General features: G+C 46.1%; 1 protein-coding gene and 1 pseudogene across 2 annotated transcripts; both read right to left on the minus strand.

Annotated features, from left to right (window-relative positions):
• Positions 1–160,614: 160,614 nt before the first annotated feature.
• LOC147701327 (uncharacterized) lies at positions 160,615–161,607 on the minus strand (annotated as a pseudogene).
• Positions 161,608–304,729: 143,122 nt separating this feature from the next.
• On the minus strand, positions 304,730–938,523 carry GRAMD1A (GRAM domain containing 1A). Of its 2 annotated transcripts, none has more exons than XM_086930044.1 (19): positions 938,033–938,523; positions 479,890–480,094; positions 449,468–449,488; positions 423,841–423,925; positions 406,049–406,152; positions 404,702–404,797; positions 397,499–397,579; positions 394,658–394,773; positions 378,662–378,815; positions 376,636–376,828; positions 362,896–363,039; positions 353,716–353,834; positions 347,172–347,314; positions 345,599–345,702; positions 341,087–341,275; positions 334,150–334,237; positions 326,940–327,047; positions 313,608–313,728; positions 304,730–307,666 (listed from the first exon to the last, which is right to left on the minus strand). In XM_086930044.1, exons 1-19 carry the CDS (start codon positions 938,368–938,370, stop codon positions 307,571–307,573), a joined length of 2,505 nt encoding a protein of 834 aa, XP_086786170.1. In that variant the 5' UTR covers positions 938,371–938,523; the 3' UTR covers positions 304,730–307,570. The 2 variants fall into 2 exon arrangements, with proteins under 2 accessions (XP_086786170.1, XP_086786171.1); XM_086930045.1 differs by lacking the exon at positions 938,033–938,523 and adding an exon at positions 604,083–604,245.
• Between the last annotated feature and the right edge of the window lie 214,910 nt (positions 938,524–1,153,433).

A 1,153,433-nucleotide genomic window follows, 5' to 3' on the forward strand; every position in this document is an offset into this window, starting at 1 on the left:
TAGCAGCCAGTGTATGTGTCCGCTTGCACCGAGGATGAGGCGAAAACCATGCCCAGAGTCCCAACATTGCAGAGAAATGCTGACCCCACCTGTGGGCGAGGCGCAGCCACCGGGGAAGACCAAAGAGAAAAGTGCTATATGAACAGAGACTTCTTTTGAAACAGGGAAGTCTGTTACTTAGCAGGAAAATTAAAACCAGGACACCCAAGTTGTAGCTTCCTAATATGGAGTATATAAATGCTGGAATAACTCAGAAGATCGTCTCAAAGGTACTTAATAGTCCAGGACCTATGCTCTTAAATAGGTGTACTATCCCACTCGTATCAGACATGTTAAAGATACGATGTACCATTTCTCCGAAATGAATTGGTAATTAAGTTCAGACTAATGCCTTTATCTCAGCCAAATACTTTGCAATTTGGAGATCAAAAGTCTCTCGGGCTAAGGTTAAGGCCACATACTTCTGTAAAAGTATGGCTGTCAATCTGCTCAGAGAATCTAACTGTATAAAGGAAACATTCAATGAAGGCCACAGCAGAGCCTTCCTGACTTGTGGGTCGGTGGAAACAATACTTGTATACAACAAGTAACCGGGAACTTTCTGTGACAAGATATGCAATGCCTGGCAGCATCCCTTGATCATTCAACATCAAATAACTCCCATTCAAGAGTAGTTTGAACACTGGATGCATTATGGCAACTGGAGACCCTTTCAGGTGACATGATAGCTTTGTAACCGATGCATTACAAGCTCCGTGAAGCATAATATCCTAAGAAATACTTCAGTGTCCCCGTTCCTGCACTTAAATCTGTACGTAATTCCCAAGATATATGAATGTACTCCTTAACCAACACTTCATACCTGCCTAATTGGTGATACTGTAGGCAGTATTGAAATTAGAATGTCCTGACAGGCAGTGTAATATGACCATATATTAACCATTCTGTGGAGGGTGATTCAACCACGATGAAAGGTAATTGGTCCGCAGCCCATCGGAACATGCCCGCCCCTGCGCACCCAGACCTCACTGCTCACCTTCTGCCACTGGCGTCTGTAAAAGATGTCCCACCGGGTGCCGCTGCAAGCCCCAAGCCCAGGGCCAGCGGACATGGCACCCTCCACATCATGCTGCCCCGCTCCGCAGGCCACCAGGTCCCACATTTTATGCTGGTCTTGATTATGCCATGGCAGAGGACATGCCAGTGCACAGGGCATCATCGCAGGCTGCACACCTGCTCAGCCCAATAGGTGCCACTGACTCTGTGATCCCGGATGCGACCCCACGTGGCTGCCCGTTGGCTCTGGCCTGCACTGCGGTCCAGGGCACACACATGACGCGGAGTCCTGAGACCACCTCAGTGCACGCGTCATCATCGCAGGCTGCACACCTGCTCAGCCAGTCTGGTGCCACTAACCCTGTGCAAACCAAGTCAACGCCACGTGGAGGCAGGCCAGTGAAGGCCGCAAGGCCTTGAGTGCCACTAACCCTGTGCAACCCAAGTCAGCGCCACATGGTGGCAGGCCCGTGACGGCCACAAGGGCTCGAGTGCCAATAACCCTGTGCGCAACATCTCATGGGCCCTTTATAATTGAGCTCAGTGGAGCGTCTGTCATCCAGTCGCCACCGGTAGCGGGGAATGTGACGTCATCAGCCCATTACTTTTGCGTGGTCACATGGCCTGTGACGCCTGTGCTGGATGGGTGTGGTGTGTGTGCAAACCTGCCCTCAGGAAGTGGCTGTGACATGTCGACAACTAGACCAGTGACCTGCACAACACCAGCGTGAAAGCCTACAAAAGGTAGCTATGTGGGCCCCCCTCGGAGCGTAAGTGAAGTGGTCTGGCCTGGCGTACGCCGTGCTAGCTCAGGGCTTGCAACAATGACTCGGGGGCTCTGGGCGTGGTTCAGTCTATGTCCGGATGAGGAAGTGACCAATGCATGTGTCCCTATTGCAGTGTCCACGGAACACGTTTCAAAAGAGGCAATGTAGCACACTGTGACTGGTATCCCAATAGATGAGCATCATTGACGTGAGGGGAATCACTGTCCCTACATTCATCCACACATTCATACATGGATGGTGAAGGATATAACACAGCAGTGCGTAACTGGATGTTTGTTGCACATACAGTGGAGTTAGGGCCATGCCTAGCACACCACACCACACATTATGGGCCTGTGAAGGGCCAGCCAGAGTCCATCCGGGGATGACAGGTACTGCGTAAGAGGAAGGGTGCAGTCTGTGACAAGATATGCAATGCCTGGCAGCATCCCTTGATCATTCAACATCAAATAACTCCCACTCAAGAGTAGTTTGAACACTGGATGAATTATGGCAACTGGAGACCCTTTGAGGTGACATGATAGGTTTGTAACCGATGCATTACAAGCTCTGTGAAGCATAATATCCTAAGAAAGACTTCAGTGTCCCCATTTCTGCACTTAAATCTGTACGGTAATTCCCAAGATATATGAATGTACTCCTTAACCAACACTTCATACCTGCTTAATTGGTGATACTGTAGGCAGCATTGAAATTGGAATGTCCTGACTGGCAGTGTAACATGACCATGTATTAACCATTCTGTGGAGGGTGATTCAACCACGATGAAAGGTAATTGGTCCAATTTTTCAATGTGCAACATTGTATACTTTGCATCTGTTTATGCCATTGTTGTCTGTCTTTCTGTTAAATTATATGCAGAAAACAGAGACATACTGTTGATATACCGCCAGGGCACGTGACCAGAGCGCAACACGTGTAAAAAAAAAAAAAAAACACGTGTAGCATCCAGCTCATTACTAAAATGGATCGCAATTGTGATTGCCCATGCTGAAGAATAGACAAATCCTTTGCAATGATATCTACAGCAGAAGACATTATGTTGCCCAGTGAATAAATCCTGGGTGTTAGTGTGGTCATATCATTGACGACCAGATTAATTCGGTCAATCTCATGTAATCTCTCCACAGCTTCCTGTTAAGAGGTTTTCCATACTTCATTATAAATAGTTTATAAGAAGCATCTCTGACGTGGTATCTAGGGACCTAACAAAAATTCCCTAAGATCTATGTCTTCCGATAGCAAGGACAGGTGTTGTTTCACTGGGACAGTGTTGAGGTTAAGAGCCACTCGAGGCATAACTTCCTAACACTTGTAGGATGTCACCACAGAGTGTTCTTGTTGTACGCAGCGCTGGTAAGGCCTACGGATACTAGACCCTTCAGTGGTACCCTTGAATCTTGGTTGACAACTATATGTGCCAATAGGTCAAGCTAATCATCCCCTCCAATTGGGGTCTGATGAATTTTATGAACCATCATGTATAATGTCATCTAGCGTATCCTCACTTTGTTGTGTATAGTTGCACCACCCTTCAAAGTGTGTGAGTTCAAGTCCCTAATCATGGCTAGTGCAAGACAAGACGTCTGTTGCACTGTGTTTTCCAGGAAAATAATCTATTGCGGTATGAGACATGCTCTAAATAATACCTCAGTTCTATGAACATAAATACAGCTGGGAAATAAAGAAAGCAGAGTATATCCATTTTGTGTTGGTGAGCATATTTTTCTTTGCAGGTGTAGGTGCAACTTTGTAATAATAAGATGTCGGGTCTGAAGTGTTAAACCCAGAAAAATAAGCAAACATCTATGCATTATTTGTGAGCTACCTTTCAGTGGCTTTGGGCAATGTTTCCATTGCTGATAAGTGAAAAAATGATGTGGGATATTTGCTTCTTGCAAGAAATGATGACCATAGTGTTAGTAACAATACATGGTGTCAAGATCAGATGTATCATCCAATTCATTACTGGAAAATGCAGCCGATTGTTCTAAATCAGACAGCATAGAATTTACAGTTTCAAAATCCCAATCATCATAGAAGGTACTAGAGGTAATGATATAATTCAAAGACATTTTGAACAAATTTGGTATTTTCAAAAGTTCAGTGAGACCAAATACATCATACGAAACCCTATCCCAAACTATTCCGTCAGGAACGGAAACTGCTGTAATGTTCACAAAGGACAGGTCTCTTTGTTCATGATGAAAGATGTATGCGGTTTTAGTACCAAGTTCACATGTGGTATTGCATAGCATTCTGGGAGATAGTGTCCATTGAGGATCAGGAAAAAGACAGTCACTGCACCTATCCAAAAAGGACTGGGAAAAGTAGACCAATTACAATCCAGAGCTTTAGCCAGGGAAAAACAAAGTAAGGGGTATTTTCACAAGGACGTAACTCCGATTTATCCCCACCATACCCCAGCTAAAGCGGAGATAGATTTAACACCCCTTTCACAAGCTCATGCAAACTATGGACATTGCCAGTATTCCCGCGATAACTGCCCCGGATTTTACCTCCGCGGTGGACATCACCGACTAACCCTAATGAGATGCAGAGTAGGTGGTTCCCTGCAAAAACACACGAAAAAAATCAAACACCACTTTCACAACGAAATGCCAGATCCCCGATGCGAACCAAAAACAGGCGATAAGCTGCGGTAGCAGCAGGGATTTAACACCTGAACGGAACTGGTGTAAAGTCGGACCACAACCTGCACCACAAAACGAAGCCAAGCCCAGAGCCACACCTGAAGGACAACAGATGCCATGGAGCCAACAATCGTGCAGTTCAAAGCCCCAAGAGGGCTAGGCACCCCTCGCCGGCGCACCCCCCCCTCAGGATATGCCACATCAACTACACTTAAACATGTACCAAATAATTTGCATGATGTTGCCCAATCACATCTAGTGACATGCATGTGTCGTCACAAAAATGAGCAGCACAAATTTGCTTACGAAGCAACATTTGAAATTTATTATAATAAAAACTGAACAGAAATGAAAACATGTGGCGGCTCCCCTCTGGACAATCTGTATGCCACAGCCTGCAAAACAAAAGTCAGGATGAGAAGGGGTGTCCTGCGCACATCAAGGGACAGAGAGAGAGAGCGAAGGAGAGAGAGAGGGAGAGAGAAAGAGACAAGAAGAGAGGGAGAGAGAGAGAGAGAAGAAGAGAGGGGAGAGAAAGAAAATAGGAGAGAGAGACAAGAAGAGGGAGGATAGAGAGAGAGTAGAAGAGAGTGAGAGAGAGAGACAAGAAGAGGGGGGAAAGAGAGAGAGAGAGAGTAGAAGAGAGAGATAAAGAGAGAGACAAGAAGAGAGAGAGAGTAGAAGAGAGATAGAGACAAGAAGAGGGGGGAGAGAGCGAGAGTAGAAGAGAGAGAGGGAGAGAGAGACAAGAAGAGGGGGAGAGAGAGAGAGTAGAAGAGAGAGAGAGAGAGAGAGAGACAAGAAGAGAGGAAGAGAGTGAGAGTGCCGCCCATGCCCACCCAGGCCACACTGCTCACCTGCTGCCACGGGTGTGTCTCCAACCATGTGCCAGTATGTAGTGCAGTTGACCAGGTCCCACATATGAGACAGACGCATCATCTGGAACAGAGTCCAGATACATGAATGGCACAGTACAAAGAATTGCATAAGACATCATCACCTGCCTGCCCCTGTGCACCCAGGCAGAGGCACCCCAGCACCTCCCGCCGCCCATCGGAATATGCCGGCCCCTGCGCACCCAGGCAGAGACACCACAGCCCCTTCCGCCGCCCATCGGAACATGCCCACCCCTGCGCACCCAGACCTCACTGCTCACCTTCTGCCACTGGCGTCTGTAAAAGATGTCCCACTGGGTGCCGCTGTTAGCCACAAGCCCAGGGCCCATGGACATGGCACCCGCCACATCATGCTGCCCCGCTCCGCAGGACACCAGGTCCCACATTTTATGCTGGTCTTGATTATGCCATGGCAGAGGAAATGCCAGTGCACAGGGCAGGCTGCACACCCGCTCAGCCCAATAGGTGCCACTGACTCAGTGATCCCTGATGAGACCCCACGTGGCAGTAGGCCCACACTGCCCTTTGGCTCTGGCCTGCACTGCGGTCCAGGGCACACACATGACGCTGAGTCCTGAGACCACCTCAGTGCACACGTCATCATTGCAGGCTGCACACCTGCTCAGCTAGTCTGGTGCCACTAACCCTGTGCAACCCAAGTCAGCGCCACGTGATGGCAGGCCCGTGACGGCCACAAGGCCTTGAGTGCCACTAACCCTGTGCAACCCAAGTCAGCGCCACATGGTGGCAGGCCCGTGACGGCCACAAGGGCTCGAGTGCCACTAACCCTGTGCGCAACATCTCATTGGCCCTTTATGATTGAGCTCAGTGGAGCGTCCGTCATCCAGTCGCCACCGGTAGAGGGGAATGTGACGTCATCGGCCCATTACATTTGCGTGGTCACATGGCCTGTGACGCCTGTGCTGGATGGGTGTGGTGTGTGTGCAAACCTGCCCTCAGGAAGTGGCTGTGACATGTCGACTACTAGACCAGTGACCTGCACAACACCAGCGTGAAAGCCTGCGAAAGGTAGCTATGTGGGCCCTCCTCGGAGCGTAAGCGAAGTTGTCTGGTCTGGCGTATGTCGTGCTAGCTCAGGGCTTGCAACAAGGACTCCGGGGCTCTGGGCATGGTTCAGTCTATGTCCGGACCAGGAAGTGACCAAGGCATGTGTCCCTATTGCAGTGTCCACGCCACACGTTTCAAAAGAGGCAATGTAGCACACTGTGACTGGTATCCCACTAGATGAGCATCATTGACGTGAGGGGAATCACTTTCCCTACATTCATCCACACATACATACATGGATGATGAAGGATATAACACAGCAGTGCGTAACTGGATGTTTGTTGCACATACAGTGGAGTTAGGGCCATGCCTAGCACACCACACATTATGGGCCCGTGGAGGGCCAGCCAGAATCCTTCCGGGGATGACAGGTACTGCGGAAGAGGAAGGGTGCAGTCCGCAGTCCAGTCACCGTGTCATTGTTCATCAAACAGGATATGGCAGTCCATGTCGTGGTCCAAGGTGAGTGCAGGGGAGTGTATCGGGGTCCAGCGGAAGGTCATGAAGCCATGTGCGGCACCAAGCAAAAACAGGCCAGGTGGGGAAATGAATACTGGTGCCTCCTTCTGATGACAATCTCAACCATGTCTTCGGATGTGTGCTCTGCCCCACCTGTGGGTGTTGCAGTACCGGCTGCGGCACTGTGTGAAACTGACACATCAGGGGCCTGAGGAGGATTGTCGGCTGCACTGTGTGGCAGTGACACATCTGGTTCCGGAGTGGATACGCCTGCCGCACTGTGAGGCACTTACACACCTGGGGCTGTGAATGTGGAATGTCTGGGGTCAGCAGCATTCAACAGCGCCAGACCTTGTGGCAGCAATGCCATGATGAGGATATGTAGGGCATGGTAGATCCCAGTTACATCTCACTGAGCGGTGGCTGCCATCCTTTCCGCCTCCATCTGCACCATGTCCTCCATGATCCTCTGCATGTGTGCCTGCTCACGGCTGGTATCGCTAGAGCCACTCTGATTGGACAGGTGTTCTTATCTTTGCATCATGACTCCAGCAATATCAGTCAGTGCTCGTTGAACACCATGGAGCGGGCGTGGGTGTCCATTAGGGACTGGAGCTGGTCCCTCATGGGATCTAGGTACCCATGGATGGCGTCCAGGTTGGCACCTATGAGGCCGAACCCCACCCGCACCGGCTCAGCGTCTCCCACTGGCCCTCCAGCGCACAACATTGGAAGGCCATGGTTTGTTCCTGGGTGTCGTGGGAGACAGCCTGAACTGTGGGTGCCTCCTGCTGGGTGGTTTGGGTAGTGGGTGGGGTCCCCTCGATGCAGCTGGTCTGCCCTGATCCTGGAGGTGAGTCGCGGATTATGTCCATTATGTTTTCGAGGGCTTGGGTGTCGATGCTGGTGGTGTCCTCCAGTAAAAGAATTGGCTTGGTAGTTTGGTCTGCCCTGTTCCCATGATGCACTGGGCCAGGGACAGACTAATTTGCATGTAGCCAGGTTCTGAGCTGGGATGGTGCAGTGAGCTAAAAAACGGTGATGGATCAAGCCCTGATCTGTTGACTGGGTAGGAGTGTTCTGCTTAATTCAGATACTCTGTCCATCACCACCCCCTTTTCTGAATCGTTTTGTCCACCATAAGCGTGGGAGGGTTTGCTCAGACATGAGTCCCTTGCTCACTGCTCCATCAGGATTCAGGCAAGCCGGGCCGAAGACGGCTGTAATGCCAGAAACCGGTCCCCGGAAGCTTGTTTCCTTTCCAGTAAAAGAATTGGCTTGGTAGTTTGGTCTGCCCTGTTCCCATGATGCACTGGGCCAGGGACAGACTAATTAGCATGTAGCCAGGTTCTGAGCTGGGATGGTGCAGTGAGCTAAAAAACGGTGATGGATCAAGCCCTGATCTGTTGACTGGGTAGGAGTGTTCTGCTTAATTCAGATACTCTGTCCATCACCACCCCCTTTTCTGAATCGTTTTGTCCACCATAAGCGTGGGAGGGTATGCTCAGACATGAGTCCCTTGCTCACTGCTCCATCAGGATTCAAGCAAGCCGGGCCGAAGACGGCTGTAATGCCAGAAACCGGTCCCCGGAAGCTTGTTTCCTTTCCAGTAAAAGAATTGGCTTGGTAGTTTGGTCTGCCCTGTTCCCATGATGCACTGGGCCAGGGACAGACTAATTTGCATGTAGCCAGGTTCTGAGCTGGGATGGTGCAGTGAGCTAAAAAACGGTGATGGATCAAGCCCTGATCTGTTGACTGGGTAGGAGTGTTCTGCTTAATTCCGATACTCTGTCTATCACCACCCCCTTTTCTGAATCGTTTTGTCCACCATCAGCGTGGAAGGGTATGCTCAGACATGAGTCCCTTGCTCACTGCACCATCAGGATTCAAGCAAGCCGGGCCGAAGACGGCTGTAATGCCAGAAACCGGTCCCCGGAAGCTTGTTTCCTTTCCAGTAAAAGAATTGGCTTGGTAGTTTGGTCTGCCCTGTTCCCATGATGCCCTGGGCCAGGGACAGACTAATTTGAATGTAGCCAGGTTCTGAGCTGGGATGGTGCAGTGAGCTAAAAAACGGTGATGAATCAAGCCCTGATCTGTTGACTGGGTAGGAGTGTTCTGCTTCTTTCAGATACTCTGTCCATCACCACCCCCTTTTCTGAATCGTTTTGTCCACCATAAGCGTGGAAGGGTATGCTCAGACATGAGTCTCTTGCTCACTGCACCATCAGGATTCAAGCAAGCCGGGCCGAAGATGGCTGTAATGCCAGAAACCGGTCCCCGGAAGGTTGTTTCCTTTCTAGTAAAAGAATTGGCTTGGTAGTTTGGTCTGCCCTGTTCCTATGATGCTCTGGGCCAGGGACAGACTAATTTGCATGTAGCCAGGTTCTGAGCTGGGATGGTGTAGAGAGCTAAAAAACGGTGGATCAAGCCCTGATCTGTTGACTGGGTAGGAGTGTTCTGCTTAATTCCGATACTCTGTCCATCACCACCCCCTTTTCTGAATCGGTGGTGTCCTCTTTGTCATCAGTGAAGAGTGGTTGGGACTGCTGTGCAGGGGGTGTTGACAGTGCCCCTGCAATGTAAAGGGGAGATGGTGTATTAGAATGTGCCCACATGTATGTGGCCGCATGGAACATGTTGACATACAGATAGCATGGCAATGTACATTGTGACTGTGTAGATCAGGGTCATGAGCCAGAGTCATTGTGGGTGTACACTGTGCTGTGCTTAATTGTGCATATGTGGCATTGTGGGCCTCTCCACCCGTCCCCCCAGTTTCGTGCGGTCACTCACCCTGTAGCGGTTGTGTTGTGTCCTGTCTTGCAGTGCCCGTTCCCCCGACTCCGGCCACAGTCTCCACACTGATGAATGTCGACACCAGCTTCTCCAAGTTATCCAGTTCCTGCTGTGGTGCTGGGCTCCTACCTCCGGTCTGCATTGCTGCCTTCTGGTTGGCTGCAAGTTTCTCCTTGGTCTTCCGCTTGATGTCAATTCACCGCCTCTTGACCTCCTCCATTGACCTCTTGTGCTCCCCGATGGCATTCACCTTGTCTACGATGTTCCGCCATATCCCATTTTTGGTGCCCAGTGACACGTTGGAGGTGACGAACAGTTGTTGATGGTGTTCCATCACCTCCGTGATCAGGGTCCTGTTTTTCTGCGGACTGAACTTCGTCTTTCTCTTCTTCTTGTCCTTTCCTTTCCCTGTCCTCGAGGTCCCGGGCTGGTCATCCGGGTTGTTTGTGTGGTTGCGCGTTCCATATGCGCCTACTCTGGCTGCCTCCATGGTGCCTGGTTGTTGGTCAGTTTGTGTTTGTGTGTTTTTTCTACTTTTTTAGTTATTTTTCCTACCTGCCATGGGTGTGTTGCAGGCCTGGCGCAGATTATCACTAATTTCATCATCGCGCTTTGGCCCATCGCGTCTTTTTCCGCGTTGGGGTTCGTGTTTTTATCTCCATCAAGGTGGTTGTATCGCAGACATTGGCAGCGGTTTCGGCGAACTATTGCATGGTACAGCGGTTCTGAATTCTACGTTAACACTGGGTTATTTTCCCCCGATCGGCTGTGATGTGTAAAGGTGCGTTAGCATTTTTTGGTGATATTTAGCACATATTCTTGTGAATATACCCCTAAGTCTTTTTTAGCCAATGGTAGAGATCATAGATTTTTTCTTTTTGGGGAACAGAAGCTGGCGGTGACTCAGGTTCACTCGGATCCAGAGAAAAGGTATCAATATCAATGAACACAGACACAGTTCAATCTATCTTTAATAGCTCAGCAGGTTTTGCTGAACTGGCAGATGACTCATTTCGAGACATATTCACATAGATGTCGGTATTTAGGCCAAATTGAGATCTGTGTTTCATTTGTATTTTGTTGCTGTTCAATGTACGAGTTCCATTTCATTGTTGGTAACTTTCATATAGTAGAATCTTCAAACTTTATTAGTCTTTCTGTCTGAACTTCCTGTATGATAGTGAGAGGGATCGACGGCTACCCAGGAGCCCACGCGGCCTGCTATTCAGTATCGGCCACATAGTGTGGTTTGATCAGATTAAGGGCGACTAATCTCTTTTCTTTTTTTTTTTTTTGCAGGCAAGAAGCAGTAGAAGTACTGTTCTTGATCCTTCGACAGCCAGGACAGGTACAGGCGCTCTGTAAGATGACTCAAACTCTTTTTTGTCCACAAACTTTTCTCGGACCAGGTCCTCAATCTGTGGGACCCAGGCAGGTCTTGCCGGAACAGATTTCACTCCTTCGGTGGTGGTGCATTTTACTGTGACATTCCTTTGTAATGCCCAGAATTCATTGAGTTCTTGTAAATCATCCAAACAACCATTGATTTCTAATGCTTTCTCATCTGCCACTGTGCTGCCACAATCGAGGTCGGGTACCCACATTCTAGTCCCAAACAGGACCTCATATGGAGTACGGCCTTCTATGGAACTTCTTGGCATGTCATGAAGTGTTTTCTGGGCCCCATATAGGTGATTGACCCTACTGCCACCCACACCTAATACCCTCGCTGTTAAGGATTGCTTTAAATCCCGGTTTTTCCTCTCCATGATCGAATTTCCCTCTGGATGATTTATTTATTCATTTTTATTTATTTTATACCATTATAAGGCGCGGAGCTACCCAAAAAGGGTTTCCCGGCCCCGAGACACAGTACAAGATGGGTGTAATAAAATGGAGCAAGCAGGATTTATTTCTCAAACAACCTGGTCTTGATGCTTCTCCTGAACGTGGCGTAGTTCTCCTCCTTGCGGATGTGGGGAGAGAGTGCATTCCAGAGGGTGGGTCCTAGATGTGAGAAGGACCTCCCACCCATTCTTGCTAGCTTAAACCTAGGTACACAGAAATTTTGTTTGGGAAGATAAGGGCGGGCCAATGCTTGAAGATATTTTGGCGTCGTGCCGGCTTTAATCCTGGACATATTGCTCAGGGCTTTGAACCTGATCCGGTTCTGAACCCTGAGCCAATGCAGGTCCTTCAGGTGTTTTGATATGCTGGAGGTTTTGGGGATTTTGCATAGTAGTCTGGCGGCTGAATTTTGTACCATTTGCAGTCGCCTGATTACAGCCTGATTAGAACCAAGGTACAGGATGTTGCCGTAGTCAAGCCGAGAAGTTATAAGGGCATTGGCTACGGTCTTTTGGGTAGTAGAAGGCAACATCCACAGGATTTTTCTTAGCCACTTTATGATAGTGAAACAAAGGCCAGCAGCCTTGTTGGCCTGTTGTCTCAGGCAGAGAGCATTATCGACAAATACCCCCAAATTACGTACATGAGTGGCTGGTTGGGGAAGTTTTCCCAAGCCAGAAGGCCAATGTGTGGAGTTCCATAAGTCTTGTTTTTTTCCCAGGAGGAGGACCTCCGTTTTTTCTCCATTTAATTTCAGCTGGTTGTTGGACATCCAGCTGAAAATATCATGGAGACCTTGCTTAAGAGAAAAAGGAGCAGAAGGGTTGGATTCGGACAGTGAGAAAATAATCTGCGAATCATCAGCATAGGTCATGAGGTAAGTCCTGATTTGTCCGCTACGTCTGCCAAAGGACGGAGATACAGGTTAAAAAGTAGAGGGCTCAAAATGGAGCCCTGGGGTACTCTATGGGGGGGCGCTGAACGTTTCAGAACAAGCAAGGGGGGAGGTTTTTTGAAACGTCCGATCTGTCAGAAAAGACCTGATCCAATCAAGTGCAGTTCCACAAATGCCATTCCTTCTTAGCGTTGCGAGTAGCTTTTTATGCGAGATGGTGTCAAGGGCCGCACTCAAGTCAAGAAGAATGAGTGCGACCGTTTGACCCTCATCCAGGAGTTTCCGGATGTTCTCGGTTACCCCAAGCAGAGCAGTCTCAGTGGAAAAACCTGCCCGGAAGCCAGACTGTGACGGATGAAGGAGAGAATTTTCTTCGGTGAAGTGGGTTAAAGCAGAGTGAGTATGTCTTTCTAAAAGTTTCGAAAAAACTGGTAAGAGTGATATGGGTCAGTAGTTGGCTAATATCTCGGGGTCGGCTGTGGGTTTCTTCAAAAGTGGGCTGGCCATAGCGTGCTTCCAGAGTGTAGGAACTATAGAGGAGCTAAGAGAGAAATTTAAAGTGTCCGCAATAATATTCAAGGAGGAAACCTCCAATTGTTTCAAGACAGTGATGGGGATCGGGTCGCGGGGGGAGCCAGATTTTATGGTTTTGAGGGTGGACATCAGAGACTCAATAGTAATCAGAGGCCAGTGGTCAAGGAGGTTAGTGGGACAGGGTATGGACTCCGTGTCGTCTTGTGAGGCTGTTACACACGTGTTGTTGTTAATGTCACTGATTATTTTATAAATTTTTTCTGTAAAGAAATTGGCGAGATCTTGGCATTGTACTTTGTTAAGCGGGCGGGCGATAGCAGTAGTTTGTGCACCCGCTAATTCCTTCACCGTATTGAAGAGCGTTCTTGCTCTGTTTATGGCTGTGTTTATGGAGTTTGCAACTTGAAGGGCTCGGGCCTTTGTACAGGCCGTATGATATTTATTTCTTGGTTTTAGGTATATCTCTTTTTTTTCGGGTGCATAATCTTTCCGCCACTGTCTTTCAAGAGCTTTGCATTTAGATTTCACTGATTTTAAGTGATCGTTAAACCAAGGGGCTGGGGGACGGTGATGAGTTCCCTTGATGTAATGGGGAGGAAGACAAACATCTGCGGCGTCACTGAGCCATGCATGAGTCGCATTGGCAGTGCTTTCCATGTCATGTCCTGGAATTGGGGGATTTAGTTGGTCGACGTTGATTGTCTTCCAGTTTTTCACTGTGGTGGCTGGATGGGCGGGATGCGGCTGGGTGGAGATTGCTAGTTTTAGACTGAACTGGATTAAATAATGATCTGGCCAGCAGACAGTGATTGTTTTAAGCCATTTCAGGTCATTAAGATTAGAAAAGATTGGGTCAAGCAGATGTCCTGTTTTGTGCGTGGGTCCGGAGTTCAATAACCTCACGTTGAGTTCTGTAAAATCATCCAGCAGGTTAATACATGTGGCATTAGAAAGATCGTCTGAATGCAAGTTTAAATCTCCTATCAGCGAGAAATTTTTTGAGGCAAGATGGAAAGACGTGATGTAATTCGCTAAATTCAGAGCCCACGAGGTAGCATTCCCAGGGGGCCTGTACATCAACAAACCTGAAAAAGTGAAATTGGGATTTAGGGTGCTTTTGAAGAAAGCTGATTCACATTCAGGGATATCAACTGGTACAAAACTACAAGTTACTTATCTGCTGAAAATAATGGTGATCCCGCCACCAATTTTACCCACTCGGTCTTTCCTAACTATAGCATAGTCAAGGGGGAGAGCAGTAGCTACATCGGGGCCAGCACTGTTGTGTAGCCATGTTTCCGTTAGGAAGAGTGCATAGGGTTTTTCCTCCAGTAATAGTTTAAAAATGTCGAACTTGTGCTGAGGTAAGGAGCGGCAGTTTATACTAAAAAACGAAAAATCAGAGACCTTGGGTTTGGGTTTTTGTCTCGGAGTCGTACTACATATTGTCGGGTCAGGGTGGGGTATGAAATTGGTGAGAATAAAATTACAGTTAGGTCAAGAGGTTTTACCTGCATGGTAAGGCCTAAGTATAGTGCAATTACCCTGGAAGGCGGTGCGTAAAGCCTGCAGTTGCTCCGAATTCATACCTGGGATTCGAGTAGCTGACTCGACATAGCTTTCCGCCCCATGTCCCGTCCTGGCCCGGACAGGCACAGACGGGCTGGTCTTTGGCTTGTCTTCGGCGCGTATGCGGCGCTGACGCTGCGTGTAACCGCTGCGCGTTATAGGGGACATTAGGCTTATGTAGAGGACGGGCTTGTATTCAGCTCCGCCTCTACAACACTCGTCCAATCAGTGCCTGTACCAGGAGAGAACCCGGAAGAAGAACCACAATACAACACCCACATTTCCCATCGCTTCTTTGTAAGCCTGAGAGCTAAAAGCAGGGCCAAAGTCAGAATGTAATTTGTCAATTGCATATGTCCCTATGAAGACTCGCAAATCCTTTATAATAGTTCGAATGTCAGCTGAGCGCTGGGGCCAAACTCACAGGAAACCAGAGCATGAATCTACTGCCACCAGGATGTACTTGTAAGCCCCATCAGATTGTAGGGGGCCGCAGTGGTCCAAATAGACTCATGTGAGAGGTCTGTCTGATATCAGCAATGATGTCTGTGGTGAATGTGCTTTGGTAGAACCTTTCATCTGCTGGCAGATGTTGCAGTTAAGGATAAATCCCTTGGTCTGTTTGTTAAGACCTGATCACCAATAACGTTATTTCAATGATGAAACTGTCGCAGTATGCCTGCGTGTGCTGAGTGGTGGTGTGGGTGACTTTTGGGCCAACAGATGCATCAGAATTTCTGACGCATCTGTTAATCCTTGCACCATGGAGCACTGTATTGAAAATAGAGCTCATCCATGGTGGCACAAGGACATTTGGCGCTGGTGCCAAGAAACTGACGCATCTATGCAGTTTCTCCTTTGGGATGTCCAGCGAAGAGGTGGGACTTATATACCTTAAAGGTACCCTCTGGGGTTCTCCCTAGATGTGTCATGATACTGTGGGTCTGTAAGCCAAGGATGACGATATTGGGGACTTTTGTACAGAGGTATTATGAAGAAGATGGCAATCCTCCTGTGATACTAAGAATCCTCATGCATAATAAATAAGGCTCGTTTTCGAAGAAAACTACACAGCATTTATTCGGCACCTAACTAGGCATTAGAGCTGTTATGTAGAGCAAGGTAGGGTACAATGTAGGTAAAAGGGCATGCAACTACCTAGGCCTATATTGGGGTACATTGGGGCTCATAACACTACCACTGTTCCTCTGCAAATCCACAGAGATCATCTGCGGTGTGCCTCAGGGTTGCTCCCTGTGCCCCACTCTCTTCAACATCTACATGGCCCGCTTGCAGCCATCGTCAGGAACCACAGACTCAACATTGATTCCTAGGCCGACAACACTCAGCTGATTCTCTCCCTCACCAACAAACCCACAGTCACCAAAACCAATTTCCACAATGGTATGAAGGCTGTCGCCACCTGGATGAAGAAAGGCTGCCCCAAACTCAACTCAGAGAAGACTGAAGTCCTCATCATGGACTCCAACCCCTCGGCCTGGACGACTCCTGGCGGCCTGCAGCACTTGGAAGCCCCCACATCCACAGACCACACATAAAATATTGGCATTATCCTGGATTCTTCGCTCATCATGAACTGCTTGATCTTTGCTGTCTCACCATCTTGCTTCAACACGCTACGCCTGCTCAGAAAGATCTTCGCGTGGATCTCTGCTGAGTCCAGAAAGACGGTTACTTATGCGCTCATTAGCAGCACAATCTATCACTGCTATGCATTCTACGAGCCAAGACCCAGAAATTCCTCAAGAAACTGCAAAACATTCAGATCGCCTCTGCCAGACTCATACTCAGCACCCCCCACCGCACCCACATCACCGGCAATCTGAGAGACCTCCACTGCCTCCCAGTCAACAAAAGAATCACTTCAAGATCCTCACGCACACCTACAAAGCACTACCTGAAGCAGGACATGCGTACCTTAACCACAGCCTCAAATTCCACGCACCCACCAGAGACTTCAGCTTTACCCAACTGGCCCTGGCTACCATCTATCGGATCTGCAAGACCACGACCAGAGGAAGTTCCTTCTGCTACCTTGCAGCAAAGACCTGGACCACGCTGCCTCTTCACCTCAGGCCATCACTCTCATTGCCTTAATTCAGGAAAGACCTTAAGACCTAGTTCTTTGACTAAACCACAGTGCCTCCGAAGGACCAGCTGTCCCTTCTAAGCACCTTGAGACCCTTACGGGTGAGTAGTCACACTTTACAAGTAACCTGATTGATTGACTGAGGCTCACATTTCACTTGAACAACATCAGTAAAATTCAGAAGTTTGAGATTCCTGAGCTAACTATAACTATGGCTCCCAGTTTTCCATTTTTACTGATTAATACAGATAAATACAGACAGAAAACAATGTGTTTCCTATCTGTATTTATTTTGAAAAGTGGAAAAATACTGAAAATTGTGCTTCTAGTAAATGACTTTTCATGCTGTGAATTTCAAGACAACAGATGAGCAGATATATAGCATGGGGTGTTAAAATAAACATACAAGAATATTGTTAAATACAGCCATAAGTTAAAATATTTTTGTACTAAATTGCTAATATTTACCTGTGGGTGTAGTGTTTTGCTATATTTAACTGCTGAATTTGCTAAAACGCAACAGTATCAAACTATGAGTGACTCGAATTTGACCGTTAGAGACTAGCGATTTGCCGCAGACAGGGACTCATTGTCCCAATATTGAGGCAGAGGGGGAGGAGTCTGTACCCAGCTGACCCCTGATGTGTGCCGTAAAGGCGCTGATCTCCTCCAGTAGCCTCCGGTCTCTGACGTCTGCGCCCTTCAGAGACCGGAGGATGCTGGACAGGGCCCTGTCTCGGTTTTCTGTTTTTTATTTTTGGGACTCAGGTCACTTGCCGTTTCTCATCCATTGTCATTGTTAGAGTCATCGTCATTGCCTAAAAACATTTTATGAGCAGGAGATCCTTTAAGTACTGTTAGGGAGAGTTGTATCAGGATCAGGACTATCATCTGAACGACCCGGGTCTTGGGTTCATATTAGGCATTCTTGCGCAAGTAAGATCCCTTTTTAGGTCTCGCCCTGGCGAAAGCGCGCTCTCGCCGCAAGAACTATAGCTGTCGGCTCAGCCGACAACGAGGGGAGACAAGAGCTGGCCACGCGCGCAGCATTGTCTACGACGGAGGCGGATTCCGATGCGCGCCTTCAGATTGGGTCGCGCGCGTGAGCTTGTAACGTAGACAGCTCACGCGCGTGACCCAATCCGAAAAGGCGCGCGTCGGAATCTTCCTCTGCCCCTCTCTTGCGCAGGCCGCAGGCACATGATGACCCCGCCCACCCCTACAGCAGAAGGCAGCCAGGTCTGTACTGTCTCCGTCTGGCACTGGTTCAGGGAAGCAGGCCCATCCTGCTCATCGCATCTCGTTTTATTTTACAGTTTGAGGCACTGCTGGAACGCAAACACGCCCTAGCATTAATTGAAATGTTCTTTAATTGGTAAAGATATTTAAAAACCCAGACCAAACGTCTCGCACTCTTCTGTGCGTTTATCCAGCAGCCATGCCTCCGATAAAGCTAGTAATGAAGGAAACAATGGAGCCGCTCACGAGCCCTCATACATTAAGTTACGTAATGTGCTTTACTGTGCGCGGCGCTGGGTTTTAACATTAATGTCACAGGAAAAGCACATTATTTCCCACCATTGTTTTAAGAAATAGCTAAAGCAGGAGTTTCGAAAAGGAGTATCGCACTTGTGGAAAAAGCTTAAGACAAAGTTTAACGGACTGATAAAACAGTGTTTATTTGCTGGACAGCATTAAATCTCTCGAGCTACCCAGTGACCCCTTGACAGGTATGCCTTCTTTCTCCAGTTTTGTTTTCTAATAGGTCAAAGGAGAGTTGCATTCCAACTTATAGCGCTTCGTAGCAGTTGTAACCATATGTTTCAATATATGGTGTGATTCACATTAGAAAGATTACGGCATACACATTTTCCATGTAACAATCCATAAATGAAGCAATGGGGTGATAGACTGCACCATGTAGCAATTCTGCACGAAACATAGCACTCATGGAAATGGTAGTAAGGTAAACTACAACAAAATGTGAGTATTTTACTAAGAGGCATGCTTACAAGTCCCGACAGAGCAACTTGCTTCTCATTCCTTTACTTATAAGGACTGGAAGCATAGAGGTGCGGTAGTGGTTGGTGGAGCTCCAGAGAGAACGAGGAGAGCCCCTCGTGTGCTGGCCAGCAGGAGAGTGTGGGTCCAGCGGGAGCCCACTCCGCCTTCGTGGTCCTGCCTCACTAGCCTCCCGTAGAAGTCCTGGGTCCCAGGTGGGGGCCCTGGTGAAGTTAGGAGAGCCTCCCCAACAAAGCCTGGTCAGTGGGGGCTGCAGAGGGGGTCACGCGCCGGTGCCCGCTGGCAGTAAGTGTCCTGGCAGTCCGCTTTTAGGGAAGACCAGTGTACACCCGCAGGTATAAGAGCGCTTTAAATCAGCATGCTTATAACAAGCAAGACTAGCACTCTATATTACTGCCAACTTTACTTAGCATAAGCAACAGCTAAGCATTCACAAACAATGTTTATATACCAATTGCTAATTAAAGAAAAAAAATTAATGCAAAGCATTGTCATTTACAATGCCAGTAACTCAAACTTTAATGCTGCGAGACCTATTGCATTGCAAATGCTTGTTACTCCTTTTTAGAGAGTGTGGGTTCTGTGTAAGAAATGGTGGGAGCAGTGACCTGAGCCTCTTTTCTTCATACTTGCCTCCCTGTTGTCACTCATTGCTGCTGGATACACCCCCTTTGATCTATTATCGCCCCAGTGGTCACCTTTTCTTTTGGGGGCTACCAAATTCCTCAACTACATAGTTTGTCGGATACAGTGGGCTATTTTTCTAGGGCCATCGGGGTTGCTACTATGGGGCACGTTGGCCTGTGGGATCCACTGCTAAGGAGCACGTGAACACGGTGTCTACAATGGATGCTTTCCTGCAGCGAGCTCTTAGGGTCCTAGACAAGGAAATTGAGCTTCCCACTCAGCGACTATCTCGATTCCTCATTGCTCTCACCACCCAGAGGGGCATATTATCAAGGGCCTTATCGCCGCTTTAGTGGGAATTTTTCCTGCTAAAGCGGCGATAATTTTATTGCCCTATTACCTAGCTGTCGCTAACACCAGTTAGCGACAGCTAGTAGGAGATAGCGATCATCTTGGGGCCCACTTTGCATGGCAGCGATATTTATCGCTAATGACATGCAAAGTGGGCTTGCCAAGATGTTAGCGACTGTAAACAGTCACTAACATCGCTATCTTCTATTACCTACAAAGGCGTACTTTTGGAAATATTCGCGCTAAGCGCGAACATCTCCAAAAGCTAACACCTGCCCTGAGCAGTTCTTAGCCATGTTATCCAATGGTAGGTGGATAACATGGCTAAGAGCATTAGCTCGGTAATGCATGAATATCGCTGACTTTTCAGCGATATTCATGCATTTCGGCCGATTTTTATCGCTTTTGAGATAAACCTTGATAATAGCAAGGTTTATCTGCGATAAAAATCGGTGGAGCTCGGCGATAATGATATTGCCGCTAACCCTGTTAAGCGATGATTATCGCTTGATCTTGGTAATAGGCCCCAGAGTTCCCCTGTCCCTTTACAACCAGCATCCCCGGTACAAGTTTACACTCCTGGCCTGGTAGATGCGGCACCAGCCTTGACTGAGGGTGCTTGCTTGTTCTCCCCGACTCCCCTTCGACAGGTTAGCACCCAGCGCCTCAAACAGTGTACATAGCCCCTTGGGTGGGCCCCAGTGTGGGGAAGGGTCCGAGAGAAAAGAGGAAGTGTCCTTCGAGTGGGGGTCATGAGAACCGTCCAAGAGTATCAGTTTGCACCCTAATCCCTCCAATTCTCCAGCAGAGCCCAGCTCGGACATGATGGTTTTGCTCAACTCTCTTAAAGTAGCCCTGTTTTCAGGCGTGGACTTTAAACTAGACACCATCTTACGCCGTCTTTCTGCAACTGAGAATGATTTGAATAAGTTGACTGCCTAACTGTAAAGTGAACACACAACACCGCTCACTTGTCCCCCGGTTCCAACAGTCCAGACTCCTGGCACTCGTTGCAATGTGCGGGAGCTTGGCACCAGGTCCTTACGTAAGCCAGTGTTTGAGGTGGTAACTCGGCGGGTGTGTCATCCAGTACCTCCAGCTTGTTCAACTACATTTTTTCCATCACTTGAACAGGACATTACAACCAGCACTGGCAGCTAATCATAATGATGGAGGTTCTGCAGATCTTAAGCAGCACCAGAACCTAGGATCTGAAGCAGGTGTATCCAACAGGATGTCTGACAGAAGGCTGAGAGGGATGCATTTAGGGGAATCTATTCATTCTACCCAGTCACCAGAGTTGACTCCACTTGTACTGTTTTAGCTAACGTCCCTCTACTTGCCCCGGGTGCAAAGGAAGATTTTGACCAACTGGAGAACAAAGTTGTGCATTGATTAAATTTAAATATTGCCTCAGGGTTGCGGGTAGAAAATCATATCATCATGTTGTGTGGAACATAATGGGTGTGTAGTGCCAAGAAAGACTGGGTTGGGGACTGTGTTATTATCAATTTTAATAGGCCGTTTTTGGTATTTGTATTTTATATTTGTATTTTTGTGTATTTATAAAGCGCAGACCATCGCTCCGAAAGGAGCATCTTGGCGCTAACTACAAAGTGTGCAGAAAGGAAAATGGAAACAGAGAAAACAGCTAAATGAGGGACATTACATAATCGTCAGAAAGGGAATAGATCCATGTTTTAAGTTGTTTTCTAAAAAGGTTTTCCTGGGTTAAAGATCTGAGGTGGATGGGGATAAACAGCTTTTTATTCACAGCTACGCAATTCACCCTTAGGGCACTCTCACTGGGTTATTTTTACAGGCCTTTGATCCATCCCCTACCTTTCTTCGGCAATACCCTGGGGCAGTATTTAGATGTGGGTTACAGGAGCCAGCAGGGGGTAATTCCAGGTATAACTAAATCAAACAGGTATGATGTCCCTGAGCTCATTAGAATGTTTGTGATTGACTGGGTGTTGGTTTGCCCGAGTCAGATGCCCCTTCACTACAGAGTTTGGTTGGGACAATGGGTTTGTGCTATTAAGACTGTAAGGGGAGCACATTTACTTCCTGGAACATCACAATGCCTGCTAGGAAGTTTGATGATCCAGATTTGGTGTGTTTTGTAAGAGACCTTGATGTGATTTGCCTCCAGGAGACATGGGCTGTTGGAAATAGATTTTATTTGGAAGGCTAGAAAACCCTCTTTGTGCCAGCTACCCCCTCTATTGTAGGAAGAGCCAAGGGGGGTCTAGTAACTGTTGTTTCTTAGCCGTCCTAGCAGCTCCGTTATGCTGCCCCATATTTCCCCTACTTTACAGGTGATGTATTTATTCAGTGGGACGAGCAGGCTATTGCTTTAAAATGTTTACAATACTGTATTCTGCCTGATAGAAGTGTGCAATATTACACGGTTGGGTTCTTTCCTGAGGAATATGAACCAGAGCATGCAGAACTATTCTAACGTCCTTATTGCAGGAGATTTTAACATTCATATGTGTGGAGAGGTTAAAGCTATGGGTTGTGCTTGCCATGCCAACTTGCATATGAAACATACTCTTCAGGGCTCTATACTTAATGCTATTTTGTATGAGTTTGACTTCAGGTCTGCTATGAATAAGTTGCTCCCGGACAAAACAGACATTGCTCAAACTTTTACTGGTAGAGGTTGTGAGTCTTTTATTGATGTTATTCTTGTTTCCACACCTTTTTTACATTTCGGATTCCTCCATCAAGGCGAGGGTGCACAGTGATCACAATCCGGTGTGTTTTTCGACTGGATGGCCCGAGTAGTAAAGTTAAAGCAAAGAGGGGTCTCTAAAAGCTGTGGAAGAGGGGAGGAGACTGAAGTAGAATCAGAATGTTCTGGACCAGTTTTATGAGTGCCACTTACCCAGGGTAATGGGGAGTTTGCTATTTGCTTAGATAGTGCTGCAAATCCATCAGACAACTTGGAGGCTTTTGAAAGTGCGTCTGGAGCTATAGTCAACCGATAGCGTGCCCCGGGCAGGTACTTACCTCATTTAGGACTGATATGGTTTGACTCCAAGTACCTCCAGGAGACTGAAGGAGGTCATGAGTATCTCACCACGAGACCCCCTAGCTGTCAAGAGCTACAGTAGACATTACAAGGTCGCCCTGGCAAAGCGCAAGTCCGCCCTCAAAGGGGAGGCCTGGTCAGAGCTGTTAGTGGCTAGTACCTTGGGTAACAGCTCCAGGTTCTGGAGTATTATCAATAGTCCCTATTTGGCAGGTGACAGTGCCAATTTACTAGATACCCACATAACTGCGGATGACCCGTAAGCCACTTTGAGGGCATGTTTCATTCCGATCCAACCTCCACGGTAGCCCAGGGACGTGTGAAGGGTAAATCTGAGGTCGTATTTACAGCGCAAGAAGTAAGGGCAGCCTTCATGGGGCTGTCTAAAAATAAGGGCCCAGGCCCTGATCGGATCTTGCCAGACCTTTATATTGTGAATGTGGACATCTGGGTACTTGTACTAACCTCAATTATCAATGCGTCAGTTAAGATTGGCCACTCTCATTCATGGGCCATTGTGGTCCATTGTCCCTGTCTTAAAAAATGGAGATCGGGACAGCACTCATTGCTGCAGGCAATCCCTCTTGGATTCTATGGTAAAGATGGTGGGTCGTATGGTATTAGATAGGCTTGTGACTTGGGCTGATGATAATATCCTGTCTGAGGTGCAAAACGGTTTCTGCCCTGGTTGTTCAACTGTGGACCAATGTTTAATGTATGCAGGGTCTTGAATAAGTACATCGTTGCAGATTCTGGCTCCATCTACCTAGCTTTCATAGATCTGTCTTCAGCGTTTGATCATGTTAACAGATTGAAGCTATGGCAGATGATGCTTTCCATTGGTATTGACAATGACGTCCTGTTTTTAAGGGATCTTCATAGAGATATTAAAGCCATAGTCCGTTACTCTAAAGATCTTAAAGTGACCTTTGAGTTCTCCTTCCTGAGAGGGGTGTGAAAAGGGTGTATTTTAGCTCGTTTTCTTTTTATTTGTAAATCAACAATTTGGAGAAGGTCCTCTTGAATTAAAAAACAGACTGCCCCCAGGTGGGTAAGCGTAGTCTGCGGGTCCTCTTGTCTGCAGACAATGCCGTCCTAATGGCGACAACTCTTGCTTAATTAATATATAATTGTCTAAGCCTAATCGCTGTTAAAATGTAATCCTGAGTGAATTTGCTATCTATCTATCTATCTATCTATCTATCTATCTATCTATCTATCTATCTATCTATCTATCTATCTATATATGTATGTATATATATATATATATATATATATCTATCTATCTATCTATCTATCTATCTATCTATCTATCTATCTATATTTATATATATATATATATATATATATATATATATATATATATATATATATATATATATATATATATATATATATATATATATATCAACAAGAGATGTGGAAGAGCCCACAGCAGGTAAGTATAGCTTCAACTTCTTTAATGGAGGTTGCCAGATACAGAAAATCACTCCTGTAGCTAAAATTGTTCTCTTAGTCCGACGCGTTTCATGCAGTAGCATTTCCTCAGGGACTCGAGATTACAAAAGACTGTTTGGCGGCATTCTGTTTTAACACCTTGGCTGCTAGGTGTTTTCCCCTCCTGTGCTGCAGGCCCCCTCTTTCCCATTGTTCATGACGACCTCAGCTCGTCATCAGCACAGCTCAACCGTGCATCATGACGAGCTGAGCTCGTCATCAGCATCGAAAGGGTTAAACACCTGATCGACGTTGAAGTCCACCTCAGTGGGCATCGCCACTCCTGCGGGATTGTGGTACTTGTGGTGTTTGTTGCTTTCCCAAGTGGGCCAGGTGCCGTCAGTAGTCTCTTCAAACACGTATTTCCCCAGTGGGTTGCGGCAAGAGTCAACTCCTAATATCGGCACCTCCGGACCTCCAAAATCACGCCTGCTCCTAACGCGGTTGCGCTGTTTAGCATAACCGCAGGTCAGTGTATCAACAGCGGGGCTCCTCCGCGACCTAGGCATGGCCTCTAAATACAAATCAACAAGAGAGACAAATGTGGAAGAGCCCACAGCAGGTAAGTACAGCTTCAACTTCTTTAATGGAGGTTGCCAGATACAGAAAATCACTCCTGTAGCTAAAATTGTTCTCTTAGTCCGACGCGTTTCATGCAGTAGCATTTCCTCAGGGACTCGAGATTACAAAAGACTGGCTGGCGGCATTCTGTTTTAAACACCTGATCGACGTTCAAGTCCGCCTCAGTGGGCGTTGCCACTCCTGCGGCATTGTGGTACTTGTGGTGTTTGTTGCTTTCCCAAGTGGGCCAGGTGCCGTCAGTAGTCTCTTCAAACACGTATTCCCCAGTGGGTTGCGGCAAGAGTCACCTCCTAGTATCGGCACCTCAGGACCTCCAAAATCGCTCCTGCTCCTAACGCGGTTGCGCTGTTTAACATAAGCGCAGGTCCGTGTATTAACAGCGGGGCTTTTCCGCGACCTAGGCATGGCCGCTAAATACAAATCAACAAGAGAGCCCAATGTGGAAGAGCCCACAGCAGGTAAGTATAGCTTCAACTTCTTCAAGGGAGGTTGTCAGATACAGAAAATCACTCCTGTAGCTAAAATTGTTCTCTTAGTCCGACGCGTTTCATGCAGTAGCATTTCCTCAGGGACTCGAGATTACAAAAGATTGTCTGGCAGCGTTCTGTTTTAACCACCTGATCAACGTTCAAGTCCGCCTCAGTGGGCGTCTCCACTCCTGCGGCATTGTGGTACTTGTGGTGTTTATTGCTTTCCCAAGTGGGCCAGGTGCCATCAGTAGTCTCTTCAAACAAGTATTTCCCCAGTGGGTTGCGGCAAGAGTCACCTCCTAGTATCGGCACCTCAGGACCTCCAAAATCGCTCCTGCTCCTAACACGGTTGCGCTGTTTAGCATAACCGCAGGTCCGTGTAGTAACAGCGGGGCTCCTCCGCGACCTAGGCATGGCCGCTAAATACAAATTAACAAGAGAGCCCAATGTGGAAGAGCCCACAGCAGGTAAGTATAGCTTCAACTTCTTTAATGGAGGTTGCCAGATACAGAAAATCACTCCTGTAGTTAAAATAGTTCTCTTAGTCCGACTCGTCTCATGCAGTAGCATTTCCTCAGGGACTTTTTTTTTCTTTTCTGTTTGTATCTCTTATGTAACTCATGTAATCAACGTCCTTATGTAACGCAACTGGTTCTTTTGTAAAGCGCTCTGACACCTTCGGGTAATGTTCGTACTATATAAAATCGCAATAAATAATTCTTTGTAAATTTCATGGAGGACTTGGACTTGTTTGTTATACATAGTAAATCATTTGTAATGCAGGTGAGTCCTCAAACAGCTAAGCCCTACACATTCAGGGTAGGGACTAGGCCGATCCCCAAGACTGAAGTTTTTTCCTACTTGGGAGAAGTGTTTGATGACGCCCTGAGTTGGCGCCCTTTGATAAGCCAAAAGAAAGGGTATCTGTCTGGAGCAACCTCCGCTGTTTTTAAGTTCGCATCAAGACTGGGTGGTAAACCGATCATGGCACTTTTGCAGATCTAGAGAGCTAAATGTATCTCGAAGGTCACCTATGGGAGTGAGATATGAGGCTCTATTAGTCAGGATGCACTGCATACTGTTGAAAATACTTTCCTGAGACGGGTACTCTGCTTACCTCCGGAGGCAATCTGTAGTAGGGACCTAACTCTGGTAAAGGAGTGTTTTTTAATAAAAAAGCGAGAGAGGAAGTGGTGTTGAAAAGTCTAGTGTTTGTAGGTATATTTTACTGAAAAAGGTGTCCTCTATTGAACCTTTTCTTTTATGGTTTAAAAGTAATCATTATTCATTATTTTTTGGCCGTTCCGCGTCGTGCATATAGAGGGCAGAGCCTTATACACTGTGGCTGCGATGGAAGGTCTCCACAGGATATGATGCACTTTTAATTGTTTTGTAGATTTTATAAGGCTCCTCGAAAGTCTCTTATCATCCCTATTCTTAAAAAAGCAAATTTTGAGTAAGCCTGGGCGGGCAACTTCGCTACGCCCACGAAGTGGGCGTAGTGTTGCCTACTTCGCCCTTTGCAAAGTAGGCGAAGCAGGCAACACTACGCCCACTTCGTGGGCGTAGCGAAGTTGCCCGCCACCCGCCTCCCTCCCACCCTCCCTAAATGCTTCAATGACATTATAAATTAATTATAAAATCACTTACCGTGTCTGCCGCGTCCACGGGGCTCCCTCTCGTCATCGCGCCACCCGCGCCGCCGTCTTAGATACTAATGCATTTCTCGCGCATTAGTATCCAAGACGCGCGCCCCGGCGGCGCGATGATGAGAGGGAGCCCCGGGAACGTGGCGGACACGCTAAGTGGTTTTATAATTCATTTATAATGTCATTGAAGCAATTAGGGAGGGCGGGAGGGAGGCGGGTGGCGCGTAGTGGGGCTACGCGAAGTGCGTGGGTGGGCGTAGTTTTTTGCCCACTTCACGTAGCTTCGTGAAGCCCCACTACGCCCAGGCTTAATTTTGAGCAGGTTAGACCAGCTTTTATCTTTTTACAACTTCTTTCAAGCCATTCATTATTGTATGTTCTGAGCTTTCTGAGGGCAGCTAATAGGTTTAAGTCCAGTTGCGATTAATCCTGAGGGAGGTATATTAGGCACTATATCAAAATGAATAGGGTTTTAACCGCATGCGCGCAACCCCGCGGTTCAGCTCAGCTCGTCAGGAGCGCATGGCAGGTTACACTCATGACGAGCTGAGCTCGTCATCCGCCTCGAAGGGGTTAATAAGGTTCATGTTCATAGCTTTTATTTCACTGGGTCATTTTGGGATGGCATTATTGTCCTAGATATAGCTCTTAATATTATTTCTGTATTTTATGGTGCTTTGATGATGTCATTCCTCCTTATAGATCCTTCATTATGATATGGTGCTTGCTTTTTAACTTTGTAATTATGGGCTCATGATGGTCATGTCTTCAGTACATAAGACTGAACTTTTTACCTGTTTGTTTGACTTTCATGGTTTTCTTTGTAAAAAAAACTGAATAATGTATAATGATGATGATGAGTGCATTTTTATCAGGTAAATAAATGTGGAAATGTACACATTTTGACCCCATTTATTCGAAAACAAAATAAATATGGATAAATCCTAATAAGATGGCCAAAAAAGAAATAGAGGTAGAAATGTTAAAAAATGAAATACCATGAAACCAGTAGCCCTAATCATAACTTACACCCCCCAAATGCACTGCTTATGACCTCACATATTACATCACCCATGACATGGTCAGTGAATTCACTGATGACATCACCCACAGAAGCACTCACACACCCACTCATACCTTTATAAAACTTCTCATACACCCTCTCACATACCCACACAACCACCCACATACCCATTCGCAGACCTAGACAAGTACTCACGCAACCTCTCACTCACCCACAGAGCTACTCAGAAAACAAGTCACTTATCCCTACAGCCACTCACAGAGTCACACTCTCACCCGAACAGCTACTTACACATCCACCTATTCACCTATACATTCACTCACACACCCACTCATGCACCCATACAGCCTCTTAACACAGCCACTTGCTCACCCATGAAGCACTGACAGACTCCCTCACACACCCATACAACCACTTACATAACCATTCACACATCTATACAAGCACTGCCACATCCGTTTCACTCACCCATGCGGCCATTCACACAGACAGTCACTCTCCAATGCAGTCGCTTACACAGCCACCCACTCACTGATACAGCCATTCAGATACCCACTCACTCAACCATACAGTCACTTATACAGCAAGCTGCCCACCCATACAGCCACTCACACACCCATACACCCATTTAATCACTCACTTATACAGTCAGTCATGCACCTACTAAATGATCCATCCAGACACTTATACACCCACTCATTCTTTAATACATCTTGGCATATATATAAAACATATTTAAACTTTATAGAAACACACAGTCACTGGATGATGTCATCAGTGATGTTATCAGTGATGTCATTTGAGATGTCATCAGTGATGTCACTGACTGTCATGAATTATGTAATATGTGACGTAATCAGCAGCTCGGGGGCGCGAGTTATAGTTAGCTGAACTAACTAGAACGGCCACATTTCTCTGGTTTTGTACGAGTGAAATGTCCAACTAACTGTAACGTCCCTGAAACCTGTGGTTTTTTTCTGTGAATTTATAAGGTTTTTTAAATGCTAATTTCTAACTATAATGTCCCTGAAACACATGGTTTTTTCAGTGAATTTCAGAGGTTTTTTAAATGCTAATTTCTAACTATCCCTACAAAGGTAGGACATGTGAAGAAAGAGAGAGAAAAGCTCAGAAAGAAGCAAGACAAATGCAGAAAGAGGCAACAGAAGCCCAGAAAGATAGAGAAAAGTGCAGGAAGAAGAAAGAGATGTGCAGAAAGAACCAACAGAGGAGCAGAAAGTCCTCCTGTGCCCCCAACTTTTTGCTGACGGATACTGGTGGTAACTGACTCTGACTAACCAGGCCTAGAGCCAGTGCTATGCTAAAATACATTTAGAACACAGTGAAAATACCTAGATACACTAGGGAACACTATGCGTTGGGGTACCCCTGTGATTAGCATGATCGCCTCTGTATTTTATATGAGTTAATGCCTGGCCCTTGCATGAGTACGTGGATTGTGACTGGATGATTAGAGTGCTGCAAGGAGACTGCATGGTGAATTAATAAGTGCTGGGGTTTTGGCAGAGCGATTAGATAAGTATATGGTGCTGGCACAGTGATTGAAAGAGTGCACAGGGAGTGAGAGAGGGGTTGCTGGACTGCATGGGTAGTGCTCTGGGGATTGTAGCAGTGCATGTGTTAGTGCCTGGGCTATTGCATCGGTACATGGGTAGTGACTGAATGATTACAGTACTGTAAGGAGAATACATGGCGATTTTTATAAGTGCTTAGGTTTTGGCAGACTGATGGGATAAGTACATTGTGCTGGCTGGGTGATTGGAGGACTGCATAGGAAGTGACAGGCGGATTACAGGACTGCATAGGTAATCCTCAGGGGATTGCAGCCCTACATCTGTTAGAGCCTGGGTCATTCCACTAATACATTCACTGCTACAATTGCCAGAGCAGTACCTATGCACTCCAGCAATTCCCTTGTCACTCAGTGAGCACTCTTCCAATCACCTTGTCAGCACCGTGTACTTATCCAATCACTGCTCCAATACCCTAGCACTTATAAATTCACCATGTACTCTCTTTGCAGTACTGTCATCATCCAGTCACTAACCATGTACTTATGGAATGACCCAGGCACTAACAGATATAGTGATGCAATCCCCTGAGGACTACCTAGGCACTCCAGCAATCCCCCTGTCAGTCTTTTACCACTATAGGTGTTATAGTTGTTTGGATTAGTACATGGTAGTGGCTGGGATCCTGGAGGAGTGCACGGGGAGTGACAGTGTGATTGCGGGACTGCATGGGTACTTCCTTGGAAATTGAAGGAGCGTGTAAGTGGTTAGAGGACTGTATGGGTAGTGCATAGGGGATTGTAGCAGTGATCAGTTAGTGCCTGGATTATTGCCTGAGTACATGGCTACTGATTGAAACATTAGAATACTGCAAGGAGCGTGCCTGAGTGAATTTATAAGTGCTTGGGTATTGGCAGAGTGTTTAGATTAGTACATAGTAGTGGCTGAGTGACTGGAGGAGTGCACGGGGAATGCAATGGTGATTGCTGGTGTAGTGTAGTTCCTATATTCCCAATAGGCTCTGCGCATTGGAATAATGTATCCTGTAGTTTAGACGTAGGACTGAGGTCAACTATTTCTCTACCGAATACATTAAACTTAATTGTGAGTGCCAGCTAGCTCAGAGGTCACTAGAAACTTTCTCAAATTCACAAGAATGGATTCATTTCTGACAACCGCATAAACATGACAACTTTGTTTCCCAAGAATAAGAAATCAATTTCTAGAGTCGCGGAAACAATAGATAGCTATTTTACTCAGTCAATCGTGCATGCTTCGTTTCACCAGAGGTGCTGAGAAAATAGAGAGACGGGCGTTTTCAATAAAAGGTATTTATTGAACAGTCTTCTTTCCCAAGCATAAGAAATGTACTGCTACAATCGTAATACTGGTTATAAAGTACAGGGCATATAATACGAAAAGTATTATAAAGTAGTACTGTAAAAGCATGATATGGTTTCTAAGCCATAAGTTGCCTAAGACGTATAAAATACATACAGTAATAAAATAATGACTAAAAGTACTCAACTGGTGCTTCTAAAATACGTCTAACCCGGTGTACCTAACCTAAGTCTAGTACAAGGGAAGAAGTAGGTGAGGAGTAGCTTAAGTTTAGTATTTCTTTGCCAAGGATCTATACAAGAATTCTCTAAGGGTCTAATCAGCTTCGTACCTTGGTTTAGAATGAAGGAGGTCTTGTATCTCTCTCTCAGGACTCGATCTCCCAGCAACCCGCAAGGGTAGCCTAGAAACACTGGAGCTGAATTTCTCAGCAAGAGAAAAGACAGCGTCTCTCAGTGCGTCAGCTGGAGAGTCGGCTTCCTTTAGCACTTGCTGCTGCAGGGCATCGGGCAAGTAGTTAGTCGATCTGCTCCAAACCACTGTGTGTCTGTCTGGGCAAATGTAGGCATATTTATACTTGAAGGTGCCGAGTTTGACGTATGATTGGACTTAATAACATCACTCAAAGACTCAGGTCTTTTAAAACTCCATGATTTCCTAGATAAATTAGTATTCAGGCGAGGGGAAGTCCCTAGCTGCTGAAGGTGGGTTTCTCTATGAAATCGTTGTTGATTCTCGGAACTTAGTGGAAGTAGCCATGCCGTATTTGGGCTGCATAGGCTCAATCCAAATATGGTAAGGATTTCTATGCCTATATAAGGATCGGGTAATTTATACCTATATAAGGGCATGAATCGGGAAAATTACACTAGGGTCCAAGATTCATTTACAACACTAGACTGCATGGGTACTACCAGGGGAAATGAAGGAGTGAATGAGAAGTGTGTAGGTGGTTAGAGGACTGCATGGGCAGTACACAGGGATTGTAGCAGTGCATGTGTTAGTGCCTGAATCATTGCATGACTACATGGGTAGTGACTGGATGATTAGAGTACTGCCAGAAGAGTGCATGGTAAATTTATAAGTGCTTGAGTTTTGGCGCAGTGATTGGATAAGGACTTAGAACTGGCTGGGTGATTGGAGGACTGCATAGGTAGTATCAGGGAGATTACTGGACTGCATAGTAGTCTTCAAGGGATTGCAGCAGTGCATGTGTTTGTGACTGGGTCATTGCATGAGTACATGGGTAGTGACTGGATGTTTAAAATGTTGCAAGGACAGTGCATGGTGATTTTATAACTGCTTGGGTTTTGGCGGAGTGATTGAATAAGTACATAGTGCTGGCTGGCTGATTGGAGGAGTGCATGGGTGGTGATAGAGGGATGTCTGGGATGCATGGGTACAACCTGGGTAATTGGTAGGAGTTAATCAGTAGTGTGTAGGTAGTTAGATGTCTGCATGGGAAGTGATCAGTGGATTGTAGCAGTGCATGTGTTAGTGCCTGGGCCATTGCATCAGTACAAGGGCAGTGACTGGATTATTAGAGTGTTGCAAGGAGAGTGCAGGGTGAATTTATAAGTGCTTGGGTTTTGGCGGAGTGATTGGATAAGTAAACACATGTCACATCAGGCCCGCCCCCTCCCTTCACCACTGTGCAAACGCGCCCCCTGGTGGTTTTAAGTTGGGGATTAATTCCCCTTGAATCCTGAGGGTCCCTGGGGGTCAACTAGCCCACCAGGTACCTCTAGTAAGTGTCACAGAGCTGCCTTGCAGAGAGGTGGTCCAAGGCCACGCCCCTTTTTATACCTCTCTGCAACGCAGCTCTGTGGCGCTTACTGGAGTTACCTGGTGGGCTGGTTGGACCCAAGGGACTCTCAGGATTCAAGGGGACTTAATCCCCCAAATTAAAATGTGCCACAGGCGTTTGCACACTTGTCACATCAGACCCCACCCTCTCCCATCACCATTATCTTGGTGGTCCCCTTGTATCTTGGTGGTCCATTGGGTTCGACTAGCCCACCAGGTATCTTCAGTAAGCGCCACAGAGCTGCGTTGCAGAGAGGTGTGAAAAGGGGTGTGGCCTTGGACCAACATTCTTATTTTTCAAAAATATCTTGAGGGAGCTGCTTGGCCCCCTCCTCAGGTCAATTTTAGCCCCGGGGACCCCATCCCCCGGGGCCGGCCTTCTCCTTTTCTTTATTTTTTTAATATATGGAAGGGGGCCACATGGCTCCCCTTCCCTGGGCCACTATTGAGCCCGGGGACCCATCCCCAGGGGCTTGGCACATTTTTTTTAAATTACAATATTTGGAGCCGCGTGGCCCCCATCTCAGGCCATTGATAGCAGTTCCATTCCTCGGGCCGGCCTTTCCTTTATTTTTTATTTTTTTTAGGGGAGTGGGGCTGCATGACCCACTCCCGTTCACCACCTCTGGCCCCAGGACCCCAATCCCCGGGGCCTGGCCTTTCCGTTGGGGACAGTGGGGAGAGCCTCAATTCTCCCACGGTCCTGCCTGCTCCCCACCTCCTGTGGGAGCCGGCATTGCTTTTTCACATGAGGAGCTGCTAACATGCAGCTCCCCATGTGGAAAAGCAATCTGCTTAGGATTTTGAAAGAGAGAGCACGTTTTCCTGCTTTCACTTCCGAAATTCAAAGCAAGTTTGCTATGACAGGGCAGGAGCCGTGCTCCCACCCTGTCATAGCAAACAACAGTGTCTGGGGTAAGCACCACAGGACACTGCAGGAGCAGGCCCTGGGGTGTGGAGGTCCCCAGGGCCATCAAGGGCTCCAGGAGGTGGCCACGCATTAGCATTATTAGTGCCCCGGGTGGTGGTGGTCCCCGGGCGTGTGGGCGGGCTAGTGCCCCCCACACAGGTTGTAAAAAAAGCCCAGGGGGGTGGCGGTTCCCGGGGCAGCAGGGGCCCTGTGCTCCCATAAATCATTAAGAAAACCCCCCACACAATAAAAACAATTCAAGCCCCGGGGGTGGCGGTCCCCGGGGCTGAGGGAAGGCCAAGTGCCCTCCCGCACATTATTGAAACCAAGCCCGGGGAGCTGTGGTCCCCGGGGCTGAGGGAGGGCTTAGTGCCCTCCCATACATTATTGAAACAAAGCCTCGAGGTGGGGGTCCCTAGCGCTGCGGGAGGGCCGAGTGTCCTCCCGCACAAGATTCAATTCAAGCCCTGCGGGGTGGCGGTCCCCGGGGCTGCGGGAGGGGGTCCCTGGGGCTGCGGGAGGGCTGAGTGTCCTCCCGCACAAGATTCAATTCAAGCCCTGCGGGGTGGCGGTCCCCGGGGATGCACATTATTCAATTCAAACCCCGGGGCTGGCGGTCCCCGGGGCTGCGGGAGGGCGGGTGCCCTCCCGCACATTATTGAAACAAAGCCCAGGGGGGTGGCGGTCCCTGGGGCTGTGGCTGGGTTGAGTGCCCTCCCACACATCATTCAATTCAAGTCCCGGGGGTAGCGGTCCCCGGGGCTGCGGGAGGGCGGAGTACTTATAAATATATACTTTACAAGATATCCTTTTAAAATTGCAGAAATATCCCCAAAATACAGTTCTTCCGAGTCAGCTATGTCTGGGGCTACCTTGTTACTGAAAACAACAGAATCCAACAGTTCTGTCTGACCATGTCGGTCAGGGGTGTCGGCAGACTCGTAAACTGTACTTTTTTACAGCAACGGAATTAATGACGCAGTCGGTTGCTTTTTCCTTCTATGTGGCAACTGAAACAGCAGTTCTAGAAGTGGTACCCAGAGGTTTGTAAAGTATTTGCAGTCCCTTCAGAACTTCAGAACAGGAGGCAAGCTTTACTTAAAGCCCTTGGAAATACTCATAAAAAGTAAAGAAAACTCAGTCCAGTCCTTTCACTGCCCAAGGCAAAAGCATCAACTGCAGGCCAACCCAACAAAGCAAAAACACAGCAAAGGGGCAGTACTGCTCTTGGCAGCTCTTCCAGCTATTCTTCTTGGCAGGTACCTTGATTCCAGCAAGTTCTAAAGTTCTGGGGTATATTCAGTTTCTCTTTGTTCTCTCAGGCTCAGCCAAAACCAATTCTGTCCTCTCCGGCCCAGCTCCCTAGCAGGTGGCAGAGACAGCATTGTGTAAGGCAGACCAGGCCCATTCAGGTGTAGGGGAATCTCCTCCCACTACTCTAAATGCAGAGCAGGTCTATTCAGCCCAGCCCTGACGCATCCAGCAAAGGCAGGACACACCTCAACCCCCCAGTGGCTGTCTACAGTCAGTGTACAATCCCATCCACTGCCACCCTAAAGCCACAGTCAATGTACAAAACCAGCAAAGGCATACAGGATGCCTAAGCAAGAAAATACCTACTTTCTAAAAGTGATATTTTCAAACACAGAACATAAAAATCATATTTACTAAAAGATGCATTTTTACCTTCTGAGTCCAGGCACACAAAACTCAATTTCCATATCTTGTCCCAATGGGAAGATATGCTTACAAGGTGTTATAAGTTACCTCCCATTCTATCCTTTGGGACAGACAGCCTTGCAGTGGTGAAAAACAAAATGTACTGTAATTCACCACCAGGAAATGTCACACACAGCAGTACATGTCCTACCTTTAACATACGATTTCCCCGACATGTGGGGAACGACCCCAGTCTGCACTCTGGGTTGGAATTCAAATATTTCAAAAAATAATCAGTTGTTAGTATACTCATGCAAATGCACTTGTTGTTGCCTCCTGCATGCATAAATCTCTGCTAAGTTATAAACCTCTCCAGGTTTATAATTGATAGATTTTGAATTTCTGCATCTTCCTTTCATTGATGTCCTCTGTCTACTCATCCAGTTGAATGTTGATATCTTTAAGTGTTTCATCCCAATCCTCTTTATTCATTTTGTCTGTCAATTCCTGTTTTAGTTGAATTACTTCTCTGCTTAATTCTTCCAACAACTTGGATAGTTTTTCAACGATAACGTGATGGGTCACCATGTATTTATGCATGTAAGACACTCCGGGCATTGGATATGGTACACTTTGTGTTCACATTACATTTATTAGTCCACCTGGTTCTTAACAGGAATCGTACGCAAATTACGACGCACCTTTGCAGGTTCACCTGATGCATTAAAGGGCTAATTTACAAGCCCAGTTCACCTCGGGAATGTCACTTTTTATGATGTTGCAGCAGCGCACTGGGCTTACCCATATATACAAAGCCATCTAGAGCCACCTTGTGTAACTTTTCATGGCTTCGTAGATATGGTGTGAGGCAATACAGCGCAAGTCACTGCGTTTCCTCACACAGCGATGGGGACACATAAACAATCTGAAATGGTATTTTGAAACTTCTATAAGTGCTGCTTAATGCAGTACACATAGAAGTTGCAAGAAGTAATTATTTTTAAAAAGGATTGTTTGTGTGCGGGAAGGGACACCTTCGTGCACAGCAACAATCAATGGTACTTAGCTGTTTCTATGTGTGCTGCAGCACAGATGAAAACAGCATAAACGAGGAAAAAATTAAAATTTCTCCTCATTGCACCAGGATAAGACTAGGTTTCCCCAGGTCTAAATTTTGGCGCTTCCCCATATTTACGCCACCCTTGTAATGTATTGTATCAGAAATTTATATAGCACAAAACTGTCACCCTACGGGTATCCTGGCGCTTGAACTTCAGATAGTACGAATTTGAACAGATCCACATTGTCAGCAAAAGATCTAAATATCCCCCCTAGGGAATAGCCAGGTTTTCACAAGCTTTTTAAAACAAGTTAACGAGTTAGTCGTCCGCGTAGTTAAACAGGTCGATGTCGTAAGACTTGATCAAAGAGAGTAGGGGGCGCAAGTATATATTGAAGAGGATGGGGCTTATCGCAGATCCCTGCGGGACCCCATAAGGTACTAAGGACTGACTCGACTCATATGGAGGCAGAGACACTACCTGTTGCCTCCCAGTTAGATAAGATTGTATCCACTGCAGGGCTCGTCCTCTTATCCCCGTAGTTTTTAATCTCTCCATCAGTACTGTATGGTTCACCGTGTCGAATGTGGCAGACATATCTAGTAATACTAGGACAGGTGATTCTCCCTTGTCTGCTCGCATCCGTAGATTATCCATGATGGTGACCAAAGCAGTCTCAGTACTGTGGCCTGGGTGGAAGCCAAATTGATCCTTGTCTAATAGGAGATTATTCTCTAAGTGTCCAGACAAGGTCTTGCTGACTATTTTCTCCAGAATTTTAATCGGGTATGGCAAAAGGGATATTGGTCTAAAGTTAGCTGGGACCAGGGGATCAAGGGAGGGTTTTTTGAGCAAAGGAGTGACTACCACCTTCCTTCATATTTCCGGGACCACTCCCTCTTCCAGGGATTGGTTGCCAATTAATCACATCCAGGGGAGGGTGTCCTTTCATGTAAACATGAGGCGGCGCTAAAATCAATGGGTATTGTGGTGAAACGCCGACCACAACACCCATTGCCTATCCCTTTCACACTAACTATAGCATGAAAGGGTCCCTTTTTTACAAGGCAGTGTTAAGCCACGTTAAGTGGATTAATGCTGCCTTGTAAATAAGTCGAAGTCCATATCACCACAGGAACGTCACTAAAAGTGACCTTCCTCTGGCGATAGAGGCTTGTAAAAATGCCCCACAGTGTTGTAAAACGCACAATCTGCCATAATTTGTAAAAACATTAACTAGGGGTGAATGGCGAGAGAGATGACATCAAAACAGCCTTCCCCTGAGGTTTACCATCACTTGCTCAGCTCCCTTCAACAAATCAACCCCTGAAAATATAATAAAGGATGACAATGTGAGACATTTTATTGCTGACCTGGGGTTACAATAAAACATTGCTTCCTTTCACAGATCCTTCAGGAAATTGATGTCAGTAATATTTTTCCCTCACTTTTCTAATCCTTCAGAGAAGGAAAACGTTGATGCTACTCCCAAGCAAGACTTTATACCAGAAAAAAACATCAAAAGGGGGTGTAGGTGATTCCCTTGAGAGGTGTGAAAGGGAGAGAGAGAGAGAGAGAGAGCATGGGGGAGAAAGTGGTAAACAGAGAGAGAAAGAGAGAGACTATGACAATGATCTCCCCTGATGAGCAAACTGCTTCTCCTGTCTCAAAGTTCTCAAGATGTGTATTCCGATACTTCCTTTCGACTCTTGAAAATTCCTTATCCCGTCTTTCCCATATGGGTTTTGGGGATTCTTTTAATCTCGGCCTTCCCTTTAAAGAGCTGACGTAGTTCAAACGTTGTGGCACACCTCATTTTTGGGGTTCTGCATCATCTGGGTCTGTCCGGCTGTCCTCCTGTTACTCATTGGCTCCTCTTTGTGGCTCTCTCTTGGGTTCAAGGGGGTGTTCCACATTGTGCGCCCCTCTTTATTCAGACTCTCTCTATCTCTACATGCCCGCCCAACGGAACCTTCTCAAGCTCTCTCCTATCTGCAGAACTTGCCCAGGTGGCCGTCAACGCCCTGGCCATATGACTGATTCTTCAACCACACCACCGCTCCGCCCTCATAGAAGTCTTAAAGAAGAAGCTCAGGGGCAGGTTTTACCTTTTTCAATGTTCAAGCTATCTTCAAGTACACCATATATCCGGCACAATGGATGCTCCTGGATGACTGCCATCCACCAAACAGAGAGAGTTGGGAATCCACATTCCAACTCTAAGACACATTGGCCCAGATTTACAAGATGATCACGCAGGGCAGTACAGCTGCCACAAATGCTCTGCTGGGTGAGAAGGAGAGCGCCATATTTACAGAAATATGGCACCCTGCTCCCTTCTCCTTAGCGCCATTGCAGAAATGTTCTGCTGTGTGCCACACACACAACTTTGCACAGTGGGTGTCTCCATGAGTCTAGCATAGGTCACTATGCTTATACTAACTTCTTTAAAGCTTTTCCCACTTTGTATATGTGCTGTACAGTGCAGGACACATGCAAAGTCGGAAATGAAAGGATAAATGAAAGCATTTCTAATTCTTAGCACCTTTTTGAAATGGATGCAGATGTTTGCCTCGAAACCCTGTCTACTTTTTTAAGTAAATAAGGATTTACATCAAAAACCTTGGGTGGTTGCATGGAAACGCCCATGCACCACACATGGGGAGGAGCAAGACCTGAACATGTGGGACAATAAAAGCCATTAACTAATCAAATTCAAACTTTTATGAACGACACAAATTTGAACAAATCACCAGCAAGGGGCGTAATTAAATCCCACATACCGAACACAGCATGACCTCAAAACAAGGAGAAATGTAAAAAAATATCCTCGTTATGCATGCTCTGGGGAGGTGTAAGTTGGTGCTGCCCAGGTTTAGGTGATGTTGTAAATCTAGGTCAGTGTCAGATTCCATGGGTGTTGAGTGGGAACACCCACAGCAACACCCATGGAATACCTTCTTAACGTTTGCGCTGCCTTGCCTTACTCCATATCAGTGAGGCTATGCACACCCATGCAGAGTGGCTTTGCTTCGTCTGAAAGATATGAATGAGAGGCCTGCGCCACCGGATTGTCATAAAAAGTGTCGCTGTAGTGGTGCAGGCCTCTTGTAAATGAGGGTCTTTGGGCCTCATTTACAATGAATTGACGTAGGGCTGCGGCTCAAGTTTCTTTGCTGAGCTGCCCTATGCCAATTGGAAAGGGCTGGAATGCACTGAATTTACAGGATACAGTGCATCCCTGTCCTTTCTGCCTGCACCAGTGCACAATTTGGTTCCTAGTGCCAATGCATGACTGTTTTTGCGCAGGAAGGGACACCTTCCTGCACAATAACAATAGGCGAAGGGTTATCCCTCTTTCTATGTGTGCTGCACAATGCAGCACACATAGAAAGAGGAAAACAAGAGGAGATATATATTTCTCCTAGTTACGTCTCAGCTGGGAGGTGTACAGTTTTGAGGCATTCCCATGTCTACAGATCCTTGTAAATCTGAGAATGTGTCAAAACCCATGGGTGTTGCGTGAGTAACAACACTACAACGCCCATGGAATGCCGCCATTGACACAGTGTACAGCAACACAGTGACTTGTGCTCTGTTGCCTCACACCATATGTACGAGGCCATGTAATGAACACAAAGAGCCTTTGTGTGGCCTCATAAATATCTGTCTGTTCCCTGCTCTGCTGGAGCATCATAAATAAGTATGCACCAGTGGCACAATGGGGCTTGTAAATAAGCCCCTTAGTAAATATACTCCATAGATCTGAATCCTGGCAAAGTCAATTAAAAAGGTTTTCTGTGTCCTGCCACGCACTTTCTTTCATCTAGCAGACCGATCCACTTATCTCATGCCGAGGGCATCTTCTAGTGACATAGCGCTTTATAAATCTCAAAGTCGTTATCTATTCATGTGTTCATTTACAAAAGCATACTATTGTAAAAAGCAAAACAAAACAAGATTGTTTTTGTTTAAAATGCAATCTTGAGGTAAAGAATTTAATATATGGTGGTGCAGTGTCCTTTAAGATGTAAAATAGTCCCTGATGGATTTCAATGCAAGCACTCTGTAGGAGGTGGACTGATACACCGAAAAGCCAATAGATTGCAGTGAGGTGGTAACACATGTATGGGGGGAGCCAAAACTCAGTGCAAGTTTAAGTTAAATGATTGGTAACAAAGGGTCTTTAAGTCCAGAACACCAGAAAGTTTCAAGTTTGAAGTTTCCAGAAGATATAGTTACTCGGAAATAACTTTTTAAAATTCACTACATTTGAAAAGAAATCATCAGAAGTAATTAGTAATCAGAGAACCACCTTTGATGTGGTATTCAGGTACTAGTACTTTAAGGACTACCTCTAAGGTAACGGATACCATTACACATGCAACCTCTGCCATACGAGGTAACAGAGTTAAAAGTGTCAGGGAGTGGGATAAATCCTTGCTATGAAGTGTGACCTCCACAAAGGGACTTGGAAAGGGCCAAAGCCACTTATGGAGGCCCAAACATGAGTGACGATTGCACCAGAAGAAAGACGGGGTCATCCTGCATCCCTGGACCAAGGCACAGGCCCTGGATCTGAATGAGATAGCCATGTATTCTATTAGACCTGTCTGCCACATTCGATACAGTACACCACAAAATTCTTTTGACAAGGCTTAATGAGGTTGGAGTAACGGGCACAGCCTTAAAAGATTTTCAATCTTACCTGTCAAATGGACAACAGGCAGTAGCACTCACCCCATATCAATCAGACTTTATAAACAAAAATGTATAAATAAATACCAACATTCAACATGGGGTACCTCAGGGATCGGCGATCAGTTCAATACTGTTAAATATCTACATGAGTCCCCTGATTTCTGTCATTAAGTCCCACAATGTCAGCCTGGTGAACTATGCAGATGATACTCAGCTCATTTAGTCACTGGAAGGGGACCAATCACTGTCACTGGAAAATGTCCACGCATGTATGCAGGATACTGCATGTTGGCTTAAAAATAACTCTCTGCAATTTAACAGTGATAAGACAGAGATCTTAAGTTGTGCAGCTTGGCAAATTTCTGGCCAATCCCAGTGGATAAGCCATGGATAAGCCATTTACACCATCTGAGGCTGTACGTAATCTGGGAGTAATAATCGATAATAGGTTGAGTTTAGAAACGCAAGTAAATAAAACAGTAGGGACTAGTTTTTCCCTAATAAGAGTGCTAAGAAAGATCCTCCCAATATTGCCAATTTCAACTAGGGCACAGATAGTGAGAGGCGTAGTTTTGAGCCGGCGGGCTTATTGCAATACCCTTCTGCTGGAGGTTCCAAAATACCTGATCAAGAGACTTCAGTGAAGTCAGACAATTGCGGCCAAACTAGCCCTTATGAAATCACGGCGATTATCAGCCTCTCTGGCTCTCAGGGAACTTCACTGGCTCCCCGTGCTACAGAGGATCCAGTTTAAATCTCTCTGTGTTGCTTTTAAAGCTTTACAAGGTCTAGGGCCCAAACCCTTGCAGAGTAAGTTTAAATGGTATGTTCCTACCAGAAGCTTGCAATCATCCTCAGCTAAACTAGTAAAACTACCTACGTTTAAAAGAATAAAACTGGGAGGTAGAGCTTTTAGTTCTACAGCCGCTCGACTGTGGAATGCACTCCCGACCAGCCTCAGACAGATGGAAGATCTTCTGTAGTTTAGAAAGAAATTGAAGACCTGGCTCTATCCTAACAGTGCTGTTTAGGCCCTCTTTTTAGGTCTCGTCTAGCGATGCAGCGCATGTGCTGCCCACCTTGGTGAGACCTACTTTTAGGGTTCGGTGGGCGGAGGGGGACAGGATATGTGCACGCTTTCAAAACAGGACATGTGCATGCGTACGTCTGTACAACAGCATAGCTGAAGACACAACAGATGTGTATGTACGGCTTAAACAAGATGTGCACACGTATCAGTTGGCTCTCCTCAGTTGCTTTCTCTCTCCGCACGCAGGACAAAACATATGCACACGATCTGCTCCCTCTCTCCGCACGCCGGACAAAACATATGCATGCGCTCTGCTAAAACATATGCACGTGCTCCCCCTACCTCTACTTCCTCACAAAGATCTCCTCGGCACTTTCAAAAACACAGTCTGTTTATACCCACCAGAATGACCTGGGGCAACGTCCAGCATTTAGAAAAAAAAGGGGGCTCTCGCAATGCAGTCTTATTTGATTACAAACCCCACCCTTCTTTCAGAGCACTAGGTCAGCAGAGTTGCTCTAGTGCCTAAGAACCAGGTCAGCAAAGCTGCTTTAGAGCCAGAGAACCAGGTCAGCAGAGTCGTTGTAGAGCAAGATAACCAGATCAGCAGAACTGTTCTAGAGCCAGAGAACCAGGTCAGCAGAGCTGCTTCAAAGCCAGAGAACCAGGTCAGCAGAGCTGCTTCAAAGCCAGAGAACCAGGTCAGCAGAGCTGCTCTAGAGACTAAGAACCAGGTCATCAGAGCTTCTCTTGAGTCAGAGAACCAGGTTAGCAGAGCTGCTGTAGAGCCAGAGAACCAGGTCAGCAGAGCTGCTTTCGAGGGAGAGAACCAGGGCAGCAGAGCTGCTTCAAATCCAGAGAACCAGGTCGGCAGATCTCCTTTTGAGCCAGAGAACCAGGCCAGCAGATCTGCTTTAGAGCCAGAGAACCAGGTCAGCAGAGCTGGTTTAGAGCCATAGAACCAGGTCAGCAGAGCAGCTGTAGAGTCATAGAATCAGGTCAGAACAGCCGTTGAGGAGCCAGAGAACCAGGTCAGCAGAGCTGCTCTAGAGCCAGAGAACTAGATCAGCAGAGCTGCTGTAGAGCCACAGAACAAGGTCAGCAGAGCCTCACTAGAGCCAGAGAACCAGGCCAACAGAGGTGCTGTAGAGCCAAAGAACCAGGTCAGCAGAGCTGCTTCAAAGCCAGAGAACCAGGTCAGCAGAGCTGCTCTAGAGCCTAAGAACCAGGTCATCAGAGCTTCTCTAGAGCCTAAGAACCAGGTCAGCAGAGCTTCTCTTGAATCAGAGAACCATGTTAGCAGAGCTGCTTTAGAGCCAGAGAACCAGGTCAACAGAGGTGCTGTAGAGCCAAAGAACCAGGTCAGCAGAGCTGCTTCAAAGCCAGAGAACCAGGTCAGCAGAGCTGCTCTAGAGCCTAAGAACCAGGTCAGCAGAGCTTTTCTTGAATCAGAGAACCAGGTTAGCAGAGCTGCGGTAGAGCCAGAGAACCAGGTCAGCAGAGCTGCTTTCGAGGGAGAGAACCAGCGCAGCAGAGCTGCTTCAAAGCCAGAGAACCAGGTCAGCAGATCTCCTTTTGAGCCAGAGAACCAGACCAGCAGAGCTGCTCTAGAGCCAGAGAACCAGGTCAGCAGAGCTGGTTTAGAGCCATAGAACCAGGTCAGCAGAGCTGCTGTAGAGCCATAGAACCAGGTCAGCAGAGCATCTGTAGAGTCATAGAATCAGGTTGGAACAGCCATTGTAGAGCCAGAGAACCAGGTCAGCAGAGCTGCTCTAGAGCCAGAGAACCAGGTCAGCAGAGCTGCTGTAGAGCCACAGAACAAGGTCCGCAGAGCCTCACTAGAGCCAGAGAACCAGGTCAACAGAGGTGCTGTAGAGCCAGAGAACCAGGTCAAGAGAGCCACTGTAGAGCCAAAGAACCAGGTCAGCAGAGCTGCTCCAGAGCCAGAGAACCAGGTTAGCAGAGCTGCTGTATAGCCAAAGAAAACATGTCAGCAGAGCTGCTTTCGAGGGAGAGAACCAAGGCAGCAGAGCTGCTTCAGAGCCAGAGAACCAGGTCAGCAGATCTGCTTTTGAGCCAGAGAACCAGTTCAGCAGAGCTGCTGTAGAGCCATAGAACCAGGTCAGCAGAGCTGCTGTAGAGCCAGAGAACCAGGTCAGCAGAGCCGTTGTAGAGCCAGAGAACCAGGTCAGCAGAGCTGCTCTAGAGCCAGAGAACTAGGTCAGCAGAGCTGCTATAGAGCCACAGATCAAGGTCAGCAGAGCCGTACTAGAGTCACAGAACCGGGTCAGCAGAGCTGCTTTACACCCAGAGAACCAGGTCAGCAGATCTGCTTTAGAGCCAGAGAACCAGGTCAACAGAGCCGCTGTAGAGCCAAAAATACCAGGTCAGCAGAGCTGCTATAGAGCCAGAGAACCAGGTCAGCAGAGCTGCTCTAGAGCCTAAGAACTAAGTCAGCAGAGCTGCTCTAGAGCCTAAGAACCAGGTCAGCAGAGCTGCTCTAGAGTCAGAGAACCATGTTAGCAGAGCTGCTGTAGAGCCAGAGAAACCAGGTCAGCAGAGCTACTTTCGAGGAAAAGATCCAGGTCAGCAGAGCTGCTTTAGAGCCAGTGAACCAGGTCAGCAGAACTGCTTTTGAGCCAGAGAACCAGGCCAGCAGAGCTGCTGTAGAGCCAGAGAACCAGGTCAGCAGAGCTGCTTTAGAGCCATAGAACCAGGTCAGCAGAGCTGTTGTAGAGCCATGGAACCAGGTCAGCAGAGCTGTTGTAGAGCCATAGAACCAGGTCAGCAGAGCCGCACTAGTGCCAGAGAACCAGGTCAGCAGAGTTGCTTTAGAGCCAGAGGACCAGGTCAACAGAGCAGCTGTAGAGCCAAAGAACCAGGTCAGCAGAGCTGCTTTAGAGTCAGAGAACCAGGTCAGCAAAGCTGCTTTAGAGCCAGAGAAACAGGACATAGGGGCTTATTTACAAGCCCCTTGCGCCGCCGCTGCGTAACTTTTTCCCCACACAAAAAGTGAAGCACCGGCGGTGCAAGGGACTTGTAAATAGGCCCTATTGTGCCCATTCGAACGCAGTCAAACAGTTACACAACCTTCACACCACGGAAAGGGTGAAATAAAGCACCAGTTTCTAAAATTATTGCTCTTTCCACAGTTACTGGTAACTCAAGTCTCCTGCCTGAGGTCTACTACATTTATTGTAATTTAAAACTTCAGGTATCAAAATGCAAAGTTGTGTGAGCTATTAGCTGTACACTGGCTGAACAACTGCTTCCTACCATAGGACTGTTATGAGTGTCTACAAATCTAAGATTTTATTTTGGGAAGTAGATGATGCACCTCATGCGTGCAACATAAAACAAGCATTTTCAATGCAATAGGGCTGGCATTACTAAAAGTTTTTGCTATTGGCTTTGCAAATGATAATGTTTGTTAGTTTTTGTATTTCTTTGTTAAAAAATATTCCAGCAGTAGCATAAGTAATGAAATAAAATCCACATAGACCACCAGTACCCCCACCCCTAACACCACCAGTACCACCACCACAAGTAACAATACCACCACCACTACCACCACCGCTACAACCCCCACAAGTACCATAACGACCACTACAATTATTACTATTACTACTCTGTGGTGATAGTATGTAGCTTATAACTCCCTGAGGTGAAGGGGCACAAATATAGGACCTTCAGCGCTACCTCTTCTGGACTCTCTAGGGACAAAACGCAGACCATGAAAAATATATTTTTCTTGTGTTTTGCAGTTGGGTGACATGAAATTCATTGTTCAGTAAAACACAACATGTCCCAAGATCACACAAGAAGTTGTTTGGTTCATGTTTTTGAGCGACAGCGGATCAAGGTGATGAAGATAAAGACAATCCAGCTTTCTCTATCACGGATCAATGAGTGAACTCTGACCTTGCAGGAACTGATCCATATGTTAATAATTCATCCTGCGGAGGTGAAACATTCACCCAAATGTAATTAAGGTTCTGGAGGTCAACGATCAATCAGAAGAAAGTGTTTAAGGGATCCAGGAGTGAAGGTGACCCAGAGTCTGAAGCATCCCTGTAAGTGATGGCTCATCCGGAAATAATTAGCTTGCAGCATTTCCTTAAAGTGAAAAGAGTTAATCCATAAGATTATGAGCTGCATTCAGTTAGGGTTTAGTCGTTTGAGGACTACCGTAGGTTAACCATTGGTGAGAACCTGTTGGTTATTAGGGATTCAGGAAGGCGGGGGACTTTTTTTTCACTGCTGAGCAGCTTGTAGGAGATACAGGAAGTATCCATGTGCCGCCTTTTATCTTGGCCATGCCCTAAGAGCACCACTGAATGCAAGGGCACCCAAGCTCAGCACTCCTATAGGGTGCCGCATTCGAACATTGCTAACACATACCCTGTTGATCACCCTTAGAAGCATTTCTGCTTGATGTGCATTCACTTGAAATGGAAAGCTGCTCTTGGTAGCAGACAACAGAGAGGACAGACTGCATGACTGCTGTAGCCAAAAGGTTTATGCCAAGTCAGAATCTCATGTGGTAGTCTCTAGTTGCGGGAATGTCTTCATTCCTAGGTTCTAGTATAGAGAAGAACAGTGATCTACAGGACTGTTAATATAATATTCTTGACAGCTAATGGAGTCAACAAAGGAATACCAGCCATTAGCCATCAACGGACTCCTAACTCTGTGAGGGTGCATTTGGACGATAAGAGACCAGAGCTTGCATTAAGAATCACCCTTAAGGTCAAGCTCTGATTTGTTTAGTTTGTTGTTATTGTGCAGCAGAGCACTCATGCTGCCGTGAGATAGTTTCAGAAGACTAGTTCCACAAGATTTCTAGGTCCATTATGACAGCAAGGAATTGCCCCACCCATTTGCCCATCACGTGAGAGTTTTAAGGAGATTAGAGCAGATCCAGACATTAGGAGTGAAAGGGGAAAAAATTAACCTGCACATGTCTGTTGGAGGGGCAGTCCATGTGAAGTTGAGGTTTTTAGACTCTGCTAGAGAGGTGAGACGACAAACCAGCATTGGCAATGCCAATTGGTCTGGCGATTTTTGAAATCAATATAGAAAATATGTTACGGAGGTATTGTAAGTGTGCAACCATCGCAAACTGTGAATAGTTAACCATACACTGAAAATTCATTAGTGCATCCAAAAGCCATTCTTCTCTGTCACAAGTAGTGGCCTCTAACTCTCTACACCTGTGAGGGGAGACTAACATTTTCTATCCATTTTCCTTTTCAACAAAGCTGAAAATTCTAAATAACTTTTTGACTGTTTCAGCATATAAACATATAACAATATCCACCATTTCTGGAAACTGAAGCAGAGACAACCACCAGTGAACATGTGCCCATTATACAAAGGGCAGTCAGAGAGGCAACAACTCAATCTGAAGCATCATCTTTGTCCCTGCTGTATGTCTGTAACTCACTGCTTATGAACCAAGTACCTCACCGAACAGTGAGTGGAAGTGTGCTAGCAAAATGGGTGTTTTGGTAAAATATCGATTTAAAAATATTGGAAGACAGAAATATCGGAAATTAAATATCGTGATGCCGACTTGACGACAAAAATATCGTTTTTTCATGTAAGCAATATCATTCTAAAATATATCGGTTTGATATAGTTTTCACTAATATAGAGGTTGAAAATATGTTTTAATGAACTGAATGTATTTAGTTGATATATTTATTTTTGTGTTACTATTGTTTATATAAATGTTAATAATTGTTTTTCATAATTGTTTTTAAAATATAGTTTGGAATTTTAAGTGATTTAGAATTTGTTATTAACTATTAAATAGTAATTTATTGTGTCGTAGTGGGATGTTGGGTTTGTTGCGCGATAGGGTGGGAAGGTAGCTAGTTAATAAATAATTTTGAATTATTTAAATAAATAATTTAATTGATATTTAATTATGTGAAATATAGAATATTGATTTATTTTACTAATATTTTAGTTGTGGGATGCTAGGTTTGTATGGTATACAGTATAGAAAGTTTATTAAGTATTAATCAATTAACTACTAATTGTTATTTGTAAATTAATTATTTAATTATTTGTGGAGATAATTAATTATTGAATTTTAAATTATGAAATGAAATTGTGGAATATGTATTTAATTTCATTTTATTTCAGTTCCGGGATGCTGGGTTTGTAGGGTTTCAGGTTGGCAATTTAATTAAGTAATAATTATTTAACAATGAATTCTTAATTGTTAATTAATTATTTATTTTCTTTAACCCTTTCGATGCTCATGACGAGCTCAGCTCGTCATGATGCACAGTTGAGCTGTGCTGATGACGAGCTGAGCTCGTCATGACACCAGCAAAATGGCAATTTTCAGCACAGGGGGGGGGAAACGCCTAGCAGCCAAAGTGTTAAATATGTAAGTTATGGGATAATTTTCTTTTTTGTTATAATTTAGGTGTTGACAACTTGGTTTGTAGGGGTACAAGGTACTTAATAATCGATAATACATTTATTGAGTAGTGAATATGTAAATTGATTAATTGCTTTTGTTTCTCACATACAGATATATATATATATAGTTAATTAATATTTTTAATTATGAGTTTGATATTTTTTCTACGTTGCTCATATACATAATGTGTTTCAAGTGATGATACATTCCCTACTCTTGCTTAGACTGTAGTAGGAGTAGTAAAAACAATGTCCTTGCAGTTCAACACTTTCCCTACTGTTGCACTGTTTGGAGTGTGAATAGTACATTTCACCCTATTGAAATCCAATGCTTTCCCTACTGTTGAACAGACTGGAGTGAGAATAGTAAATTTAACCCCTCCATAGTCCAACACTTTCCATAGTATTGTGCTATTTGTAGTGGGAATAGTACATTTCCCCCCTCCCAAATCCAATTATTTCCCTGCTCTATTGTTGCATTATTGAAGTGGGAATAGTAAATATGACCCCTTCAAATTCCAACATTTTGCCTCCTGTTGTTTAGACTGGCGTGAGAATAGTAAATATCGCCTCTCCGAAATCTAACGCTTTCCCCTTTGTTGCACAGAGAGGATTGGGAACAGTATATTTTACCCCTAAAAAGTCCAATGCTTTCCCTTCTGTTGCACTGACTGGACTAGGAATAGTAAATCCAACTCCTTCAAAGCCCAACACTTTCCCTAAAATTGTGGTGACTGGAGTATAAATAGTAAACATAACCATAACCATTACGAAGTCCAACCCTTTCTCGATAAACTAAAGCTGGAATAGTATATTTAATATTCCTAGAATCCAAGAGCTTGCTTAATATCGATTGAATACATTTTATAGCATCAACTGTTTAATTCTTTTATATTATTTGTAAATGTATTTTAATGTTTATACTTTTTGTAAATATGTTTTACGGATTTTTCAATTTGTAATATTTTATTTATTATCTACATTTATTGTTCTGTTTTTTCTTATTCGTTGGTTTATATTTTTATGGTTGATATATATATATATATATATATGTTATGTTATGTTATTATCATTTATTTTGCGCACAGATGCTCCAGCTAAGGAGCGTCCTGGTGCAAGGAAAAGGTGAACATAACACAACGCAAAAGGAAACAGAAAAGTGCAGGAGTCAGTATAAAAGAAATTAAAACAAGTGAGTTTTCACGGCCCTACGGAATGCTAATAGATCCTCTAACAGGCGGATTTCCAAGGGAAGGGAGTTCCAGAGAGCCGCAGCTCTCACACGAAAAGAACGACCGCCCATCCGGCTAAGCCTGAAACGCGGGATAACCGCAAGGGATTGCCCAAGAGATCTGAGAGAGCGATTCGGGACATAGGCGTATAAGAGATTATTGAGGATCTCAGGTGCCAATCCTTTTAAAATTTTAAAGGCAAGGCTAAGGGCCTTAAAGTGGATTCGACTTTTGATTGGTAACCAATGTAGGGACCGCAGAGTATTGGAAATGGGACAGGACCTCAGCAGACCCACCACTGCTCTCGCAGCCGGGTTCTGTACGGTCGCCAGTAGGTAGTTATAGTTAGGATTTTTTTCAATGTTAAATCTCAAAATTCTATTTGGAATAACTTTAGCGCCGGTTGACGAATCTGACTGAAAATTTCCTCAAAATGGCCTCGCGGCGTTACGGTCCTTCCCTGAAAGTTTGGGGGGGGATTCGTCAAGCGGGGGCCGAGATAAAAGGGGGGTCCCAAAACGCGTTTTCCCCATGTTGAATTCCATAGGGCGTCGATTTCACTTTTAGCCCGAACGGCTGAATGGATTTCCACCAAATTTGGCAAAATTGTAGGGACTGGTAGCCCGATGTGCCTTTGCTATGTCTCAAGATATGTGCTCCAGAGGATTTTGAGTAATTTAGGTTCAAAAAAATATATATATCTATGGCAGCGCCCCGGTACGCGCCCCGGGGAGCACTCCGGGCGCACCACGCGAGGTGCGCACGGAAAGCTGATTGGCTCTCGGGTGTCTGTAAACATTCGAAACAGTCCGGAGCGGCCGCCATCTTGTGTCTCGGTAAAATCGAGACACAAGAGGTGGCTAAAACAAAGGGGGAAATGACCATAAGGCGTCAGGGATAGACCCCCTCCGACCCCCTAGGTTTGATGTGGGGGCTATAAAAGGGCCCCGCGGGGCATTTAAAATATATATATTTTTTTTCGTTTTGCGCGGGGGGAGAGCCCGGTACGCGCACCGGGGAGCGGACCGGGGAGCGTACAATGAGGAAAAAAGAATGACAGAGTTTTTAAAAAATGAAGCCTTTTTTTAGAAATTGGAGGTAGTTCTAAAAAGAACTTTTTTTTCTTCTTTTTGTTGTTTTATATATTTTTTTGTGTTTTTTGAACATTTTGTACTTTTTTTGGCTTTTCAAAACAGTTTTATATTTTTTTTGTATTTTTTTAGGGGGAGAAACAAAAAAAAGGGAATTGAAACTGGCTCAACTGGAGCAAAAAAACAAAAAACCCCAAAAATTACCTCTTTTTGGGGCACTTGTGATTGTCACCTGCAAGGACGATGAGCTTTACGCTCTTTTCACCATAGGCGATAAGCTTGCCACATGCAGTACAAGTGATTTTAAAATCAGCAAATCGTGGCTGAATACAAGGCATCATCTCTGATGTTTCTGGTCCCGATGAAGTGGGTTCGTTTCTTTGGGAGGTGGTCCTTGAAGACTGGGGGAGGTTACTGGCCAGTTCCCTGAGCTCCGCACGAGAATAGTTGTTAGGGTGCTTACGGGTCATATGTCGAATCATGGTATTGTTACCAAAGGAATATTTTTTGTTTGGGTTGCCCCTTGAGAGTTCTTCCTTACAGATTAGGCAAGTTACCTTGGCCGCATTCACTTTTTTCCTTGCCCTCTGGGAGTGAAAAAAACTCCCATACAATGTGTGACTTGGGCTTGTATGGGGTATTTTGTTCAGGCAGCCATCTTCTCCTCCCCTCCTCCTCTTCCTCTTCCTCCTCCTCCTCTTGTTGACCACCAATGTAATCTTGAGCTGGTCCTCTTGGTTGTTGTGGTGGTGGTGGTGGGGCAGATGCACCAGCTGCTGCTGCTACTGAAGCCATTATAAAGATCAAAAAGGTACAGAGAGGTACAAACAGGTCTTCCTCAGTCAAAGGACAAAGTCAGAATAAGGAAAAAAGGTGGGGTCTTTCATCATTTGGAAAAAACAACTGTCCTGAACCAATGAGAAGTGTTATTTTCAGATCACAAGACCAGGAGCTTCATCATTATTAAACCAAAACTGTTATGAACCAATGAAAAGTGTTATTTTCAGGTCACATGACCCGACGCGCTTACGCTACGCGCCCCCGGGCGTGCACGGGGGCACGCCCCGGGTCGCGTCGCGTAAGCACGTCGGATGTTTACGTTGTGCGATCGTATTCGCTCGAGTACCTCCGGGTGCGCTTACGCCGTGCGTATCACAATGACGAGGCTACGCGATACGTCACGATCATGTTTTCGTTCGCGATATTGGCGCTACCCGGAGCGCGCCCCAGGGCGCTTTATAGAAGTACGCTTTTCGGGGCGCGCACCGGGAGCGCTCAAAAAATAAAAATTTTAAAAAAAAATTTAAAAATGGGAAAAATTGTAGGGACTATTAGCCCTATTCTTAAGTGGTTTTTACGAAAATTAACTTTGGAAAAATATGTATTGTGCTACATTGGGCTATATATATGTTAGAGCCAAAATGTAGCCCAAATGTAGCCCAATGTAGCCCAAAGATGGCCACCAGAGACAAAAAAAAAGATATAGCTCAAATATAGCCCAACTGTAGCCCAATGACAGAATGTATCAGAGTGTTCTAAACAACTAGAGCGCTAACAGTCTTACTTATAAAGTGAGACTTATATTTAGGAATTAGCATTAAAAAAACCTATGAAATTCACTGAAAAAACCATAGGTTTCAGACCAGTTATAGTTAGGAATTAGCATTTAAAAAACCAATGAAGTTCACTGAAAAAACCATAGGTTTCACACCAGTTATAGTTAGGAATTAGCATTTGAAAAACCTATTAAATTAACAAAAAAAAACATAGCTTTCACATCAGTTATAGTTAGCTGGAAATTTTACTGACATAAAACCATTGAAATTCCACGTTATAGTTAGTTGGACTCACTATAACTTGCGTGTGTAATGCACTGCTGATGACGTCACATATTACATCACTCATGACATGGTCAGTGACATCACTCATGACATCACTGATGACATCATCCTTATGACAGAGTGACAGACCTCCTTTCACTCTAATGTAACCCATGAAACACATATTGAAAAATATAAATTAAAATTTTTTAAAAAATGAAGATACCACAACCAATTCAATAATTCCACCATCTATATACACATTGACTCATTCACCAACAGTTCTATATAGTCACTCATACATATATACACTAATCGGTACACAGACAAAATATCGATTTTTAAATATCGATATACAAAAATATTGAAGTTTAAATATCGATGGGACAAAATATCGAAGGTAAGTAATATCGACAGTCTTAATATCGATATTGGTATGATATCAGTAATATCGAAGTTGTAAATATCGATGTCAATAATATCGAAATTAATAACTTCGATGTTACTAATATCAATTTTTAAATAAATTTAGTGTATATTATATTGTATTTATTATGTTTTATTATTTATTTTTAATGTAATTTAATTAAATATTGTCTTTTACTACTGTAGCGGGTTGTGGGTTTATAGGGGAATAGGGTGGGAAGTAATTTAATTATGTTAAATTAATTATTAATTAGTAGGAATTATTAATTAATTAATTGAGAAATAATTTTAAATTATTTTTAATTAATTGATTAATTGATAAATATGTTCTGTAGCGGGTTATGGGTTTATGGGGGAATAGGGTGGGAAGTAATTTAATATTAATTAATTAATTGATATATGTTTGTACATATTTTAATTAATAATTAATTGGTAATTAATTTCTATTAATTAGTTAATTAATTAATATAATTTTTTACATATTTATAATTATTAATTAGTTGGTAATTAATTAATATTAATTATTTAATTACATTAACTATACTAATTATTTTTATATATAACATTGTTATTCTTAATTAATTAATTGGGAAAAATAATATTAATTATTAAATTAAATTAATTACAGCAAATGTGCTAATATATTTACTTTATTGTTATTGTTAATTAATAATTAATTGGTAATTAAATAATATTAATTAATTTTGGGTAAAGGAGTATTTTTAGGGTTCAGGGTCAGTTTTCAGTTTTTGGGTAAAGGGGTATTTTTAGGGTTCTGGGTCAGTTTTCAGTTTTGGGTAAAGGGGTATTTTTAGGGTTCTGGGTCAGTTTTCAGTTTTTGGGTAAAGGGGTATTTTTAGGGTTCAGGGTCAGTTTTCAGTTTTTGGGTAAAGGGGTATTTTTAGGGTTTAGGGTCAGTTTTCAGTTTTTGGGTAAAGGGGTATTTTTAGGGTTCAGGGTCAGTTTTCAGTTTTTGGGTAAAGGGGTATTTTTAGGGATAAGGGTCAGTTTTCAGTTTTTGGGTAAAGGGGTATTTTTAGGTTTCAGGGTCAGTTTTGGGTTTTTGGGGTACAGGGATATTTTTAGGGTTCAGGGTCAGTTTTGGGTTTTTGGGGTACAGGCGTACAGGGTAAAAACAAAAAAATATTACATTAAATCAAATAAAGTACATGAAAAAAATTAAAATTACATTAAATTATTAAGTGTTTTATTTATTTTAAATGTATATGTATTAGTTTTAATTTTGTTTTAATATTTTTATTTAATAGTTGTAAAATTATATGTATTTTAAAATTATTTTTACATTATTATTAATACATTTAAAAAAACGATATTTTAGATTCCGATATTTTTGTACTACGATATTATTTTTTCGATATTTTAGTACTTACCTTAATGAAGATAGGATTCCGATATTTTTGCTGTCGATATTTTTGCTCCGATATTTTTGCATTTCGATATTCTGTCTGTCGATATCATGTCAGACATTCACACTAATCATATGTAGTGATACACCTATACATCCTGTTACACACCGACAGTCATCCAAAAGTTACTCACACACATACTCACACATGCAAATAAACTATTGAACATCCATTTATTTGCATATACAGCTATACACACACTACCACCTTACTTCTAAGGAAACTTACACATACTTACTCTCTTAAACAATCACTTATAGAAACACATAATTATTTAAACAAGAACTCTTTCTATATCTCACTCTCACATATACTCACTCATATACATCAATACTCACATATACTAGATTAAAACATATGTAGTTACTGATAAAGACACTAATGAGACAGTCATTCACTCACTAACACACGCATATACACACTCATCCACCCATACAGTCCTGCACATATGCCGCCTTCAAAAAACATACAAACAGTGAGTCAGTCATTGATGCATCTATGTGCTAAGTAACACTCCCACCAAACCATACAGACACTCATACTGATACTAAAAAAACATCTAATAATCTATATACACACACATGTAGCTACTCACCAACCCATGCAGCCATTTATACACTACACAAAGTGAAACACTGATACATATATTTAAATATTTAAACATTACTCGTTAATATATGTATTCACTAAGATACACTTAATAAGCCAGTTAACCAATCATTTTTTTTTAAACATCCATTTACACACTTATTTAAACATTTATTCTTCCATCGACCTTTACATATACATATATAAAACATATTTATTTTTCAGAAAGGCACACATTCACTGGATGGTGTCATCAGTGATGTCATGAGTGATGTTACTGACCATGTCATGAGTGATGTAATATGTGACGTCATCAGCAGTGCATTACACGCGCAAGTTATAGTGAGTCCAACTAACTATAACGTGGAATTTCAATGGTTTTATGTCAGTAAAATTTCCAGCTAACTATAACTGATGTGAAACCTATGTTTTTTTTAGTGAATTTAATAGGTTTTTTAAATGCTAATTCCTAACTATAACTGGAGTGAAACCTATGGTTTTTTCAGTGAATTTCATTGGTTTTTTAAATGCTAATTCCTAACTATAACTGGTCTGAAACCTATGGTTTTTTCAGTGAATATATATATATATATATATATATATATATATATATATATATATATATATATATATATATATATATATATATATATATATATATATATATATATATATATATATATAAACACACTCCTGGTCACAAATTCATCCGTGAAAGAACCAGAGTCGGAGCCCAATTGTAGTACGATGCTGTCAATTTATTCAGCAGAGAAAAACCCAACGCGTTTCGAGATCAGCCGATCTCTTGCTCACGGGTGGAGCTTGTCAGTACTAACATTCATTTAAAGCAACACACTATTTTAGAATTGAATCACGTGATCATAGACATAAAGAAATTAAGCAAAATGAGGCTATGTCTGCAAAATAAAAACAGTGTTTCGTGTAAACAATTCTGTCATTTCCAAACAGGAATTAAATTGCAAACAATCGGAAGCCACCATTCATTACAATACTGATATGGACTTGTAAAAGTATTGAAACATTGTAACTGTTCACAGAACTACAATACATGTAATTTAAGTCCAAGAATGAAGCGTGCCCATATTAGCCAGGCATCTGGTTATGGCACTGTGTTAAGATTCACATCAGTGTCCGTGAATAATTGTCCATAAACTGTGCTGCCCCAGTGGGCGAAAAGTCAATCAGTTTACTCAATAGGGTGACCTCTAATGTTGCCCAAGTGGGCAATTGGTTAATCCATGTCCCTGTAAAGGAAAGAAAAGACATAGCTGTATGTAACAATATTTGCAATGTGGACCAGTGCATAGTTAAAACCATTAAAATTTCTGAATTTAGTTACAAAAGAAGCAGCAGCATGTTTCACATCAAATTAGAACTGTATATCAAGTTTGGAGATAAATGGCTAACTCTTCTCCCAGATTGTGTCCTGTAGGTTGCAGAGTATTGTACCTTATAATGTATTTGGATTCAAGTTTCCTTAAATCCAGCCACCTGTTACCTCCCCTCTCATTGCTCTCAATGCTGTCCAGGACATATATATATATATATATATATTACCTACTGGCGGTCGCCAGTAGGTATATATAGTTAGGATTTTTTCTCTATGGAACTTTTGAAAATTCTATGTCTAATAACTTTTTGCGTTTGTGGACGGAATCGGCTGAAATTTTCAGGAAAATGGCACATTTTGTTTCTGAGCAGCCCCTGAAAATTTGGGGGGGTTTCGTCAAGGGGGGGCCGAGAAAAAAGGGGGGTCCCTAAACGCGTTTTTCCCATTAATTTTTCCATAGGGCGTTTGGCCTCACTTTTAGCTCGAACGGCTGAATGGATTTACACGAAACTTGGCAAAATTGAAGGGACTGTTAGCCCGATGTGCCTTTGCTGGGTCTCAATATATGTGCTCCAGTGGATTTTAAGAAATTAACGTTTAAAAAAACAGATATATCTGTGACAGCGTCCCGGATAGAGCTCCAGATCGCGTACTTTTCGCGTAACGGAGCTTTGCGAAGCGAAGCTGATTGGCTCTCCGGTGTCTGTCAACATTCTAAACAGTCCGGTGCGGCCGCCATCTTGTCTCTCGGTAGGATCGAGAGACAAGAGGAGGAGAAAAACGAAGGGGGAATTTAATGAAAGGGGGCAAGGTAGACTCCTCTTGACCCCCTAGGAATGATGTTGGGGTTATTAAAGGGTCCCGTGGGGCAAATAAAAAAAATTTGATTTGTCGCGGTAGAAGCGCTTCTCGGTTCGCGAACCGGGTCGCAAACTGGTAGCGAAACGGGAATTCGCCATTTTGTGTTTCGATTTACTTAAATTACAAGATGGAGGAAAAGCAATGTGAGTATTGGGTATAAGGGGGTATGGGAGACGTATCCTGACCCCCCTATGTTTTCTGAGGGTGGTTGAGGAGGCTCATATATGTTGATACTAGTCTTCCAGCGGTTGCGCGTGAGCGTTTTTTTTTTTTTTTGCTGCGTGACTTCTGTTAACGTTCGATTCGAAGGAAATCAGGAAGTGTTGACCGCCATTTTGACACTGCGAGTAAATATATTGTTAAAAATAATTGTTATAAATTAATCCGTATTGATAAACATTGTCTGCGCCATCTTGCTTTTTTCCAATGCCACACTTTTGTCGTGCACGGGAGCCATTTTAGATGCCTTGACCAGACCCACTCTCTGCACGCCGCCGATTCTCAGCATGGCTCCCCACCCTCGCAAGCATCTCCCCCATGCACTGGTCACCCACGCTCTCTCTCTCATGTATGGGCCATAAACCTCCTCCCATATGCGCTGCTCTTCCCTGAGAATCACACCCCGTGCTGAGGAAAATTCAGCCCAGATTACAACCGATGCCCAGGCTGCTGGCACAAGACGCCACTTAGTTCCCATCTTGAACGGTTACCAAATAAAGAGACGGGCGCTGGAAGCAGGAACACAAGAACAGAGTTTTATTTCTCATGAGGAGAGCCTGTCATTTCACTCTACATATCATACAAGTACCACTCAGCCCCCCGGCCCCCTAATCCTGAGGCAAACTTTCCACTGCAACAAAGGACTTAAACTCCTGCAAAGAACACCATGTAACATTTAATATCATTTTCCACCAATGTTTTCATATATCAGTGTTGCTGAACTCACTCAGTGAAATGTCGCTCATTTCATTAAATCACTTTTAAAGCATGCCTTATAACAATGCACCCAATCCTATGTGGAAGTGCTTATATTAAACATGACATTGCTTTAACCAGGATAGACAAAGAAATGACACAGTGATGTAAAAGTTTCTGAAAGAAATGCCAAGAACGTCCCATGTGAAAGTGAATTTTATCTGGCAATTTTTTTCTTTTCCTTCTCATGAAAAGAAAGTTAATGCCAGGTTCGTTACCTGCCTCATCTGCAAAAAAAAAACTCTCGAGAGGGACCGAAAAAAAATATAGCTATGGTAATCATACCATGCATCGGCACATGGAGAGGTGGCACCCTCTTAATTATTCTAAAGCACAACTTCGAGATTTGGTGGATAACCCCCGACCGGCAAAAACATCCACCAATGACTTAGCAATAAGTGAGTCAGAGGCAAGGGAAACGGTCCCAAATCTGCAAAAGAACTTTGGGCAGATGAGATTGACTTGTGTAGCATGTGGAAAATTAATTTCATGCGGAGAGATGAGTATTACTTTAATAAATAGATCATATGAAAATCATCAATGTCCAAAACGTCCTAGAAAGTAATTTTTGAGGAAGAGAGATAACCTACAGTGGTACGGGGTCGTTTTCGTTCGTACTAGGGGGGCCAGGTGACATTCCTTCAGGGTGGCTTAGGGGCATTTAAAACAACTTCCCTGATACAGGTAGCATATAAAGTAGAGGCTAAATACCAGGATCTTTATCGATTGCTTTATGCTGTACAAAAATGAAAAACACATACAACAAACCTGGACCATTCATATTTTCAATGTTTCTGCGTACTATACTTTTTAACCCTTAACTAATTGAGCTGCTACATTTCACCTGCTTTTTAAAAAAAAAAAAAAAAATCGGAAACAGTGGCCATTTATTCGAAACTTACCAATCTACGCGTTACAACTACGTTTGCTTTTTCAAAAACCTTTAATAAAAATGTTGGTGCCCAAATACGGGCCTACAACCCCGTGGGCCGGCCACGGAGCAGGCTGGAACTGTAAATGGGGAGGGAGGGGGGGGGGTATTTATTTGTAGAAAACGTAACAGAGTCAGTGGTCGTTGATTTCATAGTAAAAAGTGCGACAAGTGCAACAAAATCATATCGATAATTCATTGTGAGCAAGTACCAAAAGTGTCGACAATTCGAACCTTCAATAATAAATACAGTAATCAATGATGCATTAGAACTTAATATCAATTCATTGTTCGAACGTGTAATCAGTACCCGTCCCATGTCAATTCATTGTTCGAACGTATAATCAATACCCATCCTGGATCAATTCATTGTCCGAACATATAATCAGTCTTATCCCATATCAATTCATGTGCTAAAAACTGCATACATATCTCATGATATCAAGGCTGAGCAATCGGGGCACAACAAGGAGTTGAGAGTTTCATTTGTACCGGCGCCATTTTGGGTGAGGTCAGGAAGGTCCAAGTATAGTCAAAATGTCTCCACCAACTCGTGGTTGGACCGGGACCTCTTTCGGCAGTCCAAAAGTTTTCGTTGAAGGGTAGCAGAGGGGACTGGCGACATGAACCATCAGTCAAAGAGGGGTGGGAAGCAACAATCTCTCCTACCGGGTCATACTGGTGTCCCACCGGAACTGATCAAGTTGGTAGTCTTGCAGGATTTTGGTCATTTCAAGACTGAGGCCGGCGCCGGCATGAGCGCGCCGATGTCCCGCGGCTACGTCGTGGTCGTTCCGTGGGTGATCATGGTAGTCATTCCCCATCGGGGGTGTCTGCGGGGGTCGGGGGCCCCCGTGGCTCTTATAGAATCTTCAAAGTTGAGGAGAACATTTCTGGACGCAGGACTCATTTTCTGGTTGAACTCAGAAGCGCCGTTGCACCGCAACAGTGGACGAGACCCCCGCTGGGTGAGCGGAGCATCATTGCCTCGCAATAGTGGACGAGACCTTTTGTTGGGTGAGTGGAGCGTTGGGGGTGCAGCCGAGGGGCCCCCACCTGTGGGGGTGGGAGAGGCTCGTTCGCGCCGCCTCTCCCTCCCAGCCCACCCCACGCCGACACCTGGCGTTGATATCCGTGATGTCCGGACCAGGCGATAAGAGGGGGGGGTCGGAGGCAGAGGCAAGACATCCCCCCCCCCCGTGGCCTGCAGGGCGCCGCTTCAGGACCGAACGGGGAGCTCATACCAAGCCGGGGCCAGACCAGGAGATACGAGGGGAGGGGGGGGGTCGGTGGCATGTGCAAGTCATCCCCCCCCCCCAGTGTTGTCGCAGCCATTATTGAAGAAAGAAGAAGATCCCGTCGGCCTCGGCTCCTCTCCTGGTGCACCTTACGCGACGACCCTTTTGTTGGGTGAGTGGAGCGTTGGGGGTGCAGCTGATGGGCCCCCACCTATGGGGGTGGGAGAGGCTCGTTCGCGCCGCCTCTCCCTCCCAGCGCACCCCACGCCGACACCTGGCGTTGATATCCGTGATGTCCGGACCAGGCGATAAGAGGGGGGGGGTCGGAGGTAGAGGCAAGACATCCCCCCGTGAAGTCATCAGTGATGTCACTGACCTTGTCATGAATGATGTAATATGTGACATCATCAGCAGTGGATTGCGGGTGCGCGATATATAGTTATTGCAACTAACTATATATGCGAATTTCTATGGTTTTGTGCGAATAAAATAAGGTTTTGTAAATGCTAATCCCTAACTATATATGGTCAATAACCTATGGTTTTTTCAGTGAATTTTCAAGGTTTTGTAAATGCTAATTCCTAACTATATATGGTCTATAACCTATGTTTTTTTCAGTGAATATGTATATATATATATATATATATATATATATATATATATATATATTATCTACTGGCGGTCGCCAGTAGGCATATATAGTTAGGATTTTTTTCCTATGGGATTTCTGAAAATTCTATGTCGAATAACTTTGGCAATTGTGGACGGAATTGGCTGAAATTTTCAGGAAAATGGCACATTGTGTTTCTGAGCAGCCCCTGAAAATTTGGGGGGGTTTTGTCAAGGGAGGGCCGAGAAAAAAGGGGGGTCCCAAAACGCGTTTTCCCATTCATTTTTCCATAGGGCGGTTGGAATCACTTTTAGCTCGAACGGCTGAATGGATTTACACGAAACTTGGCAAAATTGTAGATATGGTTTGCCCAACGTGCCTTTGCTATGTCTCAATATATGTGCTCCAGTGGATTTTGAGAAATTAACGTTTTAAAAAATAGATATATCTGTGACAGCGCCCCGGTTAGCGCCCCGGTTCGCGTACCTGACGCGTAACGGAACTTCGCGAGGAGAAGCGGATTGGCTCCCCGATGACTGTGAACATTCTAAACAGTCCAGAGCGGCCGCCATCTTGTGTCTCGGTAGGATCGAGACACAAGAGGTGGCAAAAACAAAGGGGGAAATGAGCATAAGGGGGCAGAGTACATCCTCCCTGACCCCCTAGGTTTGATGAGGGGGCTTTAAAAGGGCCCCGCGGGGCAAATAAAAATAATTTTTATTATCGTTTTTTTGCGGGGGGAGCGCTCAGTACGCGCACCGGGAAGCGGCCCGGGGAGCATAATATAGGGAAAATAGAATGAAAGAATGTTCAAATAATGTATGTTTATTGATTGTTCTTTCTTTCTTTTTTTTTATTTAAGTACCAACATGTAGGTACCAATGCAGAGTCTAAAAATAAATATACACCGTTTCCTTTGTAGATATCTTGCATGTTGTTTCAGAAGTTATTGTGGTATATGGAATTCATAGCATAGTCTGTGAGGAAAGCAGAAAGAATATGGAGGCAGGAGATGATAAAGAGATGTTAAATACACATTGGAGATAAAATAGTGGGAGAAAGGAAGTAACTATGAGCAGACTTACTATGTAACACAAAAAAGTTGCACAGTATATTTAAAGTCTGACTTTACATTATAATCAATTTGGTACTAGTTTAAAAAATACATATAAAAATGAATAATGTCTCAAACAATTTTTGAATTATTAAATATAAATTTATTTCTCAGATTCTTTTTCAAAATTTAATAGAACTTCTAATATTTGATTGTCAGAAATGTCCTCATTTTCAATCAGGAAATCTACTGATTGTACACATTGAAGTAGTTCATAGTCCCGTGATTCATCCATGAATTCTGAGTCATTGGGTTCAATAACTTTATCATTGTTGCTTTCCAGAACAATTTCGATGGAATTTGTTTGCTCTCCTTCCATTTTTGTGCTGTAATTTGAATTAAAAAAAATTATATCAGTAGAGATAGGGCACTGTTGGGTTTAAGTTCAGACAGGAACTTTGGTTTTTTTAACAGTAATTTTATCTTTGGGCAGTGTATGGTATCAGAGTGGAAGTAAAAATATAAAAAAGTGTATGTGATAAAGCCTAAGTAAATTCATAATTATACCAGACAAGCCTAACTCCATCCATAACTATAACAGAGAAGTCTATCTTATTCTATAACTATTACAGACGGATAGTATATAACTATCAGAAAATGTTTTCCAAATTAACTTAAAGTGCACAACATACTTCAGTTTTTAAAATAACATCTTACCTTTCAAAAAGAAGTTTAAGTTGTCAGTGGAAATGCACTTGAAATGTACTTCAGGAAGTAGTAGTCAAAATGGCTGTGTTTCTCTCTCTTTATATATATTCAGGTACATAACCAATCAAATGTCATGAAATAATAGAAGAAAATGAAAGTAGCATTTTAATTGGTTGTCAATTCTAACACTTCATAAGTGTTTTTGTTATGTAATTTACCTCAGGATATTTAGTCAAGCCTACAGCATAATTTTCTGAATGGAATTCCATCAAATTTGGGTAAATGGTAGGAACTGCTATGTAGTAGGGCCTATTCTATATTTGATGAAAGAGTCTCTAGTGGTTTTTCTGTAAATTACTTTCCCATCTTTTTTTAGCGAGCGCTCACCGGTGCGCGCCCCGGTACGCGAACCGGCAGCGTTACGGGAGTCCTCCATTTTGTGTATCGGTAGAATTGAGACACAAGATGAAGGTACCAATGCAGAGTCTAAAAATAAATATACACCGTTTCCTTTGTAGATATCTTGCATGTTGTTTCAGAAGTTATTGTGGTATATGGAATTCATAGCATAGTCTGTGAGGAAAGCAGAAAGAATATGGAGGCAGGAGATGATAAAGAGATGTTAAATACACATTGGAGATAAAATAGTGGGAGAAAGGAAGTAACTATGAGCAGACTTACTATGTAACACAAAAAAGTTGCACAGTATATTTAAAGTCTGACTTTACATTATAATCAATTTGGTACTAGTTTAAAAAATACATATAAAAATGAATAATGTCTCAAACAATTTTTGAATTATTAAATATAAATTTATTTCTCAGATTCTTTTTCAAAATTTAATAGAACTTCTAATATTTGATTGTCAGAAATGTCCTCATTTTCAATCAGGAAATCTACTGATTGTACACATTGAAGTAGTTCATAGTCCCGTGATTCATCCATGAATTCTGAGTCATTGGGTTCAATAACTTTATCATTGTTGCTTTCCAGAACAATTTCGATGGAATATGTTTGCTCTCCTTCCATTTTTGTGCTGTAATTTGAATTAAAAAAAATTATATCAGTAGAGATAGGGCACTGTTGGGTTTAAGTTCAGACAGGAACTTTGGTTTTTTAACCCTTTCGATGCTGATGACGAGCTCAGCTCGTCATCACCCACGGGTGTCGTGTGCTGATGACGAGCTGAGCTCGTCATAGTGCCACTAAAATGGCATTTTCCAGCACACAGCGGGAAAACGCCTAGCAGCCAAGAGGTTAACAGTAATTTTATCTTTGGGCAGTGTATGGTATCAGAGTGGAAGTAAAAATATAAAAAAGTGTATGTGATAAAGCCTAAGTAAATTCATAATTATACCAGACAAGCCTAACTCCATCCATAACTATAACAGAGAAGTCTATCTTATTCTATAACTATTACAGAGGGATAGTATATAACTATCAGAAAATGTTTTCCAAATTAACTTAAAGTGCACAACATACTTCAGTTTTTAAAATAACATCTTACCTTTCAAAAAGAAGTTTAAGTTGTCAGTGGAAATGCACTTGAAATGTACTTCAGGAAGTAGTAGTCAAAATGGCTGTGTTTCTCTCTCTTTCTTTATATATATTCAGGTACATAACCAATCAAATGTCATGAAATAATAGAAGAAAATGAAAGTAGCATTTTAATTGGTTGTCAATTCTAACACTTCATAAGTGTTTTTGTTATGTAATTTACCTCAGGATATTTAGTCAAGCCTACAGCATAATTTTCTGAATGGAATTCCATCAAATTTGGGTAAATGGTAGGAACTGCTATGTAGTAGGGCCTATTCTATATTTGATGAAAGTGTCTCTAGTGGTTTTTCTGTAAATTACTTTCCCATCTTTTTTTAGCGAGCGCTCACCGGTGCGCGCCCCGGTACGCGAACCGGCAGCGTTACGGGAGTCCTCCATTTTGTGTATCGGTAGAATTGAGACACAAGATGAAGGACAAACAATGTTCGGAATGGGTAGAAGGGGGCACGGTAGACACTTTGTGACCCTCTAGGTTTTCTGAGGGGGGCTTAGGACGCTCATATAGGCAAAAAAAAAATCACGTGGGAAGCACCGATAAGCGAACCGGGGAGCGTAGTTTGGTGAAAAAAAGAAAAAAAAGTTAGAAAAAGATAAACATTTTGAATGATCAGAGGTAGGGTAGCTATAAAAAGAGCTATTGGGTTCTGTGGCTAATTTAGGTACCTACAAGTAGGTTCCAATGCACAGTTTTAAATTCAGGAGGAATATTCTATTCTATTCTATTCTATTCCCCTCATCGGAGAAGTGCACACCATCTCCTCTGTAGATGTCTTGCATGTTGTAACGCAAGTTATTGTTGTATATTAAACCCATTGTAAATTCTCTCATGTAAGCAGAAACAGATTTATTCACATGTTTCCGTGCTTTCTCAAATTGTGGAAAAAATTGGTTGGACCACTTCCATTTCTGTCATTGGCATATATTGGAATATACCAAGGCAGTTTGGGGAAAAAATGTCATCAATTGATGAAAGGTGTCCTTTAATAGCATTTCCAGACCAACCCCAGTCATAGTCTCAAAATGTATTCCACCACAGTGCACTATTAAGAGGTTAGGGTTTGGCAGATGCATAAAAAAATTATATTAAAAACATATAAAATATATTTTTCATTTAAAAGAATAATACATTTAACAGTTTTTGATATTTGCTATAAAAAAAATTTAAATTCACTGAAAAAAACATAGGTTATAGACCATATATAGTTAGGGATTAGCATTTACAAAACCTTATTTTACTCACACAAAACCATTGAAATTCGCATATATAGTTAGTTGCACTAACTATATATCGCGCACCCGCAATCCACTGCTGATGATGTCACATATTACATCATTCATGACATGGTCAGTGACATCACTGATGACATCACTGATGACATCTCAAATGACATCACTGATGACATCACTGATGACATCTCAAATGACATCACTGATGACATCTCATTTGACATTACTGATCACATCACTGATGATATCATTTATGTGATAATACAATGAACCTCTTCAGACTCTAATATAACCTTAGATACAATCAGTGTAAACAGACACTCACAGACTCTCACTCATCCATGAAGTTACTCACACACCTAGTCAGTCATGCAAAAAATCAATCACACCTCCATTTCCTCAACTATACGGTTATACACACCTTACTTATTCAAACATATACTAACACATATTTACTCTCTTATACAATCCCTGATACAAGTTTACAATGATCCATACAGCCACTCACACATTCACTAGCTCTTATGCACAGTTATTTATATATGTCAACTCTCACATGTACTGTGTTTACATATGTACTCACTTTGATATGTAGCACTGAGATATCCATTCACTCACCAATACACTCAAGCACACAGTCAACCGCCCATACAGCTGATTCCACATGCACTTTTGAACCCATACATCTAGCGAATCAACTGCTCACACATCTATGCACAGAGTTACACACCTCCCAGCCACCCACACACACACACTCACTCTCCCATACAAATGCTTGGGCAACCAATCAATAACCCATATAGTTACTCATATAGCTACTGATCAACACATGCAGCAGTTTACAGAACAACAGATATAATGATGCACAAATTAAGACAGTTTAGTCACTAACCCATGCACTCAGTGAAACACATTTAATCACTCTCTCATACAGTCAGTCAGGCACCTACTAAATCCTTCATCCAGACACTTATACATCCACTCATTCTTCAATATGTAAGACATATTTAAATTTTACAGAAACATACAGTCACTGGGTGATGTCATCATTGATGTCATCAGTGATGTCACTGACCATGTCATGAATGATGTAATATGTGACATCATCAGCAGTGGATTGCGGGTGCGCGATATATAGTTAGTGCAACTAACTATATATGCGAATTTCAATGGTTTTGTGTGAGTAAAATAAGGTTTTGTAAATGCTAATCCCTAACTATATATGGTCTATAACCTATGGTTTTTTCAGTGAATATATATATATATATATATATATATATATATATATATATAATAATAAAGCCATTTCTAAAGCGCCTGGCTACACTCAGAACAGTGTGTCCCCGCGCTAGATTGCTACTATTTCCCAAAAGGCAGATGTTAAGGAAAAAGAAAGCCAAGGCCAAAGAGAAGAGGGTGAATTAGATGACTGGAAACAGGTGAGTTTTAAGTTTTGCACGGAATCTGGTTTCTGAAGGTTCCATTCGGAGGTCAAGCGGCAGTTCATTCCAGTGTTTAGGAGCCAGATACCTGAAAGAACGACCACCCATCCTGGCTCTGCGGGTACGGGGGAGTTTAAACAACATAGCTCCGGCCGACCTCAGATTCCGAGTGGGGCGGTGAATTGTGAGGAGCTTTTGCAGATAGCCTGGGCCTTTGCCCTGGGCGATGCGGTGTGTAAAACATAAAGCTTTGTATTTAATGCGTTCCTTGACCGGAAGCCAGTGAAGTTTCACCAGAGCAGTCTTCCCAGATGCTCTACGAGGCAGGTTAAGTACCAGGCGGGCAGCAGCGTTTTGCACACACTGCAGTTGGTGCAGGCCTTTTTTACTTAAACCTAGGAGCAGGGCATTGCTGTAGTCAAGGTGGGGTGTGACTAAGGCGTGGACAAGTGTCTTCCTGGCGTTGATGGGGAGAAGGTCAAGGACTTTACGGAGGGTTTTCAATATGCTAAAACACCTTCCCGTAACGTTACTAACTTGAGATTTGAAAGAGAGGTCCGAGTCAAGCATCACTCCAAGATTTCTGACAGAGTCCGTGGGAGAGGGAATATTGCCCAATTCAGTAGGCCAACACATGTGCGACCAGGCAGAGGGGGATTTACCAACAACCAAAAGTTCTGTTTTTTTGCCGTTCAGGCACAGACAGTTGTTATTCATCCACGTTGCCACTGATGACAAGCATTTGGAAAAGTTAGTAGCATCTTCCGTGTGGTCGAGCGTAAGCTTGATCATCAGTTGGGTATCGTCAGCGTAAGTGACAATATCCACCCCGAAAGCTTCAACTATATGAGCCAGGGGTTCCATATAAAGATTGAATAAAGTAGGGCTCAGGCTAGAGCCCTGTGGAACCCCATGTCTCAGCTTCCGGGAGGAAGATTTGAAAGGGGGACAGTGCATCTGAAAACTCCTATTTTCCAGGAAAGATTTTAACCAGGCATGGGCAGATCCCTCCACTCCCATATCTGAGAGGCGGGACTGCAGCATTGTGTGCAGCACGGTGTCAAAAGCTGCACTGAGGTCTAATAGAACCAACGCTACTGTCTGTCCTTCATCCACCATCTGTCTAAGACACTCAGTGGAATAGAGGACGGCTGACTCCGTAGAGTAGCCGGCTCTGAACCCCGATTGTGTGGGGTGGAGGAGGGATTCCTCCTCCAGATATTTAATGAGCTGCCCATTTACCACTTTTTCCACTATTTTCGTACAGAAGGGAAGAAGGGAGATGGGACGAAGATTTTGAAATTGGGAGATGTGGACATTGTTTTTTTTTTCAGAGGGATAACCTGGGCTGTTTTCCATGCATCAAGCACATGGCATTCTTGGAAAGAAAGAGTGACAATATGTGTAATCTGATCCATCATACTCTCCAAGACTCCTCTACAGCGATTGGGGGGACTCACGTCACAGGGGGAACCAGACTGTATGCTGTTAGCAATGTTCAGCAATTCCTGCCTATCTGGTACTTTAAAGCATGTCAGACGAGGTTTAATGGTAGAGTTGTCTCTTACTTCCACGTGTTTACTCGAAGGATCAACGTAGTCTGTGAAGGTGGTATGGATTTTGTCGACCTTGCCAACAAAATGGTCAGCTATGGAGTTACATAGCTCGCTGGAGTAGGTGTCTTGGGTTTCGAGTCTGGTCGGGACCGTTAGTTCTTTATAAATGGCAAAGAGTTCCCTAGTGGGGTTGTCGGCAGATTCTATTCTACCCTTAAAGTGGGCGCCTTTAGCTGATCTTACAAGTTTATGATATTTTTTTAGTTCTGTTCTATAATGTGACTTACATTCTGGATTGTAACTTTTCCTCCAGTATCTTTACAAATTTTTGCATTTTGCTTTGGCTTCTTTGAGTTCTTTAGAGAACCAAGGGGCAGTTTTGGTCTGTCTTGCGGGAGGTTTGAGTGTCCAGGGTGCTACAATACCCAACGCATTGGACACCCATTTTTCGTAACTATTCCATGCCTCCTGCAAAGTGTTGCTAGGGGGCGGGGGTTTCTCAAGTAGGGCAAGTTTAAAGGTCTCCTGCTTGAATTTCTTCCAGTCTCTACGTTTCTGGGGTAAGGGTTTGTTAGTTCTAATTTCTGAAGGGATACCTTCTATTTCAAACGGAATGATAAAATGATCAGACGAAATCGTTCTGATCGGGGAGGAGACCTTAACACCCTCCCAGTTAGCAAAGATAGGGTCCAAAAGATGCCATAATTGGTGCGAGAGGGACCTAGATTGTAGGTTGAGCTCTAGGGATTTCAATGCTTCTGCCACAGCCTGTGCCTCCCCCCATTCAGTATTTTAAAAGTGAAGGTTTAGGTCACCCAACATAAGAAATTTTTTGTATCGAAGTGCCGGCTGGGTTGTCAGTTCTGTTAGTTGGTCACAGAACTATGCTGCCCCTCCGGGCGGGCGGTATATAAGCAGTCCGTTAATGATGTTTTTGGGTCCTGCTTTTATTGTGAAGAAACCACTCTCGCTATTAGGTAGCGTAGCCTTCCGTAAGGTACATTGTAAGTGTGTCTTATAGATAAGAGCTAAGCCCCCGCCTCTCTGTCTCTGTCTGTCTAATCTGAGCAGGCAGTAGCCTGAGGGAATGGCTTCGAGAGCTTCAGGCGACGAAGCTTCGTCTAGCCACGTCGCAGTTAGAAACAGCACATCAGGGCCACTCTCCTTCAGTAAATCATGTATCTCTATTTTATGTTTCTTCACAGATCTACAGTTTAGTACTGACATTTTTAACTTAGCTGTCTCCCGCTTTTCCCTCTTTGAGAATTGGGAAGTGTAATTGCAGGTCTCACAGAAGAGAGGTAAAGAGTCAGCCTGTAAAGTATCGTAGCAGCTAGTTTCGGGCATAGAGATAGTAGTTCCTGTTTAGTATAGTGTGAGCTGTACCTGTTAGTTCCCACCATGTCGAAGGGTACAAATGAACCAGGGGGTCCAGCCCCGTCCGGTCGTGGACGGGCGCTGACGGGCTGGACTCTGGCTTGACTCCGGCGCGAGTACGGCGCGCCCGCTGAACGCGTCCGCTGCGGATAGTCATGGCCGTATGCTTATATAGTGGCGACTAGAGCGCCAGGAGTGGGGAGCTTACCCAAAATGGCCGCCGCTGATTCACTCCGCCCGGTACCTGTAGAATATTGGCCTTAGAATCGGCCAGTCACCGCAGGAAAGATGAATTTAAAACTGCCAACACAGGGTAGAGTGCAGTGACACAGGGCAGAGTGCATGCTTTGCTTCGCATTACTCTGCGTCAAGGGAGCATTGCATATGAGGTACTTGGATGTTCCTGGGCTACCACCCATGGTTTTTTATGGAAAACCTAGCTACTAACAATAGTAGACACGATTTTGCACCAAAAATGAATGCCAATTTAAAGAGACTTTAAAAGGAGAAATCCTTTCAATTCTCATTTCTTTTCCAACGTTACATGTGTGCTGCACAGTACAGCAAACAAACAAAGTAGGAAAAGGTTAACATTTAGTCTACGCATAGTAGTTTGTACTAGAAGGGGACTCTTCCAGTACAAACCTCATGCTAGACACATGCATTTACCTTTGCAATATGACACAAAGGTGTGTACCTTGTGCTCAGAAGAAAATATTCTGCACTGGCATTAGGGAGAGGGGAGGAAAGTGCCATACCTCTGTAGATCCCTCTCACTCAGCGCAGACACTTTAGGTGCTGCACTGCATTGTGTGGCAGGTACCAAACTCTTGGCCTAGGAGCCTAGAAAGGTGTGCACATTTCTCTTTAAAGTCCTACTCCCTTTGTTCATTTACTGGAATGTCTTTGACCTCTAAAGTGGAATTTCAACTAAAGTAGAATTATTAGCACTAGATTAGTATAAAACCTTTTTGTAACTTTGTAGAATCATCTCATTCCACTAAGTGGACCTCTGTGGCTACAGAAGGAGCTAAACTGAAAGGCAGCTTCCTGGAGGGAATGAAATGGTAGGTGAAGTTGCAGTGGGAGACATGGTGTGATGGGCAAGGCCAAAATGTTAAGAGAAACTATGGTAGGGTTTTAGGGTGATCCAAAATAACACAAAGGATGTGGGAGATGAGGGTAAAAGAGTAAACACTCACACTGAGAACCAACCTAACTCTTCCAAGTCCTAAAGCAAAACTAATAATAGCAATAATTTCACTTTCTCTATTTATCTCCAAGTTCAAAATAAAGTATTAAAAAAAAATCTAATATTTAATTGAAAAAGATAAACTTCGGAGTTTATCTTTTTCAATTATGTTACGTTTTGTCTAAAGTAACATACTGATTAAAGGTATTTGTTTGCATAATTAGACATTAGATTTTTTGCAATACTGAAGAAGATGAAGTAGCTTAAATTATTGATTAACGTGATTTCAACTGAATCATTATCATCAGTTTTTTATGTGTGCTAAAATGAGGTTGTGTTAAGGTTGTGTGTTAAAATAGGGTTTGTAAATGCAAAAAATATTGTAATGAAAAAACACTTTGGCCCACTGCACCTACATTTAAAAGGACTATTTTTGTAGTGGAAGGATTCATTGTGCACAAACAAAACGCCATCAGTTACAGTAAGAGGAACGACTGTCTGAAGTTGGTTAAACTCTGCCCTTTGCTGTCTTAGGTGGAAGAAAATGTGAATGACAGTTGAACAGTTCAATGGATAAAGAGCTGCCTGAAAGTACAGGTATGTAAGTATTTAATACAGATGTTTTTAATAAAATCAAAAGGTAATGGCTGTGGGTTAGTGCGGCATAACAAGTTCCAGGCTCTGCATCAGAGCAGGGTTTGTCATCATCCCTATGCTGTCACTCAAATAAGCCTGGGTGGAGTTCGCGGAGTTCCTCTATGCGGAACTCCGCAAAGTGACAAACAAATTCTGCCACGCTAAGTGAAGTTATGCAAGCGGGGGAATGTGCTTGGTCATGTCTGTTCAAATTGATTTTCAGCGCTGGGTGTTAGTCCTGCCCTGTAAAATCAATGCAAACGCACCATGCGCAGTGCAAGAGGGCGCTGCTTCTTTTCTGCCGCTTGAGCAGCTTTTCTACTCGAGCGTCAACTTTCTCAATGCAAACAGAAGGTTTCCCAATGCGAGCTGTCACGACCTCCTGCATTGAGAAATCCGGCCACCCACGTTGAGAAATTTCACCATGAGGTGGATTTTCCTCGCTCGCGCTCGCCAATTTGATGTTTGGGAGCGTGAGCAAGGAAAAAACTCCACTCCGGGCTTACACTCAAACTATAAGGGCCTGATTCTGATGTGGGTTGGAAAGCTTCCCGACCGAATCAGTTTGGAAATGGTTTCCGACCCACTCAGATCACGAGAGTCCGACCGACGGAGTATGATGCATCCGGATGCTTCCAGATACAATTTGGTTGGACTCCCATTGACTTCAATGGGAGCATATGTTCCTATCCGCATCATAATTGGGCCCTGGGTCGGGAAGACATGTTCCCGATCCGATTTGTAAGGAGCTAATGTCATTAGGAGGCCTTCCTATCCGCATCAGAATCAGGTCCTAGGTGGGAATGCTTTCCTAACCGCATCAGAATCAGGCCCTAAGTGTAATGCAGGGCTTGATTGTGATGGAGCTTGGCACTGTCACCCATGCTGTTGTGCTGACTCTACCATAATGGTGGCAATTTGTCACATGTTATAAACATCCATTTTATGATCTAGCTCACCTCCGGAAGATCCTGGATTTTGATGACAATGCTTGGGATATTGTAGGTATCCCTAAAATCCTACAGCCCAGCCCTGTTATAAAGCTGACCTTAGAAAAATAGCAATAGGTATTGGCATTCATACCATGATGATACCCAGAGTCCACACTTGGCTTAATATTGGCAGCAAATAATATTGGTAAATCCTGGCATACTGTCTACATCCATTGACTGATGGTATACTCCCTTAGTACAATGGTAAGCCACCTGGCATAATGATGTATACCTGCATATTGTAAGCATCCATGGCATAATACCAAATATTGGTACAATGCTGGCATGGGCATAATGGTGGGGGTTCTTGGGATATTCTGGATTCCTTGCCAAGTTGGTGCCACACCCATGGTAAAATTCTGACCCCAGTATAATGGCAATAATTCATGGTCTATTGTGGCCCATGACATGATTGTGCTCATAATGTCCAGCCTCAAATAATATTTGGCAATAGTTTGTGGCATATTTTGGGCATCCATGAGATGGTGATGTGCACCTTTGGCATATTAACGAATCATGGTAATATGGTGGTAATCCTTGTCAGAATATGGGTATTCATAGCGTGATAATGCTGACCCCTTGTAAATTGCTGGCCCGACATAACATTGGCGATTCCTGGCATTTATTGCAAACCAATGGGTTGATGGTTTCAATGTATGGCATAATATTGGCCTGGGTATTGCGTTCACTGGATAATACCACAGCCCCCTGGTGCACCCATCATCCTTGAGAGGTAGAAAACCATAGTGGGATCTGTGACTTAACCTCCAACCCCGAGGTGCACCCATCACCCTTGGCAGATAGAAAACCACAGGTATGACCCCACACCATACCTCCCCTCAAAACGGTGGTGTACCCAAATACATTAAACCTATGAAAAGACTGGCCCAAGAAAAGAGTATCCCAAAAATGTATATACATTCATTACTAAGAGGATTTGAATAAAACACATATAATAGAGGTGCTCAAAGTCCCAAACCAAACGAAGGAAGCACATATAAAAACACCATAGATGATAGCAAGAAATGTGAATCTGAACTAAATTTCCTTTGCTTGTATTCCTCCGACAAAATTTGTTAGGTCTGGCCTTTGAGTTAGCTGCATCACAAGACTACTTTTTAAAATATGTATTATACATAGCAAATTAAAAGCTTTTGTTCAGCCGTCCTCATTCATTGGCCACTTCAAATGTCATTGACAGTTTTGCATTCACAAACCTCAGCACACAGGAAGGGAAATGGTTCAACCAACTGGCTCCCCAGTTTGTGAATGATAGAACTTTTCTTGTTCACAATGAGCACAGCCACCAAACATATAGTGCACTTTAGTGCCAATGTGCCTGTTTAACTGTTTCTTATTACGTTATTTATTTTCCTTTATTTTTTGTGTTATTGGCCTCACACATTGTCAACCTTCCCTACATAAATAGAAATACTCATTAAATCATAATTTAAACTTGTATGTAGTTTATACATATTGGGGCATATTTACAAGCGGATTGTGCCACCAGTGTGTCACATTTTGCGATGCTTCCTTGCCTTAATCTACGTCATGGAGGCGTTCCATGGGTATTGCTGGGGGTGTTCCCACTCAAAACCCATAGATTTTGACGATGCCCCAGATTCACAACATCATATAAATCTGCACCAAAAACTATGCCTCCCCAGTTCAGGCATAACGAAAAGAAATGTACGTATGTATGTATGCCTCCAAGGGGCATATTATCAAGGGGGTTTATCTCCGCTTTTTTGGCTTTAAAAGCCAAGAAAGCGGAGATAAAATTATCTCCCTATTACCTAGCTGTCGCTAACACCAGTTAGCGACAGCTAGTAAGAGATAGCGACCATCTCGGGCCCCGCTTTGCATGTCAATGATATTTATCACTAATGACATGCAAAGTGGGCGTGCCAAGATGTTAGCGACTGGAAACAGTCGCTAACATCGCTATCTCCTATTACCAACTTTTGGAGATATTCGTGCTAAGCGCGAATATCTCCAAAAGCTAACACCTGCCCCTGAGCAGTTCTTAGCCATGTTATCCAATGGGAGGTGGATAACATGGCTAAGAGCATTAGCTCGGTAATGCATGAATATCGCTGACTTTTCAGCGATATTCATGCATTTCGGACGATTTTTATCGCTTAGGAGATATACCTTGATAATAGCAAGGTTCCTAAGCGATAAAAATCGCCGCAGCTCAGCGATAAAAATATCGCCGCTAAGCCAACATAGCGATAATTATCGCTAGTTGTTGGTAATATGCCCCTTTGTTTTTTTCCTCTTTTGGTGAGCTGCATTCTGCAGCACACATAGAATGAGGAAAACGTCTCTTAAAACGTGATTATTTTGTGCAGGAAAGTGCCCCTTCATGCCAACAATACAGACACCCTTGCACCATGGTGCAAGGAGGCCTGCATTGGCGTTCAGATGCAAATTGTGGGCAGGCCCTGGCTGAAAGAATAAGAATGCACTGTATCTTGTAAATACGGTGCATTCCTGCCCTTTCGAATTGGGGTAGGGCAGCTCAGCAAAATGACTTGCGTCCGCTGCCTTACGCCAATTCTTTGCAAACGAGGCCTTACATTTCTGTCATTTGGGTGAAGTCTGGTCATAGTTCTGAACTGCAGCTTTCCATAGAGCAGCAGTCATTTGGTAGCAAAGTATTCTTCCCTACGCTGCTCTGCGGTGATGCTGGAGCAGTTTTCAAAGTGGGAGTGCTGACCACCAACATCACCTGACTTAAGTTCCTTGATTGAACTTTCCATGCTGCAGATATATATTTTTTGAGATATTTTGACTTTACTTTGTGATACAAGCACATGCCTTTTTTTAAAATTCTGGAATACTGTGTCTTCTTTCTCCTTTTACGTGTACCCCAGCAAGAGTATCACCATTCAGCATTACAAAATACTCTAACCAAAGAAAGGAGATGTGAGCACAGCTCTCCATGTTCAAAGAATAAATAGCATTTTGTCAAAGTTGCCGCTTATGAGATAGCCTCTGGTTGAAAGCACAGCAAATACTGCAAGACTAATAAATGACGGCCTCCTTATTGTTCCACCTGCACTCAAGGGTATAGGGTGGTGCTGCGGCACCCTCCCCCCTCCCCTACCTCCACACACCTGTACTTCAGTGTCACTTCTGCTCTGTTTGGCTGGATTAGTTTCTTTCAGTTTCTGTGACAACCAGCAGGTGGGGAGCTTCGACCACGGCCTGTTGGGAGGCTGCAGGCAGGGGTTTAAAAAAGTGAGAATTCCGCTGCGGCCAAGGGTTGTTATTATCAGATTACTGGTAATAATAGCTCATTAACATGTGTGCCGTTCGGTGCAGCGTGGCTGCTTAAGTACTATCGAACATGGACATGGACTGTGCCCTTTATACCCAGCTCTTACTGTGGGAGCATAAACACACTATTCACTGGTGTCTGGTTCATTCAGAGGTCAGCTTACTCTTACTGTGTCGGTGTAAATGAATCTAATATGCTTTTTGTTAGAATCACATTAAATGTATTAAGGATTACACGAGGGGCACTCCTTTAAAAATAATGCTCATTACATTATTATCAGGAAACAAATAAATAATCAAAGTGCAGTCGGCACAATGCTGATTGCCATTAAATCACAATAATCAGCAATGGTTGCATATCCAGCTTAATATGGGGAGAATGCTATGGGATTTGATGGAGTAGTCCTAGTGTGAATCCTAATCACAATACAACCATAGATGAAGCGCTGACGTTTCGGCTCAAAATTATTTACGCAGGTCTTACCAGGACTATTTTCGGACTGTCTGACTGTCTATCAGTCCATGTCCTCCCTCCACTCAAGAAAGATGCGCCAGTCCTCTATTCCGATTCTTGAAGTAGATGTGGGAAAGTGTGGCAAAGTTAGGAGGAGGCTGCAATTAGGAGCACAGGCTGATTTCAGAGTGGCGGCACTCTTCTGGGCACATGGTCAGGCGACGGATAATCAGAGTCCTCGCGTGTTAACAGGATCCTCCTTCCGCTCCGGCTGTTTGGCGACTTGACGACTCAGCTCAACAGATCTAATTGGGGTTGAGGAGATGATGTAGTCTGCTTCAGGTCTTGTCTCTAGGTGGCAAAGTTCAGCCATTTCTGCAGTAAACCAGTCTGATCAGTTACACTTCCGGTCACTGCCTCAGGAAGCAGCATTCAGGGTCACTATGACACTGGTCACTCAGGCACACAGTGGGCAAGTGCCTTGTGGAAATTCACGAAATTGATGTACATAAGCGGCGTTCATTTGTCTTTTCCCATTCCCCTCCCTGTGCGCACCATGAATGTCTTGAGACGTTGACCGCATCACACCGCCAGCAAAGACCCATGCCCGCATGTACCTGACAGCCATTTTTGGCACCATGGCCTCTTTGCCCGCTCATTGAAATCCCCGGCTTCCCTACTGCGCGCATTTTGAACACCCCCCCCACTCTCAAATGACCCTCTTCCTCCGCGCACCCCGGCTACCCCCTCTCTCACATGCACAAGTCCGCATGACCCTGTCCTTGGGAGTCACGGCCGCGTCTGACCAACACCTCCTTTCCTTTCATGAATAACCCCTCTGTTGGTAAACCCTCCCTCCGCGATTGACTGTCCACACAGGTCCGAGGCCATCGCCTAAGACGCGAAAAAACTGTTTACTGCCCCTTATTGTATGGAGTCACTCCTCTTCAAAGGACCCACTATTGATCCTGGCCTCCCCACCCCCTGGGGTACGATCATGCGCACACATCCAAAGAATCGGCGGAACACTCAGCTGCGTGATTGCCCCCTCCTCTTATCGGCAGGCTAAGGGCCTCTATTGTGGATGTATGTCGGGTGGGATTGACACAAATATTATGGGGATGTCTTTCCCTTGTTTCACAATGTCGTTATTGTAATAAGGAATGTTTTGTAAGGTATAAAAGGCGATGTCTCAGAGAACTTGTTAGAGCACCTCCCGAAAGACACTGTGTTTCGTGTCCGAAATGACAGGCTCTCCTCATGAGAAATAAAACTCTGTTCTTGTGATTCCTGCTTCGAGCGCCCGTCTCTTTATTTGGTAACTATTCAGAATGGGAACTAAGAGGCGACTTGCGCCAGCAGCCCGAGCATCGATAGTAATATGGGCTCACTTTTTACAATTTGCGTCCCAACGCGGGGTCCATCAGTGACATAAGGTCCGGTAAGAGAGATCCAGACGAAGAGGTGAACGTCTAAATGATTGGAGTATACCTGCCTTGAGAGGGCCCTCGTCCGGCTGCCGATTGAATGAACTTCACCGATTCTGAACGGACCTCTCTCGAGTGACCTATTGTCCTGACTGGAATCCCACAGGAATGCTGCATAGAGTAAGAGAACGATCGGGCGCTGGAGGGGGAAGACGAAGAACTGTCCGCATGGTCCGGTCCGGGTAAGATTAAGTAGGGCGTTTTTACGCCTGATTGGTAGGATGGTTTTATCCATCTGATTGTTTGATTGATTGTATTGGAATCGGTATTTAAATACTGACATTGTTTGTTTATTGGTTCATTTAGCTTTGGTTGCTACTTGAAATATTGGTTCTCTTCCTGAGAACGAGACATTCTCTGTTTGCAAACAGCGGCGAATAGGAACGTTCGTCTCTCTTTGCAGATAGAGAAGGGTAGGTAATGCCCCTTTATGATTCGTCATGCCTACCTTTCTCCCCACTGATTGTTTGATATCGAATAAATATCGATTGTTGCTCTTTGAGATCTTCCCTGTCCACAAACAGAGACGAATAGGAATATTCTGTCTCCCTTTGCAGATAGCGAAGGTCAGGTAATGCAGACGTTTGTCCCCGTTGTAATCCGTCATGCCTGTTTTTCTCCCCACTGATTGATTGATTGACTGGACATTGTTGTCCAAGGAATTGTTCGTTTGAGGTATTTTCTGTTTGCAAATAACGTGGAATAGAAATATTCTGTCTAGTCTTTGCAAGTAGTAAAGGGTAGGTTATGCCCCTTTATGATTCGTCAGGCCTACCCACTCCCCACTGATTGACTATTTATTGGGGGTAGCTCACCTGGTCCGCCCAGGAGGCTACCCTAATGAAGGGATATATGCTCCCCACTCATTGACCATTTATTGGAGGTAGGCCATCTGGTCCGTCCAGGAGGCTACCCTAGTAATTGGAGGTACATCATTTGGTCCGTCCAGGATGATACCCTAATGAAGGGACATGTGCTCCCCACTGATTGATAATCTAGTTCCACCCGGACCATTTATTGGAGGTAACTCATCTGGTCCGTCCAGGAGTACCCCTAATGAAAGGACATATAAAAATATGAAGTGATCACCGTACCCTATTAACAGAAACTTTAGCTTGAAACACGCTAAGGAAAGGAAGGAAAAATAAAAGAAATCGGGCTAAGTCAGTAACCCCCTGATGAGCTTTCGACTTCACTAAAAATAAGAAACATTAGGAATAGTTCGTAATAAGAAATATAAAATGGCGAAAGTTCGACGGCAAGACAGCCACGAGGTAGCTAGGCTCCGTTGCCTATTCCTGCTCCAAACATGTCTGCCTCATTGCCCACCACGCCCAAATAACGGTAACATGAAATAGATACAAACCAATAAACACCTACCCCCATTCCGGAAGCTCCCGAAGTGCAACAGGTCCGCGGTTATGCCCATCCGGAAGGCGAGGCCTCAGCGCGTGCAGAGCAGGGCCTGGCTGGCCGCCATCGGAAGGGGAGGCTGTAGGGCGGACGGCCCGAAAATCGTAATGGTCTCTCCTTTTCCCCTCTTCTGCTGCCCTGTAGGCCACGGGGGGGGGGGGATGTCTTGCCTCTGCCTCCGACCCCCCCCCCCCCTCTCTTGCCTGATCCGGCCATCATCGAAGACCGAAGCCAAGGCGAGGTCGGCAGCGCTTCTTTCCACTATAATGGCTGCGACAACACTTCTTTCTTTTCAACTATGTCTTGGACAACTCTGGAAAACTGCAGGTAGTCCCGCCACAGCGGCAACCCTTGAGAGTTGCAGGTAGTCCCGCCACAGCGGCAACCCTTGAGAGTTGCAGGTAGTCCCGCCACAAAAGGGGGGGGATGTCTTGCTGCCTCCGACCCCCCCCCATCTTTATCGCCTGGCACGGCCATACCAAAGCGCTGGAGCCGAAGAACAGCGCGGGGTCACTGGAAGGGGGAGGCGGCGCGAACGAGCCTCCCCCACCTCCCTCCAGGTGGAGGCTTCCAGCGACACCCCAACGCTCCTGCTTAAAGAGGGTCCATATCAAAAAGCGGGTTTTCTTGCCCGGGACTGGCACACGCCCTGTGCTCCTCAACCTTGAAGATTCTAAAAGAGCCGGGGGGGCCGACCTCTCCACGAGGCGCCCCCCGCCCCCGTCCTCCGAGGGAGCCACGAGACGTCGGCGCACTCCTGCCGGCGCCAGCCTCAGTGTGGAAATGACTAAAATCCTGCAAAGATACAGATTTGTTCAGTTCCGGTGGAACAACCAGAATGACCCGGTAGGAAAGATTGTTGCCGCCCTCCCCACTTTTTGATTGATGGTCCATATTGCTAGTCTGTTACCCCATTGCGAAAAACTATTTGAACTACCAAAAGAGGTTCTGGTCCAACCACGAGTCAGTGGAAGCATTCCGACTCTACTGGGACCTGCCTGACCTCGCCCAAAATGGCGCCGATACAAAATGAGACTTTCAAACTCCTTGTTGCACCCTGATTGCTCAGCCTTGATGCTCCAAGATATGTATGCAGTTTTTGGACAATGAAAGTAGATAAGATGGATATTGAGTATGTGCTTGGAAAAGAAAGCGATATAAGATGGATATTGATTATGTGCTGGGACAGTGAACTGATTTAGGGTGGGTACTAATTATGTTTGGAAGCAATGAACTGGTATAAAATAAGCACTGATTGGGCATTTGGACAATAAATTGATAAACGTTAGGTCTTGAGTAAATAGTTGGACAATGAGATGATATTATTGAAAGCTTGACACGCATTATACTCGCCCCTTAAGAAAGTTCGATACGATTTCATTGCACTGCTGCACTTTATGAAATGAATGGCCACCGACTTCATTCCTCTTATGCACAGTTCCAGTCTGCTCCGTAGCCGGCCCACTGGGTTGTAGGCCCGTATTTGTGCGCCAACATTTTTTAATTAAAGGTTTATTGAAAAAGAAAGTATAATTGTAGTGATTGCATTAATGAGTTTCAAATGTGTTACTACTGTCTCCAACATAAGCGAAAAATAAGCAGCCTCATTAAGGTTGAAGGGTAAAAAGGCCCGATACTTAGCAGCTACATTATGTGTCACGGTCAGCCGGAAAAGTGTTTTAGACGCCCTTAAGCGATACCAAAGAAATGCCACTCGACCACCACCCTTGCACATGACCTAAAAGGCCACGATCAAGTGATTCATGTAGATACACAGACCATCGACGATTATCTATCTAAACACTACAGGTCCCTCTGGGCTTAAACGCCGAGATGGTAGAGAATGCACCCCGTGGAGATAGGTCGAGTATGTGGTAGGTAAAAACATTTTCGGATTTATGCGCGTTGATGTGTTCCGAATGCTACCCCCACCCCCTTCTTTCTCCTCCCTTCTGCAGGTTGCGCCGGAACATCGGCTGAAGTATGGAGGAGTGATGATCGAACGACCGACGAAAGGGGAAGGAGGGGATCTGAGCATAGTACTTATGCTAACGAGTTTTAAAAGACAGACTTAGATATGACTGTTCCTCCTTAGAACATAGCGACTGGGAGGATGGACTGACATAGAAACTTGACGGGTTAGTACTGTATGACGAAATTTGACTCGAACCAGCACGCCAGATAGTGCACCTATGACGTTTTACTAGATAGGGAAAGGACAAGGAAAAGTTCCGGGGTAAGGGTTACCTAGGCACCACCCGTCTGGGAAAGTAGGAATGTTGTTGATGTTCCAAATGTACCACCTCCTTCTCGCACTCTTATAGATATAGCCAAGCTGTCCGACTGTTCTCCCGATCAATACCCTCCGTTGCCTCAGCCTGAAGAACTTCTCACCAAAAGGAGAAACTTCAAAGTGGTTTAAGATCCAACCGTGGGCAATAGCCCGACCAGGTTAATTTCTGACCGGCCGACCGAGGTGTAAGTATTAGCGATCGAGAACGCTCGCAAAGATAGCAAACGAAAGGAAAAGGAGGAAGAGGTAAAAAGAGCTCAGCACGTAGACAAATAGGTTACTAAAGATGCGCCGCATGCAGAAAGATCTTTTTTTTGGCCAATAACTGTTTTATGTTTTGTTGTGAATATTTTTTGTATGTGATACGTGTCCTGTCTTCCTTCGTCTGAGTTTGTGTGCATGTACTGTATGGGTTCATGTCTCCCCTCTGTTCGCGTCTCTTTGATACCTGACCCCTGCTGTCCTGTGTTGTGAGCGCACTAAATGACCTATTCCCGTACACGTCTCTCTTTCTCTCTCTCTCTCTCCCTCTCTATCTAACTCTCTCTCTCTCTCCCTACATGTCATACGTGTACCGAATGGCTCGTTTAGGTTGCGGACGACTCTCACTCTCTATGAGAGTCCCCCTGTTCCATCTTCCTTTTTGTGGTAAAATTGTGCCCCGCTGGCACCAGTCTGATTGGATACTTATTGAACGCGAAGGTGTTCAGCGAAATTGACAGAAACCAAAACGATTGTAACTTGCCATATTGCTACCTCTCCTTTCTGCAAAATGAATGAACTCGAATTGGCTAAGAAAGAAAGGACAGGTAAGACGACTAAGGTCCCCTAATATGGCCTTCTATAGGGGGACTATATGTCAACGGCACCCTATTTTTCAGTTTGTTAGAGACAAGCGCCAATGTCCAGATTGACCCCTAATGCCCAGATTGCCCCACCCCTTTGCACTCAAGCGCGAATGCCCGAAGCGTCCCCGCCCCACCTGATTGACCCCAGCTGCTGTCCCCGATGTATAACTAATGACCATGACCAACTGTCGCCCCTCGAGAAAAACCTGTTAACACTGTCCTTCGATGATTGCACCCCCGCTCTGCTTGAAAGAGTTAGCCAGCTCTAAAGGGAAATGTAAGACTGTTAAGGATCGGGTTGGAAGGACGAGTCTCCCCTGAATGTTGCCAATTTTGGAGTTTTTGATAAAATACGCAAGGGATAGGAGTCTGACCTCTGTCCATATGTGTCATGAATGAACGCCGATTAGACTTGGTGCGAACACAGTAGAAATACCCACATACTTACTTCATGGTAATAGACTTCTGACTATGACCAATGAGCATAACCACCAGGTGCTAGGATTGCGAGTGGAATTCAAATGTAAAAATATCTTCTCCTGCCAGTTCTCTAAAACTTGTTTTTACCCATTCAAAGATATACGATCATCGGAGGAGAAGGGTTGGACGTGGCGCACAGCCTGGCTGCAGATCATGAGACACATGCGACCTCGACCAAAGGTGGAGCCGCAGCGCAGCAAGATACGGGACGAGGCAGCACTCTCAAACGCGGTGGACGAAAGGATGAAGGGCTGTCCTGAAGCTCTCTGTCCACTAACCCACGTGTGCCTGAAGCCTCCGTCCCCCTTTTTCGAGCCCGATTGATGGGCCTGCTTGCTTGTTATCCTTTGCTCCCTTGGTCCCTTTGGTGTGTCCCAGGAAATCTGACCCCACTCCGCTCTCTCTCCCATCGACTATTGAACCACACACCCTCTTTTCCACGTGACTTTTTGCCGAAAGGAAGAACAGAATTTAGGTGGAAATGGGGTTATGCCACGGAAATATAGGTGCCGAGCACAAGGCACCACTAAAAGGATTGGTTAGGGAACAGGACTGTGGTCTAACAGCAGAGGACTGACCACACCCTGCAACGCGTAAGGATAGATCCGAGCTGGACCTATAGCTCCACCGCCGGTGCTCAACAGCGCCAACAAAAGGACACGGACTAGAGCCTACCAGTGATGGCTCACTGCTAAAAAGACACTGTGATGAAGAGATCTTGTCGGACTGAATTCCTCCCTCAACTACTTGGTCAAAATGTTCATTGGTCACATTTTTTGAGAAAGTCAGAAGCATTTATGCTATGTAGTACGTTTGCAAATGCAATTTCCTATGTGCTGCATTCTGCCAATCATATCAACTGTTCTTGATTATATGCAATACGTTAGTATTGACAAATGCTATTTCATCAACCATACATGTTTATATGTACACCCATCAATTAGGAAATGAACTTTGTTATGTAAAAAGCGGCGACTGTGGAAATTCACGAAATTGATGTACATAAGCGGCGTTTATTTGTCTTTTCCCATTCCCCTCCCTGTGCGCACCATGAATGTCTTGAGACGTTGACCACATCACACCGCCAGCAAAGACCCATGCCCGCATGTACCTGACAGCCATTTTTGGCACCATGGCCTCTTTGCCCGCTCATTGAAATCCCCGGCTTCCCTCCTGCGCGCATTTTGAACACCCCCCCCCCCCCACTCTCAAATGACCCTCTTCCTCCGCGCACCCCGGCTACCCCCTCTCTCACATGCACAAGTCCGCATGACCCTGTCCTTGGGAGTCACGGCCGCGTCTGACCAACACCTCCTTTCCTTTCATGAATAACCCCTCTGTTGGTAAACCCTCCCTCCGCGATTGACTGTCCACACAGGTCCGAGGCCATCGCCTAAGCCGGGAGATACTGTTTACTGCCCCTTATTGTATGGAGTCACTCCTCTTCAAAGGACCCACTATTGATCCTGGCCTCCCCACCCCCTGGGGTACGATCAGGCGCACACATCCAAAGAATCGGCGGAACACTCAGCTGCGTGATTGCCCCCTCCTCTTATCGGCAGGCTAAGGGCCTCTATTGTGGATGTATGTGGGGTGGGATTGACACGAATATTATGGGGATGTCTTTCCCTTGTTTCACATTGTCGTTATTGTAATAAGGAATGTTTTGTAAGGTATAAAAGGCGATGTCTCAGAGAACTTGTTAGAGCACCTCCCGAAAGACACTGTGTTTCGTGTCCGAAATGACAGGCTCTCCTCATGAGAAATAAAACTCTGTTCTTGTGATTCCTGCTTCCAGCGCCCGTCTCTTTATTTGGTAACTATTCAGAATGGGAACTAAGAGGCGACTTTCGCCAGCAGCCCGAGCATTGATAGTAATATGGGCTCACTTTTTACAGCCTCGATGTAGCGGCCTCAGTTACAGCAGCACTACATGTTCAGGGTCACTTTGGGCAAGTGTGGTAGTCTAACCATTTTGAAATCCTTTTGGGTGCCTCTGGAAAGGGCCATGGGATTGGTAACAGTAAATTTTTCACTGGTGCAGACCACTGGGGCACATTTGGGGCAAATGCAATGTACAAGCAGCAGACAGGTTTGTTGAGGGTAATCGGCTTGGGCACACTTCAGCATGTGCTGCAAAATCATTTGCGTCAGTGAGGTGGTGATAAGCTCTGAGCCAGGAGCACACCGGACATGCTTTCTGGAGTCCTGTGGACTGGAGATCAGCTCTGGGGTCATCGGCTCCTATTTATGCCGGTAGTCAACTTATCCTGCAAAATTAGCTCGCTCCTTCCCTCTTCCGTCAGGCAAAGCACTTCCAGGTATTCCAGGACAGAGAGAAAGCTCTTTCTTGAGAACAGACACGAGTAGATGTCCCGTCAGACCTGAAAAGCTGACTGTCAGGCAGACACCAGCTCTAGCTGCACAGTAGCCCTCTGGGTACTCTGGAGCAGTCCCTCCTAGGTAAGAGAGAACCTGGAAATGGAACAAAAAGTGGGTCAGCAACTCCCACTTTTATTCAGTTACAGCAGAAAGGTGATGAGTATTTTGCTTGCATTCTCCAAAACGGTTTGGGTCAGTTCTTCTTTCATGTGTCTATCTAGAGTCATCCTTTGTACAGGGTGATGCTCTTTACAGCAGAATCCCCAACACCCACAACAGAAGCACAAAGAGGTGTGAGCATTCTGTAAGCGGCTATCAACAGCCACCCAGACAGTGGTCAGGAATAGAAACAAAAGGCTGGTATCTCTAAAGGAACCTTCACACTCTGAACAACAAGGACTGCAGTCCCACCCATGACCCCTCCATCTAGCAAATGGATTAATTAGCAGTCCTCTGCTGCAACAGGGACCTAGTTTTAAGGGCAGCCTTTTCTTCCTTCTACCTCTTCAATGTCTAGGTACCCTCTTTTTTGCCTCAGGGATGTCACCAAGACACTTCCACTGTCTTGGAAAATAAACACACCTCCATCGTGTGCACCTGCACAAGCTGGAGGCTTCCAAAATGGAACTCACTGGCATGCTTCAGTCTGGTTCACCCAGGCACACATGATGCATGTGTAATGCATACTATACACATTACATAGACTCACACTTATACTAGGATGTTGACACAAAAGCTCCAGGTTATCTTGTAGCAGTGCAGCTTTACACTAGTGGACCAGTCTCAACTATAGAACCACTCAAACATAGTATGCTGCCACCACCACTCTAGAAGCTAGATCCTGTGACAGTGACAGTTGTCCACTGCCTCTAAGGTGAGCGCACATTGCCTGAACCTCCAGGTTCAGGCAAACCCAGGATCCACTCACGTCAGGAGATAGGCCTAAGCCTTCATGCACTTGCAAGATTAGCAGGAGGTTGGGGTCAAAATTACAAAAACTGGGATACCAGATACTCATGGTTGGACATTCAGGGTCTACCTATTGGCTTTGCCAGTGCTTGTTTTCTAGTTGATATTATGACAGTGTACAGTGGTGAGTGAAGTGTTTTCTGGTAAATGAGGCATAAATGCATGTTACAATTACAACAGTCTCAAAGTGCATTTGAAAACAAAGAATGGTGCTGCATAGGGGAATCTTGCGATAGACACTTAGGGCCCGATTCACAGAACTAACTTAAGACAAAATCCTAAACTTACTACTTTTGGTATTCACAGAAGTTAGGATTTTGTCTTAAGTTTATCTTAAAACAGACTTAAGACAAAATCCTAACTTAAGTCTGTCTTAAGCCTGTATTAAGACAAACTTAAGACAAGATCCTAACTTCTGTGAATACCAAAAGTAGTAAGTTTAGGATTTTGTCTTAGGTTAGTTCTGTGAATCGGGCCCTTATACAATTGTGCAAGGGTAATTCTCTTGAGAGTTTAAGTGTTTGAGCAGTAATTGCAAGTCGACATAGTCGACATGATGGTCATCAAGGAACCCTGAAAGTATGAAGACATAAAAATGAACGGTACAGTAAAACAAAGTTCATGTAAAATAGAAAATGAAAGTAGTGCAAATTACCTACGTTTACAGTGATGCCAGTCAGTCAGTCAAAAGGCTTTATTCAGCCAAAATGGCCATACAAGAGTAGCAGCAATAAACGTGCAGCTAAGAACAATTTAAAAGGTGATAGTTTAATAAAATAAAAACTGTTCATGAGTAAGAATTTGCCGGAATCCGTAGGACTTTTCTGCTCCTAGGAGGATGACATATAAGGCAAGAAACAGCATGGCAAACAAGCACATAAAGGAGTAGCAACAATAAACATACAGTTAAAAGAAAATTTGATAGAGATAATATAATAAAATACAATGTAAACTGTTTGTTGCTAACGATTTGCTGACATCCTTATGTCTTTTCTGATCCCAAGGGAATGACTTAGAAAGCTAATAACAACATGGAAAGCAGGTTCAGTTTTCGAGCACTGCAAAAAGGTTTTGGCCCATCTGAGCATAAAATGAGGTGTAAAGTTTTAGTTCTGGGAATAATATAAAAACTGCAAAAACAAATAAAGTGCATGAAGGATTGCTGGCTGCTATTGTCGCAGGGGCAATAGGGCAGAGAAGGAAACCAACTGCCCTATGGTGGGCAGGCAACCAGCAAGTGGGGAATACTCCTCCTAAAATATGTTAAAGATCTATGCTCCTGGTTAGGAATCCAGACTTAGGGCCCGATTAGGACTCAAGTCCGTCCGCGACCCCTGAGGAGGAGGGAACGTCCGCAGGGGCTGCGGCGTTCCCTCCGAGCAGATTAGGATGTGACCGCCAGGGTGGCGGTCACATCCACTATCTTTAACATTGCGGCGGGTGCAGCTTCAAGCTGCACCCGCCGCAAGGTGAAAAATGCATGCTTCGCATTTGCATGCACAAAGCAGCAGGCACCATGCGGTGCCTGCTGCTTTGTGCACGCAAATGCAGGGGGGTACCATAGGTACCCCCCATGTGCGCCCCCCACCCACCCTTCACCCAGGGGGCACGCAACGGGCCCCTGAAGTGACAGTCCGTATGCTTTTCCACGGCGGGAAAGCAGCCGCGGAAAAGCATGTCTTTCCCACCATCCTAATATGGCTGGCGGTGTCTGATAGACACCGCCACCATATTAGAGCCTTTCCGCCGCGGTTGGATGGCGACCGCGGCGGAAAAGCGGCGGACGGACTTCTCGTCCCCCCAGCCATCCTAATCTGGCGGGGGGACATTGGAGGCTCCGCAGCAGAGAATCCGCATCCTCCGGGCCGGCGGTGGCTTCTGCCGGCCCGGAGGATGCAGATTCTCCGCAATCCTAATGAGGGCCTAAATACGGTTCAACACATTCAGGGGAGGTGATCGCCATATGGTAGCACAAAGTGTCCATCACCTGAGACGTATTAGACATCTTTAAGTTACAATTAGTTTGAAAAAGAGAGTGTATTAAGATCTTCATGTTACTATCAAACTTATTTGGTGAATAAAAAAGATGTGGGACACCAAGATCTAAAAGGGAGTTTCTGATGTACACTAACCAAGCAATGTCAGTTCCATGATCTAGATTGATACAATCAGCTACAACAAGGGGGGGGGGGGGAATGGGGGGATTCGTAAATGGGGAATTCCAGATTTTTACTCATAATAAGAGTGGTGCCAATTTAATATCACCCTCAACGTACAGAAGACTGACCTCAGTATGGGTGAAAATGTTGACAGTGCGAGTACTGCCAGCAATCTGGAGAGAAATTTGTTTTCGCCCATTTGTAGGTGCCCACAGTTCATATACCCCCATATTTCCACTCCGTGCTTGCCCAGGGAAAGACATTTTTCTTGATAAAGGAAAATAAGATCTTTGATTGTTTTTTGTTTAAGTTTCCTAGCAAATTCAAAAATTGCATCAGCTGTGTTATCCATTTTAAGTCGTCTCTGGTCCAGGAGTTTGTCCCATTTGAAGTTAATATCCAGCAAAATCCCTAAATAAGTAAAATGTAAAACTTTCGTAAAGGGGGTTTCATCAATAGTACACCAACGTGAATGGAATTTTGCAACCCATTTACCGTACACGAGATTAGCACAGCATCGCCAGTGGACAAGAGTATGAGCACTGGCTGATCCTCGATCCTGGGCAGGTCCTTTCCTTTGGAACTTAAGGTTTGATCAAGGGAATTAACATAGAAGAGGAATAGAAAGGGGGTTAAAATGCACCCCTGTCTAACCCCCTCATGGACCTTAAAGATGTCTAACCCCCTTATGGACCTCCTCATCGGAGCCAAATCGCGCCTGAGCTAAAGTATGCCAATGTAAACACTTAAGGAGTTTGATCAGACAGATGGTTAACCTGGCTTTACTTATTAGGTCCCACAGCCTGCCCCTGTCCATGAGGTCAAACGCAGTAAAAAGGTCCATGAACGCTAGATGCAATGAGCCTCCTTGGCCTTAATGTACTTCCCCGTGATCAGGAGCAGGTTGAGGGACTGTTCCACCGTGCACGGATGTATGACATTACAACGCATGCTTTTACCACGCATGCTTTTATATCGCAACTTTTACAACGCATGCCTTTACAACGCATAGTGTTGAGGGGTGCTGGATAGTGAATAGTTTAATTTACTATTCCAACTCCAGTCCCCGTGGATAGTAGGGAAGGTGTTGGATAGTAAATTAAATCTACTCCCTATCCTAGAGCGCCCCCCAGCGCAATGCGTTGTAATGGTTTGCGTTGTAATAGTTGCGTCGTAAAGGCACTGCGTGGTAAAAGATGCGTTGTAAAGGATGTTTCCCACCGTGCACACACCTGGTCAAAAGCCAAACTGCACTTTGAAGGGGAGTCCCTATCTTCCGCCCATGCCTCCAACCTCTGAAGAATCTCCCTACCAAGAATTTTGAAAGAGGAGTCCAACAGCAAGATCAGACAGTTATGTGTTGGATTTTCTTTGTCACCCTTATTGAAAATGAAGAGGATGGTGGATTTTTTTTGCAAGCACTAGGTATTTCTGCTGGGAATATAGCCTGGAACACATTTGTCAATGGGGAGCCCAAAAGGTTACTACATATATATAAAAATGTCAGAACACCATCTGGGCCAGGGGCCTTACCAGGAATCCTCTTTGAAATGGCAGAGGTTACATCACGCACATCTGATCTGTGGTAAAGGGAAGAGAACTACTACCAGGCTCAAAAGGAGCAGGGGTTCACACTAGTTAAAGGAGTGCCATCAGTACCGGAATCTGAGAGAGTGGAGGGCTTATTGTCGAAACAAAATTGAAAAATGGGACACGTTGTTATCGTCTGAGAAATAGGGTTGGTTACTTATGTCCCAGAAGGATCCCCTAAGTTTAGCGGCTGAAAGTAGATCCTCCCAGGCTTTCTCTCTGATTCCCCTCCTCCTTGTTTCAAGTGTCATCTTATAAACCCTTCTAGCCTGCCTAATTTCCTCAATGCTTCTCAGGCAGAAAATAAATGCTGACTTCAAGTTCTTAGAGGCAGCAGAGCAACCAGGGTTAAACCATCGATGGGCGGGGGGTTCATGGTGGCTTTATTAACGGTAATTAAACTGGACATTGATTTACACTAGTCGTTAAAACTGCCCAAAGCCATTTGTGGCTCGCCTGAATCAGAATGACACCACATCACATTCTCTTTCCTATCATTTACTAAATAAGCAAAAACGAAAACCGGGTTCAAGTTTCTCCACTAATGCATGTTCCCCTATTATTGCTATATGTAAATCTATGGGGCTGGCAGAAGCAGGCATGACAGTATCAGGGCAAGAGACACTTATATTAGAAGACAAACCTGATTAATCTATCACAATGGGAGATAGGTGAGAGGAAAACAAGATAAAATCAATAGATGATCCTCCACCTCTTCCCGTAAAGGTTGAGGGAGGCGCAGCGCTGTCCTAAACAAAATCAAAATTGATTTAATAAATTGTGCTTCAAAATAGTTTCATTCAGAACCTCCCCGTAAGTTGGGTGGTGGGAAAAATTGGATAGGCCTTCGACCTGCCAATCCGTTAAAATACTTGCACTGTCCCCCAGTAGGGAACGTTTCAAGATATTGAAATCTCCAAACCATCTGATAGTCACCTTATCTGGGTGCTTCTCTACAAAGTCAGAGATAAAACCATTCAATTCTCAAAGCAATTCGACAGCGTGGTTTGTAACAAAAAAAAATGAAAATAGAAATTGATCAAAAGGAAAGTAAAAAAAATGATCAGAAAAACTAATTAACAGACTTTGATACCAAAGAGTTGTTGTAATTCGACAGTTGTTATGTTTCTTAAATTGATTGAAACGGGCACTTCTAACTCGCCCTAACCGTCTCCGGACAAAGAGGGCATGGCTAAAATGCAAAAGGATTCATAACAGTTTACATAGAAATTGCTTAAAGCCCATGGGCCTTATTTATGAAGGCCTTGCGTCAGTTTTGCGCCGCCGGTGCGTCACTTTTTGTGACGCACCAGCGGTGTAAAAAATGCGCCTCGTTGCGCCATATTTAAAAAGTGACGCATCTAGGGAGATGGTGCCACTTTTTAAACCCCTGCGCCACATTATACCTGCGTCAGGTATAATGTATGCAGAGGGGGCGTTCCCCCGCAAAAAGCCTCGTAATAGCGACGCAGTGAAATCTATGAGATTTCACTGCGTCACTTTTAGGACGCTGTTGCGTCAAAATCTTGCGCCTGCCTCACAGCAGGCGTAAGACTGACGCAGGCCCTTTCACATGGGGCTTTCCCCATGTGAAAGGACGCATTGCTGGAGTTGCAACACTTTTGTGACACACTCCAGCATTGCGTCACTTTTGCGCTTACAGATACGTCAGAAATACTGACGTATCTGTAACTCCTTGCGACATGATGAGTCATACATTAAATATGACACATCAGGAATGTCGTAAGGAGTGCGCAGTGAAAAGTGACGCATCGCTGTTTTCACGCAACGATGCGTCACTTTTCATAAATGAGGCCCCATGTTTCTTGACAGCACCTCAACCTATTTAACACATTCCAACCGGTCCACATTATTCAGTTTCTTATTGATGCCAGAGACATTCCAGGAAAGAAAACGTGATCCACCTCGCCTGGTTGACCTGGTGCGAATAGTGGTTTCAGATCAAATTGGCTCTACTGGGAGGAGAGGTTCAGATATTGACATATGTTCATTGCTGGATGCTATCAATGGTATCGGGGAGACAAGTCAATCTTTATCTGAAAGGCCGGAGAGTGGTTCAAACCAGTTCTCATCCACAAAAGGGGCTGCCAAATTGCTGGGTGACATGCCCTCTTGCCCAGTCATCCTTCTGACATGCTCCGATTAGGTGGTGTATGGCAGAATTAGCCACGGGGAAAGGCATGGATCTTAGCATGGCCTGTAGTGAAATAGTCCAGGCAATGGAATAAGGGGCACAGCAGCCAGGGACTTCTGAAGTTTACAACTGAACAGGCTCCTTGGATTGACTCTGGGGCATAGCCAACCCATCCAACCCTGCTTGCCATAAGAATATCTTTCATCAGATCGGATCGTCAACTAGATTTATACACAAGCCAATGAGCAACTCTTCGTTTGAGTGTGTGCCAATCTTCCAGGGGGTCATTGCTTGGAGGGGTCATGCCTTTGAGAAAAATGATATATGGCGTACATTTAGGAGGCCGTTATAAGCGGGCAGGGCGACTGGGGCAGTGTGTTTAGAACCCCTAGGTTTTACTCACTGCTATTTTTCTTTTTGGCTGGTACCTTGCTCACTACTGGCTTGATCAGGATGAACCAATAGTTGATTTGGGTAGTCCAACACGGATGGGCTAGGGACGCGAGGTCAGGATGGCATACTTGGGGCAGTGGAAGTAGGTGCATGACAGAATCTAGATTGTGATGGCTGATGTGAGTAGAATTGCTGCGGATTACGCTGCTAATCAAACAAATCTTGCAGTTTCCCATTTAAGTGGTTAAGATGTGAAAGCACCGATTCTCTGAATTCTTTCAATATAAGTTCCACACTGTCAAAGAACTGTTTCCAAACGTTCCATATAATGGAAGATACATCAAAGTTCGGACCGCTGTTGGGGTTAGACTATGAGGATGGAGTACCGCCTTAGCCTTGGGCTTATTACTCTTGCACTCCCCTCTTGTTAGTTTCACCATTATTAAGTTTCTGTTTGAGGGGAGGTGGTGCAGAGGCATTCAAAGGAGACATGGTAGAACAAGCACTAGAGATGTCACCAGCCAGGATATGCTGGTCTTTTGGGGTGTTACTCAAAAGGGCAGCATTTCCCTCCAATGATGGTGATGGCAAAGAACTTGGAGGGACATTTATCAGTTTTTGCACTGCATTGATGCGGGGTGCGGGGTTCAACAAATTCAAGTTCTGTGGAGAAGGCTCCCATGCCTGGAGATACCTAAGAAGTAATGAGAAGAGACGGGCGGATCCTTGAGTTCCCATTTGATGAAGCAGAATTGAGTTTTTCTCTCCCATGATCGGGGATATATATAAATGAAATGAAATGGGCAAGTGGAGGTAGAGTGGAAACAAGTCCTACCTTGTCAATGCAGTAAACTAGCAGGAGATCAAGAGGGAGGGCCCACTCCAGCCTTGTCTGGCCACGGACGGGCGCAGATGGGTGCAGACGGGCCCGCTCTTGGCCAGAGGGCGCAGACGGGCCCGCTCTTGGCCAGATCGCTCAACCGGCAGTCTCCCGGACATGCAACTGGATGCATATCGAGGTCTGCAAGAAAGCGCTTTATAGCACGTTCACGATCAGTGCCCCGTTTCCTGGAATAAGCTTTTGCCTTGGTGATGTAGTCCCACCCCAGGTAAAGTGTCAAGTGCTCAATTCGGCTGTTTGGAGTCTACATGGTGCTCAATTAAACCCTTGGCCTCGCTGGTAATTCCGCTGCGGCGCTTGGAGGTAGAGGGGATCGTGCGGTTTTGCCATGCTTGTGATGGAACCACTCCGTCACGAGCCACAAGCGTGCTGTGCTCATGACGGAGTGGTTCCGTCACGGCCCCGCCCGCTCATTAATTCAGCCGCGCAGGCGCGGAATTGATGCAGCGTGGGCGGAGAGGCCGCGGCGTGACGGAACAACTCCTTCATTAGCACAGCACGCCCATGGCACGTGAGGGAGTGGCTCCGTCACGAGCACGGAACAGGTTAAGGAAACCGGAAAGTATGTAGACATAAATACAGGGCCGTTTCTAGGTGTTTTGCCGCCCTAGGCGACAATTGAAAAATGCCGCCCCCTCCCTTCTACTACTCTCACTTAACCCTGCCTCCATTGCGCAGCATCACAGTTCCCATACTTTTTAATGCGCTTGGAGCACTGCAGAGACGTCATTCAGCACACCCACCCATTTACAGAAAAACACCACACAGAACTTCCAAGGCTGCACTTATGTTACTTTAACAGTAGCAAAAGACATACAGTTTCAAACAATGGTTTGTCAAGTTCAGTGGCATTCCAATACCCGCAGGAAACAGCGCCAAGCTACGGAATGTGATGTAACACAATAAAATGGTTGAGGCAAAAAACATAACACACATCGTTACATCCCCACTTCATATTTGCAGGACAAGCACATTCCAACCCTGATCTTTCATTTGACAATCTTATTATTATTACATTCTTCAATATAGAGTACTTGTATCTTTACATCAAACCAACTGCACTAGCAATACTGCCTGACTGGTAAGTGCCCCCGATCCTGTGTGCCACTCTCGAAATATGCTTGGAATTTTGAACACAGGTCCACTTGGGGCATGATTACGAATTGCCCAGTATTTCCCATACCCTCTAAATAACATAATAAAATAAAACCCAGGACTGGCGTCCTACCAACATGGCGTTAGGTGACAGTCCTAGAAAGTCATGAAAGTGGGGGATGATACCACTGAACTCAAGGGAGGGGAATAATTTTTGGAGAGGGAGGAATGAGTGGAAGGCACGTGCCACCTCCTGTCTATGTAGACCATTTGGAAATGTTGTAGTAAGAAACGAGTCCAGTCAGGCCCTGCCTCTGGCATCAAATGACATGTCACTGGTTGTGGAGCTGAAGGAGGGAAACGGTTCTCCCATCTTTCTGAAAGAGCTCGGCTACCTGCCTGTATTCAGCCCATTCCCCGTGCCTGGGCACATGTATTCCGGTATCCTGGCAGCTCGTGCCTGACGAGAGCTAATGCATTATTTCACACAGGACTCTAGGTAATCTACTTCCAGTCTTCAAAAGAGTCAGTTTCTAGATCATGAACCCAAAAACTAAATAGGAGGAGATGGAAAATGATGGCCTCCAAGCCTAGAAGTACCTGTGAGTTCAGCTACTGCAGCGGCGCCTCATTAACCACGTCATCCTTCCAGGCCTGCATCCTTCACGGAGAGCTACGCCCCGGAGCCGGACTGGCAGCTCCTCTGACTAGAAGAGATTTGGGGGTGTTGGGGGGAGTTGTCCCGGCGGAAGTTCGAGGCACTCTTACCTCACTCAGAGGTCCGACTCCGATCGGAAGTCGCATATGGCGCGCACAGCCCCAGCCCGTGGTGCCAAACGTGACGTGAACGTGAATGCCCTACCCAATGCCTTTTGAGCCATTCAAGGGGAATTTCCCAAACTCATGGTTTTTGCCGCCCTCCCCCTTTTGCGCCCCTAGGCGGCCGCCTAGTCCTGCCTAATGGTAGAAACGGCCCTGCATAAATATCAATAATAGAGTAAAACAAAGCTCGAGGGCATTTATTGGAATCAGTAAAACAAACTTCACGTAAAAAAATGATAGTACAAATTACCTAGGTTTGCAAGGATGCAAAATTATAAGTAAATGATACCCCTTTTGATGTTGATGTATGGCGTCTCCACGTCTGAATACTAAGTAGAGTGATTGGCATAAGTGTACATAATACATATGTTATTACTAATCTGTATAACCTGAACCAGTGCTTAATTTGTGAAAGAAAAAGTGCCAGTGCAAATCCCTGCTCAGAAGTCCATGGCCAGTGCAATTAAGCATTAGTGTATCAAATATCTCGACAGATAGTTTTAAATCTACCTAACGCCTTGGTAATCTAATACCAGGCATTCCCTGCTCTTGCAGGATTCTGCTTTCTCCATTTGTTAATGTTTGCTGTCTTTCTCTTTCCCAGTCAATCCGATCTTTGCGGTAACTTTACAAACATTTTGCACTGGGTTACCTTCACCAAAGTGACGCTAACCAGCACAATTTTTTTTTCTCTAATTCACTTTACAGCACAAAACGTGTTTTGCGCTGAAAAGTACCCTGAAAATAATGCAAAGCCCTGCTCTGTGTTACTTAGCATCACGGGGCGTTACATGGGTGGTATATGTGCTTTCCGGTGCAGCCAACTGTACCTTATCACCCAAAACCATATCTAAATGCAATAATAGTCAGGATTTAGCGCCAAAAGTTAATTCCATTTGAAAGGAGGCTTTCAAAGGAGAAATGATTTTTTTGTCCTTTCTTTTCTGACTTTGAATGCTTGCTGCACTGTGCACACATATTCAAAGTAGGAACAGTTTTAAAGTGTGTCTAAGCATCTTATTTTGTACTGGAAAGGTATCTTTCCAGTAAAAAACCTATGGTAGATGCAGGAACACACCCTTGCACTATGGCACAAAGGTGTAAGCCTGGCGCACAACAGCTAAAATCTGCACTGGCAGATGAAAGAGTGGAGCTGAGAGCCATATCTTTGTAGATCTGGCACTCTCTCGCTCCCTCCCTATCATCCAACTCGGAGCAGCATTTTCGGATGCTGCGTTCCGTGACTGTTTTGAAAATGTGGGCCAACGTGTCCTCCCTCTCTTGCTCTCAGTACATATCTGATGCAGGAAAAATATGTGCGGGTCTCCAAAAATAAGTGCTGGTGGCTCCCACCGGCAACCACTGTCTCAAATTAAACACTGGCTTGAACCCCGAATATTGTAGTAAATGGCAAATCCCACCTTTCTGATCTGATAGGATAACAAATGAACAAGATACTTCATTAACATGTACTCGTAGTCTACACCAAGAATTAACACACTATGCACATATGGCAGTGAATGTAATAGACTAGCCTCAGTGGAGTCAAGTGGTGCATTATATGTGATGATAACACACTGGTGTGCTATGTATAACAACTGAAGTTCTCCCCTACCCTGAAATCAAATCAAAGCACAGAAAATTGCCATTAAGTGAAAATCTTGTGCATGTCTGTGGAAGAAAGTGAGTAAGTATTGGCAAAGATCTGGTTTAGAACTGAAAATGCAAGTCCAATCTATTGGCTTTGCCAATGCTTGCACACGAAAGTTACAGCACAGGATTGGTATGAAAAGGACAAGTGCAATGGATGGAAGAGCAACTAATGCAACATTTTGCATGCTCAACCTGGATAAAATGGTAACAAACTGCTGTGTTACTTTGCGGGCAGGTGCACATTCCTTTCCTGGCCTCCGGCCTGCGACACTTATGGCACAGTAGAAATGCCAGAGCCAGTGCATGCCAAGTGCTAGGGGACTCAGCCGTCATGGTGAGAATTAGTTGCACACCCTACAGATCCCTACAAGAGGTTCTGCAAGGGTGTGCCCGGCACCACAGGTTGCCACCATAGTAATGTGAAAAAAGATCTGGCACAGGCTGTGCTCTATCATTGGTCCAAGCTGGCTGTCTGGACCAAGGTAAAGATGCCAGTGATTCAAGGAAAGATGCAATCAATCAATCAACATCATTTGTAAAGTGCAATACTGTCACCCCAGGGGATATCTGGGTGCTGTGTCTCCATCGAAGAGCCAGGTCTTGAGTCTCTTCCTGAAGTCTGCCAGTAGGGGTGCTTTAAGAAGCTGGAGGGGAAGGACATTCCTGGCCTTGACAGCCATGGAGGAGAAGGAGCAGCCTCTGCTGAAGCTGCAACAGATACAGGGGGTGTGTGCGAGGGTGAGTGAGGAGGAGCACAGGTGTCTAGAGCAATGCATTTTCATCATTGGTCTTCCATCACCAACGGAGGAGCCTGCTTCCATCTGAGAAGACACAATGACTGCTATGGTGGGATGAGGGGTTAGGTGGGCGGGGAGCTCTGGCTGTGACTGGGGATGTCAAATACTGTAGAGAACTTTTCATGAGGAACTCCTCTCCATCTTGCATAATGTCAGCTGTGAGTACGGTAGAGTGTGAGGTTCTTAAGTAGGCCATCTCATCAGGTGTATGATGGGGTTTATATGCACTGGCCATGCTTCGTTCTGTTACTAGCCCCACAAGACAAAAGACACATGGGAGCCACAGAAGATGCTACGTGACATGAGGGTCTGGCAGCCATGCTGGAATGGTCTTGAAAGCTGATGTTCTGAAGCCGGCATCACTTAGGCACTCAGTGGATCAGAGAAGTTGGCACTTCTCTTTAAAAGCAAGTTTATGCAGAACAATAGGCCAATGTAATGGCATATGGTAGCAGAGTTTGAGGGCTATTTATTTTCGTATAAAATCTGTATCACGTTTATTTATTTATTTTATTTATTTATAAAGTTTTATATAGCGCGAACTTGATCCCGAAGGATATCAGAGCGCTTTACAATTTGAGGCAAAGGTAACAAATCAAAACATGAGTCTGACATGGGGATTTAATAGTCACTGAGGTCTTGCCAGACTTAAATTTATCCGTAACCAGTGGCGGCTGGCACTAATCCGGGGTGGTCAGGGGTGGTAAGTCGGGGGGAGGGAGAGTAAAGGAGAATGAAAATAATATAAATATAATAAGAAAACTTACTGTACTGTCTCCTCCTCATCCCTCAGCACCGCTGGAACAGTACAGGAAGCACAGGCAGGCTCCCTAAGCCAATCACAATTCTGCAATGCAGAGTTGGGACTGGACCGAGCTCCCCGATTCAACGCTCAGCCTGGGAATTGGACGCCTGGGCATCTCCTCCACGAAGGCTGTAAAGCAGACTGGGTGGAAAACATGCAAAGTGAGCATAAATGTTTGGCCAGCTCCAGACTGCCGGGCAAACATTTATGTGCACTTGCAAAGTGTGCTCACCACTCTCCCCTGCTCCTGAGCCAGAGCAGTCCCATCCCGCCCTGCAAAGCTGCCACAGCAGGACAAAACAAGCATTTGCAATGCAATGGTCTCGGCATCATTAAAGGTAGAGCAATTGGCATTGCTCATGACATTTCTTTTTTTTCTTTAAATCATAAATAAATGGCATTGTCATTTACATTGCCAATACACACCACTCTGCACCTGCACTCACTGCTCTGCACACTCACTGCTCTGCACACTCACTGCTCTGCACACTCACTACTCTGCACACTCACTACTCTGCACACTCACTACTCTGCACACTCACTACTCTGCACACTCACTACTCTGCACACTCACTACTCTGCACACTCACTACTCTGCACACTCACTACTCTGCACTCACTACTCTGCACTCACTACTCTGCACTCACTACTCTGCACTCACTACTCTGCACTCACTACTCTGCACTCTGCACTCACTACTCTGCACTCTGCACTCACTACTCTGCACTCTGCACTCACTACTCTGCACTCTGCACTCACTACTCTGCACTCTGCACTCACTACTCTGCACTCACTACTCTGCACTCACTACTCTGCACTCACTACTCTGCACTCACTACTCTGCACTCACTACTCTGCACTCTGCACTCACTACTCTGCACTCTGCACTCACTACTCTGCACTCTGCACTCACTACTCTGCACTCACTACTCTGCACTCTGCACTCACTACTCTGCACTCACTACTCTGCACTCACTACTCTGCACTCACTACTCTGCACTCACTATTCTGCACTCACTACTCTGCACTCACTACTCTGCACTCGGCACTCACTACTCTGCACTCGGCACTCACTACTCTGCACTCTGCACTCACTACTCTGCACTCTGCACTCACTACTCTGCACTCTGCACTCACTACTCTGCACTCTGCACTCACTACTCTGCACTCTGCACTCACTACTCTGCACTCACTACTCTGCACTCACTACTCTGCACTCACTACTCTGCACTCACTAGTCTGCACTCTGCACTCACTACTCTGCACTCTGCACTCACTACTCTGCACTCTGCACTCACTACTCTGCACTCTGCACTCACTACTCTGCACTCACTACTCTGCACTCACTACTCTGCACTCACTACTCTGCACTCTGCACTCACTACTCTGCACTCTGCACTCACTACTCTGCACTCACTACTCTGCACTCACTACTCTGCACTCACTACTCTGCACTCACTACTCTGCACTCACTACTCTGCACTCACTGCTCTGCACTCACTGCTCTGCACTCACTGCTCTGCACTCACTGCTCTGCACTCACTACTCTGCACTCACTACTCTGCATTACCACTCTGCACTCACTACTCAGCATTACCAGTTGGCTTAAGTTCACTTAAGTTATTAAAGATGAGCAAACAGGAAAGGAAATACCTAGGTACTTCTCATGGTGGCAGCGTGGTGGGGACGCTTGATCAGTTTATTCTTAGGGGACCTCTGTACCGAGCATCTGTTGTCTCTGGTCCAGTTATTAAATAGGAGATCTTCCCTAGGGACTATAGCTACAGCTCGCTCGCCAGCTCATCAAGATGTAATCATTATTATACCATCGACTAATATTGAGGTTGGCGTTGAAGTTCCATATCCCCTTGGAACACTAGAGGATTCCCCAAAATCGCCACTGACCCAAAGTAACATTACAGCCAGCGTCTCTACACGTGCATCTGCCACATCCCCAAATAAAAAAACCTCTACCAAATGATTAACTCTGGAACCGGCAGTAAAAAGGAAGCGGGGAGGAGGACCACAAAGGCCTTGTAGAGCCTTGTAGAGCAAAAGTGGCAAGGTCGAACAAAACCCGTGACAGTGTCTCACCCGAGGAGGGCAGTCCTATAATTAATGCCGATTTGGTTGATGGTGATACCAATTATGCAGCGGGAAATGGTATTAACTCGAACTGTGATTTAGAACAGTGGAAGACATTTGAGAGTATTTTAACTACCTTGCTATCTCCTATTACACAAAAACTAACCAAGATAGAGGAATGTTTGGACAATTACGAATCTCTGGTGAGGTCAAGGTTTGTTGTAAAAAGGGATAACATCTGCAATACACACACACTTGGATCGACAAGCTTTTATACCCAACGAGCTGCAAGCGAAACCTAACGTGGGGCGGGACTGAGAAAACGAACCTATCGTGGGGCGGGACTTCCGTTTTGTGAAGCCCGCGCCCACGGAGTGCCTGGAGGAGCACCGAGGGAGAGCCCCGCGGTCGGAGGGCCTTTGACCGGTGAGCGGAGCGGAGGGGGGGGGGGGGGGGGAGAGAGAGAATGCCTGTATGTCTGCGTGTCCGGAGGGCCTTTGACCGGTGAGCGGAGCGGGGGGGTGGGGGGGGGGAGAGAATGCCTGTATGTCTGCGTGTGTGTGTGCGCGACGGCGGAGGGGTGGGGGGCGGGGTGCGACGGCGGAGGGGAGGGGTGCGACAACGGAGGGGTGGGGGGGGATGCTCGGTGCACGTGTGTGTGTGTGTGTGTATGCATGCGACGCTGGGTTCGCTGTATGTGTGGGTGCGTGCGTGCATGAGCGCTCGTGTGTGTCTGTCGCTGTTTCTGCGCATGCGCGTGTGGTGTAACTGCTTCCCAGGAGACAGCAGCTGAGCGCGTTCGCGAGCGCGTGGCCAGCGGAAATCGCCTCCTTGAGGCAATGCGCGTGACCAAGGCTGTCTCCTGGGAAGCATCGTCCCTGACATAAGATCTCGGCGGAGACGCGCTTACGCGCGTCTTTTAGCCGAGACCTAATAAAAGGATAACAACCTCTAGTTGTTATCATTTTATTTTTCCTTTATTTCACTGCTGCACAGCAGTGAGGCGCCGCCACTGTCTGTAACCAGCCCGAAAAAGCAGATCCATTACCCTGCCTGATTGGCTTCTCTTTTCTTCTGATGGAAGGTTTCCATGCCAACTGCCAGGACTTTCACCCTGCAGAGCACAAACAGCGAGATAACCAGTTGGTAGCTGCACACCAGATGATGAGACTCTCAGTTTTCAAACAAATAAAATAAACCCTGAAATCAGAAAAGACACATCCCACTGGGGAGATAGATAAAGACAAAAAGGAAATACTAGATATCAGAATCATTGTAGCAGAACAGATAAACACAATGAAAAACACCAAACATATTTGTGGTGGGGGGTTTTATATAGCGCAAACTTGACACGAAGGTATTAGAGTGCTTTACATGAGCACCAGTTGTGTTACAGACGGACACATTCATTTTGTTAAGTACAGGGAGATTAAGTGATTTGCATACAATCACAGGTTGTTAAACTTCTCTGCCAATATTCCAACCCAGTTCCCCAGCTTGGAGGTCGATATTTAACTGATAAACAAGCACCAAGTCAGAAACACAGATCAGGGATCTAAAGAGCATGTCACAGGTGGAGAGGAAAGCAGGGTCCAACCTGATCTATATGATGACCTGTCCATAAGGAAAACTGCAGACACTGCTCTATAGAAACACAGAATCCGATAATTATGAAGAATTCACCCATAGGCCCACTGAATTCATAATTATTGAACATTAGAATAAGCAGCTCTTGTACAAAGATTTTCTGAGCCACAGGCAATCAAATTTTCCCATTTTATACTCCCTCTACCGTGGCAACAGGGCCATATTGGAGACGTCTGTAATGATGTGGTGATACTGTGATGTCACTTGGAATAGTAAGGGCAGAGGAAGAGAAGGGTGGAAGGTTTTCAAAGTTTTAGCGCTTTGAGACCTATGGTGATATAGGCGCTTAATAAATACCAAATACATACAGACATACAAGGGATAATAGTCAGTTAAGAGTAGAAATTAGTAGCTACATGTATCAGAGTCGCTCTGCTCTAATAAAGACAAAATATCCAACTATTTCTGGAAGTCAGCTCTTCACAATGGCGACGAGCGGAAGAAACACACAAGGAAGACTTACTAACAAGCTGCTGATCTCGAAGGAGCGACGAAAAGCTGGTCCAAGCAGTTCATGCAGAAGGGCGGCAGGTAGCTATTTGAGTGGTGAGAGGAGCCGCGGGTAGCGGTTCAAGCAGTGAGCACTCGTGGAGCTGAGGTGAGGTGTAGCTCTTGGGAGACATACCGCAACAAAAAGAAGACACCAGTGATCGGTGAGTGGCAAGAGAGCTGCATAGTACACACGCGCTCGGTAGGCAAACGTGAGCGCCATTTTAGAGTCAGGCAAGACGTGAACATAATGGCAAAGCGCATGATAATAAAACATTATGTACCATCTTAAAGTCAGGCAAAAAGAAAAAGTACATAGCGCAGCAAGGAAGTTACAAAGAAAATAGGATAAACCAGAGCGCCATCTAAGAATCAGGCGATAAGCATGTAATGCATTAAAGAAACTACAGAAAGAAATAAAGAAAAAACAAACAAGACTATATATATAAAAAAAGAAGAAAAGAGGATTTGAATTTTTTCTAATAGAAATCACAAAATGATGAAAGATCAGTTATAAGCAAATGGCGGCAGCCATTTTTGAGTCAGGCACAAAAAAAAAGATAGTAAATAAAAACGATTTCAAGTTAAAGAAGAGAAAGCTAGAAAGAGAGACAATATAAACATACATATAAAATAGTCATGACCGTGTAGTGAAGTTACTGTAAACATGAGTTAAAAAATTTAATGAAGAGGATATTAGTGGAAATGTTTCATGCACAGTTTTTAGAAGGCCATTACTGTTTAATTTATTTGAAGAGGAAAATGTCGCTCTGAGATGGGAGACGAGGACAAGGAAATTTGAGCTTTTTTTAAAAGCGACATGCAAAAAACACACTAATGAACAGGCAAAATATTTGCTATTCAATCTTGTAGGAGATGATGTTGAAGATTTAATAATTACATTTCCAGAAAATGAAAAAAACACATATGAAGGACTTATGAAATGTTTAAATGCTAAATTTGACCCTCAAAGAAATTTAGATTTTGAAAGATACAATTTCAATATGGCCTGTCAATGAGAACATGAGACAATTGATGACTATGTCACTAGATTAAAAAAGCTGGTGACATTCTGTGAATTTAATAAGTTTAGTAGTGAAGAGGCAATAAGACTAAGAGTGATACAAGGTTGTAACTCAATAAAGTTTAGGATAAAACTTATAGAAAAACGTATGACCACCAAGAAATTTTACAGATGGCAAGAACAGAAATTCAAGCTCAGAAACATGCTACAAATATGGAAGAAGGAAGAATGAAAGCAATTGAACAAGTTAGGAAAATGTCAAAGAAAATGAATTTAGGAGGAAAAGTAGAAACAGAGACCAGAGGGGAAAGATTGTGCTACAGGTGCAAATTCTAATTCCCACATCAGCGAACATTTCCAGCCATGGGACAACAATGTAAGGAATGGGGAAGATACAATCATTTTTCACGTGTATGCGGGTTTAAAAAAAAGATTTGGACGAAAAAGGAAAAATGGAAGCAAACTAGCCCAGACACAAGAAAAATTGGAAACACAAGATATGTAAGACACATTGAAGAATTGGAAGAAGACTTTGAGGAAGAAGTTGAGCAGTCAGAAAAACTTTACATGATACAAGAGGATAGTGAATTTCAACATGATCAAGAGAGAAAACATTTAAAAACGACATCTGTGGATCTGATGGTTGGTCTTCAAAAAGGTCCATTTATTTTAGATAGTGGAGCAACGGGCAATATAATGTGCATAACTGAATTCATGAAAATGAAATAACAACCCACATTGAGCCTATCAAATGTAAGTGTTTTTCAGTGGGGGCAAAACCTCCAGTTTTATGCTTATGAAAATTTGAAGAAACACTGCAATATAGAGATGTAATAAGTAGAGAAGACATACAAGTATTAAAAGACAAAGTTCCAGGACCATGTTTGTTCATGGGTCTAATAGCAAAGAATTGTAACATCTCAACAGGTCACCCAGTTTTGAGAAAGTATCCTAAGTTATTTGATGGACTGGGTAAATTTAAAGACAAAAGGATTACTTTTCATATAAATGAACACAATAAAACCAGTGGCGTAAACACTACAGGGCCGATTCCAATGTCAGACGGACCTGAGTCCGTCCGACATCGACAGGAGCTGTACCCGACCAACCTACTGTCGTCAGTTATAGGCCCTGCTAGTACGATGCGACCGAATAGGGTTCGGTCGCATTCGTATACTTTACAATGCAAGCATGCATTCCGAGCAGAATGCATGTATGCATTGTTGAAAGCAGGGATGCAGTTCATGCCTGAACCTTGTGGCCGGCACCACAAGGTGCGGGCACCACAAGGTGAGTGATGTCACTGACCATGTCATGACTGATGTAATATGTGACGTCATCAGCAGTGCATTGCAGGCGCGCAAGTTATAGTGAGTCCAACTAACTATAACGTGGGAATTTCAATGGTTTTATGTCAGTAAAATGTCCAGCTAACTATAACTGGTGTGAAACCTATGTTTTTTTCAGTGAATTTAATGGGTTTTTTAAATGCTAATTCCTAACTATAACTGGTGTGAAACCTATGGTTTTTTCAGTGAATTTCAAAGGTTTTTTAATAGCAAATTTCTATAGCTATGAAATGTAATACTTTTTAAAATGAATCCTATATTGTATATTTATATAATACTATTTTTTTTAATGTTTTTTTTTTTTGCCCCGGAGCGCTCCCGGGGCGCGTACCGGTGCGCTTACCGGTAAGTGCAGTTTTGCCGCGCATTGGTTCGCGTACCGGTGAGCGCCCCGTTTGCGCTATTGCCGCAAACGAAAACATCATCGTGACGTATCGCGTAGCCATGTGATGCGTGTTATGACGCACGGCATAAGTGCACCCGGGAGCGCCGGAGCACATATCATCGCGCTACGTAAGCGCCCCAGGGCGCGCCCTAACGCGCTTACGCTACGCGTCCCCGGGCGCGCCCCGGGGCGCATATCGTAAGCACGCCAGGTCATATGACCTGAAAATAACACTTTTCATTGGTTCAGAACATTCTGCAGCAGAGGTGAGGGAACTGTGCAGAAACCTTCCACAATCGTCTGCCAGCACCTCAACAACCAAAGAACCCACTCCATCGGGTCCAGAAGCAAGTCAGATGGTTCCAAATATACAAACTAAGTTTGGTGGTTTCAAAATCGTTTGCATATATTGTGGCAAAGCCATTACTTATGGTGAGAAGAGTATTACCCTCATCAACATTGCTGGTGATAACCACAAGTGCCCGAAGAAACCCTATTGTTTTCCTGTTTTTTTTTGCTCCAGTTGAGCCGTTTATAATTCCCTGTTTTTGTTTCTCCCCATAAAAAATACAAAAAAAATAGAAAACTGTTCAGAAAAGCCAAAAAAAATAAAAAATGTTCAAAAAACAATAAAAAAATATAAAACAAAAAGAATAAAAAAACAGTTCTTTTTAGAACTACCTCCAATTTATAAAAAAAAACTACATTTTAAAAAAACTGTCATTCTTTTTTCTCTAGGGTACGCTCCCCGGTACTCTCCGCGGTGCGCGTACCGGGCGCTCCCCCGCGCAAATCGAATTTTTTTTTTTTTTGCCCCGCGGGGCCCTTTTATGGCCCCCACATCAAACCTAGGGGGCTTGGGGGGTCTACCCTGCCCCCTTTTGGTCATTTCCCCTCTTTGTTTTTGCCACCTCTTGTGTCTCGATCCTACCGAGACAAAAGATGGCGGCCGCACCGGACTGTTTGGAATGTTTACAGACACCTGAAAGCCAATCAGCTTTCCGCGCGCGAACTCGCGTAGCTCGCTGGTTGGCGCCCCGGTGCGTGTACCGAGGCGCGCTTACATATATATATATATATATTTTAACCTAAATTACTCAAAATCTACTGGAGCACATATCTTGAGACATAGCAAAGGCACATCGGGCAACCAGTCCCTACAATTTTGCCAAGTTTGGTGGAAATCCATTGAGCCGTTCGGGCTAAAAGTGAGGTTGACCGCCCTATGGAAATTAACATGGGGAAAACACGTTTTGGAACCCCCCTTTTTTCTCGGCCCCCGCTTGACGAATCCCCACCAAACTTTCAGGGAAGGACCGGAGCGCCGCAAGGCCAATTTGGGGAAATTTTCAGGCAGATTCCTCAACCAGCGCCAAAGTTATTCCCCTTAGAATGTTGAGATTTTCCTATGGAAAACAATCCTAACTATAACTACCTACTGGTGACCGCCAGTAGGTAATATATATATATATACATATATATATATATATATATATATATATATATATATATATATATATATATATATATATATATATATATATGTTTATTTGAATGCTACTCATTGACATCTGGGAAAGTCTTTCTTTTAGAGAGCATTGCATAAATAGACCCCAAGCCTTATTACAAAAGAGAGTCTTTGTATTTTGTAAATTAAACCCCTTTTCTAGGTATTGTTGTATTTTATGTTTGAGCCACTGTGTGCAAGATTTTGTATTATCTGAAAGGCGGAGCAAGACATTAGGCTATGCAATAGCTTATACCTGGGTCTACTGTTTTAATTACTGCACCACTTGCATATAATTCAAAATGCAGGACGCCTATTTTTGAAGATCCTGGCTCGCTTATATGCGGTGGCTTTCCTATTTAGTCTACATTGGCTGGCCATGGCCAGCCGTATTAAATCATTGGATTCAAGGCACTAATCCTCGAGTAAAGAGCCTTTAAGCGAAAAAGCCCTTTATATTGAAGAAGATTAGCTTCCAAACATCAGGACAGACTGTTGCGATCCAATGCGCTTAAGCTTCTACACCTTCCTAGGGTTCACAAGGCAAGAGATGGGTGTCCTTTTAATTTCTGACTGCCGAACATTGGAACTCCCTACCAATGGCCAATTATCTGGCTCCTTCTAAACTTGTTGTCATAAACTATTGAAGATTTTTCTTTTTGATGCATAGATTTTCTGTACCGTGGTTATGTTAATTCATGTCTGATCCACATTCATGCCGCTAGTGCCGGGACACTTCTTCGGTAGCAGCTGCTCCCTTTACAAAATGTATTGTATCATAAATAAATAATTATTGGTTTGTATTTTATTGTACTGAGAAGGGAGTAAGCTGAGAGCCCTCTATGTAGCAAAATTCCTGTGTCACTTTTAATTTAGATAGGTGCATATCATAGGAGAGTATAGCTGTGAGAGGTCAGAGGGACTGGAGAAAAGCTGTCACCTTCATCCCTCCCGCAACACTCTACCTCAGTTCAAAAGTTGACTAAGAGAAAAACAGGGAATAAAGGATGTTGGGGCAGGCATTTCCCCTGCAGAGCTCAGTGGAGCACCCCAGCCCTTTGTCCCTGGTATAGCACGATTCTGTGAATTTTTTTTAGCTATGTGTACTTAAGAATCATACATGTACACCGAGGGTCTGTCAGACTATGAATTGAGACTCACAGCTGGGCTCTGTAGTCTGAAGGGGAATACAAGTGCACCTCTTCTTTCGGAAAGTGACTATTGTCCTCTCACTTGGCTGACATAAACTCAGAGTGATGGTGGTTGTATGAGAAATCCTTTTTACATATTTTCTTCTTTGGGAGAGTGGCCTCCTGGATTCAGATTTTAAAAAACGTTTCTAACTGTTTTCTGTCAATTTAGGCCCTGTGCTCCATCCGTGTGGGACATGGATGGCACACATATGTTTGCTCTGTGAAGAATTGGCGGAGTAAGTGTGGCGTGTGCAGTCTATGACCAAATAGAACCCATGTTGGATCTCCTGTGTGGATGCTATACAAAAAGGAGAGCTGAGATCCTTTGACACAGGAAAGCGAAATGCAGAAACCTCTAGAACATTGCTGAGAGCCCGTGGAGGTAGGCCAGATGCTTCATGGGCTTAAACACACGCTCTGAATGTTACATGCAGGCCTTTGCAGCTCATATATACTTCACTGAAACTGCTTTACTTAGAAAGGTATCAGCGACCTAAAGGTTATACGGGGGTCACTTCAAGAAATGCGGGACTCACTCAAAAAACTTCTAAAATGTGAACTAAACTTTAAATCTGTAAAAATTAAACAGTGCCATGCAGCAGATACACTAAGTTACTATACCATAGTTAAAGTTGAGACTTATTGATCATATACTGATCTCTGCAAAGAATGTTTTACAGAGTAGGCTACCTTACCAGTTATTGCTATTGGCCAGAAGATTTGTATTTTATATTTTTTATGTTATTTTTATTGGGCAGAAAAAACAGACATCTCAAAAACATTAAATAATAAGCAACATCATAGTACAAGCTTAAAAAAACACTTCATAATAGAAAGAGCACATGCTCCATCATACAATAAATAGCATAAATTCATAATACATATCCAGTGTCCCCTATATCCAAAAAAACAAACAGATTTCATATCTTAAGAATAAATAAGGACATAAAACATTGCTTAACAACCATAAAGCTATGTTACCATCCTCTCTTTTGTTTTCTTTTAATTCTTTTTTTCAACTTTTTTCAATTTACTGGAGCGTAGTCCTCCCATGTAGCTCTGAACCTATGAAGTGCTCCTACCCTCTATTCATAAGCCTCTTCGAATTTATAGGTCCGGTCCAGTTCAGAAAGCTACTGGACCAGACTGTACTGTCGGTACTTTCAATGATCTCCGATTCTGCAGCACCAGGGATCTAGCTACCACTATTCCTATAAATACAATGTATTGCTAACATTTTGGCAGCTGTAGGTCTGTGTGGGAGAACCCAAATAAGGCTAGAGACGTTGATGGGATTATGACCATGGACATGCAGCGACTAATGAACCTAAAAATCCCCTCCCAAAAGTGCTGCAGTCTAGGGCATGTAAAAAATATGTGAGCCCACTTTCTAGCCCCAACCTGATTACATCTAAAAAGTTGATTAGGAGTTGATGGGAACAGTTTATGCAGTCTAAGGGGGGGTGTAATACGCCAGCCATCTAGACAAAAAAAGACATTCTTTTGAAATTGACCGCCCTCAAAGCCTTATTCCCAAATTGACACAATGACTGTCATTCCTTATTATTAACACAATAATTTGTTTCTTAGGTAATTTTTGAGAGCATCTCATCGATAAGCTTGTTGTTTGTGCCTTGACGTAAAACCCGATACCAGTCACCAACCCCGCTCAGATTTTGCTCAAAGAATGTTTTTTTTTGTTTTTTCTGTCTCATTAACCATTGTGTAGTTGTTCTTAAGGAAGACTATAATTTGTCTGAAGCTTAACCACAAACTTCTACGTTGCGGATCAGATCGCAATGCAAATGATTCCCACTGTATCAAATGGGTGCAGTTATAGAAATCACCTAGCTTCCAGAACTCCAAATAATTGTAGGACTGTAACACCCCTTGGGAAAACTGAACACCCCATAACTCACAATGCATGACATGTTGGAAGATTATATGTTTTACAGAAATATTGGGTACGAGTTACAATTGAAAGTATGAACTTATATCTTGTTTATTTTGATAATTTTATTGTACGAAGAAACACTGGTAACTTAATTGCGCTTTCTGTTAGCATATGGTTTGACATAAAACTATCAAACTTCGAAGAAGAGGGGGCTGCCAGCCCATTAAGTAAATGAACTACAGCAGCTTGACAATAAGTGGAAAATGGGGTAGAGCAAGCCCCCTCTGCTGTATATCTAATTGTAGAATGGCTAATTTGATGCTTGGTATTTTTATTTTTGCCCATATAAACTCCCAAATAACTTTATCTAACTCCTTAAAATATAAGGTTGGTACTTTTGAAGGAAGATTTTAAAACAGAAATACCAGCAAGGAAAGTATTGGCATTTTCACTACAGAAACTCAGCCCACTAGTGAGAGAGAGGTAGTAACGTCCATCTTTCTAAAAGCCTATTTACCTTCATAAGGGTATTTCCATAGTTTAGTTGAAATAGTTGGGAGAAGTCAGCAGTAACATATATACCTAAATATCTTATAGGTCGAGATGACAAAAATGTAAGCCCTGCTGGGAGTTCAACTGCTGCTGAATTGAACAGGAGAACCTCTGTTTTAGCCTACTTTACTTTATAACCCCCAGATCTGTAAACGCCTGAATCTCCCATAACGCTGCCTGGATACTTACCTTATCTGCCTTCAGATATAGAATCATATCATCAGCATACAGCTTGATTTTTGCCATCCCCGTTAAAGGGGCCATAAATGAACCATTATAATTATTTTTACTGCCAATGGCTCAATAAAATGAGAAAATAGGAGGAGGACAGTGGGGCACGTTTAATCGCCACCTCTCCTACATATCCAGTGTCCCCTATATCCAAAAAAACCCCAAATTTCATATATTAAGAATAAATAAGGACATAAAACATTGCTTAACAACCATAAAGCTATGTTACCATCCTCTCTTTTGTTTTCTTTTAATTCTTTTTTTCAACTTTTTTCAATTTACTGGAGCGTAGTCCTCCCATGTAGCTCTGAACCTATGAAGTGCTCCTACCCTCTATGCATAAGCCTCTTCAAATTTATAGGTCCGGTCCAGTTCAGAAAGCTACTGGACCAGACTGTACTGTCGGTACCTTCAATGATCTCCAATTCTGCAGCACCAGGGATCTAGCTACCACTATTCCTATAAATACAGAGTATTGCCAACATTTTGGCAGCTGTAGGTCTGCGTGGGGGATAATAATTATCTTTGCGACTGCCCCTTTATAAATTACCCTTAACATTTCTATCAGATAGGCTGGGAAGTCAAACTTCTCTAGCATAAAAACGAGGGCATGTCAGTCCACAAGGTTGAATGCCTTTTCTGCATCCATCACTAAAATAGCACTTTGTCCTTATTACCTGAAAAATAATCAATTGCCTGTAGCAAAAAAAAGTGTTAGCTGCCATTGAACTGGCAGGCAGAAAGACTGTTTGGTCGGCATGGCCCAACGGTTGTGCACAGCCCGCGATCCTGTTTGCCCAGATTTTCATAAAAAGCTTATAATTAGGGCTGCCGTATTTATGGTATTTATTTTTTGAATATTTCCGTCTGTATTTATCCATATTTATTTTTTGCTATTTTTATCTGTATACATCCATATTTATTTGGGTTTTGTGGACAATGAAGCTGAAATTAGCATATTTCCACATTTATTTAACCAGTAAATATGCCCTCATGCTTGAATGCCTGCTAGGTTTCAATGCTGTACACACCCGCAGGAGATAAATCAATGCATTTATAAGAAAATATGCACATTTCAGTATTCACCTAGTGCATATCTACTGCTGCTACTCTTTGCTATAATTCCTTTCTTCTTTAGCACCCTTACTAATCAATCCGCACAGCTATTGGCCTGGCAGTCATGTCAGACGGTATTTAGAATTACTCAAAAATAAACCCAATTACCGTTTTATCTACATTTAAAAATAAATACAGACAAGGAAATAAAAGTTGTCTGTCTGTATTTCTCTGTATAGATCAATAAAAGCTGAAAACAGGGAGCCTTACTTACTATCAACGTTTAATAAACTTATTGGGCGAAAGGAGCTCGGGTCGTTCGGATCCTTATCTTTTTTCCAGTTGGAAATCACCACTGACTCCTTGAATGTATCATAAATAGGAGTCCCTTCCAAGGTGTGGTCTTACAAGAATAAAAGGAATGGAGAGAGTTCATCTAAAAACATCTTATAAACTTCCACCGGAATACCGTTATTACCATGTGCCTTAGCGCTGGCCATCCCTTTTATAGTTTCAATTACTTCTCAAAGTTCATTCGGTTTTCTTAATGCCGCGCTATCAGACTTTGTAACTTTAGGCAACTGAAGTTCGGAGAAGTAGTCCTCGAGCTGCTGTAAATCTACTATCTGGGTCTCAGCAAAAATTTGCTTAAAGTGGATTATGAATATTTCAGAGATCTTCTCTTTATCCCCTACCCAATTAGTAGTACTAGAGTCACTTATTTGTCAGATCAGCTGCCTGCTTTGTTGTGTTTTAGTAAACCAAGCTAAAAATGTGCCTACGAGTTGGCTCTCTTCATATACTTTCTGCTGAAACGCCTTACTCCCCCACATTTCTTCAAATGTAAAAAACAATGTTATTGCTCCTTTGTTTTCGATAATTCCAGCTGTAGTATCTTCTCATCAAGTCACTTAGGGGTATAGAATTAAGATCTGCCCTAGCCCAGTCTACAGCTTTTTGCAGTAATTCTACCTTCTGTTGCCTCTGCTTATTTGTGTTAGCTTTGTATGCAATCACCATTCCCCAGAAAGAAGCCTCAAAAGCTTCTGATACCATAAAAGCTAGGGCTGAGTCAATATTTTCTAAAGAAATCTGTATAAATTCCAGAGTATCTGTGATCAATACTGAATCTGAGAGCAGTGCTTTATCGAAATGCCACCTGGTGTTAATTCTTTGGGTGGTGCATAGGCTTATCACCAAGGAAACTATCAAATGGCCCGAAAAGCAATTGGCAAAAATATCAGACAAGTTGCTTATTTACCAGGAAGAAGTCAAGTTGAGAAGTTGTTTTGAACCTAGTGTCAACTGTGTCAACCCTAGGTGATCTACCCTTCAAGGCAAAATCTTCTTTCATTACTTTGAATCATTTTGCAGTCTTTGATTTCAGTTGCTGCTCAGCCTTATTTGAGGTATCTAATCCTAAGTCTTATATTAAGTTAAAATCCTCCCCATAACTATAGGACCCCCAGTATTTATTAACATATTGTACATTAATATAATTGAAAATTAGTCCATAATAGTTTATAAAAATAAGACAAATGCCAGTGACTACAACCTCAATCCAAATCCACCTTGCTTCCTTATCACGGATCACTTCTCTCACCTCCCAATCTAGTGTGGATGCAAATAAAATACCCACTCCTCATGCTGCCCTATTGGCTGAGGAGAAATAAGCTTGAGAATACTTCCTGGGGAGATGAAAATTGGGGGTGTTAGTCTTAAGGTGTGCCTCCTGTAAAAAATCACCTGGGGGAGAACGAGCCCAACCATTTGAACACTGCCCCTCTTTTACGAACATTCAAAAAGCCATTTACAATACATGAAATAATTTTCATTTATTGAGACATTCTTCAAGATTAACCATAGCACAGATTGATACAACACTTTTCATATAACCGCACTTGTTGGAGTTGGCTCTAACCTTTTTCTAACATAACTAACGCAACTAGCTTCTCAACCCCTAACCTTTCTGCGATATAGTACCTTACCCAATTATGACCTGCTTTTTTTTGTCCTTTTTTAATGCTTTACCCCACAACCCCATGAGCCCCCAAATCCCCCTCCTAAACATCCCCCTCCTAAACCCCCCTGATGAAGCGAGTGGCTCATAACTCCCTTTCTCAGCCCTCCCAACAATCAAGGGCACCTTGAACTGGTGCCTAATCACACGTCTCTGTACCCTCCCCCTCCTTGCTACTTAACCTTCATCTTAAGGAAGCATAGGGAGAAAAAAAATCCATAAAGTGCTGACAATATAAAAAGAAAACAGTCCTTGTGCTTCTTGTACCTATACCGGCCAAGACAAAAGCCGTCTAAACCTTAGTTTATAAGTTTAACACTCTGAAGGATAAATAAACTAAGAACCCAGACAAGGGCCTGCAAAATTATGTTTTATACCCCACATCTCCCACACACTCCCACCCACCCATGGGTATATCCTAATTTTGCAAAGCCTTAAGCGGCTTTTATACACAAACTCCTTCCTATTAAAAACAAAAAAGTGCTGTGTGCAATTGGAAGAACCTTATTGCTAAATCCTCTTAAAATCTGGAATACAAACTGGATAAAAACTACTGATTCACCATGGAAAGGGATAAGTGCCATCTTTTCCCATTTAAAATATAAAAGAATTCTGTTGAGTGACTCTAAAAAAGGGAAAGAATGTAGGAATGAAAGTGCACACAGTGTATACAATATAAAGTGCAGAGTGCAGAAAATGTAACCAACTAAAGTGAGAGAATCTCATACATAAACTGGACTTCATATTCATATTGCTACATGTACCTATATTTTGTTCCTTAACAGACCAGACCACCCTCATGATTTCCTACTAGAACCACACATCTATGCACCCTCCCCCTCCATGCTATTTACCCTATGACTATTAACAACCAGGGATGACCCTCAATTAAGTGCTGACAGTAAAAAGTGCTTGTGCTTCATGTGTCTATACAACCAGAAATACCCAACTATATCTAGTTTGTTTTATAGGCTAAAACCTGGACACGTTAACTTAAGAAAAAGAAAATCAACACTTACGCACAAAGTCCCTTGCAAAGAATGCAGCGCACTCATGCAAACTTTATTTCAGAAGTCTCTAAAAACCTGAAATGTAATCTACCTTATGGTACCGATTTCCTGTAAAAAAAAGATTAATACCAACTTTTTCCAACACAGCATAATAGATACCATTTGACATCCCAAAAGGGGAAAACAAAGTGCAAAAGTGAAAGTGGGCAGAGTGATTAAAGTGCTAAGTGCTAAGTGCTAAAAATGTACAACAGCTCAGACATAAACCAGGCTTAATATATTGCACTCTGTTTTAAGTTCATATAACTAAATTCAGTCCCACATCAGGTTAAGGTACCCCTCATTTTTCTATTTTCCCCTTGCTTGGGATATCTTTTTTAGTATCTCTTGAGCTTCTTCAAAAATAGAGCAAATTTGGAACTGGCCTCTCCATGAGACTTTCAATTTGGACTGCTGAACGATGGAGGCCTGCTCTTCTATGCTCCTAAATTGGCCATGCAGGCCCACAAAATCTTTTCGCCGGCTTGCTGCTAACGCTGACATATCAGAAAACACTCTCACCCTGGCCCCATTGGATAGGACAATATCCTTCTTTTGAATTGTCTTACTTAAAATAGCCTCTCTAATGTGAAAATCAGAAATTTATAATCATTGTCCTTGGGTACTTAGCCCCTGAAGTTTTCTGGGACGGAACCCTATGAGCCCTCATTATAGTAAGGTCCTCCGGTGGATTCTCAAGTTTTTGTTCTCTGATCAGTGTCTCAACATAGGACAAGGGGTTAGACTGGCCATTGAGGCATTCACTGTCCTCCAGTATCCCTGTGAAGCGCACATTGATCGGCTTGCGTAGTTCTACATCTTCTCCATCTTCAATTGTGAAGCTTGCAGTTTTTCTGAAGAGAAGCAATATCGAAGTCACAGCCAAGGGGTGGTCTTCGATATCAGATACTTGTTGCTCCAATTCTTTAAATCGCTCTGGTATTTGCTGTACCATATTCGCGATTTTATCTAATCTCCGATCAAGTAAGGTAAGCTCTTGAGTCTCATAGGTTTTACAATCACGTATTTCCCCCAGAATAGTCTCAAAAAGCTGTTGCATTTGGTGGGTCAAGACCATCAAGGACTGACTTAGCCTTGCACTCTCCCTAAAAATGCTCAGTCGCCATCTCAACCACCTGCTGATTTTACAGACCCAGCTCTTTAGAGCTGCCATCAGAAAACCCAGGGATAGTGAAGACAGAGAGAGTCCTGGGCAGTCTGGTATCTCTAGGTCATGAGAAAGTGCTGCCAGGCCTTTTCCTTGTACTGACTACCCCCTCGGATCAGAGTTGTTATCAGGTAAGATTTCCAGAGGGCCTAGCACTGAGGAGTCCTGAGATAAAGCTCCAGCTATTAGTGTCCTCGTGGGTTGCTTGTAGGGTTTTTTGAGAATAAGAGCTATTCTTCATGGGGATTGTCCACCCCTTCTGCTTTATTCTTCTCCTCAAGTGCCTTTCTTGCAGCCATTTTTGCTGACGCTGCCCCACTTCCAGTATCCTCAGTCTCCTGAAGATTGATGATGGGCCTTGGGTCTCTCATCTCCTTTAACTTTAAGGACCTGTCTGGGACCGCTGCATTCCCCACCCAAGCGTCCGCGTCGATGGTGGCGAACCGAAGGGAGGACCCTAAAAAAGCCAACGCCTGAGGAGAGGGACCTAGAGATATTTGATCCATTGAAGTATTCGCTGCTTTTCTCTTAGCCGTCTGAGTTAGTAATGAAGGGCTGGGGGCTGAAGCTCCTGTTCCTATTTCTGTCCCCCTCAGGACCATTTGCCGCATGTTTCACAATCCAGACCCCAGATCAAATATACATTATTTCTTTGCTGTAAGGATGCTGTATGGATACTATATAAGCCCACTATTTTCTAAATATTGTAACGTTTTTTTCTTTTCATTCTTTCCTCCTCCTTTTTTCCCCCAAGAATGAGAACTGCTGCTTCACTGGCATAAAAAAAAACTCCCAGCACATATGTACATAAGCACTTGCCCCAGGACCCTTTGGACAAGACAAATCTAGTGGAGGGGACTCCCCAAATCCAAGGAAGATCTCCTTACCTCCACACCGTCCCCAGCGTCAAGGGCCTCTGCATTTTTTTCTCAGTACAGTTTATTTAGCAGCTTGGTGTAGTATGCTATTCCGTAAAAGAGGGAGATATTCTAGTATGCTGCTCAACCTGGATGACTGTGTGTGAGAATGCTGGCGTGTGGAATCTTGGAGTGCTTGAGTCAGTGGTGATGGGCTGAGCAGTATAGAGGATGCTCCTGGTGGAGTTCAATCCTTCATGGATTTAATCCTTATGGCTCATGCTTTGTACAATTTACTACTTAAATAAACCTACTTGAAACTACCTCGGCTGGACCATCCATCTTATTTTTACATCTGGCAAAGAGTTGGAAGAACCTGCCTGTGCTACCTTCCCACAAAGCCTAAATTACCTCAAGGTAAAGCACTGCGTTGAAATTATAATCTGCATACTATAGAAACCTGGCACCCCCTGAGGCCCACCAGTGACCTCCCATTGGTCGCCCACAACTGAGGTGTGCCTGTTTTGCCGGTTCCTTCCTGCAGATCCTGCTGCCTCGCTGATCTGCTGTCTGCTAGTCCCTGCTGTTCCTACATCTCCCGTTATTCTTGCTTTCTTGATTCCTGTTTAAGTTACAGAGAGCCTAGAACAGGGGAAGAAAATCTGAACCGGGAAAGCTTTGATCTTTGTCCAAGTTTTCTATACCAGCGAAGGAAAACTTATAAAGGAGAAAGAGACCTTTAACCGGAGATTAAACAGGACAAGAGGTTGTTTGCTACCGTCTCCTTGATTGATTTACTCAGCTGTGTGCCCTCAGTAATCTACTGCTGCTCATTTTGCCTGTTGCATGCCTTACACATAGTTGGGAGCTATTTTGTATAAGCACCCTGTCTGCTCTGCTTAGCGGGTCCAGCCGGCCTACAATCCTGCACACACCCTTCATGAATCAGAGGAGAGATTAACCCCAGATTAACTATTGCTTGTTTTTGTGGTAGGAAGGGCTCATCGCTGTGTGCAGAGCGCTAACTGTGATTACTTTATAACTTTATATTATTGTCTCTGTGGTGCGCCTTCCTTTGGCAGTTGAACCACCACTGTCTTACTTTTAAATATTTCATGGAGCGCACAAAGATAAAGCACGCGCTCTTACCACGCGCTCTACTGCCTTGCAAGCTCTACCTTCATTGACTTGTGATGTCTCTTCCATTTCATCCTGCATTGCTTCCTCTGGAGGCCTGCATGCTACAACGCGCTGAGAGTCACCCAGCTTAGTGTCACTGTGCATGCCACCATTTTGGGATCTTCCCAAAACCCTGCCAACCACGTTTTTGTTTGCCTTTATAACGTCATCGAGAGGCTGAAGAAGTTTCACGTATGTTCTCTCTGCTGAGTCTCTATCCACTTCAGCATTCTTCTCCCAACATGTGTTTTGTTGTTTTATAGGACTGTCATATAGATATGCTTTGCCTATACACTGTGTTAATTTAGCATGAGCTTATTAGGAGTTTAAACGCCATTTTACCTTTCTGCTGCTTCTGCACACAACACATATCTGTTGCCTTAGCTTTGAGCCTAGTAGAGTGTTTTGCTTTACGCGAGAATAATATGTTGTTACTCTGATATCAGCCTTGCCGGTGAGCTGTGTCTGTACAGTGAGTGATGAAACTTTCGAGGATATCTCAACACAGTGGTTGTTGTGAGGTCTGATCTTCGCACGTTCCTAGAGATAACGTACATGCAGCTGCAGCCACATTCTGGCTTTAGGCGCGTTTTATATTGCTTTGCACAAGAGCATAAAAATACTCTTGATGGTGCTTCGCATGCCGAGAGCTGGTGGAAGATGATGTGATCCCTTACCACTAGGATCTTGAGGTATGGGACCGCCCTGCTAAAAACCTAAAGAGACCTTCTTAGATATAATATAATATACTAGCTAGGGAGGGTGAGAATTAGGTGTTACTGAACTCTATTCGTTTTAGCATTCTATCATGTTTTCACCTTTTGTATTCTATGGACTAGTGACTATGCTGATTACTTTGTTTCTTATAATATGTTTGCTTGTATTAGCTAAGATACTGCGTTTGAGAACACTGCATTAGTAAATAAACATTTCAAATGTGCCCGCGTCCTCATTTACTCCTTGTTCTGGATTTAAATGATTGTATAACGAAAGAGTGTTCATGTGTTCCACGTTACCTGAGGTGCACTAAGTCCATGTTCTGGTTTGTCTAAGCATTGGGAGTCTGTGATAACCAATCAGACACTGTAGCTAGTCTGGTAGGGGATTTTGGGTACTGAGATGAGTTTTGGTACACCCTAATTCACTGAGGTTACAAGTCTCTATGGACAGTTCTGTATGAGAACGGAATCCCTGCGACAGGACATCGGATCCGTCCCGTGGATACTCTTCACTGCAGGTCCTGTTTTTCTTTGATACAAGCTCTCTCTACTAAACGATCTCAGCAACTTTTGCCTTCACTAAGATCTGCGGTTTCCTCCGGAAGTCATGTATCACTTTGAGTGTGCAAGTACTGGTTTTTCATTTTTCTATTGTGCCATTCAGTACATTAACTTTGTCTGATGCCCTACAAGGAGTCAACTCTCCGTCAACCTTCAATTTACATTAACTGAAATTCTCCTCCATTGTTTCCTTGATTCATTATTACAAATTTCAATGTAAGGGCTGATGTTCTGGCATTTTATACTTACCTGAGTACATGCCTTGCTCTTACATACAGTTGCTCTGCACATAGTATTTCAGTGCTGCTTTGGTTGTGTGCTGTATTTTTCATCATCCTTTTTCAGAGATAATTATCGTTGATGATGTTATGCAAAGATTTTATAAATATTTCTCTGTTTTTGGTTGCTGTACATTGTATTGCGTGGCATGTCTCCACACCTATTTCTACAGTTCCGGTGTTTTTACATGTTTACATGTGTGTGGCGTGTCTCTCCACATCTGTTTCATGTGGTGCGCCCACACATCTGCTTTACCTGTTGAGCATGTTACATTCCTTCATGTGGTGCTTCCCCACATCTGCAGTTCCTGCTTGTTACTTGGTTTCGCATGGTTTCTGCTTTTACGTGGCATAGTTTCATGTGGTGTTTCCACGTTTTTTTTTTCACTTCGCATAATGTCAAGTTTTGCGTCACCACATCTTTTGTTTCTACATTTTGCATTATACTGTGTGGTATCTTCCATCACAACTTTTCTACATATTACGTTGTACCATGTGGTATTTTCGAACACACCTTGTTGTACATTCCTACATATTGCATTTTTTTCCCATGTGGTATATTCCGCCATATCCAATGTTGTTTTTTCTTACACTTTGCGTTCTTTGTGTGGTGTTTAACCACACCTTCCACCCCAACCTGTCCTGGGGAAAGTTCCAAAGTGTAGCTCACCTGTGCGTTTAAATCTCTTTCCTACCTCTGTGAGCTCAACACATTTGTATTTGCTGTGTTCCAGGGACCTTTCCTCAATTATAGTGCTTGTGTTAGCAACAACCATCTTTTCGCTGTTCATTTCTGTTGCAGTCTTCCATCTGTTTACTGTTCTCTTTACTTCATTGCTTTGTTCTCTCCTTCATTGCTTTGTTCTCTTCTTCACCTTGTTGCTGGTACCCTTGTACTTTCTTCGTGTTTTGCCTTGTTAGCTTGCATGATCCTTGTACCTGGGTTGGTTTTTTGCTTGTTGTGTTGGAGTGTGTGGGTTGTGTTTTTGGGAGAAAGGGGATGGTGGATTAGTGAGTCGTTTGTGCTTCCTGTCTTTCTTGTTACTCTCTTCCCACTTATACCTTTTCATCTGTATCTCCATCATCCCACCTTCAATTTGTATGCCATGTTGCTATATTAATGTTTCATGCCATGTTTCAACATGCTTTTGACTCATTTATTTATTGTTAACTTTTATTATGCCTCCTGAGAGATCCTTCCTTTTTATTGTAACGGAGGGAGATGTTGTAGTATGCTATTCTGTAAAGGAGGGAGATGTTCTAGTATGCTGCTCAGCCTGGATGACTGCGTGTGAGAATGTTGGCGTGTGGAATCTTGGAGTGCTTGAGTCAGTTGGTGACGGGCTGAGCAGCATAGAGGCTGCTCCTGGTGGGGCTCAATCCTTCATGGATTTAATCCTTATGGCTCATCCTTTGTACAATTTACTACTTAAATTAACCTACTTGAAACTACCCTGGCTGGACCATCCATCTTATTATTACACAGCTCCCTGCATTGCTGCTCATGTCCTCACGGGGGACGAGTGCCGGGGGTCATTAGCTCCAAGAAGGATTTTTTTCCAAACAATCTCCTCACAGGGTCTCTTTCCTGGTCCCGTACTCCTGCCACAACAAATCTGCAAATCCCCTGTGACTCTCACCTCACAGGTCACAGATTATCAATCGCGGCTCCTTGGGAGTGCTGCCGGTGTTCTGAGAACCATTGTATCCCCATGAGTGGCTGCCCTCCCTACGTCACGGGCGGAGAAGGGCAGAGAGCGGCCGGGGGGTCCTTGTGCCAACATCGTTCAGAGCCTCGAGCCGCCAGCAGCCCGAGGCGGTGTACGAGGCTGGAGCACGTCAAAATTAATTTTATTTAATGCCAATTAAATCTCCATCTATCTGATGGAGATTTGATTACAGAAGGAAAGGGAGAGGGGTGTGAGAAGAAGTCCGAGTGACGCCGATATAACAAGGAAAGGCTAAAGAATTGAGGACACTTACAGGGGATACGCTGAGAGCTGTCAGAAATGTATTGTGTTAAACATGTACATTTTTAATAAATATGTACCAGCTTTAATGCGGGGCAATACCGGCCTGCAGGTGGGGTGTACGGAGACGGGCTGTGTATAGAGGTCGGCACAAGGACCCCGCGGGCGCTTTCTGCCCGAGACGCGAGCCATGTTCAAATAGAGCATGCGCAATGGTGATGTCACGGAATGATGGTGGGCGTGGTACCACGTCATCAGCCGTAATATGCGCATGCGCAAAACAGGAGGGGCCACTGCCTCACGGGGGGCAGCGGATTATGGAACACCGGAAGCAGCCTCAAGCATGTGTGACGATAGTAGGTGGGGGAGGAGTGGACGTGCGTGAGGTAATAGAAATTTTTAGGTAGCCAATGTGTCCCCCACTCGCACCCTATCCATGCACCCATGTTCCTTGTATGTCGTGTAACTTCCTTCCCGTACATGCTAGAAAGACGCATATGCATTTGCGTCCAACCTTAACATGTCAGCTATCCAGTCCTGCAAGAAAATCCCGTTAATTAGGCTTCTAGGCCTATGAAACCAACGTCTTTACATGGTACACTTTTGAATCTCGCACACGTTTTCTCCATGTTTCCTGGCTCAGTCGAGCTAGGCCCTTAAACGAGGCCCCGAGTCTCATCTCTTCTGTCTCCGAAAGCTGTATGCATCCCTGACCTCTGCCTTACTTCCTGCCCAGCGAAGCGGTGCCCGGCTCAGCCTGGCCTGCCTGCCAAAATCGTATTTTGCCTACAGTTATCTGCTCAGCCTCCTCGAAAACACATTCCAGTCTAGTGAAATAGGTAAACATATTCCCGGCTGCAGAGCAAAGGGCCCGGCCTTCCTGTCCTGCTTGCAAGTGATTTACTGAACCCGTTACCATGGTAGGCCCATGGCCCCGCGCATTGCACCAAGACACGTATGCACGCACTAGCATTCAGTATTGGACGGCCTCTGCCCGAGAGACCTTTTACTTCAGACACTACATCCTCCAAACATGAGATATCAGATATGCTATAGGTACAGGTTGCTCTGACATCCCAGACATCAGTCTCCTCTACTAGTGCTAAAGTCAAAGCCCCCAGTTCTCCCCAGTTACACGTCATGCTCAGTTACGCGCGCATCCAGGTCATAAGTATCTGCTGATCCTGCAACTTTCTCTATGCATCCACCCACTTGAGACGTTTCTTGTGACGTTTCTCTGACATGTCCAGTGCACGCCCATGTGTACGCCTTTTTACACGCCTCCTGTTACGCACATGTGTTCTTATCTCTCTCTTCTTACCTGTTACGCCTACTGTATTCATTTCAATTATACTGTTTTACTATATATAATGTGTGATGCTAATAAAACGTTGAATGTCCCTTCCTGAACCTTAGTGGTGATGGAACATGATATCCTGCTTCTCGAGGAGCATAATTAAAGCCCGTATGACTCAGATACCACGGACTCTGCCTCTCATTTGATTGAGCTGTCCTTTATTGATATTTAATTGTATGGAAAAATAGTACGGTAAATTTATTTACCACATAATCTGGCGCCCGAATAGGGACCCCCCTTCCCCACTCGCCGGCGATGTTACGCAGGCCTTGACCCCTTCTACAGCCGCGACGGAAACCGTGCACGCCTGCGGGTTTTCCTGCTATCTCTCTCGGGCCCACGGAGGAGACGGAGACTGCGGTCCGGCATCCAGACGAGGCGGTGAGGAATGCGGAGGATCCCGACCAGAGCCCCAAGTCGAGAGAGCAAGGTCCGAGGTATTCGGAGGCCCACCTGTTCCTAAGCGCATGCGTGGTAGCGTGATGTATAGCAGCCAGATGTTGTAGCAGTCCAGTCCAGTCCAGTTTCCGAGGCCTTCAGTTTCTTGCTTCCCGGTGAGTACCGTTGTTGGGAACGCATCTAGACGGGTTCATTAATTTGTGCCCGGTCAAGACAGGTCTGGGTACCACAGACCTGGTCCAGACGTGTTCACTTAGGTGAATACGGTCCGACGTGTCTCTTTATGGGACCGGTATTGTCTGTACTGTTTTAGCAGTGCATCTAGTAATCCAGTATTCTAGTATTGTATCTCGAGACTTTCAGGATTTGTGTTTTCTATGTACCAGGTAATATCAGTCTGACATGTTTTCAATGTGTTTTAATGTCGTGGTATGAATGATTGTTTGCTATTCATTACTGTGTTCGCTGTGCTCGCGTTCAAATCAGTTCGAAAATGCCACTGTTCTCAAAATTACGTCAGATAGGAACTAGGAAAGGGATACTCGAAGAAGCAGTTCCTGTCCCGCCTAGGGACACTCCGGGATATTTTATGTACCATAAGCACAGCTTAGATGCCGTACTGTATCTAGATTTGTGGGTAGACTACACTAGGGATCTGGAAGAGAAGTATAGATGGCCTGTCTCAGGGACATGGGATGCTGATTGCATCATGAGAGTAGAAGAAGCATTGTGGAAAAAGAAAGCCAGACAATCTCAGAAAGATGCCATAGAATTGTGGCGTAAAGAATCGCATAGAAGAACAGAGAAAGCAATCAGAAAAGCAGAGAAAAGTAGAGAAGAATCCGAAAAAGCTAGAGAAAAAGAGTTACTAGAAGAAGGAGAACAAGTCAGATTAGAACAATTAGACCGTCAAAGAAATGCACTCATTACAGGCATGTATCCTGTTCTTGCCGAGGGCCTGCCCAAGGCGACCCCGGAAGTACCCCGTAACTTGGCACCACCATTGGTCCCGACTAAACTCCGTCACAAACAGACCGCAGCGGACATTTTCCTTTCTTCCTATTTAGATGATGTAGCTCCAGCATATACTAATGTACGCGTACCACCAGCTAATAATGTACAGCAACCTATCCCGCCTGTTCAAACCGTACAGCAGCCAACTCAGCCCGTTCAGTCTGCTCAAGACGCGTTACCTCCACCCACTCAAGACTCGACTTCTTCATCCGTTGTCACTTCCCATCCTGTCACCACTGTCCCGGACACAACAATTCCTGTCACTACTACTACTACTACTACTGTTCCTCCTACTGTCAGTCCTTACAATCATTTCGCTATACCGACAACCCAGAGTCCGCTTACATTACCTGCACCTGTTTTTCAAATTACGACGCCAGCAGTATCGACACATCTAATTGATGGTTATGCTTCCGCTTCAGGAGGTGCCGTAGGAGGTCAGCCTATCACCCCGCCTCAAGTAAAACGAATGACACTCAGAGAAGTAGCAATGCAGCGTACGCCGAAAGCGGCTACATACGAAAACCTTAGACAGTACATTACAGATTGTAGATATGACTCAGTACCTGGCGAGGAAGACATGATGTTATATTCGTTACGTCTACGACGTGTTACGAACTATTTGATTCTTTTACCAGAAATGACTAACCATCTAGACAATATATATCACTTTATTAGAACCGGGGAGAGACCAGAATGCATTCGCGAGGCCATGGCACATCAAAAGGTTGAGACACAAAGAATGATCTTACGGTTTCTGATAAATTGTTTGCTAAGGGAACGAGATCGGCCAGGTACAAGCAAAGAGGAAATGAACGTACTGATAAATTGGAGTAACAATATAGCTGATGGTAAACATGATAAACAAAATTGCATAGAAGCCATGTACAGAAAGATCCGTAAAGAAATCATAATAATACGTGAAAAAGAAGAAGCGGCTAGAGAAACCGAGACAGACAAGAATGAAACCTCAGAGGAGGACAAAATAGATAATCCAGTAGAAGACCAAGGTAGAATAGCGTATGTAGGTAGAGCGAGACTTCCTAAACAGTATTCTTTTGACAGACCTTTTGACAGACCCATTCGTCTAGAAAGCAAGAAACGTTTCCTTTCTACCATACCAGAGCAATGTTCTCTTGAACATGTATTCCAGGACACCGATAAAATACTGAAAGAAAGAATAGGTTACGTAGAACTTAGTACCATGCATGATCAGGAACTAGCACGGTCAGCGGTCCAATGGGCTGGGAATGATAGTATATATAAAGATGATTCAGTAGCGCAAACATTTTTGAGTCTTACCCCAGACGAACAGCGATTAGCTGATATGTACATGATCCAGCATCTCATTACACTATATGAAAGTCAGCATTCTGATCCGGGTCCCCTATATAATATATTGGAAGAATTACTCCTAAAAAGATGGAGAGGCCTAGGTACCGATTTAATTAATACCATTCTAGAACAACGCCACAGATACAGAACTTTCCTGACTCCACATCTTGTTTCTGTTCCACCTCCAGTAAGACAACCATTTTACATAGACAGACAGAATCCCTTACGAGAAGTTCATCCCGTCCTGACCCCAGGGGGTGAGCTCCAACGAGTATTCGTATACACTCCTTTGACCAAAATGGAATTATTGGAAATGAAGAAAATAGTGCCCAGTCATGATAAAGATCCGGCAGGTTTTCACCGTGAATTAAAGGACATGTTACTCATGGGAGACTATGCGTATCCCGACATTCTTAAAATGTTAAAGGTATTGTTGCCAGCTGGTATTTACCAAAAACTGAAAGAAAAAGAATGGGAGGTGGGAGATAAAAAGATTATTTGGGCAGAATTAGAAGACGAGGAAAAGGGACGAACCCCAGGTATAGGTCTTGGGGACAAAACCAAAGCATTACCAGGATTATTAGTACAGGTTTTGCCTAGATTATTGACAGTTAAAAAGGAAGACTGGGATGCAATCTCAGCCTGCAAACAGAAACAAGACGAAGACACTAGTGATTTTTATTCCAGATTCGAGAAATGTTTCATTATTAATAGTGGCCTGAAAACAAGTAGCGAATCATATCCACATCTTTTCGTGACCAAACTAGTAGAGAATTCCTTACCACAAGTTAAAAACAGAGTATTGAAAGTCGAGAGCACATGGCAAGCAAATACTCCTTCCCAAATGTTACAAATGTTACAGTATCACCAGAACCGAATTAGAGAGGAACACGATCATGAACAGAGACGTATGAAAGACACGAAAATGAAAGTACTAGTTGCCCAGTCCGTCCCGGCAGATGGTCAGAAGAGAGGTAACACACAGACTAGTCATTCTGCAGCTCCTGTTAAAGGGAATTGCAACTACTGTAAACAGACAGGTCACTTTATCAATGAATGTGCCGTTCTAAGACACAATATTGCTACAGGCAAAACGAAAGAAAGACCGCGTCCGCCTAGACCAGAACACGTTCCACAGAATGTTCCACAGAATACGCAACCTCCCCAGAATGCACAGCAACAGACAGTAGCTGTACCCCAGCCCCAACCCATTGCCGCAACACAACATGTCACACAGCAAATGTACCAGTATGCACAGTCAGATTACCCCGATTATCAGCAGTATACATGAAACAGCCTAGAGAGGGAGGTTGGCTTGCCCCTTATTGAGGTTCCTGTAGATCAAGATGGTCCCTATGTACATAGTCAGGTATTAGGGAAAGACAGAAAAATTTTGATTGACACAGGGGCGAGCAGAACTACCATTAGTCATGACGAGGTTCCAGGGCCCCCCCTCTCAGGCTCACAGAATGTTTCCCTTGGATTTTCAGGAAAGCCTATTGTTAACGAAGTGTCAAAGCCAGTTCCCCTTGCAGTTGGTCCATTGTCTCGTACTACAGATTTGTTACTTACGAAATCATGTCCTGAAAACTTGCTTGGTATTAAAACGTTGAAAGCTCTAGGAGCAGTAATATGTTGTTCTCCAGAAGGAGTGAGATTGTTTTTACGTGACTTTAAAGGTCATTATGTGTTGAGAGATTTTGATCCAAGATTGCAAAATGTACCACAGCATTTATGGGCGCAAGGTCCAACTGATGTAGGTTGTATGCACATTACTCCCTATTGTGTCACACTCAAGCAAGGTGTTGTACTGCCCCGAATCCGACAATACAAATTGCCACCCGAGGCTGTAGCAGCCTTACTGAAAATTATTGACGAACTCATTGCCCAAGGAGTAGTTGTAGAAACTGACTCCAATGTATGTAATTCTCCAATCATTCCGATTCTTAAACGAACTGACCCAAATGCACCTCCAGTCTACAGACTGGTGATTGACCTTCGAGAACTCAATAAATGTATAATACCGCAGTACCCAGTAGTCCCAGATATTTCTTCACTATTGACTGCCATTGATTCCGAAGCAGCGTTTTTCACCGTAATAGATCTTAAAAACGCCTTCTTTAGTGTCCCCATTCATCCGGAAAGCCAGTACCTTTTCGGATTCTGTTTGAATGGCCGAAGCTTCAAATTTGCACGTGCACCTCAAGGGTTCACGGAAAGTCCTAGTATTTACAGCCAAGCACTGAAACGACAACTAGACAGTATTCACATGCCTACTGACACTGCTCTGCTGCAATATGTTGATGACTTGTTAATTACAGCACGGACCGAACGTGATTGCGAACGCGCATCACTGACAGTCTTGTATTTTCTGGCCGAAAAAGGGCATAAAGTGTCCCCTTCGAAGCTACAATTCTGTGCCCAGCGAGTGGTATACCTTGGACACTTGCTGTCCAAGAGGGGTAGACAGTTGACACCAGATCGTATCCAGTTAATTGCACATCTGCCACAACCCAAGACACAAAAGGAGGTACGGGCCTTCATTGGCCTCACTTCTTACTGCAGACAATGGATTCCCCAATATGCATATCTAGCCAAGCCACTCATTCAGTTGACAACACAGGAGGCAGCGACTTCGACTGTCCTCCCTTGGACTCAGGAACATACACAAGCTTTTAATGACTTGAAGAAAGCTTTATGTCAAGCACCAGTTTTAGCGACACCATGTTACAGTAAACCTTTTACGCTTTTTGTCACAGAACGCGATGGCACAGCGTTATCTGTTCTCACACAAGATCAAGCAGGACACCATAAGCCTTGTGCTTATTTTTCTAGTACATTGGATCCAGTAGCCCAGGCCTTGCCTGCGTGCTTAAAGTCAGTTGCAGCAACAGCTCTAGCTATCAGACAAAGCGACTCAATAGTGTTAGGACATCCCTTGACAGAACAGGTTCCACACTCCGTGGAAGTTCTTCTGAACCGAACCCAGACTCAACACTTGACCATAGCACGACTGACAGGTTATGAACTGACACTGTTCCAGCCACACATAGAAATCAGACGCTGCAACATACTCAACCCTGCCACATTGTTACCCTCGAGTACAATTGATCCAGCACCACATGACTGTGTAGAAGTCATTAATACAGTGACAAAGCCCAGACAAGACTTGACAGACATTGCATTGCCCGACCCAGACCTGACACTTTACGTGGATGGTTCATGCATGAGAACAAGCACATGAGAGTTAGTGGCCGCATATGCAGTGACCACTGAAACTGAAGTCATAGAAACACATCGTATTGACACATTATCTGCTCAAGCTGCAGAGCTCATCGCTCTGACTCAAGCCTGTATACTAGCCAAGAACAAGAAAGTAAACATATACACAGATTCACAGTACGCATTCGGAGTCGTTCACGACTTCGGTGTTCTTTGGGAAGAGAGAGGTTTTTTAACTTCTCACGGTGCCAAGATACAACACGGTCCCCTCATTCAAGCCCTGTTAGAAGCAATACATTTGCCTACAGCCATAGCCATTATGAAGTGCAAAGCACATACCAAAGTCACCAACACTATTTCCCAGGGTAACGACCTAGCAGATCGAACAGCTAAACTTACCGCTCAGACTCAAACAGACGTACCGACTGACATGACAAAGACTGAAGTACCTTCACTGACACATTGTATGACCGTTAAGGATCCCACACTAGATGTACTCGACATACAGACACATGCAACCCCAGATGAAATCAAGAAATGGACTGAACAAGGAGGGATCCAGACAGATCAGGGATGGATGACGAAGGGAAGAGCCACATGGTTCCTCCCCGACTCTATGGTTCAAGTTATCATTAACACAGCACATAGTCCAGCACACTTAGGAGAGAAAGCCATGTTAGACAGTTTACAGAATCTTTGGTTCAATAAACATTTACGAGCAGCAGCAAAACAGAAAGTGCGTACTTGCATGATCTGTTGTCAGTTCAATCCAGGCAAAGGTGTTACCGTGGAACAAGGTGGATTTCATCCTCCTGACCATAATTTTGAAGTCCTCCAGATGGATTATATCCAGATGGACAGATGCCGAGGATTCAAGTATGTCCTCGTAGTCGTATGTGCTCTTTCCCGATGGACAGAGGCATATCCAGTCCCCGATTACACTGCTGTAACAACTGCCAAACAGCTGGTCCGTGAATTTTTCCCGCGATATGGTTTGCCCCGTGTCGTGTATTCTGATAATGGTCAGCCATTCTCGTCCGAGCTTATGAAACAGGTATCACTCCTGTTAGGTTACCAGTGGAATTTCCACTGCGTACGACATCCTGAAGCCGCTGGTCTCGTTGAGAGACATAATCAAACCCTGAAAACACGCTTAGCGAAGGTCTGTGCAGAAAAAGGTGTAGATTGGATAGTTGCCCTGCCAGTAGCCCTCTTTTACATGCGAATGGTAGCCCATTCTAGAACAGGATTGTCCCCGTATGAGATAATTTTTGGTCGTCCCCCGAACATGTGGGGTACGCCTATGCCCAGAAAAATAACTGATGTTGAAAGTAATATGCTGACAGATTACTTGGCTTCCTTGATGTCTGCCCTACAATCTTGTCGTTCACAGGTCGCGGCTGCCTTCCCGGACAACACCCAAGTAAAACCGCATGAAGTCGTTCCAGGAGAATTCGTATATGTAAGAAACTTCGACAGAACAAGTCCGCTGGAACCCAGATGGAAGCAGCCAAAGCTGGTGTTGATGACAACGAGGACCGCCGTAAAGCTAGAAGGTCGGAAGGGATGGCTCCACTCCAGTCATATTAAAAAAGTTCACGGACTGTGTCCAGAGACTTCGATTAAGGACTGCCCCCTTTCAGACACTGATTCTAAACTCCCCCGTTTAGAGAAAACTCCTCAACAGGAGTACCGTTCCAAATTGAGGTCTAGTAAGTCAGACAGCGTTTAATTGTTTAAGTCCCCCTCGGGTGAAGCGGTTAGACAGGTTTCTGACATGTATAAGATAGACCCAAATAGTCAGAGAGATAGGCGAACTGAAAAGAGAAAACAATATTGTAAAAATTTGCACAGCCGATGCGTTATCGCATTAATTTTCATGTTTCTTCTGAGTCTTACGATCATATGCATAAGTTTAATGCTACATGTTTTCTTTCCTCTTGATTCTCATGTACATGCTTCCTCTAATGACACTGTAGAGCACACTTTCAGCGACCTGCCTCCCCACGAATTATCCTATCGTTTAGCAATGCGCAACAATACATTCATCCGTATGTTACATCATTCTCACCAGACCAGCAAGGCCACCAATTGCTGGGTATGTGGCCGACTCCCTCCCTATCAGAAATACAAGGGAGCTCTGCCCCACTTTCCTTATCCGTTCACACATAATGGTTCGTGTGGTGCATGGTTTACTTTAATGTCTTCCTTAGATAGTAAGTCCACGGTTTCCCAAGGCAATTGGATATGGGGGAACCTGAATACAGTTATGAATAAAATATGTTTTCCGACAAGGAAGGTCTTCCCCAAAGGACAGGGACCGATCTAGAAAATGAAGTGCATGGATTAGGCAATTTTACACTTAACCTCATGATTCTGAATGTGCAGTCTGAGACTAATTTGGACTTGCCGTTTATTACAGTTTTTCCAGTGAAAGGCGAAGTATGCGTCAGAAAGAATGGTTCAGTACATCTAGGACACAGTGATTGTAATACTGTGGTCGAATTCAGTGATAAAGGAAAGTCTACTTTCAAAGCTTTCCGCCATTCTTATTTTATATGTGGTCAGACAGCCTATGTACGTCTGCCATTAGATTGGGATGGGACGTGTTATATTGCGTTCCTATTGCCACCTGTTTTCCTAGCCTTGCCTGATTATCACCGAAATTCGCATCTTGTACATGTAAGACATAAGAGAGACATTCCTCCCGTTATTGATTATTCTGAGTCAGCATGGGATCAGTATAAGGATTATATTAAAGGATACTTCTGGTTCATAGGTCCTGTCCAAAACAGTAAGATAATTCGAAGATTGACCAGAACATTGGAAGCAGTAGTGAACGAAACTACTTTTGCTTTAGGTAACCTGACCAAGGAGCAGTCTGCTATGAGACTTGTTGTTCTTCAAAATCGCCTTGTCCTTGACGTCATCCTGGCAGATAGGGGCGGGGCTTGTAGAGTCATCGGATCCAGTTGTTGCGTGTTTATTCCTAATAACGCGCCATCCGTGTATAAGGCCATAACTCGGCTTCATGAAATTGCTCACCTGATATACCAGAATCCAGGCTCCTGGACTTGGTCCGGTTGGCTCTGGAGTGTGATATCCGCCTGGGGATGGAAATTGTTATCATTCCTAGGAATAATATTGGTCATAGTATTCAGTTGTTGTCTCTGTCTGCAATGTGGGCCAGCGATTTGCGGCTTGTGCGCCACAGCTTGTATTCCCCGTCCAAGTACACGTTCCCGTTCCCGTATAAAGAAAGAAGAACAAATGATGCTTTACGAACAGATAGATGGTCTCATGAATATAGATATATCCTAAAGGGTGTAGTAGGGTCCAAGGAGGGAATGAGGTAATAGAAATTTTTAGGTAGCCAATGTGTCCCCCACTCGCACCCTATCCATGCACCCATGTTCCTTGTATGTCGTGTAACTTCCTTCCCGTACATGCTAGAAAGACGCATATGCATTTGCGTCCAACCTTAACATGTCAGCTATCCAGTCCTGCAAGAAAATCCCGTTAATTAGGCTTCTAGGCCTATGGTGCCAACGTCTTTACATGGTACACTTTTGAATATCGCACACGTTTTCTCCATGTTTCCTGGCTCAGTCGAGCTAGGCCCTTAAACGAGGCCCCGAGTCTCATCTCTTCTATCTCCGAAAGCTGTATGCATCCCTGACCTCTGCCTTACTTCCTGCCCAGCGAAGCGGTGCCCGGCTCAGCCTGGCCTGCCTGCCAAAATCGTATTTTGCCTACAGTTATCTGCTCAGCCTCCTCGAAAACACATTCCAGTCTAGTGAAATAGGTAAACATATTCCCGGCTGCAGAGCAAAGGGCCCGGCCTTCCTGTCCTCCTTGCAAGTGATTTACTGAACCTGTTACCATGGTAGGCCCATGGCCCCGCGCATTGCACCAAGACACGTATGCACGCACTAGCATTCAGTATTGGACGGCCTCTGCCCGAGAGACCTTTTACTTCAGACACTACATCCTCCAAACATGAGATATCAGATATGCTATAGGTACAGGTTGCTCTGACATCCCAGACACCAGTCTCCTCTACTAGTGCTAAAGTCAAAGCCCCCAGTTCTCCCCAGTTACACGTCATGCTCAGTTGCGCGCGCATCCAGGTCATAAGTTTCTGCTGATCCTGCAACTTTCTCTATGCATCCACCCACTTGAGACGTTTCTTGTGACGTTTCTCTGACATGTCCAGTGCACGCCCATGTGTACGCCTTTTTACACGCCTCCTGTTACGCACATGTGTTCTTATCTCTCTCTTCTTACCTGTTACGCCTACTGTATTCATTTCAATTATACTGTTTTACTATATATAATGTGTGATGCTAATAAAACGTTGAATGTCCCTTCCTGAACCTTAGTGGTGATGGAACATGATATCCTGCTTCTCGAGGAGCATAATTAAAGCCCGTATGACTCAGATACCACGGACTCTGCCTCTCATTTGATTGAGCTGTCCTTTATTGATATTTAATTGTATGGAAAAATAGTACGGTAAATTTATTTACCACATGCGCTCAGCAGCGAGGCATCGGGCTCACCGGCACTGCCTATTGTCCAGCAGATTTGTGGGCAGATTTAAAGAGCTAAATTAGTCGTAAACAAGAGTTTGTGACTAAATGTACCTCACTTATGCCTGCCAGGATCCAACAATGAGGTTCTGCGGAAGCGTAGGCCCATTCGAGGGTGTGGATCTCTGACACCGGTGTAGTGTTCTCCGCACTGGTATATCCTACTATAGGAGTCATTCCAAAGTGTGGTTACCCTTGGAAGTTTGAGACGACCCACAAACAACTACTTTTATGGACGTTCACAAACTCCACACATTCCCCTTTCCAGCATGGAAAGGGTAACATTTTCACTCACGCACAGTGCTAGCGTATATCTCATAAATGCCTTTCCTGGGAGAGAAAGGGAACCAATCACCGCTAGATTTGGTGGGGTTTTACAGGAAGAGCTTTCTTCACCGGGAAAAATATTTTCTCCACAGAGATAAAAATATGTGAGTTTGAACAGAACATCTTATTTCCTTACCGTGTGGACTTCTCTGTAGACTTTACACAGCTGGAATGGGATCCCAGTTGGAATATCACATGACTTTTGGAGGATTCTGAATGAAAGGTTATGCCTGGAACTGCTTTCCATGGCAAATCCTGGTAATTTTTCAGAATTCCACAAAATAGTAAGTCTACACTCAGACAGAGGTGTAAAACATCGAGTGTAAATGTGCTATCTTCTTTGTGAATCAGACCCAAAGTAATTTAATAATTCAGATGATTTCTTTTACCACTGTGGAGATCGATAAACAGTTTAAAGTTTGCAAGTTCAATTCTCATTGCAGGCACAAACTTTGATCATCCTATGGCTAACAAAAACATGATCACTGAGTTTGGTAAAAATTAATTGATGTTATTTAGTGCACTGCTCTAAAGAAAGACTGTGGGCCAAATTTACATCACTGTCGCACAACGCGACACAGCACCCACAGATGGTGTGGTGCATTGTGTGACAAGGTAAGAGCAGGAAAGTGACATATTTACAGAGTTGCGCCACTCTCCTCCCCTATCCTCAGTGCCAAAGCACACACCTCAGGCTACCAAGCGCCACACACACACCTTTGCAACATAGAGCACGGATGTGTGCACAGTCTAGCATGGGTTTTCTATTGGAAGGGCACGCTTTAAGTACAAAATACCATGCATAGACGAACTTTAAAAATGTTCCCCACTTTGTATGTGTGCTGTACATTGAAGCATACATGCAAAGTCAGAAAAGAAAAGAGTAAGTATTTCTCCTTTTAACGCCTGCTTCAAAGTGGCATTATTTTGGGGCTCAAAACCCTGTTTACAATTGTCAGTAAATAGGATTTTGCATCAAAAAGCATGGGTGGTAGCATGGGAATGTCAATGTACCACCCATGTAACGCCCTTCTGAGGCAGAGTAACGCAAAGCAGTCCTATGCACTGCTATGCTTTATTTTTAGGCAATTTTCCAGAGCAAACAATTTTTGCGCTGGAAAGTGAATCAACAAAGAACTGATCTGGGTTAGTGTGCATCACTTATGTGACGCAAACCCAGCACAGAAGGTTTGTAAATCTGACCCTGAGAGGATAAGTATCAAATAAAAAAATAATTAGAATAAGCGTTTGTGAAAATGGGAACTGAAAAAGTAACTTTTCAACAGGGACAGTGTTAAAGTCTGGATTTTGTTTTAAATATTGCTGGAAGCCCTCCTGGTCGTGGATACCAGATATGCATCCTTCAACTCTGAATGAGGTGCGCATTAGCATTAGACTGAGAAATGTGGATGTCGCCTAATGGCCAGAACTGCCAACTTTGGATCTGGTGAACCAGGTTCAAGTCCTGGTGTTGGCTCAACATTACTGATTTTGGGGAAATCACTTAATCTCCCCTCCTTATAATAAAATGGACCTGACCTTGGGGAATGTTATCTGGTGCTTGTGTAAAGTGTTCCAATGCTCTTGGGCCATGTGTGGGCTGTATATAATTATGAAATGTATATCTTTATAGAGTTCAAAATACACCAGTGAGCCTCAGTGTAACACAAAAATGGATAAAAGGCCTTACTGCATGCTTTACTGCAGAAGAGTTTTCTCGAATTCGTTAAAATCACTGGTTTCAATCAACCAAACAGCATTTGTAAAGGGCAACAGTGTCACCCGTAGGGGTATGTGTACCCTGTGTCTCCATCAAAGTTCCAGGTCTGGAGTCTCTTTCTAAAGTCTGCCAGTGAGGGGGCTGTATAGAGCTGGAGGGGAAGATAATTCCAAGTCTTGGCAGAGATGTAGGAGAAGTGTCCACCACTGCAGCAGCGACGGATGAGAATGGGAGGTGTGTGCAGGGGTAAGTGAATAGGAGCAAAGGTGTATAGAGAGTAGGTCAAAGTTCAGCCTATTGTTGATGTAGACTTGTGCTAGGACATGGGGTTTTTTGTAGGCATGTATGGGTATCTTGAACTGGCATCTCCTCTGGATGGGGAGCCAGTAGATGTCTCAAAGGTGGGGGCAATATGAGTTTGTTTGGGGAGGTTTAGGATGAGTCTGGCTGCGGCATTCTGAATGGTCTGAAGTCTTCTGAGCAGCTGGGTGAATATGCCGGCATAGAGGGTGTGGCTGTATTCAAGGCAGCTGGTGACGAGAACCTGATAGATGGTCTTTCTTTTGTTGGTTGGGATCCATCTGAAGATTCTGTGACTCATGCAAAATGTGTGAAAGCAGAAGGGGGCGACTGCATTGACTTGTGGTTTCATGGTCAGTTGGCTGTCGAGGATGATGCCACGGTTGTAAGTATGGTCAGTCGGTGTGGGTGTAGTTCATAGTTTTGCATTCCACAAGCTGTGGTCCCATGCGGAGGTGTTCTTCCTGAAGATCAGTATTTCAGTTTTGCAGGCGTTGAGTTGGATCCAGTAATCTCTCATCCATTTGGCTACATTGGTCATGGCATACAAACACCAGGGGCCTGATTCACAAAGGACCTCTGCACTCATGGGGGAAACCCCACAGTCATCGAGTAGTCTCTGCACTCTGGGTGGCAACTCTGCATTGAGATTTCTCACTGTGGAGATTGCGCCCGAGTCCGGAGACTTCCCCCCACTGCAAGAGCTGTGCCACAAGTGTGAAGCCCTTTGTGAATTAGGTCCCAAGAATTTTCGAAAGTCTCAGGATTTTAGTGAACAGATGTCACAGGCCAGCACTCCACTTCCAAGAGTATTTCAGCTCCAGACTACAGTGCAATTGACCATCATCCACTTTTAAGGGCAGATCAATGTCTTGGCCACAGTCCTATATCAAATGGTGGGGACAACGTTGTGATGTTTACAAACAATTGCTGGCATTACATTAAAAGATGACTCCAGCCTTATGTCCATTAAAGTTAGGTAGGTCGCAAAAGTTTCTCCTTCTAAAAATTTGGTGGTCATTGTAATTAAAGGGGAAAACTCATAGCTGGTGCTCTTGTGTATGCCAAATTGATCAGAGATGACGCCACCACAGTTTAACAATGCAGTATTTTGTAAAGTCATTTAATCTCCAGTATGGATTTAGATTCTAGAGCAGCGCGCAACAAAGTCCAGAACAGATATTCTCATTCAACTTGATCAATGCTTTCTCAGCATCCATTAAAACAGCCACTGGGGTCATCTCTCATCTGCCATATAATGTGCATGAATTTCCTCATAAAATAACAACAGGATCCTCCGAAAAAAGGAAAAAAGTCACTTGGTTCTGAGGAATCAATTGAGGATTGTATTTCTGCAATCCAGAGGTTTACACGTTTGCTAATATGTTTACGCCATTATATACTAAAGAAATAGTTCTATAACTGGAGCGTAACAGTACATCCTTACCCAGTTTGGGGATCAGAGAAATAGTTACTCTGGTGAATTCTGTTCTGTTGCTTTTTTTAAAACTTTGCAAAATGTGGGGATGACTACAGGTGCATGTACAATGAATTCAATTGGAAACCAATCCTCTACCAGAGCTTTACATCTAACATGGACTTGACTGCTTGACGTGTGCAGCTTTAGCAAATTAGAGTGAAACATTTGAGCGAGAGGCAGCAAGAGTGGACAATAAAGGCTATTATTGTAAAGTAGTCCTTTGTGTGTTCAATGAAAGCAGTGGTGTGAAGGCAGAAGGGTATAGTCAAACAACCAGTAGCATGAGATGAAAGACGAATACACCACCGGACTCAGCCAAGACCTGAGTGACAAAATCTCCAGCCAATGGCTGCAAGAGGCTGATAAAGGAAAGCCATTGGCTGAATGTGACAGATTCAAACCCCGTTCTGTGTATAGCCTTAGCAACAGGTTTGTTTGACAGCTGGGCTGTCAAATTCCAGACCTAAAATAAGAATAATTGGAAGTATTGAAGGAGAACGGTATAGTTAATATAAACCACTGGAAGGTTGCAGGTGTACACAGTGCAGTGGGAGACACTATTGAGCAATTCACACTGACAAAATATATTTTATACAAACTTTCTTATTGCACACAATATCTAGTAATTATCACCTTCAGATTGTACACAATGTCCTTGTTACTTATAGTGTTCTATTAATTTCCAGGTAGGTGTGGACTCTAAAAATACTAATGCATTCATCTGCACTTAATTAACAGCGTGGTGGTCTCAAAGTTGCTATGAATCTCAGAGTGGTAGAGGATGGCAGTGGCCTTGTAATGAGTGTAGCGTCCTCCCCAGCCTGGGTACCCGCTAATGACTACACCACACACACACAGGACTTAGTATAACACTTCTTTATTCTTTTGTGTGTGACTGCAATCTCAACATTCTAATCCTACATTCACTTCACTACGGTCTAATGTTTATGTTGCAGTTCTACAAGTTCTACAGGAGCCAAAAGGGTTCCATCATTGCTATATCACATGACTCTACATCCCCCCCTCTGTTAAATAAAAAAGAAAACATTTTTTACAAATATATAAAATTATAACTCTTCAGTGAGTCTTTGTGGTGCTCTGATCACACATTCTGACCTTGTCTCCAGAAACAAGGGACAGGCAGCGTAAGAAATGGGGGACTCTAGTTGGCAATGGTTTGCACCATTGTCCTAGTAGGGACCCTTCTTCCTAGTCAGGGTAAGGGGTTACACTTCAAAAAACCCTGCTCACCCCCTTGGTAGCTTGGCATGAGCAGACAGGACTATCTCAGAGGAAGTGTGTAAAGCATGTGTGCACATATATAGTATTGCACAAAAACAATTAAAGGAGGTGTTTTCTCATTCTATGTGTGCTGCACAATGCAGGACACATGAAAAGAGGAATAAAAAAGGAGAAATGTAAACATCTCTCCTCGTTACGCCTGCTTTGGTAAGGTGTTAGTTTTGGCGCTGCCCAAGATTTACGCTATTTTGTAAATCTGGGTCAGTGTCAAAAACCATGTGTGTTGCATGGGAACACCCACAGCAACACTCATGGAATGCCATTCCCATGCAGAGTAAGGCATGCCTTGCTCCATATTTACAAGGCCATAAAATGCCACACAGGTTGGCTTTGCCTGGCAATGTAAATATGGGTGGGCACACTGCGTCTCCAGAGTGTCACACAAGTGATGCTCAGGCAACGTAACAGTGCTGCAGAGGTATTTCTAGATATGCCCAATGTCTTTTGCATGTCAGGACTTGTCTACATAGGTCTTCATTTTTTCTTTTACAATCCAAGTACCTTATACAGGTTTCTTCCTCAGTACTTGATCTTCTGTTGATCCACTAAGCTAAGTTAGTTGTCATGGCTATCCTGAACATTACATTAAGGTTGCAGGGCTTTCACCTGTGGTGCAGTGAGGGGTCAAACAGTAAACTTGAAGAGTAGAATTTAAGGCAGTTTTAAGGTTAGCAATATAGCACACTGAACAGCTTTCTTGAGAGTACTCATGAAACGTTCAGCAAGGCCATTTGCTGTGGCAAAAGAGCTGTGCTCTTCTGATGCTCCACATTAAGAAGACTGAGAAAGTTTCTGGATTCTCTACAATTGAAAGGTGGCCCATTGTCAGATTTTAGGATCGCAGGAACACCCCATGTCCGAAGATGCGGTCTAATCTCTCAATGACTCTTTCTTCAGTGGTGAATGAGAGATCGTCTATCAATGGAAAGCTGGAGTATTCATCAACACTCATCATCAGGTGATATCCATTGTCAGGAAGACCAAAGAAGTCAATGGCAGTTTGTTCCCATGCATGCTTAGGCAACACTGTTCAAAGTGTATTGAGTGCATTTGATAAAAGGCAGTTGCATAGATGACAGGCCTTGAATTCCTTTTCAACTCTCCCATCAGATGGGGAAACCAGACTAGGTCTCAGAGAGCTCGCTTTGTGGCAACAATTTCACGATGTCCTTCATGGGCCACTTCAATTGTCTGTTTTCACAGACTCCCCAGAATAACAATCCTCTAAACGTCTCAGGATAATGCCTTCTTGAGTAATGGACAGTTAATATTTAACATTTTTATACTTCTGGTATTCACTGTCTCTGGTAAGCGGTCGAGTGTGCTGGTTCCAAGACTGATGTGCAATAATGTCTTTCAATTTTAACATGTCACTATCTTGACTCAGCGACAATGAAATGGCAGCTGGTGTGCTGGATTTCACAATGAAGTTTATGCAGGCTTCAGCTGTCTTAAAAGGGTTACCATGGCACTTGTGAGAAGTAATCGGCATGGCTTTGATCTTTCCCTGTAAGGTACACAATTGTGTAGTTGTATTCTTGTAATCATAGACCCCAGCATTCAATGCAAGGAGGCATCTTGGACGTTGGGTTGCCAACGATGATCGACAATGCTTGATGATCTGACAGAAGCTTGAAAAGCTTTCAATATAAGAATACGCGGAAATGTTTACAAACCCACGCTGCTGCTAAACTTTCTTTCTCAGGTTGTGAATAAGCACATTCAGTTTGGGACAAACTTCTGCTTGCATATGCCACAATATGTAAATGTAAATGTGTGGTACTTGTATAGCGCACAAATCACCCAGGGCATCTGGGCACACGTACGAATACCGCTGAGGAACCCTTCCTGGCCTTTCCCTGTGAAGCGCCCACCCCTGGGCACCCCCAAGGTGAAGCCAGGCATCCTAGCGTTGTGGTAGAGATTAGGGCAAGCTATTGCCCAGAGTTGCAGAGTGGGACCCATGATTAGAATAGGCATCGAGGTGAGAATTATCAGGTCCGAGGAAGTTGAGCCCAGGACCCGCCGAGGCGGGAATTGAACCCTGGTCCCGCGCTAGACCTCTGCATCAGGGTCTGCCGCTCTAACCATTGAGCCACACTTCACCACTGTCTTTGGAACCTGCGAGGGGAATGCTGGTGAGCTAAAGCAAAAGACACGAACAAAAGATCTTGATACTTTGTGACATTGACACTGTTTGCCTGGAATTACAACTGCTACATTCACCATTGAAAAAACGAAGATATTTCAAGCCGTGTTTACAGAAATTTCGGCAGCGGCTACCTTAAATTACTGATCACAGATTACACCCAGTCACGGCCCTGATGAGAACCAAACAAATGGTGTTCTGGTTTGAAACACGTTGGCACGTTTTACCAGTGGTATACCTTTATTGGATTTGAACCCTATCCAAGGGAATAACTTTATCCGTAGGTAGACAAAAAAGTGTGTTCCCTCTGATACAGCCTTCCAACTTGGATTTTAATGTGGTTGATGAATTACTATTTAGGTTGCTTTTTCTTCTTGTTTGAAACCATGACTCGCTTTGAGTTTTACATACTGTTATGTGCATTGTAAAGTGTTTATCTTAAAGCTTATGTTAACTGTCTAAATGTTTATGTTTCTTTTGTTCTGGACACCCCAAAAATATATAAATGACCATGTTTTTTGAAACATTGTGAATAATAGAGTGAATAAATACTCCAGACCATAGACTTGTTTCAGGGTTTGCTGCCAAATCCCTGTATGAGATGAATGTGATGAGCAGATTATCTTGTTGCTTCTAATAGAAGGCCCTTTCTAGTTGTTGTATTAGGGCCAAACCCCCTTTGATAAAAAAACAATATGTTTTTAAGCATTTGGGTGTCCGCTGTGCTGTGCAAGTATTTCACCTAACCCAACTAGACTAGCATCAACAAAAACCTCTGTATGAAGCTTTGGATCAAAGTATGGCCTTTCAGTAGAGTTCTTTATAACTTGTTTGACTCTCTTGAAACTTTTCTCGCATTCATGTAATCATTTAAATGAAAAATTATTTTTTGTCAATTCTATCATCGGAGCACTTACAGTGGCAAAGTCTCATAACTATCTAGAAGAGTAGCTAGCCATACCAGGAAATGAACGTAACATGGAAACATCTTGTGGGGGATTGTCAGTTGACAGCGCTTGCACTTTATCTGGATCGGGCATCATGCCCCCATCATAAAAGATATGGCCAAAGAATTTTTGCTTTGTCTTATGGAACTCACATTTTTCAGCATTCAAAAATCAAGCCTCCATCCGCAAGTAAACGACACACTTGCATGAGAGCGATATGCTGCTGCCAATGTGTAGCTTCGGAAACCAATATGTCATCACTATAGTTAAACGCATTCATGGCAGGCTGTATAATACGTTGAATGACATCTTGAAACAGCTCTGCAGCTCATGACACACTGAAACATTGTCTTTTGTATTGGAAAAGACCAATATGTGTAGAAAAGGTTATAATATACCTGCAACTCTTCTCGTATTCCAACTGAGGATACCCTTTATTCAAATCAAGGCCAGAGAAGACCTTCGCACAATTGGGTTATCATGTCAGCGATGTGTGGACCTGTATGTCATTCTCATTCAATTGCCTTGTTTGCTTCAAGCATATCAATGCAGATGCGTACAGGTCCTTCACTGTCCCTTTTTGGTATTGCAATATGACATCAACCCAGAGCGTTAGACCAGTTGATCATTTAATTTTTTGTTTGAATAATGATTCAAGTTCTTTTTCAACACCTTCCTGTAAATGAAATGCAGTTTGTCTGTGTCTTTGAGCAATAGGGCAGAGGTTCGGTTACTTGGAGTCGTACCCTGAACTACGTGAATGGGTGCTTGTGCTTTTGTTTACTTGTGTTTCAAATGTACCTTAACTTTTTAATGACATTGATGCAGGCCATATATACACACATCAGTTTTTGATGGCCTATGTTGTGGCAATGGGGATAGTTCACTGTATTTCGACTCAGGCAATATGTTTATCAATACAACACTGACGATAATAAAAAGTATTGAGAAATTGTTTACCTTTAGTGCAAACTTCAGACAATGTTTGAATGACTTTGGTGCTTTTTCATGTTGACTTTTCTTGAACCTGTATTTTTCATCACATGGGGCTAGTCCAACATGCACATTTTTTTCTGAGGCAAACATCGACATGGCACAACCATCATCTTCACTTTATGTAGATATTGAAGAACTCTTTGATGATGATTTAGAAAACAATCACATGTTGACTTTTCTTGAACCTGTATTTTTCATCACATGGGGCTAGTCCAACATGCACATTGTTTTCTGAGGCAAACATCAACATGGCACAACCATCATCTTCACTTTATGTAGATATTGAAGAACTCTTTGATGATGATTTAGAAAACAATCAACTTTGTTTAGTGCTGATTTATCTCAATTAATGTGGTCGTTTGGCCTGTGGGCATGCGTTGAGCACCACTTCTGAAGCTTTAAGGTGGCCGTTTTGTCTTCCCGCCGTGACGCACTTCATTTTTCCTTCGCCTTAAAAACCGTCCCAACATGGTTCGCCTTCCTACAGCCTATGCAGACCTGTTCAATGGCGGGACATTTACCTTCATGTGGAAACAAAAATCCACCCCAGAAGCACAAGTTCTTCTTCTGTGGTGTCATCACTCTGTGTCTCTCTGTCTTATGCCAGGGCCGGACTGACAACCAAAACCGGCCCTGGCAAAGTGCTCGCCGCCCCCCCCACCACCCCAGGAAGGGAGGGGGGAAAGGGGGGTTGGGCTGCGACTACGCTCGTTGCCAGGGCCGGTTTTCGGCCGATTTTGCAACAGGGCCGTTTTTGCAGCAACGCTGCAAAAACGGCCCGGTAACAAAAACGGCCCCCAGGGGCCCAAAACCGGCCCCCACCCTTGCAGCGCACCAGGGGATTGCCAGGTGCCCACAACGGCCAGTCCGGGCCTGTCTTATGCTTTGGTTTACTTTTCACATTCATGAATGACTCACTCTGGGCACCTCTGGCATCCATGTTAGCGGCTTGTTGGGCAGCATGCTCTGGCAGACATGAGAACTCGCTCCAGACTATGAGTTTCTTTCAGCATTCATTGTGTGACCTGCATCTGTCAATAACTCTGAGGCGTATGGCTTCCTCATCACTATATTAATTAAACTTACAGTGTTTGATGAGTGTATACAATTTCTCCACAAATCCATTGATGCTTTCACCATCTTGCTGTCATTCTTGACTGAAAATGTACATTTTATAACCTACATTAAGTATTGGATAGAATTTGAGATTTAAGGTTTCTTTGTTCTGACGATATGTAATCGCATCAACTCGCTGCATTTTCTTTATGACTTCTTTTACACTTTCACCAGGTAAATTCTTAAGGCATTTGATAATATAATTGTTATCTACTTCTTCTAGCGCATCAATGAAATCATTAAATGTCTCTATCCAGGCAGTCCATCTGTCACCAATATTCAGCTTTTTGAGATATAGAATGGTGGTGGTTTCAAGAAGGCGGCGACATTATAACCATTCATGTGATTGGCTGGCACTGAGAGTGGTGGTCTTCGGCGTTGTCTGCTGTCCCCTAGGACCTGCATCATTCAAACCATCTCTAAGAACCTGTGCCACACTGGCCTCTGGGTCATCTTGGCCAGTCGATGGAACTGTGACCTCCCTATTGGTCTCCATGGTAGCCCATCACTTTGAGGATACCTCTAGAGTTGTTCTGAGCCACCAAAAAAATCTTTGATTGCGTGTCACTTTGGGTATGGATAGCTCTAAAAACACAACCCTGGGCACTTCTGGGGCTACTCCACCCATCCCTCTTTACTTAGCTATGGTAAGCAGATAACTATCTCTTGTATTTGAATGGCTTTGTTTGTAAGCTTCTCTTTGTGCTACCTGACCCTTCACAGCACTTCCGATTGCAGCGTTATCTTAGGTTGCGTGGTACCGCTGTACCTCTCTTTGCTATAAGGAAAAATGTCTCAATGAACAGAATATTAGTAACTAATAGTCTGGGAACATAACAATAATGCCCAGTCATCATACAATGAATTCTTACTAAAATGAGTTTATTAGTATGGGAAAGTGAAAAGGGTTTGTAGGAGTGTGTACCCCTACAGGGCGCACCTAAACAGGGAACAAACAACCAAAACAATTAACAAACAAACAGGCAAAAAAGTTTTCCGACAACAGTAAATACATCACATCAAAAAGTCACTTTTCCTGTCAAAGCCAACACTCTTGTACCCAAAAAACAATTTTACATAGTCAGACGGGTCAGAGTGATATGTTTGACAATATTTCAATCCCCTATACATATTCGATCATCAGGACAATACAATGTTTGCCTGGAAGCTTAACAAATACTAAAAATAAGTCAATGCAAGATAGAACCTAGCAGAAAAAGTGAACCTGAAACCAAGCGTATTTACATAAAAGGGGGCAATGCCCAACCCTCTATTTCAAGTAACCGAGATAAATTCAGCGAGTCAGTTAGGGGTCACAGGAACCGTGGGAAATATGCAATAATATATCCATAACCCAAGAGGCAGTAAAGCAGGGCTAGTTTGGGATTAACTTTAGTCGCGGAAGCAGGGTTAGCTGGAGGACTGCTGGGGTGTACCAGGTATATTGCTTAAGTAGCGAACACGGCTGTACAACAGTGGAGTAGATACTAAACAAAAAAATACTGGTTACCAGAGTATCATAGTGCTGATCCAAGTATATTAGTACACTCAGACATAGACGGGCCCTCTCACCAGTCTGTAAGGGCCAAATGTATCAAAGGGTTTTGCCCATTCGATGTCTAGGGGAAAATGTGTTCTGTACATAAGGCCCTTAGTGTGGTGCGACACCGCTTAGAGACCTGTAAGAGGGCCTGCCTGCGTCTGCTTGCACTAAATATATATTACTAAAATACATGGATCAGCACTATGCACAAAAAGTATTGTGCCGACATGGAGGTTTGAAGACAGCAGGATAAGATGAGGCAAGTCGAGTTACTCTTATGCTGTCAAGGCAGCGACCTACTAAGCTTTGTCACTCACTCTCGCATGTGCAGGGTGTCTATCTGGCTGGAGTGGAAGGCACGACCCAACTAGGGCTTGTGCAACTGGGGCTATAGTGACTATAAGAGAGCCTTTGAGCACATGAGAGGGGCTTGAGGCATTAACATCTCCTCAAAATGTTGGCTTGCTGTGGCCCAGCAGAAGCAGGTGAAATCAGGGCATTTTAAAGTTGTGTAGTTTCTGCTCAGACTGTCACTATTTATTTTTCTTCCACATCTTTCCTCCTTCATAGGTTGTATTTCATCAGATTAGACAGTATCTCTGCCTTCAATGAATAAATAAAGTAAAATGCTGCATGGCTACTGCTTAAGGTACTAATTCCCATTTTTGGCCTTACGGGCGCAGATTTAATAGGGACTTGTGTTGTCCTTGTGTGACACGAGTAGGCGCAAGGCAACGCAAGTCCTTAACTGGAATTTACTAAGCCAAGCAAAACCACTTTGCATGGCTTTGAGTAGTTTAGTAAATACAAGGTAATGCAACGCAGTGTCAGGTAGGCATTACATGGATGAAGCAGGTGCATTTCCATGCATCCACCCATGTATTTTGACGCAAACCCAGATTTGCAAAGACTGGGAATCCTGGGTTTGCACCAAAATGGTGTGCATACTCGATAGGGACGTAACGCTCCAAATCTTTGTGGATGTGGAGCATTTCAGCCTGCTCCCATCAACGCCTTGCTGTTTTGCGTGGCTGCATGAAAAAATGGTAAATTTGCTGCCCGGTATCCTGTTACGAATTCGACATCTGACCCTGGCGCACTGCCAAGCTCTGCATCCCATAACACAATAACTGCGCCTTGGTGGTAATCATGCACGCTATGAAAACACTTTACATATAGCCTCAAAACAAAAACAATGCCCTACCAACCACACAACCAGCATGTGTTTCTTGCTGTCTATGTGGGTGGGCGCTTCGATGTCCCACATATGGGAATTAAGCGCTATACACAGGGCTTGAGTTGGGGTATCACGCGGGTGGACGGCGCCCCCCACTTATTTTACCGGGAGCTCAATAACTATAAACTGCAACTTAGCGCAAGCCACCTTTCATGACGTCACTTCCCGTTGTGACGTCAGCGTCCCCCCACTTTAGGACTTGTGCCCTGGCTATACACAAGCTATAATGTAATACAATACAATACAAAGCAAAAATCTGACTCGGTCAGGGGAACGCCCCCGCCTCCTTTCACCACACCCGCATCTCCTTTCTATGCATCACACCGCTACACTTCACTGAGTTAGTGGGTAGGCAAATGTATACCTGTGGCACCCGCATCCATCAGGTTAATGTATTGCAGGCTTCAGAGTTAATACTCCCCCTCTCACTTCACCCCCACCCCCTGCACCTCCGACCGCCCGTGCCCCACCCCGCTGTAAAATCCCTTTCTGAAATACTTTGTTGAAAGCCTGGGCCCACCTGCGCTGAAAGGTCTCCAGGGAGTGAGCATTCACCCCAGACAATAAATCAAAGATTTCAGAATTAAAGGACCAATTCCCCTGAGCGAAGGATGTGTTGTTATTGTGTGTTTGTCAACTGGTGCCTCCGAGCACCTGCAAGTACCTCAAGAATGGCTGTACTAAAATCAAAATTCGTGCAAGTACCTATTTAATATTTTTTATATTTATAGCAAGATCTGTGTCCACTTCTGACGTCTCCGATTACAATACGAGCTATGAAAACTAAACTGTTACAGAACGCAATAAAAATCCCAATATTGCCACTGTGGTAGAACCCTCTCCATACCCCAGTGAACTACAGGCAATAGGAAATTCGCTGTTTTAGAAAAGCGATGTCGGGGTGCTTTTGAGGGGCCAGTTGGACTGGGGTTGAGTCCGTCGTTTCACAAGACGTCAGGCTGAGATGTTCGTGTCCTGAAAGCAGATCTCAGTAGACGTTGCTGCGTTTCCACTCTAGTAAAATGGTAGTTAGCTTGTTTAAGGACTACTTGAGATATAGGTCAAATGTAGGCAACATGTTGTACAAATAGAAAATCAGTTTTCAAATATATTATCTATATGTTAGTGTGAGGTAATGTTGCTTCCTAGGATGCAGCATCAGAGTGCTTTGCAGAAATAGATTAAGATTTAAAACAAAATGACGTGACGCAGCGCCGCAAGCCATTTTGCTGCGCTAATTTGTGTCATTTTAGCAGCACAGGGATGCGTCATATTTACAATGCGACTCATTCCTGTGCTTTCCCCTGCGTTGACACACAATTGGCTGCCATGCGCATACACAGGTACCCTTGCACCATGGTGCAAGGGTGCCTGCGTTGCGGGGATGATTGTTTTTGTGCAGAAAAGGTCACCTTCCTGCACAAAAGCAATCATTGATTATGTTTTCTTCTTTCTATGCGAGGAAGGAGGAAAAAACGAGGAAAAATAGAAGTATTTCTCCTCGTTGCACCTCCTTATGCCTTCTCTGGGGACGTGTAGGATTGTGACAAACTCCCAGGTTTACAAAATGTTGTACATCTGAGAATCTGGCAGAATCCATGGGTGTTGTGTGGGAACACCCACAGCAACACCACTGGCATGCCCTTTTCACGCAAAGTGATGCATGAAAAGGGGCCATATTTACAAGGCCATGGAAAGCCATGCAGGATGGCATTGCATGGACTTGTAACTATGGGCCAGCACACTGCGCTGCAGGTGCATCAAAAAAAGGGACGTACCAGTGGCGAAAGGAGCTTGTAAATAAGCCCCAATGTATGAAACCTGCAGTCCTAAAAAGAATCTGTGAGTAAATAGAATATAGGGCCTCATTTTCAATATTTTGTAGCGCGGCGCTGCTGTGCATCAAAATAAAAGAGCAGGAATGCATCGTATCTACAAGATACAGCACATTCCTGTCCTTCTCCACTGTGCCAGTGTACAAAGAGCAGTCATGAGCCAGCAGACACCCTTGCGTAATTTTGCAAGTGTGCCTGCGCTAAGGGATGATTGTTTTTGTACAGGAACGGACACCTTCCTGCATTAAAACAATCATTAAAGTAATTTTCATCTTTCTATAAATGCTGCAAAACGCAGCACGCACAGAAAGAGGGAAAAGTGAGGAGAAATAGAAGTTTTTGTCCTTGTTGCACCTCGTTACACATCCCCTGGGGAAACGTAGGATCATGGCACATTCCCAAGTTTACAAAGTGTTGTAAATCCCGGAATGCATCAAGGTCAATGGCTGTTGCGTGGCAACACCCATAGAACGCTCCTTTCATGCAGAGTTATGTGCGAAAGGGAAACATATTTAGAAGGCCAAGAAAAGTCACACAGGGTGACTTTACATGGACTTGTAAATCCCATTGCGCTGCTGGTGGGTCAATAACAGTGACGCACCAATGGCACAATGGGCTTGTAAATAGGCCCAATAGTGCTTAACTCAGGCCCACTGGTACCTGTACCACTCATAGAAACTGAAAGGGGTGGGTCTTTTGAAGAAAAAGCTACCTGTATCCTGCACACAGAAGTAGACAGTGCCAGCTCCCCCCTTAATTACCCACAGATAAAAAATAAAATGGCAATGAAGTTAATTCATTATTTTATTTTACGTCAACTCGTCCTGAACCAAGTGTCAGGACAGGGCAGGGCCTTCTGAGTGGCAGCAGTGGTAGGCTACCTGTGCACTAGTTCATAGAGTGCATGTCCCTTTGGCCGGCTGCCTTGCGCCGGCCAGCCTGACATGCGCACTATAATCCACTCAATACAGCTGACTCCGAGAGCCGGGTTGAGAGCCTATAAAAGCCTCCAGTGTCCTCAAGAGAGACAAGAGTGGCCGCTCCCTCCAATTCTGGCACTGCTCTCACTGCTCTCAAGCTTATTAATAGGCAATAGAGCAGCTAGGATTAGTTAAGCACAGCTGGACGTGGCTTCAGAAGAAGACTTCCGGAGCGAAGAGGGCGTGTCTCTGGGAAGCATGGCAAGTAATTTTTTTTATATATTTCTTTTATGTATTCATTTTATTTATGTATTAACCGATTATCCCGCTGCTCCAAGCACCGTACTTTCCAGCCACCCCTGGAGTTAGACAAGACTGAACTTCGCCTGTTATTACTGGACCTGCTGGTTTTGTAATGTACCCATGGAACTTAGTGGTACTGGAACACTTTTCAGCATGGGGGTGCTACCATCAATGTTAAATAACTGAAGTCATAGATATTGTAAAAAATCCAAACGTCAGACAAAGAACAAGTGTGCAAATGTGCTATGCCCATTCAGCAAAGAGTAGTACAGGCCTAAAGTGCAGCCTGTTGTGCATTTTGGAGCACTCGTGTGGGGTAGCGCACTGTCATTTCCAGATGGCACATTGAAATGGTAACTAAATTTGCATAGACATGCAGTTTACTGATTGATATAAGTACATAGGGCACAAAGAATAATGCATGGAAATCCAGTTTTAGCAAACATTTATAATTTTCACATCACTAATTGTCTTGATTTGTTCTGATCCTATTAAAATCTTTATTCCATCACACTTCAGAATTACAAAACGTGCTTCATTTGTCCTCTTCTAATTGCTGAAGTATTTTGAAATATATGTATACTTGTATAGTGAGGATGTCTGTTCCAAAAAAACCTGAGGGGCTTATTTACAAGTCCCTTGTGCCACCCGTACGTCACTTTTCCCATGTTAAAAATGACGCAAAAGTGGCGCAAGGCGCTTGTAAATAAGCCCGAGAAAGCCTACAGCCTTTCTTTTCAGTTCATATACCCAAGCAAGATTGTCACCGATGTCACTTTAACAAAATCCTCTCACTTTGTAGTCAGAGAAATAAAAGTAAACACCAGTTTCCAAATAAGCAGCAATTTGTCAGAAGACATAGCCTGACATGTTGCCTCTGTCTGTGAATTCACAGCAAATATGACTAGATAAACACAAATGTTAAAGGCATCTTTATTGCTCATTCACCAACTACAGCTTGGTTAGTTTTGGGATGCTCTGCACCGTCACTTCCAACACCTATGATGGAATCTTCCTTCACAAAAAAACATTCTTAAAGGCATACTCCTCTTTGTATATGCGATGCAGAATGTGGCACACATGCAAAGATGAAGTAACAAGGAGAAATTAAGATTTTTTTTCTTGTTAACGCGAGCCTCGGGTAAATGCGTCATTATGGCGCAAACTCATGTTTACTGACTTTAGTAAATATGGATTTGTGTCAAAACGCATTGGTGGATGCATGGAATGTCCATGATCCTCCCATTTATCTCCTCCCAGACGCAAGGTAATGCAAGGCAGAGCTATGGGTTGCCTTGCAATACCTTCAGGATAAAATCCAAAACAAAGCCACACAAATCTTAATTTACATGACTAGCTCGCAGCCCAGCCCCCGCCGGTCGGCAGGGCACAACAAGGTCCAAAAGGTAGCGAGGCAGCCTAACTCTGGGACAACGAATATCCCCTTCCCGCGCAGAGGAAGCGCAAGGAAATCCAACCTACAAAAAAACCGCCCTAGAAGGGCTAAGAGACATTGGCAAGGAAATGTATATGACATAACATGCAAATGCAAGTAATACCTGTTTCCTTGAAACCCTTAATAAACTGCGGCCAACAAATGACCACCACGAAAAAAGGTGTAGTGGCTTTCTTGGCGGGAGGGGAAGTAAGAAATGTTATTTGTAATTCACTGCAAGAGTGGGGCAGAGTGCGTAGGTTATTGCAGAGGCGGGCCCCCGTAGGGGGCTAGGGAGCCGTCGCCATAACCATACGGCGAGCCCCCGAGGGCCAACAAGGGGGGGAAGACGGCACTGGGAGCGTGAAGCAAGGGCGGGAAAACGGGGTCTCCCGAGTGAGCAGGGGGACCCCGGAAGGTGCCTGGCTCGCCCCCCCCCCCCTGTTTCTTTGCTTCCGCCGCCGCGCCGCGGCCAATGGGGGGGGCAGGCGATTTTCAAACCCCCCAATGAGGGGGTTCCCTAGGCAGAGACATGCTTGGGGGGGGGGGGCATATAAGCGCGCCCCCCCCCCCCCCAGTGATACTCCTATGCACAGGAGCGGGGGGAGCAGCACGGCGCTAAATAATCTTGTCCCACCCACCCACACCAAGGGATCAGCATTGTCGCAGGGCTGAAATAGGGAAAGAGGGTGGCGAAGGGCTACGCTGAGAACGGTTGGTACGGAGGCACACCGGAGAGCGGTGCGCCAGAATAGGTCCACTCACCTTCAGATGCCGCACGGCTGGGTGAGATGGCCTAAGGACAGCGGCTCTGGGATGCCTCACGGCTGGGTGACATGCGACAAAGGGAAGGGGGAATATGCAGAGACGGCGCTCGCAGCCCAGCCCCCGCCGGATGCCAGGGCACAACAAGGTCCGAAAGGTAGCGAGGCAGCCTAACTCTGGGACAAAAATATCCCCTTCCCGCGCAGAGGAAGCGCAAGGAAATCCAACCTACAGAAAAAAACGCCCTAGAAGGGCTAAGAGACATTGGCAAGGAAATGTATATGACATAACATGCAAATGCAAGTAATACCTGTTTCCTTGTAACCTTTAATAAACTGCGGCCAACAAATGACCACCACGAAGAAAGGTGTAGTGGCTTTCTTGGCGGGAGGAGAAGTAAGAAATGTTATTTGTAATTCACTGCAAGTGTGGGGCAGAGTGCGTAGGTTATTAATTTACATGACTAGGTAAAACCCAACATGGATTTTGTGTTAGAGCTGCACCCTGTAAGTGGCACAACACCAACGCAAAGTATTAGTAAATCTGGGTCTCAATAACTAGCCAGAAAAAGCCAGAAGCTCAGAGACTCAGGGCGTTATGTACAGGAAATGACGCATCGCAGCTGTAACGCATCGATCTGTCAAAATGACTTGCACTTGCAGCAAAAATCCTTATGTCGCCATAGAGGCGCCGTATTTACAAAACGGGGCTCCATGGTGCAAGCACCCTCGGATGTGTCAGAAATCCTGATGCATATGTGGGAAGGATGCGACAAGGCATGAGGCCCAAAAGTGGCAAATTGCTGTAGTTGGTCATAAAATTAACGCAACTACAGCAATGTCTAAAAAAACAGAGGTTATGTGCAAGCATTGACTGAAGCAATCAGACTACTGTATGGGGACCGATTTAATAGAGTGTGAAAAGTTGAAAAAACTCACCTTGGACTCTATTATTTTGGTCTTGTATGTCTTGCATACAAGTGGTCAAAGTTTACTTCTGTGTACCACTATACCTATGTATGTGTGACATATTGTGTGAGACTATTATGTGTGCGGATGCAAGTCATTCATGTTGTGTAATGTGATATTTACTGTGTTGTCTTCCTTATGTGTGCACTTTCCTGTTGATGGGACGTGATTCCCTTGCCGATTACATTGTTTGGAATTGACTTCAGCTGGTCAGATTCCTATGGCACAGTCAATGCGGTATTGCTTTGCCTGGGTTTCAGAGGCGTAGGAATTTTGACGCATTGCAAGTGCAGCAGCTTGCTTCCTGATGATGCATCACTTTTCCAAAAAGTCATAAATACCACTGTGTCAGTTTTATGGGGGATTTTATGTGGGACTGCCTACCGTACATATAATAAATCTAACACAACAGAGTCAATTCCGACGAAGGTAAAAACTGAACAGGCCAACGGAAAGTGACGCATCTGCCTAACTTCATCTCCTTGTAAACATGTTGCAAAGAAAGCGTTGCGCTGAGTAAAAAATAAATAAAGCTATGGCCGCACAGGCAATTTAGATTAAGCCCCTCACTAAGTTATTTCTTATTACATTTTCAGAGGGCGCTCCTCTGTCTGGTAGTTATTGAGTTCCTCATCCCTCGTTTGAAATATCAGGATGCATATTTGAATGCCTATGAACATCATTACAGTAAAGTACATTAAAATAACTTCATCCTAGTCCCACTGACCTTTCTGAACAATCTCGCCCTCTGACGCCATTTAGCGTGCTGCCACCCTCTAAGGATATGTGTTTATGAAATACTATTTTTGGTGCTAACCTTTCATATGGTTTCCCCTTGAAACTCTTTAGTAAAGGTGTTTTTTCTTTTTCATCCAATATACACAGTTTTGATCATTCCATTAGGAGTTTTCTTACATTTTAAACTTATTTGTAGGGAAACTGATTAAAGTACTAATATCTGTACAAGTATTTTCTTCACTTTCCCTGCATCATTTTTATCTAATTTACTGTGGCTTGATAAATTTACCTTACTAAACTGGTTTCAAGCATTACCTTCATTATTCTTTCATAGTTAAGGTAAGTCCTACACGCAGGCTTACAAATTTGGCATTGATATTAGCAAAGCGTACAATTACTATGAGATGGAAGGCTGCAAAAGCACCATCACTGCTGGACTGGTACAATGAAGTGATTAGGTGGGGTAAAGCAGAAATTGCGGAGTTGCAGCGGGAGGAACATAGGAGCTTGCGGAAGAAACCTATCTCGATGGAGTGGAATATGATACCAGAGGAATATATATCATCAGACGTATAAGCATTACAGACCGGGTAAAGCGAGAACATAACTGTTGCCAATACATTGCTGGATAGGAAGAGTCCAGGATGTTGTAGGCCTATACTATACTATACTATACTATAGGAATTATTTGCTGAATTTGCGTTAATAATTGTAAATGTACAAAAGGCTATCCTGACTGTCAAATGTAAATTGAAACACAGTGCTGGGTCTGTTGCTTAGGTGAAGGGGGGGATATAGTTGGTTTGAGTTGTGGTGGGGGAGACGGGTTGTTTAGTTTAGTATAATTTTAATATTATACTACATGTATGTACTAAAGACATTTCGATGGGCATCAAACTACATTGAAAGCATAATTGCTAAGTTTCTCAGCTAGTACTGCTGGTAATTGACAGTTATTGACTTCGCTGTTCATTAATATGCTGTTCGATTGTGTGGAATATCAATGTGGGCTCAACAAGATGTATATCTGTGAAGAAGGAGGTTGTAATATCAAGAAAATTAAAAAAATATGTTTTAAAATATATATATATTGATTTCTGTATTGCTGACTTTTTGCACCCCACAAACACTTCCTACCATTATGGCATTGACCTTGGTCCACGCTAACTAAATTCAAGTTAGGGGTATGTATCTATTGGATGGCTAATACTCTACCATAACTTGAGAAGGAAGACAGGGCTCCCATGTGCCATACTCTCTAAGTGTGGCCACCTCTAGACGCTACTTCAGCCCTCATTCTGACTGATCCTGGTAATCCTTCTGGCATTCGGTTAGCGATTCTGGGGAAAGTTAAGATTGGTTTGGGAGGTAAGAGACTGTGTGGAATGCTGACACTCCCCCTTAGGAATGAGGAAATACTTGGAAGTCTGATTCACTCAGCAATCCTTTATTTCTCCCTGGAGTTTTACCAGCAGACTACAGTTGCAGCTGGTTCCAGTGAAGTATTTTTGATGGTTTATAGAGAGGTGGGTAACTGGCTTGTTCTTTTTTGTGGCTGACTGTGTTCCTTGCAGTCATGTGTCTTCAGTTTCTTTCTGAATGCAGGAGGGTTGGAGCAGGTCTGAAATCAGTGGGGAAGCTGTTTCACATCCTTCTGGGAGCTAGAAATATACCAAGCATCTTCATCTAAAAGCTTATCTTCCAAATTAAAAGCATCTCACATGTTTAATGAGCTTCCCCATCCGCATACCAGGGAAAAGACTGCTGGATAAATAATGAAAGCATCAGAACAACAGTGCAAAGATAGAGAGGACTGTAAAAGAACAGTAACATCACAGTATGATTTATGGTTCAAATAACATCGCGTCTGGTGTAAATTATTGATTTAGGGGGCTCACTCTTTATGAATAAATAATTCACGTAAAACACCCTGCAAATTAGTCTCATTTGGAAATGTACATCCACTTTTGTCCTCTTTAAAATGATTCTGCGCAGTAAGAAATACAGATATGAACCATTATTCTTAACAAATTCAATGGTGGAAGAAACAAACAACTTGCTGCAGTCAGGATGGTACAGGAACCAAAACTAGCACTGCGCTGTAGGAGGGCGTGACTAAAAAAAGGGGACTTAGGGGCGGGGGCTGGTTTTCCAATGGCACCCTGTCCTTGCATGAATGCAGCCCCGAGCCTGCAGCCTACTGGGGAAATGACACAGGGCCAGAATGACCAGTGCTAGCACAGCAATGATGAGAGCCCTTTGCTGCCATTTCCTGCGTACCGGAACTATGCATTATTGTTAGAAATGAATTACCAAAAACATGCCAACCCAGCTAGAACAGTGCAAGTAATAATGATACTGTTATAAGTGACTTTGCCCTAGATGTGTCTTCCCCGTTGCTCAGCTAGCAAGAGCCTAAGAATGCCTGATGACCTCATGGAATGTTTGGAGCCTGGCTTGAGTGTAGAGTGTCAGTTGAAGGCTGGCAGGCTGAGCGACAGGGAGTCTGCTCCTGGTGGGGTTGTTTTTATTACATCTACCTTGCATTACCTTATCAAATCATCTTGGAACTAAGCTTAATAAACCCAAACTGTTTTGTACACCTGGCTCAGAAACATCTTTAATTACCACAGATACATATATTGCTCAGCGGTGCCATGGAATGCCCCCCGTCTTGCGTGTTCATTTAACAAAACAGTGCATTCTGGGAGGTGTAGTTCTCAGTTTCCAACTTTCAGCAAATTTGCAAACCCAAATGAGCTATAACATCGCTGTCATACACTTCTGCTTCAAAACACTACAAAGACCAGTGGTAATTATTGTAACCAAGTAATGGTTTCCATTTCCAGCAGTCCCCATGTTTTAAATGGGCTGGTGCTGATGGAGCAAGGATTCGAGAAAAAGAGACTTGGTCGTACCAACCTCTCGTTAACAGACACTAACAAATAAAAACCATAGATAAATGAAAGCTAACATACACACAACATTCATTCGCAAGGAAAAAGGAATCTTGCTTGTTTAAATAACAAAAACTAATTCGCTACGTGATTTAAAACCTGCTTGAAGCCAAAATTTGCTTTGCGCATGTGCAAATCTGTTTTTGTAAGTAACCATGTGATTAACCACGTGAGAGGAAAACTCTCACGCATGCGCCAAGAGTTGCTAACTGTAGGTCTCGAAGTACTTACCCAGATCTTAAAAGAACTTTTTAGCTACTAACGCTTTGCATAACAAAGAAGAAAATAACATGGGATAGTGTAGAAGGGGGAGGTAAACAGTGATATTTACATATTTGACAAATTAACATTTGTTTATGATTTTTTCATCAATAGTGAAAGTTTTGAGAGTAGAATCTGCGCAGTAAAGACCAAGAGTGACCCGCTTGGTTGTCGGCCAAAACCCAATGACAATAGCTTGATAAATATCCTCAACTGAAGAAATTATATAAAAATGTTATCTATCTATTGTATTAGATGTATGGCAACAGGAAGAGTCATAAACAGTGAATAAATTAGGTGAGAAGGGTTTACTGAACAAAGAATTAGTTAAGAATATTGGGATGACTGCATGAGGTGATGACAACTCCCCTGCTCTGCCTCAATTGCAATTCAGGATTCACAGACATTTGCAACCTTTGAGGGTGGTACATGCGAAATTAAAGGGCCCGATTCACAGAACTAACTTAAGACAAAAACCTAAACTTACTACCATTTTGGTATTCATAGAAGGCACTTACTCATTTTGGTATTCACTGAAGGCACTTACTCATCAATGAGTAAGTGCCTTCTGTGAATACCAAAATGAGTAAGTTACTCAAAATGAGTAAGTTACTCAAAATGAGTAAGTGACTCATTTTGGTATTCACAGAAGGCACTTACTGATCAATGATAACTGCCTTCTGTGAATACCAAAATGAGTAAGCGCCTTCTGTGAATACCAAAATGAGTAAGGGCCTTCTGTGAAAACCAAAATGGTAGTAAGTTTAGGATTTTGTCTTAAGTTCATTCTGTGAATTGGGCCCAAAGGGTACAATTTGGTAGACTGAGATCTGAGAGGAAGTGAGACAGATTATGAGATCCCGAGAGATGAGCTGCTGCTGCTAAGAAGAATTGTTGATGCTGAGTGAGGACTAGGCGAGAGAAGAATAGACTGGGAAGATTCAATACAGAGAGACAGCCTGATTAGATTGAAGATTTGTGGAAGAATATCGAGGAGGGAGAGAGTGTATTGAGGAGTGAGAGAGGGATGCGCTCCGGTGCGTCGGGTTTTAGAGAAGAATAGTTGGTATAATTCTACCCTGCACCTGTCCTAAAGCCTTTGGGCCTCATTTATGTGGCCGTGCGTCTCTTTTACGCCGCCGCGTCACTTTTTGTGACGCACCAGCAGCGTAAACAATGTGCCTTGTTGCACCATATTTACAAAGTGACGCATCTAGGCAGATGCGTCACTTTGTAAACCCCTGCACTACATTATACATATGCCAGGTATAATGTATGCAGGGGGGGCGTTCTGATGCAAGAAAGGGTCATAGAAATGACTGATTTCACTGCGCCACTTCTAGGACACAAATGTGTCAATTTCTTACACCTGACTCACAGCAGGCGTAAGACTGACGAAGGCCCTTTCACATGGGGCTTGCCCCATGTGAAAGGACACATTGCTGGAGTTGCGTCACTTTTGTGACACACTCCAGCAATGCGTCACTTTTGCACCATACAGATACGTCAGAAATACTGACGTATCTGTAACTCCTTGCGCCATGATGCGTCATACTGTAAATATGACGTGTCATTGGTGTCGCAAGGAGGGTGCAGTGAAAAGTGACGTATCGCTGTTTTCATGCAGCGATGCGTCACTTTTCATAAATGAGGCCCTTTGTTTCCTGACTTTTAATCAGGTGGCGTCCATTAATCCTTATGGCCAGGGGTTGCATTTCCGGTTATTTATGGTACCTATCACTCTGCTTAAATTTTCAATATTTGCTACAAAGTATGGATTATTGTGTCTTTTGTCTCTTCCTCTGTCACTCCTAATGCATTTGAGTTTGCTGAAAGAATCTGTAAATTGAATGAATTTTGATAAATCAATTTTCTCTCCCATGAAAGTTGATGGAGTTTGCACTGTGAATTTGTACAAATGAGCGTTCATTTTGATTGAATTATTAGATAAAATATATTGAATCTTACCTGGAGTCTGTGATTATTTTACTAAAAGTAATAAGATAATTAATAATGAGTAAAGACCCACAGTAGCGTATCCTGCCATTAATGAACTGCATGATAAAATGCCATTTTTTAAAGCCAGTTGCATCCCCGTTAATTATTTTGCTTTATAATAACAGCTTCTAACTCCCCACCTCGGATTGAGCGCCAGCCCATACGCTTGAGAGGTCGAGGTGCATTCTCCATTAGCGCCGTCCCTGCACTGCAGCTATGGAGGGCGGCTCCGCTCTGCTGACTTACCGCAGTTGCAGCCTCAGGCCCTGAAGCACTTGTCGTTTCTCTGATGAGAACAGCAGATGGAAGGGAAATGAAACTTGAGGAAAACACCTATTACACGTTACAGCTGAGATCTCCGAATCACTCCCCCGTGTCTCCCCAAATAAATCACCCCCTTGTGTCTCCGCTCCCCTTCTTAATTTGACTGCAGCACTTGTACCATATAAGTTTGGATATGGCGCAGATACACTCTCCCACCACACACGCACGTCAAGGCCGATATGACGGCCGCTGCGCCGACCCATGCGTGATGATGTCATTGTGTCGCTCTTCTCGCTGACAGAGCGTTCTTTGGAGAGCGGCGACGCCAAGAGGGTGGCTCAGAAAGGCCGTGTTCCTTCAGAAGCGGGCCTTGAGAAGCCCTGCAGGAGCAGTCAGCAGGCCCTGGTACACAAACGGTAAAAGCCACAGTAGGGGAATGTTATCCTCGGTATAATGTGCCACCAGGAAAATAGTCCTAGCTGGGAAGCACTGAATGACAGAAATGAATACCAAATTGGGAGTTAATAGAAAAAATTCTTGGCTGCCTGGAGGATTAGGGAGGCGTCCCTAAGGCTGGGAGGTAGGCAAACACCCCGAGCAGTGGAGTATGGAGATGAGGGGGAAGGTGGAAACGGAGCGTGAAGCTGCTGGTCCATGGAAAGGTCATAGGCAGAGAGAGGGGAAGAGGATTGTAGTGAGCCACCTGGCAACCCCGCACACTGCGTGCGTCACACACATCCATAGGGCTGGGAACAGCCCGAGGGGATAGGTAAAGGACCCCTGACCTCTTGGGGTCAGTGTGTAGTATGCCCTGTAACTGGTTTTTGGGCTCCGTATGTTGGGGGAATCTGTTAAGGAAATGACAAAAGCATATGTCTTAATGCGTAACTTTATTCCTCATAACAAACGACACACCGGTACGAAGGTCGGCGCTCCGGTCACCAGCTCATAAACCATGGACAGCTGCAACTGTCATAACAAACTGTCAACTACCTAGCTGTCATAGGACAAAGCCCTATGACGTAACGCATGCAAATGCGGGGAGGTCGCGCGGCAGGGACGGGGGCATGCAGGGGACAAAGCGCGATAGGAAAGGCTATCGACGTAACACATCTCCTTCCCTAAGAAAGAAGAAAAACATGAACTGTAGTAAAACATGAAGCCCTTGTACTTCATGGACCTGACCACCGGCGTCCATGTCAACTGTGCGACTGGTATCTTCTCCGTCGTAATCATTTGTGTAAAGTCCCACATTGGACCTCTTGTCGTTTTCTGTTCCAGAGTCACTTGTGTTGCTCCTGTCGACAGGGTCCATACCTTCCGGAATGGCTTCCACCAAGTCCCGACCTTCCTCCAATGTAGGCGATTTTATTTCGCAGGAGTCGGCAGAGTCCTCAGATCCCCTGAACTCGTGCTTCTCCATAGACTCAATTTGCATACAGTTCGCTCTCAAGTCCACTTCTGGGTGTGGACGTTGTAGGTGTTTATCTGTCTCTTCGCTCACGTTCTCCGACTCCTCATAATACAACCATTCGTAGTAATCCCTCATGTTGTTGTGTTCGAGACTTCTCTTATTCGCACATTCTTTTCCACGCTGGTCAGCGTCACTAGCTAGATAATCCTCTTCCTTAGGACACTTCTTGGCACTGGTTGCTATCCTATCGCCAACATCTGTCCACTTGTTGCACTCAGTACTGAGACCACCGGCGGCTTTGCTGTCCATTGGCTCCATTCCTTCCGTAACCATTCCCTCTAGAGCCTTTCCTTTCTTCAACATGGATGATTGACTAGCACAGGAAGAGTCCTCTGTACTGCTGAACGCATATTCTCCCCTGAACCTGTTATGCATTCCGCTCATCCCTAAATCAACCTTGGGGTTTAGACGTTGTAATTGTCTCTTCGCTCACCTCTTCTGACCCCTCCAAATACAGCCAGTCATAGTTATCCACTTTGTTGTTGTACTCTAGTTCCTCCAGACACAAGTCCTCTTCTTCCCCCTTGGGTTGTGTTGGTATACTTTGTCTCTTTTCAACGACCACACTCTCTTCCACTTTTACTGCTTTATTTTTCCTGATCTGGCATTCTTTGCTTGCGTGTTTATCTTCTATATTTTCTTTGCAAGTACCTTGTTTTGTTTTGTTGTTTTCCATTGTTGCTTAACTTGTTCTTTCAGCTCTACCAGCAGTTTTTTTCCATCCGTCATTATCCTTTGCTTGTGGTGTCATCCCACTCAACAACACAGACTGGTTATGTTGTGTTCTTTTGTTATGAGCCAACCAACTCACTTGTTCCGAATTGTTGGGATTTAGTGTTATTCCCAATTTGCTCTGCTCTTTCTATCCCAGTACCGAAATGCCTTTTTCCGAAATGTATACCTTACTCCTGGTACTTATCTATTTGAAACCCAATTCCATCTCTTTGCATTATTGCTATGGTGTGAATTTGCAACACTTATGCATTTTTAAAACTGTATTTTACTTACCTGCTGTTTCCCTTGCTCTTGACCCCGTTCCGCCGCGGCTGTGTGCCGATCGAGCGGAGGGTCATTCAACGAGCAACACGCCCTTCACTACTTCCTGTCTGCCACGCTGCTGACGCAGGTCAGCGCACTAGCTCTTACAACCCTCCAGGCTAATTTTAGAGGTGGGCTTTCGCACTCTCGGTGGCAGTAGCGGCGAGTTAGGCTGCTTAATACTCACTCTGCGCTAGCCTCCTTCGTGCGTGTATGAAGTCTGCTTTATTGCTATGGTGTGAATTTGCGACACTTATGCATTTTTAAAACTGTATTTCACTTACCTGCTGTTTCTCTTGTTCTTGACCCCGTTCCGCCGCGGCTGTGTGCCGATCTAGCGGAGGGTCATTCAACGAGCAACACCCCCTTCACTACTTCCTGTCTGCCACGCTGCTGACGCAGGTCAGCGCACTAGCTCTTACAACGCTCCAGGCTATTTTTAGAGGTGGGCTCTCGCACTCTCGGTGACAATAGCGGCGAGTTAGGCTGCTTAATACTCACTCTGCGCTAGCCTCCTTCGTGCGTGTATGAAGTCTGCTTTTTTGCTATGGTGTGAATTTGCGACACTTATGCATTGTTAAAACTGTATTTTACTTACCTGCTGTTTCCCTTGCTCTTGACCCCGTTCCGCCGCGGCTGTGTGCCGATCGAGCGGAGGGTCATTCAACGAGCAACACGCCCTTCACTACTTCCTGTCTGCCACGCTGCTGACGCAGGTCAGCGCGCTAGCTCCTCCCTTCCCTCGGGGTACTTAAAATGGTGACCTGGCGGAAGCGCAGCGGGCGCGCCGACTTCGCGCCGAAGTAATGATCCTCTTACTACTTCACCAGTTGCTGGGCCATCAATACCACATTCCCTGGCAATAGTCTATCTTAACACTCGTTCGCTGGTGAAGCATCAGCTTGAAATATTTCAGAGGTTGGATGACAATAACATAGATATTCTTCTCCTTTCGGAGACCTGGTTAAATGATGACTCTACCCCTGACATTCTCGCTTCTATCCCAACGGGTTATTATATCTTACAGACGAACAGAGCAGTCGGTAGAGCAGGCGGGGGGTTGCTGCTATTATCCGCTCCCGATAGAAGTTTACCACTTTGGAAACCAGTATCCTTTCTAAAACTGATATTCTTACTCTGAAATTTATTTCTCCTAGGTTCTCCTTTATTTGCGTCCTTGTTTACAGACCTCCTGACAACATGCCTCTTTTCTCCCAACAGTTTGGTGATATCATCTCCTGGCTAGTTAATAATTCCGCCAAAATCCTTGTCATTGGCGACTTTAACTATTGGCCGTCAGACCCTTGTGAAAGTGGCCTCTCCGAAGACTTCACAGATCTTTTACTTGGCCTGAATTGCAAGCAGCACATCACTGTAGCCACCCACAACAAGGGCCATATTCTCGATCAAGTTTGGACAGCCAATCTTGACATCTCCCCCCCTTTAGTATATCCTTGCTCCTGGTCGGACCACTCTTTTATTTCCTTTTCTGTGAAACTTCTCTCACCCTGTCGCCCCTCTCCCACTACTAACTTTACTGCACGTAACTGGAAATGAGCCAAAATTACAGAATTCCACTCAATCTTAGCCACGTCTGTCCCCAGTGACATGACCTCGACATCTGCCCAGGCTGATGCTCTAGATCAGTGGCTGGGACATGCGAGCGACGTAGTAGCTCCGTTAAAAACAATTAAAACCAAACGTCCTCACGACGCTCAGCGTTGGTTCACGGATCAGCTGAAATTGGACAAACTGGCCCTCCGTCAAGCAGAGCGTCGTTGGAGGCGTAACTATGACCCTCTATTAAGAATTGCTTATGTCGATCTACTAAACTTCTACAAAAAATCAATTTTACAAGCAAAAACTTCCACTTCTCGCAGAAAATTCTTAACTCTGCTTCTAAAACTAAAGATATTTTTTCAATTGTAGAGGAACTCTCTGTACCAGACCGTGTCACTGCCCAACCTTTACCCACACATACTCTTTGTGATTCCCTTAATTCTTTTTTTGTTGAAAAAATTGTGACTATTAAAAATAACATCCCCCTTCCGTCCCTATCCACTGTTTCTTTTTTACCCCCTCTGAATCCCTGTTGTTTTAATGCCTTCCCTCCTATTTCCCTGACTGAGTTTATCTCTCTATTACATACAGTGGACTCGGGTTCCTCCAATGACTGCTGTCCCCCGCAAATTTTGAAAGCCACCTCTTTGGCATGCCCTGATCCCCCCCGTGGCACTTCTTAACAGCTCGCTTGCCACAGGTTCTGTCCCTGATGCTTTCAAACAGGCGGTTGTGGTCCCCATACTCTAAAAACCTGGTGCTGATCCTTCTGTCCTGAGCAATTATCGGCCGATCTCCCTTCTCCCCTATCTGGGGAAAATTTGGGAGACCTATGTTACCCGCTGCCTCAGTGCATTCATTGAAGGGTCTTCTTTTTTAGATGACCAGCAAGCCGGTTTTAGACCGGCTCATTCTACTGAGGCTGTCATTGTGGCTGTAATGGATGTACTGAGGCAAGGCGCCGATAAGAACCTGGCCCAGGCTCTTGTTTTATTAGATTTATCGGCTGCCTTTGACACGGTCGATCATGCTATTTTGATGGACCGTGTCAACAATGCGGGCATCCAGGGCATGGCTCTTACCTGGATTAGGTCTTTCTTGCACCAACGTTCTCAATCAGTTCATCTGTCTACCTTCTCAGCCCCTTATTCTGCTTTTTCCTGTGGTGTTCCTCAGGAAAATGCAGCACCTCTTTTATTTAACCTCTACATGCAACCTCTTATTGTTTCTCTCCGTCACACCCCTGTCACTATCTTCAACTATGTGGATGATTTACAGTTGATTTTTCCTGTTGATTCATCCCCTTCTTCCTGTGCCAATTTTCAATCCACCATGCTTGCCATCTCTAAGTGGATGCATTTTAGCCAGCTGAAGCTTAATCCCAACAAGACAGACTTAGTACTAATAGGAGGGACAGCAAACCCCCGGAGCCCCAGTTTTTGGCCCTCCGCCCTGCCCTGTCAATTCGGTGAAGAGCCTCGGTGTGATTATATCTAGTGACTTATCTATGAGACCTCAAATCAAGGCAGTTACATCTTCCTGCTTTTTCCATCTACGCAGGATCTGCAAAATCCGTAGGTTTCTCACGACTGAGGCTCTCATACTTGTCATTATGGCTCTGGTCACCTCCCGTATTGACTACGCTAACTCTCTATATGTTGGGATTCCTGCCTACCATCTTCATCGGCTTCAGCTGGTACAGAACCAGGCGGTGAGACTGGTCTTTCAACAGCCCAAACATCAACATGTGTCACCCCTGTTGAGGAAATTGCACTGGCTTCCAGTGGTCTCCCGTTGCATTTTTAAGCTGTGCCTTAAGCGTCACATTCCCTCTAGAAACCTTCGTTCCACTACCCGCAACCTCCTGACTATCCCCAGGTATAAACGTAAAAAGCATGGTGGCTCGTGCTTTTCGTTTCTTGCCCCTGCACTGTGGAACTCCCTTCCTATTTCTCTCCGCCTCCGCCCCAACTATTCTTGCTTTCGCAAACTTCTTAAAACTCACCTTTTTCAATTAGCTTTTGAGTAATCATACTGCCTGCCCCCCTGTTATTGTTTATGAGCGCCATGAAACCATTTGGTGACCGTGCGCGGTAAAAGTAATTTTAACATAACATAACATCCAAACAGGTCAATGTTTACTCTTGTGTATGTTTTTAGCGTTAAATTGGCTTCCATTAACTCTTCTCCTAGTTTTCTTGCCAATTTACTTTTCCACACATTCCTGTTTACTATTGTGCAATCTGACCCAGAATCTGCAACCATTTCGATGTCCACACCACCTATGTTGATGACACACTCTGGTTTTTCTTTGTACTCTTCTTCCTTCTCATTGGTTTCTCCCTCTGTTATGATGAGCACACATAAGTTGTACTCCGACTCATCTGATGATTCTGATTCTTCATCCTCACTCTTTTCCACATAACACATTTTCCCTTTTGCTCTCCTGTAGCACACCTTCTGAGAATGACCTATCAGTCCACATTGGGTACATTTACTGTTCCTTGCTGGACATTCCCAATTATCTGCAAGTGTTTTTGCTCCCACATCTGAAACTTCTTAGATCTTTGTACTTTGTAGTTTCACTTTTTGTATCATTATCTTCCTCCTTTACGTTTTTCCTTATTAATTGCTTCTTCCTTCTTCCGCTTACTTTAGCTACTATTCCTGTTACTTCCTTTTTATACTCGTCCTCTTTTATGACTGCTTTAGCACAACGACCCGTTAATTCTTTTTTCCTTACTATTTCAATTACTTCCTTGAGTGGTTTCTTTCCTTTGGCCCATAATGCGTCCTGTATGTCGGGATTAGCCGCACACATTACGCTTTGGTCTCCTATCAAGTCATCATGCATGTTTCCGAATTTGCATGTCAGTGCCACATTTTTTAAAGCGGAGACATAGTCTTCTATACTTTCTTCCTTCCCTTGTTTACGCCTATAAAATTTATATCTGTTAACTGCAACACACACAGTGGGCTTGTAATAATTGTCCAAGTCTTCCATGGCATTATTGAACACATCTCCTTCATTTACCTCACGTGTTTTTTTTGTAATGTTGTTGTACACCTTCAGGCCACCTGCCCCTAAACAGTGTAGCAGTATCTTTTTCTTTTCCTCTGCTGCTAAAGTTTCTTCTGGTTTGTCAAAAGTCGTTATATAGTTATTGAAGAATTATCTCCATTCCTCCCATTTTATTTCTGGTTCCTCTTTTCCCTTTATAAATGATTGTGGGGGTGGTAGATTGTATATGTTGCCTGTTGCCATTTGGATATAGGAAGGATCTACCCTGAAGAGACCACTAAATTCCTTATTATTATGTTTTTTTATTTATTTGCCTATTACAGTTCTTCTTTTCTTTTTTTTTCCTTTACAAAGGAGTTCCACACTAAATGTCTTGTTTCTTAGTACTCCTTACTTGTAATCTTTGTTTTTATTCAGCACAAAAAATCTCTCACTATTTTCCTCTTCGCTTCAAGATGATCGAACCAATGCTTAGGGGTTAAATCCTCTTTTTTTTTGGTCCACACACGTGTTATTTTTCTAATTCAAAAGGTTTGCGTGGTGACGTTTTAATTACTTTCCTGTTACAACACAAGCTATTATTGCCTCATAAATGAAACTGGCACGAAGGCTCCCTCACTCAAAATGGCCCCCTGACACCCCTTTCGTCATCACGTTTACTCTTGTTTCACGCTGGAGATCTGTGGTGAGCTTCCCCTGACACGCTTGACGCGTCGACTCAAATTAATACCAAACTCGGTTTCTGGAAATTGACTGTGTTCCCACAGCGCTCACTCTTCCTCCACCCAGCATTCACGGCTCACCTCACTTGCTTTGCACAGATGCCACTTAATAATCCTCAAGTCTTCTTTTACTTTTCTTTTTCCTTCGAATCTTCAAAGTTCAATCATTAGTTGACACACGGTGTCTGCGCTCTCATCTTTGCTCTTAAATTCTTCGTGTTTTCTGCCTCACTTCTCACGATGCCTCGCACTGCCTTCTACTTCAGTTATACATTTTTTTTTCTTTGTGGGTTCTTCGGTGTGTCGTCACTCGTCGCCAAATTGTTAAGGAAATGACAAAAGCATATGTCTTAATGCGTAACTTTATTCCTCATAACAAACGACACACCGGTACGAAGGTCGGCGCTCCGGTCACCAGCTCATAAACCATGGACAGCTGCAACTGTCATAACAAAGAGTCAACTGCCTAGCTGTCATAGGACAAGCCCTATGACGTAACGCATGCAAATGCGGGGAGGTCGCGCGGCAGGGACGGGGGCATGCAGGGGACAAAGCGCGATAGGAAAGACTATCGACTTAACAGCATCCGACAAAGTCAGCCTCAGATCTTACTCTGGCAACGAGGTTGAGTCTCACAAGTCGCGTGAGCAGAGATGGCATGCTGGACGTTGGCCCACGTCCTGTTGCAGGGGGGGGCGGGGCCAAGGCCTGCACGTGAGCCAAAACGCCAAGAGAGGAACGTAAAAAAAGAAGAGGCACCGGCGTTCAACGGCCACAATCGCAGAGTGAGGAGATGGCCACGCCCACCCGCTGAGCTGTCCTCTAGTCGAGAGACGAGGGCAACCCATGCAATGTGCAAGGTCGACTCAGAAAGGGAAAACAATATATAAACAGAAAAAAAAGACAAACAGAAGGGGAAGTCACAAGCATAACCACAGCGCGGAAGGTGAGGTGTGTGAATGAGGGCTGAAGCCTTAAGGTGTTGTTGTGGTGCCAAGCCAGGGCAGTGGCAGTTGGTTGGAGAAAAAAACTGAAACTGGTGATAAACTGTATGACTTGTTTGAGTACTTGCAAACACGGGAGGTGACTATGATTTTGACACAGCTATGAATGCGCTTAATCTACATTTTGATCCCTGTTGAATCCGGATTATAAACGATTCAAGGTGCGACAGGAGCAACAGTTTGACAGTGAATCTGTCTGCACTTTCTTTGCACGGCTGGCTGGCTCATGCTCCCAAATTGATAAACGAGATTCTATTAGAGTGCAATCAATACAAGGGTGCATACACTATAATCTCTGCAAACTGATACTACGCCAACCAGGCATCACATTGGATGACATACTCACACTGGCGAGATTTCTCGAGCTGGCAAAAAACCGGACTGGCACAATGGAAATAAGCAAAAGAAACAAATGATGGACGGAATGGTGAACAATGCAAACATTCACCTCCAGTCACAAAGATCTGGGTTTAATCCATTGTTCTTTTGCTCACCAAGCCACCCCAGTTTGGGCCCAGCCATATGCTAATCAGTCTTTACCCTGATCCTCATAGGAACAATCCAGCTCGAACTGCCAAACCAGCCAGGCCATGTCTTCCGAGGACCGACAATGGCCCACCCGTCCAGGGCTTGATTACCTGCACCAGCTCAACATCAGACATTGTCGAACTACCCCAGTCTGGCCACAAGCAATCGGAGAGGTGGAGTGGTTCATGAGAACTCTAAATACAGCCTTGCGAATAGGGATTGAGCAGAGTGAAAATCCTCCACCAATTTCTATGTGCTTATCTGCAAACACCCCATTGTACCACAGGGTGCACCTAGCCACCTTCTGATGAAACAACAGGTAAGAGATGTCTTTCCTGCTGGGCCTCGATGGTGGCCCATGGATCTTGATGAAAAAGTGTCTCAAGGGGGAAGGAGGGCAAACAATGAGAAGGCGATCTGTGATCTAAGAGCAGTGAGTCCTTCCTTGCAGGTGGGTGATCGGGTGGTAATTAAGGATTGCCACCCCGAGTGGAAGTTCAGAAACCCATTTGAGAGAGAAGAATGGGAAATTGTGAGAATAAAGGGGACCATGGTGACTGCAAGAAGGGGCAGTACGGATGTAGCAAGAAACGTATCACGGTTTCGGAAACTGCTTAGCAGAAGGTCTGCCAGGAGTACGTCAGAAGAACTGGAGTGGAATTTGGATAGATGAACGGACACCTCTGATCTGGGGAAAGCCCTGACCCCGGAACGAGAAATCACCCTATGCCATGAAGGAGAAATGAACAACGGAGGGTGCGAGGCTGAGAGAGAGCATAATTGCATGGGACAATCAAGACCAGATGAGACTGCAAGCAAAAGAGGCCATCCCTATCACGTCAGGGAAAATCCATGCCCCAGCCAAAGTCTCCGGGACTATGTTTGCCAGAAATCCGGGTCAAGGGCAATTAAGGATTGAGAAAATCTGCTGAGCTGCCCTTGCCTCAAGCTGACATTTGTATACTGTTATTTCGTGTTTTATTGTCGGATTGGTATCTAGTCATTATTACATTTTGTATTTTGTTTTATCCGAAAGGTTATAAGGGATATAGTGAGCCACCTGGACACACCATGAACTGTGTGCATCACATGCATCCTGAGGCCTGGGCACAGCCGGAGAGGATAAATAAAGGACCCCTGACCACACGTGGTCAGTGTTGCAGTATATTTCATAACTGGTATTTGGGCTACGTATGTTGGGAGCATCCAGGGATCCTCATATCTTACAAGGCTGATCTACCCCATGTATCAGAAAAATTAAAACGGGCATTTAGAAACAATGGGTGATTGAAATATCACACCAATAGGGTGCATGCTTAGGCCAAAAGAGAAAACGACAAAGGATGGTATGGGCCCAGCACCACAAGCACAGAAGGAATAAGCACCTCTCTTGAAGGATTCTTGGCACTTTCCATCATGCCCGCAAAGAACTTGGCATGGACGGATGCTTCGATAGTGGTTCTTAGTAGCTTTATGATATAATTAGAAATTTGGCTTCAGGTGGCCTGTATATCAAGGAACCAGACAGAGTAAACACATCATCAATCTTGATGGAAACACAAGGCAATCACAGTATGAAACAGGGGGAACTGTAGTGAGAGTGCACCGCAGGTGAATCTTCTGAATAATAACTCCACCTCCCCCAACTTCATAAATATGATCAGAGTATTTTAAGGCTGTAGCCCTCTGGAATAGCTAGTGCAATTAATTGAAGGTGTTGTGGACTACTTTATCCCAGTGGCAGATAGAAACAGCATGTCTGGTTTATAGTCAGATAATGTGTCCACCCATGAGGAGCTTCTTGGTGCTTAATAACAGATGTGTGTTGTTATCCAACTCAATAGTACTCATTTATAGGGTAGGAATATATCGTAAATGTATTTGTTTGATAATTAGCCCCTCCTTATGGGGTGATTTGTAATTCTAATTCAGGCTGAAATGTGTTTCCACCCACACTAGAGTTGGAAGTAGTGCATTTAAAGCACCCTGCAGTTTTATCTTGCCCTGCACGTTTCATTGATAAAACTGCTGAAACATGTAGGAGTAAAAAATATATAAAGGGGGAAAAATTTGATAAACAATTGATGGGATATTCCCTATTTGTCAAGTGATTCTCTTGTAATCCTACACTTCAGGAATACTGGTCTTCTAAACATTTGTTCTAGCCAGGTGTAGCATTACCTATACCATTCCCTAATCCTCAAATGATTGTGGTCTTACAAGTATTAGTTTTCTGGCACCTTATAATTTACACATTAATATCTCATGTACATACAGTGAAAGAGCTGTATCAACGGATCAAAGACACAATATAGTGGCAAAAATATTGTATACAAATATAATTTACCACATTATCCTGTTCCTATGCCTGTAATGGAAATTACAAAAATATTTGAAAAAATGTTGTTGTTGACAATAATATCGTTAAAAATTAAACAAATATTGTTTTCCTCTTATATACACTGTGTAAAGTAGTAAATGTTAAATATTTTAATATGTAACATTTATATAATGTAAACCTATTCCTCTAATTTGTTAATGCCATGCATATATTTACATATATTCACTTAAAAAACCATAGGTTTCAGGCCTCATATAGTTAGGAATTAGCATTTAAAAAACCATTGAAATTGCTCCTATATAGTTAGTTATACTAACTATATTTCGCGCACCTGCAATCCACTGCTGATGATGTCAGATATTACATCATTCATGACATGGCCAGTGACATCACTGATGACATCTCAAATTACATCACTGATGCTAATTTTTAAATGCTAATTCCTAACTATATAAGGCTTGAAACCTATGGTTTTTTCAGTGAATTTGCAAGGTTTTTTAAATGCTAATTCCTAACTATATCAGGCGTGAAACCTATATTTTTTTTCAATAAATTTCAAAGGTTTTGTAAATGCTAATTCTATTAGCGGATAACATTTATATATGTTATTATCCTTCTGGGACCACCTGAGCAGCCATCTTGTTTCTCAGGAGAAGTGAGGCACAAGAGAGCACAAAACAAGAGTGGAAAACGCGAAAAGGGGGCAGGGTTTAAATCGCGGGGTACGCGCATGGTACACGCATGGTACGCCTACCGTACGCGTACGGTGCGCGTACCCCGCAATTTCTTTTTTTTTTGCCCTTAGGGGTCCTTTTGGGACCCGCTGAGAAGGGCTAGAGGGTTGGGTGGTCTCTACCCTGCCGGCTTTTCGTGTTTTCCACTCTTGTTTTGGGCTCTCTTGTGCCTCAGTTCTCCTGAAAAACAAGATGGTGGACAACACTTCCTGGTTTGGACAGTTTGGAATGTTGACAGTCGACTGCCAGAAACTCGCTCGCGCACGTAAGGGTACGCGCGTGTACGGTACGCGTACTCCGATGTCTCTTCCATCGACAGCCTCTGCTGCTTGCTCTTAATGGGGGTGAGGGAGGGGGGTGCTACAGGCTGTCTTCTCCTGGGCGGCAGGTCGGTTGACACTACGCTTGAACGCTTGAACTCAGGCACAAGAACGCTTGTTCTTGTGCCTGAGTTATTATATACTTATTGCAGTATTATACCTCAAATTATACTTTGTTTTCTCTTGTAATTGCACACTTGTCACTTTTTCCTCTTGTGCACTTTTTACTACCTCATGTTTTTGGTTGCTCACAATTTTTACTACCTCATGTATTTTGTTTGCTCACAATTGTCACTATTACCTTTACTACCTCATGTATTTTTGGTTGCTCACAATTTTTACTACCTCATGTATTTTGTTTGCTCACAATTGTCACTATTACCTTATGTAACGTAACGTATGTTTTTGTAATCTGTTCTTTTGTAATGTTTCTCATTATGGATCGTTTCTGTTCCTTTTGTGAAGCGCTCTGACACCTTCGGGTAAAGTCTGCGCGATATAAAAATGCATAAGTAAATAAATAAATAAATACGCCCCAACGATCAGCTTCTTCGGGGCCAAGACAGTGGTCAGCTACTTCGGTCCGCCTTTCTCACGGTCGGTCAGCTTCTTTGGGTAACGAGACGACAGGTGGCGTTCAGCAGCCACCTCTGCAGGCAATATACATATGGGGTAACCTACAAGCCACCTCAAGGTTCTGATTAGATTTCACAGCCACTCCTATGTCCTATGGTTTTCAAATATCTTTAAGTTTAAAGTATTTTATTCAACACAACATGTCAAGACACACCATCATCTCAATAGAACATCGCAGGGTGGAAGAGCCAGAGTCCAAAAGCGCCAGCAGCAGTTGTCATGCTATATATCACACCCGCCCCCTTACCGAAGTCGCGTGTCTCCTCCACATGTTATGACATTTCCCGTGTAACCCCCCCCACCCAACAATCCCCCCAACAGTCAAACATCCACCACCACCCCCCCCACCCCCACCCCCCGTCCAATGCACAGTCCCTAACCGTGATACACATCAGAGCCACAATTACAAGGAGAGGGAATCCGACAGGAAATCATGGGGGAGACTCCACTGGGCTCGGCAGCCGCAGGAGGCGGAGATACTTTGGGCAGGTAAGTTCCCTGAATTCAGTAAGCAATAGGGAGTGAAATGGCTGCCAGAGCTCCCTAAACTGGTCCACGTCACCCGCCACCGTGAGGGACAACTTCTCCATACCCAACACGTGCCACAACCTGTGGAGCCAGCCGGTGATAGATGGAATCGTAGCAGTGTGCCAGTGTATCAGAATGTTCTGGACAGCAGAGCCCAAAGCTATCGCTATCTGCCTGCCCCTTCGAGATCGGAGGGGTTACATCAGATCATTTGGAAGCCCTAACAAGGTGTAAGCAGGGAAGCGCGGCAGTTCAATTCCAAAATGAGAATCAATTTCATCCAGCACCTCCTTCCAGTAAGGTTCCAGGAGCGGGCAGTCCCACAATATATGCGTGAGTGTACCTCAGTGCCCACACCCCCGCCAACATGTGTCATCTTTACTACAGTCAAACTCGTGCACTCGCTCAGGTGTATAATACCAATAAGTAGAGACCTTAGTCAGCGTGTCTGTGAGCCCCATGTGGTATGCCGAGTGTCGTGCCCTATATGAAATGTGTTCCCATTCCTTGGGGCTCAGTGTCCTTCCCAACTCCCTTTCCCAACGCTCTCTCCCAGGGTGATAAAGGTGGGTCGCCGGTGGCTGCAGCAGCTTATATAAGTCAGTAATCAGTTTAGAGTCTGAAGTCCGCGTCAAGAGCCAGTGCTCATAGGGGAGAAAGGGTCGATCGGCCGTCCCCCTCACCTGCGGCTGGAGGGCCCAGTGGCGAGCCTGCATATAATGAAGCCGCTCAGTCTACTGGAGCGAGAACTCCTGATGGAGTTGGGGAAAAGGGACAACCCCCTCAGGGCCGTAAAGGTGACATAAGGCCCTACACCCTGCCTGTTGCCATCGTGTGAACGCCCCCCTCTCCATCCCCGGAGTGAAGTCCGGGTTATCCACTAGCGGAGTAAGCGGCGACGGAAATGTGGTGAGGCCATGCAAAACGCTGGTAGCATCCCACACCCGTAGGGGTACCCTCGTGACAAAGGAGGCGTAAAGGTTTTTGGGCCAGTGAGGGCGACGCAGGAAAGGGATCTCCTGCAGGGGCCTCCCTCCCACCGCCTGGTCTTGAAAGAGCCAATGCTTATCGGACTCCCACCTGCTCCATTCCACAAGATACCGCAACTGTGCAGCTTGAAAGTACTTGCGAAAGTTGGGGACACCCAACCCACCGGCCTCCGGGGCCAGCAGCGAGAGAGCTCTACACATTCTGGGTTTCTTACCCTGCCAGATAAATCGAGAGACTTCCGCCTGCAGCTGCGAAATCCAGCCCACCGGTGGTTGAAGTGGCAGGGCCCGAAAAAGGTACAATACCTGAGGCAAGACCGTCATCTTGATAGCAGCTATCCTGCCTAGCCAGGAAAAGGTGCCCCGGTTCCACCGGCCCAGTTCCTCCTTAATCTTAGCACCTAGGGCCCGATAATTGGCCGACACCATAGCCGGCAAGGTAGGAGCAATCTGGATCCCCAGATAAGGCACTGCTCCCGACGACCAGAGCATGGGAAACCGCTGCTGCAGATGGGCTCTAGTGTCCGGCTCGAGGGAGACATCTAGTGCCACTGACTTCCCCATGTTCATCCTGAATCCCGACACCGCGCCGAAGGAGGCCAGCTCCGCCATACACGCCGGAAGAGCTAATCGGGGCCTGTCAAGGTATAGAATGACGTCATCAGCGTAAAGGCTGATAGCGTGCTCGAAACCTCCCATCCGGATGCCGGTCACCGGTTATCCCTCATCCGCTGGGCAAACGGCTCCATGTAGAGCGCAAAGAGCAGGGGCGAGAGCGGGCAACCCTGTCTGGTGCCACGTTCGATGTTAAAGGAGTCAGAAGCGAGCCCGTTGACGCGGACCACCGCCGACGGCCGACTGTAACAATTAAGAATCATGGAGCGGAATTTCTCTCCTATACCCGCTTTCATCAGCACGCGCTCCAAGTAAGGCCAGTGGACCCGGTCAAATGCCTTCTCTGCGTCCACTGCCAGCATCATACGTTCACCCGAAATCCGTGAGGCCTTCTCCAGCAAATGGACAATTCGTTTCGTATTGTCCACCGTCTGTCGTCCTGGGACAAAACCCGCTTGGTCAGGGTCGACGAGACCGGGTAGGTGGAGAGCCAATCTAGCGGCTAGAATCCCCGTGTCCAATTTCAAATCAATATTCAGAAGAGAGATTGGCCTATACGACCCACACTGCTTCGGGTCCTTACCGGGCTTAGGGATAACCGATATAGTGGCCTGGAGCAGATCGGGCGGGATGGCTCCTGGTTCAGCGAAGGAGTTGAAGAGGCGCGTCAGTATGGGGGCCAACGTTGTGCAGAATGTTTTATAATAGAGCGCAGTGTAGCGATCCGGGCCTGGCGCCTTGCCATGTTTAAGTCTGGCAATAGGAGAAACCACCTCCTCAATCCGAATGTCCCTGTCCAGATGGTCCGCCTGCAGAGGCTCCAAAGATGGCAGAGCGACCGAGTCTAAATAGGCGTCCATGGCCATCTCATCCGGGGGATCCCCCGTATAGAGGTCCTTGTAAAAGCTGCGGAAGACGGCCGCTATTTGAGCGTCTTCTGTCTCCAGCAGCCCCGCCGGGCCAGAGATCTCCTTAACTAGCTGGTTCTGCCTCGCCACTCGGAGTCTATTAGCCAACAGCCTACCACAGCGATCCCCTCCGGTATAGAAAGTGTGACGCAACCGCAACGCCGCATACTCCGCCCGATCAAGGTCCAGGGCCGCCAAAAGCTTCCTGGCCTCTTTTAGCTGCCGCCAAATTCTGGGAGCCCCAGTCCTGCGATGGATCTGCTCGAGCTCCCGAACCCGATCCGTGAGTTCATCTCTCTTGGCCTGCCGCTCCTTATTATCAGCCGAGGAAATCGCTATGAATTCCCCTCTAATAACCGCCTTCAGCGCTGCCCACTGTGTGGCGCGGCTAGTGTCGGTGTTATCATTATGGGATTGAAATTCCCGAATCGCCTTCTCAACTCGAGCCACCACCTCCGCCCTGTGCAGCAACGTATCACGGAGGTGCCACGTTCGAGGACGGGGGGCCGCCGGAGGCACACTCAACAGGACCTCCACCGGAGCATGGTCCGAGAGGGAGATCACACCTATCTCCGCCCCCGAGGCCAGCGCCTTCACCGGAGAGGTGACCAACAAGTGATCCAACCGTGCGTACGTCTTGTGAGCATGGGAGTAATACGAGTAGTCCCTATCTGTAGGATGGAAGTGTCGCCACAGATCAAGGAGGTCCACCTCCTCCAGCTGAGCCCTACGGTCCGCGGAGATTTCACCCACCTGAGGGGAGCGCTGCGCCGACCTGTCCAGTGCGGAGTCAAAGACAATGTTGAAGTCCCCTCCCAGTATGAAATGCCTATCTTGGGAAGAGGTAACCTCCTCAATCGCCGCCTGCAGAAAACGATCCTGCCGTTCATTAGGACTATATAGGGACCCAATCGTGAATAGAAGACCCCCTATCCGAAACCGATACGCCAACAGTCTACCCTTCTGTTCCGTGAATTTGTGTAGGATGTCCCCCCGGAAGTGACGTGCCACCAAAATCGCCACCCCAGCCGTTTTAGTGGAGCAGGAGGAGAAGAATTGTGAAGGAAACTTATGTGACCGGAGCCTGTGTGTGTCTTGTGACAATAAATGTGTCTCCTGGAGGAGACAGATATCCGCCTGGGTATTCTCTAGTAGTGAAAGGACAGCCCACCTCTTAACTGGATTATTCAAACCCCGGACATTCAGGGTCACAACTTTACAGGTGGCTGGGGGCATGACCAGCGGCATAGCAGGAAGCAGCAAGGCCCCACCTCAGCAGGGCGAGGAATGCAAAAACGTGACCCGGCATGGGAAACAGCAGAGCAATGACCACAGAGCAGGGACATAAAGAGCAAGCAAGTCTAAGCAAATTGCAGAGCACACAACCCATTAGAGGACCCACAGACCGCAATATGCAGCGGAGAACCTCCCCCTCGCCCCCCGGACTCCGATGCAATACAAAAGGACAGGTCAGGTCGCGAACTCCACAACCACGCGGCAGCAAGCCAAAAAGCACATACAAAACCTGAATGACTAGGAACCCCCATGTGCACTGGACGACCTCCCTTCCCCACCACCAACTCCCGGATCCCCCCCTCCTACCCAACCCCCTGACCTCCTGACCCCCCCCCCAACTGTGCGCCCTCTTCCCCAACAACCCCCCCACCCCCAGTCCCCTCCCGCAACTGGGACCGCCCCCACAACCCCACACACACCCCATTGCCCCCCCCCCCAAAAACTCCGAGAACGCAGTGTCCCAGTCCGGTCCTTATCGGACAAGCCTGCGGAAAGTCAAAAAAGTGGACGTCCAGCCACTACGCACCCCTCCGTTCCCCCCTGCCCCCCAGACCCTCAAACCTGCAGTTCCATTTATGCGACGTCGATCTCCCCCCGGAGTTCACTCAAGCCGCCACCACCGCAGCCGTGTGAGCATCGGCCCCATCTCGCGCAGCAGTGTCCGACTCCACCTGGACCACAGGAGAGTCCGGTCGTGTCGAGGAAACAGATGACCGGCGGCCGGGGATCGTCTGCCACCCATCCCTGGTGACCCGGCTCCGGCTCCGGCGAGGCGTGTGAGCTCCGTCCTCAGTAGCAGTGATCCCCAGCACTCCACATGTATCCTGAAGGGAGCGTAGTTGGTGCAAAGTTCCATTCCACCTAAAGATGAGCCGGAAAGGGTGTCCCCAAGAGTATTGAGTGCCATGCTCCCTAAGAAAGTCAGTCGCGATCTTAAAAGCTTTGCGCTTTTGCAGAGTGGTCGCAGCTAGGTCTTGATAAAGAGCCACACGATGTCCCTGGAACTCCAAGGAGGGCCTCCTCCGAGCTTCCCGCAGAATCCGCTCCTTCAGGGAATAGTCCGGCAGGAAGGCCAAGATGTCGGGAGGAGGCGCCGAAGTCCGACGTTGCAGTCCCACCCTGTGCGCCCTATCGATCCGGATAGGGAAATCGGCCGATTCCCCCAGCACCTCTCTGAACAGCTCCCCTAGGTACGCCGCCACATCGTCCCCCTCTTCTCGGGACGGAATTCCCCGGACACGGATGTTGTTTCGCCTGGAGCGATTTTCAAGGTCCTCCGTGTGGGACTGCAGGTCAAGGTGTTGTTCCCGGAGGCGGATGACCTCCTGCTGCAATTGCGTGATCTCCTCGTCTCTCGCATGGCCAGCTTCCTCCACTGTGGATACTCTGTCGCCAAGGCCATCAACCTCCCGCCTTATCTCACGGACCTCGCCCGCAACCTCTTGCTTGAGCGTTTGAAAGTCCTCCCGCAGCGAGCTAAAGAGGGACTCCAGGAAGGATCTCGTAACCGGCGGCTCACCTCCATTCTCTCCTTGGGAACCACCCGGGTGGGCCGGGGATGACTGCCCCCTATCCGGTCTCCCCGTGGTCCTGCTCAGCAGCTCCGGCAGTGTGCGGTCCCCTTTCTTTGACCCTCTATTCTGTGCCATTATGTCTGCCGGTGTGTCCTTCCAGGCGAACCAGCGATCCCCCTCTCCACAAACTCCGCGGCCACTATCCTCGGGCTAGCACACCGTAGGACCCCCGGGGCCAGTGCGGGGGAATTGCGTTAATGTTTGGCCAGCCTGCACGCCTTTGCTCCGGCAATGCTGGAAGTAGCGCAACGGGTGTGTCGGGGCCGGGTCGGTCCAAGGCGTCGCCAGAGGTCACCCCCAGGGAAAGGCCCCGTCCCAGTGCCTCACCCGCAGCTAGGCCCACCAGCGATCTGGAATGCAGTAGCCCGGCCTCAGGTCTCTCGCGGCTCCAAGGGGAGCAGACCACAACCCCTTCTTCTTTCAGTGCCTCTCCACACTCCAGCACACTGCAGGGGCCCCCGACGACCTCAGGGAGCAGCCCCGTGCCAAGCGATCCCGCCCGGCGGGCCACCGCTGTTCAGCGCAGCCGAGGCCCGGGATGCAGGCCAAAGCCACGGCCTTGCGCAGTGGGAAGCCCCAGGTCCGGCGCACCCTCCACTCCACTGCCGTTTCAGTCTGCCCAGGTTCCAGCGAAGCACCGCAGGGCCGGGCAGGGACGCCCGGGCTAGGCGAACAGGGTCCGCAGCTCCGATACTTCCCTCAGTGGCTACAAGGTGGTCGAGGCCCGGATCCCCCGCCAGAGCCCCGGCCTCGCGTAGAGTCCGGCCCCGACGCCGATATCTTCCCGCCTCCGGGATAGGCGGCCCAGGTCCCCAGGGTGTGCCGCGTTGAGAAGCGGAGATGCCCGGGACCAGCGGACAACAGCAGCAGCTCCGCTACACTCACCGGGGCCGACGTCCGAATCCGGGTAGAGCCCACTCCCACTGCAGGCCGAGCACCAGGCCTCTCCCGTACTCCGCGATGGCGCCGTGGGCAAGACCAGGCAAACGCCGCGAAAGTCGGCAGCGGTCCCACAGCAGCTACCCCGTGGCCTCACCCCTCTGCTCCGTGAAGCACAGCGTCCCGGGGAGAGAATCTGCTTATTCAGAGTAGGTACAGGGCCCAGGGTCGGAGGAGCTCACTACGAGTGCGACCACTCAGCCCTCCATCTTGGCCACGCCCCCTTCTCAAATATCTTTAAAAAGCTATTGATTGTGAACACAGCACAAACGGCTGCACTGTGGATCACCTGTGCAGAAAATACAATATATCTCATTGTGTGATCAGTACCAACCATTAAACAACCGCATAAGCCACATGCTGATATACAGTCCACCCTGGAAGACCCTAGTTACATTTTTTCTTCATTCAGATCAAACTAAGAGCATAAAAACAAAACTAAATAAAAAAAGAAACCATCCTGGTGAAAAAAACGCTTTTACCCACATATGCATGAGTGTGTGTTAACTGCATTTTGTATGGTTTGTATGATTACGCTCTTGGAAAGCCCCCTTCCCATTCCTAATATTCTTGATGTTTTTTCCGGTGCAATTTATAGTCATATAATTCCAAAATACCTCTTCTGTGAATGTGAGGTTATAGAAAATGAGGATATGGAATTTCAAAGCCTATATTGTCATTTTACAAACCTCAGCCATGCTTAAGTCCAGTAATAGTTTTTAATGGAACCCAATAAAACTTTAAACATGTCCTCCCCAGCATGATCTGCACGTTAGATCCACTCACAATATGCCGCTCCCACACCCCTGACCGCGACCCCATTGCCCCTTGAATCCGAGAATGGAACTGCTTCAGCCTTTAAGGAAATGGAAAACAAACCCGTTTTCTTTGTTTATTTTTTCTCTAGGTTTTTTGGCAAAGCGCTTTGTTTCGCACAATAATCACAACACACAAAAGAAAAGCAAGGTATTCTCCCAATGAATAAAATTCTATTTTCCACCCACAAGCTTACTACAGATGCCAGGGTGGGGGATTGCTCACTAGAATGAAAAAAACAATATTTTGTGTATATTTATCTATTTTATTTATTTATAAAGTTTGTGCAAATGTTTCCTGAGAAGTGCTCACTATTAGGGTTCAATGATTGCCGCACACGTCCAGAACGTATCGATGATTGTTATGGTGATTGACGAACATTTCTGAGAGATGAAAGTCCTTGGATCACAAAGCTGCATTGAACGTGACACTGCCATTGACTGCTGGCTACACCTGCCCTGTATGCTTGGAATCATAACCGTAAAAGCAGAGATTCCTGGAGGAAATGTACACAATATGAGCATTTTCCTGTGCCAATGTGTAGAGAATGTGTCACCGGTTACCATTGGATGGTCTTGTGCCATTAAGGACTTCTGGAAACATTATGCTACTTTATCAGTCTGGGGCGTACGTGGTTGTAAATGACATCAGAACCCAGGTTGGCAATGCCTACATTTTAACATGCATTAACAAAAAATAGAAAAACTATAGAATGCGCACATTGCATATTGGATATTAACATAATCTTTAGGTTCAGGTGATTTTATTTATTTATTTAGTTAGTTTGAAGGTTTTCTAGAGCGCGAACAAGATCCTTGCGGATATCAGAGCGCTTTACAGTGATCAAAGCTGATTATACTATAATAATAATAATAATATTCCACATTTGTAAAGCTCACAATCACCCGTAAGGGTCTCTAGGCGCTGGGGGCCGTCGGGAAGATTAAGCAAGCTATTGCCCAGAGTCACATAGTGCTAGGCTAACCTGCTGCCGGCACAGGGGATCGAACCGTAATCCCCAGATTCCGGAGTCAGTTGCCCTAGCCGCGGCGCCACACCTCTTCCTCTAATGAAGGAATAGCATGACACATTATACATGCAGTAATATGAGGGAAAGAACAAGCAAGGGATAAAAATACGAATACACAGGAAAAGTCGTAAGGTAGAGAAGCATATTTCTAAAAATACTTTGGACTTAAAAACACCAGTTAAGAAGGAGGGAGGCAGAGAGTGAGTGAGAGGCTTACAGGCAGACAGAAGGAGATAGAGAAAGAGAGAGAGAAAGAGAATACAGAAGAATGTATAAAGGGATCGAGGTTATATTACCCTAACATATATCCGACTCTGTAACCTCTCTATAAGTGATCATTAGTTTTCTTATTGCAGGTGTAGTATGTCTTTAGAACATACATGTAATAAGAAATGCACATCACTAATCATCTGTAATAACGTATTGCAGGTGACTAATGACATCACTTTGCTCCTCCTTGCGAGGAATGGCACCAGCTCAGACTCAGTGTCCACTCTCCCTCAAAGACTGTGGTGAAGGCAGCTGTTTAGGCCACCTGGGCACCAACTCTGTATGGAGTTGGCAGAGTGGTAAACTGGGCTGGGGCCCATTAACATATATCTTCATGTGCATCCTTGGCAACAGTGATCGGGGCTGAGGGTGCAAAAGGGGAAAGGATGTGGCAGGGACACATCTGCTTCTGGCAACAGAGACAGTTACCAGGTGGCCGCGCGCCATCTTCCCTCACAGTCATTGAGGCAATGTTCCTAACTGTTACAATGCGGTTCAGCTGTTGTTATAAAAAGTATTGTAAAGCGCTCTGATATCCTTCAGAATCAAGTTTGCGCTATATTAAACGTTATAAATAAAATATAAAATAACAGTCATGCACCAGAAGGCGTTTCTCTCTCCATTCTCCCCGGGACGGCTGGCAGCACCCTGGGCTGCTGATGGGTGCTCCAGCCTGTTGGGGACAACTTGGGGATCACATATATATGTCTGGCTTTATGTACATTCCTCACTTCTTTTTAGATGTGCCCGCTCCTCTCACTGGCAGGTTCTTCGTTTACTTCAACTTTTGTGAAGACTTTTTTTGCCCACACAGGCACTGCTGAAACGGAGAGGCCTCTCACCTCTTGCAGGAGATTTTTCCAGTGTGGGGGCACCTCGAACATGGCGCTAACTCTGCAGAGTCAAAGCGATGAAAGTGGTGGTGAGGAGCGTGTGCATGGGTAGGTTCTCGAATGCGCGGGCGGCTGTCCTGAATGATTTAGCGAAAGCAGAAGGGGCATTGCGAGACCTGGAACGTCAGAGGCCTGAACGGCCGGATCTGCAGGAGAGATTGATAGAGGCCAAGGAAGTGGTGGCGACTGAGACTGAACGGCTGCGGTGTTATGACTATAAGTTGTATAACATCAGGGTGCATGAGGAACGTGATAAAGTGGGCGCGCTCCTTGCCAAACTTGCGGATCCTGAGCCTAGGGGGTGCCCGATCATGAGTATAAGAGCAGAAGGAGGGGAGGTAGTCTACTCACAATCAGCTGTGTTGGCGTGCTTTCAGTCCTATTATACGGGACTGTATGAATGCCACCTGGAGGCGGGGAGGGATGAGATAGGCGAACACTTGGCCTTGCTCCCGCTGCCAGTGCTGGACAGTGAGGACGCTAAGGAACTGGGAGGTCCTATAACGCTAGCAGAGGTGAGAGTAGCTATTAAACAGATGGCTCGAAATAAAACCCCAGGAGTGGACGGTTTGCCAATAGAGTTCTATGCCAAATTTGTTGACATCCTAGCGCCGAAACTATTGGTGGTGTACTCGGAGGCTAGGCAACGGGGTTGCCTGCCTGAGTCAATGAGGGAGGCACTAGTGGTGCCACTATTGAAGCCAGGCAAAGATGCGTTGAGTGTGACATCTTACAGGCCCTTATCGATGCTGACAGTGGACTATAAGATATTGAGTCGAATCCTGGCAACTAGGTTACTGCCGCACATGACGAAGCTAGTGCATAGGGACCAAGCGGGGTTTATCCTGACTAGGAATACCTCCATGAATATACGACGGCTGGTCCGAATTTTGGATAGTGCTGGATCTTCGGCTCTTGACTCCGTGGTGCTAGCGGTCGATGTCGAAAAGGCCTTTGAATAGCCTTGAATGGCAGTATTTAGATGAGGTGCTGCTGAAGTTCGGAGTTGGGGAGGGATTCCGGAGCTGGACAAGGGTCCTTTACACGTCGGCTAGGGCAAGGGTGCGCTTGGGCCCGCTGATATCTTCGGCCTACCCAGTTTGTAGGGGGACGAGACAGGGCTGCTCGTTGTCCCCCCTGCTATTCGCATTGGCGATGGAACCGCTGGCAGCGCAGGCGAGGATGGGTACAGTTTATGGAGGGATCGCGCAAGGGCCGGAGTCGCATTATATCTCGTTATACGCTGACGACTTGCTGCTGTACTTAGCGGACGCTGAACGGTCTCTGGAGGGAGCGGTAGATATGCTGGCTGGATTTGGTCGGCTGTCGGGCCTTAAGGTGAATTGGACTAAGACCTGTATATTCCCATTGCGGGCAGGTACGCCCTGTCCCCCGTTAGCAAGGGAGGTAGTATGGGAGCCTTCTGGCTTCACCTACCTCGGGGTGCGCATTTATCACGAGGAAGCTGATCTCCTGGAGGGGAGCGTAGGGCGATGCATACGTGCGCTGAAGGGCTGCATGGCATTCTGGGCCTCTCTCCCTCTGTCGGTACTGGGCCGAGTAGCACTGCTGAAGATGGTGGCACTCCCCCGGCTGCTTTATTACTTTCGAACGCTGCCGGTATGGATTCCACAGCGGGTCTTTAAGGAACTGAAGATGTTGGTGACTGGCTTCCTTTGGGGCCAAGGTCGGCGGAGGGTGGCGTTGGAAATTCTGATCAGGCCTAAGATTGAAGGGGGAATGGCAGTCCCCGATTTTGAGCTATATTACTTGGCGGCGCAACTGCAGCCCCTAACGCAGAATGTGGCTAGAGAGTTCAGGGGTCCTGAGTGTGACCGTGGTGCTGGTATTCCGAGGTACATCCTTTCTTATATAATTATGCAACAGAAATTCGATTCGAGGGAGCTTACGGTGGAGGAAAGGACGCTTAGAATGTGCTGGCAAAGGAGTCTGAAAAGAGCGATGAAGGTCCGGCCGTATGCACCGGAGATACCGCTGGGGATGTTGACTGCGCTGCCGCATGGGGGTGACTGGTCCAGGCTTCTAGAATGGGAGGAATTGGGTCTACAGATGGTGGGGGACCTGTACATTGATGGAGCACTGACTAGAAAAAATGGTTAGGGGTTCTGCCCACCTCACCCTCCCGTACCTGAGCAGGAGTCATCCACGGATGAAAAAAGTAGAAAAAAATGGTACTGAAGGGATAAATCCACTTTTATTTCTCAAACAAGAAACAATTAATTTTCTTGTGAATAGTAAATTAAATCAAAGAAACATATCCATAAATTCATATATACATAAATGGGCGGGCAGCCAGAGAGGCACAACAGAGAACATTATATATACACAACACATCACATGTACATTCTATACAAATTTACAACATATATAATACAAACAATACTTATATGTACCCTAAGGAAAAGAATTATATATATATAAGAAAAAATATATATATACATACACCAATTTACAGATGTATCTCCTCTTACAATCTAACGGAGTATACAAAAAAGGTAGTCCCAACAGACAGGCACCAGGGGGGTTAACACATTTACCCAACCTATATTTGTGTAGGTGCATCAATGAATAAATCAAATCTTTGTTGTATTGAGCTAAGGGACTCCGTTCTAAACCAAAGGTGTCGACGCAGTCGCGGTCGCGTTTCAGCCAGATGATGTAGGCTTCATCAGGACATGGGTACTCTAACAACAACAAACACATATATTATTTTATCCTCTTTCTTATCGAAACAAGGAAACACATTACATTACAGCTGCAGAAATTCAAGTGGAACAATCTATCTCCCCCACAAGTGTGGAAATGCAGTGTCACTAGAGAGCTCAATCAAAACAAGAATAGAAAGAAATATAACCACACTAAGTGCACCAGATTGAATCCAAGATCACTTCAGCATCAGAAATGATGTTCAAGAGAAGAACCACAATCAAAAAGGGGGAGGATAGAGCAACAAAAACCCACACCCACACCTAGAAAGGGTGCAACGCGTAACTATGTGATAAGGTAGGACCAAAAAGAAGCCATAGGTATTTATCCTTTATATCCCAGAGTGTACAAAAACATGCGCAGATCAAGGATTCCATTACGTCCATAAAAAGGGAAATGAATACCTCATTTGCAAGGCCCTGTCCAAATCTAGGGCAACTATACTCGATCTACCCACAGCCCACCCAGAAGGGTGGGGTAGGTGCCAGCGTCTCGGCTCAAGTCTCGAGAAATCTGTACGTGTCAATCACAAGGACAAACAAATAAATCATAGGAGCACGACCAAAGTCACACATGTATTCAAACTCTAATAGATAGTAGAGTACCATTATTGGCAGACATACCTTAATCTTTACAGTGTGTCCGCTCAACACAGTATATAGATTCCAAATCGTATGGTTCACAGGGGTGGCTCAAGTCACACGCTCTTCCTATCATCAAGGCGAGTTAAAGAAGGAGAAGAAACAAAACAAAAAAGGAAAACCCATCACGAGTTATTCCAATCTATATGTGCTCAACACGTCACTCAGTTACAGAAAAAAGCACAAGGTAATTGGAGCCAGACCCCACAAACAAATAAATAAATAAATAAATAAAACCACACTAAGTAACCCCATAGATAAAGGCACCCTCGCGCGATGTATCCGAGAGAATATGTGAACTCAAGCTAAATTCAAATCAGCCAGTTATAACACCGGGGAGGCGGGGAATCAAGGCTAGCTCAGAACACTGACCGCAGTAGCTACTCGGTCGGTGGACTATTTATCGAAGTGAAACTGCAGGACGAGGGCAGGGCAAACACCCAATACAGTCTACAGGCAGATTGACACGGTCCCGTCCGGGAAACCCCAATCATAAGTAACTAGCCAAGGCTCATACAGAGCGAGCATAGTAAAAAGCTCAGTGCGGGGAATGGAACCAAAAAGGGCATAACGAGGAGAAGGGGGTACCTGAAATCTCCAAATATGCACTAGTACGAGGAACCGGTGTCCACTAGCAACGTCTTCCTCCGGGTAGGCACCGCAGTAAAGCGGGCGGCTAAGTAACGCCTAGGGCAAGGGGCGTGTCAGCGTAAGACGGAACGTGAATGCCGTCAATAACACCAAAAAGGGACAAACGATCCCAGAGTAAATCCGGAAGTCAGGCAGAGAGAACTGAAACAGGGAAACTGCTAGCGAACGAAGCACACGCAGGAAGTAATCAGCTACATCCGGCCAATCTCAAGTCAAAGTGCCGAAAAACACCAAAATAAAGGAATTAAACTAAAAAGACAAAATAATTAAATGTAATAAATAAAATAGGAAAAGAGAGAACAAAACACCAAAGATGAACCTCTAGTGACACCCCAAGGTTGAAGTTAAACCAAAAACACATTTGCATTTCCACTTACAAGGGTTCCCATTCTTAATCAAACTCCATGACCATACATCTCAAAAGGATAATAAATATAAAAGAGAACAAGTATAAAAGGACGCAGAATCACAAAACATCATGAATATATAAATGCCACAAACATGTAATAAAATATATGGTGGCATGCAAAAAGCTATATATATATATATATATATATATAATACACTATCCATATATGTACATAGATCAAGCAAAATATACATATATCAAGCCTATTTCCCTATACAGTCAATACATCGCATCTAGCCATAGGCTCAATACAGATTCACAACAGAGTAAGTTCGATCAAAATCAGGAAACAGAGTATAAAAAGACTATAAATCCAAAGTCAAAGCAAAGGGTCAATGGATTCAGATCAATGCCCAAATTTCATCACGCTCATTAAGTCCCTTTTCAGAGGTATGGTATCTTTCTATTAATCTTGCTTCTGTGCGATTCAACTTGGTCTCTAATTCGGTTTTATTTTTTGCCATAATGGTAACCAGAACTGCCCAAGTCAGATCCTCTTCATTGTGGTCAGCTTCCATATAGTGCTGCACTAAGGGTGCGCCAATGTACTTGCACCTTATGCGTGATTTGTGCTGTCCAATACGCATTTTCACTGCTTGCGTAGTTTGTCCAATATAGGACAAATTACACAGACATGTCACTACATAGATAGCGTTCTTAGTGTTGCAATTGGAAAAGGTACGCATCGTATGTGTATGGCCATTGATATCAATTGCTTTCAAGTCTTTCGTGTTTGGGCACACAGCGCAATTCATGCAGCGGTAGTGTCCAATCACAGGTGGTAATCCTAATAAACTCCTAGTGTCTTTTTTATTGGCCGTCAATCTACTTGCCTTTACCAGATGCTGCTTGATATTTTTTCCTTTTCGAAAGGCAAATAGTGGTTTGGGAATATCCAAATGTTCTATAAGTCTCCAATTCCTGGATATGATCTGCTTTACCTTATTAGCTTTTGGATTAAAAGTTAAGACGCAGGTCAAGGATGTGCTCTCTTTCTTTTCTTTGGGTATCAACAAACTTTCTCGGGGCGTGTACCAAGCACGTTTCAGAGCTGCTCTTACCAACTTCCTAGGGTATCCTCTATTACAGAGTTTAACCATCAGGGTGTCCGCATTGTCAAAATAGTCGTTTTTGTTAGAACAATTGCGACGGATACGTAAAAATTGCCCATAGGGCAAATTTTCTTTAAGACTCCTGGGGTGACCACTACTGAACTCTAAAAGTGTATTGCGATCTGTAGGTTTAGTATACAGATTCACTTTCAAGTGCCCTTCGCTGTTATAGACCCACACATCGAGAAAGTTGATTTTGTCATTACTGACACTCATAGTGAATCTTAAGTCTGTAGAGCACGAGTTCAACCACTCATGGAACCTACTAAGTTCCTCATTGTCACTGTTCCAGATGAGGAAGATGTCGTCGATGAAGCGAACCCACCTCGCCACCAAGTGCCGGAATGGGTTCGCCTCACCGAAGACATACATCCCCTCAAATTGGTCCATAACCAGATTGGCGATTTCCGGGGCAAAGCAACACCCCATCGCGACTCCCTTAAGTTGTAAATAAAGGGAGTCTTTAAAGGTGAAGAAGTTGTTTTTTAGGCAGATCTTCGCTAAGTCCAAGATGAATTTCGTAGGGACCTGGTGGGGTCTACTCCTGCGGTCTAATACCATCCCCATTACCAGCAGTGCCTCATCCTGCGGTATGTTGGTGTATAGACTCTCGATGTCGAAGGTGACCAACAACTGTTGATCACCATCGAACACCGAGTCTTCCATCTTCTGAATAAAATCCATAGTGTCACGCACATAAGCCTTGGTGGTACAGACAAATGGCTTAAGGAATGTGTCAATGTATTTGGCTAAGGGCTCAAGCATTGAGCCACAAGCCGCAATAATGGGACGCCCCGGTGGTTTTTGGGCGTCCTTATGTACCTTCGGAAGTACATATATAATGGGTGTCTTCTGTTCCGAGGTGTTCAAGAACTCATATTCTTTTTTGTCAAGGTATCCTGTGTCTAAGGCATCAGTAGTTAGATGAAGAATTTTAGCTCTAAGCATAGGTGCAGGGCTATTATCTATTTTACGATAGTGTGTGGGATTACTCAGTTGTTTTAGAACTTCACTATCATAGTCGTTACTGTCCCACAACACAATCCCGCCGCCCTTATCAGCAGGCTTTATAACTGCCAAGGGATTATTGGCTAAACTGATAAGTGCTTGTTGGTCTTCTTTCCAGAAATTATATCTGTAAGAGATATTCTTTTTATTCAATTTGTCCAATTCCCTTAACACCTGGTTCTCAAAGAGTATTACTTCATCCGGCATGCTGGCTGAATCAGGACAGAAGGTGGATCTAAGTTTCAGTCCACTAACATTCCACTCTGTATTTTGTTCTTGGTTTAAAAAGAAGGTTTTTAGCCTCACTTTTCTGAGAAACTGTAAGACCTCAGTTTTTGTATCTACAGGGTCTTGTATAGTTAAAGGCACAAAGGATAATCCTTTCTGAAGCACTTTTAATTCCACTGGGGTCAAAGATATTTTAGATAAGTTGTAAATGGGTATAAGTTCCATATTTGAAGGATCATTAGTCTGATTGCCACCAGGTCCCTGGGGGTTATGAGTCATATTTAACGTGGGTAGACTCGTTGTCGAGTCCGAAAAAAATTAGGGTCTTGTGCCGGGGCTGGCTGAGGAAAGGATTGGAAAGATTGGTATTGAGGTTGTCTCCACCCTCGTCTGTACCCCCTCCCACGCCTCCCTCCTCTATCTATATAGGGTGGTGGGTGTTGCTGGTATTGATAGTGGGGTTGGTATAGTGGGTAAGGAGGGTAATAGAATCCTCCGTCACTTTGATCTGAGTCTGAAGAAGAGTTCGAAAAAGTGAGAAATCTCGTTTTAGATCTTCCTTTATATTGGGTGTTCAGATTCCCTGGGTTAGTATTCTTGAAGAAATCGTCCTTCAAGTAGGGATAAACCAATTCTTGTTTGAAGTTTTTTATATCTCTGCTTAATTTAGTTGTTTTTAAATTTACAGTATGAGCTTTGAAGTCGGATAGGGTCTTTTCAATGCTATCCAATAAGGCTTTGGAGTCAGTTATAGTGGGATCTCCCTGTAGCTCTTCCTCCAATTTTTTTATTTCCTTTAATTCTTCCTCGCTGATACGCAATGCTGTGTTAATAGACAGAACTATCCAGTCCTGAGAGCATTTCGTACCTACCCCACTGAAATCAATCAAATAGGGTTTATCCTGGAGAAAAATCACAGGAATGTTTCTCACCTGTAATCCTACGGGTATAGTATTTGATTTCAAATGCCCTAAAAGTACTTCCGCATGTAACTGTGTGCGGGTATTCTTCTTTCGCAATTGGATCAACCTCTCTCCTTTATCTGAACTCAGAGGTCTGTCCCCAGCCAAATCAGCTCCCAGCAAAGAAGGTAATTGCTTAAGTCTATTGATTTCCCCTTCCGTGTAACTTACAGAATGAGGTACAGACATATTTCATAAAGCACACGTAAAGTCTCACCACTCCTGAGCAGGAGTATCTCTAAACTGTGTGCCAAATATGCACAGTGAAAGAAGGCAAAAAGGAGAAAAGGAAAAAACATCCAACGGGGGAGTAAATAGAGTATTCTACAGCTGTTCTGAGTGTGCACAAACGGACAACAACCAAACATATACAATCCATTTAATGAAATAGAGCCTCCCTAGCTTGGGCACACATATATAACATTATTCAATCACCACAAAAAATATATCAACAAATATGCAATATATAAGTCGAAAAAAACCCTCACACTTAACAAAGTGTAAAGCAAGGACTAGAAAAAATGGTTAGGGGTTCTGCCCACCTCACCCTCCCGTACCTGAGCAGGAGTCATCCACGGATGAAAAAAGTAGAAAAAAATGGTACTGAAGGGATAAATCCACTTTTATTTCTCAAACAAGAAACAATTAATTTTCTTGTGAATAGTAAATTAAATCAAAGAAACATATCCATAAATTCATATATACATATATGGGCGGGCAGCCAGAGAGGCACAACAGAGAACATTATATATACACAACACATCACATGTACATTCTATACAAATTTACAACATATATAATACAAACAATACTTATATGTACCCTAAGGAAAAGAATTATATATATAAGAAAAAATATATATATACATACACCAATTTACAGATGTATCTCCTCTTACAATCTAACGGAGTATACAAAAAAGGTAGTCCCAACAGACAGGCACCAGGGGGGTTAACACATTTACCCAACCTATATTTGTGTAGGTGCATCAATGAATAAATCAAATCTTTGGTGTATTGAGCTAAGGGACTCCGTTCTAAACCAAAGGTGTCGACGCAGTCGCGGTCGCGTTTCAGCCAGATGATGTAGGCTTCATCAGGACATGGGTACTCTAACAACAACAAACACATATATTATTTTATCCTCTTTCTTATCGAAACAAGGAAACACATTACATTACAGCTGCAGAAATTCAAGTGGAACAATCTATCTCCCCCACAAGTGTGGAAATGCAGTGTCACTAGAGAGCTCAATCAAAACAAGAATAGAAAGAAATATAACCACACTAAGTGCACCAGATTGAATCCAAGATCACTTCAGCATCAGAAATGATGTTCAAGAGAAGAACCACAATCAAAAAGGGGGAGGATAGAGCAACAAAAACCCACACCCACACCTAGAAAGGGTGCAACGCGTAACTATGTGATAAGGTAGGACCAAAAAGAAGCCATAGGTATTTATCCTTTATATCCCAGAGTGTACAAAAACATGCGCAGATCAAGGATTCCATTACGTCCATAAAAAGGGAAATGAATACCTCATTTGCAAGGCCCTGTCCAAATCTAGGGCAACTATACTCGATCTACCCACAGCCCACCCAGAAGGGTGGGGTAGGTGCCAGCGTCTCGGCTCAAGTCTCGAGAAATCTGTACGTGTCAATCACAAGGACAAACAAATAAATCATAGGAGCACGACCAAAGTCACACATGTATTCAAACTCTAATAGATAGTAGAGTACCATTATTGGCAGACATACCTTAATCTTTACAGTGTGTCCGCCCAACACAGTATATAGATTCCAAATCGTATGGTTCACAGGGGTGGCTCAAGTCACACGCTCTTCCTATCATCAAGGCGAGTTAAAGAAGGAGAAGAAACAAAACAAAAAAGGAAAACCCATCACGAGTTATTCCAATCTATATGTGCTCAACACGTCACTCAGTTACAGAAAAAAGCACAAGGTAATTGGAGCCAGACCCCACAAACAAAGAAATAAATAAATAAATAAAACCACACTAAGTAACCCCATAGATAAAGGCACCCTCGCGCGATGTATCCGAGAGAATATGTGAACTCAAGCTAAATTCAAATCAGCCAGTTATAACACCGGGGAGGCGGGGAATCAAGGCTAGCTCAGAACACTGACCGCAGTAGCTACTCGGTCGGTGGACTATTTATCGAAGTGAAACTGCAGGACGAGGGCAGGGCAAACACCCAATACAGTCTACAGGCAGATTGACACGGTCCCGTCCGGGAAACCCCAATCATAAGTAACTAACCAAGGCTCATACAGAGCGAGCATAGTAAAAAGCTCAGTGCGGGGAATGGAACCAAAAAGGGCATAACGAGGAGAAGGGGGTACCTGAAATCTCCAAATATGCACTAGTACGAGGAACCGGTGTCCACTAGCAACGTCTTCCTCCGGGTAGGCACCGCAGTAAAGCGGGCGGCTAAGTAACGCCTAGGGCAAGGGGCGTGTCAGCGTAAGACGGAACGTGAATGCCGTCAATAACACCAAAAAGGGACAAACGATCCCAGAGTAAATCCGGAAGTCAGGCAGAGAGAACTGAAACAGGGAAACTGCTAGCGAACGAAGCACACGCAGGAAGTAATCAGCTACATCCGGCCAATCTCAAGTCAAAGTGCCGAAAAACACCAAAATAAAGGAATTAAACTAAAAAGACAAAATAATTAAATGTAATAAATAAAATAGGAAAACAGAGAACAAAACACCAAAGATGAACCTCTAGTGACACCCCAAGGTTGAAGTTAAACCAAAAACACATTTGCATTTCCACTTACAAGGGTTCCCATTCTTAATCAAACTCCATGACCATACATCTCAAAAGGATAATAAATATAAAAGAGAACAAGTATAAAAGGACGCAGAATCACAAAACATCATGAATATATAAATGCCACAAACATGTAATAAAATATATGGTGGCATGCAAAAAGCTATATATATATATATATAATACACTATCCATATATGTACATAGATCAAGCAAAATATACATATATCAAGCCTATTTCCCTATACAGTCAATACATCGCATCTAGCCATAGGCTCAATACAGATTCACAACAGAGTAAGTCCGATCAAAATCAGGAAACAGAGTATAAAAAGACTATAAATCCAAAGTCAAAGCAAAGGGTCAATGGATTCAGATCAATGCCCAAATTTCATCACGCTCATTAAGTCCCTTTTCAGAGGTATGGTATCTTTCTATTAATCTTGCTTCTGTGCGATTCAACTTGGTCTCTAATTCGGTTTTATTTTTTGCCATAATGGTAACCAGAACTGCCCAAGTCAGATCCTCTTCATTGTGGTCAGCTTCCATATAGTGCTGCACTAAGGGTGCGCCAATGTACTTGCACCTTATGCGTGATTTGTGCTGTCCAATACGCATTTTCACTGCTTGCGTAGTTTGTCCAATATAGGACAAATTACACGGACATGTCACTACATAGATAGCATTCTTAGTGTTGCAATTGGAAAAGGTACGCATCGTATGTGTATGGCCATTGATATCAATTGCTTTCAAGTCTTTCGTGTTTGATGGAGCACTGGTTCCCTATCAAGTGCTTCGGGAGCAGTTTGGCTTGCCGGACGGTACCTTTCTGTTGCACGCGGCAGTGGTGGCGGCGCTGCAAAAACATTGGGGTGTAGGGCTTACCGAGCCGGAAGTGACCATGGCATGCCAATATGTGGTGATGGCAGCAGGCACTGTTAAAGCGGTGACGTGTCTCCACATGAGAATGTTGAACGAGGGGCTAGCCCCACTGCTGGCCTTGAAGTCGCGATGGGAAGATAGCATAGGCAGGCCCATTCCGGACACGGTCTGGAGTCAGGTCCTGCGGCGGACGGGGAAGGGCACGAGGAACGCACGGTTTCAGCAGGTGCATTTCTTTATACTACATAGGGCGTACTTGACTCCGGAGAGGATAAAACGGTACTTCCAGGTGCTTGACGCCGTGTGCCCACGATGCTTGGCGCCCGAGGTTGACTTGGATCACATGTTGTGGGGGTGTCCGACACTGGGGACGTACTGGCCGGAAGTGGGGGTGCTCTTGAATGCAGTAACGGATAGGGAGGTGGACTTTGATATGGCGGCATGCCTCCTGCTCTGGTTCCCGCATACAAAAAAGACGAGAATCACAAGTACATTTATTGATTTGGGACTTATTTTGGCACAAAGAGAGTTAACCTGGCACTGGAAGTCTAGAGAAGGCCCTTCAGTGAGGAGATGGACGAATGAGCTGTTGAAGTGGGCGGGCTGTGAAAGCATCATTAGAATGCAGCAGGCTACTAGACTTGGCAAGGAGAGCTGTTTGGACATGGCAAGAGCTTGGGAGATGGTGGTGCAAGCGTTGCGTGATTACATGGTGGGGGATGACGAGGAGGAGTGATGATCCATGCGGCTTCCATGCACTTTTAGCGATTGCGAACGACTCCTGGTAGAAGGCGAGCCTCTGAGATATCACGGATTTGGACAGCCCGCATTAGCAGCAGCAGCAGTAGTTTGGGGTTGGGGGGGGCGTTTTGAGGAGGGTAGCTCGACTTAGCGGCCCGGAATAGAATAGGAGGATAGCATGTGGGTTGGACCCAGGGAACCGGGGCTTCCAGGATAGCAGGCAGGCGTTCGGACAGTGATACTGGGGAGGCCCGGGAGGGGACTCGGGAGCGACCTGGTCGGAAGTGTGTTGGACGAGGTATGAGCTGTTGACGGTTTCTCCCTGAAAATTCTGAGTTCGCTAGTTGCTGCATGGGGGCGGGGGAGTTTTAGGGGGGGTAAAAGCAGATACTAAAAAGTGATGCTGATCGAATACCTGGGAAAAGAGTACACAGAAGAATCTTACTGAGAAGGTTAATCCTGCAGCGCCGCCCAGCCTCCGGGATGTGGGCCAAAGGGCTGTGTACGATATATCTGTAACTTTTAAGATTGTGATGCTGAATGTGTACTGATTGGCTTAAGATGTGGTCTTGTTTCTAATTCTGCAATAAAAATATATTTAAAAAAAAAAAAAATCTGCAGAGTCAAATATCAGGGAGGTTGGGAGTCAAATAACAGGAACAGGGGGGTTGGGAGTCAAATATCAGGGGGGTTGGGAGTCAAATATCAGGGGGGTTGAAGGGAGAGTCAGTCATTTCAGACCGTGCCTCACAAAGATCCGAAGGGTTGGGGCCTGTGCTTGCACAGGGTCGAGGAGGGAAGGGGTGGCGGGGGGGGGGGGGGTGGCAGGACATCTGTAAGACCCACACTGCCACAGCAGAGGTGCTGTGTCTCCTGGGGTGTCGGTGCTTCCTGGTCAGGAACTCTCTGAGGGCTGATGGCGCTCTGCATTGGACAATAAAGGCTGCACCTGCCTCTGGTGTTTACACAGCACTTTGTCACTTTGTGGTGGTAGTCAAATGTTTCGCGGCCGTGGTCTTGATGATTGACAGGGCCGAGAGCTTCACGGGCATGATGGGGGTCACGGTATTCTGTCTTTCACAGAATCACAACTGGCACTTCACCTGGCAGTTTCAGCAGAAAGGCCAAGTAATGAAAGTGAACCCCCGCCCCACAGCCAGTGACTCACCCCTTGGGGCACCATAACAACCTCTCACTGGGCCCCCACTGTCTCTTCCTTCACATAGAAGGTCAGAGGGCCAGACAGGGACTCACCCCCTCGAAACACCATGACAACTCCTCAAGGGGCCCCCACTGCCTTTCCTTCACATACAAGGTCAGCCAGGGAGACACATCCCTTGGGGCACCACGACACCCTTTCAAGGGATCCCACTGTCTCCTCTTTCACATGTGAGGTCAGAGGGTCAGCCAAGGACTAACATCCCTTGGGGCACCATGACACGACACCCCCCCAAGCCCTTCCTTCACATACAAGGTTAGCCAGGGACTCTCATCCCTTGGGGCACCATGACACCCTCCCAAGCCTCCCCCACCCACTGCCCTTCCTTCACATACAAGGTTAGCCAGGGACTCTCACCCCTTGGGGCACCATGACAACCTCTCAAGAGCCCCCCACTGTCTCTTCCTTCACATGTGAGGTCAGAGGGTTAGCAAGGGGCTCACACCACTCGAGACACCATTTCACCCTCTCAATGGACCCCCACTGTCTCTTCCTTCACTTACAAGGTTAGCCAGGGAGTGGGATTCACATCCCTTAGGGCTTCATGACAACCTCTCAATGGGCCCCCACTGTCTCTTTCTTCATGTGAGAAGTTGCCTGGTATATGCTGTCCACTAGTTCTAGTAGGCACCTTGTACCAGTCCAAACAACCCTTATTGATGGTAGATTAAAATCAACCTTTTTTTTTAAATCCTTCCTAGTGGTAGCTATGGAGAGCAGCTTTCAGGCTAAGTCTTGAAGGAATGTAAAGCAGCTTGTCTTATGAGTCTATAATCTCTTGAGTAACCAAATTAAACGAGATCCACACAAGGTATATATATAAAATATATGTATTTTTTCTAAACCACTCCCCACTAATCTCTTTATGAGATTAGAGGTCAAAGCACATACGTTGCAATCAATAAAATACAGTAAATTAGCACAATATACCAAAGGCCCCTGGGGGGGCGAACCATATACTAAATGAGTGGTATAAGAACCACAACTTGACCAGACACAGTGCCTAGAGCATGTAGAATTGCAAGGACCACATGGAACCACCCAAGGTAGTGACACGGGAGACCCATGGGGGACGAGTGCAGTGTCTGAACACAGGTGCGAGCCCCATACAATGCTATGAGAAAGTCACGGTTGAGAAATTAGAGTTTAAGGACACTTAGCGGTCGACTAGGAACAAACCCTTTCAGACTTAGAAGGTTCTAACGTCAACACCCACGGGAGCACCCAAGTACTTGTGTTACCTAACCCAGGAAAGCCAGGTGCATAGGTGTCAAATGCCAGAATAACAATAGTTTAACTTATACCTGAAACCCTATGCCACCACAAATAACTTGCTGAGTTACTTCAAGTGTCCGGGAATGCACCCTGCATTCAGTCAACTCACTCCTCTTTCTCACCCTTCACTTTTACGCTCACCCCGCACTCACAGTAATCGCAATGCACTTACACTGACCACCATGCACTCGCACCATTCACCCGCTCACCCTGCACTCACAGTCGTCACACTGCACTCGCAATGCACTTACGCTGTTCACCCTGCAGTCACACGAGCAAACTACTCACCCTGCACTCATGTCACACTTCACTCACCTGTCCCCCTCACTGCTCAATCTCACTCAAATAGGCCCATCACTAACCATGCATTCTTTTATCCAAATCTGCACTTACATATGGTCACCTCACTCACCCTACTGTCGCTCCTCTTACCTTACTCTCACGTTGAATCACTCACTGTGCACTCTTTAATCTATGCCTACTCAGAACCATTAACTTTTAAACAGTAGGCACATTATTTCCAGAATGGATGACTGTCGACTCTGTGCAGTAATCCCCAAGGTGGGATTATTAACAAAAGAAATACCATGAAGGGACCTGCAGAGAGATGAAAAACAAAATAGTGTGCATATCTCTCACCTCTTAAGCCATTGCTAAGCGCTGCATCCTATTGCACAATAAGTTGCATGCACCCCAGTCAGTGGTGCTCATGCACAACATTGAATGGGAACACTTCCAACATAGCATCAAAACAAATACAACGCACTTCCAACCACACACCCTACACATATTGTAGCTTACTATTCATGTAGGCAAGCGCTTCAGTGCCCAACCTAGGGGTAGTAGGACCTCTATATATATATATATATATATAACAATACAATATAAATTCAAAACCACTCCATCCCCAGTCTTCTTGTCTCTGTCCTTTAGCTCCTGCCTCCTTGCAGCCGTCCATTCAGTTCATGCCTTCTTGCATCTGCCTTCAACTCCTGCATTCTTGGCTCTCACCATCCTCATCAAACTTTTGAGTGATTACCTACTCAAACATCTGCATTAATGTTCTGAACATCCAAACAGTTTTCTTCCTGGCCTTGTTTGCCCGCCTGTTTTGCAATGCTTACTGATAAAGACATGAAGGTAGGAATTGAAATTGCTCCCTCAGTTCACTTTATTATCATGCACAACCCTTGACCGTCGCTGATGTGTGGCATGCAGATAATTCACCAGTCTATTTCTCTTGAATTTCACAGGCTACTGAGTTATATCTTGTGTACTTTTCATGTATATTGTCAGTTGAGTTTTTATGGAATTGCAGGTTTGGGTTTGTGTTTCAAAGTTTCAAGTTATTGTCCATTAATGGCAAGTCTCTTTGTTCTTCAGCCATGGGCAGTTCCTGAGACAATAGGATCACTCCCTGGCATTGTTATGATTGCTGCCTCAGTTAAATAATCTGCTTTTGACAGTATTGTTACAAATGGCATAGCTTGTATGTTAAGAGTATTTCCCATTTTCTCATTAGAACTTAAAGAAAGACAACACAGAGGCATTTCATTTAAATGTTGGAGGTTTCAAACCAAAATATACTAGATTTCTCGGTGGTAGGGCAAAGTGCTGGGTGGTGTGGGCTGGGCTGCCGGGGGGGGGTGAGGGGGCTCCCTCCTGTGCTTTTGGGGGGGGGGCCCTCAAGTTTCGTTACGCCACTGGCCGTGTCTAAAGGTCTCTATGGAAAGGAACATGGGGAAAACACGTTTTTGGACCCCCTTTCGGCCCCCACATTGACGAATCCCCCCGAAACTTTCAGGGAAGGAGCGGAGCAGAGCTTACCAAAATTCTGGAAAATTACACACAGATTCCTCAATCGGCGCCAAGGTTATTCCCAATAGAATGTTGAGCGCATATAGATATATAAATTGCTCAAATTCAAATTCTCAACAACTACTGGAGGGATTTTCACCAAATATAGAAAAGGCACTACTGCATACCTGTCCCTATCATTTTGCCAAGTTTGGTGTAGTTCCGTTCAGCCGTTCGGGCTGTAGCCGTGTCTAAAGGTCCCATAGAAAATGCCATTTGAAAACTTTCAAATTCAGTTTTCTCAAGAACTACTGGAGGGATTTACACCAAACATACAAAAGGCACTACTGCATACCGGTCCCTACCATTTTACCAAATCTGGTGTAATTCCGTTCAGCTGTTCGAGCTGTAGCCTTGTCAGAATGTCCCTATGGAAATTAACATGGGGAAAACACGTTTTGCGACCCCCCTTTTTTCTCAGCCCCCGATTGACGAATCCCCCCGAAACTTTCAGGGAAGGAGCGGAGCGCAGCGAGGCAAATTTAAGAAGAATAACAGGCAGATCCCTCAATCGGCGCCAAAGTTATTCCCAATAGAATGTTCGGAATTTCCTATGGTAACTAGGTTCTAACTATATATACCTACTAGCGACTGCCAGTAGGTAATATATATATATATCAATTCGAAAAAGGAAAGCCCAATGTGGAAGAGCCACACAGCAAGTAATTGAAGCTTAGATTTCTTTAATGGCGGCTTGTCGTAAACAGGAAACAATTCTTGTTGCTTGTAATAAAATAATCCTTTCCATCCGACGCGTTTCATGCTAGTTGCAGCATTTCATCAGGGACTCGGGATTCTGCACATAGCTGATGGCATTCTGTTTATAACACCTGTCCGGGATTTAAGGTCCACCTCAGTGGGCGTCGCCCCACCAGTGGCATCATGGTCCTTGTGGTGCTCTTTTCTTTCCTCAGTGGGCCAGGTGCCATCAACAGTTCATTTTTGCATTGTATCACCCCCGTGGGCTGCGGCTAAAGTCACTTCCTTGTACCGGCATCTTAAAACCTCCAAAACCGCTCCTGCTCCCAGCGCGGTTCCGCAGTTCATACGTTGCCGCGGGTCTGTGTTTCAACAACAGGGCTCCTCCGCGACCTAGGCATGGCCGCTAACATCAACTGTAGTTCATCATACAGTGGACAACTATTTGAGGTACGGTACTTTTCATTTACTTATGGGTGACGTGACCCGAAAGATTTCAAGTGTAAGGTCCAACCCCAACTCGTCTTAAGTTTTAGTGGCAGTCTTTGTCCAGGGGAATCAGGGGCTTCCAGCTGGTTTTACAGGAGAAGTCTTGTGAAGTTGAGTGTTGGAGATTAGCCAAGAACCTCGTCCTTTTGACATAGATATTATCATGGAGAGTCTTATCTTCTGCCTAGGATTATAGTGATAGTAGTATAATTGTTTGTTAGGTGAGACTACATGATTCTTTGTTTGTCGTTTCAGGTCTCTCTCCCTGCTGTTCCCTTCCTCCCCTTCCCTCACTTGACCCTTTCCTAGATCAGGCTATCATAGCAATCTGGGCTTGGTTAGATCAAGAGGTGGATCCTTTTGAGCATCACTCCGACCCTGAGGATAGATAGGATAACAGTATCAGTTGCTGCTATCTTTGTTAATAATAATAATAATAATAAATGTCGCTGTGAAAGTTATTGTAATTGTTATTAATAGTCTTGTGAAAAGTTATTATTAATGGTGTTTTCATGGTTTTGTCATTCATATTTTTATACATCTCATCGTTGCTCAGACTTTTCCGGCCATATAAAGAGAGGGTTGAGGGGCTGGTGGCAGTGGGAGAAAGAAGGGACCACCGGTGACAGCTGGGCACACGAGCAGAAGAGGAGAGGGAAGACTGCTGAAGATTTGGGACCCCTGGATGGGTGATGGGAGCGGACTCCTGCAGTTCAGCACCCAGGCTGGGTGCGGGGTAGAGGGGGGGAGGGTGGCAGCGAAGATTCAGAGGAGGAGGGGCCACTGTAGAAGTCAAGGGACACTGGCACTAGAGGAGGGGTTTGAAAACAAGGAGGAAGAGTGAAAAAGAGTAAGAGGGAGAGGAAGAGAAAGAAAGCAAGATAAGAGATAAGAAGGGGGAGAAGGAACCGAGTGAAAACAGAATGTCAGAGGAAAGAAAGACAGGCGAAGAAGCAAGGGAGGAGTGGAGACGAGAGTCAATTATGAAAGAGAGATGGGGGAGAAAGCTGAACAAAGAGAGATAGAGCGAGGTATGGAGGTAACCTGAAAGGGGGGGCGGCGGACAGCCCAGAAAAGAGAGTGCGCCCAGCAATAGGACAGCTAGGCGAGAGTGTGAGATGTTGCGAAGAGTGGAGTGGAGGAGGCGGGGAGGGATGGATGGAGGGAACAACTGAAGAGATGCAGAGAGAGAGGGCAGGCTGCAGGTGGTGCATGTTGCACCGTCTCCTCACATTCTTCCAGCCACGGGGTAAGGGCAGGCGGGGGTAGTGGGGGTGTAATATTGAAAAAGTAAGGAGAACTGGGTGGACGGTAGACCGTGGGGAGGAGAGTGAGAGTGGAATAGAAGGTGGAGAAGGAGGGCAGGGGAGGAGCGAAGATAAGGGAAGGTATGGGAAGGGTGAAGCTGCGCAAGAAGGTGAGGAGAGATCGAGAGGTGATTATATGAGAGAGAGAGGAGGGGGAAGAGGTACAGATGGAAAGAGCAAAGAAGAAATCTTTTTTAGGGATTAAGGCAAAGCGTATTGCACCACTATTTAAGTACCGTGGCTAGGTCCAGAACAAAGGTGCTAGAACCAGCAATGTAATCCCTATATAGACCTAACAAGGAAAGTAAGGAAACCCTATTTCCTTGGCTCACCAGACTCTGAAAAATGGACAGCACCCTTCAAAGTTAAATACGCAATGTAAGATATATAATGTTTCAGCTTTAATTAAAGCACATGTAACATTGTCATAACTGTTTTCCCAACAAATACATAAACAAGAGACACTGTGTCTTCAGTTTTCTGTCCTTTATTCAGTTTTTTATTTTCTTTAAAAATCGCTGATAGCCAAATAGCCAACGCGTTTCGTCCATGACCGGACTTCTTCAGGGCTATACACAATAAAAGGATAAAAAAACACATATTTACAAAATGCAATCCATAAGTGCTGATTTCTTAACAAACTTTTTCTTAAGAAAGAGAGAGAACCAGAATCTTATAACAAATCAAGGTAATTCTTCACCATTTCAGGATATACTGGGAAAACATACATAAAAAAAGTACTGGATAATAGAGAGCTGACATGAAATTCCTAATACCTTCGAATACACTCTTAATGCAGCTAATAGTAGGTTGTAAGATTCCAATGTAATGATCCAAGGAAGTGCATGTAAAAAACCGGATTCAAACAAATGAAAATTCAGGTTCCTATACCCTCAGTTACATTATAGTTTTTTAGCAAAAGGAGCATATTTTATACCTTCAAATGCACTCTTAGCACCGCTAATAGTATGTTATAAAGTTCCAACGTAACAATCCAAGGAAGTGCATACATTAAAACCTGATTCAAACATATGATAAGCAGGTTCCTATATCTTTAATTACATTATTGTTACAGTAAAAGAAGCATATGAGTAAATTCTAGTATGATAGTCAAAGAAAATACAAAAAAGAATACCTGAATAGGACGTATAGCTTTCAGGTTCATAAATGATGAATAATTAAATGTCCAGTATTTGAATCTGCAGAATAAATAATCACCATTAAATAAATATTTATTGTGGTCCAATGTATTGTAAGCTGATCTCTAGTCTAAAAAATTGTGTGATCATATATTGTTTGATACCATCATACTCAGAGTTAATAATGTAGTCCTTTTTCATTAAGGAGTATAGGTGATCCAAAAAGAAGTCGAAGATAAGTATAACAAGGTTTTTTTCAGGCCAAGGTAAGCCCTAAAGAAATATAAAGATAATAGATGTTGTTTTAGTTCTTTAGAAAACCCATTATATTTAAAGAGTGCTAAAATAGTAATATTTCACGTAAAGCTGAAACCAGGTCACCTAATGACAGTTATATTAACGCAATGGTTAAAGAACAAAAGTCCCTATTGGCGCAGTAAGTAAAACCGCACTGTCAAATGCCAAGAAAGATATATATTGCTGTTGATGCCACCAATGTCACCGTCTTTTTAAATAATGATACGGAAACATAGGATCGACAGAGCAGATAATTGTAGTGTATATTATATAAACCTCTAGGTGTTACATGCTATATTTAAGTAGAAAGACTCATATATATATTCTTTGGTAGCTTGCTCATTCGAAAAATAGAGACAAGGTTCTATGTAGGACCTAAGCATAAGATCGACAGAAACGATAGTACGAGTGTGTCTATTATAAGCCTCTAGGTGTTACACGCCATATTTGAATAGAAAAGACTCAAATATATATATATTCTTAACGGTGTTCGTTTCTTTGGTAACTTGCTCATTCGACAAAATAGAGAGAAGGTTCTATGTAGGCCCGTTTAAAAATGATAATTGTGGTCACAGAATATATAATTTCTCAATGTGCCTACATCGTACACAAACCACGGTCTGGTTACCAAAGCTCGAATATGATGACACTATGTGGGTCTTACCGCCCAATATCATTGTTAAATAATGACTACAAGATATATGCCTCTATTTTAGCAGCTAGATTGGGATCAGTAATGGGGGAAATAATCCATCAAGATCAAAAGGGATTCATTAAAGGGCGTCAGCTTTCTGACCTAACATATGATCTAGTGGGGGCAATCGACATCGCCTCAGCTTTTTCTATCCCACTGGCAACCCTCACCCTGGACGCAGCTAGAGCTTTCGACAGGGTAAACTGGCCCTATTTAAACGACGTTTTAAAAAAGGTCAACTTAGGGGAGAAACTCTGTCGAACAATAAAACTTATATATAAATCGCCAACAGCACGGCTTCTAATAAATGGCAAGCTGTCTGAATCGTTCAAGATCTCTAGAGGCACAAGACAGGGCTGCCCGCTTTCCCCCCTCCTCTTTAACCTATACATAGAACCGTTTGCGGAAGTTCTCAGACGAGAAGACTCTATTCCATCTTTTAGGTTCGGGGAGTGGGAAAAGCGAGTAGCCTTGTACGCAGATGACATCTTGGTCTTTACCTCAGACCCGGAGATCGCTCTACCAGTAGTCATCGAGAGAGCCGAAGATTTCGGCCGTATCTCGGGCTATGAGATAAACGCCTCTAAAACAGATATTATGGCATGGAACATACCTGACCTACTGTTAAATACATCAAACGCAATGAGATATTTGGGAATTCGGATAGTGCAAGATATCGCACAAATTGCCCAAGTCAATCTTGAGAGAATTCTTAAGGAAATTAAAAAATCTTTAAAATCTTGGTCTAATCTCCCACTAACTATCCTAGGCAGAGTAAGTCTGCTAAAGATGTCAATTCTTCCCAAGTTGACCTTCTTATTTAACACGATCCCCCTTGCATTTGATAAAACAGCGCTAGAGAAATGCCAGAGAGAGCTTAACTCCTTCGTTTGGGGATACAAGTCAGCAAGAATATCCTGGAAAAAGCTGAGGAGGAGGAGGGAAAAGGGGGGCCTATCCCTACCCGATCTACAATACTATGCGTGGGCATTCCAACTATCCCATTCGAGAATGCTCTTAAAAGCACCATCTAATACATCAATAGGCCTCATGTTCATGGCAATGCTGATTGGTGCTGGCTTACCAACTAACGGCTACATGTTCAAGTTTGGAGAACAGAAATACTTCAAGAAAGTTAAATTAAAAAGCCTTATGTCCCAAGCGAAGCTATGGTCACATATAAGGAGGAACCTGGGTTTGTCATACTACTCCAACCTTGCGCCCATCTGGGAATCCCCAGGGCTCCCTTCCTGCTGGGATGATAGGCTTACTATTCCGTTGAGATCAGGAGGGATACTAACATGAGGAGATGTGTTGACAGGTGACTCTTTGAGGCCCTGGGAGGATTTATGGGAGCAGCGGGGGATAGAGCTCTCGAGGTTTAAGTATCTACAATTAGATAGTTGGGCTAAGGCAACAAACAGGTCTGGGGCACCATTAGGGAAGCATAGCATCACCGAAGAGAAATTGGTAGCGCAACCTGCAGGGGGTAAAGAGGTCTCGAAATGGTACTGGTGCCTGCTAGAAGAGATAGACGGAGATTTCACCCTCCCGGAACAACTATGGGGCTCAGATCTGGGGGCCCAGAGCATCGAAACCTGGCAGAACTCCTGTACCCTATTATATAAATGTGTCAAACCCGCATGGCTAAGACGCAATCATTTTTTTACAATTCACCGTGCATATTTTACACCGCTAAAACTTTCTAAATTTATCCCAGGGAAGAAATGCAATAAATGTGGCCATATCGCAGCCTCAGACGTCCACATGTTCAAAGAATGCCCCAACATATTACAATTTTGGAATGAAGTTAAAGCAACTCTGGACTCCATTCTTAATACTTCGATCTCCATCACACTTTCCTTGATCATATTTGGATGGGACAACAATATAAAGGGCCACGCTAGGACATTTCTGTTCTTTGCCATACTGCTTGCAAGAAGAGAGATATGCAAGGTTTGGATTGAAAATTCAGCACCAACCCACGCAAACTGGCTGTCGTCTCTCTACGCAACCTCTAAAACTGACTTGAGGAGATCAGGCGGCGAGCGTAGCCGTATCTTTTGGGACGTTCTGGCTCGTTGGAGACAATAACCGGGGTTTTATTTTATTTTTTATTTTATTTTTTTCCCCGGTCCTATGATTATGCCTTGAAACTCCAAGAACTAGGCCCCCCCCCAGTCGGCTCAGAATGGCTAGTTCAACTGAATAAAACTTCAAGTTTGGAGTCTTTTCCCACGATACTCTTCGGGCCATCTATTGCCGAATTCCACCTAATAGAGCATAGGATGCAGAGGAAACTCTGCACCTGGATAGAGTGGTTGGCAGTTGGAGGCTAAATAAGAGGTGGCCAGGCAAATGAGGATACAAAAAAAACAAAAAAAAAACAAAGCTCGAATATGATGGCGAAAATGTCATCATAAAACCAAATTAAGGAAAGATGGAAAGAGAGACAGAGGGCGAAAGACAGAATGAGAGGGCGAAATACTGAGAGGGAGGGCGAGTGACAAAGAGAGACAGAGGTAAACAAAGAGAAAGAGACTGGGAGAAAGAGAGTGTGAAAGACAGAGAGGGGAGAAAAAGAGCGACATATAGAAGGAGGAAAACAAAGAGAACGATATTGAGAGTGAGAGAAAGAGAGAGAGAGAAACAATGAGAAAGAGGAGGAGAAAGAGCGACATAGAGAGAGAGAGAAAGAGAGAGGAAAACAAAGAGAAAGCTAGGAGAGAGGGAAAGAGAGAGGGGGCGAAAGAGTGACATAGAGAACGAAAGAGCGCAAGGGAAACAAAGAGAAAGAGAGAGTGCGAAACAGAAAAAGAAAGAGAAGGGGCTGTTATGTATGCACCCCGCACCGTAACGAGCACTGCCGCCGCTGGGGGAGGAGGGTGGGGGTTGGGGGGGGAGGTGAATGGGAGGGGGCCTTCATTCTAACTAGAAAGCCCCCGATTGCGAGTATTCCGTTCACCCTGATGCAAAATGTTATGTTACACGTCCTCCCTAGAATGTACATGCACTGTGCAGCATGCGGTTGCGCGAGTCCGTGCTGGCCCCTACGCCTCTTGTGCACACAAGACTCGTAGAGTGGCCCCAAACACAAGCACATAGCGAGAGATTCACGTCCACAGTCTACACAGACAAAATTACCTGTTCAAAGTACCACAAAGATACACACGTTGTCTCCAGGCACCTCTCCAGACTCCTAAATGTAGCCGTCTGCAGACACACTCGCCCCATGTACAACCTAAAAATTCCCAACCCCGTGTATGCACACACTGCACATGCAAACACAGGCCATTTCCTACCCTGTGTAGGCTCAGACGCCACGTGCACATACAGATCACTGCACATACACACACAGATAATTGCAACCCCATGTAGGCATACATGCAAGCACACACAGGTAATTTCCAACCTCACATAGGCTCTGAGTGCACAAGCACACACACAAACCATTCCCAGCCCCATAGGTGCTAACCTGACGCACACACAAAGACCATTCTCCCCAAAGCCACAAACTGTACGCATACCATTCTCAACCCCATAGAGGCACACACTGCACAAACACACTCACAGACCATTCCCAACCCCATAAAGGCACACATTGCACACACACACACACAGACCATTCCCAACCCCATAGAGGGACACACTGCACGAGCACACTCACAGACCATTCCCAACTCCATAAAGGCACACATTGCACACACACACAGACCATTCCTAACCCCATAGAGGAACACACTGCACGAGCACACTCACAGACCATTGCTAACCCTATAAAGGCACACACTGCACGCACACACACAGATCATTCTCAACCCTATACAGCTACGCACTGCACAAGCACACACAGACCATTCCCAACCCCATAGAGGCACACACAACCATTCCCAACCCCATATAGGCACACAGTAAACGCGCGCACACAGACACGTAAACGTAATATAAATTCCAAACTCATATAAACACACCCCGCTCGCTCACATGCACTCTTTTCATTCCTAACTAAAAGGACACATATTTAGACATTACAGACACTGATCGTTATGGTGCCATTGATAGCTGCTGATCTATGAATAATATCTGTTAGGGTGTCATTGATAGCCGTAAGATAGAAGTATCACGGCTATGATGCCACAAATGACTATTGCAATATAATAATGCACTATTGTGATATAACGGATACCATTGCGCGATATAATTATTTAGTTTCTGATGATTTCGTCGATAACTGTTGTGATATAATGAATTATTTACGTCATCACTATCGGTTGTGATATGGGTTAATTTCATAGGGGCATATTACCAAGGAATAGCAATATTTATCTCAATTTTTTTTTATGGCTGCCTATCGCTGGATATGTTAGCGGAGAAAACATGCTATTAGCAACATTGTTCCCCATTGTGCTAAAATATCCAGCGATAGCGGCGAAATCCGTGAATTTCGCTGAGAATACAGCGATGTTCACGCATTAGAGACGAAATGCTCTTAGCCTTGTTATCCACCTCCCATTGGATAACACGGCTAAGAACTGGACTAAGCATTTGGAGATATTCACGCTTAGCGCAAATATTTCCATCGCTACGCCTGCCTTGCTAATAGGCGATAGCCACGTTAGCGATTGCTTTCAGTCGCTAACTGGTTGGGTGCGCCCACTTTGCATGTCATTAGCGATAAACATCGCTGACATGCAAAGCGGGCCCCAAACCGCTCGCTATCGCCTAAAACCTGTCGCTAACATCAGTTAGCGACAGCTTGCTAATAGGGCGATAGAATTATCGCCGCTTAGCGGCAGAAAACGGCCGCTACAGCGGCGATAATTGCCTATCGCCCTGCTTGATAATATGCCCCATAATCCTTTGATAAATGTAGCGATACTGTGAAGTAGTTATATCAGTCGCTATTATGAAATGGAGCCTTACATTTACAGTGTCATTAAACACGCTGCGATCTGAAAGAAGGGTTGAAGCCATCGAAGGCTGTTGTGACGTCATTGCTAGCTGTTGTTATTACACGAGAGCTGCCACACGCGCCCATATTTCGACAGAAGCCTCTGCTCCATGGGGAAAGCCCACCCAGAATATTAATGGGCACATCGCGGTGTGTGGGTGGCTTGGAGGCGGTCCTCCCGGGTTTCCTTTCTCGTGGCCCTGCCACTCTCACGCGGTCTAAGAGCCCAAGGTCTGCGCTTGTCAGTCCAAACCTCTTCCCTGTGAGTCAATATGCGGCAGGGGTCACCTGTGCGGCACTCTCGTACCCTACATAGCATGTCATAGCACAGGGAACTGTATCTTCATTCGAATGTGTGTGTGCTATATTACCGGATGTTGTGTAGCACACTGTTTGCTAAACATCGGAGATCTTTGTACAATCTCAGGTCCATTGCGGATATCATCCCGCTGGGTTTCTCCACGCTAGGGTTTCAGGTTGATATCATTTTAGCGCAGTAGGATGGCCTAAAGGTGCTCCACGTTCTCAGCATGTTGGTAAAAATATTGATAATCGGGCTCAACACTAGTGTTTTGATGAAAAAATCACTTAGTGGTTGGCTGGCATATGCTTTGCTGCTTTTTCAGGCATAGAGTGACGCATAAATTACTCAAGTTTAGGTGGAAAGCAGCTCTTGTTAGAGCACTGTCAACACTAGAGTGTCGCTGGTGTTGAGAGTGCTCTAACAAGAGCTGCTTTCCACCTAAACCAGAGAACTACCCAGAGTTCTCTCCTTCTTTTTTGCATAAATTATGCGTCACACTATGCCTGAAAGGGTTTTGTTTTGACTTATACTGGGTGCTCCCTTGTGTCTGGACTAAGCTATACCTCTCTGAAGAGCTCTAATTAGAGCGAAACACTGTGTCACTGTGATTGCTTTTACTCATTTCAGGTTGGCATGAGTTGGTATTTTACCAATTCAAAGCTATAATACTATGCCTGGAGTGATAAATGGCTTTTGTCATTTTACAGCTAGGCAAGGACCGCACTGTGCTAGCCCAATGCTTAAAGACTTTGGGGCATATCATCAAGAGGGGGCGATAATTATCGCTAAGTGCACTAAGCGCTAGGATAATTATCGCCACCCAACTCTGAATTTTATCGCGGAGATAGCATGCTATCAGCAACGCTTATCTCCACAGCGATAAAATTCAGAGCACAAGCTGCCTAAATGTGTGATTATCGCTATTGGTGTTATTTGCAGGCCCTTGAGTTCTTCTCTACGCAGTGCCGCACTCTCAGCAGTACTCCATTGTAATAATTCCGTGTGCCAAGTCAGCAGATCTGGGGGTTTCCGCGATTTCCATCTCATAGGTATATTTCGTATAGCTAAATTGAGAGCTAAGTCTATAAAGCGGTACTGCACTTTGTGTTTGGATAATCGTTTGTGTAGCCCTAAGATGCATTCCTCTATTGTGTTGTGTACTTCCCGGTTTGCCGCTTCCCCTGTTCTTTGCCTGACAGTGTCCCAGAATCCCCGCACCTTTGGAACGGTCCACAACAGATGGAGTAGGTGCGCTCCTTCTAGTAAGCATTGCGGACAATCAGGGCCGGAGTGGGAACCACAACCGGCCCTGGCAAAGTGCTCGGCCGGCCCCCCTCCCCACTCGGGGTGGTTGAAGGTGTCGCCAAGCTCTTTCCCGGGCCGGTTTTTGGCCGATTTTGGAACAGGGCCGATTTTGCAGCTATGTAACAAATATGGCCCCAAGGGGCCCAAAACCGGCCCCCACCCATGCGGTGCACCAGGGGATTGCCCGGTGCCCGCTATGGCCAGTCCGGCCCTGCGGACAATAATTTTGAGTTTGGGGAACATTCTATCTAATTTATGTGGAGTAAGATAAGCTCGGTGCAACACCATTGTCTGTATAAATTGGAATTTTGTGTTCCTCGATTTCTTCCTTGGGTGTTCCAGTATCTCTGCCTATGTCTCCCGCCCTCAGTGTGTCTAGAGCGATGTTTGTATGTGAGCTGATGCCTGTATAGAGCCATCTGATAAGGTGCCTGCCTCTCCCCATGTAATTAATCATCTTGACTAAGTCTTTGGTAGGGGGCTCTTGCCTTTGCGGGGCCCAGTGTTATTTTACGTATTTTACGTATCTCAGCAATGCAGCGTGTAGTATACTGGGACCCCAGTCTCATTAACATATCGTGGTCTAGCAATATTTCATCCCCAAACAGATCTGACACCGTGCTAACCCCTGCTTCTATCCAGGGCTTCAGTTTGCGTTTCGTGATTTTGCCTCTTGGTAGTGGGATCCCCAACAGAGGAATGTAACCTGCATATGCCGGGGGTGCTTGTATGTACTGTAACGCCGCCTTCCAGCATCGAAGCGCCATGGCTAACAATGGGGGATGGTCTCCTGGGGGTCCACCACCAGGTAATAATAGCATATGTAGTGCACCGTTATCAATGTCCGTCTCTGTGAACCCTATTTCCTGCAAATTACGTCCCGCCATCCAGTATGATAGCCACTGCAGCTGGCTTGCAAAGTAGTATGCTCTCAGATCCGGGACACTCAGGCCTCCCAGTCTTGTGCTCACTTGTAGCTTCTTCAAGCTTATACGTCTTCTACCGTTCCCCCAAATAAGGTCAGTAAGCATCGTGTTCAGCAGTTTGAAATTGGCCTGCGGCACAAATAATGGTAAATTAGTGAAATAGTACAAGAGCCTCTGTAGCACCACCATTTTTGCTAGGGCCACCCACCGCATAACAGATAGTGGCAATGCCGTCCAGAAAACTATACTAGTCCACAGAGCTCGGATTGCTTTGTGCAGGTTACCATCTAGCATATCTTCGTGCGCCCTATAGATTTGTATGCTTAGGTATTTAAAAGTAGTCGGGCCACCGTTAATTGAGCGTCCCCAAAGTCTATACTTTCAGGGTCTGCATGTTCTGTGAAGAAGAAAGCATGTGATTTCCCCACATTAATAGCCAATCCAGACATAGTTTCAAATCGACGTAACGTGTCAAATATTGAGGTTAGTGGCGCATTGAGGTCTTGTAGGTACAGAATGATGATGTCTGCATATGCCGAGAACAGGTGTAATGTATCTCCCAACAATATGCCCCGACCTGCAAACTCTTTTCGCAGTGTTATTGCCAATGGCTCCAACGCCAGTATGAAAATAAGAGGCAACAGCCCTGCCTAGTCTCTTTATGTATTGAGTATTTCCCCGAAATGTGGCTACCAGTGCGGGCTCGCGCCGTAGGGGCCTTATATAGCAGACGCAACCAGGCGATATATCGTTCTGGGATCCCAAATTTCGCCAGGGCCTGAAACATATATTCCCAATTAATGGAATCAAAGGCTTGTCTTAGATCCAATGAAAGACAGCCCACGTGTGGGTATCTACTCGGGGCCTCCATCATTAAGTAGTGTAATTTCCTAATATTTAAAGTTTGTGCTACGTAATGGCAAGAACCAGGTTTGGTCAATGTGGATTAATCTGGAAAGAGAGGGCAGTAACCTATTAGCTAGTACCTTGCTTAGGATTTTATATTCCGTGCTCAGTAGGGACAACAGTCGGTAGTTGGCCACATCTGTGGGATCCCTTCCCAGCCTTTAAAAGGGATATTACTAACGCTTGTGCCATTGAACTTGGTAGAGATCCCTCCTCCCATGCTGTTTTATATAACACCTCCAATTGAGGTACTAGGGAGTCTGAAGCACATCCTCTTTATAATAATAATCCATATTTGTAAAGCTCGTACATAGGTTTCAAGGACCTGACCTGACCTGGTCAGACCCGGTCGCTCCTCCCGCCGCGTGGCCCACCCCGAGTGTGCCCGGTCTCCTCCTGCCGCCGACGCCGCTGCCAAGTACAGTATCTGCCCTGATTGGTTTTGGCCCCCTGCTCTTTGCCTGTTGCCTGTTCTTATCTGTGCCTGCTTCGTGATTTTCGCATTGGTGTAGTAATTGTGTAGCATTTGTTTCGTCACTGTCGCTCCCCTGTGTTCCGCCAGACTTCTGCCCTTCTGTGTGCCCAGATTGTTTCCCTGCCCCTCCGCCGTCTGTACCGCTGTCCCACCCCGCTCCCTGCCGCTGCTCCCCCGTGGCCTCACCCCTGCTCCCTCCAGCATCACTGCACCGCTCCTCCCCCACTCGCCACCCGCTCCCGCCTCCCAGCTGCTCCTCCCTCCCTCAAGGGTACTTAAGGTGAGGCTCACGGGGCTGGGAGCTGTGACCTGACCTGACCTGGTCAGACCCGGTCGCTCCTCCCGCCGCGTGGCCCACCCAGAGTGTGCCCGGTCTCCTCCTGCCGCCGACGCCGATGCCAAGTACAGTATCTGCCCTGATTGGTTTTGGTCCCCTGCTCTTTGCCTGTTCTTATCTGTGCCTGATTCGTGATTTTCGCATTGGTGTAGTAATTGTGTAGCATTTGTTTCGTCACTTTCGCTCCCCTGTGTTCCGCCAGACTTCTGCCCTTCTGTGTGCCCGGATTGTTTCCCTGCCCCTCCGCCATCTGTGCCGCTGCCCCACCCCGCTCCCTGCCGCTGCTCCCCCGCGGCCCCACCCCCGCTCTCTCCAGCATCACCGCACCGCTCCCCCCCACTCGCCACCCCGCTCCCGCCTCCCAGCTGCTCCTCCCTCGCTCCGCCTCCCCCACTCTTCATTTATGGCAGAGTACAAGCGTACACGCAGTGGGCGCGCCGATTGCGCGCCAAAGGCCCGTCCGCACCTGGACCGCGCCCAGCGCCAGACCCCCTGGCCCCCGCAGATGCCAGCCCACCAACCGGACCTACGACGCCGCCTCCCTCTACGCACTCAACACCGGCCGGATCTCCGGCTGCCTCCGAGCCACCCCAGGACGCACATACGGACCCTTCACCTGCCAATCCTGCAAGTTCTCCTGCATCCGAACCTGCACCGCACCTGCCAAGCCGCCCCCCCAGCAGCAACCACCTGAAGTGCATCCTGCTCAACACCCGCTCCATCCACAGACATGCCGTCGAACTCTGGAACCTCCTCGACTCCACATCTCCAGACGTCGCCTTTCTCACGAAAACCTGGATGAACGCCTCCTCAGCGCCCGACATCGCCATCGCCATCCCGGACGGGTACAAGATCACCAGGAGGGACCGCATCAACCAGACCGGAGGAGGCATCGCCATCGTCCACAAGAACACCATCCGCATCACGACCAACTCCGATGACACCCTCACAGCCGCCAAACACCTACACTTCCAGATACACACCGACCCCAAGACCACCCTCAGAGGCACCCTCATCTACAGACCGCCGGGACCACGCACACGATTCAGCAAAGACATCGCCGACTTCATCAGCCCGCACGCTCTCTCCTCCGCTGACTACATCCTCCTAGGGGACCTCAACTTCCACCTAGAGAACAACAATGACTGCAACACCACCACCCTGCTGGACAACCTCGCCAACCTCGGACTCAAGCAACTGGTGACCACCCCACCCACTACGCCGGCCACACGCTTGACCCTGTCTTCTCATCCAGCAAGGACATCTCCTTCAGCCACACCACTGGTCTCCACTGGACAGACCACAGCTGCGTCCACTTCAGCTTCAGAAGGACCACCATTTACCACCACCCGCAACAGGTCCCCCGCAGAAACTGGAACAAGATCACCACCGACCAGCTCGCCACATCCCTGAGCCAGAACCCTCCCGCCAGCTCAACGAACCCCAACCAAGCCGCCAGTAACCGCACACAGAGGGTCTCCAACTGCGCAGACGACCTCGCTCCACTAAAGACCCACCACGTCAGACCCGGCAGCAAGAAAGCATCCTGGTTCACCGACGAACTCAAGAGCTCCAAGAAGAACTGCAGGGCCCTCGAGAAAGCCTGGCGCACAAACCCAACTACAGACAACATGACCACCCTCAAGCATGCCACCCGAAAACACCACCAGCTGATCCACACCACCAAGAAAACCGCATTCAAGGAACGACTAGACAACAACGCCCACAACAGCAAGGAACTCTTCAACATCGCCAAAGAGCTCTCAAACCATAGCGCCGGAAAGAACGACATCACTCCCTCGCAAGACCTCTGCAACTCGCTCGCCTCGTTCTTCCACAGCAAGATCGCAGACATACACAACAGTTTCAGCACACAGCTGACGCACCCTACGACCGTACCAACGCCCCCCACCACCACCCTCCGTGCCTGGACCCCGGTCAACACCGAAGACATCATCCGCACGATGAACTCCATCCACTCCAGATCACCAACCGACCCCTGCCCTCACCATGTCTTCAACAAGGCCGACTCCGTCATCGCACCCCATCTACGGGACATCATCAACGCCTCCTTCGACACCGCCACCTTCCCCGAAAGCTGGAAGCACGCCAAACTCAGCCCCCTACTGAAGAAACCATCAGCGGACCCCACCGACCTCAAAAACTACTGCCCCATCTCGCTCCTTCCTTTTCCTGCCAAAGTCATTGAGAAGACTGTCAACAGACAGCTGGCCGCCTTCCTCAAGATGAATGGATCCCTCGACCACTCATAGTCCGGCTTCCGGGCCAACCACAGCACCGAGACCGCCCTCATTGCAGCCACCACTGACATCTGAGCCCTGCTCGACAACGGGGAAACAGCGGCCCTCATCCTCCTGGACCTCTCCGCGGCGTTCGACACGGTCTTCCACTACACCCTAGTGCAGCGCCTCAACAACATCGGAATCCAGGAGAAGGCACTGGAGTGGATCATCTCCTTCCTCGCCGGAAGAACACAGAGAGTCCGCCTCCCCCCGTTCAGATCCGAGGCCACCGAAGTCATCTGTGGCGTACCACAAGGATCATCACTTAGCCCCACTCTGTTCAACATCTACATGAGCCCCCTTGCAGCCATCGCACGCCAACACAACCTCAACATCATCTCCCACGCTGACAACACCCAGCTGATCCTCTCCCTCATTAACGACCCCGCCATCGCCAGAACCAACCTACACGAAGGGATGAAAACGTAGCCGAGTGGATGATGAACAGCCGACTGAAACTGAACTCAGATAAGACGGAAGTCCTCATCCTGGGATCTTCACCCTCCGCCTGGGACGACTCCTGGTGGCCCCTTGCCCTGGGCAGCGCACCTAAACCAACAGACCACGCACGCAACCTGGGCTTCATCCTGGACTCCTCCCTCTCCATGACCAGACAAGTCAACGCCGTCTCCTCGTCATGCTTCAACATCCTACGCATGCTACGTAAGATCTTCCTTTGGATCCCCACCGAAACCAGGAAGACGGACACCCAGGCCCTCGTCACCAGCCGACTGGACTACGGCAACTCCCTCTACGCCGGAACCACAGCCAAACTTCAGAAAAGACTCCAGCGCATCCAGAACACCTCAGCACGACTCATCCTGGACATTCCCCAACACAGCCACATCTCCGAACACCTGAGAAACCTGCACTGGCTCCCCGTCAGCAAGAGAATCACGTTCCGACTCCTCACCCACGCACACAAAGCTCTCTACAACCAAGGCCCAAGATACCTCAACGACCGCCGGACCTTCTACACTCCCACCCACCAGCTACGATCGACCAGTCACGCCCTCGCCGCCGTTCCCCGCATCCGAAGAGCCACAACGGGAGGAAGATCCTTCTCCTACCTGGCTGCCAAGACGTGGAACTCCCTCCCCATCCACCTCCGCCTGACCCAAGACCACCTCTCCTTCAGGAAACAACTCAAGACCTGGCTGTTCGAGCAGTAGCGGACCTCCCTCCCCAAGCGCCTTGAGACCCTCCGGGTGAGTAGCGCGCTATACAAATGCTTTGATTGATTGATTGATTGAAGGCACTGGAGGCCGTCGGGCAGATTAGGTGAGCTATTGCCCAGAATCATATGATGAGCTGCCGCTGGGGATTGAACCGTGAGCCCTGTGCTCTGGAGTCTGCTGATTGGTAAACAGCCCTAACTCCGAATTCGTCACCCCTCACGTTGTTACAAGGTGGTCGTTACAACGAGCGCATTGTAACAAAGCATACCATTACCCCGCAAGGCGTAACAATGACTTGCGGAGGGGGGAGAAGATGTTGGATTAAAATCCAACACCTTCCCACACTGTCCTCACAGACTGGAGATGGAATAGTAAATTATACTATTTCAACATCCAGCGCCCCCTCCGCAATTTTATGAGGACCTTTCAGCAAGGGATTGCTGATTATATTTCCTGAGCCTTGACATGTGATGGATTAAAAGGGAGAGGGGGTAAGTCCGCAGTTTCTATTGTTAAAGGTGATCACGTTTCTGAGAAGGGACTGCTCGTTTTCCTGTTCAGGATTACCTTTGTAGCTACACTACAGCCAAGAAATGGCATTGTAAAGGGAACCACCTCAAAATAGTTCCAGTATCTTATACAGTGGAAAAACATCCCTTATCTAGAAAATGAGGAGGCATATTGTGCCACTCAGTGGTGGTGTACCATCCCTGTCAGTATTAAAGAGGATGTAGCAGGTGAATGTGATGCAGGCAGGTAGGAGTGTTCTTTGGAGATTTCTAAGGGGAAAGATGTTATCCTGTCAAACTTTCAAAGAGCTTTGAAAAAGTGTGCAACTGTACAAAGAACACTAGTTGGCAGGGCCAGGTGGGTCTCAAAGATGCCAGCCAAAAGAGTCGTGCTGCCATTGAAGAGATTGAGTTGGCGTATTTGCATGTGTTCTGATGTCATCTTCTGGTAAGAACTGTTTCCCTCTTCAGGGCAGGGTTCACTGATGCTAAGCAATCTGATGGGTGATCTAGAAATTGACGTTACACTACATATAAACGCAGAGGCATGTTGGACAGTTGTGGTGCAAAGTTATCCAGTTCATTGGCCTTTTCATGGACATAATTCTGTTTGCTGGTGTTGGTTTCAGCAGGAGACAGGCCTTGGATAGACAGGCTTAAATGTGTATGGGGCAGTTCTTCAGCCAGGCAATGTTATGACTGGATGAGACTGCAGAGCTGTGCAGATTCCACGTTTTGCCAGTCAGTGGGACTTTCAGGCTTCTCCATGTACGGTTGAAATTATTTGATAACAGGAGGAAGCATTGGGGCCTGCCATGTTTCGGCATGGGACTGCATCAGGAGGAGCCCATGTGCACCACTGGAGCTCCATATTTACAATATATGACTGAAACCATCATTCCACAATGGGGTAAATCGCAAATATTTCAACTAAAAAACAGTACACCAATTGGTGGCGGACTGACCAAGGTTTGGGATACACTGTTCCCAAGAGTAACAAGTTCAATACTTATTTGCATTAGGTGTACTCCGTCATAAAAAACCTAAATAACAAGTTAAAACATCAGGAAGAGACGGGAAAAGCCAACAAAGGAATAGAAGACCTGACTTACGGCCCCCAGATCCAGCTATCAATACAAGAATGCATTTATTAGAGAGGGGCGGGGGTGTCACACCCCAAACACCACTCTTGAAACTACGCCACTGCTTGAAACCTAATTAGTAGAGAGTTCCACTTGACTGTGTGAGGGAGCTGGTTACTAATGGGTTTTTTTTTCAACTTGAAAAAAAATAGCCATAGCGGCTATGAAGGGCCGAGCATAGCTTTGTAGAAGAGGGGTGCCTCCTCGCCAGTTTGCCAGAGGTCCAAGCACTGTGAATCTCACTTTGTAGATTACGTGCTAGTTTGTTTGATGCACTGCTCTGGCTGGCTGCTTTCCATTCAGTAATCCATCTCCATTATCATTTTCTTATTATCTCCCTTATTTTATGCATGTTTTTGTTAGAATGGTTGAGCTCTCGATCATAGTTTTTGTGAAATGTGAGTTAGTATTTTTTTATTAAACTAAATCTGATTTTGCAGTTTTAAGGTCTTAATAAACAGTATTGTTATGTGGTTGTGCTGTTTCATAAAATGGATCTCACATTTTACTTATTTATTGCCTGGTCACTCTCTCCTGTTTACTTTTGTGGGCTGCACAGTGGGCCTCCGGGGAACACATCAGTCATTCTAGTGTCCGTGCCCTGTGCATGTAGCAGTGGAAAATGTGATGAGCCAGCCTCACCTCCTCATCTGAAACCCAGGCTTGCATCTTCATGACACTGCACTGCGGCAGTGACACTAGCAGCACCATGCAGTGCTTACCCGCAGGCTCAAAACAGCAGCGAGCAGTACACAGGCATGGCCCAGCAGTCGGAGTGTACAACTACAGACGAGCAGTGACGAGTGCAGTCCACTAGCTAAGCCCTCCAGATAGAAAGGCTTTAGGTTGGTGCAAGATGAAAGAATCACACAATGGGGTTATGCATATTTTTTCATTGCATAAATAAAGCTCAGGAGATAAAATCGCAGGTTTCTTTGTGAGAAAAAAACATCACATTCACTCCACTTGTGCTGTGATTTTTGCCGGAATATTCAATAAGAAGGCGATTTAGCTCCTAAAGTTATGCGGTAAAGGAAATTGTGTGCAGTCTGCTTATGTAACCGATTATTCATACATCCTTGGTGGGTGATTAAGGAGGAGGATGCTTCCTCGGGGAGCAGTTCTAATTTGCCTGGCCCCCTGAAAGTCATTGCACTGTTTCCGAGACTGCGATAACAATTCCTTGGTATTTGGTGTTAGTTCCCTGAATGCGAGCGGGGGAGGGATACAAGTCAGTGAGTCAAAATGATGGTAAAGAGGCTATGTTCCAGGGGAGGGACAAACACAAGAAGTGGAAGGCAAGCCATGACATAAGAACTACACAAATGTGAATGACAATGAAGCCAACAAATAGTGTGCAATGGGTAGGATATAAATCCACTCTCAGGGGCATATTTATGAGAGGCTTGCGGCGCATTTGCACCACGCAACGTGGTACATGCACCTCGCAATCCTAAATCGGATTTTTCAAGCCACTTTAGGTGGTTCTAAGTGGCTTCATAACTACCGTGTAACAATGCATCACAAACTGCTGTGTTGCGTTACTCTGCCCTGGGACGGCATTCCATAGGCGTTGCCTAGATTTTCCCATGGATTCTGACGCATTCCCAGATTTACAAGAACTTGTTGTAGTGTAATTGTAATACTATGGCATGCATCGCGCGGTCAGTCGCGTGATGTATGCCCGCGCATTGGCGCATGTGATAACATGTTGTGAATTGAATGTTTACACTCGCGCATGGACTCCTGTTCTACGGTTGGCCATTGTCACCGTTGGCTGACCGTGGTTCAGACGCTTCATGAACGGGTGGAGTTTTACCTATGAATAAATTGGATCTTTTACTCACGACAAGACCCTCATTGTTCATCATTTGATCACCACTACACTTGTAAACCAGGGAATGCATCAAAATCTAAAATCTTACGCCTTCCCAGGGGAAGAGTAATGAGGAGAATTAGCTCAATTTCTTTTTACATTTCTTCTTCTTTATATGTGTGATGCATTCTGCTGCACATATAGAAAGGGGAAAATGCCTCATGGGATTGTTTTGTGCAGGAAGATGCACTTTCCTGCACGAAAACAACCCTCCGTGCAACACAGGCACCCTTGTACCATGGTGCAAATGTCTTGCATTTAGAGATTTGTCCTTATCTGTGTTTGAAAATCTCTCCGCGGCTTCTCTAGCTGAAGTTGCAAAATGCTTTACTATGCAAAAAAATATGGTCTCTGCACGTGATTATTGGGCTGCAAAACCTCTGAAACTCATGAAGAGTGCATTCACCTGTGTTTGACAAGATTTGGTGAGTTCATCTTGTAACTGGGCTAGAACTTCTCATGAAGACTGCAGTAGTAATGCTTTGGTTAAAGTTACCAACCAAATTTACAAAGGATTACTTCTCGACTGCCCTGTGACAGAATTAATAGATGGATAGTTACTGATACACAGGGGTTGTTCCAACACGGTTCGAATTTACCTGCTGATAAACTTGCAAAGCTGTGAATAATCCAGATCTAGTCTTTTGAAAGGGTATCAAATTCCACTCCACTCGCAGAGTTCTGAGGAGAACGTTAGAGAGGGTGAAAACATGACCACTTATTCTTTATTTCAGAGTTACTGTTTTTCATCTAACACTGTGTGTACAGCAGTGCTTAATTTGTAAAAGAATGAGTACTACTGCTTAGAGCTCTACTCCGTAACCAGCAGCCTGTGCTGTTAAATGTTGGTGTGCCAAATATGAAGGCTGTGCAGTCTTGAATACCCTCATGCCTCTCTAATCAACAGCCCGACACTCCTTGCCTTTTGCAATTTCCTGACTTCTCCCTTTTCAACAGTTTCCCATCTTTCTCTTCTCGATTTTTCTTTTTCTTTCTGTCAGTAAATGTCTGAGGCAGTAAATAAGTGCTGTTCCATGAGTGCTCGTGGCCCCGACCAGCAACCACTAACTGAAATTAAGCACAGGTGTACAGCTATATTTTATATTTAAATATGGATGCCATTTCTATTTGATCTGAAGTGTCTTCTAGCCTCAATTATGCTCACTGAGGTCCAGATTCTGAAAGGTGACATGGAACGCAGCGCAGAAACCAAAAATGCTGTGTTGCATTGCGTGACAGGAGAAGAGCTGGGGAGCGCTATATTCCCAGAGATATAGCACTCTCGTTCCCTCTCCCTAACGTCAGCGCTGATTTAAGGTGCCATGCCTCAGGCACACAGCTTAGCGCCTTGAGCTAGGGTGCGTGCCTGAAGGGTACCCCTTCCTGTACAAAATAATATGGCTTGACATACCGTAAAGCTTTTCCTGCTTTATAAGTGTGCTGTCAGCAAAAGAAAAAGACCCTTGGAGAGATATTACTAATGATAACCTTAGTTCCAAACACACTTCAATCGCACTAGTGTCAGAGGTCAGAGTACCCCAGGATGATACATGCCCAAAAATAATTTCAAAATATTACAGGAGAAAAACGAAAATTTGCAAATTCTAATATAATTTTATTGATACAATTTATTAATCAAATGATAAAAAATAGATAAAACCACAGCATTAAAAAATATTGCTATACATAATATATCAACATTGTAAAACAAGTACATAAGGGACAAGAGAAAAGTGAATCATTGGAAAAACATCATGATTTATTAATCCGATTAGAATCTATATATTATGTCCAACTAGTATCAGCAGGTGACACCCTAATGGTTCCTCGGGTTAGCATTAAAAAAGTAACTCTAACCGGACACTAAAACTTTGTGAATGTGGGCCCAAGTTTCATGGCTCAAGCAGGCACAGTAGTAATTTTATCCAGAGGAGTACATTTGCACATTTCTGTAAAGCGTTACCTTGTTTTTAGAGTTGGCAGTGCAAGCAGGATTTTAGGAGAATATTGAATTCAGTATTGTATTCATGAATGATATATTCTCAATTACTCCTCTTGCTTATCCAGGACAGGATTCTTCCACCTGCTCATAAGAGACATTTTTGTCGTAAGTAACAAGTTTCTGTCACATGATTAAGTAAAAGAAGGCCAGATGTACAAAAATATAGAATTGCGATTTCCTAATTGGAATTCTTATCGAATCGCAATTAGGACATCACAATTCCTGATGTAAGAAAAAACGTACACCTTTGAAATAGAGATTCCTAGTGGGTTGAAAATCGACCTACCTCATGAATATTAATGAGGTAGGCCACAATTTGAGACTCATCCGGAATCACAACCATCAAAGTGATGGTGGCCTGCTGAAGTCAGTAGAGCACAATCTGTGATTGCTTATTAATAAAAAAACAAAAACTTTTTTTAAAAAATGCAGTCCATTTTCCTTAAAGGTAAACAGGATGCATTTAAAAAGAAAAAATGAAAGTTGAAGTTTAATTCTTAATATTCTCAAAGAGGAAGGGGTCCCTGAGGGACCCCTTCTCCTTTGCAAATGGGTTACCACCGGTTTTGAACTTGTGGTAAACTATTAGGGTCACATTTATAAAAAAGAATCCTGCAGCGCAGCAGGCCACCTTGCTTCGCTGTGTGATAGTGAATGGGCAGAAATGCACTGGATTCAACATTATACGGCACACTCCTGTTTTTGCTTGTGCTGGCTTAAATTGCGCTGCCTAGCACCAAAGCAGCCACCCTTGCACAAGGGTGCCTTCATTGCAAGCTGGATTGTTTTTGTGTAGGAAGGGGCACCTTCCTGCACAAACATAATTCTCTGGGGCATTTTCCTCTTTCTATTTGGGCTGCTGAATGAAACCCACATAGAAGGAGGAAAAAATGTGAAGAAAAAGATATTTCTCCTCATTATACCTCACCTTGGGAGGCGTAGCACTTTGACGCATTCCCAGGTCTACCAGTACGGTAAATCTGGGATTGCCCCAAAATCCATGGTTGATGTGTAGGAACACCCACGCTCCACCCATTTGATTCTTCCCTGGGGCAGAGTAACGCAACGTAGCAATTTGCGCTGCGTTACTCTAGATCTATCAAGCTATGCGGGCTGTGCAAGGTGGTCTTGCAAGGCTTGATAAATATTACTTAGTAGTTGTTTCGTCCTTGTCCCATATTGTGTGGCTCAAGGTGATGCAACTGCTTGATAAATATCCTCCTTACTGTTTTCCAATCACAATTTAGGTGCAAAACAGTAATGCATACCATACAAATTTAGTATTTGGAAGGCAAGCCCCTTTCAAATACTGAATTGCTAACACAAATTGTTATTTGGTAACATGTTACTGAATTGCAATTTGTGCTTTTGTACACTCAAAAAAATATTATTGTGGACGCAAATGGCCCAATTCTGCGAATGAGGTTGTTCCCGACCGCAAAAATGCTTTGTTCTTCTGGCCCAGAAACTTGTATTGAGAAAATAATGTCACCCTCAGAACACTCTTTCTGGTGGATACTCTATCTAATCGTATATTCTTCACTTTAGCACCACATTTGATTTGGAAAATGTCCTCAGTAAAGCTCCTGTGGCTGCTGGGTGGCACTGTGCTGAAAGTGATGCAGTGGAGACTCATATAAGCCCCACCCCTGAGGCCTCCCTTGCTCAAACAAATAATGAAGGACAGGACAGCAAGACAGAGGTGTTGGTGGTAGGGAGAGCCCAGTCTGCCTGGTCGCCGGCGTGGTGGCCCTCCTGCCTTGGACCCTCCCCTACCCCGTGCCTAGAGGCGCGCAACTTGGGGGTGTGGTTTGACGCTGGGCTCACTTTCGGCCCCCAGATCAATCGGGTGGTGGGAGTCTGCTTCGGGATTCTGAAGAAGTTGAGAAAGGTCCTGGACTTACTCCCGCTTGAAGCACGTCAAACCCTGGTTCATGCCCTGGTCACGGCGAGGGCGGACTATGGGAACCTGCTGTACCTGGGGGCCCCAGAAAAAAGTATGGCCCGGCTGCAAGTGTTGCAGAATGCGGCAGCGCGTCTGATTCTCAGACTGCCTAAAAGGGCGCCTTCTAAGGCGGCCCTCCAGCAGCTTCACTGGCTCCCGGTGAGGAGAAGAGTGGAATATAAAGCCCTCTGCACCTGTCATCGCATTCTGAATGGCAGAGCACCTGCCCCTCTGACGAATTTGATCAAAGCGTACATACCAACACGCGCGCTCAGATCAACAGGGGGTGGCCTATTGAGGACTCCCAGAATTAAGAAAGCCCGCATGGGAGGCAGGTCGTTTAGACACCTGGCGGCAACCAACTGGAACAAATTGCCAACGAACCTGCGTCTGGAACCAGATGAGGCTAGATTCCGGGCGAAACTAAAAACTTATCTTTACAGTAAATAATGGCCCGTGTAGTTTTGATGTTCACTGTCATCTGCCTACTTCCACTTTCAGCGCGTGGACACGCCGGTGTGCGTAATCGCAGCGCTTAACAAATGTCCCAATAATAATAATAATAATAATAATAGGACACAGCCAAGTATGTGATGCATGCTTGCCTAGATACTAATAACTACTTGGTGAGGGCAGTGGTGCCATCCTTGTGCTCTGCTGCCACATGTGATAAGTTATGTGGAGATGTGTAAGCATCTCTTATGAATACACCCTTCCGATCAATCAATCAGGGGTTAATAAAGTATGCTACTCACTCATGAGGGTCTCAAGGCACTGGGGGGGTGGGGGGTATGGTGCAGCTCCGGATCAGTCGAAGAGCCAGGTCTTATGGCACTTCCTGCATGTGTTATCTGCCAGGGCAAAGTCGGGAGAGCGGAGGTTCCTTATGGGTACGTGGAAGGAGACTCTTTCGGTGAGGTATTTGGGTCTGATGTTGTAGAGGGATTTGTAGGGCTGGGTGTGTAGCTTAAAGGTCACTCGATGGGGAGACAGTGGAGGTCTTGGAGGTGCTGGGTCATCTGCTTGTGTCGTGGAGTCCCGAGGACGAGTCTGGCTGCAGTGTTCTGGTTGGTTTGGAGCTTGTGTAGCATGGTTTTGTTAATTCCGGAGTAGAGGATGTTGCTGTAGTCCAATCTGCTGGTTATGAGTGTGGGGGTGACGTTCTTTCTGCATTCGGGGTTATCCACTAGAAGGTCTTGCAGATGGAGTTGAAGCAGGTGGAGGCGACAGCGTTGATTTGACAAGTCAAGGTGAGGGAGGAGTTTAGAATTATGCCAAGGTTCCGGGCGTGGGTTTTAGAGGGCAGGGGGCCAACAGCAGCTGTCCCACACAGTGGGGGATGGTCCGAGGACCTCTGTTTTCTTCGAGTTCAGTTTTAGGTAACTGTTGCTCATCCAGGCTGCGACATCTTTCATTACTTCTTGGAAGCCGAGTCTGGTGTCTTCGCGGCTATTCGTGAAGAAGAGGATGAGCTGGGTGTCGCCGGCGTAAGATACTATCCTGAGCACATGCTGTCTGACGATGGCGGCGAGGGGAGCATGTAGATGTTGAAGAGCGTGAGGCGAGGATCCTTGGGGTACTCCGTAGTTGATCTCAGTAGGTTCGGAGAAGAAGGGAGGGAGTCTGATCCTTTGGGTTCTGCGAAGAGAATCAAGCGGATCCAGTGAAGGGCATTTCTCCGTATACCAGCGTCGTGGAGTCTGTCTGCAAGAGTCCAATGTGAGACGTTGTCAAAAGCTGCGGAAAGGTCTAGAAGGATGAGGGCCGCAGTGTTGCCCTGGTCGATTAGCATGCAGATGTCATTGGTGGCGACAAATAGGGCGGTCTCAGTGCTGTGGTTGCTGCGAAATCGGGGCTAGGAGGTGTTGAGGATGGCGTTCTATTCGATGAAGGTGGTCAGTTGGGTGTTGATTAATCTCTCAGTGATTTTCGGTGCGAAGGGAAGGAGAGAGATGGGCCGGTACTCTTTCAGGTCTGTTGGGTCGGCTGAGGGTTTCTTGAGGAGGGGCTTGGCCTCTGCCTACCTCCAGTCGTCAGGGAAGATGCCAGATTCGAGGGAGGCATTGATGGTCCGGCCTAGTTCGGGTGCTAAGGCGCTGGCGGCTCTGTGGTATATGTGTGGTGAGCAGGGGTCCGTGGGGGCTCCTGAGTGGGTGTTCTTCATGGTCATGGTGTTTTTTCACTGGTGGCAGGTTTTCAGGTGGTGATGGTCGGCTGGTTGTCAGTGGTGGGAAGGGGGGTGGTGTGCGGAGTCTGTTCTCTGAAGTTGTCGTAGAGGGCCTTAATTTTCAGGTGGAAGTAGGAGCTGAGCATGTTACAGAGGTCCTGAGAAAGTGTGACATCCGTGGCTTCGCTGGGGGTTTTAGTGGAACCACTGTATGATGTTGAAGAGTTCTTTAGCTTTGCTTGCATTGGTTAGGATCTCATTTTTGAGAAAGGTCAGCTTGGTGGCTCTAATGCACTGGTGCACATTCATTCATGGTGTTTCTGTAGTTGTTCTGGTCTTCTCTGGTTTTCCTGTTCCGCCAGAGTTTCTTGACAGCAGCTGCAGACGCACCTGGCTTCTTGAAGGTCGGTGGTGAACCAGGCGGCATTCAGAGGGCGTTGTTTGATGGGGTTGAGGAGGGGTGCGAGCTTGTCAGCGCAGCTGGTGATCTAGCGGTGTAGTTCTTTTGCTGCAGTGTTGGCGTCTGTCGTGGCGGGGGGGTCATTGAGGAGGGTGGTGTTGAGGTGTTCTTCTGTGATCGTGCTCCAATTCCTCCGTGGCGGGCGCGGGGCAGGTTTATGTTCGGTGGTGGTGTTGAAGGTGAAGTGTACACAGTGGTGGTGTGGCCGGAGGGGTTGCGTGGTGTGGATGAAGTGGATGTTTGTCCCTCCTGCGAAGATGGGGTCCAGGGTGTGTCCTGCTCTGTGGGTGGGTTGTCAAGGAGGGTGGTGGAGTCTGTGTCGCTGCGGTTGTCTAGGTGGAAGTTCAGGTCTTTGATGAGAATGTAGTCCATGGAGGCAATGGTGTGGGGTGCGGCAAGGTCGGCAATGGTGGTGGTGGAAGGGGTGCGGGGTTCCGGGTGGTCTGTAGACGAGGGTCCCGCGTAGCGTGGTTCTGGGACTGGCTTGGATCTGGAAGGAGAGGGGGTCGCTCGTGCTGGATGTGGAGAGTCGAAGGGAGCTCTTGTGTACGATGGCGAGCATTCCTCCTGTGCGGTGGGGGCGGTCCTTTTTTTGGATCGTGTATCCGTCGGGGGCGGAGGTGGCATTGATTCATGTTTCCTTGAAGGTGACATCTGGCGAGAGGGTGTCGAGCAGGTCCCAGATCTCTGTAGCGTGTCTGTGGAGAGAGCGTACATTGAGGAGGATGCACGTCAGGGCTTAGGTGGTGCAGTCGTGGGCTGTGGGTTCTGCGGTCCTGAGAGGGCTGTTGATGGTGAAGGATAGTCGGCAGTTTCGGCAAGAGAACTGGCTGTTTGTGGTGTTTGGCGTCGATCTCTGGCAGTAGTTGCTTCTTCCTGGTTGAGTGCGAGGAGGGTGGCAGCGATTTAGCAGTAGGGGATCATGGATCCAGGGTCCCTGGCCGCGGTCAGGTCGTGGACGGGCAAAGACGGGCTAGCCTTTGGCGCACCAGTGGCGCACCAGCTGCGCGACCCCACAGCGCCAATAAGTAGGGGAGGGAGGTAGGACGAGAGGTAGGGAGGCGGAAGCAGGGGCTGTGCAAGGGGGCAGGGCCGCAGGGGCAGCAGCGGCATGAAACCAGCGGTGCTAAAGGGTCTAACAGGAGAAAACAGCTAACGGGGCAGAGGAGAGAAAATTAAATAGAAATGAGGATGAAAAATAAAGATTAAAATTGAATTGAAAAGAGGGCAAAAAATGTAATTAAAATTAAATTGAATGAGGGTGAGAAATAAGGATTCATTAAAATGAGGGCGAGAAGGGAACACCAGGCAGGCGGAGACGGGTGCAGCTGAGAGGCAGGAGTCACAAACGGGTTTCCGGTTCGAACCCTCAACCAGGAGGAGGACTCGACTCTGCAGCGAGGCAACAGAGATGCGGAGCTGCCGGGGAGAGTGCTGATCCAGACCGGAGGTCAAGATCTCAATCACGCTCCCCGCAGCGGCCGGCATTAATTTGGCTCGGACCTTTTTGCCAACAAATCTGAATTTTCCCTGGGACAATTTAAGGACAGTAGAGCCACGACATGCTACCTGGGATGACCTCCTTTATCTTTTTTTTGCTTTAGCGCCATTGTCCTGCTCCCTCCCAAACCCTACACAGGCTAACAATGCTGCTTGGGACTGTTGACCTCTCTAAAACAGTTCCAGGATCAGTGTAGGAAAAATCATGGGCTTCTCCAGGGGGCTGGTGTACAGCCAGCCTCCAGTTGAGGGTGGGATACTGTTAGAAGGTGGGTCTGACCATCTGAAATGCCCAGATTTTTCACTTTTTGAACACCTATTTATTGAGCTTTTACTGTGGAAGAGCCTCATAAATTGGGACTCACCCACAGTGAACTCATGATGAAAAGGATCGCATGTGTATTTTACTGGTGACCCCTGGCGCGAGTAGGCTGCTGCGCTGCAGCCAGATAAGGGGCATTGGGCTGGTTACATGCAGACATTTGTGTACATGTGTGTGCACAAGTGTAAGGGCTGCGCAGTGAAGGGCACAGGGCAGGGTCGTGCTGGGGGTAGTGTTTTAGGGTAGTGTTGTGGTGTTAGTGTAGTGTAGGTTACTGTTTTAGTAGTTAGTGTAGTGTAGAGGGGTTGTGAAGGGTAGTGAATGACTGTAGGGAGCTTATGTGAAAGGCAGCGAGTCTTCTAAGACCCCTCAATGCTGTGCGGCGCAGGGTTCTGCCTCTAATTCACTTTGGGTTCGGTTAACAAAATAAAGAGGCAAGCGCTGGGAACTGGAAGACAAGAAAAAGGTTTATTTCTCATGAGGAGAGCACATCAACTGCAGACACCGGGATGCCTGAGGGAGGTGTTCTGCCACAGCTCTCTTGCAGGCCACTTTTATACAGTATTGGAACAAAGCAATCTTTATTATCAGTAATATGTAAGCTTGGTATCCCCGCCCCGGACAGGATGCCATACATGCCGGACAAGTCCGTTCATACCCTCCCAAACATAAACAATCAGACATGTGGTGGTTGTCAGCCAGCTGGCCTTAGCCTCAGGGTCGAGAACATGTGAGACTGGTCAGGTTTTAGTGTCTTTCACTGTTGATAGGAAACAAGTTCCATTGTCCGTTGCAGGGTGAGCTCTTTGGAGTGCAATAAACCATGTTTGTACGGGCCCTCTCGGTATCTGGAATCTTTGGTTGCATACACAGGCACGAGGAAGGAAGAATGCAAAAGTTCATAAGTTCATTGATTACTGAAGACAGAACGAGGTGATGGTTCAGCAATAGGCCCTAAGGTTTGTCGTGGCAATAGAGTGTCTCTTTGAAGCTACCATCAAAGGCGGGCAAGTTTGTCAGTTTATGGCCCCAGCACACATACCAGGTTTGGTCAGCGGGTCAGATATATGTTAGTCAGGGCAGAGTGAAACAAAGGGTGACTTATTAAGTACAAAATTGCTGCGGACGGTCAGAATGACTGCAGCTTATATGTACGAGAGAATTTTCATCAGACAAGATGGCGCAGTTAATGTCTATGATTATCGTTTTGCCTTTAACAATTAGTGGGGGAATGCATATGTTTGTGCAGGGGGTAGTGATTTAGGGTTTAGGGTAGTGTCGTGGTGTTTCAGTAGTGTAGGGTAGTGAAGTGTTAAAAAGGGGTTAAATGTCTTTTTTTTAATATGACACATTATTCCGCATACCATTTTTATTACTAGGCAAGTTTTTACTTTGTATACATTAACACTTTCAATGTAATGGTATGCGAACTAAAAACTTGTGTAGTAATGGTTATTGCTAAGTAATAACTGTGTAGTGATGGCATGATGCGAAATAATGGCATGCGAAATAACGTGTCATATTCCAAACAGAGACTTCCTGCCAGCCCCCTCCCAATTCTTTAAAAAGAGTTTTCACTGGAAGAGGAGCTCTCTCTAGGATGTGGTCTGCTGAGGAAGACTGGTGCTGGAGCCTGGCACCATGGGCAGCTGGAAGGAAGAACCTTCTGACTTGCCCCACAAGGGGAGACTAGGAACAGTGAGCAGAAGCCTGGGTCGCTACGCAAGGAGAAGGGAGGCCGAGGAGGAGAGCCAGGTAAAAGGCTGGCGCAGGGAGCCAATGAAGACAGCTCCCTGCTGAATCCACCCTCCGTGAGACTAGGAGGGTGAAGAAGAGTGCTCCCACCCAGAGTGGCTAGGGTGCGCTGCCAGCAGCAAGAAGAGGCCAAAACCATGAAGATCGGTCCCCTGGGGGCTGAGATATGGCCCCCAGAAGGTAGGCGACCTTTGAGCTCTGGCCAACCGACGCCGAAGCGTGTAGGGCTCCGCCACTGGTCCAGGATATGCCCCCAGGGTGGGCCAGGTCCCGGGGGCAGCCCCCAGCACAAGATAAGTCGGGGAGCGCCATCACTCTCCCCTTGAAAAATGCCCCCATGGGGTGCCCGGAGCCCACCCTGGCCCCCCCTGAAGCTGGAGACAGAGGAGCACCTACATGCCCCCGTGGGAATGGTGTGAGGGGCCCGGGATCCCAAATTCGGGCCCTGCTTAAGACTGAAGTCGGGGAGTGCCATTGCGCTTCCCGTAAATGGGCCCAACCGGGGTGCCAGGAGCCCATCATGGCCCTCGGCAACAACTGAGAGCGGGGAGCACCTTCGCCCCTGCCCCCCGCAATTATGTCTCTGGGGCCCGGGATCCCAATTCCGGGCCCAACGCCCAGAAGCAAAGATTAGGAGCTCCCTGTAAAGGTGTCCCTGGGGGCCCAAGTTCCCAACCCCGGGCCCTGAATCCCCCAAAGCTATGGCAGGGAGCGACAGCAGGCTCCCTGTGAAGATGGTGCGGGGCTCAGGACCCCATCTTCGGGCCCCGAAGTGAATGAAGGCGAGAGAGTGCCAGCGCTCTCTCCCGAGGTTCGGCCGGGCTAGCAGGAGTCTTCTCGTCTGCCCGCCGGAGCGGGCAGACCAGAACTTAGGTGCTGTCTCGCACGCGAGGGTGCTGGCTGGTTGGGGAGCCAGTGGGGGCAGCCAGAGGTGGGCTGCCCGTGCTGTCCTCCAACGATAAGGTCATGCAGGGTGCCCAGGTAGGACTGGAACCCCGAAATGGAAGAAGAGAGGAGAGGAGCAGCCAGGGGTGGCCTCCCTGAGCTGCACAAGGCTCACCTGGAATAGGGGTTCCGGGTGGGACTGGGCCCCCCAAAAGCATGAGGATGCAGCATGAAGCTTCCAGCATTACAACTGTTATACGCTATGCTGAGTACCTCATTGAAAGGGATGCCCAATCATTCATGTATTCTTGCTACTGCGTTAGGTGAAGAACAACCCGACTGCTAGCCACTTAGATGTAGAGGTGTATATGATATGGTCAGTATGAGATGAGCAGGCAGGATTATGTGTCACCATGGCGGGTGTACCTATTTTTAATGCTTGTTGAGATGATGAGGTGGGTCACCACTGGGATGGCTCCAGCTGGGAAGGCCCTTGCTCCAGGTTGTGTCCACCCACTTAATTTGGGGGGAAAATGATGTGCATACATGGGAGTGGTGGTACTAGACCCCCTTCCCCCTGCGGGGGGGTGGAGGTGTTATGCAATGTCACAAAGTAATTCCAACAGCTTATGTATATTTGTAAGTTGGCACATAGAATTAAGTAGTGTGTGTGTTTAATAAATGTACTCTTACTTTTATAAAGCAAAGTAAAGAGGTGGACAATCAATTATGGAGTGTTATTTCTGCATACCTGTAATGGCGATTACAAGCCCACACCACCTCCCTTGAGTAAGCCTTAGACTGCTCTGCAATGCTACCCTCTGAGAGTCAAGCGCTACAATAGGGTGTTTGGTTCCCAGTGAAGGACAAATGCGACATGTTATTTGTGCATGCCTCACAGATACTACCTCGTCTTCCAACAAATCCAATGTTGCTGTAGAATGGGGAGTTATTCCGAGATGAAATCGTACTGGACCATCCCTTGCATGGAGCTGCTGCTCTTTCCTATAAGAGTAAATCTTACCTATTGATGTTGGAAAAGTACAGACAATTAATTCTTCCATTTGCTGAATTTGTATGCACATGCCTTTTGGATAGCATTCCTTTGATTGGAGTGCCCATCAATTGCAATGACACGTGCCTTCATCTCTTCAAGTGCAAGAATGCGCTGGCATCTCCTCAACTTCTTACCCAGACCTTCAAATATTTAATAGTACTATGAAATGGAGCATGCCAGATGAGTTCATGTTGCAATGACTGAGCAAGTATCTATTTGCAAGCACTGAGAGGAAAACCTCTCCAGTGTTTCTGTTGGACATGGTAAATGTGATATAACAGTAGAAAACATTCCTTTTGAGTATTTTCTTCCTCAGGGACGGTTGTTTCATGAGAGCCACCAGCAAGTAGAACATGCCTATATCATTTGCAGGTGCAATCCCACCCTTGGCTGGCCTTAGACTGGACTGGGACTTGTTATCAGGATGGAAAATGTTACTTACCCAGTAAGCATCTGTTCTTGCCATGTAGAGCTGTAGATTCACACGCTTCGCATACGCCTGCCATCTAGTTTTGGGTCTGGATGTTTGCAAGTTGTTTTTCTTTGAAGAAGTCTTTCCAGTCACAAAGTAAGGTGACTCCTCCTTTAGGTGATAGTGCGCAGGGGCATCGACTCCATTGTTAGATTGTTTTCTGGCAAGAGGGTGAGAATGAAGTAAGAAAGTATTGTAAAGAGATGTCCATGCATATACGTGTATAATAAAGGACTGCAACAACTATAGGTACCCGGGGAGGTGGTTGGGTGCATGTGAATCTATAGCTCTATATGCCAAGAACAGATGCTTACTGGGTAATTAACTTTTTCCGTTTGAGGCATGTGAGCTGTAGATCACATTCTTTGCATAGAATATAAAGCAGTGTACTCCCAAAGCAGTGCTAACTTGTAGGCATTGCAGTTGCCTGGAAAGTGTCTTAAGCACTGCTTGGCCTACATTAGCTTGGTGTCTGGCTAACACATCTACACAATAGTGTTTTGTAAATGTGTGTGATTTAGACCATGTAACTGCCCTACATATGTCAGCCAGAGGAATGTTACCTAAAAAGGCCATGGAAGCCCCTATTTTACGATGGGAATGTGCTTTAGGGGGTATGGTTAAAGTTCTTTTTACTTTAGCATAGCATGTTTGAATACATTTAACAATCCATCTTGCAATACCAGATTTTGACATTGGATTGCCTTTATGAGGTGGAGCAAATGCTACAAACAGTTGTTTTGCGAAAGTTCTTTGTTCTATGTAGAATAGTAATGATCTATTGATATCAAGCATGTGAAGTGGGCGTTCTGCTACTGAATCAGGTTGCGAGAAATAAAACTGGCAATTTAACTGATTTGGTTAATATGAAAAGCTGAAACTACTTTGGGAAGGAATATAGGGTTAGTGTGGCGGACTACCCTATCTTTGTGTAACTGGAAGAAAGATTCTTCCAAAGTTAGTGCCTGTAGCTCACCAACTCTCCTCAATGATATGATAGCAACGAGGAAAGCAACTTTCCATGAAAGAAATTGTAAAGGGTACTTGTGCAAAGGTTCGAAAGGTGAACCCGTGAGCCTTGTAAGAACAATATAAAGATTCCATACTGGAGCAGGTGGAATGACCCTTTTTAAGCCTTCCTTGAAAGCTTTGATTCCGGGAACTCTGAATAGTGATTGATGTTCCTTGTTTTGTAAGTATGCAGCTACTGCTGCAAGGTGCAACTGATAGATGTGCAAGCTAGCCCTGTTTGTTGTAAATGTAGGAAGTAACAGATAATGTTCTTATTAGGATCATCTGAGGGGTTGATTTAGTTGTTGTTAAAATAAATAACACATTTTTTCCATTTGGCTGCTTAGCAAGCTCTGGTGGTAGGTCTTCTTGCTTGTTTTAGAATATTCGTGCCGTCTGGTGGTAAATTTAAATACCCAAATTCTATGATCTCATGAGCCAAATCGCTAAATTCAGTTCTTTGGGATTTGGATGTCTGATTTCTCCATGGTTCTGCGTGAGGAGACTGGAGGTAAGGTGTAGTTTCTGAGGTGGGACCACTGACCGCTCCAACAGGGTGGTGTACCAAGGCTAATGGGCCCATGTGGGAGCTACTAGAATTAGTGTGAGGGATGTTTGTCTGAGTTTCTGTACCACCCATGGATTTAGTGGGAGAGGTGGAAAAGTGTAGGCAAATATCCCTGACCAGTTCATCCACAGGGCATTGTCCTTTCAGAGAGGATGTGGGAACCTGAAGCTGAAGTTTGGGCATTTTGCGTTCGCGGCTGTGGCGAATAGGCTATTTGCGGTAATCCCCATTTTTGAAAGTAGGGAAAGAGAATTTGGGGGTTAAGTTCCTACTTTTGAATTTGCTGTGTTCTCCTGTTGAGGTTGGTGATTTAGGGGCCTCTATATGAAAAGATTTTTTATTCACAAACGCTGCGATTCGCAAAAAAAAACAGCGTTTGCGATTAAAAAAAACTGCAAAACGTGATTTATGAGACATTTTGGCATTGCATTAATAAGGAATCGCTAATTTTGCGATTCTCAATTTTGCATAAGCGTTTAAGGAATCGCAAATGGGGATTACTTAAATGCTATGTAACAAGCACCCAAGTTGGGCAATTTCTCCTTAAGACATCGCAAATTACCACCAACTTGAAGTTGGTGGTAATTTGCGATTTCTTTGAAAAATGCACTTTTTGGCATTTATCAAAGTGGCATGTGCCAGTTTTGGTAAGTGTTTGCTTTGATAAGCCACTTGTCCAGGTAAGGGAAGAGATGGATACCTTGCCTTCTGAGATGAGCAGCTACTACTGTGAGACATTTGGAAGTACCTTAAAATGGTAATGTTTGTCTGCTATCACAAATCTGAGGTATTTGTGATGAGCTGGTTGAATTGGAACGTGAAAGTAGTAGTCCTTTAGATCGAGAGTGGACATAAAGTCGCCCTGCTGTAAAAGGGGGAAGTGCTTGTAGCAGAGTCACCATGTGAAAGTGCTCTGACAAAATGTATTTGATTAGCTCTCAGAAGTCTAGAATAGGTCTCAAAGAGACGTCCTTTTTGGGGATTAGAAAGTAAAGGGAATAAACCCCTGACCCTTGGTACAGAAGTGGACTGGTTCTGTAGCCCCATTGAGTAACAGAGAATGCACCTCTTGTTGAAGCTTGGTGGTCTGGTGATAATTTGTGACATTGAGGTGGAAAGTTTGGAGGGTTGTTGGTAAGCTCCACGCAATAACCATGTTCCATTTGGCGTCACCACAGCCCCAATAACCCCAATCACCTATTTGTCGGTTGTTATAGATTTCTAAATGGGGAGAAATTGTTGAAGTCTTCCTCCGACAGGTGTGGAATAGTCGGAGGGAAGTGTGGCAAAGTCACTGCTTTTTTGGGGAAGGGGTATTGCGAGGTGTGGTATTTTTACCTCTGCCCCTTAGACTGTTTCCCCTGTAGCCTTCTCTGAAAACCTCTTTTGTAAAGGAGGATTGAGAGGTAGCTTTGTATGAGGAAGTGTTTTGGTCTGTGGATTTGGAACCTCACCTGTAAAAAGAGCGTAGAAATGAAACCCTGTTAGATGAAGACTGAAGAGCACCCATGGATTTTGCTCACCCTGTATAGTTCTTCATCTTTTCGAGAGTTTGATCAACTTCGGGGCCAAAAAGATGTTTTTTTACTAGGTACGTTTAGAATAGATTGCTGTACTTTAGGTTTACAACCTGAAACACGTAACCAGGCATGCCTGCGGAGTAGGATGCTGTATCGTCTGCATCTAGAGCGCATCCAATGGAAGTGTTAGAAATTAGTTTACCTTCCTGAATTAAATCTTGAGCTTTGGCCTTATGCTCATCTGGGAGAAACTGTAGAAGTTGTTCTATTTTGACCCAATGGGCTCTATCATATTTCCCAAGGAGACCTTGGGTGCTAGCAATACGCCAAGGATTGGCTGCTTGTGTAACTACACGTTTGCCAGAAGCATCAATAAATTTTGACTTATTATCTGGGGGAAGAGTATCCCCAGATGCTTTGGAATTAGCTCGCTTTTGAGCATTGGACACCACAAAAGAGTCCAGTGGCAACTGCCCTTTAATAAAAATTGGGTCTGTGGGGAAGGTTTATATTTTGTATTCACTCTAGGAGTGAGGGTCCTAGCATGTATAAGGTCTTTAAAAATTTGATCTGGGTGCCTTAACATACCTTTTGCCACTCCCCAAGATCCACAAGAGACTTGAAGACTCTCCGGGCCGCCTAATCGTCTCCGGTTGTGGCTCGGTCCTCGAACCATTGGGTCACTATGCCAACTATTTTTTTAAGGATTTTGTACCCATCACAGAATGCTATATCAAGGATACTATGTCCATGATTAATCTTTTTGAGAACCAACAATTTTGACCCAGCCATCGAGACTCTATTACATTGGACGTAGAGTCCCTATATACTAATATCCCCAGAGAGACTCGCTCATGGTAATGGAACAGATATTAGACCAAAGACCTAGACCCCACTCAGTCCCCACACTTTTTATTCTACAACTTTTAGAGATATGTCTCACACTTAACGTCTTCACCTTTGATGAACAATTCTATCAACAGGTGCGTGGTACCTCAATGGGGGGCTATTGTTGCTCCCACCCTGGCAATTCTATATATGGACTCTTTGGAGCGTAACAATATTCTATGTACCAGTAACCCATTTCATACATGCATAAATAACTGGAAACGCTACATAGATGATATCTTCCTTATTTGCAAAGGCTCAGTGGAATCTCTTGAACCATTCCTCCACTGGCTCAATAATAATTGTAGCGGTCTGACCTTCACCCTCACGCACAATAAGAATAGTATCCCTTCCTTGATCTACTGATCAAACATACTGAAGGAAAGTTAATAACCAGCCTTTTCTGTAAGCCCACGGAGCGTGATACATTGCTAAGCTACAGTAGCAACCACCCACAAGCTCTCAGAAACAGCTTCCCCTATTCACAATTCTTAAGGATTAGGAGGAATTGTACACTTAAAACTGACTATTTCTCTGAGGCTAAAACCCTTTGTACAAAACTCATGTCCAGAAGATACCCGCGGCGTCTGGTTCGGAACGCCATGAAGCGTGCTTGGTATTTCCCGCGTTAAGCTCTGCTGAAACCCAAACCCAAAACTGAATCTGAACGTCTGGTCTGTGTCACAACAATTTCTCCAGTATCCAATGTCCTTCGCAAAACAATTTAAAAAAACTGGCACATCTTGAATGCAGGCGCTCTCGAATTGGAGATGACACTATTTGCATTCATGAAAAACAAGAACATTAAAGATCATCTGGTCCGCGCAGCTCTCCCACAATCCCAGTCCTAATCCTACCTTGCATGACATTTGGGCCCTCACTCCTCTTAAGGGCCACGCAAAGTGCGGCAACTGTGTGGCGTGTGAATTCACCATTGAATGCAAGGAATTTGTATACAAGGACCTTAGGAATGAACTTGCCAGTTTCACTAATTGTAACACGTGCAATGTGATATACGCAATTTTTTGTCCCTGTAATATGATTTACATAGGCCAGACAACACAGAAGATTCGCCTGCGTATCTCTCAACACCGGAGCAGACGAAGGTGTAAAACGGCCAATGCCCCCCTGGTTGATCATTTTACTCAAAAAGGACACTCTGAGAATGACATCAGGTGGCCAGTGATTACAGCCATCAAGTTGCCTCCAAGAGGCGGAGATATCGCAAGGATCCGCAATAAAGAAGAGCTTAAATGGATATTAAGGACTGGCAGCTTAAACACAGGTCTGATCCTGCTCAAGGATTGGACTACCTTGATCTAGACTGTGCCATAGTTCTCACTGGAATACATTAATAACTGGTTAATAACTGGTTAGATGCACGCTGTCTTCATGAACCTGACCTCACTTAGCCTAACTGTATCAATTTGAAAAATCTTAACTAGAACTGATATACTTTAGACAAATAAGTCCCATTGCAAATCTCCTCCTTAAATTAATTTTAATTGTTTTTGTTCTAGATTGTGCCACAAGTTTCCACTGGAATGTACTAATAACTGGTTAGATGTACGCAGTCTTCATGAACCTGGCTTTTTATAGCCCATCTGCATTTGGTTGAATTAACATAATTAGAACTGATACACTTTACAAACATTGAGTCCAATTGCATCTGTCCTTCTTTAATTGTCTGTACATGTTCACTCTTTTCCATGTCACTTGCCCTAACCCACATCGCTCCAATATAGTTTCCTCCCTTGTAACATGGTGGCCACTTCCTTCTAATCGATACCCTATTCAAAATGGCCACTGTCTTTCACTACACCGGACTGGCTAGTCCCTCTTTCACTTTTACTCCAAGTCACGTGATCCCTCCCTCCACCAATCACGTATGCTTATAATTCCTCCCAGCCGACTCCATCGCTGAGAACACTTCCCGCAGACACTGCGATCACTCCGCTGCGCCGAGAACTGCCCGGTAAGTTCTGCACACTCCCCGCGGGCTGCTTGCCACACCGGGTTACTCTCCCAATTCTAACCCTGACCTCCCCTTCTATCCCTAGGCCATCACGCCGCTGGCTTCACCGTATTGGAGCTTTAAAGCCAATCTCCTAAGAGATTCGGGCACCCTCAACATCGGTGCCGCTCTGAACGCCTGTAACTGGGTAAGCGTATCCCCTCCACTCTCGACCCGTACCACCCACCCTTCCAAGTCCCCCCTCTAACTCCCTCTTCCACTCACTTAGGTCCTTAACCTCGCAACTCCACCGACCCCATGGTGTAGCATCATTCGCTGCAACTCTCTCCGGTACAAACTATCGGTAAGCCATTCCGCCGTTGTCGGTTCAACATCACGGTTCCAGCACTATTTGCATGACATCACTCCGGATGCCCTAAACGCGTTCACCATCATCACTACGTACCTATAAGCACTTTCATGTTCTTGTTGAACCCTTATACCGATACTAATGGTTTAAATAGAGTTACAACAGTTATATGACCATAGTATGAAATCTTGCTTCTATCCTAAGGTTACACCACCTGGAAGAGTCCTCAGACTATTCTTACGCAACCCTTACGAAATGTAGCCTTAAGGCACGGATTGTGCATGTAGTTCACGCCACTCCTTTAGACACTTTAAGGACATTGTTGCACCGTAATATTACATGTTTGTTTTTTAACTAAGTGCATAGCATAACACCTGATATAAGCTCTAAATCTTAAGTGTACTACTATTGTAAAAGTGTTCTGTTATACCTTGCTGTACCTTGTCACTGTGTAATCACTGGTACTGAAAACCTCATGTTCTTTGCCTACAAGCCTTTATGTTCCATTCTTGTCAAATGATTGTTTGTTGCATATGTGTTGAGTAGGGTGCAGGCTTGTGTCCCACTTTGTGTATTGTTGTGTAACATCTCTTATATCTATCTTTAAGTAAATATTAGACCTCTGCCTGGCTGGGTATGTCCAAAAAATATAGCTACGATTGAGTCTATATTTATTCTTCTTGTAAAATTCCCCCAAAGGTACCACTGTTGTTTTAATAGCATTACCCCCAAGGTCCCTTTCGACTTACTTGGGTTCCCTTGTTGTTTCCAATATATATTAACATACCTTTAAGCATAGGCAATGTTTGACTAGATTTATGTGTTGCTAATGTTTCAAAGAGAAAATCCTCCTCTAAGCACTCTGTATGTGTGCAGCTCTAGCAATAAGCTCCTGATATGACAGATTAACATCTGGCGGAGATGGCCTTGCAGGGTAAAGATCTGGGTCTGTATCCTGTGGAGGATCAATAGTATAATCCGTCCAAGGACCTACTGGTGACTGGGTGTTATCCTCATCAGTGTCATCTGCATCAGGGTGAGGTATAGGAGACTGCCTTGGTGTAATGTGTAAGGGATCAAATTGTGGTGGAGAGGGAGGAAGAGGAGGAAAAGGTATTGTGTGGACAGGACTAGTCCCCACATTTTCCTTCTTCAATGAAATTTTAAGGCTGTTGTCATCCAGAAGTTTGTGTTTGGATGGCGGTTTAGCGTGAATATGTCCAATATCTGGATTGATGTAGAGTTTCTTCTGTGTCAGTTCCGATTTGGGTGGTACAATGCCCATGCTTGGATCCGACTGCGGTACTGGCAGCTGTGTCATTTTCTGCACATTTCCGCTCAGAGGAATGCTTCTTTGGTTTCGGTTTGGAAGGTTTCAGCTCTGAGATTTGGTTGTGTTTTGAATCCGAAGGTTTTGGCTCAGAAGTGGGTTTTGGCCGGCCCTGTCCCAAGCTGGAAGACTTGTCAGAGTGTTTCGGTGCCAAGCCAGGCGGCAGAGCATTAGAAATCTCTTCTCGGTGCCGACCTTGGCCTGAAGTCAGAGGTGGTGCCAAAGCCTTACATGTTTTAGGGATGATGGAAGGGGGTTGGAGGGGGTTGGGATTTCTGTACTCATGTCCCCTTGTCCCTGCAGCACATCGTCGTCTTTGAGGACAGTCTGTAGCTCTGCCTCGGAGTCGGATGCCGCTGAAGCGTGTTCTTTTTCGGCCGCTGAGGCTTATTGTTTGGAGTCTTCTCCGAAGAGATCGAGTGTGTCGTCCAACTGGAGCCGCTGAATCTCTCGACGTCAAGCCCGTTGATCAAAGAGTTTTCTCCGATCTGAAGGAAGGACACGCTTTGCAGGCTTGCTTTTTGTGTTTGGGGGATAGAAACAAATTACACATCTGCTGTAGGTCCGTACACTGATATTTTGAGTGGCATAGGGGGCAGACACGGCTAGGCCGATAGACCTTCTGCCACACGATAATCGAATGTGGAGATTTTCTTGATGTCGAATCGAACCGCAGAGAAAGAGAACGTGTTCGAAAGCAATACAAATGAGGGTAGAGTGGATTGCACACCGAGGGGAAACCAAGGACTGATTCCGAAATGGCGGTTCAAAAGGGGGTGGTGATGGACGGAGCATCTGAATCAATCAAACACTCACACCCAGTTAAAGGATCTGGGTTTAATCCATCACCGTTCTTTAGCCCACTCTGCCACCCCAGTTCAGACATGGCTATATGCAAATCAGTCTGACCCTGTGCCTCATGGGAACAGTCCAGCCACCCCCTTTTGTACTGATTCTGAAATGGAGCATGCAATACACGTCCAAACCCAATGGCGGAAAAAAACAATTTAACAATGGAGTTGATGCCCATGCGCACTATCACAGATAGGAGGAGTCACCTTACCTTGTGACTGGAAAGACGTCTTAGAAGAAAAACAACTTGCAAACATCCGGACCCAAAACTAGATGGCAGTAGTATGCAAAGCATTTGATCTACAGCTCACATGCCTCAAACAAATTGTTTACTCATGAGACACTTTGATGATCATGCTTTAGAAAGGAGGAGGAGGTGGGATGTTTCAACTAATATTAGATTATTTTCTGCCTCATTTCCCATTTGAAGGATAACAGTTGCTTTAGATGAAATAAGAAAAAATACTGAGACCTTAGAAGAAATTGCTAATTCAACCACAATAGCTGTTGGATTAGTCACAAAGCAACTGAATGCCCATGTCAACATGCTAATTCCAAACAGAATGCTTAGCACAAAGATAACATTAAGGAGAGTGCCAATAAGCTACACAAGATACTAAGAGAGCAAGATCTAGATCTTGACTGAATTTGGACATGGTAGAAATGGGGAGTGGGGGGAGAGGCTTTGACCACAGGAGAATGACAATATTTGACTAGATTATAGAAAGTGTTTTAACTGTGGTTGAGCTATATATATCAATAAAATTCATGTACATAATCCTAACACTTTTACAAAAATAAAGGCACGGCCAATAATTTTGTGCTTCTGGTTTCTTAGGATGATGAGGCAAACGACTGAAGATTAAAAGTCGGTAATAATGAGGCTCTTTTCTTTTTAGTTTCAGAAAAGCAATCTTACACTAAAAAGTGGAAGGGGTATGAACACAAGCACATACAGTGTGCTGTAGAGAGAGTGTGAAGTACCATGTTGGCCTTGATTTAACACATTTGTTTACATTTGATAATCCATATGGCTATGCCAGTTTTGGAAATGCCTTGCCTAGTGAATTTTGATAAGTGATACAAACAACTGGCCTGCTTTGCTGAAAGGTTTGGTGCCATCTATGTAATACACAAGTACCCTTTAACTTCTAAAGTGTGCAATGCCCTTGCAGCCACAGAATTAGGCTGTGGGAAGAAAATTGGCAGTTCAATAGTTTCTTTGCTAGGGAAAGGTGATATTTTTTAGCAAGGAACTTAAGGTTGAGTATGAGGACCACCATATCGGTGTGGCCCTGTATAAAAGACTCTTGGTTGTGAAGGGCTTGTAGCTCACTAATCCGCTCACGGGATGCAAAGGTGACTAAGAAGGGTAATTTCCATGAAAGGAATTGAAGGGGACATAAGTGCACAGGTTCAAATGATTGGCCCATAAGTCTGGTAAAGACTAGATGAAGTTTCCAGTTGGGGCCTGTGGAGGCTCATGGTGGTATTACCATTTTCAGTCTCTCCATAAATGTTTTGAACACTGGAATCCTGAATAGAGTTGTGTTTGTTCTGCATGTTAACAGCATGTGAGGACAGATCAAGATGGATAGATGTGTAAGGTAGCCCTGATTTTTCTGGGTGGAGAAGTAACTATCTCATGTACTGTAAGGTTTAAAGAGTTAGATTTATTTGTGATGCAGTAATGGACAAATCTTTTCCACTTTGCTGCATAACAAGTGCAAGTTGTAGGAAACCTAACCTTCTTACAGATGGACATGAATTCCTGCAGTAGGGTCAGGTTTTGAAATTATAGTACCTCAGGTGCCAAATCTCAAGACTGAGCTGTGCTTCTGATCTGTTTGTCTCTGCGTCAGTAGATCTTGTCCGAAAGGAAGCCTCTCATGAGGGTTCAGGGAGAGTTCTAGTAGGGTGAAGTACCAGGGTTGCCTGGCCCAGGTTGAAGCCACCAGAATATGTCAGTTTGAGGAGTGCCCCACCTCTGGACGTGTGTGAATAAGTTGGGTAACCACTCCCACTCATGGAGTTGCTGATTCGTCCTGATGAGTACTGTAAAGGTGTTGGCTACTCCCAGGAGATGTTCCCCTATCAAGTGAACCCAGATGGTCCGTCCTAGTGAGAGGTGTGGTGAATGAGTGCCCCCTGGGTCTGTTACATTGCTGCCATGTTGTCTGTTTTGATTATAACCACTTTCCCCCAGGTTAAGTTGAGTGTGAGTTGTATGTCAGGAACTCCAGGACATTTATGATGCAGCTATGATATTGAGAGTACCACAGTCCCTGTATTGTGTGGTGGTGCAAGTGAGTGCCCCATCCCAGGAGCAGGACATTTGTGGTATTGGACACATGCAAGATTGGGCCTGCTAAAGGCTTGCCTCACACCATGTTGGCGGGTGTCCACCTTTGCAGAGTGGTGTGTTTTGGCCTGAACTAACACTTGATCTTCCCACTGATGCAGAGTTTGTGACCATCAGACTGCCAAACACTCTAGCAAGGGTCTCATGTTCAACCTTGCATAAGGGAGTATTGCAATACAAAATACCATCTTTAACAGGAGACACATAATTTTGCGGACATGAATCTGATGGGTGGGATATGCCTTGTTTTTGAACATGTTAAGTGTGGAGCCTAGGAAAAGCTGCATCTGACATGGCAGAAGACTGAATTTTGTAACGTTTATGGTAAACCCCGAGTACCTGAAGGAGGGACACTGCTGCATGAGTGTCCACTATGGCCTAAGTGGAGACACTTCTATGGCAGTATTCACACTGTGAGAAACTTGCCGTATGTGGGGTCACTGGGGGATGGTTTGAAATTGTTTCCACCTGTGGGGTATTTAAGGTTTTCTGGGGCAGATTTGACCAGCTCTTTTAGCATTTGAAGGAACTGGATGGACCTCTCTGATTTGAATGTGTTTGGACGAGGCAATCCTCTTCTTTCTGAACTACCTTGAGGTAGAATGCAGCACGCTGGGTAACCTTGTAGTCGGAGGACTACCATCTGAAGGGAGAGCCTAATGGGGTCATGATCTAGATCCCCGGGTAGATCTGCAATATAATCCTCCCATGGATCATTTGTTGGTTCCTCTCCTACTGGTTGGCCATAAGAATCATATGGACTGCCCTGTGGGGAGGAGGTATAAAGGGAAATCAGTGAGGAGTCTGACGGAGGCAATGGTAGTGGAGTGATTGGAGGGGGAGGTGTGGGAGGCAGTGGTGGTGGCATGTGTGGCAGAGGCATAGGGCTGGTTGCATTGTCCCTGTGTTTTATAATAGGAGGGTCTTGAGTGGAAGGCTTTGGAACAATCTCTTCCTCAAAGGGGAGTTTTCTTTCATGTGCGATACGGTCCGATTGTGGAAGCACCCTCCATGAAATTTTCCCTTTTATCAGATCAATCAAGAGGCGCTGTTGCCTAGCATCCAGTTCTTGCAGGAGCCCATGAAGGATAGGGGCATTGGTATCCTCTGAGGGGTATGGTTGAGCCTTGCATGGTTGTGTGTTCATTTGTGCCCATGAGTGATGTTGTCTTGGAGCAAATTCAGATTTCGGTGACAAGCGTGTTGTTACACTTGGCATCTTCTGGCTTGTTTCCCCTGAGTTTTTGCTTTCTGATCTCCCGGTTTTGACTCTGTTTTTGCTGGCGTAGTGTTTCTGCGCACTTTTCTCACTGCTGATCAGTGATAAAGTGCAAGTGCTCCTGTGGTAAATTGTGTTATGGATTGGTGTTTCCATGATTGGATATTTGATTTACTTGTTAGTCCTTAGTAAAGTACATGGAGTGTGCCAGTGCCTGTAAATCAAATGTTACTAGTGGGCCTGCAGCACTGATTGTGCCACCCAGGTGATTAGCCCTGAAAGGGTAACTCAGACCCGCCATTGCGGAGTCTGCGCACAGTTTTTAACTGTCATGTTGACTTGGCCAGTGCACACGCTTGCCAGTCCCTAACTGTAGGAAGGTGGATATCTGACTATGGTTACCCCCAAACTTTTTGCCTGGTGTTTAACTGGTTTTTGACTTAGTTGGCCTGGGATCCTGCTATTCAGGGCCCCAGGCTAATTGCTCTCTCCTTAAAATGGACTCCATGTACCTTAGGTACATACACAATTGGAACTGGTTCACCTTATAGGCCCCTGTAACAGTGTACCCCAGGTACCCAGGGCATAGGTGCATCCAAGGCCTACCAGGGGCTGTAGCATGTATTGTGCCACCCCTGGCCTGGCCTCCATATTTGACACAACTGGCTGATCACTCAGCTGGGGTAAGTTGGTGTAATCACCTCTTACTTAGATATAGTATCCCTATATCTAACCCTATCTGGACACATATTAACCTATAAGCCACTCCTATGGAAGGCCTCAGCAATCGTGGAGGCAGAGTTCTTGGTTTCATGTGAGATGGTGCTCTGGCACGAGCTGAGCCCGCCTGCAGCTGTCAGGAACAACTCCCTTAGCTGTTCCGGGATATTGCCATACCATATACTCTTAAGTGCATTATAATCCCTGCAGTTATTTGCTAACTTTGGTTTGGCTTTATCAAAACATGTCGAGTAAGGTGTCATGCAAATTGGGATACTACCTCCTCGCCAATTCTGGCGACGGGGGTAGCATTCCACCCTTCTAGAGGGACACGACATGTACATAACCTGAACCCTGGTTAAAGTTAAACTCGAGCCTCAGCATCACAAAATGGATGCTGCCACCACAGAAACAAGTCTGACCTCCTGCTGCTGGGAGTCCTTCCAGCGAGGGAGGCTTGGACAAAGGGTTTCCTGCCTTGGGAGGTGCGAGCACCACCCCAGACAGGATTTTGTGTATAGGGTAGGACAGGGCTGAATAGAATGAGACATGCCTGGGGCACACACGGTGTCCCTGTGCATAAACCAGTCCAAACCGGTGCTGGGGTTTTCTAGCCCCAGTCCTGGCGCGGAGCTGGAGAAAGGAAAGGGGGTGTAACCCCCTCCCTTCCTGGTCCCACACAGAGGAGGGACCTAGCAGGTGATCCGGCCCCCAGATTTGGAATAAGAGTAGGAGCTGTGACCCAAGACTTCAGATCATCCTGAACTCGACTTGAAACTAAGAAGAAAACTGGACTTCGAAATTCTGCTGCACAGAAGACTGAAGAGCATCTCCCTTGTGGCCAAGGAGTGACCACCTTATGAATACAGGCACCATCCAGCAACTCGACGTCTGCTTTGCCGCTGCCTCCTGCCAGAGCCCGAGCCCAGAGCCCGACGAGACCCAGACTCCCAGACATCTCAGAGCCCGATCCACAGTCCCTGCAAAGAAGAGACCCGTGGAGGCACCGAGAGACATGGGACCGGACATCTTGAAAGACCCCCGAGAAGCTGACTGCGCAGCACCCAAGGCACCCTCGACGCTGTGCTTTGGGGTTTGAGAGGCCCCACCACCGAGAAGCATTTGCACCAAAGATCAGCCCCCCAGCATCTCCACGATCTGCGTGGGACCCTTTTACACTTTGCCACTCGACGCGCCATCCCGGCCACTTGCCACATGGCTAGCGGCCATCTTGGCGAAAAAACCTACAAACAACACTGCTTGTCTGGTTGCTGCGATTCCTGTGTGGCTTGCATTAGCCAAGGCCTGTTTGCTCCTATCAAGAAGCCGACACCGCCATCAGCTAGAGCCTTTGTGGGACAGCTCGTGACCAACACCTGGACGTCCTCTACCTCTTCGTGTCCACGTGGCTGCAGAGACAATCTTCACCTCTTCGCCTGTTTGCACCCGACATCGCCTGGTTCCATCCTGGTTCCTCGGTAGTCACTGGCTAGTGACTTTGAACATTGTTCCCTTTGCTTTCAGGTCTTCACCTCTTCAGATCCACCCTTGGATCCACCAGAACTCTCCTCGACGACCCGCCTGCAGCATCTTCATCTTCAGGCACCACCGACCTGCGTGACGAAACCCGACACTACTTCGCACCTGTGCACCCGCTTCCTGTGGGTGAGGTAACTCAGCAACGCCGGTGTTCCTACACTGGTACACTCCTCTAGTGTCTAGGCCTTAAGTTTTGTCCTTCTAGGTCAGTCGGAAGGTTCCTTAAACAGTAACTTTATAACTTTTATGCACCATTGACATTGCATTGGTGCATGCGTGTGCTTTAAGTGCTGCACCCGAGTCCCGCGGGCCTTTTCCGACTTCTTCACTGTTAGTCCTGAACAGCTCCAGCGCTTCCCCAGGCCCTAGGCCTACTTCCTTTCTGATAGGTGGTTCTTATACCACTATTTTAGTATATGGTTTAGGTGGCCCCTAGGGCTCATCCATATTGTGCAACTTTTGTATATATAAACTGTGTTTTGTTGAACACGCATTTGCTTCTGTGCTCATAAAGAGTATAGGGGATATTTGTAGTAAATAAATATGTATATTTTCAATATATATCTGTGTGGTGTCCTTTCATTTGGTATTCAAGGGGGTTGTGTATGGTAAAACAGCTTGTTTCACATGCCTTTACAGAGTTTAGCCTAAGACTGCTTTGTCCACGCTACTAGGATAGCTGGTCTATAAGGTTGACTTACAACCAATCATCATAAGGGTTGCTTGGCATGCTACAAGGTGATCACTAGGACTAGTGCGCATCATATACCAGGCCAACTTCTCACATTGGTGAGCAGCGGTTGGGATTTGAGCTTGCTGTTGTTTTACCATTACAATCTTTGAGAGTATCATTTGAAAGATCATACAGGTACCTGCTAGGTACATATAAAACAAGACTAGTATACTTAAGTTCTACTGAACTTAGTTGTTGTAGAGCGGGGGTCTCCAAACCGGTCCTAGAGGGCCGGATCCTTGCCAGATTTTTAAAATTACTACATGTATCTCAATGGGGATATCCCAAAAATCTGGCATGGATCCGGCCCTCCAGGACCGGTTTGGAGACCCCTGTTGTAGAGGATAGGGAGTAGCACACCCTGACTACAACTACTAGATAGGTTTAGTAGGTAAACACCAGTGTAGGTAGATTGCAACATATCCACCCACGCTAGAGCAATGTCTGGAGCAGAGGGGTCCACTGGACCTGCCCCTGTTGAGAGTGACCCTACAAGGGCACCATCCAAATTTGCTATGTTAAACTTTAAAGAACTGAGGCAGATCTGTACCTTAAGAGGTCTCAAGACGGGTCCAACCCCTACCACAGACCACCTCAGAGAGCTTTTAGACCAGTCTGAAGCTCTAAAGCAGACCCCACAGGGAATGCTGAAGGTGGCTCTCCCACTGAAGATCATAATACTAACACCCCTGTCCCTGTTGTCCAGATAGATGAGGAAGACCAAGTCACTGGGGATACTCAGCCTGAGGAGGAGGAGGAGGAGGAAGAAGAGGAGACAGAAGGGGAGAGCAGTGATTCTGATGATGGAAGAAATAGTCAGGTGCCAGCCAGAGGGCTTAGCATGGCTAACTTAAGCCTATTTGGGACTGAGTCAGGGATCAACCCACTCAGACCCCCAAGTGGACTTAACCAGGAGCACAGGAGGAGGAGGAATAACTCAGGTGAATCCAATACCTCCCAGGCTTCTAGAGGTTCTCATGATCACTCCAGGAGGGGGATGACTAGCCCTCAGAGAAGGGAACATGAGGCCAAAATGAGGGAGGCTGAGCTTAGGATCCAGAAGCAAGAATTAGAAGTTGCCTTGGCTCAAGAGAAACTTGCTAGAGCAAGACAGCCTAGAGAGAGTGGATTAGGATCCACTCGTGGCAGCATTATCCCTAAGGATAAAGACAGGTCCTATTATCATAGAAACCTGAGTAAGATTGTGCCCCCCTACAAAGCTGGGGATGATATCCACAAATGGATGACTGCACTTGCGAGAGCCTGCAGAGTACAGCAGATCCCTCAGGAGCAGTGGGCAGCAATCTTGTGGCTCTCCTTTGAAGGTAGAGGCTGAGACAGACTCCTCACAGTTAGTGATGGGGATTCTAGAAACTACCTGGTCCTGAAGAGTGCTCTGATTGATGGGTTAGGCTTAACCACTGAACACTACAGGTTAATGTTCAGAGAGACCCAGAAGACACAGACTCAGGACTGGTCTGAATTTGTTGAATGTGCCACTAAGGCTCTGGGGGGATGGTTGCTGGGAAGTAAGGTTACAGACTATACAGGATTGTATAATTTAATTATGAGAGAGCAAATCTTAACTAATTGTCAAAATCAGCTTCTACATCAGCACCTGGTGGACTCTGATCTGACCTCTCCACAAGAATTGGGTAAGAGGGCAGACAAATGGGTCAGAACCAGGATCAGGCCTAAGAACCAGGGTGGTGACCAAACAAAAGAGACTACCAAGCCTCAAGAGGAAGGTGGGGATAAAACCAAAGAAAAGACTTCCCCAGGGCCCCAAAACTCCAAGGGTGGGTCCAAAGACACTTCCTCTACACAGAAAAAGCCTTACTGCCATACCTGTAAACAGGTTGGTCATTGGAAAACAGACAGCTGTTGTCCAAAGAATGGTAATAAGGAAAATATACCTCCAAGTAAGGCTCCAACACCTCCTGTCACTGTTAGCAGTGGTCCCCCAGGTGGTGGGAGCACCCCCAAGAATTTGGGTGGGTTTACTTTTGGAACACAGGTGGATTCTGGCCTAACCAGGTCCCCAACTGATCTTGTCTATGAGACTGGCATGGGGTTTGCCAATTTCACTGATTGCCCAAACACTTTGAGCAAGTATAGACAGGAACCCCTCATCAATGGTTTAAAAGTTGAGGCCTTTAGAGACACAGGGGCTAGCATCACCATGGTGGAGAGCCTTGTCCCCTCAAGGCAACTTTTATCTGGTGCCACATACCAGGTGACAAACATTGATGGAGTTCAGAAAAATCATCCCATAGCAGCGGTAAATCTCAGCTGGGGATGATGAGCTCAGGCCTCAGCAAGGCCTGTGAGTGCGAAAAGGGTTCGCCTTTCTGTATGATAAGTCCTCAGACTACATAAGAAATTGGCACGGAAACTGGAAATACAAAAGCAAAGTTTAATAAACCTTTAAAGGTGGTACTACAGCCCACACAACACTACAGTATTGTACAAGGTAGCACAAAGAACTCGGACATGCGGTCCCCTTTTATACACAATGAAGGGGCTCATAAGTGGGAGGTTACAACTTGGAAAGCATGATTTACAGCCTTATATGGACATTTCTCAAACATGATCGATACATGGGTGGAGTTAACGGTTCATAGAACCCCTCGAATGCACATTCCAATCCTTCTAAGCAGAAACAGATGTTACATGTACTGGGCATGCGCTAGATCAGCTGGAACTATTTATAGCCTGTTGCTGGGCAAACTCCAGGGGTGACGGTCAGTGAGGTAGGACTTGCCTCGTGGCGAGCACATGGCACAATGTAGCCTACAAGATGGACCCTGGAAAACAAGATGGAGTCCGGACGTACATTCAAGTATGAGAGGGAAAACTATAACGAAGACACAATAACATGTCTTCAGCGAATGCTTAACATTATCGCTGTTTTATTTACAACAGGGAGGTGTCACTGGCCCCAAGAGAGTAGCAGTGTCCCCAAACTTGCCTGTAGATTGTCTACTGGGGAATGATTTGGAAATCTCAGCCTGGGCCGAGGTTGAACAGAAAACCCATTCTAGAATGGTAAATGCCCATGGAAAGGTTAGTGGGGCTCTGTTGGCCACAGCCCCAATCCAAGATGTCCTTCCTGAAAAGGTTGGTAGGGCTGTGCAAGTCTCAGCCCCATCTTCCACAGATTCTTTTCCTGAACAAGTTAGCAGAGCTGTTATGATAACAGCCCATACTCAAACTGAGTCTCCTCCTGAAAAGGTTGGGGGGCTGTGATGGCCACAGCCCAAACTCAAACTGATTCATGTGTTGTGAAGCCTGAAATGATGGATCACTCCACACAAACAGAGAGCATTGAGGAGGAAGAGAAATCTCCCTCCCACCAGACTTTAGGAAAGGATCAGCCTCCTCAGGGAACTGATCTTACCCCTGATGAAGGAACTGTCCCAGAGGTTGTTAGGCCTAGCCTGACAGAGCCCCTGATGGCAGTGGACCCTTCTCAGGTGGGACCCAGTCTGGAGCAGGTAACCGGCCCCTCTCTACCTTGCCTCACTCAGCCCAGGGCTGCAGAGGACAAGAAAGACAGTGAGCCCCAAAGAGCCCCCCGTCAGCAGATTAGGGGCACCAAAGCTAGCAGCCCTAGCCAGGTGAAACTTTAAAAATTCCTGAGGGATCCCACTTAAAAGCAGTTAGGGACCTCCCACAGATGGATAGTGTTGGGCACAGCCAAACCTGGGACCCAAAGGGCCCAAACCTGACCTGTCCCTCTAGTAAGCCAAAAAAGGGGGACCCAGCCTCCAGCTTTAGGTAGCCAGAGAGCACAGTGCAACTCAGTCAAAGAAAGAAAGGCACACATGGTGGAGAGTGATTGGAGGAAGTTGAGTCCTACAGAGGAATCTCACTTCAGTACTCCATCCCAACACCAGCCTTTGACTTTGCAAGACACGCCACAGGTAGAGATTCCCTATGGTGGAGACCCTCAGATACCTTTAGGGTGAGGGATTGCTTAGTGGACCATGAGACAAGGGGGTAACCAGGCCAGTGTTAGTACTTCCTTATATGGCAATATAGGCTTACCTGGTCAAGGATAGCCTTATCTCCTTTCGTTTGGGGGGGGGGGGGGGGGTGGGGTTGTGTAGGAAGGTGGATATCTGACTATGGTTACCCCCAAACTTTTTGCCTGGTGTTTAGCTGTTTTTTTACTTAGTTGGCCTGGGATCCTGATATTCAGGGACCCAGGCTAATTGCTCTCTCCTTTTAATGGACTCCATGTACCTTAGGTACATACACAATTGGAACTGGTTCACCTTATAGGCCCCTGTAACAGTGTACCCCAGGTACCCAGGGAATAGGTGCATCCAAGGCCTACCAGGGGCTGCAGCATGTATTGTGCCACCCCTGGCCTGGCCTCCATATTTGACACAACTGGCTGATCACTGAGCTGGGGTAAGTTGGTGTAATCACCTCTTACTTAGATATAGTATCCCTTTGTCTAACCCTATCTGGACACATATTAACCTATAAGCCACTCCTATGGAAGGCCTCAGCAACCCTGGAGGCAGAGTGCTTGGTTTCATGTGAGATGGTGCTCTGGCACGAGCTGAGCTGTTCCGGGATATTGCCATACCATATATTCTTAAGTGCATTATAATCCTCGCGGTTATTTGCCAACTTTGGTTTGCCTTTATCAAAACATGTCGAGTAAGGTGTAATACAAATTGGGATACTACCCCCTCGCCAATTCTGGCGACGGGGGTAGCATTCCACCCTTCTAGAGGGACATGACATGTACATAACCTGAAGCCCGGTTAAAGTTAAACTCGAGCCTCAGCATCACAAAATGGATGCTGCCACCACAGACACAAGTCTGACCTCCTGCTGCTGGGAGTCCTTCCAGCGAGGGAGGCTTGGACAAAGGGTTTCCTGCCTTGGGAATTGCGAGCACCACCCCAGACAGGATTTTGTGTATTGGGTAGGACAGGGCTGAATGGAATGAGACATGCCTGTGGCACACAAGGTTTCCCCGTGAATAAGCCAGTCCAAACCGGTGCGGAGGCTTTCCAGCCCCAGTCCTGGCGCAAAGCTGAACAAAGGAAAGGGGGTGTAACCGCCCGCCTTCCTGGTCCCACCCAGAGGAGGGACCTAGCAGGTGATCCAGCCCCCAGATTTGGAATAAGAGTAGGAGCTGTGTCCCAAGACTTCAGATCATCCTGAACTCGACTTGAAACTAAGAAGAAAACTGGACTTCGACATTCTGCTGCACAGAAGACTGAAGAGCATCTCCCTTGTGGCCAAGGAGTGACCACCATGTGAATACAGGCACCATCCAGCAACTCAACGTCTGCTTTGCCGCCGCCTCCTGCCAGAGCCCAAGCCCAGAGCCCGACGAGACCCAGACTCCCAGATATCTCAGAGCCCGATTCACAGTCCCTGCAAAGAAGAGACCCGTGGAAGAACAGAGAGACGTGGGACCGGACATCTCGAAAGACCCCCGAGAAGCTGACTGCGCAGCACTCGAGGCACCCTCGACGCTGTGCTCTGGGGTTTGAGAGGCCCCACCAACGAGCAGCATTTGCACCAAAGATCAGCCCCCAGCATCTCCACGATCTGAGTGGGGCCCTTTTGCACTTTGCCACTCGACGCGCCATCCCGGCCACTTGCCACATGGCTAGGGGCCATCTTGGCGACAAAACCTGCAAACACCACCACTTGTCTGGTTGCTACAGATTGGCCCTTGCACCCCTGAAAAGGAGCACCCGCTCTGACCTTGCTGGTCCGAGTGAGAAGCTTGCATCGGTTCCTGCGTGGCTTGCATTAGCCATGGCCTGTTTGCTCCGATCAAGAAGCCGACACCGCCATCAGCTAGAGACTTCGTGGGACAGCTCGTGACCAACACCTGGACGTCCTCGACCTCTTTGTGTCTACGTGGCTGCAGAGACAATCTTCACCTCTTTACCTGTTTGCACCCAACATCGTCTGGTTCCATCCTGGTTCCACGGTAGTCACTGGCTAGTGACTTTGAACATTGTCCCCTCTGCTTTCAGGTCTTCACCTCTTCAGATCCACCCTTGGATCCACCGGAACTCTCCTCGACGATCCGCCTGCAGCATCTTCATCTTCAGGCACCACCGACCTGCATGACGAAACCCGACACTACTTCGCACCTGTGCACCCGCTTCCTGTGGGTGAGGTAACTCAGCAATGCTGGTGTTCCTACACTGGTACACACCTCTAGTGTCTAGGTCTTAAGTTTTGTCCTTCTAGGTCAGTCAGAAGGTTCCTTAAACAGTAACTTTATAACTTTTACGCACCATTGACATTGCAGTGGTGCATGCGTGTGCTTTAAGCGCTGCACCCGAGTCCCGCTGGCCTTTCCTGACTTCTTCACTGTTAGTCCCAAACAGCTCCAGCGATTCCCCAGGCCCTAGGCCTACTTCCTTTCCGATAGGTGGTTCTTATACCACTATTTTAGTATATGGTTTAGGTGGCCCCTAGGGCTCATCCATATTGTGCAACTTTTGTATATTTAAACTGTGTTTTATTTTAACGCATTTGCTTCTGTGCTCATAAAGAGTATAGGGGATATTTGTAGTAAATACATATATATATTTTTTCAATATATATCTGTGTGGTGTCCTTTCATTTGGTATTCAAGGGGATTGTGTATGGTAAAACAGCTTGCTTCACATGCCTTTACAGAGTTTAGCCTAAGACTGCTTTGTCCGCGCTACTAGGATAGCTGGTCTATAAGGTTGACTTACAACCAATCATCATCCGGGTTGCTTGGCATGGTACAGAGTGATCACTAGAACTAGTGAGCAACATATACCAGGCCAACTTCTCACACTAACCTTCCCTTTTCTTACATGTCAGCCACCCCTAAGGTAGGCCCAAGGTGTCCCTGTGGGCCGGGTGCAGTGTATGTGAAAGGTAGGACATGCCCTGGTGTCTGTGTGTGTGTGTGGCATGTCATGTTAGCAAATTACGGCCAATTTCATTTTTCGCTATTGCAAGGCTACCTGTTCCCCATAGGACAGAATGGGAAGTTTGTTTATAACATCTTATTAACATAACTGGTCCGGGAAATTAGGTAAGAAAATAAAGTTTAGTATGCCTAAACTCAGAATCTAAAGATGAATCTTTTAGTGAAGGTGATTTTTACATTCTGTGTTTGAAAATACCACTTTTAGAAAGTAGGTATTTTCTTGCTGAGTCATCCTGTGTGTGTCATGAAAACTTGAACATTGATGAACACTAACTTATTTCTCTCTTGAATACACCGGATACTAGCAAATCAAGGATGGTTGGTTTTAGAAATGCTTGTTGGGGTTTCTGCATAATTGGTTGGGACAATGTTTGTTGCCTGCCTAGGAACTGTTGTCTCGTTATAAATATTCATGAGGAACACGTTGGGCAGGTGCGCTGAACTGACGCTGCCTCACGTGTGCATTGAAGCCTATAAAAGGCTTACTGACTGGAGGTTAGACGCTTCGCTTCTCGAGCAGATAGAGCGTCGCGTCAAGAGCTCCAGGTTTTCTCTCGCCCAGCCCCGCCCGCCGGCTTCGACTCCGTGCTTCAGCCTGCGGACTCCCAGTCCAGTAAACTCTTACCTGCTACTCATCCAAGGACCCTGCGAGCCTCGGGGAGACAGCGACCGGAGGTTTTCTTCTTCCTTTGAGGCTTTCCGGCTTCCCCTGAACTCCGTCCAGAGTGGGTCTCCTGACTTCCGGTTTTCCGACGGAACGGATTCTCGTCGGACCAATCGGTCCCACACCTTTTCCGGTCCCCGCATCTCGAGTGCCCCCACCCAGAGACCAAGTAAGACTATTTAGAGCATTATAGACATCGGGAGTAGGAAAAAACAAGCCTTGTCAAAAACAATAGATACGAACTGATATTCTTACAGAAGACTCTCTTTGAATCAAAAAACGAATTACTGTAGAGAGCTTTGATTACTACTGCTTGGATTCTTATGATTGTCAATATTCTGAATATTGTTTTAGCTTTAGACTGAGATTTCGCAACTCACCAGAAAAGCCCAGAATACTTCTGGAGAAACTGACAAACATCTCAAGAAGAGATCCTGTGTTGTGTTTCTCTCTCTCTCACTTTCCTTTCCCCAATCCACTACCCTTTCCCTTCCCCACTTCCCTTTCCCTTTAGGGGTCAATTGGTTGTGTCAAGTGTTTAAGTCCTTGCCACACTAGTTGGTTCTTAGAGGTATTGGGATTAGTCATCTTCAAGAAGGAAACACCTGGACTCTTGCAGTGGCACTCCTGGCAGTGTGCTTCTGCTGGAATGTGGATTACCTGTCTGGGTTTTGGATGACAGAAGGCTGGGGAGCAGGAGTGGCTCCAGATAGCATAGATGGGTCAGGAAAGGGCTAAATAGACATGGGCTGCAGTTGGGGGAAGGGGGAGGCGATTTCCTTGCACCTCAAAGGTCCTGGTCTGCCTCTGATCAGGGTTTCCCCACCTCTTGCCAGGAAGTCACACCAGAGAAGGCAGAACTGGATCTGGCTTGGCACAGACACTCTCTGCCAAAGAGATAAAAGGATATGGGGATATAAATATTGGGGCCCAGACCCCTGGACTTTGGAACTCTTTCGGACCAAGAAGACTGCCAAGAAGAAGAGCTGGAGAAGCTGTGAGGAGGAACTACCACTTTGCTGTGTGCTTTGCTGTGTTGGCATGCAGTGGCTGCTTCTATCTTGGGCAGTGAAAGGACTGGACTGGACTTTCTACTTTTGTGAGTTTCTCCAAGGGCTTGATGTAGAACTTGCCCCCTGTTCACGAAGTCTCAAAAACAGCAAAGAATTCAAGCTCTTCTGCCCTCAGCACTGGGGAATGTGTGTTTTGTGCTGCAACAGAAGAAAAAGCAACTTGACGACGTCTATGACGCTGCTGCCGACTTTGTGTCCTGAAGGCACCGCAGAGGACACCGCCGCAACTCGACCCTGGTCTCACTGACGACGACTGCTGATGCCACCACCGACCCACTGCTCTCACCGCGACCTGTGGGCACCACACTCCGCACCGCCTGGACTCACAACGACTCCTTGGTATCCCCGACTACGCTCCACGCCAATATCTACACTGCTGCTTACACCGTGCTTCGAGGGCACCGCTTGTAAAGTTACACAACGCACCACCCTCAGCTCGCAACGCACCCTTGGACTACCGTTGCTGGCACCACCGACTCCAGACAACAGCGCTTCTGCAACGACGACGCTGCTGCTTGGAACGCAACCTGCCAGCACTGTAACTTGCACCGCATTCACTTCGCACCGCAACACTGGTCTTACCGACTACGCCATATGGCGCCGCCACTGAGCCGCTGCTCACACCGTGACCTGAGGGCAACGCCCGCCGCTCCACGGCACTTTGCACTGCAGCACCCGACGCCTGTCGATGTCAGCGCTCCTGACTTTAACCGAGGGGCGTTCGATCTGCAACACAGATGACTTTGAGAGCCCTGACGACTCCTGCACCAACCTCCTGAACAGACGCCTGCGGATGATGTGCTTTCGGAAGCTCAACGAGAGGTAGCTGACACCCTGCATTTCTGAAAAAGGTACTGTTTGCGGGTCTTCCCGACACCATAGCTGGCCAGCGACGCAGTGGTCAGCCAGACTGTTTGGATTTGTTTGCTCATGGCGCCGTGATAGCTCCGCATGGAGCTATTGACATCAAGGAACCGTTTTCCAAGCATATTTTGATAACTGAAGACTTTTAAGTACTGTATTGTAGATTCTTATCATTTTCAGGTCTCGCCTAGTGTGAGAAAGTGCCATCTTTCTTGCACTGGTATGCCCCCACTTTTTTCTGAACTGCTGATGTACTTTGAGTGAGTGTGCCGTGGGTTCCTGCCATACAGGTACCCAGGGCCTGTGTTCCTTCCCTAAAAGCTGTGTTAAAACTAAAACCCAATTGGCATCTCTGGCCACCTGTCAGCCCCTAGTACATGGTACCCAGGGCATGGTGACCAGAGAAGACGCCTGAGGACTGAAGCACTTACTGTGCCGCCTTCAGGGGCCCTGTACCATGACACCTACACACTGCCTTTGCAGGCTGAGTGTTTAAGTACAGACTTAAACAAAGAGTTGACATGCACACATCCCATTGTGCCAAGCCCACAGAACGCACTGCCCTGGCATCCTTCAGTCACCCCTCTAGCTGGGTGCCCTATGCCAGTGGTGTGGGCACAGGTGCATGAGCCCTGTGCCCCTACAGTACCCAGGGCCAATCCTGAGCACTGTAAGTGCAGTGATGCCATTAAGAGTATATGGTGCTGGGAGGTTGTCATTACGAACTCCACAGCACCATAATGGCTACACTGAAGACTGACAAGTTTGGTACCAAACTTCTCAGCACATTAAACCCGCACTGATGCCTGTGTGGGATTTAATGCAAAATGCACCAGAGGGCACCTTCGAGATATCCCCTGAGAACCTAACCTATAATCCAACTCTGGGCTGAGTGGTTACAGAGGCTGCCACACAGCAGACATGTTGGTGGACCCCTGGGTGGAGAGCCCCCCGCTCTCCGGGGCAAGCCACAAATCACATCCTGGGGGAGGTTTCTGATAGATACATCTGCCGTGTGGATTCCCCACCTTGTGAATATCCCCCTTGCGTCAGCAACGTTCGGAAATTTTCTTCGTAGCACGCCGTCGTGGGCGACGTCACAGGAGCACGGCATCGCGCGCGACTCCGTCTGACGTCACCGACCCCATATTAGGCCCACGCCGGCGTGATGACGTCAGTTCCCGTTTTTCCACGTCTCCGACGCTAACGGTTTTCGGGATCTTCAGCGATACCTAGTATCTTTCTGACTAATATTTGTCACTGTTTCTCTCTTGCGACTTTGTTCTTCTCCGGAGATGTCGTCGAGGAAAACAGGCTTTAAGCCATGTAGGTCTTGTGCCCGCATGATGTCTATCACTGACCCACATAAGGATTGTTTGTGGTGTCTTGGATCGGGCCACGACGTCAAGAACTGCGAGTCCTGTTTTAAGATGAATCCGAAGGCGCTTCGGGAGCGTGAAGCAAAGTTGCTCTTGGCGAAGGTGAAAAAGGACTCTGGGCGACTTTCCAGATCTACGTCACGGAGATCGAAGTCGAAGCAAAGGTCTCGGTCGAGGTCGAGATCGGCGTCGAGGTCCAGAGCGGGTTCGAGGTCTGGAGACGACTCGAGGTCCAAGGCGAAGTCGAAGTCCAGAGAAAGGTCTAGGTCTAGATCTAAGTCGGCTTCCGGGCATGCTTCGAGCTCTTCGAGGAGAAAGCATAAGAGGAGGAAGCACAGTTCGAGACATCATTCGGGGAAGGATTCCTCTGACTCGAAGAGAAAGTCTCACAAACACCGTAAGGACTTTGTCTCTCCTTCACCTGCTTTGTCAAGAGTGGGTTCTCCGGCGCCGGAGCCGGAGCCGGACCCGGAGCCGGTTTCCTCGGAGCATGAAGAAGAGGAGGTGACTCAAGAACCGGCTTCGGCGGAGACTCCTGTGAATCCAGAAGGTCAGGGCGAGGATGTGTCGGGTCGGCCTCCATTGCAACATCCGGTAGGTCCGTACCCTTCCTTTCCTGGTCCTGGGCAGGATCCCTCGCATTTTCTCAATGCGATGTTTGGAGTTTATTCTAGGGCGATGTACCCCGCTGGAGCGCCTGGTGGCCCCATGGGTCCGTTATCGTACAACCTGGGTATTCCTCAGTCGTATGCCCCTGCTCCATTTATGCCTTTCATGCCGGCGCCTCTTTCACCTTGGCTCGGTACGGCTCCACCGAGGTCCTCGACTCCGCATGCGGCTTCGCCGACTCCGGGTCGACCTCGCAGTCGAGATCGAGGTGCCACACCTGTTCTTGACTCTCGTCCTCCTGCTTCGGTTCCTCGAGCGACGTCGGATCCGGCTCCGTCGGAGTCGTTACCGGATCCGTCGACTTCGATTCGAATGGAGTGGTCGAGGCGAAGAGCTCAGCGTCTTCTCGAGCAAAAGGATGATGAGAGTTCAGATGTGGAAGAAGGCGAGCTTCCTGATCATGGTGATGACTTCGAAGAGCTTCGGGATGCTAGTGGTCTGGAACTCTCTCCCGAGTGGGGTCTGCCTTCGACTTCTGATGCACCATCAAGGGACGTGGCTCCTTATCACGTGGTTATTAGGAAGGCTGCTGACCTTCTTAACTTAAAGCTGCCCACAGTGGAGTACAAGCCCAACATTCTCACGGAAGTCCTGCATTCTCCATCTTCAATTGTGGAGCCAACTTTGCCGTTTACTGATGCCTTGTCAGATCCAATTAAGGAAATTTGGAAGAGGCCGTTGTCTGCTCCTGCAGTTTCAAGGGTTATTGCAAGGCGCTATAGGGTGGCTCCTGATGACCCTGCATTTCTTTCTACGCATCCGTCTCCGGAAAGTCTTGTGGTTCAGGCGGCTTGTTCTAATAGGGCGGCAGGCTCCTTCCCTCAAGTGCCTGCTGACAAAGAGTCTAAGAAATTGGATCAGGCTGCGAAGAAGACTTTCTCTTCTGGAAGCATGGCTCTAAAGTCGTCTAATGCTACTTGCCTTTTAGGTAGATATGTGCACGCGCTGATGGACTCAGTGAAGCAATTGTCACCAAAACTTCCTGAGGAGGATAGGAAAAACTTTAATGAGGTCATCTCTGACACTCAGGCTGCGGCCCGCATGGTCATCCAAAGCGGCATGGACACTGTGGATTCAGTTGCCAGAATTATGGGCTCATCCATTGCAACTAGGAGAGCCGCATGGTTAAAGTCATCTGATTTCTCAGCGGATGTACAATCTACTTTGTTGGACTTACCCTTTGAAGGATCTGGCCTTTTTGGTAAGAAGGCAGATGTGGCCTTGGAAAGGTTTAAAGACAGCCGTGCCACTGCGAGATCGTTGGGTCTGCAGATGAGAGGGTCTGCAGCTAGAAAATTCAAGGGATTTGGTAAATCTTCTTTTCGTCCCTTCAAGCAGGGCCAACAACAGCAGCAGCAGCAGAACCCTCTATATAAGTCCTATAGAGGTAGACAGAGGGGTCGTGGACGTGGACGTCAAGTCTCCTCTTCCTCCACTTCCTCCAATAATGCCCAACCCCCACCCGCATCAGCAAAGCAGCCCTAGATCCACCATTCTGGATCATGTAGGGCCAGTAGGGGGTCGGCTTACTCACTTTCTACGAGATTGGGAATCGGTTACATCAGATCTTTGGGTTCTCAATCTCGTAGAGAATGGGTATGCACTTCCTTTTCAGGAGTTCCCTCCCAATTACCCTCCTTGCCAAGGTTATTGCTCGGAGGACCACCTGCTTCTCCTGCAGGAGGAAGTCCTGGCTCTGTTTCGAAAGGGAGCGATAGAGGTGGTTCCAGAGCAGGAGAGGGGTCAAGGGTGCTACTCCCGGTATTTCTTGATTCCCAAGAAGGATGGCAGACTTCGGCCTATCCTGGATCTCAGGATTTTGAACCTCTATCTCAAACAGGAGAAGTTCAAAATGCTCACCCTTGCTCAGGTTCTTCTGGCGCTGATGGAAGAAGACTGGATGGTGTCGATCGACTTGCAGGATGCGTATTTTCACATCCCAATCCTGAAGTCGCACAGGAAGTATCTCCGTTTTACGGTGGGATCGCAGCACTATCAGTTTGCGGTCCTCCCGTTTGGACTTACTACTGCGCCTCGAGTTTTCACCAAGGTGATGGCGGTGGTGGCGGCGCATCTCAGGAGGTCAGGGATTCCTGTATTCCCTTATCTAGACGACTGGCTGATCAAAGCAGAGTCGCCGGAGATGGTGCTCCATCATCTGCAGGAGACAACTCAGTTGTTACACAGGTTGGGTTTTTCGATAAACGTACCCAAATCTCACCTGGTGCCCTCCCAGCGCAACCTGTTCATAGGTGCGGTACTGGACACTTCTGTATGTCGTGCATTCCCTCCACCTCAAAGGATTCGCGACATTCAGCAAATGATTCCTTTATTCTTCAATGGAGCGGTTGTTCCAGTCCTGAAGGTCCTTCGTCTGCTCGGTCTGATGGCTTCTTGCATTCTGTTGGTCAGTCATGCACGCTGGCACATGAGGGCGCTCCAGTGGTGCCTCCGCAGGCAGTGGTATCAGCACAACGGAGATCTCAGGGAGTCTGTGAGGATCTCCAGAGAAACTGCAGCGGACCTGTCCTGGTGGGGCGTGGAAGGCAATCTGTCACAGGGAAAGCCTTTTCAGTTACCTCCATCAGTGGCCACAGTGATATCGGATGCATCCACTCTCGGGTGGGGTGCTCATCTGGGAGACCTGGAGGTCAAGGGTCTTTGGTCTCCGGAAGAAAGGTTGTTTCACATCAACCTTCTGGAATTGAGGGCGATACGTTTGGCGCGTAAGGCCTTCCTCCCTTCCCTTCGCGGTCGTTCGGTCCAGGTCCTAACGGACAACACGACTGCGATGTGGTACATCAACAAGCAGGGAGGAGTAGGGTCGCAGTGTCTCTGCAGAGAGGCTCTGCGTCTCTGGTCCTGGGTTCAGGACCATCAGATTTGTCTGGTGGCAAATCATCTGGCCGGGGTTCTGAACGTGCGTGCGGACAGTCTCAGTCGGCAGTTTTCTGCCGACCACGAGTGGAGGCTTCACCCGGAGGTTGTTCGCAACATCTTTCAGATGTGGGGGACTCCTCGGGTGGATCTGTTCGCCACTCGCGAGAATGCTCACTGCCCTTCATTCTGCAGTCTCCAGTATCCGATGCAAGGAGCATTGGGGGACGCGTTTCAGTTGAGTTGGGGAGATCGACTCCTTTACGCGTTTCCCCCCATACCTTTGATTCCTCGGGTTCTGAGGAAGATTCGTCAAGACCAGGCCCAAGTCATATTGGTCGCCCCGGATTGGCCGAGAAGGGTGTGGTATTCGGACCTACTCCACCTATCCTCTCACCCGCCGCTCCGTCTCCCTCACAGGGCAGACCTCCTCTCTCAGTTGGAGGGGCAGGTTCTACACCCCCACCTCCAGACATTACACCTTCATGCCTGGAGATTGAACGGGGCAACTTGAGTTCTTTTTCTCTCCCTCACGAGGTGGTGGATGTCATTCTCTCTGCCAGGCGTGACACCACTAAGTCCATTTACTCCTATAGGTGGACAAAATTTGTTTCTTGGTGCAGGGAGAGGGATATTGACCCTTTGAGGGCTCATTTGTCTAATATTTTACAGTTTGCCCTTTATCTGGCGCAGCAAGGTTTGGCTGTGTCCACAGTCAAGGGTTATCTTTCGGCCTTATCGGCGTTTCTATGTTTGCCGGATCAGCCTTCTCTCTTTAAGTCTCCGGTGGTTGTGAGATTTTTGAGGGGTCTTGTGAATATGTTTCCTCCTACCCCTTTTATTATTCCTCATTGGGATTTGAATCTTGTGCTGACCTTTTTAATGGGTTCTCCCTTTGAACCCTTGCACAAGTGTCCATTGAGGCTTCTCTCTTTTAAAACTATTTTCCTCGTTGCAATCACCTCGGCAAGGAGGGTAAGTGAGCTTCAAGCTCTAAGTTCCAAACCCCCGTTCCTGACCATTCATGCAGAAAGGATGGTTCTTAGGACCAGGGCTGCTTTTCTGCCTAAGGTGGTGACTCCTTTCCATCTTGGGCAGTCCATTACCCTTCCTACCTTCTATCCTCCCCCTCACCCGTCTAAGGAGGAAGAGAGACTGCATCGCCTGGACCCTAAGCGGGCGGTGTCCTTCTATCTGGACAGGACTAAGGACTTCCGGATGGACGACCAGCTGTTTGTTGGCTTTGCTGGCTGCAAGAAGGGCAGAGCGGTGCACAAGCGCACTCTTTCCAGATGGGTAATCCTGTGCATCAAGATCTGCTACTCCCTTGCGGGTAAGGACCCTCCTGAGGGTATTAGAGCTCATTCAACTAGAGCAAAGTCTGCAACATCTGCTTTGTCTAGGGGTGTGCCTGTTGAGGATATTTGCAGGGCCGCGACTTGGGCCTCCCTCCACACTTTCGCGAAGCATTACTGCTTAGATACCGAGGTGAGGAGGGATGGCCACTTCGCGCGTTCTGTCCTCCAAGACTTCCTGGTGTAGCAGAGTAGACACCCTCCTCCGGGAGTGGGGACTGCTGTGGGAATCTATTCACAAGGTGGGGAATCCACACGGCAGATGTATCTATCAGAAGAACAAGTTACTTACCTTCGGTAACGCTTTTTCTGGTAGATACTATATCTGCCTGTGGATTCCTCACTGACCCACCCGCCTCCCCGTTGTCTACTCTGCTATACCTGGTCTTTCTGTATATATGATTATAATACTGTTGTATTGATTTGGTTCTATTTGTACTGTGTACATTGTATATTTGCATATTTGCTATCGTTGGTCCGTCCGTGTGCCTCGAAGGCACGGAAAAAAGGGCGGAACTGACGTCATCACGCCGGCGTGGGCCTAATATGGGGTCGGTGACGTCAGACGGAGTCGCGCGCGATGCCGTGCTCCTGTGACGTCGCCCACGACGGCGTGCTACGAAGAAAATTTCCGAACGTTGCTGACGCAAGGGGGATATTCACAAGGTGAGGAATCCACAGGCAGATATAGTATCTACCAGAAAAAGCGTTACCGAAGGTAAGTAACTTGTTCGCTAGGTCTCCTCCCCCAGGATGGGCAGCGGGAAGCTTCAAAGGCATGCCACCTCTGTGAGCTTCTCCAGACCATTTGGGGTACCCAGCCGATGGCCCCCACCAGTTCTGACCCCCACTCTGGCGGGAAGACTGTCGGGAAAAACTACGTCAGGAAGGGGTGGGTGCCAGCCTGTGCCAATCCCACCCCTCAGGTGGGGGTGACGAGGTGAAGCACGACCCCGGGCTCCGGCCATCTTGAAGATGGGGAGCCCTGGCCAATCCTAGCTAGGCTCCTGCCCCCCTCCCACAGGAGAGAAGCAGGCAAGGGGTGAACCACCCCCAGGACTGAGACCTATTGGCCCCTGCCCTTGCCCTACCTGTAACGCCCCTAAATTCAATATTTCATGGCTCCCTGAACCTTCCTTCCTCAGATCCCGATACCGAAAGAAAAAAGAAGATCAAGAAGAAGAAAACCCACCGGGCAGCTGCTAACAACAAGACGACAACAACCGACTTGGCCCCAGCCCCACCGGCCTGTTATCCTGGAACCTGCTCCTGGCTCAATCCCGGCGACTCCTGCGGACAGCAACCTTGGGACACCCAGAGGACCTGCCTGCCTTGACCCTCTTAAAGACTGGGACTCCCATCAGCAGTGGCTCTGATGCAACAACCCTCCTGGTGCCAGCCATGAAGCTCCGGACCAGCCCACTCTGCACCCGTCGAGCCCGGCCCGTGCCTGAGTGATCCAAGACCACGAGGACGTCCCCATGGCGACTGGGACCCGAAGTCTAGTGCCCAAAGCCCCTCCTCGACGAACCAGACGATGCCTACAGACTCAGAACCAGGCCCCCCCTAAACCACAACCAGCTGAGGGTAAGCTTTTCCGACACCCAAAGACACCCCTGCACCCGGCACCCTACAGCCCCCTGTGCCTCCCTTTGGGGTACCTACCTGTGCTGCAAGATCCCAACTTACCTCTCAACGTGCTGGTCGCCCCTGGAGAGTCTCCGCCCTGAGCCAGCAACCTTTGTTCCCTTTGGACCTTTTCCATTGGATAACATTGAGCGCCCAATGGCTCAAAAGCACCCTGCACACAGCCGCCCGAGAACCGCTGGCTGTGCCATCTTTGTCCTATCCTGTTTCCCCCTTTGCCCTGAGCAAGTGACAAGGAGCCCAGCTCCCACAGCCGCGTGGCCTGCTAGCCAGCAGCCACCAACCAGAGGCCCTTTGACCCCCTTTGGATAACATTGGGGCTTACTAACTCTGCACCTGGCCACCCCTGTGCCGCTGAGGGTGAACCAACTGTACTTACCTGACCCTGGGGGACCCCTCAGTTTATGCCCAGAACCATAACTTCACCAGTCGAGGACTCACCAGGAAACCGGTAACTCACTTACCTGCCATTGAATAACATTGACTGGTTTTGACTCGAAAAATCTACTGTCTACTTTTGAAAACTTAAAATATTCACATAAAATCATCCGAATTCCGAAATACTCACCTGTGATCAGGAGAGGAGCCAGTACTATACCTTGTAGCCCAGTTCTGAACCGCAAAAGTAATCCCTAACGGGTTTTACTAGTAACTTGTATTTTCTCCATAGGAATCCATTATCTGCTTTTCTATGAAATTTCTTCTGTCTACTTTTGAAAACTAGAAATATTCTTCAAAACTCATACGAAATACTGAAATGTAATTACTTACCTGTTTTAAGTTGAGACCCCAGTGCTGGCCCCAGGAGCCCAGTACTGGATTACAAAAGTAACGAGATTGTACTTTACCTGCAAACTGAATTTTCTCCCATTGGATAACATTGCCAGATTTCTGTTGAAAAGTTTCTAAGTGTGAACTTTTAAAGTAGCTTTTTATTCCTGAAAAATCACTGCAACACCTAAAACGTTTTTGCTAAACTGTTTCCAGCTTAGACCCCAGGACTGAATCTAGCAGCCAGTCCTGGAGTTATCAAAGTAATCCACAAAGTAATCAAGTGTGTTTATTCAAGAAAATCCATTGTGCTCAATGCTAAATTGTGTGTAGAACTGTGTTGCCTCTTGAAACCCCTGTACCTATTGTGATTACCAAGTGTATTGCCTTTCTACAAAGTACTCACCTGAGACCTCTCATATTGAGAACAGTATATCTTGATGCTTGTTGGTTCTAGAAATAAAATAACTATATCTTTGAAATAAAAACAATTGGCCTGGAGTTCAGTCTTTGAGTGTGTGGAACCCTTTGCTGACTGAGTGTGTACAACAAATGCTTTACACTGTCCTCTGGTACCCTACTGCTTGACCAAGCTACCACTTTAGAGTTTAAGGGCACACCTGGCTCTAACCTCTGTTATACATCTGGGTTGGTTGTCTCTATACACACTGTACCTTATTCTGGTCCAGTGTATATAGAGCCACTTTTTCACACCTAGCGACGCATCGCATGCGCTGCTCGCTTGGCGAGATCTATTGTCGAAGGGCGAAGAGTTACAAGAGATGTGCACGTGTACGGCGTCTCTTTTGCGGAGGAGATGTGCACTCATACAGACAGGTGATGTGCACGTGTACGGCATCTCTTTTGCTGTGCGGTCCGCGCGCCCCTTGTTCCCTTCCCTCCCTCCCTATGCATGCAATAACGTGGCGGTAGAGCCTGGCTTCACCCGCACATGTTTGTTTACAGGAACCCAAGATGCGACGAGGAAGAAAATTCAACACATAAAATGTTCCTCTACGGCAGGCCCTTTACTTCCAGGAACAGTTTGCGCGAGTAAAGTCATTCCGTCGTTTGGACAGCATTGCGACCCGCGCTGCGTCCTCCCTGTGCTCCCCTATTTCTACTGGTGCATCAGCATATCCCTCCGGCTGCCCCTACATGTCTCCCCCCCTTGTCCCTGCTGAACGGCACCTCATCCCTTCCAGGACCCACTGCTCCCCCAACCCAACCTACTCCCCTCCCTCACCTCACACAGTGCAGCAGCACTACTCTTGCATTTTCTCATAAATGTAAGCGAAGCTTGCTGTTAGAAGGTGGTTCTGACACTATGGGCAGCCCAGATCTTTTACTTTTTGAGCACCTAATTGTCAAGCTTTTACTGTGGGGGAGCCTCATAAGTTGGGACTCACGCACAGTAAACTCATGATGAAAGAGACTGCATGGGGATTTTACTGGTGTCCCCCTGGCTTGACCAGGCCACAGCGCAGCAGCTGGAGTAAGGGACACTGAGCTGGTTACATGCAGACACGGGTGTACATGTGTGTGCACACGTGTAGGGGCTGAGCAGGGGACAATCCTAGCGTGCGCAGTCCGGGAGAAGTTAGAGTGAATGGTGTGGCAGGACTTATGCAGAATTGGGTGGTGACATGGAATAGGCTTTATACACTGGGAAGGAACATGCCAGGGAAAGTCAGTGTGTTTTACTGTTTTTCACTTTATTATTGCCCTATGGGGGTGTGAAGCCCATGGGCTAGAGTAACTTTCATAAGGCCACCAGAGTCCAGACACACACCAAAGTCCACTGTAACGGATGTGAGAGAGTATTCTGCAGAGTCCAAAGTCATATTTGTACTGCTTTTGGGTCATCCAGAATGGTCATATTTCTCTGAGCCAGCCATAACCACACCCTGGCTGAGGGCTGACATCAGCAGGATGGATTGATAACTTTTCTTCCACAAGCTAAGGCCTCCTCTCCACGAAGCGAAGATGGGTGGGGCTACAGGCTCATCCATCAGCAGCTATCACTGGGTGCAAGGCACCAGGCTGCACCAAGGAGAGAAGGCAGCAAGAGGGGGAAGGGGCTTTTTCAGAGACCATGTGGCAAGAGACCCTGGACGACGCCATTTTGAACAAACCCAGAGGCTGAACAAGAAGGAGCGATCAGGGGCAGGGAAGTGATGTGTCGCTGTTTGATAGGACAAACAGAGGCTTCCTGCCAGCCCCCTACTCAACTTTTAAAAAGTGCTTGCACAGGAAGAAAAGCTCTCTCTGGGGTGTTGGCTGCGGAGGCAGAGAGCTGCAGCCTGGCGCCATGGGCAGTTGGAAGGAGGAACCCCCCAATTGTCCCAGAAGGCAAAATAGCACCAGGAAATAGCACTCCCCCACGGCCCCACCAGACTGGCAGGAGGCTCCACGTCTGCCCGCCGGAGCAGCAGACCGAAAAGGATGACCCATCCGCCACGGGTGAGCTGCCCGAGCGGCTCCCCGCCCAGTAGGCCGTACGAGGCCGGACGGGGTGTTTGAGTGGAACCGGGAGCCCCAGAGAAGACGTGTGGCGTGAAAAATGCTCAGGTCGGCTGGGGGTGGGCTCCCCGAGCCCTAAGATTCACCTGGGGGACCGGGTGGGACCGGGCCCCCCGACGAAGCCTGGAGAGGTGAAACAGCCATGGCGGTGCAATTGCGGCTCTCCCCAACGCAGCGGGAGAGCCGCTGCTACAATATTCATAAGAAGGAGCCTGAAGCATGGAGAAATCATTGTTTTCGGTGCCTGGTGGCACCCAGAGGAGGGGGTTACCCTCATTGGTGGAAAAGGTGCTGGGGGAGCTGCTGGAGAAGCGCAGTCTCCCCACCCCCCAGCACAAAGAGAAGTCCCTCCATTAGTCACATGGGGACTTGAAAAGAATAACCCGTCAAGGGCTCACCCAGCATTCAACACCTTCTAGGCTGAAACTTTTGTTCTACAGCTGAGGGTGTAATGAGAAGTGCATCACGGAGTGAACGGCTGAGTTGGGGATGTCTGGAGAAGGGCATCCCCTGGAGGTGAAGAGGTGTAATTGCACTGGAAATGCATTTACCGAGGTTATTTCTTTTAGAGGGACTGAAGGCCACATGAGTAATGTGAAGAACTGGTGTAAGGTGATGTCATAATCCAAGGGGGGTTACGGTGCCAGACATTCCTGCTAGGGTGTCTGGCTGTACATGCGTAATCCTGTGATTTCATCTGGGATGCCTTTAGGGGCTGTAATTGGAATGCATTCTAATGATACCCAAATGTGATGAGTACCCTCATTTTGAAGTGATGCTTAAACATGTATTCTTGCTGCTACGCTTAGGTGAAGAACCTAGACTGCTAGCCCTTAGGACGTAGAGGTGCATACTTCATGGTCAGTAGGAAATGCTCAGTCAGGGTTGTGTGTCACCAAAGCAGGGCACCTATTTTAAATGCTTGTTGAAATAATGGGGTAGGTCGTCACTGGGATGGTGCCAGTGCCCAGGGGCCTCGCTCCAGGTTATGTTCAACTAACTGCATTGGGGCCAAGATGATGTGCATACATGGGAGTGGTGGTACTAGACCCCACACCCCCTGTGGGAGGGGTGGAGTTGTTAAGCAATGTCACAAATTAAGTCCAACAGCTTATGTATATTTGTAAATTGGTGCATAGTATTCAGTAGTGCGTGTGTTTAATAAATGTACTCTTACTTTTATAAAGCAAAGTACAGACTGGACAATCAATTATTGAGTGTTATTTCTGTGCACGTGCAGATGGCGATTACTAGCCCACACCACCTCCCTTGAGTAAGCCTCAGACTGCTCTGCAACGCGACCCTCTGAGAGTCAGGCGCTACAATTGGGTGTTTGGTTCCCAGTGAAGGACAAATGTAGTCATGTTATTTGTCCAGGCCTCACAGATGCTGCCTCGTTTTCCAGCACTTGCCTACTGCATCGCTTCCTTTGAGTACCCCACCCCCAAGTCGACCATACTTACAGGCATGTGGGGGCAATGCACCCTCACCGACCCACTCCATTGTTATTGGCAAACTCCCTCAGGTGCCGCCTTACCCTTGTAATTAGACCCTGCCCCTCCCTATGCCACCAAAACAAGGGCCCCCATGTCCCTCCACTCTCACCACTCCCATCCCCACTCCAAAGTCGGCTGCCCTCGCCTTGCCGTTGTGTCACCCAAAAACCCGCCTCCAGATGCGCCTCTGCTGCAGCACCCAGGAGAGCACAAGCTCACACGAGGACCAAACAAGTCGTTCATACAATAAAGCAAGTGCCCGCCCCCTCAAATACATTGAATGGGAGAGTACAGCACCTACCAAGACCAAACCAGTAATTCAAACATTCAAATGCGTGCATCTCTCCACATATACCTTCTATGGAAGAACACCAGTACCCATCGGGACCAAACTAGTCCCGCAAACATTCTCCTCCTGCCCCTCCCAAACATTTCTGTGACGCGCCATGGATCCTAGCCAGCCCCCTGTTCACTTTATCGAAAAATTATTTTTTTTCAGCCTCGTCCCCTTCCCCCCAACCCTGCCACAGAGCAGTTACACTCCAGTGCCTAGTGGGCAGAGCCCGGCAAAAACATCCTTCCCACGAATGGCGTCCAAATCGCGGCCCTGCCATTCTCCGGCACCTGTGCACACCTGGCTGCACCGATGACTCCTATCCCACTCCTCCGCCACCCGATCGTGCCCACTCCGTGCAATCCCCTCCCCACCAAAACATTATTGCACGCTCCTCCACTCCCGCCGCCAGATGCCCCACAAGGATGCGCGGGGAGAGCGAGGACCAGTAGCACTGCGGGACAGGACACACACCACCCGCATCTGGATGTATAGTCACCCACGCCTCTCTACCCACTACGGCAGCCTCCGTTCCAACGTGCATCGCTAGGCACAGCAACAAAAACAAGAAGCAACACCACTCCGTTCCTCACGCATGAAACGCGCACCACACAAACCCCGTTCCATCCGTGGCACTATTGGAGCAGCGTGCCACTACTCCACGAAAGCCCCCCAGCACCCCGGTGAAAGCCACATGTACCCCCCCTTTACGCCCAACTTCCAGAGGTCCTGCACCGAACCCTTGCTCGACACTTGGGTCTCAGGACTCTGTGCTGCTCGTCCTGGGTGGCCAGCAAGTACATATGTGTTGGCAGTTCCCCCTTGGGGACAGAACACCCTTGCTCCCTGCGCCCGTCCTCCGTGCCCGGATCACCGCAGAAAGGGCTGGGGCAGGTCTGTGGCCCATGCGGGGGAGTGCTCACCGATGCAAAACAGAGTCCCACTAGTAGTGCAGTGCTCGCCGACTGAGACGCTGGATGGTTGCATATCAGTTTCACTGTTTACTCTTTGGCACTATAACTTGGCTGATAATATGCAATTGCAGTGCATAATGTTCGATCGCCTGCCAGCAGCAAAGTGCATCATGCACAAACACATGGCGGGGGTGCTACTCCTTTAAAGACCGACACTTTGTTTGTTTTTTCTTCTAGTGTCTTTGGTGCCCCTGCTTTCACATCCGTGGTGTGTCCACCCCCCCCCCCTAGTTTTTATAAAAAGACTCCTGAGAAGGACTTTTTGGGAGGTATGCTGTTTCTGTATATACTGACCCAAGTTCATTTATTTAAGTTTTCGGAATGTTTAGTTATTTGGCATGTGTTTTTTTCCGTCTGGCCTGTGTCACTGCCATCCTTTTAAATGACAAACACGTTCTGCTTCCTTCTTTTCTAAGCACACTGCAGGCTCATCTTGTTAGCGCTTATATAGAAATGCAAGAAGAATTACAGTGCACCACGACCAGCCACAACATACAAAACAAAAACACATGGGTAAAAGACATTGCCATTTACAACATTAATAGCTCTAACGCTTGCAAATGCGAGACCTACTGCATTGCAAATACTTGTTGGTCTTGTCTTAAGTATATAAAATATTGGATATTTTTCTAAACTGGTGTGGTGTTCATTTGTAGTGCTTACACTGTATTAATGTTGGTTATGTGCAAATGCTTTACACGCTGCCTCTAAACTATGCCTGACTGCTCGTGCCAAGCTACCATGGGGGGTGAGCAGGGGTTATTTGAGGAGTGTAACCCCTTTATCCTGACTAGAGTGTTGTTTTCTGACTGGCTTTGGCACATGCCCTAGCCTACCAAAAATCCAATTTCTAACATTGGTTGTCAGCGGTGAGGATAGGACTTGCGTTTGCACTTGACTTACAGTGATTGGTGTGCACTACTACCATATTGCTGACCATTACGTGCCACATACTGGTTCTTTTTCTTTTTGGCCTATTTTTGATCTTGCCAGTTTGAACTTGCTACTTCATTATACCTGAATCAAGAGCATCATCTGTTGCATCCCTGAAAATTGCCTTTGAGGAGGATAGGTTGGAATCCTTCAATGTTAGGAAATTGAAATCAATTTGCAAAAACCTAAAAGTCCAAATCAGAGGCCTCATGAGGAAGGAGGAGCTACAAAAGGCACTGAGGGCCTGGGTAGCAGCCAGACATGCCAGCGAGCAGTCTACTGATCTCAGGGGAGAGGTGGATTATCCTAGAATGGATGTGCTTTTAGGAGGGGGAACCCTCCAGGCCAGGCAGCAGTGGCCTGTCCACAGGAGAGCTGGAGGACAGGTGGGAAGCAAGGAGAGTTGCAGTTGAACTGGAGAAGGTCAAGTTAGCCATGGAGGAGAAAATAATGATGTTAGAGCATGAGTTCAGTTCGGGCTGGACTGTTCCCATGAGGCACAGGGTCAGACTTATTTGCATATAGCCATGTCTGAACTGGGGTGGCAGAGTGGGCTAAAGAACGGTGATGGATTAAACCCAGATCTTTTGACTGGGTGTGAGTGTTTGATTGATTGATTCAGATGCTCCGTCCAACACCACCCCCTTTTGTACCGCTTTTGGCCGCCATAAGTGTGGCAGGGTATGCTCAGACATGAGTCCCTTGCTCACTTTGCCACTGGATTCATGCAAGCCGGGCTGAAGACGGCTGCAATGCCAGAAACCGGTCCTCGGAAGCTTGTTTCCGGTCCAGGGAAGACATGGCTTGGCAGTTCGGGCTGGACTGTTCCCATGACGCACAAGGTCAGACTGATTTGCATATACCCATGTCTGAACTGGGGTGGCAGAGTGGGCTAAAGAACGGTGATGGATTATATCCAGATCTTTTGACTGGGTGTGAGTGTTTGATTGATTCAGATGCTCCGTCCATCACCACCCCCTTTTGTACTGCAACAGAAGAAAAAGCAACTCTACGTCGTCTACGATGCCACTTCTGACAGTGTCCTGAAGGCACCGCAGAGGGCACCACCGCAACGCAAACCTGGTCTCACCTGCTGATGCCGCTTCTCGCACTGTGACCTGTGGGCACAGCACTCTGCACCTCCTAGCTCCACGCCGAAATAGACACCCCTGCTTAATCCGTGGTGCAAGGGCACCGCTCGTAAAGTTACATGACGCACCGCCCTCATCCCGCACCGCAGCCTTGGCTTACCGACACTGGCCCCACCAACTCCAGACAACAGCGATTCAGCAACGACGACAACGCTGCTTGCAGGGCCGGACTGACCATAGCGGGCACCGGGCGTTTCCCCGTTAGGGCGGTTTTGGGCCCCTGGGGGGCCGTTTTTGTTACAGGGGTAGGCAATGTCGGCCCCCGGTAACAAAATCGGCCGAAACCGGCCGTCGCAAACTGCTCAGCTGCACTCCCCCTGACCCCAGGGGGGGCAGCTGCGCAGTTTGCCAGTGCCAGTTTCTGTTCTCAGTCCGGCTCTTTGTCTGAAGGCGAGTCCTGTTGGTACACGCTCCTCCTCTCCGTGGGCACCGAAGATGACTTCTTCCCCAAAGATGTTGAAAGTACCCAAGAAGTCTTCTTGCTGCATGGTTTGTGGCCAACTATGTTCTCACCGATATCGAAGGGTTTTTCATTTGAATGCCAGGGACACTGGGCAGGTTGTGTCGTCATGGTTGGGCGACAAGCAAGATTGCAGACCTGATGGTGATCAGACTAGAGGTACTTAGCGTGGCATTGAGGAAAGTATTGGAACTGTGATTGTTCAATAACCTGTGCTCATTCTTGGAGAGGATGGTGGAGAGACTTCAGCCCGAGAAGGGGGCATGGCCCAGAAGTCACTCAAACGTGCCCCAGAAGCAAGTCTTCAATGAGTATCATGGCTGAGATGGTAGCAGCTGGGAAAAAGTTGCTAATACTCTGCTCTATATTTTATGTATTTTAGTATTGGACTCCAACTGACCCTTTTCTAGAAAGAGCTCTGCTCAGTTCAAATAGCAAATGTGTTATTTTATTTGCTGAGTCGTTAAGTATTTTTGCCTTAAATGCATGTTAGACTGGAGGGTGTCTTGAAGGGTCTTATTTTTAATGACAGTTTGGCCACTAAATACATATGAGATCTTCCTCCCACCAGGCTTGATCGACCTTGGGCACATAGAGAAGGGGCAAGGACTTCAGGAAACATGTGCACATTGAGACAAAGACCATCATCACAGGTTGTGATTTGGGGAAGAGTGAAAAAAATATAGAATTTTCATGTTGGAAATGTGGAGGCATAACGCACTGGCACCGATTTCCACATGTTCTGCAATTGTTTCGGAATCACTTTTTCTGACAAGTTTCAGCAGATTTGACCCGATTAAGCTGAGAAGGGAAACAGTGAGAGTGTGATAATTAACACACAACTCTGGATTCTAATCGCTTCGTAAACGTATGTTTGAACATGGATTGGAAATTAACACTAGGGTGCTGATTTATGAGAGCCCTGTGTCATTTTTGCACCACAAAGTGGCACATGCGTAATACAGGGCTCTAATTTTGATTAATGAAATTACATAAAGGCACCTTGCGTGGTTTTGACAAGCCTCATAAATCATGAGTAAGGCGACGCAGCAATGAATTGCTGAGTCGCCTTACTTTGCACCCAGAAGGCGCATCATGGGCGTTGCTGTGGGTTTTCCTATGCAACACCCATGGAATGTGTTGCTGCCCCAGATTTACATAGGGATCTAAACTTGGAGAAGTCTGTACACCTCGCGAGAGGAGGCATAACAAGGAGAAGGAATATGCTACTTACCAGTATGCATCTGTTCTTGGCATAGAGGGCTGCAGAGTGGTACATTATGAATAGATCGCCATCTGGTGTTGGGCTCGGATGATTGCACTTTGTTTTTCTCTTGGAGAGTCTTTTGTCTCTTGGTGACTCCTCCCTTGGTTGGTAGTGCGCATGGGCATCGGCTCCATCCTTAGATTGTTTTGCCATAGTAGGGTTAGATGGAGTAGTATAGTAGAATACAGATAAGAGTGCCCATGTAAGTGTATCTAAGTAAGATAATGTTGGAACAGACACAGGTTTCCGGGGAGGCTGGGAGGGCATGTACCACTCTGCAGCCCTCTATGCCAAGAACAGATGCATACTGGTAAGTAGCATATTCCGTTCGAGGCAAATGGGCTGCAGATGGTACATTATGAATAGACTATATAGCAGTTCTCTCCCTAGCGGTGGTCGCCCGTGTCTGTTGCAACTGTCTGAAACAATGTTTTTAATACTGCGTGTCCCACTCTAGCTTGTTGTGTTGTGTGCACATCTACACAATAGTGTTTTGTGAAGGTGTGCGGTGTAACCCAGGTAGCCGCTTTGCATATGTCATCTAGTGGAATGTTTCCCAGAAATGCCATAGATGCTCCTAGTTTACGTGTAGAGTGAGCTCTAGGAGGAACAGTTAATGTTCTCTTTGCCTTTAAGTAGCATATTTGAATGCATTTTACAATCCATCTGGCAATGCCCGCTTTGGAGATGGGATTGCCTTTATGTGTGGGAGAAAACGCAACAAATAGCTGTTTTGTCTTTCTGAAAGTTTGTGTTCTTTCTATGTAGTACAATATGGCCCTTCTAACATCCAGTGTATGTAGGGCTCTTTCAGCTACTGTTTGTGGTTTTGGAAAGAAAACCGGTAATTCCACTGACTGATTGATGTGGAATGCTGAAATGACCTTCGGTAAGAATTTTGGGTTTGTTCTAAGAACCACTTTATTTTGGTGTAGCTGCATAAATGGTTCTTGAATCGTAAAAGCCTGCAGTTCACTTACTCTTCTAAGTGACGTGATAGCTATGAGGAAGGCTACCTTCCATGTGAGGAATTGTATTTCACACCTATGCATAGGTTCAAATGGTGGCCCCATTAGTCTGGTAAGCACTATGTTGAGATTCCAGACTGGGGAAGGTGGTCTTCTTGGTGGAATGACTCTTTTGAGTCCTTCCAGAAAAGCTTTAATTGCTGGTACTTTGAACAATGACAGATGTTGTCTGTTTTGTAGGTATGCTGCTATGGCTGCTAGATGAACTCTGATAGAGGTATATGCTAGGTTACATTGCTGTAAGTGTAACAAATAGCAAATGATTTGTTTAGTAGATGCGTCCAGAGGGTTGATATGCTTACTGTTACAGTGTATAGCAAACCTCTTCCATTTTGCTGCATAGCATGCTCTGGTGGTAGGACGTCTTGCTTGTTTAATGATTTCCATGCATTCTGGTGGTAAATCTAAATACCCAAACTCTATGACTTCAGGAGCCAAATCGCTAGGTTCAGTTGTTTGGGATCTGGGTGCATTATTTCTCCATGGTTCTGTGTAAGATGCATGGGTAATAACCTTAGCTTTTGATGTGGTACTTGTGAGAGTTGTAGCAGCGTGGTGAACCACGGCTGTCTTGCCCACGTGGGTGCCACTAGTATCATTGTCATTGAGTGTTGCTGCAGTTTCCGAACCAGTAATGGAATTAGTGGTAGAGGAGGGAACGCGTACGCAAATCTGTTGGACCAATTTATCCACAGTGCATTGCCCTGGGACCTTTGGTGTGGGTACCTGGATGCGAATTCTTTGCATTTTGCGTTCTGATGATTGGCAAACAGATCTATCTCTGGTTGCCCCCATTTTTGGAAGAATGGCTGTAGTATTTGGTCGTGCAGCTCCCATTCGTGCACTTGTTCTGACTGTCTGCTTAGGATGTCTGCTATTTGGTTTTGAACTCCTGGTAGGTGTTCCGCTAACAGGTAGATCTTTTGAGGAATGGCCCATCTCCATATGTCCTGTGCTAGTCTGGACAGTTGGAGAGAGTGTGTCCCCCCCTGTTTTTGAATATAATACATTGCAGTCATGTTGTCTGTTCTGATCAGGACTGCTTTGCCTGTTATTTGCATTTGGAAGGCTTTTAGTGCTAGAAATATTGCTAATAGCTCTAGGTAGTTGATGTGCAGTTTCTTTTGCTGCACACTCCACTTCCCCTGTACTGTGTATCTGTCCATATGCGCTCCCCATCCGGAGAGCGATGCGTCCGCTGTTATTACTACTTGTGGAATTGGCTCTAGGAACGACCGTCCCTTGGAAATGTTTTCTGTGTTCCACCACTTCAGAGAGCGATACGTCCGGTCGTCTACCAACACCAGATCTGTAATCTGCCCTTGAGCCTGATTCCACTGTGTCGCTAGACACTCTTGTAGTGGGCGCATTTGTAGTCTGGCATGTGGTATTAGCAGTATGCAGGAGGACATCATGCCTAATAGTTGCATAAACACTCGTGCTGGTAGTGAGTGTTGTGGTTGAAATCTTTGTATTAACCCGACTATTGTCTGTACTCTGATTGGGTTGGGGTATGCTATTGCCTTTTCTGTGTCTACTGTAGCCCCCAGGTATTGCTGAATCTGGTTTGGTTGCAGGTGTGATTTTCTGTAGTTCACCGTGAACCCTAGGTGGTGCAGCAATTGAATTGTCTTCTGTGTGTTGTGAAGACATTCTTCCTTTGACTTGGCCTTTATTAGCCAATCGTCCAAGTATGGGAAGACATGTATTTGTTGTCTTCTTAGGTGTGCTGCCACCACAGCTAGGCATTTTGTGAAAACTCTTGGTGCTGTTGTGACACTGAACGGAAGGACTTTGAACTGATAGTGTTGTCCTTCTAACACAAACCTTAGGTATTTTCTGTGGGCTTTGTGAATTGGGATATGAAAGTAAGCGTCTTTTAGATCCAGTGTAGAAGGAAAGTCCCCTTTCTTCAGTAAAGGGAGTACTTGTTGGAGCGTGACCATGTGGAAGTGCTCCGAATTTATGTAAGCATTGAGAGGTCTGAGGTCTAATATTGGTCTTAGGGACCCGTCCTTCTTGGGGATCAGGAAGTATAGAGAGTATACTCCTGTGCCCTGTTGATCTTTTGGGACCTTCTCTATTGCATGCTTTTGTAGAAGTGCTAGCACTTCTTCTCTTAACAATGTCAGATGATCCTGACTCATTGGACGCTGTTTGGGGGGGATGTTTGGCGGGGTATCTGTGAGTTCTAGGCAATAACCATGTTGGATAATTTGTCTCACCCACTTGTCTGACGTGATGTTTTCCCAGACAGGTAGGAACTGTGATAGACGTCCCCCGACCGGTGTTATGTGGTCTGGGGGGAGTTCTATGAAGTCACTGTTTTGGTGTTGAGGCGTTGCGGTTATTATTATTTCCGCGGCCTCTTCCTTTATTGTTGTTACCTCTGTAACTGCCTCTTGAATTACCTCTGGGTGATGTAGGTGTGAAAGATGTGGATTGCTGATTTGTTCCTGTATTCTTTGAGCCCCCTCTATAGGTGGATCTACGAAAGGAACCTCTGTGTGTTGGCTGTTGCAATGCTCCCATTGACTTAGCCGTTTCCGTATCTTTCTTCATTTTCTCTAATGTCTCGTCTGTGCTTGAACCAAACAATGTCTTCTGATCAAATGGTTTGTTCAGTAGGGCTGTTTGTACCTCTTGTTTGAATCCTGAGATTCTAAGCCATGCGTGCCTTCTTAGCATGACACTAGTGTTAATAGACCTTGCTGCAGTGTCTGCTGCGTCTAATGCACACTTAATGGAAGTATTTGTTATTATTTTACCTTTCTGTATTAATTGGTCTGCCTTCTTCTGATGTTCCTTTGGGAGATGTGTAAGAAGTTTTTCTAGCTCGTCGTAATGTGCCCTGTCATAACGTGCGAGTAGTGCTTGTGTATTGGCTATACGCCTGCTATTCGCTGCCTGTGATGCTACTCTTTTACCTGATGCATCTATTAACTTTGACTCTTTATCTGGTGGAGGAGCCTCTCCTGTAGATAACGAGTTTGCTCTCTTACGAGCGTTTGAGACCACCAGCGAGTCTAGCGGTACATGCCCTCTAATAAATATTGGGTCCTTTGGGGCCGCTTTGTATTTTTTATCAATTCTTGGGTTTAACACCCTGGCTCTCACTGGGTTTTCGAATATCTCATCTGTGTGAGTAAGAAGACCCTTCAACATAGGGAGAGTACCTGATGTTTTCTGTGCATTAGGTAGAGTCTCTAACAAGAAATCCTCTATTTGAGGTTCTGTATGTATATCTACCTTATGGTATTTCGCTGCCCTATTAATGAGCTGCACAAAACCTGTGTTATCATCAGGTGGTGAAGGCTTTGAGGGATATAGCTCTGGGTCGTTGTCTTCATCTGACCCTACATCATAATTTTCCCATGGATCCTCCTCATCTGGGATAGTTTCGTCATCCCCTTGAGTTTCTCCCTCCCCCAGATCACTGTCTACATCTGACTGAGGTGTAGCTGGTCTTGGTGTGGAAGGTGTAGGAATATTTGGCCTATTGTGAGGAATAGGAGAAGAGGGTGTTAGTCTAGGGCGAGGAGAAGCAGGAGGAGTTATATTCGTCCCCATTGTTCTCTTTTTTGAAGGAAGAGGTTTATCTTCTGACTGTTCACTCTTTCTCTTCTTCGTGACCACTTTCCCAGTTTGTGGATCAATAAACAAGATCTTTTGTTTGGGATCTGTCTGTTGCTCCTGAATCGGTACCGAGGGTCCTGGTTCCGAGAGGTGCTTTTGTTTTCGATCGTCAGATCTTGTTGTTTTCGAAACCGAATGTTTGCTCGATTCCGACTTTCTTGGTATCGAGTGTCTCTTGGGCGATAAGTCATATTTATGTTTCGACATGGAATGTTTCGATCCCGAGCTGTCCTTTGTATTTAGCCTCGGTGCCGAAGTCGATGTCGCCCTTTTCTCGGATCCGACATGGTGGGAGTCCGAGTGTTTCGGTTTCAGTTTCGGTTTCGTTGCCGGGCCCGAAGGCGGGGCGTCGGAAACTTTTTTCAGCGGTTTGACCGGGCCCGAGGGCGGGGTCGTTACCGCACGGGGTCGGTTTTTCGGTAAGGGGACGTCGTCACTCACGGTTTGTTGCTCGATGAGTTCTTCAGCCTCCGACTGGTCCCCTTCCGACCCCGACTGGTCCTCTTCTTCCTCGATTTGTTCGTCTCCGAACAGCTCCGGGATCGCTTCCGCCTGCATTCTGGAAACCTCGTGTCTTCGAGCTCGACGATTTCTAATCGTTAGCTTGGAGGAGAATGCTGCGCAGGCTTCGCAGTCCCTGGATTCGTGTTCAGGCGATAGACAGAGGTTGCACACCTCGTGTAGGTCCTTGTGTGGGAACTTAGCATCACACGTTGGACATTTTTTGAATGGAGTCCTTTCCATGGACTCCGGGCTTGACTGCGTCGAGAAAGGCCTCCTGTTCTTCGACGTAGTTCCAAGTTTTTCTCTTCTATTTTGAATTTGTAACGCGTCGGAATGGAAATGAACGCGTTCGAATAACAATACCGTCGAATTGGAAAGGGAATACGCGCCGAAAATCACTTTCTTGCGAAGTTGATCTGGAGCGTCTCGATCTTCATCCGAACCCGAAGGCGGAAAAAAACAATCTAAGGATGGAGCCGATGCCCATGCGCACTACCAACCAAGGGAGGAGTCACCAAGAGACAAAAGACTCTCCAAGAGAAAAACAAAGTGCAATCATCCGAGCCCAACACCAGATGGCGATCTATTCATAATGTACCATCTGCAGCCCATATGCCTCGAACATATGTTTATTTTTCCTTGCACACATAGACTGAGGAAAAATCCACCTAGGATTGTATCTGTGCATGCAACGGAGGCTCCCTTGTGTAGTGTAGTTCCTATATTCCCAATAGGCTCTGCGCATTGGAATAATATATCCTATAGATGAGACGTAGGACTTATGTCTACTAGGTCTCTATCGAAATATATTAGACTGAATTGCAAGTGCCAGCTAGCTAAGAGGTGACTAGAAACTTTCTCGAATTCACAAGGGATTTAGTTTCTGACAACCGCATAAACATGACAACTTTGTTTCCCAATATAAAACTGATCTTCAGAGTTGTGGAAACAATAGCTAGATATTTTACTCAGTCGATCGTGCATGCTTCGTTTCACCAGAGGTGCAGAGAAATAGATAGACGAGCGTTTTCAATAAAAGGTTTTATTGAACAGTCTTTTTCTCAAGCATAAGAAATGATCTGCTACAATCGTAAAACTGGTTGCAAAATATAATGCATACAGTAAAAAGAGTAGAATAAAATAATACTGTAAGAGCATAGTATGGTTCCTAAACCATAGATAAATACAAACATAAATAACAAAGGCTAAAAAGTACTCAACTGGTGCTTCTAAAATACGCCTACCCAGATGTACCTAACCTAAGCTTAGTACGAGGGAATAAGTGAGGTGTAGCATAAATTTAGTATTCCTTTGCCAAGAATGTATTAAAGATTTCTCTTCGGGTCTAATCAGCTCCGCACCGTGGTTTAGAATGAAGATGGTCAATCACAGGACTCTATTTCCCAACTACCCGCAAGGGTAGCTTGGAAACACTGGAGCTAGATTTCTCGGCAGGAGAAAAGACAGCGTCTCTCTCAGTGCGTCTGCTGGAGGGTCGGCTCCCTTCTACACTTGCTGTAGCAGGATGCATCGGGCAAGTAGATAGTCGAACTGCTCCAAACCACTGCATGTTTGCTATGGCAAGTGTGGGCATATTTATACCTTGAAGGTGCCCAGTTTGACGTAAAGGTGGACATAATAACGTCATCCAAGAGTCTCAGTTCTTGAAAAACTCCATGAGTTCTTGGACAAGTCAGTATTCGAGCAAGGGGAAGTCCCTAGCTGCTGAAGCAGAGTTTTCCAAGAAATCATTGTGGATTTTCAGAACTAGCCCTGCCGTATTTGGACGGTATGAGCTATGTCTAAATATGGTTATGATTTCTATGCCTATATAAGGATATGATGATTTATGCCTATATAAGGGCATGAATCGGTAAAATTACAATAGGGTCCTAAAATTCTATACAACACTGGTACTATGGTGCAAGTGGGCCTATGATGGCACTAGGCTGCTGAAATGGCGCCAGCGCAGGGAGAAAGGACAAAAATGCACCATACTGCTTAAATACAGTGCATTCCTGCCTTTTCACTTTGGTGTAGGGCAGTGCAGCAAGATGCCTTGCTGCGCCAAGGGAGACATATTTAAGCCCCTAAGATTGTAGTGAAGGCCTAAGACAATTACAAAGAAACCCTGGATTTTAGCCACAAATTAGAAGCAGGCAGAAGAATGAGCATCAAGATGATGCGGTTCAACTGCTGCTTTTTAATGATCTACTTAAATAAATTAAGATTTTAGGCATGCTAAAGTCAATTGCAATTCCATAATCTAAGCCTGAAGACATTAGGGCCTGTACCATTGTTTTCGTGTTCTCATTCTGTAACCAACACTTAGATGTTCATTATTGTATGTTGTTACCAACCTAGGTGTCTGACCTTTCTGACTGATTTCGACCCTTTTTCTTCCTAATAGAATGCAATCCCTCCTTCTGTTATCAGCTCTATGATGCCCTATTGATTGTGCTCTTACTATATCCTCTAGCTTTCAATCTGGCAATCATGTCTCCACTGACCTCCCGGTGCAATTCTTTTTGGCTGGTAAATGTTTCCCGTTACTCTAACTATAATTGCTGCCCCAACGTACCGCATTTATTGTAGTTGCTTGTGGGCCGTCCCAGGGCCGTCAATCTTGTTGCGCACCAGCGCTACCAATGACGGCCCTGGGCATCATTTTGGGCAGTTCTCGCGCTAAGAACATAGTAGTGACGCGTCACGCGCTTCACCACTACGCTCTCTCGTGAGGAGTGGAGTCTGGGACAGTGGCAGTGCTGGCCGATTTGCTGGTGCAGCAGAAGGGAACTAACCCCTGCCATAGAGACCATGTCTCTGGCTGCCACCACTGTGGAGTGCTTCTGGAGGCTGAGTGAAGTGAGAGCTAAATGGTTTTCAGAGGGAAGGAACAGAACTGCCAAGATTTCAGATTAGTAGTTGTGTGACATTTCCATATTTGTTTTTTATTTATGAGGGATACTTCAACAATTATGAGTGAAACTTTCACGCAAACAAAATGAATATGAGGTAAACATATAAATATCAGAATTTACACTCATTTGAGCAATGAAAAACTGTAGGAAGATATTGAAAGTGCTGTAAAGCATGAGAAACAGAAGTGCCTTAGTAACCTAATCGTATCGTAAAACAAATATCTAGCCATGATTATGATATTAAAACTTAAACTCCGACCTTAGCAGGAACATGTATAATGTCATCACTCAGCAGCTTTCATTTTGTACACTTACCAAGTCTGTGAGTAACAGTGCGGCAGCTAGGGATATAAAGACAGAGACTGCTGGCCTTGGGTCCCTGTAGTCTCTTGGAGTGTCACCCTGCTTGGCTGTAGACAGCTGCTGGCAATCACGTAGAGACTGACGATGGTGAGACAAGCCGTAAAGTGGCACCGCTGTCTTGAGAGCCGTGCCCTGTGTTTTTAAATACACTCAGCACCTGCTCTCAGACTCACACCGACCAGAAACAAGCATTTGCAATGCAATAGGTCCCTGTAGTCTCTTGGAGTGTCACCCTGCTTGGCTGTAGACAGCTGCTGGCAATCACGTAGAGACTGACGATGGTGAGACAAGCCGTAAAGTGGCACCGCTGTCTTGAGAGCCGTGCCCTGTGTTTTTAAATACACTCAGCACCTGCTCTCAGACTCACACCGACCAGAAACAAGCATTTGCAATGCAATAGGTCTCGCATTAGAAAAGTTTGAGCTTTTAGTATTGTAAATGGCAATGTTTTTTTTTTATGCAGTAGTTAAGTTTTGTTTGTATAAAAATGAGCACCTTGAAGGAGTGAAGGATTTCAAAGTAATAATAAAAGCATATACAGACAATAACTAACACACACAAATGGAGAACGGTGCTGTCAGGAAACTGCAGGTAATTTATATACATGCCTTGCAGGGGCACCTTCAGGATGCTTTAACTTCAGTGCTCCCAGGCCCCACGCAGCTTTAGCGTGCTCATTAGGAGGTTATGCCTATTTCTTGGTGCATTTCCACACTTTGGTATTCCCCCGCAGCCCTACAGGCCTGTATGCTGCCCCAGGTTGTCTTGTTTTAATTGTCTCACCTTGGCTGCCCCTCCCTCTGACCCAACCTCAGTAGGGGAGCCCCCTACTTTACGACACCTCCAGCTTCACATTGGTCACTTACTTCTGGCTCTCTCATCAAAACAGCCTTTCACGTGAGGATCAGAGCTGCTTGGTAGATTATGGCAGTGCTCCAAGCGCCTGCATGAGACCCCGCAGACGGGACTCTGGGGTGTGCATTGAGGGGCCGAGGTGGGAAAGGGACATCCCTGCATAGTGCTGCACAGTACAGGCAGCGCAATGGTGCGGGCCTGAGCCTGGTACAAACGGAACATCGCCGCCGGCCTGCGACCAGGAAGTCAGGCAGGCCTGGCGGGACAACCGGAAACAGGAAGTAGGAGGGCGGGAGCCTACCCCGCCTCCCACGGAAGAGCCGCGGCTGGTTGGAGCACCGGAGCAGGCAGGAGCCTACCCTGCGCCCCGGTGCCGAAGGAGGGAGGAAGAGTCCTGCTGCCGGGCCCTGCAGCTGCCGATGAGAGGAGAGCCGCCGCACCAAGGAAGCCGGTGAGTGGGGCTTCGCCTTGTTGCTGAGCTGCGAGGGCAGGGGGCATGTGTGTGTGCGCGCGTGCGGCAGCGGGGGGGCTGTGTATGTGTGTGAGCGTGCGTGTGTGTATGTGTCTTGGAGTCTGTGTGTATGCGTGTGTGTGTGTGTGACTGTGGGGGGGAGGGGGTGTGTGTGTAGGTGCGACGGGGGGGGTGTGCCTGTGTATGCGTGTGGCTGTGTATGCGTGTGGCTGTGCGCATGCGTGAATGTGGGTGCGCGTGCACGCAGTTAAATCCAGCCGAAGAGAAGCGCGTGGAACTTTCTTGTCCTTCATTCCCTCGGATGCTAATTCCAAGCGAGACCTAAAAAGTATGTTCCAGTCAACCAGTAGCAGCTTCCACCGGTCCCGGGTGGTGAGGAGGGGGGAAGGGGAGGCCGAAGGATGGCACACATTTTTTTAAAAAGCGACTCACCTGGAAAGGCTGGCCTGCCAGCTGTCCGGCGTCAGCCTCTCCTGTGTCCTTCAAGTCAACTTTCTGCAGGCTCCCAGCAACAGGCAGCACCCTGCAGACAGGCTCCACTGAGCCAATCACAAAGCTGCAATGCATCGTTGTGATTGGTCTGAGGGCCGTGGATCGGCGCTCAGACTGCAACAGGGAGCCTGTGCTGACCAGGCTGTGTAATGCAGTCTGGTAGGAACATGCAAAGTGCGCATGGACTGTTTGGTCGGCCCAAGAGGGCCGGCCATACAGTTCATGCGCACTTTGGGAGTGCAAACTACTCCGTCCCTGCTCTGGCCAGCCCTGTCCCGCCGGAGAGCCACTGACAGCTATAGGAAAAACAAGGTAACAAAAAAGCTGCTCTTCAGGGACCGTAGAAAACATGCACGGGCAACGCCAATAGGTCTGCCTCCTTTTAGCAGTATGTGTTCTTTGATGTAACTGTTGTGCGTTATTGGGCGATAGGTTTGGAAACTGCCACTTGACAAGTACGTATTACTCGTGCCGATGTTAAAAAAAAGCCAAAGCATTCCTTTTACATACGTTAAAAAAGAGCATAACGCAGCATTATACCCAAAGTGGCACTTTCAGGTCAACAGGAACAAGCAAAGAGTTTAGTGTGCTTCAAATGCCAAATCCACTAAAATAGACTCAAAATATGCCAGCTAAATATTGCATAGGTCACCTTTTCCTAGGTAAACATTACATTAAATATACTTAACTAAAACATCATCACTCAAAGACACTATCAAAGGATTTTACCGGTCTTGTCTCCTTTCTGGTGAAGACCGGTTCAGTGCCACAGAATAAATCAGTCCAAAATCATACTCCTGGGTAACCTCCCACTATATTTTTTACCAAGCATTACCTAGAACACGGGTACACCATTGGCAGCAACATTACAAGTTTATCTAAAACAAAGATGTACAGGCAGGCGGCAGCATTAAGAGTGCCAAAGCGGACACACACACACCCAACCCCTCCACCTGCAGAATTCAGGTAGCAGTGAGTGTACATTTCATCACATACTGCAAAAGAACAGTACGTACAATATGATCAAGACTGAAAGCTACCATTAAAAGGTGTGTGAGCCTGTATATGTGCGACTGTGTGGGATGGGACTTGTTTATGCAAGAGTATGTGTTATAGAATAATAGTGTATGTGTAACGGTACATGTTCTGCTGTGTATAAGGTTACATTATTGTAGGTGTGTTGAGATAAGTGTGCTCATGAGAGGTTCTGTGGCATTGTGCTGTGTAAATTATATGATGGGTGTTAGTTAAATTGGCTGTGTGTGTTATGGTTTGTGAAGCAGTGTGAGCATGTCACATGCTTGGAGCATGTAAGTGGATAATGGTTCAGAATATGTTCCTTGTTCTGCTTGAAGCATTTTTAATTCCCCCGGACTAGGATCACAATTGTAAATGCCTTCAAGTAATTAAATAAACGATGTGATTACTAATTATCTTGTAGATGCCCACGTGCTTCGCATGATAACGCCTTGTTCAGAGAGAGGGTATGTACACATGACGTTATTTTCAACTTTTGCTTTGAATGGCGGAAGGCACAAAAGCGTGATCGCTCAGCTTTGCCGTGATTTGGTCTGCTGTAACACTCAAATGAATCAGGAGAGGTCTCCACAGTCTCAACAGGAATCATTTCTTCCCAAGCAGTCTTCCATAATAAAGCGAGCAAAAAAACATTAATGTATACTTAGGAGCTACTCACATGACACACTCAAGTCATCGGTAGTGTTTTCATTTTGAATGTAATCTTGCACTTCATCCAAGTGAGTCGTTTCAAAAGCCCAGTGCAATCCAGATATAAACAGTAGCTTGTGCCACACAACAGCTTCACCTGGCCTTCCCCAGAAGTGCCCATGGCGAGGATCACACGTGGCACTCGTGTGGACCGCTGCCCAGAAGGTTAGGGTTTTGTTGCAGCAGGACGTTACATCTGCGGTTTGGAAGACCTGCGTCATCAGCCTCGCTTGCAAGCTGCACATTCGGCCAATAATTAGGATAATAAACACAATTTAAAGAGAAAGCGCTGAAGTGCTATGGAATGGCGTAAGGAATGATTAAACGCGCCCCCTCTTGTTCTAGTTGGATTTACATACGCTTTCAAATGGTTAACTGCGTGCATTTAGTAATACAATCTAATCTAGAATTAAGAACACATCCATGTCAGGCCGTCCCACAACAGCTGGCCCGGGAGGAACGAGGTGGGAAAGGGACATCCCTGCATAGTGCTGCACAGTACAGGCAGCGCGATGGTGCGGGCCTGAGCCCGGTACAAACAGGACATCGCCGCCGGCCTGCGACCAGGAAGCCAGGCAGGCCGGGCGGGACAACCGGAAACAGGAAGTAGGAGGGCGGGAGCCTACCCCACCTCCCACAGAAGAGCCGCGGCTGTTTGGAGCACCGGAGCAGGCAGGAGCCTACCCTGCGCCCCGGTGCCGAAGGAGGGAGGAAGAGTCCTGCTGCCGGGCCCTGGAGCTGCCGATGAGAGGAGAGCCGCCGCACCAAGGAAGCCGGTGAGTGGGGCTTCGCCTTGTTGCTGAGCTGCGAGGGCGGGGGGCATGTGTGTGTGCGCGCGTGCGGCGGGGGGCTGTGTATGTGTGTGAGCGTGCGTGTGTGTATGTGTCTTGGAGTCTGTGTGTGTGACTGTGGGGGGGAGGGGGTGTGTGTGACTGTGGGGGGGAGGGGGTGTGTGTGACTGGGGGGGGGGGTGTGCCTGTGTATGCGTGTGGCTGTGTATGCGTGTGGCTGTGCGCATGCGTGAATGTGGGTGCGCGTGCACGCAGTGAAATCCAGCCGGAGAGAAGCGCATGGCACTTTCTTGTCCTTTATTCCCCCGAGTCAGCTAGCTATAGTTCTCCACCTGGACGCATCCTTCGGATGCTAATTCCAGGCTCGACCTAAAAACCCGCGCATGCAGCAAGTGTCGAGGGTCTGAAGGTGACCGGCCGACCACGGGCCTCTTCCCTTAATTATATAACTCCGCACAGGAGGTGTAATTAACTCAAGGGCCTGATGAGCCGGAAATTTAAATTTAAAACATAAGTGTGTCATATTAGCTAAATACCTTGAACCTAATGTACAGTACAGAGCGAGCTGGAGCACCACCACTGTATGGGCCAGTTCTGAGCCACATTGCTGCTCCCTGGTAAGGATTTGTGCTGCATTCTCATGAAGTATAACTGCAGGCATTCTCTCACGCTTCATTTCTCGCCGGTGTTTTCAACTGTGCAGGCTTGGACCGTGTTATGTATGTGCATGTAACTTGTATGATCAGGTTAAACTATTAGCGGCGATACTACGCGTCTCTCGGACCTCTTTCAAGTGCTTCCTCTCCTTTTTCCCCAGCACCCCTCCCCCAGGGGCGGAAATCCGAGGGATAGCCCCGGGCGCCACAAGCTCTAGCTACGCCCCTGCGCTCGAGTAGAACATCTACTCGAGTGGCAGAAAGATGCTGCAGCTTCCTGCGCTGCGTGTAGTGCTGTTCGTGCTGATTTTACAGTGCAGGAGAAATTCCAGGTACTAAATATCAGTGCGAGCAGCGTGACTTGTGAAACTCCGCTGATCACTGAACTCCACTGAGTTTTTGCTGTACTTCGTGGAGTTTCCCAGAGCAGAACTCCGCAATCTCCGCCCAGACCTAATTGCTGTTGTAGACAGAAAAACAATGCCATCATCAGAGGATTGTTAAACCTGAACAAAATGGGACACTAATATCTGCATTTTTGCACTCCCTATACAACAGCCCACCCCGTCTAAATCACCTAGGAAATCACTTGGAGGTGGGTGGGCTAGCCACTGCCAGATGGGCATGTTTACAGGTGCCACTACTTTGCGGGATTTTTGTGGTTTCCAGTCCACAGCAAAAAATGGAATGTCACAGTTGCATTGTTTGTACTGTTGAAACAAATATACAAAGCAGGGTTTCTTTCTGCAGAAACAAAAAGAAGGAGACTGATACGCAGATTCCTTGTGACCTGCAGCGTATAGCAGTCTCAGGCTGTAAATCTGAATACTGGAAGAGCAGCCCTAAAGGGTGGGTCTTCAAGCATCCACATGCTGGTGGATTTGGACTGCTGATCAAAGGTTCCAGAATGGCGAGACCCCTGAGATCCGGGCAGGAGAAACCATTCGCCCTCCCCACCTCTGGATGAGATGGGGAACACAGGCTTAGCAAGAGACCTGCTGAATTTCAGCTAATATCCTGCTCTGCCAGACACTAAATGACACCATTTGTCCATGTCACAAGGCTTTTCACGGCAAGAGCTCAAAGCTCATGAGCAAAGGTTTCAGACACATATAGAAGGTGGCTTGATCCTGAAAATCCTGACTTTCATTTGGCAAAAAATGGAGGCAGGTCTAAACCTTGAACACTTCTGAGAAACTAAGGAGGCATAAGCATAAAATCTGGAAGAGAAAATTTGGCTCTTCTAACAGCTATTGCCATTAGTATATCACACTCTCATGGTTGCCTTCACAATTTCAACGGGATCATACAGGATCACGAGCTAGACATCCTGTTCGTAACAGAAACATGGCTTGCGTCAGGATCGGAAGCTGATATCGTGAAAGCCATTCCCCCTGGTTTTTGAATTCATTTCCAGGATAGGTTAGTAGGGCGGGGTGGGGGTATCCCCATTCTTTACAGGGACTCCTTGGTATGTAGGGCCCAAAATGGTGGGGTGGCGGATTGTGAGAGCTGTAAGTTCTCCATACAAATTTCACCTATGGTGGCGATGTCCGGTATACTGGTCTACCGTCCCCCAGGAGGCATCGGGAATTTCGTGAGCTCCCTTATGGAAAACGTGACTGTCCTTGCTGCCTCGGCGACCAATTTTATTACGCTGGAAGACTTCAACCTCCATTTTGATGACCTGGTAGATCGGTCGGCGGTAGATCTTCAATGCGATTTAAAAGCATATGAGGTCAATATTATCAACTCAGAGGCCACCCACAACAAGGGCCATCTGCTCGATCCGATCTTTACGAATGTCATCGCTATGAAAGCCTCTTCCCCGATCCTTCTTCCGTGGACGGACCACTTTATGATCCCCTTCACCTGGCAAACAGAGATGGGTAGCACTTCTACCATCAGTGTATGTATGCCCGAAAGACCTTGGTCTAGGCTGTCTGTGGAGAACCTGACGCTGAGACTGGAGGGCTCGCGCCCCCCCCCCCCCCCCCCTGTGGCGGACCCGGTGCTGGCGGAGGCGGACTTTAGTAGATGGATGTCTAATGCTCTCGACTCTGTCCTTCCCATAAGACCGGCAGGCAGGAGGGAGAAGAGAACGAGCTCCGCCCCCTGGTACACGCCAGAGTTGAGAGCTCTGAGAAGAGGCTGCAAAAAACTGGAACGTGCCTGGAGGAAGAACTGGGAGGAAGCCAGCAAGACGGAATATCCCGCCGCGATAAGGACTTACAAACTCACCATTCGGCGCGTTGAGACCCAGTTCCTCGAGGAGAGAATCAATAACGCCTCCAACTCCCCCAGAGAAACTTTTTTAGTGGTCAAGGAACTCTTGAGGGTTCCTGAACCGCCTGCTTCCACAGATAATCTGGAAGGAAAATGCAAAGACTTAGCAGACTACTTCCACACAAAAACAGCAAAGATTCTGAATACCCTGCCTCAAATTAGCATGAGAGCAGAGTCCAGCGAGGAAGGAAGGAGATCCCTTGAGAGTCTCGAATCTTTTGGACCAGTATCTGTGGATGAGGTCCTTAAGGTCCTGGTGACCGTCAAGAGTGATTCCCCCGTGATTTAGTTCCCATGAGGATTCTCAAACAAGTCGCCTCTTCCATCGTCGAACTTGTAACTGAGGTTATTAACGTTTCACTTGGGTCCGGCGTGGTGCCACCCAACTGGAAGGGAGTAGTAGTAAAAGCTCTCCTAAAAAAGCCCAACCTTGATCCCCTTGACATGGCGAATTATAGGCCCATTTCTCTACTTCCGGGACTAAGCAAAATCGCGGAAAAATTGGTAAATTTCCAGATATCCAATTTCCTTGAGTCCAACGGTTTACTGAGAAGTTCACAAACGGGTTTTCGCCCTGGCCAAGGTACCGACACCGCCCTGCTGGCAGTCGTTGAAGAAGCAAGAAGCATTTTGGATTCGGGAGGATCAGTGGCAGTGATCCTCCTGGACCTTAGTGCAGCTTTCAACACCATGAACCATCAATTGTTACTTCAGCGGCTGTCAGACGTCAGGGTGCGGGGGAATGCGCTGAAATGGCTGCGGTCATTTCTAAGCGGTCGGACCTATCAGGTATGGGAAGGTTATGCACGTTCGGCATCCATTCACCTCCATTGTGGAGTGCCGCAGGGCTCCTCCTTGAGTCCCACAATATTTAATGTGTACATGGCCCCCTTGGAGGACGTGGTGGCTCCTTTTAACATCAAAATCGTGAGCTACGCCGACGATACCCAGCTGGTGTTTGCACTCTCCCAGGCCACTGAAAGTCCCCACGTACTGTACTCCTGCCTATCCAAAGTTCACACCTGGATGGGGGAGTCAGCACTAAAGCTGAACGGTTCAAAGACCGAAATCATGCTGTTGGGGCATAAAGGTCCCTCACTTCCCTCGACTGTCTGGCCTAGTTGCCTGGGCTTGCCTCCTAAACCCAAGGAAGAGATCAAGTGTCTTGGGATTTGGCTGGAGCAAGACCTCTCCTTTAGGAACCAGGCTACTAAAATGGCAGGTGTTTGTTTTGGCCTTCTCCGATCTGTGCGCAAAGTGCTGCCTCTTCTTCCTCCACCATCTCCGAAGCTTTTGATCCAGGGGCTGATCATATCAAGATTGGCATTTTAGCAATGCTATTTACCTGGGCGCCCCCGAGGCAACTTTGAATAAACTACAACAAATTCAAAATGCTGCAGCACAAATGCTCAATAATATCCCCATGTCACGGGCGGCTAAACCCGCACGGAGGGCACTGCATTGGTTACCGGTGCGGGAAAGGGTGAAATTTAAATCTCTCTGTCTTGCACATAAAATCTTGCAGGGTAAAGGCCCTCCCATCCTGCAGAATCTGGTTACTCCTTACAAGGCTAGCATAACACTCCGTTCAAACCAAAAACATCTGCTTAAGACCCCTATGGTTAAAAAGGCCCGCACAGGGGGAAGAAGGTTCTCTGTGAATGTTGCAGTACTTTGGAACTCTCTCCCCTCAAGCTTGCGCTCTGAGACTGGTCTCCTTCGTTTTCGTAAACATCTGAAAACACACCTTTTCTGTTAACTGCTGACCCTGAACGCACTTGAGCGCTGCCTTGTTCTGATAACGCTGGGATGCCCCAGGGTAACTACGCGCTATATAAGACCGTCTTAATAATAATAATAATAATAACGGGGTCAAGAGCATCTGTATGTGTTCTTCAAAAATAACTGACTTAAGGTGATCCTGATGCGCTCTCCCTGCAATTCTAGTATGCAAACTTTGTTCCTCTTGAGGCCCCTAGATCATTTGATGCATTTGTCTCTTTATCTCTTCCTTTGCGCTCTACAACTTTTGCTGGAAACATTGCCAGGGCATAAGTTGAAGAAAAGCAGGAAGTTCTGCAAACTACAGGTAGGTCAGTAGCTGGGATCTATGCAAGACTATTCCCATAATAAAAAAACTTTGCACACTCCTTCCAACCTCTTACAGATAACAGTGGTATCACAGACTGGATCACAGTGTCCAACTAAAATGGACTTTTGTGGCTAAAGGAAATGAGGCGGTCACCCTGGCCAAAGAACTCACATCCAGATGTCAGATCAAGATGAAGGCCATTATTACAACAGGGTCTGAATTTAAGAGCACAGAAAATGGTGCTTGAAGCACCCTTAATTCTTCCTGGAGACATTGGTGCCGACTGAGGTGGGGATGCAGCCAGAGTATGCCCACACAAAAAAATAAAGGCATCACCAGTGAGCATACCTGACAGAAATTCTGAGTATTTAAGGACTATTTTATCTTGAAATGCTCCTGGAATGTGCCAACAAACATGGATTTTATGATATTCCTGCCTCAGTATTATTTGCACATCAAAGAATAGTGGGCATGTAAATATTCACGGGTCTTCAAGCCACTCTCAGGATACCACTGAATCATGACGACAGATATGTCCATGTAGAAAGGCCTGAAACATATTCTTCATGGGTCAGATATTTCCCATGATTAAAACATGGGTGACTAATTATAATAATTCCAACGTAGCACTGTTTCACTGGTCCACATTATTGACCTCCAGCATGGGTTCATCAGGGATGCCACTTCTTAGGATATGGAAGGGGTCAAAGGCCACACCCTTGTGTTCAACTCTCCACCACCGTCGTCCCCTCAATCAACCAGTAAATGTGGGATTTGGTTTTCCTGACTTGGGCCAAGGAGCATTGGTGAGAAGGCCACAGAGGAGGGTAGAATCTTTCCAGAAGGGATAGTCAGACAGAGTACCTCACCTCGAGATTCAACGACCATATACAACTTAAATAAAACTAACCCCACAACCCCACTCGCAATTCTTCATTTGGTGAACTTCTGCTGCCTCCAAATCTTTCACCGAGGGACTCTTGGAGGGAGAGATTTTTGTTGAGGGAGTAAACTAAGAATTATGCACAGAGCTATGAAGAAAGTCAATCAATAATTTACACTCAAATCTTGGAAGAAGCACTGAGACGGACAGAAATGCTAATGCAGTAACGCAGAGTAAGCTAGAAACAGAATGGCAAAAAGGCGTCAAGATGGCTAGGAGAGGAAAGAGGAGGCTCTCGCATTCAGCCGGGGAGACCTGCTGAGTGCAGAAGTCTCTCTCAATCAGACATCGACGACTGAAGGTAGCAAAGAAATTCTAGGATAACAACCGTAAACCAGGATGACCAGATACCTGAAGCGGTCACACATTATGGCATTGAGTGTCAGATGGCCAGCTCAGGGGAAGCAGAAAGAACTTCACGTCAATCCAGAGATTACCTGTGGTTACAAAAGGGAACCATCCCCCAGAGAGCACCAGGCTGACCTGCAGGGAGAAGCAGTCACACGTCCACCCAGAGAGCGCAAGGCTGACCTAAAAAGTGGAAAAAAATCGGGGAGGAGCCAAGCTGGCGACCGAAATGGCTGCAAAGACGCTCGGCTCCCGGAGCCCTCTCGCCCCGCACATACATCCTGACACTTATCCTGAGCGGTAACTGCAGATTTCAGTAGGCAAAGGAAAACCTTCACTTACCGTTTGCTTCCGGGCTTCTACGTGCGGCAGACCCGAAGAAATGTCCCCGACTGTTCTGCGGCCTTCACGGAGTTGGGACCGGGGTGTCGAATGAGAGGAGCAGCCGGCCGCGACTGTCACAACAGCGGCCATTGGTGGAGGTGTGGAGTCGGCCGGTGGGCGCCGGAGGTTTGGTGGTCCGATGGCGGCGGCGACGACTCAGTCCATCTAGCGGAGTGCCTCGTGAGGATGCGTGGCATTGCAGGATTGAGGGGGGTCATGTGAAATTTGGCCCCCTTTTCAGTTTTGTGTCCGGGCATGACAAAAGACTTCCCCCGGAATCGGCGGGCGGCTCCCGAGGAGCGGCAGCGATTTGTTTAGCCTTTTGGTGGTTTTCGCCAGATGGCCTACCTAGACTTTCTGGGTCCGCACTGTACATCCTGTTTAGCCCGAGTGTGGGGCCTGGTCCCGGGGTGAGGTGAAGAAGGACGGGGCCGGATCAGCTAAGATGGCGGCTGTCACCCTCCTACGCAGCTTGCATCTGAATGAAAAAGCCGCTGTGCGGGAGTGCTCAGGGGTCTGGCGGCACGAGAATGAACCCACGTCCCAAGATATATTGGCTGCTCTGACGACCCTGCATGCGGCCCTGATCCATGGCGCCCGAGATCTGGGAAGAAGGATGGCCGCCATTGTTGTCCCGCCATTCCACACGGATATATCTCAATCTCAAGGAAACGCCGACGTGCCTGCCCCTATGTCAGTGAAGAGTGCTCCTGCTACGCCTATGTTCGCGGAGATGCCGGAAGACCCGGCTCAAGAGGTCGCCTTGGATAGCTTTGTAGTACACACGAGTGACTCGTTGGGGCGTATACCTGATCAGCTGTCGCGGAAACAACACCGGTCTATGTCCTGGGCTGCCCCGGGGACATCTCAGTGCTTGCCGTATGGTGTGCCTCTTTCTCCTTGGATGGTGCGACTGTGTTCGGACTTGAGGATATTTTCGGTGTCGATACCGACTCAGATGGATTTCCGCCATGCACACTCGGCTGGGTTCTGGTTGCTGAAATCCCATGGAGTAATAAGACGGCCCGGTCCGCCCGGATCACCTGGATCCTACACGCAGCTTTGTCTGCCGATTGAGAAATGGACGTCTGTTGGTGCTATCGATAGGAAAGGTCAAGGGTGATACTGCTTATGATCCGGTGGACTTATTGATGGCTTATGGTGATTTGGGGGAAATTCGGTGGGGAGTTTATTGATGGTGCTTTCAGTGCTTAAGGTTTTCCATGGCTATTCTGATTCTGCTATTAGGATGTTTACCGGGTGCGGGGTCTGGGGGTGGGGCCGAGTGGCGGGATCGAGGGCCCTTCTCCACTTTTTCTTCCCTTCTTCTATTCTTTCTCCTTCTTTACTGTATTTCGGGTTTCTCATTTAGGGCGACAGGCACGCTGCTGGGAGTGGTAGGCCGTGGCCTTCTGCAGGCGTGCAGGGTGGGGGGTAGGGGGAAGGGGTTGTTACTTTGTCCGTTATTTGTTTCTATGGCCCTTTTGTCTTTCTTCTTTATTGGTGTCGTTGCTTTTCATGTTTCCTGCAAAGTCTTTCGTTTTGATGGGAGGGGTGCAGCTTGCTATGGAACGGGTCTGTGGTCACATTTGTCCTGACTCTTATACCTTACCCCCAATACTTAAACTGTGTATGCATTATTTGCGCATTCCCAGATTTAGACTGGTTATTGTAGGACCATGTATGACTATACGGCACTGATCCTTAGTTTTCCTTATTATAAAATGAACCTTCATGAATCCTGAATATCGGCCATTATGCCTGAATATGTGTCATATCCTGGACGTTTGTTGGACCCCGGTTCTTGGGCTGCTATGTTTTTCTACATTGATTTGCTGTACTTATGACTTGCGGCCGGCCGGGATGGTTGTAGGCCCATATTTGTATTTGCTTGAAGTAAAATAAAGGTTAAAAAAAAAGTAAATAAAAAAAAAAGTGGAAAAATCGCTAAAGAGAGAGACATGGCAACCACCAAGCTGAAGTAATGGGCAAACTGCGCCCAAGAGATTTCACAATGGCACTTGGCAAATTTGCATAAAATATCCATGTTTCTATTGTTTCTTCGAAAGCTGAGAAATGAAAAATGTAAAGTGGTCTTAAAATTCGACTTGATTTTTTACCAAAACGCACACCACACAATATCGCTTTCCAATAGTCAACTCACCCTCTTCTGTTCTATGCACAGCAACAAGGTTATACTTAAGAAGTTCCAGCTACACTAAAAATTTGCCCTTTAGGGAAGACTACTAGACTATACAGCCAAGTCCTGACTATGTCACATACCTATAATCGGTCACACTGACTATTTCCTGCCAACAGATGTCATAACCAACCTGAGTGGGGGAGAAGAGAGGAAAAAGGTTTGCACTCCCATGAACTACTCAAGGAAATACATGGCACTGGCTTAAGGTTTTGGGTAGAGTGGCACATAAAAAACAGAGCTGTGCGAACAAGAGTTACTATTCCCCAGTTTAATGGCACTCAATTTACAGAACCCAGAAAGGCGGAGCCTGACATGCTAGGATTAAACCGTGTAGCCTGCAGGTCACTCCATATTTAAATGGTGGGTATAGAAAATAATTGGGCCCCGTTTACGGTTGGCCTGTAGTAGGGTGCAATATTTAATGCACCTACTTAATTCCAACACCACAGGGATGGGAATTATTTATTGGGTGCAATAAATAAAATCCACATGTACCGGTATTTACTTTTCACTTACCCCCCAGTAAATTTCTGCAGGTTTATTCAGCCAAACTTTACCAGTGGAAAATAACAGGGGCACGCTGCTTACCGCTCAACTCGTAATTCTTATAAATGTAGCAACAGAAGTTACCCACCGTAGGAATTAAGCACCCATTTTAAAGCAATATTCTCAGCAGTCAAACAGATTATGTTATGCAGAGATTGAGGGGTAAAAATTCTCATGTATCAAGGGGAGTTCAGTGAGACAATAAAAACAGAAGTAATAACTCCAGACCAGTATCTTTTGCTCTTTTTCCTTTTTATTTAGACAATAAACCTCTAATAACTATTAGCGGACATTGTCGAGGAACAGAACATTCACATTTCGGACCCTAATACTGCATTCTTTCGCTTTACAGAATCACAAAAAGAGGTTAAAGACACAAATCAATTAAGCAAAGAATACAGGGTGGTAAGTGTGTTTGTCTGGAAGGGATGCTACACAATGCAACCCCAAAAACTACTCCGGTTCAATACGGCACTCTTGAGAGGCCTGAAAGGCCTACTTTGCAGATAAAGTGACAGTACATAAAAAAGTGTGCAAAAATGAAAGGGAGGAGGTGGTCCAGGCCAAAGTTCTTGGAAGTGATATGAACAAAACAGGGCCTGCAGACCAGAGGTTTACAACAGATGCCCCAACATACACAATAAAAAATATAAATAAAAAGAGCCCCTGGCAGTCTGGTCATGGCAAATAATCCAGATCTCTGCCAGTCCAGTTCACACATTTCACTGCCTGCGTCACCTCCCTTCTTGCCCAAAATGCCCATTCATGTCTGAAATAAAAAAAATCATCTTTTGAACGCACAAAAGCTCAGAGTCTGCGTGGCTGCACAAGCCTCGATGCCTTATCCGATAATGTTTAATGATACTACTCACTGATTCCCTGGCCCTCCGTATGTGTCTACCATTAACAGTGGAAAGGTCTTTCAGGATGTAAAAAGACAAAACCAGACTATCACTTGTGCCTCTTGGCATGGCTTAATGCTTACCCAGTCCTCTACCATTAAAGCAGCCACCCTGCCCTTTGAACTTCAGAGGTAGCCTGGCACCAACAGAAAGAAAAATGTTGCACTGCCTGTAATTCTCATGTGGTGCATACTCTTACCATCTAGTGTTTTGGCTTGGTCATGGACAACTTGTTTTTGTTCAAAGAATTCTTTTCGTGTCACGAGGTGTGGGGACCTATTATAGACAATGCGCATGTGCATCAGCACCATAATTAGATTGTTTTTCTTCCTCCAAGAGGATGAAATGTAGATGGAGCATATAGAAAAAAGAATAGAGGACCATGCGAAATAAATTAAAGGTAAGAGTACTTGTGAAGTATTGTTCTGGGAGACCTTTTATTTTATCGCAGTGGGCGAGATCATACCGAGAGTGCAAGCCAATGGAATTAGCAATGTGTCACTGACTGGCCGATTGCGCTGCAACACGCTTGACAGCCGCATCTATTTTCTTGCTCTCCCAATCTGGGTGGCATTCCCTGGACTCTGTGAGCTAGCTCTCTTTCTGGCTGTGTGAACCACCAGTCAATCAGGGGGTAATATAACTATGATTAAGGGGGGGGGGGGGGGGGGATGTCAGATGGGGCGTGAGGACTCTGGCTTTTGCGGGCTCCTCAGCGACTGAGTGGAGGAGAGGGTTTCTAAATGGAAATCATCCTTCTCAGGTTGAATATGCAATTTGACCTTATGAAAAGCTGTTGCCTTGTGTAGTACCTCATGCTATGAGGTCATATCATCAGGGGGAAATGGTTTGGCCAGGTACAAATCTGGGTCAGTGTCAGCAGGGAGATCCACCCAGTAATCATCCCATGGATCAGGAGTCTGAGGATCAAATGGTTGGTCATATGGGTCGTAGGGCGATCCTGGGCTGTTTACACTGTCTGAATCATAAGATCCCACAGAGGAACGTGTATGTGTGAGGCTGCGAAGGGGAAGTAAGAATAGGAATGGAAGAAAGGAGGAGGTGGAGGGTTAGAAGCAACAGGCACAGAGGGGGAAAGTGTCTTTGTCATGGCGCCAAGTCTTTTTGGGCAACGGCTCTGAGGGAGAATTGAGGGCCTCCTTGAATTTAAGTCTATTCTTGTGAGGAACAGTCACCATAGGTGGTTGGGCAGGCTTAGCCATGATCCGGCTCGTGCCTGATTTGATGTGAATCCTCTACTGCCCGGCATTGAGGAGTTGCTGAAGCTGTATGAGCTGGTAGCTTTCTTCCAATGGTAGTCTGGATGGAGCTAAAGCAGCTCGGTGCCTAGGGAGTCCTGAAGGTGATCTCGGCTCCGAAGTTTTTTACTCACAATGTGGCTGAAGGGGAGTCTAGTATCCGGCATTGAAGCAGCAGTCGATGCCGAGGGACAAGGTTACGAAGCAGACTGAAGGTAGTTCAGTGCTAACCATGGCTCGGAGGTGGTGGCGGCCCTAAGCCATGAGATGAGGCATGCAAGCTCGAGGCTGGTTCCTCCGTGGGATGGGAGATAGTGGTATTTATTGTGGTCCTCGACAACGGGTGTTTCCCAGGTGGGGGACCTTCGGTCTCGATATCTGACTCCAAGTCAGCATCCTCTGATGAGAATGCCTTGATGATTTCTACGCGACACATTCAACTGCTGCAAGGCTTTTCCCTCCCGTTCACCGAAAATGTCCAGGGCGTCCTCTCCTCAGAGCTGCACCATTGAAGTAGAGGCAAAGTGTTGTGCCCTTCTGTTCCGAAACACCACTCAGGATTCTTCTCAGTGATCAGGAGAGAGGCACAAGTTACAGTCTTAATGCCAATCCGTTCTTGGGAACTTGGAGTGGCAAGTTGCATAGAACCAAATAGAAGCCTGTTCCATGATGTCAACATTCTCTCTCTGCTGCAAAAAGGATGAGAGCTGTGAGGAGCAGAGCCACAAGGTGGAGATTTTGTTGACCGCAAAACGGAGTCAACGAAACACCTGACAGGGGAGACCGACAAGCAGCGGGATTGTTTGGACTGACGAGGGACAGTGCCAAAGACCTGGTGAGAAAATATCGAAAAAGGAACTCCAGCAGACATACGAACTAGACGTCAGAGAAAACAGAGGTGATGCCCATGTGCATAGATGGAGTCACCACACCTCATGCCTTTAAAAAACTTCTTTGAACAAAAACAATTTGAACACATCCAAGCCCAACACTAGATGACAGGAGAATATACTGCATGTATAGCTACAGCTACACATGCCACAAACTAAGAATTTTCAGGGAGGTTCCTGGTCTGACATAATTAAATTTGCTCCATCTTTAGCTTTGCTAGTAATACAGAGCCACCTCCTGGACATTACCATTAGTAACTCCTCTGGAAAACTGGCTGTGATGCATGGTAGTAACAACCTTGCAGCCATTGGCTGTTTTCAGCAGCTGTAATGGTCTACACATCCATACCATCTGAGCTCAAGGTAGTTCATATCCATTTTGAAAAGCAGCAGCTTCTGCTACTAGTGACTTGGAAGTAGTTTGCCAAAATGATTACTTAATCCTAGGCACCAAGACGTCAACTCACTGTGTGAAACAGCTACCAAGTGGCAAAAAGGCTTCTCTCTCCAAACACAAATGGACATTTCAATAGCAATCAAGTGACTGAGACCACAAAAAGAAAGCAATCTTTGACTGTACTTATTTGCATCACACAAAATCATTTTGCAGTAACTCATTAACACAAATCTCTACTGTAAGAGCCAGTCAGGCATTGAATTGGGTAAATACTGAGGAGCTGTGGCAAAAAATATATCCCTCACCAATCTGGCATCACAAGGAGACAGACTCAGAGTCCCTATCCTGCCAGATAAAAGAACACTGGCTTCATAGTCCCAAAATATGGCAGAGCTACAGGATAGGTAAAATGGTACGGTGGCCTGCACCGCATGTAGCTTCTGCTGTGCAGTTCAATGCTGCACAGAACACTTAACATCTAGATGGAGTGGTGCATAAAAGCAAACTAAATGGACCTGTATTTAGTCTGGATGTGCTCTCCTGTACAGCAGTAACATTAGCATCAGTGGAGACAGTCTGCGTAGGAGTGTTTCAAGATGCCATGTAGAAGGCACCGACATCCATCACATGAATTAACAGGAAGGAAAAACAGGTTAAAACATATGAACAAACATGAACAATACATTTGAAATTTCTGTACGACCAGCCTTATCTTATTACTTCTCTTCATACTGGGACCAGCCCAGTAATGTTGGACCCACTTTTAAACCACATATTACCCTCTGCAGAGGAAAGGGGAGACTGGAAAGGTGCATCGAGCCTGCTAAATCCTTCAGATTGAACAAGCAAGCCATCCGTGCAAGTCTTTCTTGAAGCTGTATTCCAGCAGCATTTCATTGCTTAGTTAATATCCCAAATTCTGCTGGTGAATTCCTTATTTTTTTTAGATGGCTTGAATAAATACTCCTGTGGCAGTAAAGGAAATCGGAGAGGCTCAAAAGATCAAGCAATATTTTAAGAAACATACTGCCCAGAAAAAGGCTGGAAATTGAGAACGAGTATGAACTGTGCTGTGCATTAAATACCATATGCATGTAGGAGCACAAGATCAGTATAAGAGAATGTGGAATAGAAAAGTGAGAGAGGGACTTAATCTGGGAGCGAGAAAATCTAATGGAGAATAACGTGACCAGAAAAAGCATTTGCAATTCAATTGGTCTCGCCTTTGGGACCTTATATGTATTTAGCTATGCAGCACATTAGCCTTGGTGCTGCAACATCTACTGTTCTTTAACATGGAGGGAAAGTAAGCACCAAACTGCCTGACACGTCCGGTATGGGTACACATGGAGAGAAACGTTGCATTTCAGCGGGAAATGGTATAGTCCAAAGCTCTGTTTTTAATATAAAATCAGGGCCTTCGGTGGTCATATCACGGAAAAAACAAGATATGAAAAAAAGATAATTGTCCACTGGTGCTCGTGGAAGACCATTTCTATGGACTGGAATCTAGAGAATGCTAAAGCGATTCTGCTATTTTACTGACCTCTGCTGATTGTTTTCTATCAAGACAGTTAAATAGAGGTAGTTGAACAGAAAAAAAAGGTCCCTAACGGAAGCAGACAAGTCCTAGGGCTGATCTCCAGAGCCCACAAAGTAGACACCCATATAATTATACACTAATGTATATACAAGAGGTCTTGAATGCTCGACCTAAAAAGGAGAATAACTATTGTTTGATATATCGGAAGATATACATGATGTAGGTGCTGCTGTTGATGTGTATATGGCACTGAGATGCGGGAGAACAGTGATGTGAACTATGCGAGGTTCAACTGATCGATTTAAAGGCAGCCATGTGAGAACCTGTAAGGTCTAATTGCCATATCTAAGTGCAATGATGACGAGTAAGGCTTCTTGTTATGTAGGCTGTAAGGAGTATATCTAAGGTCTATTGATGGGTGTCAGGCAGGCAAAGGAATGAGTAACGCTCCTTGTGTGGGCAGTGATGGGTTTGAGCGCAGAGGAATTGAAATGAGTGAGGCATCGTTGGGCAGTGATGTGGTGGTGAGAGACCTCCGCTGAAGGGATCAGGAGCAGACAGGAACAAGTAAGGCTGTATGTGGACAGTGACTGTAGAACCAATGATGCACCCCTGATGGGGGCACTTGGAAGGCAGAAATTACGCAAATAATGAGACTCTGTGTCGACATGGGCAGTGATGTGGCAATATGAGGTTCTGTTGATGGCCTGAAGAGAGTCAAAGGTCCCAGTAGGAAACCATGCATTTGTGGGCAGTGTTGGATGAAATCAAAATCCCCACTGAGGACTGAGGTATGGGGGCAGGAAGGAAGGAAGGAATGAGCGAGAATCGGTGTCCATAAGAGAAAGGAATGAATGAATTTAAGTTTATGAAGGCAGGCATGTAGGAACACTCATGCACAGAGTAAAACCAGTAAACTAAGTTCTCCATGCAGAATATTCACAACGCACATCAGAACAAAGTGAGAACAGGGGCAGGTGGATTACATAATGTAGAGAGAAAGATAAAGGCTTCAAGAGGACAAAGGCAAACACATTTTTAAAAATGAAAAGGGGTTGGGGCAGGATAATTAAGACATGAAAAGTGTGGCCTTTAAAATAATAGTCTTTCCTGGGCAGTGCACAGGAAATTAATGCGGATTAAAAATGTGAACTGGAGCACAAATGAAAATAGTCAAAAGGGTCAATGGCGCACACTGCTGACGTCCAGCATCTGTCTATGAATGCTGCTGCCAGATCTCTGTAATGGGAGAGTCTAGTATAGGACATTACACGAGACATGCATGCCCTACCTACAACAAACAAGCTACGTACTGAAATATTAAGAGAACAATTCTGCTAAATGCTCTGTACAGTATGTATCTTAGCATTCATTTGAAGGCTTACTGGGACACCGTCCTAGAAGTTCCACTCTGCAGCTGTGGTACATGGAACTTGAAAAAAATAAATATTTCCCAGGTGTCTATAGGGGAAATGCAAATAGACAGGTGCTTCACAGCACCAAACTATAAAAGAGGTGATGCTTCAAGCATTTGTAGCATTCTCTGTAGTCTTTCTCGCCATGAAGTACCCGGGAGTTCCCACTGATGTCACAGGTAACACTCCTTCTCCCCCTATTATCATTTTTAGAGGATATCTGCAGCAATAAACAGTTCTGGGACGCATATTTTAGTCATTGGCAGAAAAGGAAGCACACAATTACATAGGTGCACCACTCCGCATGGCTCAAGGATGTGGTTGTCAATTATTTGCTTGATCAGCAGCTCATACAGAGGCATCAGTGGAGGCCAGCTGAGGTCAGTCTGTCTAAGTGGTCAGCTGAAGATGAATCCAGAAACAAATCTCTGGAATTTGCATATCACTGCAATAGTCTAAATGAGAAAGGGCCTCAGAAAGGAATATGGCGATTCTGGATAGGAGGGAGAATGTCAGCCATATATGCAAGGAGATTAATCGTGTTCTTGGTCGTATTTTAAATTTGGAGTGAACTATGAATAATAATAATAATAAAATACTACTATTATAAAGAGAGAAGTCTGTCCTTTGAGCCAGGTAAACTCGAAAAGTACACCACCAATCTAAACACCCAAGACATCTATGAAGAAAACCTCAGGGCAAGCAGAAGGACATAGGCGATATAAAAATAAAAAATATACGCTATTTAAAACATTTACGAATAAAAATAAAGTAGTCCCTAGAAAGTAGCGCCGGCCGCGACGTCTGCGTGATGACATCGGGAGCGCGGGGAGGAGCGGCGTTCAGGAGCAACAGGAAGAGCAGAGGACACGAGCGCTGGGAGGAGCTGCGGAGGACAAGCAGAAAGGAGCGGCGAGAAGCGGAGGAGCAGTGGCAGCACGGGGAGGAGCGGCGGTTGAGGTAGCGGACAAGCGGTCAGTAGCAGCGAGAAGCGGAGGAGCAGTGGAGCGGTAAACACAGCAGCGCAGGGAGGAGCGGTGGATGAGGTAAGTCAAGCAGCCGCGGGTGCGCAGCGAGGGACGGGCGGGGGCCATGAACAGAGAGTGATAAAAAAGCATTTTACACAAAGTCGGGACGTCGGGAGAAACAAAGCGTGGGCAGAAGCGGCCGCTCTGCTGCACCTCTCCTGCTGCGATGCTGCTCCCAGCCCCTTTCTGCCCCGGGCGGGCTGCTAGTTAATAATAAATATGGTTAAAAAACTATTTGCCATATAATGAAAATATATGTGTATTTAGAACACCCTCTGTGAGATGTCCATTGCTCCAATGTGCAGACACAAGTATGAAGAGAGACCAACGTTTCCCTCTATTTAGAAGTCAAATCCAAGGCATGTGAGCAGTGTTACACTTAAGTGCCTGTTAGTTGAGTGAAAGTAATGGAACAACTTGCGATTTGTAAATAATTTTCTTAGTAAACAGTAGTATTGAGATGGTTGAAGCAGTGTACACAGAACCATCCTGTTGTACTCGATTGGTGGTATCTGTAGGACGTATGGTCGGTGGAGACCTGAGGAGAACCATGTGTAGTTTTTCACATGACAGACCAGATGACTGCAACAACATGCTGTTTGTTTTAGGGGCACACGTGTATCTGCAGCCGACTAAGGGTCTATGTCACCATACTGTGGGTGACATTTACACAGACAAATATACTGCCTCATGTACAGATACATCATCAAATTATGTATAGCTATGTATAGATTAATTTATTTTTTATCGACACACCTTAATGATGTAGTGGTAGCCAAAATAGGGTATGTGATAGTTTCATAGCTCTCTATTTCGACCGGGATGTAGTGGTTTAACATCCCAAATAATCCACGTTGAACGGTATTGAGGCAAAATAAATTTAACAATAACAAGTTAGTGCAAATTTCAAGGGCTGCATAAACTGGAGCCTTGGATTGCCAAGTCCCAGCTATGCATCCTGACAACAGAGCAGCTCTTCATTTGAGATCTTCCTTGGGTAAGCCCTGCATATGCCCTGCATCTTCAGGTGGCATAGAAACGTTGAGCTCTAGCCAATCTGACCCATTTTCTCCCAATCAAATGTTCACAATACTTTAGTCTCTATGTTCCTCAAATTCCAAACTGCAAAGCAGGTTCCAGCTAGACTTCAGTAAATGGATACATCTGTGTTCATTACTTTTAGAAGTAGCTGTATTCAGGGGCAATCTTTTTTATCAAATAGTCTCTTTTTAACTACAATCCCATTTGCCAGTGAGGTAGCGGTTGATTCACCAAAATGAAAATATTAGTGGAAGGAGATCACATACATTTTTACCCCACAGGTGATATAACCGGATTAATCCAATGCCTTAGACCAAGTGTTGGCCAATCAACAGCACGAGAATAGAAACCACAGAAAGTAAACATGCACTTAAAGACACGGCCGAACCGGACGTGGAGATACGAAATCTAACAATGGTGCTGAAGCCCCTACGAAATACCAGCAATAGGAGGAGTCACTATACCTCATGACTCAAAAGACTTCTTCAAAGAAAAACAAGTCACACACGTTCCAGCCCAAAACTAGATTGCAAGAGTATGCACAGCAGGTGTATTTAAAGCTAGACATGCCACGATCAAAATGCTTACATTCGATTTCTGCCAGTGTCGTATGACTACAAAGAGGATTAGCGGAAGGACTGCCGAAAAACTAACAATAAGCGAGGAGCAGCAGATACTGCCCACTGGTGACATCCCTTGGTGGGGTTAGGTTGCTTCTGCTACAAACACTTAGGGACATGCATCTATGATCATATAAAGGCGGACAAGATCCAAAAGAAGTGCTAATGAGACAGAGGTAGAAGGTTAAAAAGAGAAGACACTGGATAACTGCAGCAATACTGTTAGGGCAGAACAACCAAACCCCTCATCCGTAAACATGGATTTGTTCTCAGGTCTTTGCACCTTTTCTCCAGTGAACTTGATGTCTCAGCCTGCCGATTTGACATTAATACACTGTTTTTATAACTTAGAATAGGCTCGATCACTTCCAGTCTCAGCCTTTCCTCTTCATTTACTACAAGATCCGACCTATTCCCTAGGAGAGTGTGTTCAAGTAATAGGAAACAAATTCAACCTGAATACCGTGCCACAAATAAACACGGGCACACTGCATCCTTCTCTCACACCCTAAGTCATGATTCACACCAAACAAATCAAGCATATGGTCCTCTTCAAAGTGCTGCACAGTTCCAATGCAGGGCCTCTGACATGTCCTTAATTTAAGTCGAAGCCTCTTGTCATTGATTTCAAGCTGGTGCTCGTCCCCTTCCCCTAGTATGAGCTCTGTGTAACTCATCCCACTGCCGCAACCTGTGGTAAAGGGAGAGTCTTCAGAGTATACAAAGTCATCCCAATGTCCATCATGAAAAGAAAAAAAATAACGTGGTTTTAAGGCCAGATTCCAGCATCAAGTGGCTTTGGAAACACTTACTGACTGCATCCTATGATCTCACAAAACACACTAGGGGAACACAAGAAGGCAGTCCTGTAAGATGCAGCTCTCAAGTCCATTTTCCAAAGAAGGTGCTGTTTGTGATGGGGGCCTTGAAACCCTTAACATAACAGCTTGAAATGAAGGACTAACCGTTCCAGCTCCTTCGGCCCATCATCCCAAATCTCCTGCCGTCCCGAGACCTCCAGGGAACAGAAAGCGGTCAGGAAAGGAATTTGTGGGTTTTGCTGTCCACAGGGAGCCATTTCATTTTCCCCAGTGTTCTTCGAAGTAGATCTTCAATAAGATTTCCTCCGAAATAAAGGTGCCAGATCTTGTGGGAATGCTCGACCTCCCTCCGCCAGTACCGCCACCTTGCTGTATAGCACATCACTGTGCCGTGCCAACAATGGAGAGCATCCAGCCTCAGGATAGGGAGTCTCCCTGGGTCCTCTCGGGTTCCAATGGAGGTTCAGTCACCACGGTGATGCCTTGGTGCAGCTTCTCCAGGGACAGCTTCATCTGAAAGAAGAGAAAGATTTGGAGTCAGAGAATCCATTTATAGCTTACATTTAGCAAACTTGACAGTATATATGGTTATCTTTTCTTATTCCCACCAATCTGGATCCATAAGGTGCTTCTACCAAGCATTCCCAATCTGCTACGTCACCCACTGGCTTCAGCAATAAATAAGCATACATTCATTAGACATCACGGTGACCCTTTGCTTACTCTTCTGCATAGCATACATGACCGTCCAGTCAACTCAAAAGGCTAACTGAAACAGACCAAAAGCTGTTGTGCAAGTTCACAAACAGTACCTAGCATGTCATCATCACAACCCTTCAGTCGTTAACAGATTGTTAAGCATATAAACCATTTGGTCTATTGTGAAGTAGCCTATCTTCTGGCACTATGTACGGTAGGGGCAAGCCAACAGCGGCGATCACTAGAAACACCGCACAGTGACCTCTACTTTGCTAAATACTGAATGAAATCTGAATTTACAATCCTCTAACATCCAAATAAGTCTTTATATGCAGAAAATGTAGAACGTGTGCCACAAGAGAAAAGCAACATAATATTCACCTGGTACCAACAAACAAATGCAATCAGATCTGTAGCTTAAGAAATACCAAACACACTAAGACCATCCTCTAGGAAACTGATCACCCCGCTTGGAAGTAAAGGATACTGAAAAGGTACCAAAATCAACTGTTTACTTACTCGAGACTTAAAGTGAGCAACACTAAACATTATAAGATGCTAATCTGCAAATAACTGAAGCCATTTTATGAAGACGATATACTCCGTAATCTGTGAGCTAACCGCACTAACTTCTTAAGATTTTAGGTGAACAGTACAATATCAACACCAAGATCCGTCTACAGCATACCTCCCAAATTTATAACTTACGGGACTTCCAGGAACAATATAGTATCTCAACACCAACAAATACATATTCTGCACACACAAACACTAACAGCTGCAATTCTCTGATGAATAACATAAGCAATGCAAAAGAACTCAAAAGCAAAAAAGACGAACTACAGCAACTTACTAAAGATTTAAGTGAAAACTACAATCTCCCAACATCAGCAGCAGCAAAGGGACATTCACAAATCTATAATCAATGTAGTTACACATATATCTAAACCAATACTCACACTGCAAGCTAAACGTTCCCTACTCTTCACAGGGCAAGACTCAAGTTGGTAGAATCACAGAGGACTACCTCAGACACCTGAGTGTAAAGAGATGCCTCTAACATAGTAGCAGAAACAGAACAAGAGGACCTTCACAGAAGACAACATTATGAAAATACCCCTCAAACTCGACTCTGCTTAGTGGACACAAAATACAGAGTTAGATCCAAATATTCACTCGTTAAGGAAAGCTAATATAGAGAAGGTGAACAAAGAGATACCAAGAAATACTCACTCCCAAGCAGGTGATCACAGACCGAAAGCAGGGCACAAAAGAAACATACGTCAAGTCTTCAGACACAAACTACTGATAACATAACATCGTCCTGAAAACAAATCAATGCCGAGCCGGATCAAATGGCATGGCATCTTTTTCTGAAACAACCATACTCCTGCAACATAGTATACGGTTCCCAAAATCCCAAAACAAAAAAGGCCATCCAATTATTTCAGGGTTGAAGATAGTAACTGCAAAATGACAAATTCAATCACTTTATAAAGGCATTGACTTTAGCTACAGTAGGCTCTTTCAGGTCAGTGTTTACCAGCACGAATTTAACTTCCCTACTGTTTAGAGTACAAGTGACGGAAAGCGATGTGCAGCACTGCAAAAATGTCAGAGCAAATAAATGAAAGGATACCACAAATGAAAATGGCACAACAGCCTGACGGGCTTTCATGCAGAAAAAAGCAAGATTGTTAGCCCAGAATGTGGCATTGCTTCTCATACACACCTCTTTAAATGGCAGACACTTTCTCAGAAGATAGGACTAGTAAAGTAGACATTAAAGTATTCATCCACAGGCTTTTAAAAAGCATTGTGTGCAGCAGTGGCAATGCCTTACAGGGCTTAGGGAAAAGACACAAAAAGGTATATTCTTGAGAGGAAATGGATGGCTCGGCATCCATAGCCATCGACAACAATGATTTAAATCAGTGCCTTGGTGTGGAAAAACAGTAAGCTTTTGTAGAGGTGGTCCAGTGGTGACCTTTCAATGACCACAGTGTTTCTGGAGCAAACACTAGTATTTGACCCACAGGATAGTGAAAAATTAATAATCAAAAATACTTTATTTCAGGATGCAGAGATGGGAAGGAGAACCACTGAGCTACGCAACATCAAAGGACTGACAGCATGGAAGAGCAAATACCATAATGCAGAGCAAAAGGAACGGATTCTTGTTCTCTCCCAGGAACATGAATGAACCGGTCTAAAGTCTGAGATGAGGGAATGATTTTCCAAGGCAAAGGCTGGGTGGGGTTGAGGCTTTGGGTAAGGAGTAGACCTCAATCATCAGGCATGCTGAAATGGATGGAAAACCTTGTATATGTAATCAATATTGTATAGCAGTGTTTTAAATTGTGGCCGCCCTTTCACTGCAAATCAATCTAATGCCTTCTTGTAAAGTGTCATTTCAAGCCGAAGCTGTGCATGGCTGCATGATTCTGGGCTCTTTGCAGCATGGGGATTTGTTTTTATGAGTTTCTGGTGTAAAGTGGGTAGCAGGATGCCTACCTATAGTTGACGCAGGACTGAAATGGCAGTTCTGTGGGCGACATGTTGGAGCTGAAGACAGCTAAAGTTGTTAAATGCACTGCTGGCACCAAAGTGAGTGACAGAAGTGTCATTTTTTAGGAGAACTTCTTGCTTGGGTCATTTCTATGCTGTTGATGACAGGTTGACGAGTTTTATCTACTCAGGCCATAAAAATGGGAAAAATCACTAAAGTTTTGGCAGGATGACACTTTCTGATACACCCTTTTAGGTCGAGCAGCAATCGATAACAATATATGGTGATGGTGTGAGTTTCCAGGATAACCGCTAGTGGTGCGGTGTAGGGACAAACATTGCACGATTCCCCAATTAAGGACATTGAAGAGCTATACAATTTAACTTTTTAGCTCCACTTGGACTGGAAAGAAACTGCGTTAATGAAGGACCTCTAAACCAGTAAAGAAAGTGGAGCTGAGAAGCACATAACTGATGTGGATCGTCCACTGAAAAAGCAGATGTGTGAACTTTGTCAAGCCCGTCAAGAAAATGTACCCTAATGTTGAGAATGGGGATTTGCATTTTGTAACATGGTTGGAATCCAGATGTAAAGTTGCCTAGAAGATTTCTGGCCTCAGATGTGCAGACAGGTGGCCTGATCCCATCGTTTTCACTATTTTAGCAGGACAGGAGTGGTCTTAGATTGGCCTGTAGTTGCCCAGGTCTGCATTTTATGCAAACAGAGATGTAATGCTAAAGTTCGCACAGAATTTCAACACATTAAATCAGCTTACATGTGTAGAATTGCTACTCTTGAAGAGAGTGAGTGAAATAGATAGAAATATTGAGGGCAATAGATAGAGTGATAGCGATAGATATAGAAGAGAACATGGAGGTAGAGAAGGATGCAGGGTGGAAGGGAGCAGCAGATCAGCAGAGGGATAAAAGAAGAGAACAGGGAGTTAGAGAAGGAGGTGGTGTGGAAGAGAGCAGCAGATTAGCAGAAGAGAACAGGGAGTTAAAGAAGGATGCAGGGTGGAAGGGAGCAGCAGATCAGCAGAGGGATTAAAGAAGAGAACAGGGAGTTAGAGAAGGAGGTGGCTGGAAGAGAGCAGTAGATCAGCACAGCTGAAGATAACAGGTAGTTAAATAAGGAGGTGGGGTGGAAGAGAGCAGCAGTTTAGCACAGGAGAAGAGAACAGGGAGTTAAAGAAGGAGGTGGGGTGGATGAGCAGCAGAACAGCACGGGATAAGAACATTGAGGTAGAGAAGGAGGTGTGTGGAAGAGAGCAGCAGATCTGCTCTGGAGAAGAGAACATTGAGTTATAGAAGGAGGTGTGTTGAAGAGAGCAGCATAACAGCACAGCGTAAGTAGACATGGAGTTAAAGAAGGAGGCGGTGTGGAAGAGAACAGCAGATCAGCACAGGAGAAAAGAACAGAGAGTTAAAGAAGTATGCTTGGTGTAAGAGCAGCAGATCTGCCCCTGATAAGAGAAGAGAACATGTAGTTAGAGAATGATGCATGGTGGAAGAGAGCAGCAGATCAGCACGGGAGAAGAGACGAGAACAAGGAGTTGGGGAAGGAGGTGTGTGGGAGAGTGGAGCAGGTCAGCACATCAGAAGAGAACAGGGAGGTAAAGAAGGAGGTGGTGTGAAAGAGAGGGGCAGATTAGCACATTAGAAGAGAACATGGAGTTAGAGAAGGATGCGAGGTGGAAGAGATCAGCAAATCAGCAGAAGAGAACAGGGAGTTAAAGAAGGAGGTGGGGTGGAAGAGAGTAGCAGATCAGCACATGAGAAGAGAATAGAACAGGGAGTTAGAGAAGGAGGCGAGGTGGAAGAGAGCAGCAGATCAGCAGGCGGAAAAAAGATGTTAGGTATAACACTTTTCAAAATCCTTATTTCAAAAGTGAGCTGCGAAGTATACAGTGACACGCTCTGGGTAAAAATGGGAACAAGCTCTTGTCATTACTGGGGCGGGGAGCGGGAGTGCATTCCTTTGAAGTCTGATGCGGGGGAGCGGCAGCCTTTGAAGTCTGATGCAGAGGCACAGACAAATGGTGGGCTGTTGCATAATGTTGAAAACATTTGGATGTGTATTTTGAAAAAACATCAGATTCGTTAATCACGGACACACTGCTCCCAAAAATGCCCGTCTTTTCATGTGTGTTCGAAGGAGTGCCTAATAAGTAGCACAAAAGCTTCAGTTTAATTCAAGAATATATTTTTGGGGGTGAATGCATTTAAATAGATATAAGCACGTGTCCAAAAGTTCATTTCGAGCAACAGTGAGAAACACAGTGCTTTAGCATACATTTCTGTGATACTATGGACAAGGGAAAATATTGTTGCCCTATGGTTCCCGTGAGATTTGTGGTTTAGTAACAAAATGAACAGCATTTATAGTTGACAAATATTAACGGGGGACCAAAGTGAAAAGAAAAAATGCATCCCATGTAAGTACAAGCTCTCGGCTTTGCTGTGGCAGGGGGGACGGGGGAGAAGGAGCGCATTCCTTTGACGTCTGATGCGGCGGGAGGGGGAGCGGCAGCCTTTGAAGTCTGATGCCGAGGCACAGACAAATGGTGGTGTGTGACATGGCTGGCATTGTGCATGCACCTGTCTCACATGCACTGTGTCTAATCCGCCGCTTTGGTACACTGTTCTTTTCCGCTTACTATAATCTCCCCAGCATTGTGCAAGCGCATTGGCTCAGGCAAGACCTAAAAAGTTGTACTAATTCACGATTTCGGATCTAACCACTAGATGGCAGAAGACGGCAAAGCATGTGAATCGAGAAGAGGTTTCTGCTGCATAACCAATATTTTTGTGATGTTTATTTTGGTTGCCTAAGTGGCCAACATACCTTGCTACTCCAAGTAGATTAGGTTTAAACAATGACAAGCAAAGGATGAGTCAATGTATCAGGATTTGATTTAAACCAGTTTCTTCTATGGAGCAATAGATTACGGTCAGGTGCTGAAGCTTTAGACTAATCTCACCTTCAAAGACAAAATTAACCATACTATGATCATACCAGGATACTCTTACGGTCGTTTTAGATATGGAGCTCTGAGATTAGGGAGATAAAGAACCCAGACCTGGCTCTGGAGGTGGCTGAATGGGAGACTAGCTGTTCCTGATGGCAAGTTTGTCAATTTTGTGCATTAAGGCTATCTGGAAGTTATTGACAGAAGTGAGCCACCCTCATTTCATATTTCTCACTGTTTTTAACCCTTCCAGCTTCCATCCCTTTATGATGTACCTCATCCAGCAGTTCTACTGATGCCTTCAGGATTTGTTTCCACTTCTGCACCTCTACGGTGTGAAACTGCTTCTGCAGCTCTAGCATCTCGGCCCACTCAGCAGACGTCTGTGGAAACTTCCTGTATAGGGTGATAAAAACAGAACACTGTTTAGATATAATGGGAAAAATTAAACCTTGCAGGGTACTCATGTAGGTATAGCGACCAAAGTAATTTTCCTGGAACCAGGCTACCTGTGGACAGACTGTACAAAACCAGAAAACTCAAGCAACAATTACCAATCTCTTGTCCTCTAACAGTCCAAAATACACCAAACCTTTCTGTTGTCCTAAATCTCACAAAATGAATGGCAATACTGCAAGTCTCCATGCAACTACTGTAAATATTTGCAATCAATGTTTATTCTGATTTTGGTATAGTCATTTACCACCTGTATAAATGAACTTGAGATTCTTCAACTTTAAAATATGTTGTGCAACAGATCCATATTCTCTCACTCTAAACTGAGTCATAAGGAAAACATTACTCACCTGTAAAACTTCTGAACCCTATGGTAGAAAACAGTTTCTTACCCATCAGTGTAGTTTTGCAGCTTGAAGAATTTTTCTGGATTCACATGCTGTGCATTATTCCGCCATCTAGTGGTAGGGTCTGGAATGGTCTGAAAAACCTTTGTCCTTTTACTATTTTAGGTCTCGGCTGGAGAAAGCAGCGCACATGAGCTGCTCCCTGCATCCGAGAGCTTCTTGGAATCTTTACAGATTCCAAAGCTCTCGGAGGCGGAGTTGAAGCCCCGCACCATCTTTTTGATTGGCCAGCGTCATCTTTAATGCAAAATGCTGGCTTGTGATTGTAAAGGAGTCATCTTTGTTTCTGCCTTGTCTCCTATTGGTCACGGCCACCGGATTATGATCTTTTACCGACGGCGTGACACAGCTGCCTTTACAGTACCGCGCTTGTGATTTCTCTTTATTTTTGCACGACATTCTGACGGCGACTTGACTGGGACCACGCTATCTAAAACAAATCTAAATTTAGCTTAGAGCAGTTTATTTGGAAGGAAGCGCACCTCTATGTAAACAATCTTGCAGAGTGTGCAGGCTGCGACCAGCAGAGGGGGTGTCCTTCGCAGCCAAAGGCTGCCGGTAAGAGGGAGGCGGTGGCAGCGGGGCCGGCCCACCTCCAACAGCGCCACCACCAGGTGAGCCTGAGCCACGGAAGCTGCCGCTGCAGCAGTAGCCAACGCCGTAGTCCATCCAGAGATGGAGGAGAGGAGGTACTACTGCCACTCTCTCGCCCCAGGGCAAGGAGGACAACCGTAGAGGAGGCTGCCGATGCTTGCAGCCTCTGCTGGACGGGCGGTGGCGGCACCTGCACACTGCTGCAAGGAGGATGCGCTGCTGCCTGCTCTGCATCGGCGCACCAGGGCTGGATGGCCACGAGAAGGGTGAGTGCAGCACGGGAGAGTGAGAGAGGACCCTGTCGGCATGTCTGTGGGATGTGCCTCGGTGGCTCCTCAGGCACATCCCCCACTACGGTTCCCAGAAATGGTTCTTGAGAGCAGGGGAAAAGCCTGGACACAAGAGGAGGAAGAGGGTGTCAGAGGGGCGCAACCCCACCGTGCAGAGGCCCAAGTACAGCTCCCTGCAGAAGGATGATCGCGCCAGCTCCTACGTACTGCACACACATCCAGTCTTTCTCTGGTTCGGAGGTTGCATGCAAACTTGTGCCTGCACTGAGAACAATGCATTAGTGAAGGATGGACCCGCTATTTGAAGCGATCAGTACACCTTTCACAGGAAGGGGGCAACTCAGTATGGCTTGCCAAGACCAGGCTCTTCGGATGACCCCAGCAGTAAACTGGGCCGCACCCCTATGCTCAAGCCCCTTGAGACTCTGACAGGTGAGTAGTTGTGCTTTACCAACCCTGACTGGTGCTGCTCTCATACTATCAGAGCAGTACCGGGATTGACCTGAGTGGGCTGCAAAGATGCCCCGCTCAGAACAGGGAGTTTGTGCTGTTTCTCTAGCCATTCAGAAAAGGGGGTGGTGATGGACAGAGTATCTGAATTAAGCAGAACACTCGTACCCAGTCAACAGATCAGGGCTTGATCCATCACCGTTTTTTAGCTCACTGCACCATCCCAGCTCAGAACCTGGCTACATGCAAATTAGTCTGTCCCTGGCCCAGTGCATCATGGGAACAGGGCAGACCAAACTACCAAGCCAATTCTTTTACTGGAAAGGAAACAAGCTTCCACCCCCCTTTTCTAATCGTTTCTCTAGCCAGGCTGTTCATTACAGCCAGGTTAGAGAAACCTAAGTGCGCCTGTGTATTTGGCTGGCCTGAGATGGCAAGCCAAGCACACATGCGCACTTAGAAGTGCACATAGCACTCCTCTTCCCCCTCTCAGGGCCTGCCCCACCCCTCCCCACTGCACGCTGGCTCTACAAGCAACTGAAAAATGAAACAATGAAAGTATGGCGTTTTATTTTTCAGGTGTTGGTTCTGCAACAGTGAGGTAATGTTCTCCTACTATTGCGGAGGAGCCGCCCCTGCTAAGGAGGCGGACCCTGCAATCCGCAGCGCCTGTACTGCATTCCTGCCACGCTGTATAACACTTACATGGAGCCCGCTGCACGGGATGACATCGGGTAAAAGCATCAAGACTACCAGTCCCAGAATTTTCTTGGGGATAAGGAGGTGGCCCCCGCAATCACCAGCACCTGTACCGCATTCCTGCCACTCTGTCATTTCACCACACCCACTCCCAAACCTGCAGTTTACTAAACACTCTTATTGTATTGAATGTTATTCGCTGAATATGCCCGGAATGTGCGTGTGTGAAATTTCGGTCAGGTGGTGGGGGGGCCCAACATCTAAAAAAATTCAGCTGGGAGGGCTCAACCTACAAAAGTTTGAAGACCTCTGCCCTAGATCCTCCCAACTCTTGTCTTTTGTGACCATTGATTTCGCAACTGTTCCTGAAATGGTCTCATTTGCAGTCTTGTGTTTGGTATCATTGGAATGCAAGAAGCCATCATTCCTAGCAGCTTCCCCAAAGTCCTCACTGTTGGAGCATGCACTGTGTGGTACAGTTGTATCTTTTTCAGTTGTGACATTGTTCTCTTATTGCTGAAAATTACTTTAACTAGTACTGAATTTATTCATGCTCCCAAGAACATTTTCTCCTGTTCTGGTTCGTGATAACTTCTCCATGTGTATTGAGAACACTAGTTGAACAAGAGTTCTTTCTTGCTTCATGTGCGGTTTGCATTTTTCGTATGAATTTGCCCTTACTAGCCAGTCATCCAGATAGGGGTAAACGTGTACTCCCCGTCTCTGCAGGTGTGATGCCACTGTTGTTAGGTACTTTGTGACTCTTGGTGCTAGATTTCATTCCAAAGGCCAGTACTGGTAGTGTTCTTTTGTATACCACAAATCGGAGGAATTTTTTGTGCCTTGTGTTCATGGGAATGTGTAAGTAAGCGTCCTTTAACTCTATTGTGGCCATGTAATCCCCCACCACTATTTGTGGTATTACCTCTTGCAGTGCAGTCACTTTGAACTGTTGAGTTCTCATGTACTTGTTTAAAAACCTGAGGTCTAGAACTGGTCTGAGTGATCCATCTATATTTGGAATTAAGAAATATGTTGAGTAGTTCCCCTTGTTTCTCTCCAGTCATGGCACTAACTCTATACCCTCATTTGACAGCATTTCACTATCTCCTAGAGTAGACAAGTTGTTTCCTCTTTTAAATGTACCTTTTTTCTTGGCCCCCTGCCAGGAAGTGTGTTGTTTAATTCTATGCAATATTCCAATTGTATTAGTTCCAGAACCCATTTGTATCTGGTGATATTTTTCCACTACTGGAGGAAATTTCCTAAAGTGTTTTCTCTGGTGTTTGGTGTGGAAGCTCTTGTGCAGGTACACTTGTTGTAGCACTCTTGAATGTTTGATGAGTGTCCTTTGCGAATTCTGAGTCACTTACTTGCTGGGGGAGCCCGTTTAACACCCCTCCCCCCCCATCTGTGGTTGTTCTCTTCCGCGTGGTTGTCTGCAAAAGGACTGTATCCCCTGGTGGTTTTGCCAGCCTTGTGTTTGCTATTGCTGACCTGTTTGACTACCTTACCTCCCCGATACGACTGTTAAGTTTGATGGGATGTCCTTGAGTGGAAGGAGCCCCTTGCTGGGGGGTCTTTGTGAGGGTAATGGCCCACCCATGTTACCTGGGGTGACAGATACGCGCTATAAAAGATTATAAATACATACAAATACATACATACCTCTGAACTGTAGAGCCCCCATGGACTCTGCAGTTGCATTGTCCTTTTTCAACTGATTCAGAGTTTCGCCCACCGTACTCCTGTGAAGAAACGTATCCCTTTATGCCCCCCTTGTGTAGTCTACTTTTGCCAAATTAACTATTACCAAAGTGCAAGTCAACTCTTTTCTATGAGAAAGGCTAGGCATTTAACCAATTTAGTGCTATTAGTACAGTTGTGGAACAGTCACTTCTCCCTGCACCACAGGACATATATTTGTTGAGTAGCACGGTCTTGTGTTTGGCCTTTGAGCTTCTTTTAGGATGCCCATTGATCAGTTTGGGAGATCTAGGTGGCCAAACTATGCTCTCACGAGCTATGCTGTTAGGCTCAGGCTGTTGGGTCCCGGGGGTTGTATAATAACTCCCTGCATGAAAAGCAGGTCGTAGTTTGTAGCTGGTAGTCTTTCTAGGTTACCATGTGCAATTTCCACCAAGTCTGAGAACCATAGTTGCCTTGCCCCCAGTGGGCAATTAAGGTCAGTGTCAGATGTGACTGTTAGCACTAGGTTATCACTATAGTGATGAGTGGAATTGGTGGAAAACCATATGCAAATTTCCTCAGCAAGTCTATGAATAGGGTATTACCCAGGAAGCTGTGATGTGGGTGCCTGTAAGTAAATTTGTGGCATTTTCTGTTTTCTGGTGTTACAAAAAAGTCCACCTCTGGGGCGCCCCACTCTTGGAACACGATTTAAAGATCTTGTAGCGTTAGTTCCCATTTGTGAGAGACAGATGCTTGCCTGCTTAGCCTGTCCACTTATATTTGTTCTCCTCCTCGCCGGCGTACAGGTATTAGAATAACCTTCTTTTCTGTTTGGTTCATCTTTGTTTGTTGAGGTAGAAGTCTGTGGTTGTGTCGTCCGCATTAACTTGCACCGACCCTCCCTACACCAGCGTTTGTAAAGTTTGTAAGGCCTGGAAGACTGTTATGAGCTCCAGGATATCCATGTGTTGGACTACCTGCCATGCTTTCCATAGTCCCCTGATGTTGATTTCCCCCTTGTGCACGCCACAGCCCATGTGTGATGCATCCAGGGTGATGGCCACTGTTGAAGTTAGTTGCAGGAAATGACTGCCCATTGTTATGTTGATCACGTTCCACTATGTCATCTCTTCCCACACCTCTGTGTAACAACCACTGGATCCTCCTAACGCCTCGTTGCCTGTGACCATTGGTTTTGGAGCCATTCCTGAAATGGTCTCATATGCAGACTTGCTTGGGGAATCAGTGAGAGGCAGGAGGCCATAATGCCCATCAATTTGCCCACAGTCCTCATGGTCAGAGACTGCCTTTTTGGTAGCGCCGAACCATTCCGGTTATGGCTTGGATCCTCTATAGTGTGGAGAAGGCTTTTGACCCTCCTATGTTGATTTGTGCTCATAAAAAAGATCTGTACTCCCTGTGGCCCTCCGATTATGATTTGTCTACGTTTATTGTGAGCCCCAACTTGTGGAGCGGGTCTAATGTTCCTTCTGTTTCTAGGAAACAAGTTTTATTTAACTAGCCAGTTGTCTAGATAGGGATATACGTGCATCTCCTACCTTCTCAAATATGCCATCACTGACATCAGCCATTTTGTGAATACTCTGGGTGCTAATTTGATGCCAAAGGAAAGCCCTCTGAATTGGTAGCATACTTTGTTTACCATGAAGCACAGGAATCTCTTGTGCCTGTGGTTCATGTGAATGTGTAAATAAGCATCCTTCAGATCTATAGTTGCCATATAGTCGTTTTCTCACAGCGGTAGGATGACTTCTTGTGGTGTTTTCATCTTGAATGTTTGTGTTTATATGAATTTTCTTAGGAAGTGACGCTCCAGGACTGGGTGTAGTGTTTCGTCTGGCATTGGCACCATAAAATACACTGAGGGGTTTTCCTTGTCAACCTCTGGTGGGGGTGCTTTTCCTATTGCCCACCTCTGCAATAGTTCCTCTACTTCGCCTTTCTTCGTGTGTGGTCTTGTCTCTGTCCTGGAGCCTGTAGGTGTTTTTACCAGTTCTATGAAGTAGCCGTGTTGGATGTTGAGAATCTATTTGTCGGACATGGCCTCTCTCCATTCCTATAGGAAGGCCCATGCCCTGCCCCCTCCCTCCCTCCCAACCCAGTGGTGTTCTGTGAGGGTAAGGGAGTGTTGTGGTTCTGAGTCATTTGTGTGAGAGCTTGCCCCTGTGGACGGCTGTTCTCTTCCTCTTGCTTTGCCCTGACTTGAGCATCATACCATTGCAGTACCCCCTGCAGCTGGTTTGCCTGTTGGTAAGACTGGTATGAAGAAGAGGTGTCTATGGAGGGGGTTTTACTGCCTGCCCTGTACCGCTGACTCTGAAAGGAGCCTCTCTGGTTAGACATCTGTAGGGCCTTGGCTGAGTCTATCTTTTTTAGTTTTTCCAGCATTTGATTAACCTGCAAACCAAAGAGATGTTACACGTTAAAGGGCAGGTTGAGCAAATGGCGTTGCACTTCTGGTTTAAAACCAGAAACACAAAGCCAGATATGGATCCTTAGGAGGAAGCTAGTATAGGATGCCATGGGCCACTGTATCACTTAACATAGGTGTTGGCCTGAATTATCTTTAGAGTTTGGGACTACTTATATGTGAAAAAAGAAACAATAATGCTAGCCGGATAAATTCAAACTCTTAGGTCAACTATCACAAATTAATTATTCTTAGATAGCACCATCAATTGTACAATATGTTCATTAAATTTGAGTTTTGCATCCAGACACCTCCTTCAGTGTAACAATACATCAACAATTTATTGTGTAAATACTATTTGCGAGCGAAAGTACAAAACTTTAAAACCACAATCCCTCGTTGTTAGAAGGTGGTTCTGACACTATGGGCCGCCCGGATTTTTCGCTTTTTGAGCACCTAATTGTTGAGCTTTTACTGTGGGGGAGCCTCATAATCTGGGACTCACCCACAACACATAATGAAGGAGACTGATGGAGATTTTAGTGGTGTACCCCTGCGCAGGGGAGATTCCTAGCGTGCGCAGTCCAGGAGCAACTACAGAGTGAATGGTGTGGCAGGACTTCTGTAGAAATGGGTGGCGACATGGAATAGGCTTTATACCCTGGGAAGGAACATGCCAGGGAAAGTCAGTGTATTTTACTGTGTTTTCACTTCATTATTCCCCTATGGGGATGTGGGGCAGTTGGCTAAAATGACTTCCACAAGGCCTACAGATTCCAGACACGCACTACAGTCCAGTGTAGCAGATGTGAAAATGAGTATTCTGCAGAGTCCAAAGTCATATTTGTACTGCTTTTGGGTCGTCTAGAAATGTCATATTTCTCTGAGTCTCTGGCTGGGGTCTGGCCCTGGCAGGTTAGATTAATGACCTTTCTTCCCAGAGCGAAAATCTTTCCTCCAAGGAGAAAAGATAGGTGGAGCTACAAGCCAATCCATCAACTGCTGTCGCTGGGTGCACCAGGCTGCACCAAGGAGGGAAGGAAGTGAGGGGGGGAAGGAGTTGGGTTTCCGAGGCCTTGTGGCCAGAGACCCTGGACGACGCCATGTTTGATCAAACCCAGAGGCTGGACAAGGAGGGAGGAGGGGCAGGGAAGTCATGTGTGGCTGGTTGATAGGACACACAAAGACTTCCTGCCAGCCCCCTACTAAACTTTTAAAAAATACTTGTACAAGAACAGAAGCTCTCTCTGGGGGGTGGTCTGCTGATGCGAAAGGTGCTGGAGCCTGGTGCAGTGGGCAGTTGGAAGAAGGACACCCCTGACTGCCTCCCAGGCCGCTAACAGCGTTAGAAGGAGAGCCCAGGACCGGTGCACAAAAGGAGAGGCCTCTGCGCAGGGAGAAGAGAGGCGCAGGGAGCCAGTGAAGACCGCTCCCTGCAGAATGCACCCTCTTGGAGACCCAGAGGACGAAAGAGAGTGCTCTCAGTGGCTGGGGGACACCGCCAGGAGCGAGAAGACGCGAAAATGGGGCAGATCGGACCCCCAGGGGCTAAGATATGGCCCCTGGTAGGTAGGCACCTTTGACCCCTAAGAAGACAGACGACGAAGCGCGTGGGGCTCCGCCGCTGGTCTCAGAGACGCCCCCAGGGTGGGTCAGGTCTTGGGGGCTGCCCTAGGAGGAAGCAAAGCAGGGGAGCGCCGTTTCGCTCCCCCCGTAGATGCCCGGGACCCTATCCCCGGGCCCTGACACGAAGGAAACGGTCGGGGAGGGGGGGGGGGGGAGGGGGGGGGGGGGGGGGTATGCAGCCGCACTCCCCCAAGGTCCGGCGAGGCCTCACGCGTCTGTCCGCCGGAGCAGTCAGACCAGAACTGAGTTGCCGGCTCCTGCGGCAGCACGAGAGGGTGCTGGCCGGGCGGGGAGCTGGCAGGGGCAGCCAGGGGTGGGCTCCCCAGGCTGCCCTCCAACGTGTAGGCATGCGAGGTCCCAGAGGGGACCGGGCCCCCCAAGAGGCGCAAGAGAGGTGCCAGGGGCCCGGGCGGGACCGGGCCCCAGAAAAAAAAAAAATCGGCGGATCGGCTGGGGTGGGCTCCCCGAGCCGAATGACTCACCTGAGGGTCCAGACCCTCTCACCAACGTCCATAGCAGCATGGGGCACACATCGCGGCTCTCCCCTGCACAGGGGGGAGAGCCACTCATTTAATATGCGAGGAAATTGGCATGAAGCGCCCCAGAATGCCTTGCAAGGCATTAGGAACTCTGCTGTCTTGGATACTGGTGGCCCCTAGAGGAGGGGGGTCACCATAATTTGTTGAAGGAGGGGCAAGGGGAGCTGCAGAAGCAACGCAGCCTCCCCCAGCCCAAAGAGGAAAAGTCCCCCCCTAAGTGTCATGGGGACTTAAAAAGGATAACCCCTCAAGGGCTCAGTCACCAGTTCATCTCCTCTTTGACTGGAACTTCTGTTCTATAGCTGGAGGAGGATCGACTAGTGCATCAAGGAGTGAATGGCTGAGTTAGGGAAGTCTGGAGAAGGGCATCCCCTGGAGGCGAAGAGTGTAATTGCACTGAAATGCATTTATTAATGGTTATTTCTTTTAGAGGGACTGATGTTCAATGTGCAGTATGGGTGTATGGTGATGTCATAAGCAAAGTGGATTTAAGTGGCTAGATACTCTTGCTAGGGTGTTTCACGGTATTTACAACTTCATCTTGTGATCATCTGTGATGCCTTTAGGGGCTATAATTGCAATGCATTTTAATGATATCCAAATGTGCGGAGTACTGTCATTCTAAAGTGTGCGAAAACATGTATACTTGCTGCTGCGCTTAGGTGAAGACCCCAGACTGTTAGCCCTTAACATGTAGAGGTGCCTACTGTATGGTCAGTAGGAGATGCTCAGTCAGGGTCATGTGTCACCAGGGCAGGTGTACCCCTGTTTAATGCTCGTTAGGGTAATGGGGTGGGGACGGAACACCACTGGGATGGTGCCACTGTGCAGGGCCCTTGCTCCAGGCTATGTTCAACTAATTGCATTGGGGGCAAGATGATGTGCATACATGGGAGTGGTGGTACTAGACCCCACGCCCCTGCGGGAGGGTTAGAGATGTTATACAATGTCACAACATAATTCCAACAGCTTATGTATATTTGTACATTGGTGCATAGTATTCAGTAGTGTGTGTAATAAATGTACTCTTACTTTTATAAAGCAAAGTACAGACTGGACAATCAATTATGGAGTTATTTTTGCACACCTGCAAATGGCGATTACTAGCCCACACCACCTCCCTTGAGTAAGCCTCAGACTGCTCTGCAACGCTACCCTCTAAGAGTCAGGCGCTGCCCTAGGATGTTTGGTTCCCAGTGAAGGACAAATGTGTCATGTTATTTGTGCAGGCCTCGCAGATGCTGCCTCATTTTCCAACACTCGTATACATATAAGTGAGTGGATGGCCCAGTGCATTTTTTAAGCCGGGTCCGTCAAGAGATAGTCCACATTCATTGTAGCCTCCAACGACTCACGTTAAAATATAGAACATCCTTCGTGATTAGGCCGGCAGTTGATACATCAGTTTGTACTTTTTGACTATATATAAAAAGAGTCAATGTTGAAGTTGTAAAGGAAATCTTCCTCCTCATGCATCTCCACATCAAATGACCTTATGGTAGGAGGAGATATCATCAGGTGGTGAGGATTTTGCAGGCTACCGGTCTCAGCCTGTTCTACATCACAATCATGTCATGAGTTTGGGCCCTTGGACAATGAGAGGGGTCATAATGATCATAGGGTAGTCTGGACTGTCTCCATTCGGCCAGTGGAGAGTGTTGTGGAGAATACACATGCAGTAAAGGAAAAGTAGGAGAAAATGGAAAAGGGGAGGAGAGAGTGAAGGAGAAGGTCGAGCAGGAGGCACTGGAGAGGTAGCAATTTCATGCCTCTTAGGTTTTTTGTGAATGGGGGGCCCAGGAAGGATGAGGGCCTTAAAAGTCAGCTTCTGCTTCTGCGGAACTGAGTCCTTCAGGCGCTGTGGAGGCTTAGTTAAAATCTGACCAATGACCGGCTGAAAGTGGATCCACTGCTGCTTGGCATCAAAATGTTTCTGCAGCCGCTGGAGGATTGGTTGGTTGAATTCCTCAGAGAGAGACGCAGCAGTAGAAGGTGGTCTGGAGGGAGCCAAAGATGGTCTACATCCAGACGGCATCGATTTGGATCTAGACTCGCTCAAAATGCTTTGAGACAATGGCCTTCAGCTCGGAAAGTTTTGAGGTGACATGTCTCTGCTCCGAATGCTACAGGTTCGCGTGCAAGGGTGGTCGAGGCTGCATCTTTACGCTAGGCACCGAAGCAGCGGTTGACTACGCTCAAGGCTTGGAGGAGGACTTCAGGACCTAGTGTGTAATGAGTGTCAGGTCTGGCTCAGAACGGCACAGTCGACTATGGCCAGAAGGCAGTGGTGCCCCGGAGGCTTCAGATGTGGCACAGTAGCTCACGGCTTGGGCCTCCATTTGTAGAGTAGAAGGGGTGCCAGTACTCGCTGCGATTTATCGACAGATGCTGGAGGGTCAAAGGTTCTTCTGGTTCGACGTCCACCTCCGAGTTGATGCTTTCTGGTGAAAAGGCTACTTTGATGTTGGCACCTAGAGCATCCAGTTTTATACCAAGACTCCTCTTGTCCCCACAAAAAGGTCTGGGGTATCTTCCTCCTCCTGTCTGTGCGCCATGGAGGCCAAGTTGATTTGACAAGCGTGACGGTTCTGTAGAATCTTCTTTTTTCAGAATGTGAGAAATGGCGAATATGAGTATTCACAATGGTTTGGAGACAAGCAAAGGTTAGAAACCTCATGGAGGTCGATTCCTGGCTACTTTGCGTTGCAAGCAAGGCAAAACCTGAATGGAGTCCTTTCCTTTACGAGGACATTCTTGACTCAAGAAAAGGTTGGTCCATGCTCGAAGGTGGAGACCGACAAAAGAGTGTTTAAAAGAGCCACAAGGAACAGATTTGAGGGCTCAGCGAGAACACCATGTGGGATATATCCAGAGCTCATTCTACACATGTGAATCTGACAGCGCAAAAAAAAACTATTCAACAGTGGATCCGAGGTCCATGCGCAATACCACTAATAGGTGGGGTCACTAGGTCCCATAACTCAAAAAGACTTACTTCAAAGAAAAAAAAGTTGTACATGTCCAAACACAACATTAAATGGCGGAAGTAGACAGCATCTGTATCTACAGCCACACGTCATCAACATCTCTTGTATCGAAAGACTTCTTCCAAGAAAAATTACTTGCAAAAGTCCAAGCCCAACACTAGATGGCAAGAAATTATGCAAAGCAGGTTTACCAACACATGCTGCAAAAATAAAGTTACTAAACAATGTCTATCAACCATCTTAAGACTGCAGTTCATGATATCATGCTTTTCACTAGACTCCAGATTTCCTTGTAGCATACTGAATAGGATTTCTAATCACATTGCCCTACCCGTGAGCACTAGGTTCAAAATGGGATGAATATCTTAGAAAGCACTGCATCTCAACACCTCCTCCCCCCCTTACAAAAACACTCAGCTGTCTTAAAAACAAAACCTTTGATAGGGTCTTGTCCTAAGCACTTAAAAAAGCACCTATCCAAATTGTATCTAATCCAGAATTACTATGCTGTGGCAGGGGATATGCAGCTCTTCTTTCCAAACCGTACAATTATACCACATTCACCCACACATTATTCTTAAATTACCATTTGTGAATATCTAGTCACGCTTTAAGATTTATTCAGTGTATCTCTTTTATGCAGATTCTATCAGCTCTTCGTTTCTGTACTTCTACCTTTGAGATGTGCTATGGTTTACTGTTGACTGTAAAGATTGCACTATTATTTTTTAATTGCGTAAGTGTTCTGGAACAGAAAGTGACCATGTACTTTTCAAGTGATGAAAAGATAACAGTGTTAAATATACAAATCAAAAAATTACAGAGACACGCCGTTTTGATCATCACCTTCTAAGCTCTGAAACCAATACTGGAAAATAAATCTAATAACGTTTGTATCTTGTGGGTTTTGAGGATGTAATCACAAGTTACTGCTAACATGTTTGAAGCCGAAAGAAATATTTGTGTAATATTCCAAATCCAACCCTAGATGCTAGGAAAGTGCACAGCATGTGATCTAAAACAACATTCTGCAAATATGCAGTATCATTGGTTTTCCACACAAGGTCCTGCAAAAACTCAAGCAGTAAATAAACCAAATACTGTTCGATTCGGGATTTTCAACTTCTCACTAGGGCTTGAAAGTATAGCAATAATGGAGTTCCTGATGCAGGAAAGGTCTTCAAGAGAGCTTGAGGTGTGGATCATGAAAGAGGGTTTAAGTTGGGAACGATGACAAGATGGACTTTAAAGAAGTTGCTGTCAGTTGTTAATCAGGCATTTTGATTTAGTCATTACCATTAGCCTTCAATATTCATTCTCTGAGTCACATGCTCTTTCTGTTCAATAAAGCATGCACCCTTGCGGAGCTATACCTTTATTACAGTGAATTATTGTTAGCAGAGCAGGCAGCACGGCTGTGTATGAAGCCTTCTTACCCTTTGGAGAGTGCGTAGGACTGCCAGGACTCGAAGGTCCGTGCAGTGTGTTCCAGTGACCAGAGCCGGTACAGCAGCATCATGTTCAGCACAACCAGGACCACCAGGCTGCAAAGGAAGAGGAGAAAATAGGTCCTCGGGTGTCATGCTAAGTGTGTAATGGAAGCCTAAAGCTGGAGAAGAGGGTCCTACAAAGCGCCCGTCTTGTTGACTGCCACATTCTTGCCAGATCACACACCAAGGCACCTCCAGCAAAACTCATCTTGAATAGTCCTTTGTGCTTCTACTATATTAAGTACGATTGAGTTACTAAGTGCTGCATTTCTAATTTCAACGTGTATACATTCGCTCTTCCGAGACTTATGTCACTGGTTATTTGTTACTCAACTTCACACTCTTTTCTTCCTGAGCCAGCCTTTATCCTGGGCCATTCCACTCATCTATGTAGATTCCTCTGAACTACATCAATCACCTGTGCTCTTTCCTTGGCCCCCCAAACCACACATGCTCTCTATGCACCTATTTCAGAACAATCATCTCCAGTTTCGCCTTAATCACTTCAAGCCCCAACACCATGCATCTATTCTCCTCAAGGCAGCATCATTTTAAACATCAATCCCTCAGAGTTACATACTCATTCACAATATGAGCTAAACCTGTATCTCTCCCCACCAAGGACAAACTTCTTCCAAAATTGAGTCTTTATTTCCTTCACAAGTTTCCACATTACTTTCACAGGTCACAATCTTGTCTATCCTTCACTATGAGCTCAAGTCTCTTTTAATGTGTACCAGTCTTAAATTCACATTGTTCGGGGACTCATGCAATGAAATGCTGCATGTGTCATATCACAATGAAAGGCCATCTGCATTACACCTGTACTCCTTCTCTACATTGGTCAACCGTGTTTATTATGAACAAACTCTTCCCAATAACTCTACCCTAGAAAGCAGTAGTGTTTTCCCTACCTGAAAGGGAACTGAAACCCATGATGTGCCCATCACAGAGACACTCTTCAAACTACTGATAAGATTCCTTACTGGCGGTGTCCCTACAGCTCTGCACACCGTTCCCTGAGATGGTACCCTACCCGTGAAATGGCTAATGAACAGAAGGAAAAAAAACATGTATGTTGAGTGCGTACCTCCTGGTATATCCAGGACTGGTGTGTTATTATAACATACACTAACATTCAAAGCAAACTCTTTCCTGCCTGCAGATGCATGGGAATTGTGTACATAGTGTTGAAGTTTTTCTTGGTCTCCTTGATGCAGTTCAGCAACTATCTCTCGAACGGGAATCACCTCTCGACTCCTATCCTTGTTATCCACTGTCCTTTGCGAGAAAGGGAAGTTGGGGACCAAAGTATAAAATGAAAGAACTTTTTGGAAGCCACTTTAGAACATATATCATTTTAATTGAAGTTAAGCTCTATTTCAATCCAATATCAGGCACTGACAGAAAAAAGTGCTGATGTTCAGTATGCCACTTATAAGAGGTCTACAGGATAAGTGAGTACAAGTGTTACTACAATACGTAATTTGTACTTAAAGCATCCTAACTCCTCTTCTTTCAGTCAACGGATAGATTTAGCCTCAAAAGCTCAAAGAGAAGAAGGAATTGTAACTAAACGACCTTAAAGGTCTAGACAAATATATTCGAAAACATGGGTGGACCAAGGGAGCATCTGCTCAAGTGCAGATGTCGGATGCACCGTTTTCCATAGTGTTGGGCTGCTCCGCAGAAACCATTTGTCTAACGTTTGAGGCAGGCCGAAGATCCAGAAATGCCAGCCTCCCTGTGTCAAAGGTCATGCTTCCACTGCCTCTGAGAAAGGTGGGACCCATGCATCAGTAGGTCCTGAGACCTCAACGCAGGCTCTAATCTGGTAGGCTTGGTTGATAACAGATTGGACACGTTGCACATGACTTTCTAATTATGATGCTTTTATTTTAACCGCCAGGCTCTACAAGGTTCATGAGTGCAGCTGCTGTCCTCCATGCAGAATGCATCAGTTCTCCCCACTAGAACTCAATTGTTACACAAAAATACACAAACACACTAAAAAAGTGCACTTTATCATCTAAAGGCAGCTTCAGGTACTGGCAGAAAGGGGCCTAAATGGGACTTTGGATTTTGCTTGTTTTTGGATAATGAGTGAGGTCACCTCCTACCAAGAACAGTATCCAGAGTAGGCTTGAAAAGCATCTTCGACAAGTACATGATGTAGGCCGTTTTAGCACACAGTTAAGCTGTGGGTATGACGCACAACCATGAGGTTAGGCCATGACTACCCTCCCACGGTCGCCCCAGAGTCAAAAGTGCTCAATGATGAAAAGTGCTCTTTCCGAGTTAGAAAGATCTGTCATAAGGCGGGGCTTCCTAATACCATAAAAAGATGGACTCAGCTTTTGCAATTTCATAACCAGTCCTGGAACCACTGACGAGTGTAGGGTGTGGAGATGTGACCTCCGAGTTGAATAGTTCTTCAGAGTCGTGGCTAAACATTAGTCACACCTAGGGCGTGCATGTGTGGGGGAACAGATACAGAAAATCAATGAGGCAGAACCCACAAGGGTCAGTTATGATAGGGCAAGATGAACTGCTGGCTGAAGAAAAACGAAATCCATACGGTAAAACAAGAGGGGTGACCTCAATTGAAAAACCTTGGATGAGTTGGGGAGGAGCGTGCACGTATGTAGGCCTGAAACCCACTTTCGTTTTAAAATGGGCACGAAGTACACCCTCTACATCAAATTTGTCATGAAGATCAAATCCATCCAACATTTACAGACTAACCAGTGACTAAGTACATAAGTTCCATTTCAGTTCCTAGTATGCACATTTATAGTATATGGATATCCTGAAAATCTACAGTGGAGCTTATGTGGACGTACCTACTGTGCGTACTAGCGAGCTGTAGTGGTCTGTCTTTCATTAGGTAGCTGTTGGAATGCTCACGCTGTGGGAGTTCTAGTTGGGGGCATTCCGACCTAAAATGTGTTTTGAAGATCTGAATAACTTCAACTACGAATCGTTGTGGCGTCAAGCTTACTACACAAGTCCATCCCATTAGACAGAAGGAAGAGAGCTATGACTCTGAAACAAAACTTTAAATATGGATAACACACTAAGCTTCAGTAGAGTGCTCCTAAAACTATAAACCTCATATATAATGGAGAACTGAGCAGGCTTTGAATTAAAACCCTTACACCAGCAGAAATGTCCTGGCCTGTTAACTTGTAGTCTTACACTATACAAGGCAGTAAAATAGTCTGGCTGAAATCATGCATTGCCTAGGACGCAGGGAGGTAGGGAAGAAGGAAAGATATGAGATGAGAGTGCATAAAGCGTTGACTGCTGACACAGGCAGGATTTTATGAAGAGGGAAGGCCGGGAAGAAGTGGAGGGTGCAGGATTCATATACTAGCGGGCTAGTGCATTACTAAGAAACATGCACAAGGATTTAAGGCAATGCAGAGGAACAAACCGAACAGCTGAAAAAAGCAAAGGGGATGTGAAAGGAGGTCATGGGATAGGGATTTAAGGATAGTGGTAGTAAGCTGGGAACTTAGAGAGGGCAAGGCAGAATGAGTGGTAATAGTATTGATATTCCCCTGAATGCACAATGCCATGAGAATGAACGCAAATAAGAGTGGGTTGGAGAGAGAAAAATATGTAGGTCACACTAAGCCTCACGAGGGATCAGATGGACAGAGCTAGAGGTGGATAATGGCAAATGCAGATAGGTTGCAGAAGGGAGCAAGAAGCAGGTTTGAGGTGCTAGAGCCGCTGAAGCATGGAACTGAGCAAGGAATTGTGCCTACAGTCAAGGTTGCTGGATGAGATAATGGTTCATAACACAGGATTGACAGAGCATGGCAAAGGAAGGAAAGACCTGAGCAGGCTTTAAATTAAAAGTATCAATCATACAATACCTCACACAAATCCTGAATCAATGCCGCAGCAGAGAGAAGCAAAACACATTAGTCAGTCATACAACTGGAGATGCCAGAGAGTAAGAAATGGGATGATATAGAAGAGTGTACAAGACTGAGCTTCGGGCCTTGAGGAACCATTAATAGTACATGGGGCTACCCATGAACCCAGTTTAAATACGGAATATTTGTTCAAAGAATCCAGGGCCTGGCAAGTAACTGAGAATGGCAAAGCCAGACATGGAAGTGGCAGGCACAACATCACTCTAATTACTGACAGAATGCAGTGCACAGTGCCATTCTCAAGAATCCTTGCTTGGAATAGTTGAGTTCTTCCAGAGATAAAACTACAGAAAACTGACAAACCAGAGAAAGGGCTGTGCCTTTGACTTTTGAAGCATAGAGTAAATGTGAGTAGACAACATGTGTCAAACACCACTTGCTCCACCAGCCTGTCCAGTAACCGACCCTGTCCATATCAAAGGATTTTTTTCAATAAAGTTATTGATTTAAATATCTCCACTCCTGCAGGACAGCAGCTTCAGGTTTTGTATTCCTTCCTCTTATCTTGCACATTTGAGTCCTTTTCGTTCATTTGATATGTCTTCTAGACCATCTTCCTTAAATTGCACCTAAGCTGTTCAGTCATCGTGCCCTTCCCCGGACTTGATTTATACCCTAGAGGAATTTAAATTGCTCATTCATATATACCATCATTATAGTTTTCTTCAGATTATACATAATTAATTAAATGTATCTCTTTCTATTACAGACCTTACATAATATTGGGCGCTCTGCTTAGTAACTGGTCAACCCTATCTTAATTTCTCTGGGCATGGGCCCTGTAGAACTAATGAGAATGTGAGAGACCTAATTGATGATTTACATAACCTTTACACAACCCCTTTCAATCTATTTGATTGATTATTTTTTCTGTCAACACCCACTTGTTATCCTCAAGCATCCCACGGTTTATCCCATGTGTCTTATATCCACACATGCAAATTCCGACCTAACTCATCCTTCCATAACTGGCGTTATGGTGACTTTCTTCTCTTTCTACATCCGTTAATGGGTGTACAGCCACGTGCTAGCTGGGATTGATTACACACGATTTCAACATTCTGTCTTTTGCATATCATTTTGTACATGTTGCAATACTCCCTTTAGTTTCCCAATTCAATTCTTGCCCTTATTCATAGGACAAATCTACTTAAAGTACCAATTTTATTTCAATGCTCGGTCCTCATTTTCAGACTTATCTGCTTTAACAGTGTTTAAATTTGCTTTAGCGTTGAATTTTGAAACGCTAATTTGGTTTATTTAACCATCAATCTATAAAACAAAACAGCTGTACAAAATCTTTATACAAATGTTTCAGCTACTACTGTGCGCCTTACTGACCCCAACAGCAAAATAAATTAATAAATGAATAATTAATGAAAACAGTGGTAACAACCCCTAGGAGTAAACCCACTCCTCGAAAGCAGCCGTCAACAGAAGAAGTCAAGTTTCATACACACTGAAGACTGGTAGCAAAGAGGTTTAGCTTACTGGAAAACAACCTTTGCTTTCCAGTGCCCACTAGTATGGCAGAAGGGCCCTCTCTTGGAGCATAGACAAATTGCTGTGTCCTTACACTGCTCACTTTTTCGGTGGCTACTCTTCATCTCTATGGGAGTGCATGTGTTTTCCAGCTGTATCCCTACTGAGCTTCTCTTCCCCTCTACTCGCTGCTCTCGTTCATCCATGTGTTTCGTCCCCCCACTACTTTCTGTGCTGAGCTTGACCTCATGTGCCCACCCACCCGTGCTTTCTCATGCTTCTGCCCCCTCCCAACTACAAATGCTCTCTCATAAGATTGCACTTCTCTCGCACCCTTGATGCTCCAAGTTGGTCTTCTCACACATATTTGCTCTACCGAACCTTCCATGTTGCTATGCCCCACCTGTGTCTACCATGGCGTTTCCAGACCTCTGTGTTGCTTCAGACCCTCCTGGGCTGCATTTAACTCAATGCGCTTGTGTTTTCCCCACTCATTTTTCCCTGTAATGCTCCCCAACCAACTTTCCAAGAAAAAAATACAGAGCCCTGCTTTATAAAAATAACCAAAAAACCAACACTTTTGTCTTTTTTTTTCTATTCGATCAGTTGGATCAGCAAATAAATATTAACATAAAAAGAGGACACATCTGAATGCATCATGTACCAATGATCACTAAATTGCAATTGTACTCTCAACCAGGATCTACTAGGCTTTTCTTGATGTATTGCTGCTCTGGATATTGTGTAACTCCGTTTAGAATTACAGATCGGCTTTGGAGTTATTCAGTTTGCACCACTTGACTCCTCATCGGACACAGGCACACGGGAAATGATCCCTCCAGCTGTCCTGTACATAATCCCACATCATCAGTTCTTCTGCCTGACTAAAGAGTATCTAGATAGAAAACCAGATAAAGAATACACCCTACTCCAACAGCGGATGTGGCAAGCTCAAAAGAGGTATCGAAGAGAATCTTCTAAATTAAGAGAATGCTTCAAAAATCACCCCTGTGAATTCAACTAGACAGTGCAAGCATTCTTATTACCACTCTCAGAAAGACTGCAACGCCCAACCAACAGTTTGCTATTATTTGATCATGTGACATAACTAATAGTTTCTTACCTGTCGGTGTAGTTTTGCAGCTTGAAGATCTTTCTGGATTCACTATGCTGTGCATTATTCCGCGGTCTAGTGGTTGGGTCACCGCAGAATAATGCACAGCATAGTGAATCCAGAAAGATTCACGCTGCAAAACGAATCGTTTCTTACCTATCTGTGTCGTTTTGCAGCTTGAAGATCTTTCTGGATTCACTATGCTGTGCATTATTCTTCGGTGACCCAACCACTAGACCGCGGAATAATGCACAGCATAGTGAATCCAGAAAGATTCACGCTGCAAAACTTCCTGTGCTAAGGCCTTAACCAGATTCTCTCAGCACATTTTACCTGAAGAGTATTGTCTGAGATAGGAATAAGTCCCCTCCCTCCCCTCATAAACACAACCTATGGACTTTGCTTTCAACAGACATTAGCTTTGAGAAGGCTTTCCAAGGAACACTTAGACAATGAAACGGCCGTCAAATATAGTCTTTTACAGGGTGTGGAAAATGGCAGTAATGTGCATAACATCTGATCTACAGCATGCTGCAAACTCATTTATTCTCTAGCTGTAATAGTATTTATAACAGCGAGCAATTCTCCAGAAACCGAGAGAGAAAGCACTTACACCAAGCTGATGATAAGGAGCACTGTGGATACACTATGGCCTGAACCCCGCTCTGAGGGCATTTCAGAGAGTCGAGAGGATAAACTGCCTGTAAGGGAAAAATAAAAGATTATTAAATACTTAAATTCCTATATGGCAGACTCAATTAAGCTCAATTTCTTCCACAGTTCATTTATTTAGGCGTCTTTCTCTACTCCCAATCAGCACTGGTACAAGGTTCCCATATTTGTCCTGTGAACACCTGGGCCACATTTCTGACCAACTCCATCCCGTTTAGCTTACAGGCCCACACCACTACAGTATACAAGCACAAATCAGGGCCGCCTCCCCCGTATTCCAAGCTGAGGCAAGTGGATGTCTTTAGCAACCTATTTTCTTCTTATACATTGTGCCAACATGCCATGTGTTGACCTCTTTAGCGTATTATGCATTACAAAAATGCAAAATGAGGTGGAATAACATAAGTGTTCTATATACCACCGAGAGGATGGTAAATTGTTGTCTCTGGTGGCTAAATGTGTCCGGCAGAGAAATGTCAATGATGGAAGGATCATGGAGGCCAACCTTGAAAGATGATTTCCAGTGACAAAGGTCAAGAGCAGAATGCCCCAGAAGAAGATTTTTACCCAAAGCAGTCAAGGTGTAACAAAATTGCACTATGCCAACATTGCTCTTTGATTTTCCAGGGCGAGTCTGAATTAATAATGGATTTTCTCAAAGCTGGTCATGGTTGTGTTGCGTCAAAGTATTTTTAACATGGAGGACCTTTCCACTTGGTCTGCCTAGTTATAAAAGTCTATCTCATTTAAAGACTGCAGATATATTCCAGCTTGCTGATTCCTATGCATACAAGGCCCAGTACATAATCAGGAGAGGCGAATAACATTGGCAATTGGATTTAAACCCAATTCGAAATGGAGTGCCACTAAGGGAAACCCAGGCCAAACACAGGAGTGATTTCAAACAATTGTTCACAATCTTTTGTAACATCATAACATCAATATGACCCCATAGCTCTGCAGCATAAACGACTGCTCCTACTGCTTATGGCCTGTTTACATGTATTGCTGAACTCAGAGACTGACCTCCAATCTTCTGTTTGCACCTTAATTTGGCAGCAGTAGCATGTCTCAAGGTCGAGGCTGCTTTCACTTTCTTTGAACAAGGATTAACAAGGATTACAAGATATCAAATCATATACCTAAGTAATCAATCCTCTCCACGTGCTCGAAATACTGATTATTAACACTGAACGATTATTTCAGGGTGGAGCCTGGTTTCACAACCATAACCTTGGTTTTAGAAGTATTTATCGTCAGCTGCTGCCATCAAAAATAGTTACTAAAACCTTTAGTCTGTGTAAAGCTTTGTCTGCAAACAGTTTTGGAATATTTATGGCGCATAGTCTCCGACAGAGGGACTAAAATGGCCAGTGTAATGTTAACCAACCCTGAAACCACAGGGAACAAGCATATGTACATGCATGCATGCAGAATATTGTGGCCACAGTTAAGACTGGCTGCCAAGTGGTCACCAACTGCTCTGCTGGGATTAATAATGGATTTCAGTCTTCTATACTGCATAATATAACCTGTAGTAAGTGTGAGGAGGGCATGGCGGCCAGAAGAACAAACATCAGCATTACACCATCCGATTCCTTTATATGGAACACTGTACAATACTACTCACACAACATGTGCTTCACCTACAAGTTGAAAACGGTCCAAGGTTGCATACTTTTTATGCACAAAGTATGCAGCACTCCAAGGCTGAAAGAGTATTATTTGGGCTTGTACTGGGTGCTCCTCTGTATCCACACAAAGTTATGCTTCTCTGACAAAGTCAAAGAAAGCAAAACATATGCATCAGGAGCGGCTTTTACTTTATTTAGGTTGGCTTTGATGACGTGTATCAATCTAAAGTTATAATACTGTGCCTGGAATGGTACAATGCCTGTTATTCACGACTTGGTCTATATAGCATTTGCGATCCCCGCTCAAAGAGGATGCCAAAAAATGACAAAAGGCTTTGTCACTTCTCTAGCTTGGCATGGATTGCACTGGGTTAATCCTATGCTTAATTATTCTCTTAGAAAAAATACATTTTGAGATGGACAGATTTAGAGTGTTCGAGGTGTTGTAGAGTGCTCCATATGAAGAAGCTGCTCGCAGCCGAAACATTGAAAACTACCCAGGCTTCTCTACTCTTTTTTGCATATTTTATGCAGCAATAAAAGCCGAAAGGGTACTATTTGGATGCGTACATATTGATTTATAAATGTATCATACTGTGTAGTGCTGTAGATAATTATGTACTGCATATTTCTGCATTGGGCCAAATATTTGCAACTTGTTTTTTTCTTATGAATAGTTTTGAATCATGAGACCTGTTGTAACTCGTCACTTGATCCACAGAGCACCGGCACACAGTAGTGTCAGTGAAGTGCAGTGTTGAAGACAGGGTGTGCTGTGCACAGTAAAGGAAGTAAAAGACAATGGAAATAATATCCGTGATCATCGCTGGTGTCCAGGGAGGAGGGTGGACGCATGTGAATCTACAGCACTACACTCTACGAACAGATGGTTACATGGAAAGTAACATTCTCTGTTCATTGCAGGTGGGGTTGAAGATACACATGGTATGCATGGATTATAAAACCATCCCTCAAGTGCTGGCTAGCAAGCAGACGCAACAGATGTTTGGAACAGTGCAACATAAAGCTTGGCCAACTAAAGGCTGCTCATGTTCTAGAACGTGGAAAGCCGATGTTTGTTCTAGAACATCAACACCATAATTCTAGGTGAATGTATATGCCACTGACCAAGTAACAGAATTGCATGTATCCATTATAGGGGTATTATATAAGGTGGCTTGGGTTGTGCCCTCATTATGCATAGAATGGGCTCCAAGGGGCACAGGGAGTGTGTGCTTACCCTTGGCACAGTAAGACTGAATGCACTTAACCCTCCATCTGGCAATACCAGTTTTCAAGATGGCACATCCCCTATGGAGTTTTGTGAAGGCTACAAAAGTTGAGTAGATGGTGTAAAAAGTTTGTTTCTAACAATGTAGTTCACAAGTGATCTCTTGCCAGAGAGTGAAGGTCCTCTTCAGATACAGACCTCACTGTAGAAAAAAGACAGGCAACTCAATGGTCTGATTCATGTGGATAGCTGGTAAAACAACATTGAGCAGAAATCTGGGATGCCTATGAAGAACTACCCTACCTTTGTAAAACTGGCTAAATTGTTCTTGGACTGTAGTAGCTTGGAGCTCATTAATGTGTGAGGTGGGTGATTGTGATTAAGAAAGCCACCTTGGATGAGAAGAACTTTAACTGGCATGAGTGCAGGGGTTTAAAAATTGGACCCATGAGTTGCGGAAGAACTACATAGAGTTTGCAAATAGGAACTGAAGGTGTCTTTGAGGGTATTAACCCCATTAGTCCCTCCATAAAGGCTTTAATTAATACATTCTAAACAGGGAAGAGTGTTGTCTGTTTAGACGATATGCCACCAATGTGGTTAAATGTGCCCAATATGTTCTCACTTGCATACTTGTTGATGCATCCTGCTGATCAGGTCCGCAAAGTTGTTTTCCAATCCAGGCAAATGCTCCACACAAACAGGTGAATGTTGGCAGTTTACCCAGTTACAAATCACCTGAGTTAGCGTAGAAAGCTGGGGAAACGGAGTCCTGCCTTGCTTCTGGATGTAGAACATGCTTCTTCTGTTGCCAGTCTATATTAGTACTGTTTTCCCCTACAAAAGTAGGAGGAATGTTTTCAGTGAAAGTCTGATGGTTTGAATCTCCAGGTAGTTTAAGTGGTACCACTACTGTGAGGGGTCTAGTCGCCTTTGACAGCTATGTTGCGGAGGTGAGCTCCCTGCCTCATATGAGAGGCATTTGCTGTTATAGTCACCTGTGCAAGGGGTCTATTACCCAGTGTCCTCCCACTTAAGGTAGCTGCCTTGACAGGCATTCTTGTATCATGAACATGTACAACCTGAAGTCTGGTACAATTACTATGCAGGAGATTTGGAAAGCCATCCTTCTATTTTGATTGGATTATGATTTGCCTGCAACCGCATTTCAGGTAGGGTTGAAGATGCAACTGTTTTCTCACTGATGGTGAAACAGGCTGTGAAACAGAGGCACTGCTGTTTTAGATTGTTCTAGTAATTGTCGTTTGCTGCTACGCTTGCTCTGCCAAGCGGTTAATTATGAAAAGATGTGTATGGCTTTCCGGCTCAGGTGTGTTGCCACAACCGCCAAGTATTTTGTAAATACCTTTGGTACTGTGGCGACTCAGAGAGGTGATACCTTGAACGGATAGTGTTTATTAACTTCTTCAAGCTCAGCTCGTCATAACTGCTGTGGAACGCCCACGTGGGGATAATTCCCCTCCTGTGCGGGGTGCTCCATTGTGTGGGCGGAGTCATGACGAGCTCAGCTCGTCATGAGCACAGCTCCACTGTGCCTCATGACGAGCTCAGCTCGTCATGAGTACAGTGGTCCCGCGCGCGGCCACCCCTCCCCCCGCCGTGAGGGAATAAGCCCCATGGCGAAGGGGTTAAAGAATGAGTTGTCGCTGCTACTCTTGATCAGCCAATGGATTGATTATGAAAAGATGTGTATAGCTTTCTGGCTCAGGTGTGTTGCCACCACCGCTAGCCACTTTGCAAATACCTTGGGTACTGTGGCGACTTTGAGATATATTAAAGAATGAGTCTTTCAGGTCCAGTACTGATATAAAGTCCTCTTGTAACAGCAGTGGGGTGACATCTTGTAGAGTTGACATTATGACAGTGTTGGGAGAGGATGAATCTGTTTAATGGCAGGAGGTTGAGAACCGGCCTGATACCTCGGCCTTTTATGGGAACTAAATAGAATATACCTTCAAACCTTGTTGGTGTGCAGGACTGGTTCTATTGTGCCACACATATTCCTCCATAATCAAATGGAAGGCTCGAGAAGTGCTGTTGCACCTCAGGCCTAAATCTTGACATCCTAAACCAGGCATGCCTAAGAAGGAAAATGCTGTTAATACCCCTCACATTCATATACTGTTGGTATTGCAGACCGTTTCCTCTTAGCAATCAACTCCTGTCCTCTTTTACAATAGGCTTCTGTCAGGTTCTTTTACTTCCTCCTTCTCCCAGTGGTATCAGTCATATCTGGAGGTGTGGCCCATTGAATAAGGGATGTACCAAGCTGCGCCAGGCGCTACCCTCTTTTCTGCCGCTTCAATCTGATGGACTCCTTCTCAGTCATACAGACATTTCTAGTGGCCTGTGCAGAAGTCCTTTTATAGGCAGTTTGCACAAATAAAGAATCAGGGACAATATGCAGAGCTTTAATTGATGGTATTGTGAAGTCCTATGTATTATTGCATGGTATGCAATAGTGTCGTCCAGTGGGGAAGATGTGCCAGGGTAGTGCTCTCGATATGGGTCGTCCTGGGGATCTACCACAGTCTTCGCAAGGATCATCCCCATCCTGGGACCTAAAAGACTGCTCATAAAAGTCCTGTGGGCACTATCGACTGCCTGGTTATGAGTCAATGACGTATGTTGTGGATGGAAGTGCTGGTAGTGTTGGTTTAAGGAGGATGTAGTGTGTGTGGAAGTGATGGGAATAGGGCAGGTCTAGCGGTGCAATTACTTACTCTTTCATGACTTGGTTCTCCTTCAAAGGCTAGTCAGCAATTTTTGGGGGATCTGGACGAGTCCTAGGGTTGGAGGTTTGCCAAGTATTATCTCTTTGTCTGGGTGGATAAAGAACTTTTTCTTTGCATCTGAGAGTTCTGTCTTAAGCATTGAGAGAGGGGTTTTGGTACCGGCTTTGAGGTTCTTTTGGCGTCTATGTCAGATTCAAGTGTGGCTTTTGTAATACTCAAGCCAATGTGGTGACTGATGCGAAGTGCAGTTTTTCTGTGTCTCTGTGCTGAGAAGGCATGAAACTGCGGCATCATTGGATGGGGTTTTGGCAGGCATTGACCCAACCTCTTGACTCGCGGCTGCCCGGCTGGAGGACCAGAAACCAACCAGCTTGATGTCAGACTCCTAAGTAGTGGTGTTCTGCCCCCGACAATGTGCATTTTAGGGTTCAGTCAGACCGCAGAAGATAGGCTTGGCGATGCTGGTGGGCGTTGCACTGCTGGTATGAGAACTTCACCCTCCTCCTTCGCATTAGAGCCCTCGGAGGAGATGCCCACCAGACTTCCTCAGTATCAAGCTTCCAGAATGTCAGTCCGGCTTCTCTTTCTTTGGCACCTGGCATGTGTTCAGCAATCCTCTTTCTGCTTTTCATGGGATTCCTACCTTCTTTTCTTCTAGAACTTTGTGTTTTTGCAGCGGAAGATGAGTCGGGCTTCTCAATAAGTCTCCAGGTGTTCTGGGAGGAAGCAGAGGTTACAAGCCTTGTGATGGCCGCTCCAGGGATATTTTTCATTTCACCTTGGGTAGAAGTTAAAAGTAGTGCATTCCATAATGGTGCCCAAGGAGCAAGGCAAAGATGGTGACTTGAGGCTGAAATTGCTTTGAGGTGCCTTTACTGATGACTGTCAGATTCAAAATCCAGGAATTACAAGTAAGAGCTGTTTTCTTCACAGGGTTTGAAAGGGAAGTTGCTGGAATCAAAAAGATGATTTGGGGTATATTAACGTGTCAACATGGAAGCAGAGTTACGATGGAGGCAACAAAAAAAAATATGTGGGGAGCATTGTAGACCAAGGGTGGAGTCAAAACAGGTCTTTTGACTAATTTCTTTGAAGAAAAATAAGTTGTAAATGTCCGGGCCCAACATGAGATGGCAGAAGTATGCACAGTATGTTTATCTGTAGACACAAATGTTTTGAATTTGTGTGTGTGTGTATAACAAATACATATACCCACACAAATACATACAGGGTTAAAAAGAAGGAAATATGTCCTACTTGATACTCTGAGGTTCCTGCCCCCTTTCTTCTCATCGGGCATTGCAGTGATGGGACTGTGCAAGTCGATGTGTGGGGCTTTCCAGCTCAGGGTGCGCTTCCTGCGTCGGATAGAGGACAGCAAGCCATGCTTCTCCTTCCCACATGCCTCCTCCAGCCAGTGCTTCTCAGCTTTGGACAACTCATTCTCTATGAGAAGTAAGGGAGTGGAGCGAAGGCAACCCAAGGGGAGAGGCAAAGGCAGAGACAAGAGAAGGGCAGAGAGAAAGAGGAGGACAGTGAGGCACAGGGAAGGACCAGAGAAGGTGAATGTAAATGGTATGAAATATAAAAAAGGAGATGAATGAGGCAGGAAAAGGGATCAGAAAGGCGGGAAACAAAAATCAAAGAATGGATTTAGAAAACACCAATATCCCCTTCATTTGCCAGAATTTCTCTTTTGGTAGCTTCCTTCCTACTACCCACATCAGCATTGTTTCACCTTCCCTTTCAGTGCTGTAGCTTTTACCACATCAATTCCATCCTTCCTATAAGATCCAAAGCCATGTTTCCCTTAGCCTGCCACCCCAACCTCATCATTTCAAACTCCCACAGTCATCCACAATTTTCACTCTGCTAGAACTGTCCACTAGTTGTCCGCCTCCAAACTTCCTCACGCAAGAAGCAGAGCAGTTGCCCTACTACTCTTGGCAGAGTTGACGACAGTTTCAAATCGCATTCCCTAAATCATCACAATTCCCAATTTGTACATGTCATATTGCACCTTAAATTGCTCATCATACTACAGGTATTTGTTCAGTATGTCTGCCTGATCTGCACAGCCCCCCACCCACCATGTCTTCAGAGACTCTCCAGCTCAATAATTTAGATCGTTTTACCAATATATAGAAAACTCTAAAAATAAATAAATAAATAAATAAATATGTTCAGGTTTGCTTCCTCAATGGCTTTGTATTTTGCACTCTGCTCCTTTTCACAGGTAGGTGTTAGGAAAGGATTAGGTTTCCTACCCTGTGAGCATCTGTTCATAGTGTGTTGTGCTGTAGATTCGCATCCCGTACATACTCCTGTCATTCAGTATTGGACACAGATGTTTGAAAGTTGTGTTTATTCAAAGTAGTCTTTTGAGTCACAAAGTATATAGTAACTCCTCTCTTAGCTGGCATAGGCACATGCTCCATATTAGATTGTTTTTCGCACAGTGGGGGAGAGTAGCATGTAGTGGTGAGCAGACACAATGCAGTGCATATGTGCAGTGTGAAAAGAGCTTAACTAGTAAAGAGAAGAGAACTGTGATTAAAGCCAGGCACTACCAGGGAGAAAAATGGGCACATGTGAATCTACAGCAATACACACTACTAACAGATCCTTACAGGTTAAGTAACATTTTCTGTCCATTGCATGTGTTAGTGTAGATACACATGCTCTGCATGGACTGTTAAACAGTGCCCTTTTTAGAAACTGTGGCTAGCGTTTGGATGATGCAGATGTCTGAAATAAGGTCTATAAAACCATCTGCTAACTATAGCCTGTTTTACAATAAAGATGTCTGCAAGATAGTATTTGGTGAATGTGTGTCAGGTTGGCCAAGTTATGTTATGTTATGTTATTACGTTTTGTAGAGCGCGAACAGCTGCCCCAGCAACGAGGCGTCCCGGCGCTGAACCATAACAATAACCTGAGGGGGGGGAAAGGAGGGAAAAGGACTGGACGAGATTAAGATGGGGAGAATAGAAGTCTTTGCTTTATGTAGGGCAGCCAGGGAAACGATTCCCAGGCAGGCCATAGTTGCTGTCTTCCTCAATGTAGAGTGTGCCCTGGGTGTAACAGGGAGTACTCTTTTGGCCTTGTGAGAGCAGGTCTCAATGCACTTAATTCTACATCTTGCAATCCCTGTTTTGGATATGGGTTGAGCCTTAGGAGGCATAGTGAAGGCTACATAGAGTTGGTTATGACCTGCGGAAGGGGGTAGTCCTGTCAATGTAATAGATGAGGGTGCATTTCACATCTACACATCTAGAGGGCTCTCTCTGCTACAGAATCTGGTTAGGGTAGGAAGATTGGGAGTTCAATTGTCTGGTTAGGCTGGAAAGGGGAAACTGCCTAGGATAGGAACTTAGGTCCTGATTTATATCGTGGAAGATGGGCTACTCAGTCACCAGTGACGGGTATCCTGCCCACTGAAATATAAATCCCCTAGGATATAATGCGATTTATATTTTGGCAAACAGGATATCCGTCAATTTTGTGAAGTAACCTGTCCGCCAAGATTTAAATCAAGCACTTTGGGTTGCATCTCAACACTACCCTCTCCTTAGGAACCTGAATAAAAGGTTGCTGTAATGTGAGTGCTTGCAAGTCACTAATATGTCTGAGATACGTTATCGCAACAAGAAAAGTAAATTTCCAGCAGAGGTACAGGAGAAGGCAAAATTAGAAGGGTTAGAAAAGCCGATACGCTCCTGGAGATGCACCTGTGCACCAGGGAGAGGTACAGAGACCTGAGAGGATTGTGGCAGCTCTCTCAGCAACCCCATAATTTCGTTTTTTTATTTCTACTGATGAAGGATAATATCCAGAAATCCGTGTCTAGAGATTGACAGCACTAACCTGCACCAACTTTGGTGAAACACTATTACAAAAATTCAAGTAAGCATTTGAACTGAACTGCATTTACCAGAATGCTAAGGGGTGAACTGTGCTGGGAGGTGAAGCAGTGTGCTCCCATCCCCTTCAGGTTAAAAAAGTTGTCAAATGAGTCTGGCGAGGACTATGTTGAAATTCCACACTAGGGCAAGAGGAACCTTTTGGGAAATCACCCTTTTGAGATCCTCCAGAAAGGCCTCTACCACTGGTATGTGGGAGCAGTGTTTGCTAGTTTACACGAAAGCTGCTAAAGCAGTGAAGTGAAGCTGTATGGAAGTATAGACTATGCCAGACTTCTAGAGAGAATGTAAATACCCTGGACTGTGGGTTTTAGGGGTCTAGGTTTTAAGGAATGTAGTAACAGACAAATCTTACACTTGGCTGTGTAACATAACTGTGTAACAGGTCTGCGCGATTCTTGCAAGATGTCCATGCTTTTTTGATGGAGACACAGGTAACGAAACTCTAGCACCTAAGGTCATAGATTGCTAGATTAAGTCTCTTGGGGTCTAGATGTCTGATCTCATCTTGGTTCCTAGTGAGAAGGTCTGACCTTTTTGGGAGTTCTGAACACTACGGCTATCTGGCACAGGTGGGGGCTATGAGGATGAAAGTCTGACATTTGCCTCATTTTCCTCACCACAATTTAATAGAGTAGGAAGGGTGGAAAGCAAATATCCCTGACCAGTTCAACTATAGTACATTGCCCTGGGACTATGGGCATGGGTACCTGGATGTGAAACTTGGGCATTTTGTGTATCCGGGTGGCAAAGACATCTATTTGATACCTAGAGCTGGAAGTAGCTGAAGAAGGCTTGTGGTCGAGTTTTTACTCGTGGACTTGTTGGTGCATCCTGCAGAGCAAGTTCAGAAGGTCGTTGTCCACCCTTGGAAGGTACCCCACCATAAGGTGGGGGTGGAGTGCCACCCTGCTTTTTTAGGTATTACATGGTGACCATGCTGTCTAACAAGTACCACTTTGCCCCAACTGAGTGGAAGGAAGGCTTTGTGGTCGAGATGGATTGCCAGGGGCTCCAAGTAGTTAATGTGGTGCCCTTGTTGGTGTGGGGACCACACTTCCTGTAATGTAGTTAGATTGACATGTGCCCTCCAGCCGATGAGAGGCATCCATAACAATTGTTACTTGCAGGATGGGGTGTAGGAAAGGCCTTCCTAGAAACAGGCTGGTGCCGTTTCACCACTGCTGAGAGTGATGTATGCTACCCGTTATCAACACTACATCCCCCATTAGAAACTGTGCTTGTGATCATTGAGAAAAGGCACTGTTGTAATGGGTGCATGTGCAGCCGGACTTGGCACACTATGGCAATCCCATCATCTCAATAAGACACATAACAGCTCTAACTGTTAATTACCAATTTGGGTGACAAAGAGGCACTAGTAGCTGAAAAGCTAAAATCCTTTGTAGACTGGGATAAGCTTTACCTGTGACTGTGTTTAGCGTCATTATAGCTGCAAGAGTAGGCGGTGGGATTTGAGGCATTGATGGAGAATGTGAGACTGAGATGGCAGGAGTATGCAAAGCTTGTGATCTACAACATTTGTAAATTGATGCATAGTATTGAGTAGTGTGTGTATAATAAATGTACTCTTCCTTTTTATAAAGAAAAGTACAGACTGGACAATCCATTATTGAGCGTTACTTCTGCGTATCTTTAAATGGCGATTACTAGCTCACACAACCTCCCTTGAGTAAGCCTTCAACTGCTCCTCAACGCTACCCTCTGAGAGTCAAGCGCTACAATGGGGTTCCCAGTGAAGGACAAATGTAGATCCATTATTTGTGGAGGCCTCACAACTAATGCCTCGTTTTCCAACACTCGTATTATAACCTCTACTACATACCCAGGTGGTGGAAGTAGTCCTCAATGCCACTCCAGGTGTTCTTCTCAATTAGGGCCTTCACCAGGTTCCAAGGCTGCTTCCTATAGCGGATCTCAGAAGACACTCTAAAGAAAGCAAATTGACACTAGGTCAGAAACCACAGAATCAAGAGGTAAATTCACACAATTGGAAGAAAATTTCAACACTGGCACTTTCCAGCACTACACCATACCAGAACCACTAAAGATGCACCAGGGCTAGATGAGGCATGATAACTATCAGTCATGTGGAGGGTGAACACTTCAGTCGGGTACCAAGAACTGAATGGGCATAAACCTAAACTCCCGTCTACCCACCTGCATGTGCTCTTGCACCCACTGGCTAAAGGTTATCCTCCCAGCGAAGGCAAGTATATAGGCATCCTGTCTCGTATCTGATAGCCCCAGTTTTCCAACCAACCTGAGAGGAGGGGCGCTGCAGTCGAACGGGGACACAGAGCTGGCACCGCGATGTTCATCGTCCTTCAAACCACCCCACCCATCTGTAAGGGTACAAAACCACGTTGTTCTCCACTCCTCTACACCAGCCACCTGACACTGCTGCCACTATGCATGCTGGGATTTGGAGTCCGCCAAATTCAAAACGGGCTGCCATTCGCTGTGCTGACCGCATTAAGGGGAGGGAACACAGTGCCTCGAGATGAACACTCACAGAAGGAGCTAATTGGGGAGAGGCTCGTTAAGGAGGAAGACGCTGAAGAAGGCACATACGCCGAAATGCATTCGTCAAACCCGGGACCCTGAAATAAACGGAAGCCTGTTCTCGACTCCCCGTGTGGCCTCTTCTCTTTTCTTTGGGAAAGTGTGAATGGTGATATATATATATATATATATATATATATATATATATATATATATATATATAAGCTCAACGCTGATCAAACATGAGGCGGGCCAAGAAATGATTTTTCATAGGTAATCTAATATGCATCTTCGCTAAGCTTTTAAGGTGACACTCCTCATTGGGGTCAACCATACTGATACTTGTCAAAGACCACACAGTTTAAAGGAAAGCAAGCACTGTCAGGCTGTATATCTAATATTGTTTTAGTTTATTTCCTGCTGACATCATACCCAGCTAATCCAGGAAGATGTCTTACAGACCGTTTAGAGGAGTGGGATGAGGGAAATAGGTGGTAGGATATATATCGGGTGGGTAATTAAAAAAATTGCAAGTCTTAGCCTTCTCTGGTAGGTGGAGTCTGGACTAATCCGAAGAAATGTTCAGAGTGTCTTTGGTCATTTGCTGAGGGTCAATGAGGTCTAGTATGGCATAGCTCTAATGTGTTTAATTGATTCTTCAGAACATGAGAACAAGTTTGTTCCCAGGGATTATTTTTTATAGGTCAGCACCACTTTAGTTGACAAACCAGTGTGGAAGGAGAGGGTGCATTGCAATGTGGGAGATCAAGAAGATACTTGGAATAGGAAGATGAGGGGGACACAAAATAAATGGTGGAAGAGTACAGGGGACATATTTCCATAGTGAACGATGAAGGAGCAGTGTCGCTAGTATCAGAAGTAAAATGACATACCTGAGTCGGGCCTTGTTCTTAGCGACGCTGGTGATGCAGTAGCGGTGTGCTGTGTAGAAATAGTCCTGGTACGGGATACCATGTGTTACCACTTCAGAGTCCATCACAAATCCGGTGCTCTTTTGACTTGACTTATAAAGTGACTGCACGAGAAAGAAAAGAAGAGAGATGGAGAAACTGGGCAGATTATAGAAAGAGGGTCCAAGAATGGAAGGAAAGAAATGAGAAAAGAAAGTGCATAAGGAGGGGGGACGGAGGGGGGACGGGGGGTGGAGACAAAATAATAGAAGGTGGGTTGAGAGGCAATGGAGCAAGGCAGTGGAAAAGAAGACCAGAATGAAGACTAAGCAGGAAGGAAAAAAGGAAGGAAAATTGAGAACAGCAGTAGGAATGACATAAGGAAACAAAATGGAAGGGTAGAGGAAAAGAGGACTGTTGTGAGGGAAGATGGGGATGTGCAAGAAAGTAGAAAAAACAACAACAAAAAAGAATTAGCCCCTTAAGTGTATGTGTTGGCTAATGGCTGACACCTGCACTACCTCCACAGTGCGTCATTGGCCAACAGTGGGGAGGTATATAAAGGACCCTCCGGTGCACAGCACTAGAGGGACTTATTTTATTTTTAGCTTGGGTTGCTGGAACAGAGATTTCCTAGTAGACAAAGTTTTTTTTTGTTTTACTGTAATGACTATCGGCATGCTGACGTCATAGTAAAAGTGAACGCAAAACGAGCCAGTAGACTGGTTTTATTTTCAATGAATCAGTGCTCGAGGGCATTTCTCAGCCCCGAGAACTCATTTTCTTGGGGGAAGTATCACTGGATAAGGAAGAATTTTCCCTTCCCTTTCCAATGGTACCTCTGCCCATTGGATGCGTGCTTGGGGATCACCACAGAGTGATCCCCAAGTAGGGAACCATCCACTAGGCTCCCGGGGTAGGGGAGGGGGTTTCAGGCCTCATGAGCCATCATAGAGCAATTGTGACAATCCACAGAGCCGTGGAGGGGACGTCGGGTGAGGTAATATCCTCCCAATTAGTGCTCGATTAAAGCACATAGTCCCCTACGTTTTGCTATATGATGGCTTATGAGGCCTGAAACTACTGGATTGCAAAAGGAGATCAAGATCGTATCTTGCCCACATACCTTATCAAGCCGATTAGGCATACCTCAAGTAAAACACACACATAGCATTCCCTATGTGTTGACAGTATTTTACTGTCTGATTGTGATCAGGGTAGGGATCTGTGTACCCGTCCTGATGAAGAAATATCCAACTTCGAAACATGTTGACACAGACACATAGGAAGCTTTTTGTACATTAATACATTATAATCCTCCGCCTCACGTCTTTTAACAATACCAGCAGGAGGTTTATTAAAATTCTTTCTAGTCCTACCTATCAGGTATTTTTTTAACATTCACTCACTATTCACCTCTGACCTACCACTCACTTCCACTCTCTCTCACACACTACACATAGAGATCATATCAAGTGCTCCAGCGTATTCGCTAGTTAGTAGCACGACGCGCTCTGTAGAAGGGTGCGAAGACCCCTATGATGAAGCATGACACCAAGAGCCCTTTTGGTGTGTGAGGGGTATTTTAAAAACACAATGTGCTTCCCACCAAAGTAGGAACCACATTACTAGTGAGATTGTCAATTGGGTTTCACTTTATACCTTGTGGGTGGATTCCTTATGTTTATATATTATGACGAGGGGAGACTGAATCCACTCCAGGTGTCCCGCTGGACACTCCTGCTCTCCACTCCCTCTTTTAATTAAGATAATATGGTGGTTCACGCTATGTTTCACACGTCTGATCCAGACTCACATTGCAGTGGATGCATTCAAAGACAGACTGCAATAGAGCAGAGCTGTACTGGAAGACATCTGTCTTTGTTTACCTCCCCAGGATGAACCTTTTAAATTACCCTGTAAATGTAAATGTAAATGTGGGTGTACTTGTAAAGCGCACTGCGACTCCATGGAGTATCCTGGCGCTGAAGACCGCTGGGGAACCCGTCCTGGTTTTCCCTGTGAGATGGTCCCTTTCTGGGTATCTCCAAGGTGAAACCAGGCATCCCCGGCGTCTGTGGGGGGCCGTTGTAGAGATGAGGCAAGCTTAATGCCCAGAGTTGACGAGTGTGTTCCCTGGTTAGAGTAGGCACCGAGGCGAGAATTATCGAGTCCGTTTTGACCCTGGTCCCAGGCCGTTCTCTGCTTACGGGTCTGCCGCCTCTAACCAGTGAGCCACACCACTCCACTGTATGCATCCAACAGAGGTTATGCGTTTTCCTTTTTATATCGACAAGAACGGTACTGCACCCTTTGAAAGAGGCAGTGTCTGAGGGTTTCTTTTTTCTCACAGGTTGGAGAGCCAATTAATAATAGAGGTTATCAGGCAAGAACTCTGGATCAGTTTGAGTTGGAGGCCTTGTTTTATCAGCAAATCAAATCCCTCTTAAAGTACCTATCTAACCTGCTTGGTTGGGACTGAAGTTTGATCTGGATTGGTCCAGGGCTAATGCTGGTTTATAAAGATTAGAGAGCAGAGGGGGAGGAGGGGAAGAGTTGGGTGTGATTAATGGAATGTGACAAATGAATGGTCAACCAAGGCTTGGTGCTGCATGTTCAGATCCTGGAATTCAATATTATATGGGAATCTCAGATACAGAGTGTGACTAAGGTTTTGTACAATTATCACTGGGTGTTCTATTGGAAGAGTCCACCCACGGATTAATGACTCAATACAATGTTTATTTGGGTGATGGTTTGAAGATGCAAGGCCAGTTCTAGTATCTCAACCCAGAAACAGGAGGTGGTCAAAAGTTACATATGGGATAAGGACTGCTCTGGTAGATAACGCAGCATGGGACTAAACGAGTGACAGAGGAGTAGCACGTGTTTTGAATTTTGGAAGTGTCAGTTCATCGAAAATGGAATACAAGCGGTCCATAAACCAAGATTCAGTGAGCTAGTGAAACCTGTAAAGCTTAATAATACCCAGTCTGGGTTCAAGCTCCCGGATATCCAAGTTATGTTTGTTGGGAGATATTAAGTTGATAAAGTCTAAATTCGTTCAATCAATTTATCTTTCAATGAATTGAGACTTGCATGTTGCAGAGATTATTCCTTTTAATACATTCTGAAAGGCTGTTGGGAGCTGCAGTGCTCTGCCAGTGCTCCACCCATTCTGTGTGAGGGAAGCAACTACTGTGTGTGAGAAACTAGCATTGATACTTCCAATACTGATCTTTTTTAACGAAACTTGCATTGCTGTTGCCCGAGACGTACCTTTTTTATGCAAGGATTCCTGATCTTTTTAGGTCTCGCCTGTCGATGCGCATGCGCATCGAGCAAGGCGAGAGTATTGGGACTTATCCGCTCTTTATCCACACTGCAAGGAATCGTGGCGATTCCTTGCAGTGCCCGTGACTTTTAAGCTCAATGCGCATGCGCATTGAGCTTAAAAGCGCGTGCACGTCCGTCTTTGTTTACCCGCTCCGCCCCCTCCCCTTCCCGCCGTGTCGCATTTCTCCTCCCCCCTCCCCTCTCTTCCCTCCGGCTTGTTTCTTTATTTGACCCGCTCCGCCCCCTCCCCTTCCCGCCGTGTCGCATTTCTCCTCCCCCCTCCCCTCTCTTCCCTCCGGCTTCTTTTTTGTTTACTTGCGGATCTGTTTTATTATTTGTCAACTTGTGTTTATGTTTGAATCGGCGCGATCAACACAAACACTCCTCACTTCCACCAGATGGTTGCCACGGAGACCCTAGGGTCATTTTCTTCCCTTTAAACCGATTGGACGCTCAATTCGGATTACAAGCACCAATCTACCGGATTGGTTGACTAACCACTGCGTCATTCATGTCTGCGTCATGGCGCTTTCAGTTCAGCCGAGCCCCTGATTGATCGGGACGTGTTTAAAACTACTCCGGTATGCTCGCATATACATCCACGGGATCCGGCATTACGAGGAACTATACAGGTACCAAGCGGGTGCCTGGCAGTGAAGGCGTGAGTCCTGATATTCAACCACGAGCTAAGTACTTTCTTAAAGCCGAGGCTTGAATATTTAACTTTAGCCTTATTTTCTCTCTCCTATAGGGTGTGCCGTTTTGCCCCCACCCCCCTCCCGTGACCCATAGTGTAACAAGTGATTACACCCTCTGTAAGATATTTCTTCAATATATTTTTTTTAATTGACCTAGACGTGCCCAGCAGCACCGAGTGTTTGTCCAAACGTTTTTAGCATCTAAACTCCATAGACCACCGGCTATTGCTAAATGCTATTTTGGGCATACAGGGCACTACAGCCCTTAGTAACAGCATACATCTATGACGTTTACAGACCACCGGCTACTGCTATACGCTATATTGGGAATACAGGGCACTACAGCCCTTAGCAAAATCTTTTTCTGATTTAAATACTTGCAGAAATAATAAGTGCACAAGATCACATATAGTAGCACGTTAGATCAGCGTTACCGCCTAATGTGCACTACGTGCCAGACCGCAAGATTCACAGATTTGTTAGATACTGTGTTATGGTTGTGCTGAGACGAAGGAAACCTCAATGCCTCGTTCGCATTTCTCATCCCCCCTCCCCTCTCCTCCGTCCGTCTTCGACCTAATACTCCGCCCTGCAAGAACCCCCCGACCACCCCATAAGGTTTAATCAGGGGAAACCTCGCCTGCTGCACTGAATCTACCCACGCACGACAGCGCTCACAAACAGTCAACTGGTGCGATGTGCGCCACTCCTTCCACACGCCTCCAAACTGTATTCAGCTTCCGATAAGTTGAGGATTAGCATGAGGGCAAACATTGCTCCGTACGTCTGCAGATACTACATCAATGCCAGAAGTCTTCATGTCTCTCCTTCTGACACCATGCGACTTGCATGATGAACAGGTCAGCAGGGCAAGATAACCATCAGCAGAAATCATATGATTATCCGGCTGAAGAAAGCTGCAGATGTTCATTCAGGTACGTGTTATTTCTATCGTGGAGAGGTTTCTGTATAAGTCGCAGCCACAAATTATGTGGTAAGGACACCAACATAACCAGGTTCATGAATGTAATCATTTATTTTAGAGAAAAACCACCCGAGCTGCTGAGCGCCCAAGCACCGCCAGCCTCGGACTCTCAAGTGCTTTGACTGCCTGAACCGACACTCTATAGAACTTTGACATTCACGCTGTCACGAGCAGGTGTGTGGAGTCTGGAATACTACACTATGTTTGATTTTTTGATTCATATTTCAACCAAAGATATGGAGAACCCTGTTCACCCTTCTTATGTGAGCCTGAGGCAAGGGAAAGAGAGTCCGTACTTACCATCATTTTGTCTAGAAATGAAGGCATCATCATCCTTCCTCACAAACACGGGGCCCATCATTAGAGACATGGCCATTGTGAAAACTCATGAGGTTGATCTAAATCCAAAGGTGAAGGACAGGAACCGGGGGAGGGGGAGCAAGGGAACCTCAAACTTCTGATGCTTTAGGTAAGTGGTGACATAAATTTTCGCAATTTAAAAAAAAAAATACTCACCCTCAAACTTTCACCCTCAACACCTCACTCACACTCACTCTCACTCACCCTCACTCAGCATCAACTACTCCCCCTCACCCTCACTCACCCTCAACACCTCACCCTCACTCACCCTCACCCTCACTCACCCTCACCCTCACTCACCCTCACCCTCACTCACCCTCGCTCACCCTCACCCTCACCCACCCTCACCCACTCTCACCCACTCTCACCCACTCTCACCCACTCTCACCCACTCTCACCCACTCTCACCCACTCTCACCCACTCTCACCCACTCTCACCCTCACTCACCCTCAACCCCTCACCCTCACACAGTGCAATAGGTCTCGGAGCATTTGAGTTAGAGCTTTTAGAAATGTTTATGGCTTTTTTTTTTAATTCTTTAGCATTGGCTACAGGAAACAAAAATGCTAAAGATTTACAAAAAAACCCATAAACAATTCTAAAAGCACTAACTCTAATGCTGCGAGACCTATTGCATTTCCAATGCTTGTTTAATTAGCAGACATCTATGGGATTCTTTTACCGTCTAACGGCAAAGCTATCCTACCTAGAAACCAGGTGTGTCGCCAAACTCAGCATCAACCACATTATTTCTTCCACACAGACATCAGTCATACCTGTTTGCTACTATACAATACTTACACTATTCTACCACAGACAAAATCACTACATTATTACAGATCAATAAAAAAAACAGAAAATACCACTAAGCAACTGGAACAACCTGAAGCTATCAACCATTTGTAGATCAAATGACAGTAAATACTGTCCCCTCGCTGAAAACCCATTGTCGTAAGGGGCTGTGCCTAGCAGATTAGAGCAGACGTCCCATATCGCATGGAAACACATGGTTGTCCGTCTTTTCATGCACAGTAAGTAGCAGTCCATATCACACAACAATCGCTTAACACCGCATCAAATGACAGGGATCAGAGAAGAATCATGGATTATCTGGGTGTGTTGTGTACCGCTCACCTATGACCTTACCTGTGTTTCTACAGCAGGGGCTGACTTGGGCCCAAGGGGGTTATTGATGGGGATGGTGTAGGAGATGATCCGTGTCTGCTTGCTGACGCAATCGCGTGCCCAAGAATTAAGTGTAACATCTATAAACAGGCAAAAGCAATAGTGTTTAGATTCTAGTCGCCATTATCTTCCCAGGTTGTGAGTAAAAATCCTCTCACGCCTGTACAACTTCTTAACAACAAACGCTAGAATTCTGCAAGTTACTTTTACAAAACAACCAGTTTTAAGAACAGGATCTCGTCACCTGCATAGGATGCCATGGCAGGGATAGGCTTAGAAGGTGTGAAGTGAAGGAATTGTGGCTAAAGGTTAATGTAAATATATTTCTATTGGTTATGTTTATTAACAGTAAAACGTGCCAAGATGCATTATCGTTAATGAGGTGATAAAAATCGGAAGGCATCAATTGAGGTGCAGACATCAGAAAATGTTGGGAGCATTCACGGTCCAAGTAGGCTAGTTTTGGAGAAAATATCTGCCCTCCATCGAGAGAAAAAGCCCTTCTACTCACTAGGAAGAGGGGAAAGCATTTAAGATTCTCAAGAGAAAACAATTCTTCCAAAGCGGGAATCACAAGTCCTTTCTATGACCAATTAGGAGCAAAGCAATTGTCCTTTCCTTGCTCTGAATGGTTTGTACAAGCATCGCTTAAACAATGCTAGCCATTAACTCTAATGACTAGTATCCTATGTGATTCTTAGATTGTATCCATGTGTATCCCCTCCCTGTGTTTAGAGTTATAGCTGTAACGACTAGTCGCCTGTGTGACTGTTGGAATATAGCCAGGTGTATCCCTTCCCCCGTGTGAAGAGATAACCCTATTCACTAGAACAAAAAGAAACGTGTTCCTGAAATGTGTAATGTAACTGATTCTATGTAAAGTGCTTTGATAACATGTAACGGAACTGGTGCTATGTAAAGCGCTTGGATAACCTAATCGGTTCAAGTTCCTGAAATGTGTAACGTAACTGATTCTATGTAAACTGCTGTGATAACATGTAACGGAACTGGTGCTATGTAAAGCGCTCTGATAACCTAATCGGTTCAAGTTCGCGCTATAGAAAACTCTAAAAATAAATAAATAAATCACAATTTACAAGATGACCTGGGAGACGTTGGGTAAACTTTTGTGTACCTCTATCAAGGATTAGGTGCAAATTGTGTCTATCCCTGGCCAAAGGCTCCATTCACCAGTATTTAATGCATTGGAAAGTCTGTCACATTTAATCATCAAAGCAACTGTGTAGCGCTCCATGGGCATCGTCGCTGGGAGCATGCCCAAACCTTTTCTGAGAGTAATGACCAATGCTCATTTCCGGTTTAAATTCTCAATTGTTGTTGTTTAAAATTAAAAATATGAGACTTAGTCATAGTCTGTTCCCCTTTCTGACCCCAACAATCATGACAATCAAAGTGTGTTCTATTCTTGCACGGAACAGTCTAATACCATCTTTTAGACTGTCGTTTAAAAAATACACAGGGGCAGAAATTGGGTTATTAATTTCGGAGGATGTGACCCCCTACAAAACTAAAAATGCTAATTGGTTAGGTCAAAATAAAGTTTGAGAATCTCTGCTCAACTCCTGCTAGATATGGCAAAAGGCAGCAGGCAACTACCAGAAAGGTGTGGTTCAAGACAACCAACAAGTTTGAAGTAAAGAACAAAACACACTAAAATTCCTAAACCAATGTAAAACACAGAAAACTTCAGGATACTGAAAGGCAGCAAAATCATTACAATCAGATATGGAGGATATGAATTTATACAGTTTTAAGTAAAAAAAATGCCAACAAAAATGGAAAGCACCAACCAAAAGCTACTATACGTTATTGACTGGGTCCTAGGTGCGATTTCAGGTCAACCATGATGGTGAGGAGGTAAAATACACCAAGCAGGTCTCCTGACTCACAAGTCAACCTTTTCCAGAGGGACAAGGTCCAAGACTGTTGCAGAGGAGGTTCCCTTAATGTTGAATATGTTGTTGTCAAGCTCTCGCTAAATTCATATTTTGTCATCAAAACCTCCAAGCAGAACAATCCTTAATTTCATAACCACTGAGATGGCTTCGCAGGTCGGAGAGATTTGATGCCTCGCCTTGGTCAGCTTTTAGGAAGACAAAAACTTCTACTGAGGCAAGCCTGAAAGCTGAGGCAGGGCAGGGCTCTAAGTTCCTGCATACCTTTATTGTGAGGTCCAGCTGAACCTGTGTTCAGTGCGGCAAAAAGGTTGAACAAGAAGAACCTACTTTATTTGCCCACCTTGGGTGCCAACTCCCTGAGCAGGAGTCAGCGCCTTGCCACGGTCCTCAAGAGGTGAAAAAAATTACTATATCCAACTTTTCTAGTAGGTATTGCAACCACTTGTACTTCAAGGCAGGCTTTTAGGTACTGGATTATTCTCCAGCCAGGGCTGTTTAACAGTCCAGTTGTCTGTAGACAGTCGGGCTCTTTTGGAATGAGGATTCTTCCTGCAGGTTTTGTCCCTGAATCAGGCAAACAGGAAGCCATTTACTTGAACCGTGGCGAGCATCAAGAGTCCTTGGGTAAGTCCTCGTTTTTCAGCTAAAGTTAGGAGCCCTCTTCCAGCAAGGTTGTGTTATTTAGGTGGTGTCTTCTCTGGTACAAGAATGTTCTGAGGAGGTGGTGGTTGAGCTACCAGATTTATGCTGTGCACTAGCCAGTGACTTGAGACATTCTTCCACCCAATCTTATTTTCTCCTATCCCCAATCTTCCTTTTTGCCTGAATGTAAAATTACTTAGAAGCCCCTGTTTCAATGCGCTAGTACCCTTTATGCACCAGACGGGCCACTTCGAACCATTGCTACTTCACTACTTAGATGAGCTCTTCTACAACCGAACAGAATCAGCAATGGTACTCTCTCCCACTAGGACTGAATTCTGGCTGCCTGGGAGGATCTTGAGAAAGAATAGAAGCCTTCCCAGGTCTCTTCAAGTGCAACGTGATTAACACGTATCTGCTATTCCTGGTCTTAGAGGCAAGTTATTGTTTTTGAGAGAGATATATTAACTTTTCCAACAAATGGTGTGTATTCCATGTCTGTAGGGGATAAGTGACAAAGCCGGTTTTGGTCAGTTTTGGTACCAGCAGTACAACACACATGTTCATAAGATTACATTTCTAGTTAAATTATCAAAATTCTAATTTCCGCAATTGAAAATTAAATAAACAATTACTCTGAGTATTTTTTCTAGCATTTCCTGGTGGTGAAGAGAAATGACATGCTACTTATCTAGCAAGTATCTGTAGCGTTTAAAGCCATAGATTCACAAGCTTTGTGCACTCCTGCCATCTCGTGTTGGCTCAGACACAACAAGTTGTTTTTCTTCCAAGACATTTCGAGGAACGGAATGTGTTGCGCCTCCTGTCACGTCCACAAAAAGCATGGGAACAGACTCTACTGTAGATTGGTTTTTTTCCGCCATCGGGTTCAGATATGTTCAGCAGCAGCTCTGAGAAGGACAACATTCTCACTGCTTTTTGGGGGCCTAACAGCTCCACTCTTCAAGAATAACTCCTTAAATAATCATAGTGAAGTTGATGTCTATCAGACGGTCCTCAAAACAGAACACCGGCTCTAACTCCACCATCCGCTTCACTTCGATGTCCCGGCGCTCGGCACCTCGGACTCCTACTTTGACTTGGTCAAACCTTCTTTGATCTCCGTAGAGCACGAATATCTATACAGGAGGGAATGATGGAATAGCATACCCATAGAATTTTGTCCAAGGTCCAAAGAAAAGTACCCATGGGCTGACGGACACAACATTTCAGCCCGTGTCTCTGCCTCCTCCTCACCTCGACTTTTGGTGCAAGAGACCATCAAGTAAAGAAGAGAATTGGGGTGGGAGAATTCCAAAATGCAGTAGCAGTCATCCTGGGAGACACCAAACATTTTCGGTGAACAAGACTCTCTCAGGTTTGAGGAGGAAGAGGTAGATCCCTCTGTGATTCAGACGATCCACCCGACACCCAGCCCTAAGGAACGGTCATCAAGTGCTTTCGATGTAGAAGATTAAGACAGTGCATGCTTGGCATCCACACAGGCAGGACCGTGAATCAAGAAGACATCAAACAGTCTCAATATTACTCCAGTGCAGCAATCCCAGGAGATTAAACACTTTTCCATCAAGCACCCCCGCACCTAGGCAGAGCACGCACTCCCATGGGAGTCGGGCGTCAAGCCCAGAGAATGGCAGAAAGAAATTCCCTGCTTCCAGCCCAACTGCTTTCCTCTGGCTCTGGTCAGCACATTGAGAAAGCTTTAGAACCGAGCAAGCTCCCAGCAAAGGACATCGAGCAACGACCACTATTAACCTGCTTTCAACAAAAGGGCAACCAAGCTCCCCCTTCACAGCTGAAATTGATGCTGAAAGCACCTCCAAGACTGTGCACTATGTCAACGCAGAGGGCCCCTTTGACCCAAAAATGAGTAGTCAAAGGTGCCCCTTCTGGAAAGATGATCAGAGCAGCTTGATGCCAGGGAAAAGTGGCTCTTCTTCCATCAGGAGACCTGCAGGATTGATTGCTGCTGAGCCAAGCCCTTTCAAAAGCCATTAACAATGCGGTCTCCAATTCCTAAGAAACATTGGATAACTTTCGGTGAGGATCTCGCCTTCTATGCACCACAAGATAAAGTGCCCAAAAAGCACAAGAACAATGGCTACAAGCCTTCCACCTCAACTACCCACACACAGGCAATCACCACCATCTCCTCCTGAACAAGTCCATGTTCATTGTGGACTAAAAGAGCCACAGCAAATATTGTGATTACAAACTTCTTAGAAGAAAATCAAGTTGTATTGGGCGAGCCCAATAAAAGATGGCAGGAGTATTCAGAGCATGTGTATCTACAGCAACACATGCTACAAATATGTTAATACCATCTAGGTCTGTTCAGTTAACAGTATAGCGAAGACTACACAGTTAAATAGCTTATGGGTTGAATCGACTGTGAAAGCGCCCAGACCCTAATATATAGTGCACCCTATTTTCAGGTTTTGTTAGCACAGCACTTGCGCTGTTCTTGAAATTCCTATGTTTTTTAATAGAAACTTAAAATGGATTTGAATTTCGCCTACTCTCTTTCCTGGCTTCTCATTGGTTCCTGTGCGTGCCACTTACCTTTTCTCCATTTCTATTGACTGCAGCAGATTTTCCTGCATTTACCAACACTTGTTCCTTGTCTGCTTCTCTTATTAGTTTCCTGCCGCAGAAATAGTCAACATTCACTTTGGTGGAACAATATTTTATAAAGTTTTGCCTTTTACTTTTGCAGCATTTTTTATATAACAAACTATCACCGGAGAGATTAAGTGATTTGCACAGAATCACAGGATTTTTCGCGTCGCCATCGAGACTCGAACTAGGATCCCCAGCTCTTGAGTCAGCAGCTCTGGTCGCTGCACCACATCCACCGAACTCCGGTGTTATCGGCCAGTGAACTCTTTCCTTCTGATGATTGATGAAAACCGCTCTTTATTCACAACATAGGCGAAACCAATGCATTACCAATGCTTGTTCTATATCAGCACCCTGCCCTGTAGGCGTACAAGGCTCCCTTTAAGTGTGACTTGGTAATGTATGTCAATTTAGGCTTTTTCTACATAGCAAAGACATGCCATATAGCAGTGCAGTGCCTTTAAACTAAAGCCCAGCCAGAATACACTACTGCTCCTGGTAGACCTATATTTTCGTCATATGTGGGTGGTGTAAATGCACATTGCAGACCACCTAATAACGTCCATGCCAGAAGTGAATTGTTCATGCGATCTAAAACTGCTTTAGAGGTCAACTAAAGAGCCAGTCGAATAAAATTTGACCGATATAATTTTTCAGCCAGTGCCCACACACTGCAGCACCGACTTAAGGGAATCACATCGAGCAGAGCCCTAAAACCAGCAAAAACAGGGTCCAGAATTAGGCAAAAATCTTAACTGACCATGTGGAAATGGCGCAATTGCTACAAAAGCTACAACTAATACACAATACTGCTGCGAGAGCAGTCTTGGATAGGCAGATTTTATTTCAATCACTAGAAAAAATATAGCTTTACACAGATGACCAATCAAGATAGCAAGCAACTTTTAAATCCCTTTGTATTGGCCCGGGATTCTCAATGCATCACAACCGCACGTGTGCATGCACAGCTATCTGAACATTTAGTGGTACTCAAGTCTGCAAAGATCAGATTAAAGCTCATGCATTGAACGAATAGACATCATTGGCTTGGTTGTTAATTTTGTAACCAGGAAATGAAAACTGAAACTTCAGTTTGCTGACCAAATTGTGTGATCCTGGCTAAAATGACTGCACTTACCAAAATCTGGAGTTCCTAAGGAGGCTAATCCTAGCAATAAAGGAGGTTTCTGTTTCGCTGAGCTCATTAATTGCCTAATCGTTTTACTGATCACTAACCTAATCCTACTTTCCACTAGGATGACAGTATTAGGTTTCCCTTTTCATGAACATCCATCAATCCCCCCGCAAAATGCAAAATTCCTTCTGAAAACATAAGTCTCTAACAAAACACAAAATACGTAAAAATGTTTTATTGATTTAAATCGAATTTTGTTTCCTTCATTAAACAATCAATAAAAACAATTCTTCTAAATGTATCAATGTTTGCATTCAAATTTGTAATATTTCAAGATGCCCATTAGATCAGACTCCCACCATAAAAGGCCCTAAAGGATTAATATTGCTGGATTATAAAAGATGTCATACAGTAACAAGGGCCAAAAAGGGATGTTTGATGACATCAGATGGTTATTTCTATTCTCTAAATAGGACTAATAAATGTTCAACAGATCACTTTGAGACGGCTTAACTGTATTTAATAATTAAGTGCACTTAATATTTTGTCTATATATATTTATCATATTCAATGCAACTTAAACAATATGTTTTATGAAGTGTTAGCTCTTGGTAACAGTGAATACTATGATTGTACTTTTCCGTAAAATCAATTAAACGATCGTTAAAAACATTGGACCACTAAGTCATTTAATTATCCATTTATTCAATTTGAACTTCAATGCAGCATGTTCCAGAAGTCAACACAGTGGTCTCATTAAACTTTGCATCACAGTACGAGTAATAGTGGCTAATGCTGGGGCTGCATTTAGTGGAACAATGTTCCAGTTAGTACATAAATCACCGTTTCTACAAAAAAAAACATCCCAGTCTTGCAACCAATTACACCTACATCTGGTTCTAACACACCAGGTCATCTGCAAAGATATCAAAAACTCCACACACATAGAAACCAACAGACAAATTCCATCAAAACATTTTTAGAGAAAGATCAATACGATCAGACAACACACACACCAACAAGTAAACCACTCCTCCATAACATCATGCAATATTTTCAAATTGTTCACCTTTAAACTACAGTCAATATAAATAGGTCAACTCTCGATGCAATCATATCAAAGAAACCCGCACACCTCTACTCTACATTATCAGTACTTTTTTCACACTAGACTTGTTTATCAAGACACTTTACAGAACAGATTCTTCTCCAGCTAAAGTAAGATCATCATGCTAGATACTGATGACTTATCCATCATCTACCAAAAGCAGGCATCCTCCAAATTAAATGAAGATATGCAATACATATAAACAACCTGCCATCAATAAGACGACCAATTCACCTTCAGAAAAAGCAAAGAACCAACGAAAGTGGCCACTATCTTGTAGCAAAGGCTTTGAAGAATTGAACTGTTGAAGGCTCATCGAGTGCATATTTGTACCTTTTATTGCCAACTTGTTTTTCACCAGATATCAACTACAGTTGGGACTGTATCAAGACCCTAAAATGCTGTTCATCCATGCACCAGAATACCCCAAGCATTACTGCCATCTTTAATTAATGTTTTTCCATATTCGGGCGGTCATTGACTAAGAAGAATCAAGATCATATTTATAGCAATCGAAAATGGACCGGTCATATAATAATATTTCATTTACTGTAACAATTTCTGTACAGTCCGCGCAAACAAATGCAAAAAACAGATGCAAGACTTCTCTAACTCTGAACCTGAACAACATCCCACTGTACATTTGATCTTCCCCATCCCACCCGCATTCATATGACAGCTGAAGTCATTTCTTATAGGATCATTATTGAGAAGCCTCCCAGCTCCCACTGCCCACCTGCACTTGCCCACCCAACTTCATGTACACTATGTCAAATACCCCAACTGGGCACAATACATCTCCCAATCCTGCTTGATGGACATTGTCTAAAATGGACTTCTGCCACACCTTAATGTACAGTGGCCCATTGCTGCCCAGTTAGGACTGCACTAAATATACACCAATACAATTAGATCAAGAGGGCAGGTGAGCTTTCACTGCACCATTTCACCACTAGTGTGTAAATCTCCACTCAGTATCGATGCATCACATGTGGAAAAAATGGTGTCTCCCTGCACCATTCACTTATCACACCACCTATAGACATATGATCCCTCACAAGTCTCCCAGCATGAAGGGTAATGTGTCCATAGGTGGTGAAACAAGTGAACGGTGATTTTGTGTTGCAGGGAGACGTGTGAGGGGTATGTGTCCCCTCACACATCTCACTGCAACAGGAGTTGACAAACAATCTCACCTGTTAATTTGCTCATATTTAGTAATTCCTGCAAGTATCATGGTTCACTGAACTGTCTGTTACCGCATTTCAGCAAAGGTGTGCGTTATCACTTAAGGACATGGGATCTATCACTTGGAAGCCTTGCAGCAATTATTAACATGGTTGAGTAAGTCATAGTTCAGCTGTGACAGCTACACACATATATGAATGACATGCCAACCACTTCAGGGGTACATGTAGTGTTTCACCAGTGGAACAGCAGTCGCCACTAAAAGGGCATACAAGTAACCTCTGAATGTTAACGCACCATGAGTTACAAAACACAGAACTCTAATTGACAAGTGGGATTACTCACCAATAAACTCTCAGGAAGTACTACAACAGAGGGACACGTGTTTGCGCAGCGGTGCACTTGTAGCAAACACTACAACAGCAGGACAAACGACTGTGACCCTAAACATGAAAGAAAGACCCTTCGCCCGAAAGCCTGTATCATAAGGCGACAGAATGAGCTCTCACCTGTAAACTTGCGTTGATCCAGGAATTCCAGCATGAACTGTGAATCGCTGAACAACATTTGCTGCAGTTTCTCGGCACTGATGTGGTAAATAGAGTTGATGTGAAGACGTCCATTGAGGTCAGAGGTAATTGTTTCCAACTCTCCTGAAAGTAGAAGCGGACATTACAGCCTTTAAGCCAGCAGCCAAATCAGACCAGTGAGCAGGTATACCATCAATAAAGAGGAGGCATTTAGGAACAGCTCAAGAAGACGGGACAAGAAAGGAAAGAGGGAATGAAGATAGACGGTAAGAGAAGAAACAGGTTATTTATCCAGTAAAAAAGGTTATGCAGCTTGGCTCATAGATTCACATGGTGTTAACATTCCACCCTCCATTTTTGGGGTCAGAAAGTGCAAGTTGATTTTATCCAAAATTCTAGGCTCTTCCGAGACCATATAAAGACCCTGGAGTCTGGGGGATCCGTCAGAATGTTTTAAACCATCAGTTTCCAAATGACACAACTGGCTGGGTAATGCATCTCTAGGTGTATCTCAAGATGGAGAAACTGGCCCCTTGCACAGGCTATCCCATTCTGTTCAGCGACTCTAGGAGTAGCATGACCCACAATGGGTATAGTAAAAAACCCAGGAAACCTCTTAGATGCCGACCTAAGTATTATTTCATTCTGATTAGAGAATGAATTGGAATCTTCAAATATGATCTAATCCCAAGGCGGAGTTTCCTGATCTACAAAGCTCAGGCGACATCTGCCCTTGTCCTCTCTTGTCTAGTCTGTGAAAATGAGCTTTACCTAGGACTGAAATTCTTCCTAAACAAACTGCATCAGGTTCAAACATCAGCAGTGAGACGTCTGCACTTTAGATTCACAACTCACATTAACCAAGAGAGTTTATGCTTCATTGGGTCCATATTTGAATACAAATGCCTTTATGGCCCTGTGCATAATGCACCAAGCACTCCAATGACTAAAGTCGGATCCCTCCACTAAAGGTACAGAACCTTTTCAACTCTTGATGACTAATTCAAGGGAATCGAATCAAATACTTACAATAGGGAAATTGTACCTTTGTTACCTTGACAGGAAACTATTCAATCCACTTCATATGAATTCAACATTGCCAGTTTGGTTAACCTTATCCCAAATCAAAAGTCAAATGGGATGCTCTTCCATACAGAAAATGTATTTGTATCTACTAAAGATCTTCAAAACGTGACTTGAAAACATGTTGATGATGTGAAAAGAGCTAGTCAATGTTTTGAAAAAAAAGACCTGTTTAAAAGAAAATGTTGGTGGCCCTCCTCAAATAAGAAAATCTTAAAAGTACACACATTTTTATGAAATCTGCACCCAGCTTAAGTGAAAGACAACGTTTTTCTGGATTACTTTTCAATCCTTATTTATCATATACACCTTTGGAAATAAATATCCAACAGATTTCGTTATTGATCTACTGTTATCTAAAGGGTGCACAGTAATGATGGTGACAACAGATTCTTACTCTGTGGCTCATTTTTCTGCCGTGCCCAAGGTTCCAACTGCTGTGGAAATGTCTACGATTTTTCTGAAGGATATTTTCAGGCTTTATGGTTTACAAACCAAGATAACTTCAGATCGAGGACTTCAATATATTCTAAAAGTCTTTGAATAATAAGATGCGTATACAAAAAGCATTAACCTCTAGGATCAATCCGCAAGTGAACGGACAAACAAAAAGACTGAAGAGAACTTCGGAAGAATATTTATGATGATATACTTAAGCCTCTATAGACAATTGGACAAGTCTACTCCCAACTGCTGATTTCACTTTTAGTAACTCTATTCTTTCTCCTACAGGGTTTTCTCCATTGTTGCTCTTTGTGGATTCTAGCCTCTTTCAAGAGCTTCCTGAACATGAAGACTGTGTTCCAGTTGTCCAAGAAGTTCTGATACAAACTAGTCAAATTAAGAAGACCTTGTTAAACAAACCAGCATGTACCCAGATGAGGGGAAACAAAGCAGACAGACCAGTTGATTTAGATAACCACTCCCTTGCTACAAAATAGGAGATATGCTTTGGGTATTAGCTGCTTATCTTCCAAATTCGATTTACTCTACTTAGTTGAGCCTAAAATTGTATAGGACTTTTTCAATTTCCAAAGAACATCTCTTCTGTTACTGGTAGAATAAATCTTTCTGCTTCTTGAAAGTTTCATTCTTCTTTCCATGTTTCTCTTTTGAAACCAAACGCACCTCACACAGGTTCATCAAAAATGAAAAATCTCTTATTACTCATAGATGATGGGCAATAGGAATTAGAAGAAAACAAAATTTGCGATTCAAATTTTACAAGCGGTAAATGTCAATTTCTTAGAGATTTTAAGGGTTATCAACCTTTTAACCATTCTTGGGAACCTGCTCATGCAGTTCATCCCCCGCAAGACAATTTTTCAAAAGACATCCTCGTAAGCCCGTACCTTCTGGTGTGGAGGAGGGGAGGTGTGGGAGATTGCTATGCCAGCTGGCACTCACAAATTTAGTTTGGATTCTCACTTTATGCATGTCCTAGTCCTTCTCCAGCTGATATCATCCATAATATTTAGCGTGTAAACTTGGAAAGCTTTTTCTGAGTTTCAGTCTTCTTCCTGCCAAGATGTGCATCTGCTTTAGGAGTAATTTCAGGCTTTGCTATTAACTCTGAAGCCTGAGATCTGACTAGAAGTGGCAGGTCATATTTTTTAACATGGAAGACCAGGAGGATGTCATCAAGAAGACCTACTCTTGATAAATAACCTACGGCTGTAAATACAGATTCACAGATTTTGTATTCTTAAATACTGCTTACAGGTATTGGCCATTTGGACAGTACTTTTTACTGAGCACCTATAGAATGTATGGGTTGCTAGCGAGTACTTAAAAACTCAGTTTGCGCCATGAAAGTTATTTATTGTATCCTAGTTCTGAGGCAATTTATAGGTTAAAAAACTGACTACTTCTTCCTAATCGTGCTCGAGTGGTTACCCAAGGATCACTAAGACAAAGGCAAGCTTGAGTATTTTTCATGAGAAGAAAATCTGGTGTGCAATGCGATAGGACTCTCCAGAGTCAAATTTTCAATACTAATGTTTGTGTGCTTTTGGAGTTAAAGTCGTTTATGAATCCCTAGGGTCAATGTTGTCGATGATCATGTTTCATGGTTACATTTAAATTGAATCACCGGGATGCCTCCCTTCCTCAAAAGGAGAATGCCTCTAACTAGTCTCAATAGTACAGGATCTCGGTATGCTCCCAGGCTCTGAACTTAACGTAGACAAACAAATCTCCTGAGATTCTCCTAATGGAGATCAATTTGCCTCAGTCAGCTTTGTGTTCTCCACACAGTGTTCTGCAGAATATTTCTATCTGTCTGCTTTCCACAGAGTGACTGTAGCCAGTGCATTTGTTAAATCAAAAATTAATTATGGTAACTCTGCTAATCTTGGCCTTCCCAAGAAGTTTTAAACACCTAAATTTTTTTTTAAAAAAACAGATGACATGAGTTGGACGTGTATTTAATCTGAAAAAAATTCAATCCATTCTCGAACCATCTGTGCCAAGTGCACTGGCTCCTAGTGGAAAAACATTATTTTAAGGCACGCATAGAATGAACTTTGAAGCAGGTCCAAAATGTTTGGAAAATGTTAATGAAATGTGTCTACCAAGAACTTAATATCATAAAACAAGCAACGTTTCTTGTCCCACTGGAAAAAGTAATCAATATTGGAACAAGGGCGTTTGGAATACAAGAGGTCAAATTATGGAACACCCTTCCTCTTGAAATGAGGACTGAATCTTCACTGAATAAATTACAACACTCTTTAAAACCTGGTTATATATAAAAAAGGGCCGTAAGTCGTGTACTTTTGCACACCAAAATCGGCCTTCTTCAGCACCAAAAAACTCCTGTGCAAGTCTTACTTAAAAATACATTTACATAAATAGTAAAAATCTTAGCTCTGATGTGTGTGGGGTGCTGTCAGGAATGTAACCATCTTGTTACAAATTGTGGGCTTGCTGTCCACGTTAAATTAGTACATGCTGCATTTCAGATTTTATGTTTAGAGGTTTTAGTGTTGGCTATACACCACTCTATTCTGCTTCCGTTGATACGGACTGTAAAGTGAGTGGCAATTTATATGCAGTGAAGGCTCCTGCTCAGCGAAGCTGAAATAGGCTCGCACAAGAAGCTGGCGACATCAACTATACATGCTTTCAAACAACAATGCAGAGAAAAAAGCCTTTTAGAACATTTGTTATGCATCTCCTGCCAGAAATCGTGTGATAAGTAAACGTAATCCTTTTTTTCCTTGGGGGGATGATTCCTCTAAAGATAAATGTTACTTACTGTGTCATTGCGTGTAGGGCTGTAGATTCACATACCCTACATGCTCCTACCATCTACTGTTGGGCTCATACGTTTGCAACTTGTTTTTCTTTGAAGAGGTTTCAAAACACAAAACCTTTTTTGTGAGTAGTGCAAGACAAATGAAAGCTTTAAGTTAAAAGAAAGAGCAAAACATCTGTGGTTGCCACTGGCTTCCAGTGAGGAGGGTGGCGATCATGTACCTAGAGCACTACAAGCTATGAACTGATGGTTACAGAGTAACATTTTCCATTTACAGCCTGCGTGCCAATAGATAGACACACTCTGCATAGGCTGAACATCAGTTTCTGACTAAAACGGTGGCTAGTGTACAGATTAGGAGGATGTCTGAAACAAGGTTTTAACTGTCTGGAGACCTCGATCTGGAATGCGTCGAACACATCCAAGCCCGATGGCGGTAAAAAACACAATCTGAAGATGTGCACTATTGTCCAAAGGAGTCGTCACCTATCTCGTGACTTCCAAAGACTTGTTCCAAGACAATAACAAACTGCAAACCTCCGGGTCCAACACCAGATGGCGATCTATGCATAGTGTGTGATCTCCAGCTCATATGCCTCGAACAAAAGGTTTTCACTCTGTCTGGCGACCATACATGCTGATGGGCTTAAGAGTCCACACAGTAGTGTTTAGAGAAAGTGTGTGGCCTTGACCAGGTGGCTGCTTTACAGATGTCTACAATAGGGATGTTGTTGTAAATAGAATTAAGTAAGTAGCAGGACACGTCTTCTTGTAGTTAGGTTGTATTTATTAAGTTACTAAGAATAAGTAAAGAAGTTAAGACACAGAGCAGTAGTTCCCCACAGCTGACCAGACCAACTGCCCATAGTAGAATCCCCAACACTACAGATAGAATACAGCTATGTAAGAAGACAGGAACACAGAGAAAGGACTAAGGAAGAAGAAGCCATAGAAAGCTAAGTATGAATTTACAACACATCTTCCCCCCTACAAACAACACATATGAAAACCTCAAACACGTAAGAAGATAAAGCATGGAAAACAGAAAAGAAAACGTATAACACTAAGGAGGTCAAAGACCTCAAGAACTTCCAGAACAAGGAGAGAAGAATCAGGATCAAGAAGTGAAATAAGAAGATCACAACGACCACCTTCCCCCCTTAAGAGACAAAAATGAAGGGTCAGACCACTCTCAATTTTCCATCAATGTGGCCACCAAAGACAGAAAAAGAAAGATCACTTTCTCAATCAAAAATTGTCCATTGTAGGTATTAGCTGCATAGAAGAAACAACAGTTCTGGAAGGATACCCTCGAAGAAAATATGGATCTTGACTTCTATCAGACCAAAAAGTTGGATCAGAACCAGGTGTGCAGGTTCTGGGTCTATCCTTCGGGTTAAGAGCCTCAGATTGCTTTTAGGCTTCCAAAATTCTTAAAATTTCATTACACAGACTCTAGAGCTTCATGAACCACGGTCATGAACCCTGCCGGAGTTGAACCTCACTTCATTCTCTCCTGGTCAAGGTTGTGGGAGTCTTGTCCACCACCGGTCCTGGGACGACGTCTGTCCACTCCCGGTACCCCTACCCCGGTCCTGGGACATCCTATGTCCTCTCCCGGTACTTTCCAGTCCAGAGACTCTTCTGTCTCCACCCATCTCTTGATTTAACGGGACCTGGAATCTTCCATGTTCTCCACCAGTCCAGGGACATTTCTCGTCCCCACCCATCTCTCGGTTGGGTCCTGGAATTTGCTTCAAATGCTACCAGTCCAGGGACATCTCCTTGTCCCCAACCAACTCTTGGTCCTGGAATTTGCTTCAGTTTCTACCAGTCCAGGGACATCTCCTTGTCCCCAACCAACTCTTGGTCCTGGAATTTGCTTCACTCCCTACTAATATAGGAACATTTCTCTGTCCGCACCCATTCTCTTGTAAAATGGGTCCCGGAAATCACTTTTCCCGTCTCACTTTTGCTCTTTTAAAACCCTTCTCATGGTTCAGCGGGTATTGAAATTCACATTTCCAATTTCAGTCCACCGTGTTTTAAAGAACAATTGCCTCCTTAGACAACACCTCAAATCCACAGTTTTTTAACTGTTGCACAAAAACATCTCTTCTTATCGAATTAGACTCTGCCTCGTTTGCCTTGCAGCTTGCTTTTTCCACACTACCCCGACTTGCTTTCAACATTTTCCCAAATGCCACTTCAAATTCTTCCGTTGCACACTTCTGCACCATGAGATTTCTTTTTAACAACTTATATTTTTTCCGTTTTGACTGCCACACATGCCTGCAAAATTAATCTCTGTCAAAAGCTGGCATAAGATAAAACTCTGTCCTCAGAAAGTGATACCGCCAAATACCACAGGATGGCACTGCTCCGTAGAATAATAAAATGTGAAGCCTTTAACAAACACCATGAAACGAAATCGTGTCAGCCTCGAGCTTCTAACAAGACGAAACTGTCGAAACAAAGTTTGTAAAGACATAACGTAGAACCTATATGGCTGTCAATTATGTCCGTTCATTTCCAAACACACATTAAATGGAAATTGCTCTCTTTTCACTCACCATGAATGAGCTGGGCTAACTTTACACTCGACATCGGTAGAACAACAGGCAGAGACTATCTTGTCTTCATACTTCATCTTGCACACTACAAAATCACGAAACATCGTAACCATGGAAACTCGGCTATAAAATGGCTGACTGACGTGCCGTTACGAGGTTTCCCATAGCGCAATGACGCTTCACGTTCCTCATTAGCTGGAATGCGCAAAGCTGCTGACGCTGTACTTCCACTTAGGAACATGAAGGTTCTACGACGTCACTATTGCTAACAAGGCAGCGTAGCAGTCGGATCCCTCGACAGCCAAAAGGTAAAGGAGACAGACGCACTTAATTCCAGGCATAGCAAGGATTGACAGACCATTTTTAACAATGCGGTGAAAAGTACCTCAAGATAATTGTCTCTGTTGCCGATGGCTCCTTAAGATATTTGTTTCTGTAGCTGATGGTTTAAGGGCGGTGAAATTCTCATTACTGGCAGCATTTTCCTTTAAACCGGGGCAAAGAATAATTATCAATTCAAAACTCCGTGGCTGCAGCTTGCTCGGTGACATGTATTTATGTTAATAGCATTAGATGACATGTCTCTTGCGGAGTTTCTAGTAGAGGGTTGGTCCGTTTTTCATGAGAGTTTGGCTGCAGAATCTCACTACGTTTCTTGTATTTTCCTCATGAAAGCATTACACAGAGTACTTTTTGAAGTTGCCAAAGTAATTATTTCAATAATTGAAGCAGGGGCACAGTCTTTTCGTATTATCCAATTACTCACAGTTGCTTTATATTTATTTTCACGCGTTTCTGAGGATTAACTTGCATCTTGTCTTGATGATTTTCTTCTGACTTGCAGTTGCTTTTTCCCACGCGTTTCACATTACTAACTTGCGACTTCTTGGTTGATCTTCCTTGTAAATTACGTTTGGACTCCTCCTCTTGTCTCTTGTCGCAGTTAGATGGGTTCTTTTTAGTGAGGTACTGCTCTGGTCTTCCTGGTCTTTTTCTTCGGTCTGCTTCTGGTCTGGTCAGCTTCAAACGTCGCCAAATGTTGTAAATAGAATTAAGTAAGTAGCAGGACACGTCTTCTTGTAGTTAGGTTGTATTTATTAAGTTACTAAGAATAAGTAAAGAAGTTAAGACACAGAGCAGTAGTTCCCCACAGCTGACCAGACCAACTGCCCATAGTAGAATCCCCAACACTACAGATAGAATACAGCTATGTAAGAAGACAGGAACACAGAGAAAGGACTAAGGAAGAAGAAGCCATAGAAAGCTAAGTATGAATTTACAACAGATGTCACCTAAAAATACCTCAGTGGATCCCTTCTTGCTTGATTAATGTTCCCTAGGAAACACACAAAATGTGTATTTGGCCTTGGCATAAAAGAGATGTATGCACTTAACTATCCATGATGCAATACCTAATTTGGAAATGGCTGCCCCATGTGAGGTTTGGCTAAGGCTACGAAATGTTGTTTTGTATTATGAAAGGATTTAGTCTTGTTGCTGTAGACCATTAGTGCCCTTTTAACATCTAATATGAGTAAAGTCCATTCTGCTACCGAAGGACATATAGTGCCAAGTTGGGGTGTCCGGCTGTGATGCATCCAGTAGTCATCAGGTGCACTGCATCGAAAATGCACTCAGGAATTTGTTCAGAGTTCTACAGCTGAGCTCAGGACTGACCACAACTGTTTTCAAAGTCACCGAGTTTGAAGAATTGAAGGTGGGTTCAGAAGAATCTGGAGAAGAGTGCTCGAGTACTGGGGCAGTCACTCGAAGGTCCGAACTGATGGCGAAAAGAAGATGCAGCCTTTGTCCTGGTACATTGTGGATTAAGGTAGGAGTCATGACAGGCCTTGTGACACGAAACTTCTTTGAAGAAAAGCAAACTGGAAATGTGGGAGCCAAACATTAGATGGTAGGAAAATGCATAGCATTTGTATTTACAGCCACACAGGCTATGAACCTTTCTTTGCACCTCAGTGTACGCGGCGACTATACTGCTCCCTCAGCTCCACGGATGTAGAATTCAATGCACTACTTGGCTCCATTTTCTGTATTTCAGCATGAAATATGGGAAGACATTTTCAGATGACACTTCAACTGAAATGTTTTACTTGTACGTTTTTTTCTCAAAGTTAAACATGCTTAATGCTGTCCCATCTGCAGTCCATAATTAAGTTGACTACATCATGGCCAGAAACTTCCTGAATTTTGTCAATATCATTTTTTGCTCCTGTTACATGTGCTGTTGACAAAAACAGAGGCTTATCTTGTGAATGTTTCTGATTATTCATTCCTTTTCCTCAAGAAAGATGTTGCCGCTCTACTATGTCTGACTATACCTCAGGAAAAAAATAACTTGAAGCAGTGATACTCAAAGTACGGCTCTCCTGACCTTTAAATGTGGCGCCACAGTCAGCACCCGCACTGGGCTGCTGCTTACTTGACTCAGCACTAACATTAAAAGAAGTTAGATAAACAGCCAAGCATCTATCCACTGGTTAATAGAAGTTAAAGAAAGTAAGTTACTAGGTTGTCCTGCATGACTTAACTACAGGAATACCTTCATTTTTTAAGACATCTTGCAGCAAAAGTATAAAAACGTAATAAAGTCTCTTCACAATTTAAAGAGTGTATTTCATTAACGAGTAGAACCGTTTTACCTTGGTACATCAGATTACATGAATACACTGAAAAGTATTTTGTAGAAACAATACATTCTTCCCTGCACCTTAACAATGTCACTAGTGAACCTGAAGTCATTTCAATTATGTGCACTCTTTGGTTGAACTGAATTCCTATTATAAGTAAATAATTGGGTCGGGCCGGGACCCGGGACTTCAGTACTCACGTCCCTTTGACCAGGAGTGATGTCCTCATTGGCCTCGGAGAAGTCTGCTTCGGAGTAAAGGATCTCTTCAGGCTCAGGAAGGTTTTCGGGACCTGGATTAAAGATGTCCGGAATGGAGCCTGTGCCTCGCTGCATATCTCGGTGTCGAGCTCCACGATCCCGGATAGTTTTCTTCGATTTGAATAAAAGGCAGGCTTCACAATTGTCCTCTCGATGTTCTGGAGAGAGGCACAAATTGCAGGCAGGATGTAGGTCCGAGTGTGGAAATTTAGCACCCCACTGTGGACATATTTTAAAGGGAGTCTGTTCCATCGACGTCCGTCTATATCGGCGCGGGTAGGCCCAACGGCCTGCGTCAAAGTTTGCAGGTGTCGAAGAGTGATGGAAGCTTTCGAGGTGCGCGTCGAAGGCGTCGAAGGCACTTGATCGAGACAATACTGTCGGTTAATGTAATTGCGCATCGAAGAGGCCCGGAAATTGTTCCGAAACGGAGCGCAGCAAGTTTCTTTCAAACCCGATGGCGGAAAAAACCAATCTAACGATGGAGCCGAACCCCATGCGCACTCTACGCCGAAGGAGGAGTCACCGGTCTCGTGACTACAAGACTTCTTCTAAGACAAAAACAACATGCAATCATCCGAGCCCAACACCAGATGGCGATCTATGCAAAGTGTATGATCTGCAGCTCATATGCCTCGAACAGTTTTGTACAGTGCAGATCCTGGAGTCATGTATTTTAAGATAAAACACTTGCATAGGATCACACAATTTGGTTAAGTGGGGAAGCCGGAATTAATCCCAGGTTATCTTGTTTCACATGTGCAATTCAGCCACTAGATGTTTACCTCCCCCAGCCCCCTCAAATGCCACCCTGCTGGCATCAATGCGGCCCTCGGTCACATCATAGACCACCCTTTATGGCCCTTGGGGAAAGGTTTGCGAGTACACCTGACCTAAGGGATGTCAATGGGATTTTGAATGTTGTTAACATTGTGAAAAGTCCCCTTTCAGACATACCTGTAAGCTTAGATTGGAAGAAAAGTAACATGCACTTTCAGATAATACCACTAGATGGCAACAAAGGAGCAACAAATGAGGATAATAAAATTCATAAAGCAAAAAAGATTGCTTAGGAAGATAGAGAGAAAAAAGAATAGAGGTGGAGCGCAGAGAAAAACAAGATTGGAGAGCTAAAAGGTGAGAAAAGGAAAAGAGTGATACAGGTAAGACTGAATGGAGAGAAATAGACAAAACCAGAGATGGTGGGATATTTGAGCTAAGAACACAGGACATTGATGGGTAAAAATATTTAAAAGAGTAGAAAAGGAGGCAAGAAGATACAAGACAGATAAGAGATATAGATAGAAATGAGGAAAGATGACAACATCGAGAGAGAATAGAACATAACAGGCTGATAAAGAGTGAAATTAGGAAACAGAAAAATGGAGAGAAAAATGAGTGACACAAAGAAAAAGTAAATAAAGAGAGTGAAGACGGCAGAGCAGCCAGTAGGAAGAAGAAAAGACGGCACAGAAAGAAACGAAAAGAAGCCAAGAGACTAAAGATGGCATAAATTTGAGTGGCAAGAAAAGTTAATCTGAGGAAAGAGGAAACTTGGGAACAGAAGAGCAGAAGGAAATAGGGAAAGCAGAATAATAATGAAAGTGAAAGAGGGCAATGAGAAACAATGTTGCAGATGGGAAACGTGAGAAGTAAAGCTGCTTAAAATACAGACTAAAAATTAAAATAAGGAAACGGAGAGAAAAATAAGTAAGAAAGGAAGAGGCCAAGAATAGAAGCGAAAACAATTACTAAAAAGACAAAGTAAGGGAGAGAAAGCTCGAGGGAGGAAAAGGTTTGAGAAAGAATGCATGAAGATAAACAAGCATTTGCAATGCAATAGGTCTAGCATTTACGAGAGGTAGAATTATTGGCATTGTAATTGATAATGATTTTTACATATGTGTTTTTGTGTGGATGTATGAGGAGGGTAGTGGAATTATGTTTGTTTTATTGGAATGGTTAGTCGTGGAATTGTGTGGGGTTGTATTTTGTGGTGTTTAGTGTATTTGTGTAGTGGAATTATGTGCTATGGTGAATAGATAGGGGTGACCGATGCAGAGAATAGATAGAAAGGAAGATAGGGAGGGATAGGTATATTGTGCACGACGTGGTGAATGAACTCCAGAGAGAGGAACAGACGTAGTGAGTGTGAAAGAGAAAGAAGGGAAGGGCAGGCTATAGACGTATACAGAGCGAGCGTTTGTATTTGCAGAAGACACCCAAAGAAGAAGAGGAGTGAGTGGGTTTGAGGGATGGAAACCTGGAAGAGGCATGGGAAAGATATTGTGCACGAAAACCTAAAGTGAACCAGATGAGAGATGCAAGAATAGTGTATGTGAGAGAGAGAGAAAGAGACAGAGGGACATGTGAGAGGAGCCCCTATGAAGGAGGGGAGCCAAGAGGTGTAGCAGTGCCCAGCACAAGCAGGTACGGAAAGATAGCGTGTGTGAGAAAGTATAGAGAGGGGAAAGGGAGTGTGAGGGAGGGATGAGAGCGGGCAGTGGATTTGTGAAATGAGAGGGGTAGTGAGAGTGAGGGAGAGATGAGAGGGGTAGTGGGTAGGTTGAGGAGAGATGATAGAGTTGGTGGAAGTGTGAGGGAGAGATGTGTTGTGCTGGAATTGTTTGTTCTGAAATTGTGTGGTGTGGAGTTGTGCAGTGAAAATATATGGAATGGTGTGTTAAAAATTATGTGGAAAGTAATTAAATGGTATTAAGTGTAGTGGAATTATGTAGAGTGAGATTGTGTGCTATAAAGATAATTATGTGGAATGGTATTGTGTGTTGTGTATTTGGTATGCTGTGGATTTGAAGTATATGGCGTGCTGTTACATTTTGCGGCATGATAAGAAATTTGTGTTTTGAAGGTATATGGTGTGTTGTGGAATTGTGTTTAGTCAATGCATGTTGTTTGGTGTGTTATAATGTGGTGTGTATTGGAAAGGTGTGGAGTTGAATTGTGTGAACTGTAACGTGTTGAGCAAAATTATGCTTTTTAGAATTATGTAAGGGGCCAGCAGAAAGGTAAAGGCTGTGGAAGGTCAGGGGCCAGCAGAATGGTTAAGGCTGTGGATTGTAAGGGTCCAGTAGAAAGGTTGAGGCTGTGGATTCCAAGGGGGCAGCAGAAAGGTTTACGCTGTGGATTGCTAGCCAAAAGAATCCAGGGATTACTAGGGAGGTTGTAAATTCATGGTCGGGCTGCATGCATGGGGGTAGAAACTCAGTGCAAGCAGACACGGGTCAGCAGTGATAAATAGGCGTGTGCATACTCATGGCCTAAGGACCAGGCGTTATATACTCTGGGCCGGGCTCTACATATTCATGGCCCAGCTCTACCTTCTATGGGCTAAGTGTTTCATGCTCTGGGTCATGCAGTACATGCTTATGGCGAAGCTCAACATTCTAAGGGCAGGGTATTACATACCCAGGGTCATGCGGTGCATGCTCATGGCCTTAGCACCAGGCGGTCGATACTCCGGGTCGCACTGTGAATACTCATAGCCACGATCTACAGCCAGAGGGCCAAGTATCACCTACCAAGGTTGTGCTGTACATGTACATGGCCGGACTCCACAGTCTAAGGACCAGACGTTATATACTCTGGGTCTGCAAATTCAAGGCCAGACTCTATATCCCAAGGACCACATATTGCATACTCAGATCCAGAGGACCACGTATTACATACTCCGGGGAGAGCTGTGCATGCTCATGTCCAAGCTCTATATTCATAGGCCCAGGTGATACATGCTCAAGTCCTCGCTCTATATTTCACCAAGCCAAGCTCCGACTAGGAGCCCTATGTGTATTGCCAGGTTTGTGCTGAGAAAGAGGAGGGCTGGGCAGACATGTTCCTTGCCAGGCTGTCTATGCTACTTCGTCGCCTGAGTGACGCACCTTCGTCCTGAGTGCTGGAGGATGACGAAGAGTTGCTCATGTCTGTGGGGAGGTCTTCACTGTTCAGCAGGTTCAGAGGCGGCAGGCTGTCCAGCAGCAGGTCGGCCTTGGGGTGCTCCACTAATGGGGTGACAGTCTGGCTGGACGAGGCATCTGCTTGGCTGTCTGTCTGCTCTTCCCGATCATCCAAGAACTGTTATTACAACAACAGAACAAATCACTCATGAAGACAAACACACAGCACTCTGCAAGTTCATCTGCTGACCCAGGTGCTGAAATGGATAAAACCACATACCTTCCAGCCACAAAATTACAATACTGGGATCTTTAAAATAATTATTCACATCCAATTTCAGCTCACCTGAGAAAACTGCTGCTTCTTTCAGTGTGTACCTTTAAGACCGAACACTAAACTCTAGGAAGTTTGACAAGACTTCACAAATTAAGCTGAAGTATATGCAACATTCACTAAAACGCTATTCATCTTGTACAAGTCTCAGACTCTTATATTTTCCAAAACAGCATTTTTTTTTTTAAATCGGAGAATGATGAAGATGCATCTTTTAATATTTTGCACAAGGGCAGAACCATCCGGCACTAGTGTACAGGTACACATCTCACTGCTGCAGCAGGCTCAGGCCGTGTACTAAAACCAGAGGTGCTGGAAAATAATCCTGTTGGCAACAGGGCTGCTGATCCACTAGAAAGACCATGGCAGTCCAGACCCTGGAGCTTCCCACAGAGGAGCATTTGCACAGTCTTAATAATGTAGCAGAACACTTAGGCACTGTTCCTAGTCCAGGCTTCAGAGCCTGGACTGCTGAAGAATGGGAGTCTGACAAAGGATTCTATAATCCATGCACACCTCAAGACATCTGGACTCTTCGCACAAATCATCAAGAAGGCTCAAGGTTTGATGAGCACAAACTCTAAGTCCCAAAGTGCAGCAGAAAGAGATAGGCCAGGGCAGGGAGTCTAGTCGCCTAGCTCTAAAGTAAAAAATGTAAATTGATACTTGTATAGCGCACTACTCACCCGCAAGGGTCTCAAGGCGCTTGTACGAATACCGCTGTGGAACCCGTCCTGGCTTTCCCTGTGAGGCGTCCACTCCTGGGCACCCCCAGAGTGAAGGCCAGGCATCCTTAGCGTGGTGGGGGCCGTTGTGGAGATTAAGCAAGCTATTGCCCAGAGTTGCAGAGTGGGACTCTATGATTAGAATAGGCACCGAGGCGAGAATTATCAGGTCCGTGGAATTTTTGAGTCCAAGACCCGCCGAGGCGGGGAATTGAACCCTCAAAAGGTTCAGCCAAGAATTAGCCCCTCCAGGCCGTCAGAGAAGGGAAGGTTTATAATGCAGGCTAGGCCAGGACAGGGAGTCTGGTCTCTTAGTGCTTAAGTGCTCCAGAAGATCCAGCTCTGCGTTAGACCCACCACACTGCCCCAGAAAGGAAGGCTTAGAATGGAGGCTTTGGGGCAGGGGTTCTAGCCAAGGCTGGCAATCTGATCTCCTACCCCTCAAGCGCTGCATCAGGTCCAGCGCAGGATTAGCCCCTCCACACTGCCAAAGTACTGTAAAAGTCTCAGGCCCTGATCAGTGTGCCCACAATCTTAGTGCCCAGAGGCCTGAAGCCTTTCATAGAGAGCTCTTGTCCCCTGATTACTGCAGTATTTTACAGCTTGGGTAATGGAGTCCAGCTCCGAACCAATGTGTGTCAGAGGACTGTAGAATAGCTCTGGTCCCCTAACCTTCTAGTGCTACAGAAGCCTGAGGCCAAGTCGAGAGGCAGAACCCTGGAGTAGTGTCAGAACCAGAGGCCAACCTGGGGAAGTCTCTCTAACCTCCAAGTGCTGCTGAAACCTGGTGCCCAGCTCTGTGTTCATAACCACCCTCTCCCTCTACCCCTTTGTGAGTTCTCCGCAAGACTATAGGTTCTCTGGTGAGGGGGCAGCACAGATATCTAGCTAGCAAAATCTCTGCCTACTTCTAGTGGCAAAACTCACAGGAGAACTGGCACCAAGCACTTACCGAAGGGATCCCGTCGCTGCTCGCCAGCGAGGTGAAGGACTGGTTGACAGGCAGCATCCTGTCAATCAGAGGGCTGACATCCAGCTTCCCATCAATTACACAGCGCGAGGTGGCGTCGCTGAGTTCAATAACGTCGGGGATATCTTCACTGTTCCTGTCAAGTGAAAAGGAGGGTGTCAATCAGTGAGGCTGCTGGGAAAGCTGTTTTGAGGCAGACCGGTGTAAATAGAAATATTTATTGGTGCACACAGTAAGGTATATAGGAAAGGTACAACATATAAGTGCCCCACTAGGAACTGGATAATATAGTTTGCTTCCTGCAAGGCAAAGTTTGCATCCAGTTCAGACTCACTGCACTCCCTCTGTGCAGCTCCACCGTAAAGGCTCTGCCCTTAGCACCAGCTTGAGCTCCTCAGGTAGGTGTTCGAGGCCCTCCTCCACTGGCAGGCTCCTGCCTGCGCCTCATCCCTGGTTGTCTAGTTTAAGAGCACCCTGCTCTTCTGCTATTCCACTCTGTCTTTTGTCTCTGCTTCATTTTTTTCCATCTGCCTCCTTTTCATTTCTTTCCATCTGCCTCTTTCATTTTTTTCTTTCTGCCCCATTTCATTTCCTTCTAGTTGCCTTTTTTTCATTTCCTTCATTAGCATTTTTCATCTCTTTATCCTCGCCATTCATCTCTGCCTCTTTCGCTCCCAGCCGCTGCTGCCCTAACGGCCCCTCCCTTCCCAGCGTGTCGCTCCCGCCTCCCAGCTGATCACCCACCCCTACTTAATGAAGGCCGCAGCACGCCAAATTGAAGCCGGTCTACGACCCGACCATGATCAGCACCAGGGACCCTGGTCCCCGGAACCTCCGCCCCGCCGTTATGACCCCAGCACTTTACACGCTCTCAACCCCGGATGCAACAATTGCCAGCTCTCGACGCCGAGTAATACCAAGGCCCGATATCCTGCCGACACAACCGCTACACACCTTCACCCACCTACGGCCTCCAACAGCAACCCCCAACCCACCAGGCGCCACTGCACACAAACCACTGAGCTGCATCCTTCTCAACATTTGCTCCCTGCACAGACACGCTGTAGATCTTCTTAGCACGCACACGCCTGACGTCACCTTCCTCACAGAGACCTGGACCAACGCTAGCTCTGCACCTGAAATGGCATCCACCATCCCTGGCGGATACAAGAGCCTGAGAAAAGACCAGCCAAACCGCTCAGGAGGAGGCCTCACCATCGTCCACAAAATTCCCTCCAACTGACAACCACCAGCTCGGACGATGCCTCGGCCCCCATGGAACACATGCACTTCCAGATCCAGTACAACCTCAGAACGAGTCTCTGCTGAACACTCACCTACAGACCTCCTGGACCCAACACCCCCTTCACCAACATCATGGGCGACCACCTCACACCCGTTGCCCTTGCCACTACAGACTACATGCTACTCCGAGACCTGAACTTCCACGTGGACAAGCACAGCAACCCCAAATCCACCGCCCTCCTAGAGAACCTCAACAGCAGCAGGACATACACTAGACCCCACCATTGCCGGAGGGAACATGCGCTTCAACCACACCACTGAGCTTCTCTGGACTGACCACCACTGCATCCATTTATACCTTTCGAAACCCCCAATCATACAAGCAGTCCCCAATGCAGAAGCTGGAAGAAAGTCTCAGAAGAACACCTCACCTCCGCCCTCAACTGCACTCCACCGCTAACTACAAAAGACGCCAACACAGCGGGAAACAATCTCAACCAATGGCTCGCCAATGGCACCAACACTTTCGCCCTCCGCCAGAACACCATGAGACAACACAACAAGAAAGCCAACTGGCTTACCACGGATCTACGAGAATCCAAGCGCTCCTCTGACGACTAGAGAAGACGTGGATAAACAGCAAAACCCTGGAAGCAAACTTCTCCTATAAACAACAGTCATCACATCACACCACCAATTCATCAAATCAACAAAGAAATACTTAATTAAAGACAGAATCGACACCAACGCCCACAACTCCAATGAACTCTTTGCCATCCTACAGGAATTTGCCAAACCCGCCAGTGAAACAACCAACGTCCCTCCTTCCCAAAACCTCTACAACAAACTAAGCTCCTTCTTTCACCTTTCCCTCACCCAGGAACCCAACATCACCAAGCACAACTTCTAAGAAGGGATGAAAGACATTGCGACCTGGATGAAGAACAATTGCTTGAGGCTCAACTTAGAGTAAACAGAAGTCTTCTTCCTCTGCTCCACCTCACTGCATGGCATGATACCTGGTGGTCCCTCTCCCTCAGAAACCCACCTACCCCAACAAATCATGACGTAACCTCAACATCATACTCAACTTATCCCTCACCATGAAACGCAAGATCAACATTGTATCCTCCGCATGCTTCAACACCCTCTGCAAGATGTTTAAGTGCCCCCTCCCCTGCCCATATCCAGGAAAACTGGCCCTCTCACACTCATCACCAACAGACTGAACTACAGCAACACCCTATATGCCTGAATCAACAAACAAGCACTGGCGTTGCCAATAGGTCTCGCAGTAGGAAAGTTGGAGCTATTGGTTTTGTAAATGACAAAGCCCTTTATGTTTTTTAAATGAAAACAAAAAAAAGGCATTGTTATTTGCAATTGTAATAGCTCCAACCTTCCTACTGCGAGACCTATTGGCAACGCCAGTGCTTGTTGTTCACTGCGGCAAATGCCTCATTTCTACTGATGGAAAAGATGCACTTAAAGTGCTCTGTTTCTGATGTGCATTTTTTTGCGGTTTTCTACAGCGTGAACTTGAAGGCATCAGAGCACTTTACTCGAGCACCAGTTTCGTTACAGGCGGACACATTTTTGGGCATTGGGAAATTAAGTGATCTACCCAGAATCACAGGATGTTCAAACATTAGCCTTATGCCAGACTCTAAAGTTGTTCCCACCTTCCGAGACGGCCCTCCAGCCCTTAAAGCCACATCCTAATTGCGTTACAACATAGCTTCCAGCAATATTTCCATGCTAAGAATTCAAATATCATAAAGCTGATTTTGTGAAACGGATGAGCATACTAATTTAACCGTATCGCCAGAAGCAGTATTTAGGTGCCTGCCATGCGATCAGTAACTCTGCCAAAATGGAGCGTCAGCGTCACTCAGAAAACTCCAGTCCGCTTGCTTAAAACTGGGCGTCACCTACCGACCATCAGAAGGTCGGCTAAAAAAACCAGATGGGCATTTAGATATCGGGAGCACTGTACAATAGCAGAAGTCTAGCACAAGCTTCTTCAAATTGTTGGTATTCCTGTCGCATTGGCTAAGATCATGCAATTCGTCGCCACTGATGAACAATGCAGTGCTCCATGAAAGATACATTAATCATTATAACAAGAGGGGAGCTGGGTAGAGGGTGGATTGTTGAAATAACTAGGAAGACAGTGGGTGAGGGGGGAGGCAGGAGTGTTGCAGGGGGCAAGAGGAGGCTGCGTGTGAAAGAAAAGGCATAGGGGAGGAGAAGCCTCAGACCGCACGCTGGGCGAAGCCCTTAGATGTGCTGTGAGCGGCCGGGAAAGTGAATAATTAGGGGAGGAGCATCCAGCTTTGCTAGTAGTATCAGTGAGGGACCCCGGCGCCCACTCAGAGAACATGAGAACTCCCCTCTGAAGCGAAAGAGTAGGGACAGTGTGTGTGGGGGGGGGGTCTCTCCTAAGAAGAGCATGGGGTCACTGTCACTCACTCATCGTTGTACTAAGGAAGCGCTGCACAGAAGCACGCGCTGGACAAAGGTTAGCTATAATAAGTACAGTAGTTGCACCGGGGGCTAGGGGGTGGGGAAAGGGGCGTGGGGAGGGGGGCGATTGTGCCCCAAGTAGAGATTGAGAAAGATATCTGAACAAAAAAGAGCCAAGTGTCTGATCGAGAGACTGCAGAAGAAAATGTGCGGTGACCGAGAATCGAAAGACCACTACCCCTTCCACATACCTCAGGAAGTTTTAATTCATAGTCTGCTTAAAAAGTTTAAATGACTATATGTGCTTTTGTTTGCGAGAAGAAATACAGCTCATGCTGACGTCTGCGAACTTCCGCCATGGCCCCAGGAATGCACTGAGAGTCGCGCAGTGCAGGCCACACAAATCCTCGTCCGCTTTACGGTGTATTCATGTATCGGACATTTCTCGAAGGAAACATTTTCAGCGGGATACTGTACAGTCGGCTACATAGGGATGCAATACAATAACCATGCAAAGGTCGCGTTTCCCAGTTGCTTGAAAAGGTTTCAGCTATTGTCGTGCTTTCGAAAATATGCAGTCTATTTTTTTTAAATAGAACATTTTAACAATATATCATGGTACATCGTGGCTTTAAAGAGGAATAATAAAACGCCGTTGGATGGTTGTAGTGTTTAACGCATATGAGTTACTTTAAAAATGGGAATTAATTGTAAACTTAGAAAACAAGGCTGTGATTGCGTGGAGAGAGAGGGGAGGTGCTGGTGTGGGAGGGGGAGGCTGTGATTGCGTGGAGAGAGAGGGGAGGTGCTGGTGTGGGAGGGGGGAGGTGCTGGTGTGGGAGGGGGAGGCTGTGATTGCGTGGAGAGAGAGGGGAGGTGCTGGTGTGGGAGGGGGGAGGTGCTGGTGTGGGAGGGGTAGGCTGTGATTGCGTGGAGAGAGAGGGGAGGTGCTGGTGTGGGAGGGGTGAGTTGCTGGTGTGGGAGGAGTGCTGCTAGGGGAGGAGAAGCCTGATGCCGGATGGGGGCGGGAGAGGCTGGGCTTGCATGCGATGCGCGTGCATGTTCACGTGAACTTCATGAAAACCGCGGGGCTGAAAGCCCTTTGGTTTGAAGAGAAAATAGCCGACTTGAATTCTCCCCATTTCCCATTCCTGCGGAATGGTAAAGGCGAGACCTAAAAAGACAGCACCGCAAACTCCTGACGGTCCAGAATGCAGCAGCCAGACTTTTCCTCAGTATCCCACGGCACAACCATGTAACAAACACCTCCACATACTTCACTGGCTCCCTGTCAAAAGAAGAATAATGTTCAAGCTGCTCACACACGCCTATAAGGCCCTCCACAACACCGGACCCCCAATACCTCAACGACCGAATCTCCTTACACACCCTCAAGAGAAACCTCTGCTCAGCAGACCTCTCCCTAGGCACCGTCCAACGTTTTTACAGGACCAGAGCAGGTGGACGATCGTTCACATACCTCGCTGGCAAGACCTGGAACGAACTACTCCTTCACCTTGACAGAGCCAGACACTGCACCAATTCAGGAAAGACCTCAAGACATGGCTCTACGAATGACGCTAATGGAGCTGCTCACACCCACCCCCAGCGCCTGGAGACCCTCACGGGTGAGTAGTGCACTTTACAAAACTACCCTCCCCCTGTTTGGTTGTGGTTTTTTTCTTGAATATCATTTCTGATGCTGAAGTGATCTCTGATTTAATCTGGTGCACTTGTTCTGGTTATATTTCTTTCTTTTCTTGTTTTGATTGAGTCCTCTAGTGACACTGCATTTCCACACTTGTGGGGGAGATAGATTGTTCCACCTGAATTTTTGCAGCTGTAATGTAATGTGTTTCCTTGTTTCGATAAGAAAGAGGATAAAATAATATATGTGTTTGTTGTTATTAGAGTACCCATGTCCTGATGAAGCCTATATCATCTGGATGAAACGCGACCGCGACTGCGTCGACACCTTTGGCTTTGAACGGAGTCCCTTAGTTCAATACAACAAAGATTTGATTTATTCATTGATGCACCTACACAAATATAGGTTGGGTATATGTGTTAACCCCCTGGTGCCTGTCTGTTGGGACTACCCTTTTTTGTATACTCCGTTAGATCGTAATAGGAGATACATTTGTAAATTGGTGTATGTATATATATTTTTGTCTTATATATATATAATTCTTTTCCTTAGGGTATATAAAAGTGTTTTTTGTATTATATATGTTGTAAATTTGTATAGATTGTACATGTGATGTGTTGTATATATAATGTTTTCTGTTGTGCCTCTCTGGCTGCCCGCCTATATATGTATATATGAATTTATGGATATGCTTCTTTGATTTAATTTACTATTCACAAGAAAATTATTTGTTTCTTGTTTGAGAAATAAAAGTGGATTGATCCCTTCAGTACCATTTTTTTCTATTTTTTTCATCCGTGGATGACTCCTGCTCAGGTACGGGAGGGTGAGGTGGGCAGAACCCCTAACCATTTTTTCTAGTCCCGGAATCAACAAAAAAGACAGCACCGCAAACTCCTGACGGTCCAGAATGCAGCAGCCAGACTTTTCCTCAGTATCCCACGGCACAACCACGTAACAAACACCTCCACGTACTTCACTGGCTCCCTGTCAAAAGAAGAATAATGTTCAAGCTGCTCACACACGCCTATAAGGCCCTCCACAACACCGGACCCCCAATACCTCAACGACCGAATCTCCTTACACGCCCTCAAGAGAAACCTCTGCTCAGCAGACCTCTCCCTAGGCACCGTCCAACGTTTTTACAGGACCAGAGCAGGTGGACAATCGTTCACATATCTCGCTGGCAAGACCTGGAACGAACTACTCCTTCACCTTGACAGAGCCAGACACTGCACCAATTCAGGAAGGACCTCAAGACCTGGCTCTACGAATGACCCTAATGGAGCTGCTCACACCCACCCCCAGCGCCTGGAGACCCTCACGGGTGAGTAGTGCACTTTACAAAATCCTGATTGATTGAGACGGGTAGGGGAAGCAAGTCACAATAATGGGACAAGAAAACGTCAGATGCTTTTGGTTCAAGGGTCCCTATTCGTCTTTTGTCATCATATTTCTTAGCACGCCCATTTCTTTGTTGCTTTTACTCCGAATTGTCACTATCCTGTACCTGTCAGCTATTTTATTCCGTGGTTGGCCCGATCCATGCCACTGTTCTTAAACACAATATTACTCCCGGCTTTTGGCTTGGTCACAAACTTCTAGGTGCTTGCTGGTGGTTTTCAGTTTTAATTTGTCGCACTATCTCTCTAGATTATGTTTATGAGAACGGTTTATAAACTCAATCGTCGCCAAAATGTTGTAGTACGAATCTTTACAGGAAGCCAGGTTGTAGGTTCCAAGTTGTAACTTTATTTATATTCCAGTTACGATAGCTTTAGGTATAGCCAGAAGATAACTAAACCATAAAGTACGCCCCACCAGGACCAGCCTCCTAGCTGCTCAGCCTGCTGACACCAACTGACCAAGATCATACACCCAACATTCTATGAAGTCATAAGATTCCATTCACAACTAGTCTGAACTGCAGGAAAGGAGTAAAGAAAGAAGAAAGACATGAAATACCATCACAACAGTTAGTATACTTTGCATTAGACCAGTGGTGATAGCCAGGATTGTGCCTGATGGATTTCTGAAGAGAAAGTGCCCTTCTTTTTAGGTCTCACCTAGACAGCGCATGTGCTGTCTTTTAAGACCTTTTGTTTTCCATCCCTTGGCTTGAAAACCTATCACTGCTTACCATTTTAGGTCCTGCGTCTCTTCAATACCTTTTGTTTTCTATCGGTGGGCTTAGAGAACGCCCACTGCTTAGCTTCAATGTCACTCATATTTGATTGCTTCTTATTGATCAGCTGTGTTAGGCTTCCTTCCTATTTCTGTTTTTGTCACTCTCTTGGGCATGGATGTATTACTTCTGTCATTCCACTGCTCACTTTTTAGGCGCTACTCTTTTCTTTGGATTCAACCAGAGTGCTACCTTTTCATCGGATTCCCTTGTGTACTACTCCGACCTCTGAGTTCCTTACCTATCCGTATGTTTGACCCCACCCACCCTCCTTCTGCTGTTCTGGCTTCCCTTACTCTTCCTCCATTTATTTGCTGTCAATGTTGGGTTGCCCCCCCCCCCCATTCATTCAATGTCTGTTTTGGCTTACAACCACTCTTGTTCCCTCTCTCCCTTTGTTGTCCGTGTTGGATTGCCTCTAACCCCCCCTTCACCCTCTCTCCTTCCAGTGTCTGTGTTTCCCTGACCCCTTCCTCCGCTGCCAGTTGGCATCCCACCTGTCATAATGGAAAAAAACAATATGACTCAGACACAACAGGCCACGTCATATCGCCTTTTCCCCCCTCACACCCTCTGCTGCTTCCCACTCCTTCTGTGCTGCCTCCTGTCCTCCCTTTCACCAGCTAGCCAGTTACAGAACTTTTCTTTTTTTTTTTACTTTCAACTACTGTTGCACAACTGCTGCACTGCTGTACAACATGGCTAAAAAGGAAAATTCTACTTACAAGTATGCATCTGTTCTTGGCATGTAGAGCTGCAGATCACTACACTATGCATTAGATCGCCACCTGGTGTTGGGCTCGGATGATTGCATGTTGTTATCGTTTTGGAAGAAGTCTTTTGTAGTCACGAGATAGGTGACTCCTCACATGGACGATAGTGCGCATGGGCATCGGCTCCATCCTTAGATTGTTTTATGCCATGATGAGAAATGATGGAGTTAGTAGAAGTAAAGGAAAGATGTCCATGCGTGTGTATCTAATTAAGATAGAAACTGGAACAGATACAAGTCCCGGGAAGGCGGGAGGGCGTGTAGTGATCTGCAGCTCTACATGCCAAGAACAGATGCAAACTTGTAAGTAGCATTTTCCGTTCGAGGCATATGAGCAACAGATACTACACTATGCATTGATTGTGCAGCAGTGTCTCCCCTAGCGGTGGTCTCTTGTATCTGTTGCAGTTGAATTGCAATTCACATTTGTATAGAGGTTCAAAAGGGGGGTCCCATGAGCCTTGTAAGAACCACGTTGAGGTTCCACACTGGAGAAGGTGGTAACCTGGGTGGAATGATTCTTTTTAATCCTTCCACAAATGCTTTAATTGCAGGTACTCTAAAAAGAGACAGATGTCGGTTTTTTTAAATATGCCGCAATTGCTGCAAGGTGTAGGCGTATGGATGAATATGCCAAGTTACACCTTTGTAAAATGTAAAAGGTAGCAAATTATATTTTGGATAGAAGCATCCAGGGGATCAATTTGATTATTATTGCAGTAAATGGCAAATATCTTCCATGTAGCAGCATAGCAAGCTCAGTCTGGTGGTAGGTTAAGATAACCAAACTAAGACTTCAGGAGCCAGATACCAAATTCAGTTGATTTAGGTCTGGATGTCGGATGTCTCCATGGTTCTGTGTGAGCGGGGATGGAGTCAGACGTAGCTTTTGGTGTGGAACTAGAGAGAGTTCTAGCAGTGTGGTGAACCACGGTTGGCGTGCCCATGTGGGAACTACTAGGATCGATTTTAGGGATTGTTGTCTGAGCCTGCGTACCACTAATGGTATTAGTGTTATGGGCGGAAGAAAAGAACGCAAATCTGCCTGACCAGTTCATCCATATCGCATTGCCCTTGGACAGCGGGTGTGGAAACCTGGCGGCGAAGGTTGGGCATTTTGCGTTTTCGTGTGTGACGAACAGATCTATGTCTGGATGACCCCACTGGTGAAAGAATGGTTGAAGAACCTGTGGATGTAGTTCCCATTCGTGAATTTGTTGTGTCTGCTGACTCAACAGATCTGCTATCTGATTGTGAACTCCTGGAAGGTGCTCTGCCAACAGATTTGTTTTGTGGAATGGCCCATCTCCAAATGCTCTGTGAGAGTTGGGACAGTTGTAGAGTGTGTGTGTCCCCCTGTTTTTGTATGCAATACTTGGCTGTCATGTTGTCCGTCCGGATCAAGACAGCTTTGTTCTGTACTTGTACTTGGAATGTTTTGAGTGCTAAAAATATTGCTAGCAGCTTTTGATGGTTGATATGGAACAATTGTTGACTGTTCCAGTGTCCTTGAATTGTATGGTGTAGGAGATGAGCTCCCCATCCTGTGAGGGTGCGTCTGCTGTAAGCACTAGCTGTGGAACATGCTTGAGGAACCTGGTGACAAAAGAGGAGAATGTGAAGGAGAAATCTATGGTGAATTGTTAAGAGAAGTCGGAGATGAAGGAGAAGGAAGGATAGGTGAAGAAGGGTGCATAGGGGATGTGGCAGAGTCCTTCTTCTTGGCAGGAACCACAGGAGTGGGAGTTTCATCTGGCTTCCTTTTCTTATGTGGTGTGGTGGACACCTGACCTGTTTTTGTGTCGATGTAGATCTTCTTTTGCAGAGGATCTGGCTGGAAAAGTTCTTCTGCTTGAGAAACCTTTGTCGGCACCGATTTTTTTCGGTAACAAGCGAGGTTGCTGCTTGTCTTTAGCCTTAAGAGTTGTTACAGTGTCCTTTTACGTAGTTTTCGGCACAGAGGGTGTTGTTTTCGGTGCCCTAGGCTGTTTCGAGGCTTTGGACAGGTCGGAATCAGGCCCTGTTGGTTTCGTCATGGAAGACTATGTCTTCGGAGTGGAAGCTGGTCTCGTCAGCTTCGAGGCGTCGGACGCTGGCTTCGTACCCCTTGTCTTTGGAAGTGGACTGTTTCGGAGCCAAGACTTCTTTCGGTTTCTGTGCAGAGGGAGCTGGTGGGACCGGCACATGCAGCTTACTCAGTACGGAGGTACCGGAAGGCTTAGTTACTTTCTTCGGAGCCGGGCTCGATGGCGGGGCGGTCAAAGTGGTTTTTCAGTCACGACTGGGCCCCGGAAGCGGAGTGCTGACCTTTGCCTTCGATCTGGGTGCTGTGTGTGGTGCAGAGGCAGTAGTACTCACGCGCTGACCCGATGGTATGGAGTCATCTGAGTCGTCTGCCTCTGATACGATCTGGAGATCATCGGAATCTTCTTCGGGAACGAGCGGAACCTCGAAGATATCCACTGGTTCCAGAGCCGATCTCTGCATGTCGTGTCGACGGGCCCTCCGATCTCTTATGGTTTTCTTGGATCGAAAGGACGCGCAGGCTGTACAGCTGGACTCGTCGTGTTCTGGCGACAGGCACAGGTTGCAGAGCTCATGATGGTCACTGCGTGGAAACTTTGCTCTACACCCGGGGCATTTCTTGAATGGCGTCCTTTCCATGAGGTGTAGGCCTCACGGCGTGGATAGGCCCAACGGCCCGCGTCGACGACCGGAATCGAGCTGATTGAATCGAAACGATGTTATTCGGTATAGTTAGTTAGGAGAGTTTTGGGAAGTTTTTTGCGCTTCGAAGTTCTTGAAAGGTCTATTTCTAGATGGAGTGGAAAGCTTTCATTCGAACCCAGTGGCGGAAAAAAACAATCTAAGGATGGAGCTGATGCCCATGCGCACTATCGTCCAAGGGAGGAGTCACCTATCTCGTGACTACAAAAGACTTCTTCCAAGACGACAACAACATGCAATCATCCGAGCCCAACACCAGCTGCATAGTGTAGTATCTGCAGCTCATACGCCTCGAACAGCCATTGTTAAAAAACACTGGCAAAGCCAATACCTTGCGCAGCCAAAACCCTATTGACTTTACTATTGCTTGTTTTATCTACTACAAGTATGTCCTTGAAATTAGACCTACTTCTTGTGCAAACTGTGTCCCTTTGTAACATCCCTTGCGTTCGAGCCCTTTGTGGATTTTGAGGCTGAAGACATAAGCATGTGCCACTTTCAAGGAGGAAGACTGCTCAGTAAAGCAGTAGTGTTGATTTTGGGCACAACAATCTTCATCTCTGATTCTTTGTCATTTTAGAAATGAAAATCTTAAGGCTTGATGGACTTTTTTGTTGTTTTTTTAGCAACTACTTAGTACGATTCAAGGTATTTTTTGGACATTACTTTGAACTGTGAGTTTGCAAACTGTTAATTTAAAATTGTCTTTGGGTTTCCTATTTAGGAATGCTTTTTCAAACTCCTACATTGTACTTTGCTATATTAATATTGCTTACTATAGTAGTGCACAAATCACCTCTGAAGAAGAAGCTTGGTGCAAATGATAAAACCAAGCAAAAACCTAACACAGAATTTTAAAATAAGATTGTTTTGAGCAGTTTTTTTTAATTTGATGTAAGCAGGGCAGATGTGAGCATGATAGGGCAAACCATTCCAATAGTGTGGGGCATATTAAGATAAATACCTCTCCCTACATCTAGTCAATCGAACACAAGGAACAATAAGCAGGGCTTTGTCCTTATAGCGCAGATAGCCAACTGGACAGAAGCAATGTTTTTGACTTGGGTAACGAGGTCAGTTTACTATTAGTGACTTAAATGCAAGGCAACTGATTTTGAAGATTGACCTTTTCTTAATGGGCAGCCAATGCAAGGCTTTCAGTAAAGGTTCAGCCGAGGAGCAGGAAGGAAGATTATGCACAAGCAGTAGCAACCCATATAGGGCGTGCTGCCGGGCGGGGACGTGGGGCAGGGTGGGGGGTAGTAAACACCGGGATACGGATGAATGCAGGTAAGTAGACATTTAAAATCAATGATACTAATTTGGTTGCACGCCCTGCATCGCCAAATGCGATGCAGCGCGCCCAACGAAATTTGGAAGTAAGATAGTTTCATAGATGCCCTCTGTGTTTAATGTGCTGAGAAGTTGGATACCAAACTTCTCCGTTTTCAGTGTAGCGATTATGGTGCTGTGGAGCAAGTAATGACAAACTCCCAGCACCATATAGTCTTAATGGCAGCACTGCACTTACAATGTCTAAGAATGTACTTCGAAAGTGTAGGGTTACAGGGCTCATGCAACTGTACCCTCACCACTGGCATAGGGCACCCAGCTAAAGGGGTGACTGACCTTTGTTCGGGCAGTGGTTTGTAGGCATGGCACACAGGGATGTGTGCCACAGCGACTCTTTACTTTGTTCTGCACCATAACACACAGCTTGCAGAGGTGTAGAGGTGTGTGTGTGTGTGTATATATATATATATATATATATATATGTGTGTGTATATATATATATAAATAAATAAATAAATAAATAAATAAATAAATAAAGGTACAGGGCCTCTAAGGGTGGATCAATAAGTGCTACAGCCCTTCGAGGTCTTCCCTGGTCACAGTGCCCTGGGTACCTGTGGTATCATTTACCAGGGGCTTGACTGTGGCCCAAGATGCCAATTGGGTTTGTTGGGGGGGGGGGGGGAAGAACACAGGCCCTGGAACCTGAGTGGCAGGAACCGAGGGCACACCAAGAAAAAGTGCATCAGTCGTCTGGAATAAAGTGGGGGGGTTACTGCAACAGAAACCCACTTTCCTACACTTAAACTCTCACAACTGAAGCACGCAGTCATCTTGCACGACATGTAGTTGAATCCTAGCAAGGTTGACTCAGCCTTCCATCTTGGTAAAGGTAGTACCAAAGCTTTGGGAAATAGTAACAAATGTTACTCTCCGTGCCTATAAGATGCATAAGTATGGTATAGATGGTAAATAAAAATCAAGTTATGTGCATTTCTCGCTTTCTGGACCCCTGCATAGAAGGTTGTTGTTTTTTGTATCCACTGATCAATTTGTCAGTTCTCCTCCTCTTGTCATAGCTCGAATCCTGTTCTCATCTTTCGGCTGCTTCCTCCCTTCGGTCTTGACCCCGTTCCTCTCTTTGGTGTTCGCAATCTCCATTTTCATGGTGTGGCTTCACAGCACAGATGTCCCCAGACAAATATATGTGAGCATCAGAGAGTGGCTTTGGCTCTGTTGATATGTTGGGAGTCACAAGTACATTTTGTGATTGGGCAGAAGCTGTATGCTTCCACAAAAAAAGTACTTGCCCACCACAGCAGCTGTGATTACCTTGTTTATTTATCCAGTAATCTGAGCCTGAACTTTGAGGGGCACATACATTACATTGGAATGCAGTTTCCAATGTACGCAGATGACACCCAACTATATCTCAAATTACAATCCCCCAATGACATTTTACTACTGAACTCAACGATCAGAAGCACCCAATCCTGGCTTGCTGATAATCATCTCAAACTCAATGCTCTGAAAACAGAATTCCTGCTGATCACACCTCCCGCGAAGATCCCCACCGCGCAAACCTGGCTTAAACAGTTAACTGCACTCAAATGTCCAAGCCATCATAGTGGACTCAGCGAAATCTTTAGGCATAACCCTCGACTCCAACCTTAACATGCAGCATCATATCAGCAAGGCTACTAAGGGAGCGAACTTCCAAATCAATACACTGAGGAAACTTAAACCCTTCCTACCAGCCAAAGACTTCCAAACTGCAGTACAAGCTCTAGTAATCCCGCGAATTGAATACGGCAGCACCGCCCTCTGCGGTCTCCCGTTAACCAGCACTCACCCCTAAGAGCCTCTCTAAACGCTGCAGCCAGACTCATCACTGGATCAAAAAAACACTTGCACATCACCCCTGATCTGAAAACACTGGACTGGCTGCCTTTTGAAGCCAGAATACATTTGAAAATCGCCTGCATGACACACAAGGCTCTACATCTGAGCTCTCCCGGATACCTCACTCAGAAGCTGTCAATATCTGGCGGCTCTAGAAACACTAGAGGCACAAACAATCTTCTGCTAAAACCTCGAAGATTCCGGAAGGTAAAAACCTATAAACGCTCTTTCTCAGGAATGGCACCCAGGATCTGGAACTCACTCCCTCCTGAAACCAGGCTCATCTCCTCCTTCACACTTTTTAAGAAAGAAGTAAAAGCTATTTTTATGGCCAAATACACTTAACCTATTAGCGTGGATCTGGAAAGACCCTACACCAACCTGTATTACTTTGTTCGAACTCTATGACTATGTATTGCACCTGTATTATTGACGCTACTGACTATATATGCACACATTTAACTGTTATATTTGTATTATTGATTTGCTGTACTACTTTGCTCCCTCACGTACCTATCCTTCCCACTTATTATGTGTAACCCCACTCTCTTGCTGGCATTCCCGGCCCTTGTAAAGCGCTCTGATATCTGCAAAGATCTTGTTCGCGCTATATAAAACTTTCAAAATAAAAAAAATAAATAAAGTGTGTTAAATACTTTTGTGTTTTTCTCTGGCAACAGCACAGATGGAAGTAGGATGGTCATTAACGTACATGGATTTTTAGGTCTGGCTTGACAATGCAACTGTCTCCTGACCGTTTAACTTGCACAAATATTATTCTACAGTTCTTTGCTTCCTCACAAATGCATATCTATTCCCATGCTATTTACTTGTAATGCTTCACTTACCATGAAACATTCCTTTAAAGGTAGTTCTACTGGCATTCACAATGCTTGTTAATGCTGTGCTCTCATCCTATCAGATTCTCTTTGCTCTTTACCCTCCTCATGCTGCTCTTGCTTCTTTTGCCCACCTTTCCATCCTTTGCCACCTCAATTCCTTAACATGAGAATATAAGGGTTTTTCTTCTAGAAGGACTAAAGCACAGACATATAAGGACACGAGGGAGAGAAGGTCCTGTTTTACTTGGCTAATGTTGGCTCTATTACCCTGGGGTGGCCAACTTGCCCACTTCCAAGATCTGTTTTGCCAGATCTCATTTTGAGTCCAAGACCACCCATCCGTCCCACGACCAGCCACAAAATGCATTAACAGGATGCAGAGGACGGCACCCCACCATTCACTCAAGAAGAATTGAGTCTCATGTGCGTACATGTAGAAAAGTTAACTACTGCCTGGAAGACTTTGGGGAATTGAATAGAGGGGAGCAAATGCTGGTCTGAAAGAAGACAGGAGGACAGATGAGCAGAGTTTAGCCAAAGATTTTAACCATGCACAGGTAAGCTTACCTTCTACGGACCCTAGGTGGGCAGACAGGTGGATGCAGGGGAACAAGCAGGATGTTGTGGTACACACATCGGTCTTAAAAAAATGCAAACTAGGAGTGACACAATCTGAACCATACCCTACAAAAGACTGTCTTACTCAACTTGTTCACAGGAAGTGATGCACATATGTCTTATTCACCGCGAGACAGGAAGGGGAGCATTCTGAACCAAGAGGGGAAAGGGGGGAGGGGGGGCAGGATTTCCACAGGCTGGTGGTTCTAAACCAAGGCACGGAGGGGTGAATCCAGCCTGACCACTCCTTCCACCAGCCCCACCATCCCCAGAAACTTACCCTAGGCCATTGAGCTCGTCCCCCGGAGACACGTAGTCCTCGTCTTCGCTGGTGAGCCCCAACTCGGAGCCGTAACACTCATGGACGATGTGCCAGAGCTCCCTGGGAGACAGCGTCTGAGGAACAGAGGAAGGGGTGGTGTTACAACAGGGTCTACGACAGAAGACTACTCTGCAGCTGCCTTCTCTGGGGCTCCTACTGCAGGAGCAAGCGGAGAGGCCAGCTCAGGCTACCAGCGCAGACCTAGGGCACAGTGTGTTACTGCTTTTAAACAATTTGAGGGTCTTTATCACCAAGCCCATATGCTGCAGGCACTAGTCAAAGTGCACAAACTTCGCGAACAATTTTCAGTTTCCACAACATCTGCACAATATCTCAGTGGCCTTTTGCTCCTTGCACCATATTTCCGAAGATAACATTGCCTTAGGATATAAGCGTGTTAATGTTCAGCTGGAACGATATTCTAGGCAGATTTTTCACATTGTTCAGTTATCTCAGGCAACCTTCAACCTTGCAACGCCTCGTAGTGCAATTGCTTTATAGAACAATATTATCAAGCAGTGTTTCCTGTACACAGCACTACCAGGACAACTGTCTTACACTCAGCTGCTAGAGTGATAAGAGGGTGTTCAGTGTTTAATGCTGCTTTAGAGAATCCGTGTCTGAAAATACTTTAGAAGAGACTAGAACATATTCTAGTGTCTAGCATCAACACCGCCCCTGTGACTAGGCCGGGCTATATATCAGCCCCCAGTGTTTAGGTCAGAATGCTGAGGGAGCCACCAGTGCCCCGGCCGAAAGACCGTCCGGTGCCCCGGCCAGGCTGAAGGACCGCCGGTGCCCGGGCCAGACTGAGGGAGCCCCCAGTGCCCGGGCCAGACTGAGGGAGCCCAGAGTGCCCGGGCCAGACTGAGGGAGCCCAGAGTGCCCGGGCCAGACTGAGGGAGCCCCCAGTGCCCGGGCCAGACTGAGGGAGCCCCCAGTGCCCGGGCCAGACTGAGGGAGCCCCCAGTGCCCGGGCCAGACTGAGGGAGCCCCCAGTGCCCGGGCCAGACTGAGGGAGCCCCCAGTGCCCGGGCCAGACTGAAGGAGCCCCCAGTGCCCGGGCCAGACTGAAGGAGCCCCCAGTGCCCGGGCCAGACTGAGGGAGCCCAGAGTGCCCGGGCCAGACTGAAGGAGCCCCCAGTGCCCGGGCCAGACTGAGGGAGCCCCCAGTGCCCGGGCCAGACTGAGGGAGCCCCCAGTGCCCGGGCCAGACTGAAGGAGCCCCCAGTGCCCGGGCCAGACTGAAGGAGCCCGAGTGCCCGGGCCAGACTGAGGGAGCCCCCAGTGCCCGGGCCAGACTGAGGGAGCCCAGAGTGCCCGGGCCAGACTGAGGGAGCCCAGAGTGCCCGGGCCAGACTGAGGGAGCCCAGAGTGCCCGGGCCAGACTGAGGGAGCCCAGAGTGCCCGGGCCAGACTGAAGGAGCCCCCAGTGCCCGGGCCGGACTGAAGGAGCCCCCAGTGCCCGGGCCAGACTGAAGGAGCCCCCAGTGCCCGGGGCCAGACTGAAGGAGCCCCCAGTGCCCGGGGCCAGACTGAGGGAGCCCAGAGTGCCCGGGCCAGACTGAGGGAGCCCAGAGTGCCCGGGCCAGACTGAGGGAGCCCAGAGTGCCCGGGCCAGACTGAGGGAGCCCCCAGTGCCCGGGCCAGACTGAAGGAGCCCCCAGTGCCCGGGCCAGACTGAGGGAGCCCAGAGTGCCCGGGCCAGACTGAAGGTGCCTAGAGTACCCGGGCCAGGCTGAAGGAGCCCCCAGTGCCCGGGCCAGACTGAGGGAGCCCCCAGTGCCCGGGCCAGACAGAGGGAGCCCAGAGTGCCCTGGCCAGACTGAGGGGGCTCACAGTGCCCTGGCCAGATTGACGGAATCCCTAGACTGAGGGGGGCCCAGTGCCTAGACCAGACTGAAGAAGCCCCCAGTGTCTAGGCCAGACAGAGAGACCCCCCCCCACCCCAGTGGCTGGGCCAGAATGAAAGAGCCCCCAGTGTGAAGGTCAGAGAGAATGAATTTACAACGCTGGGGACAGACTGATGGGGCCTACCGTGCCTAGCTCAGACTGAGAGCGCAGTCAGTGCTTGGATTAGATAGAGGGAGGCCTCAGTGCCCAGGCAAAACTGAGGGAGCCCCAAGTGGCTAGGCCCCTAGAGTCTATTGGAGGCAGCCGATCCAGTGCCCAGGCCACACTGAGGGCGCAGCTTCAAATAACCCACGAGAGGTTTGTTTCATGTTACCAGTACAGAGGGGCCACTTCATTTATCACACACAGAGAGAGGTCTCTAACCGGCACCTCGCACGGACAGATGAAGCAGTTGAGATTCATGCACAGGCTATGACCCCTCCCCACCCCCCCCCAGGGCTCGAGTCGGGGGTATACGCAGGTACATGGCATCCCCCCACGATTTTCACAGGGTGGACGCCGTCCCCACTGCCAATAAGCTGGGCCTTATAGAAATATGCTGAACGTGTCCGGTGTAATTTTCAGGCACCGGGACACGCTCAGCACGCGACGTCATGAGGTCCTTTGCATATTGTCATTCCCCCCATTTCTTTTTATAGGACTTGTGCCCTGGTGACCCCTCAGGATACAGCGGAGGCCGAGGATCGTCACACCCACAGAGGGACACCCCAAGGGCTGCACCCAGCCCAGACCGAGGGGGGCCCTCTGTGCTCGGCATCATCTCAGCTCAACAATGCTGCAAGCCACAGTGGCATTCGCAACAAACATGACATCATAAGCAATCAAAAAGAGAGCACAGATTCAGAGACAGAAGAGAGGAGGAGGAGAGAGAGAGAGAGCTCATACCTTGTCCAGCAGCGCGTTCTGCCAGAGGCGGAAGATCAGCATGAACGAGCGGTCCCTGGAGCCGAAGGATGTGAAGAAATGCTGGGGAGAGATAAGAAGAGGACTGTGACCGCGGGGCAGAGGGAGCGCCCGCACCCGAGGAGGGCCCGGTGCGCAGAGCCGGAGAGAGGACAGGCCACCCGTGAGAGATGCATGTGGCAGAGACAGGTGCAGGGGTGAAGCCGGGGGCAGCCACTCACCCTGCCCCAGGCCTCTGAGGGTGTGACTTGTCGGCTCCAGATACACGTGTGGGGAAGCCTGGCTGGGGAGAGGGGGTGCTGCAGGGCTGAGGAAAGAACTGCTCTCCCGTGGGTCGAGCTGGCGTCCTGTGCGGGTGCCGGGCACGTGGGGGGGGGGGAATACTCTGGTAATGTGCATGCGTGAGGACAGCGTGGGTGCGCAGGTTTGGTGGGAGGGGCCTGGGGGAAGAGCAGGCGGACAGCGGGCATCCGAGGAGAGTGGGAACCTGAGCCCCGCGGTGCGCGAGGCGCTGCGCCCTGACATCTACGGGGCAGATGGGTCCCTGTGGGCGGGGCTGTAGTATCCCTTTAACTGTGTGCTACTGCCTTACTATGTTGTTTCTACCATCGCTCTAGAATTGTTCCTGTTTGATATGTACATTCTACATTCTCTGTGTGGTGGTTGACCATTCCTCCTTAGCCCTGCTTACTAGTGGTTGTACAAGCTGTTTCCTTGGTACTGAATAAAGTACTCTTCTTCCAATACCTGTTTCAGTTTACTTCATAAACTGGCGACGACTGGGATCATATGAAGAAAAATTTATCATATGAAGAAGAACCCACCTGCTTTTTCAAAAGAAGAAGAATTTTTTTTTTTTTTTTTTTACCATTCCTATCTAAGAAACCAAGGATCAGCGTTCACGCGTCTACAAAGGTATTTAATTTCTTGTTTTCTATATGTGTAAAGTGATAGCACCAGCGGCTGTAGTGCTGACATTGTGCTTTGATTGCACCGGCGGCTGTTCATCACAACGTGTGTTTCTAAACCGTTTTTTTTTTACTTAACGCGCATATCCTAATACTGCAGCGCGCAACGACCTTACGTTTACAAACTTTGCCAAAGTTCAATTTTCGATGGTATTAACTTACTGAAACTTGCATGTTAAGGAATTTCACCGCGCTAACCTGTTGACATTTGAAGTTGTCTTGACATTCTTCCACGCACTGCTTCGCGAGCGCTCCACGAGCTCCAAGTTTGCTGCAAAGCTTCCACTTCTCCTTCGCGCCTGCCTGCTCTACGTCAATCAGCTCATGACGCATTGAACGCCCTGCGTTCCTCGCACGCAAAGGTCAAAGGCTAAGCGCTGCGTAGCGGCCATCTTCACAACAATTTTTTTTTTTTTTTTTATTCACTTTGTTTAGATTTACCTCGTACTTTGAAGTACTATTTGAAACACGGATCTGTGGCGTTTTATTTTGTTTCTCCGCATTGAATTAACGCTACGCTCAATGGAACTGACTCATCACTAGAGAACACAATTCCAACTCCATCGTATTTAACAAGAAACGAAAGTGACTACGGTGACTACGTTTATTTTATTAATTTATTATTTTCAATCAACCAGCCGTCTTACTTTGTGTATTTTTGCTCTAATTTTTCACTGTGTTATTTGTGCAATTTGATTTTCCTTACTGAAATGTCTAATAATATTGCTGCACCATCTCATTTCCTACCTACTGCTGGGGATCCTAAGGTCGAATGGGACTTGTGGTATCCCACATTTCTGGCCTATGTGGATGTTGTGGAAGAGGACGGATGTTCTCCCAAAAGAAAACTGGCTTTATTAAAGAATTGTTTGGGTGGTGCAGGCCTTAAGGAATTGGAGAACTTACCCCCCATTGATGGGGCAGGTGATTTTAATATTTTTGAGATTGTAGTAAAACAGTTAGCGACCAGATTTGGTAGGAGAATAAACACGGTTATGGAAAGGTTTAAATTTTATTCCCGTGCGCAGAAAGACGATGAGTCAATTGAGAATTACGTAGCTGTACTAAGGACCCTAGCTGCTTCATGTGCATTTGAGACAATCAACTTTGAGCAAGTACTAAGAGACCAGTTGATGATGAAGACCAAGAGTAAAAAAATACAAGAACGGTTGTGGATGGGCACTGAATCCTCCCTCAATGCCGTCATTAATATAGCTAAAGGGATTGAACAGTCGGAACTGTTTGTATCGGAGATCAGAAGTCATGATGTGAAAAGCAAAGTAGTAATTCCAGAAGTTGCCTTAGTAAAAGAGTTCCATAACCAAAGAAAGTTTCCCACTCCTCAGACTAGGTATTTTCCTAGAGATAATAGAGCTCCTGGTAAGAAAAATCCTATCATTTGCTATAGGTGTGGTGCGAATGACCACGTTGGCAATTATAAGGGTTGTCCAGCGTGGAATAAAATTTGTGTGAAATGTAAGAAAACGGGGCATTTCAGTAAAATGTGTAGATCTCCACAGAAAGTGAATTTGTTAACTGATCTCGACTATGAGGTCTCTGAAGAAATCCAAGAAATCAACACTTTGCTATGTGTTGGTGATTCGTCTTGCCCAGGGTTTCCCAAAGATAAGGTTCTCATCAATGGTATAGAAATCACCATGCTTATAGATTCATGTGCTTGGTACAGCATAATTGGTAGTGACATTTTTAACAAATATTGGAATTCCTCTTGTTTATTACCATCTGATATTTGTCCTGGTGGGTACACTGGTCGTAGGATTGATTTGTTAGGATACATGTGGGCGGACATAGGTTTTAAAGGCAATAACATTAAGGGAAAAGTCTATATTTCATCCAAAGGTGCTTCTCTGTTAAGTTGGCCACACCAACATGAGTTGAAAATCAAGCTAGATCCCAATGCTTCTCCACCTGTATATATTGTATCTCCCGCTGAAGATGAATTTACTGTGTCTGTCAAGAACAAATTCCCTGAGATTTTTTCTGATGTTCTGGGTGAATTTGTGAACTTTAAACACAAAATCATCTTGAAAGAAAATGCAACACCAGTTCGACATAGAGTCAGGAACGTCCCATTGGCATATCGAGACAAACTAAAAGTGATCCTTTCAGATTTGGTGACTCGTGGCATCATTGAACCTACCGAGTCCTCACCCTGGGTTTCTCCAGTAGTTTTGTCAATTAAAAGTAATGGGGAACTTCGTCTCTGTGTAGACCTCCGCAGTCTGAACGCTGAAATTTGGGTGGACAGACACCCCTTACCCAACATCCACGAGCTAATTTCCACTCTTTCTGGTGCTTGCGTTTTCTCTACCCTAGATTTGGCCAGTGCCTATCATCAGGTCCTTCTCCATGAAGACTCCAAATTCCTTACCACGTTTATAACCCCGGAAGGCATGTTCCAGTTCCGTCGCATGCCATTTGGCTTAGCCAGCGCAGCGTCGGTTTTCCAACGTCTCATGAAAGAAGTCTTGGAAGGTTGTAATAATGCTATTGCCTTTCAAGATGACATTTTGATATATGGTAAAGATCATGAGGACCATGACAGGAATTTGGACAAAGTAATGATGTCTGTCAAAGCTAAGGGTTTGACATTGAAGCTTTCTAAGTGCAAATTTAGACAGAGCACTGTGGAGTATTTGGGCCACGAAATCTCCTCGCAAGGTATCAAACCTAAACTCAATCACATTTTAAGCATAACCAAGGCACCTTCCCCAAACAATAAAGAACAATTAGTGTCCTTTCTGGGTCTTACCGAGTTTTACAGCAAATTTGTTTCAGATTATTCCTCCAAAGTTCATGTTTTAAGACTGTTGTTAAAAAAAGATGCAAAATTTGTATGGAAGGATGAACATCAAATTGCTTTTGAGTTACTCAAGAAAGAAATTATCAATGCCCCCTTCTTGAGACCTTTTGACCTGGGTAGAGAGTGCATTGTGTGTGTGGACGCAAGCAACGTGGGACTTGGTTCAGTTTTGATGCAAAAGCATCTAGGTGAGGAATATGTGGTCTCCTATGCCTCCCGTACTCTTCGTGGGGCAGAATTCAATTATTCCACTATAGAGAAGGAATTGTTGGCGTGCACCTGGGCTGTTGAACACTTCAGGCAATTTATTTGGGGAACAAGGTTCCGCTTGCGTACAGACCACAAACCCTTAATAAGTATGTTGACCGCTGGCGGTGGTCGCACTCTGACTGCCCGCTTGGCACGCCTGGCTGCTAAGTTACAGGAGTTTCAATGTGTAGTGGAATACGTCCCTGGTCGTTTAAATGTCCATGCTGACTGTATGTCCAGACTACCTTGTGTGTCCTTAGTTACCACGGATTCTCTTCATGATGCGGACGTAGTTTTAACTGTTGATGATGTAAACGATGCCAGATGTAATACCACGTCCAGTGTTATCTCTGAGTCGAACTGGCGTGATGCCATGTCTAAGGATGTTTCCTTATCCAATGTAGTAGATTTTCTGAAGCATGGATGGCCTGAAGAGAGGAAACTTTCTGGCGATATCCTCTCCTTTAGCAAGATAAAGGAAGAACTCATGTTTGACCAGGGTTTTGTAACAAGGTGTGACAAAATTGTACCTCCCTCTAGTCTTCGTGAAAAAATAATTTCTATGGCCCATGAAGGTCACATGGGAATGTCCAATACTAAGAGGCGTGTCCGTGAATTCTATTGGTGGCCCGGCATTGACAGGATGGTAGACAAGTGGGTTAGTTCCTGTTCCCCTTGTTCCAGTAGTGATAAGTCGGCAAAACCCCTTGTTGCCAAATCTATTGTTTCACCTATTGAATACTCCATGTGTCCCTGGAAAAAACTTGGAATTGATATTATCGGCCCCTTAGACTTGTCTGATAATAAAGCTGTATTTATTTTAGTCTTAATTGATTACTTTTCGAAGTGGCCGGAGATCAAGGTCGTGGACAGGACTGGCTCTTCTCAAATTATTGAATTTCTCGACGAAGTTTTCTGCAGGGAGGGAATCCCGGCTGAGTTAGTCTCTGACAATGGCCCACAATTTATTAGTTGTGAATTTTCATCCTTTCTCGACAGATGTGGAGTTGTTCACAAGAGGGTGTCAAATTACAACCCTCAAGCCAATGGCCTTACTGAGCGCTTTAACAGAGTCATCAAAGAGTCACTACAACTTGCTATTAAAAGTAAATTGGATTGGAGGAAGTCCCTTCGTGCTTCTCTCCTTTCATATCGCACTTCCCCTAATTCAGTTACGGGCTTCTCCCCTTTTGAGTTATTAAAGGGTCGTAAACCTGGTTCCAAACTTCTTCCCTGGTGGATGAAGGTAAAGATCCCTCCCTCGCCTAGTGCTGATCCTTCCTTGGTTAGAGACAAGGTGTTGAAGTATCAAGAGAAGATGAGAGGTAATCCCATTCGCCTTTCTAAACCTGGTATCAAAATTGGTGATTTGGTGCGGGTCAAGTTTGGTAGATCCTGTGGTTCAAGGTGGAACAAATGGTCTGATCCATGTAGAGTTACGGAAGTTTTCAGTAAGGCTGTCAGAGTGGATGGTGGCAAAGTGTGGAACTTTCGTAGAGTTTCTTTGTGTAGAAAATCCGAGGCAACAATGAATTCTCTACCCTCTTCAAATCTTCCCATTGGCTCGAATAGTCATCCCTCTGATGACTGTCATCCCGCCCTTCTGGACACCTTTTACAGTGATGTTCAACCTTCCTCGTGTAACAATGATGTTCCCAACATTGTTTTTTCTTCTCCCAATGTTGTTGTTCATCCTGAACAGTTTTCCCCTCACAATCCTGTTCCTTCTAATAGTTTACAATCTTCTGATGTTCCTCTAAGAAGAAGTGCCCGTATCAGGTCAGCTCCTGTTAAATTACGTGATTTTGTGCATTAGTTTTTTTTCTTTTTTTTTTTTTCTTTTTTTTGTTTTCAAGGGGGGGAGGTGTGTAGTATCCCTTTAACTGTGTGCTACTGCCTTACTATGTTGTTTCTACCATCGCTCTAGAATTGTTCCTGTTTGATATGTACATTCTACATTCTCTGTGTGGTGGTTGACCATTCCTCCTTAGCCCTGCTTACTAGTGGTTGTACAAGCTGTTTCCTTGGTACTGAATAAAGTACTCTTCTTCCAATACCTGTTTCAGTTTACTTCAGGGGCCTCAGACCATGGCTGAATAATTGTGGGCACATGGGGTGTGGGAGGGGAGGGGTGACATCCAGAGATGGACCAAAGGCGCGAGTGGGAGGAGTCTGACCTCGCTAGGGAGGGGGCGATGCAGAATCAGGGAATCCTGACCCTTGTGGAAGAAACCTGGGCTCTACGGGGAGGGGACAGGCATATTTAGGAGATAAACTAAAGTGCAAGAGGGGAAAACAACTCTCGCATAGGTGGAAGAGCCGAAGGCAGGAGGCAGGGCGCCTGGCGGCATTGGATGGAGCCCTGCATCATGCGTTGGGGGTGATCGGGGCAAGAATGCATGGCCGTGTGCACAGAAATGGGCCGCTGGAGCCTGTCTCTCGTGGAAGTGCTAGTTCGTCTGGGGGTGTGTTTGGCGCACACGTGCAGTAGCGCAGGCCACCCCGGGCACACGTGGGCGGTACATGCGTATGTTTTGGAGAGATCATGCTACCGTATGAGCTGCCAGGGCTCACGTGTGAGGTCTCGCAGTACCCGTGGGAGGTGCAGGGGTACCTGACGTGCCAACCTAAGCTTGCTTTACGGTGCAATCTGCGTGGCTCTGCAGGGGAGCCCGGTGATGCTGCTGGAGCCAGTGTGTATTGGGGAGGGGGGGCAAGCACCCCCAACCAGAGTGCCGGAGGGAGAGAGGGCTCGGTGTGGCATGGCCATTGGACACGGAGGGTGTTCCAGCAATATCAGTCAATCAGAGGGGTTTCCAGAAGCTACTCGGGCCTGGTCTGGGTGTCTAGCGCCATATCCCACTGAGCGGGCCTTCCACGGTAAAGTCCCGCCAGAGAGAAACACAACTAATCTATCCAGAGCCCTCTGCTTCACTCGTCCTCACCCAGTGGGGCACCAGCCGACCCCCCATCTCTTCTCTGCAAACCCACGCTCCCTTCTTGAAGCCCACCCTAATTCAACACCCCCCACTCTCACCGCGTCTCTCCTCACTCGAGCCCCCCTTCTTTCCCCCTTGTGTCCCTCTGATAGTGGCCCTGTCACTGGCTCCCCCGCCCCCGTTCTCCACAGCCCCCCCCTCTCACCTTGTCGTTCTCCGTGCACACCTGGATGGCGTTGGGGATGAGCTTGGCCGTCTTCTCCTTCTTGATGCAGCGCACGTCCTTCAGCTGGATGGCGATCTGAGAGGCACAGAATGAGAGCTCAAGGCGGGACCGGGGTCAAAGAGCGCTGGGGCGGGGCCTGCAAAGAAGGCTGCAGCCACAGGTGCTAAGGAGAGGGGATCCTGCCAGTGAGGTATGGGGGCAGGAGGCCCTCCCAGCGAAGTGTGGGGGCCAGGAGGCCCTCCAAGCGAAGTGTGGGGGCCAGGAGGCCCTGCCAGAGAAGTGTGGGGCACAAGAGGCCCTGCCAGGAAGCATGCGAGCCAGGAGGAACTGCCAGGGAAGTATGGGAGACAAGCGGTCCTGTCTGGAAAGTATGGGGGCCAGGAGGCCCTACCAGGGAAACATGGGAGACAAGAGGCACTGGCAGGGAAGTATGGGGACCAGGAGGCCCTGTCACGGACATACGGGCCACAAGAGTCCCTGCCAGGGAAGCATGGGGGACAACAGGCCCAGTTACAAGAGTATGGGAGACAATAGGCCTTGCCAGGGAAGTATGGGGTCGAGCAGTCCTGCCTGGAAATTTTGGGGGCCAGGAGGCCCTGCGAGGGAAGCACGGGAGCCAAGAGGTCCTACAAGGGAAGTATGGGGGACAACAGGCTCAGTAACAAACTTATGAGGGACAAGGCACCCTGCCAGGGAAGCATGGGAGAGATCAGGCCCGGCTAGGGAAGCATGGGAGACAATACTTCCTGCCAGAGAACCATGGGAGGCAACTGGCCCTGTGAGGGAAGCATGGGAGATAAAAGGGCCTGCCAGGGAAGCATGGGAGACAATAGGCATTATAAAAGAAGTGTGGGGGCAATAGGTCCTGCAAGGGAAGTATGGAAGGCAAGAGGCCCTAACAGGGAAGCATAGGAGACAAGAGGCCCTACCAGAGAAATATGGGAGACAACTGCCCCTGCAAGGGAAGCGTGTGAGACAATCGGCCCTGTCACATTAGAATGGGAGACAACAGGGCCTGAAAGAGAAGCATGGAAAACCTCAGACCAGGGAAGCACGGGAACAAACATCTGCCAGTACTGGATATAGAAGACCGGCGCTAGTATGCCCAGATGGATGGCGAGGGCTCCCTAGCAGGGCTGGGTTAGGGAAGCTCTATGCCAGTTCTGTATATAGGAGGAGGAGGCCCACCAAGGCCCCTCCCTGCCTCAATCCAGAGCTGGGGCAGTGAAGCTCCCAGGCCTAATGTAGCAGTGGCATCCGATGAGGTCTATGCCAGGGGCACGCTGCACCGCTGGCCTCTCGGCCGCGCGGGCGGAGGGTACTCACCGTGGTCTCCCAGCGGAAGATGTTGCTGTAGAAACAGATCCAGCTCTCCGAGAGGTAGAGGCGGCCCTGGAGCAGGATGTCTCGCTGCAACGCGCACGAGTAATCTGGAGGGAGAAAAGACAGTCAACATCTTCAACCAGGCAAGAGAGACCTCAGATGTGTGTATGTGCGCAAGCGAGTGTGTATGTAAAGGTGGGAATGTGGATGCAGTGTGTGTGTGTGGGGGAGGGGGTTGTGTGTGAGAGACAGCGCAGGATTGCGAAAGTTTAAGCATTGATAAAGCCGTCTTTGGTCTCTGCGCTTTGGTTCTGCGTGTCATCATTCGGCCAACTTCAGGTCGCTAGATATTCTGAAACGCGGATCAGTGAGTCAAGGCGAGAGGTCCGAGGGCTGCACATGTGACCGCAGAATAATCAGCAGTGGTGCACAATGGAAAATACCGGGTACGTTTCTAATAGAGTACCAGAACTGAGGGGCGAGGCACCGAGTACTGGAAGGTACTCTATGCAAGAAGGGCGGCAGCGTGCTTACCCATTATGGCAAACAGAGGGTACAATGGAAGAGCGAGGCTTCACTTCCAAAGGCGGAACAGCAGAGGGCGCTGCTCACCTCTGAAGTGCGCCGACAGAGGTGCCTGGAGCATTGCCATGGAGTGGAGGCGGTGCGGATCAGATGCACGTTAGAAGGGAGGTACATCAGCAGAGCTGAGCTCAGGACCCAATACTTTCATAATTCGGTTTTGTAGTTCTTGACTGAGAAGCAATGTGTGCATTCATTACTAAATTAACACGGGGTACTGCAGACCAGGACTGACCTCAGAAGGCAAGTTGTGAGGTGCATTGGAAGAGCGGCCATGATCCCACACCTTGGGTAGCAGTCGGTCCCAGCTCAGTATGAGGCGATTTGGCAGAGCTGAGGTATCGCCGCTCTAGGAAACCACGAAGAACTTAAGGTCCAAAGTGTTTGATGGGGAAAGGGTTTTTTGTTAGGTTGGTGCACGCGATGCTTTGTTAGAGCGCACTGTTGTGCAAGATTACCTGGCTTCAGTCTATTGTGCTTTTGTGCAGTGAAGATTCACGAATTTAATGGCTGGAGTGTAGAACAAAGATTCTCTTAAAAATCTGCAGTTGAAGCTGCACAAACCTTTCGTCCTGTTTTCGTCTTCTTCAAATACCACCAATAATAGAATGTTTCAATTATATTAGCACATTCAGCACTCGGGTAACTCAACCTTGGAGTTCTCTTCCATATGTCGCCTGCAGTTCCTGGATTACTCTACGTGTAGATACAGACAAGGGGGGTTCGTGTGCACAGGGAGGCACACAAAAGATGACCGTACCTTATAAATAGGAGCTCTAATCAGGAATACAAGACTTCCCAACATAATATTTTCCAGCATGGGTTTATAATTACCCAAGTTCGAGACAGATGCTTTGCACAACCCTTTCTCCAAGTGCTGAAATAACAAGGGTACCTGCCGGCCAGGACCGATCTACACCGACGTGTGACCTCAGAGCAGACACAAGAGATGGTGGGGCAGAGTCCAGTCTCGGCTATAAATCAGTACATGAAGGTGCAGGACTGAGGCTCATCGATAGAGCAGAGTGAGAGTCCAGAAGAAGGAATAACAAGGAAAGGCAGGACAGGACCGAGGCTCATCGATAGAGCAGAGCGAGAGTCCAGAGGAAGGAATAACAAGGAAAGGCAGGACGGACAGGACCGAGGCTCATCGATCGAGCAGAGCGAGAGTCCAGAGGAAGGAATAACAAGGAGAGGCAGGCCAGTGCCCTGGGTCATTGACAGAGGAGAGTGAGGGTCCAGGTGAAGGAATAACAAGGACAGGGGCAGGCCAGTGCCCTGGGTCATTGACAGAGGAGAGTGAGGGTCCAGGTGAAGGAATAACAAGGACAGGGGCAGGCCAGTGCCCTGGGTCATTGACAGAGGAGAGTGAGGGTCCAGGTGAAGAAATAACAAGGACAGGGGCAGGCCAGTGCCCTGGGTCATTGACAGAGGAGAGTGAGGGTCCAGGTGAAGGAATAACAAGGACAGGGGCAGGCCAGTGCTCGGGTTCATTGAAAGAGTAGGGGACATCAGGCCAGTGCTCCGACACATTGGCAATATCTGCTATCTTTCCGAATCCAAATAACTGACTAACCTATCCACCACTTAAAATGTACTTGCATGTTTCACTATACTAATTCAACATTAATCCTCTATGGGTCCCGCAGTAGGGTGCTACTCGCTGAAAAAGCACTTCATAGCCTCGTCAGGGGTAGTAAGCGCTATATAAATGCAATCACAATACAATAGTGTGAGGATCCAGGTGAAGGAATAACAGGACAGAGGCAGGCAGTGCTCTAGGTTCTTGACAACAGTGTCAGGGTTCAGGTGAAGGAATAACAGGCAGAGGCAGGCACAGCTGTGTGCGTTGCCCGGTACAGAATTCCAAATGTACTGTTATGGTCACAAGGACATGCAAGTTCACCTGAGTGGCCGGGCGAGGTTAGACTGGTAAATACCATCACCAGGAGAGCGGTGCTCCTCCACGTGCACTACCACAGTTATTCAAGCATAGGATGGCATGATTAAAGAAACCACAACTGTTTTAATTAGCCATTTCAGAGTCACTTTATATTTGGCAGGCTCTCTCCCTGAAATCAAACACCTACTGCAGGTACCCTTGGTTACCACGGCAGGCACAGCGCGTACAATTGAAAACTGATACTTTTAGGCACCAGGCCATCACAGCATGCACTGGCAGAGCAGTGTGGCCGCACTTCCTGAACAGCAGGGGAGGCCGCACTTCCTGACCAGCAGGGGAGGTCGCACTTCCTGACCAGCAGGGGAGGCCGCACTTCCTGAACAGCAGGGGAGGCCGCACTTCCTGAACAGCAGGGGAGGCCGCACTTCCTGAACAGCAGGGGAGGCCGCACATCCTGAACAGCAGGGGAGGCCGCACACAAGACCACAGACTGGGGAAGATCCTTCTCCTACCTCGCAGCAAAGACCTGGAACACCCTGCCTCTCCACCTCAGGCAATCACTGTCACTGACTCAATTCACGAAGGACCTCAAGACCTGGCTCTTCGACTGAACCACAGTGCCTACAACACATCAGCAACCCCCCAGCACCTCGATACCCTTTCGGGTGAGTAGTCGCGATATACAAGTCATTTGATTGATTGTAGTTATCAGCTATTTCTATAGGTTTCAGTGACAAAAAACACGGTTATCAACAACACTACTAGATGTATCTCAGCAGGTTTCAATGACCACACTGTGGACAGGTTATATCACCACAGTTTTCAATAACCGCACCATGGTTTGATATAATCTCTCTTGAAGGGGTGTCCAAAATAGATCCCAAGGACTGGTTACAAATCAGCATTAGGATAACAAGGGACTATGTAACTATGTTCCTTTTAGTTTCACAGCATACAAATGTAACATGTGATGAACACCCTGAACATCTGGCATTGATCTGGCCCTCCTGAACCAGTGATGGACACCACTGCACTACAGCATTCAGTGACCACGCCATTATTTTACATGATCAGCACGGGTTACAATGACCAAAATAGTGCGTGCTTTAGCTGCTCTTGATTTCAATGGCCACATCATGGTTTGCTAACATTCCTCAAAATTTAAGTAACCCCCTCCCCTGTACCCACCACCGTTAATTGTCTGAGGCCATCAGACTGCCTTTCAACAACCACAGTTCGAGGTGAGAAGCCTGGGAGTCCTATCATACACGCCCAGCAGCTCCTGCAGGTTGCCTGATTTCCATTCCAAGCAACATGTTGCAGGCAGTGAGGGAGCCTTTTTCCACCTCCAGCTGTGCCTAAGTTGAGGGGCCATCCGGGCTCCTTTTGTTGGTAAATGCTGACTGTGGGCCGCCTGGAACCCCACACTTGAATGTAAATGCCACAGAGGAAAGCAAAGGCACACAGCTTGCCTGCTCTTTTCAAGTTCTTAACGGAGGCATGGTTTTGCCTTTGTTCAGTCCCTGTATATGAATGCAGATACAGTAAGACTGTCAGATGGGTTGGTCTGTCCCAATATTTACACAAATAATTTAAATAGCACAATTGTTTTTTTATAGCACTACGTTGTGACGTCATGATGATGTCATTTGCATACTGTCTTACTTGGTCAGTCCCCCATTTCTTTTTATAGGACTTGTGCCCTGACCAGGAGTAAATGAAGGATCACACATGGAACCTGGGAGCTGCAGGGAAGTCCTGTGCATGTTCAGGGCTTAAAATTTGGCGGCAGGGGCAGTGAATGCACAGAAAGAGAATAGCTCCATGCTGGAGGCTAAATGTTACACACTGATTTTGTGCAAGATGAAGGTTAAAGAACATTGAAGAACGGAGAAAGTGAGGCAGGTAGGGTAAGAGTGACAACTGAAGCTGTGATCTAAGCTCAGAAGAATCAAAGATGATGGATTGAGACAAGGCACACCCGTGTCAAGCGACTGCGTGAACGAGATGTGTGATTTGAGTTGGGAGACAAGTATAGGAAAGCTATGAGTATTTCGGGGAAAGCTGAATAGAGGACAGAAACCATGCCTACACCGGTGGCATGCCCACCCGCATGAGTGAAGAGACGGAGGGCCAGCCAGACGCAGAAAAAAGCGATTAAGGGAAGCCAGAGAGAGATCCCAAAGGTGGCCAACGTGCTGATGTAGGAGGAAACGGGTCAATGAGGCTGCGGGTGGAGAGAGGACGGTGGTGGACACACAGTGTGAGAGATAAAGTTAAAATGAGAAGACGAGTGGGAAGACGGAGCATGACGGGGGAGCTCTGTAATGGGTGTTTCAGTCAAAATTAAAATTGTGGCCCCTCAATCCGTCATGGGGGGTCAGTGGAAGAGTGGTCGTGGGCGCTAGACACAAAACATGGTTTCAAGAGTGTGCCAGACCTGCCTGTGAACTTTCCGGAGCTCGGTCATTCTTAGACCAAGGGAGTCAGGCCGGCGGGAGCTTTTGTTTTGACCGGGGTGGTGTATCATGAGCGGTCCTCCGAGGAGATTTGAACAGTAATATGGATCAGAACCTGATCAAGAGGGGCGATGTTGGATGGAGAGTGGCCCAGGAGGAGTAAGAGACATGAATATATTGACTCATGTACTTGTAGTAAATAACGTCTACAACCAGCATAAAAATACACAGACGGGGTATGAGCCATGCAACCAAAACAATATCTCACACACACAATGTGCGCTTTTCCATGGTGACGTCAACATGTGTTCACTGGTCTCACGAGTCCCACCATTGCAGTAGTGCTCGCTTGCCTCATCATGGGTTTCCCTAATTGCCTCACCATAGGTTCTGAAGCATCACCAGGATCTCGTGACGGTTTAAGATGGCCTCGGCATGGAATTGAAAGACATCTCAAAGAGCCTCCAAGGCCACATTTTAGGGTTGAGGGCGTCAGCGTGGGTGTGCATGGCGTCACCATACGTGGCCATGGCAGGCCTCCTCTGGTATCACACTGGCATGGTCATTGTGTGGATGATGTGCCACCATGAGTTTTAAGAGCCATATCATATGATGAATTTCAATTATGACACCATAAACCACTGATTTCAATGGTTCAAGGGCTTTCTACAGACACGTCACACATTTCGAAGAGCCTGTCATGGGTCCCAATGGTTTTACCACTTCAAATGGCATCGCCTAGGGGTCTCAATACAATGACCTTGCATTACAGGTTGTGATGGCATGGGATTCAAAGGCATAGCAACAGCTTCTAATAGCATCATTGTAGGATTCAATCGGACTGCCACAAATGTCAACTGCATAACAACATTCAATCTGAATCAAATGACCATCAGCCCTGCCAGCCTGCCCTGGACACAGAGACTTAACAACCGGTTTTGTTGACTTCACCGTAGCCCAATGAAAAAGGCAGTCTTTCTCTTGTCACTCCTACTACAACTTTATTATACAAGGCTTGGCTCTGCCTCCAATACTATAAACACTGCCTGCACTTTGTCGAAGATACATACATTCATGGTTGCTGGCAGCACACACTATGTACTTCTAAGGCTAGGCGCGTTCATTGGTGACAGAGGAAGATGTAAACCTTATGATTCAAGGTCTTAAAACACTTTAAACAGTTTTGAAAGAACCAGACCCATGCCTAGACAAAATGCTAACTTCGATGATAAAGGCCCACATGGTTGGACAGGGCGTTTCACCGAAACGTGTTCATCTCAATGATTAGTGAAGGCACGCTGAGACCCATACAGTGACACCTAAGCTGTACTTGGAAATAGGTCTCTAATGAAGGAGCTGAGGCGAGCTCATTCACCGTAATCCTTTTTCAGATGGGGGCTGTAACACATATTGTGACTACCGGGGCCAAATCTAAATGACGGAGATGAGCACTGATTCCATCTTTAATTTCTCTTCAAACAATACCTCAACTTCCTTGGCATGGAGAATGACATCTGCATTTCAGATACGAGGACTCTAACTCAGACGGAAAGGATCTTCACAAGACTGTGAGGTGAAGAGGCAAAGTTCACAAAACACTGCGTTACTTTTTATAGACATATGTTCTATTACTGCACAGAACAACCTGTGCTGCAGAATTGTTATTAGGAACGTTCATGCTCCTAGAATGTTTTTACTCTACGGCTCATAAACCATATATTATAAATCAACAAAACTTGAGACTGGTGCACACTATTTGGTAACACGGATCTGATGCCACTGAGCTTCATGTTGTGATGTCATCGTGCCCGCCTTTGTCAAGGAATTCCAAAGAAATACTATTGAGCCCTGGTGGGTCAGATACTATTGAGCCCTGGTGGGTCAGAGAATTCTGCTAGTGCCACTGACCTATTTTGTGACATCTGCGCTGGGCTGTCAAAGAATTCTGCTGTGATGTCACAGAGCCCAATGTTGTGGCGTTTGAACCCTACATCACTTAATCCTGCTAGGGCATCACAGAGTCCTCAACTGTGACATCACTCAGCTATTTTGTCCTGTAAAGAAGCTCAATCTTGTGACGTTACCCAGTCCTGTTGAGTCGCTGACTACCACTGTGATGTCACAGAGTCCTGCCAGGTCACTGAATCCTAATGAGATGTCACTGAGCTGTAGGTTTTAATACCACTGACGTGTACAGTGTGGTGTGACCAAGCCCCATTGTTCAGCTGAACCCTGCTGTGACAACACAGAGCCTGTATTGCAGTGTCATTAAGACTATACAGTGATGTCAGTACACCCTACTGTGTCACTGAATTTTATGTGGATGTCACAAGCAGAATACATTAGGCCCTATGTATGCTGTATGCTGTGAGGTCACTGTGCTTTACGTTGTCATTTGACTGTCCCCCACCCCTACATTATGAGGTTATTGAGCCCCATCATGTCACTATGGACCACACAAACATTTCTGATGTCTATGAGCCGTCCTAGGTCACTTAGTTCTGGCATGATATCAAGAGGCTTGAGGCAAGAGGCTCCGAATCATGACGTCACTTTGAGTTCCGTGGCACTGAAGTGGCATGAGATGGCATGGGCCACGTACCTCCATTTGGGTCGGCCTGAAAACTAGAGTGCATGAAGGAGTCGTAGCACGCATTTGTTTGGACCTCTCAGAGCCATTCCACAATGGACACCATCAAATGTTACTGGGCAGATTAAAGGACACGGGTGTCAAAGGAAGTGTGGTGGACTGGATCAACCCCTCCCTTAAAGGCATGTCAAGCATCATCCCTACCTTGGGCCCTTCTCCGAGCCATACGGCATTGAGAGGAGCTCCATAAAGGGCAATGACTTCATTCCTATACACTCCCAGCAAGCCTTTGGGATACGTATGTCACCCGGGGGGTTGAATGACGTCGAATTTGTGGCTCTTCCCCGTAAGAACTTAAGATTACATACAGAGTAAGGATCTTACAATCAACAGGAAGTAAGGAGTTTGTCCAGCACTGGGAAACTAGAAGGGCCACACACTCCTGACCAGGACCTGAAAGTCACAGTGTTCCAGAACATTTATTTAGTCGTTTGTAGAGCGCACAGCTACCTCCGACGGAGGTTTCCCCCGGAGCTGAAGACACTATCTCGAAAGGTTCCGAGGAATGCAGTAGGGAGTGGGTAGGTTAGATGAGGGAAAAGAGCCAGGTCTTGAGTTTTTTCCGGAAGAGAGGCTCTGAAGTCAGGAATCTTAGATCTATAGGGAGGTGGTTCCACAGTTTGGAGGTGCCACTGCAAAGGCCCTTCCTCCCGTTCGTGCAAGGCGAAAAAGGCGGAGATGGTTTGATCTAAGCTTACGGGGTGCTTGTGAGAACTTTATTCTACGTTGCAAGTAGGTAGGCCCTCGATCATTGAGAGCTCTAAAACCAGGGTTAAGGCTTTGAAATGAATGCGTAATCTCACTGGGAGCCAGTGAAGTTTGATCAAATGTGGTGAGATAAAGTGACGATAGGAGATGTTGCAAATCAGCCTGGCAGCTGCATTCTGGACTGTCTGCAGTTGATTTATGAGATACGCCGGGGCTCCGACATACAGACTATTTGCGTAGTCCAAATGAGCGGTGAGAAGGGCGTGGACTACTGTCTTGCGTGAGTCTAATGGCAGATAAGGGATGATTTTTTTTCTATCATGCAGAGTTTTCCAAAGCAAGACGAGGTGACTTTGTTAATTTGAGTCTTGCAGGAGAGGGCAGTATCGAATTGGAAGCCTAGGTTACGGGCAGCTTGGACTAGTACCGGAGGTGGATTAAGTTCAGTCGGCCACCAAAGAATGGGAGGAGTCGGAGATTTCTGGTTAAAAAATAGAACATCACATCCAAGATGGCGGACCAGGCTACGCCTGGAAAGGAGGATGCGGTCCCTTCTCCAATAATGTTGTCGTCACAGGGAGCGTGCACAAGGGATGCAACAATGACCTCCAGACGGCTGGGCCTGTCTAGAGCACGCATGCATGGTCTGCATGTAAATACACTGGTGCGTCATGAAACTGCATACACCAAAGTAACTGAAATAAATGCCTGATCCTCAATTATTCAGCAGCAAAGGGCGGCAGCTCCCAGAAGGAAGGGCAGAAAAGAGGGAAAGCTTGAGCTAAAGGGGGCAAGGGTGGTGCATACATGTTACCAGATGGGGGAGATGGGGGGAGAGGAATGTAAAGTGGCGGTACTACCACAGGAACCCCTGCACATAACATGAGCCAGTGGTGAAGGAAGGCAGGAGCCCTGGTCCGGGGGCTGCCAGCTCTGCAGGAATGTTCTTCGATGCAATTCTGCATTCCACAGCCGAAGGCTGCGTGCTCAAAGATGACACAAACTATCGCCGGAGAGAACAACAAGGACAAGCAGATCTCAACCAAACACGGCCTGTTACAAGAAGCATGAGACATACAAACGGAACTGGTCAAAAAATGATATCGGCTCAAAGGAAAGAAGCGTGGTGTTGGAAAGGGGTTAGTGTTTGTTGCAACTTGAGTGCAGTGGCAAAGCTGAATACGGAGGGAGTGAGGGAGTGTATACAGAAACTAAATTTAACGTGCTACATAGAAACAAAGTAAAGAAACCTGGGTAATGGAAGAGTGGGGGCAAAGCGAGTAGTGAGAGGGCAAGGACGGAGAAGGGAGGGAGAGTAGTGAAGAGCAGAGGGAATAGTTCAGAGGAAAATGTACAACAAGCACTGGCTAAGATAAACATGTATGGGTTTATTGAAAGCAGGAGCAGACAGAGGGCTAGTCCCTCGTGCAGTTCTATGGAAGTGGTCAGACAGAGGCGGAAGTATACACCCAAGCTGCCAATAGCTATAGGTGAAAAAATGTTACCACTGTAGGATTAACCAAGAAGTGCTTGAAAGCGCCTCAAGCCAATGACTGAAAAGAGGCTGGTAGAAAAAAGCCAATGGTAGAAAGGGATGTGTCCAAAGCCCACTGTGTATATTGTAAGAAACAAGTATGTTTGGTAGCCGTGCTGTAGACACCCAGACCTAACAAGCATTAGAAATGCAATAGGTCTCGCAGCATTAGAGTTAGTGCTTTTAGAATTGTTTATGGGTTTTTTTGTAAATCTTTAGCATGAGGTTGAGGGTGAGGGGTTGAGGGTGAGTGAGGGTGAGGCTGAGGGGTTGAGGGTGAGGGTGAGTGAGGGTGAGTGAGGGTGAGTGAGGGGTTGAGGGTGAGGGGTTGAGGGTGAGGGGTTGAGGGTGAGTGAGGGTGAGGGGTTGAGGGTGGGTGAGGGGTTGAGGGTGGGTGAGGGGTTGAGGGTGGGTGAGGGTGAGGGGTTGAGGGTGAGTGAGGGTGAGGGTGAGTGAGGGTGAGTGAGGGTGAGTGAGGGTGAGTGTGGGTGAGTGAGGGTGAGTGTGGGTGAGTGATTGAGGGTGAGGGGTTGAGGGTGAGTGAGGGTGAGTGAGGGTGAGGGGTTGAGGGTGAGTGAGGGTGAGGGAGGGTGAGGGAGGGTGAGGGGTTGAGGGTGAGGGGTTGAGGGTGAGGGGTTGAGGGTGAGTGGGGGTGAGTGAGGGTGAGGGGTTGAGGGTGAGTGAGGGTGAAGGTGAGTGAGGGTGGGTGAGTGTGAGTGAGGGTGAGTGTGAGTGAGGGTGAGTGAGGGTGAGTGAGAGTGAGTGAGGGAGGGTGAGGGTGAGTGAGGGTGAGTGAGAGTGAGGGTGAGTGAGGGTGAGTGAGAGTGAGGGTGAGTGAGAGTGAGGGTGAGTGAGAGTGAGGGTGAGTGAGGGTGAGTGAGAGTGAGGGTGAGTGAGAGTGAGAGTGAGGGTGAGTGAGAGTGAGGGTGAGTGAGAGTGAGGGTGAGTGAGAGTGAGGGTGAGTGAGGGTGAGTGAGAGTGAGTGCATTTCTAATGCTTGTTTTAAACTTATTTTCCTGCACCTCCCGAAACAGGTTTTATTAAAATTGTATAGGTCTTTCTAATTAATTCTCAATGGGGTGGCTTTAAAATATCAATGGCATTTTATCACTCTCCTTCAATTTCCCTGTCTTAAACAGGGTTGGTGTTCAATTATTTAGGGATGAGATGTCCCTCAGTCGAATTATTGATCTCTATGTTTGTATCTGTGGCCAAACCTTTTTAAGCAAAGCCTGGATATTCAGCTTTATAGTTCTCAATGGCCCTTTCGAAATACGATTGCCCCAAGTCTTTATCTACAACTCAGATTTGATTGTGCCTACTGCGATGGAGCTGCAGTCTATGCAGAGACAACTATAAGAGTGGACTGGAAAAGGCAACTCCAACTAGCTTCGTTGCAATGGGCAAGTCTATGAGGCATCAGTTTGAGAACCCATACGAGAGACAGATGCCCCTTGGTCGTAAACATAACTGAACATAAACTGAATGAATCTGACACACAGAATATGATACACATTACATATAAGTGCGAAACTAGTTATGAAACAGACTGCACGGTTCCCAGTTTCACCACAAACTGTAAAACTAATTCAGTGGAATCTGAAACTGCCCTACCAACTTTGATACTAAAAGGCAACAAAACGTAGAAGAATTGATTTATGCATGCACTGGATTATAGACCATTTAGAACCTGGCATCATCAACATGAAACAGAATGACTGGTTTGAAATAGAAGCAGCATTTGTAAATATAATCTGAATAGCTTTTGCAATGCAATTGACTGTAAAGTGTTGCGCTATAATATCTTGGGAGAAAAGGGTTCAGAGGGACAGGCAAAACTGGTGTCTGGGTAGGTTACTAAGCCAAGCAAGCCTGCAGATCTTTTGAAACCAATCTCTTTCAATATGGGGGTTATTGTCTCTTTTGGGGCTAGATTTCATAGGTATTTGGTACAGTTAGGTAGTATGTAACAACTATACACGATTGTTGTGAGGAGAATAGGGTCCAGAGTTGAAGCATACATACACGAATAAGAATTTACAGCAACTGGATAGGGCAACCATTTTTATTTTTAAATGGAGAAAGCAAAAGCATCTCTGCAAACATCTACATGGGGGGGGGGGGGCAGCATTAAAAACATGTGAAATTATAACACCTCACAGAATGGTAGTGGTTCAGTGATAAGGAACGCCTGATCTATGTTCAAAGGGTGTCCATTCTGTGAATTGCAGGGTAATCAAAATGCGTAAAGGCGTTCACACCTCGAGGTAGGCTGATTATTAGCAATTCTAAACAGGAATGCAAGGTTCAAAGCATGTATCCAAAGCTTTTGCTCGAAAAATGCTTAAAGGTTTCGGAGCTCATGGGATGTACAACAAAAGGGCAATTGACCAGTGAGGTTCAGAACCGCCAGGGCAGACACCCAATCCATCCTCTGCTTTCACAGATTATTTTTATTTCACTGTATCCAAAATACTAACTACTAGAAGAAACATAAACAAATGCAACAGTCGGTAAGTAGTACAGCAGACACAAACACAACGGTCACATCAGGTGAACAATAAAGTTTATTCCACTTTGGAAACACAAAAGTATTCATACTATTTACAGCTAAATCGTTAGCTGATAAACGTAGAAGTGAGAGAAAGAGAGAGTGTGTGTGTGTGTATATGTGAGTGTGTGACTGTCTTGTCTGGGACGTACTGACTGGCGGAGAAGGCTACCACTGAAATGTCACTATGCAAATCTATTGCTGGATGTATCTGCACCCTGGGAGAAGTTACTTAGCTATAATTTCCCTCTTGAGTTTAGGGAAATGTGTATGCCCCCATGTCAGGCAAAATGTCAGGTGCTTAGATAACTTCTCGGTAACGCAGTCCAACGGTTGATTTAAAATATATAAGAGAAAGTAGAATCTACCAAACTGAGCGGACATAAAAAACATACAAAATCATAAAATGAATTTACATCGTGCATATATTTAAAGAACTGCACAAGGATAGAAAATAATGGACAACTACTATCTGAAAAGCACAAACTTGAGGTTGGAGCCAGCCAGCCAGCCACCCAATCATTTGTCCCACGATCCGAATGCCTGGTCCGCTGATGGAAGGCACTCTTAAGGTGTCCCCACTTCACTGCTCATCAAACACTAAAACAACGACTGAAATCAAAGGCAACGAGGGAAGGCAAAATAACGACGCACACAGAATAGATAGATGGACATGCGACACTGTGTTAGAAATGCGGCACGGCGGGAGGGGGCGGAGCGGGTAAACAATCACACTGTAAGATTATTTAGTCATGTTACCAGCTTTCTATCGTTTGTTTGCGGGAATGAGAGACTCTCCCAAATACCTTCCACAGAAGGCAAATGGATAGCAACGTCTTAAGACCAACTACAGAGGCGGAGAAAGGCAGTGTGAATCAGCAATATCCAGTGCCAAGATTTAAAAAAAACAAGACGGACGGACGGAGGGGAGGGGGGAGGAGAAATGCGACACGGCGGGAGGGGGCGGAGCGGGTAAACATAGACGAGGGGAGGAGAAGAGAAGCACCGTTGTGATGGAAACGAAAGCATAGAAAGTAAAGAAGAACAAGTCGATGGTTTTCATTACGTTGTTTTTAACACCTTCGCTGCTAAGGCAATTCCCCTCCTGTGCTGGAAATTGCTATTTTCATTGTTTTATGACGAGCTGGGCTCGTCATCAGCACACGACCACTGTGCACCATGACGAGCCCAGCTCGTCATCAGCATCGAAAGGGTTAAGGAGGGAAGAGAGGGGAGGGGGGAGGAGAAATGCGAGACGGCGGGAAGGGGGCAGACATGGCGGGGAGGGGGCGGAGCGGGGGAGAGGGTGTGTGTGTGTTGTTAGGAGACGGACGTGCACGCGCACGCGCTTTTAAGGTCAATGCGCATGCGCATAAGCTCAATGCGCATGCGCATTGACCTTAAAAGTCACGGGCACTGCAAGGAATCGCCACGATTCCTTGCAGTGTGGATAAAGAGTGGATAACTCGCAATAGTCTCGCTTGCTCGATGCGCATCGACAGGCGAGACCTAAAAAGGAGGATGACAAGAAGAGAAGAAGCAGGGCAGTGAAGGGGGGGGGGGTAGAGTGAGTGGATGAACATGGACAAGTGAAGCTGGGACACTGGAGCAAGAGGGAAGAGGACAGGGGCAGCGAAAGCAGGGCGAGTGGAACAAGATGAAACGAAGCTGGTGACTAGAGGCAGGGAGGGTAGAGAAAGAAAGGACTGGGCTGGAAGCGGGCAGTAGGAAGGGAAGATGAAGTGGAGAGGAAGTGGAAGGAAGATTAAATCTGGGAATAAAAGAAGAGATTGAAAACGCAGGAGTGAATAAAGTGTGCAATTGGACAGGGAGAGTCCTAAAAAGGGTCAGCGGTGGGAATACAAATATGGGTGCAGAATAAAAGTGGGGTGAGTGCAGCAGTACGAGTGGGGCAGAGGAACAGAGGATGGGCGAGTAGAGAATAGGAAGAGAGGTGGATGGGAGGGGGAGTGGAAGCAGAAAAGATTGCTACAAGCATGAGAAAAGCCAACAGGTTTTGTATTGGCCACAGTCATTCGGCTATGTTTGTTTTGTCATGGGTTGGCTTTTATGAAACTATGGAATTAATCTGCCAGCCATAATAGCTTTGTTCTTTAGTTCATGCCAAAGGAGTCAATGTTTTATCACTTAAAGTTTACATTAAAAGGTACTAAATTTTCTTTGCACAACGGACCCCAACGAAGCAGCACGCAACCTCACGAAGTGGCTGACCGACTGCGCCGACGACCATGCGCCACTAAGGAACCCTACCAGCAGACCCAGAAGCAAGAAAGCCTCCTGGTTCACCAACGAACTCAAGGACTCCAAGAAAAACTGCAGCACCCTCGAGAAAGCCTGGCGCCTCGATCGGACCACAGACAACATGACCGCCCTCAAACACGCCACCCGCAGGCACCACCAGCTTATCCGCACTACCAAGAAGAAATCACTGAAGGAACGACTGGACAACAACGCCCACGACAGCAAGGAAGTCTTCAGCATCGTCAAGGAGTTGTCTAACCCCAGCACTGGCAACAACGACATCTCTGTGACTCTCTCGCCTCGTTCTTCCACCGGAAGAGATCGCCGACATCCAAAATAGCTTCGGCGCACCATCCACGCACCCAACCGTTGAACCAACGCCCAACGCCACCCTCCGCACCTGGACCGCGGTGACCACTGAAGACACAACCTGCACGATGAACACCATCCACTCCGGATCTCCGACCGGCCCCCGCCCCCACCACGTCTTCAACAAGGCCGACTCCATCATCGCACCCCAACTCCGGGGAGTCATCAACGCCGAGCTCAACGCCCTACTGAAGAAACCAACAGCTGACCCCACCGACCTCAAGAACCTCCGCCCCATCTCGCTCCTCCCTTTTCCTGCCAAAGTCATCGAGAAGACAGTCAACAGACAGCTTGCAGCCTTCCTCGAGACAAACGGATCCCTCGACGTCTGGCTTCCGAGCCAACCACAGCACCGAGACAGCCCTCATCGCAGCAACCGACGACATCAGAACCCTGCTCGACTACGGGGAAACAGCGGCCCTCATCCTACTGGACCTCTCTGCAGCGTTCGACACTGTCTGCCACCGCACCCTAGTTCAACGCCTCAGCAACATCGGTATCCAAGAGAAGGCGCTGGAGTGGATCATCTCGTTCCTCACCGGAAGAACACAGAGAGTCCGCCTCCCCCGTTTCGCTCCGAGGCCACCGAAGTCATCTGCGGCGTATCGCAGGGATCATCACTCAGCCTCACCCTCTTCAACATCTACATGAGACCTCTTGCAGCAATCGCACGCCAGCACAACCTCATCTCCTACGCCGACGACACCCAACTGATCCTCTCCCTCACCAGAGACCCCGCCACCGCTAGAACGAGCCTACACGAAGGGATGAAAGACGTCGCCTAGTGGATGAACAGCCGCCTGAAACTGAAATCAGACAAGATGGAAGTCCTCGTCCTGGGACCATCGCCCTCCGCCTGGGACGACTCCTGGTGGCCCCCCGCTTTGGGAACTACTCGCAAACCTACAGACCACGCACGCAACCTGGGCTTCATCCTGGACTCCTCCCTCTCGATGACCAGACAAGTCAACGCCGTCTCCTCATCATGCTTCAACGCCCTACGCATGCTCCGCAAGATCTTCCGATGGATCCCGACCGAAACCAGGAAGACGGTCACCCAGGCACTCGTCACCAGCCGACTGGACTACGGAAACACCCTCTACGCCGGAACCACAGCCAAGCTACAGAAAAGACTCCAACGCATCCAGAACGCCTCCGCCCGACTCATCCTGGACATCCCCCGACGCAGCCACATCTCCGGCCACCTGAAGGACCTGCACTGGCTCCCCGTCAACAAGAGGATCACGTTCAGGCTCCTCACCCACGCACGCAAATCTCTCCACGACCTGGGCCCCAAGTACCTCAACGACCGCCTGACCTTCTACACGCCCACCCGCCAGCTACGTTCTACAAGCCTCGCCCTCGCCGCCATACCACGCATCCGAAGAGCCACCGCCGGTGGCAGATCCTTCTTCTACCTGGCGGCCAAGACATGGAACTCCCTCCCCATCCATCTTCGGCTGACCCAGGACCATCTCGCCTTCAGGAGACAACTCAAGACCTGGCTGTTCGAGCAATAGCGGACCCCTTCCCCAAGCGCCTTGAGACCTTGCCGGGTGACTAGTGCGCTATGCAAGTGTTATGATTGATTTAAATACAAAAAAATACTGCCAACTAGTTTCGATTCTAAATTGAAATACCTTCCGGCCTACAGTAATTCCATCAGTGAACAGTGTAATTTCCTATTTTTTTTTTATTTATTGGTGCCATTCGCCACGTGCAGTACACATCAGGCAAAATATTGACCCTTTAATAATACTCGATCAAGTGGGACGAAAAAACTTGTTTTGGGTATTCAGCCAAGTATATTACAGGCAGAGTATTATGAGAGGATTGATTTACTGTAGGCTGATACTTTTAGAAATACCACGTGGTCACGCCCGATGAGAAAACATGTTTGGCTTTCAACAAATGAAACATTAAAGAAAGATTAAGCAATAGCACTTTTCACTGATAGCATTATTGTTGCCCTGAAGAAGGTCAAATTATAGGAACGAAACGCGCTGGCTGTGCTGGGTTTTGTTCTGGAACAACTGGAAAGGAAAACAGAGAACTTTAATGTAAACACGTCAGTATTCAGAGGGAAGATTTAGTCTCCTAGTAAGAAGTTGACATGATGTGCACTGAAAAATTGTACAATACTTTGTATCAAACAGGAGTTGGAACCCATCGAAGTGCAGTGCTACATCCATTGTCCCCATAGTAAATTGTTTTTGTAAAACTAATGATGATATAAAGAAATGGCTAAAAGCCAAAAATGTGTTTTGGTCTTAAAAAAGGGCACATTGCCATAATAGTCCCTGGTTATGACGTACATTGCTTCCTGTGCAGGAGGTCCTTGTGAAAGATCAGAGTGCGTCACTCGCTGAGGTTGGCCAACAGCTGGAGTCTGAGGTTGGCTAACAGCTGGAGTGAGCTGGCCTTCTGCCCCATGCTGCAGCGTGCAGACGAAAAATGACAGCAACAGACCAATGGAGGAGGAGGGCTGGCTTAAAGTATATACGAGAAACTATATTTTAAATAAGTAACTGTATTAAATTCGCTAATGCCAGGCCAAAAAGAGAGGTCTTGTGAAAGGGTACGGACGAGGACGATTTGAAGCTGGAAATATACATAGACAGGACGGGACAGAAAAGTAAAGTAGAACAGTAATTGATGAGTGAAGTAAAGCAGGCAGGAGCGGTGATTGGCTTACAGGTGAAGACAGAGAGCGGGGGACGCGTGAAGGCAGGGAAACAAGACAGCGGACATAGAGAAAACCCACAGACGGCACTCACCCACGATCAGCCGCTCCGAGTCGGGCAGTTTCTTGAAAATCTTCCTGAAGTCTTCGTTCCGTTGCTTGTAGGTCGGGCTGAGCATCTGCCAACGAGAATCGACATCATCAGAGACCTGCCGCTTGAAGAAGGACCCGCGGCGGCCGCCGCCCCTCTCAGAGACCCTGGCGGGGCCCTTCTCTGAGCCCCTCTCCGCGGGTTTCTCCGCGCCCTTCTCTGACCCCCTGGCTGGGCCCTTCTCTATACTCCGAGACCTCTCCAAACTTTTCTCCGAGCCTTTCTCTGCGCCCCTCCCCGCAGCCTTCTCCAAACTCCTCTCCGGATTTTTGTCTGCGCTCCTCTCCGGGCCCGGCTTCTCCTGGCTGCTCTCGGCAGCCATCTCCGGGCCCGACCCCCTCTCGGAGCCTTTCTCGTTGTCGCCCATCTCCGGGGCAGACCCCCGCCTCCCCTCGGGATGGGAGCCGCCGAACTCTCCCAGAGTCCGCAGATCACACTGGGTGTCTGCAGCGGAGCCAGCAGCCGCGGCCGGTGACGGGGAGGGGGCTCAGCAGCAACTTTCCAAACATCTGCGTCCCGGAAATTAACGGGACGGGGTTCTGCCCCGGAAGGAGCCGAAGCGCGAATTTAGCGCCTTTGGCGAACTCCTCCCAGCGCACAGAGGCCCTAAAACAAAGTTCAGATCGAGGGGGGGTCCCTGGGGGGCCTCGCGGAGCCCGGGTGCTGGCCCGGCTGCCCTCTGTGGCCCTTAGCCGTGCATAGATTAAGGACCTTCCCGCTCCTCCAACCAAAGGGACGTGCACTGCCTCGGAGGGGTGGCGGGGAGGACGCCCTCGGGCGCGGAGTGGACGGCAAGGAGGGGGCGTGGGAGCCGGGGTGAACCCCCCCCCCCCCTCCGTGTAAGCGGAGGAGGCTATGAGCACAGAGCCGGGGAAAGGGAGGGCGAGGAGGGCTGCTCCCCACGGCGGCCATTGGCTGGGACAGAGACAGAGGTGTCTATGGCAGGAAGGGGCCGGTGTCAGGTTCTGCTTAACTCTTCCGCCGCCGTGCAGGGGACTGGGGGATGGGCGTATTTGAGGGTGCATTTGAAGGGGGGCTGCAGACGCCCCGCACAGATTCTCGTCTGCCTTTCCCTGCTTTTATGATAGTTTAGCTAGACCCTTGCGGCCAACCCACCCTTTCTGAAAAGTACAAAACAGTGTAATGCATTTCATTGGCATGCAAATATTAACACATTAAACATGTTAAATCCTGAAACGTAATCTATAAATTACCAGATGTCCAATTAATTGACATCATTCTTATTCCACTACAAGCATGCTTATTATTTATGTATGAGTTTTAAAAAGTGCCACGAGTTACCTTTCTGTTACTTCAGAGCGCTAGATACATCCTCATATCACTGGCTACCTCTTGTGGATTGAAAGAGAACATAATACGTTTGTTTATTTCCACAATACTGACCTAAGGCTCAATAACTGTATATAATGTAATGTTTTGTTGCCCTCTGGGATCATCCAGTACTGTCCACTGCTCACCTACGTTATCTTATACTTCTTACCTCTTTTGTGAGTAATGACGAATATCAAATGTGTGTATACTTCCTCATTTCTTATGTCTATAACTATATACTGTAAAGCGCTCTGATACCCTCGTGGGTCACGTTTGCGCCAATTAAAAACGTATAAATAAATAAATAAATAAATAGAGGAGCTGGCAATATAATTTTTAAACAGACGCAAGGGAGGTTACAGTCCAATCAGGTGGGGTCTGTTCTCTGTGCCCACTCGCTATGATGTGTTCGATGCAAAAAAAAGTATGAACTGTAAGTGGTTGGGTCCACCTCCTAAGATGGAACGGGCTGCGGCCTGGTACGCGAGAGATGTCTTACATATAATCCTTTTGAGCGAACATTGATGGATCAGGTCTCCAGAGGGCGGCCATTGGGTTCTGGGTGAAATGAATGCCAGCATTTGGCACAGGTGTCCTGGCGCTGGGGGCCGTCGGGAAGATTAAGCGAGCTATTGCCCAGAGTCACATGGTGCTTGGCTACCCTGCCGCCGGAGCGGTGATCGAACCGTGAACCCTGTGGTCCGAAGTCAGGCACCCTGGCCGCTGCGCCACACCTCTTCCATGATGCAGGGTGCAGTGCGGAGATGGTGTATGCAGATATATTCTGGACAGTGGCCCCTGTAGTTCAACCACACAGATGTCAACAGGGCAGGGTGTTCTATCACACCACCGACCATAACCGTTTCTGAGGGTTTCAGAAAACGGATGACAAAAAAGGACAGCCATAGAAAAGTTTTTAAAACAAGATAGGAGGGTAAATGTTGAATTAATCTCGGACCCTGCTAATTACCAGGGCAGCGTTCCAGTCAGTTTTGTTGCTCACTGTGCCACTTTAAATGGACCAAACATATGCAAATTAACCTTAGTCCACATCCAAAACACTCAGACAAGCTCTAACTGCACACTTCCTCTCACCCCCACCCATAAACATAAACAAACCCCACCCATCGTTCTTTCTCAGGCAATGCCCCAAATATCTGGAATTCAATCCCAATACATATCAGAACAAATCCCTTCTTCATGAGCTGCAAGGGTCAAAAGCATACCTCTCAATCAACACCTCAACCATCTGGGAAATAACACCGAACACACTCTGGAATGAATACCTGGCCCCATGCAGGTGTCTCCCAAGTATTCTTCAATGAATTGTACTCTATCACTATGGACTGACAGTGTCGTAAAATATTGCTATTCACTAATAGTGCCTGACAATGTTGTTAAGCGCCCTGATTACCACACCCCTCCCCCACTCTAGCCAGTGCTATAGAAAACTTTCCAAGTAAATAAATGAGCGGTCATGGAGGATCCCCTCCAGATGGGGAAACAAGCAACTACCGAGTATCATCCGTGAAATGGAGCTATACTCCAACCGGACCATGAGCCCAAAGTCTCCTTCCAGGCAACCACCTCACTCGGAAAACAAGCATTTGCAATGCAATTGGTCTCACCTTTGGGACCTTGTATGTATTTAGCTATGCAGCACATTAGCCTGGGTGCTGAACATCTACTGTTCTTTAACATGGGGGGAAAGTAAGGACCAAACTGCCTGACACGTCAGGTATGGGAACACATGCAGAGAAATATTGCCTTTCAGCAGGAAATGGTATAGTCCAAAGCTCTGTTTCTAATATAAAATCAGGGCCTTCTGTGGTCATATCACTGAAAATACAAGATTTGAAAAAAATAGTATTGTCTACTGGTGCTCGTAGAAGACAATTCTATGGACTGGAATATAGAGAATGGTAAAGGGATTCTGGTATTTTACTGACCTCTGCTGGTCGTTTTCTATCAAGAAAGTTCAATAGAGTCAGTTGAACAAAAAAAAAGCCCCAAAGTGGAAGCAGACAAGTCCTTGGGCTGATCTCCAGAGCCCACAAAGTACATACACAAGTAAGTATATACTAAAGTATATACAAGAGGTCTCGAATGCTCGACCTAAAAAACGTTATCGTTGCTTTGCTGGAGGGGTGCTGTCAGTCACACACCCCATGCCTGGTGCTGCTCGTGGTAATGGAGGTGCTGTGCTGCAGAGGTGCTGTCGATCACACACCTCATGCCCGGCACAGCTCACAGTGGTAGGGCGCTGTGCTGGAGAGGTGCTGTCCATCACACACCCCAAGCCTGGAACTGCTCACTGTGATGAAGGCGCTGTGCTGGGGGAGGTGCTGTCCCTCACACACCCAGTGTCCGGCAATACTCACTGTGATAGAGGTGCTGTGTTGGAGAGGTGCAGTCCATCACACACACCATTCCCAGCACTGCTCACGGGAGATGGAGGTGCTGTGCTGGAGAGGCGCTGTCCATCACACAACCCATGCCTGGCACTGCTCACGTGGAGGAGGTGATGTACCAGAGCAGGCCCGGACTGGTCGTTGCGGGCACCGGGCAATCCCCCGGTGGGCCGCATGGTTGGGGGCCGGTTTTGGCCCCTTGGGGCCGTTTTTGTTACAGGGCCGTTATGCTGCAAAAACGGCCCTGTAACAAAAACGTCCGAAAACCGGCCCTGACACCTAGCGCGGTCGCACCTCCTCCTCCTCCCGGAGGGGGGAGGGGGCCGGCCGAGCACTTTGCCAGGGCCGGTTCTGGTTCCCAGTCCGGCCCTGTACCAGAGAAGTGCTGTGCATCACACACCCCATGCCCGGCACTGCTCATGTGGTGGCGCGGCAGGTTTCTGGACCAGGGTCAGCGGACTCGATAATTCTCTCGCCTCGGTGCCCACTCTGATCAGCGATCACACTCGGCAACTCTGGGCATTAGCTTGCCTCATCTTCACTAACGGCCCCACCAGACCGCCGGGGATGCCTGGTCTCACCCTGGAGATACCCATTAAGGGACCATCTCTCAGGGAAGCCAGGAAGGGTTTCGCAGCGGTCGAAGCGCCTTGGGACCCTACGGGTAAGTAGTGCGCTATATAAATGCCTATACATACATACATACATACATACATACATGGTGGTACTGTCCATCACGCACCCCATGCCCGGCACTGCTCATGGTGATGGAGGTGCTGTGCTGGAGAGGTGCTGTCCATCACACACCTCATGCCCAGCACAGCTCACCGTGGTAGGGCGCTGTGCTGGGGAGGTGCTGTCCATCACTCACCCAGTGGCCGGCAATGCTCATGGGTGATGGAGGTGCTGTGCCAGAGAGGTGCTGTCTATCACACACCACATTCCCTGCACTGCTCACGTGTGATGGAGGTGCTGTGCTGGAGAGGCGCTGTCCATCATCCATCACATAACCCATGCGTGGCACTGCTCACGGTGATGGAGGTGATGTAGCAGAGAGGTGCTGTCCATCACACACCCCATGCCTGGCGCTGCTCACGGTGGTGGGGTGCTGTGCTGGAGAGGCGCGGTCCATCACACACCCCATGCCTGGCGCTGCTCACGGTGGTGGGGTGCTGTGCTGTTGAGAAGTGCCATCCCTTTCACAGGCACCCCAGGCCTGCACTGCTCACAGTGGTAGAGTGATGCACCCTCTCTACGGGGCGAGCTGTACTGATAGACAACCAGGCGGAGCCCGCCTAGTGACACGACTGTTGCTGGATTACCGCGGTACGTAAATACGCGCATCCCTCCATTATACGTGTGCCAATGGAAAGGCGCGTGGCCCGATGGACGTTATTTAGAACACGCGCACCAATGAGCACCCATTCAGACATGAGTTAGGGCACTGCAAAGGGCAATCCAGGTTATCACCTCAATTGTTAGAAATGAGACATTACCAAGTAACGCCTCTCGAATTCTATGCATGTGTATATTTATGGAGAAAACAGCCGGAGTGATATCACTGATAAAGATGATGTAGTGCCAAGGCCGGAAGCACCCCTGTCGAGCTCTCTTTGGTACAGTCCGCACACTTCTTATCAGTTCTCGGGTCACAGTGCAGGCCATTGATTGGTTTACGGCCCCGTTATACAATCTCCTGAAAATTCTTTCCGATAAGGAGAGAGTCCACTGGAGGAGGGGGAGGGGGGGGGGGAAGGGAGGTGAGGAGGCAGCTCTCATAACACCTCTCGCCTCACCTTTGCGTGAGTGGTCCAAGATTGTCCTCTTTATTTATTAGCTTGTGTGACACCGCCAGAGACCGCAGAAAGGCCGGCCGGGCTGGGGTAGAGCTAGTCACATGCTGGTCACCTGGCCCCAGTTGTAGGAGAGCAGTGTTAAATGGATTCAGATTTCCTTTCATCAGCAATTCAAGTTTCAACTTGGCGACGAGTTCGAGCGTTTCTATCTTAATACACTTTATAGGATTGCGTCTTCGTCGCCTAACTACTGCAGATGACACCAGTCAGCTGCGCCTACGTCAGCACCGCTGCACGCCCCCAAGTCGAAAGGCGGAGCAGTTTTTTTTTTTAAAACAAATGATTGGTTTTCTGCCGTACTTAAATTGGATTACAGACGTGGGCAATCACCTAACTACAGCTCCCAGAAAGCCGTGGGCGCTTAAATAAAACCCTTGGGCAAAGCGCTGTTGGTGGCATGGTGTTATTGTTATCAGGAATTGTTGCTCGTCTTTCACTAGGCAGACTTTGGGCATAATCGACTCGATGCGCTTGTCAGAATCAGTGTGTGCGTTTCGGTGTTGGTGAAAGGATTGCCAACTAGCCACAGTGCCCGAGGGCCACACGCCACAGAGCGCACAACACGCAAAGTGTGAAACTTCAGGCTGAAGGACAATTCAAACCTTGGCTTCTCTGCAAATGCCGCCACCACTCGTCCCATAGGTGGGAGGGAGGGGGGAGGAGGGGGGGGGGGATTATAAGGACCTTTGTGGAAATTAAAAGGACTACAGCAGAAAAGAACGGATGAATAGACTCTCTGCATGAAAAGGGGCACATAGGAGCCACCAACTGTGAACGTAGCCATGCAGGATGCTATGGAGTACAACGATCAAAGGGCTGGTAGGGAGTCAGTCATAACATAATCCTGACTCTGTAGCAGCCCTCCGGGGTTTCAGCCTGCCACAAGATCTACTGTTTTGTCTACAGACCAATACTTGAGTGCGGATAGCCAAACAGGTCTCACACGTTTCACTTGAGAGTTCCACCAGATCACCTTCTAAGAAACGGATTGACAGGATGGAAGTGAGCAGTGGGTAAACATACTTGACCTCAGCACCTGCATCACCCTAAGTTAAAGAAACACAGACAGGTAAAATGGAAGGCCTCCTGAAAAGCCCTTCTGGTTTGCCACTGGTAGGATATAATGGATTTAGGCCCAGATCTCTGTACTGGGGGTGAATGTTTGACATTGTTCAGCATTCTGTCCATCAACTGTTCTTTTTCGCATTTGCCACTCTGAGAGGGATGGATATGCCCAGGCGTGGGTTCCGTGCTTGCCATGACACTGGAGTCAAGCCAGCCTGGCTGATGGGGGGTGATACCCTAAAAAAGGCCCTAGGATGCTTGTTTCCAGTCAGGGAGGACATGGCCTGGCAGTTCTGGCTGGACTGTTCCCATGGGGAGCAGGGTCAAGTTTGGTTTGCATATGGCTGGGTCCAAACTGGAAGGGCATGGCGAGGGGAAAACAATAATAATGATGAATTTAGGCCAACATCTCGGTACTGGGTGTCCATCAATAGTTCTTTTTGTATTTGTCACTTCAAGTGGGACGGGCATGCCGAGACGTGGGTCATGTGCTTGTCATGCCACTGGAGTCAAGCTAGCCTTGCTGGTGAGAGGTGAAACCCAGAAACCTGTCCCAGGATGCCTGTTTCAGGGAGAACCTGGCCTGGCAATTCATGCTGGACTGTTTCTATGGGGATCAGGGTTCAAGACTGATTTGCATATGGCTGGGTCCAAACTGGAAGGGCATGAGGAGCAAAAAAGAATGGATTTTGGCCAGATCTCTGTACTGGGGGTAAGTGTTTGACATTGCTATGCATTCCGTCCATCAATAGTTCTTTTTGCATTGGCCAATGGTGGGTAGCACAAGTTGAGCGAAGGCTTCAGGGCGGGACTGGAGACCATAATCAGCTCGGGGAAAAATGTTGAAACCAGCCCTGTCTGTATGTAATAGTAGCTAGAAATGGTCTGTGGATGCTCTCGGGGTTGGGTCATGCAGCCCGCCGACCTACCAACGTAGTCTCCTAACCTGAAGCCACTTGGAAATGGCAGGGTGGCACAATGGCACCTCTGTCTCTGGCAGGCTTAGCTCCAGCAGAGGGGCTGGAGCGACAGAAGTTCAGTAGGGCTCCATGCGGGGACACTATAATTATACAATTCTACAGTTACTGAGTTTTCCACAAAATTATGGATTTTGAGTGTTTGCCGCACAATAAATTATCTGCTGAATAATTTGTAGATTAAAAAAAAATGCTTGTAGCTCCTGCAGATCAAAAGATACTAAAACGTGTACGTGTCGGTTCACCCTGGAAGGCCCTTCACAAAGGGTGACTGGTCACCGTTCAGTTGCTTATTGCTGATAAATCGGTACTTATCAAGTGAAACCTTTGCCCAGACTGTATTAGCATGTGTAAACAAGCATTGGCAAAGTCAATAGGTCTCACCTATACAAGAGCTGTGGGCTTTGGCAATACATTTTTGCCATGCTGTACACCAGTGTGGCTGCTGTTCAGCATGGCTACAAGTTAATGGTGTGGAGTTTACTGAAGTGGAGTGGAGGGAGTAGATAGTCCTGGGCTGGATTTGTTGGAGTTGAGTACCGTAGAGTGGAGTGGAGTTGGGGGGTTAGAGTGTTGCAGAGGGGAGTCGAGTTCAACAGTTCAGAGGCAGAGAGTGTCGTAGAGTGGAGTAGTGTAGAATGCGCAGAGTGCAGTGACATACAGTGAAGTGCAGAGGGATGGAGTAGAGTGGGTTGTGTTGGAGTGGATTGAGATAGTGAGGTGGATTGGTTGGAGTAGATTGGGGTGGACTGCGGTAGAATGGGTATGTAGGGTGAGGTGGATTGGGTTGGGTGTATTGAAATGGGGTGAGGTGGGGTGGATTGGGCTGGATTGGTTTTGGGTGGGCAGGATTAGAGTAGGGTGGTTTGGAGTGGGGTGCATTAGTGTTGTTCGGAGGGGTGGATTGGATTCGGGTGGAGTGAACTGCATTGGTGTGGATTGAAGTGGGGTGAATTGGAGTGTGATGAGTTGGATGGATTGGACTGAGTGGGGTAGAATTAACTAGGGTGGGGTAGACTGGAGTAGCGTGGGGTGGATTGGACTACAGTGGAGTGGGGTGGGATGTAGTGGGGTGAGGTGGAATGGGGTGTGTTGGAGTGGGGTGGGGTGGGGTGAAATGGAGTGGAGTGGATTAGACTGACGTGGTGTGTGTTGCAGTGGAGTAGACTGGATAGCAGTGGGTTGGATTGGATTGGAGTAAAGTGGATTGGATTGAGTGGGGTGGATTGGATTGAGGTGGATTGGATTGAGAAGGATTGGCAGGCGACATCTGCACTCTCCTCAACCAAGGCCACACGAGGGCCCTCATCCTACTCGACCTCTCCGGAGCCTTCAACACCGTCTCCCACTGCAAACTCACCACCAGACTCCACAACGCCGGCATACAGGGAACTGCCCTAGACTGGATCCGCTCCTTCCTCACCGGCTGAACCCAAAGAATCAGACACCCGCCCTTCCCCTCAGAGCCCACAGAGATCTGCTGCGGAGTACCCCAAGGATCCTCGTTCAGCCCCATGCTCTTCAACATGGACTCAGGGAATTTCAAAAGACGACGAGGCAAAATTAATTATTTAATTTCCCCTCCCCCCAACACCGGGCCCCTCGGCTCTTACCTGCACGGGCTGCGGCTGTGAGCTAGACAATGCCACAAACTGTGACAAGAAAGGCTGTAATTACCAGAATGCACCGGGCTCTTACTGTGAGCCAACAGCTGGATAACAAAAAGGATGTGATAGGTAGCTGAGAACTGGAGAAAGGTACAAGGAAGCAGTGCCCAATGAAAACCAAGCCAATATCTTTAAGGAGGGCACAAGGGGGTTCAACATAGGTTCTGAGGTGAGTGGATGCTAGGCTGGAACCCCTGAGGGACACCCCAGAGGATGGGGACGTGGGGTTATCAGAGAAGCTTCTGCCCATGTTGGCCAGCTGACAGCTCTCCTAGAGAAGGACAGAAAACCATTGCCCTGCAGTCATTGCACGGATGGTGGACAAACGTGCACATCTTCTAGACAGTTCTCTAAAGAATCTGTTATACTAACAGCGGACAGGAACATATGTAAGCTGACAACATGCTGGCGCACATAAGGGACACAGTGTGATTGGTAGATAAAATACAGGAAAAAACTCTAGGCATTTGGAACACCCGAGTCTAGACTGGTGGTGACTGAAGGACCAGTAAATCCAGGTCCAGCCTGCTTGACTGAAAGAAACTGGCAAAGACCTCTTCAAAGTCCTGTCCATCGGATGGGAAATGGAGTTGCTCTGTCGCATCTGCATTAGGTCTACTCATTCTGCTATGCGCAGTCATCCAATGCAGCTGGGTGGGGAAATCCTAACCAGAGGATGTCAGCAGAGCTCTGGATAGTGTTATTGTCAGCACCGGTGGGCTGTGTAAAACAAGTCAAGGCAGTGGGACTGTCCTGATGCCTCTTCATTTTGCAAGGGTGCATGTCTATAACCCAAAAGGATCTTTAAATACCTGGGTGGTATTCACAGCCGACTGTGGCAAAGGGAAGTGCAGTGTAGGATCAAAATGGACGCCATCAAGTTAGGTCATGACAATGATGGTGCACAACTCCCAGGTATGGAAAGTTACAGCTGCAGTATATACTCAGCTTATTCTGGGCAGGGCTAGGGTAAGATGAGGGTTGTTCTGGATGTGCAAGGGTTTATGTTTGGGGACTAAGATTTCCACCCCCTCTGATTAATTCTATATGCACTGTCTTGGTTCAGTAGGCCTCAATGTGAAATTCTGCTCGCAGAGTTTTTTCTATTCTGCGCTAACTTCAGACCACCTCCCAGTGAGATTTCTAGATGCGGGCGGTCGCGGATGGTTGCTACCGCTCGCATTAAGGAAACTGCAGCTAAAGTAGAACATCTACAAGAGCAGCCGAAAGAAGCAGCGGCCTCTTGCGCTGCACATGGTGCCATTCGCGCCGATTTTCCAGCGCAAACAAACACCCAGCGCTAAAAATCTGTGCAACTGGCACAACTCAACACTGCTTGAGGAACTCAACATGAAACTCCGTGAACTCCACCCAGGCCTAGTCGTCAGCTGTGCCATGGGACACTGGTAGCTTCTGAGGGGACGCTTGACAGAGACTTCGGATGTCATTTTACAAAATGGATGATATGTTCATGACCAATAAGTACAATGCATTTTTGTAGGTCAAAGTTATGTTTCGGCAGCTACGAAGTTAAGTTCTCACAGAGACTTGGAACTCATTTTCTGCAATTCAAAAGGTGTTTATAGCAACCGTACCTGACCTAGTAGGAGGAAATAAACCTACCTCAAAAATGTATCTGCCTCTCAGGTTTAATCTTGATCTTGAAAACAAAAAGGTAGACTGTTCGTGCCTCTGAACTACCAGACGACGAATAGAACAAGGAGTGCTTGCAAGTTAAAAAGGTCTATAGTAACGCCAGATTGACAACCATCCTGTTGAACGTCTTGCGCTGTACCTAAACAATCCCTGCCATTTTACACCAGAAGAACCTTACCAGAATTGACACGTGTCCTATATGTGGACACCACGAGGGATGACAAACTGAACGAGGAGCTTAAGAGCTGGAGCCTGTGTGTATCCTGCCAAAGTGTTACAAGGCCAACTTGAGATAGAGCATTTAGCTCAGATTTTATTTGTGGTTCTTTATATAGCGGATTGAGACCCTGGACTTAAATGGAACAAGGATTAGAATATCAGAGGGACAAATAAGGGACAGATCAGAAAACAGCAAATATAGATCTTCAAAAAAGATGGTACTCTATAGTCGCCAAAGTGTATATAACCACGTCACTTTGAGGAAACCCAATGACGTGGCTGGCACCGACTGATATGGTTTAGGTGTTATGCCTTGAAATGAAGTGAAAAAAAGTATAGAGCGCAAACAATTGCCCAAAGGCGTCAAGGCGCTGATAGCCGTTAGTCTTAGGCAGGAGGAGAGGCAGAAGAAAGATTTCAGTCCATTGGAGAGTAAAAAGCCATGTTTTTAGGGCTTTACGAAACAGACCGTGAGCTTGAAGACTGGAGATGAATGAGGAAGAGAATTCCAAAGCCTGGATGCCGCCACCAAAAAGACACTCTCAAATGCACCGACTCTGTATAGTAGTATTTGCAATCAACTTAATAAAGAAAAACATTTAATAATGACTTGGATGGGAATAGCCAAGGTATCAGAGTAATCTGACATCTTCTGGGAACCCGCACCTGAAATTTGGAAAGGCTGAAGTTGCTGTGTGACTGATCAACCACGTCTTCTCTTCAAACGCCGAGTGTGGGTGCCCGCGGTTGATGGTTTGCAGCAAGATGGAGACATCCGTGGTCTGATGGGAAAGCAGTTGAATCTTACTATTTCAAAAATTAAAGACCGAGCGACTGCTGAAAAGCACAGCTTCTCTGTAGACTGGTAAAAGCCATGGAGCGTACCCAGAGCCATTGCTAACAAATAATGTGATATTGACTTTAATGTGAGTTTACTTAAAGTGCTCCTTGTCACGTGCTGATCTGATTGTTTGAGTGGAACCAATACGCATCATTCCCCTCCGGAATAACTTTTGCTGAGATAAGCAAACAACCCCGCCTCCCCCCAGCAGATCAGGTGCAAGGCCTGCAGTGTGAAGTGGAGCCATGTGGTGTGTGGTGCCCACAGGTCTCAGTCTCCGTGCAGGCAGCGACCAGTTAGCGGTCGTCCACCGGCGTCGGTGAGACCAGGTCTGTGGTGAGAAGTGGGATGGTACTCGTCGTGGTGTTGGCAGGTCAAGGTGCAAGCAGCGTTGTCGTTGTTGCTGAAGCGCTGTCATCAGCAGATGATCTGAAATCAGTGGCGCCGACCCCAAGGCTGAGGTGTAACTTTTGAGGGGTTCCCCAAACCACTATGCGCCAACGGCGTGGATGTCAGCTTGCTGCAGCGCCATCGGTGAGACCAGTGTGGCGGTGTGAAGGAAGGTGGGGTGGAATGCAGTTCCCACAGGTTGCAGTGCAAGCAGCGGCTTGGTGGCATCATCGGTGAGACCAGAGTTGCAGTGCAAAGTGCAGCAGTGCCCTCAGCAGTGCCTTCAGGTCACAGAGCCGGCAGCGGCAGCAATGACGGCACCAGGTTGATTTTCCCCTCTGTGGCAGCAAAAACACCCATTTCCAGATGCAGGTACCCAGAGGAAGGCAAAGTATTTGCTATTCCAGAGTCTTCTTAAACAGGTGGCACGCTCTACCTCAAGCCCTTGGAGATACTCAGAAAAAGAAGTTGTAGAAAGTGCAGTCCAGTTCGTTCACTGCCCGAGACAGAAGCAGCCACTGCAGGCCAACACAGCAAAGCACATAGGAAAGGGGTAGTATCTCCTCACAACTTCTCCAGCTCTTCTTCTTGGCAGGTTCCTTAATCCCAAAGAGTCACAAATGTTGGGGTCAAGGAACCAATATTAATACTATATTTCCATTTGAAGTTGGTATCAACAAAGTTCCTGTGGCATCCATAAACAAGTTCTGCCTGGCTCAGTCCAGGTTCACCCCAGAAGGGGGAGACAACTTTGTGAGAGGCAGCCACAGTCCATTCAGATACAAGCGACAACTCCTCCCACTACTCTAAATGCAGCCACGTCTTTTCAGCCTAGCTATGAGTTAATCAGAAAAGGAAGGACACACCTCAACCTCCCCCTTGTGTCTGTCTATTGTGAGGGCAAATCCCCAGCTCCTGTCACTCCAAACACAGACTTTGAATACACAGGGCAGAGAACACAGGATGGCTAAGCAGGAAAATACCCACTTTCTGAAAGGGGCATTTTCAAACACACAACATAAAAATCATCTTTACTAAAATATGTATGTTTAAATTCTGGGTTCAGGAAGCCTAAACTCCATTTCTCTATCTTATTCCAATGGAAAGTAATGCTTGTAAGAAGTTAAAAATTACAAAGTAACAGCGGTCCCCTTCAACACAGATAAGTAGAACAAATCAAAACAGAGATATAATAAAGACAGTTTTTATTTTATCTCTGTGTCGATTTGTTCTTATTTGTGTTGAAAGGGACCACTGTTCCTTTGTAATTACTCATATCCAAGGTCCCTCTTAGATCCATTGAGTTTCCTTGTCTCTTGAAAATATGTAAGATGTTAAAAGTCAGCTCCTATTAAAGCATATAGGACAGACAGCCTTTCAATTGTGCAAAACGAAAAACACAGTATTTCGCCACCAGTACATATAAAACACACCAGTACATGTCCTACCTTTCACACACATTGCATCCTGCCCGTAGGGGTAACTTGGGCCTTCCTGAGGAGTGCCTTACATGTAAGAAAATGGAAGGTTAGGGCTTGGCAAATGGGTGCACTTCCCCGGTGGACATGACAGTAACAATTGGGCACTGACACTGCTGTGGCAGGTCTGAGAAACCTTTGAAAGGCTAATTTAGTAGGTGGCACAACCAGTGCTGCAAGCCCACTAGTAGCTTTTGATTTACAGGCCATGGGCACACACAGTGCACTGTACTAGGGACTTACTAGTAAATCAAATATCCCAATCATGTAAAAGCAATCATAACACAATTTACAGTCAGAGCACTTGCACTTTAACATTGAACGGCAGTGAAAAAGTGCGCTGAGGCACTAAACCAGCAACAAAGAAATCCAGCATACCATCAAAACAGGTGGTCAGAAAGCAAAACGACAGAGGAAAAACGCCAAAAGATGCCAGGTCTAACAGTGGACGAGTGAAAGAATGGGTGAATAGATGGATGAGTGAAAGGATGAATGGATGGATCATGGGTTGATGGATGAGTGAAAGGGTGGATAAGTGAAAGGATGGATAGCTGAGTGAAAGGGAGGATGGATGGATGAAAGGATAGGTGAAATGATGAATGTGTGAACGAACTGATGGATGAGTGAAAATAAAGGGATGGTGGATGGATGGATGGGGAAAGGCAGGATATATGAGCAAAAGATGAATGGATGGATGACTGAAAGGGTGACTGAATCGACAGATGAGTGAAAAGGTGAATGGATGAGTGATAGGATTGGATGGATGAGTGAAAAGGAGAATGGATGAACAGATAAAGTTAAAGGATGGATGAGTGAAAGGGTGAATGAAGAAATTTAGAGTGAAAGGATGGATAGGTTTAGATATGGATTAGTATACGTCTGGATGGAGGGATCGCAATATTACAAGATTAAATATGGGTGAAAGAATGACTATGACAGAATGTGAAATTGCGGATATCAGTGGGTGGGTGGGAGGATAAATCTATAGATGCTTGGGTGGAAGAGACAAGAGAGCTCTTCTGGGGAGGGTTGTGATGACTTGCTTCCCTTTCTTGGTGTTATAAGAGCTTTGGTTCAAAGTGGGGCGTATTTAAATTTTTGGGCTACTCCCTTGTACAGTAGCACGTCTTCTGCACGGTGTTGTAAGAGTAGCCTCATTCTCAGGATGAGCACAACGAAGCAAGAATTTTAGAAATAGTCTAAATAGTTGCCTGTTCCTTAAGCATCTGTTCTTCAAGAGCTTCTCACATTCTAGTCAGTTGAGCAATGACCATGGCTCTTATTTCTGTTAACTATATTAAGTAAAAAATGCACAAAAATGACTTTTGAATGTATGTATTTTGGCATAACATTCTCCAATTGATAGAGGATAGAAGCTCTGGTCCGTTGAAATGGCAATTGACATGCATTATTTTGTTTTTTATATTGTCTATTTTTTGCATTAAACACACGCTAAACCTTATAGGATACTCTGAGTGTTGTATTTTTGTTTTTCCAAGTACATCGAAGACTTGGTCGGAATTTTGAAAATACTTTTTCAATATGGAACCACTCCACGCATGCTTGGATTCGGGACTTGGACAGGCCTGTAAGGAAGCTATGGAAACCCACCCAAAAGACATATGGGGCAGTCAGTCAACAGTCTCCCTTATTGACAGCTGGCCTATTTTACTACATTATTGATTCTTCACTCGACTCTGGCACTAACTAACAGCTGCTGAAGGGCTCATCGCTTAAGATGAGACTCTGGCCCCAGGGAGGCGGGATAGTCACTTCTGAGCTGATACAGTGTAAGGCCATTATGGTCTCGCAGTGAAACCCTGCTCCTGGTTAAAAAGTTAAAAAGTGAACTTTTTAAACACATTTTGCTGATGGAGGGCGCAGGGCACCGCTGCGAAGGGCCGTCTTTGCTTGCTTGGGAGGCCTGGTGCTGGAAATTATGAAACATACCCCAGAGCTGCTTCTGGTTTCCTGGCCGGGTACTGTATCACCCTTCTGAAGACCTTATATAGGAGACTAAAGGTAGTATTGTTCCAGGGAATAGACCAGAAGTCTGTCCTCTTGTTACACTGTCTCTTGCCTTGCACTGAGTAATAGAAATTTCTAAGACAAATTAGAGGTCAACATTTATAAGCTGCTGAGTCCCTTATGAGTTTAGGTAATCTGTGTTTTTGTGAAAGGTCCAAAGAAAAATTGTTCCTGGAATAATTTTGATAACAAAGTTCAGTAAAACTCCTAGAGCTTCTCTAGATGCGAGCCTTCAGTTCACGCAGTTTCTCAAAGTCCTCTCAGCATCAAACCTCGGGCGGAGGCGTTCATTCACAGGCCAGGGCTCTTACTGACCCTTCTCTCACACTGCCCTCGAGAACAACTCTTCTAGGCATCTTGGCATCCCTACTATAGGCCTGGCTCGCGCTGCAGCTTCTGACGAGAACATGGCGTGACCAGCACTTGCTAGCCTTCCGCAGTCATGAGACCGACTTCTGCCAGCCCTGCCAGACTGATATATAATGGCCTCCTCTCTACTTCTACCAACATTGATCGGCTTGGACGTGCACAGCTACGAGGCCACATGGGACTGATCAGAGTCTAACTGTAGTATATGAGCAACACGAGACTTGCTCCGCCCCAGCCCTTCCACACTTTCCATAAGGAGGAGTCATTGTTTTGAAACATTTTGGAAATTAATGCCATTTGACACTCTTGAAAATTTGGGTTCTGTTAAGTCTTTAGTTGAACCAGTTGTGTCTGACTACCTCTTAGTGTACCCCCTGGATTGAATAGGAGGACACTGCTGCAATATTGTTTTCTGAGTGAAAAAGAAAATTATTTATGATCTTTTTTGATTTTTGTATGAAGTGTATATGTTGTTTTTTGTTTGCATTCATTGTGTATAGGTGTGTTCATATGTATGTATATTTGTGTATAGTGAAAAAATGTTGATTAAAAAAAGTAGTGGAGAGTAATTCTGCTTGATTACAATAAATAAAATGTGTAATCATGTCCTCGTCTGCTAGTGATGATGTTTATAATTTGTTAGTGACATACCAGTGGACATATGACACAAACAGTAGGAGAATTTAGAATCACCTATTTGAGAAATAGTTAGATATATTTTTTCCTCCTTTTTGCAGTTTTCTGTACTTCCAGGCTTTTACGCATTAACTCCGCCAGCATCAGGAGGCCCAGGTATTACCGGCGTAGGGCCAAAATACAATGTGACTGTAGACCGGTAGCTCGCTCCCTTTAGGACCCGGGGGCAGGGGTGCACCCGACACCAAGGAAAGGCCGCGTGGCCTTTGTTGACTGAGGGGCAAAGTGTTGTTGACAAGTGACAGGAAGGAAAGGAACATCCTTAGCGGCCAGGCTGCTTCGCCTCACAATGACCCCCGCCCTCTCCCTTATGAGACGTGTCTCCCACCTCCACGCCCACTCCAAGGAGGCGAGGTTGCATGTCTGCCTTGCACTGCCACCCTTGAATCATTTATGAACGGCATGAATCTTTTATCTGTTTCCAGTACCTTAGGGAGATCGACAGCAGGGGCCGAGGGAGGCCCAGCACTCAGAGAAGGGCGGGCCCTATTGTGCACGGCATCGCCCCAGGGGGCCCTCCTGCAATCCAGCCCCTGCCAAGCAGATGCTGCTGCGTGTACCGTTCATATTAAGTGTGTGAAGGAAGCTTGCAGTGCTGCAGATAATCATACAGCAATATGTTTGTGTATGTAGGAATTGCTGCATTTGAACCAAGCAAGTGCTTTTGCATGTATTGTTCACATTATGTGTGCAAAGGAATCTGGTAGTGCTGCTGCTGCTCAGGCAGTATTCCATATATTTATGATTACAGCTGTTAGGCCTCTCCTGCATTTGGGCCAAGCAGGTGCTGCTGCATGCACTGTTCATATGATCTGAGTAAAGGTGAGTTAAGGAAGCTTGCAGTACTGCTGCACATACTGTTCATATTATGTGAGTAAAGGAAGCTTGCAGTACTGCTGCACATACTGTTCATATTATGTGCGTAAAGGACGCTTGCAGTGTTTCTGCCTGTACTGTTCATATTATGTGAGCAAAGGAAGCTTGCAGTGTTGCTGCCTGTACAATTCATATTATGTGAGTAAAGAAAGCTTGCGGTACGGCTGCACATACTGTTCATATTATGTGAGTAAAGGAAGCTTGCAGTGCTGCTGCCTGTGCTGTTCATATTATGTGAGTAAAGAAAGCTTGCAGTGCTGCTGCCTGTGCTGTTCATATTATGTGAGTAAAGGAAGCTTGCAGTACTGCTGCACATACTGTTCATATTATGTGAGTAAAGGAAGCTTGCAGTACTGCTGCACATACTGTTCATGTTATGTGAGTAAAGGAAGCTTGCAGTGCTGCTGCCTGTACTGTTCATATTGTGTAAGTCAAGGAAGCTTGCAGTGTTGCTGCCTGTACTGTTCATATTATGTGAGTAATGGAAGCTTGCAGTGCTGCTGCCAGTACTGTTCATATTATGTGAGTAAAGAAAGCTTGCAGTGTTGCTGCCTGTATTGTTCATATTATGTGAGTAAAGGAAGCTTGCAGTGCTGCTGCCTGTACTGTTCATATTATGTGAGTAAAGGAAGCTTGCAGTGCTACTGCCTTTGCTGTTCATATTATGTGAGTAAAGGAAGCTTGCAGTACTGCTGCACATACTGTTCATATTATGTGAGTAAAGGAAGCTTGCAGTGCTACTGCCTTTGCTGTTCATATTATGTGAGTAAAGGAAGCTTGCAGTACTGCTGCACATACTGTTCATATTATGTGAGTAAAGGAAGCTTGCAGTACTGCTGCACATACTGTTCATATTATGTGAGTAAAGGAAGCTTGCAGTGCTACTGCCTGTACTGTTCATATTATGTGCGAGTAAAGAAAGCTTGCAGTACTGCTGCACATACTGTTCATATTATGTGAGTAAAGGAAGCTTGCAGTACTGCTGCACATACTGTTCAGATTATGTGTGCAAATGAAGCTGGCACTGCTGCCGCTGCTCAGGCAGTAATCCATGTATTTGTGTATGCAGCTCTTGCTAGGCCTCTCCTGCATTTGAGCCAAGCAGGTGCTGCTGCATGCACCGTTCATATTATGTAGTAAAGGAAGCTTGGAGTGCTACTGCCTGTACTGTTCATATTATGTGAGTAAAGGAAGCTTGAAGTGCTGCTGCCTGTACTGTTCATATTATGTGAGTAAAGGAAGCTTGCGGTGCTGCTGCCTGTGCTATTCATATTATGTGAGTAAAGGAAGCTTGCAGTGCTGCTGCGCATACTGTTCATTTTATGTGAGTAAAGGAAGCTTGCAGTACTGCTGCACATACTGTTCATATTATGTGAGTAAAGGAAGCTTGCAGTGCTGCTGCGCATACTGTTCATTTTATGTGAGTAAAGGAAGCTTGCAGTACTGCTGCACATACTGTTCATATTATGTGAGTAAAGGAAGCTTGCAGTTCTGCTGCACATACCGTTGATATGTGAGTAAAGGACGCTTGCAGTGCTGATGCCTGTGCTGTTCATATTATGTGAGTAAAGAAAGCTTGCAGTACTGCTGCACATACTGCTCATATTATGTGAGTAAAGGAAGCTTGTAGTACTGCTCCACATACTGTTCATATTACGTGAGTAAAGGAAGCTTGCAGTACTGCTGCACACACTGTTTGTATTATGTGAGTAAAGGAAGCTTGCACTACTGCAGCACATACTGTTCATATTATGTGAGTAAAGGAAGCTTGCAGTACTGCTGCACATACTGTTCATACTATGTGAGTCAAAGAAGTTTGCAGTACTGCTGCACATACTGTTCAGATTATGTGTGCAAATGAAGCTGGCAGTGCTGCCGCTGCTCAGGCAGTAATCCATGTATTTGTGTATGCAGCTGTTGCTAGGCCTCTCCTGCATTTGAGACAAGCAGGTGCTGCTGCATGCACCGTTCATATTATGTAGGTAAAGGAAGTTTGCAGTGCTGCTGCCTGTACTGTTCATATTATGTGGGGAAAGGAAGCTTGCAGTGCTGCTGCCTGTGCTATTCATATTATGTGAGTAAAGGAAGCTTGCAGTGCTGCTGCACATACTGTTCATGTTATGTGAGTAAAGGAAGCTATCAGTACTGCTGCACATACTGTTTATATTATGTGAGTAAATGAAGCTTGCAGTTCTGCTGCACGTACTGTTCATATCATGTGAGTAAAGGAAGCTTGCAGTGCTGTAGCACACACTGTTTATATTATGTGTATATGGGAAGCTTGCAGTGCTGCTGCCTGTACTGCTCGTATTATGTGAGTAAAGGGAGCTTGCAGTGCTGCTGCCTGTACTGTTCATATTATGTGCGTAATGGAAGCTTGAAGTGCTGCTGCCTGTACTGTTCATATTATGTGAGTAAAGGAAGCTTGCAGTGCTGTAGCACACACTGTTCATATTATGTGTATATGGGAAGCTTGCAGTGCTGCTGCCTTTACTGCTCGTATTATGTGAGTAAAAGGAGCTTACAGTGCTGCTGCCTGTACTGCTTGTATTATGTGAGTAAAGGGAGATTGCAGTGCTGCTGCAAGTACTGTACACATGTCTGTAAAGGAAGCTTACAGTGCTGCTGCATGTACGGCTCATATTGTGTGCGTAAAGGAAGCATTCAGTGCTGCTGCACATACTGTTCATATTATGTGAGTAAAGGAAGCTTGCAGTGCTGCTGCCCATACTGTTCATATTATGTGAGTAAATTAAGCTTGCAGTGTTGCTGCCCGTACTGTTCAGATTATATGAGTAAAGGAAGCTTGCAAACCTGCTGCACATACTGTTTATATTATGTGAGTAAAGGGAGCTTGCAGTGCTGCTGCCTGTACTGCTCGTATTATGGGTGTAAATGCAACTTGCAGTGCTGATGCCTGTACTGCTCATATGTGTGTAAATGGAGCTTGTAATGCCACTTATATTATGACTGTAAATGAAGTCTGCAGTGCTGCTGCATGTACTGGTTATATTATGTGTGTAAATGAAGCTTTCAGTGCTGCTCATACAGTAATGTGTTTATTTGTGTATGGTATGCCTCTGCTGCATCTGAGCCTAGCTGGTGCTGCTGCATGTGCTGTTCATATTTTGTATGTAAAAGAAGCTTGAAGTTATGCTGCTACTCATGTAGTAATGTGTTTATTTGTGTTTGTAGCTGCTGCGGTGCTTCTTCTACATTTGAGCCATGGAGATGCTGTTGAGTGTACTGCTAATATTAAGTGTGTAAATGGAGCTTGCAGTGCTGCTGCATGTATTGTTCATGTGTGTGTAAAGGAAGTGTCAGTGCTGCTGCATGTACTGTTCATGTGTGCATAAAGAAAGCTTCAGTGCTGCTGCATGTACTGTTCATGTGTGCGTAAAGGAAGCTTGCAGTGGTCCAAAAAGAAAGCTTCAGTGCTGCTGCATGTACTGTTCATATGTGCATAAAGGAAGCATGCAGTGGTCCTGCACATACTGCTCAATATTATGTGTCTAAAGGGAGCTTGCAGTGCTGCTGCATGTATTCATATTATGTGTGTAAAGGAAGCTTGCAGTGCTGCTGCATGCATTGTTCATATTATGTGAGTAAAGGAAGCTTGCAGTGCTTCTGCACATACTGTTCATATTATGTGAGTAAAGGGAGCTTGCAGTGCTGCTGCCTGTACTGCTCGTATTATGGGTGTAAATGCAACTTGCAGTGCTGATGCCTGTACTGCTCATATGTGTGTAAATGGAGCTTGTAATGCCACTTATATTATGACTGTAAATGAAGTCTGCAGTGCTGCTGCATGTACTGGTTATATTATGTGTGTAAATGAAGCTTTCAGTGCTGCTCATACAGTAATGTGTTTATTTGTGTATGGTATGCCTCTGCTGCATCTGAGCCTAGCTGGTGCTGCTGCATGTGCTGTTCATATTTTGTATGTAAAAGAAGCTTGAAGTTATGCTGCTACTCATGTAGTAATGTGTTTATTTGTGTTTGTAGCTGCTGCGGTGCTTCTTCTACATTTGAGCCATGGAGATGCTGTTGAGTGTACTGCTAATATTAAGTGTGTAAATGGAGCTTGCAGTGCTGCTGCATGTATTGTTCATGTGTGTGTAAAGGAAGTGTCAGTGCTGCTGCATGTACTGTTCATGTGTGCATAAAGAAAGCTTCAGTGCTGCTGCATGTACTGTTCATGTGTGCGTAAAGGAAGCTTGCAGTGGTCCAAAAAGAAAGCTTCAGTGCTGCTGCATGTACTGTTCATATGTGCATAAAGGAAGCATGCAGTGGTCCTGCACATACTGCTCAATATTATGTGTCTAAAGGGAGCTTGCAGTGCTGCTGCATGTATTCATATTATGTGTGTAAAGGAAGCTTGCAGTGCTGCTGCATGCATTGTTCATATTATGTGAGTAAAGGAAGCTTGCAGTGCTTCTGCACATACTGTTCATATTATGTGAGTAAAGGAAGCTTGCAGTACTGCTGCACATACTGTTCATATGAGTAAAAATGAAGCTTCAGTGCTATTGCTTGCACTGTTCTTGTGTGTGTAAAGAAAGCTTCAGTGCTGCTGCACATAATGTTCAGATTATGTGAGTAAAGGAAGCTTGCAGTACTGCTGCACATACTGTTCATATTATGTGAGTTAAGAAAGCTTGCAGTACTGCTGCACATACTGTTCATATTATGTGAGTAAAGGAAGCTTGCAGTACTGCTGCACATACTGTTCATATTATGTGAGTAAAGGAAGCTTGCAGTACTGCTGCACATACTGTTCATATTATGTGAGTCAAGGAAGCTTGCAGTACTACTGCACATACTGTTCATATTATGAGTAAAATGAAGCTTCAGTGCTATTGCATGCACTGTTAATGTGTGTGTAAAGAAAGCTTCAGTGCTGCTGCACATAATGTTCATATTATGTGAGTAAAGGAAGCTTGCAGTACTGCTGCACATACTGTTCATATTATGTGAGTAAAGGAAGCTTGCAGTACTGCTGCACATACTGTTCATATTATGTGAGTAAAGGAAGCTTGCAGTGCCGCTTCACATATTGCTCATGTTATGTGTCTAAAGGGAGCTGGCAGTGCTGCTGCATGTACTGTTCATATTATGAGTTTAAAAGAGCCTTGTAGTGCTGCTGCATACACTGTTCAGATTATGTGTGTAAATGGAGCATGCAGTGCCGGTGCATGTACTGTTCATATTATGTGTGTAAAGGAAGCTTGTAGTGCTCCTCATGCAGTAATGTGTTTATTTGTGTATGCTATGCCTCTGCTGCATTTAAGCCTACCAGGTGCTCCTGTATGTATGGGGTTATTTGTGAATGTAGTTGCTGCTGTACCTCTCCAGCACAAGACAAGCAGGATCTACTGCATGTAATGTTCATGTTAAGTGCTTGAGGGAAATTCGTGCTGAGGCCTTTGGTTCACCACTGTTATGGAGCCTGAGATGTCCCTCTACTCCATGTTAGCAATGCCTGTGATGCTGCATGTACTTGTCATGCTCTGTTCTAGAAGGGATTTGGTGCAGATGTTCTTTGCATGATATATGTGTGTCGCAGCGCATGTGAGTGAAGCTTGCTCAATGGTAAATGTATATGTCATGCTACTTCCTTGGACTCCACTCTTCTTCATGACAGTTGCTGCATTTGACATTGTCACTGGTGCGTGTTTGGCTTTCGCCCATGCTGCGCCTGCGCAGTGTAACTAAAGTTCAGTGGTGTAGGAGACACTACCTTTCTGGGGGAGGGGGCAAGGAAGCTTTGTGTACTTTCCATTGATCCTACTGAAAGCGCCTGCTGTCTGAGAGCCGCAAACTTTGATAAATGTATACAGTTGCATAGTTCTGAAGTGAAAAAGCAGCAAAGGAGGGTGTGCCCTCACAGTCTGTAACTATGCTATAGTGTTAAATATATTCTGTAAAGTAAATAGAAAATACGTGCAAAAACGTGAACCTTGCATTTTCATTCACCAAGTAAACAAGGTTTGAAGAGAAAAAAGGAAGAATAAATGAAAGTTTCTTAGTAACATTCACAAACCTTAAAATGCAATTGAACTAATCGGAAACCATTCTTGTTGCTGCAGATAGTTATAATAAAATCATTAACTTTTGTTTCAAAAACCAGCTATTGTCTTGCACCCCTCAGTGTGGAGAACAAATTATTTTTCTGTATGTCAAATGATTACCTCATCTCTTTATATATGTTACATAGGGACAGGTGTGGCGCCGCGGCCAGGGCAACTGACGCTGGAATCTGGGGATCACGGTTCGATCGCCGGCGGCCGATTAGCCCAGCACCATGTGACTCTGGGCAATATGTGGATTATTATTATTATTATTATTATTATTGCATATGGAATGAATCAGTCTATTCTGGGACATAATTGACCTTAACCAAGTTTTCAGTTGGTGAAGAACAATTAGGTTTCTTTCAGCCTCAAATAAGATACTGTAATAACTAAGATAACTTCTTGTGGCTTCTCAACCTATGTAAAGATGCTCTCTCTGTTGGTAGCATTTTAACAAAGTATGTCTGCAAATTCTGTCCCTGACGAGTACGTGAACATACATTTCTTGGTATTGAGCAACTGTGTCTTGTGTGTTTCTCTGAGCCCATTTTTGAGGTTTCAGTCCATACCACCCTTCTCTATAATAAGCCCTCAGACTTTTTGAAAGATGAAGCTAAAATCACTCATTGAATTGTAATGGCTGTGATTACTGCATCATGCCGTAATGAAGAAACCATCCCTTTATTTCCTCGACTAAACCTTGAATCGCCCACTGTTGCTACTCTTGAAGAGTTAGTTGTATAAAGGCTTATTGAATTGTATTTTAAGAGTGTCTTAAGCAATTGGTCACTAATAATAAAAACAGTATCTCTTGGACTCAGCCCTCTTTGTAGAGTCACCCCCAAAGTTTTGCCTTCTACCCTACTGTTTTCCGAACCAGCTTTCAGGACTCTGTGCACTTTATTACTGCTAAACATTGCTAAAGTGCACTCTCCTTTTAAACATGCCAAAATTGCCTTACATCCAGTTGGCACATTAAATTTACCTATAAATCCCTAGTAAAGTGGTACTACATGTTATATCAGGGCATGTAAATTAAATGCTACTAGTGGGCCTCTTCTTCGATCCCCATGGAAGACTCCCTGCTAAAAAGGAATCGCCTCAAATCAGGTTCTCCTTCAGATCCAGGTCCCACTTTTATTCTATCTCGCTGGCAGAGACTATTAACCCACTGGTGATTCAGCTGGTAACATCCCCCTCTCTTCAGCTACTGTGGAACATATCAGATGAGCATCCTCAGTGTCATCAAAGCTGCAGCAGCCGGGGTTACAGTACACGAGGGGGTGGGAAAGGGGATCTGAAATCCTTTTATTGCAATGCGCTCTGTGTGCTTGGATTTGGGGAAAAAGACATGCTGAATTTCAGTCAGCAGCCCGTTGAAATTAAATTCGGTTTTCAATTCCGATGTCTTTAATGGACTGAAAAAAAGAATGAAGTTTAAACAGGGACTGCCTCGCTGTCTCTTTTAAAGTTTCAGGGTCGTTTCTTTCCCCCAACTCTTGTCCCGTGTCCCCTCACCTCCAAAATCTGGGGGAGGGGGGGGGTGGGGGGGAGGATGGATAAATCCCCCACAGTTCCTAAGCCTATGCTAAAGTTGAGCTTTGAAAATCAAAGAGAAATAAAAAAAACACTTACGCTGTACCAGCTCTGCATCTTCTGAAAGAAAAGAAAAAAAACAAAATCAGAAAAATTGAGCATTGAATATAGTCATATTTCTGGCCATAACTCTTCCCTCCAGCCCTTTAACATCAGGCATCGACCAAGAACATGAAACAACAAGAAACGTGGACACGCATTATGACAACCAGGGTGTTAGAAGATAGACCAGCACACACCCAAGGGGAAGATTTGGGAAGAGTGGGGAGGGCCAGCACATACTCACAGCCAGGCACAGGAGAGAAGAGGGGAGAGGACAAGCACATACTCACAGCCAGGCCCAGGAGAGAAGAGGGGAGAGGACAAGCACACACTCACAGCCAGGAGAGAAGAGGGGAGAGGACAAGCACATACTCACAGCCAGGCCCAGGAGAGAAGAGGGGAGAGGACAAGCACACACTCACAGCCAGGAGAGAAGAGGGAAGAGGACAAGCACATTCTCACAGCCAGGAGAGAAGTGGGGAAAGGACAAGCACACACTCACAGCCAGGAGAGAACAAGCACACACAACACAACCAGGAGAGAAGAGTCCCAGCACACACTCACAGCCAGGAGAGAAGAGGGGAGAGGACAAGCACACACTCACAGCCAGGAGAGAAGAGGGGAGAGGACAAGCACATACTCACAGCCAGGAGAGAAGAGGGGAGAGGACAAGCACATACTCGCAGCCAGGAGAGAAGAGGGGAGAGGACAAGCACACACTCGCAGCCAGGAGAGAAGAGGGGAGAGGACAAGCACACACTCGCAGCCAGAAGAGAAGAGGGGAGAGGACAAGCACATACTCACAGCCAAGAGAGAAGAGGGGAGAGGACAAGCACACACTCACAGCCAGGAGAGAACAAGCACACACAACACAGCCAGGAGAGAAGAGTCCCAGCACACACTCACAACCAGGAGGGGAGAGGACAAGCACACACTCACAGCCAGGAAAGAAGAGGGGAGAGGGCAAGCACACACTCACAGCCAGGAGAGAAGAGGGGAGAGGACAAACACATACTCACAGCCAGGAGAGAAGAGGGGAGAGGACAAGCACATACTCACAGCCAGGAGAGAAGAGGGGAGAGGACAAGCACACACTCACAGCCAGGAGAGAAGAGGGGAGAGGACAAGCACATACTCACAGCCAGGAGAGAAGAGGGAAAAGGACAAGCACATACTCACAGCCAGGAGAGAAGAGGGGAGAGGACAAGCACATACTCACAGCCAGGAGAGAAGAGGGGAGAGGACAAGCACATACTCACAGCCAGGAGAGAAGAGGGGAGAGGACAAGCACACACTCACAGCCAGGAGAGAACAAGCACACACAACACAGCCAGGAGAGAAGAGTCCCAGCACACACTCACAGCCAGGAGGGGAGAGGACAAGCACACACTCACAGCCAGGAAAGAAGAGGGGAGAGGGCAAGCACACACTCACAGCCAGGAGAGAAGAGGGGAGAGGACAAACACATACTCACAGCCAGGAGAGAAGAGGGGAGAGGACAAGCACATACTCACAGCCAGGAGAGAAGAGGGGAGAGGACAAGCACACACTCACAGCCAGGAGAGAAGAGGGGAGAGGACAAGCACATACTCACAGCCAGGAGAGAAGAGGGAAAAGGACAAGCACATACTCACAGCCAGGAGAGAAGAGGGGAGAGGACAAGCACATACTCACAGCCAGGAGAGAAGAGGGGAGAGGACAAGCACATACTCACAGCCAGGAGAGAAGAGGGGAGAGGACAAGCACATACTCACAGCCAGGAGAGAAGAGGGGAGAGGACAAGCACACACTCACAGCCAGGAGAGAAGAGGGGAGAGGACAAGCACACACTCACAGCCAGGAGAGAAGAGGGGAGAGGACAAGCACATACTCACAGCCAGGAGAGAAGAGGGGAGAGGACAAGCACACACTCACAGCCAGGAGAGAAGAGGGGAGAGGACAAGCACACACTCACAGCCAGGAGAGAAGAGGGGAGAGGACAAGCACACACTCACAGCCAGGAGAGAAGAGGGGAGAGGACAAGCACATACTCACAGCCAGGAGAGAAGAGGGGAGAGGACAAGCACACACTCACAGCCAGGAGAGAAGAGGGGAGAGGACAAGCACACACTCGCAGCCAGGCCCAGGAGAGAAGAGGGGAGAGGACAAGCACATACTCACAGCCAGGAGAGAAGAGGGGAGAGGACAAGCACATACTCACAGCCAGGAGAGAAGAGGGGAAAGGACAAGCACATACCCACAGCCAGGAGAGAAGAGGGGAGAGGACAAGCACATACTCACAGCCAGGAGAGAAGAGGGGAAAGGACAAGCACACACTCACAGCCAGGAGAGAAGAGTCCCAGCACACACACACAGCCAGGAGAGGACCAGCACACATACATAGAACTAGGATGTGAGAGGAGAGGATCAGCACACACTCAAAGCCAGGATGCGAGAAGAGAGGAGAGGTCCAGCATATGCTCACAGCCAGGAGAGCAGTTTCGGGAGGATCAACACACACTTGCAGCCAGGATGTGAGAGGAGAGGCGAGAACAAGCACACACTCAGAGCCAGGAGAGAAAAGGACCAGCACACACACACAGACTGGAGAGAAAAGGACCAGCACACACACACACAGACTGGAGAGAAAAGGACCAGTACACACTCACAGACTGGAGAGAAAAGGACCAGCACACACTCACAGACTGGAGAGAAAAGGACCAGCACACACTCACAGACTGGAGAGAAAAGGACCAGCACACACTCACAGACTGGATGTGAGAAGAGAGGGGAAGACCAGCACACACACACACACACAGGATGAGAGAAGAGGACCAGCACACAATTATAGCCAGAAGAGGGCCAATGCATACTCACAGCCAGGAGAGAAGAGGACAAGCACCAACTCACAGCCAGATTTAAGAAGACAGAGGACGACAAGCACACAATCACAGCCAGGAGAGAGAGACCCGCAAACAAACACCAGAAGAGGGCCATCACACACTCATAGCCAGAAGAGGACAAGCACACTCTCACAGCCAGGCGAGGACCAGCACACACTCACAGCCAGGAGAGGTGAGGACCAGCGCACACTCACAGCCAGGAGAGGAACAGCACATACTCACATTGAAGAGAGAAGAGGACCATCACAGACTCACAGCCAGGGCAGAACCAGCACACATTTGCTGCCAGGATGTGAGAAGGTTGAATAGGACCAGCACACACTCACAACCAGGATGTGAGATATAAGGAGGGAGACCCTATAACATTAGTCTACTTATCCCCCAAGTTAAGTTGCAGTGTTAAAACACTAAGTGTATTCCATCTGATAATCACTGCATGTCACTCCTGTGCGTCGACCTTTAATCTTACAACTTACACCCTGCATTGTTTCCGGGCCTCTGGTTTTTGACAGGGGCTCTACTAAATACTATCTGCCATTTCATTCTAACTGCTTCCTAGCTTTCCACTCCCTTGAAGCTGTTATGACCTTTATCAAAAAGAGTATCTTAACTTACCCTATCCTCCTCCTCCTCCATGGTGACCCCCATGAATACATAAAGGAGTGACGGAAAGAGGGCCCAAGCCCATGGCAGCCAACTTGGCGCCTTTTGCATAACAGACATAATCCCATCACCGTCAGAGCCGGCTGATTGTACTCACCAAGTTCTTTACCTTGTTTACATTCTCAACACAATGTTTAACTAGGCTTTTGTGAGCGACGGTATTGCAGTGATAATGCACTTATTGACAGAAGCAATCTACACGGACTTAAATAATTCACTCAGTACACGATCACTGCAATATTGCCTAGCTAAACATTGTGTTGAGAATGTAATGTAATGTAACTTAATGTTTAAATACAAACATTACATTTGCAAATGTTGACATCCCCCCTATGTTAAGATACTGGATACAATAATTTATTTTATGCCGAACTTACTTGACAAAACATGCGCTGTCTGTTGCGAGACATATCGTGGGCTTACCAGAACACGTACGGCTTGGATCCCACCCATCGCTTACCATTGGCTGGCTTTTGGTAAGTCATTTGCCTGCTTCTTCTTCCTTATTGATAACCCCTCCTTAGGAGGGCTTATCAATAATGTGTCCCTTCTGTGAGGCATAGCCTCATTGACATCTCTTCGATTGGCTTGTTTCAATAAATCCACTGGTTGCCATTTATACACTACTTTTTTATTTGGGGTTAAGTACTCAAGATGGGTGCATGTGTTTTTCAGCTATCTCCCTCATGTTCTTCTCCATCCCTGCATTCACATTTGCTCACTTTCACCTTTATGCTTCAGTACGCTCCCCTCCATGTTGTGCTTGCCCTCGTATACTTTCCTGCTTGCTTCTCCACCCATGCCAGCCTCCTCTTTTACCCGTTGCTTCCGCTCCTCACCCCTACCCTTTGTGTTGCTGCCTCCCACCCACAACCTCTTTCGTTTTTCCTGTTGCTTCTCCTCACCAATTACAACCTTGGTTACTTCTGATTCCCCCACGTTACTTCCTACCGGCCGCACCCTCCTTGTTGTCTCCACCCGTGTTAAAATAAAATAAAAAAAAGTTGAATCAAAGTATTTTTTATTTTTTTTTATTTATCTACCATTCCAACTAATAAAGGAAAAGCCTTCATGTCATTTTGTAGGCACACCCCCTTGAGTGGTGCGTGCAACTACAAAATGAGGCGACCACTACTTTCTTTTTTACATTTTCTTTTTTAGCCATGCTGCACAGCTTTGGGGGTGCTGTACATCAGAGCAACAAATCATTGGTAAATTCAACAGATCTCAAAGGTGAAAAGGTACTGCCTTTGCCAAAGCTTGTATTAAAACAACTATTGTGCTGTCTTATGGGTGTGATCCACATAATATACACCATCAGCAGTGCCAAATTTGTGCAGGTAGTATGCACAGACACTCATTTCTGGGTACTGAGACATTAGACATGGACCCAAAGCAAGAAAGAGGGTGGCAGAAACGGGAGAAAGAAAGAGGAAAAGAAATAGGAAACACTTTAAGTGTTTATTTTTTATTTTACAAATAATTAGTTACCTTTTCAAAATTTGAACCGACCAGGCATAAAGGTATATATGCTAAATGTCATCTGAGTTTTAGAAATATTCATTTTGTTCGCGGCAAGTAAGCTGAGCTCAGCTGCAGCGACACAAAGGTATGGACTACAGTTTCCTTTTCCCGCCATTGATATGGTGATAACATTGGCCTTTACCAATCCTACACTTTTGTAGAGTACGGCTACATACATCTTTCTTGAGTCCTCTAACACCACTCTGTTCCACACTGAAGATTCTTACATAGAGGAAGTATGAGTTGTCCCTTTGTCCAGGTAAACACAAGCTCTTGGCAAACAGCCACAGGTAAGACCAAATTCAAGAACTATATTGAGCTGTAAACAGTGACTCGGAGTCTCTAGCGTACAGCCAGGAACAAATGTAACTAAAGTTTTTGGGTAGCAGGCTAGCGGAATGGAAGTGCATGTCATCATGAGACAGCATGCAGGGAAATCTACCATCTTTCACAACCAAGAAGTGTCATTATGGATACGCGTCAGCGATGTTACACACATACAAGTTGTCAGTACCCCTTTCAGAGGGCCTCGGTTGGGCCCAAACGTGGCGATTGAGGCATTTTACTCCTGATGTCCCTGGGCCTGACCTACTATGGATTCTGCTCAATTGAGACGAGTACCACTTCCGCACTGGACTCTCAGCGGGTGCCCTCTGAGCTACTTGGTGAAGTCAGGCTGCCTGCGGTCCATGCAGCAGTGCAGGGGCGCTCCCCTGAGCAGCGCCGCCAGAGTTCTCTCCGTTATCGTAGCAGCTCCCAGCTCACAAAGACGTGGCCAGTTGCCTTTACCCAACAAGTTGGAAATAAAAATGTATAGAAAGCAAACAGCAGGCAATATGGTTTTACATGCTCGCAATTTCCATCATAACTATGCAAAAATGGCATACCCTTTAGGGAACATTTGAGGGTGGTGTGAAATAGCAGGGAAACAGAATAAGATTGGGTCAGGACAATTTGTTATAAAGATTCGAAGAGAGAGGGTACTCGGCTGAAATAATAGCACAGGCTGAGTCATAAGCAAATCAAGAAAAATAAATCAAACAAAGTTTGGTTTACTGAGAAACCTGTCCCAGGTTTAAGAAACTAAAATGGGGAGGCAGTTGTTTTACCACCGAAGCCCCTGCCCTGTGGAACAGTCTACCAATAAACATCAAGGCAGCTCCAACGTTGTTGGGCTTCAGGAAGCTAATAAAAACCTGGCTTTTCAATTCTTAGGTGCATAGCTATTCTTAGCACCTAATTCCCTCACATGCCTGCCATTCAAACAGTGCCAAGACACCTATAGGTATTCGAGCGCTTTACAAACATTTTAACATTTTTTACATTTTAACAATGCAATAAGAAGCAGGTTTTTAAGTATAGGCTGGTTACCACTTTCTGTAAGACGGAGGAGGACACAATCAGCAGGGGCGGCTCTAGGCTCATGGGGGCCCTGGGCAGGGAGCGTAGGTAGGGGGCTCCGGAAGAGGGGGTCCCGGCGGGGCGGAGCTCTGAGGCCAGTGAAGGGGGGGGGGGGGTCAGGGTGTTTCCACAGAGGATCATTATATTAAGGATATATATATTGGCGTGGTGGCCCCTCTGATTTGGTGGCCCTGTGCAGGTGCACAGCTTGCACATGCCTAAGGCCACCCTTGCAATCAGGAACAGACTACGAAATTACTGGCATTAGGTAACAAATGATTCAACGCTTGAAAACCTTGTTCCAAAGAAACCTGGGGTCACTTTTAGGAGAGTAAAATCAATGAGACACCGGGTGGGAAAGTGCAGCCCTGAAATGTCATGTTAACAGAATTGGTTACAGAAGAGCGTGGGATTTAGAAAATGTAGCAAATGCAAAGCCTGCAATTAAGCGATTAGTAAGAGTTTTTTCCCCCATTTGATAAAAAGCCAAAAAGATCAAAGTATCCTTCCACGGTTATCGTATGTAGGACAGACAACTCTACAATTACATAAGAGGGTGCAAGCCTCTTATGTAAGAGCCTTACATGCAAGAGCCTTCAGTAATAAATACACAACGTATCCTGTGGCCAGGCACATGGCAATGTGTTTAGCAAATGAGTGATTGATCCAGTCTCCAGAAACATTAGGGTGTAAGACAGAGAACAATTGAGGATAGTGGAGTCTCGCTACATAATTGACCTTAACACTAAAATACCAAATGCACTGTTTGCAGACTATTTGCTTTCACAGTTTTAAGGCTAGAAAAGGTTTTAAACTGTATTTCTTAAGCACAAGGAGTGAGAAACATATAACGGAGAGAGATTTCATAGAATGATAGAATGAGAGAGCACTTTTCAAAATCAGGGATGCATACATTAATGATTTTTTGGGACTATTGGAAACAACATGTTCTAAATATATCAATCAGCAAAAGTTACAAATATTGGCCACGTCCCGGATAGTACCATCTCCTTAATCTACAAAAAGCTTATCAACAACAGAACTGACCAACTCGAGAAGCTCCGGGCTGCCTGGACGGCCGACGGCCTTGAATTAGACGACGAGGACTGGCAGTCAGCTGTGTCCTCCCCTAAGGAGGTGGCTATTCCGGCACGGCTTCGCTTTGTCCAGTTGAAGGTCCTTCACCGTGTGTATCTGACTGGAGTGCGTCTGGTGCGGATGGGTTTGGTTTCGGATGGACGATGCAGGCGTGGGTGTGGGATGGATGGTACCTTTCTTCATGTTCTGTGGGAATGCCCGATGATTGCAGTGTATTGGTCCAGGGTGCATGACGTTATGAGTCGTGTTACTGGGATCCCACTGCTTCCCGAAGCACGACGCGGTTTGTTGAATGTGTGGGAACCGTCTGATTGTAATGCTGCCCAGACACTTTGGGTTACCCTGGGCAATATGGTCGCAAAAAGGGACATCGCGCAGCTCTGGGGCTCCCCTAGATTACCATTGCTCAGTGCCTGGAAAGAGAATATGGACTGGTCCATGTTCCGAGAGAAGACTGTGTATGAGGCTCGGGGGCGTCCAGGGAAGTGGTCCAGAGTTTGGGCTTCGTGGAATACTTATCGCGGTGATATCTGCTCCCCTCCGCTTGACTATGAGGTCCCTCTCCCCTCCTCTCCATGATTTACGTTCCTCCCCCAAATTCACTACATGTTTTGTTTTCCCGCTCGTGCCCACCCCCCCCTTGCCAGAGTCCTTTTTGCCGCGTCACTTTGCCCCCCCCCACCCCCAGCGACCCTTGCCACTATGATACCATGTGTTTGTGTGTTGTTGTTCTTCTCGACAAAAACATAAAATTAAACCTTTTTTATCCTACTTATATGATACTTTGCTCTACCGATAATGTGGACTTGAAGGATTGCTTCGGCAACGTGCTGTCTCATAATCTACTTTTCACTCAGCCTGTTTATGTCATAGCGGCCGGCCCTGCGGGGTTGTAGGCAGACGCTGTGTATTATGCATTCGTAAATAAAGGTTTAAAAAAAAAAAAAAAAAAAAAAAAAGTTACAAATATTAATAAGACTTCCTTTTGGCACAATAAAGATACGCCCAAATATAAGAGTTGGTATTATAGGACAGGTTAGGGACATGTGTCCAATACTTAAATTGATATTTATGAACTTAAACTTCTATTCGGAAAATACTGTGGAATATTGCTGGTCGGTAGCCTGGCCATGTGCTGCTACCAAGAGCGTGTTTTCTATGTCTATAATAATGTACGCAATCAAGATATGTACAATCACGATATATTTTTACTCTAAAGTAAAAATGAATTTGAAAAGTGCTCTGATAAACGTATGATAAACATGATTATGAGGAGAGTTTATATAGGACATGATTAATTGATTTACATTAGTAAGAAACGGTTTTAGTTACCAACACAATTTGCATGATGATGAAAAGATAGCAAGCGTGCTATGAGTGTGTTTTTATGAGGTTCACAAGGTGATTTATAATAAGGAAACAGTGGTAAATAGATTTGTTTCTTTAGGAATGTATGTTAGTGTGACGGGGCTAGCGGACTTAGAGAACCCATACGGCAGAACTTCCCAGATTGGTGGTCCGCCGCTCCCCTCTCACCATGCCCGTTGTCCCCACAGCTGCCAGACAACCCGTGGAGGGAAGAACAGGAAGACTACGCGACAGCGTCGGAATCGGGTCTTGGCTCCTTTAACTGGAATGATGATGAAGGAGCAGCCCCGCCCCTCTCCAGCGGCGGGACGTCAAAAGGCGGAAGTGAAAGAACGACGACGGACGGCGTTTCCCTGGAGGACGAAGACGGAGCGGTGAGGAGAAGCAGCCAAGTGAAGAAGAACCTGGAGGAAGAAGACGAGGACCAGACGAGCCCAGCTGACAACAACAAGCCAGGAGGCCAACGTCTCGGTGCATCGCCCCGCCACGTTCCCGAGGGAGGAGCGTGGATTTCCAAGGTACGGGGCAGAGTTGCGGGGTGGGTGGGACGGCGTGGTCTGCCTACCGAGGAAAGCCGTTGTAGACAGTGTAAATAGAATCCCCTGTACCCCTACCTTCACGAGCACTGTGGGCACTGCGCTACGTTGTGAGACAATCACCTGCACTTGGTTTCCCTCACCCCCCGGCCCCTACGATACTTGTACTGGTCACCCCAGTAACCGATCTCCTTTTCTCATTTCTAGGTCTTGGGGACCCCTCGCCGGAAACGGAAGACAGCGGCTACAGCCCCGGAGTGCCCACCTAACAGGAGAACTGAGTGGCAGAAGGCTCTCCAACCCGAGCCCGGGAGAGTACCCGAGTACTGCAAAGGAAGCCCCTGCCCCTCCCCCCCCCCCCTTCCAACCGTACTGAGAAGATCCTGACAGACCCCGTGGACATTGCAAGGGAGAGACTTACTAACCTTGATCTGAGCCTTCGGTCCCTTTCATCCTTATTCCTCTACCCCTCCCCCCACTTACAAGGAAACCGTCTTTGAAATCCCTAATCAAGGATCCAATCTTTGTATTCACCCCTAGCCCTCCAGTCTCTACAGGGCCAGTCCCAGTCACGCAGCCCCCCCTGGGACAGTTAGTAATTAATTTTTTTTGAAGAGGCACATTTTGCATATTGTGAAAAAAATTATAGTAGTGCTCTTATAAGCATGCTGTCTATGTTTATAAGTTGACCTGCACATGTACACTTTAAATATTCTCCACAAGAGCTCATTTGTGTGAACAAGGCTGTGGAAACAGTCAAAACATGTCACGGCAGACTGTGTAAATAAAAGATCTGAATGCAACGTGCGGTGTCGGCACCTTTTGTGAAACGTGTCAGGAGGATTTGTGTGTGTAAGGTGGAGATGGCTGGCTCCTACGCAGCAGACACCCCTCTTCAATTGGAAGCACAGTCGTGGCTCAGCCGCAGCTAAGATTGTACCATTACAAGTACACATGCATTCAGTAAACACATTCAGCTTGCACGCACAGTTCAGCACTGAAGCTTTTCTATAGTGTACCAGGGTGTGCTATTTGCAAACAGAAACACACACTGCCAGCACACACACACTTACCATGTTTGCACTGCACAACACTTCACCCTTCATATGTTGCGCTTCATGCAAGTACACCTACACCCATTGCATGCTTCCCTTGTGCACGCATGCACAGCACGACATCATGGTATGTATTTGAGGCATACATGCACTCAGCACGTGCACCAATCCCACATGTCCTCCACAGTACTGTTCGCTCTCTGTACTGTACCCTTCCCAGGCACACATACATTCAGCGCAGTCACTACTCAAGGCTATCTCATGTTGCACACGTATGATTTGTGTTGCCCATGAGCATTAGTAATCCAGACAAGAAGGAGTTATGGTTTTCAGAAACTGAAATAATCGATAGAGGCTCTCTGTGAGAGCCATGCATAACAATTTTATTGCACGCAACAGCTTTTTAAGTGAGAATGTTAATGAATTTCCCTTTAGTTAATTTTGTACCCAAAATTATTTATAAAGAGAAAAGGACAATGTAGCCACTGAAAGGTGTACATGAAGTCGCTCACACACAGTAGGTTTGTAGACTAGAACGCATGCTCTCCCAGTTTAAAATATAGGACAACAGTGTCCCCTAGTGGAAAAGACCATCACTGAACATGAGCGGTTTTTAAGAGAGAGGCAAGTGGAAAGTGCATGGAGAAACCCAGTTGCCAAGCCTACGACACCTGTCTATAAACCAATCAAGGCCCATCCACCGTTTCAATGATTTCAACTGGGTAGCTTGTAATCCCATCTGAGATCAAGCATTAGTTTATTGAACCTGTGCATTGGTTTGTGTCTCTTACATGTTAGGAACATGGTCACACATGCTAGCTGCATCCAAGTGCAACACCTACTGCAAATCTCTGCACAGAAAGAGCTATAAAGCTTCAGCCTTGACCATGAAAGGTAAGTGGACCTGGCAGTGATGCAAGCCTGCAGGGAAGAGCCCCTAATCAGCCCTCCAGAGGTCAGGCAAGATAGAAAGAAGTTGGTAACCCACACTACAGAGAGAGACCAATCATGTGTGCTCTGCTGTAGCATCAGTGTTCCATAGAGGAAAGGACACAGTCGACCCACTAACAAAGCTCCCTAGGAGGGAAGGACTGCTACCAGAGGCACTGGTCTGTAGGAGACTCCGATTCAATGTGGGTCTCAAAGAAAGTGGCAATGGGCAAAACAATCGGACAAGTCACCCTTCTCTCATTGGTTTCTGTGGTTTATTTTTAAAGTTTTCTATATCGCGAACATGGCCCATGAGGGTATCAGAGCGCTTTACAAATGATCAGAAAGAAGAGACATATAAAGCAACCAGCAGCATAATCAAAACCAATACAGGATGTGTTAAATCCCCGTTGAGAGAGGGACCGCTTCAAGGACAAATCAAAAACGCTATTGCGACAGGCAAGTCATATGGGTGTAGTCAATGTGCCATGTAGTGTGTAGAGTTCCTGAGTTCTAGTGTGTTCATCAGTAGTACTTTAACTTCCTTCTTGAAAGATGCAGTTGAGGTTGTATTCTGGGTCTGTTCCCAGTATAGCCAGACTCGGTATAATTTCACTCGTGCTTTCCATGCTCTGTGGCTCCTGGATGTCCAGACTGGAGGTCGGCCATAGAGCATTCTCTTTGCCGATAAGCGCCTTGACCAACTCGCCCATGAGAGACAGTTAGTTCCTGTTCAGCTCCTCTGGGGGGTACTTGGTACTGTTTGCCTGAAGAACGTAGGGTACCCGGAGGGGACAGCATATTATTATCATTAGGTGTGATGACTCCATCTGCACAACCTTCATCTGTGAAGCAGGGCGTGTGCGGGCTTCTCGACTCAGTGTGTTTTGCTGTGCAACCTTCCCTGCACACCAGCCTTCCCTGCTTTCTACAGCAGGTCATTCTGAGGCTGGAAGAAACTTCCCTTTTACCACTACTGCGATCCCAGGTTAATTTGTTACTTTTGCAGCGTGCTATCCAGGGGACTGCAGCATTCGCAACTACCGCGCTTTGTGTTCTTCCGGTATCCACACGCGCCACAGACGTCCATGCGGTAACGTGCCTGCACCACCAGGTGGCCGCCATCTTACTCCCCAATCCGACATGACCCCATGGCGGCCAGGCCGTCACCTCTCACCAGGCTGGGCCCACGGCTGCTGCAATATCACCAGAGACTACTGTGCATCCAATCACCTCCCCCATCTGACTCTACATACCCGAGGCGAAGGACCGGTTGAAACTCGTCCTTTGAGGGCCTCAGCTTCCACTCCAAGTCCCAGACCATAGCTGCCAAGGTTTGAGATTGCTATGTGTGACATTTTCATAAGGTCACTGTAATTATGAGTGACATTTCAACGACTATGTGTGACACTTAGAGGAACACTTTCTCATGAGTAAAACTATGTAAAGAGGTGCATGGAAAGGGAAATATCAGAAATTTTACACGAGAAGTTCTAATAATATCTTGCAACTGGAGCAAGACCCATGAAATGAAAGGTTACACTTGCTTTATAATGCACTCTGTCTGCAGATTTTGTGGCAGGCTAGCTTATACTGTGTGCAATACAATTTTAAAACAATTTGTATTTTCATGTGCTTACAGTCGCAGACTGGGTCCTCGTAGCACTATAATATAGTAACTACTACTACCGAGCCAAGAAGGACAAACTTCTGTTCCTCTGTGGTCACAGCTGCACTGAGCAGGAAATTGCCAGACAAAATTTATCGCACTTACACCATGAATAAAATTCGTCCTGTGCGTGAACAAATAAACTCCCGGGCAGGCTCAGTCTGAAATGAATGGTGTGCACTAACTGGCATTGCTGCCTTGTATTGATAAGGAAATGCGGCAGAGATCAACTGAACGGGACAGTACAGAGCAGTGTAGACTCACCTGCCGGCTGCCGTAAACAAGTGCTTCTGTATGAATCAGTCTGAGCGCTTCACCACTTCGACTTGGTTTCGTCTTGGGGCTGAGCGCTTCGGTTGGCTGGGCAGGGACTATGGGGGACGAGGTGCAACAGCAGGCCTCAATTGAAGAGTGTGCCGGAGCAGAGATGCCGCCGGAGCTAAGCAGCATGTCTTCACTCCGAGAAGTGCTGTATTATAGCTGTTAATGGCACTTGACTTCTATTATTGCATGCTGTTAGCCCGGCAGCCATCCGTGCCAGCCAGAGAGTCCACAGCACCTACCCCCTAACTAAAGCAATACAACTGCAGCACTGAAATTAGTTTCTGCAGGTGCCACAAGGAGAAGCCCAGGTGATTTAAAGGGCTCTCTGGCGCCGTTCAGTGTCCTCCTCAGCAACAGCAATTCAATAATTCCTCCGGCGGACCACCTGTCGGGTGGTCCGGTCGCTGGATAATTTCCATTTTGGATTTAGGTAGAGCTGCCTGTGCCACTGCACTGCGAGCAGCCAAGGAGCTTGAATTTACGCATGTAGGGCACGCGTCGCGGGCGGCAGGACGTCCCGTCACATGGCCTATCATAGTCTGTGGCTGACTGACAAAAGACTCTCGAAAGTGAAAGAAGGCCGTGCTGCTGCGCCCCCGGCAATTCAATACACTGTAGCAAGCCGGCAACTCAGAGCCCAGCCCCCATGAAGTCTCCCATGCAGCGCAGGATGCCTGTACAACTGACAGTGACACTAGTGTTTTATAATACCAGCGCTTGATAGGCACAGGCCCTTATATGTGTGACTTCGCATTTCAGTGCGGTGATGCGGACCACCTCACTAAAATGTGTTAGCATTATGCCTGATGCGTGATACTTGACAGGGATGCTAGACATTTGGATCAGAGGGCACTCCTGGTTAGGACGGGGCCTTCTTGGCATTAAAGTGAAACTGTATGTCGTTAATACCTCTTCTAACAATACTTTAAATCCCAGCGATAGTGAACACAGCAGTGTTTTGTTACTGTTCATAGTATGTACTGACCATCTGCTGATCCATACGTGTGGCTTGTGGTACTGTGTATTGCCAAGATTGTGCACATCTGTTAAATGCAGGTTCCCTGCAAGATCCAGATTTCAGACTCCTGCTCAGTAGAAGTTCTGAAACCCAACATACAATCCATCAACAAGGGTGAGGGCACTAATACCCTCCCCCAGAAGCCTTTTTTACCCCTATTCAATTCACTGTCCACAGCTCACGTTGTATACCCCTCACTTGGACTTACCCCGCCAACGAGACCTCAAGCTGGATTTATTGTAAAGTACAAACTATTCTACAATGCACTAAACTCGTCCTAAAGATCCATTAGAAATGTGTCTCTAGAGGTAGTGAGGTTTGCTTGCTGTCGCTTCAAATTGTGAACGAGTGGTCCAAGAGCGAGATGTAGTGACTCCATCTTAGGTGTAAAATCTTTTACCAGTCCCAATGGCCCTTCAAGTACTGGCACGTGCAGACACATCTTAACCAGGAAGCAACAAGCCAAAGGATGGCTTAAAAGCCAAGACGGACAAAGCAGTCACCCAGCCTGGGACCCTTGGCACAGGGTGGGCCTGGGCGCCTACTTAAGGTCGGAGGTGCGGACATGACAACTGTGTGAACTCTGCGGACAACAGCAATGAGCCATGAGGGTGAAGTTGAGGGATACTCATCTTAGATAAGCAGAAAGCGGAAATATTCCTGGGAAGAAAACATGCAGGGGTTTACTGCAACAGCTAGGCCCAGAGAAAAAAACTAGGGTCTAAAGCAGAAAGTGGCGGTGGGTCACCAGAGTTCCTTGCAAGTGTCATTCATGATTAAACAGAAGATCTTTCAAGTGAGAGTGAGCACCGTCTGTGCTGCAGATGGGCTGACACTGGTGGACTGCACAGAACACTGACCCTTGCACCTCAGCCCGTGTCTCGCATCAGCACCAAAGTGCTCTGTGGAACTGTTTACTGTATGATCACTTCAGTCCTCAGATATCTAAGGTATGTGGTCGAGTGAGTTTGCTGTGTTCTATCAAACTAGGGGGCCCTCCGGCTGATCCTTGCTGCCGTTCTTTACTGAATAGTGTAAGTCTGGTCAAACCACTCTGTTCTCTATGTTCTCGTGTCTATGTCATTATATCTTGTGGTGTCATCTGCCTTAGTGTTGTATCTAACTCTGGACTCGAGGTCTCTGCTGTGGGCAGCAAACCAGCGTGCAGTCCCAAGTGCTCAGCTGAAACGGTGCATCTTTCTTCCCTTACTCCTGCAGGCCTGGCCCCACTTCATGTCTGGGCACTGAGGTGTCACTGAGTGGAAACTGTAAAATTAATAACACCTGGCCCGTGTAGAATAATGTCAATATTCAAGGGTAGCAACTCGCGATTCTTTGGGGTCAATCACAGAAACTGTGGAGCAGAATATTTAATGCTTATAGTTTAAAAGCATTAACTTGTCTACCAGCTTAAATGCTGCACTTCCCTCATGCAGGTAAAAACAATGCCTCATTTAGATTAATGTGACTTAAGAGTTAATTTGGAAAATGTGATCAACCTCCAACCACACAACAGCAATTTGGACCAGAAAACATGACAAATCATAATTAAAAGATAATTAGCTGCCTTGCATCAGATTTAAATATGGAAAATGTTGTACCTGAGGCTGTGAAACATTCATGAGCTGTGCACAATGTTGGCTGAAAAACAGACACCATTCACACCTCTAGAGCAAGAGGCAAGTTTCAGCCACACTCTTATTGACCTGGTCTAAGCCACCTTTCATGTCAACAGGCAATGCACAGGAGAGGGGGGGTGACCCACACTTGTGTCTGATTGTGCTCGTGAGGAGCACTGCAGTCACTTAGCACTTTCAACAAAGGGGTCACTCCGGACTCTGTTTCATGATCTAAGAGAAGCTGTTGGAAGGAGGTGGAATGACTTTTAAGTCCACGAGGCTGAGCTGGTTTGTGGCAAGCAGAGTTTGAGGTTTATGGGGAACTCCACTGTTACACTGGCTTCCCGAGTCATGATAGAATGTACCCTGGGAGTGGTTCTTGAAGGATTATGCTTCAAATAGGCACATTCCCAGGGCAGGAACTCGATCACACAGTTATAATAGTGGGAGATTAAAGTGGGGGGATTTTTTAGGAATTTAATCATGACCCCCTGCCTATCAATTGCATTCTAAGTCCTCTTTTAAGCACCCATGTAAGTCCAGCTGGGATGTCAGAAAAAGACTGGGTACAGAAAAACAAAGACCCCCTGCCTTCTGCAAGCTGAATGTATTCCGCCACTGGTATGCCCACTGACTTGAAAGTCTTCTACCAGGACCTAACTCCATAACAGGAAAGTCAGTTTCCTCACTTGAGCCCATGAAGACAGTTATACCTTTATCATGCTTTCAAACATCTGGATGCTGAGGAGCTGAAGTGCTAAATTGATGAGCAGTGTTAAAAGGCAGCAAGAAGATTGGATCCAGTAACCAGGCTTGAAACAATGAACTAGATATGAACTGTTATACTTGTTCTGAGCTTTCCAGTCTGCCAATCTTTAACTTCTTCTTCCACAACAACCTAGAGGCGCATCTCATACTGTTCAATGTGCTTTGAACTGCAGCCTTGTGAAGCTCCTGGTCCTTTCGTAGACACTTTGTACCAGGTGCAACAAGGGTGCACAACAAGTGATCATCATGACAGAGTTCCACTCGCTTAAAGTACATCTGTTTGGACTCTTCTTGCTGGATACCTCAATGCCTTCAAGGTCTGCCCAGGTTGACCGATCAATTGTTGGCTTAAACCCCATCCGAGGACACTGCATCATATACCAGCCTCTATGGGTGCAGTTTTCTATCTAGAGCTCCAACCCGCTTACATTACAATTCTGATCTTGGTTACACTGATCCATAACAATCTAGATTCAAGTGTGGCTTGATGCATACGACTCCTGGTTTACACCACTGGAACTGGCTCGACGTGAGAATTCTTGCGTGTCGGACGTTAATACCTCCACAGCAGATAAACCCACACCACGTTTGACCACTTTCCCACTCGCCCATGAGTCAGATTTGGTCCCTTGCTCCCCTGGGTTACAAAGGTATTGTTATCGTTGGAGAAGGTCTGACTTTCCACATCAAAATAAATAAATAAATAAATAAATAAACAAACCTTAGACTATTTTTGCAGATCTGTAATTGTGAGCATTGTTTTTCCCTTCATACGATTGGAGCACCACAATCAATTTCCTGTATTTGAGCTTCTGGCCTTTTTTCACTTAAATTTGGCATGGACGTAAGTTATTTATTTCAATAACTGACGCCTGCTTGTTTGCTCTTTTAAAGATACACCACAAGCTTTGTCTTGGAGCATTGTGGGTTTCGGGGAAAGATCATCAGTCACCTCGAAACCAAAACCTTTACTTCAAAGACAAACAACTTGCAATGCCAAGGTCCAACACTAGATGGCAAGAGTGTGCAAAGCATGCATTCTACAGCATCACAAACAGAGTACCAGTCAATCTCTGACGGCTCATGGTAATATAGGTTAGTTCTCTGAGTTATAAGTAGGGCTCCCGGATTTATGGTATTTTTTTTTTTGCCATTTCCGTCTGTATTTATCCATATTTATTTTTCGGGCATTTTTTCTGTATTTATTCACATTTATTTTTGCCACAAGCAAAAGATGACGCTACAGCTAGTATTTTTCCACATTTATTTAAATTGACAATGCAACGTGAGGAGCTTGTAAATAAGCCACAATCTGTGATCTCTGTCGAAGGCCGGAAGGCAGGCAGGACACAGGTCATGTTGGGTCATTAGATTCCTGCTTGGGGTGAAAGGAAGATTGCTGTTGGGTAGAACCTAACCCCCACTCTTTGTTCCTGTTTAACACCATGCGCGCTAGCGGAATTCCGCTTGCACGCTGGGATTTGCGAAAACGCACTTTACATGACGAGCTGGGCTCGTCATCAGCGTGCGAGGAGGCTACGCCATGACGAGCCCAGCTCGTCATCAGCGTGGAAGGGGTTAAAAGATTTAAGCCTATTGGCTTGAATTCCCATGATACAAACGTGCAGAGCTGTGTTCAGTGTGATAATTAGGTTTTTGTTTAATACACTCCTGGCACTGCAGAATAATTTGTAATTATTGAATGCACATGCACTCTGCCAGCAGCTGTACAGCGCTGAAACTGGCTGCTCCAGGCTGCTAGCACACGCGTCGGTGCCGCCAATTGCCAGCACTCGTGCTCGCTCAGTAAACAGTTAAGGTACTTGTGGCTGAGTGCAGCCCTTGCTACAATGTTAAAATCTTTAGCCTCGCTCTCCTTGGCGGCAGTGAAATTGCGGCGTCGCGCTGCTGTCACATTAGTGACTCGTCTCTTCACTGCCCAATACCTACCCAGGGTGGGGGGATGTTGTGACCTCATGTCCTGGAACAGGAAGGAAGTGAGGTCGGTCAGAAGCGGCGGGAGCTTTGACTGGAGTTGTTCCGTCCACCGCGTCCCTCTTAGCATCTGCGGCTAAACTCTGAGTGTGCTCCTGCCTGCGCATATTACCCGGCGTTGGATCCTGGACGGCAGCTCTCTGCCAATCATGGCCGTCAATGCAGCACTGAGCTAGTCCGTGAAAAACCACGGCATCCGTTGAGTTTGATGCAGACCCAGCGCGAGTACATTAGCCCTGGGTCTGTGTGTCACTGGGCGGCCGTGCTGCGCCTGGGGCTACTCACTGGACTGGCGCAAGCCTAGAGAGATCCTATCACTGATACGCCTTGACAAACCCCTGAATTATGGTAGCCTGCGGTGGCTCGCGGCTGAATTCATGAACCTGCAGCCACTGCCTTGCAGAGAGACGCTGCTTTAGTAATTAATGGAGCCGTCCTCGCCACACTCCAAGTTGGGACTCTGCTTCCGGCCCCGGCCCAAGTAAGTACCAGCTTCTGTAAGCTTAAGTTAAACTATTGAATGACCGCGCACGATCAGGAAGCTGGAACAAATGTAAAATCAATCTTGCATTGTGATCCCGTGATGATTGGGGTCTATACTCCCAGGACCGCAGTGCCGTGATGGAGCCCAGAACAGGCTAGTACACCACTCAGTGCACACCTTTATAGTTAGTTCAGCACGGACAGCTTTCTCACGTCCTGTGCCTGCCTGCTATCTAGTAAATGTAAATGTACATGTACATGTATTTATATAGCGCAAATCACCACTGGTTTCTAAGCGCTTGCTTAGGGAGCCCGTCCTGGTATTCCGCTGCGAGATAACCCCGGCAGGGTATCCGCAAGGTGAAAGCCAGGCATCCCGCCGCGAGGGGCCGTTGTGGAGATTAAGCAAGCTATTGCGCAGAGTGTGAACCCGTGAATCGAGTAGGCACCGGAGCGAGAATTGTCGAGTATATGGACATTTTATGACTCAAGACCCCGCCGAGCCGGGAATTGAACCCTGGTCCCGGGCTGACCTCTGCTTCCAGGTCTGCCTCCTCTAACCAGTGAGCCACACTTCTCCACTAGTTGCACTCAACTGGTATAAACATGGCTTCATTCTGAGCTGCCGTTCTTGCTCCTATACTCGCCCCTATACTCAAGCAATTGTGCAGTCAAGCCGTCTGTCTCTGCTTGAGGAATGACTCACTAGCGGATATTACTGTAGTTCAACTGAGAGGGAGGTGTAATGAGGACCCTTGCTCGTTGGCGAACGCTGCTTGCAATTATAGTGCCCTGTGCTGGTCAATACAGCGGTATTTCTAGAGGAACCGGGCCGTCCCGCCGACCTTAACAGTACGGTAAGGTTACAAGGGAAGTGCCCTTCAATTTATGGTGCTCTGCTGCAGTTTTAAAATCTTCTTTTTCTAGTTGCTAAAATGGATGTAAATTCTGATACTTATATCCTGTCTCCCTATTATGCGTTGCTTTATTTTGCTTGTGAAAGTATTACTCATGGTAGCTGAAATGTCACTCTTATTTACATAGCAATCTGAAACCTTGGCAGCCAAGAGTCTGTCCTAATCTGACTCTGGCAGGGGCTCTAAAAGGGGTGAAATAACAAAGCAGCCTCATTAACAAATAAATGGTCTTTCAAAGACATGTGAAGTACTTGGGTGCGTCTGGCAGCTCTGTGTGCACACGGGAAGCTGGGGAAGCTGTCACCTCTTAACCCTCTAAGGAAGGTGAGACACCAGACGGCAGCACAACAAAATATACTAGTATTTTCCCGTTTTTTATATATAAATACAGATAAAGGAAAACTTGTTTTCAGTCTGTATTTATATGTAAAAATGGAAAACCGGGAGCCCTAGTTATAAGGTAATGTGCATTGAAATCATCATCTGTTCAGATCAGGAGAATGAAGATGCAGCCTGCAGTCAGTTTTAGTGAAAAAGTGCCAAATTTCTATTTTGTTTAGAAATTGAATGATAATCCATGAGAAAACCCTACAGGAGAGGGAAGAAGGATGAAAGTGAAAAAATGTACTATTGACAAATATTAATTAAGGGGTGTGAAGGTTAGCTCATAAAAACCTAAAACCTCCAAAGTTGGCAGGTATGGTTAGAACGTGACAGTGAGTCAATTATAAATTTTGTTAGTGGCCATCCTGGATCAACTTTAGATGTTGTAGGTTTTCTTTTCATTTTTATGATTACGTACCGTAACATATGTTTTTTCAGTGAATTGCTGGGGTATTCTAATGATATATGGTCAATTTTTTCACTTTCTGTGTTTTATGGTCCATAAATCTTTTGAAAACTATCTGAACAAGCCGCGGTCTCTCCTGATAAGTCCTCTGAGTCACAAACCAGAATCACTAAATCTTAAAAATTGATACATTTTTTGCTTTTTTTTTTTAAATCAGGAAAAAGTTGCATTTTTCATACTATAGCCTTATGTCTCCACATGCTTCCTCGGCATTGCTGGGCATGTGTTCGTCTTGCCCTCATAGTGCCACACTATTTTCCCGTCACAAGAATAGTGTACCTTGATCCTGGTTTGTGGATCACATAATGGTCACTTGAGGAAAAAATCTTTCTTTTCAGCCAATCAGATCAATCAATCAATACGTATTTCTATAGCGCTGCTATTTACCCGTCAGGTTATCCAGGTGCTAGGTTGCTGGGCTCATTCGAAAGCCAGGTTTTGATTCTCTTCCTGGATTACGCCATGGAGGGTGATGTCCGGAGGTGGAGGGGAAGACTGTTCCAGGACTTGGCAGTGAGGTAGTAGAAGGAACGGCCTCCACTGTGACTTCCGTGGATGACTGGCAGCTGTGCAAGCGAGGTTGATTGAAGGTCTCTGAAGGGTTGGTGGAAGTTCAGGCGGTGGTTGGTGTATGCTGGTCCTTGGTCGTGGAGGGCTTTGTAGGAGTGTGTCAAAGTGTTGAATTTGCATCTTTTCCAGACAGGGAGCCAGTGAAGGTGTGGGGGAATTGTGGGTCTATTTGGTCAGGTTGAAGATGAGCCTGGCCGCTGAGTTCACCAGGTGTCATTCCAAGGGGAGGGATTCTTCATGCAGTTGTGATAGTTGGTTTTCATAGTGGTGGGGTCTGCTGAGAGCGGAAGGATGAGCTGGGTGTTGTCGGCATAGGATATGCTGTTGAGATCCTGGGTTTTGACGATGTGGGCTAGAGGGGTCATGTAGGTGTTGAAGAGGGTGGGGCTGAGGCATGAACCTTGGGAAATGCTGCAGATTGTGCTCTTTGGTTCCGAAGTGAAGACAGGTAGGCAGATTCGATGAGTGTGTGGTGGTATACAATGTTGATTCCTGTGGAAAGGTCGAGAGGGATCTGGGCAGCCCATTTGCCCCTATCAAGGAGGAGGCAGATGTCGTCAGTGGCAGTGATCAGGGCGGTCTCAATTCTGTGGTTGGCACGAAAATCGGATTGAGCAAGTTGTTTCTCTCCAAGTGTTCGGGGTGCTGCCGGTTGATGGCCTTCGCGAAGACTTTGGCAGGAAAAGGGAGCCACAAGATGGGGTGGTAGTTCAGGAGTTTGCTGGGGTCGTTGAAGTGTTTCTTGAGGAGAGGTCTGAATTCTGTGTGCTTCCATATGTTGGCAAAAGTGGCTGTAGAGATGGATGCGTTGAGGATGGTGGTGAGTTGGTGGCCGACATCCTTGCTTCTGGGGTTAAAGAGGGTGTGGGGGCAAGGGTCAATAGGTGCTCCCGAGCAGATGGAGTTCAAGATGTCTATGGTGTTCTGTGTGGTCGGCTGTTCCCATGCCATGAGATCATTGTCGAGGTGGTGTTCATTGGAGTGAGGACGCTGTAGAGGTCGTTGGGCTAAGGTTTTAAGTTCCTGTAGATGGTGGAAATGTTTCACTAGAACATTGCAGAGTTCCGGTGAAGGGGAGAACGTGTTCTCGGTGGCCGTCAGGCAAGAGAACTCTGATGATGCGAAGAGTTCCCTAGTGTGATTGGCATTTGCTTCAATGCGGATTGCGATAGCTTCTTTTTTTTGTCTTTGGGGCGTTGGTGGTACTTGTTGAGGGCTGACATGAAGGTGGTTCAGTCTATGGTGTCTCTGCTGGTGCGCCATATTCTCGCCAGTTGTTTGCAGATGTGTTTCATTGTCCTGAGTTCTGCTGTGATTGGTGAATCTGCATGTCTTGGTTGGTTTGACAGTGGAACTCGGTTGGCGCAGTTGGTGATGTAGGTGGTAAAGTTCTGGACTGCCTGTTCCAGGTTGGTTTTGGGGTCGGGCTGGGTAGTGTTGAGGTTGTCCATCCATTTGGCTTGTGTCACTTTGTTCCAGTTTTGGAAGGAGGCATTGGGGGCGCATATGGATCCTGTGATGGTGGTTCCTCCGGAGCAACCACCCCTGCCTGCTGAGAGTACAGCAGGTAAACAAACGTTAATAAAATGGTAATAAATACCATTTATTATAATTTGTCCCAGGCTCGCATGAGCCTGTGACAAATTATAATAAAATGGTATTTATTAGTGCGAGTTCAGGGCTGAGTGATTCCTACAAATTAGCTATTACTCCAGCCCCACCAGTGCACAGGAAAGACTAGCCAGCTGTCTACAGCCAGCCAATCTGTCAAGCGCACTTCAAAGCCTGCAATCCCAATGCTGTAAAACAGCCGAGGGAATGCAGACGCAAGACCCCAACCTCAAAATGAGCACTGGTTTAGCCTGCTCCAACCAATCCTGGAGCTGCACTGCAGTTCCCGGATTGATTGGATTCGTGCTGCAGAAGGAGGGAAGTCCTTCCCTTTCCTGCTGCACTCACTAGGATCCCCCGCCACCGAGAGTCCCATCATCTTGCTGCAACTATCCATACCAGTTAAGGGCAGCAAATCTAGTGAGTTTTTTTCAGGTATTGCACACCACCATATTTTAATGTTGTCAGCAGCCACCGGGTCCCAGTGAGTTCTGTGACATGACTGTATTTGACTCCGTCGCTGGTCGTGAAGATCGTGTCAAGCATTTGTCCTGCACGGTGTGTGGCGTCAGTGATCAGTTGGATGAGGCCGATGTTGCTCATGCGTTCCAGGAGTTGGCGTAGTTGGTGTCTGTGGGGTCGTCGAGGTGGAAGTTGAGGTCACTGAGGAAGTCATAGTGCTTGGACTTGATGGTTAGTGGGACGATAAGTCAGTGATGGTGTTGCAGAGGCAGGGGCATGGACCTAGAGTGGGGGTCTGTAGGTGAGGGTGCTTCTGATGGTCATTCTGCCGTCAGTGTGGAGTTGGAAGAGGAGGTTTTCCATTATCGGTGTGGTGTTTTTTTCAGTGATGGTGCAGCAGATTGTTTCTTTGTGGATGATGGAGATGCCTTCCTTGTGTTATTGTTGGTGCTATCCCAGTGTGCCATCGTGTAGCCATTGGGCATTGCAGTGGCGATGTCGTGGGTGCAGGAGGGGTTCAGCCAGGTCTCTGTGACCAAGAACATGTCTGTGGCTAGGGTGGTGACAGTGTCCTATATTTCGGTGGCATGTTTTCAGGGGAATCTAGAATTGAGCAAGAGGCACTGGTGTGGTTCTAGGGCAGTCGAGGTCGGCGAAGTGGAAGTGTCCATTTGAGGACAAAACTGTGCTCATGTCAAACCGATTTCTCATCTTGCATTAAAAATTCCACTCACAAATCAGTCTGTACATTTAATGGTACAGATGGTTTATATTAACTCTAATAAGCCTGTAATTTATTATGTATAAAGATTGCAAGACAGAGCAACACCAAATCAGAAAGTATTTTATTCTCGAAATCTGATATTGAATCTGCAAATGATTTTGTTTTGACACGTGTTTCCTTATTGGCGAAGTGTAATGCTGCATTGTATCTTTACAAATCAATTGCAGCGACGTGTTTAAGTTACAAGTGGTGCCCCATGCTTCAAACTGCACATATTGTTGAAGGATATGGATTGTTAGTGATCAGATGGTACTTTCTAAATTATTATTTTCTTTTTATATATATATAAAAAGGCAAAATCATTCCGCTCTTTAAATATTATTAAAGAGTTAGTATTTTTTTTATATATATATCTGTCAATTCCAAACCGATATGTCACAAATACTAATCTACATGGTTTCAAAAAGGTGTTACTTCCACATTTATGCTGGTGAAAAGACTGTCGGTAATACCAACTGGAGAACAATGGGATTGCCCCATTCTAGATTAGTCAAGAAGCAAAAACTGTGCAAATGGATTAGCATCTTATTTGCTCCAGTCCAAAGATTCTGTAATATGTCTACAGAATGTTAGTGAATGGATTTTGTTGGCGGTGTTGCATTGTCACTGATCCAAGCATGGTGCATGCATATTGGTTGAGAAAGTTTCATAAACGCCTTCCACCCCCGTCTGTACCCACAGCGACCAAGCGGCCTATGCGTTTTCTCTCTGTTCTCTAACTTGGAAATCCCAGATATTATGGATGGAGACAAGGAGTCGCACATTACATGCACAGTACATTACAGGAATAATAGGTTTTAATGCAAGTAAATCAGATAAAGGAGCGCCATCTTGTCTTCACGGTTTTGACAAAAAAGATTAAGGGAGAATAAGGCGTGCAGGTAACCGATGAGCCAAAATGTATTTGTCATTGTTAAAACAACTGCGGGTGCAGTTCAGATTCCCGGCACTAGATGGCAGTATTCCCTAATTTAAGGAACTGTTTATGCAGGACGGAAGATTATGTTTCTCTTCTTCATATTGAACTTCTCTTGAAGCTTCTTGCGGTATTAGTATCACCGGGTAAGATAAGAAGGGGTGGATTCACGGTGTGAGAGCACGGAAACTACGTCACTGGTGAAAGTTAAAGATTTGAGATGACGCGCACATGAAGCACAGATCTGTGCCACAACTGGTAGGGGTCGAGCGGTGTAAATATTAAGGTTTTCGTTTTTTTAACAGAGCGCGAACTTGACCCGAATCGGGTATCAGAGCGCTTTACATAGCACCAGTTGCATTACATGAGGAATTCAGGGCTCGAGACGGGGTACCACGCGGATGGACGGCGTCCCCCCACGCCGTCCCCCCTGTCAAATAGCTAGACTTCACTCTTTGGCCTCTCTAATACGAGATCGGAGCCACCTTTCGTGACGTCACTTCCTGTCATGACGTCCCTTCCAGTGACAGCGTTCCCCCACTTCTATTTTTAGGACTTGTGCCCTGATACATTTTCGTTAGGCAGAGGGAGATTAAGTGATTTGCCCCAAATTACAGGATGTTCAGCGTCACTGCCGAGACTCGAACCCAGTTCCCCAGATTCGAGATCGACCAGGCCCCAGCCGTTAGGGAAGTCCATGGGTGTTGGTAATCTTTAAATGCACCACTGTTCTACTAATTCACGGCGGCCACTGATGGCAGTAGGGTGGAGGTGGTGATGTCCGTGGGTGGTGGTGGTGGGGGGGGAGGATAAGGTGGGTGTGTGGGCAGCAAAGCATGTACATCTAGTGGTTGAATTTCACAATTTGAAACCAGAAAACCTAGGAACATACCAAATTGAATGATCCTAGGCAATTTTTCTTCATCATCACATAGAAAAGGACCTCAAAATTCCAGACGTCAGGATGTGCGCTGCACAAAACCCTCTTCTGTGTTTGATTTAATAAACTATCATGATGTTCATGTATAATAGCATCCCAGGCATCCGAGGCCAACCAAAGATTGCACATAATAATTGACTTGCCTCTTCGTTCACTATTGGCATTGTTGGGTGTGGATCACTGCATCGACTCTGCTTTTGCAGCCGTGGTACTTGCCCCAAGTGCGTCTGAGATGTTGGTCTAGCTGAAGAAATTATCACTAAATTATTGCATTTGCCAAATGTGGCTTAAGTGACTATGCTGCTTCAGCCATAGCGCTTGCTCCCAGTGTCCTCAAGCAGACTGCACATCTGAATAGGTCTATGTAAGACTATGCCACTTGCCCATAGTGTACCCAACAGACCTATACCATGTTAAGCGCAGTGGAACTTGCCCAACATGTGCTATATGGACTACACCAGTACAAATGAAGCTTCAGCCTTTCAGCACTTGCCACAAAGTGCACAAGTGAGCAGGCAGCTGCTGAGGCACTGGCCAGAAGTGTGCCGGATCAGACCAAGCCACTGCTCCTGCACTAAAGAATCCTGAAGTGACTCAGATGCTGTCCCCAGACCTGTGACCAGAAGACGACCACATGGTCCCCACGTCCCTTGAGCCGCTGAATCGACAACTCATCCAGTCCAGTAGGAAGGAGGCCGTGCCACGACCTGCGGGTTAATTCCCCGCCAATGCTGTGTGCTCAGAAAAAAGGGCACCAACTTAAAACAACCACACATCTGCCACTGCCTCCAGATACTGCTCTGTGGACTGTGCCTGCTTGGAAGGAGTGATATTGCTGCCTGGCTCACCTGTGGCTGGTGGCTGTTGAAAGCTAAGCCCTTTGGACCCACACACTAACTTCCCTGGGATGCCTGTGAGTGTTCGGCATCACTACCACTGAGAGTCAAGTGCTGAACGGGTTGTACTTTGCCCAGTTTTGTAGAGCTGCAGTAAGATGGACTCTGGAACATCGGAGGCAAACAACCCCAGCCCCCATGGCAGGGGCCCACTAGCCCCCTACTTTCACCAGGGCCGCAAGAATGGGATCAGAAAGTCATAAAAATCCATATTAAAAACAGATCACACCTACAGCATCTGACAACTTTTCCCAATAAACCACTCAGGTCCATGACCTTTATCATTGGCTAGCCACCCTTATAAAGGCATACTGTATTCAGCTTACACTTTTCCACAAGGCAAACATCTTGCATAAAGCCATAAAATTACAAGTACTTACATAGAAATTCAGTTGACAAAAATAAAAAATAAAACTGTTCCAAGAGGGCGGCACAAGGAATAGTATAGTGCAAATCCTCTACTCCAGGGTTTGTCAAAGGCGATCACACAGCACCAAATCCTGGACTACTAAAGTAATCTTTGAGATTCCATGTATCAAAATACCTTTCTACAAGCTTTAACAAAGTGTAATGCCAACTAAATTTACTTGAACATATGCTTTTCACAATAAACAAATCAGGCCTACAACCTCAATCAATAACTTGTCCCCATAACCAACTCAGTCCTGCAATTTTGAGCATAAGCTTTCCCACAAGGCAAAAGAGCATTACAAGCACTTTTTTCAGATGAAGCACAAAGTTCAGCCCAATCATAATGTGTGCACTAGGGAACCAACACTTGGATGGAGTCAAATCCCCTCTTAGTAGTGCTTCTTAAAGCTCTTTTTCAGTTGATCACACAAGATCTAGCACAGCTGCCCTGTCTGGCCAGACTTGGAGGTGGTATGGCCTGGTATTTCCAATGATCTAGGAGGTGCAACCACCTGGTCCTCTCGTGTGAGGGTTTAGGCAGCCTGCATTCCGTATTGATGAACAATTTGTCCCCTGTGGGGTAACCAGGATAAAAGGTTAGTGTTCTTGAATAACAACGTTATATATTTTCTCTTTAATGGTGACTTTGATTATGAAAGTGCCAAAATTATCTACAGAATTATAGGCCACAAAGAATAACTATCCACCATCTTCCGTGCTCCTGAGGTCACAACAAATTCAATGGCCTTTATTCCGAGTGGCTTGTTATTTTTGGAGGTAATTCAGCACACATACAGATAATTACCATACTATTCCAGCTTTCACAACTGGAATGGCACAGTAATATCACATTTCCCACATTCTAAGCCACAATGTCAATGTGCGGTATTTTTTTGTGGTTAAAAGGTGCAGAATTTTTGTAGTACTATTAATTCCTATTGGGCCCATTCAACCTTTTGCGCTTAAATCTCCATAATAGGCCTGATTGGAATGAGCACCAATGTACTCTATTTTATGGTTTATTGGTACACTCCGGGGAGGACCTGGAGATCCTCCTCACAGAAAAAAAATGGTTTCTCCTAGATTTCACAGGTCCAGATGAAGAGGGCGCTCCTTCTCTGTGGCAGCGACCAAATTTTGGAACACGTTGCCCCCTTCTATCTCCAAGGCAGACTCTCTTCTGACTACACCAGTCTTCGGAAATCTTATGAAAAATTGGCTATTTATTTCTTAGCTGGGTGTTGGTACTTCTCCCTCCTCCCCCGTCCACTCAGCGCCATGACACCCTCAGGTATAAGCGCGCTTTATAAATATTATCCTATCCTATTGTGACCTCTAGAAAATCAAATGATCGCAGTAGAAACAAATTAACTGCGGACTCGCACTCAGCAAAAGCACATGGTTAACACAAGCCACTGAGATCTGATCACCCATTTACATCAACAGTTCTGTGTGCATCTTGCATGCCAGTAAACATCCCAGCTAACATAGGGCCTCTTATTAAAGAGCACACTCGTTCTTTCCCGCCCTCCTTTTAATACCCAGAAGCACCTCCCCACAGCACCTGTGCACCCCTTCTTGCAGCACACCCTGCAGACCCCCACCCTTTCCACACACTGACAGGCACTCATCCCTTCCACGTGACATCACATCTTGACCCAATACTCATGGATTCCCTACTGGCACGTGTCTAGGACCAACCTCCCTCGCCATCACTCACCCTGATGCCCTGGCCAGCATATACTTCGGACACCCCACCTTCACATACTGCACTGATCCCTTGGCTACCCCACCCTCCGGATGCCTCTACCTGACACCCCCACCATAACACGTTGCACTACACGAATCCCTTGGATACAGGGCACAAGTCCTATAAAAAGAAGTGGGGGGACTGACCAAGTAAGACAATATGCAAATGACCTCATGATGTCACGATTTAGCGCTATAAAATAAATAAAATAGTGCTACTTAAATTATGTGTGCAAATACTGGGAAGGCTACCCCATCTGACAGTCTTACAGTGTCTGCATTTATATACATGGACAGAACAAAGGCAAAAGCATGCCTCTCTTAAGTACCTGTGAAGAGAAGGCAAGATGTGTGCCTTTGTTTCCCTCTGTGGCTTTTACATTTAAGTGTGAGGTTCCAGGCAGCCCCCAGTCAGCATTTACCAACAAAAGGAGGCCGGATGGCCCCTTAACTTAGGCCCAACTGGAGGCGAAAAAAAGACTCCCTCACTGCTGCTGCTGGGAATGGAAAGCAGACAACCTGCAGGAGCTGCTGGGCGTGTCCTGGTGTCTGAAAATTACACCTGGACAGGTTCAGCATATTTCTGTGGGGCCCAACTTCTTGGCACCCTGTGAAAAGAGTTGGGGGGCGCCGTGTACCTGTGTGTACCCCTGACTCAAGCCCTGCTTGGACACCCCACGCTTAGGGTGCCCCTACCTCACCTTAATTTGCACTGATCCCCTGCCTGGACTCCCACACACGCACCTTAATGCACTCTGCTCTCTCACTCCCTGTTCACTGTGAGCCCTTCCTATGCCCCCTCCAAGTCCAAAGGTGATGGCCACTGATGCCTTCCCCACCCCCCGACCCCCCACACCCCGCAGTCCCCCCCCCTTGAACCACACAAGCCCCTCCCCGCGCTCCAGACCCCGCAGCCCCCCCCCCCCACCCCCCAACCACACAAGCCCCACCCTCCACGCGCTCCAGACATCAGCACCCACCTTGTTGTTCTTCATGAAGCTGCGCCCACTCAGGGGGTTGTTGAGGGGGGTGCTCGGGGGCTGCGAGGCCGGGGCCCTCTCCGAGGAGCTGTCCGATCCCTTCTCCACCATGATCTCAGAGTCGGAGGGCTTGGAGGTGGGAACCAACCGTTTCCGGACCGCAGGGGAGCTGCTGGGGGTGCTCCGGGGGGAGTTACTGGCTGTGCTGTGGGGAGAGAGCCGCGGTTACTGCACACGCTGAAAGCAACATGGCAAGAACATTCATTCACTGAACACCCGTGAGACGCAGAGGGGCCTCCGGCTCACATGGCGCTCAGAAGCGCCACGAAGCCCTGCAAGGCGCCACTGAGGTCCACCGCAGTCTTCATTGCTATACAAACACAGTCAGTCAGTCAGTAATAACTTTATTTTGGTCATTTGGACCTTAAAGGTACAACTAAAATTACATATAATTAATTTCCTTTTAAAATCGATTACAATTAAAAAAGAAAGCTAAAAAAAGAATAGAGCAAGGATGGCTACATAAAGTTAGATGAAACATACACAAATGTGGCCAATCACAAATATATGGTGTAGCATGTGCGACTAGTCCCACATATGGGAGAGTCTGATCATATAAAGCAATTGATTGATCATAACTGGAAACAGTCCTGACGATACAAAGTACATGTGTAACATTACGTGATTAGAGACAGAAGACAGAACAAATGTAAATGTGATGTATCAAAGCAGGTGATCTCAGATAAACAATAAAAACTAGTAGCCCAATAAAATTCCTCGATACATTTGTGCATAGCCGAGGCCCTCGTTTATTGTTATTGTTTTGTTTTAAGAGGGCCCTACGAGTGCACCACATAGAGAATAGGAAACCTGCAACCGAATAAACTATCAGGAGGCTGGTACCGTGTTTAAATATCCGAAAAAAGCGTACATTTCTTGTATTTAGGAAAGAAAAAAAACATGGTACTCTGCGATAAAAGTCATTTAACTTATTTCATCATCTGCAAGACAGGGTTTGCCCTTCTAGAAAGGCGTTTTCTCATTTCATGCTAGCGCCACGAAGCCCTACTGTGTAACTGATAAGTTATACAGATATTAGAAAGTTGAAAGGCTGTGGTCCAGGGCGCACAGCGGTGCAGTGGTTGCGGGTAGTATTTTGGGGTGTGGGTCACTAGTTGGCAGGACTCCTATGGTTAGGCTGTGATTGACCGCTCTGTCCTGCTTTACTCTTGTTCGGCACACTGCAAAACTAGGCTGCCACAAGCTTTGCCTTGGATTGAGAAGGACTGGTTAGAGTTAGGAACTTCTGGGTCACCTGGTTGGTGGTCTCACACACAGCAGGCAGGGGCGGCTCTAGGCTCAAGGCGGCCCCAGGTGGAACGCAGAGGCCAGTGAAGATGGGGTGGCCAGGGTGTTTGGAAGTGGAACAGAGCCGGAGGCCGCCAAATCCCTGCTAGGGGCCGCCACGCAAATATGTATTCATCCTCAGAGGATTATTATATTAAGGATATATATTGGCGTGGCGGCCTCTAGGGTTTGGCGGCCCTGTGCAGGTGCACAGCTTGCACATGCCTAAGGCCGCCCCTGCAGCAGGTACAGAAGAACGGGGTCGGTGAAAATGAGTGCTCGAGCCAGCGGCGGCCCGGGCCTCTCAAACTGGAGCCAGAAGTCTCCGGCTCAGCACGAGCTCCACATACATACCCATTTAGTGGCGGAATTGTACAGAATGAATCCAGAAAACCCAGATAAAATCCCTGCGTCCCCACTTAATCAAACTGATTTTAGGCAAATATTTTGTCTCACCACTCCACCTTTTTGTTCATTATCGCATATGAAAGTACCTTCAAATATGTGCGTTCAGAATTCGAGATGTACACTGGATTGAGTTTTGATTTATTAGACTATAACGCAGCTCCGTTTATAAGAATCTGGACCACATACAGGATGCACAGGGCAACTGACTTGTCTCTTAGTTCACGGATGGCACGGTCTCCACAGTGGGGGTATGAACTGTCCCAACTCCATGTCTCAAAACAATCACTTTTAATAATTATCTTTCAATTTACCTATATTGAGACTCATTAATGTCAAACCTCCCGCATGTTAAAGGAATGTGCTGCTTTAATTTTGAAGAAACTTTATCACATTTCAAGTGATATTTGTCGCATGATTCACATGGCAAACACTCTTAGAGACCAGGCAGATTCTTGGCTCGGCTCTCCGGGTTATGTTGGTCGGCCCACCTCTAGTCCGCGCGGTGCAGGAGTTCTGTTCAGGGCCACTGAAGTGAAGCGATTGCTGGAGCATGGCGATCTCCACCTAGTTATGGAATAACTAGTTTGGCGAATAATCCATTATCTCCCTTTCTAAAAAAAATGTGACGTGCTGTCGTGCAGGGAAAGGCCCTCTTCAACAATTGACCGGTCACCTTTATTTATTGCTGTATTTTGGGGTATAAGCTGTTACTAATGTGGTGACGCGTTGCCTGCCCAGGCAGTGTTAACATGTGTAAGACTTCTAAAATAATGAAGTAATAATACACAAAATGTGCCGCACATAGTTTGCCTTTTCTTGGCGCATTCTTTATTCCGCCCTTCACCATTATTTGGTCCTTCCTGTTGCAAAGTTCCAGTGGCACTGATTATGTTGCACGGTACATTTCTGGTCTGCTTTGAGAGTGCATCTTTCTCCATTACCCACGGTTACCAATTCTTTAAATAAATGATGCATACATTTTGTCTGCTGGGCATCCTTGTAACGAGGGTGGATGTGGCATGGTGTAGGGTTTTATCCTGAGGGCCTTTCTTTCAAACTATGAAACACTTTTGGAGGTGAAAATGCTGCATAGCACATCGCCAGATGTGGAGACACACTGTGTGGGTTTCCTTTGAAAGAGCTGTGACAAGGCACACTATAGCACAGGGACAGCAAATCAAGGGCAGGGGTGCAAATCTGGAAAACTATCTTGTGTAACTGAGGTATATTTATAGGAAGATCAGGTGCCCTGGATTTTCCAGGATAGTATCGGTTTTACGCCATCTCTCACCACAAATTTAAATAAACTTAGCATGTCCCATTATTCAGAGAAGGTCGACGGAACACATAGGGGGAATTCTTTGAGTTAGCAGACCCCAGCAATAAGCAATTCAGTTATGTGCAAAAGTTGCATTTAGTTCTCCTTGAAACCAAACTTTCTGTTTTACTACGTTGGGGAGCACTGTAACTGAAGTCCCTCTGCACCGATCAGTCAAGACAAAATTGTACTGGTAGTTCGTTCTAGGATTGTTGGCTGCCCTGCTTTTTGGTTTTCAAAATCTAGTCACCCTAATATTGAAGTCATTACCGTGCAAGATTATCACAAAATGGCTACTTCTTACAGTAACGGTGCAATACATTTAGGACCACTAGAATTATGAGATTATGTGTTCTTTGTATTTTCAACATGATTATAGATTTTCTGCACTTGCCACATAATCCATCATCGTTTCCATTATTTCCAGTTTTTTAAAAAAAAACACGTTCTAGCTTCAAAGTAATTAAAACTTATTAAAAACGCTGCTGCACAGGTCTTTGCAAAAGTTAACTGGCCAGCTTTCAGTAACTGATTGTAGTTACTAATAAGGTGAAACCATGGCTGAGATACAGTTATGTGTAGAAGTGACAAAGTAGTGAAGAAATACTGCCACAAATGTGCATAATTTGACGTATTTTACAGCAGAGCAGTCACCGGGCCGCATAATATGGTGCTTCTTTGCCGCATTATTCTAATAGCCCAAATGATAAGTCAAAATCTGTAGGCCAATATTATTGATTTTGCACCTTGCATTTAGGATTTAAACGTGATAGATTCACCACTTGATTACGTGGTATACTAGAGACAATGCTGAGAATTGGGCACACCATTGGCTGCCACTTCGTTGGAAACGCACCTGACTGCATGCGCTGTGCGCAGTATTCTCTGGGTAGTACAACAAATGACGCACTGTATAGCATTGTATTGCTATGGCAATGCACTGCATTTTGCAAACTATTAAAACAGTGTTGTCGTATATTTGTAAGTTGTATATTATAAGCTGAGAAAGTGGGACATCCACCTTCAAAGCCATTTGGCGCTAAATGAAGCAAAACAAACTGGTAGCTCAGCCTCGCACATGTCTATTAGTCAGGAATCAACACTTCTAAATTAGCTTTGATTAGACTTTTTTATTTTTAGTTAAGCACTGTGGTTGCAGTAAGGCTATCAGAGGGCTTGGTTTTCTCTTACATGTGACTGTAGTGGATTGCAGCAATTGGCTATTTTCTTTAATGAAGATCTGCACACTTTGTGCCCGGTGCGGTTGGGAGTTGCTGAGGGCACTTCGCCACACCACTGGCTCACTGCTTTCAGCAACTAGGGTCTATGCCTGGAAGGCCGGTATGCTTGAGCGGACCTGGGTCACGGCAGGTGGTTGCAAGGTTGGCTCTGACTCTTGAAGGGGGGAGCCCTCATCCATGGCAGTGGTCAGTCCTGCTGTGTCCTATTACTGTTCAATGACTCATGAGGACACATCTTTAAATATTAGCAACATCTGCGCTGAGGCAAAGCATGTGCTAGCAATGTTTTGCACAATGATTACCAGGTTTCACCACTTTTAAATGACTAAAACCTGGAGAGTTTAGAGAAGTTGTTCATGGTGAAATATGTCCAGGGATAACTGTGAACTGATTGGTAAATACTAGAGGTGTGCGAGCCAACCAATGAACAAGTAGAGTCATGCCAAGAGTCAGACTTGGGCCTAACGGCCCGTGCACGAGCCGAGCCATGACGTTTGGCCAGAACCTCATTCAACAAACATCACGTAAAATTGGATAACGTTTCTACAAAATGAAAATAAAAAGGAGTGTACTTCTTCAACATGCAGGCGTGGTTCACCTTAATACAATAGGGGCGGTATTGCAGAAAGTGTCCTGGGGGCGCAACAGGCATGTGCGCCACTTTGCGCACCCAGGGGGAATTTTGCTATTACGGAAAGGGCCGCAAACACTTGTACGCCCGCTCTAGAATACAGATAGCTCTGGTCCATGTATATGGCCAGTGCTGTCTCAAGAGGGTGCTCCCCAATTGCATGTAAGCATGACCCCATTCAAATGAGGGAATCTCTTTACCTCTACGCCGGCAAAGTATTATGGACGTGTGCAGAAAGGCAAAGAAGCGGTCATTAAGTACAATGAAAGTAACCACACAAAAAGGTGGTGGTGCGCCCCGGAATGGCAGCCCTCTGGAGTGGGTAACAAAGGTCCTACGGACCCCCCAGACACCCCCTTGCAGGCAGGTGCAGTCATTCACTGCACCCGCCTGCAAAGGGATCTCTAATCCTTCTCTACATTACAGGCGGTTTGCCTCCTGCACAGAGAAACAAGGAGCGACGTTGAAGCAGCCGCTGCGTATTTCACTTGAATGAGCCGCCCCAGGGCAGCACGAGCTCACAGCTGCCACGGGGCCAGCACGTTCCCTGGAACAGGAAGCACTTTCCCCATTTCTGCACAGCGCATCTATTCAAAGGTGTGCCGTGGTGCAAACAGGAAAAGTGTGCCCTTTCTGTAATAGGACCCGAGATTGCATCACTGTTTTCAACGGTATTTATCAAAGTTTGTTTCTAAACATGAACTGAAACACATTCCTGCCCCCACAGCCCTGACAACAATACCATTAGTGAAAGAAGAGGTATGTTTGTTGTCATGAAAAATCCTGTATGTGGCTTAGATTTTTATTACAGCTCATATGGTCTATAAAATCAAAGAAAAGCTTATTGCACGGCACGCATCCTGAACTCAAGAATTAAAGGAGCTCTCTGATGTGATGAGGAAGAACAAGGAGGCTTGGCGAATTAAAATACTTCCTTAGGATGGCACAATTTAATTAAGCGGCGAAGCAAGGACTGACACCCTACAGCCCAGCTTCACCTTATGCAATTCAGACACTAGATGGGCATCTCTTGCTAGTTCCTTTTTGAGGTTTCGCTTGTGAAATCTATGGGTTTTAATATACATATTACAAGGGGCTTACATCTCCCCATGCTTTCCTGGCTTTTCATCGGTTCCTGTGTTTGCCACTTACGTTTCCTCCATTTCTATTGGCTGTAACATATTTTCTGCATTTACCAATGCTTGTTCCTCCTCTGCTTCTCTTATCAGTTTTCCATAGCCGAAATACTGCTAACATCCGCTTTGGTGGAACTGTTTTTTCATAAAGTTTTGCCTCTTTCTGCATTTTTTCTCTTGAATGATAGCTTAAATTGGCAGCTATATATAGTGCAACTTCTCACCAGAGAGATGAAGTGATTTGCCCAGAATCAGAGGATGTTGCGCCGCTGACACTCGAACCAGGATCCCCAGCTAAGCTATTGAACACGTGAACTTGCTACTTCACAGAGCACCAGGCCCCTCTTGTGAGTAGAGCAGAACACAACCTCGTCCTGACTGCTGCTCTTACCTAACATTCGTGCAATTATATTTCATTTCATGTTTAATTGTTCAGCAATGCTGGCACGAATTTATAACTGGCTAGCGAGTTATCCTTGTGACTACACCTCTGTACAGTGGTGCTATGTTTTTTGATGGTAGCTTTCATTATTTAAAAGTGTTATTCAAGTCCGAGGGCTCTCCAGGCAAGACAGATTGGGCAGTCTTGTGTCTTCCCCTCAGCGCACTTGAGGCAGACCTGCAAATAACTCAATGCCGGGCAGCTGTATGTGTGGACTCTAACATTTCATGCTTTGGTTGCATTTCAGGGGGTGGGGCTAGATCTTTTGTATTACCTCTCTTTTGTGAACATTATGTTCGGAATATTGAACCAGTTATCTAACCCATGAAGTCGGACTTCCTGCAGCCATGCTAGCATTACCCTATTCCTGGCTTTACGGGGAATGGGGTAAGTTTCACAAGATCATACAGGCTGTCAGTAGGCAAAGGGCCGAAACATGTCGACCAATCATAACCTTTACTAGGTGCGGTGGAACAGTAACTCCTCCACCACAGCACCAATTACTCTTTTAACCTTATCTAGTCTTTGATAAATAATAGACCGCACTGAGGATAGGAGGTCATTTTCACCACATTCCAAACACGCACTCGCACTTTCTAATCACAACTGTTGGAAAAACCAGATGGTCTCCCTCCAGGTGGAGAAAGTACATGAAAAAGACACATTGATGATGCTTTTCACGTAACCAACAACGGAGCGTGTGTTAAATGTGAACAAGGGTCTCCAAACTATGAGAACCCTAGACCCTGGTAATACACAGGACATGCGATTCATTCTCCTTTGATATCGACTACATTTTACTACTAAACAAGACCGTTACAAGTGCATTTATCGAGCATGCAATATGGTCATGATTTGAATGTTGCAGCAGCACCAGGACCAAAAGCTACGGGCACCCCACTAAACATCTAAAATTGCTATATTTTACTACTCAACGTGCAGTCATAAATGCAGTTACCTTGCAGACAACAGGGTCATTATTTGAATGGTGCAGATGGTGCAAAAGTTGTCAGAACTTTGATAAACACCTAATTTTGCGCTATTTTACTACTTTACAGGCGGAAAAAATTGCAGTTACCGTGCAGATAAAAGGGGCTTGATTTGAATGGTGCAGCAGGTGCAGTGGCACTGGACCAAAACCTCTAGGGACCCCACTAAACACAGAATATTGCTAACTTTTACTGCTAAACAGGCAGTCACAAGGGCAGTTAGCTTGCAGACAATAGGGTCATGATTCGAATGGTGCAACAGGTGCAGTGGCACCAGGCCCAGAAGATGTCAGAACTCCCCTAAACACCAAATATTGCTATATTGAACTACGAAATAAACAGTTACAAGTGTTGTTACCTTGCAGGCACTAGGGTCACTATTTTAATAGTGCAGCTGGTGCAGCGACACCAGGGCCCAAAGCTCTAGGAACCCCCTCTAAACACCAAATATTGACAAATGTTACTACTAAACAGGAAGTCAAAAGTGCAGTTGATCTACAGGCACTAGGGGCATGATTTCAATGGTGCAGCAGGTGCAGTGGCACCACACCCAAAATTTTGTCAGAACTGCTCTAAACATATAATACTGCTACTACATCAATTAATTCTATTATTTCCATTTTTCGAAATGGTGCTAATACTTACCAGCACTAGACCACTTGTAACAGAACAATATATTGCCTTTTTGTACATAAACTACTCGTAACACTTTAACAAACTTTCTGTTACTTATATTGTACAACTACTCGGCAAAGTACAACTTGCATGAAAAAATTGCTTATAATGAATCACACAGGCGAAACCTAATGCATTTATCAGTGTTTGTTACGTCTAATGTTAATGCTTTGTCTTTAGTTGTTGGCGCAGGAGGTAAAGCTTTGCTCGTTATTACTGATTGTTTGAAGTGCGATAAGGGGATGGGTAGCCCCATGTAATCTGGGGTACATTTTTGAGGATTGCTACCAGGGCACGTAAAACAATGCTCAACCCTTGAGGTTTTAATACATGAATGGTTAAGTCTAAACACAGTCACTAATTTATAACTATGATTTTGTAATATTTTGTTCTGCACTCGAAATGTTTATGTATCGTCCCTCTTCTCTTGTCATTTTACTGCTTTTACCGTTTTGCACTTTTATCGATACAATGTTTATCCGAATAAAGTTGATGAACTGGATATAGGTATTTTGTAATTAATTATTCTCAAGACAATGTAAAAAAAGAACTTACCTTATACTTTGCATCAAAAAAATATCACGGAAGGCGGCACGGTAATCGACCAGCCCGGGCAGGCGACGTTTACGGGCGGATCTTGGCTCCAGCAGTTCTTCCTCGCTGTCCATTCTCACTCCGCATCGCGGCCCTTTTTGGATGTACATTTTGCAGTTCACCTGCTTTATCACAGCTGCGCCCAGTCACTGTCCTGACAGAGCACACTGTAAACTGCCAACGCAGGCTGGTTGCCGCCGTTATTCATGTGCCCGTGAATTTCCTCACAGTTTGTTGCAATGGACCCCCTACAGATCTGTTCGACACTTTGGAATCAGGAAATGCATTGCCACACAAGGATATGGAGAGTTGCAATGAAGCAACGTAAAAGGACGTGTGTTAGCACACGAACAACATTACAACGTAAACTTAGGGGCGCAGAAACGACAACTGCCGTGGCCAGGACACACTTTAGCACGGTTAGTGGTTGTGCTGGTGTGCGCCGCGGCGTGGCGGAGTGCCACGGCCCAGCGGCTGCGATAGTGTACCAGGAGATACATTTCCAGTAAGAAAATAATGTTACCGAGCAGGTGCTGCGCTGCGAAAATGCATCTACCTTGAAATGAACACTGCGAGGCTCCAACGGCCTTTTTGTGCCTTGACTTTAATATTCGGATGAGTGTGATTTCACTTTTATCAAACAGGACAGCAATACCTTGTTTAGCCAAGGTCTACAATATTGTAATATATTATACAAACCCTCTAAGGTTTCTCACACAGGCAGATCGCACGCCATTATATGTACCTTTGTCCTGAACCTTGTCAAAGTCCAGCTAGGTTCAAACTACACAAGTACCACACTTGTCTCCAAGAGACAGAGCCATCCATCGCATCCTCCAAGCTGTCACTTGAGCCCCCAGAAGAGCACCAGCAAGACTTAAAGCACTGGAGTGTGTCAACATGGAAGGTAACTGACTCTGCCCCAGCCTCCATAAGACTTTGACAATGTACAGCGATCCCCTGGCCAGGTTCACGCTCTATAAATAGTGCATACATACATATATACATACGAGGATGAGGTCACTGGGGAAACACTTCTAAATGTTTGAGACTTTTCTTCTCATAAATGAGGAAACTCGAACTCTCATCTGTAGCAGATGTTTTGAGTTAGTCGCTATTGATCAGATTGCTTAGAATCTGGTGTGAGACATTTTCCCAAGGAAGTTTGTGGTCACAGTTACTGAGCAGCCTTCTTGCTTACCACTGATGTGCAAGGACATGGGTCCTATTATACGGCTCATTTTTAGGCCTCCCCTAAAACAGCACATGCCTGTTCTGTTGCAAGACATATTGTTAACTTACAGTGAGCTTAAAGCCTGCCCATCCCTTATTATTTGTTGACCTAATTGTCACCCTCGTTTGCTTGCTTTTTATTCTTTTGCTTGTCTCTCCTCTGGAGCACAGATGCATTACTTGTGTCCTTTCAATGCTCATTTTTCAGGTGCTTCATTTTTAGGTCTCGTAGCGAAAACACAGCGCGTCAGCGCTGTGTCTCGCTAGAGATCTATTGTTGCCGACTGTGCTTCCAATGAGACAGTCCCGGCCGCGCGCATCGCCTTGGAGGCGATATGAAACTGGAACCCGCGCTGTGGCCAGGCGCTGTCTCCTGGGAAGCTCAAGCACCACACACGCATGCGCATACACACACACAAGCGCCCATGCACGCACGCACATACATACATACAGAGACACCCCCCTGACACACACACACACACGCGCGCACACACAAGTGCACCGAGGCCCCCCCTCCCCCGCCGTCACCGTCGCACACATACATACACACACGAGCATACACGCACACACACACACACAAGTGCACCAAGCCCCCCCAGCCTTTTGGAACTTACCTGGCCAATGTGGGGACTCTGCTCTCAGCACGCGGCGCCCATCCTCCTGCTGGCGCGGCCCCGGGTCTCCACACCGGTCACAGGAGCCCCGGGCCGCGAGATGCATTGACTCCGCCTACCTCCTCTTCCGGTCTGCACGTGGCCCCGCCCCCGTCACAGGCGACCGTGCCTGACTTCCGGGGCGGCCGTGGCGGGATTCCGGGGTGTACGGAGAGGTTTTCTGTTTGGCAGGTCTTTGTATTTCCAACAGATACCTCTTTGTTGGACGCCACAGCATTTGCACAGCAGGAGTTCGCATTGAGCCAAGTCGACATTAAATACGACGATTTCATTGAAGCGCGAGCCTCTCCAATTTGGAATTGTACCTGCATTGCGCAGAAACCTGAAATCCAAGGTTACATATTTTTTTTCTAAAACATAAAAACATCTACATGCAATGTGGATAAGCATTGAATTACTCGCTAATCTCGAATGTCTTACAGGAGAGATTGAATGTGTAGAGTGTGTAGCGAAGATTGCATTAATAGTGTTTTAAGCCACTCTGTTTTCGACGCATTTAATGTTTTATCATGTTTCGCTTCTATTATGATTTTAAATAATTGTCAATAATGATCCCCAATATGATAGAAAGACGGTTAGACGCTGCAATAAGTATTTTTTGCTTCACAACCCTTGCTAGGGCTCACAGGCCAGGACAAAGCACGTTTAAGCTATCAACTCTAATATTATAGAACCATCACTGCGCTTAGGCAACCGGCGAGGGCAACGATGGAGGCCTTTAAGAATCCCATCACCCCACGCCGTTTTCTTAAACGTCAACAGGGGAAAGGAACTGAACGAGGGACTGAGAATAGTCATGTGAAAGGAGCGCGGTGCCTTCGGGTTCTTGGAAGCGCGCGATGAATCAGGAAGTCGGGGCGACCTGTTCTGCCATGGACTATCCAGGCAGAGGCACGAGGCTCTGACCGCCTGCCTACCGCGCGGCAAGCCTTCCCTGCTAAGTCAAGTTCATGCTGTAACCAGAACTCCCCTATCGACTTTTAACAAAGTGCTCGTTCCGAGAATCCACGAATACAGAAACATTCTGCTCTGGGGAGTGCACTCGAAGAGCTCTGGAGTTAACGAGACGCAAAGAGATATGTATGCAGCTTTAACATTCCTCTTCAGCCTCGTAGCGAGTTCTCTGTCAGCAAGGAGGTAACAGGAGCAGAATCAATCCCAGCCTTACTCCACCGCGAGTTAACGTCCACTGAATGGGGAATAACCCAGCAGACCCAGAATTACCCGACCTTTTTCTAAAAGTGCCCCTCCATACTGTTGGTGGGGGGGTTTACTGGTGTCATTGCAAAGACTAATTACCTTTTCACCCCAGACCGTCAACAGCTCAATGCTCATCCAGCAAGAGTAATAACAATGAGTTTGGTGTAGGGCTGTAAATACCTTCTTTTGATAAAAATACAATCTCTGAATGGGCACTTTTCACAAGATCCAAGCTAAAGAAGATATACTATTGTCGGCGTCTCATTCAGAACCACGCAGTCTCAACAATCACAAATCACAGTCTTCGATTAAAAAAACCTCCGTTCGGAAAAGTGCACCTTGAAGTCCATTTGGACACCACCACTGCCATGCACACACAGACACCACCACTGCCATGCACACACAGACACCACCACTGCCATGCACACACGGACACCACCACTGCCATGCACACACAGACACCACCACTGCCATGCACCACATCACTCAGGGGCACCGCCACATCACTCTGGGGGCACCACCACATCACTCTGGGGGCACCACCACATCACTCTGGGGGCACCACCACATCACTCTGGGGGCACCACCACATCACTCTGGGGGCACCACCACATCACTCTGGGGGCACCACCACATCACTCGGGGACACCACCACATCACTCGGGGACACCACCACATCACTCGGGGACACCACCACATCACTCGGGGACACCACCACATCACTCGGGGACACCACCACATCACTCGGGGACACCACCACTTCACTCGGGGACACCACCACACCACTCTGGGTCACCACCACATCACTCAGGGGCACCACTCGTCACTCGGGGACACCACCACATCACTCTGGGGCATCACTCGGGGACACCACCACATCACTCGGGACACCACCACATCACTCGGGGACACGACCCACTTCACCCTTCCACCAACTCAATTACAATAACTTTTATTTAAGTATTAAAAAAATGAAAAGCCATTGTTATTTGTAATATCAATACATCTAAGTCAAGTAAATACAACTCATATTGCATTACAAATGCTATAGGTGTCACATTTGCAAATGTTATAGCTATTGGCATTGTCATACACAATGCCAATAACTCAAACTTTAATGCTGCGAGACCTATTGCATTGCAAATGCTTGTTCTTTTTGTTTAGGCACTCTATGAGAGTGCATGTGTTTTCCTACCATCTCCCTCGTGTACTTCTTTCTCCCACTGTGTTCCTCTATCTTCCACTCCCTTTCAGTGTGAAATAAAAACACAACACAGCAGACTCTACTCTACATCAGCTGTTCTGTGGAGATCGTTTTGCTGCTCTCGAGGCTTCACATTATCCGCGTGAGGAGGCAGAGAGAAAAGAGCAAATAGCAAAGGGGACAGAACAAGATAAATATGGACAGAGAAAGAGACGTGAAATGACCAGAGAAAGAGAAGTGAAATGACCAGAGCAAGATGGAAGGGGGACTACAGTGTTGATCATCATAATAGACTGCAAGAAAAAGTCAGCAGAAAATGAGTAGGACATAAACACGAAACTACAGGAAGAAAAGAAAACAGCAGAAAACACACACACCTTTTGATATGAAGCGAAACGGAGACTGAACGACAAAAGGAACAGACAAGTTCAAAAGAAAAAAATAAAGTAAAACAAAAAGATGAAATAAAATTGGAAAAAAAGACAAGAGTACAAGTGAAAGGAGAGATGCAGCCAGATACAGAATCAGATGAAGATGAGTGAGAAAAGAGACCAGAATTGAATGCAAATTGAAACAAAGCTGCTGAAATAGGATCGGAGTCCTTCAGTGCGGCTTAAAATGTGTGTGACATACTGTATGGGATTACTGTCTCTACTGAAGGCCTCCAGATGCAACCTGTCGGTCACGGGCTGCAACGCTTGAGGAATACTTCAGTGCACTTAAGTACCAAAGGCACAGATATTTGTACACTTTGAAGGTTACATGGCCAATCAGAAAGCCAGGTGGGTTAACGCACGTACTGCTGCGATTTGCCTGTAATGTACTGGCATAATGTTCGAATACTGAGATGGAATAGTGGGTTAATGCACCAAATGCGGAAACCTGTTGCCAACTTTTCTTTACTAGTGACCAGGGCGCCGGTGAAAGTGGAGCTTCCATTCCATTGGGGTCCGCTCGAAAAGGGCCCACCGACACCAAGGGGCTCCCCGACTCTTATACTATCAGGCTTCCCTTGCTGCGCCCTCCGGCAGGGGCCTTGTACCAGGTGGGAAGCGGCATCCCTTGTTTCCATAGCAACGCTGGCATCCTAGTATATCCTCCCACACAGCTGCCGCTGACACTGGAAGACATCGAAAGACGCCTACACACTAGGGAGAGGGGAGGGGCAGTTATTATCGTGGCTGTATAAAGCGCCGACCAGGTCAATTAGATGTCATAGCGCTTTACAATAAAGAACCACTGATCCCAGCAACGACACAAGAGACGTTAATGTCGTATCTACAGTGCACTCTACCGTGGGCAGGACAGCTCAGGAGGTCAGAGCTAGAGTTGCCGTGCGCACGGGAGCTAGAGAGGCCTCCGGGATGACCGAGAGATTCCCCATGCAGGCCAGGAGGCCTGAAAGGCCGATGACCTCCCTGCCAGGGCACGCCCGGACCCCTCCCCCCCCCCTCTCAAATCTTTAAAGAAAGTCCCCGCTGATCGGGTGTTTGTTGGGAAATCCGCCCAGAATACACGACACTTAAATTACCCTATAGCAGGAAAGAGGAAAGGTGTTCAGTTCTCGCCTGCACAGACACGAATAAATAAAGCCGCCGACTGACACAAGGAAAGGTGGTGTCTGTGGGTGGAAGAAAGGGGGGAGGGAGGGGTGCGGGTTTGCTTTTAAAGAACATGCACAGATCATTACGACTTGTCGTGCCGGATGTCAGAAAAAACTATCGAGGAGCTCGTGACGCGTACACTCATTAAAGTGAGCTCACCCACGGTCTGCATGTAGGCGTAAAGCGCTTTGTTGTCGAGGCGCACACGCATGCTTCCCCCCCAGGGCCCCGCTTTCTGCCGCCCTCTCCCCCATCAGTGGTGGATTGTGTTAAGAAAGGTATCTGAGGGCGTTTGCAGTTCTTCTGAATGAAAAACTTTCAGGCAGAGAAGTTTTTATTAATTTTTGTTATGAAGCGAATTATCCAATTCGAAAGAGATTTGTAACGTTGTGAAATATTCGGACTAAAAATTTAAAGTTTAGGACACTGGACAAGGACACATTATTTTAAAGTTTGTATTAACTAAATATAAACAAGCCTCAATTTCTATGAAGGCATAACCTTACGTTTGACCTTTGTCCATCAATGCACAGCAAATGTGAGCGGATAAAAACACGATTAAAAGTCATCTTGATTGCTCATTCACATTCTGAATGAGCAGAGCAGCTGCTCTTTGCCAGTTTGAGCTCTCTCACCAAACCAGGCCAGTTTTTACACAGTGACTTGTGAGCTGCATTCTCCAGCCAGAATCATGTTACACAGAGAGAAAAGTACAGCTTTCTCCACAAAGATGCACTTTACAGGCATGTGCAGTTTCTCTCCACCCAGAATCCCTTTACACCGAGACAGAAATACTGCCTTCTCCACCTAGATACACTTTACACTGATGTGCACTGTCTCTACACCCACAATCGCCTACCACAAACACTTGTGACCAGCATTCTCAGCCCAGAATTGTTTTACACAGAGATGAAAGCGCAGCCTTCTCCGCCGACTCTTTACTCTGAGACAGATGTGAAGCTTCTTTCCACCCAGAATCACTTTACAAAGAGACTTATGAGCAGTATTCACCACCCAGGAGCACTTTAAACAGCGCCTTCTGAGGAGCATTCTCCACCCACGATCATTTTACACAGAGAAGTACAGCCTTCTCCACCTAGATTTCCTTCGCACTGTTGTGCAGCTTGACTCCACTCACAATCGCTTACCACAAAGACTTATAAACAATATTCTCCCCCCAGAATCATTTTACACGGAGACGAGAGTGCAGCCTTTCCTACCTAGATAATGATACTCTTTACACTGAGACAGATGTGCAGCAGCTTCTTTCCACCCAGAAACACTTTACAAAGAGGCTTGTAAGCAGTATTCACCACCTAGAATCCCTTCACACAGAGAAGTACCGCCGTCTCCACCTAGATACTGCTTTACACAGATGTTGAGCTTCTCTCCACCTACAAACCCTTCACACAGAGACACGAGCGCAGCATTCTCCACCCAGAATCATTTTACAGAGACAGAAGTAAAGCCTGATCCACCTAGATACACATCACACTGGTGTGCAGCTTCACTCCACTCACAATCGCCTGTGACATAGACTTGTGAACAACATTCTCCACCCAGAATCATTTTACACAGAGACCGAAGTGTAGCCTTCTCCGCCTAGATACACAACACACTGATGTGCAGCTTCACTCCACTCACAATCGCCTGTGACAAAGACTTGGGAGCAGCATTCACCAGCGCACGATCATTTTATGCAGAGATGCCACAAGTGCAGCCTTCCCCACCCGCAATCACTTTACTGAGACTGCTGCCTCCGTTCCACCTAGAATCACTTTACACAGAGACCGAGGTGACGCCATGACCACCCAGAATCACTCAACACAGCCACTGAGGTGTAGGCACTTGTCAAAGCACGTTATACGGGGACAATGGCGAGCCTCTTCATCGGCAAGGCCCTTTACACACACAGGACCGGCCTGTACAAAGTGTTATACCCTTCACAGTTCTATCACAAAGCAACACACAAGCAGATATCTGAAGAAGCATGCCCTCGGGGACACAGCCTGGCAGCACAATTCAGCCATTCATTCCAGGAGTGCCAGCGGCTCGCGCTGGGCACTCATCCAAAAGTGGCCCTGCTTTGTGCCCATGCGCAGGGCTTGGACAGATGCCAGCCTCAGAGGACATGGTGTCCCTAAAGTTTTCCATGAAGGCGAGAGTAAACATCAGTGCAGTGCTCGGGGAGGTGGCGTTTCTGGGGGCTTCAAGAGCGTAGGACGAAGGCCACTCTTCACAGTTGAGACCCCCGAGTCTAGGGCTGATCCCCTCTCCCATGTGGGCACAGGAAGAGAGGTTACAAGATTATTTGAACTTGGACAAACTCTGGTCTCAAAATGCGCAATTACGCCCTTCAAGGCAAAGTCCAAGCGTAGCCGGGTTGGACCTAAGGGACTCAGAGGACCAATATTAATTCAATTATCGGTTAATGGCTAGGAGACTCACACTCATGACTAGGTACAGCGATTCTTAGGCTGTGCCTATGGGAGTCGAGGCACCGTCTGCTCCCGTAATCCTTGAACTGCGCCCATGGGAAACGAGGACTAGCAAAGTTCAGAAGTTCTCATACAAGTTCAGAGATTCTCATGCTGTACCTCCGAGAATCAAAGCCCAGCGGGTTTAGTGATTCTCGTACAGTGCCTATGAGAATCGAATTCCGCGATTCTTGTGCTGCGCCTATGCGAATCAAGACCCAACCGAGCTCAGTGGTTCTTGTGCTCTACCTACGAGAATCAAAGCCTAGCTGGATTGAGTGATTCTTGTTTCTACGCCTATGAGAACCAAATGTAGTGATTCTTGTGCTGTACCTATGCGAATCGAGGCCCAGCTAGGACTAGCACTTCTCGTGCTGTGCCAATGTGAATCAACATCCAACCAAGCTCAGTGATTCTCATACTGTGCCTATGAGAACCAAATTCAGCGATTCTTGTGCCTAAGAGAATCGAGACCCAGCTGGGATTAGCGATTCTTGCTCCGTGCCAATGTGATCCAAATTCAGCAGAGCTCAGCGATTCCTGTGCTGTGGATGCGAGAATAGTGGAAAAGCTGGGGTTAAGGATTCTCGTATCAAATCTATGGGAGTGTAGGCCAGATGGGATCAGGGACTCTCACACTACGCATACGAGAATTAAGCCTTAGGCAGGTTGAGATTCTACACCTCACATAGGGTCGTAGAAGGTCTACCAGTGATTCGCTCGCCCGTATGTGCCTAAAGAAATGCAAACACTTTCAAGCTAGAGTCCCAAAATGTGCCTTTGGACTTCAAACCAAAGGTCTACCAGCGATTCCCTGTGTAGTTCTTTTCTAGGAGAACGCTGCTTCATTAACTTTCAGGTCATGAAATCCAACACCTAACAGGGTTCAGTGATTCTCTAACTGACTAGAGAAATCCAAAGTCTAACCAGGTTCAGTGATTCACCGGGGAGTTCAAGGCCTAAGAGGGATTCACACAGTGCTTAATTTGTAAAACAAATGATCGCCGGGGCCTGCGTCGGGAGCCCACTGCACCTTACACCACCTATTGTCCCTGCCAACACTGGCAATAACGGTTTCAAAACAACTAAAACCCTCACACGCCTACAAGCATGACAATCCAGACAATTCAAGGCCCCCAAAGTTACTGGAATGGCTTTGGTGCATGTGCTAGCCTTTTTTAGTGTACACGGAATTAATAAACAATTGTTGTGCTCATTACTAAATTAGACAATCATTGCCACCATGTGTCAGACTTTTAAAAGTGTCGGTGTCACCAATTAAGTGCTGGTGCCACGCACCGGAAACCACAGACTTTAATTAAGCACTGGATTCACAGACTATATTTAGGGACATTCAAGGTCTACAGTGAGATTGATATAAACAACACAACAATGCTCTAAATCTGCCCACATTAAGTCTCTGCTTTTGCTAGGCAGAAGTTGAATTAATCAACCCAACCTGCTAATGGAGGCAGACTTTCGTGCCTTATGCTCTATGCACTGTCACCTATTGCAGGCACTTCCAGAGTGAACAACAAGCCTGAGCGTGCAAGGGCATAAAGGCTAGCATGGTGCACCGTCAGTATTAGGACATCAATGTCTTGGCCCGCAAGGGACAAAGTAAATCGGGAAGTCTGGGAAGACAGACAAATCCATTTAAATTTAAATGGTGCAGGGCTTGGAGCTGGACAGAGACTGCTAAAAAATGGATGGGAACGTGACCTGCACAGAAGATGCCTCTAGTGCTTTGTTCTACAAAACTTTCAATGTTGAATAAACTCTTCCGCATTTGCTCATCCACGCTATACAGGGGCACCCAAGAAGAACCTGTCTGGTGAAGCAAACTAGTTGACCAGTTGTAATCGGTCTGATGTTGGACTTGGTGAAGATTCATTTTTGGAAATGAAATGTGAGCAACAAAGCTAACTTCTACTCACTATGAAATGGTAACTGGAAACAGAACTTACCGGAGGAAGTAGAGGACTTTGGAATGCACACCAAGGGCTGGACCAGTTGTGATGACCAGACACAGGGTTATCCACTGGCTTAGGCAATCTGTCTGCCATGGAAATGCAAGACAGACACCTCCACAGTTAACTCTATAAAGTTTGGTAACTGTGGTTGCACAAGGTGACTGACTCTCGCTCAGCCCCTCTGGCCAGACGGAATGATAGACAATGGTTGAAATCAGAAGAGAGGTCCGTGCCTGTTGATCAGTTCCAGTAAAGAGGAGAATAGCTTCCAAGATTCAAAGTTCAAGTGTGCTTTAAGCAGCATATGTCGTTTAAATTGTTCATTCTAACAATACAATCAAGCAAAGAACAACTGACACGTGTTTTGCCCGATTGGCCAGCCAACCGAAGGCTTTTTCAAGGCAAGGGAATCTAGTTGTGGTCCTATAATTAGGAAAATACAGTAAAGAGGTGGTCTTTAACGTTCCCAGAACTGCAGGTACCGCACATCGCAAATAAACCGGAATGCTAGAGACCGCCTGGAGTTGGGAGTCGTGCTTTGTGACTGAAGGACACTAAGCCTCCAGTGGCCACTTGTGAGAACTGAACAGGAACTTACATGGACAGTCCATGTGGAATCGAGAAGAAATGCTGACAGGAACTGTTAATTTAAAAAGCTACAGCTATGCAGTGGCTGATCCAATTTGTGTCTTTGGCCTTATTTTTAACCATAAAATGCTTTTTAATTTGATTACTTTTTATATAACTTCATTGGTCTGTTGGTTCTAGATAAGGCCTTTGGCACACATTCTGTGAAGTTGCCTTCCGTCTCGGTCCTGCACTTTTAAGGGGTGGAAAGGCTGTCTTAGAGTAACAGTCTTTGCCTAAACAGGAGTCTGTTTTGTGCAGTGGGGGAAGAACTTGCTCCAGTGGGCTAGCAGGCAACTTACGCTGCTCACCAGTGGTCACCCCCCTTCCTGCCTCAGCACTAGACCCCGTGCTGGTAGGCTAAGCTGCCGTCACAGTGGCTGACTATTCCCACATACAATGTGTCAGCTGCATTACCAGAATAGGAAAAAGTCTCTTTGTGATATTATTGTAAAAGGGTCTTGGTGACTCAATTGAATTTGCATCATTTTTGGGCACTGCTCGTGAAACGAACAAAACTTGACGTCCACGTGATCACGAGTTAAATAATGCATAGATGGGCATTAAACACAATGAACTGGACAGGCTGAACCGCACCGCGATCTTTTCGGAGTCAATTCCATCACTCAGTCAGTCATTCATGTGAAACTCCCCTACTCCAGGACAGATTTTTCCAAACACTAAAACCATAAAATGCCTGATCAATACTACTACATACATATTATAATTCATGTTATTTTTCTATTTTTAAAGTTCAGGAAAGAAACACTTGAATATGCTAATCTATTCAATGTTGTTCCATCCTTAGATGTCACAGATTTGTCAATTTTCAGCCTCCCTCGGCCAGCACGTGTTTCGCAGTAATTGGTTTTATCAAGGCTAAACTAATTTCATGGTTGAATTTTATCTCATTAGGAAGAGACAACAAAGCACTTCTTTTGCTGACCTCGTTTGCTTTAGCAATTATAAAGTTTACTATTTCTGAAAAGAAGAGTTTTATACACCAGGCAGACGGAGCTGAAAGAAAATGGCTGGCGACCCATTTATTTGAGTTGGGCAATTCAAACTGGACTCGTGTCCATCATCCACCCATGCCTTGGAGGATACCAACGTACAACCCCTGGTCAACAACACACACGGCTCTGCATCATATCAGCAGAGAAGAGAATATTCGTTACGCAGTAGCCTAACATTCTGAGCAGAAATATTTCAGAGAGAGAATGGATAACAAATGGTTTAAAAATGAGTTGTGTCGTGAATCTCAAAAAGGTGCAGTCAGTGTGACATGTAACCACACGCCCGGCTTAAGGTGCGAGTCCATGTCTCTGCAGGTATACACGAGGCGCGTTTCTGCACAAGAGAGCCAAAGCAGCTTGCCACATGCCTACAGCGAGCTGCACTACCATCAAAGTCCTGGCTGGAAAATCCACCAGTTTTATATGACGTAATACGCAGCACACAGGGTAGGTGAGCCCAGAAGAGGATACCCACCGGATATGACGGTATGGTGTCCAACGCAGGCAGGGCTGGCTAGACATGTATAACAAGCAAACCACTGCATGGACTCCCACAACATGAAACGGCATCCATGACGAGGGGTCTGTGTCTAAGCTGAAACAGGCACAGATGGAGCTCCCAGGGATCTGTAAACATCAATCCAAGCTCAAGCAATGCTGGCTGCATTAGTGATTCACAAAATCCTTTTAAAGAAATGCTAAATAGGCAGCCATTCCAGAACAGTGGGAGGCAGGCAGGGCAACGCGTTAAGCCATCATTCGACAGAACACTTGCAAATACATGGCTGGGTCTGAACCTTAAAACACAAGCAGACAAGCCTTCAAACAGAGCGAGTGACCACAGACGTACAATAGAGTTTGACAGACTCAGGCAAACACAAACACACACTCACCAGTTTGACCTGGGAAATTTCACCTGCACCGCTTTAAATACTAAGAAACGAAGGTCGCAAACACTGATGCCAGTTAGGGCTAGCTGCGGTTCTATGATAGCTGTGGTAGGGCACTTGCTTCCCTTGTTGTCAGCAGCAGCCAGAGAAAGCTGTCAGGCTGCAGAGACCTGTTCACTGTCTGTGGTTCCCACTTCCCTCTCCCCAGACTCAGCATTAGCAAATACGAGGCTGCGGAGGCTGCATGAAGGGCATGAGGTCAACCACTTGATGTCACTCGACGGTCAAAAAGTGCCTATTGTCACGGTATGCTAGTTGTTTTGGTGCAGTGACAATCCTACTCCCCACATCTGGGGGCACAGTGCCAGGTCTAGTGGCTTAGTGGACTAATGCGTCCACTCAGAGCCTGTGTTCAACCTCATGGTCACAGATTCAAATCCTGGCGGGTCCACTCAGCCTTTCATCCTTCTGAGGTCGATAAAATGAGTAGCATTGAGTTGGGTAGCAATAAACATCTTTTATTCAGCGCCAAGATACCATTCTGCGTGAATGTGTGCTTTACAAATGCACGTTATGTTAACTGTGAAGAGAAAATAAGGCATGCCGGGTGAGGTGGGACAGCAAAAGACAGGTCTGTTTTATTTTTAGGGCACTACTAGGATTGGCAGAGAGGAAATAAAGTATGCCTCTGAGTATTTTAAAGGAGACAACAGATGGAAAGAGAATCAATTAATGTGCCGTAACTGAGGAAACAACAACTCATGCATGCCATAGCTTCGCTTTAGTATTAATCCTTTTTATATAGCATTCACACCACAATTTGAAGTTTCTAATAGCTGTAATAAACATGTTACTAATGCTCATTTTGGGCTGTGTTCCTGTCTTTCCCTGTCCTAGAGAACGCATCTCTGGGTCATTCATGTTGAAAGGCAAAAGCACGTCAGTGGGACTCACAGGCAGACTGACTGCTCTTGTTAAACATGCAAGCTTGGATTCTCAAGGCTATCACATTGTCACTTGGTGGGCACTTCCCTAAACACAATGCATCCTGGAACTCCTTCAAAAACTTTGGGGAAAGTGACATCCTCAAGATTCTCACTTCACTGAAACCCTCAAACCCCTTCTACAACCATGTACCTTCCAATTTTTTCAAGGAAATCATACCCTCGATACTCCCACTGTGGATGAAGATTACTAAAGCCTCCGTCTTTTAAGGCACTATCCCAGATTGCCTTAAATCCGGTCAGGTTTCCGCTATCCTAAAGAAATCTAAAGTAGATCAAACTGATCTAAAAAACTTCCAACCTATCTCAAATATTCCTACCCTGACAAAACGCTTTGAAAAATGTCTCCACATCCAACAATGCAACCACATTGAACAATTCAGACTATTAGACCTATTCCTATCCGGCTTTCGTCCATGGCACAGCACTGAATCGGCTATGACACACATAGTGGACGATGCACTATAAATGTTGGATCAGAACCAATTCTGTCTCCTAATCCTCCTGGACCCATCTTCCGCATTCGATATGGTCAAGTATGCTAACCTACTAGACCTCTTAGAACACTGCCTGGGGCTATGGGAACAGTCCTTAACTGGTATACCTCAATTACAAGTTGCAAAGATTTAAGGTTAATCACTCACTATCGCAGACCACTCATGCCACTTTAGGTGCCCCTCAGGGCTCCTCACTCTTGCCCACTCTTTTTCACCTGTTTATGGACCCGCTTACGGAAATTTTGAGTTCATCCAACATCCACTACCATATGTACGCTGAGGATACCCAACTATACCTAAAAGTCTCCTCTCCTGAGGACATCAATGCCCTCAGCACAACCCAACAGGTAACTCAAAATTGGTAAGCATCTAATTACCTCATACTAAACAGTAAAAAAATTGAACTTACTAATCGCCCCACCTAGCCAGTCACCTGTCACTGAAGATTAGTTAAAACACCTTACAGCACTCAACTGCATTCCTCAAGTCATTGACTCAGCGGGATCACTAGGTCTAACTCTCGGCATAAAACTCAACATGCAGAAACACGTTAGTGCTGCAACCAAGGGAACGAACCACCAAATGAAAATTATTAGAAAACTCTAACCCTTCCTACTACCCGCTCTCCTCCCGTGACCTCAAGCAGGCAGTGCAAGCCTTAGTGCTTCCAAGATTGGTCTATGGAAATGCTACACTCTCTGGATTACCCAGATCCAAACTGGCTCCATTATGGGCTGCTGCAAGACTCTTTACTGACTCAAAAAAAACAACCACATCATTCCTGGTCGTAAATCCCTCAACTGGCTACCATATGAAGCAAAAATTCAGCTAAAAATTGCATGCATGCCTTCTAAAGCCCTCCACCTTGAAGCCTCAGGTATCTTGCTCAAAAGCTTGCACGCTCTGACGGCTCCAGATCCTTCATAAGCTCCAACACCCTTCTCACGAATCCACAGAGATTCCTCAAGAAGAAAACTTACAACCGATCCTTCTCGGGGTGACCCCAAGAAATTTGGGAACGCCTTGCCCCCTGAACTCAGAATTAATCCGTTGTCGATTTCCTTCAAGAAAGAAGTCAAAGTTCTCCTTATCAACAAATTCCTTCCCTAGATTCAACCACACTCTTGACTACTCTCACCGACAACCTCTTGGCTCTCAATTCTTAAATTGTGACTCTGTCTTACGGTTTACTTTAATTCTGTTTACTGGTGTTGCCTTACAGTTCTTACTAAACGCCACTTTTGGCCACTGTTTTCTTTTCACCTCTGCACCATGATCCTGTAAAACAGTCCATACATTCCCCGGTTGACACCTATTTATTGAGATTGACTGTACTACTATCACTGTGCGGATCTCTGTAAACCTGTAAATCTTTGAAGCGCTCGGATACCCGGAAGGGTCAAGTTTGTGCTTTAAAAAAACGACCTCAATAAAAATTAAAAAAATTAAAAACCAACAACACACCAGTTGCATTACTGCACCTCCTTTTATGTTTGAGCAATGCTTTTGCTGCTGGCTTGCTGTACTTCGAGCTAGGCCAAGACTGAACAAAAGGAGAACTCCCAAATCTTGGTCATGCTGCTGTTCAAGCTGAAACAATGGAAACAAGATAAACCTCCTTTCACTACATTGCTTCTGTTTTACTTTGAAATGTCATTCACTGCCAATAATGTAAGGGGAAGTTGTCTGGAAGGAAGTTCTAGAAGGGAAGGAGGATGCCTGTTATGTAAACTAGCGGTAGGCAGTATCCGTGCCTTTACAAAAGTGTGCATGGCTACTTCTTGTGTCCACTAGGCTGGTGCTGTGAATCCACCTATAAGTTTAATTCCTTATTACAATTATAATTTGTCAGTCTACCTCTCACCCGCCCCATAACATTGCTAAGCACTGCGTCCCATAACACGACAACAGCACCTCTGTGTTCTTCACTGAAAATACTTCTGACAGACATTGAAAACACAAAGAAATCCTTCCCACCTACACTTCCTACATAGTGTAGCTTGCCATCCACATGGCTAAGCACCTCAGTTCCCCATGTACAGATAGTAAGTGCTATACAAATGCTGAAATATCTCAGAATTAAAAATATGCAGACGCAATCATATGCTTCTAAATAGCCACTTTTTCAACCCAAGCTTTGCATATTTAGGTTTATGGTCCGTAACAAAGAGTCCTTTCACCAATCATAAAAATGTTGAGACAGAGGGCCATATTAAGGTTTCTCTGAAGAGTACATGCAAGCCTCGGTTCACAAGTTCCTACTTGAGATTTGAGGCTTGCATATACTCTGCAGAGATACCTTAATACGACCCAACAATTTTGGTGTTTGTGGAGTGTAAACGTTTGGTAAAACCCTCAACAATGAAATTCATGTTTCAGTGTTGACAATCTCATACTCCCATTTGCTTAGATGACAAGTGAATTCGGAGACTGGCCCAACTTTTTTATGCATCAACGTTTGAGATGCACATATTTCAGGTGGGTAAATTAAGCAGGAACAAGTGCAGTTTAAGCCTCTAGAGGCACTGTTAAATGGTGAAGTGTTTTAAAATTATAGAACTAATTTTAATAGAGAACAGCAAGTGGGAGGCGTTCAGAGCACCCATGTGGGATGCATGTGAAGCAGCATTAAGAGTTAGAGGAGTTGTTGGTGTCCAGGCTAGTTGTCACAACACAGAGATATAAGGGCAAAGTTGTCACAGCTCAGGTTTGACTAAACAACAATTTCCAGCAGTACGTCAACCTTGCAATGTTCCATAATTACAGCCAAACCGAGCAGAACACAGCAGTAAAACAGTCAAACCTTTGGCCAGTCGCTCCAAAGCTAAACAAGCACTAACTAGGGGAATGGCTTTGGCTTTTAAGTAGAGAAAATGTTTTACCAAGTTTAACTTCCAGATATAATGGTAAAGCATGAGCAACCTTTGCTCCCGCACAGGACAGTAAAGAGGTGGAGGTTGTCAGCAGCTGGGTTCATGACAATACGCAGGGCACACTAGGAATTCTTTCTGATAACTGTATCTGTGAGGCGTTTTCACCATTCACCTCGATGAATTTCTCCACCCAAAAAACAGTTAGATGCAAGAAGATTAAATTACATTTTTGTGACATGTGTGCATTACTTTCTTCACCCATAGAGTCAGTATTGCTCTTAATTCTATTTTGCTGCTGCGTTGTTCGTCTCGAGAGGGAATCATGTTGTTGAAGAATCTCATCTCAAAGGAATGGTTTCTGGCTGTTGTGTCAAACCTCCTTGGGTACTGCAGCTGCCACCTGAGGAATCTTGCATTGCAACTTTAAGATGCAATGCCCGATCGACTGCGGTCTGAACAATTCATTCTCTTCCAGAAGAAAGCTGCATTGTGCACAGAACCCCTCTTTACAAGGGGTTAAATTGCACCTGGCGCTTGCATCAGAATAGGAAGCCAGACAGTAAGTCTGTGTCAGGTCACAGGTGCCAGCTCCTAGATCCTACTGGAGTAGGACCAAGGCTGGTTTGCAGAAGGCTGAACCCGGGCTATAGTAGCACAGCGAGCAAATAAACAATATTCTGTAATCTGGCGCAGAAATATTACCAGTGGCCGAGATTAATTTGCACCCATCCCATTTTAGGTCGGGTCTGGGCAGCGCATGCGCGGCTCTGCGAGGCTCTGCGAGGCATGCTGTATTCAGGTAGGGACTTGAAGCTCCGCCCACTCTGTGCCCATATTTTTTATTGGCCTGTATCAATGTCCAATGTAATATGTGGCTGTTTATTGGTCAATAGGCTTAGTAGTCCCTCCTTAGTACCGCCTGGTCTCATTTTGCAACCTCCCATGGCGACACTCCCTGTTGCGTGTGCTTTTACTCGGTACGCTTTGAATACAGCCTCGGAGCACTATTTTCTCAAATAGCTTTTTCAGGCAGGACATGCTCTCTCCTTACCATTTTTGTTTCATTTTTATAGCACAAACGTTTTTGCAGTGCAATTGGTCTCGGATTTGCAAGTATTTAAGCTATTGGCATTGTAAATGACAATGCCTTTTATTTATCGGTTTTAAAAACAATACATAAATAAAAGTGATTGTCATTTACAATGCCAATAGCTCAAACTCTTGTCAAAGCGAGACCTACTGCATTGCAAATGAAATGCTTGTTCGTTTTTGTCAGTGGCACTTCCTACGTGCACTGGATATGCCATATGTGGGTACATTAGCTTGCTGTGCCGCTGGGATGAAGCTTCCCATCACAGATGAAGCCAACGAGGCTGTATCTGTCTGGACTGCTTTTGTACCATTCAGAGGGGGGCGGCATGGACCGCCATGCACTGTTCCTCCAACTCCAATGCAAGACCAAAGCCTGTTTGGAGTAGGCTGGTTCCAGTCTGTAGCAACAAAATGAGCAAGGAAAGGATGGCTTGGAATGCAGCTAAAAGTAATTACTAATGGCTGAGATTAAATCAAGCATCCCCACTTGAATCCAGCACTAATGGTTATTGCAACATCTACTCTTGAGGCAGTGTCCATGTGCAAAACAGAATTTAAACTCGCCCCTGTCTAGACGTCTTAATGTCCGTACTTCCCTTCCAGCTGTCAAAATAGTTCAAGTGCTGCTTCACAAATAAACCATTTATCTCTTAGTTCACACAGACTTGCATGTTTTAAGTGATGTCTGAACGAGTGAGGACACTAGTTCTTCATTTCCTTGCTGAAGGGTGCTCTGGCCTGACAAGAGGCTGCACACTAAGCATTTCTTCAGGATTGTGGAAAGTTTTCCCCCCTTTCAGGTCCCTGGAATAGAAAGCCAGACCTAAATTTCAACCAACTTCAGATGCTGGTCTTCCAGTTTGGTAGCAAGGGTGTCACCGGCGCTAAACCAAACAAGGAACAGGAGTTTCTCTGCACCAAGTTTATGCACAGAAGTCATAATATGAATGCAGTGGGTCTCCCACTACCCACAAACCCAGTGGCAATGTACCTGCCACACCACTGATAGCTAATCACATGTATGCTTCCCAGTCAGAGTGTGAACGACAAGTAGGCTGACCAAATGGCTCATACTGCGAACTGCACACAAGGCTGACTTTCAAAGGCCAGGAGGTCCGGGCAGGGTAAGTCTGACGTGGTCAAGTCTTTGCCAGCACTACCTACTTATTAGAAGTCCCCTTCGGATCATATATACTGACCCTCCATATAATAGTATTGGCACAAACCTGTCATACAAATCGAACAATACCACTCGATGCCAGTCAGTCTTTCCTGGTGGGCAAATCATGCGTCTAATTTGACACTTTGAAGTGTCTAACCTTCCATTTACGCCCTGCAATCCACCAAAACAGCACATTGGTTCCAATGAGTTCTATCAACGTTACGATCTAGTAGATCAATAGATCATCCCGCTTTATCAAGATGTGAGCTTCTACAAAGTGTTTCTAGTGACAAAACACCCAATCACATGGCTTACAGAAAAGTGCCAGCCAAACCCCTTAGTCAGACACAAGAAAATGACGGCCAGTGACAACTTGGGACAAAACCAGAAGTGAACCAACCAGATTACACCCCGAGTGAGGTCTCTCATAGTTAGAATTGTATTTGTATAGCGCTTACTAAACCAGAAACAGCCTTGGAGCGCTTTATGGCACGCACCAGGGTGCTTTAAGGCCCATGACTAGCGCTCGATGCAGTTTTTTTTTCTTAGTGGGTTTTAGTGCTCTGTTGCTTTTTCTGAAATTGTCCCAGTCTGACAGAGGGAGGGGGAGCACTAGGCTAGTTCATGCAAAAAAAATTGGTGGCTTCTGTGAGAGGCGGGGCACCACGCCATTCCGTGCAAGACCTCCTTGAGTTGTGAACCTCCGTAATTCAGCTGCCCCCAAAATTGTGAATTTGCCTAATTCTCATCAGCACAATTCTGAACAATCACCTAGAAAGTCAAATTGGGTTATTAAAACCAAAACCTATGACGGCTCTGAAAGCATTCAAATATATACCGCTGACATATGACTGGTTCAGAGGCGTCGGCCGGTTGTAAATTCACCGATTTGCTTCTAAGCCCTTCCAGCTTTACGTCAGCTGAAATCCGCACCCGACTGTGTCTTGATTAAAGCGCTAGGGGCGCATTAATGCCTCGGTCATAGGATCCCGGGCCTGGCACGGCGCCGCCTGATGGCTGCAGGCCCGGAGCCGGGTGTGGGTGTCCCTGCGCATGGCGTTACCCTGCAGGCAGCTGCGCAGACTGGCACCGCTGCCAGTATCCGTCAGGAGGCGGCCCCTAGTGCCAATCACCGTCGATGGGATCGCGTTTCCTATTGTGCACCTGCCGTCAGAGCCGGCGCGGCACGTGCCTGCACCAGGGAGGCTGGCCGTCCCTCTTACCTCGGGGGAAATGGCGGAGGGAGATACGCCGTCCCAATAACAGGGTTTTGATTACTTATGGAACAAAGGTGATAACTCTTAGAGGTGGAGGAGCAGCTGAAAGACCGAGCCTGAAGCCTGGCTCTGGCTCGAGGTCCTCTTGGTATCTCGAGCCCAAAACGAGCCGAGCTTTCTGCTTGCCACCCTCACTCTACCATTATGCACAGAGAAATATAAACAAAGCATTCACATTTGGTGTAAAAAAGGAGAGACAAATAGATACCCATTAAGTGGATGGTTTGTACAAAGGAAAACGTGGATGCATCGTGGCATACCAGCTTAAACCAACTGTGTGAGGTTAGGCAACTATTTGATTTTACGGATCTTCCTTTTTCTTATCCATCTCACACGTACGTGAGTGAGTTCAATATACCAGTTGTACAAAAACCTACTGTGTTTGATTTAATAGGTGAAAATGTTGCTCTGTCTATAAGAGCCACGGTCACAAAGAGTGTTTACATGACAACGGTCTCGCATCATAAGTTATTAACTGCACCTTCGCCAGGGTGGGGCAAAAATAGTTCTAAGTTCATGTTTTAAAGCAATCAATTTTAATAAGGATTTCTTAGTGCAGAGCTATAATGTGGCATATTCATAGCAAAGCTACCGTGCATTAAAGAAGTGCACTTTTTATATTCTAAAGAGTTTTGATCATATTTTACGTGATTGTAGTGTTGCTGCCAGTGGGGTGTACCACTGCAGCACACGCCCCCTCCCACTGTCCATGATGTGTGTTGCCCCTCAGGCGTGAGGGGAGTTTGGTATGACCCTTACGTGAGCGTAACGTGGGTGTTACTAATAAAAGCCCGGCAAGCCTGGGCGTGGTCAGTCTAGCTACTAACCACCAAAGTAGCTCGTGTGTCCGCCTGGTTGTGTTTTCTAGGCCCCAGGCCACCATCAGTGCAGGACCCCACATTGGCGACGAGCGGTGGTCTCATTGGCCCCACCGCGTGCTCATCACCAGCGCGCCGCTTCCTCGGCGCCCCTGCTGCCCCCGCAGCCCGACCCAGAGCGGCCTCGCTCGCTTCACCCTGCCGGACTCACCCGGTCCGCTCTGCTGCAGTGCGGCCCCGCCTGCGCGCCTACGGCGGCCCGCGCTACATTCCGGCAGTCCTGCCCGGCCCCCGCCTGTCTCCGGGGCCGTCCATCTGCCTCATCCGTCGGCGTGACTGGAGTCCCCTCAGGTACGAGCAGCAGCGTGCTCCGTCAGCCCCTGCGCCACGTCCTTCGCGCCCTCCGGAGACGCCAGTCCAGCGCGACACCCCCGGTGTTCCCGCGCATGCGCTGTACGCGCCACCGACGCTGCACTCACGCATCTAGCGTGTCATCGGCCCCGCAGGCCCCAGTCTACATCACGCTTCCGGCGGACCAGCGCCTGCGTGCGCTTTCAGAGTGCCAGCTCCCTCTGCTCGATACCGGGGCCACCACACAGCGCCCCCTGCCTGCCAGTGTGCACATTCTTCATACTGCATTCTGTTCCACTCTCCTGGACCTCGTCACAGCAGCACAGCCTTTTTCCCTGCATACTAGGAGCGCACAGACGCCCCACAGCGCCCTGCTTCTGCTACCATGGCCAATGTGCCTCCGCTTGAACCCTTCTCCGTCACAGGGACCCCTCCCTCACAGGCTACGCGATGGCGCAAGTGGGTTGAGCGCCTGGAGAATTACTTCATCGCGGCTGATATTGCTGTGGCGCGACGGCGCGCCATGCTTCTACACCTGGGAGGGGAGGCGATTCACGACATTTCTAAAGACATTACTGAAGGTGACCCGCCACACACCTACGCCACCCTGCGAGACGCCATCACGAGGTACTTCGAGCCCTTCACTAGCGCGGACTATGAACGATTCCTGCTCCGTCAAGCTCGCCAACTCCCTGAGGAGTCAGTTGATGTCTTCTACGCGCGTTTGAAGAAGCTGGCCAGCACGTGCAGACTCCCTGACGCGGATGACGAAATTCGCGCTCAATTCATACAGGGGTGTTCATCGTTAAAGCTGAGAGAGAGAGTGCTGGAAACAGACGCCATGCCCATGCGCGACATCCTCGCGTTAGGTCGCTCGAAAGAGCTCTCCAAGGCTCGAGCAGCCCACATGGAGCCAGGCCCAGCAGTCAAGACCGAACCGGTGTGCGCAGTCAAGTCACAACGTCCGGACAACCGGACAAGGCCTCAGAAAAAGGACCACCCCCCCAACCTTCCCGCGACCGATCTTGCATTTGGTGCGGAGGCGCCGCCCCACACAAAGGCGCCTGCCCAGTCCAAGGAAAAATCTGCAGTGCGTGTGGGAAGGCCAACCATTTTGCAAGTGTCTGTTTGTCATCGCAGCGAAAGAAGCAAAGCGGCCCGCCCAGGAAGGCGCGACAGGTAGCGCCACTACCGAATACCTCCAACAGCAGCGACATGGACGACGACGAGGACGCCGCGCCGGTCCACGTGGTACGCATGCTCAACACCCTGGCAGCCACATCCTCAAACGAACCCATGTGCACCGTCCATGTCCACGGTCAAGCGGTGAGAGCCCTCATCGACACCGGCGCAACGATAAACCTAATGGCCGCCAGCGTGTACCAGTGCCTGGAGGATGCCCCCATGCTTCACCCCACCAGAGTGCAAGTATTCGCCTACGGGACCCGACGCCCTTTGCGCCTCTGCGGTGTATTCCGGACGACGGTATCTCACAACTCCACGCAGCTGCAGACAAAGATCTATGTATCCCAAGAAGGGTCAGGGTTCCTCCTAGGCTGCAAGACGGCACGAGAACTGGGGCTCATCCACTTCGCCCTGACAGTACAAGCACAAGGTCTAGATCACCTGGTGGCAGACCACTCCTCGCTGTTCGAAGGCATCGGGTGCCTACGTGGCCCCCCCGTCCGACTCCACATCGACCAATCGGTAGCCCCTGTGGCCCTCCGGCACAGGCGGATTGCATTCCACCTCCGACCCAAGGTGGAAGCTGAACTTAAGATGCTAGAGCAAGCCGGAATCATCGAGAGGGTGACTGGACCCACCCCGTGGGTATCCCCTATTGTCGTAGCCAAGAAACCAAAGCAACCTGACGCAGTGAGGATATGCGTGGATATGCGCCTCCCCAACCTAGCCATCAAAAGAGAGCGGCATCTAACCCCAACCATCGATGACATCATCGGGGAACTCGCAGGATCCAAATGGTTCTCCAAGATGGATCTGCGGTCGGGGTACCATCAGATCCCGCTGCACCCGGACTCACGCCCAATCACGACTTTTTCCACACACGCTGGCCTGTGGAGGTACACGAGGCTCAACTTCGGCATCTCCAGCGCGGCTGAGGTGTTTCAGAACATCATCCACACCGTCCTCCAAGGCCTCGATGGTGTCCTAAACGTGAGCGACGACATCCTGGTGCATGCCCCGACCCTGGAGGAACATCTCAGACGGCTCCAAGCCGTGTTCAACCGTCTACAAGAGAGAGGCCTGACGCTCCACAAGGCCAAATGCGAATTCCTGCGCAAAGACATAAGCTTTTTCGGATACAAGTTCTCCGAACAGGGAGTGGGGCCGGACCCAGAAAAGGTGCGAGACATCCACAACGCGCCAGCGCCCACCTCCGTAACAGCAGTCTGCAGCTTCCTGGGCATGGTAACATACTGCGGCCGTTTCATTAAAGACTTGTCCGACCTGACAGGACCACTCCGCGACCTCACCAAGTCGACCGCCACCTGGAAGTGGGGTCCGGAGCAACAAGAATCCTTCAACAACACGAAAGCAGCCCTGTCAGCCGACACGACTTTGGCGTACTTCAACCCACAGAACGAGTCGCAACTGCTTGTGGATGCCAGCCCCACTGGTCTGGGCGCCGTCCTGTCACAACGGCAGTCCTGTGGAGAATGGGCCCCCGTGGCATACGCTAGCCGTACCCTCACACCTACGGAGCAGCGCTACTCGCAAATTGAGCGGGAGGCCATTGCCATCCTGTGGGGGTGCCGCCACTTCCACATCTATCTATATGGCCACCCGTTTGCAGTCATTACCGACCACAAACCCCTCATACCGCTCTTCCAAGGATCTTCCTCCCGCCCACCTCCGAGGATAGAAAAATGGGTGTTGCAGCTGCAAGAATTCCAGTTCTCCGTGGAGTACCGGCCCGGCACACGCAACCCTGCTGATTACCTGTCGAGACACGCCCGCCCCGTCACTGACGCGGAGGCCGCCGAGGCAGCTGCCACTGAGGAATACGTTCGGCTGGTCATCGAGAGGTCGAAACCACGCCCCATGTCCCTGGAGGAAGTTTCCAGAGCCACCAAGGATGACGACTGCCTCCAGATTGCGATCCAGGCCGTCGGGAGCGGCGACTGGAAGGCGCTCCAGAGCCCTGCATCCTTCCGCACCCCTGATGCCCAAGCCATCCTGAAGGCCCTGTACCTGATTCGACATGAGCTGTCAGTCTCCACCGAAGGATGCCTCCTGAGAGGCCCCCGCCTGGTACTGCCCAGCAGCCTGACCCATCAAGCCGCCTTACTAGCGCACGGATCGCACCAAGGAATCGTCAAATCCAAGAGTAGACTCCGGAGCAAAGTGTGGTTCCCCGGACTAGACAGAGCAGTCGAAGAGGTGGTCAATCGATGTCCCGTGTGTCTGGCGACAAGCCTTCCTAACCCTCCAGCACCTGTGGCAACCGAAGAGGGCCCGACGTCCCCGTGGGTACGGGTGAGCGCAGACTTCGGCAGCCTCCCCGGAGGCAAGTACATGCTGGTTGTGGTAGACGACTTCTCCCGCTACCCAGAAGTGGAAATCGTGTCGTCAACAGCAGCCTCAGAAGTAATCCCAAAATTTGAGAAGATAATTGCCACCCATGGGCTCATGAGTCCGCACAGACAACGGCCCGCCATTCAATGACAATGAGTTCACAGACTATCTCCAGAGCCAGAACGTAAAGCACAGACGGATCACGCCAAGATGGCCTCAAGCCAATGGAGAGGTCGAGAGACTGATGAGAACACTGAATAAAACAATACAGATTGCCATTGCTGACGGCCAGTGCCTGGAGTTAGCCATCTACCAGTTCCTCCGGGAATACCGCCTGACACCGCATTGCACCACCGGAGTCTCCCCGAGCCGACTCTCGTTCAAACGAGTCATGGCGGATACCATCCCGCATCACCCGGCCTGGGAGCTCGCCCCCAATCCACGGAACAGGTCCATGGAGCAACGCACCAAAACCAACCAAGAAGCGTCCATGCGGAGGCGAGCGTCAGACAGCCCGATACAAGTAGGGGACAAGGTTCTAGTGAAAGACCGCCACCCTCGAGGGAAGTTCCGCCTGCCATTCGAGTAACACCCGTGGACTGTAACTGAGATCAAAGGAACCATGATCACTGCTGTCAGGGGTGGAGAGACTGTCACCAGGAACATTTCGTTTTTCAAGCAAGTACCAGACTCAGACTCTGATCAGGACGAGTGGCAGCCAACATCCCAGGTGCTACCATCAGGACCGGAGGAATCCAGCGCTACGACGGCCCGAGCCGAAGACGGCCCCCCGACCATTCAAGCCACGGAGAGTCCAGAGGACGAGTCCAACGTCAACAACAGCGGGAGCACAGACGAGCCACCTCCAGCAACTGGGGAATGCCGGAGCCAATCAAGATACAGCCTGCGTCCCTGTCCCAAGCCCTCTCAGAGGTATCGTGACTTTGTAGCACAGTGTTGGCGCTGAGCAGACCGAGATGGCAGACCCCGCCGAGACAAAAGTAAGACTGTTCTTTTGTTTGTTTTTGAAATGTTATGCTTGCCGCCTGTTGAGCAGAGACTGACCCAGAGACTTTGAGTGGACTTTGTTTGCGCTCCGCAACCAACCCTCACAGCATGGTTTGCTGACCTGAAAGACTATTGAACTGTTTGAAAGTTGTTTTTCCTTTTCTGTTCTTTTCATCCCTAGGTAAAGGAGGAATGTAGTGTTGCTGCCAGTGGGGTGTACCACTGCAGCACACGCCCCCTCCCACTGTTCATGATGTGTGTTGCCCCTCAGGCGTGAGGGGAGTTTGGTATGACCCTTACGTGAGCGTAACGTGGGTGTTACTAATAAAAGCCCGGCAAGCCTGGGCGTGGTCAGTCTAGCTACTAACCACCAAAGTAGCTCGTGTGTCCGCCTGGTTGTGTTTTCTAGGCCCCAGGCCACCATCAGTGCAGGACACCACAGTGATGTTATATGATTTACACAGCAGACATTTTCAGGGCTCGGCACGAGCACAGGATCTAGGCGCCAACGAAGACCCTTGGCTCAGCTCTGGCTCTGTGCACCCTGGTAAATTTTTGGCTTGTCCACCTCTACGCATTCCATGTGCGAGTATTCTAGTGTTTGAGGATAAAGAAAACACATCAGAGTATGAGCTGTTGACTGGTACAAGAGGTGAGGAGATTGACTAGGCTGCACCTGGTTACTATTATCACAAATCCTCAAAAGTGTTCCGAATTAACTTTCCTCCCCTGTGCCACAAAGCTTTTAATCCGTGGCGTCTGTAAGAGAACTTCTCCAGAGGGCAGGGAGGCATCATGCACCTTTTTTAAAATATCTTTTTATATTGGCATTTATATTCATGACTAAAATGTATTCAACATATGCATGTTCACGCTACAAGAGTGTCTTCGTGACAATACATTTAGCCAACAGTTACCTCATTATAACAATTTTCAATTCGTAAAATCGGATACTGTCATGTCCTTGTTGACTCTTGTCTATGTTTAGTTATGACCAGGATAGGTCCACATTTCGGACACATTTCGACAACAACATAATCTCCCACCATGTTTTTTTAGATAACCATGAGGAATAGCTGGGTCAATACACATCATTGTCCTTTGTAGTTGTACATATACCCACGGTATTGAGTTACATCGTATATCTAATAGTTCCGAAGATACATAAAGGATGGTAGGAGCCACATGTTAAGCAAACAATAAAGGAAGAAAAAAAATCAAAGAAAAAAAGAACATAAAGAAAAAGGAAACACAAGCCAAACTATTTCAGTTCAATATGAATGAACGTACAACCACAACTACATTTTTAATCTACCAGAGGTCTGCAATCCTTGCGAGCATCAATGAATGATAAAGCAACGTCATTTTGAGATGAGGCATCGTGCACCTTTAGACTCTTCCAGGTGAAAGCAAACCAACCTGTGACATCACCTGAACTGATGACAGGACAGTGTTTTCTCAATGCCCTTGGGTGATACAGGGAAAATGGCCTGGAGTGACCATGTGAAGTTCACTCCCCCTCCTCCATACCTCAGCACTCTGCCTCTAATGTGTAAATGAAGCCTCCATGACACCTCCTAGCAAACATGTCTTGCTTTCCTGAACAGACACCAATAACAAGTAACTAAACTTTAAAGTTATTGGCCACGCTTCACATTTTCAAATACCCAGGAAGGTCACATTCCCTTGTAAATCATTACAAAGTCAATTGGTCATGCTTTCTAACTTGTAAATCTATTATGTGCTATGCACGGAGAGGATTTTTGGCTACAGTTCTGAGGGAAAAAGGAAAAACACACAGCAAAGGAAATGTGGATAGCTATGTGACTAGGTAAGTTAATAAAGGCCGTATCCTGTGCTTAATTTGAGTCCTACGGCCCACTGGCACCTATTTATGGGGACTGACATTTATTTTTCCTCATCAGATATTGACAGTTAACAATAGAAGGAAAAACAAAGTGAAAAGACAGAGGAAGAGAATGATGGCAAAACCAGCACAAAGGGAAAAGCAAGGACCAGCAAGAGTGAGATAAGGGGGCAGATGCACCTAGATGGAATTAGAGAGGCTGGAGGTGTATTCAAGTGCACCAGTTAACTCCAGAGCAGAGAGCATTGGGCACCAGCACACATTATTTTGCAAATTAAGCACTGTCATATTGCGCTTTGAAATAATGATAGCTTGCAAAAATCAGAGACAAGCTAAAGCTCAACTAATAAACCAAGGGTTTGGAAGCTGCTTATTAACTGCGCTAAAATACAACAAGCATTTGCAATGCAATAGGTCTCGCATTAGGAAAGTTTGAGCTATTGGTATTGTAAATGACAAATTTTGTATTTGTGTTGGTTTTGAAAATAGCTAAATTAATAGCTTTGTCATTTACAATGCCAATAGTTTTAACTTTCGCAAATGTGACACCGATAGCATTCGTAATGCAATATGTGTTGTATTTATGTGACTTAGATGTATTGATATTACAAATAACAATGGCTTTGGGTTGGGCTCAAATGAGATTTAGAGAATGGACATTTTTCAAAAATAATAAGTCCAGTGATGGATCAGTTTTCCCCTTCCACTGCGCATTTGCCAAGACTGCCCTATGCCCTTTTGTGAGGACTCTGCGCTGCCCCCTCACCCCTGTGGTTACCGCCCATTTCACCCCCATGCTCGTCTACTGTATGCCTCTGACCTTTTATGCTGGTTTTATTTGCCTTCTCTCGTTTGCGGTGCGCTGCGCATAGAACCTGGACCCCGGGCGCTTGTTACGCATTACAAGCCCTAAACAATCATGGATGAACCAGTAGGTGGCAGCGGAGCGTGTGTCGTAGCACAAGGGATACTCCTGGCACATCTAAACCCTGTTCCCTGCTAGCGCCGCACAGGGGCCCCAAAACACTGCGGAAGAACGAGTGCATGCCATCTAGGAAACTTGCGCATCTTGTTTGCGGATGGTGGGCCTCCGCACTCACTGTGGAGCCTGTGACATATTCATCACCACACTTGGACCCACAGCAAGAGAGAGGCAGAAAGGGAAAGGCAGGGAAGCAGTGACACAAGACGATAGAAGGGGTGAAAAAGAACCCACAAAAGTGAAATCGAAAGGTCATGCAAGGTGGAATCAACACTAGGCAGCGGCCTGTTGATCGGCAACGCAGGCATTGGGCCCGGCCTGCGGGGGCTCCACGGAACCCTTCTGCACCCGGCATTCCTTCATTTGTACACATGAAGAACTGTCTTTAGGCACTTTCAAACTTCGTAGAATAGTTGGTTTTATACACAGCGCACGAAGCCGGGTCTTCTTCCCGAGCGCTCCCAACTTTACCAACAAGAGTGTCCACCGAGTTCAGTTAATCGCATTCCACGCGCGTCGCTCTCCGTTATTTCAATAACGTTAACTATGAAGAAACATCGTGTTCTCTGAAAGAGCTATCTGTACAGACTTGGCGTCGTCCACTGCAGTAGCAACCTAATATTTTAAAGGGACTCCTGTGCAATAACACCCCTCTCAGATGAATTCGAGACCGATTGAAACATCATCTACCTATACTACTCACTGCTTCCAGGTCCAACTTCAAATGGGGAAGGAAGGAAATAGCTACTTCAAAAGAACACGTTCACATTAAGGAGTGCCGCCGCGCTGGCCGCGGCGACCCGGAAGCTCTTGGCCGGCCGGCGAATCCGGTCGCGGCCGGCCGGGAGTCCCGCCTCCCGAGGTCCGCGAGCCCGATTGAGAAGAGGAGATGAGACGCGCCGCGCCGTGAGGAGCCCGCCGGAAGAGCGCAATCGGTGAGTGGGGCCCGGGGCTGAAGTGAAGTGCGTGCGTGCCTGTGTGTATGCCTGGGAGGGGTGGGGGAGTGTGTGCGCGCGTGTGTGCGCGATGGAATGTGTGTGCGCATGCGTGACTGTGTGTGATTGAGAGAGAATGCGAGGTAGGGGATAGTGTGCCTGTATGTGTGTCGTATGCCTGCGTGTGCATGCGCGCGCCTGTGTGTGTGTGTGTGTGCGTGCATGCAGAGGGGTGGGGGCTTGCCTGTGTGTGTGAGAGCAAGGGATTTGCTTCGCGCATGCGCAGCTACCAGACGCTCGCTCCCGAGGTGAAATCTGACCTCGTCAAAGCGCGCGTCTGGTAGCTGTCCACATTCCTAAATACGGGCCACAATAGGTCTGAAGCAGACACCTCAATGTTCACGCATTGAGGGTTAGGTCTGCTCGACCTAAAAATTGAGTTCATGTGTATTGTGTTGCACACAGTAAAAAGAAGTTTACTAATTTCTCCTGACGCCCAAATAGCTCTTCAGCTTAAAACTTCTCCATAGGATCCAGACACAGGCGTAATGTGTAGGTGTATGCACAGCACTTAATGTGTGCCGGTGGAGGCAGGTGGTGGGCAGTGGCATTCATTTTCGTTGACCGGGTACTATCTCTTATTATCAAACTTTGACCCATAGCAAGACCGAGAAAGGAACGCAAGAGGGAAAGAAAGTTGAGGGGATAGAACAACAATGACAAAGGGAGAAAGCAGGGATGAAAAAGAATCCGCGAGCGAGAAATGAAGGGAATTGTAGGGTGGTGGGAGCAGTTGACATGAGGTGGAACCAAAAGGCTAGGAAGCATTGGCCTCTGGCAACCTCAGCATTCAGCACTGCCAACAGAGCCCTTTCCAGAGATTACAGAGGGATATTCATCTATAGCAAACTTATGATATTTTCTGATACTTCAATAAAACAAAATCCCATTACAATATAAACATTTAGATATCCTTTCAATTATTCTAAGCACATTATACATGCTAGCTGAGGGAAATCAAAACGCATGCATTACATTTATCGCTAAAAGGAAAAAAGGTTATAATTTATGCCTAAGAGCATGCTGCAGCTAGTCATAGGAATAAAACACAAACAAGGCAATAGCTCCTGTTTAATGTGCCATCACGTGTAAACACAGGCATTAAACATGCCGTTTGCTTACAGTGCGTGCACACATGCACATTAACCTGTTAACCGCGGCGGTTATTCCGTCGCGGTGCGGCCGTTTTTGTGCGCGGGCGGGGCAGCGTCGGCCATTGGCCGACGGCAGCACTGGGGAGGTAGTGCTGCCGTAGGCTAATGGCCGACGGCAGCAAGGAAAGGGTCAAAGCTTTGTAAATGCTGTGGGAAAGGTAACAAAAAATGATTACCTTCTGTATAGAATGCATGTAGGAGATACAATAATTGAATGCAACAAGCACTGGAATGATTGATTGTACTTTTTATGTGTAAAATAGTCCCTCATGCCAATGGAAACACTCCCTTGAAGTTGGAATGATACAAAGAATAGCCAATAGCATGAGGTGAGGGAATAATACTCCTCTGGTTAGAGCCAAAGCCGACTCTTTGTATATTTTAAACTATTTCTAACAATATGTCTGCAGAGAGCTGCAGCCAGACCGAAAGAGCATTCTGGAAACTAGTAGATTAAAAAAATGACTGTAAATCAGCCTGATGAAATGCTCCGCTTCTCCACTTACTCCTCGGTGATCATTTACATGAATAACCTTCACTGTCAAACAAGAAGATACATATTCATACGCAATTAATTGAGCCATCATCTAGGGAAAATGAAATGGTTTTAATTAAATCGCTGTAAGTGTGTCCAGATGAAAGGACCAATTAGCTGATCTGAAAGAACAGAACAACGCCAAATACTTCCTGCACTGTCTTTGATCATATTTTTTTATTTCTTATTTTGTATAGTAAAATGCCAAATATTGCAGTGGGCTGATCAAAGATGTGATTCACAACGTCGCAGGCCAATGGCACATGGTTCCAAAAGGCAAAACATGCCAATGGCTGAACAAATGCCCTTCAAATATTAAAAGTAGACCACAATATGTTTGACATGAACAGCACAAAAACCATACTGGTCAAGCCTAAAACAAATGAGTGACTAAATGTATCTAATAGCAAATCATTTCCAGATTATAAACTGCTAATCCCACATTATGACAAGAAACCAGAAATTTGGAACATCGTGATTTACAAAGTGGGCCGAAGAATCAGCGCAGGTCACTATTTTTTTTTTATGTTTTATTTTTCTTCTCATGCAACCATTGTATAATTTACACAAACATAGTTGAAAGTACAATCTACATATTACATAGCAGTATTATATTTATGCAACATCTGATTACAAGTTGGTACAAACAATTCCAATGATATCTTTGGTACAGGTGATGTGATTACCAGCAGAAACATAAGACACCCCCTGGCAATGTCATATTTGTATGGTTTTGAAATTGAGAGTAATTTTCTGTTGCCGTAATCTCATAGTATTTCTGCCATGGGTCCAATATTTTATCACATTTTTTGGGGACAGCCTGTTGTCTTGTTTCTGCTAACATGTATAGATCCATTCCTTTGTCCCATTCCCAAAACGTGGGTGGAATCGGGGGCCCCCAATGCTTTGCTAGGTCACTTTTTCCCACTATTATGCCCAGGTTCACAAAAAGCATCTTGGTTCTCGCTATTTCTGTGGGTATTCCCAGTAGTAGGTATTTGGGTCCATTGGTATTGGTGTGTCTAGTATGAGACTACGTTTTTGGGTGAGGAAAGTCCAGTATGTGTTGATTGTTCTGCATTGCCATAGTATGTGGAAGTACGTTCCCACTTCAGTAGCGAAGGTCGCTATTGACCATTAGCTGCCTGAATCCATAGTTTATTGCTTGATGCATACTCTTTATTACACATTTGATTTATTGCTATAAAGGACACCACACTGCTATACACACACACACTGCACCCTAAAAGCACATTTCTACCAAATGATCACTGTATACCTTCATATTAACTCGCAGCAATAACATTCAAAATGAGAGTCCCAGGACAACCAGAGTAGCATTTTCCCATAGGAATGGCCAAAGGAGATGCAACCTGAGCAACCAGGAGTTGGCTTCCCTATGCTGACTGAAAAATATGCCAGCGTGCAATGTCGAGAATGCCAAATAAAAAGTCCAATTGAGTTTAATTGGTCAAACAACTGTATCTCTGCCCAAAAACAATGCAATCATACGTGTACAGTGCATCAAACTCCTCTACTGGGTTGAATGCACAAGTGGACAGGTGTATCAGGTGCAGCACTGCCATGAACATCATTAGAGGGCCACTTCTAGGAGGACCAGGAACCTATAGACAATCCTGGTACAGCTATGCACTGGCCATTGTGCCATTTACAGATTTAACCCCTTCCCTGCGGGGGTAATTCCCTCATGGTGCGGGGGTGCGGAGGGTTGAGGGCGGCGCCGTGGTGCTCGTGACGAGACTAGCTCGTCATGAGTAACGGTGTAGCTGAGTTAATGACCAGCTGATCTTGTCACGACCCAGCACACTGATTAATTCGCCCGCACAGGCGGGGAATTAATCGCGCCTGGACGGAGCACAGCCGTTATGACGAGACCAGCTCGTCATGAGCACAGCTCCACTGTGACTCTTGACGAGCTGGTTTTGTTACGAGCACCGAAGACGTTAAAAATTTTGGGGGGGGGGGGTTATATAGCGCAAACTAGATCCAAGACATCGGGTATCAGACAGATCGCTTTACATAGCAGCAGTTTCGTTACAGGACACATTTATTTTTGTTAGGCACGGGGAGATAAAGTGATTTGCCCAGAATCACAGGATGTTGGGGGTCGTTGCCGAGACGTGAACCCAGTTCCCCAGCTTTGAGGGCGACCGCTCTAGCCGTAAAGCTACATCCTCTCACATATGTAAGCAAAAGAATAGACACTACTATCTAACTTCCTGTTTTTTATCCTGGGCCATGTACAACACCCTACCTATGGTTCTCGAACCTTCGCTATCAAGCTCTCCTCAACATGAAGATCAGAAAGAACACTCTGATTTGTTTTGTAGCGTAAGATGGCTGGATCTATAGTGATTGTGTAGCAAAAAAGGGGGTACCCCTAAATTAATTTCGTAAATTAGGGAGAATAATATTATGTGAATAAGGGATTTAGGAAATAAATAATTAAGTGGACAGAAAATAACATGCAAAAAAGGCCAAAAGGAACAAAATTATAAGAAACTATGTATTTATTTATTTTGTTGTTATTTTATATTATGGATATTTCATTTAATCAAACCAACAAGAAAAGGAATATATGTACATTTTATAATTCATGATATTGGAACATCTATTGTTGAATAAATTGCCTATACATGATGAAGATAGTAATGATGTAAAAAGTTTAGAAGGCTAATCATACACACAAATGCATTCCCTCGTCCTCGTGGCCTAAGAATATTTTTAAAAATATATCAAAACACGGTATTTGTTTGATATAATACTTAGACGTTGTTGTCAACAATAGATGACCTAAAGAAACATATTCAAACATAAGACAATGAAACTAAAAATAAAACCAAGAAAGTCATGGCTAGCAATATTCAAATATACGCGCGTTTAGGCCCGACGTCTTTATCAGGTATATTCAAATACAATGGTCTTCAACCAATATTTTCACAAGAGTTTATTAAATCAAAAGCATATTACAAAGATCCTTCAATAATGGGATAGGTCTCACCGATCAACCCTATACAATCAATGTATTAATTCATATAGAATAAAGAAAAGCAACAGCAATCATTACAAATTCAGGAGCAATTTATTGCTTACATCACTATCTCTATATAAGAGAATATATAGGTTGCCCAAAGCGAGCGTGCATTAGATAAAGAGTGTAAAGTGCTTGGTGAAAGGGATAGAAAATAAAAAGACATACAGATATTTACAATTTATTTTCCAAAAATACATCAATTATCACAATCTGATTTTGTTTGTGTGGCCTGGTCTGTGTAATGAGCTCTATACACAATTCTCATTGAATGGAGACATTGCTTCCAAAGGTTATATTGCACCAGAAAATCGTGTGACACAATCCAGGTAATCAGGTAATGATGTATTTTTGAGAAAAAAAATTTTTTGTAAATATCTGTATGTCTTTTTATTTTCTATCCCTTTCACCAAGCACTTTACACTCTTTATCTAATGCACGCTCGCTTTGGGCAACCTATATATTCTCTTATATAGAGATAGTGATGTAAGCAATAAATTGCTCCTGAATTTGTAATGATGGCTGTTGCTTTTCTTTATTCTATATGAATTAATACATTGATTGTACAGGGTTGATCGGTGACACATATCCCATAATTGAAGGATCTTCGTAATATGCTTTTGATTTAATCAACTCTTGTGAAAATATTGGTTGAAGACCATTGTATTTGAATATTGTTGAAAACCCAGGTCTTTCGACTTTTTGGGTCACCCCATTTCTGATAATGGTTGTCTTTATCAGGTAGCCATGATGATTGGAGAACACAATCTTAATCTGTAGATATGGCAGGTCCCTACAGTATTGCAGTAAGGGACTATCTGGAATGGTCCAATGTTCAGTGTCCCAAGGCTGGTGGTCCGTGTAGTGAGCCTAAAAATGGGCTGTGATATATCCAAAGTCTAGTTAGTTGGATGCGCCAGATGTCTCAATTAGATTTAGAGAGGGGGACATGTCCATGGCGCTTTGGAACAGAATCTGCGATCGACTGCCACTGTCAGTTGTAGTATCCCAGAATGTAACCGGAGCTGCACGTCATGGGGATAAGACGAACGATGTGTGCGTATCTCTTATGGAACGGTAACTAGGGGCTTCAAAATGTTCCTTGCAATGAAGGAAAACTGATACACTTCGCCTTCGAGTGCGAGAGGGACCGCCTATGTGTTCCGGGAAGCTCAGTTACTGGAAACCATCACGATCTATAGTGATGGCATCCCTCACAAGCCCAGCGCAAAAAGACATTAATTTCTTAATTCTGTACAATATATTGCACATACATATAATTATTTGACATTAACAAGTCAATTGTCACCATCACCAAATGAGAACATATTATTTACATATTAAGAGTATAGGCAGACATCACTGCCATTGAACCATCTCCACGTTACCAATCCATCTAAATTCCACATGGGTGAAACCACCCACATCCATGAGAGGTGAACCCAGTCCACCCTGCAAATCGGCAACTGTCCCGAACCCACCTGCCCTACTGCTACTTCGGGGGACATTCCCACCCAGGAATGAGGAGCATCAAGGATTCGCGTCGGGCCTGGTCGTGTTTTGGGGGAAAAGACCAAAGTAAACTCTCCCAGACCGTTTAAACGTACTTCCTCCTGTGGTCACAGCCCAGGCGTGTGTAACATCCTGTGGCGTCACCACCATTAACATCGGCACTAGAAGCGATGCCCAGTGTAAAAGTAGCAATGCCATCAACAAATGGCCTGCACTGCATAAGTTACCCCGTCGCTGGGAGGAAAAGATGCAGGGCTCATCAGTCTAATATTACCCCCCTAGTTCGGGGGGCGTACAGCAAACCTCTTTTTAGTGATCTTCAATGTACTGATGTAATAAATCACAGGTAGTTAAGAAAAATAGAAAAGTTTAGCTTTATTCCTTTGGAGTGATTATATAGTATAGTTGACACGCTTCACTCTGGCACAGGGGACCAAAAGTTTTCACAAGGCAGAAAAATCAGTTCAGTAAAGTTACACATCACCTGGGATTCAGCCAGAAAGAAAATTTGACGTCGCTTTGGTACAAAAATCAGAAGGGAGCACTGTTCCTGGCAGTCCCACATAATATAGGTCTGCAACCATGCCAGACTTTCAAACTCACAACAGACTGAATTTACATACAACGAGTGAAAATGAAAGACATTTACATGGTCAGTGTTTACACAGAAAAGTATACCCTGAAGACAAAAGGCAAGTGAGTGAAAACAAGTTTAAAAATTGGCCAGATGTAATCTGGAGCAACTGGACAACACTAAAAACTGTGTAAGATGCCATGCTCGGTTAGATTGACCTCCATCAAGATACCAGAGGTCAATCTAACCGAGCACAGCATCTTACACAGTTTTTAGCGTTGTCTAATTGTTCCAGATTAAAGTCTTTTAGGGAGTTAAAGCTAGCCAATTCTTAATTCCCTTGTTTTAACTCACTTGCACCACTGCTGCAAAAAACCTGCTCCACTGTAATCAGGTGTTGAAGCACACCCAGATAGCACTCGGCTATTCGGGTGGGACCCCTATGATGAAGCATGTCACCAACTAGGTTGGAGATTGAGGGGTCTTCTTAAAAAGGAGGAATTTCCCCTTTTTGTGCACCTCTTCTTATACCGCGGGGACATCGTTTTTGCCTTTAGGGTATATTCCTTCATTTGTTTGATATATATACCATCAGTGGGACCAGGAATATTCCCTTCAACACCCTTTCTTTCGCCTTTGTTGATTGATACACAGAAAATGTGCCATTGATTCGACTCTCTTGGCTATATGTTGGACACCTCTGGACTATAGGATTGGGCTGCCAGGACTACTATACCTAGGAGCTCTCTGGGCCTCCATCTCACGTACTTCAAGTGGTAAGGGCCAGCATCGACCTATGGTTACACAGGAGGCTGCCAGGGAGTAGAGCCATCTAAGCTGGTGCCTGGAACCTTAGACCTTACATGCCTGGCCACTCACTACTCGTTGTCCAAAGTTCTGCGTTCTTTGTCAATGATAGAAGTAGGCCACATCACTCTGAAGAGGGTTGGACTGGGAGAAGAGACCATGCTAAGGGAATGCAGCTTGAACTCCAGGAAGGGCCTACTGCCCATCCGTCTGAATCCTGGCCTAAATATTGTGGTGTTGCCTGCCAGGGAAAACCTGTCTTTCTATATAAGAAAGAGAGACCGATTGGTTGGCTTTATTGTCCCTCTCATTTGCTTGCTTGTTATTCAGTGGATATGCGTCTCCCTCCTTGTCTAACTTGGGCTAGTCTCTCCTGTAGAATATTGCCTCTTTACCACCTCACCAATTGGCTGGCTTCTGTTCTTCCACTGCTCACATTTAACATTTTTTTGGTTGACAGTGCATGTGTTTTCCAGCTCCCTTCTCTCAACGTGCTCTCCCCAAAATCCCTAGTACTGTATCGTGTACTTCCCTCGTGCTTTGTGTTGTTGTCACCCTCTTGTGCCTCCCCCTTTCTCACACTTTCATGCACATGATGCTCTCTGGAGTGCTTCTCCCCACCGCACCCCGTGTTTCGCACTTCCTCATACGATGCTTTCCCCCTTCCCCTGCACCCCCATAATTCACGCCAGCATTTTGCTTCACACGAGCAAAGAATGTTATTAGATGACCTCTTACAGGATTCGCAGCCCTGTTTGCGCACGACCTGTTATCTGCTTGTGACACAAGATTGAACGCATTCACACAAAACATGGGCGCGCGGGTCACGCCAGGCAGACGGTACCTGAGGAGCGGTGCGCACTGCGGCGTCAGCTGGCGGCGGCCTGCGCGCGACCAGCACTCACTGCAACCGGGAGAGGGGACGCGTCTCTCTCGTCTTCAGCAGTGGCTGCGGACTCCTTAGTCCACACAGAGCGCGTCCGCAACGGTGGGAGACACCGAGGCACCCACACGCGTCGCCGGCTTCCCTAGCAGGGTGTCTTCTGCTGGGAGGGGCGCGCGCCTCCCGAGAGCCTGTCCCAGCCTGCGCCGGCGCGCGCATCTGACATGCACCCTCAGTTCAAGTTCAAGGAGCGCGAGCAGGGCAGAGCCCCCGGCAAGTCGGTCTGGCAGGAAGCTTGAAGCGCTCTCCTGACTGATGGGGCCTCAGAAACATAAGATACCGTTCGAGCACGGGGCTCTTCCTGTGCCCCTGGAAGAAACGTCACGCGCATCTTCTGCACCGTGAGGGTGAAAACACTACTTAAAAAGATGGCTGCCATGGTTACTTGCACGCGTTGTAACGGAGACACGTGTCCTCTTTGTTTTCCAGGAGCAGCGTCCGCAGATACTTTGAAATAATTACAGTTGCGTTTTATTACGAGGTCTGGCGCTCTTCCCAACTTTGTTTCTTATCTGCCCGGTGTCAGCAGCTGCTGTTCCGTATCCTCTTTTAATGATCCGTCAGAGAAACACTGTTTCTGACAGGAAGAGGGGACAAGAAGGCTGTTGAGGCTGACGGGTGAGGGCTTAAAAGGGTCTGGAGCCGCTCAGGCAGGAGGGAGGCCCTTTAATCCGTGCGAGGCGAGGCAGTCATAGCAACAGTAGGCAGGTCCTGTCAGCGTCCACCCCCCGTCCAGTTGTCTCTGTTCAGACCCCACACCAACATTATATTCCATCATTACAACTCTTTATCCCAGCTTGGACATCCAGGCAACGGGAACACACAGGGCATAGGACGACACGGTGGCCACACTAGGCCTTTAACTGTGTGAATTAGGGGCCCGACTTTGGTTCACCAAATGAAGGGAACCCATGTGCAAAATGTGATTTTTCCAATTGGCACCGACACCGTGTACAAGTCTTTTAGGAATTAACTGTTGCAGGCATATGCCAACCAGGCATGTCATAATGTGTAGTAATTTATGAATGTTATTAAAATACGGTAAATACCCTGCTAATAGCCACAATTTCATACCCCCCTTGTACACATGGCATCAGTCACTTCTGTGACAGTAACACTTCAGTGCACCCTCCCCACCATACACACATTTTCTGCACATTTTAGAAGCCACTGCGACTTTCACTGTTTCCTGGTTGTTCAGGAAACACCTCTTTCATTCACAACCTCAGTGGGACGCTTATAAACTGAGAAGGATTAAAGGCTGGGTCGGACCTGGTAGGATTGAACCCCGACACCTGCCGACTTCGCAAAAGTCTGGCAATATGCACATTAACCTACTGAGCTACATTCATCTTTTACTCTTTCTCTGCACTGCCATTCCTACTTTTGTTATATCTTCCCTGAGTCCCTCCCTCCTGTGTTCCTGCACCCTCCCCTTTTTTTTGATCAATTTATTTTCCAATCTAGCTTCTTTCACCTTCATTAGCTCTTCAGTCTACAGTCAGCTGCCCTCTTCCCATATATATATCTCCTCACTCTCTCTCTCTCTCTCTCGTCCATGTGCTGTATCTGTTCTTCCTCCCTGCTCCAGATTTCATGCAATCTTGCAAGCACAACACAGGCCCTGGAGAAAAGGTGGGCACAAAGGAAAGGGGTTTTCTTGAAGCATGGAATGGGTTCATTTGAATATTGTCCTTAAGTATGAAAGTATCTTCTAGCCAGTCACTGGCATGGGTGAGGAAACTTTTGCACCACATCTGAATCCATCTGGCACTTCAGTGCCTTATAATAACATTACATGTAGTTTGTCTCAGGCATTTTCTGTCCTCTTTCCTCAGGCATCCAGGACTGCAGACCAGCATTTCATGCCATGTGCTGCCAGTTCTTTGCCAGGAGTTGTCATGAGTTCAGTCGGTGTACATAAACTAAAAGTTCAGGGTTGAAGTGATCAGATTTGTAAGCACCATTCTTACAGGGTTTTTTGGTGTCACTGTGGAGAAGTGTGGCTCAATGGTTAGAGCGACAGACCCTGATGCAGAGGTCTAGCCCGGGACCAGGGTTCAATTCCCCGCCACGGCGGGTCTTGGGCTCAAAATTCCACGGACTTGATAATTCTCGCCTCGGTGCCTATTCTAATCATGGAGTCCTACTCTGCAACTCTGGGCAATAGCTTGCTTAATCTCCACAACGGCCCCCACAACGCTAAGGATGCCTGGCCTTCACCCTGGGGGTGCCCAGGAGTGGACGCCTCACAGGGAAAGCCAGGACGGGTTCCACAGCGGTATTCGTACAAGCGCCTTGAGACCCTTGCGGGTGAGTAGTGCGCTATACAAGTATCAATTTACATTTTACTGTATTTAAATATGCAGTATTTTTTTCCAATGTGGAAAACAAAATAAACATCCGGGCGTCACCAACATGCGCTGAAGAATTGGCAACAAGTAAACCCAATTGCATTTTTTGTGTGTATATAAAGTACTTGTCATTTAAACTTGGGTAGAGGATGAATGAATGAATACTTTATTTGTGCAGTTAATCAAAACCATTACTAAACGCATCATATTTTCAAAAGAACGGAGGAAAACCACTCTTAGAAATATAAAACAATAAATATTTGTTCGAAAAATTATTAAAATCTCCATTTGTTTTTGTTTATTAAATAAGACAGTAATTTGAAAAAGACCTATTATGGGCAAAACAAGCCAAAAGTTCAGTATTGTCCAAGCCTCCGCATCCCATGCCCTGCTTTCTAAAAAACTCCAGAGGGTACTCCTGACTCGGAGTGTGGAGAGTTGCCATTCAATAGTGTGCGGGTGAAGTAAACAAATTTCCAAAAGCTCGCCATATGCTTTACAATGTCCAAGATAAGTTGTTTGACTGCTTCTTTTGCTGTACGGGTGCCCAGTTGAAGGAGAATTGGTCTAAGATAGGTACTAGGGTGCCGGAATCAGTGTGAGTCAGATTGGTGAACGCCTGGCTGCCTTTCCTATTAAGTGGCTGTTTTATGTTTCTGTTCAACCATTAACAGACAGTGCATGACTCTGCGGTACAATGGATTTTTAACATGTCTCAAAATCAGGTGCAGCTCACACCCATAAATGTTAAATCGCCTAAATTAACTCAGGCTTATTCGTTTTGCCAATGATTGTTTAGGTCGAGCCTAACAGACAGCAAAACCTGTGGCTGCAAGAAACCTATGGTGAGCTTACCAAGAAAATACAGCGGCTTACAGTCAGCCAATGGTTTACCCCATAGGCTGACTTGATTGTCACTCTGATTTGCGAACTTCTTATTCAGTGGCTTTCCTTGTCCCAGGTTGTCCAAAGTGTGTTAGTCCCTCTCCTGGAGCATCGCTTCTTTGACATCTCTCCGATTGGCTGTCTTTTATCCTTCCACTGCTCACTTTTAGGGAACTACAGTTTTTCTTTGCACTCCATGAGAGTGCATGGTGTTTCCAGCTCCCTCCCGCATGTGTATCTACTCACCCCATCCCTCCCTACGTGCTGCTGTCTCAACTGAGTTGCAAGCTCGCTCTCTTTTTTGTACTTCTGCTCTCTAAACTATCCTCCCACCATCTGTGCTGCTTTCTAACTCATTGCTTCCCCCAGCCCCATGCTTTGCTACCTTATGTGCTGTTTTTACCTAGGTCTTTTCCTAAACGCAAGACCTATTGCCTTTTCCAAACTTTTTTTTTTCCCATAGCACTCAAAACAAAGAACACTACACATACATAGGTGCTCACACTACAACCCAGTGCAAACGAGCCGCCTGCAAAGGGAATACCGACTGCTATGCAGGTCAGGCCTGGCTGAATGTGGCGCACTTGCCAGGAAGCCACTAGGCACCAAAGCGACAGTAGTCCTTTTTGAAGGTTCCAAATGTACTGAACGTAACAGGAGAATTAAAGTACACCCCCAAAAGGATCAAAAGCCCCCTGCTCGCTATAAGAGTATAGTTTCTCAAACATTTTGCTGCGATTATATCTTTATAGGAGGTAATCTCGCTTTTATTTATAAAAGTACTTAAACCTGCTTTCGCTACGTTGATAATTCCACAATCACCACCCACGGACTACTTAAGTTGAATTGCTGCCAGCCTACGTACAGCAGAGGAGTACATGATGTCTGCCTGCAACGAGCCAGGGAAAACACACTGCTCCAGTCTTTGCAAACTAGGCCGTGGTGCAGAACTTAACCACAGACTGAGTGTAGAGGAAAGAAAAACGCATTATGCGTAGAAATAGGGCTCAACAATCAACCCGTTGTGAAAAAGTAAAACCACAACAGGAAGAACAAGTTCTCTAGCCTAGGGTTGGTTGGCACCCTGCTCTATGTCGTCAGTACGCCCGTTCCCTGTCCTGGGCTTTTCTCTCTCGGATCACCATCAGGTGTGTAAATGAATGTGGCTCGATGGAAACCAAGCAGAACATCATCTCCCAGAACACACTAGATTGTGAAATGAAAGATCAGGGTTGGGAAGACAATATTCTGATGGCCTGGTGCAATATGGCAACCTAAGGCAGTCCCCATATTTATATCAGGAGGTATTTCTGCGTCAGATGTTCAGGCATGCAACTCCGCCACAGTTCTGTGGTCACAAATATCTGTTTCCAGGCATTAGTTACTGAACCATGATATATTTCCACATCACTGGGTCTGGAGGAGTCTGTGCTGGAATTGGAGGGCACTCAAACATCAAAATTCACATTCAACCCACTAGGCTGTCACTCCCTGTGACAAACATCTGTGGCAGCATGCTACCTGTCCCCAGAAAGTGCTTGAGCACCATTTTGCCTCATCCACACACAATTCCTGCACCTGCAAAAGCAGAGCAGGATGTTGCTGTGTCTTCATCGCACCCACAACATGGAACAACCTCCCTCAACACATCAACGCATGCTCCTCACTTCTTGATTTCCACAAGAGGCTGAAGTCCTAGCTTTTCGATTAAACACTGGCGGGGACCACACACCTGCCCAAGCACCTGGATACACTCACAGGTGATACTATACAAAAGTACCTAACATATCTTCTCAGTAGTAAACAGGTACTCTGGGGTAGTGAGCACCTACATTTCAATGTTTCCATTTCATGCATAGGCTGGGACAGGTTATCTGTGGCACTCCTTTGGTTTTTAAGTTTGGTGGATTTGATCATTCAAGCTACTTTCACACTGAGTTTTGTTCACTAGATTTACATTTTCAAAGATGATGGGACACTCACTTTTCAGTGACTCTGCACCTTTTCTGTCAATTATGTATGAGTTAGCGAGTTATGAATGAATAAGGTAGTTTATTAGTCAATTAAAACCATAAACATTACAAAAGCCATACAGTATATAAATATGTATCTAAAAGGTTTAAAAACGTATTAACCATCAGCAGCAAACTATTTAATTTGTTAATTGACAAAAATGTCATTATTAGCGGCCCATCATAATTCTAATCACAAATAAGAACAACAATATGCACAATTTGAAATGGCCCCGAAAGTCTTATACGTCATAATGCCTACCTACAATCTAAAAATAATTATCGATTGCAGACCAACTTTTTCAAGTCTTACTTAAGGAACATGTATATACAGATAAAATACCTACGAGTACAAATAAAAGGTGGTTGAAGTGCCTATGTGCAGGTTGGGAGGGAGGGAGAAAATAAAATAACTGAGTAATAAACTGATGTTTACGACGCTTAACGGGTATGGGAGCAGATCATGACAATTTCTCTAGCAGCCCGTCCCAACCTGTCAATTTACCCATTCATGCAAATAACACAACAGGTTGTCAATTTGCAGATAAAGTGCCTATTTGCAAGATAATGATGTGGTTAAAGTGCGAGTATGCAGATTGGGTAGGCGTATCGAGAGTATCTGTGTGTAAGGAACATATTTATGTGGCTTGACGGGATAGGGAAAGCATGTGACTTTTTCCCTAGCAGCAGGTCACAGACATGTTGATGTCCCCGATAACTTATCAGATCACTTTACCACCACCCCCACCCCCTCCCATAACCACACCTCTGCTCCTATCATGGTTTTAAAAATAGCCAGAAACTGCACTAATCTGATGTTCAGTATTGTGTTTCTTGGGTCTAATGACTCCATCAGTGCAGTCCTGTAGGACTGGATTCCTAAGCAGTTAACCTCTTGTCTTACTATACCAGAACGGCACAGATACATATATTGTGTTGTAGAGTTTTAACACCCTGATGACACTATTATCTTCACCAGTGCCGCCTTGGTTGTTCCATTTGTTTCAGCGAGTCCTATCTCTTCACATCTCAGATAAGTAGTTTTTGACTTTTTTAAACCTTTTCAGGCATTCTTTGAATCTCTTTTCTGGTTCATGTGAATTGAGATATTTATTTTCAACATGTATTTATTTCTCATAACAAGCCCTTTCCTTTGTATTGGTGAGCCTGGCCACTCCTCTAATTTTTTGTTAGTTATGTAATTTGATTTGTGCTTCTGATAAACTGTGCATTATGTTTGCCCTACTGCTTTTAAAAAGGAAGTTAAATCCATCCTCACGGCCAAATACACATGAGTATGGTCTGCTGAATCAACGTGGTGAAAAGCAGCCGCGTTCTCCACCACAAGACACTTATTGATTCTAAATATAACTATATTGGTTTTTTATCATATTCTTTGTACATTTATTTGGATCTACTATTATTGCTTGTATATGTAACATTTACTGTTTGTATAGCGCTCTGATATCCGCTAGGATCTTGTTTGCGCGTTATAGAACTTTCAAAATAAAATTAATTGTTACTGTGGCGTTGTCAGCCCAATACTGGACCTGGATGAAGAATGATGCCTGTGCAGTTCAGAAGTACGGATCTTGCTAACAAAATGACATTTCAAATGTAATTTACACTTTTGAAAATAACCAATTGATAAGTCAAATACTGAAATGTACAAACTTGAAAAATGAACAGTGTTCCCTACAGACTGAACAGATTTGGCCCAGGTGTATTATGTGCATAAGAGTCAAATTGCTACAAAATCATATATTTATAACAGTAATCCATACACTACATAGACCCTGTCCACATGGAACTTAGATTTTAAGTTGTACCACTTACTATATGACCAGAAACACTTTTTTTTGTTTAAATTTGTTTATTGGATCTGAATCATCAAATATCAAAACAATAGATCGCAATATATCACTACAGTCGTACATCAAAGAAGTAAAATTGCATGACTCGTGACCATAGTGTCCGGGCTGTCTGCCGGTCTAACGTTCAACTATTCTCATCTGTGGGGAATCAACAACAGGGGAAGTAGGGTGTCGGGGGGGGGTTCTGACTGTGGTTCTGTCGGATGTCTGTTGTCAGGGTAAGTGTAGTTGCCCGATGGGGCGTGGGTGCAGAGCCGGGGACGCATGAGAAGGGGAGTAGCTACACAACTGCTGTTGCATCCGTGGTGTTGTCTAGGGGAACTCTGGGTCAACTCCCAAGCAGGCATGCTCCCGGGCGTCTGGTGGCCCTCAGATGTTCCCCGTGGTTAGTGGGGCCGGAGGGGACGACTGGGTTTGGGGTTGTTCACCGAGTGGGGGTTCGGGGGGGAGGGGGTCTGTCTCGTGTGTAAACGTGTGTAGCAACTGCACCCATTCTAAAGAGATAGGAAGAACTGAAGGGAACCCGTAAACACCCTAAGTGTTTCTTCCTCCGCCTTCCCCCATTTTTTCACTGCGCCGATCCATGCTGCCTCCGGTGGGCCCGTTGGAGATCTCCAATGCATGGCTTTCCCCCTTTTTGCTAACAGGATAGCTAGGGACACGAAACGGTATTGAACTTTCTCAGTTTTCTTCCTACTTAATATCCCAAGAGCACAAGCCTCCCACGTTGCCATAACCGTGATCTGGGTCGTGTCCCTCAGTGTCTGGTGTACTCTGTCCCAGTACCCTTGAATGGTGGGGCAATCCCAGAACATGTGTCTAAAGTCTGCGGCAAGAGCGTGGCAGCGGGGGCAGGTAAATTGTGTGTCAGGATAGAATTGATGTAGACGATGTGGCATGAGGTAAACCCTGTGGAGGATATTAAATTGTATATTTCGAAATCGTGCATTTCTGGAGACCTTTTTGGGGTATTCTAAGGCAGTGTCCCATTCCTTGTCATGTACCACCCTTCCTATGTCCGTTTCCCATTTCTGGCGTAATGGTTGCAATGTCGGGAGGACCCGTGTACGTAGTGCTTTGTAGAGGGTAAGTACACAATATATCCATTAAAAAAACATTGGCAACACCATTAGGTCTGTGATGACTGCAGGCATTTTGGCCTTGCCAATGCTTATTTTGTTTGTGAAGATTTTTTGTATGGAAGCACACATTGCATGATTGGATCAACATAAACATTGCCAACATTTATGTTTTTTTAATGTACAACACATTTTATACCAGAACTGAAGCGAAATATTTATTGTGCCTATGTGCACATTGTTCAAGAGCAGAATGACATTACTCACAAGTAAGTCAAGGGCTGAAGTGGGTTAACTCTGTGCCCCATGTATGCTTTGGTGGGTTGAAGCAAAGGTTTATCACACTAGCAGACCAATGGACGAAGAGAGCTAACAAAAATCCCTTGTCTGTAGATGTGGGCAAGCCACTGGAAGCTCAAGCAGGACCCTAGCCTGAAGCTTGGATCTGGGTCTGGCTCTGGCTCGAGGTCCTGTTGGAACCTCGAGCCCACAACGAGCCGAGCTTTTAAGGGACTTCTACCCGATACCCTCACTGTACCGAGGATTTGGCTCTGCTGCAGAATTTGAAACTGGGTAACCAGGTTCAATTCTTGATGGTGGGTCACCATCCTCTGATTCTGAACATATCACTTCATCTACCCGTGCCTATAAAAATGAATGTAACCTTGTGTAATGTACCTGGTGCTCGTGTAAAGAGCTCCAATGCCTTCGAGTCCAGTTTACACTATATAACAACTGCACAACGAGATCAAAACAAGGCAGTAACATAAAGGAAGGACAAATAGGTACTCACTTAATGGTGGATTTGTACAAAGTGCCACAGAAAGCCTGGCTATCACGGCTTCCCTGCTTAACTTTTGTGATCTTGGGCAAATATTGTATTTAACCAAAACTACATTTTCTTCATGATCTTGTGTGAAGGCACTTTCAAATATGTGGGTTCAGAATATCAGCTGTACAAAAACCTTTTGTGTTTGATTTAAAAAAGTACTGTACAGTACTACAAAGTGATGTATTAATGTGAAAAATTCCACATGTTAAATAAAGAATGTTTTTATTTTGAAGAGACTGCATCATATTTTACCTGATGCTTGCTGTATGATTTATATAGCAAAAAAATGTTAAGGATTGGCTCGTGCATGGGCTCTAAAATCCCAGCCAGACATTTAGCTCAGCTCGGATTCAGATCTCCCTGTTAATATGTTGGCTCACCCACCTCTACTTGTATGTATAGTACATGTATTTTACTAAACAGAAAAGGTCTTGACTAATGCCAGGCCTAACTAACTACAGTAGTGCAGGCATTCCCGATTACCTCTAAACTTATTCTTTGCTTTTCCTTGGTCTAAGAAGAAAGGCAGGCATACCATGGAGGTAGCAGGTACAAATTGCCACAGATGGCTGCAGAGAAAGCCCGAGACACTGTTGAAGCTAAAGAGGAGAGCAGGGGGTGTGGAATTTACAGTAAACAGTAAAATAACAGCAACAGCTGAAGTGAGACTAATGAAGGAGGGGGCGTGTCTATCTCCACGCATGGAGAGACAGGGGGAGCGCAGGCCCATGACTTGCAGTCAGTGCTTCCTGCTCCGCTAGTGAATGGGAGGAAACCAGAGAGGCACTGGTAACAGCAGCCGGCGGCCCAGCATCCGGCCTGGAGCAGCGGAGGGCTCCAGCATCTCTGAGGCGCTCTATCTTTAGCACTCTGGGCCTTTTTATGTATTTTCTATTTGATGCACTAACCTTGGGACTGTCAATGAACGAGCGAGACTTGGTTGTCGGTGAAGGGGAGGAACCTCTCCTATAGTCATACATTCGTCAAGTCTCAGGATTCTTCCTTAAAAACAAAAAGCAAAAGGTGCACCACAAAAACAAGGAACAATATTCAAGCCGTGTCCACAGCTTGTTCTTAAAAGTTCTTCTTTTATTGAAACAGCATAAAAACAATGAGCTTGATGGTTTTGGGATGCTCAAAACTATCAAGATCATGGTTTCTATGCTGTTTGAATAAAAGAAGAACTTTTAAGAACAAGCTGTGGACACGGATTGAATATTTTTCCTTGTTTTTGTGGTGCACCTTTCCTTTTTGTTTTTACTGTGATAGTCCTGTATTGGATTGCATTGTGGCAGTGGGTGCGTTGTCAGTGTGCACACAGATCTTTAGATACTCCCAGTAGATGGACATATTAGACTAGGGATCGTGTGTCAGGTGCTGTGCCTTGTAGGGCTCCACTGTCGAACCTTTTCTTCTTTCTCAGGATTCCGCCATAGACCTAAAATTCCGACTGTGTTCTTGATGGATGTGTGACTACAGGAGAGGTACTTCCCCGGTGTGACTGCTAGGTTTGAACCCTACAATATTACAGTGAAAAAACGACTAGATGGGCAGGTAAGACTTATTTTCACCTGCATGTACAGATTAGTAATTAAGGACTGATAAGGGTACTGTTCACTGCTCAGATGAAAGCCCTAGACCCTATTATGAGGAATCTTATTGTGGCCGAAACATGTTGGCAAACTGCAAATAGAGAGGATGCTTGAGACATACGCTCATAGTAACATTCACCTTTTTTAATCCAGCTTTTGGGACCTGTAAATAAAGGAAAATCCTGGGTTTTCACAAAGGTACTTTTACATTTTCATCTGGATCTCTCTTATTCAGTTCTCTCTTTTTATGAAGTGAGACGCCGTGTTGGTATCATCCTAACATGGTGGGATGGACTGGCCGATGATGAAGCATGCCACAAACAACTGGTGAAGCCTTTCTGCCTAAATCTATTTTGCCACTTGCTGTCCATTAATACAGTCTTGCTATTCCACAAGAAGCATAGGAATTAACATTTCGAATTATTTTGGCTTTTGACAAATTAAGAGTCATCAGCACCCTCTAGAATCAAGATTAGCAGACTCAAGAGGATTCCCACTACCTGAACCAGGAACCAGTAGGACCTCCCAAGACAAGAGCCAAAGAGACAGTCTTAAATATATTCCCATGGTACCGCTCGCCAGGGCCAGAACCAACAGGCTCTCCATAAGTACCTCATCAAAAGGGACTTAAGAGTAGCACACCAGAGTGCCCGAGGTGGCTCCCTGGTCATACCTGAAATCTCTTGAAAAAGATTTAACAAAAATAGACTGGTTGACTCTGTGGAACTGTGACAGAGGCTTTCATGATACTCAGATCTACATTTCACCAATCTGATGATCAGATGCAAAAGTAATAAATTTTATTTATTACACATTTTTATAGCGCAGAAACTTAGTAGCCACATGGGCAATGGAGAGTTTCCCACAAAACCAGGAAATAAAGTATTACCTAGAGGGTGAATTTACAGTGTAAAGGCAGGGAGAATGTGTTTTGTACCTTTGACAAGACTGGAATAATGAAGTTTAGGCAGGTGGGTCTCACTAAAGAAGCTACTCTTGCCGACGTAACTCATCACTTCACGCCATCAAGCAACTATTGGCTGGTTGTGAGATGTCTATACCAGTGCTTAATTTGAGCTGATGATTTCCGGTGCTCAGCACCGGCCCTTAATCCTCAACACCGGCCCTTTTCATGAGACCCAGATAAGGACATATTAATTTGGGAATCAAAGGAGGTTGTGCCAACCTCTCCAGGTGTGAAGTCTGTAGCTCTGGCCATTACACCACAACCTCTCCCGACCTTCATGGCTAGTAGTTGGTTCGGTTTTAGGCAGCGCTAACAGGAGAAATGGGCTGGTGCAAGCTGCCTCTTGACGAGAGACCTGGCACTTAGTTTTTTTTTTTTTTACAAATTAACCACTGGTCTATATTAACACATTTGTGATCAGAAAAGTGAATGTCGTCAAAAGTAGAGATGGTGGGCATTGGTGGGAGGACGCTATAAGCAATATTATTCGGACTAGTGCCAGAGCCCAAACTTTTCCCTCAGAAGCTGCCACAGGCGCTGCATACTGCGTGACGTGGAATACCACGAGGCTGCGTAGCATTGATCCCCCCATTCATCTTTGATTCACCCGCAGCACTGTCTACCCCTCCATCCAGCACCGTGGCTTTCGTCCCCGTTGTTTCCCTCGGTCACTCTTTCCCCGTCTTTCTTTCCCTCCACCTTTCCTTAACTTGTGTTTTTTTTCTCTATTGCGCGAAGTCAAAGTCTGGGGAGGAAAGTACGCGTTGGTGCCCAAAAATAACTGTCAGTGGGAGCCACCTGCTCAAATTAAGCACTGGTTGTATGTTGGCAGATGGTCCTACAGAAGTGCTGAATCCAGAAGTCAAGGTCACAAGTGCCTACTCAGTATTCACTCAGGCCCTTAGGGTGGCAGACATGACCTGTACCCCAGGCTGGAAGGGTGGAGAGCCCTCGCAGCCCTAAGCAGCCTCTGAACAGCAATCCTTACAAGCTTCTCCAATACGACTATGCACTGCACGGAAGTGACGACACGCGTGATGTGGAGTATGCATTTCACACGTTTTTAGCATGCGTCGTTCCCCGCAGGGACTCCTCGGCCCTCGCGGGGTTCTGCCCCTTCTCCTGGTGGATGCCCCCGGAGAGGGACCGATGCTCAGCCCTGGTTCGGGCTCTCTCCCGCCTGGCGCTCCGCCATGAAGCGCTTCCGGGCCGCGGGCGGCCCCCGCCGGGCGCCTGTTAATTAAGACACGGCGGGCGAGGCCGAGCCCCGTCCGGGCTGTAATTCCATCCTCCGGGCGCGTGTGATGTCAGAGGCAGCGCCGGGGGCAGATGAGGAGTGATGATAGGGAGGGAGCTGTCAGAGCCAAGTCTGGGGCTGCGGAGAGCGGCTGCAGGGGACCTCAGTCTCTGCTCCACTCAGCCAGCAGGAATCCCCTCCCTCCGAGAAACCCTCAGCAGTGGCAGCAGAATCCTCCATCCTGGGGCGTGAGAAACACGCCACAAGGAGACCTCAGCCCATCCCTCACGCATACAGACCAGGAGCCCCTCACTCTCTGAAATCCGTACCTCTGACAAGCAGCCTCCCCCCTCCTATCATGGAGGTGGTGGGGTTCACAGCAAAGTGGCGTCAGGCCCTGCTTCCCACCCTCTTACACATACAGGGACCTCACTCAGTGAATCCCTCTCATGGACGCGCAGGAGGCTTCACACGTCATGAGGCTGATGTGGGTCACATCTGTCAGGCCTCACACCCTGCACTCCATAACTCTCTGGTACCACACAGGGCTAACACACTTCCAAGGAGTCTCACACATCAATGCGAGATCTCACGCCCTCTTCTCATCAACGTCTCACGCTGCAAAAGTCTCACTTCTTCTCAAACCAATGATCTCACTACAAACATTTACGCCCCCGGCCTGCTCAGGCTGCAGTCTCACCTGCTCACTTCATCGCTGGCCCCTCACACACCAATGGAGGCTCGCCAGCGCCCTCTCAACCACTCTCTCCCACTGCAAGGGATACCGCTCAGCCCCCGCGCCTCTGTGGCCTCACTCCTGGCTGGAGTCACACTCGTGCCCCGCCCCCTTCATTCCTCTCCTACTCTAGGTCTACGTGCCACACATCGAGTCTCACAATCATCTAGAGTTTTACAGTCACTGACATCACAGCTGGGCCCACACTGATGGAGACTCACCGCTTGCATCACCTTCTCCTGACCGTGCAAAGGAGAGGGCCAGCTTCATCCACCATGCACGTAAGTCAGTCAACAAGTGTAAACTCCTCACTCACTCCCACATCACTAGCTGGTGCACTTTGTAGAGGGCTCACAGTGCCCACCCCTAACTATATTATGCCTCATCCTATGGCGTCCTCCTCCCCCACTCGTGAGTGCACTCCTCAGAGCACGCATAATGGTCACTCGTTGGCCGCTCTTGGACAGGTAGACTACGGCTAACTGTATAATGCATGTTCTTATGAGTTTCTCCACTGGTGCTCCTACGTGGGCTAGATAGGCATACCACAAGTAGTGTAGCATCTCAGCTTATGAAGATGGCCCTCTTTAGACCCTTACAGTTAGATTCATCAAGCCAAAATCGGCTCGCAAAGGGCCAGATTCTGAGAATCTGGCCCTGTGCAAGCGCTATTTTTGCATTTGGGATTCATCATCCCAAATGCAAAAATCGCAATTTTAGAAATCGCTAAATTGCGAATAATTGCATTTAAGGAATCTCAATTTGAGATTCCTTTAATGCAATTCATGAACCATTTTAAAATTGCAAATTCGCAATCTGGGGCCTCTATTTACTACGAAGTCTAACTACATGGAAAATAGCGAAAACTTAGAAAAATGCACTTTAGTGCATTTTTCTAAGTTGTATGTTACACACACACATGTCCTTTGGACATGTGTGTGCGCAACACCGGGTGTACATTACCACTTCAGGGGTGCTACAGGGTGTCCTTTGGACACCCTGGCACCCTTGAAATCGCTTCCTTATTTGCGATTCGCTAATTGCTAATCGCAAATAAGGAATGACTCCCATTCATTCCTATGGGCCTTTAGGCCCATAGGAATGAATGGGAAAGCCATTCCTTATTTGCGATTCGCAATTAGCGAATCGCAAATAAGGAAGCAGTAGAAATTGCAAAAAATATTGCGATTTCTACATGCATCCCGTTTTGCAATAGCGATTCCTTAAAAATCGCTATTAAGGACTCGCAAAACATGACTTTGATGAATCTGGGGGTTAGTCAATGTAGGACGATGCTCACTCCTACAAAGTTGGTGGGTGCCCACATGTGAGACTAGTCTCATATCTTTGTCCTTGGCCAGTATGTATGTATAGCTAGCTACATGCTTACGCAACACAGCATCAGTAACAACCCTGACCATGCATTGGCCAGACAGCACTGACTCATCACAATCCATCCATCCATCCATCCATCCATCCATCCATCCATCCATCCATCCATCCATCCGCCCTCAGCTAATGCTTAAGCATAGTAAAAACACATAAACAGCACAACTCTGGTCCTCATGCACAACATGGAATCACTATCTACGTAGGCAAGACAACAGCAGCACACATCCATGGCACCCCATGGAGCGGCGTTCTACCCATCTGCAAGTCAGGAGCATAAAGCATCCCAGAAAGGCACCTTCAGTGCATACAAAGTCCATACCCGTTGTGCACCGCACTATCCTCCCTCTCATGTAACTTTTCATCCCATTGCACATGTAGCCCACCCTGAACATCTTTCTGAAATGCGTGAACCCTATCACATGTTTCAAATTCACAGCTCAGATCTCTCAGGATTATACAAAAGAGCCACGGACAGTGGAAAATACACCCTGTCGACGGGCTGAGTGAGTTTTAATGCAACAAAAAACGCATGCAGCACGCTCTGTAGCATTATCATCTCACATGTTTACATAGAAAAAACACGATCTAACATTACAGAAAATATGCATGTTTAAGAAAACAAACTACAAACATTCTGCTGATGCTATTCAACGTTGTCAGAATTGAATTTACCAACAATTAATGATTTTGTCTTGAATGGAAGAAGAGAAGCATCACTTTGTTAACTATGGCCCTTTTACCACCAAGAAAAAAAAGCTTATCTAAAATAAATATATTGATGCACTCAGCAAGAAAGAATCCTACCTATAATCACTTCGTGTAATATACTTCCTTCAATAAAAGGCGCACTTCTATTACTCCGCGCAGTCCAGTTATGTTTACAATGCAGGGTCTTGAAAAACCCCTAAAGCGGTTAGCTCGTTCACTGGTTTTGCTACGGACTTTAAGTAAAACAACAGTCCTGCACAACACAACAATTCTTCTAAAATTTAATAGCATTCTTGGTTCATCTGCTGTGTTTAGAAAAATGTATTTGCTGTAAACATGATTTTGCATGAATAGTGAAAGAAAGTTATTGACAAGAAAGCAATCGATGTGTATAACCTCATTTGACCTATATTTGAATATGTAGGGTGCTTGCTTCCAACTGCAGAAAAATCACGAGTAGAATAACGACATCTGGGCAGAAGTCTCTCTTCAGAACACAGCACTTAGTAACTGAAAGGTGATCTTTTGGTAGATTTCTGGCGTTGTATTTCACCCCTCGTACACCATTATTAGTCCAGGTAAATGTCTTTTTGTTGACATCTACACAATCACAAATGCTAGACTAGGTGGCAGTCTCAAAATACACTCATGAATGGAAATGCATTAAGTTCATGTCATTTCAGTGGCTTCATCGCGACTCTTTCCTACCCACAGCTCAAAATGACCAGGTCTCTTCTCAGACAGTCGATCCCATCCTGATTTTGAGAATCTACAAAAAGACTGTACCAAAGGTTTATTCATTTAACTTGCTTTGTATAGTGCTAAACATGTTGACCAGCTTCTTAGGTGCTTTGAGGCAGACAGTGTAAGTGCTTTAGTGCACATCTACAAGGTGGTTGATGCGCGGGGTAAGCACCAGTTAGGTTTGATGTGTCCAGGTCATCTGGTGTTTATATGATCAAAGTCTTTCTTTTCTTTTTTAGAATTAATCCGGGGTAATTGTCATAATTGAGGGTGTCAAAATTAATGGCCTGCTAGACTGTAATTATTGCCTTGTGTTGTTATAACCTTTGCAAAGGTCTATTGAAAAATGTCCTATGTCGAGACACCACAAAGTTTTTCACTTCATCACTTTCTTCTAAAAAATGCATTTTTTAAAATACTGTATTCCATTTATCCTTATTTTCATTAACACGATACTGGATACGCTGTGCCTCACACTGGACAGCATTCATCTGCTGTGCAATCCATTTTGCGCACAAAACATGTGCAACGGGCGAACTTGTCAAAAAATATTCTGCAAACTTATAATTTTTCATAGAAAACCTTAACCAAAGATAATCTCTTCTGGAAAAATATTAATATGTTTAAAGCTTGGTGGAAATTCACTGCAGTGAAAATTACCTTGCTGAGAGGAAAAAATATTGTTTCAGGGAATATAAAATGACAAACTGCAAATTTCAAGAAGGCAGAAGCTCAGGAATTTGCAAAACTTCACAGCTGAAAAAAGCTGCACACTCATTGTTTGGATGGGCAGAGGAACGAATTTGGTGAAATACTTGATGGCAGTTCACATTGGTCTTACTAAATCATATTGCAAAATAGCTTACAGAACCTCAAATTAAAGAGGTGATTTTTACTATACACGAGCTCAAAACCTCATGGATAATAAAGTCTCAATACATTATGTTCAACAAAACCCAACTCAAAAAGTCTCGTTAAAACCATCATCTCATACACATGCAAAGTAATAACAAGCATTTGCAATGCAATAGGTCTCGCATTAGGAAAGTTTGAGCTATTGGTATTGTAAATGACAATTTTTTTTATCTATGTGTTGGTTTTGAAAATAGCGAAATTAATAGTTTGTCATTTACAATGCCAATAGTTTTAACTTTTGCAAATGTGACACCTATAGCATTTGTACTGCAATATGTGTTGTATTTACGTGACTTAGATGTATTGATATTACAAATAACAATGGCTTTTAATTTTTTAAAATAATTAATTAATACTTAAATAAAAGTTATTGTAATTTATAATGGCAATAGCTTAAACTTTTGTAAATGACTTTTGTGAAGATTATGTTCAGTGTATTTGATTGCGACCAAAATCCAAGAACAGAAGTGAAATATTAACATCTTTTTGTGACATTTGTAATAAAGCTTGAAACATTGAGAGCATATTTGAACCAGTTGTTGAATGGTTGCACAGATTGAAGCTGTGGTGGTGCTGAGTGATGCTGTGGTGATGCGATAGCTAGATAGAGGGGAGCGATAGACAGAGTGAGTGCGATAGATAGAGTGAGTGCGATAGATAGATATACAGACACAGACAAGACAGATAAGACTGATAGAGTGAGGGTGATAGATGGATAGAGTGAGGGCCATAGATAAGATAAATAGATGGTTGTGTGTGGGGGGGCTGTGTGTGTGGGGGGGTTGTGTGTGTGGGGGGGAAGTTGTGTGGGGGTGTGGGGGTGTGGGGGGGGTTGTGGGTGTGTGTGAGGGTGTTGTGGGTGTGTGGGGGGGAGTTGTGTGTGTGTGTGTGTGTGTGTGGTGTTTGTGTGGGGGGGGATTGTGTGTGTGGGGGGGGGATTGTGTGTGTGGGGAGGGGGATTGTGTGTGTGGGGGTGGGGGGGGGTTATGTGTGCCAGATGAAAAAACAAACCTGCACTACCAGAGACTATGGGTGTTACAAGAACCCCAGAGATCAGATGACCATACCAAACATCTACAGACATTGGGCAGAACACGGGTTTTGTCGTTTCAATGTGCTAGAAAAACTGCTATGATTATTACCCAATGTAATCGTCCCTAAAGTGTCGACCTGGGAAGCATAAAAGACTCAAGTGGCCCTATCGAGATTCGAACTTCTGACCTTTAGTTCACAAGCAGGTGTCAGCCCTCACTGCTTAAACTGCTGATCCACCGTGCTAAAAAAAACAACAAACAAAACCAAATGCTTTAAATGGTAAAACAAATAATAAAAAAATAGCGAGCAAATAGGAGAGGTGCAGAGACAGAAGAAGACATAAAAACCATAACAACACCAGAAACATCGGGAAAGGAGTAAAGAAACTTAAGGGAGAGCGGCTTAAGAAAAGAACGGAGAGACGAGAACAGACATTTATTGTTTTTCACAGTTTTATATTGCGTACTGGTGGACTTTACAGGTGCACTAGTTACATTCAACACAGGGATATTGAGTCATTTGCCCAGAATCAAAGGATGCTGCGCCGACGCCGGGACTTGGAGCTGGTTTTCCCAGTTGCAAATTCGGCAGCTCTGTCTGTAACTCACACCCTCTACTCCCGGGATAACAAATGCCGATGTAAGTCAAGGGTGGTGGATGCATGCACAGAGCAGGCGAAAGGGGCTACGGTGGCGATAGAGAACATATGGGCAGAAAGGAGCTACAGAGGGGGTAAAACGAGGGAGAGGAAAGAGTTGCTATGGGTAACTGGGAGAGAAGAGGAGGTGATGCATAAGGAGCAAAAGGGAGATTTTAAATGAAGGGCTCGGTGGAGAGAAGAAAAAAGGAGGAAGAGAAAAATCTGGAGATTAGTACAGAGAGGAGAGAGTAGTAGACCTGAAAAGAAGAAAGTTGTGGAAGGAAAGAGGACACAGAAGGTGGCGAGAGATTCAATTTAGAGAGAGAGAGGGAGAAGCAAGGAAAGAAAACAGGAGTCAGGAAGATGGACAACAGAACGTAGAGACGAAGAGAAGAAAAGAGCGGAGAAATGTGTAGGAGTGCGAGGCACGATGGAGTGAGACGAAGAAAGAGCATGTCGGGCAGAAAATAGAAAGTTTACTAAAGCTGGAGACTGCGGAGCTGGGGAAGCCCCCCAACTACGTCATGCATTACCTGGCTATGCGGACAGAGGTCACAGCGCCCCTATCCCACATCTGTATGCCGAGGAAGCCTCACCTGAGTCCGCCGCTCCTGCCTTCGTGAAACGTATACGGTGTCCATTGAGTGCTGATTAAGAGCAGAAACCGACTAAAGAAGAGAAAACAATCACGAAAAGCCGTAGCGTAGAGGCGCTCCATAAACGAACAAGGAAACGTGATGAACCCAATTGCTTTCAACAGGCATTTCGAAAAAATCTTTGCTCGACCATGACTTAAAAAAACAAGGCGGAAGGGACGCGAGACGACAGCGGCCACTCGCGTGCACATCTCCTGTCCTAGTAGTGATCGGGAGGGTGCCGCCGCGCTGCCCGCGGCGACCCGGAAGCTCTTGGCCGGCCGGCCAATCCGCTCGCAGCCGACCGGAAGTCCCGCCTCCTGAGGTCCGTGAGAAGAAGGCCTGCCGGCGCATGGAGCGCCCTGCCGGTCCTGGGTAGCCCGGGTCCCCAGGAGGGGGCCGGGGAGAAGGAGGAGTGTGGCGCCTGTTGCGGGGCTCCTCTGACCTGAGGGAGCCCCGATCCAGAAGAGGAGACGCGTCGTGAGGAGCGAAGCGCGAGAGGAGCCCCGCCGGAAGAGCGCAGCCGGTGAGTGGGGCCCAGGGCTGATGTGAAGTAAGAGTCCCCCGTAGGGGACTCCGTGCCTGCCTGTGTGTATGCCTGTGGGGGAGGGGTGGGGGGGGGGGAGAGTGTGTGCGTGTGTGCGCGAGGGAATGTGTGTGCGCATGCGTGACTGTGTGATTGAGAGAGAATGCGAGGCAGGGGATAGTGTGCCGTGTGCCTGTATGTGTGCCTGCGTGTGCATGCGCGCGCATGCGCGCGCCTGTGTGTGTGTGTGTGTGCGTGCATGCAGAGGGGTGGGGGCTGCCTGTGTCTGTGTGTGAGCAAGGGCTGTGTGTTACTCCGCGCAAGCGCAGCTCAGACGCGCGCTCCCGCGGTGAAAACTGGAAACGAAAAGCGCGTGGCACATTGCTGTACACTTTCCTAAATACGGGTAGCATTAGGTCTGAAGCAGACACCATCAATGCTCACGCATTGAGGGTTAGGTCTGCTCGACCTAAAAAAAGGAGAGTTTACATTAAAGGTACATATGCATAAAAACTGCAAGCAGCAACATAAAAAGAATGGTTTGCATAGGCCAAGGCCAAAGTGAAATTAAAACTGTATGGTAAAACCTGTCAGGGGTGGGGGTAATCTGGAGGTTAAAACGCTGAACATTTAAACAATTAGGAATTCTAATTCTTATAAATAAATATTTGAACTTAGAATGACAATGACCATCCACAATTCAAAAGCAACAGCCATCTCTAGAGACTAGTCTGAATCAGCGCACCAACATAAACAACAGACTAGTACAAACACATATTGAAATAAACAAAAACAATTCCTATAAATGAAAACTTTGATACTGGCCTCTGGTCTTTTTTTCCAAAAATAACACTTCCTAGAGCTCAGCCTTCATTGTTGAGGGAGACTAATCACCTCGGGGAACAACAGTTATTTTGTCTGCAGGTTTCCTCTCTTCCTCGGGGGTTGAAGGGGAGAAAGAATGCATTCGTGCACTACAGTACCACAAAGTGAATAATAAACATGCATAAAAAGACTGGTTTTCACTCAATCCAAAATCACTAAGAAGCAGGACAAAAAAGCTATAAACAGGAAAAGCATTCGAGGACCTCTGTGCCACAGCTGAACATCTTTGGCTGAGAATTTAGAGTGTCCAATTATTTGACTGTAATGCTCTCCTGCAATAAATAAGACATCTTAAGCAGGAGAAAGTACCTAACTTCACAGTTTAATACTGATAGCAACTGAGGAGATCTGCAACAATACACAGAGGCGCAAGACCGCAGGCCCAGGGCCAATACAAGGTCACAAAACTCCAGATTTACTTGCACAATAATTTCTAATGTACAATTGGGGGGTACTTTATTTCTTATAACTTGTGGACAGTTGTGCTTCTAATATCTGGGGCTAAGTGTGTGTGTGGTCATTGCATACCATGTATATCTGTTCACCTGCAAGCCATCCTACTACCAAAGTCCAGCTGACACTTAGGAAGAAAGAAAACACTTATTTTCCCTCTTCGGCCATGTGTTTGGAGCGGAGTGAAGGGAGCCAGGAGCTCTCCTCCTCACCAAATCTTTCCTCAGTGGCCCAGTCTTTAGCACTCCCTGCTTTACTATTCCCAACCTGTGCCCTTGAATGTGTTTGGGGTGTTAGCGGACGCCCCAGTGCTGCTGCAGGAAGTGGAGAGCTACCCCATCCATTTGGCCTCTGCGTTTCAATATGTGTTTATGGGGACAGAAAGCCATGCAAGGACCCCGGGTTCGGGCCAATCCAGAGGAGAATCAAAAGATTACAACCTGATGTCTCCCCCTTAACATTATGTGTTCTTAACCACATGGGTGCTGCTGACGATCTCAGCTCGTCATGAGGCGCAGCAGAGCTGCCCTCATGAGCTGAGCTCGTCACGGCCGTTGGAACATTCGCACGTGGGGCTAATTTCCCCGCTGTGCTGAACGTTCTAAAAACAGGTGTGGCCATGACGAGCTGAGCTAGTCACCAGCACGGCAGCGCCGCACGCGGCCCCCTCCCCCACATAGCGGGGGGAAAACACCCCGCAGCAAAGGGGTTAAGTTCTCGGTCATGACACTATCATTCTATTCGCTTCTCCTCCAGTCAGTGGGAAGGGTTAGCAGCAAGCAAGGTGTGCAAGCATCTGGTAAGACGACCTGCTAGCGAAGAGAGTGCAGGCGTACAATGAGCTTCACTCCTCACAAAAGTGGAGGGTTGAGATGGGGGGGGGTCCTCCTCTTCACTTGTATTCACAAGCATCCTTAGCACTTGCCTTCCTCAGAGGACGCGTCATGATGCGAGCAACTGACAGAACAGGGCTACGCAACTACTTGCCTTTAGTCTATTATAACAAGTGAGTAGTAACTTATGTGTCGGACTACAGACATGTTCAGACGTAAAATATGTGTGTAATAACAATTAAAAAAAAAAGACTCCGGCAATTTATAGGGAGATTACAAACTCCACTTATTATGCCGTGAAAACCATAGACCGTAGCATTATATATTGCATCATGTAGGTTGACATTTATTTTATTTATCGAGTTTCATAGAGCACAAACTAAACATGTTTCTGTGGGTTTATCTGCGTACTATAAACAAAAAGGGTGTGTGGGGGTCAAGGGGAAAGTTTTATGACCTGTCTGCTCACTCCCCAATATCAAGATACAAAACACACAAGAGCAGATCAAGTCAGAGAAAATGTGTGCCTACAACAGTAGCCGTGTGGTACTGGTGGTGCATGCGTGAGACAAGGGTTGCCAGAACCATTGACTGGAAGTCGAGGGAGGCTGACACAATTCCCATCAGACCACCCATGTGGTGGAGTTTACGTCATGTGGGAAATGTTGATCATGCCATCCCAAGACCGACCATATAGTGCCGGTGCAGGAATGGATGTAAAAAATATCATCGTAGACATGCATCCTAAAGTGATGAAAATAAAGAGAGTGCAGTGCTCAAATAATAGTGAAAATGAAATTAAAATTTAACAGTCCGGACTCCTGGAGGCATTGCGGCAGAAGTGCGGGTGTCAAAGATTAAGAAGCAGCACGCTGGGTAGCATGACTACCCTCTAGCGCAGTGTGATATGGTCGACATGTTTCAGCTTAAGGGCATATCGCCCAGCTTTCTTCAGGACCGGTGACAAAAAATCAGCTACTACAACTACATACAAGGTGTATAAATGATGAATAATAAACCTGTACTGACAAAGTTACTTCTATATCGAGAGTATAAATACTTGAGTGTCCACTGTAGGGAGAGAAATTAATCTTCTTCCTGTTAACAAACAAAAGACACTGTATCAGACAACACCAAGTTAAACACACACAACACGGCACACACACATAGAAACCGTGCAGGCACACATACATGACAAATACGATTTTTACATGAAACTAAAGCATATATGCTTGATCCCACCGAGGCATTTCCTCAGCGTGATACTCACCCAGCTTTGTGTGGGTGACGACCTCACCTCACCCGGCAACCGCTCGGGAGGAAGAGGCCCCGCTCTGTAGTGTAAAAATAGAAGACTCAGTAAGCACTAAACTTTACCGTGTCTTAGCCAAATGACTTTACACTGAGACCCAACAGACGTGTGCTAGTGACTCTCCTACCATGCCTACCACTGACAATACCCAGGGCGCGTGAATCTCGCATATTTAATGACATTCAAGGAATAGTAATAATATCCCAACTGTCTTTATGGAATGAGACCTGTAGATGACCATGGCCTATTAGCAAACAAGGCGCAAGGGTGCTAGTAAAATATCTAAACCAGCGCCTATAACTGGCTGCCTGGAAAGTATTCCCATGTGTCCAGTATTAAATTGTAGGGGAAACAAGAAAATAGCCTCCCCATCCCAGCGCAGAGTCTGTGACAAATGCAGGGCTCTCTCTGAACCCAAAATTCACAATCCCCTTAACACAAAACCTAGATCCTAGTAAAGTAAAAAAGCAAGGTACTGGGCATCCGGGCGTCTCACCTCTCCGTCGGTACCTCGATACTGTTGGCGAGCAAAACTGGAGGCGAGTTTAGGAAAACGCCCTCCCTCCTAAAATAGCCTCGCTGCACAAAGCACTAACCCTCCGTTATCGAGCGGCTAGGCAGGGTCGCGCAATAATTCCGACAAGTTCCTCTATTCGGGAGCGCATGCGCGGAGAGATGCGACGCATTACTCTCTCGCGCATGCGCATTCGTCTGCACTCAAACGACCTTGTTGCAGACATCGCGTTATAAACCACCCACAGGCTCGTAAGAATCCATAATGATGGTTCTATTACTGTATGGGTTGGTTTAGCGAGTCAGAAAGTTATTTTATTTGGCATAAATAAAACTGGGGGACACAGTCGTGTGTCCTTGAAGGAGACACTACTCCTCGAACATAAAACCGGCAGAATACTCCACTAAGGGTTCGACAAATGTAAAAGGTTTTATATTTGTTGGGATTATGAAATGTCAGCGCACATTATACCGCTGTAAAATCAAATACAGCCAGACAAAATTTGTCGAGGTCATCTTTCATTCACATGAAATCATGTAATAGATATATGTAAAGAGACCTATATGGGAGAGTTTCTCTTCAGATAACTGGGGAAAGGGGCCATTAGTGTCTGGAAATGGATCTGGAGCCATTAATCGAGAGGCAAATGTCTCATGGTTGTTCAATATGGATTAAGTCCAATGACTAGCAACATGAAGGGTTATTTTTATTTAAATTTAAACATCGATGGATGGGATGTTATTATCCTGGGGTGTACAGTGGAGGCCGGCAGAAGATCACACACACAATTAGGTTGGGTGAGCTGGAAGGAGTAAACTATACAGCGTTTACCTCCTGATTAAGTAGACCCGCAACTGTACACCCCAGGATAATAACATCCCATCCATCGATGTTTAAATTTAAATAAAAATAACCCTTCATGTTGCTAGTCATTGGACTTAATACATATTGAACAACCATGAGACATTTGCCTCTCGATTAATGGCTCCAGATCCATTTCCAGACACTAATGGCCCCTTTCCCCAGTTATCTGAAGAGAAACTCTCCCATATAGGTCTCTTTACATATATCTATTACATGATTTCATGTGAATGAAAGATGACCTCGACAAATTTTGTCTGGCTGTATTTGATTTTACAGCGGTATAATGTGCGCTGACATTTCATAATCCCAACAAATATAAAACCTTTTACATTTGTCGAACCCTTAGTGGAGTATTCTGCCGGTTTTATGTTCGAGGAGTAGTGTCTCCTTCAAGGACACACGACTGTGTCCCCCAGTTTTATTTATGCCAAATAAAATAACTTTCTGACTCGCTAAACCAACCCATACAGTAATAGAACCATCATTATGGATTCTTACGAGCCTGTGGGTGGTTTATAACGCGATGTCTGCAACAAGGTCGTTTGAGTGCAGACGAATGCGCATGCGCAAGAGAGTAATGCGTCGCATCTCTCCGCGCATGCGCTCCCGAATAGAGGAACTTGTCGGAATTATTGCGCGACCCTGCCTAGCCGCTCGATAACGGAGGGTTAGTGCTTTGTGCAGCGAGGCTATTTTAGGAGGGAGGGCGTTTTCCTAAACTCGCCTCCACTTCCGCTCGCCAACAGTATCGAGGTACCGACGGAGAGGTGAGACGCCCGGATGCCCAGTACCTTGCTTTTTTACTTTACTAGGATCTAGGTTTTGTGTTAAGGGGATTGTGAATTTTGGGTTCAGAGAGAGCCCTGCATTTGTCACAGACTCTGCGCTGGGATGGGGAGGCTATTTTCTTGTTTCCCCTACAATTTAATACTGGACACATGGGAATACTTTCCAGGCAGCCAGTTATAGGCGCTGGTTTAGATATTTTACTAGCACCCTTGCGCCTTGTTTGCTAATAGGCCATGGTCATCTACAGGTCTCATTCCATAAAGACAGTTGGGATATTATTACTATTCCTTGAATGTCATTAAATATGCGAGATTCACGCGCCCTGGGTATTGTCAGTGGTAGGCATGGTAGGAGAGTCACTAGCACACGTCTGTTGGGTCTCAGTGTAAAGTCATTTGGCTAAGACACAGTAAAGGTTAGTGCTTACTGAGTCTTCTATTTTTACACTACAGAGCGGGGCCTCTTCCTCCCGAGCGGTTGCCGGGTGAGGTGAGGTCGTCACCCACACAAAGCTGGGTGAGTATCACGCTGAGGAAATGCCTCGGTGGGATCAAGCATATATGCTTTAGTTTCATGTAAAAATCGTATTTTTCATGTATGTGTGCCTGCACGGTTTCTATGTGTGTGTGCCGTGTTGTGTGTGTTTAACTTGGTGTTGTCTGATACAGTGTCTTTTGTTTGTTAACAGGAAGAAGATTCATTTCTCTCCCTACAGTGGACACTCAAGTATTTATACTCTCGATATAGAAGTAACTTTGTCAGTACAGGTTTATTATTCATCATTTATACACCTTGTATGTAGTTGTAGTAGCTGATTTTTTGTCACCGGTCCTGAAGAAAGCTGGGCGATATGCCCTTAAGCTGAAACATGTCGACCATATCACACTGCGCTAGAGGGTAGTCATGCTACCCAGCGTGCTGCTTCTTAATCTTTGACACCCGCACTTCTGCCGCAATGCCTCCAGGAGTCCGGACTGTTAAATTTTAATTTCATTTTCACTATTATTTGAGCACTGCACTCTCTTTATTTTCATCACTTTAGGATGCATGTCTACGATGATATTTTTTACATCCATTCCTGCACCGGCACTATATGGTCGGTCTTGGGATGGCATGATCAACATTTCCCACATGACGTAAACTCCACCACATGGGTGGTCTGATGGGAATTGTGTCAGCCTCCCTCGACTTCCAGTCAATGGTTCTGGCAACCCTTGTCTCACGCATGCACCACCAGTACCACACGGCTACTGTTGTAGGCACACATTTTCTCTGACTTGGTTTATCTGCGTATTCAAGGTCACGTTGGCATGGATTGTCTAAGTGATGCTATGTCAATGCAAAGGGAGTGATGTTGTGTCCTCACTAGTAAATGTCTGCTGTTGTGGAGAAGTTTCCCTAGAAATCCTTGTAGGGAGAGAGCGCATCATGTGGTGCAGTGGAGAATGGTGGTGCTCCCGCTGGGTGAGGGTGGCAGTTACTGAATGTTGCTGGTGATGGAGCCCTGATAACACTCATGCTGCAGAGGTGTTACATATGAACTTATCAGCGAATAACAGTTGTGGCTTGCATCACAGGCTACCACGGATTATCAAGGCCGGACTGGCTGTAGCGGGCACCGGGCATTTCCCCGGTGGGCCGCCAGTTTATGGGACCAGTTTTTGGCCCCTGGGGGCCGTTTTTGTTACCGGGGCCGCAATATCGCCCTCTGTAATAAAATCGTCACAAACCGCCAGAAACCGGCCCTAGCAAATAGGTCGGCCCTCCCCCCATCGAGATGTTTGCCAAGACCGGTTCTGGTTCCCAGTCCGGCCCTGCGGATTATTCATATGAAGATCTACTCTAGCTACAAGAACTACTAACTACTTACGGATAATACTTAACCCCTTGCATGTCGCCGCGATTCTGCGCCTGTGCGGCAAAATCGCAAGTGGGCGGGTTTATGGCGTCCTCCAGCCGTCATCAGCACACGAGCGCCGTAGTGCATGACGGATGGGGGCCGTCATCAGCATGCAAGGGGATAAAGAGCAACATTAAAACAAATAAAATCACTAATCTATAATTCAGTCAGCAGCTGGCTTTGACAGTTGAAGTACTTCATAAAAGAGGCCATAAAGCAGCAATTCAGGCAGAGGGATAGAAGCCGATGCTAGACAGAGCCTGAGCAGTGACTGCTGTGCCTCAAGCTCGTATTTCATGTGGCCATCTTGGAAACAAGGCTTCATCGTTAACATAATGTTTGTCTATTGTTTTTCCCCATTAGCCTTTGCATAGGTAGTATAGTCTATTTAAAAACTCAATTTGTTTAGTATTTGAAATTTTATTCAGCATTAAAAAAAAAAATTCCCTGCAATATAATCTTATAATGCTGTAGCATGCAACACTTGTTTCGTCTCACTGTAAGCACATAGCCTGGCCTACGGTTCTATCAGTGCTGGTTGGACCACGAGATTTCCCCTCCCAACCCTCCCCGACCAGGTTTCAGTGGCACTTGCTGAACAGAGCCCGTCTTTATTGAATTTTTGCCATAAAGACAGTGCAATTTGATGCACTGTATGATCTATGTTGTATCGTTAATAGACCTGTTAGTGCTCCGGGTGGACTCCATCCAGAGGTCCTCGTGACTTCGATTTGCCAAAAAAACCTGCTCAGAATGAGGTCAGGAGTAATTGAAGTCTTTATTATCACACTCTTTTCCCCTTGAACGCGCTGGCCGAGGTCATTTTATCTCTCTTCCTCTCCACCGTCTTATTGCTGTTTCATACCTCCCTCCCTCTCTCTCTCTCTCGCTCCTCTTCCACCCTCTGTTTTTCTCACTTCCTGTTTCCTGTCTCTCTCATGGGTGGTCTGTGTTGGCGGTTGGATCCTGATGGTCACAGCAAGGTTGGATTCTGCAGCCCCCTTTCCCAAGTACTGAACCTCTTGATCGACGCGCACATTGCAGCAACACATCCTTTAGGGTACACAAAACCCTTCACTACTAACAGGATTCCCTTTATATGGGGCTCCCAGTCAGGCCCCCCCCCCCCCCCCTTATAAGAACCCTTCATTTTTTTGAGCACTTTGGTGGTGTGAACTCATACTGGTTTCTCTCTGCCTCCATCAGGTGTCCCATACATCCTGTGGTCCTGATGAGACCCCATATTATATAGGAGCTGGGTCTGGTGACTCGGTGGACTAATGCATCCACAACAGGGGCCTGTGTTCGACCTCATGGTCACAGGTTCAAAGCCCAGTGGGTCCACTCAGCCTTTCATCCACCCGAGGTCGATAAATTGAGTATCACTGAGTTGGGTAACAATAAACATCTGTTATTCAGCACCAAGAGACCCCCGTTGTGGTGAACGTGCGCTTTATCAATATACACGTTATGTTATGTTATAGGAGGACCGAAACATCGACCGCATCAAACAAACCTTTCATCTCGATCCTTTTGCCTGTTAAAAGGTTTCAATTGAGATACATGTATTAATTCCCAGGCCGTTAGTAGTAATTGTGGAAACCAATTTTTTTTTTTTAATTTGTAAATGTACATATTTGCATTATTTTATTTGGCTGTTGTTTTGAGTTCCGATTCACATGAGACACAATGCGCTTTTTACATTTATATGTAAATGTATATTGATGAATATCAAAAACGTTTTTTTGTTGGCCATTATTGTTTATGGTAGACCAGGCAGTGTGACTCACTCCATTTACATCTCACTACAGTTCTAAGTGTGTGGTTGTGCCTACTATTTATCAAGTATACATACATATTTTCTAATAAAAACCATTGTTTTTTTCAAATACGGTGCTTGTATATCAGCACAGTTTTTATAATGAAGGTTCCTGCCTCACTGCACAGTCATCAGGAGCGGCCCAAGACCAGCTAGCGGTAACTGGCACTCTAAGCAAATGCCGCAAACACTGGCCCAGAATATTTCTGTGCTATAATACTCTCAATTTTAGTACTCGCCAGTATGGTACCTACACAACTTAGCGCCCAATAGAGAACTGGCTAGTTTACTGGGAAGGATGAGTTATCCCAGTCTGGGTACGGTCACGAAAGGTCATGCGAGGAACCAGTGCAGGGTCCCTGGGCTAGAAAGGAAGGCTTATTGGTAAGTGACGAGTACCACTGCTCTCAGCAATTGATTAAGGCAGAACCTGTATGGAGAGTGGCATTGATCCAAGCATGAAGTAGTGGTGGCTGCATCTTCAAGGACCCTTTTGCAAATTTTACATGGATGGGTGGCATCTGGAGAACCTGACACGTGACTTCTTTGAACAGAATTCAAACCTGGACTAAACTCTACAAAACCAAGGCATGCAGAGCCATTCCGATCTCCAGCAATCGGCCAAGAAACTGAGGAGGTGTGAACGGGGGTGCAGGGCCGGCTAGGCGGCATATTGAGATGTCCTCAGGTTGGGAGCCTTGTTTGATCCGTACGTTTCCTGGTGCAACTGTTATTCAGAAGACCTGCTCCTTTTATGTCTGTGTTACGTAAAACATTGTTTTAACAATTATGGTGTTAGAAAATAACTACCAAATACAACCATAATGAAATAAAACTGATTTTTATGCACATCACGCAAAATCTCATTTAAAAAATCTCAAAACTGTGGACCAATCCATAGCACTATTCTAGGATGGAGGCCAGCAATTCATCTGACTCCTATAAAACCAGCCCTACCTGCAGAGGCTCGCCTTGCTAAAGGATCCAAATGAGGCTTCTCCAAGCAGAAGTCTGTGAGTCAGTAGTAGCTCTCCGGCTACCTGTAAGTAGATCTTCTGTGTGCAGCCCAGCATGCTAGATTAGAAGCTTTTGTTTGGTTCAATTAATATATGTATACCAAAATTGAAAACCATGTATTCAAGATGAAAATGTGTATATTCAGAAGCTTAAAAATGGTTGAATTTGCTAGATATATTTTAAGCTGATATATGAGTGATAAATCATGTGGTGTCAGGGAGACTTATTACTCAGATTATTACCTTGGTGCCGGGGGCACTGCAGCTGTGGCGGTTGTGTGTTATCCAGGTATCAGCATTCCAGACTGATAAGGCCTTTTTTATGTTACTGATAGAAATCCTGCCTGATGCACTGAGGTGATCCCTGCTGACAATCCTGCATGCAGTGGCCACTAATGTAAGCTTTTCTTTTAAGGTTACTATTACAACATTAATAATATCAGTAGCTCAGACGATTTTCATTGAACGTATGTAGCTTTTTCTTCAGAGAAAGATGGAGACCCCCGGATCCCAATGCTTTGATGGCAAAGTTCCCCATAGGATCTTCAAAATGGGGGCCCCATGCACAAACTCTTACGCTTTGGCAGGACCCACAATCTTTCCCAAAATTAAAAAGTCTCAAGTGGTCTCTTCTCTCTTAAACACCGAGATACTCTTCTCTTGAAGCAGTAAGAATTGGAAAAAAAATTGGATAATGTTTCAGTGCCCTGAATTAATCTTTCCTTCTTGGAATTCAAAATAAAATTTTAAAAGATTCAAAAAATGCCCTGTTTGTCAGACATTCTCAAGCTTTTAACACATTAGGTATTTACTTGCCCTGGTCAATCTCTACAGCAGCCGCTACTCCTTTTCCCCACTCCTAATATTATTCACCAGTTAACTGGATAGTCGCTTGAAACGAAGTCCACAATTAACTGGTGTACTCTAGGCAGAAGTTGTTTGAATCCACTACTCACTGCTCTCCTGTTAATTCTTGAACAAACTATAATGTTTTATACGGTTTTTAATTTTCCTACATTTTTTGTAATAGAGGTTTATATTTTTGCATGGTACCTGCAGTATTCTTTAATGCATGTACAGGAAGCAAAAAAGTATTTATTTTGCTGATTCTCCAAATGTTACTCCACGTTTATGTCCATGTAGGGTGCTCGGATGCCCCTGGGCTCTGTAATATGGTTTGAACTGTAGGATGCCACACGTCAGCCCATGATTTGTAGAGTTGATGCTTAGAGGGACCATCCAGCATAGAGAGAAAAAAAGTTCTTGGATCAGTTATGGAGACTTCATTAGGGGGTCAATAGCTTAAAAGGGGGCTGCTGAACCAATTAAGTCCTCTGATCTGCCTTTCACAGACCTCCTCCCTTGCTTAAAAACCTAAAAATTGACTTGATCTGCACCTCACCAAATACAAACCGGTTTGCTATGGTGATGTAAAATGGCACCTGCAACGAAGGTTTGACCTGCTGTCTCACATGTCATAGGTCACGGTTGGCTGCAACACAATGGTTTAAGAAAGCAGCAGTGCAAATAAAATGTCTGCGCAGCCTTTCTGGCATGCCAAATGTACAATGCTGCGTTCCTACAGCTGACCTGCTCTCTCAAATCAGACCAACTCATTATTAGAAAACTGTACAGAGGCCGTGAACCTGCGACTATCCAGACGCATCCTGGACATCTGGATACCTTGATTGGCGCTCAAATGGTCAGGCCCTGCCAGGTAGTCCGTACCAGCACTGTTTCAATTTGAATAGCAGAATACCTGACTTTGCAAATGAGGTACCATACTTACAATGGGGAGTGCAAATAGGTCATCGAAGTGCAATAAAAAAGTATGGTAACTGTGATGCTGGGCGCAAGGGGCAGGATGAGAGAGTACTTGGGCGTGGCCCAAAAACTAAATATTTTGTAACTTTTTCAGTCTTTCACCTTCTGGTAACTACATATAAAATAAGACGCATCTTAAATGACAATTAAAGACAAGTAATGTTAATCAAATGCACTATCGTACATTGTGAAACCTCTATTAGTTAATGCACTGCACCAGAGAGCCACAAAATTGGATCCTGGTTGGTGTAGTGGAGAATAGTGTCTTGTGTGTGTTTAGTGCTACAAAGTCCCAGTCTGTGACAGGAAGCACTGGGAACATGTAAGTCATTATTTTAAACTTGCATTAGATAGGCTGCTGCTGAATGCGGAAAAATGTTTAAAATGAAAAGTGTTTCCAAAATATAGATTTTTTCTTCAAACTGTATGTAGTACAATTTTTTTGTTTCAATTTAAAACAGTCTCTCAAAAGTGCACAATTCACACCTTAGCTGGTAGCTACCTTGCAATACCCATCGGAGAGAATAAATGTCACCAGGAAGCAATTTTGTTTGGTAACCGTCTTTTTAAATAACGCCACTTCACATTTTAGCTGTCTGCGGCTCCCTGGGTTCCACAGCACAGGAGGCTCTCTGCCCTACACTTCAGCTTCCACCACTGGTGCCAACACTTCTAGGTAGACAAGTCACAACTGACAATAGTATACTTTCTTGTCGAGCACCCCTTCTCCCCCGCCTGGCACGTGGCCCTCTAGATTCTCCTCCTCAATCACTCCTTTCCTCTCTATGGTTTCCTCCCCTTCTCCCTCCACTCCTGGTTTCTCCCTCCCCCTCTCCCTTGGTACTGTCCTTTCATTTCCTAGTCCGCCCGGGGCCTACACAAACCGAGCAGGGCCGTGGCGCGGTTTACACGTGGCCGCCTGGCTTATGAATACTGAGCAGGCTGGGGCGGGGCCACGCGCCGCTCGGAGGCCGCGAGAAGCTTCCAGGGCCTTCCAGAGAAGGCGCGCGCGCAAAGAGCTAATCTGGGCAGCAGCAACAGAGATAGTCCATTAAATTAACCACCACAGACGTCTACGGGCGATGGCTGCATGATGCGAGTGCTTCAGATAACGAGGTGCGACCCTGTTAAGAAAACATACACTTTACTGTATGGAATGGGCCACAACGTGCGCTCCCAGGGTGTCTTGCAACCAGAAGGATGCGACCGGTTCATCTAAGGCTGAGATGAACCCGTAGCAGCATCCTTCTAGATTCTAAGCAGAGTACACATTACTGTATCTGTAGTTGGACAAGGCAGGAAAGGCAGTCTCTAAGCTGTGGGAAATTAAGTGATTTGCACAGAATCACCGGTCGTTGAACCGACGCCGGGACCCAAAATGGGTTCCTTAGTTTCAAAGTCAGCATCTCTGACTGTCACGCCACATCCTCTAGGAGGGGTTCTCAAAAGCAGGATTACTACTGGAGTCGGAAAGATTATACTCAGGAAAACAATATACTGTGGTAGCACAAAGGGGAGAAAGAGGCTCGAGTCACGCGGGGCGGACCTTGCAAAACAGTGGCAGTCGACGAATATTCAATAAAAACAAATCTGCAAAGAAATTATCTGCAAGGATAGGTGTGAAAGTAAATCTTTGGCAGAGCTTGTAAAACAGAGTCTGGCTGTCAACTTATGTATTAAATTTTTTATTAATCTGAAATTGGCAACAAGGACATATGAGGCAGTAACTCAGTTCTAGATGAGTCAACTGGTTACAAAGAGGCTGCATTTTAATATATCTTACAGGGTTAAAACACCTGCTGCAGAGATCATTTAGTGTCCAACAATCTGAACGGATTACAATAGTTGCTAGGCAACTCTAGTTGTTAACACAGTGCTGGGAGTGTTCTGTGTTTAGTCCAGTCAAGTTTTGACTCAAAGTAGCATAGTTGTGTTTGTTTGCACAACATGTAATATGCAGACCTCGGATTGGCATTTAGTTAACCCCTCCCCTGCTGGTGACGGAACCACTCCGTCATCAGCCGCGGTCACGCTGTGCTGATGACGGAGCGGTTCCGTCACGGCCCGCTCAGAACGCCTGCGCCACTGGGACAGGAACAGACTAATTTGCATATAGCCAGGTTCTGAGCTGGGATGGTGCAGTGAGCTAAAATACGGTGTTGGATCTAGCCCAGATCTCTTGACTGGGTGAGAGTATTCTGCCTAATTCAGAAACTCTGTCCATCACCACCCCTTGTTGTTAAATATCAGAACGCCTGTGCGGCACGGATTCCGCGCCTGCACTGAGCATTCCATTGAGCGGGCAGGGCCGTGACGGAACCGCGCCGTCATGAGCACAGCGCAACCGCGGCTGGTGACGGAGCGGTTCCGTCACCAGCATGTGCCCACCGCGCGCCCCCCCCCCACCCCCTTAGCACTGTGGCGGAAATGAAGGGGTTAAAGAGGTAACTGGGCTACTGCTTTTGACACGGAGCTCATTTTAGTTAGAGTTCATAAGTTACAGGCCTTCCAGGGAAGTGCAGTGAACGATCAGCATCGAGGAGCTGCATGCAAACTGTAAGTCATGAGTTTAGATCCTTATTGGGTTTTTCTCAAACTGTTGTTATTCTAGGATCGCAAAGAAGGGTTTGTTTGGGCAGTAATACCGTCTTGCTAGTACAGACAACCAAGAACTGAAGGTTATGTTTTATATCCTGATTTTGTGTTTATCCCAACCATTCAGTCTTAACATATAAGGTCTACAAGTATGGATATGTGAATCCTACATCTCATAATTCACATTCTCTTGTGTAACTTATCCTGTACATTACTTTACAAAGCTGTATGATTTATTGTGCCCCAATGTGTGATGTAAAGGGTTCGGATACCCTACACAGGGATAAGTAGTGCTGTAAAAGAATTACATTAATATGAATAATAGGTGCCATTTAAATCAGCACTTGTGTAATTTCTCCTATAGAGAGATACATCTACCATTCTTACAGCGCAAATGCATCTTTTACATACCAGGGATGAAAAAAGTAAAACACCAGTCTCCAGTAGTTAGTCTTCAGTGCTTGTGAAGTGGTAACAAGCAGTGCGCCTTGGTTTGCTTCCACTGCATTGGCATCTAGGTATTAGGCTCTAGATGGCTCCCAGCCAGGATGGTAGATGAACAAAAGAAGGGTTGATGGCCCTTTATATCATACCTTTATATGGCCCCAGCTGAAATCTCGAAACAGAAATCTCCCTTACGGTCTACAGGTTGCTTCTCAGATTGGAACGTAGACAACGTGAGGGCACTGCTGAATGCATCAAGGTTTGGAAAAATGACACCAGGACCCATTCAGCAGGTTTCCCTTTTCCAGCCAGCCGAGAAATAGCTTCCTGAAGCGGGATCCGGTGCAATCCCACTACTTTCCAACGCAAAGCAGGATGAGTTGCCATAACCCATGGGTCTCATTCTAGTAGTTGTCACCAGCAGTGTAGGGCTGGTTTGATCATTTTGGTTTCCATCCAGCCATGTCATGAGACAACACTAGAGTTTCAGTATGTAAATAATACAATAAACCTCTGCAAATATGAAAATGACTCTCCTAGAAAAAAAAAAGTAATTTCTTGAATGCTCGTTTCACTTTAAGGCATCAGCACATACAACTGAACTGAACTCTGTTACAAGCAATTGTTTTTAAGGATGTAGTTTACCCAGTCACGGCGGCATGAGTTGCGGTGAGTGGGGGTGGGGGGAGGGAGGGGTTTGTGGTGGTAAAATGCAGGGGGATCACGCAGGGGGCGGGGTTAATTTCATTTAAAAACATATAATTAAACTTACATTCCTGCTGGCCGGGTCCCACGCCTTCTCTGCTCTCCAGGAACAGGAAGCAGGTAGCCAGGCTCCCTCCCTCCCCATAGCCAATCACAATGCTGCGAGCAGCCTTCTGATTGGTCGGGACGCCGCCCAGCCAGCCACTTATGGGGAGGCAATTATCTCCATGTAGGCTGCATTGCAGCCTGCATGGAGAAGGGCAGAGTGCGCATGACTGGTTTGGGCAGCCACAGAGTGCCGACCAAACAGTCTTTGCGCACTCGGGAGTGGGCAGGCAAACCACTCCTCCCCTGCCCTGCTTTCAGAGCAACCCAGCCCGCAACCAAACATAAAATGGTAATAATGGAAAATTATTACCATTTTATGTTTCTGTTTCTTGCACTGCGAAAAGCAGTGGGGTTGACGCTCCTTCGCCCTAGTGGAGGAGCCGCCTCTGACTTTGCCCCAATAAGAGATGCCAGCTTTTTAATTTGCTCTCTAATTATGGTCAATCTTAGTGCTGTATGTGAAGCAACATTATTGTCTGTTGAACCATGGAGGCTCAATTTGCCATGATCTGAACTGACTTACTTGAAGTGGTCTCATATTTCACTCTCAATTAAAATGATGCACACTTAAGTAAAGTGATCTGTGCAGGATAACACAATTTAATCACATGGGGAAGCTGGGATTTTAACCAACGTTTCCCGGTTACACATTTCACCCACTGGCTAAATCTCTCCTTTTCACTTCCTTTTACCACTTTGTCTGCAATTACTTCATGACCTAAATCGCGACAACATTTTTTTATTAAATGCAACTAAGACCTGTTAATTCGGAGAAAATATACCTAAATTGCGATAACTCATACTTTTTTCAAGATAGACAAGCATAAGGGAAGTTAGTGTCTTCCTCCGACTTAAGCAGTGGCGAGGGCAGGGAGAGAACCTACATTAAATACAATTGTCATTGATTAAGAAAACCAAGAGGACTCAGCCATCTGGAAGGTCTTCAGTGAGGCACATGGATTTGCAATTGAGGTTGGCTAGAAAACACACAGCCCAAAAAAAAAGAAATTCCTCCTATTCGAGGCCACTGGAGTCAGAGTAATGGTAGGTTTAAACCACGCAAACTATAAATAGAGTAATGAATGTTTACATACGTACACAAGAGGGAGATTCAGGTCTCACATTGGTCAAAATACTGTCCAAGCGGAAAACAGAGATGAATGGGAAACTAGTGTTAGAACTAGTGGTTGGGGTAAGTTTTGAGGGAGGGAGGGTGCGGGGGGTGGGGGGAGGGGTCAGGAGTAAATAACCGCCATTTATATTTTAATATCTAACAAAAAACACCATTTGTTATTTGTAGCTTGTGTTTGCAAATGTAGTTTCTGCGGCGTCTTTCTGAGTGTCACTAGCCATCAGATGAGATGGAGACAGAAAAGGAACTGCAGGTTCCCCCCCCCCCCCCCCCCAAGGCAACTAGCAACTTCCATGACAAAGTTAATTCGGCTTTAGTGTTCGAGTGACAATCTTTCTTGGTGTCATCCCTCATCCTGACAACTTTATGTTGGAGTTGTATGGTTTCTTTGCCATATATCAAAGATATGCAGTATAACGTAAGATTATATAATGGTTCTGGAGAGTATCCTTCAAATGAACACTTATTAAAATGTTTGTACTATGTTCAACCTGTGAAATTAACAGATATATTTTTTAAGTATCCCAAACACTAAATCTATTTGCACATTTTGTGGCAACCTATCTTATAAAGTATATAGTACGATTTTAAAATAATCACTTTTATATTAACAGTCTTTTCAGTCGTGGGATGGAAATACACAAGTCACTATTCCCCACTGCGCCAACCAGGGTCCAGTTCTGGGACTCGCAAGCTACACACAGTCATCTGCAGTGATTGCATTAACCAAATAAAGTTTCATAAAATAAGAGTGTTTCGCACCAATTAGTTTAACTAACATTTACTTTCAGTTTAAAGGTGTGTGCTTATGTTATTTGCAGTTACATGAAGGACCTATAAAAAGTACAGAATAGTTTCTTCTCTTTGGGTATGTCTTTGACCACGGCACCACAATCACTGATCCACCACCACTGCACTCAAGACCACATCCTTTTTTTTCAATGCACTTAAACTCCTTGGCGAAGGGGATTTTCGCAACTCTGAGAATGGGGCTGACCAGATCCGAGAATGGGGCTGACCAGATCCGAGAATGGGGCTGACCAGATCCGAGAATGGGGCTGACCAGATCCGAGAATGGGGCTGACCAGATCCGAGAATGGGGCTGACCAGATCCGAGAATGGGGCTGACCAGATCCGAGAATGGGGCTGACCAGATCTGAGAATGGAGCTGACCAGATCTGAGAATGGAGCTGACCAGATCTGAGAATGGGGCTGACCAGAAAGACACGCTAGGCCAGACTTCAGCTGTGTGTGCAGGTACCACCACCAATATAGACAATCGGATTACCCAGAACAGGAACCCCTCTGGATATCTCTAGGCAACTACTGACAAACAGCCTGTGGAGGAACTCCAGTCTGCATGTATCAGCCACAGGGCTGACCGGTCATCTGCAACTGTGAGGGGGCCGTAGTCTGTCTTACTTTGATGACAGCCAATGTAGTGGAAATTGAATCCAGACGGAAGTGCCCACTGTGCTTGCATAAGGGTGCTGTGACTGGTGCCAACTGATTTTTTGATCGCAATTGGTGCCCCCACAGAAATTGACACCCAGTGGGGCAGCACCGGTCGCGCCACCCTATGAGAAATCAAAGGTAAAGCTGCTGCCCAAATACAGAGTGCAGTTTCAAGGTACACTGCTGAATAGATAGATTAGGTTATCTGGGTCTATTGTTAAATTGTTTGGTCTCTCTGGCTATACTTTTTAACAGCCAGTTTCAGAGCATATGTGAGGTAAACAGGGGGCTCTGGAGAGGACAGAGTAGTGGCAGCCTTAGCATGCTCGTGGGGGGCAACCAGGGTGCAAATAGCTGGGAGGAGGTGGCACATTTGCCTGACAAGGCTTTGACTCACCCTGAGGAACAGACCAACACAGTGACGTCCGGGTGGTGGGTATGGGCAGATACTCCGATTTACTGGAGTAACTACTGTCTGTCCTGGTGCACTGACTGCTGTGGCCCAGGGCAGTGTCAGCAGAAAGCCATAGCTTAGACTAGCAGGTTACGCCCGGTGAGCCTAAGAAACCGAGATGGGAGGTATTGGGTGGATGTGAACACTAAAATCCACCCTCTTTTTCACCAAAGGTCACAGCTGTGGTGCTGGAGCCATTTTCAGAGCTTTGGTGCTGCCATTAAAGTTGCATCACTGAAGTCATAGGGATTGATAAAAATCCCAGCGTCGGACAAAGATTTGTAGAGCAAATGAGCCACGCCCATTCAGCAGTAGAGTGGGATGGGTGAGGTATGTAGCAGGTGGTGCATTTTGGAGCCTAGTGTTGTAAATCTGCTACTTGTAAAGACTGCACATTTTCCATTGAAATTGCCACAAAATTTGCACCGACATGCAGTTTATCGTGTGTGCGCTATGGCTTTATCAGTGAATGTGTGAAAATTGGGTTTCCGCAAATATTTATCATTTGCATATAACCAAATAGAGTCTCGATTTGTTTTCTTCCTATTAAAATCTTCGTTTCCATCACAGTTCAAAAATACAAAAAAGTGCTTAATTTGTACTTTCCAAACTATTGCTGATATATTTATCAAATATCTGTATTTTTCTATGTTATCCTACAGCCATTTCTTTCAGTCGCTGTACACCAGCAAGACCGTCATTTAGTTCACCTTACAAAATGCACTGACTTTGCAGTTAGAGAAAGAATAGTAAGCTATAATCTCCACCTTAAACACCTTTGTCAGAAGATGTAACCTGACATTTGACCTCTGCCTCTGAACAAACTACGAATTTGTCAAAATAAAAACAACATGTAAAGGCATCTTTACTCCTCATTCACCTTCTGCACTCCAGCATGGCTGTTTTGGAGGTGCTGCAGCAGCCATGGGAGTAGCCAGAAAATTAAAATACCCTTCACTTTGAACCAAAGTATATATGGAACCAAGAAAGCTAAAGCAAGTGCTGCTCTCCCTGTAAGAGCTGCCTGATCTCTTCAATCTAAACATCTATTCATGTATCCACCACTTCACCTTTACATCCTACCATTCATTCATTCCTTTATCCATCCATTCAACATGGCCTTTCATCCATCCATCCTTCCACCTATCCACGCTTTTGCCCCTCACCAATTCACTCACCAACGCATGCTTTCACCCATTCATGCACCCACGCAAAATTTCATCCACCCAGCCACCCGTTCACCCATTTGTCCACCCACGTATCATTTCATCCACCCATGCACCCTTTCATCATGGCATCCTTAAACTCACCCACTCATCCATCTTGCCCATTCTTTCTCCGATCTAACCTTTTACCCATGCATCCTTTCACCCACACAGATTTTTTCACCCATCCTTTCTCCCACTCACTAACCCTTTCATCCATCCACCCCTTCACCCATGTATCCTTTTACCCATGTATCCTTTTACCAATCCACTCTTTCATCTATGCTTTCACCCACATGTGCATCCTTTCACCTATCCTTTCACCCACCCATGCAGACTTTCACTCTTCCTTCCTTTTATCCTTTCATTCTTCTTTCCCTTTCAACCCATCTTTCTTTGGTTAATTAAAAGCTTTTGTCTAACGAGTTGCAGACAGAAGAGGCCCATCAAACAACCCATTGCCTCTGTAGCTAGTAAGCTGCTGCCCCCCCTAATCCCGATTTCAAGCACCTATGAGTCACAGGCTAATGTTAGGAGGGGCTGAGGAGGAGGCTGAGTAGAGAGTGAGCAGAGGAACACAATCTGAGTTCCCTACATCATAGAGGGTTATGCAGCGGTGTTCTTTTGTTCCTTGGTTCAATGAGTTCTCCTGTTGTGCCTGTGCCCGCTTAGATTGTTGTGCTTGTTTGGGGGTGGGTGATTGTCACCCATAGGCTGCAGAAGACACTCTCAGGCACTACCATGACTACCACTAGTATTCATTAAGCCTGGTTTGGGGTAAGCATTAGCCCTCGTCTACCTCATGCAATCTTCTCACTTACTGACAGACATAAGTCCTTCGTTTCTAGCAAGTTTAACTAAAACTTTATACATAAATAACCTGCAGTGTTGAAATCATTGTTGCTCCACTTGTAAAGCTTGGTTTGCGGCAGCCTATATTTTGTGTATCTACACAATGCAGGTCTTTGAAGTATGCCCTGGTGTGTCAGCCCTGTGACTACCCCCACACCAGGATCTGGGGCTCACCTCCCGAGATAGAAGAGCTCTACTGTTTCTTGGCCAGGGAGTGGGGACACAGCACCGAGGCCACCGCGACACTGCATAGTGCACCGTGCACTTGGCTCTGGAGGGTGGACGCTTTCCCTGTGCCCAGGCTCTCCTGGGCCCGATCCCCTCCGGTCAGCGTGTGTCCACCCTTCACCTAAAGGGAGGGGAGGTGGTATAAAGAACACAAGCCTTATTTGTAAATAAAAGACATCCCTATTAGAATTGCTAATTTGTCTCTGGAAGTTGCGTTTGACGTAAGCTGTGTTGCGCCTTTTCCACCGAGGTTCCACCTGGCCACTGAATCATCTAATCTTCCCTTTAATCCGTGACACTGTTCCTCTTTAAAGCAGACAGGTGCCATACTATATATAGATCTTTCGAATTGCTCTTTATATCAGACTGCTGTTGCTTCTAAGCTCTATAAATAACAAATGTTACTAACCCATCTAATGACACTTTCTACTGACCTTGAAGGGATACAAACTTGTGAACTACAGATGACAGCAGATGACAGCATCCAGTGTTAATTTCATGAGACTTAGCACTAGGCTGTGCTATTTATTACTGTAGGTTGTTGATCGCTAGTGCCGCAGACAAAATATGAATTGTGTTTTTGAACCCACACCAGCACTGTCTGACACCTTAATGATCCGAGCTAAAAGGTACGCTCTTACAATATGAATAGGCTGTCCTGTTTTCAGTGTGTATTTTATGTGGTTTTCAGTGTTGTTTTTTTTTACGTTTCCACAACCTTTTTAAATCAGCATGTATCAGTGTCTATTTGGGGATTAGGTGGCTAAATAAACAAACTGTTTTACATGGTTTACAAAACAGGTTGTAATACAGCACAAATTTAATTCAAAGGAGAAGTAATGCAGGGAATCTACCCCCACATGCATCAAACTCCCGTTTTGCGTTTCCAAATTTGCGATTTTTACCGAATCGCAAATATGGATTCGCAAAACGGGATGCATCACAGAAAATGCATAATTTTTGCGATGAGGTAAAAATCGCAATTTTTACCGAATCGCAAAAATTATGCGAATTCAAAATTGCAAATTCGCTATTCCCATTGATTCCTATGGGCCAAAAGGCCCATAGGAATCAATGGAAATTGCGAATTCGCAATTTTGAATTCGCATAATGTTGATGCATTGCATGGGTGCAGGGGGGGGTCCAAAGGACCCCCCCCCCCCCTGCACCCCTGAAATGTTTTTTTAAATGGATGTTTCACACACACATGTCCTAAGGACATGTGTGTCTGTAACATGACATTGTTTGAAATGTGATTTTGACCATTTTAAACATTTTTCGCAATTTACCGCGAGGTTCAACCTCGTGGTAAATTGCACTTGCAATCTTCAAGATCGCAATTTTTTAAAGAATGATGCATTGCATTTAAGGAATCGCAAAACTGCGATTCCTTAAATGCAATCGCATTTCAGAAAATCGCAAAATTAGCGATTTCAAAGAAAAAGCAATGATGCATCCCAAAAAGCATTTTTGGAATCGCAAACGGCCGATTTTAAGGAATCGCACCATTTGCGATTCCAAAAATGCTTGATGCATGTGGGCACTAGTGTCTTCAAATTGGCCATGTGCCCAATGAACTTATGTTGGACCATTTAAAGCACAGAAAGTCTGTGTATTGCACTTTTGATCACATCTCATTAACCCCTCTTGCACCTTATTATCTTTCCGTCACTCTGTCCCGACTGTGGTGTACAGGACTATTAATGGATTAAAAAAAAACACAAGAGTGCTAAATTCAAATGTTTTAATAAACAAATGCCTGGACACTGTTGGGGTTGTTTACCTACGCCTTACTGAATATTATAACACGGTTAGTGATGATAAACCCTGCTAACAGAATACCTCGTGAAACATTCAAATTTTGAATTACAACACATTCATTTGTAGACCTGCATTCTAAGGCTTCAGACATGTGGGGCTTCAAACATGCTAGCCACTGTTTATCTGTGCTCTTTGCCTGACAGCGTTAAGGTGGTGCCGCTGTGAGTGGGCATTCATAGCCGCCAAGCGTCCCCATGGCAGATGTATCACTGCACGTCAGTCCTGGACTTTTAACAGACAGCACATTGCATCCTGGGACTTGACATGTTACCATTAATATTGTACCTATGGGTAAAAAAATCCAGCAGTAAAGTGAAGTTGAGTAATAAACAAAGATTCGCTGAAGGTGTGTCATACCACTGGGAAACATTGCAGCTCTGAATTTTGGAGTTATGTGATAAGTCTTTTGTCATGTGTAAACCCTGGAGTATTTGTGGTTCACCTGCCATCAGTACTGACTTGTTAGAAAAGGAGGCTGGTGTATCCAAGGGGTTTTCCCATGCTGTGACTGTGGGTAAGTGTGATAGTACATATTGGCCACGTTTCTTATGATCCAACCATTTTACCAAACAGTGAAATTAAACACTGCCAAAAGATCAAATATAATTTTAATGTTTCCAGATTCCTGACAGTGTGGTAAATGATTAAATAAGATCTAAAACAGGTTTCTAAACCATGCAGCTTTAATCCAAGCACACAAAACTAGAAGAAACTAAAGTGAAATCTCTAAACAACAAAACTCAAGCAGAATATTTGACCAGTCTTTGTTGCTACTTTGTATAACAAAGTTACGTTGTATTCGCTCCTTCAGGAAGAAACCAAAGTAATTCATTCTCTCTCTCACTTTCCTTTCTTTGAAAAGCATTTTAGTTTGTTTATGCAGGTATTTATCAATGTATACATGTTTACACGGATGAGGACGGTTTCCATTTGGTAGAGTTTTATCAGTTTATCAAAGTTTTGAACCCAAAAGAGGATAACGGCCAAGTTCCCTCTTACAGTAATGTGGCTCTAATTAGCATGTGTACCATGTAAATCTGTACCATGTAATTATGTCCCAGGCCTGGTGTTTCTATGGCAGATTGGCTGGTGTGGAGCCAACATTTATTTTATATGTTTTTATGGCTCTGTGCACACGCATGTGAGAGTAATGGTGCTTTTGATTTGGGCATCATTGAAAGAGATGGTCAACCCAGGACAGTTCCTAGCTATCCACACAAGGAGAGTCTTCTGTTTAAATGAGAGATGTGTCTTTTTAGATGAAGAGCCGTGGAGAAGAGATGCATGTAAATCATTCTGGGACTGTACAAGAAATACAACACACAGAAATCCTTGGGTCTATTGTGGAAAGCAAATGGTCAGAGATACTGAGAGAATTACACAGAAATACCTGTGGAGTGATCCCACAATAGGTGGCATGATTCATCATCTGCGATTCTCCTTGTGGCAGGAAGGCCTAGTCCCACCGAGGGCTACAGCCCCCTCTCTGAGAGCGAGGAGCTCGGGGATGTTTTTAGATCTACTCTATAAAGGATATACTAAATCCACCTGATGAGAGCAATATGAACTGGGGAGGGCGCAGCGCAACAGAAAAGATATTGTGTGTCAAAGTGACATTAAAACTAACTACAGATAGCAAATTACATGCTCCAGTTTAAAACAGAGTGAGCGTACCTGTTTTGTGCGGATAAGATACCTCACCTCTACCCGGTGACAGCTCAGGGAAGGGGGCACCACTCTCTCCGTCGGTACCCCCGGGCCGTATTGAGGCCATAACACTTGCGTGTTCGCAGAAGCATCTAACTAGCATACACCGCCAGGCCGCTCCGGACCAGCGTACACTGCTCGGCCCCTCCGGACCAGTGTACATCGGCAAACTCATCCAGACAGACCAGCTTACACCGCCAGGCCCATTCGGACCTGTACACACATCTGTAAGGGCTGAAGGAGCCCCCTAACCTATGGGTAAGCCTGAGGGCAGGGACCTTTGTTACGCCCTTTCACCAGGCCTGTATAGACCAGCATACACTGTCAGGCCCATCTAGACCAGCATACACGGTCAGGCCCATCCAGACCAGCAAACACTGTCAGGCCCATCCAGACCAGCAAACACTGTCAGGCCCATCCAGACCAGCAAACACTGTCAGGCCCATCCAGACCAGCAAACACTGTCAGGCCCATCCAGACCAGCAAACACTGTCAGGCCCATCCAGACCAGCAAACACTGTCAGGCCCATCCAGACCAGCAAACACTGTCAGGCCCATCCAGACCAGCAAACACTGTCAGGCCCATCCAGACCAGCAAACACTGTCAGGCCCATCCAGACCAGCAAACACTGTCAGGCCCATCCAGACCAGCAAACACTGTCAGGCCCATCTAGACCAGCATACACTGTCCGGCCCATCCAGACCAGCAAACACTGTCAGGCCCATCCAGACCAGCAAACACTGTCAGGCCCATCCAGACCAGCAAACACTGCCAGGCCCATCCAGACCAGCAAACACTGCCAGACCAGTAAACACTGTCAGGCCCATCAAGACCGCATACACTGCCAGACCAGTAAACATTGCCTGGCCCATCCAGACCGCATACACTGCCAGACCAGTAAACACTGCCTGGCCCATCAAGACCAGCATACACTGCCAGACCAGTAACCAGTGCAAGGCCCATTCGGACCAGTATACACTGGCAGGCCCATCCAATCTAATGCAGACCGACAGCCCCACCTAGTCCAATATATACAAAGCTAAGCCCAACCAGTCACACACGGAGTGCCAGCCCATCCAGGATGATCTAGTGTCCCCCAAACATCCTATCAAATCCCAGACCAACCTAGTCTGATACAGAAAGCGATGCCCATCCAGTGCGACAGCGGACACCAGACCATTCAAGTCCTATGCTTAGCCACTATCATGGCAACCAGTAACCTAGCTAACCAGGAATGGCAGCCCATACCGCTACAAGGAATGGCAGCCCATACCATTTTATTGATATACAATAGGATAACAATGGTAAACAGCAATGCGAACACATACATAAATTCAGGAAAGTATTAATTTTCACAATGGGAGACAGGTGTGTTCAATGAAGACCGAAAACACTGTCGTCCAACTAGCGTCGCGTACAAGAGAGGACCCCAAGTACAAAAATTGTCTGAAGGATGTCCAGAGCATCACCACGCATAAAAGTAAAAGGTCTGTCACTTTAATGGGTCCATCCAAGCAGAATTAGCTGCGATGCCCAAAGCATAGGCACAGAGAAGCTGATGTTTCCATTATTTTATTCTGTATGTAACCACCGAGACAGCAGACGCAAGTTTTGTCGCGTGACCTCAGACGCATAGGGATCACGAAACTGAGCTTACTTGCCTTCCGGACATATCAAGGTCGCGGCATGGTTTCAGGATTGACACCGTACTGTGCAACTTTGACCGAGATCCTTACTTTTTAGTCCTTGGGGCTCCGTGGGCGACAGTGCTTTAATTCTCACAAACTTAACGTGGATTAACAGTGCGCCGTACGCCAAAGCCTTGAAAAAGTCACCTAGTGCGACGAAACAAGCGTAGGCTGTCTCTGTGGTTACATACAGAAAAAAAGAATGGAAACATCCGCTTCTCTGTGCCTCCACTTTGTGCATCGCAGCTAATTCTTAAAGTGATGGACCTTTTACTTTTGTGCATGGTGGTGCTCTGGACATTCTTCAGACCATACCATTTTATGCCGCATTCCAGGCCGATTTTGTCAGATTTAGAAATGAAGGAGTTTCCCGTCTGACTTCAATTGCTGGCATTTTTTTGCTTTCATTTTGTACTCCTTTGTCTGGGATGAGAACCCCAGAAAGAGTGGAGGGGTGAAGGTGTTTGCAGTGTTCTTGTTAGGATGCAGTTTAAGATCCTTGACGCCTAGCAAGAGTAGACCTGTCCCTGTGGTCTTCCTTCTTGCATGCCTTTGTTTCAACCCTGGCAGTGCCCTGCCTGCACTCATTGCATCCAGCGCCGGAGCGCTTCATCTTTTCTGATAGGGGGCAGTGTCGAGTACGACACAGCAGAGGCTGGAGGTGATTGGGCGTCCAGGGCATTCAAGGAGTATGGAGGGGATCTGGTCATAGCTTGCTGAAGATGCTTTTTTGTCGCACAAGGTTTACGTTGTAAAAGCCCATGAGAATGGAGCTGCAGTCCTTTAGGTGTGACCGGAACAAGTCCTGTCCTTGATGAGATTCTGGATTTTTACTGTTTTCTCCTTGAGGAACTGACTGATCAATTTGCGCGGCGCCTGTCCGAGGAATATCCTATTGGAATTGATGCAATCCTCGATTCGGTTTTGGAGTGCTATGCTTCCATTTGGGGCTGCTTTGACAGCCTATGGGTAGTAGAGTAGCGTAGTGCAGTGAGGAGTGTTCAGGACCTCAAGATCTTTCAGGGGCTGTGACCATGATCGGAATGGTAAGGCGGGCACTCAGGCAATGGCCGAGGGGCCGGTATCCGAGTTCCAGCTGTGGGCTGCTTTTTGGGCCTGCTTGGGGGCGAAGGGGTGGTGGGGGTGAGTTGGGCGGTCTGTGTTGTTCGTATGCCGCTAGCGGCCCAGTGGGTGCCTGAGTGACCTTTCTGGATGCAGGTGGCCCTCCAGCACCTCCCTTTTACTGATGGGTCAGAGGTGTCACTCCCTTTCTCTCGCTGGGCCGCCTATTCATGTATGCAGATTGAGCAGGGGCTGGAGGCCTAAGCAGAAGTGGCCTCACTTGTATTCAGGAGTGGTTCACCAGTGTAAACTAATCTGTGCATTCAAAAAAATCTAAGTGTAGTTAAGAAAACATGCCTCTGTCAGAGAAACCTCCCCCACCCCCCTTTCATAAAACTTCACCAAAGCAGAGTTTTGCGGAAAAGCAGTCTGCAAATGTGGGTCACTTTGTTTTTGATCCCAATCCAACCCTGCACTCGTCCCTTCTTCTACCAGGGCGCCGAGGCTTGGCATTTGGAGAGCGAGTCTTCAGTGAGCATACGCGTCCAGTTAGCATGGAGAGTGCAGTGGAGGGTATCGAGTTCATCTGTAGACTAATCTGGCAAGGTGGCCATTTTAACTCCCTTCTTGCTGCAGTACTAATGGTCTCTGGATGATCAGTACTGCTGTATTGAAGATGGGGACAGGCTCTAATATTTTGTATCTAAACACGTGTGATGCCATCAACATTTGTAGGTCCTGGAAGAGATATTTTTGCACCTTTGGCTCGGTTACCATGGGAATACTACACCATCCAGGAGAACACAGGAAAAAAAAGCTCCCACGCACACAGCTCTATTATGCACTCATCGAGCATCCAGCACCTCATACCACCCAGCAATGCATCTTGCATTCCTTGTTAGGAATACTTCTACTTGGAAACCTGCCAGCCCTGTATAAGAAACATGCATCTAGTTCTCTTAATAGAGTCTAGTTGGGATGTCTCTACTTGTAATTAATACAGTCTAGTTGCCGCTCTAGTCTGGCCGCTCTTTTCGAGTGCTAGCGGCGAATTGGTGGAATTCCCTTCCTCTTCATATTCGGGCCATTGATGACCTTCTTCAGTTCAGACGTGCTATCAAGACCTTCTTATTTGCTTAGCTCTCATGCTATTCCTGTGCCTTTTTCCTTCTGTCAGTGTTGTGTTGTGTTTGCCTTGTCAAAGCGCCAGGACGCCCCTCCGCTGGGGCAGCTGTGCGCGGTATAAGTAAAAATAACATAACATAGTTGGGATGTCTCTACTTGTAATAAGAAAATGAAATTGCTACTGTAATAGAATCGTTTTTTTTATATCTGGGCTGTGACATCACAATACCTCTGCCGGGGCAAGCAGACAGTGTGAAAAGCAGCTTCTGCAGCCGACCAACGTTACTGCCACTTAAATATTTAAAGGGGTGACTAACTTCTCGGATTCCTTTCTATATGCAAGGAATTACAAGCGGCTTACTGATGTATTTATTTTCACAGTACAGATTCCGCACATTTATTATGCATTATCTGCAACCAGAAACTCATGGATTAGAATGAGTAACACATGTAGGGTTGAATGGGGATTAAATAGGGCCGCTGTGATATAATGACAGCGGAGGAGCAAATAATGCATAATTTAGTCAATCCTGTTGCATAATGTGGTGAAAAAAAGGCACATTTTGATCCAATTTGGGAGCAGCTCTTTGAATGAAAGTTGCATTATCTACACACACATACATGGGCGTCCGCAGGGAGGGGCAAGGAGGGGCGCTTGCCCCCCCCCTGGATCTCTGGTCTGGTGCGGGCCATACTGGTGCAGCCATCCGAAATGTTGGTTATGTTTGGACTGGCACTTTAGATGATCATATAATGACATTTAAAAGTCCTTTGGATGACACAACCTGGGCACTTAATTGCCAGGCTACTCCGTATTATACCCACGGAGCTCAGGGTGGCACATCAAGGGTATTCTATTCAATTTAACAGATTTATTGTAACTTCCTCCAGGCATATAATGGCACGTGTGTGCTGGTAGTCTGAATATGAAGGCTATTTTAGTGAGGTGTGTACAATGGACCACTCTGACCTCACTGCCAAAGAGAGCTCTTGAGTCGGCCCCAAAAGAGAGTTTTGTGAAGCAAAGTGGAGAAAGCCCCTGTCGCACAGGCCCTGTTTAGGTTCACTCCCTGCTCGTGTGGATGGAAATACAGCTACCCCAGGCGATTCCTCGTTGTCTGAAACAACACAGCCGAATTGTCAGTGAAAAATAAACGTTTACATTTGAAAAAATTTTTTTACAGGTGAACTCGGAACGGCCCAAAGTGAGTAGTTTCCGTTTTCATCGTATAGTTTGTTAATTTTTGGAGTGCTAAGAACATTGTGGTGTTCTGGAGTCTGCAAGGTGAAATCTGCCAGGGCGCCTCGACCTTCCTTCCGAGATCGGTAAATGAACGGACATAAAATGTGACATAGTGGCATCTGTTATGTACACCGCTTAGAAACTGCAGAAGTGAAGTATGCAGCGCTACTACAAAAAGAAGCAGAGAAGCATCTGAAGTGGTCTCTGTCTCGAATCCGGTAGCACAGCCATAATCTTTTGCTACATTTCAACCACTCTTTTAGGTTTAGCCTACCAAACAGTGCAGTTGCAAAAGACATATTTTGGACTTACCAAGAAAATACAGGTGCTTGCAGCGGGCCCCACTGCTTACCATTTGTTGACCTCACTGTCACTCAATTGTCTACTTCTTATTTGATGGCTTTTCATGCCCCAGCTTGTAACATTGTGTTTGTCCTTCCCATGGAGCAAGCCTCTTTACCATCTTTCTGTTTGGCTCCCTAAGCTGTCTAACTTGTGATTTTCTCCCACCCTCCTCCTTGCTCTCTCTGCCATGTGCTTGCACTACCCCTACCCTATCCCTCCTCCTCCCACAGGAGTCCGCATGGTTGCCGCATGTGGTCCTGTGGGACTCCTGCTTGAATGGAAACAAACATATAACAAGCATTGACAAAGCCAACAGGTCTCACCTTTGAGATGTTATAAGTGTTTAGTTATCCAGCACAATATCCTGGGTGCAACAACATCAACGGTTGCATAGCTAAACTATTATAAGGGCCCAAAGGCGAGACCTATTGGCTATGCCAATGCTGGTTTAGTTAATATTTCTTCCCATGACTCATGTCATTGGTAACTGAGCGCTATGGTACTACAAATGACATTTAGCATAGCGCTCAGCTACCAATCACATGGGACAGCCATCAGGAGGCTGCGGCTGCATTGCAGACAGGCGAGACAGGCAGCACTGTCATTGGGTAGCTGAGCGCTACCAATGATAGCGGACTACCACATCACCTACTAATTGCCTGACATGATGCAAATTGAGAGCTGGACCAATCATGGTCCAACTCTGACCGGCCCCCAGCAAGTGCACATTGCGCAAGCTCCTCTCCAGTCAGACAGAGAGAGTTCAGAGAGAGAAGCAGCCTCTCTGTCCTGCGCTTTGTGTTCAGATATAACAATAGATTAATTTATAACTATTTAAAACTTGAAGTTTTAGGGCTTTTTGACAGCCTGTATGTTTTAAAGCAAGCCCTGCCTGGTTTTGTTGAATTTCTGAAATGTGGTGGAAAACAGAAGGAGACTTTTAGGAGAGGAAGGTAAAAATCAGGGCAGAAAGAGTCAGAAAAATGGGGGAGTGGGGGTGAGGAAGGAAAATGCAGTAAAAAAAACAAAGCAGAAGCAGGAAAAAACAGTCAGAACAATGGGGGAGACTAAGGAAAAAGCAGTAAAAAAAGGACAAATGCAGGTGAAAGCAGTCAGAAAAACGGGGGAGTGGAAAGGAAGGAAAAAGCAGTTAAAATAAGGCAAAAGCATGAGAAAATACTCAGAAAAATGAAAGGAGGAAGCAATAAAAAAACGGGACAAACGCAGGAGAATGGAGAAAGCAGTCAGAAAAACAGGGGGAGATGTTAACATTTTGCCCCCTCCTGGAAAAATTTCTGCGGAAGCCCATGCACACATATATACATATGTATGTATGTATGTATGTATGTATATATATATATATATATATATATATACACATACATGTATGTATGTATGTATATATATATATATATATATATATATATATATATATATATATATATATATATACACATACATACATACACACATACACACATACACACTCCTTCACATACATATTTATGCCAAAGCAGTGAAAATAATTCTGGACGTTATTTATCACAAGTGTATAGATAAATGCACAGGGACTCATTTATTACTACATTGTAAAGGTCATATATGAGTTTATTACCACAGTACAGGAAAATGCTTACTGCCTCGTAGATGGATTGTAACAATTACTTTACAAAGGGGAAGAGATCTTCTATTCACCAGGAGACATCGTGAATTTGATTACCGTAAACCCTTGAATCATGGTTTTGGTTAAATAGCTTATGTTAAAACAAAAAGGGGGGAAGCCATGGTATAAACCATCTATACAGATGTGCAGAATATAATATGCTATTAATTACCATTGTTGAAGGAGTGGAGGAACATCATGACCCACTGAAGGCATCACCTCTTTTGAGTCATGACCCCCTCCCCACTCTCAACAATGGTAATAAATAGCATATTACACTTCATATATTTTATATATATTATATATTTTTTTGCCCGGCTTCTACAATAACAAATGTCCAAGACCTACTCATGCAGCAGTACACTCGGCCTTAATTAGGGACCATCTTTTGAGGAGCCTGCAGGCTGGGAGTGGGCCAGCATGTGGTTGATCGGAGTCTGATTCGCTTGGAATCACTGATGAGACGAGCTGCTGTTTTCAGCTACTTGAGGAGTCAAGTTCCGGTCAGGAATTATGTGCAATGTCGCGAGGGCCTAGAGACGATGGCCTGGTAGTTGGAGTCTGAAAGGTTAAGGCCTATTCTTGGAAAGCAAAAGAGATTGCGCTGTTCTTCCAATACAAACGGTAGGCATGGATCATCTTAACCCATGGGTCGGAAGCGGCTCTGATGATGGGGGTCACTGTGTCCCCTTCGTAGCACGCTGTCCCTTTGTTCCATGAATCCATCAATCGTCTTTTGGTTCAAGGCTTCAAAGGTGCCAACCAATCACAGCATAGTCCGCGGAGTCGTCTAGAAACAAAGGAACCAGCCAAGAATACGCAGTGTGCCCAGGGAGGGGAGCGACAGCTCGAACTTTCAATTCCACTCCAACGGCCAAGTTTATTCATGCTCCCCACTGGCCCTGTGAATGTTCGCCTCTTTGAAAGGAGTTACCCTGCCTAGCAAAGGTTTGATTGCAGCCGTTACACAGGTTTGGACCGAAGTTCTGATGTCATTGTCGTGGGACACTGTGTCCTGGTTCAGGAAGTCCGGGATTATGAACCAGCAGCGGTAATAAGCGTCAGTATAGTCTGGATATCTCAGTTTGATGACTGCAGTGCACGCCTGGGTGCCAGATATGGGTGGTCAGAACTGGAAAGATTTTGTTACCCGCAGCATTCATGAATGCCTAAGGAAACCTGCCCCTTCACAAACTTGCTTGGTTTTATGCTTTCTCCACATCTTCATGAAGATTGTGACTTTTGCAAAAATTTCTGCTGCAAAATGTAAAGTTGGATAGAACAATTCGGCACACAGTTAGCTTTGTTTTATCATAGTGAAAATTAGTTCATAATGTGCATTAACCTTTACCCAGCCCTAATCCCAGGTTAGGGGAGGGGGGTTCCCAAATGGTTTGATGGTTCTGGGGATTTACATAAGCTGCCGTTGTCTGTTCATCGTATGCGTTCGGTGTACTGGTTTTAAGGCCATGCAACGGTTTACGTTCTATTAGGGTTGTTTTGACATGAAAGTTTTTACTACTATAGGCTAGCCATGGAACAGACATATTAACTGAGTATTTACTGAGGAGAGAAGGGACGCTGCCCACACTAAGAGCGTCGTAAGTTATCCAGTAGTCTGACTCATCTCATCTCTTCCGGTCAGTACGTTCCCTTCCATCCTGACCAAATTCACTTTTACGAGCAGTCGTTTCATTTTCACCGTAGTTCCCAATATATGTTGGGTTTTGGACTCTGTTCCTTGCGCTCACTTGCCATGGTGTCCAGAGCTTTATAGTACTGAACTCAACCCGACAGAGATAAATTTGAGATACGGAAACCTATCATATGAAGACTAAAGTGGCCCATTCCTTCCATCCAAGTGAACTACCTATGTTTGGATCTCAACATCTGCCCCCTAGGATTGTACTCTCTGCTTAGATGAACTTTTCATAACTCAAGAGATAAAAATAGGAGATAAAAAGGTAAAAAATATATAATCATCTGCTACTGTTGACTTGCATATGTAGCACCGGAGAAGTGCCGCAGATCAGTGCAGAGTAAAGCAGGCCACAGCTCACAAACCAGTTCGGTGGAGGGTCACTCATCCTTTATTTCAGTCTTTGGCCTTATTTGCATACGCACCTCTGCAGCTTTAGAGACTGGAGCACTAAAGAACATCACAACCCCAGACAAACGACACCACTTTGGTCAAAGAGCATGTGTCAATGTGGAAAGACAACCCTTCAAACGGTCTGTGGGTTATGATTTCGATTCACTACCAGAACACCGAAGATGCTACGACATGTAGACCTTGCCCACATGTGACAACCACCAATACTACTCCTACAGTTTCTACATACTCAGGCTTCATGCAATCCTAAAGAGCTGACTTCCCCTATAATTTAAAACGCTTCATGAATAAACGACCTTCAATTAAAGCTATTGATCATTCACCCCTTTCTGTCGAGTGGTCCACTCCTTACCAATCCGCTGCACGGCTTACTCGCCCGGGGAGTAGCCTATTCTGCCTTACTCTCCATTATTGTATTTCTGAAAACTGCACACATCGCACCCCATAGATCACAAGCTTTCCTTCTGAAACCATAGGCGTGAACTCTAAGAATAAGGAACCTTGCCACGCCTGTCTATTCACCCCACAAACCAGTCGCAAGCACTTAACTAATCATTACACTTCATTCCTATTAATTTAATCTACCACAAAGAAATCGTTACACTTCAATCCTATTAATTTAATCTACCACAAAGAAAGTGGAGTGAATTCGTGCAATGGTTTCCTTTAAAGCACGAGACTAGTCCTGATAACCAGCAGTAAACAATAACCACTGGATTAACCACTAAACTCGGGTTGCCATAGAATCATGATATTGGCCATAATGAATTTCAGGGTTAGTCAGCACCAGATAAACGCGATCACAATACAATACAATCAGAAGGCATCGCAAGAAGAAAGACAACTGCAAACACCTGTCTAGAGACACTAATAATGCTGTGATTTTGGATACAATTCCCGCAGGAACCATGCTTTAAAACACTGACTCATTAGGAACAGCAGGATTTCCAGAAAAAAACACATACCTTATGATTATCTCTTCTTGCAGACAGGCTCCCCCAGGACAGACTAGAATAATGGGGAACTGTAAGGCGTAACTGTTTGTACCTATTGCTCGGGCAAGAAGGGCCGGCAGCAGTGCGAGTTGTTCCCCTTGGTCAGCATCCCTTCCCAAACATGCCAAGGTTTCCATGGATGAATTCCACATCACAGCCAAGCTGTACACAAATGACCAAGTTGTTCTTGAGCCGCAGTCCAAAATAGACACAGAAGAATGCAACATAGCCACCCTGCAAACACAGATGATAAACAAATCAAACCGCACAGAAGATACCACTGAGGAGAAGGATGCAGGTGGCCAACAAAACTGAAGAGGAACTCTTGAGAATCAGCAGTGAGCAGCCAATCAGAGGGCAGCAGACTGATTTACATAGGCCATCATTACAATGAAGGTCACAGCTGCAAAGATGAACGTTGGGGCAGTAAAAGCAGAGGGCTTGGAGGAAAATGGATAATAGAGAAAAGAGTCGGGTTTCTGTCCTGAAGTTTATGTGTCAACTAACCGAGAGTCCACTCGACAGGATCAGAGGAAAAGACAGCAAAGTCTTTCTTCCAGTCCTTCCTGTGCAGACTTTGGGGCACTTCCCTTTCTGTGCTCTGTGGACCTGCAGTGTAATCTGGGTCTTGCTTTGGACGATGCAAGTGCTGCAAAGTGAGCATTTTTGTTGCCAGTCAGTTTGTTTGTAGGTGAAGATGGTTCATTCAGGGTGACTAGAATTGTGTAAAGTTTCTCTAGAGCTGGGTGACATGCTGCTCTGTGAGAAAGCCACGGATTACAGACCATCTCTGTGCTTTCAGGCACAAGTGAACTTGTGTTTTTATTCATCTCAATCTTTAAACAAATTTTTGCCGCCCAGAAAATAAATAAATAAGCTAAAAATGAAGATGCTGGAGCTTTGTAGCAATAACTGTCAAAAAGCACTCGCTTCTGCATTGCACATGACATTGCACATTTTCTTCCAACTTCGAACAAACAGGGAGTTTCCTACATTTTGAAAATCTCATAGCTTTTAACATTACGGAAAAAGACATACATGAACCTTTAAAATACAACAAATATCAGTCTGGTCTACAGTAAACATGCGTCGACTGCGGGTTCAGTGATGTCTAAAGCACCAGAGGGACCCAGTATGGATGATTCTGGGACACAGCCAACGCTGAGCGACATGAGGGCTCTAGGCCCCGATAGCCAGAGAGTTCACCACCTGCCTCTCCAGGTATGTGTGTTATTCTACAGAAGTGTGACAAGGCAGGGTGTCAGTAACCCTTCCCCATCAGAGCTCATCAAATGGGTACCGAATGTTCCTTCTGATCGGTTCTAAAGACGTTCCTACTTATTTTAACATAATGTGTATTTGTAAAGCGCACATTCGCCCTTAGGTATCTTGCCACTGAATAACAGATGTTTATTGTTACCCAACTCAATGGTACTCATTTTATCGACCTCAGATGGATGAAAGGCTGAGTGGACCAGCCGGGATTTGAACCTGTGACCATGAGGTCGAACACAGCCCTTTGCAGTGGGCACATTAGTCCACTCAGCCTCCATACCGGGCTGGCCGTGTACTTGTATACCCAGTTACAATCACCAATCTATCACATTTTTTTCTGTGGCCACAATAGTGATGAACTGGACTGCGGTCCCCATGTATGAAACACGTTTGTGATTAAGTGTTTTGCAAAATTATAATTCCATTTTTGTGTTGCTACAGTCTGTCTCACAGAACAGGGGGTGAGACTCATACAAATCGTAATTAGAAAAGGGTACCAGGGGCACCCCCTCCTTATTGTAAGTCTCAATGTAATGTGTCAGAGGTATGGCGCCTCATTAGCGTCAGCAAATCATTCATGAGTTACTGACCCCCAAATTAGGGTGGTGACTTATTCACTAAGGGGAAGCTGCCCTGTGGAACAGTTTCCCTGTTGGGAATGTTGTCAGACAGCCTTGATGGAAGCCTAGGGGACAAGTTCATGTGCCTACCGAGTCTGCCCCTGCAAGTCACCTTTTTAGGTTTTGCCTGGCGAAAAGATGCGCTCTGCGCATCTTTTTCGCGCAGGCGAAAACCTAATGAGAATAGTACGGGAGACAGGAACGGCCCCCGTCTTTCATTGGCTAGCTCCATAAATGGAGGCTAGCCATTGGAAGACGGGCCTGTCCGTCAATGCCGGACCAGATTCGGGGGCGTTCCCGAGATTTTTTGGCTTTTGGCTACGTCACGCTACGTCAGCCAAAAGCCCTCGGGAACGCCCCCGAATCTGGTCCGGCATTGAGCCGGCACCCGCCTTCCTGCTTGCGTGAGTGCTTTGTCGAAATATCACAAACGCCGCCATTATAGCGCCTGCATACACCGTTGATGTCTATGGGGCAAAAATACTAACTACACTTGTGAAAGGGCGGAGGACACCGTTTCATAAAAAGATTGCAAACTCGTACAATACCGTCGGTCGGCGTGACTAGGCGTTTATGAGCGCAGGTGAAAGCGAGACAGGGTTACAAAGTGTGACCGGCTGAGTGAACTTTGGAATGAAGGCGCCCCTGGTACACATAGCGTGAAAGTCAACGATTTGAAAGCGCTCGGAAGGCCATCTTGATGCGATCCAAGACCGGCAGGGAAAGATTGCACTTATATTGGGCCTCTCATCCCTCCGAGGTCGATAACACAAGCACCAGTTTCATCTGGTTAATAACGTGTCTATAATCATGTTCTGCCACAACAAAGTCGTGAGTAATGTTAACTCTGCAACCACAATATTTTACATTCTTTTGGGAAGTATTTTAACGGGGGTTGAGGGCGGGTTCGAGTTGCAACAAGATACAAAGGGCCCTATACACCGGAAGACGACGCGATTGGAGAGCGAAGACGGAACAGCAACGGGCAAGTTAGAAACACGCTACTTTTCCATTCCAGTGTCTCCTACGTGTCATAGAACAATTGGCATACACAGGGCACCCGCAACCGTGGTGCTGTGGAGGCGGCCGGAGACCCCTTCACTGTGGGCACAGGGTGGAGTAACCACTCCCCCCAGCTCGACAAGGCTTGCACCAAGTCGTGATCCTGATGCACTGTGTGGGTGGGGGCGGGTGTAAGAGTAGGCAGACAAGACATGCCACACGGTCCCTGGGAAGCGGTCGTGAATGCGCTTTGAAATCAGAGCTGGAGAAGGGGGGGGCGGGGGGGGGGGGGGGGAGGACATGTGGGCGGCGCAGCTCCAGCTGCCGATCAGATTTCTATGCAGCCGTGGCAGAGGCAATCCGAGCTCCAGGACAGGCTGAGTGGCCCGACAGGCCTCCCAGCCCCCACTCGCCGCCTCGCCTGCGCATATACCTCCACGCACCCCGTCCTCCATCAGAGAATCATTATGCATTTTAAAGTTAATCATTGAAGTTTTTGTCTGCATGCACCTCTTTATGTCCTCTGCTTTTTGACAGGGAGTTGGGACCTGCTTTCCCTTATTCATATTTATTAGTGGAGGTGGGCGTGTGACACGGTTCAAGCATAACCTCAAGCTGCACTCTTTATTTTACACGCTATACTTACATGAAGTTGAATAAAATGCAAGAATACAAATAAGGATATGTTGCTGCTTTGTTGTGTAGATACATATAGTCGTCATTGTGGTGTAGCGGGCTCCCGTACACCTGGCACATATTGCCACTAATGATAGGTGCGCCCCTGTCGGCGTGCACAGATTTCCGGTGATCTTGGAGTTGGAGCAAGGTATTGCGAGTTCTAGTCAGAAGGCATCTGATTAACGGAACTGCCGTAAAAAGGTGAGATCAGTTGAACTTTGACCACTGCAGTACCTGAGCACAGACCATGTGAGACAAGAACTGGGTGGTCTGTTACTGTCTAAATTGAGGTTATTATATTGCTAAAGCTCGACAAGGTTTGTTTGCTTATTCTACTTTTTCTTCATATTAACGGTGGGACAGGCACTGTTAAAATTCAGGGGATTTCTTTGTTTTTGCCTACAGAAGCGATGTGAATAAATGCATGCGATTAAAAATCGCTATTCAAACTTGTTTAATTTCTCAGCATGTCATTGAAATGTGCTGGTCATCAAAAACAACAAAGCTTTGCTCATAGAACAATCCAAACATACACCAGAAAATGTAGCCTACTTCCGTAGGCCGGTCCTACCGAATGAATATGTGGTGTGTATACATATCTTTTTGGGGGTGGGGAATTGGCCTGCTATTTACAAGTAAGGGTTCACCAATCCCACATAGACAGGTGTTTGTGCACTCTTTTACATATAGCCGGCGCTTTTACATAGAGCAGTTTGTTATTGAGTGTTTATGTAGATTGTTAGCCGTTGACTGTTTAAAGCGTGACAATATGTGGTGGCTTCTTTGGCGTGTCTGCTTACAGCTAAATAATTGGGATGTTTGACTCTTACTTCCCTCTCAGTGGCAGTTAAAACAGCAAATGCCAGGGGCAACTTCTTGACTTATTGCATAGAATGCCTCCCAATTACCTATTGTGAATGTTTTGCTAATGTCCAATGGCTGAAAGACAGAGGTACTTTTGTTTTGATTCTTGCTATGGTGAGAAGTGTCACTTGATCTAGTTTTCTCCTCTGCATGGTGTGTGCCTGCTCCCTGGTTCACAGGCCAATTTCGAACGTTGTCATGTTTGCAATTCTTTCAGCCCTAAAGAGTTTCTGGTGTTGCATTTGCCCTTTATCCAGTGAGAAGGCGTTTTTTCCCTTTATTTACCGTACCCTTAGCTGTCCATGGAGTAGGCCCAGAATCAGCATACCCTCATACACCTAATCCAAACACACGATTTGAGGTAACTTCACACCGAACGTTGTTACTTTGCAAGCACACCTTTGGAGACCAAACGACACCTATCCCTCCCTCACCACACACCTTCCTGCTCCATGCATAGCGCATCCCCAAAGCGCAATGCCCGTCCATCCTCTGACACCAAGCAATGAACACACTTACATTCACCTAACATTCAAAATCAATAACATCGGAACACAAAATGTAACCTAACAACCGACACAACTCTTTACAGCACACCCTCACACATCCGGTCCTAGCAGACTACTCAGCAGCCGGTACACACATACCTCACTCTACTCAAGGTAGCTTCTTTGCGCGCGCACCCCAAGACATGGTGCACTCCGAGTCCCGTCACACTTTGCCAAACACATCACACAAACTATACCACGATGTGCCTGGCATGCCTCCACGCACACATCAGGATACCACTCCATGCACATCACACACACTCCCTGTTGTCGCCCTCTGCCAGCACGCACCGACTCCTAGAACTATATGTATGTGCGTGTGGGTATACGTAGAGTGTGAAACTACTCGCAGTGTGTGGGGGGGGCTCTGTGTGGGTGTGTGTTGGGGGGCTCTCTGTAGGTGTTTGTGGGTGTCATTTGCGAAAGATAAAGCTAGTGGCATCGCAAATGACAATGCCATTTATTTATGTAAAAAAAAAAATAAAAAAAAAAATAATGTCAAGAGCATTGCCAATAGCTCAAACTTTAACAAAGGCAAAACCATTGCATTGTAAATGCTTGTTTAAGTACCTCCTATCCCTAAAAAAAGAGCACAGGTTGATGATAGAAAAATAGTGACATTTAGAGACCAACAAAACAGAGAAGCAGATTTACTGTCCTTCGCATTCCCGTGTCTGTAGCCAAAAATAGTGGGCTGCAAAATATGACCTGCCTCGTTAACAGGTAGTAAGAATGTTGCCTACCCTAAGTGAATATCCATGTTGCTAAGCAACTGATTAGTACATTATTTGCATGGCAAGATGCTAACAGGTCATAAAAGGATGCAATTTGAATCTACTATTTGTGAACCGTTTAATGATACAGCATACTATTCATTTTAACACCCAATTCTCATGAACAGCCACAACACAGCATAAACAGTACAGAACAAATAAATCAAAGGCGTTGGAGAAGTCGCTGCCCAAATGGGAAATTAAATATACCCGACCACCAAACTGAAAAGAGCCAACAAAAAACGAAAGACAAAATAAGCAAATAGGAAATAACTGTAAATAGTCTACAAACCAATACTACAAAAAAACAGAAAGAAGACAAGAACAGGGTATATTGCCATCTAGAAGCTCAGAGACAGCAGGGCACAACTTTGCTTTCTTTAGCCATTTATTTTACAGAAAAATAAATAAAGCTGATAGCAAAGCTATCTGTTTACAAGAATTGTTCGGCGGAGAAAGTGTTTGGCATCATCCGAACCTTAGTAGTCCCCATTCATTCCCTGCAGGACTACAGGCAGACAAAATGGAAGTCACTTCATTCAGAAGGGGACTTACCAAATGAGACATTAAAGTATTTCTGTAAGCATTCAATCAATTGACAAAAGGTGGTGAAGTCTATATTAATATAATATATAATAATGCTTATTTGAGTGTTTAGTCAATTAAAACCATCACACTAACATTCATTCACTGCATACCATAAACGTAAACAATTTATTTACTACCACTCTAAATGTTATCCTAGACCGTTTTGTCAAATCGTTTTCCTTTAAAAAGAATATATATAAAATCTCTAGAAAAAAATCATACAAACACTTATGTTAAAGAAAATGTATTCCTGTTTTACGTTTCTATTGTTATATCGGCTATCTTTTAAATGACGGATCTATTTCTCATGAATAACCCCCCACATAGGTCAGACTACAATGCTTTTTATTTGAATGGATTGTGGTGAAGTAAAGGTTCATCCATCATAGGCAACTCATGCATTGTGATCAGCCTGGTGTTTGTGGTCGCAATCAATAGTCTCAAATGGGCACAAACAATTTCTGGCAACACCTATGACATGTATTTCTGAAATGCAGAGTTACTCAGAAGCTTGTTTTTAACCTGAAAGATACTAGTTGCAAACTGCATAACTCCTGCCAAAAGTACTCTGTAGCAGCGAGTGTAAGAATGGAGCACGGCAAGAAATATGCCATGGCACCCTTTGTTGATCAAAGAGACGCTCTACCTCTCCTCATAAAAATTGATACTTGTATAGCGCACTACTCACCCGCAAGGGTCTCAGGTGCTTGTACGAATACCGCTGTGGAACCCATCCTGGCTTTCCCTGTGAGGTGTCCACTCCTGGGCACCCCCAAGGTGGAGGCCAGGCATCCTTAGCGTTGTGGGGGCCGTTGTGGAGATTAAGCAAGCTATTGCCCAGAGTTGCAGAGTGGGACTCCATGATTGGAATAGGCACCGAGGCGAGAATTATCAGGTCCGTGGAATTTTTGAGCCCAAGACCCGCCGAGGCGGGGAATTGAACCCTGGTCCCGGGCTAGACCTCTGCATCAGGGTCTGCCGCTCTAACCATTGAGCCACACTTCTCCACACAAATATAAAAATATATATAGCACAGCAAATTACCACCAACAAAAGAGAAGAAGTGGCCTGCTGGCCAGACTCCCTAATCCCAGCATTGGAACATGACCAAACAGACTTGAGATTGTAAGAAAATTGATTTACCTCCCCTGTGCTTTCACTGATCAATAGAATTACACATGGTTTAATATTTTATGCTATGTAATGGCCACCATTTGATCACCCCTCACCCAAATATAGAACAGATACTGGCCTCCTCCCACGCACCCCCATCACCCACTGTGACTTTCTTGCTCGCCGCAGTTGTGCTTGCGGTTCTCTATGGAGGCCCCATTGGCAGGCTTTCTGAGAGCCGTGTCAGCACAGCTTTGCAGCTCCTGTCAGCATGGGACTGGAGAGACCTGCGCTGGCAGGTGAAGGAGTTGGCTGGCAACGGCAATGCACCATTTACTTTCTGGCACTGCCCTCGGGCCAGTGGAGACAGGAAGGAGGAACGGGAAGGCAGGTGAGACCGCCAGCTGCAAGGCTGCTGCTGTGCTCGGGGCTCTGGAGGCCCAGGTGAGGAGGGGCAGGGGGATGGGGATGAGAACAATGGGACCAAGTGTTTCCCCTTACATCACAGCGGTTTGAGCATCTTCTGTTCCCATTTCTATGACAAAGTAGCATTGAATGACGGTTTCAGAATCTAGTACCCACGCTACTGGCTCTCTAGGAGGACCATACACAACACTTATGGGATTATGAACACGCTGTAAGATGAAACAACTGGTGGAGTGGCCTGTAGGTTACATGACCCAGGTATATGCACCTGCGGGGGAGATTCACTGCACTATATTAGGTTTTGATAACATAACATATGGTCTCGCCCAACACATCTTAGATTTCTATAATTTGGTCTTCAATAGACCCCATACACCATGCTGTTCTATGTACCAAACTCCTCTTGAGATTCTCCGGCTGCCGTAAGGGCCCCTGTAAAGTGCTGTACTGCTCCTTGGAGCCAGGTCGTGCTACACCAGATACTTCAAGTGGAAAGAAATAGCCCACCTGCAGAATAACCAGCGACTGGCCACTTGCAAACTTCACCGCACTTGGTCCTGACATTAGTCATCCGTGCAAGTTCTCGAATGTAGATAGAAGCTTCCCAGTCTCATCACTTTGTGTTACACTTTTGTCTATCGTCCACCTTTTCACCTTCATATTAAAACTGCTATTTTGTCCAAAGTAGAAGGACATTAGAGACAACAAGGTGCACGACTGAAACTGCTCATTCTCAAAGCAACAGGAAATCACTAGGGGAAGGTGGTCACTGTTGGCATCAGCAGACACAGGCAGGAATCCAGCCTTGGCATCTCAGAAAGGGAGAAACCAATGATTGGGTCCTTCACTTATCGAGGAAGTGCCCATGCTCGTGATGAACAGGGGATAAAATGCCATCCTGCTTCCCCAACCAAACTCAGGGTCACCACTGACTGGCTTGGGCAACAGCAAGAGCGTTTCTCAAGCATGTAAAGAAATCATCCTGTGCGTATTGGGGCAGAACATTAAAACATCAGCTGTGTGGGAACTGGAGACCTGTTATAGAATTAAACATACTTATTAATCATCACAGATGTAGTCAAGGCACTTTTATCCCTATATGGGCCGCTGCCAGTTAGCCTTCAGTCCATCCTTCCAATCCCGTCTTTGCCAATTTTACTCTCTCGCAGATCATCTGGTGTTTGAAGAGTTCAGAATATCCACAATGCTCTGCTACTCCGGTAGCCATCTTTGACTAGTGCTATCATCCACGTTGGGCTGCTTTTACAAAAACGAAATCAATTTAAAATGGATTCTGTGAAGTTTATGTCCGAATGCTACTGTCGGCTGAAATTCCGTAAATTTAGATCCACTTACTGATAAATCTGTTTATTGCAGTTTGCTTATGGGGATTCCTTATTTTTCTAAACAGAGTTCATGCACTTTTATAGTCAGAGGCTTGGCATCTGTGTGGGTGGTATCTTAGTACTGGGAGAACACCACATCAGCTGTCCAACATCAGGTCCTGGGTACCTTCATAATGATGGAGGCTGCCTCCATCACATGACCAGAGACTTCTGCCCAAATAGTCAATGTGAGGTGTATGAATAGGAAGGAGATCTTTGGCCAGGCACAGAAAGTTTGCTGGTTGTGAGAAGATCAGATAAAAGCCGCACACCAAGTAGTGTCTGTAGTTAAGAAGTAGGTTGTCTGGCTGGATTTGGCAGAACAGATTTATAGTAAGTTGTCTGTTTAGACAACACCCTAAATAGCACATACAAATGTAACCTGAAGATAATGGACAGTCGCTTATCATACCCACATTGATACAATGACAACCAGTGAATTGTCTAACAAGTGTTTTAAGGGACTATGAAACCTGGGTGAAGCAGAGCAATTTAACACCATGTTATTCTCAATATAATAAGTGATATTTTAGCATATCCTGGTTTCAAAAGGAGGAATTTAGCTTCATTCATGTTGTGGATCATCTTCTGTTCATCTCCTCAGAAAGCCAAGGCAACCCGTATCCTGCTGCAGAGCATCCAGTCACTTAGCTGATTTTACTGTGGACTGTCTCCAAGGAAGTGGAGCCAATGGCAAAGCAGATGCTCCAATGACGCGACTAGTTTCACGTGTCTGACGAACTTCCACAACGTACATCTTTCATGCGAAAAAGTGGAAACGGAGAGCAGCGGTTTTCAGAGGATGGGAAGAAGGCACCTGCTGAGAGAGCAGTGCAAATAAAAGGTCACAAAGCTAAGTGCAGCACAGACCACCTGTTCTTTCATCTGCACAAGGATAAATGCATGCCTTCCACCGTCCGGCCTTTCATCTTCCAGCTGAAATGGCTTAACCAAGGAATAATTGTTGCCTGTCCTTCATCAGTCACCAAGAGAACCAATTTGTAGCTTCTGTAGTAGGTAGATGAGGTCAGGTTTGCAGTCTTATCTGCTACATTCAGTGCACCTACATTATCATTAGTTGTGAGCACTCCGTCCTTCTGAAGAGGATAAAATGAGGTCTACTTGTCATTCGTCACGGTTCAGAAGCAGATGCAAGAGAGGCCAACTCCTCATCACCTTTCTTGAGTGGGTAAAGAATACAATTGGTATGGGTGTATTCATGTGCTGTTTGTACAGCACACATCTATCAGAAAGACAACAGATGCTGCTCATGGTCAAAGGTGAAAATACAGACAATGGATGATTGAGGGCTAGCTGTTTCTTTTAGAGTAGAAGTGGACAGGGACTTGTTACCTATGCTTTACATCATAGACACCAAGTCTCAACATTGCTTCTAAAGCAGAAGAGCATGCTACCAACTACTCAATGTGAAGTGTGGCTCAATGATTAGAGCGGCAGACCCTGATGCAGAGGTCTAGCCCGGGACCGGGGTTCAATTCCCCGCCTCGGCGGGTCTTGGGCTCAAAATTCCACGGACCTGATAATTCTCGCCTCGGTGCATATTCCAATCATGGAGTCCCACTCAGCAACTCTGGGCAATAGCTTGCTAAATCTCCACAACGGCCCCCACAACGCTAGGGATGCCTGGCCTCCATCTTGGGGTGCCCAGGAGTGGACGCCTCACAGGGAAAGCCAGGATGGGTTCCACAGCGGTATTCGTACAAGCGCCTTGAGACCCTTGCGGGTGAGTAGTGCGCTATACAAGTATCAATTTACATTTACATTCATGTGGAATACCAAGAAGATTAAATGATCAATTGGCTGCCCAGCAGACTTCTTCCGGGATAAGATGAAAATTCACTCCAGTAGGAAACAGAAACGCACAACCTGTCTATTAAGCAGCTTGAATAAATAAAATAGATAAACCCTGTATTGTACGATTTATTACCCTTGGTTGATGTTGCTAAAAGCTTGAAAAAGCAAACATAAGCACCAGCCCATGCCAGCTTCAATGCAAGCGAAGGCTCACAATGAAGTAAGTGTCCAACATGAATACAGTGAAATTAGATTAAAGCTTCGTGCCAAAATGTAATGGAATATTAAGTCACAAGGCGGTGGATCTAATGTGTGAAATGGGTCACTTAAAGGGGCTTCGGTCCATGAGTCGCAGCCAGACACAAAGTGATGATGGGGCCTACGTGAGACACACGAACAAACCAGGTTTAAGTTAAGGCTGGCAGCTTAACAAAATACTGTAGATGAAAGGACAGACCAGTGTAAGAAAAAAATTGTCATACATGTGAGGTGGGAGAGAGAGAGACTGACTATCTCTGGTTTTGTAGAGTGCTCCATATGAAGGAGTTGCTCTCCACCTAACCTTGGAACCTACCCAGAGTTCCTTGCTTCCTGTTTTTACACATATATGAGATAATGCTGTATTATATACAATTTCTGTTTCTCAGTGAAGTATATACCAGATATCAGAATTACCCAAATAGTACATCATTTACCTATCTCGGAAGAATAACACCAGAGTCTGGCTTGCTGGGATTTACGCTTGTGTCATTCTGTACAGTAAGGATATCAGCTGCTAGCGTTTACTTGCTGAGCCATCTTGCTGGTCAATGGTTCTCAGGATCAAACCTGACAGGCAGTAATTACATACAAATCAATCTGGTTAGGTGATGTGGTAAGTCAGCCAAATGTGACTAACACGGACAACTCTTCTGGCCTTTTCATCACTTTACAGAACAACTCTCCTATTCACCGACTGATGCACACACAGACTCCCTTACTCTCAGTAGACTCCCAGGCCACCGTCTCCTGGGAAATGCATCTCTTACCTCTCAATTGCACCGCTGTGCTCTGCAGGCCACACTACTGTCTGCTCATTATTTACACATATGTGAAACACTGACAGCCCACAAGGTTGTGTCTGGATTAATAAAGCCGAACCTGGCCATCTAGGACATTATAATTAAGGGGCAGACTGTGGGCACAGCTCAGGGGCATCGTTACTCATGAACAGTCCGGCACAGGCCCTGCACCATGACTGCGGCAGTTGCAGAAATGTAGCCAGGAAGACCAGCAGAGCAGAAAACAGCTTGCCCAAGACTTGATCTGCACATAGATCATAAACAGTGTGGTAGAAAAACTATCACTCATGCCCTAGTCACCAGCAAGTTGAACTATGGAAACACCCTGCAAGCCAGCATCACCAAACAACTCACTAGAAGATTACCATCCAGAACACGGATGCCAAATTCATCCTGAACCTACCACAAAGAACTCGCATCACACCACACAGACCCTCAGGGAACTCTACCCTGGCTCTCGATCTGCAAACGCTCTCACTTCGAACTCCATGCACACACATTCAAGGCACCACACACCACAGGCCCCACTTACCTGCAGTTGGCCCTCCTTCAATCAACCACGCTGACACTTACGCTCCACCGGACTCAATCGCACACATACACTGCATCTTATCAGGATGACGGGGTTCTCCTACATCACTCCCATGGAACAACCTCTCACTCCACATAGGAGCCACCTCTCCTCATTTTAAATCCCACAAGAAACTAAAGATTTGACACTTCAATTAACCTACCCACCATAGGCAGGGCTAAGTGCACACACCTGCTCAGCCCCAGGATACACTGGCAGATGATAGTGCACTTTATGAATAAACATAACAGTAGTAAAGTACGCCATCGGCATGTGTAAAGCGGGAGGCAGGACCAGGCTCTGACCAAGCGGTGGCAAGCCTGCGGGTAGCCATGCGCTTAATAAATCTCATAAACCTAAAATCTAAACCTATAACACAGGGAAGCATCGACTGCATAACGAACCTTTGAGCAAAGTGCACGGTGGGTTCAAGCAGACGTGCTACTATGGCTAAAGAGAAAGTTGAGGTGAACGTTCAATAATTTTTTTTCAAATTAAAAACACAAAAACTCATTGCCAAGGAAGCATAAATGGACCAGATGCTCCTGCCAAGGAAGCATACATGGACCAGATTCAACCACCAATAGAGAGCTCATTGCACATTAAATTCAGACTGGGAACACGTCATGTAAATAATTTCACAAACAAATGAAGTGTCGCCAAACTTCTTATCCAAGCTGTGATACTTGTAAATACGCCATTGAGGATGCTGAACGTGTCCTTTTGTTAGTCCCGCCTATGCCAGACCCAGGCAGAGATTGATCAAGCAGCTGTTTACTCTCTGGGGTTTCTGGCATATCAGGTGACTTACAATATTTTGAGATGGGACACTAGCCAGGCAGTGACATTTTGTGGTAGTCGATACCTCTATGTAGTGTGGCTACACAGGAAAAAGCAGGGGGTGTTTTAATTGGATATATAGTTGCTTTTATTATTGATTAGTTCTCTTACACATGTCCTACAACCCCCCCTGGGGCGACGTGTTTTGGTTACTGCAGCCCCATACTTTTTATTGAAAATGTGCTAACTGCTATATTTCTTTTTTTAGACAAAGCCCCTTTGTATGGTCAATTATCTGTTCAGTAGTGAGTGAAGGACTGTTTTTTGGGAACACATCGCTTTTATCTGTCTTAATTGAGCTTTGTCTGTAAAAATGTGTTTATGATCATAACTATTTTAACAAACACAATCTTGATTGGCAAATGCCATTAATTGTTTGTCTATAATGTTTTTACATGCTTTTATCGTCTAAAGAACCGAAGTAAAGCTGAACTGACTGTACACCCTCGCATATAGTTTTAATAGAAATGCATTTTCAAAAGGCAATATGATTATTATTGGTCGAAAGCTAAAGTACTATTGGCTTTAAGTTACCATAACCTGAAAAAAATGTTTAAATACACAGGGGAGAAGAAAAAGAGGGGGAAAGAAGAAGAAGGAGGAGGAGGAGGAGAAGGAGAACAAATCAAACGAATTAGAAAAGTAATGTAGTGGCCCTCCAGCCCTGAAGAGCCCTTCTTTTAAGACGAATGTACACAAACAATGAGATAAAATGCTGTTGATCAAGATGGGGGAGGCAATGGTTGGTAGAAGTGGGCTGACTCATCGCCTAAGTTGTGGTGGGCAGAGGTAGAACGTGAATGGTAGTTGGACAGACCAATAGATGAAGAGGGTTCACGCAAAGTTTCCCCAGGTATGTACATTTTATTTTGTTTTTATTGCATGAGGTAGGCCAAACGTAAAGCGGACAGACGTTAAAAAGAAGCATGGGAAGGAGAGAAGAAAAAGCACAAAGCCAGATTTAAAGAATGAATTACAGAGCCCTTTGAAGACGGGCAGGGCAGACACCTCCCACACTAATCTTTATAGTATTTATTTACACACGCTCTAATCTCGTGTCCTGTAGTTGAAGTTCTCCCTTATCGGTGTGGTAAGAGCAGTGAAAACAAGGCCGTGATTGGCTCATTATTTACATGTTGTAAATCACTAGAGGATTCAACGGTGCACTTGCCTTCTGGCAGGAGGGCCAGGGAGGGACATGCCCAAAGTGAAGCGGAACCGGCCGCCTGACACCACGGTCTGCAGGCTGCATCACCTGTGCGCTAACAAGACGGCAGGACAGCCGCCAAGCAGGGAGGTAATGTCTGCCTTCAAACATGAGCTGGCCCCCGATGGCTGGGCGCAGTGGGCAACACTCGCTTCTAGGACGAGTTTTTGGACTTTACACCTAGATATGAATACCCCTTGGGTATACACACATCCACGACTTCACGTACCATCAGGGTGCACGGCTTGTGGCGTCATCAGGATGCACGGCACTCTTCTGTCTAACGGAGAGGGTGTGGCTTAACGGCTGGAGCGACCGACCTTGAAGCTAGGGAACCAGGTTCGAGTCTGGCGGGAGGCTCAAGCATCCTGTGATTCTGGGCAAATACTCTCCCCGTGCCTAAAAATCAATGTGCCCATCTGCAATGCAACGTGTGGTCATGTAAAGTGCTCTGATACCGCCGGGCCGAGTTCGCGCTATATAACACTGCAGAAATAAAACCAGAACAAAAAGCGCTGAGGATGCAGCAGGGCGTGCGCTAGACACGCAGCGGTAAGGTATGCTATCAGGGTGCGAGCACAGACAGGAACGCTAACAGCTTAGGGCTATGCGGACACCGCATATGTGCTGCGAGAAGACAGCGTGTGGTGTGTGCCAACCCGCATTACAACATGACCAAAGCAGCACGTGCCACGAGTATGCCCGCACTGTCTCCACAGCCTCCTGTGTGGGTACAGACTGCAACAACAATATTGCAAATATACAGACTGCAAAAATATCGACCTTTCATGTACCAACTTCGCATTTCTCCCATGCAAGAACCTTGAAGCGCGGCAGCCTTGTACCCCCTCCTCCCCCACACCGAATGTGGTACCCTAGAGAGCTGCAGGGTGTAACGCAAAATGGACGAGCGTCCCTCCTGACTGTGATTAGACCCCCTGAGTACCCCTTAACACATATATTGAGGGGTCTGAAGGGTTGTGGATCCCATGAAGGCTTACCCCACCCACGCCACAGAGGTCAGTGTTATGCCTTAGGGCGTTCTGTTGTATGTTGACAGTCTCGCGGTTGGCACTGCCACAGGCCTCTCACTGTGGCGTGCGGCTGCTGGCAGCGTGTTGGCATAGATGGGAGGGGCCGCGCGGGACAGTAGACGAGCACGTGCGTCTCCCAAAAAAAAAAACAATCCGTCCACCGTCATCTGTAAAATACATATTTATGCCCTTTTTAAGAATACTGGGCTAAATATATACATTTTTACAAATCAGTATGATTGTATCCCTCTGGTTTGACTTCCCGTTCGTCTTGCCGGGACTGCCCATGTGTGGTTATTTCAGTCTGCCACTGCCAGCGTTGAGATTCTGCTGGGTCTTGTCAGAAACATCTCGCTAGCAGGAGGAGGACACCCGAGATCCGAAGCGGGAACTAAACTGGTTCTGCAGAGTTATGAGAACCAGAGACAGGCGGATTAATATGGAATGTGTGATTCGTGACGAGGGTGGTTCACAAGCACAGCAGCCACATCAGGGCTTTGTCTGCGGGGTGTGTCCTCCAGGGGGGACCCACCCAGAGCGTTGAGCTGCAAGACACAAAAGCATCGTTATGAGAGAAATCTTCTGTCACGGGGTCTGAATTTGGTTCAGGTTCAGCTCATGCTGCCAGTCTTCAAGATAGAACATGGCCTGGTGCATCCCAAAACACCAACCAGCCAAGACGAATCTCATGATGGATCAAAGACCCTGTCACCCCTAGGCCAAAGTCTGTCTTGGGTGATACCTAGACCCAGGGACCAAACTCTACCTGTTTGAGGGATCCCAGGCACCCCGCGGCCAAACTCAATCTGCCTGGATAATCCCAAACCAAACTCTGGTCTTGGGGTGACAGGCTCTTGGGATCCACCAAAGAGGTAAATACTACTGGTCTGGTGGATTCCAAGACCCTGGATTCCAGCTACCCTGGCTGATGAGGGGTGTTACTCCGAAACCAGTCCCAGGATGCTTGTTTCCGGTTCAGGGAAGACCTGGCTTGGCAGTTCGGGCTGGGCTGTTCCCATGAGGTACGGGGTCAAGACTGATTTGCATATAGCTGGGTCTGAACTGAGGTGGATAAGTGAGATAAAGAACGATTATGGATTAAACCCAGATCTGTGACAGGGGGGGGGAGGGAGGAGGTGGTGGAGGGAGGTGGGGGGAGGGGGGGGGTTAGAGTGTCTGAAAAGTTTCCGCGCTCCGTCCATCTGGGGTGAGTGAAAAGTTTCAGCGCTCCGTCCATCATCTCTTTGTGTATGCTTTGTACGCCCTAAGTTGGCAGAGTATGCCCAGACGTGGGTCCCTTGCTCACTGTGCCACTGGATTCAAGCTAGCCTGGCTGAGGAGGGGTGTTACTCCGAAACTGGTACCAGGATGCTTGTTTCAGGTTCAGGGAAGACCTGGCTTGGCAGTTCCCATGAGGCAAAGGATCAAGCCTGATTTGCATATAGCTGGGTCTGAAATGAGGTGGCAAAGTGAGCTAAAGAACAATGATGGATTCAACCCAGATCTATGACTGGGAGTGAGTGTCTGAAAAGTTTCAGCGCTCAGTCCATTAACTCCTTGTGTTTGCTAGGTTCCAAGACCCTGTCACCCCAAGGACAAGCTCTGTCTTGGGTGATACTGAGACGCAAGAACCTAGAGACTAAACTCTACTTGTCTGGTGGATTTAGAGACCCAACTCGGTATGTGGATCCCAAAGGCAGAGCACCCCAAGATCCAGTTCTGCTTGCCCACTGGAACCCGACTAACTCTGCCCGTTGGTGCGAAGGACCGGACACCCCAGGATATAACTGCAAGCCTGGTGGGTATGAAGACCCTAGCACTTTACCTGCACAGGCATATGCACTACTAAACTTTTTCCTTCCACTGAGTACCAACGAATCCCTTGACACTTTACTAGGAGATGACACCTTGAGACCCGCCTCTGTCAAAAGAACTCAATGAAAGCTTTGTTACAAAGGAATGCAGCATAATGGAGAACTCACTACAAAATGAAGCCTCAAACCCAGTGCCATGCACCCGAGAGAGGATTTCCTCCGGCAGACATGAGCCATGGCAGGTGATGGAACCCTTACACACAGGAAGAGCAGGCGGCAATGTGTGTGTGATTGACAGAGTGAGAGAGTGACTGTTAACACACACTGCAGTAGTGTCAGGGCCGTAGGCCTCAGAGGATGAGACTGCGGGGATTGACCTGCTAGAGAACAGCAACAAATCCAGGGCACTGAAGCACAGACAGCGACAGGGACGCAGGCATTTGAGGGGATCAAACTGTAACAAGTGTCAACCATCATTGCTCTGTAATGATAGAAATGTGTGTAGTGTGTGTGTGTGTGTAGTATACTTGTAAAGTGCACAGCTGCCCCAGCAACGTGGCGTCCCGGCTCTGTATAACACTGTGGAACCCTTCCTGGCTCTCCCTGTGAGATGCCCCTCCTGGGCACCCCAAAGGTGAAGCCAGGCATCCCAGTGTTGTTGGGGCCGTTGTGGAGATTAAGCAAGCTATTGCCCAGAGTTGCAGCGTGGGACCCATGATTAGAGTAGGCACCGAGGCGAGAATTATCGAGTCCGCGGACACTGAGCCCAAGACCCTGCCGCGTCGGGACTTGAACCCTGGTCCCGGGCCTCATCTCTGCTTCAGAGTCTGCCGCTCTAACCAGTGAGCCACACTTCTCCACCAACCCTGCAGCCATGGCTGTAAAAGGAAAGACCAGTTACAGACGCCCTGGAAACACCAAACTACCGGTCACAAGTCAATGAGATAAGGTTAACTACACATACCAAGAAGTGCCAGAACTGACCAGCTATGTACGCTCCTGGCAACATCAACCCTAGGACCACATAGTGGACAGACGCGACACCACCACACAGCAAACATCCTGTGAGTGAAGGGATCCAGTTACAGACACCCAAGCCAGCATCAAACACTGGGACACAAACATAAGGCGATGTTCCTCCGACAGGTATGCAACGAGCATCAGGAAGAAGGTGATGAGCACAGGAGCCCGGGACTGATAGTCACACACACGTCCCAGTGCACCAAAGTGGGAGCAACTGGCGCCTGGAGACAGAGGAGAGGCACTATGACCTCTCTTATGCTCCATCATCAGTAAATACTCCCAAAAGATGTAGGAGAGCCTTCCCTACCTTTTACCTGCTGTACCCTGGTAATGAGTCCAGACCAGTCTCCGCAGTGCCATGCCACATGGAGGCACTAAACTACTACTGCTGCCAGATTCTACCCAGATTAGTCTCCGCAATGCCATGCCATGCCACATGGAGGAGCTACACTACTGCTGCTGCCAGATTCTGCCAGACCAGTCTCTGCAGTTCCATGCCACATTAAGGTTCTACACTACTACTGCTGCCAGATTAAACCCAGACCGGTCTCTGCAGTGCCATACCACATGGAGGTGCTATACTAATGTTGCCAGATTCTGCCCAGGTCAGTCCCTGCAGTGCCATGCCACATGGAGGCGCTACACTACTACTGCCGCCAGATTCTGCCCAGGCCAGTCTCTGCAGTGCCATGCCACATGGAGGCACTAAACTACTACTGCTGCCAGATTAAGCCCAGACCAGTCCCTGCAGTGTAGTCCCACATATTGGCGCTTCCCTTCCCTACTACCAGATTCAGCCCAAGTCTGCCATTGCAGCTGCGTGACATACATGGGATATTATACGACGATTCCGGATAGATTCAGCCCAGCCCCTTCCTGCAGTCGTGTGCCAAAAGAGGGTGCTGCCGGATTCAAAGAGGGGCTTTGAGGTATTATATATATATATATATATATATATATATACACACACACACATACATACACATATATATACACATATACATACACATATACATATATACAATACACACATTAATTTCTGTGAATTACCAATTACAAAGCAAGCACTGGTAGTGCATAAATCATTGACTTAAAATAAATTGTGTGTGTTTTTCTACAAACAGAATTCTACTCATTTTAGAGATGAAAGTTTCTGTTTATCACCTTAAGAACGCATTCTGCTCTGAAGGTAGGAAGTTAAATTCTTCCAATCTCAAACTTTAGCTGGAGCACAGTATAGAGGGGACAGACAGACAGACAGACCTGCTGCAGAGCAGGCGGTGAGCGGCTCGGGGACAGACTGGAGAGCTACAGGCGGGCGCGCGCGCACAGTGATGTCTGCCCACAGAGGTGACCCGAGCAGGGAATGGCAGATGTGCGCTCCAGCAAGGGCGGCAGTGACTGCAGCCTTGTGCTCGCATCACGGCTATGGAGGGGCTGCCTGGGCATCCACGGCCGCGTCAGACTAGACACACCAGCCTGCGTGCACCCCCATGATGGAGAATTACACCGTTTATCCGTGAGTTGTGGGGGCGGGGCCAGCGGCAGGGACTAATGAGCATCTCTGGATATTTCATTCTGTGACATTGATGTCTGCACATTTCAGGGGGCATTTGTACCCTCCGCACACGAGGTATACATTGTGTATCTTTGGAGGTCGTAGTGATGGGGGTGAAGGCAGCAGGGCTCCACACCTCATCTTGAGTAATCGCATCACTCCTTCGCTAGCTCTCTGGGGGAGCGATGCTCCCTGGGCCCTCGAGGAAGCCTCTCTCTCCCCGGCTGTAGGTTAAAAGGAACAGAGGCAGTAACTGAATTAATTACCATTCCCCGGTGCAACAAGGTGGCGCGGCCTCCCCTAGTCAGACCCCGACGGGAAGTGGTTAAACAAAAGATCACTGCCCCCTCGAGGCGAGCGGGGGAGGTGCAAGGGGTTCTCCAAGAAACAGCATCCCGAAGTAAACCAGACCTAAATCCACAATGGTAATACCAGAAATTAAAAATCACTAAGGAGATCAATGAGCCTGCAAATTTGGCACAAAAAAATATGTTAAAAAAACCACCTCAACGCAAGCTCACAAAAACATGCAACACCCCCACCGCCTCGGCCTGCCAACAGCAGCTCAGAAAATGAAAGTAAAGTCTCCTGTCCATCCTTTCCTCACACCACCCCTCTAAGATGCCTGTGGGAATATGTCAGGACAAGATCCCGAGGGAGGGCGGGGGTCCTACCACCTCCGGGACCCTACATTAAGCGTGGAGCCATTTGCAATGGCCATCTGGAGCCTGAGCTGAAGGGTGCAACATATTGCCAAGCTCATCTCTTCTGTGACAGGCGCTGCCTGCAGCCCAAACATCTCAGAGCTCGCGCGTGCAACATCTATCCTCACCAGAATACACACATAAGCTCCCACTAGAACACACCGTCCCTGCTCCCCCCTGCACTGGTCCCCGCACTCGCCCTCCCACCGCAGCCGGGCGCGCACAAAGGACGGTGCGTGCACGGCAGAAGGCAGCCTCTTACTCGAACATAGCATGGAGTCGGCGCCGCTTCCTCCCCGAGCCTCCCTGCTCCTTCCTCCCGCCGTCGGGGCTTCCTCCCGCCGCCGCCGGCCCGGCTCTGCCAGCTCCCCCTCTCCAGCGGCCCGGCCGAGGATGGACCCGCTCCGCGCAGCGCTGCCAGCGGCTAGCTCGCTCGCTCTCCCCCGGCTGGGCAGAATCAGAAATGTGATCCCAGCAGATCAAACCCTCCTCCGGCCTCCGAGCCCTCCCACCCCCCGCCCCTCCGGAGGAAGTCAGGCACCACCGCACCGGCTGCCTCTGCCGCCCCTTTCTCACCGCGGCTTCTTTTTTAAACGCACTCGCAGGGCTCACTCTCCTTTAAAGCGGCAGCCAGCAACATAACGGACTGAAAAGTCCTCTGCGTGACGCGAAAACAAAAACATTTCCACCAGCAACCACATTTCTATTCTCCATGACTATGGAAGTGCCCAGTGTGTTCTTGTGGTTTGAGAGTCTGCCATTTATTGCAGTGTTACCCATGTACCTGTGTTTGGTACTCTTTTGTAACATGCACACGTCACTTTTCGCTTGTAACACACTGTTTGCTACCTCTTACATTTTGTTTGCTTTCGATACTTGCACAAGTGCCACCCTTGCCTATGTAACGTTTGTTCTTGTGTTTGAGTGTCATCCATTTATTGCAATATTATACCTCTACTTGTATTTTGTACGCTTTTGTAACCTGCACACGTCACTTTTTCCTCCTGTAATGCACCGTTTGCTCCTCTTGTATTTTGTTTGCTCACAATTGTCACTTTTGCCTCATGTAATGTAATGTTTGCTTTTGTAATTTGTTCAATTGTAATGTTCTCATGTATCAGTTCTGTTCCTATTGTGAAGCGCTCCAACACCTTTCGGTAAAGCCCGCGCTATAAAAAACGCATAAATAAAATAATAAATCAAAACACGCGTTTGCAGATTTTCGCTGCTGAAGTGTCTGATTTTAGACATCAACGAAATCCTTCACACAGAAGGCATTCAGTTACGTAAATCAAAAAGGGTCCACACGTCGAGAGGGTGAGTTTGAGCGAGTCTTGTATTTCAGCCATCACCAAGCATGCTGTGAATATTAGGCAACTGCTCTGTAAGGAACGAGTGGAACCACAAGTCCCAGAATGCTTAGCGTGTGGTTGACTATCCAGCCGGGTCTGAAGTCAACCTGATGGCTTAAGGCAAGTAAACTTATCAGCTGTGTTTCTTCAGAGGGCTTTGTCTGCCTAAGAGAGGCCTTTTAAAAAGATATTATATAACTGGAGACAATCAGTCAATCTGTAATCTTATAAAGCAGGACTACACACCCGTGAGGGTCTCAAGGTGCTAAGTGGGGTGGGCGGGTCGAAGAGCCAGGTCTTGAGCTCCTTCCTGCATTGCAACAGCGATGGTGATTGCCAGAGGTGCAGAGGCAAAGAGTTCCAGGTCTTCGCATCGAGGTAGGAGAAGGATCTTCCTCCAGGCGTGGTCTTGTTGATCCGTGGGATGGTGGCCAGGGCCAGTTGGACAGAGTAGAGATGTCTTGTGGGTGTGAAGAAGGAGTGGCAGGGAAAGAGGTATGCAGGCCCTGCGTTGTGGACGGCTTTGTAGGCATGCGTGAGGAGTTAGAAGGTGATTTTTTGTTGTTGACAGGTAGCTAGTGTAGGTCTCTCAGGTGGCCGGGGATGTGGTTGCGGCATGGAATGTTCAGGATGAGTCTTGCGGAGGCATTGTGGATGTTTTGCAGTTTTTTGGGAGTTTCTGGGTGATGCCAACGTAGAGTGTGTTGCCATAGTCGAGTCTGCTGCTGACAAGCATATGGGTGACCATTTTCCTGGACTCGTGGGGATCCACTTAAAGATCTTAGGAAGCAAGCGGAGCGTGTGGAAGCAGGACGACGAAACAGCGTTGATTTGCTGGTTCATTTACATCGAGGTGTCCAGGCAATGGGGGTTTTGTAGTCTCCCCACACTTCAGGGACAACTCACATTCATTAAACTGAGGGCCCTCTTATCTCCATGAGATGCGGGGATCGCAGGACACCCTCACCACATTTTGTAGGGGGACTCCATGATTTGCCAACATGCCCTGGCACTGCCAAGTCCCTCAGACGTCCAACCCCAACCAGCCACTTCCTCTCGTCTCCCCACCCACCCACCCCTCAAAACTCAGACTCTACACAATTCCTTGGATTATGGGTCATAAAACTCAGCCGTATTTTATTACAAACATATTGAAAACTAAATCACACTTCATTTTCCATTTGCACACACAGTAACCCTTCATATTTACATCATTATTTACACCAGGTGATGCATACCTAACCATTACAGAGGCGCTAGACATCATCTTCCTGCCACTATCTTGACATGTTCCTGGATATCCCAATGTATGCCTCGAATGAGATCATGATTGGCTCCTGTGATACTTCTCCGGTCTAGGCCCAGCCTCTCCGCCCCATGACCTGTGGCGGGTCCCTCCTTAGAATACCTACCTCGGCAGTGACGGCCGCCACAAACAAAAGGTGGTGAGGCAGGTGGAGGAAACGCATGATGGTAGTAATATGTTTAAAAAAGAAGAACTTACCTGAAGTCGTCAACTGACTCCCACTTAGCGTTGCGCCTCCTCTCCTCTTCCTGGTCCCAGCAGCCCCTGGGACAGACTCCCATCCAATCCATGTGCTGCAGAACAGCGCAGGGATTGGCTTTAGAGGGCTGGAAAGACACTCAGACCAGGGAGTGTATATGATTTCTCCAGCCCAGCTGTTTTATGCAGCTGGGCTGGAGAAAACTAAGTGCCCTTGTGTGTTTTGGCTGGCCAAACACAAATGAGCACTTAGGAAATGCACATAGCACTCCTCCTCCCCCTCCCATACCTCAGCCCTGACCCTCCCTACAGCACTGGCTCAGCCAGAAACTGAAAAATAAAACGATGCTAGAACATAGTTTTATTTTTCATTTGCTGGCTCTGAGCCAGGCAGTGGGGCGACGCTCCTTCGCCTTTGAGAAGGAGCCACTGCTGTACCTCGGGCACCCCTTACACCCGTCCCTTACCCCTCAAGGCCCAGTGCTAGGCATGCATATGGCGTATGTGCAGGTGGTTGGCCATTAGGGCAAGTTGCCAGTGATCGCTCGCAATCCCCATGCCCCTGGATCCTTTCAACGAACCTCTGCCCTCACCCCTTGGGTTGGTTCGTGACCCTGCTGTCGTGCAAATGTAAGGAAAGGTAGTGCCTAATTGATCCCCAATCATGACTTTACCGGCATGGCCCCATAGCCAAAAATGTGACAATAGCACTTGACCTGAAAAATAAAACAAATAAGTTACCAAAACACACAAAATAAACCCTTAACCGTATTTGCTCTGGGGATGGCGGGTGGGACAAAAAAGCGTTGCTGGCCGGGCATGGCGGGAGCAGGAGAGGGCAGAGTCTTTGCACGTCAGCCCAAAGAGACCCGACCACCGCCTCGTGCCCCCTTTAATGGGTGGGACTTCGCAGTCCGAATGGACACGTGCAGAGGAAGCCGAACCAAAGACTTCTGGGGTCCTAGCCCCACCGGCAACCAGTTACTGCCCTCGATGTTATGGGGTGGCAGTGCACAGCACTGCCAACCCCCTCCTGAAAGGTCTGCGGCTCCCTCGAGGTGGGGGATCCTTGGCCATACGTTTTTGAGACATAGTGAATGTGGTTTATACAAGGTCTTTGAGGGGGTGGTTTGTCATTCTTTATTGTGCATTCTTTCAGTTCTGCTTGATAAAATGTGCTCTATCAGTGGGTGCGGTCCTCACACTCAGTAACTGCGAAAATTCTGTGTTCTAAGAAAGCCAGAAAGACAATGTGGGCCTTGTTCTCCGTTGTGACCCCCTAAGTAGCACACACTCTAGTGACACCATTCCTGGAACCATTTCTAGAGTGGAGGTGCTGCCTTCAAAGTTACATCACGGATCTGAAAGGAGCGGCACAAAAACAGATTATGACCTGCAAATAATGGAAAAAATACCTGCCTACCGCCATATGGGCTGAAGAACTTGAGGCCCCTTCAACAATGTCTAGAGAGGCTAGAAACCTCAGGATAACCATGGATTCAGGCCTATCTTTAGTACTACATGTTAACAGCGTCACAAAGAGTGCATTCTATACAAGGAAAACACTGCATTGCATCTTCCCATAGCTTTCCTACCAACATAAACTGCAAGCCATCCTCACATTGGTAATCCGCAAGCCTGACTATGGCAACAGCCTATACCCTGGGGCGCCTGCATTGATCAGACACAAAATACAACTCATCCAAAATGCTGCTTCCAAACTTCTTCTCCGCCTCAGGCCAAAGGAATACGTGACAGCAGTCCTGCAATCGCTCCACTGGGGCCCTATTGCTCACTCTGCAAAGAAAAGGACTGCTATACCTACAAGTTAAATTCAAGCAATACAAACAAAATAGAACACTGCGCTTCTGGCTGGCACCACCTGTCATCATAAAACCTTACCATAAGAAATCTGTAGGAAACACTACTTTCTCGGTACAAGCCTCAAAACTCTGGAACGCACCTTGAGCCAAAATTAGAAGCACCCCGGAGCATATACACTTCAGAAGACAGTTGAAAAGGTGGCTGTTTCCGAGATAAATACACCACCACGCATCCCAGCAACAGAGCTCAGAAAGAGTCACACCCTCTAGCACAACCTGCAGCTTACAACCCTCAGATTGAAAACAACCCAACCAGCAAACTGCTTTCAGTATGCAGGTACGCTAAGAAGGGGTGACCTATGGTTCACAGAGCAGTATATGGACTGCTAACCTTGATTTCCAAAGCAGCGTGCTGCCTGACGTAAAGTGCTACAACACCTCGTCAGGAGTTGTAAGCACTATATAAATACATATGAAATTACATACCTATACTGCATTGGTAACGTTAATGGCCCACGATAATACTAAGACCAAAATACTTCACAGTCAGCAGCAAATTGTAACGTATACCTCTAATATACACATAAGACATATCTGTTGCAAGGATTATTCAATACTAGCCAAAAGCACAGACATCACCTAATGAACAGGCATGCAACAACTCAAGAGATCTGTCACAAACTGCCGGACAATTCTGAGGACTTTGATCTAGTCCATCACCGCAGGTTCCAAATATCTATACATTCTGACTGCTTCTTCCCATCTCATAATGACACTCAGATTTGAGATGATAGTCAAGTCAAGAAATACTTTATTCGGTTCAATTTTCAAAACCACAAAAGTACAAAAACACACAAAATGGTCCACAGAACACCATGCAGCATAACAATTCAGTATAACAATTCAGTATAAAACGTACCCAGTTAAAAAACTAAAAAATGCTAACACACGGTGTAAAGTTTTAAGAACAGCAATATATACATCATTAAATAATAAGAAAAGGAACATGAGAAAATTAGTTTAAAATTTGATTCAAGTTACGGGGATTGTTGATAGTAAAAAATGCCCATCTTAGCAGACCACTTCACTTCTCTCTCCCTCTCTTTCTCCAGCAATGGCAACTCAGGAACACAACTATACAATAACCAGCTAAGCATACCATACTCATAAAAAATACTATAAAGGGACATGCAGAGCTTCTTAGAAGCCACCAGCAAACTGAAAACCATAAAGCTGCACGTCTGACTCACAATTCATCACGCACCACTTTACTACGTGTTGTGTTCCATAGTACGACAACTGCACTTTGGTGGTCCTTAGTCACAACATGTAAGCACTTACCACATAGGATCACAAAATAAAGACAACACCCTTCTAACGACAAACCCTTCTTGGTGTAGCTTGCTACTAATGCAGGCTAGTGCTTAAGTGACCCACATGGGTTAGTAAGCACTATATAAATGCTGCAATACATCACAATACAATATAGAACAAGTGTAGCAAATGAGACACGCCCATTCATGGCAAGGGTGTAGTTACAGTATGTAGTTGGCAATTAATTTTGGAGGACAGTGTCCCAAATATATTACAGAAGCCTGGTGAAGCTTGGTGATTTACAGACAGCACATTCCCCATTGAAATTGCCACAAAATTTGTAAAGACATACAGTTTTACTGATAACACTATATAGCGCATAAATGATATGTGTGGAGCTCCCCCCGCCGAAGCTACACAACTGCATGGAAGGTCAGTAAGAAAGGCATGTATTGAACATTTCTATGTAAATTAGTGCACTTTGGGGTCCACCATATTGGAAGCTGTGGAGCGTTTGGATGGCGGATCAGGTGAAACTTCTTATCTGCTGCCTTCAGTGTATCTTTCCAGAATGTGAGCAGTGCAGATCACAATCTATGGTTGGTGTGGTCTCTGGACTAGAATCAGTTGCTGTCCTAGGGACCAACGCCTGGAATCTCCTTCCTAGTTATCTTTGTTTTTTTCAGACAGAGGCTAACATCAGGATAGCCCTGAAAACCTGGATCTTTGGTGCTCCTGACGCCTTATGCCTCCCACTTATCTGAGTTCTGAGTCAGGTGTGTACTTATGTAGGGCCCCCATACCACCATGATGCTCCTCGGAGTGAAACCAGTGCTTTATAAATTCTTTATAACATAATATAACATAGAAGGGGTCAAAAGGGGCCATTGAAGTACAAAAGCTAAGAATTGCAATAGAGCTCATTCTTCTAGGAATATAGGGACACATGTATGAAGCATTTTTGTAGACGGAATTGGGCCATGTGCAACCGCAAAAATACTTTTACAAATGTACAAAACACAAAATGCGATTAGGTAAAACATTACAGAATTGCAATTTGTTTTAGCGATTTGGTATTTGGAAGGGGTGTGTTTAGGGTGCCTCTTCCAAGTACCAAATCTGAATGCGACATATGAATATTTTGCGACTAATTTCCGGCCACAAAACATTCATATCTACCGACTCCTTGAAGGAGGTGGTAAACCATTCACAAATGGGAAGAGGCCCCTAGGGGGCCACCCTTCCCCTTCGAGAATGGAAAACAAATATTTTTTAGGCGCAAACAGTGGTCACAAGGACCACTGCCTTCTCTTAAAAAATTAAACTGCAAAGTTTCATTTTTTTCTTTTTAAATGCATCCCATTTTCCTTTAAGGAAAACGAGCTACATTTATAAAAAAAAAAAAAAAAGATTGCATTATTAAAAAGCAATCACAGACATGATGGTCTGCTGACCTCAGCAGGCCACCATCCTTGTGATGGCTGTGATTTCTATCTTTAATGAAGTTCAAAAGAATTTCATATATTAGGAATACCAATTTCCTAATTGCTATTTGGAGAGAATCGCAATTGGGAAATCGGTATTCCTAATATTAGTACATCTAGCCCCTGAAGGGGTGAAGTAAAGTGGCCATTGCATGGAAACTTCTAAGGCAAGATCTTGTTTGCTGTAGGAAGGAAAAAATATTGTTAAAAAAAGTACCGAAAATATTTCTGAATCAGTAATACAGCGATCAGGAAAGGTTCTATGTTTCGTCTATACTTTTGGATCCACTGTTTAACTCCTTGTCATACTTTATGGAGGAAAGACAGGAATTGTTCTGGGGCAATTGTTATCAGAGAGAGTACCAGACATCTGAGACAGAAAGGCTTTTTTTGGCAGGAACATGTTATGGCTGTGTCAAAGTTCTTGTGATACAGGGCCAATTGCTGCATGGACATGGTTTTGTCTCTGATGCTTCCTAATGTTCCCAAAATGTAGCTTATAATGCTCTGGTGTAGTACTAGTGTTCTTTGGTAATGATTGTGGTCCATACTCATTGTGCACACGTGCACTCGTGTAAAGAAAGGCTTCTCAATGCTTGCACATACACTTAAAGTGAGGAAAAGGATTCACAGTGTACACACACCCGCTCACTGAAGACCTGTCTTGTGCACACCATACATTCGTAGTGGAGAAAGGGCTCTTGTGCACCTGTACCCTCAAAGTGAGGATGCATAGTACACTGCAAACGAAGAAGGACTCACCACTGTGCTCATTTACACTAAGAGCGAGGAAGGGTGTTTCGCTGTCCACACTAAGAGTGAAGCAAGGTTTCAGAATGTGCTAATGTATGCTAGCAGCAGGGTAGGGTTGGCATATTGGGCAGTCTGGCAGGGCCAGAAGGGCTGGTCTGGCAGGTCAGCATGTGCAGTTTTTTGATTGTTTGTGATCCTTTTTTATGGTTCGGTGTGCCGTGTTTTACTGTTGATTCACCTTATATCACCACAAACAGTGAGGAAAGACTCCTTAATATGCACACTTACAATAAGAGTGAAGAAAGACTTCAGTCTGCACATGTACACCCGTAGTGGGGAACATGTTTCTCAACATGCACAAGTGCAGGTAGACACAGAGTGAGGAAAGGTGTATCACTAAACAAACTTACACTTAGAGTGCTCATTGTGCAAACGTGCACTCAGACCGAAAAAAGGCTTCTCATTCTGCACACGTACCCTCTGAGCATGGAAAGGCTTGTCATCGTCGACACATACAATCAGTAAGGTATATTCTCAGTCCCAAGGCCGGTTCTAGGGTTTGTGGGGCCCAGGGCAGAATAGGAACATGCGAGGCCCCTCTAAGATGTAATATCCCAGGAAACTACATCAATTGAACGTTCATTTCCTGGCACTGTTGAAGCAGCTTTGCAACAAACTACTTACCTAGTGTGGATATCACTAAAAATGCTAAAAATATAAATAATAATCCTAATAAAATAAGTATGCATATTTTAAGGCTGTATTATGTGGCTGAAAAAGCTGGGCCTACATCTCTCCAAAACTGGTATGATTGCTACGATGTTCACTAATTGTTTCCAGATTAGAGTATGATTAAAATTTCAAATCAGATTGTCCCAGAACTATACAGCGAGACTTCAGTTGGAAAAGAAGGGGGGGGGGGGGCGGGGAGTCACTGAAGGCAAGGCGTTTGGTTTTCGGCAACCATGGGGGATCAACACAAAATATACATGCTAGAGGGGGTGAGTGACCTGCAAGAGCTGCAGCCAACAACAGAAGGCACAGATTCCAAAACATAAGAAGAGGCAGACAGAAGCAACAAAGCTTGGAACATGTTCAGCACATTTCGATGAGATTGCTGGTTTTGCGCGCACAGTCAGATTAACTCTGTGCACCAACCATGAGGCTGCAGCAGCCTTTTGGGTTGTGCACCAGCGGCCAAGCCATCCCAGGCAAGGTGTCCAGTTTATGCCCTGTAATAAAAAGAAAATCATCTCCCCAAGTGGCGGCCACAGGTCTGTCATTCTACTTTGGATTCTCTGCCTCTCCTGCCTTAATCTAACCCCTTCATTGGGTCTCGCAGGGTGGACTACTGTCGGTTATCACTTTGCTGAACACTTTGCACACAATGAGGTATCTAAGATGTTTGTTGGGTATCGGGGGTCAATTAGTCACAGAACAGATTTTTAGCATTGTCATTCCATAACCACCTACCCTAACTCAGTCTCTTACAAAAAAATAAAAAGTGAGGCTGGCTGAATAAGGCGCTAATCTGGTATGATTACTAGGAAATACCGTGTTTGAGTTCCAATATCCTTATCACCTCCTAGAGTAAGCTTTGACTACTTGCATTTGCCACCTTTAGAGAGACAAGTTTTTAAAAAGAATGACTCTTATCCAAAAGAAATTAAACAGTCAGTTCTAAAACAACAATCATGAACAGCAATATTCTCAACAGATGATACCAATTAATCATCAATTGGCCCTGACTCAAAGGAAATGCCTCACAAAATACTTCTGCTTTTTTCCTCTTCCAGAAAAATATTGTGATACATTTGAGAAAAGGGTAGCATAGAGATGTCAGAAGATGCTGTGAAGTTCTGAGCCTGCTGTAGGTTTTTTGAGGAGAGAAACAACACCATATTTTTAGTTTTTACATTGATAGGACCTTATGAAGAGGCAAGCAAGATATTGCAACAGGAGTTGAGGGCAGGAGCTAGGATATCTAGATCTCTGGACAGAACATGTGCTGGAATAGGTTCCACTAGAAGAGAGATTTTTAACAGAAAGGGAAAGAGGAGTAATAGAGTACACTAAGAGAGGGTGGACATTCAGCAAATACATTGAGGACGGTTTTAAATCACAACCCTTTGTGAAGCATGACACATGCATCTCAAAACTAAAACAATGTATTTACATTTTTCACATACAAAATAAAAAGATAGGAAATTGCAACCATTGGCAGAGGGTTCAATGGGCTTAGCAGCACACATTGGATCCATGACATTTTTACGTTTTCTCCAGACACAATTTTGTTTTTGCTGATTCTGCCCACTTTCATCCACTCTCACCACCATGCTTTACTTTTCACCTCATCTCTGCTCAACCTATTACCTACTCTGACTGGTTCAGTTCCCTATTATCTCCACTCAACACTAAGAGTGCTTCTATGGGAGGCAGAATTAGCTTTTTGCACTTTTTCTTTTGGTCATAACCTGACTGATGACAGTTGAAGTTCACAAGGACCATATTAACTCGAAAATCTTTGGTAGGTTGGCTACCGGTTGCTACTGATGTATGTCTGCTACGCGAAAACTGCAACTGCAACAGTTTTCAGATATTTATGAACAATTAAAGGTAAGGACTCAAACTGTATGACCAACCCACAAGGCATCAACTTGCAATACGTAAGCTCTTGTCCTTGCCATTGACAAGTGATGTTAATGTGCGCAGGTTAAAAACCATAACATGTACATGTTCTTCCAGAATGAAATTTGCAGTGATATGAAAAGACAGCACTTCAAGGCAAAATGACAATTGCTACATATTTATGTCTGCCTGGAAGCCATCCAGATCCTGCTCTGCAGACCATGCTGGCTTCCTCACTGGTGATGCTTAATTGTTTCATTCATTTTATGTGCACTGGATCTGCCTTGGGTTGTTCCTCAGTGCTGCACCACATCTTGATATAAATGAGCTCTATATATAATAAAATGTTTTTTGAGCGAAGTGTGAGTACTGAGATTAGTGTGTGCCTTTGAGTGAAGTGTGTGTCTTTTGAGTGGCCTTTTTTTGTCAGAGTGGAGCGTGGGCATGTACTGAGCAAAGTGAGAGTGTGTTTCTTTTTAATCAACTGTGTGTGCTTAGCGATTCCCTGATTGGAAAGCCCCAGTCGGTCAGCCTGGCACCATACTCCTCGGATGGTCATGACCGCATCTGCTCATCCCTGTGCCCAACTCTCTTCAGCGCATACCTGATCCCTCTGCCAGCATAATCCACTCTATACAGATATCAACATCTTCTCCTATGCCGATGGCACGTAATTCACTCTCTTCCTCACAGACACCCAGATTAAGTTCAATGACTGAAATTGCCAACAGGATGAAGAACAATTGTCTAAAGCTGAACACCGGCAAGACGGAAATTGTGATCTTCAGGAAGACCACATTACTGTGGGACTCCACCTGTTGGCCAACAATTTTAGGACCAACACCCACCCACACCAAGAACATTGAGCAAACTCGACATGACCGCTCAAGTCAATGACAGGACTGCCTTATACCCAAGTACCCTGAAGATGCTGAGGAAGATTTTCAAATGGCTCTCAATCAGCACCTGGAAAACCCATCGCGCATGCCCCGTTCACAAGCAAGGTGGACTATGGGAACACCCTCTGTGCCTGGATCAACAAAAAACTCACAAGAAAACTGCAGACAATTCAGAACTCGGTGGGCAGAATCACTCTCAACCTCCCGCGCCACACTCACATCACACCACACCACACCTGAAGGAGCTCCATTTGCTTCACGTTCACAAATGAGAAAAATTCAAACTCCTCACCCACAATTTCAAGTCACTACATAACACCGGCACAGCATACCTCAACAATCTCACCTGCTTTCACAAACCTTCCAGACACCGCACACATCGAATTCCTACTTGCACAACTCCCTCGCATATGGAAAATCAGATCTGGTGGTCAAGCATTCTCCTACATCACTCTTAAAGCATGGAAGGACCTGCCACTACACAGGAGAACCTCCACCTCACTTCTTGAATTCTGCAAGAAGCTGAAGACCTGGCTCTTCGAGTGAGTAGTCTCATAAGGCCATAGCTGTGCCTTGACTCACACCTGCTCAACACCAGGATACCCTCCCAGGTAATAGTGCGCTCTACAAATCTGCATAACATAACTGTGAGTGTGTGTGTAGAGCCAAATGTATGCTTGTGCTGAACCACGCATGTGTCTATCTGTTGTGAAAAATATGTGTGCATCTCCTTAGGGAAGACTTTGTGTTATCTATTGAGGGAAACATTTTAATTGAGAGAAGCATGTAAGTGTGAGTTTGTCGGGTAAAGTTCATGTAGTGAGCAGATTGTATGCGTGTTGAGCTGTGTCTGTGTGTATGTACCCAACAATATAATTAGAAAAAGAATCCATTTTTGGTTCCTAAGAGCAGCAGCTCTGGCAAATGCTATCCACATCGAATTAGAGTAACGCATTTTAAAAGATTTCACCCACATCACCGCAGTGCTGGAGATTAATCATGCAATTCAGGTGAGTTCATCCAACAGTGCGCTCTTTAAGGATTCACAAAAATCTTTGCAATAAAAAAAGACAATGCAAATCCTCCTGGCAGGGGCGTATCTTAGTAGGACTGGAGGCATGTGAGGTTGAGATTTTCCAATAATCACTGTTGTATACATCATATGACAAGAAGGGAACGTGGGGCAGTGGAAATGGAGAGGAGTGTGGATTGTTTGTGGTACCAAGTAGGAGGAAACACTAGAGCCTGTAAAAATAACCAGCATCCTTGCTGGAATTGGAAAAAATACTCTGTGGACCCATTAATTGGGAGTCAGTAGGAGGAAACGGAAAGAAGGTGACACCATGAGGGGCAGAGTCATGAAAAGCAAAGTCTGACAGTAATCTTGTACATTTATTTATTTTAAACTCTTCTGCAAAGAAATTGGCCACAAAGATGAATCTGTACTAGCTTACATAATTGGGCACAGAGAGGCTACCTATTAAAATATCAAATGGGTTTAAGGTATCAGCTGTAGAGATCTTTGTGTGCCCAGCAATTTTCAGAGGATAATATTAAAGATAAGGTAACATTGGTGGTTAATGCCCTTGCTGTAGAGATCTGTGTTTTGTTTAGTCACAATTTTGCCTCAAAGTAACAGAGTTAATGTGCCTGCTGCAAAACACATACTGGAACATGGAGATCACAGATTTGTATTTTAGAATTAAATCAGTTTTTATTGGCAGAACGCTTAATTATACCCATTCTCAGCAAGCCACATACACCCTAATGGGCCATCCGCGACAGCGTTACCAAAAGAGACAGTGCAAGCAACAATTTGAATGCGGAATACTAAATAGGGGTTACACAACAAGCTGCCTACAACCCATCATGGGCCGGCTGCGTCAACAAAAGAGCAGAGGGAACTGATCAATAGCCCATGTACGTTCAATATCAGTCATTAGACATTATTTGCTACCCTGAAAAGCTGCCCTCATATAAGATTAGCTGCTGAGCCGTCCAACTTGCCATTTCCAAAACTTAAAGCAACAGAAGATACCCCAGAGATAAAACAAAGATCAGAAACCCCCTCCCCACCCTCACCCCACCCCAACCCCATCCAAGCGAGCCAAATTCCTAGGATTATTGCACAAAGGGAAAGAAGCAGAGCTATAGTGACCGTGAGATGGGACCAGTGACTTCCTCCTCCTCCTCCTCCTGAGAGTCTGGGATCAATCTCAAAATGCGTAGATATTTGGGGCAATTCAATTCACACGAGAGGATAGACATAAATGGGGCCCAAATCTTAGTGTAATCTGATTTATCTCCCAAGGTTGCCATCGAAAATCTTTCCATGCCAAGTAGAGACCAAAACTATTGAAGTCCCTGAAGTGGTCAGGGATTTCATCAGAGTTCCAGCAGGACAATAGCACTCGACGGGCAGCGTTAAGTGCCAAGGCCATATGCCTGCCCTTTATTGAGCGAAGCGGGAGTGTTAATGCAGTGTTAAGGTAGGCCTAGCAGTGTATAGGCAGGGAATCTGTGGATGGCAGTGTCAAGGGCCTGATCAACCTCATCTGCTCTCAGTATCTAGTGAGCTTTGGGCAATGCCATAGGAGGTGGAGTCGTGTGCCAGGGAGGCCACAGCCCCGCCAACACAGGCCAACACTCTGAAAGTCCCATTTCTGTATCCAGGAGGGAGTGTAATACCTGTAGGAAATGATTTTATAAGACGTCTCAGTATGTCCCATGGAGTGTGCTGTGTGGTGAGCTCTATAAAAAATGTCATTCCATTTCTTATCAGACAATGATTGGCCCAGCTCCTCCTCCCGCCGATCCTGGCCTGAAGATCTGCCTTTGTGCAAGTTCATAGATAAGAATGAATACATTTCAGAGATGAGTTTTTATAATTGTTCTTGAGGAACATCCATTTTTTGAATGGCGACCTGGGTCTACTTGCATGGGGACATATGGATGCGCCATGCAACCAATGCAGCATTTGCAAGTGGAGAAATCGGTCCAGCTCAGACAAACCATAATCTTCCTTAAGTTGGGTGAATGGAATACGGTCACTGTGATCAAAAAGACACCCCAGCCGTTTACATCCACCTTTTACCCAGCGTTTGTTGGCACCCATAGCCATACCCGGGGGAAAGTCCGGGTTCGAGAATAAGGGGGTCAAGGATGAGGGGAACTTGGTGCGGCCCGCAGAAGTTGCTACCCTGTCCCAAACCTGGAGTGTCAGGCTTGTTACAGGGGAAGAGTAGAGCCCCCATGCTCTGAAGGGCCGAGGTAGCTGCACTTCCCTCGACATACGTCGCCCCGCAACCGTCTGGTCCATGAAGACCCAGTGTTTCTCCGTGAGTGCAGCACCGCAGCTTGATAGTAGCAAGTCACGTTGGGTATTGCAATGCTGCTGTCCTGTTTTGGACTTTGCAAGAGTTTTTTCTGCAGCTTAGGTTTTACAGTCTCCCAAATTAAGCAATCGATCTCCTGTTGGAGTTTAAAGAGTAGTCCCGGGGCAGTTGCAACAGAAGAGTCTGAAAGATATATAGGGCTCTGGGAAGGATGTTCATCTATGCTGCAGCAAGTCTGCCAAACCAAGACAATGGGAGCCATTGCCAAGGTGTCAGACGAGCAACATGGAATAGTTAGCTTCGGCGGTCTTCACCAAACTCCTACTGAGAACCAAACCAAGGTATGGTAGTTCCTCTGTGACCCAATCAAAATCAAACTGAGCTCGCAGAGAACCTTCTGTGTGTGAGGTGGAAGTCAAATTCAATATTTGTGATTTTGGCATATTGATACGGAATACCGAGATCTGCCCAAAAGTGTAGATGTCTGCCGCAATAGCCGGTAGAGAGGTCACAGGATGGGTAATGGAAAAAAGAACATTGTCAGCATAAAGAATGATGAAGTGCTGATCTACCCCAAAGGGAATGCCGTGGGGGTTGTCACAGAGTGGCTGTGCGAAGGGCTCCATGTAAAGAGTAAAAAGAAGTGGTAATAGAGGACATCCCTGCATCATACCCTGTCCGATTGGGAAACCGCTAGATCTGGTCCCATTTACTCTGACCGACGTACTGGGGAATTGTAAATGCTCACACTCCAATTTCGAAAGCGTGAGCCCAAACCAAATCATTCAAGAGTTGCGAACATGTAGGGGCAATGTACCTGTCAAAAGGCTTTCTTCGCATCCAACGCCAGCAACAAGGCCTCTCTGTGGGAACGCTGAACTTTATCTATCAGATGACTAAGGCGTTTGGTATTGTCCCCACACTGCTGACCGCGGACAAACCCAGCCTGGTCCGGATATACAAGACCGGGTATCAGGGGGTTAAGACGCTGGGCTAATATGCTAGCAAACAATTTCATATCTATGTTCAACAATGAGATTGGTCGGTATGAGCTTAGTGTCTTTGCCAGGCTTTGGAATCACTGTGATCGAGGCTTGAAGCATTGTTTCTGTGAGTGTGCCCGGATCGGTAAAGGTATTAAACAAGCATGTGAGTATGGGAGCTAAGTCAGGACAAATGGTCTTTTAGAAGGCAGCACTGAACCTATCCGGGCCAGGTGCTTTCAGGGGTATCAGACGAGCAATCGCTGAGATCACTTCCTCAGTGCATATGGGCACATCAAGAACTGCGGCTTCGGGGGAGGAGCTACGTCAGCAAACAAGATGGCTGCTTAGGCTCCCGGCTCCGAAGACCTCCGTATCCCACCACAATATCCTGTACAATATCCTGATTTTACGCCTAGCCTCTGTGTGCATGAACTTTTCCGCACTCCGATGGTGAAATCCGGAAACTTTTATCGGCTGGTTTGATGAAGTTCCATCGAGTTGAAGATTGTGGCCTACTCCAGTGGTGAAGCCGGGGCCTCGAGTATTTTCACAGCCGGGCTGCAGTGCAACAACATCGGCCGGGAGACCCAGGCTGGGTCCGGTCAATCGGAGTGGATGCCTTGTTTAAGCCCGAATTTGGCGGTGATTGTTTCAATTGCACAGCATCGATGGAGGAGTGATTCTGCTTGCTGTTGTCTGTGGGTGGGGGTCCCCGTCCCGCTGACCCGGTACTGGGCCCGACGGAGTTTGGTGGGTCGGGGTCTCTGGCCTGCGGACTTAACCGGGTTGACCGTGGCTGTGAATCAAGACTGGTCACCCTCCGCATCTGCACGTTCGGGATCCTGTTTGTCCCCCTCGAGGATGCCAGATTCACCCAGGGAGGTGATTGTGATTGGTGCCCGACGTGAGACTATGGATCGAATGGTGCTTGAGCGATCGCTGAGGTCAATACTGGCAGAAATTTCGGCGTTCCATTCACATGAGGATGTCTTATTGAGCAAATTGGACACGCGCCTATCTGAGATGCTCTTGGTGGAACCGGACCCAGCCTTACTGTCGGAACAGCAATCTGCAGCCATTCAAACCGCGGCCATTTTTACTCCCTGCGAGAACCCCGTGAGGAAGCAAGTATTGAAACCATCGGATGGTGCCCTGGAGGACGGTGTTCCCGAGGTTGTCACTGTATTGCCGAACCTTTCACCACTATCGACTTTGGAGGTACCGAAAGGCGTTCCCCTCCCGGAAACTTTTGTTCGTGACTTTCCATTCATTTTGTGGTTGTCCTTTCCTTACTTGGTGAATTTACGACTCCTGAGCAAGATACATTGGGACTTTCCATCTGGGAGGGAGAGTTCTCCTGCGTCTGGAGATTTCGCGGACTCACTGCCTAGGAGTCACCATAGATTGATTCTTGATGACTCCCTTCTCCTTTATTACTCCTTTGTGTGCCTTTGGGTCTCGCTGGGGGCGTTCGTGTGCTGGTTCGGAAGGGCCAAGGTTAAGATCAACCAGGTCGGGACGGGTTGGATTGGCTTTTAAGGGTGTTCAACTTGCAACTGTTTGATCTAAGAGGCTGGGCGGTGGATCACGGTGCCCCCTAATTTCTTCTATAAGTGTTGTCATACCGTGGTCTTTTAGTGATAGGGGGTGTCTGTTTCTGGCGGAGGGACTAAAGGGGCTGGGAGTCCAAACGGATAAGCCCTCCTCCATTCTTTTTCCTACTTTTAGGGTTTTAGTTATTCGGGGCGACAGGCACGCTGCTAGTGGGGTTAGGCTATAGCCCTTTGCAGGGGTGCAGGGTGGGGGGCTGGAAAGGGGTTTTTATTTTGCCTTTTTTTTATTTCTATGGCCTTTTTCTTCCTTCCCTTTCTCTTCCTTAAAGGATCAGTATGGCTGACGATTCATTCGGATTCTTATTGTGTACCTATATTTAGTGCTTATGCTTTTATGATATCCTGATTCCCGGGTGGCAGGCCCTGAGAACTGGCGCTCAACATTGAATGTATATCGTATTGTTGTTTGCACCGATCCATATGCTTTGCGTCAATGTTCCATTGCAGCGGTTATTATGTGCATATCCTGTCTCTTGCCCTGTTATGTTATGTTATGTTATGTTATGTTATGTTATGTTAATATTATTTATACAGCGCACAGCTGCCCCAGCAAAGGGGCGTCCTGGCGCTTGAACAGGTACTAAAACATAACACGCAGGAAGAGGAAAAAACACGGCTAACCAAGTACAGAAAACAGGAAAGTTTTGATAGCACGCCTAAAGGCGGTCAGATTATCCAGAGCTCGAATGTGCACGGGGAGTGAGTTCCACAAACCAGCGGCAAGCACTCGGTAGGAGCGGCCACCCATCCTGCTGAGTTTGAAACGAGGGCAGACCGCGAGATGAAGAGCCTCCGATCTCAAGGACCTCGAAGGGACATAGGGGATGAGCAAGTTAGCAAGTGCAGGCGGCGAGGAAAGCTTCATGATTTTGAAGGCCAGACAAAGCGACTTAAACTTTATTCTTTGTCTGACCGGCAGCCAGTGAAGGGCGGAAATGGTGCTGGAAACAGAGCAATGCCTGGGAAGACCTGTCCCCCGTATTCTTCTGTTTGATTGTATGGCACCTTATCCTTTCTTAAATAATATAAAATGGAATCTCAGTCTCATCCTGTGACTCAGTTGTGCATTCTAATACAAGTTTTATCCTGAGTCCCTGCCGGACCTCAGGGTTGTCGGCTGATGAGGTGTGTCGTACTGTGATATAGGCGGTCTTAATTTTGTTTAGCGGCCGGCCCCTGTGATTGTAGGCCCATGCTTGTATGTTTATTGAATGCTACAATAAAGGTTTTTAAAAAAAAAAAATAATAACTGCGGCTTCGCTAGCAGGGAGAGGAGTGACCGCAGCGGCGTTGTATTGTATTGTATTGTATTGTATTGTAAGGGGAACTTGTAAAGCGCACTGACACCGTGGGTTTCTTGGCGCTGGTTGGATGCAGAAGGATCAGAGGGATTTAGCTGGATTGAGGGAAAAGCCATGTTTTTAGGGATTTACGGAAAAGAATGAGAGAGTTAGAGGTTTTGAGAGAGAGGGGAAAGGAGTTCCAAAGTTTAAGTAGGCATGCGGATCCGATGAGATCGAGGAGTCTGTGGTATACAACTCAGAGTAGTAGGGCTGAAAGGTGTCTGCTATGCAGGTATCTACAGTGGCATCGCCCCCGAGAGCCCCATGGACCGCTTCTACAGCTTGTGCATGTTGTTTACTACGCAGACAATGCATCAGCATGCATCCCCCTTTATTAATCCCTACAAAATATTTATGTTTCAAGCAGACTATTGCATGCTCAGCCCTATCCAGGTGAAGGCGTTGAAGGTGTTGGTGTTCCCTTTCAAGTTGTCTCCAGATCCTAGGGGCTCCGGAGTGATTATGAATAGCCTCCAGCTTGCTCACCCTCAACTCAAGCTCCTCCCTCTTAGCCTCTCTCATTTTATTTTCATGTGCTGCTTTTGCTATAAGTATTATCAGGCAAAAAAGGTCCTTGAGTGAATACAATTGGAAACAATTTAATCAATGGCAAGGTATAAACAAATGGAAGTGAACAATAATACAGTGGGATACAGTCCTGTATCCAGTACATAAAACAAGGCGAGACAAAACAAAAATTTACAAGGGTAGGATGTTTTGCATGGCAATTTAGAAATAGTGAGACGCTAGTAGAAATAATAGATCAGTCTAGCTGTACTCATGTAGTAAACACAATTGGGTAACACAGTGGGAAACTAGTGTGTGACTACATAAACTGTCAACGGCGTTTCGATCCTATTAAAAATAAAGGATCATCATCAGGACTACCATTGCATTGCCTGAATTTGCAAGCCTCTGAAGGGAGGTAAGGAAACAAAAACAAGGAACATTTGTTTAAAACCTACAACCTGAAAAGCATTACATTGCGGATTCCAGACCATGCTTTAAGTGAAGAACTTCCATACGTGCGTGAACTAGGTGTTCAGTGTCATCCAGTCTGCAATTTTACAGGTGATCTTATACGGGAACCATTCTGGAGGTGATTCAGCTGTCTGTCCGGTTAACCTGTCACCGGCTTCTGTAGCGGGGGAGAGGGGTGGGGTTAAGATAGGTGGACCGGTACCGCGAGTTGCCGGCTGAGTTGGAGGTATAGAAGTACATACCGTGAACCCTGAATGAGTACTTGAAGACAGGTCCACGGCACGTCTGGTAGCGATCACCTTACTTCCTTGTGCTAACGGCTACCAGACGCGCCGTGGACCTGTCTTCACGCACTCATTCAGATTCAGACAGCCGAATCACCTACAGAACGGTTCCCGTATAAGATCACCTGATCTCTATTAGCGTGCGATCGTCAAACACGACGCACCGTGAACTGATACCACGCCCTCAATTGAGGCAGTCCAGGTACGGTCTGCTACTTAGGTTAAGTCCTTAACGAACCTCAAGGGATCGAACAATCCCTCCTTACACCAGCTCCTTCTCTTAATTCAGGAGCCGGTCACCGCCCTACCCGATATGGTACTGCTGATTGTCAATCTGCTCGTCAGTCACTCTAGGTTACACAACGCAATTCATCCCTTGCTCCACCTTGAGACCGTTATCACCTTAACTTGACCACGTAAACCCGTACACACCAGACACCGTGTGACACACGTCACCTTAATTATCACAGTTGAGAAATGTAAAATTGAAGACTGGATGGCACTGAACACCTAGTTCACGCACGTATGGAAGTTCTTCATTTAAAGCATGGTCTGGAATCCGCAATGTAACGCTTTACAGGTTGTAGGTTTTCAACAAATGTTCCTTGTTTTTTGTTTCCTTACCTCCCTTCACAGGCTTGCAAATTCAGGCAATGCAATGGCAGTCCTGATGATGATCCTTTATTTTTAACAGGATCCAAACGCCGTCGACAGTTTATGTAGTCACACACTAGTTTCCCCATGTGTTACACAATTGTGTTTACTACAGGAGTACAGCTGGGCTGATCTATTATTTCTACTAGTGTCTCACTATTTCTAAATTGCCTGCAAAACACCCTACCCTTGTAAATTTTTGTTTCGTCTTGCCTTGTTTTATGTACTGGATACAGGACTGTATCTCACTGTATTATTGTTCATTTCCATTTGTTTATACCTTGCCATTGATTAGATCAGTGTCCGGCTGGACACTTTCTTCATTATAGCGCAGATTGTTGCCTATAAATCATTTAATTGTTTCCAATTGTATTCAGTCAAGGACCTTTGTTGCCTGATAATACTATTACCCCTGGTCCTTGATTACCTAGTGGGTTCCCTTGCCTCTTATAAACAGCTTTAGCTATAAGAGCACCCAGGCCTCCAGCTTTAGAGTCTCCCAGAACGAGGACAGGGCAGTGGAGTGCTAAGTAGTCCTGAGTAGCATTCCGAAGCGTGGTCACAGTCGTTGGGGACTTCAGCTTCGACTCTCGAAGACGTCACGGGGGATGTTGTTTGGGGTGGGTAGGTGTGCATAGTCAATGTAATATGTGTGTGTTTTGAAAGCGAACGGGCCTCAATAGGGGAGGTCTGGATGCGCTCCCAAGCAGAGGGGGAGACTAGGAAATGGTACAGACTAGCATAAGTTTTATGGGCAGTGGAATAAAAGGTATAATCCAGTTCTCCAGGGTGCAGGGCATGCCACACACCTCGCATCTCACATTCTTCCAGCCATTCCTGGCTCCCGAATGACAGGGCTCCAGTGCCACCAACCCTCATGCCAGAGCGGCCCAGCTCACTATCCAATACTACATTTAAGTCCCCGCCCAATACTACTGCCGCATCTGGGGTGTAAAGTATCTTGGTTAGGGCTTCCATCAGAAAGTCCTCTTGGTGCTCATTGGGAGAATAAATTGAGGCCAGCGTAAAATGGAATGTACCCATCCGCACCCAAATGGCCAGCAGGCGGCCTTTGATTTTGGCCAGAGGACCAAGATCTGTGCCAGTAAAATTTTGGGAAAATAAGATAAATGCAAAAAGCACAATTGATGGATAGAATGCAGAACAATGTCATACATTCACCCCAGTACAGAGATCTGGGCCTAAATCCATTGTTGTTTTAGCTCACCATGCCATTCCAGTTTGGACCCAGTCATATTCAAATCAGTCTTGACCCTGCGCCCAATGGGAACAGTCCAGCATGAACTGCCAGGCAAGGTCCTCCCTGGACTGAAAACAAGCTTCCTAGGACTGGTTTTGGGGTTTCTCCCAACATCAGCCATGATAGCTCAACTCCAGTGGTATGGAGAGCACGGGACCCACATCTGGGCATATCTGTCCCACTTTGGGTGCAGAATGCTAAAAGAACAATTGATGAACAGAATGCAGGACAATGTCATACATTCACCCCAGTACAGAGATCTGGGCCTAAATCCATTGTTTTTATGCTCACCATACCATAATAGTTTGGACCCAGCCATGTGCAAATCAGTCAACACTGCGCCCAGTTGGAAGAGTCCAGCCTGAACTGTCAGGCCAGGTCTTCCCTGGACTGGAAACAAGCACCCTAGGACCGGTTTTGGGATTTCACCCCTCCTCAGCCAGGATAGCTTGACTCCACTGGCATGGAGAGCATGGGACCCAGGCCTGGGCCTACCTGTCCCACTCGGGTGACAAATGCAAAAAGAAAAATTGATGTACAGAATGCAGAACAATGTCATACATTCACCCCAGTACAGAGATCTGGAACTAAATCCATCATTTTTTTGCTCACCATGCCATTCCAGTTTGGACCCAGCAGCATGCAAATCAGACTTGACCCTGCACCCAGTGGGAACAGTCCAGCCAGTTCGGGCTGGACTGTTCCAACAAGGAACAGGGTCCAAACTGATTTGCATATGGCTGGGTACAAACTGGGGTGGTGTGGTGAGCAAAAGAATGATGGATTAAACCCAGATCCTTGTGACTGGGGTAAATGTTTGCATTGTCCAGCATTCCGTCCATCAATTGTTTCTTTTTCATATGTCGCCCTAAGTGGTAAGGGTATGCCCAGACGTGGGTCCCGTGCTCACTACACCACTGGATTCTAGCTAGCCTGGCAGATGAAGGGTAAGGCCCTGAAACCGGATGCTTGTTTCCAGTCCACGGAGGACGTGGCTTGGCAGTTCGGGCTGGACTGTTCCCACAAGGAACAGGGTCAAGACTGATTTTCATATGGCTGGGTCCAAACTGGTGTGGTGTGGTGAGCAAAAGAATGATGGATTAAACCCAGATCCTTGTGACTGAGTGAATGTTTGCACTGTCCAGCATTCCATCCATCAACTGTTTCTTTTAGAATATAGGATAGCCACTCCTCCCTTCTTGCCCTTCCCAGAAGACCAGTATTGCCATGGAAACCCTCTTGCATGTATTCTGTGTGTATCTTTTGGAAGTAGGTGAGTCTCCTGGAGCAAGCATATATCCCCCCTAGATTGCTCCAACAGGGATAGTACTGCTTTCCTCTTAGTAAGATTATTAAGGCCTCGGAAGTTAAGGCTAATTATCTTAGTCTCCATGGGCATAATGATAATGGTGCATCTTGGAAAGCCAGACTTGTGCACTACTAATCTCCGGTGAGATATGAAAAAGGTGTGGTATATACTCCATTCTGCTGTGGGTGTGCGTAAATGGGGGGTGGACCAAAATTGGCTCGCCAGAAGGGGACCCAAAACAAACCCATTAACAACCCCAACATTACAACACAACATCTAAAATAATTCACTACAAGAAATCATCAAAGTTCGTCCCTGAAGGGTGGCCAGAAAGTATGAGGGCAACCAGGAGGGCAAGAGACATTCACCAACGCCGTGGTCAGCCGCCCCGCCCCTCCCAGGCCCAACACTGCAATCCACCCCATCCATCTAGAAATACCAGGAGGGTCCGATGCATCTCCTTCAGGCCCGGAGAGTGAGCGAATCACAGCTAACCTCTTTTTAACAATAGTAGCGGAGTCAGGCTGAAGGCACTCAAGTCTGAAACCGGCTCGCGAGCCTCGCCAGTGACCAAGTGAAGCACTAACCCCATTGGAAGTGCTCTGTGAAGCCAGATGGTTGAGGTCCAAATTAAGGAGCTTGCAGGTCTTCTCCAAGGAGCAAAGCTGGTGGAGCTTGCCGTTGTATCGAAATATTAGGCGAAACGGGTAGCCACAAGAGTAGGCTATTCCGGAGGAGCATAAATGGTTGGATATGGGACGAAAATCTTTTTGCTTCAGCAAGGTACTTGCTATCAGGTCCTGGAAAAGCTGTAGGGAGTGATCTCGAAATTGCAGTGCTTGGCTGGATTGGGCCGCTTTAACAATGGCTTCCTTTATCTAGAAGTCTTGCACACAGACCAAAATGTCTGCGGGAGGACGATTAGCCTGGCGAGGAGGACCCACACAGTGACAACGATCCACTTTGACTATATTCTCGCCAGAGGTGCCCAAAACAGAATTAAACAGAGCTTGCACATACCCCTCAAAATCGGCTCCTTCTGCGCCGGTGGAGACAGCACGAATACAGATATTGTTCCACCTCGACCTATTCTCCAGGTCCTCTGTATGCGATCAGAGGTCAAGTTGTAATGTAATGTAATGTATGTGGTCTTGTAAAGCGCACTGCTGCCCTGAGGCGTTGTGGCGCTGTAGACCGCTGGGGAACCCGTCCTGGCTATCCCTGTGAGATGGTCCCTACTGGGTATCTCCAAGGTGAAACCAGGCATCCCTGGCGAATGTGGGGGGCCGTTGTAGAGATGAGGCAAGCTAATGCCCAGAGTTGCCGAGTGTGATCCCTGGTTAGAGTAGGCACCAAGGCGAGAATTATCGAGTCTGCTGACCCTGGTCCACGACCCTGCCGCGTTGGGAATTGAACCCTGGTCCCGGGCCGTTCTCTGCTTCCAGGTCTGCCGCCTCTAACCAGTGAGCCACACCACTCCTCTTCATGGAGTGCAGCGATTGCCTCATCCCTAGTCCAGTGCCCTTCTCCAGGGCCGCCACCCTCTCACCCCCTGCATCGACATCCCAACGCACCTCTCACATCTGACTGCAGATCAGTCTTTATCACTAAAACGTCCTCACAATGCTAGACAAAATCACGGGTCACCGCACCCTCAGCACATTCTCCTGTAGCGGTCTATCCCTGTATTTTTCAGAAGTAGGTCATGCACTGAGCGCGCCTTTTTAAACTTGGCCTTCGCCATGATTCGTTCTGGGCGGCTCCCTATTAGTTATATGATGTCCGGGGCCAGAACGGCAGATTTAGCTATACCCACACACAGGTTTGTTCACAGTGCTGATTGATACCAGGGCAAAGTAAACTAGGCCTCCTTAGGATGAAGCAGATGCTTGGGCCAAGTTCCTCTGCTGCAGACCAGGCCTTCTCAAATCACCATGCTGATGGCTCCCAAGAAGGCCGCCTCCTGTCAAAGTACCTTGATCTACCTATAAGAAAAATGAAGCTACTTCCCAAAGCCTTCTACCCAGTGCACACCATCTTAATCAATACGGCTGCACCAGAAAGGGGGAAAGAGGGTGGGGACAGTAAAGAGACAACTCTGGCTTCGACCTGCACTCTCGCTCTCGCTTCTATTATGGAGTATTCACTCTTCCAGACTCTACAATCTATGCAGGAGCTGAGAGTACCTAATGCACAGAGGGAGATACAATGTCAACATACACTCTATACTTTCCTCTCTCTCTACAAATGATTATGTCTGAATAAATGGTAAATCCTTCCCCACCAGGTGTTGAACGAGTTAAAGCTTCTCTTCTATAATAGTGTACAGAGTGAAGTAACAATAATCTCTGTTCGGACAGAGTTAGAATTGAAATACACTAGTTTCAGCTTAGTCAATGTCTTTCACAGTAAATAGTTTCTTTTCAACAGTTTTTATGAAGGTTTGTGATGAGTTTGCTTGGTTTCAGACAGTTTGGACTTCCAGAAGTGAGCGCGCAAAAAGTAACAGGGAAGAAAAAGAATAGGGAGGAAAGAGCAGGAAGGAACGCTAGGGAGGCAGAGGCAATAATGAAGCACTGAACTTAAGGTGTTCTAACTAGTCCGCCCTGAAGTTGCTTGCAGATCACTCTGAACACGATACCTACATACTGGAAACTACTGGCTTACTTGGATGCTGGACAGATGAGTTTGAGGTTTGAGAATGCCTTCCTCAAACCCTCAGTAACAGGAACTCTGGAGATACAACTATTAGTGTTCTGGAAACTTGGGACTAGGAGGAGTTCAAAAAGGTCACTTGAGGCGGCTATGAGGTATTGTAGACTAAATTCACTGGTGACGGAAATTCCGGACCCTCCACACAGTACTGCTTGAAATTTGGAGGTCTGGAGGAAATGTCTACTTAAATACCACAATAACCCAGGAACGAGAGATGAACTCTCCTGAATTCTAAGGAGCTATGAAATCAGGCTGCTACCCTTCAAAGGGAATATTCAGAGGAGTGGCTCAGAAATGAGTCTTCTTCCCTCAGACTCAAATTGAAGTGCGCAGATGGGCGCACACTCTCCTAACTCGAGATCACTAAAATCGCAAGATTTCATAACCCCTTTTACTATTTACAGAATGCCATGAAAACACGGCGGCCATCTTGTAATGTGTCATTCCTCTACTAAATATCAATCCACAGATTGACACGAGAGGGTTTAACTAAAACCCTATATCTTTTTGTGAGTTTCCTTTTACAACTGTCCTTTACAATGGAAATAGTATTAACGAGATTCTTGACCGTACCCCCTCTCAAAGACCGATTCAACGGTCCTGGTTTGAGAGGATGCTGCAAGTGAAAACGTCTTGTAAGTAGAGGGGAATGGACGTTTTCTAGGACCTGTCCTCTGGCCCATAACCCTTCCAATCTACTAGGTAATGAAGTCTTCCTCTGATTCTCTGAGTCTAGAATTCCTTTCACTACATAATCAGGATGTCCATCTATCAACAGAGGGAAAGGAGGCTTTAATAATCTGATGTTGTGTGTAGATTTCTTTAGAAGGGATACATGGAAGATGGGATGAATGCAAAAATTAGGTGGAATTTTGAGTTTGACAGTGACTGGCCCTAGCACTTGTTCTATGGAATAAGGGCCTACAAAACGAGGTTGGAATTTCCTATTGCCTTTTAGACAGAGGTGATGAGTGGATAGCCACACCCGATCCCCCACTCGATACTCTGGTGCTTGTGGGAAGGTGGATACCTGACTATGGTTGCCCCCAACTTTTTGCCTGGTGTTTTGCTGGTTTTCCGACTTAGTTGGCCTGGGACCCTGCCAATCAGGACCCCAGGCCTACTGCTCTCTCTCTAAAATGGATTCCATGTACCTTAGGTGCATTGTCCAATTGGTACTGGGCCACCTTATCAGACCCTGTAACTCAGGGCATAGGTGTAATCACCCTTTGCTGTAGATATAGTATACCTATATCTAACCCTAAAATGGACACACAGATTCCTATCAGTCACTCCTATGGCAGGCCTTGACAATCCTGAAGGCAGAGTGCTTGGAATCGTGTGAGATGGTGCTCTGGCATGAGCTGAGCCCGTTTGCAGCTTGCGGAACCAAGTCCTAATAGCTGTTCCATGATAACGCATACCATATACTCTTAAGTGCATTATAATCCTCGCGGATAAATGCTATCTTTGGTATCGCTTTATCAAAACATGTCGAGTAAGGTGTCATACGAATTGGAATACTAACCCCTCGCCAATTCTGGCGACGGGGTTAGCATTCCACCCTTCTAGAGGGACACGACATGTATGTAACTGTGAACCCCGGTTAAAGTTAACTCAAGCCTCAGCATCACAAAATGGATGCTGCCACCACAGACACGAGTCTGACCCCCTGCAGCTGGGAGTCCTTCCAGCGAGGGGAGCTTGGACAAAGGGTTTCCTGTCAGGGGCGGTGCTAGCACCATCCCAGACAGGGTTTTGTGTATCCTGGGTAGGCAGGGCTTTACAGGAAGGTGACTGCAAGTGGCACCCCAGTGCTCACTACGCATCTGCCGGCTAGAACCAGTTCCAGGGGCACACCAGCCCCTGGCCTGGGGAAAGTCCGGCATGGGAGAGGGGTGTAACCACCCCCCTTTCTGGCCCCACCCCTAGGGCAGGACCTAGTCGCGTACCCACCCCCTTTCTTTAGGATAAAGGCAGGAGCGGGGACCCTTCCAAATTAGATCATCTTTGAATCAAGAAACTACTTTCTACGAAAGGAACTCTCGACTTCTTCTTAAGATTTCTCCCTTGTGGCTAAGGAGTAGTCACCCTGCATCCGCAGGCACCATCTAAGAACTCTGCGGTTTGCTGCACGTCCTTCCTCCGGAATCCGACCGACCAGCATGACGAGACCCGGCTTCCCTGGCACCTCTGACCTCTACCTACCTCTACAGCTAAGCTGAGAACCGTAGGTGCGACGAGACCTCGAGGGACTGGCCATCATCAGAACTGCACGACTTCTATCCAGCACGACCGCCAAGGGATCCTCTGGTGAGTGCTTTGGGGTCGGAGAAGCCCCGACCCTGAGCAGCTCCAGCACCGAAGTCCAGCCCCCCAGCATCCACGAGATCTGCGTGGGGCCCTTCTGCTTTTTGGCTGCTCACCGTGTTGTCTGGCTACTAGCCCGTTGGCTTGTGGCCTTCCCGACGACGACCGACGACATCACCACTGCTAGTCTGGTTGCTCCAGACTGGCCCTTGCTCCCTTCCAAAAGAGGAGCACCCCGGACCCTCCTGGTCCACTCCAGACGCCATTTTACGTCCACCGCGTGGGCTTGAATTTGCCAAGACTTGTTGCCCCAATCCTGGGTCCAGCGACGTCGACAGCAGCAACCATCGTGGGACAGCTCGCACCTCCATCCTGGTCGCCGACAACGCCTCCTGGTCCGTGAGACTGCAGAGCCCAGCATCGCCCACTCACCTGGTCAAGGTGACTACCATCCGGTGCCCTCCTGGTGCCATCTGATCACTGGCTAGTGGTCAAGAACTTGGTCCCCTCTGCTTTCAGGTGTCATCCATCTTCGATCCAGGCTTGGATCACTTCGAACAATCTTCACTGGTCGCCTGCCAGCAACTCTTTCTTCAGGCTCCTGGTTCGTCAACGAGGATTCCCGACGTCTTTTCAGACCTATGCAGCCGCAGCCCAATGGGCTAGGTAACTTCGGCATTTCGGTGCCCCAGCTCCAAGGGTCCAGATCCACTGTCGTTTTCGACCTACCTTATCGGGTTCGCCCGAGAACACTAACTTTGCTTTTACCAGCTCCCATAGACTTTGTCCCGCATCCCGCGTGAGAGTGCACACTCTGCACCCGAGTCCCCTAGGCCTCCTACTAGTAATCTGAAGGTTCAGTAACATAGTCCTAGTGATTCCAAAGCCTATTAGTCCAGTACTTACCTGCTAGTAATTTCGCATTCCACTTTCATAGTATATGGTTTTTCGTGCCCCTCAGGCATTTGTGTAAATTGTGCAACTTAAAGTATTTTCGTAAGAGTTTTGTTGTGTGCTTAGTACCCTGTCCTCATAAAGAGTACAGGGCTGTTGTGATCTAAATAAATACACTGTTTATTTTCATAACACTTGTGTGGTGTCCTTTCACTTGGTGTTCAAGGGGTATATGTGATGGTATAACAGCTGGCTTAACACGCCCTCTAGAGTTTAGCCCGAAGACTGCTCTTGTCCATGCTACTAGGATAGCTGGTCTATCGGTTGACTTACAACCAATCACCATAAGGGTTGTTTGGACTGATACATAGTGATCACTAGAATAGTGAACACTGAATATCAGGCCAACTTCTCACAGTGCTGACTTTGTGTTTGTCTGCCTGTTTCTTGTAATTAACCCTATCTTTTGTTTAATTAGATTCTGATGACTAATGAACAAGAGTCAAATCCTTCATGATATCTCTAACAGCTAGCACCCAAAAATCTCCTTGACAATTAAATGAGCTCGGATGTCACCTATAATTTAAAAAGAAAGGGGAGTATCCAGTGGAAACATTCTTGGCATTGTTATGTGCAAACTCTGCCATCCATAGCAATTCTGACCATTCACCGTCCTGATCCAGAAGGAACAACCAGAGGTATTGTTCTAACTCTTGGTTAACTCTTTCAGTTTGACCATCTGTCTCCGGGTGGTACCTGGTTGAATGTCTGACTTCCAAAAATGGGACACAAATTAGGAACCTCTATCGGAAATCAAGACTTTAGGGACCCCATGTATCTTTGCAATGTGTTCATTAAATTGTCTAGCTAGTTCCGGAGCAGAGGGAACTCCTTTCAAAGGGACAAACTGATTAATTTTTGTAAAGGTGTCCACAAAAACCAACACTGTGTTGAACCCATGACTCAAGGGAAGTTCTACATTTAAATCCATTGTGACTGTGTGCCAGGGATGATTCAGTGTGGGCAAAGGTTGTAACGGACCCTGAGGAGCCTGTCTGCTAGATTTCCCCCGAGCACAGAGTTCACAAGAAGCTACATATTGTTTGACACGAGAGCTCTTTCGGGCCACCAAAAATAAAGCTGAACAAGGTCTAGAGTCTTAAGCATTCCCTTATACCCAGCCAATGGCTGATCGTGACACTCTCTTAAGGCTCTTTCTTGAATTTCCTTGGTAGGCAAATACAAGGCACCATGATGGTAGGGCAATGAATCAATCACTTCTCTTTCTATTTCTTGATTTATCCAATCTGACATTTCCTCAGAGGTCATATGTTTCCCAACTTCTTCTTTGAGATTTGACAAAGAAAGGGAGCACACTATCTTCGACTCTGGAATGATAGACCGAGGGAGGGACAATTGAATGCTCCTGGGTCTCTGTCTGAATCCTGGACAAGACATCAGCTTTTCCATGACGATAAGTGATCACAAAATCAAAGTCTGCGAAATAAAGTGACCAGCACAACTGTCTTGGAGTCAAAGTCTTGGCGGATTTCAGAAATTGAAGATTCTTGTGATCAGAAAACACAATAACAGTGTGTCGCGCTTCCAGCAGGTAGTGTCTCCACTCTTCAAAGGCATCCTTCACAGGCAATAATTCTTTTTCCACAATCGTGTAATTGATCACTGCTGGATTCCGTTTTCTAGATCGATACGCCTCGGGATGTAATTGCCCTGTGGATTTGTGGCACTGCGACAGGACCCCTCCAATCGCTTGATCCAAAGCATCGGCTTACAAAAAGAAAGGTTCGGCTGGATCGGCATGTAACAAATTTGGAGCAGAGGTGAAGCTTTTCTTTAACACCTTCAGCGCGGCGCGAATTCTCGCGCTGTGCTGAAGGTTCTAATGAGCCAACGGGCTCATGACTGAACAGTTCCGTCATGAGCACAGGCCAACAGACGCTCATGACGGAACCGTTCCGTCATGAGCATCGAAGGGGTTAAATATTCAAAGGCTTGTTCGGCTTCTTTTTACTATTGAAATTTCATTCCTTTCTTGAGGAGTCTGGTTTTTGGGACAATTTTTTCTGAAAGTCCTTGAATAATTCATCAATAAAAATGGACAAATCTAAGAAATCTTTGGACTTCTTTGACATCTTTTGGAGGCAGCCAATTAACAACAGACTGCACCTTCTTAGCATCATAGTGATTCCTTCTGGAGACAAAAACATCCTAAAAATTCTACTGTACGAACACTAAAAGCGCATTTTTCCAATTTGACACATAGCTGGTGAATGCGAAGCCTCTCAAGTACTAATTTGACATGCGCAGGGTCTCCTGAGGAACTTTGGACAATATCAAAATGTCATCCAGGTAGATCACTGCAATCTTGTCAACCAAATCTCCCATGATGTCATTGATAAAATGTTGAAAGGCTGGTTGGACAATGCAAAGGTCAAAGGACATGACTTGATATTCAATCAGCCATATTTTGTCCGGAAGGCTGTCTTCCATTCATGACCTTCTTTCATCCGAATGGGGTAATACGCCCCTCGAAGATCCAATTTGGTAAAAATCTGGGCATCTTTGTTCTGATCTAGTAGAACGGATATCAAAGGCAGGGGATAACGGTTTTTAATAGTGAATCGATTTATGTCTCAATAATAAATACACGTTCTTAAAGATCCTTCCTTCTTAGGTATGAAGAATAATGGGGACAAGACTGGGGATTGGAACGGTCTGATGAATTCATTTTCTAAATAGCGATCTAAGTATTCTTTGAGATAACTGTTTTCTGCCTCTGTTAGTGTGTAGATCCTGCTGCAGGTAAGAACTGCTCCTGGTTCTAAATCAATCGTACAATCATACAAATGATGAGGAGGCAACTTCTCCGCTTCCTGCTCATAGAAGACTTCTTGGTAACCTTGGTATTCCAAGGGAATTTCCAAGGAGTCGATTACTCCTTTGGACTCTCCTCCTAGCAGCAACAAAGAGGCTAGAGAGGGTTCAGGATCCTCATCTGCATGAGGAAAACAGTTTTCAAAACGATTTCATCAGTCCTGTTCTCCCAATCAATAGTTGGGTTGTGCACCGAAATCCAAGGGAGGCCCAACATTATTTGAAATTGTGGGGCATCCATCAGGTTGAATTAAATGACTTCCTGGTGCCAGTTCAATTGAATTAACTCCATAGAATCAGTATGATGGGTGAATTAACCAGAAGAGAGGTTAGTACATCCGCTGCCCGAACTGGTTCGCTTCTTTCTTTGAGTATTGCCTGAACTCCAGTTTTCCTAGCATGCTTGATGTCACAGAAATTACTGGTAGCACCCGAATCAATCAGGATTGCTACCCCAGTAATTTCTTGATCACAAAATGTAATGGTCATATGCAAAATCAAATGAGGAGCTTGAGTCTGAAGACTATTCATTAAGTGATGAGTCTGGAGTCCTTTTATCAATTTCGCCATCTGAGCGACTCCACCTGCAGATGGTTTGGGGCGTTTCCCTGAGCCGATACTTTGAGTTTTTTGGGACATTCTTTTACAAAATGTCCAGCTCCTCCACAGTACATAAATAACTTCTTAAGTCTTCTTTGTTCTTTTTCCTGTTCACTCAAAGGGCCTCGCACAGACCCGATATGCTTCGGCTCACTTTTTGCAGTCGTTCCAGAAGTCTTGCTTACTTCAGATCTGATTCAGTCAAATCGCGGGATATTCAATTTAAATTATCTTCTTTTCTCCCTTATGTTCGGACCAACAAAAGTCAATTTCTACCACCAAATACACTAATTCAGATAATTGTTGGACGATTCAAAATCTAGGCCAAAGTGTCCTTAATTTTATCTCACAGACCTCAGTAGGAGAGTGTGGCTCTTTTCTCTTCAGGCCAAATGGTCTCCAATATTTTTTTTCCCTTTTTGTAACTGTTCCTGAAACCCAAACCCTACCCAAAACCCCCACCCCAGCGAATCGAAAAACAATGTCAAAAGGACCCTCAGCCCCGCACCCACACCGAACTCCCAAACAAGTAGAAATACCAGTTGCTTGAAAATCAAATAGACAACGATATTGACTGTGAGCAACAAGAATGACCCCAACGCCACCCAGCCACCCCACCCCAACAGATCAAAAAGCAATGACATCAGAACCACCCGACCTCACCAACTCGAACCCCCTAAATAGGCTGAGACACCACCTCTACCCACCCCGGGGAAGCACAACTGGGAAGAGGGGGAACAACATCAGGAAAGGGAATTATCCCGTGAGGGCATGGCACAGCTCAGCGTACACCCCTGCAATAAAGCAGGGTGGCCAAGCTATGGTGTCAGTAGACAACATGCAGAAGAGACAACTAGTGGACATCTAACAGCACTTCAATCGTTATTGCTCAGGTGACCAGTGACGGCTAGCTGGGAGCTAGATTGAGAAGAGTGCGGGGATCTGTCGAGTTTCTTGGCATAAGCAAGGGTGTCCTTGGGATCGGGGAATACAAGCGTCTTTGCGCCCTGTTTGACCCTCAACTGAGCCGGGTAGGCAAGTGAATAGGCGACCTCATGTCTTTGAAGAATCCGCTTTGCAGGCAGGAACTCACACTGGGCAGCCTGAACCGTGAGAGTGTAATCTGGGTAGAAGAAAAGTGAGTTCCCTTGATGGCTGAGCTTGCCCATGTTATGTGCTGCACGAAGGATGGCATCCCAGTCTCTGAAATTAAAAATTTTTGCAATGATGGGACGAGGCCACAAACCAGGACCAGGCCGCGGGCCAAGGGAGCGGTGGGCACGTTCAACGATAAAAACTGAGGAGAGTACGGCACCAAAGAGTTTCTTTACAAGTTGCTCCATGTAGTCCTCCATGCAGGAGATGTTGGTGGATTCTGGAACACCCGTGATGCGGAGATTGCTCAGGAGGGAGCGCGCCTCCAAATCTTTGTTTTTCTCGCGAATGACCGCTAGGATTTTGTCAATCTGCAACAGCTTCTGGTGATCCTGTGTGGCGGCATCCTCAGCGTCAGATACCCTGGATTCAACATGAAGGTGGCGATTATCATGTGAGTCAACACGGGACTTCACCGAGTGTAGTCGGGCAGAAAGCTGGTCTAGTTGGGTAGCAATGCCAGTTACAGTAGATTTCACATCAAGCATGATTGCCTTTAAGTCATCATCCCGAGCGAGAAGTGCATCCATGCCGTGAATCGCGACTCTCTGAGCTGGCGCCATCCTGGCGAGTGGACCTTCGGTTCTCAAATGTGATTCTAGGCTGCTTGGGGTCTGTTCTCCCCATTGTAGGGAAAACCAGGAGGCAGACCGCACTCGGAGGCAGTGAAGAGGTGAGATGACCAGAAGGAGCTACACCAGAGGATGTCAAAGGCCGGTCAGCCTCCACGAATATGGCCCAGACCAGTATGGACAAACAGATGCTGTCACAGCCGGCCTCCAGGAGCAGTGGACACGAGGGGGGTGGCCAGTGGTGCTGCTTCTGGTCCGGCGAGTAGAGCACATGCGAGAGCGAAGAATACTCCTACAGCATAGCGCCCCTCCAGATCTGAGGGAATAGAGGGAGGACACCATGCAGTTCACACACCACAGTAAAGCAGGAGAGTCCTGTGGTATAGGGTTACCCCCGCAGGAAGCAGTCACAGCGGGACCGAGTAGAACCCTGATGAGGCGGAAGGAGGCGCAGGATAGTGCCTATGTGCCGCAATTGTCCTCCACGTGGCACCAAGTGCAAAGTCAGCTCAGGCCTGAGCTCCTGTGAGTAGCGGCCAGAGCAAATGGGGCAATGGATGAAGTAAATGATCTAGGGCAGCGGCACCGCACGATCTCACAGCCGCTGTCTTACCTCCCAGACAGCACCTCTCATTAATCTACAGTTGTTAAAAAGGGTTATTTGAGTTGTACTAGAGTCATATAAGCAGAGACAGCCCCAACAACTACGTGACTTTGAATTTCTACAGCCCACGCATATAACACATAATGTCTACCACTAAGAGTGATATGCAACTCTACCCTATGTGACCTTCATGGTCATATGTAACATTACTTGTACATTTATTTGCACACTTCTGTGATTGCCTCGCATAATGTGTGCATGTGATTTAAAGTACTGTGGTAAGTAGCAGCATAAAAGAATTAAAAATAAATAGCAAGTGCTATTTAAATAATTACTTGAGCATTTAGCCATGTAGATCGATACACCTGACCTTCTTACAGTGTATGTATATCTTTATTTATACAAGGGTTGAATAAAGTCAAAAACCTGCGCACAAATCATAGTACTTGTCTTTTTCCCCTCCATTGCATTGGCATCTAGCTGTTAGGCTCCAGACACCTCCCACCCAGGATGCTATTAGAAACAAACGAGAGGAGAGAAGGAGGACATTTTGTCTGTGTATATGTAAAAATCCCAGGTGAAGCCTGACAGACACCTGGACCCAACCACTTAATTAAGAATCCATTTGAGGCCCCGCCCCCTCCCTTTCCCACCCTTGCGCTAAAGCACCTAACGGCCAATCAGGATACAGGGCAAGGGTGAGGAAGTCAGCCAGGATTGGTGTCCACTCACAGGAACTTTAACACCGCTGACGTCGATGCTGGCTGCGATGGCGGAATACCATGTAATGTCTTTTCAGTGCCTCGCAGCCCTAATCTGTCTGTGGTGTGCTCCAAATACACAGCACATGCTGGTTCCCCTGAAATATACAACCGACAACTCAGCACAGACCAAAATGCAGGCTGCCCTGCCTGCACAGTGTGCATTTTCTGCCTGCAATCCATCAGAGCACGCAGATGCATCGCACCCCACACATCCTGCGGAAAGGTTAATCGTACTAGGCTTTGTTCTGGCGCGCGCCATCCGTCATGCTCTCTCCATGGAGGCCTGTATGTTGGTTGCTCCTAAGTGCTTTCATTACTTAGAACCAATTGCATTCGCATTGGTCCGATACTGACAAATCTCGTGTTTCAGGGAGTTAAAAATACTAAGGTAATCTGGAAGATGTGGCGGGTAGGTCTGTGAGACAGGCGATCTCTGTGTGCACCCTCTCCCTGCTTTATTTTATATGTTGTTGCTTATTATTTTATTTTCTAAAGATCCATTTATTTATGCGCAGCGAGTCTTGCATAGTAACACAAGGCAACGACCTCACCGACACAAATAATACAAGAAACTGAATAATGCACATTAGTTCCAAATGATCACGAGTACAATGTAAAATAAAAGAAAACGCTGGAAGAGAAGTAAAGCAAAGAGGGGCAGATTTACAAGCCCCTTGTGCCACTTTTGCGTCACTTTTCTCATGTTAAAAGTGACGCAAAAGTGGCGCAAGGTGCTTGTAAATCTACCCCAGGGTGCTTAATTTGTGCTGTCTGTTACAGGTGGTGCCGTGGGCATGCATAGGTACGGTGGCTATTCATCATCAGGTTTTAATCCAGAACAAGAGGGAGAAAGATAGAGGTGGGAGAAAGTAGAAGAAAGGTAGGAAAAGAGATATCGCGAACCTGCAAGAGAGATATAGAGAGACCGCAAATGTAATAAAGATGCATGAAGTGGAATGAAGGCTGGTCAGACTGGTATTTCGTAATACGGCATTCGGCGAAGCAGGTGGCGCGCTCTCAAGAAAAACTTTTGGCTTTGTTTTTGTTGACATATTAAGCATTTGGAGGAGGAGAGAAAAATAAATTAGGTCAGGAAAGGAATGCCAGAGGAAAAAAAAAAAAGGCTTTTCCAAAAGACATATACGGCTGTCTCAGGAGAAGCTGCAGAGTCGTGAAATAAATGTCAGAAAAGGTAACACCCACTGAGTCCCCCGTCTGCCGAACAGCCTGGAGACCTTCAATTTTACCTCCATGTAAGCAGGAGGACATGTGTAGACCAGTGGCAGCTGGCACCGATCAGGGGTGGTGGGCCGGGTGGGGTGGTTAAAAAAAAAATCACTTACCTCTCTGGCCGGCCTCGCCGGCCGCGTCTCTCCTCCACTTTCCTTCCAATGAGTCCCGGACGAAGCAGGAAGCATACAAGCTCCCGAAAGCCAATCATGATGCTGCTGTCACCTTGGCAGCAGTGTTGTGATTGGTCTGAGTGCCGTGGTTTGGCGCTCAGAAGGGGACAATGAGCCTGTGCATATTCTCCACCAGGCTGTTATACAGCTTGGTGGAGAACATGCAAAGTGCACATGACTGTTGGGTCAGCCCAAGACGGACGGCCTAAGCGTCATGCACACTTAGAAATTGCCCCAATCACTACTCACCCTGCTGTATGAGCAGCCTAACCCTGCCCCGCAAAACTGCTTCAGCAGGTAAAAATAAAACTATAATAACATTGTGTTTATTATCCTTTTATTTTTCCTTATTTGCACTGATGAAAGTAGTTTGGCGACGCTCCTTCGCCTCAGCGGAGGAGCCGCTGCCGCTGGTGAAGACCTTGCACACATTTGGCGGGTTAAATTACTGCATATGTTCCTGCACAGGACCTGTCATGATGTATGTAAATTAATGGAACAATTTAAACCAAGAAACCGCATTGGAGGACACCAAATCATGGAAAAACTATTTTAAGGAAAGACAATTTTAAGGCAATACAAATAAATAAATAAATAAATAAAGCATTTCAAAGGAAAGATAATTCTAAGGAAATATACAAAATGAAGATTAGGGGTACTGTTTTTTGGGGGGGTTTGGATATGGGTGATGTTTAAAGGGGGGTAGGGTTTTTTTGGGGTTGCTGGATAGGTGAAGTTTGTGGGTGGTGAGGGTTTTTTTCTCAGAAATCAGGCATGGGTGGTGTATAGGATAGTGAGAGGTTTTTAGGGTTCACAGACATATGAGTGGAGATTAGGGGTGTGCAGGATGTAAAGGGAACAGAAATTGGTGGGGTTTAGGTATAGAAAGGATTTTTTAGAGTTCAGGAATGGGTGGAGTTTAGCAGTAGTGAGGGAGTTTTAGGTTAAGAGATGGGTAGAATTTAGGAGTAGAAAGGACTTTAAGGATTCAGGGATTGTTGGAGTTAAGGGGTCAGAGATGGGTGAAGTTTGTGTGTGGAGCCATTTTTAGGGGGCAGAAATGGATGGTGTTTTGGGGTGGTAAGGGTTCTGCGAAATAAAAACATGCAAAGTAATTGTTTCACAATGTAAAATATATAAATTTGAAAGAAAATTCTGTGACATAAAGGATAGAAACAAATATCTTAGACAAAAATGAATCTGAAAGTAAGACCTGGAACCATTTTATTAACACCTTAAAAATAAGTATGCAGAAGCCAATTTTGAAAAAAAGACTTTTTATGAGTTGGTTTCTATGAAATGGTAAATGCCAACCTCCTGAAAGTTTCCAATTAATGGTGTTCCATTTAATCGTTTTTCTATGAAATACAACCAACCTGTCAGTGTTGTAGGAAAGTGCCCCTATTTGCATGGTTACCACCCACTTTCTGCCTGATATCTGATTCCCTTTGACTGAATAGGCACTGGGTCCCTGCCAATCAGGTTCCCATTTCCTGTGTTCTTTCCCCAAACTGTACCTTTGTTTCCACAATTGGCACACCACTCGCCTACATATTAGTCCCTTGTAACAGGTACCACTGGTACCAAGGGCCTTGTGACCAGAGAGGGTCTCTAAAGGCTGCAGTATGTATTGTGCCACCCTCAGAGATCCTTCACCTAACTCATATACACTATCATTGCAGATTGCGTGTTTTGAGTGCAGACAAAACATGAGTAGACACATACATCCCTGAGTGCCATGCCCACAAACACTGCTTGTGGCATAGGTAAGTCACCTCTCTAGAAGGCTTCACAGCCCAACGACACGGTGCACTATAGCTAAGGTGAGTGCATCGCTGCATGAACAATATGCCCCTGCAGTGTATAAGTCCATTCTTAGACATTGTAAGTGCAGTGAAGCCATATTGAGTACAGGGGCTGGGAGTTTGTCATTACGAACTCTACTGCTTAATAATGGCTTTACTGAATTGTAAGACGTTTGGTATCAAACTTCTCAGCACAATAAACCCACACTGATGCCAGTACCGGATTCATTGTAACATGCACTCAGAGGGCATCTTAGAGATGCTCCCTGAAAAATGAACAACTCTCTTTTGTGCAGCTGACTGGTCTGTACCAGCCTGCTACTTCCAGACATATTTCTGACCCCTGAGGTGGAAACCTTGTGCTCTTGTGGGGCAGAAACAAAGTGTGTTCCCGGTGGAGGTGCTTCTCACCTACCCCCAAATTAAAACAACATTCAGGGCAGTGAGTCTCAAAGGCTTCCTGCCCTTTGTTAAGCTAGCCAATTCCTCTCCAGCTAGTGGTGATGCCCAGCCCCTGACCAAGCCCCTCTTTTGGCAGCAAGGTTGTCGGGAACATTTGTAGTCAGTAGTGGTGTTTTCCTTCTCAGCCAGGACCCCAGCCCTTCTGGCCCATCTCCTGCTTGAAAGATTCTGCAAGAAGGCAATGCCAGTCCTGCAGCCAGTGACCTCCAGAAATCCAAGGAGGACTGGCTGCTCTTCAAAAAAGACCAGATCTCCCAAGGACAGTGACCCTGTCCACAAGAAACCAACTAAGGATCCGGATCCAGCTGGAACCACGACTCTTGCCCACTCTGCACCCAACACCCATGAGCCGAGTCTGAGTGGATCACCTATAAAGTGAAGTCTCCTCAGCAATCCTGACCTCGAAACCATTGGTGGCTGAACTCTTCTGGACTCCACAAGGGCCCTCCTGACCGAGACTAGCTCCGGTAAAGAAGTTCCAACCTCCAAAGGCACCTCTGCATCCTCAGCCCCCAACTTTAAGGAGCCCAGCTGATGGTGCCCAGGCGGCCACCGACAACTCTACTTACCTGCCCAGTTGTTGGTTACCTTCGTCCAGCCTCCTGGTCTGAGCCTGCAGACTCTTTGTGCGACGAGATTCCCACTTACTTGCATTGTGCGCCGACACTGATTTGCACCATTCACCCGGCCGCCCCTGTGCTGCTGGTGATGTAGGATTGGTGCTGCCTTGTGGCCCCCCCCTGCTTGCCTAAAACCCAGAGGCCTGTGCGATTAAACTGCGGGTACCTACCTGCAACCAGCCCTTCTGTGGGTGCCCCCAGGCTCCATTGACTAACATTGGGCTCAGTGACCCTTGCACATGGCCGCCCCAGTGCCGCTGTGGGTGCAGTACCCACCTTGGTCTGACCTTGCCCAGTGTTGATCTAAACTCCCAAAGACAGGAGGTGTAAGTTGAGTACTTACCTGTACATCTGCATAACTGTTTTCCTCCCATAAGATTGCATTGCATTTCTTGATATTAGCACTGTGTCTATCTTTTACATTGCTAAGTTACTGCTTCTGTTGATTAACACCACAAAGTGTTTTCAGTATTGCTGTAAAGTATTCCTATTGTTTTTGCAACCTCATTCACCTGTAACTGAGTTCTTCTTGGTTCTAAAATAAAAGTAACAAAGTAATCATTTTGTACAAACATTGGCCTTGGAGTTAGTCATTGAGTGTGTGCCTCATTTCTTGACTGTATCTGTTTAACAAATGCTTAACACAACATTCTGATAAGCCTAACTGCCTCAACCACACAACCACAAACCAGAGTAAAGTATTGTCCACTTTAGCCTCTGTGAAGCCGCTGGGGATCCACTGGACTCTGTGCACACTATACTTTACTTTGGTGTAGCATATGCACAGCCAGATTCCTACAGTTTTTCACTGGCTGTCATTTTTAAAAGTTTTAATGCCATCTGATCCTCCACTCTCCCCGCACTAATCCTCTCTTCACTGCTTTCAAATCTAAACCGTAATTCTTTATTAGTTTCTAAAACATCCAAGTGTATATTAGAGTGCTTTAAAGAGAAGTTAAGGGGTGTGCTCACCTTATTATATGGGTTAAATAATAAGTATAGGACATTTTTACAAGAATGTATTAAGAAATACATTTTGGTCACTTAACCTTCAACGGAGGATAAGAGTCTTTTAAGCTGTTTCATCTATTTTCAGTCAGGTGTTGAAGGCGGTAAAGGAGGGTTTCAATCTGATAGGGAAGTTATTCCATCTCTTGGGAGCAAAAAACTGCAAAGGAGAGGGTTAATTTTGAGGTTTGGCAGATACTTTAATATCAAGTACCATTTATGCCTGATTAGGATTGGTGTAATGTGTTCAAAGTTCTACACTCCATCAAATGTCTTGATTCCAATTTAACTTTCTTTTTTTTTTTTCTTCCTTTTTTTAAATATTAGTCTTCATGGTATCAACTGCATGCTCATAGGGCAGCTCAAAGGCATCGGTCTATATCCTTTGTTGCACTGGCACCAGAGCCAGAGTGACCATTCTCTCACTCCGCATTTCTCTAGTAGACTATAGGCTGAGGGGCTACTTTTGGAACTAGATGGACAGCAAATCCCCACCATGCCCCTATTCTAGTACTGGCCTCCTGAGGCATGTCAGACTGGTTTAACATTTTGTGTCATAGCTGATTTTGGTTTCCTGTCCAGCCTTGACTGACAGAGTTCAAGAATGTTATCTCATTCTGGAGTTTCTTTGGTTTAGACACCGTTACATATTGTCTGCACCGGTACAGCGGGGTATCCCACTCCTCGATTTTATAAAAACCTCACTATTTGTCGTCACCTTTAGATCACATATTGTCACTTTGAACCTGATACCTTAAGCAATTAGATTTGAACTTTGAGTGATCAGAAAGAAATATGTGAAGATGGTCCATTAGTCTAATTTGTAGATTGGTTCCTGCCATTATGATGGCTGCAGATTTTTTAAATTAATTAGTTTCTGGTGCATAGATTATACTATATACTAAGAATTATTGACCGATATAAATGTAGTGAGTCACACTTTTATATTTAGTATCTCTTTTGAATCACGTTTCTCATTAGACGACTTTGCTTTGTGTTCTAAGTTTCTGAACTTTTGGTTGTGTTTTTTGAAGGTCTCAAATCTAGTGTGGTATGAGCCAAAACAATAGAGTAAGTATTATGTGCGACAGATCTAGATGCCAAGTCTGGCAATAAAGTATTGGTCACTTCAGCTGTCATGATAGCCAAACTGGGGTGAGTCATTAGTGGCTGGATCTTCCCACTTATTAGGTTTCAGATTGCTAACCCATAGCACCTTGAGGATGGCCATGCACATCTTACAAATGGCTGCAAAATGCAGTTCATGAGTAGTGTGATGCACCTCTTTCCAATGCTTGCTTTTCAATGATATCTAGTTGTGTTAGCATGACTGCCAATACAAGACCATCTCTCAATAGTAAATGCATTGCTACAGATGCTTGGTCACCAGATTATAGAACTTTATTTACATCTAATTTAAAAAAGAAATCAAATGAATCTTGTAACGCAACAATTTTGTGTGATTCTCCAGGTAACCAGGAAAAGCATTAATTAGTTAGACAAACTCAATTTTTAGTCTTTTACTACCTACACTATTGATTAGTACAAAACATTATTCTCTGTTTACTGATGGCTTGAATTATAGCACAATAAGGACGTTTAGGTGTAATTTTAGCCTTAGCAGAAAGCCAGATTGCAGGCCACCCCTTCACAAACCTACAGACCTCTCTAAAATGGGAGAAGGTTGTTTTAAGTGGCCAGAGCCCACTGACATTTATGCCACTGGTGCCCTGTTTTGTCATGATTTCACTAGTCTCTATGAAGCAGAAGAGAGACAGCACAATAAACCGAATTAGGGGTTGCATTGCTTGTTGCCAATCTTTAACATGACTACATCCCTGTTAGTAGTTACCTGAGGCTGCTGCCATTTTGGTTATGGTGGTAGAGATGATGTACAAAACTCTGCTGCTTTCCAAATAGAGTAATGCCATATACGTACACCCCACACATACATATAAGGTGAGAGATGAGACATTTTAAAGTTCTTGCTCAGAATGTACATGATCAGTTCTACTTTTTCCACTGCTCTATCTTTAGATTTGTAGCTCATTCAGTGAGATTAGGTGGGGGTGTGACCCTGAAAGTACCCAACTAAAGAAGTAGCGGGCCGCAGAGTGAATGGTGAGGTGATCAAGGTTCAAGATACATTGTTCCCATAAGGAGCTTGGTCAATACTGATTTGCAATAGGTGGGCCTCTGGGTCCGATGTAGGGTTTGGCGGACCGGCTACTCCATCGCAACGGTGACAAAGTCTATTGCCCACCAAACTTGCAGTCCGCCTGCCAAACTTGGAGTCGGGCAGACTGAAAACTTTACATTGATAGTGTAAACCTACCTCTGATGCCCTGCTTGATGAGTAGTGGCCGTCCGAGGCAAGCCGTCCAACCATCCGCACTATCTAGAATGGGCGGTCAGGTGTGTTTTTACTGAGGGGTACCCTGGGGGTGAGAGACAGTAATAAAAGAAAAATTACCCCTATGCCATGCGAGAAATCGTCCATGATGTACAATTCAATTGTTGTTTTTTTTTTAAAAAAAAAAGCTCCAGCTTTGAGAGTTTGTTTCTGAAATATAAAAAACTTTGGAAAGGTTTGACAGATGGTTGTCTTGTTTTACTGAGCCATAAACCAAACTTTTCTACATGGACATGAACCGCCATGATGGTATTTGCTGCCAATGTATCAATCAATCTATCAGCATTTGTAGAGTGCAGCACTGTCACCCCTAAGAGTATCTGGGTGTTGAGGGTGCCATGTCTCCATCGAAAATCCAGGTCTTGAATTTCTTTCTGCAATCCTCAAAGGAAGTGGAGGGACAAGTCGTTCCAGGTCTTGGAGGTGATGTAGGAGAAGGAGCGATTCCCGCTGTGGCTGTGTAGGATGGGTGGTGAGTGCAAGGGCAAGTGTGGCGGAGCGCAAGTTTCTTGCGGGCAGATGGAAGATTGATGTAGGATGGACCTTGGTCTGGCAGAGCTTTATAGGCGTATGTGAGGATTTTCAACTGGCATCTCTTCTGGATGGGGAGACAGTGTAGATTTCTGAGGTGTGGAGTGATGTGGGTTCAATTGGGGAGGCCTAGGCTAAGTCTGGTCGTGTTGTTCTGTATGGTCTTCAGTCTTCTGAGGAGCTAGGTAGAGATTCCGGTGTAGAGAGAGTTGCCCTACTCGAGGCGACTGGTGATGAAGGCCTGGATGACGTTCTTTTTGGTGTTTGGATCTACCTGAAGATTCTGGGGAGAATGCGACGGCAGAGGAAGCAGGAGGGGGCAACTGCCTTGATTTGTTGTTCCATGGTCAATAGACTGTTGAGCATGATGCTGAGGTTGCGTGCATGGTCGGTCGGTGTAGGTATAGGTCGGAGTTCTTCTGGCTATCAGCTGTTGTCCCATATGGAGGTGTTCTTCCCGAAGTTCAGCACTTCTGTTTTGTCAGAGTTAAGTTTGAGGCAGTTGTCTCTCATCTATGTGGCTACATTGGTCATGGTGCTGCAGAAGTTGATTTAGGCATTGGATGGGTCATTGGTGAGCAAGAGGATACATTGAGTGTATAGAGATGTACATGGAGCTGGTGGACATCTCTAAATTTGGTGGGAAAGTACAGGCAGGGTTGTGTATGTAAATCCTCTGCCACACTGTCTGCATTTTCTCCAGCTGGCAAACACTAAATCAAGCCGTCTGTCTAGTGTGTCCGAGTGGGTGAAAAACAATGGTTTGAAATGCGGCCAAGAGTGATTGTCAGTGGTTAGACTGTTTGTAATCATTTGTCCCATCACCTTTTGAGTGTTTAATTACCAGTATTATGCCTGGAAGCCTGAGGCTGGCACAGCTTTACAAGCCTACTATTGACAATGTTTATGAATTCCAAAAAAACTTTGACAATTTGCACCTATTCAAGGAGTACCTCCGCAGGAGAAGCCCTAATTCATTTTCGGCAAACCAGACCCTATGGGCCTTATTTATGAAGGACTTGTGACGCCGGTGCGTCACTTTTAACATGGGAAAAAGTGACGCACCGGCGGCGCAAGTCCTTCATAAATAAGGCCCTATATATTTAAGTTCCTGCCTCTTAGTGTAATCGTATAAGGAGCAGTAGAGGATTTGCATTACTGTATAATCTAATTATGTAATAACCTGTCTTTTAAGATACCATATTCATTCTCATATGACGAAGAAGAACAAAAGAGAGCCCCCCCCACCTGCAGAGGAAATACACAGATATTGTATTGGCCTCTGTCAGAGTGTCTGCTGTCACCAGGGCTAGGGAAGCTAGCCTCTTGATTGGACTGGCCATCCGTAGTGTTTGGATTTGGAGCCTTTAACCTGGAGGTGTGCATTCCAAGGTTGGGGGTTCCTAGCCACGGTGTGTCCGTGAAACAGCGAAATGTTCATCCTAAAGAGAAGGGACCTGCTCTCAGGAAATGGGAAAGTTTTTTTTTGACCGAATACAGAAGCTGTCGCTATCCGCGACAACAGGGGCGTAGCTTGGTAAGTAGGATTTAGGGGGGCTTCAGATTTCTCAACAACCGCGCCTGCATATAATGTTAAAATACATTATACGACCAGCAGAGTGCATGCGAAGCACTAAAGGGATAGTGGATAAGCATACAAATCCAGACTGGTAAGTATGAGAAAACATAATATTTTGTCAAATAACCAACATTTTTGAAGACTTTCAAACCAGAGAGAGAAACTGTATGTGTGCATTTTTTTCTGCTTGTGTGTAAATATTGCTGGTGAAATCCGACAGACACCTCACCACACACGACTGAAAGCACCTTTAGCAAACTATCGGAAAATATATTTATTAGGGGGCTATAGCACCCCAAACACCCCCCCTGACGCTACTCTTGTTAGGTAAGTCTTTTGTATTGACTCACAAAGATTCCTTGGGTATCTCAGGATAACTCTAGCAGTCTCCAGATCTGCTCTAGTGCAAGTCTTTGTGAATACTGGTCAAGATGTAACTATGGTCAACAAAAAAAGTCAGTCCTGGCTCTTTGCAAAAAAGATTCTGGACTATTCTAAATTTGGTTGGAGAAGTACAGGTAGGGTGGTGGATGTGAAGTCCTCTGCCACACTGCATTTACAGTTAAGTGAAGGATTATTCTCTTCCAAAGATAGACTGCAGTACATGCACGATTTGGACAATTGTGTACAAAACCAACAGGTAATGACACTTTCTCAGTTCAGATGTGTTGGGAATGATATCCACTCCCTTCGTGCCATTCTGTCGCTTGCACGTGAGAGTCAGATAAAGAATTAGGCAATTAATGGGCACAAACGACGGACACATACAAAATCAAACTAACGTCAAAAATGAAGGAAGCATTGCTGTGATAAGCACAAAAGAAATAACACGAATATAAGACTATGATTCCATCTGGATCCTACAAATTTCAGAATAGCAACAGATGTGTTGATGTGCGGATGGGGTGTGCACCGCCATGCAAGAACAACAGTTGCACACTAAAGTATTGGAACTTCGAGTGAGGAAACTGTGTTTACAGTCTTTCCTCCCAAGAATAAAGGGATTGTTAGTTCTAGTTTGTACCAAAAACTAAATACAATTTTATATAAACAAAGAAGGAGGAACATGATCAAGAAGTCTATCAATGGAAGCACAGAAGTTGTGGAATTAGCCATCCAACACAATTTTTCAGTAGAAGAGCGCTTGCCAATGACTGGCCAGATACACTCAGCCGATGCGCGGAATCTATCACGAAAGGGAGTTGAACCAAGACCAACTCGACAGGATTTCTTCTAAATTGGAGAGAGCCAAAGATCCATCTCTTAGGTATAGATATCAGTTATAAATGCTATCCTAGGCGGGGGAAATCTTGTGAATAGCTACATGAGTATGTCACCGTTGCTTTGCATGCCATACGTCAGGAGTCATTACATCACAGGAGTAACACCAGGAGTCATATCACAGGCACATTTTTAGGTCTCGCCTGTCGATGCGCATGCGCATCGAGCAAGCGAGAGTATTGGGACTTATCCACTCTTTTCCCAACTTGCAAGGAATCGTGGCGATTCCTTGCAGTGCCCGTGACTTTTAAGCTCAATGCGCATGCGCATTGAGCTTAAAAGCGCGTGCACGTCCGTCTTGGTTTACCCGCTCCGCCCCCTCCCCTTCCCGCCGTGTCGCATTTCTCCTCCCCCCTCCCCTCTCTTCCCTCCGTCTTGTTTGGTTGTCCCTCCCCTTCCCGCCGTGTTGCATTTCTCCTCCCCCCTCCCCTCTCTTCCCTCCGTCTTGTTTGGTTGTCCCTCGTAATGGACGTGGCACGCCAACACCTCCCAGAGCGAGGCTTCCTCCTTCTGTCCCGGCATTGAGCCCAAGCAACATTTGACAGAGAACCATCTGTGAGTCCCGTCGCCCTCCGTCTCTTTCACCAGATGGTTAGTGCAGCGATGCCCGTAGTCCCCAACTCACCATGGCCGACAGCGAAAAACTAGACAACCAGCGCGTCAAGAATTTTAAGCAGTTTCTTTCCCTCCACCCACGAGATCGGCTGCGCGTCCTTATCTATTTCCGCCCTGAGCACCTCGCACATAGCTTGACTAATGCCGGCTCGTGCGATTTGATCCTGGCTGCCGATTATTTCCAGTAAGTGTCCCCCCTCCTGGGTTCCTCCATCCCGCTGATCTAACACTCCCTTTAATACACTGGCGCGTCCCGCGGTTTTCCCATCGTAGGGCCTCCTTGACCCATTTTCTTACTTTTCCCTCCTGTGGATTTCCACCCTGCTATTCCAATATGGAGCGCTCCTCTCTAACACGCTGCCCCATCCCGTTGACTCCCTTGCTGTAGGACATTCATGCCGCTTCTCTGAACCGATCCAGAGCGAACCCTCCTTTCCCTGCTGCTCTCCGCGTCTGACGCCCTACTATGGTGCTCATTTCCGCACTTCCCACCGTGACTCTGTGGACCTTCAGAGCCTTGCCATGCTTCCTTCCCTCATTGCTGCACCTCCCGTCACGACTACGTGAACTCTCCTTCAGAGTCCTGCTATGCTTCCTTCAACCTTCTGCATCGCTGCACTGCCTCTCAATCTTCCCGTCCCGCTCCTGATCCTCGCACTCGCAGCAGTGTCTTCCATAGTGATCTGACTCGCGCAAACATTACAGCCTGACACGCGGGTTGACCACAGCATTCCTTGCGCCCTGGCCCTGCAACCCCCCTCTTGACCACCACTAGACATAGCACTTTGCAGCATACCACACCTTGCACACACCATTGATTTATCTTCCGTCTCTAACTCACAGGCAGCATACCCAAGCTCCTTTGCGATGGATTGACCCTTCGCTAATCACCCTGTTCAACTAGCTATGAATATCTTATAACATACTTTAGTCACCTCTACACTTCGACCCCCTCACCCATTCCCCTTAACCTGTGTTCATTCCACGCATAGGTTTCCTTGGGACATCCTGTGTCCTGGTGGACGGAGCCCGGCCTCGACTCTTGAGTAAGTCCACTACTGCCCATGCAAGGGCATCTCAAGCTCACCTTTCTCTTCTATGATCCTAGGCACATGGGTGTGTGTCCCCTCAAACAGGCAGTTTAGTGACAGCGGGGGGAGGGGTGGACACCCTAAATAATAAAAAGCACCTGCCCCCTCCTGCACTACTCTTTAATGTCTACCAAGGGGGAGCTGTCAGGAAACACGCAGGGGGGCGAGAGCTATTATAAAAGCCAGTACCATTTACAATGCCAATAACTCAAACAAGTGTAAATGCAATAGATTTTTTTATATGATGCGTTTACGGCTGAAGCGCGAATGTTGTACTTTTCTAAAACTCTATGCAGGCTTTGGAATTTTCAGACCTGTAGCCACGTATAGTGTGTCTTTGGCAAAACTTCATTTCATTCTAATTCAAGATATGTTACGAAGTTTCTCTTCCCTCACTCACCCTCACTCACCCTCACCCTCACTCACCCACACTCACCCTCACTCACCCTCACTCACCCTCAAACCCTCACCCTCACTCACCCTCACCCACACTCACCCTCACCCTCACTCACCCTCAACGCCTCACCCTCACTCACCCTCAACCCCTCACCCTCACTCACCCTCACCCTCACTTACCCTCAACCCTTCACCCTCAACCCCTCACTCACCCTCACTCTCACTCACCCTCACTCACCCTCAACCCCTCAGCATCACCCTCACTCACCCTCACCCTCACTCACCCTCAACCCCTCACCTACCCTCACCCTCACTCACCCTCAACCCCTCACCCTCACCCTCACTCACCCTCAACACCTCACCCTCACTCTCCCTCAACACCTCACCCTCAACCCCTCACTCACCCTCACTCACCCTCACTCACCCTCACTCACCCTCAACCCCTCAGCATCACCCTCACCCTCACTCACCCTCACCCTCACTCACCCTCACCCTCACTCACCCTCAACCCCTCACCTACCCTCACCCTCACTCACCCTCAACCCCTCACCCTCACTCACCCTCACCCTCACTCACCCTCAACACCTCACCCTCACTCACCCTCAACACCTCACCCTCACTCACCCTCAACACCTCACCCTCACTCACCCTCAACACCTCACCCTCAACCCCTCACCCTCACTCACCCTCACCCACACTCACCCTCACCCCCTCACCCTCACTCACCCTCAACCCCTCACCCTCACTCACCCTCAACCCCTCACCCTCACTCACCCTCAACCCCTCACCCCCTCACCCTCACTCACCCTCAACCCCTCACCCCCTCACCCTCACTCACCCTCAACACCTCACCCTCAACCCCTCACCCTCAACACCTCACCCTCACTCACCCTCACAACACATATTGTGTTACAATAGGTGTCACATTTGCGAAAGATAAAACGATTGGCATTGTAAATAACAAAGCTATTATTTCGCTATTTTAAAAACAAGCACATAAAAAATGTGTCCTTTACAATACCAATAGCTCAAACTTTCCTAATACGAGACATATTGCATTGCTGTGCTTCTCTCCCCTGCTGCACTCTCCTGCTCTCTAGAGATGTAGCATAACGACGAGAGCTGCCATATAAGTCACGTAAATACAAAACATGTTGCATTCCAAATGCTATAGGTGTCACATTCGCAAAAGTTATAACTATTGGCGTTGTAAATGACAAAGCTATCAATTTAGCTATTTTAAAAACCAATAAATAAATAAAATATTTGTCAGTTACAAAACCAAAAGCTCCAACTTTTCTAATGCGAGACCTATTGCATTTCCAATGCTTGTTTTACCTTTAAATTGCACAATTTGGCTTTATAGGCACGTTACTTTTTAAAGATTTAAATCAGTGAAGTTTATTATATATGAATGTATTTAGTTGTATGAGTTTCCGTATATAAATTTATAGATATATAAACACACACACATATATACATATAAATATATTCACTGAAAATAACAAAGGTTAAAATGATGTTATAGTTAGCTGCTGCAATAAGATAAAAATAAACGTTTAATCCCCCAAAGAAACACTGAAATTCACTAGATAGAATTTACTGAGCTAACTATAACTTGTGACCTTGCAATGCACTGCTTATGACCGCACATATTTTATTGCTCATGTCAATTTAAATGTCAGTGACGACATTACTGACTGCATCATTGATGACATCACAGATTGCATCATTGATGACATCACTGACAACCCCATATTCACATACAGCACAGAGTTACAGAGATTACAATTGTGGGTCCATAACATGGAAATAGGATAATTCTAGGATGCTAGCATAGTTGTGTATGTTAAAAGGAATATGATGCATTGTTTACTAATCACTAAAGTTTGGCTTGCAAATATTATTTCATGATAAACAAGGTAAAGGATGAATGCACCTGATGTGGGTTGCAGAGGCAATTTGAAAGTAGGTTGTGGCTTAAAGCCAACAGCTGTTTCCAAAAAAGCTGAGCAAAAGGCCAAAGCTTCTATTCACAATAATTTATCCACTAGCGGGTATCTGGGCAAAAGTCCATGTTAAATAGTTATAATACAGTATTATAGGCAAATTCTATACAGCGGGACATTTACAAAGTGGAGATGCTTATTTCCAGAGCTTCACTGAAGAGTTTGAGGCCCTGTATATTGTTGAGTAATGTAGAATGTTGGAGTGTCCCACTTAGAAGTGGTTATCTCACAGTGGGGTGAGTATGGTTGTAAGGTTTTATGCCATTGTGGCCATCTCAGGAACATGTGTAGTGTATTTTACTAAATTACAGAGGATTGTCCAGAGGGCCTGGCAGAAGGTATCTTAATTGGCAAATGTATATCTGTCAACATCTTGACTTAAAATTGTGGGTCATGTGAAATCTTTAACAGTGTAATCCCATTAAGATGAATAGAAAAGTAGACACAGATGTAGCATATTGAAGTACTTCTACTCCACATATCTTATAGGACAGCGTCACAATGATTGTATGAGGTTATCAATGATGTAATTTGAGATGTCATCAATGATGTCATTTAACATGTCGTAAGTAATGTAATGTGTAAGGCCACAACCAGCGCATAGTACTGGCACAAGTTACAGTTAGCTTACAAAAGTATAACTGGGGATTTTTAGTGTATTTTCAGTTTTTAAATGCTATTTTTTATCATATTTCAACACGTAACTATATTGTGATTTTAGATTTCGTTTTTTTTCTGTGAATTTCTAAGACTGTTTTAAATTTAAGCTAAGATAATATTACCATAAATATTTATAAAAACTGTTTTACCATTGGTAATTTCAGTTAGTTTCTTTGTTTTTTAAATGCAAGGTATAATCTTATTACTCTACCTAAGAATATGGACACTTGAACAATTATACCTGCTTTCCTTGAACCCAGGACCACACCACTGACTCCAAGGGTCAGTTTGCCGATCTCCTATTTGAGCTACAGGGACAAGACCGACTCCCAGTGGCCTCTCTCCCTACAACTGGGTCTGCCCTCGACCTTGCTGCTGGCCTTTGGGGGAGAGCATCACCACCGCCAAGTGGTGCCTCCCCAACGCACACACTAGGCCACTCCATATGGAAATCAGTCATATGAAAGTGACACTTGGTACTGCTCCCACCGGAACAGTCCAACTGGAACTTCTATGACATGGTCCCTGCAGATGGGAACATATGCAACCTAGACCCAATTCAGCCTACTTGCTGCTGCATGGTTCCTATGGCCCAGTTAGCACTGGACCCACTTCTGTGAACCCATCATACTTAGGATGTGTACTGCAACAAACAACAAGGAAGTGATGGAAGGAATGTCTGAATTGCTCTGACCCACTGGTGATGGGCGAGGCATCTTCCAATCAATCACTTTACACCCACTGTTCTTCTTTGAACAGGGACCAGCCGCCTCTTCAACCTCACCGGTCAGACCATACCATCATGCCGTGTCACATGCTAAGTTTTTCAAAAACAACACATGAGTATCTTACACAGTTTGTCTGGCATGTACAAGACCCTGTATGTCATCATATGTTGATGGTATATCGCTTCTGTATAAAAACTAATTTTTCAAAATGTAAAACGAGCATCAGGAATAAAGCAATATAACGCTTAATCAAGTGTAGTACAATCTGATTATGCTACTTCCAATATTTTGCCATGCAGAAAGCCTCTGCAGTTTGAGAATTAGTCAGAAAATAAAGTGTTCTTTAAAAACAAAAGACTTAAAGGAAGGTCACAGGTGAACCCTTTGCTTTCTCTAAACAGGGCTGTCTTACACAGGGCAGCGCTGAGACGATGTGGTGCAGCGGCCAGAGCTGTCAACTCAAGAGCTCGGGATCCGGGTTCGAGTCTTGGCATTGGAACAACACCCTGTGATTCTGGACAAATCAGTTAATCTACACTTGCCCATGGCCAGCGCCTGGATACACTCATGGGTGATAAATCGTGCTATATAAATCTACAAATTTAACTGAGAAACACCTGTAAATCTGCTCTAGCCCAGCCCGACAGGGCGCAGAAAAACATTAACCACAGCTGATGCCATGCAGGGATGCCAGGCCGGTTGTATTTTAATCTGGTTCTACTGTGACCAGCTTTGCAGCTCATCTCCCTCACCTGCAGAGCTGGTCAGTTGTTTGTGCCCCAGCTCTGAACTTTGTCCTTTCACAAGTCACATTCCTTCCTAATTTAGAATTCTTTCACGAAGATCAGCTCTGCTGCGCTGCTCCTTGAACCACCGCTGGCTTTTAGCCCAACAGGTCATGTGTGGATTTGTTCATTATTCGAGTATGCCAGGCCTTTAAAGAAAGATTTTGGAAGCTGACATTATAAAGCTCGTTTGCTGGTTGGTGGTAAAATGTAATTTTCTTTCAGAATAAGCAAGTGTTTTGGCATCTTCGGTAGAGGCGCTGTAGGCATCTTACGGAAAGGCTAGCGACCCAAGGACGCACCAACATGCCACAAAAGAACCAGATGTTGCTTTGGAACAATCAGCATCTGCCTCCATTGTTTGACCCAAACACAAAAAGAGTCCACCAGCCTCCAGATGGCTGACGGCACAATGAGGGGCTCACGCCAAACTTTCGATATCAATGGGTCATCCCACGCTTCTTGAACCTGTGAGCAGAAGGGGGCTAAGTCCATAAGTACTGGGTATCAACCCTTCCATAATCCACCCATCGAAGTCAGTGGTATATGTGGTGTCGTAGGCATAAGGATGACAGACACTTACTTGATATTTAAAGGAGCTTTATTCATGCACTCCTGCTTCGTCCCTGTCCCTACTCTAACTAACTCTTTTTTGCTCGTGCCCCTCCTCTTCCTTCCACCCCATGACTCCGCCCACGCCCAACTACTAGAATGCTCAAACAGAACATCTCCCCTTTTGTTAAAGAAATGAACTGACTTTATTAGAGTTCTTCAATCAGTCTCTGAGGCCTGTGAATGTTCCTTTTAGGTCGCAGGTTCATGCCACCATCACCCAATTCAGCTTCAGTTCTCTGATCAGGGCACTGGGCTGTGCCCGTTTGATTGGGTCCTTGTGTATCCAGTGGCTTTCCATCCTGTTCAAGCGCCTCTTTCATGCCAGGCGTGCACTTTTGAAAATGAGACATTCCTGGTGATCCTTCTATTTTCGGACGCCGCTGTGACCATGGTGCCCTTTGGTGGGTGACAACCAAAGGGTCGTCTTTGAACGTGCAATGTTTTTCTTGATTGTTCTTGTTTGACCACCACACAGTCCCCTGTCTGTAATGAGGGAGACTTGACTCTCCGTCGAGTGTCCGCATACAATTTCATTTTGTCCTTACTGGTTTGATCAGCCAGGGCCACTTCTTAGTGGACATGTGTCGGAGACACTGGTCGCAGGGCACCTTCCCACGTCGGAATCCTTGTTCTGATGGGTCGCCCCAGCATAAGAGCATTTTCCGGTGGTAGCATGTGGTGTAGTTCTGTAGGCTCGCAGAACTTCGTTGAGGGCAACTTGTAAGTCTTTCTTCTCGAGCGTGGCTTGTTTGAACGTTTTCTTCACAGTCGCCATGAACCGCTCAATGGTGCCATTAGCCTGTGGCCACAGAGGCGTGACCTTTCGATGTCTAAAGTTAAGGTGCTTTGCGAACTCGTGAAACTCCTGGCCATTGAAAGGAGGACCATTGTCTGTTTTGAGTTCCTTTGGGACACCCCATGCGGCAAACACCTCATCAAGCACCGCAATCATGCAAGAAGCATTAGTGGATGGCACGATCTGGGCTATCGGAAACCTCGAGTACTCATCCATGATAGCCACTACATACTTGCCAGATTGGAGGGGTCCATAAAAGTCCATGGCTAGTTCTTGCCATATCCCACTGGGTAGCTTAGTCATTTGAAGCGGGGCTGGGGGTGTTCCATGGCTAACTAGTTGACACTGGGGGCAGTCCTTGAAGGTGGCCTCCACCATGAAATCAAGCAGCGGGAACCAGACTCGCTCACAGAGATTTCTTTTGGTTGTGACCACTCCCCTGTGGCCCTCATGAGCCAGGTTAATGACTCCTTGTCGTAGCTGCCTCGGGATGACAATCTGATGGTCTCTCAGGAGGAGCCCCTCCGAGGTGGCAGATAGCTCATCATTGATGTGTCTAAACGCTTGCATTTCTTGGCGGACCTGAGGATCGGTATTCTCTTCCTCACTGTCATGCCTCCATCTATGAGAGCGTATTACTTTCTGAAGAACGTTGTCTTGGGCAGTAGCTTCCTGGATTGCCTCTAATGGAATAGCTGGAGGCCGGGCGGATCCTACTACAAAGTGTATGTATTCCTCAGCTATTGACGGAGGCGATGCCTGTGGGTGTCGGGACATATAGTCCGCAGGGTTCTCCCCTTTCCCCGGTTTGTGTATGATTGTGTATGTGTATTCCTGTAGGCACAGGCCCCATCGTCCAATTCTGGGTGGCATCTTTGCATTGGGGTTGCCAAATATGGTGACCAACGCCTGGTGGTCCGTTATCATGGTGTAATGTTTACCATATATGAAGACATGAAAGTGCTTGCAAGCCCAGACGACTGCGAGGCTCTCCTTTTCTGGATGAGAATCTGCCTTTTCAGTTTCAGATAGGCTGCGACGGACATAGGCCGCTGTGTGCCGTTGATCAGTGTCTTTGTCGTACTGGGCTAAGATGGCACCCAGACCCACTGGACTGGCATCCGCTGTTATTTCAGTCTTCCTCTTAGGGCTAAAGTATGCTAGGTTGTCTGCAGCCTCCACGGCCTGTTTGATTTCCCAAAAAGCCCTCTCACACTGAGGGCTCCACACAAACGGTTGTCCTTGCTTGGTGAGTGTTCTCAGTGGATGACTGATGGTGGCGTAGTCTTTTATGTATCGGGCACAGTAGCTCGCCATGCCCAGAAATGAATGAATGTCACCAACATCCTGAGGGCTCTTGGTCGCATTGAGTGCAGTCACTTTTTCCGGGTCAGGCCTCATGCCCGCTCCTGAGAACACATGGCCAAAGAACTTGAGTGGATTGGTGGAACTCACATTTGTCATTATTTAAGGTCAGGTTGGCTTCTAGAAGGGCATGGCATACTCAATCTAGCGCCTTGTCATGCTCCTGTGTGTTCGACCCATATACCAAAATGTCATCACTGTAGTTCAGCGAGTTGGGTATGTGTCTGATGGTTTGACGAATCATCTCCTGAAATATTTTGGCTGCTGATGAAATGCCAAAACTCAGTCTCTTGTATCTAAACAGGCCTATGTGTGTAGCAAAAGTGGTTATATATCTGGACTTTTCATGGAGTTCCAGCTGGTGATAGCCTTTATTCAAGTCCAGCTTAGAGAATACTCTGGCTCCATTCAGGGCAGTTATCATGTAACTCAGGTGGGGACCTGGGTGGGGCTCCCTCTCTATGGTATTGTTGGGAAGTCTCATGTCCTCACACAAGCGTACCTTGTCCGGAGTTCCCTTCTTTGGGACGATGACGACTGGCGACACCCATGGTGTAGGACCATCTGTTTTTTCAATAATGTCAGTTTGTAGCAGCTCCTGAATCTCATCTTCGACCGCTTGCTGAAGATGAAACGGCACTCGTCGGGGGTGTTGAGCTACAGGGCGCACTTGATCGTTGATGTGCAGACGGATTTGATATTTACTCTTGTTTCCGAGCCCAGTGAATAGCTTAGGGAACTTACGGATTATGTCTGGATCATCGCTGACTCTATAGAGGATCTCCACAAGGCGGAGACATTCTGCAGTCGGCAAGCTGAGGAGGCACTCAGCCTCAGGGCTTTCAATGACATTGATGTATGCTGTTGCAGACTGGTCTTTATGGGTGAGAGTCGTTTCAAATTTGCCCAAACATGGAAGTGGTTTCTTCGCCATCCAGGTGAATACTCTTACGTGTGCTGAACTCAGTTGAGGTGGTGATTTCATTTTGTTATATTCTGTCACGGGCATGTAGTTTAGGGATGCCCCACTAACTAGCATGAATTGTGCCTCATGGGTCCCCACTCTTATGTCCAGTGGGGGATACCTTTTTAGTTGATCTGGGTCTGATACCATGCAACCATATTCATCTGTGTAATCAGACTCTGCAGACGTCGATCGTGATTCTCTCGACGGAGATCGTTTCTGTGACCTCCTAGTCCAATGGGATCCCTGAGAATCCCGGATGGAATGGGATGATCCAGAGGATGACATCGCCCTGTCTTGCTCTGCTTTGGTGTGATGTCTTCTGATATCAGGACGCAGCTTGTTTGTGTAGCCTCTTCTTTCTTTGTTGTATATGCCACACATCGCTTCAAAGTGGTTCTTTTGCCCACACTTGTGGCACTGTTGACCCATCGCCGGACACACATCTGCATGCGGATAATCGTACCCACATCGATAGCATTTTCTAGACCGTTCTGGCTTTCTTGCATGTTCGGCCTTCTTGTCTCTCCGGATAGGCTCGTAGCGTCGACGTCCTTTGTGTTGATGACGAGAGGTCGGTCTGGACCTTCTCTGTTGTTCACCTGATCTCCTGCGAGTGTTGGTGTTTTGCGTCCAGAATGCCTGTTCTTTTCTCTCACTTCTTCCTGTCTCCATGCATTTGGCGTGTTCCTCCGCCTGATCATGTACCCTTGTCATTTCTTCTATCTCATCAAGATTGTGGATTTTTCTCAGCAGTCTCCTCCGCAGTGTCTCAGAGTGACAACCCTCGATCACTCGTAGTCGAATAGCGTCTTCCGTCGAGAACACATCAAAGTTGCAGTACTGAGATAGCCGACGTAGCCTGGAGATGAAGGTGCTCATCCTTTCTTCTTTGTCTTGACGAGCTTGATGGAATACATATCTCTCATAATCCACATTCCTTTTGTGTATGAATTTCCTATTCAGCGTCTCTTTTGCTTGGTCGTATGTTCCTTTGTCGTCTGCCGGCTGCTCTTTAATCACTTTGCTGACTTCCTTGCCAACCAAATTACGCAATGCAATGAGTTTTTATCTATCTACAGTGACCTTTGACCCCTCAAAATCTTCTAGCCACTCCTGCCATCGGGGGCCCATGCTTCCACCAGACACCAGCGTTAATGGCTCAGGGGGACGCAGGTGCGATATTCGAGGCTCAGCTGGGGTCGCCACAGTAGCATTACCACCATTATCCTGTGGTGGATTCGACATTTCTGCAAGTGTTTGTCGGCGTCACCTTTCTTATCACGGGTGTTGGTTGCGTTTATCAATGTTTGGTTGGTGTTACCAATGCTTGTTTTGCATTTGCCGGTGCTTGTTTTTGCATTTACCAATGCTTGTTTCCATTTACCAATGCTTGTTTTGCATTTGCCGGTGCTTGTTTTTGCATTTACCAATGCTTGTTTCCATTTACCAATGCTTGTTTTGCATTTGCCAGTGCTTGTTTTTTTATTTGCCAGTGCTTGTTTCCATTTACCAATGCTTGTTATGCATTTGCCAGTGCTTGTTTTTTCATTTGCTAATGCTTGTTTCCATTTACCAATGCTTGTTTTGCATTTGCCGGTGTTTGTTTTTTCATTTGCCAATGCTTGTTTCCATTTACCAATGCTTGTTTTGCATTTGCCAGTGCTTGTTTTTGAATTTACCAATGTTTATTCTGCTTAGGCCCTGTGCTGCCTGATTTCAAAATGTCCGCGTCCACACTGCACAGGGGTTTGTCCTGCTGGTCGCCTGGTTCAAAGATGGCCGCCGCTAGGGAAATCTCGGCTCCCGCGAGATTTCAGCTTCATTCATTCCTCTCACGCCGGTGCAATCACTGGGACTCACCGGATCGCCGGTTTTGCAGGCGGTACCACAACGACGGCTCTCCTCACACCATCACTTGCTGGACCCCCCCAGGACGGGTCGGGGTGGGCTCCCGGACTCTACCGCTTCACTCACGGGTCACCTTCACCACCGTGCCGACTTGCACGCATCAGGGGTGAGTTCACCAGATTTGGCGCGAAGCAGCGCTCGGGGCAATTCTTTTTCAGCGCTCAATCGCGCTTGCCAGGCAGGGCTCCACGCGATCAGCGAATCGCCGAGCAGGCTCTGTTGTCGCTGGCCTGGGTCTTCAGGCGGCGATCTCTTCGGGGGCACACGTTTCGCGACGGCGACCACAGTTTCGTGCTGCCCAGGGACAGGGAGCTCCTCTCCTTCACGTGGGGATAGTGGATCACTATATCCCACCCTCGTCGCCAGCTGTAGTGTCGTGGGCAAAAGGATGACAGACACTTACTTGATATTTAAAGGAGCTTTATTCATGCACTCCTGCTTCGTCCCTGTCCCTACTCTAACTAACTCTTTCCTGCTCGTGCCCCTCCTCTTCCTTCCACCCCATGACTCCGCCCACACCCAACTACTAGAATGCTCAAACATAACAGTATAATCTCAGGAATCCATTCTCTTTGCTTTACAGCAAATGGAGATCGAGGTAAGAGCCAGCTCTATGCTTGAAGGACAAACATGTATAGGTTTATGAGCAGGAGTAGTCTGCCCAATGGACTGCAACTTGTTTGTGGTGTGACAGGTAGAATGATTATGACCTCGTGTAATTGACAGAGTGCATTTTGGTATTGCTAGAATGTCTTATATTTGCCCACTCTTATACCTTTCAAGTTAAATGGATGAGAGTATTTGGTGCAATCTTACGCCCAAGCAAGCCATCTGGCCTCAGAAAGAGGCACCAGACGTTTTGTCCCCCATACCTTATCCATGATGGTTATTTTGTGAATATGACACTTTACAACGCACGCGTTACAACGTGTCTTATTACAACACATTTTTTAAATAGCAAAATCCATTACAACGCATGTTGTTACAATGCATGTCGTTACAATACATAATCCATTACAACGCAATTACTATTCTAACTCCCCTGGGGCGTTACTTTGGGGAATGCGTTGTAATGGATTATGCGATGCAATGACATGCATTGTAATGGATTTTGCGATGTAAAAAATGCGTTGTAATGACAGGCGTTGTAACACATGCGTTGTAAATGATTTTCCCATATTTTTTCAGACTATGGGGCTGATTTAGAGTTTGGCAGTCAGAGTTAACACTGATGTCCTCCATCATCCAGAGAGACCCCCACATGCCACATTTTGAGATATCATTCATCCCCACAAATATCTCTCTACATTGAGAGAAACCTTTGTCATGGTGGCTTCTGTCAATGCAGGAAACTTTTGACAGACAGTACCGCCAGCCACGATTGCTGGCCATCAAACGTTCCTGTTTTTCATACTCAAACTCCCAAAGAGGGAGTTTTTGGGAAAAGTAAAAATCTTGTGACCATACACCCTTGGAGTTTTCTCCCAGCGTGTGGTGGTCATTTTGAGTGTTTTGCCTTAAGTTTTTCTTGTGGTGATGAACAGGACATAAAGGGCATTATAGCATTCACCCAAGTAGGGCCGATGCTGTAAAGCTCTTCCTCGAGACAGCCCCTACTCTGTCAGGTCACTGAGGAAGTATCGCATAGGGCGAGCCAACAGAGTCTCTGTTGACAGCATGCTGAAGGTCTGCCCGTCTCTAGAGGAGATGGGTGGACTGTGTTTGTCGGGCAGGGTACTCTGTTGCGTTTGCGATGGAGGACCCTATCCACCTAGATAGGGCCTGTGGCTCTCTCACCTCGAATTATACATTGATTTTGCAAACTTCTTGACAAGATGGGCCTAATACCCTTACATACCCTCCACCACCAGCGCCTCCACCTCCTTTCATTATATATACACCTTTTCCCTAACACTACCAGCACTTTAAGTACAAGGCTGGCAGTTCTTTGGCTGCCTGACCAAAGAACCCATGATAGACTTTGCAGGGAGACTGCACTGATCCCACCAGCGCAGGGCACTGCGTCTGGCAGATACCAAGCCTAGATTCAGGCATCTCTGTCAATGCACATGTGCACTGCCAGCCCTAGTTCTGCCAATGCACCTTAACCTTCATCTGCAACATGTGGTGTTGGAATCCTAGGCCCTTCCTCCGTTGCTGTGCCATCCAGCCTCCTGCTGTTTCAGCTACAAGAGCCATTCCTTAGTCCTGCCAACCTACCCCAAACCTGTCCTGCAGCCTGGCATTGCATTTCCAGAACCGGCCTGCATGGTTCTGCCAGTGCAGCTCAACCCAAACCTGGAGGGAGCCGTGTTATTACAGTGTTATGACACTCTGCGTGGATCTATAAAAGCGCCTCCATTTCGAACCTGCTTTGTGCCGAGATTCTCCTTGAGCTCTTCAAGTGCACCTCAATCGATAATGCTGTTCTGATTCTGGGAACCTTGAAAGGAGTTCTACCAATGCACAGTAGACTGAACTTCAGACCATTCCATCTGCTCTTCATACCCTTGAATCCGACCTTCATCCTTTCAGTGTACCTCAGTCCTGATCTCACCTCTTCCAGGAGGAAGCCTGGTCCTCTGCTTGTGGGCTGCTGAGTCACTGGTTTAAAAAAAAAAGATGGTGGGGAGGAGCAATCAACCACTGATCAGGGCAGTCTTTATGCAGCACAGAGGCGTACCCTAGAACCGCGAGTCCACAGGACCCCGCGTCATGGACACGCCAGTACTCACAGTCACTCATTCCGCTGAGGCCTGTTTAACAAAGGGAGCGAGCGATGGCCGAAGTGTGGGAGGGGACAGAGGCAGTGGTAATATGCGCTCAAGGATTTGTTTGGAACGGGAAACATCCTTTACAACGAAACTTTTACAACGCAGTGCTATTACAATGCAGGTTTTACAACGAAAACCATTACAACGCATTGTGCTGGGGGGCGCTCTAGGATAGGGAATAGATTTAATTTACTATCCAACACCTTCCCTAGTGTCCACGAGGACTGGAGTTGGAATAGTAAATGAAACTATTCACTATCCAGCACCCCAAAGCGCTATGCGTTGTAAAGGTTTGCATTGTAAAACTGGCGTTGTAACTGCATGCGTGGCAAAAGCATGCGTTGTAACGTCATACATCCGTTTGGGACAGGGCAGCTAGTGATCACCACGGGCAGATGAGAGCACAGAAGGAAATGTAAGAAGTCAGTGGGTTCACACTCTATATGTGCTGTCCTCCAGTGTCGGGTTTGGCAACTCGGAGGCCTGATGTACTACTCACTGCGCGCATCCTTACATTACCTCTCAGTCGCAGGTTGGAATCCCCAGAGGGCAATCAGACTTCATGTGTGCGAGGTTGATAAAATGAGTGCCACTGAGTAGGTAATATTTGATGTGTGTGCTAGAGGTCTGTGTTATCGCCTTTACAGTATATGCATCATCAAATGTCTTTATTCGATTTGCAATAGCAATCATAAAAGCACAATAAAAACTATTAAAAAATCTTCAGTGAATACACGATCAAGCCAGAAACTAAAAATTCATATATAAACATAAAACACCCCCCAATAAAAACCTAGATAAATAGCAGCATGCATTACAATGATCGAAAGTTGCAAATAGAGTAATACTGGACTAGCTTGCTTAACATTTAAAGGCAAAACAATAGGGTGAATTAAAATAGGGTGAATTTACTTGTATGACATACCAGCCAATTTGGGTCAAATAAAAACATTATGCAAAGTGTCCAATACAGAAGTCATGTCACAAGAACAGTATGTGCATTTAAAGAACTAGAGAGGCGGAATTACCTAGAAGGAGATCAAGGAATTTACTTAAAGAACAGTCGCTCTGTTAGGCCACTGACATGTGGTTCACTCAGCACCAGCCAAAGCAGCCTGCGAAAGGCACAGGCCTATTGTAAATCTCTCAATGTCTTTGTTGGTCAAACCGCCTCTGTTAAACAGTACAGAGTGGAGTGAACACTGACTACTTTGGGCAATAAAAAAACGAAGGATGAAAATACATGGTAGATAAAGTCCTGGAGTTGCTAGGGGTTCCGCGTTGGAGGGGGCTTGACTTTCCAGTTTGAACTGGACTGTTCTTACAGGAGCAGAACTAAGAGACCTACTAAGAGTTTGGTGGGCAGGCATTTCACCACAAACGTGACAGCTGCCCCGTCCACCACATCAAAAATAGCCCCCCCCAAAACCCCCCAAAATAAAAAATAAACATTAAAGCTGAAACCTTCAGCTCCTGGTACTGCAAAGACGTTGCTGATAACAACGCTCCGTCAGCAGACACGAAAGAAAAGCGAGGAAAAACAGAACCCTTAATGACATCGCACTATTTATAGTGGCAGAAAGAAGCAGCATCCTCTGGCGCGAAGCGTAGTGCGGTTCGCGGTGATTTTACAGTGTGAGACAAACTCTGGGCGCTAGAAATCAGTGTGAGCAGCGCGACTTACACGCTCTGCTGCTCGCAAAACTCAGCGACGTCCAGTGGAATTTGTTCAGCAATTCATGGAGTTCCGCAGAACAGAACTCCGCCCAGGCCTAATAAGCCCCCGCTTGATCCTCCTATCCCAAACTCCACAAGCAAATGCAATGTCATCTACCATGTGTTCCATGAAAAAGTACAGATGGTCTAACAGCACATCAAGAATGTCAAACATGTAATTTGCCTGACACCAACTCCTCCTTTCCATATCCCACAAGGATCATCCATTCAATCCCTGCCTCTCAAAGTCTTTGCTACCATTCATAACTGTCTAAAAGCCGCCACATACGAACATGATGTCTTACCCTCATCCTTCATCAGAAACCTTCCTGGAGAATGTCTTTCACTCCTACTGACCATCGTCAATGACTTGCCTCACTCAGCACATCTTTCCTAAGAAAGCTTAAGGCAGCCCAGCCCCAGATCTCCCCACAACGTCCACACCGACCCACCACACATCTACATTTCATCATTTAAAAAGCAGTCTATGCACAATTTCAATCTCTTATCAATATCAACCATGTCCTGTACAATCCGGCTTCTGATCTTGGTGCAGCATGGAGGTAGCTACCTTACTAAATTTGCATATGCCCTCCTGAGCAGAAATAAAAGTGATGTTATTGGTCTTCTCAGCTGCTTTTGACACTGCCAACCACATTGGATTCACGGAAAATGACCTTCACGTGTTCTCCTCAAATCTATTCAAATGACACCAGTTTGTTCACACTAACATCTCTAGGTCCCAGAAGACCCATTGACCTGTGTAGTTTCCAGGGCTCAGTGTTGTCCCCTGTCATCTTCAGCATATATGCTAAGCCAGTTGGGGCCTTACTCAGAGATTACACACAAATTCTTCATTGTGCTAGTTCAAAGCAACCGTGTTCTACACAATAAATGCCTTAACCGCTGTTACACCTCATTGAAGCCCAGCACATACCGGAGAACTACCCACACTAAAACAAACGTTCTGCTGTTTGCCATGATCAAACTACAACTAGTCTAAACCTGGCTCAACAACATAGATCTGGATGGATTCATAACCCATCTTCCAGCCAATGGCAAGTCTATTCATCATGGACACCAATCCCAACTTTAAGAAACACATTGCAGAGAAAAATAAGATGACATGGTACCAGCTTCCAATTTCTCCCAGAAAGTTTCTTCAGAACTACAGCTAAAGTCCTCTAGATGTTGACAATGCCCAGGTCCTTGACCTCCTGGACGCTACATTGGCACTACTTAAGGGCATACTACATGCAGAAGCACACCTCACCAAGTGTACAAATAAATATAAGCACTTTCCCCCCTCCCAGATGGAACTCCTCTAGCTCCACTTTCCAGCCTGCACCATATTCAATACAAACTGCATCATATATATATATATATATCTCAAAATGGATGTATGAAGTTACATTGCATTCCGTTGTAAGGCATGCCTTTACCACGAATGTGTTATTACGCCAAAGCTATTACAACGCAAACCTTTACCATGCATGCTATTTCAATGAATATGCCTTTACCATGCATGCTATTTCAATGAATATGCCTTTACCATGCATGCTATTTCAATGAATATGCCTTTACCACGCATTCATTTACAAAAGATTTCAACGTTTTCCCTGACCCCTACGTAAACCATAATTCTGAGCCTGGTGCACCCCACACCTTAGTCCCCAATCCTTCTATAAAAAAAATACACTTCACCTGCCCTGAACCCTAAAATCCTACCCCGGTGCGACAAATCCTGGTCCCCAGCCCTTCTCCTAACCCCTAAAACACAACCCCTACGCAATTCCCCCAGACATTCCCCAGCCCTAAACCCTTAAACCCTACCCCTGCACGACCTCCCCAGGCCTTCAGCCCATCCCCTACCCTAAACCCTGCACTCCCCCTGGCTCCCTGCCCTTCTTTAATCCAAAGCCCTAAAATAGTAACCCAGGCCCCAGGCCCAACACTGTCACCTCTCTCTCATGCAGGCAGCTCGTCTGAGGGGCGGTGCACGTCTTTGTGAGGAAGCAGAGTAGTCTCCCCATTTCCTCTAAAGATGTGGATAGCCTACCAATGCACTGTTTCCACGCACATGCCCTTGCTACTACACATATGCCTTTACCATACATACCGTAACAATATAATTAGTTATAAAGGCATGCGTGTTAAAAGCATATGCATAGTAAAAAAACCGTAATAAAGGCTATGCGTTGTAGAGGAGCATGCATTGTAACGGATGCATTGTAATGGCATGAGTGGAAACAGCCGCGTTGTAATGGCTGTGTCCCACTGAAAAGCCATCATGAACGGAATGCCTGCCTTTCGTGCTGACAAGCTCACTATATACAGTGACTGTCGGCACACCCAGAGCCTGGACATCATCAGTCTGGAGACAAGGAAGTGAAACAGGCATTCTTCACCTATGCTATATATAATCAACAGGAGAGAAAGGGCTTGTAAGGCCACTCTTGTACCCCTTATGAGCAGTAATTATAAATCAACAAAAGAGTGACTAAAAAAATAGAAGGGATAGTCAATGGCTACCATCAAGCTGAACGAAGAGTATCAGACAGAGAGCAGTCGGACAGACAGGATTACATGTAGAGTGCCACAAGAAGAACCCTCAGGCACCAACAAGACAGTTGGTTGTCGTTTGTCTTCATTGGGTTCTATATTGAAAGTAGTGATTGAAAAGTTAAAAGAAGTATGGACTACTCCCCGAACCAGTTTATTAGGGGGTAGTTCTAACCTCATTAAAACGTCATTAGTGAAAATAGAACGGACGGAAAAGTGGTTATGTTAGTTTGAACCACCCAGTCCCAAACAAAAAACAAATATAGGTCGACATGTTTCTGCTACAAAGAGCCTATACTCAGCTCAGCGTTCATCAGGACCATATATAACTACAACAAGTGAGTGAAGCACACTAAGGCTTCACCACCACTTGAAGTAGAAAGATTAACAAAAAGAGGATTACAACCTTATGTGTAATCAAGACACTTGAACTTCCTAGTGTTTTCTCCTCCTACGAGTAAGAGATTTATGTGTGTGTGATGATTTCACAGCACCGCATGGGCTCGCGGCTGGGGGAAAATTCTTCACGCTTGGGCACCTGGCTCCCGGCGACTCCCCGCTTCTAAACCGGCTTGTTGGCCAGAACCGCGGCCATGTAATCCTGTCTGTCCGACTGCTCTCTGTCTGATACTCTTCGTTCAGCTTGGTGGTAGCCATTGACTATCCCCTCTATTTTTTTAGTCACTCTTTTGTTGATTTATAATTCTTCACCTATGCACCTAGGATCTGGAATAAAATAATCCTTTCCATCATTGGTACCTTAGCCCTGCTCCAATTTTTGAAAGAGTTGAAGACCCACCTTTTTAACAAACACTACATCATTATTCAGTTACAGTCCAATTGTCTCCTGGAAATAATCTAGCCCTCCAGTCACATGTTGATGGTGTCTTTGCGTTGGATCCTAAGCTACCCTCCACTGCCTTTCAGTAAGGTTTGTTTTACAATAATATCACATACATATATATGCATACATACATAAACTCTTGTCAGCCTCATGGGCACTGGAAGTAGGGATGAGGAGGGTGCTGCAGTAGCTCCAAAATAACAATGCTGGAGGACAGAAGTTGAATGAGCAATAAAAGCTCATAAAAGGCCAACTGTCAGGCTCGGTCTTCTGAAAAAATTGCTGCTCATTCACTCAATATGGAGATTGGTGTTTACTTACTTTTTGACTGCCAAGTTTGAGTATTTTGTAATGCGAACTATGGCCCAGATGCATCAAGCTAAAAACCGCTCGCAAAGGGTGCAGATTCTCAGAATCTGCCCCTTTGCGACCGGTATTTTAGCATTTGGGATGCATCATCCCAAATGCAAAAATCGCAATTAAAGAAATCGCAAAATTGCGATTAGTTGCATTTAAGGAATCTCAAATTGAGATTCCTTAAATGCAATGCATTAAAGTTAAAAAATTAACGATTTCGCTAATAGGGGTCGCAAATTACCATGAAGTTGAATTTCATGGTAATTTGCAAAAACTTTGAAAAATGCACTAAAGTAAATTTTTCAAAGTTCCATTTGACACACAAACATGCCCTTAGGGCATGTGTGTGTGCAAGATGTACCCATATGCAGATTTCAGGGGTGCAACAGGGTGTCCTTTTGACACCCTGGCACCCTTGAAATTGCAATCTCAATTTGCGATTCTCTAATTGAGAATCGCAAATTGAGATTGTCTTCCGATTCATTCCTATGGGCCTCTAGGCCCATAGGAATGAATGGGGAGGTATTCCTTAATTGCGACTCGCAATTTGCGAGTCGCAATTAAGGAATTTTAAGAAATCGGTATTTTTTAAGCGAGTTATTCTTGCATAGCATTTTGCTATTCCTTATTAGCGAATCGATATTTTTCGCTAATAAGGAATCGCAAAATGGATGCTTGATGCATCTTGGGGAATGTGACAACCTTGCTGAGTGTGACAGGAAAGGCTGTAGGATGGTAATTCTTTTTTTCTAGCACACAATAAAACTTCAACTGAATACGTATTTCAACATATTCAAAAGGAATCCACAAATGAAGCACTTTCTTGTGTCATTGTGTAGTGTGATGGAAACAAAGATTTTGATGAGATGAAAACAAATCAAGGCACCTTACTTGGTGATCGACAAATGATAAATATTCACCAAAACCAGATTAACACTTGTGAGCTGCATAGTGTTATCAGTAAAATAATATGTCGGCGCAAATTTAGCGGTCATTTCAATGGAAAATGTGCTGCCTGTAAATGACAATGCAATGCCACACCATGCTTTAGTAATACATTTGCAACATTGTGCTCCAAAATGCACCACCGGCCACATACCACATACTTACCACTCACTTACTACTCCTCTTGTTCTGTGTGTGATGCTTGGATTTCTCACAATGCCTTTGAATTCAGTGACCTATCAGTGATGGCAGCGCTCCCGCCTTGTACATTGCTCCAGCACCACTAGCCACCACTGGTGATCATCCCAAACAGTGCTGAGACTGATCTAGGGTTGCTTCTGTTCCTTTTTAGGTCTCGCCTGTCAATGCGCTTGCGCATTGAGCTTGTGAGAATATAGGGGCTTAACGAGAGCTTAACCATCGGGCGATTTCATGCTGTGCCCGTGAAAAGCAAGCTCAATGGGCAAGCGCATTGACCTGAAAAGCGCGTGCACATGAAAGCCAGCCATCTGCCGCCAGCAGCTTCACTTAAAAGGGATCATTTCGCACTTTTCACGGCCGCCAGGCTGTGTCGCATTTCTCCTCCCCCCTCCCCACAGCAATGCCCTCCATCTCATTTTGTGCTGCCAAGAGCTTGTTTTTCATGCTTGTCCTCGCACTCTCCCCGCATTAGCCTCTTGTTACAGGCATTTCTACTCCCCTAATTATTCACGGCCAGCCGGCCGTACTTTCACTTTCACGGCCGCCAGGCCATGTCTCTCGTTTCTCCTCACCCCTCACCCCTTTCCCCCTCCCCACAGCAATGCCAAGAGCTGGCTTGTTTTCATCATGATTCCTTTTTGCCTCAGTGCATATTGAGTGTTATCACAAGTTCTTGATCGACCCTTCCTCCAAATACACATGAAGCGCTTCATAAGGCGCACCACATGAGATTTCAGTGCAGCCCCCCTTCCCTGACCTGCTGTGGATCAATCACACCAGTGGTTCAGCTTTGGATCCTTACATTGTTCACTGTCGCAGCCCTTCTTAGGACGTCTGAGAGTAATGTTCCGGCATGCCCAGAGGCCCTAAATGCATTGTTTCCAATTGCATGCATCTTGGTTGCAGTTCTGTATACATTAGCTTCCCTCTCCTTAATACAGGTTTATATTTCCAGAGATTTTGAGGTTGCTGAGAGCGCTGTGCCCCATCCTCCGGCTCGAAGACATCTATACTCCCCGTTTTCTTATCGTGTACTCTTATCTAAGTTGGTGGCATTGCTGTCTTCCTCCCCACAAATCCCCTGGTATCTGGGCCGGCTGCTGTTTTGTATTCTTTCTGTGAGCAGCGTATGCCCTCCCCTCCCCTTCCCTCCTACATGCTGCGCTGCCGTCAGTCTTTTGTTTTGAAAGCTCGCTCTCTTCCTTTGGGTCTGAGCTGAAGCAGCAGTGTGCTTTCCCCTCCCCCTCCAAGAGCAGCCCTGCGTTTTCCATAGATGTTCTCTTACATTCGCCGACTTTCATTCCTGCAGTCCTTTCATGGCGGAAACTCAAACCTTTTATGGCCCAGAAACCCTAATTTGTTGCTTTTTTTAAAAAAAAATGGGTGATCTTTGTGGTCTGTCAAACGAAGCGCTTGCCCTGTGTGCGCCTAGCGTGTGTTTTTCTTTACCTCCTGTTTCGTCCTACTTCCCCTCTTCCTGCGTAAACACCTTCTCTTCTCCACATCTGTTTTATTCTCTCCATGCTCGTCATTTCTAGCATGTTTCCGTCCCCACCGCGGTGACTGCTGTTTTGTCCCAACATAATTAACAGTTGCTATGTGACAAAAACATAATTTGAGCCGTGGTCTCCCTGCGCCATGCCAGGCTTTAACTTTTACAATCCTGCTCCAAGCCCCACCACCCTTCCGAGGTCACTGCTGTTTTGCTCCCGACATCATTAACAGTTGCACTGCAGTGAAATCATGTGACCTGCGAGCTCCCAGCGCCATGCCAGGCTTTAACTTTTACAATGGCGGCTGTGTGCCTTTCTCTGGTTCTGGCCGGCTTGCGCAAATCAACTTTCTCCACCATTAAGATTAGGATTCATCCCTTGCACGCTCTTTATAGCTGTTGCACGCACGTGATGGCCATTCTGGGTGCCTCTTCTCGCCTTACCTCCGCTCCCCCCACCACCATAGAACATGTGTCTACGGCAGGTAGGAGCAGAAACACAGCACACACACAGTACACCGAGATGTATCAACAGTCGCCGTGCAGCAAAAACATCATGTGACCGCGACATGACCAGTGCCATGCCAGGTTTTAACTTTTACAATGGCAGCCTTGTGCCTTTTTTTTGGTTCTGCAGGGCTCGCCCATATCAACTTTCTCCATCACTCAACCAGCCGCACCCGGCACAAGCATGGCGGCCCCTGCTTCATAGTCATGGCGGCAGCATACTAATCTTTTTATGGTCGAGCTTGCTCGACATTTTGTACACGGGCTTTTCAAATTGCTACCCCAGTTTTCCCAGGCTGCAAGCTTGAACGCGCACAGTGCCAGCTTGCTCCATGTCACCGTGTTGTGCTTCTTCCCCCACGCATTCCCAGCCCTTTGATGCTTCCGCCGCACTCCAATTGCTCCCTTTTCCCATGGCGTTTGTAATCCTGCCCCCTGCGTTGCCCCCTCACCCTCACACTGTGCTTGCATCTTTGTTTGACTATTTTCAAGACCAACACATTGAAAAAATTGTCATTTACAAAACAAATGGCTCCAACTTTTCTAATGCGAGACCTATTGCATTTCCAATGCTTGTTTAGAGGTGAAGTGGACTAGCCGTTTGGATTGACTGTTCTCGTTCTGGCAGCGGTGAGGCCAATTTGAGTATGGGTGGCCCTCTTCAACAATAGCACCGAGAAGCTAAATAAAAGATGATGCTACTGGATGGTACAGATTAATTGAAGCATTTACAATTATTACATTCTTGGTTAACAGTGGCTAAATATAGCTCAGACTGAAGGGCCCTCCTGAAGAGATACAAAAGGGGCTTTGGAGGCCTATCAGAGGGCTTGAGACTGAAGCAGTCTATGAATAGAACTGTAGTGGTGAGTGGAAGTGGTGGGGATTAAATGAGCACATGACGAGGGATCCAGCCAAACCTCCTGCAGAGGAGGTTGGCAGTGTTACTTTCTCAAGAACACATTGAAAGAATGATGGACCCACAAAGTGCATTATACGCCACAATGCTCACATAAAACTGCCAAAAAACCATTGTTCCTGAACGGGCACGCATGAAATAGTACAGCACTTTCAAGGTATGCCAAGCGAAGTGTACTCTCAGGAGAGGATGGCACTCCCACCCAGTGCTGGGCTGGCTTCCAGCAGTACCAGGTGGGCCAGGTAAAGGGCCAGTGTATGGGATATTTTGTTTTGGCCCCATGGGCTGTGACGGGACCAACAAAACACAGCCAACACACTGGTCCTTTCATGCTGACCTATCTGTCAGTGTAAGACTGCCAGGCTGTCTGACAGGCCAGTGCAACACTGCTCCCACACGAAGTAAAGTTTGGGGAAATAGTGCGTTTTTCTGAATATTTTGGCTTAAAATGTCTAAACATCCACACTTGATACGAGAATTTCAGAGTATACAATGTTCTTTACTTCTCCATTTCACTTAATGTTAGTTTTCAATTCATTTTCATATCCTGTCCTTTCCAAGTACATACTCTCTCATATGAAATGATAGAGAATCTCTTTAGAAGTGGCAGGTTGGAAAAATACTTTAGTACACAAATCTCACAGTATTTACAGCTGTATATAGCAGTCATATCACTGCGCTTACTGAGACCCAACAAGTTCAGACAGCAGACAGGGTATACTCAGCTGATAGGACTACCACACAAATACCATCCTTAAATATGTATTTGAAAAAATAGTCATTTTGTGCCCTAGCACCAACTTATCAATTTAGGAAATATATATATATAAGCTCCCAAAGTCCTTTCCGAAATGCGGTAAAGTCAGCCGCCAAGAAAGACGAAAGCACTCACGAGGGGGAGGTTTCCAGTGTTTTATTTGAAACCTTCGAGCCCCAGCAAGCATTTTGCTGGAGCTTGAAGGTTTCAAATAAAACACTGGAAACCTCCCCCTCGTGAGTGCTTTCGTATTTCTTGGCGGCTGACTTTACCGCATTTCGGAAAGGACTTTGGGAGCTTGTATTCTACAGCGGGTACACCCCCGCTTTGATAGCACCCGCTCGTGAGTGCAACCGGCCGGTGGTCATTTGGAGCAGTGGATATATATATATATATCAGCATACAAAAGAGGCGGCACAACCAGGATACTTTTTAAGCCTTCTTTATTAAGGGGTGAAGTCTTAATAAAGAAGGCTTAAAAAGTATCCTGGTTGTGCCGCCTCTTTTGTATGCTGAAATTTCCCTCAGGATCCGACCCCTGGGCGGAGCACACACTGCGGAGCGCTCTCGTTTGGCTTCAGGATCACTTTGTGTAATGATTATATATATATATATATATATATATATATATATATATAGATTATATAAATATATATATATATTACCTACTGCCGATAGCCAGTAGGTATATATAGTTCTATTGGTAATAACTTTGGCGCCGATTGAGGGTTCTGCCTGTAATTTTCCTTAAATTTGCCTTGTTGCACTCTGCTCCTTCCCTTAAAGTTTCGGGGGGATTCGTCAAGCGGGGGCCGAGAAAAAAGGGGGGTCCCAAAACGTGTTTTCCCCATGTTAATTTCCATAGGGACATTCTGACAAGGCTACAGCTCGAACGGCTGAACAGAATTACACCAGATTTGGCAAAATGGTAGGGACTGGTATGGAGCAGTGCCTTTTGTATGTTTGGTGTAAATCCCTCCAGTAGTTTATGAGAAAATTGAATGTGAAATTGAGTCCAATGCAATTTTTCATAGGACCTTTAGACACAGCTACAGCCCGAACGGCTGAATGGAATTACTGCAAACTTGGCAAAATGGTAGTGCCTGGTATGTAGGAGTGCCTTTTGTATAGTTGGTGAAAATCCCTCCAGTAATTGTTGAGAAAATCGACTTTTTTCAAATTATATATCTATGGGCGGGACACGGTGCGCGCCCGTGCACGCACCGTCCTTGCACTGTCCTTGCACGTCCGCGGAACTTAGCGTGCACGAGCTGCATGCTGATTGGCTGCCAATGTCTGTCAACACTCCAAAACAGAAATTGTTGGCAGCCATCTTGTGCCTCGGTAAACTGAGGCACAGGAAAGCAGAAAAACAAACGTGTAACTCAAAAAGGGGGCAGGGTAGAAGTACCCTGACCCCCTAGGCCTGCTCAGGGGGTCCCACAAGGACCCCCCAGGCCCAATTTTTTTTTAAATTGCGGGGTCCACGCGCGGTGCGCGCACCCCGCGATTTAAAAAAAAAAAAAAAAAGAATTTTCTTAAAAATAAATAAATTGGGGGTGGGCCTGGGGGGTCCTTGTGGGACCCCCTGAGCAGGCCTAGGGGGCCAGGGTGCTTCTACCCTGCCCCCTTTGCGTGTTTTGCACCTTTGTTTCACTGCTTTCTTGTGCCTTGGTTCTACCGAGTCCCAAGATGGCTGACAGTGGCAGCCAATCAGCATGCCTTTCACAGGAAAGCAGCATGCTCATTGGCTGTCAATACTTCTAACCAGGAAGTATTGGCATTCATCTTGTGCTAGGTAGACCGAGGCACAAAAGAAGCAGAAAAACAAACGTGTAGAACGCAAAACGGGGGCAGGTTAGAAACACCCTGACCCCCTAGGGCTGCTCAGGTGGTCCCAGAAGGATATTTACATATTTAAACGTTATTCGCTAATAGAATTAGCATTTAGAAAACCTTTGAAATTTATAGTTTCACGCCTTACATAGTTAGGAGTTAGCATTTAAAAAGTGGTCCCAGAAGGATATTAACATGACTGTATCCCTTGTTTTTTTCAGTGAATTTCTAAGGTTTTTTTGAAATGCTAATTCCAGACTATAATGTCCCTATAAACTTTGTTTTTTGTCAGTGAATTTCTATGATTTTTAGGTCGAGTATTCGAGACCTCTTGTATATACTTTAGTACTTATTATATACTTATATGTGTATGTACTTTGTGGTCTTTGGAGATCAGACCTAATACTTGTCCGCCTCCGCTTAGGGACTTTTTTTCTGTTCAACTGCCCCTGTTTAACTGTCTTGATAGAAAACGACCAGCAGAGGTCCGTAAAATACCAGAATTGCTTTCTGCTGAGAGACTTTTTTTTCTTTTTCTGGCAACTACTTCTATTTAACTTTTTTGATAGAAAACGACCAGCAGAAGTCAATAAAATACCAGAATCCCTTGAGCATTCTCTAGATTCCAGTCCATAGAAATTGTCTTCCACAAGCACCCGTAGACAATTATATTTTTTTCAAATCTTGTATTTTCAGTGATATGACCACCGAAGGCCCTGATTTTGTATTGAAAACAGAGCTTTGGACTATACCATTTCCCGCTGAAAGGTAATATTTCTCTCCATGTGTTCCCATACTTGGCATGTCACGCAGTTTGGTGCTTACTTTCCCTTCATGTTAAAGAATAGTAGATGTTTCAGAACCCAGGCTAAAGTATTACATAGATAAATACATGTAATGTCCCAATGGCGAGACCGGTTGCCTTGCAAATGCTTGTTTTAAGTAGTAGTTGGGTTTGCAGAGTGGTGGAAAAAGGGGGCTGAGCCTCCGTCCAGCTCTCAGGAATCCCACTGTGTAGGATTTACAGGAGGTACAAGGAGGGCTTCTTGGCCCCAGTGTCCCTCAGGAGTAAAGTGCACTTCACCCCCCAACCAGAAGTGCACCACGAGACATGTTTGCAGAGTGATGTAGAAAGGGGGCTTGGCTTCCATACACCTCGGAGCAATTCCGCTGTGTGGGACTTACTGGAGATAACAGGAGGGGTAGTTGGCCCACAATGAAGTCAGTGAGGTCCTACTACCCCTGTTACCTCCCGTAAATCCCACACGGCGGGACTGCTGAGACCTCGTAGGAAGCCACACACCCTTTCTCAACCACTCTGAAAACGCACGCCCTGGTGTACTACTAGTAGGGGGATGAAGTCCCCTTGACTATTGAGGGTCCTTGGGGGGTCAATTACCCCTCCTGTTACCTCAAGCATGTTCCACACAGTGAGTTTGCTGTGAGGTTTTCAGGGGCCAGGCCCCCTTTCTCTTCCAGTCTGCAAACACATCTGCTGGTGCATTACTCATTGGGGATGAAGTCCACTTGGCTCTTGAGTGTCCTTGGGGGACAACTATCCCTCCTGTTACCTCCAGTAAGACCCACACAGCTGTATTACTGAGAGGTTGTCAGAGACCACCCCCCTTTCTCCACCACTCTGCAATTGTGCCTCCTGGCGCACTGCTGGTCGAGGGAAGAAGTCCACTTTAGCCCCGAGACCCTCTGCAGGCAAGGAGACCTCATCCCCCCATTAGCTGTGCACCAAGGGGCGTGTTTGGAGAGTGGTAGAGGAAGGGGGCATGGCTGCCAACCACCTCTGAGCAATCCCACTGGGTGGGGCTTACTGGAGGTAAGAGAAGGTCTTGTTGACCCATAAGGACCATCAGCAGCCAAGGGGACTTCATCCCCCAATCAGCAGCATGCCAGGAGACGGGTTTGTAGAGTGGTGGAGAAAGTGGGCAGGGCCAGCCAGTGGGTTACCGCCTTTTTCTTTTTCATTTTCTGTTTTTAAGAATGGGGGCTGCGTGGCCCGCTCTCCCGGGCCAATCTCAGTGCCGGGGACCCCATCCCCCAGGCCTGATCTGTAGTGTGAGTGCCAATGTTCCACCCAGAGCACCCACTTATGGAACGTTGGGGGCTGCGGGGGAGCGTGAAGGCCACTGCGGTACCTGCCGGCTCCCCACCTCCTGTGAGAGCAGTCATTACTTTGAGACCCAGGGAGCTGCTGAACATGCAGCTCCCTGGATCTCAAAGCAATGTCTGTTTCCCCGCTCGCTTCACAGCAGGCAGGGAACCAGACATGCTCTGCTTTCAACAAGAAAGAGCATTTTCTGCTCTCAGTTGCTGAAAGCAGAGTGTTTGCTATGACTTGGTGGGAGTGGTGCTCCCGCCAACCCATAACAAACTGCAATGTCCCAGAGGTGGGCATTCTGGGACATTGCTGGAACTGGCCCTGGGGGGTGGGGGTCCCCAGGGCCATGTTTTGCTCCAGGAGGGGAGCTGCGCAGCCCCACTTTCTTCTTTTAGGGCATGACCCAGGGAGGTAGCGGTCCCTGTGGTCAAGAACTGCCTGGGAGGAGGGGCCACGCAGCCCCTCTCCCATTTTAGAGTTTGGCCACCGGGAGGTGGAGGCCCCTGGGGTCCAGGGAGGGTCGGTGAGGCCCCCACAACCCAAATAAAAGAAGCCCTGGGAGGTGGTGGTCCCCTGAACCAGGGGGTCCGCAAGGCCTCTTCACATTATTGGTATTAGCCCTGGGGAGGTGGTGGACCCCGGGGCTGCAGGTGGGCCCAATGCAGTGAGCCCAACGCATGCATGTTTAAAGGACCCCTGGGATGTGGCAGTCCCCGGGGCTTTGATGGGCCCTAGGAGGGGGGCCGCATGCACCCCCCTACTATATTTATCATATGCTCCGGGACCTGGCCCACCCAGGGGCCATTCAAAAACAAGAGCAAGAGCTTATAAAAAAATCTTGCAGTGGATTTGCGGATCCACCTGCGAGTCATGGCAAAATTTAAACAAAATGCTTTTTACCCCTTGCAGGATCCCTGAGGGACACCCCCTCACCATATCTGGAGTTCAGGGTATACCTACCCTGTCCCCTTTTCTTTCTTTTTTACTTTTTTGCCGATTCCCAAGATGGCTGCCAGCACTTCCTGGTTGAAGTGTTAGCAGGCAATTACATTTTTGTAGGATCCACGAGTCCACTGCAAAAAACTCGCGTCCCCAGATATCTATATTTTTTTAAGTTAGATATCTCAAAAACTACTGAACGGATTTACAACAAAGAGCTTGCTTTCTGGACCAACATCTAGCTTTCTGCCAAATTTGGTGGGATTGCGTTCGGAGGTTCGGGAAGTAATCCTGCTAAAACAATGAAAAATCCCGATTGACATAACTTGGGGAAAATATGTTTTGGGACCCCCTCTTTTTTCTCAGCCTCCGCTTGACGGATCACCCCAAAACGTTCAAATCAGCAGCTGAACCAAAAAGCGGAAGTTTTGTGAGAATTTTGTGGAGATTTGTCAAGCGGTGCCAAAGTTATTGGCAAAACAGAAGACGCTTTTCCTATTGAAATTCTGGTCCTAACTATAACTATCTACTAGCAGGTGACCGCCAGTAGGTTATATATATGATGCCAGTAGGTAGTTATAGTAAGGACCTAGTTTCCAAAGGAAAAGCGTTTTTTGACTTGCTTATAACTTTGACTCAATCTGATGAATCTTCATGAAATTTTCCCCAAAAGTGGAATGGTATGTCTAGTTTGTCATGGAAAGTTTCAGAATGATCTATCTTGCGGGGGCCGAGAAAAAAAGGGGGTCAGAAAATGTGCGTCTCCAATGCAATTTTCCATAGGCAGTTTGAACACAACTGCAGCCCTATTTACTCCAAATTTGGCTGGCAGGTAGCTCTTGATCCAGGAAGAGCCTGTTTTGTGATTTGGTGTAAATCTGTTCAGTAGTTCCGGAGTTATTAAAGGAAAAACAAAATTGTATATCTAGGGACGCGGACCCTCTGTACATCCCCCCGGAGATCCAGGAAGTTGTGCGCCACCAGCATCGCCGTAATTGGCTGACCACAACCTGACCGGTTAGTTGCAGCCACCATTTTAAGTTTGGAGAATGGTCCAGGGGTCTTAAAATGTATCTGCAAAATGATTAAAGGGGTTAGGTTAGAGGTACACTGAGCCATAGGCGTGTTAGAAGAGTGTCGGAGGGACCTACGATGGGAACAAAATTGGGTTATATCAGGCTTTTTCCACTTTGGGAATCTGCAAATGCCCTGCGAGGCTCAGTGTGGTCCTCCACGCAAATTCGCACCAGATCTGTGAATTTTGATTCAGACCCACTCAGACACCCCCACAGGTAAACTCACACCCATGTACAGACATGCACAGGCACTCACCCATCCACTCAAAGACCTATGCAGGCATTGACATGCCCACTCACAGACCTACACAGACACTAACACACCCACTCATAGACCCACTCAGACACTCACACACCCACTCACAGTCCCACATAGGCACTCACCCATCCATTCACAGACCTATGCAGGCATTGTCACACCCACCTACAGACCCACACAGGCACCCACTCACAGTTCTATGCTGGCACTTTCACACCCAGTCCCACACAGGCAGTCACACAACCACTCACAGACCCATGCAGCCACTCATAGATCAACTCACAGACACATGCAGACACTCAAACACTCATTCACAGACCCCCTCAGGCACTCACATACCTACTGACAGACCCACACAGCCATTCACAGACCTACACAGGCATTATTACACCCACCTGCTCACAGACCCACACAGCCACTCACAGACCCACCGTGGCAATCTCACACCCACTCACAGACCTATACAGTAAATCACACACCCAATCAAAGACCCATGCAGGCACTGACAAACCAATTGATTCAAAAACCAACACAGGCACTCAAAGACCCATTCAGGTACACACACACATTCACAGACCCATAGAGGCACTCAGAGACCCACTCACATACCCACATAGGCACTCACACACCCACCTTAGACACACACAACCACTTGCCCACTCGGTCACAGATGCACACACATTCTCATACACACTGATAGAACGACACAGGGTTCCATAGACCCACTGATAGAGCCACGCAGACACTCACACATCCACTCACACCAACTCACTGAGCTATGCAGGTACTAACTGACCCACTCACACAGACACACAGAAATACACACATCCACAAAACCCTCACACACCCATTCACAGGCCCAAACACTCCCAAGCTCACTCACAGACTCGCACACTTACTCAGACTCACTCACAGACCTACACAGACACTCTCTCACCCACTCACAGAATCACACAGGAAGTCACAGACCCATTTAGAGAGCCACACAGGCACTCATACATCCACTAATATATCCATGCAGGCACTACCAGATCCATTCAAAGACCCACACAGGCACTCAGAGACCCACTTATAGAACCATGGAGGTCCTCACACACCCACACACAAACCTATGCTGGCACTCGTATACCCACTCAGAGACCCGTGCATCCACTTACACACCATTTTACAGACTTTCACAGGCACTTGCACACCCACTCAGACACCTATGCAGGAACTCACAGACCAACTTACAGGCCCATATAGCAGTCACACACCCACAACTTGTTCAATTACATTTACAAAAATATGATATATTTTACATTAAGCGTATATCTGTTTTTTACCTTTAAAAACATATAAAGTATATTTATTTAAAAAATCTACAATTAAAAAAATAATAATTAAAAAGCTAAACACATACTAGTATACTTAGTACTAAAAATAAACCCTATAAATTATGTAAAAAAACTAAACATTACAGGGACATAACTGAACCAAGGTGCTAAGGCCTGTACAGTGCGAGAAATGAGTATTAAGTGTGTGCCACCTCTTGGCTTCTCTGGTCCTTATGTGAATAGGGTTAGCTTTGTGGCTAGTGTAGGAGAGAGGCAATAGCTTGGGAAGTAGTGATCCCAATGACTTGCTCTAGTTTGTGTCTTTTTGTGTTAGATGGTGATGCGTTTTATCACGTAGCTTTGTGGAGCATATCTCTCAGCTTTTGTATTTTTATAACTTGGCTGATGTCATTACACAATGTACATAGGTTTTGTGTTGATCTTATGGTATTGCAAGGGTAGGAGCTGGCCATGGTGTCTGGGGCCTGCCTAGTTTAAGTCTATGAGTTAATCAGGAGATTTATGGTGGCAGTACCTTACCATGGCTTACCTGTTTCCCCTTAGCATTTACAGTTGGTTAAAAAGAGGTCTAAAGATCAAGGATGGTGGTTTGTTAATCTGATATGGGGTCTCTTGGAGGGTACTATGTTAGTACTATAAGTAGAAGCTCACTTTATATTTTGCTACGTGTGAGGCTATGGGTTTGGGTCAGCTGTTTTGGGCCTAATAGAACTGCCATTGACCATTGCAACTTTGTGAGGGAGCAGGCCCTTCCAATAAAATGGTTCCTGTTATTTTCAGCATAGTTCCTTTATTGTTTCTTTCTATTTAAGCTGTCTAGTGTTTTTGAATTATTGCTCACGGGTGACTGCAACCACCTAGATAAGACTAGTTATGATCAGGACCACTGGAATTATGCAGCAGGCAGGGGAGGGTCACATTATGCAGGAGGTGGAGTAATTTACATGGCGTGAAAATACAAACTATGTGGCGTAATGTGGCACATTTTGTAATAGTATTACTGAATTATTTTGCCATATTTACACATATGTACATTGTCTGGGGATTGGTTGCACCTCATTAGTACCAGTTTACCACCCAAATGCAGCTATACGAATTGGAAATATGACTAGTCAACCTTTGCAAAGGGCCTTTCACTGGGACACTGTCAAATATTTTTCATAACTTTTGAACCATTTAAGTTACAATTTGTTTGTTAAAATCTGCAGATAATGGATTATGTTGCAAATGTGGCAATCTATATTTATGCAAAAATACAGCAGCTGCACATTTGCATAATTCCAGTGGCTCTGTTATGCCTTAGTTCTATTTGGGGGAAGGTAAGTCTATGTGGGTGACAACGGTTTATTGGCCACTGCCCCCGTCTGCTTGGTCCCAGATACACTGTGGCAGGATGGGATCCATTCCTGCCTGCTTCATCATATATGGTGCAGCTCTCTGCTACTCAGTTGCCTTTGGAGACGCAATGATGCAATGAGACTGGAAGCAGGCCGGTGCAGTTGGATTGCACTGACCGAACTCCTTCCAGGTATCTTGTTCGGGACACTGGGTTCAGGGACCCCATCAGGAGTCACGGACGAAGATAGGCTGCAACATTGCTGTGGTTGGGCTACTGAATAAGCAGAGCACTGCTGGCTGGGAAACAGCCTTTAACATGCGGGCTGAGCCACGTTTATCATTTCCCTACATGCGGAAGCACGCTTGCCTTAGCCACACAGATGTCTTAACTATGCACATGCATGTTTATGGCAGTCTGCGGGATAGATGCAAGGATTGGGGGGCACAGGATGTGGAAGGATTGGGAGATGTTGTCTGGTAAGTTTTTGGGGGTAGTTTTTGGTGGGTCTATTTTTAAGACTCAGTCAGGATGTTTTCAGGGCCCAGGGTTGTTTAAGGGCTGGGGGTCAGGTTGTTTTAGGGCTCTGGGTTGTTTTTAGGGTTTGGGGGAGTCAGGTTGCTTTTAAGGTTGGGGGTCACGGTTGTTTTTAGGGCAGGGGATTCAAGGTTGTTTTTAGGTCTTGGGGTAAGAGTTATTTTCAGGGCTGGGGCGTCGGAATGGTTTTTAGGGCTCAGAGGAGAGTTGGGGTTGTTTTTAGGGCTTGTGGGTCTGGGTTGTTTTCAGGGTCTGGGGATCGGGGTTGATTGTAGAGCTCAGGGAGGGGTCAGAGTTGATTGTAGGACTTAGGACGTGGGCTGGGTATGATCTTTACCATACACATCCCTTTATCATTCATTCCTTTACCACAAAATTAGCAGGTAAAGTCATGAATGGTAAAGGCATGAGTGGTAAAGGAATGCGTTGTTAAGATGCATTCATTATTTGTTCAGCGTGGTTTAGCCATGCATGCCTCTGTCATACAACCCTGCTGGTTGCCATGACACCTTGGTGTAGGTTGGGCGGGTCCCTAAGGTGACTGTGGACCAACATTTGCGGAAGACGGCAAAACCTATATAATTTTCATATTACAATATAAATATGACATCACCACCGTCCTCCAAAAAAGAAATAGCATTACTACTCTTCTGTAGATATTACAGTTCGGTTGTTGTCACGTCGCAATGCTTGCTGCCAGAACAAACGTTGAGGGTGAAAATAATTTGTAAATTAATTAAGAGCTGCTTTTCAGCTCGCTCTGCTTTCTTTTCCTGAAAATTTAGTTTTACTCTGCGTATTCCTATTTTTATATCACGCGTCAACAAGCAGAACTCTAGCCTGAGGAGAAACATGGGGTGTAATACGGTGCAGAGGGGAGTGTTGGTCCTACTATAAAAGGACTAAAGTTCTGCCTGCTATACTATTTAAGGATATTGAATGTCACCACGCAGGTGATTTGCCTTATAAATCAACTTAACGGTTATTCCTAGCCCTCTCATTGGTCAAAGAGCTTGAAGTTATCAATGTCTTGCAATAGCCTTCCATGGTACAATCTCAGGTACTTTATTGGCTTTATATAATGGAAAATGAATGTTCAATACTCAATAAAAATGTAGTGAAGTTTTAAGGAAAACTGGGGGCCACATTATAAAGAACAGTGCAAACATTATCGCCGCTTTAGCGGCAGGAAACTTTTGCTAAAGCGGCGATAAGGGGTCTGATAATATGCCCTTGAGAATTCCAATAGAAGCCCAGGTTCTGGTGTCAAGGACATCAAACCTGGGCTTCTATTTGAATTCTCTAGGGCATATTATCAAGCCCCTTATCGCCGCTTTAGCGTCAGTTTCCTGCCGCTAAAGCGGCGATAATGTTTGTGCCGTTCTTGATAATATGGCCCTGGTTTATTTGCTACTATGAGGATACTTAGCACTAATGTGTGCAGAAGTGTATCAAGTATGTCATGGGCCCTGTTGAAAGCAAGGAAAATTGCTCTTTTGACTGCTGCTGTGGAAGTAAAATGCAGTATTGTTAGGGAGCAATGGGCTTTGGGCCTCGGTGCCACTGCACCTGCTACACAAACAGTAGCTGCGCTCCTGGTTGTGTGTTTTGGGTTGAATGTAGGAACTGCTCAGGGACATCTGAAAGAAATTCCAAATTCTAAATGTGCTAGAACTTCCAACATTTTTATTATTTATTACTTTATTTCCAGCTGTTCACGGCAACAGGTAAAAAGTCTGTGAAGAGAGGATTTGCTATGCTAATTTATAGCCTCAGACTGCCTCGTTTTTCTATCGAAAGGCATCAAGGGGCAGATTTACGAGCCCCTTGCGCCACTTTTGCGTCACTTTACCATGTTAAAAGTGACGCAAAAGTGGCGCAAGGGGCTTGTAAATCTGCCACCAAATGTTTTAGAAATGGATCTCTTCCTAGAGAATTCTCACGCTAAAGACGGGCATTCCCATTTTTTTGTACCACGTGAGCTCCAATTGTCCACGTCGTGGCGTAGTTCTCTTCCGAGGAAGGTTTCCTACGTTACGTAGTGATTTATCATTCGGAGTTGCGTTGCATAGATGTGAATGCGCCTCACAGAAGCGCGCATCCTTCGAGCATTAACCGGAACAGAGCCCTTTGGTGGCACCTCGTGGGAGCACACAGCGTCGTGAAAGGCCCCCCAGGGGCTTCCGCCGCTGCCGCTCCTGCCTGGAGCTGGCTGGAAAGGAGCGAGGCGGGCTCTGCAGAGAGCCGACCTCTGCAGAGAGCCGACGGCCCTGTTCAGTGTACTTGGCGGCCGTGCCAGCAGTTCAGGCCTGGCATTTCCCGCACACAGCCCTACTGTTCCCGGGTTGCCGGGTAACTGGCAGCCGCTGCCTCCCCTCCGCGGGAGCAGGCATCAGTGCTGCCTCCAAATCCTCTGAGGTGGCTTTCAGTGGAAAAAGCGAGGACGTGTCACGCAGTAGGAAGTGTGCGCGTATGTGTTGGTGGAAGAAGGAGGAGGGAGACAAAAATAGCGTGTTATTGAAAGTGCGTGAATGAGAACGCGCCTTTATTCGAGTATGGGCTCCCGTGCGAGAGGATAGGTAGCTGTGTGTTTAAAAGAGAACGTGTGTGAGAGCGGCAGTGTGTGCCAGAGAGAGACTTGGATCATTCCAATGTATTTATTTGGAGGCCTGATGTTTGACTAAAACTTTTGATTTATTAAGATTATGTTTTAAATACTTATAGGGGATTTTATTAATCTGTCTTCTCCCATTGGTCCGTTACTGTATTCACGTTTTATTTTCATTCTGCAAGCTAGCATGGGGCAGTGGTTTAGCCCATTCCAGCCATTGGCTAACTTCAGTCAGTGCAAGGGACTGGCATTTTGCTCTTTCCCAGGAGTCAAGTCAAGTCAAGTCAGAAAATGTATATAGCGCGCTACATACCCAGAGGGTATGTGTGTTTTTTTGGATTCAGAAAACTATTTTTGTTTTTATCCAATGTTCTTTTATTAGGTCTAGTGTTAACTTTTGATCTTACTAAAACTGAATGCAAAGTGTAAGGGCTTTTAGTGTGTAAGGGCTTTCAGTCAGCCCTCTTCACCTATTTGCCTCTTTTTGTGACATTCTCATTTTTCTTCCACCCACTAGCATATAGCATGGGGCAGTGGGTCAGTCCACTTCAGTCATTGGCTACCATCACTTTGAGTGACCACACAAAGTACACCCCTTAACTACAAGAGACAACTTGGGCTTTTTGAGACTAATTTGAAAATGTACTTGTAGCCAATATTTTGTTTATATTTATGAGGGCCTTGCAGCTTCCCCTTCAAAGCTTTGCAAAAACGATTACCAGACGAAACAAGCTTTGACAAACACATCAATTGGCAGTGAACACGTCAGACCTATTGCATTGTGCTTGTTTATTGATTTTGTCGGCTTTGATGTCACAGAAACACCTGAAATGTACCCAGTTTTTAATTACGCGTGCATTTGCCCCCTTAATGCTCACTATGCACTCAATGGCGGTGACAGTCCTGTGTTTATTGCCAGCGGTACAGGCCTTTTTACCCATACACACATTAAAGAAGACTGCAAAAAATGGAATAAAGAAAGGCCTTCTTTTGTCACCACAAACAAAATATGGGGCCTGCTGAATTAATTTATAAATGGCCAGCTAAAGTATGATCATAGTCTGAGCGCATCTATCTCTCACACTACCTTCTCTATCACATAGCTAAGCGCTGCATCCCAATAGAAGATACGCGCACCTCCACTAATGCACAACACTAAAACACGTCTGCTAGTTCACAGCAAATTCAACTCGCTACCTAGACAGTGTAGCATGCTGCACACATCGATAGCGCACTTTGGCACCCCATATATGGGTGAGTAATAAGCATTAGATATATTCTATAGCTACTACTATCACCACCACCCATTGGCTGGAAAAGTTCTGTTCATTCCCCATAACTGGCTTTTTGGACTTTATCATGTCTGGGACATTTGAGGGCTTGTACTATGTATGTGTTTGTTTGTGTGTCAATGAAACTAGTGAGTTCTGGGGTCCTTTGGACCCCATGAGTACGTGCTGCACAGGAAATTCATCTTTTTGTGCTGGGCTGGTGATACCCGTCTCGTACATCCCATGCTACACCTACACAATCTCCTGTCCCCTTCGTAAATCTGGAAAAAATAGCTGCCAACTTCCAGTTGCACCTTCCATGTTTTGTTTTGGGGTTATCTCTTCGAAAAAAGACTCTCAGGAAGATGAACACCCATCACACATGAGCCAGCTTAAACTGGTGTCAATGTGGACTCTGAGCAGGAAGACCAAAATTGTGTCCACCAACGGTGGGGATATCCCTCACCCCTCTGATTGGCTCTGGCATTCTACACTGGCCATAAGAGGAGAATAATAACTATTCCTCTGGGCCAGTACTTGATTTATCACTGTTGACCACACACATCAGACTAATGAAGTAAAACCGGGCCAGGAGCAGAACCTCAGCACAGTAGCCATTCTCTCTCTGGGCTGGGCCTAAGTCTGGGAAGCCATTAAGTCATTCGCATTTTTCTTCCAATCACTACCTTGTTGCTCGATCTGGAAAGATGACGACCGCACATTCCTGCTTGAGGAGATGGACTATGCCTGCCAGGAATCAGTGACCATTTTCTAACATGACAACACAAGGCTGAATGATGGGAATGACTGTCTAGAGGAAGGGAGTCTGGCCAGGATCCATGAGGTTCCCACAGCCCAGCTGCTCAGGAGAAGCAAGAACAGCGGCGGCTCCTCCGCTAAGGTGGTGGAGCGTTGCCCCACTGCTCTGCGAGCAGTTTAAAAAGGAAAAATAATATTATAATAATGCAATGTTATTATCATTTTATTTTTCTGTTCCTGCTTAGGTGTGGGGCGTGGCTGAGCTGCCCAGAGAAGTGGGTTGGGGAGGAGCCATGAGCAAACTCCAAGTGCCCATGACGGTTTGGCCCGCCGTCTTGGGCTCGCCAAACATTCCTGCACACTTTGTATGTTCTCCACCGGCCGTATTGCACAACCTGGGTGGAGAACATGCACAGTCTCCAAGTCCCTCTCTGAGTGCCGAACCACGGTGCTCAGACCAATCACAACGCTGCTGTAACGCAGCGTTGTGATTGGCTAGGGGTGTTTTTAGAGCCTGTGTTCTTCCTGCTCCTGGAGTCCGCCGAAGAGGACCGAGAGGCGAAGGCCCACCTAAGGCTAAGTGTTTTTAAAATCTTTATTTACCCCAATCTACCACCCCCTAGCCCGCCACACCCATTAAGTAGCGTCCACCACTGAGCAAGAACTGCCACAGTATCGAGCACCTGCTCCATCCTCTTTAGAAGTTAAGAACGGTTTAAGCTTTCTTTCCCCCTGACAAGCTTCATGACTATGGGATGCAACTACTTACCTTACCCCTACCCCCAAGGAACCCGGACACGTTCTGTGTGTGAGACTGAATGTGATAAAGAATGCATTATTGAGAGCATATGAAAGATAATGTGTGTGTGTGTGTGTGTGTGTGTATGGGGCCAGGGAGATAGCGAATGCATGAAAGAGGCTGCTTAATACTGTTGGAAGGAGTGTATTAGCATGTGAAACATGAGTATGTTTATGTGATCTTTTGTGAGTTTTGAATCGTTTACGCATATTTCTTTCTACAGTGTGTGTTTGTGTAGGGCGAATCACATGAGTATTTCAGTTTCTGTCAATATCTATGAATATCCACTCTGTTTTTCAAGCATTCTGTGTATGTGAAGCAATTCTTTCTGTATATTACTTGCTAAAACATTCTTGACGTTTCCATGTGATATCAGCAACAAGTATATCATTTGGACTTTTTGGCACCATATATTTTATAGACAGTGAAAGAATTAGAGGATAAATTGGCCCTGGAGTGTTTTGTATCTATAGACTGTAATTAGTCTCACATGTCTGCAGCTGGCATGTTAACCTACTTATTGAGCTAACTTGGTATCTTGCTGGAATTTTTTGTTTTCTGTATGTTTTTTGTTTTGTGTGTGGCTTTGCCTGTTTATGTGCATGTTTAAGGGTGTTTGTTGCTTTATTGCCAGCAATATGATTTGGCTGTGTCTGTCAGGGTGGCTCCCTTGCTAAAGTGGAAGAGCGTCGCCCCAATACTCTCAGAGCAGGAAAAAGGAATGACATGAAAATAACATTATCATTTTATTTTGTGCAGCACCGGAGCTGGGTTGTGGCCGGGCTGGGGTCACATGGGGAGAAGTGGTGGACACATGCTAAGTGCGCATGACTGTTTGGCCAGCCGTCATGGGCCGACCAAACAGTCATGCACACTTTACATGTTCCCCACCAGGCTGTAATGCACAGCCTGGTGGAGGAACATGCCCAGGCTTCCTGTCCTCATTTGAGCGCCGAACCACGGAGCTTAGACCAATCACAACTCTGCATTGCAGCGTTGTGAATGGCTTAGGGGAGCCTGGTGCTTCCGGAACTCGTCAGTGAAGCAACGACGAAGGAGAGATGGAGGTGGCAGTGAAGAGGTAAGTGTTTCTAAAAAAAATATATTTTGTGACGTCCCCCGCCACCCCTGTTCCCTGCTAGCCGCCAATGGTTTCTGTACCCATTTGGCTCCAGTACGACTTTCCCACAACAGTAATCTCAGCAGGCATACAGTTCTAGGTAACCGCACTTTCCCAAGGTCTGGAATTATCGGGCCTGCAAACTCTTGACAGAATCAGACTTATCTCACCCCTCTTAAATCAGTCATACACTCAGCAGTACACTTCAGAAACCAAAAGGAATAGCCTATATTTCACCAATAGTGGTCACACTTCACTGGCTACCCATTGAAACCAGGGCCAAATACAAGAAAGCATGCATCACTCATAAAGCGATAGACACATCCACTCCACATTACCTGGCTGAGAAAATCAAACTATCTGGTGGCACTCTACCATAGCGGAATATTGATGCACTTCACCCCACCATTTAAAAAGGAACGACTTATGGCAAATTCCTTTGTAGGAAGTACACCAGAATACGGAATGTCTTACCTCCAGACTTACGCACCACCACGTTGATCCCTTTCTTTAAAACTAAATTGAAGGCCCTTCTCTTTCATAGACTTTTTTGCTAACCCTTCCTCCCCAGTTTAGATAAAAAAATAGGTACCTTTGAGACTTATCGCTTTCACTAGACTCCATCATGCACTTGACACTAGTCAATATCCTGTTGCGTGAAGTCTAGGATTAAGACTAACACTTTTCTTCATGCTCATTCCCTAATTTAACTCTTTATGTGTAATGACAATTGTGCACTTATGTAATATTACATGGCTACCATGAAGCGCTCTAGCACCCGTGTGCCCCCGCTATATAAAAATGCACCAATAAAATGCATAAAATAATTAAAAAAAGTAATTCCAATCCAGAGACACTGATCCCGGGCTTGCTAATAGAGTTTTCAGGTCATACAGTAGCTGATGTGAGTCACCACTGCTCACCTTCATATTGCAGCATGGCGTGAGCTGAAACAGGGGCGGTCTTAGGCATGTGCAAGCTGTGCACCTGCACAGGGCCGCCAAACCCCAGGGGCCGCCATGAATTTGTGCCGGTGCTTTGAAGATGAAATTGCCTGGGTCCCTACTCCCTTAAGTGATATGCCCAGAATCACAGGATGTAGACGCAACCCTGAGGCTCGAATCCTGGTTACCGGCACCAAAGTCGGCAGTATAGCCGACGGATCACATCCTCTCTCCACTTGGGAAACACCGCATTTTTTTTTTTTAAAGGTTTTTATTAAAGTTATTTGCAGTCTGAATATCAGTTACAAAAAGGAAAATATGATTTGTCACAGCTATACATTCACATTCTTAATATGGTAAAAAAAGAGAAAAAAGAAATTTTAGTTACACGAAAAACTGTCCCCAAATCTTTTCAAACTTTTTTGTCCCCCCAACTCGTTTTGCTTACAATTGTTCACATTTCCTGACCCTTTTCATTTTGTCAAGCCATTCTTGCACCACTGGTACTTGTGGTGATCGCTAATTCTGCAGTAAAAGTGATCTAGCGACAGCCATTGCAATATAAACAAATTTAGCCAAATATACTGGGTGTTGACAATCAGAATCAAAACCAAACAGTAATAGTTTAACGTTACAGACAATTGGAATAGCGTAGTAAAATTGAAGAAAATGAAAGATTGCGTCCCAAAAAGGCTTAATTTTAGAACAGTATGCCATAGTATGAGACCAGTTAGCTGGATCAAATTGGAAACATCTAAAACAATTTGCAGACAAATTATCATACATTTTGGCAATAATAGCAGGAGTGCAGTACAAGAGCCATTTGCTAAAAAATAACATTCTGCGCCAATTGGCACCGCGTAATGAACCAAAATTGAACGTATTAATAGTTTTCCATGTATCGAGAGGAAGCACTATATTTTCCGGAGTATGCCATTTGCGTGTTGCTTTATAACACAATTCCTCCTCCCGACTATGTGCCAAGAATTTTTTCCATTCCCCTGGCTTTTTTATTACCGTGTTTATAAAAAGGTCTTCAAACATTGGTGACGAGATACTGAGAAGGCTCAAATCTAATGGAGTCAAAATTTTAAGAATCTCGATATAAGACCTTATTAATAAAAAATTGCTGGGAATCAGACGATGCATGGCATCGAGCGTTAATCAAGACCCATTATTCACAAAATCAGCTAGAGTTCGAAACCCAGCATGCTCCCAGTTCACGGTGATTGTAGATTCGATTTAGATTTTTAGAAAAGAAAAAGCACCAAATAGGGCAGTTGATAAATTAAAGAAAGGGAGGGAATATCTTTTAAGCATGGCATTACGTCGTTTGAAAAACCAATTCAAGGTCTTATATCGGACAAATTTAGGGGATTTAGGTACGAGGAGAGGGGATGGGATCTGAATTTCAGAACATATTAACTCGAAAAAGAAATTTTCAAAGGCATTTGCGCCTGAACATAAATTCTTGAATCGGTCTAAGTAGTATACAAAATATGCATAATAGTATTCTCTTAAATTAGGTAGTGAAAGACCGCCATATTCGGTTCTTTCATATAGAGTACGAATGTCAATATGAGGGTTTTTTTTTTCCAAATAAATGCGGAGAACATCGATTACACTCTATTGAAAAAAGACCCAGGGAGAAAGATTGGAGTGGTGGAGAATAAGAAATTAAAAAGGGAAAGTATCGACATTTTAATCAATGCTATTCTTCCAAGAAGAGATAATGGTAGTGGATCCCACCGTGCTAACATTAGACGTACCTTTTGAATCAACTGCACAAAATTAAGTATATATAAATCCTGGATTGTAGGGGAGAAAAAGATTCCCAAATATCTTTGAGGTTTTAGTTTAATACAGCCATATAGATCCGGATGTAAAACAGGGTTAGCACCCCCAGAGACCAAAATTTCTGTCTTTTTTTTGTTAATTCGGTAGCCCCCTAATGCCTCAAATTCTGAAATGATCTTAATGGCCTGTGTTTGTGATCGAAGATCCGGCTTGAATAGTAGCATGATGTCATCTGCATATAATTTTATCTTAGCCATAGAGGGGGACACAGCTATAACATTTCCCCAGGGCTGTGTCGTCATGGGCAGTGCAGGTATCCCCAGTGCAGAGTGCCGCCGCGCTTCTTGTGCATGGGAACAGCGTGCACCAGGGCGTCACTATCAATAGTGCAACAGGTGCAATGCACAAGGGCCGAGGGCCGCCCGGACCTCCTCTTCCGGGGTCCCCTACCTAGGCTCCCTGCACAAGGCCACCATGAGCTAGAGCTGCCCCTGGCTGAAAAATCTCCCCAAGCTAAAACTAAACCCGTTCACCTCATCTGCCACCTCCCACCTCTCACCCACAAACTACCACCAAGAGAAAAGCCTCTCTCCCTTTGTTTACCACCTGCTTCTAGCAGATGATTAATGTGTGTGGATTTGGTTGTGGTATTTGCCGCAGTAGTGTATTGTATTGTATTGTATGTTGGATTTATATAGCGCTTATCACCCAGGGGTCTCTAAGCGCTTGTCTTGGGAACCCGTCCTGGCTTTTCCCTGTGAGATATCCCCTATAGGGCATCCCCAAGGTGAAAGCCAGGCATCCCGCCGCGGTGGGCCGTTGTGGAGATTAAGCAAGCTTTGCCCAGAGTTGCAGAGTGTGAACCCATGATTAGGTCAGGCACCGAAGCGAGAATTATTGAGTCCGTGGACATTTGAGCTCAAGACCCTGCCGCGTCAGGAATCGAACCCTGGTCCCGGGCCTGACCTCTGCTTCAGGGTCTGCCTGCTCTAACCAGTGAGCCACACTTCTCCACAGTGGGAAGAACATAGAATTCCAAATACATGTGTTATTTCTCATTGTGGGGGAAATAGCTTGCAGCCTCCAATTATTAATGCTGGAATCATAACTAATTTATTCTCTGCTTTTATTTCAAGTTTATTTTTAATTTGTTTTAACTATGGCCCATTTTTACTTCTTGTTAAGTATACACATTTTATGCAGCTTGCAGATCTCAAAAGTCCCAGGCCCCTCAAGATTGCAAACCTTGGAATCCATGTAGCCATGTTGCGCTTCTGTTGAGGTTTGTGGTCCCAGTCTGATGAACGTCGACCATGAAATTTGTTGCTAAACTGTAGGTAGTATTTTAAAGTTTGTGATCTTGAAACTAGGACTACAGACTGCAGGTTTAAGTGGGGTGGACCTGGTGAGATCCATAGTCCCCTTATCGAAAGAAGTTCACAGCTGGAGATCTTGGCCAGTGAAAATTTTGACTCAATCACTGGCTGAAGGCTGTGCCGGAAGGGAGGGAGGGAGGGGGGGGGGGGGGGGGGGAGAGTGGTCGACCCAAAATGGATATGGGTACATTTCCTGGCCCTACGCCAAGCGGCCAACCCCTGTGCAGTGGGGGTTGTCAACCAGCAACAAGTTTGGCGCAGGCTCTGTTGCCAACCTCTGCTATGCACAGCCAAAATGCAATGCTTATGATTTCACAAAATGTATGCTAATAACTAACAATGCCTACACGCACATCATCACAAAACACATAATCAAAAATAAACAATACTTTTTCGTTGCTGATTCAATGATAATGTTAATGCTAATGATGCACGTAATATGACCTGTATTTTATGGTTATTGGTATATATTTATATTTTTGTTTATATCATTTGGAACTACAACTGTCACAACAAGGGTGACATCATAAGCATTTGTTGTTCGAGTTATAGTTTGCCTTTCTTGTTTATCTGTATTGGATTGTGGAGTTAACCATATTTATATGTATGATACATAATGGGATACTGTGTAATATGGTCCAGAATTGTCATGGAGGATTTTTGGTGACATCATAAACCATGCGGCCAAAGGCCAAGTGGTTTGTAAATGTCACCAGAACCCAGAAATGGCAAAATAGGTATATATTACACATTGTACCTGTTATGTATTTTTTTACAATACATGTTTATTTTAGACTGGAAAAGGCTGTTTTCTTCAAAGTGCAGGATACAATGGCACAGACTACAGTTAGAATGTTTAGGATTGTTTACTTTTCTTCAACAAATTTCATTAAAACAATAACCTGTGGTGATGGTCTGTGGATTTAGTCAATTATGTGGATGTAGCATGTACCACATAATTATGGAATTACTGTGTTTGCAACCAAAAATGTTAATACTGCCAGAGGATGTGCCACACAATTAACAGTTTTTGACACATAATGTAGATAACCTCGATGTATGATTTGGTCCTTTATACCGTATAATCCTGGTAATCCTGAACATTTTAAAGCTCTGCAGAGTGGTTTGGGTGCAGTCATTATGATGATGAAATCAGTATTTCACAAGTAACTCTGAAATATTTTCCATATTTCGCAGTTCCCTATAAAATAGAGGTTAATATTCCACTGCACTTTGTGCAACAAAAGCACCAAAACATTTAACATAATAAATTATTGTGATAAATAGACAGACCGATAGATAGGTAGACAGACAGAGAGACTGATGGAGACCTGCTGGGTCTGCATAGATATATGCTTACACAGCATGGCAGCTGAACAGTTCTTGAGCAGCAAACATGTCCACAGGGAAATGTCCTGATATGCATACAGAACAGAATACGTTTGCAAAGCGTCTCTCTGTAACCTGTAACTCCAGCCTTCATTGCCCACAAACAAGCTGGATTTTCAGATTATCCAAGAATTATGTAAATTATAATATATACAATCCACAGTGTGCATATAAAGCTAACACAGATGCATGTGAAAACAGGTACGGTTGATAGCCAATGAGCAATGCGAAACTGCAGCTGTAGCTTAAAAAGTCTTATTTTCTGGTTTGTATTGTGAGTGTGTGGTTTGTGGGAGCAGTAGTTAGTGGATGAGATTGATAAAGGTATGCATGCTGCCCTCTGCCACAGCCAGCCAATCCCATCCATCCAAGGCCTACCGATACAAATCTTTCTACCAAGTATGCCTCAGGATACACCAACAGGAACTTGAAAAAGGCACAGGGAGCTCGTTTTTGTAGGCTTCAGTGTGTAATCTCTTCTAGCTGTACATCGTATTTTATCCGGTTATTCCTTTATTTTTTCTTAACAATTACTCTAGACATGTGAATACTCTACAATACTAAGGGCCAAAACTAAGGGGCTGATTTAATTCACAGCGGACGGCCCATCGGTCTGCTCTGGGGACATAGTAAATGACTCTATCCCCAGGGTGGAAAGGCCACTCACCTATTTTACAATGTCCTCCGAGCAGGCAGTAATTTATAAAAGTATTTCCAGGAACTGCCATGACGGCAGTTCCTGGCAATGCATATTACTGTGAGCTACGGGGCTTTGGCATCAGTATGCAGCCCTATAGCGCAGTATAATTATTTTTCCTTTTCAAAAAAAAAATTCAGAAACAGAATTTTCTTTTTGAAAAGAAAACATATAATACACCTCTCACAATGGGAGTCTTCTCTGATGGCAGGGGGGAGCATTTAACAATCTTACTGTTCCTTACTGCCAGGTATTACCTGGAGGTAAGAAACAGTAAACAATTACAATTACTAAATTGGGAGGGTGGACATGTAGCCATTTCCCCGAAGGCCTTTACTCCCGGCAGCCATCCGAGAAGTGTGGCTACGGCCGTGACAGAGTAGTCTCTGCCGTGGCCAAACTAATTGTATTGTATTGTAATTGCATATATATAACGCTTACTACCCCTGATGAGGCGTCAAATCGCTTTTTCAGCGAGTAGCCCGCTACTCCGAAACCCATAAAGGATTAGTGGTGAATTAGTATAGTGAAAACATGAGAGTAATTTGAGTGGTGGATATGTTAGTCAGTTATTTGGATTGAGAATGATAGTGAAGGGGTAGAAGAGGTAAAAAGGTTTGTATTTGTATAGCGCTTGCTTCCCCTGATGAGGTGTCGAAGTGCTTTTTCCACGCTACTCTGGAACCCATAAAGCATTAGTGATGGTCCGCCCCCATTTAAATAGGGTGGGCGGGCCTTCATATTGGCAATATGTATACTGTGTCGCTGTTACGACGGAATATACATACAACCAGTATCGTACATGGCAACATTTTTAAACAGAAAAGTAGGAGAGTTAAAAAAAAATAAAAGAATAGGAGGAATGTTTTCCCCCATTGACTTTTTATTGAAGAAGAGGCAATTTCAAGTGGGAGACAGCCAAAATAAAACCATTTACGGGCTATCCCGTCTGATTCTGGACTGTTGCCAGTGCTTTAAATGGGCCGGTACTCACCGGTACGGAGTACCGGCACTTCTTAGATTTGTCACTCTGAGTACCGGCACTTCTCTTCTGCCAGAGGAGAGTACCGGTACTCATGACAAGGGAGGTCACTGGCTGAGAGTGCGAATGAGAAGGTGGGGACATTTCTGTCAGCCAAGGCGCCACCTCTGTAGCCCCCATCTGAGCCCCTGCTGAGCTAATCGGCAGGGCTCACTTGAATAACGTGAGGTACTCACGGTCACGCTGTGCTAGACAAAGCAGGGTGGAAATTCATTTTACCTGCTAGTGTGCGCGTGTGATTTTCAAAGCGCAGCACTTCAGAAAGTGAAAAGTACTTTAAACATATACATTTTAGCAGTGGCAACGGCGGTGGATTCTCACACTACCTGTACTTTCTGGATCAGAGGGTTAATGCCCAGACAATGCGATGGAAGAGGTTCTTTGAGCGCTAATCTAACAGCTTTCTGCACTGAGAAACCCACCTTCCTAAAAAAAAAAATCTCAATTACCCAGTGTGCCTGCATTGGTATGACTGGTTTTGTAAGGAAAACACGCGAGAGAGAGAGAATCAAGGCATGCTCAGGAGGTATTTTAAAGAAAATGGGTGGCACGTTGTGGGTACATGTCTGTGGTGACAAAGGTTCATGAATAACGTAGTAGGGAATGTTGGTGGGTGAGTGAGTGGGAGGGTGGGTGAGTGAGTGGATGAGTGAGCTAGGGTGGATGTATTGATGGATGGATGAGTGAATGGATGTATGGGTGAAAGAGGGTGGATGATTGGATAAAAGGGCGGATGATGGATGTGTAAGTGAAAGATTGGATGGATGGATGGATAAATGGAAGTGAGGGAGGATGGATTAAAGGGTGGATGATGGATGAGTGAAAGGAGGTATTGAGTGGATGGTATAAAGGAGTGAAAGGGTTGATGGATAGATGAGCAAAAGGATTGATGGATGAGTGAAAGGGTGGATAAAGAGATGGATGAGTGAAAAGATAAATGGATATGTTTAAGGATGGATGGATAGGTTTGGATAAGAAGGGTGGACAGACGGAATGGTGAAAAACTGAATGATGGATGAAAAACCGAATAGATGACAGAATGTAAAGGGTAAATGGTGGACATCAGCAGGTAAATGGTAGGATGAAAGGATGACTGTATAGATCGATGGAAGAGACAAGAGATATCTTCTGGGGAGGGTCATGATGATTTGCTTCATTTGCTATTTGCCATAAGAGCTTTGGTTTGATGTGGGGTTATTTTCAGTTTCTTCCTACTCACATGCTCAAAAATATATAGTATTGTGCCAAACATCATCAATTAACAGTATGGCATTAAGAAGGTGCAACTATTGCAAAAAAAGGAAAAGTTAACATATTATCGCATTTCTCTTTCATTTTGTATAATGAGTTAACCTGCTTTGTTTATATAAACACATTTATCATGTGCTTTGGTGTGTGCTGCAACCATTATGGAAGTTGTTAATTATCATTATGTCTTGCCCTTAGCCTCGCCCCTAGCTCCGCCCAGCCCCGCCCACTCACTACAACTCTAGCTCATTTTAATGAGTACCTGCACTTATTTTTTGCCATTTAAAGCACTGACTGTTGCTTACATGTCAACCCTCTCCATTCAGGCGGGGGACTACAGGTTTCAAGGTTAGTCTCCTGCTTTCTGATTTCTTCATGCAGAAACCCGGTTTGGAGTTTCATAAAACTGCCAAAAATAAAATGTCATGCACACTCCAATCACTCCCTCCAAGAATTACTTCTGACATCAGAGTTTAGCGCTGTGCCCTTGATTCTTGGAAGGGGGAGATTAGAACATGTGACAGGCCACAACATTTTATTTTTGACCATTTTACAAAGCGCAAACAAAAACAGAGGTTTGAACTCTGTTTTTCTTTGCACTGTTATTAAAAAGCCAACAATGAAATGCTGATTGTCACCATACATACCAATAGACTCGATTCAGGCAGATTACCTCTGCTGCAGTATAAGTCAGTGGGGAAAATACATTCTTTCGACTATTTTATTTAAATCTCCCACTTATCTGCTCTAAAATGTAGGCAGGTATGTTATTGTGCAACCCTTGTAAATTATATTATTGAAGAGATTTTACATTATAGAACAGCACAGTGATATGTGTGGCAGAACTTTTACAGTCCTTCGTACATTTATCACCTGGACTTGATTTATTTGGCTGAGTTTTTCCTTATTGATTGGAAGTGCATTTTCAATTAAAAAGGTGGTTTTCGGCATGAAAGCGAATGTGCCATTCGTTGCCGTAGGTGACAATCTAGTGCTGGATCTGCATTAGTCATGTGACCTCTGCTGATCAGGCCAGTGCGTGTGATGTCACAGTAGAATGCTAAGGCAAGCTGACTGGATTGATATCAAGGAGTGACAGTTGGACAATGGGAGTGAAAGCAGCAGGTTGTTCCGGGCTTACAAACTCAGGGACTTTCTGTACGGTCTTTTGACTTTGAAGATGCAAGAGTAGTACTTCTCTAAAGCCCTACCCAGGGCCTTGGGTTCCAATACTCATACAGGCCACTGGGCTGAGCGGTAATTTTCAAATTCAGAGAATCATGGATGACTTGCTGGAGTCTATTTAAATGGCATAGATGCCATGCTATTCAGGCGGGAGACTGCTGATTTTTAAAGCCAAAAATGTCTTTATTTTCACTATCTCTCACCTGAAATTGCCTATGCTCCAATAGAAAACAAGGCAGAACCCGGGACTCCCAGATCTCAAGAGGGCACACTTTCTGACCACTCTCTGACACTCCTCTCCCTGGACCAGTGGCTTTCCTCCCTTGGCTGCAAACCATGGTGTCTTAACATTGGCGTTATGTTATATGCTGGGTTTTTTTATATGCTGTTTTTTTAATACCGCGCTCAATTACTACCGGAGTATCCTGGCGCGAATAGACTGCTGGGGAACCCGTCCTGGCTTTCCCTGTGAGATGGTCCCTACTGGGTATCTCCAAGGTGAAACCAGGCATCCCCGGCGTATGTGGGGGGCCGTTGTGGAGATGAGGTAAGCTAATGCCCAGAGTTGCCGAGTGTGATCCCTCGTTAGAGTAGGCACCGAGGTGAGAATTATCGAGTCCGCTGACCCTGGTCCACGACCCTGCCGCGTCGGGAATTGAACCCTGGTCCCGAGCAGTCCTCTGCTCCCAGGTCTGCCGCCTCTAACCAGTGAGCCACACCACTCCAAAGTGCAAGTACCAGCTGCGGTCCAATGTTTTTTTATATCTGGAGGGGATATGTGGCTCCTCCTCCAATCCTGTGGGTGGCCACCAAAGTTGCCAGCAAACGAGAGACGTGGTCATCGCCAACATCCAGAGTGCGGCCTAACAAAAGACCTTTGAGGTCGATATTGCGTCCCTCACCTGCCTCTCCACTGACCGCCCCCTCGTTCCTTCTCCGCCGTCGCTTGGAGAAGTCTGGCAGTGACCTTAACACTTTGTTCACTTCTAAGACTGGAAATTCACTTCAGCAGTTGAAAAATGGTCATTATGAACAGGGCGAAAAGGCAGGGAGGCTACTGGCAGCCCAGTTGTGTCAGCAGGAGGTGGCAATGACAATACCAGCCATCAAATCCAGGGATGCCACTATCCTCAATTGCCCACAGTACATGGTTAATGAGTTCACTGCCTTCTATCGGGCCCTATATACCCCAGAGGTAGCAGACAATCCTGCCCGCCTCGAGGCCTTCTTTGAACGTGTGCGCATCCCTGGTCTCAACGAGTCAGGCAGTAATCTCCTCAAGGGGGAAATCACTAAGACGGATATTGCGCAGGTCATCTCTAGGCTCTCATTCCACAAGGCCTCTGGGGAAGACTGCTTCCCTATGGTGTGTATAAGTGGGTGGCTGAAGAGGTGGTTGACTCCCTCTATGAGGCCTTACACAAGGCTGAACCGTCAGGATCCCTCAGGTCCATCTTCAACAGGGCAGTAATAACAGTCCATCCTAAACCGGGGAAAGCTTCCCACCTCTGCAGGAGCTACAGGTCCATTTCCCTGCTTAATGGGGACATTAAGCTCCTTGCTGGGGTTCTTGAAGCACATCTCCGGATGGTGATCCCATCCCCGATTCACCATACGCAGGTGGGGTTCGTCCCTGCCCGCTCCTTGAGTACCACCTCTGCACACTTGCTTATGCCCTTTGGCCAGCCAAAGACGTGTGTGAGGATGCCCTCTCCCAGGACGCAGAGAAGGCATTTGATAGGATTGGGTGGGGATACCTATTTGCAACCCTTTGGCGATTTGGTCTTGGTGAGGATTTCATAGCTAAAGTCCTATGGCTGTATGACTCGCTCACTGCCCAAGTTAACTGTGGGGGATTACTTTCTGACCCATTTCCAGTCTACCCTCTATTAACGCTCCTGTTCCTTCTCGCCTTGGAACGACTTGCGACCTCTCTTCATCAATCTCGCTTCTAACCGGCATCCCAATTCCCAGTGGGATGTCAACAATTTATCTTTATGCCAACGATATCCAGCATACCCTCTCTGACCTCTCTCGCTCCCTTCCGGTCCTCTTGAAAGTCACCTCTGGCTTCGATGCACTCTGGGGATACTGAGTCAACTGGGATAAAAGTAAGGAATTGCTAGAGTTCCAAGTGACCATCCGCACAGTGATATCTGCTTATACTTTTCAGTGGAAGTCCTTGTGCCTAAAGTACCTGGGGGTCTACATTAACCTAGGGTTGGACCGCATAGTGGTGGATAACCTCTATCTCATGTTGATGCACATGAAACCGGACTTCGGGAAGTGGGCCCACCTCAGCCTCTAATTGGGGGGGAGGTTGCAGGCAGTCAGGATGATGACACTATCACAATATTTCTAGGTCCTCGGCAGGCTCCCCTTGATGGTACATCTCTCATTGCTGTGATTTGTTGACAAGAGTTACGGTCCTTTATTTCGATGTCTTCCCACACCTGGTTGGACAGTAACAAACTCCTAGCCCTCCGATCCTATGGAGGCCGAGGTCTCCCCTCGGTTGTGCATTACGCCCTTCAATTGGCACAGCTCTCTTACATGCTTCCCATGATGCAGGGCCCGCCGTTGTGGGTAGTGGTGGAAAACGCCTTGCAGAATTGTTCACAGGGGTTGTGCCCCCTTTATAAGGGTAATACACCCATACTGGGCCCCAAGAATTCAATGCTCCAAGCGATGGCCAAATTGTGGCAGCGGGCCCACCACCTCTTCGAGGTGGATCCTCTCCTTCATGAATGCGTGCCTCTAAGGGGTAACTCTGGCCTCCACATAGGCGCTGAGGTGCTGAATTGGGGTGTGTAGTGTTCTGGGGACATCCACACCTTCCACCAAGTGTTCGAGTAGGGTATCCTCAAACTCTTTGCGGCGCTCCATGAGGAGTTCAGCCTCCCACCCCATCAATCCTGGTAGTATCTACAGCTACGGCAATGCCTCACCCAATGCATGGGTGTGAGACCCTGGTCCTCCCAGCCCTCCCCCATAGCTTCCTACCTCAGGAATAGGTTTGCTTTGCAGGGGTAATGTCTGGCTTCAACAGCCTCCAGAATTTCCATCTATTTTCCTTGCCCCTCCTGAATAATCACCATGGCAACCCAGACTTCAGATAGAAGATGTAAAGTAGGAATGGGTGGAACTGCTAAAGGGAAAGGATCATGGTGCCCGGGTGGTGCAGTTGATGTTCTGCCTCTTTGAGTCCCTACATGACTGGCACTGGGTCCCTGTGAAATTGCAGGCGGTGGTCCTGCTGCTCCTTGTAAACTGCTAGTGCTGCGATCACCGCTATGACCTGGTTCATATAATCTGCGCCTGTCCCACTGTCTGACCGTACTGGGAGGCAGTTGGCACCACTCGTAGAGAGACCCAGCCAGTCGCAACACTCTAGCTCCTTCCTTTTATCCTGTTGGACGACCTTGCGGACTCCAAAGACATCTCACGGGAGGGGGAACACTTGCAACAGCCCGGAGCCCTGTTTGTTTGTTGGGGGAAGTTGGGGTTGGACCTCGAACCCAGCGAATACTGCGGCCGAGATCGGCCCGAGGGAACCACAATCCCCAGCGTCCTTTGCAGCAGGAAGCCGCTCTGACCTGCGCCAGGAGGCGCATTAATTCACGGCTACCCCCGGTGGAGCGGGAGGAACACTTGCAACAGCCCGGAGCCCTGTTTGTTTGTTGGGGGAAGTTGGGGTTGGACCTCGAACCCAGCGAATACTGCGGCCGAGATCGGCCCGAGGGAACCACAATCCCCAGCGTCCTTTGCGGCAGGAAGCCGCTCTGACCCGCGCCAGGAGGCAAATTAATTCATGGCTAACCCCCGCACCGCGGGATCGCGCGCGGGTCGGCGTCGGGAGAAGCCCGGGGAAAAGAGTGGCGGGCCCTCTGTGGCCCTCAGAGGACCGAGAAGGACGGGGCGGGCCACCCCCCTTGGCTCCTACTGAACAAGGTATTGTGAGACTTTGATCTACATCTCTGCACATACTGTGGCCTCAAGACACTGGGACTTCCATTTACTTTTTGCGGGACTCTGTTTGCTGCGCCTTCGCCATGCCTCTTACGGGGGCTCCTAAACCCAGTATTCCCCCAAGTGACTCTAGCAGGGGGAGGTTAGACTGCTATGTAGACAGGGTATTATTACCCGTTATTCATGATTTGGAAGATCTAGAAACTCGTTTGCCCTCACATAGCGTAGCCTGCAAACATCCCGAGGCGCAGCTAGCCGACACAGCCACAAATTTGTCCTGGTTGGAGGAACTGAACGCCCTATGTCATATTCGATATGCACCAGTCTAAATCATATCAGACCCACCCCAAGCCCTTTCCAGCCCAATACTTCCCGTACATTTGCAGCCTAGTTCATTATTGAACGCAAACAATACCATTCTGGCTGCCCCTCCCTTATCCCCGTCAGAAAAAGCAAACACTAAACAACTTGGGAACACTAAAACTCCTACAGTCAAAAGAAAGCGTTCCGGGGAAAACTGCATGGGGAGGGAAGCAAAACTGCTAAAGCCTTTGTAGTGTACTGCTCAGCCAGGATGTATGACGTGAGTGAATGTGGAATGTTAGAATGTTGGATGGATGTGTTCAGTTGCTGAATGGGCTGAGCAGGACTAGGACCGCTCCTGGTGGGGCTCTCTTCATCTATACTAAAATAAATACTACATCATTTTAAATAACAAAGAATGGACTTGTTTGTGTTCATTACATTGGCGACGAGGATGGTGTGCTCTGGTGGTGTTTTACTTTGTCTGTTTTTCATTATTCTTACCTTTGTGTCACCATTGTTGCGCAAATCTCATCTTTCTTCACTTGTTTACCTTTACACCACTTTTCCTTTTTACCTTACAACACTTTCATCTTATTCGCATCTGTTCTCTCTATAAGGGGGAAGAAGGGTTGGTTCCACTCATCTACATGTTTCAAAATGTATTTTTCATTTCTTCCCTTCAAGATGTTTCTCGAAGAAATTTTGCTTGTAATTTATTGTTCCAAGTTTTCCCTTCTCTTTCTAAAGAAGGGAGAAGATGTAGTGTACTGCTCAGCCAGGATGTATGACGTGAGTGAATGTGGAATGTTAGAATGTTGGATGGATGTGTTCAGTTGCTGAATGGGCTGAGCAGGACTAGGACCGCTCCTGGTGGGGCTCTCTTCATCTATACTAAAATAAATACTACATCATTTTAAATAACAAAGAATGGACTTGTTTGTGTTCATTACAGCCTTGCACAAGTTCTTCACTGTCTGTCAGCACCCTACCTATAGCTTCCCAGGCCTGCGATAACATTGAATCCTTTGCATCCCCCTACCAGGCAACTCTTCTGGACCTGATTGAACGCCTGGTCACCTCTCTAATATCCCCTTTGACTGCAAGAATCAACTCCCTAGGGGATAGGTTAAGGGATATAGAGACCTCAATTAGGGAACCGACTCAACCTAATAAGAACCTGGCAGGACTTAGCCAACCACAGCCCTTACCCGCTACCGTGGTTTCTAAGTTAGCTCCTCAAAGAAGTAGCATCCCTCTCAACAGACCTACGGTCCCACAGAACCGCCCATGTATCTCCTCGTCATCCGACATCGAGCCCACTACCACCAAGAGTATCATCGCTGATGTAGGAGTGCCACACCTCATGAGGAGAAAACTACTAACCTAGATTATACTAAACATATACATTTGCCTCCAATGGCCGCCCCCTTTGTCTGTGTTCTCACTGGTGTTTTACCGATTACAAAGGGAAAAACCGAGAGATCAGAGGATCTAAAAAACAAGGTCATCTATTGGCTGTCTAGGAACCGACCCTTGCCAGTGAACATTGATGGTGCTATTCGAAGTGTTAGAAGGGTTGGTTGGCTCGGGCCCCTTCCAAAAGATCTCCCAGGCGACCTGGTGTTAGTTAGATTCTGGAGTGATCAGGTTGTGCCTTATTTACAAACTTGGCTTCCACAATTAGGGGATGGCCCCATCTCTGTCTGGGGACTCCATGATTTCTACCCTAGGTCCCGTTACCCTCGGCCCTTAAATACAAGACTAGAGAGAAAACACCATTTTCCAGAAAGAGCAAGTTTAGAGATTAATTATCGGCCGGATCGGAGTGTGTATGTACAAAATGACTTTAAGAACCCCATCCCAAATTATTTTTCATGAAGTGTTTTTAGCAGTGGTATCCAGTGATTAGCAACTCGTTTGAACTGATTTAATAATGTCTTAACTTATTATTAATTATTGTAATGAAATGGTTCTTAATGATGTGTATATAATGAATGTTGCTTTTATGATTTTATGTATCAAAATCGAATAAAGCTAATCTGACTGACATCTCACGCCTTCAGGGCCGCCTAATGCACATGGCGCTTGCCACAGCGAAAACCTGCGTCCTCCGCCACTGGCCCTCAACCACCCTCCCCTCTCACAACGAGTGGCTCTCAGCCATGTATGAGACAGCCTCATATGAGTGGGTCATTCATAATCTGCAGGACAAAAGTCTCATCCTTCTGCCAAATAAAAAGGGTGATAAGGTACTGACTAGGATTTACTAAAGTGGGGATCATCAACTCTTTTAACAGATATGTCTCTGTGCCAACAGACGTTCTTGTCATTCTAGTGGTGAGCCAATTCAGCGAGTTTCTGTCGCACTAGAATGAAGCTCTTTTATAAGTTGAGGTCCTTACTTTTGCAATTAAAATCCAAAAGAGATGAATCTGTGGTTGCCCTTAAACTCCAAAAGGATGAATGAATGTATTGATATGCATGACTTAAAAGGTTCGATAATAGTTTCTTGATTGCGTTTCGTATAGGAAAAAATAACGATTTAATAAATGTGTGAAATATTGTAATGATGGTAAGTTATCCGATTTCTCAGAAAAGGCATTCCAAGTAGTCAATTTGCAGACAGGTTCAAAATATACTCCAATTTCTGGGTAAAGCCATAGAAAGTAACCTATTTTAAGTCATGGTTTCACTTCTCCAGCCCTATGGAAGTAGCATGCCAGACAGAGGTTGTGTTCAAAGCAAGGTAAATAGTGTCTGTATTCACTTGGGCAAATTATGTAAATTCGAAGACAATCTTGTTTGGCCTCACAAGATATTCCTCCTTCAAGGGTTAAAAAAAGGACATATGTCATTCTAGGTCAGGATAAACTGCAGCTTTGTACTTTACACCTTTACCTGTTTACCAAGTACAGTGCATGATAGCAGTGAATATTTGGGACTCCTTACGTAAAAGGGATAAATGTGGTATGCCAACACTACCTACTGCACCACAACTCAATCAATCAGGGTTTGTGGCGCTCACTACTCATCCGTTAGGGTCCCAAGGTGCTGGGGCTCTCAAGGTGCTCGTGCATTCTAACACCACATCACATGGTACATCATCTTTATTGCATGTTCAGCAGAAAATTCAATTGGAAAGTTTTGTAACGTTGACCATATAGGTTTCATGAAGTTAGTGACTGTTTTGTTTTTAGTTTTTACAGAAACTAAGTGACATTGTGCGAAGTTACTAAGCATCTTCAGTTTTGTGACGTTGCAGCCCTCTGGATGATGTCTGTGCAAAAGAAAAAAAATAATCCATGGTGTGAAAATGTTTTTTAGGTGCCCTATTCTAGGGTTTTCTGATTTGTAAACGACAACGGTTACGATTCATCAATTTCTCCTCTTGAAAGGATGAAAGGCTGAGCTACACTTGCCATGTTTCAAACCTTTCACCTGCAACTTATACCGGAGGTCAATATGGTGTCTTTAAATACCTGAGGCATATTGTGGAGTAACTCAATGGTCTGGTGTCGGACAAATGCTGCTCGTTAGGGGAATATTAATTAGTGCACGTGAAAATAACTGGCAGCATATTTTCACTGCTATATTATTTGATTAAACTGGTTAGCCATTGCAGTGTCAGAAGCAAGTCAAGTGGTACTCATTTTGTACCCAAAGAGTAATCTATATCACAACGCTTTCTCGTTATGTGAACAATTTAAAATTACATCTAAGTGTGCACATAGCAATACTTACATCATTAAAATCTGGCTTCTCATTCCCAGGAAGAGAAATTGTGTGATTTTACCAAAATACCTTTGCTCTTACAATTATTTCTTAAATACAGCATTATTATATGCAAGGTAATCTGTTCATGGGGTGGAATGTACGGATTCCATGATAGGGACACAAAACAAAATGGGTGGCACCCACAAATCCTCATCTACTTGGTATTCACAAATCATTTGCAGGTAGGTTTGTCTCCACAGGTTCTGATTGGCCAATTTTTGTCAGTCACTGCAGTGGATTGGCCACCCTGCCCAGCATATAGCCTGGTCACCTTGGATGCTGGTTTCAGCGGCCTGCGGTTTGAGGCAGCCAGGCCTTGTTACAGAAACTCCGCCCAGCAAAGTTTTAATAATTAAGAGTAGGTTGCATCCACTCGTGTTGGTGGTTGCTAAGGGTCATTGTTTTCACGGCAATGTGTTTCCCATTAGAGGAATGACCCTTAATCAACTCTACGCTCTATTACTCCAGCAGTTAGATGGAGCCACCAGCTCCTTCCAGGATGAATGCCTGGGTTTGAGTGACTTTAAATTATTCAACCTCTGTTGATCTGGTGAAGGTTGAATAATTTAAGAGTTTGCTGCCTGCCACAGTCATGTCTAGTGGTTGCTATGGTTCATTCCTCTGATGGGAAATTCCCATTGAAGGTACAAGTTTAGCAATTCTCAAGCAGGAGTGAAGTGGAGCAGGAGACATAGGGAACAGCAGAGACTGAGAATGAACCATGAGGAAGAAGCCAAGACGACAGGTTGGGTGGGGATCTGGATGTGTGGAAATAAGCATCCGTCTGCTACGGTGTCCCGCAGGCCCAGCATTTTGCCTCTCTAACAGCCACTTCTGTTAGGCTCCTTGGCAGCTAGAGCCACGCATAGCATCTGGAGGACATCACCCCTCAAAAATCTACCAATAAGATGTTGGGGTCCACACCTAGCACAATGATGCCAATCTTGAGCCACGTATGCCATCGGGTGGCCATACGCAGAAACAACCACATTTAGATGGGCTGGGTCCACACCCGATAGAATTGCGCCATTTAATTAATTATATATTTAGGGCATGCTTGCCAAAATATGAGCACTGCTTGGCACTTTAGAGCCCTTCTCTGGCATACTGCAGGTCTTTATTGAGATACTGTAGCAATCCTTGGCTTCATGATTCATACACATGACATTACCAGGCAATCATTTTGCATACAGTGGGCATGTATGTAATTATATAGCTCATACTTGGCACAATGTATGCCTTCATAATAGTTAATCTTGGCATTCTGATTCACACCCTTGCCTAATAGCGCCCATCACTGGCAAATAGCCGGCCTCCATGGCATTATATTGCCAACCCTTGGCCTTATATTACCAACTCTTGCCATATTGCTGTCCAAAGCATAATAGTGCTCTTTCTTCACTTGGAGGTGCTCAACTCTAGCATAATGGTGGCCATCCATCCATGGTAAAATGTACATTACATTAATTACATAGATTACATAGATTATATTATTAGTATTTTGAAGCACATTGGATGAATTAAAGTGAGTTTAGCATCATGGCACCCTATGGAAATTGGCAGTTTCTGCATGGTCAATCCAGACTTTTTTCCAGTTTCTGGACACTATCTTTGCTTTAGAATTCCGTGCCGTTTATCCCTGCTAACCAGTAGTGTATGTACTCCACCTTTAAACATGGTTACATTGTCTTGTTCTTGATTGGCAGATTTACCTTGCCTGTAAGCCTTTGGTGTATGGTGTAGGAAAAGCACGAAGAGCCTGGAAATGAAATACCACTTGTGAACTTCAACGCCTATTGTGCTGTGCCATCAACTACTGTGGCAGTGCAAACTGAACTACGTGTGTGCTGCAGTGTAAAACCTGAAGTGTACCCTGTCAAACTATCCTTTCTGAAAGGTAAATATCTTCGATTTAAATATTAGTAAGTCACCCATATGCAGACAAAGTAGCATACAAGACAGGGTGCATTATATTTAAAAGTGGAACAGATACAAAGTTAATACTACCATGCCCCTATATTGACAAGGACCAAAAAATATATTATTTTATCTGCAGCAGGCCTACGTGTCCTATGTAGAAAACCAGAGTACAGACTAAAAACTAATACGGCTAACTCAGGAATGGGACCAGCTAGAAAAATAATAAAGCCACCATTTGTAATAGCTTTTAAAACTCTCATTCAATATTGAAGTCGGATTTTTGATAGATATTTTTAAGAAGTACATTTTTGAAAGTTACTTTTTACCTGCCTGAGCTTTTAAATAGCTAATTAGCGTTAGCCTGTTCTAACTCTCAGAATGTCCTCCGCACTGAATGTGGTGCAAATAAGATGTTAAATTCCTCCCACAAGCTACATAATAGGGTGATCTCTATGGGCAGGCTCGACGCCTCCGAGCTCAGGGGAATATTCAGAGTGGGGGCTGTGGACATCCGGTTGACATCTCAAAGAGAAATCCTGCTGAACAGGTCTGTTTGAGCCACATGTAATACTCTGGCACACTTAAAAAAGAGAAAACAGAATGTCTGGACAATTCTTGTGTATCCCCTGTCTGGGGGCTGTAGGACCCTGTATTTGTCCCACTCGATTTTGGTCTGCTAATTTGCTGTGGGTACAGGAAATGCTTCAAACTGGATATCAGGGTTAAATGTGGGAGGGTACTAGTGATTAGTGTGTTCCCCTACCCCATGCCAGAGTCCAAGTTTATTGTCCATTTTTTGGGCTTATGGTATTTAGGACTGTTTCAAGTAAGGCAAGCAGCAACTACTGAAAAAAAGTGGGTAGGACTGCCCCTTAGAACATTTAGCCCATTGGTTAGGGAGTGCCCAGGGGCATCCACACCCACTAGCTAGTTCCAGGCATTAATACAGCACCACAAGGCACCCCATGAGAATACTTTATGGATGTGTTAAATAACAGAAGAGAACTGGACCTGATGTCTGTGGCCTGAGAGGAGCCCTTATGCGCAAGATGGAAAAGTAGATTCCAAGGGTCAGTTGGCTGACCTCTTATATACCTACATGGTCAAAACAAGCTTCAAGAGGTATTTGTTCCTAAAATGCCAGGCTGACCAGTGGCAACTGGACTTGGGCTGGTCTTTGCTGCCTGTTACACTGAGAGTCTCTAATTTCTCTTCCTTGAGATGTTGAAGACCTTGGCAATAGTGGCAGCCTTTAATGTGCAGCAGGGGTAGGACAGGCACAGGCACACACACTTGCACAATCTCACACACACACACATACTTACATACACAGGCGCCTACCCAGTCACAGCATGCACGCACACACAAATGCACAAACATTCATACATACACACAGGCATGCTGGGCACCCAACATTAAAAAGAAAAACGTACTGGGACTCGGTGGTATTGTCGGGTGCCACGCAGGAAGCCTTTATTGTTTCTCTGAGACTTTGGAAGGAAGATCCCGCCACTTACTCTCATTGGCTGTCCTGGTCTAAGGTTAGCCAGTGAGGAGGACGTTTCTTGTCTTGTCATAGAGCGGGATGGGGTCAGTGAGAGTTGCTAAACCCACCACACTCTGTGATGAGTGTCACGGATGGACACTCGGCCCTGGGGACTGAAGCAACCAGGATCCAGTCTTATCAGTGACACTCCCCCTCATCTTGAGGGGGAGGCTCAGAGAAGACTTTGCCAAGCGGAGGAGGTCATGCTAACCAGTCTGTAAAAAATTCAGCCTGGAGGAAGCCAGGTGCCTGCACATTTAGTACATGTGCAGCTCCTTACTGCCTGACTAGACCACGGACAGTATCTGTCATGCTGACATTTGCTTAGCCTGACAGACACTCTTCCTGCGTTGGAAAAAGGTAGAAGGGTGAGGCCTCTTAATGATGGGCCCTGGCTGCTTAGGAGTGTAATCCTGTGGTTGTTTGGGACTTGGAAACTTTTTTCTTCAGAAAAGTGACAATGCCCCCTTCTGCATTGGAACTTTTTGATCTCCAGACTTGCACCAGGACCAATTGCTTGTTGTATGCGGCCAGGACTCCATCGCAGTCAAGCAAATGACATGCCTGGGTCCCGGTCTACTGCTTCTATAGAATATTATTGCAGATTGAGCTTTTTGGCACTATTTCTACTTACACCTTTGTAAAAATTCATATTTCCAGTTCCCCTTATTGGATATCTGTTGTTTAGGTGTAACTTTATTTAGTAACTTTTATTATAATATTCGAATTTGGTTTGTGATTTTTTTTATTGCTTGGTGTTTTCACTTTTTTACTGTTTTGGTACTCATTAATACTTTACACATTGGCCTACGTTAACCCTATTTGCTCTGTACCAAGGCTACCACTGGGTTGAGATTAGGCTAATATAATGACTTTTAGGATTCAACCTGTCAAGAATTGTGATAATTCCTTGTGGTGTGCAGTTGACCTAATAATAATTCAGTTTTTTACAGTGCTTAACTTTATCATATTTTGGATATTTTTGAAGTAGAGGCTATTCCCATGATATGTTTTACTTCCCTGACATGTGATGGAGATACATGTCCATGTAACTCAGGATTTTCCACGTGTGGCAGTAACATATGTGAGTAATTTATTGAATGTCAGTATTTCGGGACCCAATAATGGCAAACCTTTCTTTGGAATTGTGTTTATTCAAAGTGAAAAGCGTGTATGTAATAACAGTATGTCTGTATCTCAGAAATGGGCAAGCATGTGTACAGAATAGAAATGACTAGTTACAAAATATATTTTAAGGTGATAGTTGGGAATAATTCTCATTGAGTTCTGGTGACAGAATGTTGATGTTGTCTCCTTGGTTCTCGGTGGTATTTCTCCTAATTGATGACTCATTTGATTATGTACTAATAGTTATATTAATAAACCTTTATACCATGTTTTATGCCATTTTTTGTGAAACACAGTGTATCAGATAATACTTTTAAGAGGCAAACATTTGCAAGTGTTTTTTACTTCTCCTGTAGCACTAATGCATTCACATTTTGTTAACCATGTGTTTTGTTTCAGTCACCAATTTTATTAGTTGCCGTGCATGTTTTGTTGTTTTTGAAAAAGAGTCATCTTGTGTGCTGTAGCATTAACATACAGGATTGATGAAACAGTTCTGCTGTAAAATAAGCAGGGTGATCTACCTAGCTATGCTATTTTATAAGCCATACTGGTTGCGTAGTGGACTAGGGCTCCCACTGTTGGGCCTTGACGACCAACCCAGGCCTAGATTGACCAAGGCTCTGCACACCAAAAGATTAATCATCAGCTAGCAGAGTCATTGTATCTCCATAAACTATCTGGCCGATCGCCACATGTACACAATTTTCACCACTATGTATATATTGAGCACCAATGAGCACTGAGCACACATGTCACTTGATCACCTCTTACTTGTAACATTTCACCTGTGTTGACAGCCGTGAATATATGTGTAACATATATAAATGCTATAATTCAGATCAAAACATAAGCAGTAGACAACAATTTGAGTTATGTGCCTTATTGTTTGTGAAAATATTTTCTGTGTTTAGGCATTTGAGATACGAATGTTATAATAGGAAAGAATAACATAAGAGACACTAAGTGCGCTCACAGAAGTAACCGACATAAACCAGAAAGAACCACTTTTGTTTAATATCTCCACAGCTCCCGGCTCTTCCTTACACCGACATATACTCTGTGTGACGTTGTAACCCGCGCATAGTACACGCTGTGAGAGGTAAAGACCTCCATAAAGGAAAGCTTCCAAGTGTCCTTGAGTGCACCTCACTTCTTGAGTGGAGCTCAGTTACTCATAAGTTTATCTTTAGATTCTACTTCCTGTTGTTGGAAGCCCTTGCATCCAGTGAGTTTATTTATGAAAAGCATTTGGCACCATTATTAGTAAGATGGCTCGCTGTACCAGCTCAGCCTTGTGCTCGTAAACCTATTGAACCTGACCACTATCAGCGTGCAAGCATATCCTCATTTCTAGGTCATGGGTCACGCCAACAAGGACCGGGGGCTGTGTGGTCACTGTATGGACATTGGTGCTCCCTGATTGGATCCAAGGCTATTTCAAATAGATCAAGTTCTATAACGACGGCTGAAACCTTCTTGTAAGGATGACAGACATACGTTGTAGTTTAGACAATTTATATAAAGAATTATTAGGCAATTATATGAAATATGCCACAAGTAAATTTAGCAGAACAGCATTCAGATCATAGGTACAGAGAACTCCGTGCAGTTATAAGTGAAATCCGCCATAGATTCGCCTTCTAAAGGTGGGGAAGAAGCGTCTTCTGGTACAGAAATCTATATGTCCTTTTATAGGATTTCAGACAAGAACGTACATACATTCTATAGGATTACATGGTTCTCAGGATATGCATCAAAAAGGAACGGGTAAGAAAAAACATTTTACTACATATTACATTTGATGATTCTCTCATGGTAGTAATGCATTGGATTTTGGTCATTCTCAGAGAAATTTAAGCAACTTTAATTGATACATTGTGAAGCAGCAGCATTGTCCTCGGTTGGGTTCAGTGAGAGAAAGTCTCTGGGAACACTCTGTGTATTAGTGTGGGTCTCGCCAGCCTTTATTTAGAACAGGAGCAGCAGCAATAGTCATCACGTGATATATTGTGACGTTGGTGCAAAATGGAGGACATTGTAAACATAAACTAGTTCAGTGCAAGCTTAGCTCATTTGTGTTTAAGGTGAGGAAGGAAAAAACAACTCCCACACCGACACCACACTATCTGACCAGGACAATCCGCTGTGCAATCTAAGCTGACTATACAGCTTTAGTGATCTATGGATCTACTTGCTGTAGATTGACACATGAAATGCATATGGATCATCATGCCGGTCGCACATCTTCAATGATACAACAGATCTAGTCAGTTCTTGCTTTATTTGGCGCAATAGTATTTCCAGTGCATAACCTTCCTTGTTTTATCTGGTAAGATCTAATCAATTTCAATAACACAATTCCATTTAAAAAACTAGCAATGACAAACTAACAGGCTAGTTTTATTTAATAATGAAATACTTTTCTGTATTGAGAATGAAATGTGGGTTTAGCTGTGTGTGATAAATTGCAGTAAACGGGGCGGGGGAGGGGGGCATATTATCAAGCCTGCGCGCTAAAATTATCGCCGCTTTATCGGCCGAAAACGGCCGATAAAGCGGCGATAATGGGCTTGATAATATGCTCTGTGGAATTCCAATCGAAGCCCATGTTAGATGTCTTCACATCTAACATGTGCTTCGATTGGAATTCCACAGAGCATATTATCAAGCCCATTATCGCCGCTTTATCGGCCGTTTTCGGCCGATAAAGCGGCGATAATTTTAGCGCGCAGGCTTGATAATATGCCCCGTAGTTTTCTTGCTGTGAGAGATAAATGGTGAAGTGGGGTAGTGCAACTGGTAAAGGTTATTTAGTATGAGAGATAATTGGTGCAAAGGGACCAATGTTAACGTTATGTGAGAAGAAGAGGTGCTACAGCTTTATAGATTAAGAGCTGATGGGAGGGGTTGTAGTGCATGACAACAATATACAATGATAGAATGTGATACATCCAAATTGAGACATGCCCCCAGTCCCATAAGAAACCCAGCGTCCTTCATAATAGGTGTGGCGTATGTTTTTAAGGGAGTGGCCGAACGGAAGTGTCATGCCTCTGTGGTCCCAACTAAATGTACTCAGACTAGAATACAGATGAAAGGAGTAAAGCAACACTTTTTATGTAACAGATAGTTCACCTTTAAATAGAGCCATTAACAAATATGTGTCAAGTTACATAAAAAAAGCTAGCTAGCATGAAGGTTCTTTTAACCTTGTTAATCAGTTGAACCACCAGCGTTCTAAGGTCTACTACATAGACCTGTACTTCACACCTTGAGGAGTAACTTACCAGCTCTTAAAGTCAGTGGACCAAATGTATAAACAGAAGTTCCAGGAGGCGAAATATTCCCTCTTCTGTGGGATTTCTCTGTATAAGAACAAGAGATATGCTTGCAGGGCATCGTATTGCCTTCTGAGTTTCTGGAGTAGAGGTATAATTATACTCATTAGGGTCTCGTCGAAGTGTGTCACCAATCCATTGGATTAGAGGTGGTACACTTTGACTAAGTGGTATGTCACACAAGCTTGCTCTCACATTGCCCTCATGCATGAGGAAATGGAACTCATTTGTCTATTAAGTACAGTATTAGGACTTCAACTTGGGAGAAGATTGCTCTTGCCACTACCTTGGCAGTTGTGCTCGTCAGGGGCATGGTCCACTGCAACAAAATCAATTTCTTTCCTGAAGCAGAGGAGGGAACAAATGAACCAACTGTATTTGTACCCACCCTCTTACATGACACATCAACTGGGTAGTTTGGTTTGGCTTTCGAACATTCCACTCATTTGACAGGTTGAACAGTTTCTGCAACATGTTACTAAGACATGCCCATACTTGGCCAATAAAACAATGCTTCTATCTTGCCTGTGGTCTTCTTGATGTGCAGGCTCCTTCCTAAAGGGATACCTCACAGGCTTGTAACATGAGACATTTCTGTGTGCTTGTGGAACCACTATTCTCTTGCTGGCTCCAAGTGCTCTTGATACATAGGTTCACTATACAGTAGCTAGTCATCATAGAACACACTGCAATTGTCAGAGGCGACTTGTTCTTGGGCTCCCTTTTGGAAGCCCAAAAGAGCAGGTCGGGTTTCCTATGCACTTCAAAACTCTTCCTGGAGCAGTCCTAAAACAGCTAACAGCTCCTGTAGCTCTGTCACTGATCCTTACTCCAACTTATAGTTTGAATTAGAGGCCTTATCCTCCTTTCCATGTAGAGCAGGAGGGATGGACACAATGCCCTGGAGGCCCCTGCAGTTCTCCCTCTGGTCTGTGCTCTCTAGGACTGACCACTACCCCCTCCTGAGGCTAGTAAGCAGCCTGTGACCTGGTTAGCACATCTGAGGTGGCAAATACATTAAGGCCTCTAGACCTGGCACTACCCTGGGAGTAGTCAGGTCATTGCTTTCCTGTTTCTCTCAAACCCGTACAACAACCATACCCATCTTGCTTTTGATTTATATTTCAACATCAGCAAGGGGGTCCTCTATGCCATTCCCATTGGCTACCAGGCAATTGGGAAGGGTACCAAGATGACCATCCTCAGGTGTGAGATGCTATCTCTCCTCAGGTGTGATATGCTACCTCTCAACCATAGTCCTGTAGGTGCTAGTATGCTTCAGGGCAACTCCTCTCATTTATAGCGACCCCACTGACAAATGAACTTACACTTTTGTGAATTTGCTTAAGAGCATCTGCAATCCTTTCCTAGATGTCTATATTGACTAGATTGAGTGTTGCTAAGCCCTCACTGAAACTGATCCCTACTAGTAACATACTGCATACCACTTTGGGCGGGAAAGGGATCTCTTTTCTTTTCCTTCTGAGACGGACTAGGAACTCAGTTCTCGTAGGCTTCTGTTCTGGTCAGGATACTTAGGAACCACTCAGGCCCTTGCCTTCCAGTCAGGAACCATTCTGCTGGGAACTCTTTTCTTCTTTATGCTTGGAACTATGCTGCTGCAATCTCTTGTTCGCTCTGTTAGACAATCATTTATCAGTCAACACAAGAGGCTTCTACGGATCATTTTCAGTAAGATTAGACAAGTACTGTCTGAGTAGGTGAGTCACTCTGCTATCCTTAACTGATTTGGAGACTGGTAATCCTTTGCTTTAATAAATCGCACACACTCATTCCAATCGCATTGCGCCTTGGATCCAATTATCAAACAAAACTTCATCCAAGTTCTTGCTCTCATGGAATCTCTGTAAGTACTGGGCTGGCTTCAACTTAAACTGCCAAATAAAAACAGCCTTCATGCAGTCATATATTAACCAGTCATTGTCAGGCATGCTTCAGACCACCTCAATCCCTTCAATAGGGATAGGAGTCAGTAAAGTTGCTACCCTGGAGTTCGCAATAAAACAAATCCCGGGCACACGTGTAGGGATACAGTTATTGCAGTTCTGCTGTTAACTTGGTACAGAAAAGAAATCGACACAGTATACAACGCTTTGTATTTCACTTGCCTTTTAGTAAGTTCCAGGTCTCTGACCAATGCTCACCTTCAATAGGAGTCACTTTTTCCTTAACACCATCCATGCTGGTGACGAGCTCAGCTCGTCATGGAGTAAAGCTGAGCTGTACTCATGACGAGCTGAGCTCGTCACGGCCGCTGGGGCTAATTTCCCCGCTGTGCTGAACGTTCTAAAAATGGGTGCGGCCGTGATGAGCTCAGCTCGTCTTGAGGGCAGCTCTGCTGTGCCTCATGACGAGCTCAGCTCGTCGCCAGCATGGGGGCGCTGCGCGCGCCCCCTCCCCCCGCACGGCTGGGGGAAAACACCCTGCAGCGAAGGGGTTAAGTCATCGTTTTAGTCATACTGTATTACTTCCGGTTGGACACTTTTGCCTAGCAATCATTTCAGGTCACAATGCACATTCCACCTTGAATGCTGGGCTCCCCATTTGTGTGTTTTATTTTGTGTTCTTCATGCCTATCTCATAGGGTTTCCAGAGTTAATAGGGTGTCTTGTGATGTCACCCCAATGTTTACAATGCAATATACTTTACATTTTCTTTTGTAGAAGCTTGATCATAGATGTGAATATTCATTTTGTATTGTTCCCAGCCCTGAAGAGTCACAGGTATCTACTTGTTGACAAAACACGTATCTGATGGCGCTTTGTTTTGACAAATCTAAAATTGCATAAACACCATTCAATACTTGGATTTACCGATTTCTTTTGTTTCTGTACCAAGTTAACCGCAGAACTGTAATAACTGTATCCCTACACGTGTGCCCGGGATTTGTCTTTGATATTGCTTGTGTGGGTTTCTGTGCCCACACTGTTTATACAGGGGTTAAGGGTGTTTCCCTGACCTGGTTGCATCGTGAAAACAATTGTTCCTCACTTACTAATTGCATCACTACTTGAACCTGCTCGAGCGCCATTACCCTGCTTTTCCAAAACCCCACGCAGAAAGAAAACATTGCACCTGGCAAGCAATATCAAAACTGCAGAACAACCCCAGAATGTCAGTGTTGGCACATACATATGTATCAATTCCATGGACTTGTGGAAGAGACTTTCTAGGGGAAAGGCCAGAAAGCAAAATAGGGGACACTGTGGGGGACAATCTAGGGTAAGGAAACCTACACTCTGAGACTAAAGAGCCTGTAACGAATGCATTCTCCTTTGGGTTGTCTTCTACCAAACCATCCCTAGAAATCCTTGCAATCTTCTCCTTGTCTGTGATGGCCGTATTCTTTCATTGATCTATCAAGGGAGTCTCTAATGATCTCCCTCTCCTTGGACCTAGGAGCTCTCCTCCCCTATCACACCACATCTGCAGCAACTCTTCTAGGGACTGTTTTTCATGCTTGGGTCTTCCCATATGCCACTGTTATGTGCAGGATGTTTGCAACAATTGTTACTTATTACTGCCAATTAAGGTCTATTAAAACTGGAATCTAGAAATCCACCATCACTTTCCACCATTTGAGGAACATCTGATAATTAATAATAAATCAATGTCAAGATGGTTGTTTAGTTGAAAATACTTAAGTACTAACACACAAAACAATTACTGCACATAAGCATTGGAGGGTATTGTTAGCGATATACCAAACCAATACCTCAATAACCACGGCAATCTGTGCGACAGCATAAAGTGAAACCTATGGAAAGGTCTTATGATGTAATGCTTAGCTCTTCACTAGGAATCTCAGGGGAGTTTGCCTTGGGGAGCTCCTCAAGCTCAGTTCACCTTGTGGGCCCAAGAACTATCATCTCGAGTACCCAAGAATATATGCTCATTCCTTCCCCTCATTCAGCAACAAAAAGTAACAGTACTTTTCTGTTCTATGGCTGTAGCTATGCCAGAGGGACCTGCAATTTTTCCATTGGTCTGCAGCCCGGCTACTAGAGATTTTATACACCTCACATGGCCCAGTAAGCGGGAATCACCTATGTTTTCTCCCTGATCCAGAGCACATTGGAAGCGGTCTGCTGTAGATAAGCTGGTGTATACTCGCTCAATGGAGCGTAGGCAGGACCAGTGTGAGTCCTGCTGCTTTGCTTCTTCCATAGACCCAGTCAACAACCCACCCACCCAAAGACAGCCGTGCCCACCCAATGTATGGCAGAGTCAGGAGATATCGGATACCTTCCTCCAAGGTTATAGCCCACTTTCTGTCCAGGCACAGCTCGGTCCAATGCAACTGCAATCTGAACTTTGCAGATCTTTAAGAAGGTCCCTTAGTCTCGGTCATTTCCATGGGACAGGACACACTGTAGGAGCACTCCGGTCAACTGGACCTCATTCATCGTCAGAACGGTGCTGGCACTTCAAGGTCTCAAGTGGGCTCCACAGTTCACCACCTTATCAGATTCATTGCTGTTCTCCCTTTTCTAGGGGGTTTTCCTTGTGAAGGGCACCCCCAGTACCTTTCCTCAACACTCAGTTGCTCCCTCCTTCAGCGCAGATACCAAGGCAGCTTCTCTTGGAATGCTGTGAAAAGTCTGCAGGAGCTGGCCCCAAACTTGACCAATGGAATTAGTTGTTGTCAATACCCTACTGTGGAACACAAAAGAGCTCCGAAGTCACCAGGGTGTTGGTAGAGAAATCTTGGCACACTGTCTGGAACTTTCTGTGCCATATTTGTAGTAACGTTGCAGACAATAGTTTTGTATAACAACAGTTAGTTCTGAGACCAATTCTGGGCATTCCTGCTCCTTTCATATTCTCGGCATGGAAAAAATGTAAAGTTCGCCAGCATAGTTTCCCCCTACGCCTATCATGCACAATTCCTGAAATTATACCATTACATTATGCGCCATTTAGAGTGAATAGAGTAAGAAGAGAATGCGAGCAGCTGTTATTCATGGTGCTTTTTTCACACTTTTTTAGAGTGAAATCAATAATTGATGATGTGAGGACTCATTTTATGCTAATATAGAGCACTGAGTTACAGATTTGCCTTTTACATAATTATGGGTAATTTCAAGTAATTTTGTAAACACTTTTCAGAATTATGTGAAAGAAATTATGTGAATTTCGCAAGCCCTCTTACTGCACTTGGCTCAGACTAGTCCAGTAAAGGTATTTATTACAAAGTGCAAGCAGAAGGTGTTGTACATGGGTACAAAAGAAAGCGAGGCTGTTCCACTTAACTAATTGTAGATCTGTGGGGCTAGCCCTTCCAATGAACAACATGCCATAAAATGGCAGCTGAAACTCCTTACGCTTCAAACAGTCCCTCTACGTACTTTCCTCCACATCCAAAGGTCTGACCACTAAAAGGATCCTTGGAATATCCTGGAGGAGACCTGAACTTCATTTCTGCTGTCTGTTCTCTTTTCAATACTCCATCTTATGAATCACTTGAATATAGAAAATGGATTGCATTGTGACTATGGTCATATGTGTCATGCATAATCCATAAAAACCCACTATGCCGGCAGATAAATATACTTTCGCGGCATCCATGTCGCACATGGGCAAAGGACCAATTGTGGAGGCTGCCAAACTACTTTAAAAATTTGCAATTTACCCTGTTAGTTTATCATTACTTTTTGAAACTTTTTCACTAATTTTTGCAGATCTAAAAACAACAACACCATTGTTAATGTTAACACTTGGTTATAAAAGTGTAAAAATCCATCAAGCAGCAGGTGATCAATATAGTCTTCATTAGGTACCTCCAGCTTATGCTTACAGTTTCTCTACTCCAACTCCCCTTCCTTCATGGAACCCATTCCAGTCCCCAGTTCTAAGTTCCACATTACATAGGAGCATTCCAGCAACTCTACAAAAATATCTTAATTTATTTTGTAATTTAACTCTGATAACAAAAATTAACATTTCTCAGAATAAAAAAAGAAAGAAAAAATAATGCTTGCTCCATACTCTCACCCAGACCACTGAAACCTCATAGACATCAACCTCTTGTAAAATCTTCCAGATCTCTTGTATGACATCCCATCTTTGATTATCTTTACCCTCTTCACTGGACTCTGCCACAAGGAAACTTTTGCTACTGGGTGGTAGAATAAATGTAGCCAAAAAGCAGAGGACTTTGGTTCCTGAACATTATTCTAACAACTTGTTCTGTAATTTTCCTTGCTGTCGGTAGAAGTAAATGTATGATGATTGTTAAACAAAACTAAAAATAGGTAAACACACATTTGAAAACAGCACCAAAGGAAATTCCAAAATATAGGCTAGGACATGCTGTGCATTGGAAATAAGCCCAGACAGGTCTTTGAAAAAATCCTAGGTCTTTATCTCTCATTAAGAGTTTTAACAACGATTATTACAATTTGGTGGGCTGCAGTCTCCGTGGGAAAACTGCGCTTGAGTATGCGGCAGTACCACAGACGCCTCATTTAATGATCTAATTGTACCACATCTTTATCCAAACTTGTTTGTGAAGGAATGAATGTTTATAAATAGATTTGGCTCTTTTGGTTCTATTTCAGTACCTTCTCTGAACCAACACAATACGCTTGCTTTCCCTTACTAGCATACATGCTGTTGAAAAGAAGATTAAAATACAAAAAAAATAGGGTCCCATTTCAGCTTGGCGGATAGGGTGCTCCGTCAGAAACGCAATGGAAAACACTGCTCGCCAAATCTTTAGTGTCTTTTGCCTCATTTAGAGACAGGTGGACCTTAACTGTTCTGTCGACGGAGACCCTATTTTCTAAGCCTTGGAAAACTCACACCAATGGCCCAATGGAGCGGGGCCGTTGGAGGAAGGATATTACACCGTCCGCCCTATTTGGGGTCAATGCTATGATGTATTTTTTCTGTTTGTCACCACCAGGAAAAACCTGGCAGAGAGGAACAGAAAAAACAACCAGTTATAACATCCACTTCTGGACAGAAAACTCAAAAGTTGTGGGGGGGTCAATTGTTTTTTTTTTTTTCAAAAACAAACCCCCACTTTGGGAGTTTGTTTCTGAAAAACAAAACCAATTGAAAATGTTTGGTGGATGGCTGCCAAAATCGATGGTGGTCGTCCATCAAAACCTTTGTAAATTGAAAGGAGTCCCTGAGACGGTGGTTCCTTTGAATATAGATGGTCACTAGGCTGGCAGGATGGCAGAAGTAACGCCCTCCTCATCCCCTGACAGATGGATTACAGTTCATCAAGCTCAATCAGGTCCACAGCCCTGTAATTCTAGCTTGAGCATAGCTGGGTGCTCACATTATAGAATGTCACTGAAATCTCTGGGTGTTAGACCGCCCCATTCTACATGGTTGCATGTGAACAAAGTGGTACATGTTCATGTGTTTGTATCGGTATCATGGCCTGCAACCACCCACTACTGGACAAGTTTGTGCAGGTAATCTAGACAGAAACTGAGCAACATCAGATTCACAGACATTAATAAAAAATTTGAAAGCTATCCTGGATAGATATCTTCCTGTATTTGGAGATGATTGTCATCTTTAATGACACCGATATAAATTCAGTGGAGTATTCATGGCTGTAGATCTTCATTTCCAGTCCTGTACCACCCCTTAGTGCAATTACGAGATACTCAGGGGCAGATTTACAAGCCCCTTGCGCCACTTATGCGTCACTTTTACCATGTTAAAAGTGATGCAAAAGTGGCGCAAGGGGCTTGTAAATCTACCCCTCAGAATCTCCGGAGGGGTGGAGATTTCCAACGTTACCACCCCATCAGTATTTTGAGATTCGCACACAAACCACTGAAGCAGCAAGCAGCTTGCAGGTGCAAGAGGACCACTACCACTGACCGGGAGCCCAGGGAAACACCGTTGGTGTAGGCTGGAGTAGGCTCCGTCTGCTCCATCAGCCTGGTCAAGTCCCCGAGCTCCATCGCTCCATCGCCGTGGTAGGGGTGCTGCTGCCAGCAGCAGTCACCTCTGCCAAGTGGAGTACCAACAGGCATCTCCCACTTTCTACACTGCCCACCACTGCCCACTGGGAGCGGAGTGGCATCTGGGCATTGGGCACCACTGACAGCTAAAGGCAGGGAGGTGAGCGAGGGCACGAGCGTGGCAGCCTTAGTTGACTGCTGCTGAGTGCGATCCCAGGACCCTGTAGAAGCGGCCCACCTAGGTCTGGGTGTGGCTTGCAGGAGGCCTGGTGAGCTCCCGCTTGGGCACTGCTTTACACCCTTGCCACTTTCCTCTACACAGTACCATCCCTCCCCTGGAGCTCGGACGCTGGGTTCAGGGGATACTTGTGTCAGCAGAGGGTGTGGTGAAAGGGGATCAGGTGGCATGGCACCCAAGCAGCCAAGCCCCCCCAGCCCAAACCCCTTGCTATTGCCATCTATCCAGAGTGGGCCAACCCTCAACCCACTGCCTGGTCTGGGACGGTGTGCTTGGTGTAAGTGGGCTGTCATCGTAGTTGGACCGCAGAACACATTGCCCTTTGTGCCAGCCTTCCACTGAAGTACCAGCGAGGGTGGAGTTCGGTAACCCCGAGCTGCGAGTGCCGTGTTGGGGAGCGCAACATGCCAGGTGCCAGGTGCTACGAGGCCTAAATGCTGCATCTCCTCATCGTACACCCCTCCCCCACACTGCCAAAGAAATCCAAGCAGAGGGCACAGCAGTGTGAGGTGGCAGTGGCCTCCCCAGGCAGCCAGCTCACCGAATTGCCCAGTCTTAAAAGGATGGCACCAAAAAAGAAGGATAACTGCCGCCCAAATATGACCCCAGTGGAACAGATTAATCTGCGGTTGCAAACAAAAAGCTCAAATGAAATACTCCAGCCCACCCCACAACGTGGCTCAATTACACATTTCTCCCCCCCCCCAAAAAAAAGCCAACTCCAGCCACTACAGTACCTCCCAGGGCGACCAAAAGGACCGCTCACAAGAGGAAGCCTCTCCTGTTTGGGACACAACCAACCACAGTCAACTAGCAACACAAGTGTGGGCGGAGAGCCCTCTCAGCACCTACAAACTCCTAAAAGGAGGTTACTATTAAGTACAGCAAGCTGGAGAGAGCAGGAAAGCGACACCTCACACACCTCTACTGTTGCACTCACTGGTGACATCTTCTACGAAAGAAATGGCGCTCAAACCCTTAATCAATAGGAACAAAGAGGCTGCACTGCCAAAAAATGGTACACACCCTTGAGACTGTGGCACAAATCCAGTGGATGGCACGGGGCAACCCAGGTGGATTGTCACATATCAGGCGAAAACCTCAATGAAGACGCATAACCAGTGTCCACAAATGCATTGCACACTTTTAGTAAGCAGAGCATTACTGTGGCAAGCAGCAAAGATGGTGGTCCAAATGGACCTCCTGCAATCGATAGCACTCTGCCTAGTTAACATGAGCAGCAGGGTGGAGGCTTTAGGGAATAAAATCGGCAGGCGGCTTGACGCCAAACCCAGTACATGCACATGCTCTTGGACAACACTTATGGATAAGCGGGCCTTCCTCCCGTAAGTTTTAGGAGACATCATAGAGCTAGTTAGAGGGAGAGGCGACAATCCATCATCCAGCACGACAGACAGCCGGGCACCCGAAAGCAACCATCAAACTGACTTAAGCAAGAAGGAAGCGGCCTCACCAAGCCTGAAGTTAATGGCCAGAAACAAATATGATCTTGCACAAAGGTCCAGGAGCTTACCAAAAGGGCTGGAGGCCACCTCTGGCATACAGAGGGCAAATAATATTGCAACGAGGTGCCAACAACAATTAGCCAGGATATAGGTGGTGCGAGCCCTTCCGTCAAGGCAGATGCGCCCCTATCAAGGAGTGCAAAGAAGAAGCTAATGAAACAACTCAAAAAGTCTAAAATAACAAGCATTTACAATGCAACAGTTTCGCCTTTGGAAAAGTTAGAGCTATTGGCATTGTAAATGACAACATTTTTATTTATGTGTTGGCTTTGAAAACATAAATAAATAGCATTGTCATTTACAAAGCCAATAGCCTAATCTCTCGCAATGCGACACCTATTGCATTTGACCCACACACACACACAAAACTGGATCACAAGAAGGGAACAGAGGCACACACAAAACCGGGTCACAAGCAGGCAACAGAGACACACACAAAACCGGACTGCAAGCAGGCAACATAGGCACACACAAAACCGGGTCGCAAGCAGGCAACAGAGGCACACACAAAACTGGATCACAAGCAGGCAACAGAGGCACACACAAAACCGGGTCGCAAGCAGGCAACATAGGCACACACAAAACCGGACTGCAAGCAAGCAACAGAGGGACACACAAAACCGGACCGCAAGCAGGCAACAGAGGCACACACAAAACCGGGTCGCAACCACACAAAGAAATGCCCATGAATCATAGGAAACCCTCTAATATGCATTCAGTTGAACACAGCACCATACCATATACCCAAGGAAAGGTGTGCTTGTGTGGGAGGGGGGGGGGGGGGGGAGGGTGGTGGGCAGGGGGGTACAGTTGTTTCGTTTTCCTGGTTTCCTCAATTACGTCATTCTGTTCTAACCAGAGGGGAGGCAGGTGGCCAGTGGTTCTTTTTTTCCAGAGTATTATCACTACGAAACAAATTGAAATGAACCATCGTTAACGGCAAGCATAACTTCCTAAAGCATGGATAGAAAATAACCTATTATTTTTACTAATTGCCAGTTCAGCAAGAATAGCCAGGCTTTACAGCACCGTCATTTGGAGAAAAAAAATCTAAAGTTGGAACAGGGAAAGACGAGGATACAGTTACTAAACAATATTTAAATATATTTTTGAAAATGTTCAGCACCTAGAGAAAATGTCGCTAAACTACAACTTGAGATTAGAACTGAGCTCTCTTCATTGTTTACATTTTGCACAACCACGTAGAAACTTTTAAGGTGTTTAATAGCCTTGGGTGAAATGTTCAACAGAATGGGTGCCAGAATGGACAGACCGGTGTTTACAAGCAGAAAAAGAAAAGTACAAGTTTCATAAGACAAAGCGATCTCTAAAATCTCAGGCTTGGCTGATAGTGTCACATTTGACATGGGTTCACTTATGAGCTACGTGTACAGCGAGCGCAACTCGAAGGAGGGTTGTCTTCTTCTCGGTGTCGTATGTAGTTGCACAAGGGGGCATCTAAACACTACGCCCTTAATACCACCCCCTGCACCCTACCAATGTCAGGTTCGTGGGCCCACGGGAGGCTTGCGGGCAATCACTGTCCCAATAACTGTCATGTGGCTGTGTTCCTTCCCAGACACATTTGGGGACTCTGGCTCTCTGCTCACCGAACTCAGGACACAGTACATGCGGTTCCAGCACTGCATCCTCACTACGGAGACTGTCACCCCCCCGTCCGATCACAGCCACCAGCAGCGCCGCCAAGGACTACCAACTTTACGCATGCGCGCCTCGGCCTGATTGGAATGTAGTCTCCATCTAACCTTTCCAGGCACCGAGAGCTATTGGCCGCAGTTGTAGTTGATGGTCGAGATGAGCACCTAGTAGATGATCATGGCGGCCATCTTGTAATGGTTAACTTTTCACTGTTCAAAGAAAAGACACGTGAATGATTTAAAAAGAAACATGTTTTAACGTATTTTGAGTATTTATTCTTGAAACTAGATATAGCAAAAAGACTGTCTAGCCAATCAGTGACCACGATTATGTAAATTAAACATGCCTTTGCAGTTCTTCGTTCTGCCGCCCATGAGCATTTTCCCATGTTCTTTAATGACATACACACTTATTAGATCCATTTGATCCCGATCAGTCTATATAATTATACCAATGTTACTCCTCGGCCTAATCACCTCTTCCTTCTTATAGGAATAGAAGACGGACTCAAACTGCCCTACCGTGACCAATATCATTTTTTGCCCCAAACAAAGTAACTCACTGGTAGTAATAGCAAGCGCAGAGGATAACAAGGAAAGGCACGGACAGTGGGAGGGGGGGCGGGAAAGCACACGGACAGCGGGAGGGGGCGGGGAAGACACGGACAGCGGGAGGGGGGGCGATAACGGGCAAATGGACTGCGGGAGGGGGGGCGGGAAGGGGCACACGGACAGCGGGAGGGGGGGGCGGAATCAAAAGCACTCACCAGTAACTGGACTTCCTCCGGCAGCGGCGGTCGGCCGCGGAATGAGCTGGATGCCGAGACAAAAAAAACAAAACTCCGCCCACCGCCGCATGACTACACAGAGGGAACGCCCAGGGAAAAAATCGCGGGAACGCCCACGAATCTGGTCCGTGAATGACGGACAGATCTCTGTTCCAATGGCTAGCCTCCATTTATGGAGCTAGCCAATGGACCAGAGGGCGGATTCAAGTCCCCCATACTGCAAAGCTAAAGATTTCTCCTGGGGACGGAGCTAGGAGGTTCGTGCCCCAGGCGAAACCTAAAAAGGAGACAATTACAGCCCCCGATCACAGATCTACCCCCCACTCCCTCAGACACTAAAAACAGACAGCTCTACCCAATATTTTTAGGCAAACGGGGGGCTAAGCCAGCTGTTAGGTCGAACTCTACAAAAGAGCATAATCAAGAACAGGATTTTCCTTCCTTTCCTTCTAGCCACATCATCGTAATAAGTGCTCTGCCCCCTGTTAAACCAAGCTCGGAACATGAAACAGTGGTGGGTCCATGTCCTGCAAAGGCAGATTAAATCAACCCAGGAAAGGATAGATACCCCACTTTTGGATACAGATATTCCACTGCATTCTCAGCAAAGTATGGAGAAGGAGATAAGTACACAGGAGCGCAAAAGAAGGAAAAACTGCTACCCAACAAGGAAATGATCTGAACCACCCAGCAAACCCAAGCCCCGCGATAAGCCTGGTTGTCCAGGATCCAGAAACAGGAGCCGCAGAGCCAATAACAAATATATTTGAAGTGGTACTCACTCCACAATACCATACCATTGGACAACATGGCATCCTCAACAGGAGCAATATCCTCCTCCTTTTCCAACATCTGACCTCCCTGGGACATATTCAATCTGAAGACCTGGAATGGGTCTAATTGATGAGCCTTCGTGGGGCACTCACAGTGACTCAATGCTGGTGAGCCTGAGGCAAAAGACCTATCAACAAGCAGTACTGGGAACATCTACCATAGTGGGGGATGGAGGCACAAACTAAATATACACACGTCCGGCAGAGTATAAAGAGGACAAGGGAGTCCGGCCTGTCCTTCGTGGAACCAACACCTCTGGAGCCCATAGCAGTAGTCTGTTTGGCCCTGTGGCCTCCAGTAGCATTGGGATGATATGCTGCAATATTAGGGGATTTGTACATTCTGCACCTCGCCTCAGCATGAACGCAGAATTAAGATCACTGCGGCCTTACTCGTAACACAAAGGGCAGTAGGCCCGGTAGGGCAGACACAAGGGATGTAAACCCGACTCAAGCAGCACCTTACCCTCATCTCATGAAACATAGCAGGGTTAAGAAAGATTGCAAAATGAGAAACTATGAAGGAGTTCCTAGAGAAGGGTGACATACTATTCTTTCAGGAGACATGGGCTCTATCTAGCTGCCCCCTGGCAGGGTATTATGAACATCACGTTACAAAAAGGACCATCTTTGGCAAACCGTCGGGTGGACTCTCCGGCTCTATGAAGCATGCCTGTAGACTTGTAACCACAGAAATCCAAATAAAAAATCCAGAAACACTAGTACTACTTATCAGAGGCTTTAATTTAAATCTCCAACCACTCAGTCTTCTGCTAATAAGTTGTTACATTAACCCAGCACAGACCAACACAAAAGACTCCATGGACAAACTGGCAAGAACTCTAAAATGACCTAACCAAATACAAATTCCACCAGACAATAATAGTGGGGGATTTTATTCTGAGGGACCTAGACAAACCCCGACCATCATTCCCCAGAGCAGGGGTCTGGCATAACTCATTTATAATCTTCTTAAAAACTATACGTTTTCAACCCACACACTATTGGAAGCACGCTATCAAACCTGCAATCCAAAACCAACATATCGGAATGTCTCAACAATCGACTACATCCTACTCAGCGAAATAATTGCAAAAGGCCTGATTGATTGCAAAGTCGAGGACAGGGCCAAAAGTGACCATAGGCCCCTGAGAACAGTGATGCAGTTGGAAGTTCTTATAGCAACCACCTTTCAATCAATAGGAGCAACGAGAGGGGAAGGATAAAATGGTCCAATAGCAGGGCCGTTTCTACCATTAGGCAGGACTAGGCAGCCGCCTAGGGCGGCAAAAGGGCTAGGGCGGCAAAAGGGGGCGATTTTTTTTAAATTTGAAGGCAGTGAGTGCAAGCGCACCTGCTTGTACATCCATGCTGCGCAGTGCACCCTAGCATAGTGGTGTGTGGAGCGGCCAGCGGTACCAGTGTACACACAGATTCTCACTCTGCTCTCTGCTAGTCACAACTTTCCCAATGTTCACGCATAATCTGCTGCTCACTCCTCTCACTTCTCCCCACACTTTCACACACTTGCAGCCCTCGCCCTCGCCCTCCACCTCCACCAGAAGCGCCTGCATCCGCTATTCCGCTGGTCCCCCACTTAACACGGCGCCACCATGGCCTGCCATTCCTGTGACCCACCTGACCCGCCCTGCCTTTCTCTGCCCCGGCAGTCCATGAGGCGACAGGCCTACCGCTCCAGCCCTCCCAACCACGGAGCTCCTTTCCCCTAGGAGGCCGAGAAGGCAGAGAAAGCACAGCGTTGCAGTGACAGAGGGAGAGGGGAGGGGTGCTGAAATGGGCAGCAGAGGCCTAGCTGTTAATTGTGCAGTGGGCGCAGTGGCACCGAGACACAGAAGGGTCCAAATATAGCTTCTGTTTTTTACTCCACGGGGGATGTTTTCCTTGCTCACAGTAGGGCCCTTGGCACCCTTGCTAAGTCATTGGTAGGCAGGAGGGGGTGTGTGGGGTCTAAATGAACTGAGTAGGGCAGCAGCAAGAGGAGAATGGTTTGCAGGTGCATGTGGGAGAGGCAAAGGGGCTCGAGGCGGTGGCAGACGAGAAAGGGGGTGAGAGAGCTGAGGTGAAAGATGAGAAATCAAAAACTGCTAAAGAGGGGTGAGTGGAATAGAGCAAACCACGCAAGAACCAGGGACACATCTGGTGTATTAGGGAAGCAAGGAAGGGCAATGCAACACGAAAAAAGCAGGGTGTGAGCAGGAACCACTGAAGGGAGGGATGACATGCACAGAAGCAGGGAGAGGAGAAGCTAGTGGGGGATGGCAGGCAAGAAAGAAAGGGTGAGCAGGACCTGGTGAATGGAGGGCAGGGGTGCTAAAGGAAGGGACACAAGTGAGTATCCAGAAAATTAAAAGACCCCTCACTTGTAACTTATCTCTAATCACACCGAGCTCGCAAAGCCTGCTAATCCAACCCTGCTTAAAAGAGTTCCTTTCAGCTTTTCATCTTCCTTTGGAGGGTCAATCCATTCCCCCTCCCTTCTACTCATCCATCCACCCTCTTCACCTTTCCATACACTAACCTCTTGCCCATTCAACCATAATGTTTCCATCCATCCATCTGTCATTGCATGTGTGCATCCGTCCTTTCACACATCCACCCTCTTTCCTGATATTCCCTAACACTTGTATTTTTACTTGCAGGAAGAAGAGGCCCCAAACGACCTTTTCACTTTTAAGTAGGTACAAGTTTGCCATGGGGTCAGTGCTGCCTCTGCTTAAGCTGCTGAAGTGGTGGGTTCCCAATGCCACCGGGGGCACAGCTGAGAGAATGGGTGAGCTCTGCAGAAAGGAGTATATTAGAGAAGCGGGGGGAGGGGTAAGTGTTGAATTAAGGCGAAAGGTGAGGACCACTGATATCAGGAAGTGATGAAAGGTGACGGGGAGGCATGGGTTAAAAAAGGGGGAATATTGGGTACTCTAAATTCAGTGGAGATAAAAAACACCAAGAGCAGAGATGAAAGAGGCGATGAGGGAATCATTGAGGGAGAAGGTGGTATGATAGTAAGTATCAGGAGTGCAGGGGCTGTGAACAGATGGGAGCTGGTGAAACAGGAAGGAAAGGACCTTTTGAATAGGGCCAGGGCGGGGGGTTGCAAGGGAACAAGAAACACTGGAAAAATAGGTGATAGACTCAGGGAGAGTTAATGAACCAGTGGAGGGGTGAGAGGTGCAGAGTAAGGAGCTCTAAAGGGAGGGCTCGATATGAACTTCAGAAGAGAGAGATGCGGAGTGATGGTAGTAAACGGGAGGGGGCGGCATTTTTCAATTCTCGCCTAGGGTGGCAAAATACCTAGAAACGGCCCTGTCCAATAGCACTGGAGAGAAGATGTGATCCTGGCTGGAATCGATGCAGAAATGCACCCTACCACACAGGTAGCATCTATAATGGATTGGGAGAACATAGTAGCGGACCTCCAACTAAAGCTGGCTAATCCTGGACATCAACACCCATGCACCAAGGTCCTGCTGACATGGGGGGCACAATCGCCATTCGAAAGACATACTCTACAGTAAACGTGCCCTGCGTAAGGCCTTAATTGTAAAGAAAAGAGGGGGAACACTTACGGATGATCTTTCCGTTACAGCTCTGAGGTCAGCTTATAGAAAGAAAGTTTGGGAATACAAAAAGGAACAAGCAGATGAGGAATGGTTGAAAGTGTTCACCCTGCTGAAATAAAAAAAATCCCTCCAGGCTGTGGAGGTACATCACTCAGTTGAGCAATCGTGGAATTCAAGGAGATAACGGTGTGGCGGTGCATGACTGGTCAAATCATGTAACATGACTATATCTGAACACCTCTCCCGACAAAGGCCGAATAGAAGCGATGTAGCATGGTAAGGGGAGAGCGGACTAAACAACATAAACCAACATGATGGGAGTGCCCCCAAGACAAATGTACCACCGATAAGCCAGGCAGGAAGAGTGTTTTTCGCAACCTGCCAAGCTCAATTAGCCCGGATGCACTTATTTTGACCTGCAAGAAAATGAGGAACGATGGAGCTCCAGTGCCAAATGGGTTACCAGCGCCTGTATTCAAAACAGCGCCAGACTTTTGAGCAGGAAGCTTAACCCCACTTTTTACTAATATATTCATTACAGCAAGTACACCCCACTCTTGGAGGGGCAACATACTTGTCACCATCTTTAAAAAAGGCGATCATTTGAAGCCATCAAATACAGGCTGATAGCCCAGCTTGATTTCGAAGTAAAGGCCTATGCTCAACTTCTCCTGAAGGATCTGGAGTCTAGGGTACAAGACAAAGCTTCATCCCCTTCTATCAGTGAGGTTTTAGGGCACAGTCATCAACTTTGGATAACAACCCAAGCTAAAGCATACAAATCAGGGCTGCTCCTCCCGCAGTCAGTCAGGAATTCAAGGTTGAGATTCGTGCTAGGCCTTGGGAGGCCGAACTTGACATGCCAGGGGGAGCTGATAAAGTTATATCTAAGGATCTTGAGGGCGTCAGTGGACTCTGCGAATTTTCTTTGCGAGCGCAATTAGGCTACCTACATATGGCCCTATATTATATTTATGACCAAAATGTATGGATATGTGTTTTAGTTCGTTGTCTCGCAGCATAATGTATATAGTTGTCTTTGTAGATTTTAATTTTAATTCTAAGTGAAAATGAACAATCTTTGTTCTGTTGAATAAGACCACAGATTGAATAGAATGCAGCAATGAAGAACATGAAGCTATGTTCACTGTTCAAGATGTCAGCCCCGGTTATCACCAGTCAGTTATATGATTTGAATAAAGCTTCCACGTTGGAGCGCGTGATTAGCCACAGGACGTGGCTGAGAGGAGATGATTTTTTTCTTTAGAAATTCGCCCACTGGGGCAGGAGTATGTGAATGTATTGGGTGTGGAGGCAAGTGACCAGGATGCCCACTAGGGCTTAATTGTAGTGTGTTGTGGAAGGTTATAGCATATTTAGTAACCTAAAATCATTTGTATGAACATAACCGGCTCAATTAAATATATGCAGTTGCATAAGAATTCATGATTTGCCCACAGGGGCACGATTTACCCAGTTTTGAATACCTAGTGCTGATGCGCAACGATCCGTAAATTATTTGTCAGCCCCATATAGTTTGAGTCATTGTGTGAAATGGGGCTACTTCGAAGGACTGACATGTTGACAATAAAGTTTTTGTAGCTTGAATTAGCAGCTTTTAGAAATGGCACAAATGTTCATAGTTTGACTGCAATATACAACAATATGACAGTATTAATGCTAAACACACAGAGATTGCCACTGAAAGTTTATTCTATTTTGTTTTGTTAAAAATGTATCAGCGAGTGATGTAACTCGTTTGAAGTCTTTTCACTGTGTTTATGTATCATGTGATTGTTTATTTAAACCAACAAACTAAAGACATTTCTACTCGTGATCCAGGGGTTCTCCGAAACGCGTTGAGTGTGTCAGAAGCCTAAATAAACAACTGCTTTGCAACTGATCTGGTCTGTGGCGTGCTGTTTGACAAGGAATAATCAGCATTTGCATCGATATTGAGGGTCCCGCCTCCCGCCGTAGAACGCTCCACAACGCTCAGCAGAGGAATATATAAATCATGTGATCAAGGCTTTGTGCTGAAACGTTATGGCGACAGCTGAATAAAGAATAACAGCATCCGAATTACCTGGTCTGTGTCTGAGAGCGTTTGCATGGGAGGACGATCGCACACAGGATACATATATATAGTGAAAAATTCTAAGGTTCAAGTAATCTTAAAGTTAGATGAATTTGTCAGTGACAACATTAAAGTTTTAAACTAAACAAAACACAGAAAGTCACAATTTATAACGTGCGCCCCTGCCATGCATTGCCTATGACCTGATCCACAGGACATAGCTTGTGAGCTGGGCCTGGGGGGTGGAGTCCAGGGGCCCATTATTGGCTTGAGGATGGGGTCACGCACCCCCTCCCCAAATAAACAAATTTCGGCCCCCAAGGGAGGGCTCCCCAGGGCCTCTGGAGGCATAGGGAGGGGGACCACGCAGCACCCCATAACCTTTATGAATACAGCCCCAGAAGTGGGCTTCCAGGGCATAAACACATATAATGTTGTCCCCCCATGGGGTCTTTGGGCTCAGGGTATCCCTACCCCCTTTTAAAACTTTTCTAAGTCCCCGAGTCCTGTAATGGCTGCCAGCAACATTTTTCTCATGTTGCTGGCAGCCAATCAGAGTGCTTGGTCCTACGGGAGTCTAACTCCTGTGAGAGCGAGATGGCCCAAGGCAAATACAGCTCCCTGGGCCTATCCGAAACACTCTATTTTTAAATTGACCTAACTGTGCAAATATCTATATTTAAAAAATTTTTTTTATTAAATGCTATTGAACGGATTTACACCAAATCACAAAAATCATAATCTGCGAACCAAGATCTAGCTTTCTGCCAAATTTGGTGTAATTCCGTTCAGCAGTTTTTGCTGTAGCCTTGTCTAACAAGTTTATGGCAAATGCATGGAAATTTTGTGTTTTGGCCCCCCTTTTTCAGACAGCCCCCGCTTGACGGATTACCCCAAATGTTTCCACGCACAAACTAATCAACAAGCATTGGCAAAGCCAATAGTTCTTGGCAATGCCTAGGATATTGGCATTGTCAATGTGAATGTCTTTCAGCCATGTTTACAGCAGCACACCTGCTGTTCAACATGACTGAAAGTCACAGACAAAAGCTCTATGACACGGCCAACGGAGGTCACGTCACATTGCTTTTTTATGTTTCATGAGGGGCATCATGTACTGCACACGGGGAGAGACAGTGCTGTCTACCCAAGATGCGGGCTGTAGGCCACTGATTGTAAACAGCATGCTTCATAGAGACATGCAAGCTCTGTTTAACCGAGACCTAAAAACAGTATGTCTGTAAAAATTGAGGGAGTTAACACATCCTTGATTCAGACATCTGGCTAACAAGAAGCTGAACAGCAAATAGCAGTAATTTCCCCACAGGTCGCAAGTCAATTGTTTCCCGCTTGATAGCTGGATGTCTCAAGTGTTTAAAATAGGCCATGGTGTCATTTTCTGGGTCGAGTCCCAGGGACGCTCACTTTGAAGAAAGGGCAGAGAGCCAGCAGATTTAATTGCCAATAAATCCGCATGACCTCCTTTTGATGGCAGGATTTTAAAATGGCCCTTTCAGACATTAAATTAAGAGGCTGGTTTTACTGAGTGTGCTTGCACCATTGTTGAGATAAAAGCCTGGGCACCCGTGTGGTGAGTCTGCTGCTTTACTTGTTCCACTTTTTAAAATGCATTTAGCGGTCTGTATTTACATAGTATCTGTTGAGCATTTAACATGAGTTTATCAAAACACTCAGACGGGTTTCCGGGAAGTTTTCTTCAGCATTATATTAGGGATGAGAAGATGCCAGTCATTGTGGGAATAATTGTTGCAGTGGCGTAACTAGACCTATGGATGTCTGTGATGGCCTCTGCTTTTGCCGCCCCCGTGGCCGTGTGTTAGAGCGAGGGTGTGTGCTGGCGATTTCCTTGGCTGCCCCGCAATGGCCGCAGCCCAAAACTCATGCCTCCCGGGGTGGACCGTCCTCCTCCCCCCTTGGTACTCCAGTGATTATTTGCAACATTAATGGAGGGGAGGATGAATGGTCTAAGGAGCAAGTGAAACAAGCATTGGTATCGACAATAGGTCTCGCCTTTGGGACCTTATAAGTGTTTAGTTATCCAGCACAATATCCTTGGTGCAACAACATCAAGTGTTGCATGGCTAAACACTTATAAGGTCTCAAAGACGAGACCTATTAGCTATGCCAATGCTTGTTCTGAGTTAGTGGCTTGTGCAGGAATGCCACTCTGAGGTAGAGCTGCTGCAAGTGCTTTTACAGGAGCCCCTGTGACATTGCACCTCTTCAAAATGTATCTTGGGTCTGGTGTAATATCTCTAACCCTTATTCCTGTCTTCTCGCACCCAATGCATCCTTAAATGTCCCATGTACAGCATTGGTTGACACTCCTATTACCCCTGCCTCCAGTGACACTTTACCAGTCAGGGGTGGTGGTGGTAGTGGACATGGTCGTGGTGGTGGACGTGGTGGTGGATGTGGTGGTGGTGGTGGTGGATGTGGTAGACATGGTGGTTGACATGGTGGACATGGTGGTGGTGAACGTGGTGGTGGTGAACGTGGTGGTGGTGGTGAACGTGGTGGTGCAAGTGGTGATGGTGGTGGTGGTGGGTGTGGTGGTGGTGGACGTGGTGGTAATGGTGGATGTGGTGGTGATGGTGGATGTGGTGGTGGTGGACATGGTGGTGGTGGATGTGGTGGTGGTGGATGTGGTGGTGATGGTGGATGTGGTGGTGATGGACGTGATGGATGTGGTGGTGGTGGTGGTAGACGTGGTGGTGGTGGACGTGGTGGTGGTGGTGGACGTGGTGGTGGTAGTGGACATCGTGGTGGTGGATATGGTGGTGGTGGACGTGGTGGTGGTGGATGTGGTGGTGGTGGACGTGGTGGTGGTGGACGTGGTGGTGGTGGACGTGGTGGTGGTGGACGTGGTGGTGGTGGACGTGGTGGTGGTGGACGTGGTGGTGGATGCGGCGGTTGTGGTGGTGGAGGACATGGTGGAGGATGTGGTGGTAGTGGATGTGGTAGTGGTGGATGTGGACGTGGTGGTGGTGGACATGGTGGACGTGGTGGTGGTGGACATGGTGGACATGGTGTTGGTGGATGTGGTAGACGTGGTGGTGTACGTGGTGGTGGACGTGGTGGTGGTGGATGTGGTGGTGGATGTGCTGGTGGATGTGCTGGTTGTGGACGTGGTGGTGGTGGACGTGGTGGTGGTGGACGTGGTGGTGATGGTGGATGTGGTGGTGGACTTGGTGGTGGGCATGGTGGTGGACATGGTGGTGGTGGACGTGGTGGTGGATGTGGTGGTGGACATGGTGGATGTGGTGGTGGTGGAAATATTGGTGGACGTGGTGGTGGTGGATGTGGTGGTATTGGACGTGGTGGTGGTGGACATGGTGGTGGTGGACATGGTGATGGTGGTCATGGTGGTGGTGGACATGGTGGTGGTGGACATGGTGGTGGTGGACATGGTGGTGGTGGACGTGGTGGTGGTGGACGTGGTGATGGTGGACGTGGTGATGGTGGACGTGGTGATGGTGGATGTGGTGGTGGACATGATGGTGGTGGTGGTGGTGGATGTGGTGGTGATGGTGGTGGACCTGGTGGTGATGGTGGTGGACATGGTTGTGGTGGACATGGTGGTGAAGGTGGTGAAGGTGGTGGTGGATGTGGTGGACATGGTGGTGGTGGACGTGGTGGTAGACATGGTGATAATGGACATGGTGGAGATGGACCTGGTTGTTGGTGGTGGTGGACGTGGTGGATGGCATTGCTCTAGGTGATGTTTGAGAGGTGGGAGGGGTGTCCTGTGCAGAAAGACATTACGGCGCTCTAGTAAATAAATAAATAAAACAAGCGCAGTAGGCAAAAGTGAAAGCAACCGCGTTTGGAGCTAAAAGTGTACAGTGTGCTTAATGAATCATGATGAGGGAGGAAAGCCGCGCCCGCTCCCGCGGACCCTAGGCCAGGGCAAAGAGAAGGCAGGACATGCAGCTGCCTTTGGCCAATTGCGTGCTGTCTTTCTTAGAAAGACGCATGCAAAGGCCAATAGCATGTGAAGAAAACAAAAGCACAGGCACAAGCGTGTGTTCCAAAGTTGAAAGCCCTTACTAAATGTCTCGCAGAGCAGTGCATGTGCACTGGCTCAGGCGAGACCTAAAAACAAGCACTTATGTGGAGTGCTCAAATTCAAGGAAAAAAGTAGCTCCTAAAATGGGAGCAGTAAATGGGCACAAGTACTTGGTCCATGCTCTGGGTGAGAACTAAACACAAGAAGGGGCATGACACATGCCATGGACAAACGGGAATGAAGGATACAAGAGCGAAGATTGAGCGAACAAATGGTAAGGCTACGGGTGTGCTGAAGCCCACGAATTGTAAACAACATGTCTGTCTAGCCGAGACCTAAAAAGTAGCACCTTTTTGAAAAGTTTCATGGAGATTCGTCAGATGGTGCCAAGTTATATGCACACAAAAAATGCCTGTTTCCTATGGAACAGCTGACCTCACTATAACTACTTAGGCAATATATATATATATATTCAATGAAAAAACCATAGGTTATAGGCCATATATAGTTAGGAATTAGCATTTACAAAACCTTATTTTACTCGCATAAAACCATTGAAATTCCATATATAGTTAGCTAACTATAAGCGCTAACTATATATCGCGCACCCGCAATCCACTGCTGATGATGTCACATATTACATCATTCATGACATGGTCAGTGACATCACTGATGACATCACTGATCAAAACAACCAGTGATTGTATGTGTCTGTAAAGTTTAAATATGTTTCACATATTGAAGAATGAGTGGATGTATAAGTGTCTGGATGAAGAATTTAGTAGGTGCATGACTGACTGTATGAGTGAGTGATTAAATGTGTCTCACTGAGTACATGAGTTAGTGACTAAACTGTCTTAATTCGTGCATCAGTATGTTTGTTGTTGTGTAAGCTGCTGCATGTGTTGATCAGTAGCTATAAGAGTGGCCATATGGGTTATTGATTGGTTGCCCAAATATTTGAATGGGAGGCTGAGTGTGTGTGTGGGTGGCTGGGAGGTGCGTGACTCTGTGCATAGATGTGTAAGCAGTTGATTCACTAGGAGTATGAGTTCAAGAGTGCATGTGGAAACAGCTATATGGGCGGTTGACTGTGCATGGGTGTGTTGGTGAGTGAATGGATTTCTCATTGCTACATGTGCAAGTAAGTACGTATGTAAAACACAATACATGTGAGAGTTGAGATATATAAATAACTGAACATAAGACCCAGTGAATGTGTGAGTGGCTGTATCGATCACTGTGAGCTTGTATCAGGGATTATATAAGAGAGTAAATATGTGTTATTATATGTTTGAATAAGTAAGATGTGTATAACTGTATAGTTGAGGAAATGGAGGTGTGATTGATTCTTTGCATGACTGACTAGGTGTGTGAGTAACTCCATGGATGAGTGACAGTCTGTGAGTGTCTGTTTATACTGAGTGTATGTAAGGTTATATTAGAGTCTGAAGAGGTTCATTGTATTATCACATGAGTGATGTGATCAGTGATGACAAATGAGATGTCATCAGTGATGTCATTTGAGTTGTCATCAGTGATGTCATCAGTGATGTCATTTGAGATGTCATCATTGATATCATTTGAGTTGTCATCAGTGATGTCATTTGAGATGTCATCAGTGATGTCATCAGTGATGTCACTGACCATGTCATGAATGATGTAATATGTGACATCATCAGCAGTGGATTGCGGGTGCGCGATATATAGTTAGCGCTTATAGTTAGCTAACTATATATGGAATTTCAATGGTTTTATGCGAGTAAAATAAGGTTTTGTAAATGCTAATTCCTAACTATATATGGCCTATAACCTATGGTTTTTTCATTGAATTTTCAAGGTTTTGTAAATGCAAATTCCTAACTATATATCCACTATAACCTATGGTTTTTTCTGTGAATTTCATTGGTTTTTTAATAGCAAATATGAAAAGCTTTAAAATGTCAAGTACGTGATAGATAAAAACATTTTCGTATTTATGCACGCTGATGTGCTTTGAACGCTGCCCCCCCCCCCCCTCCCCTCTTTTGCCTTAGTAGTACTCTCTCTTTGCAGATACAGAAGGGTAGTTAACGCAGGCCTTTACCCCCGTTGTAATCCGTCGTACCTCCTTGTCTCTCCATTTGATTGATTGTTGTCCAAGCATTTACTGTTTTAGAATTGGTTCTCTTTGGATCATTCTCTATTTACAAACAAGCACAAAGTCGCAATACTCTGTTTAGTCTTTGCAGATAGTGAAAAATCGTGTAAAAAAATAAAAGTAATCGAGCAAAATCAGTAGGCCACTAATTGGATCTCTTTTTGACCTCGCTAAAATAGAAATATTAGGAACAACCCTTCTTGAGAAATACGAAAATAGTGAGATGAACTGAGCTCCACACCATGAGGGCTGCAAGACAGCTCGGCTCCATCACCCATCCCGCACAAAATAATGACAAACCCTATGCAAATATTAAAAATATAGACAACACACCAGCAAAGAAACAGGGTAAAACATTTTATTAAAAAACTATTTACATAACGTTGGTTTATAAGATGATGTCAGTAGTGGACCGATGTGTGAATAGATCGAAAACAGCACAAGGCTCCAAGATCCGGATAGCAAGCTCCTGGATGTTGGGTGCCATAGTTTAGAGTTCTGAATTTCAGCCTTTTTCAATGCCTGTGCTTTGTTGAATCAAAATGGCGGCTTGACACAAAGCTGACTCAAGCGTTGTTACTGATGCTATGCAGACCAAAACTGGTTTTCAGTTTGTACATTTTTCTAGATTTTTCAATCCAAGTTTGGTTGACTTTGTAGAACGATGGCTTCAGATTTTCAACATACGGTGTGGTGGCGCTGACTGGGAGGGGGCGCTTCGCTCCTGCCCCCTCCCCAAGTAAGATTTTCATACGTGAAAGTACGTTAATGGTTTTGGTCCCTGAGATGCTTCGATGTCACTACCATTCTCAAATAGCATAAGTTCTAGATGTTGGGTGCCATAGTTAAGAGTTCTGAGCAGCGCTTGTAACACTGTCTGAAGCTTATTTCCACCTACTGCAGCTTCACTATTCTCAAAGTAAGTGAGTGTCGTTTGTGGACCTGACTGCATTAGAAAACAATGTGATATGTTACCTTCCTAAACAGCTTGACGGAGGCCCCTGAGGGGCGCTGTGATGGCCATGGACTCGGAGAAGACGCTTGGCTCCGACACCCTCCCCAAGTCTTATAGCACTGGTGTAGCCTGAGATCGCCCCCGACATAGGCGGCCGGCTCCCGGGGTCCGGCGGTACTTTTTGCCTTTTGATGACTCTTCAATTCTGGACCTTGTCCCACAATCCGTTTGATCTGAAGACAAGCTGTAGTGAGGCGCCCCTTTATCGTTTTAGTTGCCATTCCGCCCGCTTTTGCTACACTGTGCCTCTTCCGCCATTCAGCTGTTTTCCGCCCGCTCTTGCGACTACAGCGTCTCGCTCACCATGTAGTTGAGATGCGCCCGCTCTTGCGGTGCAGCGATAGGCGGCTGCCACAGGACTCTCAAAATGGCGGCCGGCTCTTCGGTTTTGGGCCTGGTCCACTAAAATGGCCCTGGGACACCTTGGAACTCGGACGCTTGTCTGCTAGGGCTTGGGTCCCATTCTCGAAAAGCGTCCCCTCAGCCGTGAAGATTCTACAAAAGTCTTGGGGGCCTCCGACTCCCGCAGGCTTCTGGTGGGGAGCGGCTGCCATGATTGCTCGTGGAATGGCCACGACGGAGCTACGAGATGGTAGTGGTCTCATGCTGACGCCAGCTTTAGTCTGAAACATCCAGAAACACTGTAGACTACCAATTCGATCAGTTCCGGTAGCGCCCCAACATGACCCGGAAGAGAAGAACTTGCCCTCCCCTCTTTGACTGATGGTTCTTGTTGCCTGTCCCCTCTGTTGTCATTTAACAGAACTTTTTGGACTGCTGAAAGGGGTTGTGTTCTGAACGCTGGTTGGTGGAGACATTTAGACTATATTCTTGACCTACGTTGTCGCGTAATGCGTTTTATGACACGCCGCGTTAGCGCACCCGGAAGTAATCCGAGGCGCGGCGCGCAGCGCGTAACGTAAGCATAACAGGTCATGTGACTTGTTAATAAAACTTTTCATTGGTTCATTTTACTTTTGTTAATTTAATGATGAAAAGCTTGGTCATATGACCTAAAAATTACGCTTTTTATTATTTTCGAACAATATTTTTTTTTCAAACATATGTTATAATATTCCAGGCTAATGTACTTTCCCGGAAAATTTACAACTGTCTTGCAAGTAAAATATATTCCTTTTTCGAGAAAAAGGGCGTTTCTTCCTTCCATGACGGAGCCGTTGAGTAAAAGAGATTCGGCCTGCTGTCTTAGTCGCCGATACGCCTGATTATCAGATTCTTATCGATCACTTTATGTTGCAGACATGAAAAACACAACTGCCCTTGACCATTTATCTTTACTGCGTTCCTACATATTATACCTTTTATCCGTCATGTAATTGGACTGCTTTATTTCACTTGCCTTTTACTGATTCGAAAACAGTCACTAAAAGTAAAAACTTTACAAATGAAAATACTACTACCGTGTTTTGTTTTAAAAACCTTTATTGTGAAAATGTCAGTATACAAATACGGGCCTATAACCACGTGGGCCGGCCACGGAGCAAACTCAAATCGTATATGATGAGGAGACATTTACACTGTAGAAGAACGTAACGAGCGGGCCATTAGGTGACAAGAACAAAGGTGTCTAACAGTTGCGGAATCGGTGGACGTACATTTTGTAATTAAAATACGACAGGGCCACTTACAATAACATTTTCTAGATATACATTTGCGGGCAAAGAGTTACGAGTCCCATTTATACCGGCGCCATTTTGGGCGAGGCCGGGCAGGTCCAAGATATAGTCAAAATGTCTCCACCAACCATCGGCCAGACCAGAACCCCTTTCGGCCCTTTATGTTACAAGATGGTGTCTTCCATTCAGAAAATATTGGTGGCAGCATTTTGAAAGGAAACAGAAACAGCCGTTCTCCTAGTGAGTTTCACATTGTTACATTTAGGAAGAATGTTGAAGAGTAGTATGTGGAAAATCTGAAGCCATTTTTCTACAAACTCTCAATCAGACTTGGATGGAAAAAAAAACCTGAAGAATGTACAAACTGAAAACCAATTTTTGTCTGTATAGCACCAACAGTAACGCTTGAGTCAGCTTTGTGTCAAGCCGCCATTTTCATTCAATCAATAGCGTCCCCCTGCACACATTCAGGGACCTGGTCGTGTCTTCAGATGAAACGCATTGTAGGAAAAGAAGCAGAAAGGAAAAGGAAAAAAGTTCCGCCGGACCTAGTGAAGCTGCAGCAGGTGCAAATAAGCTTCAGACAGTCTTACAAGCACTGCTCAGAACTCTCAACTGAGGCACTCAACATCCAGGACTTGCCATTCGGATCTTGGCGCCTTGTATTTTTGTTTTGTTTTTGATGGAGGGGAAAGAACAAAAAACAGACATTGAAAAAGGCTCAACAGTGCAGGGCGCCTTGTGCTGGTTCCGACCTATTCACACATCGGTCCGCTACTGACATCACCTCATAAACCAACGGGGCACCCCACGCCGACTTTCGGCGCAGCATTGTAGGATGGCCACACCAGTGCGGCAATTTGCTGGACACCACCTCGGTGCCATCCAGATCTCGGCGCGTTCATTCATTCAATAGCGTCCCCCTGCACACATTCAGGGACCTGGTCGTGTCTTCAGAAGAAACGCATTGTAGGAAAAGAAGCAGAAAGGAAAAGGCAACAAGTTCCGCCGGACCTAGTGAAGCTGCAGCAGGTGCAAATAAGCTTCAGACAGTTCTACAAGCACTGCTCAGAAATCTCAACTGAGGCACTCAACATCCAGGACTTGCCATTCGGATCTTGGCGCCTTGTGCTGGTTCCGACCTATTCACACATCAGTCCACTACTGACATCACCTCATAAGCCAACGGGGCACCCCACGCCGACTTCCGGCGCAGCATTGTAGGATGGCCACACCAGTGCAGCCACTTGCTGGACACCACCTCGGTGCCATCCGGATCTCAGCGCGTTCGAGTCACTGTGCCGGAAGAGTGACCGGAACTCAGCTGAACACGCCGTCTTTCGGCGCAGCATTGTAGGATGGCCACACCAGTACGGCAATTTGCTGGACACCACCTCGGCGCCATCCGGATCTCGGCGCGTTCGAGTCACTGTACCGCAACAGTGACCGCAATTCAGCTGGACACGCCGTCTTTCGGCGCAGCATTGTAGGATGGCCACACCAGTGCGGCAATTTGCTGGACACCACCTCGGTGCCATCCGGATCTCGGCGCGTTGTGCTGCCTTCGGCCTATTCGCACATCGGTCCGCTACTGACGCCGCCTCACGTGCCAACGGATTTTCTACGCTTTTTGTAGCCCTATGTCGCATAACAGGTCATGTGACTTGTTTATAAAACTTTTCATTGGTTCATTTTACTTTTGGTTTGCTAAAGATGGAAGGCTTGGTCATATGACCTAAAAATAACACTTTTCATTGGTTTAGAACATTTTTTTTTCCCAAACGATGAAAGCCCCACCTTGTTTCTGGATCATTCAGACTGAAGCTGGCGTCAGCATGAGAGCACCACCATCTCTTGGCTCCGTCGTGGCCATTCCGCGAGCAATCATGTCAGCCGCTCCCCACCGGAAGCCTGCGGGAGTCGGGGGCCCCCAAGACTTTTATACAATCTTCACGGCTGAGGGGACGCTTTTCGAGAATGGAGCCCAAGCCCTAGCAGGCAAGCGTCCGACTTCCAAGGTGTCCCAGGGCCATTTCAGTGGACCAGGCCCAAAACCGAAGAGCCGTCCGCCATTTTGACAGCCATGTGGCAGCCGCCTATCGCTGCACTGCAAGAGTGGGAGCAACTCCACAACATGGTGAGCGAGACGCTGTGGCCGCAAGAGCGAGCGCAACTCAGCTAGATGGCCGCCACCTGGGGAGGCACGTTCACGCCGCCTCCCCCCCCCCCCCCCCGGGCCGCCGCACGCCAATTTTCGGAGCAGCATTGTAGGATACCAAAACCAGTGCGGCAGTTTACTGGACATCACCTGGGTGCCTGTCGTACATGTTGTGTCAGCCATGTGACACTGGACACAGACCGCTACTGACGAGGCCTCCCCCCGCACCACCCGGGACGCCCCACGCTGTTTTTCTGTGCTGCATTGTAGGATCCCTAAACCAGTGCGGCACCCAGGCGACATCACCTGGGTGCCGTCCAGAACTCTGCACGTTGTGCTGCCTTGGGACTATTCGCACAACAGACCGCTACTGACGAGGCCTCCCCCCGCCCCACCCGGGACGCCCCACGCCAATTTTCGGAGCAGCATTGTAGGATCCCTAAACCAGTGCGGCACCCAGGCGACATCACCTGGGTGCCGTCCAGAACTCTGCACGTTGTGCTGCCTTGGGACTATTCGCACAAAAGACAGCTTCTAACCATTGTTGCTTTTTGTGTTAATAAATGTTTAAATGTTTTTAGTTTTTGTTCTGTTCATTATCGTTAAAAGTTAATAAAGTTTTATAACCTTAATTTGTTGGAGTGTTATCTATTTTTTGAAAAACGGGTGAATGGGGCCTTGAATCGGGTTATTGTCATGTGTGGGCTTTGGAAGTGTGCTGCTGCAGGATCGGACATTTCAAACTCAAATGCACGTTCTTTTTCTTACCTTTCCGAAGCATGGAGCGCAATAGCAGGCAGAGAAAGGGTGATGCACGTGTTGAACACTACCTGACCTGGCAAGTTGCTGGCAGTGCCCCCCCGCCCGCTCCTGAAAGAGGGCACACACACACCGCCGCCCCGAGTACTTCACAAATCTTTAAAAGACCATGCGCTTGTTCATGAGGCTTAAATGGTTTATCACCTCTTCTAGAACCCCTACATCGACCCTCTGACGTTTCATGGAAAAATTACCATGTAACACAATACCAAGCCCTGTCAGCTGAAACCCCCAAGGAATCGTGGGGCATATTATCAAGGGGGTTTATCTCCGCTTTTTTGGCTTTAAAAACCATGAAAGCGGAGATAAAATTATTTCCCTATTATCAAGCTGTCGCTAACACCAGTTAGTGACACCTAAAAGGAGATAGCGACCATCTTGGGCCCGGCTTTGCATGTCAGTGATACTTATCACTAATGACATGCAAAGTGGCGTGCCAAGATGTTAGCGACTGGAAACAGTCCCTAACATCGCTACCTTCTATTACCAACTTTTGGAGATATTCGCGCTAAGCGCGAATATCTCCAAAATCTAACACCTGCCCTGAGCAGTTCTTAGCCATGTTATCCAATGGGAGGTGGATAACATGGCTAAGAGCATTAGGTCGATAATACATGAATATCGCTGACTTTTCTGCGATAATAGCAAGGTTTATCTGCGATAAAAATCGCCGATGTGCGGCGATAATTTTTGTCTCTAAACAAGTTATAGACAAAAATTATCGCTAGTTGTTCGTAATATGCCCCCGGGTTTTTGCTTGCAGAAATCGGGAGGCGGGAGACTAGCACTGAAATCAGTACTCACACGCCTGAATCAGGAGGATTGGCATGTCTGAATTCTCTACAGCTGGGGCCATAAACTACATCCGCAGGGGTAGGTGATAGCCTGGGACCAGCCTGGCATCTAAAATGGCTGCCGTGCACGACAAAATTGTGGCATTCGAAAAAAGGCAAGATGGCGCAGCCGCTGGAAGAGATATATCAACATATATCAGCCTCCTCAGCCACCCTCAGGAAACATAGGGGATTAGGATATGTCTCCCGCACCCCCTTATACCTAGTACTTTAATTAACGAAGCACAAAATGGCGAATTCCCGTTTCGCTACCAGTTTGCGGCCCAGTTCGCGGCCCGTGAAGCGCTTCTACCGTGAAAAATCATTTTTTTTTTATTTTCCCCACGGGACCCTTTAATAACCCCAACAACATTCCTAGGGGGTCAAGAGGGGGATACCTTGCCCCCTTTCATTAAATTCCCCCTTAGTTTTTCACCTTTTCTTCTCTCTCGATCCTACCGAGAGACAAGATGGCGGCCGCTCCGGACTGTCACGCAGCAAAAAAAAAAAAAAAGCTCACGCACAGCCGCTGGAAGAGATGTATCAACATATATCAGCCTCCTCACCCACCCTCAGGAAACATAGGGGATTAGGATACGTCTCCCGCACCCACTTATAACTAGTAATTTAATTTACGAAGCACAAAATGGCGAATTCCCGTTTCGCTACCAGTTCGCGGCCGCGCTTCTACCGTGAAAAATCATTTTTTTTTTATTTTCCCCACGGGACCCTTTAATAACCCCAACAACATTCCTAGGGGGTCAAGAGGGGGATACCTTGCCCCCTTTCATTAAATTCCCCCTTCGTTTTCCACCTCTTCTTCTCTCTCGATCCTACCGAGAGACAAGATGGCGTCCGCTCCGGACTGTTTAGAATGTTGACAGACACCGGAGAGCCAATCAGCTTTCTGCGCGCAAAGTTCCGATAAGCGAAAAGTAAGCGGACCGGATCGCTGCCCAGAGCGCTGTTACAGATATATATCTTGGTTTGAACGTTAATTTCTCAAAAACTACTGGAGCACATATATTGAGACCTAGCAAAGGCACATCGGGCTAACAGTCCCTACAATTTTGCCAAGTTTCGTGCAAATCCATTCAGCCGTTCGAGCTAAAAGTGAGTCCAACCGCCCTATGGAAAAATGAATGGGAAAAACGCGTTTTGGGACCCCCCTTTTTTCTCAGCCCCCCCTTGACGAAACCCCACCAAATTTTCAGGGGCTGCTCAGAAACAAAATGTGCCATTTTCCTGAAAATTTCAGCCGATTCCGTCCACAAACGCCAAAGTTATTAGACATAGAATTTTCAAAAGTCCCATAGGGAAAAAATTCTAACTATATATACCTACTGGCGATAGCCAGTAGGTAATATATATATATATATATATATATATATATATATATATATATATATATATATATATATATATATATATATATATATATATATATATTCGTTTCACCACAAAACTCCTTCCGGGTCCCTTGACCCATGAAAGGTGGCGTGGACGTCGGCGGAGTGAATCCGACACAGAAATGTTCAATAACAAAGTCCAATACCCACGCTCTCAGGAAACAACACGGAGACACCAAAATAAAGCCAGTGCTGTTTAATCCACAACGCGTTTCGCCGACAAACGGCTTGATCACGTGGATTGGCGTTACCGTATCAGTGCCATATATCTCACAAACAGTGGAAATGAAAAGAGGACTGGAATGGCAAAACATTGTTAAAGTAAAGTTTCCTAATACAATACTGTCGTAAAACTCACTTATACATTTTCAAAACAGTGTGAGAAAATTGTTGAGTAATCACATGTTTTCCACATCAAATGAGCATTAAAGTGAAACACAGTATTTTACGAGGGTATCAGGTCTTTGGATATTGTTGGCTCTATCCTTAGCTCTTTTAAGGACCCAATTAGGATAACCTCTATCCTTGAATCTGTCAAGAATGATACCACTCTCTTCTAGGTATGCTGTCGCAGTGTTGCAGTTGCGTTTGGCCCTCAGTAGTTCTCCAAATGGAATACTCCATTTCAACTTGTCTGGATGACTACTGAGGGCATGTAGCACACTGTTGCCCGCAGTTGCCTTGCGAAAAAGTGAAGTATGGATTTCATTGTTCACAATCTCGATTTTGACATCTAGATATTCAATGTTCGTATGGCTTTTGCAGCCACTGAGAACAATGTTCAGGGAGTTGCAGTTTAATTTCGTTATGAAATTGTCTGCTTCCTCAATGGTGCCCTTCCATACAATAAAAAGGTCATCGATGTACCTCAGCCACATCGATACCTTTTTAAAGTCCTGTTGTAGAGTGGGGTCAGATCGAATATCCCTTTCCCATTTACCCATGAACAGGTTGGCAAAACTAGGCGAAAAACACGAGCCCATGGCAGAACCACTAACCTGTCTGAATAGTTCTCCGTTGAAAAGGAAGATGTTATTTTCCAGACAGTATCTCACCATGTTGAGCAACATCCGAGTGTGCTCTCTGAATTTAACATGTCTGCTTTTCAGAAATTCTTCGCAGGCTTCCACACCTTGCTCATGATCAATTATGGTGTATAGACTCTGTACATCAAGTGTTATGAGTACAGAGCCTGCCTCCCAATTAAATTTCTCAATCTTATTGAGAAAGTCTTTCGTATCACGAACATGACTTTCTAGTTCCATGACATGTTCTCTCAGAAAATGGTCAATATACTTCGAGACTCTTTCTGACACACTGCCACGGGAAGACACAATGGGTCTCCCAGGTGGTCTAGTAGCATTTTTGTGTACTTTTGGTAACAAATAAAGTACCGGTAAAATGGGATAATCACATTTCAAGTATTCATATTCCTCCCATGTAATGATACCCCTTTCTTTCCATTCAAACAGTAGATCCCACAAAACACAAATACTTTTTTCATATACTTCCATTGCAATACATTCATAGAATTTATCATCAGTCAATTGTCTGTTGGCTTCTTCTAAATACATTTCCCTGTCGAGGACAACAATATTTCCCCCCTTGTCTACGACACAAACAGAGACACAAATCCAAAAACAGACAAAATCTTAAATACAAACAGAGAGAGGCTATCAAATCATTAATGGAAGATAATTCTATTGTCATCCGCCCTGCAGACAAGGGGGGAAATATTGTTGTCCTCGACAGGGAAATGTATTTAGAAGAAGCCAACAGACAATTGACTGATGATAAATTCTATGAATGTATTGCAATGGAAGTATATAAAAAAGTATTTGTGTTTTGTGGGATCTACTGTTTGAACAGCAGAACGGAATTACTCTAAATTTGGCAGAAAGGTAGAGCTTGGTTCAGAATTTTGTTTTAAGTGGTGTAAATCTGTTCATCAGTTTTTGAGCAATTTAAAAAATAAGAGTAAAAAAATCAATTTCCCATAGGAAACTTTGTGCAAGGCTACAGCTGAAACTACTGAACGGAATTGCCCGAAATTTGGCACAAAGGTAGTGCGTGGGTCAGAAAGCGAGCTTTTCTAAAAATTGTGTAAATCCGTTCAGTAGTTGCTGAGAAATTAGAAAAATAAAAGTTTCAATATCTGGGCGGAGCCTAAGTCCTGTGCATGAGCTTCACTGTGATTGGATGCCAACACTCCAAACCAGGAAGTGTTGGCAGCCATCTTGTGGAAAACAGAGAAACAAAGGTAGAAAACAAGAGAAGGGGGAAAGGTAGAAACACCCTGACCACATAGGCCTGCTCAGGGGGTCCCAGAAAGACCCCAAGGGCCAAAAAAAACATTAAAAAAATCAGCACAATTTGCGCTGGGGTCGCAGGTACCCGTGTTTTATTTTAATGAGACCCCGTGTGGGCTTGGTACCGGGGGCATTTTTTTAAAAATAATCACGGAGGCTCGCTGGGGCTGCGGGAGCCCGCTGAGGTCCCCGCAGCCCCGGGGCTTCACTCATGTTGGAAGGGAGGTTGCGCTGCCCCCCTCCTGGAGCCCTCCATCTGCTTATAACTTTGGCGTCGTTTGACGATTCTTTACAACATTTTCCAAAATGTTTCTCTTTTTTGATCAGCTCCTATCTTAAAAGTTTAGGGGTGATTGGTCAAGGGGGGTGGGCTGAGAAAAAAGGGGGATGTCAAAACGTGTTTTCTCAATGCATTTTCCATAGGAAACTTTAGACAAGGCTACAGGTCAAACTGCTAAATTGAATTAAGCCTATTTGGCAGGGAGAAAGGTCTTGGTCCAGAAAGCGCAGTTTTGTAGAAATGGTGTAAATCCGTTCAGTAGTTTTTTAGATATTATAGGAAAAAAAATAGATATATATCTGGTCAGTGCCTAACTCCCGAGCACAAGCTTGCCTCTGATTGGCTGCTAACACTTCAAAGCAGGAAGTATCCTCTGATTTGCTGCTAACAAACCAGGAACTGTTAGCAGGCATCTTGTGCCTCGCATCGAGTGAAAATATAAAAGAAAGGTTCCGGGGGCAATTTAATATAGATGATCTCTGTGTAATGATGATTTGGACGCAATGAAGGTTTAAGATTTATTAACAATAAAGGAGAAACAGGTGAGCGCCAGGCAGCACGACTTCCACTACAGGACAACAGTAGGAAGATAACCCTCTCACGCTCCCTGTGCCCAACATCACCACTTCGCAGCTATACCTTTAGAAGCCAGTCCGTCGGCTCGCAGCATTCTACCTTTGTGAGCTAGTACGCTGCTGTGCCTCTACCTCTCCGAGCTACTACGTTGCTGTTCCATTGGGAGCAGATAACTCGTAGTTCTGCCTCTGTGAGTAGAGCGGACAGGCCACAGTTGTCCCTCTGCAAGCCTGGGTACGAATTGTTCATAAGTCACACTATTTGAGCATTGAAAAGCCATTTTGTGATTCAGTCCGTCAGCTGGAATCTGTCCGAGGCTTTTCTGAAAACATACCGGAGATCTTTCTGGAGAGATACTCCTTTCAAGCTGCGTTTCACCACATTAGCAGGTAACACACCCTCTTCCCACATCACCAGCATACCCCCAACAACCTTCTTGGGCCCAGAAGTGTCCCTCTATGAACTATTATTAAAAAGATGCTTGTGAGGTTGGAGAAATAAGAATCTTAGTTATGTATAGATTTAGATGTAAAACATTTTATTAAAACAAAACAACCACAAATAAAACTATGTACAGCCTTGGTGTGTCATCGCTGGTCCATTTGTGATTCACAGCCTGCAAGTCAAAAAGAAAGATAAGATGGTGCATCATGCGTCCAGCAAAGTAGATAGAGAAAGAGTGAGAGAGAGGAAGAGAGAAAGAGTGAGAGAGAGGGGAAGACAGAGAAAGAGAGTAAGAGAGAGAAAAAGAGAGTAAGATACAAGGAAGAGAGGAAGAGAAAGAGTGTGAGAGAGAGGAAGACAGAGAAAGAGTGAGAGAGAGGAAGAGGGAAAGAGAGAAAGAGTGAGAGGCAGAGAGAAAGAGTGAGCTGCAAGGAAAAGAGAAACAGTGTGAGAGAGAAAGACAGAGAAAGCGTTAAAGAGTGAGATATGAGGAAGAGAGATAGAAAGAATCCATGTGAGAGAGAGGAAGAGAGAGAAAGTGAGAGAGGAAGAGAGAAAGAGTGAGAGAGAGGAAGAGAGAAAGAGTGAGAGAGAGGGAGCCAGACAAACAGAAAGAGTGAGACAGAGAGGATCACGACGAGAGAAACAGTGTGAGAGGGGAAGAGAGAGACATAAAGAAAGAAACAGTTTGAGAGAGAGGAAGAGAGAGAGAGAAAGTGAGAGAGGGAGAGAGAAAGAGTGAGAGAGGAAGAGAGAAAGAAAGAATGAGAGAGGGAGGAAGAGAGAGAGAAAGAGAGAAAGTGTGTGAGAGAGAAAGGAAGAGAGGGAGAGGGAGTGTTGACACTGGAGAAAATCTTCGCAGCTCACCTTTGTGCCACAGGTGTGTCTCCAACCATGTGCCGGGACATAGTGCACCGTCAAGTTTAGTGATCTGAAAGATAGTATAGATTTAGTTATTGCAGAGTACATACAACTGCACACGCGTAATTCTCAGTTTCAAGAAAGAGAGGAACAGTGTGAGAGAGAGGAAGAGAGAGAGAAATAGTGAGAGTGAGGAAGAGAGAGAGAAAGAGAGAGGAAAAGAGAAAGTGAGAGAGAGGAAGACAGCCAAAGAGAGAAAGAGTGAGAGGGAGAGGAGGAGAAAGAGTGAGAGAAAAAGAGAGAAAGAAGATACAAGGAAGATAGAAAGAGAGAAACAGTGTGAGAGAGAGGAAGAGAGAGAGAGAGAAAGAGTGAGAGAGAGGAAGAGTGAGAGAGAGGAAGAAAGAAAGTAAGAAAGGGAAAGAGAAAGAAAGAGAGTGTGAGAGATAGAAAGTAAGAGATGGAGAGGGAGTGTTGACACTGGAGAAAATCTTTGCAGCTCACCTTTGTGCCACCGGTGTGTCTCCAACTATGTGCTGGGATATAGTGCAGCCCTCAAGTTTAGTGATCTAAAAGACAGTATAGTATTAGTAATTGCAGAGTACATACAACTTCACATGCATACTTCTCTGTTCCGCTAAAGCACAATGAGGCTAGTGCACCCCATCAACTCCCACTGCTCGGAGGTGTCTGTGTGCTCTTGTGCGCCCAGACTGCTGCACACTATCCACTCCCAACACCCAGAGGTGACTGCCCGCTGCTGCGGAAAGAAGTCTCTCTGCTCACCTTCTGCCACCGGTGTGTGTGTAAGAGGGTCCGCCATGTGCCGAAGCAACTTTGTCATGCGTTCAAGATGGCCACGCATCATCGCAGATTTTTCGCGCATTCAGCTTTGGTGGTGTTGGGAGGGTGAACGTCGATTGGTGATTCACAGCCTGTTAGATAAAAAGCAAGATAAGATTGTGCGTCATGCGTTCATCAGAGGAGAGAGGAAGAGAGAGAGAGAGAGAGAGAGAGAGAGAGAGAAAGAAAGAAAGAAAGAAAGAAAGAAAGAAAGAAAGAAAGGAAGAAAGAAAGAAAGAAAGAAAGAAAGAAAGAAAGAAAGAAAGAAAGAAAGAAAGAAAGAAAGAAAGAAAGAAAGAAAGAAAGAGTGAGCAGAAGACAGAGCGAAAGAGAGAAACAGTGAGAGTGAGAGAAAGAGTGAGAAAGACGAAGAGAGAGAGAAACAGTGAGAGAGCGGAAGAGAGAGAAGAAGGGAAAGAGTGTGAGAAAGAGGAACAAATAAACAGGAAGATTGAGAGAGAGAGAGAAACAGAGAGAAAGAGAAAGGTAGAAAGAGACAGACCGAGAAAGAGCAAGAGGGAGAGAAAGGAAGAGATGAGGAGGGACACTGAGTGCCCTCACTGTGTACAAAACCGTCACAGCTTACCTTGACGCCACGGCTCTGTATCTAACTAGGTGCCGAGACCTAGTGGAACTCTCGAGCTCCCACATCTGAAAGATAGTCAAGAATTAGTAATGGCAGAGCAGGGCTAGATTAGGATTCAAAATCGGCCTGGGCACGCTAAAAAAAAAGTGACCAACATTTGCATATTGCCTTTCCTCAAAACTATGCTTCGGCGAAATTTTATTTAAAAAAAGGGGGGTGGGGGAGATGTAAAAAAATGCACTGATTCGTTTACACTGGTGACTTAAAAACAATTAACTTCAAAACAAGTGAAGCCACTTCTGCTCAGGCACCCGGCTCTCGTAGGTATGCATACATTAATGGGTGGCCCTGCGAGAGAAAGAAAGTGACACCTCTGCCTGTTGCTAAACGTGAGGTAATGATGCCCATCTGCCTCCAGAAAGGCCATTCAGACACCTACTGGGCCTCTGGCTGTTTCCAAACAACAGCAACACCGCCCAAATCTTCCCCCCAGACTACTCCAAAAAGCAGCCCACAGTTGGAACTCGGCACCAGCCCCTCAGGCATTGCACCAGTGCCCGCGTTACCAATCAGATGCTGTGGCAGAGTAAATACAATTTCATACGCCTAAATCGCTCTGCCGTCTTTATGCATTCAGGCTGCTGTACCCCATCCTCTCCTGCCGGCCAGAGGTATCTGCCCGAGGCTGTGCACCAAGGCCTCACTGCTCACCTTTTTGTGGTCACGGCATCCTCCACATCATGCAGCTCCGTTCTGCAAGCTAAATTGTCTCACATTTGGTACTGAGTCTTGATATCGCCATGGCATAGTGCACCTATAATCATCACAGGTTGTACCCTCACTCAGTGCTTGCAGTGCTACTAACTCAGTGAGAAATGAGGCCATGCACGTGGCGGTAGGCCCTCTCTGTTGTGCTCAGACCTACATTGCGGTGCAGCAGAGCACACAAAACATCAACTGTCCGGACCACCGGGACGAGCCATCACAATGGCGGTGTGATTGTGCCGGCCACAGTGCATGCATTGCGAGCAACTCTAAAATGGCGTAGAGCATGTGCGCCCGGTCTTTTATATTAGCAGGGTCACGTATCCTGTGACGCCTGTGCTGGATGGGTGGATGTGGATGTGTACCTGCCGTGAAGGAGTGGCTGTGGCATCAGTGTTGCCAGATTGGGCTAGATCACGCACAATTGGGCAATATTTTGCTGGTTGTGTGGTAAAATGTTGGTTTGTGCTAGTTGCCAGATTATAAAAATATATACAGCGCTCCAGCAAAGTAGTATGCTAAAGCACTTTATTAGACAAATATTTACTTGGCCTCCTGCTGCAACATCAATTCCAATGCATTCACTGCCTGCTTGATTGCCGTCCCTGCTCCTCCTTCCCTAAAGTAGCAATATTGGGCTACTTTGGACTTCTTTTCGGTTGGCAGCTATAGAAAGCTTAAAAAAAATCTGACAACACTGGATGCGGGTGTCCTTGTTGGACTGCTACCGTCACCCAGGTTGCAAAAGCCAAAGTGTCACTCTTTGAGCCAAGTCCAACAATTTGGCCAAAATGGAAGGTACAGGGAATTACTGACCCTATATTCATCTGTAGTTACACACAAGAAAGACATAAGATATCTGTGTGGATATCAATGTTTATTGCACATTCAGGGGAGTGTTGCAGCTGAAGCAATACAGGGCCATGGAAAGTTGAAGTTTCAGTTTTTGGCACATGGAGGGCAGCTAATTAGAGACAAGCTCGTTGTCGGAGTTAGGCTGCGCCAACATATGTATTAATACAATCACTGCGACGATCCTCAGGCACTTATAAATTCACTACACACTCTGCTTGCAGTACTCCTATGATGCGGTCTCTACATATGTACTTATACAATGACTGAGCCAGTTACATAACTAAAGTTTTCCCCCACTGTCAAAGGTAAGATGGTTGCATACTCTGTCAAGAGCACTATGTAATGTGGTAGGGCCTAGGGGCAGCATGTTGCATACATAATGAACACAAGGACGCAGATAGATAGTGGAACTGGGTACTGTTATGTGCGCTCGACTCCTTTTTATTACCAGGGTCACATTCCCAGTGACGTCTGTGGTGGTTGCGTGTGGGGTGATTGTAACCCAACCCTCCGGGAATGGTTGGTGCTGGCAACAAGTACAACAGTAATCATTGGATCAGACACATAGATTCAATCATAAAGGGTCAATAATTTGTGCTGCACTAAGGTATGGGTACCAGATATGAAATCATACAGAAAAGATTCCATCGTAAAGGGTTCATGACTTGTGATACACTGAGGTAGGACAGCAGATGTGAAATTATACACAAAATATTGTATCAGAAGGGGTGCATGAGTTGTGCTGCACTGAGATAGGGGCATCAGAAGCATTTAACGTCTGTGCAGCCAGCGATGATGTGTGGTGCGGGCGAGCCACAGAATCGCACCTCGATGTGAATTGTGAGCCCTGCTATCGGTAGTGTACATCGAAGGCAGTAGTCCGCACAGACACCGAGGAACGTTTTTCGTCACTTCCTCTTGACAAAGTTCGAAGACATAGAGTCCAATTCTCTCTAATAAATAAATCATGTTTCAATTTAAATTGTGAGTTCTGCTGACTGCAGATGTAGGGGTATGGAACAAAAGATGAAACATTTCTGGAATACACTGAGGAAATCTTGGTTGTTCTGAGTACAGTTGTTAAGTACGGCATTCAGAAGCTAGAATCTGAACTGGTCATTCATCATATCGTCTACCTTTTCCAGTAGGGAAGAGCTGTGGAAAACAACAAGCTTCCAAACTTGTTTCCCACAATCTCATGGGAGTTTGTTTTGCTTTTTTCATCTGGAACAATTCAATAGTATGCTCTATCAGTTCTTTTGAATGTAGAGGATGTATGGCATAATGTTCATAAATTTCTTCTTTTCTTGAATTGTCCACTTGAAATATGTGTTTCATCTTCTAAAGTCATTCCTTCTTCTTCTACAATTACAATGTTATAGTAAATATTGTTTTGCACCAGATATAATGTAGCCTTTTGGACTTTCGTGACATGTACTAACTCGTGCCATATTTTCTGACTCTTTGTGGGTACACCATTAACAAGAATGACTACAGGTTCAGTATCGTCTCTTTCTACACCAACAGTATCAACATTGTTCTTAAAATCTAAAGGTAAATACACAACTCTTCATTTTAAACCTCTTTATAGATCTGTTGAAGGCAGCTTACCTGTTTTAGGCTGCATAAGAAGGGTGCACAGATTGTATGAGGATGGCCTTATATGTATTTAAATCTGTAAGTTTAGGAGGCATAGCAGGAAGTGACATCACTGATGACATCTCAAATGACCTCTCTAAGCTCACTGGCACATACTGGAGGTACCTGGTAGGCTAGTTGGCCCCCAGGGACCATCAGTATTCAAGGGGAATTAATTCCCCTACTTACAACACACCAGGGGGCGCGTTTGCACAGTGGTGAAGGAAGGGGGTGGACCTGAGCTGATGTGTGCAAACACACCCTGTGGCGCGCTTTAAGTTGGGGAATTAATTCTTCTTCAAGCCTGAGGGTCCCTGGGGGCCAACTAGCCCACCAGGTACCTCCTGAATGCACCAGGAAGCTGCGTTGCAGAGAGGTGTTCAGAGGCCATGCCCCTTTTTACACCACTCTGCAATGCAGCTCTGTGGCGCTTACTGGAGGTACCTGTTTTGCTAGTTGGCCCCTAGGGACCCTCAGGATTGAATAGGAATTGATTCTCGTTGGGGACCGTGGGGGATCCCCAATTCCCCCACAGTCCTGCCGGCTCCCCGCCTCCTGCGGGAACCGGCATTGCTTTTCCACACGGGGAGCTGCTAAGATGCAGCTCCCCATGTGGAAAAGCAATGTGATTTGGATTTTGAAAGCGAGAGCAGGTTTCCTGCTCTCGCTTTCAAAACCCAAACCAGAGTTTGCAATGACAGGGCGGGAGCCGTGAGGCTCCCGCCCTGTCATTGCAAACAGCAGTGTCCAGGGGGTAGGCAGCCCGGGGCAATGCAGGAGCCGGCCCTGGGGGTGGCGGTCCCCAGGGCCATCACTGGCTCCAGGAGGGGGGACCGAGCGGTCCCCTCCCAACATCTGCACAGTTTCGGGGGATGGTGGTCCCCGGGGCTTGGGGGTCCGTTACGGACCCCATAATTTGAATATTAGTGCCCTGGGGAGGTGGCGGTCCCTGGGGTGTGTGGGAGGGCTTAAGCCCCCCCACAGTTTTATTTAATTGTTTTTAAAAGCCCCAGGTGTGGCGGTCCCTGGAGCTGCGGGGGGCTGTGTGCCCCCCGCAAACAATAAATGAAAGCCCTGGGGGGTGGCAGTACCCGGGGCTTGGGGGGGCTGCATGGCCCCCCGCAATGCTTTGATCAAGCCCTGGGGAGGTTGCGGTCCCCGGAGCAGTGTGGGGGGGGATTGGCCCCCCTACACTTTTTATTTCACTGCCCCCGGGACCGGTTACACCCGGGGGCTTAGTTTTTTCTATTTTCACGGATGGATTCATGCACCCAGCTCGAATTCGGATAATTGTTGTAAAAAAAAAATGCTTTTTTTGGCCCTGGGAGTCCTTCTGGGACTCCCTGAGCAGGCCTAGGGGGTCAGGGGGTTTCTACCCTGCCACCTTTTCTTGTTTTTTGCACTAGTTTTACTGTTTTCTTATGCCTTGGTTCTACCGAGGCAAAAGATGGCTGCCAACATTTCCTGGTTTGGAGTGTTGACAGCTAATAAGAATGCAGCTGGTGATCGGCAGGGTGCCCGGATTCACCGCTCCTCTATATGTATATATACATATATCGATATTTTTTTAATTTTGATTTTCTCAGGAACTACTGTACGGATTTACACCATTTAAAAAAAACAGTTCTTTCTAAACCAAGGACTACCATTTTGCCAAATTTGGTGTAATTATATTCAGCAGTTCGGGCTGTAGCCGTGTCTAAAGTTTCCTATGGGAATTAACATGGAGAAAACACATTTTGGACCCCCTTTTTTCTCGACCCCCGCTTGCCAAATCACCGCAAAACTTTTCGGATAGGAGCTGACCGGAGTGCCCCACAAGTTTTGAAAATTTCGCAAAGATTCGTCAACGGGCGCCAAAGTTATTGGGAAAAGAATGTTACGATTTTCCTATGGATAATAGGTCCTAACTATAACTACCTACTAGCGACCGCCAGTAGGTAATATATATATTTATCTATGTACATATATGATACATGTTTAACGTTTTCCCCCAACTACTGCTGAACTCTACAAAAGAGTGATTTCCGGATGGCACAGTCTCAATTATTTAAAGACAGCAAGCCTTGGCCCATAATTTCTTCAAGCATGAAATTTAAGAGGGGGCAGTTCTGGGCTCGGAAGTTTTGATTAGCGCCACTCTCGTAATTTTCGGAATTACACCAGAGATTCGGGGGCCAGCTAAAAATCTTCTTTTTTATTGTATATTGCTGGCAAAAAGAGAAATCTGCATAAGATGGAAAGATCCGTTACCACCTACCCTGCTGGATTGGCGCACTTCGGTTTTACAAACCTCTAAAGTCGACTTAATAAGATCTGGTAATCCTGAGAGGAGAGGTTTTTGGCTCATGTTGAACTGGGTGTAATTGGTATACTAGACTGTTTTTTTTTTCCCGTGGTCCAATGATTAGGCTGCTTGGTAACCTCATGGTTTGGTATACCCAATAGGGCGGTATCGGCTTCAGTAATGGGTAATCGACTGCAGCAAAATCATCTTTTAGGTTGTCCTATGGTGGTGCTTTTGGAGCATTGAGACATTACTGGGAGGCGATACACTATATAAAGGTTTGTGCCCCTACCAGATTACCTGCGACAGTAAGTCTCTCTCCATGCGCTTCTATTTGGTAGCCAAGGGCGAAAATGAGGACCAAAAAAAACCCAAAAAAACCACTCATGCCGTATTGATACTAGAGGGCAACCGATTTGACGATTCTCACACTTATCTTATCTTTCATTTTTAGCATGCTCGCTTCAGGGCCCTGTAGCATGCTGACAACAGGACCCACTAAATAGCATCAGAATATATTAGCGATTATTGAGGGGAGGTAGACAGACTCCTCAATATGATACAAAAGAAATGTACTCTCTATATCCTTTTTTACCTTAGAAGCGGGTTCCCGCCGTTTTGGCAATTCACAAAGAATTGGATGGAGTCGGTGATTTAAGCAGGTGAAACCATGTATCAACTGCCAGTTATTGAGGGTCTTCAGAGCGGCAGAGCGCTCTGAGGGTCATTGGTTATAAGTCTTGAGGATAATGGTTCAGAATTGAAAGGTGAGTTTTTAATGAACTTGGTTCAAGACGAACAATCAGGAAAAGGAGGCAACAACCCCAGAGAGGATCTTGAAGACTGAATTCTGGGTGGAACATTCTGTACCTCCCTCTTAATAACATGCTTGCAAACTTCTGGGGCATTCACAGGGAGGGTACATCACATCTCTAACCTTAGCCAATGCTTTCAGATACAAAACCAATGGTACTGCTTTCATATGTTTTCATTAAATATTTGGGGAGAAACACGGTCTTCTGCATCACCTCACAGGATCTCGAGGACAATCAGACTGAACAAGTTAATTCAGAGGTCTGTAGTGAGACTTCAGCTACCAACATTTCAGGAACAGTTTTCTAAATGTGAACCGATAGAAACTCATTGACTCTGTGCATAAGGTGACTGTGATTATGCTTGGGTGCTGAGGCTGAGTATTGTTAACAAGCAATGAATGCTGTAATTATGTTTGTTTTCTTATCTAATGTGGCTTGTTAAGTAACTGTGTTTTTTGTTTACAGGTGGCGTAGTCCACCCGGATACCACCCGTCTGGGGTAGTACGCTCCAATGTTGCTCCTGCAGCAGAGTTGTCTTCTTTCCAGGTAGGAGTGATTCCTTGTATGTCTTGGATGCCCTACAAAGCTGCAAGCCGTCCAAAGGGGGAGCCTAGAATTATTTGTCATTTATTTCTTATTTACTTGGCCCACTCTCCAGTGTGTCTTCCCTAACTCCCTCCCTCACATTTGTCGTTGGTGGCTCTACACAAATCAATGACAGTAGAAAGATGTGGTATTGACTGGTCACATTCTGCTCTTGTGTATGCGCGCTGGCATTGACAGAGCTGGAACCCACATCCAGATCCCTAAGTCTGCATGAATATGGTCCTTTCTGGGCAACATCTCCAGGAATCTCAAGATGGTGGTCAAGGCCTCCAGAGTCTGGATCAGGTGTGATACCCATTTTATTTTCCAGGTTGGAATGAGATAAAAGACATGCAATCAGCCCTCGAATATGCTTCTCCTATGCAGCCGACATGCCAGTCTGTGACCACCTCTGCCAGGGAAAACCATCAGAATCCAATGGCCAACCCAACACAAAAATGTGATGACGAGTGTTCGGGACCAAGACTGGGGTCCTTTTCATTTCCCTGTGGTTCCTAATTTGAATCTTGAGGACTCGTGTCCTCCATGTATCCCCTGGTGTGAGGGGATGAGAAAGCCCTGAATACAACCCGCAAGTACAGAGATAAAACCATTTTCATCTCTGGTTGGACCCTGATTGTAATGACGAGGAGCCATTTGGTAGAGCAACTCAGAGAAAATAAAGTCCTGATTGCAACCAAAATGGGTTAATTCGAGACTTCCTTCGGCGTCTGACCGTGCAGTTCGGGTACCACACCGACACCAACAAACCAGCTGACCAGGATAAAAAGCAATCAATCCACGAAGGTTGGGATACTCACAATCCAAGAGAAACCAAGTGATAATGTCAAATGAGGCCAGCAATTGACTCCCATCATACAGGGCATCAGCACCAGGTACCTACGCCTGGTGCAGAAAGGATCGTATGATAACACCAGGCCTTAACCTAGAATTGACTATGCTCAACACTGGAGTGTATTACACTGCGCAGTTCTATTTATGCATCTGCTTTACTGAAGAGACAGACTAGCGTCACACTGTACAATAACAATAGCCCCTCTTCTGTGCTAGCCTTGTAGACCCTGGCCTTGTTTTATAGCTGTCTGAGGTCATATCTCAAGAACAGTTGTCTACTCACTATTCGAAGATGCTCGATTAATGTTTATATTGCATATAGATGATGCATTTGCACGTTGCACTTTAGGAATGGAAGTCATTGAGTATAACACTTTTTATTTTTTATTTTTTATTTTTTTAATTATTTTATACAAAACACAGGTACGTTTGTATTGCAGTTGAGAGTCCCAGTTGGACATTTCATTTCTTCACATAGAAAACCACACAAGAGCAATAGTTACACCGTAGCTTATTCGCTGTTAACAACAGTTCAAGTTGCTCTTTTTTAAGCTATCCATCTGGAGCCCTCTTGAAGCTGGCAAGGTTATGATCAGGATAGAGAAGTGTAGAAAGAAAGTAAAGAAGAGGAGAGTTGGTGTGCAAGAAGTGTTTGGGTCTATGCTTAGCCTGGATGGGGTCAGCGTTGAATGATCTGCCCCTTCATAGGGGGCGCTGGTGGGTTCACGGTGGATTGTATGTTCCTAGAAAGGTATCGAGTGACTTCCTCATCCCCCTAGATGATGGTTTCCAGGGAGAGTTTTTCAAAAGTTTTCCAACACAGATGTAAATAAATATTTGTTAGTTTAACAAACTAGTTACGTTACACATTTCAGAAATGTGTTCCTGAAATGTGTAACGTAACTGATTCTATGTAAAGTGCTTTGATAACATGTAACGGAACTGATGCTATGTAAAGCGCTCTGATAACCTAATCGGTTCAAGTTCGCGCTATATAAAACTCTAAAAATAAATAAATAAATAAATCATCTAATTCTGTTAAGTGGTTTTAAATATTTAAGGCAATGGTGTCCATTTATGAAACTGATTTTGTGCAATAGTCTACCGTCTTAATCTAGGTTTCTGCTCCATAAAAAACACACAAAAAACAGTTGTTTACTCATTTATGGGTTTCTTTGCTTTGCAGTTCTGTACGTCCTGTCTTGTTCAAGCCTCCACACCACTTTCCATAGGTGACGCTGCTCAACCATGCTACCCTGGGAGAGGCAAAGAAACGATGGGTCCTCTACGGACGTTATAGCCACAGATTCCGTAATCCGGGAAGTCTGGGCTCATGGCTGCTGCATGTCATCATTTTATGTTCAAACGGGGTCATTTTGGTGACTTTAGGCAGTTAATCAAGCTGTGCCCATATCAATGGTCCATGATTGCTCGCTGGTAGAGGCGAGCAAAATATTTCGCTGAAATGTCCTCTACACGTAGAACAGCAAATTTGCTGTTAGTTTTGCAAATCTGTTGCACATCACAAAGTTTTGAATTTTTCTCATTCCTGGAGTGCTCCGTTGTGGTTTTTTTTTTATAGTTTGTGAAAAGACAGCAGATTGCACATGACTGGAGTCGGAGCACTGATGAACCGTTCCGAAATTTCGTGTATCACAAATATTTTTGGCAAAATATGTTTTCCCAGTTTTCCAGGCGGGCGAATGCTAAAGTCCACGAACCGTGGCTGTTTTGCGACCACATACGTTAAAACTAAAACAACTTTTCCCTTCAGAGGGTGAGTAGACCGTTTTGAGGCATAAGGTGAGTAGGTTCGGCTGCTTGTATGTTTTAGCTGTGATAGTCACTTGAATGTCTTTAACGGGATATTCGAAACCACGCGTGTTTACTTTTGCAGCGCGTGCAAGTCTCACAGCCTGCCTTTCCGTCGCCCTGTTATCTTGCACGCCTTATCTCCCGGCGCTCCGTACATCTCCAGATTGAACCTAGAGAAATCATAATTCATGTCCGGAAGCCACGCCCACGGGTTTGGGAGAGAGGGGTGGGGGGAGAGTGAGCAGACTCAAAAAACCCTTCAAGTGTGAAAAAGGCCGCTTTATTGGAACAGGTGCACATTTACAAAATACACAAACTCGGCAACCGCCTCACAATCTAAACCACAACCCAAGTTTTTGTTCGTTTTTATTTCAAACCCAAAACCCCGCCCCCACCCCACACCCTCCATCACACCCACCCCCACCCGTACATACCCAACACAAAACCATACAAACCCCAATAACATTATAACATTATAACATCACCTAATAAATATAATCTTACATCTCTGACTATAAACCAACAGAACATATCCCCCGATCCATAATCTCCGAACCCCACGTCAATCAAACTGAACAATCCCCAAACAATAACCGATACAACTAACGGGTCCAACTTGGCCCAAAACTGACGATCACATAGCAAAAACCGCCACGCACCTGTCCCAAGCGACAAAACACAACGTAAAACCCCATGAACACATGTTTCAAACAGCAGCCAAACGAAAGAAATAAATAAATAAAAAATCCCTTAAAAAAGGGGGGGGAGGGAGGGACAAAAATTCTAAGCTCAACCGGCCACCAGGTCACCAAGCCTAAAATGGTGCCCGGAGCGAGGAGCCCCGCCCATTTATAGGGGAGCGCACAAAACAACTAAAACCAGCCCAAAAACGCCCAAAGGAACCTGCTAGAAAGAATACCCCACCCAGATCTCCCAAACCGCCCGGGGGAGGAGACCTCCCGGTGGTCGGCTGCCCTCCCCCAAGCCCCCCTTGGGAGAGAGGGGTGGGGGGAGAGTGAGCAGACTCAAAAAACCCTTCAAGTGTGAAAAAGGCCGCTTTATTGGAACAGGTGCACATTTACAAAATACACAAACTCGGCAACCGCCTCACAATCTAAACCACAACCCAAGTTTTTGTTCGTTTTTATTTCAAACCCAAAACCCCGCCCCCACCCCACACCCTCCATCACACCCACCCCCACCCGTACATACCCAACACAAAACCATACAAACCCCAATAACATTATAACATTATAACATCACCTAATAAATATAATCTTACATCTCTGACTATAAACCAACAGAACATATCCCCCGATCCATAATCTCCGAACCCCACGTCAATCAAACTGAACAATCCCCAAACAATAACCGATACAACTAACGGGTCCAACTTGGCCCAAAACTGACGATCACATAGCAAAAACCGCCAACCAGAAAGCCGTGGGGTGAAAGACTGATACGGAGAGAGCCCCACCTTTCTGCCCCCCCAACCGCCTAAAACCGGGGGGGTGGGAGGGGGTGGGGGGGGGGGGGTACGAGGGAGACCCAGGAAGAAGAGGAGGGGGAAGCCAGAATACAGAACCGACTACCACTTACTCACCAACCAACTGACGAACCGTCAAACAGCGAGATAGAACCTCCCGCAACTCCAAAAGATACAGGTCCATACCCATACGGGACAGGTGTACACCATCCCCCCGAAAAAATTCCACCGCATCGTATTTAATGTCACTATGGACGATGCGACCGAAACCCAGGTCTCTACAAAAACGGGAAACCTCCAAATTCACCTTCCTCCGGGATTTGTCCACCGCCTTCGGTTTCACCGCATACCTCCAAACCCTCCGCGGCACCATCTCCGTCCAAATGACATGACAACCCGACCACTGACTGTGTAGCAAGGCCAAGTCCTTTTTTATCGCCCGGAGCAGGACAACCCCTTTGACAGAGCCCATGTCATTCTCACCCAAATGAATCACCAGGACGTCCGGGCAAACCCCCCCTACCAACCAAGAATTCAAGGCAGGTATAAGTTCTTTCCACAACATACCCCCCTTTCCCTTCCAAACCACATTAAACAAACTGTCATTGAACCCCAACGAGGAACCAAAATAACTCTGTCGGGCTTGGACTTGAGCTCTCTTAATGAACGAATGGCCCACGATCCAAACTGTAACGTAAGCAGCCCGAGGACCAGCCACAGAACCTGAAAAAGAAAACAGAGTCAGACAGGCAAAACAGAGGTGGACGCCAGCGCTCCAGTAGGCTCATTACGAACATAGCGCCGAAAACAGTTAGAAGTCCAGCGCCCCAGACCCATGATGTCCTCCCTCGACCATCCCCTGTGGAAGGCCTCTGTGGCTGCCCCAATCCGAAAAGAATGAGTACCGTATGAAGACCCATCCAAACCAATATGTCGCAGCGCTTTACGCAGTACCATGCGCAGTTGATAGGTCGTCACACTAGACCCATTGGCATGTTGAAAAACTCGAAAATCCACCAACCCACCCGACAGTTTCCTCCAACAAAGAGCCCAATGTAAAGGGCACGTTTCCTGAGGGGAAACCGATTCTAACCAGACACCCTTGCCCACACTTCTCTGATCCGTTTTGGAGTGTGAGAGCCAAATGTGGACCCCCCGCTCCGTGATCTGAACATCCGCCCACAGGAGGCCAGGAGAGGATCTGTTGCCAAGCAATTCAGACACACGAAAAGCACCAAAAAACATCCACACCATCAACGTGGCAAACAAACACGCTTCCACTCGGTCAGTACACACAACCGGTAGGACAGAAACAACCTGAAACAGCTTTTGCCACGACAAAGGAGATCGCAAAGTGCGAATAGCACCACTCTCTCTAGACCATCCCTCCAACATTCTCCTACCCAACTCCCCAGCCGACGGAGAGTAACCCCACAAAAGCTTACCCATGAAAGAAACCCCAGCTAGTTTTCCAGATATAGTAATTCTAGACAACTTCTTATCCATTAACACCAAAATAAACTGTACCACATCTTCCGACCTTTGCCAATCCAGATCCCTCCGACAAGCACCTGACTCCAAAAATTCCTTCCAGGCTAACTCATACGCCGTCCTCGTGGAAGGGGCCAGGGAACCTAAAACCAAGTGAAGGACCCGGTGTTGCCTATCGTCCAAAGGTGTTCCGGCATGGGAGTCGGCTCCTCGTCTGCCTCCAAAGCAAGCCCACGGAATCTCTCCCACTGTGAACGAGACAAAGCATCCGCAATGTCATTGTCCACGCCAGGCACGTGAAGGGCCCGAAAACCAATATCATGTTTCAGGCAACCCAACACAAACACTCTCAGAAGTTTCAAAATCTGGGGATCTCTGGCCGACTGTTTGTTAATCACCTGAACCACAGCCATATTATCGATCCGAAAAAGGACCTTTTTGTGGGCCAACTCCGCCCCCCACAGTGTGACCGCCACAACCACAGGAAAAAGTTCCAGAAAGGCAATACTTCTACCACCATTCTTCCATTGCAGGGGCCACTGTTGAGCACACCACCGTCCTTGCCAGTAGAGACCAAAACCCTCACTACCGGCGGCATCAGAGAAGATCTGTACCTCCCAACACCAATTCACCTCCCAACACAAAGGCACACCATTGAAGGAATGTAAGAAAAAGACCCACATACGTAAGTCCTCCTTCACCCCTGCAGACAGTCTCACCCTATGATGTGGAAGGGAATGACCAGACAAAGCTCTGCCTAACCTCCTACAAAAAGTCCTACCCGCCCGAACCACTCTGCAGGCAAAATTCAGGTGTCCCAGCAAAACCTGTAACTCTCTCACAAACACCTTCTCTTTCCCCAACATAGTTCCAACCAGCTCAAGCATTTTCTGTTTCTTGTCCAATGGAAGACGAGCCTGCATCAAATGAGAGTCAAGTTCGATCCCCAAAAAAGACATGGTCGCGCAAGGACCCATGGTCTTCTCTGGAGCCAATGGCACACCCAAGTAACTCATCAGTGATTGAAAAGATGTGAGAGCCGCATGGCAGGCTAAGGAATTGGCAGCACCTACAAAAAAGAAATCGTCCAAATAATGAGTGACAAGGTCATGGCCACTCTGTGTAGTAAACCACCATTGAAGAAAGGTGCTGAACGTTTCGAACAAAGCACAGGACATAGAACAGCCCATTGGCAACGCCTTGTCCACGTACCATTTCCCAAGGAAATGGATGCCCAGAAGACACCAGTCTTCAGGATGGACTGGAAGGAGCCGAAATGCGGACTTAATGTCGCATTTTGCCATCAGGGCGTCAGGGCCCGCCGAGACAACCAGCTGCATGGCTACATCCACAGAGGAATAAGACACCGATGCAGCTTCCGGGTCAATGAAATCATTTACTGACTCACCGTCCGGCCATGACAGGTGTTGAATGAGCCGGAACTGACCAGGCTCCTTCTTGGGGACTACACCAATTGGGGACACGATAAGGTTCGCCAGAGGCCAGTCATCAAACGGGCCTGCCATCCGACCCTCACTCACTTCTTTGTCCAATTTCAACTGTACAATGTCTGGGTGTTCGCTCGCTGACTTTAAATTCTTGGACCAACGTCTGAAACGCGGTCCCTCATACCCCAAGCGAAACCCCACCTGAAAACCCAACAACAAGACCGACCGCAGCTCCGCAGGCTCATAGTCCCGCAAAGCCGCGGCCAATCTGGTTACGTTAACCGGAGTACGAGCCTTTGGGCCCAGCCCCAGATGAAGATTTCCCTCCCCTGGGAGCTGAGGGTTGTTGTGGTGGCACGAAAGTTCCTGAACTCTGTTGGGAACCCTGTGGCCCTGGGGTCCTAGGACCCCAGCAGCGGGACAACGGATGACTCTTCCTCCCACATTGAGAACATTCATGGCGGAATTTACAAAACTGTCTAGTACAGGTCCCGGTATTAAAATCCCAGCATGTGCCGATGGGCGACTGGGCGGAAGATACGGCCCCCACCCCTCCCCGGGTGGGACGGGACTGAAAGGGACGATACAATATAGGAAGACCACTGGCCGTAAAAATGGTTTTACCAGAGGCAGACGATCCCATCGTTTGCTGCCAAAGGTCAGAGTCCAACTCCCCCCATTTCGCCTCAGGATCCCAAGCCATTCGTGCCCTGAACTCCTCATCATATTGAGCCCACGCATAATCATTCCTGGTTAGCTGAGCCTTACGGATAACATCCATGTATTTAAACAGGGACACGCAGCGCTCAGGGAATTTCTCACAATAGACGCTGGCAAAAATTAAAAAGGCCGCCGTCCAATTTTCTATATTCAGGGGAACTTTAGGGCGTTTAGCTAACTCGAACTCTTCTTCTTTAGAACCTTCCTTAGCACGGACTTCCCTGTGGAGCAATTTTAACAGTTCCACATACTCACCATTCCATATCTTTTCTTTCGTACTAAGCATCAAATGAGCCCCCAAAGGCTTTGTAACACCCATGTACGGCAACTTTTTGATTTTAAGTTCTTTACTGTGAAGCACCTTTGTCGTAGTACCCACACCAACAGTGGACGTGCCACTATCCACCATGTGACTTGTATTAACCTCATCACCATTAGTACCAACACCTTGATCTCGTACCACACGACCTTTATACAGTTTACCATCCTTTTCCGTCGAAATTAAATCGACACCAACACCAATAGAGACCATATTGGGCCGCACGGCCTGAACCACATTCTCACCTGGATTTAAAAGAGGCGGTTGACTGGTTTCCGTCCTCCATGCCGTCCGTGCACCGTCATCTGCCCTTCGAGGAGCCCTCACCGCGGGGCCGAGCACTCGTGGCCGTGACGATTCCACACGACTCCGAACCACTTGGTCCTGTAACATGTCACAAGAAACATTAACATGCCCCCCCCCAGACACAAAATCACGAACCTCGCCCTCTTCAGGGCTATCCTCATCATAATCTAAGATCAGGGAGTCCTCCAACTGAGGGGGGGGGACAACCACCGAAGTCTGTCTTGACTCCACCGTATTTGAACGAACATGGGCCTTACCAGCCCGCACTCTGGACCTAGGTGGGGAGGACGACTGAACTCGTCTATACACCCCCCCACCAGAACTACTGACAACCTGTTGACTTCCAGAAAAGGATAAACCAGTAGTCAAAACACCACGTGGCACAGGAGAGGTCGTACGTAACCCGCTCCCATGAGCAACGCTGGAATCCACCGCCGAGGCCGGGAAGGTCGTACTGGACCCGGAGGCACCGCCCATGTAGAAATCCCTCGTTGGGACCATCGAGGTCGTGTTAAACCTGCGTGTGATGGCCACGGCGGGATCCCTCGAAGGTATGGGACGTGCCGCGCTAGGCTCCACCCGCACTTCTCCTCGGCGTACCCGGGCTGCCTGCCGCCCTGCCAAGTCTGCTGCCGTAGATCGAGCTTCTTCCTGTAAAGAAAAAGGCCGGACTGGTGTGCCGGGTCCCTCACAAAAACCAACTCTATGTGCGGAAGACAAACCGCCAACATTAACACCGCCCCCCCTACCAGACACCCTAAAACTTCCAGAACTAACAACACTCTTTCTCTTTAAAGCATCGCAAAGCCGCGGAGACGGCGGACAGACCTCCTCATCCGAGCTAGCATCCAACACAGCCTGAATAATTCTCGAAGCCGTCCCCTGAGGGTCCCAATCCTGAACCCCCCCGACTGAAAGAGCACCCCGCGAAGCAGGCCCGGAACCCACCAACCCACTATGACATTGAAAATCCCCCGACAGCCTATAAAAGGCCCCTTCCCCCCCCAAACCTCGCTGAGCAACATCCTCACCACTCCCAACCCCTCCGATGGGAAGGTCGCCCACCACCCGAAACTGGCGGGAATCTCCAACCGACCCGCCCGCGCAGCCCAGCTCCCCACCAGGGATCAACAAGTCAGGCCGCCCCACACCCTCTCCCAGCCCCATTTGGGCCCATTCCCCCTCCCCCAAGGAGCTGCAACCCCCAGACACGGCCTCCCCCCCCACAACCGACCCAGATGGGGAAAACAATAACGGACTCTGCAAATCCCTCCCCGCAGAGCGAACAAGAACGCCACGGCCCTCAGGCCCTCCGCCAACCGCAGTAGATACCAAAGGACGCGCAATGGGCCCACCAACCGCACCACCGTCAACCGTCACCGGGACCTGAACCACATGGCGGCGTATAACGCTCAGGGGAGCGACCACCTCCTCAACGTCCCGATCTGGGGCACTCCGTAACGGTTGCTGCGCCACAGAAACCACATCCAAAATGGCCTCCGCCCGACCCGCCTGAGTGACGTCAGTCCCCACCCCCGCGGAGGCAGAAGCCGAACGCCGCGTGCAACCACGTTGCCTGGAAGCACGACGGCCCCGCAAAACAGGAGCAGAGGCCGCTCTTTCCCGCAGACCGATCTCAGAAACCTCCCCCTCCCCGAGAGGGAAACCCCCAACCCCAGCCTCCTCCAACAACGAGGAATCCAAAGAAACGGCCGGATCAGAAGAACTAGCATCACTCCCCCGCCGGGCCCTGGAACCCGCCCGACGGGTCCGAGAACGACCCCGCTCACTTACCCCATCCTGCCTCCGACGTTTCGGGGAGTAACATGCTGCCACCACAGCCGACACCCTCGCAGAGGCCTCCCGCTGGGGGCGCGGGGTCTCGGCCCGACCCCGGTCGCCAATGACCAGGTCCAAACGCCCCGCCTCGCTAAGCAGGCGAATAGCTTCCAATACACGATAATCTTCACCAGACATGATATCGGATCAGACTAGCCAAGGAAACTAAACAAAATACCAAAGTATGGACACAAAAATTCTAAGCTCAACCGGCCACCAGGTCACCAAGCCTAAAATGGTGCCCGGAGCGAGGAGCCCCGCCCATTTATAGGGGAGCGCACAAAACAACTAAAACCAGCCCAAAAACGCCCAAAGGAACCTGCTAGAAAGAATACCCCACCCAGATCTCCCAAACCGCCCGGGGGAGGAGACCTCCCGGTGGTCGGCTGCCCTCCCCCAAGCCCCCCTTACAGAAATTACTACTCTCACCACAAGAGCTCAGCTCAGCTGTTCTTTATCAGGCTGAAATCCTGCCTCCTCTGTGTGGTTTTAGCAGCAGCCTCCCGCGACTCTGGTGGAGGATGGACCAAATTTAAAAATAAAACACCTCGACAGATTAATTTGATGTCCAACTGAAACCGGATTGGATTGTCAATGTGCGATTGTGGGCCTATATATTTATATTTTATTCATTTTTATTATGTTCCAAATTGTAAAGGGCAAGCACTTATTAGAAAATTAGAAATATATATGGACGCAGTCATAATAATAAGTGCGTATGAAAGAAAAAACAGTATTATATAATGGCATTGCCATGAGCTGCAGGCCCTACCTCGCTTCAATAGAAAATGCCGGGAACTAATTATAGCTGTAAACCGAAAGTAGTTGGGAATTAATGTAAAGAATTCCTTTTTAAAGGGGAGGGAGATAAAAGGACAACAAGAATTGGGAAACATTAACAAGTTCCTTAGGTCTTGTAATTGTAGGGTAATACAAATTTAAACACGTGTCTATTTGGGTACAGAAAATGGGGTGTGAGTTCATGGGTGTGCAGGATTTCAAGACAAACAAGTAAACACTTCTGGAATAAATGTACAAAGGTCGACATCAGTAGATATGATTTTACGTAAACACCGGTAGCGCTATACTTATGACCCCTTCAAGCGCTTTGACAGTTGAGAGTGCGTAATGTCTATCACATAGAGCGCGTGTCGTTGAGTTGTGTAGTTTGTCAAGAAATATACTGCCCTTGGTTATAAAATGTGTAAAAAACCTCGAGAGGTGTAATGGGTGGCAAATTAAAGGGTGTGTCACAACCGTGGAAAAAAGAGTCGGCGTGAAATTAACAGTAAAAACTAAGGAGTGCAGACAGACAGGGTGAAGTACAGGAACGGGGGGTGGGGCAATGGGAGCAGGAGAGGTGGAACCAGAGGTGGAAGGGGCACTAGGACAAGAGCACAGATGTGCCAAAGGAAGAGTAATTTCTCACAGATTTCACCTTTCACTTCTTGGCTTGGCTACTCTGTCTTTTTGTACCACATTCTCTCTGAGTGGGTATCTCTACTGTGAGGTGTTCTCCGCTCTAGGACTGTAGTGTGGTGTGAAGCGTTCTTCGGTCTTCAGGTCTGTAGTGTGGTGTGAAGCGTTCTTTGGTCTTCAGGTCTGTAGTGTGGTGTGAATTGTTACTCTGTCTCCAGCTTTGTAGTGTGGTGTGAAGTGTTCTGCAGTCTCCAGGTCAGTAGTGTGAAGTGATGTCTGTAGTGTAGTGTGGAGCGACCATGACCCCACCAGGTAGGTCGCTCCCCCTCCGCACAGCACCGCCTGGGTCTCCCTGCCCCAGCTGCCGCTGCTAAGGAAGTTCGAGGCCCTCCATCACCCGCAGGCTACCACCTGCGCCTCATTCCTGGTGGCCAGTGGTAGGCCGTAGGTATGTTTGTTCATCCTCCGCCTTATTGCTTTTATTGTATTGCCTGTATTTTCATTGTTGTGTCTGTGACTGATGTTGTCTGTCTTCCCCCGCTGCCTGTACATGATCCATGCCCCTTTTTCTCCCTCTGTTCCCCTCGCTGTCCCTGTGCTCTCTCTGCCCGGTCTTTCCTTCTGTACCCCTCACCGCCCAGAGTCTCTGCCCATTTTTCCCTTCTGTTCCCCTCGCTGCCCCCGTGTCCCTGCCCGGTTTTCTTTTCTGTTCCCCTCGCTGCCCCTGTGCCTCTCTGCCAGTTCGGCCTTCTGTTCTTAGCTGCCCCTGTATTTCTGTATTCTGTATTTTGCCTCTGTGCCACTCATTTTTCGGGTGTTTCTGTGCCCTTTTGTGCTCCGTGCCACTTATTTCCCCTCGTTTTTGTGCCCCTTTTGCTTTCTGTTCCACTCGTTTTTGTGCCCTTTTGCCTTCTGTGCCACTCGTTTTTCCCTCGATTTTGTGACCCTTTTTCCTCCTGTTACCTTTGTTGTCCCTCACCGCCCTTGCCGCTGCGTCCCCTGCAGCCCCGCCTCCCTGACGTCCCACTGCTCCTCCCTCCCACCTCCCTTATATGCCGGCCATTGCGCAGCCACGCCGCTGGCGCGCCTAAGGCAAGACGGCTGCGCCCATCCGCGCCTGGACTGCGCACAGCGCCAGAACCCCTGGCCCGCACCCGCCACGACAACCATCTCCACTACGACCCCAGCACTCTGCACGCTCTCAACTCAGGACAGAGCCACACCTGCTTCAAGGCCGCCCCAAAACGCACACACGGCCCCTTCACCTGCCGGAACTGCAGTTACACCAGCCTCAGAGCCGACGAACCACCCGCCAAGAAAGACCCCAACCACCTCCGATGCATACTACGGAACACCCACTCCACACGCAAGCATGCCGTTGAGCTCTGGGACCTGCTCGACAACATCCCTGGACGTCGCCTTCCTGACAGAGACCTGGTTTAACGACTCCTCCTCACACGACATCGCCATAGCCATCCCAGACACCTACGAGATCACCCGCAGAGACCGCACCAATGGAGTTGGAGGAGGAATCGCCATTGTCCACAAGAAATGCATGAGGGTCTCGACTAGCACCGACAACGTGCTCAGCACCACCGAACACATGCATTTCCAGATCCACAAAGACCCTAACTCCACCCTTAGAGGCACCCTCGTCTACCGACCTGTGGTAAATAAAATTACCGAGACTATTTTTCTATACATTAAATGACAATAAGGATAGCTCAATAAAATGAGAGGCAGAGTCCGTGATATCTGAGTCATACGGGCTTTAATTAAGTGGCTCGAGACAATGGACATCGGGTTCCATCACCACTAAGGTTCAGGAAGGGATATTCAACATTTTATTAACATCACACATTATATATAGTAAAACAGTATAATTGAAATGAATACAGTAGGCGTAACAAGTGAAAAAGAGAGTGATAAGAACACATTGGCGTAAAAGCGGGCGTGTACAGGGGCGTACACGGAGGTGTGTGCTGGAAACGTCACAGAAGTGTCATAGGTGGGTGGATGCATAGAGAGATTCTGCAGGGTCAGCAGAAACCTTTAACATGGGTGCGTGCGCAACTGAGCATGACGTGGTATTGACGTGTAACTGGGGAGAGCTGGGGGCTTGACTTTTAGCACTAGTAGAGGAGTCTTGGTGTCTGGGATGTCAGAACGACCTGCACCTATAGCATATCTGGTATCTTGTGTTTGGAAGATGTGTTGTCTGAAGTAAAAGGTCTCTCGGGCAGAGGCCGTTCAATACTGAATGCTAGTGGGTGCATACGTGTCTTGGTGCAATGCGCGGGGGCCATGGGCCTACCATGGTAACGGGTTCGGTAAATCACTTGCAAGGAGACAGGAAGACCAGGCCCTTTGCTCTGCAGGCTGGAATATGTTTACCTATTTCACTAGACTGGAATGTGTTTTTGCGGAGGCTGAGCAGATAACTGTAGGTAAAATACCGTCTTGGCAGGCAGGCCAGGCCGAGCCGGGCACCGCTCGCTGGGCAGGAAGTAAGGTAGAGGTCAGGGATGCATACCTAAACTGCAGCTTTCAGAGACAGAAGAGGCTCGGAGCCTCAATTAAGGGCCTGGCTCGACTGAGCCAGAAAAACGTGGAAAACGTGTGCTTCGCATTATTTAAAAGTGCACCATGTAAATGCATTGGAAACGTGGGCCCTAATGCGGAATTGGTACTTTATACAGGAAGGGCTCACTAACTGACATACTAACATTAGACGGAAATACATGCATGGTATACAACCGTTACAACGCAACTTTTACAACGACCTACCATTACAACGCAACTTTTACAACGCAAACTATTACAACGCATTGCGCTGGGGGGCGCTCTAGGATAGGGAATAGGTTAATTTACTATCCAATAACCTTCCCTACTATCCACGGGGACTGGAGTTGGAATAGTAAATTAGCTATTCACTATCCAGCACCTAAAAGCATTATGCATTGTAATGGTATGCGTTGTAAAAACCGCGTTTTAAAGGTAGGCGTTGTAAAAGTATGCGTTGTAACGTCATACATCCCATTTGCATTATCATGGCGGACACGGGAAGGGAATTACATGACATACATGGGACACAGGTGTATGGATAGGGTGCGAGTGGGGGTCACACTGACTACCTAAAAATTTCTATTTCCTCATTCCCTCCTTGGCCCCTACTGCGCCCTTTAGGATATATCTATTTTCATGAGACCATCTATCTGTTCGTATAACATCATTTGCTCATCTTTTTTCATTCGGGAACGGGAACGTGAACGTGGATGGGGAATACAAGACGTGGCGCACAAGCCGCAAATCGCTGGCCCACATTGCAGACAGAGACAACAACTGAATACTATAAGCAGTATTATTCCTAGGAATGACAGTACTTTCCATCCCCAGGTGGATATCACACTCCAGAGCCAACCGGACCAAGTCCAGGAGTCAGGATTCTGGTGCATCTGGTGAGCTATGTTATGAAGCCTTGTTATTGCTTTATATACTGATGGTGCGTTATTAGGAATAAACACACAACAACTAGATCCGATCACTCTACAAGCTCCGCCCCTATCGGCCAGGATGACGTCAAGTACAAGGCAGTTTTGAAGAACAACAAGTCTCATAGCAGACTGCTCTTCGGTCAGGTTACCTAAAGCAGAAGTAGTCTCATTCACTACTGCTTCAAGAGTTCGTGTTAACCTGCGTATTATCTTGCTGTTTTGGACGGGACCTATGAACCAGAAGTATCCTTTAATATAATCCTTATACTGGTCCCATGCTGACTCAGAATAATCGATAACAGGAGGAAGGTCTCTCTTATGTCTTCCATGCACAAGATGGGTATCTCGATGATAATTGGATGGGGCTAGAAAAACAGGTGGTAATAGGAATGCAATATAACATGTTCCATCCCAATCTAATGGCAGACGTACATAAGCTGTCTGACCACATATAAAATAGGAATGGCGGGAAGCTTTGAAAGTAGACTTTCCTTTATCGCTAAATTCGACCACAGTATTACAATCACTGTGTCCTAGATGTACTGAACCATTCTTTCTGACGCATAATTCACCTTTCACTGGTAAAACTGTTATAAACGGCAAGTCCGAATTAGTCTCGGACTGAACGTTCAGAATCATGAGGTTAAGGGTAAAATTTCCTAATCCATACACTTCATTTTCTAGATCGGTCCCTGTCCTTTGGGGAAGACCGTCCTTGTCTGGGAAACATGCTTTATTCATAACTGTATTCAAGTTCCCCCATATCCAATTGCCTTGGGAAACTTTGGACTTACTGTCTAAGCAGGACATTAAAGTAAACCATGCTCCGCACGAACCATTATGTGTAAACGGATAAGGAAAGAGGGGCAGAGCTCCCTTGTATTTCTGGTAAGGTGGGAGTCGGCCACATACCCAGCAATTCGTGACATTGCTGGTCTGGTGAGAATGGTGCAACATAGGGATAAAAGTATTGTTGCGCAGTGCTAGACGATAGGATAGTTTGTGAGGGGGCAGGTCACTGAAAGTGTGCTCTATGGTGTCATTGAAAGAAGAATGTACATGTGAACCAAGAGGAGGAAAGAAAACATGTAACGTACAGCTTATACATATGATCGTAATACTCAGAAAAAACATAAAAAGCAATGTAATGATGCAGCTACTGTGTAGATTTTTACAGTATTTCATTTTCTTGACTTTCTGTCTATCTCTCTCACTATTTGGGTCTATCTCATACATGTCAGAAACCTGTCTAACCGCTTCACCTGAGGGGGACTTAAACAATTAAACGCTGTCTGACTTACTAGACCTTAACTTTGCTTTATACTCCTGTTGCGGAGTTTTCTCTAACAAGGGGAGTTTAGTGTCGGTATCAGAAACGGGGCAGTCCTTGGGAAATGTCTCTGGACACAGTCCATGAAAATGCTTGATGTGGCTGGAATGGAGCCACCCTTTTCTTCCCTCAACCTTCACTGAGGTCCTCGTGGTCATCAACACCAGCTTCGGTTCCCTCCACCTGGGCTCCAGAGGGCTTGAGCGGTCGAAGTTTCTTATGCATACCAGATCCCCCGGAACGATTTCATGCGGTTTCACTTGGGTGTTGTCCGTGAAGGCAGCCGCGACCTGTGAACGACAAGGCAGTAGTGCAGACATCAAGGAAGCCAGGTAATCGGTCAGCATATTACTATCAACATCTGTTATTTTACGCGGCATAGGCGTACCCCACATGTTTGGTGGTCTGCCGAAGACTACCTCATAAGGAGATAGTCCGGTTCTGGAATGAGCTACCATACGCATGTAAAAGAGGGCAACCGGCAGGGCTACCATCCAATCTACACCTTTTTCTGCACAGACCTTCGCTAACCGTGTTTTCAGAGTCTGATTATGTCTTTCGATGAGACCAGCTGCTTCGGGGTGTCGTACACAGTGGAATTTCCACTGATATCCTAACAGGAGTGATACCTGTTTCATGAGTTCAGACAAGAATGGCTGTCCATTATCTGAGTACACGACACGGGGCAAGCCGTATCGCGGGAAAAATTCACGGACCAACTGTTTGGCAGTGGTTACAGCAGTGTAATCTGGGACTGGGTAAGCTTCTGTCCATCTGGAAAGGGCACATACAACTACGAGGACATACTTGAATCCTCGGAATCTATCCATCTGGATATAATCCATCTGGAGGACTTCAAAAGGATGGTCAGGAGGATGAAATCCACCTTGTTCCACGGGAATGCCTTTGCCTGGATTGAACTGACAACAGATCATACAGGTACGTACTTTCTGTTTTGCTGCTGCACGTAAATGTTTGTTGAACCAAATATTCTGGATGCTGTCTAACATGGTTTTCTCTCCTAAGTGTGCTGGACTATGTGCTGTATTAATGATAACTTGAACCATAGAGTCGGGGAGAAACCATGTGGCTTTTCCCTTCGTCATCCATCCCTGATCTGTCTGGACCCCTCCTTGTTCTGTCCATTTCTTGATTTCGTCTGGAGTGGCATGTGACTGTATGTCGACTACATCTTGTGTGGGATCCCTGACTGTCATGCAATGTGTCAGTGGAGTTACTTCAGTCTTTGTCGTGTCAGTCGGTATGTCTGTTTGAGTCTGAGCTGTAAGCTTGGCTGTTCGATCTGCCAGGTCGTTACCCTGGGAAATAGTGTCAGTAACTTAAGTATGTGCTTTGCACTTCATGATGGCAATGGCTGTAGGCAAGTGTATTGCTTCTAACAGAGCTTGAATGAGGGGACCATGTTGTATCTTGGCTCCGTGAGAGGTCAAAAAACCTCTCTCTTGCCAGAGAACGCAGAAGTCGTGAACGACTCCGAATGCGTACTGTGAATCCGTGTATATGTTTACTTTCATGTTCTTGGCTCGTATGCAGGCTTGGGTCAGAGCGATGAGCTCTGCTGCTTGAGCAGACAGTGTGTCAATACGATGTGTTTCTATGACTTCAGTTTCAGTAGTCACTGCATATGCGGCTACTAACTCTCCTGTACTTGTTCTCATACATGAACCATCCACATAAAGTGTCAGGTCTGGGTCAGGTAATGCAATGTCTGTCAAGTCTTGTCTTGGCTTTGTTACGGTATTAATGACGTCCACACAGTCATGTGGTGCAGGGTCTGCTGTGATTGAGGGTAACAGTGTAGCAGGGTTTAGTATGTTGCAACGTCTGATCTCTATGTGAGGTTGAAACAGTGTCAGTTCATATCCTGTCAGTCGTGCTATGGTCAAGTGCTGAGTCTGTGTCCTGTTTAAGAGAACTTCCACGGAGTGTGGAACCTGTACTGTCAGGGGATGTCCTAAAACTATGGAGTCGCTTTGTCTGATAGCTAGAGCTGTTGCTGCAACTGATTTCAGGCACGCAGGCAGAGCCTGGGCTACTGGATCCAATGTACTAGAAAAATAAGCACAAGGCTTGTGTTTTCCTGCTTGATCTTGTGTGAGAACAGATAATGCTGTGCCATCGCGTTCAGTGACAAAAAGTGTAAAAGGTTTGCTGTAACATGGTGTCGCTAAAACAGGTGCTTGACATAAAGCTTTCTTCAATTCATCAAAAGCTTGTGCATGTTCCTGAGTCCAAGGGAGGACAGTCGAAGTCGCTGCCTCCTGTGTTGTCAACTGTATGAGTGGTTTGGCTAGATATGCATACTGAGGAATCCATTGTCTGCAGTAAGAAGTGAGGCCAATGAAGGCCCGTACTTCCTTTTGTGTCTTGGGCTGTGGAAGATGTGCAATTAACTGGATGCGGTCAGGTGTCAACTGTCTACCCCACTTGGACAGCAAGTGTCCAAGGTAAACCACTTGCTGGGCACAGAATTGTAGCTTTGAAGGGGACACTTTATGCCCCTTTTCGGCCAGAAAATACAAGACTGTCAGTGATACACCGTCGCAATCTCGTTCAGTTCGTGCTGTGATCAATAGATCATCAACATACTGGAGCAGGGCAGTGTCAGCAGGCATGTGAATACAGTCTAGTTGTCGTTTTAGTGCTTGGCTGTAAATACTAGGGCTTTCTGTGAACCCTTGAGGAGCACGTGCAAATTTAAAGCTTCTGCCATTCAAACAGAATCCGAAGAGATACTGGCTTTCTGGATGAATGGGGACACTAAAGAAGGCGTTCTTGAGATCGATTACAGTGAAGAACGCAGCTTCGGAATCAATGGCAGTCAATAAGGAAGAAATGTCTGGGACCACTGGGTACTGGGGTATTTTGCATTTGTTTAATTCTCGAAGGTCAATCACCAGTCTATAGACCGGTGGTGCATTCGGGTCAGTTCGTTTAAGAATCGGGATGATTGGAGAATTACACACATTGGAGTCAGTTTCTACAACCACTCCTTGAGCAATGAGCTCGTCAATTATTTTCAGTAAGGCCACTACAGCCCCGGGTGGTAACTTGTATTGTCGGATTCGGGGCAGTACAACTCCTTGTTTGAGAGTAACACGATATGGTGTAATATGCATACAACCTACATCAGTTGGACCTTGTGCCCATAAATGCTGTGGTACATTCTGCAATCTTGGATCAAAATCTCTCAACACATAATGTCCTTTAAAATCACGTAAAAACAATCTCACTCCTTCCGGAGATCAACAAATCACTGCTCCTAGCGCTTTCAATGTTTTTATACCAAGCAAGTTTTCTGGACATGATTTCGTAAGTAACAAGTCTGTAGTACGGGACAATGGACCAACTTCTAGGGAAACTGGCTTTGACACTTCGTTAACAATAGGCTTTCCTGAAAATCCCAGGGAAACATTCTGTGAGCCTGAGAGGGGTGCCCCTGGAACCTCGTCATGACTGATGGTAGTTCTGCTCGCCCCTGTGTCAATCAAAAATTTTCTGTCTTTCCCTAATACCTGACTATGTACATAGGGACCCTCTTGATCTACAGGAACCTCGATAAGGGGCAAGCCAACCACCCTCTCCAGGCTGTTTCATGAATACTGTTGATAATCGGGGTAATCTGACTGAGCATACTGGTACATTTGCTGTGTAACGTGTTGTGTGGCAGCGATGGGTTGGGGTTGGGATACAACTACTGTCTGTTGTGTGTTCTGAGGAGGTTGCGTGTTCTGCGGAATATTTTGTGGGACATCTTGTCTAGGTAGACGCGGTCTTTCTTTTGTTTTGCCGGTAGCGATATTTTTTTTATTTTTTATTTTATTTTAGCGATTTCTACAGCGCCTGGTGACCCGAGGGTATCCCCGCGCTATGTAACTTGAACCTATTGAGAGGGGAGGTAGTCAAAGGGTGTTATTTGGGAAACAAATGGGTCTTAAGTTTTTTGCGGAACGCAGGAAAATTGGATTCCAGTCTGAGGGCGCGAGGGAGTGCGTTCCAGCCTTTGGCCGCCTGAACGGAGAATTGACGGCCTCCTGTGCGGACTTTTTTGAATCTGGGAATGAGGACTAGATTCTCATTTTGAGATCGTAGCGATCTGGTTGCTATATAGGGTGTGATCATTTTGCTAAGGATCGCTGGGCCAGAACCATTGTAAAGCTTGTGTGTGGTACACATTGCTTTAAAGTGCACCCTTTGGCGAACAGGGAGCCAATGCAGGGTTTTAAGGGCTGGCATGGCTGATGTTCTGGAGGGGGTGTTGGTGATCATGCGTGCTGCCGCATTCTGTGTCCGCTGGAGTTTCGTGATGGTAGCCTCGGGGGCTCCCAAATAGACCAGATTGCTGTAGTCTAAACGGGACAGCACTAGGCCCTGGATAAGGAGCTTTCTGGACATAGGAGGGAGTAGGGGCAGGATTTTATGAGTCGAACGCATGAGCCCAAAACATGTGCCCGAGGTTTTGGTTGCCTGGGTCTTCATCGTGAGTTGTGGCTCTAGCCACACCCCGAGTGTCTTAATTTCAGATTTGGGGGGGGGGAATTTCACCGAACACATCGGGCCATATCGTGGGAGGGATAGTTGTCCATTGCTTACCGAGTAACATTACCTCTGTCTTAGTCCCATTCAATTTCAATGATGATTCGTTCATCCAGTTGTGGATGTTTATGAGGCAGTTAGTCAGGTTTTCAGGATGGTCAGTCAGCTGGGACAGGGAGACGACTAGTTGGGTGTCATCGGCGTAACTCACCATTTTGATGTTAAATGGTGTTACCACGTCCTCGAGGGGGGCCATATAGACATTAAAGAGCGTGGGGCTCAGGGAAGAGCCCTGGGGGACGCCGCTAGTAAGTGCGAGGGTGGATGAGTGGTGGCTGTCATCCCAAACTTGAAAGGTGCGTCCTGTAAGATAGGATTCGATCCATTTGATAGCTGTCCCGGTAAGTCCTGCATTTGCCAGTCTGCTCAGAAGGACACGGTGGTTGACCGTATCGAAGGCTGCACTTAGATCCAGGAGGATCACTGCCACTGATCCTCCTGAATCTAGTAAGCCCCTTGCCTCTTCGATCACCGCAAGCAGTGCGGTGTCCGTTCCGTGGCCTGGGCGAAATCCGGTTTGGGATTGTCTGAGCAGTTTGTTCGTTTCAAGGAACTGGAATAATTGGATATTTACTAATTTCTCGGTTACTTTACTAATGCCAGGGAGTAGGGATATTGGCCTATAGTTGGACAGGTCCGATGGATCCAGCTGGGGTTTTTTTAAGAGTGCTTTAACCACAGCACTCTTCCAGCTGTCGGGGACGGTTCCATGGGAGAACGAACAGTTGATAAGGTCCGTAATGGTAGGAACAATTACTGAGGCTACTGTCTTGAGGAACCTGATAGGGGCTGGGTCCAGAGGAGATCCACTTTTCATTTTTACTAGGGTTCGCTCAACCTCTGCGGGGGTGACAGGTCGAAAAGTCTTAAGCGAAGGACGACCGATGCTTTCAGTCGGTTCGGGGGCAGTACTACTTTCCGTGAGGCTGGGAAGGCTGGGGAGAGGGAGGGAGGCCAGGATACGGGTAATTTTCTCGTTGAAGAAGTTGGCTAACTCGTTACTTCTGTCAACTTTGGGTGTGTTGGAGGAGGAGGTGGTGGGGACCTTGGTCAGCTCTTTGACGATCAAAAAAGATTCTCGGGCTGAATTGGATGCTTCTTGTATACGTGTGTTGTAGTAGGAAGCTTTGGCTGACTTGATAGCCTCTTTGTAAATTTTGACCGCAGACTGGTAGGCTTCTTTGTTGGCATGTTGCCAGGTCTTTCTCCAGAGACGTTCGGCCTTTTTGCAATTTTTGCGAAGTGTTCTTAGCTCTGTGGAGTACCATGGTGCTGAGCCACGTTTGCCGTTTTTATTTTCCCTATTTCTGAGTGGAAGTATCAGGTCTAGGGAGACGGTAATCCAATCTCTGAATCTTCTGTCAGCTGTATTTGGGTCTTCGGCCTGAGCAGGAATGTTTTTTTCCAGGGTCTGAGCCCATTCGTCCGTGGGGAGTCTGGGCCAGGTCCTATCCTTGCTGTAGGTAGGGGGTGTACGGTTTTTCGTGGAGGTTCCAGGTAATTGGAAAGAGACCAGAAAGTGGTCTGTCCAGGGGAGGGGCAAGGCCTCCTTTGCTAACATTGAGGGCGAGTTGGTAAGTACTCAGTCTAAAAGGTGGCCCTTGGTGTGGGTGGCTCCGGAGTTTAATAAACGGATATCGAGAGCCGCTAGATCTTGAATCAGATCAAGGGCAACCGAGTTGGCCGGGTCTTCAAGGTGGATGTTCAGGTCTCCAACTATCATGTAGTTTGAGAAGGAGTGGGCTTGGGTAGTGACTAGGTCCAAGAGCGAACAGGTGAAGGGACCCGGAGTGCGGTAAATGAGGAGTCCTGTAAGGGAGGTGGTTGGGTTGAGTGTGACGGAAAAATGCAGGCTTTCTGCGTCGGTAATCTGTGCGTCGTAGGTTTTGAAGTGAAGGTGTTCTCGATGGATAATGGCTATCCCGCCTCCTCTACCTAGAGGACGGGGTAAGGATTGAATACAGTAGCCCTGTGGGGTTGCTAAGACCATGTCAGATTGTGAGTGAGGGCCGAGCCACGTTTCCGTGAGGAAAAATATATCAATTCCATGGTCTTCTATAATGTCTGCAATCTGAGTCGCGTGTTTGGGAAGTGAACGGCAGTTCAGAGAGGCAAAGTTAAGGGTGGTAGGTTTGCTGGGTCTAGTGGGTAGCGTGAGCTGCGTTGGTTTGCATAAGGGGCAACCAGAGAAGGGTCCCTTGAGATTATAGATGTAATCACAGGACGGTGGGGGAGGTCTGAGGCTCAATAGGTCTCGGCGGGAGTACCTTATGATTGAGTGGAGGGAGTCGGGTAGGGGTTCTGGCCCTAGGCCCGGTCGTGCGCGGACGGGCGCAGACGGGCTTGCCTTAGGCGCGCCTTCGGCGCGCAAACGGCGCTCCCGCTGCGCTCGTCCGCTGCGCTGGGGGGGTCGACACATTTGTACTAGATGTGATGGGCGTGGCCTCGCAGTGGGCGTGGCTCCGCCTTTGGCGCGCTATCGGTGATGGCGTTTCCCAGAGGGTGGGGGACTGAATTAGCGCGTAGCAGCAGCGCTTCCAGCAAGGTGAGCGAGAGCGTTTTGTGGGTTAAAAAGCAATAATTGTGACAGTTTTAAAATAGTGCAATTTTACAAAACCTCCGGCTTTCCGCCTCAGAGGGGTTCGAAGTGAATGGAGTCGTTGCGCTAGTAGAGCGTTTAAATAGTCGGTCGGTGGGCGTGGCCTCGCAGTGGGCGTGGCTCCGCCTTTGGCGCGCTATCGGTGATGGCGTTTCCCAGAGGGTGGGGGACTGAATTAGCGCGTAGCAGCAGCGCTTCCAGCAAGGTGAGCGAGAGCGTTTTGTGGGTTAAAAAGCAATAATTGTGACAGTTTTAAAATAGTGCAATTTTACAAAACCTCCGGCTTTCCGCCTCAGAGGGGTTCGAAGTGAATGGAGTCGTTGCGCTAGTAGAGCGTTTAAATAGTCGGTCGGTGGGCGTGGCCTCGCAGTGGGCGTGGCTCCGCCTTTTGCGCGCTATCGGTGATGGCGTTTCCCAGAGGGTGGGGGACTGAATTAGCGCGTAGCATCAGCGCTTCCAGCAAGGTGAGCGAGAGCGTTTTGTGGGTTAAAAAGCAATAATTGTGACAGTTTTAAAATAGTGCAATTTTACAAAACCTCCGGCTTTCCGCCTCAGAGGGGTTCGAAGTGAATGGAGTCGTTGCGCTAGTAGAGCGTTTAAATAGTCGGTCGGTGGGCGTGGCCTCGCAGTGGGCGTGGCTCCGCCTTTGGCGCGCTATCGGTGATGGCGTTTCCCAGAGGGTGGGGGACTGAATTAGCACGTAGCAGCAGCGCTTCCAGCAAGGTGAGCGAGAGCGTTTTGTGGGTTAAAAAGCAATAATTGTGACAGTTTTAAAATAGTGCAATTTTACAAAACCTCCGGCTTTCCGCCTCAGAGGGGTTCGAAGTGAATGGAGTCGTTGCGCTAGTAGAGCGTTTAAATAGTCGGTCGGTGGGCGTGGCCTCGCAGTGGGCGTGGCTCCGCCTTTGGCGCGCTATCGGTGATAGCGTTTCCCAGAGGGTGGGGGACTGAATTAGCGCGTAGCAGCAGCGCTTCCAGCAAGGTGAGCGAGAGCGTTTTGTGGGTTAAAAAGCAATAATTGTGACAGTTTTAAAATAGTGCAATTTTACAAAACCTCCGGCTTTCCGCCTCAGAGGGGTTCGAAGTGAATGGAGTCGTTGCGCTAGTAGAGCGTTTAAATAGTCGGTCGGTGGGCGTGGCCTCGCAGTGGGCGTGGCTCCGCCTTTGGCGCGCTATCGGTGATGGCGTTTCCCAGAGGGTGGGGGACTGAATTAGCGCGTAGCAGCAGCGCTTCCAGCAAGGTGAGCGAGAGCGTTTTGTGGGTTAAAAAGCAATAATTGTGACAGTTTTAAAATAGTGCAATTTTACAAAACCTCCGGCTTTCCGCCTCAGAGGGGTTCGAAGTGAATGGAGTCGTTGCGCTAGTAGAGCGTTTAAATAGTCGGTCGGTGGGCGTGGCCTCGCAGTGGGCGTGGCTCCGCCTTTGGCGCGCTATCGGTGATGGCGTTTCCCAGAGGGTGGGGGACTGAATTAGCGCGTAGCAGCAGCGCTTCCAGCAAGGTGAGCGAGAGCGTTTTGTGGGTTAAAAAGCAATAATTGTGACAGTTTTAAAATAGTGCAATTTTACAAAACCTCCGGCTTCCGCCTCAGAGGGGTTCGAAGTGAATGGAGTCGTTGCGCTAGTAGAGCGTTTAAATAGTCGGTCGGTGGGCGTGGCCTCGCAGTGGGCGTGGCTCCGCCTTTGGCGCGCTATCGGTGATGGCGTTTCCCAGAGGGTGGGGGACTGAATTAGCGCGTAGCAGCAGCGCTTCCAGCAAGGTGAGCGAGAGCGTTTTGTGGGTTAAAAAGCAATAATTGTGACAGTTTTAAAATAGTGCAATTTTACAAAACCTCCGGCTTTCCGCCTCAGAGGGGTTCGAAGTGTCTCAGAACGGCACATTCGTTTATATAGTGACCTGGCTGTTTACAATAATTGCAGTTCCCTTTAACAGGAGCTGCAGGATGACTGGTCGGTGTCGTACCCCTCTTCTGACCATCAGCTGGGACAGACTGGGTAACTAGTACTTTCATTTTCGTGTCTATCATGCGTCTCTGTTCGTGTTCGTGTTCTTCTCTAATTCGGTTTTGATGGTACTGTAACATTTGTAAACATTTGGGAAGGGGTATTAGCTTGCCATGTACTCTCAACTTTCAGTACTCTATTTTTAACCTGTGGTAAGGAATTCTCTACTAATTTGGTCACAAAAAGATGTGGCTATGATTCACTACTTGTTTTCAGGCCGCTATTAATAATGAAACATTTCTCGAATCTGGAATAAAAATCACTAGTGTCTTCGTCTTGTTTCTGTTTGCAGGCTGAGATAGCGTCCCAGTCTTCCTTTTTAGTTGTCAATAACCTCGGCAGGACCTGTACTAATAATTCTGGTAATGCTTTAGCTTTTTCCCCAAGACCAGTACCAGGGACTCGCGTATTTTCTTCGTGTTCTAATTCTGCTCAATCAATCTTTTTCTCTCCCACTTCCCATTCTTTTTCTTTAAGTTTTTCGTAAATGCCGGCTGACAACAGTACCTTTAACATTTTAATGATATCGGGATACGTATACTCCACCATGCGGAGCATGTCTTTTAATTCACGGTGGAATCCTGCTGGATCTTTATCATGACACGGCACTCATTTTTTCATTTCCAATAATTCCATTTTAGTCAAGGGTGTGTATAGGAATACTCGTTCAAGCTCACCCCCTGTTGTCCGGACGGGATGAACTTCTCGTAAGGGATTCTGTCTGTCTATGTAAAATGTTTTCCTTACTGGGGGTGGAACAGGAACGAAATGTGGAGTCAGGAAAGTTCTGTATTTGTGTCGCTGTTCTAGAATGACATTAATTAAATCGGTACCTAGGCCTCTCCATCTACCTAGCAGTAACTCTTCCAATATATTATATAGGGGACCTGGATCAGAATGCTGACTTTCATACAATGTAATGAGATGTTGAATCATGTACATACCAGCTAGTCGCTGTTCGTCTGGGGAAAGATTCAAAAATGTTTGCGCTACTATGTCATCTTTATATACGCTAGTATTGCCAGCCCATTGGACTGCTGACCGGGCTAGTTCCTGTTCATGCATGGTACTAAGTTCACTGTAACCTATTCGTTGTTTCAGTACTTTATCAGTGGCTTGGAATAGATGTTCAAGAGAACATTGTTCTGGTATGGGAGAAAGAAAACTTTTCTTACATTCTAGGCGTATGGGTTTGTCAAAGGGTCTCGCCCTACCTACGTACGCTATTCTACCTGCACTCCCAGTTTCTATATTATCGTCTTCTGAGACTTCATCATCCGCTTTCTCGGCTTCTCTCGCTGCTCTTTCCCTTTCGTGTATGTCTAGAATTTCTTTACGAATCTTTCTATACGTGGATTCTATACAACCTTGTTTACTATGTTTTCCATCAGCTATGTTGTCACTCCATTTTATCAGGACTTTCATCTCTTCTTTGCTTTTACCTGGCTGATCTTGTTCCCTTATCAAACAATTTATCAAAAACTGTAAGATCATATTTTGAGTCTCCACCTTCCTGTGTGCCATGGCCTCGTGAATACTTTCTGGTCTCTCCCCCGTTCTAATAAAGTGGTATATGTTGTCTAGATGTTCCCTCATGTCTGGTAAAATAGTCAAATAGTTTGTAACACGTCATAGACGTATTGAATATAGTATCATCTGGTCTTCGCCTGGTACTGGATCATATCTGCAATCAGTAAGGTACTGCTTAAGGGCTGCGTAGGTAGTTACTTTTGGTGTGCGTTGTAATGCTGCTTCTCTTAATGTTGTTCTTTTTACTTGAGGCGGGGTGATAGGGATACCTCCTACTGCTCCTCCTGAAGTGTGATCGTCAACTATTACTGGCTGTGCTGTCACTGGTGGTAATGTAGCTGGTAAAGTAGGTGTAGGTAATGTAGGTTGGCCCTGGGTTGCAGGTGGATTAAAAGGATTGCCAGGACCAATGGCAGGAGAGACAGTGGGGGGAATCGTGTCATTAACAGGGTTGTGGGGATGAATAATTGGAGGAGGATTTGTATTTGCATATTCTGGGACAGTGTCATCTAAGTAAGAAGAAAGGAAAATATCCGCTGCGGTCTGTTTATGACGGAGTTTAGTTGGAACCAGTGGTGGCGGTAAATTACTAGGTACTTACGGGGTGGCCTTAGGTAGGCCCTCGGCGAGAAGGGGGTACATGCCTTTCATAAGGGCATTTCTTTGTCGGTCTAATTGTTCTGCTCTAACTTGTTCACCTTCTTCTAGTAGTTCATTTTCTCGGGCTTTTTCTGATGATTCTCTACTTTTCTCTGCTTTCCTAATTTCTTTCTCTGTTCTTCTATGCGCTTCTTTACGCCACAATTCTATGGCATCTTTCTGGGATTGTCTGGCTTTCTTTTTCCACAATGCTTCCTCTACTCTCATGATGCAATCAGCATCCCATGTCCCTGAGACAGGCCATCTATATTTCTCTTCCAGATCCTTGGTATAGTCAACCCATAAGTCTAAGTACAGTATGGCATCTAAGCCATGTTTGTGGTACATAAAATGTCCGGGAGTGTCCCTAGGCGGGACGGGAACTGCTTCTTCGAGTATCCCTTTCCTGGTTCCTATCTGACGTAATTTCGAAAACAGCGGCATATTTGAACTTACTTGAGCGTGAACACAATAAACCCAGTAATGAATAGCAAACAATCATTCATACCACGACATTAAACACATTAAAACATTTCAAACTGATACTACCTGGCACATAGAAAAACATAAATTCTGTAAAACTCGGAAAACAATACTAGAATACTGGATTACTGGATGCACTGCTAAAACAGTACAGACATACCGGTCCCATAAAGAGACGCGTCATACCGTATCCACCTAAGTGAACACGTCTGGACCGGGTCTGTGTACCCAGACCCGTCTTGACCGGGCACAAATTAATTAACCCGTCTAGATGCGTTCCCAACAACGGTACTCACCGGGAAGCAAAACTGAAGGCCTCGGAAACTCGACACTGGACACTGGACTGGACTGCTACGGCGTCTGGCTGCTTCTACGCATGCGCTTCGGAACAGGTGGGCCTCTGGATACCTCGGACCTTGCTCTCTCGGCTTGGGCTCTGGTCGGGACTCTCCGCATTCCTCACCGCCTCGTCTGGATGCCGGACCGCAGTCTCCGTCTCCTCCCTGGGCCTGAGAGAAATAGCAGGAAAACCCGCAGGTGTGCACAGGAGTCCGTCACGGCTGTAGAAGGGGTCAGGGGCCTGCGTTACATCGCCGGCGTGTGGGGAATGGGAGGGGTCCCTGTTCGGGCACCAGATTATGTGGTAAATAAAATTACTGAGACTATTTTTCTATACATTAAATGACAATAAGGATAGCTCAATAAAATGAGAGGCAGAGTCCGTGATATCTGAGTCATACGGGCTTTAATTAAGTGGCTCGAGACACTGGACATCGGGTTCCATCACCACTAAGGTTCAGGAAGGGATATTCAACATTTTATTAACATCACACATTATATATAGTAAAACAGTATAATTGAAATGAATACAGTAGGCGTAACAAGTGAAAAAGAGAGTGATAAGAACACATGGGCGTAAAAGAGGGCGTGTACAGGGGCGTACACGGAGGTGTGTGCTGGAAACGTCACAGAAGTGTCATAGGTGGGTGGATGCATAGAGAGATTCTGCACGGTCAGCAGAAACCTTTAACATGGGTGCGTGCGCAACTGAGTATGACGTGGTATTGACGTGTAACTGGGGAGAGCTGGGGGCTTGACCTTTAGCACTAGTAGAGGAGTCTTGGTGTCTGGGATGTCAGAACGACCTGCACCTATAGCATATCTGGTATCTTGTGTTTGGAGGATGTGTTGTCTGAAGTAAAAGGTCTCTCGGGCAGAGGCCGTTCAATACTGAATGCTAGTGGGTGCATACGTGTCTTGGTGCAATGCGCGGGGGCCATGGGCCTACCATGGTAACGGGTTCGGTAAATCACTTGCAAGGAGACAGGAAGACCGGGCCCTTTGCTCTGCAGGCTGGAATATGTTTACCTATTTCACTAGACTGGAATGTGTTTTTGCGGAGGCTGAGCAGATAACTGTAGGCAAAATACCGTCTTGGCAGGCAGGCCAGGCCGAGCCGGGCACCGCTCGCTGGGCAGGAAGTAAGGTAGAGGTCAGGGATGCATACCTAAACTGCAGCTTTCAGAGACAGAAGAGGCTTGGAGCCTCAATTAAGGGCCTGGCTCGACTGAGCCAGAAAAACGTGGAAAACGTGTGCTTCGAATTATTTAAAAGTGCACCATGTAAATGCATTGGAAACGTGGGCCCTAATGCGGAATTGGTACTTTATACAGGAAGGGCTCACTAACTGACATACTAACATTAGACGGAAATACATTTGCATTATCATGGCGGACACGGGAAGGGAATTACATGACATACATGGGACACGGGTGTATGGATAGGGTGCGAGTGGGGGTCACACTGACTACCTAAAAATTTCTATTTTCTCATTCCCCCCAGATCCCGCCTCCAGTTCAGCGACTCCATCGTCGACTTGATCAGCACGCACGCCCTGACCTCCACCAACTACATCCTCCTCGGAGACCTGAACTTTCACCTTGAGAACAACGACAACTCCACAACCCTGATCGATAACCTCACCAACCTCGGACTGAAGCAACTCGTCACAACGCCCACCCAGTCCTCCGGCCACCAGCTCGACCCCGTCTTCTCCTCAAGCCCGCACGTCTTCGTCAGCCACACCACCGAACTCCTCTGGACCGACCACCGCTGCATCCACTTCACCTTCCAGAAGCCCAACACACACAATCGCACCCAACAGATCCCCCGCCGCTGCTGGAGCAAAATCACAGAAGACCAGCTACACGCAAACCTCGCTCTCAGCCCACCCACCAAACCCTTCAAGCCTCAGACGCTGGATCGAGGACTGCGCCAACACCCTCGCCCCGCTGAAGAAACCCCCCTCAGAGACACCAGCAAGAGGGCCAGCTGGTTCACCCCAAAACTCCTAGCCTCCAAGCAAGCTTGCCGGAAACTAGAGAAGAAATGGCACAGTGAACAAACTCAGGACGGCCATGCAGCACACAAGGACGCCATCCGCAACCACCACCACCTCATCAGGGCAGCAAAGAGGACCTCCTTCAAAGACCGCCTCGACAACAATGCACACAATAGCAAGGAGCTCTTCAACATCGTGAAGGAACTCTCCAACCCCAGCTCTAACACCAACGACATCCCGCCGTCGCAAGCCCTGTGCGACTCCCTCGCCACCTTCTTCCACCGCAAGATAGCAGACATCAACGACAGCTTCAACACCCAGGCAGCCCCAACAGACAGCAACACAATAGACCCTCCGCACACCATCGACCACGACCCCGACCCCCTGCTAGCCTGGGCCATGGTGAGCATCGATGACACCATCAAGACCATGCGCACAATCCACTCCGTCTCTCCGTCAGACCCATTCCCACACCACGTCTTCAACAGAGCAAGCAGCTCCATCGCACCCCACCTGCGCAACGTCATCAACCTCTCCCTCGAGACAGCGACCTTCCCAGAGATCTGGAAACACGCTGAGATCAACGCCCTACTCAAAAAACCTAAGGCAGACCCAAGAGACCTCAAGAACTTCCGGTTCATCTCTCTGCTCCCCTTCCCGTCCAAGGTCATCGACAAAACCGTCACCAGATAGCTTACCCGATACCTCGAAGAAAACAGAATCCTGGACCCTTCCCAGTCAGGGTTCAGCAGCAACCACAGCACCGAGACTGCCCTCATCGCCGCCACCGATGACATCAGGACTCTGCTGGACAACGGCGAGACCGCAGCACTCATCGTCCTAGACCTCTCTGCCACCTTCGACACCGTCTGCCACTGCACACTACGCGCACGCCTCCAGGTTGCAGGGATCCGAGACAAGGCTCTGGATTGGACCATCTCCTTCCTCTCCGGCAGAACTTCGAGCGTCTGCCTCCCCCCATTCCTTTACAAAGCCTCCAAGATCATCTGCGGCGTACCCCAGGGATCCCCCCTCAGCCCGACGCTGTTCAACATTTACATGGCTCCGCTCGCACATGTAGCCCGACAGCACGAGCTCAATATAATCTCCCACGCGGACGACACTCAGCTGATCCTCTCCCTCACCATGAAACCCATCACCGCCAAAGCCAACCTCCACGAAGGAATGAAGGCCGTCGCCAACTGGATGAAGACCAACCGTCTGAAGCTGAACTCGAACAAGATGGAGGTCCTCCTCCTCGGCTCCAACTCTTCAGCCTGGGACGACTCCTGGTGGCCGACGGCACTGGGGGCAGCCCCGACACCCACCGACCATGCACGCAATCTGGGAATCATCCTCAACTCAAAGCTCTCAATCAACAAACAAGTCAACGCCGTCTCCTCCTCCTGCTTCAACACCCTCCGCATGCTCCTCAAGATCTACAGATGGATCCCAATAGATACAAGAAAGACAGTCACCCAGGCTCTCGTCAGCAGCAGACTCGACTACGGAAACGCCCTCTATACAGGAGCCCCGACCAAGCTCATCAAACGACTAACGCATCCAAAATGCCTCGGCATGACTGATCCCCGACGTACCACGCCAAGGCCACATCACCCCTCACCTGAGTAACCTGCATTGGTTGCCCGTCAACAAGAGGATATCCTTCAAGCTCCTCACCCACGCACACAAGGCACTCCACAAGACTGGCCCAGCCTACCTTAACAGACGGCTCTCCTTCTACATCTTGAACCGCCAGCTCCGCTCTGCCATTCTCTCACTCGCCACCGTCCCGCGCATCCGAACAACCATCACCGGGCCTACCTCACCGCCAAGACTTGGAACACCCTCCCACTGAGCCTACGACAGACCCAAGACCTGCTGACCTTCAGGAGGATACTCAAGACCTGGCTGTACGATCAGGAGCGCTCCCCCCCCAGCGCCTTGAGACCCCTGCGGGTATGTAGTGCGCTTTACAAATGATTGATTGTGTTCTGCTCTCCACAGGTCTGTAGTGTGGTATAAAGAGTTTAGGTGCTGCAGGTCTGTAGTGTGCTGTGAGATGTTCGGCTGCCACAGGTCTGTAGTGTGCTACGAGGTGTTCTGCTGTCGCCGGGTCTGTAGTGTGCTGTGAGGTGTTCTGCTGTCTCCGGGTCTGTTGTGTTTTGCTGTCTCCAGGTCTGTAGTGTGCACGTAGAGGAAGAGATGCAGGACATGTTCAAGCAAGTAGGATGGCCGAATAGTAGGGTGAAAGGTGATGAGTAGAAGCATTCCAATTTTGGGGGAAAATGCATGAAAATCTGTGCAAAAAGTTCATAATTTCTGTCGAAATTAAAAGAAAATTGGCAAAAACCATGATTAAAAATACATTTTAATTCCAGAATCTTTAGAAAAGCAAATAGTATAAATCAGTAGGGTTCCCTTATTGTACATATCTCTTCAGCTAATATTTAGAAGCGGCTCTCTGTCCCTCCCTCGCACCACTCCACACACATCTCTCAGCATCCCTTGTGGACAGGTGCCCACTGCTCACCACATCCTGCAACCCGCTGAGCTGCTATTACAATTAATGAGTAACCCAAAGAGTGCCGGCAGCTTTACCAATCTATATTCCGATTTGCAGACAGTTTTGTAGGGAAATTAACAGGCTTGCATTGAACACTTTGGGAAATGGAGAGTCAGTAGAGGTGCCAAAGATGGGGCCAAATGAGTCAGACTGGCGGTGGTCGCAGAACAAACTCGTACAATGTTCTAAACCCCGTAAAAATTTTACTTTTTTTGAAGTCCAAATCCAATAGCCTGATTTAGAACTCAATGGACGGCTCGCTGTCACAACAGTGACGGATATCCGGTCTGCTGAAATATAAATCCCATAGGATGTAATGGGATTTACATTTTGGGGCATGGGATTGAGACAGAATAACCCGCCTTCTAAGTTCTAAGTCAGGCCCTAAGTTTATTGCGTTTGTGCAACTCGGATAGAATGTTTAGTTGCTGTTTTAAAAAAAACTTTTCCAGGGAAGTTAGGGATTAGTAGACATTTCCACGGGGGAGAAAAGTTTCTGAGCTGTAGTCTGTGTGACTTTCTATATAACACCTAGTTTCATAACTTTATATCTAGAAGGAATGTGTGCAGTGGGTGAGTAGCAGAAATATCTTCTCCTTGAGTAGACAATATGGAGAGGAATCACCAACTGATTACAGTTTGGTACTTCGGAGCTGTGGTAGAGTCACTTTAATTCACAGACAGAACTTTTAAAGAGGAAATGATAAATATGCGATGATGGTTCCAAGTCCTTCTTTTAACGTGAAATATAGTGCAATATCATTGGTTGAAATCATAAACATGAGACCACAGCTGCTCATAAGTCTGCATTCTTTGCTAGGCTTTTAATGGCATCAGGAAAAGACTGAGCACAGAAGGTGTTTGTGCTGGAAAAAGGCAGCCACAGGGGGATCAGTTATCACCTACAATAGATTCCACATCAATAGAAAGTCCAGTAGAGCAATGCCATTAATTGTTCTCACAACAGCTCAGTTATTGTTCTTTTAAAATGTAATGTACCCTACACCGGGTCCATGCAAGAATGCCTGGATGCGCTGATGTAAAGTGGTTAGAAGTAGTAGGATGCAGGCATCACCGTTACACGAGTGCCCGTGTCTGATTCGCGAACCACAATCCCTTTTGAGCTTGGATCTATTTGACATATGTGTGTATATGAAAAGCCTACACTTCTTTGGTACATGGGCCCTCCCTGGACATTGATGCACCAAACTGCCAGTCCTAGTGAAAGTGACCGCAGGCACTCTTTCCCCTTGGTGATCACATCACAGGGATTAGTACGTTGCTCCATCCCAGGCCTAGCGATAGCCTTCCATTGACAGCTAAACAGGGGCGGCTCTAGGCTCATGGCGGCCCTGGGCAGGAAGTGTAGGTAGGGGGCCCCGGAAGAGGGGATCCGGGCGGGGCGGAGCACAGAGGCCAGTGAAGAGGGGGGGTCAGGGTGTTTGGAAGTGGAACAGAGCCGGAGGCCGCCAAATCCCTGCGAGGGGCCGCCACGCAAATATGTAGCCATCCTCAGAGGATTATTATATTAGGGATATATATTGGCGTGGTGGCCCCTGGGGTTTGGTGGCCCTGTGCAGGTGCACAGCTTGCACATGCCTAAGGCCGCCCCTGAGCTAAACGATTGGAAGTCACAGATTGGAAATTACAGGAGAACAGGGCTCACCGAGTCTTTTTTGTTCCCGCCACTTCTGTTTTTTACCCCTGAATAGAGATGGAGCAGGGCAGTACCAGGGGTAGGTAGCAAAAGACAAGGTGGGAGTAGCAGCTGCTAGACCCCAATCAGGGGCGTAGCTTGGTCAGTAAGATTGGGGGGAGCTTCAGATTTCACTACAATTGCGATGTCATATAATATTTAAATACATTATATGAAAAGCAGGGGCGTGAGAGGGGCTTAAGGGGCAGCACACGCGGAATGGTATTAGTACTGTGAGAAAGAAACACAATATTTTTAAAATAATCAAAATTTTTAGGACGTTCAAAACAGAGATGAGAGGGTGTGTGTTTTTGTCAGTGTGTGCAGACACATATCCCAGGTGAAATCCTACAGACATCTCACCACACCCGACTGAAATCATCTGTACCCAACTAGTCACCAGAAATTACTTTTATTAGAGAAGTGTAACACCTCAAACGCCCCCCATGAATCCACGCCCCTGCCCCTAATAGACACCCAGGTAGAGCAGCCTCTTTGTGCAGGAACCCTGCTCGTCCGACTGTCTGTGCCTCTTAGAAACTGGAGGTCATAGAGAGAAAGGGAGAGTGAGACAGAAGCGTCGTCCCTGACGTGTCACTCAGCGGGAGCACCTGCGTCATCGCGCCGTCGCTCTCGTGCCAGCAGAGTGGCATGTGATGAAAGGAAGAACATGTCGGCAGCCGCGCACAGGGCGGGGAGCCATGCAGATAAGTGGATGAAGAAGGTATGCAAAGTGTAATCCCACTGCGCTTTACCAGGCATTCCTGCGGCATGAGACAGGAGCTGCCGGCCAAGGAGAGCGCTGCACAAGCAGGAAATCACCTCTGCCAAGGGTAGGCAGAGCAGGCGCTCTCAGAGCAGCCTGAGACTGCCCGAAACAAAGCTCCCACGGGCACCGGGCTAAGCAGAGGGCTCGTCAGTCCTGGTCCCAGAAGCAAAGCCTCTGCCGCTGCAATACAGCAAAGCTCTGGGAAGCTGCCACGGGGACAGGAGCTGTAGCAGAGAGCTCGTCCCTGTCCCAGAAGCAAAGCCTCTTCCTCTGACGCACTGCACGGATATAGGAAGCTCCCACAGGGACCGGGCCTGCAGCAGCGGTCCTAGACCTAGGAACAACGTCTCTTCCGCTGACGTACAGCTCTGCTCTGGGAAGCTACCAAGTAGACTGTGCCTACAGCAGAGGGCCCAAGTCCCAGATGCAAAGCCTCTGGCGCTGCAATACAGCACAGCTCTAGGAAGCTCCTACAGGGACCGGGCCTGCAGCAGCGGTCCTAGTCCTAGGAACCAAGGAAAAAGCAGCGTTTGCGACTAAAAGTTCGCAAAACCTGATGTATAAGGAAAATCGCATCGCAAAATTAAGGAATCGCAACATTTGCAATTCCTTAATTTTGTGTAAGCACTGAAGGAATCGCAAATTGCGATTCCTTAAATGCTATGTATCAAGCACCCATGTTGTGCGATTTCTCCCAAAGAAATCGAAAACTACCACCAACTTCAAGTTGGTGGTAATTTGCGATTTCTGTCAATAATGCACTTTTTGGCATGTTTCAAAGTGCCATGTGGTGCACATACAGGGCATGTATGTGTGCCATATGCGCACGCATGCTCATTTCAGGGGTGCAGGTGCCCTTATGACAACCTTGAAATTATTCTCAATTTGCGAATCGCAAATTGAGAACGATTTCCCATTCATTCCTATGGGCCTCATGGCCCATAGGAATGAATGGGAAGGTATTCCTTAATTGCGATTTCGCAATTTGCTAATCGCAATTAAGGAATACTAAGAAATCGCTAAAAATGTGCGATTTTTTTAATACATCCCGTTTTGCAATTCTCAAATAGCGATTCCCCCAAAAATCGCTATTTGAGAATCGCAAACACGGATGTTGATACATATGCCCCCAAGACTCTTCCGCTGATGTACACACAGCTCTCGAAAGCTAACCAAGGAACCGGGCCTGCAGCAGCGGGCCTAGTCCTAGGAACAAAGCCTCTTCCGCTGACGTTCAGCACTACTCTGGGAAGCTACCAACGGAACCGGGCCTGCAGTAGAGGGCCCGTCCCAGAAGCAAAGCCTCTTCCAGTGCTGTACAGCAAAGCTCTAGGAAGCTCCCATCGGGACTGGGCCTGCAGAGCAGTGGGCCCAGTCCTAGGAACAAAGCTTCTTCTGCTGACGTACAGCACAGGTCTAGGAAGCTCTCCAGGCATGTAGCAGCGGTCCTAGTCCTAGGAACAAAGCCTCTTCCGCTGACATACAGCACTGCTCTGGGAAGCTACCAAGGAGACCGGGCCTGCAGCAGAGGGCCCATGTCCCAGATGCAAAGTCTCTCCCGTTAACATACAGCTCCGCTCTAGGAAACTCCCACGGGGACCGGGCCGGCTGCAGTCGTCCTAGTTCTAGGAACAAAGTCTCTGCACAGCTCCGGGAAGCATCCATAGAGAACTGAGCTCCAGCAGCGGACACAGCAGAAATGCCTCCTCCGCTGAAGCTCAACACAGCTACAGTATGCTCCCCTGGGACAAGGCCGTGTGGGAACTACGCACCAGGGGCAAACCCGCTTCTGCTGCCACCGCTTTCTGTAGTCTGTAGTCCTGTAGTAATGAGGAATGAAAGAGAGCCTGGAGGAGTGAGAACAAGAGGCAGGGGGTCTGGTGGTGGATGGAAGAGTTAAAGGGGGGAACCAAGACTATGCAGCCTTGGTATTCAACACCTGGACTTCGACAGAGCCTACTGCGTTCTTCCGAGCATCTTTGGGCTCCAGGACTTATTCTTTTACAAATTAAGTACTGCTGCTATGTTATTTAGCAGGAGCTCTCGGGTACACCATCCATTGCCTTGTTATAGTGCGCAGCTCACCAGGACCTCCCGACGCCTGATGCAATATCTTTTGTTCTGACATGAAGTGCTCACTGCAGATTAAGTGCTTGTATTTACTATGATGCAGGGGGTTACACAACTCCGCTCCTGCACTTACTTCGTCAACAGCATAAAACTTCGAGAGCCTGAACTTCACACCTGTGCATGCAGTAAATTAATATAGTTGAAACACTCAAGATCCATGGACACCGATTCACCAAAATGGCAGGGGTAGGGGAAGTGATTTCACACAGACTTTGACCTTATTAACATCACTGGAAGTGACATCATATGCCTTTTGACCCCCGAAATGTGCTCAGTAAGGGGTGTCACATTGCTGAAGTCCTGTAATAACTTCATGATTAGTCTTACACAACACAAACAAATGAATGTTCCAGAAACCACCTATATTAGGGTGCTGAGATGATCTCTGAAAGTGGTGGGATGTTATACTTACCCTAAATGTGTCCTGAGCCAGACCTCTTCTTGGGTGGTTCGGGAGTGGTTGCCTTTTGGTTTTGGATGTAAGTGGACCGAAGTGGACTCAAATGGAAGGAGGAGGAGTTGGGAGTGTGAGCTGCCGGGGAGGTGCCGCAGTCGGTGCCTCGGTGAGTGAACCAGCGAACTGGCGGCCAGTGAACCAGTGAACTGGCGGCCTGTCCCCCCCCCCCCCCCCCCCCCCCCGTTGCCACGGAAGAACGGAGGCACGGAGATCCCTGAGACTGAGAGGCACGGGTCGGGGGAGGATCGGATCGGCAATAGCAGAGGCTGCTTAACAGCGGGGGTAGCGGCTGCATCAGAGGCCAGAGCCCGATTGCCCGGATCACTGAGACTGTTCTCACCCCGTTGCCCCACCTAACTCGACTTGATGCCTGCTCCTCCTTGTGCTGCTTAGTGGGGGCCAGCCAAGGGCTTCAAAGGCCCCCACACGTCCCGCTTTTCCCGGAGGCAGAGCCTGCTCGTGCTTGTGCCTCTGCTGTGCTTTCACTGTGAGTGTGGAGCCGCCTGCCCTCGGCTCTTGGTTGGCCACATTCCTCAGGCTCGCGTCTGGTGGTGGTGAGCGGCGGTAGAGAGCACGAGTTGCACAGAGCCACAGCAAGGAGTCCAGCACAGATCAAAGCAAAGCAAGTAAAGGCGAGGAGGCACGGAGCTACACAAACTGATAACGAGCAAGTTCAGGAAATTAATGGTGAGGAGTTGGTGCAAGGGTTGTTACGAGGGGCTTTGACTCGGACCAGGTTGCACCCCCCCCTTCCCAGACTCTGTAGCTTGTCCTTAAAGTAAGGTCAGGCTAAATTACACTCATTACCTTTGTACACCGCCTGAATGACTCCACTTTTGAATTATTTGAAAACTGCTACCTAGATAAAAAAAGGCTTAATTTTACATCCCAATCTTCATCCCTCATACCTCAATTTACAGTTTCAAAACTTCAGCTGTCCAGTCGGGGAAGGGCAACTGTTTATAACAACTCGCCATGAGATCAGGAAAAACCAGAGATGGGGGAAAAAAAAGATTAAAAGCCTACTGTTAGTGCGAAGAAGGAGATGATCATGGACGGACTCACAGCGCCAGTTAAGGCGGATATCAGTACTTCACTCGGATTTACACCAGGAATTATACCTGGAGTAACACCAGGGGGGACCAATGCAGGATGGGGGCAGGCAGACGGTGACAGGCTGCAGGTGTTTGGAGTTTCAACCTCTGTTATGTCTGTTACATCAGTAACCCCTGGATCGGCAAATGTAAAGCGAATCACCTACAGCAGCAGCAAAAATGTCACTGAGTCAGCCCCTCAGGTCGCCCATGACAGAGGCAAGTAAGGAACTCCATCAGTTCCACCAGCACTATCAAGACACCACTCATGCCCTAACAGCAGCAAACGGGCATTGATCACAGATTTCCTAAGCGTGGCAACTAAAACCATTAAGGAAAATAAGGAAAACATTGTCAATAACGACGCCAACAATTCAAAAGATCTTACAGGCTTAAATTACAATAATCCTAATAATAAAATTATAGAAGTTCAAAATATAATTAACATAAATATCTTTCAAGACAGAAGCGATAAATGTAGTGAATCAGCAACTGAAGATCTTGAGGAGATACGACCAGATACCCAGTGCACAATAGATTTTGAAGTTCAAGGCTCGCAATTCCAAACATCCACAGCGCTCCTAGAAAGTGGACAAAGTTACAATGCAAAGACGACGAGGCACTAATTCATAATAATCCTTTCTTGTCAGAAACACAACTGCTGCAGAAGCAACAACAGTCTTTAACCGGTCTCGGTAGCAACAATGATACCATTCCAACACATCAGATGAGCTCAAACACCTCTAGTGCTTATGGAAATAGATATAATCAGCAGGAGGCCCAATTTGCAAAAGCGCTGGTTTGCGCGGAAATGCACACAAACAAGCAGGACCAATTCTCCTTGCCATCTCAGTCATTGGAAAAAGAACATCTAAGTGGACATGAGCTCATGATCTTCAACCAACTTCATAAGTACTTTAAAGGCAAGAACCTTGATAATTCTTTGACGATGCAACCGTCACAAAACAGGGTTCGATCAAGGGAGTTCTCTGGTGTACTGGATATTTCATCTCTAGATGTCCACCACCTTCAGGAACAGAGAGCTAGCTCTCCACCATCAGCAGTATGGTCACACTTGCTAGACACTGTGGATACCATCGGTAAAGCTATGACTTACCACACAGATAAATTAGATACCCAATTGGATCTTCTAAACACGCTTTTCATCTATGTACAGGGGGAGGAACAAAAGCTGCAAAATTTTAATGAAATGTTCACAAGGGTACAGTCAGACAGAGAAACAACCTACCAATCGTGTCACTGCCACTGCGCCCAAACAGTCCCAACCATAATGACCGAACTATTGGGGGCCATTAGGGCTACTCCTTCAAAAATCAATTTACCAGCAGAGAGAGCAAAAGAAACACAGAGGGAAGAGGACCAGGCTCGCCTAAGCCCCTACAAGGAGGAAAACATAAGATTCAAAGGGATCAATGCAGCTCAAACACCAGGCGCTACAAACACCACAGAAATCAAACATTACGGACAACAGACATGCCTTGGCCTCTTCACAAGCTGATAATTGTCACGAGCAAAATACGAATCAAACAAAAAGCGTAGCTCCTCTAAGCAAGCGAGAGAGAAAATGCCTGAGAAAGGCCAGAAAGGGAAAACATAAAAGACAGGCCCAAAAACGTAATCAACGCCACGTTAGAACCAGAAGTGACACAATACGAAGCTAATGCTACAAGTACAAGCACTGAGGACATAAGCCCAGAGGCTCATTTGACTGTATCAGTTTCAAAGCCCATCACCTCTAAAAGCCTCACTCAATTTACAAAGGAAAATTACCAGGCAGTAAAAGTCTACAGAATATCTAAGCCCTTGGAGAAGGGAAACAAACGGCTCTCAAAAACTCAGGCTACACAAACTATAAGAACATCACCCCCACTAGGGCCTAATAACATAGAATCTACCACACACCAGCATTAAGGAAGTCTACCTGCCCAAGGAGGGCGACAAAGAAGAGGAGAGGAGAAACCTTGAACTTATAAATAGACATCACCTGGGAAGTTGCGCGACATCGCCAGCTAAGGCCAACAACACATTTTTACAAAGAAATACATGGAATGTTCAGAAATTCTGTGAGACCTCCTCAAAGCAAACTGTGGGGGTAAAACAAAGTGATATGAGTGCAGATACAAAACAAAGGCTGGACATTGTTGACAATAACATCAAGCTGGAATTTATCCCCCACTATGTCTCGAGGGGAACTCAAGATATCCTCAACAGAAGCATATTATTAAAATTATTCAAAGCACTTCCTTCCCTGAGCCATGTCGATACCTGTAATTTGGAAAATATAGAATTTAAATTCAATTCTGACTTAACGGGCCATAAAATCACCATAGCAACTTTTTCCGATATTTCCATCGTTGAGCAGATTTGGCAGCAACAGGACTCATTTGCCAAATGGGGCATAGAGATAAAAAAGCTTGCTCCGCCCCATTATCCAACACTGTTACAACTACCAAATCTACTGAAGGGTATGCCGAGAGGTGCGAAAGGCCCGGATCAATCCAGCCCAAGCAATGGCATAGTGCAAACCGGTAGGAAAATCACCATCTCCATCGCTCACCTCGCAGCAGACAAGCCCCCGGCCCTTGGGCAGAGGAATCCATCTAGTAGCAGTCACGGTATGGCATGAATAAACCCACCCAAAGCATTAAATCCAGCTAATTGCTGCAGAATCTGCTCTTGGAATGTGAACAGCCTAAGTGCAAAATTGGAAGATCCAGACTCCATGGAATTCATTACTCAATATGACCTACTCCTCCTCCAAGAGACATGGCAGACAAATCCAACATCAATTGTGGGATATAAAGAGTATCTCAACCCGGCTAAGAGGGATTCCAAATAGGGCGAAGCAAAAGGAGGTCTCTCCATTTTTGTTTCGACCAACCTTTCTTGGGAAGTTTCCGAAGTAGATCTTGACTTGACTTGGATGTCATGTATCAAACTAGTGGCTAGATCCTCTTTTAGTTTAATCATATTGAATATTTATATCCATCCTTCATTCAAACAAAAGAGGTCAAGTATAGAGAAACTAACAGAAACAATAGCCACTCTTAAACTTGCCCATCCACATGTTCACATCATTTTGTCCGGGGACTTCAACATGAACATTTTAAATGTCAGGAAAGGAAAATCAACAGACCACACACAACAAAGCAAATGAAGCAATACACACGGTGACATATGTGCACTCCTGCTGAAAAATCTTTCATTGTGTGTGCTCAACGGACGAGTTCCGTTATAAGGCTCCCCAGCATACACCAGGGTTACTAAAAAATCAGGCTCAATCCTTGATTATACATTTATAGATCAGGACATTCTTCCATGTATTGTGAACTTCTTAATAAAAGAGAGAGCAGAAAGTGATCATTATCCCCAAACTTTCACCTTGCTTATAAGCATGGCAAACCCCAAAACAGACAATGCAATGTCTCTACCAACAGAATGTTATAATCTAAAACGACTTACTTGGAATAAGGGAAAAATAGACAACATCATGGCTACATGCATTACTCTTCTTGAGAATTTCAAAATTGAACTATTGTGTCCAAAGGCTTGGGCATCCTTCACTCATGACCTAAATAATGAATTCTCAAGAAAATGTAATGGATGCAAAGAAGGAAGACCAGCAGGGACAGCTTGGTTCACGAATAGCCTAAGGAAACAAAAAAAAACAACTAAACAAATATTTAAGACAACTTCGAGTCCGAGGCTCAGAACCCTCCCATGACATCCTTGCCCTAATTTCAAAAACAAGAAAAGAGCTAAAAAGAGACATCAAGGTGGCCAAGAATGATTATAGTGAACATCTCTGGGCGAAACTTTTCCATGCCAGTAAACAGAGAGATTCTAAGCGGGAAACATCCATAACAACACAGGCATTACCCCGCACTGCTATCACAACACTGCTATTACAACGCAAGTCGTTCCAACGACTTGCGCTGGAGGGCGCTGTAGGATAGGGAATAGTTGAATTTTCTATCCAACACCTTCCCTACTATCAACGTGGGCTGGAGTTGGAATAGAAAATTAAACTATTCCACTATCCAGCGCCCCCCAACGCAAGTCGTCTTAACGACTTGCGTTGTAAAAACTGCGATGTAATGGCATGCGGGGTAAAAGCCCGCGTTGTAATGAAGTACAACCCTCTAAGCTGTTCTGGGAAGTTATCAACCAGTTATCAAATGGCAAGAACCAGCATTTCAACTAAGAAATAGCGGAATACACCTGGAGAGACCATATCGATCAGACATACAACGCTAATCCACTCTTAGGCGTTACAAAACAGGAAGTTCCCACACTAGAAACCACCTTCAAGACACAAAAACTAGAATCTTCAGAACATCTGCTACAGATTACACAAGATCAGGTTCTTAAAATTATAAAAAATCTAAAATCTGAGGGAGCACCAGGTCCTAATGGCTTGCCAAACGCACTCTTCCGGCACAACCCCTCATTTTGATCTGGTATTCTAACTCCATTGCTTATGCACGCGTTAGCAATGGGCTCGATCCCTGATTCCTGGCGAGGAAGTGTTTTAAATCCCATATGCAAATCAGGTTCACGTTCAGACCCCACAAACTATAGAATGATTGCATTGATTGATGTGGAGGCCAAGATATATGCTTCAAATCTTTTGGCAGGTCTAGAGGATTGGGTCAATTGCATAAACCTGATACCAAACACTCAAACTGGATTTCGGGCTGGAATGGGCACCCTTACCAATATTTCTGCTGTGACACTTCTAGCCGATCAAGCTTATGCAAAATCTCGAACCTTGTACGCTTGCTTCATTGACCTTTAAGCAGCGTTCGACAAGGTTCCAAGAAAGAAGTTGTGGGCCAAAATGCAAAGCCGGGGGGCTCGTGGGTGCAGATAATAAAAGGAGATGGCCGCCCCATAACAAACAAGAGCCGAACATTAAATGGGCTAAAACAGGGGTATGTGTTGGCCCCCTGTTTATTCAACATCTACACAGCCGATCTTGAGAAGTACGTCCTACAAGTGCAAATTGACCCCCCAAAATTAGGCAAAACACCAATTATCAGCCTGTAATACGCACATGATATTGTGCTTCTAGCACAAACACCAATAGGCCTGCAGCGATCGATGACCCAACTAGGATCTTACATCACTTCTGCTCAATTAATAATAAACCTTAAGAAAACTAAGGTGTTATGCTTTAGTAGTCATCACAAAATAGGATCAAAGGGGAAATTCACCTGGAAACTGGAGGAAAAACCAATATCTCAGGTGGACTCATACAAATACCTAGGGTTCCAACTTGACCATTAACTTAAATATAAGCAACACTTGGACCAAGGTAATATTAAAGCAAAACAATTTCTTTATGCTTTCAAAATTTTACATAAGAAGCTAAAAGGCTGCCCAACAGGTCAGTTGCTTAAGATAATTGCAGCAAAATATTTACCCACAATATCATATGGGTCAGAAATTATGAAATCAAAAGATGCAGCTGCCTTAAATCTAGCCCAATCGAGTTTTTTTAAGCCTCTGTTTTTAATTCCTCGGCACATCTCTCAGGCACAAATTCGAATGGAATACGGGCTGAAAAATCCGAAACCTGCCAGACAAGGGGTGATGGTAAAATATTACTGGAGGATGAGGCAAGCAAAAGACAACACTTTAGCCCACTTCTGTTGGGAAGAAATCGAAAAGCAAGCGAGGCAAAAACATTCTATTGTTGCAGTCCTAAAAGAATCACTCATTGATCTACATCTTCAAGAGGCATGGCATACAACAACATCTTATTCCGGGTTCCAAAATATGGTAAACAGCGCAACCAAACGAGCTTCGCTATTTATTGACAAATCTGCCTTTGCTAAGAAAAATCATGCACGGGCAGTGATTCAATCATATCAGTTTCTGAAACCCCAACCGTACTTGTCTGAACACTTCTTGCATTACAAAAAGCACTATTTGACGCTGTTGCGGCTGGGTTCAGTCCCCACAAAGGATCTAACCCCGAAATGGAAGTCTACATGGCCCGAATGTCGCCTGTGTGAACAAGGAGAAGAGTCGTTATTACCCCTTTTATGCATTTGCCCCTTGCTATTAGAACCTCGAAAAATAGTCCTCCGTGAGATTTTTAGGAACAATCAATTGAGGTCGTGCAGAGCTGCAGTGATACAATGCCTTGGTGGACTGTCAATTCAGTTGTCATGTCGAGCCATCACCGCTTGGAAAATAGCAGCCAAATAATTGGACAAAAAACATAATAGTCCACATGGTAAAGATATATGACTGTCTGGTCACTCCCTTTCTGCACTGACATTAAATATCGCTCTTTTCATATTGAACTGCAATGAACTACTTACAATTTGTATAGATTACAATATTTTTGTTTTATTTGTCGTTTGCGACCAAACCTTATGTTAGGATAATGTTTTTACTCGTTTGCATTTTATAGACTTTTATCGTTGATAATTATGTATTATATGTTTTTTCCATACTTTTATGATTTTTAACGAAATCAAATAAAAGTAATACTTACTTACTACTGGTTGGTCTCTAACAGAGAATTTTTAAAAAAGCCATAGGCTCTGAATGGGCGCTCCTTCACGTTCAAGTCCTTTCAAGGCGTGCCAGGCCAACAAATCCCCACACTCTGAAGCAGTTCACCCCATTGTTTTCGGAATGTGCTATGCATGCCTCTTTATGTCAAAAGTCACCTCCATTGTGCAAGGGCTAGCATTCAATAAGCCTTGGGTGCCTCCTAATGCCTCATGTTTTTTTTTTTTTACAGAGTTTTATATAGCGCCAACTTGACCCAAATCAGGGTATCAGAGCGCTTTACATAGCACCAGTTGCATTACATGAGGGCCATTCATTTTTTGTTAGGCACGGGGGAGATTACATGATTTGCCCAGAATCACAGGATGTTCAGCGTCATTGCCTAGACTCGATCCCAGTTCCCCAGATTTGAGGTCCACCGCCCTAGCCGTTAGACCAACTCCTCTCCCCAATTACCTACAACACCTCAGTGTCAGAATTTTGCAATTATTGCCATCATATACAGCAGGTTTCCCTTAAGTCGAATTACCTCTAGTACGTCAGGGCCAATATGTTGGCATGGTTGCACCCCTCATATGACATGGTTTTACTCCCTTATGCCAAGAAGTATACTCAATGAGCTAGTGTTAGCATTGTGCCATGGGTGCCTCTTATGCCAAGAATTTCCTCAAGTGTGTCAGTGCTAGTGTTTTCCCATGGGTGCCTTTATTCCAATAATTTTCTCTAACATGCTGGTACGAGTAGTTTTCACAGGTGCCAATCATGCTAACAATTGCCTCCAGTATGCCAGCAGCAGTATTTTCAATGGGTGCCTCTATTAGCCAAGAATTATCTTCAGTATGCTATTGCCAATTGCAGAGTAGCAAGCAGAACACCACATTATCACTCAAGCACTCCTACATTCTCTCAGCCACGCTAATTGTCAACTCACAATCCATCATTCATTCTCACTTGCACTTATTTATTCACCTTACTATCTTGCACTAGCTCTAACTCGCTCTCACTCGCTCTTACTGAGACTCAATCATTCATTTGCACTAACATTCTCATTCACACTCACTTATTCTCACACATTCTCACTCAATTTCTCTCCTTCATTCACACTCGCTGTCACTCATGTTTACTCTAACTCTCAATCACACTTTTTCACTCATGTGCAAACTCACCCTTAATGTCACTTAATATAACTCACTCAAACTCACTGATACTCAATCTAACTTATTCACACTCGCTACCTATCAGTGACTTTCACTCACTACCTGTCACTGATTCTCACTGACTTTCACTCACACAGACATGCTCACACATACTGACACAAGCTCACAAACTCACACTCTCTTTCACGCAAACCCACTCTCACCTTCAAGCACGCACACTGCATATATTTTTTAAACCTTTTTTGACTCAAAGCATCTGTCACTAAAGTTGCTGTACTAGCGCCTCTGGTGTTCCATTTTTATTACATTAATAGTGAATAATAAACTATTATTCACAATTAATGTAATTAAAATTGTTCAGAAATCGAAGGTGAAGCACAGCGTCAATAAGGGCCAGCTGTCTGTCTCCTTGGCACTGATTTTGCTACCACTGAACGGTGCCAGGGGTCACAAGCAGCAAGCAACGGGTGGCACCTGCGACCCCTGGTGACCCTTAAATAACATCCATGGCAAGATTGGAGTCCTGCACGTACACAGTATACACTTAAAGAAATAGAGCCTCTGTACCATAGGTAGTAAATTATTGCCAATTGCACTGTTTTTTTAGTGGGCATGTTTTCTGTGCCCATCTTCAAATTCGTAGTGTCACATGACTCATTAAGGTGTTTTTTTACTAGAGCTTTATGACTGAGTAATCAGTACTGAGCAAAAACTGAAAATCCAGATGTCAAGATGGCCCCACCAGCAAGCAAGCTCCAATTAAAGATGATGTACAGGAAACACTTCCAACTGGGGGCAGCTCTCAATGTAACGAGGATCAATGTTAGAGGTCGAGTCTATAGTAAATGATAACAGGAAGCTACCAATCATTCAGTCAGCAAGGTGGCACCGATTGGGCCAGGGAATATGAAACCATTTACAGGACAAGCGCCGGAAAAGCCAATTGGCTAAACCAATGCGTTTTTCCTTTGTTGTGCAACATCGACGAGAAAGAGAAAACATACACAAAATGCAACGACCCACATTATTTCCTGCAGGTTTATTATTAAGTCCCTACCTCGATTATGTTCTATGGGAGGGTGTTGCAGTACCAGTGGTTGGTCATGTACCATGTGGAGTTCTGGACACGCTACAAAAGTGGAAATTATTACAAAAGTGCAGTTTGTGAAAACTGAATAGTAGTAAACTTACTTAAAAGTGTAAGTTACCTTTGTGAATCAGGCCCATAATGTCACGCTTGAAACAGCCGCTTTCAGGTTATTGCCTCTTCAGCTACTGACAATGGCTGGTTCTGTGGCCAGCAGAGTTATAGTGGCAGCTTCAGCAGCACAAGTACTTTATTGCCCAACTCTTCAAAACATCTTTGAAAAAGTGCAAGAACTGTAAATCACACCCTATTCCAGCTACCTCTTGGACAATAGTACATCTGCCACCCCTGTCTATGTTATGGTCATACTACTGGGTAGCTACATATAGTGTCACATGAAATATTAATTGACATAGTGACAGCACCTAGAGAGATCTGGGTAAGGAGAGGTTGACATATCTCATTCTCAGATGTAAGCAGAGTTGTGAATTTCATCAAGAGAGTACTCTATGATGGCCCTCGGTCAATTTCAGCCAGTGTCATTGGATATGGTTTTGCAGGAATTAAAGCGATGTAAATCAGGGTCGCCAGACGACCCCTGCCCACCAACGCTCTGGAGGTTGAAGGCGAACTCAATTGCGCCCACTCTCTAGCATATTTGGAATACGTCCATCTCCACCGGTGTGTTCCCTGAGGACTGAAAGCATGCTACGCTTCTTCCTCTGAAAAAAAAAGCTGAATTTTTTATCCGGAGGACCTTAATAATCTTCGTCCAATGTCCTTATTGGCGGCACCCGGCAAAATGTTAGGTAAATGTTATGTTATGATATAATGTTTATATAGCGCAAGGCTACCCCAGCAACAGGGCGTCCCAGCGCTTGCGGACATGCCTAATTACAGGACGGCCAGAATGGAGGCGACAGAGTGCCAGATCACAGGGGGAACCCTAAACAGAAGAAAACAACCAGGTTTTAATGTGTTTTCGAAAGAGTAGATGGTTAGTAATAGTACGCACTCTTAAAGGGATAGAGTTTCAGAGTTTTGGGGCCAGATACCTGAATGACCGGCCCCCGGCTCTGCAGATCCGGATCTTGATGGTACGGGCAAGAGAAAGGTCCGCAGAGCGGAGAGCACGCAACAGGACATAGAAGGAGCAGAGTCCCTGCAGGATTTGAGGGCCAAGGCAATAGAGAATTTTATGAATGAGACAAAGGGTTTTAAATTGAATGCGTTGTTTGACAGTCAGCCAGTGCAACCTACGCAGAACCTGGGAGGTATGGCAACGTTTCGGCAGTCCGAACAGAATCCGGGCAGCAGCGTTCTGATCCCTTTGCAGTCTGTTAGTGACTGTCAAGTTGGAACCAAGCATAAGGGCATTACAATAGTCTAGATGGGATAAGACCATAGCTTGGACGATTGTCTGACGGATGGAGGGTTCAAAGAAGCCAAGAATGGGTTTAAGAGAACGTAGGCGGCCGTAGCAAGAAATTGATTCAGCGGCAGTTGAACAAATATACGGAAGACAATAACATTCTGCATGAGACACAATCGGGCTTTAGACCCGGTTTCAGCACCGAGACCACCCTGATCGAGGTGGCCGAGTCAGTCAGGCGGTCGTTGGATTCAGGGGACTCAGCTATGCTGATGCTCCTGGATCTATTGGCCGCCTTTGATACGGTCGACCATGGCAGGCTATTACAGCGACTGTCGGAAATCGGTCTCCAGGATCTGGCGCTCGAGTGGCTACACTTGTATCTGTCTAACAGAACTCAGAAGGTTACACTGGGTGCTGTTTCCTCTAAATCTAGGAAACTGAGCTGCGGGGTTCCACAAGGGTCGGCACTTAGTCCGCTGCTATTTAATATAGATTTGGCCCCGCTCTTCACGCTAATTGCCAACTGGGGGTCACTGCAATTTCTTATGCTGATGACACCCAGTTGGTTTTTCCATACGCAGAGACATCGCAGGCAGCCTTTGCTAGTCTCAAGGGTTGCCTTTGAGATGTGGCAAGCTGGATGAATACGAATAAACTAAAACTGAATGCGGGCAAAACGGAGGTACTTTTCTTCGGGAAAGGCACTCCCCCACCGGCGGAGCTCTGGTGGCCTACGGAGATGGGGCCAGCACCACCTCCCAGTCTCAAGGCTAAAAATCTGGGGGTTAAGTGGGATGATAGCTTATCCTTCCTCCCCCACATCCAGCAGGTGGTTGGAGGATGCCTCAGCAAACTGAGGAACTTGCGAAAAATTCTCCGGCTACTGCCAGAGAGTTGCCGGAAAATGGTGATCCATGCCACCGTCACGTCCAGGCTGGATTATGCCAATGGCCTATACCTGGGTCTTCCGAAATATCTGACTCAGAGGTTGCAGACTGTTCAAAATGCGGCTGCGAGGCTGTTAAAGCACATTCCATTCAAACATCATGTTTCTCGGCATCTATGCACGCTACATTGGTTGTCAGTGGCTGACCGGATAATATTAAGGCTCTCACCCTGGCCTTTAGAGCGTTACATGGAATTTGCCCGAATTATTTAAGAAGTTGGCTGCCAAGATATACTCAGGCCCGGCTCCTCCGCTCCAATAGTCGGGTCCAACTACTCGTTCCACGAGTCAGAAGGGCACGTCAGGTCTTTTTCGGCAAACAAGGCACTTCTACGGAACACCTTGCCACCAGCGCTTCAGCTGGCACCCTCTAAAACCAGCTTTAGGAAACAGCTGAAGACGTGGTTCTTTTCTCAGAAGAATTAAGGCAGTGGCCTTCCGCGTTCTGGTCTCTCCCTGCCCACCTAGCGCCGGGACACCTCCTAGTCGAGGTAGCTGTTCGCGCTCTATAAAATTCTGTACTACTACTACTACTCTATGATATCTTACGTGCATAACAAGGTGTTTGAAGTGATACAAATCACGCTATTCCTCTGACAGTATTGATGCCTATTGCCACAAAGATCAACTGCACACGCGCAATCCAGACCATTTTCTATCTTCCAAATTTCATGTGAGGCATCATCAGACCAGAATTATCAGTACAAGGACAAACGCCTTTCAATGAGAATCCTTCAGAATCATCTGAAGAAGATACACAGAATAATACCATTGAAGGTGTTCTCCATGGAGCTAAGGCATGTCCACCCACAATGCATCTGGCTAGTATTTCCAGTTGAGTATGGTGGCTGCATGACGTACTCTAAGAACTCAATATTCAATGAGACAGGTGTGTTCCTGTTCATACAAAGAATGATGACTATTGCAGAGTACACATCTCTAAATTCATTACCTGCACACAGTAGGCAACAAATATGGAGATGCCGTGGCCCAGGACCCACTAACAAAGTAAAACTGGTAGTACGTATCCCTCATCCTCAACTAAAATACAACGAATTTTGGCTGTGTGAATCACAAGTAACTTTCTGTGAAGTAGCATCAGAACCAGGAAGATGGCCCTCACTCCCAATACGTTGGTATGCAACATTCTGGCATTTCAAGCCTATAAATGACTACTCTGCTTTCTGTTATGTCTGGTTCTCCTCTCAATCGCTGCTCTTTTAGAATTTTTAACTGTCCATGGGTCACTTAGTCACTTCCTTAACTACCATCTGTAATCTTTCATTGTAGTCTGGTTGGCCCCAGAATTTCAGGAGGGCTGTATATTGGCCAACTACCATCCCACCTCACTCCTGCTAACAGATTCTAAAATCATGGAATCTATTGTCAATAATCAACTTTCTACATTTCTGGAAATGAACAGACTTCTTTATTCTTATCAAATGGGTTTTCACAAATGAAATGGAACAGATTCAGTATAAGCTGCCACTCTTAATGATCTACTTTTTTCTTTTAACGCAGTAGGATCTAGAGCAGGGTTCTCCAAAGTTGATACTGGAGAGCTGGATCCGCTCCACTTTTTTAGCATATCCCCATTTAGATAAATGTAGTTCTTTTAAAAATGCGGCATAGTTCCAGCCCTCCAGGACTGACTTTGGAGAACCTTGATCAAGATTATGAATCCTCTCAGTGACATTAGACTTTGTCCCCACCCTGAATTCTTCAGAGATTGCGGGGGCTCAAAGTAAGAGGCAGCCCCCACGTCCAGAATTTGCAATTCTTCTTGGACAGAGAAAAAGATTTCCAACTTTCTATTTTTGCACCACTTTTAGGACAATCATAAGAGGGGTCAAATAGTTGTTGTCAATTAGGCCGTAACGACTAGATCCTTTTTTATCTCAGTGGAGAAATGCAGGGCCAGAATTAAAGATTCCAGCTGATATTCCTACAGGAGTTAATGGAGATTACAAGTTAAAGTCCCCAGTTCACTGCTGAGTTTCCATAATTATGGGTACTTTACTGTTGATATTTACCACCTGCTCCGAATATTCAAATACAAGACAAAGGTCCTCCATTGGTGGTCGAAGCAGGGAACCCCTTCTAGCAGGTCAATTATTACGGACACATTCAGGCCAATCCGAAGATGTTATTTACATGTAACACTGACTTTCAGTGTGCAAGCGAGTAATGTTCAAAGCATTGAGCTTGACCCATCAAGACCTCCACAACAGGGGCCCTTTGCATTTTAGCAAAAGATCAAGGCTTACAGACCTATGAGAATGCTGCTCTCCAGTCAGGCTCAGCTTTTGACAGTACCCAGTTTTAAAAAGCAGCGTAGGGGGGGTTGATCTTTTATTGTCCTGGCCACGGGCCTGTTGAACCCGTTGCCGAGACAGCTGAGATTAATGAGTGAAGAGGGCAGTATTAAAAAGCACTAAAACATAGCTCGTTAACAGTTAGTGTACAGGGGACTCTGGCTGTGTTCTGTTCTCTGTTCAGGCCTCCAATGCTGTAGTTTAACCCCTTGCATGCTCGTGACGGAATGGTTCCATCACGGCCCGGCCGCTGCGCCTGCGTGGCGCTGATTCCGCGCCTGCGCTGAGGGTTCTATTAGGCGGGCCGTGACGGAGTGGTTCCGTCATGAGCATGGTGGCGCCGCGCTGCGCCCCCTCACCCCTAGTGCTGTGACGGAATTACCGCCGCAGCCAAGGGGTTAAGTGCCGGTGCACTCGTCAAGTAGCTGTGCGCTATATAAATAAACTCATTCATTCAAATGAGTGAGAAGAACAGCAATATTAATGCAGTCACATCTTCTAAAGAAACATAGAGGTTCAGAGTGGTGGTCTGCAGATCACAGGGTTGAATGCGGAGGGGGCTGACTTAACTCAGAGGCAAATGAGGTCTCTCATCGAAGCACCAGAATAAATTTGATTGGTTTTACCACTTGTGATATTATGGGGAAAAGTCAGGAGCGTAGCTTGCTCAGTTCGATTAGGGGGGTGTGAGCTTCAGATTTCCCAACAATCACGCAGTCATAGAATGGTAAAATACATTATATGAGAAGCAGGGTGCATGAGAGGGGCTTAAGGGACAGCGGAAAGGGAGAGGAATGCGGATTGATAGGAGTACTAAGTGAGAGAAACACAATATTTTGTAAAATAATCAACATTTTTTAGGACTTTCAAAACAGAGATGTGAGAGAGTGTGTTTGTGTTTTTGTCAGTATGTGCATGCAAAAATCCCAGGTGAAATCCGACAGACACCTCAACCGCACGACTGAAAGCACCTGTATCCAACTCTTCATCAGAAAATACATTTTGTAGAGCGGTGTAACACCCAAAACACCCCCCCCCTGAAGCTACACCCCTGACAAAAGAACACAATTTAGCCAGAAGGCACCTTTGAATGCATAAAATGAATTGGCTATCTCTAGTATTAATAAGAGGCAAATAAACCGAAGCAATTCAGACAAAAGATAAGGACCATGGTGGAAAACACTCAAACCACCAAGTACAAAACTGCTACAGTATATGGTAGAAATCAACAATCATAGTTCCACCATGATGACAATGACAACTTAGCTAAAAGCCAGCCTTACGTTATTACATTAAATGTAAACAGGTTGGTGCTATTAAATAAGGAGAAGCATGAATACTTGGGCACTTGGCACGGCAGCATCCAAATGTGGGATTATTTAACAAGATTCACAGGGTCCCACAGGAAACTGTGAAGTTACCAAAGTGTGTATTGAAGCAAGCAGACGGTTCTTTTCCTTAAGAAAAGCAAATAATCTTGTGGTGTTTTTTCTGTGAGTGGGTGGAGTGTGGCGGTGGAAGGGACACTGCACTAGGAGAGAGCACAGGGAGGAGTAAAGCAGGAAGACCATTGTGAAACAGGGAGAAGGTCCAAGGTGGAAAACTTTGGAAGGGACTGGAAAATGATTAGAAGAGGAAAGAACATAACTGGAAAGACCTGAACAGCACTAACAAAGCTCTGACAACTACCAATACTTGCATAGTCTGAAGAATACCATATGTAATAATAAAAAGAAAATCAATAAAAACATATACCTTTACTCCTTTTCATGGCAGAGCATGAAAACTATCACCTAAATATCCGTGACTTGCATAACAGTCTTATTTAATAGCCCTATTAACTAAACCTATATCAATCCATGTCTTCCTATATCCTATACTGTCTGACCGTGAATACGAATTCCTAATGAGGTCTTCCCACTGGACTCACTGACCAGCCTGTACAAGCATGAACACAAATACGAATAAATGTACTCTCAGGCAACACTACTACCATCTAATAAGACAGTTTCCTAGAACAACCAAACAATATATTAATACACTGTTTCGCAGTTGACTTTAATCACAATGATGCAATTTTAAGTGAAAATCAATATGTAAGTGAAACATTTTCATCACTAACAACTAACGTTCCTCTAGAAATTGTAGGCAACGAATCAATATAGCAGGTCTAATCATTTTGTGTAGTAGGCAACTAATTGCAACACTTACAGCACAACTGACTCACTGTCAAGTACACCTACAGGACTGCAAAAAGCCTTGGATCCAGACAACAGTTAACACCTTCGCTGCTAATGGAATTCCCCTCCTGTGCTGCCCCTCATTGAAATGGGTGTGGTCGTGACGGAACCATTCCGTCATCAGCACAGCCCAACCGTGACTGATGACGGAATGGTTCCGTCACAAGCATCGAAGGGGTTAAGACACCCTGTGACACGATACAGACCACATTGCACCTCTCCTTGATGTAACACAACACATGCCCTGCCGCCTGCAGCTAAAACCACCTCCGGCCCACCGTCCAAGATGAGACACAACACACACACTTAAGGGCTAATTACGATGCGTTAGAAAACGGCTACGATCGTTGGTCAAAGCTGTTCCTACCACATCGTAATCAGCTGTTTGGATTCCTTTCCGACTGACCCATTAGGACGGTGTTGGTCGAAAGGAATCCTACAGGTCATTCCGAATGGCTTCCGATGGGCTCAGAGAGCCTGTCCTCCAGTCAGAATAAGTTCAGTAATCCCAAAGGCATCTCTTTCTGCCCCAGTGATTACAATGTCGGATTCCGACAGCTTTTCTGTGCCGGCCTTTCCGACACAGAAAGGCTGTCTACTTTGGGGTCCCCATCAGGGTCCCCATGGGTGCAAGGCCTCCTGATGGTGGCTGAAGGGGCACCTATGGTCCCCTCCTGTTGGTCCCTGCAACCTGTGGCCGGCACCTTGACATGCCTGCCACTGGGTGCAGGGATGATCTGCACCTCGCCGTTTTACAATGAGAGCATGAATTCGGGTCGGAATGCATGCTCCCATTGTAAAGAATAGGAGTGTTCGGTCGCATCCTAATTGGTCAGTTGGGACCGCTGACAGGAGGACGGTCCATCCTAGTACCGAAACCATGTCGGGCGGATTTAAGTCTGACCGACATCGTAATTAGGCTCTAAGCAGGAATCTTTGTACTTCTACACAAAAAAGATAACCCCATCATATGAATTGCACCTCTAGTTCTTTTTGTTAGTTAATCAAAATATTCCTCGAAATGTATCGCAATACTTGTCAAGTTTAATCTCTCACTAAATGGATGTGGAGTGTAATGTATTACCTCAGCCTACGATCTGTTACTGTATTTACACCCCATCTACTGATCTATGAAACCATTGTATTGTGTACACTCACGGTGCAAATGTATAATTCCTCCTGGTTTTGGAGATCGGTTCTACCTTTTAGAAAAGAAATAAAGAAATATAAAAATTTAAAAAAGTACAAATTAATTCTGGTTACCACTGAGTAGCATTCTACCTGCCCACAAAATCCTTAGATGCCTTATCAGAGGTAGTAAGTGCTATATAAATATATAGAGGATGCAGATGCAGAGGATGTGGTCATCGCAAGGATTCCGTGCCACACAAAGTATGCCTATGTCCACGTTTCCTCACTATAAGAAGAAAAGTTCCTTCACCCATGTTTTAACTGGCTTGGTCTAAGGACAATGGAGGCAGCAACTTCAGTATGTTTGCAGGGGTGTGATGCACAGTTAAAAAGCTGCCTCTTAACCTTTTTGGAACAAGTAGCAATTGAGCTGCAGAGAGCAGACATTGCAAAACACGATCCCTCTTGCCCATTTTACTGAAGGCAGTTTGATTGGTTACATTGATCTGAAATTTAGGATGACAGCTGGTTGTGTGCAGTAGGGCGTTGCAGGATGTGCTCTTTCTATACATTTTACTGCAGATCCGGTCACCAAATACATAGAGTTCCACATCCAAGAACACAATGCGTGCTTTACTGTACTAAAATGTGTATGAGAGGTTATGATCATTTGAATTCGGGTACACAAAAAAACTCTCCAGTTGTTGTACGGAGCCTGTCCATATTAGCAGGCAGTCGTCTATATACCTCCCCCAGTAGTGTATATGCTCAATCCAGGCACCATTATTTCTTTACTCTTCCTGCCTATGGTGACTTCACACTCTAAACTGGTCCTTATCGCAATTCTTTTTTTACTAATAATATTTGATGTGACTGCTATTGTCAAGTGTGCATATACTCTCTACTTCGAGAACACACCCATCAGTGGAGTTACGATTTATTTGTCTGTATTAGTTACGTGCCCTTATTCGTGATATTATGCGGTTAATTTTACTGCTCGCATAGACAGGTTACTCAGCTTTTTTTAATACCCATTAAACTTCCGTTAGGAGGCCTTCCTAGGATGTCATACTGCTGCTCAAGTGTCTTTATTTGCCCTGTTAGGATTTACTATCAATCATTATAATAATAATGATAATAATAAGGAAGTTTGTATAGCGCCTGGTTACTCCTTCCCGGCGTGTCCCCGCGCTGTGGAGAAGAGGCTAGTCCAATAGAAGAGGAAAAAAAGCCACAGTCCAAGCTAATCTCAGAGAACTATTTAGCAAACAGGTGAGTTTTGAGAAGACTCCTAAACCTGGTTTCGGATTGTTCCATCCTCAGACATAACGGGAGTTTATTCCGGTTTTGCGCAGCTAGGAGGCAAAATGAGCGGCCGCCCAATCTAGCTTTCTTAATCCTAGGGATTTCAAGCTGCCCTGTCCCGCCTGACCTCAACGTTCTGTCCGGTACATACCTAGTGATCAGGTTTCCCAGGTACATTGGAGCCTTATGCCAGAGGATGCGATGACAAATGAGAAGGGATTTAAACAGCACCCTTTTCTTGACTGGAAGCCAATGAAGAGCTTCAAGGGCTGATTGAGACGCTGCCCTTCTGGGTAGTCTCAAGATCAGACGAGCTGCCGCATTCTGCAGGACTTGTAGCCGTCCGAGATTCTTTTCTGGAGCACCCAGATATAGGACATTCCCGTAATCTAATCGGGAAGTAATAAGAGCGTGCGTCATGGTCTGCCTGGCCTCTAGTGGAAGCAGATCAAGTGTTTTGTTGAGGGTTTTTAAAACACTGAAGCATTTCCCTACTAGCCGGTGGATGTGGCCTTCGTAAGAGAGGGCCGAATCCACCCAGACTCATAGATTCTTAGCCTCTAGACAGGGTATAGAGGTGGGGCCTAAACATTGTGGCCACCAATCTGCGGTCCAGCAAGATTTGTCTCTGCCAACCACTATCACCTCGGTTTTGGCTCCATTCAACTTTAAGCAGTTTTTATTCATCCAGGAGGCAAGCTACTGCATGCATGCCTTAAAGTTGGAAGCCTCGGCCGAAGGTGCTTGGGATAGGGAGATCAGCAGCTGAGTGTCATCAGCATACGATACTAATTCCACTCCAAACGCCTGCACCACCTCAGCCAGGGGGGACAAGTTGAGGTTGAACAGAGTGGAGCTCAGGGCACATATAACATTAACATTAACATTACTGACTCGTACCCAATACTCTATCCTTAGAGGCGTTAGCATGCTTTCCGATGGGAAAATAATAATTTATGGTGATATGTTATCAGAGTGTGACTCTAATTGCACAAACCTACACCTCCTGGGGTCTCCCTTTTTCTTTTGGATGGTTGTTAGATTCTAGAGTCTATACTTCACTATTATAACATTCAGATGATGTTGGTTTGCTGTTCCGGATGGTTAGCTCTCAGACAACACTTGTTTGTGACGTAGGACATAGACTCTTATGGACCGTTCCTCTATACTTACTTGTTCGTCTGCTCTTCTGCCTATGAGGTAACTCTGATGAATAGGGAACGTTATTGACAAATGACGTACCTTTCCATTACATCTATATACCTATACAGGTGGAAACTACACCGTCGGTCAATTCCAAATTGGCTTCAGGTTATTGCCTTTCTTATGCCTTGTGGAGATTTGTGGAATATAGCCCAATTTTGAGTTACTAATTGGCCACTTATTTTAGATTATAGATCGGTGCACGTTCTACGATGAATCTATTAAGACTTTATTGACGGACAGCTTACAACAACCACGTTTCCGATATCATCACAGGGTATTACCAACTTTAAAGTGTCATTTGTCTCAATTTTCTTGTGGCTCTGACCCTAGACTTTTAATCAGTTGCATGTAGCCTTGTTGCATGGTCTTTTTCTAGTGATTCCCTCCCCTGTTGCAACTACACAGCCTGTCTATCGAATTATTCATTATTCGGGTGGCCCTCCTCTATGAGATTCATCATTATTTAACGAAATGCCTGTTCTTGAACGAATAATTCTGGTTAATACGATTTTCTGATCCTCTCAAATTCCGAAAATAACTCTTTGTTTGGCACTATGGTGGGTGAGGGTTTTGTTTCGGTGTACTGCAGACACACTCTGATTTACTCAGATTCCAGTAATTACTCCCAGCCTGACACATTGGTGGGTGACGGTTCTGTTTCAGTCCACGTTAGATCATTTCGTGATACTATGTATTTGAAATTACAGCCCTGAAGAAGTCGAGGTATATAATACTATACGACGAAACACGTGTTGGTTGTTTCAAGATGTAATGTTGAAGAAACCTACCATTATAACGTGGATTGTATCAGTATGGATTACTGACTGTAATAGGAATTTGGATTGAACCTTGATCCTGAACTGGTGTCTATGGATTAAAAGTGGACTAATATTACACTTGTAATGTGTGCTTGCAAAGGACCTCCGTTGTTGCTTTGCTCTCTTTTTTGAAGGGACAATTAAGGATAACATTCCTCTCCTAGTAGTACCACTTGACTAATTGTGTAATACACTTCCCGATATGGACTGCAGAGTGCCTTCTGTTTGTGTCTATACCTGGTTGCCAATTCTGTTTTTCCATGCAGTAAAATGAGGCTAGGATAGAACAGGGTGGTTTGTTTGAGCTTGAAGTGGATCATGCAAAGAAGGTCTTTCAGGAAACTTGGTGACTGGAGATAGGTGGGTAAGTGATGTGGGACCCTGTACTATACATTTAATGCGGAGCCACACTCCTTTTCAAAGCACAGAATCCTGTTTCCATGACTACCATTAAGGCATTGTAGCAATGCACTAGAATATCAGTTGGTGAATGAATGTTTGCCACTGACATCTGATGGGATCTCTAGGTCACATGTCCTGATATATTTCGTGATTTCGTGGGGGTATTTGTAAAGCGCGGCGGTCGCTCCGGAAGGAGCATCATGGCGCTTTGGATATAGGAGGATGGCAGAGAAAGCTTAACCTTCCTTTGTGCAGAATTACGTTTTTGTGTTCAATAAAATGATTTCTCTTGTTCTGCAAATAAAAACACTAGGCTAGACAGCACTTTTTGTGTCTGTGGCACAACGGTTTATGTTCTAAGTCTCCAATTTAGGCTACCTCAACTGAGAAGCCTTTCACCCTCGTGACCCCGAGAGTGAAGTGTGGAAGGGGTGTACTTAGTGCCCAGTTTGGATACCATAGTAGGGCAGGCCCTCGACCTCAGTGGTGAAAGGTGGGAACCAGCAGAGCTGGGGCCCAATAGCCATGTTTGCCCCGTGGAACCCTCAGCGGGGTCTGGTATGTAGCTTTATAGCTCTCTAAGTAGCAGCAGATATTATACATCTGAGTGGCCCTCCTTTAGCTCTACTTCGGAAGGATGAAAGGCTCAGTCAGCTTTATCAGGAATTAAACCAGCAGATCTACAGAACAAAAGCATCAACCCTAAAAGCTATTTTACCTTACTTAGGGATCTATTGAAGAATGCAAGTTTTTTAATTGATGTTACTGGATAAACTTAAAAATAGCAATTCATGTGTATGTTGCCTTAATGCGCTTGTAAATTTCCGTTCAGGTTCCTACTCTTATCTCTTATTTTGTGATCTGCCTTTGATAGTTTGAATGGTTAGGGTCGTGTGTTTTTTTCTCCATGACCTAGGCTTCTTGCGGTCATGTGAGACTGTGCTGGTTTCATGCTTCGGATTTGATGATAGTGAGCAGCGGATTTGCAAATCAGGCAAGTTTGTACCAGGGAGGTAGTCTCAAGGGGGGAAATTGATGTTAAATACAATTAACGAGCGACCACTGGCATGTTAAATGCCTAGACAAACACAGACCGAGGCAGGTCAACATTCAGGAAGTGCTGCTGCTGCAGGGCTATTAAGTGCCTGTGATTCCTGTAGGAACAGAACTTGTCACATGGCTTTGTAAACTCGCCCCCCCCGCCCCCACTCGCCCCTGCCCTGTTTGACATTTGTTAGCCTGGTTTATCGAGCCGCATTGGACAGTCTGTGAGCCAATGGTCTTTTTTTGCCTGCTGTGCCACGTCGTAAAGCAGTGCTTAATTTGTAAAACAATAAATGCCAGGGACCTCGTCAGGAGGCTACCTCAGCGCGCACAACCCATCCCCCTGCTATGCTGCCAATGACAGTACAAAGACAACTACTAACCATCACACTCCTACAGGTGTGACAATTCAGACTATTTAAGGCCCCAAAGCTATAAGAATAGCTTAGGCGCACGGTATTAGTAATTTTGAATGATTTTGAATTAGTAAACATCTTTTTGGTGCTCATCTCCAAATCAGACAAACAGCACCACCATGTGACAGACTGTCGTAAGTGCTCTGTTGACAATTAAATGCTGGTGCCGAGCACCCGTAACCACTGGCACAAAATAAGCACTGCCAGACAGGGAGCTTTTGGTGCCATAGGGCTCACTCTGCACTTCACTGATAAAGCACATGCAGGAAAAACCCACCTGGGGCTGTTTTTTTCTCAAGCTGTACCTGACTGGTGAAGCTCCACAATGCAGAACCAGGTCTGGGGTTCCTTTTGTTCCTATATAGAGGGGACATCACCCAACAGTTTAGGTTGGAATTTCATACTGAATAGGACCATAGAAGCTTGCATAAAATGTCTCTCGACTGACATGGGTAGCAAAAAACAATGGGTGGAATGCACATGTGGTATGGCATTGAGGTAAAGGGCAGACGAGAAGGGATTTGAATAAAAGTACCAGGAGCTAGCAATAAATTGCACATTTGCAGTAGGAAAGTGATGGGCAGGAGACTGGGAATTGGGAGGGAAGGAGACACAGTGGAACTAAAAGGAGTGCAAAGGGGGAAGAAAGAAGGGAGAACCACTGATTTCCCCAAAGGAAAACCAAGACAACAATTAATCACTTTCATTTAAAAGGTATTTTGCCAAGTACATTTAATAGCGTTGAAAATGCAAAAGAATAGGTTTAAGTAAATTCTGTTTCCTTTCGTTATTTCGTTGTTGTTGGATAAGTTACCTAGACTGAAGTAGAAGAACTCTGGACCACTAACAACAGTGACATAAACAGGGCCCTATAACAAACAGCCAAAGGACTTATGCTGCTCATTGAAGGGTGGGAGAAGGACTGGGGGCCACCAGATGTAGACTGTAAGGAGTGTGACATATGGAATTTGAGATAGTGACAGGAAGAAAGGAGATAGATGGCTCGAGGGCAATCAGCAGGAGGGAGGTATATCAGCTGTTGGCTATCAGCAAGAGGGAGGCAGGTGGACTGAGAGTTGCCAGCAGTATAGTGGGAGACAGACTAAGGGCTACTGCATTGGGAGAAATGGACTGAGAGCTACTGTTAGACCTGCCATTCTTGGCCTACTTTTCCATCTAACTTTTTGCCTTCAACTCCTCTGTTTTTCTGACTTCGATTTCAGTTGCCTTAGGACTCTGCACAAGTTACCCCTGCTAACAGTGCTAAAGTGCTTGTGCTTTCTCCTTGAAACATGGTAGAATTGGCTTATACGCAATTGTAATATTTAATTTACTTGTAAGTCCCTAGAAAAGTGGCACTACCTGTGCCCAGTGTCTTTAAATTAAAAGCTACTAGTGGGCCAGCACCACTGATTGTGCAACTCACTTAAGTAGGCCTTTAAACATGCCTAAGGCCTGCCATTGCAGCCTCTGTGTGCAGTTTGAAACTGGCATTACAACCTCGCAAAATAAACCTCTTGCCAGGCCCTAACCTTCCCTTTAATACATATGTCACCCTGAGGGTATACCCTGACAGCCCAGGGTGCAGTGTATTTAAAAAATGGGACATCTAAATTTTAGTTTTACATCTCCTGGTATTGGAAAAACTCCTACATTCGTTTTTCACTACTGGAAGGCCTGCCTCTACCAAAGGATAACATTGGAGTTATCTTATTACATTTAATAAGTGATCATTTCCAAATGGGAATAGTTAACCAGTTCATGTTTGCTGTGTTTGGAACTGTAATGAAAAATCTTCTATCACAGTAAAGTCAGATGTTGAATTACAATTTTGAAAATGCAACTGTTTGAAAGTTGGAATTTTCCTGCCTTAGCTATTTAGTTCCTGCTGCCTGTCTCTGGGTCGCATGGCTGCATGTAAACTGACAACTGGGCTTTGTATATTTCCCCTAGACAGTCACACACACTAGAGAGCCTTGGGTGTGCCTGGATAGGCCATCACTGGCAGGATGAGAGGGTGGTGATGGGCATAGCCCTACTTATACTTGAATAGGTGGTGTCCTGCCTTAACACAGACGGCTGCACATCCCCTGTAGTCTGGAGACAGGGCAAGGAAGGCAGGAAACCTGTGCACATCAAAGGGACATCTCTAGAACCTTCTCCCACTTCAAAGGAGACACCTGGTATTAGATCTCAGACACCAACTCTTCAGTACACATCTGGACCTGTGGAGACACTGTCAGGAAAAAGGACTGCCACTCTGCTGGACTTTTACCCTGCTGGATTGCTGCCCTCCTACCTGAGTTCTAGGGTTTGGACCTGAACCCAGCACTCCACGGGCTAGTCATCTGGTCTACTATTCAGAGCAACGGGGACGTAACAGGCTCCCAAACTACCTAGCCCAGCACCCAGATCCAGCTGAAGAAACTCCTGACCCCCAAGTGGTGCCCCAACCCATTGTCAACTACACCTTGTCATTTGCAAAGTCGGGCAATGTGAAGTTCCATCACCCCGACCCTTTGCGCTACAGCTATGACCGTTCACGGGGAGTGCCAATGTGAAGCCCCAGCCCAACACTTTGCGGCAACAACAGGGCCTTCTCACTACAGCGACACCTGTCCGTGATGCCAGGCCTGCTCTTCGTGCGACATCAATGACCATCCACAACGCTTCCCTGCTACTCAAGGCCTCGTCCACTGTGAGCGGGACTCTTTATGCAGAACGGACTGAAAATCTGAAAAAGTTATGTTTTAGTAACACTAACCTGGTCCCTGAATCCAACCTGTGCTCGATCACTGTCACCCTGAACTTGTGATATTCTCCCAAACTTGCATGACCAGATAGCTGCAGGTGTAATTTTTCTTTGGCACCATTTTGACTTGAATCTTTAAACTTTCATATCTCTGATTCTACTAATTGGGATTTTGTTGTTTGGGTCTTGTTTTATTTATTACATTTTGCTCTATGTTTCTAAATGTTTGTGTATTTTTCTTGTGTTATGTTTTCACTTTATTACAGCTTGAAGTGTTACATAAATACTTTACACATTGCCTCTAAGTTGAGCCTGACCGCTCAGTGGCAAGCGATCAGAGGGTTGAGCGCAAAGTAATTTGGGGTTTGCTTGTGCCTCATCCTGATAAGGATTGTGGTTGCTATTTTTGCAGGGCTTTATCCCCCTCAACCAGTAACCCAATTTCTCACAGCTACTGATGGGCAGGAGGCAGATGGACTGAAGACTAGCAGCATGAGTGTGAGATATGCACTGAGAGATACTGAAAGGAGGGGCATCTTGACTAAGGGCAGAACGAATGAAAGGGAAGAAGAAAGGCTAAGACGTCCGGCAGGAGGGAGGTACATGGACTCAAGGTTTCTAGTAGGAGGGAGATGGACTGAGGGCTACTAGAAGGAGGGATGGAGATGGAGATGGACTGAGGGCTGCCAGCAGGAGGAAGAGGGTTGGACTCAGGGCTTCTAGCAGGAAGGAGGGAGATGAACGCGGGGCTACCAGCAGGAGGAAAAGAGATGGACTGAGGTCTACCAGCAGGAGGAATAGAGATGGACTGAGGGCTACCAGCAGGAGGAATAGAGATGGACTGAGGGCCACCAGCAGGAGGAATATCGATGGACTGAGGTTTACCAGCAGGAGGAATAGAGATGGACTGAGGTCTACCAGCAGGAGGAATAGAGAAGGACTAAGGGCTACCAGCAGGAGGAATAGAGATGGACTAAGGGCTACTAGAAGGAGGGATGAAGATGGACCCTGGGATTCTAACAAGAGGAAGAGGGTTGGACTCAGGGCTACCAGCAGGAGGAATAAAGATAGACTGAAGGCTAGCAGCAGGTGGAATATAGATGGACTAAGGGCTACTAGAAGGAGGGATGGAGATGGACCCTGGGATTCTAACAAGAGGAAGAGGGATGGACTCTGAGCTTCCAATAGGAAGGAATGAGATGGACTCAGGGCAACTGGCAGGAGGAATAGCCATGGACTGAAGTCTACCAGCAGGAGGAACCGCGATGGACTCAGGTAAACCAGCAGGAGGAATATAGATGGTCTGAGAGTTCCCAACAGGACAGAGGTGGTTGATCTGATATCTTCAAAAGGGAGGAAGAAAAGAGCACGGTTGATTCTCCTGGAACATAACAGTAAGCAAAGCAGTGCAACATTTATTGGAATCAAAAGGGGAACCTCGTGAAGTACAATAATAGCCATGCAAAGGACAAATATGGTAATTTGTCACAGCCGGATGGCCATTTTGTGCACCCCTGGGTAAAAGAAGGAACATTCTGTGCAGCAAAGCAATGTGGACGATCTCAGGATAACCTACGTTAATAGCGGTTAAGAGTCATATGAATGTCATTTACACTTCAAATAAAGAGCATTGCAGCATAGCCGGCTCCCTGGCTCATTTCCATCCCATGCATGGATTATTTTTAGCACCTGATGGTGAAGCCGGAAGTAAAACTACTCTGCATGTGAGACAATTGCCAAAGTGAAGGAGGTGCACGTTATTTTAAGCCAAAGAGTCAAACGTTGGAATAAATCGGACGCATCGTTGTGGGTTCTTTCGGGATCTCCACTCAGCGAGGCCCACCGCGGGCCCACAGCTGTGCCCAGGCGCTTCCTCTCATCTGGAAAGAGTGCTCCTAATCGGATTCCCTCCAGATGGCCAGGCTGCGGCAGGGCTGCCATGTGGCTGGAGATCAGCGAGGGCCTGCAATCAGACCTAATGTAAATTAAATCATCTTGATTGTGCATTCCCTTCCGCCAGCCCCTCCGCCCCGCGCGCCTCTCGAGCGGACTGGAGGGACCCCTTCTAAAGATCTGAGGTGCAGGGAAGGGGGTGGGGGCTAGAGGCCCAGGAACGCAGGCGAGCAGGGCTGGGTCCAACGCTAGCCAGCGGGGCATCTGTTTCCTACCATTTATGTACCTTTAGCAGGCAGACCGCCATTATAATCATTGCTAGAGGCGAACCAGCAATAGGCACTGAAGACAGACGTGAAGCCGGAAGCATGGATAATGAAAAAAGACTAAAGGGCGTAGAGGAAAGGACAGGCTGTATGTGAGGTGGTTGAATGATGCAATGAAGCACCACAATGTTATTGGGCGGCTGGTTGATGAGGTAAGGGGCATGAAGAATGTTACTGTGTGGCTGGATGATGAGGTAAGGGGCATGAAGAATGTTACTGGGTGGCTGGATGATGAGGTATGGGACAGGAAGAATGTTACTGGGTGGCTGGTTGATGAGGTAAGGGGCAGGAAGAATGTTACTGGGTGGCTGGGTGATGAGGTAATGGACAGGAAGAATGTTACTGGGTGGCTGGATGATGAGGTAAGGGACAGGAAAAATGTTACTGGGTGGCTGGATGATGAGGTAAGGGACAGGAAGAATGTTACTGGGTGGCTGGACGATGAGGTAAGGGACAGAAGGAATGTTACTGGGTGGCTGGATGATGAGGTAAGGGACAGGAAGAATGTTACTGGGTGGCTGGACGATGAGGTAAGGAACAAGAAGAATGTTACTGGGTGGCTGGATGATGAGTTAAGGAGCAGGAAGAATGTTACTGGGTGGCTGGATGATGAGTTAAGGGACAGGAAGAATGTTACTGGGTGGCTGGATGATGAGGTAGGAGACAGGAAGAATGTTACTGGGTGGCTGGTCGATGAGGTAAGGAACAGGAAGAATATTACTGGGTGGCTGGATGATGAGTTAAGGAGCAGGAAGAATGTTACTGAGTGGCTGGATGATGGAATACGGAGAATCTTATAGAGGGGCTGAGTGATAAAGGAAGGGACAGCAGACAATATTAATGCCAAAAGGAGTTGGCCAAACGGCTAAGGCGGTCAACCTCGAATCTGGGGAACCGGGTTCGAGTCTCGGCAATGACGCTGAACATCCTGTGATTTTGGCAAATCACTTAACCTCCCTGTGCCTAACAAAAAGGAATGTGTCCTCATGTAATGCAACTGGTGCTATGTAAAGTGCTCAGATACCCGATACCGGGTCAAGTTCGCGCTACATAAAACTCAGTGAAAAAGAAAAAAAAATGTGGGTTGAGCCTTGCAGTGAAGGACGGGCAGAGAGTGTTATTCGATGGCCGGTTGATGCAGTAACATAAGCATAGAGACAGTAACTGGAGGGCTGGTTGATGCATAGAGACAGTAACTGGAGGGCTGGTTGATGCAGTGACGTAAGCAAAGTGACTATGACTTGAGGGCTGGGCGATGCAGTGTCATAAGCATAGAGACAGTAACTGGAGGGCTGGTTGATGCAGTGACGTAAGCAAAGTGACTATGACTTGAGGGCTGGGTGATGCAGTAACATAAGCACAGAGACTGTAACTGGAGGGCTGGTTGATGCAGTGACATAAGCACAGAGACTGTGACTTGAGGGCTGGGCGATGCAGTGACATAAGGATAGAGACTGTAACTGGAGGGCTGGGTGATGCAGTAAGATAAGCACAGAGACTGTAAATGGAGGGCTGGGCGATGCAGTGATATAAGCATAGAGACTGACTTGAGGACTGGGCGGTGCAGTAACATAAGCAAAGGAGACTGTGACTGGAGTGCTGGGCGATGCAGTGACATAAGCATAGAGACTGTGACTGGAGGGCTGGGCGATGCAGTGACATAAGCACAGAGACTGTAATAGGAGGGCTGGGCGATGCAGTGACATAAGCACAGAGACTGTAACTGGAGGGCTGGGTGATGTAGTAACATAAGCATTGAGACTAACTGGAGAGCTGGGCGATCCACTAACATAAGCATCAAGACTGTAACTGGAGGGCTGGTTGATGCAGTGACATAAGCACAGAGACTGTGACTGGAGAGCTGGGCGATGCAGTAACAAGCATAGAGACTGTAACTGGAGGGCTGGTTGATGCAGTGACATAAGCATAGAGACTGTAACTGGAAAGCTGGGCGATGCAGTGACATAAGCACAGAGACTGGGACTGGAGGGCTGGGCAATGCAGTAACAAGCATAGAGACTGTAACTGGAGGGCTGGTTGATGCAGTGACATAAGCACAGAGACTGTGACTGGAGGGCTGGGCGATGCAGTGACATAAGCACAGATACTGTAACTGGAGGGCTTGGTGATGCAGTAACATAAGCATTGAGACTAACTGGAGGGCTGGGCGATGCAGTAACAAGCATAGAGACTGTAACTGAAGGGCCGGTTGATGTAGTGACATAAGCACAGAGACTGTGACTGGAGGCCTGGGCGATGCAGTAACAAGGATAGAGACTGTAACTGGAGGGCTGGTTGATGCAGTGACATAAGCATAGAGACTGTAACTGGAGGGCTGGTTGATGCAGTGACATAAGCATAGAGACTGTGACTGGAGGGCTGGGCAATGCAGTGACATAAGCATAGAGACTGTGACTGGAGGGCTGGGCAATGCAGTAACACGCATAGAGACTAACTGGAGGGCTGGTTGATGCAGTGACATAAGCATAGAGACTGTTACTGGAGGGCTGGGCGATGCAGTGACATACACACAGAGACTGGGACTGGAGGGCTGGGCAATGCAGTAACAAGCATAGAGACTGTAACTGGAGGGCTGGGTGATGCAGTAACATAAGCATAGAGACTATAACTGGAGGGCTGGTTGATGCAGTGACATAAGCACAGAGACTGACTGGAGGGCTGGGTGATGCAGTAACAAGCATAGAGACTGTAACTGGAGGGCTGGTTGATGCAGTGACATAAGCATAGAGACTGTAACTGGAGGGCTGGGCAATGCAGTGACATAAGCACAGAGACTGGGACTGGAGGGCTGGGCAATGCAGTAACAAGCATAGAGGCTAACTGGAGGGCTGGTTGATGCAGTGACATAAGCATAGAGACTGTAACTGTAGGACTGGGCGATGCAGTGACAAGCATAGAGACTAACTGGGGAGCTGGTTGATGCAGAGACATAATCATAGAGACTGTGACTGGAGGGCTGGGCAATGCAGTAACAAGCATAGAGACTAACTGGAGGGCTGGTGGATTCAGTGACATAAGCACAGAGACTGACTTGAGGGCTGGGCGATGCAGTAACAAGCATAGAGACTGTAACTGGAGGGCTGGTTGATGCAGTGACATAAGCACAGAGACTGACTGGAGGGCTGGGCGATGCAGTGACATAAGCACAGAGACTGTAACTGGAGGGCTGGGCAATGCAGTGACATAAGCACAGAGACTGGGACTGGAGGGCTGGGCAATGCAGTAACAATCATATAGACTGTAACTGGAGGGCTGGGTGATGCAGTAACATAAGCATAAGTCAAGTCAAGTCAAGTCAGAAATTTATATAGCGCGCTACATACCCAGAGGGTCTCAAGGCGCTTGAGGAGGGGAAGGGAGTTATTTGTCGAATATCCAGGTTTTAAGTTGCTTTCTGAATGCTAGGTGGTTCTGTGTGAGACGTAGGTGGGTGGGGAGTGAGTTCCAGGTTTTAGCTGCGAGGTAGGAGAAGGATCTACCTCCCATGGTGGTTTTATTGATGCGAGGAACGGTAGCAAGGGCTTGGTTGGAAGATCGTAGCTGGCGAGGGGGGGTGTAGAAGGAAAGTCGTGTGTTGAGGCATTCGGGTCCAAGTTCGTAGAGTGCTTTGTGAGCATGGGTTAGGAGTCGGAAAGTAATCCTCTTATTGACGGGGAGCCAGTGGAGGTTTTTCAGGTGGCTAGAGATATGGTCTTTACGTGGGATGTCTAGTATGAGTCTGGCTGATGCGTTCTGGATGCTTTGGAGTTTTTTCTGGAGTTTTGCGGTGATACCGGCGTATAGGGTGTTTCCGTAGTCCAGGCGGCTTGTAACCAGTGCATGGGTGACTGTCTTTCTCGTTTCGGTGGGGATCCAGCAAAATGTTTTTTTGAGCATGCGGAGGATGTTGAAGCATGAAGATGAGACTGCGTTGACTTGTCTGTTCATCGAGAGAGAGGAGTCCAGGATGACGCCCAGGTTTCGTGCGTGGTCCGTCGGGATGGGTGCTTTTCCAAGGGCCTCTGGCCACCAAGAGTCGTCCCAAGCGGAGGGGGAGGTGCCTAAGATAAGGACTTCTGTTTTGTCTGAGTTCAGTTTCAGACGGCTGTGCTTCATCCACTCTGCTACTTCTTTCATGCCTTCATGTAGGTTGGTTTTGGCGGTGTTGGGGTCTTTGGTGAGTGATAGGATCAGTTGGGTGTCGTCTGCATAGGAGATGATGTTGAGGTTGTGTTGGCGAGCGATGGTCGCGAGGGGGCTCATGTATACGTTGAAGAGGGTGGGGCTGAGTGAGGAACCTTGGGATACGCCGCAGATGACTTCAGTGGCCTCGGACTTGAATGGTGGGAGGCGGACTCTCTGGGTTCTTCCGGTGAGGAATGAGGTGATCCATTCCAGTGCTTTTCCTTGGATCCCGATGCTATTGAGGCGTTGTAGGAGAGTGATATGGCAGACTGTGTCGAAGGCTGCGGAGAGGTCGAGGAGGATGAGGGCGACTGTGTCTCCGTTGTCTAGTAGAGTTCGAATGTCGTCTGTTGCTGCGATGAGAGCGGTCTCCGTGCTGTGTTTGGCTCGGAAGCCGGACTGTGAGGAGTCGAGGGATTTGTTGCTTTCGAGGAAGGCGGCGAGCTGGTTGTTGACGGCTTTCTCGATGACTTTGGCCGGGAATGGTAGGAGCGAGATGGGGCGGTAGTTTTTGAGTTCGGTGGGATCCGCTGTGGGTTTTTTCAGAAGGGCGCTGAGTTCGGCGTGTTTCCAGCTTTCCGGGAAGGTGGCGGAGTTGAGGGAGCAGTTGATGACGTCTCGGAGGTGTGGTGCTATGATGGAGTCTGCTTTGTTGAAAATGTGGTGAGGACATGGGTCTGTGGGGGATCCTGAGTGGATGGAGTTCATCAGGCGGATGGTGTCCTCGGTGGAGATTGGGTTCCAGTTATTAAGGATGTACGAGGGGGGTGCAGGTATGGCAGAAGATTGGGTGGGATGGTCTCCGGGTTGGATGTCGAAGCTGTTGTGGATGTCTGCAATTTTGTTGTGGAAGAATGAGGCTAGGGAGTCGCAGAGGGCTTGAGAGGGGGTGATGTCGTTGGAGTTGGCTGAGGGGTTGGTGAATTCTTTGACGATGTTGAATAGTTCCTTGCTGTTGTGGGCGTTGTTGTCTAGTCGGTCTTTGAATGCGGCTTTCTTGGCAGTCCGGATCAGTTGGTGGTGTATGCGGGTGGCGTTTTTGAAGGCGTCCCTGGTGCTGGTGTTTGGGTCTTTTTTCCAGGCCTTCTCCAGGGAGCGACAGAGTTTCTTGGATTTCTTAAGATCATCATTGAACCAGGAGGCGTTTTTGCTGCCAAGTTTGATTTGACGTTTTTTCAGGGGTGCTAGGTTGTTGGCGCTGTTGGATAGCCATTGGGTGAGGTTAAACGCTGCTTGGTCGGGGTTTGAGGAGTGGGCAGGTGGGTTTTGAAGAAGCGATGAGGAGATCTGGTCGATGGTGATTTTGTTCCAGTTTCTTCGTAGAGTAGGTTGAGGTCGGTTGTGAGTGGTGGTTTTATTGTAGAAAAAGTGTACGCAGCTGTGGTCCGTCCACTGGAGGGTGGTGGTGTGACTGAAGGAGACATGTTTGCTGGAGGTGAAGATGGGGTCGAGTGTGTGACCTGCGACGTGGGTGGGCGTAGAGACAAGTTGTTTGAGTCCGAGGTTGGCGAGGTTGTCCCGAAGGGAGGTGGTGTTGCTGTCGTTGCTCTTTTCCAGGTGAAAGTTGAGGTCTCCCAGTAGGATGTATTCCTCGGAGGGGAGGGCGTGTGGGGTGATGAAGTCGGTGATAACGTCGCTGAATTTTGCACGGGGTCCTGGAGGCCTGTAGAGGAGAGTGCCTCTGAGTGTGGTCTTGGGGTCGGTGTGGATCTGGAAGTGAAGGTGTTCGGCGCTAGCTAGGTTGACGTCTGAGCTGGTTGAGATGCGGATGGAGTTCTTATGGACGATAGCGATGCCTCCTCCTGTTTGGTCGATGCGATCCTTACGGATGATCTTGTATCCTTCCGGGATGGCAATGGTGATGTCAGGGGCTGATGAGGCGTTCATCCATGTTTCTGTCAGGAAGGCGACGTCGGGAGAGATGGTGTCTAGTAGATTCCAAAGTTCGATGGCGTGTCTGTGGACTGAGCGGGTGTTGAGCAGGATGCATTTTAGGTGGTTGGTGTCGGGTCTCTGCTTGGTGTCGGTGGATGAGGAGTTGGTTTTGGTGCCGTCGAACTTGCAGGAGTTGCATGAGAAGGGTCCATGGGTGTGTCCAGGAGCGGCTTGGACGCAGTTGGGGGAACGGCTGGGGTTAAGGGCTAGGAGGGTGGTGGCATCGTAAGTAATGCGGGGGAGGTGGGAGGTACGAGGGCCAGGGGGTCTGGCGCTGGGCGCGGTCCAGGCGCGGACGGGCGTAGACGGGCTTACCTTTGGCGCACCTTCGTCGCAACTGGGTCGCGACCGCTGCGCGTGAACGCTGCGCGGAAGCTCATCGGTCATATGTGGATAGTGGAAAGGGGGAGGGGCGAGGGCGGCTCAGCTGGGAGGCGGGGCGGGCTCACGAGGACGAGGACAACAACAATACAAACAAAATGGCAGCGGGGGGGGAGGGCAGAGCACAGCGCCGGGGGTAATCGCGTTTACAAGGTACAGTTAATGCAGCGGAAGCCAAGCGAAGCAGCGCTCAGGGCAGTGCACAATAAACAATTTAATGGAGGAATTCAGATTCTAAACGATACCACGTCTCGGCAAGCAGGTTGTGGAGCGACCTCTCAGCACCGGAGCGATGAGACTAACTGGAGCGCTGGTTGGTGCAGTGATAAGCATAGAGACTAACTGGAGGGCTGGGTGATGCAGTAACATAAGCATAGAGACTGTAACTGGAGGGCTGGTTGATGAAGTCACATAAGCACAGAGACTGACTGGAGGGCTGGGCGATGCTGTAACAAGCATAGAGACTGTAACTGGAGGGCTGGTTGATGCAGTGACATAAGCATAGAGACTGTAACTGTAGGGCTGGGCGATGCAGTGACATAAGCACAGAGACTGGGACTGGAGGGCTGGGCAATGCAGTAACAAGCATAGAGACTGTAACTGGAGGGCTGGGTGATGCAGTAACATAAGCATAGAGACTAACTGGAGCGCTGGTTGATGCAGTGATTAGCATAGAGACTGTAACTGGAGGGCTGGTTGATGCAGTGACATAAGCATAGAGACTGTGACTGGAGCGCTGGTTGATGCAGTGATAAGCATAGAGACTGTAACTGGAGGGCTGGGTGATGCAGTAACATAAGCATAGAGACTAACTGGAGCGCTGGTTGATGCAGTGATAAGCACAGAGACTGTGACTGGAGGGCTGGGCAATTAAGTAACAAGCATAGAGACTAACTGGAGGGCTGGGTAATGCAGTAACATAAGCATAGAGACTAACTGGAGGGCTGGTTGATGCAGTGATATAAGCACAGAGACTGACTGGAGGGCTGGGCGATGCAGTAACAAGCATAGAGACTGTAACTGGAGGGCTGGTTGATGCAGTGACATAAGCATAGAGACTGTAACTGGAGGGCTGGGCGATGCAGTGACATAAGCACAGAGACTGGGACTGGAGGGTGGGGCGATGCAGTAACAAGTATAGAGACTATAACTGGAGGGCTGGTTGATGCAATGACATAAGCATAGAGACTAACTGGAGGGCTGGGCGATGCAGTGACATAAGCACAGAGACTGTGACTGGAGGGATGGGCAATTAAGTAACAAGCATAGAGACTAACTGGAGGGCTGGGTAATGCAATAACATAAGCATAGAGACTAACTGGAGGGCTGGTTGATGCAGTGACATAAGCACAGAGACTGACTGGAGGGCTGGGCGATGCAGTAACAAGCATAGAGACTGTAACTGGAGGGCTGGTTGATGCAGTGTCATAAGCATAGAGACTGTAACTGGAGGGCTGGGCGATGCAGTGACATAAGCACAGAGACTGGGACTGGAGGGCGGGGCGATGCAGTAACAAGTATAGAGACTATAACTGGAGGGCTGGTTGATGCAATGACATAAGCATAGAGACTAACTGGAGGGCTGGGCGATGCAGTGACATAAGCACAGAGACTGTAACTGGAGGGCTGGGCAATGCAGTAACAAGCATAGAGACTGTAACTGGAGGGCTGGGTGATGCAGTAACATAAGCATAGAGACTAACTGGAGCGCTGGTTGATGCAGTGATAAGCATAGAGACTGTAACTGGAGGGCTGGGTGATGCAGTAACATAAGCATAGAGACTGTAACTGGAGGGCTGGTTGATGAAGTCACATAAGCACAGAGACTGACTGGAGGGCTGGGCGATGCAGTAACAAGCATAGAGACTGTAACTGGAGGGCTGGTTGATGCAGTGACATAAGCATAGAGACTGTAACTGGAGGGCTGGTTGATGCAATGACATAAGCATAGAGACTAACTGGAGGGCTGGGCGATACAGTGACATAAGCACAGAGACTGTAACTGGAGGACTGGGCAATGCAGTAACAAGCATAGAGACTGTAACTGGAGGGCTGGGTGATGCAGTAACATAAGCATAGAGACTAACTGGAGCGCTGGTTGATGCAGTGATAAGCATAGAGACTGTAACTGGAGGGCTGGGTGATGCAGTAACATAAGCATAGAGACTGTAACTGGAGGGCTGGTTGATGAAGTCACATAAGCACAGAGACTGCCTGGAGGGCTGGGCGATGCTGTAACAAGCATATAGACTGTAACTGGAGGGCTGGTTGATGCAGTGACATAAGCATAGAGACTGTAACTGGAGGGCTGGGCGATGCAGTGACATAAGCACAGAGACTGGGACTGGAGGGCTGGGCAATGCAGTAACAAGCATAGAGACTGTAACTGGAGGGCTGGGTGATGCAGTAACATAAGCATAGAGACTAACTGGAGCGCTGGTTGATGCAGTGATAAGCATAGAGACTGTAACTGGAGGGCTGGGTGATGCAGTAACATAAGCATAGAGACTAACTGGAGCGCTGGTTGATGCAGTGATAAGCATAGAGACTGTAACTGGAGGGCTGGGTGATGCAGTAACATAAGCATAGAGACTAACTGGAGCGCTGGTTGATGCAGTGATAAGCACAGAGACTGTGACTGGAGGGCTGGGCGATGCAGTAACAAGCATAGAGACTGTAACTTGAGGGCTGGTTGAGGCAGTGACATAAGCACAGAGACTGACTGGAGGGCTGGGCGATGCAGTGACATAGGCACAGAGACTGGGACTGGAGCGCTGGGCAATGCAGTAACAAGCATAGAGACTAACTTGAGGGCTGGGCGATGCAGTGTCATAAGCACAGAGACTGTGACTGGAGGGCTGGGCGATGCAGTAACAAGCATAGAGACTAACTGGAGCGATGGGCGATGCAGTAACATAAGCATAGAGACTAACTGGAGCGCTGGTTGATGCAGTGATAAGCACAGAGACTGTGACTGGAGGCCTGGGCGATGCAGTAACAAGCATAGAGACTGTAACTTGAGGGCTGGTTGAGGCAGTGACATAAGCACAGAGACTGTAACTGGAGGGCTGGGCGATGCAGTAAAAAGCATAGAGACTAACTGGAGCGCTGGTTGATGCAGTGATAAGCACAGAGACTGACTGGAGGGCTGGGCGATGCAGTGACATAAGCACAGAGACTGGGACTGGAGGGCTGGGCAATGCAGTAACAAGCATAGAGACTGTAACTTGAGGGCTGGGCGATGCAGTGTCATAAGCACAGAGACTGTGACTGGAGGGCTGGGCGATGCAGTAACAAGCATAGAGACTAACTGGAGCGCTGGGCGATGCAGTGACATAAGCATAGAGACTGTAACTGGAGGGCTGGGCGATGCAGTGACATAAGCACAGAGACTGGGACTGGAGGGCTGACCAATGCAGTAACAAGCATAGAGACTGTAACTTGAGGGCTGGGCGATGCAGTGACATAAGCACAGAGACTGGGATTGGAGGGCTGGGCGATGCAGTAACAAGCATAGAGACTAACTGGAGCGCTGGGCGATGCAGTGACATAAGCATAGAGACTGTAACTGGAGGGCTGGGCAATCCACTAACATAAGCTTCGAGACTGTAACTGGAGGGCTGGGCGATGCAGTGACATAAGCACAGAGACTGGGATTGGAGGGCTGGGCGATGCAGTAACAAGCATAGAGACTAACTGGAGCGCTGGGCGATTCAGTGACATAAGCATAGAGACTGTAACTGGAGGGCTGGGCAATCCACTAACATAAGCTTCGAGACTGTAACTGGAGGGCTGGGTGATGCAGTGACATAAGCACAGAGACTGTAACTGGAGCGCTGGGCGATGCAGTGACATAAGCATAGAGACTGTAACTGGAGGGCTGGGCAATCCACTAACATAAGCTTCGAGACTGTAACTGGAGGGCTGGGCGATGCAGTGACATAAGCACAGAGACTGGGATTGGAGGGCTGGGCGATGCAGTAACAAGCATAGAGACTGTAACTGGAGGGCTGGTTGATGCAGTAACATAAGCTTCGAGACTGTAACTGGAGGGCTGGGTGATGCAGTGACATAAGCACAGAGACTTTAACTGGAGGGCTGGGTGATGCAGTAACATAAGCATTGAGACTGTAACTGGAGGGCTGGGCGATGCTGTGACATAAGCACAGAGACTTTAACGATGCTGTGACATAAGCACAGAGACTTTAACTGGAGGGCTGGGCGATGCTGTGACATAAGCACAGAGACTTTAACTGGAGGGCTGGGTGATGCAGTAACATAAGCATAGAGACTGAAACTGGAGGGCTGGTTGATGCAGTGACATAAGCACCGCGACTGTGACTGCAGGGCTGGGTGATGCAGTGAAGGGAAATAATCTTATTGGAGGGCTTGTGGATCCTGTACAAAAATACAGAGAATGATGCTGGACGGCCAGGTGTTGCAGTAAGGAAGTGCGGTGAACGTTAGTAGAGAGCTTGGTGATTGTGTAAGGAAGTAAGGAAAATGTTAGTACGCAGCATGTTATTGGAGGGCTGGGTGATGTATTCAAATAAAGTAAGAATAGAGAGTGCAGCATGGAAGCTCACAGGAGCTTTCGTTGGACCAATGTCACTTCCCCAGTGATGGACTTCAGGGTTCTTCCCTTAACCCCACTCTTTTCAAAATCTCCATTGACCTACTTATTGCTCTAATGATGTTCTTTGGTAGCTTTCGTTTTCCTATGTGAGTACCAACCACAATAATACTTGGCTATTGACAACCGCTTGGTTCGAAGAGTGCATTACCCCCTCATGGGTCCTCCCCGTCCCAGTCCTAACAACGTGAGGCAGTCCTGCCTCCACCCAGCCAATCACAACGCCAGTATTCAAAAGTTACATAAGCCCCTCCCACCTACCGCCATGCCTGTTTTTTTTCTGCTCCGACGGCTGTCGGAACGCTGGTGCTCCCGGTTCCTGTTTCTGTTTCTGGCTTTCTTCAGGACGGTGCCGTGAGTGTTTCATTTGCAGTTTTATGCTTCTGCGCTATTTTACTGTGTGAATTTCACAGGAGTATTTCATTTGCAGTTTTTTACTTCTGCATTGTTTCCTGTGGGTTTTTCTCTCTGTGCGGCTGCTCCGGTCCCCCGGTCTGCTGCGCTCCTGTTCTGGGGTCAGGGACTCTCCCCGTTCATGTGCTGGGCTGGGGCGGGGAGTTTTCGTGCTGTCCTGGCCCCGGGTCGTTCCGGCGCTGTGGTTCTAGTGCAGCGTCCGGCCCCCACGGTCATGGTCTTTTGACCTGGGGCTGTGGGTGGAGACTACAGGGCTGCCCATTGTAATTTTTACCGGTCTCACATTGTGTGATTTGGTGATTGGGGGCAGTGTTGCTTGGAGGTTGCTGGGCACTTCCTTTGTTGTGTGGTGAGTTCCTGTTTGGTGCGATTGCTCGGGTTCACTCACCATGTGTGAAGGGTCGTCTTCACCTGTGCCTGCCTGGCTGTTTCCATGCGGCATAGTTTCCAGGTTCTGCAGGTGGATACAATTTTGCAGATTCTGGGGCTGCGCTGAATACTGTGAAGGGCTACTGGTGGTCACGAGATCTTCCTGCCTATGCTGTCCAATTACCTGGGTTGATATAGTTTCAATCTGTGCTTTTCCACAGTTGTTGGTGTTAGCTGTCCTTATGCGCTGCCAGGGCCTACTTTCGTTGTCCTGAGGATAGGTCTTTATTAGGGTGATGCTGGGTTGTGGCCCTAGATCCCTGGATGCTGTGGGGTTTTCCGCACAGTTTGTTTACTCTGTGGTGGTTGACCTTTTCCTTCCATGTTGTCCTGTTGGATATCCTGTCTGATGCATGGCTTGCGGCAGATACGCAGGGTTTTTCCTCGTTTTCTGGGATGGTGGTTTCGCCTGGCGGACTTTGTCTCTCTTTCCTGCATTTCCATGTGTTGCTTCTTCTTTTGGGGTGCGTGCTGGCTCTTGTTCGGCCTGTACTTCACTTTTCCTTCTCATGGGTTGTGTGGAGTTTGGCTGTTTGCGGGCCTTCCTTCCTGTCTTGGCTTGATGGGTTGAGTCTTCTCCTCGGCTGACCTGGTCCTGGCGTCTTGGTCCACTGTCTGTTTTTCTGTGGCTCCTTGGCTTTTTGGCTCCCTCTACTGACAGTCTGTGTGGTGGTGCTCTGTCTTCCTCTCGGCCCTTTCGTGGTCGGGGGTGGGGGAGGCTGTGTTCCGTTTGGTTCCCGGCCTCTGTTGCGCCTACGGCTGCCCCTGGGTGTTGGTCGTCCAGGGTTTTGGGTATTGTTGTGCCCTGGGAGGGGGGTCTCTGTGACCTGGTGGTTGCAGTTACGTCTCTTTTTCTTTGGGTCTGTGTCCCACTCCTGGTGTTCATCTGGCAGTAGGTTCCCTGTCTCCGTTGCTGTTTTTGTTACGGTTTTGGGGGCTCGGATCCGTTGTTCCTGGCTTGTTGGTCCGGTCTGCTTTCCGACTGGTGGGTCCTGTCGGGCTTCGCTCTTGGTTTCCGGATTCCTTTCCGGGCTGTCCCCCTTTTTGGGCTGTTTTCACAGTTGCTCCGTTGTCCTTTGACCCGTGTTGCATTTACCTTCTTCTTTGGGCGTCCGTCTCTTTTTGTCTCTGGGCGCTGTTGTGCTGGTTCCGGTGGCGGAGCGGGCCAAGGTTCCTCTTCCTCTTTGCTCTTGGTCCTGGCGCCCGTTGGTTCCTTTCTGCACGGTTCTGTGTCCCGGGGCTTTATACCATTTGGTGCGGCTGGTCGGTTGTTCCCCTTGCGGTCTGTCATTCCCCTCTTCCTGGTGGGTGTTTTTTATTTTGTATTTTTTTTGGGCTTCCCTGGATTTGGGTGTTGTCTGTTTTTCACGTTCCATCCGTCTGGCTGGTCCGCGGTTCCTGCGGTTTGCTGTGGATGGGTTCCTTTCTCTGGTTCGGAAGTTGCCTTTCGGCCTCTCTCCTGTTCCCCTGTTTTTTTCCGCGGTGCTGGCTCCTGCTGTGCAGGTTTTTTGCTGGTTGGCGGTTACGCTTTGCTTGCACCTGTTGTTCTTTGTACTGCAGGGTCAGGTCTGGTCCATACCTGGGTGGGTGACCGCCTGGGGGGTGCTGTTGGCTTTTCCCTATGTGGCTTTTGTCCGGTTTCTGCTTCCACCCTCCTTGTGACTGTTCTGGCGATGGTGGCGTTGTGGCCTTGCTACGGTTCCTGGGGTTCGTTGTGGTTCTGGCCATTTTTCTTCTGGTTCCTGTTTGGGGCCTGTTCGTCACTTTGCAGGGGGTTGTTTTCACCCTCCGGCTCGGTTCTCTTCCCTGTTGGCTCTTTTGTGGGTCCTGCTGGGTCACCCTTCTGCCCTTTGAGGTTGGTTGCGGTTCCAGGAGGTGGTGGCTGCCTCCACGGCTGTGGTTCCTTGGGTTTGCCTGTTCCTCCTGTCCTTGGTGTTTCTTCCGATTGGCTCTTTGGGTCCTTTCCCGTGCAGGTTACATGGCTCTGGTTCCTCTCTCCCCTGTTCTGGTTCCTACTTTGGCCTGGTGGCTTTGCTCTCCCGACCTGGTGTTTGGGGTGCGTTTTCAGCTCCCTTCTCTCCTCTTGTTGTCCTTGGACGCCTGTCCTTGGGGTTGGGCGCCACGTTGGGGTACTTGGTGGCGGACGAGTTTTTTTGATTCGTGCTGGCCTTCCCGTGGCTATTTGCTGATTGGGCCTTCTTGGGGGGACCAGTTGCATGTCTCTGTTCCTGCTGGCTTCCATGTGTTGTTCCCACGACACTATGGCTCATTGGTGTGTCTCTGCCTCTGGTGGTTCGGGCTCCCGCAGCTCTCTCTGGGCCGAGTCTCCTCTGTGGGCTTTGAGTTTGTGTTCAGGACTGTCTGCGTTTTCGTTCGTGGACGCTGCTTGGGCCGTTTCCTCCTGTCATCTGTTTTGTGCCCTCTGTGCTCGCTTCGGCGGCGCATTTTCTTTGTTTGGTTCAATTTGGTGCGGATTTGCATGGCCCCTGCACATTTCCTTGGCCTTCGGGCTTTCTGTGTGCCTTCCCTCCTATTTCTCCTCCTGCATAGTCTGGGGATGTGATGGGGTTTGTGTAGGTGTCTGTATCGTTAACCTCTCTGTCTTTGATTTCTGCTCCTGCTGCTGCTGGCGGGGGTCGGGTTTGGCCGGACTTCATTGACTCCGGCTCCGCTTTTTGGTCCACAGCTGGTTTTTGCCCTGATGTCACTTGCTTCTGACGGCCTGGTTCTTGTGCGGCGGTGGTTGGCGTCTTTGGGCTGTTCCTCTGTGGTGGCTCGTGGCGTCCCGTTGTCACGTCGGCTTTCGGCCCTTGGGTGCTGTGGTCGTCCTTGGGGTTCTTTTTTCTCTTTGTGTTCTTCCCATTGGGTCGTTCCTGTGCTGGGGGATCCTACCTCTGTGTTGGATTTTCTCAGGACATTTTTTTTGCAGGGCCTTGCCCCTTCCGCTTTGTCTTCTCAGTGGGCGGCGGTTCGTGCTTGTCGGGGTCCTGGAGCCTCCTTGGTGGTTTTTGCCCCTTTGGAGAGTCGGTTTCTCCTAGGCTTTCGGCTTCGTCGGCCGGTCTCTCCTGTACTCGTGCCTTCTTGGGTTTTTGCCTGCTGTTTGGGGGGGGGGGTCTGATGTTGCCCCCTTTTGAGCTCTTGCTGGTGGCTGTCTTGTTCTGGTTGTCAGCTACTGTGGCTTTTTTGCTGGCCATCACCTCTGCTCGTCGGTTGGGTGCTTTGGGTGCTCTGCTCATTTCTTTTCCCTGTTGGGAGTTCCTGCCGGATTGGGTTGGTTTGTGGCTTGTTCCGGTCTTTCTGCCTGGGGGTTCTTCCCGTTTCCTTTGGCAGCTGGAGGTGTTTTTCCTGTTTTACCTGCTGCGGGGGTCCCTTGTTCCCCCTTCCTTGGTGGTTCGCTGGACTCTCCGGTTTTTCCCACCTTTGTTCCCTGGTGTTTTTCCATTTTCTCCTGCCCTGTTTGTCTCCTGTGGAGGTGTGGCTTGGGGGATATGGTTTTCCGGTTCTGAGGTTGGTCAGTGGGTGCGTTTGGCGGTCTGCCTGCCTTTTCGGTCCTTTGGGTCTGCCTCCTCAGTCTCTGGTGCTGGGTCGTTAGACACGTTCTGTGCCTGCTTCCTGGGCTGGGGCGGCAGGAGTTTTCTATCCGGGAATTTGTTGGGCGGCCACCCGCTGTCCCGTCTCGTATTTGTGCTACCTTCTTGGTTTGTTGTTTTGCATGCCTCTGCTGGCTGTTTTTCTGTTGGCGTCTTTGACTTTGCTGTTCATTGATCTTTACTGATTTGTACTCTGCATGGATCCCTGGTGTCCTGCGTTTTTTGTTGGTTCTCTGCTTGTGAGTTCCTCACGTTGTTAGGACTGGGACGGGGAGGACCCATGAGGGGGTAATGTCTTATTACTTACCGGTAATCTTCATTACCCCGATTAGGGTCCTCCCCGTCCCAGTCCTGTACCCTCCCGCCCTCCCGCTGTGTTTGTGTCGGAGTCTTGTTGATAACAGGCATGGCGGTAGGTGGGAGGGGCTTATGTAACTTTTGAATACTGGCGTTGTGATTGGCTGGGTGGAGGCAGGACTGCCTCACGTTGTTAGGACTGGGACGGGGAGGACCCTAATCGGGGTAATGAAGATTACCGGTAAGTAATAAGACATTACTTCTACTTCATTAAAACTGACGCAAATATAAACCAAATGTTACCTTGTGTTCCCGCAGAGCCCTGGGCTGCATTGGGATAAGAAGCGCTTGAAGGCGACGGCTCTGTGCAAAGAGGGCAGTTCATCTGTAACCAATGTGTGATAAAAGGTCAGAGACTAGTGCTCACGTTTTCTTGTACATTCCTTGGGGGAAGGGCAACGTTTTTTTTGTAATTGGATTTAAGAACACTGTGCGACTGTCACTTAATCTTTCTGGTCAGAAATGGTGAATGTCGTTTTAACCTGAATGTCTCTGGGTCTGTTTAGAAGTTAATTGTATATTATTGCTTCATAGCGACCGTGAGTGGACAGCGCGTGTGATAAACATTGGGCCACAAGAACCCTTTTATGTATTTTCTGAGGAAACCAAAAGGCTTCGATTTATCGCGTTTTTTGAAGCACTATTTAGTACCAGAAACTGTTTCGTAGCGCTTTCTTGTGTAAATGGTATTCTTGCACTTTGTGCTGAGGTCGCAGGGCTGTACACCTGAAGTAATGCACGTTTCTGTTATCTGGTCGGTTTTCAGCCGGGGTAGAAACTAGGAGTATAGCGCCTCTATGAACAGGGGAGCCCCATCAAGTTGCTGGGATTTTGGGCAGAGTCTGTCAGACCTGGAATACCACGGGTGAATTCAGAGTTATCATTTTAGTCTATTGCATTCTGTGAGTTGTAGTGGTAGCTGACAACCTTTGAAACGCATCGGTCGGGGGCAGAAGGGGGGCTATTACCTTGGTTTTGAAGACAATGGCTGGGAGTGGACATTGTCTCATTTGGTGTAACCCACTGCCACCCTTGTGTGTTCTTGTTTTTTTTTTAATGCCACCTTTATGTTTGTTCTTGTGGGTTGTTTTTTAAAGTTGCATTTTTGCACTTGCTGCTTCGCTCTCACTTATGCGAAGTGTGAAGTTGTGACGGAGCTGCTGGCCTTCGGAATATGAGAATTGTCTTCTGTTGATGGTGTTCTCATTTAACCAAATGTGTGATTCTGATCAAATTATTTGACTGCCAGGTGTTTTGAATTGCCAATGAGGAGAAACACTTCCAGGCGCTAGCTGGTACCCTCCCTTTGACTTTCGCCCCCTTCAGTCTCCCTATGGGCCTCAGAGCAGTGTCTGATCCTCTACACCTCCTGTGTAAATGCTCCGGTTACAATCAAATGTTCGCCATAAAACGCTCCACATCTCTTAGCAGTTAGGTGTGCGCTACTCAAAGATCTTAAAACCCCACAATTCAGTAAAATTATGCTCCCATCCACAGACACACACACACATAAACGCATATTTGGAGCCCCCAGTGCGTCCGACGCTGCCGGGGTCACTGTACACTGTCTGGGGTTAGAACACTATATGCTGGAATACAAAGGGGCAGCCTCGAACAGTGCAAACCCCTCACCTCCTTTTAAGGAACATTCCCACCAGCCCGGGTGAGAGCAGGTAGACCGATATGGGGCCGCAGAAGGTCGGGTCGGTGTATTTTCCATTAGAACCTCCACCTATTTGAGAGGTCGCTTCTGAGATTGTGTTCTAGTCGGAGATGTGGTGTTTTGCAAGCACCCCCCCCCCCCACCACAGCCCCACCGAGGTCTCCCTTACTGCGAGTGGGCGGTGGGGGGGGGGGGTTGGGGGGGGGGGGTAGGGATTTACAGAGCAGATCTTTATGTTTTTTTAATGTACCTTCTTGTGGAAACGCTTAACTGACAGCCTGATACTAAAAGCACACAGGTGGTATTAAAATTATGGTTTAGGAATCCTAACCTCATCATTTCTCCTTCGAATGTAGTCCCTTCTTAAAAAAGAATTGTGGGATTCTCCATCGGCTCCTGCTCTCTAACTCACATCTTCACTCTGATAGAGCACAAGGAAGCCAAATAAGTGTGTTTGCAGCACTATCCCCTCTTTCCTTTCTAAAGGCCAGGACATTCATAGTACTCTTTCTCACGCCTCTTCTCTCCATCCTTTGCTTTCATACTTCTCCACTTCATCGTCTCTTCCCTGCTCTCAGCTTTTGCTTCCATCCACTCCTTCAGTGCCCTGCTTTCATCTCCCCCTCCTACTGTTTCAATCGCATTTCTCCTCAACCTTTTTAAATTTCTATCCTTTTTTTATCCTTCATCTTCTTCCTCGTTTCAGCACCCTTCTTGCATCTTTCATTTCTTCCTTCGTTCCACCTTCACCTTTCTGTTTCACTAGCTCTTTTCCTTACTTCTTTTCCTTCTTCTCTTCTCTCCCTCTCACCCTTGTAATCCTTTTTGGATTTTCTCTCACCTCTCCCTAATATCCTTACTCGTTTCCTCACTCTTTCCTGCTCGCTCGCTCGCTCGCTTAATGTAATCAAAAAATTCTCCCTTTTATCTCTAAATCAGCAAGAGGAGACATGGTCCAAGCTCACATCATCTCACAGATGGTCTACTGTAATGCCTTTAGTGTAAAAGCACTGACACATCTTATTTACCATCTTAGCTATTACAGAATGCCACTGCAAGACTGGTTCAGGGGCGTAACACAGGCCCCCGCAACCCAAGCGGTGCAGGGGGACCCCTAGCTCCAAGGGGCCCCCTCGGCACTGCACTCTGTCCGAAGAGCTCCTGATTGAGGCGGGGATGGGACCTCTCCAAGTACCGTGCGGGGAGGCCCCCTCACTTTTCGTTATGCCAGTGGACTGGTTTGGAAGTGAGGAAGACACACTCCCATATTTAACAAGCATTAAAAATGCTATAGATCTCGCTAAGTTAAAGCCATTTGCTTTGCTATACAATACCATTAGCAAAGTAAATGGCTTTAACCTAATCAAAGGCGAGACCTATTGCATTTTCAATGCTTGTTCTATTCCCATTCAAATTAGGATCAAGCATAGGCAAAGGAAATAGCTCTCACTTATTAAACCTATTGGCTTTATCTGTCTTTTTTAGCCAAACTCACAGCTTGATGCCTGCTCTGCAGCATGGCAATAAAAACAAGAATTTGAAATGCAATAGGTCTCGCATTAGGAAAGTTTGAGCAATTGGTCTTGTAAATGACAACATTTTTATTTATGTGTTGGTTTTGAAAATAGCGAAATTAATAGCTTTGTCATTTACAATGCCAATACTTTTATCTTTTGCAAATGTGACACCTATAGCATTTGTAATGCAACATGTTTTGTATTTACGTGACTTAGATGTATTGATATTACAAATAACAATGGCTTTTAATTTTTTTTAATAGTTAATACTTAAATAAAAGTTATTGTTATTTATAATGGCAATAGCTTAAACTTTTGTATATAACTTTTGTGAAGATTATGTTCAGTGTATTTTATTGTGACGAAAATCCAAGAACAGAAGTGAAATATTAATATCTTTTAATGACATTTGTAATAAAGTTTGAAACATTGAGAGAACATATTTGAACCAGTTGTTGTTGAATGGTTGCACAGATTGATACTGTGGTGGCGCTGAGTGATGCTGTGGTAGCACATAGTGATGTTGTGGTGCCCCTGAGTGATGTTGTGGTGCTCCTGAGTGATGCTGTGTTGGTGCGATAGATAGCTAGAGTGAGGGCGATAGATAGATAGAGAGAGTGAGGGCGATAGATAGATAGAGAGAGTTAGGGCGATAGATAGAGAGAGTGAGGGCGATAGATACAGTGAGGGTGATAGAGGGAGGGTGATAGATACAGTGAGGGTGATAGAGTGAGGGCGATAGATAGAGTGAGGGTGATAGATAGAGTGAGGGCGATAGATAGAGTGAGGGCGATAGATAGAGTGAGGGCGATAGACAGAGTGAGGGAGATAGATATGTGTGGTTGGGTGTGGTTGAGTGTGGTTGTATGTGTATGGTTGTATGTGTATGGTTGTATGTGTATGGTTGTGTGTGTATGGTTGTGTGTGTGTGTGGCTGTGTGTGTGTGTGGCTGTGTGTGTGGTTGTGTGTGTGGTTGTGTGTGTGGTTGTGTGTGTGGTTGTGTGTGTGGTTGTGTGTGTGTGGTTGGGTGTGTGTGGTTGGGTGTGTGGTTGGGTATGGTTGTATGTGTATGGTTGTATGTGTATGGTTGTATGTGTATGGTTGTGTGTGTGGCTGTGTGTGTGGCTGTGTGTGTGGCTGTGTGTGTGGTTGGTTGTGTGTGTGGTTGGTTGTGTGTGCGGTTGTGTGTGTGGTTGTGTGTGTGGGTGTGTGTGGTTGTGTGTGTGTGTGGTTGTGTGTGGGGTGATGTGTGGTTGTGTGTGTGGTTGTGTGTGTTGTTTTTGGTTGTGTGAGATTGTATGTGAGATTGCGTGTGTGGTGTGGTTGTTTGTGTGGTTGTGTGTGCGTGGTTGTATGTGTGTGCGTGGTTGTATGTATGTGTGCGTGCAGTTAGAGAAGGATGTATGTGGAAGAGAGCAGCAGATCAGCACAGCAGAAGACAACAGGGAGTTAAAGAAGGAGGCGGTGGAAGAGAGCAGCAGATCAGCACAGGAGAAGAGAACAGGGAGTTAAAAAGGAGGCAGAGTGGAAGAGAACAGCAGACTGGTGCAGGAAAAGAGAACAGGGAGTTAGAGAAGGAGGTGAGTGGAAGAGAACAGCAGATTAGGACAGGAGAAGAAAACAGGGAGTTAAAGAAGGAGGTGGGGTGGAAGAGAGCAGCAGACCAGCACAGGAGAAGAGAAGAGAACAGGGAGTGAGAGAAGGAGGCAGAGTGGAAGATAGCAGCAGATCAGCACGGGAGAAGAGAAGAGAACAGTACGTTTTTTTTAAACTTTATTTTTGATTATGCAAAAAAAAAAAAACATTCCCCCCCAATTGTGGCATCATACAGAACCGTTTCATACAGGACGACAACCTCATTAAGGCACATTAGGGACAAAAACACAGCTAATCATCAGTCAGGCCTTGGGCTTGTAAAAGCAACCTGAGAACAGGGAGTTAGAGCAGGAGGCAGGGTGGAAGAGAGCAGCAGATCAGCACGGGAGAAAAGAAGAGAACAGGGAGTTAGAACAGGAGGAGGATGGAAGTGAGGGAGGGAGATAAATAGATAGATAGATAGATAGATAGATAGATAGATAGATAGATAGATAGAGTGAGTGAGTGAGTGAGTGAGTGAGGGCGATAGAGTGAGTGAGGGCGGTAGAGTGAGTCAGGTTGGTAGAGTGAGTCAGGGCGGTAGAGTGAGTCAGGGCGGTAGAGTGAGTCAGGGCGGTAGAGTGAGTCAGGGCGGTAGAGTGAGTCAGGGCGGTAGAGTGAGTCAGGGCGGTAGAGTGAGTCAGGGCGGTAGAGTGAGTGAGGGAGGTAGAGTGAGTGAGGGCGTTAGAGCGGTAGAGTGAGGGCGGTAGAGCGGTAGAGTGAGGGCGGTAGAGTGAGGGCGGTAGAGCGGTAGAGTGAGGGCGGTAGAGCTGTAGAGTGAGGGCGGTAGAGTGAGGGCGGTAGAGTGAGGGCGGTAGAGTGGAAGAGGGAGGGTGGTAGAGTGAGGGCGGTAGAGTGAGGGCGGTAGAGTGAGGGCGGTAGAGTGAGGGCGGTAGAGTGGAAGAGGGAGGGTGGTAGAGTGAGGGCAGTAGAGTGGTAGAGTGAGGGCGGTAGATGTGGTGGTGTTACCGAGTGATGTGGTGGTGTCCCCGAGTGATGTGCTGGTGTCCCCGAGTGATGTGCTGGTGTCCCCGAGTGATGTGCTGGTGTCCCCGAGTGATGTGCTGGTGTCCCCGAGTGATGTGCTGGTGTCCCCGAGTGATGTTGTGGTGTCCCCAGTGATGTTGTGGTGTCCCCGAGCGATGTGGTGGTGACCCCGAGTGATGTGGTGGTGACCCCGAGTGATGTGGTGGTGACCCCGAGTGATGTGGTGGTGTCCCCGAGTGATGTGGTGGTGTCCCTGAGTGATGTGGTGGTGTCCCCAAGTGATATGGTGGTGCCCCTGAGTGGTGCCCCCGGGTGATGTGGTGGTGTCCCCGAGTGATGTGGTGGTGCCCCCAGGTGATGTGGTGGTGCCCTCGAGTGATGTGGTGGTGTCCCCGAGTGATGTGGTGGTGTCCCCGAGTGATGTGGTGGTGTCCCCGAGTGATGTGGTGGTGCCTTTGAGTGGTGCCCTAGAGTGATGTAGTGGTGCCCCTGAGTGATGTGGTGGTGCCCCTGAGTGATGTGGTGGTGTCCCTGAGTGATGTGGTGGTGTCCCTGAGTGATGTGGTGGTGTCCCTGAGTGATCTGGTGGTGTCCCTGAGTGATGTGTTAGGGACACCACCAGATCACTCAGGGACACCCCCTCATCACTCAGGGACACCAACACATCACTCAGGGACACCGAGTGATGTGGGGGTGTCCATGAGTGATGTGGTGGTGTCCTAACGTGATGTGGTGGTGTCCTAAAGTGATGTGGTGGTGTCCTAAAGTGATATGGTGGTGTCCTAGAGTGATATGGTGGTGTCCTAGAGTGATATGGTGGTGTCCTAGAGTGATATGGTGGTGTCCTAGAGTGATATGGTGGTGTCCTAGTGTGATATGGTGGTGTCCCTGAGTGATGTGGTGGTGTCCCTGAGTGATGTGGTGGTGTCCCTGAGTGATGTGGTGGTGTTGTGAGGCATGCAGCAGTGTGAGGCGTGCAGCAGTGTGTGGCGTGCAGCAGTGTGTGGCGTGCAGCAGTGTGCGGCGTGCAGCAGTGTGAGTAATGCAGCAGTGTGAGGCATGCAGCAGTGTGAGGCGTGCAGCAGTGTGAGGCATGCAGCAGTGTGTGAATAATGCAGCAGTGTGAATAATGCAGCAGTATGCATCATTGTGAGGCGTGCAGCAAGCAGTGCGAGGCGTGCAGCAAGCAGTGTGAGGCGTACAGCAGTGTGCGGCGTGCGGCAGTGTGCGGCGTGCGGCAGTGTGCGTAATGCATCAGTGTGCAGAGTGTAGCAGTGTGAGGCATGCAGCAGTGTGAGGCGTGCAGCAGTGTGAGGCGTGCAGCAGTGTGAGGCGTGCAGCAGTGTGAGGCGTGCAGCAGTGTGCAGCATGCAGCAGTGTGTGACGTGCAGCAGTGTGTGGCGTGCAGCAGTGTGTGACGTGCAGCAGTGTGTGGTGTGCCGCAGTATCTCATGCAGCAGTGTGAGTAATGCAGCAGTGTGCAGCCTGCTGCAGTGTGAGGCATGCAGCAGCGTGAGGCATGCAGCAGTGACCCTCGAAAAAGTAGAGAGACTCGGTGGGGAGCCTTTTGGTTAGAGGTACTCGTGGGAAACAGGAGCCGAGGGGAGCCAGCCGAGCAAAGCGCAAGCTTTAATCTGCGCACTAAACTACCATACATACCTCTGGCTTTGAGTAGTGGTGACCTATGACCCGGCAGCATTGCAGTTGACTGGCTCGGATCATTTTAAGGAAGGCTTTCTTTGTGGCGATGCTAACTTATGTTCTTGTCGCTTGAAAGACACTTTCATGTTTTATGTTATTATAACTGTACTGGGGGTACTGCAAGCCCCCCTTTGTGTTTCGTGGAGTACACAGATTATTTTGGTTCATCACTGATGTGTAGTTTAACTGTGAGAGGCCACACCGCTTAGTGGCCTGCCACAGTCACGTGCTCTCCGGGTTTCAGTCTGTGATCATTAACGGCTGTTTATTAGACAAAGACACGCCGCGAGCTCTTGAAAGCATCAACGAGGGGGTGAAATTGAAGAAACATCATGGCGATTCCTACCTCCGTCCACATGCATTGGAGGGATGGGATTCTTTTTCTTTTTTAATATATTTATATTCGAGAAGAACATAGAGAAATGTAGCATTTGTGAAAAGTAGGCAGGGAATCATTAGGCTGTAGATCAGGTATTTACAAACACAAGCTCTTGGCATTGCTGTGGGGGGGTGGGGCAACACGTGAGGAACGGGGATGGGGGAGTACAGGGGGGAGTGAGGTGGTGGGAGGGATGGGCACGCCAGGAAGTAGAATGAGACGCAGGAACAAAACAAGCTCTTGGCATTGGTGTGGGGGGGCGGGCGGGAGCGCATTGCAATGAAGTCTGATGGCGGGGGCGGGGGAGCAGCTTGGGAGGCAGCATTCCATTGCGGTGCGAGGCTGATGGGTATGTGCACGCGCGTCTCACATGAGTGCATCACATGAACTGCACGTAATCCGTGCTTGTTCAAGAGTTTGTTTCACCTTCTATACCCTCGGCTATTTATCCCTGTGGGATAAAATAGCTGAGACCTAAAAAGCACAGTGACACGGCAATCTTGCCATTTTGTAGGCATGTGCAAGTGTTCAATTAGCATTTGCACACCTGCAAAAACATGTGGCTATTTTTTTACTTTTATTTATCCATCCAAGATGGATAAGGGACTGGAAACATGGCTGGCAAGGGAGGCGCAATGCAGCGATTGTGGGAAGCAACACGGGTAAAAAAGAGCAGCTGGCAACACAGAAGCGAAAGAGCACAACAGGAGTGTGGGTTTGAGAGAGAATCAAATGGGCGAGAGAGAGTAACGTCAAGTAGGGGGAGAAAAACACTCCAGGGAGGAAGCTTGAAAACACATGCACTCTCCATGAGTGTTTAAAGAAAATTAAAAGCTTGTTCCCTAAAAGCAAGCAGTGCAAGCATAAAAAACAGACATGTAAAGAGATGGTAAAGATGGTATGCTCCATAGAAGAGCTAAACTCACGATTGACAAGAAGGGAAATGAATAAGAAACAGGCACATGAGAGTAAGTGTAAAGCCAACCAATTGTATGCAGTGTGGGGGGCTGTATCCCCTGTATGCTGTCGATAAACTCACAATATGTGATATGTCTTTTGCAACCAGACAGCTTGGCCAGTCTGCTAAACTAGGCCTAAAAAGGAAGCACTAGTCTGCTGTCTCCACTGCTCATATGAGGATGAGGACAGTGAAGGGGGTGGCAAATAGTCCTTGGCTCATGAAATAAGTGGAGGCGGTGATGACCTCTAATAAGTCCGGCACAAATTAAGCAATGTTCATTACAGCGTTAGAAGGCTGCAGGGAAGGGAGGGCGGAATGTAACCAGATCAGTGGGTAGAAAGCAGACTGACATCATTATTAGATGCTTGGAGGGCAGACAGATGTAATTAGAAGATTGGAGACCGGAGTAAAACAAGTGTAAACGTGACCACATAGTTCCAGGATTTAGGAAGGTTAAAATGTATGTTTGGAAACTGTATGCAGAGGTTTTTCCAAATATAGGCTTTAATGACTGTGCAGGACGGTCCAGTCCCAGCCTGAAGGAAGGGACGGTCAAGTGGGAGGTCCAGCCTGCATATAAATACAGCGGGAAGATGGGCACAGACCGTCACAGTCACAGAGCGTCTTTTAACGCGAGGCTGAGGCGGGCCAGAGCACATTCGTTCTATCTGGATGAAAAAAAAAAATGGCGGCAGAGGAAAGCAGGAAACTGCGGGCCGGACACTGTTGAAGAGAAACCGTTTCATGTCACTGTTGACCCTCAGTGCCGCATATTCAATGAATACCACGAAAGGGGCCGCCATTCTGACGGCCAGCAGGCTTCGGTGAGCACTGCAGGATTCTTTGGAGACAGCTTTTAGGGCAGGTGGTCCCAGTAGAGCTCTGTCACCTTCTCAAGTTCTAGATACAATAACGCCATGCAGGGGTGGCAGAGAGAGAGAGAGAGGGAGGGGCGGGCGGGCTGTTTGGTAAGGGAGGTGCTCCAGGAGAGAGATGGATTAGAGAGCAAGGAGGAAGGGAGCGGGGCTGGTTTAGACATTTTGCCAGGGGCTGGTTTTGTTTTCCAGCCTGGCCTTGGCAGCAAAGGATCATTCACTACAGCCCTGCCAGTCCGCGCCTGCGCCAGGCAGACCTCATTCTACCAGAGTGCCCTCTAAGATGCGTCCGAAGACGAACAAGGTGCTGGGAATTAGTGTGGGCTCCTATATTGTGGGATACAACCCCACTACAGTTGCCGTGAGGTGAACGGCCAGCGTTCTTCTTCGGTCCCAGCACCTACTCCAGCACTGCCGTGAGGGAAACGGCCATCGTGCCAGCAACATCCAGGACGCCGCGTGGGCTGGGACTCCATATCCCAGGTGACCCGGCGGCTGTGGCGCGGGACTGACATCACAGGAACGCCCGGAGGCGCGTTAAAGACCGGAACGCCTCTCGCAGCCGCGAGTCGCGCGGGGGAGCTGGCCGGGAGAAGCCCGGGACAAGGGCGGGACAGTCTATGACAGTCATAGACAGGAAGAGTCAGGGCTGGGCCATACCCCCTGGCAAAAACTGTGTCTTGGAGACCAAAGACATTTGTATCCGGTAAAGTGGTGACCTTAATTATTGTTATATTCTTGTTTGTACTGCATCAGATACTCATTAGACTTCGCATTTTTAACCCCAGTTGTATAAACCGAGGCTATAGATTAAACCATGCCTAGTGGCACAAAGGAAAAATTTACATCGGGGGCTGGCTCTATTGATAATTACCTTGTGAAAATGGTTAATAAAATAAACAACGACAGGAGGGCCTCTCTCGGGAGGGGTAGCCCACCCAATCCTACACAAGACTCCCCGAGTCTGGTCGGTATCAGCTTCACGTACAATTGTGGCCTCCGCTCACCCTTCCAGCACACAGCACAGAATAAAGTTGTAGTGGCTAGTATAGGTCAGCTCTTTTTAATGGTGGTGGGACCAGATCTCGACTAACACGTAGTACACATAGAGCAGTCTGCCATATCCTCCCCAGGGTGTTGCTCCCGTGAGGCTCTGCCAACCTCCCCTCCCCTTTTTTTTCACTAGAGAAGGGTAGAGTGAGGTGTGAGGCACACATGTATTGCATACATACACATACCTTGTTTTAGGCTTCTATTTGTTGAAACTGTGACTATCATTAGCACACTAGACAGAAGGCTGTAGCACACCCTCTGTTGAGTTGAACAAATATACCAGTAACTAGGGGTTCGCAACCCCATAGTATATAGGGACAGGCATACGAGTGTTTATGATGTAGTGAGTGGGGAGCAGCCTGTATAAATCCCTGTCTTATCCCCCTGAGGCTCCTTGTAGTTCAGAGAACAGCTTACCACACAACCAAATTCCCTCTCCCACACCAACGTCATCCCACATGCAGCGCTGCTACTCATTCCGCTGCCTGACTACTTCTGCGAACTGCGGTTATGCCCCAGTCTGCCCCTTTATTTGCTGCTATTCCATCCCCTTCATTTGCATTTTCACAGTAAAACACCCAGAGCGCACTGCAATCCATGGTTTTGTAGCTAGGTTGGTGTAAATAAACTTCAACATAAACATACAGGGGCTGGAAAGAAGGAGACACTGCAGCGACGCCTGTTGAACTTGGGACAATTGCCTTGAAATACTTTGGTGAGGTGTCTATATTGCCATCTGAATACCTATGTGTGGCGTTGGCATCTCATGGGTATGGAGGTTTATGGCTTTGGAGTTGGTTGTGCTGATATTAATTTCTGGCCTTCATATTTTGCATGTGTAGAAATAAACCAATGGGCTTCCTGCTTCCAAGGGCCAGGCTGGGTCATTGATCCCATTGTGATCTCTCAGTGCTCAATACCCCATTTACAGTTGGTCCAGACGGTGCACTGTGTTTCTGTGCAGATTTCACTATAGGGAGGCATTTTATTATATGGTGCGAAGGCCATAAATAAAGATTAGTGTAGAAGGCAGCACTCATTTTTTCTCCAAAATGGCTTCTACATGGACATGTATGGTTTCAACATCGAGGCCCTCATGTGGACTTAGGCTGGTTCACCAACCTGAGGCTGTGCCGGCTGCATTATTGCTGGACAACCCCTAATGTTTGCGCCTTCTGTGCCCCGCTGGAAACATTACAGCTCATCCCCAATGTTTTGGAGGCGGTCGTATATGTAGCGGAGCGGTCCGCCCTATCTAGAGTGGATTGATGCATGTATTTTATTTTGTTCAGTACTACCAGGAAAAGGCTGTAGGTGACAAACAGGGAAAACAATTTCCAGGGTGTCAGAAAAAATCCTTTTTTGGTATCTTGTTTTTGTAAAACACAAAACAGTTTGCTGAACAGGCACGTGAAACATGGCGGACCCTCGGGAAGCTTGAAGTGCCTTAAGAGGCACTAAACTCATTGTAATACATTTCAGTCTGCCTTATAAACCAGTTGGCTTTCAAGAGAGAAGCTCAAAGGATAGGTGCAATTGATGCTAATATTACGCCCCATAATATACATTATGAGGACACTGCGAGTCACCAAGGAATTCCTTCATCACATTGAAGAACGAGGCCACAGCCCAAGCTCATCTTTGAACTCTGAGGTGGCAGCTATAAGGGGTAGCTGGTCCTATATAATACCCAGGATTCTGCACCCCTGTGTAAACGCCTATCTCTAATTTCTTTTCGACTTTTAATGCACCCACTCACAGATCATACATAACAATGTCAGAACTTAACTGTAATAAGTTATTGCAGTCGAGTTCTGACATGGCAATGCCTGCTGTCAGAGCGATCAACCGGTCACTGAGCAGCCGTTTGTAAATATGATAATTTTTTGCATTCCTTAGTTAATTGTAGAAAAGTTATAGTCTTTCTGCATGTTTCTACACATTCTGACCTGCTGCAGTTTTTTTAAGCTGACTTGAATTGACTTGTTTTTAATATCTTTTTTCCAACAAATATCTAACAGATATATGTTTAATTTTGCACAAGTTCCATTTTTATTCTTCATGTTTGAAAACACGATCTCTTTTCATATGAAATAGCTATGTGCCAAAGTTTTAAGTACTTTATAGGAGGTGTTGGTGTGGTATTATATGAGATAAAGTACCTTCTGCCATACATGATAAGGATATTGCAAGTCAACTCAGAGTTTCATAACCTTATAAAGGAAGATGGCCTGTGACCTTATTCTTCTATATAGTTATGGTACTCCTTTGTCACCGGCAATAGCCATAAATTGTATATCAAGGGGTACTTTATACATCATTTAAATATAATTTACACTCACAATTACAATAGCAAGTATGTTATTCTTAAAACTACACATTCAAACCATTGAACTGCAACCAATCCTATTTTAAAACTTTGCTCCTTTGTGTCTTCTTATGACAGAGATATGACAACAGATTTAGAGAATACGAAAATAAAAATGCAATATGAAGTATAAATTGATCCAAAAATATATTTTAATTAGTTTAATGCATTGCATTTTTAAACATGGTGGTAGTCAGAATGTGTTAACACAAGAAAGTAGCACCTTCGTAACAATCTTCAACAGTGCAAAATATAAACACAGCCTTTTTATGTAACCCTTCAGACAATAAATTAACAATTTCACAGCACAAAGTAACTGAAGATAGAGCTAAAAGCTAGGTGTCTCTTTCATTGCTTAAGCAGAAGTTTTGTTTATGGTCTGTAAATTGATTTTCATATTGTGAACTGGCTGAGGAGGCTACATTGCAAAGTCAGAACTTAACTGTAATAAGTTATTACGAATGAGTAGTTATTTCATTTTCCTATTGCAAGGGAATGGTGATGTCATAACTAGACTATTGTAAGAAAAATTGGGACAGGCTTTTATACACCTTTTATAGAGTTCCAGAATTATAATCATAATGGGAAACCAAGGAAGTTTTAAAATTCCTGTTGAAGAGCATCCCCTCTGATAAATTAAGTGACTGTAGGACCTTTTTTTTGCTTCATGCAAGCTTTATTTATGCTTGGAGACTAACAGTGTCATTAGACTGTAGCTACAGGTCTTGTGAATCCCAAAGCCACTGGTCTAGACTCGCTAGAAAATCAGGGCATCAAAGGTAATGCTTTGGCAGAATCCCCATAAAGATCTTGGAAAAGAGTCCACGTAGTGTAGGGATCTCATCACGGATGTGTGTAAAGACATGGTTTCCCAACTCGTGCCATATCCTTGCTACATTACCTTTGCTTCACAGTAAAGCCAACAGCTAGGCCTTAGAAGTTAACAAGGCTGTTTCTTGCCATTTCAGTCCAAATTTGAGTTTTAACATAGATGATCAGGATTGCCCGGCTAGATATGAAAAATATCCACATAATATACATTTAATTACTGTAGACTACATGGAAGCCGTTCACATAGCCAATGGTGATCATGACCTTTTGCCCTGTATCTTCCCTCCTCAACCTACACTGGACACACCTTTTGTACGTAGTGATTTATCAGCTTTGAATACAGAGTAGGTCTGTATTTAGAGGTTATCAGGTGTCGGATGTGAGCTATTACCGTAGGGTAACTGTTACTGCTGCAGTCATGCTTTCTTGCCCAGTACAGACGATGCCCAAACGAAAAACCTTATCTGACGTTTTACTGCCTCTCTTTCACACTTTGCCTCTTGCCACAAGAAAGTGTTGCTATGCTGCTCAGTTAAAAATAGTCTACATATTTGTGCTAACTAACTGAGGGATTTCTTCTTCCTTTCGTGTGATTTCAGACTTCGACACCTGTGTGCTCCTTTTGTTTTTGCAAAGGCTGCCCCCGAAGGGGGCCTCGTCGGCCGGCGCCATAACCAATGCCGAGCCCTGAAAGGATCCGGTTCTGGGTGCCCTAAAGCACCCAGAAGCAGAATTGGAGTAGCCCAGCACCCCCCACGGGCTCCAGGGAGGTGCCAGCCCCCCCCGGCCAATGGGGGGGGGGGGTCGGGTGAGGTACAAATCCCCCAATCATCGCTGGTAGAGGCAGGAAAGTGGGGTGGGAGGATATAAGTCGCCGCTCACCCTATGCAGCTTCTATGATCGCGGAGCAATTTTTATAACGCAGGACTATTACTCCACAAAGACATCATTTATAAAACTTTTACAATGCATATGACTTTATCATGCATGCCATTATGACGCAAATGCATGTGTGATAAAGTCATATACATTGTAAAAGTACATAATTAAAACATCAAATATATGTTAGTATATATACAAGCAGCGTCTGCGCTGCGAAATGCGTCTCTGACACTTGGGTGAATAAAATCTAACAGTCACGAAATTTGGGTCCGTGTCCTGTTTTGCTTGCATCGCGTGAGTAAAGACGTGGCGGCTATGCAGGATTTGAATATATATATATATATATATATATATATATATATATATATATATATATATATATATACATACATACATACATACATACATACATACATACACACACATACATTTTTTAAATTTAATTAAAACATTTATTCTTTTAAATTGCATTATTTATATTATTTTTATTTATTTCATTGCCCTTTACACCCTTAAAACTAATCCCACCCTGCTCCCTTTAAATACCCCTGCAACCCATAATCATAACCCACCCTTACTCCTTAAAATACCCCATCACCCTTAAACACTAACCTATCTTAACCTTATAAATATACCCTGTACCCCGAAACCCAAACCTATCCCTAAACCCTAAAAATACCCCTGTACCCTAAAACCCAAACCTACCCCTGAACCCTATAAATACCCCTGTAGCCTAAAAATAACCATGTACCCCAAAATCCAAACCTACCCCTGAACCCTAAAATACCCCGTACCCCAAAACCCAAACCTAGCCATAAACCCTAAAAATACCCCTGTACCCCAAAACCCAAACCTAGCCCTGAACCTTTAAAATACCCCTGTACCCCAAAACCCAAACCTACCCCTGAACCTACCCCTCCCCTCTGCCCTTTTTTCCCCACCCTGTTTTTCTGTTGAACCTCTTCCCTCGCCACTTGAGACTGATCTATTTTGTCTGATGCCCGATGGAGCTACCTGGTTTAGCTATAGGGGAGATGGTCCGTGGATTCCCTTCTTGGTCGTCACCTACCCAGTCGGTCTTTAGACAGACTTCCTTTCGTCTCTACGGTTGTCTCTTTCCTTATCCTCACTCTCTCTCCTCTCTACTTTCTCTCTCCTCTCTCTCCTCCCCTAATGTATTTCTGACTGTTTTATTTAATGTTTACTTGTTGTTCTTTTTCTAGTATATTGTTGAACCACATTGTTGTACTTCCTTTCGTCTCTCCTCTCGTCTCCTCCCTCTATTTATGTCTCTCTTTCCCTCCTCTCTCTATGTATTGAGACCAAACTATTTTGTCTGATGCCCGATGGAGCTACCTGGTTTAGCTATAGGGGGAGATGGGCCGTGGATTCCCTCCTTGGTCGGCACCTACCCAGTCGGTCTTTATGAGGAAATATAAATTTTTGGTCAAGTTGTGTTCCCTAGCGTGTACCCCACCGTCTCCATGTACCAGCTTAAAGTGCATGTAACTTCCCTCCTGTGCCAGTTATGAAGACGCAAATACATTTGCGTCCAACGTCAACATGTCCTCTTTCAGACCCACCCTGAATGGGTTGAATAGTCCGTTCCTAAGTATGCTATGCCAACGTCTTTTTGTGGAGTACTTTACACGTTTTTCAGCTCTGGCAAAGTAGGCCCTGAATTCTGCCATCAAGCCTCTTTTTTTTCTGTTTTCTGACTCCGAGAGCCTCAGCCCAGGCTGTCTCTGTACCCGTGAACTCTGACTTACTTCCAGCGCGGCCCACCGCGCTTAGCTCAGCCTGCTGCCTGCCAAGACTGACTCCAACCTTCGAATTATCTGTTCCGCTCCTCGAAAATGCATTCCTGCCTACTAGTTTAAGTAAACATTCCCCCAGCTGCAGAGCAGAAGGGCCCGACATCACTGTCTCCGTGCAAGTAATTCATAGCCTCTGTTACCATGCTCCCATGGAAGGCCCATGCCCCACGCTTCTCATGCAGACACTTAGGCGCTTATACACGCACTTACAGTCAGTATAAAATAGCTTCTGCCCCAGAGACCTTTTCCGTTCAGATAATATGGTTCCCAAACATCAGATATCAGATATGATAGAAGCACAAGTTGATCTGACATGCCAGACTTCTGTCTCTTTCCGTCAGTGTAAATGTCAAGTCCCCTGCACCCTCCAGTCTCACGTCAATCACACGTCATGCAGCTGCGCGCGCATCCAGGCCTCAGATTTCTGCTGACATTACAAAATTCGGCTTTGTTGCCACCCCCTTGTGACACCTACCTGTGACCTTTCTAGCACACACCTCTATGTTCACGCCCAGTTCACGCCTTCTAATTACGTGTCACTACCACGTGGATGCTGTTATCTTGTTTCACTCAGCTGTTACGCCTACTGTATTCGTTTCTATTGTACGATTTAAGTATATAAGCTATGTATTGTCAATAAAAATTGCTCTATCCCTTCCTGAACCCCTTGTGGTTGCAGGAACATGATATCCAGTTCCGGAACGATTCCTTTTTAAGGAATAAAACCCCTAAGAACTCTAACACCACGGACTCTGTTTTTTTCTTTCCGATTGAGTTATTATTGATTAAGTACTTACCTGCATAGAAATTAAGACGGTAAATCAAATATTTACCACAATATTTTGGCGCCCGAATAGGGACCCCTCCCCCACCCCACGCGCCGGTTGGTGCGTTGCAAACTCTGTCCCCTGCCATCAGTTAGACGGAAACTACGCGTACCGGCAGGATTTCCTGTATCTCCCTCTGGCCCACGGAGGTGACGAAGACTGCAATCAGCACCCAGACGAGGCGGTGAGGAGTGCGGAGGATCCCGACCAGAGCCTAGCCGAAAGAAGCAAGGTCCGAGGTGTCAAGAGGCCCACCAGTTTCCGAAGTATCCACGTGTTGAGTCGAGTCGAGTCCGGTCCAGTCCAGTCGAGTTTTCCGAGGCCTTCTGTTTTCCGTGCTTCCCGGTGAGTACCATTGCTGAAACGTATCTAGACGGGTTTGGGTACACAAGTCCGGTCTGCACTGTTTTAGACAGTGTATCTGTACTGTTTAGCAGTATATCAGTTATTTCAAGTTTTTGCACTGTTCTTAGCAGTGTATCTGTGCTGTTTAGCAGTACATCCGGTATAGGGGGTAGTTATATATGTCTCAAATGTCTTTCATGTGATTAATGTCGTGGTATGAGTGTGACTGTTTTTAAAGTGCATTATTGTGTTCTTGTGTAACTAGCTGTATTCAGCATTAAGTAGCAAGGATTGAGCATTCAGTATTAAGTAAACAAGATGCCGTTTTTCAACAAGTTAAAGCAGATAGGAACTAGGAAAGGGATACTAGAGGAAGAAATTCCTATCCCCCCTAGGGACACTCCTGGAAATTTTATGTACCATAAGCATGGCCTAGATGCCATACTGTATCTAGATTTATGGGCCGATTATACTAAGCATCTAGACGAAAGACACAGATGGCCTGTTACCGGAACATGGGATGCCGAGTGCATCATGAAGGTAGAGGAAGCACTATGGAAAAAGAAAGCCAGACAATCTCAGAAGGACGCCATAGAGTTTTGGCGTAAGGAATCACATAAGCGTGCTGAAAAAGCACTTCGTAGAGAAGACAGACTTAAAGAATCAGATAAAGCCCAAGAAAACGAATTAGTTACTGAAGGGATCCGAGTAAAATCAGAGCAAATAGACCGCGCACGAAACAATCTCGTAAATGGTATGTATCTTGTGGCCGAGGGTTCGCCTGAGGCCACTTCAGAAATACCGAAAAATCTGCCGCCACCATTGGTTCCAACTAAAGTAAATCACAGAACCACTAAAGACATATTTCTGAATTCCTATCTAGAGGATGTAGCACCCGCTTACACCAATCTGCCTGTCCACGTCCCGCCTACTGACGGTGACGGGGGTGGCAACCCGCCTCCAGACCATAACCCGCCACAACTGCAACCAGGTTTCCCTGTTCGACAGCCCATCATTCCCTCCTATATGCTTGAACCTCCACCTCCGCCACTTCCCGCACCTAAAATTGATCTACCAAAACCGCTTCGACCTGATCCTACTAAAAGACAAGTTCAAGTACAGATACAGACTCCGCAGAGAAATAATGTCCAAGCTTCCGCTTCAGGAGGTGCGACCGGGGGTCACCAGACCCCGCCCCCAACACACAGATTACACCTTAGGGATATGCAGAATCCTTTTATACTCCAATCACCCCGTCTCGACATACTCAAAGAACCGCTCCAAGTTTGCAGATACGATCTAGTACCCGGTAAAGATGATAGGATGTTTTTAGCATCACTACGCTTACGACATGCTGCAGATTACCTATTGTTATTATCAGGAATGAAAGAGCACCTAGATAGAATATATCACTTTGTCCAGACTGGGCAAGACCCTGAAAGTATAAAGGATGCCCTGGCACATCAGAAAGTTGACATTCAAGCATATATATTACGTTTTTTTATAAATTGTCTAATCAGAGAACGAGACAGGCCTGGGACAGAACAGGATGAATTAGATGCACTCAACAAATGGGGTCAAAATATATCTGAAGGAAAGCATGATAAAGGGAGTTGCATAGCCAGTATGTACAAGAGAATAAGAAAAGCAATGATAGAAATACACGAAAAAGAGAAAGAAAAAGCTTCCTCCGAGGAGGAAGAAGAACCCGAAGAACTGGAAAGGACTACAGATACGATAGCGTATGTAGGTAAGGGAACTTACCTTAGGAAAGGCATTCGTCCAGAAAGCAAGAGAGTTTTTCTCTCTGGCATAACAAAACCGAATTCTCCTGAACATCAGTTCCAAGAGACTGATAAAAGGCTTCGAGACCGAATAGGGTACCATGTACTCAATTCTATGGATGAACAAGAACTAGCCCGGTCAGCAGTACTATGGGCTGACAATCCTAACATATACAATGATGACACAGTAGCGCAGACATTTCTGAACCTTTCCCCAGACGAGCAGAAATTAGCAGATGTATACATGATTCAGCACCTCCTCACGTTATACAGAAACCAACACTCCGATCCAGGTCCCTTACACGATACATTAGAAGCACTACTCATGGATAGATGGAGAGGTCTAAGTACCAAGTTAATACAAATAATTCTAGAACAACGACATAGATATAACACCTTCGTAAGCTCCGAATATGTTCCCGCTCCGCCCCCAGAAAGAAAAATGTATCATATGGAACGTCTGCATGGTATTGAAAGTCAGAACCCCTTACGAGAAGTACATCCAGTTATGGGTGCCGATCATAACTTGAAACGTGTGTATGTACACACGCCTCTGACCAAGTTAGAGCTGTTAGAAATGAAGAAACTAGTACCGTGTCATGATAAAGACCCTGCAGGTTTTCATAGAGAACTTAAAGACATGTTACTGATGGGGGATTACACATATGAAGATATCATGAAAATGTTAAAGGTACTGCTGCCCACGGGCATCTACGAGAAACTCAAGGAAAAAGAATGGGAGGTGGGAGAGAAAAAGATTGTATGGGCAGAAATAGAAGACGAGGAGGAAAAACGTGTCCCAGGGCTAGGCCTTGGGGAGAAAACTAAAGCATTACCAGGTTTGATAGTACAGGTTCTGCCAAGATTACTGACAACTAGAAAGGAAGATTGGGACGCAATTTCGGCCTGTAAACAGAAACCAGATGAAGATACTAGTGACTTCTACTCAAGATTCGAGAAATGTTTTATCATTAATAGTGGTCTTAAACCAAGTAGCGAGTCGTACCCGCATCTTTTTGTATCAAAGTTAGTCGAGAATTCCCTGTTAGCAGTTAAAAACCGTGTATACAAGGTCGAGAGTACATGGCAAGCAAATACGCCATCACAGATGTTACAGATGTTACAATATCATCAGAACAGAATTAGAGAGGAACAGGATCATGAACAGAAACGTATGAAAGACACGAAAATGAAAATGTTAGTGGCTCAATCAGTTCCAGCCGACAGCCAGAGAAAGGGTACGACCCAGACAGGTCACGCCGCAGCTCCCGTTAAAGGGACATGCAACTATTGCAAGCAGCCAGGTCACTACGTACATGAATGCCCAGTTCTGAAACATAACATAGCAACAGGTAAAACTAAAGAAAGACCGCATCCGCCTAGACAAGATCATGCCCAGCAACAGACCTCGCAAAATGTACAGCCCATGCAGAATGCACAGCATACGCATGCTTCATCACATGCAGCACAGACAGTAGCGGTATCACAGCCACAGCCCATTGCCGCGACTCAGCAAGTTTCACAACAGATGTACCAGTATGCCCAATCTGCTTACCCCGATTATCAATGATACACATGAAACAGCCTAGAGAGGGAGGTTGGCTTGCCTCTTATTGAGATTCCTGTAGATCAAGAGGGTCCTTATGTACACAGTCAAGTATTGGGAAAAGACAGAAAGTTTTTAATTGACACAGGGGCAAGCCGCACTACAATCAGCCATGATGAAGTCCCAGGGGCACCCCTCTCAGGCTCACAGAATGTTTCCCTTGGTTTTTCAGGACAGCCTATTGTAAATGAGGTATCGAAACCCGTCCCCCTGGCTGTGGGTCCATTATCACGTATTACAGACCTGTTACTGACGAAATCATGTCCAGAAAATCTGTTAGGAATAAAGACATTGAAGGCTCTAGGAGCTGTTATATGTTGTTCCCCGGAGGGAGTTAGACTCTTTCTGCGGGATTTCAAGGGTCACTATGTATTACGAGAGTTTGATGTCAGATTGAAAAATGTACCAGATCACTTGTGGGCAAAAGGCCCAACTGATGTAGGTTGCATGCATATCACACCGTACCGTGTTACACTCAAGACAGGAGTTGTTTTACCCCGAATCAGACAATACAAGTTACCACCCGATGCTGTAGTGGCTTTACTGGAAATCATTGAAGAGCTCATTGCCCAAGGAGTGGTCGTAGAAACCGACTCCAATATCTGTAATTCACCCATCATTCCAATTCTTAAACGTACTGATCCCAATGCACCGCCAGTATATCGGCTGGTGATTGATTTAAGAGAACTGAATAAATGCATCGTACCACAGTACCCTGTGGTCCCCGATATCTCTTCCCTATTGACTGCTATTGATTCTGAGGCAACGTTCTTTACTGTAATTGACCTCAAGAACGCCTTCTTTAGTGTACCGATTGATCCAGAGAGCCAATACCTCTTCGGATTCAGTTTAAATGGACGAAGTTTCAAATTTTCCCGCGCACCTCAAGGGTTCACAGAAAGCCCCAGCATCTATAGTCAAGCACTGAAAAGACAACTAGATTGTATCCAAATGCCAGTTAACACCGCTTTACTGCAATACGTCGATGATCTGCTGATCACCGCACGAAGTGAGCCCGAATGTGAACAAGCATCACTGACAGTTTTACATTTCCTGGCCGACAAGGGACACAAGGTGTCTCCTTCGAAGCTACAATTCTGTGTTCAGCAAGTTGTGTACTTGGGTCACTTGCTGTCCAAAGTGGGGAGACAGCTCACTCCCGATCGCATTCAGTTAATTGTAAATATGCCACAACCCCAGACACAAAAGGAAGTGCGGGCCTTTATAGGCCTCACCTCGTACTGCAGACAATGGATTCCCCAATATGCATTTCTAGCTAAACCACTCATTCAGTTAACAACACAGGAGGCAGCGACTTCGACTGTCCTCCCTTGGACTCAGGAACACACACAGCCTTTGAAGAATTAAAGAAAGCTTTATGCCAAGCACCAGTTTTAGCGACACCATGTTACAGCAAACCTTTTACACTTTTTGTTACAGAACGTGATGGTACAGCATTGTCTGTCCTCACTCAAGATCAAGCAGGTTCACATAAGCCTTGCGCTTATTTTTCAAGTACATTGGATTCAGTAGCCCAGGCACTCCCTGCGTGCTTGAAGTCAGTAGCAGCAACAGCCTTAGCAATCAGACAGAGCGACTCAATTGTTTTAGGACATCAGTTAACAGTACAAGTTCCACATTCTGTAGAGGTTCTTTTAAACAGAACCCAGACTCAGCACTTGACTATAGCACGACTGACAGGTTATGAATTGACGCTATTCCAGCCACACATAGAAATCAGACGCTGCAGCATTCTGAACCCCGCAACATTGTTACCTACAATTATGACAGATCCAGCCCCGCATGATTGTATAGAGATCATTAATGCAGTAACAAAGCCCCGACGAGACTTAACCGATGTTCCATTGACAAATCCAGACCTGACACTTTACGTGGATGGTTCATGTATGAGAACAAGTACAGGAGAATTAGTGGCCACATATGCAGTGACCACTGAAACTGAAGTTAAAGAAACACATCGTATTGACACACTGTCCGCTCAAGCAGCAGAGCTTATCGCTCTGACCCGAGCCTGTATACTAGCCAAGAACAGAAATGTTAACATATACACAGATTCACGTTATGCTTTCGGAGTCGTACACGACTTCGGCATGTTATAGCAAGAACGAGGTTTCTTGACCTCTCACGGTGCCAAGATCCAACACGGTCCCCTCATTCAAGCACTGTTAGAAGCAATACATCTGCCTTCAGGCATATCCGTCATGAAGTGTAAAGCACATACTAAAGTTACAGATTCTGTTTCCCAGGGTAACGACCTGGCAGATCAGACAGCAAAACATACAGCATTGACTCACACCCAGACCACTGATGTGACAAAGACAATAGTACCGACACATTGTATGACAGTCAGGGATCCCACACTAGATGTAATCGATATTCAGACACATGCTACTGCAGATGAAATAAAGAAATGGACTGAACTAGGAGGGATCCAGACAGATCAAGGCTGGATGACAAAGGAAAAATCTACATGGTTTCTTCCCGATTCTATGGTTCAAGTCATAATCAATACAGCACATAGTCCAGCACATCTAGGAGAGAAAGCGATGTTAGACAGTTTACAGAATCTCTGGTGCAACAAACACTTACGAGCAGCAGCAAAACAGAAAGTGCGTACTTGCATGATCTGTTGTCAGTTCAATCCAGGTAAAAGCGTCCCTGTCGAGCAAGGTGGATTTCATCCTCCCGATCACCCTTTTGAAGTCCTCCAGATGGATTATATCCAGATGGATCGTTGTCGAGGATTCAAATATGTCCTCGTAATTGTTTGTGCACTTTCCCGTTGGACCGAAGCATATCCAGTCCCAGACTACACTGCTCCGACCACTGCTAGACAGCTGGTTCGGGAATTCTTCCCACGGTACGGCTTGCCTCGTGTCGTGTACTCAGATAACGGACAGCCATTCTCATCCGAATTAATGAAACAAGTTTCCTTGCTGCTAGGATATCAGTGGAAATTCCATTGTGTCCGACATCCCGAAGCCGCAGGCCTTGTAGAGAGGCATAATCAGACACTAAAGACCCGCCTTGCTAAAATATGTAAAGAGAAAGGGGTCGACTGGATAGTCGCCCTGCCAGTTGCACTGTTCTACATGAGAATGGTTGCCCACTCGAGATCCGGACTATCCCCGTACGAAGTGGTCTTTGGCAGACCACCGAATATGTGGGGGACGCCCATTCCTAAGAAAATTACTGATGTTGATTGTAACATGTTGACAGATTACCTTGCCTCCTTGATGTCTGCACTCCAATCATGTCGTTCACAGGTTGCCGCAGCCTTCCCTGACAACACTGATGTAAAGCCGCATGATGTCCGTCCTGGTGATACAGTCTTGATTAGGAACTTTGACAGGAAAAGTCCGCTGGAGCCCCGCTGGAAAGAGCCGAAGACCGTCCTTCTCACAACGAGGACCGCCATTAAAGTGGAAGGCAGAAAGGGGTGGATACATACGAGTCATGTTAAAAGGTGCAATGAACTGAAACCAGACCCAGACTCGTCCACCCCCTCCAAAGACTGTATCGAACCTAGTGACTTTAAAGTTTCCGAACGAGAGAAAACTCCCCAAGAGGAGTATAAACTGAAACTCCGATCTAGCAAGTCAGACAGTTTAATTGTTTAAGTCCTCCCCTAGGTGAATCGGTTAAATAGTTTCTGACATGTCTCCCCTAGATCGAGATAGAGAGAGAGAGAGACAACTCAAGAAACATACATATTGCAAATCACTCCGTAGTCACTGTATAGTGACCTTATTAATTATGTTTTTTCTAAGTCTTCTGATTATTGTTGCCAGTATACTGCTCCCTATCTATTACCCTATTTTCAAGCGTGAACAATCTGCTTACAATGTTTCTGCTGAACATTCTTTTAGTGAATTACCTCCCCATGAACTTTCTTACAGACTTGCGCTGCGCAACAACACATTCATTAGTATGTTACATCATTCCCATCAGACTAACAATGCTACAAACTGCTGGATATGTGGCCGACTCCCTCCCTACCAGAAATACAAGGGAGCTCTGCCCCTCTTTCCGTACCCGTTCACTCACAATGGCTCCTGTGGTGCATGGTTTAAAATAATTAATTCCTTAGATCCTGATATCGCTGTTTTCAAAGGGAGCTGGGTTTGGGGAAACTTGAACTTAGTTCTGCTCAATGTCTGTTACCCTGATAAGAAGGGACTCCCCACTAGAATAGGAACTGATCTAGAAAATGAAGTATATGGATTAGGTAATTATACAATTAACCTTATGATTCTTACTGTTGAATCCGAAGCTGCACCAGTTCTCCCTGCTATGTCAGTATTACCAGTCACTGGTGAATTATGTGTTAGTAAGAAGGGTTCAGTACACTTAGGTCATAGCAAATGTACTACTGTGGTCGAATTCAGTGATCAAGGTAAATCGTCCTTTAGAGCTACCCGTCATTCCTATTTTGTTTGTGGCCATACCGCATACATACGCTTACCTCCAGATTGGGATGGTACCTGTTATATTACATTCCTTCTGCCACCTGTTTTCCTAGCTCCTCCTGATTATCACAGAAATACAAATCTAGTAAAGAATAGACTCCGAAGAGATCTCCCGCTTGTCGACTACACAGAAACGGCATGGGAACAATACACCGATTTTAATAAGGGATTCTTTTTTTTCTTAGGCCCCGTTCAAAATAGTAAACTAATACGCAGATTAACTAGAACACTTGAAGCAGTAGTAAATGAAACTGCCTCCGCCCTAGGTAACCTAACAGAAGAACAGTCCGCCATGCGGGTTGTTGTCCTTCAGAATCGTCTTGTTATTGACGTCATCTTGGCAGATAGAGGCGGAGCTTGTAAGGTCATCGGGTCAAGTTGCTGTGTTTTCATTCCAGAAAACGCGCCATCTGTATACAAGGCGATTACACGTCTTCATAAAATCGCAAATTTGATACATCAGAATCCAGGCACCTGGACTTGGTCCGGTTGGTTCTGGACAACATTAACCGCTTGGGGATGGAAGATCCTATCCTTCCTAGGTATTGGCCTAGTCATAGTATTCAGTTGCTGCCTGTGCCTACAGTGTGGGCCAGCGATTTGTGGACTGTGTGCCACATCATGTATTGAACATTCCAGTTTTCTCTCAAAACGTGAGAGGAAGAAAGAAGAGCAAATGATGTTACAAGAACAAACTGATCGATTCATGAGGATCGATATATCATGAAGGGTCCGTAGGGAACAAGGAGGGAATGAGGAAATATACATTTTTGGTCAAGTTGTGTTCCCTAGCGTGTACCCCACCGTCTCCATGTACCAGCTTAAAGTGCATGTAACTTCCCTCCTGTGCCAGTTATGAAGACGCAAATACATTTGCGTCCAACGTCAACATGTCCTCTTTCAGACCCACCCTGAATGGGTTGAATAGTCCGTTCCTAAGTATGCTATGCCAACGTCTTTTTGTGGAGTACTTTACACGTTTTTCAGCTCTGGCAAAGTAGGCCCTGAATTCTGCCATCAAGCCTCTTTTTTTTCTGTTTTCTGACTCCGAGAGCCTCAGCCCAGGCTGTCTCTGTACCCGTGAACTCTGACTTACTTCCAGCGCGGCCCACCGCGCTTAGCTCAGCCTGCTGCCTGCCAAGACTGACTCCAACCTTCGAATTATCTGTTCCGCTCCTCGAAAATGCATTCCTGCCTACTAGTTTAAGTAAACATTCCCCCAGCTGCAGAGCAGAAGGGCCCGACATCACTGTCTCTGTGCAAGTAATTCATAGCCTCTGTTACCATGCTCCCATGGAAGGCCCATGCCCCACGCTTCTCATGCAGACACTTAGGCGCTTATACACGCACTTACAGTCAGTATAAAATAGCTTCTGCCCCAGAGACCTTTTCCGTTCAGATAATATGGTTCCCAAACATCAGATATCAGATATGATAGAAGCACAAGTTGATCTGACATGCCAGACTTCTGTCTCTTTCCGTCAGTGTAAATGTCAAGTCCCCTGCACCCTCCAGTCTCACGTCAATCACACGTCATGCAGCTGCGCGCGCATCCAGGCCTCAGATTTCTGCTGACATTACAAAATTCGGCTTTGTTGCCACCCCCTTGTGACACCTACCTGTGACCTTTCTAGCACACACCTCTATGTTCACGCCCAGTTCACGCCTTCTAATTACGTGTCACTACCACGTGGATGCTGTTATCTTGTTTCTCTCAGCTGTTACGCCTACTGTATTGGTTTCTATTGTACGATTTAAGTATATAAGCTATGTATTGTCAATAAAAATTGCTCTATCCCTTCCTGAACCCCTTGTGGTTGCAGGAACATGATATCCAGTTCCGGAACGATTCCTTTTTAAGGAATAAAACCCCTAAGAACTCTAACACCACGGACTCTGTTTTTTTCTTTCCGATTGAGTTATTATTGATTAAGTACTTACCTGCATAGAAATTAAGACGGTAAATCAAATATTTACCACATTTAGACAGACTTCCTTTCGTCTCTACGGTTTTTCTCTTCCCTTATCCTCACTTTCCCTCCTCCCCTACGCCCCACTACTTTCTCTCTCTTTTCTCTCCTCCCCTAATTGTATTGCTGATTGTTTGATTTAATGTTTACATGTTGATCTTCTTCTAGTATATTGTTGAACCACATTGTTGCACTTCCTTTCGTCTCTCCTGTCATCTCCTACCGCATCCTCCCTCTATTTATGTCTCTCCCTCCCTCCTCTCTCAATGTTTTGAGACCGAACTATTTTGTCTGATGCCCGATGGAGCTACTTAGTTTAGCTATAGGGGAGATGGGCCGTGGATTCCCTCCTTGGTCGTGACCTACCCAGTGTGTCTTTAGGCAAACTTCTTTTCGTCTCTCCTTATTGTCTCTTCCCTAGCTCCTATCCTCTCTCCCGTGAATCTCTCCCCTTGCCTGCTACTCTGCCTACCCCCTGTCCTTTGTGCTATTTGACTAAGCACTCCTTCTCCCCTTGCTAGGCAAAGATCCAATATTTATACTCTGGAATCTCAGCGAACCCGCTGAGTGAGTCCACTGCGCCAAGGGAGCCACTCACACTTGAGGTATGGTATGGCACCCCTTGCCAAAGCACTCCCTCCCCCCTTTTTGGGGAAGAATCCAGTATGTAGGCCTTGGAGTCTCAGAGACCCCTCTGAGAGAGTCCACTGCGTAAAGGGAACCTCTTGCAATAGAGATAGGGAAGGGATACCACTTGCCCTGGGATCACAGCTTACTGGACTTTGGACGTTACCGTGACTCGTCTACCGGTTTGTGTCTCCGTCACCTTTCTCCTCCTCTCCCCATGCTGTGTCTCTCACCCTCCCCTCCTCTTTCCCAACTTCATTATCTGTATACTACCCCTACTCCAACCCCCTCCCCTGAATTTCTCACCTTGCCTTCTTTTCCCCTTACGTATTTGTGCTTATTGTTTATCTCTACCTTACAAGTAACTATGTTGCATGCTCTCAGAACTGTGTAACCTTTGTAACGATCTAACCTGTAACTTTGATCTGATGCTCATGTAAAGCGCTCTGATACCTCTGGGTCTAGCCAGCGCTATATAAAACTTTTCAAATAAATAAATAAATAAACCCTAAAAATACCCCTATACCCCAAAACCCATACCTAACCCTAAAACTACCCCTTTACCCCATAACCCAAAACTATATCTGAACCCTTAAAATACCCAAACACCCCAAAACATATACCTCAGTACCCCAAAATACATACCCCTATACCCATACTTACCTTGAACCCTAAAAATACCCCTGTACCCCAAAACCCATACCTAACCCTAAAACTACCCCTTTACCCCATAACCCAAAACTATATCTGAACCCTTAAAATACCCAAACACCCCAAAACATATACCTCAGTACCCCAAAATATATACCCCTATACCCATACTTACCTTATCCAAACATTTTTTAAAAATCCATGCTTTTATCATTCATGCATTTACAACGTAAATGTATGCGCGGTAAAAGCATATAAAATGTAATGCCATGCGTTCTAATGGCATTGCGGAGTCATGGTACTTTCGTAATGAAAGTATGCGGAGTGATGGTATGCGGAAAGAAAGTTGCGGAATAATGGGTGTTTACCCTCTAAGTACATTGGTGGCACGGGGGCCCACATCTGCAGCAACATACTCATTTTTTCACCACCCATTTGAAAAATGCACAGGTCTCTCTCATTGATGGCCAGCACTGATATATACTTTTTGACACACCTCTCGCCACAAGTTCTGGAAATTGTGAACTTTAGAGCTGGGGAGCTACGTTCGAATCTCGGCATCAGCTCAACATCCTGTGATTCCAAGCAAATCGCTTTGTCTCCCCGTGCCTACCACAAATGAATGTGTTCTTCTGTAATGTACATTGTGCTCATGTATTGTTGTCGAGTTCGCGCTATATAATATTGCAACGAAAAATAAAGTAGGGAAACTGGAGTTCACACACTACTGAACGCGCACTTTTAAGTGCATCAGCAGTGCACTGTGAATCGGAGCGTTTCACAGGCCTGTCACAGATATGAAATGCTCTCAAAACGAAATCCTAAAAACAATATACTACTGGCCGGCAGCAATTCATACCCGGACAACATCGGGATGGGCTGTGGCCAACAATGACCACTATAACCACAACGCATGTTGGCTGTTTTTTTTAAGGAATAAAAGCATGGGAGAGTGCATGTACACAGGAGTTGCGGGTATATGAAGTCATGTGATTTCCTTTGGAAACCTTTATGAAGAAATCAACATATTTGTACCTTGCCTTTGCTTACAGAACTCAGGCAGTCATCATTTATTAGGGGACTCCCTGGTCAACCAAATCTCGGATTCACGGATAATTCCGTTTTATTCGTTAATAAACCCTTTCAGATCTTGATTGGCGCAGTGTTTCTTTAACACAGGCGGGAGAAGTGGTTGCTATTTTAAGAGAGTCAAGGCAGCTTTTATGACCAGAAACCAATTTTAGAAGGCTCGAAAACAAAATGCTATTCCCTGGTGCAAGGTGGCTGGTTTTGTACTAGGTACAGAGTGTCTCCGATGTCTTGTGACGCACTGCCGGTTGCGGTGGAGCGGAGTGTGAAGGGCCAGAGAGAGCCTTATTCCTTCACCCCACTGAGTGGATGACAGTTTGAGGACTGCAAAACAATGGAATCAGAAACAAGAACGCTTCCCAACGAGGAACGGGGACGAAGGGAGTTTGTCACAGAGCAGCTTTTTTCATTCTCTGAACATTTCACAAAGGAGTCAAAGAGAGCGGTTGGTATAATGTGTTCTTTTCGTGTTTAGAAAGGCAGACGTAGTTTGTATTTCTAGGAAGTTCAGGTTCATTCTTCAGCGTATTAGAAGTATTCCATCTCTCCCCAGACTCCTCCTCCCCCACTGCATTCCATTCCATCACATTAGACGCTGTCCTGGCTCCAGCATCAGGGGTATCACTGCGGCCTCATTCTATTGCCTCAGTGGAAGGCTAAGGCATCTGACACTGTCTGATGCTACATTCACTTTATATCAATGAAACTGAGGGGGCGGGGTAAGAAAAATCTGTTTTGTAGTCATTGGTAAATTGTTTTATTTACGTCAGTTTCTGGATCCGTAGTGTGAGATTGTTTCTAGAGTTTATATCCTCTCCAGTTCCACACCCTCCTTCCTACCTCTCCTGGCTGACCTTCCTCTCTTTGACTCGCTCTTTTTCAAATCTTGCTTCTCTAAGTCTCTATTCCACCTTAATCCCAATATTCCTCTCTCATCTCGCAGGCCACCATCAGCCTGATTCATCAATCATATTTGCGCTCGCAAAGGGCCAGATTCTGAGAATCTGGCCCTTTTCGAATGAAATTTTTGCATTTGGGATTCATCATCCCAAATGCAAAAATCGCTATTTAGAAAGTCGCAAATTTGCGAGGAATAGCATTTAAGGAATCTCTATTAGAGATTCCTTAAATGCTATTCTTGAAACATTTTAAAATTGCGAAATCGCAAATTTCGGCCGCTATTTACCGCGAGGTCAAACCTTGTGGTAAATAGCGAAAACTTTTAAAAGCATTTTTCTAAGTTGTGTGTTACACACACACACATGTCCTTAGGACATGTGTGTGCGCAACACCTGTTGAAATGTGCATTTAAGGGGTGCTACAGGGTGTCCTTTGGACACCCCTGGCACCCTTCAAATCGCTATCTTATTTGCGATTAGCAAATAGCTAATCGCAAATAAATAATACTCCCCATTCATTCCTATGGGCCTTTTGGCCCATAGGAATGAATGGGGAGTTATTCCTTATTTGCGATTAGCAATTTGCTAATCGCAAATAAGGAATCTGTAGGAATCGCATTTAATTTTGCGATTCCTACATGAATCCCGTTTTGCGAGTCTGTAATACCGATTCCTTATGAATCGCTATTTCAGACTCGCAAAACGGGTCTTTCATGAATCTGGCCGCATATCTATAAGGGTTCTCCCCTTTCTTCTCTGCTTCTCTTTTATATCCCCCAGTCGAGGGCCTTCACTGATGACCATTCTCTTCATTTCCCCACATTTCCTTTTTTCACCTCTTCCAGGTGACACCTCTCTCTTACCCTATCTCCACAGGGCTTTGTCTCAACTTCTCAGATCCTGCAACAGTTTGCCACACTCTGACGCTGCCTATATTACACATTGCGAACTCATGCCTCCCAGTCCATACACTGAGCTCCCTGGTGTGAATCCCCTCTCTGCCCCTCTTGTGAACCCCTAATACTCAATCGTTCCCATTCCTCTATCCACCTCCCAGTCCCTATTGACAGGCAGCACTCTCGCTGACCATCTCCAACACCTTTCTAACTCATCTACCCGGACTGACACAACTAAAAGTGACCTAAACAATTTAATACACTCTTTTTCACACACTGCCTGCTCAAGTTTCTTAGTTCACAAGTTGGCATCATCATGATAGCCCCTCTCACTCTCTGATGAACCCCTTTCCTTCTCTCTAATTCTTACAACACCTCCTCTTATCTCACCAGGCCAGCAACACTCTGACAGATCCTGCACTCCCTAATTCTTTTGCACCTTTTTCACACATCTCCCCCAGACCATCATCTATTTTTATTCTTCATGTTTACAAACAAACAACTCTATTTCATATGAAAGAGCAACGCACTAAAGTTTTAAGTGGTTTGTGGGAAAGGTGATTGTGTGACCAGGTATGAAATTAGCGGGAAGGGACTGGGAATCGATGCCGACCCTGGCAAACTGCTCGGCCAGCCTCCCTTGAAGGGGGGGGGGGTGCTACCGAGCTGTTTGCTACGGCCTGTTTTGGATGATTTTGTTACAGGGGCCAATAGTGCTGGCCCCGGTGACAAAAACAGCCCCCTAGGGGCCCAAAACTGTCCCTCACCCTGGCAGCCAACCATGGGAAACGCCTGGTGCCCGCTACGGCCAGTCTGGCCCTGTATATGGGGTAACGTACCCCTGCTGTGTATGATGAGGATATTGCAAGTCACCTACGAGTTCCATAACCTTATAAAGGAATTTGGCCTTCGGTATTGTTCCTCTATATGGTTGTGAAACACTCTTGTGGTCACACATACCCCTCTTATCTCCCCCACCCCAGAAGCCCGCCTTCTCTCTTCGACATGACTGCCTCTGATCACGTGTTAGAGGCAGCCCAGGCAGATTTCTGACATTCTTGTCAAAGGATCATTGAGATATCAGAGCAAGACGGAAATACCCCCTTGGCGTATGAGAGGAGCTGGAAATAGAAGTCTGCCCAAAGCGGTGATCCGAGTCTAATCTTCAGCATTAAGTTATCCATCCTACATACTGCAGTCATGAAAGCATAATAATGACAGTGTCCACTCCTTCGCTCGCACAGAGGCACCTCTGGTGCGACATAGAACCAGCATGGGAAACAGCCTGTACAACGAGGTATTTACCACGTTGTACCGTTACCACACATTTTTTACCACACATATTTCAAGAGCACATATGCTTTTGCAACATATCCCTTTACCACACATTTAAGGTAAGTTCAGGGGTGTGTGGGGTCTCCCCCCACAAATACATTGTATATATATATATATATATATATATATATATATATATATACACACACACACACATATATATATATGTAAGTAGATAAATGAACGGATCATCCAGATCCCTCGTCAGCTCACAGCGCCATTTCACACTGCTTCTGCCATGAACCACTGGAACTGCATGCAAATTAATTATGTATTCTTGCTTCCTGGATATATATATACATATATATATATATATATATATATACATATATATATATATATACATATATATATATATATATATATATATATATATATATATATATATATATATATATAGAATGCATGGGAGTGCATAGGTTGTTAAAAAATATATATATATATATATATATATATATATATATATACAATGCATGGGAGCGCATATGTTGTAAAAGCATATGCGATCTGAAAAAATGTGGGGTAAAAAATGCGTTGTACAGCCATGCCGAGTATTTCCCTGCGCTGTTCCGTCATACAACCAACTCACATATCTACGTGGACAGGTCCCAGCACTACGCTCGGGCACAGGGCCAATACTTCCTTAGAGCATTGGTTGCCTCCTGGCCCCGTTTCAGTGTCACTTATATCTGTAGTGAATATGTCCCAGGTGTCATACTGTCTGTCCCCTGTCAGTGTACTAGGCATATAGTGATACCTCAGTGAAAATGCATTTGCAAAACTAATGCATTTGGCCCTGGTTAGCTGGTCCAATGGTTATTATTTTTCATTAGAAGCACATGCCACAAAAATAAAAATAAGAAAAATAGAAAGCATGCCACGAACTTAACCTGGTGGCCTTATGCTTGCAATGAATATTTAAAACTAAAAACAATAACTATTGCATATAATTGTGATAAAATAGAATAGGTGCTTCACCGACAGACAGGTGGACTTAAAATATGTACAGAAATCCTTTTCAGTTTCGGTGTAGATCAAAGGAAAATATAGTTTTTACCATTACAAAGGAAATATTGGCTTTGAATTACTGTGACCTGAAGACACAGTTCAAACACAAAAAGATTACAAAAAAATAAAAAAGGATAGTGAATGAAAAAGAAAAAAAAACATTGGCTAAAACACTACATAGGCAGCCACAAATGTGCTCGCCAGTCTGTTTTGTTTCCAGGTTTGTACGGCTATCCTAGTATAAATGCTTATCATGAAGCAATGTACAGCCGACATATGAGATATCCACTACTTGCTTTGGGTGCAACCGCAGTACAACTCTAAATGGAGGTTGAAGAGCCCCCCTTCATATAAATATTAGAAAAATATGTGACACATGCAGTACATTTACCCTCTATAGGGCCCATCACAGGTTTCCCGTTATCTCCATATGGAGTTACAGGGGAAGGAGGTGATGATGCTGGGTGATAACACTCCGTGACATAATAGGGATTACAAGTAATTTCCCCATGAAAGGGTAATAACACGTGGACCCGGAAATACCATTCCCAGCTCTGTACGCTTTCTTCCTTTTAGGGGACACTGTGCCCCCAAATCCCCATGGTGGGCTAAACGCGGCAGAGGGTGGCAGGATGGAAGGATTATTTCACCTTTAACTGGCGGTAGGTTCTCCTGCTCCTCCCATGCTGAAGGAAGGATGCAGACGGGCTGGGACCGGGCAAAGGAGCTGCCGGCAACCCCTACAGGGGTGCAGATGGTTCTGGGTCCAGTGATTGTCAGGGCTGGAGCTTGAGGACAGGATCATTCTGGGCCTGGAGACACCAGAAAACGTGTAGTTGCTCTGGGCGCCCACAGTTGGGCCCAAAATGATTTACAAGACCATAGGTTATCCATGTAGTTTAATTAAATTAACCTAGCTTAACAATTTGACAAAAAACATCATTTTACAGTATATATATATATATATATATATATATATATATATACACATACATTACAGGAACTTCGTTTTCTGTTTGCTTGCCGCAAAATAACGAACCGGACCCAGTCAGGTAAATTTGCTTGTTTTATTTGATTAATTGCATCACTCCATCCGCCATGACGCGTTTCGGGCCCTGAAGCCCTTGAACACCTATACATACATATACATATAAGAGCCAATCCGGTTTTGGGTGATAAATTTCCAATTTAACGGCAAAAAACAAGACGCGTTTCGACTTCCTCACGAAGTCTTGGTATTCAGTGTTATAGTGAATTGTCGTCACGGCGCAGCGTGCAAAAGCCAAACAGACTGTACGGATTACACTGTGATTAAAGTGAAAGCGTAAGTTTAACATGGATGAAAAATATACATAAATAAAACATTTCATTTGCCAATTTACTGCAGACTGTCTTAGTATGAATTATTTTTTATTATGGCTTTATAACCAACGGTTTCGGTGAAACTAAACATAGAATATTGAACAAGCATATCCTATATTGTCAAGTATTTACAATGCGATTTATTATATTATTAATTTGGGAGGTGCCTAATTCCGAAGGCAACTCCGTCCAATGTGACCCACATGGAGGCACACTCAAGGTTTCAATTTGAGGCCCACAATTTAAAAAAGCGTGATAGGTACAGCACCCAGTGTTACTAATTAGTGATAGAGAGAAGAGGAGGTAAGACCTAGAATTGTTTTCCGCACTAGGCGGTCGGCAAATACATATAGCAACTGAGAACCTACTTAGAAGAAACAGAATTGGAAATCTATGCTGATCTCACTATCTCAGTCCAAAGAAAGAGCCATCCTCTGCTGCCACAGGCTCAGATACAAGAGTTTCTGCTCACATCACAGGTCCTTTCATAATCAGAGGCGTACATGTCCCACAGGTTATACCAAACTTACACGCTAAGCCCTCGATAGACTCAATAAAGGATTCATCAATATAGATGACATTATTTCACATACTTCATGACAAACAGCTGAAAGTAGTCAGTGCCCTTGTGCACCAAATAAATAACATCACCAATACATGATGCCAACTTAGCAGGAATTATTGTTATTATAATTCAAATACAGATTTCAAGTAAAGTATAAAAATATTATATTTTTCTTCTGAAACATTAGCTTTCTATTCTCCTAAACATGCAGAGTTATAACCTAAAATACGAGCTTTTCATTTCGGCTAAACCACTGTATTTTCTTCATACACATCTTTCTGCTTTTTGAGACTACAAATGTTTTGCTCCCAAATGCCAGTGTTTGATTGTTGCTAAATAAACTTAAATATCTCCATAAAGCTTAGAATTATTGATAAGTAATTCTTTCTATCCCTAACTACCAGCTTTATTTTAAGGAACCACTTGAATTTGGTTCCCAAAGTCAAGATGTCATTTTCTGAAAGCACTTACCTTTATTGCACCATATGGACAAATACTGCCCCTAATGCTCTTGTTTCAGCATTATATGCTGGCATTACCCTCCATAAGCCTCTTTTCTGAAATACACACAAACTGAATCCTGATAAGTTGGCAAGTCACAGGGATAGGTGGCTCAGGGTGCTGGTAGCTCACTCTGCAATGGCTGCTCATAGACCATTGAAACTAAAAAGTGTTTCCTTCATTCTGAACAAACCGAAAACAAACCTCTTCAAAAAGGCTTCCACTTGAAATGTGGATTTCCACACGAGATTGTGATGTTGTTAGAAATGACTTCCTCGGTCCTGAAAGCATCTGATCTACTTAAGAACATGTCACCTTCTGTGTCATTACCACAATGAAATGGGTCCATGTTACAAGTTAGTACTATTGAAAACAAATAAATAAATAACCATTATGCCTGGGAAGGCCTCTTTTATACCAACAATGGCCACAAAGAACTGGGATGATACTGAGTGGAGGTTACAGTTATGTAAATGATAACCATCAACATGTCTGGGTGGCCACCTCAATCCAAGGATGCATCCAATATTCAAAGGATGCTCACAATATGGTGGAGTGGTGTGGCTCACTGGTTAGAGGCAGCAGACCCAGAAGCAGAGGACCGCCCGGGACCAGGGTTCAATTCCCGACGCGGCAGGGTTGTAAACCAGAGTCAGCGGACTCGATAATTCTCGCCTCGTGCCTACTCTAACCAGGGATCACACTCGGCAACTCTGGGCATTAGCTTGCCTCATCTCCACAACGGCCCCCCACAAACGCCGGGGATGCCTGGTTTCACCTTGGAGATACCCAGGAGGGAACATCTCACAGGGAAAGCCAGGATGGGTTCCCCAGCGGTCTATAGCGCCAGGACACCTCCGGGTAGCAGTGCGCTTTACAAGACACACACATTTCACATTTCATTTCATTTCACATGTCACAACCATAGTAATACCAAGGAGTTCCATAGCCATTCGTCTGACAATATCCTAAAATCACTATTATGGCAGGAGGGTTACAATGTACCAAGATTGTCACAATGCTCAGTAGGTGCAAACACAGTCAGCAATTGAACTCAGATTCCCATCTCCTCCTATCATTTGCTTAACCGTTTCATGGGTCAGCCAAAGAAAGAAAAAGTAGGTGTGGGTTTGGAGACTAGGTTTCCATCAAAGACCAGGAAAATAGATACACGGACACCTTGTCATTTCCCTGGACCCCCACTTAATTATTACTGGAACTTGGGGACCCCCACTGAATCTTTTATTGATTAATAAGTCATTACTGGAAGCCAGGGCCCCCAGCTTTAAGCATTTTCGATGATTTGAAATGCAAAGCACTAAATAATATAGAAACAAGCACAAATTGAAAAAAATACACAAATGAAATATTCACAAACAAATATATAAATAAAATAAATATTAATGGGAAGGTTGGAGCTTTTCTAAATTCAATTGAGGTCACTCATCAATCATCCATACTATATTCTGTTTGACGCACCTGCTCTCCTCCCAAAAATCAATTTGAAGATACTACCTTAATTTTTTGCCTCCAAATTCAAATTCCTTCACATTTACAGTTCGTTTTAAATGTTTCATTTTACATTTTGCTTTTCTGGTTATATTTATTTTATTAATCGGTTAATACTATCTAATATTCTGAGAAGTGGTCCCGGGACCATAGGTTAAGAACCACTGACTGCTAAACGACCTTATAGACATTTCAGTGGTCCGGCAGTACCCAGAGTAAGTGACAGGTACACCTCAGTGACAACAGTAAAGTCAAGACCGGCTGGTGGCCCGTTGCCATTTTGCATGAAGTTAAAATAAAGCGCGCACATCCCGTGCAGAGAGCCCTGTGTGCTTCTGGAAGCCTTCCTCCCAGAGATATGTCAGTCGTAAGCCCTTCACAGGAACACAACCGTGCTCTGAATTCTGCCTTGGAAAGAAAGTGTAACAACCCTAAGTGGAAAGTGTGGGAGGGGTGATAACGGGAGCGCGCTGCTCCGGGTCTAAAACACCCCCACCCCGTCTTTTGTCGACTCCCTCCCTCCCTCCTCCTGATAAAGTCCTCGCGAGCATCCCAGGGCCAGCAGCTCGGAGCGCCTTTCATTTGCCCACGCACTTCCGCCTTATCGGTTATTTTTAGCGAGGACATTTTACACGCAGAGTCTTACAATAGGGCACTCTGACAAGTCTAGACCGATAAAAAAAATAAACACAACATACACAAAGAACAAGTATTGATTGTCAAACCATTATAGCTCTAAACACAGAGGGCGAAATATCACTAAGATGTCAGCACATAAAGAGGCTCGTTCTGTAAGACAGTCATTGCATTTTGTGAGAGAACTGATTGATAAGAGGAATCCCAGAAAAGGGGTGTGATACAGAGAAGACTGGAAGAGTAAATGTAAATGTGTTTGTATTTATATAGCGCCTTCTACCCTGAGGTCTCGTAGCGCTGCATTCATACCGCTGTGGAACCCTTCCTGGCTTTCCTGTGAGATGTCCACTCCTGGGCATCCCGAAGGTGGAGGCCAGGCATCCAAGCGCTGCTGGGGCCGTTATAGAGATTAAGCAAGCTATTGCCCAGAGTCACAGAGTGGGACCCATGATTAGACTAGGCACCGAGGCAAGAATTATCAGGTCCGGGGAGATTGAGTCCAAAGCCGCTGAGGCGGGAATTGAACCCTGGTCCCGGGCCAGACCTCTGTATCAGAGTCTGCCGCTCTAACCATTGAGCCACGCTAGAGCAACAAGGGAGGGACTAGGGAGGGGTGGAAACTCTGAGGACCAACATCCAGTACACGTTACCATACAATAAAAAAAAAATCTGCTACAGATTCTATTATAATCACCCTGCATATTTTCAGTTTCCTTTTACAGGTCTAACTAAAAAATGTGTTCCTTCAGTCATACCTCAACTGAGGGTTTCTTGGTCATTGGGTCAATTGTCTGTTTGTTATGAAAAGTACTGAAAGATATCCTGAAACAGGAGCGAGCGGTATGGGCCGAGCCAGGCTCGGGGCTAGGTGATGAGCCAGGACTTCAATTTCTTGGGGAATTCTAAGACTAAGGAGGAGGCTCTGAAGTGCAGGTTGTTCCAACCTGTAGGATTGAGGTAGATAAAGGCTCAACTGCTGGATCTGGTTCTGCGTATCTGGGTGGCGTGTGTGTGCGAGTAGGAGTCCGGATGGGTAGAGTTGTCTGGAAGGTTTGTGTGCTGTTGTTGAGGTATGTGGGGCCAATGTTTTGCAAGACTTAGTATGTGTCCATGAGGAGTTTAAAGAGTGCTTGCTCGGGGTTTGGGATCCAGTGGAGATCTTTGAGGTGTAGGGTGATGTGAGTGTGGCATAGGAGGTGGAGTGTGATCCTGGCAGCTGAGTTTTGTATAGTCTAGAAACTTCTGGTCAGTTCACAGTTGATTGCAGCATAACATGCAATGTCATAGTCCAGCTTACTGGGGATGAGGGATGGGTGATGGTTCTGCAAGTGTTGGTGGGTAGCCATTCGATGATCTTCTTGAGCATCTTGAGTTTGTGGAAGCAGAAGGCAGGGACAGCATTCACTTGGCTGGTCATGGTGGATTGGGTGTCGATAACTATTCCAAGGCTCTTTGCGTGGGATGTCGGGAGGGGAGTGAGTTTGAGTTTGGCAGGCTACCAGGTGGAGTCCCAGAATGAGGTGCCTTTGCCAATGATTACTACTGCCATTTAGTTTGTGTTGAGCTTGAGGCCATTCGTTGTCAGCCATCTAGTGCATTTGGTCATGCAGGCAGAGAAATTTGTCCTGGTGTTTGGCGTCTTGTCAAAGACAGAGATTATGAGTTGGGCATCAACAGTGTAGGATATGATGTTGATTCCGTGGGCGTGAATGATGCAGGTGGGTGGGGTTAAGTTGACATAGAACAGAGTGACACTGAGTGAGAATCCTTGTGGAACTTTACAGATGAGGTTTGTGGTATCTCCTGCATGTAGTCCTATGAGTGGAACCACCTGCAGAATAATGGAATTAAGAAAATTCATTAAAGTGTTCTAAATCCGTTATGTGTGTGTCATCTGGAGTCAGTTGCTGGGAACTGGTGTTCAATGAGATGTACTTATAGTAAACCTTTATGCTATCCAACTGCATGTGAAGAGCATTACTTTTAAACATTACACTGGAAAAGCTGAATGGTGGTACACCTCAACATGGAGTAAGAAGAGTAAGAAGATTAATGTCAGAGATGGCGCTACAATGACTAATTAAGCAGACTTGAGGTGAGAAGGAGGAGTTTGGTGTGAACTTACAAGCACCTATCGCGGTGTGCTTCTGGTCTAAAAAGGATCGGTAGAGGTTGCTTGGAGCATGAGAAGGCTGTTGAAAGGAAGCTGTGTTGACAGGTTGTCTGATATTTTGAAGACATCATTTGAGACCTGTGGGAGTTGGAGGCTGTGCTTGAGCGTGTGGAGCTTGACCATGGGTGCGATCCAGTGAACAAAGGGCGTGTCACAGTTAAGGAAGTTGATGAGTTGTGACGCGTCAAAGACAACGTGGGAGTACGCCCAATTGCCTGTGGATATTGACGTTCATAGGATGCCCAACAACCAAACCTGTGTGAGGAATAGATCAAGATTAACAATGAGACCTGCCACATGGCCGCAAGTGAAGAGGAAGTAATCCCAATTGCCTGCGGGAATTGACGTTCGTGAGATGCATGGCAGCCATATTATGTGAGGAAAAGATCAAGATTAACAACAAGACCTGCTTAACCTTCCGCATAGCCCCAAGTGTGGGGGAAAAGAGCCGACATAGCTGCGTGGCTGATGCCAAGTAAGAGTGGTGACTGGCACACTGCGGAAGGGGTGACTGACACACCATGAAACGAATGCCTGCTTGCCAGTGGGGAACAGCGATATCTGTTGGGATTCCGCAGTCTCAGGTACTTTACACAGTTACACTTGAGAATTCTGGTGATAGGCACACCTAAGCTTGTCACTGCGAAGAGCACATGAGAGCGGTGGTTGTTGGGATTCATTAGTCATAGGTATCTTTTTATAGCTTCCCTTCATTTATGAGTTCCGGTGGCAGGCACACCTAAGCTTGTCACTGCAAGGAGCACCATAGTTGTAACCTGGGCAATAATCGGTGACAAGCACACCTAGTTGGTCGCAGCAAGATAGCATATGAATCTAACTTGAGTAGTTTGTTGGGAGTCAGCAAGTAATACATTCTTGCAAGGGAGTATTGTTATACAATGGCAGTATGTAATGTGAAGTGTTACCAAGTAGGTATTTCACAAAGGCAATATTCGAAATAGAAAATATTCTGTGGCATTTGTTATTTACGGTGTTTCTATGCTGTGGGTGGAATAATACAGTAAACATGCAAAACGTAACGTCACCCCCAATTGTTTTTAAGCAACCCAGAAAAGCTATGCATACCATGGAGCAAATGGAAAAAAGTTGCTCCATTACTATGCAAGGGTGTGTGGGCCAACGTTAAGTGTAGAAAGGAGGCATGCTTTATTGATGAATTGTTTGGGGGTGAGTGTCAGGAGGTCATGGAGAATGTACCTGACCTGTGTGCAGTGCAACAGTAGAATTCGAATGAGCATGAGCCGTGTTTGTTGAGAGTGGACAGACGTTTTCCTCCCAGATTGAGCACGATTTTGGAAAGGTATTATTTTGGTAGGCGGAAACAAGGGAAGGATGAAACGGTGGATGAGTATATAACGTGTCTAAGGAAGGTGGCAGTTATGTGCAAGTTTGGTGTGATGCTAGAGGAAAGAATTTGTGAACAGTTTGTTTTAAGATGTGGAAGTGACAAGATCAGGGTGGAATTATGGTTGAAGAATAAGCCACTCTTGGAGAAAGTAATCATGGTGGCCAAGAGAGTGAAACATATGTTAAAGTGTGTTTCGGAGTTAAGTTCTAATAAAGAGAAAAGTGTGTCAAGTTCACAGAAGGTGGAAGAAGTAGTGTGTGAGGTCGAAAAGAGGGAAGTAATCGAGGAAAAAGAGAGATATGTATGTACAAAATGTATGGGGTACTGTTTCAGGTGTGGCAATAGTGGTCACAGAGTGAATGTGAGTTCTTGTCCAGCATTGGGTGTCTATTGCAATGGATGTGGGAACAAAAGGCACTTCCACAAGTGTTGTCATAACAGGAGCAGGAAGAATGTCAGAAAATATGTTAAGGAAGATTCACAGGAAATTTTGTTTCAAATAAACAAGTCACATGGAAAGGGCGAACATCCCAGTGTGAAATTGGTGATTGATGGGGTAGAGGTGGTGATGCGGTTTGACTTCTGTTCGATTTGACTTATTTCTAAACAATGCTATCCACAGAATTTTGAGGAGAGTTATTGTAGTATCTCTCTTTCAGTTAAAACCGCTGACCCATGTGTCTTGTTGCACGTTACTTTATTAATTAAATTCTCTTTACTCAAGAGCGCCGAGCCGGCGCTGTGGAGTGTATAGTCCCGCGCCTCGCATAGGGATGCGCGCGCATCACTCCAAAATGGCCGCCGCACGTCACGTCGCTACATGACGTGCAACGACTAGTAAGCACCACTACATATCTCCCCTTTTTCCCAAACATTGAATGAGTCACTTACAGTTCACTGTCCATTTCGTAATCTCGAAACCTGGAGGGTCTCACCACAGACCTTCCGCTCCTGGTCACCCTGGTCGAGTACGCCGGGGCACCTTGGCTCTGTATCTCGGTGCGTCTTCCCTCTCTCAGCGCAGCCGCGCCTTCGTCCGTACTCCTCCTTTGTATGTCCATACCAATTCCTTCGTCACCATTCGCCCTGCTCTCCTCCAGTAGTTCACCTCTAGCACTTCCGTCTTCTTGCTGCTCACCTGCGCATTGTCCCATCGCTACATTCGGGTCTTCCATGTCCTCCCATTCAGTTCCATTTTGCTCCCATTGCAAGATCTTGTTACACCTGGCCATGCGATCCTGGGACCACACGTTCCCATCACTCAGCAGGGCCGCTCGGTCGTACACTTCCTTAACTTGCATGGGCTTACTATATTTACTGTCTCCTTTCTTCTGTAGCGTTGCCAACTTTACTCTTACCCACTCGCCTTTTTCCAACTTTGTCCCCTTCACGTTCTTCCGTTTGTTGTAGTGGTTGGTATAGATGGACTGTGCCTTTTCCAGGTTGGCTCGTACCACCGCGGGAGACCATTCGCTGGTGATAACTTTCTCTTTCCAAATCCGGTTGTCGTGCGTGAAGGGTTCACGCCCTCTCAAGATCTGGAATGGGCTGTATCCAGTTCCAGTGGGAGTGATCCTGTAGGCCCATACCATGTTCCATATAGCTCTCTCCCAGTCCTTGTTGACAGAGATAGCAGCTTGTACGGCTCCCATCACAACCCTGTTAAATCGCTCCAAAAAGCCATTTGCGGCTGGGTGGTAGATCGCTGTGTGTTTGCTTGTGATGCCGTTCCTCTGCATAAATTTATTCCATCTCTCGGACGTGAATTGGGGGCCATTATCACTCAGGATGGACTTGGGGATGCCCTCTCTCACGAAAGTGTCCGACAAAAATTTCAGGATGTTTTCCGTGTCCATGGTCTTATCTACCTTTACCTCCGGCCATTTGGAGTATCGATCTATGAGGACACATACATACTTCTGGGTGCCCTGGTCATCGAGGATTGGTCCTAAAATGTCTATTGACAGTTCTTCCCACGGGTTCTGCAGGGGGGTCGAACTTTCCTAATGCAGGACGCAAAGGTTTGAGCGTCTTGTCGGCTCCTTGGCACTGTGGACAATCTCTGACGTGCCTCTCCGCCCTTATGTCCATGCCTGGCCACCAATAGTTTTGTTTGGTCCTTAACTTCAATTTTCCTATGCCTAGGTGGCCCTCGTGTAGCATGTCCAGTAACTTGGTGACAATGTTTCTTGGGGGGATCACTTTGTCTCCTCTGTATGTGAATACTCCCTTGTCTCCTACCGACAATTCTTCCCTTACTTCATAGAATGGCTTGATATTTTCACTCACATGTCTTTTGTCTGGCCAGCCCTTGACAATGTGCATCTTCACTTCCTTCATGATGCTGCTGTCCTCGTATGCCTCTGTCCACTCCTGGTAACTGATGACTTTCTCTTGGTCCTCCACGAGAGCCACCAATTCCCCTTTGCCCGTTGGGTCTTCCTCTCCTGGCTCCATGGCTGCTGCTCTGCTCAGGTAATCCGCTACTCAGTTCCGATTTCCTGGAATGTACTCTACATCATACCTGAACTCTAGTAGCTTTAGAGTCATTTTGGATATTCTGGGAGTGGCGTTGGCATGTCCACTAGATGTTAGCACCTTCACCAAGGGCTTGTGATCTGCCTTTAGCAGAAATCGGGTTCCCCATAGGAATTGCCGGAATCTCGTCATGGCCCACACCACAGCCAGCATCTTCTTTTCAATTACGCTGTATTTTCTTTCGGTATCGGTCAATGCTCGGGATGCAAAACTGATCGTCTCCATCTTTCCTTGTCCGCGATCTTGCATGAGCACTGCACCCAGCCCCTTGTCGCTGGCATCGGTTGTGAGCACCGTAGTGCCCTGTGGGTCATACCCATTGAGCGGCACTGCTCCTGTGACATCCTTCTTGATTGTTTCGAACTCGCTTTGTGCCTCTGGTGTCCATTGGAAACTGGTGCTCTCCCTGGTCAGAATCCTCATATGGTGTGTCTTTGAAGCAAAGTGTACCACAAATTTGCTGTAGTGCTCCGCCATACCCAAAAATGATCTGACCTCCTCCTTGTTGGTGGGGGGAGGAGCTTCAGCGATTGCTTTTACGTTTTCTGCCTTTGGTGTGATGCCTTGCACCCCTATTTCATGGCCCAGGTAGGTCACCGACTCCAGGCCCAATCGGCATTTTGTCCATTCTGCGGTGAGGCCTTTGACTTCCAAGGTTTCCAGCACCTTTCCAAGCTTCTGATCATGGTCAATCTTGTCATACCCCATTACTAGTATGTCGTCCTGAAAATATTGGACGCCTGTCATGTTCCTAAACAGCTGGTGCATTAGTTTCTGGAACACTGCGGCTGCCGAGGCCAGTCCAAACGGCATGCGGCAGAACTGATAGCATCCAAATGGGGTGATGAATGACGTGAGTTTTCTGCTGTCCGGGTGCAATACTACTTGGTGGTAGGCAGAGGTCAAGTCAATGGTGGAGTACCATTTGACTCCCTTGGTTTCGTCAATCCTTGGGAGGGGGAATTTCTCCACAACGATGTTCTTATTTAGTTCTCTCAGGTCCACACAGAGCCTGACCTTCCCACTGGGCTTCATGACGACCACCAATAGCGCGAGCCACTCTGTACTGGTGATGGGTTCAATTATCCCTTTCCTCTCCAAGTCTTGAAGTTCTGTTTGAACTGCCTCTCTCACCGCTATGGGCACATTTCTTACTTTGTGGGAGATAGGAATGGCGTCCTCCTTGAGTACAATCTTGTGTAGGAATCTCTCCAGTTTCCCCACTGTACCTCCAAACACCTTTGGGTAGTCTTCTTTCCATTTGGACAAGTTGGGCCACACTTCCGGTTCCGTGAGCAGGATCTGTTCCTTATCTCCTGGGTCCAATTTGATTCCCAGGTCGACCTGGTCCAGCCAACCCAAGACGGACAGGCCTCTCTCTGAGATGTACAGCTTACAGAATGCTGATCGGCCTCTGAATTCGAACTTCAAGCGTCGGAATCCCACCATTGGAATGCGGTCGCCGTTATATGTGACTGGTCGGATGTCCAGTTTTTCTAACTCCGGGCCTAACTTTGGTCTGAATGTTTCGTCCCACACCGCTCTTTGGACTATTGTGTAGGGGGAGCCTGTATCCGCCACTACGCTGATGGTTATTCCGCCAATTGTCATTTCTAGTACGGGTTTAGTTGTCCTTTTTCCATCCACGCATAGTTCCTGGTCATATATGCACAAGACGGTGACTACTTCTTCTTCTTCAATGGTTCCTTCCTGGTCTTCCTCGCCTTGGTCGATGTATTTCACCACGCTTTTGGATGCTTTCTTCCGGCACACTTTCTCGTAGTGGCCGATGATGCCGCAGTGCAAACACTTGGCCCGGAACGCGGGACATCTCCTGTCTTGTGCCTCGTGGGACCAGCTTCCGCACCTGTAGCACGTTTTCTTGTTGTCGTCGCCTGCTCGTTTCCCTTGCGGTCCAGTGTTGCCCTGCCATTTGTTGGGTCCCTTTGGTGTGGGGCCCTTATACTTCTGGTCTCTGCGATGTTCCTCCTCATAAACCCTGTTTACCATGGTACTGGGTGCCGTGTCTTTCTTGGTCGCGTCGGCGCATCTCCGTGCGAGTTCTGCCCTTTTGACAATGACCATTACATCTTTAAGTGTGGTGTCTCCACTTGCCCACAGCTTGTCCTGAACGTTCGTGCTGGAGGTGTGCATGACTATCTGGTCTTTGATACAATCCTCCTCCCAAGTTCCATACCTGCACGTGGCCGCCAGCTTCTTCAAGTCTGCTACGTATTCCTCAATCGATTCTCCAGCCCGTTGTTTCCTCTGCTGGAAGTTGGATCTGTCGACTGACACACATACCGTGGGTCGGTAGTGTTCGTTCAGGTCATCGATGGCGTGGGCATATAAGTCATCGTCCGTGCTTCCTCTCTGTTTGGGCACCAGGCTTTTGTAGATTCTGAGTCTTTCTGGCCCCAGATTGAGTAGGAGTATACGTTTTTTTCTTCTGGGGTTAAAGGTTTCTTCATTCTCGTCCTCCAGGACCCCTATGAAGTTGTCTATATATTCTCTCCAGTCTTCCCACTTCATTAGTGGTTCTCCTGGTTTCGGTAGGAACTGGACTGGCGCAATTGCGTACCCTGCTGGTGTGCTCATCCTCTCTTCCTTGACTGTGGGTGCCTTGTCCCCTTTGCTGGTGGGGCTACCTGGGGTGCTGTCCGTTTCTTCTTTGCTGGGTTGTACCTGGGGATTCTCGGTGTCAGCCCCCTCCCCCTCCTTTGCGGTGGCCAGCTCGGTTCCTCGCGTGTATACGGGTGGTTTGGATTTGGCGCGCTTGTCCTGGCTGCTCTGGGGTCTCTGTGCCACCTTACTTGCCGCCTTCCCTGTATGTGGGCCGTTATGGGCTCTGCCACGCTCTTCAGGTTTACAATACCTTGTATGGTGCTATGGTCCTGTTCTGTCCAGTTCGTGCTGCTCAGGGTCACCTGGCCGTGCAGGGCCGACCACCAACTGGGTCTGGGTCGGCTGGAGCTCTGCTACCTCACACAGAGTGCCCTCGTGGTGGGTCCGTTTTATTTCCGTTATTTTTTCGTTTAGGAAGCTTCCTGGTCACCTCCCGACCTCGTCGCCACTGTAGTATCTCTCTTTCAATTAAAACCGCTGACCCATGTGTCTTGTTGCACATTACTTTATTAATTAAATTCCCTTTACTGAAGAGCGCCGAGCCGGCGCTGTGGAGTGTATCGTCCCGCGCCTCGCATAGGGATTCGCGCGCATCACTCCAAAATGGCAGCCACACGTCATGTCGCTACGTGACGTGCAACAACTAGTAAGCGCCACTACAGTTATAAATTAAACTCAACGGTTGTGAATCCAGGAGGGTATGGTGGGCAGCCAATCAAAATACTGGGTTACTTTGAAGGATTTTTGGAGTAGTAGGAGGGTTTGTGTTAAGCAGGTTTACGTGTCCAACAAAGGGGATAATTTGTTGAGTTTGCCACATCAAAGGCTGTGTGTGGTGGTGCTGTATCCCAAAGCTGAGCCACAAGTTCAGGTGCAAGAGATAAAGAGGAGGGATAGGGGGTTTGTTGCTAAGCTTTCAGAGGTGTTTAAGGAATCCCTGGGGTGCCTGAAGAATCACAAACATTGTATCAAGTTGAAAGATGGAATGATTTCTGTTACTGCAAGGGTCAGAAAAATTCCGTTGGCATTGCAAGATCAGGTTACTTACTGAAGAACTTAGGAGAGTGGAGGGACCTGTGTAATACCGGGGTAGAGGCAATGGCCAAGGAAGGGCAATGGGAACATCAAGTTATGTGTGGACTCTCAACCGAGCTGTGGTGGTGGACAAATTCCCTCTTCTTAACATCGAGGAGATAATTCTGATGTTGGGGGACCCACATTGGATTTACCATCGGCCTTCCAACAGGTGGTATTGGATGGTGGGTCACAGGACCTGTCGGCTTTCATACCACCCATTGGTGCTTTTAAATCCAGGAGAAGGCCGTTTAGCCTCCTATCATCGGCCTCAGTCTTTAACGAATAATGTGTACGGCTTTAAAGCATTTGGTTGGGGTGACGTGATACCAGGAGGATGTTTTAGTTTTTTGAAGCACTATGGAGGAACACAATACTTGTGTGTGTAAAGTTCTGCAGAGGTTGAAGGAGGTAGGTCTTACCCTCAAAGAAGAAAATGTCAGTCTGGCATGGGTGAGGTGAGTTAAATAGGACATCTGATCATGGAAGGAGGTGTGAAGCCAACATCAAGATATGAATGACACTATTGATAATTTGGAAATGCCATAGTCCAGAGAGGAGTTAAGTTAATTTTTTGGGATGGTAGAATATTATGGGAGGTGATGGAGCAAGGTTTGCACACGTAAAGCAACTTGCTTGTATTCAGTCCTCTCGAAAACAATATTAATGTACTAACATGTTTCGTCATATTAATATTAATATTGCATTACACGACATTTCTAATATCTAGGGGAAGCTAGACAATGTGCTTGTACTATCTATAATCCGCTTGCATGAAAATGGCTACTGTTACGCGGGATTTTCTACTGCGCATGCGTCTGTCACACTCACGTGACATGACGTATTACTTCGCTTGGTGGGAAACTTTTGCTTCTGCGCACTAGAACTAAGATGGCTGTTCTGTGTCCTAACGTGCAAGAAGCTTGCATCGCTGCTTTTGCGAAGCTTTAATGCAATAGTTAAAGTAAAATAATGGGAATAGAATAGAGATAAGTGATATACAGTGCATTCATTTATTCTGTGTCTCTGGAACTTTTTCTCTTCTTTTTTTGCATGCATCGCATTTGGGCCTGAAATGTACTTCTGAACTATCTTTGGAGGCACTGCGCCTGCGCAAAGAAACTCAAGCTACTGAAGTCATGGCATTGAACCGATGCCAGCATCAGGCATGAACTGTGAAAAAATATGGGAACATAACTTCCTCACCCTGCCAGAGGAAGCTAAATTGTATAATTTGTTAAAACATTGTATGTTATTGATACATTAACTGCCGGGTGGAATAAAAGTACATGGGAAGATAAAGTTATGGGAGAAAATGTAATTTAAATACCGAATGACAGTTACCTCATATTAATATGGTGTGATGACCTCTCCTTGTCTTTTGACCGATACATTTGTGGGATTCACACATTTGCAACATTGGAGGGTGGTACACTGACCTGGAAAATAGTATAACTAGGGTAGGCTTAGTTAGTCAGATTGTCCGACTTGTCCGAATAGCTGACCTGTCACTGACCCGACGCACTCAATAGGTGATCGAGAGCAGAGGTGCTGGCGGAGCACTCTGTCAGAAGATTCGATAACCCAATCGGGGTTCTGGAGAGGAGTTCGATAACCCAATCAGGGTTAGACTGTTAGCTGCAGAGAGGGTTTACAACTCTGGCATTCTGAACTTTAACTGTGGTGCCGATCTTAGCCTGTGGTGGTCCAGTCCTGATCCAATTTGGTCCGTAACCTGTCCTGATTCTGGTCTGCACCTGTTTTTTCACACTGACACCTGCACTTTGGGATTCTTATCCTTCATCCCAGCCCGTGGCCAGGGTTGGTCCTCACACCCTTCTAGGTAACTATAAAGTGTGGGTTTATCATTGTACTGTTTTCCCTTTCCGACCCACCCTGTGTTTAATGCTTAACAGTATTTCTTTACAAATTATTGCACATTTAGTTTCTCATTATTTTAATAGAGTAAGAAATGATTTGATTTAATTATGGTATCAACCATTTAAGAATTTTACTTAGATAAAAGAACTTAAACTTTTCTGAGTTTGTGGTTATTTGTGAAACAGTAATGTTATTCTACTACCTATTTTCTTGCCAACTCCCTTGATCCTCTAGAACTTTAAGTATCGGTGACTTGGATTGGTAAGTTAAATGGTATAGGTCCCGAATGGTTAAATTAAAATTGATTGAGTGTAGGTTTACCTGTTCAATGTGTATATAGTTTTATGGGCCCAGGTGAGTATACAGAGCAGGTGAGCCTGCGCTCTATCAGAGGTACCTAAAGGATTCAGCAGGAAAAGCAGTGAATCTGCGAGGTCTATTAAAGAAAGGCAAGGATTATGTGTGTAGTGATCTATGTGTGGTGAAATTCAGAGTGATTAAACAGGATTTGAAAGAGACACTGTTTGCAGGTGTTTATTCCAGGTGAAGAAACCCACATCCTTACTGATGCCAGTTTCGAGGGATTCGGAGCGGTGTTGACCCAAAGGAGCAAAGGTCAGGAAAAACTGATAGCATGTGCCTCCAAAATGTTGAGTGATATCGAGAGAAACTATTTTTTCATTGAAAGATAAACACTGACAATTTGTTGGGCCCTTAGGAAATTTAAGAATTTAATTTGGGGGGCAAGGTTTGAGGTTTTATCGGATAATAAGCCATTGTGGAGGTGTTCAAGAAAAAGGGGTCAGTTTTCATTTCGGCAAGGATCTGGGGTGTAATATCTGCTTGGTATACAAAACGTAAGTACAGACCGCCTCTCAAGATTGGTGAGTGAGAAACAAACTGGTGATAGACTTAAGGAGGTCGGGGATATGAAAGAAGAGGTGTATGAGAACATAGAAGATTTGGGTGAAATTACTTTTGGAGCAGTAACTGAAGAAGAGTGGAAGTGTGAATTACAAAATTATGAGAATTTAAAGGAAGCGATTAGTGCCCTAAATCATGGAAGGTTCAGAAATCACCACCTTAAAAAAACTAAACCTTTCATTCCAGCTGATGACTTTAAAATTCCTTGTCCTATCCAGAATTGACTATGGCAACGCCACCCATGCTGGCACCCCTAAAGTCCACCTTGCTCCAATAAAATCTGTTCTCAACCTGGCGGCTAGGCTTGTCTCTGACTGTAAGTGATTTGATCACATCTCTCCTGTCCTCAAAAACCTCAATTGACTCCCAATAGAAGGCAGATCCACCTACAAGATTGCTTGTATCACTCACAAAGCCCTTCACCAAAACACCCCCTCTTACCTCTCTGACAAATTACAAAAAGCAGGGTGTTCCAGGTCTTTATGGAGCACTACCGCCCTTGTCTTAATCCCTACTCGACTCAAATGTAAAAAGACTCAATCTCGTGCATTCTCAGGTAATGCCCCTATGTTTTGGAACTATCTCCCCAAAGATCTTCGCTGCAACCCCTCCTACCCTCTCTTAAAAAAAAGCCTCAAGGCGTTTCTTCTGAACAAATATTGGGGTACTTACGTCATTTAATTCACTCTGTTATATGCTCTCTCCCTCTCTCTCTTCCCTTCTCTCTCTAACTTTCTCAACCGTCCTCTTTTCTGATATTGACCCCTCAGTTACTTTTTCCTACTTCTCTTGTTCGATTGAAATTCCTTATCCTATGTGAGTAAATCTGCACTATGTTAATTTTGGTTTTGGTTTTGATGTGTTAACCAACCTTGTAAAGCGCTCTGATACTCTTGGGCCCAGTAGCGCTATATAAAACCTTTTAAATAAATAAAATAAAATAAAAATTACAGAGAGGAATAAGATTGATTCCACCTTCACAGTGAAAGGGTCAAACTAATAAGCCGAAAACAACAAGAGAGGGAGGGAAAAAATATTCAGGAGCACTCTCAGTCCCCGAAGGTAACTCTAATCTTAACAGCAGAAGAGAGTACCTTTTATTTATATGATAAAGGTAGAGCACAACAGGAGAAACCAACTAGCTTCTTAATAAAGCCCTCACTCAATAGATTGTTCAGCGAAGTCAGCTTCCTAGTGGACTTCGCTGAACAATCTATTCAGCCTTAATGTCCCACACTTTGTTTTTAACTATGTCTGATTGGCTTCTAATAAAATGTATTCTTTGACACAATCGTGACATTTTTAACACTCACTTTTCACTATTCACTAAACACGAACTACCAGCTCCGTAGTAATTCTGGGGTTGAAGCACACCAGGGTGGCACTCAGCCTCCCCTGGTGGGGCCCGTTGGTGAAGCATGTCACCAACCAGGTTGGTGAGTGAGAGCTTTATTAAGAACTATGGGCCAGATGTAGGTAAATTAGATTTACCGATTTTTAATTACCGAATTTTACCGATTCGGTAATTAAAAATCGGTAAATCTAAAGGGTGGATATGTAGGTATTTCCAGATGTGGAAATACCGAATCTGTAACAATCGGTATTTACCGATTCTGTAAATACAGAATCGGTATTTCCCATTGATTCCTATGGGCTTTGAAGCCCATAGGAATCATTGGGAAATACTGATTCTGTATTTACCGAATCTGTAAATACCGAATTTTGCAAGGGTGCAGGGGGTGTTACTTTGACACCCTCTGGCACCCCACAAATAAGCATGTGCGCCATGTGGCACACAGCCATGCCCTAAGGGCATGTCTGTCTGTCACATGGCTAGGTGTGCATGCACACATGTGCATGCACGCCTGAAATCGGTATTTTACCACACAATAGGATTGTGTGGTAAAATACCGATTTTGTAGGGCCTTTGGGACTCAGAAGAGTCCCACCTACATCTGAGATTTACCGAATCGGTAGAAATACCGATTCGGTATTTTACAGAATCAGTAAATTTACCGATTCTGTAAAATTGTGCCCCTACATGTCAATTCTTGAATACCGGTCGGTAACGGCCGAAAATACAGATTTTCGGCCATTACCGACCGACCTACATCTGGCCCCTAGTTGGTTTCTCCTGTTGTGCTCTAGCTTTATCATATAAATGAAAGGCACACTCTTCTGTTGTTTTGATTAAGTCAAACTAATAAAACAGGCTCATGCAGGCCATCGGGGGATAGTAAAGACAAAAGTAAGTTTGAAAGCTAATTTTTGGTGGTCTGGAATGGATTTGGAGATTGAGTGAGCAGTAAGGGACTATGTAGAATGCTCTTGTAGTGAAAGCGTTGAAAACACATCAGGGTCCGATGGTTTACAGGGATTTACCAAGTAAATTGTGTGTCTTGTGTCTTGTAAAGCGCACTGCTACCCGCACCGCAGGCCTCGTGGCGCTATCGACCGCTGGGGAACCCGTCCTGGCTTTCCCTGTGAGATAGTCCCTCCTGGGAGTCTCCAAGGTGAAACCAGGCATCCCCGGCGTTTGTGAGGGGCCGTTGTGGAGATGAGGCAAGCTAATGCCCAGAGTTGCCGAGTGTGATCTCTGGTTGGAGTAGGCACCGATGCGAGAATTATCGAGTCCGCTGATCCTGGTCCAAGACCCTGCCGCGTCGGGAATCGAACCCTGGTCCCGGGCCTTTCTCTGCTCTCGGGTCTGCCGCCTCTAACCAGTGAGCCACACCACTCCACAATGAGAGGTGTCCGTTGACATTGTGGGCACATTGCAATGTGGGCTAACCACTCCCTATCTAATTGGGATGTTGGTCCTCTACTCAAGGTGGGTAGAAGTAATTAATGTCAGGGATATTTCGTAAGTTGGCATCAGTAGGTTCACGGACGGGATGTTCAGAAAAGATAGTTTTCCAAAGAGCATCTTGTCTGACTATGGTCCTCAATTTTGTTCTAATGAATTAGAAAATGATCTAAAGACATGTTGCATAGAACATAAGAAATGCACCATTTTTCACCCGGAAACAAATTGTGCCATTGAGAGGTTTAACACATTCATTAAGGAGAGTATTCAGTTGGCCCGTGGTAACTGTCTGGACTGGAAACATAAGTTACAGGAGAAAATACCCGCTTATTGCCCGCCTCCACACTTGACCACTGGAAAATCTCCATTTGAACTCTTTAAAGGGAGAGCACCCAACAAAATGTCCGTAACATTGAAGTCAAAGTTGGGGATGTGGTGAAAATTAAAGCATCTGTAGGTTGTGCAGCAGGGTCCAAGTTCATAATGGCACAACATGTTATTAAGCTATTTCATAATGCAGTAAGAACCGCTGACAGAAGGATCTGGAACAAGAACATGGTTGTTCTGATTGAAAGAGAGATGAGAGAAGAGGTGAATATGGGTGATGAAAAGTGTGATGGTGATGGAAATTCAAGTGGTTTGAGGAAATGTGACAAAGGAGAGAAGGTGACTTCCGTATTGGAAGCAAGATCTTGGGGTGATCGGAATGGTAATAAGAGTAAGTTACTAGAGAAGAGTGCCACAAGGTTATCTTAAAGATTTTGTCACAGCATAGAGTTTATGGTGGGTGGAATGTGGAACCTTACCAACACTACAGAATAGTCTGGTGTTAGTAATGGGTTAGTAGTCATGTAAAGAATAAGGACGGGAGATATGTGGTGTCTTCTGCATGTAGTTCTATGAATAGAACAACATGCAGAGTAAATGAATTAGGAATGTTCATTTAAGTACTCTAAATCAGTTATGTGTGTGTCATCCAGAGTCAGATGCTGGGCACTGGTGATAGATGACAAACACATAACTGATTTAGAAAACTTAAATGAACATTCCTAATTCCTTCACTGCATGTGGCTCTACTCCTAGAAACACATGCAGGAGACACCACACATCTCCCTTAAACATTAAAAAGTAGACAGTGTCTGAAGTGAAGGGAGCCAGACTGACCAACTGGGTGTGGCCAGTCAGGAAGGAGCAAATCCAGTTAAGTGTGGGACCTTGGATACTGGCTTGGTGCAGTCTTTGGATAAGGATGGGTTGGGAGATGGTGTCAAAGGCTGAGTAAATATCCAGTAGGATGAGGGCTGTGGTGTCACCTCTGTCCATGAATATCTGGATATTGTCCATAGCGGTGATGAGTTTGATTGGGTCTTGATCAGCAGAGGTGTCAAGAGGTGGTTGTCAGTGAGGTGGATGTTATGTTATGTTATGTTAAGTCTGCTTGTATAGCGCATGGCTAACCCAGCAATGGGGCGTCCCAGCGCTGCGGACATACCTAAGAGCAGTGCAACACAGCAGAGAAGGTGAAGTTAGATGGAAGAGAACAGCCAAGTTTTAATCTGTTTACGGAACAGCAGGTGGTTAGAAGTGGCCCGAGCCCCAAGAGGGATCGAATTCCACAGCTCCGGCGCCAAATGCCTAAAAGAGCGACCACCAGCTCGGCACCTTCGGATCTTAGTCGTGCGTGCCGGTGACAGGTCGGCTGAACGAAGGGCACGCGAGGAGACATAGAAGGAACAGAGTCCCTGCAAAGTTTGAGGGGCGGTATTATACAAAATTTTATGAATTAGACATAGACTTTTGAACTGGATACGTTGTTTAACCGGTAGCCAGTGTAACCGATGGAGAATAGGGGAGGTGTGGCATTTTTTTGGCAGTGCAAATAAAATGCGAGCTGCGGCATTCTGGGCTCTCTGTAGTCTGTTTATCACCGTCAAGTTAGAACCTAGCATCAGGACATTGCAGTAGTCTAGATGGGATAAGACTAAGGCCTGAATTATAGTCTGGCGGATGCAAGGCTCAAAGAATCCGAGGATAGGTTTAAGAGAGCGCAGGCGACCATAGCAGGTGCCTGCCACTCTCTTGGCATGAATTTCCATGGAGAGTGAGTTGTCCAACATCACACCCAGGTTTTTGACAACCTCTTTGGGGGCAGGAGAGGGTCCGAGAGTGGGAGGCCACCAATGTGCATCCCATTTCTGGGTGTCCCTACCTACAAGGAGTATCTCCGTCTTAGAAGAGTTTAGCTGGAGATAGTTCTGTGACAGCCAATTCGATATAGCCAGGATATCTTCCTGGAACTTAATTTGGTCAGCCCCTCTGTTCTTAGAAAAGGAGAAAATGAGTTGTGTATCGTCCGCGTATGATATTAATTTGATGTTGCGGTCCCTGGCCAACATGGCCAGGGGGCGGACGTACACATTGAACAATGTGGGGCTGAGCGCAGAGCCCTGCGGGACTCCACAGTCCAGGGGGTGTATGCTGGATGAGTACGGCGGGGCGTGCACTTGGAAGGAGCAGTCAGATAAAAACGACGCGAACCATTCCAAGGCTCTCTCCCTGACTCCGATATCCCACAGTCTCGCAAGCAGGATCCTGTGGGAGACCGTGTCAAAGGCCGCGCTCAAGTCCAGAAGAACCAGGGCAGATGTCTCACCCTGGTCCAGCCCCTCCCTCAGATGTTCCGTAACGGCTAGCAAAGCAGATTCCGTGCTATGTTTAGCACGGAAGCCGTTCTGAGATTCGTCCAATATTCCATTCGACTCCAAATAGGTAGTCAGAATGGAATTTACATGGGCCTCCATCACCTTGGTAAGATAGGGGAGCAGGGAGATGGGTCTAAAGCTGTCTGATATGGTGGGGTCTAGTGATGGCTTTTTTAAAAGGGGGACAACTTTAGCATGTTTCCAGGATGAGGGAATGGTAGCCGACTGAAGTGAGTTGTTAATTAACATCCGCCCTTCCCGCAAGATGGAGTTCTGGAATAATCTGAATAATTCTGGCTTAACAGGATCTTCCGGGGAACCTGATTTAACTCTTTTAATCAAAGAGTCCATCTCAGTTTGCTCAATAGGTGGTAAATATTGTAGTGAAAATGGCAAGTCGATGGACCCCATAGGGTTGGAATTAGCAATGGGTCCATCTGAGGTTAGAGAGTTATAAATCCCTTTGACTTTGTCTACAAAGAAACAGGCCAGCTCTTCACATTGGACATCGGACACAATTAAATTACCTGGGCCTTCCGGTATCTTGGTCAGATCCTTTACTAAGGTAAAAATGGTTTTGGAGCGATTGGTACTGGAGTTGATCAGATCTGTGTAGTATTTGGCTTTTGATAGTTTTATAAGTTTATGGTAGGCTTTAGTAGCTACTCTAAAGTTTATTTTAGCCAGATGGCCATACGATCTCCTCCAGAGGCGTTCCAGCTGCTTACATTGTTTTTTCTGTATTGTAAGGGCCTCAGAGTACCACGGATGAGTTTGGCCCCGCTTGGGCCTAGAGCATTTCATAGGAATGAAATGGTCGAGTGATTCTTTTATCCACTCCCTATAGGCTGTATCGGCCTCGTCCAGGTTGCTCGGCCAAGTGGGGCAGGAGGAATGGAGTCTAGCTTCGAACGCTACATTGTCAAGCTTGTTCCAGGGGCGCCTCCGCAAGGAAGGTGGTGGCTTTTCCCTGCATCTAGCTGGAAACTGGATAGAAGTAAAAACCGGAAAGTGATCTGTCCAGCTAAGAGGACCGGGAATGGAGACAGAGGCTTCCTGGATATTCGTAAACACCGGATCTAATAAATGGCCTGCCTGATGCGAAGGCCCTTCAACCAACTGGTTAAGCTGGCAGGCTTCCATATCACCCAGAAACTTCAGTATGGTGGGTGAGTCCCGACATTCAAGATGGAGGTTGAGGTCCCCCAGTACACTGAAATTAGCTGGCTGTAAGGCCAGGGCAGTGATAGTTGCCACCAGCGATTCTTGAAAGGCACTGGCTAAGCCGGGGGGGGCGATAAATCAGGAGCCCCGTAAGGGTGAAAGTGTCAGAAACCCGTGCCTTAAATACCGCGCTTTCGCAGTTTGTTATAGTTGTGGGGTTGAGGGTACAGGAGTAAATATCTTTAAATATCACTGCTATACCACCACCTCTACCTTTTGGTCTATTCTGGAGACATATGAGGTAACCCGGGTGGAAGCGCCAAGGTGGAAATGGCCATGGTGTCATCGGTTAACCATGTTTCCGTCAAGAATAGGAGGTCAGGGGAGTGGTCTACGAGGAACTCATGGATGTCCTCATGGTGTTTCACTAATGACCCACAATTGAGACTCACTAAGCTTAACTTTGTAGGGGACTTAGCTGCTAAGGTTGCTGACGCTAATAGTTGGCTAGTCTCTGAGGCCTTGAAGCCACACTGGTCACATTGAGCGCAGAGAGAGCCAGGGGACCACAAATGAGGTGTACATCCTGCCTGTCTTCCGATAGTGATCAGCTCCTCCCGGGCGTAGGGGGCCATGAGCTAGCCAGACGGCCAGGGGTCAGGGCAACTGGCGACGGACTAGCGCGGACGGGCGCAGACGGGCTCGCCTTTGGCGAGCCTTCGGCGACCCGCCGGCTGCCCGCCGCGCGCGTCCGCTGCGCGTGTGCTCGAGATGCAGCCTAAATAGGCACCGGTCCCGCCTATGGCGGAAGAATGACGCCCTTGGGGGCCGGTCTCGAGGTCAGGAACGCACTCCACTCAAGCGGCACAAGCCGTGGTGGAACGAGGCGATGACCAGATGGAGGACGAGTAGACTTTGTACAGAGGTAAGCGAGTATAAGCAAACTCGATAACGTGGTTTTAAAATGCAGTGCACAATAACATGAACGTGATGATAAAAACAAAGACAAACGCTGCTGCGGCGCCTCGTGTCTCAGGCGCGTCCGCTGCGCGTGTGCTCGAGATGCAACCTAAATAGGCACCGGTCCCGCCTATGGCGGAAGAATGACGCCCTTGGGGGCCGGTCTCGAGGTCAGGAACGCCCTCCACTCAAGCGGCACAAGCCGTGGTGGAACGAGGCGATGACCAGATGGAGGACGAGTAGACTTTGTACAAAGGTAAGCGAGTATAAGCAAACTCGATAACGTGGTTTTAAAATGCAGTGCACAATAACATGAACGTGATGATAAAAACAAAGACAAACGCTGCTGCGGCGCCTCGTGTCTCAGGCGCGTCCGCTGCGCGTGTGCTCGAGATGCAGCCTAAATAGGCACCGGTCCCGCCTATGGCGGAAGGATGGCTAATTGTTTATCATCTTTTCCATGACTTTTGCCAGGTAGGGTAGCAGAGAGATAGGCCAGTAGTTGACTGGTGTCTCTGGGTCTGCTGCAGCTTTGTTGAGTGGGGGGGGGGTTTCTGTAACATGTTTCCAGGCATACAGGTATGTGGTTGTGATGATAGAGTTTTTAAGGATCAGAGTAAGGGCATTGTGGATGGGGTCCACTCGTTTGATGGAGATGAGCTGAGATGAGGGCAGGGGTCCAAGTGTGTACTTGAGTGTACGGGCTGCATGGTTACAGTTGTTTCTTGAGTGGTGTTAGTGGGCCAGGTAGTAAATGTTGTCCTATGGGTGTTTGTAGAGATAGGCAGGAGTACTGCAAGGGTTGAAGGGTATAGTTGGGGCTGGAGGTTTTCGTAGATGCTGGTGATCTTGTTATGATGAAGAATAGGGACAGTTGTGTGCAGACGTCCTGGAAAGAGTTTACACTGGTGGAGCTTGCTGCTGTAGAGGTGAAGTATTTTACCTTGTTGTGTGATAGGCAAAGATTTCCTCGGCTCTCGCCTGGGAGGATGGTAGACAAGGGAGAAGAGTTTGCCTTACAGCTAGGGCGGTCAACCTCGAATCTGGGGAACCGGGTTTGAGTCTCGGCAATGCCGCTGAACATCCTGTGATTCTATGCAAATCACTTAAACTCCCCGTCCCTAACAAAAATTAATGTGTCTTCATGTAACGCAACTGGTGCTATGTAAAGCGCTCTGATACCCAATACCTCCGGGTCAAGTTTGTGATATATAAAACTCAGTAAAAAGATTTAAAGAAAGGTTGCCTCTTAAGGTGTAGTTGGGGCGAGGCGAAGAGAAGTTTGAAGGTCAAGCGTTCCATGTTGCTGATAGATCTCTCAGAAGCGGTGAAGCGCTGGCTGGGTGCAAAGGTTCTGAGAGGGGATTATGCTGATGGAGCTTGCTGCTGGAGAGGTGAAGTCTTTCACTGTGGCAAAGATGTCCATGCACTGTTGGTGATGCTTTCAATGTGGTCGGTAGGCATTAAACGTTTTGCGGGTCTGATGGATCGGTGTCAGTCAGAAAGAGCAGGTCTGGTGCGTTTGTATAGCAGATACACAATTTCAGTGGTGTAAAAGGCAAAGATTTCCTTGGCGCTGGTCTGGGAGGATGGTAGACAAGGTTGCAGCTTGAGGTGTAGGTGGCGGTGATGAGGAGTTTGAAGCTCAAGCGCTGCATATTGCTGATGCTGCGTTCCAAATTTGGGGATCATTGGATGGTATCTTTGTAGAGGATACAGATTCTATCTCTGTGCTAATGTGTCCTGTCTTGCAGTCTTGTGTAGGGGGCACAAGGAAATGGGTTTGTTGAAGACAGGGGCCAACAAAGGAATGGTGTCGGTCAGGAAGAGCAGGTCCGGTGAGTGGTCGCATAGCAGATACTAAATTTCAGCAGTAGAATGAAAGGCAAAGATGTCCTTGGCGCCTTTGGTGCTGATTTCTATGAGGTCTGTAAAGATGGAGCGTTAGGTGGCTCTGATTTGCTGATGGTATAGTCTGTGTCATGAACTCTGGAGAGTTACTAGGAGTCTTTGTTCTGTGGAAGTACTATGAATACACCGAGGCTTGCACAAACTCTCTCAAAAGGCACCCCTGACCTACACGAATTTCAATGTTGATCACATATCCCTGAGAAATCGGATAAGAAAGATAAAAAGTAACTAGTGCAAGGTTTTCTTCACATCAAGCAGATTTTTGTAAGTACAACTACTGTATTCTGGTCTGTAAAAGAAAATGTGTGTGATTACCAAAGGAATAAATCATAACTCATCATGGTAAACCCTCACAAATGCTAAATTAACTTGATCTCAATCCCCTGGTATCTATGGCACAGAACAGGCAGGCTTAATGTAGGGCAATTTGTAAGGTATTTATGCAGTAACAAAACAGTTATAAAGCAAATATGCAAAAAGAATAAAAATTCCAAACCAAATGAGAAAAATAGAATAAAAACTAATACACCTAATAACCTCCAAAGGACAAAAAATGCAATATGCAGAACAGGAGATACAAATTTAAGTTTTAAGTAAACATAGCACAGAGAAGACCAAAGTGGCAATGATAGTCCCTTGTCGTGGTAGAGCCGAATGAATACACTAACAAGGTTCATCATGGTCAAAGGTTTGACCTTCTGACTTAGTCGTATCAAAGGAGTACACTTCTAAAGCCTATCAGGAAAAGTTCTCTTGTAGCTGGTTGTATCATGAACAGAAGGTCAGCCTTATGACTCCTGGAGTCAGATGAGACAGTAGATCAACAAGAATTGTCCTAGCATCCTGTTCTCTCCCCTTTCAATTGTGCCACAAGAGCTATGTGTAAACATAGCAGACCTGTCAAGCAGAATATGACATTGAGGTGTCAAAAATGATGCTCACAGCCCCACCCTGCACATTCTGTGCAGTTCCAAAGAGTTATCTCTGACCATTCAGGTCAGCCTAATGTTTGCTCCTGGGAAGCCTTTCATACTTTGTTCACACATATTCAAGGCTAATTACTGTCTGGGAGCTGGCAGAGGTGTATGTTAATGAGGCTTCTGACAGTTAAATAAATGTTAGCTTTCTAAAAGTAACCTTACCTTAATATTTATAAAAAAAATCTGATTTCACTATTGAATTGAATTTTTAAGAACTATATAATAGTTTCTAACTTTCCCGAGATACTGTATTAATGGTTACATCTGTACATCTGTACTCTGGTTTTCTATCTAGAACTGCTACTCCTACAGCAAGGCGATAATCAATGTATGGATTTATTACATTTAAATTCCTACAAGTCCTACTTTTAAATACCATGCATTCCACCTTCTTCTCTACCAGGCCTATCATGGGGTGGTTTATTAATATTTAAAAGAAAGGTTTTTACATGTCAAAAAAGATTTATTGTGAAGGACCGGAGTGCATGTTGTGCACAGATACAGGCAGGCTACTGTGGTAGGCCTTAAGCCATGTTTACAGTGACACTATTGTAAATGGCACAATAGGTGCTGTAGCCCACTAGGGAAATTTAAATTCCAGGCCCCTTTGTAAATTTTCTATCTTATACTAGGGATTTGTAGACAAGATAAATATACTAATTAGGAGTATGCCAATTTGACCATATTTAAAAGGGGAGCAGAGTCATACTTTGTACTAATTAGCGATTGTAAAGGGTACAGAGTTCTAACACCAGCAAAACTAGAATGTTGAGTAAAACACAAGGAATCCAAGTGACCATGCAGGAAAAGAGGATTTCCTACAGTTATTAAACAATAATGCCTACTAAAATCAATGTCTAACCAAATATTCATGGGGGTCTCTTTCAAGGTTTCAAGGTAAAAAGAGTACCTCATCTGTTCGATTATTTATGAAACTTGTAATTGCATCTATCACATGGGATAGAGGTCAGAAGCATCACTTATTGTGTATGGATTATAATTGCAGTAGTATTGTGTTTTTGTCAGTGATTTTCTCAGTTTTTTGTTAAAGCTGAGTTTGGTTGAAGCTAACAATAAATTCCTATTAACCTTTGTTTTTAATTCATTGAAAATATAAAAGATCCAACTGATACATATGCTGTGGAATTCCATCACTAATGAAGTATTTGGAAAGAAATAGGCTTATTGCATGAAGATGAATACATATACTTTTAAGTAGGTTATCCTATAACACCAACTATCTAATTCTTACCTAAGGTCCATAAGGATATTGAGAATCCACCTGTCATCCCATAGTTAGTTCCATAGGTGCACGGTTGGAAAATACTTCCAGATTCATCGATATATTATTGTTTCCCTATGTTTTAACAATACCTTTGTATTTGGGTCTTTACAGATTTTTTAAACAAAAGTCATGTTATTCATTGCTAGACTCATAATTTGATGGCAACCATAGATGTGGTGTCCCTCTACACATCCAGAGAACATACACAAAGTATGTGAATATTACTTAAGGGTCAAAATCAATTAGATTAATGGAACAATCAAAATGCCACTAGAAATGCCATAATTCTGCTGGAAACATAACATATTCTTATTTGATGGAACTATTATCTGAAGATCCAAGACGCAGCCAGGGCACATCAATGGCTATGATGTCTGCAACCAAATGATGGGTTGTCAGAAGCTGAAACAGTGTGGACAGAACAGAACCTGGAGTTGTTAGAACAGAAAAAACTCTGGGTGTGTTATAACAATTATCCCTTTATAATTTGGGAAGGAAGTAGGAAGGAATTTGAGCCTTTTATTAATTCACTGAATTATAACGTTTTAATATTAAAATTTACATATGAAATTTGTCCATATAAGGTTATCTTTTTAGGTTGAGCTATTAAATCCCGCAGCGATTAATAGCTCGAACCTATAGCAGGGGAACAAACTCTCTTGAACAAGCGGATTTCTCCAAATGCATGTTGTCTATTGAAGCGTGAAGCTTCGCCAGGCATGAGCTTGGCCTCACTCACACCCCATATGCTCCCCCGCTCCCCCACCTGACTTGAAAGGAAGCCTTGCACACCAACATTTGTCTCTCACACCACCAGACATCAAGGGCTGCTGCTCCCCCGCCCAACCACACCCCGCCACCACTTCCTCTCTAGAGTAAGATAGAAATAACTACTGGCTCCGTCAATATCGTGTGAGCTGGCTGTTACTTCTTTGTGATTACAAATAAATACATTTCTTCTGTGTTATCTCTCTCCTTTGAGCCCTCTGCATGTGCTGGCACCCCTGCTGTGTATTTTCTACCCCTCTACATTTCTGTCAAATGTCTTTTCTTGCTGCGTCCTTCTATTTCTTTCTTCCACCCTTGGTTTTCCTTCCTCCACGCTAATGAATTTTCTCTCCAATCCAGCGGCCTCCTTCGAACCCGACACTCTTATTTTGCGTCTGTTTAAAATATTTCAATCAACTATTTATATGGCTTGCGGGCAGCATGTTTCACAGATCTTTTACCACTCAGGCGGGCAGCCTGTTTCACAGATCTCTTTACCACTCACGCCGCTACAAAATAAATGCCGTGTGTGCCTGTCCTTAGTTTATTTGAATAAATACAGCACAGCGCACTGTCATTTGACATATTTCCATTCCACAAAGAGGCTCTTATGTATGTAGTACGCAAACATTTAGGGGCTTGATCAACCAAATGGCGTTATGTATGGTCCTGCAGGGTCCTTAATTGAAACCGGTGTATGACAGTACGCACATGGGCAAATTTGCATTACACGTGGAATTTAGCATGAACCAAAAAGAAAGTACACAAAGCATCCGAGCCTCGGCTGTGGAAATATAAATACCTCTAAGTTGGGACATTTTTATTTTTCACGCAGTTAAATTGCAAAACCCTTTCTTTTGCTCACCTCACTCCTCCTCACCCCAACCCCCCAAAAAATACACCCCCCAACCTTCACTTGCAATCTACATGCTGTAAACACCTCTTCAGGCGCTTCCACACACCTACATACAAATCATACTGTAACAGCTCTTTAAGCAGAATAGTACCGCTACGGTAACACCAGGCAGGCACAGCACAAATCGGAAGTAAACTTAAATTATTGTCATTTGCTAATCACACACAACCAGCCAAAGTTTCCCATATCTCTCTACCACTCACTCAGCTACAAAATATATGCTGCACAAGGTGTAACTAGGTGTGAGCGCAAAATCCGTTCCGCTCGCGGATTTCGCGGATTTTCGGTAAATCCGCAATCCACGAACTCCCACGAATTTACCGAAAATCCGCGAATCCGCGAGCGGCGGATTCGGGGGGCAAAAGTTCAAGCCTTCAAGCTTGAAGTTGTAACTATTTTAGGATTGCGCCGGCAAGCTGCCAGCGCCATCCTAAAATAGTTACTAAGTTAGCTTCAACAGGAAGCACTAATAGATCAAATAAAGCATCCTAAAACTATTTTAGGATGGCGCTGGCAGCTTGCCGGCGCCATCCTAAAATAGTTACAGGATTATAGGTTGACAGTGACAGTTCACCCCATTGTTTTCAATGACGTCGTCGAGGCTGGGCAGGTGTGCCTTTTTCCCAAATCTACAGTCGAAAATCAGCTGTGATGCTGGATAGAGGCCTTTGCATCCTTGACTTCCACCATTTACCCACTATGATGGACAGCTCACTCAAGGGACCCCTGCGCCCTTCGGGGCGATTGCATAGTAACACACACATGGTCGCTGGAACTAGTTGAAGCTCAAATTCAGTGATTCATTCATCAGCCCAAAAACAATTGTGAGCGTCGTCGAGGCCGCACAGAAGACCCCCCCATTAAGGAAATCTGCGAATCCGCAAATTCGCAAATTCACGGATTGTAGATCCGCGAAATCCGCCCATGCCTAGGCGTAACTTTAAAAAAAAAAAAAGCCTCAATTTCAAATGGGGAGGTACAGGACAATTCAATTGTTAGACTATCCTTTCAGCTAACGCTGCAGCGCCGGTTTGCTTCATGCCATCTCTTTACTAATCATGCCAATATTTACAATACTTGTAACGTCTGCGGATTCTCTCCCCTTAACACCATGGTCACCTTTATCTGCCCCCTTCTTTCACATACATGTCTCCACACCCTTCCCCAAGTTAGCTCCGGCCCTATGCTCACCTCTGCCTCTCCTGTCTCCCACCACCCCGTAAAAACTCATATCATTGTGTTTCTCAGTGTACTACTCAAAGCTGTAGCGAATCCCTTTACACACAGCCATAAGGAAGGCCCCTGTAGGGGGCTTAATTTAAGTCGGTGTCCAGTTACTTCCAGTTCAAAAGTGCCAACTAAATAAAAATAAATATTAAATGTTAGGTACGATTACCTTTCGCTCTATCAGAAATGTTTAATTCACCCTCTTTATAACACTGCACGGCCTGTTCGTAACCTTATTTCATCACAACTTATCTTTAGTTTAAAAACAAGCATTTGCAATGCAATAGGTCTCGCATTTGAAAAAGTTTGAGCTTTTGGCATTGTAAATGACAATGCATTTTATTTATGCATTTGAAAACCTTCAAGCTGTGCGTAAACAAGCACTTTGAGCTTATAGTCTATGCTTAAGAGAAGCAAGGCTGGCAGTCTCTTTTACTGCCAGCCTTGCTTCTCGTAAGCAAGGACTATACGTTCAAAGTGCGTGTTATGCACTGATTGCAGGTTTTAAAAATACATGAAACAACATACCTGCAAATAGCGTGCCCTATGGCGAATTCCTAAGAGCCAGATGGAACTGCTCCAAAGGAAGAGACTTTGAATATCAAGCCTTGGAGTAGTTTGAGGGATTTAAGCAAAGATGATATCCAATAGTTGTTTTAACTGATGCATTAAGGAAAGCAAAACGAAGAAAAAAGATGTATCTTATAAAAATGGAGTTGGTATAAGATATATATTGGAATATAATATTTCCCAGTATGAGAAGAAAACATGAATAAGAGTTAATTGGTGGATTTTAAAACAGATGAATATATTAAAAGAGTTTTGCCAGAACAACTACAAATGATGTACAGAAAAGTTACCTATTTAGGAGATTAATTGACACAAAGTTCAAGTTAAATATCAAATTGAATATGCACAATTGGCTGAATGGGTTTGAGAAATGCTCTAAATGTAAGCCATGTGAATATGGTTACAACAAACTATTTTATGAACTCTACAATGGACAAAAAAGAAAATGTTTAAAACGTACCACATGCAAGACTGCACATGTAGTGTATACATTAGAATGCAGATGTGGCAAAAGAAATATGTTGGAAGTACAGTCAACAAGTTAAGATTAAGAATTCTAGAATCTCTGCGTGCGCTACACTGTGGGAAAACATATTTGGGATGCCCATAATGGGACTCAAATATTATGGCATCCAACACGTTTCCAAGAAGACAAGAGGAGGACATTTAAAACTACTGTTGAGGAGAGCTGAATGAAAGTTAATCATATTGATGAGCACTGAGATCCTAAGAGGAATAAATGTAGATGCAGAGCTGCATATACACCCATGAGACATTTTATCAAATAAGCCGCCCAAGTATTTCAAAATTAGCACTATTAATTTGCAATATATTGATGTTTTGTACTGTCTTAACCGCCTATACATTTTGCATGGGTACTTCTTCTTGACTCTCAGATTCTATTTAAACATGAGCATGAGCACCGTATTTGAAGCACTTTAAGGAAAGGACTAATCGATGCGTGCAATAGTGAAGCACCTTAAATATATACTTTAATATTCTGTACAAAAGTTACCTAGATAGGGTATTTTGTACCATGGGTACATGGAGTTAGTGCAATTGTGAGTAATACACACACGCATTTTAAGTTAACCAATCTTTGGGGTCTCATGTTTACATGATAGAAGCATATACATTTTTAACAAAGCTTACAAAAATGTTAAAAGATCAAAAGCTTGAACTTTATATGGGTAATTTACCTTCATTTGTAATTTCTGTTTAAACATGAGCACTTTATATAAAGTATTTTAAAGCAGTGATCTAATGATGTGTACAATAGTGATGCATTTTCTAAGTAATAATTCAATTTGTACAATAGCAGCTTAGATAGGGAACTTTGGAACCATGGTCACACAAAGTTAGTGCAGTAGTGAAATATGCACAAGCACTATACATTAAGCAACAGAAAGTTATTGCTTACAACATGAACTTGTGGTGAAATTGTGCAATGATTGGTGTCTCGTTTTTACACTAAAGAAAGCATATGCACTTTACAAAGTTAAAGAAAATTCAAAACATCTTACTTGATTGAAACAACTGAGTTTGTTCAAGAGTTCCCTTACATGAATACTCTTGCATTAAAATAACAAACCTTTTGCAATATGAAACTTTGACTGTTGGTATTTTACCCTGTGACCTGATCCACAAATGACCACAATTTGTTGGATTAGGAGACTATTAACTTTCTGTTTGCCTTGCTTTGAAATATTATCCATTTGATCTTTATTTTTTGCCTTTGTGGACAGTTGATTCCTTTTCATGAATGAAGAGTTGATTAATATATTGAGAATAAAATAATAGTGAGTTGCAATCAACTTCAAAATGGCCGGAGCAAATGGAAATTGAAAGTACGTTTTGTGCGGTCTAGTGTTGAAATCATCTTAGTTTGGTGGGTGATGACTGTCACTTTAAGAGGACACTCTGAAAATCTGGACTCTATGGTCATGCCAAAGGCTGTTGCCGAAACGTGTCAGCCATACCTTGCACATTGGAGAAAGGTGTTTTTCCCATTCATTTTTCTAGAAGAAAATTGAAGTTTTCTGGGACTACCTCTGGAAGGCCATGGAATGGTGCGGCATCGGGAAAGGATTCATAAGGGCAATTCAGGCCGTATACAAAGAGCCCTCGGCTAGAGTAAAAATCAATAAAGGATTCACAAGCACACAGCTGATCAAGCAGGGAACCAGGCACGGATGTCCTTCCTCACCTTTGCTGTTCGCCCTGTATCTGGACCCACTGCTTCATAGGCTGGAATTTAACATTAATATCCCCCAGTTAGTATGCATGGCATAGAGTACAAAGCATTTGCTTATGCGGATGATGTGGCCATTATCACCCCAGCCCCAAGTAATGCCATCGAGGAAATCGAATTGGAGGCAACGACTTTTGGGGCAATCTCAGGATACGCGATAAACAAAGGGAAAACACAAATAGTTAAAAATAATTTTACAGTGTACGAGGAAGAAAGGGTGGTTCCAGAAGCAGTATACATCAGACCTGAACAGCCTAGTAGAGATAAATATGGAGCCATTAATAACCAAAGTCAAAAGGTTTCTTGAAAGGATACACAACTTGCATCTAACTCTTGTGGGGGGGCATTAATGTCATCAAAATGCTTATATTGCTGAAGTTTTTGTATATATTTAGAGCGATCCCACTGTTTTTTAAGCAGGCCTGGTTCAACAAATTAGAACATTTACTGAACAGATTCATCTGGGCACAAGGGAAAACAAGGAGGGCGTATCTCTACACCACCTTATCAAGAGAAAGAGCCAGCTGGGGGGCTCCTTATTTTAGGCTATATTATTGGGGGGCGGCGCTGCAATATTTTCAGGGGTTAATAGGGGGTGGAAGAGATGGGAATGTGCAACTCGGGAATAGGCCTACTTGTAAAAATGTATATATCACATTGTTGGGCAGAGATGCAGATAACTGTTTTTTAAACACTATTGACTTTAGCTATTATAAACACACTAAGTTTAATACTTTACAAGCTGCGTACAAGATCTGGTTGGATTTCTCCAAAAAAGTTGGGCTAGGCAGATACAATAGATACACCCGCATGACAACAAATGTCTCTCTACCCGAGGAAATATTTAGAGACCCAGTTATGCTAGACTGGAAGAACAGCTGCATACAGAAAGTAGGTGACCTACGGGGCCCGGGGGTTATGCTCTAGTTTCAGGAGTTACAGTCTAAGTTTGATATAAACAGGAGTGTTTTTTAAGTATTTACAGGTGAGAAGTTTCTTTGCTAGTAAACCGGGGGCCGTTAGGATTTGGCCATAATTGAATATTAGACAGCATAGAGAGTAGAGGGAATTGCTCAATTAGACAACTATATGCAGAATTGAATGTAGTTAAAACAGATGACAGGGACAAATATGCCGCTAATTGGGTAGAGAAATTAGGCTCTACTCAGGAGGGATTCCAGGATTCCTTGGATATGGGACGTACTAAACTTTGCTCCACCACCCTACAGGCACAACATTATAAAACTATGTACTCCCTGTACTATACCCCAGCCAGAATAGCACAGTGGGGGGGGGGGGGGGCGGCACGACAGGGATAACCTGTCCACGATGTGACTCAACGGATGCAGATATTATTCACATCTTTGCTACGTGCCCACAATTATACACTCTTCTCAGGGCAATTGAGAAATTTATGGACACATCGCTGGGGGTGAAGACTATCCTGTCACCTGAATGAATAATTCTTGGGGTGACGGAAGAAACAGAAGGTCGGGCTACAGAGTTCCTTTTTATTGCCGCAGCAGTGTATTGCATATGTATAGCAAAGGCATGGCTAGAAACCCCCCCCCCAACTTTTCAAACTTGGATTGACAGTTTGCTTGCTATATACAATCTGGAGAAAATGATTTATGCCAGGAAAGGACGCAGGAATAGAACACTGGGGAGTAAAATCTGGAGTCCCATCGCACAGTGGAAAAGGGGGATGTCTAGCACGCCTGGATAAGATAATAAGTAAGGACGTACGGTATAACTAAAACATGAAGGTGTTTTCTTTTTCTTTACATATAATTCATTTTTTTCCCCTTTTACCTAATTTCTAGGGAATTATCGCTAGTAGAATTATTAAGAAATTGGATTTGGATTGTATTATGCTTGGAAAATGTGCTTTGAAATACAGTGTGCTGTAACACTTGGTATAAAAATTATATACACAAACTTTAAAAATAACATTAAAAAAAAGAACATTGAAGATATACCACAAACGCTGCTGAGCGGAATTCCACCAAATTTTGCAGAAGGCTAGATCTTGGTTAGAAAGTATGCTTTTGCTTTTTGTGATTTAGTGTAAATCCGTTCAGTAGTTTTAAAGAAATTAAGGGAAGAAAATTGCATATTTCATGGGGATCCTCATACTCCAACTTGCATTGTGATTGGCCAACTGCAACCTGAAGGAAAAGTTGTGGATGCCATGTTAGTACTTGGGGACTCGGCCCCCAATTCTAAAAACTAAAATAAGGCAACATACAAGGGAGCAGAGTAGGAGGCACCCTAACCCTCTGGACCTTGAGCGGGAAGGGGTCCCTTTTGGGACCCCCCCCCCCCTAACTCGGGGCAGGTCAAAATTTTAGTTTTGGACTTCCGTGGATGTGCTGATGCACCATGATGCCCATTGCGACACCTCTGGGGCTTAAAGTGGATCCAGAGTGAATATCCAGGAATGTCGCTCTGGGTGTTGCTGTGGATCTGCAGATTCATAGAGCCTCCAAAAATATAAAAAAAGTTGGTTGTATGCCTGCTGGGGGGTTTGGGTGCAGACCCTATGCACAATCCCATACAGCATACAACCAAAGGCCAAGAGTTGCTGGGGTTTGGGTACCCAACCACACCTGTGCACAGCAATGAACATTTTACTTTACAGTGAAAAAATAATATAGAAATTCACTGAAAAAAAACAAAGGTTAAAGGGACGTTATATTTAGATGAAAATGTCAGTTAAAACAAACCAAGAAAACCACAGAAATTCACCAGTTATAGTTATCCCAAGTAACTATAACTTATGCCCTTAAGTAACTATAACCCCCGCCCTCACATTTTATTTAATCTGCAAGTAAAATTCTCCCTCCCCTTTCGTAATGGAAGGATAAGAACTGTCTGGCCATTGAAGCTCAGACAAGTTTCACACTGCATCTTAGAATAAGCCTTGACTAATCGAGTCATCTATCCTCAGAGAGTCAAGTCCCAACAGTAAATAGTTGGCCATCCGGCTGGAACGTAAAAGTACCGTGAACCAGCAACACCGATGGCAAATTACACTAATACAATGATCAGTTAAAATCCAGTGCTGAAATGTAACTATCTTTCAACCCTGCAAGGGTCTTATGCCTTGACGTTAAGGAATAACAAGTTTTCTGTTGGTATTTCTGGATTAAGGGGAGTAAAATTGAAAGTGGGGTGGGTCAAAAAGTGTTGATAACTTTGATGCCCTATCACAGATCTGCACAAAATTTGGCTGACACGTTTAGCTTAATCTTCATATATTGAGTTTTATGCAAATCCCTCTAGGATGGGTATAGTTAAATGTGAGGGGTTTAAAAGTGTTAAAATTTATAATAAATTTGCTGCTGCTTAATGAATCAGTATGATGTTTGACAAGTTGTTAGCAAGTTAAGGCTTGTCCAGGGATCGCATATTTAAACAAGATCTGAAAAGGAGTAGCAAGGGCAAAGCAGCCATTTGCAGCAGGGGTTTGTGATGACATTTTCGAATTGACTCAGCCATGTCGTAATGCCCGAAAACTTGACAGGTGTGCTCTGAGATGTGGAGGACAGTTCAACATTTCTAAAGCTGTTTAGGTCGTACTTCAGCCAGAACAGGCTCTCCGCTTGAAAATTTGCATTATTACAGCATTATCGCAATGTTCTTTATTTGAGGAAACACCAATCAATTAATTGTGCTTTTCCCTGTATTGGTTCACATTAAGGACTTCTCCTGATCCACACAGTGAGCTGTCCGTATGCCCCTGCAACTTTCATTAAAATAGAACTTGTATCTCCAAAGGAGTGTTTCTCCTTTCTGGATGCCCTGAAGAAGCCCGCCACGGGTGAAACGTGTTGGCTGTATTTGCTTTTCGCCTAAATATTTGAAATAAAGTATCAGAAATTCAAAGACCTCCTATCGTTCAAAGTGTTTGTGTTTGGCATTTGTGATGTGTATACTTTGTTTGCTTGTTAATGTTGCCTCTTAGAGCTTTCTGTTGGATGCTTAATATATGTGATTTATTGGTGGCAAACCATACTCTGGGGCCGGCAATTGTAAACTAGTTTTGGTGTCCTTTTGAAGACTTAAGACTACACGAGACTGTGCTATAGTATGTTCCCCTGGCCATCATTGTTTGTTTGATTTCTATTTGATAACTTATGTGGCAAATGCACTAATTCCATATTTATTTAGTAAATATTGTACCACATAATAGCCTAAATGTCTTGACCATCACCACTGCCCATTGTTCTATTAATAATTTCTTCAAAATATGTAAATAAAGGCTAAACATTCTAACTGCAATTAGAGCTCATTGTTATTTGCACTTTGATCAAAACAGCATTTTCATGCTAAAAAAATACACTTCTAATACAAAAAGTTCATAACAGGTACCATTTATAATACAGCTTTTATTACTATCTTGGGGTTCAGATGACATTTGCAAACTACTCAACATTCGTCCTTATGCTTAATGATGCCACCAGAACCTTTTCCTTTGGGGTGGCTGATAGGACCTTGCAAGAGTTTCACATCCTATAAGAAGAAGGAAGTTCACCCAGCGGCTCATGGCGTCCCTGACTGCTAGGAAGTTAGATGTAATTAGAGATTAGGTTACAACATGTTAAAGGATTTCAAGTCCCAGTTCATCCTCTTTAAGCATTGCTCAATATTTATAACATAATATTGTCTTCCACTCAGAGACAGCAGTCAAGTAATGTCCCAAAGATCTAGACGGCTTAGAGAGGATGAGTGGTCTAACGGCCAGAGCTGCTAACGATGAAAGAGGGGAACCTGGTTCAAGTTCTGGCATCTGTTCAACATCCTGTGATTCTGGGCAAATCACCTAATGTCCCTCTGCTTAAAAAAATGTAAAAACATGTGTAATTTAATATGGCGCTCATATAAAGTGTGCTGGTGCCTTTGGGTCTAGTTAGAGCTACATAAAAACTGCAAAAATAACTGCAAAAACCCACTTCTTGCTAGCAGCTTCACCCTGGCTGTTTTCTCTCGCTGGCAAGAGACATGTATCCAATTCCAGGGCTTTAGCTCTGGTAGTCAAATATGTCCCTTTTACAAAATGCCAGTGCCTACTGATTTTTTTTTTAATATAGCGTGAACTCGACCCGAAGATATCAGAGCGCTTTACATGAGCACCAGTTTCGTTACAGATGGAGATTAAGTGATTTTCCCAGAATCACAGGATGTTGAGCATCCCTGCAGAGACTCGAACCTGGTTCCCCAGCTTCGAGGTCAACCGCTCTAGCCGTTAGGCTACATCCTCTCCCCAGGACTCTCTGATAACTGCAGTGTTTGAACTATTCACCAAACCCCTAATATTAACCCTCCCAGGCCACCGTATTGCACAGATGGGAGTCTTTACATCTCAAACCTCCATTTTCCTATAGTCTCTGCAGTACCCTAAAATATGTCCTTTTTGGCTCAGATTAAGGTTTGATTAAACCAAGGGTCCTTCTAAACTAATAATCTAGTGCTAACGAGGGTAAGGTTTGTGGTACCCTGGAGACGCCAGGCAGTGCCCTTGACCCTTTTGCCCTGGCAGTATTTATGCAGTGTATACTACTGGGGGGGGGTGTGGGGGGGCGGAGCAGCTGGGCTCAGAAGTGAGGGTTGCTGTCATCCATGTACCTTTAGAAGCGTGTTCAGTGACTATCTGCTGGCAGGGACACCTGTTGTGCTTTATTGGAAATGAATGTAATATTCCAAATCATCTCTGATCTTGAACAGGAGGCACAGATGAGTTGAGAGAGGATGGTGAATATCTCCCATACACAGGCCATACGGATTACAATCGCCTTTTCTGCGAAGTGTGTGTAATATGAAAAATGGGTGAGCCCACGCCAGTTCCGGATTACCAAAAAGGCAAAGTAGACACCGCCCTATGGATCCCACGCCTATTAGGGGCCCGTGACAATGGATCGAAATACAACGTAAAGTACATAAACCAGTGACATCAGATTCACATAACAGTTTGTCTCTTAAAAGCTCCTCTTCTGGCAGCTGGCAGTTTGTAAAAAAATCCAGAGAATTGGGTATTAGGAGAAAATTTTCTGGTGAAGGGGTTAATCCAGCACCGGCCCACAGAATTGTCAATGAGAGCCCACCCCTATGTCTGCCCTCCCATACACAAGGATTCTCACTCTGCTAACCCTCTGTGTGTTGGTAGAGTGGGGCCATCTCTGTGATTCATCCTCAGAGTAAGACAAGCCTGCTCTAGGAACTCACTGAGGAGGAAAAGCCTTCACTAAAGCAACAAGTCAGATATTTAGATATAATGATGAAGCCAGTGCTTGAAACGGAAAAATAGAAGTGCAGGTACTCTATATACTTCAATGAAAAGTATTATGTCACTTTTGAGAAGTGCAGGTACTTTCCTTCTCAAAACAAAAAAGTGCTGGTACTCAGTACCGGACCATTTAAAGCACTCTATGAAGCAGAACTCATTGTGAGGGGCCTGACCTCTGACCTGGAGCCCACTCAAGTTTCCAGCTCCACTCCATCAGCACAGACCTGCGTGGACCATGTAATGACGCTTCCAGAATCGAGAACAGAGTGCTTGCAAGACTAGGATTGACTTGACACTCTGCTGCCACTGGCCCTCCTGCACAGGACCCCCCCCCCCACTCTTGCTCAGGAGTCCATGGGCTAAGAAGCCCTCTCTACCCCTCACTGAGGCTGAGCATCAACCAGCAGAGTATGTGAGCCGAGTGGTGGCTGCGCTCTCAGCACACTCCCCCATCCTGTGGTTGCATTTGTGTTTTTTCACCTCTGGGGCCTCTCCAACAGGGACACAGTGTCCTCCAGCCTCCATCCAGATGTGCATTGCGCACAAGTCCAGCACCATCTTTAGCGCCTGAAAGAAGAGTGGGTAAGGTACATTCGAGGTCTACCAATTCTGCGTAGTGGTGCAGACATGCAGCACGTCTTTGACTTATCATCCTGAATCAGAGCTTTAAGAAGGCCCTACAGGGACTACTTTACATCTGCACGTCTTTTAGGACCAGGTGCATCAAAGGGGTTTGCCCACTCTGTGTCTATGGGAAAATGTGTTCATGCATATGGCCCTTGGGCTCCGGCTTTATGCGGTCCAGTGACGCAACGTAAAATGATGCGGTCCCTGCAGAATACACTGAGGGGCACCCGAGACCCACATACCTCACAGACATTCACAGACCATAGGTTGAACAGTACCTCCACTTCAGGGGTTTGCCTTAGGCTGCTGATTATGTCATGCCTCGATACAGACTCCCTCTTACAAGGCCTGTGTGATGCGTCCCAATGGTGATTGTAATTTGTGAACCGTTTCTGCCCTCTCATGGACATATAAGGTACTGACAACTAAAAGCCTCAACTTTTCTTGCCTTCCCTTGTTAAGTACACAAGCTCGCTGTGCCAGCAAGCACTCGGGTGCCGCCCGATATGAAATGAAATCGTGGCTAATCTCTCCAGGAAGCTCTATCTTTATCAAGGAAGTCGTTAAATGGCTTGGCGGAGTCAGAGAATGTTGTGGTGCTAATCAGATTTTCGGAAATGTGTGATTAAAGCTATTCAAAAACTATTCAACTGTGCGTGCAAGCCTTGGTGAGCGCGCTTGTCTTATTTACACTATAGCATGAATCTGTGCTAGTGGGCATGGCTCTAGACGTTATATGTGGGGATAATAGGGATCGGGTGCACCCGTCTCCCTAGTATTAAGTGTTGGCCCTACGAAATAACGATGAGGCGTGAGTGGGCCTCATATCAATAAAACCTTTCACTTTAAGCACGTGTTATAAGGTGCTTTTTTACCCTCTCTGACATAGCACATCTTCCACTTCATCTAGCACATGTAGCACCAGCGTTACTGTAAGGTGTTCTTACCACTCGATTGCACAGATGCTGGCCAACTCTCCCTATACAGCTCTCTTCTGCTGCTGCTGCCTAGGGCCACGACCAAAAACAGGCCATGTGACAGGCAACGAAAGCCTCAGCCGTAAAAAGCCAAACAAAAACTGTTCGTCTGTGACTGAGAAAGATTTCTAGAGAAAGCACGTGCGCATCAAATACGAACCTCAAGTTTCTCCTGACGGGGCGTAACACAGACCCCCGCATCCCCGCGGTGCGGGGGCCGCAAGCTCCAGGGGGCCCCCTCAGCACATTACTCTGGCTGCAGAGCTCCTGATTTAGCCCGGAGGGGGCCCCTCCAAGTGCCTTGCAGTGAGGCCTCCTCGAGTTTCGTTACGCAGAATCTCCTCACCCACGTGTACCAGAGCTTTAATCACCCCTGTCTTACTGGGGAAAATTGTAATCAACAAAAGACACCATGAGTATCAAAATAGGTTAACACCTTCCTTGCTGGGCACATTCCCACGCTGTGCTGGGGGGAGGGGAGGCACGCACAGCACTCAGCTCATGCAGCACAGTGCTCATGACGAGCTGAGCTCGTCATGACCACACCCGTTCCTTTAGAACGCTCGCACAGCATTGGAATTTGCCCAGCGTGGGAGCGTTCTAACGGTCATGACGAGCTCAGCTCGTCATGAACACACGAGAACCATGGCTCATGACGAGCTGAGCTCGTAATGAGCATCGAAGGAGTTAAGGGGGTTCAAGGGGATATATATTTATGGAATTTTAAGACCTAGTTGTAAAATCAGTCCAACTGCGATGAAGCAGAAGTTGGATACCGCCAGCAGGTTGTCGCAGTTAAGGGTTTTGCCTTCAGACTTAGGACCCGGTTTATATTTTCTGCTGGCCCAGTGGACATTTCTAGCATTGGCAGGAACCGCAATCAAGCTGGTTCCTTGCGATGCATTGTAAGTCTGATGGATGGCTCTGTCAATGAGACGCGACCGCATGGCAAACTTACAACGTTTTTGTTATATCTTCAAAGAAGGATTTTTTTTTTTTTTTAAATGGCCCCTCGGCCATGTGAGTCTCCTCCCATTTCGAGGGGGGCATTGAGTACTTTTCAATGCTCCTTAACATCAGGTTTTTCCTGGCGGTGAAAATCAACTGCATGTCCGCCCATCTAAATTAACTTCTGCTTTTATGTCCTTGAAGCAGGAAAAAAGGAGGCCAACCATTTGACTCGTGGAGAGCTGTCCCAATCCCAAGGTGCCAGCAGGATTCTAAGATCGGTTAGCCCTTGAGGCCTTGAGGCCTTGTGTAAGTCTTCTTCTAGCAGGAACTATGAATTAGAAGCCAGGATTCTTCTTCAGGCAGAGCCTTCTTCATATGGCGTCTTCCCAGATCCAGAAATGTTCTGAGGAGGCGGTGAAAAGGAGATGACAGATTTATCCTAAGAACTAGTCACCGTTAGAAGGGATTTTGCTGCCTAATCCTAACAATTTTCTTGCAGTCTCCCACCTCCTTTTCCAGCACTTATTTTTTGCTTGTATTGTAATTTTTCCCAAGAGCCCCTGATGAGTGGAGAAGTGTGGCTCACTGGTTAGGTGGAGAAGTGTGGCTCACTGGTTAGAGCAGGCAGACCCTGAAGCAGAGGTCAGACCCGGGACCAGGGTTCAATTCCCGACGCGGCAGGGTGTTGAGCTCAAATGTCCACGGACTTGATAATTCTCGCTTCGGTGCCTGACCTAATCATGGGTTCACACTCTGCAACTCTGGGCATTAAGCTTGCTTAATCTCCACAACGGCCCCCCGCGGCGGGATGCCTGGCTTTCACCTTGGGGATGCCCGTTAGGGGCTATCTCACAGGGAAAAGCCAGGACGGGTTCCCAAGGCAAGCGCCGAGATGCCTCCGGGTAGTCGAGCGCTATATAAGAACATACAAAAAAAAAAAAAAAAAAATTTAAGACAGTGTGACTCAGTTGCCACCAGGCAGACTTGTCTTCCACTTCTTAGCCACTCTTCCACCTGGCAGGGTCAACACTGGTTTTCCAGAATAATCCCACTTTGGCATCTACAAGTCAAAATAGGTAAAACTGAAGCTAAAATTGTTCTGCCAGCTGTTCCTGTCCATGACAACCCAGCTAATCCCTACTAAATGGTTAGGTGTGATGGGTGGCAAAACCGGTTTTAAGCCAATCCTGGCTAAGGCAGCCTAAAGTAAATTTTTACAAAGTTGCGTTTCTGCTTATGGTATAAAAAAATCGGAGGTCACCCTTAAGTCAGATTTAAGGAACTATGCAGGGAATAACTTTGAAGCATTTTTATAAGTCTTATTCTAAGCCAAGATGGAAAATAAAGATTTTAATCTCACCTGGGCCGATTAGGTAAAGGTTAGGCAAGGTCTACAAAGTGAAATAAGTTTGGGATTTTATTTCAATATAGGGGCACATTAACTTCAATATGTAGTGTGCCCTATTTTTATGTATTCAAACCCTGCCCTGTGGCCTTACAAGTAAATTATAGAGGTGACTTATGAATATATGTAAAACGGATTTTACTACACGGAAAAGGCATTTTCCCCAGCCATGTGTCAGTGAAATACATGTTTACTGCAACCTAGCCACAGTACAGTGCTCTGCTGTGACAGGCAGAAATATATTGTTGCCATATATGTGGATGGTGTAAATACTCACTGCAGCCCAAATATTTCTTTAACGCCTTAGCTGCGGTGGCTATTCCGCCGCAGCGCTAGGGGGGCACTCGCGGCGCTCCCGTACTCGTGACGGAACCGCTCCATCACGAGCCTCGGGTGGGCTGTGCTTGTGACAGAGCGGTTCCGTCATGGCCCCGCCCGCTTAATAGAATGCGCCGCGCAGGCGCGAAATCAGCGCCACGCATGCGCGGTGAGCGGGCCGTGATGGAACCGCTCGGTCACTAGCACAGCCCACCGAAGCTCATGATGGAGCGGTTCTGACACGAGCACGGAACGGGTTAAACCTTCCGTGTCTTCAGTGCACTTAGAGCACCATTCACAAGGGACAATTATGGAAGCTATGTAGGCCAAATAGGGAGTTCCAAAGTGCAGCATATTATTTAGAGGGGAAGGACTGGCCTTTAAAACTGTTTAGCAGCGTCAAAGTGCTAAACAGAGTCCAACAGCCAGCACAAATAGGGTCCAGAAAAAAGCAAAAAAACTGGTGATCATGCAGCAAAAGGCAAATCTGCAGCAGCTTTTATTTTCATTCATCTTTAATAAAGCCTATACAGGTGCCCCTTTTTGGTTTGAATAGCACTTTGCCTTTTCAACTTACTAAGGCATCAACACAACACACATTTCCTAAGGTCATACTATAGCTGTCAGAAATGGGATTATCACTGTTCGGGTGGTTGACTACACAGCTCAAGGAGTCAGAGTGACTACTCAAAGTCACTAAATTAACCTGAGCTCAACTCCCAGGTAGCCATTGCACAGAGCAGACATGCTTTCCTATGGGCAATGTGTAAAGCATTTAGGCAGTACCAAAGCAGTAAAAAAGTTAAAATGGAAAACAATAAAAACTCCAAACCAAACTAGAAAAACAGTAAAATGTAATATATAAAATGACGTCTATATAAAAAAATACAATAAGGGAAACTGGAGACATACGTTTTAAGTAGAAATAGAAAAAAACCCACAAAATGCCAATGAAAGTCATCGGTGATGGTAGGACAGGACCTGTGCACAATTTGGGGTTAAATGCAATGGAGTGCAGGTGGGCTACTCTAGCCAGGTTCATTGTGGTCCCAGATTTTCATGTTTTCAAAACAGATTTTACTGAGTTTCAGAAAAGAATGTTGGCTGCAGAGGCCACAATGTACATACAGGATATTTAAATGTATACATCGAAAGAAGAAGAAAAGAACAATATATGAGAATAATGGTGAATATCACCCACCACACCCAGGACCCTAAATCATCAGACATGACACATTACTTTGAAAACATTAGGTTGGCATAGTAGTCACCCCCCACAACACCATACCTTCAAATTACATCTTTGAGGAAAAATGTAAATTGATACTTGTATAGCGCACTACTCACCCGTAAGGGTCTCAAGGCGCTTGTATGAATACCGCTGTGGAACCCATCCGGGCTTTCCCTGTGAGGCGTCCACTCCTGGGCACCCCCAAGGAGGAGGCCAGGCATCCTTAGCGTTGTGGGGGCCGTTGTGGAGATTAAGCAAGCTATTGCCCAGAGTTGCAGAGTGGGACTCCATGATTGGAATAGGCACCGAGGCGAGAATTATCAGGTCCGTGAAATTCTGAGCCCAAGACCCACCGAGGTGGGGAATTGAACCCTGGTCCCGGGCTAGACCTCTGCATCAGGGTCTGCCGCTCTAATCATTGAGCCACAAGGAGAGCGTCAGCAGAACGTATCAAGGCCAGGAAGATACCCCTATTATCAGCCCACCTCTTCCAGATTTTACGGTGCTTTTGGGGACAACCCCTTGCCTGGGCTGAGATCACCACACTCTGTGGTGCACCCAGGGCCTCAGTCCACTAATCATCATCAAGTGTGTCAAGATTGGCCTCCTAAGGTACTCGGAGTACAGGTGATGTAGTCGAACTGTTCGTGAGTAAGGACTGAAAGATTTTCACTATTTTGTGATCTCCAAGATCCCTTATGAGGAGCTTACTCTCCAATGGACTAAACTGCGCTAGAGCCAAAAGGCACCTGATATATGAAGTGAGGGAAGGAAGGCGGAGCTGCAGGTAGCGATAAAACTGACTGCAGTGTAAATGATATTCGGACTGCATATCCTGAAACAACTTAATCACTATACCACACATCACATCCCCAAGAGGGAGATACTGATATTGTCCCCAAGTTGAGCAACCCGCCTGAAGCACAGCACTGCGCCATAACGACGTCTTTAACACTGAAATTGTTCATCAAGTCCCAACCCACCACATGAGTACACATTGAAAGCCCCACAATAACCCAGAAGAGGCCCTTAGAAACTCATAGGGTGTAAGGTACAGCCTAACAGCAGGGTCCAGACCAGGTCCAGTTGCCACTGGTCACCTGGGCAGCTGCAGGAAATGCCTCTTTAACTTGTTGTATTGCAGTAGCTTGAAGAGGAGATTAGCCTTAGGACACTTAGAGACCAATTATTTTTCTTGGGTAGAGGAGGGAGCAGGCCCAGTCCTTCAAAGCACACCCTCAGGCCGCAACCCAATTTGAAATATCCTCTTTTTTCAAATCTGCTCCTAGATCATTCTGTTATTTGTAAAGCACGCTGCTGCCTTGTGGCCAGGTCTGTCCCAGAAAAATTCAGTAAACAAATGAAGGAATAAAGAAATATCATTAGAGCTTATCCATTGAAATGCAGGTGTCCCACAAACACATGAAACAGGCAGAGCACTGGGTGATATAGTGGAAACACCATTGATACACAGATCAAGCACAGTGGGAAGATTGTATCAGTGCAGAAACTGCAAATGTTCACAAAAGATTAAAGCAGTTGAAGAGTTTCCCCTACCAGCGAGAGGTTCAGTGCAGGAAGCAGAAGTGTAAATAAGTCTCACATGAGCTGTAAATATAGGTCATACAAAAGAGTTATCACATCACCAACAGTGTGCACTTCCCTTACTGTTCAGGTCTTTCAGGAGAAGTGCAACCTTCACACACTCACAGGAAACACACACGTAGAACGAAGCATGGGCAGTGACAGAGAAAACCTCTTTCCCCCACAGACCAGGCATAGCACAGATAGTAGCAGGACAGGCGTCCCAAAAGCACAGAAGGTGCAGAGCATAGCCACGAGCATCGTAGGTTATACAAACAAGGCCCGCTCCACTGCCAGCCAAAGGAACATAAAGATACACCTGGTACCAGGATTGGACTGGCCTTTAGGGCAATCAAGCACTGCTCGCAGGGCTGGTCTGAAAGATCAGTGTGCGGGCTGTTTTATTTACTGTTTTTGGGCTTGTTATATGGACTGCAGAGCCAGTCTTTACTGTTAATTGCCCTACAGTCTTTACGGTTTATTGCCCTGATAATAAAAACAAACATTGCCTGCAGCAAGCTCAAATCCATGCAGAGTTTCATATCTTGTATACCTCTTATAAAGAGTGTTTATGCAAGTTCAAAACTTCCTCGATTTGCAAACATGGGACACTTATCTATCCAATTTGATAATGGAGGTCACTTTTATTTTGGTGCACAGGCCAAATTTCTTTCCCAGTCCAACTCTGCTTGGTACCTCAGAAAAGAAGGCAAGAGAACTGAAATGCTTCCCTTACTGGCTCCTTGTGCTATCAGTCCTCATCTAAATCCAACTAAAATAAACAGGAGGTTACATCTTGTATACCTCTGGTCACTAGTCCCTCGGAAACAATTCAGGAAGCGTGAAGACCCTCCTTGTGAAAAAGCATGGCTGTTCTTAAAAAGTACAAAACAAGGACAGCGCACAAAAGTATGTGAATTGGATATTCACCTACCTCTGAAAACAGATAAATAGCAGGCTTTTGGATGTGGAAATGTCACCAATAACTGTGACATTTCACAAAATCTCTCTGGACCAGTCAGGCCAAAAATGATGCGTGACATGCAGGCACTTAACCACAGGAGCCTTCTCTACTCCGCTTCCCTCCCCTGACAACCCCCCCATTGTCACGCTTGACCCCATACCTTGCCCCAAGTACCCCCCAAGAAGTGGCGTAACACAAAATGATGGTGCTCCCTTGAAAATGTGATGCCCCCCCCCATCGTCTCCCATATCACACAGATATTCATTGGTCTTTGGCTCAATGGGGTCCCCATGAAGGGTTGGGCCCCCCTATGCAGCAAGCGGCCTGCTCGTGAAAGCAGAGTCACTCCCCGAGAGTTTACCCATTTCTTAGTCCATGCCATTGCACGGATTCTGCAAGGCATGCAATGACCTGGCTTTGGGAGGTGAGGGGGCCCCCTCCAAAACAAGGAACCCTCGGTCCCGCTGCAATACGGGGTCTGCGGGCCTCCGTTATGCCCCGCCCCCTCATGTTTCCTCCTACATGTGTTCAAGGATCTGTTGCTTTATATCTTGCTATAGAAACGTCTATAAATACATGTTTTTGGAATTCTGGAGATACGTTTAAATATGATATTTATCCAACAGGATTTATTTATTACTTTTCTTCATAATGCATTTATTGTCACTCCACATCCATCAATTTTGAGATTTGTTTCCTTTCGAGCTCTCTTAGTTCTAGTAGGGATAGACGCTTTGGTAGATGCATTGTATTGTAGTGTATGTCCTGCCTTGTGCGCTCTGTCCTTTCATTGTCTCTCCTGATATGTAGTCTTGTGCTGCCAAGCGTCTCTGTCCCACTGTGCAGTTTACTTAGGAATTTGAAGAATGTTTTCCTTTTTTCCTTAGAACTGCAAGGCAGTCTGGAGTGGGGCATTCACAGCATGGCAGCTCGAAAATAATACTTTTCCACTTGGATTTGATGCCTACAAAGCCCTTGGCACCTGCCACTGGTTTTATTACTTTCGTGAAGTTTATTTCCGGCAATAAGGCCCTGGTGGACAATGCTTCAGTGTACTTACCACATACCTTGAGGTAGTGGTCGAAGTGGGGGAAAAACAGTAGGGGAACTGTGGGCGGAGAACCAGAGGGCGGGAATGACTAGAGATTTGAGTAAGTGGGCAGAGTCAGAGGTGTGGCCAGAAAGAGCAAAACATCCCAATTTTTTTTAATTTGGCTGGCATTTCACGGACCAGTTACAGCTTATTACATTGTTCAATTCAACCAATGGAGAGTGAGAGTGTGAGTGAGAGTGAGAGTGAGAGTGTGAGTGGGTCTCATGAACCTCCCTGCTTCTTGAATTGCAGCTGTTCATAAATGGGTCGTACTTGTTCCAATGTGTGTTTGTATGGCATCCTGGAAAATCCCAGGTTTGCGTGTTCTGTCTTCCTCACCAGTGAGTCAGTGAGAGTGAGTGTCTGGTGCCTGTTTAGAGAAAGTGCGATGGCTGTGCTGGCTTTGTTGAAGATGTGGTGTGGGCATGGGTCTGACGGAGAACCGAAGTTGATGGTGTTGTCGTCGTTGATGTTGGTGCAGGAGAGCAGGCAGTTAGTGCGGATAGTGTTCGTGGGGGCCGAGGTCTCAGTGGTTGTCGGGGCAGTCGTGGCGTTAAATCAGTTGTGGATGTCTGCGATCTTGCGGTGGAAGAAGGTGGCCAGCGAGTCGCACAGGTCTTGCAAGGGTGGGACGTCGTTGGTGTTGGAGCTGGGGTTGGAGAGTTCCTTCATGATGTTGAAGGGCTCTTTGCTGTTGTGTGCGTTGTTGTCTAGGCGGTCTTTGAAGGAGACCCTTTTGGTGGAACTGATGAGGTGATGGTGTCTGCGGGTGGCGATCTTGTGGGCTGCGTGGCTGTCCGGTGTTCAGCCATATCTTCTCCAGCTTTCAGCAGGATGCTTGGAGGCCCGGAGGTCTTCAGAGAACCAGCTGGCTCTCTTGTTGGTGTTACTGTTGGAGGGTTTCTTGATCTGGGCGAGGGTATTGGCGCAGTCGTTGATCCACTGTCTGAGGTGTCCACTGTTGGGTGCAGTGGTGCGTGGTGGGTTTCATGAAGGTGAAGTGGATGCAGCGATTGTCGGTCCAGTGGAGTTCGATGGTGTGGTTGAAGGAGACGTGGGGGCTTGCGGAGAAGATGGGGGCAAGCGTCTGAACTGTGGAGTGGGTGGGTTTTGTGACAAGTTGTCTGAGTCCGAGGTTGGCTAGGTAGTCGATCAGGGTGGTGGAGTTGGTGTCGTTGTTGTTCTCGAGGTGGAAGTTCAGGTCCCCGAGAAGGATGTAATCCATGGAGGCGAGGGCGTTTGTGCTAACGAAGTCGGCGATGGAGTCACTGAAATGTGGTCGGGGACCGGGGGGTCTGTAGATGAGGGTTCCTCTGAGGGTGGTGTTGGGGTCGGTGTGGATCTGGAAGTGCAGGTGTTCTGCGGTGCTGAGGGTGTCATCGGTGTTGGTCGAGACTCTGACAGGGTTCCTGTGGACGATGGCGATTCCTCCTCCTGCTCCGTTGGTGCGGTCCCTTCGAGTGATCTTGTAGCCTTCCGGGACGGCTATGGCTATATCGGGTCCTGAGGCGGGGTTCAGTCAGGTCTCCGTTAGGAAGGCGACATCTGGGGAAGTTGAGTAGAGTAGGTCCCAGAGTTCAACGGCGTGTTTGCGATCGGAGCAGGAGTTGAGAAGGACGCATCTTAGGTGGTTGGGTTCTTTCCTGGTCGGCAGCATGGTGGGGCGGATGCTCGTGAAGCTGCAGTTCTGGCAGGTTTAAGCTTCGTGGGTGCGCTTCAGGGCTGCCAGGAAGCAGGTGTGCGATCGTCTGGTGTTGAGTGCGTGGAGGGTTCTGGCAACGTAGCGGTGCCGAGCGTCGTGGCGTTCGTGGGGTCCAGGTGTTCTGGCGCTGGGCGCAGTCCAGACGCAGATGGCCTTGCCTTCGGCACACCAGCGGCGCGCCCGCTGAGCGGCCTCCATATGAAGGGATGTGGGAGGGAGGAGGAACCGGGAGGCAGGGTGGTGAATGGGATTGCAGGGGGGGTGCAGGGACGCAGCGGCAGGAACAATGGGTGGGGCCGCGGAGAACTGGGCACAGGAAGGAAAAACAAGTTTAGGTAAGAAAACAAGTACAGGCACAGAGGAATAAAAACAAGTCTGGGCAAGAAAGCAAGTTAGGCACAGGGGAAAAATACAAGATTAGGCAAAAACAATGCAGGCCGAGCCATGCAGCAGCGTGGGGTGCGACCTGCCTCCAAGCAGGGTCAGCGGTCGCTCCACATATCCATACAAGCACTCCCACATCCACTTACTCACCCATACAGCCATTCACACAGCTTCACTTATACATACATGCAGCCACTCACAAACCCATACAGCTACTTAGAAACTCACTCACACACAGTAACACAGTCACACAGCCACTGACAATATATTTTTGAAGTAGTATTAAACGTTAATAGTAAAGCTAGTATACTCATTTAACTTTTTGTAGCAGCTTCGTATATATGTTTAATACTCAAACTCTTAGAAAAAACTAATACTCACTGGCTGATATCATCAGTGATGTCTTTTGAGATGTTCTCAGTGATATCACGGACCATGTCATGAGTGATGTAATATGCGAGGTCATAAGCAACGCATTGCATGCAAGGACATAAGTTATAGTTAGTGCAGGTAACTATAATTGCTGAATTTCTATAGTTTTGTATGAGTTAAAATATGAGCCTAACTATTATGTACTTGTAACCTTTGTTTTTTTCAGAGAATACACATATATAAAGAGAGAGACAAATATGTACTGCTCTGTACGATGCTTCATAACATCTTGATCCTAGGGTAAGCGTACTCTAATGGGTTTAATTAATACAAACTTGTAAACTACAAACCTAGAAATTGTGGTAAGCCTACATAAAAATACCAAGCGTGGGCAAGATTTCATTGTCGCTCTTCTCTTTCCTACTATTTTACGCTTTCCCTTTCTCCTGTAGCGTCATTTCTTAAACACACAAATTCCATATATTTCTAGTGTCCATTCCCTAACCCAATAAATTATTTACTAGCCGCACCTCCATCATTTGGCACTTCCATGGGGCGTTTTCGTGCCCCTAGGTGAAGGTGATCTATGCCCGATTTGTTTAGCCGGAAAAACAATTAACTTCATCCGGTTGATTCCTTATCTATTAATCCATCAACAATTTGCCCTTTGCTCTCCTGCAAGAACGTTCCCCTCAATTATGTTTGGTTTCCACGGCGGAGCTGCTAGTAGTACTTTGTTTTCAATTCAGCAGCTGCTGTTCGGCAGCGCAATCAATGAAGTTTTTTTGTAAATGGACTAAATATTTTCTGAAATATAATAAAATGAAATCAAAGGTTTCCACTCTTCTGAATCAATAGGACCGTCACAGATTTGAATAGGTAAAAGGTGAACATACATAGATCCCCCCAATCGACCCCCAGTGCATCGCTGCACAAGCACTGAACACTAGAGCCTCTGCACAAAATGGAGGCCAGAACCCAAGCTGGGAGGTCTGTATGGCATCAATATAAAAGTCTTAATAATTTTTGTGAAGGGAAAATATTGTCCATGGAGTTCACCATTCACAGAATAGTGAACATTCAGAGCGAGTGACTGGAGGTGATCAATAAAACTTGTAATCAATGTTTACTGGAAGCTTGTTGTATAATTGTAATAAAAAATATAAAAAAACAAGATAATAAATACACTCCTGGACTCAAACACTTCAAATATGAAAAAACGAGTTATCCGTGGACTGATGTCTAAATATTTAAATAAAAATTTAGCACGACCCTCAACCAGGCCAGGACTATTTCCAATCGCCAGGCAAAGAGCACATTATCACGTGCCGAGGCAGCTCAAGGTAAAATAACAGCACTGTACATCTCTATACAAAATAAAAGAGCTTTTCACATTTCTTCCAACTAAAAATCAAATGGGTAGATTTAGTACAAATATTGCCTCTTGCTTCGGAATGTAAATGACTTCTAATTCAGCTAAATAAAACAACTTAAATGTGCTATGAAGATATCGGGTTATACCAAGATTATAGCATTTTGTGATGTATAAGCATTTTGCTATTTGAAAACCAAAATCAATTGGCAAACAAAATCGTATTATTGATGTGCAGCAAAATTGAACAAGGACTGGCAAAGCGAATATGTCTGGCCTATGTGAGATTTATTGGCTTTGTTAATGTTTTTAGCTATGCTGCTAATGGCTGAAAGTAATGTAAGAAATCTGTATGACACAGCCAGAGTTGTCTGCATTTTAGCAATTTTTAAGGTCTCGCAACCTATCAATGCGCGCAAGCGCATTGAGCGGAGCGAGAATTCAAGTGCTCGAAATCCTCGTCAAACCAAGGGCTTCTTGCGCTGCGGTTTTCATTAAGTTCACGTGAATCACGTGACCAAACAAGCACGCGCATTCACGGACGCACAGCACATCAAAGGGCTTCGCCCAGCGTGCTCTCTGCGGCTTCTCCTCCCCTAATTTAATCATGGCTGGTCGGCAGTACTTTCAGTTTCCCGGCCGGCCACTCTTAACGCTTGTTTACTTTTTGTTGTTGTTGTCAACTTGGTTTCCTTTTGTTAAGTTTATTTTTTTTTCTTTTATGTCGTCTTTTTTTTTTACAGCTGATCCTAAACCGGTTTTATGTGCTACGTGCAATTATGCATTGATCGTTTTCTTGTTCTTGAAGCAACCACGTCTTTCGTTACTTCTGCACTGAGCAGCACTCCTGTATGCGCTATGCTACTTCAGTGCGGGCCGTCATTTAATCACTAGATTTAAGCCACTGCGCTCCCGAAATGGACGATGCGCTTTCTCTTTCAAATATGCTCCCTCCCCCCCTTCGCAGCTGGCCGCAGCACTTAATTGCAGTGGATCTGATCCACAATAGCCAAATGCGTGTGTGGTGCCAGAGGTGGCTCTCCCGTGGCCTGAGAAGGGCATGTCACAGCTGCGTCAAACAAACCCATTTGTCTTCGTACGGTGGACGTTATGGTGCTGGTTGCTAGGCTTCCGCTCCGGAATCTTTTGTCCCAGGCAATTTTCCCCATAATACTCAACTGTGATCTTACAGTGTGTAAAACAGGACTCTTCTAAGCTTGTTTGTAGGAGCCGACATTACTGATGTTTTCCTCTGCTGTTTGCTTTTTATGCTGGTGCCTTTTTAAGCTCGTTCTTGAAAACAAACCTTTATAACTGGCGCCACCCAGGACGGAAAAAATCCATGGTGATTTGGTTTGAGGCGTGTAATGCATGAACCTCCTAGAAATGTAAACTACAAGAGACAATGCGCTTTGTTTGAGATTCCACACAGTCTATTCCAGATCTCCCATTGTACAATACACATGTTGACCGAGTTCCTGTCTTTGTCAGGGTAACACTTGTTCATGGGCTTGTTATATAAAAGAGAGAGGACTCCACGCAGCTTCCATTTTAAGCATACAATTCTAAGCATTCCAAGTGAAACGCATACATCTGTCAATAGCTGGTAGATACATTTCTTTTATTTATAAAAAGGAAACTACCCAAAGTTGCTCTTTAAGTTTTACATAGTTTATGCGCCTCTCTAAACTTGCCGTTTGCTTTCAAGTGTGTTTGCTGTTGTCAGAAGTTTGCGAGCATTTTTTGTTACCTCGAATAGTACATATTTCTCTTATTAGTGTTATCTGAACTTCATTGGGCCTCTCAATCTCTAAATGAACAGGAGCACAATATTCCTTATTTTTGAGAGCCGATCTAATTTCTCCTCCACAAAAATTTGCATTTGCGGATAAAATGAGTGCTACTCAAAATGTACTGAATTTGTGCCCCAGCGACCCTGTCTGTTTATAGTTTTTGGGGGGGATTTTCTGATGGACTTCTCCAGGTGTGTCTGCTTTTGAAAAACCTCCATTAAAAGATTGTCTGCTTGTTTGACACTTTTATCTCCATGGAAACTTAGAGCATCCACTGAAGTTACAGATTTACCATCGACTATGCCAGCCGGAGCAATCTTGCTTGTGGGAGTCTGTGCTAATTGGAGAATATGCTGCAACCAGTTTCGTGGAATAGGACAGTATTTCTAGCCTCTTGCTAGGGCAATGGTACAGGTTTTGTGCCCTCAGGACTCTGCCTCCGATGCGTGAAGACAGCACTGGATATCGGCACCCACGGCTACCCTTATGTGTGTGTAGGCCATTTGCTGTGGTGAAGACCCAGTTGTCAAACTGATCCGGATTTTGGGCTCATTTGGGAACTGGTTAGGGAGGCAAGGAAGGCACACATCTGATGGTTTAATGTCAGCACAAAAGGGCAGAGTGTTGGGTCTAGAGAGAAAGAAAAAGACTTGCTTCCCTGCCTGCTCTCCAGTGTCAGATAAAAACAAGCACTGGCGTTGCCAATAGGTATCACAGTAGGAAAGTTGGAGCTATTGGTTTTGTAAATGACAAAGCCCTTTATGTTTTTAAAATGAAAACAAAAATAAAAGGCATTGTTATTTGCAATTGTAATAGCTCCAACTTTCCTACTGCGAGACCTATTGGCAACGCCAGTGCTTGTTTTAGTTTTCATTATGCATCGCTGAAGAAGCACCGCTGTATAATATGGATAAAAAAAACATTGACAAAGCTAATAGATCTTGCATAGGCGAGTCCTATTGGCTTTACCAATGCTTGATTTGGAATGCTTTATGGTAAGCTGTTTACAATGGCTGAAGTACTAATGTTATAGAATGGAGAATGGCCTTGCCAAGGTGTTCGTGTGTCCAGATTCAGCAACTTTTTAGGACCATACAAAAACGTTGACAATGTTCCATTTAAAGGCACTGAATGTAATAGAAGTTGTAGGTAGACAGAAAAATCCAATAGGTTACAGCTTTTATTTCAGAGATGCTTTAGGCTGTGTGTTAATTTGGGCGCAATGGTTACAAAAGAATCAGAAAAGCACTCTTGACTGCTTGTTTGGAAGTAAAATATAGCAATAATCAGCATTCAGTAGGTTTCCTAGAACTTTTAGCCCCTACACCACTGCACCTGCTGCACCATTCAAATCATGACCCTAGTGCCCTCAAGGTAATTGAACTTGGGACTGCTTGTTTAGTTTTAAAATATAGCAATACTCAGCAGTGTTCAGTCGGTTTCTTTGAGTTTTTCGGCCCCTGTGCCACTGCACCTGCTGCACCATTCAAATCATGCCCCTAGTGCCTGCAAGATAACTGCATTTGTGACTTCTTGTTTAGTCGTAAAATACAGCAATAATTGGTGTTCATTGGCTTTCCTAGACCTTTTGGGCCACTGGACCTCCTGCACCATTCAAATCATGACTCTAGTACCTGCAAGGCACTAGTGTCATGAAGCACTTGTGACTGCTTGTTTAGTAGTAAAATACAGCAATAATCAGTGTTCAGAGCGTTTCCTAGAACTTTTGGCCACTCTGCCACCACACCTGCTGAACCTTTCAAATCATGACCCTACTGCCTGCAAGGTAATTGGAATTGTGGCTTCTTGTTTAGTAGTAAAATGCAGCAATAAATCAGTGTTAAGTGGGTTTCCTAAACCCTTTGGCCCCTGTACCTGTTGCACTATTGAAATAATTATTGTAGTGCTTGCACGGACACGTATGGAAATTGTTTATATTCAGTTATATATGTGTTCTGAAAAAGGCACAGTTGCAGGATGAATACATCATTATTGTGTAGCTAAACACAAACATAAAAGCTTTTACAAAAAGTGTCTTTAAACGTATCCAACTCTCAAAAACAAGTTTCCACAGATGTCAAACAAAGCATAGGCTTTACACATCAAAGTGAAAACCAAGCATTGTTAAATTGTGTTACAATGTGGCTGGCTGTTTCCTGTGAAAATACATTAACCTGTGCTTAAAAATGAATGGACCGTAAACTGTGTAAATTGCCCAAGGTCACCATATAATTTCATTTGATTTCATTTGTGAAACTGCCGTTTTAGAAACAAAGTGCAAAACCGCAATTCAGTCTCAGGTCAGCCTAACATATTTAGTTTAATTGAATTGAATATGTTAGGCTGACCTCAGACTGAAATGCAATTTTGTACTTTGTTTCTAAAAAGGCAGTTTCACAAATGAAATGGACTCACCATAGAAGAGGAATTTTGCAAATAAAGTGCAAATGTTTTGTGCTGCTGAAGAACGAGATACCTTTTGAGATAGCTATGTCTAAAATAAAAATAAACGAAAAGAGGACACAAGCAGGCTCCATGGAGAAAGCACTCTAAATTCCTCTTTGCAGTGTGGGATTGACAAAGTTGTCTCTTACCTGGGTGCAGAGCTGCCTTTTTTCTCGCGAATGCTTAGCCACTTCCGCAGTAAGGTGCGACGCCGGCGGGGTGAGGCGCTAGGCGTGGAGCAGTTGGACCAGGGAGCGTCTTCATCGCTGGATGGTGTGATCTCGATGGATGGGGGCTTCAGGTACCTGTGAGGGGAAGCTGTGTGGCCACTGGACTCAGTCTCTGGCTCTGATCTCTGGTCTCTTGGACCTCGGCGTAGCTTGAAGCGTTTTCTTCTTAGAGTCGGGGTGGAAGCACAGGACCAACTGGTTGACGTTTCGTCAGCATTGGGGAACTGTAGAGAGGGCGGCTGCAATGTCCCAGCCATGGTAACTTGGGAGTATTCTGTAGTTCACAGAGCTGTTTGACAGTGAACTATCCAGGTACACTCAAAGTGTATGCATCAGTGGGTTGGCACTCTTTGTTGATCTACTCATAGTCCAGAAAATCTAAGGCTTTACAGGAAAGTACTAAACAAGAGAAATACAATTTCATTGGCAGCAGTAGTGTCTGAAACCTCTAGGTTATGTATCCTGAAAAGTCAGTTTTAGTTAAATGAGGCCCATCCTAATTTTGTCTGTTGCGTTCCATGAAGACACTTTTAATGTGACACTTTGTGTTATGAGCAGGTTCAGCATTAAGCAAACATGTCTCCTTCTCGATGGTCAGATCTTCCTTGTCAACCCAGGTGTTATTTAGATTTCAGCATTTTCCTTAGTGCGGATGCCTTTGGAACACTAATATTAACAAATCCAAAGTAGACCATCAAGCGCAGTGTCGTAGCCTATTCCTGAAAGGCACGGCTGAGCTGCTCATAGCTCTTGCCGGGTCATGGCGTCTCTTCTCGCCATCTTTTATAGGGCATACATTTTCCAATTAGAATTGTATTTTCTTGCAAGTGGGTCCCTTTGTTGAAATCTCAAGTAAGCTGTGACCCGGGCAGAGCTCACTGAAGGAATCTAAAGTCAGGTGTAGTTTCAGGGTGCCAGCATTTATCAAAATATCCCAACAGGTCTCCTAGTCTTAAAAACAGCTACTTTTTGGGCACTTAGGAAATCCTGGATTAATATCCAAGCGTAATATCTTGCTTTCCTGGTCAGTTGGCAGAATGGCACTTGCTATTTCTTGCTTCTACATCTTCTGTTACACCATTCCTCTTTCTGAGGTAGTGCAGGCCAAGGAAATTACAGAAGATTTGTGCTTAGGCCATGCCGCAGGGAGGAAAATGTTGCAGCCTAAAGCCCCCCATGGCAAGAAGGATCCTTGGTCTTTGAAATGTCTATACCCATAAGGATAAGGCACTTGGAAATTCTCACACTGATATCACAATGCCGTGGAAGCCCAGGCAGACAAAGGCGGCTCGGGTTACAAATGGGAGCTGGTCAGTGGTGTCCCGTTGTCCCCTGAAGAACTAGAAGGACTGCTGTAAAGCAAGTTCAACTACATCAAGTTGGCACATCAAGGGTGGTGCAGACTTGCAGGGTTACTTATTCCTCATTTTGCTGATATTCTGCCCTTTGAAAATGTATTCCCTGAGAGTCTGCCAAAAAAAGAAAAAACATAGATTTTAGGCAGTAGAACGGCATGTAGGACATTTGTTTTTCATTTCACTATTTATTATTGCTTCTCTAATCATACACAATATTCACATAATGTTTCAGGTTAAATCTGTTGGTGCAACGGAGCTGCATCTGATGGCTGACAAATAATACACCCCATTTTTCCCCTCTCAAGTACAACAAGGCGAGGGCATAGATTCCAACCAATCCAGGTCTCTAAAAACTTCACCTGTGGAAGGCCAATTTGAGGTCTTGGCATGGATGTGCCCACATAATGATTTACGGCCAAGCTCTCAATGAATAGCGCAGCTAGAATGCAGTTAATGAACAGTTAGAAATTGCAATATTTCCTTAGAACTTTTGTATGTGCACTTTTCACAAATAAAAAACTACTACGACTATTGGGTCAGTTATCCTTAAGTGCTCAACAACTGAGACAGTGAGACATTTTTTCTGGAAGACAGTATTGTGATACATTAAAACTTAACATGGAGTACAGCATATAACCTATGTTGTCCTGATGAAGGCATGGTGAGATTTCTGCACAAGAGCTGAAACAGCACATCCCTGCAAAGCAGATGAAATCTTGTTCAAGAGATTTCATTTTTTTTATTCCCAACCAAATTCTTTTTTTCTTTCCTTAACTTTCATTCTTTGTCTTAATTCACACTTTTACTTTAATGTGTGTTTCTCTCTTTCCCCGCACAATCTAGTACTACTGTATCACGTGTTATGAATATTTGTAATCGAGAAATACCAATTAGAGTCATGTGCCCTAAATAATTTTCTCTAATTAGGCGCAGCACATGATGGAACCAGTCATTTTGCTTTGTTCGCTGCTCTGTGTCTTATAATCAGAGATAGCACAAGACAGAACGCGAATCATGTTTCAGGCCCACTGTATGGTGCAAGAGACAGGGAGGACAGGTCAGTGAGGCCTTCTCACATGTCGTAATGGGTGCCTGCCATCATTCCAGCCCATAATTGGCTTCACCATTACATTTGAATAATTCTACTGTAATAATATTCATAGTTTGGAACCTTTTTAAGAAACAATTATCAGGTAAGTGCATCCTTCTTCCACTCCCCAACTAACTGTAGACGGTCAAGGTGGTTTGATACTCACCCTCACACAGCCAGAGATGTCCTCCTTTTTACAGGTGTCATTCTCTATATCCCTAATAGGCATACTAATGGGGCATTAGGAATCATCTCTGATAACATTATTGTGAGTACCCCAGTAATATCTTCCCAATATGCATGGAGTTGCGGGCACGGCCACGCTATATGTAAGAAGTCTGCATGTTCAACCTCGCTTCCATAACACTTGCCAAGGCTCGTTGAGGTTCCCTTTCTAGCTCTGCTCTGCCCTAGGGTTGAAAATGTTGCACTGCTGGGAAGTGCAGGCATGATAGAACCTATCAAGGCTTAAAAAAAACTAGGACTAATGCCACCTGCCTCACCTATTTTCACAGCAAGACATGTAAAATGTTCACGAAAACCATCAAAATCTGATATTTTCCTTGAGATGTAAAAACGCAACGCAACTAATGCAGGAAGAAAATTAATATTATTTTCTATCTGAAATATTCTTTATTAATGTGTGAAATAAACAGAGACTGAATTACCATATTAAAAAAGAATACAGATTATTTTTCACAAACTTATTTAAGTTTCATCTCTTTTCCTTTCTGCATCCTCAACGAAAAGCCAATACTTGTTTCTGAGGAAGGAGGCAGCCATTCCCTTCGCCATTGCAGTGTAAGATGGGCCTGCGCTACAACAAGGAGATAGGGATGGCCTCGATGGCGCTAGATTAAAAAGAAAGGCCCTCAATATCGCTAAAACGCATAATTTAATTTTCAGATCCCTAGGCAAAATTACATGTTGCTTGGGACGCCGAAATTTCTTTCACTGGAGCAGCCAGCAGGCCTGCCAACTTTAGCACAACTAACTCCATGTGAGTCTAAGGGGAATGAGGGTACTGTGCCTTCGAGTGGGCGTAGAGGCATAAAGAGGGGGCAGAGTTTTTTTATGCCCAGACTGCTAAAGCTGCATTAGCCCAGGGGCGGCCTTAGGCATGTGCAAGCTGTGCATCTGCACAGGGCCGCCAAACCCCAGGGGCCGCCATGCCAATATATATCGTTAATATAATAATCCTCTGAGGATGGATACATATTGCGTGGCGCCCCCTGGCAGGGATTTGATGGACTCCGGCTCTGTTCCACTTCCAAACACCCTGACCCCACCCCCCCCTTCACTGGCCTCCGCGCCTGCGTTCCTCCGGCGGCCCCCACCTACGCTCCCTGCCCAGGGCCGCTGTGAGCCTAGAGCCGCCCCCGATTAGCCCTTCAACCCCAACCTTCCACCTCCCCCTACAAAACACCCGTCCTTTGGAGCTGCTTCCTTTTGTCCTGGACGGTTTTAACCCTTTCCTTGCTGCCGTCAGCCAGCCGCCGGCCAATGGCCGACGCGGCCCCGCCCGCGCACGAAAACGGCCGCACCGCGGCGGAATTACCGCCGTGGTTAACGGGTTAAATGCCTCAAAGAATTACTAGATTGAGAAGCCAGCAGGGGCTGGAGACCTAGACAGGCAATTGTTCCCATGCCACCATACGGTTCACCTTGTGATCATGCCTTCACTGAGGGTGCCCGTGTAATGAGTGGCAGAATGGCGTGCCACACGGCGGCACCTGGCGTGTTGGCCACGCGAGCCACTCCTTGACATTTATATCTGACACAAGAAATCGATCTGACTGCAACCCCTTATTTGTTTTGTGTGATGGGCGGAGGTGCCTGGCTGCTATTGAAGCCTGCAGTGTGTGAGACAAGCACGACTGGAGGTAAAAGCAGAATTGTTTGCACTGCGATCAAATAAAGGAGAGGACAAACAGAGGAAGAGATAAGAGCGTGTTGGGCTTATCAGAGACCGCCTGCCACGAGCATGGCAGATTTCCAGAACCCAGCACAGGTGGGCAAGATTGCAGAGATGTAAACACCAGATTTAGTTTAAATAATGTTAAGTGAGACGACAACCTCAGACAGTGGCGTTAAATGATGCCCTGCACGCGCTCGGCGAAAACATAGCTTCAGCGCCAGTATATATACTCATGCCCCCGTATCACATATTTAAACTGTCTCAACCAGGTCCCGTTTTGCTCGCCTCTCCCCACGCACGCTGTAAATATTGTACCATAGGTTCCCAGTAGTAACTGGGCCTGGATGATCGCGGCAGTTCCTCCTCATAAACTTCCAAGGTATCTCTACAGTATGACATGTCCTTCAGCCAGTCCTGAAATCTGGGGGGGCATCTACTACCCCATCTCATAGCAACACAGCGCTTAGCCAGTAAAAGCGCAACAGCCAGAGATGTCCTCCTTTTTACAGGTGTCATTCTCTATATCCCTAATAGGCATACTAATGGGGCATTAGGAATCATCTCTGATAACATTATTGTGAGTACCCCAGTAATATCTTCCCAATATGCATGGAGTTGCGGGCACGGCCACGCTATATGTAAGAAGTCTGCATGTTCAACCTCGCTTCCATAACACTTGTCATCTTTACGTAACCCATATCTGTGTAACTGAGTCGGTGTGCAGTAAAATTATTGCAAGAAGTTGAAGTGTATTATACGCAGGCTACAATTTAGCGCCATCAATTGTAATTGTGTACAACTATACTCCCAGTCCTGCACACTCACAGTGTCCCCCAGTAGTTTCTCCCATTTATTAAGCGATCTATTCTCAGTACCACTGTGCTTCGCTTGTGCCGCAGTGTATAGGCGTGTAACCAGTTTACGGCGACTGGGTGCAGCTAACATTGTCTGTAGTGTTTGTAAGTGAGACGGTTCCTCCGGATACGAGTCATATAGTTCCTTTATCGCCGTCTCCAACCGCATATGAGCAAACACCTTCATGGGGGTGTTATGTATACTTAGTGAAGGGTCATCTCTCCCAATAAATCTCCCATGCGGGAATACATCGCCCATGGTGGTCAATTGCATTTCGCCAAGCAGTCGTATCATACCTTTTTCTTGCGTAACTGACATTCTCGGGTGGTGTGCGATAGGTAGTGCTGGCGCATAAATGGGAAGCTTGTTCACACGCTGAGCCAGCTTGTACCAAGTTCTAGAGGTGCAGTGTACTGTCTGAATCCTGTCATGATGGGTAAAGGATCTCAGGTCTGCCACATATGTCGTCAGCGGGGTCGGGTCCACACTGTCTCTTTCCACGCCACATGGGAAATGAACGAGTGTGGTTGTAGCCAGTAATGAGCATATTGTGCTTGTGAGCAATAGTAATATAGTTGAAGGTCCGGTGCACCGAAAACTCCCTCGTGATATGGTTCCGTCAGTGTTTCCCACCGCACCCTGGCCTGTTTCCCCACCCATGTCAACTTCTGCATTGCAGTATGTAGGGTTGAGAACATTGCCTGTGTCAGTCAGATAGGAATATTACTAAATAAATATAAAAATTTAAGTAGTACAATCATCTTTTGCAGAGCTATCCGATCTGCCAATAAAAGGGGCATCTTTATCCATCTATCTATTTGCTCATTCAGCTTAGTTATGGCCCTGCCGTAGTTGTCCCTTACTACCTGTTCTGGATCCCTACGAATCCAAATGCCCAAGTATTTTACCGGGTCTGTTTGCCATTTTAGGGGGTACTCCAAACTTGGTTGTGTTGTGACCAGTGTCAGCGGTATGATCACCGACTTGTCCCAGTTGATACGCAGTCCTGAATACTGTTCGAATCGTACATAATTCCTGATAAGTGTGTTTAAATGCGTATTAGGGTTTCGAGTGAAAAGCACCATATCGTCAGCATAGAGAGAAATTCTGAGAGGGCGGAGTTTGAACCGTCAGAGCCATCTCTCGGTGCCGTTGTCTGATCATGCAAGTCAAGGGTTCTATGACCAGTGTAAACAGGATAGGAGAGAGCGGGCAACCCTGTCTTGCGTTTCTTTGTATGTCTATGGGAGCCGACGTGTGCCCATTTATTCAAACTCTAGTCGTGGGACCATTATATAATAATTCTATCCATCTTAGGAACGGCTCTGGAATGCCCATTCTACGTAGCACTGTAAACATGTACCCCCACTCAATTGAATCGAAGGCTTTCGCCGCATCTAACAATGCATCCGCTGCTGGTATTTTTGGGTCTAAGTGATGACATAATGCAAACATCGTATGGAGATTATGTGATGTGGATCTGTTTGGTACAAAACCTGCCTGGTCAGGCAGCACCAGTTTTTCCTGTAGGAGCTGTATCCTGGTTGCAATGATTTTTGCTAAGATCTTAACATCGATATGGATTAAGGATAGTGGCCGATAGGAGTCACATTTTGTAAGATCTTTATCTGGTTTAGGAAGGGCCACCAAAAGGGCTTTCCTTAATGAAGCAGGTAGTTTACCTTCCTCATACACTTCCTCGAACATCTCATCTAAGTATGGTATTAGTAAATCCTGGTATACTTTATAAAATTCACCGGGAATTCCATCTAGGCCAGGTCATTTGTTGTTTGGGAGGGAGTTTATGACATCTATAATTGCATAGTAATATGATGACTCAGGAATTTCCTATGTGTTTCCGACAACCAGACTATACTGATATCCTGCAGATACTGATTTATTTCTAATGGGGTAACCGCCGTGTTTGTGTCATAGAGATGGCAGAAATAGCGTTTAAAGCAGTCCAAAATAGATGAAGTGTCATAAGTCACAGTTGTTTTCGTCCACTATGTGTGTAATGAACGCCGTTTTTGGCGCCGGTTTTATTTTGCTTGATAAAGCCCGTCCAGGTCTACCACCATCGCCGTAGGCGCACGCTGTGAATCTGCGTGATTTGTATTTTACTTCTGCGGCTCGTGATTGATAATCATCCATTTTCCCCCGTATTTGTGCTAGTAATGCAGGGTCATGCGTCCGTGTCTGTTCTTCCTCAAGTCGCGCTATGTCCCTTTCTATCAAATTCAGTTGCTGCTGAGTGTCCTTCAGTATGCCAGCGTGCTTATTAATACAGTGTCCCCTTATCGTGACCTTAAACGCTTCCCACAGTACTCTTGCAATATCCACTGTTCCCGAATTAAATTCAAAATAGTCTGTTATGGCTTGATGTAGTTCACTGTTAAATACAGGATCTAATAGAGCGTCCCCTGTAGCCTCCAAGTAAACGGTCTAGGCACGTTGGTAGGGATTTCAAATTGGAGATTAACTGGTGAATGGTCAGATAACGGTTTAGGTAGGTGTTCAATTTTCTTCGTCCATGTGCACGCATCTAGGGTAAGCAGCCAGTAGTCTATTCTAAACCTTGTATTGTGTGTCGTTGATGTGCAGGTTCCCTCTCTGCGTCTGCCATGTCTTAGCCTCCAAATATCCGTCATTTCCCATGCGTCCTTGCCCTCCCATTAGCAGCGTGTTTTCCATAACGTTCATTACCTGTCGACCTGTCCACCGCTGGTTCCAGGCATTTGTTGAAGTCACCTCCCCATATAACTGCTGCCCCGGGATGTCACCAAGTTTGGACCATATTGCTTCATAGAAAGTGGGGTCATCTGTATTCGGACCAAAGGACGTTATTACGGTCAATAACGTTCTCCCAAAGTTCCCATGTACCATTACATATCTACCCATATAATCTTTAACAATAGCTATAGGTTGAAAGGGAGTGCTGCGTCTAACCAATAACCTGACATCCCTAACATACGTTGTGAATGAGGACACTATTCGATATGTCGCCTACCGCATGCCCACTCTAGCCTCAGTGGAAGATGCAAGATGTGTTTCCTGTAAACAGGCCACATCTATGCCATGCCTATCCGAGTATGCCAACACTCTGCGTATCTTCTGGGGATTTTGAAGTCCTCGAACATTTCATGACAGAAACGCCAATTTTCAGGTATTCAGGTTTGTGTCAGTCTTTGCTATGCCTGCCCCTACCTCTAACCTCTCTCACTGTGATGTCCATGTGTTGGTAAGAAAGAAAAAACCCATATGCATCTCTGCTCAACGTCAACCAGAATTTTCCATACATTCCCGATCCCCACCCACCACCCAATCCGCCCCTTCGCATGCAGTGGAGACATTCCCAAAAAAACATTGTACATCCCTTTCCTCAAGCACTCCCCCCGCCCCCTCAAAAATCTAAGAAGACAAAAAAAGGGAAAAAACAATGAAGAACAGTTGTGGTTCACACTGAAGGGTAAGAGCTGCCAACCCTTTTCCTGTGGGAAAACAACATGGGTAAACGCCTCATCAGCTAGAATATTAGAAATTCGACATTTATAATACTTCCGAATCTATCAAGCAATGAGATAGAGAACAAAATCAAACATCAATACCTTAATCCGGAGTCCCCCCGAGAACAACAAAAATGTACATAAGCATTTGAGTCAGTTTTAAAGCTTTGTCAAATTGTTCGAGTTATCTGGTCATTCATGTCTCCTGGTCCCAGCCGTCAAGTTCACACCAGCATACAGCATTCCCAGCCCCGCAACTCGTTGGGCAGTCTTTAAGACCCGGCGTCGGTCAGCCCGCAAGCCTGGAGAATCGGTGTAAAGGCATTATACAATGCTGCCTGGACAGTTCTACAGCATTTAACCCCTGTGCGTCCATGTCAGCAGGCCCGCATTGGCGAAGACGTCCTGGACCTCTCATTCCACGTCCGATGTGGTAAATTGGTCTTCCGGGTCTCCTCGTTCCGATTTCCTCCTCGCGGTCCTTTGACTTTTCTGTTGAAGAAACTTTAACACATCCTGAGGGTCACTGTAGATCCTAGACTTCCCTTCATCCATGACCCCAAGTCTGGCTGGGTACAGCATATCTTATGGTATGTTCAAGTCTCTTTTCCTCGCCTCTTTTACCGAGGCTGTGAAATCTGGACAGAGGGAAATACCCATGCCTTCGTGGTTCAGTTTGCCCATTTCCCTTGCCTTGCTGAGCGCCGCATCCCTGTCCCTATAATTCAAAATCCGCTCAATAATCGGTCTTGATCTCGATCCAGCTGGTAGTTTCAGCGAAACCGATCTGTGTGCTCTCTCCACAATGAAAATATCAGAGATTGTTTTGTGGCCTAGTAAGGACATGAGCAATTGTTCAACACATTTTTTCCATGGGACCTGTATTCGTCATCTCCGACACACCAGTGAGGCGAATGTTGTTTCTTCGGGACGGCGCTTCTAAATCTTCCGCCTTCGCAGCCATGGCCGCTACCTGCTTGTCCATCTTGACCTGTTTTGTGTCCATCCGTGCTTGATTGTCTTCAGCCTCAGAAATTCTGTCCTCCACCATATCTATCCTTTCCGTGTGCTTGGCTATGCGCTCCGACATCCTGTCGACTCTATATATCAGTGAATCTATCTTTCCGTCAATATTGGACAGCGAAGTCTGAATTGTGGCAAACATGGCTGGGAAATCATCGTTCGTTACACCACCAGCTGCTTCCGTCGTAGATTGCGCCGACGGTTGGCTCTCCAAACCCAGGTCAGACTGCTTCTTACTTTGGTCAAAAGTTAGTTTGGGCTGCGTGCGGTCAGTTTTTCCCATGGTGCCAGCGCCTTCGGGTCAACTCTATGATGGATTAAACCTTAGTGGTATATAGCTTGCGAGTAGGTGGTGACCTCTGTATTTTATTTCCCTACTGTTTTATGTTTTGCAGTAACCTGTTTGCAGTGCAGACTCCAGATGTGACTCAACTATTTTCCAGATTAGGACTGTCCAGTGGGTCACTCTATTCCCTGCACCTTATTTGTGCGCACTTTCCCCAGAAGAACCAGGTCACGTACCAAGGATCAGGCTGTCTGTGTCCCTCTGTACGCTTGTCTTCGCACTTTCTGCCCGCATTCTCAATAATCGGGGCTCCCCTGTGCACACGCAGTCTGCAATTCTGAGAGAGCCCCTATAACTCTCCTACGGGCACCACCTTCTACACAGCAGGAGTGGCAGTGCAGAAACGAAGACCAGGTCCCAAAATAGCACAGTATGGGCCCTAGCATGCCACTCCTTCAGGCCATCAGTAGTCTCCACAGCCAGCTAGGTCAGGCAGTTCTGTGTGTCCAGGCACCTTTTTCCCACGTGCCTCGCCGCAAGTTCGGTCTGTGCATGGGGGGGTGCGGGTTGCAGTTATGCAGCACCAGTGTGAGACGCAGGTAAATCATCCCTGCACCCTCTTCACGATTCCACCAGCCTCGCCTCCACTCCCCTCGCGCTGCAGTATCTTCAGCCGCACGGCCCACCGCCACCAAGGGAGACCGCCTCCCCAGCCAGATGAGTGACTTCATTTACTTAAATGAGGGCCAGCGTCTCTGCGTGCTGTGTCCTGTCCACGCGCCTCAGTCCTATTCTGTGTCCGCTGCCCTCCTCGGGACCACACACCACCCCCGGTGTCACGATACCCAGAGGGGCCCTCTTGCGCAGGTCACCATTCCCGCCACTAACCATTTATTCATTCAGGGCCATGCATATCGCCTGTGGCGGTCCGAGCACTGCCCCAATGCCGCGAGGCATGCCGTACGTCTTGGACTGCTTGCCACTGCAGGATTTCTCTCTTCTAGAAATTTAGTTCCGCAGGGCAGTATTCTTTCTTCCGCTGTCGAGAGTCATTACTTGAAGGATATTATCGGCTTCTGGAGAGAAGGTCTCCTAGAACGCAGCCATCGCTCGCCGTGGCTAGCTCTGCCCCCGAGAACGTCAAGTCAAGTCAAGTCATAAAATTTGTATAGCGCACTACATACCCAGAGGGTTTCAAGGCGCTTAGGAAGGGGAGGAGGATTATTTGTCAAATATCCACGTTTTGAGCTGCTTTCTGAATGCTAGGTGATTCTGGGTGAGGCGAAGGTGGGCGGGGAGTGAGTTCCATGTTTTGGCAGCCAAGTATGAAAAGGATCTGCCTCCCATGGTGGTCTTGTTGATGCGAGGTACAGTGGCGAAGGCTTGGCTGGAAGAGCGAAGTTGGCGGGAGGGGGTGTAGAAGGACATTCGAGAGTTGAGGCAATCTGGTCCGATGTCGTAGAGTGATTTGTGTGCGTGGGTAAGCAGTCGGAAAGTGATCCTCTTATTGACGGGTAGCCAGTGGAGGTCTTTGAGGTGACCAGAGATGTGTTCGTTTCGTGGGATGTCTAATATGAGCCTGGCTGAGGCGTTTTGGATTCGTTGTAGTTTCTTCTGGAGTTTAGCGGTGGTACCTGCGTAGAGGGTGTTTCCGTAGTCCAGTCGGCTCGTGACTAGAGCGTGGGTGACTGTTTTCCTTGTTTCGGAGGGGATCCAGCAAAATGTTTTCCTGAGCATGCGAAGAATGTTAAAGCAGGAAGAGGATACGGCGCTGACTTGTCTGTTCATTGAGAGTGAAGAATCCAGGATGACGCCAAGGTTCCGTGCGTGGTCTGTCGGGATGGGTGCTTTTCCGAGGGCTTCTGGCCACCAGGAGTCGTCCCATGCAGAGGGGGATGAACCTAAGATGAGCACTTCTGTTTTGTCTGAGTTCAGTTTCAGACGGCTTTGTTTCATCCATTCGGCGACTTCTTTCATTCCTTCGTGTAAGTTAGTTTTGGCGGTGCTGGGGTCCTTGGTGAGAGAAAGGATTAGTTGAGTGTCATCCGCGTAAGAGATGATGTTGAGGTTGTGTTGGCGGGCGATGGTCGCGAGGGGGCTCATGTATACGTTGAAGAGGGTGGGACTGAGTGAGGATCCTTGAGGTACGCCGCAGATGATTTCAGAGGCTTCGGACTTGAATGGTGGGAGGCGGACTCTCTGGGTTCTTCCTGTGAGGAACGAGGTGATCCATTCCAGTGCTTTTCCTTGGATTCCGATGTTTCTGAGGCGCTGTAGAAGGGTGCTGTGGCAGACTGTGTCGAAGGCTGCAGAGAGGTCGAGGAGGATGAGGGCGACTGTGTCTCCATTGTCCAGTAGAGTTCAAATGTCGTCTGTTGCTGCGATGAGGGCGGTCTCAGTGCTGTGTTTGGCTCGGAAGCCAGATTGTGAGGGGTCGAGTGATTTGTTGGCTTCGAGGAAGGTGGCGAGCTGGTTGTTGACGGCTTTTTCGATGACTTTGGCCGGGAATGGAAGAAGCGAGATGGGGCGGTAGTTTTTGAGTTCGGTGGGGTCTGCTGTTGGTTTTTTCAGAAGGGCGGTGAGTTCAGCGTGTTTCCAGTCTTCCGGGAAGGTGGCGGAGTTGAGGGAGCAGTTGATGACGTCTCGGAGGTGCGGAGCTATGACAGAGTCTGCTTTGTTGAAGATGTGGTGAGGGCATGGGTCTGTGGGGGATCCAGAGTGGATGGAATTCATCAGGCGGATGGTGTCCTCCGTGGAGATTGGGTTCCAGGCGTTAAGGGTGTTTACGGGGGGAAGATGGTCAGCAGATGGTAGGGTGGGTTGGCTTCCGGGTTGGTTGTCGAAGCTGTTGTGGATGTCAGCAATCTTGTTGTGGAAAAAAGAGGCTAGGGAGTCGCAGAGGGTTTGAGAGGGGGTGATGTCGTTGGAGTTGGCCGAAGGGTTGGAAAATTCCTTGACGATGTTGAAAAGTTCCTTGCTGTTGTGGGCGTTGTTGTCAAGTCGATCCTTGAATGCTGTTTTCTTGGCTTTTCGGATCAGTTGGTGGTATGTACGGGTGGCGCTTTTGAAGGCGTCCTTGTTGCTGGTGGATGGGTCTTTTTTCCAGGCCTTTTCAAGGGAGCGGCACAGTTTCTTGGACTTCTTGAGATCATCGTTGAACCATGAGGCCTTCTTGTTGCCAAGTTTGTGTTGACGTTTTTTCAGTGGTGCTAAGGTGTCGGCGGTGTTGGATAGCCAAAGGGTGAGGTTGGAGGCGGCTTCGTTGGCGTTAGAAGAGAGGGCTGGGGAGGTTCGAAGGAGCGATGTGGAGATCTGATCCGTGGTGATTTTGTTCCAGTTTCTTTGTAGAGTTGGTTGGAGGTGGATGATGGGTTTCGGCTTGTTGTAGGTGAAGTGAACGCAGCTGTGGTCAGTCCAGATGAGATCCGTAGTGTGGCTGAAGGAGACATGGTTGCTGGAGGTGAAAATGGGGTCGAGTGTGTGACCTGCGATGTGGGTGGGGGAAGTGACCAGTTGTTTAAGTCCGAGGTTGGCGAGGTTGTCTAAGAGGGTGGCGGTGTTGCGGTCGTTGATCTTTTCGAGGTGGAAGTTGAGGTCTCCCAGAAGGATGTAGTCTTTGGAGGGGAGCGCGTGAGGGGTGATGAAGTCCGTGATGTCTTCACTGAATTTTGCGCGGGGTCCTGGTGGTCTGTAGAGGAGGGTGCCTCTAAGAGTTGTCTTGGGGTCGATGTGGATCTGGAAGTGGAGGTGTTCGGAGTTAGCGAGGTTGGCGTCGGAGCTGGTAGAGATGCGGATGGATTTCTTATGGACGATAGCGATTCCTCCTCCTGTATGGTCGGTGCGGTCCTTGCGTGTGATCTTATAGTCATCAGGGATAGCGATGGCGATGTCAGGGGCGGAGGAGGCGTTCATCCATGTTTCCGTTAGGAAGGCGATGTCTGGAGAGATGGTGTCTAGTAGGTTCCATAGGTCGATGGCGTGTCTGTGGACCGAGCGGGTGTTGAGCAGGATGCATTGTAGGTGGTTGGGGTCGGGAATCTGTGGTGTGGTCGTAGCGGAGATGTTGTTGGTGCCGCTAAATTTGCAGGAGAAGCAGGAGAACGGTCCATGGGTGCGTCCAGGAGCGGCTTGGACGCAGGTGGGGGCGCGACCGGGGTTAAGGGCTAGGAGGGTGGCGGCATCGTAGGGAATGCGGGGGGGCTGGGCAGCGCGAGGGGCAGGGGGTCTGGCGCTGGGCGCGGTCCAGGCGCGGACGGGCGTAGACAGGCTTACCTTTGGCGCACCTTCGGCGTGTACGTAGCGCGTGGACGCTGCGCGTGGGTACATCAGACATAAATGGAGAGTGGAGGGGGGCGGAGGAAGGGAGGAGCAGCTGGGGAGGCGGGTGCGGGGCGGAGAGGAGGGGCTTGCTCCGAGTCACAAACAAACAAAATGGCAGGGGCAGACAATACGATTTGGGCGAGCTTGGGGCCACAAAAGTATGAAATAAAGGGGAGAAGGCACAGATAAATCAGCAGCAGTCAAAACGGCACAAGTTCAGCAAAGCGAGCGCAGTGCGAGCAGAGATATGCAAATAATGCTGCTTCTATGCGGGCGGATACACGGAGCAAAAGCGCTGCGTTGCAGGTAATGAATCAATTGCAGTGCTGTGAGTGCTCAAAGCGCTACGATACCAGCCAGCAGGATTTCGTCAGGATGGCGCTGAGGGAACTCGGCAGAGCGCGAGTGAGCGGCCGCCTCTTACAGTGTAAGGGAGGTCACAGCGCTTGATATAGTTACCTTGGGGCACGAGTTTAAGTTACTTGAAATAAATAGAACTATAACTGCTGAATTTGTGTAGTTTTGTGTGTAAAATCTGAACCCAACTATAATGTCCCTGTAATCTACGTTTTTTTCAGTGAATTTGTAAAGTTTTTTTAATTTTATTTCCTAACTGTAATGTCCCTCTAAACTTTGTTTTTTTAGTGACTTTCTAGTTTTTCTAATGCTATTTCCTAACTATGCAAAAAGAACAATTGATGGATAGAATGCAGAATAATGTCATGCATTCACCTCAGTACAGAGATCTGGGCCTAAATCCATTGTTTATTTGCTCACCATGCCATTCCAGTTTGGACCCAGCCATGTGCAAATCAGTCATGACCCTGCCCCCAATGGGAACAGTCTAGCTCGAACTGCGAGGCCAGGTCCTCCCTGGACTGTAAACAAGCATCCTAGGACCAGTTTCAGACTTTCAGCCCTCATCAGCCAGGATAGCTTGACTCCAGTGGCATGGAGAGCACAGGACTCACATTTGAGCATACCCGTCCCACTCGTCATGACAAATGCGAAAAGAACAATTGATGGACAGAATGCAGAACAATGTCATACATTCACCCCAGTATAGAGATCTGGGACTAAAACCATCGTTTTTTTGCTCACCATGCCATTCCAGTTTGACCCAGCCATGTGCAAATCAGTCTTGAGCCTGCGCCCAATGGGAACAGTCCAGCCCAAACTGCCATGCCAGGTCCTGGGGTGAGTGTTTGCAATGTTCAACACTCCACACATCATCACCTTTGGTTTTGCTCTGTTCGCCCTAAGTTGGCAGGGTATGCCCAGACGTGGGTCCCTTAGCAACACTGTCTTATATAGAGTCCTCAAAAAAACACCAGTACGTTAATATGTTAAATGATGGCCAGTCCTGACCTTCATCTGGAGTTTATTCAGTATGCACAGCATAATACGACGTATAGTCCATTTACAAAATGAACATTTACTAGCCATTTTGAATTGACAGCTAACAATGCTAGATCATAAAGATTTAAAACATGCTTACAAATAACATATCCGTTAGACAATAAACACGGGCGAATCAAAGTTATCTCCATTAGCTGATTCCCCGACACTCTCCAAACCCTTTTTGTAGAGTTTGGTCTATTAACTAGATACAAAATTGTGGTGCAGCCCTACACATCTTTCATGCAAAAGACTTTTAACAGTTTTTTCCTAAAGAAAGTGAGATCTGAGAGAGACAGCTAAAATACCATTGATCATTACACACAGGCCACTTTGCAGTGCATTTGAGTGACTTAAAAACATATCTCTCTGGGTTAACTTCTAAGTATATTCGGCCTTGGATATGTATCTAGTGGTTTTATAAAAATGAGTAGTCCTTCCACTTTTTAATTGAACAGCGGATTTCTTGTTATGCGTGATGATAATGTGTGTAAAAGTAGAGGGTAATTTATTGGACAAAATGGTTAACTCTGCTTATAACTCAACTTTGTACAATAATTACCAAATAAAAAAAAGAAAATCCCAGAATGCAGTCTTATGTGATACCTATAACCCAAGCTGTAGTCCTAGTGGCATGGATTCATCTGTCCAAAAGTCTACAATGGCAAAGTATTTCTTTTTCATTGTATGAGATCAAGAGTCTGTATACTTTATGTGAATCTGAGAATAGTGGTAGAGCATAAATTGTTACCATACAAATGTTATGTATATATATATATCATATATATAAATAAATAAATAAATAAAACATCCATATATATGGATTGTGTGATTTTATGTCAAAATGTAAGATGACATGTTTATTAGTGTTTCCTATATGAGATGCGTTAATAAAAATGCTGTGAGCTTATGAATAGATAGAGAATATAGTGAATTGTGACAGACATCAGTTAGTAGACTTTATTTCGGTCAAATGACCATAAAAATACAGCATGCACATAAAATATATGAAAAAAGTATAATATATTAAAATACATTATAAAATTACACATATTACAAAACACAAAAGCAATTGTCATAAATTAAAATAACAATAAGTGACAGCTCATATTCTCATACCATCTTCCCAATTATTCGGATAGACCCATTAGCAGCAAAATATCCCAAAAGGACCTTAATATGGGCCGAAATGGCATATATATGGATTGTGTGATTTTATGTCCAAATGTAAGATGACACGTTTATTAGTGTTTCCTATATGAGATGCGTTAATAAAAATGATGTGAGCTTATGAATAGATAGAGAATGTAGTGAATTGTGACAGACATCAGTTAGTATACTTTATTTCGGTCAAATGACCATAAAAATACAGCATGCACATAAAATATATGATAAAAGTATAATATTTTAAAATACATGATAACATTACACATATTAAAAAACAAAGAAGCAATTGTCACAAATTAAAATAACAATAAGTGACAGCTCACATTATCATACCATCTTCCCCATTATTCGGTTAGAACCATTAACAGCAAAATACCCCAAAAGGACCTAAATATGGGAAAAAAATGTCCATTATGTTGTCTAGGTAGTCCAAACCAGCAGAAAATTGAGGGAGCCCTGATGTCTTATGTGTGTCATTATGAGCCCCATATCTTAAGATGTTTGCTTCTCAAACAAGCCCATAAAACGTGCAAAAAAACCAATCACGTTTACTATAAAACATATACTGTAGGAATTCATAATTAAAGTACAAAAAATAAGCAGGACAGCAATAATAAAAAGATCCATGGGGAGTGCAAACCAATGCAAGAGGACAGATTATGTTATTCAGTCCATACGCTCGGGGAGTCACGCTTCACACTGTGTTCAATCAAAACAACAGCAATGTACAGTAATTACATTAAATAAATCATTAAAACTATAATTAGCACTACTGCAATAGTTGTTTTTTTTTTTTTAAACGGGTATTAAAATATTCATTTCAACATTACAACTTCAAGACCATTTTGCCTCGTGCAAATTCTACTGCCAATACATATTTACACAGGCTAAAAGTCATATATTGCGTTCTATCATTTTTAATTATTCTTAAGGTTTCTCGATACCTCCTAAACCCCAACCTTTTACTTAATGGGCGAATTCATTTTTCTACAACTTATCATATGCTGTGCAAATAACAAAATATGTACAAATTGCATCATCTTGAGATTTTGTAGTGTAGTCCTAGGCGTATGGAGTTTCATACCGGAATTTCAGGTACAGAATTCTAACCAAATGAGGTTGGATGCAATCAAGAAACTCTTGAAAGCGTGGTATCGATTTGACAATGAGTAACTGTGTTGTCAGCCTACCTAAGCTAGAATTACTATAGAGAGCATTCAAGACATACTCCCAGTGTGTTAGTTTCAAGTTCTTCTTTGAATTTGCACCAATGTTTTTGTCTCTGTTCTGTAGATAGAAAGGCCAAGTGCGTTGAGCAATTTGTGGACATGCCAGAGCCAAAGAAATGTTAAGCATTTCCTTGATGCTCTGTCTTTAGTCTATCAGCTTCAGGGTCGTCCATAATCTAATCCAATAAAGAATTGGATGCAATATTGCAAAGTGTCTATCCGTTTAATGTTTAAATCATGAAACATGGGAGCATTGCCACTGGTGAACTTAATATCCTTCTCATGAATTTATTCTCACCAGATGCAAGTAGTTTGACATTACCGTTGCACCACAACTCAGACCCATAAAAGCAGTCGCTTGCACTTTGTGCTTATACATTTCTAAGGCTTGTGTAATCATTTTAGTCAAGGACGCATTATATTTACTTAAATCACCCGTTGACCCTTGGGTGAGGACCAGTCTGGAGTGACTTTTTTGCTGGGTCCTTGACAATCTTAAATCAAGCTCAAATAGACACAATTTGATACTTTCTCTAGATTTTGTACGCCCACCTTGATATTTCTCCTAAGGTCCTTGAGTATGTATTAAAATCATCCAGTAAGGTTTGAGGACCTTTCAGCATCTGTGACATCTGCGACTAATAATGCAGGAACAGAAATTCCACAGAGTTTGGTTGAGTCAAGCTTGGATTTGCTAAGATGATCAACTGTGAACAGGGTGGGTGCAAGCACCTATTCCTGCCTTACTCCTCTATTAATGGGGTACAGCTCAGTAAGTTGGTCATTCATACTACCAAACTCTTACATAACTGCCTTTATGTAACCATACTAGCTGGTTCAGAATCTCTTCAGGTACACCTTGGTTCTTTCGCAAGGCTCACAAGGGTCCTCCGGGTATGAAATAAAATGCTGATATAAATGTGGCCTCCCTTTATTTTAATATACTTCTGCAAGATACACGAAAGTCTAATGATTTGATCAACTGCGCTTGTAAGCACCCTAAACCCTGCTTGGTAAGATGTTAAGATATTGTTGCCATCTATCCATTCATGTATTTCTGCAATATATCTATTAAACTAATGGGACTATAATTTCCTGGTTCTTGCTTCCTACATTTTTTATGAATAGGGACTTTTTCGGGCCCCTTCCATGTAATTTATCTGAGCAGTGATCTTTCCCCGGTGTGATGGTGTCAATCGCCTCTGTTGTTTCTTCCAGGCTAATGTAGGTTCTGTATCCAACAACATTCTCAGGGAATTGGGGTTTACAAATAAACAAGTTAGGGCTCCTTTAAAGACTGGTGGTCCATGGACTGCCAGATTCATGGGGGCGCGGTGGTTGAGGGTTTCCAACCGCTCTATTGAAATTATGGTGGTCTGACCGCAATTGCCTTGCTGCAGCCACCAGGGAACCTCTGTTCCCTGGCGATGGTGCAGTAGTCAGAAGACCGCAATATGCGGCAGTCCCGCCAAGCATAGTACGAGTTTCCTCTCTGCCCCGGTTTTCATGGCGGTTCCTCCTGCATGAAAACCGTGGCGGAGAGGAAACAAAGGGTGCATGTTGGACTGGGCCCTTTTTGCAGGGTCATACCAGAACTTTTTGCCTTCCTCCTGTATTTTTTCTGACCTCTGGTTGGTGGCTTTATGACTCTGGGCACTTTAACACTGCTGATCAGTGCTAAAGGGCATGTGCTCTCTCCAGTAAACTTGGTAAGATTAGTCTACACCTGTTAGGCATAATTAATTTACCTGTAAGTCCCTTGTACTGTGGTATCCCATATGCCCAGGGCCTGTAAATAAAATGCTACTAGTGGGCTTGCAGCGCTGCTTGTGCCACCCACCGAAGTAGCCTTTCAAACCTGTCTCAGTCCTCTGCCATTTCAGGGCGTGCACGCACAGTTTACTACACAGTGACAGATATTACATATAAGTCACCGCTAAGGTAGGCCCTAGCTTGCCCTAAGGGCAGGGGGCAGTGGGTGTAGGTAAAACATAGGACATGTGCCTTAACTGAATGTCATGTCCTGGTAGTGAAAAATAGCCTATTTGGTTTATCACTGCTGTGAGGCTACCCTCTCATAGGGTTGGATTGGGGATTCACCTGATATGTGCTTCAGTGGTAATTTCTGGTATGAGAGGGTAGATTGAACATGTTTGGTATGTTTGGAATAGTAGTGATATATCCTGCTTATTAGTGAAAGCAGATTTATTATTACTGTTTTAGAAATGCCACTTTTAGAAGTGGGCATTTCTGTTTGCTTATGTGTCTTTGTGCCCTGCCTGGATGTGTATTGACCGTCTGGTTCTGACTGACAGGAGAGAGGGGATGCGCATTCACGCCTGGATCCGACACAGCGGTTCGGTGTGGCGGCGGTAACGCGAGGAGAAAAGCGCTCAGCGTTGTTAAAAACGGAACGGGGACTCCACTCTTACGCCCGGAGGATCCCAAGCCTACTCCGTGTGATGCCCGGCCGACACGCAAGTGTCCGGGGACGTCCTGTTTGAATTGTGTCTGCATTATCATCTTTGGAATATCTAACACAGACGCCGCCCCACCCTTGTTGGGTGGTCCACCACGGTCATCCATATTATACGTCCATCCCGGAACAGGAGGACGGAGGCCACCCATTAGTAATTTGTGGGTTACACTTTGAGAATTCTACGGTAAAAAAGCGGTTGCTACATCTGTCCTGAGGAAGACCCGCAGGTCGAGGTTCCCACTTGCCCTTGCACCAAAAGACGGGTCAAAACGTCGACGCACCCTTTGTCATGTGCAAATAGGACCACTCTTCAGCAAAAACATTATACATGTCATCTATGACTGTATAAATGAAAAACAGTAGTAATCAACTGTGGCCTTTTGCAAAACAAGCTGAATCTTTTAATACAGCTGCAATATATCGGAATTGTTTAAATTTCTCCCACTTGTCACAATTTTTCTTTTGAGGCTTACACCCTTCCTTCACAATCACTATCTTTCTTTCTTCTTGCACTCCTTTAGAAGCCAGTTGCTCTTCTTTTTACCGTTAGTAAAAAATGTATATAATTGTATAAATGTATATAAAAGCATCAAGTCTAAATGGAGTAATTTATTAAACTCCATACGTTTTTCAAATAATCTTTGGCTTGTGTCAGGTACTTTATAATTTATATTTTCTGTTTGTTGCTGGAAGAAGCATCTTTGATTGATTCAACGGAGCAGTTCAATCCAAGAAGCTCACTAAAATAATCAACTATGTGTACACTTTGTTTGTTGATAAAGAATTAATTTGGTTAGGACCACTGTTTCTTTATAACTTTTAGAAGTGGGCATTTCTGTGTGCTTATGTGTCTTTGTGCCCTGCCTGGATGTGTATTGACCGTCTGGTTCTGACTGACAGGAGAGAGGGGATGCGCATTCACGCCAGCCAGTTACAAAGGGGGGTTGAGGTGTGTCCTACCTTTCCTGGGTGACTCAGTGCTAGGCTGAATTTAGAGTAGCGGTAGGAGCTTCCCTCCCACCTGAATAGGGCTGGCCCTGCTTTCTACAATGCGGTTTCCGAACCTGGTGATGTGTCTTGGGCCAGGGCTTACAATATGAATATGAGTGTTGTGCACTTCTTAAAGTGTTTTGAAGTGCCCCAGAACAAAGACTTTTGTACCATAAATACAGGGGCTGTGACCCCATGAAAAAAAGGAATTCCTTGCATGGGACTTGTAAGCAGATGCTGCTGGCTCTGGACCGGCAGGGGGACCGTCTTTGGACTGAACTCCTCTGGAGTGCCCACCTCCTCCCTGCTGGGCTAAAAGAATGACTGTATCTCTGCCACGAGTTCCCACGTGCTGGCCTGTCAAACGTTCACCTTGCTGGTGTGCCCCTTGTCTCAGTCAAATATAGTGCATGGTAAGTGCGTTTGTGGCTGGCAGAATGCGCTTGTGGGGCACTCCCTTTTCTTTCTTGGTGCTTGAGGAAAGCACATGAAGAGCACCTGTGTGTGCCGGCAGCGTGTTAGTTCTGTGGGGTATCCTGCCTCAAGTGCTGACCAGGTGGGAAGAACTGCCTGTTGGGTGTGCCGCCCCCACTCGCCACCTGTTGTCCAAGTCCGGGGCTGAAATCATTGTTCCCACCTTCCGTGCCGTAGGGTACTAAGCATTGCCTAGCAACCACAAGAAGCCAGGGAGAGAGAGAGATGCGGCCCGCCTTAGCCCCGCCCAGCAGGATGCTGCATAGAACCTCGAAGCAGAAAGGATATGCTCTAGGCAGCAGGGGCGGCTCTAGGCTCATGGCGGCCCTGGGCAGGGAGCGTAGGTAGGGTGCCCCGGAAGAGGGGGTCCAGACGGGGCAGAGCGCAGAGGCCAGTGAAGAGGGGGCGGGGGGATCAGGGTGTTTGGAAGTGGAACAGAGCCAGAGGCTTCCAAATCCCTGCCAGGGGCCGCCACGCAATATGTATCCATTCTCAGAGGATTATTATGTTAAGGATATATATTGGCGTGGTGGCCCCTGGGGTTTGGTGGCCCTGTGCAGGTGCACAGCTTGCACATGCCTAAGGCCGCCCCTTTAGGCAGGATGAAGCTGGACCGCTTCCTTCTTAGTGCCGCAACGGCAATCATTTGACAGAAGTTCACTATTCCTGGCCCCGGAACCAAGGTGAGCCTGCCCACGAGCGCAGTGGTTGCTGCCGTCCACGTGCCCCGGAGGGCTCCAAACAGGCTTCTGCGCCGTAGGGCTAGTGAAGGAGCAGAGACTGAGTGTGGGTAATGACCTGTCCCCATATTTGGTGTACTGGGAACCGGGAAATTCTTTGTCGTCAGGAACAAGATGAAACTTTGACGGAGGCCAGAGTCGCAAATTTGAAAGAATATCCGCAAAAGTTTTGCATTTCCAGTAATAGAGGCAAAGATGCTTTTGTGCTCCACGCTGTGGATGAGGCTACCATACAAGATATAATAGGAGTGCAGAGAAGCTGCACCCTATGCCTTTTTGTGATGTTTTTTAACTCCTGGCTGCATTTCATGCCCTAATGTATTTCAGGTGCCCTTTTTCGGATAATTCACAGTGATGGTGGATGTATAAGGTGTGCAGCCGTCAAGTAGTTAAGTAGTAGTCAAGTAGTTACTATTGTGCACTGCTGATGATGTTATGAAAATGGCTCGATTGGCCAAGTGATTTATGTGATTCTGTGTGAAGTCATATCAAGTGACTAGTGGCACAATGATTAATGTGATTATTGTTTAAAATGTTTCAAGCTTAATACAAAGGATCTGTTTTATATAGCCTTGTGTGGAGTCTCCTTTTTCTAGGTGTGCTTAGTGTGTCACTGGTGTGTGTTGAGCAAACGCTTTACGCACTGCTTCTGGGGTAAGCCTATCTGCCAAGCTACCAACGGGGTGAGCAAGGGTTATCTTCAGTGTGTAACACCCTTGCCCTGACTAGAGTGGTGGGTTCTGCCAGGCTTAAGTGCATGCCTCTAGCAAACCAGAAACCCCTTTTCTAACAGGGCCCTACTGGGCCCCCTTGTGCCTCTGGACCCTGGTGTACATGTAGGGGGGCACAACTGTGTGCATGCACACAGTTCCTGCACGGCATGGACATACTGCGCAGGAACAGTTTTGGCATTCCATTTCGGTAATCCATTTTCATGACATCGTCACAGGAACGTAAACTAAAAATCCAGCCAGACACCAGAAATGCTTGTAATCCGACGGGCGGCCCAACCATGGGTTTGGAGGAGCGGCAGCAGGGGGGGACCTGGCACTGCCCCACCAAACTCGTAATCAGGCCCTTAGTATCCGAGTAAAGCTTGGCAAAATATTCAGTCCAGGTTGCAGGGTCCAAATAATGCACTGTGGAAGCAACTCTGTTCTTACTTCCATTACCCACTATTCTCCAAAATGTAATTGTATCTTTGTACTTTGCTTCCTCAAAAAGGTTGCTCCAATTCATTTCCTTTCAACTCCTTTTGGCACTACCTAATGTATTTTTATAGCTATCCCTAGCTTCTCTTACTAACTGTGGGGCCGATTAGGATGTCGGTTGAAAAGGTTCCGAAGAGGATTCGGATTCTCAGAATCCGATTCAGAACCTATATTTCTGAATCAGATACATTTGCAACTGACCAATTAAAATGCAAGGAAACCGTTCGGACAGCCCGAGTCCTTTGGAGCCAAATCGTACAGCTCTATGGACACGGTTTCCGACCGAGCGATTATGATGTCCGATTCTGACAACCGCTCCGAATCGGTCTACCTGACACCAAACAGCTGTTAGAATCCGACTTAGGGGCCAGTAGCAGGCCCCCTTCGCCTGTAGGCCCCGAGTTGGGACCCATGGGGGTACCCGAGGGACCCCTCTTTCCAAACATGTACAGTGTTTCAGGGACCATGAGGTGCCCGCCACAGGGTGCAAAGTTTTCCCCACCCACCCCTTTTTTTCAATGGGAGCCTGTGTTCTCATTTGGAACACAGGCTCCAATTGAAGTCAATGCGAGTCCGACTGAACGATGTTCAGAAGCATCGTTATCGGTCGGTTGGACTCGCAGAACCCGATTTGGTCAGAAATGATTCTGAAACCGATTCGGTCGGAAGAGTTCCGACCGACATCGTAATCGCCCCACCATGTGTTCCCATACTTTACATTATGTATTAGTATTTTCTTTGCCTGCTTACAATCCAAATTATACCAAGGGTTACTTTTGGATTAGCTTTTTACCTGGCATGTTATAATCTCATTGGTGGCTTAGGTGGTCAACTGACCGCCTCTGACTGACACTGACTGACACTGACTATCGACTCTGGAAATATCGTGATACAAAACTACTGTGACATAAATATCGATGTCACAAATATCGTCATCCTATACTTATAATAGTAAGTACAGAAATATATTTTTTTAAATATCATTGTTACTAATATCACTGTATACAATATTGTTACTAATATCACTGTATAAAATATTTTTAAATATATTCAAATAGTTAATATTAAATATCTTGAATACTAACAATAATATAATCAACATAAAATGTATTTAATATTTATTTAAACAAATGAAAAATTGAACTGATTTAAAAAAAAGTTAAAGACACATACATTAATTTATGTATATAAATATATTTACATAGATCTAGTTATACAATTATTATTAATAATTTTAACTTACCCAATACCATACTTTAAAAAAACCAATCCATTTAAAATGCAAATCAAAAAAGCAAACAGCATAAAAAATTCCAATTTACTAAAAATATTTTACACATTAAAAATATTATTAAAAACATTATAAATTTTATATAAACAAAAACATAATAATATAAATTGTAACAATATAAAAATAAACTAACATTTTCCATTTACTACCTATACTATTCCCACTACAATTTATAAAAAGTATTCAAACTATTCGACTAAGGAGGAATAATATTTACAAATACCACTTCACGCAATGAAAATGTACTAGTCCCATTCCAGTCAGTGCGACAGTGGGGAAAGTGTTGGATTGTCAGTGCAACATTTGAAACAAACTAATTCACTTCAACATAATAAAATAATGTCAGCACAATAATAAACATTTAAAAATATAAATGTGTAAAAAAAGAAATACAATTATAATTTTAATATAAATGAAATACAATAAATATGTATTACAATGTTAATTAACTTAATCAAAAAAAAGTACCTATTTTTTAATTGGGTATTATTGCATTATCTGTCTACCCTACACTTCCCCTAAGTGCACAACACATATTTCAAAATCTAGCTTAAAATAATATTATTTACGCCAGTTATATAACGTAAATAGGTGTTAAAATATTCATAATACAAATTAATTCCTAAAATAGTTAATTACCACCCACTACGTACCCATAATAATAAAACAAACACTGATTAAATAAATTAAAAAATATTTTTTCAATCATTTTCATAATTAAATCTCAAGTAAACAATTCTTGTTATTAATTAATTAATAATTATTGATATTTAAATAACTTGCCACCATCTACTCCTACATATTGAACAACTCACAACTAATATATAATTTAAATATTTTATTTACATATTTAACTTAATTATTTATACATTCTATAAATATTACAAATTAACTATATTTAAGAAATAGTATAATAAATTTCCTACACACCCTTTACACATACAAAAACAACAACGGACGCTAAAATGATAAATAAAATATATATTTCACAATTTACAATTAATTATCAGTCGGTTTGCGGTCCGTCCGCACGATTACGATATCGGCGGTCGGAATGTAAATTGCCCTTGTCATTCAGACTTGGTTCTGGTCAGCTCTCGGAGTCTTCCAGCTGGTCGGAACCGCACCGTAATCCCCTATGGATGGCTTTTCCGCTGCCAGGATTACAATGTCGATTTCCCACAGTCTGTCTCTGCCGGCCTGTTAGAAACTAAAAGGCAGTCGGAAAGTGACTTTGGGGGCCCTTAGCAGGGCCCCCTTGCCTCTGCAGCCCACGGTTGGTGTTCGAGGGGGTACATAGGTTACCCCCTATACCGTGTGGCAGGCACCATGGGGTGCTTGCCACAGGGTGCAGAGTTTTACACTCCGAACACCCATTTCTCTATAAGAGTCTGTATTATAGCCGGTTTACGGCTGTAACACTATCTCCCATGGAGAATAGTGAGCATGCGTCTGAACAGTGTTTGGTCGCATAGTAATCAGGTGGTCAGATCCACCAACAAGAGGTTGGTTGGTCCTGAGACCGAGATGGTGTAGGTCATAGGGAACTTCAACCGACATTGTAATAAGCCCCTAACTTTGTCATTTTTGTTTTTGCTTGGTACTACTGGGCACACACTTTTATTGGAAATGCCTGCTACTTGTGCTATAGATACAAGAGGTTGAGCAGAAATTCTCTCAGCACTGTTTTTTAACCAAACTCTCCCAAATTAATAACCCCATTTCTGACAGGGAAGACCATGAATGTAGTATTTATTGCTTTGAGTGTGTGTGTGTTTTTTTAAATGTAATTTTCCTTTTAAGTGTTGTTATTTAATGGTATAATACTGGATTGCATTAAGTGTGCAAGTTATGGTTTGCAGGTCTGTCATGTGAGTTATTTACCCGTTTCGTGCTCCCGTCGGCCATTGGCCGACGGTAGCACTACCTCCCAAGTGCTGCCGTCAGCCAATGGCCAACGGAGCCCCTCCCACCTAATGGAACGCCCGCACTGCGCCGAAATAACGGCCACAGTTAAGGCATTAACCCCTGCGCTGCGGCGGGAATTCCGCCGCAGCGCTAAGGGGGTGGGGCGGCCGAGCAGCACTCGCATGCTCGTGACGGAGCTGCTCCGTCACGAGCCGTGGTTGAGCTGTGCTGCCCGCTCAATGGAACGCTCAGCGCAGGCGCGAAATTCGCGCCGCGCAGGCGCGCCGGGCGGGCCATGACGGAACCGCTCCGTCATGAGCACAGCTCAACCGAGGCTCATGACGGAGCGGCTCCGTCATGAGCATAGAACGGGTTAATTGTGGTTCCAGCTTTCGAATCACAATGGTTTGTTGGCTTTATTTCCTCAAGGAAAGTAGCTTTCAGCTTTCAAGATTCATCATAAAATGTGCAAATGTTTATAATGTTTGTTAAAAGTTGGCAAGCTTATTTGAAAAATCTTTCATGTATTAACAACTATGGTGTCTTGTCTGACATCTGCATGAAATTTGGCAGGCTATCTGCATGGCATTTGGCATACCCTCACCATGTTCAGCTTACACTTAGTATACTAGGTTTTATGCAAATCCATTAAAGATGGGGAGAGGTAAAAGCGACGGTTATAAAATGTACAGTTTTGTCATCAATGATGTAATTGCAGATGTTGCTGGGATGCTATTAATGAAAGAACATGTTATGAGTGATGTAATATGTGAGGTAATTAGTAATGCATAACGAGGGCACACATACTTATTTTAGGGCACAAGATAAAGTTACTTAAGATAACTATAAATGGTGAATTTCTTGTTGTTTTAGTTAACTTCAAATGGTAGGTTTTAACTGACATTTTCACCTAACTTTAACCTTTATGGCCCCATTGGGATGGCGGGCGGACTTCAGTCCACCCGCCACCCCAGCGGTGTAGGGACTGGCCGCCAGGGGTGCGGCGGTCCCGCGCCCCCAATTAGGATGCAACCGCCACCCTTGCGGTCGCATCCCGTGCTGTCAACATTGCGGCGGAGCTGCTGTGAGCAGCACCCGCCACAATGCCAGAAATACAGTTTGTGCATTGCCATGGACAAAGTGGCAGGCTTCGTGGGGTGCCTGCCATGTTGTGCATGGCATTGAGAGGGGTACCATAGGTACCCCCAAGTGCAGCCACCCACCCCTCCAAACCCCCGGGGCCGGCAAGGGGCCTCCATAGCAATTTCTGCATGCCTTTCCATGGCGGCATCACCACCATGGAAAGGCATTCACCGCCAGGCATCTTAATATAGATGGCGGTGTCTTCCAGACACTGCCACCATATAATGCCCGAGTTCGACCCAGCCGGTAATCATGACGATTACTGACCGGCGAAAATGCGGTGGATGGACGGACTTTCGACCTGTTGCGGTACTCGCACGCCATCATAATTACCCCCTTAGTATTTTCAGTGAATTCTACTTTTTTTTAAATGTAAAGTTACATATTATTACAATGCTAACTATCATGTCACTTTAACCTTTGTATTTTAGTGATTATCTATGTTTTTTTTAAATGTAAATGATGCTGTCCATTGTTATGCACAGCTTGGAGTTACATGCTGGGTCTGGCCAGGCCCTGTACCCACCCCTGCACGGATACCCAGTCCTGTGCTGTGCATGACCGTCCCCCATGAGTGGCTGTAGGGTTGGAAGTGCATGACTGACTATGTGATGTACCGATATAAAAGTGTAATTTCTAAAGTATTACATGCATAGGGAATGCCAATTGGCCTAGCTTTAAAAGAAAACTGTATGGTAATAGGAAGCATTACCTGAAGCATGGTAATTGATATGTATTTGAGTGGAAGCAAAGAACTACAGAATAATAAAGGTGTAGGTTAAACGATAGGTGACTGTTGCACTGTCAAGCCAATTCTAAAAATCCATGTAGATTCTTAACTGCCCACCTCCTACCTGTGCTGCTACCAGAGAAAAACACCATCAATTATCCAACTATCTTAGACACCTTACCAGCTTCACAATGTCATGTGTGTGCTTCTGAAATTTCAAGCTAAGGAAGATAACAAGCATTTGCAATGCAATAGGTCTCGCATTAGGAAAGCGCGAGCTATTAGTTTTATAAAATGACACTTTTTTTTAATATGTGTTGGCTTTGAAAATATATAAATTAATAGCATTGTTATTCACAAAGCCAATAGCTTACACTTTCCTAATGCAAGTCCTATTGGCTATGGCAATGCTTGTTGGTAGCAAGCAAGGACAGTGCTGTTGTGGAGTTGATTGATGTGGTGGTGTTCCCGAGTGATGTGGTGGTGTTCCCGAGTGCTGTGGTGGTGTCCCGAGTGATGTGGGGGTGTCCCCGAGTGATGTGGGGGTGTCCCCGAGTGATGTGGGGGTGTCCCCGAGTGATGTGGGGGTGTCCTCGAGTGATGTGGTGGTGTCCCCCGAGTGATGTGGTGGTTCCCCAGAGTGGTGCCCCTGAGTGATGTGGTGGTGTTACTGAGTGATGTGGTGGTGTTCCTGAGTGATGTTATGGTGTTCCTGAGTGATGCGGTGATGTCCCTGAGTGGTGCCCCTGAGTGATGTGGTGGTGCCCCTGAGTGATATGGTGGTGCCCCTGAGTGATATGGTGGTGCCCCTGAGTGATGTGGTGGTGTCCCCGAGTGATGTGGTGGTGTCCCCGAGTGATGTGGTGGTGTCCCCGAGTGATGTGGTGGTGTCCCCGAGTGATGTGGTGGTGTCCCCGAGTGATGAGGTGGTGCCCCCGAGTGATGAGGTGGTGCCCCCGAGTGATGTGGTGGTGCCCCCGAGTGATGTGGTGGTGCCCCCGAGTGGTGACCCAGAGTGATGTGGTGGTTTCCAGACTGATGTGGTGGTGTCCCCGAGTGATGTGGTGGTGCCCCCGAGTGATGTGGTGGTGCCCCCGAGTGGTGCCCCTGAGTGATGTGGTGTTGCCCTTGAGTGATGTGGTGGTGTTCCCGAGTGATGTGGTGGTGTTCCCGAGTGATGTGGTGGTGTTCCCGAGTGATGTGGTGGTGTTCCCGAGTGATGTGGTGGTGGTCCCGAGTGATGTGGTGGTGGTCCCGAGTGATGTGGTGGTGGTCCCGAGTGATGTGGTGGTGTTCCCGAGTGATGTGGTGGTGTTCCCGAGTGATGTGGTGGTGTTCCCGAGTGATGTGGTGGTGTTCCCGAGTGATGTGGTGGTGTTCCCGAGTGATGTGGTGGTGTTCCCGAGTGATGTGGTGGTGTCCCCGAGTGATGTGGTGGTGTCCCCGAGTGATGTGGTGGTGTCCCCGAGTGATGTGGTGGTGTCCCCGAGTGATGTGGCGGTGTCCCTGAGTGATGTGGCGGTGTCCCCGATTGATGTGGTGGGGTCCCCGAGTGATGTGGTGGTGCCCCCGATTGATGTGGTGGTGCCCCCGATTGATGTGGTGGTGTCCCCGAGTGCTGTGGTGGTGTCCCCGAGTGATATGGTGGTGTCCCCGAGTGATGTGGTGGTGCCCCTGAGTTATGTCATGGTGTTCTTGAGTGATGCCCCTGAGTGATGTGGTGGTGTTCCTGAGTTATGTGGTGGTGTTCCTGAGTGATGTGGTGGTGCCTCTGAGTGGTGCCCCTGGGTGATGTGATGGTGTCCCCGAGTGATGTGATGGTGTCCCCGAGTGATGTGGAGGTGTTCCCCGAGTGATGTGGCGGTGTCCCCGAGTGAAGTGGCGGTGTCCCCGAGTGAAGTGGCGGTGTCCCCGAGTGATGTGGCGGTGTCCCCGAGTGATGTGGCGGTGTCCCCGAGTGATGTGGTGGTGTCCCCGAGTGATGCCCCTGAGTGATGTGGTGGTGTTCCTGAGTGATGTGGTGGTGTTCCTGAGTGATGTGGTGGTGCCTCTGAGTGGTGCCCCTGGGTGATGGGGTGGTGTCCCCGAGTGATGTGGTGGTGTCCCCGAGTGATGTGGTGGTGTCCCCGAGTGCTGTGGTGGTGTCCCCGAGTGATATGGTGGTGTCCCCGAGTGATATGGTGGTGTCCCCGAGTGATGTCATGGTGTTCCTGAGTGATGTGGTGGTGTTCCTGGGCGATGTGGTGGTGTCCCTGAGTGGTGCCCCTGAGTGGTGCCCCCGAGTGATGTGGTGGTGCCCCCATAGTGATGGGTGGTGGTGTCCCGAGTGATGAGTGGTGGTGTCCCCGAGTGATGAGTGGTGGTGTCCCCGAGTGATGATTGGTGGTGTCCCCGAGTGATGAGTGGTGGTGTCCCCGAGTGATGAGTGGTGGTGTCCCCGAGTGATGAGTGGTGGTGTCCCCGTACATGTATGTAGTGTTGAATTATGTAGGTTGGGTTGGAATTGTTAGTTGTGGAATTGTGTGATGAGTAAATGTGTGGTGTGGAGTGGATGTGTGTAATGGAATTATGTGACAGTGTGCAGTGGCATTATATGGATACTAATTATGTGATTTTGAGTGTATTGGTATTATGTGTAGGTGGATTGTGAGTTAGAGAGTCTGGAAGGGCTGGGGCAGTATTAGCGGAATAGCAAAGCCTGCTTGACGTGCAACTCACTGCCACTGTAAAAGGTGAAAACTGTGGTGCCCTCAAGTAAAAGTAAAAAATTCCATGTTGCCATTTCAGATACACTGTAAGGGCTGGGGACAGTGTCAGTGGCATGGGAAGCTCCTGCTTAAAGAGCAGCTCACTGCCAGTGTAAAATACGAAAAATATGGTGGCTTTCAAAACTAGATATGCTATAAATGTGTGTCTGCACACAGACCAGACACATGAAGGGCTGCATATTCTGTAATCAGTAGTTGCACACAATATATCTCCTAATGCAAACAATATATCTCCTAATGCAAACAATATATCTCAACACAGCTGTTCGTTGCCATTCATGTCACAATGTGAAGTGACATTGAAAATGTGCTGGTTGATGGAAAAGATTTGACTTCAATATACAAACACTTTGAAATAGCATTTGCCCTGACTAGATTTGTACGTGTTTTATTTCCAAGCCACAAAACACGATGAGCTTAAGCACTCATAAAAAAAGACATTCATATCATGAGCAAGTCGTGTTTCGGATCAAGTTTCTGAAAGCCCAGTTATTTGTCCTCAAGGCCTCCCTGGTTGACACAGGCACTCTGTCAAATTAATTTGCAAATATGCTTTTATCCTTAATGAACGATTCAAATGTGCATTTATTTCATGTATGTATGCCCTGCTTTTTAGGAACACATCTTTTTCGTTTGTGTGCACAAATACAATATAATTGTATGCAAGCAGAAATTCACATTCAGGATTAAAGTGAACAGAACAGCATCGGGCAAATCAGTTTGAAAGGAAAGCGTTTCTCTTCTGGGCAGAGTTGTGAGAATTCAAAGTTGAAAACATCTATTAGAGTGTCAGCATCACTTCAACATATGGACACTTTGTGCGATCGACAGTGTTTGGGGCCCATTTGTGGTAGAGACGGTTATAGAGCCGATAAGATCTCTGCAGACTCCAGAGCAGCCAGCCACTTTGTTTCTGCATTGTCACTTTCATGTGCACAACACGTGCTGTAGGCTTTCAACCTATGTGTCACTTCCTTTTACAACCAGGGGCACGTGAAAGGAATGTGTCTTTCCGTTCTTATCTATGTTTTTATTTTAATTTGCAAGCCTTACACTTAAATTAAGGGGACAACTTGAAGAAAACAAGTCTGACTATGCTGTTGGACATCTCTGCCTACTATATTATAATGTATATTATTTGTACGAAAGGCTGTGTGACCACTGGCTGTAATGGGAAGCAGAGTAAACAAAACATGAACATTAATTAACACGGCACCCAACGTAAACAAAACAAGCCCTGCCGTTGCCAATAGGTCTCGCAGTAGGAAAGTTGGAGCTATTGGTTTTGTAAATGACAAAGCCCTTTATGTTTTTAAAATGAAAACAAAAATAAAAGGCATTGTTATTTGCAATTGTAACAGCTCAAACTCTCGTGAATGCGAGACCTGTTGCATTGCAAATGCTTGTTTTAATCCCAATCCCGTTTTATGCAATTTCCTGGGCTTTATTGTTGGGACAAAGCTGGAATTTTTGGTTTTGTCAACAAAACACTATTTCTGGTTTTGAAACCTGACAATCCTTCAGGAAATTGTGGATATATTCAAGAAAGAGGTTTTGGAAAAGATTAGACAGCCACCTATCTCCGAAGAGCTGCACACAGCCACCTATCTCCGAAGAGCTGCACTTGACCTTTAAAGTAAGAAACGTCACCATAAAGCTGCCTAACTTCACTACGTGATCATTTGCATGCATGCCTGTGTCTCTGCCTCTAATAGGGTTCTATGCTTTCACTATATAATCACTGTACAGTGTAGGGAGCCTCCCTGCCTCTTAACTGAGACCTTTTGATTTTAATAAAAGTATATGTTTAACATACTCAGTTATTGAGGCGGCGAACCCCCAAAAGGTTCACTGGATGTTGTGTATGCCTGATCCTCGTTTGGCTAATCATGGGCTGGGCAGCCAGCTGAGGTCAAATGTTTACTGCCTGCCATTGGATCGCCTGTTACTGTACCAAATGAACTTGCAACATAAACTGGTCAGTGCTCTGTGAACCCTATTCTACTAACAGTAGTTATTAGCAGATATTCGTGTGTTAGTAGCACGTCCCAGCGCCGCCATTGTAACCAGATACAGAGTCAGCATGAACTGCATGCTACAAAGGGGTGCAGTAGTAACATAAAACTGTTAGGACTACAGAACCGGGCATGCTGGGGGCTGACCTGCCTTACGACCCGGAAGTTGTTTTACATTTGCGCGTGGACTGGAGGTTCTTACAGAAGTGTGCATAGTTACTTGCACACTTAGTTCCTGGTGTTTCTGTTTTCCACGTTTTGTTTGAGGGTAGGTTGAACATACGGGAGCGAACCTTCAACTTTGGTAAGACCAACAGATTTACTTTTGGGGCGTAGAGAAGCGTCCCACGTCCCACGTCCCACGCAGGCCCGGACTGGCCGTTGCGGGCACCGGGCAATCCCCCGGTGGGCCGCATGGTTGGGGGCCGGTTTTGGGGCCCTGGGGCCGTTTTTGTTACAGGGCCGTTATGCTGCAAAACGGCCCTGTAACAAAAACGGCCGAAAACCGGCTCTGTCACAGAGCGCGGTCGCACCTCTCCCCCCTCCCCTCTCCTCCCGGAGGGGGGAGGGGGGCCGGCCGTGCACTTTGCCAGGGCCGGTTCTGGTTTCCAGTCCGGCCCTGGTCCCACGGAGGAGAAATTAAAAGTTACGCGGAAGTGTGACTCGGAGGCGCAGAGGCACCTTGAGAGCAGGTATTTCCGGAGGCGGTAAACAGCACGTGTAAGTAACAGGTCACTGTTGACTTCATGGCATCCACTTTTTTGCTCGTTAAGCCATTCTGCCTCCTGGGAAGTGAAGCTCATGAATATTGAACAGCAGCTCTGATTCAGTTTAAATCCGGCATTTGTGAGAGAGCGGACTGTGTTTCGTATTGCGGACGTGGCAGCGCTCAGAGGCACTTGTGTTCAGGGAGCTGCGCTGTAATCTGAGACTTGCAAATCTGTTGAAAGCGCGAGTCACTTATGTGACACACTCCCCCCATTATACGTGGTTAGGAAAACAAGTACGGGAAATGCAAGCAGCAGGGGGGCGGTTGGGTTCACAAGGGAGAGAGAGCAACATGAGTGGTGGGGGAAAAGCACGAGGGAGACAGCAACACAGGGAGTGGGCAAAATTCAGACATGGCAGAGAAGATGAGCAGCAGAAAAAAAGATACATGTGAGGAGTGATGAGGGAAAGTCGGGTAAAAAGGTAAATGCGTGACAATAGCGAAGACGTGAAATGAGAGAAAACGGGTGTGTGAACAGGAAGAGCGGCCGGGAAACTGAAAGTACGGCCGGCCGGCCATGATTAATTAGGGGAGGAGAAGCCGCAGAGCGCACGCTGGGCGCAGCCCTTTGATGTGCTGTGCGGCCGTTAAAAAATGCAATTAGGAGGGAGGGAGGCTGATGCGCGTGCTTGTTTGGTCACGTGATTCACGTGAACTTAAAGAAAACCGCACCAAGAAGCTCTTGGTTTGACGAGGATTTTGAGCACTTGAATTCTCGCTCCGCTCAATACGCTTGCACGCATTGATAGGTCACGAGACCTAAAAAAAAAGGGGAGAGAGTGAGACGAAAACTGAGGAAGAGTGGAGAGGCAGGAGAGAGAGGCGGAAACTGACGAAGAGTGGAGAGGCCAAGACAGTGAAGGGGCAGGAGAGAGTGAGACAGAAATAGAGGAAGAGTGGAGAGGCCAAGACAGTGAAAGGGCAGGAGAGAGTGACACGGAAACAGAGGAAGAGTGGAGAGGCCAAGACAGTTAAGGGGCAGGAGAGAGTGAGACAGAAATAGAGGAAGAGTGGAGAGGCCAAGAAAGTGAAGGGGCAGGAGAGTGTGAGACGGAAACTGAGGAAGAGTGGAGAGGCCAAGACAGTGAAGGTGCAGGAGAGAGCGAGACAAAAATAGAGGTAGAGTGGAGAGGCCAAGACAGTGAAGGGGCAGGAGAGAGTGAGACGGAAACTGAGGAAGAGTGGAGAGGCCAAGACAGTGAAGGGGAAGGAGAGAGTGAGACAAAAATAGAGGAAGAGTGGAGAGGCCAAGACAGTGAAGGGGCAGGAGAGAGTGAGACAGAAATAGAGAAAGAGTGGAGAGGCCAAGACAGACAATTTAGGGAGGCTTTGAAAAAAAAGTCAGGAAAGGGAAAATCAGAATTCTTTAGGAAATATAAACATAGCCTAAACATTCTAATTCCAATTCATGCCCATTTTTAGGTCTCGTCCTATTCCATTCACAAGGAATGAATAGGACAAGACTATTGGGGCTAGACTAAGAGCTAAACTAAGCTCTGAAAAATGTGGATTTCCAGAAGTGCATGTGGTCTCGTGAACGCGTTTCTATCCGCCTCCCTCGCATCACCACATGAAAGCCATTTGTTGCTTGTTTAGGTCTCGTTCAAACTTCTTTCACGGTCGCGAGGCCGTGCGTGCTTCAAAGGGATCCGCTCACTTTTCCTCCCCCCTCGCCGAGAGCTTCACATTTCAAAGAGCTCTCCCCCGCCTCCTCTCCCCCGCCCCACTCTGACTTCACATTCTTTCTTCTGCCCGGCGCCAATGCTTGTTTTTTGGTGCTTTACGCCCAAGACTTTCTTGTTTTTCACGTTAGTCTCCATCCGATTAGCTTCCCGCCTACCCCTCCTTCCTTCTCCGTTGCTTTTCCCGTTAGTCTCCATCCTATTAGCTTCCCCCCTTCTCGCCTCCCCCTCCTTCCTTCTCCGTTGCTTTTCATGTTAGTCTCCATCCAATTAGCTCACCCCCTTCATCATTGCAGCTATGCTTGGATGAGAGCCTACGTCCCATTGTCACTGGCTTTGTTACTTAAATCTGTGGAGATTGAGTGCTATCGGGACACACCTCCAGATCTATTTACAGACTGCAATATTTGTATTGGCATTTGGGGGGGTGAAAGGTGCTTTATAGAAAAACAGTAACAGACTAATTTCGCCCCAAAGTTTTACCTGGTTATGCAGTGAACATTACTGAATGCAACGAGGCTCGAGTGCAACCAATCGTGGTCAAGTCAGGCCACAGTCACGCCTTCACTATGACTCACTAACTCACCAGTACTCTCTACCGCCTCACTGCAACGCCCTACCACTCCACCACTCACTAACTCCTTAACTGCAGCACACTCCCACTCAAGTCCTCACCACAGCCCTCACTGCAACATCCTCCCACTCCACTTTCTTGTTTTTCACGTTAGTCTCCATCCGATTAGCTTCCCGTCTCCCCCTCCTTTCTACTTCGTTGCTTTTCCCGTTAGTCTCCATCCAATTAGCTTCCCCCCTTCCGCCTCCCCTCCTTCCTTATCTGTTACTTTGTCAGGTTAGTCTCCATCCGATTAGCTTTCCTCCCTTCTCGCCTCCCCTCCTTCCTTCTCCGTTGCTTTTTATGGTAGTCTCCATCCGATTAGCTCCCCCCCTTTATCATTGCAGCTGTGCTTGGATGAGAGCCTACGTCCCATTGTCACTGGCTTTGTTACTTAAATCTGTGGAGATTGAGTGCTATCGGGACACGCCTCCAGATCTACTTACAGACTGCAATATTTGTATTGGCATTTTGGGGGGTGAAAGGTGCTTTATAGAAAACCAGCAACAAACCAATTTCGCACCAAAGTTTTACCTGGTTATGCAGTGAACATTATTGAATGCAACAAGGCTCGAGTGCAAACGATCGTGGTCAAGTCAGGCCACAGTCACGCCCTCACTATGACTCACTAACTCGCCAGTACTCTCTACCGCCTCACTGCAACGCCCTACCACTCCACCACTCACTAACTCCCTCACTGCAGCACACTCCCACTCAAGTCCTCACCACAGCCCTCACTGCAACATCCTCTCACTCCAGCATTCACTAGAAGCCTCACTGCAACGCCCTACCACTCCACCACTCACTAACTCCCTCACTGCAGCACACTCCCACTCAAGTCCTCACTACAACCCTCACTGCTGCGTCCTCCCACTCCAGCATTCACTAGAAGCCTCACTGCAACGCCCTACCACTCCACCACTCACTAACTCCCTCACTGCAGCACACTCCCATTCAAGTCCTCACTACAACCCTCACTGCAACATCCTCCCACTCCAGCATACACTAGAACCCGGCATACACTAGAACCCTCACTAAAACACAATTTCACTCATTACAACCCTCACTGCACCAGACTCTCACGCCAGTGCTCACTAAAACCATCATGCAACACCCTGTCGCTCCAGCACTCTCTAACCCCTCGCTGTAACACTCTCAGCCTCCTGCACTCACTAAACCACTCACTGCATGACACTCCCACTCCGCAACTCACTACAACCCTTCCTGCAACACGCTCCCACTCCACCACTCATAAAACCCTCACTGTGACACCCACCACTACCAGCTGTCACTACAGTGCTCACTGCAACAACGCTCACTCTCCAGCACTCAGCAAGCCTCTCGCTGTAACACACTCACCTCCAGAACTCACTGAATCCTTCACTGCGATCTCTATACAGATCTCTGCACTGGCACGCCCCAGCTCTAACTGCACCCACTTTAGTCCTTTCTGTCCCTGTTCAACCCTCATTTCACCCTCCTAGCCCTCGCTCTGCCTGCTTCGATCGCCATACTCAAGCTCACTGCATACCCCTTCCTTCTTAAGCACCACCACAGCACCACTCAGCACCACCACATTATCACCCAGCACTACCACATTATCACTCAGCACCACCACAGCACCACTCAGCGCCACCCCAGCACCACTCAGCTCCACCCCAGCACCACTCAGCACCACCACAGCATCACTCAGCACCACCACAGCACCACTCAGCACCACCACAGCACCACTCAGCACCACCACAGCACCACTCAGCACCACCACAGCACCACCACATTATCACTCAGCACCACCACATTATCACTCAGCACCACCACAGCACCACTCAGCACCACCACAGCACCACTCAGCACCACCACAGCACCACTCAGCACCACCACAACACCACTCAGCAGCACCACCATAACACCACTCAGCACCACCACCATAACACCACTCAGCACCACCACCACAACACCACTCAGCACCACCACCACAACACCACTCAGCACCACCACCACAACACCACTCAGCACCACCACCACAACACCACTCAGCACCAACACCACAGCACCACTCAGGAACACCACAGCACCACTCTAGAACACCACAGCACCACTCTAGAACACCACAGCACCACTCTAGAACACCACAGCACCACTCTGGAACACCACAGCACCACTCGGGAACACCACAGCACCACTCGGGAACACCACAGCACCACTCGGGAACACCACAGCACCACTCGGGAACACCACAGCACCACTCGGGAACACCACAGCACCACTCGGGAACACCACAACATCATTCTGCACCTCCACAGCATCACTCAGGGCCTCCACAGCATCACTCAGGGCCTCCACGGCATCACTCAGGGCATCCACAGCATCACTCAGGGCCTCCACAGCATCACTCAGGGCCTCCACAGCATCACTCAGGGCCTCCACAGCAGCACTCAGGGCCTCCACAGCAGCACTCAGGGCCTCCACAGCAGCACTCAGGGCCTCCACAGCAGCACTCAGGGCCTCCACAGCATCACTCAGGGCCTCCACAGCATCACTCAGGGCCTCCACAGCCTCACTCAGGGCCTCCACAGCCTCACTCAGGGCCTCCACAGCATCACTCAGGGCCTCCACAGCATCACTCAGGACCTCCACAGCATCACTCAGGACCTCCACAGCATCACTCAGGACCTCCACAGCATCACTCAGGACCTCCACAGCATCACTCAGGGCCTCCACAGCATCACTCAGGGGCACCACGACATCACTATGGGCTACCACAACATCACTCGTCACCACCACAACATCACTCGTCACCACCACAACATCACTTCGCGCCATCACAGCATCAATCTGTGCAACCATTCAACAACAACTGGTTCAAATATGTTCTCTCAATGTTTCAAGCTGTATTACAAAGGTCACAAAAAGATGTTAATATTTCACTTCTGTTCTTGGATTTTCGTCACAATAAAATACACTGAACATAATCTTCACAAAAGTTATTTACAAAAGTTTAAGCTATTGCCTTTATAAATTACAATCACTTTTATTTAAGTATTAATTATTTAAAAAATGAAAAGCCATTGTTATTTGTAATATCAGTACATCTAAGTCACGTAAATACAAAATATGTTGCATTACAAATGCTATAGGTGTCACATTTGCAAAAGTTATAACTATTGGCATTGTAAATGACAAAGCTATTAATTTAGATATTTTCAAAACCAACACATAAATAAAAAATGTCATTTACAAGACCAATAGCTCAAACTTTCCTAATGCGAGACCTAGTGCATTGCAAATGCTTGTTAGCTTTACTTTGGAGAAAACAGGTTTTTCAAGCGAATTATCCCAAAATAACCATGTCATAAAAAAGATACATTAGCGGTACCATGTGTTGTATTGTACTATATTTCCTTCACAGGGTTCTTGTCACATTTATAAACCACTCATGCGTCTGCCTTATGGTTTAAGAGGTCACCTATAACCCTGGATGGCAATATTGGACCATATAGCAAAGTTACTGATATGAATCCGATAGAAAGCCTGAGATAGATAGATAGATAGATAGATAGATAGATAGATAGATAGATAGATAGATAGATAGATATATATAGGATAGTAAGACATAGATAGATAGATAGATAGATAAATTGATAGATAGATAGATAGATAGATAGATAGATAGATAGATAGATAGATAGATAGATAGATAGATAGATAGATAGATAGATAGATAGATAGATAGATAGATAGATAGATAGATAGATAGATAGATAGATAGATAGATAAGACAGACAGACAGACAGACAGACTTAACACTGCTATTTATTTATGTTTCAATATAAGAAATTGCTCCAAGGTATGCACAGGTGTTAGCACTTAGCTTGACGCTCTACTATGTACACATACAACCACTTGTGAATCAAGAAAAATCTTGATGAAATGATGCTCAACTTATCATCACACTGGATAGGTCAGGTGCTAAACCTTTTGAACCCTTCCATTGGTGGATGGCATCGGTCTCAGCTTGGTTGCAACAAAATTCTCAAAAGTTTAATTCAGAGAAAATGGAGGTACGTTGGATGAAACACTAGCATCCTTCACCCTCGGCCTCTGGACTTCTGCCCTCATTCTTGGTCTATACGGTCTGCCTGCTAAGATGGATAAAAATCTTGGGTTATTTCTGGAGCCTGAACTTTCCCTACCTGATCAGGTTAAGCATGACACCACAGCATGGTGTTTTTCTTCTGGAAATTCAAGAAAATTCTGGTTTTCCTACCTAGGAATATCCATTGAGTGGTTGCTGATTCAGGCTACTGTACTAAGGGGCTGATTACCCCCATCGTTGCGGGAATGGTACCGACTGACAGGTAGTCGTGGTCTCACCCATCAAATTAGGATCGGACTGCTCTGGAGGCCGTTAAAAACATCCCTGTTTGTATTGAGGCTTGTGCTGGCTCCCGCAAAAGGGCCGCAGCACAAGCCACAATGCAAAGAGGCATGTTTTCAAACATCCCTGCACCCCGTGACAGACAAGCACTGCTAGGAAGAACCAACGTGAACAGTCTGGCAGAAAGGTGGATCATAATCCCCACGGAGGTGCCTGAGAAGGCACCGCCTCCATTGTGGGGAATCGATCGGACGGGTTCCTTGATCCTGTCGGAAGCTATTGAACGGTTCCTGGGCCAATGTGGTCAGCCCGACCACATCCTAATGTGGCGGTCTGACTGCGGTTAGAGATGTCGGTGTGTCAGTATCATCAACATCATAATCAGTCCCTTAGTTACCTGGATAACTGCAACTCTCTTTTTGGGGGATGGATAAGGAAGGGTCTTATGAGGAAGTTCAGAGGGTAATGAATACTGCTGCTAGATAAGCAATAGGACTTCTATGTTAATCGTCTGATTCTGAGGCTTTAAAATCCTTGCAGTGGCTTCCGATTGAAATAGGGGTCTGTAGTTGGCAAAGGTAGGTACCTTTGTCCAAATAGGGACCCTTGCTTCTAGTCAGGATAAGGGGCACACACTTCTAAAATGACCCCTGCTCACCCGGTTGGTAGCTTGGCACGAGCAGACAGGCTTATCTCAGAGGCAGTGTGTAATGCATTTATGAACAAAGACAGTAATACTGTGAAAACACTACAAATGGACACCACACCAGTTTAGAAAAATAAGTAAATCTTTATGTGAACCAACAAGACCAAATACGATAAACATCCAACATGCAATACTCTTGAAGAATAGTACTTGTGCACAATAACCTTTAAATTGCAAGAAATCAATAAAATACAGTTCTTCGACTCAGTAGCTCCTCCTGGGGGGGCTACCGCAATATAGAAGAAGACAAAGTCTATCATTTCCATCCACCGTCATTGATAAGGGCCAGCTGTAGCACCGACAGACTCCGACACAGTACCTTTCTTATGGCGACCAACATGTCGGTGTGAGTCGGTCCGGGCAAATGTCGTGGTTGCGTTGTGAAGCAGCAGGCAGTGTCCTCACGATGCAGCTTTGTTGATGGAGTTGGTGAGACCAGGGCTTGCGTTGAAGGGGTGATATGGTGCTTGCTGCGGTGCTTGCAGTTCACGTGCGGCAATGGAGACGGTCAATGTTCGGGTCTGGCAACGACAGAGTCGGTGACGTTCTTGCAGCGTGTAGCGAAGCGTTGCGGTGCCCTCAGGACGCGTTGCAAGCAGCGGCTCGTTGACGGAGTTGGTGAGACCAGGGTTGTGTTGCAGAGCGAGGATTTGCTCTCGGCGGTGCTTTAAGGACACCTTATCCTGCAACGGACTCTATGACCGAGTCGGTGACCCTTTTCTTCTCTGGTGACGATCAGAGACAGTGCCCACAGACACAATGAGGTCTTTGCTGCTCCTGAGACCTCTAGAACAAGGGGCAAGCTCAGTTCAAGCCCTTGGAGTCTTTTTTTCAAGCAGGGGGACAAAGCAAGCAGCAAAGTCCTTTTCTCCTTTTCTTCGCAGCAATAAGCCACTGCAGGCCAACCCCAGACAGAAAATAGCACAGGGGCAGTATTCCTCCTCAGCTTCTCCGGCTCTTCTCCTTGGCACAGGTTCCTCTTGATTTTCCAGAAGTGATCTAAAAGTCTGTGATCTGGGCCCCTCTTTTTATACACACAAACCCTTTGTTCTCTGAAGGCAGAGAGTGTCTGTACCCAGCCAAAACCAGTTCTCTCCTCACTTGTGCGGTTTTCTGGCAGGAGGTGGAGACAACATTGTTGAAGGCAGACAAGGCCCATTCAGGTGAAAGGAAATCTCCTCCCCTACTCTAAATGCAGCCCAGGTCTATTCAGCCCAGCCCTGACTCATCAGACTTCTGGAGCTGCTGCCCCTCTCTATCCCCTGTCATCCATAAGCCAGACATGCAATACACATATCTAGCAGAGGCAATTTTGATGGGTAGGCAATAAAATACCTACTTTCTAAAAGTGGTATTTTCAAACAGAGAATGTAAAAATCACCCTCACTAAAAGATGCAGTTTAACATTCTGAGTTCAGGCATACTGAACTTAATTTTCCTACCTTGTTTCCAGTGCCAGTAATGTTTTAAAGATGTTATAAATAAGCTCCCCATTCTGTCCTATAGGAACAGGTAGCCTTGCAATAGCGCAAAACAAAATTGGCAGTATTTCACTATCGGGACATGCCACACACATCAGAGAATGTCCTACCTTTCACATACTATGCACCTTGCCCACATGGGTACCTTGGGTCTACCTTAGGGGTGACTAATATGTAGAAAAGGGAAGGTTTAAGGATGGGCAAGTGTGTGCATTTGCCAAGTCGACATGGCAGTCCCAGATTGCACACAGGCTCTGCAATGGCAGGCCAGAGTTACATTTTACCAGCTGCTTCTGTGGGTGGAACAAGGAGTGCTGCAGCCCACTAGCAGCATTTGATATACAGGCCCTGGGCATATACAGTACACTGTACTAGGGTCTGACAAGTAGATCAAATATGCCAATCATGGAAACACTAATCCATAACAGTAATTTACAAAGGGAGCACTTGCACAATGGCACTGAACAGCAGTGGCAAAGTGCAAAAAGCATCTAGACCAGCAAAACGTAGTCCAACATACAGCAAAAACACAGGAAGGAAAGAAACAATGCAGGGGAAACCCACACCAATGGTGTCAGGTCTAACATCGATGTACAAAGGCACCCCTTTCAAGTCCCTTTGCCATGTTTGTAGAGCAGTCCATCATATTAGTCCAGACCACTGATCTCAAAAAATGATTTACTATATCCCTCCACGCTGCCTACGATCTTCTGAGGGTCAACTGTTGGTTCTGCCCACGAGTCATTTGCATTGATTCAGGTAGAAAAGCTTTTTCAGTCAGAGCTATAAAGCTGTGGAGTGAGCTCCCTTGTACTTTGTGGCAGATTCCCTTCATGTTAAACTGTTGGAAGGCCTGAAAGACTTTGCTTTTAAAGAACTAGGACTCAACATCGGTTTGGCATTTCGGGAAGTGGGACTCCGGCATTGGTATGCTGCTACTCCAGTTTTTGCAGAAGGTTTGGAGTTCCACTGTGCCTCCTAACTCATCTAGTTTGTCTGATCATGATCCAAAAACACTTCCTATGCAGTACTGATCAGTGGTTTGTGTATGAAATGAAACAATTTTGCAACATCATTTGCGGGTTGAAAGGAAGGTTGTATGAGGAACTTTCAAATTTCTCTAGGAGTAAGAGATGGAAGGACAATGAAACAATATTTAAGATATGTCAGTACAAATGTTGGAAAACACATTACTCTTAGAGTTATTGTAGTGTTTGAATGACAAAAAAAAATTAGAATAATAAGAGCGGATGAACACATTATACGCTGAATAGCAAATCTTAAAGAAATATTGGTTTCTTGTTAATTTGGAGAGATGAGTGATTCCTTCATAACACACCAGAAGATGCACAAACAATAAAGGTTACAAACAACCTTAGGATCAACCTAAAGGGTTTGAGCACACAATGGTGTGGTCCACGGAGATAGACTTGACAAAAACAACTGAGGTTGTGTTAGGCTCTGATCTAGTATACAAAAACTACTAGATCCAATCAGGCTATTGGCTTATTTATTGGGGAAAACAGTTTTCAGGCCATACGTTTGACAGACAAACTTGGTTCTCAATGACTATTTGTCATTCCACTTGTATTTCTTTGTTATTGCCTTTAGTTGGTCTTTCAACTCATCCTTCCATCTGGGTTTATTGCCATTTGCCAGACTTTCTGTGCTACCACCAGGTAACAAAAGCCATGGTTCAAGTTTATTCCTTAAGTTCTTACAGCTATGTTGTTTTCTTTCTCTGCCTTTCTCAACCTATGTCCCAGTTTTTTGGCCACCTGTGTTCTCATGCACCTAGGTCTTTAGATCTAGAAATCTGCTTAGTACGTCACACAGTAGTGTTTTTCCACTTTTCTCTTTTTCTTGCTTCTTCACCCTTCGAGCTCATTAACCATTTGCACACGTTAGCTCTCTGTACTTACCTTGAAAGTGAATCCTCTTTCAGTTGGTATTTTGTTTTCTGGGCTTAGTGGCCTTGGAGTCACTCATTTCCTCCTCGTTTCCTCTCATGGCCCACCTGCCCTTTTCCTAGTTATCTGGTAGCCCCAAGCCTGCACATGCTCACCCACCAGTTTGAGCCACTTGCAAACCTCACCCACCAGTGTGAGCCACCTGCACACGCTCACCCACCTGTGTGAGCCACCTGCACACACTCACACACCTGTGTGAGCCACCTGCACACGCTCACTCACCTGTATGGAGCCACCTGCACACGCTCACCCACCAGTGTGAGCCGCCTGCAAACCTCACCCACCTGTGTGAGCCGCCTGCACACGCTCACCCACCTGTGTGAGCCGCCTGCACACGCTCACTCACCTGTGTGAGCCGCCTGCACGCGCTCACACACCTCTGTGAGCCACCTGCACACGGTCACCCATCTGTATGAGCCGCCTGCACACGGTCACCCATCTGTGTGAGCCGCCTGCACACGCTCACCCATCTGTGTGAGCCTCCTGCACACGCTCACCTACCTGTGTGAGCCGCCTGCATACGCACACCCACCTGGGTGAGCCGCCTGCACACGCTCACCCACCTGTGTGAGCCACCTGCACACGCTCAGCCACCTGCACATGCTCACCCACCTGTGTGAGCCACCTGCACACGCTCACCCACCTGTGTGAGCCACCTGCACACGCTCACCCACCTGTGTGAGCCACCTGCACACGCTCACCTATCTGTGTGAGCCGCCTGCACACGCTCACCTTCCTGTGGAGCCACCTGCACACGCTCACCCACCTGTGGAGCCACCTGCACATGCTCACCCACCTGTGGAGCCACCTGCACACGCTCACCCACCTGCACACGCTCACCCACCTGTCTGAGCCGCCTGCACACGCTCACCCACCTGCACACGCTCACCCACCTGTGTGAGCCGCCTGCACACGCTCACCCACCTGTGTGAGCCACCTGCACACGCTCACCCACCTGTGTGAGCCACCTGCACACGCTCACCCACCTGTGTGAGCCACCCGCACACGCTCACCCACCTGTGTGAGCCACCTGCACACGCTCACCCACCTGTGGAGCCGCCTGCACACGCTCACCCACCTGTGTGAGCCGCCTGCACACGCTCACCCACCTGTGTGAGCCACCTGCACACGCTCACCCACCTGTGTGAGCCACCTGCACACGCTCACCCACCTGTGTGAGCCACCCGCACACGCTCTCCCACCTGTGTGAGCCACCTGCACACGCTCACCCACCTGTGGAGCCACCTGCACACGCTCACCCACCTGTGGAGCCGCCTGCACACGCTCACCCACCTGTGTGAGCCGCCTGCACACGCTCACCCACCTGTGTGAGCGGCTTGCACACGCTCACCCACCTGTGTGAGCCGCCTGCACACGCTCACCCACCTGTGTGAGCCATGCTCCCCTACGAGCGCGGCGGAAGCCCAATACTGGTCCCATCAGAACTGTGAGGAGCTCAGCTTCAGGGGCCACGCCTCCCTGTAGTCACTACAATAGGAACCCGTTCCAGCTCTCCTGCGACTTCAGCCATCAACTTCGGTTCGAGCTTGGAATGCCCTACAACCTCGGGCCCCAGTCCAGAGGTAGCAACATCTCGTCTTTCTCCCGTTCTCATTCTTACTTCTCGGGATCTTCGCACCTCTTGTGGTCTGTGGTGTCCTCGGAGAGCATGGAGGGAAGTCTGCCCTCTCTTTTAATTGTCCTCCTCGTTCTTCTTCTTCGTCTTTCCTCTCTTTCCTTTGACTTACTCTTTTACTTTTGTTCTTTCTTTTCCCAGGCCATGCGCCGTCCCGGGTTCATTGCTGCACGAAGACAACATCAGGTGAGTCCATCTCCTTCTTTCCCTCACAGGCGGTGAAAGACAAAAGCATAATAAAAGAAATAAAATACACAAAACAAGAGCAATTTGGCAGGAGGAAGGGAATGAGCAGAGGCTAATAAAGCACGACAGACTTGGCTCTCCGGGACATATAGGGTTCAGTACGATGAGCAGATCCAGAAATGTGATTGCCAGATACGGTGAGAAAAGAATAGAGTCCATTGCTAAAGTTCCAGACCAAAAGGAAGTATGCAAGGAGTTAAAGAAATGCACGACACTTGTGAGAATATCCAAGTGATAGTGCTTTCTGCAAATGCATTAGAAGATCAGATGAGGAAATGTGAAATAGCAGAAATGAAGAGTGAAATCTGTGACACGCTAAAAGGACCACACTGCAGTATGGAATTGGGAGATGCAATGCACAGAATGCTGGCTGCTTCAGGGAGCTTGTTCAAATGGTTGTCAAGAAATACAAGCTAAGAAGGAAAAGGACTGAGTTGAGTCATCTGACATAATAGCTGTTATGTATGGAGGAAAAAGAATAGAGTTTGTATGAACGAAGTTGCTAAAGATAATGTATACGAACTTATCTTAAGAACTTGAAGAAGACAGAGAAAATGACCCATCTTTTCACTATAATCCATGCAGGCACCATTGCTAGTCCCTAAAGGCCATGGTAGAAAGGGCAGCAGCCACTGAGGTGCACTTGGGTGGCCACCTCTGAGCCAGGCTCTGGTAGTCTTAGTCCAAATAAAAGGTAGCCTTCTTAGTGAGTGGCTGACTGTCGTGCTCACAGTGGGAAAGGGATACATTTTCATCGACTGTGCAAGGTGACCAACAGAGGGGACGGGGTGCAGGTTCTCAGGGCATTTGCAAGCATTCACTTTGTGGTGTATGAAAAACTGCTAGAGAAGGCAGCTTGATAAAGTGACAGATTAATGACAATTACATAGTGCTGGTAAGGAGCCAAGCGACCTGGCCCCTCTTCATTCCATGAAGACACTAATTCATCACCCCAACTACACACCACAGGGCGAGGCCAGACTTCAACCCAACGGATCCCACCCGCAGGAACCCCCAAGACCAACAGACTCCATACCAGGAGTCAGCGACTGAGAAAACAACGAAGACGACGACCAGGGTAATCTCATCGAGTGACCAGAGTATTCACACCAGGTGACCAGAGTAATCCCACTAAGTGAACAGGGTAAACACACTGGGTCACCAGAGTCATCACACCGGGTGACAAGGGTAATCGTGCTTTTCTCTACATGATCTCCGTGACTGCTGCGTTTCTGCCTTGTGTTTCTGAGTTTTTCAGGCCTCTTTGCTAAAGCGCCGGGACACCCCTTGGGGTAGCCGTGCGCTCTAAAAGTACGGCTATAACATAACATAACATAATCATACAAAGTAATCATAGAATTTACATCAGGTGACCTGGGTATTCACACCGAAAGACCAGTGTAATAACACCGGGTGACTAGAGTAACCGCACTGGGTGACTACAGTAACTACACTGGGTGACCAGATTAACCACATTGATTGACTAGAGTAACCACAGTGGGTGACTAGAGTAATCCCACCAGGTGACCAGAGTATTCCCACCAGGTGACCAGGGTAATCACACTGGGTCACCAGAGGTGTCACGCCGGGTGACCAGGGTAGTCACACCAAGAGGCCAGGGTAATCAAACAAAGTAATCATAGAATTCACATCACGTGACCAGGGTAATCACACTGGGTCACCAGGGTAATCACACCAGGTGATAAGGGAAATACCTTCCGGTGGTCACGGATAGATTTAACCAGCCTCTTATTCCTCGGCCTCGCTACACATTGCATTTGCTGCGTGAGGTCTTGTCCCCGTTTTTGAGCCTACGAAGTCAGCCTGCCAACTCTGTATAAACACATAACATTCTGCTCCAAAGAGGATGCAGTTATGAAACGTATAATTAACAAGAACGCAAGGAAAACAAGCCTGCGGGTGTGTCCGTGCGCCTGACAAAAGTAAACAAACTCCTCCCGATCTCTTCGGCTAGAAATGTACCCGCTTCACTGTCATCTCTACTGTAAGGCAGAACTGAAGTGGTAACTTTATTGTGTTCAGTCCCAGATACACTGCACCTTTTTCCAGAACAAATCCTAGATCTGAGTAGGAAAGTAGGATCTGCTGTTATGGTTACTTCCACTTTTTGTTTGATGCTATGCGGTTTCTTACGAGTCTGACGGGATCCTGCTAATCTGGATCCCAGTCTCTTTGCTTTCTCCTCTAGATTGATTATAGAAAGTAGTTAGGTACATCCCAGATTGGGGGTACCCAGAGTATAGGTACACCGGGGGTCCCCCCCAGGGGCTGAAGCATGTATTATGCCACCCATGGGAGATCACTCAAATTGTAACCAAAGGCTGGCCATTGCAGCCGGTGTAAGCTGGTGCTAGCACCACTTATGACAGATATAGGTTTCCCTATATCTAAGGTTACTGCACTTAAAACCTATGTCACCCCTAAAGCAGCCCTTTCAATCCTGAAGGCAGGTGTTCGGTTTTAAGTATTCGGGTACCCCTGTATGAGCAGGACACCCCTAGACCCTTTAGAGTCCATTTTCCTGGGTTGTAAGAGCATTAGTCATTATGATGCATAGGGACAACTGTACAAGCAAGCGGTGGAGTGAGGCGTTAACCGTCATGGCTTAACATCTCACTCTCTACTTCAGAAACGCAAGGCTGCACCATCTTTACAAGGATATGGTGCAGCCATGTGTTTCCCCCTGCGCTGGCGCTACACTTACCAGTGTAGCACCAATGCAGGAACCCTTGCACCATTTTGCAAGAGTGTCTGCGTGCAGGGGAGTATATGTTATGTGTAGGAAGGTGTGGCTTCCTGCACATAAACAATCCTGAAATTTGTATTGTATTTGTATTTGGTGGATTTGTAAAGCGCGAATTGTTGCCCATGGGCGTCCAAGCGCTAAGGAACCGGCTGGGGGGAACCTGGGAGGAGGTCTGGTCCGCATAGGAGTTACAGGGGGGAGTGGAATAGGAATGTTTTTAGCTGCTTGCGGAAGGATGAAAGGTTGGGTTCAGCTCTGAGATAGAGGGGGAGGGTATTCCAAGTCCTTGCGGCATTATAGGCGAACGTCCTTCCGCCAGACCTAGCTTTTTTTATTCTGGGGGTCGAGGCCATAAAGGTCTGGATAGAACGGAGGTTCCTACGGGGCTGATAATGGATGATTAGGTCGCGGGTGATCATGGGACCAGAGTCCCAGAATGCCTGATACACATCGCCTTAAAAAGAATTCGCTGACGTACTGGCAGCCAGTGCAGGCTGATCAGTCCAGATTTTACTGATTGCCTGCGGGGAAGCTGGAGCAGAGTGCGAGCCGCACAATTCTGTAATGTCTGCAGTCTGCGTAGGGTATACTCAGGAGCTCTGAGATAAAGAACGTTATTAAAATCCAGGCGTGACTGTATGAGGGCCTGAACGACCACTTGCTTGGCCTCGAAAGGAAGAACTGGCAAGATGTTTTTTAGCATTCTGAGGAGACCAAAGCAGGTGGCCGAGAGTTTTGTGGCCTGGGTGTTGAAAGAGAGAGAGCTGTCTAACAACACCACAAGGCTTTTGATGTTATCCTTAGGTGCTGGAGGGGTGCCTAGACATGGGGGCCATAATGATTTAAAGAGGCTGGGATCGGAGGGTCCCAAGAGCATCAGCTCCGTTTTGTCTCCGTTTAGTTTTAGAGAGGATGAGGACATCCAACTCTTGACCTCTATCAGGCATACCCTGAGTCCGCCTGATGTTGGCGTGCTGGCTTCCCGCGCCAATGAGACCACCAGCTGAGCATCGTCGGCGTAAGAGATTATTTTAACCCCAAAAGGACAGACAACCTCAGCTAATGGCCTCATATAGACGTTGAAAAGTGCCGGGCTTAACGAGGACCCCTGTGGGACCCCGCACCTTAGTGGTCTATTAGAGGATACTGACTCCCCATCAAAGACTTGAAAGGAGCGGTCCGTCAGAAAGGACTTAAGCCAGAGCCAGGCCTTGTCTTTGATTCCAACATTAGACAAACGGTTCAGCAAGATGTTGTGGCTGACCGTATCAAATGCCGCACTGAGATCAAGGAGGATCACTGCTACTGATCCTCCTTGATCCAGGATTTTTCTAGATTCCTCTGTGACCATAAGTAGGGCGTATTCGGTTCCATGTTTAGGTCGGAAACCTGTCTGGGTGGGGTCTAGTAGTTGGTTACTTTCTAGGAAATTTATCAGATGGAAGTTGATAAATCTCTCCAAGATTTTACTCGCCCAGGGGAGTAGGGAGATGGGCCGATAGTTGCCAAAGTCCAAAGGATCCAAATTGGGCTTTTTTAGCAACGCTCGGACCATGGCCCGTTTCCAACCCGGGGGGACCGTGCCAGAGGTAATGGATGCATTGAGGACATCCATAATGGTTGGAAGAATGATCTGAGAAGCTGACATTAGAACCTCTGGCGGGGCTGGGTCTTCCGGAGACCCAGATTTCACTTTCCAAGCTGTGGTTTCTATAGATACTGAATCAAAAAGGGGAAAGTGGGCCAGGGTGGGAGATGATTGAGAGGTGGAATTTGTTAAGGTTGTATTGATATTGTTGAGGGAAGCAGTGGTAGAGGAGGGGAAAGATGAATACATTTTGTTTACTTTTTGATGAAAGAACTCTGCTACATCATTGCAATGATCTATAGATTTGGTTTCGTGCAGGCTGGTTGGGGGTTTGGAAGTTTTTTATGATCTGAAAGATTTCCTTGGATTTTGATTTGGCCAGAGTGATTCTGTTTGGGCGGCTTTGATCTTCGCTTTGTAATCGTTGATTGAGTTACGATAGAGAGTTTTGCTTTCAGGGGAGTAGTCTAGGCGCCAACGTCTTTCTGTTCTTCTACATTGGCGTTTCTTTTCCCTGAGAACCGCTGAGTACCAAGGGGCAGATTTTTTAGGCCGTTTGAGCGTAATTTTGCTTTTAGGGAGGGTAGCATCTAAAGTTTGGGTGATCCAAGTTTCATAGGCCTGATTGGCTAAACAGGGGTCCTCAATCTGGGGAGGCTGGTTGTTAGCAAGTTTAAGTGTCCAGTCATCAATTGGAAGGTGGGACCAGGCTCTAGCGAATCTTGTTGTAAGGCCAATTGAAGGGGGCTTAGGAACGGTCCAGGTGAAAGGCACCAGAAAATGGTACGTCCAAGGGAGGGGGATTGGAGGTCCAGTAACCAAGTTTGCACAGTTGCTGAAGATCGGGTCCAGCAAATGGCCTTTGACGTGAGTCGGCGATTTGACGTGTTGAATGAGTTGCAGGGCGGCTAGGTCATCTAAAAGATTGGAGACAGTATGGTCTAATGCAGCCTCAAAATTAAAGTTAAAATCCCCTAACAAAGTGAAGTTAGCACAAGTGCTAACACGGTCGGCCATAATAGGAGGGAGCTGATTATGGAACTGTTTAGGCTGACCAGGGGGGAGATAAATTAGCGTTCCCGAGAAGCAGAGATTGGGGGAAAGTTCAATACTGAAGGCTATGCTTTCACAGTCAGGGATGGTTTCTGTGATAATTCGGCAGTGGAATTGGTCGCTGTGTATAATTGCGACGCCTCCTCCTATCCCCACAGGACGGTCCTGTTGAATGATTTGAAAACCTGGGGGGAGGGCGGAGGCTAGAGCAGGGTCCGAATCAGAAGCAAGCCACGTTTCGGTCAGAAACACTATGTCCGGCTTGCGTTCATCAAGAAGCAGAGCAAGTTCCGTTCTATGTTTAGGCAGGGATCTGCAATTTAGCAGAAACATAGAATACTTGTGATTTGGAGCTGGGGACGGTTTTGGTTTAAGGGACGAGTTACATTTTGGACAAGTTTGTGGCATGTCTTCCGCATATAGGGATGCGCCGAGCAGTCTCTAGTAGGGGGTCTGAGACTGTGTAGAGTTTCAGCATTATAGTACCTGGGTTCCAGCGGCTGGCGGGTAGGGGGTATGGCCTTTGGCCCGATCTCAGCACGGACGAGCGCAGACGAGCTTGCCTTAAGCACGCCTTCGGCGCGCAAACGTCGCGCCCGCTGCGCTCCTCCGCTGCGCTTCCGGTAAATGCACATGTTTATAGGTGGTGACGGGTACGGGGGCGTGGCCTCGCAAGTGGGCGTGTCCCGTGGCTTGGCGAGGGGAATGGCGGCAGAAGTTGGCAGAAAGTCTCCCGTTTGCAGCGCTAATTCCGCTGTGTGTGGAGTGCCTGCACCAAGAAAATCGGGTTTCAGTGCAATTTTAAAAGTTACGTGCTGCGAACGATTTCACTACTCCCAGCTGAGCCATTCTGTCACTTCTATGCTGTTTAATGCAGCACACACGGAAGTGACAAAATGCAATTTTTAAAAGTATTGTTTATGTGCAGGAACGGACACCTTCCTACACATAAACAATCCAAGGTGTTTTGCTTTTACCATGTGTGCTGCACAAGGCAGCACACAAGGAAAAAGCAAAAGTGAGGAGAAATAAAGCATTTCTCCTCGTTTCACCAACTTAAGACCAGGGTTTTCCAGGTCTTAATTTTGGCGTGGTCTTCTATTTATGCTGCCCTTGTAAATAGGGGGCAGCCTAAAAAACAATGGGTGTTGCGATGGAACACCTACCGCAACACCCACTGCTCACCCCTTACATGCTAAGAATAGCGTGAAAGGGGGCCTTATTTACTAGGCAGCGTTAAGTCACATATAGTGGCTTAATGCTGCCTTGTAAGTAAGGTGAGGCCACTATCGCCACCACAGCGTCACTGAATGTGATGTTGAGGCGGGGATAGGGGCTTGTACATATGCCCCATAGAGTGGCTATGCGTATTACTGGATGACCATCTCTAAACTGGCTGTAAGAATCCTGTCATGTTTGGTATCAAACATGTTGGAATCATACCCCCCACACCGTTAACAATGCGGGAGGCACTGTAAAGTTCCTCTGGGAGGCCCTCAGTGCTTCTGGTACCAGTCTTCTACACCCGGACAGCCCAATATGGCTCCTGCCGACCAGAGACAATTCTGCCCTCCTGCTGCAGTGCCAAACTGAAGCAGGGGGAGGCAGAACAATAGGTACCCTGTCACAGGGAGATGTGACCACCTCTCAGACAGGGTTTAGTGTCCTTGTGGCAAATGGTGTCTGTCTACCCAGTGGGAGCGCTTGCCAGGGCCACTCAGTCTGCTTGAGTGGCACATGCGATGACCTCCTTGCATTGTCCTGTTTAAACCAGCTCAGGGAGCCGTTGGCACCCGCTCTGGCACAAAACTGGACAAAAGACATAGGAGTATCCTACCCACTGTCTGACCCCTCCCCTAGGAGGGAACTCTGAATCTTCCCAACCCTTACGGGCTTACCTGTAGGTGGGTCCCTAGATTCATCGTGGGACAAGATTAATTTCAAGACACCACTTCTTCGACCGTCTGGGCACTTTGGACTTCACTGGACTTTGTTCTAAGCTCTGAGACTGCAACTGGGAAGACTCCTGATGCTCCTGGTCTCTTTATCCTGCCAGTCTATTGCAACATCCATTCCTGTGCTCCATACAGGAACTTGCCGAGGCCTGTGAACATCCAAGATAGCTGAAGGAATCTCCCTTAAAGTGAAGGAGTCACTTCCTTGCATCTACAGGCACCGCAACAAAGCTGACCTGTCCGCTGATCCCGAGCTCCCACTGACTCCGAAAGGCTGAGCAACACAGGTCATAGTTCTTCACATCCCTCAAGGCCTGCCCTGTCCTCTCACCAAGTTTGAGGCCAGTATCCCTTGTCGGAGCCACAGGAACCAAACCCCTGTGTCCTGCATTGACTTGCCATTGCAAAGGGTTGTTGGGTTCCTTCCTCCAAGATCTTCAGGCTCCAACCTCAAGCATCTCCTGTGTCCTCACTGCATCACATGCAACGTGGGCCTACATCTTTGTTGAGCTGCTCAAGGTCCTATTGTGACGACAATGCCTCTGGCCTGTGGATCCTCTTGAGGTTCTTCTTTAATTTCTGTGGCTTCACTGATTTCTCGTGGCTTGCCCTGACTCCCCTGCTTGTAGTGAGTCAGCTGGACTGTGCTGGTCCTCACACTGCACCTTCTTCACTTTCTACGTTGTTTGTAGTTGTCAAGGCTTGTTGGTGCTCCAGATGGACACCGCCCCCTCAACTCTTGACATCCGATGTGGAACAATTTGTGAATGGCTCCTGGTCTTCCACAGTGTCGCCTGGTCCTCACAGCTGCAGCTCCAAGTTCAACGTCATCTCTCCTGCAACATAATATATCAGTGGGCATTCATTTTCTGTGCCTTCTGGTCACTCCTGAGTGGCATAGACTTTGTTCCCTCTACTTGCAGGCACTTCTCATCTTGAATCCACCTTTGGGTTCCACCACACACACTCTCCTTCTCCAGCAGAGGCATCTTCATGAAGTCCTCCGTTGAGTTCGATGGCAGTTTTCAAGGCCACTGCACATCCATACACCCGGCTTCCCTGGTGTCCTAGTTCCTACGGTATCCACGTGTGGGGTGGATCTCCAATCTTCTTCAGGGTCTACTGGGAAGGGTCTGTTTTATTTAAAATTGCAACAGCGACTTACCCATTCACTTGTATTGAGCCAGCTGTTGTGGTCCCACTCTGCACACGGCCTCCGTGGAGTTCCTGATTACTTACCTTTGGTGGTTCCTTGGGACGCCAGCACTTCTAAGTCTCCTGGGTATAGTCTTGACTTGAGTCGTGGTTTACATATCACTATTTTAGTATAGGGTTTGGTCTCCCCCCTGGTGACTACTGTGTATTTGTGCTACTTACCTGTTTTTATTACAAAGTATTGTATGCATTGTGTATATCTTCAGGCAGGAGATATCTGTATGTGTTAGTGAGTGTCTTATCATAAATAAGAATTTTTTTAATACACTCTGGGGTTCTTTTTCACCTAATCTATACCAATAGGATTATGTTCTGGTAAAACAAGCTGCTTTACACTCCTTCTGAACAAAGCCTGAAGGGTGTTCTCCACAGCTACCGCTTAGAGAGCTTTCTAAGGTGGTCTAAGACCACTAAAAACTTATAGTGTATAGCCACTATGAGAAAGGACTAAGGGTCTCATTTATTAGTTTTGGCCATAGGGCAGCAACGCAGGCCTTCCTGCCGTGCTACCCTACGTCAAAAGAGAATGGCAGAAATGTGCCTTATCTATCGGATTTGGTGCATTGCTGTCCTTTTCCCCAGCACTGTCGCACAATGGGCTGCAATGCGCCAATGCAGGCACCTTTGCAGCATGATGCAATGGTGCCTGCGTTCAGGGGATGTTTTTGTGCAGGGAAACCTTCCTGCACAAAAACAATCACAAGAGGCTTTTTTCCTCTTTCTATGTGTGCTGTGGAATGCAGCACCCATAGACAAGCATTTGCAATGCAATAGGTCTCGCATTTGCGAAGTTTTAAGCTACTGGCATTGTAAATGACAATGCCTTTTATTTATCGGAAAGAAGATGGAGTGGTGCACTACCAAAATGTTCAAGGATTAATAATGAAGCCCGATCAGTTTCTTCGTAGAAAAAGTCTTTTATTCATATAAATCCAAATGCATGAATACTAAACAGCCAACGCGTTTCGTTCTTGAAAGAACTTTGTCAAGGCTGGAAAAATAAACAAAAATAACATACATGAGTGCCCAGAACAGTGCAATCAGAAAGAACCACATTTCATCATTCACAATTGTGACATTTGTAGACATACAGCAAGGGTTTGTGAAATCTATATAAAAAAAGATAGCTATATAAAAGTGACGCTAAATAACAAACAAGAAACATATATATATTAAAAACAGTATATAACAGAGATCCCAGGGAGAGTAAGGACCCCGGGTGTCGATGCTAATATACAAAAGATAAAACACAATCATAGCGGTTGGTGAGGAATACTCTGATGTGTAGAGGCCATGAGTGTATGTGTAATGAGGGAGAGGTCGCCATTGGTATATGATTAGATCAAGCCTTGATTCAAAATAAAATAATGATATGATAATATTGATGGGATTACAGGAGCTACCTTCAATTCCTACAAGTCATCTTGGTGTATAATATGGCAAGACTCATTCATGCCTAGATAATATTCAGAAAGCGTATTATTAACATTTTTGATTCAAAAAATTGCTTTCGCTTATAAGGAGTCATCTTGTTTTTAAGTGGTATGTTTTGACCCCCCGACTTAAGGATTGAATAAGGGCCGACTCAGATAACAACGAAGGTTCCTACTCTGATACTAGGAACTAGGAAAACTTGGTGCGAGAAAAATACCACCTAGAGTGGCCGATTCTGTTTAGGTGGGGAACATGACGCCTCTGTATTGCTAAGTACGTTCGGGCTAGTTGGTCCCAGACGATTAATTAAAAATGAACCACAACAAACAGTACATACCGTTTGTTGAGTCAAATAAGAATATCACTGGAAAATAAGTTCCAAGTGTTCTGGGACGCGTTGCTCAGTAGCATTATCAAGGTGAAAAACGGGCCGCCATGATAAGGGCCAGAATCGAGACACTGAAAGTTAAATGGCCCACACTCCATCCCTCCCACGGCCCACACTCCATCCCTCGCCCACACTCCATCCCTCGCCCACACTCCATCCCTCGCCCACACTCCATCCCTCGCCCTCTTGCCCTGCCTCTATCTCTCACCCTGCCTCTATCTCTCGCCCTCCTTATAACTATCTTTCGCCCTCCCTCTATCTATCTATCGCCCTCACTATCCATCGCATCACCACAGCATCACTCAGGGGCACCACAACATCACTATGCGCTACCAGAGCATCACTGAACGCCACAGCATCACTCGTCGCCGCCACATCATTCAGAGCCACCACAGCATCAATCTGTGCAACCATTCAACAACAACTGATTCAAATATGTTCTCTCAATGTTTCAAACTTTATTACAAATGTCACAAAAAAATGTTAATATTTCACTTATGTTCTTGTATTTTCATCACAATAAAATACACTAAACATAATCTTCCAAAAAGTTATTTGGAAAAGTTTAAGCTATTGCCATTATAAATTACAATAACTTTTATTTAAGTATTAAATATTGAAAAAATACAACCCATTGTTATTTTTAATATTAATACATCTAAGTCATGTAAATATAACACATATTGCATTACAAATGCTATAGGTGTCACGTTTGCAAAAGTTAACACTATTGGCATTGTAAATGACAAAGTTATTAATTTCGCTATTTTCAAAACAAAAACATAAATAAAAAATGTGTCATTTACAATACTAATACCTCTCACTTTACTAATGCGAGCCCTATTGCAATTCAAATGCTTGTTTACTTTTACTTGCTATTGAATGATAGTGTGTTACAGTGAAACTTCAGGAACTCTGTCAAGTTCAAAGTAAGTTTGTGTGGCTTTTAGAGTTTAGATGGTTGCTTTTTACATTTACTAATCATTGCACTTCATGTAATGAGGTGTGTGTTGTGCCCTGCTCATGTAACTCCACTAGATCTGAAATGCTGGAAATAGACAACATGTTACCTGAAAATCTTTAGAGCCCTTTAAATCGAAACAAAGTAGCGCTCAACGTGAAGATACATATAGCTTTCTACAGAAAACGTGCTATATTTCATAGCTCGCATTTTTCACAATAGACTTTGTGGAAGTAAACCTACACTATTTCGGCAAGCTATTTATATACTTTTAGATGTTTGGTGTGGGGACCGTGCTTCCATAAACAAATTAAGGGTCAGAAAAATGCAATTTCTGTGCTGGAGGGGGACACAGAAGGCAGCATGTTTCTCTGGAGCACTGGCTATCCTTCCAGATGTCACACCTAAAACTTTACATCGTCTGTGAAATTACACTTACTGTTGCAATAATCATTAGATGCTATGAAATAAAAAAAAAAAATCTTCTCCTTTCTTGCAAGCTTCCTTACTAATGTTTTCCTGGATAGTTTTACGGTCACACCCCATCCTTTCAGGATTAACTAGGTGTGAATATTTGACAACTCATGTTATGTAATCTTCTTTAGGAAACCTGCTGCTAAACATTATTAAGCCCTGAAAATTTCAGGCTGAAATGAAATAAACAGAATTGCTACCAAAAAACACTGATTTCTCACCAACTAGCATTTGTTGATAGGCAACACAGGTCAGGACTTTGTCACTTGACTACAGTCGTGACATTGCTTGGAGGTGGAGCGATGCACTTGTAGGGCAGATTTGTGGCAGCTTGTGTTCTCACAATCTTCTACGCAAAGAAGTGGTAGGGCCCCCCCCCCCCCCCCCCCACCCTGCATTAGGGCGAGGGAGCGTCACCCCACTGCTTTTCCACAGTGCGAGAAGCAGAAACGTTAAATGGTACTTTATGTACCATTTTATGTTTCTGCTTCTTGCACTGCGAGAAAGCCGATGGATATGCCTGGTTGGGGGCGGGTGGGTGGACGGGTCGGGGAGGAGTGAGCAGAAGGGTGTATGTGGTTTGGGGTATCAGGAAAGAGTGGTTTGCCCAATGGTGTGGTCCCTGACTATTTGGTTGGCCCTCAGTCATGCGCACTCTGCCTTTTCCCTATATAGGCTGCAAGCAGCCCACATTCAGAAAATGTCCTCCCCATAAGCGCCCAGCTGGGCGACGTCCACAACAATCACAATGCTGCCATTGCAGCGTTGGGATTGGTTTAGGGGAGGGAGGCTGCCTGTGGCTGCTTCCTGTTGGGAAAATGCCGGACCCGGCCAGGAGATGAGGCGGCGCAGGACCCAGTGAGGTATTTTTTCAAATGTTTTATTTAAACCCTCTCTGACCCCCCTGCAAACCCACGTGACCCCCATATGACCCCCCCCCCCCCAACACACCACCTGCGAGTCATGCCGGCTGCGACTGAGCAGGGGCGTAGCTTGGGGGTGGGGGGGTGTTTGAGGTGTTACACACACCGTAATAAATGTATTTTCTGAAAATTAGCTGGGAACAGACGCTTTCAGTCGGGTACGGATTTCAGAAGGAATTCTTACATACACAGACAAAAAACACACACACTCTCTCTCTCTCTATTTTTAAAGCCTTCAAAAGTGGTAGTTGCCATGTTAGTATGCGACTCAGCTTTTTAAAATGTACTTTCCTCCCTTTCCTCTAGTTCATCAGTTGCTCCCCTGATGCCTCACTCCTTAGTGCTAAGTGCACCCTTTTCTCATCTTCTTACCCACCCTTTCTCTTCTCTCTCATTCCTTATTCCATGCTGGCAGCATTGTCAGCTTTACTAATACAGGTTGTTTCTGAAATGCAAACACAAGAAGATGATGGATGGAGTGCTGAGACTTTTCAGACACACACCCCCATTCACAGATCTGGGTTGAATCAATCATCGTTCTTTAGCTCACTTCACAACCACATTTCATATCCCCAGCCATATGCACCATCATTGAAAATAATAGTGGTGATTAGCAATTTGAAAAGTATAACAAAGATTGGGGCATATTTACTAGAAAATTATGCAGTACGGTGCTGCAAGCCATCTTGCTTTATCATAAAGTGGTTACTCCCAAGACCATTTCTCTGTTAGTATTCAGCTAGAAAAACCAGTAGCTTATTTCTCCAAACGTCAATGACTTGACTTGTAGTAATTTAGAAAATACTTCAATGGTGTACACAGCAAAATTTTGATCACACTAATATAATTTATCATAACATTGATCTTGGAATCAGTAAATAACTGGAAATATACAAGGTGTCATCTTTCAGATTCCATTCATTATTTTGTTGTTTTTTGTGATAAACAAGAGAAACATTGTACAAGTACTTTTTTTAGACACATGGATTTGAAACAAAAAACATATACAAACCAAAAGGACGGCCACCACTGGGTCGGCAGTGGCGGGCCGTCCACCATTTTCCACCATCACCAAGCTCATTACCGACTGCCAAATTAGGATGGCGGTGGGTATCACAGCGGATGTAAAGTCCGACAGCCGCTTTTCGAAATGGTGGCGGTACCCAACAGGCACCATCCACCAGATCTGGATGTGGGCTTAGGAAGGCCTTTCCATGGCGGTGATGCTGCCATGGTAAGGCTGTTGGGGATTGGGTTTGGGGGCCTGTTGCGGGCCCCCTTTTGTGGGGAGGGGTGTGTTGCTGCACTGGGGGATACCTGCGTGGTGCCTGCCATGTAGTGCAGGGAAATGCTGTACACGCACTTTTCACATTGTGTGCGGTGCTGCAGCCAGCAGCACCGCCCAGAATGTGAAAAGCCCAGGATGCACCCGCCAGTATGGCAGGCGCATCCTAATTGCAGTGGTGGGACCGCTGCATGTCTGGTGGGCGGTCCCAAACACCTCTACGAAGGTATGCCATCATAATCTGAAGTCTGAGATAATACTGACGGGCACTATATTAAAAGGTAGTCAGAGCTTACTATGCACATGGAATCATGGATCACTCTCCTTAATGATACGCAAACCATCTTGCTGCACCGAGCTGCATCATTTGGAAAGTGCATGGATGCATCGTATTTACAGCATTACAATACATCCCTGTGCTTTCCTCTGAGCTGGTGCACTATTGGCTGCCTAGCGCCAATGCAGGCACCCTTGCACCGATGTGCAAAGGTGTCTCAAGTTCAGGGATGATTGTTATTGTGCAGGAAGGGGCACCTTCCTGCACAAAAACAATAATTGATGGCATTTTCTCATTCTATGTGTCCTGCAGAATAGACCAGAATTTTTTTATTATTTGACACCAAAATGGTAAAAATCCAATCAGTAGAGCCAGAGATAAGCAATTTTAAAATTGAAGAAAAAACAGTGCCTAAAAGCACGAAAAGCCGACTGTGGTTATCTGGGAGCACAGGCCTGGCAAAAGACACAAGTTCAGGGACACCACGCTGGCGTATGGGCCAAATACGGAGACCAGCTTAGGCTTACTGAAAAAGGTACCTTTAGTCCTGGATACTGGGCTTTGTGCCCCCCAGTAGCGGTTCTGTGGAGCAATGAGGGGTCCTGCGTTGTTTCATTGCACTGCTTTCGTTAAAATGAGGAGCGCGTGGGCTGGAAGATGAGGTGCATGTCTGCTTAGTTAAAATGAGGAGGCGCGTGGGCTGGAAGATGAGGTGCACGTCAAGTTACATCATGCTGAGTTGGTTCGGATGGGGAGCTGCGGGGACAGGGATGTCAGATCTTGCCTTGAGTTGCATTGCACTGAATTAGTTCCACTGAGGAGCTGCGACGACTGCGTCGGGTTGCGTTGTGCTCTTTCGGCTCTGATGGAACAACAGCTGGGCTCGCATTGCACCTTTAGTCCCACTTTCAAGGGTCCAGGACTGCGGAGGCACCATTTGTGGGTCAGGATAACAGCAGGCAGAGTCCAGATGAAGGGTTGAGCTGGTTGTGTTCTTGTAGTCATTCAGGTGGTCCTGGGTTTGAGGTGCTAGTCCAGTCCTTCTTCCTCAGGCAGCAGGGTAGCAGACAAACCCTACTTGTAGCAGAGCAGTGGGCAGTCCTTCTTGCAGCAGAATAGCAGGGAATCAGATCAGTCATTCTGATTCTTCAACAGGCCTAAAAGTTATATGAAGAAGGGGGTCTGAGTGTCCAGTATTTATACATGGTGCCCACTTTGAAGTAGGAGACGTTTCTGGAGTTTTCCCTACAAAGGTGTCTGGAATGTCCTGACCCTCTGCCCTGGTCCCAGTCTGTCTGAGGGCACAATAGGCTAGTGTGAAGTCCTTCGTGTGTGAGCTGAGCAAGAGCCTTTGAAGTGCAAGTGTGGTAGGTGACAGCTCCCCCCCTCTATCAAGTCAAAGACGGCCCATTCTGCCAACACACAGAACCTCTACTGTGATGCTGAAGGAATTCACAAAGGACAACTGGCAACTACTCCTAGTCATGTGACCTAGGAACAGGCCGCAGGCACCACATGGTAAGGACAAGAAAATGCCAACTTCCTAAAAGTGGCACTTTCAGAACTATGATTTAAAATCCGCCTATAGCATTAAAGAGCATTTTAAATTACAATTCCTCAGACACTAAAGTTGGCCTTCCTACCTGTTCCCATTAATTATAATAAGGTAACTCAATGTTATCCTATGAGAGATGTAGGAATCACAGTTGAGAAAAACGAATGTGTGAATGTTTCACTACCAGGTCATGTTTAACTGAAAAGTACATGTCCAACATTTTAATTACCATACACCCTGCCCTAAGGGCGGTATGAGGCCCAGTTGACGGGTAACTTACATGTATTTAAAAGTGAGTTTTACGCTTGGGAAAGGAGTTATTTTGCCATGTCAAATTTTCAGTTTAATACTGTTGGCAGGTTACAAGGGCAGTCCTGAGATATGTTTTAACAGGCAATTTAATTGGGTGACACGATACGGGATGTAGGCCCACAAATAGTATTTAATTTACAAGCCCCGAGTACATGATACGCCATTTTACCAGGGACTTCTAATTAAATTAAATATGGCATCAGGAGTAAGCCAATTTTACCATGTTTTAGGAAGTGAGCACAAGCACTTTAGCACTGGTTAGCAGTAGCAAAGTGCAGAGAGTGCTAGAGCCAAGAAAAATGAATTCAGCAAAATGGGAGGAGAGAAGGAAAACAGTTTGGGGGTGACCTACAGAGACGGCCAGGTCCAACAGCGACTAACACAACACAAATATACTGGGAAGCAGTAGTGTATTGTATAACGATGGAGGGACCCTGCAGAATGTGAACAAGGGACCCTAAGTCTCCACCATCTTTCAAACATTCATTGGCCTTGGGCAGAATGGGGCCCTTCTGAGGGATTTGTTGGGCCCTAAAGGGTTGGGGAGCACAAACATAAAACACAACACAAAAATACAAACTACGAATGGAAAATAAAGACTAAGGAACATCTCAATAAGCGAATTAATTGACTACATACATCATTCAATCATTCAGAAAGTGAAAGAAAGTAGATTAGATCATATTTGACTTTTCTATATGGGGCAAATGAGACGTACACGTTTTTGAATGGACAATGATGATATGTGACTTACTTCATAAGGTATTTCTGTATCAAGGGGAATTTTAGATCTCTTTTGAAAGTCTCGACATGGGGTTAATGTAAATCTCGGGGGAGGGGCGGCGGAGTCCAATATTTTGAGTGCGCTTCCAAAGAAGCAAAGGGCGATTGCTGTCTCCTGTACCTTGGGTGGTTCCAGAATGAGGGTGCTCGCACATAGTGTGGAGTTGCATCCTGCAGAGAAGCCAGGTTTTCCAGTGTGCCCTTCTGCAGGAATTTGTACATATATTAGTAATTTTGAAGACGTTGCTGGCTTCAATAAGGAGCCAGTTAAAGGTGATGAGCAATGGACAAATGTGATCGAAGAGGTTTTCTCCTGAGATTGGTCTTGCGTCAGAGCTCAGGGCTGCCTTCATTGGGACCAGGTGCATCCTGAGAATTCTCATAAGGAGCGCTCTCAAGCTGCCCACAGTGATTAGTTTGTTAGAAGATGCAATAACATTCTTTCAAACCATACAGAGAACATTCGTGTCCTGTAGTGTCCCTGCCCTGTGGAGGCCTGTAAAGTTATCTCTGATAGCTGTGTCTGCTCTGAAAAGACAGGCCATGTTTTTTTCATCCAGTGGCGTAGCTAGACTTACCACCGTGTAATTTGGCTCATCAGGTTGGCGGGCAGTGAGGGTCCGCCTGCACTGGGATCGCCCCTAAGATAACCCACCATGTTGGCATATTTGTTATGCAAATAAACCTGCAGCAATTTTCTCCACTAAGAATGTGGCTGGTCTGATTGTTCCTCCATATTATTGCTGTGGGAGTGTTGCCGATATTGGCACTATGCAGGGCGGCCCCGGGTCTACGAAGGGGGACCTCCTAAGAGGGCAGCCCCGCTTAGAGACACAGGATGGCACACAAATCAGTCTCCCAGTGTTGGGGACCCTCGAGGGTCCCCCATGTCCGCGTCACTTCCGAGCAGGAGGGGGCAGGGGAGAGGTACTTATACCTCTCCCGCCCACTGGTCGCCCTATTTTCCATGCTGCCTTGACGCCAACCCCCCGCCCGACGATCTGCAGCCGCGGCAATGGCCGTGCGCTGGATGCAATGCCTATTTAATACAGTGGGGGGGCAGAGTTTACCGACTCACCGCAATGAAGTACAGCTCCAGGGAGACCCATCTAAATGGCGTCATGGCAGCAAAACAAGAGGGCAAAAAGTAGGTGGGAGAGGTATATGTACCTCTCCCACCGCCACCTCCTGCCCGGAAGTGATGCGGGCATAGGGGACACTCGAGGGTCCCAAACACTGGGAGGCTGACTTATGTGCCACTAAGGGGGGGAGCCTCCCTTTTAGGAGGGCCCCCATCATGGGCCCGGGGCAGCCCTGAATTGGGACCAGGTGCATACTGAGAATTCCTATAAGGAGCTTTCTCAAGCTGCCCATAGTGATTATTTTGTTAGATGACGCAATAATATCCTTTCAAACCATACAGAGAGCATGCGTGTCCTGTAGTGCCCCTGCCCTGTGGTGGCCTGTAAAGCCATCTCTGATATCTGTGTCTACTCTGAAAAGACAGACCATATCTTTGTTCATCCAGTCGCGTAGCTAGACTTACTGCCACCCTAGGCGGCCACTAAGTTTGCCGCCCAGGTGCAGGTAAGAGCAGGGGTGTTGGTCTCAGCCGATGGATGACTTGTTCCAGGTTTGGGGGGAGGTTAGTTGAGGCCGAAGGATGAAACTTGTTCTGGCGGGGAGAGTGACAGCCAACGGATAACTTGTTCTTGGGGCTGGGGTGATGGTGGCAGTCGACAGATACGACTCCTGCCACCCCCCCATGCAATATTCTTCCTTGTGTTTATAGTCAAGTATTTATTTTTGTAACTTTATACATGACTGAGATGCCCTTATATACTTTCATTTGTGCCTTAAATGATGTAACTTTGGCTTTACTGTCATAACCGATCCATGTTCACAGGCGCGCTTCATAATCTTCACCTTTTTGATGCTGAATGATCAGCACATCTCCTCTCAGGTTGTCTGTCTTCTAATTAATACGGGTGACAACACAAATTGACCAAATCCTTCCAATACCACACATGTTCAGACCACAAACCTCAAGGAATTTTTGTAGCGCTCATATAAGATTACAGTTTGCTCTTCTGCCTCATTTCTCACACTCTAATACCTCCCGGTACAGCTACTGTACACTAACAGCGCCTTGAGACCCTCCCGGGTGAGTAGTTGTGCTTTATAAGATTTTGATCAATTCATTGATTGATTTAACAATGCACAGAGGGATAGTTCTTTGCAGACACTAGGGCTGAATTTAGAGTGTGGTAGACATGTCACTCCACTAAGATGTCACATATACTTATAATACAGTGGACGGGACATCCACCATGTTTTATAAGTTTGTGGGAAACTATTGTGTCCACCAAACTCTATTGAAGGGCCTTTCAGTCTGGGAGTCTGTTCAAACCACTCACTGACTCGACTTTTTGTGAACCCAGGAAACACCTCAAGACCTGGCTTTTCGAGCAGAAGCAGCAACAACCCCCACACCCCCTCCCCCACCTCCTTCAGCGCCTTGAGACCCTAGCGGGTGAGTAGCGCGCTCTATAAATGTTCTGATTGATTGATTGAGATACAGAAACATATTAAAGGTCTTGGGAATCGGAGGTGGGTGTGCACACCTTTGCATTCTTTCTTTTGTATAATCTCTTGATAGCTACAATCAAACAACATAATATAAAATGGACAGAATAAACATGCTATCTCCCCACAGGAGGTTCACATATTGCATGTGTAAAAGGTTTTCTACAATGACTTTCGAGACCAATTAAATAAATCAATTTAGTAAAGACCACAAATTATTTGTTTGCAGGGAAAACGGGTACTGATGCATCATAATGTCTGTACTGTGCATGGGTAGGTGTTATTATGACAGTGATACTTCAATGAGGGGAGCAGGTACATCTGTACTCGTGTACCTGGGGGTATTGCTGTGATTGTATGAATGCGAAGCTGCCGGTTGGTACGCCTAAACTCATACACACGTTTGAGAGTCCACATTGATGTAGTAGGTACGCCTAAACTCATACACACGTTTGAGAGTCCACATTGATGTAGTATTGTACTGTTAATGTGTGTGTACTGGTGTAGGCATTGATGTACATATCTGCTGTGCTGTGTCTGCAGATGCACTTATGTCATTTGATGTGTCTGTACTAGCAGACTGATGTACTCTTGTTAGTTGTTTTCCCGGCACTGGTACATGCTAAGAAGGTATTTGTCCTTGGTGTCTCTCCGTGTGCACGGTGCATTTGTATGCCCGCACTGATATATGATGATGTGGGACTGGTGAGTTGATTTGTCTGTTCTAGTGCACTGATATACGTTTGCCTCAACTTCTACTCTGATGCATGTGTTTTGTGGCTAAGTTGAGACATTCTCTCGGAAATCATGCATGTCAATATTCCTATACAAGGGTATGATAGCATATTTATAAAGGTCAACTGATATGTGTGTGTGCCTGCACAGGTGTATTTGTTTTATGTACTGATGTGCATTGGCATGCTGCTGTCAGTTCTTACACCATGATGCTTCTGAAAACTCAATTACCTCTTCATCCATTCCTCGCACCATTCCTCACTAATTGAAGTTGTGGTGAAGAAATTTCATGAAGGTCACTCCTACCAAGCACACCCTAAAACAAAACATAAGTCCCTCCCTGTTAACTATTAAATGGGGACGGACTTTTTTTGTACTCCTTCGGAGGAATGTGCGATGGCCTGTGTGAAGCATATTGGGACAGTCGATGCTCAGGTGCGCTGTGTAGTTTTCTTCATAAAATTTGTATTTTGGGGGACACGTTTGACCGGTTTCATAACTTTTAATTTATTGGGAATTAATCTATCTTTACACCTTCCCTTCACTCTTTGGCATCTCTCTCCGTAACTTGCCTGCAGTGATTATGGCCAACGTTTTTAGGTCTCGCCTGCAGGCAGCACGCATGCGCTGTCGCTTGGCAATCATCTATAAGTTGTAAAAAAACAAACCTCCCTCTAAAAAAGGAGTTTTTAGCCCACCCATTACTTACCACTTGCTGGCATCATTATCACTCGTCAGCTTTCAAGACAGTATCCAAAGGTACAAAAAAAAGAATGCAAAGCTGTGTACACCACACCCCCAATTATCAGGACTATCCTATTACAAGTGCACGTGACATTTCAGCGGGTTGTCCCATCCACCAAACTGTAGATGAGGCCCTATGTCTGTGAAGAACTATGCCTCTATGCATTGTTAATGCACAGTAGCTAAACAGGGAGGTATTAGAGTGTGAGAAACAAGCAGAAAACCAAAATGTCATCTTTCAAGGTCGCTATTATTCAGTAGCGTTTGCCAGGCATCACTTCCTCTGCCACTTCCTTTTCTTTTCTGTGGAGCATGGATCAAGCACAGATTGATTCATTAGTATCTGTCCACTGATCGTGCTGTGATTCAGGTACTATTTCTTTCACTTCAGCCACCTGGCTCCATCTCCTTTTTTCCCAACAGTACAATATATGTTGTGTCTAATCTGTTATAGTGCTTTGGTAATGTGTCAATGCCTTTACAAATATGCCAGATGCAGGGACATATTTTAAACGAGATGATGTTGTTCTGTCCAATCTTATTCGAGACTTCACTTTCATATGAACCCTTCATGCTCAGAGCTGCCTTTTGCAAAGGGGCCACAATTAAATTAGCAAATGAATGGGGCTTTTGCGGTTTTGTTTCCTCCGATTTGTGAGCGAGTTTGGACTAGACACGGAGTGATTCTTTTGTAGTGGGCAGTCATGGCGTGCTTACAATATGTACTTCTGGTCTCTGGTTTAATTATCAGTACACACAAGGGATCCTCAATATGACTTTGCAATGGGCTTCTAATCTACACGCTCCATACATACTATATTGGAATTTAATGTATAAAGCACAAGACTAGAAAGTAATATAGAGCAATTCAGGGGCAACTCAAGCAATTTTCCATACCACAGAATTCCACCCCACACAATGTCACTCTTCGCCATGTCACACAATTCCACTTCATGCCACACTATTCCACTTCACGCCACACAATACCACATGGTTCTACTCCACTCTAGGCCACACATACCAAATCCACTCCATGCCTCCATTCCATTTCACACAATTCCACAAAAACAACACACAGTTCCTCTCCACTCCATGCCACACAATTACACTCCATGCCACAAAATTCCATTCCATGCCACACAATGACACTCCATGCCACACAATTCCACTCCACCCAATTCCACAGCACTGCATGCCATAAAATTCCACTCCACACCAGACAATTCCACTACACTCCATATCACTCCACTCCAACAATTCCACTACATGCCACTCCACAACATGACACAAAATGCCACTCCACATTATTCAACACCATACAATGGCACTCTACTCCATGCCACACAATTCCATTTTACTCCACTCCACACAATTCCACTTTATGCCACACAATTCCACACCACTCCATACCACACAATTCCCCCACTCCACACCATTCTGCTCCTCTCCACAAAATTCCACTCCACCCCACCCAATTTCATTTCATGGCACGGAATTACTTTCCATTCCATGCCACACAGTTCCACATTACACAATTCTATGCCATTCCACACCACAAAATGGCATTCCACTCCAATCCACACAGTTCCACTCCACACAATTCCACTCCATGCCAAGCAACACAATACCACTCCACTTCATGTCAAACAATTTCATTACATGCCACATAATTCCATACTATGCCACTCCACACAAATTCACTCTACTCCATACCACATAATTCTACTCCATGCAACTCCACTCCATGTCACACAGTTCCATCCTACACATTTCCACACCACACAAATCCATTTCGCTCCAAACAATTCCTCTTCATGCCACCCAATACATATCCATGCTACACAATTCAATTCAAAAGACCTTTATTCGAATTTCATAAAATCCATAAAAGTACAACAATAAAAACAAACAGTACAATTTCATAAATAAATCAATTACAGTGATAATAAAAAAAAGAAATTTGTTACAGCTCTCATAGGTCCGATTTTTAGGGATTTTCCATCATTTTGCGTACGCGAGATATCAGTCTCAAAAAAGTGCTTGTGCGAAAAGTTAGTTCATCTGTATCCAGTGAAAGCAACGTTAAATAAGACTCCCCTAAAGAGAGAGGTCTTCTTTTTCTAAAATATTGGGTTAAAAAACAGTTGATATACTTTAAATAAAATTTGCAGAAAAATAGGAAGTGCAAATCATTCTGTGTACTTGTACCGTCGCACGGACATGGGTTATAGTGTGCTGTATGATAATAACCCAAAGGGAAACCTAATAAAAATTTCACAGAGCCCGCCCTAAGGCGGAATAACAATGATCTTTCCCCGTTGGTCATGGGGAGAGTGAGGTAGGGTGGAAGTGGTTGTCTACACAATTCATTCCCCATGTATGTCGCAACGGTGGATTTGAGTGTTTCCCTTCCCATTCTTTTTGAGTTATAAAATGCATATAGAGCTTGTTTGACCTCGTTCTTATCTTTAGGCTCGATCCTAAGTGGATCGGAGAAAAGATCTTCCCTACCCACGGCATGCAATGTCTTTGAAACTCCCGCGAGCCAGGGGATAGCTAAGCCCTGTTCACATTTAAGACTGTCTTTTATAATATCCTGTGTTAGGGCAGCTGAATTATTCCTCCAGATCCTAATCCAGAATAGAGCTGGTCTAGTTCTGATAAAATCACATGTATAAGGGAGGTTTAATTCCTTATGACAAATGAACTCAGAGGATGAGATTGGGGCGCCCAGCATTCTTCTACAGAACCGGTTTTCCTCTGGTTGAATGCTGGGACTTGTCCCTAGACCCCAAACCTCTGCCCCATATGTTGCTACAGGTACACACTGTAGCCTAAACATTTTTTAAATAGCTCTAGTGGCGCCTATTTTCTTTGGGCGTGACAAGCTCAACATAGAATTGGTGGCTTTTGAGAACTTGCCCGTGGCGTGGGCCAAATGCCCATTCCATGAGCTGTTCAAAGCGAAAACCAACCCTAAGTATGGAAATGTGTTCACAGATTCTAATTTATCTGTCCCTACATGTATAGTGTCGAGCTTCCGCTTCCCAGGCCCACATGCTATAATAAAAGATTTTTTTAAATTCACACGCAGATCTAAGCCCTCCATATATTGAACTAAAGTTTTGATAAGTGAGCGCAGGGCATTAGGTGTGCGGCTCATAAGAACCGCATCGTCTGCGTATAATAAAACTGCTAATGGTTGTCCCTGGATAATTGGCACATCTGTAGTCACTTGTTTTAGGGATTTAGCTAGGCCATTGATATAAATGATAAAAAGCAGGGGTGCTAAAACGCAACCCTGTCTTACCCCCCTACCTATTTTAATAGGTCCTGATACTTCCCGCCTGTCCAGATCCTGACCTGTGCCTTGAGGTCAGTATGGAGATAGGCCAAGAAATTAACAAGAGCTTCATCCAGTCCGTAGTCCAAAAGGATGGACCATAGTTGGGATCTATTGACTAGATCGAAGGCGGACGAAAGATCCATAAATGCAAGGTAAATAGGGGACAATCGAGCGATGTTATACTTGTCGATTATTAACTTCAAATTCAAACATTGCTCCACCGTGCCCACCTTGCTCCTGAATCCCATCTGACAGGGGTCCAATAAGTCACTATCTTCTGTCCACTCCAAAATACTGTTATAAAGGACTCGCCCCAGGATTTTTAAAGTGTTGTCCAAAAGTGAGATAGGACGATAATTGACCGGATCTGATCTATCGTCCTTTTTAAAGATTGGAACTATGGTGCTCGTGGACCAAGTATCGGGCATGGGCACAGAGGACAGACCGTCCACCACAGGGGGACGGTCCTTCTCCTACCTCGCCACCAAGACATGGAACTCCCTCCTGACCCACCTCCGCCTGACCCAGGACCACCTCGCCTTCAGGAAGCAACTCAAGACCTAGCTGTTCGAGCAGTAGCGGACCCCCCTCCCCTAGCACCTTGAGACCCTCTGGGTGAGTAGTGCGCTATATAAATGCTTTTATTGATTGATTAAAAACAGTAAGAAGAATCGGTGCTCATAGATCCGGACTAAACTTAATAACATCTGTAGGGAGTCCATTCGGACCGGGAGCCTTGTTACCAAGGCTCTGACTGATGGCTACTTCTACCTCATGGAGACCAAACTGTAGGCAACACAGTTGACCAGGAACAAAGCTTGTTGTTGCCTCACTTGGTGAAGAGTATATTATGGAAAAATGGGCCTCCCAAACACTGCTGGTTATATTACAGCTAATTAGATGTAATTGTTTGCCCATGCTACACATCTCCACTCTACTATATACCATTCAATTCCACTCTACTCCACACATATTCAACTCCCCACATTTCCACTTCATGCCACTACATGCCACACAATGTCACTTCACAATGCACCATACATTACCATTCTGCTGCACACAATTCCACTTCATGCCACACAGTTCCACACAACACAATTCCACTCAGTGCCACACACTTCCATTCCACTTAACACAATTCCACTCTACACAATTCCACTACACTAAATTCCTGCCACACAATTCCAGGTCACACAATCCCACTCCCCTCCACACCACACAATTCCACTCCATGGCACACAATACCACCCCAGACCACACAATTCCACACCTCACAATTCCACTCCATGCCACACAATTCCATTCCATACAGTTCGACTCCATGTCACACAATGACATTCCACAACACTCCACACAATGCCATGCCACATCACATAATTCCACCCATGCAATAAAATTCCACTCTGCCCAATTTCACACCACACAATTCCACACTATGCCACATATTTCCACCCCACGCCACGCCACACAACTCCAGTCCACACATCCACTGCACACAATGCTTTTCCATTCCACACCACACATTGGCACTCTACTCCACACAATGCCGCCCCACCTTACTCAGTGCCACTCTGCTGAATGCCACTCCATTCAATGCCGTACAGTGCCACTCCACTCCATGCCACACAGTGCAATTCCAATCCACTCAATTCCACTCCACACCACATAATTCCACTTCACGCCACCCAATTCCATTTCATGGCAGACAATTCCTCTCCATGCCACACAATTCCACACCACAAAATTCTATAGCACTCCATGCCACACAAGTCCATTCTACTCCAAGCCACACAGTTCTACTCCACACAGTTCCACTCCACTCCAAACCACACAATTTCACTCCATGCCACACAATTCCACTCCAAACAGTTCAACTCCATGGCACTCCACACAATTCCACTTCATGTCACGCAATGACATTCCTCTCCACTCCATGCAACACAGTTCCACTCCACACAATTTCCCTCCACACCACACAGTTCCACTTCATGCCACACAATTCCATTCCACAGCACACAGTTCAAATCCACTCCACACAATTCCATGACACACAATTCCACTCCACACCACACCAAAAAACTCCACTCCACACCACACAATTCATCTTCATGCCACACAATTCCACACCATACAGTTCCACTCCATGCCACACAATTCCATGCCACTCCATACCACACAATTCCACTCCACATAATTCCACTTCATGCCACTCCACTTCACACAATTCCATTCCATCCCACACAATGTCACACAATTCCACCCCATTCCACACAATTGCAGTCCACGCCACACAAGTCCAACCCACTCTATGCCACAATTCCAGGCTACACAATTCCACTCCATGCCAAAGAATTACACTCCACATCACACAATTCAATTACATGCTGCACAATTCATCTCCACACCGCATAATTCCACTCCACTTCAGACAATTCCAAGCCATACCAAACCCCACACTACACCACACCACACCACACAATTAACTACACTCCATGCCACACAATTCCACTCCAATCCACTCAACACAATTCCACTCCACTCCACACAGTTCCACTTCACTCCACACAGTTCCACTCCACTCCACACAGTTCCACTCCACTCCACACAGTTCCACTCCACTCCACACAGTTCCACTCCACTCCACACAGTTCCACTCCACTTCAGATGATTCCAAGCCATACCACACCCCACACTTCTACATCACACAAGTCCACTCCATTCCACAGCATGCCATTCCACACCACACAATTCCATACTCCGCACATTTCCACCCCATGCCACTCTATTCCACCCCACACAATGCCACTTCAATTCACACTGCATCTCCACAGCACACCTTGCCTCTCCACTTCACACAATCCCACTCCTCTCTACTTAGTGTCACTCCAATCAATGCCACACAATGCAACTCCACTCCAAGCACACAATGCAATTCCACTCCATGCCACACAATGCATTTCTACTCCACACCACACAATTCTACTCCACCTCATGCCACACAATTCCACTCCACTCCGTACAATTCCACTCCTTGCCACTCCACGCCACATAGCTCCACTCCATGCCACACAATGACATTTCACAACACTCCAAAAAATGCCATACCACACCACATAATTACACCCATGCAACAAAATTACACACCACACAATTCAACTCCAATCCACAACACATAATTCCAGACCACACAATTCCACACTACTCCACACATTTTGACACAACACACTTCAGTGGCACTCCACACAATGCCACACCACTCCATGCCATTCAGTTTAAGTCTACTCCACTTATTGCCAATCCGTCACACAATGTCAATCCACTCTACACAATTCTAATCCACTCAGTGCCACTCCACTCAACTGTAATTATATTTGTACAGCACTTACTACTCCTGATGAGATATGGAAGCACTTTGAGGCATGCTACTCCACTCCACTCAATGAAACTACACTACACTTAATGCCACTCCTCTCCACACCATACCACACAATGTAGTTCCACTCCACTCAATTCCATGCCACTCCACTCATTGCCAATACACTCCATGACAATCAATGCCACTTTACTCCATGCCACAAAATGCACCTCTATTTAATTCCACACAATGCCACTCCCCTCCACTCCAAGCCACACAATGCCACTACACACCTCACAGTGCCACCCCACGCCTCACAGTGCCACTCACATGACAATGTCACACCACACCTCACAAAGCCACTTCACTACATGTTAATCCACACAAAACAATGCCACTCCACTCCATGCCACGCCACTCCGCGTCACTCCAACAAAGCCAGTAGATCTCAAATAGGCGAGACCTATTGTCTTTGCCAAAGCTTGCTCCAGGAAGCAGGACAACAATAAGGTATTTAAGCTTTAGTGTATTCCTTTTAACTTTTGGCTGTCTTTTTATTCATGCTGAAATCGGGAACACTTTCTGTATGGATCAAATTCTTCTCTTTTCTTTCACGGTGCTCCTCTCAGCCCCTGTGTGTGCTCAGCTGGCAGAAGATAATCAAACCAGCAGAGAATAAGAGCATCTTCTCAGTTTGAGAGGCTGTCAGGAATGTGTGTTTTTATTTTCTTGGATTGCGTTGGAATGCAGTTTCTTTAGCCTTTAAATTGAGCTGTAATGGAATGAGGAATATGGAATCTGAGTAATGAAGATTACTGGTAAGTAATCAAGGCATTATAGCAATATCTAAGATTTACCTTTATGTTGCTTTGCTTCAGTGTCCACCCCTCTCTCTGGCTACTGAATTCAAAATGTCAATATAATATCTGTGCCTACTACAAGCTGTCTAAATAGTGGCGTATTCAATATTTTTTGTAAACTCTTACTGGCACATATAATATAGGATAGGAGCTTCATGCTTAAACTATGCTGACAAATTGATCCATCAACAAAACAACTCTATTTTTGTTTTACATTTGACAATTCAGAAGGCTGCAGAGAATCATCCCTCGTGGTCTCTCTCTCTCTCGCTCTCTCTCTCTCTCTATGGCACTTTTTCCTCTCCATTCTGTCATCCTTTCTTAGTCCTCCATTTTCTCTCAGCCCTTCATTTTCCCTCCACAGCATTCACCCTCTTGCTCTCTGCCCTCTATTATTTCCATCCACTCCATTCTTTCTTTCTGCCTGACTCCAAGATGGCATCGTTGTCAACCACAGCATGAAGATGATTACCCTGAAGGTCTCCTCTGCCACACTAACAGCATACAAGCAGACTCTGAGGGGATTGCGTGAGGCACGGCATCTACCCTCTACCACCAGTCTCCGAACTGGGGTCACTGTTTGCACAAGAATCACCGGCACCCAGCGGCTTGACTCTGACATGCCCTGTGGCAGACAATTGTGACTCTCATGGCGGCTGTCTGTGCCCGGGCGTGTCCAATGGTGTGGGGTGGATGCAGGAGGATACCTACTGGCCCAAAACTGTCTTGCTGAATCACTTAACTGTCTCAGGGGTGGTTGACTCATCCCCGGGACCTCTCGTGATCCTCCAAGCTCCCCCTCTCTGTCCACCCATAACACCCCTCACCCTGTCTGCTCCACCGCCGTTCTACTCAGACAGCAACTTTCACCCCAGACTCTTCTATAATGCAATAGGCCTTCCAAAACCCATAGCTCACCACCAATCCCAGACCTTAAACGTCCCCCCACAGACCATCTCCGCACCATTCCTCTTCAACCTCCTTCAAACCATTATCTCCCAAAACAGTTGCCGACACCCTCTTTTTATCTCCTCAGTTGGCCCCAATATCTCCCCCTTCCTCCATACCTGCCCACCCCGTGCACTAACATCTTCCAACACCAGGTCCCAATAACCAAGGCCTGCCCCTACCGCACCGCAACCCCTCAGAGTCCCTCCCTGAAAGACCACCCCAATCCTCCCACAATTGCTGAACATAACTGTCCTCTATTCAACAAGCTTCTACCCTCATTCTCACCTCTCTCTCAAAGATTGGACATCCTCACATCCGCTCTACTCAATCTAAAGGACTATCATCTAATAACAGCTACCATCATCACTTCCCCCCACATCCTTCCAGCGTACTAAGAGACAGCCACCTACCCAGTCCCAATCTGATTCAGTCAACCCTAGATAACTCAGACCGTTTCTGTCTCCCTAAGAGTTACGCAAGCTTCAAATTCTGCTACCCCCCTCCTCCTATCTTCTTGTAGGGGGCTGCCCGATTTCTGCCATCTTCTTTGATTGCACTCAAACTCACACACACCACCTCAGGGCATGCGCATCCTCTCTTAAGTTCACACAAATCCGAACTTCACTCCAACAGCCAAGTAAAAAAGACAGCAGCTTCTCCCTTAACTGAATGCTACATAATTATCGGTCTGCAGTCCAACATTGTCTAGAGATATCAGACTCAATTCAGTCTCATAATCCTAACATTATGATCCTCACAGACACCTAGCTCTCTCTCATCTAACAACACTCTAGACCTCCTTCTTCATCCCAACGACTCCTTTTTAGGTCGAAGGCCTAAAAGGCTGCCCTTGCGCAGTCTTAGGCCGGAGATTTAATGAGTCTTAGTAGCGCAGAAGGTCCCGCCTCCCTGTCCTGTCTCTCCACCATTGGCTGGCTTCCTAAATGGAGGCCAGCCATTGGAGGAGAGAGCCTCCCTCCAAAGAAGCCCCGTCTTTTTTGGATTTGGGGGCGTGATTTTTTGCATTCTTTAGCCCTGTGACGTCGTCCGTCACTCAGGACAGCAAACCACGCCCCCAATTCCGAAAAATTTCAAAAGCTTGTGGCCGCCATTTTAAGTCTCCTTAAGATGAGGTAGGCTGCTGTCCTCGTTTACCGCTGTCTTTTTCCCGCCCCCCCTCCCGCTGTCCGTCTCTGTTTCCGCCCTCCTCCCGCTGATTAGGTCGGCCCGTTCTATTCTTCCCCGCTGTGTCTTTTTCCCTCCACCCTCCCGCTGTCCGTGTTTGTTCCCGCCCTCCTCCCGCCGATTAGGTCGGCCCGTTCTATTCTTCCCTGCCGTGTCTTTTTCCCGCCCCCCCGCCCGCTGTCCGTCTCTGTTTCCGCCCTCCTCCCGCTGATTAGGTCGGACTGTTCTATTCTTCCCCGCCGTGTCTTTTTCCCGCCCCCCTCCCGCTGTCCGTGTTTGTTCCTGCCCTCCTCCCGCTGATTAGGTCGGCCGTTGTATTCTCAGAGGCTTGTAATCTAATCCGCTGTGAATATCTGCCCCCCCCCCATGGCTGACGCCCCCTTGCTTGCAATCCCGCGCCCCTTCTCTTGACCCCGCTCCCACCCCTACAGATCGGATCCATATGCCTGCCTTCAGCCCGCGTTCGGGAAGGATGGTGCTCGAGGAGCCCTAGACTCTTCCCTCACTCGAACACCAACAGCGTGCGGTGTGCCTTTACACCCCTGGGCAGCCACGCCACCCAACCCCCCCTCCCGGAGCCGGTGAAAGCATACCCGCACATCACACCGCGTGGGTGCGCTGTGAGTCTGCCACCGCACGAGCCCGGTCAAGGAGGACCCAGATGGCCTGGAGGGTAAAGCGAGGAGAAAATACCTCAGGGGCTGTGTGGTCCGGGTGTGTGGAGGCGTTGCAACCTAGTCTTGCTAACGGGGCCCTAGGGAAGCTAACTGCAATGCGCTACAAAGGCAGGTGACCCCCGCCCAATCCCCGTGAGGTTCACTATGTATCTCTGCCTTGGGGTGGCCTGCGTGAGGGTCAGATCAATGACGCACATCCCTCACCTGCGTTTGTGGGACGGGTGGCATTCCCCCAAAACATCCGCCACTCGCGTTCGGCGGCCCCTTCCAGAGCAAAATTACTGCAACCGGGCCAATGTACTCTTTAGACCGGTAGCGCTACCTGCTAGAGCCAGGGTGCCGAGAGTGAATTGCCAGCCATTGGCCTTGGCGTTTGGGCTAGGGTTCCGGCCAGCCCCCCCTATACCCGCCTGCCCCACGCTGCACCACGGCAGTAGTTCCCCCATGGTGGCCTCACCCCGCAGGGCTCTGGGCGTGCTGGCCAGCAACGGCACGGCTTGGAGCAAGGCGGCGGGGGTGGGGTGGGAAGGGTGGATCACAGCACTCACCTAGCAATCCCCACGCTTTCCCCACTACGATGGCCAACAAGACATAATAGGAACACACGCGGGAGCAGTTTCTGCCATTAATCACAGTTTATCGTTTCTGGGTTTTGATTTGGCTGGGGGTGCTGAAATAATCAGGAAAACGGGCTTGAGCCCAACATCTGCTGAAACTACCTACACACGCCTACCGACCTGCCTCTGTATCCAGCCAGCAACAGAGCACCGCCCACTCATCCTCAGAGGCGCCTCCAGCCACGAGGCGAACACTAGGACCCTGCCACGGAGCTCCTCCTGTCAGCTGGACACCCGCAGAGTGACAGGCAGACACCTCTCTGCCGCCGCCGCCGCCAGTCACTTACCTCTTCGGAGCCACCAACGCAGGCGACGTGGTACCTGCCCCTAGCAGGAACCCAGCGGGAGGGGGGGGGCACCTGTCACCGCGAAGGTAAGTTACTATCCAGCAACAGCATCAGAACACACTCCTTCCCACGTCCCACAAAGAACTACTTCTTAGTGCCACAGACAGCAGCTTCTACTCAATCTCGTTCTCCCTACATCTTGTCCACTAATCCCAAACCCTACTAGTTGTATGGCTTAAATGCTGGAGGGTAGCCGTTATATGGTGAATATTCCTGTGAAGAGAAGAATGTGCCAATTACATTCGTTTGGTGCTCTGTTGAGAGCTTGGTGCTGTCAGGATGTCTAAAATGTTATGTTGGGGTAGAGCAAAATGAGAATCTGAATACAATGGAATACATTTATTGGATGTTCTGTGACAGCAATCTGTGTGTCATGGTGTATTGGAACTGTGTCCGGTGTAAGAGAGAATGTTTAACCTATTTTGATGTTTGATTTGCCTCTGGGGCTAAATAGATGAAGAATGCAGACAATAAAGTCTATTTTCTGTAAATGTATATCACTGCAACTATTAGTTGTGTGTGTGTGGGTGGCTCTGTGTGTGTGCGGGTGGCTCTGTGTGTGTGCGGGTGGCTCTGTGTGTGTGCGGGTGGCTGTGTGTGTGTGTGGCTCTGTGTGTGTGTGGGTGGCTCTGTGAGGGTGGCTCTGTGTGGGTGGCTCTGTGGGTGGCTCTGAGGGTGGCTCTGTGTGTGTGGCTCTGTGTGTGGGTGCAAATGCAATAGATCTCGCATTTGCAAGAGATTAAGCTATTGGCATTGCAAATGACAATGCCATTTATTTATGTTTTAAAAACAAAAACAAAAATAATGTCATGAGCAATGCCAATAGCTCTAACTTTAACAATGCCGAGACCATTGCATTGTAAATGCTTGTTTGTATCACGACCCGGAGGATAGACAAGGTGGAGGTCTCACACTCATTCACCAAAACTCCCTGCGATGCTAAACCCTCCCAACGACTCACTTTCAGTCTTACTAATGCATTTCGGTGGAACTGTACACTTCCACTACCTTCAACCTCAGACTGAATGTGATTTACCACCAACCGGGTCTAATCAACACCTTCGTCAAGGAATGCATGGATTTCTTCACTTCGCAACTCATCAGCTCAGAGAACGATATCTTCCTTGGTGACTTCAACGTCCACTGGGGAGGGGTGAGCAACAACTATGTGGACACTTTTACCTCCTTTCTCATTGTCAGTGGGCTCCAACAACACTGTCATAAACCCACACACCTCAAAGGCGGCATTCTGGCTCTGCTAACATCCAACTCGCCCAACCTACACCTATGTCCCCATCCCAGTTGACTGGTCCCATCACACGCAGATTCCATTCTGTCTAACTGTGTTGTCCTCTTTCTAAACAGCAAAGCCATTCTCATTTCTCGGTACAACTGTGAAAATCCAAACCGCTGCTGCAACTTGTGTCCCATCTCGGTTATTGCACACATTTATAGTAAATAGGGCTGTACATGAGTTCCAAGCTGCTTCCAAGAAAGTGTATTCTTGCACAAGTTAAGACAAGCGCGTGAAACGGCTTCTTCGTACCCGCTGTGCCACCCTTCATTTACAAACCCTCACTGGCACTGTGGATCCTACAACCCTCCTGTGCGCAGCAGCAGCGGGTCTTCCTCTTTCCAAACACCAGTGCCATTTTTCTTTCTAAATAAATTGTGAAAATCAAAATTGCTGCAGCACCTCACGTTCCACCCCGGTTATTGCACTCATTTCATAATGGTAGGTAGGACAGTACATATTAATTATTCCAATTGCTGGTGTAATCCACTCCGTCAAAGCCTCCTGCCCTCAGGAGATCTATTGTGCTAATTAAGCTTCGGAAATGAGGTGCGCCGCAGCTGCTGTGGAAAAGTCGCTTGGTTTGCTTGGGCTTTACATTGTGTAGGATACACTTCTTTGGAAGCAGTGTTGAACTTATTTAAAATTGTAAATCGGAGAATTCTGACTCTTGATATGTTGAATTCAGTGCGGTGGTCTGTTTTATAAGTGAGGAGGGCACGATAAATGTTAATCCCTTTAGTCTGCATATACAGACAATTTAAAGAGACACAGATTGAGGTTATCTGTCGCACGTAAGATTTACGATAAATAGAATATATTGCAGGATGCACGTGTACCAATGTTAATAATACCGTGAATGAAGGCTGCATGGGCTTCTTTTAAAAATGAGCATAGGCTTGAATGAGAAATACCGCAGAATGGTGTCTGTGTCTTTAAAGCAGTATAAATAATGTGGCAAACTGGCAAATTTCAAATTAATGAAATCTGTGGATCAGCTGATACACGTCTCATCCTTGGGTCGAGCCTGGGCAGCGCATGCGCTGCTCTGCAAAGCATGCTGTTTTGAGGTATGGACTTGAAGCTCCGCCCATCTGTGGTGTTCGCTCTAGTCTATGAGCGTGTACGCGATGACGCGTCACGCCATAGACTGGAGCGGCAGGCGCGCGCATGCGCAGCAGGCACGCAACGAAAGGCGCGAACGGAGGTAACGGCAGTTGGCGACTGGAGCTTTAGCAGAATAGACGCTCGGCACCCTTAGCTCATGTTTACATTGAAAAGAAGCAATAAAGCAGTTCTTCACATATACAGGCCCCGTGCATTAACTGTGGGGGCAAGGAGGCAACGTTACATTGGCGACGAGGCTGGTACCACGAACACCATCGGGCACAGTGGACAGGAGCAAGCACCCTCAACAGCCCCACACCAGCCAGAAGGACAGAACAGCAACAAGGAAGAGCAAAGGGCGTGGCAGCAGCGGAATAGCACAAATATAAGCCAGCATACAAGATCAAGCATTCAGGTCAGTGCTGCCCAAGGGATAAGAGCCTACAGCCAGCACCCTGGCAACCAAAGGCACCCCCCCCAAGCCAGAGGAAGGGGCGCAGACTGATAACCCCACGCAGGCTACAAGGGACAACACCCCAGGCAGTCCTAGAGGTCAGGGTGACACGGCAGGGAGTGCAGGAGCATCCGGTGTGCCCGCCCAACACAGTGCCCAGGTGGTAGAACCCAGAGGCGAGGCCAAGATGGCGACTCAAGCCTCAGCCCTGATGGCCCCCGTCCCATTTCTGCCCAGACCGGGGGAACCACAGTTAAAATGGGAGGATTGGAAGGAGTACTTTCAAAATTACATTGAGGCACTCGAGGATGAAAATGATGGGGAATACACCCCGGCAAGAAAAAAGAGACTGTTACTCCACAATTTAGGCCCAGAAGGGGTGAGAGTGTTCAAAAACTTGGTGCCCAAGGAAAGGGACGCAACAGAGACGGATGTCTTCAAGAATGCGCTCGATGACTTGGACAGCCATTTCCGCCCAGCGGTTTGTGTCTCCATAGACCGTTATAATTTTCAACAGAGGAAACAAGAGGCTGGCGAATCCATAGACGACTACGTGGCTGCGATCCGACGCCTGGCCATCACGTGCCGGTATGGTGCTCTACAAGATGAGTACATCAAAGACCAGATCGTTATGCATACCACCAGTAGGGCCGTCCAAGACAAACTATGGGCGCAGAATGAAACATCACTCAAGGAAGTAGTGGCGATGGTCAAAAAGGCGGAAATGTCTAAACGCGGCGCAGATGCAGCCAAACTGGAAGGCGCATCGAGGCAGATGATTAACAAGCTTGACGAGGCGTCACAATCCAGCAAACCTAAGGGGACGTATGGAGACCAGAGGAAGGATACAAAATGGACTGGGAAACAGATGGTCCGCCCCAGCACAGACAGCAAGTTTGCGTGTTACAGATGTGGCAGCACGGCGCATTCGGCTCAGGATAAACGCTGTCCCGCGTTCCGCGCCAGATGCGCGTTTTGCGGACTGGTCGGCCATTTTGAAAAGGTGTGCCGAAAAAGGGGGAAGAAGTCCACGGTCAAGTGCGTTGAATCAGCTACAGCGGACATCAGCGAGGAAGACGACTTAGAAGATGGTGATTTGGTGCTGTGCATTGAGGACCAGGTGCTGGAGGTGACAGGGAAGCGAAGAGATAAGCCTCGCACGGATATGCTTATAGGAGGAGTGAAGGTTCACGTGGCCGTCGATTCAGGCTCTCCCTGGACCATCGTACAAAGATCCATATGGGAAGAAGACTTTGCACCAGTAGTAGGGCCAGACCTAATGCCGCCGGACATCAAACCCATCTCGTATACAGAGAACGCCATTCCCCTGGTGGGGTGTCGAGACTTCACATTCGAATTCAGGGGGAGATCGGCCACATGCACCCTGTACGTGGCGGAGAAGGGCCCATCGGTGCTGGGATGGAGAGACGCAGGGGATCTAGGTATCATACTCAACCCAGGCGGGAAAGAACAGATACTATTAACGGATGAATGGCCACTCACAAAAGAAGAAGACTGGAAATCTGCATACCCCAAAGTTTTTGAGGGTACAGTCGGTAAAATGGACAAATTCGTCCACAAAATAGTCCTCAAGGAGGGAGCAGTACCAGTAGTACACAAAGTCAGGAACATACCCATATCCACAAGCGGAGCGGTTCAACAGGAACTTCTGAGGTTGGAGGAGCAAGGCATCATAGAGCCGGTGGACAGTGCGGAGTGGCTATCCCCCTTGGTGGTGGTCAAGAAACCCAATGGGAAGGTTCGTCTCTGTGTGGACCTCAGAGAGCTCAACAAAAACCTCATTGTGGAGAGATTTCCTCTTCCCAGGATCGAGGAGATGCTGGCAAGAACAAAAGGGGTCACCCATTTCTCCACCATAGATCTCACGTCAGCGTACTACCAAATAGAGCTGCATCCCTTGAGTAGGAAGTACACCTCCTTCATTACACCCTTTGGGTGCTACCAGTTCCGGAGGATGCCCTTCGGTCTGGCATCCGCAGCGGCTGTATTTCAGAAGCTGATGCATCGGTTGTTCAAGGACATCTCGGGGGTGCAGTACTTCCAGGATGACATTCTGGTGATGGGCTCCACCAAGGGAGATCACGACAGGAAGATGCACAGAGTCCTAGGGGTGCTGCAAAGCAAAGGATTAACTGCAGAATGGAGCAAATGTAAAATCGGGACTCACTCAGTAACATACTTAGGTCATGAAATCGGCACACATGGTATCTCACCCAAAGAACAAAACGTGAAGGCCATCAGGAATGCCAAAGCTCCGAGCACTAAGGAGGAAGTGCGGTCATTCCTTGGAATGGCCGAGTATTATAGCAAGTTCGTGAGGCACTTTGCTACCAGAACATACAGAATGAGACAACTTATCAGAGACAAGGCAAAGTTCGAGTGGGACTCAGAAGCGCAAGCAGAATTTGACACAATAAAGGATTGCATCAGCCAAGCTGTCCCACTGCAAGGGTACGTCCCCGCAGGCAAGACCAGAGTAACAACGGATGCAAGTGACAAGGGCCTAGGGGCGGTCTTGGCACAGGAACGGGATGATGGATCCATTGAAACAATCAGCTTTGCTTCACGCGCACTGTCCCCGACGGAACAAAGGTACAGCGTCATTGAAAAAGAGATGCTGGCGGTCACTTGGGCCATGGGCAAGTTTCGGCAGTTCATTTGGGGCACAAGATTCAAGCTTCAAACCGATCACAAACCCCTGATCAAAGTCTTGACGTCCTCAGGCCATGATACAGCGACTCAGAGAATTGCGAAAATGACTCTAAAACTACTTGATTACACCTATGACGTGGAGTACCTACCGGGAACGCAAAACAGGGTTGCAGATTACCTCAGCCGGGCTGCGGCGATGGAAGATGCGCCGGAGGAAACCCCGGACAGAGAGGAGATGGTGGCCAGCATGGAGGACCATGAGACGACGATAAGCTGTCAGGAATGGGCGGCAGCTTACGAACAGGATGAGGAGAAGGTAGAGATAAAAAGACATCTTACGTCCGGCTGGCCAGACAAAAAGAAGCTCACTGAAGGAGTGCGGAGGTTCTACGAGATGAGAGAGGAACTGTCCCTAAGCGATTCGGGAATTTTCATTTACAGAGGAGAAAGGGTCGTGCCACCGGAAACACTGATACCCAAGTTGTTGAAACAACTGCACGAAGGACATCTGGGCATTGTAAAGACCAAAGCACGAGTCAAGCAAATGTATTGGTGGCCAGGCATGGATGTCCACATAGAAAGACAAGTGAGGGAGTGTGGGCAGTGCCAAGGAGCGGACAAAGTGCTACGACCACTCAGACCAGCCTTGGGAAAGTTTGACACCCCACAAGGCCCCTGGGAGAACGTGGCCATCGACATACTTGGGCCCGTCCTGGACAGCAGAGGTGTGAACAAATATTTATGTGTGGTGATAGATAAGTATTCCAAATGGCCTGAAGTGGACATACAAGAGTCCATGGATACGGACACGATACTGAAATTTCTGACGTCTGTGTTCTTAAGAGAAGGTATTCCCAAATGTATCCTCAGTGACAATGGACCGTAATTTGTCTCGGACAAGTGGGCTCGATTTATGAGGAGGAATGGGATTGAGTCAAAACACACGGCAGTCTATCACCCGGCATGCAAGGGCCAAGTGGAGCGGTTCAACCGCATGCTAATGGGCTCTATACAGGCAGCCATCACGCAAGGAAAGGACTGGGAGACCGAAGTGATGAGTATGCTGTGGGCCTACAGGATCACCCCCACGGTGGTGGGGTACAGTCCGTTCCAAGTGCTAAGAGGACGACATCCGTTCACCCGGGACAACGTAGTGTGGAGGGAGAAGACCATCACCAGCAAGTGGTCCCCTGCGGTGGTTCAGCACAACCTGGAAAAGGCCCAGAAGATTTATGCTGCACACTACGACAGGCGACGCAACACGAAGGGAACGGAGCTGGAAGAGGGAGAATGGGTCAGGATCAAACTCCCTACCATACAAAAGAAGGGTGAAAGCAAGTATAGCCAGCCCTTACAGGTCACAGAGGTGCGAGGCAGGGCGGCGCTCCTCAGCGACGGCAAGGTGTGGTCCCAAGACCGCATGGCCAGAGTCAACAAGATAGTAGTGTGGCCCAAGTCCGAGGAGGATGAGATACCGGTGGACTCCCAAGAAGCAAGACCTCCACTGGGGCATAACGCAGTAGACCTGTGGGATGGAGTAGGAGAGGACAGTGAAGCGGAAACTCCCAACACAGAGTCTACCGACAGAGACGGTACACCGGCCGGTGTAGTACAGAGAGGAGATCAGAGCGATGGTGAGAGATCACGAGGAGAGAGAGAGGTGGAAGAGAACATGCCGGTAAGACACACCCGCAGTGGCAGGGCAGTTACTATGCCCTCTCGTTATAGAGACTTTGAAATAAGTGGACACTAGTCATGTATGGTCACCTCCACGGTGCCCTCCAGGGACTTAGACTGTGGACTATGGACACTCAGTTTGATTTGAAGAAATGTTATCTTGTCAATGTAAAAGGGGGGAGATATGTGGTATTCGCTCTAGTCTATGAGCGTGTACGCGATGACGCGTCACGCCATAGACTGGAGCGGCAGGCGCGCGCATGCGCAGCAGGCACGCAACGAAAGGCGCGAACGGAGGTAACGGCAGTTGGCGACCGGAGCTTTAGCAGAATAGACGCTCGGCGCCCTTAGCTCATGTTTACATTGAAAAGAAGCAATAAAGCAGTTCTTCACATATACAGGCCCCGTTCATTAACTGTGGGGGCAAGGAGGCAACGTTACACCATCTTTTCCATTGGCTTGTGTCATTGTCCTTGGTGAATATTGGCTTCTAATTGATTGATAGGGTTGTTGGTCCTTTCTTACTCCGCCTCGTCTTCATTTGTAACCTCCCATGAAGACACTCCCTATTACATGTGCTGGTGCTCGGTAGACTTTAATAACAGAATCCAAACACTTTTTTGTTATACGCTATTCACCACACTCTCTCGTAAGGCTTTATTTTTTTTCTCATAGCAAGGCACGGCACCGTGGCAGCTGCGTGTTTGATTTATCTGCGGGCGCTTTGCGGCGAAAAATGCAGCCGCATGTTTTTTTTTCCTATTTTTTATTTAGCTTTTATATGTAAAAGCGCCCCATGCTGCTCTTTCATGTTAATGGTGGCCGCGCCTCTTTCTTTAGATGAGCCGCATCTAAGGAAAGGGGTGCGGTCGCCATTAAACTGAAAGCGCGGCATGTGACACTTTTGCTAACAACCATTTGCAATGCAACAGGTCTTGCATTTGAGAGTTTCATAAATGCAAGACTTATTACACTGCAATGCTTATTTGTTACTAGAGTAATCTGAGCAAACGTACTCCTGTTTTTGACTGCCAGTTCTCTCTTACTTTGGGATGTTTCCTGTGGCTTATTTATGGCGGTAGCTCCTTTCCGTGCACCACCAGCGTTCTGGAGCAGGATGGTAAAAAAGCCAACTTTTTGGCGGATATATATTTATATATACATCTATGTGTAAATATGTATATTTACCTACAATCATACAAAGACAGGTTTAACCATATTGACCAAATATATATATATATATATATATATATATGGATGTATGACGTTACAACACATGCTTTTACCACGCATGCCGTTACAATGCATTTTTTACAATGCATACCATTACAACGCATAGGGCTTTGGGGTGCTGGATAGTGAATAGTTTCATTTACTATTCCAACTCTAGTCCCCGTGGATAGTAGGGAAGGTGTTGGATAGTAAATTAAATCTATTCCCTATCCTAGAGCGCCCCCCAGCGCAATGCGTTGTAATGGTTTGCATTGCAATGGTACTCTTTTTGTAAAGGTTTCGTTGTAAAGGTTGTTTAATATATATATATATATATATGTGATTTTGTGTACATATTTTGGTGTAGGTGACCCCATTAGTTTGATTTGTGGACCATTGTGTGTCTCCCTCCTAAACTTAACCCTAGATCCACCACTGGATATACGTTCCCGGAGGCATGGTGCTGCTCTGAAGCAACAAGCCAGGAACGTGACAGAAAGCTACTGTCTGCTGTTTGAGGCAGTGGTGTAACACAAAATGGTGAGATCTCCCTACAGACTGTGATGAGGGGCCCTAAATCGTCCATATATAACAGATATACATTATTCCTAGACTGAATGGGGGTGTCATTAAGTGTTGGGGGTCTCTGGAAGGAGTAGGGGCCCCCACTGTGCTGCAGGGGCATGTATGTCCCTGGTTTGAAGCCTGACTCTCAATAAATGTGGATTATGAAAGACAGTTCTGCCAGGGGGGTAGCTTATGGGGAGGTGTTTGGGTGTGAAACATCCAAATATATGCATTCTTGGGATTTTGAATCTGGGGGGTTGCCGATTCTGTGAGATATGTGAATATGAAAGAGAGAGATAGAAAGAGAGAGAAAGAGAGAGAAAGAGAAAGAGAGAGGGAGAGAAAGAAAGAGAAAGAGAGAGGGAGAGAAAGAAAGAGAAAGAGAAAGAGAAAGAGAAAGAGAAAGAGAAAGAGAAAGAGAAAGAGAAAGAGAAAGAGAAAGAGAAAGAGAAAGAGAAAGAGAAAGAGAAAGAGAAGAGAAGAGAGAGAGAGAGAGAGAGAGAATAAGTATTGTAACTTGAGGCATTGTTCTGCTATGTCAGGAGAGCGCTTGCATAAGACATGGAATCTTGTGAGCATCTGTGCCTTTAGGCTGAGACTAAAAATTCGAGCAAAACCATGCACCCAGATCAGATCCTCCTGCAGTCCTGTACAGCATAACTACATTTTCCTTTTCGGAATAGAAGACTGAACTCCTAAAGGGTTCTATTGCTTTTTCCTTTTCCATAATGGACAATCTCGTCCTGCTGATGCTCTCATTTTCATCAGTGTTTGTCACCTACACCACCATATGGACACTGTCCAATCAGAAAGCTGCATTTCCATACAATTGCCAGCCTGCTGCTTTGGATATAAGATATAACCTGAGGACAGGAAGTGGTGCTCATGGTGCTTATTGATCTTAGAAGGATGAAAGGCTGAACGGACCCACCGGGATTCAAAACCTGTGACCATGAGGTCGAACACAGGCTCCCACAGTGGATGTATCACTCCACTTAGCCACCAGACCCAGCAGAGGTTTGGCTTTGCACAACATGTAACAATGAGAACCGCTAGCTCAGTTCTGTTTTGGGGTGCACCTGCGCTAAGTGAGTGGTGTAGAGACCTGAGAAGACAGAGCAGCATTTCCAGCACCACTAAAACAACTTGTTACTCTCCACTCACAAAGAACAACAATGGTGAAACACATGTCTAGAAATGCACAGCACTGTCTGCACCAACAATGGTGAAAACTAAATACTTTTACTGAAGTGTTACCATGCACTTCATTTACCATAAAGCATCCGAGCGAACTGAGTACTGGGGTATGGGGCAGTGTGCTCCCTTCCCCCTTTGATTATGTGACAGATATAGAATTGTTTCTGAATACACGTTTTCCTAATGATGGACTCAGAAAAATCAAAGAAAACAACTCAGCAAAAACATGTAAAATGTTCCTTCTATTTACATAGTTGGCAAGTGCCCCGCGTCATGTGCAATATCATTAGCCCGTGATGGATATTTAGCCAGCATAGGTTTGCATTCTGATACTTAAAGTCTTGCTTTCACAGTTTTCAACGGCCACTTTAGAGTTCCAGCATGACCTTTGCTCAAGAACACTGGAATAATCCGACTGAGTGGCTGTGCCGTTTTAGCATATTTGTGGATCTGCTGCATTTGCCACATAATCCATTACCTGAAATATAATCTGTAGATTTTAACCCAAAAAATGTATGATTATAGCTCAAACAGTTCAAACATTACTAAAAAACAGCACACATGTTGCTGCACAGAGGAAGGCCTTTCCAAAGGTTGGCTGGCCACCTCTCTGTTGCTTATTGCTAAATGTGAGTGTTAAATTGCTTCTAGTGAGGTGAACGCTATGCTCAGTGTACACAAGTGTAAAAAATGTCAAAATAATTAAGCAATACTATCACAAAATCTGCTGCATCTGCATAATTTGTATTTTCGTGCCGCATAATTTAGCTGTCCACTGCCGCATAATTCCAGTGGCCAGGATTATGTTTCTGGTCAAAAACCCAGGCGTGATAAGGGTGCATTGATGTATTTTCCATACAATACATAACTACATGCCACCAGCTACACCTTACTCTGTGCCCAAGGAATGTCCACATCCTTTGCCTCATCATCCCTTGCTCTCAGCGTTGTCCTGCTGCATATTGTCCAGTGGTCTCCTGATGCCCACGGGCCAATACTTCCATCCTGTGGCACATTTCCCAGAGTTCCTCTGAGGCACGCCACCACGTGTTCCTCCCGAGGCACAACACATATCAGCCAATATCCGTGAGGGGCATCAAAGAGTGCTTCCCTTGCGCACCTGGCTGTGTTCTCCCAGCTACGCATTGCCTTGTGCCATCTGCTGCACGTGACCCTCCTAAACAGGGTGTATGTATGCCTGCGGGCTTCTAGGCACTGATAGCTGAATGTTTCTTTGCCTTTGTGTATCGGTGCCTATTTGTCTGATCGGCTCTGTGTGGTGTAGTGTAGTTAGTCTGTGTGACTGAATGACAACATTGTGTGTAGCCAAACGTTGTGTGTCTCTCTTTGCGTGGGCTTTTCAGAGCCTTTCCCAGTGAATGCTCTTTTGTTTAGGACACTGATAAAGTGCAGACTAAGACACAAGGAACAACAGAGCGCTTCAAGGAGAGCATGACATGGCCGGCAGTAGGACCACATCAAACATGAGGTGATGGTCGCACAACGGTGTAGAGTACGTGCTCCAGTTTCAGGACGAGTACACAGAACCGGGTATGACGGGGTCACGAGGCATGGCATTTGTATAGTACACTACACGACACAGTTATATTTTATACATTTTCACAGCTCATATTTAAAGATTGATGCACAGTGAAACAATCATTTGCTCAAGATCACACAATGCTTTGGTGAAGTGAGAAACCGGAGTTCCAAAGTGTACAAAACTGCAGATTTCAAACTACCTTATGAAAACTCGAACCTATTCACATCGCTACAATTTGATGGGAGTGAACTTCGACTTTACAGTGAACGTGTTTTCACACACAGAAAACGAACCGATTCGAAAAACTGCCAAAATAGAAAATGCTGTGGGCGGGACAACCATAGCGACATGCCTGTCAATTCACCCTCACTTGCCAGGCGTCGTCCTCTTTTCAATGGCACTCACCCTCGTAAAATGCCCCTTTAGACTTCTATAGTAACTCTCTTTGCAAACCAGCACAACTCCCAAACATGTGCTTTTCCTGTTTACTTTATTGGGACCATCCTCTTAAAACCCTGGCCTCACTCTTCTTCCAAATGAAAGAACCATATCCTGACTACGAGTGAAGGTGACAAGTCTCGACCCACACCGATTAATCCCACTGCCGCACAAGTCTGAAGCAATATTCACCAGTCAGCTCTGGTGTAAAAAAAAAACCACACACACACCCGCCTGCGAGAGAGGACTCGATGTGCACAGCTGGTGGCAAGGAGCTGGTCGCACGTCTAGAAGTTAAGACTACAGATCTGTTCCAGCCACGACAGGACATAGTGCACAATTCAGTAAAACAAGCAAGCCACTACAGACTCGTGAAGGGCTCAAAAGCCAGCGTCTCGCGCCGTAAATGTGGCGCTCTGTCAGCATATGGCACATAAACAGCTTCCCGCGTGGCTTCACACACACACAACTCCCAGCTATGGCGCTGGGAGGGGCACGCCAGAAGGCGGATCGGCAGGCTCGGCGCTCGGTTACCTGCTCCCGCGGTGCCAGCGCTGGCGACGGGTCCACCACATAAGAGGCCGCCTCTCAAACACACTCCATTCCGTCGAGCCACGGCTGACTTTTGTTTTTAGGAAGTATTTCTTGCAGGCTGAGACAAGATCTCCCGAGTCCCGCCCACGCAGCGGGCCCTAGGGTGTTGTAACACGGAGCACGGGGTAGGGGGTAGGGGGGGAGTGGGGAGAGAGATGACCGGCATGGATGACTGCTGATAATCAGGGCGGGGCCACGGGAATTACGCGGCAGGTGAGGCCCAAATTACACAGCAGGGTTGAGTTAATTATGCGGCAAGAAAAGGCACATTATGGAATTTAATGCCCCACATTTTGTAATAGTATTACTTCATTATTTTGTCATTTTTAAGCTTCTTAACACTGTCTGGGCATTGATAGCATCTCATTAGTACTCTTTAAAGCAAGAGAAAGGTGACCAGTCAAGCTTTGCAAAGGGCCCTCTCCACTGCCTTGCGACAAGCATTGCTGCGTTTTTAGTAACTTTTGAACTGTTTGAGCTAGAGACACATTTTTTGAGTTTAAGTCTGCAGATTATGCAACAGATGATGGATTACGTAGCAAATGAGGCAAATCTATAATTATGCAAAAAATGCCGCAGCCGCACAATCACATAATTTCAGTGACCCTGTAATAATACCAGAAATAACAGTGTGTGCCATGCCATTCATATAGCATATGGACTCATCCTGCTGCACACCAGTGAATCTTTTGAATGGACACTGTTCAATGGTCTAAAACAGTGGTTCCCGAACTTTTAACTCCTGAGGACCCCCATTGAGTCACCACTGGAAGCCGGGGACCCCCAAGGAAATTGTTTGAGTTAAATTTCAAATATTAAAACAGTAATAAAAAAAATACACACGTGTGCACACAAAACAAATACTCAAAGTTCTAAGGATTTTGAGGCCAGATGTACGACCATTTCATTTAGCACCTCGCAATTGGCGACACATTGCGAGTGGCAAATTACGAGTCGCTAAATGAAATGTAACACAGTGTGTTTAACACTGTTTGGGATTCCCAATGGGGTCGCAAATTGCGAAGTTCATTAATATTAAGGAGCCTCTCGCAATTTGCGAGCCCATTGGGAATGCCAGCCCTCCCAGGTATGGTGACCTGCTGGGCTCTGCACGCCACCATGTCTGGGACTGCTTTTAAATAAAGCAGTTAAAAAAAAAATGCAGCCCGTTTATAATGCATTTTAAAAAAAGAAAATGAAACGTTTTCGTTTCATTTTCTAAGGGCAGGCAGAGGTCCCTGGGCCACTAAATAAACAAACAAGAGGTACCTGGTCAGATTGCTTATCTATGAGTTGTGTCGTGCCAAAGAGACCACTACACCAAATTGTCCTCCCAATGATAATACTGGGATTAGAAAAAGTCCCATCAGCCCACCCTTATTGGTGGAGTGTCGTCATGTGGGATATGGACCATGAACCAAGATTTTCTCCTGATGCACCTAGTAATGATGCAGAGATAGGTTCTGGAAGGTGATCTTCTTAACCACAGTATTACAGAGGTAGGACCAATGGAGTGCAGTGCTGGTGAAAACCAAAAATAAAGGTGATTTTAAAATTGGCTCCTGGGACAAAAAATATGTTTATTCAGTATTGTCCAGGGTCAAGAGTAAAAACAACGCCTATAGTCTTAAAAAATGGCTATGTCATGGCGTAGTGCATAGTGGTCGACATGTTTCAGCTCAGGGGACAACTAGTCCGAGCTTTCTTCAGGACCTTAAGATGTTATGCATCTGCACTATTAGAAACATGAAGTGTAGTTAACATTTTGGATCAATCCTACCGGATCTTTGAGCCCAAAGTATTCCCTGGTAGTCGTCCAATTGGTCTTGATTTTCCTAAATGGAAAAAAGGGGAATGTGAGAGGCAATTTGTGAAGCAGTGGCACTTAAAAAGACACAACACAACCAGGAATAAGCAGTGGCTGCAGAAAACTTTTCTCAGCCCTTCAGAAGTTGCATATGTCTTCTGATTTACAACTAAGTTAGTTACACAGTGTTCATTAATCTATGTTATACTCACCCAGCAATCTCTGGGAAAGCGCCTCACCTCACCCGGCACCCACTCGGGAAAGAAGGAGGCCCCGCTCTGTTAGAGATGGAAAAGTATAGTGACCTCTAATGAACAGATCTATTGAGGTACAGAGTGTGTATGCTCTACTTATACATATACATATTTAGACACTAACTAGAACTAGTGGATTAAAAAGAGACTCAACCCAGACAGAAATACATGGTTGCGACTAGGCTAGGGAAAAAAACTTGATGAAAAAGTTGGTTCTATAGGTGGGCTGTAGATGTAAGCTAGACCCACATGCAGAGATTTGAGTAGGAGAGACCAAAACAGGCTAAGTTGGTGCAAGTAGAACAGCCAAACTAAAATAAAGTAAACCACAGAGTTAAAAGTGGATTAAACAATGCTAAAGCTTAATCTTGCTAGTTCCAATATCTCAGGGTCAGCTTGGGCCATACCTGTCCGTCGGTACCCCACTGGCCAGCGTCCAAGTGGGAGTGGAGGTGATCAAAGCTATGTGAAATGGTGAGTTAAATACCCCCTCTAATTGGTTAATTATCGAAAACCGCGCGAAAAACGGTGTTTTTTAGTAAACACAGCCTGCCCATTGGTTTATGCTGACTGGCTAGTGTTACTGGTGGCAGCTAGTGTTAGAAGCGCGTGCGCTAAAAGGTAGCGCTGTCAAAACATGCTACTGAGCATGCGCGTATTATGTGTACAGATGAAGTCTGAACGCGCATGCGCCGTGCAAGGGCGCTCCGCGCATGTGCAGCGTAACGCCACCGCTCGCGTGTAGCAGTGGTAGCGGCAGTGTCAGAGGGATTCAGGCAAAGTGCGCGCATGCGTCATGCCAGCAGTGTAGTGCGCAGTTTTAGGAGGGAGCCACCTAAGCGTGTTAATGCTGTAGCTGTTATGTTGCGGTAATGTGTACGCTGAAGTAGGTGGAATGCTTATGGAGTTTATATGTACCACAGCTGAACAGGAGCTAACAGAGGATTTCTAAACATAGAACAACGTGATATGAATAGTGATCCGTGTTGCTCAGCACAAAATAGAATGTCAAGACAAGCTTGACAAGAGAAGGCAGGGATGCTGATCCTTATGAGGTGTATGCTCAGAAATCGGTCATACAGCTATAACTATCACAAGTGTCATTGGCACAACATGCTTAGTTGGTTGGACCAGTGGGCATCATGGAAATAAACAATTAGTATTGTTCAGACAGATAAAGGGGGATGTGTAGGGGCAATCCTATTTGGGGAAGGCAACAGTAAAGAAAAGTGGATGTGATCCTCACACACACTAGCTAGACAAGTGGACATATATCTTTGACTGTTATGTATGTTGTTAATATAGCCATGGTTGATCATAAAGATGACCATGGTATGTCATCGTTAAGCCCTTTGGAATCGCTTTGTAGCTGGAATACCCATTTCTGCTCTTTCTTGAACAGGAATTTAGAGACGTCATTTATATGAGTGGGGATATATGGATGTTCTAGAACCACCCATCTCATGTCTTCTGCTGTATGTTTGTTGGTAAGGAAGTGGTTGGTCAGTTTGGTTGCCTGCTTGTGTCACCTGATGGTGCTCTTGTGCTCACCAATTCTGATTTTAATTTTACGGGTTGTGTAGCCAATATATCTAAGAGAACAAGGGCAGGTGATCATATAGATCACGTTCTCTGTATTGCAATTAGTGTGTTTTTTAAGGACCCAAGTCCTCCCCGAACCCAGATCAATGGTGTTGGTTTTACTAGTCTGAGGGCACATTCCCGTACTTTAATACACGGCACCATCATGGCACAATACCTTAGGGGGAAGTGTGCACCCACAGGTTTGATTGTGACAAATGCACCTAGATTATTTTTGACCAACAAGGAATTTAAGCGTGACTGGTCCCTTATAGCATGGCGTTGCACGCGAGACTGGCTCATATTAATCATTAATACGGCGAAAAGGGTGGCAGAGGCCATCCTCATAGAGATCCAGACTCTGGAGGGACAGATCAAGGCCACTTGCACTACTTTGTTTAAAAAAAGTATGGATGAAACCAACAAAGCCAATAAAGAATATAAGGACAACATACTCACAAGCAAGATGGAAAAATTTAAAAAGGATCTTGAACGCTTTTCCCTAACTAAAGTCTACCCCTATACTAGCGATAATTATACAGCCCCCGGGTTTAACAACAGAGGCAAACGATACGGGTCAAACTACTCCACCTCTGGATCCGAGTCAAGTGATTCGGATACATCAAACCAAGCGAGTACATCTGCCGGCTTAGACGGGCAACAACAACGACCCTTCAGAAGAGGCGGTAGACAGAGAGGAGGGAATCATAACCAATACCCAGGCAATTATCAGCACTCTGGACCTTGGTGGCATCCAGGGCCTTGGGGTTTTCAACCCCCACCATTCCCGCAACAAATGAATCCATTTGGACAACCCCCACAGTTTTTTCCTAACCAGTCTTTTTTAGGACGTGGCCGAGGACAGAACCGGGGCAAAAGAAGAGGACAACAAACGGTTCAATGGGACCCCGACATCTCAGTTCCCAACACACGGAGCAGGAAGGCAGCTCAACAGAGCAGCAGTGCTGAGACGACAGGGATCTAATAGTGAACTTAAGCTCCCGTATTTTGACACCGGCTGAACAAACAGTCCTGGGAAAAGGCCTCGGCTTTGTCCCCACAAATAAAGGGGACCCTTTTTTGATGCGGACTGAACTAGAGAAATTCTTTCGCAAGGTGCGCCTACATTTCTTTTTTAAAGATAGAACTGAACCTTCTGACAGCAGCAGTGATGAACCCAGGAATACCGGGTTGCGACCAAAATCCACCTTCACCCCCCTGAGTCATCAAGTGCCATCGCTTGTAACTACATTCGAACAAGCAGTCAGACATGAGGTTGCATCAATACAAGACATGGAGTCCACAACCTTCAACAACTTTTCCAAAGTAGAAAGACAGGCCGTCACCAGTCTTACTAAAGATCCTACAATCATTATAAAACCGGCAGATAAAGGGGGCGCGACGGTAGTTCTAGACATGGTCCAATACCGACAAGAATGTCTTAGACAACTGGACAACCAGCAATTCTATCGCCGTCTGACTGAAGACCCCACTCCTCGCCTACTTTTAATGATCAAAAATCTGGTAGATGAAGGATTGAATGAAGGGTGGATCACATCGCAGGAGGCAAGATTCTTGGTAACAGAGAACCCGTTAACTCCTGGTTTCTACTGTTTACCCAAGATCCACAAGACCACCAGACCACCCCCGGGACGTCCCATCATTTCCGGGATTGGCTCCCTATTGGAGCCTTTGTCTACTTTTGTAGACGTCTTTCTTAGACCTCTTGTTAAGAAAATGCCCACGTATTTGGAAGACACTGCCGATGTACTACGCTTACTACCTGACATCGAGTTTAATGTAGAGACCGACATACTAGCCAGTTTTGATGTCGAGTCCCTCTACACCTGCATACCTCAACAGGACACTCTTGACACCATCAGACATCTTCTATCATTGGAAGAATTAGACAGCATCACCCCTGTGAATTTCATTCTTGCATGCGCAGAAATCGCCATGAAAGAAAATTTCTTTAAATTTGAGGACCAACTATTCCTCCAGGTCTCAGGGAAATCAATGGGGAGCGTTTTTGCCCCTAGCCTCGCCAACCTCTATGTCCATCAATTTGAGCAAGATCTTGTCCTCCACCATAGCAACCCCTTCTTCCACCAAGTGGTGCTATGGAGGAGATATATAGATGACATTTTGATGGTATGGCGAGGGACTGAGAACGAGATCGAGTCCTTTCACCAATGGCTGAATGAACGGAACCAGTTCCTAAAATTCACACTAGAACATAGCCGTGTCAGACTCGCATTCCTAGACCTGTCCATTTTTCCTGAGGCTGGTAGTCTACAAAGTGAATTATACACCAAACCAATGGCGAGAAACTCTCTGCTGCTCTTCAACAGCCACCAGCCACGCTCGTTGAAGGAAAACCTTCCCGTGGGACAGTTCCTCAGAGTGAGAAGGAATTGCTCATCCCTAGCACTATTCAACCAACATGCAAAGACCCTTTCAAAACAACTACAAGAACGAGAATACCCAGCACATCTGGTGAAAAGGGCATGGAAAAGGGCCTCTAACAACAACCGTGAGGCACTGTTGGATAGACGTCCTCCCAAACCACCTCTAGAGAGACTCACATTTGTAAGTACCTTCAACGCACAGTCCAACAGACTTCAGAAAGCAGTGCGTAAACACTGGGGGATTCTCAATACCACCAATGCCAACATCCCGTTACCGCTCTTTTCATTTAAAAGAGCACAAAGCTTACGTGACACGTTGGTCCATACAAGACCCAGGATACAAAATACCGTAGGACCAGCCACTCTGTGGGATCTCCCACCAGTCACGGGGCATCACCCATGTGGATCTTGTAGTGTCTGCCCTTAGACTAGTAAAACCAACACCATTGATCTGGGTTCGGGGAGGACTTGGGTCCTTAAAAAACACACTCATTGCAATACAGAGAACGTGATCTATATGATCACCTGCCCTTGTTCTCTTAGATATATTGGCTACACAACCCGTAAAATTAAAATCAGAATTGGCGAGCACAAGAGCACCATCAGGCGACACAAGCAGGCAACCAAACTGACCAACCACTTCCTTACCAACAAACATACAGCAGAAGACATGAGATGGGTGGTTCTAGAACATCCATATATCCCCACTCATATAAATGACGTCTCTAAATTCCTGTTCAAGAAAGAGCAGAAATGGGTATTCCAGCTACAAAGCGATTCCAAAGGGCTTAACGATGACATACCATGGTCATCTTTATGATCAACCATGGCTATATTAACAACATACATAACAGTCAAAGATATATGTCCACTTGTCTAGCTAGTGTGTGTGAGGATCACATCCGCTTTTCTTTACTGTTGCCTTCCCCAAATAGGATTGCCCCTACACATCCCCCTTTATCTGTCTGAACAATACTAATTGTTTATTTCCATGATGCCCACTGGTCCAACCAACTAACCATGTTGTGCCAATGACACTTGTGATAGTTATAGCTGTATGACCGATTTCTGAGCATACACCTCATAAGGATCAGCATCCCTGCCTTCTCTTGTCAAGCTTGTCTTGACATTCTATTTTGTGCTGAGCAACACGGATCACTATTCATATCACGTTGTTCTATGTTTAGAAATCCTCTGTTAGCTCCTGTTCAGCTGTGGTACATATAAACTCCATAAGCATTCCACCCACTTCAGCGTACACATTACCGCAACATAACAGCTACAGCATTAACACGCTTAGGTGGCTCCCTCCTAAAACTGCGCACTACACTGCTGGCATGACGCATGCGCGCACCTTGCCTGAATCCCTCTGACACTGCCGCTACCACTGCTACACGCGAGCGGTGGCGTTATGCTGCACATACGCGAAGCGCCCTTGCACGGCGCATGCGCGTTCAGACTTCATCTGTACACATAATACGCGCATGCTCAGTAGCATGTTTTGACAGCGCTACCTTTTAGCGCATGCGCTTCTAACACTAGCTGCCACCAGTAACACTAGCCAGTCAGCATAAACCAATGGGCAGGCTGTGTTTACTAAAAAACGCCGTTTTTCGCGCGGTTTTCGATAATTAACCAATTAGAGGGGGTATTTAACTCACCATTTCACATAGCTTTGATCACCTCCACTCCCACTTGGACGCTGGCCAGTGGGGTACCGACGGACAGGTATGGCCCAAGCTGACCCTGAGATATTGGAACTAGCAAGATTAAGCTTTAGCATTGTTTAATCCACTTTTAACTCTGTGGTTTACTTTAATTTAGTTTGGCTGTTCTACTTGCACCAACTTAGCCTGTTTTGGTCTCTCCTACTCAAATCTCTGCATGTGGGTCTAGCTTACATCTACAGCCCACCTATAGAACCAACTTTTTCATCAAGTTTTTTTTCCCTAGCCTAGTCACAACCATGTATTTCTGTCTGGGTTGAGTCTCTTTTAAAATCCACTAGTTCTAGTTAGTGTCTAAATATGTATATGGATAAGTAGAGCATACACACTCTGTACCTCAATAGATCTGTTCATTAGAGGTCACTATACTTTTCCATCTCTAACAGAGCGGGGCCTCCTTCTTTCCCGAGTGGGTGCCGGGTGAGGTGAGGCGCTTTCCCAGAGATTGCTGGGTGAGTATAACATAGATTAATGAACACTGTGTAACTAACTTAGTTGTAAATCAGAAGACATATGCAACTTCTGAAGGGCTGAGAAAAGTTTTCTGCAGCCACTGCTTATTCCTGGTTGTGTTGTGTCTTTTTAAGTGCCACTGCTTCACAAATTGCCTCTCACATTCCCCTTTTTTCCATTTAGGAAAATCAAGACCAATTGGACGACTACCAGGGAATACTTTGGGCTCAAAGATCCGGTAGGATTGATCCAAAATGTTAACTACACTTCATGTTTCTAATAGTGCAGATGCATAACATCTTAAGGTCCCGAAGAAAGCTCGGACTAGTTGTCCCCTGAGCTGAAACATGTCGACCACTATGCACTACGCCATGACATAGCCATTTTTTAAGACTATAGGCGTTGTTTTTACTCTTGACCCTGGACAATACTGAATAAACATATTTTTTGTCCCAGGAGCCAATTTTAAAATCACCTTTATTTTTGGTTTTCACCAGCACTGCACTCCATTGGTCCTACCTCTGTAATACTGTGGTTAAGAAGATCACCTTCCAGAACCTATCTCTGCATCATTACTAGGTGCATCAGGAGAAAATTTTGGTTCATGGTCCATATCCCACATGACGACACTCCACCAATAAGGGTGGGCTGATGGGACTTTTTCTAATCCCAGTATTATCATTGGGAGGACAATTTGGTGTAGTGGTCTCTTTGGCACGACACAACTCATAGATAAGCAATCTGACCAGGTACCTCTTGTTTGTTTATTTAGTGGATAAAAGGGGTTGGAGCTACCGTGGTCATTAAATCTTCCCCTGTTGACCCCCCCACCCTCTTTTTCTAGCGTCTAGTGCAACCTAGCTGTTGCGGGTCATATACTACATTTTTTGTTTTGCGCACAGGGCTCCTTTCCCTGTCATATGCGCAACTAGTTGATATATTGCATGAGACTCCCCTTTCTGAATCATGGCTGACTTTGCAGGGCTAGCATTCGATGACGAGATGCTACAGTCTGTCTTAGATGAGAACCCTTGTCTTCTCGATTCACTGCCCGAAACCACCAATGTAACCAAAGATGACTGGCCTACCCTTCTCAATCTTAAAAAGACACATTCCCGTACTTCAATACACGGCACCATCATGGCACAATACCTTAGGGGGAAGTATGCACCCACAGGTTTGATTGTGACAAATGCACCTAGATTATTTTTGACCGACAAGGAATTTAAGCGTGACTGGTCCCTTATAGCATGGCGTTGCACGCGAGACTGGCTCATATTAATCATTAATACGGCGAAAAGGGTGGCAGACGCCATCCTCATAGAGATCCAGACTCTGGAGGGACAGATCAAGGCCACTTGCACTACTTTGTTTAAAAAACGTATGGATGAAACCAACAAAGCCAATAAAGAATATAAGGACAACATACTCACAAGCAAGATGGAAAAATTTAAAAAGGATCTTGAACGCTTTTCCTTAACTAAAGTCTACCCCTATACTAGCGATAATAATACAGCCCCCGGGTTTAACAACAGAGGCAAACGATACGGGTCAAACTACTCCACCTCTGGATCCGAGTCAAGGGATTCGGATACATCAAACCAAGCGAGTACATCTGCCGGCTTAGACGGGCAACAACAACGACCCTTCAGAAGAGGCGGTAGACAGAGAGGAGGGAATCATAACCAATACCCAGGCAATTATCAGCACTCTGGACCTTGGTGGCATCCAGGGCCTTGGGGTTTTCAACCCCCACCATTCCCGCAACAAATGAATCCATTTGGACAACCCCCACAGTTTTTTCCTAACCAGTCTTTTTTAGGACGTGGCCGAGGACAGAACCGGGGCAAAAGAAGAGGACAACAAACGGTTCAATGGGACCTCGACATCTCAGTTCCCAACACACGGAGCAGGAAGGCAGCTCAACAGAGCAGCAGTGCAGAGACGACAGGGATCTAATAGTGAACTTAAGCTCCCGTATTTTGACACCGGCTGAACAAACAGTCCTGGGAAAAGGCCTCGGCTTTGTCCCCACAAATAAAGGGGACCCTTTTTTGATGCGGACTGAACTAGAGAAATTCTTTCGCAAGGTGCGCCTACATTTCTTTTTTAAAGATAGAACTGAACCTTCTGACAGCAGCAGTGATGAACCCAGGAATACCGGGTTGCGACCAAAATCCACCTTCACCCCCCTGAGTCATCAAGTGCCATCGCTTGTAACTACATTCGAACAAGCAGTCAGACATGAGGTTGCATCAATACAAGACATGGAGTCCACAACCTTCAACAACTTTTCCAAAGTAGAAAGACAGGCCGTCACCAGTCTTACTAAAGATCCTACAATCATTATAAAACCGGCAGATAAAGGGGGCGCGACGGTAGTTCTAGACATGGTCCAATACCGACAAGAATGTCTTAGACAACTGGACAACCAGCAATTCTATCGCCGTCTGACTGAAGACCCCACTCCTCGCCTACTTTTAATGATCAAAAATCTGGTAGATGAAGGATTGAATGAAGGGTGGATCACATCGCAGGAGGTAAGATTCTTGGTAACAGAGAACCCGGTAACTCCTGGTTTCTACTGTTTACCCAAGATCCACAAGACCACCAGACCACCCCCGGGACATCCCATCATTTCCGGGATTGGCTCCCTATTGGAGCCTTTGTCTACTTTTGTAGACGTCTTTCTAAGACCTCTTGTTAAGAAAATGCCCACGTATTTGGAAGACACTGCCGATGTACTACGCTTACTACCTGACATCGAGTTTAATGTAGAGACCGACATACTAGCCAGTTTTGATGTCGAGTCCCTCTACACCTGCATGCCTCAACAGGACACTCTTGACACCATCAGACATCTTCTGTCATTGGAAGAATTAGACAGCATCACCCCTGTGAATTTCATTCTTGCATGCGCAGAAATCGCCATGAAAGAAAATTTCTTTAAATTTGAGGACCAACTATTCCTCCAGGTCTCAGGGACATCAATGGGGAGCGTTTTTGCCCCTAGCCTCGCCAACCTCTATGTCCATCAATTTGAGCAAGATCTTGTCCTCCACCATAGCAACCCCTTCTTCCACCAAGTGGTGCTATGGAGGAGATATATAGATGACATTTTGATGGTATGGCGAGGGACTGAGAACGAGATCGAGTCCTTTCACCAATGGCTGAATGAACGGAACCAGTTCCTAAAATTCACACTAGAACATAGCCGTGTCAAACTCGCATTCCTAGACCTGTCCATTTTTCCTGAGGCTGGTAGTCTACAAAGTGAATTATACACCAAACCAATGGCGAGAAACTCTCTGCTGCTCTTCAACAGCCACCAGCCACGCTCGTTGAAGGAAAACCTTCCCGTGGGACAGTTCCTCAGAGTGAGAAGGAATTGCTCATCCCTAGCACTATTCAACCAACATGCAAAGACCCTTTCAAAACAACTACAAGAACGAGAATACCCAGCACATCTGGTGAAAAGGGCATGGAAAAGGGCCTCTAACAACAACCGTGAGGCACTGTTGGATAGACGTCCTCCCAAACCACCTCTAGAGAGACTCACATTTGTAAGTACCTTCAACGCACAGTCCAACAGACTTCAGAAAGCAGTGCGTAAACACTGGGGGATTCTCAATACCACCAATGCCAACATCCCGTTACCGCTCTTTTCATTTAAAAGAGCACAAAGCTTACGTGACACGTTGGTCCATACAAGACCCAGGATACAAAATACCGTAGGACCAGCCACTCTGTGGGATCTCCCACCAGTCACGGGGCATCACCCATGTGGATCTTGTAGTGTCTGCCCTCAGACTAGTAAAACCAACACCATTGATCTGGGTTCGGGGAGGACTTGGGTCCTTAAAAAACACACTAATTGCAATACAGAGAACGTGATCTATATGATCACCTGCCCTTGTTCTCTTAGATATATTGGCTACACAACCCGTAAAATTAAAATCAGAATTGGTGAGCACAAGAGCACCATCAGGCGACACAAGCAGGCAACCAAACTGACCAACCACTTCCTTACCAACAAACATACAGCAGAAGACATGAGATGGGTGGTTCTAGAACATCCATATATCCCCACTCATATAAATGACGTCTCTAAATTCCTGTTCAAGAAAGAGCAGAAATGGGTATTCCAGCTACAAAGCGATTCCAAAGGGCTTAACGATGACATACCATGGTCATCTTTATGATCAACCATGGCTATATTAACAACATACATAACAGTCAAAGATATATGTCCACTTGTCTAGCTAGTGTGTGTGAGGATCACATCCACTTTTCTTTACTGTTGCCTTCCCCAAATAGGATTGCCCCTACACATCCCCCTTTATCTGTCTGAACAATACTAATTGTTTATTTCCATGATGCCCACTGGTCCAACCAACTAACCATGTTGTGCCAATGACACTTGTGATAGTTATAGCTGTATGACCGATTTCTGAGCATACACCTCATAAGGATCAGCATCCCTGCCTTCTCTTGTCAAGCTTGTCTTGACATTCTATTTTGTGCTGAGCAACACGGATCACTATTCATATCACGTTGTTCTATGTTTAGAAATCCTCTGTTAGCTCCTGTTCAGCTGTGGTACATATAAACTCCATAAGCATTCCACCTACTTCAGCGTACACATTACCGCAACATAACAGCTACAGCATTAACACGCTTAGGTGGCTCCCTCCTAAAACTGCGCACTACACTGCTGGCATGACGCATGCGCGCACCTTGCCTGAATCCCTCTGACACTGCCGCTACCGCTGCTACACGCGAGCGGTGGCGTTACGCTGCACATGCGCGGAGCGCCCTTGCACGGCGCATGCGCGTTCAGACTTCATCTGTACACATAATACGCGCATGCTCAGTAGCATGTTTTGACAGCGCTACCTTTTAGCGCACGCGCTTCTAACACTAGCTGCCACCAGTAACACTAGCCAGTCAGCATAAACCAATAGTCAGGCTGTGTTTACTAAAAAACGCCGTTTTTCGCGCGGTTTTCGATAATTAACCAATTAGAGGGGGTATTTAACTCACCATTTCACATAGCTTTGATCACCTCCACTCCCACTTGGACGCTGGCCAGTGGGGTACCGACGGACAGGTATGGCCCAAGCTGACCCTGAGATATTGGAACTAGCAAGATTAAGCTTTAGCATTGTTTAATCCACTTTTAACTCTGTGGTTTACTTTATTTTAGTTTGGCTGTTCTACTTGCACCAACTTAGCCTGTTTTGGTCTCTCCTACTCAAATCTCTGCATGTGGGTCTAGCTTACATCTACAGCCCACCTATAGAACCAACTTTTTCATCAAGTTTTTTTTTCCCTAGCCTAGTCACGACCATGTATTTCTGTCTGGGTTGAGTCTCTTTTTAATCCACTAGTTCTAGTTAGTGTCTAAATATGTATATGGATAAGTAGAGCATACACACTCTGTACCTCAATAGATCTGTTCATTAGAGGTCACTATACTTTTCCATCTCTAACAGAGCGGGGCCTCCTTCTTTCCCGAGTGGGTGCCGGGTGAGGTGAGGCGCTTTCCCAGAGATTGCTGGGTGAGTATAACATAGATTAATGAACACTGTGTAACTAACTTAGTTGTAAATCAGAAGACATATGCAACTTCTGAAGGGCTGAGAAAAGTTTTCTGCAGCCACTGCTTATTCCTGGTTGTGTTGTGTCTTTTTAAGTGCCACTGCTTCACAAATTGCCTCTCACATTCCCCTTTTTTCCATTTAGGAAAATCAAGACCAATTGGACGACTACCAGGGAATACTTTGGGCTCAAAGATCCGGTAGGATTGATCCAAAATGTTAACTACACTTCATGTTTCTAATAGTGCAGATGCATAACATCTTAAGGTCCTGAAGAAAGCTCGGACTAGTTGTCCCCTGAGCTGAAACATGTCGACCACTATGCACTACGCCATGACATAGCCATTTTTTAAGACTATAGGCGTTGTTTTTACTCTTGACCCTGGACAATACTGAATAAACATATTTTTTGTCCCAGGAGCCAATTTTAAAATCACCTTTATTTTTGGTTTTCACCAGCACTGCACTCCATTGGTCCTACCTCTGTAATACTGTGGTTAAGAAGATCACCTTCCAGAACCTATCTCTGCATCATTACTAGGTGCATCAGGAGAAAATCTTGGTTCATGGTCCATATCCCACATGACGACACTCCACCAATAAGGGTGGGCTGATGGGACTTTTTCTAATCCCAGTATTATCATTGGGAGGACAATTTGGTGTAGTGGTCTCTTTGGCACGACACAACTCATAGATAAGCAATCTGACCAGGTAGCTCTTGTTTGTTTATTTAGTGGATAAAAGGGGTTGGAGCTACCGTGGTCATTAAATTTTCCCCTGTTGACCCCCCACCCTCTTTTTCTAGTCCCTGGGCCACTGCCTGCCCTTAAAAAATTATTTTGCATGCATTTACAAAGGGGAAGGGGTCCCATTTGCGAATGCATTACCATCTACTTGAAGTAGGTGGTAATTGCGAGTGTTTTGCGACCCCAAAACATTTGTACATGGTTTTGAGACTCGCTATTTGGAAGGGAATGCCCCTTCCAAATAGCAAGTTGCAAAACCTATTTAGCGAGTCGCAAACAAATTGCGACTCACAAAATAGGCAATGTACATGGCTCAATAGGTTTTTGCATGTGCAAACGGGTTCGCGCATATAAAAACGGATCGTACATCTGGCCCTTAGTATTTTATATTGAAGTAATAGCCCCTCTGTCACATGTATTTCATTTGTTTCATAGGATTTCTCATACCATTGTAGGATGTCAGAGCACTTTGCATCACACACATATAGAGACATTGAATCATACATGTAAATCAGTGTGTATATAAAATGTTTAAAGAGTGCTTGGTCTGGAAAAGCACAAACTCAGACCAAATACATATTTTTAGCAGCATCAGGATAATGATTAACTGGGAAAAAACATAAGTTACTAACTGGTACCATGCAGTTTGCAAGCAGCTCTTTGACAGTTTATAGGTCCCTGTGCTACATTACGATTGTCACTTATAAAGTGCACAGTAACGAAAGAATCTCTGACAAAAGCAGTAACCACGAACCTATGCACATAAAATACTGCTTTTTAAGATGCATGTTACACATTCTTTGCAGTAGGCACATTAACCCTCTGCGCTACTCTAGTTAAGTCAAAGCTGCCACTGAACAAAACTCTCCTCCCACTCCAGCAGGTACATTAATCACTGGCATTATCTTGACACTTTTATTGTTGCTGGAAAGCTGCTACTTATACAAGAAACTTTTCTGTGCTTTTAAGCTTTTAAAACTGTTGCCTACAGACCCCCTGGGAATGTGTCACGGACCCCTGGGGGTCCAGGACCCCAGTTTGGGAAACACTGGTCTAAAAGAAAAAAAACACAATGTTTTAAGGGTCTTCAAATGTGCAGATTTACCTTGCATGCTAAAACTTTAGAACAGGAAAGTAGAATATTTTGAAATATAAATCTGGTGGAGAGGGGCTATCTTTTCCCTATTGCTTTCTATTGAAGCAGAACCAATTTCAGGAAGAAGACAGCCCACATAAAGTTATTTTTGGTTTAAAAATCTGAAGTCTCCCATCCTTATTGGGTTTATTGTTATGTATGATTTAAAAAACTTTCAAGGTGAAGTGTGTGGTTACCTACCCCCACTTCATACCTCTGGCTGTAAAGAGATATTTTTCCCTCTGATGTTAATGTCAGGTGACCTGCCGAACCAAGAGAAGTTCTGTCTTTAAGAGAATTGTGTGGTCTCTTCTGTATTTTAAAAGCGCAGGCTGCCACAGTTGCTCGAAGTAGGGGTGTGCAGGGTGCTGCAGCAACCCCAAAATAGCCAAGCTGAAGTTGAGAAGTCGAATGACCAATAAAGATACCTTAAAATGTTGTTTTTATCTTGTCACATTTGGTGTGCTTTGAAGACAGAGATCAAATATCAGATTATGTTTTATGACAATTTGCTGCGTAATCTGTTAACATGGAGATTTGGTATTTACTTTTCTTTATCTGATTGCAAATTTAGAGGATTTTGTAAAGCAAACTATCTTTCAAAATTGCTGGGGTTCAGGGATCTGCAAAGGAAAGGTTGTATGAGGTCATGTTTTTCATGTTTTTCTAGTACACAACATTTAAATACCTGTAAATGAACTGCACAAATATTTTTAAAATAGACCAGCAGATAGCAAAGAACAAATTAAGTAGTGTTTTAGTAATTCTGTCATTGATGGCAGGGCCCCCACTCTGAAAATTGTTCCAGCGCCACTGCAGACTGTGTAACCCCTTCATTCAAGACCCGCTAGGAAGGCCATGCAGCCATTGCACTTGTAATGATGCACTCAATGCTCAATGTTCAAGTTACGTTGATTTCTGTTCAATAATATTCTGTACGTAGAAGAAGCAGAAGTTAATCCTAAAGCGGGAAGCTGAGGTAAGCCACTTGCTACACACAAACTGCCACATACCATACCAAAGTGCTTTTAGCTTGTTATCAATGAAACTTGTTTCAAGACTTCAGTCATGCACCAGGTTGAACTCAGTGCTTAATTCTGAAGAAAAAAAAGAGTGCAGGGCTCAATGCTTTTCACAGAAGCCTGCCCCCACTGCTGCTGGATGTTGGGTGTTGGACTTGGCCCTCTCTACAGGGTCACCATCAAACTTTTTGCCTTCGTCCCTCCTGCTTTCTGAACCCATTTATGTTGGCTTTTAAGACTCTGTGTGCTTGATTACTTCTAACCAGTGCTATAACGCTTGTGCTTCCTCCTTTACCCATGGTAAAATTGTCTTGAACCCAATTGGCACATTTAATTTACTTCTAAGTCCCTAGTAAAGTGGTAAATGCTAGTAGTGGGCCTGCAGCACTTAATGTGTCACTCAGTTAAGTAGCCTTTTAAAACATGTCTCAGCCTGGCATTAAAACCTTTGTACAGTTTTAAACAGTCAATTCGACCTGGCAAAATAAACTTTTTGTCAGGCCTAAAACTCACATTTTTAATACATATAAGTACCCCCTAAGGTAGGCCCTTGAGAGCCCATAGAGCATGGTGTAGGGCATTTTAATGTTGCACATGTACTTTTAAGTTTTACATGTCCTGTTTGAGAAAAACTCATAAATTCCTTTTTCACCGCTGTGAGGCCTACATCTCCTACAAAGTAGCATTTGGTTCACTTATCACATTGGCTATGTGCTAATGTTTGATTAGGAACAGATACAAATATCATATTTGGACTCAAATTATTTGTAATTTAAAATCGCCCTAATGGTAAAGTTGGATTTAAGATGACCATTTTCAAAATTACACTTTAGAAAGTCGGCATTTTCCAGCCCTAAACTTTTGGAAGCCTTCTTGGAGTTTCCAGCTGTTTGGGTCTGGGATGCATATTTGGCCTTGACAGTGATCAAGAGGGCCTGTGTGTAGCTGGGAGATGGTCATCATGCCAAAGTGGGAGGGGCGGTGCTGTTCCACGGCTCACTTGCATTTCACACAAGCTGCCTCCTCATACTCACAAATAATTTGGCACCAGACTTTTGTCATGCCGGACATCCTGATACCTCGGCAGGGAGGAAGGAAATTCCCAAATCATCTGTGGGGAGGAAAACTCGAAATCTTCTTCTACTTCAAAACTGACACCAGGTATAAATAGTTGGCCCTCTGACCAACTCTTCAGTACACTTCTGAACCTGCGGAAGAATACAGAAGGACTGCCTTGTACATGAGAGGACTGCCCTACTGCTCGAGGGCTGCTTTGTTTCTCAGGAGGCTGCCATGCTGCTTGAGGCCTGCCTAGATTCTCCGAGGACTACCCTGCTGCTACCAGAGGACTGCCCTGCTGCATGAGGCCTGCCTTGTTCTTCAGAAGACTGCCCTGCTGCTAGAGGCCTGCCTTGCTGCTTGAATGAGAGAGAGGGCCCTCCCCTTTAACTCAGGACAACTAAAGTGACCCCAAGGGTCAGCTAGCTGACCTGTTATGAGCTACAGGGACACAACAAGCTCCACAGGCCTCCCTGCAACTGCCCAGTTGACCTGCTGCAACTGGACCTTCCTGGACCTTCAACTAGACCTGCCTGAACCCTCAAATGAACCTGTCTGAGCCCTGCAGGCCTCTGCTGGAGTAAGTTCCTGATTCACAAGAGATGCATCTGCAGGTCCTGGACCATTGGCTGGCATCAGTGGAGTTCCTCCTTTGAAATCCTGAAGTTTTGAACGCTGCACACTGAACTTTGAGAAGGTAAGCTTTCCAGCACAACTAACCTCGCCCCTGTGTCCGGTCCATAATCCATCGAGACTTGGTCACAGCTTATCATGAACAGATACCCGCGCTTTTCGCTTTTTGAATCTAGTTTTAACTAAATCTTTACAATTGCATATCTCTTTATACTTTTGGTCTAATACTAATTATTAACTTTTTACGCTATTGTTCTAAATGGGTGTGGAATATCTCTTGTGCTGTGTTTACAATATATTAATTTTTGTGGGCTGCATAAATACTTAACACAGTGCCTCTAAGGCAAGCCTTACTGGTTTTGTGCAAAGCTACCGGAGAATTAAGCACAGGTCAATTTAGTGACTTTCGAGGTTTACTCTGACATAGATTGTGGATGTCGCTTGGGAAGGGTTTTCATACACTTCACTCAAAAACTCAATTTCTCATATTGGGGCTGCAAAGTAACAAGACTGCTTAGTGGATACCAACTCATGACTCTTTATCTCATTTTTGCAGGTTTTCTTTTCCATCAGTTTGTCAGAGTTGTCTCATCTTTCACTTCCTTCTTTCCCCTTTTCCTGCCTCGCTCTCTTTCTCCGGCTCAAAGTCCGGTGATGAAAAAATAGCCGAGATTCCCACCACCTGGAAACCACTGGCACAAATTAAGCACTGCTGAATCCCAACAATGCTGTCCATTTACCCCTCTACTGATTCCAGTAAAAAGCTGTATTCTTTATATGTAATTGGCAATCTCAAATCATGTTTCCAAACATTCCCTTTCTTTTGAAATCTGAAATACCAAACTAACTTAAAGATTAATGGCGGTAAAATATTATCATATATAAATGATCCATAAAGTCCAAAAATGAATATTCAGATTCCACCCTCACGCCCGTGAGCCTTGATTTACTGGACATTCTCTGTTACTCAGCGAACTTTACAGCATCTTCCTCTGTCTCCAGCAGGCCCTTGAGACTTGATGGGACACATGGGAACAGCGCTGGAGCGGGGATGTGCCAGCTCTGCGGCTGGAGGCTATATGGTTTCCTGAGATTTGCTAGCTGGCTGCATAGGATCTCCTTGCTGCATTTTCGACCTTGCAGCTTTAATTTCAGCCCTGGTGGCATGTAGCTCTGTAGCGGGTGCGGGGCTTCTAATGCAGCAAAGTGGTGCAATCTCGAAATACCAGTGCAATATCAGACTGAGGAGGGCAGGGATAGCCCTCAGGCAATGGCTCCCAACCCGGCTGTTTCACAGGTAATCAGGCGTGGTCGGTCCATTTGGGTGGAGGGGCCACGCCTCTCCAACTTTTGCCCTGTAGGAACAGTGTCTGTCAGGCTGAACAAAGGTCAGCCTGACAGACACTAGTCACTTTCAGTTCAAGCAGCCAGGATCAGGATCGGATTGGGATCACAATTTGGCCCGGGCACTGACGAAAAAAGTGGCCCAAATTCAATGAGCGTGGCCCACAATTAAGGGGCGTGGCCCACATTCAAGGGGCGTGCCCTTTCATGAAACACCATTTGGTTACTCTTTGAGGTCTAATTTGTAGAGAAATATTTAGTACATTAAGCCTTTTAAAGCGTACAGAGCAAGTAACATTGGTAAAGACTAGGAGCACTGCAGTTCTGAAAACTAAATACTACTTGCAGTCTTAACGCTCTGCACAATGTCGTTGGATACTCTTTCCCAACCAGCTATGTCCTAGACTCTAATCATCACATACATCAGAAATCTAGTATAAAGTCAAGGAGAAAGGGTAAGACTGGAATCTCTGGTAATAGAACATGTAATAACAAAAGTAAAAATCCACAAACGAGGAAAAGGCAGTCTGGGGTGTAAAGAATGCTGAGTAAGAACCTATCACAGAGATTTTGCAGAAAAACCTGTTTGTTTCATGCAACATCCATAAAAAGATGTCTTTGAGATCAAACAGGCCATCACATATGAGAAATGGGAGGATGTCACTGAGATTATTTTCAGTAATTTTAGTGAGCTACTACTGTGTTGTAATATTGAAAAACACGTCAATGTCCTTGAATATTAGATGAAAATAAATTAAGAATTGGGACAAGTATGGTAGTGCACCGTCCAGTGACCAGCTGAAAGAGGGCATCAAAGAGCAGAAATTGGATTATAAATTCAAATCTGTTCCGAACAGAGGCCCAAAAATATGTTTGGCCCAGGGCTCCCAAAATCCTTAAGATGTTTGGCACAGACAAGGAATGAAAGTGAGAGGATACTGTTCTTGCACAGGACACAGGGCCAAGGTGACAATGGCCTACATGCTGAACAACTAAAAAAACAGCAAGGCCCCTTTCTGTCACAAAATTATTGGAGCCCTAATAAGCAGCGAAGCCCCTGCTATTACTAATCTACTCAGCCCTTTCCAGACCTTCAGCTCAGGAGCACATGGATAGCAGTAAGGCCCCTGCAATCAGTAAATTAATCAGCCCTCCCAAGCCCTCCAGGCCTCCGGGCAATGTCCTGGCAGGGGAGCACAAAACAAAGCTGCTGGGTCATCCATGGTAGCCTGGGGGAGGCTGAGGTGAAGATGGTGCAAGTTGCAAAGATCACCTGGCCCCCACAGCGAGACTCTTACTTCCTCGCCCACTATGCCCTGAATGTGAAGGGCTGTGGGCGAGGTGTTAAAACTAACACAGGCCTGAGCAACACCTGGCCCCCAGGGAGGCCGAGTTTTGCAAACAATCACCCCCTCCCCAGCCACCCTCAGCGTGATTGCCTTGCAGGGCAGGGGGTGAAGTAGAGGCCACAGCAGATAATTGCATTAATTTCTCTGTCTCGGTCTCCGTGCTCTCTGTGGGCCGTTTTATTTTCTCCCCTTTCCTAGTCCACAGAGAGCACAAAGACAGAGACAGAGAAATGAATGCAGCTTCACTGTGCGGCTGTAAAAGGGGAGAAAAGAAACGGCCCACAGAGGGCACGGAGACACCGGCCCTTCGGCCAATGCCCGAATGCCCGCATTACCAATCCGCCCCTGGCCAGGAGCCAGACATGCACTTTTAACGCAGGCTCCTGGCTGCCTGCACTGAACTTTGCTGGGCTGAGAAAGTCACAGCTCCTGTGGAGGTGACATTCTTAGCTCAGCAAAGGTTGCTGAGGCCCTCCCCTCATTGACGAGTGGTAGCGTCTCTCATTGCCTTGCTCCAGGGCACTTCAGTTTTACGCCCTGAAGCGCCCAGGGTCAAATGTGTGAATCAGTGACACTTCATCACAGAGTGGGTCAGTAGTCTCACTGACTCCATCCCAATCGTGCATGAATGAATGTTTGGGAAAGAGTATTGTGAATGAATGGGTTTGTGTGTGTGTGTGCGCACATTTGTGAATGCATGGTTGTGAGTGATATGTTTATGTGTGCCTGTGTGTGTCCCGTCTGCCCCCTCCCTCCAAAACTTACTGCCCACCACTGCAGATCAACCATCCCATATTGAAGTTACTCAAATCCAGCAAGGTGAAGGACAATATCCAAACAGCTGCCAAAGAGCAATTAGCCTTTGGTGAAGAGATATCATTGGCAGAGGTCCTAATGGCAGCATCTACAACCGGAGAAAGTGCAGTGACAGCCCCTTGTTCTCCTGCTCTGCTCGCAGATGGTGGCAACTTTGTTATAGATCCCTTGCATTTACTCCTTATGCAACAAACTATCAACCCCTTGTCTCGGTGTCTCAGTGAGAAAATTACAAAAAACAATTTGATGGACAGAATGTAGATCAATGTCTTACATTCACCCCAGTACAAGGATCTGGGCCTAAATCCATCGTTTTTTGCACTCCACACCACCCTGGGTCAGATAATGGCTTTATGCAAATCAGCTCTGACCCTGTGCCCCATGGGAACAGTCCAGTCCGAACTACAACAGCCATATCTTTCCCAGACCGGAATCAAGCATCCGAGGACCGGACCGGTTTCAAGGTAACACCTCTCATCAGCCCGGCTAGCTTGACTCCAGTGGTGTGGAGGCTCTGGGACCCACGTCTGGGCTACCCCAGTACACTCAGGGAGAAAATTACAAAAAACAATTTGATGGACAGAATGTAGATCAATGTCTTACATTCACCCCAGTACAAGGATCTGGGCCTAAATCCATCGTTTTTTGCACTCCACACCACCCTGGGTCAGATAATGGCTTTATGCAAATCAGCTCTGACCCTGTGCCCCATGGGAACAGTCCAGTCCGAACTACAACAGCCATATCTTTCCCAGACCGGAATCAAGCATCCGAGGACCGGACCGGTTTCGAGGTAACACCTCTCATCAGCCCGGCTAGCTTGACTCCAGTGGTGTGGAGGCTCTGGGACCCACGTCTGGGCTACCCCAGTACACTCAGGGAGAAAATTACAAAAAACAATTTGATGGACAGAATGTAGATCAATGTCTTACATTCACCCCAGTACAAGGATCTGGGCCTAAATCCATCGTTTTTTGCACTCCACACCACCCTGGGTCAGATAATGGCTTTATGCAAATCAGCTCTGACCCTGTGCCCCATGGGAACAGTCCAGTCCGAACTACAACAGCCATATCTTTCCCAGACCGGAATCAAGCATCCGAGGACCGGACCGGTTTCGAGGTAACACCTCTCATCAGCCCGGCTAGCTTGACTCCAGTGGTGTGGAGGCTCTGGGACCCACGTCTGGGCTACCCCAGTACACTCAGGGAGAAAATTACAAAAAACAATTTGATGGACAGAATGTAGATCAATGTCTTACATTCACCCCAGTACAAGGATCTGGGCCTAAATCCATCGTTTTTTGCACTCCACACCACCCTGGGTCAGATAATGGCTTTATGCAAATCAGCTCTGACCCTGTGCCCCATGGGAACAGTCCAGTCCGAACTACAACAGCCATATCTTTCCCAGACCGGAATCAAGCATCCGAGGACCGGACCGGTTTCGAGGTAACACCTCTCATCAGCCCGGCTAGCTTGACTCCAGTGGTGTGGAGGCTCTGGGACCCACGTCTGGGCTACCCCAGTACACTCAGGGAGAAAATTACAAAAAACAATTTGATGGACAGAATGTAGATCAATGTCTTAAATTCACCCCAGTACAAGGATCTGGGCCTAAATCCATCGTTTTTTGCACTCCACACCACCCTGGGTCAGATAATGGCTTTATGCAAATCAGCTCTGACCCTGTGCCCCATGGGAACAATCCAGTCCGAACTACAACAGCCATATCTTTCCCAGACCGGAATCAAGCATCCGAGGACCGGACCGGTTTCGAGGTAACACCTCTCATCAGCCCGGCTAGCTTGACTCCAGTGGTGTGGAGGCTCTGGGACCCACGTCTGGGCTACCCCAGTACACTCAGGGAGAAAATTACAAAAAACAATTTGATGGACAGAATGTAGATCAATGTCTTACATTCACCCCAGTACAAGGATCTGGGCCTAAATCCATCGTTTTTTGCACTCCACACCACCCTGGGTCAGATAATGGCTTTATGCAAATCAGCTCTGACCCTGTGCCCCATGGGAACAGTCCAGTCCGAACTACAACAGCCATATCTTTCCCAGACCAGAATCAAGCATCCGAGGACCGGACCGGTTTCGAGGTAACACCTCTCATCAGCCCGGCTAGCTTGACTCCAGTGGTGTGGAGGCTCTGGGACCCACGTCTGGGCTACCCCAGTACACTCAGGGAGAAAATTACAAAAAACAATTTGATGGACAGAATGTAGATCAATGTCTTACATTCACCCCAGTACAAGGATCTGGGCCTAAATCCATCGTTTTTTGCACTCCACACCACCCTGGGTCAGATAATGGCTTTATGCAAATCAGCTCTGACCCTGTGCCACATGGGAACAGTCCAGTCCGAACTACAACAGCCATATCTTTCCCAGACCGGAATCAAGCATCCGAGGACCGGACCGGTTTCGAGGTAACACCTCTCATCAGCCCGGCTAGCTTGACTCCAGTGGTGTGGAGGCTCTGGGACCCACGTCTGGGCTACCCCAGTACACTCAGGGAGAAAATTACAAAAAACAATTTGATGGACAGAATGTAGATCAATGTCTTACATTCACCCCAGTACAAGGATCTGGGCCTAAATCCATCGTTTTTTGCACTCCACACCACCCTGGGTCAGATAATGGCTTTATGCAAATCAGCTCTGACCCTGTGCCCCATGGGAACAGTCCAGTCCGAACTACAACAGCCATATCTTTCCCAGACCGGAATCAAGCATCCGAGGACCGGACCGGTTTCGAGGTAACACCTCTCATCAGCCACACATTTTGTTCCCTCATGGAAAGGACAGAGAACAGCTCACACCGGCAGATATTCAGGTTTTATATTGGGACACTAAAACAGTGAGTACGACTGCAGATACTTTGGGCAAATAGGAGAGCGCAGTTGGGGATTCAATAGAGGTTGCTAATTGGGACATTAGAGCTAGTCCTCTATAGCCTTATCCCTGCGATTCATCACAGCATGTAGGGGATTTTGATTTACCACTAACTCTAATGCCTGGTATTGAGCCCACTGTTTCCTCCCATGTCTCTGATCAACTCCTTGACGGCAACTTTGGCAATAATCTTGTAGGATCAACATCCGATCTCAAGAACCCGGCATGGATACAGCACATGGTCAGAGGGAGGGGGCAGATAGCCTGCTCAGAAGGGCCGGGGAAATCCCAAAGCGAACCTTACAGAGCCATGCAGATCTCTTCCATCTGGCAAGTCTCTAAAGCTACCTCTGGCAAGTAAGGCTGATGTCTCTGCTGCTAAGAGTAGCACACTGCAGAAGTGTTTTACGTCAAAGTTAGAGGTGAACGCACTTATCTTCCACTTGTTGCAGTCCATTTAAGGGCAAATGAAGATAAACAGTCTGCAGAACAAAAGTCCCCTCCAAAGCGCTCTACCCTTGAACCCACGCCACAACTTGAAGTACTCTCTCTGACCATTCTACATCATTGGTCTCCAAGGAAGCTTGCACAGAAGATAATTCTCAAGAACCATCTTTGCAGGCAATTTTGCATATATTTCAGGTTCAGTTGTCTGAGGCACAGCTGCATTGTGCCTAATCAAGCACAGATAATAAGAAAATGCAGCAATCACTACTCAAACTTTCTGGAAAGATTACTAGCCTTAACAATGAGATTGCGAAACTGCAACAGTGAGTTGCCACTGTCAAGGAGGTTGGAAGCAGCTACTGTTAAATCCATTAGTGTCCCTTCTCCCCTGGTGTACCTGCGAAGTCAAGGGAACTTGCTGGGAGTCTCTGTGGGCTGTGTGAGTCTCTTTGAACTGCTCGCCCGTGGGAGGACCCACCAACGCGGACCTGACTGTGCCTGGTTGCTGGCTGCCGAGGGAGATCATCAACAGAGGAGGCTACAGGGGTAAGCGCAGCATGGACTCGCTATCCCAGGAGTCCCTGCATGACCACGAGTCATCGGTCAGCGCCCCCCTGCGTGCCCCGCCCCCACCGGCAAGCAGCTAAAAGCATAGCGGGAACCATCCTGCCTGTGTCCCTTCTCCCCTGGTGTACCTGCGAAGTCAAGGGAACTTGCTGGGAGTCTCTGTGGGCTGTGTGAGTCTCTTTGAACTGCTCGCCGCTCCCGCTGCGCGGGAGCCGCTTCGCCCGTGGGAGGACCCACCAACGCGGACCTGACTGTGCCTGGTTGCTGGCTGCCGAGGGAGATCATCAACAGAGTGTAAAAGGTGAGCCCAAATTACCCTCGATGCCCAGGCTGCTGGCGCAAGACGCCTCTTAGTTTCCATGCTGAATAATTACCAAATAAAGAGACGGGCGCTGGAAGCAGGAATCAAGAACAGAGTTTATTACTCATGAGGAGAGCCTGTCATTTCGGACACGAAACACAGTGTCTGTCGGGAGGTGCTCTAACAAGTGAGCTGAGACTCCGTCTTTTATACTTTACAAAACACTTGGCATTACAATCACGACATTGTGAAACAAGGAAAAGACATCCCCATAATCCTCGTGTCAATCCTACCCCACATGTGTTCACAATAGGGACCCTTGACCTGCTGATAAGAGGGGAGGGCAATCACGCAGCTGAGTGTTCCGTCAACTGTTTAGGATGTGTGCCTGATCGTATCCCAAGGGGTGGGGAAGCCAGGATCAATAGTGGGTTCTTTGAAGAGGAGTGACTCCATACCATAAGGGGCAATAAACAGTATCTTCCGGTTTAGGCGATGGCCTCGGACATGTGTGGACAGTCCATCGCGGAGGGAGGGTTTATTAACAGAGGGGTTATTCATAAAAGGAAAGGAGGTGTTGGTCAGGCGCGGCCGGGACTCCCAAGGACAGGGTCTTGCAGAAGAGGAAGGTTTATGACTTGTCCATGTGAGGGAGGAGGGGGGAGCCAGGGTGCGCACAGGGACAGAGTCGCACAGAGAGAAAGGTCTTGTGACCTGTACATGAGAGAACAGGGGCAGTCAGATACAGCTGGGGGGTTATGTCAGCTGAGACGAAGGATGCCTCTTCAAGAGGAAATGGGGGGTTCTCGTGGATCAAGCAGGAGGGTTGCCTTTCATAGCAGGGTCGTGCAGAGAGAGAGGGTGTCATGGTCTATGCATGTGAGAGGGGGTTTAAGATACGCGCAGGAGGGAAGCCGGGGATTCCAATGGGCAAAAGGCCATGGTGCCTAGAATGGCTGTCACGTACATATGGGTACGGGCTTTTACTGGCGGAGTGATGCGGTCAATATTTTATGGTATTCATGGTGCTTACAGGGAGAGGAGTGGGAAAAAGGGAAATGAACGCTGTTTATGTACATCAATTTCTCTAATTTTCCACAGTCGCCCCTTTTACATTACAGAGTTCATTTTTGTAATTGATGGGGTTACAGATAGACAGGCATCGTTGAAGAATTAGCATTTGTCAATACTAACATTTGGCATATAATCATGGACAGTCGATGTGATGGGCAGAATGCAGCACAAAGGAAATTGCATTTGTCGAGTTCCTATCATTTCAAAAGCACTACATAGCATAAATGTTTCTGACTTAAAAAAAATGTGACCAATGAACATTTTGACCAAGTAGTTGAGGGCGGAATTCAGTTCAATACACAAGATCTCTTCGTCACAGTGTCTTTTTAGCAGCGAGCCATCACTGGTAGGCTCTAGTCTTTTTAGCAGTGAGCCATCACTGGTAGGCTCTAGTCCGTGTCCTTTCGTTGGCGCTGTTGAGCACCGGCGGTGGAGCTACAGGTCCAGCTCGGGTCCATCCTTACGCGTTGCAGGGTGCGGTCAGTCCTCTGCTGTTAGACCACAGTCCTGTTCCCTAACCAATCCTTTTAGTGGCGCCTTATGCTCGGCACCCATATTCCTGCGGCGTACCCTATTTCCACCTGGATGTTGTTCTTCCTTTCGACAAGAAGTCATGTGGAAAAGAGGGTGTGTGGTTTCGATAGTCGTTGGGAGTGAGAGGGCGGAGTGGGGGCAGATTTTCCTGGGACACACCAAAGGGACCAAGGGAGCAAATGATAACAAGCAAGCAAGCCCATCAACCGGGCTTGAAGAGGGGGACGGAAGCTCCAGGCACGTGTGGGTAGGCAGACAAAAGGCTTCAGGACAGCCCTTCATCCTTTCGTTTTACCACATTGGATAGTGCTGTCTCGTCCCGTATTCTTGTCGTGCTGGGGCTCCACCTTTGGTCGATGTCGCATGTGTCCCATGATCTGCGGCCAGGCAGTGTGTCACGTCCGACCCTTCTCCTCCGGTGATCGTATATCTTTGAAATAGGTACAAAACAAGCTTTAGAGAACTGGTCAGGGGAAGACATTTTATGCACGTGAATTCCTCCCTCAGTCCTTCGCATTTGGGAGGTACGCCCATTGGTCACAGTCAGAAGTTCATTTACCAAGCAGTGCGTATGTCAGCATTCCTACTGAATTCATGCCAAGTTTTATTCATCGTCTATACATGCCACATATAAAGAAAAGTCAGACTCTTATCAACTGTGCATTTCATCAAACTCAACATTTCGGAACCTCCAGGGAGACTCGTCTTTCTAACCTTAGCCTTAACAGTCTAACATTTCCCTTCAAGGCTGGCTAACCTTTTCAAATATGGCAGGGGCGCTATCATCAAGAGTCAGGTAAAACATGTTTTTCTCGAGGGACGACAGTTACTCATGGTTATCATCTTTATATCCGGGACAGCAGCTGGGGTTTATCAAATGGGGCTGGGACGCTTCGGGCATTCGCGCTTGGGTGCAAAGGGGGTGGGGCAATCTGGGCATTGGGGGCCAATCTGGACATTGACGTTTGTCTCTAACAACGAGAAAAAAAAAAAAAGGGTGCCATTGATATATAGTTCCCTTTTTAAGGGGCCAGATTAGGGGACCTTAGTCGTCTCACCTGTCCTTTCTTTCTTAGCCAATTCGAGTTCATTCATTTTGTAGAAAGGAGAGGTAATAATATGGCAAATCACAATCATTTTATTTTCTGTCAATTTCACTGAACACCTTTGTGTTCACAGAGTATCCAATCAGACTAGTGCCAGCGGGGCACAAAGTATATACACAAAGGAAGATGGAACAGGGGGACTCTCGTAGAGAGTGAGAGTCGTCCGCAACCTAAACGAGCTATTCAGTACACATATGACTTGTAGAGAGAGAGAGAGAGAGAGAGAGAGAGAGAGAGAGAGAGAGAGAGACGTGTACGGTAATAGGTCATTTAGTGCGCTCACAACACAGAACAACAGGGGTCAGGTAACACGCGAACACAGACAGAGGGAAGACATAAATCCGTACATTACATACACACAAACTCAGACAAGGGAAGACAGTACATGTTTTACATACAAAAGCGTTCAACACAAAACAGTTGTTGGCCAAACGAAAATCTCCTTGCGCATACTGCGCATTTTTAATATCCTATTTATCCATGGGCTGAGTTCTTTTTACCTTTCCTCCTTCTCTTCTCATTTACTACTTCTGCGAGCGCTCCCAATTGCCAATACTTACACCTCGGTCAGCCGGTCAGAAATTAACCTGGTCGGGCTATTGCCCATAGGTGGATCTTAAACCACTTTTGATTTTCTTCCTTTGGTTGGATGTTCTCCAGGCTGAGGCAACAGAGGGTATTGATCAGGAGAACAGTCAGGCAGCTTGGTTATATCTATAAGAGGGTGAGAAGGGGGTGGTACATTTCGAACATCAACAATATTTCTAACTCCCCAGACGGGTGGTGCCTGGGTACCCTTACCTCAGGACTTTTCCTAGTCCCTTCCCTATCTAATTAAACGTCATAATCGCGTTATCTAGCGTGCTAATGTCGAGTCAATTTTCGTCATACAGTACCCGTCATGTTTCTATGTCAGTCCATCCTCCCAGTCGTTACGTTCTAGGGAGGAACAGTCATATCTACGTCTACGTCTGTCAAAGCTTGTTAGCATAAGTACTATGCTCAGATCCCCTTTTTCTCCTTTTGTCGGTCGCTCGATCGTCGCCTTTCCATACTTCAGCCGACGGGACCTGCAGAAGGGAGGAGAAGAAGGGGGGTGGGGGCAGCATTCAAAACACATCAGCGCGCATAAAATCCGAAAATGTTTTTACCTACCACATACTCGACCTATCTCCCTGTGGTGCATTCTCTACCATCTCGGCATCTAGGCCCAGAGGGACCAGCAGTGTCAGATAGATAATCATCGATGGTCTGCGGATCTGCATGCATCACACGATCGTGGCCTTATAGGTCGTGTGCAAGGGTGGCGGTCGGGTGGTATTTCTGTGGTATCGCTCAAGGGCGCCTAAAAACACCTTTTCGGCTGCCTGCCATACATAGTGTAGCTGCTAAATACCGGGCCTTTTTAACCTTCAACCTTAATCATACTGCATGTATTTTGCCTATGCCGATGACAGTAGTCATACATTTCAACAACATTCATAAATATAAACGCTACGATAATATTTGCGTGTTCAAAAAGATTTTAATGAAAAAGGTTGGCGCACAAAATGCGGGCCTACAACCCAGTGGGCCGGCTACGGAGAATAAAGTTGGTGGTCATTCATTTCGTAAAGTGCAGCAGTGAAATAAAATCATATCGAACTTTCCTATACTGCAAGTATGATGCATGCCAATAATTCAATTTTTCAATAATTTTATCTCGCTGTCCAATGATTACTCAAGATCTAATATTTACCAATTAATTGTCCAAATGCTCAATCAGTTCCTATTTCATACCAATTCATTGCTTCCAACACATAATTAGTACCCACTCTAAATCAGCTCATTGTTCCAGCACATAATCAATATCCATCTTATATCGCTTTCTTTTCCAAGCACATACTCAATATCCTTCTTATCTACTTTCATTGTCCAAAAACTGCATACATATCTCGGGGCATCAAAGCTGCGCAGTCAGGGTGCAACAAGGTTTATTTAAAAAAGTCTCATTTTGTGTCGGCGCCATTTTGGGCGAGGTCAGGCAAGTCCCTGCATAGTCAGATTGCCTCCACTGACTCGTAGTAGGACCAAAACCTTCCGTTGGTGGTTTCAAAAGTTTTTCGCAATGGGTTAACAGTTTAGCAATATGGACCATCAGTCAAAGAGTGGGGAGGGCGGTAACAATTTTTCCTACCGGGTCATTCTGGTGTTCCTCCGGAACTGAACAAGTCTGTGCCTTGGCTGTATTTTAGCCATTTCCAAACTGAGGCTAGCGCTGGCAGGAGTGCGCCGATGTCGCGGTTCCCAGTGAGGGGGACGGGGGTGCCCATGCGGAGGGATCGGGGTGCCCCCCGGCTCTCATAGAATCTTCAAAGTTGAGGAGAGAAGGCATGGGGCGTGTGCCCGTCCTGGGCAAAAGACCGCTTTTCGATGTTGACCCTCTTTAGGCAAGAGCATTGGGGTGTCGCTGGAAGCCTCCACCTGGAGGGAGGTGGGGGAGGGTCGTTCGCGCCGCCTCCCCCTTCCAGCGACCCCGCGCCGTTCTTCGGCTCCAGCGCTTCGGTATTGGCCGTGCCAGCCATTGGAGATGGGGGGGGTGGTCGGTGGCTGAGGCAAGACATCCCCCCCTTGACATGTGGCGGGACTACCTGCAACTATCCAGGCGTTGCCGTGTGGCTGGACTACCTGTCACTCTCAGGCGTTGGCATGTGGCGGGACTATCTGCAACTGTCAGGCGTTGAGTGTAGTTGCAGCCATTATAGCTCAAAGAAATGCCGCCATCCTCGCTTTGGCTTCGGCCTTCGACGAAAGCCGGATCAGGTGAGAGAGAGAGTGGGGGGGGGTGGTCGGTGGCCGAGGCAAGACAGCCCTCCCCTCCCCCCGTGGCCTGCAGGGCAGCAGAAGAGGGAAAGGGGAGACCTCCATGATTCCTCGGGCCGTCCGCCCTACAGCCTCCCCCTTCGACCGTGGCCAGCCGAGCCCTGCACGCATCGAGGCCTCGCCTTCCGGATGGGCGTAACCGCGGACCTGTTGCACTTCGGGAGCTTCCGGAATGGGGGTAGGTACCCATTCAATTGTATCTATTTCATGTGACCGTTATTTGGGCGTGGTGGGCAATGAGGCAGACATGTTGGGAGCGGGATTAGGCAGCGGAGCCTAGCTACCTCGTGGCTATTTGTGCTGTCAAACTTTTCGCCATTTTATATTTCTTATTACGAACTCTTTCTAATGTTTCTTATTTTTAGTGAAGTCGAAAGCTCATCAGGGGGTTACTGACTTAGCCCGATTTCTTTTTATTTTTCCTTCTTTTCCTTAGCGTGTTTCGAGCTAAAGTTTTCTGTTAGTAGGGTACGGTGATCACTTCATTTTTATATGTCCTTTCACTAGGGGTACTCCTGGACGGACCAGGTGAGTTACCTCCAATAAATGGTCCGGGTGGAACTAGATTATCAATCAAAAGGGGAACATATATTCCTTCATTAGGGTATCATCCTGGACAGACCAAAGGATGTACTTCCACTTACTAGGGTAGTCTCCTGGACGGACCAGATGATCTACTTCCACTAAATGGCCCATGAGTGGGGAGCATATGTCCTCCATAAGGGTAGCCTCCTGGACGGACCATGCGAGCTACCCCCCAAATAAACAATCAGTGGGGAGTGGGTAGGACTGACGAATTCACAAAGGGGCATAACCTACCCTTTACTACTTGCAAAGACTAGATAGAATATTTCTATTCCACGTTGTTTGCAGGTAGAAAATACCTCAAACGAAACAATTCCTGGAACAACAATGTCCAGGCAACCAATCAATCAGTGGGGAGAAAAACAGGCATGACGGATTACAACGGGGACAAATGTCTGCATTACCTGCCCTTCGCTATCTGCAAAGGGAAACAGAATATTCCTATTCATCTCTGTTTGTGGACAGGGAAGATCTCAAAGAGCAACAATCAATTATTAATCGATTTCAAACAATCAGTGGGGAGAAAAGTAGGCATGACGGATTACAATGGGGACAAAAGTCTGCATTACCTACCCTTCTCTATCTGCAAAGAGGGACGAACGTTCCTATTCGCCGCTGTTTGCAAACAGAGAATGTCTCGTTCTCAAGAAGAGAACCAATATTTCAAGTAGCATCCAAAGCTAAATGAACCAATAACCAAACAATATCAGTATTCAAATACCGATTCCAATACAATCAATCAAACAATCAGATGGATGAAACCATCCTACCAATCAGGCGCAAAACGCCCTACTTAATCTTACCCGGACCGGACCATACGGACAGTTCTTCGTCTTCCTCCTCCAGCGCCCAATTGTTCTCTTTCTCCATGCAGCATTCCTGTGGGATTCCAGTCAGGACAATAGGTCACTCGAGAGAGGTCCGTTCAGAATCGGTGAAGTTCTTTCGATCGGCAGCCGGACGAGTGCCCTCTCAAGGCAGGTATACTCCGATCATTTAGATATTCACCTCATCGTCTGGATCTCTCTTACTGGACCTTATGTCACTGATGGGCCCCGCGTTGGGACGCCAATTGTAAAAGGTGAGCCCAAATTACCCTCGATGCCCAGGCTGCTGGCGCAAGACGCCTCTTAGTTTCCATGCTGAATAATTACCAAATAAAGAGACGGGCGCTGGAAGCAGGAATCAAGAACAGAGTTTATTACTCATGAGGAGAGCCTGTCATTTCGGACACGAAACACAGTGTCTGTCGGGAGGTGCTCTAACAAGTGAGCCGAGACTCCGTCTTTTATACTTTACAAAACACTTGGCATTACAATCACGACATTGTGAAACAAGGAAAAGACATCCCCATAATCCTCGTGTCAATCCTACCCCACATGTGTTCACAATAGGGACCCTTGACCTGCTGATAAGAGGGGAGGGCAATCACGCAGCTGAGTGTTCCGTCAACTGTTTAGGATGTGTGCCTGATCGTATCCCAAGGGGTGGGGAAGCCAGGATCAATAGTGGGTTCTTTGAAGAGGAGTGACTCCATACCATAAGGGGCAATAAACAGTATCTTCCGGTTTAGGCGATGGCCTCGGACATGTGTGGACAGTCCATCGCAGAGGGAGGGTTTATTAACAGAGGGGTTATTCATAAAAGGAAAGGAGGTGTTGGTCAGGCGCGGCCGGGACTCCCAAGGACAGGGTCTTGCAGAAGAGGAAGGTTTATGACTTGTCCATGTGAGGGAGGAGGGGGGATCCAGGGTGCGCACAGGGACAGAGTCGCACAGAGAGAAAGGTCTTGTGACCTGTACATGAGAGAACAGGGGCAGTCAGATACAGCTGGGGGGTTATGTCAGCTGAGACGAAGGATGCCTCTTCAAGAGGAAATGGGGGGTTCGCGTGGATCAAGCAGGAGGGTTGCCTTTCATAGCAGGGTCGTGCAGAGAGAGAGGGTGTCATGGTCTATGCATGTGAGAGGGGGTTTAAGATAAGCGCAGGAGGGAAGCCGGGGATTCCAATGGGCAAAAGGCCATGGTGCCTAGAATGGCTGTCACGTACATATGGGTACGGGCTTTTACTGGCGGAGTGATGCGGTCAATATTTTATGGTATTCATGGTGCTTACAGGGAGAGGAGTGGGAAAAAGGGAAATGAACGCTGTTTATGTACATCAATTTCTCAAATTTTCCACAAGAGGAGGCTACAGGGGTAAGCGCAGCAGGGACTCGCTATCCCAGGAGTCCCTGCATGACCACGAGTCATCGGTCAGCGCCCCCCTGCGTGCCCCGCCCCCACCGGCAAGCAGCTAAAAGCATAGCGGGAACCATCCTGCCTGTGTCCCTTCTCCCCTGGTGTACCTGCGAAGTCAAGGGAACTTGCTGGGAGTCTCTGTGGGCTGTGTGAGTCTCTTTGAACTGCTCGCCCGTGGGAGGACCCACCAACGCGGACCTGACTGTGCCTGGTTGCTGGCTGCCGAGGGAGTTCATCAACAGAGGAGGCTACAGGGGTAAGCGCAGCAGGGACTCGCTATCCCAGGAGTCCCTGCATGACCACGAGTCATCGGTCAGCGCCCCCCTGCGTTCCCCGCCCCCACCGCCACTCTACAAGACCAGAGTAGAGCCCGTCTTGCGGGACGCAAGCGGGACGCCGGGCGAAGCCCGGGCAAAGGGCGGGCCGTCTGTGGCCGTCCGAGGCCGGCAGAGGCTGGGCTGGGCCACCTCCCTTTCATCGACTCCTTCGGCCCCAATCCCTCTGAGCCCAACTGCAGCTCCTGAATCCATTATGTCCACCAGATCCGGTAAAGCCCTGAGGGGCGGTGGAGCAAGTGCTCTAGGGGGCCCCACGATGATTGGCACAATGGACAAATTTATCACCCGGGTGGCCAACGTCATTGAAAAGGAGATCGCAATGACGGAACGCCGCCTCTCAGTTGACCTTTTACCATCTAAGCGCTCATCCTTGGGAGCTGCGGCACATGCATTGTCGCCGCCGACTTCCATCTCCAACCTTCCTCCGCCTGGGCCCCTATCTGACGAGCAACACTTTGTAGCACTAGAGGCAGGACTAGATAGGATAGAAAGCCTCATATCACTCCCTTCCCCAGGCAGTCGTGGTACTGAGGCTATAGCTGCTGGACAATCCAACTGCTTAGCCAGCTTTCCCGATAACAGGTCTCATTCGGATCCTACTGTCCCCTCACCTGACCCACAACCACTTCCCCAGATTAAACCTTCACGGGCACTTAGGAAAAGGAAAAGGGGGGTTAACATTCGGAGGGGAAATCACTCCATGATCTACAAGCGCTCTAGGACACAGCTCCATAGGGGTACCTCATACCTAGACGCTGGAGAGCTGGAATTACTCAGGACTCCTAGCTCCCCCCAGCACGCAGCTGAGTCCCAGATACCGTTCCCCCCCTCTAGCAACACCGGCCTTACCAAAACAGGGTACCTCTCTCGAGTCTCTCGAGAAACTGGTAAAGTCTCTGTTTAACCCACTACTCGACCAAGTTAAGAGCCTGGGGGTTAGACTGGACAATTTTGAACAAGCCACTAGGAACAACTTTTTCTCCCTGAAAACCCTGCTGAAAGTGCATCCTAAGCCTAGTGAGATCAACCCAGATAGGAATGCTCCTAAAGAGGTCCCAGTAAGCCAAACAACCAGAGTCCAGTCGTCACTGCCGGCCAAATCACTGGCTACAGGGAAAGCTCCTACCCCAGCCCCTCTAGCCAGTGCGAAGCAGGCAGTGCCGAGTGACTCCACTCACGCAGTTCAGGTGCACGGCTCTCCCCCCACAGTAGCGACGGCACTTGCGCCGAACCCTGCCCAAAAGATCTCCCAGAAGAAAGGGGCTGGTCCAAATGCGCATTCGGCTTCCGCTGCGCCTGCTAAAACCAATGGAGCAGCACCAATCTCTAGGGTTACCCATTCCACCTCTTTGCCCAAAAATCCCCCTCTGTCAAAAAATTCCTCCTTGTCAAAAAATCCTCCCCCAGTGGCCACCCAGCAGATTCCGTCACGCAAGTGCCCCCCGGTAAATCTCCCTCCCGAATGCCACCCGTATGTTGTTGTCCTCACCAAAGTCCCCCCCCTAAAAGAATCACAGCAGGAAACACATCAGGCGCTAAAAAACAAAGTCATCCACTGGATGAAAACCAATAGACCACTTCCATTGGGTGTAGATGGCCTGATCCTTGGGGTGCGTAGGGTGGGTTGGATCGGACATGGGAAGAAACCTTTTGAGGGAGATTGCGTGGTGGTCAATTTTCAAGATATAAGAGCCGCCCACTCAATATGTTCCCATGGCCGAACGGCCGGCACGGGGGTCGATGCTGTCGACCTAACTTTCTTCTACCCGAGGCCGGTCCTGACCACCCCGCTATGCCCTGTCGGGCCCCCTCCTCAAAACATCGTCCATGGTCTTCCTTCCCCGGGAGTCTTCTCACAGCAGTCGTACCCAGCTCCAGTGATGCAGAACTGGGGTTCCTGGGGTTGCTGACTCTGTGACGCTCCCGGGGAGGCCCTTGTCGTTTTGAGTCCCGCTGCCGAGCCTACCCCCTTCCTTAAAACCCGTAGCCCCTCGACTATACCACAAAGCCAGGCTACTGCTGAGTTTGTAAAAGAGCAAGGGGAGACCAGGGCATCTTCTGACCCACTGGTTAGCCTCCCTGCTGTGGGTGTTGTGGACACGCTGCCCCCTGTCGAGGACTGTAGCATTGCGGCTGTGACGGAACCCACGTTTAGGGTTTTCAGCTGGAATGTGGCAGGCCTCGAGAGGAAGCTAGCGCTGCCGGACTGGAACGCGCTAGTGGAGCAATACTCCATATGCCTGTTCCAGGAAACCTGGAGCGGGGTGCCCCTGCACAAGGCAGGATATTCCACCCACTTTTTGCCGGCAGTTCATAGTGTAACTGGTAGGGGCCGCCCTTCGGGTGGCCTCCTAATTTGGGTGGCTCCAGAACTCAACTGCAGGGTGGTGGAGCGGGATACCAAATGCCCGGATCTCCTTAACATATTGCTGAAAAATCCTCAGGGCCGAGTCATCCTAAATATTTTTAACACTTACGCCCGAGGCACAAAGGGGGGCAGAGAATCCCCAGTGATAGCCTGTCTAGAAGCCCAGCTTCGCTCGTCACCTCACAGGTCTTGTACCTTGGTGGCGGGCGATCTCAATTGTACCTTTGAGCCCCTGGACCTCGAAATCCTAACTGATCAAGAGGAACACGACACCAGGTGGGGGATCCCGTCCCTTGAACTCAGTCCCATTAAAAAGTGGACAGAAGTGGCCCTCCAGATCAACTCAATAGCTATGGAGTTTGGTCTGAGGGCTGCCAATGGTAGGACTAGGTCCGACAAAGCAGGGGCCCATACCTACAACAGGCTAGGGCATACGTCACGGATTGATTACTTTCTCCTTGACGTACACCTGTGGAGTATGGTGGAGGACATGGTGATTATACCATCTGTCGAGAGTGACCACAATCTCCTCTCTCTCACCTTGTCCCACAGGTGGTTAACTAGCACTGTGACCAGAACTTCTCGTAACCCCGCCCCAGACCGGTCAGTAGTCGCCAACTGTGGACGGCGGCTAAAGTGGGCGAAGTTGGCACTTTCAGAGGAGAAAACTTCTGCCATTAGGCAGCTTCTTGCCTCAGCCCTAGTCAATCTTGACCCCCAAGAGGATGGGTGGCTAGAGGTGGCCCCAAGGTTTTGCACCATAACCCAGGCTATTAGTGACCTCTTTGTAGTTCCAGCTAATACGAACAGAAGGAAACCAAGCTCACGAGCTAGACAGGGCTGGTACAATCAGAAGTGCAGGGAGGCAAAGGCACTTCTCATTGAAGCAGTCAAGTCCAAACTACCATCCAGGACTAGGGTGGCCAGGAGACACTATGCACTCTGCCAAAAAAACGCCAAGATGGAGTGGGAGGACAACTTCTGGCAGGACCTCCTGGCTGCGAGTCGTGGGAAAGATGCCAAAGGTTTTTGGGACTTGGTGGGCAATAGGAACCGTCCCGATGACACCCTGAGGACCTGTACCATCAATGCCCAGACATGGTTCTCCCACTTCCAAAAACTCTACTCTGCCGCTGAAGGCACACTAAACGACCCTTTTAACCTCCCGCCCTTTACTCTAGCTCAAGACCTGGAACTTTTTTCTGTTTTGGATGTCACAAAGCAGATTAAAACCCTGGTACCATTAAAAGCAGCTGGTCCGGATGGACTACCAGGCGATATCCTCCGAGCATATCCGGAAGAATGGGGGGTATTAATCTCTGCACTCCTCAATGCAATCGTTGTGGGAGGCCCTGTGCCAGATTCCTGGAGAGGTGCTGAGGTCGTCCCCATCTACAAAAAGGGCAGCCGGGATCTACCTGGGAACTACAGGCCCATAAGCCTAATAGACTCGAGCCAGAAACTGGCGGGGAAAGTCATTTTGGGGAGGATCTCACAATGGGTGGACGATAACCACATCCTGTCCGATATGCAAGCCGGGTTCCGTTCAGGCACCGGAACTATCGAACAGGTCTTTAGGCTCCTGCTACTACACTGGAAGGTGGTGGAGCTAGGCAAAGGCAGTCTCTACTTGGCCTTTATAGACCTAAAGACTGCCTTTGACCTGGTTCCTAGGGAGGAACTTTGGAGGGTGCTACACGGTCTAGGGATGCCCCCGTATTTACTAAACCTCCTTATCAAATTGCATAACAACACCTATGCCCAGGTCAGATGGGGGTTGAATGGGGAAAAGACCGACAAGATCAGGGTCGAGAGGGGAGTAAGGCAGGGTTGTGTCCTGGCCCCCACCCTATTTTCCCTCTATATCAATGGGGTGGTAGATCATCTACTCGGCGAACCAGCAGACGCTCCCACTTTGGGAGGCGTAAAAATTCCAACTTTGCTGTTTGCCGACGACACCCTCCTCATCTCTAAAACCCCCCAGGGTCTCCAGACACTACTGAATCGCTTCCAGGACTTTTGCACCACCAAGGGACTTGTCATCAACGTGGAAAAAACTAAGTACCTAGTTATGCATCCACCTCGCAAACTTGGCCGCCCTCCCACTCTGAACTCTATACCCCTTGAAAGAGTGGCAGAATTCGATTACTTGGGAATTCGACTTAATGACGCGTTGAGTTGGACCGCCCACATCAATAAAATGACAATGGCCCACAAAAGGGTGGGGGGGGGCCCTCCTTAAGGAGTTCAACAACTCAACAAAACACTGTGTTGCCCCTCTACTTGACATATATAAAGCACGTGCGGTCCCTGCGTCACTTTATGGAGCCGAACTGTGGGGCCTGGGCAAAGTGGATCTACTGAGCAAGGCCGAAAACAAATTCATCAAAGATCTCCTTGCCATTCCATTGAGTAGTCCGACTATCCCAGTGCTCATGGATACTGGCTGTAAAGCTATAAGGGATCAGGCCCGTCTTCGACCCCTCTTGCTCTGGGCTCGCCTGTGGAGGGTACCGGAGCTAAAATCTTATGCCGATGGCCTAGCTGAGGTGATGCAATCCGACGGTTGGCACAGGATTAAATGGCTGAAGGACATTAAACATCTTTTAGGGGACCTAGGCCTGGATTCCTGCTGGCATAGCCACTCCGCCCCCCCGAAGGAGACCTTAAAAAAACTTTTTTGGGAGTGGGTTCGTGTGAAGCGCATCAGTAATCAGCAGCACTGCAAAACCACCGCAGCTTTTCTGCTGATAAAAGATGTTGTCGCCTACGAGCCGTACATGGACATAATAACAATCGCAATGGACCGGTCCTTGTACATCAAATTCCGCTTAGGAACCCTACCCTTGGCCGACCTCTGCTCCAGGTGGAATAAATCCCAGTCCTCATCACGCTATTGTGCTCTTTGTCCCGATAAACCAGAGACGGTGCCTCACTTTCTCTTCGAATGCCCGGACTATGGTCGCCCCAGATCACGTTGGCTTGGACCTATCTGCAGAGAATTAGGTACCCGCCAGTACTCTGTTGCCCTTCGGATTCTTTTAACCAACACAGCCCCTCCTATTGTTTGTGCTGTTGCCAAGTTTTTAAAATGGGCTTGGTTGATTAGACTTAGAAGACTGTCCATATCAATTTAATTCTTTTTTTAACTAATTTATGCTGATCAAATGTGTTTTACTCTTTTATCTAATGTACAGTCATACTTTTTTTTGATATGCTGTTTTTATCTTTTGTACCGCTTTTATGATATATGCATAACGAAATAAAGCAATCAACCAACAACCAATATATTTCAGGTTCAGTTGTCTGAGGCACAGCTGCATTGTGCCTAATCAAGCACAGATAATAAGAAAATGCAGCAATCACTACTCAAACTGTCTGGAAAGATTACTAGCCTTAACAAGGAGATTGCGAAACTGCAACAGTGAGTTGCCACTGTCAAGGAGGTTGGAAGCAGCTACTGTTAAATCCATTAGGAACCACAATAGCCAGTTGGAGTACCTCCAGACTAAAGTCAAAGACATGGGGAACCACCATAGAGGAAACAATCTCAGGGTGTTTGGAATACAGGAGGGTAAAGAATTGGCTTACCCCCGGCAGTAGATTGTTCAATTTTTGAAGAAGGCATTTCCTGATCTTATGGACTGGGATTGTGACTCACAAAATTTGCGTGCCCCCTTGTCTCCCACTTAACCACAATACAGCTAATTCTAAGTCAGCTCAATTTTAACTTATGTGGGAAACTTTCTCCTTAGGCAGGCAATTTCTTTTAAGGCACGCCTGACAACGCCTATCCTGGTCAATGCTGTGTCAGTTGTACTCTACTCAGATCTCTGTAAGTTCACCATGGATCAACGCTGGAAGTTGCATCAATGTATAGACCATCTGATGGCTGTTGGAGCTCAAGTATTTCTGCAAGAGTTGGCTCTGCTCAAGGTCATCAAGGATGGATGGATTCAGATGTGCTACTCAAGAGACAGACACTATACAGGCCTTAAGCCATTTGAAGGGTTCGGTTATATAGATTTAGATCTTTCTGATTCTCTCCTCCTCTTTTTTATTCTTTTTTCCCTTGTTTTGTGGCTCTTGCCTTAGACTTTTCTTACAAATTAATTGGAATTATGCATTCTATATGTGAATTACTTGTAGGCTTTATGTGTTTTTTGTTGGCGATGTCGGTGGTTGGCCTGGGCAGGGTGCAGAGGGCCAAAGTCTCAGAGGGCTGTCATGCCATTGACAGCTCAGGGGATTTGGATGATTTCTTCCCAAGGACTCATTCGAACGGCCAAAAGGACCTTCTCAAGGAACGCATCAACAACAACGCACACAACAGCAAAGAGCTCTTCCACATCTTGAAGGAACTCGTCATCCCCAGCTCCAGCTCCAACGACATCCCGCCCCACAAGACCTCTGTGTTGGACTTGGCCCTTTTGGCAGGTTCACCCCTAAACTTTTTGCTTTTAGTATGTGATTTAGTGGTAGTGATTTTTTTGGTTTCTGTGCACTTTCACTGTGTCCCTGTGGAAAGTGCGTGCGCACTCTGAGTGCGTGGAGTGAGGTTGGCCTGCCCTCCCATAGGAATGCATGGGGAATGTCTGTGTCCCTGGTAGTTCCTGATGTGTGAGGTGTGCAGGCTAGAGTTTGGTATGTACGAACTTGTGTGATTGAATGCTGCGCAATGATGTATGCAGCATGTTTGTGTCTAATATGGAAGTGCCACTTCTAGAAGTTGCCTGTCTGTGCAGAGAATGTGCTGGCGTGTGATTGGCTGGAGCTGGCCGGGGTGCCAGCCTCCATGAGTCATGATGGGTCTGCCTAGTGGTGAGTGTGGAGATTAGCATGCTGATGGCTGGGGAGGAGTGAACCTGGGTACTGAATAGGGCTGGGTTTTCCCCACACAGTGCTGGCTCTGCCCCCTGTGGTGCGTCTAATAACCCTAGCCCTGCCAGTGAATAGAGTGAGGGGCTGAGCACATCAAGAGTGCTCACAAACCAGCTGCGACTGGTTTTGCCCCCTCACCCTGAAGCCAGACAAAGGATTTAGTAAGATAAAAAGGGGCTGTGTCGCCTCACAACTGTGGTCCATGTGGCCCTGTCTTGTACATATTCCCTGTAAATTCTGCCCGTGCTGTTGGCACATTGTAAAGTGTGTGTTCTTATCTAATGTATATATAAATGCACCAAAGAACGGGGCTCCTCGAATTTTGAGGCAACTTAAGGCAGTTTGGCGACAGCTGGCGGCTATAGCTCTGGATCGGGCGGAATTTGCAGCGCTGAGACTAAAACATGCATACGACGTGGGTGGAGATCAGTGCGGGCGCCTACTAGCTCAAAAGCTGCACGAAGCTAGGCAACACCAGAATGTGCAGGAGATTCTCCGGCAGGACGGTAGGCACATCACCGAAGACGCTGATATCGCCTGTGCCTTTAGCCAATTTTATGCTGACCTCTCTGTCTGGGCCCAATCAGTGGCCTCTGCCGGAGAGGCCTTTCTGGATTCCATTTCCCTTCCAGCTCTCAGGAAGGATCAGGCAGACCACCTGGAACGTGACATTAGGCCGGAGGAGGTAATTGCAGCCATCTCCCGCTTGAAGTTGGCGAAGATGCCGGGGCCCAATGGCTTCCCTGCGAGCTTTTATAAGATGTTCTGAGCACCGGTAGCTCCTCTTCTTACACGTCTTTTTAAATCCTTTGCAGAACCAGGGATGATCTCAGGGGACCTCCTGGAGGCTACTATTGCGGTCATTCCTAAGCCAGGGAAGGATCGTTTGCAATGTGGGGCATACCGTCCTATTTCTCTCCTTAATGTTGATTATAAACTATACACTGGAATTCTAGCTGCCCGTCTTGCACCTCATATGGGTGACCTAATCGACCCGGATCAGGCGGGCTTTATCCCGGAGCGCCAAACTTCTGAAAATACCAAGAGGGCCCTGCATCTTGTGGAAAAAGCTACGCGTACACAGGGGGAATTCATGATGCTGGCTATCGACGCCGAGAAAGCGTTCGATCGGGTCCATTGGCCCTACTTAGAAAGAGTTCTGGAGTCGGCAGGGTTGGGAGAAAAGTTCCGTACTGATGTTCTGAACTGCTACAAATTCCCAACTGCGGCAGGCTGAGTTAACGGCTGCACTTCCCCCCGGTTCTCCATTGAACGAGGCAAGAGGCAGCGGTGTCCATTGTCGCCCCTGCTTTTCGCCCTCTACATTGAGCCTTTGGCAAAGAGGCTAAGGCTTAAGCCGAGGGTACAGGGAATCAAGTTCAGAGGCTACGTTCATGCAATTAGTCTTTATGCAGACAACGTCCTGCTTTCGTTGTCTCATCCCAGAGAGTCGATGCCTGCATGGCTCGAGGACCTAGAATCTTTTGCGCAGGCGGCCGGCTTCACGTCAATAGGAGTAAATCGATGGCACTTGACCTGTCTTTGGAGAGATCTACTCGAGAGTTTCTGCAGGGCTTTTTTCCCTTTCAATGGGCGACAGATGCAATCCAATATTTGGGGATCCAGCTGGCCCCCTCGCTCCCTGCCACCGTCAGCATTAATTATGCCTTGCTGTGACAGAAAATTAGACAGGAAATGGGGAGGTGGAAGCACTATCCTTTGTCATGGTTGGGTAAAGTGGCGGCAGTAAAGATGACAATCCTGCCCCAGATCCTATATCTGTTTCGCACCATTCCTCTGCGCCCACCAGTGGGCTGGATCCAACAAACACAGTCGGAGCTGGCTCAGTTTATTTGGCACGGTGGGGAGCCGTGCCTAAAATAGCGATTGGCAACACTTTCCTCGGAATGCCGGGGACTTGGCTTCCCAGATCTGTTACTCTACTTTCAAGCTGCCCAGCTGCACCTTCTTGTGGAGTGGAGTAGATTGGAGTCTGGAAAGCATTGGCTCCTTCAGGATCAAGCGGTAGCTGGTCGCCCTCTCCAGGAAATTCCCTTCCTTCGTAAGCAGCATAGACCCCCCCCAATTTGTATGCCTCGTATATCACCAGGGTCCCCATGGAAATTTGGGACCACATAAATGTTAACCACAAGCTCACCACCCTCCCGTCCCCACTTACCCCCTTAATGGACAATCCTGACATAACCCCAGGCCTACACGAGATGGAGGCCGGCTGGGTGCAGGTACCTGTTGGACAGGCCACACGAAGGGCTTGCTCCCTCCCCGCACGACCAGGCCCGAGCCCGGCTCCTCAGATGTTACACGCAACAACCACCCGTTTCCCGTCTCCTATGGGACCCCTGCCCCTGAACATCTCCACCTCATGGGCCCGATTCCCTACCGGCCCTCTCGCCCGGCCTGGGCGCCATCTTGGACACAGCACCACGAGACCACCTGGCCTCCGATCGACCCTAACCCTGGGCCTGGCCAGGCCCCGACATCCCGGCACCACCATCCACCCGGGAGGTGAGCGGACTACTTGGCAGGTCAATGGGAGAAAGAGGTGTCGATAGCTCTCCCCCGCCAGGTGCCGATCGCCCCCAGCCTCCCCGGGCGCTGGCTCTACCCCCCCGCTGGGTGTCTGGACTCCCTCATCCCGGACCTCCCGACCTCCAAGTGCGAGGGTCCGGACATCAAAGGGCGCCAGACCTATAACTGGGGCAGCTCCAGAGCAGGAAGGCAGTTGTATCCTGGAGTCGAGAGACGCAGCGAAGAACTCCTCCTTGACGGACTACTGGCGCTGCCGTAGCCCTGCCTTACGAACTATCGTCCTGCCTGCTGGCGCTGCCGCAACCTTCTGAAACCTTCATCGTCGTCGGGACCTGCTGGCGTGGCCACGGACCATTTGTAATCACCACCTTCATCGGGACCTGCTGGCTCCGCCGCGGCCCGATCATCTAGAACGCCGAGCTCGAGGATTGTGAGCTATTTCATCTACCTGATTGGTAACAAGACTGTCCCGCTACCCTTTTCCCAATCCAGAGACTAGAACCGAGGGGACCCCTGAGTCCAGACCTCCTTGTACCATTTTACCGTACTTAAAGAATTGCTTATAAAGTATCGTTGAACCTTATCCTTGTGTGGTGTACGTCTGTGGGGGGGAAGTTACTTGTCTGTACGATCGCTGGAGACGGCTCTCCCCGGAGACCTCTCCCCTTATCCTCGGCCGACCCTCCCGGTCCGTCTAACATTGGTGGCCAGAGGCGCGATCCGAATCAATGCATAATCGTACAGAGAGTAGCTCACCCCACGACGAAATCACAATGACAACCAAAGAAAGCGGATCCACCGAGAAATTCCAGATGGAGAAATTGGAAGAATAAAGCCATCGTGAGTTGAAACAATTCTGCATTGAACTAGGTATCGCTACCACCGGTCTGAGTACTAAAGACGATTTCAAACACGCCATTGAGTCTTGGGCAGAAACCGGGGCCGTCAGACCCCCGGTCCAAAATGTTGCAGCAGCAGAAAAAGACACCACGGCTCCCGAGGAGCGAAGAACGGGTCTCTCGCAAGATGAGATCCAAGAACGAGAAAGAACCCGACTACATGAACTAGAAATGGCCCGGCTCAAAATGGATGGCGAACTCAAATTAGCAGAACAAAAACTGAATCTGGAACATCTGCGACTCCGAGAAGAACGGGAAGAGAAGCAGAGACAAAGAGAGCTCGAAGAGAAGAGACTGGCGTATGAACACGAGCGCAAACTAGCTGAGATAGACTTACGCAAGCAGAACAAAGAATTAGGGGTGCCCGAGCAACCGCGCACCCCGGGGGCAACAGAAAAAAAGGTACACATCCCCAAGGATGTCGTTCGAGAATATTTCCGAGAGGACGACATACAGCAATGGTTCAAGGCCTACGAGATCGCTATGACCTCCCACCGGATCGATCGAAGCGACTGGGGAGCCGGTCTATGGGGGAGGTTCCTCAATGAGGGCCGCGATGCCCTGCTACAGCTTCCAGACCATCTGATGACCTCCTATGACCACATGAAAGCTGCCCTCCTCACCCGCTATGGGCTCACACCCGAAATGTACCGCCAGAGGTTCCGAGACTGCACCCGGATCCCGGGTACAACTTGGGTGGAATACGTGAACTATTTCAGCCGGGCCTTCGAGGGTTGGATCAAGGGAAGCAACGTAACGACTTACGAGCAACTTTTCAATCTCATGGTATGGGAGCATCTATCAAACAACTGCTTCGTCGAGCTCAGGCAGCACCTCCTCGACAGTAAATTGACTGATCCACGGCAGCTCGCCGCCGAGGCTGACCGGTGGGAAATCACCCGAGTGGGCCGAAATGGGTCCCATGAACAGAACCGGAACCACCACGGTCAGCACCGTCCCCGAGGAGGAGGAGGGGGCCAAGGACGAGGAAGAGACAACGCCCCGGCCGGTCCCGCGACCAGCACCCCACCCCCGGCCAACCGGGGCAACACCCCGGCGCGGCCGGGATACAGAGCCAATGTCACATGTCACCGATGCCAGCGAGTCGGCCACTACGCAAACGATCCAAATTGTCCACAGAGCCAGACTCCGAGACCCCGCCAGATGGCTGCCGCCGCCCTGGGGGAAGAACAAATCTCCGAAGAGCATGAGGAATGTGAGCAAGAACACCAAGAATGGGAACCAGCCGCCATGGTTCTAGCATGCCTAGGGGGAAGAGACATGGTCCCGCGGGTCCCCCTACCCGCCAACACCCGGAAGTACAGTCAATGGGTGAACATTAATGGACGCCGGGCCGAAGCCCTACGTGACACCGGGGCCAGTGTAACAGCCGTCCGCTGTCACCTGGTGACCCCAGAACAGATCCTGCCGAACATTCTCTGCCCGGTCCGATCAGCCGACAATGCGGAGAGCCTATGTCGGATGGCTTGCGTCCCCTTCGAGTGGGGAGGAGTATCCGGCATGTTGAAAGTGACGGTCCGAGATGACGCCCCCGTAGACTGTCTCCTGGGAAATGATCTTGAAAGTTCCCCGTGGGCCGCCGTAGAGAGGAGAGAGCATCTGGGGATGTTGGGCATCCCGGACTGGGCGTGCGTAACCACCCGGTCCATGGCTGCCCGTGCCACCCCCAGACCCGAAGAACCTGAATGGCGGCACCTCCTCCCCCGGTCGCTCCAGTAGAAGACACCGACCGTGCCGTCCCCCCAGAACAAACTCCCGAGGAGCTCGTTCAGCCTCAGGACCTTCCCGGCCTGGATCAGTGGCGTCAGGAGGGGGGGCCCACCCAAGAACAGTTTCGCCAAGAGCAGAGGACCTGTCCCTCCCTCGAGGGACTCCGCCAACAAGCCCTCGCTCAGAGCGCAGGGGATACCTCCGGAACCCATTGGGTCTATTGGGACAATGACCTGTTGTACAGCGAACAGAGACTCGCGGAGTTAGGGGCCAGTCGAGTACTAGTGGTGCCCCTCCGCTTTAGAGACTTCTTGCTAAACCTGGCCCACGATGTCCCCCTGGCTGGCCACCTGGGTCAGGATAAAACCTACAGTCGCCTGGTGACCCACTTTTTTTGGCCCAAGATGAGGAACGATGTACTCCAGCACTGCCGATCTTGCCCCACGTGCCAGGCCAGCGGGAAGAGCGGCCGCAAGCTGAAAGCACCCTTGCAACCTTTTCCAGTGGTCACCACCCCGTTAGAGAGGGTGGGGATAGACATTGTGGGACCCCTGGACCCCCGTACAGCACAGGGACATCGGTTCATCCTAGTACTGGTGGACCACGCCACCCGCTACCCCGAGGCTGTTCCCCTGCGAACTGTGACAGCCCCGGTAGTCGGCCGGGCCCTGATGGGGATCTTCTCCCGCGTGGGCTTCCCCCGAGAAGTCGTCAGCGACCGGGGCACAAACTTTATTTCAAAATACATGAAGTCCCTCTGGCAACAGTGTGGGGTCACCTACCGGTTCACGACCCCCTATCACCCTCAAGGAAACGGACTCGTTGAGCGGTTCAACCGCACGCTCAAAGGGATGATTGGGGGGTTGGAAGAGCCCCTCCGTCGCCAGTGGGATGTGCTACTACCGTGCCTTCTCTTTGCCTACCGAGAAGTCCCCCAGAAGTCCCTCGGCTTCAGCCCGTTTGAACTCTTGTATGGACACCCGGTACGTGGGCCGCTCAGCCTAGTCAAAGAAGGCTGGGAAATGCCCCCTCTAAAGAACCCTCCAGATGTCTTCAAGTACCTCCTAACCCTCCGCAACCAGACCAGACGATTCAGAGAGATGGCAAAAGCAAACTTGGAGGCCAGTCAGGAGGACATGAAAAGGTGGTACGATCAAAATGCCTCCTCCATCGAATTTGAACCCGGCCAACAAGTATGGGTAATGTCTCCCACCGAACCATGAGCCCTCCAAGACAAGTGGACGGGGCCCTTCAAAGTAATCGAGCGCAAGGGCCCTGTCACCTATCTCATCGATATGGAATCTTCACGGAACCCTCTCCGGGTCCTCCACGCTAATAGACTGAAACCCCATTTTGTGCGCTCAGAACTCAGCCTCCTGATGGCAACGGACAATGGAGCCGAGGAGGACTCCGAACCCCTCCCTGACCTCCTGCGGACTCGGGAGAAGGACGGCTCCGTGGACGGGGTCCGACTCTCGGAGGCCCTCACCTTGGAGCAACGCCAAGAATGCCGAGACCTCCTGCTGCAGTTCGCCACCCTGTTCTCCCTCACCCCAGGGGTCACCCCCTGGTGCGTACACGACGTGGACACGGGAGACAGTCCCCCTATCCGCCATCGGGCCTACCGCGTACCAGATCGGGTACGGGCCTGCATCCAAGAGGAGGTGGCCAGGATGCTCACGCTCGGGGTCATCGAGCCCTCCGACAGACCCTGGGCCAGCCCAGTGGTACTGGTCCCCAAAGCAGCCGCCGCCGGCACCACGCCGGAACTCCGGTTCTGCGTCGACTACCGGGGCTTGAATGCGGTCACCAGAACAGACGCGCACCCCATCCCCCGGGCAGATGAACTAATCGACCGCATGGGAGCTGCCCGCTACCTCAGCATCTTCGACCTGACAGCGGGCTACTGGCAGATCGGTCTCACACCCCGAGCCCAAGAACGATCTGCATTCTCCACCCCTGATGGCCACTATCACTTCAAGGTCATGCCATTCGGCATGAAGAATGCCCCAGCAACATTTCAACGGCTAGTTAACCAGGTCCTGGCGGGGCTTGAAGAATTCAGCGCCGCCTACCTGGACGATATCGCTGTGTACAGCCGCCACTGGTCCGACCACCTCCACCACCTCCGAGAAGTGCTACAGGCCCTCCAACGAGCTGGCCTCACGATCAAGGCCAGCAAATGCCAAATTGACCAGGGGTCCGTGACCTATCTCGGGCACCAGGTGGGAAGCGGTCTGGTGGCCCCTCTGCAACTCAAGATCGCTGCCATCCAGTCTTGGCAGCCCCCCATCACCCAGACCGAGGTCCGCGCCTTTTTGGGACTCACAGGCTCTACCGGCGGTTCGTGAGGGACTATGGCAGCATTGTGGGGCCCCTCACGGAACTCACATCCAAAAACCAACCAAAGAAGGTCAACTGGACCCCAGACTGTCAAGCGGCCTTCGAGAAGCTGAAGGCCGCCATGTGCTCCGCCCCTGTGCTCCAGGCCCCCGACTACAGTCGGGAATTCATCGTCCAAACGGATGCCTCCGACCATGGCATTGGGGCAGTCCTTTCCCAGTTGAATCCCGAAGGACTTGACCAACCAGTGGCTTTCATCAGCAGACGACTCCTGGCCCGAGAACAACGCTGGAGCACCATCGAGAGGGAGGCCTTCGCCGTGGAGTGGGCCCTCAAAAAGCTTCGGCCATATCTCTTCGGCACCCACTTCCGGGTACAGACCGATCATCGGCCCCTGCAGTGGCTAATGCAAATGCGGGGGGAAAACCCGAAGCTACTACGTTGGTCCATCTCCCTGCAGGGGATGGATTTCACTGTGGAACATCGACCCGGGCAAGACCACGCCAACGCAGATGGCCTGTCACGCTTTTTCCGCCTCGACGAGGAGAGTCCCCAAGAGGATGGGTGACTCTCCCCGCCTTCAGCTGGGGGGGACGCATGTTGGACAGGCCACACGAAGGGCTTGCTCCCTCCCCGCACGACCAGGCCCGAGCCCGGCTCCTCAGATGTTACACGCAACAACCACCCGTTTCCCGTCTCCTATGGGACCCCTGCCCCTGAACATCTCCACCTCATGGGCCCGATTCCCTACCGGCCCTCTCGCCCGGCCTGGGCGCCATCTTGGACACAGCACCACGAGACCACCTGGCCTCCGATCGACCCTAACCCTGGGCCTGGCCAGGCCCCGACATCCCGGCACCACCATCCACCCGGGAGGTGAGCGGACTACTTGGCAGGTCAATGGGAGAAAGAGGTGTCGATAGCTCTCCCCCGCCAGGTGCCGATCGCCCCCAGCCTCCCCGGGCGCTGGCTCCACCCCCCCGCTAGGTGTCTGGACTCCCTCATCCCGGACCTCCCGACCTCCAAGTGCGAGGGTCCGGACATCAAAGGGCGCCAGGCCTATAACTGGGGCAGCTCCAGAGCAGGAAGGCAGTTGTATCCTGGAGTCGAGAGACGCAGCGAAGAACTCCTCCTTGACGGACTACTGGCGCTGCCGTAGCCCTGCCTTACGAACTATCGTCCTGCCTGCTGGCGCTGCCGCAACCTTCTGAAACCTTCATCGTCGTCGGGACCTGCTGGCGTGGCCGCGGACCGTTTGTAATCACCACCTTCATCGGGACCTGCTGGCTCCGCCGCGGCCCGATCATCTAGAACGCCGAGCTCGAGGATTGTGAGCTATTTCATCTACCTGATTGGTAACAAGACTGTCCCGCTACCCTTTTCCCAATCCAGAGACCAGAACCGAGGGGACCCCTGAGTCCAGACCTCCTTGTACCATTTTACCGTACTTAAAGAATTGCTTATAAAGTATCGTTGAACCTTATCCTTGTGTGGTGTACGTCTGTGGGGGGGAAGTTACTTGTCTGTACGATCGCTGGAGACGGCTCTCCCCGGAGACCTCTCCCCTTATCCTCGGCCGACCCTCCCGGTCCGTCTAACAGTACCTTTTCCATTTGTAAGCAGAGGGGGGGTGTCATGTCCTTTCCCCTTTTCTGTCAGGAGTATGGGTTGCCAGAGTCGGAGAGGCTTCGATATCTACAAGCATGACACTGGGCACTTAGCGAGCATGTACGTCCTATGGCTGACAGGCGGCTGCTACCATACGAACACTGGCTAATTACGCGCAAATCAGACAATAAACTCATCTCGGATTTGAATAGGATGTTGCAAGCTAAATACACTAATATTTACAGCTCGGGAAAGGTGCGCTGGGAGAGGGAACTGGGGAGGACACTCAGCCATAAGGAATGGGAGGGCATACTTTATAGAGCCAGGCACTCTGCATGCCATATGGGACTTACAGATGCACTCACCAAGGTTGCAACATACTGGTACTATACTCCTGAGCGGCTGCATGCAATAGATCACTCTAGAAAGGCAACATGCTGGTGGGGCTGTGGTCAGGTAGGCACACTGGTACATTTGCTTTGGGACTGCGTTCATCTTCAGGAGTATTGGAAGCAAATTTTGGATGAGGTGGAAGCGCATTTTGACACAGAGATCCCATGATTTCCTTTGTACGTATTGTTAGGGCTGCCAAACCCAGTAACATATCCGCTGCGCTCCCGCAGGGGTCGCCTGATTGGGTATACACCTGTTACAACGCAACTTTTACAACTACCTACTATTACAACGCAACTTTTACAACGCATACCATTACAACGCATTGCGCTGGGGGGCGCTCTAGGATAGGGAATAAGTATAATTTACTATCCAACACCTTCCCTAGTGTCCACGGGGACTGGAGTTGGAATAGTAAATTATACTTACCACTATCCAGCACCTCTGAGCGCTATGCGTTGTAATGGTATGCGTTGTAATGGTTGCGTTGTAATGGTAGGTAGTTGTAATGGTATGCGTTGTAACATGGTACATCCCCTGATTGCTATTGCCGCCATGCAGAATAAAATTACCCACTGGCGCACTGCACACGTCCCTACATTCCAGGGCTGGCTCCACCCCTTGTGGTTTGTGTTGGGTATGGAGAACCTTTCATTGACTCTGGCAGGGGAGGGAGCTAAGTATGCAGAGCTGTGGGAACCCTTTCTGTCTCTGTTGGCCTCGGAGTTTCGGGAGGTCACCTGTCCCCGCTATTTACGCTTATTACGCCTCTCTGATGTGGAACGGCCGACGACCGGCTAGTAGAGGTGCGCTTTTGGACGAGTTGAATGGTGGACTTGGAACACGGGGAGGGTGGGGAGGAGTGGGTTAGGGTGGGAGGTTGGGGGCTTCGTTTGACCGTATTTCTTCTTTCAATTAATGTTGATTGTTTGCACATACCAAGCGCCCTTCATCGAGCCTCATCCCGCAGCCTGGAATGGTCCTACCTGTTCCTTTTGAGCTTTGGATTCCGCTATGCAATGAGCGTTGGGGTCGATATTGACAAATACTTTTTGTGTATGTGCCATGATCTTTCAATAAAAAGATTTAATACTAAAAGTAGGACTTCAATTAACGATCTGATTCAGCTGCATGGGCTCAGTGATGTGTGGAGGATTTTATATCTTGTCAAGCCAGGTTGTACATTTTATTTGTGTCCACAAAAACATCACCATAGGAAGGGATTTCCAAATTCATGTGCGCTGTCAAAGGATTGCATCATAGATTGCTCTTGTTTGAATATAGGCGGCTCATGGACGATGAAATAGCTCTTCATTCACTAAAAAATCTTAACCTTCTCTACAGTTAACTGGTATATGCCATTCATGCATTGTTATTTCAGATACCGGCTATGGCAATCATCTAATTCCTTCCTGGCATCTCTTTAATCCATGTTACACTTTGCTGCAATACTTTATTAGGAATGAAAGAATTGTATCTTTCCACGGCAGTGCTAAAAGAACTCTACTGGCTGTTCGTTTGTAGGCCTGGAGTAGCAACTGGAAACATATCACAGGATGACAGGAAGTTCTTGATTAAATACGTTCTAACACTTTAAATGTAGAAATTCAAATCCACCTCATCCCAGCTCATTGTTTAAAGTCATGGGATATCAAGGACACCTATCACCATTCCAAAAAAATTGAAAGCTCATGTAATCATCTACAACCTGTTCTGTTGCCACTCCCTTCGTATCTATTGTTCTTCCCTACCTCTGTCCCACCCACATTTGAGGATGGTTTAAACTCCTAACTTTATCTCCACCCTCTATGCATCTCTCTTCTCTAGCCCACCTTCTTTTTTCCTGCCTTCTTCTTTACTTATGACTGTACAATTACACCTACATAGTCAGGCAAATTTGGCAAACGTCCTAGGAAGACATGCAACATTCCTCCCCAACCAATGCAAATGGGACATCATACTTCAGTGATTTGTATTTTCCAGATGTCCCTTGAGTGGTAAACAACTGCTTGACCACATCATTTCCTTCCTCCACTCTCAAATGTCTGCCCTGGGATGTCCAGCAGAGGGGATTGGATCTGGAGTGCTGAACCGTCAACCAGAACATTAAGAGGTCAATGCCCCAGCTCTGCCCTTTATAAGGAAAATTCAGCTGAGCCACACACCCCCTTTTTTCAGGATTTTTTAATAGCACAGCCCGCAAACTTAAAAATATGTGGTGTCTATGCTTTAAACACATGGCTATTGGGGTGAAAGTTCTCTATATGTTTTTTTATTTAAAGAAACATGTTTTTCCTCAATCGAACTTGCCAATCATGGAAGTACACTGGACACCTCTGAAAGAAGACATACGTTCAAAGTGTGTTCCCTTTCCATGTGAGGTAGCTACTAACCCCCAACTCAGTCCATGTGGTGACTATTGGTGGTGCAGCACTGGATCTGTAAGCCAAGGCACCAGGCTTGTGGAAATCTCTGAAATTATCGTTAGCATAAGCTGAAGCCATTTTGTTTGTGGCATCCATTTTAGTTAGCTATGTGTGAGCCATGTGCTTCTTCCGTCTTCACTGTTGCCTGCTTTTCTATTCTGCTTGAGTCATCAACTATAGTTAACTCTTTCAGTACTGAGCCAGAGCACTGTGCATGCTCAGAAAGGCCTGTAGCTACTAGAATACACATGTCTTAGAGTGTAACTGTCACACTGTTTTAACTGATGTAAGCAGAAATGTCTCCCCTCCCACTTTGCTGATCAAGGCATATTTGTATGCCCATGTTAGTCAATAACTATACCTGTATATGCCTGTACCTCCTCTTTGAGTCTCCATGCTTACTCAGCTGTAAACTGAGTATATAAGGCCCATGGCCTCTGTATTCTATGGACTATCTCATACAGTGTCCGAGGGTGTTGTATAGATGTAGTCCCACTGATGAGAGGTTAATAAATCTATTTCTTTGATATTACAGCTTCTGTGCCAATCTCTTCTTTGTTGGTTTAAGAATCAGTGGACAGATATGAGTGAACCCCTGCACCGGTGAGCCCCTAAAAAGGCTAATTTCCACAGGCTCTTAATTGGTTCTCCAGAGGGGAGACTACCTATTCAACCTACTACCTAGCCTTTTTAACTGAAACATTAATTCACAAACATTACTCACCTGATATCTTTGTGCCCTCAAGCTATGATAGCATATAAGGCAAGACTGGATTGGGGAAAGAGGGGGGGGTGCTTCGCTATGATTTGTAAATCTAACTTTTTATGTCCAGTCGCATGACTAATCGCATGACTTGATTACTCCTTCCAGACTGCTAATGTACACGTTTTTCTATTGCTCGCTCCACAAACTTTACTTTATCTGGCTCCTTAATCTACTGACCACCAGGCCCTGTTGGATTATGTTGTGAAAGCCTAGCAGAAGCTTTATCACCCTATATTCTCAAGTATGCTAATTGTATTGCTTTACGAAACCTAATATTCACTTTGATGATGCCATCTGTCAGACAGCTAATTCTATCTTGGGTGATCTTAGAGCAAAGCGAATTGACTTGATAGTGACGGACCATACTCATGTCGCAGGGCACCCTTTGGACCCTGTTTTAATTAATTTGAATAGTATCGACATCTTTTAAACATCTCGCCCCTAAACCATGGAACTCCCTTCCCGTGGATCTTCTCCGCATCACCAATCTGCTTGCCTTTAGAAAGGCCCTGAAAACTTGGCTCTACAGTCAGTAATCTGCTATGTTTCTGTTCTCTCATCTTTTTTTTCCAGCTATGGGTCAGAAAGCGCCGGGACACTCCTTGGAGTAGCCGTGCGCTATATAAGTCACCCATTAACATTAACATTAACATGGACAGCCCCCCCTCCCCCCACATCCCCTGTCTATTGGTCAAACCATTTCTTGATCTCTTTTCAGATTTTAGGCACTGTCTCAGAAAAAAGTCAATCAACCCAGATGGTCTGTCTGATCAAATGGGTAAAAGTTCAACCCACTTGATTTTAGTTGAATATCACAGACTAGTGCTCTTAAACTGGAAGGTACTGTAGAGGAACATGTGGATTTGGTAAACACTTGGATCCTTTTGAATCTTGATACTATCTTCTCGATACAGCACTGCCAGAAAGGATCCCTCGTTCTCATAACCCATGGTATACTGAAGCAATCCTAATGCTAAAAAAGGACTGCAAACACCTGGAGCGTTTTTGGCGGAAACATCATGTGTTAGACGATAAGTTAAAATTCAAAGAGGCAAACAGCATTTAATATAGAGCATGTGGATCTGCTCGTGCAGCATATCATGCCGTCAAAATCAAGACAGCTAGCAACCCTTCTAAAGAGGTCTTCCAATCAGTTCAACCTATCTTAGCTCCGCAACAGGAATCTCTGACCATTCCTCTCTCTCAAAAAGACTGCAATGAACGAGCTGAATATTTTTATAATGTGGTATCCACTATTTACTCCTTTTTTATGATAAGGCTACTACACAATCGGTAACGTAGCTCTTGGAAACTCCCATTGAGACTGTGACCCATTTTTACCCTCTTGAGTCAGACACTTGTGCTGCATTTCTAAATGCATTAAAGCGGACCATCTCCACCTGATAAACTTAGTTCTGTGCGTGATGCACTATTTCCTTCTCTCACTGATTTGCTAAATTACTCTTTGGCTCACGGAAAAATACATACAACATGGAAGTACACAATGGTGCTTCCTTTGCAAAAAAGCTAGACTGGAGCCTAGTGATTGGGCTAAACATAGCTACAAACACTTCCAACCATTTTACACAAAGATGTTAGAAAAGCTGCTTAATTGTCTGTTATCAACTTTGTTGTTTACCCATGAGATACTATATCAGTCTTAATCTGGTTTTCTGTACGTGCACTGAAACCTTGATACAGGCATTGGATAGCGGAGGCTCTGATTGTATTGGACGTCAGTGCTGCTTTTTGATAATGTCTCACACCCTGTGCTTCGCAAGAGACTAGCAATGGTAGGGGTGCAAGATTTAGCTTTACACTGGCCTGCATCTTTTCTATCAATCAATCAACAGCATTTGTATAGTGAACACTGTCACCTCTAAGGGTATCTGGGCGCTGTGGGTTTGACGTCTCGGTCGAAGAGCCACGTCTGGAGTTTCTTTCTGAAGTCCGCCAGGGATGGGTGCTTTTCGAAGATGGAGTGGTAGGTCGTTTAAGGTCTTGGTGCCGATGTAGGAGAAGGAGCAGCCCCGGCTGCAGCTGTGAAGGATGTGGGGGGTGTGTGCACAGGCTAGTGAAGAGGAGCACATGGGTTTTGCGAGTAGGTGGAAGTTCAGTCATTGCTTGATGTAAACCAGTCCTTGATCCTGCAGAGCTTTGTAGGCATGCATGAGAATCTTGAACTGGCATCTCTCCTGGATGGGTAGCCGGTGGAGGTTTCTCAAGTGGGGGTGATGAGGGTCCATTTGGACAGATTTAGGATGAGTCTGGATGCAGAATTCTGTATCAACTGGAGTCTTTTGAAGAGCTGGGTTAAGATGCTGGCATAGAGAGCATTGTCGTTGTCGAGGCTGCTGGTGACGAGGGCTCGAGTGACGGTCTTTCTAGTGTTGACTGGGAGTCATCTGAAGATTCTACAGAGCATGCAAAGGGTATGGAAGCAGAAGGAGCTGGCTGCCTTGACTTGTTATTTCATGCTCAGTTTGCTGTTAAGGATGATTCCTACGTTGTGTGCATGCCCTGTACGAGTGGGTGTTTGTCTGAGTTCTGCTGGCCACCAGCTGTGGTCCCATACGGTTGTGTTCTTTCCGAATACTTCCATCTTGTCGGAGTTGAGTTTGAGGCAGTTGCCTCTCATCGAGTTGACTACGTTGGTTGTTGCAGAAGTTAATTCTGGTGGAGGGATCTTTGGTGACTGAGAATATGAGTTGAGTGTCGTCTGTGTAGGAAATTATGTTGAGGCCATGGGATCTGATTATGTCTGCAAGGAGGGTCTTGTAGGTGTTGAATAAGGTGGGGTTGAGGGTAGATCCTTGGGGTACAATGCATGAGATGTCCTTGAGTTCGAAGGCGAAGGGAGGCAGTCAGATTCTATGTGTATGTCTTGTGCTGAAAGCATTTTGCTATATGCCAATGTTGTAGAGTCTGTTGATGTGTGGGGGGGGGGTTAAACATTGTCAAAAGCAGAAGAGATTGGAGGAGGATTAGGGCAATAGTATCTCCATGGCCAAGGAGGGTTCTTATGTCGTCTGTGGCAGTGATAAGGTCTGAGGTTGGCATGGAATCCTGTTTGGGAGGCGTCAAGTGGGTGGTTTTGTTCAAGGTGTTCAGTAAGCTGTTTGTTGATGCCTTTCTGGAGTACTTTGGCCGGGTAGGAGAGAAGGGAGATTGGTCAATAATGTTCAAGTTCGCTGGGGTCAGCAGAAGGTTTCTTTAGGAGGGGTATGACCTCTGCCTGTTTCCGTCTGTCCGCACATAACAGGTTATTGTGAAACCCTTTAAATTAGCAATGTACAATTCGCCTCATGGAGTGCTGCAAGGTTCTGCACTAAGTTCCACGCTTTTTAATTTTTATATCCAAACCCTTGATAAAACAGAGTTAAAATCCGTTTTTTCCATATATTCATATGCAAATGACACTCAGATTATCTTTTTATTTACTGCAACAGATGAAAGGATCACACTTCATCTGAATACCTGCCTGCAAGAAGTAGCGGAGCTGATGCGACTCCATTGTTTGAAACTGAATGCCAGCAAAACTGAGGTGCTCATTCTAGGCAACCAACCCCTGATGGGTGGTCTACATTTTTGTTCAGATATGCTGGGCTTTTGTCCCACCCCCCTAGGCTTCTGGTTAGATAGCAAACCTGCCATGGAGCAAGAGATTACAAAGTGAGCTGCATGCTGCTTTGGACTGTTAAGATCCTTGAGAAAGATTATATGGTATTTACTTCCTAGCTGCAGAAACTTTAGTGCTGGCCTTGATAATTGTAAGACTTGACTATGGCAGTGTGCTATGTTTGGGGGTCATGTAGTTCCGGCTGAGGAAATTGCAGACTATGCAGAATGCGGCAGCTCATCTGATATGTCACATCCTGCATACTAATATAGTTTCAAGACATTTACATAACTTACACTGTCTACAAACTGCAAACGTATCAAGTTGAAGACTCTGTGTTATGTTTTCAAAGCATGGAATTGAATGGGCCCTCCATATATATGCTCTTTCATACATCCTTGTCTCCCCAGGATAATCTATGCTCTGGAAACTCTAATTTAGCCTCTATTCCAAGATCCAACAAGGCTAGGAAGGTGGCCATTCTTTTACTTACTTTGGTCCTAAGCTATGGAATAGGTCACTAGCAAATATGCAACTTTTTGGTTTGTTGTTAAGCTACTTAAACCTGTTTTTTTCTGAGCTTGCCTGGGTTTTCTAGTCCTTTCTGCTAGCGTTGGGAAATGCAGATCGTGTAGTCATGCGCTTTACAAATCTGATTGATTGATTGACCAACTAAATTAGACCCAGGTAGAGGTCCATCCATTCCCATTAACTTGGGTCATCTGCCTTCAACATGTGTGGGGCATGTATATAAGTTGCTGTGTGTGTGTGGTTGTTGAATAACTTCGTGAATGATGGGTTGCATTTAAATCCTTTGTAGATGCTGCACAAGATGTTGGCTTTCGATCCAAGCCACCAACTTTTGTTTGGCATATGCACTCCTTTACAGATTATACACAGTGCAACCTATGTGAACTACACACTCCATTGTACAGTATAGGTTTTTTCCTGCCACAGCAAAACATACTCATGCTTATTTCCTAGGCTGTTTCTGGCTACTCAGGCAATTGGAACAGACACATGGCTCTGCCTGAGTTCACCTAACAAATCACTTGTGATTAGTTTCGATTGGACTGACCGGTGACTCTTGCCTGTAGAGACAGTGAACAGTGGACACGACTGGAAGTGCACATCTGTACAACTGAAGGAGTGCGTAAGGCTCACTCAGCCCATACAGGTTGTAGATCATTTCAACACAAGGAGGCCTGCATACCAGTATTGGAAGAAGACACCTGGCAAGGAGTATACATCCTTTCCACTCCTCTCTGCACACTCAGTCTTTGTTGGAAAGCTCTCGTACAATGTAACCGCTGTAACCTTTGTTGAGATGGAACATTGGCCAACGTGAGGCACTGGACTGCAAATACCAGGAATTAACAAACGGATTCCAGGAAGACCTTCTCTTCGCACCTGATGGAGAACGCCTCAATGGATTTAGGTTCTCCACAAGCCATGAGGTCCTTTCGGTTCAGCTACAAAAAGGGAGAGCAGCTGAACAACATCATATGGATCAATGAGCTGTCTTGTTGCTCAAAGACCTGGTGAGTCTGCACCATACCAGCTCCACCAACTGTAGGGTGCTTCAGTACCAGAAGGATCAGGAGGCTATCTGCATTTCTACCTCTGGCATTAGGTCCAGTTCTGTTTGCAAGTGGAGTATGCCTTCATTCTCGATTCATTTGAAACCACTTTTAACAGGAGTGCAACAATATCATATCCCTTGGATTCCAGATGTAAAAGACAATGCCTTGGCTATCTACAGCCTAATAACACCTGACTACACCCAGACTCAAGAAACAGCATAACACTGACAAGAAAGTGGAGGGATCTCCAGACTTCATCAGACACATAGGCCTAGATGTATCAAGCCTTTGCGAATCGCAAATGGTCTATTTGCATGTTTTGGCATGCATCAAAAATTCGCAAATTAAGGAATTCCAAAAATGTGCGATTCCTTATTTTGCCATAGCATTTAAGGAATTGCAATTTTGCGGTTCCTTAAATGCTATGTATGTAGCATTTTTCAATTGCGAATTTTGGTTAAGAAATCGCAAATTACCACCAACTTGTAGTTGATGTTAATTTGCGAATTCTTTTTAAAATGCACAATTTGGCATTTTTTAAGGTGGCATGTGACGCACACACATGCCCTTAGGGCATGTATGTGTGCCATACGCACACACATGTACATTTCAGGGGTGCAGCAGGGTGTCCTTGAGACACCCCTGCACCCTTGAAATTATTCTTATTTTGCGATTAGCAAATTGCGAATCGCAAATTGAGATGTATTTCACAATCATTCCTACGGGCCTCCTGGCCCATAGGAATGAATGGGAAATTGTTCCTTATTTGCGAATTCACAAATTGCGAATTCGCAAATAAGGAAGATTAAGAAATCGCTAAAAAATTGCGATTTTTTACATACATCCCATTTTGCAATTTCGTAATAGCGATTCCTTAAAAATTGCTATTTAGAAATTTCAAAGGGGAAATATTGATACATCTACCCCCTAATATCTTCTGAAGGTGCCATCAACTGGGTGATATTTGTATAGCTCAGTGCATGCTCCCCCATGGCAGGGTTCTCGAAGTTTCCTATTCATGTCCCTCAGGACTAAACAGCTCCAATACCAGCATGGGTGTACTGCTGCCAACCTCCTTGAGGTAGATGAAATGAGATGGTGCAAGCTCAAGAAGCTGAAGTTGACCCAGCAGGAGAGCAATAGAGACTGTTAGAGAAAAGCAGGGAAAGCAGGAGAGGGGAGAAAAGGAGAGGCACGTTTTTGTTGAAGATTATGGAGTTACAGCTAGGGACTGAAAAATTAACTTCAATTTCTTCTTTAGCTCCTATTGCTGCAAGTTTTTAGTCCCACATCCCATGTTTATGCTGCAAAAGTGATTATATACCTGTACATCATCGTTGCTGGTGTTTTTGCATCACAGAGAGATCAAGATACCCCTATACAACAAAGAAGCTTGGTTCTACTGAGTCACCTTTCCCTCTCTGTAAATGACGACATTCTGGACCCGGATGAGTGTGTCATCTGAGCGTATGAGAGTAGCACATTGGCTGTGACTAAGCACTTTTGGGTGTATCCCAGCCCACTAAGGTAAGAGTGGTGGGAAGTCCATTGAGACTCAGCTGCAGTTGGCAGAATTGAACCTGTTTGCGCCGGCGCAACTTTGAACCTATATGCGCCTGGTGCACCTGTTTTAAGGTGCGCCGGGCGCAAACAGAGAAAGTGCGCCCTTTACATAATAGGGCACCGGGTGAACTGCATGTGGGCTCCTCTACTGTCAAATACGCTCTTCCGACTGACTGATTTGCAATCATTCTTTTGTGAGTTATTCTGGCACATTGATAAGATGCTGTAATTAACTTCTGCCTTCAGCACACCATGCTTGCTCCAACCGTTACACTGTACTCACACAGCCCCACACAGACGTTGGGCCTAGTCTACAGGCTCATTCGTGTTTATCCCTGTAGGGAACAGCTTCAGTCATTTACATCATGTTGCATATCCGAACCTTTGGAGGTGACCCCAGGAAAGGAGGGGTCCAGAAGACAGGGGTGGATCCCTGTGGTGTGGGCTACATAAAAAGCACTACAAGTGAGCAAGGGTGGCGGGAAAGCAAGAGGAGCTTTTATAAGAGGGATGCTGTTGTCTTCTTGCCGCAGTGAATATACACACAGCCACTCATTTTATAGACTAATGCCAAGTCTACGCACATTATGCTACCAAAGATCCAAAGAGGCAAATCTAAAAGGAAACTGACTGTCATCAATCCAGAGTAAGGAGAAAAGGAAAGACAAGCATTTGCAATGCAATAGGTCTCGCATTAGGAAAGTTTGAGCTATTGTTATTGTAAATGACAATTTTTTTATTTATGTGTTGTTTTTGAAAATAGCTAAATTAATACCTTTGTCATTTACAATGCCAATAGTTATAAATTTCGCAAATGTGACACCTAAAGCATTTGTAATGCAACATGTTTTGTATTTACGTGACTTAGATGTATTGATATTACAAATAACAATGGCTTTTAATTTTTTTAAATAATTAATACTTAAATAAAAGTGATTGTAATTTATAATGGAAATAGCTTAAACGTTTGTAAATAACTTTTGTGAAGATTATGTTTAGTGTATTTTATTGTGAATAAAATCCAAGAAAAGAAGTGAAATATTAACATCTTTTTGTGACATTTGTAATAAAGCTTGAAACATTGAGAGAACATATTTGACCCAGTTGTTGTTGAATTGTTGAACAGATTGATGCTGTGATGGCGTGGAGTGTTGTTTTGGTGGCGACAAGTGATGCTGTGGCATTCAGTGATGCTGTGGTAGTGCATAGTGCTGTTGTGGTGCCCCTGAGTGATGCTGTGGTGGCCCTGAGTGATGCTGTGGAGGCCGTGAGTGATGGTGTGGAGGCCATGAGTGATGCTGTGGAGGCCATGAGCGATGCCGTGGAGGCCGTGAGTGGTGCTGTGGTGGTGCTGAGTGGTGCTGTGGTGGTGCTGAGTGGTGCTGTGGTGGTGCTGAGTGATGCTGTGGTGGTACTGAGTGATGCTGTGGTGGTGCTGAGTGATGCTGTGGTGCTTCTGAGTGGTGCTGTGGTGGTGCTGAGTGATAATGTGGTGGTGCTGAGTGATAATGTGGTGGTGATGAGTGGTGCTGTGGTGGTGCTGTGTGGTGCTGTGGTGGTGCTGAGTGATGCTGTGGTAGTGCTGAGTGATAATGTGGTGGTGCTGAGTGATAATGTGGTGGTGCTGAGTGATAATGTGGTGGTGCTGAGTGGTGCTGTGGTGGTGCTCAGTGGTGCTGTGGTGGTGCTGAGTGATAATGTGGTGGTGCTGAGTGATAATGTGGTGGTGCTGAATGATAATGTGGTGGTGCTGAGTGGTGCTGTGGTGGTGCTGAGTGATGTGGTGGTGCTGAGTGGTGCTGGGGTGGTGCTGAGTGATAATGTGGTGCGGAGTGATAATGTGGAGGTGCTGAGTGGTGCTGTGGTGGTGCTGAGTGGTGCTGAATGATGCTGTGGTGGTGCTGAGTGATAATGTGGTGGTACTGAGTGATAATGTGGCGGTGCTGAGTGATAATGTAGTGGTGCTGAGTGGTGCTGTGGTGGTGCTGAGTGGTGCTGTGGTGGTGCCGAGTGGTGCTGTGGTGGTGCTGAGTGATAATGTGGTGGTGCTGAGTGATAATGTGGTGGTGCTGAATGATAATGGAGTGGTGCTGAGTGGTGCTGTGGTGGGGCTGAGTGATGTGGTGGTGCTGAGTGGTGCAGTGGTGGTGCTGAGTGATATTGTGGTGGTGCTGAGAGGTGCTGTGGTGGTGTTGAGTGATAATGTGGTGGTGCTGAGTGATAATGTGGTGGTGCTGAGTGATGCTGTGGTGGTGTTGAGTGGTGCTGTGGTGGTGCTAAGTGGTGCTGTGGTGGTGCTGAGTGATGTTGTGGTGGTGCTGAGTGGTGCTGAGTGATGCTGTGGTGGTGCTGAGTGATAATGTGGTGGTGCTGAGTGGTGCTGTGGTGGTTCTGAGTGGTGGTGCTGAGTGGTGCTGTGGTGGTGCTGGGTGATTTGGTGGTGCTGAGTGGTGCTGTGGTGGTGTTGAGTGATAATGAGGTGGTGCTGAGTGGCGCTGTGGTGGTGCTGAGTGGTGCTGTGGTGGTGCTGAGTGGTGCTGTGGTGGTGCTGAGTAATAATGTGGTGGTGCTGTGGTGGTGCTGAGTGGTGCTGTGGTGGTGCTGAATGATAATGTGGTGGTGCTAAGTGGTGCTGTGGTGGTGCTGAGTGGTGCTGTGGTGGTGCTGAGTGGTGCTGTGGTGGTGCTTAGTGGTGCTGTGGTGGTGCTGAGTAATGCTGTGGTGGTACTGAGTGATGCTGTGGTGGTGCTGAGTGATGCTGTGGTGCTTCTGAGTGGTGCTGTGGTGGTGATGAGTGATAATGTGGTGGTGCTGAGTGATAATGTGGTGGTGATGAGTGGTGCTGTGGTGGTGCTGTGTGGTGCTGTGGTGGTGCTGAGTGATGCTGTGCTGGTGCTGAGTGATAATGTGGTGGTGCTGAGTGATAATGTGGTGGTGCTGAGTGATAATGTGGTGGTGCTGAATGGTGCTGTGGTGGTGCTCAGTGGGGCTGTGGTGGTGCTGTGGTGGTTCTGTGGTGGTGCTGAGTGATAATGTGGTGGTGCTGAGTGATAATGTGGTGGTGCTGAATGATAATGTGGTGGTGCTGAGTGGTGTTGTGGTGGTGCTGAGTGATGTGGTGGTGCTGTGGTGGTGCTGAGTGATAATGTGGTGGTGCTGAGTGATAATGTGGTGGTGCTGAGTGGTGCTGTGGTGGTGCTGAGTGGTGCTGTGGTGGTGCTGAGTGGTGCTGAATGATGCTGTGGTGGTGCTGAATGATGCTGTGGTGGTGCTGAGTGATAATGTGGTGGTGCTGAGTGATAATGTGGTGGTGCTGAGTGATAATGTGGTGGTGCTGAGTGGTGCTGTGATGGTGCCGAGTGGTGCTGTGGTAGTGCTGAGTGATAATGTGGTGGTGCTGAGTGATAATGTGGTGATGCTGAATGATAATGGAGTGGTGCTGAGTGATGTGGTGGTGCTGAGTGGTGCAGTGGTGGTGCTGAGTGATATTGTGGTGGTGCTGAGAGGTGCTGTGGTGGTGTTGAGTGATAATGTGGTGGTGCTGAGTGATAATGTGGTGGTGCTGAGTGATGCTGTGGTGGTGTTGAGTGATGCTGTGGTGCTTTTGAGTGGTGCTGTGGTGGTGCTGAGTGATAATGTGGTGGTGCTGAGTGATAATGTGGTGGTGATGAGTGGTGATGTGGTGGTGCTGTGTTGTGCTGTGGTGGTGCTGAGTGATGCTGTGGTGGTGCTGAGTGATAATGTGGTGGTGCTGAGTGATAATGTGGTGGTGCTGAATGGTGCTGTGGTGGTTCTCAGTGGGGCTGTGGTGGGGCTGTGGTGGTTCTGTGGTGGTGCTGAGTGATAATGTGGTGGTGCTGAGTGATAATGTGGTGGTGCTGAATGATAATGTGGTGGTGCTGTGTGGTGCTGTGGTGGTGCTGAGTGATGTGGTGGTGCTGTGGTGGTGCTGAGTGATAATGTGGTGGTGCTGAGTGATAATTTGGTGGTGCTGAGTGGTGCTGTGGTGGTGCTGAGTGGTGCTGTGGTGGTGCTGAGTGGTGCTGAATGATGCTGTGGTGGTGCTGAGTGATGCTGTGATGGTGCTGAGTGATAATGTGGTGGTGCTGAGTGATAATGTGGTGGTGCTGAGTGATAATGTGGTGGTGCTGAGTGGTGCTATGGTGGTGCCGAGTGGTGCTGTGGTGGTGCTGAGTGATAATGTGGTGGTGCTGAGTGATAATGTGGTGATGCTGAATGATAATGAAGTGGTGCTGAGTGGTGCTGTGGTGGTGCTGAGTGATGTGGTGGTGCTGAGTGGTGCAGTGGTGGTGCTGAGTGATATTGTGGTGGTGCTGAGAGGTGCTGTGGTGGTGTTGAGTGATAATGTGGTGGTGCTGAGTGATAATAGGGTGGTGCTGAGTGATGCTGTGGTGGTGTTGAGTGGTGCTGTGGTGGTGCTAAGTGGTGCTGTGGTGATGCTGAGTGATGCTGTGGTGGTGCTGAGTGATGCTGTGGTGGTGCTGAGTGATAATGTGTTGGTGCTGAGTGATAATGTGGTGGTGCTGAGTGGTGCTGTGGTGGTTCTGAGTGGTGCTGTGGTGGTGCTGAGTGATAATGTAGTGGTGCTGAGTGATAATGTGGTGGTGCTGATTGATAATGTGGTGGTGCTGAGTGGTGCTGTGGTGGTGCTGGGTGATTTGGTGGTGCTGAGTGGTGCTGTGATGGTGTTGAGTGATAATGTGGTGGTGCTGAGTGGCGCTGCTGAGTGGTGCTGTGGTGGTGCTGAGTGGTGCTGTGGTGGTGCTGAGTGGTGCTGTGGTGGTGCTGAGTGGTGCTGTGGTGGTGTTGAGTGATAATGTGGTGGTGCTGAGTGGTGCTGTGGTAGTGCTGAGTGGTGATGTGGTGGTGCTGAGTGATGCTGTGGTGGTGCTGAGTGGTGCTGTGGTAGTGCTGAGTGGTGATGTGGTGGTGCTGAGTGATGCTGTGGAGGTGCTGAGTGATGCTGTGGTGGTGCGGGGTGGTGCTGTAGTGGTGCTGAGTGATAATATGGTGGTGCTGAGTGGTACTGTGGTGGTGCTGAGTGATGCAGGTGTGGTGCTGAGTGATGCTGTTGTGGTGCTGATTGATGCTGGGAGGGTGCTGAGTGGTGCTGTGGTGGTGCAGAGTGGTGCTGTGGCGGTGCTGAGCGGTGCTGTGGGGGTGCTAAGTGGTGCTGTGGAGGTGTTGAGTGATGCTGTGGTGGTGCTGAGTGATGCTGTGGTGGTGCTGAGCGATGCTGTGGTGGTGCTGAGTGATGCTGGTGTGGTGCTGAGTGATGCTGGGGTGGTGCTGAGTGGTGTAGTTGTGGTGCTGAGTGATGCTGTGGTTGTGCTAAGTGATGCTGTGGTGGTGCTGAGTGGTGCTGTGGAGGTGCAGAGTTATGCTGTTGTGGTGCTGAGTCATAATGTGGTGGTGCTGAGTGGTGCTGTGGTGGTGCTGAGTGATGCTGGTGTGGTGCTTAGTGATGCTGGGTGGCGCTGAGTGATTCTGTGGTGGTGCTGAGTGGTGCAGTGTTGGTGCTGAGTGATGCTGTGGTGGTGCTTAGTGGTGCTGTGGTGGTGCTGCTGAGTGATGTGGTGGTGCTGAGTGATAATGTGGTGGTGCTGAGTGGTGCTGTGGTGGTGCTGCTTAGTGATGTGGTGGTGCTGAGAAGTGCTGTGGTGGTGCTGGGTGGTGCTGTGGTGGTGCTGAGTGGTGCTGTAGTGGTGCTGAGTGATAATGTGGTGGTGCTGAGTGATAATGTGGTGGTGCTGAGTGATAATGTGGTGGTGCTGAGTGATGCTGGTGTAGCGCTGAGTGATAATGTGGTGATGCAGAGGGCAGAAAGGCACAAAAACGAGTCTAACAGAGGGCAGAAGAGCAGAAAACCAAGGGAAAACGAGTCTAACAGAGGGCAGAAGTGCACAAAAAACGAGTGTAACAGGTGGCAGCAAAGCACAAAAAACGAGTCTTACAGAGGGCAGAAAGGCACAACTAGCTGTGGTTTCGGAAGACACAATTGAAAGTATTGTAAAAAAAATTAAAAATACTTTTGAGAAGGTGAAAATATCTAGCTTCATAAATATCCATATGAACATGTCACTTCTTGATTCCTTAGCGCCTAAAAGCAATAAAGTTCGGATTATGCGCTAATATAAGTATAATAAACTCGTTCAATGGACACTTTATGCTGCTCGTAAGGGGTTATCATGCAAGTGAAGGAATTAAGATGAGAACGGAAAGGTCCTGGGGCAGAGAGAAGCACTGAAAAATAAGTGGCTTGTTGCAGTCGTCTTCTACACATGCATATCGCCCTTTCAGTGGTTTGCAGTGCTCCTTTGAAGTAACTCAAAGTTGTCCAATTCCTTGCAGTGTCCTTATCTGCTTCACTAATCTCTGACTCACTGACAGAGAGATGTACGACGTTCACAGTCCGCAGTGGCCTGGCTGACTATATTTACACAAAAGTTAAAGGTGATATTTTCAGTCGCTAGTTGCAAAGCCGTGCAGGCCCAGAAGATAAGACAGTTGTCGCCCTGTGGGGCTTATAAGTAAAATGCTCGAATAATTACTTTATCGAGCTGGAGCTTTTCTCTTTGGTAGCTCGCTTGCTGCGTTACTGTACTCCACTGTTTATGAAGGGACAATCTTTTGCACACTGAGTCATGTGCCCAGGGCTTTAAGTGGGATGAAAAAACTAGGGGGTCTCTCAAAGGGGCGTGGCCACTAATTAGGGGTGTGGCTTTTAAACACTTCCGCTAAAAATCTGTGTTTAGTATAGTGTGCCGCCCAACTTGTATTTGGCTGTTTCTGTCATTGCATCCAGATATGTGGTACAACAAGTAACATCACACCTACAAGTAAGGACCATTGGCTTTGTCAATGGTTATTAGTTGCATAAGATAAATAAGCCACAACTATATCTTGTTACATATAATATTGAAAAAGCTTCAAATTAAAGCCCTGGTGACCATACCACAATGTTGCTGCTCCTCTTGCGTTTCAGAAAGAGAAGGGAAATCCAGAGAGAAAATAACTCTCTCTTAAGGATTTCCCTTCCCCCACCAAGCTCACCTGGCATTACGTCATGACGTAACTTCTCCATTAGTGAGAAGTGAGCAGTGTGGGCAGCGCACATCCATGTGCTTGTTGTCTCGAAACGGGTCTCTATCTGGCTGTTTTGCGCCCTGGCACTTTTTTCCGGACTGTAGTGACAGTAAACTGCTGTCTCTGCAGTCTGGAAAAAAACGGACCACCTGTGCCAGGGCTCAAAACAGAGCCCGATAGAGGCCCGTTTCAAGGCCTCTTTTAAAAAACTCCCGGTGCTCAGACCCCTTGAGACCCGGCCCACTTATAGCCCTGCATGTGCCCGTGTTAACTTATTCCGGCTAGCATTCTCGTCGTTGGTTGCTACTCAGTTATTTAGAGCAAGAAAATGTTCCCAAAGAAGACAGGAAAATATGATCGTGTCCTATTGCGTAAGAGACGCGTAAAAAAAGCACCATATATTCCGTTCAAAGCACTTTACTGAGCACCAGTTTCTACTTTGAAGAAAGTGTAACATTAAAAACAGTAAAACTTTAATGCCTCACATTCACATGTTTAAATTACTCAAACCTTCGCGCTTTGCTGCGTCATGAGGGCGGATGCAGTTTAACGGATGACCATCTCTTTACGAAAAGGAGAAAGACTGCCTGGCAGCTTGCAAGAAGGATTGTAATCTGACGTGCAGGCACTTTTGTCTCACGTTATGAAGCATTCCCATGCTCGGAGAATTGCCCCCTCCCATCTCGACGAACATTGATGAAGTTCTGTGATGTTCGAAAAAAACGTCAGTTAACTGGTTTATCAGAAATTTATATTCATGTGCGGTACTATAAAGGTGTTTCAGTGAGCGCGCGAGTGGTGCGCGCTGCAAAGAAGCGAAAAGAAACAAATTGGCGCCGCGCGGCTTTACAAAAATATACACAGTTCGTTATTATTATCAAGAGGCGTATGTGTGTGTAGTGCAGTAAAGATGTCACTCAGGATGCAGATGTTCAACAACTCGGTAATTACTTTCCCTGTCATTGCTATTAGGGTAGTCAGAGTCCTCTCTGTCTTAGTCTATAACAAGAGCTAAATGAAGTATTGGATGCCTAGAAGATGCTGTGAGCACCTACATGCACTTGCACTGCCCCTTGATACACATTCCTGTGTCTGCACCCGAAATGGCTGATCATGCTAATTTACCACATGTGGTAACAATTGGTTTTTTTTCATAGTGGTAAGTCCGTTCCTGCAACCAGGTGGTAACCTGAGTGCCTGTGCAAACCAGTGATTTTGCACTGCCTTGACCAAAAGTGTGCCGCCATTCATAGATTAAAAGCACATGCTTTTAAAATTAGAGTTATAGACAATTACACTATTGATTTTTTACATAACACTAAATGCTAGGGCAACCTATTTCTGAGCCCTGAACAAATAGGGGTACCGTGGTATATGGAGAAGAAGTCATTTGCCCACGTTATGTGTAGGAAGACACCAGGATTAGTTCCGATGTATGTCCACAATCTAGTTCCTGAAACACGTCTCCTCTGTATTTCCACTTGCTTACTAACTGTTCACATGCTCCCACGACTCTACGACGCACTGTGATGGCAGACTGTAAGGCGCTTTGTGGCTGCCTTAGTGCCTGCTGACTGCAGCAAGAGTGCGACTGACCAAGTCCGGGAGCCTCCAGTAGACCGACTTCAGCAGTAGCAAAAGTACGGTATCCGTAAGGTGGAAATAAGACCGCTTTAGAATTTAGATAAAACAAGCAGCCAAGGGGCGTGGGAGGGAGAAAGCGACAGTGGGAGGGGTGATTGGAGGACGGAAGAGGAAAAACAATAAGAAAATGATTTACCAGCCTGTTCAAAGATGCTAACAGAAGTACAGGGCAAGCAGCCACAGGGGTACGGGAGGGAGCAAGAGACAGACATGAGAGGGTGATAGAGGGATGGGATGGGATAGGATATTAAAACAAGGGGAAAACGAGTCTAACAGAGGGCAGAAAGGCACAGACTAGCATTATCGGAAAAATCGAAGCCGAAGGAGTAAGGCGGACTACTGCTGCAGGGGTGGTGCGTGCTCTGAGGGAGGGGAGGCGCTTCAACAACAAAACCATATGGGGTCCAGCAGGGGCCGGATCGGATCGCTTTGAAGTGAAGCTCACGGCCTCGCGGCCGTGAAAGTGGGATGTAATTAGGGGGAGGAGAAGTGAGGCCGAGCAACAGATGTCTGTGGGAGGGAGGCTGATGATGCAGGCGGCTCTGGGAAGCAAATGGCAGCAAGCTCGTGCAGGTCTCGACATCTGCAATGCCAGAGGCATTGGCAGAGGTCGAGACCTAAAAAATCCGAGTAAGGCTGTGTGCGGGGAGAGAGAGGGGAGGTGCTGGAGCTGGGGAACAGATGGCCGTGAAGCAGGGGGCGGGGCAGCGGAACCCTTTGATGTGGCCTGGCGGCCGTGAGAGGAGAAATTCTGCTGCTAGGGGGAGCATGAGAGCAGGTCACGTGATTGTGACTCACATGAACTGTCCAAAATCCGCTGGAGGAGAGCCCTCGGCCAGAAGTAGTGGTTTAGCGGCATTAGACTCGCAATTCATTCCTTGCGGAATAGAATAGGCGAGACCTAAAAAAGGAAGGGAGTTAAAAAGGTCACAAGGGACCCTGTCTGATCCGACAGGGAAAGTCATGGTAGCAAGGAGGTGAAGGAGCTGGAACTGGAGATTCAACCTCATTTAAGCAGAAAGTAAAACTCATCATATACACAAGATTATAGAGCATCCCTTGGCACTCTTAACAAATTCCACAAAAAGGCTGAAGTTGAGCTTTGACTCCACATACGGCAACTGTAGACTGCTTCTTGAAGTGCATGTGGCATGCACAAGCAGTTTGCTGGACCACAGTAAACTCTTTGGGAGCAGTCTTGTACCATCGGGGAGGGCGGGCACATATCTACTATCTCATTGCCAGTTGTAGGTTCCTTCCCAGCTAGGGAGCATGTAACAGACCACACAGCGCACGTTGCTCTGTTAGCACGTCTTTATTCTTCAGCCTGCAACCGTTAACTGAACGCATTGCGCCACAAACTTTATTAACCATACCCATCAGATTACGTAATACTTGCAAGGAGTCTGTCCAGGGCCACTAGAGTCTTCAAGCACATAAACACAGGACACGACATGCATAATCTAGGTTCACATTTGAAATGCATATATTTCTATTTACCCTCCTCCTACATCACATTGCAGTACAATAACCTTGCAGCAAATCCCGCTTTCAAACAAAATAGCTTTCAAGGAAAACTCTTTACAACGAAAGCAGCTGTGAAGGGGGCCAGAGTCTCCAAAAATCCAAAGTTGTGAGCTGTGAAGGTGTTTCACCAAAATCATTTTTGACAGGAAATTCCCAGATTTCAGATTCACAGACGAAGTGTGAATTTTGGTGTGTAGCAATATTAATCAAGACACAATATTATTTAAACATATAGGGTAACTCATTGAACAATTAAAAAGGGTAAGAAAAACAAACACTTCCGCTGTGTAGAAATTAACGCTCGGCTGCTTCAAAATGTTCCATCATGAAAATGTGAAGAGACTTCTAGGAAAGGGGTAGAATTACTGAAAGGCTGGTGCAGTCGATCACCTATACTTACCTCAGTATCACAGTTGCTTATATTATCTATGCAGTTGTGGTTTAAAGTGTGTCATTGGACTTCTTTACAAAATATTGCTCAGAGATGGAGACCTTCCAAACAAGGAGAGCACAAGTGTGTCCGTCATCCCGAGGGTCAAAAACACACAAGGAACAGGGCTGCAACCAAGTAAATTAAAAATGTTCGGAGTCGAAAGGTCAGTACACAATGTTTGGTGCGCAGTTAGGGTGCTCCGCTCGGCTCATCTACAATTTTTGACTGTCCCGACCTTCAAGCTGAAGTGCCAAGGGGGTTGTAGGTTTGCAACTCTGGCCCCTAGATTGTGGAATTCCATCCCCCTGGAAATCAGGTCAAGCACTGATCTACTGAGATTCAGAAAATCCCTCAAAATATGGCTGTACATCCAGGCCTACGAATAAACTGCTCTGGTTCAGCATTTCCTAGTATTAGCGTCATGAAACCAAATCGGTGTATGAGCGCTTTATAAAACCCTTTTAACATAACATTAGCATATTAGAAATCCAGATGTCGGTAATTGAGGCACATGCCAGTTAGGATCCAAACTGGTCACAGAGTCACAGCTCCTTCCAGGGGACCACTGAGGCTGGTGAAGTGGTGTGGCTCACTGGTTCGAGGCGGCAGACCCGGAAGCAGGTGTCGGCCCGGGACCAGGGTTCAATTCCCGACGCGGCAGGGTCTTGGACCAGGGTCAGCGGACTCGATAATTCTCGACTCGGTGCCTACTTCAACCAGAGGTCCCACTCGGCAACTCTGGGCATTAGCTTGCCTAATCTCCACAACGGCCCCATCAACGCCGGGGATGCCTAGCTCCACCTTGGGGGCTCCCAGTAGGGACCATCCCACAAGGAAAGCCAGGATGGGTTCTCCAGCAGTATACCGCGCCAGGATACTCCGGTAGTAATTGTGCGCGTTACAAAAACAGCTTATAACATATAACATAATCCGGATTGGGAGGAGTTAAGTACTGGGTTCCATTCCAGATGTGAGGAGAGTTGTTGGTTGATGGCTTTTTCTAATACTTTGACTGGGAATGGAAGCATGGAGATCAGTTTGTCATTAATGAGTTCCCTGGGGTCTTAAGTAGGGTGTTGACTACTGCGTGTTTCCAGTCCTTGGGGAACGTGGCCATGGCAATTGATGTGAATGTATGAATGAACACTTTATTTTCCAATTAATTACAACTTTTACAATTAAAATTGTGATGACAAAACTGAAAATTTGGGAATGCTTCCACATATTGAAACATAAGAGAGAATCATACTGCTAGTTTTTTGTTTAAAGCATTATGAGCCAAAAAGCTACATATCAACTTTTAATACACAAGAATTAAAAACAGTCAGATACAACTTATATAGTTACAGTCTGTGCAATTACCTTGAAAGTTCAGTGGAATCTTGCCTTTTATCAAAATTTAAAAGAATTTCTCACAGTTTGTAAGTTCTGATAATGCCAAGTAAGTGCAAGCTCCGTAGTTTATAAAAACAATTCATAAACAAACTAAAACTGGCATTGTACAATTTTCCTTCTGTGATTAACCAATTAGACCGCACCATTTACGCAATTGTACAAAATAAAATGTATGTTTAATTCATCTACTACAGTAATAAGTTAAAAACACAGATTATAAGGTACCACTCTTAATTTGTATTTGTAAAGTGCTCCAGTCACACCAAAAGGAGCATCCTGGTGCTGTGCGGGGATTTAGCTCAGCTTCAGGAAACACGAATGAGCGGATCAAAATGATTAAAGGAGTGGGGAGTACAATGAGTCAGGGGATGCGAAAATATAGGTTTAAATAGTTTCCTAAAGAAGGGCTCGGATTCGGTAGATCTCATGTGACTGGGTCGAAGGTTCCATACTTTGGACCCAAGTACAGCCAGAGATTTGCCACATTTTGTCTTATACCTGATAGAAGGAGGTTTGAGCAAGTTTGCTGATGAGGATCTGAGCGCGTAAACCTGGAGGTTAGATATTTGGGCCCTAGGGATCTGAAGGCTTTAAAAGTAATTTTCAGGATCTTAAATAGTACACTTTCATGGATGGGTAACCGATGTAGGGTTTTTAGGGCTGCTGAGGCCGAAGAGCGGTGTGTCAGTTTTAGTACCAGAGGTGGAGCTGCATATTTTACTGCCTGCAATTTCTGCAGTACTTGATTATTAGCACCTTCATACAAGCTGTTACAATAGTCTCGTATTGACGTAATTCGAGCCACTGCCATTGTCTTTCCTGCAGACCAGGGAACGTGGTCAATTTTTTAAAAAGAGATGTTATCAAATTGAAACACATCTCTGCCACTGCTAGTGTTTGTGGCCAGAAGGATAGAGAGGCAGCAATTTTTACGCCAAGATTTTCGACCACATGTACAGTATTAGGTAGTGGGGCATCTTTGGGCCATGATAAGATTGTGTCAAAGGGATTAGATTTCCCCACTAACATGATCTCCGTTTAGTCGGTGTTGATGGTTGAGTAGCATCCATCGAATGACTTCTGTAAGGCATAACTTAAAGCTGTGTTCAGAGTCGGTAGAGTCTTTATCTAGGACTAGAATCAACTGGGTGTCATCTGCATAAGAAGTGGTTTTGATAATAAAGAATGATATCAGCAAGATGAGAGGGGCCATGTATATGTTAAATAGCACCAGGCTAAGGGAATACCCCTGTGGGACACCTGAGGTAATTTCCCTACCAGTTGACCAATAGAGTCCTAGTTTGACTATTTGCCTGCGGTCGGAAAGGAAGGGCTTCAGCCAAGCTAGGGCTATATGGGAGATGCAATATACCAAAGTTTCTCCCTGAGCTCCTCCACAATTCAAAATTCTGATGTATGTATATTCTTACGTATTCACAAATTGTTATATGAATGCAGAAGTAATGTCTCTTATAATTTCTTCTTAGTAAATCCTCATAATGTTCATCCTGATAACAGATCCGCAATAGTGTTCAAATCCAAATGTCCAACTTGAAGGGTGGTCCAAAATTACAAATGTTACAACATGTTACAACATGTTACCAATGAGACTCGAAAATGATTATCTCTGATTAGAACAGATATATTATATATTCATTTCAAAATCATGAAATGATACCTTTTGAGCCCTGATGAAGGTATATGATGCATGTACAGAGCATCTGACGAAACACGCGTTGGCAGCAAAAGGAGTTGTTTTGAAGACTGAACAATAAATTTAATTTTGGACCACCCTTCAAGTTGGACATTTGGATTTGAACGCTATTGCGGATCTGTTATCAGGATGAACATTATGAGGATTTACTAAGAAGAAATTATAAGAGACATTACTTCTGCACTCATATAACAATTTGTGAATACGTAAGAATATACATACATCAGAATTTTGAATTGTGGAGGAGCTCAGGGAGAAACTTTGGTATATTGTGACTAACCCAGAATCTTGATTTTGGGTTTCTTTGGATAGAGTGGTAACCTATTCAGTCTTCCTTAGAGCACCTGTGACCTGTCCTACATTACTATTAGCCTATTGTGCGCCAGAATTTATACCTGGTTACCATTTTTTGATTTCCATTAAGCATGGGCGAATTTTGCGAATCTGGCGTTCGCGAATTTTGCGAATTTGCGAACTCGCAATCCGCAAAATCCGCGAATTCTCGCGAATTTGCGGATTGTTTTTTTGTTGTGTTCGCAAGGATTTCTGCCAGTTTGCAAGGATTTCTGACAGTTCGCGAGAGTTTTGTAACAGTTCGCAATCGCGAACTTACATGTCGGCTCGCAACGGTCACGATTATGTTGTTTCTACGTCTGGTTCATCATCATAGGTTCCCAGCACCCTCTGTTTCACCCCTGCCACCCTCTGTTTTACCCATGCCACCCTCTGGTACATCAATGCCTTATGCCACCCTCTGGTTCATCATCACTGTAGATTATGGGGGGGAAAAGCAAGCACACCTGCCTGCTTCAACTGACATGAATTAATTTGGGGTATATTTATTAATGTGTCACTGTTTTAAAATTCCAGTCTGGCACCTGCATCCTTATCTGTAATTTGCTTTCTGTTGCAGTGCAATTTTTTTTTCCCGGACCTTTGTGGCCTACTTGTAGCTATTCTATGAGCCTGCTGTGAGGGTCAGAGCAGGGTCATACAATTGTTGCAACTAGCAACTGAACTCTGGAGGGGCCCTTGTCAGGAAGCACTACAGGGAATGGTTACTAATGATGAGTTTGAACTTTTGAACCTGCTTTCACTTTTGCAAAACTCGTTTTTCTGCAGAGCAGCATTACAGCAACTTTAATGCCCCACCAAGCTTATATGAGAAAGTTGATTTCTAATCCAAAAGTTATCCAAAGAAAATCAAAAGGCCTCAAATCTAAAAAAGTGCAGGCAAATGTCAATCTGAGGAGTTATTCTGATAAAAATAATCATTTTCAGAAGGTCTATGCTGCTTGCTAGTAGATTTCTTGTGCGGAATTGCAATTTTTGTAATTTCGCGAGTGCGAGATTGTTGCTGCCCGCCGCACACATGTTCGCAATTGCGAACTTACACCGCAAAGAAAAAAAATCCGCTGCGTGCGAATTTGCGGATTTTGCGGGAAATTCGCGAATCTCGCGGATTGCGAATTTACCGCAAAATCCGCGAGCGTAACGGATTTTCCGCCCATGCCTAATTTCCATATGGGAGATGCCACTGATTTTCAAATGGTACAGTAGTATTTCATGGGAGATGGTATCGAATGAGGCTTACAGATCTAACAGGGTCAGCTCTGCATTCTTTCCAATAATTCATATTCTGTTGAGTACTTAGACCAAAAGCCTGACTGGCGAGGGTGCAAACTGTTGGCCTCTTCCAGGAAAATTGTTAGTTGCCTATTGACCAGTTTTTTGACAATTTTTATTAAGGAGATGGGCTATAGGCTAGAAAGGATTTCCAGTCTGCAGGAACTTCCCCTGACACGAGAGAGGAATTGATTATATTATGACTGGATTGATGTAGTCCACGATGATGTGGAGTACTTCAGAAGTACAGGCATTGAACGGGGACCCAGATTTACCTGAGAGAATTGTTTGGGGTGACTGATCTCTGTGTATCATATTAAAATCCTTTTGTAGGTTTTGAACTTTTTCTTCAAAGAAGGAAGCAATTGGATTGCATAGGATCTGGGAGGGGGAGGTCGTTATCTAGCGCCTTTGGGTGTGTGAAGGGTTTAACAATTTTAAAGATGGATTTTTGATCTTGTCCTGCGTTTGTTAGTTGCTTAGAATAATAGTACTTTTTAGCTGATTTGATTTGTTGGTGGTAGGATTTTAGGGCAGCTCTGAATGGGGCTAATTCTTCTATTTGATGGCTCTTCTCCACATCTGTTCCAGCTGTCTACAATGAAGATGTTAGTCTGCAAATGTCTGCATACATCAAGGGGCTGAAGCCTTGGGAATTTGTTTCTTTTTCAGTTGAACTGAGGGGTTGTAATGGGGTGGACAGGGAGGGAGTGACTGAGTCCGATACTTTGAATAGTGCTTTAAGAGATGGCTTTATTTTGGTGTAAGACCTCCTTCTCCGACTTGTTATCCTCTCTCTGGCAAAAGCTGCAGGGTCCGTGGCTGGTTTCTTGAGAGGATCCAGGGTGGGCTAGGGGTGGTAGGAACTTCCTCCATCCGGTTCGGCAGCCGTAAGAGAAAGGAAAGACAGAGGGAGGCGGGAATTAGATAATCGTTCGGACTCTGGGGAGACAGGGACCGGGAGTGAGGGAAACCAGTGATAAGGTGTTATGTACAGAAACGCTAGGAGTGCTTCAACAGTGCTCGTGAGGAGGGAAGGGTTTCTGGAGAATTGACAGGGGCTTTACAAATATTTACACTCTAAACTGTAGGTTGGACATGCCGTCCCACCCAACCCGCTACTGTGCCCCATACCTGTTGTAGCCATGCCACTCCCGCGGGAGCGTGGCGGGGCAACTCATGAAGACGGTGGCCTCCTGGCTTCTCGGGGTCCCCTCCGGTCTTCTGAGTCAGGTCCGTCTCGTCCAATTCCTCCTCGCTCGTTGGTCTCATCCACTTCCTTAGTTTGCCTTCTCGTTCTTCTTCCTCCTGGGAAACGCCGTCCATCGCTTCCTGGGTACCTCCCCTTTTTGACGGGGCCGGCGCAGTGACGTTCCACGTGGGAGGGTTCTCGTCAGCTTGATACTCCCAGTTAAAGGGGCCATACTTCTCCAACTCCCCGCAATGCCATAGGGGATTGGTGCCTTTTACTTGCCAATCCTCCTGGGAGTATGGTGCAGGGTGCTGTAGAGAGGGGTCAGAAGCAGGTGAAAGGGGGCGACTGACCACCAGTCGGGTATATGATCCTGTCCCTCGGACTGGCGACCCGCCCCGTCACGGGGCCTAATTAGTCATTGACCATAGTCATCCAGGAATTGAAACACTGAGCATCTTTCGTGGTACCCCCTGATAACGAGGGTCTAGATGCTAATGCACATTTAGTTAAGTCAGGATTAGTTAGCATTTTAGTCTATTTCCAAATTACTGTAGGAAGGGACGTTGGGGGGGGCCAGGGGAGGGTTCAGAACTAGGAATTTTAATGCTAAATAGAATAAGCATAAGATCGGTCCAGGCTTGAGGAGTGGGGATTTTGACTGTCAGAGTAGTGAGATTCGAATATACCCTGTCCAGGATGTGTCCTGCGCGGTGTGTAGGGAATAGCACCAACTGTTGAAGCCCCAAATATTCCCAAAGTATCGAGGAGCTTTTTTACCCCGGCTTCATTTTCACACTCTAAATGGAAACTGAAATCTCCCAGAAGGGTAAAATTCGAGTTCCGAAGGATTAGAGGGCCTAATCTGTCACTAAGGGTTTCTTAAAAGTAGCAATTAAGGCTGGTAGGGCAATAAATCAGTCCTCCTGAGAAGGAGACAGATCCTTTGAGCTTTAAGCAGAAACCAAGGCTGTCTGCCCCTTTCAAATCAGGGAGGTCAAAAGTTGAACATTGAAATGCATCTACAGATGGTGTATCCTTGGGGAAGGATTTGAACAATGTCTGATTTACACCACTCTTTGAGCTACCATTCTCTGACGAAAAGAAAGTCTAGCTGGGAATTATAAATCACATCATGAATATCTTTTATTCATTTTATATTGTATTTTATTTTATTTATTTGAGTTTTATATAGCGCTGGCTAGACCCGGAGGTATCAGAGCGCTTTAAATGAGGACAGTTACATCAGTTACACGTTACGCATTGTTAACAAAGATACATCAGTTACAAGTTACATTTGTGGTTAGGGTGTACAGAAGGGTAAAGGGGGTAATGTAAAAAGGTAACGAGAAGGGAGAGACGAAGGAAAAGTCTGCCCAATGTCCGGCTGGGTAGGTGACGGCTGAGGGAGAAGTCCTCATGCCATCTCCTCTATAGCTGTCAAGGTAGCTCCATTGGGCATCGAACAAAATGCTAAGTCTCCACGGTCGGTGGCAAGATTCACAGGTTCGATGTCATGATGGGTGAGTCAGATGGGGGTGGAGGGTAGGGGAAATGAGCGAGGTCTGGTCGAAGACCACTATAGGTGCTGACGTATTCATAACCTCTGTGGGCTATGGCCGTCACACACTGCTCTTTATCTCTCCTGCTGACCTGAAACTGAGTACACCCCGGTACCACAGCCATTCAGTCATCCCCACCGGGCATCGGCCGCGCTGAAGTTGTCTCTGTGGTCGGCAGATCATTAGTGATTTGGGGGCCCTGGTCTCCATTATAGGGTCAGGCGGTTACCTCCCGAAAGGCTCCTCTCCTACTCTTCTATGGTTGCACTCCAGCCTATGCTCCCCTCTGCCATCTGAGATTCATCACTTTCCACCGCAAAAAACTGTCTGTCAAATTAGCATTCCCTGTGTGATCATTCACTCCCTTCTCGTTCGTTTTTCCCAAGGAATCGCCATCTTGGGATCAGGCAACGTTGATATCTTTGTTCTGGTGTCGTGATCTACTTTTCTTTTAGCCTCCCCAAACGTCTCTCGGGATCATTAATTAGGGGCTCACCTCACCCCGCTTACTGCAGGCATCGCGTGTGGCATGTGCAGGAACTCACCCGTGGCTGTATCCCTGGCGCTATCTTCCCCGGGCCCCCCCACGGTTTACCTTCTATGACGCTGTGCTCCCGGGCACCCTTGTTGGCGCCGGGGTTTGCTGGGATGTTGTCAGTAGTCTCACAAGGTCAGTCCTACCTGCAGCCGCCGCGTCCGCCGTCACCATCGATATTTGGGCTGATTACCAGGTCTTCCGTCTGGCTCAGTCCTCCATCGCTCAGATGTCACAGACTTAAACATGTTTATATAAGAAGCGGGCATCGATAAGTTTTTAAGGTTTTGCTTATTCCCTATCTGAGGCTGTGGGACCCCTGGCTGCTATTGCCTCTACTCAGCTCATCCAACGTTACTGTGAGATGTGACATTAGTAGATTATTTTCAGCAGACACCATACATTTCATGAATCTTCCGATGGGTATCGGGTCATCTCCTTGGAGGCAAGGAATTTCTGCCTGTCTACACATATGGTTGCCATTTCCTATGAAATGAAGCTTTAATTGCCGTCTTTGATCCTCCGTCAATGCCAGGCATATGTATCAAAGGTGGGTTATGTCCTCCCTCATACAGCTGCACAGGTGACATGCAGTCACCATAGGTGGTCCATTCCAGCAACGGGAGATATAAAGTGACAAAACTGCCCAATCTGTAGCCTATCATTTTTTTTAGTTTTGCCTTACATCTGTAGGGTTCCCACCGAATAACGTAGCAGTTTTAAGATATTATACATGCCATCCATCATCCATGCATGTATTTTTTTTGAAAACTGCACGATATCTGCCAAAATGGAGCACTTTATAGCCACTGATCTCACAGCTTTCATATTAGCCTTCTGACTAAGAGGTAATGACCCTGATGGCTAAAGTTGCAACCTTTGTATAGCCGAGTTCATACATTCTTTTGCTTGTCTCTTTTCTGCAGCAGACACGGCTTTCCACAGAGTGTTGTTTAGCATGCCTTGCCGTGTTATCTTTATATTTTGTAACACTTTTTTATATAAGTGCCAAGACTGGCCAGATCTTGTTTACAGAGACTGAATTCTGGCCTTAGTGGTGCTGGCAATATGTGGTGTGGTAAGCAGAACAGACGCCGAAAGATGCCGACAATAGAACTTTGTAGTGTTCAAACTGCCTTCCTCTAAGGGCTTTGGAACCATATGCTAGGGGGGGAGCAGGGTTTGTGGCATTGACTTGCGAGAAATTGAGGTGTTGCACAAGGTGGTGAATATGTGGCTAAGTCTAGATTCACCTAGGGTGAAGATGCAGTGAGGGCATGGGTTGCCTGTGGCCCCTGACTGGACCGAGTTCATGATGGAGGTGGAGTCCCATTTGGCAAGCTGGCTCCATTTGGTTAGTCGGATGTCTGTGGTGGTATTGGAGTCATTGTGTTGCTTGAAGAAGTCGGTGGCCTTGGGCTGGGGTGTGAAGATTCTGTAGAAGTTGGTGATCTTTTTGTGGAAGTAGTTTGCAAGGTTGTTGCAGAGTTCCATTGAGGGGGTAATGTTCTTTGTTGCAGCTGAGGGGTTGAAGGAGTCTTTGACAATGTTTCAAAGTTCTTTGCTGTTATTGGAACTTGATTGGATGTATGAGGCTAAGGCTTTTGTCTTCGATTCTCTTAACTGTCTGTAGTAGAGGTTGAGGGTTGTCTGAATGCAGTCTTGTTGGTCGTGTCCTTCCTGGTTCGCCATCTCATTTCCAGTTGTTTACAGTGTTTAGTGGTTCTGAGGTCTTCAGTGTACCAACTAGCCTGCTTGGTGTACCTTTTGAGGGTACCATTGCCGATGGGAGTGATGCTGTTGTTGGAGTTGGTGTCCCAATTGTTGAAGTTTCTAATGTGCTGGTATAGGTTGTTGGAGGAGATTAGGTGGGTGGTGTTGATCCCAGTGTCCTTTGAGACTTTGTTTTACCTGCAGTGGGGAGCATTGGGTAGACTGGGGGTGGGGGATCGTGAGCTGGTGATGTTGAAAAGGACGATGGAAAGGGGGCAAGGGTGCAGAAGTGCAGAGGTGCAGAGGTGAAGGCTGAAGGCTGAAGGCTGACAAGAGGTTTTGGCAAGGCTCACAGTAAAACAGCAACACAGCAGACAGCAACACAGCAAGAGAGCAAGACAGCAAGACAGCAAGACCAGGCCAGGCAAGAGGAAAGGAAAAAAAGGCAAAAAGGCAAGAGGCAAGAGGCTAAATGAGGCCAAAGAGGCAAAAGGCAAAAGACAAGGGGGTGACAAGAGGCTGCCAAAGAAGGCAAGGAAGACAAGAAAGTAAGAGGCCTGTCAGAATAGAAGAACATAAACGCAGTGGCAGACTGAAAGTGACGGGACACGGGATCTGCCAGGCCAAGACTGACCCCTCTCTTAAATCTGAAAACAGAAAACAGAAAGACGGAGCCCACCACCATAGCGGCTCCCCACTCGCTCGGAGTGTGGGCGGAAGCAGTGAAAGCGCGCTGCACCAACAGGAAGGCAGGACGCAGACTATCCTTTTGAAGTAAGGAGGTGGCAGCTGAGATAGAAATAAGCGAAAATGGGAACTGCGCTTCACAAGCGGTACACGGCGGTACAGAGAGGAAAATAGCACAGCAACTATATCTACTTAACGTAGTAAGCCGAAAACCCTCTCTTTTCAACCCACTATTCCCCACTAGTGGAAAACCGAGAGGGGGCCAGTCTGTCCCAGAAAGCCTGGGAACAACCGTGCTAACACCACATAAGCTGGAAACCACTAAGGCCCCCCAGAGTACGCAACCTCTCAGCAGAAGCAAGGAAGACACAGTTCATGAGAGAAAGGGGTACAGGCTAAGAAGTAAAACTTCAGAGATAAAAGCCAGCACTCCATCTAAAGGGAAAGGGAAAGGACAGCCGCCAGCCAGTGCTTCTTCCAGAAGGGAAAAAAGGAATAACAAAAGACACATCTCAGGGCAACCTCAAGCCCCCCCAATCCAGAGCAAGCCTGAAATCTACAGGTCGCAACGCCTTAAAAATCACTCCATCATTCAGGTCCTATTTTAAGGTCCAGGATAAGGATAAGAATAGTACCTCTGAGAAAGTTTTGGAGTGGGATACTCCACATCCAGACCTACCTAACACAGGCAGGACCCAAAACCTAAAAATGGCAGATAACCAGAAACAGCGTAAACAGAGCGAAGGAATACTCGACATAACAGTCAGCAATAAATATCAGGCCCTATCTGCCGACGAAATAGAAACAGAAGTTGAAGTAGAAACGGGCCATCGATCTGGAGCAACAAGGATAGATCTGGAAAAAAGCCCACAGGGACAACTACAAACACTGCCGGCATCCCCTACCCCCGATGCAAATGCTACAGATGCCAAGAGTTTCAACATCCCTGAGAATCTCCTCGAGGAGATGATGAAGGAGCTGAGAACTAAATTCGCAATCTCTGAAAAAAACCAGTCCAAATACAGGAAGTGTGCGAGGTCCTCGATCAGAAAATAAATACTCTCATCAACAGGGTGACACAAGTCGAGGGCGGCATTGAGGTATTAAACAAGAAAACCGAGGCAAAACATACTGAAATAACTAAGCTAAAAACTAAGGAAGCTGAGATTAGTGAAAGAATGGTGTCCCTGGAAAACCACGCCAGGAGAAACAACATCAAAATCCTCACCATTCCGTAGGGACTCGAAGGAGAAGACATAAAAGGATTCGTAATCCAGCTACTAGAGGAAAAAATCCCCTGGGCTAAATCGGTAAATCTAAACGAAGACATCCAAAGGGTACACCGAGATCCCTTCAGGAAGGGGAAGTTTAGGAAAAACCCAAGGAAAGTCCTGATCAACTTCATGTCATACTCGCTGAAAGAGCAAATACTTAGTGAAGGCTTAAAAGCTGTATCCTACACTAAGGACGACTGGTCCTGTAAAATCAGATCAGACCTATCTAAAACAACTCAAGATAGACAATGGGAGCTGGGCCAACTTATGCCTCAATTGAGGGCACTCGGAACGAATGTCCAGATGCGCTTTCCAGCGCTACTCAGAATCATGTGGAACAATAAAATGTTCAATATAAGAGACCCGAAAGAAGTCGAAGGGCTAATCGAACAAATCAAGACCCACCAGGAAGATTAAACCCTTTCAAAATAGGAAACAAAGTACACATTGCCACAAAAGGGAAAAACAAAAAAGAGAATTAAAACGGCCGAAATACCGGTGGGAAAAGAAAAGAAAAACTTGATTAAACCAAAGACAAGGAGCTCAAAAAGGGCAGTCTCAATGCCCAGAAAGAAGAAGACAAGGGAGGCTTCACCAGGTTGGGGGGGAAGACATCACACACAAGCTCACCAGAAAATCCAAAAAAATAAAAAAATACAAAAATAAAGTACACGATGGGGAGCAAAATGGGGGAAAAAATAAAGAAAATAAAGTCCTAACAGCAATACCAGAGGAGTACAAAAGCCCAGTCGGAAGACATAAAGACCATACCAATGATGATGGCTATCAATAAGAGCATAGGAAAAGAACTTAAAATATTAACGTGGAACACGAACGGACTGAGAATTAAATCACGGAGAATGAAGATATTGAAGTACTTAAAAAACTGCAATAGCGAAGTAATTTTAATCCAGGAATCACACCTAACAAAAGAGGAGTGGGAACTAATCTGCAAAACTGAGGGCTGGATAGAACACTGTATTTGTACAAATCAAAACTGCAATATAAAGGGAGTCGCAATCATTTTTAAAAAATCTTTCAAAGCAGTGATCGAAAAAACAGAAATCGACAGAAAGGGTAGATGGGCCTTCGTGACGGCAAGAATCTATAACAACTAATATACTCTGGTGGGCTATTATGGCCCAAATTCCGATGACCCTGAACCACTTAAGAAGTTATATTCCAACCTCCTAACAACCAACAGTCCAATAATAATGGGAGGAGATTTTAACATCATATTAAATCCCTCAGAGGACAGACACCCTGCAAAGAACCTCCCCAACTTGCCAAACATGAGAGAATGGGTGGGGCGATATATTAAAGATCTAGGCCTGGTAGACGTATGGAAAGAAAAAGGAAATAGAAACCACCGATTCACCTATAAAGACAAAAGACTAGGGTATGCATCCAGAATAGATTTCTTTTCCTTATCAGTAGGAGCCTGGTAGAGCAAACGGAACAGGTGGAACCATTCCCAGCCCATATCTCTGACCACTCAGCGGTACAACTCATACTGATTCTAAAAACTTCACCTCTTCCCCAGAGGTGGTCTGTAGATAGGAGCATTTTCCTAGTCGAGGCTTATAATGAAAAACTTGCAGATGAAACAAAACTGTTCTTTGATCTAAATAATGCCGGAACTACAAAACAAATGGCCTGGGATGCCTATAAATCAGTTATCAGAGGGAAAATCCTCAGCATTGCATCGCACAGGAACAAAGAAAAGAAGCTATTAATTGAACAGATTGAAAAAGAGTTGCTATCTCTAGATGAGGACCTCAAAACTGCTAGATCCAGTAAGTCAATCTCTTAATTAGAAGAAAACATAAGAAACAAGAAAACAGAGTTGAATGACTTCCTGGAAAAAGGAGTTAGAAACAAATGGGAAGCAAGTAAACTCTCACACTATGAATACGGAGAAGGTTGCGGGAGGATCCTGGCCTGGAAAGCAAAAACCGAAAGAACTAAAAATAGGACCACAAAGATACAAAGAGAAGGGAATCCAGGATACACCTCAGAAAGCAGTATAATTAGGCAAGAATTTAAACGCTTTTTTGAGGATCTTTACACGGAAGACCTAACTAGCTTTTAAGACCAAATACAGAATTTCCTAAATTGTATTACTACTCCGGCAGCTTCACAGGAACAGAAGCTTTCTCTCAATCGAGAGATCTCGAAAGAGGAAGTCAAAGCTGCAATTAAGACCCTTAAAAGAGGGAAAGCCGCCGGTCCAGACTCCCTACCAAACGAACTATATCTACATCTCCAAGAAACATTGCTAACACCACTTACTGAACTTTTAAACTGTATATTTCATGATAACCAAAAACTCCCAAACTCCTGGAATGATGCAATCATTAATATTATCTTAAAACCAGGGAAAGACCCAACTAAATGCGAATCATACAGGCCCATCTCCCTCTTGAATACGGACTACAAATTATACACACAGATTCTGGCTAAAAGAATAGGGGCAGTGGCAGTGTCCCTAATCCACCCAGACCAAAAGGGTTTCATTAAAGGCAGGCAAATACATGAACTATCCCACGAGCTCATCGCTACCATAGACATTGCAACTCATCATATAATGTACCCCTTTATCGGTAATTACTTTTGACGCAGCAAAAGCATTTGATCGAGTCAGTTGGCCCTTTCTGAATGCTACCCTAACTAAATTTTATCTAGGCGATAAAATCGAAAACGCTATATCCAACATCTCGCAAGTCCAAATGCAAGAATTCTAGTAAATGGCGCTCTTACTGATGACGTACTTATAAAAAGAGGCACAAGACATGGATGCCCCTTGTCTCCCCTCCTATTTAATTTTTACATTGAACTATTGGCTATCCTATTAAGGGGGTAAGAAGAGATCCAAACCTTCAAATATCACGGATGGGAGAAATAAGTAGCATTATATTGCAGGGGACTACCTCGAACCATGGCAGATGCAGGCATTATTTTAGGTTGACTGTAACATGCATGGGCCAGGTGCGTGCACTGAACCCAACACATTTCTCAACTAAAACAGAAGAGGTGGCATTGAAAATCAGGGTACAATGGTGCATTCATTTGGTGATTTATCCTAGAACCTGGGTGACTCGATGCAGCCATTTTTCATGATCCTCTAAGGCAGAGGTCTTAAAACTTTTGTACGTTGAGCCCCCCCAGCTCAACACCTGGCAAAAAGTTCTGCAATCTGGTACACTACATAATTGACCGCCGCGTGCATATCCTCGGGGATATCCAGCAAATAATATTCAACATAATAAGAGTGTTTAATAAAGTATAGGTTTGTGAGTGGGTGTGCTGAAATGACAGATTATTACATAGCTCAGAACACAATTTTCCTAGATAGAATGTGCGCAAATTCTTTTTACTAGGATGCTTTGTTTTGCACATGACATTGATTGATAACACCACCAACATAAATATGACGTGTGTGCCTGTTTTTCGCCACACACGGTCAATCTGTGGATGGATTTTTGCTACTGCCATCCTCAGGTAATGCCACATTCAGGGGTTACAAGGAAGTGCCGCAGTGTGGCACTGCAAGCCCTTTGGCTGCGCCACGTTGCGGCACTTCCGAAGCACAGGGATGCAACATATTTACAAGAATATGACGCATCTCTGTGCTTCCCCCTGCACTGGCGCACAAACTGCAGCCATACCCCCTCACACATTTCCTCCTTCATGAATTCCCTCACTACCACTCACCACCGATGCACCTCATCTCTCTTTATTTTGTTATAGCGCTACTCATTGTGTACTCACCCTCAGTTCTGTGATCTCCATGGCACACATTCTATGGGGCAGGCACATTAACCCTCTGTGCTGTGTGGTTCGCAGGAGTGCTCATGTGTTCACATTGAGCCATGCGACAGTTTACGAGTAGGGTAAGAAGTGTGACTGCAGGGTGAGCGAGGTGACCATATGAATTTGGTTGAAGATATAAGTGTAGAGTGGGACAAATGAATGTATAGTTAGTGGTGGGCTTATTTGAGTGAGATTGCAGATTGAGCAGTGAGGGAGACAGATGAGTGAAGTGTCACTTGACCGCAGGTTGAGTAGTGTGCTCGTGTGATTGCAGGGTGAGGTACAGGGTGTACAGTGCAAGTGCATTGTGAGTGCAGATTGATCAGTGTGATGCAGGGTAAGTGGGTGAAAGGTGAGTGCATGGGTATCATTGTGAGTGCAGGGTGAGCGTGAAATTGAAGGGCAAGAATGAGAAGCGAGTTGTCTGAATGCAAGGTGCATTCCCAGACACTTGAAGTAACTCAGATTGTTATTGACGGCAGCGTAGAGTTTCAAATGTGTTAAACTATTGCTAATATGGCAGTAACCAGGGATCAGGGTTGAGGAAATAAATAATGTGGTGATCCTGCAACAAACTCCCTGTCTTGTGATTAGGGTTGATAGCTTATTATTTTGATGTCCCAGGCAGTACAAAAATAGGCAGTCACCTAAAGCTGTTTTGTCAGTACTTGTCCATGCATACTTTGAACAGCAAATAGAAATAGAAATAACTTTTACTTGTGTTCCAGGGCTGCTTGAATAATATATGGCTGATAATAAAATGTTTTTGTGGAGAGTCTGCGCACACCGTATTTGAACACAGTAAACAAAGAATAATCAAGTTTCACTTAGTGAATGTGTGCAACCCAGTTAGCAGGTAGCCAGCCTATTGAACTAACACAATACTCATGGTGGAAAACCACAATTATACCAGATCCACAACTAAAAAATCCTGTATGTTTTCTTCACATTAGTAATCAGCAAAATATCACAATATCTTCTGTCAGTTTAAACATTATTTTTTATAATGTACCAAAATCGTTTTTTCTTGTATTTTTCAAGTCAAAGAACTGGCAACATGAAAATCATTACATGAATTGCGAGTAATGCAATTATTTTACAAATAATGTTTAAACTAACAGAAGATATTGTGATCTTTTGCTGATTACTAATGTGAAGATAACATACAGTATTTTTTAGCTGTGCATCCGGTATACTGGTGATAATAAAAGGGAACATGCAGTCTGCAAAAAAACACGTGGCTGGCTGGCATTTTGCGCCCCTGCCTGTGTAGTTTTAAAAGAAACTTTGTCTCCTTTCTGGGAAGCGCTAACCCTCCAAGGAGGGGGTTAATTCGTACAGCTGAAATGCTTCAGCTGCAGTGAGAGGCAGGATGTCTCCACTGCTTAAACTGAAAGCAAACAAACAGACAGGCATTTCAGCTGTCTCCTCACTGCAGCTCAAGCTGAATGGATTAACCCCCTTCTGGGACAGTGAACATAATAAAAGCATGGACACTTCGTGCCCCGTCGATTTCCCCTCTCTCCTCCCTCCAACCATTCCAGAGTTCTCTAAGAAGACTTGTCAGGGAACAAAGGTAAAATTAGAGTGGAGTGCGCCCCCCCCTCATAGGAAGGTGTTGCGCCCCCCCCAGGGGGGCGGGCCCCACAGTTTGAAGAAATCTGCTCTAAGGTCTAATGGAATGACCTCATTGCCAATGTGGGTGCTAGAAATGGGCACATATAGGCTCTCACAAAGCTTGAGATGGTGTTGGTGGTGTCTTCAGAGAGGAGGAGTTGTGTATTGTTGGCGTATGATATGATCTTGAGTCCGTAGGTTCTGGCGATGCAGGCCAGAGGTGTCATATATATGTTGAAGAGGGTGGGCTGAACGAGGATTCTTGGGGTACTCCACAGATGATTTCCTTTGGTTTGAAGGTGAAGGGGAAGGCAGCCTTTTTTCTCTATCCTAGTGAGGAAAGAGGCGATCCATCTAAAAGCAGCTCCTTGAATGCCTATGTTGTGCAAACTCGTAATGAGTGTGTGGTGGGAGACCGTATTGCAGGCGGCTGAGATATCTAGGAGGATCAAAGTCGCAGTCTGTCCTTGGTCGAGGATGGCGTGGATGTCACTGGTAGCCACAATGATGGCTGTCCCAGTGCCGTAGTTTCTGCATAATCCGGATTGGGAGGAGTTAAGTACTGGGTTCCATTCCAGATGTGAGTAGAGTTGTTGGTTGATGGCTTTTTCTAATACCTTGACTGGGAGTTAGTCATTAATGAGTTCCCTGGGTCTTAAGTAGGGTGTTGACTACTGCGTGTTTCCAGTCCTTGGGGGAGGTGGCCATGGCAATTGATCTGAATGTATGAATGAACACTTTTATTTTTCAAACAATGAAAACTTTTACAATTAAAATTGTGATGACAAAACTGAAAATTTGGGAATGTTTCAACATATTGAAACATAAGAGAGGATCATACTGCTAGTTTTTTGTTTAAAGCAGTATAAGCCAAAAAGCTGCATACACTAGAATTATAAACAGTCGGATACAACTTATTAAGTTACAGTCTGTGCAATTACCATCAAAGTTCAGTGGAATCTTACATTTTACCAAAATTTAAACGAGTTTCTCACAGTTTGTAAGTTCTGAAAATGACAAGTAAGTGGAAGCTCCGTAGTTTATAAAAACAATTCATAAACAAACTAAAACTGGCATTGTACAATTTTCCTTCTATGATTGAAAAAAGGAGGTTCTGAGCGCGTAAACCTGGAGGTTAGATATTTGAGCCCTAGGGATTTGAAGGCTCTAAAAGTAATTTCCAGGAACTGAAATAGTACACTTTCATGGATGGCTAACCGATGTAGGGTTTTTAGGGCTGCTGAGGCCGAGGAGCGGTGTGTCAGTTTCAGTACCAGATGTGGAGCTGCATATTTTACTGCCCTCAATTTCCGCAGTACTTGAATATTAGCACCTGCATACAAGCTGTTACAACAGTCTCGTATTGACGTAATTCGAGCCACTGCCATTGTCTTTCCTTCAGAGCAGGGAACGAGGTCAATTTTTTAAAAAGAGATTTTATCAAATTGAAACACATCTCTGCCACTGCTAGTGCTTGTGGCCAGAAGGATAGAGAGGCATCAATTTTTACGCCAAGATTTTTGACCACATCTACAGTATTAGGTGGTGGGGCATCTTTGGGCCATGATAAGATTGGGTCAAAGGGATTAAATTTCCCCACTAACATGATCTCCGTTTTGTCGGTGTTGCACCTAAGATGGTTGAGTAGCATCCATCGAATGACTTCAGTAAGGCATAACTTAAAGCTGTGTTCAGAGTCGGTAGAGTCTTTATCTAGGACTAGAATCAGCTGGGTGTCATCTGCATAAGAAGTGGTTATGATAATAAAGAATGATATCAGCAAGATGAGAGGGGCCACGTATATGTTAAATAGCACCAGGCTAAGGGAATACCCCTGTGGGACACCTGAGGTAATTTCCCTTGCAGTTGACCAATAGAGTCCTAGTGTGACTATTTGCCTGCGGTCGGAAAGGAAGGACTTCAGCCAAGCTAGGGCCATATGGGAGATGCCACTGATTTTCAAATGGTACAGTAGTATTTCATGGGAGATGGTATCGAATGAGGCTGACAGATCCAACAGGGTCAGCTCTGCATTCTTTCCAATAATTCAGATTCTGTTGAGTACTTAGACCAAAAGCCTGACTGGCGAGGGTGCAATCTGTTGGCCTCTTCCAGGAAAGTTGTTAGTTGCCTATTGACCAGTTCTTTGACAATTTTATTAAGGAGATGGGCTATAGGCTAGAAAGGGTAGAGGGATCTGTGACTTGTTTTTTCTGAAGACGTTTAACTTCAGCAAGTTTCCAGTCAGCAGGAACTTCCGCTGACACGAGAGATGAGTTGGTTATATTATGACTGGATTGATGTAGTCCACGATGACGTGGAGTACTTCAGAAGGACAGACATCGAACGGGGACCCATATTTACCTGAGAGAATTGTTTGGGGTGACTGATGTTTGTGTAACATATTAAAATCCTTTTGTAGGTTTTAAATGTTTTCTTCAAAGAAGGAAGCAATTGGATTGCATAGGATCTGAGAGGGGGAGGTCTTTATCTAGCCCCTTTGGGTGTGTGAACGGTTTAACAATTTTAAAGATGGATTTTTGATCTGGTCCTGCGTTTGTTAGTTGCTTAGAATAATGGTACTTTTTAGCTGATTTGATTTGTTGGTGGTAGGATTTGAGGGCTGCTCTGAATTGGGCTACTTCTTTTATTTGATGGGCTCTTCTCCACATCTGTTCCAGCTGTCTACAATGATGATGTTAGTCTGCTAATGTCTGCATATATCAAGGGGCTGAAGCCTTGGGAATTTGTTTCTTTTTCAGTTGGACGGATGGGGCTAATTAGTCATTGACCATAGTCATCCAGGAATTGAAACACTGAGAATCTTTCGTGGTACCCCCTGATAACGAGGGTCTAGATGCTAATGCACATTTAGTTAAGTCAGGATTAGTTGGCATTTTAATCTATTTCCAAATTACTGTAGGAAGGGACGTTAGGGGGCCAGGGGAGGGTCCAAAACTCGGAATTTTAATGCTAAATAGAATAAGCATAAGATTGATCCAGGCTTGAGAAGTGGGGGTTTTGACTGTCAGAGTAGTGCGATTCGAATATACCCTGTCCAGGATGTGTCCAGCGCGATGTGTAGGGAATAGCACCAACAGTTGAAGCCCCAAATATTCCCAAAGTATCAAGGAGCTTTTTTACCCCAGGTTAATTTTTACACTCTAAGTGGAAGTTGAAATCTCCCAAAAGGGTAAAATTCAAGTACCGAAGGATTAGAGGGCCTAATCTTTCACTAAGGGTTTCTAAAAAGTAGCAATTGAGGCTGGTAGGGCAATAAATCAGTCAATTTCAAAAGCTTTTATTCGATTTGTAAACAAATCATACAAGCAAAACAAGTAATCAATTCATTTCATTAAAATTGTTATAAAATACAGAGTTTATACAAGGGAAATCCGAAATATTTTATATGGGCAAGAGACACATACTAGCAGGCGATTAAACATTGGATCATAAATGGAAATATAAAAATAGCTAGAGGGTGCAGAAGTTAAAATCGTACAGACAGGAATAAATAAATTTTCGCATAAAAATGCTTATCCTGGCAGCTGTACATTATATGACAAACCCAAGCCTAGAACATGGGACATTGTAATTTTAGATTAAAAATTTTTTTTTTAAATTATTGGTACAGACAGGACAGTATAAAATATAGCAGCACTAAACTTTTCCTGGCAGCTGTACCATGATGGATGCGAAAGGTAAGGGGAAGAAACATGTACAGACAGGATTCAGGGTAGTAATAAATCAGTCCTCCTGAGAAGGAGACAGATCCTTTGAGCTTTAAGCAGAAACCAAGGCTGTCTGCCCCTTTAAAATCAGGGAGGTCAAAAGTTGTACATTGAAATGCATTTCAGTAAAGGATGGCAAGTCCCCGTTCCTGAGTCTCAATTCTATCTTTTATACAGATGGTGTATCCTGGGTGAAGGACTTGAACAATGTCCTGGTTACACCACTCTTTGAGCTACCATTCTGTGACAAAAAGAAAGTCTAGATGGGAATTAGAAATCACATAATGAATTTCTTTTATTCATTTTATATTTTATTTTATTTTATTTATTTGAGTTTTATATATCGCTGGCTAGACCCGGAGGTATCAGAGCGCTTTACATGAGGACAGTTACATCAGTTACAAGTTACTCATTGTTACAACAGATACATCAGTTACAAGTTACATTTGTGGTTAGGGCGTGTGGAAGGGTAAAGGGGTTAACGTAAAAAGGTAACGAGGAGGGAGATACGGCGGGGAGACGAAGGAAAAGTCTGCCCAATGTCCGGCTGGGTAGGTGACGACCGAGGCGGAAGTCTTCAGCCCATCTCCTCTAAAGCTATTAAGGTAGCTCCACTGGGCATTGGCCAAAATGCTAAGTCTCCACGGTTGGTGGCAAGATTCACAGGTTCAATGTCATGATGGGTTAGTCAGATGGGGGTGGAGGGTGGGGGAAATGAGCGAGGTCTGGTCGAAGTCCACTATAGGTGCTGACGTATTTATAACCTCTGTGCGGTATGGCCGTTACCCACTGCTATTCATCTCTCCTGCTGACCTGAAACTGAGTACTCCCCGGTACCACAGCCATTCAGACATCACCACTGGGCATCGGCTGCACTGAAGTTGTCTCTGTGGTCGGCAGATCATTAGTGATGTGTAGACCCTGGTCTCCATTTTAGGGTCAGGCGGTTACCTCTCCGAAAGGCTCCTCTCCTACTCTTCTATGGTTGCACTCCAGCCTATGCTTCCCTCTGCAAACTGAGATTCATCACTTTCCACCGCAAAAAACAGCCTGTCATAGCAGCATTCCCTGTGTGATCATTCACTCCCTTCTCGCTCGTTTTTCCCAAGGAATCGCCATCTTGGTGTCAAGCAAAGTCAATATCTTTGTTCTGGTGTCATGATCTACTTTTCTTTTAGCCTCCCCAAACGTCTCTCGGGACCATTATTTAGGGGCTCACCTCACCCCGCTTACTGCAGGCATCGCATGGTGCATGTGCAGGAACTCACCCGTGGCGGTATCCCTGGATCTATCTTCCCCGTGCCCCCCCACGGTTCATCTTCTATGATGCTGTGCTCCCGGTCCCCCTTGTTGGCGCCGGGGGTTGCTTGGATGTTGTCAGTAGTCTCACAAGGTCAGTCCTCCATACCTGCAGCCGCTGCGTCCGCCTTCACCATCGATATTTAGGCCGATTACCAGGTCTTCCGGCAGGCTCAGTCCTTTGTCGCTCAGACGTTGCAGACTTAAGCATGTTTACATAAGGAGCGGGCATTGATAAGTTTTTAAGGTTTTGCTTATTCCCTATCTGAGGCTGTGGGACCCCTGGCTGCTATTGCCTGTACTCAGCTCATCCAACGTTACTGTGAGATGTGACATTAGTAGATTATTTTCAGCAGACACCATACACTTCATGAATCTTCCGATGGGTATCGGGTCATCTCCTTGGAGGCAAGGAATTTCTGCCTGTCTACACATATGATTGCCTTTTCTTATGAAATGAAGCTTTAGTTGCCGTCTTTGATCCTCCATCATTGCCAGGCATGTGTATCAAAGGTGGATTATGTCCTCCCTCATACAGTTGCACAGGTCACATGCAGTCACCATAGGTGGTCTATTCCAGCAACAGGAGTTATAAAGTGACAAAACTGCCCAATCTGTAGCCCATCAGTTTTAGTTTTGCCTTACATCTGTAGGGTTCCCACCGAATAACGTAGCAGTTTTAAGATATTATACATGCCATCCATGCATGTAATTTGTTTGAAAACTGCACGTTATCTGCCAAGATGGAGCACTTTATAGCCACTGATCTCACAGATTTCACATAAGCCTTCTGACTAAGAGGTAATGGCCCTGATGGCTCAAGTTGCAATCTTTGTATAGCTGAGTTCATACATTCCTTTGCTTGTCTCTTTTCTGCACCAGACATGGCTTTCCACAGAGTCTTGTTTAGCATGCCTTGCTGTGTTATCTTTTTATTTTGTAACACTTTTTTATATAAGTGCCCAGACTGGCCAGATCTTGTTTACAGAGACTGAATTCTGGCTTAGTGGTGCAGGCAATATGTGGTGTGGTAAGCAGAACACACGCCGAAAGATGCTGACAATAGAACTTTCTATTGTTCGAACCGCCTTCCTCTAAGGGCTTTGGAACCATATGCTAGGGGGGAGCAGGTTTTGTGGCATTGACTTGCGAGAAATTGAGGTATTGAACAAGGTGGTGAATATGTGGCTAATTCTAGCTTCACCTAGGGTGAAGATGCGGTGAGGGCATGGGTCGTCTGTGGCCCCTGACAGGACCGAGTTCATGATGCAGGTGGTGTCCCATTTGGCGAGCTGGCTCCATTTGGTTAGTCGGATGTCTGTGGTGATAGCGGAGTCATTGTGTTGCTTGAAGAAGTCGGTGGCCTTGGGCTGGGGTGTGAAGTTTCTGTAGATGTTGGAGATCTTGTTGTGGAAGTAGTTTGCAAGGTTGTTGCATAGTTCCATTGAGGGGGTAATGTTCTTTGTTGCAGCTGAGGGGTTGAAGGATTCTTTGACAATGTTTCAAAGTTCTTTGCTGTTATTGGAATTTGATTGGATGTATGAGGCTAAGGCTTTTGTCTTCGATTCTCTCAACTGTCTGTAGTAGAGGTTGAGGGTTGTCTGAATACAGTCTTGTTGGTCGTGTCCTTCCTGGTTTCGCCATCTCATTTTTAGTTGTTTACAGTGTTTAGTGGTTCTGAGGTCTTCAGTCTACCAACTAGCCTGCTTGGTGTACCTTCTGAGAGTACCGTTGCCGATGGGAGTGATGCTGTTGTTGGAGTTGGCGTTCCAATTGTTGAAGTTTCTAATGTGCTGGTCTAGGTTGTTGGAGGAGATGGGGTGGGTGGTGTTGATCTATGTGTCCTTTGAGACTTTGTTTTACCTGCAGTGGGGAGCATTGGGCAGACTGGGGGTGGGGGACCGTGAGCTAGTAATGTTGAAATGGACGCTGGAATGGTTGGTCCAGGGGGGTTCCGTGGATACCTGTAGGTGGTGCGTTGCTGTAAGTGAACATGGAATCTAGCATGTGGCCTACAGTGTGCATGGGATCATGGATGAGTTGGGTTAGTCGGATGTTATTCACGCAGCCGAGGAGGTTGGTAGTGTTGATGTCATTGTGATAGTCGAGATGGTAGCTGAGGTCAGTGAGGGAAATATAATTGTTGGAGTCTAAGTTGGCGCATTAAATTGATTTCTTGTGCATGATCCCTCCGCCAGGCTTGTTGATGCAGTCACGGTGGGTGATCTTGTATCCTTCAGGTATGGCGGTGGGGATGTCAGGCACAGAAGTGGGGTTGATCAAGGTCTCTGTGAGGAAGAGGACATTGGTTATGAGGGCGAAGCCGAAGTCCCAATTTTCTGTGATGTGTTTGCATAGTGAACTTGTGTTGAGAAGGGCACATGCTAGTTGGTGGGTTTTTTCCAGGTGGTCTGTGGAGTGTTCGGGGTGGGGCTGGTCGAAGGGCTCGTCAATGGGCTTGTGTGTGTGATGTGGCAGTTGAAGTGAAAGTGGGTGCAGATGAAAGTCCTACCGCGGAGTGTGGGTCAATGCCGTGGCATTGTTTCTTGAGGTGTCTGGGGACAAGGGTGTAGAGCTCACAAAGGGGGTATCTGTGGTGAGCAGGAGGGCCAGGGTTTGTGGCACTGGGTGCGGATCAAGCGCATATGGGCACAGATGGACTTGCCTTTGGCATGCCAGTAGTCCATCCAATGGGAGCGTCTGCTGAACGGTCGCTCTGCAGCCTGCAATAAGTAGGTTGGGTGCCTTTTGTGCACAAGCGGAGCAGTCGTGCTGCAGCCTACATTAAGTAGGTCCAGGGGTGGGCTATGTTTCTGTTGGCTGGAAGAACGGTGAGTAGAAAACCCAGTCGGGAAAACCAGGGCAGGAAACCCAGGTGGGAAACTATGACAGCATCAGTGTCACTGGATCAGGCTGAAACAAGCAGGAACTGGAGGTAACAGGCAAGTGGCAATCTGGGTGCCCAGGTGTATCACAGCTCTGAACACGTTCTCAGTTTATTTCCATGCATGCTAACAGCTTTCGATTTTTACTCATGTATGCTAAATCCAGGCATGTCACCTCTTGAATCTATAGATCCATAGTATAGATTGGATTTAATGTATGCCTGCATGGGTCACCCTACCCAGACTCTACTAGATTATCCATGTTAGGTTCTGGCCTAGATGCTGTTCTATTTTCTGGAACATCTCTATGTGCGAAACTGCCTTGATATCTGCCCACTGATATCTCTCCTATACAAGAGGAGACGATATCTTCTGTTTTTCTGCCACAATTGTTTTCTTCATTTCAAGAGATATCACAACTCATGATAAGGCTTAGCTTCAAAGTTGAGCAAATCTAATTTAAAGCTTACTAACACATCCTAGGCATCAGAACAACAGAGATTGGTGGCTGGGGATGAGAGCTCACACACTCCAGTGATGAAACAGTTCCAATTGCCCTAATCCAAAGATTCTCCCAAGTGTCCAGTGCTCAAGGAGAATTAAGAACCACCTGATCTCCCTGCTGGAATGAGTTCAATTGATATAAAATGAGATCTCCGAGCACTCCAAATAAATCAATGTTGAGTACGTGGTATCAACAGTCTTTAGTTTCACAAAAGTCTCTCACATTCTACCCTGCCAACACATGTTTCATCTCATTCTGCAGATGTTGCAGCAGACTTCTTTCTGAGCTACAATTATAAATGTGCATAATTTTAGGGAGGCGCTACAAAGTATGGTATTTTTAAAAACCATCACCTGGGTCAAGGTGACCCAAATCACCCTGCGCAAGAATAGTTCTGGTGATCTTTGTTAAATAGTATATAGTAGTAGTAGTCATAATAAGAGGAGCTCTTGGTGCTTTTTTCTTAGACCATCTGTAGATGCCCTAGTATTCAGTCACCCTAAAATTAATGTTATCTCCATTTAATAATGTGAAGAAATTAGTTTAATATAATAAGGTACTATACAAGTGCTCATCTCTTACCTTGAAGCACTAGTTTGTTGTGTGTTTATTAGGTCGCTCTTCTAATATTAGTAGTTCAATCCATACCCTAGTCAATAGCTGTCCTAATTCCCTGGTTGACATGCTCCAATTTATCCTGATGCACTTTATCTAACAAAATTAACGTGTCACCATAAGGTGAAAATAAATAAACAAGGTGTAGTTTCAACATGTCGTTTATCATAGTAATGTTTGCATTGCCATCCACTATAATCTCTGTATGGCATGCTGTTTCTGTAGCGTACAATGTTAATTGTGAGTCAACGTGAGACACTCCCTTCCCAGAAGTTAATTGAGCCCATAACATGTAGGTTCAAGTGAACCATGTACCATGCACGCCGTAACTTCGCCTATAATTCATCTCAAGCTGTGACTGCGTGGCTCTAGCTGCATAAGTATTATCTCAGCTGCATCCCTGCTTAAAAGTAAGTACCATCAAGGACCATGTCATATAACACTACCACATTACACCTGTGTATCTGGTGTATATGAGAATTCAGTTAGCCATCTGTGGCCACACACCTATACATTTGGTCGCCGTACAGACCTCAGCTTGGTAAAATCTCTGCATTGTACTGTGCGTAATGGTTGCATCACACAGCCACAACCATGTTACAGCCATGCCTCAGTAAAAGGGTCTCCATTTAGCATACATCCCGTAATACTTTCATCATTTGGCTAACATTCATACTTGCATACCATTATTTACTAACAAAGCTTTGTGTGATGCGATACCGCTCCATGCTTATGTGAATAACCTGCAGTGACCCAATATGTTCACAAACACCACCACAAGACCTGCTGAATAGAATAAGAATACATATACTATATGCTATGTTATATATCTATACAGCATCCCAAAAAATGCTGTTAAAGCAAAACGAGATAGTGAGGAAAGGATCTGTAATCAACATACCTGAGGAGAGTGTCCGTGCCCCACCTGCTGTATTCTAAAGGAATTCTTGTATGCTGAATAAGCGCCATCTTGGTGTGTCCATTTATACTGGATGTTAACAGTGTATGGAGTCTAAAAGTCAAAAAAGGACTCAAAGGTCACAAGTCCAACTCTGTGCCATATTGCAGTGATAGTCAGGGCATAGTCGATGTACTTTAGATGTTACAAGAGTAAATACATGTGCTATTCTGCCAAACATTGTAGATCTATTGTTTCCTCATAGAATGTGTTCAAATAATCATGAGTTGATGTATCGAACTATCCTTATATTTAAAGTGCGGTGATATCTAAACATAGTATAAGCTTAGAACTACACTGTATATCTGTTTTGTTGTCCCTTTTGTATAGTCTGCCCACCTACTATAATAGGTTATCATGGGAATCCCCCTTGTATTAAGTAGCATCATTATGCTCGTGTCAGCCATCCTGTAGTACAGTCACCTCCACCAAAGTGTGATGTAAAATCATGTGTACGGAGCCCTAAATCGAGATCAAATGCTCTTTTATTAAAAAATGCAACCACTGTAGCCATAAGGTTCGGGCCAGGGGGAGAGAAAACTAAGTCTATCCTCTCAACTGAGGGCGTCCGACAAGGATGCATATTAGCCCCTTTTTTGTTTCTTGTGTACACCAGATGCCTGGAAAAATACCTGTTGGACCTCTGTCATGATTTTCCAAAGGTCAACGGCAGGAGCATTCCAATGCTTTCTTACGCCGACGACACGGTACTTATGACACTCACAGGAAACAGTATGCAGCACTGTCTTGATGCCTTTCACAACTTCATGTTGGACCTAGACCTGAAGGTAAATTTCACCAAATCCTTTGCTATGGTCTGTGGCCCAAGGGGTACCAAAACCAGAAAGTTTGTAGTAAATAACTGCACCATTGAAAAGGTTGAAAATTTTAACTATCTGGGAAACCTTTTCAATAACAAATTAAGTTGGGCCCCATTAATGAAGACTCGAGTCCAGAGTGCCAGTCGCTCTATAGAAGGTCTGTTTCGTTTCTGTGGCAAATTAGGTCAAAAACCTGTTACACATCTAAAAACCCTGTACAAAGCAAAATGTTTGTCGGTAGCTACCTATGGGGCAGGGGTTTGGGGGACCGAAAGCCCTGACACGATACAAATCATGGAGAACAAATTTTTAAAGCGTGTATTGGCTATTCCATCAGGCTCTTCAAATAGATTTGCCCACGATGAGATAGGTCTGAGTTACGTGAGTGACACCATTCGCCTTTCCCCCTTACTATTATGGGGCAAAATATGGCTATCAGAGGACTTACAGCTTTCTAGAGATATCCTCCGGGACTGTTTAAAACTGGCAAACATGAAACATATCCCCTGGCTATCTTATGTCAATGAAATGCTCCATAAAATAGGTTTGGGAGACATTTTTGACAACCCCGAAAATATACAGGGAGATATTAAAGCTGTCATTAAATCAAGTTATTGGAAATCCTCATTTGTGCATTCCCTGGTCAGCCCTTACGTTCCTAAGGTTACTTTACAGCACCAGTTTTATTTAACCTTTACAAATCATGTGCAATGGAGATTCTATTTGACAAGGTTTAGGTTACACATCTTGCACTTTCTTTTTGCGTTTCCTAAACAGGGGGGTTGGTGTGAGAGACTGCCCCCCTGTCCTTGTAACAACAAAGATAGCCAAAGCACGATGCATGTTGTTCTCTTCTGTCCCCTATGTAAGGATCCGAGAATTAGGTTTATTAAGCCCATCCTTAAGGAAAAGCAACCATGTCATTATAAAGATGGTTATTTGTTATCTTTGTCATCATCTGGTGTCTGTTGTGCGATGTTAAACTTTATACGAGTGTCACTCTTGATTAGAAAACGGTATGGTTAAATTTGGCCCCAAGAACCTGTCTCTTTGCCCATGTATATTGTTGTATCGTGATTTTCTTTTTCCCTGCCCTTTAATGTATACCCTGGTACGAAGAATCTATGAATTATCTTAATTTGATTGAAAGTAAAAGTTACTGGTTTTATCTGTGATCATATTAACTAATGTATTTTATTAGCTTAGTGTTATAATTGTAAGACTGTCTTTAAAAATGAACTCCAAACTATGTCTGTAAATGTAATTGTTTGACTTTTATGATTCTTTTTTTCTGAATCGAATAAAGTTTTTGAAACGAAACGATGAAACGACTCAAAGGTCACAAGTCCAACTCTGTGCCATATTGCAGTGATAGTCAGGGCATAGTCGATGTACTTTAGATGTTACAAGAGTAAATACATGTGCTATTCTGCCAAACATTGTAGATCTATTGTTTCCTCATAGAATGTGTTCAAATAATCATGAGTTGATGTATCGAACTATCCTTATATTTAAAGTGCAGTGATATCTAAACACAGTATAAGCTTAGAACTACACTGTATATCTGTTTTGTTGTCCCTTTTGTATAGTCTGCCCACCTACTATAATAGGTTATCATGGGAATCCCCCTTGTATTAAGTAGCATCATTATGCTCGTGTCAGCCATCCTGTAGTACAGTCACCTCCACCAAAGTGTGATGTAAAATCATGTGTACAGAGCCCTAAATCGAGATCAAAAGCTCTTTTATTCAAAAATGCAAGCACTGCAATCCTGCAGTACAATCTCCAAATTGGTGTTCTTCTGTGAGACACTGTGCCCTCATGTTATGTGTGGTGTGCTGTTTAATGTCCAGAGTAGTGGTCAAACATTTATATTCCAATTCGTCATCTCTACTCTTTATACCACAAAGGTCAACTAGGAAATGTAGTCAAATTAGTATTGAGATTCATGATCAATATTGAAGTAGGAACATAAACCCAACATCTCCTTATGGATCATAGAGGAAAGGACAAGGAGAGAAATACAGGTATCCTCATTATTCTGTCACACTTCATCATATACAACATTACAAAGTATCAGCAACAATGGTAGGTTCTTGCCAGACTGGGTAAACATAGAATATAGTAATCTTTACTAACCTCCTAAGAAACAATGTAATTCATGATCTATGTTTAGACCCTTAATCTAACGCTTTCAGTCTCATTATCCAGAGGGCATCCTGTCACCTCAGTTGTAGTTACTGAATTCCACCTGGCTTATCTTGCAGGACTGTTTCTATACCATGGAACTGGAAGGCCCTGTGATGATATTGTTACTTGCATGCCAGGGTATGTAATGTGAATGGATAGTCTGGATTTCCCTGTTTAACTGCTCTGAAATGCTCCATTATTCTCTCTTTTACTGTTCTGTTTATGCTGCCCACATATATACGATCACACTTGCATATTAGGACATAGACCGCAAAGCATGACATACAGTTTATGTTGTCCTTGATATAGTAAAAGGGCTGTTATCATAACTAAATGACTTCTGATTCCTGGCAATCCTACATAGTGTGTAGTGCCCACATTTGTGAAAACCCTTCATATGTGATATAACCAATTAGCATTGTTGTTTTGTACCGGAATAACTGGGGCTGATGATATTTCTGATCTTCCCTATACCAAAATGTATTGTTTGGGTGTCTTGTGATGTTTGTTTTCATCTTAGCATCATCTCTAAGCAGATGCCAATGTCTATTAAGAATCCTACTGACTTTGCTTATGTTCCTGCTGTATGTAGTGATGGGTCTGATGATATCTGAATGTGTGAGACCCCTTGTCTTGCACTCATTAAGCGTTTCCTCTCTATCAAGTTTTAGTGCTCTGTTGTGAGCGGTGTTGATTGTCTGCATGTCATACCCTCTTATAAGAAATCTCTGTCATGTCATCCCGATTTTTATGGATTTATGTGTCTGAACTACTATTTCTCTTGGCAGTTAATATCTCCCCATATAGAATGGCAGAGAGTTTTGGGAGCGCGTTTGCCACATTCAAAATCGTGATTCAGAAGGTGGTAGAAATGGGATTTCGGTTTGGATAAGGTTTGCACAGCAGCCCGGCCGGAATTCCCACTCTAGTCAGGATAAGGGAGTTATACTCCTAAAATAACCCCTGCTCACCCCCTTGGTAGCTTGGCACGAGCAGTCAGCTTATCTTAGAAGCAGTGTGTAAATCATTTGCACATAACCAAGAGTAGCACAGTGTAAGTACTACAAACGTACACCACACAAGTTTAGAGAAATATCCAATATTTTTATATACTCAAACAAGAACAATTATGATACAAATCCACAGTACAGTACGTTAGAATAAATGCATTGCAAGAATGTCTTCAATCACAGTTTTTTGAGGTCAATAGCTCCGTCCGGGCTATCACTGTGTCGTGAACAAGCAAGTCCAAACAGTTCAGGTTGGCGCGGCGTCGCGGGTCAGCTGGTGTGTCAGGAAGACCCGCCAACAGTACCTTTCAGAGATGCAGGTCGTCAATGAACTCTTGTTGTCACACCCGTTGCAGGTCGATCTCCTCTCTGATGGAATCAGGAGCGCTGGCGTTGGCAGGCGTCGGGTGCTACGGTGGAAAGTGCAGTGGTGTGGCATGCAGTGCCCTTAGGTCACGGTGCTAGCAGCGGCTCGGTGGCGGTGTCAGCAGGCATCGTCGGTGAGACCTGGGTAGCGGTGCGGCGTTGTGGTGGTGCTCTCTGTGGTGCCTTCAGGACACGGTGTCGGCAGCAGCGTCGTAGACGGAGTCAGGCTTGAAGTCTTTGATGTTCCTGAGACTTCGTGAACAGGGGGCTAGCTCTACCTCAAGTCCTTGGAGATACTCAGCACAAGTAGAGAAAGTTAAGTCCAGTCCTTTCACTGCCCAAGGCAGAAGCAGCAACTGCAGGCCAACCCAACAAAGCAACAACTCAGCAAAAGGGCAGTACTCCTTCTGGCATCTCTTCCAGCTCTCCTTCTTGGCAGGTACCTTGATTCAAGCGAGTACTGAAATCTTGGGGTCTGGGCCCCAATATTTATACCAGCAAATCCTTTGTCCTCTGAAGGCAGAGGGGCTTGGACCTAGTTCAAACCAGTTCGGGGTGCATTCTGCCAGGTTGCACCTTCCTTAGTGTTAGTGTGGGCCAGGGTCCTCAGGCGCACCGCAGTAGGTGGAGCCAGCATTGTGGAAGGTGAGCTCAGCCCTATTCAGACATAGGCACTACTCCTCCCACCCATCTAGTTGTAGATGTGCCTATTTAGGCCAGCTGGATCACCCTGTCTCCCCCAGCCCCTGTCACTCACAAACCAGACAGACAATACACACGCTAGCAGAGGCAGGCTGGATGGTTAGGTCAGAAAATGCTGACTTTCTAAAAGTGAATAAACAAAACAAATGCCAAAGCTGCAATGTACTTTGACAAATGCTGATAAGCAATGACTGAAACAATTGCCCTAAAAAAACAACTTTTTCCGTTTTTTGCAAAAGTCAAAAAATTATTTTATTTATTTTGATTTTTTGTTTGAAACAATCGCCTGAATTGGGACTTTGCACCGAGAAGTTGGCTGCCCTGCACGCCGCACACGATTCGACCTTACAAGTGATTTGGACTAAAACACCTGTGAATCCACCACCACCAACTAAAAAACTCTGACAGAGTGTTCCTGTTGAAAGCATAAGAATTGTCGTGGTCCTGAGGAGAATCCCCACTTTAAGGGTGATCCGAAACTCGTAGACCGTTCTGTAGTTGAAGCCATACTGTGGTGTTTGAAATGATTGTCTATATTGTTTAATACAGTACATTGTGCAGATGGCCTGTCTGTATTGTATACAGATTTGAATATTTTGTCAATAGATTGTTTGCCTCACCCCAAATTAGAAGGGCTCTAAAAAACAGATACCATGGTGGGCAGTGTATGAATGAAGTGTGATATGGTGTATGGATGGATGTGAGATTTAGGAGAATGATTCTGTCACAATATGTTTGTTGCACTTGGACTGCAGTAATTTTTAGAGAGTGATTGTGTTTGGTAATGCGTGAAGGGGTTTAAAAAAATAAACTATGTGCATCCTTATTATGATTTTAATGTTCCCAAATTCTAAGGATGAAAAAAGAATCAAAATTAATAAAATAATATTTTGACTTTTGCAAAAAATGGAAAAAGTGTTTTTTTGAGGGCAGTTGTTTCAGTCATTGCTTATCAGCATTTGTCAAAGTACGTTGCAGCATTGGCACTTGTTTTGTTCATTTATTGTATGGCGCGGCCTTGCTGCGTTCAAGACAAACCCTTTTTGTTTTTTCCGTTCTAAAAGTGGCATTTTCAAACACAGAATGTTAAAACCAACTTTATTAACAGATGTATTTTATCATTCTGAGTTCATGCATACTAAACTCGAATTTCTACCATGTTCTCTGAGTCAGTTAGGATCATAGGATGTAATGGTCAAACTGCCCATTCTGGCCTATCGAGAACAGGTAGCCTTGCAATAGTGAAAAACGAAGTAGGATGGAATTCACTATCAGGACAAGCCACAAACACCAGGGCATGTCCTACCTTTTACATGCAATGCACCCTGCCTGCCCAGGGGGGTACCTTGGGCCTACCTTAGGGGCGACTCACATGTAGCAAAGGGAAGGTTTAGGGACTTGCGAGTGTGTGCACTCGCCAAGTTGAAATGGCAGCCCCAGGCTGCGCACAGGCTCTGGGATGGCAGACCAGAGTTACACTTTAAGGGCTGTTTACGTGGGTGGCACAATCCAGTGCTGCAACCCACCAACAGCATTCGATTTATAGGCCCGGCACATGCAGTGCACTTTACTGGGGACTGACACATAAATCGAATATACCAATCATGGAAGCTCCAATCCATAACACATTTTATACAGGAGCACTTGCACTTTTCCACTGGACAGCAGTGAGGAAAGTGCGCAGAATCATTACACCAGCAAAAACGGAGTCAAAACCGGGAGGTCAGAAAGCAAAAAGTCAGGGGAAACACGCCAAAAGTTGCCATGTCTAACAGAAGGTCTCTTATTTCTGTACATACGGCTAAGTAGCCAGGGGCTACATTGTATAGTTCCACATACAGGTACCCTAGCCTCTCACAGTCATAACTCATGGTAAATTACATATTATATGTCTTAGAGTTAAGATAAGTTTTAAACGCCGGCAGGTCAGCTCAGTCCAGACCATCAACATGTCATCAATAAACCTGCCCCAGTAGTGAATATATTCCACCCATTTGGTCAGTGCTTAATTTGAGCCGGTGGTTATCTACACCAGTACTTATGACAGCTGACACATGGTGGTGCTGTCTGTCTAATTTAGAGATGAGATCAATTGTTTATTGATAATATAATACATGATAAAAATGACTAATAGCTTCCTCCCAAATCATTGCTATAGCTTTGGGGACCTGGATAAATCTGAATTGTCTTTGGCACTGCTGGCAGGGGCAATGGGTGGAGCAAGCTTCAGTGGCCTCCTGACGAGGGTCCTGGCACTTAACTTTTTTGCAAATTAAGCACTGCATTTGACACTACTAGAGCCCCAGACTCGCTCCGCTTCAAACTACCCCGTAACAAAAATATATTATCATTAAGTATTAGTTGTATCATTGTGAACGCATTTCAGTGTGAGACAGTAGTTCCACTGGTCTCCTGTTGAGAAAGTGTGTCACCGCCATCATACGTAGTTACTGGAGAATATTGGTATACAAAGACATCACATCTAATGTAAGGAGCACCATATTATCTTCCTACACAATACCACATAACATATTCAAAATATGTTTAGTGATTCAAATACACAATGGGAGGTTATTTATTTGGAATGCTTGGAGATCTCATGTTACATCCTTAGCATCACTTCTGTATCCATATATTCTCTTTTTGTCCTTATAATTTCCTGTGAGCTAGGCACATTACTGTGAAGGTGTCTCCATCCGAGGTATATACATCATTTTGGGTCCTGGAAGATGCTGCATGGCCCTTCTTCTCTTTTGAGAGTAGGCCATATCCATGGCCGCTCCCAATGATTGACTCCAGTATGACATGCTTAGGCACTCCTTATTGTCCAAGTAATTTTATCCTTCAGGGGCTTTCAGCACCTTGAGCTGTTGTCTGCATTAACCTTTAGCCCTACAGATCTAAAACATTTGACTTTGAATCTCAGGAGTATTCAACACCACCACACTGAGACATGACTATTGGCTGCTTCACCAGATGCTGCTGAAGTTTAGCAGTGCCTAAGCTGCAGCAAGCACCTTTGCTGTACTTCAGGAGTGGAGGGGGCAATGCAGCCACCCTGGCAAACTCTCCAATGGTTGCAGTCAACTCAAACTTCGAGCCCCACAGTACATGGCACACCCTGACAAAAAGTCCCTATGTCGGAGATTACACAGCAAAAGAAAGAGCTTGAGTTTGGAGAGGGTAAAGAGTCTAACCACTGGCAATCGCTTGGGTATTATTGCTCCCCAATATTCTTTTGCCCACTGTGCCACCTCAGTTTGTACCCAGCTAAATGCAAATCTCTTGTAAAGTCTTGGTCTGCTCCAAAACAAACAGTCCAGCCAGAACTTCCAGGCCAGGTCCTCCTAGAACTGTAACACAAGCAACCCAAGAGGGTTTCACCCTTTTTGGACCTCTTCAGTCGGGTGTAGCGTGGTACTGGTGCCACAGTGAAGAAGGGATCCACGCCTGGGTATATCCTAGCCATTTAGGGTGTTATATCAAACACACAAAAGGTGATGGGAGAAATGTCTTACTGTCATGAAACTATCCTACAGCCACATCCCTGCCTACTCTCTGAGGAAAGATACCATTTCAAGTTCTCAAAACTCTTCACCACTTGGATTCCAAATGCATCTCCCCTCGCCATCTATCTTTGTTACTCATCCATAAACATTCTGGCTAAAACCCATTCAGTCCCTCTTCAGTCCAGACAGATTCTCTGTCAGAAGCTGAAGGAGTGGAACCTCTACTTTCACACCTACAAACCCTCCCTTTATTCCGAGTCTTCATTTCTGTCCAGCTCCTTGCCTGCCAGACTTTCCACACAGATCCTGGCCGGGCACCTGGAGGCATAACAACAACTGCATGAGTACGTAACAGTAAGGTAGCCTTTTGACATACCATGTGCCAGTAACATCTACCGGAAGTGAGCATGTTTGTATTGAGCTCGTACAGAAAAGAAGAACATTTGTATCTGAAGGCACGGTGATTACTCAGAAAGATAAATGCATAAACATAATGAATGTACTTCTTGTGTAAACCGTGTGTCAATTTAAGCACTGCAGTGCAAACACTGTAGGAACTTTGTACTTGAGGCAAGAAAAGCATGTCTGCCATGTGCTGTCGTGGCCCTACTTCCTGCTTATGCGAGTGACTGCATTTGAGCATCTCGTTGACTGTTCCTGGCCTTCTGTTGCAGCTTGTCTCTTTCTAGTGGAGGCGTGAGCCGGTGTCCCTTATCAATGTGAATAATTCTAAGGCTGATGCACAGATGTCACTCTTAGAGCTGTGTGACGCTGCAAACAGTAAACCGATTGATAACACAATATCCCTCGTGTAGCATCCTTTCTACTTCTGCCTGGTGGTTTAATGGGATGGAAAAAGGTGGAGGCATAAAAAGCATAATTGATTACCCTCGACAATTCTGGGATAATGCCCTTGGATAAATGTCCCATACTGAAGGAATTCATGGGGCCTTTCTACAGTGATATCTGAAATCAGTAAGCAACAAGATGTTTATAGAGCACCCTCATAGGGCGCCCTTAGCAATAATACATTTGAGAAGGTACATGAAAAACCTAAGCAGCCCACTGGTGCTGCGTGACGAGCGTCATTTTGACTGATCGGTGCAGATAATTCCCACCAGACATGTTGTCAGTTGACTTTGAGTAGCACAAGGAATTAAAGTTCTTAATGCCTCACTACTACAGTGTGTTTAAGGACGTGTTGGTAGACAACAATTTTAAGGTCTCGCCTATGCTGCGCACATGCGTTGCATAGAAGGGCCTTTAGCCGTCGCTCTTTCCATTTTCAAGCACACACTCGTTCTTGTGGCAGCATCCACCTTGCGGTAGCGAGCAGGGATATGCCACAAGCACGAGTGCAGTGCTTGAAAATGAGCAGACTGCTCTCCCAAGCACCTCTTCCCTCGCCCACACGTCCGACAACTCACTCGCTCCGCCTTTTCCATCTTCTTTTTGCATGCGGTTCTTGTCTTTCCCTCTCTCGGTTCAGTCTTTCTTCTCCTGCTTTCTTCTAATTTTCTTTTTCATGTTGTAATTTTCATTTCTTTCTCGCCTTACTTTTTGCATCCGCGCCCTTTTCTTTTTTTCGCGTTCTGCCCTACTTTCTCTTTAAATTTCACCCGTCTGTTTATTTTTTTCTTCGCACCTCTACTCTCTCAGCCCCCTTCTCTATCTCTCTTTGTATACCCTCTGTTACTCTTGCCTCTCCTGTTATCTCGTCCTCCCGTCTCTCCACCCGCCAATTCGTCTTCTTTGCTGAACTGTGGCGTTTGTCTGAGACTCACCCGACCACTCCCTCTTTCACCACCCTGTCTTGAAGAGAAAACTGTTTCATGCATTGCTGGGCCAGCTTGTTTGAGGTTCTTCGTGACAGCTTAAAGGCATTATCTTTCAGTCCATTTCCCTTATTCATAGGTGCTTCTTTTTGTTTTAACCCTATGCCCCCGTCTGTTTCTTGTTCTGACAAAGGAATGGCAGCAGAAGCATTTGCACTACGTTCTACATCAGGTAGGGTGACCATCTATCTGTTAGTTTACACTGACAGTCCATGATTTATAATATAATGGATAGGGTTTGCTGTGCTAGCGTTGTCCGTTATTTATAATATACCAGATAGCATTTGTTGTGCTAGTGTGGCTGTGAGGCAGACGTTTAAGTCAGCATTTTTTTGTACAGTTTAAAGCTTTTTATGTGGTCTTCGGCCAAGTTTTGCTTCCACATGCAACACGTACTTTGTATGTTTTTGCAGCTTCATATAGCACAAACTTGGCCCCACAGCATTTTACAAGAGAAGCAGAAGTTGAACTCTTAAAAGCATACTTTTTAGTTTTTTTTAAGGCACGAACGATTAAATGAATCGCCCAGAATCCCCCCGCATGCCAGTGTTTAATTTGTGCTGGTGGTTTACGGTATTCGGCATGGCACTGGCCAACACCAGCACTTATCACAATCTGCCATATGGTGGTGCTGTCTGTCAAATTTAGAAATGAGCAATACAACAGTCGTTTATTAATTCAATATACATTAAACAAGCATTGGCATAGCCAATAGGTCTTGCCTTTGGGACATTATAAGTGTATAGCCCTGCAACAGTTGATGTTGCACCAAGGATATTTTGCTGCATAATTAAATACTTATAAGGTCCCAAAGGTGAGACCTATTGGCTATGCCAATGGTTGTAGTTTAAAGACAGCCTTCCTCTGGAGGCACAGGCTGTTGCCACTGCAAGTTGTTGGGAAAGAAACCACAGAGCACCAGGCCACGAGTCAATATGTGCAAATGTAAGGTAAGAAAGTGAGAGAGAGAAGGGAGCAGCGCTCAAGAACTGTGTGGAGAATGTTCTCAGAGATCCCCATGCAGGTCACAAAGTTTGTGGGGGCAGAAGTAACGGGCACTAAGACAATCAGAAAAGGTGGTTGTAGGTGAGCATTCACAGACCCTACAATTGCTATTTAGGTGGAGGTGTGGGAGAAGGGAAGCCTTATGCAATGCAGACCTCAGATGCAGCCCTGCCGGATGAGTGCCAAACTGACACATATCACAGGCCTGGAGTGTAGCTCCTCCTTGAAGCTTTGTGCAGTGTGAACCACAAACACCCCACTGGATCATGAGTGCAAGGATGACACAATTCATACCCGAAGAGAAGCAACTCCCTGAAGCCTTGTGCAACATAAACCAGAGGCATGACACTGGTTACTGAATGGAAGGCTGACACATACCTCGTGTCCAAGCCCATCACTACCTTGAAGCCCTGTTCAATGCAGACCTCAGTTATGGCACTAGCTCATGCTTGCCTGACTGACAGATGTCGAACTCCAAAACTTCTTACTCCCTTCCCAACTCTCTAAAAGACTCTCCACTCACAGGGTATCTACCTCATTGGATACTCTAGCAGCTTGTGGACATATGTGCAAAAAATGGTTTGCTCTCTGGCTTGTCCCTTCAATCAAGAAAATTGCATTTCTTCCCTGTTCTTTTTTTGAGGCACGGCAGTAGAGCAACTTATAAACACCTCAGACAGACTCACAGCAGTGGGAAACCTCAATGCATCCCACATTTGAATTATCTGCATCCTTGAATTTGTTGATAGTCCTCAACAATTTGACAGTGTTTGAGAAGCGTGATTGCATTCTGCACTTTCATAAGTGCAGCAGGTCTAGTGCAAACAAGCTATATATCACCAGTGTGTGAAACCGCTTCAGGAATTAAGAAAAAACCCTCAAGTGTAACTTCAGAATACATCTGTACAGTTGGGTGATAACCTAAATAAACTATGTCAAGGAGCCTTTGACTCTGAGTTTTGGATAAAAAGGAAGATTAATAAAAAGCAAGTCTTGCATTCCATAGCCATGGTCCGTAGACTCTGCAATGCTAATGCCCTTTCGAGACGGAGACCTGGGGGGACCTTGAGGTCTGCTTGGGTTTGAGCAGAGAGGCACATGTAGAGTCACAGCCCTGCTCCAGCCTATACATGGTCAAAGAAGAAAGTGAATGACCTATAGAGAAGCACATTCAAAACGTCTGCCAAAACCGCAGGTGAAGCGGTCAACAGAAATGCTGTGCTACACCGCAAATGCAGAACAATTACTAGAATGAAGCAGAAAGATAACATCAGCGACAACCAGGTACAAGAAACAGAATGTTTGAGGCATGCGCTGTAGATAAACATGCTTTCCATACTCCTGCCATCTAGTGATGGGTCCGATTGTTTACAAGTTGTTTTTCTTCGAAGAAGTCTTTCCCAATCCCAAGGTAAGGTGACTCCTCCTTTCGGTGATAGTGCTTGTGGGCATCAACTCCATAGTTAGATTGTTTTCCTACCGCCACCCCTTCCCTTTTCTCCTTTCTCTGTTGCTCGTTTACAACCATTACACCCTTTCTCCTCTCTCAGCCTCTCTAGCCCCTTTTCTCGCCCCTTCATTCTGCATTGCTTTTCTCTACTTTTTTATTCTTCTGTCATTCTAGCCCTTTCTGTTTCGGTCGTCCTTCTCGCCGTGTTTTCTTTTACTCCCTCCCCATTCTTCCCACTCCCTCATGTCCCCTCTGATATGTTCCTTTGAATTAACACACTTGCAGAACGTTCACCGCGCATTAAACTGACTAGGGGTTCCTCTTTCCTCTCTGTTTACATTTCCCTCCGCCTCGCGCTTTCTTTTCTCTCCCTCTCTCGGCCCTTTGATGCTTGTTATCTTACTCTTGCGGAGCGGCGCCCATTGTACTGAGGCAGAGTTCAGCCACTACAGCAGATTCATGGCGGCGGGGACGACATAAAGTGCCTTCATTCGAGGCTTATTTATTCACACAGCTGTTCCCGCTGTACAAAGGGGAGGGGAGGGAGCAGGGAGAGCCGGGGCGGGTGAGCCACGCAGATAGCATAATGGCAGAACCCAGATCCTGCATAATTGCAGTGTGCGTGAGGCTTGCATAGACGCAGGCACTGATTTCGTACTTTGTGCTCTGAGTTGTATCGGTGACTACCATTCATCTATACATCCATCCGTGTATCCACTCATTCATCCATGCATCCATCCATTCCTCCTACCACCCATCCATCCATCCACTCAGAGCCTCCCATCCATTCCTCTACCCACCATCCATTCATTCGTCCATGCATCCATCCACTCACTGATCCATCCATTCATCATCCATCCACTCACTCATAGATCCATTCAACCTTCCATCCCCTCACTGATCCATCCATCCATCCACTGATCCATCCATCCATTCATCCATCCACTCATGGATCCCTCCACTGAATGCCACAGCATCACTAAATGCCACAGCATCACTAAACGCCACAGCATCACTAAACGCTACAGCATCACTAAGCATCACTCAACGCCACAGTATCACTCAGCTTCACTCAACACCACTCAACCCCACAGCATCACTAAGCATCACTCAACACCACAGTATCACTCAGCTTCACTCAACACCCCTCAACGCCACAGCATCACTAAACGCCACAGCATCACTAAACACCTCAACATCACTCAATGCCACAGCATCACTCAATGCCACAGCATCACTCAGCTTCACTCAACACCACTCAACGCAACAGCATCACTACACACCACAGCATCACTCAGCTTCACTCCATGCCACAGCACCACTCCACGCCACAGCACCACTCAACGCCACGACACAGCACCACTCCACGCCACAGCACCACTCCACGCCACAGCACCACTTCAGGCCACAGCACCACTTCACGCCACAGCATCACTCCACGCCACAGCATCACTCCACGCCACATCATCACTCAACACCACTCAATGCCACAGCATCACTAAGCACCACTCAACGCCCCAGCACCACTCAACACCCCAGCACCACTCAACGCCCCAGCACCACTCAGCACCACAGCATCACTCAGCACCACAGCATCACTCAGCACCACAGCATCACTCAATGCTACAGCATCACTCAATGCTACAGCATCACTCAGCACCAGTGAACGCCACAGCATCACTCAGCACCACTGAATGCCACAGCATCACTCACCACCAATGAATGCCACAGCATCGCTCAGAACCACTGAACGCCACAGCATCACTCTGTGCAACCATTCAATTCAACAACAACTGGTTCAATTATGTTCTCTCAATGTTTCAAGCTTTATTACAAATGTCACCAAAAACATGTTAATATTTCACTTCTGTTCTTGGATTTTCGTCACAATAAAATACACTGAACATAATCTTCCCAAAAGTTATTTACAAAAGTTTAAGCTATTGCCATTATAAATTACTATAACTTTTAATTAAGTACTAATTATTTAAAAAAATAAAAGCCATTGTTATTTGTAATATCAATACATCTAAGGCACGTAAATACAATACATATTGCATTACAAATGCTACAGGTGTCACATTTGCGAAAGTTAAAACTATTGGCATTGTAATGACAAAGCTATTAATTTAGCTATTTTCAAAACCAACACATAAATAAAAAAAATCGTCATTTACAATACCAATATCTCAAACTTTCCTAATGCGAGACCTATTGGCAACGCCAGTGCTTGTATTGTGTATTTCCTGGCTCCACTTTCTCTGCTCTCACTCCCCGCTCCCAATCAGTCACAGGCTCCGCCACCTCACAGCAGAGCCAGGCCTCAGAGCAGGGGGCACTGCTGTCTGTGCCTGCCCTGCTCCTCGCAGCTGTCCTGGTCGTGCACTGGCTCAGGTTTCTTTAGAGAATGAGTACAGGTTTTGCTTTCCCTGCCATCTCTCTCCCCTCGATCCTCTGCTCCAGTCTCTCTGCTGTCCCTCTCCCCTCCCTTCCAAACATTCACGAGGCTCTCTCAGGCACAGGGGCGGCTGGTGACATTTGAAAGTGGTGGGCCGTAAACTAATTTGCATATTGCACCGCAGCGAGCGAGCGAGCCCGAACCACCTTGCATCCACCCATACATCATTCATGCATCCACCCATCCATCCACCCACCCACCCACCCATCCTGCATCCATACATCATTCATTCATGCATCCACCCATCCATCCATCCACCCATCCATCCACCTATCCATCATCCATCCTGCATCCATTCATGCATCCACCCATCCATCCATCCATCCTGCATCCATCATTCATTCATGCATCCACCCATCCATCAATCCACCCACCCATCCATCCTGCATCCATCCTGCATCCATCATTCATTCATGCATCCACCCATCCATCCACCCACCCATCCATCCTGCATCCATCATTCATTCATGCATCCACCCATCCATCCACCCATCCATCCTGCATCCATCCTGCATCCATCATTATTATTATTATTATTATTGCATTTATTGAGCGCACAGCTACCCGGAGGTTTCCCGGCGCTTGCCTTGGGAACCCGTCCTGGCTTTTCCCTGTGAGATAGCCCCTACAGGGCATCCCCAAGGTGAAAGCCAGGCATCCCGCCGCAGGGGGCCGTTGTGGAGATTAAGCAAGCTTAATGCCCAGAGTTGCAGAGTGAGAACCCATGATTAGAACAGGCACCGAAGCGAGAATTATCGAGTCCGTGGACATTTGAGCTCAAGACCCTGCCGCGTCGGGAATTGAACCCTGGTCCCGGGTCTGACCTCAGATTCCGGGTCTGCCTGCTCTACACCGTGAGCCACACTTCTCCACCCATCCATCCACCCACCCATCCATCCTGCATCCATCCTGCATCCATCATTCATTCATGCATCCACCCATCCATCCACCCATCCATCCTGCATCCATTCTGCATCCATCATTCATTCATGCATCCACCCATTCATCCATCCATCCATCCTGCATCCATCATTCATTCATGCATCCACCCACCCATCCATCCTGCATCCATCCTGCATCCACCATTCATTCATGCATCCACCCACCCATCCATCCTGCATCCATCCTGCATCCATCATTCATTCATGCACCCACCCATCCATCCATCCATCCATCCACCCATACATCCACCAATTCTGCATCCATCCTGCATCCATCATTCATTCATGCATCCACCCATCCATCCATCCACCCATCCATCCTGCATCCATCCTGCATCCATCATTCATTCATGCATCCACCCATCCACCCACCCATCCATCCATCCACCCATCCATCCATCCACCCATCCATCCATCCACTCATCCATCCTGCATCCATCATTCATTCATGCACCCATCCATCCATCCATCCACCCATCCATCCATCCACCCATCCATCCATCCACCCATCCATCCACCCATCCATCCATCCTGCATCCATCCTGCATCCATCATTCATTCATGCATCCACCCATCCATCCATCCATCCATCCACCCATCCATCCTGCATCCATCATTCATTCATGCATCCACCCACCCATCCATCCTGCATCCATCCTGCATCCATCATTCATTCATGCATGAGGGCAAACCGATATGTTGTGGGTATTAAATTGCTTAATAAACGACAATATTGGAATTAGAATTAGTAGAGGGGATCTTATGTTATCATTACACCTGTCAAATGACTGCATTGTTACTTCATTCAGTGTGTTTAAGAGTTTAGTGAAAAACGTTTTCTGCACAGGAAAATGTATGTTTATTTCGGTTTTCATACTTTTACTTTACAGACTGTCTTCCTCTGTTCTAAGTGAAATCTTTTTGTCATCTGCCTGGGGCTTCTTATCTCTGTGTTCTGGGAAGTGCGGGCAGGTTTTCTACACAGTAATATAAGGCCACAATTGTTATATGGGGCAGTCGCGGCCGGTGGAACGACTCCAGTCACGGCCGGCATGAATCAGGGGGCTGGGGGAAAGGGGGTAACCGCGTGGAGAGGGGTGGGTTACATTTTAATGCAATGAATTAAACTTACCAGGCTTGAGGCATCTTCTTCGTTCCCACGTCTCCTTTGCAACGCTCAACAGGAAATACTAACAGCGCCAAATCAGGAGACCGAATGCGACGGGGGTGGGGTGGGGGCGGGCGGCGGACCCTTGTTTCCTCGTATCCTGGCATTTGATAGGGCATGGGGCGACTTTGCGCAAAACGCATCACCGCCCGGGCAGGAACCTATCTACAGACGCATGCACTATACTGGGCATGCGCAGCATCCTAATGGTGTGTGAATGTGAGTGAGGGGCAACGCTCCTCACTCACATGCGCAGTTAGACCATCTTCTGGAAGGCGAGAGCAGGAGACATGCGCACTTTAACCCCTGAAGCATCGGCCGGCCGGAAATGTAAACAGACGAATTGTGAAAGCTGTCAATTCGTCTGCTTACATTCCTGTTGCCCAAACTGCAGTGAGCAGTTTCTTTTGTGGGGCGCTGCCCCGGCGCCCCTATGGACCAGCCGCCCCTGCTCAGGCAGTTCCACATAATTGATTCCTAAAGCTTGTTACGTAAAGGTACTAAATGGAGGATTTGTGGTATTTTTTCCTCTTTAAAATGTAAACGTAAAGCATCAAGTACATTAAGAAAATAATTCAAAAATAATATAGAACTGTTTATGGAGACATTTCGTCACACTGAGAAATGTCTGGAAGACCAACAGAGCGGTCACAGATGATGGGATAAACAGGGGACGTCAAACTTCCGTAGTACTGCTAAGCCAGGATGTGCAGGTGACAAAGCTCTGCTGACGTCAATGCTTGCACTGATCAGTGTCATAGGTCAATATCCAGCTTTACCGGTAACAATTCCAGCCTCGAAAATCTCGAAAGGTTATTTATTGTCTCCAAAAATATCTATACCACATAGGAAAATAACGTCCCGTTGCCAAAATCAAACAGGTGTCTTCAAATATCATTGGGCCGGAGACGGTGGAGAAGCGTGGCTCAATGGTTAGAGCGGCAGACCCTGATGCAGAGGTCTGGCCCGGGACCAGGGTTCAATTGCCGCCTCAGCGGCTTTGGACTCAATCTCCCTGGACCTGATAATTCTCGTCTTGGTGCCTCGTCTAATCATGGGTCCCACCCTGTGACTCTGGGCAATAGCTTGCTTAATCTCCACAACGGCCCCAGCAGCGTTTGGATGCCTGCTTCACCTTGGGGATGCCCAGGAGTGGACATCTCACAGGAATGAAGGGTTCCACAGCAGTAGACCTCTGGGTAGAAGGCGCTATATAAATACAAACACATTTACATTTCTATTTACGGAAGAGTAACTGAGCCCAGCTTAGCCTGCCCTTCATCGTTTGCTATATCTACTTTTTGGAGTTTCATTACATATTTCTTAATACCAGGGACTACTTTTGAAAAGCGTATCTTTTTTTTGGGGGGGGGGTGACTTCCGTTTTCTATATTAGTAGGTCTGCAGTATTTCAACTGAGGCTGTGAGCTTTGTGTGGAGAGATCATAGCAAGGTGAAATTTGCCCAGGTGCAGCCACTTCCGGTGCTTACCCAACACGGGGGCAATCGAGAAGAGCCCCCTCCTCTATGAACAAGTCTTTCTCCCCCTCACTTTATTTCCCCTCACCCTCCTTGTATTGTACCGCGTCCCATTCCTTAGTAGGAGGTGGAGCCAGCATTGTGGAAGGTGAGCTCAGCCCTATTCAGACCCAGGCAATACTCCTCCCAACCATCTAGGTGTAGATGTGCCTATTTAGCCCTGTTGAATCACCCTGTCTCCCCCAGCCCCTGTCACTCACAAACCAGACAGACAATACACACGCTAGCAGAGGCAGGCTGGATGGTTAGGTCAGAAAATGCTGACTTTCTAACAGTGAATAAACAAAACAAGTGCCAATGCTGCTACCTACTTTGACAAATGCTGATAAGCAATGACTGAAACAATTGCCCTAAAAAAAACACTTTTCCCGTTTTTTGCAAAAGTCAAAAAATTATTTTATTTATTTTGATATATATATATATATTTATATATTTGATATATACAGGAGCACTTGCACTTTCCCACTGGACAGCAGTAAGGAAAGTGCGCAGAATCATTACACCAGCAAAAACAGAGTCAAAACCGGGAGGTCAGAAAGCAAAAAGTCAGGGGAAAGATGCCATGTCTAACAGAAGGTCTCTTATTTATATACATACGGCTAAGTAGCCAGGGGCTACATTGTATAGTTCCACATCCAGGTATTGTAGCCTCTCACAGTCATAACTCATGGTAAATTACATATGAAATGTCTTAGAGTTAAGATAAGTTTTAAACTCCGGCAGGTTAGCTCAGTCCAGACCATCAACATGTCATCAATAAACCTGCCCCAGTAGTGAATATATTCCACCCATTTGGCCAGTGCTTAATTTGAGCCGGTGGTTTCCGGTGCTTGGCACCGGCACTTAATTATCAATACCAGCACTTATGACAGCTGTCACATGGTGGTGCTGTCTGTCTAATTTAGAGATGAGCAGAAAAACTATTTATTAATAATATAATACATGATAAAAATGACTAATAGCTTCCTCCCAAATCATTGCTATAGCTTTGGGGACCTGGATAAGTCTGAATTGTCTTTGGCACTGCTGGCAGGGGCAATGGGTGAAGTAAGCTTCAGTGGCCTCCTGACGAGAGTCCTGGCACTTAACTTTTTTACAAATTAAGCACTGCATTTGGCACTACTAGAGTTCCAGACTTGCTCCGCTTCAAACTACCCCATAACAAAAATATATTATCGTCAAGTATTAGTTGTATCATTGTGAACGCATTTCAGTGTGAGACAGTAGTTCCACTGGTCTCCTGTTGAGAAAGTGTGTCACCGCCATCATACCAAGTTACTGGAGAATATTGGTATACAAAGACATCACATCTAATGTAAGGAGCACCATATTATCTTCCTACACTATGCCACATAACATATTCAAAATATGTTTAGTGATTCAAATACACAATGGGAGGTTATTTATTTGGAATGCTTGGAGATCTCATGTTACATCCTTGGCATCACTTCTGTATTCATATATTCTCTTTTTGTCCTTATAATTTCCCATGAGCTAGGCACATTACTGTGAAGGGTGTCTCCTTCCGAGGTATATACATCATTCTGGGTCCTGGAAGATGCTGCATGGCCCTTCTTCTCTTTTGAGAGTAGGCCATATCCATGGCCGCTCCCACTGATTGACTCCAGTATGACATGCTTAGGCACTCCTCATTGTCCAAGTAATTTTATCCTTCAGGGGCTTTCAGCACCTTGAGCTGTTGTCTGCATTAACCTTTAGCACTGCAGATCTAACACATTTGACATTGAATCTCAGGTGTATTCAACACCACCACACTGAGACATGACTATTGGCTGCTTCACCAGATGCTGCATAAGTATAGCAGTGCCTAAGTTGCAGCAAGCACCTTTGTGGTACTTCAGGAGTGGAGGGGGCAATGCTGCCACCTTGGCAAACTCTTCAATGGTTGCAGTCAACTCAAACTTCGAGCCGCACAGTACATGGCACGCCCTGACAAAAAGGCCCTATGTCGGAGATTACACAGCAAAAGAAAGAACTTGAGTTTGGAGAGGGTAAAGAGTCTAACCACTGGCAATCGCTTGGGTATTATTGCTCCCCAATATTCTTTTGCCCACTGTGCCACCTCAGTTTGTACCCAGCCAAATGCAAATCTCTTGTAAAGTCTTGGTCTGCTCCAAAAAAAACAGTCCAGCCAGAACTTCCAGGCCAGGTCCTCCTAGAACTGTAACACAAGCAACCCAAGAGGGTTTCACCCTTTTTGGACCTCTTCAGTCGGCTATAGCGTGGTGCTGGTGCCATGGTGAAGAAGGGATCCACGCCTGGGTATATCCTAGCCATTAAGGGTGTTATTTCAAACACACAAAAGGTGATGGGAGAAATTTCTTACTGTCATGAAACTAATCCTACAGCCACATCCCTGCCTACTCTCTGAGGAAAGATACCATTTCAAGTTCTCAAAACTTCACCACTTGGATTCCAAATGCATCTCCCCTCGCCATCTATCTTTGTTTCTCATCCATAAACATTCTGGATCAAACCCATTCAGTCCCTCTTCAGTCCAGACAGATTCTCTGTCAGAAGCTGAAGGAGTGGAACCTCTACTTTCACACCTACAAACCCTCCCTTGACTCTACTTCTTCAAAAGACATCTCTTGACTGAAGCATTGACTATTTATACCGAGTCTTCATTTCTGTCCAGCTCCTTGTCTACCAGACTTTCCACACAGATCCTGGTCGGGCACCTGGAGGCATAACAACAACTGCATGAGTACGTAACAGTAAGTTAGCCTTTTGACATACCATGTGTCAGTAACATCTACCGGAAGTGAGCATGTTTGTATTGGGCTCGTACAGAAAAGAAAAACATGATTTGTATCTGAAGGCACGGTGATTACTGAGAAAGATAAATGCACAAATATAATGAATGTAATTCTTGTGTAAACCTTGTGTCAATTTAAGCACTGCAGTGCAAACACTGTAGGAACTTTGTACTTGAGGCAAGAAAAGCATGTCTGCCATGTGCTGTCGTGGCCCTACTTCCTGCTTATGCGAGTGACTGCATTTGAGCATCTCGTTGACTGTTCCTGGCCTTCTGTTGCAGCTTGTCTCTTTCTAGTGGAGGGGTGAGCCGGTGTCCCTTATCAATGGGAATAATTCTAAGGCTGATGCACAGATGTCACTCTTAGAGCTGGGTGACGCTGCAAACAGTAAACCGATTGATAACACAATATCCCTCGTGTAGCATCCTTTCTACTTCTGCCTGGTGGTTTAATGGTATGAAAAAAGGAGGCATAAAAAGCATAATTGATTACCCTCGACAATTCTGGGATAATGCCCTTGGATAAATGTCCCATACTGAAGGAATTCATGGGGCCTTTCTACTGTGATATCTGAAATCAGTAAGCAACAAGATGTTTATAGAGCACCCTCATAGGGCGCCCTTAGCAATAATACATTTGAGAAGGTACATGAAAAACCTAAGCAGCCCACTGGTGCTGCGTGACGAGCGTCATTTTGACTGATCGGTGCAGATAATTCCCACCAGACATGTTGTCAGTTGACTTTGAGTAGCACAAGGAATTAAAGTTCTTAATGCCTCACTACTACAGTGTGTTTAAGGACGTGTTGGTAGACAACAATTTTAAGGTCTCGCCTATGCTGCGCACATGCGTTGCATAGAAGGGCCTTTAGCCGTCGCTCTTTCCATTTTCAAGCACACACTCGTTCTTGTGGCAGCATCCACCTTGCGGTAGCGAGCAGGGATATGCCACAAGCACGAGTGCAGTGCTTGAAAATGAGCAGACTGCTCTCCCAAGCACCTCTTCCCTCGCCCACACGTCCGACAACTCACTCGCTCCGCCTTTTCCATCTTCTTTTTGCATGCGGTTCTTGTCTTTCCCTCTCTCGGTTCAGTCTTTCTTCTCCTGCTTTCTTCTAATTTTCTTTTTCATGTTGTAATTTTCATTTCTTTCTCGCCTTACTTTTTGCATCCGCGCCCTTTTCTTTTTTTCGCGTTCTGCCCTACTTTCTCTTTAAATTTCACCCGTCTGTTTATTTTTTTCTTCGCACCTCTACTCTCTCAGCCCCCTTCTCTATCTCTCTTTGTATACCCTCTGTTACTCTTGCCTCTCCTGTTATCTCGTCCTCCCGTCTCTCCACCCACCAATTCGTCTTCTTTGCTGAACTGTGGCGTTTGTCTGAGACTCACCCGACCACTCCCTCTTTCACCACCCTGTCTTGAAGAGAAAACTGTTTCATGCATTGCTGGGCCAGCTTGTTTGAGGTTCTTCGTGACAGCTTAAAGGCATTATCTTTCAGTCCATTTCCCTTATTCATAGGTGCTTCTTTTTGTTTTAACCCTATGCCCCCGTCTGTTTCTTGTTCTGACAAAGGAATGGCAGCAGA

The sequence above is a fragment of the Lissotriton vulgaris genome, chromosome 7, assembly GCF_964263255.1.
Source record: "Lissotriton vulgaris chromosome 7, aLisVul1.2, whole genome shotgun sequence".
NCBI lineage: Eukaryota > Metazoa > Chordata > Amphibia > Caudata > Salamandridae > Lissotriton > Lissotriton vulgaris.

What these genes read in the sequence shown, in the direction of transcription:
- GRAMD1A (XM_086930044.1), bottom strand. Translation starts at nt 938,370, where the DNA reads ATGGCTGGGACATTGCAGCCGCCCTCTCTACAGTTCCCCAATGCTGAC. An exon ending in GGATCAACGCAAGTTTACAG is followed by an intron (nt 353,835 to 362,895) that starts GTGAGAGCTCAT and finishes GCCTGTTTATAG; the next exon opens with ATGTTACACTTAATTCTTGG. An exon ending in GGACTACTTCCACCACCTGG is followed by an intron (nt 341,276 to 345,598) that starts GTATGTAGTAGA and finishes TACTTCTCATAG; the next exon opens with AGAATGAGTTGTCCAAAGCT.